The sequence below is a fragment of the Neovison vison genome, chromosome 4, assembly GCF_020171115.1.
Source record: "Neovison vison isolate M4711 chromosome 4, ASM_NN_V1, whole genome shotgun sequence".
Lineage (NCBI taxonomy): Eukaryota > Metazoa > Chordata > Mammalia > Carnivora > Mustelidae > Neogale > Neogale vison.
The window spans coordinates 201,031,824-201,988,701 of record NC_058094.1 but is presented as its reverse complement, the minus strand read 5'-3'; the positions used below and the strand labels follow the sequence as shown (position 1 = coordinate 201,988,701).

At 36.9% G+C, this 956,878-nt stretch overlaps 3 protein-coding genes, 1 long non-coding RNA gene, 1 other non-coding gene and 2 pseudogenes across 9 annotated transcripts; 2 read left to right on the top strand and 5 right to left on the bottom strand.

Moving 5' to 3' along the window:
* Window positions 1–8,664: 8,664 nt before the first annotated feature.
* On the bottom strand, window positions 8,665–35,070 carry ING3 (inhibitor of growth family member 3). 2 transcript variants are annotated; one of them, XM_044246450.1, is made up of 12 exons: window positions 34,934–35,070; window positions 34,616–34,687; window positions 31,886–31,986; window positions 29,857–29,922; window positions 18,860–18,956; window positions 17,223–17,294; window positions 16,267–16,386; window positions 15,834–15,991; window positions 15,057–15,250; window positions 13,936–14,128; window positions 11,381–11,419; window positions 8,665–9,602 (listed from the first exon to the last, which is right to left on the bottom strand). In XM_044246450.1, exons 1-12 carry the CDS (start codon window positions 34,959–34,961, stop codon window positions 9,486–9,488), a joined length of 1,257 nt encoding a protein of 418 aa, XP_044102385.1. In that variant the 5' UTR covers window positions 34,962–35,070; the 3' UTR covers window positions 8,665–9,485. The 2 variants fall into 2 exon arrangements, with proteins under 2 accessions (XP_044102385.1, XP_044102386.1); XM_044246451.1 differs by lacking the exons at window positions 8,665–9,602; window positions 11,381–11,419; window positions 13,936–14,128; ... (3 more) ...; window positions 17,223–17,294; window positions 18,860–18,956 and adding an exon at window positions 23,279–23,754.
* A 64,068-nt stretch (window positions 35,071–99,138) lies between these two features.
* Window positions 99,139–164,046, top strand: TSPAN12 (tetraspanin 12). 3 transcript variants are annotated; one of them, XM_044246446.1, is made up of 9 exons: window positions 99,139–99,275; window positions 99,538–99,713; window positions 100,681–100,816; window positions 113,461–113,543; window positions 114,639–114,774; window positions 136,448–136,522; window positions 141,175–141,282; window positions 145,375–145,518; window positions 162,504–164,046. In XM_044246446.1, exons 3-9 carry the CDS (start codon window positions 100,751–100,753, stop codon window positions 162,807–162,809), a joined length of 918 nt encoding a protein of 305 aa, XP_044102381.1. In that variant the 5' UTR covers window positions 99,139–99,275; window positions 99,538–99,713; window positions 100,681–100,750; the 3' UTR covers window positions 162,810–164,046. The 3 variants fall into 3 exon arrangements, with proteins under 3 accessions (XP_044102381.1, XP_044102382.1, XP_044102383.1); XM_044246447.1 differs by lacking the exon at window positions 99,139–99,275 and having other exon boundaries at window positions 99,533–99,713; XM_044246448.1 differs by lacking the exons at window positions 99,139–99,275; window positions 99,538–99,713; window positions 100,681–100,816 and adding an exon at window positions 105,030–105,098.
* Window positions 164,047–173,652: 9,606 nt separating this feature from the next.
* On the bottom strand, window positions 173,653–186,590 carry LOC122905016. 2 transcript variants are annotated; one of them, XR_006384297.1, is made up of 3 exons: window positions 186,245–186,590; window positions 182,833–183,035; window positions 173,653–173,690 (listed from the first exon to the last, which is right to left on the bottom strand). It is a non-coding gene; the product is annotated as an uncharacterized LOC122905016 (long non-coding RNA). The 2 variants fall into 2 exon arrangements; XR_006384298.1 differs by lacking the exon at window positions 173,653–173,690 and adding an exon at window positions 175,638–177,435.
* Window positions 186,591–194,979: 8,389 nt separating this feature from the next.
* On the bottom strand, window positions 194,980–693,599 carry KCND2 (potassium voltage-gated channel subfamily D member 2). Its single transcript, XM_044246445.1, has 6 exons — window positions 691,693–693,599; window positions 212,833–212,995; window positions 203,556–203,651; window positions 202,607–202,699; window positions 199,427–199,674; window positions 194,980–197,630 (listed from the first exon to the last, which is right to left on the bottom strand). Exons 1-6 carry the CDS (start codon window positions 692,805–692,807, stop codon window positions 197,453–197,455), a joined length of 1,893 nt encoding a protein of 630 aa, XP_044102380.1. The 5' UTR covers window positions 692,808–693,599; the 3' UTR covers window positions 194,980–197,452.
* On the bottom strand, window positions 461,611–461,683 carry TRNAR-CCU. The gene has a single exon. It is a non-coding gene; the product is annotated as a tRNA-Arg (tRNA).
* Window positions 620,899–691,668, bottom strand: LOC122905272 (annotated as a pseudogene).
* Window positions 693,600–836,799: 143,200 nt separating the features above from the next.
* LOC122905435 lies at window positions 836,800–837,818 on the top strand (annotated as a pseudogene).
* Window positions 837,819–956,878: the final 119,060 nt, after the last annotated feature.

Here is a 956,878-nt window from a genome sequence, read left to right as displayed (position 1 = left end):
TGGAAAGGCGCCTTGCCCCCCCTCCGCCCCAGCTGCAGAATTTTAAATACACGTCGGATGTTTGACGCCCTGGGTCCTCGCTTTCCCTTCTCAGGGCGTCGGAAAAACAAATAGTCCTTCGTCAAACGACGGCAAAGGTCGAGGGTGAGACGAACCCGAACTCCGCGCGTGGACTGGAAGGATCTTTACTCGAGGGCATGGGGGTCACTCTAGTGGGGGATAAAAGGGTCTCGAGTATCGCCAGGACCCCAAACCTTGAAAGCCCGAGCGTGCACCGGGATACCTGCAAGTCGTCTTTCTGCAGCGCTGGCACCTAACTCCTCTCACGGGCGGCTGCTTTCCCGGGCTAATGACCGAGCCTCTCGGGGGCTAATTGCCTGATTCTTTGCTCCGGTAGTCGGTGGAGAGTAGCGGGTGGTTTTGCTCTGCGGAAAGGGATACGCGGCGGGCTTTGTGCACAGTCCCGCACAACCTAACGCTCTGCGCACCGCCACGAGGACGCCCCTAGTAGGGCAGTGTTCTGCAAACTGGAACCATCTACTCCTGCCGAGTCAGCGGAGGGAAAGCCAAGGCGAAGCGTCGTCCGTCCAGGGCCTGCGGCTCAGCTCTTCTTCCAGCGCCTGCTTTGCGAAACCTGGCTACACGGGACTGGCTTAGGATCATAGCGCACATTCTCCAAAATCTCTGAACCTAAGTAGGTTTTGTAACCTGTTTCTAACGCAACCTCTTTCTTGGGGGTTGGGGCTCTTCTGGGAGCCCACACCCCTGAAAGGATCGCTTCCGTCGGTCATGCACACTTACATTTTGTGAGACGGAGCGCCCCCTAGGGGTGCCCTGCTATTATAGATCTAGAGAAATGGGCCTCTCTGGTTCCTTACTTGTAAGAAACTCGTTTAACACCTTTATAAAACAAATTAATTAAAGCTTTACAGAATAAGTATTCACACGAAAGCTAGCTTTATCCCAGTTCTTGCATATATCCCCCTCTGGTGTGTTTAATATTATTTTATTTATACGTTTAGAGTCCTCAATCTCATGACAAAGGAAAAAGTATTTAAAAAAAAAAAATGAAGTGTCATTTGACTTTAGAAGCCAAGAGAGTTTTAAGAAAAATGGCCAAACAATAATGTTGGAAGGTATATTTTTAGTTGATGCAATGTGATTTGAGAGATACTAGGAATTATGAGATCTTTACATCGCAAGTATTCCTGTGTTGAGATTGAATGAGATAAAGTTCTTTGCTAGGAGAAAAGTAATGGACATGCATTTCTATTAAGGCAAAAAGTGTGAAAGACAGAGTTTGAGGAATCTGAAGGGCCATTTTTATATATCATTAAGTTGTTGAGTACAAGATACAAAAGAAAACATATATCAAGATGCTAAAATCATAGTGCCTTTGGGCTTTAGGTGAGACAACAGCATAGATGATTTTATAGCTAGACTTCAACAGGGATCAGAAAGAAAGTGGAAAACCGATGTTCTAGAAATGATACCAGCGGCTTGAAAAACCCAATTCCCTGTTTCAAACACCAAGTCTGACGGTGTGGGAGAGGATGGTAGTACATACATACATACTTACATACAAGGATATCTGCTGAAGTGAGAAGAGGGAGAGTGGAAAGGTGAAGGAAAAAGTGGAAAAGAAGATACAGCAGGAAATAACACCAAATAGCCCAAGGGGGTCACAGACAACCTCGGATACCCATTCTGGGTAGTAGCATGGGGCAGCGTCTTAACTGTCTTTAAATGAGTCATCTGTGGAAAGAGGGCACTTAGGCCTTCTTTGAAGTGTTGTTGGCATGCCAGATGATGTAATGTACGGAAAGCACCCAATCATTCTGTAGACAGGTGTTGGAAGAATGCACGCTCAGCGCATGCCTGTTATGTTTTCGATGCTGAGGTCGAGCTCAGTCTGGAGTGGTGTCAGACACAAAAACAGATAATTATCAAATACTGGATCTCTTGGAATCCAGAAGCCCAAAAGCGAACACGAGCATTTAGTATGTTCTCTTCCCTCCGTTCTGTTGAGATGGAGGTTGGTGGCAGATGCTGGTTTGGGAGAAAGAGAGCAAGAGTGGGATGAGCGTGAGCAGTAGGTGGAGAAAACAAGTAGTGGGTATTCATGGCCCGGTTCTGATGGAAGGCTAAGTAGGAGCATGTGTTAGAGTCCGAAGGCGTCAGAACAGGGAACAATGAAGATAGAAGAAGCTGCTCCAGGGAGAGGGGTGGGAGGGTGACATGCTGTAGGAATACAGACCTATGGGTTCTGGCAGGGTTTCAGACCGAGTGCTTCGTGCAAGTAATTTCATAAAGTACCCTTCTCCTTGATCATGTCAGTACTCAAGAATCTGTATTTAAGCAGCATTGGCCTGGGACAATGGAGTGACAGGCCTTTTAGAGTTTTCTCATTTCAAGGGCAGACAAAACAGAACAATCTTCCTCCTCAAACCTCTCTTCCATCACATGTATGTTCCATTTTGGGTTTTTGGTATGGAGTGTGCGGTGAAGGGAGAGGGTGAAAGAAGAAGGTATTTTGAAAAAGCTGAAGAAGGAATTTTGAAAATGTATTCTATTTTTCAAACTAGACTCGAGTTTCTAGATGAATCAACAGTCCAGATAGAACACATCCTCTGAACTAGATGCTTTTCATTTTATTTTATTTTTAAATTTTATTTATTTATTTTGACAGAGAGAGATCACAAGTAGGCAGAGAGGCAGGCAGATAGAGATGGGGAAGCAGGTTCCCCGCTGAGCAGAAAGCCCAATGTAGGGCCTGATCCCAGGACCCTGAGACCATAACCTGAGCCGAAGGCAGAGGCTTTAACCCACTGAGCCACCCAGGCACCCTAATGCTTTTCATTTTAAATTGCCCACTAGCCCAGCATTTCTGGGCATGCAAATCACCTGAAGATTCCATAGAACAACACTTGGCGCTGCCTTTTTTAAATGGGACATAAGTCTCCAGCTCTCCACAGTTCTCAACTGGTTGCTTTACTTATTTTTCACAAGTTTCTATATAAGCACTTTGAATTTGCATGCACTAGAACCAAGATGACTTTTATCAAATTCTTTCCTGTATTTTAGTGACTAGTATACTTGTATCTTTTTACAGTATGAACTGCTTTGTAACAGAAACTATTTTACTCATCACCATATCCTTACAGCATCTAGCAGTGTCTCCTGGCAAGTGATGTAAAAATTCCCATTTGTGGAGGTTTATACATAATAGATTTAAACAGTTTCCATACTATTTCCATTTTTCCCACAGGAAATATTTCACATCTTGGTAACATGCAACACAGCAGGGGCAATTTTGTCCCCCAGGAGACATGTCGCAATGTCTAAAGACATTTTTAGTTGTCACAGCTTGCAGGCCCAGGGGGATGCTACTGGCATCTCGTAAGTAGATGCCAGTGAGGCTGCTGACATCCCACAGGGCCCAGGGCAGCCCCGCACAACAAAGCAGCATCCATTCGAAAATGACTAGAGGACTAAGGTTGGAAAACTGAAATTTAATCAAAGAATAGCTACTGCATAATTTTTATATGTGGCTGCCTGATTGTTACTTAAGTTAGAATCGTGTTACCTGTGCAGCTTGTGGCAATGACACTGGGATTTTAACCACTTCCTGAATGTGTAATTATACCACACCTTCAAATAAATGCAACCTTGCCCATAAAATTTCCTTGACGTCGCTCAGATTTGCTTTTAAGATATGCATCCTCTTAAAAGACTATATATTCATATATGGAGATATATGTATGCATACATGTATACAGACCCATATTAATGCACACAGTCTAAGGGAAGGAAGGAAGGCAAGGAGGGAGGCAAGGAGGGAGGGAGGAAAGGAGGGCGGGAGGCAGGAGGTTAGGAGGGAAGGAAGAAGGAAGGGGAGAGAGAGAGAGATGGAAAGGAAAGGAGAGGAGAGGCGAGGAGAAGGGAGGGGAGGGGAGAGGAGGGGAGGAAGAAAGAAAGGAGGAGGGAGGGAGAGGAGGAGAGAAGAGGAGGGAGGGAGGAAGGAAAGAAAGAGAAAAGAAAGAAAAAGAAAAAGAATCACTTCAGTGAGCACACAGGTCGACTGGCAAACATTTAATCCAATGAATTACACTATTTGTTTTACTTTTTTAGAGCCAAATTCACACCTTGGCATGGAGCCAAAATTCCTGTTTTAATCTATCATTCTATAAAACATGAACATAGTATCAACTTGTGTTTTTTAAATTAAACATATCATATCTTCTCTGTAAACCTGCGGAAACCATAATACATTCAAAAAATTGTCACAAGATAGTCACATAATTTATTTTCTTTTTTTAAATGTAATTATAATTCAATCATCCATTCATATTTTCAGAAAGTGAAAGATACTTTGAAATTTTTACAGCATCAAATTTACTACCTAAAAGACGGATGCTTGATATGGGATAGAAGGGAGGGACGTTTTATCTTACCACTCCAATGAAGGCTAATCATTTAGCTAATCTGGGTGAGTAGGAAGGACACATTCTTTGATACAGTATGGCTCTTTGGTCATATATATATACATATATATATATAGCACTTAAAATTTAAAAGATTACTCCTATATCTAAACCATATGATCTCTAATATATAAACTTATTTTGTTTTTGTCTTCAACAGATAACTGGACTCTTTTTCAAACATTTATAAATGATAAGCACTGGTAAAAGGAAAACATCTTTTGGCACATTTGCGAAACCCATTCATGAAAATAGCCATTTGTCATATTAAAGATAAATACACAAGTTCTTCAAGGATACGGACATAAATTTTTTAAAGTTCTAATGAGAAATACTGGGGAGAGGTCATATTAAAACTTTCTGCTAGCTCGTTAAAATATTAGTTATAATATTAGTAAAATTGGTAAAACATTAGCAAAATTCTCAATAGCTAACTCATATTTATTTCAAAGGGTTATTCAGAAATATTTCTGGCTGGCCTCCTGTATTACATTTAACCTAGGCAGCTTTCTTAAGTACTTAGTACCTATTATAATTGTTCTTATTTTAATATATTAGCATGGAGGGTCCCTCTACTGGATTAGATTCTACAATGCAAAAAAATTCAAATATGACCAGTTTTTCCTTATGACTGATGTTAAACTTGTGAATGTTGTTTTTTTTTTTTTTAAGATTTTATTTATTTATTTGACAGATAGAGATCACAAGTAGGCAGAGAGGCAGGTAGAGAGAGAGAGGGAAGCAGGCTCCCCGCTGAGCAGAGAGCCCATTGCGGGACTTGATCCCAGGACCCTGAGATCATGACCTGAGCCGAAGGCAGCGGCTTAATCCACTGAGCCACCCAGGCGCCCCAAATTTGTGAATGTTTTAAACTAGCTCACCATTAAAGACTAGCAGTTATACACTTTCCTAAGTAAAACTACTTTTTTTTTTTTTTTTGCTCTCCCACCCTTCTAGAAAAACTACTCTTACTCATTAATATAGGTAAGCAGAAATGGGGAATGGGAATAAGCAACACATACACAAGTACATACATTCCCTACCCTCGTTTCCCACATTGGGTTCTGAGTTTTTAATAAGCAGGGAAGAAATGGATGATTGTAATATTCTTTTATGGTCTCTTCTGCTTTTAGGAACGAAAGTAAAATGTGGTTCTGGATTAACCAAAAACTAGATTATATGACCCTGAAGAATTTATTAAGAAACTGCTAATTTTTTTCGAATAAAAATTGTAATTTATAACAAGTATTTATTAAATAAACAATTTATCAATAAATATTTTATAATTTATAAAATTGTAATAATGCCTAATAATTTACTATTTATTGACTTATGAAGTATATATACTTACTACTTTAAAATGGAAATGGCCAGAAAGGGGTATACGTCTTCTTTATGTTAAACTTCGATCAAAAAAACCAAAAAAACAAAAAAAAAAACAATTCTGAAGTCAATTCATGTTTATATCACTTTAAGCTTTATTTCTCTATAGAAGAATCAAATCAAGGAATATTAAGATCTTGGGTCAGAAATTACAGTCTGGGTAATGTAAATCTTATCATCTAAATAAGGAAAACGAAAAACCTTCACTCGCAATTCTAATCCGTAGTTTCGAAAACCAGGAGAAAAGATTCACCTTTTTAGATTTTTTTTTTTTTTAGCAATTTCCAAGTTAAAGACTACTTGCGTCATCCCTACATTGAAATAAGAAAAGTGCTACAGTTTCATTAAACGGTGAAAATAATCAGAATGTATTTAGCCAACAATATGCCGATGCCACCACTGCTCTCATCAACAAGCAGTTCTATGATGCAGCGTGAAATGCTCGTGTTTAGACTCTTGCTCCGGTTTCTGGCTGTATCCGCCGAACTGCCGTCTCCCTACCGGACGTCCACCCTTCCAGAGTACTTGTCAGTTACCATGGTGTACGTGGCCCTTGTCAGTCTCTTGCCTTGAAAAACCTTCCCTACTCTGTGTATCTTTAGGAAGCAGTTCGCAGGAAACCTCTGTGAAGTGTCCCCGTGTCCTCGCAGGGCTTTGTGCATCCGCCCATCACACCGTCCTCCCTCCCCGCGGACCGCAATGACTTGTTAACATCCTTGTCCCTCCCAGACCCAAACCCGAGTACCTTCCTGCCCATCCGCGTGTTCTCAACATCTAGATGCTCAACGTTTGTAAAATCACAAAAATAAATGCTTCTGAGGTATTCATTTTCTCTTAAAACCCATCCAGTAAAGATTTCTTTTAAAAATATGAGTTGAAGGACACTGTAGACACTGCAGTGTCTACAGAGACTATCTCACTTCTCACAACCCAAGTGTATCAGACACTTGTTTCTCTATGATTAATTAATTAGGTCAACAAGCCCGTTTCTGAGATTGAAAGTTGAAGGGCACTAACACTGCACGAACCAAATATGGTTAAAAATATGAAGTATGTGGCATCAGCTTTAAAGGAGAAAATAGCAAAAAAAAAAAAAAAAATGAACTGCCCTTAAAAAGAATGATTGTATGTTTATCAAACACTCAGCTTCATTTAGGCATTTAATTAAGCCATTTATTGCTTCAAATGTGTCACCATGAACATTTTAATGTACACTCCACACCAGTAAGGCCTCAGTTTTCACCACCTATAAATTGTGAACCCACATTTGGACTTTTTTTTGTGTCATCAATTGTTACACGAGTTTTTACAGAACAAAGATTTTGAATCTGTATTTTATAATAGCAAAAATGCTTATCTCACCCCTTGGTGTAAATGCCTCAAAGAATATTAATAGTTGGCCACTTTTTTTTTTTTTTTTGAGGAGGTAGTTCCATGTTTTGGCCCATATCTGTCTATATATATATATATATATATAGATATACATATTTCTCTATATATATAATCTCAGATACTATCAGGTTCCACCAATTACTAAATAAGGGAATGAAAGTTTGGTTTCCTTCTTTAGAGAGGCTTCATAAAATAGTCAATGTTTGAGGTTAAATTTTGTCAAAATGTTTTCAGGTGATTTGGTAAGCAGTGGAATTCACACACGGAAAGGGGCTGCAGCAGCTGGAAATAGGGATGTTCCTGATTCAGACAAGGAACTTTCTCTTAAAATAAGGCTGTACATGTAAGGCTTTTTCCTTTGACCAATTCCTAGAAAATGAATGAATTTGGAAAAGTCATTATATATAATTAGAAGATTAAACAATACCACAGATTATCTCCAGGCAACATGCTAATAAGCTAACTGAATGCTACTTTATATGTTATTTCTTAAAGTTTTATAAAATCTCCATGAAAATACTGAGTGTTATGGAATCATGATACTTATGATACTGTGAAATCATGAATCCCCACAAACGAACCAACTTTGTTTTATGGGCTGTCCAGCTATAAAATCAGTCTGCAACAGCTCAGAATTGAGGATTCGTGAAGCTAAGAGAGACCTCTGAAATCCTCTATCTAACCCATTCCCTTTGGGTAGCATTGCATAGATTTTTATGGTCTTCTGAATAAGTTCTAAGAGGCTCATAAGTGGTTTTGATTAAAGCAGAAATCTAATGGACCCAGTAAGTTTCAACATAAAAGAAATGATGTAATAAGTATTTTTAAAGTTTTAAGGATTTTTCTACCAACCTGACTTGGTAGTATACCTGAAATAAAACCTCCACTATGCAAAGTTTATAATTTAAAATAGCACCTATAGAATAAAAACCTTAGGAGTGCTTTACAGGCATCCTGCAGCCAGCATCACCCTGGTTTAATAAGGCCCAGAGTGATTCAAAATGTGAATTAACCATCATACCAGTATGTGGTAGTATCCAAAATAGAACTGCATTTTAAGCTCCAATCCAGGAGGTCTCTTTACTTCAATTGGCCACGCTGCCTCAAGTCAAAACAACTATTACCATTATTTTCACTTTCTCTACCATAATTAGACTTCTTTCATGTCTCTTAGACTGAAGGAAAAGCCAGAGAGATGTTCTAGAAAAATACATTTGCATTTCAAATTTACATTAAAAATGTCTTTCCCCTATTTTCACGTCACGAATTCCAAGCACTGTTAAAGAAATCAAAGATTATACAGCATTCTGTGTCCTGGGCCTCTGTCCTTTTTAGATTATGAAAACTGGAAGTTAATTGGAATTAAGAAATTTTCCTTATTAAGTGTGTAAAGTATAAATACAAGTAATTTTTTAAAAACTTTATTTTAACACCTAATACAATTCCAATTTTAAGGATTACTTGCACAAAAAAATAAACACATTTGGTATAAAAATGTATCACTTTAACACCCTTTCCCTTTCGGCCCCTCCCCCTCCCCCCATGAACTGCACTCTATCCAGATGCAGAAACATATAAAGACTAATGGCACAGATTCATTTTTACCTACAGGAGTTTCTGTTTATGTACCCAGGTACTCTAGAGGACACCAGCCCACTTTATCACATGAACCATTTCCTTCAGCCTGCTGAATTTAGTTTCACAAAGAAACAAAGCTTATTATAAAGGCATTTGAAAAACCATTATCTTAAATTCTTTTTAGAAGCACTGACTTTTTTTTTTTTTTTTTTTTTTTTTTGCAACCATTTATATACAGTGTTACATAACAGCTCTGGAGTACAGTACATGCAGCAGAACATACCTGTTGAATATAAAATACTTTTCTTAAAATCTTCATCGTTGGAATTCTCTGAAGTCTAAATTATAGAATGCCCATTACTTTGAGAAAATGGTTGAGGAGTACAAATGTCTGCATATGTTGGCCACTGAAATAATCCAAGGCTAACTGGAATAATATTTGTAGCACACCAGGAGTGCATAAATAATTTACTTACATTATTAAAATACAACCCATAAAATTCAAGTTCAAGATCTTACAGGATTGTCTATGTAAATCCTTGAAGTGGTTGCCTGGAAATGCATTGTGTCTTCTTTCTCTTTCTTTTTTCAAGTCCTATATAAAATGTTTAGTTGAAGTTTTTTCTTCCTCAAATGAAACGACCACCTTTATTTGTGCCGACTGCCTCTTCTCTTCATTGCAGCAGTGCACTGTGGACAGTACCATTTTCCTTTTGGTGCTTCTGTCAACCCAACACATCCATAATGGAACCATTCTATTGGGCACTGGAAAGCAAAATGGAAGAGAAATAGTTTTTAAAACCTCCAAAGATTACAGAATATAATATGCCCACTAGACTGAATATTAATAATAAGATTCATGGAAACAACTTTTAGATCTAGGAGCTGATTTATAGGTCACTGAATCCCACTGATAGGTTTAAGAGATAAGGAAATGGAGGCATAGAAAAAGTATGCATCTCTGTTAACTCAAAGGTTAATGTCATCTATATCCATGATCCCAAGTAATGAACAAAATTCACTAATTCTCCTTAAGCCAGAGAGTAAGTTGATACTAACTTTCAAGGACAAGAAGTGAGATGGATCTCTCACAAAAAAGGCAAATACATTTTACAGATTTTATTTACTATTCAGCCTTATTCACTCCCTCGTAAAGTAGTATGAGCTAGTTGCAATGAAAATCATAAAGGGATGCCTTGGAATTCCTCTCTGGGTAGATCTATTCCTACATATGCAGAGAAAAGGGATCCTACTCTGTAACATATTAAGCAGTTCTACACCTGCACAGAAAATCTTAGCACTCAGAAGAGCACGAGTAGGAATGAGAAGAATCAGAGAATATGATGGGGTATTCACAGAAATGCGTCATTTCCACTAACTTCCCCAGGAGGTTACAATGGTGTTCTTGGAATGACTGGGCAATATTGTTATACAATAATCACAAACAGCCCACAAGTAATTCTAAAGGGGGAAGTGGAAGGACAGTCTTTCTCTAACTATGTGAACATGTTGTTGGGACCCAATCCGGTCAGGAGAGCACAGACTTTAATGTACCAAGCCAAACCTGCTCAATCTTCAGGTTATTTTTAAAAATTTTAAACTGCTACTATTAACCTTAGGATTCTGACATTATGGATTCTTACTTCTTTAGAATTCAGGGTTGCTACTCCTCTGCAGGAAAAGATGGAACAAAAGGGGCTGGAAGTTTGAGAAAGTGAGGAGGGAGTGAAATTATGAGAAAAAATATTCTCAGTATGCAATAAAAATCTATCTCTAACCAAAATTAAGCTTCGTAAAAAAAAAAACAAACAAACAAAAAAAAAGGGAATTCTTTTCTTTCAAACCTCCTTTACTTTTTATATCACAAGTGGCTCTTACCAGCAGACAGCTGCTGGATACACTACGCTGATAGGAGGAAAATAACCTCACATTATACCACCCCCCACCTGCGCTAGCTGCAGGCTTCCTGACACAATGTACGGTTTTAAAGCTCTAGTTCTTCACTGTGGTAAGTGAACTGGATTCTAGTCAACACAGTATTATTTAGCAAAGGAGGTGGAGGATGTTTTCACACAATGTATCACCTTTTGAGATTTATAATCTGCAGATGAAACTATAAAACTAGCTTTAAGGGGCGCCTGGGTGGCTCAGTGGGTTAAGCCTCTGCCTTTGGCTCAGGTCATGAGCTCAGGGTCCTCGGATCAAGCCCCACATCGGGTTCTCTGCTCAGCAGGGAGCCTGCTTCCCCCCTCTCTTTCTGCCTGCTGCTCTGCTTACTTGTGATTTCTCTCTCTGTCAAGTAAATAAAGAAAATCTTAAAAACAAACAAACCCAAAACTAGCTTTAAAAGAGTTTTGAATTGGGAGCACATGAAGGGACACTACCGTGTTTTGGAGAGAAATATTCTAGCATTAATATAAGGTAATTAACATAACTGCAGACTTGTTTTCACAGACTGAGTGATACCATAAATAAGAAAAATGTTTAAGTAATAATATTTCATGATTTTTTTCCATTCCTAAATAGAAAAATTTAATACTTACATCTTGGTTATCACAGCCCACCATCTCGCCATAGGATACCTAGTTAAAATAAAAGTAAATATTTTTTATTATGACTATGCGACAAGCATCTAAATCCAAATTGTTGATGATACTGTTAGAAAACAGAGAGGAATATATAATTGCATTAAGAAATAGGGTATACAGTTTTTTAGTAAAGAGTTTATAAAGATTTATAGCACAGAGGGGAAATACACAGAAATTATGTACTCTTTGAAAATCTGAAAGAACCTTGACAAATTACCTTTGTGGGTGGTTTCTTTTGTAAGACCTTAAGTTTCTTTTGGGGTTACTTACTTAAGGTTTCTATTTTTTCTTGGGTCATGTTGGGTCAGTTATATTTTTGCAGTCAATAGTTGAAACTTCTAAACTTATTACCAATTTACTATCTGCCCTTTCACATTTTTCTTTCTTCTGTTCATCACCAGCACTTTATAATACAACTTCCTAATTCTTGAATTAATTTAAGTTCACAATGGACAGAGAAATGTTTCAGACAGGGTTATGACCAGATGGCATACTATCTGATTCTCTGCATGATTGAGCGTATCTGTATATGGTTCTACACACATGAACGACTCTGGTTAACAATTTTTGGGGGGCACTCAGATTCTTCCCTCAAAGCTCTACAGATCTATTTCATCAACTAGTTTTTAGTGTTATAGATGAGAAATCCAGGGTGAATTTGATTTTGCTCTTTTTTAGGTGATCTATTTTTACTACCAGGATCTGTACAGAATTTTCTTAATAACTGATTTTAAAAAAATGTTTGTCAGGTGACAGGAGAAAACCTAACAGTCTCTTAAATGGCAAATTCTCAAAAATTAGAATGCCAACTTGCACCATAAATACAATAAATTGCAGATGGATTGAAGTTGTTTTTTTTTTTTTTTGAAGATGGATTAAAGATTTAAACATGTAGAAACTGAAGTATATCAAGAGCTAGACAAAGCCATTTGCAAATGAGAAAAAAAATGCAAGACACAGCTATACGGGGAAAAGGCAAGTAGATCTTCTTAATAAGCATATAATCCACAGCTGACTTCATAAAGAAAAAGACTGACAGCCATAAAACTGAAATTTCAGAATTAAAAACAAAATAAAAAACTAAACCAAGCAAAGTATTTATAATGTACATGACAAAAGTGATAGAAAAATCAGCCAACACCAATGAGTCAATTCATAATGGAAATAAAAGTAGCCAAAAAAGAGTCCAATTTTACTACTAAGGTAAACTGAAATCACTGTGTGATATAAAACTATCAAACTGGTATAGGGTTTCTCAGACAAAATAGTATCCAGCACTGGACAGGGTTTAGGAAACAGGCATGCTCATCAGGTTTTGAAAATGAACTTCAGAAGGTAATTTGGTAGTCTGCAACTAATATTTTAACTTAGTTTTATTTCTAAAAGATTATCTTAGAAATTAGATGTATAAAATGGGTTACATAAAAAAATGCCTACCATAATGTTATTTGTAATCTCAAAAAAATTAAAACCACTACAAAAACCTATAGCTAAATCTGGTTTAAAAAGTTACCCAAGGGGCGCCTGGTGGCTCAGTGGGTTAAAGCCTCTGCCTTCAGCTCAGGTCATGATCCCAGGGTCCTGGGATCGAGCACCGCATCGGGCTCTCTGCTCAGCGGGGAGCCTGCTTCCCCCCAACTCTCTGCCTGCCTCTATGCTTATTTGTGATCTCTGTCAAATAAATAAATAAAATCTTTGAAAAAAAATGTTACACACAGTATAACACAGAACTGTGAAAAAATTTTAAAGGATTACTTCAAGAAAAATGATATTCAGTACACATGACTTTATGAAAAAACGTTACAGGAAGAATATACTGTGATCCAACTGGTCAAATTCACACATATACATACACACACACACAAACACACACATGCACATCTGTGTGTACATATGTGTAAGAGACTGAATGTTTGCATGTTTCCCCCAAACTCCCGTATTGCAGCCGTATCCCCCACTAGGACTGTGTTTGGAGATAGGGCTAAATGAGCTCAGACAGGTGGAATCTTAATCCAACAGAGCTGGTGCCTTTATAAGAAGAGACACCAGAGCTCTCCTCACCACGTGAGGATACAGCATGAAGGGGGCCCTCTGCCAGGGAGGAAGAAAGTCCTCACCAGCAATGGAATCAGTCAGCACTTTCATAGTGGACTACCTAGCCTCCAGAACTGTGAGAAAATAGAATTCTGCTGTTTAAACCACCCAGTCTGTGGTATTTTGACACAGCAGCCTGAGCAGACCCAGACACCACGCATGTGGGGTATACAGTAGTGATAAACCAAACTGTCTAATTATAGGTTATATCCAAGGGCTGAGAGCATGGGTGACTTACACATTCCTTTACACTCTTTGTATTTACAGCAAACGTGATTTTGCAAGGAGCAGAAGAAAATTATAGAAGAAAGCAAAATTATTTTAACTGGAGAAGAAAGAGCACTTTAAAAAATGAAATAGCTCTCTGTTTTCTATTTTATTCAGATTAGGCTTGTATAGACATATCAGACTTTTACCTGATTGCAAATGCAATATCGTGGTTCATTTGGGTCATAAGTCCAATCAACCTGACTGTTTGAATCAGACTCTGGTACTACCGTTGTTTGTTGAGAGATTTCTTGTACGACAGTTGATGAAGAAGAACATGACGACAAGGAAGAGGAGGAGGAGGAAGACGAGGACTGCTGACTTGAAGATTTGTTGTTGTTTCTGACAAAAAAAAAACAGTATCAGTTTCATTGGCTCAGCATCCAGAAGTTACGAGACAGTAATTCCTAAATGAGTGGTATGAAATGAAATGACACTAAGCGTGTAAATTAACGTTTAACATGAAGTTGAACTAACTTGATATACAGATTTAAAAGCACAATTGTTGACAGCAACAAAGAGCAAAAATATTCATAACAGTTAATTTTTGTTTGACATTTTCTGTTTTCTGGAGAATAAAGATATTGAAAAAAATTCTTTCAAGCTATGTTTTTACAATAATGTTTTTAATCTACTACTACTTAACATTGACTTAAATTACAGGTAATAGTTTGAAGAACTAGTATTAGTTATGGCTATCTTGCAGACATTCTTTGTATTTTTAAGCAAACTGAATACTCTTCATCACAATCATCTCCTCAACTGCCTTTGTGTATTTGTATTTTAGATTTTGCATTAGTTTATATTAAACACATAACAGAATAAGGGGTTATAAAGGAAAAAAGTTCCATATAATGGCTTATCCTAATGAACAAAAGAAAGTAAGCAGAAGTTATTTCTACCCAATTTAAGACTCTAAAACCTTTTAAAGACTTTACTCCTCCAGAGTACGGCAGTGTGAACGACAATGTCACGATCATGACCATCAACAGACATGTGAACACTTACCTGTGCAAGACAGGAAACAGTGTTAAAATTCACAAGTAATTTATCAAAATTTATATGCTAACTAAATTTTATGAATTTTATAAATTTTACAAATTTTACGTCATGTCTTCCTGCCTCCCCCAAGTTCATCCAGATCCATGATACCTACCTTTGCTTCACATACCCAAGCCCCGCCGGATGCCAAGCAGACTGCACACTTAGTAGAGCTACAGGGCATACCTTATAGTAAAGGTACAGGGGCTACTGTAACAATGCAACTTACTTGCTCTTTCTCCCACTCCGTGAGTCGGCTGCCGATGAACTGGTGTTCTGTGTTAATGTAGTCATGAGTGCTGAAGATGATGAATAGCCAGCTGTTTCTCTGGGCATTGAAAATTCTTTCCCCAGCTGAAAGTCGTTATTCTTAAATGCTTCATAACTGGCTTTTAGACTTGATGTTCTTCGTCCCTCTTTCATCTTAAACAGACATTCACTGATAATATTAATACGCATATATATGCAGATTTTCTTTTTCAGTCCTACTACTTAGAGTATTATGTTAGTTTATCTAATATTATTTTGTTTAAACCATTATTTTCATCACTGTCATTTCAGTCATTTTATGTAAAGATTTAAAATCGGTTTTTACGATTAGGAGGGAGCTACAGAACTGGTAACTTAATTTGGAATACAAACTGTAGAGCGGTGAACAAACATTAAGGCGGTGTGAGTTGTGAGGCTTTGGGAGGAATCCTGGCACTGGGAGGGAGGACCAAGTCCTGTCCTCGCAGGTGCCGGGACTCATGGTCAACAACACACACATCATGAGGGATCTGCACGAGCTGGAACCAATCTATGTGTTACTTTTCATGGTCAGTCAGGTAAATTAATGCACATAAGTTTCATCAAATAAAATGTCAGGTATCATAAAACCATGATGAAAAAATGAAACTCTACAGTGTAAGAGAACGCCTTCTGTTCACATCTAGTTGTTTCTACTAGAGTTTGCCAATGCATCAGACAAAATGTACCTGCTACTTCCAAACCTCATCCTTTTTACCTGAGCTGTGGCTTGAACCGCTTGGGCTGCAGCCATGGTAATCGCCCCTGCACCGGTTCCTGAAGATAATGAGCCAATATTGTAGGATGCCAGAGGTTGGGAGGAATTCACATTGTAAGCGTTGTTGGAAGAGGCTGTAGAATTATTATTTCGACACCCTATGTCAAATTAAAGAAGAAATAAAAATGGTTGGAGAGAACATGATGTTAGTGAGCTTAAAATACATTATTTCCCAGTACAGATATAATCATTAAACTTAACATTTTCATGCCACCATCAAATTTTCATGTCCCATTTTTCCTTTTTCTCCTTTCCCCATCTGTAGACTATAACCAAGTAAAAAAAATCTATATGATTCGCTAATCCTGAATGCTTTCATTTCCCCTTAACACAAACAAAACACAAACATTCCTATTTGAAATACTGAACTTACCTAGTGTATTTTCCTTAGAGGCATCTGATGTAAGCGTAGATAGAAGAGCTTCAGATTTAAACTTCTTTTCAGGAATATGATCCGTTGTTGCATGGTGAGAAGTCGGATTATATTTCCTTTCTGAATATAAATAAAGAATTTATGTGTTTTTAAACTTTAGAGGACTATGGACAAGACATAATACTTTCATTCAGCTATAAACAAGTATGTTATGTTCTGAGTTCTTCATGGAATACAGAACAATATGTTTTCTTGGAGGATGGGACAAGCAGAACTATCTGGGTCACCTATTTTGTTAAGAGTAGCCTTCCCACACATTAAAAAAAGAAAACTTCAGTAGCAAAGTACTATAGATAACCCATGATGCACTGTGATTTTACATAGAACATGAGAGGAAGTTTGTTTTCAAAACATTATCCACAATTCTGAACAGTTTTCAACCAGCCCTTCTTTCATATCAAATTGATCTGTCACAAATTACACTGATACAGTCTTCTAATCGGCCAACATCCAACCAACCATTTATTCACTAAACCACCAACCATTTGAGGCCTTCTTAATATGCCAAACAGTAGATGAAGCACCGGAGAAGCAAGGAGGATAAAAAAACAAAGAGCCCACCACCATGTATTTTCTCATTTGTTTTGGGTTATAATACTCTCTAGAGAGAATCAACTGTCTTTGTGTAGGAAGTATATGCTGCTACTAATACCATCCATTTGTCCTTAATGTATTCCAGAAAAAGCAAACACTGTACTCCCAAATCAAATATACTTTTCCCAAATGACGAAGGTAAGTCCACCAGGAACTGTAAGGAAAATGTAGATCTAACAAAATAAAAGGAAGGGAAAGATTTTTTTCTCAATTGGTTATGGGGCTAAATGAAAAGAATATACAGGCAATATAATGAGTTTTTAATTGTACTGAAAATTTTAGCTGCCCTAAACCAAACTTACTTTCCACTGGAGTATGTGAATGAGCATGATGATTGTTCACTGGCTGTGAAGGAGTATCTAATTCCAAAGATCCTAAAAAAGAAAGGCACAGAGATACATCTCCATTCAATGTCAAGCAGAACTTTACAGGTCAATCAACTACAGGCACTCTGTACCCTCACCTAGAAGAGGACTGGCAAGCCCTGATGCATATCCCTGTGTCATTTTCATCAAACATGATAGAGAATAACCATTGCCAATTTCACACTGAGCCAATTTCATCCTCTTTCTAAATAATAAGTAATCTACTTCTTACTATTCACCTTAAGTATGAAACAGCTCAAAGCATGTTAATGTCTAATTGGGGAATTCAGGACAGCGGGTAGGTACCACATAAGTGGATGAATGGATATTATAACTCCATTACTGATAAGATCTGAAAAACTTAAACTAGTTTTACTGGGTTGAAGACCTTTCTATGCAAGATCCTAAAGTATTAGGTGATGGGACATTACTATATGAAAGAAAATTTCTTTGATCGTTAAAATAACGTACGATAGTAAAGACTTCCTAAAAGAAGTTAGGCACAGAATCTCTACCGCCAAGCATTAAATACTTTTAAGAAGTTTTCTGGGTTTATCTTGATCCCTTGAGATGAAATTATGGCAGGGTACAGGATGGAGTAGATTTTATGACTCAATTTCATTCAGTTTTGTGTGTCTGTGTCCTTAAAGAGGATGCTTCATTAACCTTCCTGCAGTACTGAATAGGCATGAATTATTGTTATTCACAGCTATTATTAGCATTAAAAAAAAAAAAACTAGAACAGCTACAGAATATTTTATTTTGTCTCAAAATACTTATTATTCTCAGATAGGGTCTTCTTGGAATAAAAGTATCACAAATAAATTAGATGATCATCTGAAGTGATAGATCTACTTTTGAATACAAAGATGTCACTATGGATACCAAGACGGATTCATGATTCGGTTTTTCCCTTATTCTAGGGAGTGTGTACATATACACATGATTTAACACCATTAAAGAAATTTTTTATCAGTGTGTACAAACAGGTATATGCTCTTGCTGAAGAAATGCATCAAAAAAAAGAATAAAGGTAAATTATAACAGGAGATCAAGTAGAACCTTGCAAGGAAATATTAAACTGTTTCTTAGTGATAAGAAAAAATATACTTCTTTGAGAAAAAAAGGAAATGCTTTGGAATCCACTAAATCTTCAGTTGAGGAAAAGCCTTAAGGCAGTTCTTCGGGAGAAAAAACAACAGCCTCCCTCAGAGTTTAAGTGTATCCGCAGGTAGGGCAAAGGCCATACGTTTAATGACAGATGGCTAACTTCTTTCTAGATAGTTCTATTTCTTTAAATCTTTATTCTCATCACTCATCTTACTAACATATCCATATTAAAAAATGGAATGACTTAGTATGTGATTTTAATAAAGAGTGAGTGTAGGATATCCTGTATCATCTGTCTCCATATCCAACCCAAACGGTTCTGGCTGCTAGAGTCCACGCTGTCCCACCCGGCTGCCACCATCCACAGAAGCACACCATCTGAGAAGTCTCCATGGGACAAGTGTCTCCTCACGATTTGCACATGCGCTGTCCAACATTGATGGAAAACTGTAAATTTTACTTACGCCTCTCTAATATTTCTGTAATTCCAGCATTATCAGCTTCCAGCTCCATTTTAAACTTAGCCAGTTCCTGATCCAGCTTTCTCAAGTGTCGATCTACCTGTTTCAAAGAAGATCAAAGATAACCACCAAAATTTGGGACACTATTAAAGTGTCAGTTTAATGAGGAAACGAAATCTTTATTTCTTTTAGTGCATCTGCTTAGTATCCTTGAGCAAGTCAACGAACCTACACCTCAATATTTTAATCTATGAAGTGAGGGCTAGGTGAAATAATATCTCAAGCCTCCTGTAATAAATTTGAAGTTTTAAGAAACCAGAATCACAATTTGTTAGAAAACATTCAGAAGAAGGGAGATGTGAAACTAAACAAAACTGATAACTTGGGATTTGCGGTGGGAGGAAGTGCAGGAGGGTTGGTAACTTTTTATAGTATACCCTGGGATTACTTTCGACCTAATCTCCTCCTACTTATAGTAAGGCCATCCACCACTCTGCCATACTATAACTGTTACTTAGAATGAAAAATGAAAGATCCTTAGTCTATAAACAAAGAGGCTTCTATAGTCTACACATACGTTTCTCTAAGGCAGAAAAGTAAACCATTATACTTGTAAACATTTATGCAAAGGGTTGAAACTAAAGGGGTTTTTTAGCCAGAAAACTCCATTCCCCAAAGAGCTTGGTTTAAATAGTTTTATTGCTAATACTACGGCCCTTGTGAAGGTGGCAAATTTTATTTTCTCATTCAACTACAGATCTCTTGACTGATTTCAGAAAATTATATGATACTTCAAACTAAGAACAACTAAGTCTTAATTTTTTAAGGTTAGTATTAAATATTTTTCAATACTTTTTCAAATTTGCCACTATAAGTGAAAAAAGAAAACATAAATTTTCTGAAAAATATTGCTATATTATTGACAACATCTTTATCAAACTCTTGATTGGCAATGGATCATTATTAAATAATTAAGAGTGAATTTCTTACAAATATCGAAGTGTCTATGATTCATCATGAAGGCAAAAAAATTAAGTAAGAATGAAATAATGTGTACCTAAATTGAAGGAGATGGGTAGAAAAGTAGCAAAAGACAATTTTTGTGTGTTAGATGCCATGAAATGTGCGTGGTGCATTAGATGTTCTTCTATCTTTTCTAGCCCTTGCACTAATCTGACATAGGTTATTACTATCTCCATCTCGTAAGTGAAGAAACGGAGGCTCAGATGGGTTAAGTAACATGCCCAAAGGCAATAGCTAATGCGTTATGGAAAAGGGATTTAACTCTGATCTATTTGTAATAAATTGTTCTTCACCATTTATACCCAACATTGTCCTCTGAACTTCTGCATGTAGCAGCCAACTGTTTTTTTTTTTTAACCAGAATAATATAATTCAAATTGAAAAATAAAAATAATTTCTTGTTATTTATATTTTTTATATTAACAGCACCCAGTGGGGTACTGGTTAGTGACTTTTCAATAATTTGAAACCCACTTTTCTGTCCATCTTCACACGCAAGTTATTGTTCAGAGTTTGGCAGAATCTAAAATTACAATATTTAAAATCCTATAGAGGCATGTATTATGGACAAATGCTCCTATTCAAAGAACACGCAGGTAATTGAGCATCCTTTAATGGAAACTCCCTTCCAATTAATTAAGTGTGAACACAGACCTCAGTTATTCAAGAATATCTCCTACATTGTCAAAATTTAATCTCAAGGGAAGTCAGAAACAGTACTCATATTTAAATTCCAAGACCACTTAATGCAATGAAAATATTCCACCACCTTTATTACCTACAATATTGAGATTTGTGCTTGGCATTGGGTTAAATGGAAAATACATGAAAAATGAGAGAGAATCCCTGCTTTCATAGGAATTACAATTTGGCTGACAAATCAAGATTTATGTGAGCTTTTTAACATAATAAATGTTTTAAAATATATATACCCTGGATGTAACAAATAAACAGCTAGAAAAGGATTAGAAGTAGTACATAAAAAATACATATATAACCTTGGGCTGTGGTAGACACAAAGGAGGTAAATGAGTTAGAGGGTGAAGAATGTACTGTTTTCAAATAGATGGAAAGAAAAATTAATAATTAAAGAATGAATAGAGACAGGAAGACAAGATTCTCAGAGGGAGGAAAAAAAAAAGTAAAAGTATGATGTGGTCTACAATAGTTATCTACAGTATAGACAGGCAGAATGTTAAACGCCTGGTCAGGAGTATGCAGTCAGAGATGAAGACATCATGTACCCTCCCCCAACTCCTTCCACCCCAGCATTGAAGAACTGCTTCAGTGTGTTAAAGATAGTACTGATAGGGATTGTTACACATGAGAGCATGGAAAATAATGACGGAATTTTCAATACTAGCAGCTCCGAAAAAGGAATAGAAGTCAAAGACTTAATAATTCAAAAAACAAATACGTAATTAAATACAGAAAAGAGTAAACCACATTGTGGTAGACAGCTTTGTAAGAGAGGTTCCAGTCATTCCTACCTCTTGGTAGGTAAAAAAAAGATTATCAACTGATGAATATTAGAAGCAATTATTGGGCAATGAGGACTGTTTTTCTTAGAATCACTGCTACTGTACTAAATCAAATTAGAAGTTAGAAAGCTTACTACAAGGTTTAACTCAAACTATGAAGCAACAGAGTACTTCAACAGCATTAAGCAGCCATAGCAAGAGCTATGGCTGAACTTTCCTGAAACCTGTAGAGTACATCTCCTCTACCCCCATGATTCTGAAGGGGCAAAAGTTCCTAATCTGGCAGATTACCATAATGGCCCCAAAGGTATCAGGCAAAGCAAGAACCTAAATTACCCCACTCCTCCACATACACCTGACCTCATAAGATTGATTTATAGTAGTAGAGAGGGTAGTACTCTAATTGAGAGAGATTTTCTATTAACCACATACTCCTAACACAAGGCTGACCACAGAGTCTAATTATTGATTTGTTCCCCACTTTATGTCAATAAATACTAGCCACAAAAGCTTCCTTATTCTATGGACCCAAATCGTATCTCACAACCCCAAATACAACTGCTTTAATTTTAAATCAACTCTCTTCTTTCTGACCTCTTCAGAGCCAAAGGAAATTCTGTCAACATTATTTGGTAACATCTTGATGATCACAAAGATAAGTCACATTTGGCACCTCTGCACGAAACAGAAAAATTCTCATATTTTAACATTTTAGCATAGAGTTGTAATCCTTTATTCTTTCTCTTTTGACTCCTAGTCTCAATATTCATATTTTAAGATGGCACTGATGCACCCAAACTGAACTGAATACAGCTTTTCAAAAAGTTTCTACATGATTTATGGCTTCCAATACCGTTAAATTCTAAAATTTAAATATTTAGCTTGCCCTTTCAGAATGAACACAAGTTATTCTATAAAGTTCTAAGGTGAAATCCATGGCAATGACAGTTAAATTTCTAACTATGAGAAGATCCGGTAATAGTGAATAAAGAGGATAAATTGGAGAAGAAAAAGGAACCATGATGGCAAATTATTTCTCTGTTAAGTCATGAAAATGATTCTTCACATCTCTGAATTATATTTAAAATAGGTGAAAATCTGATCCATGTTTAGGCTGACTCAAATATTTGAGGCCTTAGCATATAAACTACATCTAACCTTCCTAAAAGACAATAAGGATAGGAGACAAGTCAAAAGGTCAAACTTATATATTTCTTTAATCAGAATATCAAATAAAGAATTCTCCAATATATAGGTAAAATGTACACCTGAAATATAATCATCTCAGTAACAGGCCAGGATATAAAAAAGAAGCAAGTTCAAAGGTACTGAGCAGTATGAGACTGCTAAAATCATTCAAGCATTAACTAAAAGCTCAATTTATAAGTATACATAAATCAACTTTATTAGGTATTATAATCTAATACAGCCTGATGACAGTGACATCTCGTTGAGAAATACAAATAAGTGTTTAATGACTAAGAGTATCAGGATTCTAGAAGGAAATTATTTTGATAGGACAGCTTTTTTGTTGTTGCTTATTTCCACTAAAACAACCACTGAAATAACTAAACTTTCGGTTTGCTCTACTGAATCTCTAATTCCACCAATCTCTTCATTTGTGGATATTTATGTAGTCTAACCTTTCCTTAATAAATGGAGTAACGAGTACAATACTAGTCATAGGTATAAAAAGTGTACTACTGATTTTAACAGTAAATAATACAATGAAATACCATGTTATGTAAAACACTGAGGGGCAAAATCAAACATAATTATGTACCTAATTCTTGTACATTAAAATCTGTAAATATAATACATGCTTACTTGAAATTACCACAGCAATGCAATGTTTAAGCAAAGGCACAGAGACGATTTCCTCTAAGGTACACTTCGCTCCTCTGTTTAAGGTGGCCTCCTACTCTCCTCAGAGGAAAACACACTGCTTCCATGGGCTTAGACGACCCTGCATGTGGTGGTTCCTGCCTGACTCCCTCCTAGCATCACCTTTTCCTTCCTCACTATCCACCAACCACACTGGCCTGTCTCTGCTTCACCCCGCCAAGCACTCTCCCACCTCAGACGGTGGCCCTTGGTCCATCATCTCCCTGTAGTGTTCTTCCTGATGCGCTCTTCCCGCAGCTGGCTCTTCTCACTTTCCAAGTACCTCCTCAAATGTCACCTCCTGAGACGATGCCACTCTTGCTGACTACATTCTGAACAGTTTCCCTAGTAATTCCTTCTTTATCCCTCTCTCCACAACATTTATTTCCTTCATAGCACTTATCAAAAATCTAAATGAATCTTAATAGTTTGCCTATATTCCTCGCTTCTCTGTGTCATTAATGCCCACTTAGCACAAGTGACGGCTCATCGCTGGTGCTCTAGAAGTATCTGCCAAAAGAATGAAAGGTATACTCTCTCATTATGTAGAAGTATATAAATAGAAGCACCACTGTCTATTGGATAAACAATCTATGATTAAAAATTACTATAATTATACATTTATACTATGTCCCACCCACTCACTTTTGAAGCACTTAGCTTTCTAAGCTCTCAAATGTTAATGTTATAGGAATTTAATTTCCTCTTTCCTATTTATAAAGACTTTCACTTGGATATTTACTGTTGATACTTTGGGGAATATAACTAATATGAGATGGTAAATCCATTTAGTAACCTCCCTGTGAACAAGGCAGTAATTCCCTTATGTTCAACTGCAATTACTTGCAAAAGTAAATTTCCTAGTCTCCAGCATAAAGTGTTCAAATACCACAATCCACCCTGGCAATGTGGTGCACGCACAAAGCAGAAGCATTCCACAGAGGCCGTACATTGTTTTTTAACATTTTATAATTACTTATTTGTGTTAAGTGATGCTAATTTTTCATTTATGCTAATAGTATCAGATAAATAAATACATTTTATTCCTTTTTAAAAAAGATTTTATTTATTTATTTGACAGAGAGAGAGAGGTCACAAGTAGGCAGAGAGGCAGGCAGAGAGAGAAGGGGAAGCAGGCCCCCTGCTGAGCAGAGAGCCTAATGCGGGGCTCGATCCCAGGACCCTGAGATCAGACCTGAGCCAAAGGCAGAGACCCTAACCCATGGAGCCACCCAGGCGCCCCAATACATTTTATTCTTAAATAAATTTCATTTAAAAATTTACTTAGTGGGACGCCTGGGTGGCGCAGTTGGTTGGACAACTGCCTTCGGCTCAGGGCGTGATCCTAGAGTCCCGGGATCGAGTCTCACATCAGGCTCCCAGCTCCATGGGGAGTCTGCTTCGCGCTCTGACCTTCTCCTCGCTCATTCTCTCTCTCACTGTCTCTCTCTCTCAAATAAATAAAATAAAAATCTTTAAAAAAAAAATTTACTTAGTAAATACATGTACATACGATATGGATAAACTAAAAACTTTGAAGGTGGGATGCAAATATTAAGGTCTGGGAAACACTCGATCGGATCACCTCGGAAGTCTACTTTGTCCTTCTGTTCACTGCTCACCTAAACTACTGGGCCAGGTTCTGAGGATACAGAAGGATTACAAACCTTACATACCCTCAAGGGCCACAGTTAGAAGAGCTAATCTTATTTTATTTTGTGAAAATAATACTGTCATTACTTTGTATAGTAAGGTCTAATAGTGTTTACTAAATGTTTTTATAATTTAAAAGGAATCTCTCTAAAAGCAAAGGAAGTGAGAATAGCCAAAAAATATCGTGTAATTATAAAGTGAAAAGTATTTCAACAAAAAAAGTGTATTTAAATAAGATGTGTAACTCACAATAAGCCTAAATATTTTTTAAAATGCCTCTTTTGCTGAAGGCACATTTATAAAGCCTGTTTTAGAACTTCCAAAATGAGCTTATCTGTCAAAGAAATGGATCTAAACTGAAGAAACTTAAAAAAAAAAAAAAAGTGGAGAACATTTAAAGAGAGGGATACCGAAAAGATCTGAGCAAAGACACAGATTGTAAAATTGTTTGGTCTGCTAGAATGATTCTATAAAGGCGACTAAACTAATTTGAATTATATTACTTGCACTTCTCTTGGTTTAACGTCATACCTTGAAAAGATGGGACTATTTGTACTGCAGCCTACCCTTGTTTGTCCATCAAAACCAAGTCAATCTTAGCATACTAAATGTGACTATATTATCTTTTGAGAAAATGTCACTCAACTGTAATATCTCACGCAAAGAATGATACCATTAAACTCTACGCCTGGGTGGCTCAGTGGGTTAAGCCGCTGCCTTCGGCTCGGGTCATGATCTCGGGGTCCTGGGATCGAGTCCCGCATCGGGCTCTCTGCTCTGCGGGGAGCCTGCTTCCTCCTCTCCCTCTCTCTGCCTGCCTGTCTGCCTGCTTGTGATCTCTGTCTGTCAAATAAATAAATAAAATCTTTAAAAAAAAAAAAAACTCTATGCCTAAGACTCATAACTTAGGAATCATTTTCTTTCTACTAACCTATTTAGGTGATTTTGTTGAACAAATATTTATAGAGAAAGAACTACCGTAGAGTCTGAAGACACTAATTTTTTTTTTTTTAACAGAGTTCTTGACATTTATAGTAGGGGATAATACAAACATACAAGCAGAAGGTAAATAAATAATTACCATTTAATTCAAACAATAATAAAATCATGGAAATAACAAGGATTTGGAAGGTGGTATGATTCTGTTGAGGGGTAGGGTATGGCACAAAGTGCTAAGTACCTTCTCAACAGCCTCCTTCCTTACTGACAGAACCCCACATACCTGGCGTGGCAATGTGCCCTGATAAGCAACATTTCGAGAGGCAGCTACAGGGAGCCAAGAAGATATAAGCAGAAGTCAGTAGGTAAGATTTCCAGAAAGGCTCTTTTAAAGGAGCTGAATGAACTGCAAAATATGCCCTTTTACTCAAAATCTCCTACTGCAATTCTTCTTCTACCTGTCCGGAAAAGAGGAGGAATGGAGCAAAAGCAGCCCGAGACACTGAGGATATCAGGGCTGCCATCAAGCTATGATCTGCCTCCTCCGACAGATAATCTGTAGGAGAGGAAAATCTTTTGTTTAAATCATTCTTGTGTGACTTTTCTAAGTAATGAAATTGCTCCTCCTCAAAATAAATGACATAAATATCAAGATTATTAAGGAGATTTTAGTGAAGAGACTGCACATGCAGAATTATGAAAGATGGAGAAAGTTTCCCAAGCAAAGATGGAAGAACTTTTTTAAAGTTCTTAACTGTGGCAGGCTGCAGAAGTGATGAGGAAGGGATAATGAGAAATATTTAGACGATAAAATGAACAAGACATGTTGAGTAACTAAATGTGGGGAAGCTAGAGACAAGGAGGAGACTAGGACGACTTCCAATATTCTAATGCGAATGATGGGAAGAGCAGCGGTTCTCTTGAGAGAAGGAAAAGAGGAGACTAAGAGTTAAGTCTTAATATTAATACACTGAGTTCCAGGGCCTGGGGATTCTCGGTTAAGATGAATAGGCTCAGAAGAGAAGCCTGAGCTTGAGGAATCATTAATGTCTAACCGCTAAAACTAAGAGAACACCCAGAAAATTAATGGAGGCACGTTTCTCAGCTTGGGTTGCGTGTGGGGCCCAGAGGAAAACTGGCATCTGACAGAACAGTTCTTCACCATGTGGCACTTGGTCTTCTGGCCTCTGGAGTTGGGTAGAAGATGGGAAGAGACTGTGGGAGAATCACCTAAATACGGTAAGAAACAATGCAGGTCACTGACAGAGGCCTGAGAGACAGCAACCATTAGGAGTGAGAGCCACAGGGGCTGTGCAAGGTCACGAAGAGGACTGTACAGGCGATTCAGTCTCAAAAAAGAATGGATTTTTTTTTTTTAAAGATTTTATTTATTTATTTGAGAGAGAGACAGTGAGAGAGAGCATGAGCGAGGAGAAGGTCAGAGAGCAAAGCAGACTCCCCATGGAGCTGGGAGCCCGATGTGGGACTCGATCCCGGGACTCCAGGATCACACCCTGAGCCGAAGGCAGTCGTCCAACCAACTGCGCCACCCAGGCGTCCCAAGAATGGATTTTTATATTAAGGATGTCATGATCGCCTGAAATAGCAATTTAATATGGAGAGCTAAAATAGAAAGGACGGGGAAGGAGGGAGAGGCAAAGAAAAGCCACAAAAAGAAAAGGGAGAGGGAGGAAGGAGCAAGAGTAAACGAAAGACAAAATGGCGTCCTGGAAACAACTGGGGGAAGGGGGAAGACACAGGGTGCCACTTGGCAGAGCTGAAAGGGAAGCAGTGTGGCGCTCTTACAAGCCAAGATCATTTTATAGACGTGTGAAATCCTCCTGTAAGGCACAAATTAATATTGCTATTTTACAGATAAGGAAACTAAGATTTGGGGATTAAGTAACTTATCCAAAGTCCTGCTATCAGTGAGGTGGCTGAACTCATGGTTGCATGGATCCATTATGGGCACTTGCTTTTTATTACATTTCGTTCAATTCATTACCTCACCTTCTACTACCTAACAGCCTAGCCTAAAAGATCTATCCCATTCAAAGAATTTACTAAGTTTTGTCTTCATTCTATGTTTATCTATATCTCTGAGTGAACTGCTTTCCCCTCAATACAATACCTAATCCAGGTCCCAGAGCTTCTGAATAAATTCTGTTAAAAACTCATCTCATATCCTCTAAGAAGTTAACAATACTCTACATGAGTTAACTCAGTCTTTTACCAGATACTTCATATTTAACTGCAATAATCTTTATTTCACGTTTCTATACAGGCTCCTCACTTCATTTGTGCACGTCTTTCTAACCAGTTTACCAACACCTTGAGGACAGAAGCCATTCAAAGTATGTACACCTTGTTCCTCTGTTATGTGCAGATAAAACTCCATTATACGAAGCACAAGAATGAATAAACAGTGTGGTTCATAAATAATGGATAGATACACACCAAAAATCCACACACATTTAAAGAGAACATATTTATATTAGACGTATTTTTCTAAATGTTTGAAATACACAGAATTTTTTTAAATTATAAAAAGTACTAAAATAACAAAATATAAATAAAAAGCACAGCCAAAGAGCTGTAAGATTTAAAATGCAGGCAGTCTCTAAATAAAGACTGACACATATAATCTTTAAACAAGAGGCGCAATGTTACTAAAGTAATTTCTCTTGGATTCAAATATAAATGTCTTTCTCTGTGTTTATAGACATAATTCAAGACCAAAACAATTAAGAATTTCTTTTTTTTTTTTTTCAATTCCATAGTAAATCAAGCTATAGTTTACTCTGTTCTTCTTAAGGCATTTTATCTTTTATGAAACTGTCTTCAAAATAACTGCATGAACAAAAAAGCCTAGGTTATAACAGCCACTAAAAATTTCTGCTGTATGAGAACAAGGAAATATTTCCTATGGCTTCACATGGCAAATGTTTTCTAGTTTTCTATATCATCTACAATATATACCATAAGTGGTATGTACCTTCTTTTATCTTGTGTCTAACCAGTAACATTTATATTTATATACACTTGTTCAGTAATAAGACTATATCCAGATAAATTATAAAAATAGATATGAAATCTATATGCTAAAGTTAGCCATAAGTGTCCATTTGTTTTTAGCTTTAACTTGCTGTGAAGCAGAACCAGTAATGAGTATTTCCTAAAGTATATATTTTAGAAGATGCTTTACATAAAAGAGAGCTTCATAATTATACCAGTTTGAGAAATACTGCTTTTGTCTTATAGTGATTTTAAACCTTTGCAAGTATTGCTACTGCAAAAAAATAACTTTTTTTAATCAAGTGTTTCCCATTTTTGCCACCTGAGCCAGCTGGTGAGTGCTACCTATTTGACATCACTTAACAGATAGTTGAATACTATCTCTTCACACGGACTCAAATGATTCTCTTCTTCATTTAATCAGGCAATTAAGAAGTCTTGTCAACACAGTAGTCTTATGTATATTTTATTACCACAGAAACAATCTCAAGATGATTTATCAGGTAAGTAAATACACTACCTTAAGATAAGTATTAGTAGAATAAATTTAAACACCAATTCTTGTTGGAAAAAAAACAATCTGGGGGGTTTGAAGTGGCGGGGGGGTGGGAGGTTGGGGTACCAGGTGGTGGGTATTATAGAGGGCACGGCTTGCATGGAGCACTGGGTGTGGTGAAAAAATAATGAATACTGTTTTTCTGAAAATAAATAAATTGGAAAAAAAAAAGTCTAACATCAGCTAAAATCTTATAATAATGTAAATTTGTCTAAAACGTAAGGTTCTTGACCTATCGACTAAAACTATGGACTCTGACAGTTTTAGTCTTCTCTCCACAAAGAAACCAAAAAAATAGACACTGAAGCTCAAATGAAGAAAATGAAATGAAGAAAGCAGTACCTCAAAATTTAGTCTATTCTTCCTATTAATATTTAAGCCAACAAAACTTAAGACATAACCCATAATTTAAGTACTTATGGCATAGCATGCACATTAATTTCACTTACCAAGTCATATATCTGGTTTGCCAATTGTACCTTCTCATCTGCATCTTCCAAAGCTTTATAGTAATCCTGAATAAAAAGAGTTTCAAGAATAAATTAATAATTTGAAAATATGTATATTCAGCACATATAACTGCATTTTCATTATCATAACTTGCATTCAATGTCAGTTACCCTACATTAGCAATAAAAACCCAGTTAAGGATAGGATGGGGATGGGCTAGGATTAGAAATTATGTACAATGACCAAGAATTAAAGGAAGATGCTCAGCGTTCCTAAAAAAGATATAAGTAAAATTAAATACCAGTCCAAGTCTAGCCTCTAAGCTAGGAAACGTTATGTGAACTAATAAATATTCTTTCTTTCACAGAAAATGTTACAATTTAATTTATAAAGAATATTTGCTCTCCCCATTTTTAAAAAATTTTATTTTTTTAATTTGACAAAGACAGAGATCACAAGTAGGCAGACAAGCAGGCAGGGAAGGGAAGCAGGCTCCCTGCTGAGCAGAGAACCCGACCCGGGGCTCGATCCCAGGACCCTGGGATCATGACCTGAGCCAAAGGCAGAGAGGCTTTAACCCACTGAGCCACCCAGTCATTCCTGGACCTTGCATTTTCTTTCTTGTTTTTTTTGAACTCTCATTTTAATTTAGGTATTAATTCATACAATTAAACCTATACTTTAGATTTCTCCTCAGTATAAGCAAATCATTTAAAAACAAAAACAGGATTCTATCAATTCTCATGGAGAACCAGGCTTTTAAGTGTATAGCCAAGTTGTACTACACCAAAAACTTAATAGGTTAAAGGGATGATGACTGATTTGCGTTATAGAGGTGACCATTGAACACGGTGTCCCCCATGTAGTTGAAAATGCACATATAAGCTTCTGACTAAAAGCTTAACAGCTAATAGCCAACTGTCGACCAGAATCCTTTACTAACAACATAAACAGCAAATTAATGCGTATTTTGTGTATTATATTCTGTATTCTTATGACAAAGTAAGCTAGAGAAAAAGTTATTAAGAAAATACATTTGCAGTACTGCTCTATATTTATGAAAAACAAAATCCACATATAAGTGGAACCATACCAGTACAAACCCAGGCTGTTCAAGGGTCACTTGTATAGATGTGAGATAACATTTATACTCATATACACGGGGCCTCCAGGTATCTTTCAAGCCAGAACCAATCTGGGCTTCCCCCCATGTGGCAAAATAAATTACACAATACTCTAAATCTGTAGTTTTCAAATTTCTTTCTCGGTTGATTTTTGAACAATTCTAAGAAGGTTGGGGATAAGGGAGCCATTACCACTCAGAGATATTAAAGAACCTATCCAATGTCACACAGCTAAATGGCAGTCACGACCAAACCTAGGCCTTCTATGCAGTTCTTCCAATGTACCCCAATTATACTGGGTCACACATTTACAGAAAACCTTGGGAAGAGATCTGATACTCATTCTAATCTGGAAGAGACATGTAAGTACTATAAACTAATCAAAACACAAGAAATTCTTTATTTCTAGTCTCCATTCATGTACAAATTTAGAGTTTTAAACTAAAAGACTTTTTAAGGATCCTTTCAACTCTTAAGATTCTGTTCTTCTGTGATTCTACCAACTTAGGTACCTAGCAATATATAAAATATGCTTCAAGGTCAGCTAATTGGGCCCCAGTTTGTGGCCCAAACTGGAAGGCAATGTAATTTCTGTGAAGACAAGGCAAGCTTAATTAGCTGTAACCAGAATAAAATAAATTAAAAGACAAATATGGACTTTTGATGATTCTATAATTCTCTAATAATAAATTAAATGATTAATAAATAAATAAATTAAATGATTAATAATTGCTACACCTGAAGCTCTAAAACACAAATTATATAAATTCTAAAGAGCCATTGATAACTTTAATAACATTGATAACCTTCCCTCATTTTGACATCCAGAAAACAATTTCATTTTAAAATCTTTCTCAGAGGACATCGATATTTACTGATAGATCATCCAGAATGTTGAACATACTTTTTTGATGGATGCCATTTGTTCTTCTCTCCATTCTGGTTTATTTTTCTTTGCATTCATAAAGAATTCACTGACTCTTTGTTCTAGTTGATCCATTGCATCTATGACATAATAAAAACATTTCATATTTAGATGACTAAATTCATATACTAAATATACATGCTTTGATTTGGGAAAAGAAAAAAATATCTGACAACATACACTCTTTCACTTGGCCAATAACTTATTTAAATATGTCATGCTTTGATTATGTAAATGGTTTAAATACTTCTGTAAAAAATAAAAAAGTTACAATTTTCTCCAACAATTGTATTTGTTATTTCAAAATTTTTCCAGTAGTCAAAGTAGTGAACAACGTAGATAGGTTCTACACCACATTATTTCAATAGTACAGCCTTCAGGTCAAAAGCTAATGGTATTAAATCAGCCGAATGTGCTAAAGCACAATTTCTTATTAAAAGTACCAATAGATAATCCTCACCTTTCTTTTAATAAGAAAAAGTAATAAAAAGATTTTAACCTCCCACTATACGGCTTTAAGCACTCCATCATTTCATATCATGACTTTAAAGTAGAAGTTACAATAATTTGTTCAGTTGATACACTGTATTATTTATTCTAGATAAGTTTTTCCCTAAGTGTGTGCCAAGAATACTCATCTCATTCCATGTCTAGTAAAAAAGAAAAAGTTAAAAAAAAAAAAAGTGATTCTGTAAGTGCAAGTGAAGGAAAAACTTTTGGAGATTTTCAGGGCAATAATAGGTTTTTAAAGATTCTAAGAAGTCTTACAGTGATTTTTAAATTTTTCTTTGTTTAAATAAGCAATTTCTAATTTTATAAATACGTCTCTTTTATTAATCATAGCACCTATTAACTTAAGAAAATTCTTATTATAAAATGCAAGTTTATAAAACCTCTCATTTACATAATCTAAGTACAAATCACAAGAGAATGTAAAAATTTGTAGTAACAATGAAGAAGTATAAAATAAGTTACCCTTTATTGAATTCCTACTTTGTATCAAAAACTATAAGTTCTAATTTAACTGTGTTATTTTAAATCCTCAGATAATTTTCATTTTATAGACAATGAAAACCATGGTCAAGATCAAAAAATAAGTCAGGAAAACTCTAATACGAACTCAGATCTATCTGACATCAAAACCTGCAGACAATACTACTTTAGCATTTCGACTACATTAAAGCTAAAATCAATTTTGTGAGCAAGCTAAAGAAATACACAATTCAGACTTCGACACTACAATCCAGTGATTAAAAGAAGGCTTCCATATCATATCACCTTGTATTAAGCATGGCCACATGAAACTGACAAGAGGCTGTGACAAGTATATTCATGAACAATGGGTATGCAGTATGTTGTGGGGGAGTGGAGGCAGAGAAGCAAAGGGAAGAAAGTACAGGTCCTTAGCTACCTCAAGAAATGCTGCTTCTCTGATCTCTTTCCAAGATACCCCTTTCTTCCCAATTATACCCCCAAACCCAGATCTTCTTCCACCTCTACTTTTCTAAGAAAAAAACCTGGAAGCATGAGAAACATTTTATGTATATAGCCTAAACATAGCTGGAATAAATGGGATCAAGAAACAGATTTCCTGAGGATAGACCCCATAAAGGCCAGTCATTACTGTCATTTATACAATTTAATTAAGGAATACCTACAACTAAACAGTAACATCCAGCCATAAGAGTAAGCCTGATTGTACATGTTAATTGTGTAATGTATAATTCATTTCACACTCTTAATTTTTAATAAAATTAATTAAATTAATAAAATTGATCTTAATTTTATCTTGTAGTAGCTCTACAAGATAATTGGAACAGCTATTTACATTCATTTCATAAAAGGGGAAGGTTTGTGAGGTTCTTTTAGAGCATGGTGGACATAAGTTTGTACTCATTTTAAATGTAATTTTAAGTGTAGCTTCGCTCTAAGTATTTACCTTCTTATCTCCATAAACACTGATTCTTTACTTCTTTAAACCATAAACTCTTTTTTAGAAACGTCACAGGAAAAATGATCAGATAAACCAAATACTGCTCTATGAAAGAACAACGTTAATTTTGGGATAAAGTAACCAGATTACCAAGCTATCACTGATAGAAGAAAAGTCAAAATTTTTATTACAACAGATAGAAACTTTTACAGTATAATCTATTTCCCTCACTCATTTTGATTGAAAAAATACCATCCTGTTGAGAAGTGAGAATGCATCCTATAAGGTGTAACTTTTCAAAATCTGACATTCCAAGTTCACCAGGTCACTAAACAACCGCATATAACCTATGCTTCTGTGTTTTCCGTTCTTGAAAATGTTCGAGTAGAACGAACTTTAACAAAAGTATAGATGCTGAAATCTATGTTCCACACGTTAAGGGCTCAAGTCAAAATCTTCTCAACGTTTACACCGATGTGCATTAAGACATGCATCTACGTTCTCACTGAAGGCACACAAACTTTTATTGCAGAGTCTTGAATTCGAGAAAGGAACACATACACGTGCCCTAATGCCTCCTCCTCTTGTAAAAAGCAAGGAGAAAAGTAGCGTGGAAAGCAAGAGGCAAGATTCGGCACTGCCTTTTCTTTTTTACAACTCCGTATGCACTAGCCAGTGAGCCGGAGGACAGTCAAACAGCAGAGGCGATGAAGTCGATGGCAAGTAAGTCTGGCACTGAACGCGCGCGGCCAAGACGGGCAAACGCGCCGACTTACTCTGCACCTGCAGGTCCATCTCGCGCATCTCCGTGAAGCGGTCCCGCAGGTCCATTGGAAGCTGCTCAATCACTGTCAAAGGGAGAGTCCGTCAGAGGGGCGGGGCCAACGGCGAAAGTACGCGCTTACGTCACTGCGTGCGTGCGTGCGTCGGGGGGGGTCGAAGGAGCCGGCAGCCCACAGCGAGGCTGCCAGTTACCGTGAGAAAGAAACATCCCCCGCCTCCCCCTCCCTCCCGCCATCCCGCCTGCCCGTCCACTCGCGCTCTTGCCCGCCCGCAGGTCCCACAGATGGCCCCCGCCAGCGCCGCCCACTCACTTTCCAGATAGTCCTCTAGGTACAACATCGCGGCCCTTAGAGCTGGGGGAACGAGGGGGTCCAGGGGTTTATTTGTGTCACTCGCTGTCGCCGGAGTTTTGTCCCTTCCAATATGGCGCCTCCGCTAGCAGCACCCGCTCAGCTTCGGCGGAAAAAAAAAAAAAAAAAGAAAAAAAAAAAACCACTTTGGCGCCTGACGGCGCTTGCCTCACTGCCGCCCGGAGCTGTCATTGGTTGGTTCAAGCAATGACGTATGCCGACCGGAGGCCGGCCCCGCGCCTTTATGGGAAGTGTAGTTTGATTCCCTCCCAGCAAGGATTAATATGCTTGGCAGCTACCAGTGTAGAAACTACAAAAACCAGTTGTCCTTCGTACGGCGCGCAAGAGAATCTGAAATGCGGTGCCTCTGTTTATTTGTTGATTTTTGCACAGGGAACGACGGGAGTTGTATGCGCCTGCAGAACACAACTAGGAACAACTTTTCACCTGTTCTTTACTGCTACAATTCCATGTCCTGGCGTTTGTGAGTCATAGTTTTCAAAGAGTGCTAAGCAAATAGAAAATGTTCTGACGCTAGAATAATCAGCAAAGTTCGGACGATTTGGATTGTTTAAAACAGAACTCTTTGTTGGAATTTATCCTTGGTATCACACTGCTAAAAATGTAAATGGGGCGTCTGGTGGGCTTCCTTGTAACTAAAATAGTGTCACTAAGTATATGGGGGTGAATATGAATTTCCCATATTAAAAGATACAGATAGCCCTCGACAGTCTTGCATATTTTATGTTGCGCTCTCTCATCGTCATCGTAATGTGATTAAGCTCTACGTAGAACCTGCACCCCCGGCTTCCCCGCCAAAGAAGAAATAGCGAGCAAGCGGAAATAACGGATGAAGACTTAATATCTAATGAGCTATCCTAAGAATAACTTAATTATGTTAAGTAAATAGCCTGTATTGGCTGTCTATAGTCCTGGGCTGTGTCTTTTTCTACCTTTTGGGTCCTCCCCGAAACTGCTCACCCGTTGATATATTTAGATCTTCACTGGTCAATTACCTTTTTCTTAAAAACGTTTGCACTCAGTAAAGATTGGGGATTTTTTTTTTCCCACCTGTCTTACTTCTTTTCGTGTTTTGGGAAAATTTGTCTTTGGATCATAATTTAATGTTCTGTTTTTATATTTTTCAGATTGGAGTTGAAACATTTTATGCATTTGAGTTTCCACCTTTAGCCCTCCCTTACCTTTTCTTATACTCGAGATTTTTTTGCATTGCTCTTAGTAGGGATACTTATCTGTCATGTTGATGAATGTCGAAGGAAACTTACCTCAATTCTAATAATTAACCTAGTTTACTTTCTGTGCTTTTATGTAAAATCTAGTGCTTTCAGTCTTCCTCCTCCACTCCTTTCCTACCTTCATTTCTTCTGGCTGCCTTTAAGATTTGTTGGATGGTTTTGTGGTTTCTCAGTGGTGAATTTAGGGATCTAGTCATTTCTTTCTTTCTTCCTCTTCTTCCTTCTTACCATTCAAAAAATCTTAAACCATGCTTAGGATTTTAAAGGATTGCTCCATCTCAGGATTAGTGTCCTGGAAAAATTGCAGAAAATTACCAACCATTATCTCTCCTATTTGCTTGTTTTCCATCTTCTCCATTAGCTCTTAGAATATCTATGGAACATCTCTAAGACTTTCTCACTTTATCCCCCCGCCTTTTTTTTTTTTTTTTTTTTTGTCTTTCATATGGTCCATCTCAATATTTTCAAATAGCTTTTTATTTTTAAAAATTCTATTTAGTTCTTTTTGAACCATTTTCTAATTTCTTATACAAATTAAACACATTAGCATAACATAAACATTAAATTGTCTGTGTTCTTCTATGTCTGTTAAATCCCAAACTGAAAGTTTTATGGGTCTTTTGTGCTATTTGTTTTTTCTTCTAGCTTTTGCTCATGGTGTCTATTTCTTTGTGGGCTATGATTTTGGATTCTGCTCTCAAGTTTCTGGGGTTATAACTGTCAGGATTCTCTAAAGCCAGAGTTAAAATTGAGTTTTCCTAGACAGTATTTTCTTCTGCAAGTTGCATGGAGGCACCATTAACCCTACAACCAGATTAAATTTTCCACTTAAAGTGTTTGGACTGCACGGATAGATTTCATTTGGCCTCAGATCCAAGTGGCTTGGATTTGAATCTCAGAGGACATTCTCAGAAGAGACTTTATCTTCCATTTCTGGATTCCAAGGTCAAGTCAACCATGTATCTTTACTGACTTGTGCATCAGATCTCTTTCTCTTTCACGCTTACACTGGGAATGCAGCCTTTTGGGGCCTCAGATTTGCCCCATGTTAGATTCCTACTCTTAGATGAATTCTTGGCTTTCTTTCCTGACCTTGGCATGCTGCACAGCTACCAAAGCAGGAGCTGTAGGTGTCCAGAATTTGACAGATAATCTCTTAGCAACATCCCACTTTGGCCTTTACTTATTCTCAGGTTCCTCTCATTTTGCTTCCTTTCTTTCTTTAGTTCCTTTTTGAGAATTCCTTCATTTCTTACCAGTTCATCAGTGTATTTGATTTTTTTTTTTTAATCTAGCAGTTTTCACTGTTTTCAGCAGGTGGTTATTCAGGGTAGCGAGAATAGCATGCTGTGAGAAATAAGAGTAACAGAAATTGAAGGCTTATCATTTCAGTGAAAACTGAGTTTCTTCAGGGAGTTTTCCATATTAAGGAAAATGAAATAATAGATGGATCCCAGTTCATTGAATATACATACACACTTTAGAGAAACCAAAAAATAATAAAAACATACATGCTATATATTTTAATGAATGTAATTCTTATCCTTGGATCATATGTCAGCTGCAGAACATGGTACACATACACACATGATACTTTCTAACATTGTTAGGTTGTACAGGAGATGCTTCTTGGGGTGGCTACCCATTTACCCCCACTACCACGTTTCTGGGCAGCACGGCTCATATATAGGGGTGTCCATATCTGTAGTACATTGCTGCACTTTCTGATCCTCGCTCAGTAATTTACCAGGGACAAAACAGAGCTGGGCCTATCGGATGCACTCTTTTGGGATTTGAAATTGGGAATGAAGAGACTCGGAGACTGAAGGCATTATGACAGATCTGCAGCACAATAAATAGACAGTCCATGAGCTGCGGCTGCTTGGGATTCCTGGGCAACTCTAGGGTTCTCCTTGCCTTTTCCCCCCTTTCTCTGTCACTTTCTTACTAGTCACAAGTTGTCTGATCTTGAGAAAGTTATTTTAACACTCTGTCTCCATTTCCTAATTTGTAAACTGGAAATAGCCATAGTAGCTAGTGTCAGATCGAAATGATGTTGTCTATGCAAAGCGCTTAGGTTAATGCCTGGTAAATGATAGGATGTGATCAGTGCCAGCTACTATTACCATCATCATTAATACCCTTAAGTCCCCTCCTAAGTGATTCATATTGCAGATGCCTCTTTGTGCTTCTCTTACATTTGCCTTGTGCCCCTGCTTATATTGTGGTAGGACAGATACCACCTCAAACTCCAGAATTATCCCACCTCCAACTGTTGTACCTCACTGTTGTGTGAAATTCAAAGGAGAAGTGATGAGGGGAAGGTTATGTTAAGAGGACTGTGCTGAAGGCTACTGGCTCAGGGGAAGCAATTAGAATGTAGGGAGAAGATTCAAAATGGATGCGAAATAGGCCTATAACCAGGAGTCTAAGAAAAAGGAAAATTTAACTCCTTCATATAGCATGTTTTCAGGCTGAGCTTTGCCTTTTGTCTTCAGATCCTGCTACTTCCCTATCTTATAAAGAAAATCACCATTCTGAAACCTTGCTAGTAAAACATTGAAATGAAATATTCTCCTAACTTTGTGCCCAGTGGTGTATCCTCCCTGAAAGACTTTTGTAATAGGGGAAGAATGCAGCTAAAATTCTGTCTTTACATGAATGACTCTGATTTTACATCTTTTAAAGTCCATTGACTCACTCACTCACTGGATCAGTTATAAGCAGCAGGATAACAGCCTTCACGTTACATACCTACGGATGTTTGCAGCCTTTTCTACTCCAAGTAGCCAGTAAGAAAGACCCTTCTAAGGAAGATTCTAGTTGCCTGACCTCATTGCTGGGTGTTTGCAATGGAGAATCTAGAGAAGGGAGGGAGAAGCCAACATGGAATTAATGGGAGGAGGTGGGTGTTTGCTGGGCGGTCGAGGGAAGTAAGGAGCGGGGGGATGGAAAGATGGATACGAAACTGTTTCAAAACCATTCCCTCAAAAAAAAAAAAAAAAAAAGTGGGTGTGTGTGGGGGGGAAATCCTAGATAAAATATAAGAAAAAAAAAAGGCTTAAAACTAAGAGAATGAAATCCTTGGGTGCCAGAAGTGAAGAGTCTACTTAAAATCTCAGTAGTAAACAAGAGCTACAGCTGAAGGAGGCGAGGGTTTATAGGCCTTATCTTTTGGGTCTTGGGGTTCTGACAGTAGTGAAGACACTAAAATGTGAAGTGAACTTCTAGGCCCAGAATGGAGCTGGGGTGCCAGGTCAGCAAACTGAAATTTAAATGATAGTTTTCACATCCCTGTAAATGCTCCACTTGCACGGAAATGCAGTATCTCCCAATCAGCCAATCCCCAGATGTAAGTTAACTCTGGGTCCCATATTTATTTCCTTATTCTTTCTCATTGCCAAAGAAGGGTGACTATGTGGCTCCAGCTACTCTGATACTTTCTATTTTTTTCTTCCCTGGTCTTTATTCTTTATCATATAAACCCATTTTTTCTGCCCCATTTTTGTGGTTCTCCGAATGGAGACTGTCCACTTCATGAAGTGTTAAATAAAGGTTGTTTTTTTTTTTGTATCCTCTAAATTGTCTTCTTTAATCTTTTTTTAAATACAAGCCTCAGGTCATATTCTTGTTGGGAACTAAAGATAACCATCTTGCAAAAAGCCAGCAGTCCCAAAAGACTGCTTCTGTGAAATTGACTGGGAGAAACATCAAAGAAGCCATCCATCCACCTAAAATCAGGGGAGAGAAAGCAGCCCAGAGGAATTTAGACTGCACCGTGCGTGAGCGTGGAGTCCACATTCATACTTCTCACAAGGTGCAGGGACCCTTTGCCAAAACAGTGGCCATTGGCCCGGCCCAGTGAAACATGAAGGGGCCCATCTAGGAGACAAATACAGTATACTCATTAGGACTGTGCCTCAAGCTAGGAAATAAAGAACAACTTCTGTTGGAAGTGAGCTCTCGTTCAAATATTATAAATCACTTAAGGAAATGAAAACTCTGAGAGACTTCAGCAGTTAGGAAAAACAGGGGACTTCTAAACATGCAGGTGTTGGAAGTCATGAATGAGGAAATCAGAAAGAAGAACAAACAAGGAGAAAATAGAAAAGCTATAAAAATTGGAGTGTCAGTCTTCAAGATCAAAGTTCTAACACTTGATTAATAGGAGTCCCAGAAAGAGAGAACAGAAAAGAGAGAGGGGGGGGGAAAGGAGACACTAAAGATTATATACTCTATGACAACCCTGAGATGAAGTTTCACAATAGGGAAAATCAATCCATGGTGATCATCATAGGAGAGTGACCGTGTCTGGGGAAAGCAGGTGCTTGACTAATCTTAGAACCCTTGCTGACAAGAACTGTTTCTTATACAGTCCTCTATTAATTGCTTGCAGAAGGCACTCAATTCATACCTGTTGCATGAAAAAAATAGAAGCAGGATTGGCTGGATTATGGCTTCTGAATCAGACAGACCTGAGCTTGAACACCGACTATGTTATTGTTCATGGGACCTGAACCAAGTTACCTAATGTCCCAAAGATTGTTTCCTCATCCATGAAATAAGAGTAAGGAATGGTACTTGCCCTGTCAAAGTGTGGGGAGCCTCAAAGGAAATAATGAGAGTACCTAGCACAGTGACCTGTGCAGAAATGTAATCATGAAACAATATTATTTGTAGAAGTGACAGTACCATTAGGTAAATGGTCTAGTAAGTGCCATTCCAAGGGCTTTGGGATGGAAATGTTTGCCCCAGAGCAGTCAACTAAGGGAAATCATTGTCTTTAGAATTTAAAGACAATAATAAAACTAATTTTTACAGTCTGCTTTTTATTTTTTTCTACATGTCAGCAATTCTAAATAATGTCAGTGATAAAATATTTCTCCCTGAAAAAAATATTTTGTGGGTCTGAGTTCTAAACTATCTCTGAAGTCATTGTTGAATTTAATAAAAGACATTACACATTCCTGTTAAATAGTGGCTCAGAAATAAACATGGAAAACCAGTGACTCATAAACAGTGATTAGAAAGACAAAAGACATAGAACTTGAGTTATTTCAATTATATAATGCTGTATGATCCCTTGGAGTTTCTCTTTGTATTTAAAATGTAAAGCAGTGAAACTATAAGCTACTAGGTGTAATATTTTTGCTCATCAAACACAAATTTAATTCATACATGAAACTTATTACTGAATTTAAATAGTATCTTGAAAATAAAAAATGCATTCTTTTAAAATTATTATATTTGTTAAATGGCACTTAATTGTTATTACATTTTAATGTAGTTATTAGTGCAACAAACCCATATGTTGTTCCCTTTTCAAAAAAATCCTTAAATATAATTAAAAAGAACTAATCTATTACTTTTTTTCCTTTTCACTGTAAAATTAATTATTCATTACAAGCATGATTATGTAATGAAATTTAATAAAAGAAATTTTATGCTGTTTGAGTTTCCTTTCTGGCCATAATCATTATTTATTTCATTTAATGATTTTTTTGAAAATGATTTTCTTGCCAAGAAAAAGGATGTATTAAGAAAATGATTTGTTCCCGTGTGTCAGATATGTTAGGTATAATTATTAAAAGCTTCTCACAGAAGGCAAGTGTAAGTTTACTTATACACAATGGTATCATTGTAACTAATTCCCGTGCTTGATTTTTGTAAGCCTTAGGCTCTTGAACAATCATTTTCATGAGACAGGTAATGTAAAGATAAGTTATCAAGCATCTTCTCTTTGTGATGTGGTATGAAAATATTTTAGTGACTGGGAAGATTTTTAACATTGCTAGAAAACATTTAAAGATTCTACTTTTCTTTTTCCTTTTTCCTTTATCAGTCATGTGCTCTCTGATATTGACAAGAAGTGCTGTTCAGAAAATTAAAGCTTTAAAAAAATTCTTATTTAAAACTTCCCAATAATGAAGGGCTTAGGAAGCCTTATTTTGCTAGTAGGGGTAAAGTGTTTTTTTAAACTTGGTTAGGGTATTCCTCCCATAGAGGAAGTGAAGTGTCAAAATATGACAATACAGTGCATTTTTACACTGTGTATAAATATCTTATGAAACTTACTATGTTGTGGTATAGAACGTGCCTCCCCCACTAATCTGGAATTCCTCAAAGGTAGAGACTATGTTTTATTTATCTGTCGATCCACAGATCTGGCAGGTAATATGAGTTCAATAAAGATATAATGAATTATTGAATGAACGAATGTATGAACATCAAGCACAAGTTCCTAAGTTTCCAAGTTCAGATCAGACGGGGCAAGATGAAGTTATCATGATCACTCACTACTGACATCTCTGTGAATAAAATAGGATCCCAGTGGTCATTCGACTAACTGGACTGGAATGCTGAGAAGAATTTCCTCAACAGAAGGCTTTGAAAAATTCTCAAATACAGTAGACTTACCTCCAAAGTGGTTTTTAATTAGGCCTGCCTAGAGGAGGCAGAGGGAAGATGAAAGTAATGTGAAAATTTATGATGGTTTATATTTTTAAAAATCCACTAAAACCTAGATATTAATTGAGGCCAATAAATAAGGCGTCTAGGCCAATAAATAAGCCTCTGCCTTCGGCTCAGGTCATGATCTCAGGGTCCTGGGATTGAGCCCCACATTGGGATCTCTGCTCTGCAGGGAGCCTGCTTCCCTTCCTCTCTCTCTCTGCCTGCCTCTCTGCCTACTTGTGATCTCTGTCAAATAAATAAAATCGTTAAAAAAAAATCCAAAATTTATAAATAAATAAATAAATAAATAAATAAACAAACAAGCCTTCTAGGGAACATTAGAAAGAACATTAGACTATTACTACAGTTCATTTCAGTAGACATTTATTAAACAGCCAACACCACCAACACAATCATGACCAGGACACAGTCCCTATTCTTGCAGGATGCATAGCTCAGTAAGAGAAACAAAAGGTTAGGGATATCATTTAAATATGATGTGGCAGGTGCTATCATACGATCAAATTTTGAGGGAGAACTAAGAGGAATTATAGAAATTTAATTAATGATGGTTTCTTTAATAAATAGTGAACATACAGATTCAATAAAAAGACAAAGTGCTGGAGACCAATATAAAGATGTAGTGGATGAAATATCCATGTATTTAAGTACTTTGTAGCCATTAAATGTTAGGTTTTTTTTTAAAAAAAATATTTATTTGAGAGAGAGAGAGGGAGGGAGAGAGCACCAGAGTGGGGAGAGTCAGAGGGGTAAGGAGAGCTAAGCAGGGAGCCCAGCACTGGGCTTGACCTTGGGACTGGGGTCATGACCTAAACCAAAGGCAGATGCTTAACTGACTGAGCCACCAGGTGCCCCTAAATATCAGGCTTCTGATTCCTGTCTAGCTAGATATTAAAACACAATATATTCAGGGATGCTAATCAGTTGATTTACACTGATATAACCCTAACCAGTTGTTAAAACATTTGGATAAGATGTTATACAGCATATGTCATCAGGAAAACACAAATTGAAAAGTGATACCACTACACACCTATTAGTAGAAAGCGATACTACTACACACAGTCTGGAATTCTGAGAACACCAAATGCTGGCGAAGATGTGGAACAAGAACTTTCATTCATTGTTGGTGGAGATGCAAAAAAGTACAGCCACTTTGGACAATGGAATATTATTCAGTGCTAAAAAGAAATGAGCTATGAAAGCATAAAAAGACACGGAGGAACTTTAAATGCATATTACTAAGTGAAAGAAGCCAATCTGGAAAGGCTGCATAGTTAATTCCAACCACATGACATTCTGGAAAAGGCAAAACTATGGAGGCAGTAAAAAGATCAGCGGTTGCCAGGGGTAGGGAGGGGGAATGGAGGTATTTTGGAGCAGTGAAAATACTCTGTATGATGTTACAGTGATGGATACATGTTTCTATATATTTACCCAAACCCACAGAATATGCAACACCGAAAATTAACCATATTTTAACTATGGACTTTGGGTGATTATGATGTGTCAATGTGAGTTCATCTACTGTTACAAAGGTACCTATGGGTAGAGGGTATTGATAATGGGAAAGGCGTGCCTGGGATCATGAGAAATCTCTGACTTTCCTTCCTTTCAGTTTTGCTGTGAATTTACAGCTGGTCTAAAAAACAAGGTCTTTCTTTTTTCCCCCCCAAGATTTTATTTATTTATTTATGTGAAGAGAGACACACAGCAAGAGAAGGAACACAAGCATGGCGGAGTGGGAGAGGGAGAAGCAGGCTTTCCGCTGAGCAGGGAGCGTGACGTGGGTCTCAATCCCAGGACCCCGGATTCACTACCTGAGCCGAACGCAGGCACTTAATGACTGAGCCACCTAAGTGCCCCTAAAAAATAAAGTCTTAATAAAAAATAAATAAAACAAAAAACTGAGATACTTCTACTGATTGGCGTATAGTAGCTTCTCTGAGGAACCAGAGTCCCTACGACTATGGCTTCCTTGGTTCTTTCTATAGAACTTTCTGGGGCTCTTATGTAGCTATTACAGAGTTGACACAAGGCACCAGGACCCCGCTCCAGTAATGTCAGCCTCTGCTCTGAGTTATTAATTATTAGATATCACTTCTGGATACATTATTTTAAAAAAGGGTAAAAATACTATGTGAAATATGATAGGAACTTTGTTAAAAATATGTATGTGGGATGCCTGGGTGGCTCCGTGGGTTAAAGCCTCTGCCTTGGGCTCAGGCATGATCCCATGCCTGGGATCGAGCCCCGCATCAGGCTCTCTGCTCAGCGGGGACCCTGCTTCCCCTTCTCTCTCTGCCTACTTGTGATCTCTGTCTGTCAAATAAATAAATAAAATCCTTTTAAAAAATGTGTATGTGGTTAGATACACACAGATAACGTTTCTTCTCTCTCGATTAGGAAGTTAACAATAGCTATTTCTGAGCACAGTAGACTTATAGGTGGCTCTATTTTCTTTACAAATTTCTCTCTTTCCCAAACTTTAAAATTATTTTATATTCAGAAATATATACAGGGATAGAAAAAGAGAGGACGAGAAATGAGAGAATTCAGATTACTAGTAGCTTATGTATTGAGTTCTGTCTGTGTCCGCAAATTTTCCAAGTCCTATAACACTGAGCAAAAATCTCTTAACTCTTCTTAGCATAATCAATTTTGTTCTGAGTTAACTCATGCTGAGTTAATACTGCTATGAGGATCAAAGCGGTGTCCAGGTTTCAAAAGACCAAGCCAAGTAATTAAGCAAAAGAAGCATTCAGGATTTGGAGTCGCATTACCTAGTCCCATTACCGGCCCTGGGTCAGACACATAAAGGTCAGGATCTGGGGGAAGCAGATACACAAATAGGAAATGAGATCAAGAATACAAGGAGGAGAGAATTATTTGCCAAGTTAAATCCCAGAACACAAGACAACATGCAAAATGCTAAGTTGAGGTCAGCTGAGGCAGTAGAAATAATATAATTCATGGTTTGAAACTAATTAATAACAGAGAGTCTTCTGAATGGCGGCTTTGGCTCTGCCTCACCTGTTCGCGCTGTGCTGATAGCTGGAGGGGGCGATACGGAGAGGCAAAGTCCAATCAGCGTCATGGTATCATTTGGATAGCTTTTCCATCTAGCTCCACATGTGAGTGTGTTTTTAGGATTGAAATAAAGGGGTAAACATGTGAGTCTAGATGTCACATTTTATGTCACATTTTATGCATACACATTTTATATACTAAAAATTTTAAAATATGACTTCCGGAGATACAGGAATTACAATGTTACTGTAGAGGTTCTCCCAGTGTAGCTGGACACAAAATAGAAAAGAAAGAAATGGAAAAAATGGAAAAGAAAATTGCCCGTTTCAGTTTGCTAGGGCTGCTGCGATGGAGCTCCACAGACGAGGGGCTTAAGCAATAGCTCTAGGTTTTGACTGAACGTTTGGGATATTTTTCTGCTGACACAGCAAATATAAGACATAATATTCCCTGTGAGTGCTGCCAACTAACTTCTCTGCATGGAAGAAACTGCTTTGGAGGCGGTGCTGAGGGTTTTGTCTCCCTTTCACAATGCTTTCTACTTCAACGCCATGCAGCGTCACCTAGAAGGAGTTCATGATGATCTACACGTGTCCACGATGTTGAGAGTTGTCTTTGCCTAGCTGACTTATTATGACTTTTGTTATTGTTATCAATATGATAATAATAGGGTTATTATGACTATTATTACCAAGGGGAAGGATAATAGCACTGAATATTTTTAAAAATGGCTTATCTCAAACTCTGACTTTCTTATGTCATTGTTTTGTATTTTTGTTGACTTGACTACCTTGTGATCATGTGTTCTGTGTTGTTCTACATTTTTAAAATTTTTTTTAAGATTTTATTACTCTGACTTTCTTATGTCATTGTTTTGTATTTTTGTTGACTTGACTACCTTGTGATCATGTGTTCTATGTTGTTTCTACATTTATTTTTTTAAGATTTTATTTATTCATTTGACAGATAGAGATCACAAGTAGGCAGAGAGACAGGCAGAGAGAGGGGGGAAGCAGGCTCCCTGCTGAGCAGAGAGCCCAATGTGGGGCTCGATCCCAGGACCCTGAGACCTGAGCCGAAGGCAGTGGCTTAACTCACTGAGCCATCCAGGTGCCCCTGTTTCTACATTTTAGAATTCATGGAATTTTTGTGACTTAATATGTGATTTTTGTAAATGCTTAAAGGGAATTTCTGAAAAGTTGTTTTTATTTTGAGGATATTAAATGCAATATCTGCCTATAACTTACAGTATTGTTATTTAGGGCCTTTCTAGCCTTACCTGGTTGATGTATCATGTGCTGAGCTACATACTGTTGTTGTCTTTCTACGTCTATTTGTGTTTTCTGCAGCTTTGGTTTTTTTGAGTTTTGCAGCTGTTATTTGATGCACAAAAATAGATTCAAAATGGATTAAGGACCTCAATGTGAGAAAGGAATCCATCAAAATCCTTGAGGAGAACACAGGCAGCAACCTCTTCGACCTCAGCCGCAGCAACATCTTCCTAGGAACATCGCCAAAGGCAAGGGAAGCAAGGGCAAAAATGAACTTTTGGGATTTCATCAAAATCAAAAGCTTTTGCACAGCAAAGGAAACAGTTAACAAAACCAAAAGACAACTGACAGAATGGGAGAAGATATTTGCAAACGACATATCAGATAAAGGACTAGTGTCCAAAATCTATAAAGAACTTAACAAACTCAACACCCAAAGAACAAATAATCCATTCAAGAAATGGGCAGAGGACATGAACAGACGTTTCTGCAAAGAAGACATCCAGATGGCCAACAGACACATGAAAAAGTGCTCCATATCACTCGGCATCAGGGAAATACAAATCAAAACCACAATGAGATATCACCTCATACCAGTAAGAATGGCTAAAATCAACAAGTCAGGAAATGACAGATGCTGGCGAGGATGCGGAGAAAGGGGAACCCTCCTACACTGTTGGTGGGAATGCAAGCTGGTGCAACCACTCTGGAAAACAGTATGGAGGTTCCTCAAAATGTTGAAAATAGAACTGCCCTATGACCCAGCAAATGCACAAAAATCCTTGAGAGATACTGTGGATTGCATTCTTTGTTGTTTAAAAAAGTGTTCAATTTTTTAATGCCTTTTGCTTTGCCTTAATAATTGCCTTAATACTAATATTGCAAATCTTGCTTTTTCCAACATGATTCATATTTTTTTGTTCTTTTTCTTTCAACCTCACTTTATTTTAAGTAAGTGTCTCATATCTGGTTGATCATTATTTTATAGTCAATGTAATAGATTCATGTATTCTATTATACATGATAGGACAAATATGTGGAGATCTAGTTCTAATTGTGTATTGTTTTGTTTTTATTGTTTCCTTTGTTTTCTATGATTTTTCCAAGAAAGAATGATTTAGAGCATAATTTAAAAGATTAAAATATTGGGGCGCCTGGGTGGCTCAGTGGGTTAAAGCCTCTGCCTTCAGCTCAGGTCATGATCCCAGGGTCCTGGGATCAAGCCCCACATCGGGCTCTCTGCTCGGCAGGGAGCCTGCTTTCTCCTCTCTCTCTCTGCCTGCCTCTCTGCCTACTGGTGATCTCTGTCTGTCAAGTAAATAAATAAAATCTTTTAAAAAAAATAAATAAAAGATTAAAATATTGAAAAACTCTTCTCTCCCCAGCCATCAGTTGCACTGATTCCTGCTTAACTCTGGCTTTCTCTTCTACATTAAGGAAGACAGTAATCATGAGTCTTTCTTAGTGTCAAATCCCTGGTCATGTAAAATCTTGTGGCTTCCTAGCTCTAAGCTTTTGAGTTCACATTTTAGGTATTTTTCTGCTGATGTATCACATATAACACATAATGTTCCTTGTGAGTGTTCCCAACTAACTTTCCTGCATGGAAGAAATTGCTTTCTTTTCCCTCTTGCTTGCAGTGTTTTCTACTTTAAAACCATGTGGTGTAATTAGATAGAAAAGGAGTTCATGATGATCTATGTGTGTCCCTAATTTTTAGAGCTATCTATTTCTAGTTTTGTTTTTTTTAAAGAGTTATTTGCTCAAATGGATCTTTCCTCCCGTTTCTTTAATGCTCAGAGCCTTGGAGTCAAGGCTTATTGAATTATTTAGAAAAAATCTTCACTTCTCCTAAATCGTACCACTTACATAAACTTACAACTAATGGGGACTGTGACTCTTTTTTCTCCTCCCACATTCCCTTTCCAGTCTACATTATAAACACACGCTCATACACAACTTGGTTTTTAGGATTATGCAATCATACATTCTTTTCTCAGTAGTAAGAATGAGTGTTATCCGTTTTCATTGTAAACTCTTAGAGATAGCGATGTCAGTAAATGCAATTTGATGATGATAAATATTGAATAAATAGTGCCTAGCCACCAACATTTCATTTTTAAGAAAAAAATTTACTTTAAACCATGTGTAATTTCAACTGAAGAAATAAATTTGGGGTGGTAACTTATCTATTTCAAGATCAAGATGATTAATTATTTGATTCATCAACAGGAAAATGGAATTTCCGTGTATCTTCAAACTTGACTTTTAGCCCAGATTTGGACAAATACACACCTTCTCTTTTTAGTTCATTTCATTTACAGCTGAATTAGTCATAGTTTCCTCACAGTCTGTAAAAACATCAGCAGCTATTAACCATTTTATTTCCATTTTATCAAAAATTTGTGTGCACTAATTTATGTCCTCATGATCTACTCCTGATAGCACAAAGATCTCACATCTCTAAAAGTGGTAATTCTCAGACAAAAGTTTTAAAAAATCTACTTCTACTTAACATTTTATTCGTGTGTGTGGTTAAAAACTACAAGTTATGAACACCCATCTTTATAATTGTTTTATATGAGTTAAGATATACTATAATTTTAAAAGGTTTAATTTAGATCATTAAAGTAGTGAACTATCTCCAAAAATGGACTCCTATTCAAACTTGTTGATTAGAGATAGTTTATTGCTCTTCACGCTAAGGCAATATTAGAGATATATTTTGACTTTAATTTTTCTTAAAACTTTTTATAGTGCACTGTCTTCAAAAGACAATGTGTGTTTTGAAAATAAATAGTTGGTGTATTGATTAGTAGCACGTGCTTAAGAATTGGACAGCATGGGATTAAATGCCTTCTTCATAACTCACTGTCCATTACATAAAGTCCATGAAATCTTCTTACCTCAGTTTACTTATCTATAAAATAGGGATAATAACAGTTCCTAGTTCACAGGGTTATCGTACAGATTAAGAGTGGATACACATAAAGTTCTTAAAAGAAGACCTGACGTTTATAAGCACCACAATAATGTTAGCTACATCCCTCCCCTCCAATATATAGTGGAGCAATTAAAATCATGGCCTTCAGAACTGGGCAAACCTGGGACCAAATCCCAGTTCAACCACACGTCAGCTCAGTACTACCAGGGCACTTAGTTACTCTCTCTTTCAAGCTTGAATCGTCCCTCTCTGTTAAATGAGGGTAATAACACATCCTTGCCATTTTAGAAGAAAAGGTCAGCATGATACCTACCATGCAGTAAGAACCCAATGGCCCAGAAACTCCCAATACGTTTTAGAAAGTCTTTTAAATATTTTTTAAAGATGTATTTATTTATTTGAGAGGGAAGGGACAGAGGGAGTGAGAGTCTTAAGCAGACTCCCCACTGAGCATGGAGACTGAGCCCATGACCCATGACATCATGACCTGAGCCAAAACCAAGAAATGGACCAAGGGCCCTGAGTCCTTTATATATATATATATATATATATATATATATATATATTTTTTTTTTTTTTTTTTTTTTGACAGAAACCAAAGAGCAACTTTTAAATGGTATGGTAAAAAAAAAAAAAAAAAAAGGCCAAAAACAAACAGACAAACAAAAAGAGAAAAAGGGGCAGGGAAGAGGGAAGAAAGAAAGAAAGAAAGAGGCTTGTATTCCATGGTATTTTTCGGTATATAGAGAATATTGTTCTATTAAGTGCCAGACTTTGGAGGCGGACAGTAATGAAAATTCCCTCTGACTCAAGATAACTTAACTCTGTGTCTCTCATTCCTCACTCTGAAACCTATTTAGTCTATGTCCTCATTTATGCACATACAAATTTCATGCTGATCCTAAGTTCTTGCAGGATTGTTAAATGTCTATGTGGGGAGGCTCAACTTCCCTAGAATAGTTCCTTCACAGATAAGTCACCACTGAAAATACTGTTCTTTATAAAAATGCTTATTCTTTGGGAGTTGTCAGAAAGGAGTCTGTTTTGTGAATTGGCTTATCTATTACCTCTTAACAGGGAAGTGAGGAGCAGGGCACTACAGAATAATGTTTGAATGAGGTACATGATGAAGAGTATTTTAAAAATCCAGTTGATTTCCTGGAGGGTGTGATCTGTTCCGCAGACCCTAGGAAGCTCAGAAAGTAACCACCTTTGAAGAATGTTAGATGTAATTTTCTTTAAATTTTAAATACAAAATGAAATGACTGTTTTTTGTAAATACCCATATCTTACAAACATAGCAAGAAATCATTAAACACACTTTTAGAATTTTTGTAAACTTTTGTTAATTTATGGATCAAGAAATCATAACATTAAAATAGTTCCTGTTTTACAATGGTTGAAAATAACCTCTTGGAAAAAAAAAAAAAAAAGCACGAATTCAGGACTAGAGGTCAGTACAAATAAGGACCATGACTCACAGAAATCACTTTAGCATTCCATCTCAAAAAGCAAGCAGTATAATTTGTATTTACATTTATACTATGCACATATTAGATGTATTAAGACTGAATCAGAACAGTAGACCTCTCTCCACCAATTGGTCCACTAGCCTTTCAACTGTATACTTCCTCCCATCTAATGCCTTAGCTGAAAGCACATTTTACATAGGATATATTTAGGCATTTCTTTCTCCAAGTTCTCACTGCTGATTGAGCTCTGACCCTGTTCCTCAGTTCTGAGTCATTGTCGTGGTAACCCTTGTGCTCTGAATATTGAGTATTCCTGATTTATTGTTATTTTCTGCCTCCTTTTTTATTGTTTTAACAATGATTGCCACAGGCATTATTTATCTATTGTGTCACAACAAATTTAAACTTAGTGACTTAAAACATCAAGAAACGTTTATAATCTTTCACGGTTTCTGTGTCAAAACTAGGGAGCTGCACAGCTGGGCAGCAATTCTGACTCAGGGTCTCTCAAGAGGTTATAGTCAAAACTCCTGCCAGGATGACAATAATCTGAAGGCTTGAGTGGGACTGGAATATCTGCTTTCCAGGGGCTCTTTCATGAAGACTGTGAATTGGTGGCAGCTTTTAGCAGCGAACCTCCATTCCTCTCCCTATAGATCTTTCCATATCATTGTGTGGCTGGCCTCCTTCAGCATAAGCAATCCAAGAGAGCCAAAGCAGAAACCACAGGAATGGCCTAACCTCAGTCTTCATGATTCAACTTAACTAGGACCCAAGAAATCTACGTTCTACTAGATATACACATCTCAATTAAATTATCCAAGAATTAGTAACCATACTGTGACTCCCAGTGAATTATTAGCCAACAAGCTTTGTATCTTGTTCCCTTCTCAGGCTTCATAACATTACACCAGTCAGGGTAAGCCCCTCTGCTTTTTTTTTGTCAGTTGGGGTCTTACACAATTCCCTTCTCTTATTAGATAAAGTATATATGGAAACCAGAGAAAGAATATTAACTTCATTAAAATATACATTGGAACTTTTTGTTTTTCCAAACTGTCCTACCACACTTGTTTTCCTTAAAATTATTATTTGTTTGGGTTTTGACTCTCTATCCCATGTTGACCATAGAGAACAAGACTTTCATGGAGGAAGTTACTGTTTGCTCTTGCTAAATTTAAGTTTTTGGATACTAATTGATTCAAGTATAAGTTTTCCTTGGTAAAAAGCAATTTTACCTAACTGTGGAACAAGGAACAGAGCACATAGCTCTGTAAGTCAAGGTACTTATACAAGAATGTGGCAAAATGATAATTCTATGACCGATTCAACCAAGGAGTGTGGTTATTGATGGAATTCTATAAGCATAGAATTCTATAAACAAAGATACTTATATAGAGAATGTGGTAACTCATACATTCCCTTTAGAACAAAACATTGTTTCATTTTGTTTTGTGTTGCTCAGTTCTCTAAAATAAAACTACAGCCCAAGGCAGGTTATGTAAATTATGTTGGATTTAGATTTGTAGATTTATTGAGCAGACATTAAATTTTTAAAACCTGACCTAATAGTAATTAATGGCCTAAAATTGTTCTAAATATGTATTTTAGAATAAATGTATGAATCTAGTATAAATTAATTGATTCACTAGAATTTCAACTAAAATCTATTAACACATATTAAAACAAAGCAAAACACATTTCTTTAAGAAGTAGGTCCTTGCTTTAAAGTTGGTATCCTTAGAAGATTTTATTAAACTGTAGATCAGTGACTCAGTGAAATTCACAGGAGATAACATTTCCCATTAAAAATTCCTGAAACAGCTCATTGAACAAGCTATATGAGTTAACTTTTGGTAATTTCTAGAAATATTCTTGAAGCTGGTAGAATTCAAAATTGAAAATGCTGGGGGAACGGAAATAACGTCTCCCTTTGCTTCCACTAGTCCTAAATTTCCAGTCTGCATCCTTCTGGTCTTTCACTATCTGTCCTTTATCGTTGGGAAGGGAAAAACAATAACAACAACAACAAAATCATATGAAAAGGTAAACAAGATAAGGAAGTGAAGAAGGAGAGGCAAGAGGCTCACTTAGAGCCATTAGAACCTGTTTAGAAGTTGTGCTGTGGACTGAAAAGTCTGTGTCACCTCAAAATTCATATGGTGACATTTTATTCCCCAATGTGATCGTACTTGGAGGTGGAGCTTTGGGCAGATATTAGATTAGGTGAAGTAATGAGAGTGGGACTCCATGATAGGATTAGTGCCCTTGTAAGAGGAGACCAGAGCCCCTCTGTCACCCCTACATGAGGACATGGCAAGAAGGTAGTTCTCTATATTAAGAACAGGGCTCTCACCTGGTGAGGTACCGAATCTCTAGGCACCTGATCTTGGACTTCCCAGGCCCCAGAACTGTGAGAAATAAATGCCTGTTGTTTAAGACCCAGTCTATGGTATTTTTGTTTTCATAGTCTGAACTGACTGATACAGGCAGATATGTCAAGGGCGAATGTTCTAGGCAGAGGGAACAAATAGTAAAAAACCTTGAGGGAGGTTACGGAAACAGCAAGTGGCCTGGTACGAAGGGAACAGGGTAGAAAAAAGGAGGCTACATCAACCAATAAACTATCCTTAAACTTGATCAACCAAAATGGCATCATTTAGTCTTATGCTAACCCAGTAGGCTTATTATAATCCTATAACCAAGCGAAGGTTGGTTTAATTTAGAGAATTAAACCTTTTATTTAGAGAATAAATATTTTAATAATTTATTGTTAATAATAAATTATTAGCCCTCTAATTATTAACCTTTTAATTTAGAGAATTAAACAAAATTTTCTGCTGTAAAGTTAGTGGCTATCACTCTGGGAGCAGGAGATTTGGGGATTATTAGGAAAACTCTTGTCCACATCATTCCAGGACACTTTCCCCAGAGGACATTCTGTCTTAATAACAACCACAGAAATTTTACCCTTAAAAGTTACTCTGTTTTGTGTAATGTCTTACTCATTCTGAGACTCTGTCTCCTCTCTTTTCTCTAGAAGAAGAAATCAATCTCCATAATAATACAAACTGCAGAGTCATGTATGTAGTTTTGAGCTCAACGAACTGATAAGATCCGTATGTTTTACTTTCCCTGAACAAACCTACTGCGGCCACTTTCAAAATGCACTGTCAGGCCTCATCAACACTCTTTTAAATAACTCTCCAAGTTGGCCAACCTATCATAAGTTAGCATAAATGCCACAATCAGTTTGCTTTATGACTTAACGTACCTAAAGAAAATCCCTTGATTCTTTTTTGAATATAAACTGCACATTTAGCAAGCCTAATTAAGCAACTGAGATTTGTTGAGAGTCACGCTGAATTTACGTGTCTCTCTCCCGTTCTGGCATCCTTGTAATTGACAAGGTCCAGCTGTAAAATCTGAGTCTATCATCTTATTTTCCATGACAATTTGCTGAAGAGTTGGGAGGATTGTCAGATCCTGAGAAGATCAGAGGGAACATCAGGTTGAGGACCAGGTAGGAAAGGTTAAAACTCTTGGGCTGTTTTCAACCTCCTAGCTTCCTCTTTACTCTCCTGGGTTGTGGAAGCTGTTTTCATCCTAGATCTGTTTTTTTATTCAAAGGCATTGTTCTAGCAAAAAATTATAAACTAATTCTGTGTCCAGCTCCTGGGAAACTGGATAATTCCTGCTCTGAGTTCTTTCTGACACCAAGAATTCTGCAGTCTCTGACACCGACTGAACATCTTATAATTTAATCTTATTCTGACATTAACTACCCAAAGTGAGCATTAGACTCCACAGATTTAAGGGTTCAGTTCCACAAGATTGCACTGACTTTGGATGGCAGTCCCAAGGCCCAAGTCCCTGAGCCATCTGTGCTTCTGCCTGACTTGGCTACAAATTGTGGGATCCCCACAACTCCTCAAACCACGTCATTTCAGTAATTCACTAGAATTAGAAGGAAAAACCCTTTACTTATATTTACAAGTATATTATAAGGGATACAACTCATGGACATCCACATGGTAGAGATCTCTGGGTCAAGATTCAAGTGTTGGGGGTAACAGGGAGCTTCCATACGTTCTCAGGGCACACCACCCTCCCAGCACCTTGGTGGCCTTATTGTTTAGCTTTTTGTAGTTTTTTTTCCTAAATTGAGATTTCATTAGATAGACTTGGCTGATTTAATCGTTGGGCTTTGTGATTGAACTTAATCGCCAGCCTTTCTCTCCTGCTGAGGGGTTGAGGGGTGATGCTAAAAGTTCTAACCCTCTAATTACCTGGTTGATTTTTCTTGGGATCAGCCTCATCCCAGAGCTGAGTTGGGGCCTGCCAAGTCATCTCATTAGGAAAAGTCAGGTATTGTTAAAAAGGGATTATTAGGAATAACAAAAGAAACTCCTAACATTCAGGAAACCCAAGAGTTTTAGGAGCTCTGGGTCAGGAACCAGGGACAAAGACCAAATGTATTTTTTATTATACAACACCTACCTGTTTCATATCTTTCCTACTGGACACCGTAAAAAGTTTAGAGTGTTTTTAGGAACCGGTTTGAAGGTTCCTCGCCAAAGCTGGGAAAGATAAACTACAGAGGAGGAAAGACTTAAGTAGACTGTCAGCTATTAAATGTTGGAGTAATGATGGTGTTTGATGGTAACCATTTGACAACAATCAGTTCGGGCAACAATCACCAGTAGATGCCAGAACAAGTAGTGTGAGTGTGATGAGAACTAAGATATCTAAGTAGTCTCAAAGTATTTCTCCCAAAGGACTTATTAGTTCAAAGGGAAATACATAATTTTATAATGGAGAAATCTCGCAGACGTTAGTTACCTAAACACAAGGGATTAATGTGAATATCAACAGAAATGAGGCAAACCGATATCCTGAGTCTCCTCACATGATGCTTTGGAAGATCCCAAAATTTCTCTTGTAGTATTCTTGCCAAAGACGTAGGACCTGAATCTAATCATGGGGGAATATCAGACAAGTCCAAATTAAGAATATTCTATAAGATAACTGGCTGATAGTCTTCAATGATTGTCAAGATCATGTAAGACAGAAGAAAAATGGCAAAGGAACTGTTCCAGATTAAAAGACTAATAGGGGTGCCTGGGTGGCTCAGTGGGTTAAGCCTCTGCCTTCGGCTCAAGTCATAATTTCAGGGTCCTGGAATCGAGCCCCGCATTGGGCTTTCTGCTCAGGAGGGAGCCTGCTCCTGCCGCCCCCCCCCACCCCGCCTGCCTCTCTTCCTACTTGTGATCTCTCTCTCTGTCAAATAAATAAATATAATCTTAAAAAAAGAAAGAAAGAAAGACTAATACTTGTGAACTACATGCCATGTATGTTGATTCTGGACTGGATTTTTTTCCTTAATTAAGATGTTATTAGGAGAATAGGGAAAAATGAAAAGGATCTTGAGATAATAATATTGAATCATTGTTAATTTTCTGATTTTCACCATTTTACCATAGACATGTAAGAATGATTTTTTCCTCAGGAAATAAATACATGCTGAAGTGTTTGGGGCAGAGGGATTCATGTCTGTAGCTACTCTTGAATTGTTCAGAATACACACACACACACACATATATATATATACACACAAGTATATGTATATACACATACACACTTATCTATATGGTATGTTAAGAATTGGGGAAACTGAGTGAAAGATAAACTTGAGATTATTACAAAATATAAAGCTATACACAAGAAGTTCAGCTGCCCTACTTCTTTTCAAGGCTGAGGAAATCTATTGGCTTATGGGACCTCTTATAAGGCCCCAGAAAGGGCTCTAGTGATGAAATAGTGTGCCATAACAAATTACCAAAGCTTGATGACTTGAAACAAGAGAAATTTATTGTCTCACGGTTCTGGAGGCCAGAAGTCTGAAATCTAGGTGTTGGCAGGACAATGTTCCCTTCTAGAGCCTCTAGGGGAGAATCCTTCCTTGCCTCTCTGGCTTCTGGGGGCTGTCAGCATCTTTGTGCCTGCATCATTCCAGGGTCTGCCCCTGTCCTCACGTGGTTTTCTTCTCTGTGTCTATGTCTCCCCTTCTCTTATAAGGATACTTGTCATTTGTTTTAGGGCCCACCTGGGGTATCCAGGATGATCTCATCTCAACATCTTTAACTTAATCACATCTGCAAAGACTCTTTTCCCCAGATGAGATCATATTTGCAATTTTGGGGGCTAGAACATGGGTATCTCTTTTGGGGGCCGCTTCATACAGTTGTATGTTTTTTGCAAAGTTTGCCAAAAAAGATGTTTCCAGTGCACATGTCTCTTTCCACTGCAGTGTTTCCTTTGTCATATTTTTTCTAGTGTTAGGTGGATTTGGAGTTGTAAGCCATTTGAGGATCTGAGGGGAATTCGAGCTGGACAAATATTTAATGTGCATCTAAAAGGATATATGTATGTATTTGTAGTCACTTGTAAGTACAGGTAAGTTATTGCTAGCATCCAGGTGTAGGGATGGCTTGCAGAAATCCTTCTGTACCCACTGTAGGGGCTCACATAGGGCCAAGATACAAAGGTGCAGAGTCATAAGGATACTGTGATATGAATGTGTCTGACAGCAACCAGCATTGAAAGTATATGCGTCAAGTAAAAAAAGGTGAGGGCTTAAATTTGTGAAACAAGAAGTTAATACATGGACACTTTTTCCAGTCATTTGGTGTATAAAATTGTGAGCAAAAGATTTAGTTCTCATCAATGCCTTGCGTGAAAAAGAAGAATGAGGAGGAGGAGGAGGAGGAGGAGGAAAGTTTTTTCTTTTATCAAGAATATACTTAATGGGGCGCCTGGGTTGCTCAGTGGTTAGACCTCTGCCTTCGGCTCAGGTCATGGTCTCAGGGTCCTGGGATTGAGCCCTGCATCGGGCTCTTTGCTCAGCAGGGAGCCTGCTTCCCCTTCTCTCTCTGCCTGCCTCTCTGCCTACTTGTGATCTCTGTCTGTCAAATAAATAAAATCTTAAAATATATATATATATATATACTTAATAATACAACAAATAGAAATGTAAATGCACAATGGGTATTTGTTCAATATGGAAATTAAGCTAAATTTTACTTAACAGGATTCCTGTGTTTAGGACACTCAACTCAATTTTAATATTGCTATGAGCATTTAGTGTAAGTGTGGGAAATTACACATTTTATATAGGTACTGATTTTTATATTGAATTTTGTATTTCTATTATTTTTCTTAAAGGGGGTCTCCAAACCATATGTGCCACCCCAACTAGACTAAGGCGTATTGAATAGACACTGAAATTTGAATATGCATAAATGTTAATGATTCCGTTTTAATGTGAAGCCATTTTTATTTTATAGATGCAGGACTTAGTCTCTCCAAAGAGCCCCCAGCACTGTTATTTATAAAAAACATAGTTTTTAAAATTAAAATGTTGTTCAGAAATCTCAGGTAACTGTAATCAATTGTTTAAAAAGGCATCCTCCAATCAAATAATTAAAAAGTGCCTGATTTTTAAAAATGAAATGTTTTCTGAAGGGCCTGGGTGGTGTGATCAATGAAGCATTTCTCTTCAGCTCAGGTCCTGGTCTCAGAGTTGTAGGATCCAGCCCCATGTCAGGCTATCTGCTCAGGGGGGAGGCTGCTTCTCTCTCTCTCCCCAACCCCACACCCCAGTCCCCACCTCAGTCTCACTCTTGCTCTCTCAAATAAATAAATAAATCTTTAAAAAAAAAATGAAATACCTATTGGTAAAAATATAAAAACTTGGGTTTGAATTGTTTCTCCTAAATGACTACATGTATATATTTATATGTAGTTAAAATATATATGAATTAAGGAGTTTTGATCAAAGCTTCCAGCAAGTCTTACTTCAAAAATAAATTTAATTTTTGGTTTGATGAAAACAGTCCACAGGCTAAATAATAAATAAGTAGTAGCTTAATTAACACAAGTATTTTTTTTTTAAAGGTAGCAGTTTTAAATCTTGTTTAATAGAAAAAGCCCTAGATATAAAACATTTAAAGTTATGGGCAAAAGGTTATTCAAACCAACCTTACATCTCTCTATCCAGCTCCTCTTTATTTTACACAACATTTTGAATACACTTAATGCCCCTGGATTGTTCACTTAAAAATGGTTAAAATGGTGGGGCACCTGGGCGGCTCAGCCAGGTAAGTGTCTGACTCTTGATTTCGCCTCAGGTCATGATCTCAGGGTCCTGAGATAGAACCCCACTGGGCTCTATGTTGGGGGCAGAGCCTGCTTAAGATTCTCTCTCTTTCCTTCTCCCCTTGCCCCACCTTCTGTCCTTCTTTCTCTTTCTTTCTCTACCTGTCCAAAAAAAGAAAAGTGGTCAAAATAGCAAATTTTCAGCCATGTGTATTTACTACAAAAATGTATAATTAGCATATAATATTTCATTTTATTTTTTTAAATTTATTTATTTATTTGACAGAGAGAGACACAGTGAGAGAGGGAACAGAAGCAGGGGGAATGGGAGAAGCAGGCTTCCTGCCAAGCAGGGAGCCCGATGCGGGGCTCCATCCCAGGACCCTGGGGTCATGATCTGAGCAGAAGGCAGATGCTTAACAATTGAGCCACCCAGGTGCCCCCAAAATATTTCATTTTAAAAAGCTCTAGAGGTTTTCCAAAATTCTTTATATTTTTGGAAAAAACTTTTCATAAGTCAACATCACACATAGTGCCATGATCAACATGTTTTGTGACATAAAATCCAGTATCTTTTTGATGGATATAAATAATAATCCTTATGAAAGCCAGTCAAGGAAACTCAGTTTGTGGCTGCCTCCTTCCTCCCCACTTGTAGCCTTAGTAAAACTTTGGCTGTATGGTTTCATGTCCCCATTACTTTTATTTATTTTTATTTTAAATTATTTTAAATCCCATTACTTCTATTACATAGATGTCTGCTTTTACTGCTGTTTTTTTTTCTTCACTAAGTGTATCTTCTTTGTTGCATTCATATTTCCAAAAAGGGAGTCATATGATCACAGTTAGTCCCTATCCAAATCACAGCTCTGTAATTAGCAAAGCTCTTAGAAGTTGCTGGACCAGGTCTTCTCTGGGTCAGGCAATGATCTATTCACCATCCGCTGTACATTGGTCAGATTTCCCAAGGCATGAGACACAATATCATCAAGCATTAAACAACCACTTTGAAGGGTTAGTGTAGCATGCATTGGATGCATAGATACATTGCATGTGTTGAACATCTGTATCAGCCTCATTAAAATTAAGGCCATCACTATGTACATGCCTAGGCACACACTGTGAAATAATGCACTAGCTGAAATAGTTACTCAAAATCCACTGGACTGAAAGACAGACTCATCTCGGTATTGGCTTCAGATTCCTAATCCAACTAAAGGCTTAAAGAATGGTGATCAATTGTGGCCTGTTGCATATTTGTGGAATCTCATCTGTCATAATTACTTTATCGTATTCTTAATATATTTCATCACCATTGATAAAAGCCATGGTTCATCTAAAATGACCAGATAATATCACCACAACGAGATAACATCACCACTACCAAGACTCTGGACCACAGCCAGCCTTCTGGCATTTCAGGGATCCTCCATGCAACCCAACACCACTGTGAACAGGCTGTTGAAGCAGCTGTTACCATAAGCTGCAAGGGGGTCTTTGCAATCGTTGAGCGGAAGAAACACACAGCAAATTACACAGAGCAAGTTCAAGTCTTGCAATAATGCCTTGAACAAAACAGAATCCTCTTGGGTAAGAGTTGACTTGAATAAGCCAAAGCAGATCTGGAAATACAGTAGCCATTTCCCAATAAAAGTTTCCCCCTTGGTAAAATTAGAGAATTGGTTAATTTATGTATGCGTACATTTGTGTCAAGTATCCGACTCAGGATTTTAGTGGATATGATTTTTCAGATCACTCCTGTTGATAGAAGAAGAAAGAACCAAGGTTAGGAGGAGTAGGAAAAGGAGGTAAATCAAGCAACAGGGAGAATGCTTTCTTTTGCAGTCAAGTCTTGGAAAAGATAAAGACTGTGAAAAAGAAGAAAGTCCTGAGAAGAGGCCTGAGTGAGCTGGGTCACGTACAAAGTAATGGTGGTGGAGATGAACCCGAGCCCTGGGGGCATGAAAGGAGCGGGGGGTGGCATGTAGATTTCAGTATGTCTGTATCTCTGAATCATTCAATCAGAAGGGCCTTAAGCAAAAAACAGTGTTCTGTATGCGAGATGGCAAATTTATTATACAATGAATGATGCTGGCCTTTCTCCTCCCCCTTATCTACTAAAATAAATTCTGGCTTCATCTAGTTGGTTCCTACCACCCACCCCCCCAACTGATCTCCAGAAAAGGTCCTGTCTTGTTGCACTTGTCTTTGGGGCTTTCATGATGAACTATGAGAAGAAGGAATGTGGGCTGAATTGGAGTATAAAATGGCTTGAGGATTAAAACTCTCATGGAAGTTTTTCAGAGGAATTTTGAAGAGAGTAGCACAGAATAGGAGAGAGGAGCTGATAAGCAAAGGGAGAATTTTAAATATTATGTTAGAAATATGCCTCCTTCGTGGACTTCAAGATATACATGTGAAGGGATTAAATTATTTTAAAATTATCTCTTTGGTTTCATTCTGACTACATTGCTGAGCTGAGCCTGGACCTCATGGGCTGTGAGTCCATAAACATCAAACAGCTGTGCATATATTTTATTGAAGCTGCAGTGGAGAGAGGGAGGCTGGGTAGTGATTTAAGTGGTAAATCAAAAATAATAGTAGAGAACAAATTATTGCTTGCTTTCATCAATCGTTATTGATCTAATCCTTAGCAATAAGAGTTTATTTTCTTCTTTGTGTAGTGAACATAAAAGTGTAACAACTTTAATTGGTTAATTCCTGAATTCAGTTACTCTAGTCTGTTTTTCTAAACTAAATTCTGCCACACAGGAATTTTCAAAGATGTGACCTCTACAGCTAGGAAGCTATTATTATAGTTGCAAAACTTTCATTTTCCATAAATTTTATTGCTCACCCCAGCTGTACAGTTTTGTCTGTCCGTCTACACATAAATTTCAGACATACCATAAAAATACAAAGAGACATGTATACAGGTATGCCTTTAGACCCCAGTCTTTCCCTTTCTTTCCCTGCCCCTGTCTCTGTCTCTTTTTTCCTCTCTCTCTTACACACACACACACACACACACACACTTTACTTACTGGCACAGCTAAAAAAAAAAATGACAATAAGAAAGATGAATAATGCATGTCCCTTGGCCAAAGTCAAATAATTAATGGCAGTTCTGTGAGCCTCACAGTTTCAGCCATTATAAAAAGGATCCTGCAGTTTAAAATATAATTGGTAAAGGCCTAGATGTCCTGGCAAGACACAACTTGAATTTGCTGCAATCTGAGTTGAGTAAATTTGGTAAAAGACCTCACTATAGCTAAAGAGCCTAGCTTCCAGTGGCTCTATTTATGGCTTCTTGGACCTCAAATATATAAAGACTCTGCATGCCCTAAAATGCTGCTGGGGACCCACAGCATTGAGTTAGCACTGGCCGAGCCCTGCCAGAGAAGCAGCCATCTGATCAGGTCCAACCCAGAGTTATTAACAAGGTCTGTTCCACAATAGCAACAGCTAGTGTACAGCAGCCTTCTGGTTGACCAGGTGGTCTTCTCAGAGGTAGTACTATTAAAGGAAAACCAGAGCTGGACAGTACTTAGAGCACTAAAAACAGATTTTATTCAGAAAAACTATTGCAATAGGTGAAAGGGACCTCAGAATTCTAGCGAAACCAACTTAACAAGAATCTTGCTCAGATCGGAGAAAGCGAGATGGACCCAGCAACCCCAAAGTCAGGGTTTAGTTGAAAATTGGCTCAGAAGAGCCTGATTCAAGTTTAGACATGGACAGAGTGTTTGTCAGTGTAGACTGGATGAGTCATCTGTGTCTATATTCGTGTTCTGTGACTCAAGTGCGTGGTTCAAAAGGGGTCAATAGCAAGGGCAGCTTCGGAGCTTGCCCTCTCCACAAGTCCCAAACATAATGTCAACCTCTATAAAGTTTTCATTTTTCACTTTTGATAGTAGATATAAAACTTAACTCACTTTCCATCTCTAATGTATTTTATGAACATACAATTTGCTATTGGAAAGTTTTTCTTTCTTCAATCCTCTAAGATGATGGAAACTTCCTGAAGATAGTGAGACTAACTGATCTGCACAATGAGAAGTCCTAAGAATACCTATTCCCCCAAATTTTTGCTTTTCCACAAGTGAAAGCTAGTCAACCAAGATGAACTCTTTACTCTCCATGACAAGAGCCTTTCTTTACATTCAAATTCCTACTTCTCCCTGGAAAGTCCCATAGTGGCCTCTATCAGAATCTCCTTGAGGAAACTCTACAAATTCGGCTCAGTTTTACTCATCACACACCCACAAACATAACCTTTTGCCTCACCCTTAATTGTAATAAAAAAGAAATCACTTTCAGGAAGATGATATTTTATTGTGATAATTAGGGATTAATGGAATAACTTTAGATAGGTTTCTAGTTTTTTCTCGGCCTTGGGCAGAAGCATGGGACTGACCTCTTTTTGCACTTAAAGTACCATTTCAGCACTGATGTAGCTTTTGAAACATTTGATGAGGGAGAGATACGTAGTGTCACAAACGATTCTCTCCTTCCCTCCTGAGAGTATGTATTCAAACCCCAGAGGCCTTAGTTTCTCCCCAAAACACTTGTTGGTTTGTAGGCACCTGTGTTTAGCTAAACTAGAAGCATAATCTTTGATTCTTTGGTCACTCTTCTAATGAACGTGTGAGTGTCTAGCTTTGCTTCCCAAGGCCCCCTTACCTTTCCATCAGCCTTCTCATTTCCCCCCATTTCTCATTTCCTTGTGTATGTGATATTTCCAGGAAGAAAAGTAAATGCCACCATGACATTTAGCTATGGCTTCTACACCTCTATCCAGGAGGGAGCCACGCCACTCAGGAGTTCACAGTGTTATCTTACACTGAATTTTGCTGGCCAACATCAGTATTTTCCCACTGGTACAAGGATCTGGGACCATGCATTCTACTTAGGTGGGGTAGGGCTTAAATATGAGGACCTAATCTGCCAATGGTTTTCTTCCCCATACCTCGTCTGTGGAGACAAAGGCCTTCAGACTCTCTCCCTTGTATTAGGACTTGGAAACACGGAGAGACAGAGACATTCCACAGATTCTCCCTCATTAAATGAGCCATGAATTACTCAGGCCTAGATTTCAGTCACCACTGAGTAAGAGACTAACCATCTTTTCTGTGATTAATGTGGCATTGATGAGTCACTTACATATATCCTGTTTTCACTATGTTGTTAAACTTTAAACAGCAACACAGAAAAGGGTATGTGGGTCAGCACATTTTTTCCACTGTCTCCTTAAGAATCATTTCCTTATATTTTATACACCATCCTCTCTTTTCTGAAAAGATTATTGCCAAACCAAGATAACAAAATGCAGTCTTAAAAAGTTATAAAATGAGAATTAATGTTCTTTATAAATTAATTTTTAGAGGAATTAGAAACTCTCATGAATTAGCTCAATTTACTTAAGAAATTTCATTTCATCACATGTCTTAAGATCTTGTGCAGTTCCCTTGGAATCAACTTACTAATAGATAAACAGGTTCATAATAAGTTAGCTTGATCTATATTCATTTGAAATGCATTATAAAATTTTTGAAAATTACAATTGAAAAGAAATAATAAATAAAGCTACAAGCTAGCAATATTTTATGTCATTTAACCAAGTTAGTTCATTGATACATTTCTTTTTTTTTTTTTTTAAAGATTTTATTTATTTATTTGAGAGAGAGAGACAGTGAGAGAGAGCATGAGCGAGGAGAAGGTCAGAGAGCGAAGCAGACTCCCCATGGAGCTGGGAGCCCGATGTGGGACTCGATCCCGGGACTCCAGGATCACGCCCTGAGCCGAAGGCAGTCGTCCAACCAACTGAGCCACCCAGGCGTCCCCATTGATACATTTCTTAAGAACCTACTCAGAAAAGAAAAAAAATAAATGCACACCTAGGTCTAATTCAGAATATCAGTGTGAGAAGTCATTAAGTTATTTTTGAGGGTACTTGGCTAGAAAAAAATTGTGCAGGATAGATTTTGATATTAACTGCTCCGTATTTGAATGGATTGAGGCCCTGGTTAACAATGGATCACACAATCAGTTCAAGAAGGAGAGAAAGGGCTCAAAAATTTCAGAAACTTGATGAATGTCTATTCCTTTTTTTTTTTTTTGAAGATGTACTTAACTTATTTCAGAAAGAGAGAGAGAGAGAGAGCACTCACATGCACAGTGGGTGGGTGGCAGAGGGAAAGGAAGAAAGAGGATGTCAAGCAGACTCCCTGCTGAACACAGAGCCCAACTGGGGTTAGATCTCAGGAGGCTGAGATCATGACCTGAGCAGAAATCAAGAGTCAGACACTTACCTGCCTGAGCCACCCAGGTGCCCCATCAATGTCTACTCTTGATAGCCTTGTTCCACGTTATCTCTTTTTTTCCAGTATGATCCTTCTACTTTCCGAACAGATTTCTCAAACAAGTGCCTTTTATGTTTTCCTCTGTATCTTGCAACAATTATTTGTATTTTATAATAATTTCTCCTGAAATTTTCCATTTTTATATCACTAAAATGGACATGTATGCTTCGTTTAAAAATAATGTTTAATTAATTCCCTTATTTTAAAAACCATGTTTTAGGGGCACCTGGGTGGCTCAGTGGGTTAAAGCCTCTGCCTTTGGCTCGGGTCATGATCCCAAGGTCTTGGGATCCAGCCCCTGCATCAGGCTCTCTGCTCAGCAGGGAGCCTGCTTGCCCCCCTCTCTCTCTGCCTGCCTCCTGCCTACTTGTGATCTCTCTCTTTCTGTCAAATAGATAAATAATATCTTAAAAAAAATGTTTTCTTGGTCTTTCCAGTTTGAAAAATATTATTTAAACTAATTATTTAATAAAACCATATACTTTGCTACTTCTGACAAAAGAATAGATTTACTTCCCATGTACAAGTAAGGACTACCTAATAAATGCCAACAGCTGCAAAGCCATCAACTTTCTGCTTATACCACACAAAACATACACTTTTAAAGAGGCAAACATATGAGCTTTATATCATGTATACATAGGCATTTGTGAATTAAATACCAAAAAGAAAGCTCGGTCCCAAACTATAGTTACCTCTTTTATCTCAGGGAAATCCATAAAAATTAATACATCAGTTTTTGTTAGAGTTAAATGCTTCACTTAACATTAGTATATCTTGTAGTTACTAGAAAATATGTTCCTTTTTGTTGGTGGTGATATATATTTTTTGTTGAGGTATAATTGACACAGAATGAAAATCATCATTTTTACATTTTAAAATACACACCACAACCAAGACATAATATAGTTTCATCCTTCTCCCAAATTCAATGATATCCCTTTGTCATTATCCTTACTCCCCATACTCAGTCCCTGGTATACAAAACTCTTCACTGAATTGTTTTCCGTCCTTATAGTTTGCTACTTCCAAAATGTCATGTAAACAAAATCAGATTCTGTGTAACTCTTTGACTCAACTTAAGCAATTTCTTTTTACCTAGTATAATGCATTTGAGATTCCCCCATGTTTCTGTGTGTGATCAGAAGTGTTTTCCTTTGTGTAAACCTGGCGATTCACAGACCTGTACCCCTGGGGGGGGGGAATATAGTATATGTTTATAAAAAATAAAAAATTTAAAAAATTAAAAATTAAAAAAAAAAAAGAAGTGTCTTCCTTTGAACAACTAAATAGTATCCCATTAGTGGATGTACAGCTGAAGGTCATGTAGCTTGTTTCCAGTTTTTGGCAGCTACATAAAACTGCTATAAACATTTAGTTTATTCTTACTATATTCTTAAATCCCCATTTAGAGTGAAGATGAATTCATGGGAGTGGGAATGGTTTAATAATTCAGTCCAATCAAAGCATTACATTTGACTTTTTTGGAGGTATTTTCCTGACAAAACAACATGTTACTTATGATCACGGTATAGGTAAGTATTTCTTGTCTGGTATCTTTGTCATCTAGGAATTCTTTAGGACTGAGGGTTAGGCCTAGAGTGTAATCCTCACCCGTTTAGGACTCAGTTGTCCTCAGATTATGTAACATGAATATAAACTATTAAAATAATTCCATGCTTGCTCTTTAAAGGCAGTCAAAGAATGATAGGAATCAGAAGACCCTTACCTAGGAGAAATAGCATTTAATGGTAAAGTGATCAGAGATGCATAAAAGAAGGCTAGTGTATTCTTTTTCCAAGAACAGCTGACCAAGGTGAAAATAAATTAGCATTACATGAAGCAAGACAGAGAGTTTTGCCTAAATGCGTAATACAAATGTGAGACAGTGTCTTTTAAGCTACGTAGCACTTGATATCATTTAGAATAGTGCTCCATGCATAATGGTTTCAATAAATGTTTTTTAAATGATGCATCATGTACTTATCTGATGAAAAATAAAATAAAAAATAATACATCAATGGATATATGCATCAAGATGTATATATCATGTGTATATTGCATATGTCATATATGCAATATATGCATCTATGTATAGATGCATATATCAATAATGCATCAATACACATATATATTTGCATAGAGAGATGATAAATAGATAGGTAGATAGATAGATAGATAAATATAGACACAGCCAGAACCCAAGGAAGAAACATCAGTGTACTATGATGTGCTTCATTTACCACATTAATAAGTCACACTTTTTTACTTACTAAATATTTTTTTTAAATATTTTATTTATTTATTTGACAGACAGAGATCACAAGTAGACAGAGAGGCAGGCAGAGAGAGGAGGAAGCAGGCTCCCCGCTGAGCAGAGAGCCCGATGTGGGGCTTGATCCCAGGACCCTGGGATCACAATCCAAGCTGAAGGCAGAGGCTTTAACCCACTGAGCCACCCAGGCACCCCTGTTACTAAATATTTTTCTATCATCTTTCTATTTTAATTCTCCATGCCCTAATTCTTCAGACACATAATATGTCCAAGAACAAGTGATTTATTTTATTATGTAAACTTAAAAACCTTTAAAATGCCTCCTGAGAAGCTGATTATTTTGGAGGAATTCTTTCACAGTGAAAGAAAAAATACAATTTAAAGAATAATGGGGAAGGAATTTGGAAATGAAAGACATTTACAAAAAATTAGGATGCTTTGTGAAATGTAGGAAGTACACTAAATCATTGTTTTGAACCTAAAGTTGGCATTTAACGTTCATTAGCTGAAAATTATTTTCTCCCACAGAGTTAATATTGAACAGATACTTGAAGGGGAAACAAATGGTGAACTTACATGGTAAACCACATGCCTTATTCTGACTTTCAGACAGATTGATCAAATAAATATTTCCCTTAAAATATTTACAGGTAAACTAGCTATAGGTGAACTACTTTGAGAGCCATGGTTCACAGAGCTGTGAATAATATCGGGAGTATTTATTACACAAAATGTTATTAGGTTGAAATCACCTCAAGGAACTTATTATCTAGAAATAAATTTAAAAATAATAAACAAATATAAAAATAATAAGTAAGTATTTGCACATAAGAATATTTATTGAAACTTTCTTGTTAAGATTTTATTTATTTATTTGGCACAGAGAGAGAGAGAGAGGGCAGAGAGGGAGAAATAGTTTCCCCACGGAGCAGGGAGCCTGCGAACCCGGATGTGGGGCTTGATTCCAGGTCCCTGGGATCATGACCCCAAGTCGAAGGCAGACAATTAACTGACGGAGTCACCCAAAGGCCCCTGTGGGAAATTTTTTAATGATTAAAAACTACAAAAGGTTTGAATGTTATTAATAGAAGAACAGGTAAATAAATTTCATATGTTCACATAATGCAGCTATCCGAAAGTATGAATTCTATGTTTATTGACTCAAAAGGATGCATATGATGTATTTTTAAAGGGAAAAACAGAGTGCATATATATTGATGAATATATGACTTCATTTTTGTAACATAACAAAACCAGTGAGGGTGTACATGTGAGAAAAAGAGAGAAAGAGAGAGAGCGTGAGTACGTGTGCATGCATTGGATTGCTCCATCACGTGGAAATGCAGGTTATTTCTGTTAGGTGGGCAGAAGGTATTTAAAAAAGCATGGAGTAGTGAATCTTCCCTTATCTTTGTGTGACTTTTGCTTCATTCAGTTGCTATAATTAGCATGTGTTAGTGTTATGATTTATAGGCATTTATCAAAATGAAGATTTTAAATTGCTGTCTGAGCAAGCATCAGCTCACTTATCCCTCCATCTGTAGCTCTTCTTCCTGTAGCAAATTCATGGCTGACCAAGCAAAAATTCTTAATAACTGTCTGCCTTTGAGTGTGAGGACTCCTCTACCTAGAGGCATGGTATGAACTAGGTGTCCTCTCCCATTCTTTTTGACTCTGCACAATAGTTATAGTCATATATTTATTCATCCAGATTGAACTATGAAATGACATGACACATTGTAGTCTCTGTACAATTAGGAAGTATTTTATAATAAAGTCAAGTGAATGGCAGACCTTCAAGAAATTTCAATTAGAAAACTCTCATTAATTAATATATATGCACAAGTCAAGAATCCTTCCTTCCTCATACATATATATACAGATAGTAGAAACATATATGTACAAACTGAGATAGAAATAAATATGATGTGAGACCACAATGAAGCTAGTTACCGTTTTAAAACAATAGTGTTTGCTAATGTAGCAAACCATATGTTTAACTATTCAATTGCTCCTTGGTTTTATCCCTCTGTTCTTCCAGTTATTATATGTAATATTTCCTTTCTATCTCAGAACTTCTAAAGGATTCTAAACAGTCTCTTTATACTAAAAAATTAACATTGAGGAAATTAATGGGTAGAGTAATGAATGCCTTCTCTTCCTTTCCTCTCAGAGAGGAATGAGAACAGAAGGCACTAGAGATAATTTTTCATAACAGTTTTAAATAACTTAAACATGGAATAAAATTTAAAAATTATACAAAGAAAAGTAGAACTGTGTCATTCTTTTTCCCATTACACCAGGTGACCACAGCTATACAACAGCGATAAAAATCTAGTGAAAATTTCAACCATTTCCTCTTCTGAAACTGAGTTCGGGGAGGCAAGAGTCAGATCTCTGTATTTCGTAAGTGTTCCTAGTGTGGTGTCTTCTATACTTCTATACATATTCAATAATTAGATAAGTATGGGTTAAAATATCTCCTTGTAAACATTTTCTGTAAATAATCCAAGAGTTTTATAAAGAAATAATTGGGGACACCTGGGTGGCTCAGTGGGTTAAGCTGCTGCCTTCGGCTCAGGTCATGATCTCAGGGTCCTGGGATCGAGCCCCGCATCAGACTCTCTGCTCAGCAGGGAGCCTGCTTCCCTCTCTCTCTCTCTGCCTGCCTCTCCGTCTACTTGTGATCTCTCTCTGTCAAATAAATAAATAAAATCTTTAAAAAAAAAAAAAAAGAAGTAATTGCTACCTGGGCCCTGGATGACGAAGAGAAAATAAAACCATCCTCCTCTTCTTCCTCTGGTTTCCAGGAAATTTACAGATACAAATACTCTCTTTATGTGATATTCTTGTACGTATATGCAGGCAATCCATTTATTATGGGAGGAATGTGGGATGTGGTCCAATTTGGGGGGTTGAAGGATGGTCCTTGGTATATAAGAAACAATTTAGAATGATCTGCTTATATAGTTCTATAACCATATAACTTAGTAAATTATAGCATTCTGTAACTTATGGGCACTTATGGGCAACAAATTATGTAACCTAATGGGCAACACTGATGTTATGAAATGGGTACTGGGAATTGGTTAAGGGTATGAATTTTGAAGTCAAACCACTTGGACACCTGTCCTGCTCCACTCATTAGTAGCTAAGGATGTTGGTGATTTAATTTCTCTATACTCAGCTTCATCATTCTTGATTACAGCGTCTACTTCATAGGATCATGAGGATTACAGAAAGGGTTGCTTGCCAAGCGCTTAGCAAAATGCCGGGCACATAGTCAGTAGTCTATCTATGTTAGCCCTTGATGATAATATGTTCTGGGCCATTTCTTGCATTCACTGAACTAGAAAAATCGTTTTGTTGGACTTCTGTATGCTTCCATTTTCCAGGTCCCACAGTAAATTAAAAACAAAACAAAACAGAAAAAGCCCAAACACTCAATGTAAGACCAATATCCTATCAGTACATATTTCCAAGATGGTCCCAGAAAAGAAAGATATTTCTATAGTTTCATAATACCAATTAATACTTTTCCCCAGAAATGACGTGTTACTTGCTCTCATATTTCTGTGGCCAAAGCAAATCACAGCACCCTGCGTCACCTCAACGGGCAAGAGAATAAGAGAATGCGATTCTTTCCTGTGCCCCAAAGTGCAAAAGCCGGAAATTCTGGTGAGGAGCGTTGATGTTAATCGAAAAAGAGGATTTCTTATTTTGAATGTGTTGAATCTGAGGGTCAGCGATATTAACAACTTTGGCAAAACCTCTCTGTTCTTAGAATGGTGGTATTAGAACGTCCGACTCGTCAGTCTATACTCTTTCCGTCACATGACTTTGCTTCACATACGTTCCCTTTCATATTTACATTGATGTGACACACACAACACAGATTCCACTTGAATCGTGCGGAAGGGAGCACTGTAAGCCGTTCCAGAGCGGGGCAAATAACGTGCAAATAACGGCATTCATTATGATAACAACACCTCGTATCTTCCTCACGCATTTTGGATGAAGTATTTTTATGCATTGACAATGAAATAAAATGTCCTCGAATTTGCAGGGGCGGTGCATTTTGTTGTTGTTTTTTGTTTGTTTGTTTGTTTGTTTTCTAAAGGATTTTCAGACTCAGGTGTCCCGAAGAAACCTCTCTCTCTCGTGCACTTACAGCCCTGTAAAATCTATGGCACACAGTTCAAAGAAAGTGCACCAATTAGACTAAGAACATTTTTCCAAATTCAGGGAACCCTTCTCCGTATTTGAGCATGGTCGATGGATCAGTGAAGATATTAGTTCAAAGGGACTAGTCAGTTTAGTAAAATAAGTACCTTGGTTACCCATTAAATTTGCCTTTGTAAATAAAGTATAGCGAGTTTCCCTTTGATCTTACGAAGATAGTTCAGCATGCCATACATAGCACAGAGATGAAAGTAGACAAGCCTGCTTAAAATGAAATATGCCACCGAGTGATATAAAGCTTTCAAACTCTTTTGAGCAGCAGAAGTGATTTTGTAAGTAATGTCCTTTCTTTGCAATCTTTTCCTATTGCATTTGGCATTAATTTCAGATTATTTTTGATTAATATGAATCAACAATGGGCACTGCAGGGAAAATGTTATAAAATATTAGGCATAAATATGATCAATGATTTATGATAGGCTGCATCTATCTGTTTCCTTTCTTGAAAATTACATCTACCTTTCATATTATTTCATCAAGAATCCCTTGTCACTGTCCTCTCTGGCCAGGGCACCAAATTTTTAAAATTTAATAAAAATGCCTCTATATCCTTATATTTTATCTTCCCCTGGCTGGTTGGCATGATTTGTCATTATTGGTACAGGATGGTGCATTTAAAAAACAGAAAATAGGAAAAGTTGGATTGTCGTATTTTCCATTTCAATGACCCATTCCTAGCCTCAGGTAGATTTCTTCTGGTGCACTTCCCTCCTCAAATGTCAAGTTTTCTCCTAGTTTTTAACAAGTTCAGGCCAAGGCTTTTGTCTGTATTTAGCTTATATTCTGAGAACTGGCATAAGAGAGAATTTGAACCCAAGAAATAAATCTTTATTGAAAGAATTTTTGACAAAGGTAATAGGATGCAAAAAAGAGGTCTGAATCATGTGTAGCAAGTGGCTCCTACTGGCATTCTTTTTTTTTTCCTTTTTTTTTTAACCGTGATCCCTGTACCCAATGTGGGGCTTGAACTCACAACCCTGAGATCAAGAGTCACCCGCTGTATAGACTGAGCCAGCCAGGTGTCCCTCCCATTGGCATTCTTGCCACAGGTTTGGGAAGATGGCTGAGGAATATACATAATATGCATGATAATTCCTACTCCTGATCTATGGCAGTCTGATTTTATAGTCTTTTTAAAAGTTTATTGAAGAGGGGTGCCTGGGTGGCTCAGTGGGTTAAGCCTCTGCCTTTGGCTTGGGTCGTGATCCTGGGAACAGGCCCCACATCAGGCTCTCTGCTCAGCAGGGAGCCTGCTTCCCCTTCTCTCTCTGCCTGCCTCTCTGCCTACTTGTGATCTCTGTCTGTCAAATAAATAAATAAAAATCTTTTAAAAAAAAGAATCACCAGATACTTAAAAAAAAAAGTTTATTGAAGAAACCTTATTTTTTTGCAAGCCTAAATTATTTATAAGGCTTGAGCTTTCAGTATTTATATGACTGCCTTTTTTATTTGACAATTTAAAAATGTATCTATTTTTCAGCTGAGTCATTATCATAAACAATGTTTTCCATTTTTTATTTAAAAGTTACTTGGAATAAATTAAAATTATGTCCATATTTGACAATGTGTTTCTTGCAGATTAAAATAAATTTCTATCTTTTTTAAGTTATGTATAGATCACAACCAAATTATATTTCTGTATCTATAAGACATATGGCAGGCAGAACAATAGCCACGCAAGGATGTCTTGGTTCTAATTTCTAGAATCTCTGAATATATCACATGATATAAACAAAGAGACTTTGAAAATATGATTAATCTTAAAGACCCTGAAATGGGGAAATTATCCCTGAGTTTATAGATGGACACAACCTGATTACATGAGCCCTTACAAGAACTTTTCAGGCTAAGGGGACAACTAGAGGGAAGAATGGGTAGAGAGATGGAAAAAGCGGGGCATAAGCAAGTATGGAAGGTCTCTAGAAGCTACAAAAGACAAATACACCACTCCCAGAGCTTCCAGAAAGGAATGAAGCCCTGCAAACATCTGGATTTCAACCTAGTGAGACCTGTATTGGACTTCTGAGCTCCAGAACTGTAATAAATTTGTGCCATTTTAAGTCACTTAGTTTGTGGTAACGTTACAGCAACAATGGAAAAATAATGCCGATTTTGGTACCAGGAATGAGGTTTGAGCCCATGCAGTGCACAATATACTAAATATCACCTTTGCCTAGAAATGCAATTAAATAATGAATTCAAAACACAAAGCTACAAATGCAACTTCATTTAATAACTTTTTGTGAACAGCAGTTCTGTTTCTTTTGGGTTCTCAATGAAAATAGCTTTATTGATTTTTTTCCAATTATATTCATAACCTAAGAACATTAACTCAGAAAAAACAAACACAAACAAACCAAAAACCATCTGAATTCTCATTATCTCAAGAAATCCTCCATTAACATTTTAATGACTTATCATTTTGCACATTTCGCTTTTTGTACATACATACATACACAGATGTAAAATTTTTCATAAATAGAACCATTACACTTGCCATTTTTTATCATGCATAAATGATCTTCTCTTTGAACTATATTGTTCATAAACAAAAATATTAAGACACATAACTAATGAATACATGACAATAATAAACATCTCCATACTCACCACCCAGATTAAGGAATAGAACATTCACAGTATTTAGAAAGTCCCCTGTACACCTTTCCAATCGCATTTCCCCTCCTCCTCTCCCAATAGTAACCACATCTTTTTACTTTTACACTAATCTTCCTTTATTTAAAAAAACACCACTGGGGTACCTGGGTGGCTCAGTGGGTTAAAGCCTCTGCCTTTGGCTCAGGTCATGATCTCAGGGTCCTGGGATTGAGCCTCACATAGGACTCTGCTCAGCAGGGAACCTGCTTCCTCCCTGCCTCTCTACCTACCTGTGATCTCTGTCTGTCAAATAAATAAATAAAAATTAAAAAAAAAAAAAACACAAAATACCACCTATGTATTTGTTCCTAGGCAACTATTTTTCAGTTTTGAAAAACTGAGCAGCAAAGCAGATGTATCTATAAAAAGAAAGCAATTACTGCCATTAAATGAAAGTTCCCAGGAGGATAGAAACAGAGAAGAAGCTCTCCATCTCACAGAGGAGTTTTAGATCCACAGAATCTATTACGATTTTCCTGGGGACTGGTCGTCCTTCATGAATTTGGAATTGAGAGGATTAAGATTGAATCATAATGGATCACGGTAGAGACATGCAAAGAGTGTTTAGAAAGGCAAACTAGCTTCCTGGCCCAGTGGAACTTGACATCAACCTGATTTAATATATTAACAGGAAAAACAAAAAAAACAAAAACAAACCAAAAACCCAACCACCTGCAAATGAGAAGAGGGATTGATCTGCAATAGAAGCCTGGGAAGATGAGAATCCCAGAGCCGTGTGCTGGCTCTGCTTAACCTGGCTCCATCAGCACAGAAGCTGTCCTGGTCCAGGTATACAAACAATCCTTTCCTGGTCCTGTGGCATTTCAGATTACTCTCTCCTGGGGAGAGGGATGTCACCAAGGAATAAGTGGAGAGCACGTATTCCTCAATCTTTCTGTGGAAGGGTTCCACAGAAGAGAAGAGAAACATTCCTGGCTCTTCTTTCCTCTGTGTACCCCCTCCAGCAGAAGAAATGTCTTACCTCATAAGTGAAAAGTGGGAGAGAGAGATGGTATGCTGCCATTCTCTTTCTATCTTTCTCTCCCCTCTCTCAGTCTCTCCCCTCTATGGAAACCAGCCTTCCCACAGGATGCCTGCATTTTGGTCTATCTCCTTCCCTGCTGACCACAGGTACAGGTACTGGTACTGCCTGTGGGGGTCACTGGGATTGAGCATCTGGACTAGTGACAGAGTCAGTTGGTCCAATTCAGTGAAGAAATATCATCAAACACATTTAGTTGCTTAGTTAAAGCTGTGTCTCTAGCCATCATGAGTTATAAAGTTTGCATTTTGAGCTCCATCTGTTTGATTACATGCTTGCCTTATGGTTGGTACCAAACTTTTGGGGTGAAAAGGGATGCTATCTGTTAGGCTCCTCTAAACCGTGGTAGGTAGATGAGATGGTCTCATGCTAATGTCATTAATCATCCAAATCATATATTTAATTTCTCTTGTTCTGATTCATACTCACCGGGCAACCTTCAGGTAATAACTCATCTCTTTATGAGGTCTGATTAAAGGAAGATAATGTGTGCACTAGAGGATTTTAAGTGCCTGGCTTCCTTACCAGTCCTACTTCTCCTTGGCATTTTGTTTTGCTACTTCCTTTTTGTAAGCCGGGTTACTGTGCATCTGCCCTTAAGAGGTGTGTCTGTCAATAGAATGACCTTGGAAGTTGTGAGCAAAATAGTCAGACAAAGCTCCACGACATTTCAGAATTCCGTGCAGTATGGTTTTAATAGCAGGAAGAGTTGGATGGTTTGATGAATGTGAGAAAATGCAGGAATGCCTTACATTGAAAGGTCTTTATACCTAGATGTGAATACATTTTACTTAAGAACTAAGGAAAGCAAAATCCATTTAAGAGGCATGGCCACCTGGGTGGGAGTTAGAAACTCTAGCCTGACTTGAAAATTAGATAATGATGTGATTTCCTTTTAATGGCTATGACCCACATGATGTTTCCTTCTGTCACTTTCAAAGTCCTTATTATAGTTTGCAATATTCTACAGGGTTCAGCGTGTTCCCTCCCTGTCACAGACAGGATCCAGTCTTATCACAGGCCTAGCCTCAGCTCATTGAAAAGGTGAGAAGGCAGCTCCAAAGGATATATAGGGATATAACCCCTAAAATTTTGTGAGGCAGTATGTTTCCTTTGTGGAAAAGAACGTTACACATCTAGGAAAATTTAGAATTAGTTGCAGAAATGTTTTAGAGATCCAAAGCCCAAGGTTATTATTTTCACATTAATTAATGTGTGCATACTTACGATATTAAATACCTATAATGTATAGGAGACTTTAACCTGGACACCATTTAAAAGTGGCTAATTTGGGATGCCTGGGTGGTTCAATGGGTTGGGCCTCTGCCTTCGGCTCGGGTCATGGTCTCGGGGTCCTGGAATCAAGTCCTGCATCAGGCTCTTTGCTTAGTGGGGAGCCTGCTTCCTCCTCTCTCTCTCTCTCTCTGCCTACTTGTGATCTCTCTCTGTCAAATAAATAAATAAAAATCTTTAAAAATGGCTAATTAAAAACTGACTTATAATTGTGCATCTAGATGGAATATAATTTGAACATTTGAACACTCAAGAAAACTTACAGGAAACCATTTTTAAATTTTCATTTGTTAATTTTGTAAATATGCTTAAATACTTGAGGAAGTTTGTTAGATGATTTATGTATGTGTTGAAAGAAATTGAGTATGTTAACTGTATCAATGCAGTTTAAAATGTTAAAAGTAGTTTAATTAACAAGGTTTATAACTCATTTTAGATAGTAATTAAAGGCCTCCTTTAAAGTGTGAAAATTTGCTAGTCTTCTACATGAGATAATACAGTTTATAAAATGAACTGACAACTGTAAAGAAGAACTCATCCTTTTCTCCTTAAAACTGTAATAAATTGAATATTTAAAAAACTAACAACCTATTAATGATTTTTTTCCCACATAAAAACCAGTCTGGAGGAACAGAAACTCTCATTTAATAGAAATAGCTTTTAGTATCAGACACAAGTCAAGCTCCTGATAAAGTTGAAGCTAGTCCCTCAATTAGGTCATGGGAAATTCTTTAGAGAATGCCAGCTTTTGAGGGCCCTTTGGGAGATGGGCACTGACCTTTACCATACTGCATTCTGACCACATTATGGGCAAGTGCCCTCCTTTTTTTGGAACTTCTACAATTTATTGAGGGCTTTATTAAAAATAAGTTATGTCTTTAGAATGATGAATATTTAAAATACAGCATATCATTGAGATTAAAACACATACTTTAAATAATCATAGTTTCTTATGTTCTCAAGCAAGTCAGCTCTGGTAATTATGAAGGTAGGTTTGTCATTTTAATAATAGAATTGAGCTAACTTCCTAACGGCTTTTCATGAGTTTGCACTTCAAAAGAGCTTTTATTCCTTCTCTAGGTCCTGTTGCTATGTAGGAATAGATCACTAGTTTTTATTATTATTTTTTATTTTTTAATTTTTTTAGATCACTAGTTTTTAAAGGGAGTTTGGGAACCAGATAGATCTTGATCAGAAATCAGCTAAGCCTTATACTAGTTCTGAAAACTTGGGCAGATATTCAACCTCTAAGTTTCTCATCCATACTTTGGGGATGGTAATACTTATCTTAAAGGGTTGTTGTAAACCTTAAAGGAATTATATGAAAAGAGTTGGTACACAACAGGCTCTCAATGAGTAAGATGTGATCCTTATGGGCAGTGTGAAGTCAAGGGTATGAATGCATTATTAGGTGAGAAAGGGTTAATTTCTGCAGTGGGTCATGTGTGTGTGTGTGTGTGTGTGTGTGTGTGTGTACACGTACACAGAGGACCAGCTGCTTTGACAATATGCTACAGCAGTGAATCATGGCTGGCTGCCAAACAGAGGCTCCAAAGACCCTTGTACAATGTTAGGCAATGATCTGCATAGTGTAAACGATACCCTGCAAGAACTCTTAAGTTCAGACTTCATGGGGTTGAAACTCTGGCCTCATACAATCTCCCAGAGATCACATATCCTGTATCCATTGGAGTGAGAAGAATCCCTTGGCCCAACAATTACCACATACTAGATTCGGGGCTGCCTACTTAAATCCTTAAGATCTCCTTCATTCACCAACCAAATGCCCTGGTGTTAGTTTTGTTCCTATAGCCAGTGGATGCCTAGGTTCTTCTTTGTTTTTTTTTTAAAGACCATTATTATTTGATGCAAAATAGAAGATTTTGAAACTCTTGTAGAAACTGTAAAAATTGTCTTCTTCACACTGTTATGGTTGATGAAATGCTGAAAGTGGTGTTTTATATCAGGTGCCAATGCCAAACAACATTCATAGAATTGACCATGACCTGGAATTCAGACTGAGAGAGCTTGCAAAGACGTTGACAATATTTGGGTAACAAAAAGAGTGAGGTTTTGTAGAGAGCTGTATGAAAGGGAAATGATCCCCTCCATTTTAGCCTACTGAAATTCATTACTCTTCCATGAAGTCTTTGTACATCTAAAGACACCTAAATGGAATCACAGGGATGGGATCTAATGAGAGACAGAACAAAAGTGAAGACCCATTCCGTGAACTAAAGAACACTGACATCAAATACTCTCCAATCGACCCAAGGACACTTTGTTGATATCTTCTCTTTAGCATGCCAAAAGCCAAAATTTTCCAGCTGATAATCTGTTTCCTTGAACCCTTCCCAGTCTGGCCTAGAGGAGACTGAATCTTTTAAAACATTGAAATGTATGTTGATTGACTACCTTTAAATTACCTTCACCAGTTCATTACACTTCTTGTCATGATATAGATTTTCATTGGGTAAAACTATTTTTATTATACTATTTTGGAGAAGTTAACTTTTTTAATTTGAGAAATAGGCTTACAGCATCTCTGTAGACGATTTTTAGACATTGAGGGAATGAACGAGAGAGACGGCTCTTGAGGTTACAGTCTAGTGGAGAATATAGACTAACAGGTAATTATGACACATGATTTATGTGTTACAAGAGGTTACATAGGGTGTTATGGGATTGTCAATGAGGGACACTTAATTCAGCCTGGGGCTGTCAAAGAGTTCAGTTTTAGGTGTCCTGTGTTGAAAATACAAGCGAGTTGTCAATGGAAGCTGGAAGGGTGGTGTTGCAATTTTAGAGCAAGTAAAGCTTATAGATGGAATTCTAGGGACTATTCACAATCACAAAAAAGCCAAAGGCCTCTAAGAAGCATTTGTCACTCATATGCAAATGCTATGTTATTCCTTATGATTACTTTCAAGTGTACATGAAAATGCCATTTAAGTATAAGTATTATTTAGAGTGGCTTAAGAGTTAATGAAGACTTTTGATGATAGTTTTGCTCAGGAAAATTAGAAAGGAAGCAGAGTTTTTAAAAATCATAATTTCTAATCTCACTTGCAAAGAACCTTTTTGACTAATCCCTATAACACAATCTATAAAATTAATAAAAATTAAGTAAGTCATAAAAACTATGAAAGTGGGGCACCTGGGTGGCTCAGTCATTAAGTGTCTTCCTTAGGCTCAGGTCATGATCCCAAGGTCCTTGGATGGAGCCCTGCATCGGGGTCCCTGCTTAGCAGGAGGCCTGCTTCTCCTTCTCCAATTCCCCCTGCTTTTGTTTCCTTTGTCACTGTTTCTCTCTCTGTCAAATAAATAATATCTTTTAAAAAAACTATGGAAGTAATGAAAATTTGGTCAAAAAGTTAATACAAAAAGGTCAAGTGTTTCAGTTTAATTTCCTTTACTTAATATATATATATATTTTAGTTACATCCAGACCTATTTAAAACTTCATCGTGGGGGCACCTGTGTGGCTCAGTGGGTTAAAGCCTCTGCCTTTGGCTCAGGTCATGGTCCCAGGACTCAGGGAATTGAGCCCGGCATCCGGCTCTCTGCTTAGCAGGGAGACTGCTTTCCCCCTTCTCTCTCTGCCTGCCTCTTTGCCTACTTGTGATCTCTGTCTGTCAAATAAATAAATAATATCTTAAAAATAAATAAAACTTCATTGTGATTTTCTGATTATAGCTGGTATATGTTATTAGTAGAAAATTCAGGAAAATGCAAAAGTAGAAAATTATGAAGAAGAAAACAAGTTAATCATAATGTCACCTCTCATACTCCCTTCCTAATATCCCTGAACACTTTGATATTTTCTACAATACATGTATTGACTCACTTACACATGTGAGTTTCCTGATCCATTTTTAATTTGCAAGACATAAAAATTATTCCTCTGGTCACTATTCTTTTAACTGTAGAGGAGCAGTATAGTTAAGTAAAAAGAACTCAAAATTTGAACTAGCTGGATCCATTTTATAGTTAGATGAAATTGAATAAATTGTTGAACCTTGAGCTGGTTCACCTGGCTTAAAATTCTAGTGCTATCCTTACAGCCATGTAAACTTGAGCAAATTTATTTCCCATCAGGAACCTCAGTTTTCTTATTTGTAACAAGAGGAAGATAATTCCTATTTTACATGGGGAATGAATTGAGAAGAGCGAATATTGATGCGACAAAAGCTAACAAAGTGGTTCAATTGAGAGATTGCCATTTTCTTGCCTTGTTTGTTGCCAGTGGAGACAGAGAGTGGGCTGGGTTTGAGATGTATTTCACAGTAGAATTGACAGAACTTTCCATCAGAGTGAATTAAGTACAAGTATAAGAGAGAAATTTGAATCAAAGATAAAATTTGGGTTCCTAGTTGAAAAAAATGAATGAATGGTGATTCCACTTACTCATTGAAGAGTGGTGTGGATTTCCATCACTGCGGGCCCCATTTTGCACACATGAAGTCTGAGATATTCTGTAGTTGAATACTAGAATCTGGAGTTCCCAGCAGAGGGAGCCTGGGATAGGGAGGTACTTACAGTTGTCATCAAAATGGAAATGTAATTTAAAGCTTGAGAACTCATTGAGATTGTATAAGGGAAGGGAGAGACTGTGGAGGGCAAGAAAAAAGAAGAAAAATAACTATAAGGGGCAGAATGGCTCAGGATATGCAGCTGTTCCCCATTCTATCATTTCCAGTGCCCTGCAGGGAGAAAGAGCTCTTGAAATTAATCCGACTGTCTCTTTCTCGGGTTAATTTGGCTGAGTAGAGAGGGGACAGTAAAGACATATATGTAAGCCTTAAACAAAAGCAGCTGCGGAGTCTGCTGGGTAGTAATTTGATGATGACTATTTATTTAGCTTTAGTGGAATAATTTTGTTGAGTAGATAAAACAGCATAACATATTCTTATGCTGATTGTATATACCTTTATGTCTTACCAATTGTTTTAATTGCATGGGTGGATTTATAGAAGGACATTTTACTTAGAACTGAGATGTTTTTAAGATGTAAAACACTTAGATATGCCGTATGTTAGGTCTGAGTTAGTCCAAGGAACAAACATTACTGTTAAAATTCTAAGGCACTATATAATGATTAATGATAAATGCTTGATTCTCTTTGTGATTTCCACATTGTTATTACATACAATTAAAGTACATTGGCAATTTACATATATTATGTTAGGGATAGTAGGTGATTTTTGGTGGGTATTTAAATAGAAAGCAATAATCTAATAAGCCAAAGGGAGTTTAAAATTATTGTTTTAAAAACCAAGACTCTTTTCTTAGTTTTTCTTATTCAGCTTGTAAAATTCAGGACTTTTCCCCACCTTTCTTTCTCTTTTCCTGAGGAATGAAAGAGATGAAAATCTAAAGCATCCCTGTTATGGTCTGTGCTGAAGTTACTCAGTCAAAAAACAAGTTCAGCAAGTTTTAAAGAAAAGGCCTGTTAGTTAAGTAGAAGGCAAATATTTTCATTAGTGCTGAGTGGGAAAGAGAAAGTTTCATGTGACACATCAATGTTCAATCACTTCTCACCTGAGGCCCTTTTAACTCAGAGAAAAGGGAGAAAACAAAATAACGAAGCTGAAATGAGGAGAGTTTACCTCAGCAAAATCTTTTCCTCTCACAAAATGCAGAAAGAAGAGACGGTGCTATTTTATTCAGCACCTCTGTGCTTTTTCATGTGAAAGAGAAGCTCACACAATTATTTTGGATATGTCTTTGACTAGGATAGAACAATTGAGGATAAGAGCTTAAAGGAAAATGTTAAATGTAGGAAGGGAGATGGAAAGAGGAAGTAGTTCTTGGAGCCCACTGCGTCCTGTGTATGTAAAGGAGAGGAGACCCAGATCACGTTTTATCTTGAGAGCATCATCTCACACCTAGATGGTGCCCTGAAGGTTTTATTTACCACCTGGAAGAGATGTGATGTCTGGACATGCCAGGGCCGAAAACAGGCTTTGAGGATGAGCCTCTAGAGCAGAGAGGGATTTCTCTTGACAGTCCTACTCCTGGGGAGCTCAATTTGAAAAGGAGAAGTAAAGGTGTTTCATTTGAGACCTGTGAATGTAATTATTAGTGAGAAGTGTTGATTTCTGTTGGTCGTGGCACCTACAACCTAGCTCCAGAGAAAGCTTGCCCTGGGGAGATAAATCAAGAACTCACACTAAACAATTTGTATGAGAAAATACTGGGGTCCCAAATCACTCTGATCATGAACCTATTAAAAGAACTATTAGGGGCACCTCGGTGGCTCAGTGCATTAAAGCCCCTGCCTTCCGCTCAGGTCATGATCTGGGGGGTCCTGGGATGGAGCCCCACATTGACTCTGTGCTGGGCAGGGAACCTGCTTCTCCCACCTCTCTGCCTGCCTCTTTGCCTACTTGTGATCTTTCTCTGTCAAATAAATAAATAAAATCTTAAAAAAAAATAATAAAAGAACTATTATGCTGGTGGGAGAAGGACCAGCTCATTCCTCCACAGACATATCCTTCTCCCTCTTCACTCAAGGGAAGAGTGGAAAAGATGGTAGGAAGAAAGATAAGGCAGTCCCACCATGATCTGCCCCCATGACCAGGAGCCACAGGGTACTGAAATGGAGCTCAACAGTGGCAACAGAAATTAAGACACTATGTTGACCCCTGTGTCTGTACATCAAAATTTCAGTGTTATTCAGAGACTCGATGAAATAGTCTGGACCATTTTAAAGGAAAGAAGGGTACAGAAGCTTGCAGCTTAAAAACAACCAAAACAGTATGGTAATTACATCATTCCTTCCCCTTGCAAACATATTCTCTCATGAGGTGAACGCTGGCGGCACAGATCCCATTCAGAGGTTAGTTTAAAATGTCTAATACCATTATGGTTCAGATGCCAACAAGTTAGCATGAATGTTCCAAAGCCTTGGGATGAATTCCTGGAGAATACATGCTGCCCGGACCTTAACGCTTTATTTTCTAGTTAGTGCAAAGATAAGAAAATGGACAGGGTGGCTGGGAGTCAAGGGCTCAGAGCAGCAACCATTTACCAAGTAGTTCAGGCCATTTAATGTTTTAATGACCAGCACGACCATATCAATGCTTGTCAGATGAATAAAAACTGATGTAATTGAAGCACAGTTCTCAAGTGCTTCTTCCGTCTTAAAAAGTTGGATCAATGGTGTGCAACTTATTTTTTACGTCTTACTTCAATCAATGAATCTGAGCATGCTTCCTTGATTATTCATCAGTATTTATTTTACTAAACATTAATCTTGATGATAGAAAAGATTTGAAAACTCCTTATTTGGAAACTTTCTTTATACCTCAGATCTAGAATCAAAACTGAACAATTATCAAATGGCTTTTATAGGTCCAAATCAAGATTTCATTCATGTATTGAAATGTTTTAATGTATATACACATTTGCAATATCTCAGGACCATTACACATAAGAAGTTGGAAAGAATTCATTTAGCACAGCCTTTCCAAGCATGGTTTTTTAAAACGTAATCAGAATAGCAAAAAAGCTTTGCTCATCATAAATTATAAAAAAAAAAATTACTAGTAGGAAAGATAGATTTTTTTTTTCTTCCACTAATGCAGACGGGGAAGAAACTGACTTGGCTGCAGCTCAATTCAGCGGAGTGTCTAGATGGACTGTTGTCCTGCCGATCCAAAATAGAGCATGCACAGTAAGTTGTTTTCCAGTCCTGAGATGAAGTTTGTTCCTACCTTCTTAAGAGCCCTCTGTTGATTAAGGGTCATATCTTCCAGGAGACAGTAAGAACTTGTGATCCCAAGAATCAAGACTGACTTGGTCTAGTTGGGTGGCTGAAAGTTTTCTTAGTTATGGGAGAAATGGAAAAAATATCATTGGGGAAGTTGGAGGGTTTTGTTTTGTTTTGTTTTTGAGAATCAGAGGCAGAAGTTAGTCTTCTCTTCCTTTACTTTTTCCCAGAGAAAGAAGGATGACTTAAAAAAAAAAATCTATTGCCAAGTATATAGACGATAGATAGATAGATGGTAGATAAGCAGATAGGTAGGTAGGTAGGTAGGTAGATAAATAGGAGCCTTGGCTGGCTCAGTTGGTAAAGCATGCAGCTCTTAATCGCAGGATTATGGGCTTGAGCCCCACAGTGGGTGTAGAGATTACTTAAAAATAAAATCTTTAAGAAAAAGATAACTTAATTTTTATCCTCTTTTAAAGATTTTATCTATTTATTTATTTTAGAAGGAGAAAGAGAGAGAGAGAGAGAGAGAGAACACAATTGGGGGAGGGAGAGGGAGAAGGAGAGAATCTCAAGCAGACTCAGTGCTGAGCTAGGAACCCATGTGGGGTTCAATCCCAGTGATTCCTGAGATCATTACCGAGGCTGGAATCAAGAGCTGGACATTCACTCAACTAAGCCACACAGGCACCCCTAAACAGATAATTTTTTTTTTTTTTAATCACCGTTGGAACACCAATGAGTGATGAGTGCAATCTTTGTGCTTTTGCTTCTATCTCAGCCAGCTGGTTAACTCTTCCTTTTTTTGGTTCATCCTTCCCTCTTTAGTTCAATCTTCTCCTTCCCTCTCCTCTCCTTTCCTTCTCTTCCTCCCTCGCCCATATGGCTCCCCAGCCCTCACCCCTTCCCTTTCTTGTTCCTTCCCTCCCTCATTCCCTTTCTGCCGGAACTCAAGCTGCACAATTCTTCCCTAATCCTTTTTCTCCTCCTTTAGCACCTCAGCACAAATAACCAAGCACAATGTTGGAGATTTGTCTGGGGAAGTTTTGTGGAGGAGACAAGGGCGTATAAGAAAGATTTTATGATGTGGGCATTGTAAAAAGTTAAAAGTGGTAAAATATTCAGCTTTTCTATAGTTAAGATCATTAGAACAATGTATGGAAAAAAGATACAGATTAAATGAAATGTGCCTTAGTGCTGCTAACTAATTAAACCAAGTGAATACTTATGATTTGTTTTATCATTTTTACATTAAGAAAATTTCTCAAATGGAGGATAATTACAGCAGGAGCCTAATTAGATGCTAACAGACCATACTCTTCTGTTCTGATGCATTAATGATTTCTTTTGTGTTATAATTGTTGCATTCATCAAGGCGAGGTAAGTGTTTCTTCGTAAGTATTCATGTAGAGGGCGCTTAGTGCAAAGTGGGGGGTCTGACTTAGGAATGAGCCAGTTGTTTGAAATGAGTTTGATATTTCTAGTCCAACTCACTGCAGCTTTATTATCTGCATCGCAAAAATTTCTAAAACATTTGGCACTAGTGTTAGTTTTAGCTGAAAACATGTCTTTTGAAAACCACCTTTCCCCCTTCTATTCAATTGAAAATCTCAAATGTACTTAAACTGAGCTATTACTGATTACTAATGCACTAATTATTTTGTGATGACTGTCAAGTCATAAAAATCGTATCACATTGTCATTTTTATCCTGTAAATGAAAGATTGGTAGGTTAAATGCATCATGATTTATGATCTTGAATCTGAATTAACAGAGGAAATTAGCAGCTACTAATTAGCACAGATTTATAAAGCACAATTATGCCTACTATGAATGTCCAATGAACAAAAAAATTACAGGACTAAGTATGAATGTGGATGCATAATACAACTGTATGTTTCAATCAGAGCCATCTTCCAAGTTGAAAGACAAAAGAAGAATAAAAAAGCAAATTTAACATTTACGATGCCTAAGTATGCCTGGAGGAGACAGGAGTTTGGTTATATAACACAAGGTCTATTTCTAAAGATATCTTAGAAACAGGAGGTTGTTTTTGTTTTTTAAATTAAAGACAATATATAAACTAATATTGTAATCCCAATATTGAATCTTAACAATTGGGATGTGATCTGTCATAATAATATCAAATCACTGAACTATTGTTAACAATAAAGTTGAAGGACATCCCTTCCCCATCAGCACATAGTATTTAGATTTAAGAAAAGGATGTAAAGTCATGAATATTTTGCCTCTAAAGAAATTACTATAGGTAGTAACTTTTATCAAAACTATGAAGGACGATATTTTAAATGTGATTGAATTGTTCAAAGTTGGAACTATGATACTAAAATGAACTAAATTAAATTCTTTCTTATCCCTCCAGATGGAAAACCATTAAACAACTCTGGGTTTCCTGGCTCAGGAAAAATCTGGATTAGAAGCTCAGTCTTCTGTTTCCCAGTTCAGGGGTCATTTCACTCACTAGATAGGTGTGAAGTAGCTCTCAGATACAAAATCAGACTTGGAAATATCATGATCTGCTAAAAGTAAAATTCCCTTCAAATATTTCCTCAGTCTTTTTTTCAAATGGTTAATGTAATAATACTTTCATGACCAGAGGCCACCGAGCTTAAAAACGTAGGTCCACAGAATACAGAGGAGTAAAAAACACATGAACACACACACCTATACACACGATCCTTATGTGAAATCCTTATGCAAAAACAGGTAACACAAAATCCTTACACTAAAGCTCAGGGAATTTTCTAGACTTTCATTAGAGTATATTTCCTCTGATTTTGAGTTCTGTTCCATCATCTTGGTTCTCCTGATTTTCTGCCCAGAGTAAATTAGAAAATTTGTTCCTTTGCTTTTGATTGGAAGGAGAGCAGGGAGCAGCGAAGGGGAGAGCTGTGCACTGATTGCAGGGACATTTTGATCAGCAAAAGTAACAAACAAACCAGCAAAGACCAGCTTGACAGTGAGGAGACAGAAAGCAATATGACAAACCCAGCAGAAAAGCTGATAACCCACTTACTTCCCAGACCTGTGAGAGCCACACTGAAGAGCCTTTGGAGCGATCACGTTAGAATTTGAACATGTTTAGGCAAAACCAATGCAAAGACACAAAGACCATAATAATCCCTACAGGTTAGTGTAGGAAAGGGCCAGACACTGTCCCAAGGGCTGGAGGTACATGCTGGAAGGGTCAGGCAGACCTAGACTTGCTTCATGCTGGTTTTTGTAACTAAGGAGATCCAACACTGTGTGTGTGTGTGTGTGTGTGTGTGTGTTGTGTGTGTGTATAGTGCAGTGTGGGGATGGGGGTGTTGGCTAATGGTGCACAATATCAAGAAAACACCAAGTTAAGCAGTCGGTAATGTTGTGATGGTTTAAGAGTCCAATCCCAATAGGTCCCAGAAAAATAAGAAAGCAAATGAAACATAGGGAGCAAGATCTAGCCTCTGGAGGGAGAGACTAAGAATAGTACTAAGACCTAACAAAGAAGATAGGGTTTGGGGAATCATTTCTGATTCTAAATATAATTCTAAATTGGAATGTCAGGTAGTAAAAGCAGAGGCAAGAGCCCATAATTAGTACTGGGCCAATAGGGCCAATAAGGATAGGCTGCAGCTGGAGGACAAAGGGATTCTCGGAAGCCCTGGCAGCAAATAGGCTTGCCTTTCCTGTTATAGCATCTGCATTGCAACATCAGGCTTGTTGCAGCACCAGAGTGGGGGTGAGCGTGCCCACGAAGGCCGGCGGCAATTTAGCCAGCAACTGCTGGGGAAGACGGGTTGGGATCCTCGTCTTCAATGAAGCAGATGGGGTATTCCCTTTTCTTTTCTTCTCTTCTCTTCTCTTTCCTTTCCTTTCCTTTTCTTCTTCTTCTTTTCTTTTCTTCCCTTCTTTTTCTTTTCCTTTCCTTTCCTTCCCCTCCCTTCCATTTCCTTTTCTTCTTTCTTTTCTTTTCTCCTTCCTTCCTTCCCTGCTTCCTTTCCTTCCTTCCTTCCTTTTTCCTTTTTTCTTTCTTCTTTTTCTATTTTATGTAATTATTGCTTCATCACCCACAGTCATTTTCTAAGCCCCTCACAGCTTGCTTTGCTCCTACCCACCTCCTTTGGGCTGTTATTAGCAAGGGAATTGCAATTATATGGTATTTCTGTGTTCTAGGCCTAACAACACATTTCATGCACACACACATATATAACTATATATAATGTATTGATACATATACACATATGTATATGTGTATATACATATACACATATTTTGCTTATACAAAATGTTCTTATAAAGTGTACTGTTGGGCCTAGAACATACAGCAACATTTGGTTATTTTTATAATTGATATCTTTTTAATTGATACTCTCTGTGTGACATGACACTGCCATCACACCTTCCTTTCCTTCTTCAGCCCTACTTCCTTTTGTGCTGTGAACATATTTATAATGGCTACTTTGAATCTTTTTCTGTTCGATCCGACATCAGGTCACTGTCACGGGCAGTTTCTGTTGTCTGCTTTTTTTCTGGAGGATGAGTCATCCTTTCCTGTTTCTTTTCAGGCCTCAATTTTTTTTTTTTTTTTTTTTGGTTGTTGGAAACCAGACATTTTAGATAATATATTGCAGCAACTCTAGGTACTAGCCACTCCCTCCCACTTCAGGGCTTGCTATCGTTATTTGCTTGTTTATGGGTTTAGCGATTGGCTAGATTATTTTCATGAAGTGTGTTTCTCCCCGCCTTGGTGGTAAGCCTCTGGTGGTGCTCCTCACAAGGGACAGCGTAGTGGGGACCACAGCCATTTCGGGGGGACTGTGGTCCTGGTCAGGAGCTCATCTACTCTTCCCCTGACCACAGTCAGCTGATCAGTTCCACTAACTGCCTGCCAATCCTGGTATTGTTTTCAGCCACCATCCCAGGTACCTATTTTTCTATGAAGTCATCCAATTGAAATGTTAAGTGTTAATGTTAAGTTGTTAAGTGTCTACCTTCGGCTCGGGTCATGTTCCCAGGGTCCTGGGATCAAGCCCCGCATCGGGCTCCCTGCTTGGCAGGAAGCCTGTTTCTCCCTACCCCACTCCCCCTGCTTGTGTTCCCTCTCTCGCTGTGTCTCTCTCTGTCAAATAAATAAATAAAATCCTAAACTAAAAAAGGCAGTTTCTTGAAAGGAAGAGCTTCTGAGGTCAGTGCTCTTTATTTCAATCCCAGAATGATTCCCCCACCCCAAACTATCTTAATCCCAGGTTCTTTTCTGAAAATTAGCAGTCTCTAGTCTAGGCTCTATCTTCATTAGATCCGGGGATCTCTTCACACTCGCTTTGCACCAGAATATCACTTAGGGAGAGAATTGTGTGAAAACTGAGACCTGTGGGGCATCGTTTCAAAGTCAGCCATGGAACAAAATAGATAGCTATGTCGTCCGCATGAGAAGTTACCAGGAATTTGATGTTGGAGTTTAAGCAGTGATAAGAGGAGAGTGAGTCAATGTAGAAACTTCAGCAAAAGGCAACAAGGAAGAAATAAGTAGTGCTAGAGTAGTCTGAGAATTTCTAATATTCGTTTTTAAGTTGTATGTGATGCTGCTACAGAAATCCCTTCAGCGTTTCTGAGATTTCAGTCAAAGGCAGCTACGAATGTAGGCTTGTGCTGGCCATACTCTGAAAGGGGAGGAATCATTTCTTGAGGGCTGTCACCCTTCAGAGAAAAGAAGAGTCTGTGGGATGATGATATAAATGGCCTCAGAACTCTAGAAGTAGTGTTTCCCATTACTTTTCATCAAAATAATGCCCAGAGGGACTGCAAGGGGAGAACAGAACGACTTTGCCCACCGCTGGTGGGAAAGAGGCTCAACTGATTCTGTTTCAACCGTTAAGGACAGGGTGACCCCAGCTAAATTTAAGCCACTCACACCTTCCATAATACTCATGACCACTTTAAGGGAAAGCACACAGATAAGGAAACTGAGGCTTTTGGAGGTAAGGTCGTTTGCTCATCATCACATGACGAGCAAGTTGTTGAAGCCAGCCTTCAAATCCAGGTCTGACTGAAAACTCCTGTTGTAGATTTCTTCTGTTGTTCTCCTGCTCACGTTAAAACCTTCTGTGGCTGTCCTTGCTTCTGAATGAGGTACAAACTCTTCTGCCCAGAATTTAAGATCTCCCTGAATCTGGACACTACAAACGTTTCTAATCTTAATATTAAAACTCTTCAAACTAGGAACTAGAGGAATTTCTCTGGGACTGAGGTTCTTGTTGTCAAATCCTGATTTTCTAAGGACCTGTATTCATCTCCCGGGACCAGACTCCCTGATCGTGTCTTGGGGGAGAAGGACTGCATCACCAGGACAGGGAGGGAGGGCAGCTTTCCTTGACTTTGTGAACATTTCCTGTTTTCTGCTGCCCAGCCCCTGTGCCCCTGACTTCTGTTTGTCTGCCAGGGCACCTGCATGTTCCCATTTGCTGGGCCTCTCTGATGCTGCCATCTGTCTTCCTGCTAGATTTCCACCTCCCGCTTGCCAACACATTCCCTTCATACTTAGTTCCGCTCGGCTGCCCGAATTTACATCGCCTTTTGATGGGTCTTCACTCAAGTTCCAGTCACACCCTAATTGATTGGTCTAGTTTCTAGGTTCTGGCCATCCGCGCCCACTCCCATAACGGAAGGAGGCACATTTGTGAAACTCTGCACGTGTAGTAAACATGGTGAGTTCATGGGATTCGTGGGATAGCTGGCAACACGAGCCTAAAGAGGGAGGTTGTGGAAGGGAGGGAAGAGGGGATGTGATTTATGATGCTCTCAGTATATGTGCAAGTTGGGAACAGTAAAAGAAGGAAAAGATCAAGAAACAGAGTATACCTAAGTCATGTAAAGTTTTGGCTGCTATAGGCTGAGCTTTCACGCCCAATTCGAGGAATGGCTGTCGGGACCTACTTAATTAAGTTAACATATGGTCAGCCTTGCAGCCCCGTTGGCTGCTGCTACATTTTAGGCCACCTTCCTCCGAAGAGAGAACCAACTCATCTTCACATTGGCAGGCTCGGAATGATTCTCCTCTGTGACCCAGTGCTCATGCAACAGGGGTTCCTAAAACACCATCAGTACGCAACTCCCAGCAAAAACATATAATTTCATTCCTACTAGTCATTTGGGGAAAATATGTATACGTTTTCTAAATCAAACATATTACCTTCCAAGTCTTATTTCTAGTCAGTTACAATGATGATAAAGCTAAGAAAAGCATTAAACTGATAGAAATGCCTGTAAGTTTTTAAAACTAATCTGTATATGTTATGTATGGATGTTTTATGTCCCTGACATGGTATCTCTTCTTTTATTACTGTGAATAGTAATCATTTAATACTGCTTTCTAGGAAAGAATACTGACAATACAAATACAGTAAAACATAATGGCCATTGTTAATTCTTTATAAAATGGATCATCATCTAAGACAGCAGAGACACTAACTTTCTTTCTTAAACATTGGTCATTTATTCATTCATACTATGAAATACAGAATGAAAATTTACTATATCTCTAGTTTGCCATATATGTTGTAGCTAATACACATACATACAGATAATAACATAGGAATAAGTCCAAGTTTCAATGGTAAAACTTTTTTTTTTAAGATTTTATTTATTTATTTGACAGAGATTCACAGTGAGAGAGGGAACACAAGGAGGGGGAATGGGAGACGGAAAGCAAACCTCCCACTGAGCAGGGAGCCCTGATGCTGGACTTGATTCCTGGACTGAGGCTCGATCCCAGGACTCTGGGATCATGACCCAAGTGGAAGGCAGACACTTAATGACTGAGCCACCCAGGCGCCCCGCAATGGTAAAACTTTTGTAAAAGCTGAATTATCACCACAAAATCACAGTTGTTCTTGTCACATAAAACAGTTGGTTTGCTACATGGTAAGGTGAGGACATAAGTGTGTTTGCATTAGCTAACTGAAAATAGTTTCTAAAATTAAATATTTTAATCTAGTGTAAATAAATAAATGTTTTATTAAACCACTTTTGGAGAAACCTGAAATCTTTAAAGCACAGCCAGTTGATTGGAAGGGGCAGCAGATGAGGACAAATGTCTAATATTCATGGTCACTCTCTTCGTTCTAGTTGTTGTATTATGGGCATGACAAGAAGTTGATGTAGTGGGATAATGGAATAATTCCTGAGGGATCTTAGTCCAAAAGGTAGGCTTTAGCAGCTGTTTGTAAAAGGAACCTGTACAGTTTGTTTCAAAGAACTGTAAATTCAGACTTCTTACAAAGGGAAAGAGCTCTTACATTCTACAAATTTTGCTTTCTGAAGAGAAGCATTCTAATGAAGTTATAAATTCTTTGACAGTCAAAATTGTGTTAGAACTTTTGGTATCTCCTATCACAATTCTGAGTTTTTTATAGCAACAATTCAATAAATATTTATCGAATAAGACTAAATTTTTTGAACCAATGTCAACCGATGAAATTAATCCAAATCTCTGAATTTTGTACAGATGCTGGGTTTGGATAAACTTCAAGAGGAAATTCTTCCAGGAGATTTTATGAGGATGTGATCCTTTAATCAATGGTATGGTGTACAAAGGCAAATACGGGCGTGAGACGTAAGCTTATGTCATGAGATGGAAACGATGTGATAGGGTTGTCTTAGGATCTTTTGCTGTTGCCAGTAGGTTCCTGCTTCATTGGTTCTCTCAGTAACTAAGGGCCTTTGCTGAGTACTGCCAAGAAATAGTTGGCTGAGGGCTAGTTTGTATTAGCAGTGAACAGGAAAGAAGATAGTAGCATCCATTCTTTTCTCCACTCTGACGTTCAACCAGAATTCTGCCTCTGTTCAGTTATCTATCCTCCTCTCCTCCTCTGTTTGGCCTTGTACTTCAGAGAAGTATTACCCGAGACACAGGGAACACGTTCTGATTGTTTTAAATCAGTCACGGCAGGCTCACACTCCTTGCCAATAATTGGGCATACATGACTATGAGGCAGGGCTCTAGCTAATGAAGCACAAGGGATGACCAGCAAGAAAACTTCTGGAAGAGGTTTCCTTGATCCTAAGGGAGACCCATAGAAGGGAATAGTTCCTCCTCCTCTATAAGAAGTAGCAGATTTGTCTGGATTTGCACCGCCATCTTGCAATCATGAGAAGAGGAAGCCCAAGGCCACTAGCTTATACCTTGTTATATCAGAAGAGTAATGTAGGGAAAGATCTGATTCTTTGATGTCATTGTCGAGTAGATAAGTTCTTCTTTTTGGACTTACTGTAATGTGAAATAGTATATTTACTCATATCCTTACTGCTGGGTGTTTTCAGCTGAATTTTCTAGTTTGCATGGGGCTGTCAGAGGTAGAAAATAAAAATGTAGTATGCACAGCTAAATTTGAACTTCAGATAAACAATGAATAGTTTTTAGTATATGTAAGCTCCATGAGGTATTTGTCCCATGAGATATTTGGAACATCCTTATACCAAAACATTATTTGTTGTTTCTCTGAAATTCTAGTCTAACTGGGCACCTTGTATTTTATTTGTCAACATTAGGCTTGTAGTTGAGAGCAATTTATCTAATACTGAATTTACCTGATTTGGTAATGAAAGGCTTCTCTCAGATCCAACTGGATACAGTCTTTCAGAGGTAAAAGGTGAAAGTAGAGTTACCAATTCTAGCTCGAGTATATGTATTTATGGAATCCAGCCTCATATTCTCAAGAACTGATAAGAATGTCTAAAATCTCTTTCTTCATGAGACTTGTCAATGAATCCATTCCCCAATCTGAAATACTATTGTAAAGCAGATTAACTGTGGAAAGAGTCAGACAGATCCTAAAATCTCGGTTTCTTTATTTACCTCCCTGTATGGGGCAGGAGCAATCAACCATCTGAGTCTCGGCATCTCATATTTAGTTAGGAGGAATTAATAAGATACATTTTGAGAAGCACCATTTATGCCAGACACATATTACTTAAAACATATCAAGTCTCTTTCTTGTATTGATTGTAAAGAGCTCTCTGAGGTGCACTTGTAAGTCTTAACACTAAGAGGTCAGAGAAATTCATTCTTCCAACCCAGTCCCTATGTTCCTCCTACCCTCTGCACAACTTGAGCAGAGTGAGCACAATCGATGTGGACAAATGAGTTGCTTTGTGGGGTGAGAACCTTGTATCATCTTACCGTATAGATGAGCTTTACTCCTTTTTATTTTTCAAGTATGTAGTATGCATGTATGTATGTATTTGCATACCTGAGTTTTACTCCTAACTCAGGGACTCGCACACATGAGATTACTCATAAATAGTGGCTCTCAGTAGAGCCTAAACTGAAAAGTATAATTGGTAGAGCCTAAACTGAAAAAAATAATTTTTCCTTTTCCTGGAGGGTAGAGACCCATCTCTTTCTTTTTTATTTTTTTTAAAAGATTTTATTTATTTAGTTGACACAGAGAGAGAGAAAGCGCGCGCACAATCAAGGGGAGCAGCAGACAGAGGGAGAGGAGGAAGCAAGCTCCCTACTGAGTTAAGAAGCCCTATGTGGGGCTGATCCCAGGACTCTGGGATCATGACCTGAACAGAAGGCAGATGCACCCCGAGGCCCATCTCTTTCTTAGTATCTTTAGCATGTGGCACTGCAGGTGCCGCACACTGAAAAAGTATATAACGAAGCCTACATGACCCCAAAGTTGGGTACTTACCTCATGGGCATGTGCAAAGATGACATGATCTTTCTACTGTTTTATTCTATATTCAAATTATCATGTCCTATTTTTTTCTATCTTCCTTTTGTGCAAAAAAGAAGTTACTCTCACGGAGAATCTTCCCATCTCCTATAATCCTGGGGAAGAAGAGAAATGGAGATGGAGTGAATGGCAGCCCATTAAGGAGTTGAAGGGCTGTCAGATGGGAGGCCTGCTCATGCTGGGGACTCCAAAAGGCAGAAAGACAATTGAAGGGGAGAAGATGAATGGAGGAGGGGTGGGCAGGATTGAACAACCAGAACCGCCTGGTGCTGCAATGCCTCCAAGGTGGTGAGGACACCTCCATGGAAGTGTTGACACAGACTCTGATGACCATTTATCAGGAATATTATAGCAGCTCTGTTCTTCCGAATTTGTAAAATGAGGATATTAATTCCAATTTATCAGCTCCCAGGGGAGGGATTTGATCCAGCTAAGTCTGAAGAGACTCCTTTGCTGATTTTCCAGCATCTGTAAAGCGCTAGTTGCAATGGTTTCCAAACTTCACTGCAGAGTAAAAGTAACTGGGGAACTTGGAAACATCTAGATGCGTAGGCCACATCTGCAGAGATTCTGGTTTAATTGGTGTGGGGTATGGCATAAGTATTAGGATTTTTTTCAAATCTCTCCAAGTGACTGGAATGTACAGATACTTTGAGAATCACTGTGCTAGCATACTAAGAAATTAGAATTCTGGATTTTGGTCTGGAATCTGATTTAACCAGAGATGGAACATTGAGCAACTTCTCTACCTTCTCTTGGCTTTACATTTCTTACTTATTAAAAGGAAGTGGGATATACATATTTCTAAAGTACTGTCCTCAAAAATTGTATTAATCTAGGACCCTTAAAGGTTTACGAATTATGGGGCACCTGGTGGCTCAGTCCGTTGAGCGACCAACTCTTGATTTCAGCTCAGGTCATGATCTCAGGGTCATGAGATTGAGCTCTGAGCTCAGCACCTAGTCTGCGTGAGATTCTCTCCTTCTCCCTTTGCCAGTCATGCTCTCTCTCTCGAATACATAAATAAATAAAATACATTATTAAAGTTTCTGAATTTTGAAAAGGCAACTTAACTGCTTTCTCCAAGTAGAAGAGAGCTCTATTTAGTGACGTGGGAATTCCTTTGCACTTTTTGTCAGTTTTCATGGCAGTCGTACAATCCCCTCAAGTGGGGATGGTTCTACCTCACAGAGGAAGTTGTGCGCCAACAGTGGTCAGATGGCAGGTGTCTCGGCACTCCTCTGCTGAGAGCTGGTGTACCGCCTAATTTGAACACAAACTGGTAGAAGACATAAAATAGGTTTCTTTACTGAAACCTCTGAAGGCCGCCCAACAAGTCATCCATAGTAGTAGCTCTCGAAGGCAGCTACTTAAGAATCTTGATCTGTTTGACAGGAGACTGCTTTCCTTTTAATCTAGTATCCCAATCTTCACTGTTATGCATGGAAATAAATTTGGTTTTGCATTACAATTTTGTGTTAAAGAGATTGCTATTGGAGTACAAGAGGGTTATTTCCATCATTGAGAGTTTGGTGAAAGTTTCTCAGGGACAGGGGGTGCATTAGACTTGAAGGAAAATAAAACAAAAACAATTAAAAAAAAAAAAAAAACCTTCCCTTATGGTCCCAAGGACACCAAGATGCCCAGTCAGGATTTGATAAATTCAACCAGTCTAAGTGGATGCAGTAAAAATTAAGTAATTTCCTTAGGTCTTATTAAAAGCTCCTCTCCACCTTAGCTTATATACATATTTTAAGTTTACAAAATAGTAGGGTTTTCTTCTAATTAAATATAAAGCCAAACTTGAAAATAAGAGCTCTTGGGTTAGAAAAGGTGGCTCCTCCCTAAAAGTGGACAGTGGACAGGCAGCTGCAATCCAAATATCCTTTCACAGCTGGAGGTAGACTTAGGGAATAGGAGGTTGGTACACAGGAAATTAAGGCACTGAAGACAGTATGTGGATATCCTTACTCACACCATTACGGGCCCAACACATACTAGGGTAATTGCTTTAGGAGCAAATAATGAGCGTGTAAGTTTGGGTCAGAGCCAAAGACCTCATGTAATTAGTATGACCTGGGAAGAAAGGTGGCTCTATAGGATTGTGTACTTGCTCCAAAACTTACTATATTCATGGCCTTGAATATTTTTTTACCTCACTCATTGACTCAGTTTCGTTGTCTGTAAAGTGGAGTTAATTGTATTTAGTTCATGGTTAATGAGATTAAACTGTAAAATATCTAATGTTTCCAGAACATACTTTGTTGCCAGAGTTAGTCATCTGATGGATTATTGCAGGTTCTTCTTGGTCTTTTGTGTCAGAAGTCTATCTTTGTATTATTTGGGGCTTGTTGCCTTACATTTCGCTTAGTGACTTGTTTACCAAGATTGCTCCTAACCCTAACCCAGAACTCTTGGGTTCTCTTTCAGTCTTGATTTTACTTCCACCCAAATGAGAGTGTGTGCCTCATTGTCACTCTGGTCATGCAGCGACTGACTGCAATTGGGTGACGAGAAACACAGAACTCCAATTTTCTTTTTTCCCCTAAAGAAATTTAAGGAGGGCTTCCATTATTAGGTTTTCTCAAAGATATTGCTTGTATTTCATGGACTTTGTATTTGTTAGTATAGTTTAATTTGCCACACAATGTGCACAGAAGTAATCATAGATATGTGGACTATCATGAAGCATAAAACATCAAACCTTTATATGGGGACCGATTGAGTGATTTTTTTTTTTAAGTGTGAAACTTCTTCCTTCCAAAAGGGAAGGTAATTTTGGAGGATAGTCTACTATTATTACTTTAATACTTCCTGAATTTCTAGTTTAAAAACAAATTCAAAGACCCAATTCAAGTACCCAATTCAAGTTAGGTCATCCAGTTAAAACTCAGACAACTTTATTGGGAGATTTTGGAAACTTTGGGTTACTTGTGAGAGTTTAAAAAAAAAATGTTTCTTTCTATTCTGCATATCAGAGTGGGACACGTCGAACTGGTGTTTACATAAATTCTATCAGTGCACCATGGAAGTGGGAATGAACAGTTTTTGTTTTTGTTTCTTTTCTTTTCTTTTCTTTTAAACTAGGAGGGCAACAAAGCAATAAGAAGGATCATAGGGCACCATGTTAGTGACAAATCACAGGGGGTGGTTCCAGAAAGGTTGTGAAAACTAGTTTCTCGTTGCAGGAATTGGGTTGGGCCACTCCTCCCCCCCCTTCCCAAACACAAATATTTTCATATAATAAAAGCCTGTTTCCCTATGGTTATAACCGAGCCTCCCCTCCTCGGACAGCACCATTTTAAAGGAATTTACTGAGCGGACCTTCCCAAAGTCCGTAGGCCTTCTCTCTTTCTGGACCGTGTCTCGTCGAGGTGAGTGAGGCGTCCCTTCGGGGGGCTCACGCCGGGTGAAGGGACAAGAAACACCCACTCGGATCCAGCCCGGGCAGCCGGCGGCCGGAGCATGCGCTGAGAGTTTGTGCAGCTGGCCCTGGCTGCCGCCGCTGCCTCGTCCGGACTTGGCGAGGACTTGGGAGGGACAGCGGCGCTGGGAGGTGGCTTAACAGAGACTTTCCAGCAACTGCTGCCCAGGACTTTTTTTTTTTTTCTGTTTTTTTCTTTTTCTTTTTCCCAGGAGGCGGCGACGGCGGCGGCGGGGGGAGAGGAAGAGAAAAGAGAAGGAAGCGTCTCCTGCTTGAGCCAATGCAGCCCTTCGGCTCCCCGGGAGGAGCGTCCCTGCCCCGATGAGCCCCCGCACTGCGTCCCCGACCGTCCCCCGGCGGGAGTGGGGCACGGAGCCCAGCGCCGACGGTGAGTGGCCGCACGTCTCGCGTCTTTCCAGCCGGCTGTCCCGCCAGCCCGCCGGCGGCTGTCCCCGGCGCTGTGTGCTAAACTACTTAGAGGCTGGCGGTGGGGCTCCCCGCCGCCGGCGCTTCCCCCCTGCGCCCTGCCGGGGGCGCGCGGACGCGGACGTGGTGGCGGGGCGGAGCGGGGGGGAGACCGCGCTCGGCTTTGTGCTGCTCTGGCGGCCGGGAGCGCGGGGTCGCGGCAGCGGCCGGGGCCGGGGGAGGGGGACGTGAGTGACTAACCCGGCGTCTGCACAGCTGCACCGGCCCTAATTCCCCGGCGCCCCTCCCCGCCCCCGCCCCGGGCTAATCCATCATTCCCGGCCGAAGCACCATTTCTCACGTTCTCCCAAAGAAACCCTAGTCGCGGGGCGGAATCCCAGCTCAGCGCCGCAGCACCCCCACCCCAGTGCCCTGTGTTCACACCCGAACTGCGGATGGGGAGGGGGATGCGGAGGTGGGGGACCCAGGAGCTGTCCTAACGAGAGGGACACTTGCACCCGCGGACTCGCCGGCGGCGCCTGTGACGTCTCCCGGGGATAGTGTGGTTTCCAACCTTGGGGACAGTTCTGAGCTGAGCTGTCCCCGAGGAGGGGCGTGGACTGAGGGAGGTTTTAAAGCGCGTCTCATCAGAATGCAGAGGACACCGCCGCGCGTCCCCTGAGAACGGGAGTTTGCTGTGTGCCTTCATTCATCCCGGAGTCAATCTTTTCTCTTCTCAGCAGGTGTTATCCGAAGCCAGTCTGGAACTTGAGGCGAGTTTAGGTTACACTTACAACTTTAACAAATGATCTTCGACGAAGCGATGTCTCGAATGACTTAGGCTTCGGACCAGACTCGGGACCCGGCTGAGGGCGGGCAGAGGAGGGATGGGCTGGGGGTGCGGAGCGCGGAGCGCGGAGATAAGTCCCCTGTTCTCCCTGCCCCTGCAGATCGCTGCTACTTGGCCGGTGGGAGTAGGATGTGGTGAAAGGATGGGGCTTCTCCCTTTCGGGGCTCACAATGGCCAGAGAAGATTCCGTGAAGTGCCTGCGCTGCCTTCTCTACGCCCTCAATCTGCTTTTTTGGGTAAGTCGAGCAGTTCCTCTGCACCAACAGGTGGGGACGGCTGGACTCGGTTTCCTACAGCCACCACTTAATGCGCCAAAGGACATGGCTAAGCATTAATTAATTACATAGGATCGCACCCTCTACTTTTCAGAGAAGTCAGTTTTGACCTTAAAATGCCTTTGATCTAGCTCAAGTGCCATTCGTGATTAGAAAAAAAAATAAATGGACGCCTGGATACTGGTGGCAGTAAAATTAGACTTGAAGTTAATCTAGGGGATATAAATAAATGCACGTGCTTGTGCTTGTAGATAAGAAAATTATGCCATACTACTTAGGGAACTGTTTGTTTTCAGATAACTGTCCAAGCCATAAATTGTTTCCTTACCTCATACTAGCCTATAAAATTTGGTTGGGGCAAGGAGTCCTGCTCTGTTTTTGTAGGAATTCATACACAGATATCCTATCAAAGGACCGGGTAAATTTCTCTAGGAGATTCCATACAGCCTGAAAAGGTGGTTTTCATGCAACTATTTCTTAGTTGGCAAAGTTTTAAGGAATTTTGTGTATGTATGCTTTTGGAAAATCCCATAACCATTTAAGGAAATAAAATACATAAAATTTAACAAGCTCATGGAAATCTTTATGCTGTATGAGCTAGTGACTTTCTATGCTTTGCGCCCAAGCATAAATTTTCATTATATGTTATTAATAATCACATTATTATTTGTGAAACTTATGAGGAAAATATAAAAATTAAAACTGATGCTTTGAGAAGCTGTCATACTTAAGCGGATCAATTTTTGCCAATTTTGTGTTCTATTAATAATTCATCCTTTTCTATTAGAAATATTAATGTGTGATTTATTTATGTGACTGACTGGCTAGCATTTGCCAGCCTCTTTTCATAAGAGGTAACTGTGGTCTCTAGAGGATGATATTTTGGTTTGAATTAATTCCTATAGGTGCCTCCATTTTAAAGTGACAAATTAGGGTTTACTTCAGTGAGTTATCTGAAAGATAACCTAAGCTGGCATAATTTTTTCCCTCTACATGAAAATGAATAAACATCAAATAGTTAAATTTACCAGTTGGAAACGTAAAATCACTAATCAATCTTATTGCAGTTTTTAATTCTAAATATGTACCTTTTTCAATGGGTCATTCAATTACCTGCCTAGCCATAAGGTTAAGATTTTGAACTTTCTTTTTTTTTATTAATGTATAATATCACTTGTATTTACTAGCTTTTCACTTTTCTGCTTTATGCTTTTTGATTCTAGAATCATCACATTTTTATAACTAAAAGGAGATTTAAAGATGACTTTGTTGAACTTCTTTACTTTGAGATTGAGAAAACTAAATGTAGGTTAGTGGCTGGCCAGAGGTTAAATGTCCCAATGGTGACTGTATCAGGAGTGCCACTAAGTCTTCTTGCTCCTAGATAGTGCCTTTACATGGATAATTACCGAATTCTCAATCTTGGAATTACTAGGATTTTTGTTGTTGCTGTCCAAAGAATGATGATTTGTATATGTGCTGCCGAAGCGAGCACAAAAAATGATGATTTGGATTTTCTTAATAATCCATATTATGTGGGACAGGGGAAACCCCAATTATTTAACAAATGTATTGCTCTTCTGAGTAATGAATTTGTTTAAAAAAATTTATTCCTTCAATTCCTCCAGGGCTTGTTTTATCTTTGAAGAATGTAAAATGTTATGTCTTTGTTTTTATCCTGTACTTCAACTTTCTCACTTTCTATGTGCATGTTCTGATATATTTATTTATTAAGATCCCTTCCCCCTTTCTCCAGCTTTCTTCTTCTGCCAACTTTTCCCCCAGCAAAGTAATCCATGTTAACCGCATCGTATGGATCCCTCTGTATTTTCCTTTATTTCATACAAAGATGTATTTACTCATACCTGTCCACATATATGCATTATGTACATTTATATGTACATTCCATATATATATATTTTTTTTAAGATTTTATTTATTTGTCAGAGAGAGAGAGGGAGCGAGAGTGAGCACAGGCAGAGTGACAGGCAGAGACAGAGGGAGAAGCAGGCTCCCTGCTGAGCAAGGAGCCCCATGTGGGACTCGATCCCAGGACGCCGGGATCATGACCCAAACCGAAGACAGCTGCTCAACCAACTGAGCCACCCAGGCGTCCATATATATATATATATATATTTTGTTGTTGTTGTTGTTAAATTGTTTTTCTCATTTAGTCACGTGAGTGGGATTGCTACCTTGGAGGGTACCAGATATCAACAATAACAAAGTAGCTAATCTTTATATAGTTCTTACACTGACCAGGCACATTTAATGCTTCAGTTTCCTAGTCTGTGAAATAGGGATGAATGTTTTTTAGAGTTGTTGGGAGGATTAGAGTTAAAATATGCATAGTGCTTGAACAGTTGCGTTTAACGATGCTCTCCGTGTGGTAGTAGTGACAGTAGATAGTAGTATTTGCGGTCGTTACCACTCTGACTGCAGTAATGACGCTCAAGTAGATTATCAGGAAGTGGATTGCTTGTTCAAAGGAATGCCTGTGTTAGTAATAGCAGTAATTGTTATTCTTATGATTAATACCGCTACCACTGCTACATTTCTCGGACCCAGAACTCCTGTCCTGGAATCTGTTCCTTAAGAAGAACGCAAATAACACCCCATTATATGCGCACAAATATTTGTTATCTTGTTGGCGTACAAGCACCTTTTAATTGTTGTCTGTTGGAAAGGTTTAAAGTATTATTTCACTGTTACTTTGTTCCCCGCGCCCCCCCACAGTTGATCATCAACATAATTTTCTTTAGACCTATATATATTTCATGTATATTATTTCATTTCATGATTCATATTCATTAAATATTTCATATTTACCATATAGTATGTCTTATTGTTTGCCCATTGATTTCATTTATGTTGTTACTATACAATAGTTAAACAAAGTTTCATACACTGTTTTTAATAGAATTTTTCTCTAAGAATTTAAATATTCTCTCATTTTCTCTGTTCTTTCAAAGCACCCACCTTTCTTGTTTCCATTAAGGTTTCTTTTTGCCTGTGGACTTTAAGCTTATTTTATATGATTAAAAATATCTGTTGGGGTTTTTTGTTGGAATTGTATGAAATGCACATCTAACTTTGGGAGAATTAGCATTATTCTTTCGGTGTTAAAGCAATGTTTGCAGATGGTATATTTCCTTACTGAGTCAGATGTTGTTTTCAACCTTGTGCCAGGCGCATTCCTGGGCTTTCTTACACTACTCAAGCATCTAATTCTCATAACAGCCCCGGAAAATTGTTTGTTTGTTTTGCGGGGGGTAAACAGAGGTTGCTCAGAGAAGTTTAGTAACTTGCTAGTAAGTGCCAGAACAGAGACTCAAGGTTCAAATTTTTTTCCTCCAAGGTTTGATAGAAGTTGTACTGCTGGACATGGTGGGGAATTTACTTGCGGTGGAGAGGCAGACACACTCCGTAGGAAGGGATTAGCTGTCCACCTCCTCATTCCAAGTCCGCTGGAGCAGTGCTTCTCAAACCAGTCACCTGGGCATCTTGTCAGAATGCAGATTCTGATTCAGGACCTCCGGGGCTGGGCTTGGAAGTCTGCTTTTCTAGCTCCTCTGTGATGCTGTTGGTCTGAGTGCCACGTGTTGCAGAACAAGGAACCCGTCCTTGCTTTGAGCTGTCACTGGAATCAGAAGCAGAATAAACCAGCATAGCCTATAAGCCCAACTTCTTAAATAGACCTCACATTTGGAGTATGCAGAGAGATTGTTCTTGCCTCAAGTTTTGCAGAACCGAGAATCCTGCCCTTATAACCTCTGGGATCAAAAGCTGTAGCCTTTTACTCCTCACTTGGCATTTTGAAATTCTTTTCTCCCTATCTATTTTCTATTATATTGCTACCATCTCCCTTTCTCTACCCTTTCTCTACCTAACATCTCTAGGATGTTAGGGAAAAGAAAACCAAATCTTAACTGAAGACCTATACAGTTTTAGTTTGCTGCTCTGAGAGCTAAAACTTAAACAGAGTGGTTTTTCTTTTGAGTATGTTTTTATATGAGGCATGGACCTAAGAGGAAGCAAGTAGGTCACCAAGGCACTGCTTTTTCCCTATTACTATGGATCCAGTCATCTCGATTTGCCCTCTGTTGAGTAGCTTTTCCATGTTTTGAAGAACCTTGATCCCAGTACAGCTGAACTGGAGTTGGCACACAGATATTGGACCTTCTGGGTTTCTCACGAGTGTTGTGGTTTTGTCATGGGAGAAGTCACTGGGGACGCCCTGCACGTGAGTAAACCGCCCCAAGAACTCTTTTGACACCATGATTCACATTCTGGCCACAAAGAAGCAAGGAAATGAGTTATTTTTACTTCGAACTTATCCCACTTTTACTGTTTAAATGGCATATTATTTAAGTAAATAAAAGCTTTCCTCCATTTAAAGACAGCTTCTGTGGCTTTATAATATGAACCCTTGCCATTCACAGATGGCAATTTTCTGCTGTTACAAATATGGATAAATACAGTTGTTTTTGGAAGTTCCTGCCATTGATGAATACTTAACATTTATCAAATATGTTTGTTTATTATTTTCTAAAAATATAACATCCCATCTTTAGTTTTTAAGTCCTATAAGAGCCATTGCTTTTCACCTACCATTACTAAAGATAGTAGCAATAGAGATAAACTTCTCTAACGAAAACCTGAAAAATAGACAGGGACTCTAGTTCACACTTGGGGCTATATGCAGGGTAAATGCCACAGCAGAAGGTCAGTGTTATGTTTCTTTTTCCTTGGCCATAGGTAGTGGACCTTAGTTTTTTGGCTCATGGCAGACCCTAAAGAGATTCTTGGCAAGAGGACATTTGTGTCCTCGTGGCATTTATTTAGTTCTATAAAAATACGACTTTTTAAAATTAATGCCCCTAACTTTATACTCTCAAAGTCATTGGCGTTTTCTTTAATTCTAAGGGATAGAGGAGAGCCTTCCAACAAATGTTAGTTTTTTGCGTTTTTTTTTTTTTTAAGATTTATTTATTTTATTGAGAGAGAGAGAGAGCACACACAGGAGTGGGGGGGGCAGAGGGAGAAGGAGAGAGAATCTCAAGCAGACTCTGCGCTGAGCACAGAGCCTGACGCAAGGCTCAATCCCACCACCTTGAGATCATGACCGGAGTGAAACCAAGAGTAAGATGCTCAACCAACTGCCACCCAGGCACCCCAAATGTTACTGCTTTTTCAAAATAAATTTTATATGAAGTTACATGCTTTTTATATAGTGTGGCCCCTGCTGAGCCAAGATAAGCCATCACATGGTTCATAAGGACCACCCTTTGGAGAAGGGCATGGGGGATTCTTTGGGGCACGTCCCTACTGCAGACCCGAGGGGTACTGACATTGGGCTGCCAGCCTCCAAATAATTGAGAATTGATTTACATTTATATTTCAATAAATCACAACTTGAATCCCCCTCTGCCTTTTTTATGACAAAAGGAATTTTAAAAGTGCCTAGTCCAGTTCTCCATTTTCAGGATGAGCAAAGGTTCCAGAAGTTTGAATTACTTGTCCAGGTTCTCTGTAGAGATCGAACTGTAACTAAGTTTCCCATCTCTCTTCTGCATTCTGCTCTTTGTGACCAGATTTGACATAGAAAGGAAAATTCAGGTAGGTGGTTTTAAACATCTGTCAGCCTAGAATAGAAATTAGTGGTGTCACTGTTACCTTATATGAGACTCTATGTTATGGATGGCAGACAGTTGAAGGACTTAAAATTCTCTTTTGCAACTATACCATTGCTATTTGGTGGAAACTATAGATGTACACTTCACAATACATTTAGGGAATGTGCACACACATGAAATTCTGATTTAGAAAACAACATGATGCAATCCTTATTTTTACATAATTAGATTTGAGCAAAACCAGAATATGTTTCCAACACAGCAAATTTCATATGTATAAATATTTGTTGAGAGCTAACATTTTCTAAATGTTTTGCAAGACAGAATGTGGCAAATGTCCTGCTAAGTAGTATATTAAATATATTTCTCTAAAGCAATATTTGTGTTATTTTCTAAACATTTCCTTGAACTACAAACAATATTTTACAATGCTGGAGAAAATGTAATAAGGAGTTATATGCCTAGTTACATATGATAACCAAGGTGTTCCTAATCATTTAATCATGATGAATGACAGTTGAAGAATTATTTTATTTTAATTTGGAAATTAGTAGGAAATACCATTATTAATAAGGAGTACTGAATGGCTTGCATAATTTGTGCTTCTAGATTCAGTAGCATCAAGGTTAGTATTGAAGTGACCTCATTTCATTTTAGCATAGTTTCTTGGGATAGCCTGCCAAGTATGTTATGGCTCTGATATTCTCAACCCTGGTGAGTAACATCACTCCTTTAGAATGAAACTGTTCTCAGACATTTAATGTAGCTGGAAATAATGTCATAATAAAAAAACAGTTTAGTCTCAGAGTTGCTTGTTTGCCATAAGATAAGGCTTTGGATTGATATTATTTATTTTGACTAGTGTTCTAGGCACGGCTGCTGTGCTTGGGTAACTACTGTGCAAAAGAACAGTAGAGTCAAGTAGAAGTTTGTAGTTTAAAGGACACTTGAGAACACTTAAACCAGCTTCTGACCTGATATATAAATCTTCAGTCTTGTAATTCAGCAAGCATCTCTCTCCTGGAAAACTTCCAGTGGTACAAAGCTTAGCTCTTCTTAAAGCATCTCCTAATTTTGCTAATGTTCTCCTCTAGCAAGTTGAAATGATTTCTCTTTATTATAATTATTTTCTCATTCATTCATCGACTATCTCTTGGACCTCACTGCTGGGCCTGGTACTCTGCTTGGTGATGGGGCTGTAAGCAGTAGTCTGTGGAGTGAGATGGGTGGGTGAAAACAGAAAGCAGTCAATAATTGCTCTGTGAAGTCTGTCCAAGAGCACTGGCTGTGGGTAAGGAGGGAGTAGGGAGAAGATCTTTACATGCCGCTATTTGAGCTGGTCTTGATGGGTAGGGTTGCTCTACTCTGCTCCTGAGGATGGAAAGGCTGGGACAGGGTGCATCCCAGACAGAGGGAACCGCACGGGGAAAGACACAGGGGCTTGGGGAGATCTGCGTGGTGCATGTTGGAGAAGCGCAAACAGCTTTTTGTCATCTGAGTACAGAATGCATGTGGGAAGGAGCTGGCAGCGAACAGATTGAAGAGACAGTTTCAAGGTGATTGAAAAGGGCCTCTGTGCCCTGCTGAAGCATTTAAATTTGAGTCTCTAGGAGAGAGTTGGGGGTAGTGGAAGTGAGAGCCAAGAAGGTGCCCTAGGGGCAGCGAGGAGAGCTAGATAAGCAGAACTACATCTGTGTTTCCTGCAGCTACCGAAGGGCAAATTTGATGTGGAATCTGTGAGCCAGAGAGTTCATCAGAAAGTGGCTGTAATTACCTGGCAAGAGACTGAGGGCCTGAACTAGCCAGAAGTGGCAGGAAGCGGGGAGGAATTCACCAGCCGTGGTGGGGGGAACAATCTGTAGGACTTGAAAGTAATTAGATGTAGGACTGAGGAAGAGGGAGAGGTTCAGGCTGTCTGCCAAGTTGCCAGTTTCTGTGATTGAAGCGTTGATTACACCATTTACTGAGATAGGAAACACAATGGGAGGGACCCAGAGGTTTTGAGGGGAATGGAAATGAGTTCAGTTTCAGAGATGTCAAAACTCAGAAGGGCCATGCAAGTCCAATAGGTAGCTGTATCACAGAGCTTTATCCCTGATCCGTTTGCTAGACCTTTAGATAGCTGAAGATTCCATTTCTGAACTGATTTAGAAGTCGTCTCTTAAGCTGACTGAGAAAGATTACGAGAAACCCCTGAGGTCAAAAGTGACTTGAGGTAGTAGTAGGTAATATACAGAAGGATCCTACTCTTTTCATCATATAAATCCTCTGTGAAGTTGGGCTTATTATCATAGCAGTTTATATGTGAAAAAACAGGCTTAGGAGAGATTCAATGATACCCAAAGTCATAGAGCTAAAAAGGGGCAGGAGTGGAATTTCAAGCAAGGCTTTTGGATTTGGTGGTTTCTTACAATCATTATGGCCAAGCCCATATGCCTTAAATGGCCTCCAAGACTGTATTATCTGGTCCCCGCTTGGCTTTTCATTCTTACCACATGCCAGTTTCCCTTCCTTGGGCAAGGAGCAAGTCATGCTGTCTTCCATCCTGGGATCTTTGCTTTTCTTTCTGACTGAATGTACTTTTTCAATCACTCTTTCCCTAATGAACTTGATAATTAATGCTCAGATCTTCGTCTCTGAGAGATGTCCCTTTGGCTCCATGGAATAGGTCAGGCATCACACAAAGGAGGCTTAGAGCAACTTGTATTATTCCTTCCCAGGGCTTACTACAGTTTGCAGTTACACATTTACATCTTTGATGTCTTGGCTAATGTGTGTCCTTTTAGTAAATTTCACCTAGAGATGATTTAAATTTAGCCTAGAGATGGTGCTGGTTACTGCCATATCATGTATCTCCAGCACATCATGAAGGACCTGGCCGAGAGCAGTTGATCGATATATATTTTTTGAATAGAAGAACTACTTCAAAACCCATGCACTTAACCATTCTATGCTGCCGGAAATGTTTTGGAATATACCACGTGGAAGAATTATACATTTTTTGTTATAAATGGAAGAACAGTGTATAAATGACCAATGATAACAGACTATGCCAAAATAAAGAATCTGTTAATTTATTGATACCTGTCTCAGAACTATGGTATTGAAAATTAGCTAAACAGCCTATAAGAAATTAGAGGATGGAGAAACCAAGATGAGTTGTTACATTAAAGAATGATAAAGAAAGGAATTATTTGTAATTGGCAAGAATTTGAAGTAATTAGGGACACCTGGGTGGCTCAGTCGGTTGGGTCTGCCTTTGGCTCAGGTCATGATCCCAAGGTCCTGGGATCCAGGTCCATATTGGGCTCCCTGCTCAGTGGGGAGCCTGCTTCTCCCTCTCCCACTCTGCCTGCTTCTGTTCCCTCTTTTGCTGTATCTCTCTGTCAAATAAATAAAATCTTTTAAAAAAAGTATTAAAAAAATAAAAAAAGAATTTGAGGTAATTACATAAAATTGCACATTAATGGACTTTCCTGTTCCCCCATGAAACTTACAAGGTATTTAAAGGTCCACATATAGCCAAGTAGAGGGAGAACACGTAGGTCAGATTTAGTCGTGTGGTCCAGGTACCCTGCTAGCCCTGTGCATTTTAATAGGTTCTATTATTATTAGGTATAGAGAAGGCAACAGATCAGATGACTGCCATTGAAAAGATAGTTTATTATACTCACAGATCGTGTGTGCAAGACAGTACGTGTCTCATCACAAGTGCTGAGAGGGGAAGCATTGGGGTCCATCTCAAGACCAAAAGAGAGGGACTGGCCTTGTACTTTTACTGTGGTTGCATCAACAAGGAACAGGCCAACATTATATGTTAATAAACAAACAAACAAACAAACAAAAACAAGGAACAGGCCAGACAAAGTAAGTAGGTTTGGGATTGTCTAGTTTAAATACTTTCAGCAGCCTCTGGAGTATAGGGGCTCTCCTCGATTGTCTGGCACCTAGACCTTGGGGTGATTACAACAGTTGCAGAGGGGTTTGGGGTGTGGGGTCTGGATTGGTTGGTTTTATTGGAAAATGGGAAGTGAGAACCTGGGAGAAAGACTTCTCCCGAGGGTGGCAGAGGGCGGGCAGGCAAGGCAGGGTGGCTCAGGAACGTTATCAGCTTGTTCAGACCAAGGTGTGTCCAGCCCGAAAATACAGAACAGATGGTAAAGCATCAAATTCACAGAAGCTAGAAGCATGCTTGATAAACTGCAGTTGACCCACTGTGTAACTTTTATTAAGTTTATCATCTGTTTTTATACCATCAGGAGTGAGGATAGTAATAACTGGCCTTATTCTTCTCTGAACTGTGGTCCTAGGATCCTTACTCTGTTTTAGGCCATTGACCCCTGAGACTCTGTTCACCAAAGAATATACTTAAGACATTCAGTCTTAGCCTGGCCACTACAGACTACCCCCATTCTATCCCTCCCCTTTTCAAAAAAGAACCGGCTAGTGCAGGCTAGTCTCCTCCCTGTGGAAATTAATATGCTCATTTCTAAATGTGGAAGGGACTTAGTGACTAAGCCTAAAGCAAAGGCTTGGATTTGAATCTCTGCTCTGCCATTTAGAGTCTATAAGACCTTGAACAGATCACTTCATTTTTCTGCATCATACTATTTATAGTCCATAATTATCTGCCTTATCTGTTTATTCCTTGTGTCCCACAAGGAGCTTCACAAAGGCTGAGTTCCAGCATCTCTTATTCATTGTTGGGTCTCCAAATCTAGTACCGACAATTTCAAGGCAGACAGTATGTACTGAGTAAATATTTGCCACTGGATGAAGAATGAGCGGATTCACTAGTAGATTTTCCAAGCAGGTAGCCATATTTCACTGTACAAGAGGTCACAGAGATCTGCCTGTTCTGTTTGCCTTGGAGCCTTTATCCAGAAAGCGTTTTCACGAGCATGGTTTGAGTCAGTATAGACCCATTCCTGTCTTGTATATTCATTATTTCTGTATTTAAAAGCGAAATCTATAATGCATAATGGTAATTGATGTTCACTGAGATGCCAGAAATGAAAAATCAAATTCAAGACAAATTAAATTCTTAAGATAAGGATAAGGCACACGTTAGAAAAATTTCCATCTAAATAGGAAAGATCTTCAGAATTTAGGGGTTAACCTTCAACTTTTTTTTTTTTTTTAAAGATTTTATTTATTTATTTGACAGAGAGAGATCACAAGTAGGCAGAGAGGCAGGCAGAGAGAGAGGAGGAAGCAGGCTCCCTGCTGAGCAGAGCCCGATGCGGGACTCGATCCCAGGACCCTGAGATCATGACCTGAGCTGAAGGCAGCGGCTTAACCCACTGAGCCACCCAGGCGCCCGACCTTCAAACTTTTTGAAAAGCTTCCCAGGAGACTCATTTTGAATGTGCTCTATATTATTGCTTTTAAAAAAAATAAAAATAAAAAAATTTTTTTTAAGTATGGAAAATTTAAAGCATATATATAAGGATCCTTTAAAAAAAAATCTTCATATCATTGTCTTATCTAAAACAACAACTTCTTAACATTTTCAAGTACCCAGTCATGTGAAAACATCCTCTGTCGTGTAAAGGTCTCTCTGCGGCTGTTTTGTTTGAATTGGGAGCTAAACAAGGTCAACATACTGCATTTGGGTAATCTCTTAAATTTCTTTTAATTTATAATAGTTTCTCCCTCCCTCTTTTTTTCCACATGGCCAGTTTTTTAAATTAAAGAAACCAGATCATTTGTCCTGTGATTATTTTTCATATTCTTGATTTTGCTCATTGCGTCCCCACAGTGGCCTTTAACAAGTTTCAATCTTTCCCCTGTATTTCCCATAAACGGATAGTTAGAGCTGGAGGCTTGGGTAGATGCAGGTTTGACTTTTTGGTAAAAATACTTCAAATACTTCTGATTGCCTCACTTTTGTGGGGGGAGGCACATTATCTCTTCTTGTAATACTAAAACTAATCAGTGGGGGCCGGTATTTTACTTCAGTCTGATCTCCCTGTTCTAGAAGTTATGCAGTTTTATGCATATTTTACATTATGCAGTTCTCAGCCCTGAGTACACATTAGAACATCTGTGGAGCCTTACACATTTCTCATGCCTTTGCTCTACTTTCAAGAATTCATCCAGGGTGGTTCTGGGCTCATTCAGAGTGGTTCTTGTTTTTTTGTTTTTTTGTTTTTTTTAATAAGTCCTAGGTGACTTTGATGCACAGGCAGGGCGGAGAACTACTTACTTAATAACTTAGGTAGTCATTGAGGATCTTTGCCTAGAGATCCATTATTTCAATAAGGGTTGTAAATAGTAATATTCTTTTAATGCTTTCTGCATGTATTAGCAGAAATTCTACAAAAACTTTCATGAAGTCTTTGATTCTTTCTTTAGTTTGTATAGGAAATGTAGGATAAAAATTGGATTCATACCAGTTTTCTAAATATTGAGTTGAATGTCCACCATCCTACAAAGGTGACAAGTGAGTTTTAAGTATTATTATCCATTCACAGATTTTAGCGTAATTGATATTTCAAATCATTGCATTTATTATTATTATTACTGTTATTTTGATGCCCAAACTGTTTGACCTTTATCCAGTGGTAACTATTTCAAGTTCTCTTGTGACTTTCTTGGCAACAACAATAGTATGGATTTGATGGCTTCCTTGCTATTTTGTATGACGTGTTTTAGGCTCATCTTGTACATCTAATAATTTAGTCATTTTGTGCCCTCTTCATCTTGTACAGTTCCTGTCTTGAACCTAGAATCAGGCATTCAATTGTCGAGCTATCTGTGTCCTCCTTCGGTGACATTCTCTTTAGTGACTATGGCAGGATTACAAAATGAAATGATAGATATTTATAACAATAGTGAATTTCTAAACAGTAATTAGAAAAAGTAATGATTATGTAAGAAAAAATCCTTAATTGCTTGAATGATTAATCCTGCAGAGAATGTTGCATAAATCCTTGATCACAAATTGGTATTTTTTTTCCTTTCCAGTTAATGTCCATCAGTGTGCTGGCAGTTTCTGCTTGGATGAGGGACTACCTCAATAATGTTCTGACGTTAACTGCAGAAACAAGGTAGGCTTCATAATCAATGGTTGCTTTCTTTCATCAGGTTTCCTTAGACCCTAGTTTCTAAGTCATTTTGCCCTCAGCTGTTTAGATGATAATGCTCTCCCATGACCAATAACCTTTGTTACAGACACTTGTGTTTTCTAGCATTCTCTTTAAGGTATGACACTTGTTCTAGAAAACATTTCTGGGTATGGTGGTGCCAGTTGCCTGGCCTCTGAACAGTGTGGCAGCCACATCATGTTTGTGCGTAAAGGACAGCATAGCTACTTTTCTGAAAGAAAACTACTGCCAACCTTCTTTCCTTCATCTCCCTCAGCTAAGGAAAAACCAAACTCAACATTGCCATTTTCCTCTCAAATTTCAAAAGGTTAATCCACTAATATCACAAGGGGCAAATCACTTAACTTCTCCCAGTCTCCATTTCCTCATAACTGAATGCGGACTCCACATATATGGCTCTAAAACGTCTGGTGAATGGACTGAGGTACATGTTTGTAAAGTCCTTAGCACAGGGGAGCTAAGCACACAGTAATGGCTGATTTTTGTTTTAGTACTCTTACCAGTATGATTCTAGTTAATGATTTTTTCATGGTTTTCCAGCAGAAATCACCTCCCTTCCTCTTTCTTTTAATAGGACCAATTTCCTTTGACACAGCAGTCTTTTGCATTTCGGGGGAGTATCCGTGGTTTTGGGGGAGGGCCCAGAAGAGGTGCTGGCCAGGTCAGAGAAGAGGAGAGAAACTCTTCTCAGCTGGGATACAGCGGGGCCTCTTTCTCCCCCACTCCCCAGGCTAAAGCTTCAGAACTGATAGTAGCTGGACTTCTTATTGGGGACCCCATCTTATAAGATATTTTACATGAGTTGAGGTAGAAATGCTACCACTTGTAAAAAAAACTAAATGAAATGAAACAAAAATAAGACAAGCAAGCAAATCAGTGATAGCGCAGTGATTATGAAAATAGCTACACAGTGGTCAGCTTTGAGGCAGGACGATTTAAAGGATTATGAACATGAATCTCCGTTGTGTCTTGTACTGTGTCGTAGGTGCATTTCGGTTATATTTTACGTGTAATGTGACATCATTGTTCTTCTTTCAGGGTAGAGGAGGCTGTCATCTTGACTTATTTTCCTGTCGTTCACCCAGTCATGATTGCTGTTTGCTGCTTCCTTATCATCGTGGGGATGTTAGGATACTGTGGAACAGTGAAAAGAAATCTGTTGCTTCTTGCATGGGTATGGTGTTTACATCTTCTCTTTATTATGGGTGAAAAGACCAACCAGTACTGTATTATTTTTTCATCAGTGCACAGGATTACGTGCTTAGGGAACCGTGATAGCAGTTCTCTAATCTGTGGTAATTGTTTAACATCCTGTGAGAAGGGAAGCGTTCTTTCCATGAGAGATGATTTCAGCACACGTATTTGTTGTACTCAAATGACGAGGTATGGAAATGTGCACGCTGTTTAATTATTTCACTCAGGCTATGTGTGGATATTTTCATTTGAAAATATGAGTTGTTTCCTTGTGTCATGGACCTTATTACCACCCGGACAGGCCCCTCGGGACTAGAACAAAGAAGTTATGACAGAACACTTCGTTCTCTCTCTTCTTTTTGTAAACAAACCTGCCATAAAAACCTATGTGGAAATTCAGGTGGTGAACTCAGGATAGATATTAAAATCCCAGCAGTGAGTTTACATAGAGTAGCGGGTAAATGGGAGTCTTTGTTTTCCATAATCATAGTGGGTTTTGTTTTGATTCTGAAAGAGTTGGACCAGATTTCTTCTTAAATTCCCTTCAGCACTCAAATTCTATGATGCTAAAATTTATGATTCAACTTCTAATTCAAAAATTAGGAAACTCTCTTTTAACATTAAAAATTTGAGTTAATTTAAATTACAGCTCATATGTGTGTGTGTGTGTGTGTGTGTGTGTGTGTGTATGAGCACAATGAGTGTATAAAATATTGCATGTTCGTGGCACCAGATAGAAAAGCTACGACCATGTAATAATCACAGATATTTCAGATTCTGGAAGAATTAATTCATTAGATATATTTCTTTCTTCTCAATAGTTCTCCGTGCTAGCTGTGCATTAAATTCTTATAGGGAATGTAAACGAACATTTTAATGGGGTGCTAATATGCTGGATATCTGAGCAGAAAAAAAATCCTGATTTTGTAGCCTTTGAAGATTTCCATGGGCTAAATACGTGGTTGGTTTCCAGCCACCAACGTGGTGTCACTGAATGCAGAGCCGGGGAGAGATGGGCACAAATCGGCTCTCTCGGGGGTCAGCTCCTGCACACCAAGGCTTGGCTGGCTCCCATCCCAAGCTAATTACAACAGAATCTCAGTGTGAAGCTGAACTAAAACTTTGAATTTCACAGAAGCAACCTGTGTGAATGTATTAGTTGGCTTTTTGGAAGCTAAGTCTTGGCTCCATGGACTCTTTAGGTCCATGATTGGGAGACAGAGAGTGCTCACTCAGGGAGGGGAGCATGCCTATGACCTTACTTTTCTCTATTTTGGTATACAGGGAGGAACATGCCAGAAGGGTTTGGAATCTTATTTTGCCATTTAAGATATTTGGACAATAATTTAAACATAAACTCAAGGTCTTACTTTTATATGAAACTTACAGTTTAAAGGTCTTACTTTTATATGAAACTTACAGTTTAGAGGGTATATTGAACTTTAAAAAAAATCTCAGAATCCTTTTTTTCCTTAATTTTATTTACTTATTTATTTTAGAGAGAGCGAGAGGGAGAGATTGAGAGCAGAGAGAGGGACAGAAGGAGAGAATCCCAAGCAGATTCTGCACTCAGCACGGAGCCTGATGCAGGGCTTGATCCCATGACTCTGAGATCACGATTTGAGCAAAACCAAGTCTGATCAACTGACTGAGCCACCGAAGTGCCCCACTCTCCGAGTCCTTTTTTAAAACTGCAATCTTAGGGAAGCCCAGGTGGTTCAGTTGGTTAAGCGTCTGCCTTCAGCTCAGGTCATGATCCCAGGGTCCTGGGGTAGAGCTGCATCTGGCTCTCGGCTCAGTGGGGAGCCTGCTTCTCTCTCTCCCTCTGCCTGCTGCTCTTCCTGCTGTGCTTTCTCTCTGTCTCTCTCTCTCTGTGTCAAATAAATAAATAAAATCTTAAAAAAAAAAAAAAACCCAAAACCACAATCTTAGAATGCTGTCTGATTTACACAACAATTTAAGAATAACGGTCTTCCCCCTGTCTCCAGCTTGTGTGATTCTGGATGGTCCCTGGACTGTGGGTTGGGGCGGGGTGGGTTAACATATTTCATAGAACCTCAGAGACTTTTAGGAACACATTTTTAGAACCATTTATGCATTCCGTTAGGCTGCTTGAATGCGAGTAAAGCAAGCTGACGAAGAACTAATTTGGTCTTTGCTTGAGGTAGGAAGAGTCAAGGTTACCTGTGGTGAGAGTCTAGTTTGTGAGGCTGGAAAGAAGCTTATGATGCAAAGGTGACATGGGGGACTGAAACCGTAATAATGACAAAGATGATGATGATAAAGTAGTTTATATGAAGAGTTTTATATGAATTAATCAATTTTGTCTCCTCCACAATCCTAATGAGATAGATATTGTTATTTTCATGATACAGATGAGGAAAAGAGGCACAGAATTGTCGCTCTGCCTGAGTTAGCTAGTAAATGGAGAAGATGCTCTTCAAACCATGGCAGTTCAGTACAATATATTTTTAACAGCTTCACTATTTTACTTTATAGCTGCTGCCTTTTCCTAAGTACTTACAAATGTTTTTCACATTATGTAAAACATTTTTGTATGATCTTTTCATTTCTTCAACCTGGTAGCAATCATCTAAGGTAGATAATTATAAATGAGGTTCAGAGACGTTCAGTAATTTGTCCGAAGTCACTCAGCAATAATGGGTGGAGCTTTGATCCAAACCTCAACGGTTTGGACTGCCAAGCCCATTTTCATTGGGCCTTTACCGATGTCTCTAGTAGATGCTTCTCAACCTTTGAAGCCTAGCACATTTTCCTAATTATATATATTTTTTATAACAAGCTCAAACTATCAGACTACAAACAACTTTTATCTATTTATCTTGCCTGTAGCTTTAATAAATGTTTATTACATCGAATAATGGACAGGACATTAGAACAGTGCAAGTAGGAGCAGCCAGCATCTCAGAGGGAAGATGGAGCTAGGAAGGCATGAACAAAGTGAGATTTTCAAGAAGGAGACTGACCCACTAAACTGTAATTACTGTAGAATCAAAGCAGATCTTCATTTTAGTGCAAGAAGTAAACACCATCCTCACCACCTTATCTTTGGATGTTATTTGAACACCAGGGTTGATTTCAAGCAGGTTTATTGTTTGGATCTATACTGAAATTGTTAAAACCCCATATGAAAATGATCATCTTTAAAAGAAATAAAATAAAATAAAATGAAAAAAAGGAGGAGCTTGACTCTTAGATAGGGTTCCACTTCAAGAAGAATGACTTCTTTCCCCCCCGCCAAGTTTTAATTTAAATTCTAATTAGTTAACATATAGTGTAATATTGGTGTCCAGAGTAGAATTTAGTGATTCATTACTTACGTATAACACCCAGGGCCCATCATAAAAAGTGCCCTCCTTAATCCCCACCATCCCTTTAGCCCACCCCCCAGCCAGCTCCCTCCATCAACCCTGTTTGTTCTTTATCCTTAAGGGGAAAAGTCTTCATAAAGGAGTGGAGGGACATTAATGCAAAATATGGCAGGATGTTAGGTCTTTGGCAAATATTTGCAAGGCAACACTCTCACGTTTTCTTCCTTTGTGCCCTTTAGCTTATTATCCTAATCAATATTTAAAGAAGTCCAGTACATTCAATCTAACTCGTTCATTTTCCTGTATTAGAAGTCTTGTTTCACTTGTAAATAAGACTAGCAGGAAGAAGTTTGTTTTTTGTTGTTTTTGTTTTTTTAACACAACCAGTACCTCAAAACAAAACAAAAAGACCACCAGTATTCCTGAGATTGCCATATCTTTTGAATGATTACCAAAAACCAGTCAGGCTGTGGAGCTGCTTAGGCAAAAGTCAGAATATCTTTATTCATTGGACTGATCAAGAAAATGTGGGAGACTCTCGAAACAAGTCTTTATAACCAACCTGCCCTCCCCTCGCAACACTCCCCCAAAATATCAACAACTGGGCAGGCTAAGAGGCCACCCACAGGAAAACATTTCTGGTGAACTTTGGTCATGAGCTTTCACCCTTCTGTTGAATTATGGTTGCAAGTTGTTAAAATACCTTAATTTAAGGTCCCCATATAAGGTACCCATATTGGATGCAGGACATACAATTAAATTTGGAATTCAGATAAGCAACAAATAATATTTTAGTAGAGGCATGTTCCATGCACTATTTGGGATTTATATCTACAGAACATTATATATTGTGTATCTGAAACTCAGATTTAAATAGGCATCTAGGAATTTTGTTTGCTTAATCTGGCAACCCTACTCTAACTGCATTTGTTCTTAATAAATGTGAAGTTGTCATAGAACAGAAACTTTTATGTATTTATAAGAATATATCTTTCATATTTATAGGAATAATTAAATTCTAATTATATTAAGAAAACAAGGCAAAAATGACTAGGAAAATAAACTTGAATATGCCATGATTTTCAGAGTAATTTTAATAGCAGAAATTCCTTCTCTTTTTTGAAGACAAATGGAAGCTAATGTAAATTGGTTTTAAACCTTAGTTGGGTACTCCCAAGGCTTTTAGCTGTAGACTAAATGAAATTCATTTGTTACTGCAATCCTACCTTCCTATTAACATAGGCATTAAGAAAGCTGAGCCAGCTCAGGGGAATGTAAACAGATTGAGCAGACATGTTTACAATATCGACAACAGCTGGAAGTCGCCATCAGGAGATCGTCACTTGTCAGAGTGTGATGCTAATCTACATTCTGCCTCCCGCAAACCAGTTTAGTCAAGCACTGGTCAGAACCTACCTTGGAAGCACTTCATACGTTTAAGACCGAGGACCTTGTGTTTCCAAGGGAAGGTTTTTTTTTTTTTTCCCCCAGTTTTACTATCCCAGAACATTTGCATATGGCTAGTGATTATATGGAAGCACTTGTAAAGCTTTCTTAAAACATACTGTGATTGAACCAGATTTGAAATGATTCCCTTAATGAAAATCAAGTAAATTTTTAATGGCCGTGAGGAAATGAACCTTCCTCGGTTCTTCTGTTGGTTGAAGTCGTCATGTAAAACCAGGAGATCTTGAAATAATACTTTTCTACAGACTCTCTGTTTAAGGGCTTCTTTCTTTCAAGTAGTTATAAATTTTATAATTATATAGCTAGTCATAAGCAATTGAGTTAAAATTAAACTATTAAGTTAAATAGCGTTTTTATTTTCTTTTTATGATTTTGGGCGATAGCCTAGCAAATATGTTTCTCAGTCGAGGTCCATCATATTATTGACCACATCTTCAGCATCTGCTCGGTGTTTTACTCTGTTCTCTGCGATTTTATATGGTTAGACTTATTTTACAGATGGGGGAAGGAAAGCTGCCCAAAGATATACAGCCCCTAGTTGCCATCATTAGCATTCAAATACAGCCCTTGCTAGGGGCCTGTGCTGTTTCACTCCACCAAGCTACTGTGACAATACATTTAATTAATTATCAGCATTATTTCTGCAAGACTTAAGTATGCTTCATTTATAATTCCAAGGCATTCAGTAGTCAATTAACCTTTGAAAATATAATCTTTTAATGTCCTTATCATAAAAGAAACTAAAAATTCTGCCACAGTTCCCTCTTCTTTTGTCAAAGAGTCCAGCCGTTCTCCTTTCCCTTCTCCCCTTCTTCCCTCCTAATCCCCGTTTCTTTGCTTTTTCCCTCCTTAAGCAGATACCATGTACCCGGTCTGTGGTCGACCCTGGAGATACAAGGGGAAAGAGGAGAATACAAAAAAATAACAAGCGAAATACAGCATGAAATTATAAATAAATAAGTGTGGGAACACAGATTAAGGAGCAGTTGGAGACTTCCAGCAGGTTTCCAAGGTTATCTGAGCTACTTAGAAAAGATACTGAAAATGTGTCCGAGGTTTCTCATGGAGACAGGGGGCCAAGGGGCTTTAGAACCACACAGAGTGTGCAATGACACAGAGGAGTAAAGGAACATGGTAAGTTTAGGCAACTTAGATATGACACTGTAGTGTCAGTACACAGCGAGAAGCACGTGTAGTAGTCCGATTGTGAAGATCTTTGTAGGAGAGAGTCTGATGTCCCTTGGGCTATGAAGAGCCGATGGGTTTTTCTGGCATTTAGGGCTGAAGACCCTGAGAAGCCCTGTTAGTAGTGACACAGGAGTCTTCGAAGCCATAGCTGGGGTCTGAACTAAGACTTTGGGGACTGGATGGAAGGTGGCTGAGTCCAGTAGACCTTGCTGAAATAGAATTATGGAAACATTTAATTGCACGTGCAAGTAATTTTGTATTACTTGACATCACGAAATGATCTGTTATTCTACGTTTATGCACTTTCCCTATGATCGAAACACATCCCTTCAACACATACAGATTATTGTGACATTTCTTTATTGTGAATTCTTTAAAAGCTATCGTTTTCAAAGTTTGTTGTTAAACTCACAAAAGGTCTCAGGCAGAGGATACTGAAGGTGATGCAAGTGTTTCTGGGTCCAGAAGCTCGGTTTTCACCACTGGCTTTCATATGCACAGAAGCCCAGCACAGAATTCCGGGACCTCTTTTGTTTCCTCAAGTCATGTTGGTTTGACTGACTCTAATTATGCCCCAGAAAAGCACATAAGCAGATGTCTTTAAAGTTAGTGTGTCCGAGACGGGGACCCTGGACAGCTCTGTGATATTCCGGCCCTTAGCTTTGGGTCTTTGTGACAGGATTTTTGAGTGCTTGTTGGATTTTGTGCTTACTTCGCAGTTCAAAGTGTGAACAATTCAAGCTTTTATGTATATATTTTTAAAGATTTTATTCATTTATTTGACAGAGATCACAAGTAGGCAGAGAGGCAGACAGAGAGAGAGGGGGAAGCAGGCTTCCCTCTGAGCAGAGAGCCCAATGTGGGGCTTGATCCCAGGGCCCTGAGATCATGACCTAAGCTGAAGGCAGAGGCTTAACCCACTGAGCCACCCAGGTGCCCCAAGCTTTTATATTTCTGACCCGTGCATAATTTAGGTGTATTCTGTTGTGGTAAACATTTTAAGCTTCGTTAATATGTTGTTTCTTAAAATATTTGTTTGAAATAGCATCAGTTAAATATAAGCCATGTACATATCTATCCATTAATTTGGCGAATGTCATTAGTCTGCACAGCATTTAAATCCAGGTATCTCCGTGACAACACATGCAACTGAAAGGTCCATCCTATCCAGGAGTGCTGGTTGCCCACTCAGCAAACGGTACCTTGGAGACGAATTCAGCCGTTGTGTGGTGGGTTTTCTCCGTCATTTGCTCCTGCTTTGTCAGTCAGTTGACTTCCCTTGGCAAATGTAAAACAGTAGATGTTCCTTTAAAATCCTGTGGCTGTCTAGATGACTCGGGAAACAGTTCTCTAAAAGTACAGAGTTAAAACAAGAGGGCAAGTGAACGCAGGTAAAAGGACAGAGAAGTGTCATTTCAGCCAATGAGGAAAGTAGCTTTCAGATAAACTTCTTAGAAAAATGATGCCCCATGTATTTACTTTATATGCAATGTCTCATGAAGTTGGTGATGAAGTAATAGCTTATGAATTAAAGGTTTCTTTTTTCATGGAATTTCATAGATTTAGAACACTTTTTCAGAATTATGATCCATATATATTCCCCTTTTATCAGATAAAGGGTGATAACAGGACCTGGTTATGTGCTCAGATTAAAATGAATCTTCTCAGCTCACGTGACAGAAACACTAAAGTTTATTTGAAATGTATAAATACTGTTGTGGTATCACTTAGCATTTGTTGAGCAATATATTTTAGTCTAAAATAAGTGTGGTTTTCCCTAAATTTTCATCAGGGGGGCAGATGAGGTTTGAATTGGGAGACAGAGGTAGGCAGTGGCTTACAGAAGGGTCCCTGATCAGGGAGAAGGTATTTTGGAGGAACCGAAAGGCTGGTGGAGAGGGCAGTTGTGATAGGACTTGGAAGCTCCTGATGTGTTAGGAGAAGGGCATTTGTCAGTCATAAGATAAATAATGTGCCAGGTATGCAGGGCGGAGAGTTGGCTATGTGAGCTTTAACCAGATTCTGGAAAGTCTTGAATGTTATGCATACCTGCTGTGCAGTTGGAAGTTCTGTGAGCCTAGGAGTCATGTGATCTCTCTTTTGCTATTTAATGCTTCTTGTTTCTGAGCCTTCTGCTCATGTACCTGGGAGAAAATAGCTACCTGGTTTTAGCCACTCTGGGCTAAAGGAGCCTCGCATTTAGATAACTTTTTGTTTGTTTGTTATAAAGATTGATTTTATTAATTTATGAATTTATTTATTTAGAGAGTGCATGCACCGCGGCAATGGGGTGGGGGCTGAAGAGGGGCAGAGGGAGAGAAAATCTCAAGCTGGACCCTCTGGTGGGCTCAGAGCCTAACATGGGGCTTCATCTCAGGACTCTGAGATCACGACCTGAGCTGAAATCAAGAGTTAGGTGCTTGACCCACTGAACCACCCAGGCACCCCTTAGAAAACCTTTTTTTAATGATAGAAGAGAGAATGGAAGACATATTTTATTCTAACAGTGTGCCTTTACTGATGAAGAAATAAAGGTACTCAGATGGGGAATTCTATCTTTCATCTTAGCGTTTTTTTTCAGATGTGTATTATAAAAAAAAAAAAGTTCTGGGGGCTCCTGGGTGGCTCAGTGGGTTAAGCCTCTGCCTTCGGCTCCGGTCATGATCTCAGGGTCCTTGGATCAAGCCCCACATTGGGCTCTCTGCTCAGCGGGAAGCCTGCTTCCCCTCTCTCTCTGCCTACTTGTGATCTCTGTCTGTCAAATAAATAAATAAAATCTTAAAAAAAATTCTGTTAATCTGGATATGTTTAGTTCAGGGGTCACAGCAAAAATATGATTATCCAGCTGAAGTAGGCACCAGGAAACTGGGTGCTGGGCTAAGGTGCCCTTAGGGAGACAAACCAGGTTTAAGGATGCTTGGGGGAAGGGTTAGAACAGTAGTTCTTTGGAGTGCCACAGGAATTTTCCAGCCTTGGAGGAGAAAAGGTTTCATAAACAAATGGCTGGTATCAGAGGATTATTGTAGAACTGCTTAACTTGCTCAAGAACAAACTTCTCAAGCCCATGAAGCATTTACCCACAGATAATGGATCTGCTCCCTTCGAATGATCATTGGTCTGTTTATAAAAGCAGGTCTTGGAGGATCTCTAGTTTTCAACATTGATATAGCTCAAATATTTGTTGTGACAAGGGTGCTTTTCTTTAAAATCATTCTGTAATTCATGAAATTTAATTCAAACTATTCGTCTTCACTCAATTAGACTGAATTATTGATGTTTGAACAACTTTGGTGAGAGTTTAAAGATTTTATCATTATTCACACGTGGGTTTCTTTCCCTGAACATTAAGCATGATTGTGAATTGAGTTATGTTCATATGCTTTCTTCTTTTAAGGAAGAAAATATATTTTTGGCTTAGGAAGAAAGTGTTTTTACTTGAACAGATTGATCAAAACAAGAAAAAAAGACACACCTCTGTACTTATAATAAATATTCGTATACATATATTTGTACAATTTAAAGGGAACACTTTATTTTAATACTCTTTTTAACAAATAGGGTCTGTGATTATTCTGGAGAACATACAAAAATAAGTTCAAGTGCTTATCTTGTCTGAAAATAAAGGTCAAATAATTAAAAGATTGTGGTTTAGAAGAAGATACTTTCACAGACATAGTTACATATAGGTTCAAAAGTTACCGGCCGATACTAAAGTATAAACTCTCTTTCTGCCCAATAACACATCATTGTCTTATAAAAGATGTTGTCATAAAGGTGCCTGCAAGAAGGAGCTCCTGGCCCTCTGGTTTTGGGGAAGGATCTGGCCACATTTGTTGGGTCTGAGTAAGAGGCACACTCTGGATGAGAATTGAGTCTGGTGTTCTTTTGGCTACTGTTGCTTCGGATATTTCTTTCTTTTTTCCTTTTAAATTTAAAGATTTTATGTATTTATTTGACAGACAGAGATCACAAGTAGACAGAGAGGCAGGCAGAGACAGAGAGAGAGGAGGAAGCAGGCTCCCCACTGAGCAGAGAGTCCGTTGTAGGTCTCTACCCCAGGACCCTGTGATCCTGACCGAGCCAAAGGCAGAGGCTTAACCCACTGAGCCACCCAGGCACCCTGCTTCGGATATTTCTAAGCCTCCTTCCTGTTTGCACTTTCCTGCTCAGGGTCTGGTGATGGTGAGCCCTGTCTCAAATTCCGAGGAACAGCCCCAAAGTATATAAAGAGAGCCCTAACTTCAGAAACCAGTAACATCCTGTAAATCTTTGGAGCTCGGGCTAAGCACGCGGACCTGAGCTGACCCAGCTTACAAAGCAGCAGAAGCTGTCTGGTATCATATGCAGCTCCTTGACTGCCTCGCCCTTAATATTTTGCCCCCCATGATATAGATCATTGACCCTGGAACTCGCAGCCCCTGCCTAAGTCCCTTAGATTCTGGTGCAACACATTTCCCAAATAGTTTGAGCAGTGCATGAGGCAAATATATACAAATCTGAGCTTTGGCAACATCCTTGATAAAGAAATTAGCTCAGCTCAGTGCAAACGCGCTGAAAGGGAGCACATTAAGAGGAGTTACTAGAAATATTCTTCCATAGTTATTCAGTCAGAAGCATGGACAAAGGACCACAGCATGCCCATATGTTTGTGCTTTACCCTGAATTTCTGCAGGGGTTCAGGAGTTACAAGATTGTGTTTCTTCAAAAATTGGCTTCCAGTTCTGGCGTTTTCCTAAATTAGACTGATCTCATTTCATTTATGATTCTGAGAAGAAGCGATATTTAATGTTGCGTTGTCTGTAGAACCTGTAGAAAGACATGGAACACGGTGAATAATTAATTGGCTGTCAGAAAGTACCAAACCTACGACATCGCTTGGAGAGCAGGCTTAAACGGAGGCTTTGTGTGGGTGTATATTTTAAGCAGCAAGTCCTCTTGGACTGTTAGTAGTTTCGTCCCAGTGGATTCTTAACAGAATGTCAGCTGTTCCATTATCTTGTACAAATATTTGGCACTGGAATTCTCTTATTTACTAACTATAAGTAATATAATATTTTTAAACCTCCAATCACCAGGAAAGGAAAAATAAACAACTGACATAGGGATACTTAGTGCTGAAATCTTGCAGAGTTTAGTATTTGACAGGGTAGAGACTGGAGTTTATCATTTATCATTTCACGAATGCAGGCTTTTAATCAAACTTTTTGTTTATTAAAAGTGCTGAGTATGTGGCATGTAGCTAGGAGTCAAAAGGCACCGGGTTTTTAAAATATTAAAATGTCCAGTAAAGTATGTTATATTTTGAAATTATTTTTATTTGGAGGGAGGGGAATCTCAGGTTGTACTAATTTTCCAAGATAAGCAAATCTGACTTTTTCAGTTTCAAATTACTTTGAATGTTACTTATGATAAAATGACCTCAGTTTTTAGTTATAAACTAAGAAAGTAACAGGCTAAAATAACTTCCACAGTGTTTATAATTTTTACTTTTCTCTCAGAGAAATATATTCTTACTGAAAGTATTCTGTGATACTTGGTTGATTATCTGCTCACACAGAGAAATTTATTTAAAGGTGTTCAGGGAAAACATTATATTTTGTTTTAATGTAAAAATTAATTTCCAGTTGACATTAATATAAAAAAACAGTTTGGGAAAATAAGTGCCTGGTCTATTTGTGGTAGGTTGGATATAGGGTTTTTTGTTTTTTTTTTTTTTTTTTTTTTGCTTCCTCTCTCTATAAAGCTGGATAGAATGAAGATTGTATTTGTATTAATTTGTATTAATAGAATATATTTTCTATAAAATTATTCTTCATAATCAAAAATATTTTTCCTATATTTCTCAACTACTTATAAAATTCAACACTCTCTGAATTTAAGCACTCAATACATTGATTGGCTTTGTTTGTTAGGAAATATTGCTTTTATGCTTTTATTAGACTAATAAAAGTTAGAAATAAAAATTTTAAAATTAATCTATTTTTCCAAAAGTGAAAATTATTTGATATTTCATACAAAACAAATATTACTTTCTTAGAAATTTTATTATTATTGGTTATTAACAGTAAAGAATTAAAGGTATAAAAAGAAAATAAATCACTTGCTCTTATTAGAGTTTTTATGAAAGTTCCATTTAATGAACAGTTAAGCACTCATTGGCTACACGGCACCAGACTTCATTATAAAATTGTAAAATGTGAATAAAAGGAAAAATTAATTTTACTACTGGGAAGAAGCTGATCTGACTGACTTAATATAAGTTCAAAACATAAAAAGAAAAGATGGAATTTTTTATATAACTTGTCAAGGATTTTACTTTGTAATTGAAGCAGCTTTTGTGCCTTCAAATAACCATCATAGGTGGAAAAAAGAGCAGAATTTTTTGCCATCCTTAAAACTTTGATATTATTGGCGATCTTTTTTTTTTTTTTTCCCCCAACTAGGAAGGATCAAGGAGGGAGACATGGTTTTTCATTTTTTTTTTTTTTTGTTAACACATAATGTATTATTTGCTTCAGGGGTCCAGGTCTGTGGTTCATCAGTTTTACATAATTCACAGTGCTCACCATAGCACATACCCTCCCCAATGTCCATCACCTGCCATAAGGTTTTAAATCATTCTCCATCAGCTCAAAGGTAAGAAAGGTAAGAAGTTGTGGGTCTAGAGATGGTGGCTTATGAAGTATGGCTAACACTACCACCACAGTCCCTCATAGAACACGTGCTATGTGTTGGCCACTGTTGGGTGTTTTACATGCGTTGACCCATCAACTTCAACTTCTGCTGACCAGACTATGGGGTTGGCGCTACTGTTATCCCATTTCATAGATGAGGACACTGACACACAGAAAAGTTAAATGATTTGCCCAACTATTAAGGGGCGAAGCTGGGATCAGAATCTAGGATTCTTGACCTCAAACCTGTGCTTCGTAAGACTTAGTGGTCTGTTGTCTCTCAGCTGGGGATGAATTTGCCTATGGCTCCATTTTCTCTTTCTAAGAAATAGAGATAATGATGTTTTTGTAATATTTCTTAAGGAGTAAATTATATAGTGCTTGTAAATCTCTGCGCATGCATTTATGTGTGTGTGTGTGTACACTCACATACACATATTTGAATATATAGTTATATACTTGATTTTTTGTATACTTTTAATATACTCTTATATACTTTTCATTTTATGTACTCACAATACTTGAATATACAAACATATATATCTCTCCATAAAGTGAACTAAATCTAGGCCTCCCTCATTGAATGAAATTGTACGTAACATAGAGTTCGAAGCTTCATAATTCAGTGACTGAAGTGTACTTGAATGGAAAATATTCCAGCTCACACTGATTTATGCAGACCATATGTGTGGTTTTAATGAGCAATATTGCAGGAGAGGTCCTAATTGCCAAAGACGGTCTAGTGAAAGAGAGAGACCTCTGAGTTGGGTCTATAAATCACATTTAACTATATGTTTTGTATTCTGTTACAGCACTCCTATTTTGAACTACTGAAGGTACATTGAGCAAAAAGATGACAGCACCTGAGCATAAACTTTCCAGTTGCCACCCACCTCCTTTAGTTCCAGTAACCATGAAGTATAATTGGGCCACTTACAATTTTCAGCCTTTTGAATAACTTTGTCTATGTAAAACCTAGATCATCCTTCCCCCTCCGACTTTCTTCTTTTTCATGTCAAGGCTTCAGCACGACTATTGTTTGTTCTATTTTTGCTTTTACTTTTACCGGAGTGCTTCATAATTTACAGTTAATTTAATTCTCAAAGTCTTATTATGAGAAATAGCAGTCTTCCACCTTCCCATTTTCCACTCTAAGAGGTAGCCACTTTCAATATTGTTTTAGCAGATTCCCTGAGAATTTACTTACCCATCTCTAAATCTCCTATTTATGTAACTCTTCTCACACTCTTTTAGTCTTTAGCTTTAAGCACTATCCATTGACCTCTTACGATGAAGAACTTATTTTTTTTTTTAAGATTTTATTTATTTATTTGACAGAGCGAAATCACAAGTAGGCAGAGAGGCAGGCAGAGAGAGAGAGAGGGAAGCAGGCTCCCTGCTGAGCAGAGAGCCCGATGCGGGACTCAATCCCAGGACTCTGAGATCATGACCTGAGCCGAAGGCAGCGGCCCAACCCACTGAGCCACCCAGGCGCCCTTATTAAGATGGAGATCTGGCACCCTGTCCTGTCCTCACGCCCCAACCTCCCATGCAAACTTCCTGTCACACTTCGACATGGATACGTCATAACTCCGGATAGTTCAGTCTTTAAGATTATAACTATGTAAATGCTATTCACAGCTGGGCCAGGGAAACACTGGGTTTGATTATTCTTTCTGGAATAATACTTTGTTTTTCTTGGAATTAGTAACTCTATATTCTATGTATTTCTGTCTCATTCAACTCTAAACTCACTCTGGTGTAACTCCTCTCTTTATATACTCAAATATTTGGAGCATTCTGTTGAATTTTTTTTTTTTTTTTTTTTTAAGAAATCTATCTCAGAACATTCTAGACCTCTCCAGTCTAGACCCACTGAAACACTTGCACTTATGGGCTGTCCCTTTACTTACCATTCTGGGATTACCTTTACCTCACTCTTGTTTTAGATTCCTTGTTTTCTAGATTCCAAGTCATTGTCCACACATCTTCCAGTAGTTTCCTGAAGAAGCATACAGAGGACATACATTTTTAAAAGTCTATATGGCTAAAAATGGCCCTATTTGCATTTTCATGATAATTTTAATTGCTATGGAATTATAGGTTAGAAATCATTTTTCCCCCTCAGCATGTTGAAGACATTCTTCCATTGCCCTTGAGCTTCTAGTATCCTACTAGAAATCCAAAGCTTATTTTGGTTTGATAGGAATTTTGAACCTTTGTGAAAAAGTATGTAAATTTGAACTTCACTTATCTTTGCCAGTACTGTACTCTGTCTTCCACTGTTTCTAGTGTCCTCTGTTTTGCTGTCTCCATAGGATAAATACCCCAGCTTCTGTATTGGGTCTGGGTAGTCACCCAGCTGTCTAGTATGGAGAAAGGGACATGGGGTCTAACTTCTTCCTAAAGAGATTTGCAGCAAGTCATTCTGTTTTCAGCCCTACCTTCATCCATATCCCTTATCCATCCATCCTATCTGCCAGTACCTGAGCTTTTAGGGGATTCTGTTGTTTTCAGTTTTCCTCCCTACTAATTAAGCCTTCAGCTTTGGGGGGACTGCTGAGAAGTTCGCACATTCCAAACTCTACTTGCTGTCGTCTCCTTTTCCTTTACCCCTGAGTTGACGCCTTTTATAGAAAAGATCCCTTATTTTTTATTTCAGTGAAATTTCAGGGGAGTGAAGGGATAGGGGCATACGTTTATTAATCTGCTTTCTTTAGGAGGAAATCCTGGGGTGGGTGGTATCAGGGAGCGAAATCATTCTTATAAATAAATGTTTCTTTAAGAAAGGACCTCCTTGAGATTTTCCTATTTTGTCTGTATACCTATAATGAGATGAAATAACCTTTAATAGTGAGGAATAAATCCCCTCTATTTCTACTAGAGATGCATTGACCTACAGGTCACCAAGAACTTAAATAGGAAGATGGGATTTCCGGTCCTTCTCTTCCTCTTCAAATACTTCCAGTGGACAAAAGGGAGTGGTTAAGCCTTTCTTAACATTTTGTGGCCAATCTTAGTTTAAAATAACAAATTGAAAAAAAAAATAACAAATTGATTTCACTCCTTTTTAAAAAGAAGTTGGGTTCCCCACCCACCACTTCCTGCTTAGCTTCCTAAGAAAGATGTTTTTTTTTTTTTTTTTTAAGATTTTATTTTATTTATTTGAGAGAGAGAGACAGTGAGAGAGAGCATGAGCGAGGAGAAGGTCAGAGGGAGAAGCAGACTCCCCATGGAGCTGGGAGCCTGATGTGGGACTCGATCCCGGGACTCCAGGATCACGCCCTGAGCCGAAGGCAGTCGTTTAACCAACTGCGCCACCCAGGCATCCCCTTAAGAAAGATGTTTGGAAAAATACCAGCTATATTCACACTGGATAGGGATTTTAGTAAAGATTTTTATCAAACCACTTGTGGGATTGAATGCCCTTTGGTGTGAGTGATCCTGATGGAAGGAGATGAACGATGTTACTGACCATTATCCTCTGATCCCAATACACTGAGCCAAGAAATAGGCCTCGAGTACCTGCTGTATGCCAGTCAGCATGTTAGCATTTAAGGCAAAATGGTATCCCTTGTCCTCACTGAGTTTGTATTCTAATAGATGCTATGATGTGATAGCTCCTATTAGGGGACACTTACCACACAACACCGCTCTACCTGATTGAATCCTTAGCACAACCCCACAAGGTAAGTCTTAGCATTCTCATCTTACAGATCAGGAAACTGAGGCTTAGTGGTTTGCCTGAGTTCATCCAACTGATATGCACAGGAGCCAGAATCTAAAGCCCGAGTCCATTTTATTTCAGAGCCCATGTTCTTATCTGTCTTGTTTAAAATGAAAGAGTCAACAAAGCAATCTCACATACAATGTTTTATTTGATCTTCTTTTATCCAACCCAGTGAAGGCTCTCATTTTTTTTTTAAAGATTTCATTTATTTATTTAAGAGAGAGAGAGAGAGCATATGCCAGTGCATGAGGGGAGGGGTGAAAGCAGGCTCCCTGCTGAGCAGGAAGCCCCATGTGTGAGTTGCGAGGGGGGGGGGGGTTTGGGGAGGGGTGTTTCAGTCCCAGGACCTTGGGATCACAACCAGAGCTGCAGGCGGCCACTTCACCACCTGAGCCACCCTGGTGCCTCCAGAGGGCCCTCATTTTTTAACTGGAAGTAGTTATTCTCAGCTTGAGAGATTTGGTAGAAAAAAAAAATCACTAATTAATTGCATCATTGGGGGGGTGCGTCCTCTCGTCTGCTGGCCTTATTTGATGCAGTTTCTTCATGAACAAATGCTTGAAGATAAAACTCATTCGTAGAACACAAATTTTAGTTTAATTACAGTAGAGAAACTTAGCTATTTTAAGGAACTCTGTGTTGAATGATTTTCCAAGCAAACAAAATAGTTTGTCATGCAAATGATCACATTCTAATTTCCTTGTATAAACACCAGTTTCTCATTCTTCATTTGTTTGAAATGTTTAGTCCTTAGTTGCTGAGGAAAGACAGAGGAGTCAGTATGTGGCTCCTTTTCTTTAGCTTCGTTAAATTGTCCCCAATGTTTAAAGGCACCCTGGATTATCATAGAACAACGCACAAGGAAGACAATAGTAAAACTAGAGGAAAAAAATAGTAAAACAGAGAGGCAGTATTTCAGATTCCTTTAAATTCCTTTAAATTTGTAAGCAGGAGTCAAAGGGAGTTCAGTGTTAGCAGGAAACTCAGTTCAAATTAGAGAATCTCAAGGAAATCTTTCTCATTGGTAAACTGATCAGTATTTCCACCAAACCTTCATTGACGACTTGCTGCATGACAGGTGTTGCTTAGAGGTAGGTGCTTTCTGGGGATAAAATCATGTTTAAGAACAAGATGTCTGCCAGCCAGAACCCATGGTCTGGCAGTTAAGTTCTGTGACCTGTGTGTGAGGCAGCCCGCTGCTGGTTTAAAAGCCAGAGCCTCTGAAGCCTGGCGCACAGCAGACAGAGGAGTGCTGCTCCAAGGAGGGAAGGACAAAAGTAACGTGGTAAAGAACCAGAGAGGCAATGCTGGAGAATGACGATGAGGCAGAAACCTTGTCACTTTGTGGGGCACACGGGTTCTCTGTAGGAGAAGAGAGGACAAGTCCATTGTTGGATGGTTCAGAACAGCATCCATATATGTTTTATAGGTTTAAATTTTAAAAAATGCAAACCACTTTCCCATGTATCCCATCAGCCTTGATGATAATAGCAAAGAAGGCTTTATTTTTATCTTCGGGACACAGATGAGCAAACTGGAGCCGGGCCGGTTTAATGATTCACCGGAGGTCACAGCGTGTGTTTTGACCTGGCTTTGGACTTTAGTCTTCCAACTCCAAATTCTGAGCTTTTCCCACCATTCAGGAAGGACTGCACCCAAGGAGACGAGAGGGGCAGATTGGGCTGCAAACTGGATGGCACAGACTGTCTCACCCAGGCTTGTGCGCAGGGGGGATGCGTGGGAGGCACAGACGGACGTTGTCAGGAGAGATATATACATGTTCCCAACACCGTCGAGGATGACGGATGGCTTTGCAGGGACACATACCGTAGTGTGTGCACCTCATACCCTCATACTGTAGCAGAGGTCAGCAGGAGCTGGTGCTCTCTTCTTTGCTCGCTTTGCTCTGTTCAAACCATGGATTAACAGATGCCTCGCTCAGATCCAGCCCTTAAACAAAATAGTGGCAGAGTGATTCTCTGTGCTATAATCATTATGAGTATGACCACCGAGGCCTCGGAGCTCACTGGAAAAGAAAAAGTAGGGATAAATGAAGTTGATCTCTGTATGTTGTGTTAACAATGGATTTGGCATTTAATGTTTTCCTTGGGCTTAGAAGACACAATGACACAATGACACAATGACAACAAGGCAAGGGCAGCCGACCACAAAGCTGTAGCATCGTTTGGAAAAATATATATATTTTTTCATATTCATATATTTATGATTTGAATTAAATTTTAGATTTGATTTGGTTCAACAAAGTTTTATAGCGTGGTTAAAACGTGTATTTTCAATCTGAAGGTCAAATAAATCTGTGCTTCTGAGTATAAGTCGAAGAAACACAGAAGAACTGCTTTATGTGGAAGAACTTGCATCCGATGACATCACCGGAAATCTGAACGATAAAATCATTTTAGAGTTTTCCCAGAGTTAAAGGGGTGTCCAACTTATATGGACACCCTCCTTCCCATGATGGGTAATTTTAGTTTTGAGTTTGTTTGTTTTTTTTAAAATAAGATTTATTTATTGGAGAGAGAGAGAATGTACGTGAGTGCGGAGGGGCGGGGCAGAGGGGGAGAGAATCTCAGATGCTGCACTGAGCCAGGAGCCCAAGGTGGGGGGATGGGGTGGGGCTCGATCTCACAATCCTGAGATCAGGACTTGAGCCCAAACCAGGGGTCGGAGAGGATGCTCAACCAGCTGCGCCACCGGGCACCCCTCAGTTTGGGGGTTTTAATGAGAGATTGTTTTAGTTATATGTATTTTAGGCATTCCTGGGGACGCTTAAGTTATGGTGTTGCTAAGCCATTGCAAAGCTCGCCGCAAGAAATGAGAGGCGCTGGGACGCCTGGGTGGCTCAGTTGGTTAAGCAGCTGCCTTCGGCTCAGGTCATGATCCCAGCGTCCTGGGATCGAGTCCCACATCGGGCTCCTTGCTTGGTGGGGAGCCTGCTTCTCCCTCTGCCTCTGCCTGCCATTCTGTCTACCTGTGCTTGCTCTCTCTCCCTCTCTCTCTCTGACAAATAAATAAAATCTTTAAAAAAAAAAAGAAAAGAAATGAGAGGCGCTGTCATGCATGTGGTCAGTGCGCGGCTTCCTGGCAGGGCGACTCAGGTGTTGCAATATTGCTTACATCTGGGCGCTCCGCCCTTGCTTCTGCCTTCGGGGCCCTTCTGCTGCAGCGGTACAGACGTCTTAAACTGGCCAGTGACTCCAGGAGGCGAGAAACAAGAGAAGTGACTCAACTGGGACTTACAAGGATATAAAGTCAATCCAGAAATCTGTATGGTGATCCCCAAGGCATAGTAAAGTTATCTCCTGACCAGAAACAGTGGCCATGTCTGTGTTTTATTTTCGGGATGTCGTGCCTTTTCGGGGCTGCTTTGGTTTTCATCATAACCAAACATCAATTTTGAAAAAAAAAAAAAAAATAGGTTAGGGATTTGGGAAAACAAAACTATCCCATGGTGTAATTTTTCTCTGAAGTCTTACTGTCTGGTAGGGTCTTATCAAAGGTAGAAAAAAATGGATCTAGCATACAATTATTGACTATTTGGTCTCTTTGTAACCTATAGTGTACATGTAGTATTGTTCGTGTCTAGAAATCTCTTAAATAAACAATGAAAGAGAGTTTGGAGAAAAACTGACTTGGAGTGCTGTGTTCACAAAATTTCTTCTAATCATCATTTTAAGGCAAATATCTTTAAGGCAATGAGATTTGAGCAGATTGAAGCTGACCAAGAGTACTGCATATGTTGAAAATCAAAGTGCTTATAAAGTGGGCTACCCTTAAGAAAATATTACTTTATCTTTTGAGTCAATTTTTATTTTCAGTGTGTTAGTTTCTAAGATATTATGCAACCATGTCTATATTATTTCTGTCTTTACATGAAAGAAGTAAATTAAAACGAATAGCAGTGATTTAGGTTTTTAAATCATAGGAGTAGTAGAAAATCAGCTCAATTTTCTAGATCTTTTATTTCCCCTCCCCTTTTTGGGCAAAAATCATGAGCAAAGAAACTCAGCGTTCACGGTTTTGACAGCTCACAATCTTATTATCAGTCCACACCCCCCCCCACCCCATTTCCCTGCTGCCGTCCTGGCTCAGCTATTTTTCACTTAGTTGCCCTGATCACATCTTTGCTTTCCTATAGGTTGTTTTTTTTTTTTTTTTTTTTTTTACAAAACCGCCAGAATTACGTTTTTATAATGTATGTCAGACCGTGTCATGTGCTGCTGGATTTTGATTACACTTAGAATAAAAGCCAGAGTCCTTTCTACTGCCCCTGGAGATCTGTCTGGCGCTTTCTACTTCTCATCCTCTTCTGCTTACACTCCTGTGCCCATCCCACCCCTTGTGTGCTCTAGTTACCTCGCAGTTCTTCAGTAACTGGCTTGACCCAGAAAGTGGCCTGGCACTTGGTAGTTCCACTTCCTGGATTGCTTCTGCACCAATCTTATCAGCCTTGCCTTCTTGTCTTTACTGACTCATCTTAAAAACTACCTTCGGAAAGCTCACCCAGCCCGAGGCAGCTCCTAGCCTTCTACTAGGCTATCACTCCGCTTTGTTTTCATTTATCATTTAAGTAACAAATACTTACTGAGCACCCACTTTGTGACAATAAAGTTCCTGCCCTAAGGGAGATGTCATTGCAGTCAAGGGGGTTTGTTAATAATCATCACTCCCAGGTGCCCATACCCTGGCCCGGTGACATAAAAGGAGCAGAAGATCCGTGACGCCCTTATTTCTGCCAGCATTAGTGAGAAGAACTTTCAGGGAGCTCATTCTTTCTCACACTTTTACTGTTTATTTCTGCAAGGTACCTCTGCAACTGGAGAAGGGTCGAGGTGCCTGTGGCACAAAGAACACAGCCATAAGGCTCTAGCAACCCCTCCCCCCAAACTACTATGCACATTCTTGAGCAACTCACACTGTCTACTTTTTGCATTAATTTTGTCATTTGTAAAATGAGGTAGTCCTATCCCTTTCACGAGGTCCTTGAGTGAATGAATTATGAAAGTACTTGATAAATAGAGCACTAGTCAGATGTCCCATTCAGGTGAGTATCAGATATTGCCTGTAGATTTCTTTCAATTTGTGAACACTTTTCTCCTTTCCTCCCAAGGGAGCTTCTTAAATATGTGTCTCTGTTTACTTGTCCTTTGGGTAAACAACGCTGAATAATATTTAGCTCGTCTCTGGTGACCATATTTTATTTTGATTCTATCCTAACAGCATTAATTTTTTGTTCTTCTGCAGTACTTTGGAAGTTTGCTTGTCATTTTCTGTGTGGAACTGGCTTGTGGTGTTTGGACATACGAGCAGGAAATTATGGTAAGTTCAAAGTGGGGTATAGTCACGTTCTGGAACAATACTCAGTTCAGCCTTTTGAATCATATACTTTGGAGTTATTTAGGCACATGATTGTGATTTTGAATGTTTTTTTGTTTATTTGTTAAGTAGGCTCCATGCCCAGAGGGAAGCCCAAAGCGAGGGTCAAATTCGGGACTAGGAGATCAAGACCTGAGCCTAGATCAAAAGTCAGAGGCTCAATCCACTGAGGCACCCAGTGCCTCTAATTTGAATGTTTATCCTGTGTAATAACAATGCTGGTCCCAATAATTCTGAAAATGAACACTTTCTTGTCTGTATCTAAAGTGTAGTTCTAAATCATAATTTGTATAATTTTATTTGCTGTACTGTATGTCTTTAATTCCACAGGTCTCTAAAACATCATTGTAATAGACCAGAAATAATACATGTCCTAAAATAATTTTTCCAACTTCTCAGTATATAATAGGAAAGATTTGCATTCACAACAAGATCTGGGAAAACTTGAAAATCTACATGTAAGCCTCATAAAGTGCCCACCTCAGCTGTATTCTGATGACTAGGAAGCATGAATTTTCTGTTTCCAACAAGCTGAGCCAAATTCCTTGAAGAAGAAGTATATTTGAAGAGTTGCTGTGTGTTTACTTCAGCCTCAAAACACTCTGACAGTTTGAGACTTGGCTACATGAAAACAGCTCTTAAGCATTTTTCTCTTTCATTTTAGGAATTGAAATCAACTTTCAGAGCGATGTGGGAATGAGCAAGGATAGGGGATTTTACCAGTCCCGTTGGGTGTATCACTTGCTCCTCACCTCCGTCACATAAGGCGTGATGACTTTCCTAATATTTGCCCGCTTCACGGGTGACAGGTGGTACATCTATCACCCGTGAAGTTGAGCCCCTTTGCATATCTGTTTTCTGGCTGTTCTCACCGTGGCAGGCCAGGTTTGTCCCCTCCAAGCACCACAGAGTAATTCTGTTTTTGGAAGGTGATCTTTTTTTTTTTTTCTTTCTTTCCTTTTTTTTTTTTTTTTTAAAGATTTTATTTATTTATTTGACAGATAGAGATTACAAGTAGGCAGAGAGGCAGGCAGAGAGAGAGGAGGAAGCAGGCTCCCTGCAGAGCAAAGAGCCCAATGCGGGGCTCGATCCGAGGACCCTGAGATCTGAGCCGAAGGCAGAGGCTTTAACCCACTGAGCCACCCAAGTGCCCCGGGAAGGTGATGTTTTTCAACAAGAAGTTCTCAGACAGTTTACAGGACACAATCAGAATAGAGGGGAAAGCAGAGGAAGAAAGGGTAGGGACCGAGCATTCACATTTGTGACAAGTTCCCCAGATGAACCTTTGACATTGGAACGTGTAGAAGCTTTCAAGAAGAGAGGGAGATCATTTTGTATTTGTTTCAGAGAGGCATTTCAGTACTGAAAGTGAAGTCCTTTCGGTACCGGTACCGATAATGCAGTCAATCTGTTACTGTATTGTGAGACTGTTTTGAATGCTAAGTGGTAATTACAGACTAATGAGTACTTTGCATACTCTAATTTGCATGTAAACGATGCTTAGGCGCCGCCACCCATCTGAACCTGCCTGAAAACACTCCTGCTTCCCATCCATGTCTGACAACTCTTAGTAAGAAGAGAGAATTTATGATTTTTTTTTCTATTAAAAATTGAAAAGTCAGGGCAGGTTCTGACTAGTTTAATAAAGTTAAAAGCTTTCTTCAAAATGAAATCTCCTCTTAAAATAGGAATGTTCTTGCTGTCTTTGAGAATCATATTTTCACCCCATCCCTGGAAATATCATATATTTCGGGGAGTGAAAGAGTAGTTGGTGGCTCCAGACTCCGTTTCTGGGTTTCACTGGTAAAGAGACGGTCGCTTCTAAATTTTTTTTGTTTTCAGGAAGTACCTGTATCTCCTTGACATTTAAGCAATAGATAGTAGTCCTAGAATTAGTCCCTGATCCTTCACCACTGCTTTTCCTTATGTTCTTTTTGATAATTAAAAGGGATTTAGAGCGGCGCCTGGGTGGCTCAGTGGGTTAAAGCCTCTGCCTTCGGCTCAGGCCATGATCCCAGGGTCCTGGGATCGAGCCCCACATCGGGCTCTCTGCTTAGCAGGGAGTCTGCTTCCTCCTCTCTCTCTGCCTGCCTCTCTCTGCCTACTTGTGATCCCTGTCTGTCAAATAAATAAATAAAATCCTAAATTAAAAAAAAAGGGGTTTAGAAATGAATTTACTTTCTATGGATTTTGAAACAGTTTGTATAGCTCTTATGTCATATCATTATTTTTTTTTTTTTAAGATTTTTAAATTTATTTGACAGACAGAGATCACAAGTAGGCAGAGAGGCAGGCAGAGAGAGAGGAGGAAGCAGGCTCCTTGCAGAGCAGGGAGCCCAATGTGGGGCTCGATCCCAGGACCCTGCAATCATGACCAAAGCCGAAGGCAGAGGCTTTAACCCACTGAACCAGCCAGATGCCCCTGTCATATCATTATTTGTTAAATCTCCCAAGTTATAACGAATATGAAATGAATTAATTTAAGGGATTTGAAAGGAAATGTTTTGATTCTAATATAATCTAATTTTAGAAGATACTTTCTTCTATTCAGTTGGGGGCCATCTTCCTGGTGTCCTGGTGGTACTGAAGGGATAGATGCTGCCATTGCAGTTGAGTGCATACAGCACTGTTTGCTTATGTAAATTTCCCCCATTAAGTCACCGGGAGAAAGCAAGGGCTGTTGGGGCTGTTTCCAAGGAAAATGTGGAAAATGGTTCTTTGGAAGAAAAGTTTGTCAGAATTTTTTTATGGCTTTTGCACTAATGGCAGTGTGAATGAAAAGTGCCATTAAAGTTTATTAGCTGCCAAATTTCGCAGAACCCGGCCTTTGCATAGAATGGGCTTTGTGCTCTTAGCTGTTCCATGCAAGAAGCCAGTAAGTGTGTGTTTTCCTTCATGGCCAAATCACAGTATTTTGTGCCAGAACCTCAGTGATCGCCTCTGTTTTTTTTGCCATATTTGGTCTCACATCAATTGTGGTTACAAGAGGGAAACAACTTATATTTACTTTGTAAAATAAAATTTATAATAAGACTATTCGAATAACCAAATCAAGAGATTTGACATCAGTCTGTTTCCCGTTATTTCTGTTATTTGTTTATACGTGGTCATCTCCTATTCATGATTCCTTCTTCAGAAAAATCTGTCAATATTAACTGTTTCAGATTATAGACTTCTAGAGATTTACTTCATTTCTAATTTTATAGACTCAAAGAGATATGAAATAATAATGTCTAGTGAGTAGCTTGAATTTTGGTTTAGTTCCCTGAATTTTGTTGAAACCATGTGAACATGAAGTACACACAGTCAGGCTAAAGGAGCAAAGTTGTGTGCCCAGGTGTTACCGTGTTTTCTTTTGTATGTACATTTCCAAGTAATAAAAAAGAGAATTAACAAAGGAAAGCAATAAAAAGCTTTTGTGGTCAGGAATTTTTAAGCTACTTGTACTGATACTGCTATTTTTAAAATAAGATTGCAAAATAGTCCTAATCTTAAGTTAGCGTCAGGCTTGCTTGGCTAAGCCTGGTCTGTATTACCACATACATCAGATATGGATGTCTGTCCAGTTTCCCAGTTACGCATTCTAAACATAATACCACATGTGTGGGGAGACGAGGATGTGTTTGCGTCAGTTTCCCCCCAGGGCCCTGGAGATAAAGCACCACGTGATGCGCTGACTGGATTTTCCGCCAAATGTTGTGTTGTGTACCTTAAGCTCTGCCATGATTCAACACTCTGTTAAGGGACACGGTGCTCGGTGACGTGGGTCTAGAAGCACAAAAAGTGCTTTAATTTGTGAGGTATTCTTCCTAAATTTCTAGCGTGCATCCAAAATCCAGTTTGGGAAATATATTTGCACACTTATTCCAGAATGAGGCATGGCTTGAGCTGAATTCTTTCCCTTCTTAATTCCTATCCCTTTATTTTTGGTACTACAATCTGCAGTCACTTCATTTTTTAGGAAGATTTCATGTATTTATTTGAGAGAGAGAGCGAGCGAGCAGGAACATGGAGAGAGGCAGAGGGAGAAGCACACTCCAGGCTGAGCAGGGAGCAGGACATGGAGATCCATCTCAGGACCATCCCAGGACTATCTCAGGACTCCAGAATCATGACCTGAGTCGAAGGCAGATGCTTAACTGATTGAGCCACGCAGGACCCCACGCAGTCCCTTCAAAGACTGACTCCATAGCATTATGGAATCAGATCCAAGGGCATTTCTGGGCTGGGATCATTTATTATGAGGAGCTCTTCAGCCAAACATGTAGGACGTACAGTAAACCACTTGTTTTGTGATTTCCTTCAGCTTGACATTGGCATTAAATGATATTTTTTTTTCTTTGCTTAATGTAAAGAACTTCCTCATTTACTGCAAACATCTACACATAGAGATCGTTCCATAAGTAGCTAATAACCTTGAGCTTAATTTAGGCCGCAAACAAATACAAATTTTAAAATAGTATTTCTTAATTGCAATACATTCCAAAATGCGTATGAGTGGGGGAGCGATTATTTTTGGGAATCTGGGAATGTTTGTGTGTCTGAATGTGTGTGTTTGTGTGTTCCAGTTGTGATATTTTGTTTGTTATCTCCAGGTCCCGGTTCAGTGGTCAGACATGGTCACTTTGAAAGCCAGAATGACAAATTATGGCTTACCTAGATACCGGTGGCTTACTCATGCTTGGAATTTTTTCCAGAGAGAGGTAAGTGCTACAACTTCTGAGGTAGAGGGTATGGAATAAATGGCATACTTTCAAAACACATGTTCAAAGCTTTGGCTTTGGTCATTTTCTCTGCACTGAAAAGTTAAGCCTGTGATTCAGTTACCACTGATGTAATTCTTTATTGAGAAATTCCTTAAGTGACACCATGCCCTGCTTTTCTTCCTGTGTATACCATTTCCCCTTCATTTCACGTGGTCCACGTATATTTTAAGAATTTCTTAAAAGCCATTTTGCTAAACTACTGTGAAATTTCCTCTTTCTGAACGTTTCTTGATAAACATCCAAGTTTTATTTGAGGAGATAAGTTTTCATGACTTTTAGAGCTGTCTTTATTTTAAACAGTTACAATTTTTTAAAAAATACTGGCTCTCATTTGTGAATTAAGCATCAGTATATCATTAAAAGTATGAGTTTTCTAGTCAGAAAGATCTTGGTTCAGGTTCTGGCTCTGTTGCTTATTAGTCCATGAACCTCTATAATTTCCTTAGCTTCTTTCAGCCTCAGTCTCCTCATCTGTAAACTAGGGATAAGACCAGTACTTGCCTCCTTGGGTTTTTGAGAAGATTAAATGGGGTTGTGAGTTTGATCTCATTTAGCTTACGGTTATTGACGATAGCATGATAAAGCATAGGTTCTTTTTGCTTTTCTTCCTAAGTTCCATAGAGCCCCGCATGCACTCATCTTCTCAAACACGGACTATATGTAGATTTTTAGAATCTGGTGACTTGAAGTTCACCCCTGGTATGGCTTCAAACCAAGCTCTTCTCCCAAGCAGTTTCCTTGTGATTGGAGATTCCTGGGTGACCAAGTATACCTGTTTCTTTCCCATCGTTTTTGAGCTGAGCCACAAGACATGTGAGAGTCAGTATCTTACAGGATGAGTATCCAACTCTCTGCCCAGTTCCTCTATCTGGGATATGGGCAGAGGTTTCAGTCCAGGATAATGGCCAAATCTGGCTCTTTGTGTTACAGTTGTTGAGATGGTGAAAATTATCATTGTAACACAGATTTCCTATTTATTTAAATGCTTCCTGGCTTTGTTTGTTTACCATTCATTTGTACTAAAAACAACATGAAGGGAAAATAGGTGAGACATTAGGGAATTTATAGTAAGCTGTGCTCAGCTATTGCCCTGGCTAGAAGCTGCTCAGATTTTCTTTACTTTCTGGGATTTCTGATGTAGACCATGATAAAAAAGGAAGTTTTTTCAGGGGCTCCATCTAGATAGACAATGTGTAACATTGCAAATGGTAGTACGTATGTTTTTAGCTTTATTGTGTGGTAAGTTCCCTCCTCCATATCATAGACCTATTTCACACAAAAGGAAGATGATGACCTCTGGGCACCCTGAACGAATTTTTTAAAGGCTCTCATGCTAGTGTGTCAGGGCTGCGGCCAAAATAAATGATCACTGAAACAACAGGAATGTGTCATCTCACAATTTGGGAAGCTAGACGTCTGAGATCAAGGTGTACAGGGCTGATTTCTTTGGAGGCCTCTCTCCTGGTCTTGTAGAGAGCAGTCTTCTCCTTGTGTCTTCACAAGGAGAAGATTGTCTCCTTGTCTGTCTTCCTTTTATATGTGTCTGTGTTCAAATTTCTTCTCCTTATAAGGACATCCATTATATGGGATTAGAGCCCATCCTTGTGACCTTGGTTTAATTTAATTACCTCTGTGAAGATCCTATCTCCAAATATGGTCACATTTTGAGAGCTAGAATTTCAACATGAATTTGGGGGGCAGGGAACACAGTTCCGCTCACAACACCTGGCTCCTGCAATAAATTGTAGAGCTAAAAGTGACCTCATCAGGCCCCAGTTGTCCTGATGACTCCTTCAGTGCCCTTCTGGGCATAGACCTCACTGTTAAGAACAGTGAGATGAACCCTAGGGATCTTTTTAAAATATCTTTCTAAAAAACTGATTTTTAAAAATGTATTTACTTGGGGTGCCTGGGTGGCTCAGTAGGTTAAAGCCTCTGCCTTCAGCTCAGGTCATGATCCCGGGGTCCTGGGATTGAGCCCTGCATTGGGCTCTCTGCTCAGCAGGGAGCCTGCTTCCCTTCCTCTCTCTCTGCCTGCCTCTGCCTGCTTGTGATCTCTGTCTGTCAAATAAATAAATAAAATCTTTAAAAAAATGTATTTACTTGTTTATTTTAACTTAATGGTTGGAGAACCAGCTTTGAAATAAATAGGCTCTGCCACACACTAGCCTATGGTCTCTGCAAGTTGTTTGATCTATGAAAACCTCACTTCCGCTGTAGGTTAAATGGTGGCGGTGTTTTTTTCCAGTTTGACACGATGCTAGCAAGAATGGCTTTATCTCATAATGGGATTTTAAAGGAGGTGGGAAAACTGCAAGGAGATGTAGATCATGGTCATGTGTGTGGCATAATAGTGGGTTCGCGTAGGGGAGTTGTAGGGAAAATTTCACTGCCGATCTACTATCTTCTGTTGACAAAAACAACTATGTAACAAGAAAAAATATCTCAGTGACTTATTAAAAGAAAAAAAATCTGACACTGAACATGATATGCTTAAGTTATTTGGAAAAATCATTTCTGTGGAGCACCTCATATCTTGACGAGGCCAGATAAATGGGCTGTTCTATTGTGGATGGAGTTTGAGTTCCAAGAACTGTACTTTTGTCATCAACATAGGAAAACACATGTCCTTAGGAAATGAGAGAAGTAGGTGTTCTCTGAGTGCAAGGACTTAAAAAGCCTGGCTTGGAAATGTAGTAGTTTATGATTTTTAGAAAGTGAAGTCTTTTTAACCACATATGTTTTTTATGGATATTCAATGACTTATGTAAAATGCATGATGTTAAATTATGTTTGAGTTAATGTGTGATGTTTATGGCATGTCTGTAGCTTTTAGAGCAAGTTTATAAAAGGAAAATACTAAAAATATAAAAAATGTTTCTCTGAAAATTTTAGTATTACTCATAACACCAGTAGTTCATCATTTATAATCCTCTTAAAATGGTGTTTTCTTTTTAAAAATTAGATATTTAGGCAAATGAAAAATAGAAAATCATTTTTCGTATTTTCTTTGTTTCATTTTACACAAGAAGTTCAGAATTCTCCATAGCTGATTTTACTTGGATTTTGAAATGGTGGATTGTGATATTTTAGGATACGGTGTTAATCCTGGACACAGACTGGTCTGTGGGGCTACATAATTTGTAGAGCCGGTCACTCTTGGCAAAGTTCTTCTCAGTGATTGCCCAGAGTTCTTGTTTTTGACTGTATGGAAGAGTAACTCCCTCCACCCAAGGGCAGAAAATGATCATAGTTAATTATTCTGAATCTAATCTACATACGTCCTTAAGCAGTGTTTCTAAACTTTGACCAGAGAATGTTTTTGTTAAAACTTGGTGAAATGAGACAAAAAAGAACAAAAGACAGTGTAGTTTTTCTTGAATCCAATTTCATTCAAGCTAAAGGCACATCATTTCTTCGGGATTTATGGTGAGAGAACACAATACTTTACTTCAAGACTCTTACTCAGTGAAATAAAAATGTGTTTGCTAAACTCGAGTTTGTGTCTCAAACATTTTTTAAAATCTACTGGTTAATGAATTCAAGTTGGGTCATTTTTGTGATGTGTGGTTTTGGTCAATAACTCTTTCTCCAGAGATTACGAAAACTTTTAGTCTTTGAATTTGTTAAGCAGTTAAATTGGTAAGTAGGTGATACACAAACAGATTGATGAACTGTTCTTTCGTGGCCAGAGGTTTAATGAGAACTGTAATAATCCAGTTAATTGTTACTGTGCATAATGACTCTGTTGCTGTATGATCACTTAGAGAGGATTGTACAGTTGGGGGAGACTCAGCCATGCCTCATCTGATTTCTTGGGTTGTAAGCATTATTGTTCGGAATTGTTCCGCTAAGGAGCCCTTTGCCACATTTCTGTCGTCAGTATAGAATGTACACATATCTTTAGGTGATGACAGAAGTGAGTTTTAGCTCTGGGTACAAAAATTCAAGAAATCTAACGTTTAATCTTCTGTAAGTTAAGAAAATATTTGTGTAGTTTCTGAGCCTGACCAGTCATTTCTTTCGCAGTTTAAGTGCTGTGGAGTGGTGTACTTCACTGACTGGCTGGAAATGACAGAGATGGACTGGCCCCCGGATTCCTGTTGTGTTAGGGAATTCCCAGGATGTTCCAAACAGGCCCACCAGGAAGATCTCAGTGACCTTTATCAAGAGGTAAGGTCATATGTGGTAAACGTAGCATGTATACTAATTTTCTTATAATGACTTTTAAATAAAGGACCAACACATGGCCATGAAATTCTCTTCTTCTAAATACAAAGACCCTTGAAATTTTTCTCTGTTATGTGGAGAAACAGGATAAAGCTAAAAATCAGTATAAAAATCCGAACCTTATCATTTGTGTACAAAGGAAATTGGGAAAGACCATGTTTAGACTCAACTGGGTTTTAAACTGTATTATCTAGAACCAGTTTCTCTTGCCTCCTAAGGATCCTTTGAAAACAGGTCCATGAGGGGTATGTAAAGAACTCTGCATATTCAGGAAGACAAGGCTGGGAGTTCCCAAACACGATATGTATTTTAGGGCCTCCACTAAAACACATGTAGGGGAAAAAAAAATAATAAATACTGCTCTCCAGGGAAAATGCGGTCCTCTACTCTTCAGTTCCCCCTACTGGCTAATAAGGAACAGCGATGTTAGTTATAGTTGGCAGATTGAATGGAGTTAGATGCTCACTGGGTTTAAAATCAGTCATCACATGCCCAAGAAAGTTGCATGTCTGTGTTTTCTGGGAGAATTTATCCAAATCATCAGTTATTCCATTATTAGCAGAAGTTCTCCTAGTCCTTCATTTTTAGTGGTGACTTTTTGAACTTTGTTAGCAGTAGAATCTGAATTCAAACTAAAATCTAGAACTATACCATCCAGTACAGTGGCCAGTAGTTACCCATGGCTATTTAAATCAAAATTAAAGTAAATGAAAATGTCATTCCATTAGTTGAAATAGCTACATTTCAAATGCTTAAAGGCCACTTGAGACTAGCAGCTTCTGTATTAGGCAATGCAGATATAAGACATGGCCACATTACAGAAAATTTCATTGCAGACTCGAGCTAGAATGGAAGGGCAAAAGGCAAATCAGATGGAAGGGAGCTCTCAGGCTGAGGGGCTGGGATCATTTCCCAGAAACATCTCCAGTCAAGCATCTGGATATCAGAAAACAGTATTGAAAACCTCTGGCTTACTATAACATTAAAACTCCTACTGCAAAATATGTCATCCGTACCTACACATGCACACGCGCACACACATACACATACACACACACACACGTATATATAATATAGCTATGAAGAGTGAAACTTTAAAACAGAATGTCGTGATTTATAAAACATGCATTTTTATACCTATCTCAAGACCTTTTTTTTCCCTAGAATTACTATTATTGTTCAAACCATCTTTTAGACTGCCAAAATCAGTTGCAGAGTTGCACAGAAATCACTTTCATTAATTCATGGTGTGAATTATTTGAAGAAGATGGTGGATTGCGTACACAAATCATCCATCTTCTTTATATCTTAGATATGAGTAGCTTTTGGCTGTTAAAAAATTCGTCTCAGAGGACAAGACTGTGCCTCATTAAGCATATCCAAAATAAAGTGCTTTGGGCTCCGAAGACATGCCACAGAGAAGCGTGCCAAGTGTTTTTTTAAGAGACTCAGAATTGTGTTAGTTTCCTAGGGCTGCTGTAACAAAGTGCCACCAAGTGAGTGACTTAAACAGCAGGTCTTTGTGGCTTCGTGGTCCTGAAGGCTCGAAGGCTTGAGAGCAAGGTGTTAGCAAGCTTGGTTCCCTCTGAGAGGGGTGAGGAGAATCAGTTCTGTGCCCATCTGTCAGCCTCTGGTGGTTGGATGCAATCTTTGCCCTTCCTTAGTTGTAGAAACATCACCCCGAACTCTGCCTTCACATTCACATGGAATTCTCCCTGTTTCTGTGTGTCCCCAGATTTTACCTTCTTCCTAAGGACACCAGTCCTATTGCTTTAGGGAACTAACCTTTTGCAGTACAACTTCCACTTAATTAATTACATCTGTGATGAGTCCATTTCCAAATAAGATCACATCATGAGGTTCTGGGGGTTAGGACCTGAACATATGCATTTGGGGGAAACACAGCTCAACTCATAACAAAAATTGTTGAAACAACTGAATCACTCAGGTTGTTTATTTGAAAAGATAACCAAAGAATTATTGGGTCAATGTCTCTGAGTTCTCCGTGATTATGCTATGTCTTTTCTTCTCAAAGTCTGAAATAAGGACAGTCAACTAACAAGTTCAACAGTGAAAGCCCTGTTCATTCCAGAAAACAGAAAACACAATAAAACAGTGCTTAATATTTCCAAGATATTATTAAATGCAAAAATAATTGTGGATATTCAAATGTATTATAACTCACCACTAGGTTTTAAAGACACAGATGATTACAGTATAGATGTGAATGGAAACCTATCCACTTTCCTAATGTGAACTTTTTTTAGTTTTTAGGAATGGCAAGTCAATATGGGAAATCACTGGGCTACACCACCATATATAATAATCTCTACCTTCTTTAGTGATTAATACTGATAATATGATTACAACTGGCATTGATAAGAATGGCAAAACATGAATCCATTTACCAGATCTTCCCATAAAGTCTGAATATGGACAGAGTCACTTTGATTGTACTTTCTTTAGTTGGAAAGCATTCAATTAAACATCTGATAATATTTTCTTGCTGTCAAAATGCAATTTGTTTTTACTAGTTTGTCTTAGATTATTTCCACTAGCAGTATTTGTCCTGGAATGCCTTACTTTGGGACTGTCTAGAATTGCTTATTCCATGAATTTCAAGATTGAAAGAGGCCACAGGATTGTGTGCATGCAAGTTGAGGAACCAGACTATTTGAAAGGCTTTTTCATATTTTCATCAAAAGACTTTCAGTAGCAAGCTGGCATTGTCAGTTACGAGATGTTCTGTAGACAGACTTCCCGCAGAGATGGAGGTTCATTATATCAGAGTAAGTCTGCTTTTACATTTTATAATTAATAACAGATGCTGGTATTGGTAATAATATAGTGCATAATTATATGCATAGTTGACTTACCAAAGTGGATCACTTAGTAGCTTTATGGCACAAGTACAATTAAATCCATCATTAAAAATAAGATTTAATTCTACTTTGCCCTGGAGAACATATGTTTCCTAATTGAAGTGTGTCCAGAGACCATCCACCTGGAAGATGAGGGGTCTAGGAGGGAGGGACAAGTGAGGGACAGCTGGAGGTATTTATGTTGCTTGTTCTGAAGTAGCAAATACTAAGGGGGATATTTTAGATGTCTTCAAATATTTCAAAGTTCATCATTCAGAACAGGAACTAGACTTACTCATTGTTGCTCCAAGGGCCAGACGCTAGAGGAAGGAAATTTTGAATCAATAGAAGGAAGACCTTGCTCATCAAAATCCGTCCGATTGTGACACAGGTTCTCTTGTAAAATAATGAGTGTCTCATCACTAAAAATATTAAAGTCAAGGTCAGATAACCATGTCATTGGTGGGTAGAATGGGTTTTTAAATTAAAAGTGGATCTAGACTAGATGAACTTCAAGGTCCCTTTTATCTTTCCTATTCTGTAAGCTCAGAGATAAGAACTGGCTTTCTTCCTGCAATCTTTCTTCAGTAGTCTGAAATCAAGGAAATAAATCATTCACAACCATCTGGTGGCCTGCATGGTCCCTGACCCAATAATGTTTTATGACACTTTTGAAACCTATGAAAAATGACAGAGCAGAAATATAGCAGCAATTGCACATTTTAGAAACATTCCCATCAGAAGTATTGTTGGGTTTGGTACACAGGTCCTCCAATACCTGTAATGAGCCACACACTTGTAGAGACGTGTAGTTGTAAAAGTCACAGATGAAACTATTTCTGATCAACAGTTTGGTTCCATCACACTCATGAAGTCAAATGTTTTGTGAGAGCCTCCTGGGCCCCAGGTGCTGTTATAAAGGCTGAGGATACAGCCAAGAATGTTGCAGATAAAAATCTGTCCTGTATAATTTATATTCTAGTTAGGATGATAAATATTTAGCAAGATTAAAAACAGCGAAAAAATAATTTCAGGTAGTGGTAAAAGCATTTTGAAGATTCTAAACAGGGTCGTATGCTGGAGGCTGGCTTTATTGGCGAGGGAGCTACTTAGGATGGTTAGGAACCCACTCTTTTAGGAATGACATTTGAACTGAGAGCAGTTGATGCCAAGGACGCAGCCATGCAAAGATCCGCTGAAGAATTTTTTTTTTTTTTTTTTTTTACCCTAAGAAACTACAAATGCAAAATCCCACCCAGGGCTACCCTAGTGATTACTGACTACTTACTACCTTGTTCTTTGGGATTGCTTGTGGAACCACACTGTCTAAATACTGTGTGTGAGACCTGGCTTCAGCAAAACATCAGACCCCAAGCTGAAGTTGGTAGAATAGAGGCCTGGGATGCGTCTCTTCTTTCTTCCACCTGCTGAGTCGTCTACCGTATCGTTAGTAAAGGTCTCTGTCTAGACCTGATCTGGAGTAAAAAAAAAAACAAAAAACAAAAACACAAAACAAAAAACCCAGAGAGACAGAAAAATAAAGAAGGCTAGCAGAGAGAAAGTCTTGCCTTGGACCTATGCTCTTGTTGGACGGGCTTCAAGGGAAAGGTGATACCGCTGAGATTGTTTTCAATATTTTTTTGTGCATTTTTTTCTGTGACTAGGATCCATAGCTCTCACCAGCTTTTCTTGGGGTTTTTATACCTCAAAGCTTAAAGAACCACAGTTGTGGAGATAGTTGCAGTGTTTGTCACCGCAGATACGAAACGAAGCATGAACATCTCCTCAAAGGGACTTAAATGCCATTTTCCTCCTCTGTGTGCCCCCTCAAGACAAATGCGTGGAAGTAGACAGGTTCACAACAGGTCCTACTTCAAATGGACCAACTCAAAATGGAAAACAAAGACGAATGGAGAGTAAAGTAAAATGAGCCCCCGTAGACACGTTTCTTTGTTTTGTAGTTAGAAGAAAGACCGCTATGAAAAGATACTGACTGCTTCTTCAGAAAAATGGTATTCACAGCAGGTTATATGAGGGCTGGACAGAGAGACGGTTTCCGCACAGCTGAGTGCCTTCAGAACACTTTCCTTTTAGACCCTTAGTCTTTGCATGTTCTGTGTGGTATTGGGTTTGAATAACGAATATTCTTTATGATTATTCCCTTTGTGACAAGTAGTTTTGCCCCAAACCATTTCTGCCTCTTTAGGTGGTAGGTGTTTATTTCTTCTCTGAGTAACAGAAAACATCGATAAACAGGCTGAGAGAGAAGGGCAGGGAGCATGGAAGTGCAGGGGTGTGATCTCTCTGAGCCGTGGTTTACAGGACGAGGAACCCAGATGGTGACAGGTATATATAGGTCTGCAGGGGTCACAGAAGGTACACGGACATATAGGGATGTTGCCCCGCCTCACCCCAGTTCAAGGTGGAAGCAGCTTGCAGGGAACCATGTGTGATGGTTCATTTTTTGGTGGATGCCCAGAAGAGCAGAAGCGGGGCGGGGCAGAGAGTCTCAGGCAGACTCCGTGCTGAGTGTAGAGCTCCACGCAGGACTCGATCTCAGGACCCTGAGATCACAATCTGAACTGAAACCAAGGGTCGGAGGCTTAGCTGACTGTACCAGCCAGGAACCTCCTCCCTAGGAGATTCAAGTTTTTGTTCTCTCTGTTGTCTGTTACCTGCTGTGTGAGCCGAGAGTCATGAATCTGTGCTGCCCTCCCACAGACGGGAAGTCTGCTCCTCCTTATCTCTTTTATACCCTGTTGTTGGCAAATGGTATTTGCTTTATAATCTATGCTCCCTTTTTTTTCTGGGCAACATCTCAGCCCTCAACACTTTTTGCTAACACTCTTCTCCTCTCAACAGTTAGAAGGTGAGTCAATACTATATATCTGTTTTTCACACACAACATCCTAAACATAACCATTTTCTTAGCAATTCTCTGTGGTAGAAACATGACAGAGTGTTGAAGATACAAAAGGAGTTGGTGGGAGATGGGGTCTCAGTTTCTGGCAAGTTCTACATAGGTATGAGATTGATGACTTTTCTCCCAGGTAAGCCGGCTCTTAAACAACTAGTAGGGTTCTTCTTACAACCAAGGAAATTGCACACACACACACGCTAAACAAAATGAGGGGCAAGTGTTGAAAGAGAAGTTCAAGGCAGGACACAAGAGGTAACAGTTTAGGGCCCCCCGCCAGGGGCTGGCCAGTTGCATTAACATAAAGTTAGTCGAGTCTGCATAGTAATGATCCACACGTCAGTGGCTAGAATAAGAGATAGGAACTAGATGAACCTAAACTGGGGCACAAGAAGGAGCCAGACACAGGGTACGCGATCTTTGATCTCCACGGTCTTTATGTTAGAGATATGCAATGCGAGCACATAGAGGGGCTCGCCATTCATTGAGATAAACAGGTGCTAGTCACGTGCGGAAGATATTTGGAAGGCAGGGGCCGAAGAGGGCATTGCAAGCGAAGGGGCCATGGTACGAAGTTAGAGCTGGAACTCAGCTGGAGCATGGGGGGCGAGGAGGGCCCCCTGCCAGGGCTGGACGAGGCAGGAGGTGCGTGAGGAAGAGCCCTGTCTGCCCGGCCACTGCAGGCATTTTATGCTGAATCCTGTGAGTAGTTCCCAAACAGAAAGGCAAGCACGTTCACGAATCCGAGGCGTTATTATGAAAAGAAGGCTTAGCCCTGAGTAGTCACAGGATTCTGATTTATTAATAATGAAACTCCCTTTTCAGATAAACACACACAACCTCCTGCCCAGATAGTAAACGGTAGGCAGCTTTCAGGCTCCGTGGTTATTTAGATGGACGATCCCCAAGAAGTTCTATTCTCGGGGTTCTTTTATATGAAGTCAAAGACACTCCCTCCTGCCTCTTGGCTGACTCCATTATCTCCTCAGCACCTGCCGGTGGGGGTCGGGTTGCCTCTGACTTGGGGTGATGTCTGTTCTATCATCTAGAGCCCTGCAGGACCCGTTAGTGCTTGGTAGGGGGAAAATCCCTTTCATCTCTGGGCTTCGCTTGATCTAATCGGGCTTCTAACCGTTCTGCCAGTTTTGCCTCAGGTATACACATGGATTCTTCTTTTCTTTCCCTCCTTTCCGACATGGATCCACTGTAGGTTTCCTGTTACCTCTTCACTGTTCCGCTTTTCTTCTTGTGCCCTGTTAATGAAGGCTTGCAAATGTTGCCTTTAGAGTTTTGACGCAGAAGAAAGCCATTTATAATATTTTGACCTGAAAGAAGTATGTCCCAAAGTAACAATTTTAGGTCTGTGCTTCAGAATCATTCTGTGGGCATTGTGAAGCAGAGTGGAGGGGAGGACGGGGTCTCCAGGCGGGGAACAGAGCTAGGAAACGGTTGCACGCGAGCCATGGGAGTGATTAGGTGACACGCCGTAGACCTAATTTGGGCAGAGATGTGCATTTTGCGTGGACTATACAGGGAAAGAGCTGCTTCCAAATGCAATGACTTGAATAGGGTGGGAGTCTATTTTTGTCCCGTAAACCATAAACTGGTGGTGGGGGAGGGGACGGGGGACAGGCTGCTGGGCATCTCTGATGCATGGGTTCATCCAGAAACCCAGGATGGTGAGACAGCTTCATCTTTTTATAATACCTGTCTTCCAAAATTGCTCCTCTTTTTCTCCAGTTCCAGTCAGGGGGTCGAAGGAGGGCGAGGGAAGGAGAGCATCCAACACATTCATCGCGGCTCTGGTCGCCTCTGCTCCCGTTCCATTGGGAAGGCTCAGTTGGCGCTTCTTAGCTGCAAGGGAGGCTGGGAAGTGGGGTCTCCGGCTGGGAGGCTGTGTTCCCACAGAGGACACTGATTACTGTGAAGAATCACTAGTGAGGAGGACTAGGGAAGGGGGACTAACAGTTTACAGGTATTGTCAGTGTAGATGATGCAGTGAGCGCATGATGAGGTCCCACAGAGCGTTGGTGTGAGATCTGCACTGGAGGACAAAGTTGGGAAATGGCACCCCCTATGGGAGACCCACGTATTGGGGGCAGAGGAGAAATGGAAAGCAGTGTCCTGGAACGAGTTTCCTTAGTAAAGAAGCCTGGTTCAGAAGTGAAGACTTTGGAGGTTAAATCTTCGCTTGCCCCTTACTAGCTGTGTGACCTTGGGCAAGGTTTTCGTGTCTCTGTTTTGTTTTGTTTTGTTTTGTTTTTTAATTTTTCTCAGCTGCAAAATATGGATAACCAAAGTACCCTGCTCAGGCTTTGTTTGGAGAGTGCATTAACATCTGTGAAACCCCTAGAACAGCATCTGTTTACATGACATATTACAAGTCATAGCTGAGAGGTAAAGTAAATTAGGGATTGGAAAGCACACCTTAGATTTTTCAAATAAGATACACGGTGATAGAGCTCTGTAAACATGCAGGACCTTATTTGAGCTCTAAAATGTTTCTTTGAAGGCTCAGTATTATTACCTCCATTTTACAGATGACAAAAGTGAGGCACATGAGGCTAAGTGACCCAACCCCGTGTCATAGCTTGTCAGTGACTGAGCTCAGATCTATTTGATTCCAAACCCCGTATTTTTAGACACTAAAGTTTTTTTTTTTTTTTAAAGATTTTATTTATTTATTTGCCAGAGAGAGAGAGATCACAAGTAGGCAGAGAGGCAGGCAGAGAGAGGAGGAAGCAGGCTCACTGCTGAGCAGAAAGCCCGATGCGGGGCTCAATCCCAGGACCCTGAGATCATGACCTGAGCTGAAGGCAGAGGCTTAACCCACTGAGCCACTCAGGTGCCCCTAGACACTAAAGTTTTGAGATGTGGGATACCTGGTGAGGGACAAGCTGAGTGCTTGTAGCTTCTTTCTCCCTGGTGAACCACAATGTCTTTATTTGTAGAATGAGATAATAACAGTACCTACCTCATTCTAGTAGTACAAAGATATGGAGCTTCTTAATGAGAAACTCTTAGCAAACCACTTGGCAAATAATAAACACAAATCTTCAATGCATGGTGGTAGCTAGTGACAGTAATGACGATAAATGTAAGTTATGAATGTATTTATTAAAGTAAATAGAACAATTAACGATCTATGATTAGATTTTTAACCAGCCAAATTGCACCCAGTTCTGAGAGTAAATAGAGAAACAGTATGTATTTTCTTGTTATATATATTTGTGCTGGCTGAAAGTAGATTTTCAGGTCAAGGTTTTTGGGGACGTCACGTGATTACCCACTCCCTTGTTTTAACACCTTCCCCCTTCTTACAGTTGAATTTAGGTGGCCAAAGGGCCCAATGAGAGACACTGTTTGAAGGAGCAGCTTGGAAATGTGCTTGTGCTCCTTCAGGCAGGGAGAGCTCGCTGCTGGAGGGGGCCTCACCGGCCAGGACGGCGCTGTCTGGGCTGTCTCTTTACAACCACGTCTTTTTGTAAAAACGAAAAATGTTCTGTACGTGCAGTCTTTTAAATTTGGTGATTCTGTCTATGCAATGGGAATATTGTGAGAAAGAAACAAGGTATGAGGGACTGTCATTAAGAAACAGGAAGACTTTGGGTGCCTGGGTGGCTCAGTCGGTTAAGTGTCTGCCTTCGGCTCAGGTCATGATCCCAGCATCCTGGGATCCGCCCAGAGTTGGGCTCCCTACTCAGAGGGGAACCTGCTTCTCCCTCTCCCTTTGCCCCCCCCCCCCACGCTCTAGCGCTGCTGTGTCTTTCTCTCAAAAGAAAAAAAAAAATTAAAATTAAATCTTTTGAAAAAGAAATAGGAAGACTTTTTCTACTGCATTTCCTATACATTGGTTTGCTTAACCTTACTCCTAAGAGAAGAGGAAGTCCCATGGTGAATTTTATTCCTTGCTATTTAATTTTTTTTTGAAGAAACATTTCTTTCCCTGCAACATTTATGGTTATCAGTGGAGAACATTTGGTCCAACCTGTGTGTAAATCTCATGGACTCATGAACTGCATTCAGTTTTTTTGATTTTAGAAGAAATAAGGCTGAAGATTATATATTTGTACCTGATAATTAACACAGTCATTTCAAACTTTAAAGTCATTACCAAACATCCATTAGAAAAATATCAATACTGGCATGTATTGGCACCTAGATTTTATTTATACCTTATCTTCATAAGCTGATTACAAGTCTGCTTAATTTTTTTAATGTGGGCTGTCAATATTGAGTACTAAAGAGCCAAGGGGTTCTTCCAATTTTAGAAAATCATTTTGGAGATAGATCAGAGCCTAATTTCAAGTATATCATTTCCTCAGGTGAGATGAGGCCTCCTGACATGCCTTCCAACAGATTCTAGGAAATGGGTGGATTAGTGATTTTTTTTTCTCTGAAAAAAGGTACTGTTATTATTTATAATTGACAGTTCACCAGAATTTTAATATTTCAGCAAGTAAAGTAGGTTAGCCATTATGTTTATTCATACCTTTGAATTTTCTGAAGTTATTAATGTAGGACTAACATAGCTTTGTTTAGGAAGAAAAATATTCAAGGTAAATCAACTTTGAGTATTTTATTTTGAGAAAAGCAAGTAAGTGTAATTCAGTTCTTTCCAATTCTGAATAAAACCCCCTTTGTGAAATGGAATGCAGTTTTGAACTCTAACATTTCTGTTTCCTCTTTGACTCACTCAACAGAAATGTTTGTTTATGCAACTAAGTCTCTATGAATAGTACAATAGAATGTATAGAGAGGCACATCTGTTGTTTTTTTTTTTTTTTTCTCTAGACTTGGTGTCTTGTTTTTCAACAACAGTGTCCAAGTTTCACTGAGAAGTGTAAACCTTAAGTATGACTCTCTGACTGGGTGAAAATAAGCTCACAACTTGTGTTCAGATTGAATCTCTTCAATAAGGATGATGTGTGGAAGGGACCATCAGCCCTGGAGATCTTTCTATGAAGCGTGTAGCGTGGCGGAGGAGGGCGGTGCTTATACAGGAATCTGGGAAAACACTGTCCTCAAGAAGAGGAATGTTCTTTTGGAAAGTTAATCTCTAACTTTAAGTAATTGTGTAAATGATCCACTGATATTCAGCATGAAGCTTGATATGCGGCAAGTTGCTACAATGCTTTCTGGTCATCATCAGAAAATATAGAATTGTATTCAGTATAGAGAGATTTGTACTTAAGGAATTCTTCTTTTTTTTTTTAAGATTCTACTTATTTATTGGAGAGGAAGAAAGAGGGAGCGAGAGAGAGCCAAAGCAGGGGGCAAGGCCAGAGGGGGAGGGAGAGGGAGAAGCAGGCTCCCTGAGCAGGGCTCCATCCCAGGACCCTGGGATCATGAATCGAGCCTAAGGCAAATGCTACTGACTGAGCCATCCAGGCAACCCCCTCTATTTAACGAATTTTAATGACAAACTTAAGTACTAAAATTCTGTCTGGTTTGAGGGGTTATCTATGTGCTTTTTAAACTAAATGAGGTAGTGATAGGGCTGACCTATTGTTATAAAAAATTAAGGAACCTAAGACGTTCGCTTTGAAAAAGCAACCATCGCCCACCTCCATGTGGAAATAGTCTTTAGGGATTATGACCTGAGATCCGGAAGGAGACCAGGTCCTGACTATGTGTCATATGATACAATCTCATGTCCACACTTCTCGGGAACCTGAAAAGCTTTTTGCTTGGAATCCAAACTTTCACAACAGCCTTGGTTGTCTGAATATTGTACTGCATTTTCTAGTTTTTTAAAGTTAAAAATCAGTGTTATTTTCAGAGTAACATTGACCAAATCAGCACAATCCAGAAAGAGCTCAGTAGGCTGATGCAGTGTATATATTTAGAAAACTTGAGGGAAATAGGAATATTTAGTTTGGAGAAGAGAGTAGTTCAAGAGAAAGTGATGGCTTCAGATAACCGCTCTCCACTTTATGGAAAAGAGATCATTGGAGAGCAGAACCAGGACCAACACATCTCATTCAGAAGGCAGGTTCCAGGGACACATGGGTGGCTCAGTCGGTTAAGAGTCTGCTTTAGGCTCAGGTCATGACCCCAGAGTCCTGGGATTGAGTCCTGCATTGGGCTCTCTGCTCAGCAGGAGTCTGCTTCTCACTCTCTGCCTGCTGCTCTCTCTCTCTCTCTCTGACAAATAAATAAAAAAGTCTTTAAAAAAATGGAAAAAAGAAAAGAAGAAGAAGAAGAAGAAGAAGACAGGTTCCAATAAGGAAAAGTTGAAGTATTAGTGTTTTCAAGTGTGGACAGGATGGTATCGTGAGGCAGGGAATTTTTTTCATTACAAGCACCTTTTCTTTGAAAGTTCTTTCTGTGTGTCTATGACCCATCCTTTCTTGTTATTATTATTATTTTTTGTATATCTTGTAATTTTTGTTATTGTTGAGAACGAGACCTTTTAAATAATAACCCCAGAGTTTGTTGTGGTGGTTGTTTTCTTGTTCCTTAATAACTTTCCTGAACAAATTCTGTGAACTCTGTATTCTTTGTCATGTGTGGCCACTGAAGTCTGCTCAGTTAACGTAGGGGTCAGTTGCTACCTGGAACCAGTAAGCCGCCCAGTCTCTGGCAAGGGTGCACAGAGCTTCAAATTTAGCCAGAGGTAAGATCTTAGTGCCTTTGGGTCTTTCCTAAGCATGGACATAGCCCTGGGCAGCAGCACCGCTCGACTCAGGTGTGTAACTTTGCAGATCCCCACAAGTATCCCAGAACTGTGTGAAGGCCCCTGGGGACTTCTCATTCCCCCAGATTTTCTTTTTAAGCTTTTTGACTTGCTCCTCGTGTGCAGTTATTATGCGCTGCCTCAGGCAACCTCAGTGTTCCTCTGGTTGCTTTTGACAAACACCCTCAGGAAAAAGGCTATTGGGCTGGTGGTGCTCCAACTCAGGTTCAGAGAAAAACAGCTTGCAAGTGAGGTCTTCCAGGGAACCTCGAGATAGGACTCATAATGACAATTCTCTGAGGATGGGGCTTTGAAGGGGCTCCAATCCTATTCTGTTGCCTCTGGCTTCCAGGCCACTGGTTTTCACCATAATTACGGGCTGTTGATTTTCAAGGCTACTGCAGGGCTGGGTAGAGGGGATAGGAGAGAGCTAATTAAAATGTGACAGAGCTTGCCTATCTGACTGAGACTTAGGTACTTTTCTTGAATAATGCTCCTCAGATTGGTACAAACTTTGGTTAATTTTCAAAGTTCTAAAAAAGTTGATTTTGCTAGTTCTTTCATTGTTTATATGGAAGAGAGACTATTGAGGGTCCTTTCTCTGCCAGTTTTGCTGATGTTGTTCTGGAAGTGCTTTTTAACCATATTTTTAAAGGTTAAAAAGTTGAGCTCATTAATTTCCAAAGTCCCCTACCACTCTAGCACATTCAGTGTTAACTAGTATATCACATCTCCCAAACCATCCCAGATGATATAATTTACTACCCCTTTTTTATAAATGTGGTTGTTTAAAATATAATTAGAACAGACTCTCCCCAAAGCCAAAATATGAAACACAATAGACTGTAGTTATCAGTCTCTGCTTGATTTTACTCACAGATTGGAAAAAGAAACATTACCTTTCCTATAGCTTTTTAAAGTTAGAATGAATTATTCAAAAGGGGTAGGAGATCTTATGCTAATAAGAAGACCTATATATCATGATAACGCTGCCTCATTCATAACATTGTGCCCCAAAAGAAAAAGAAGATGATCTAGGTAGAATTTAAATAGCAGTGACTACTGAAAAGGTAAAAATCAAGCGATAATTGACTTAAAGCATTTCACAGGATTGAAGCATCACCGTATGTGTTTCTTGGATGGTTTACATTTTATTCTCAAGTTCATTTTAATTATTATAATATTATTGATAGGTCTATTCTAACTGTTTATTTACTTATTAAACATCCATTTTTGCTCTAAGTACTGAGAATATAGGTAAGGAATTAACTAAACATAAGCCACAGCCATTTTGTATCAATTTCTTTTTTCTAAAGATGGATCTGGTGATCTGGTACTGGCAGTGAGGTTAAATAATGTATCCATCCATATGTTTGAAGCTAAACCTTTTCAGTTTAACTCACTTTAATGTGGCCCTCTCTGCTTCATGAGAAGGTAGTGATCTAATGTCTGAGTGACAAAAAATCATTTTAGATCACGACTTCACTGTCCTGAAAAACAGCATTAGCCCCCACGGCTCTTGGGAGCAAGGGCTGTTTCATGAATACTCAGTGGCCAACGCATCAGATCAAAACTGACAAGCCCTGGACTCTTACCATGGACTGACCCCACTCTAAGAATTAAGTATATTTATTCACTCAATTTTCCCACTATCCCAAGTAGGTAGGCACTATTATTATCTTTTTCAGATGGGAAAACTGAAGCAGAGAGAGTAAATAACTTGCCCAAAGTCACATAACTTAAAAGTAGGAGAGCAGGGATTTGAAATTCAGAATTCTGGCTCTGTGGTTCATGATCTTAACTTTTAGTCTATCCTGTAAGATGCAAGGATGCTTGTTAGAATCACACATAAACATAAGAGTGAGTTGGCTCTGAGAGCTTAGCTGAAGGAAACTCTTTGAAAAGGATTTGAACTTTGGTGAATTTTCTTTGTAACACATAGAATAAGTCTGTGCGTGTATGTGTGTATGTGCCTGTACATGCATATTTGTGTGCGTAGTAAAAAAGGAAAATGGCCAGAGAAGTGATTTTATTAAACCAGTGTTAATTAGTATTAAATTTTAAATATTTTGATTTTGCTTTTTGGTAAAATTGATGATGCTTTGCTTATCTTTTGCTGTTAATCTGCATTACATGATTGACCAGGAAACTGTCTAGAAATATGTCTTTGGCTAGTTTTACATGATTTTTTGTTTCTTGAGAATAATGACTAACGGGCGTGAAGTTACTGATCAATGTCTTTGGAAATATAAGAATTGTGTGTTATTCATTCTTCTCCAGTATAATGCACAAATTAACAACTGATTCAGTAGTCTTGCTTTCCTTGATTTAATTGAGTTCTTTGTGGAATCTGGAGAAGAAAACAAGGAGGCAATTTTCAAATTAATTATTAATGTCTTTTTATTTAAGTAGTTGCCTCAGTAGGGTAAGCAGGCTGAGACACTGTTACCATAAACTCAGAAGAAAAGTTTTGAAAAGTCAAGTTCTTCTTGTTGGGAGATAATTTTCCAAACAAGGAGGCAATTTTCAAATTAATTATTAATGTCTTTTTATTTAAGTAGTTGCCTCAGTAGGGTAAGCAGGCTGAGACACTGTTACCATAAACTCAGAAGAAAAGTTTTGAAAAGTCAAGTTCTTCTTGTTGGGAGATAATTTTCCATGATTCTCTTGCATTTCTGCTTGTCTTGTGAATAGAAGCACTGGATGTGTTTGTTTTGGACTATCTTTTCAAGGGTGGCTTTTAAATTCAATTAATTAATTAATATGAGAGAGAGAGAGAGAGAGAATGAGCAGGGGTAGGAGCAAAGGGAGAGGAACAGTAGACTCCAGCTGAGCCTGGAACCAGACACAGAACTTGATCTCATGGCCCTGAGATCATGACCTGAGCCAAACTCAAGAATCAGACACTTAACTGACTGAGCCAATCAGGCGCCCCTCTTTTCAAGGGTTTTTGCACAGAAAACAGCCTTGAAGGTAGAGATAGTGTCTCCCTCCAGAGTAAAGGGTGGGTTTATTTACTGTGTAGTATGAGAAAGATAATGTCTTTCTTCAAAGCAAAGGACAAGTATGTTTACTGCCTACTGTGAAAGATTAGGGTTCCCAAAACTTGAGGGTTCTCCTCCATCACACAACCTGCTGCATATGCAGGCATCATGTGGCTGTCTCTGTGTTGTCCTCGGATCTCCAGGAACTGCCACATACTCTGGCTGTTGCTATTGTTATGAGTAATAAAGTCTCTGGTCTCTGTCTTCTGCCAGAAGCTCATGAAACTGCGACAAGTGAAATTGTTTGCTTCCAAATAGAGTAAAATCTCAGAATCTTCAAACTTCTTGAAATGTACCATTCTAAAATTCTTTCCTAGATTCTCACCTTCATTTAGAATGAACTTCACTTTAGAAGAATGAATTATCATTTCTTTGTTGTGGATTCAGTTGGAGACATGGCATGTTCCCCAGGCTTTGTTCACTGGAGAAGTATCTTATGGCAATTGTTAGTCACATTCTCCCGCCTTTCCTTGCCCCACCCGTCCCATGATCCTTGATTATAGTTCTTTTTTTCGCCCCCTCTTCTCTTCTTTCAGAATTCTCTTCTATTTATCACAGGTACTCCATAGTTTTTTATACATAAAACTAAATACAAGCAAATGAAGTCAGGTGTCTTTAGTGTGTAGGGGAGCTAAAGATTCTTTCAAACCCTTATCTGGTGGAACTAGAACTTGATGTTATACGAGAAATCCATCCTTTCCCCCCCCCCCCACCAGAAGTGTACTTCTGCAGGCACTGGGAAGAAGTGGGTACATGTGGAGTTGGGGAAAGGGAAGAGATGGACTTCTGCCCACCAGCGTATTTCAGTAGTAGACTGGGCAAACATTCCTGATCCTTGGGGGGAAAGTCTCTGACCAAATGAGCTATCATCTAACAGTAAACACAAATAATAGTAAGGAAACATCATTTTTGAAAATTTGGATTACTCTTTATCAGGGGTCAGCAATCTATGGCCTGTGCCCCAAATCTGGCCTACTGCTTTTTTGTTGTTGTTCATGAGGTTTCGCTGGAACGCTGCCATGTGCGTTCATTTACATACTGTCTATGGTGGCTTTCTGGTTACAGTGGCAGAGGTGAGCAGTTGCCATAGAAACCATACAGCCAGCAAAGACTAAAAGATCGACTATCTGACCCTTTACAAAAAAAGGAGTTTACCAACCCCTGCTCTAGTCATGTTTTATGCCAGTGGTTTTCAATTTCCGGTTGTGAGGAAGACAGAAGAAGGACTGAGCTCAACAGAATCCCCTGGGCAGGCTCACCTCCATCTGCCCTCTGGTTTCTCAGAGGTGTTCCCTATCGAGAGTCACTGTGTTAAACTTTCATGATTCAAGTTGTTTGGTTCCATGAACTGATGTAGATTGTTTGTTTTCATTGTTTTGGCCCTCTGTAATGCCTCCCAAAGTAATACTGTGTTATCTCTTTTACAGGGTTGTGGGAAGAAAATGTATTCCTTCTTGAGAGGAACCAAACAACTACAGGTGCTAAGGTTTCTGGGTGTCTCCATTGGTGTGACACAAATCTTGGCCATGATTCTCACCATTACTCTGCTCTGGGCTCTTTATTATGATAGAAGGGAGCCTGGGACAGACCAGATGATGTCCCTGAAGAATGACACGACTCAGCACCTGTCATGTCACTCAGTGGAACTGTTGAAACCCAGCCTGTCGAGGATCTTTGAACACACATCAATGGCAAACAGCTTTACTACACACTTTGAGATGGAGGAATTGTAGAGAATGTCCAAGAAGGAAACCACAAATTCATTTTATTGGACTTGTGAATTTTTGAGCACACACTTATCTGTTTCAGAAATGTGTAGAAATAAAAATGTGGCCATAAAGGAATGACTAAGCATAGAATTTTCTACCCTTTAAAATAAAGAGGGAAAATTCCATTTTATAAGTCACCCCCTGGACAATGGTTGATGCCCTTTATAATGCTGAGGACAGATCTAATACCCACTTTATAGCCGTATAAGATTTTTACTGAACACAATTATGCTTTGAGGCTTAGACTTTGGCATAGTTTGACCAACATTTCTGAAGCCATGTAAACAAGTTAAGCTATGATGGATTTGGGGCTACAGTAAAGTTTTATTTACTTCCATAAACTTGCTAGTATATCAAATAGCAATGAACTTCTAACATGGGAAATTAGGCAGTATTAATGAACTATATTATTTGGTGACATATTCTTTTGAGAGTGGGTAGATTATACATAAGTAAACTCTGAAGATTGGTGACTACCTAAATCTGATTTTTTTTCTGGCTACTTAAAATATTCTTATTACTTACAAGAACAAATTAACACATTGTCTTAAACTGATCAGGGATCTATTTGTATATAAGAGTCTGTGTTAAGTCTGTAAAATTCCGTAGATTTCAGTTCTTATAATGTTAAGAATAACAAGTGTGAGTGAAAAGGATAAAATTGTCCTGTATAGCACCATTATTTTTAACCTTTCCTGTTAATAGAGCTTTAAAATTCCATCTTGGGCTTGTATTACGTACATAACTGTTAACTTAAATACTTAACCACTAATTTTGAAAAATTGCCCGTGTGATGCATAGGAATCATTATAATTCAGAATGTAGTCTGGTCTCTAGGAAGTATTAACAAGAAAGCTTACACACAATGTAGTTCATTCAGCACAATCTTGGATGTTACCTTTCTCCCAAACTAAGGCCCTTTCTGACACTCAACACTTTTTAAAATCAGTTCACCTTTGTCTTCTCCAAACAAGAGGAAATAGTCTACAAGTCCGAATATAATTCTGCAGAGAATAGTGTTCTTTTTCTCCAGAAAATTGCCATTAGAATCATTAAAATAAGTGACAATTTAACTAGAGATATACTTTGCTTTATTTCACTGATTAAGATACTGTGGTGAATTACACAGATTATTAAATTTTTTATGAGAGTAAAATATATTTATTTGAAATGGGGAAAGTGCATTTTACTGTATTTTGTGTATTACGTTCATTTCTCAGAAAATGGAAAGAAAATTAAAATGTGTCAATAAATATTTTCTAGAGAGTATTAATTTGTCTCTAATTTTTATACATTATAAGCATGTTTACCACTCAACAGGATTAGCAAGGGGAGAGAAATATAAGAAGAAATCACTGAGGGGCACCGGGGTGGCTCAGTAGGTTAAAGCCTCTGCCTTCAGCTCAGGTCATGATCCCAGGGTCCTGGGATCCAGCCCCGCATGGGGGTCCCTGCTCAGCAGGGAGACTGCTTCCCCCTCTTCTCTCTCTGCCTGCCTCTCTGCCTACTTGTGATCTCTGTCTGTAGAATAAATAAATAAAATCTTAAAAAAAAAAAAAGAAATCACTGAGTAAAGTGACAATAATGATTTCTAGACTCTGGAGCTAGTCTGTAAGAGGATGCATCTTCAGTGAAGAAAGATGAAAAGATACCCATTTACTTTTCAGGTTTGTTTTTGAGTTAAACAATAAATAATGCACCTTTTTTCTATAATATAAAAATATGCACATTCATGCTAATTTATCTTCTCAATGTTTTACATCCCAGTCTCTTAAAGTAATTTTTAGAAGAAAATGAGCCTAAGAAAAGCACTATTTGAAACCACCTGCCAGATTTCATCTCCTCCATGGGTTGAATTGAAAATTGAGTAAATCCTTTGCTCATTCAGAACCAAAAGCATCCCTTTTTATAATTTCCTCAATACCCTCCTCCCCATAACTTCACCTAAAATTGAGACAGCTATGAGTAGTATTTGAATTATTTGGATAATGGTCAAATTATCCAAAAAGCTGCTTTTCTTTTTTTAAGATTTTATTTATTTTTTTGACAGAGAGTGAGCCATCACAAGCAGGGGGAGCGTCAGGGGGAGAGGGAGAAGCAGGCTCCCCATGGAGCAGGGAACCCCATATGGAGCTCGAACCCAGGACCCCGAGATCATGACCTGAGCAGAAGACAGACAAACATTTAACCTACGGAGCCACCCCGGTGCCCCTGAACACCTGCTTATTTTGTTGATGTGTCTCAGGGACAGAAAGAACAGGCATATATTGTGTTGACTTCAGTTAAAAAAAAAAAAATCCTCAAATTATAAATAAAAGTCAATTTCTCCATTTTTAGACTTCTGATGTTTTGATTTATCACCTGATTTAGTACTCTAGAACAGCCAGCATAAATTTAGGCAATGATCTTATATAGACTGTACTGGCTTACGGAGAAGGAAGAAACGCCGTTTTGGGAGGGGTGGTCGACGCAGACCTCTTAGGGGGGAGGGGGGTGCGTGCAGCTGGAATAACAGCTGCCAGACACCTTAAAAAGTCTATTGACTATGGGAGCGCTGAAGGAGCTCACTGTTTGGGTATGCTGCAAACAAAATTGCTAAGTATTTTGGGGGGAGTTTTTTCATAAGCTTTTCTTTTTCAAAAATCACCACGTTTTTAAAGTAAAAATTTAAGACTATTTTCAGGCTAGTTAATAGTCCATTCAGAGTCTCCTGGAGATTCAGAATTGATAAGAGGAGACAGTGTCTGTTCTCAAGCCCTGTATGATCTGGTGGCGAGACGCTCATGCTGATCACAGATGAAATTCATAGGAGAAGACACAGTGAGTGGGGTCGTGGAGGGAATAGGAGGCTGAGAAGAGGGGAAGTAAGGCAGCTCCACCAAAAAGGTGGCTTTCCAGCTGAGTCAGGAAGGAAGAGTGAGGTTTCCCTAACCCACGGAGAACATTCCATGACTCTGAAGTTAAAAAGTGTGTATTATCGGGGCGCCTGGGTGGCTCAGTGGGTTAAGGCCTCTGCCTTCGGCTCAGGTCATGGTTCCAGGGTTCTGGGATCGAGCCCCACATCGGGCTCTCTGCTCAGCAGGGAGCCTGCTTCCTCCTCTTCTCTGACCGCCTCTCTGCCTACTTGTCATCTCTGTCTGTCCAATGAATAAATAAAATCTTAAAAAAAAAAAAGTGTGTATTCTCTGGCGGGTGGAGCTTATCCTTTCATGTGGTTAGACAGAGCACAGGATGCTTGGAGAGCTACCATGGAAAAGGAAATGGGTGAAATTTAGGTTTTTGAACTTCACTTCATAAGCTAAGCGGGGGGTCATTGACGTATTTTCAGAAGAAGCGATTTGTCTTTCAGGAATTTAACCAGAAGAGCCGGTGAGTGAAGGCCGGGTGCTGTGAGACAGGTGCAAGAATCCTGCAACCCCATGGGGTGGCCATTCTTTATCTTGTGCAGGCACCGGCCACTCCAGGTTCTAGAACACTCCAGACTGTGGCAGAGGGCTGACTAGATGGCTGCTGCTGTGGTCCTGGAGAGAGAAGGATCCTCACCAGGGCAATGAAAGTTAAAAAAAAAAAAAAAAAAATGTTTGCATTAAATTACACCAGGGTGACTCCACAAAAATTGGCATCAGATTGAGTATGGAATGAGGAGTGAAAGACCTGAAATTTCTGGATTTTGTAGCTAGTGCATTGGCAGTGGCATTAACCTAGATAGAAGACTGGAGGAGGAGCGGGTGTGTGGGAGGGTAATTAATTTGTTTGGGACGTACTGAGTCGGACATGCCTGCAGGACCTGCAGATGGAGATGTCTTCAGGCAGCTGTAAATTCCAGTCTGGAGCCCAGAGAGTTCACTGTCGAGCCTGAGAATTTGTATGCATTTCTTTCTAATCTCAGAAAGCCTGACAGAAAATGGGCAGAGAACCAAATCCAATACGAGAAGAATCTTAAGCGGGATGCTACAAGAGCTTCCTTTTGTCTGAACTCCCACTCCTGAGAAGGTGTCAAGCGAGGTAAAGAAAAGAGAAATGAACATACCATGGAATCTTCTGTGGCAAAAGGAGCCGCCCTTTAAAAAAGAATTACTGCCAAGTGCTGTGTTGCTTATCCAACCCCACTTCCAATGATCGCCCTGTGATTTACAAGTGGAGTCAGCTTTCCTGTTAACAGAGTTTTTTTTCCTCTTCTTCAAGCATCTCTTAGAAGCATGTATGGGAGAGTCAGTCATGACCATCTTGAAAACCATTTATTATCTCTTAGAATATGTTATTGCGATCATTCTTCATCTTATGCATTCATGGTGCCTACCGAGGGCCAGGCCTCAAGGTGCTAGGTATATTACACAGATTTTTCTCAGCTCTCTACAACTTTTTTGCAGTCTACAGGCATTGTGATCTTCATTTTACAAATGAAGAAGAAGAGGGACTCAGACAGACGGAGGAAGTGGTTTTTACTAGTGAGCGGTAGTGCTCTAAACTGCCCCCCTCACCACGTTGGGACATGGCATCTCCATCAGCCTGCGGTGAAATTCAGCCATTGCCTTCCACAGAAAGCTGAATCCTCCTCCAGGTCAATCAACATCTCAGGCCCAATGCATCTCTGAATGAGTGTTTTTTTCTAATTTCATTCTTTCCACTATTTCCCAGAACAAGTCCAAACTATCTAAAGCTTTGATTGAAGCCATACACTTCTCTTTTCTCCCACCTCTTGTCTCCTCCCATTGATCCATCTTACATGCATACACAGCCAAATTCATTTCTTTTTTAAAAAAAGATTTTATTTACTTATTTACTTTAGAGAGAAAGAAAGAGCAGGGAGAGGGGCCGAGGGAAGCAGGAGGGAGAGAATCTCAAACAGACTCCACGCTGAGGAGGGAGCCCAATATGGGGCTTGATCTCATGACCCCGAGATCATGACCTGAGCCAAAATCAAGAGGCAGATTCTTAACAGACTGAACCAACCAGGTGCCCCAAATTAATTTCTTTAATCAACTTTATTTAGGTAAGATATATATATCTCACATGTTTTAAGTACTAGTTTTGCAAATATATACTTGCCTATAACTACAGCCACAACTGAGGTGTAGAACATCTCATTATTTCAAAAAAGTTGCACCTCATGACTTTGCTGTAAAACTCAACAATCCCCATTTCTAGCCCCAGGCAACACTGATTTGCTATGTCACTCATTTCTTATAAAACAAAATTCCGATCATATCACTTCCTTATTCAAACACTTCCAGGAGTTTTTTGTTTGAATTAAGACAGAGCTTTCGAGCTCATTCGTGCCTGTGTCATTTATGTGGCCCTTTGGGCTACATGAAGGTCAGAAATGACTGACTATCCTAGGTCTTGCCCGACTAAGTGTCCATTACATGGAAGCAATAACTCAGCACCCAGGTGTGGCTGCAATACAGGGTCTGAAACAAAATAGAAGTGAGTTTATGAGTTATAAAACATACATGCATGAGTAGCCCAAGGAGTCAAGGCCTTCTCTCCTGCTGCTCGGCTGTGCTAAAGCATTTCCCTGGCTCACATGGTCCCACATGGCACACTCTACTTACACATACAGGCTGAAGAAAGGGGAAAGTGGAATGGGAGGAAACATGCTTCTTTCCTTTACGGGCACACACAGAAACACACATCACGCCCATTCACATCTCAAAGCTCTAAAGGGATAGTTTTTGTTCCAGAAACCCATGTATCCAGTTGAGCTAAGAAGTTCTATGACCATAGAAGGAGGAGAAATTGGTATAGGTGTCAGTTAGCAAACTCTACCACATTCCTCAGTGCTTATAGGTTAAAATCTTCCACTTGAACTAATTTTTCCAGAACTATCCCTTTTACTTTCCCACAGGTTCGTATATACCAGCCACATGGGTCAACCATGGTCTACTCATTGCCTCTGATATTGTGGAATGTATCTTGGGCCTCCTTGCTTTAGCTCACTTCACAGTGTTCCTCCAACATAACTTTATCTCCACAGGCTCACCCTGCACTCAGCCTTTTTTATTTGATTTTTTAAAAGATTTATTTATTTATTTCAGAGGGAGAGAGAGAGGGAGAAATCAAGCGGGGGTGGGGGGCAGAGGGAGAGAGAAAATCCTTAAGCAGTATAGAGCCTGATGTGGGGCTCCATCCCAGGACTGTAGGACCCTGAGATCATGACCTGAGCTGACATCAAGGGTCAGACACTTAAATGACTAAGCCACCCAGGCACACCTACCCTCAGCCTTTAAATCAGTGGCTCAGCAGCCACTGTCTATGTGCAGCTTCCCCTGACCACTCCAGCCCTCAGCAAACCGTCCTCCTCTGAGCTCAGCACTTATTAGTTGCCATGATATCTAGGTAGCTCCTTGTGTTTTCTATTTTATAACACTATTTTCATTTCATTTCATCTATTTTATAACACTAATTTTCATTTCAATTTCATTTATATTATTATTTTCTCTTTGCATGTTGTTTTTTCTTAGGAACAAGCATGCTACGTTGTATCCCACTCAACACTTTGCTTAGGGCTGGGTAGTGTTTCTTGGGTATCAGTACATATCTATTCACTATGTGCATGAATTAATACATGCATGAATCATGAATTAGTTAAGTGAATCAAAAGCTATTGTCCAAAGTGATTCCAATAAGGAGAAACTACTCTAAAGGAGGTCATCTGTTCTTGACTGGGATAGAAGACACTGGGTTATCATGGGCTAAGTACTAATTTAGCTGTAAGTGGTTATAGATTTGATCTGCAGAATGTCGTTAGAGCTCAGTCATGTCTTATAAACATCTGAGTGAACTATCAAACTGTACTTGTGGTATAACAATATAATAGTCTTAGATTTATAAAATGCTTTTACACCTAACTCCAAACCCTATAATCTACATTTGTTAAAGTGGAATGTACAGAGTAAAAGCTGAGTTCACATCACTGGAAAAAAAAAAACAAACAAACTCTGTGGAGAGTTAAGGATTGTAGCAGATTACTACTAATCTTGTAATTTTCATGTGGTTCTAGAAAGTAACTTAAAAAATATGTGGCATTTGAAATTTCTGCCCTGAGTCTATCGATATAGCATTTCATTTACCCTTCTCATAGTACCAGTGAGGTAAGATTTGTAAGAAAGAAAAAGGTACCTGTGGATCAGAGATCTTAAGGAACATACCCAAAATTACACAGCAAGGAAGTGCAATTTTAACCAGGTTTGTCTAAATTCAAAGTTCAGGCTCTCAACTACTTCATAAGAGAGCTGCTATATTAAAAGATTTCCCAAATTATTTTCAATTTCTTTGTCATGACATGTTATTTCAATATCCTGCTGAATTTTGCTAATTTGTATTTCTTTAGAAACTTTTTGTATATATTCAAAAGTTATATTCATTTATTTTGTGTGTGAACTCATTTATCTTTGATAGATATTATATCATGGACAAGTTAGAGTCCTACAAATTATTTATTTTCAATTTTTTTTTTTAGTCTGAGAATTTAGAAGGTATTCATCCTGTCTTTAATTCTATGAGATAAATTTTTTTTTTTTTAAAAATGTGTTTATTATCAACATTAAGAATGCAAAAATAGGGGCACCTGGGTGGCTCAGTGGGTTAAGCCGCTGCCTTCAGCTCAGGTCATGATCTCAGGGTCCTGGGATCAAGTCCCGCATGGGGCTCTCTGCTCAGCAGGGAGCCTGCTTCCCTCTCTCTCTCTCTCTCTCTCTCTGCCTGCCTCTCCATCTACTTGTGATCTCTCTTTGTCAAATAAGTAAATAAAATCTTAAAAAAAAATAAAAGAATGCAAAAATAGGACTTCCACTACCAGCTAACATGGAATAATGGAGATTAAATGTATCCTTCTGCTTGAAATATACAATAACAACAGTTTTTGAAACAATGTTTTTTTAAGACACTGAAGATTAGGCAATAAAGAGAGTGATCTTTGAGAAGCTGGGTGCCTGGGTGGCTCAGTGGGTTAAGCATCTGTTTTTGACTCAGGTCATGATCCCAGGATCCTGGAATTGAGCCCCTCATTGGGCTCTCTGCTCAGCAGGGAGCCTGTTTCCTCCTCGCTCTCTACCTGCTTCTCTGCCTACTTGTGATCTCTATCTGTCAAATAAATTAAAAAAAAAAAAAAAGATTTAAGAAGCTGGTAAGGAATGAAGTGAGTGCTGTGGTTTCCCCAACTTATTTCCTTGAGAGAGTTTCCAGAATATGGTGGAAGGAGAGAGAACCTAAGCAGAACCTGACTTCCATATTTAGAAGAGATAAAGCTCAGAGTATAGGGAGACCAAGGCAGGTGAGTTTGAGAATAATGGAGAAGAGAAAACATGGATAAAGAGCTCAACAGATATGTGAAATATCCCCTTTGAGTATTTAGAAGATTACTGAGCAACACATTCAAAAGGATTATAATAACTTATATGTTAATAAAAAATAAAATAAATAAAGCCCACTTTCTATATGTGGTTGTTAAAATAAAGCTTTCTCACTGACCACTCTCCCCCCCCATAAAAAAAAGATTAGAGCAAATGGTACTCATGTCCATAGCAAACTGGAAATAGTGCTATTCTCACCAGCCAGATCAGAAAACCCCATAATTCATAGGGGTGTAGTACAGAAAGTCTGGGTGGCTGAGCCTGGGTGGCACAGTGGGTTAAGCCTCTGCCTTCGGCTCAGGTCATGATCTCAGGGTCCTGGAATTGAGCTCTGCATCAGGCTCTCTGCTCAACAGGGAGCCTGCTTCCCCCCTTCTCCCTCTGCCTCCCTCTCTGCTTACTTGTGATCTCTCTCTTTCTCTATCAAATAAATAAATACATACATCTTAAAAAAAAAGAAAGAAAGAAAGTCTTACGTCAGTAGTGAGGGATCATTAGCCCTAGAATAAATATGGCTCTACTGGCACCCAAACAATTCACAGAAGTAAGACCCTAGATTATCACACTCTTTCTGTGTAATATAATTGTATCCAGAATGAAGCTCAAGAATATTTCATGAAATACAGGGGTGCCTGGGTGGCTCAGTGGATTATCTGCCTTCGGCTCAGGTCATGATCTCAGGGTCCTGGGATCAAGCCCCACATCAGGCTCTGCTCTGCTGAGGGTCTGTTTCCCACCCACCCCCCTGCCTGCCTCTCTGCCTACTTGTGATCTCTCTCTCTCTCTCTGTCAAATAAATAAATAAAATCTTAAAAAAAAAAAAAAAAGAACATTTCATGAAATACAAAAATAACCAGTCTCCAGCAAGGGAAAATTCACTGTCTGACATCCAGTCGAAGACTACCAGTCATGCTAAAAAACTAGACATTATGACCCATAATGAGAAGAAACATCACTTGGAATGGCTCCAGAACTGACAGAAACATTAGCAGATGAAGATATTAAGAGTAATTACAGTTATATTCCATGTGTTAAAAAAATTAAGTGGAGATAGGAAAGATATTTTTAAAGTAATCAAATCAAACTTTTAGAGATAAAAACTACAAAGCATGACATGAAAAATATGCTGCCTATAATTAACAGCAAATAAGCCATTATGGAAGAAAAGATTAAAGAGTTTCAAGACATAACAATATAAAGTATATGAAAGAAACCTGAGACAGAAAAATAAATTAGAACCAGTGAAAAAGGCATCACTGGGACAACATCAAGTGGTCTAATACACATGTAATCAGAGCCCTCAAGCGAGAGGAGCAAAAGACAGATTTGAAGAAACAATGTTAGAAAATTGTCCAAGCTTGATTGTGAAAGCTCCAGGAATATAAGAGGACCTCAACCACAAAAACATGAAGAAAGCTACACCAAGGCACAGTATAATCATTTTGCTCAAAATCAGTGATACATAAGAAATCTTTAAAGCAGCCGGAGGAAAAAATAAAATAAGTAAAGCAGCCAGAGGGAAAAAGTCATGTTATACAGAGGAACAACCATCAAGAAAATGACTGATTTGCTGGAAAAAACAAAGCATGCAAGATGGCAGGTGAAAGTATTTTGTACTGAAAGAAAAAAAAATTTGTCAAATTAGAATCTTCTATCCAGTGAAAATATCTTTCCAATGAAGGTAATACAAAGATTGTTCAGACATACAAAAGCTGAAAAGCATTCATCACCACCAGACTATACTATAAGAAATGTTAAAGGTTAATGGAGGGCTTGTCACACAAGTATTATATAAGACTTTTCCCCCCTCATTATACAAGGCAAGAAAAAGAAATAAAAAACATGCAGTCTGTCTGTCTTTATTTGAAGACCATATTATTGTCCATGCAGAAAATGCAATAGAATTTACAAAAGCACTACTAGTACTGGTAACTGATTTTAAGTCAATATGAAAAAATAAACTACTTTCTATACACCAGCAACTAACAATCAGAAATTGAAATTAAACAGCACAAGTTACAATTATATTAAAAATACTGAATACTTAAGGTTGTATCCGGGGGAAAATGTGCAAGACATAAACATTGAAAATTATAAAATACGACTGAGAGAAATTAAAGAGTATTTAACTAAATGAAGACTTGGAACATGCGCCAAGATCAGAACGTTTAATATTCTTAAGATGATAATTCACCCCAAATTGATCTTTGGGTTCAAATTCCAGACACAATCCCAACAGGTGTTTTTGTAGACATTGGCAAGATAATTCTAAAACACACATGAAAATGCAAGGACCTGAAATACCTTTAAAAAGTTGAAAAATAGAGGTGCTTGGGTGTCTCAGTGGGTTAAGCCTCTGCCTTCGGCTCAGGTCATGATCTCAGGGTCCTGGGATTGAGCCCCACATTGGGCTCTCTGCTCAGAAGGAATCCTGTTTCCCCCCTTTCTCTCTGCTTGCCTCTCTGCCTTCTTGTGATCTCTCTCTTTCTCTCTGTCAAATAAATAAATAAAGTCTTTTTTAAAAAGAAAAATTGAAAAATAAGAGCAAAGTTGGAGGAGTTAATACTACTGGATTTCAAGATTGTGTGGTACTGATGTCAAGATAGACAAACAGAGAAATGAAGCAGAATAGAGAATCCAGAAATAAACCTTATATATATGGGCAACTGGATTTCTGACAAAGATGCAAAGGCAATTCAGTGGTAAAAGGATAGTCTTTTCAACAAATAGTACTGGAACAATTAGATATCCATATGCAAAACTAAAACCACAAAACAAAATAAAACCCCAAATTTCTTCCATACTTTGCACGACTAAAAACAATGGTGCAAGACCATTACATAAAGATAAAATGGCATAATCCAACATGAATCACAGGCCTACATGTAAAACTAAAACAATAATACTTCTAAGAAGGAAACATAGAGAATCTTCATGACCTCAGAATAGACAAAGAATTCTTAGATAGGATACCAGAACATAATCTATAAAATAACAAATTGATAAATTTAACTATATCAAAATTAAAAACATTGCTCATTGAAAGATACCATTAGCAGAATAAAAATACAAAGCACTGACTGGGGAAAAATATTTATAAAACATGTATTTGTAAAAATCTTGTATCCTGAATCTATAAAAATTCTCAAACCTCAATAATTGGAAACAAATCCCTTGTTAAAAAAAATGGGTAAGATATTTGATTGACACTTGCATATGGAGAATAAGCACATGAACAAAATGCTAAAACCCATTTTTCATTAGGAAAAAGAACCACAATGTATCATTTTCTAGAAAGGATAAAATTAAAAGCTTGACAATACTAAGTGTTGGTGAGGACACAAAGGAACCGGAACTCTCAGACCCTGGAGATGCCAATGTAAAATGGCTCAATCCTTTGACAGTTTCTTAAATTGTTAAACATACATCTAACCTTTGGTTCAGCTGTTCCTCTCCTAGGTACTTATTTACTAAAGAAAGAACAAAGCACATTTCTGTACAGAGTCTTACACATGAATGCTTATGGCAGCTTTATCAGCAACAGTCCCAAACTGGAAACAAGCCAAATGTGTCCTTGAACAGGGGAATGGACAAACTGCATTAAATCATGTAACAGAATATTACTCAATAATAAAAAAAAAAAAGAATGGCATATTGGCCCCTGCAACAACATGGATAAGTCTCAAAGTAATTATGTCTAGAGAAAGAAGCTTAGCAACAAAAAGGAATGACCTGTCGATACATACAACATGGGTCAAAGTCAAAAGAACTATGCTGAGTGAGAGAAGTCAAACAATAAATAATGCATATTGCATGATTCCACTTATATCAAACTCTAGAAAATTCAAACTAACCCATAATGACAAAAGCAGATCAGTGGTTGCCTCGAGAAGGAAAGGGAAGGAGAAAAAATTAACACGATCTTGGGTATGATAGGTATTGAACATGTATCTCAAACTCTGACCATGTAGAGGTGAGGTCAGGTCCCCACTTGCCTGTTTGGAATTTGGTCTCCTCTTGCCTTGCTCCTACTTGGACGAGATATTCACAGTCCTGACCGGAGCTTTGCTGATATCTGTTCCTCATTAACCATTAGAGCAATTTCCTAATCTCGGTGTCTAGTAGGTAGTACTTTATTAGGACTTGAGTACATTTCTTCTGTTTAGTGTGAGGAAATTTTCCCTGAACAGAGCTGAACACATCAAATGCTGAGCCTGCTCTTAAAGTAGATATATTAGGGCCTTGCGATGATTCAGCTAGCTAGGCAATCAGAGGCAGTATCTCTTTCTTTCTCAGGGATTTCATTCTACTCCAACCCAGGGCATCTCTACTGTGCTCCCAGAAAAAAAAAAAAAAAAAAAAAAAAAAAAAAATATATATATATATATATATATCCTCTTAAAAGAAGTTTTAACAATATAGGCCTGTAAATAATGATCTTTGATTGATCTAGTAAGAAAGATGGAAGGCATCTGTTATTTACTGGAGCGGGAGAAAGTTCCCTTTGTTTTATAATTCATTGCTAGATGCTTGTCAAAGGGCAGGTTCCTGAAACTAGAACATTTAAAGGGAAAAAAAGTTGTATTTTCCAGAATTAAAACTAAGCGTCGGACTATTACCTTTTATGTATTATGGATGAAGTGTGTGAGAATTTAACTGCCCTTGTGTTGTTAAGTTCTTCACACGTGCATAGCTTAAAAACCTATTCCCCTCTGGAAAGCTGTGCTCTGGCAAAATTGGAGGAGAAAATTGCTGTGATGAAGGTATAATGTGTTATTATTCTGCTTAAGGTTCAATATGAATCAATCTGACAATCAGATTTCTAATGATGGTTCCTAATTCCCTTCTACTTTTCCTAGTTTTCCTTGGAATTCATCTTATTTTCTCTTGCCAAGTTTGAGACCAATTCAATTCAATTTAGTAAGATTCGTTGAACATCTGCTCTGTAGAACAGGATGGGCTGGACCCTGGGAAGATCAGAAAAAAAAAAAACCAAAAAAACCCACAAAAAACTATAATCCCTGCTTTGAGAAACTCCCAGTGTCATTGGAGAGATCAGACAAATGGACATGGAAGAGTTAACCAGCACTTGGTACCGTTTCTGGCAGCTGAAGGGACTCATTAACGTGCGAAGAGAATCAACACCACTGAAAATTTATATGAGGCTAAATGCAGAAGTACGTGGTACAGATATAGGATTTCAGAGAAAGCAAGACATAAAAGCAGGCTGAAGTTTTGGCACATCATGGGAAAATTGTACTCGTGGTGGGGCTGATTTTAATGAGAAAAAAATGAGAAGCATATTTCAGGTTAGGATCATTATGAATAAGTCAGAAAAGACGGGCATTAACGGAGTGTATGTTCACAGCAGGAAGGAGCCCGTTATGACCAGAGAAGGTAGGGCAGGGTCAGAGAGTGGAGGTCCTCATATGAATTTTGGACTTTATTCAGAGGCCATGGAGAGCCCCACGTGGGTTTTTAGCAGCAGGGCTTTATTTTTGAAGTTTACATTTGCATAGCATGCACAAGAGGCTGAAGAAAGCAAACACTTGCAGGCAGAGAGAACTGAATGTAACAGTGTAAGGAACTGGTGATGACAACTTGAAGTACCATGTTGCAGCTCGGTTGGCGAGAAAGAAACCAGCCATTGGAAGGTAGAAAACAATGAGGCTCCCAGATGATGACAAGGAAATAAAATTTGATCTCTGATTTGTAAGTCAGAGAGATTCGTCATAATACAGCCCCAGAGACAGAAGGGAAAACTAGAAAGCAGAAATGTTGTAAAGAAGATTTTGTTTTGGACTCAAAGTTTGAGATTATCGTGGCAGAGTCAGGACAACACAGGTTTTTAAAAGAAAAGCTCAGGTTCGAGATAGATGTTTGAAAACAATTGAATTCTCTTCTGTCAACTCAGCAGCCTTCTGGTTCATTGTTGTCCGGCGTTTCATAGGAAAAAATTCTGGAACTCATTCCTCAGCTTTTCCTTCTTATATGGTTTCAGAGTAGATCATTCAGTGAAGGGCCACGTTCTTGATGTTCAGAGGCTACAGTTTTCACTTCCCCCTGCGGCTGCTGGAGTCTGGCTTCTCCCTGGTGGCCTCCCACTTGGGACCAGTCTCTTCCGGAAACCTGGTCACCTCCTGGACCTACTTTTGCTTCTTAAAGCTCTAGAATTGTGTATGCTTGTCATTCCCCATATTTCCTTCTTTCCTCTTGAATCCTGACACAAAGCAAATCTGTGTAAAGAGATTGCAGGCAATGACTAGATGGGGCTTCAGTTGTGTGTGTGTTGAGGAAATAGAACTAGTAAAAAGACACCGAGAAGAAATGGTCAGAAAATTAGGAGAAAAATGAGCACGTCTTGTAAGAGAAGTCCCTTAAGGGAAAATTAAGGGATGATTTTTTTTTTAATCAGGTAAACAGACAAAACAAAGACACTGAGAATAATGTGGAATGTTTCTCAAGGTGAGGGACAATGTGCAAAAATTCAGTTTCAGTGTAATAGCATTCCCACACATTTCATTCCAGGGTCAGTTAGAATTATGCTGCTAAAACAGTGGGCTGACACAACGTTCGATGGCATGGTGAGATATTCAAGATCCCTAGTGCTAGGTTGTCACAAGAGCCAGGGGGTTTTCAAAGCACAGGGTTAATACTGGAAATCTCTAGTACTGTCCGGGGAACATAAAAACAAATTGCTTCTCTGGTCCTTACTAACTGGACAAGAAGAAAAGCATTTGCCAGATTTGATGATGGCATACCATCACCCTCAGCTTGAACAACGGTGCAAATGGCGATGCTACGGATTACATTCATGATAATCCAATAATTCTTTAAGATCCATCTGTCCTTGGCATAGGCTACATAGGCGAATTCATCGGGAGAGGTGACAGAAACACCCACCCTCTACCTTTGAGATTTGATAGTGGCACTAATATCTGAAATATTATTGGTGATTTTCCACATTTGAAGGGAAAGGCTATTCCAGCCACGTTCAGTTGATCCTTCTTGCCTTTTTGGTCTCACTCTATAGACCAAAGGTTGAAGTGGGTATACTTCTTGTCTTTCCCCGTTATACAGCCACACTAGTTAATGATGGCAGGTGCCTTTGGGTAACTCAGAAGATTTACATGACCTTCTGGTGGCGGTGTGGTGGGCAAATCCCTGAAGGAACCTGGTCTTCCCTTCACTTAAAGAACTCGTGTTTACAATCTGGTTCAAGAATGGGGGTTGCATGGAGGCGCCTGGGGCGCTCAGTGGGTTAAAGCTTCTGTCTTCGGCTCAGGTGATGATCCCAGGGTTCTGGGATCGAGCCCCGCATCGGGCTCTCTGCTCAGCAGGGAGCTCTCTGCTCTCTCTCCCTGCCTCTCTGCCTACTTGTGATTTCTGTCTGTCAAATAAATAAATAAAAATCTTTATAAAAAAGAAAAAAAAATAAGAAGGGTTGCATGACAAGTTGTGACTCCACTGAGTCAATTAAAGTCAAGACCATTCACAAGAAGTAAAGATTACATTTTTTTTCCCTTAGGGTGTAGAGTGTCCAAATATATTTCTTCAAGGAACACCATAATCAGTTAGTACTACCCAAGATCTCTGTGGGCTAAACTCTTTTGATTACTGCCCTCCTGCTGCTGCCCATTTTGATAATCACCTCCAGCTGTCCTGTAAGGCTGAGAACCAGGGAACCCATTTCAGAGGGAGCATCTCTCAACAACACCATGGGCTTGAAATACCTTGAGCTCTTTAGCATGTAAGTCCATTCTTTACCAGTATATTTCTCAATGCACTGGTAAAGGTAGTGTTTTCTGGGGGCTACTGCCTTAAGATAGAGTTATTGGGTAGGTGAGTGGGCCACATATGTTAAGAACATTCCAAATTCCTGTCCCCCAGCCTTTGAATCCCTTCTACAATAAACCAAAGACATTTTGGTATCTCATTTAATTTGCGTACTCACATATAGAGAACAATTTTTAAAAACATAAGTAAGCTTTGTTATATATCTAAGGGTAAGGTTTGTGTATGGAAAACCAAGAAGGGAAATGGAATCTGGAGAAACTTCACCTGTAATTTTAAATTCTTCATTTCTTAAAAGTAATCTCTACATCCAAGGTGGAGCTTAAACTCATGCCCAAGAGTCACTTGCCACCGACCAAGCCAGCCAGGTGTCTCTCTATTTAATTTTGTTTGACTTTAAGAAAAAACTGTGGTCAGACGTGTCTAATATAAAATTGCAGTTTTAACAAGTCAGCGGCATACATCACATTTCTCAATGTTGTGCCACCAACACCAGTATCTATTTCTAACATTTCCATCAACCCAAACAGAAACTCTGCACTCCTGAGGCATTATGAAACAATTTCAAGAGGAAATTAGAATGAAAAAAAAAATCACAGTTTATAGAGGGATGACTGGTACATGGTAATAAAAGGATCTAGTTAAAATAAACGAATGAGGGGTGCCTGGGCAACTCAGTTGGTTGAATGTCTGCCTTTTGCTAGGGAGGTGACCTGGGAGTCCTGGGACTGAGGCGTGAGGAGGGCTCCCTGCTCAGTATGGAGTGTCCCTCTCCCTCTGTCCTTCCCCCTGCTTGTGCGCGCTCTCTCTCTGCTCTCTCTGTCTCTCAAATAAATATATAAAATCCTAAAAAATAAAATAAAATAAATGAAAGCATACCGGATCAAGTGCTTTACTATTCTAATTTTGTCATGGAATCATGAAGACTAGAGGTGGCAATGCAAGGACCCCATGACCTCACAGCTGACTATCTGAGCAAGCTTCCACGGGCTTCACTCTCCCGGGTACTCTGGTGCCTACTCTGTCTCTGTTGCTTTTCCAGTTTCTACTGGAAGTTTGTTTCTTCCGACTGACGATGATGCAGAATTAGAAGACAGAGGCTATAAATGGGTCTTAAAAGCTTACTTGGAAAAAGCTATAAGATGAAAAACAGAAAGAGTAGTTGGTATCCCACTTTTCAGAGGAGGAAACAGAGATGTGGAGGGAAGGTTGGTGGGCTGCTAGCTGCTGGGTCTGTATGTGACCTCAGATTGTAAGACTCTGCTCTTTCCACGGTGGGAGGCCACCCCAAGGGGCTACAGTTTGTGTGTGGCTTTTTTCCCCCTTAGCTTTATTGGGGGGGGGGTGGTTCATTTGTTTATTTGAGAGAGAGGGAGAGAATGAGAAGGGCAGGCAGAGGGGTGGGGGAAGAGGAAGAAGCAGACTCCCTCCTGAGCCAGCGCTGGCCTGGGGCTCGATCCCTGGATGGTGGCCTGAACCAAAGTAGGGTTCTTGGCCAACTGAGCCACCCAGGTGCCCCTCTCTTTTCCCCCTTAATGTTTAAAAGTTTTATTCTTGAACAGCGAAGAAAAGTTATCTTGATCCTGTCCACCATTTTTTGTTTGTTTTGTTTTAACCAACCTCATTACTGTTTGGAGCAACTTTGGATCATGGTAATATTTGACTTAGTCAAACAGTAAGTACAAAGTTTGTTCAAACCTGCAGCTTATAAATTAATACTACAAGAAAGAGAAGACTCACAACGTACGCCTTAATGGCTTAAAAATCCACCCAGTATCTCCTTGTCTCACTGTATTTTAAAACATTTTCTCTGCTCTGTTGTTGAGAATTAAAAAAAATATTAATAATCATAAAAAATAATAGAACAATCTGAAGCAAACAAGTCAAAATATTAACATTTGTTTCTTCTTAGTGGTAAGAATGTACTGTGTGTTTATTTTCCCTACTTTACAGTATTTTCAAAATATTTCTTATTAAAATATTTTAACATCTCAAACAATTGAGATGCAGCCAACAGTTGTGAGCAAATATGTCTGTCGTACAGATCACATTGCAAAACAATTTGCTGAAGTTCAGAAAAGTGATTCTTAAAATAAAGGCCCTTAAAAAGAATTGTCTATAAACAAATTAACTTCTGAGAAGACAAAGACAAAAATAGATGAAATTTATATTCTAACTTGAAATTTTTTATGAAGAGATGCCAATTCTGCATGTTTCTTTGACTAGTTATGTAGGTCAATCTCATCATTATGATGGTTTTATTCATTCACTCCTGGAGACCAGGAGTTTCCCCTACAAATGTTATTCTCCTTTATATTAAAGGCGAGGAAAGAAGAAAGCTAAAAGAAAAAAAAATCAAGTCTGATGCCACAGTTCTCTTAATACCCAACTAAGAGCACAAATATTTTGTTTATACACATTTCATCTATATGTAAGGATTTTTCAAAGTATGGGTTTCATTTATAAATGAACCTTAATATGGTTATCTGTTTCAAGTTGACTGCCGTGATTAGTATGATTCTTTTTAGTGATTTCAACTCAGAGTAGAACCCGAAACTAAAAATGCTAACTACCCTGACTTGGAATCTACAACAATCCCCTGAGATTTTCTGTGTTTTTTTTTTCCTAGATAAAATAGCTCATACCAAGACTTATCAAAGAGGAGAAGGAACAAGCTCCTAATAATCACTTATAAAACTAAAACAGAAGAACAGCTGAATCAGGTGTTTAGAGCTATATGGGGACACAGGTAGAAATGTGTGCTTTGGAGTAAAATGTGCTGAGCTCATACACTATATGAACAATTTTGAAAGCGGAACATTCAAGGTCACCTGTATAAATGCATTCTATCCTCAAACAAATCAGTGACCTTTATCCACTTTACCATCAAATATACCAGTAGTAGAGGGCGTAGACAGGATGGCCTGTGTGATCAACCTAAAACCTTTTCATTAAAAGGGCTTTTCCCATATGTTATTTTATTTAACCCTTTCATCCGTCTGTGAAGTGGGCACGTCTTCATTTTAGAGACGCAGATATCGAGGCTCAAAAGACTGGATGCAAGGGCTTTTGGATGACTCAGTAGGTTAAGTGTCTGCCTTCCCCTTAGGTCGTGATCCCAGAGTCCTGGGATCAGGCCCCACACGGGGTTCCCTGCTCACTGGGGAGTTTGCTTTCTGCTTCTCTCTCTGCCTCTCCCCCTGCTCATGCATGCTTTCTCTCTCTCTGTCTCTCCCAAATAAATAAATAAAATCTTTTTTTTTTTTTTTTTTTTTTTAAGCCTAGATAACATTTCCAAGTTCTCGCCGACAGGTGCAGGGAGAGGCCGAGCTTCTATGCTTCCTTTATATCTCACTGTCTCTTCGTTCTCCTTACTTTCTGTATGTCCTCTTGGTCTTGCCCTTCCAATTTCTGGAAGACTTTGGGGGGGAGGCTTTAAAGTAATTCGTTTTGGGAATATTTTACAAAACCCATTGCGTGTTGAAGCTAACCTCTACAGATTGTGTTTTATTACCAGGAATACTAATAGAGTTAGACAGTTCTTTGACCAAAGTGGCTGACTATGGAGAATGTTCACCAAACAGGGGTCCATGCCATGAGGTCTCACTTCTTTGTGGAGAAGAGATATCAATTCTGTGTCTCTCTCAAACACATTTAACATACTTGATTTTTTTTTCCCCTTAGGAGTAAAGTAACAAAAATATTAGAGGGGATACTTATTAGACATAGTTACAGAACATTTGTCATCTCTAATATGCTGATAGATTAATTATCTACTGCTTCTTCACATCTTACCCCCAAACTTGGTGGCTTGAAACAACAGACAATTGTTCTCTCACCATTTCTGAAAGCTGCTTGGTGGAGTGGTTCTGGCTCAAGGTCTGCTGTGAAGACACGGGATGAAGCTGCCGTCGTGACTGGAGGTGTGACTAGGGATGAAGGATCTACTTGGTTCACTCATATGTCTGGCAAGTTGATGCCAGCTGTTGATTGTGGCTCTCAGTTCCTCTCTGCGTGGGTCACCGCACAACCTAGCAGCCAGCTTCCTCGGCGTTGGTGATCCAAGAGAAAGTGAGAAAAAGCCAGAGAGATCACCCAAGAGAAAAGCTGCCATCTTTTTATAATCTAATCTTGAAGTGATAGCCCATCACCATCGTCAGATTCAATTCATTGGAAGTGATTCATTAATTGCAGCCCACGCACAAGGGGAGGGAAAGTCAGCCCCACTTTTTGGAGGAAGGATTCCTCCAAAAAAGAATTCATGGACAAATCTTCAAATCACCACAGTGCCTCGCCCCAATTCTTAGCTCTTGCAGAAGAAAGCACATAAAAATAGATTTATTTCTTTTCAGCTGGTTCATATACTAGTAAAACTGATAAAAAACTCTCTTGCTATTTCCCATCCTTCAGGGATAGTTCCTTCCATTTTCTTTGCTGCCCCTCCTCCTCTGTTTGCCTGAAAACGCTTGAGTGTCCCAGCTATTCACAGTTTCTTCTCTATGTACACACTCACCTACTAACATCCGCTAGAGTCATGCTTTGCCCGCCATCTTTATTCTCACAATTCTCGTATTTGTCTTCAGTCTTAACCTCGCCTCACAATTCCAGTTTTATGTAGGCAGCTGCTCCTTGACCTCCTTGATCTCCATGAAGATCGCACGCACTGAGATGGACCACGGCTAAGAGAACCCTGAGCCCCTGCTTCTCTCCTGGGTTTCTCTTTCTTGGTAAGTCCATCCAGCTGTCTAAGCTCTTAGTTGTCTTATGTCTCGTCCCCCAGCTGGTCCTGTCAGTACTTCTTCATGAGCTTTCCTGAACCCACCAGACTTTCTTCCTTCCCTGCTGCTACAGCTCTAGTTCGAGCTCCTTGTCTTCCCGTCTGGACTGCTCCCATCGCCTCCTACTGGTTGTTTTGTCTCGTTTTGTTACTTCTTCTCTGGTCCTTGGAAGTATTCTCCATAGTATAGCCACGGTGCCAGTTTGAAAAGGAAATCAGTTCCTGTTACTCCTCTGTTTAAAACTCTTTGTGGCTTTCTATTTCACTTAGAATAATAAATCCAAACTCTTTGCTTCGACGTAGAGTTTTGTGCATATCCTTGTCCCTGCCCACTAGCCAACCACACTGATCACACACACACACACACACACACACACACACTTTCTCTCTCACATATAATACGCAATTTGGGTGGGGGGAGCCTAATTGGAATTTAAATCTTATTTCAATTATTACTAAAAAGTTAGAACACATGGTTTGAGTAGTAAATATGGGAAATAATTGAACAGAAGACCCAAGGTCCAGGAGTATCATTATAAAAGTGAAGGAGATTATCTACTTGTGCATGTTCTATCAAAAAAAAAAAACCCAAAACCAAACCAAACCAAACATGATGAGGAGGATAGGGATGAATAAGCTGGGCACACCAGTAAGTGGGTCGCTCTAATTTAGTGAACAGTAGGCTGATAAATAAAGATGGTAATATAAATGCTATTACTAAAGGTATATTCCAAGTTAAAAAAAAATACACAGTACTTGGGTATATTAACACATGCTGACTGCACATGTGTATTTGCATTTTTTTAATAAAGATTTTATGTATTTATTTGACAGAGAAAGCGAGAGAGCCCAGGCAGGGGGAGCAGCAGAGGGAGAGGGCAAAGCAGGCTCTCTGCTGGGCAGGGAGCCCAATGTGGGACTCGATCCCAGTATCCTGGGATCATGACCTGAGCCAAAGGCAAATGCCTAACCACCTGAGACACTCAGGCGCTCCACGTATCTGCATTGTGTGTGTGTGTGTGTGTGCGCGCGCACACGCGTATTCTGTGTGGGTGTGTATAATGTACATACATCTCCATGTGTCAGTATGTACCTTAGCATATGCATGTGTGTGTCTGGGGGGGGGGCTTGTGTGTGTATCTTGGTTTGTCTCTGTGTGAGCAGGACCATCCTGATTGATAAGCAGACTGGGCAAATCAGCTTCCTTGAGAATACTCAGGGGCCACAGATATCGTCTCCCTCAAAGAGAACATTTCTCCCGAGATTCATTAAGTGGTCTCTTTTCAATTGCAAATATCACGGGAGCTGCATCCATCATCTGTATCTTCCTCTGAGTTATTGCAATTAGACTGTGTTCCTCCCAGCACAGCCTGAATAATAGTCAGAGATAGGAATGGGTGCAAGGGGCTCCGAGAAGGAAACCCAGGGGACTGTGCTGTGTACACAACACTGGTTACTCCTGTATCTAACTGCTTACTTACAGACCAAACCCGAGGTCCCTGGATGTTAAGCTTCCAGGATTTGGACTCAATACCTGGGGTTCAATTCCAAGTTTACAACTTATTTGCTGGGCGACCTATGGATATTATGTAACACTTCTGTGCCTCTGCTTTATAAACTAGAGAAGCTGGATATACATTTTATAAGGTCTGATGGTTAATGAAGTAATACATTTAAAGCACTTAAAAACCGTGTCTGACATAGAGTCAGCATTTCATAAATATTTACTAATGCTTTTTCATTTTGTTATGATGTCTGCCCTGCTCTTGGACGATGCATGGACATGTTCCAGCAGAACTCGTCATTCAAGTTCCAGCAGAACTTGTCATTTCGGCAAATGACACTTTCCTCCTCTCACCGACTCGAATCAGAAATTGACAGCTTTCCTAGAATCTCCTGGTGCTGCTCTCAATCATTACCAGGTCTCCCAGACTTGAACTCTAAAATGTTGCCTAAGTCCTCCACTCCTCTCAGGTGCCTACCTCAGTCATACCTTGTCACTCACTTGAGTTACTGAAAAGGTTTTCAGATTGGTCTCCCAATCTCCTCCTTTCATGCCTTTTTTCCCACTCATTCTTCCCCATAAAGCAACTACAGTGATCTTTTAAAAGCATATGTTGGATCCTGTCACTCCCTTGCTCAAAATTCTTCACAGTTTCCCGTTGAGCTGAGGACAAAGTGGAAGGAAGGTTCTGTAAGTTCATACCTCTGGCTTCTGCTGCCATCCCGTCTCTCACTCAACAGGGCCCAAGCCTTGGGCCTCCTCACAGGTTTTCAGATGGCCCAAGAGCTTTTCTATCTTGGGGATTTCGATTTTGTTTCCAGGATGTGTGTCTCCCCCTTTTTAGATAGTTCCCATATCTCCTTTGGGTCCCTGTAAGTGTCACTTCCTCACAGAGAACTTTTCAGAACTTCGAATCTTAACTGAGGACCTCTCTGTGGTCCTTTCTGTTACTTCCTGTTGTGCCACTTACCACGGGTGTACGTTCTCTCTGTTTATTTGCCGCGTGGTCAGTCTTCTCAACCAGATGCGAGCACTGTCCTGATGGGGATCCTGTTTGTCACTTCGGTGATGAAAATGCAAGAACAGAAGTAGAAGCAAGTCACAAGATGTTCCTAAACTTCTTGCCTTTAAGTGATGAAATCCAGAGTTGTGTGCTGTACTCAGATTTAGTACTATTTAATATTACTGTTGACAAAATGGGAGACTGTTAGAGGCAGAAATGCATGGGCTCTGAATTCAACCTGGAGCTGAATTCCGTCTTAATCATTTACCAGTCCTGTGGCCTTGGGCAAGTTGTTTAACTTCCTTTGACCTAAGATTCCTCACTTGGCAAATGGTTATCCTCTTACCAGCTTGGAGGTTGTTACAGAGAAATTGAAAGGAAGTGAATGGCTTGGCTCATGCTGATTGCTTAATGAATAAATGCTAGCTGTCATTTTCACTGATAGACCTTTGTTTTGGCACTTCACTAGGAAAGCGAAAAAAATAGGAGTGAAGAATGATAAATTATTGATTCCTTTAAAATATCCAGAAAAATCTGGCCCCAAATCAGATAGAGGCCTGAATTAACACAGGGAATGGAAGGGAAAAATTGAAACCCATGAATTTCACTGAAGTCAGACAGATTGGTTCTTCACACTCCCAGGACAAAGGTACATGTGCTTCCCAGGCCTGGAGCTCTTTCTTCTGCAGGTCTCACACAACTTTTCCTAGAGGCCTTTCCTTGAACACCGTATTAAGCATTCCCTCTGCTCACCCTCCCTTCCTCAACCCTGCATCTGCTGAGCTGAACACCATATGTTTTTTTCCTAGAACACATCTCACTATGAACTTAGTTTGCTTAATTATATTTCTACCTGTTTTGGGTCCAAGTCAACAAGTAGACTATGAATCCTGAAGGGTAGCAGAACCCACCACCCCAAAATCTGACTGTAGGCGGTCAGGACTTGCTACTCCCAGCTACTTGGCTTTGGTATGTTGATGACTTTGAGCTGCAGGCGTTTGAACAGTAGCAAATGAAGGGCGAGCCTTCCTCTGAATTCCCCTTACCTGCCTACCCCCTTCAGACAAACTTCGTCACAAATGATGATACCTTCTACCTATTCTTCCTTCCTCAATATCATTTACTTTCATCTGCTAAGAGGCCTCTATTACCTTTCCTCTTTCCCCACTGAGGTGATGTCTGTTCCTGAAGTCTAGGCCACCCCAGATGGTTATTCACTTTCTTTATGTCTCACCCATGTGTGTATGAGGCATACACACAAATGAATGTGTCTATTTTTCTCATCTTAATCTGTGCTTTGTTACAGGGGGTCTCAGCTAAGAACTCAGAAAGTAGAGGGAAAATGATCTTTCCTCCCCTAAAACACCAACAAGGGCAGGACCTTGTCGTCCCTTTAGCCCAGCGCCCAGCACAGTGCCTGGAATGTACAATGTGCTCACACAGAAAGTCAATGAGTAGAATGGTGACCTCCTTCGGGTTACTTTTAAGTAAAGCAACAGATAGATTTCTTTATCAGGAATAGGTGACCTCCACAGTCCGAGCTTCACTGTGCAACTACCCCCCCCCCTTGCAGTACTATTTTTGTCATAGCTGAAGTGTAATGCAAGACCATTTCTTAAAACAAAATCTCTCGCTAGTAGATCTCTTGACATTTGTTTAATTTTAAGCTGCAGACATCATTATACTGCCCATTCAGGAGCTTAAGACAATTTTCTGGAGTTGCAACTCACCCTCTAATATTCAGGATGCATTAACAGCCCCCTGAATGAGAGGACTTGCTTCCTTCCCCTTGGCATGTCCCCAGTTCTCCATGGACTGTGACATGCAGTGATTACCATGGACTGGAGAACATGGCCATGTGTACTCTCTGTGATCCCTATAAATTATGGAACCCAAAGAAAGTGGTTCAGCCACTTAAAAAGTAGGGAGGAAAAGAGGATAGAAACTCATAGATGCATTTTGAAAAGAAGAATTTCCAATTCTTGGTGTCCTCTTCCATTTCATGGCAATAAAATAATGGTAGTTTTTCACAGTTCCACTAAAGATATAGTCACCTTTAAATTTAAAACAAATTTATCTAAGAAATGGATTAAATTTTAAGGAAACCTATTTGTTGCTTTACTTAAAAGTAACCTAAAAGGCACAGATCCTCAATACATTTGCAAGTTTCTTGTCTGCTCTCAAGCTCACCACTATCTTATTTTCTCCTTGTATTCATTAATGCAAGTTCAGGCATTCATATTTAAGCTTCAAACAAAAAATAATGCTGTTTGGTAATCCTGAGAATGTTATTTTTGATCCGTCTTTTCAGGAAGATTCATTTAAAAGCCTAGACATAGCTACATTATAATTTTCTACAATCAACAAAGAAAAAAAAATGCACCAGAAGATACAATGATTACTGGAAAGAAAGTAACCTTAAATGTCCTTAAAGTTCTATTTCATCAGGTTCTGAAATAAATGAAACTCCACATTCTGCCCGTTTCAGTGTGTGTATGTGTGTGTGTATGTGTGCGTAGTCCTCCCTTTAACATTTCCCTCCTGAGTTTTATCGGAGACATAAAAGAGATTTCATAACAGAACTACTACATAAATTATAGAGTAATCTATGATTAAAAATAGAAATGTACATACAAGACATTTCTTAAGAACTTATTTTTCATATAGTAGTATTTTATATTACTTTACATGTTCCTATTATGAAAAATGCATTGGATGCTTGCATTCACTTATTTGTTTGTCTTTCCTTTATATTGTAAAAGCCATTTGTTGAGGCTCTCCTCCTCTAATATATTTTGGGCATCAAATATATTCTTTTCTGTTATGAGAAAGGGAAGCGCAACTATTTAAAAATAAACAAGAGCAATTATAAAGTTCATTTGTGTTTAAGTTTTGACCCGAGTCAGGAATTACCATAGAAATATACTTAACTAGAATCAGAGATTCTCAGACACACAAACTGAAGCATTTTACACACTCACTTTTTGATTAATGGCCTTAACTGAATTTGAGTTTGTTGTAATTATTTTAACATTCGGTCTAAATGTATGTTGAGATACTTAATATAATTCGAGGCTCTAGGTGATGGGGGAAATGACTTGGACTAATTTCAGATAATCCTACAAAATTCATAGTCTATGTCTAATAGCAAATAAATGCAGAACAAGCAAACTACATTCTCAGAATCTTGGCCCAGGAACGGAACACCAGGTAAGGTAGCCAAAGAAACAGATACGGTGTTAAATTTATTTGGTTTTCAAACTCCGCATCTTCCAAACAGTATGTGGGTTCAGGTTCCTGTAAGACACAAATGGCTGCATTTCTTTTAGTCTCTCATTAGTGGGCCCACCCACACTTGGATGAATAAAGCGTTTCATTTTCAATACTAGCGGAGTCATTTGATATTATAAACATATTTGTCTCCTTTTCCAAAATGTAGTGTGGTTTTTTAATATTAGGGTTTACCTGCTGTATATTCCTACCTAGAAAAAAAAATGAGAATTTTTACCCTTCATTATCACCATCAGTAGGATTTGACAATGATAAACCTTATATAATATTACATTTTCTATACATTTCTTTTTAATCCTAGTTTCAACTCAAGTTTTCATGGGAAAGTTTTGAACACACTTTTAATACTTATGACTAACACATTTACCTATTGAGTAGTAGGAAAGATTGAAATGGGAGGTAAAGAGATATTATTAATAGCCCAATGTTATTTTGGAACATAAAACAAGCAAACGATGAAGTTCAGAGAAGAAGTTTTATGGCAAGTAGTTATATCCCAAGTACCATTTTAAAAGGTACATTAAATTTTCTACAGTTCTATATAAATCAAATGTCTGTGTTTACACCTTTATTGAAGCTTTCTATTTTATTAGAAGCAAATAAAAAAATAGCAAGTACTTACAGAAAAATTTTGGAATTCTTTGTGAGAATGTAAAGCTCCGAGGATATTTTAAATTGTATCATATTAATTTGGGATCCTGCAGTATGCGGTTATTTTGCCTATCCAAATCTCTCTGTACCTTATTTTGCATGAGGTATTAAATGTCAATATGCACTTCACGGTCAGCCTCTGGAATTTTTGCCTGCAAGAATCTGAAGAAGGTACAAAAGATAATGGAGGATGGGAATTGTGGTTATTGACCTTATTTCCAAAATATTTCTGTTCTGTTATTATAAGCCTCTAAGACATAGACTATGGGCCAATGAAATGCTACAGTTAGCACTATGTCCTTGATCAACAACCTTGAAAATTTTGGCAGACCTTGTTCAACAGGGGAGCAATTGGAGAGAATAGATTTTTTTTTAAAGATTTATTCATTTATTTATTTTAAAGAAAGAGAGTGAGCACAAGTGGGACAGGCAGAGGGAGAGAGAATCTCAAGCCGACTCCATGCTGAGCCCAGAGCCTGATATGAGGCTTGATCGCATGATCCTGAGATCACGACCTGAAGTGAAACCAAGAGGCAGATGCTTAACTGACTGTATCACCCAGGTGTCCTGATAATGGCGGTTCTCTCTGTTACTGGAAAATTATCTCAGTGTGCATGCTGTGCTATGGAATTGTTGGAAAAATCTTTGTCAATTAGGACACTGATGTATTTCCCAGCTAGGTTCCATTTTTATTGTAATTCATCAATGATGCTCCCATCTTCCATAAGTTTTGTGTCACACCAAAAAACAAAAGCAAAAAAGAAAAAAAAAAAAGAAAAAGAAAAGGAAAGAGCAAGAATGTATATTTCTATAATATAGAACTTTATCATAGAAATGCATGATTTAATTTAAAAATGTATAGCATATGAATTAGAATATCCAGAGCCATTGTTTTTTAGTGTTAAAAGTTTTCTCAACAGAAATGTGGCTCCTGGGCTCCTGGGTGGCTCAGGTCATGATCCCAGGGTCCTGGGATTGAGTCCCATTATCGGGCTCCCTGCTTAGCAGAGAGCCTGCCTCTCCTTCTCCCTCTGCCTGCTGCTCTGCCTACTTGTGGTCTCTATCTCCCTGTCAAATAAATAAAATCTTAAAAAAAAAAAAAAAAGAAAGGAAATGTGGCTCGCACCATCACCTAATGGATCGATCCCCAAGAAGCAATGTGAGGGTATATAGTTAGAACACAATAAAAGGTAGCAGTCGTTATTACCATTGTTATCTTTTCATGATGGTTATAATCATTATTGATTAGTGTTCACTACAAACCTACAGAAGAAATTGTGTATTGGAAAGGACACATTTGGGTTTTATTTCTGTGGTTTGTACATCGGTTCCTTACTAGGTGGGCTGGGAATAAACAGAAGGCTTACCAAGTCCAGATTAAGTCCTATGTAGACTTATGTATGACGTTTTTACTTCTGACCATTTAATATCCAGTGGTGCCTCGGTGGCTCAGTCGGTTCAGTGTTGGACTCTTGATATCTGCTCAGGTTGTGATCTTTGGGTCCCAGGATCCAGCCCTGCTTCCAGCTCTCTGCTGAGTGTGGAGCCTGCTTGAGATTCTTGCTTCCTCTCCTTCTGGCCCCCCACCCCTACCTTGCTCATGCTCTCTTTTTAAAAAAATGGAAAGAAAAGAAAAGAAAATTGTGTATCCAGTGCCTCTGGTTGGGAAATTTATAATTCATCTACCCAAGGTTGAGGGTAGATACTTGGCTCTTTCAAATCTTTCCCATTTCTCAGTATCACTTCCTTATTCTGTTCTTGTAGGGTTTTTTTCTCTGTTGTACAGGGAACCCAGGAGACCTCTGAGCAATTTGTTGATGCTTGAATATTAAAAACTGATCATAGAGTAAGATAAATACCTTTTGGCGTTACCATTTGTAGCTCTAACAAAACTAACTCGATCAAAATCAAGAAGGCTGAACTTAGAATCAAAGCCCAAGGATGCTTCTCTACCACCTTGTAGCCCTTGTCACACCCCCATCTTTGTTCTGGGGGTCCTCCAAATTTCTCTCCACATCTTTGGTATCCACCCTTCAATACCCTTCTTCGGCCAGCCACATCCCTTGGAACTGACCACCTGGGCCCACCTTAATGGTGAGTGCTGCTGCTGCTGCTGATAAACTTAGCTTTCTCTCTAGACTCCCTGGTCTGTTGTCAGAGTATCTCTCAGATCATTCAATGGGATTAATCAGATGAATAAATTCGAAATGGGGCATTAGGATTCACAGCAGTGTTATGTGGTACTCTTCTTGCAAAACTATTTTAATAGCTTTCTTTAGATTGTCTGAAGCTCTGGTAGGAAAGACAGAAGGGAAATTTAGGGAAGTCTAGTTTTTTATCACAATCAAATTGTAAATGTCAAGTTTGGCTTCCTTTCCTCTTTTATTTTGCCTTATCTAGTTTTCTAATCTTTCTCCAAGCCGGGAGGTAGGGATTCATGTGCCCTTTCCCTGCACTCCCATGGAGAGAAGACCATGGCCTAAAGAAAGAGGGTTTTAATTATATTATGAGAGGGTTTTAGAAAGTATTTTGAAGAATACTACCTTGAAAAAGCCTCTGTTCAAAACACATTTTCAGGAGATCGAAGTAGAAAAAAATGACTGCTACTATGGCAGAGAGAAAACTACTTGTAGTGTGACTGTAAACTGCAGTGCAAAACAGAGTACGTCAAGCTATTTTCCAGTATGTAACTCCTCGAGGATGATTTGTTCTGGATTTTTAATCTCCTATTCTCCAAAACCCATCACAATGTCTGGCTCATGGGATGAACTCAAGAATTTGAATTATATGTAGAATAGACAGTAGTTACCTAGTAGGTTTCCATATAAAAAAGAGGAGGGAATGATTAGGGAAAGGGAGAGAATAATCTAGTAAAGGAATGATTAATGTTTGAAGAGAAAGGAGGGAAAAAAAGTGGACAGAAGAGAACAAAGAATTAGAAAGTATGGATGTACTATTATTCCCACTAAAAGCTTTTTGCAATAAACATATTTTATAATTGTCTTAAGCAACTGTGCTGTTCAAAAGTAATAATTCCTTAAAAGTAAAATATCTTTTGAGAATGTTTTACTACCCTAAACACAACCAGCTGATGTATTGTAGGTCCAACTTAAGCTCTTATTTATTTATTTTTTTTCAAAAAAATACAGTGTGTCTATGCAATTGTGTTGAAAATTCTGATGAAATTTATACGGTGCAGAGCAATAACCATTTTTGTACCTGTGAGTTAATAAAACAAACACCTGATGACACTCCAGGGAAGAGGAGATGCCTTTCTTATGAAACTCTGAGGAGTCATGTATTTGATATCAAGAACCCTTTTTATTCTTTTGAGTAATGGTGCCGGCAGACATTGATATAACTCCCTGGAGCCTATTTCCAAGCCAACACTGTAACTCAGTTGAAGGAATAGGGAGGTGTGTTAAACCTTAACGCAGGATTGGCATCTCAATAAATCAAGGACTATAAAAGAAAAGAATTAAGGGGAAAAAAAAGGGCCTATCCACCAAGAAGATCACCAGTTAATCACTATTTAAAATCACTCTCTGTACTAAATGATTTACTCCCTGTTTTTCCCTCTTCTAATAATCTCTTAACTTTTCCTTCCTTTTTGTTTCCCCCTGAAGAGAAATCATCAGATGAGCATGTTTTTAAAAAGTGAATAAAAATCTGGCACCTGGGTGGCTCAGTCCATTAAACATCTGCCTTCGGATCAGGTCATGATCCCCGGGTCCCAGGATCGAATCCTATATCGGGCTCCCTGCTCAGTGGGGTGTCTCCTTCTCCCTCTGGCACTCTGCCCCACTTGTGCTAGCTATCTCTCTCTCCCCAAAATAAATAAATAACATCTTAAAAAATGAATAAAAACCTATGTGTATATATCTGAACAAAAATGTACAAATATACATACATACACAAACATGCAACTGGACAAATAAATCACTTTGTCTGTTTCCCTGAATAAAAAAGAATCTCTGACTAAGAATCTGATTGAGGGGGGAACCTGGGTAGCTCAGTGGGTTAAGCCTCTGCCTTCGGCTCAGGTCATGATCCCAGTCCTGGGCTCGAACCCTCATCAGGCTCTCTGCTGAGTGGGGAGCCTGCTTCTCCCTCTGCCTGCCTTTCTGCCTACTATGATCTCTCTCTCTCTCTGTGTCAAATAAATAAATAAATAAATATTTTAAAAAATCTGATTGAGTTCCGACCAAAGTTATTATCTCAGAACCTCACTTTGCTTAACTCAAATAGCGATAGTCAAGAAGTGTGTAAGGTTCGTGCACCAGCCTTCTCTCTGGTGTGCACTGTCCAAAAGGCATGGAGCATGGAGGGTGTAGGCTAATAAACTGGGTCACACACTGCACAGAATATCTAAAAGTATCTCATAAACAAAGACAATTAGTTGTAACCATGCTACCTCTTTTGGGTACTGACCAACAAAACCTCGTAATACACTTAAATTAGTTAGTAGCTACAGAGTTGTACTTGACAAGAGATTCCCAAAGCAGATTATCTAAAACAGTGGCAGTCTTTTATCTTTAAACAATATTAACTGTTTTTTAAAAAAATGTCTCCTCCTAAATTCCCATTGTTGGCAGAAATCTACTATCTCTACCGATCTGGACTAGACTTAAGTGTTATTCACAATCAATGGGTTCTGTGTTTGTGCATGTTACAAAGTTCTCCCAAATATGGGTATGACACGTCTTAGGTTTTGGAAAGGAAGGAAGTCGAAGAAAAAAGAGCAACAGCCAACCATGCTGTCCTGTTCAAGCATGCACATGTTTTATTTAAGTATTCTCCAAAGGTCTATTTTTTTTCCAGCATAATGCAGATATTATGCTATCCTTTGAAATAAGATATATGAATTTCAAACAAAATTGTCAAAAACAATGACCTTGGTTACTCCATATGGTACACAGAAATAATTACATTTCACTTACAATACAGATGCACTTAACACAGTCATCAATAGTCATTCACCACCAACACAGTATATTTTTAAATCACCTAAAACACCAAAATTTTTTTTTTCTTTTCCAGAACTCTAAAGAAATTAATAGCTTGGGATAAATGATAAGTCAAAAAGGAGGCAGAATTGTCAACTGAAATACTCTAACTGTATTTTTTAAAATGTAGTATTAAGAACATGAAAATAGAACTTTTCATTGGGAATCAAAAGACCTAAGTATTCCCGATTGTGGTTTCCTTAGTCTACTTTTTAAAAAGTTTTTTCAACAAATGCCATCAAAGAAGTTTCACTATATTTGCTCTAGAAGCATAAAGTGACATGAGGCAGGTGTTAATATAATTATTAATATTCACGCTCCAGGAAGATTAGTAACTGTTTAAAAGACATACTAGGAATGAAGCCAGTTCTTCCCAAGAGATAGTAGAGTGTATCTTACTTTTACTCAGCAAATGTTTATTAAGATCTACCATGTGCACAGCACTGTTCTAGAAGCTATTCTAGAAATGGGAAGCAAGAATTTCTGGCTTTACTTGAAAATGGTTGGATTAATTCCTTCTTATGATAAATTATGATAAGCATTTTAAAATCTCTATAGTAGAGGGATAATTATTCATTCTTTCCATGTACGGAAGCTAAACTTTATTTCTTACAGTGGTGGTTTGGAATGAACAAAACTTTTCATTGGACATAAAACTTTTTTACACTGTCACATGCAGACATGTCTGCTGAAATATTTTAAAGGTGAAAAGGTATAAAGACTTTTCACTTAAATGTACACAGAGATCAACTTTGCATCATCAAATTCCTGTCCTCCTGATTTAGTGGAGAAAACTGCTCCTTGCAGTATACAGGAACCTTTCTCAGTAAATTTGTGCTGCCTTCTCCAATGGCGTAGAAGCGTGCTTTCGTCAAATATTGCTACATAGAGCACTCGAGTTTATCTCTGCGTTTCAATTCACATTAGTTATTCTCAAAAAGTATTCAAGATCTAAAGTAAAATAAATAATACATCAAGCAAGATTCTGGGATCACTGATTTTGTGATAATAATCCCAGCCTACTCTTTGCCTGAAACACATAGTGAAAAATCCAGTGTCTGGGCTTTTTTCCCTAACAGCAAAGAGGTTAGAGAGCAGTCATAGATGTCAACTCCTTTTTCCTATTTTTTGACAAGGGGATTGATGATAGTAATCTACTTACAAGATAATATGTCGGGGAATACAAAAGTAGGAAAGTCATTTGAACTACAAAACGTTGGTCCAGTCGATGACGACAAACCCAATAGAAAGGCGCTATAGAAGTCCAAGAACGGATAATGCACTGTCACGGGGACACAGTGGACCAAAGGTTATTACTGAAAAACATTTATGGCACAACAGTTTTGGATTAAAAAGTTATCTAAAACCTGGCCACACCGGAAGTGTTTCTATGAACGTGGCTCTTACCGTATCTATGAAGATCTGGAAAGTACGACAACAAAAAATCCTGATTCCTGATACAACAGGTGTACAATGAATTATTGCAGTTGTAACAGTATCTAGGTGCAAGGTAAAACAATAATTAATACTGAACTATCTGAACACTTTAGATTTACTAATGAGCATCCCCATGATAAATACCGCAGCTCTAAAAGGAGTGTATTGGCACAGCCCACCATGGAACATGAACAATCAGCTTGTTGTAAGTGCACAGAAATTCCCCTTTCTACAATTATAGTTTATCATGCCTATTCTGAAGACAACATAAGGACACTGAAATCACTGCTCCAAAGAATTCTAGCATGCATTATGATGGTTTCCTTCAGTCAATACAAATGTGTCATAGTTTTTTTTTAATATGTAATAATCTTCATCATAGCCAATGTTCATGGTTTTAACAGGAAAAATTTTTATCAAAATGTTTTCCATATTTTTTTTTGTTTTGCATTCAACCGGAACATTATGTTCAAAGATTTGTTTTATTTATTTTATTAAAAAAAGAGTTCAGATCATAAGAAGCATCGATAGGCGGCATTTCATTGTGCTCATTCACAAAGTCAAAGGGTCACAGACTCTTCCTCTGTAGAACAGGTCAAACTCTGTCTAGAAATGCCATTTGGTGGTTTCATTTCCATCCTCAAGTTTGGAAGCTTTGCTTTTATTTCGCAGCCAACCTTCTTGCTTTGCTCTTTTCATCTGCAAAAGGTTTATTGTTTCTTCTTTCTTCCACATTGGAATTCTTTCCACAGCCGGAGCTCAAATTCTCTTAGACCTGGTTCCAATTGTCTTACAAAGCAGACACTCTGACAATATTGCCTCCTGAGTACTCCGGAGACTCTGGCCTGTCATCTCCTTCAGGGGTGGTCACTGGAGGTGTTGGGATGCTTATTATTGCTGTAGTCACATAAGGTTGTTCACAGTTTAGTTTAACACATTCTTCCATTTTGGCGTTTAGACTGGATCGGCTGATGAGGAAGAAATAGATTTTTAAAAAGTAAGCTGTTTACTTAAACAACGTTTTCCTACAATTGAGGGATATGTTTTCATATTTATCAGTAACATGTTAAATATCTGAGACCAGTCACCATGATTTTTTGAAAACTAAGGACCAAACCTAATGCGTGTTGAGGTGAACATTAGCCAGGTTGTTAACATTAACTGTGTCTCTAAAAGTCAGCTCAATTTGCTTCAGTCGGTGTTTCTCAAAGTGTTTTCTACAAAAATGCAAGGAAGAGAATCAGGTCAGTTTTGGAAAACCTGAGTTGAGCAAAGTAAAATAGTTGTCTTTAAGACAGGACCTCTGGTAGGGATGTACCTCAATGGCCTGTGAATATGTCTCAGTTCTTTTGACCACAGGGTCATTTTACTATCCTGCCTCTTGGGGAAAGAGAATGCCTTTAAAGCTCTCCAGTTAGTGACAGCCAATTTTAAGAATCTCCAGAAAGTTAGCCATTACCAATAATTCAAGATTTTCCCAAGTGGTATTCTTGCATGAGTTTTACACTCCATGTAGATGAAGGGAAAAGGGGAGAGGAATACAGAGGGTGCACACAGGGTACTAATTACTTCAATCTAATTACCTTATTTTCATGGAAATCATATCTAAGATGTTTATGTCCTAAAATTTTCTTTCTGAACACTTCTCTGCTTTCTACTTAATTTTGGAATAGATGTAGAACAATACAGAGGTAGAATATCTTAGAGACACAAATCTTTCATTGTTCCAAAATTTAATATTCTGGTCCCAGAGACATCTGATTTATGTAAATCAACACAGCCTGAATTCAGAATGTCATCCAGGTTTTTCACAAAGATTGTTGAATGAGAACAAAGGAGCAGCACTGAATTAATGGATTGTTAATATAAAAACATATCTATTTAATTTGGGGAACAAAGCAAAATTACGTTGGCAGAAATTGATCGTTTTAATGAGTTGTATAGTTCAAACGGATTACTTTTTATTACATGTACTTGTTTGTGGTAAAAACAAATAGCAAAGAACGAGAAGCGAAGGAAAATGCCAATAGAAAAATTTCACTTCAATCATCCACGAACAAACCAGAGGTGAACGAGTTTAGCTTTTTACTTATCTTTTCTTGTATTGGATTGATTTTTTTGTGTTTGTTGTGGCCCCAAATATCTTTATGATCAAAATTGTATATTGATTCAAGAGATTTGTGTAGGTATGGTTTTATTTTTCACTCTTATGTTGAAGGTGTTGATGTATTTTTAGGTGTTGATGTATTTTTAGGTGCTGCTGAGCACTTTTCAATGATATCAGTGTCAATTTAATTTGTCTCCATAGTAGTGCTGCCTCTCTACCATTTTGGGGGCCTTGCATTTATGTAGGGGGCTCCTGGGTATAAAGCCGTGTGCTCAAATAGGAAAAAAAGTTGTGGAGTGAATGAGGCAGATGTACAGATGTGCATGCCTGACCATCTCAGCTTCTTTCTACCCCGCAGACTTACTCCTGACTCCCTGAGTATCACAGCAGATCGATTTTCCTACTTGTTACTCGGGGTATTTGTTTTGTCTCATTCTAAACCCTAGGAACTAGGATTTGGATGCTATGATGCTTCTAAGGTGTATTTGTTCAAAATAAATAAAAAGTATTTCCCCCGCCCCCTACCCCCCAGCTCCTCGCCCCATAAGCCAAATTGCCAAATACACTGAGGCAGCAGCACGCCTGCAGGTGGAGAAACGCTCCGGGAGGGGGCACAGGTGTGTATACACAGATCTGTACACAGATCACCTCGGGTACCTGTTAGAGAGCGGGGTTCTCTCCACACATCTGATCTGGATGGTACTGAGTTCTTGCACACTGCCCCGGTGGCTGCCGGACACGTTGGCATTCGGGATGCGGAAGGTTTTTTTGTGTCGTCGTGAGCAGCAGGTGCTGGTGACCCCTTGTTGTGAAGAGAGAGAGGGGCTGTGGCTCGAAGGCCGGTTTCCCGTGGCAACTTCCATGCAGCTTTCCTCAAAGACTTGCTCATCCACAAACTCGTGATTCTGGGCCGGAGCGGGGAGGACACGAGAAGGAGGCACAGAAACGCATTTCAACGTTAAGGAAGGCAAGGAACGGCTTTATCTTTTAAAACCAACATGCCAGTGCACGGAGACGATCCCACGGGCAACTGAGACCGTTTTCATAAAGTCTGGAATATCGAAGCCACCTCATGCTGGCTTTTGCGAGAAAATAAAATCTCCCTAGTTAGCCCTTGAGATGGACATTGACGGGCTGACTTAGGATCTCTTTATGGACTAACTTCATGTTGAAATACCACCTGTGAATTGAAACATCATTTCTGGAAGTGAAGAAGCAAAGGGGGAGAAAAAACAAAAACAAAAACAAAAACAAAAACAAAAACAAAACAAAACAAAACAAAAAACTCTTGAAAATGCACGTAAGACGGTGCTCACAGTGAATGTGTTAATTCACTTGGACTTTTCCTTTTTAAACAGATTGGAATCATAGATAAGACACTATTTTAATAGAATGCCCAGAATTAGACTGTTATATATTAGCAAATATTTTCGCCTGGGATGGAAAACACTTTTTAATTAGAAAATGAGATCCTGAAGATACTTTGTATTTCTTTAGAGACTCCTCTAAAGTTCCCAGCATACAGACAAGTGATTTATTGGTTAAACAGACAAAATACTGCAAAATGGCCCACTTTGTGTTTAATCCAGAAGGGGTTAGCCCTGAACTCGGAGATCTCCCTTCTTCTCCCTTCTTAACTTCATGATCTATCACCACCTCTGCCTCTATTAGGAGTTCTTCTAGCCAAGAGGCACACAGTGTTGGTCATCATTTCATATGCCACATTTTAGAAAAACCACACTGCAAATTTTGCTTTTAGAATATTTAATAAAGACTCACTTCCTAAAATGCCTGTGTAAGAATTTCGCCTCATAAATAAAAGGGAAAACATTTGGGTCTGAACTTCAGGAGAGTGACTTCAATTACTATTTTTTTTTTTTTTTTCTTTGTGTAGGTGGGAATAATCTTGTAATGGAAGGCTTTGCACATGCCAACTTCCACGAAACCATCTCTCATCCTGAAATATTAGCAAAACAATTGAAGCAATTCGCGGGCCAAGAGCAAAAAGAGACTGCTTTCGTTACTCATTCTGTTATTTCTTTGCTGAGATGAGCATTTTGAAATAAACAAAATTTATACACTGTTTAAAGTCAAGAGAATCATATGACCAGACAAGACAGTTTCATTAAGAAATGAATTTCAATATCCAATTTTATGGAAAAAATATAGCTCACAAAGGATTCACATGCTGTTTTCTTCTTTTACAATGCACATTGCACACACATAATACAAGTATATAATGCATGAGATTCTAATTTACCACATCAGTGACTGTAAGTGAAAAAAGTCTTTCCGCTGCTGGTTATTTCTGTAGGTAGATTAATTTAAATGATAGTAATTGGTGTCAAATAATTTTTTATTTAAAAGATAAAATAGTAAAAAATGAAAATAAAAAAGCATGGAGATAAATACATTTGACTATTAATGTTACCGTTTACCTCTCAAAGAGTTATCCTAAGCTACAGACCTTACCCTGTAAGTGATGGATTGTTAGTTACAAAGGCCAATATAATCATGTAACTACCTTGTTTAAAGCCCTCAAATAATTTTCCATTTATTATGAGATAAAGATCAAAATTCTTCACATGCCTCCAAAGCCTAGCCATTATCTAGACTTCCTCCGTCTCCTCTTGGGTCACTGTACTCCTTGTCTTCCGATCACCCTCAAGTTCTTTAGTTCCTCTAAGGCCAAGTTCCAGCCTCCCCCTGGTGCCTACATCATCTTTTAGCTCCTTCCTTTCTTTGCCAAACTAGTTCCTGGTGTTCCTGTGGTTCTCCACGCAAGTTCCTCCAGGAAGCCTTGTCTGATGCTGTCCTCTCAGGGCTCTGCCTTCTTTGTGTCATTGTACTGTGGCCCCATTTTTCCTTCTGCGCTCATGACCCTTCTCCAGGAATATCGGTGTTTTTTGTCCCATCCGTGGAGGCTTGATGAAGACAAAGGCCATACCTGACTTCGTGGCGCATCTAGGGTCTGGCTCACTGTCTAACATGTAGTAGGTAAGCAATACAAAGAGACTGCTTTCGTTACTCATTCTGTTATTTCTTTGCTATATAGGTAAAATGAAAAAAAAAATGCATGGGCGATTTGTTGGAATTGGGAATATAAGGATATACCTCTGGGGAGTGAGTGAGCAGACCTGAGTCAAATATGCTGAAAGTCTGAAAGTTTTGTTCTGCTTTGTGGTCAAAGACTGTGACCCTTTTGGACAAGCCAGCCAGGGAATGGGTACCTCTGCTAATGTGGAGATCTGATTGAGAGCTTCTAAGCTTCTAAGTCTAAGGCAGACTCAAGCCTCAGCTCCAAGGGGCTTGCCAGTGAAGAACTGTGTCATTTTTCTTATGGGAGCATATAGTTTTTAATTACCTGTCTTGTTCATTACAACCTGTTAGGGAAAGAAATGCTTATATTCGGTTAGTCTCTATTTTTTTGTTACTGCTATTGGTATTCCTTTTATCTAAATGTCAGCAACGCTTGAACTGCATTGGTTTTTGTTTAATCAGCATTTCATCATCAGGGGAAAAATGGTATTTTCTAGGACCTGCAGTCAGCTCCTGGGAAACAACTTTCCATCCGCATTAAACTGATATTTCCCACTAAAGTTAGGATAACCACTGACGATAAAACTATTTCAAATAATTCTCTAAAATACTTTCCAAGTTAAAATGTCACTCTAGTCTTTCAAAGCAATTTCAAATATCTGTGTTTTTTTTTTTCATTTTTAGTATATTTTCCAGTAATGTAGACAGTGAAATCATACTTGGAAGCACTAAGTATTCACAAAAGCAAATGGGATTCCTGTCTCAGTAGAGGGGCGGATAGTCATGCCTTTTCCTTACCGTGGTTTTTTCCAGGCAGTGAAGCAGGTGGTGGTGCTGGGTTTCAAAGCTGGAGCCGGATTTGCTAACAAAGGCTTGTTCATCCTCTGAGGACTGTTAACAAACAGAAGAGAGAAGTGCTTTCTATTTTATTTGCAAACAATGGGAACCTCAGCTACCCATTTCCACAGAGAGATCTAGCCTATTTCCTGAGATTAAATGGCAGCATTTTCATTTTTTTTTAACTAAAAAGGAACCCATGTGCGGTTGCTTTTGATTTTGGCAATCAGCCTTTATGTTCCTGTCACATTAGCGGTCTGGTCTTTCAGGCTTGCCTCTCTGAATTGAAAACTTAAATAGTTTTTACTCATTCATCTACCAACTACCTTTGAAAGTCTGGAGGCTCTTCTTTTTGGATAATAAAATTTAATCTAGTATTTAGATAATCCTGAAACCATGATCATGCTCACCTACAGAAAAGATATTTTGATGGCACGATGACTGGAATCCTAAATATTAAAGGACAGTTTTGAGGTAAAAGTTACTGTTTCCCTTGGATTTCATACCGTGTGAGCTTTACAACACTGAAGGGGAGGGTTCCCTCTCCATTAAGAAATAAAACAAGGCATCTTAACCCCACTCAAATGAATTTTAAGGAACATAAATAATTTTGAAAGAAAAATCGGTATTTGAGTTGAGAATTCTGAGCTTTCTCTTGTTTACATAAGACAGTACAGAAATACTGCCCAGTCACGAATGGGAGTCACGATTCACCGGCAATATTTCATAGCCTGGGCCCTAACCCGCCACAGCCAGTAAGACTGTACAGCACCAGGTTATTTAAAAGTGACAATTTTGTTGTTTGAGTAGCCATTTTCCTAATTACCCACAATAAAATGATATGGTTAAGTAAATCAATATGACACTAATAAATCAAACAGTTAAATAAAAGTGAAATGCTTGACGGTACCTGCAGTTGGTTACTGAGTAAGCCATTCCGTTTGCTCTGCATGTAAGCATTGGCGCTTCCGGTTTTGGCTGCCCGGATCCTGGCGAGTCTGGCTTTCTAGAAGCCAGAAGAAAAAGAAATGTTGTGTTAATACTTATGGATTATTTTCTTCAAACAGTGAATGCACTCCTGTGTCCTGCTAATGTTAGCATACACAGTTTTTAAAGTAGGCTAGCTTTTCACATGTAATTATTGAAAACTAAATTTTCACCATTGGAGTACTTTCTTTTCCTTAACTTCTTCAGTAAGATCAATTAACTACTTTGGAGTTGGGTTATGCACTTAAGACTTGTAATTAAGTCGTTATAGTAAGATCAAGTTTATTTCATTATTGCTTCTGTCAATTGTGTTAAGAGAAATACGGCAGTATTACTTTATTTATATTTTCACTTATCCCAATCTCAGTAATTTAATGAAATGAAGACTTAGCAAACCAGCTTCCAGAACATTTTCATTTAAACTAATGTCCTTTTAAAAACAGCAAATACATTCCAGGGACCAATGGCCTGCTTGCCCGCCTTCTTTCTTCTTTCCATTCTGCCTTTTGAAATATTAAAACAAACAAACACACAAACAAACAAAAAAACTGCACTCCCAAATATCAATTTTTTGCAATTATTTTGTTAAATTGGGCAAACTGACTCCATGCTGAATAACATGGAGTCTCAAAAAAAAACCAAAAAACCAAACAAACAGAAAACCCCTGCCATAATTTATCCACTTTTTCTACTGACACTGGTCCATGCTAGAACATGCTTATCTGATTTCTATTTCTTGAATTTGTTGAAATGAGAGCATAGTGAGCCAGTCCAAGGAGATTGATAACATTATTTTTAAAATTTTAAAACATTTCTGCAGTAGATAATGTTCTTCAATTTAGAAGGCTTATAGGGTGGTTACTTCAATTGTTCACAGTTCCAGAAAGATCACCAACGTGATAGTACTGAGCCAACCGACTGTTGAGCCAGATTTCTGGTATTTCATTCTCCTTCGGAACTCCTGTTGTTTCTGGAGTGAGTCACGGAACGAGTCTGGCTTTCACATCCTGGAGGGCGCTATTTTGGTTGAACATTCGGTTTGTAGGATTGTTATATCTCGCAAATGTACATAAGAAAGCAACTGGAATAGTTTGGTAAGTTCTTACAGACTTACTCCATAAAGACTCCTCCTTTTCCCTGTCTAAACCATCCAGATAAATACTATCTGTAGTTTCAAGCCCTGGGGTGTTCTTTCTAATAAAAATGTAAACATTATCTAGATTTTTTTTAATGGAAAATGAATATATACGTATGACAACAATTTTATTAATACAAAGTGCATCAAAAATAAGTAAGGCTTTCTGGACCCTGGAGCTGCCCTAATTTTGTGCTTCAGAGGAACCATTGGTAGTATTTCTAGAGAATCTTGCCAGAAATTTTCTAGGCATACAAAAGTGTGTGTGTGTGTGTGTGATCATATACATATACACACATGTTTTTACAGTTGGGACAATACGCATCATACTCCTTTGCACTCAGCTGTTTTCATTTAATCCAGTTTGGAACTCCTTCCATATCTACACATATAGACCCACCTCATTCATTACAAATATATAATAGACGCTTGAATAAAGCATCCTTTATTTAGCCAGCCAACCACCATGAAATCTTGAAAGCTTCTTTTGCTTATACTGCCTGCCTTGAACATCGTGATGAATTTATCTGTCAGACAAATTTCCAGAAGCAGAACTATTGTGTGTATGGTTTGTTTGATAGGTTTCACCAAACTTCCCTCCCAAGCTGTACCAAGATGCCCTTCCCCTGACAGGGTTTGAGAACGGCACTAAGACGTCTGAAGCTCTCAACACAGCGTCAGGAGATCGTCCGGGCTTCGACACCGCCCCTTCTCTCGTCCTCCGCGAATCTATTCTTCCTGTTTGCTGATTCCAGGTTAAAATAACAACTTTGTTCAAAGATCATATTTATAAATGATAAGAAAAATAGGCAAATTTCACTCTCTGCGGCCAGTATACTGTCTAGATCCCTCCAAGAACTGAGACAACACAAGAGAATGAAGTTGGAAGGTAGGACATTTTTAACTTCAGAAGCGGGGTTGCACAGTCAGGATTTCAGGCCAGTCTTGATAAAACAATGGGAAATGACAAGCACATTTGAAAATGACTTTGAATTGATGTAATAATTCAGAAGTAAGTAATTTAAATATACATTTGGTTTCCAGAAAAGGATTATTGCTGAAATTTGAATCCTAAAGTCTCACTGGTCTTCTGAAACATTTAGTGCCTTTCCTGGTCTCATTCTTCCCCACTCTCCTCCCCACTCCCTACCTGCCTCCTTCCTTCCCTCTCTCCTTCCCCGCCTCCTTCCTTCCTTCCTTCCTTCCTTCCCTCCCTTCCTCCTTTTTCCCTTTCTTTGGCAACTACTGAATGTAATTACATTGCCTATATCATAGTTATTAATCTCATCTATGTAATTCTCCAAGCATTTAGCAGCTGTATTAGAAAACTTTTTTGGGAGGAGCACCTGGATGGCTCAGTGGGTTAAGCCTCTGCCTTAGGCTCAGGTCATGATCTCAGGGTCCTGGGATCGAGCCCCACATCAGGCTCTGTGCTCAGCAGTGAGCCTGCTTCTTCCTCTCCCTCTGCCTGCCTCTCTGTCTACTTGTGATCTCTGTCTGTCAAATAAATAAAATCCTTAGAAAAAAACACTTTTTTTTCATAAATGAGACATTTATTTACATTAACCAAAAATACTGTCCAGCAAAGGAAAATGACATGTATTTCCCACACTGGAAAGCCTACATATGGTGGTAACCGCTGCAACAGAAGGAGTTCTAAGCTTAGGGAAAAAGAAGCAGTTGTCTTAGAGACAGAATAGCCATTTTGCTAAGCCATGTACGACAGTAGAAAAAACCTCCCATCTCAATTTCAATCACGATTTTTCTTTCATTTTACAACAATACTGTATGAGTTAATTGGTTTAATTGGTCTTGTGGTACACCACACCAAATGTCTGTTGAATAATGCTAGCTTTTATGACCTGTGATTACATCTTTGCTTTCGGTAGGTAATTGAGGAAAATTTCTTTTACAAAGATATTTTAGAAAATCACTTTACTTCTGATCCACTCAGTATGATGATCTTGGCAATGGCCGCTATGTGAATGGGAGGTTAAAAGAAAACTATCCACTGGTAAGAGGAAATGTATTCCTCGCAGTCCTCCCCCCTCCCCACCCCCAGTTTTGTAGGAAATACAACTTCTTGACCATGCCAAGTACCAGCAAATGTTATGGACTGAAAGGAAGGTTTCAGTAAATACTTTAGCTTATTTGGGAAGTAGGAGGCTCCCAAATTTTTAATTAAACATAAAGGCTTATATTGTCTGGGTAAAAAAAAAATAGCTTTGAAGTTATTTTCTGAATTCTTTATCTGCCTTGAGAAACACCGATGGTGTTGGGAAAAAGAAATTGTCCCATAAGCACATTTCCCCCATGCGTCTCAATTCTTCATAAATTCAGTTTTCTTCTTAATTCTCTAAACTCAGAAGGATTTCTCAAGGTTGGGTTTCAAGGGTTATGGATAAAATCCAAGCCAGCCAAATGAAACAAACAACTGGTTCTGTGGTCACAAAACGTTTGGGACATGCTGAGAGGTTAACCAGGTTTCTCTGCTATTGGATTCTTTACAACATACATTGTGGATGTTCACTGTGAAGACAAAAGGGGGGGGTATAGTGTATAATTTTTCTCAAACTAATTTGACACGGAACCCTTTTATTGTAGAGTAGTCCGTAGTTTTCAGCAAGTAGATTGTTTTTTAATTGTACCAAATGACATTACATAAACTTTACAATGTAGTCTCTGGACCGGAGGCGGGGGACCCAGTCAGAGAAATATGTAGAGTATAAGCCAAAACGCTTGAGATAGCAATGTTCTTCAATGCAATCTATCTTCTAAATGAGGTACGAGATAGACTGTGAAAAGCTATTGGACCATGTTGCTGCCAGATCACAAACTGCTTTCAATACTTCTGAAAAATAAAGGTATCCTACGTAGCTTTCAAAGTGAGGTTGCGAAAGCTTTTCTCTTTTATAATGTGAGGCAATTTCTCACTCCTCAAACACCAGCCCACATAGGGCTTGTACCATCTATTCTGGAAATTCTACTTGGACTTGTTTCTTTCATTTAAGGTTTAGTAAAATGCCTTATGTGGAGGTATCATATTTAGCTTTATCAGCTTTTACAAATTTAAGGCATTTATTGGAATCTTTCCATTTGTTAAGGTAAATAGCTCCTCTAGAAATGAGACAGGGGCACCTGGGTAGCTCAGTGGGTTGAAGCCTCTGCATTCGGCTCAGGTCATGATCTTGGGGTCCTGGGATCGAGCCCCTCATCGGGCTCTCTGCTCAGCAGGGAGCCTTCTCCCCCCCCACCACCACCACTGCCTCTCTGCCTACATGTGATCTCTGTCAAATAAATAAATAAATAAATAAAATCTTAACAAAAAGAAATGAGACAATTTAGTGCCAAATACTAATAAAAAGAGACAGAGGGAGGAAATCAGAGGAAGATCCCCACCCAGCTCTGGAGCTCTGTGAATCCTGGTGAAGGCAGGGTTGGGTAGAAACAGTGCCGGCATTTGGGTCAGTGGAAGGGACACTGGATGGGTCAGTGGAAGAGAGGGCAACGAGAGTTAGCTCTAAGTGGGAAGAGGTAAGAACTGAAAGAAGGTGGAGGAAGGCACCAGAGATACAAATCATACTTCCCAATATTGCTTTCAACTGGTCCTCAGAATGTCCACCCTACGCTAGGAATGGAGGACACTGTCAAGGTGAACAAGACCTCCTTGTTCATTCTTTCTTTATTACGCAAACATTAAATGCTATTTATGCCTGGCACTGCACTCAGAACAATGGAGAGGGAGAATATAGTGTAAAACATGATAATAGAGTGAGCACAAAACTGCGGAAATAGAAGAGAAAATAGAGCAATTAATGGTGTCCACATCATTTGGGACATTTTTCGTCATGTGGGCTGAGTGTTGCACCCTGAGTAGGAGTTTGCCTGGTGGCTCCATTAGGTGGTGTGGGGATGGAATGGAGACTTGAAGGCGGAAGTAGGTAACTCAGTAAGGCTGAAACACGAAGTGGATATCAAGAAGTATGTAACCTCCAGATTCTTACAAGTGTTGATAAAGGGGGTTCTTAAACCACAGACAAAAAATCTAGTTATCCACAGAGATATGGCATAGGAACTGAGTGATACTTTTTACTATTGGATAATCTAAGAGAGATCACACTCAGACTATAGCAGAGTACTGTTTGTTTTAATTATTCTAGACTGCTATGAAATTATTTGATTTGGACATTAAAGAATGTCCTAGACAGATGTTTCTCAAAGTATGGTTCCCAGACCAACAGTATCTCTATCACTTGGGAACTTGTTAGAAATGCAAATTTTCAAACTGTAATCCCACACTGCTGAATCAAATGCTTTGGGGGTGGGTGTAACAATCTGTATTTTAACAAGCTCTTCAGATGATTCCAATGAATCTAAAACTTGAGAACCACCAGAGTAAAGTGTGATAAATGAGTCTTGGTAACTTCTTTCTGTATCAATGTCAACATCTTTATGTGACAAGTAAAAAATTCACTTACATTGCACCTTGGCTTCACATTGGCTCATTGGCTCACTGTATTTAGAATTATCTATAAGAAAAATCCCTAAAGAGACATAGCTCTAATGATGCCAGAATCTTCTTGTCTTAGACTTTAATCAATAGGCATGTAAGCATAAGTATGTCATCTGTGAAATGGAAATAATACACTTTTTTAGTGAGTTGATTGTGAAAATATAAATGACATATATAAGGCACCTGGGATATACTAGAAATCTAGAGAGCATTGTTGTTTTTGCTATTAGCACTATCAAAAATTATAATTATAATTATTATTACTATTATACATAACTACTTACAAGCTAGCCTTGTAAATATGCAGATGATAGACCGGTATGATTTGTATCTTCAAGCAGGGTAGTTCCCTGCCTTAAAATATCAACCCTACCAAATGTCATTGCATCAACTCAGCTTTATTTTGGCAAACACTTTCTATTCAATAAATACTTTTTGAATAACTGAGTGGATAAATAAACCTATTCAAACACAATTACCAGTGGTGGGGGTGAAGGAGATATGTCACAGTTCTATATTCACGCACAGGTCAGTGTTTAGTTAAGATGTGATCAAAGATGGCTAGAAATGGGTAAATGATGCACTCTTTTCAAGAGTGGGGCCAGGTAGTGAAAGCAGGAATACTTACCGGGGGGGGGGGGGAGAGCCTAGAAGAAGGACAGTGTCCCTAAATGCTCAGGGGAATGTTGTCAAATGCATATTGTATATATTTCATGCTTTCAGTTGAGCTTGAAGTTGAAAATGGGATGAAACACCAAAAAATATGGTCTAAAAAACATTTTGCAGTAGTTCTTTTTTTTTTTAAAGATTTTATTTATTTATTTGACAGAGAGATTAGGAGTAGGCAGAGAGAGAGGAGGAAGCAGGCTCCCTGCTGAGCAAAGAGCCTGATGCGAGGCTCGATCCCAGGACCCTGAGATCATGACCTGAGCTGTAGGCAGAGGCTTTAACCCACTGAGCCACCCAGGCACCCCTGTAATATTTCTTATTATTTGGTCTGACTGATATTTTTACTGAACGGACTATTTGCTTGATTGAATAAGCTGGCTATCGTTTTATAAATATGATATTTGTCAAATCACCAATTCCAGATACACCTAAATTCTCTTAACTAAACTCTTTTATCGAATATTTATTCTGTTTCTTTGCTTTTTTAATTTCTGGGAAGGAAAATAGGAAATATTCCTTGATAACTTAGTTCCATATACATTGTTCTTTCATGGTAACTCTGGTCAGTTTACTGATCACAGACTATTTTCTGCACATAACACATTAGGTTATTACATTTGGTTTTATTAATTTCTCTAGTAGTTATGGTATATAAATAATCATGGTTTTTAAATACCTTATTCAATATTTTAAAAATCTTATTTATTTATTTTTGCATTCTGATTTATTTATGCAAAAGGTTCTCTGAATTATTCTAAGATTTTTTTTTTTTTACTGATTTGTCTGTTGCAGAGGACAGTTTGAATGCAGATATTTTGGCATTCATTTTATTTGAAAATCTGATTTGTACTTCCTACAGTTTCAACATAAAAGCTTTTTTTTTTTTTTTTTACACTGAGGAAATGAATTCTTATATCAAAGAAGAGGTTTCTAGAATGGAGATAGATGGGTCCTGGCAAACCAAGATTTTTGTAGAATTTTTGTTATTTTAAACAATGTACACATGTGCCTGGGAGAAAGAGCGTCATGTGTGGGCAGAGCCACAGTTGTGTGCATGAAAGTCTCTGGTGGAGGGGCCAACTGTGGCTAAAATTTCTCCATTTCTGCTTGCCAGAGGTGTTCCCTACATGAGACTCCAACTGCTCAGAGGGTGCCTTTTGCGAACCTCTGTTCGTTGTTATCAGTTCCATATATTCATATTAACTGGACTATTCTATGCTCTACGATAATCAGTTAAATGTTGGGTACCTTTACAAACATGGGGGATTCTGAGAAGCAAGAAAGGACAAGGCTGAACATGTGATTCTTCACACATGGAGGAGGATCTGCAGTGATGGACATGAACATGTTCTCTCACAACACGCTCGGTGATGCTAAGAGTTACTTTATGAGATTTTACACTCTACTACAAGACTAACATTGTTAAAAAAGCATACTTAAAATCCTGTTCTGGAATTATGTACAAAGCCCATTATGAACTGCACCCAAATCTCTCATAATATTTTATAGTTACACTACATTACCAGGATTTTGCATCCACAGTCATGGTTAGGGATAGTTTTTGGGAAAAAAAAAACAAAACAAAAAACTATCCATAAAGGACAATGATACAGTATTCATGAAGAATACTGGAAATCTAGTACCACTATGCTGAGGAAACTATAAAAGAGATTCCCAAAATTATTTCTAGGCAGCTAAGGCCCTGACTCTAAAGGTGACTATTTTGACAAAAATCAGGGAAGGGAAGGGTTCTAACATGTACTTAGTTCTTCTGAGAACAGTCTCCCTGGGTGGTTAAGTGTGTGAATCTGGGAGCCTGGTGGGCTTGGACTGAGTGATGGTTCATAATTTACTGGGTCTTTGCCCTCAGAATTTCTCAACTTCTGGATACCTTAGGATCTTCATCTAAAAAATGGGGAAAATAATGACAACTCACTCCTAGACTCATGAAGACAATATGAATTATTTTTTAAAAACATCAAACCAGTAGCTGGCACACAGTCACCCAGCAATAAATGTTAGATATTGCTAGTATTATGATATGCTTACAGAAATTTACATATCTTTGCGTATGTTCTTCATCATTCTGTGAGGTAGGTATGTTTTCCCCCTTTCACAGTTGAGTACGCATCCTGCTTACTTGTAGAGGGATGAGTAGTTGGCACAAAGTTCAGAGAAACCGTAAACTGCTGGGCCAGGAATAAAACTCAGCTACTAATGATCAGATTTCTCCTACTTCCTGGGTCAACTATTTAAAATATCTGAGACATATCTTAGTTCCTTTTAATAGTCCTGGTCTACTGGAACCAGCTTGACCCCTGGTGGATAGAGACTAAATGAATCAGATCTAGAAATCTGATTCTGATAAAATTTGCCAAGACTCTTATCTTTGATTTTGCTACCATCATTAGTGCTGTTTACTACCTAATTCTTCCTCTCTGCTTCTGATTGCATAGTAGGATTCTATTTCCCTCCCCACTTTGAAGCCACACATGGCCACGTGACTTACTTTGGCTCATGCAGTAGGAATGGAAGTGAGCTGGCCCACTTCCAGGAGGAGGTTTTAGGAGTATTGTGATTCATCATGCCCTGTTACCCCTGCTTGAATGATTGCAGAAGTACCTTGTCAAGATGGGAGTTTCTATCACTGGACCAGTAATGGACCTGCAGCATGACTGAGAAATAGTCCTTGTTGTTTTAGGTCACTGAGATAGTAAGGTGTTTTTTTTTTTTTTTTTTTTAAACTGTGATGTAGCCTAGCTTGTGCTGACTGATGCAGCTATCATCAGAATCTAGAACACTGAATAGCCAGTTAGGGATTTTAAAGCTCACTATAAAAAGTGGGAGATGCTAAATTATGGCTGCCTAGGGCTGAATACACACCTTCTGTGCTCTCCGTTTGTCTGCTCGTTGATTTTGGTGGTAGATCCGACTGAAGTTAGAGACAATCACTGGAACAGGTAGAGCAATGACCAAGACCCCACTCAGCGAACAGATGGAACCAAAAATCTTCCCTGCTATGGTTTTTGGTACCATGTCACCATACCTGGGTTAGAGAAAACAAAAAACAAAAGACATATGGTTTTTAGTCACAGAAAGCTATTTCTGCCTGCTACAAATAGCTTTTTACCTTAAATTATTTTTTTTGGACCAATCTATTTCTACTTCAGGATGACTATATACATGAGTTAAGGCTTTAATACACCAGAAATTATGAATATCTGAATGTAAAAAAATTATCTTTCAATCTTGGAGGAATTGATTCTAACATTTAGATATAATTTTGATTGGAAAATATTTTAAGCCAGATGGTGTAATGATAGCTCTTCAATGTGTCCTTTATATAATATGGAAAATTTCTTTATATTTATTTATGGTCAGTAATTCCATGCTGAACTTTATAATCTAGATAACCCCCTTTTCCACTTAATTTTTCCAGCATTAGATTGGTTACAAAATTTAAGTAGAAAAAGTGGTATAGCACATTCCTTTGGTCAGATATAATCACTTAAAAAACAAGCTTTCCAGGGTCTTATTAACTTTCACTTGTTAAATTCAATGACCATTTCTCCATGATGATCTTATTCATTCTCTCAGTTGTATTTAATTAGTTTTCTCTCTCCTTGGAACACTCTCTGTTGGCTGTTCCAGTATTGGAAAATTCCCTTTGTGGTCCTCCTACCTCATGACTGCTTCTCCATCTTCTTTTCTGGCCTTTGTCCCCCTTATCTGATTTCTAAATCATGCAGTAACTTAGGTCTCAGACTCTTACTGTCTCCATATAAACCCCTTCCTATGTGATTTCATCCAGTTCCATAGCTGGCAGTTACCTATATGCTGCTGGTATCCTACTTTATATTGACATCCCTGACTCCTATTTTGAAAATCAGACTCATATCTTCAATGGTCTGGTCTGCTTTTTCCTATCCCTGGATTTTTTAAGAACCTATTAAGAGCCAATTAAGACAAATGAGCCAAAAAACACCCTCTTATTTCTGCCACCCTCAAATCTGTTCCTCCCACAGTCTATCGCCTCCGATTACATGGAACTGCAAACCGTCCAGTTGCTCACACCAAAACTGAAAGAGTCGCCCCAATCTTCACTCCCTGCATCTCATTTCCAAGTTAGTCTTGTTATCACTGACCCAACCGAATTAGATCCCATTCAGGGGTCTTTTCCTTAACCTCCATTTTATCACAATAATCCAAGCCATCTCTATCCTTTGCCAGAGCCATGGGTAGATATAGCTTCTTACCTGAACTCTGTCTTCCATATTTACCACTTTACAATTCACGCCAACACAGCAGCCAGACTTATGGTTGTAGAATGGAGATTGGACTGTTGCTACTTTGCTTGAACCTTCTAATAGACTTGGAACTAAAATACATCCAAACTCCTCATGTTCATCTCTGAGGACCCATACTGTTGAATTACTGCCTATATTTCCAGCCAAGTCCACTAGCCACCTGGCTTTCTGTCCACATGCACGGACCCCAGATCATCATTATTTAGGTTGAGACTTACATGTGTCTGTTCCATAACTTATTTTCTGGCTATCTTATCCAGACAGGGGTCTTATTCTCTCCTCTTGTCATTCTCAATAACATTTCCCCATTGACTACCCTTCACAGTACTGTTAACACAGGATATTTTATAATTTATGAACGTATTTATTTTTTGACTACCCACCCACCCTGCTGACATTAGAATATAACATCAGCAAAGCAGGATCTGCTCTACTGAGTGTCTCACCAAAATAAAGAAGGATTTTAGTAAATATTAGTTGAAGAATCCATTTTCCCCTACCTTACTGATATAGACTTCTAAGGATTTATCCCTAGGGAAAGGGAAAGAAGATCTTTTGATCATAAGACTAGAAATTACCCAGCTCTGCCTATAGATCCCCAACTAGTCCATGTTCACTTTGAGGCTCTGCGCAGCTCAGCACTCTGAGAAGGGCTCGGGTATGGAATCCAGACCAAGGAGGGTTAGAAGGACTTGGGATTGCATTTTATCCTGTAGGGTAGCCTAGGAAATGATCACTCTAATTAACATCGTTTTGTGGGAAAACATTTGTGTGTCAATATGGAAAGGAACGTCGCAGAGGGACTGGCCCAGGGAAAGCTGGTGAGAGTGACAGCAGGCTCTACCGACTAGAACATTTGGTGACCCCAGTCCAGGCCGTGGTCCTCGTTTTGAAGGCTCAGTTACTCACTCTTGTCAGCGTTTGCGGGTGATCAGCAGTTGAGCGAATTCCCTGTAACTAAAATTCCCACAAGGTTTTGGCATCAGAATGACAATATTAATTTATAGTACAACAAACAAACACAAAAAATAAAAAGAAAGAATGAACAAACCCAGGAATTGGAATGTTGTGTCCATACGAAACAGGATCTCTTTCTTTTTCTTTTTTTAGGTTTTATTTGTTTATTTGAAAGAGCACATGAGAGAGCACATGAGCAGGGGAAGGGGCAGAGGGAGAAGCAGGCAATGTGGGCTCAAGCCCAGGAATCGGGGATCACGGCCCAAGCCCAGGAATCTGAGATTACGACTGGAGCGGAAGGCAGCCCACTTAACCATGAGCCACTCAGTTGCCCCAACAGGGTCTCTTTCTGTACTCTATCAGGGAAGGTAAATCATAATCTGAGGGTTTTGTTAGTAAGGAAACAGTCACACATAAAAGAATTCATAAGGTGAGCAAAAAAGTCTTGAGGACTTTCTTACTATAGGGACCTATCAATGGAATTGGAAGATCAACTTTTTATACAATGCTGTGTGCGTGTGAACCAACTTCTGTTTGCCACAGTTCACATTAAGTGCCCAGTCATAGTTTATAGACTTCTTTTTTTTCTCTTTGCACTGATTATACAGTAGGTCCTGGAAAAGTCTAACACACATACATATACACACATACAACCTGTTTTTCAAAAAAGGGATTTGATTTTAAGGTCTACCAATCAGGATCTAGAAAGTGTTTCTCAAAAGAAAAATAAATAAAATTCAACTATATTTGTTGTGGGCAGAATAGATAAGCATTGAGTCCATGCAATTCAAATAAACTTTGTAGGATATAAATACATTAAATAAAATAAATAAGATAGAGAAATGAATCCAAAGTAAAGTTTATCCTGTGTCTCTCCAAGAGATTTTTAAAAAATTAGTATTTATTAGCTACTTTTTGTATTCTAGGCTCAACTGTATCATAGAATAGGCAAGGCCAGCACTCTTGTAATTGTTGGAGAAAATTAATGGCTAGACTGTGTTGAAAGGACCCAAAGTTCAGTAAGACTTTAAGAAGACAGAGGCTGGTAAGTTCGGGGGTGGGGGTTGGTGTGCAGGGATGGAAGACAGTCATACATCCAGAAAGTCCTCACCAAAAAGAAGGGAAAAAATAAACTCTTGAGGGATCCGGTCAAAGTGATGTGAAGCCAATTGATAAAGCAGGGTTTCTTGGGAAAGCAATTTTTGACAAGGTGCCCAGGATTCAACTAGAGAAATAATCACTGCAAATCCTTTTTTGAATGTAAACAGAGATTATAATATAAATAAATAAAGCAGAAAGTGTACTTGTTACTCAGAGGGGGAAAAATGGGTAAAGTGAGATTTCTTGTTCATTTTGTAACAAAGGGGTAGAACGGAAGGCTCTGAGCCAGCTTGCGGAAAGGCAGGAAATTCAGTCTGGAAGAACCCATGATGGAAGAGAGGTAACAGGAGTGCTTCAAGGTCATGCAGCTATGCTAATCTGCGTCAAAGCAGTATTTATTCTTTACCTCCACCATATTTGCTTTACAGTCCAAATTTCCTTCACAATCAGGAAAGCAGGGTGAGTGCTTGAGGGGACCGGCCACGCCTGCGGTGATCACGGGATCATGGCACGAAGTGAGGGCTAACACAGTGCTCATCGGTGGGACCTTCTCCTCCCATCGTCCTACTCCTGGGTAGAAGGACAGATCTTTCTGGTGATACGGAAAATGAGGATGGGCCCCGGGGCCCCGCTGTTGGGCAGCTGGGGCAGAGGGTGATGTGCGGAGGGCACAGGGATCAGGGCAGGCGGGGGGCGGGGGGGTTCGGTTCGGGTGCCGGTGGGTGCGGGCAGGGGGGCGGCTGCCCCTAAGGGCTCCGTGGGACTCCGTCAGGCGGATCCCCAAGGAGCACCTGCTGCTTCCTTCCACACTCCCCTCCGTGCTGTATCTGCTGCTCTTCCCGCTCTTCTTCCTGCGCCCCCTCCTCTGGATCGGACTGCTGTTGCCCTTGGCAATATGAAGCCTGTATCCCTAGTTTGACTCTGTCGGAGAATCATGCCACATACCCAGTGTGGTTTGTGTCTGTTCTAACCGTGGTCCATTTTGTCTCTCTTCTCACTTAGGAATCACCTTGAGAATGGAAACAGGTAATTTTTTATCTGCAAACGTATAGTTGGGCCCAGAATCTACTGGGGATAGGGAATAGCTTTCTGGCAAAATCAGCTGCTTTCCTTTGTTTAACAAAAGCTCTTTTAACTAGTATTCAAATTCCTACTAAGAAGCAGAATAGCATGATACACCTCAGGAATCACATCTCAAACTCGATAGAGGAAAGGCTTAGAATAGAAAGCTTCATAATGAGAGGTGACAGTCAGCTCGGCTAAATGATCGTGCAGTTTAAGTATTGCCTACAATACTGCCATCTTTTAATGGTGATTTCTATCCAAGGTGTCTTGTTTACTGGCTGGCATTTTATTCTTTTCATTCCATATGAAAACATGCCTCATTTTTCCTGAGCCCCTATCTTTAAATTAATGCTAAGCCCAGTGATATTATATATTCAAGTCTTTCTTTTTTATTTCAGAATTTTATCTTATGTGCCCAGTCTTCAAACATCCATTACCCAAGAAGACTGACACCGAAACATTATGTAGACGTGGTTATGTTTTTCACAGAGACTTTTTTTTTCTATTTTTAAAGAAAATTTTTTGAAAGATTTTATGGGGCCTCTAAGGTCTACTAAGATAAATACAGAATTCCTAAAAGAGAAAAGAAAACAGGAGGAGGGATGGCATAGTATATAAGAATCACTCTCCAAAATTCTACATACTAGAAATAAGCAGACTTGAACTTTAATTGCAAGGATGTTTCCCTATCTTTTTACTTTGCTCCGCTTCTCACTTTTCCCACTTTCCTCCTCCACTCACCACGTACAGCCAGTCCAGTTTCTTTCTGCTTTTTGTTTTTACTCTGGACATCTGCCAAACCTTATGTTTACTGCCTCTTTCCCTCCTCATACCAGTTAAAAAGGTACAACATGGAGGTATCTCTCACATAAAAAATACTAATTCTAAATTTGCACATACTTCCCAAAATACTTAATTAAAATAGTGTGTTTTTTCTGCAAGTTAAAGACCCTATTGAACAGAAGGCCAATTCCCCAGAAGAAATTCCATTACTGGTTCTTGAAGATTTTGATTTCGGATATCAACCAAAAGTTTTTGCAAAGTACTTAAACTATGGCATGCACTCAATGACAGAAGAGTGGCTAAATCTGGTTAATTCAGACAAACAAGTAGAATGCGTCTATTTTCCTCTGTCTGTCCATTCATCCATCCATCCATCTTCCCATTTTATCAAGTAATATGAAAAAAGTTGAGAAAATGTCTGCAAGTTTAAAAGATAATACATTGTAAACCAAATTTTATTAATATCTACTCAATTTTTCCAGAAATCGTATGTCTAAAGTACAGTGTCTTTAGATCTCTAATGGAGAAATATTTCCTGGAATTTTCTTACGCAGTGCTCAAACACAATACTGTTAGCTTCCTCGTCCTAGTCATATAGTTTCTATTTTTTTCTTCTCTTTTTTATTTGAAGAGCATAAATGTAGGCTCATTTTATAAAGGAGAGATCTTATATAAGCAAAGCTCCTCAGTTAAGGAATGACTTTTCATCTGTGAAACTATTTCCCATGGATACTAAGAAAGAAAACAAAAGCCATGGATTTTATCAACACTCACAAGGGTAGAAAAGATCTTCATATAACAGGAAGGAAATGTTGATTTAAATAGAAACCTCAGTGCTTACTGGAACTCAATCTCTTGCTCTCCCTTTCTCTTGTTCACAATGAAAACGTCTTGAATTGCTCGGTGGAAGAAATCGAGCGAATGGATCGTGTGCACCTGCACAGAACTCCAGGAGCATCCTGTATATTGTCTAGGGCAGGTGCTGGCTCTATAAAGCTACCACATTAGGGAAAAACAAAAACGAAAGCAAAATCCCACAACTTCATAGGGGATATGAATTTGTATTTGGAAATGGAAGTGTTTGAAAAAAACAGGTCACTGGCCACGATATGTCTGAATGCGTCTCCCCCAAATTCATACCTTGAAATCCTAACGCTTCATAGGATGATATGAGGAGGTGGAGGCTTTGGGAGGCGATTAGGTCGTGAGAGCAAAACCCTCACAAATGGGATCGGGGCTCTTCTAAAAAGAGACCCTACAGGGTGCCTTAGCCCCTTCCACCACATGAGTTCATAGCAAGAAGGGCAGTCTATGAACTGGGAAACGAAACTTCGCGGAACCTGTTGGTGACATGATACCTTGAACTTCTCAGCCTCTGGAACTGTGAGAAATAACAGCTTGTTTTTTATAAATGACCAAGTCTGTGGTATTTTGTTACAGAAGCCTGAATGGACTAAGACAGTATCCTTAAAAAAGTTAAATGAAAGTGATATGTATAATAACAACCTGGTGAAATCTATCAATTGATTGTGTGTGTGTGTGTGTGTGTGTATTTTAATTACTGATTTTGTGCTTCAATTTTCTCCTGGTATAATACTGGTTATAATACAATAACTACTGGTCAGAGAGGTTTGTGGAATCATTTCTTCTGATCTGAAAGCTCCATCACTTCTCAACTAATAATTCTACTCCTTACGGTCTCAGTAGCTATTTATTCATGGATTTTCTGCTATCAGTTCAGCACTCTAGAAGGATCATAGTTTGATAGCTAATTTTTATAGTAGCTGCAATGTTTACAGAAAGCAACTAACTGTTGTTTTTAAGTGTTGCTATATAACACCTGGTATGCAACTTGCTTGCCAGAGGGACCCTAGTATTACTTCAACAAGAGGAAGATTCCTCTTTGACATTTTAAAATCAATGTTTGCCTAAAAAGCTGCTTTGATTTTATCTCCACCTCTCTTGCCTGTAGGCTCAATCCTACAATATCCTAGCTGCGTTGAAAGCTTGAGAATTTTTTTGGATTATCTCACATGTATAGTTATTTGAAGTAGTCTGTGTTCACTTCTGTTTCTTTAAGTCTCAGCCAAATTTCTAGCTACTATTCTTTTAAAAGTGTATGTTTTCTTTTTCCTTTTCCTACTGTCTCAACATTAATAATTTTAGCACCTACTAAAAGAAAGGGGCAGCTAGAGGATGTCCCACCTTAATTAGAGGACCTTAACCTGGAATCAATGAATTCTTAGGGAATTCATGGATAAAATTCAAGTGGGTCAGAGAACTCCATGATAGTGTGCCTTCATGGTCATTTTCCTAAAAGTTTTCAGAGCTTTTATTAAATTGTCAAAAATTTTTGGCTCAACAAATGTTAAACACTTTGGTTTGAATATGTAGGGGCATGTCAATCAATGTCATTATTGTTGATATAAATGCTTGAGCACATATTGCCCAAAGGAAATGCTGTAAAGATAGCACCATTATTTTACAACTGCAGAAATGCCAAATACCCACTAGGGGGCATAAAAACATAAATGAAAGTTTGGAAACCGACCAGGATCTTTTTTGGTTTTCGTAAGCTGAGAGGAAAGTATTTCCAGTAAGTCGCCTGTACCAATTCCTTATCTTTGCCTACACACATCCAATATTTAGGATATATTTTGGGCATCGTATTTCTCTGGAAATAGTTGAACAGGACAAAACCTCACCAATTTCATAGATTATCTATTTTCAGGGTGTTGCCAAAAAAGATGCAAAATAATTCTGATAGCATTTTCTATTTCTTTCAGCAAGCTAGGTACGTTTCTGTAATGCGAGATATCACTGAAGCATAATTTTAAACAAGAAGCCCTTTAACCAAGACCCTTAGTGTGAAAGTTAGGGAAAATGAAAGGACTGGGTTTGCATATAGAGAAGGGGAAAATTGAGGAACAGCCAAAATGCTTTTAGCACGTCTACTCACGTGCTCTAACCTCTCAACGTTACATTTCAGTCGGGCTTACTAGCCGTGTGCCTCTAGCTTGTGTCTTTTTCTAAAACAAATTCGTTCCTGACTCTTGTTTTTTTTTTTTTTCCTCTCTTGTTTTTTGCCTATTATATGATCAAATGAGGCTTTAAGGGTTATAAATGCAGCATACGATTATGACCTCATATCCTAATAAAGTGCTTTTTACCTAAATGAATATCATCAATAGAAGTCTTTATAGTCTCCTTTAAAGAGTGTTTTCTTATTTTCAAAGTATGCTAATCAGAGCCTACATTTGTAATATTTACTTTATTCATTTTTAACAGGGTTATAAAAACACGCGTACAATTGGTTATTGTGGGGCACAACCTTCTAAACACACCAGGAGCTGACTTTCCCAGCTGTGGGACCTCCGGAACTGCTTTCTCCTGCTTTGGGTTTTTAGTCTTGGTTGCCTGGAGCTCTCCTTTCACCCTCACATTGCTTAGAGTCGGATCATGTCATTCTCTCGCATAAAAGCCTTCCTTGTTGCTTTATCACCTGCAGGAAAAAGCTCCAGCTCCTTAAGAGGACAGACACAGCTCTTCAGGGCTTGGCCGTCCCATCCTCCTCGGCTCACCCACACAGACCCTGTGCTCCATTTGGGAACAAATCCCTTCCAATTACTGGCATGTATTCTGTCCTTCCATGCCTTTGTGTATATTGTTCTTTCTAGAACATCCCCCTTTGCATAAATCCTTCGGGTGATCTCCTAATTGACATTGATAAAGCTCAAGTATCAGTTCTTAGTTGAAGAACTTTTTCACTGCTTTATCTCTGTCCAGTCAGAGTGATGTTATCCCTCCCCACCGCCTCCAAGGCTGCTTGCAAATAATGAAGTACAATTAGTTCTTTAAAGGTCTGTTTTCTCTCTAAACTAGGAGGTCCAGGAGGTCAAGGATCATGTTGTTATTATAAGCCCAAGTCTAGCACAGACCTTGCCCAGAGCTGAGCAAACACTTGAAAGCCAATAAATGTTTACTGCTTAAATAAATTCTCCAGGGAGAGGTCTGAGGGTAACCAATAAATACGGGAGGGACTGAAGGAGATACACATCCTCTGCTCTTTCTCCTCTCACCAGATTTCCTTTCTTTCTCCAAGCCTGGCACTATCTCCTTCCCTCAATATGTCTAAATTCCTCTTTGGATACTTAGATGATATGCCCAGAATAACCTAGCTCCACACTGTCAATTAATCTCACTTTTTATACCCAGAGAAATCATTTTTAACCTACATGATTTTTAAATGAACAGAGAAGCCGAGAGAACTGACAATTTTCCAATTCCTACTTGTTTTCCATTATCACATGCTTAACCAACGTGTACCCTGCTAGAATTTCAAAATACAAATCCTCCCAAATTTGACAGATTTTGCAATCCTCAAATGCCCAGCGACGTGAATGAATAGGACTTCGGGTTCTCTGAATCTCACATATCATGCTGGGAAATAAGCTGGGCCTTTCCCTATCTCTCTAATCTTCTCGAAGATGCTGCTATTCTTAGATAGGGAGCACCAGCAATTCTCTGAAAACTCCATTGTTTGGAATCCATTTTTCTTAACTTGGTCCTTTCCGGTTATGCCCTGGGAGTATATTGGAGGCGGTCTGCCTGTCTTCCCTCCGACGAACACTAATCCATCAAGCTTATCCGGGTCTCTGTGAATGCCTGGTCATTTTGGCTTTGGGCGGATGGCACCAGCTTCCAAAGGATGCCTGTCTTGGTTCGGCATCCCAGGGGGTTCATCTTCAATGCTATCAGAGAGGCTCTCACGCTGGGGGCTTTCTTCAGTTACCTGCTGCTGGCAGCTTCCTCTTTTCCTGTCCTTTGAAGGGTAGCTCTTGGAGGAAGAAGCTCCCTGCCCAGCCGCTGCCTGCGGGCGCTCACCCAAGGAGCCAAATCCCAGCGCCATTTCACCAGCTCTGTTCCTAAGTTTGTTTTCTTATAACCGGGCACCTATCTCACGTGCTGATACCATCGATATTATTCACGGCCTACAATCCATTCAAAGACTACTAAGTGCCTTTGCCGTGGGGAGAAGTCCCCAGAGTCATGACTGCAGCGCCAGGCCGAGGGAAGAAATCAGGCCGCATCAAAGCATGAAGTGGAGGTGTTTATCCTGAAAGTTTTCATTTCTTTCCACCTGAGTTTACACAGTCTCAAACCTATTAGCCATTATAGGCCTCATGACACCTTTAAGATGTCTTTAAGTATTTACCTATTTTATTTTGGACTGTACTTTTTAAATTACTTATAGATTATCTAGTAATGACCTAACACATCTCTTAACTTCTAATTCTGCCCAGGAAGACCTGATAATGTTGCCACCCGTTGTCTATTTGAGCTTTACGGAAAAGATTGCACAGAATTCTCACTGTACTGGAGGTAAGACTTCACCCTCTCTTAGGCCAGGGAATTAGGCTCTGTTTTAACGGTAGCAGTGTCTGACTGAGACCCAAATGCAGGCTGTGTCCCTTCTGTAGATATGGGAGCTGGGAAGTCCAAGGTCTAGGCACTACAGAGCTAGCGTCTGATGAGAACCCACTTCCTAGGTCATAGAGGACCGTCTTTTCACTGTGTTCTCACATGGTGACAGGGGGAAGGGAGCTCCCTGGGTATTAACCCCACTCATGAGGCCTCCACTTCATGACCTGGTCACCCCCAAAGGCCCCATCTCCTAATACCACCATACTGAGTGTTAGGATTTAAGATATGAATTGGGGGGACGCAAAAATTCAGTCAATAGCACGATCTAATGGCAGTCCCATGACTGGCCTGGTGCCCCTCACTCAAGTGACCACCTTGGGCAGAACTTAGGCTCCTGTTGTCTTGTGGTGGAGTCGAAGGTCCGGTCTGTAGCTCACCAACAAAGGCAGTTTCTCATGAGTCATACAGCCAGGTGGTAGACCTGCCTTGTTCCTTCTTCATGTATGCATGGCTCTGCCTAGTCACTGATTAGGGACTTCTTTCCTGCTAAAAATTCCAGAATTCTTTAGGCATAAATAATTTAATATGATTATGCTTCGGGTAAGGAGTCACAGCTGTTTAAATAGAAAAGGAAAGCAGTGCAGAGGAGCTGTGATTTAACCTCCCAAAGACAGTCAGGTATTTCTACGCAAATTCGAGTCTTCAATTTAACCTAGAAAGTTTCTATATCCTTAAACAAACTTTGTTTTTGATGAGGATCCAATGGCCTGTATTTACATTAGAGATGCTTTTGGAGAACAGTTCTATTCCATTCAACGTGAGTGAAAGTTACTTCCTGAAGTTATATGAAGATATTACATGGAATTTTATGTTTAGATTCTTTTGCCTCTTCTTAGGCAATTAGAGCACTGATTTGCCATTCTTTCTATTAACTATTAACTAGTTAACTATTAACTAAATTAGGGTATATCCCAAGTAAGCATAAATGAAGAGGGTCTTAAATAAATTCATAGCTCTACCTCTATAATTCTAACTGATCAGATTCCTATACGAAAATGCTCCTGTGGTTTCATTCTGACTGTATCTAGTTAAAAAATAGTAATAATAATATGAAATAAATAAAAATGAAACAAAAAATACGCCCAATTAAACATAAATGAACTAAGAAGAACCTTCTATAAAGAAGTTATTTGCGGGGGGCACCTGGGTGGCTCAGTCATTGAGTGTCTTCCTTGAGCTTGGGTCATGATCCTGGGGTCCTGGGATCGAACCCCGTGTTGGCAGGAATCCTGCTTCTTCCTCTCCCACTTCCTCTCCCACTCCCCCTGCTTGTGTTCCCTCTCTTGCTGTGTCTCTCTCTGTCAAATAAACTTTAAAAATCTAGAAAAAAAAAGTTATTTTCAGGGTGCCTGACTTGCATGCAACTCTTGATCTTGGGGTTAAGTTTGAGCCCCACGTTGGGTGTGAGATTACTTAAAAATAAAATCTTAAAAGAATTATTTTCCTGATGTTTCATTTTAAGGAAAAAGAGGAAACAACATAGGTGAAAATAAGTTGAAATTAGAAATTAAATTTTAAAATTTCCAGAATATAGCCTACATCCCAAGCACATAAAATGCATAATTTCTTACATCTCTTTGTATGTTCCTATCTACACTTACTTCTTCTGGAAATGAGATTAGATTACAGGCACAATGCCTTACTTTTAAGGTAATTAAGGTAATAGTATTGCCTGTATTCAGAGTCCAAACAGGAAAACAGAAACCATTCTAATTATTTCCAGCAGCACGGACTTCATGAAGAGAAAGAAGGGGCTGGGTGTGGCACTGCAGTCCTCGAGAGGGGCCAGCCCATCCTGGGGCTAGGGCTGAGGCAGGAGATGGCAGCCCAAGCTACAACTGTCCTGAGGCTGGAGAGGCAGAGGAGGACACAGCTTTCTGAGCCCAAAGGCAGAGTCCCTCCCTGGTGGTGGCTGGATCTTTACAAGGCCTCTAGGGAAGGACCTAGAGCCACTGACGAGGGTCATCTGCTGTCTTAGGAGATGCAAAGAAGGACAAATACTCTGGGGTCTTCCCACCAACCATACCCTCCCATCTCCTGCCAAGGCTCCCTTTGTCCAAACTGGGAGAAAAATCAGATGACAGGCCAGCCTGGGAAATGCAGCCCACTGGAGTCTGGAGGAGACTAGTAAAAGGCATAACCAAACTGGGGACCAGGGCTTTTCCCCCCGCAAACCTGGGCTCTGCCTACCTCACCAGAGCTCCCCGCTAAGGTCATTCTGGTCCAAGATGCTATGACCCAAATGCAGAGCTGTTATTTCCTGGACAGACTCCAGCCCTTCCCCTAAAAGCAGAAAATTACATTTGGTCCGAATGAGAATCCCGGTAGTGAGACTGAGGGGACCTCGCTGGGTTGGGTAGGGGCTCTGGGTGTCACGGCATCCTGTATTTTGAAACAGCGCATGCCTAGGAACCTGTGTAGGACTGAGGGATGGCTGGATCTTGTAGAGCAGGCTCTAGGCTTTTCAGTTTCTGTCAAAGAGGTGCATTTCAATCCTTTGTACATTTAAAATGAGCTAAACAACCGAAGTATCTGTTTTGACAGAGTGAGGAGAAAAATGCCAAACGTGAAGCTACATTATAAAGATGTCCCATTAGATTTGATGATTGTAAAATGTTCTACTTGTATGAAATGGGCACAGTGTGTAATAAAAGCTGGTCCCTGGGGCTTCTGAGCCTCATGGTGACTAAGTGCTGGCAAGAGGCTCTTAATTAGAATAAATCATTTCGGAGTTGTATCCTTCAACAGATCATTGAGAATACCATTAGTAATAAATTAAAGCATATTTTAAGGGCAGGTGAATATATGTAAAACCAAGTTGCCTTTTTAAATGAACACAGCTCCACAATTAGTCCTGTTGCCCATGACCCTCTCGTTGCAGGAGCTTTTCTTTTTTGTTGTTGTTTTTTTTTTTATTACCGTAATGAAAGTCTATAGCTACACATGCCAGAGAGGGGCTGTTAGTTATAAATTTAAATGAAGAAAAAATATTCTTATGTTTAAAGGAGACTATAAGATGGTGGGTGAGGGTTTGGCAATAAAACAAAAACACAGAATGTGTGCTTTAAATTAAACACAAGAAGGAACGCAGTGGTTCCATTATAGATGTCATGAACATGGATAGCTAGAATACTCTTTTAAAATGTGTTTGACAACTTGATGTTTCTACCACTAATGAGAGCTGATGATAATGGCTTATTTACAGTTGTAGGGTAAAGCCTTCCCAACACAGCGCCTTAGCCTCCGAGAATAGTCACTACGGGATCAATGGTGGTTGATTTTCATTATGAGAAAACAAGGCTTACACTTGAAACAGAAGAAACATCCTTGAAACATCCCTCAAAACATGTGCTGGTTTGATAAGCACAAATAAAATTGTCCGCTGGAATAAAAGTACTTAAGGTAGTGACCTTCCACATATGAAAAAAAAAAAAAAGAAAGAAAGAAAGAAAAAGAAGTTAAAGTAAATGATAAAAGCTGAATGCAAATATTCTTCTTAAATACATTTTCCTTCCTTCTTTTCTCCCTCTCTTCTTTCTTTCCTCAAAATTTTATCTAGTTCTAATAATGAGTGAGGTACTTTCTTACTGATAATAGATCTAACACTTGGTTCTTTTTTGCCTCCAAAAAGATCTCACAGTTAAGCAAGGTAGTAAGAGTAATAAGTAATTGAACTCTCATGATCTCAGGTTTCTATTTATTTATGCTTTTTTTTCTCCTATCTCCAAGATGCCTAAGGATATTGCTTGCATAGTGCTCTATCTGATCTAACTTCTACTAGAAATAATTGTTAATTATCTTGTTCACACTAGTCTGCTATTCACAGTAAGGAGGATCAGACCAATGGCTGACTCTTGTCAACCCTAAGTGAATCTCCTTTCCACAGGCACAATTCTTTCTGAATTACTTTTTTAAAAAGATGTAAACAATGTCATTGGGCTGCCTTTGTTGTTCCTAATATGCTCATTTAGAGCACTTTTTTTTTTGGTAAAGGGCAGAATGGTAATATTTTAGGCTTTGCAGGACATATGGCTTCTGTTACAACTACCCAATTTTGTTGTGGTACAAAAACAGCCATAGATACTCCAAAATGAGCAAGGAAGACTATCATCCAATAAAAATGTCTACATTCATAAATAAATAAAAACTATTTATGGACGCTGAAATTTGAATTTCACAGAATATTACGTGTCAAGAAACATTCTTCTGATATTTTTTTCTAACCATTTGGATATGTAAATGCTCTTCTACGATCTCGAACAGTATACAAACAGGAGGTGGGCTCTATTTGCTTTATGGGTCCTACTTTACCAACCTCTGACTTAGAGCGGCCATTCTCGGTACAACCAACTCGCTTTGGGAAGGTTAACGTTTGCTTTCCTGTGGAAGAGTTGGAAACCATCCAACAAAACGTTACCTCAATACTTGGTAACGTGGTCAATACTGTTAAATGTATTTCATTGAACATTCTGTCATTCTTGACTGTAGGAAATGTACATCCTCGGAAAAAGAGGATAGGGGAGCCTCTGTATCTCAGCTCACCCATTTCTTCCTCTACTGCCCTCTCCGCCATTATGGGTTGCCCGATGCCAGTAGGCATAGGACAGGTGAATGGGGGAATGCGCTGATTACCCTGGTGTTGTCTAGTACTCACGTAATTTGGGAATGGGGTAGGGGCAGGAAGGGAAGGGTTTGTTATGTGCCAAACACTGTGCTGTGTGTGGAAAGGCAGAGCTTAAAGGCAGCAGCGCTCGTTCTTAGTGACTTCTAGCAGGGAGAGAGGCAGCATAGGACAGAACAACACGAGGTGTAATAACTCCTGTGATAGAAATAGATCCTGGGACTTCTTGGGAGTTGAATGTACTTGGGAAATAGTTCCACAAGGAGGCAAGATTTGAACTGATCCAGAAGATTAAAAAGGAGTTAGCCCAACAATAAAGAGAAAGGATGTGTGGTCAAGAGGCTTTCAGGCAACTTCTTGCTACAGAGATAGTCTTCTGAGTAGGTGGGGTTAGGTCCCTGTCTACGAGGGTATTGAAATAACTTCCTCATAGATGTCTCTCATGCTCTTTGAATGACTCAAATTTGACAATTAGAGACTAATTCTGCCTAAGAATCCTTGTCTTTGCTAAAATACAGCTATTCTTGAGAGTGGAAACACATTACGCCTATGAACTGTTGAGTATCTCTTTGGGATTGAATTTATACATCAAATTATTTTCTTGAAGGCAGGTTTTAATGGGGAGAGGCTGGCGAAGTCACATTCAAAGCAGGGAAAAGGGCCCAGGAATGAAGCCTGCAGCACTGAAATGCAAACTTGGACTGTTTAAAGTTTTACTCAGGGCTGGGTTGTGCCTAGAAAAAGCTTCCTTCGTGAACTGACTTTTAAAAGGGCGTTTGTTTGTCTAGCAAGAGTGAACGGAGCCAGCCATTATGCCTTAGAGACCCTGTATTGATCTTCGCAGACAAACCACTAAATAGGACTTGACTGCTACACAATGGAGGATTAATTCTCCTTTCCACATAAGCCTACAGTGGGCATGTCAATGTGCATTTATGAAACCTCCCTCTGTGTGGAGAAGGGAGCAGAGAATCTAATAAACACATTAATGTAGGGAAGTCAAAAGGGGAATGTGGCCAACAGGTTTTGTTTTTCTTACATTAAACTCTATTAAATGAAGTCAGAAGAAACACAGGTTTTTATATAACTTCCTAACTTTATTCATGTTTTTTTGCCTTACCGCTTATACATAGTATGCTGTTCATTATTTCACATTTTAGAATGAATAAAATGTAATTTTTTTTTTTTGCCTTCGTGAGGCTTTCTTGTTGAAACATCCCAAAAGATTCTAGATTTGAAATGAGTGAGTCATTTCAAATTATGAGCTCTTGCTATCCTAGAAACATGTTCATTTTGAGTGGAATTTTGCTTAGGCTTACTAAAGTAAAGGGTAGGGAAGTTCTCTTAGTTGAGAATTTGTCTGAATGATATCAAATAAATTTCACATTTATGAAAAGCAGTTTTTTTTTTTAAACTAGACTGATTAGGCATGGATACAAGTTTAAGTCCCTAATTATTAATTAATGACAAAAGTCAAGTGAATCTACAAGTGGTTTTTAGGGACGATAGCAAGTGGAGAACTTAGGGAGTTACATGTTGCATTTAATATAAAGTCAGAGAACATTTTGGTTCTGTGAAGAGCTGTCACTGTATACCTACTGAAATATAGTGCCATTATTGAAAGAGGTTGTGATATGTGTTAATTTTAAGCCCTATGATCTTTCTCATGATTTGTGATGTGCTGTTTTAATATCTCAGCTTTCCTACTCAAAAACAAAAGCAATCTTGCACTAATTATAATTCTCGGATACTAACATAGGAAGTAAATGACTCTAAGGGCAATTTAAACAGGTTTGTTTTAGTCGTTTTTGCACCTGTGTCTATAGAACATCCTTCACGTGGCAATGTCTTCTGTGAGCAGGAATATCTCACTGGCATAGAGTCATGAATTCAGATAAGAAAGCAGCCAGCAGTTAAGGGTTATTAACTGAAAGCAAAAACATAAGTAAAGAAATATTCTCTATGCTTTCAAAATGAGATATGTCAAGTCCGAATACTTTTAAAGGAGCAAAATCACCCTTGAACAATTTCTGACCTTACCCATTATGCAACTATCATTTTTCTCTTTTTCAAGACTCATCGTAACATCTCTAAAACAAAATAAAACAAAACAAACCATCAGAGACAAACACCTATCAAAGCCATGCCACGTGCAAGCAGAGAGATGTGAGTCACCTATAGCAACAACCTCTACCAGACAAGATCCTTTTTAATCAGTCAGGTTTGATCAGCAGTGGCAGTGCCCTCTCTAATGCTTCAGAGGATGAATGCCAAGAAAGCCAGAGAAATGTGTGGAGGTATACTGGGGATATCTGGTCTGTGGTATCTTGAAGCTCTTGATTCACAATCGTCAATTGCTGGTATTCCAATAAGTCTTTAATTATCTCCAGGGCTATTTACTATTTCCAATTTTTTTTTAAATCTAATTTGTATCCAAGTCACTGGAAGAGTGTATATATATATACACTAATTATCCCCCCTAATTAAAAATGGGTGTATGTTATAAAATCAAAACTTGAGAATAAGGACGTCTCCATTCCCAAAGGCTAGGGATGGCTACTGTAATGAGATTTTCCGTTTTCATGCTTTATTTCATTATGCCGTATTGCCCCCCATGGGAAGGTAAATGCCATAAATATTGAATGTGAGCAAAGAGGATGATCCAGAAAGAACAGACAAAATGTATCTGAACATTGCTAAATTCTTGTGATACCAAATTAATATACGATTCTGGGAACAAGAGTTCAAAGATCAGAAATAACAACTGGTAAACTACATCTTTGTGATCAGTCGTATCTATGGATAATTATTTGCAAGCACAATGTTGGTTCATCCTGTGTTGTAGTACAAACAAATCTATGAATTATAGCTGAACACTTTTTATATGTTAATTACATTGTGTTCTATAACCAACACATGTTTTTACTTACATAATTAGATAAAAACAGTAATTTATTTTCTTTGTCAGAACTTCTTATCATCTAAAGAAAGCTTTATCTGATCAACTTAAATGGTAAATTAAAATTCTCAATGATTGAACATATTCGTACCACTCTCAACGGAAGCATGTAGGAAGGAAATGACTTTTTTTTTCCACCCCCCGAAGAAAACAAGTGAGTTTGTTTAGGAAACTGAAGGGCTGTCAGGCTCAGAATTACATATCAAATGTTTGATTTTCTTGTATCAATTGCATATCTATTAGCATTTGAGATTAAATAATAATTGATGTGCTCAAGAGAGCACTGTAAAAGATGTACTATTTCCCATATATGAGTAAAAACCTCTTTTTGTTCTCTAGTTCTCCTGAAATAAGCTGTTGCCCAGGGTAAAATGCTGGCCATCAAGCCCCTGCTATTACTGCTATGTATGGAATTTGCTTCTGATACTCCAGAAACACTAAACCCAACCAAAACAAGAATAGCATGTCACCACAATCCAGACCTTCTGAAGTCCCATACCCTCACCTTTAAAACTGGGCATTTCACATAATTAATAATATGATAGCAAAACCCCCCAATGATAGCGATGTCTGCAAGTTCCAGTTGGCACATCAGTGTGTTTCGGGAAAAAACCGATGCAACTAAATTTCAGATTAGCAAGAGATGATGGGATGATAGGTTCATCGGAATGAGGGTTTTACATGGAGGCACTTGTCACTATTCATGTCCATCTCTGATGACACATTTTCTCAGATTTGTGACCTCAAACCAAACACCGCTACTACTACTGATTATCAAACACTAATGAGCACTAATGTATTATGCCTCTTGTTACTGTTCGCCACTTGTAGGCATTTTAATCTGAAGCAACATGATTGTGAGAGATTTCATTTTCATTTTGACAAGACATGAAGTCAGAGCACCTGCAGACAAGTTCAGCTCTGTCTCCTCCCAGCCTTGTGACATTGAGTAAATCATCTAACCTGAAACTGTTGGCTTATCTATAAAGTGCAGAGATGAGCATATTCACTCTTTAAAAAAAAAAAAATAAGATTTTATTTATTTATTTGGCAGAGAGAGATCACAAGTAGGCAGAGAGGCGGACGGGGGCGGGGGGAAGCACGCCCCCTGCTGAGCAGAGAGCTGAATGCGGGACTCGATTCCAGGACCCTGAGATCATGACCTGAGCTGAAGGCAGAGGCTTAACCCATTGAGCCACCCTAGGCGCCCAAGCATATTCACTCTTTCTGCTTCCTGGTTTGTGTGGAGGTTATAACCTCAGGTGGACTCCTTGCTGTTTAGATGAGTTGGTGCCTGGAGTCCCCAGAGACTCCTGAGGAATTTCCATGACACTGGTCAGGTCAAGTCTACCTTGGCTAAAATAGCAAATCCATTTATTAGACATGATGGTAAGACACGTATATGGAAAAATCGTCTATAATACATTCATAACCCCACCATGTGGTAGGTACTGTTACTCTATCTGTTTTGCAAATAAGAGAAAGGAGGCTTGATAGGATGAGGTTCCTACAAGGACAATCATGAGAGAGGCAAGGGGGCTAGGTGGGCCTGACTTCACATTCCTCAAAGAGCTCATATGCGGTTGAAAGATTTACAAATGAAACCGTGCAGACTGTTGCCGTGCAGGCTTATTAGTGACGGAGCCAAAATCTGAGCCCAAGCGTTCTGGGTCTTGCCAATAAAATAAAAGTCTTTCCAGAAGCAAACTGGGATCAATCCTGAATCTGTTCAGGAAATTTAGGCTCAGCGATCACTTAGGGACCTGTAGCTGGTTTTTTGAACTTCCTGTCTAAGATTACTGTTTCTTTTCATTTCCTTCTGTTTTAAAATCAAATTTATTTTCTTAGATGGAAATGCTTTCCTCTTTTCATCATGGACTTCTGTTTGCTCTCCTTATCTAATGCTCTTTTAGTCTAATGCTCTTGGAGTCTAGGAAAAATACCTAGACTCCAAAGCTAGGTTAAAAAAAAAATACATTTCAGAATCCAAAGTCAAAAGAAAACCATAAAATTGAAGTTTTAGAAATTACAGTGGTTCCACTGATACAAGTAAAATTAGACCTACCAGCCCGAAAAGATACAGCTTTCTTATCTCAGTGCTTTTAGGGTCCAGGTTGACAAAGAGGAGAGCAAGAAGCATCAGCTGAACCTGTTCACATCAACTTTTAATCTTTTCAATTGGGAGGAAGCACCAGAGACATCAACTATCATTCAGAGCACAAATACTATAAATATTCAGTCTTCTTAATTTTCCCTGACATTCTGTAGAGTTTTTGTTACACAATAAGTTCTTTTACTGTCAACTTGTATATTTTGATTTGTTCAATTATTGAGTTGCCTGATTATAACCAGGTGCTTAAATAGAATAAATTATGACCCTAACCATAAATACAGACTTCAGTGAATCCTCATATTAAAAGAAACCAAAATAAAAAATAAACTCAATCTCACAAATCTGTACCAAACTGCTTTAAAAAAATTTTTTTTAAAGACTTTTTATTAATTTGTCAGAGATAGAGAAAGAATGTGTGGGGAGGGAGAGGGAGAAGCAGGCTCCCTGCTCAGCACGGAGCTCCATCCCAGGACCCTGGGATCATGACCTGAGCTGAAGGCAGAGGCTTAACTGACTGAGCCACCTAGGCATCCCTAAACCGCTTTTGCTGAGAAATCAAAGCTTCAGAGAGTAGAAATAGAATATTCTCTGAGCTAACGCTGAACAGAATTTGTACAAAACACAAAAACCATTTGAAGTCTTTTACTTATTCCTGAAGATAGACAAAGAATTCATGTCAAATCCTCAGTGACAAGAATCGTATCTCCTTAATGTGATCTAACTTAGGGAACCCTATTGGCTTCCTTTTCTGGACATGACCCTCCCCATGGCTTGTCTGGCTCTAGTTGTTTTCATAAGAGAACACGACTTTTTTCATTGTGGGCATTTGGTGCTTTTCTTTTTGAGAGAGAGAGCACATGAGTGGAGGTGGGAGGGGATAGTGGTGGTGGGTTGAGGGGATAGAGGGAGAGAAAGAGAGAAAGAGAGAAAAGCTTAAGCAGGCTCCACGCCCAGCATGGGCCTGAGGTAAGGCTCCATCTCGTGAACCTGAGAAATGACCTGAGCAGAAATCAAAAGCCAAAAGCTTCAATGACTGAGCTACCTAGGCACTCCTGCCCCCTTTGGTACTTTTAAATGAAGTTTAAAATTAAGTTTGAGAAAGAAACTCTTCTTAGCGATCAGACATTGAACTGTTTTACACAACCTGGTAAAGTGAATACAAGTCATTCAAATACAATGTTGAATTCACTGCATTGCAGAAGCTAACTCCAGATTGAGTAAATTAAAACTGTTATACAGGATGTAGAACACAGACTTAGAGAACCAAACGTACCTAGGCAATATAATGTTGAAATCTGTGTCTTTGGTGCTTTGATCCAATGCTAAAATCAGTATTTTCAACGAGAGAGTATGACATCTCTCCGACAATTGAGACCTCTACTTTGTCATTTTATTTAATCACTTGTAAATCATATATAATATATTTTAATGTATATAAAATGTAATATATAATCCACATTATATTTTTGGTATCATATATATGAATACTAAGGAAAAAGTTTAGGACAAAGTTTCTAGTTGCAGTGTAGTTTAAGGAAATATGCTGTGTATTTATATCTTCAGATAAATAGTGGCAGGAAAGTAAAAAAAATACGCGAGAAAGTGTAGACAGACAAAAATATGTGTACTCTACTGTATAAGAACATAACAGAGCTAACTGATGAATGTAAATTTAAACAGGGAGACAGAGTTGGGTAAAGGATACAACAGCTCTAGTTTGGGAGAATCATACAGATATTATCATCATTGTATCCCTGGCTTTCCTGAGCTGATTGAGAAAGAATTGGGTAACAATGCATTACTCTGCCAGCCCTGGGTACAAATTCTAATGCTACCATTTACTAGCTGTGTGAATTTCTCAACCTTTAGGAGAATAAATTTTCTCATTAGTCAACAGACTAGCAAATCTATTTGTTAATTTTCTTGATACAGCCTAAGTAATGGATATTTAAGCCAAGACAGTCTCAAGCTGCAATGGTAAATAAGAAATAACTTGTTTTTGTGATGGTTGCTAGAGCATATGTCCTCAGAACTGGAGTTCATGGCAGAAAAATACAAATTTTTTTCTGGAGAAAAATGCAAAATCAGCCCAGACCCAAAGAATGGTGAGGATGGTTCACCTTGTTAGTAATTGTCTCCTCTCTCCAAAAGAGGCTAAGAGAACGATGTCCTTATGTCTAAAATATTTGCAATTGCATTATTGTCTAATTTAACTTTTACTCAATTTTAATAACGAAGCAGAGGAGAAAATATTGCTGCACTAAATTACCTGCTCCCTACTCATATTTGAATATTTAATAGCTCAGTCAATGGCAAAGCAATTATAAATGTCTGCAAATAAAAATAATTCCTTATTCCTGGTGTATAAACATACGTATCTGCCTCCTTTACTAGTTCCAACAGAAGTCTGAAAAAAGACTTGGGAGTGATTTGTCATCCTTCGTTGTCCTCCCACTGTACTAAAATCAGGTATCTTTACCTTATTATAATATGATTCATTACTGCGAATTTAGAGTTTGGATATAGCACCCTCGGGCACAGATTAGCAACACACAGTGGATTGAGACACTCATGTCTGTGTGCCCTACGCAGTAGTACCAGACCAGGTGCTCACCCAGGCCCCCTGCTTCGTTTAATGCTCTGCTACTGAAGCTCTTAATAATTCTTTGTTTTTTGTTTTGCAAATGAAATCCTGTGGGACAACGGCGCATGTGTGCGAGCAGAGGAGATACACACGGCATTTGCGTCAGCTGTTCCTTGCCGCTCCATTTGCATATGGCACTCCACATGTCCCCGGAGCACAGAATTCTGGGGGACTCTCCGTGCATGAGAAGTCTGCATACAAGGTGATATTCAGATTTGCATCTAAAGCTGCTATTGCTCTATATCAAGATAACAGTAAATTTCACGGTAATAATTTAAAGTTTTAAGTTTTCTTTACTTAGAACCACATTCAGTAGCAAACAAACAAACAAAAAAATACGTCAAGTGAAAGGGAGCTGTAGAAGAAAGAATAAAGCTATATTTTTTTAAAAAAATTTTAATTTATTTATTTGACAGACAGAGATCACAAGTAGGCAGAGAGGCAGGCAGAGAGAGAGGAGGAGGCATGCTCCCCACTGAGCAGTGAGCCTGATGTGGGGCTGGATCCCAGGACCCTGGGATCATGACCTGAGCCGAAGGCAGAGGCTTTAACCTACTGAGCCACCCAGGTGCCCCAAAGCTTTATTTTTTTAATACCCCTGCTTTTTGAACAAGGGCTTGCTTTGAACAAGGGCTTGCATTTTTATTTTGCACTGATCCCTGACAATTATATCACCAGGCTGGCATGGGTAAGGTAATGGAGTGGTTCATTCCAAAGGCTTTGGAGGCACTGAGAGTTTGATTTGAATCTTAGCCACGGCTCCTCTTTTCTAAGCCTCAGTTTTCCCATCATTTGGTTATTTAGTCAACTTGCATTCATTGAACCCACTGGGTATACTCTGACCTTACTTGTAAAGTGGAAGATGGAAAGTATACCAATAAACAAAAAATAATTACATGATCCACATTATGGTAAGTGCTGTGAAGAAAGTCCAGGATATCTGGGGGGAGAAAAAGCTGGAAAGGATGTTGAGATAATGTATTTTGGGTGATGAAATATTTAAGTTGAGACACAGAAGATGAGTAGGAGATAGCTGGGAAAAGGATCGGGAAAGGGAAGAAATGAAAATACCTATTTCACAAGGAATCTGTGAAGCTTATGTGATACGTATGGAAAACAGCACAGTTCTGGCTAACAGAGAAGGCGTGAGGAGCTTTGGTCATTACTACAAGGCAGATATTAGTCAGTCTTAAAGTGATTTTTAGCCTTATCCTCACCTTTGGTTCATACTAGGCAATGTGTGTGTAAATATTTTTCTAGAAAGTTCATTAGCAACATAGTCACTCATTTAATGGTATTTCGCTGACCTTTGAGTACGTAATACAATTCAATTCTAGTAATTCTCTTTCTTTGTAGAGCTCTTTTGTAGACACATGTATTAGTTTCTAACAAATTTACCTGGGAGACCCAGAGTTCACGGTCTGAATGGTTATGTTCTCGGACCCAGTCTTGCTTCAGTGGATTGTGAGAGCAAACTTCCCCTTGGGCACAAGAGCACTTCACTTAAGAAAGATAATGAAGGTCTTTCCTTTCCCATCTTTAGTTTTCTTTTACTTGTCATTGATTTTTAACAACTGTTATGAAAATAAAAAATAATGTATTTCTTCTCTTTGAGTTGTCACTTTTGCCTCTCTCTGCCAGTCACAGAATTGGTGTCTCCCATACGCCTTTTATCTGAAAACAGCCTCTTGTGTCATCTTGCCTGATGAAATCCCTGGTCTGAGGTCAAGTTCACTAGTTTCTTGCTAAAGCAGATACATGTGGCAGGTGTTAGCAAATGTAAATCTACCCCCAGAAAAACGCTGTAATCAGTGAAGTTGGTTTGGCTGTAACTTCATCTACCTCATCACGAGCTTTCTTAATACCCTTCCTTCCTTGCTCACCCAGAACCCTCAAGGTGACGGAGTAGACAGAATGATGTCTTTCTACATCTGCCTGGCTGGTTTTCGCTTTGTAGCATTCTGAGTGCTTGGAAATCCCTCATTATCCTAAAAAGCATGAGCTTCAGGCTTTGAGAGGAAGTCTGCCAATGTGGTCACAAGGTTGTGCATTTATACATTTAATTCTCCAAAGTCAGATATTGTAACTGGTACAGTACTGCTCTTTCCACTTCAACTTTCCCTCCTTGGGATTGCCTCTATGGTTAGAGAGTGTGGGAGCATCTTGTGGGATCTGGCTAAAAGGTTATGTTGGAGATATCTTTGGTTTGTTTAATGGGCTACATTCATGAGATCTGTAGCACTTCCATGAATAATTATTATTGCTATTTATCTATGTTCGTTTATTTTTAAATTCCAGTACAGTTAACATACAGTGTAATATTAGTTTTGGTGAACAATGTAGTGATTCAGGGACGCCTGGGTGGCGCAGTTGGTTGGACGACTGCCTTCGGCTCAGGGCGTGATCTTGGAGTCCCGGGATCGAGTCCCACATCGGGCTCCCAGCTCCATGGGGAGTCTGCTTCGCTCTCTGACCTTCTCCTCACTCATGCTCTCTCTCACTGTCTCTCTCTCTCAAATAAATAAATAAAATCTTTAAAAACAAAACAAAACAAAAAAAAAACAATGTAGTGATTCAGCACTTCTATATATCACCCAGTGCTCATCAGGACAAGTGCACTCTCCTTAATCCCCATTCCCTACTTCACCCATCCCCCACCCGCTCCCCTCTGGCAACCACTGGCTTGTTCTCTGTAGTTAAGAGTCTGTTTCTTGGTTTGTCTCTTATTATAGCTCTGGTTTTTTTCATAAATTCTGAGTATGAGTGAAATCATATGATATTTGTCTTTCTCTGACTGACTTATTTTGTTTAGCATTACACTCTCTAGTCCCACCCCTGTCATTACAAATGGCAAGATTTCATTCTTTTCATGGCTGACTAATATTCCATTGCATATACATGCCACCTCTTCTTTATCTGTTCATCAGCTGATGGACACTTGGGCTGCTTCTATATCTTGGGTATTGTAAAAAATGCTGCTGTAAACTTTGGGGTCCATGTATCCCCTTGAATTAGTGTTGTATATATATATATTTAAATATATATATATATTTGCATAAATACCCAATAGTGTGATTACTGTATCATAGGGTATTCTAGATCATAGTTCTATTTTTAACTTTTTGAGGAAACTCCATACTGTTTTCTGCAGTGGCTGCACCAGTTTGCATTCCCACCCACAGTGCACGTGGCTTCTTTTTCCTCCACATCCTCGCCGACACTTGTTATTTCTTGTGGATAATTATTATTGTTATAGCTGTCCTGGTGTAGGAACTCTTTCCAGGAATACACCTACCACCTTCTGTGCCCGTCTCCCTGTACCAGACACAAAGGCACAAGGTTGGACTCTGTATCAATATGTAAATGTGTTGGAAATCAGCTGACACTGGAAATAGATAGGTTTCTCCCAGACTAGTCAGAAGCTAGTCTGAGAAAAATTCTTGCAGTCCTCATCTGTGTAAAGCAGCAAGCAAAACTGCAGCACTAATTAATGCCAGGTCAAAAGGCAAATTCTCTCCTGTCAAGGATAGAATTGACAATGCAGGGTACACTGCACCCTGTACTTTTCATGGAAAATTTAAAGTAGAATTGAACTGCAGTACAATTCTAGAAAGACAGAATTTTTGTCTTTTTAGGAAATAACCCTATAATTATATAGCAAAAAATAAGTAGGTCTGTTTTTATCAATCTCAACTATCAATGAGATAAAACCAAATTTTGATCAACCTTGCTCTAGAAAATACTGTTTACATTCTCTCTGAAGAAATACTACAAATATTATTATTACAAAAGAAGTGAGCAACCTAAAAATGTAGGAAAATGTATTATATATGTGTATTAAGCAATTAATCTGTAGGAATATTTACTGGATTTTGTGATATTTATGTTACTTCCTCAAAGTGTATAACTTATTGCACTTTCTTTTCCAATTATAAAAAAATTTACTTTTCTATATATTTTGCATTCATAACTATTTATTTATTTAGGTCTTAAAAAGGGGCTTCAAAATCATATGAGCTTCAGGATCCATACAAGTTGTATTCATCCTGGATTCCAACTCCATATGTCTTTTCACCAGAAAATGAGTATTAGGGTGGAAACAAGCATTTCGTGTTACCCTTTGTACTAATTCTATGTTAGGGTTTGAGTCTCTGCTATGTACCCAACCCCGAGGGTCTTTCTACAAGCCAACTCTACGAAATGGACAGTGGGCTACCCCGATCACCTGACCACCCTCTGCCTGTACCCCCCGTCACAGAGCTGACAGTGAAGTAAAAGTTAGTAAATCAGGGACCCTGTGTGGAGATAAGAGATATGGAAGGGGGTTCCAGAGAGCTGTGGGTATTAAAGCAGGAAAGAGAAAAGAGAGAGAAATGGCACAGGTGATCTGATAGAAGAATCCCATCACATGAGCAGAGAGAACTTTATCTCTGCTCAAGTCCCAGTTCCAGACCTTTTGTGTCCTGAGATCCGCGGAACTATCTATCACCTTCTAGCACCCTTGCTTCACATCTCATTTATTGGGATTTGAGTAGCTCTCTATTCCTGGCATCCAAAAATGTCCTCCAAAGTCATCCTTCCCAAAGAATTTGCATTTTACTGAGGACTCTGGAAAATAATAGCTATGATTAATTGAATGCCAGCCAAATCATTGATTACCAATACCATCTCCAATCTTCACAATGTTCCCAGCAGGCAGCTAGCATCAACATTGTACAAGTGAGAAGACAGCCTCGGTGAAGGGGATTGACTTGCTAAAGGTCGTGGAACTGAAAAGCCAACCTGGATAGGAACTCAGCTTTGGCTTATTCCAAACTGTGCATCATTTCTGTTTTACTATACTGCCTGCCAATGTCTAAAGCCAAAGGAATGGATTTCTGCTGACGGACTTATTTATTTATTATTATTATTTTTGAAATTTTTTATTTTATTTATTTATTTTTTAGATTTTGTTTATTTATTTGACACAGAGAGACATCACAAGTAGGCAGAGAGGCAGGCAGAGAGAGAGAAGGAAGCAGACTCCCTGCTGAGCAGAGAGCCCGATACAGGACTCGATCCCAGGACCCTGAGATCATGACCTGAGCCGAAGGCAGAGGCTTTAACCCACCGAGCCACCCAGGTGCCCCTGCTGATGGACTTTAATACATGATTTTGAACACATGATTGCTGGATGTTGGAAGCTGCATAGATAATCTAATCTAACCCTTCATTTTCACATTAAGGTCACTAAGGTCTTAGAAGCGATATTGCTCAAGGATCCAGAATGAGTGTCCAAGTGCAACCAAGAACAGAAGTCCTGTGGGTTCCTTCCATTAAGATTGATCTATTCAGGGGCGCCTTGGTAGCTCAGTGGGTTAAAGCCTCTGCCTTTGGCTCAAGTCATGATCTGAGGGTCGTGGGATCGAACACTTTATTGGGCCGTCTGCTCAGAGGGGAGCGTGCTTCCCTTTCTCTCTCTCTGTCTCTCTGCCTACTTGTGATCTCTGTCTGTCAAATAAATAAACAAAAATCTTAAAAAAATATATTGATCTATTCAGAGAGTATATGAGAATCCCAGACATAGTCTAATACTATTTTTGCTTGAATAAGACTCTCTGTCTGGTAAATTCACATCTAATAATTCACTTTTTTATTTCGAAAGAGAACACTAATAGGCAATGTTGAAGGAACGGAAATATTAATTCCTTTAAAAAGGTTTTAAATTTAATGCCACATATTGATTCATATTAAAGACTTTACTCTATATGTAATTTTTTTAAAAAACTGGAAAAAATGGCAATCATACTCATTATCAATAGCACCTGCTGTATCACTATTCTATAATCTAATATCATATATACAATGAAATGCAGATAAATAAACTAACCTATATGAGGCCACTCAAATGGCAAGAGGCAAAATAGGATTTAACCCAGCTCTTGGTTGGCTACTAATAGTAAATATTTTACCAATTTTGTTAAAGTTTAACGTTTATGAAAAAAAAAGTTTAACGTATATGAGATTAAAAATATGGGCATTTAGACATGGTTTATATTGTGTCCTTGTTATTTTGTGTTTCTTTTCTTACTATCTGTGAAATGATTATGGCTTGCCATTGAAATCAACGATCTGGTCAATAGCTTTTAAATATTCTTTCAACAGAAACCTTGTAACATAAATATTCAGGGCTGTGAATTTTCTCATTGAGCAGAAATAGCCTTTGAAAAAAAGATACCCTATAAGGAAAACAACTCACCTGACTAGAGCTTTAAGGTTTAAGAATCATTTCCGTATTTTAAACTAAAGTTCAAGGATTTAGAAGATTTACTTAGGCTCCTAGGGAAAAAAAAAATAGCGGGAATTCTACCATCCTGCATAATGCATCACCCAAAAATAAATCAGAGTTTATTATGAAATTCTGATATTTTAGAAACGTCTCTCTCTAAAATTTGCTTCTTGGCTATGTTATGGTTGATTACACTGATATTGATTTTTGTTTTTCTTGAATAAACAGATAGAGGTTATGAAAGGTAATATTCTTCATCTAGACACTTTCACTCAGGATTCTATTAGAAGGAAAGTAGATAGGACTGGATAGTATTCAGCCAACAGCCATTATAATGTGAGATGAAATGAATCTAAATTTAGCATAGTGCCTGACATATACTAAAAGCTCAATAAATGCTAGCTATTGCTACTTTTATTATTGGCTATAGAAAGATGCAAAGGAAACCATTGGAGACGTGGATGACTTCCTAGAATGAACATAGCATTTTGTCAAATGTTTCATGAGACGTCCAAGGGTGCTAGGCTAGTAATGAAATAAAGGACTTTATGTAGCTACGGGACGGCATTTGGTTCTCACCTGGCTTTGTGCCAGCCATGTCACAGCCCTTGTTGATTACTGTGGAAGTTCGATCTGACCTGCTGATGTGACACTGCTGACACCACAGTGTGGCCAGTGCCACCCGCAATGGATCAGCAATTTTCCTCCAGAAAGTGCCACATACCTCTAATAAATATCCAATTTCTCACTCTGGGATGCACTTTCTTTTCTCCTCTTCTTGAACTTAGGGCTCCCATTTAGGTTCTAGTGTGACAACTGTTCTTCTGAATGTTACAGCAGATGAGTGGGCTCATGTCATTTTCCACATGTAGTTATCTAAAAGGAGAAACTGGCAGCCAAACACTCCATCAACATAGCCACATTGTTCCCAATTATTTTAACTATGAGGGGTGAAAAAAATCCGTTCAATATCCAGGTAATTATTCTCTACTAGGATTCACAACCTTTGAAAGGCAGTTTGCCAAGGTCTTGAATATCACCATCTGGAGGGTGATGGCTAAGTGCTGACTCCTGTCAAGAGAAGTAAGAATGGAAGAGCACTGACCTTGGATAATTCCTGAAGGAAGTTGCTAATGAAGGGTTGGAGCACTATGATTTTGCTGTTAATTTAATAGGCAGTTGGTTACAGCGATGGCTGTATCCAGAGCTCATGTGCCAGTGAAAATTGGCACGAGTGAAAATTTGACTCATGTTCAGATACTTTTTGTCTTTGACAGCAGCAATCTAAGAGTTTCTCAATAATGCCAATGTAGCCCCCACAGCACTGGACAAATCAGGACATCTAGATTATATATTCCACATCTGAGGCTAAGTTTTCTATTCTTTTCATCGGGATATTGGAATTGTGTAAACAGAGCTAAGACAATGAGCAATCACAAAATGAACTAAGGTGACTTCCTAGGCAACTGATTTAGAAAGATTAGCATGAACACGCCTTTATTTATTTATTTATTTATTTATTTATTTATGGGGGTGGGAGAGCAAGTGTGAGCAGGGGTGAGGAGCAGAGGGAGAGAAGACTCCCAGCTGAGCAGGATGCCCGACCAGGAGCTCGATCCTAGGGGCATAAGAAAAATGCTTAACTGACTGAGCTACCCAGGAGCCCCACGAACACTCCTTTAGAACGTAAGCAACAAACCATCCTAATTTCCAACCTAAATTCACTTATTACCTATTTCACTTTTTTTTTTTTTTTCCTCCAGAAAGGGTGTTTGGGAAACTTTAAATCTTCCGGGTGAATGGAATCATGTGGTGGAAATTCCTACCAATCTCAGAAATTGCTATATAGCCAATATAGGTGATATATATTTTCCTTAGGATAGAACTAGAACCATAATTTTTGGCTATGCATTGGAGCCATCCATCTAGGTATTAATTCAGTTATTACCATGTGTCTAGGGTCTGGCCAGTGAAATCTATACAGAAAAGTTGGAAAGAACTTTGGGAACTTTTCTTAAAAAGGAAAGGGAACATCTTTATTTTTCCCCTTTCCACCATCCATTGCCTAGAGCACAAATGTAGTAAGTGGAAGGAATCCTATCAGCCTTCTTTTTGTCATAAGGATAGAGGCTATATTCTAAGGATGGCAGAACAATGATCTGGAAGGAATGTAGGTCCCTCAAGACTTTATGAAATTTCTGTATCAGCCTTATACTTTCCATCTTTATTCTTTTATGTAAGAATTAAATGGACTTCTATCTTGTTTAAGTTATATGATAAAACTAATCATAAGACAGATCATAATGGACCTTATGAAAGTTTTTTTTTTTTTTTTTAAAGATTTATTTATTTATTTATTTGACAGAGAGAGATTACAAGTAGGCAGAGAGGCAGGCAGAGAGAGAAAGGAGGAAGCAGGCTCCCTGCTGAGCAGAGAGCCCGATGTGGGACTCGATCCCAGGACCCTGAGATCATGACCTGAGCCGAAGGCAGCGGCTTAACCCACTGAGCCACCCAGGCGCCCTGGAAGTTTTTTTTTAACATCATATTTATTAGCTATTGTCTTCTCATTCATGATTTGGCAGAAACCTATGTGCTTTCGCATTCAATAAATATTTAATAAGCACATGAATCTTAAATATCCTAGGGCAAGTTTTGGGCTATAGCTACATAACTGAGAAAATTTATTTAAAATTTTGTTGGCTTCAGGGATGTTTGGGTGGCTCAGTCAGGTAAGCATGCAAGTCTTGATTTTGGCTGATATCATGGTCTCAGGGTCATGAGATAGATCCCTGAGTCAGGATCCACACTCAGCACAGAGTCTGCTTGTCCCTCCCCCTCCCTCTTTAACCTCTCCCCCCCCCAAATAAATAAATAAAATCCTTAAAAAAATGTGATGGCATCATTAAAGACTTTGCGAAACTGATTAATGTTGTTGTTTTAACTTTTAAAACATAAATTTTTCTATTTTAAGTGCTCAGAAGTTTGTGTGTTAAGAGGGGCCATAAAGTGTTAATAATGATTTATGTCTTGGTTGTAAGATCATATCTAAATGGAATATTAACTTGAAACTAAGAAAAACTAAAAGACAACTTATTTATCATGTCATAGTTTCATTTGATGGCCACAAATAAAAATGTGGCTTTCTAAATTGAATAGGCTATCACTCATTTTGGGATAACATCTCATATAGCTTCAGTAAGGAACAGTCCTACTAGGTAGAAACTTAATATGAATACTTTGAAAGTGTTCTTTTCTAAAGCATAATTAGCTTCAGATGAATTAGGCATATGAAGTTTCTCCCTTTCTACCAGCTCATTATTTGCAGGAAATACACATGATCAAAATATTTCCATCAAAAATCCCCCTCTTCTTACTAGTCCATATCCATCCTTTTTACTGTATTATTTATCTCCTTTTCTTTGGAGACAAACTTCATGAAAGATGAGTCTACACTCACTCTCTACCCTCACATTCATCAAGATTTTCTGATCTATTTTTTCTTGACCAACCTTTGGCATTTGCCACTGTTCTAAACATCATCACTGAAACTGTCTTGATTCTCAGCTTCCATGAGAGTTCTTGTCCTGGATCTCTCAATTTAGTAGCCACCCCTCATTCTCATTCATTTGTGTCTTTTCTCCCATCACGCCTAAAATATTGGTTTTTTTTTTAGGATTCTATCTTGAGTTTCTTTCTTTCTCACTTCAAATACCACCTATTTTCTGATGACTCATGACTGTACGTTTTATTCCCTGAAATTCAGAGTTGTATTTCTGTAATCGTTAAAAAGAAATCCACAACTCTAAGACTGAATTCACCCACCTTAAATGTCAAGCTGTTGCCTCCACCTTCTCATCCAACAGAATTCTCTTTTGGGCGATGGCATCATCGTTTTCCTTGTCTCTCTCTCTTGGCCTCGGAAAACTCATTCATCCTTTATGATTAATTTCAAGTCTCGTCTCTGCTTGGAAATGCTCCTGACCTTAATGGGAGTTTTCCCTCTTAGGTGCTCCTGCTCTTTACCCCCTGTAACATCAAGGTCTTACTTCTGTTTAATATTTTCACCCTGAGTTGTCATTATTAAGTGACTTATAAATCAACCTCACTCCACTATTAATTCCTTTTGAGCTGAGTTTTGGGTTGTTTGTATCTGTGTCTTTAGGATCTTCAGTCATGATTCACATAAATCAGCTCAAAAAATACTCTAGAATAAAAGAATGAAAGCTTCCTCCACCTTGGTAAATAGAGCCATAGCTTGGATACATTATTCACTAATTCCATCCCATTTTTCATTGGCTAGACTTTAATCATCTTCCATCTCAACTAGTCTTCTCTTATCATAAATTAAATCCTGTTAATTTAGAGACTTAATTACACTTAAAAATGTGTAACACTTATGTGTTTATAGGAAAGGAGAGCAAAAGAATCGTAGTTGTATTTTCTTGCTTCTCCATCTTCTGAACCCAGAGAACACGGCCAGTTTCTTGGTGGTGAGGGAGAAATTCATGTCAAAGCCTGGTGATGGGTATTGAGGAGGGCATGGATTGCGTGGAGCACTGGGTGTTACACAAACAATGAACCACAGACCACTACCTCAAAAGCTAATTATGTACTGTATATATCTACATAATACAATAATAAGAAGAAAAGATTCCAATTCTAAATTCTTCTTAGAGGACAACTGTGCTTAGAAACCTAACCTCTTTATGGGGTCTGACATTGGGATTCACTCTAAACTCCGGTCACTTAATCTATAGCCTGGTCCCAGTAGGTACTCACTAAATATTTGGTGAATGATTTTGTGCACAGATGACTTCGTCTGTTTTTCAAATTGAGATATGATATGTGGATTAGTTCAATAGTCTTGGGAATCATAAATGGCTGACATTTACTAAGAGCACAATATGTGCCGGGCACTGTTTCTTACCATTTTATATGCATTATCTCATTTAATCCCCCTAACAACCTTATAATATAGATTTGTTATTATTGTTATCCTTTAACAAACTGGGCAACTAAGCCCTGGAGAGGTCTAGTAAATTGCCTAGAATATCACCACTAGCAAACAGTGGAACTGAAACCAAGACCAGCAGTGGGGCTCCAGGCTGCATGCTCTGAGGTATTTTCAAACAACAAAGGGGCTCCAGTTATATTTTTAAAGTAAATTTATATAGTCGAATATGCTTCCCTAAAATATGAGGATTACGGGTAATCTAAATAATTAGTCCTTGACATTTTTTCAGGGTATAACCATAATGGTATTTAAAAATCCGCAACCACAATTGGGTGAGCAGTAAATAAAGGTTCTTTATTATTTTCTAAAATGTCCAGCAATTTTATTTGAGAGCAGCTGATGGAGGATGTTAAAAAGATTTCTGCAATCTAGGGCCCTGCCGAGTGTATTTCATTGTTCAGTGGCAGGTTACTTTCATTTTAACTGTATATTTCACACCTTTGGTGATTGTTGTTCTTACCATTATCCTCTCATTAGCTTCTCAGCTTCTAGTTTTCACTCTCTGGCGGTTGGTCCACTGGGTAAATCTACTGCTACCTCACTCTTTTGAATTTTACATGCTCTCATGTTTTTATGAAACCTCTCTTAAAAATAATCTGTATATCAACGCATGCATGACTGACATATTAGAGTACACAAGAAAAATTTATACTCTGCAAAAGCTGTTAAAAACCTGTTCAGCATATTAGACTAGGGACTCTTTATTATTTGGTATCTTGTTCATTTTAAGTATCCTCAAGCTCTTCTTAACTCCAAAACCAAATAATTATAATAAAAAAATCCTTTCACGCCCAGATAAATCTAAAAAGGAATGATTTTACCCATCTAGGCAGAAAAAAATATTAACTTTTTAGGGTTTGGGATTCTAAAAATCAACACCAGAAAGATGCTTAGTTAAGTAATGCAAAAATTATTGGTTGCAGTATAAAAAGTTATCCGCTGATTACTTTACCTCACAGTAATCTCATTTGAAAGGAGAAAACACATAAACCATATCTGTAATTAGAATGCAAACTCACTCATTTATCAGTGCTTAGGGAAGACTGATCCCCTGAATACATTTTCTTCTTAGGGAAAAATGGTAACACTTTCACTGACTTAGCAGTTCAAAGCTATATGAAATAGAACGGCTTCAAGATTAAAGAAAAGGCTAATGTTATTATTTGCAAATGTACGTAGCTCTAAGTTTTTCACATTTAAGTAATTATATTTGCTTGAAAAATCTATAAGCATTTTACTTCCTTGGTCAAGCAAGATAATTTAGGGTTTAAGTTCAATCCACACAGTTTTGTAATATGATCACTTTAATATGGAAAGATGACCCAAGAGTTCACACTATACTTCTGTCAAAGTAATACATGTTGGGTGGGGTCTCTGCAGGCCACTCCTAATTAGCAATGGGAATGGCTAAATTAAACTTGGCTCTGGCACTTTTACAAAGTGCTAACTTGGCCTTCAGTTCAGCAAAAATATTTTTCTGTTGAGGAAAAAAATATACAGTGTAGTGATTTCCTTTTACCCATTCAGTGCCAACAAAGAATGTCTGCAACCTATATGTAAAATAATATCATATTGGATTGTCCAGGAAAAGTAAAACCAGATTTTCTCAAAGTAAATTACAGTTAGAGTTAGGTAGCTTTACGCAACAGAAATGTTGCTTGGGATAATGACATTTCTGGCTGGTTGCCTTGTTTGATGCTCCCAGAAGTGGTTTCCATTGAGACTATTAAATAAAAGGATTGATGTGATATGGAACTCCAGTCAGTGGTGCCCCTTGTATGAGGATTAGTTGACTCTTTGATTTATTTTGGCATTTCATTTTACACCTCTTTTTGAAATCAGCTCATGGCAATGTGGCCAATCAATCAACTTCCATCTATAAACTACTCAGTGTACTTTTACTTTGAGATACTTTATATGTATTCTGATTAGTCTTAGATCATCTCAAACTTTACTAAAAATAAATGTATCAAGGTCTTTAAATGCAGAATGGAAAACGTAGAGGGCTCCGTGGGTAAGCAGAAGAAAATGGAGTTTCCATTTCTACTCTTGTCATCGTCATCATCATCATTAATAAATGTATTTATCAAGTCACATATACACTTGCCCTTTTGTTTTTTCTTCATTATAGTTCCACTTGAAGGCATACATATTTGAGCATTATTAAAACATGCTAATTTAGATGGTCTCATCCATAAATGGTACTCAGAAAACAGGATATTCACATGCAAAAGCATGAAACAAGACCTCTATGCTACACCACTCCCCAAATTAACTCAGAATGAGTTAAAGACTTAAACGTAAGTCCTGAAACCATAAGACTCCTAGAAGAAAACAGGGAAAAACCTCCTTGATGTGGGCCTTGACAATGATCTTTGGATATGACACCTGAAGCACAAGCAACAAAATAAAAAATAAACAAGTGGGACTACATCACACTAAAAAGCTTCTACACAGCAAAATAAATGGTTGGAAAAATGAGAAGGCAGCCAATGGGACAGGAGAAAATATTCGCAAACCACATATTAGATTAGGGATTAATATCCAAAATATATAAGGAACTTCTACAACCCAATAGCAAAAAAACCAAATAATCAAATTAAATTGAACAAAGAACCCGAATAGACATTTTCCTGAAAAAGACTGTCAAATAGCTAACAGGTATATAAAAAAGTATCCAACAGCGGAAAATACAAATCAAAACTACAAGCTATCACTTTACAGCTGTTAAAGTGACTATCACCAAAAAGACAAGATGAAAAGTGTTGGTGAAGATGTGGAGAAAAGAAAGCCCTTGTGCACTCTTGATGAGAATGTAGATTGGTACAGCCACTATGGAAAATGGTATAGAGGTTCCTCAAAAAACTCAAAATAGTATTATCATTTGCTCCGTCAATTCCACTTCTGGTATACATCCAAAGAAAGTGAACTCACTATGTCTAAGAGATGCCTGTACCCTCATGTTCACTATAGCATTATTTGTAATAGCTAGGGTATGGAAATAAACTAATTGTCTATTGATGGATAAAAATAGATTGTATATATTATGTATAATATTATAACATATATAGTGTTATCTACATCTATAACTGAATACTAGTCAGCCATAATAAAGAAGGAAACCCTACCATTTATGACAACATGGATAAAAATTAAGGGGATTATGGTAAAGGAAACAAGTCAGAGAGAGAAAGACAAATATTGTATGATTTCATGATATGTGAAATCTAAAGAACCCCAACATTCTTAGAAGTAGAGATCACATTGGTGGTTTCAAGAATCAGGCTGTGGGTGATGTGGTGATGAGATGTGGGTGAAGGTGGTCAAAAGATACTTTCAGTTTTAAGATAAATAAGTTCAGGGATATAATTATATTTAATAATATTGTATTATATATTTGAATGTTGCTAACAGAGCAGATCTTGAAAGTTCTTATCACAGGGATGCCTGGGTGGCACAGTTGGTTGGGCGTCTGACTTCTGGTTTTTGCTTGGGTCATCATCTCAGGGCTGTGATGGAGCCCCTCAGTGTGGAGTCTGCTTGGAACTCTATCTCCCTCTCCCTTTGCCCCTCCTCTCCCTTCTCTCTCTCTCAAATAAATAAATAAATATTTTAAAAAAGTTCTTATCACAAGGAAGAAATTTTGCAACTGTGAGGAGATGAGTGCTAACTAAACTTATTCTGGTAATTATTTCACCATATCAAATCATTTTATTGTACACCTTAAGTGTACATAAGGTCATATGGTCAATTATATCTCAATAACACTGGAAAAAGAAATATTCAGTTTATTACAAATAATAATTTTTAAATGTAAGTATTCCCAGTTATTTCTACTTATAAATGAATATGCACTTTTTTTTTTGCCATTTTTCTAATCACTCTGACATCATCTACATATAATTTCTGAGAGATTTGGATTTCTAAGCAACAAGTTTTAATTAAACAATTTTCACTGTAAAAAAATGTGCTAATTTAAATCAAGCTGATTTCTCTCCTACTTAAAAAGCAGCAGATAGTGTGGTAGACTACACTGTCACTCTCTCACAAAAGATGTGACATAAAGTGGGAAATCTCATTGTCTCATCAACAAAGAAAATACAAAACATTAAATTTAGCATGTTTTCTATTGTGAAATGTTCTTGTCTTTATAATTAGAGTGAGACATACTTTTTTCTGCATATGCTTGCTGTTTCTTAAAATGAAAGTGAAGCAATAAGGCAGAAGACTTCTGGGATATGTATAGTTTGAACTAATCTTTTTCTCTGTTTTTATTGTTATAAAGCATAATTATGCTTTATCATGTTTTCAGCATCATGGTACTCAATAATAGGTTATGAAATAAATCTCTCTTCCCTACTTTCTTTCTCCTTCTCCCCATCCCTCCTTTCTTTGCTTCCTCCATCTCATTCTTTATTGATCATCTATTGGAAAATATTTTTAACCACTTCCCATTTGCTGAGGATTATGTCTGGCTCTGAGGATAAATTGGTGCCTTGAAGGGGGAAAATAATCCCTGCTCTCATCAGCTCACAATCTAATAAGAGAGACAAACATTAATCAAAGTAGAACATAGTGAATACAAAATGTTATAACTGTATAAAGCAGAAGTAGATGATGCTATGAGTGATTAATTATATTATTAATATCTTTTCCTTTTTTCCTGCAACTAGAGGAGAGTTGAACCCAGAAAATTAATAGGCAATGTAAATATTTATGTGTGTTGATGGGCTGATCTTGAAAATGTATGACTGTTGGTAGTTGCGTATTTTGACATTCGGGAATCAGGAAGTCGAATGAGAGACATCACAACCTAAAATATTTCGATTTCATGTTTGCATTTTATGCTTTTTTTTCTCCGATGAGTAGTTGTTTTAGTGGACTTTCATAGGTTTATTCTTTTTTTGATTAAATGAATAGAAATTCCTTTGTTCCTTTGTGTATGGGAAGGGGGTGTACTCTGGAATTCAAAACAGTGGGTTGCCCCCAAATTCTATGTTCAGTCACGTTACAACCACTCAGAAAAGAAAGCTTCTTTCCTCATAGGAGTTTCATCATAATGAATAGAGCTGAGGCAACTTCACAGCATGAAATGCCCTTTAGGGGCTGAAGCCTCTCCCAAGCCCTGTGGCTTGGACAGAATAGAGAACTCAAAGTTCCCATCTACATAAGAGCCCTTGCCATGAAGTGACAAAAGTCAGTGGTAGCAAACAGCAAGATACTCCCTTATTGGATAATAATTCTCCCCTTGTTAATCCTAGAAGGGGTAGGTTCTTTGCAGGGGGCCTTGGAGTCTGGGATAAAATTAACTTTTTATTAAAGGACTTTGCCTGGGAAATGTCTTTTCCTCTCTTGCCCTGCCTGCCGAAGCTGCAGAATTTGGGTCCTGTCAGTGTGTTTATGTCACATAAATATACTCTAGTGTAACTTTTCCTGTTGTTATAGTAGGTGACTATTCTTATGGACAAAACTGGAAGAGAAAAATAAAAGAGAGCTACCGAAAATCTGTAATAGAGAATTTGGAATTAAGTGATTCACAAAGTACCACAGTCAAAGACTGTCATTTCAGAAGACACCCTTGGTGCCAGGCAGCTATGGTGACTGTTGCACTTAGAATTGGCCTTCATGTAATATACCACACACACAACACAACACACAGGCACACCTGTTATTTCTGCCCATCACCAAAGAAAAACTCTTGTCTCCACTTGCTTCCCTAGCCCCCGCCTCATTTCTCTCCTTTCCTTCACAGCAATGTTCCTCAAAAGCATTGCCATCTTGATCACTTCCTTTCATTGTGTCTCTATTGTGTTCCACTTAGACCCTTCACCGAAACTGCTCCTTTCATGATCCTCTAACTTGCTAGAGCTGAAGGTCAATTCATGGTTTTTCTGTTGCTTGACCCATTTGCCACAGCTGACAACAAGCTCCTCCTTTGCACAAGCTCCTCACTTGGCTTTAAGGCTCACTTGGCTTTAAGCCAAGTTCCTCACTAAGGCTTTAAGGAACACCGCCTTCCCCTGGTGTTCCTCCCACCTGCCTGGTCTCCTTCTAGGTCTCCAGGCTACATCACCTGCTTTGCACTGGAGCCACCCAGCTCTCAGCACCAGGATCGTGTCTCTTCTCTTCGTACTCACTCCCTCGGTGACCATATCCCGTGACTGGCTTTCTTACATTTATACTCAGGTCATGCCCAAATGCCTATCTCCAGGCTAGATCGTCTAATTGGATTTCAGACACACAGCCAACTGCCCATTTGATGTCGAGTAAGCATCTCAGCATTGACGTGATGAAAACTCCCCTCCTAATCCCCACCTCCAGCTCTGTTGCTTCCTGTATTTCCCCCCAATTAGGTAAAGGTAGACTCATTCCATTTTTGGTTCAGCCAGGAAAACTCAGAGCCATCCAAGACTTCTTTCTCTGACATTATAGTCCAACCTGTCAGAAAACCGGGTCGACTCAACATCTGAGATACCCTGTCTGTCTCATCTTTTCTCTGCATTTCTTCTGCCAACACCCTGGGTCCAGCCACCATCTTCTCCTCCTGGATTATTGCAACAGCCTCCTGATTGGTCTTCCTGCTTGTGCTTTGTCTGTCACAGACTAGTTTGGTCTAGCAGCCAGAGAGATCCTGTTAGAGCAGATGTTTGAAATGTCTTACAGCTGTTACTTCTTTCCTTAACCCCCTGCGTTGGCTGCTAGTCTCACTGTGGATAAAACGAGTCATTGACCTGGTCTACAGGGCCACAGGATCTGATAGCCAGTTCGGCCCCTGCCCTCATTCCCTACCAGCCCCGCTCACAGGTCTCCTTGATGCTCTCCACAGACCCTAGATGTGCTCCTGCCTTGTTGCTTTTGTACCTGCCTGGGTACAAAAGCCTGGGGTTCTGTTTCGCAAGATATCCAAGGCCTGTAGGTCTTCACAGAGATGTCATCCTCTCAGTGTGGATTTTCCTGAGGCCGCTATTTAAAATCTCGATTTCCACACTTCTATCCAACACTCCTCATTGCCACTCCTGTTTCTTCCTCTCCGTTACTTGCATGACCCTCTAATGTACCACATCTTTTACTTATTTTTGCCTCGATCTGCCTTCTGCTACCCCCGCCCCTCACTAAAAATTAAGCTCCAGTGAAGGCAAAGTAGTTGGTTTCTTTTACTCACTGCTGTGAATAGCTTATAATAGTGCTTGGCCCATGGAAGTAATCAATAAATATTTCTCAACTGGACAGATGTGATTGTCAGAAATAAAATTTATTATGTGTGACTCTGAAATGCATCCTCATCCTGTCTAATGTATTTCTACTTTCCTATTCCTACCTGCTTCTCACAGTCTTCTGCTGTCTGCACCATCAGCGGATGGGTGGGTAGGCAATAGTGATGGTGTGGACGATGCGGACAGCATTAGGTCACTGTATGGGCTTGTACTCTGGTGTCTCTGCCTGTCCATGTGCGCACATGGTTCTCCCTGCCGCCCTGAGGCCACCCTTCCAATGATATCTGGAAATAAACAAATGTTGAGTGTCCTAATTTGAAAAGATACATGTACACCTATGTTTATTGTAACACTGTTTAAAATAGCCAAGCTATGGAAGCAACCTAAGTGTCCATCAATGGACGAACGATAAGAAAAATGTGGTATAGATATATATATGTAATAAATAATGTAATTTATAGTAGAATACTACACAGCTCTAAGAAAGGATGGGATCATTCTTTTGAGACAATATGGATGGACCTAGAGGGTATTATGCTAAGTGAAATAAGTAAGACTAAGAAACACAAATACTATATGGTTGCACTTATAAGTGGAGTTAAAAAAAAAAAAAAAACAAACACTAATAAACAAAAAACAGAAGTATAAATACAGAGAACAAAGTGGTGGTTGCCAGAGGGGAGGTTGTGGTGGGGGAGGAGGCCAAATGGGAGAAGAGAGGGAGCTACAGGCTTTCAGTTGTGAGAGTGAATACATTGTGGGAGTAAAAGGTACAGCATAAGAAATATAGCCAATGATATCATAATAGTGATGTAATGGGATAGATGGTAGCTACACTTACAGTGAATGTAACATAGTGTATAAACTTGTCAAGTGGCTAAGTAGTACACCTGAAACTAATGTAGCATTGTTTATTAACTATACTCAAATAAAAATAGATAAATGAATGTTGAGGGTCAAGCCCTCTCTGGAAGCTGTTTGTGGATTCCTTTTCTTTATAAGAAGATTTTATAAAAGGTAATAGAACTATCTTTGTGTGCATTCATGTTTTTATTTTAAAAAAATAAACAACAAATTTCAAAGTCATTGTAAAGAAGATATTTTTCTGCGTGCCTCATACCTGCATAATATATTAATTCTTCATTGGCAAGTCCCAAGGCATATACTTGTTTACAAATGCCTATCCCTGAAATAATATTTCCATTTTTTACCCAAAAAATTATCATTGGAGAAAGGAATATTTTCTAATGTCAGGATCACATAGAAAGATTTGTGCTGTAATCTGCAAGGTGCCAAGGAGAAGATAAGGAGGTATAAAGCATTCTTGTTGATTTGACTAGAACTACACACCCCTCGGCAGATGGTAAAAAGGGTTTAAGAGGTGGCCACTTTTAAATACCCTCTAAGCTCTCCCACTCTCCTATAATGGTACAGAGGACCAAGAATCCTGCTGCTTAGCCAGAGGATGCTCTAGGGAATTATGTAATGGAGAATAGTCCCAGGATAAAAGTTTAGTCCTCTACCCTCACTTTATTTATTTGTCTCCAAGGAGAAAAAAAATGGGATTGCAAAATGAAGTCGACCTACACAAACGCCGTGCTACAAAGGAGCACATTATTGCAATTTTCAAGTACATTATCCAAGTTGTTTTTGAAAGAAGCACAGTGATGATTTATGACCAAGTTTTCATATAAATCATAATTATAAAACCAGAATATTGATCCAGAAATAAAATGAGGGACAACCTGCATCATAAATTTTATGATTTGGGATTTATTATATATATTTCAAGTAAATATTAGGTCCAAATGAAACAGATGGTACTTTAACTCCCTCATTTTTTTTTAACTCATTCTTTACATACGAAAGTAAAGCAAACTACAAAATCAGATTATTGAATTGGAAACATTTTAGTTCAAAGACAAAATTAAACACCTATTTCAATATATATCTAAGGCATAAACATTTTTTTAAAAATTTGTTTGCAGTATTATTCACTGAGATTCAAAATTGGTGACAAGAAAAAAAACAAAGAATACCAGTGTCTCCTAGTATTCTGTATGGTGCTTGTTCAATGTTTTAACTTTGCATTCTGCGTTGCATTTTTCTTGTCCAGAAAGTGAAAATGTAATGTGATATTTCCAGTGAAATATCACTGGAGGAGATATTTCTGAGGTGATATCACTGAGGTAGGCCCACTACTGTGCATCTTTCAACCTACTGTCCCATTTCTCATAAGATAAGGCTGTAACATAGTGACACGAATTGGAAGAGAGGATTGACTATGTGGAGTCTGCTTTTGGATCCATCATGGAGTTACCCCATCTTCAAAAAAAAAAAACCACAAAAAAAACCCCCTTTTTTTTCCCTTCATATTCAGGATGTAGCTATTGGCATAAGGAGGTAAGACTTTCCTTCCTGTGCTCAATTATATATCTATATCTATTTTTATATTTTATATATTTATATATTATATATATGAAATGTGTGTGTGTATATCTATCTATCTATCTATCTATATAAAGATCTTTTTTTAAGAGTGACTTGGTAACACTGGGAAATACAGACAAAAGTATTTTCAGAGTGCTGCAGGTAACTTTATTTTTAAAATCACAACAGGCTTGAGTCTTAGGCTTTAATTTTTTTTTTTCTTTTAAGGATTATGTTTTTTTCTTCAAAGATTATGGAATCAAGATGGAGTCTTGAAACAAAGACTAAGGATGACAAACATGGTTTTCAGAAGCTCAAAGATGAGAACAATGAATTACTCATTGTTATGTGTAACGTCTCCAGGGCCCAGGAAGACCTCCATCTGTAGAGAAAGGTTTTGCAAATTGCAGCCCATGGGCGAATTTGGTCTGCCTCATGTTCTTGTATGGCTTGCAAGCTAAGAATGACTCTTAAATTTTTAAATGGCTGAAAAAATCAAAAGGACACTTTATGACACATAAAAATGGTATGAAATTCAAATTTCAGTGCCTATAAAGAAAGTTTTATTGGAACTCACACATGTTCATTTGTTTGTCTATTTTCTGTGATTGCTTTAACATTACAACAGCAGAGTTGAGTAGTTTTGACAGAGAGTCGATGGCCTGCGAAGCTGGAAATATTTACTATCTGGAGCTTTACAGAAAAAGCTTGCAGACTCCCAGTACAATTTATACAACTCTTCCTTAAATTGGCACATAGATCATTTGCAATTTTTTATATTATATATATATATATATATATATAAATGCATCTGTTACATAGTATAGCTTTAGTTTTTGTAGCCCTAACTGTTAAGAAAGCCACGTTCATCCATAGATTTGATTGAATCTGAGATTGAGGAAAGGGCTTTCCAGGTTATAGTAGGGATTCAGACTCATAGCCCAGATTGAATGCCAAAGTGTTCCATATTTTTTGCAATATTCCTTTGTCTATCCTTATTTTACTATTAAAAGTACAATGAAATAGCCGAACCTCAATAACAAAAGAGATACTTTTGAAAGAAGTATGCTGTTTTTAAAAGGTGAAATGTTTTTAAAGGTAAATTTCAACCTGTAATTCACTAACTGTAAGGATTATGTATTTATGTGCCCTTAATCTCATAAAAACACCTTGATTAGAATATTGCTAATAGTGATTTACCATTTAATCTTAATTTAGAATCAAGATATTCATATGTGGGACTCCAGAATGCAAGCATGTTTGATGTAAAGATTCTATATATATCCCTCATGGACCAATGTCTTGACGTGTGCGAGAGAAAAAGTTTTCTAATTACTTTCTGTTTAATGTACAGAAGAGTGTGTGGAGAGAAGGGGACTGATTAATTTTTTCAGTCTTTTGAATACGCTCCTTGAGATTTAGGAATTCTTGCTTCTTTTCCCTATAAAGGATTCAGAAGAAAAGTAGAAACAGATTCTAACAGCACAACTCCTGATCTCCAGGGAGTGGGAGAGAATGAGGTTTCCTTCTCATCAGAATGGTATCCGTTTTTACTTTTTCTTATTAAGAGAGACTTCTTAAAATATTGGCTTGGTCAGAATGTTCCTTAGAAATTGCTTTTCCTAAGAGCTTTCTCTCTTATGCAGAACAAAACATCTTATCAGGATTCAAATAAAGCCGTGGAGTAGAAATTTAACTGCTTTCACGACAGCAGATACAGAGGTGACACTGGAGCTGAATGGAAACTAGATTCTGCAGTGACAAACAGCTCCTCGAACAGGTGTTGGCGATGCTTGAATTCGTACATTTCTGTCTTCAGCTGTGTGATCATGCATTTATCTCAGAGCTCCAAATTCTGCCAACGGACGCTGTGACATCTGATATCATTGCATCAACTTCTTAGTGGCACAGTGTTCCTTGCACATTATCAGATGGTTGTCCCTATTAAGGTAATCTGATGAGAAGGAAGTATTTGTGAGACCCTGGGAAGACTCCTGCATCTGGGAATATACTGGACCACTACTGGTCTAATGACTCTGTAGAATCCTCGAAACTTATATGATCTTCGTGCTTAGATAACTACCAAATCTATAGCAGACATCTTCCCTATAGTGGAGAAAGAGTCTCTTCTTTCTCCTAGTCTTGGTGTAGACACACACTGAGACTCCATCTTTCTCTGTACTTGTCTACCTTGCCACCTCTGTAACTTGCTTCTGAGCTGTAGGGTCTGCCGTCTTGTCTAGAGGATTCCACCCCGAGTAATAACCCAGAGATACTTGGTCTAAACAGGGTGTGTAAGTTCTTCTGTGACTGAAAATCGGCTTGGAGTGCAAAACCTCTACCTTAAAATGCAAGCTGGTGAAAATCATGAAAAATATTTACCAATCCACCGCAGTCCTCATGATCTAACAAGAAATTCACCTACCCTGGCATCGTATTTCAGGAGTGCTTTTGCAATTTTTTTTATTATTATTCATCTTTGCCTTCTTGAAAATAACTTGTACTTACTTGTGGTTGCTTAAGCCATCAGGCCCGAGGCACTGAAATGCAGTGTGCTAACTTAAACTTCATGAAATGTATTTTAGCAAAGATGAACTTGCTATATTTGAAGGCCCCAGGTGTAAGGCTACTCCACGCTAGCATGCACACAGAGTTCAATCCTTCGTGCAAAATTAGGCCTTGTCTTGACAGAGGCTTTCTAGTTAATCAGCAGTATCCCTTTTGCTTTTAGGTGATGATGAAGTACTCCATTTTCTTATTACAACTATTTTACTACATAAAGGATCTATTTGGAGATGGCCCCTATTATCCCAATGGCTCATGTAGGAAGCCAGAAAAACATTAAAAGAGAGAGAGAGAGAGAGAAAGAAAATACATGATGATTTTATACAAGCTGCAATGGAGTCATCTGTGTTTATTCCACCATGCTCACCATTATTCTATCTTTATATAAATTCTCAGACCTCAAGTCTGCTGTCCCTGAAGTGAGAGTTCTACTTCTGCTTTATTTTCCCTCTTACAGAGAAATGAAAGGAATTTAACTTTTCGATTATTCGATTATTCATTATTCATCCCCTATCTTACTTCCGTTTCTGACCTAGAACTTGCTTTAGTCACGACTATGCCAGTCTTCTCTGCTCATTGATTACAGTGCTGTCCTCAAATTTCCATGCTCCTTAATTCTCTTTTTTCTCTGAGCATGGAATGTTCAAATTGTTATATGTATTCAAGTTGTACAAATATAAAAGGCTGGTTATAATATTCCTTAAGTAATTATTCCTTTTGCTAAGTGTCTTAGAGAACGGAACTTTTCATATTTGTTTTGGGTGTTTGCTTCTTGCATTGACTATAAAAACATGACCAGTATCTTTCCAATTAGTTCTTTTGATGGTATCTCTCTCCACAGAGGATAAAGCACTTCTGAGTTCCACTGACAACTTTTAACACTGTCCCCTTCAGAATCTCCAGGACACTCATTACTAGTGTGTCCTCTTTCTGACTAGTTTAAGAAATGTGAACCAGTACATCACTATGGACTAAACTTCCTCCTCCATCTCTACTTGTAGTGTCCTCACCAGAGAAAGGAAATCAACAGTGGTAGGACTTCTTCATTTATTCATCAAACATGCACTGAATGACAGGCACTATGCTTGGTGCTTGGTATAGAACTTGGCTCTGATTCCTAGGGGGATGAAGCAATTTTATCAGCTTCTCTACTATCAGGATTGGTTAGAAGTCAGAATGTAATCAGATTTTTCAGGTGAAAAATTGTACTTATATTCAGTTTCTATGGCAGTTACTGGTTTTCCCCTCACAGTTACTTTATTCCGCTATTCCGCACCCCCCCTCACAGTCACACCCTTTTCTTCTTTCCTGAAAGAAGTCTCATTTTGCTTAGGTATGGACTAGTGTGTTCTGAAAAAATGGCATCCAACCAGTGTTCTGTGAGATAAACCAGTATGTTGTCCAAGTCAGTCATGGTGACCCTATTTGGCTTTGCCAATGACTGGTTTGCCAGTAACTGGAGACTGGACATGTGAAGCAGTTTTGGCCAACAGGCTGGGTGGGGGGTTGGGGGGTGGGGGGAGGATGGTCTGCTGCAAGTCCCTGACACATGGGAAGCTTTATTCATTTGGAAGTTGTTCTATGAAGATATGATACAGCTGCTGTGGTCATCTTAAAGCCATAAAGCAACACACCAAATTAGAGCAGAAAAATGAAACCAACATTATTAAGCTACTGAATGAACCATGAAACTGCCTAACCCTAGAGTTCTTGTTAGGAGAGACAATAAATGACTATTTCTCAAAGTACTTTTAGCTGAGCACTGTGTTACATGTAGCTCAAGAATCTTAACTGGTATGTTACCACCATATTCCCCATTAAGGTAACCCTGACTCACGGCTTCTTTTCTAAAGCCTTGCCTCAGCTTTAGCTGTGTAATGCTGTTATAAAAGAGAGAGTGGTGTGTATTTCAGTAATCATTAAAATGGCTGATCAGTAGGACCAGTTTTTATAATATTAGTGCAGAGATGGGGTAATTTTTGGCTGGTTCCATGGAACCTTTGTGCTTTTCGTATATATTGCTGTCTTATGGAAAAGCACAGCACACCATATGAATCTCAACTCATTTTACATTCTGGTTTAATTCACAGTCTAGATTTTAATTTATTCTGATTCTATCAATTAGGAAAAGTGACCGTTACTGAAAATGCATCTAAAAGATTGCTGATTTTTAATTTTTAAATGCTCTGGTAATATAATTTATCGTCTACGCCAACAGATGTATTATTGCTCTAATATTTGTTAATATTATCTTTTATTCCTCCACATATCTCTGAGAGAAATAATTGATATAATGAAAACAACCTTCACTTAGAGAAAACATACAGAAATCTTGTGAAATTACGTTTATGTTCCTTAATTTGGAAAAAGGAAAACCAGGGAAGGTTACTACTGCACTGATGAAATGAATTGCTGGAAGTTATGATAACTTGTGTTCTAGCAGAGTTGGAGATTGTGTTTTTGAAAATGAGACAATAAACTACAATTAAAGTTAATTTATATTCATTACATTATGTTGGGTTTTATCATTTGCTTTTAAACGGTGTCTTTTCTATTGCACTATTATCTACTTAAAGTTTAACTGTGCCTTTTTGGGAGTCTCATTTAATTATCTCTAAGTTAGTATTAGCTGCTTAGTTAGCCTAATTATGTTATTATGTGATAAATAAAGTGCTTGTATATGGACATTCAGCAAAGGATATTTCCATGTATGTTATTAAAAAAAACTCTAAATCTCTGATATAAAACCAGCATTCACATATTCTACCTGTTTTTATTTTTTTATAATACCGCTGGCAAATGGACTTCTTGATATTCATCAATTAAAATATGAATAATTATGACCAAAGGTAGACAGAAATTATAAAGCCGAAACCTCATTTATGAACCTGCCCTAGCTTGATGAAAATTTAATAGAAAGAAGGTTAAAACCTTTATACTGAAATCATAAAGCTTACTCCTTCATTTTATAGAAGTGGATTTAGAAACTATTTGTTACTGATGCATTTTAAATATTTCTAAGACAAATGTCACCAGATGTCGGCACAGGTGAAGAATGGTGCTTGCAGAATGAATGTGTTTAGTTAGAACACGATCGTCTTGCTTTTTTTGTCATCTTCCCCATGGCTCTGACTACCCAAACCTTCCATGTGATGATAATAGAATCTGGAAGCCTTACAGTTGGACAGAATTTTTAATCCATATATGCTGTCTCTATACCCCCCTACCTCCATGGGGCGGGGGAGAATTGAGACACAGAAATCCAAGCCTCCTTAATTATTTGGTAGCAGCAGAGGTCCTGAAGTCTAAATTTCAGTCCAGTTCTCTGAAATGATTATTCCTGGGCAGTCTTAATTCTTCAGGGGCCATGTATCCCATCCAAATGTCAGTTTGAAATGTCTACTTTGGAGAACTGCTTGTTTATATAGCTAGAGACGCAGTACATATAAATAAGCTGTTAAAACGACTCAGTGCTTGGATATGAACTATGAGATTTCACCTTAAATACTAATTAGCATGGTATTACTGATCAGCCAACAGCTACACCAACATGTAGCACATGTTAGCATGTCAGTCAGGGCCCTCAGCACCACAGGGGGTCTGCTCTCTTGATCTAGTGTTTGGGAGTTTATTAACTCTGTCTAGAGGGCTTGTTAGTGCCTTAAATCCATTTTATCTAAAATTAAACTCATCACCATTTCCTACAACTTTATTTCTTCATTTCTTGATTCAACATTCATTGAGTACTCCTTTGTATCAGGTAGTGCCCTAAAAGGAAGGGATTTTCATGAAGCTTATGTAGTATTGGATTTGAATGCAAATAAATTAATATTTCATATTTTTTTAAAAAGATTTTATTTATTTACTTGACAGACAGAGATCACAAGTAGGCAGAGAAGCAGGCAGGTAGAGAGGAAGGGAAGCAGGCCCCCTGCTGAGCAGAGAGCCCGATGCGGGACTCGATCCCAGGACCCCGAGATCATGACCCGAGCCGAAGGCAGCGGCTCAACCCACTGAGCCACCCATTTAATGAAGCTTATATAGTATTGGATTTGAATGCAAATAAATTAATATTTCATATTTAAAACGGCAGCAATAAAAACTTTTCAAATGAAGTAATGCGAGTGGTCAGAGAGGTGGTGGGCTAGGGAAAAATGTGGACTGCATGGCCAGAGAAAGCCTCTCTAGTATGACATTTAGTCGAAGAGCTGATGTATGTGGTACTTCACATGCGTTATTTTGCCTTATACTTTCTTTTATTCCTTCATTCATTAACTATTGTTATGTGTCCTTTGCTGTGAGGTATGCTGCTTGGTACTATACTTGGATGAAGTAGTCACGTGGTTGTTGAACTCATAGGACTCACAGTTTGGAATCAGAGATCTCACATGTATATGTAGGAATAACTAAAACACAGCAGATAATGGGAAACGTAGAAGATAAATACTGGTAAAGTGCCAGGGAGTTCAGAAGATGGAAAGAAAATGAAGAGTGCTTATTTGTATTAACCTTGTCTTCCCAGCCACATATTTAGGAGGTGGGAATGATACATTTTTCTTCTTTGTACCTCAACTTTGTAGCATGGTGCCTTCCTTGTTGGCGCCCTGTTTGAACTATAGAAGTTTCTTGTAGATCATGCCTATTGTTCTCTGAGTATTGTTTCTTCCATCAGTTAGTGGTTGTCTCCTTTAAATTGCCTTGTAGGGGTCAAGTATTCACATGTAACTGAATCATGTCTAAAAAAATAAAACAAAACAAAACAAAACAAAAAGGAAAGGCAGCTTTTTCTTTTAATTCTCTTATCTCTGTCTACCCAAATTTAAACCATCTCCGGACTTCTTCCTCTGCCTTAATCTATCAGTAGGCAGGATATGAGACAAGACTTTGTGTCCCCTGTCAATCTCTGCAGGTATTAGGGACACAGGAGCGACATATGTGTAAGTTCGAGCAAATGAATAAATGAAAGGACTTTCTTGGGAATTAAATTTGGCATTATTCAAATCACTTATGAAATGGACTTTTCATGACTGAAGGAAGCAGAGAAATGGAGAAAATTTTAAGTCTAAAAAGAAACTTCTAAAGGACTATACAACTTGGATTCCATAGTTATTTTTGTGGGAGCAATAGAATGACCACCTCTAGCGCTTGGTTAGGCCGCCATTTTTTTAAGCAGGTAAAATAATAATAATAATAAATAATAATAATAATAAAAAGAACTTAAATAATTCTGGGTGTAAAATATGTTGCCTATGCGTTTAACTACATGCAGGACTGTCTCTTTAGCGATCCCTTTCAAATCCCAAGTATCTCATTTTAGAAGGAATCATTTCGGTTCCTTTTTCAGTCAAAAGATTAAGCCGTTTTAATTTTCTGAGGGAAGAAGCCCCAAAGTCACATAGAAGTTTTTAATCCTGCCCTCATATAAGCTGAATTCTCCAAAATGCCTGCCTCTGAGGTAAACAGAATCCATTAAAAAGTAGTTATTAAGCCCTGTGAACAGAAAACAATATTAGAAGCCTAAAAATGATAGCTTTGGGGCAATGAAACTCATTGGAAGTAGAGTACAGAAGCAGGAACAGGAAAGGGAGAGGGATCCTTCAGCATAAAAAAAGATTATGATGAAAAATATAACTAATTTGCATTTTCATTGTTTCTTTCAATAAAAATCTCAAGAAACTTTACAGGACAAGTAGGGTGATAAAATGAGGCCTCAGGGTAGGCTACCAGATGGAATAATATATACAGGAGGGAAATATATACAAATATGGAAACTTCACTGCTTATATAAGCTATGTGACTGCTTAAGCATGTTTTCTGTATATATTCTCCACCACATTTAGTGCTTTTTAAGGGCTTATTGTTTAACAACAATATACATTTTTTAGAAAGCACTGTTACCTTAGAAGGGTAACTCTAAAGTCAAGTACAATTGGGTCAAGTTTCAGAAGTTTTTATGTTGTGAACTAAAACATACACACCCCCCCAACGCTGCACTTTTGTATTATAATATGCCCTTGCTAAGAGGAAGTATAAATACATGTAAAATATATAAAATAAGTATGAGAGAAAATAATATATACGTGTATATGTAAATATACACACATACATATGTGTGTGTGTGTGTGTTTTAAGAGTTCTAGGGAATAAAAAAATAGATATATTTTTGTGGTGCTAAGTCCTTTGCAATTGAATACGATACAGAATTGGAAATTCACAATTCTTTTTTAGCTTCTGGTATAAATGTAGGTGATGTTCTTGCTAAGGTCAGATTCCCCTACTATCTTAGAGTTAATATTCAGAAATCATAATGAAGTTTAAATGTAACCTATGCTAACACACTGCATGTGTTCTGTTCAGATAAGGCTTATTTTCAATAAATGGCGTGAAGGATCAGCCTCAATCTCAATTCATTAAAGCCATCTATTGTGCTGACAATTCAACAAAAATAGCTCATAAATTAATGATCACATTTCCAATAGAATATATAGATGGAACACCAATTAAGCTATATGGACTGCTGGTTAGTTTCATGAACCCTAAAATAACACTTGCTATACATATTCTTACTGACCTAGAAATACATTTTAATCTCCTTTTAAAACATAAGCCAACATTAGTCAAATTAGGTATTAAAGGACTCCTTCGTATTGCAAACTTTTTCTACTGAAACTCGTCTTTGGAATATCTTAGCATTTTGAAAGCAAAAATGAAAGTACTAACATCACTTATAATAATTGGAGATGATGTTTCAAAGACTAAGGAACCTCATCTAATTTATGCTCTTGATGTCTCTGGAAGTAAATGTTCCAACATTCCATCTTCTGGATGTTCAAATTTCTGTAACATTTAGATCAGCATTAGATCTTTTCTAGATATTTGCATTCTCACCACCAATTGTAAACAGTCATGGAAATTCAACTCAATAGCAGACCTACCTCTGTACTTAACTACTTCACAATGACTAGCTGGATACTGAGTTTGGGGGACTTGCAAATGGTCCTTTCACCTTATTTTCATCAGTCTTTCCTGGATCTTATGACTTGTTTGGTTTATTGGCTTACTTTTGCCTGGAACTGATTCTTTCCAGGGTGACTGGCTACTCACAGACCCTGTGACGTCAGTCATGTAAATGTTGTATATTTCCACTTACTCACAGATAACTTTTGGTAGCTCTTTCTCTCTTGTTACAGATATCAATTCTTAAAAAAAAAAAAAAAAATTTCTACCAGGTACCTCTGATTTCTGCCTTTATTCAGTTCCAAAGACTTTGTTATAGCTACCCTCTGATCTTAAACACAAATAGCTTGGTCACTGCAAGAGTCACCAAGATATGAATAGCAGTTTTCAACTTACTGTGATCATGACCTTGCTTGATTTTTCCATAGTGATTACTCATTGAATCAACAGAATACTTATTTAATCAGGACCCAACTTCACTAGTTATGATTTTATGATCTAAGGTTTTCATTTTTCAACAACAGAGTAAATTTGATTACTTCATATAAGTTTTTTAAAAAGGATACTATTCTTAGTTCTTATGTAGATTGTGGTCACTCAGATTCCTCTTTTCTCCTTTCTATTATGAATCACCAAACAATTGGATTTGTAAGCATCTTAGCCATTGTATTTTGAAATAGCCAGAGATGCAAGGGGAAGAAATACTGTAAAAAAAAAAAAAAAAAAAAAAAAAAAAAAAAGAACTAGAAAATAAACCTGGTTACCACGGCAAATATATGTATAGTATTTCTTGAGAGAAATGTAAATTGTTGATCAGGATTTTTCCTCACTTCTTAACTCATCCTTGATATCTTGAAGTATGTCTATCTTCAAATGAATCGCATTATAATATTCAGTACGTTATTAAAGAAATATGAGTTTCTGACTAATATAGAATCCCTGTATTCTTCAAAGCATGATTGTAATGTTAAGCCAGAGACAGAAAATACCACAGGTAATGCTACAACCTAGAGATATTAACAATCCATACAATTTAAAGACATCTAGAAACGAAAGTTAGTGCAGTTAAATTCAATGATGCAGAACTGAGCACAGTGGGACTAAGCGATGCCTAACCTGCAATTAAACCAAGTGAAATACACTCAAAATGCATTTTCTGTTAATGACAAAATTCTGTTTAATTGTAAAAAAGGAAGGAGAGAATTTTTTAAAAGACTCCACCAAAAAAAAAAAAGAAAGAAAGAAAGAAAAAAGAAAATGCTTTCAACATTAGCGATTGAAAAGTATCTAGCCAAAACAATCCAATACAACCACCATTTATTGAGCATCTCTAAGTGTTAGGTTGTTTTGGTGCTGGGAATAGAAAATGCATCAGTAGATGCTACATTCAGATAATTTACAAACTAGCCAAGGGGTCAGCAGCGATACAGCTCATTATAATACTCTGATAAGTGAGATCATTGAGGAAGAAGCAAAGTGTTCGGAGAGCACAATAACATTCGGGGTCATTCTCATTCCTGACATCTACGTTCTAGCTGAAGGCATATAGGCCTGAGATGGAAATAGGTATGTGGCAGATGGGTAGTCTCTCTACAATTCATTCTTATACATATTCCAGAAACTGAGACATATGCTGCCTATAAGCATGAATTCACCATAGAAAAACAGGGGAAACTCAATAAAGAATCATAAGGTTAAAAACCCAAGGAATTAGCAAGCTTGCTAACTTGCTAACTTGAACAATTTGTGTTGGTTCTAAATAACTAGAGAGATGAATAAGTTGTCATTTGACAAAAGACTTGTAAGATAAGACAGGTAAAGAAAGTCATATTTCAAAAAAATAAGAAGTTGCAGGTAGGAAAAGTTTTTATTTATTTATTTTTTACGTTTAATCAAGGCTTGGAGAAGATAAAGTTTTGGTAAATAGTCATTATAAAAATCGTGTAAAAATCAAGGAATTACTTTATAAAGAGATATACACCAGGGGCTTCTGGGTGGCTCAGTGGGTTGGGCCTCTGCCTTTGGCTCAGGTCATGATCTCAGGGTCGTGGGATCGAGCCCCGCATCGGGCTTTCTGTTAAGCAGGCAGCCTGCTTCCCGCCCCCCACCAACCTCCACCCACTCTCTGTCTGCTTGTGATTTCTGTCTGTCAAATAAATAAATAAAATCTTAAAAAAAAAAAAAAAAGAGGTGTAGAGCGAAGGCATATTTATTTTGAAATCACTTTTGCTTCAAAGGCATACTTTACTATTTAACTTTTTTGAGAAAAGAATCCTCCCCTCACATACACACTCCAGGTGCAATATAAGTAAAACTGCAGTAATATAAATTTGAGGGCCTTGGGCCTTGTGGGCACATGTGGTTGACCATGAAGCTAGAAGAAGTTTCTGAAACTGTAGAACTGGGAAGACACGTCAATAAATTACTTTCAGAATGTGGTTGTAATTTTTTAATCGGAGAAGGGAAATTTTAATAACTGGAGGGATTAGGGTACTTATCTGAAAATATTTATCTACAAAAATTCTCAGACACATAGAATATAACCAGGTCTACTAATGACTTTACCTTAGGAAATTCTAGATACAATTTAACACATCTAAACCTGCACTCATATTCATCCCTCAATTTATTCTCCCATCAATTTACATTTATTGAACTCATACGAGACCCTCAGGATGCAAAGACAAGGTTTTTCAAAGACGTTAAATCTAGTGCCTTAGATTCATAAGAAAAGTGTCTATTACTGGACTAATGTATGTATATAAAATGCCGTTGGATCTTATTTGAGGGGCACATAGAATAGGCTGGGATGTGGTAGGCCATTTAAGTGAGGCTTTTTATAGGTGTCATCTGTGGCCACTGTTGAAGGAAAAATGAAGAGTTAAGTGGATGAAGAAGGAAAGGTAGGACAAAGGCATGGAAGAAGGAGCAGTGAACATTCAAAACACTCCATGTTGTTCAGGAAGCCTGGAGGGCAGATGACACAGGTCATGGAGGGCATTTCACACCATAATGGGAACTTGGATTTTATTTTGTAGGCTATGAGGAAGCATTAGAAGATTTATTGCAGGGGCGTGATATAATACAATTTGCATTTTGGTAAGCTCGTTTTGGCTGCAGTGCAAAGGACTGATTAGAGCAGGACAAGATGAGACAGGAGACCAGTTAAGGGTCTGATGAAGCATTTAAGTGGGAAATAATGACATGGAGAAGAAGGATGGGCTCGAGAGCTCTAGGATTAACACTATCTGGTAACTGAATAGAAATAGGTGGCTGATAGATGTAGATGCCTACCATCCGTGTGGGACTAGAAGAAGAGAAGCAGATCCTGAAGGAAATAAAGTGAATTTAATTTTAAACATGTTAGGTTTGGGGAAGTTATGAAACACGCCGTTTGAGATAACTAGAATGCTGTTATATTTATGGATCTGGAGCTGAGGAGAAGAATCATGTACTAGTTTGAAAGGACTACCATAACAAAATACCAGAGTGGATAATTTAAACAACACATATGTATTTCTCATAGTTCTGGAGGCCAAGATCAAGGTGTTGTCAGATTTGGTTTCTTCTGAGGCCGATTCAGCCCATAACAGATCTGATCTATAGAGAGATGTGGGACTTGCTCACTATAGTTGCTAGCTTAACACAACATAATGATAGGCAGGGTCACCCAGGGAGAATGTAAAAATTGATTTCACTCTCAGGATTGACCTGGAAGATAAATTCCATGGAACTCTATATATAGATTAGGAAAAAATGATAAAAATAGTCTGGAGGAACAGCATATTAGAAAATTTTTATGTCAAAATGCAGTATTCACCTGTGACTTTCAGAGCTCCAAAGGACTATGGTTTGACATAAATCCTTATATATTATGGACACACCTTCATTTTTGAAGACAGAGGCAGTAGAATCATCTTTGCAAACAAATTTCACTGGGATTTATGTGAACTTTCTCCTTCACCTTCCGTTACTGCTGCCGTTATTACATGTGTTAGTGTCTATGAGACTGGTTACTGTGGAAAGGGATGATGGGCAGGAGATTCAGTATGGGATAAGATCTGAATAGTTTCTCCCAGCTTCCTACCAGTGCTGCAGACCTCCTAGCTCATGGAAGCCATCAGTGAAAAGACTCTGACTCTGACAGTTGCTGTTTCTATATTCTACAACTAGAGAGGCTCAGGGTTTGGGAAATCATCAAAGTTTTTCTAAACCTTTTCAAGAAGGAGGCAGCAATCCTAGACATCGTTTGGGGGGCGGGGGATGTCTTATTGCATCTCCTTACTTGTGGAGAACCCTAGTAACTGACGGATGCAGTCAAATAGCTTCTGTTTCCCCTTAGCCAGAGTACCAAGGCAGCAAACTAGAGAAATGGAATCTCACCATATCTATTATTTTCTCTTCTTGTCCTCTGAATTTATCTAGATTCCACTGGCAATGACATTTTAGTTGATTAAGAAAAAATCGTAGAGTTACTTCCGAAGCCAAGTAAATGTAAGTTCTGTACTCTTCTTTGTGTGAGATGATAATCTGGGTGGCCTTGGAGAAGGACATAACTCAAGAGATTTGTTTGTACCCTATGTAGAACTCTACTCTTGGGTAATTCATTGCTATTTGGACCTCAGTTCTACGCATGTGAGATAACAAGGCTAGACCATCATTATTTTTTTCCTTATGGAAATAAAGGAGGCTGGGGCACTCTGTTTATTAAATCCTATTTACTTGGTTCTGCTAAGATCCATTTTGAATGTCTTAATATTTTACAATTATTATGCCTTTCCTAAAAGGGCAGAGATTTACCAATCCATTTATACACTGAATTAGGAAGAATGGACTGTTAAAATTCCCTGAGAAGAGCTGTTTAGGAACAAGATCATCATAAAACACTTTTAAAAGAAACTGATCAAAATTAGCAACTGGTGCTGGATAACTAAGAAAAATGCCAATGTGGTGAAAGATAAAAATGAAATGATTTGGTAGCTCTATCATCATAAATATCAGCGAGCACTGTAATTTTAATGTTGCTGAAATTGGCACTAGGGCATTATTGATTTTCTGTATCATCTAATGGTTTCCTGCAAGTATCTTTTATAAAAGTGCATTATATGTCTTCTTAATAATATTTTCTTGAGTCATATACTATCAAATCCTGCAGAAAACTATTCATTCAGCAGCAAGTTAAAATCATCAAACATATTTCTATTAAAGTTTTATTAGACTTGAATGAATACCCTGAAACTGATACAATGTAATTTTACTATTCATACAGCCATCTTGATTCTCTTATGTAAGAAACATCTTAAAAATCAGTAACATTTTTAAAAAGGACTATTCCAATTTATTATAATTTTATTTTTTGGCATTTTTAGTGCAGGGGTAATTATTTTAAAGGCCTATTGTTTTAACAACTTTCCTTTCTCAGGAAAGCCCCCCTCCCCCACCACCCAGTGCTTCTCACTTGGGCAAAAATGGTATTCTCAGATCATGACCAACATGAAATGTGTGTGTTAATTTTGTTCAATTCCCAGCTGCTTTACATCTTGACATAGAAGAATTACTGCATCACCCAATGTTAGAAATATAGAAGATAGAAGATAATTACTGAACTTCATGTTACCATTGATGTGTGAAATTTTTCAAGGAAGAAAATCCATTCATTTGGATAAGAGGCACACTGGTTAAATGCAAACTTTGTCCCATGAAAAATTTATTCTTAACACATTTTTTTTTCTCTAGTAAGCCATTATCTCAGAGAGCTTCAGTGAATTTAGATTTTATTTGGAGGATATGAGACACACATATTTTAATGTGTATATTCTTCTTCTTTGTCTCTCAGGCATAGTAATAAATAAACTTTTTAGCTGCTGAAATATTTAAAGGTGCTTTGTGCTTCTATTGGGGCTATCAGTATACAGTCAGTTTCCTTCGGTGTTTCATGTCATCTTTACCTTCTAACACCTGAGAAGAGGATTTGTGATACTTATGAGGGAAAGGAGTCACGGTCAAAGCAGAGGTATGTATTTGTCCCAGTTGTCTGTTTGTTCACTTGTTCATTCTTTCTCCTTTTTCTGAAGTTCAAGAAAGAGACAAGTTTGGGTATATTCTTGTCCACTGAGTAGAGACAGAAATTGGATTACTCAGAGAAGGTTAGATATATTTAATTGAAGAACTCCAATTTTTTTAGATAAAATGAGAATCATGAGTTATTTCTTATGCTCTCCAATTTTTCTTAAGACCACTCTTAGAAGCTGAAAAAATAGTTAGAAGCCCATTAATCTTATCCAGCATCCTGTTTCTTATGTTCTTATTAAATACATGATTACTCTGACCGAGTATGCTGCTTCATAGGTTTTTATATACATACAGCATAGAATTCATATTTTTCTTCTTTGTCATTACTATAATGCCCTGGAAATGCAACTAAGACAGACAACGTGTTAACCCAAACCTGGATCTATGGATGGCTGCATGGATTCTGGGACCACCTTGAAGCCGCATGGAAACGTCGTGTATTTATGCACATCTACACTTCTCTGGGGGAGGTCCACAGCCTTTACCAGAATTTTAAATGCCCCCATAGGGGACTTCTGTGTGGCTCAGTTGGTTAAGTGTCTGACTCTTGATCTCAGCTCAGGTCTTGATCTCAGAGTTGTGAGTCAAGATCCACAGTGACGCCATGTTGGGCATAAAGTCTACTTAAGATAAGAATCTTTGTAAATGGACCATATAACTAACTAACAGCCATACCTGGTTTTCCTTATCTAATTTAAAATGAAAAATCACAGCCTATATTTGCTGTAGTAAGCCTTGTTATACTAGGGGATGAAAGAGACAAAGCTTAAAATTAGTCTGCTACTTTCTGCCTAAATCATAGATCATGGATTGAAGTTCAGTTTGTGATGTATTTTTTTTCTTACAAAGTCTTTTCTTTTTCAGATTTATATACTCAAGAAGGAGAAGGACAGAGAGAGACCATGTGCACACATGTGCACGTGCAGAGGTGGAGGAGAGGCAGAGCGAGGAGAGAGAGTCCTAAGCAGACTCTGCACTGAGCATTGGGAAGGGGGGCACTAACATGGGCCCCAATGTGGGCCCAATGTGGGGACTGTGCAGGGTTCCATCTCATAACGCTGAGATCACGACCTGAGCAGAAACCAAGCCTTGGATGCTTAACTGAATGAGCCACCCAGATGCCCCTCTTCAAAGTCTTTTGTAACTTACATGGCCTTTCTCTCTTTTTTTCTGTTTCTTCCTCCCTCTCCTTCCACCCTTTGCTTACTTGTCCTTTGTCTCTTCCTCTGTGTAGCAAAAAGAATGACTTAGAGACCTATTGCATAAATTTGACCCTAAAATTTTTTTACTGTTAATACCCTAAGTATTCAGGGGTCCACACCACCACCTGGAATTATCTACAGAACTACATAGAAGTGGTAGGTAAAAATGGACAAGTTGAAGCATTATCCTTTGATGGAGTTTGTTTTTGGATACAGTGGAAGGACTTAGTGGTTAAGAGTTAGGCTAACCGTGGTGACTTAGCCTAGCAAACTCTGTGTTGGGTCCAGATGGTAGGCATTGGGGATGCTTCTGCAAAGAGCTTACACATACTCCACAACTGGACAAAGAACAAGACAGTGGGGACATTCTCTCTTGCACATATGTGATTCTATCCTTGAATAAATAGGGATACAAAACTCTGCAGTTTTAAAAAGTAATCTAAGATATCATTCACATTTTGTTTTATCTGAATTGCACTATTCTGGTATGTACTAGACTGCATGTTCTCTAAGTCAAATAACTGCATCTTTTACCTTGGTATTTTTAGAAACTAGCTGGATATAGGGCACATAGTAGGTTTTCAAAACTGGTCAGCTACATTTCTTTTTTTTAAATTTATTTTTTATTTTCAGCATAACAGTATTCATTATTTTTGCACCACACCCAGTGCTCCATGCAATCCGTGCCCTCTACAATACCCACCACCTGGTACCCCGACATCCCACCCCCTGCCCCTTCAAGACCCTCAGATTGTTTTTCAGAGTCCATAGTCTCTCATGGTTCACCTCCCCTTCCAATTTCCCCCAGCTACATTTCTTAATCCTTTGTGGTAGGAATTCACTTTTTCTCCCCTTGCTGATTGTGGCCTTTCTCTTCATTCCCGATTTTTAAGGCCATGGATCACAATGTTCCTTAAATCTTAGTTGTCCCTTCCCTTTCTCAAAAACTGGCATATTTAGAATTATGGCTGACAATTTACCAAATTGGTCCAATTAGAAAATATTTCATAATATAATGCTGTGTGGCATCATGCACTCACATGTAGATAATTATCAAACCTGCCTGAGGTTTTAAAATAAAATCCTTTCAGGGGTACCTGGATGGTTTAGTGGATTAAAGCATCTGCTTTTGGCTCGGGTCATGATCTCAGGGTCCTGGGATTGGGCCCCGAGTTGGGCTCTCTGCTTCGCGGGGAGCCTGCTTCCCCCTCTCTATCTGACTGTCTCTCTGCCTACTTGTGATTTCTCCCTGTCAAAATAAATAAATAAAATATTAAAAAAAATAAAATCCTTCCAAATTTCTGAGGGACTTTTACCCCAAAATAGTTTTCTTAGTAATACTGTCCTCCCCTCCAGTATTATATTCTGGTTGATTTGAAATTTTGTCCAATCAAGAACTTAATATTTAGTATGTTCAGCTATCTGCAAAAATATGGGCCATATTTGAAATACTATCTGTAATTACTAATGGAACATTTGTAGATTTATCCTTGATCGGGTGTGCATACTTATGGATAATTTTCCCATTTGTTATTTGAATAATTGTGCTTATAAAATAAAAGACACAACCACAGAAAGATCCAATCTAGTTTGATCATTGCAGAACTATTTGAAGAAAAAGAGATGGGTTGTGTGAGTCAATTATCGTAAAGAGAATGGAAAGTAAATGACTCTAGCGATTTCTTTTAGATTAGTAAAAGCAGCACAGAAAGCCTCCCAATTCCCCTTCTTCCTCCTTAACTAATTTTATGTTGGCTTTATTGCTGGCAAGTCCACAGGCGTACACAACACCTCTCTTCCATACCCTGAAGGAATTAAAGCTGTTGACAATATTTGGAAGGAAATAGAGAACTTGAATCTCTTTTTGTGCTATATAGGCACGCAACTCAGTAAAATAAAACTAGTTAATGAGGAATTAACTCAATTTAAGATAATGAAAAGTGCGTTGATATATCAAGTAAAGGTGTGCATGGAAAGCACATTGAGCTTGGGGATGGCTCAGGAGAGAGGTAGATGTGTCCCATTCAACTGAAATACCTGGTGTGGTTTTTAAATGCAGAATTACAAAAAGACGCAAATAATGATCAACTCATCAACCAACCAACTCATAAAATTAGATTATTTCAGTAATTCCTCAATAGTTTGTTTTATAATTATGATACACAAAGATTACTTCCCTTCACCTGTCATCCTCTTAAATATCTACTTGTTTATATTCTAACCTGAGTGGCAAAAAAGTAATTTGGTTTATGAATTGGAGTGCCACCGCAAAAAAACTCAACTTTTCTGGAAAGATTATCAGTATTTGAGTCCCTGGGTTTTAAAATCTGGTTAATTAAAACATGGCTTCCTGGATCTTATAAAATAAAAAGCAATAATCCAGAACAAATTACAATTAAATATGACATTCAGTATCTTTGTAGATAGATATCCTCCTTTTTTGGGGGGGGGGTATGAGGCCTGGGACTGTAAGATGAAAATCTGGCAAATAATCTGCTACTCTTTGGTTTGAAATTTATGGCAGAGTTGACCTACTTCCAAATATCCCTTATGGATATCAGATGCTAGTGTTGTTACTTGTCTTCGAGGTTTTGTTTTCTACCAGTAAATCAACTTGATCTTGAATTCTAGTTTCTTCCAAAATTTGGCTACAAATCTCTAAACTTCCAATTTTCTACCACTTTTGACTTTGAATAGCTAAGAAAAAAAATTGCTCTTTCCTGAAGCCCTGTAAACTGACTGTGAACAATTTGATATAAACATCAGAGAAATCGCTGCAATAACTCATGTTTAGACAATCTTTGTACCTGTTACTATGTGGGCTACTCAGAAAATTTAGCTGAACATTGATGATACCATCGGAGACATTCAAACTGCAAAAGATGCTTTAACCCTGACACCTAGAAATCTTGACTGGCTGCCCTCTGGGCTCAAAAATTGGTTTATAACTTGCTCCAATCATTAACCATCATTTTCCTTTTGTTTCCATAGAAATGCTTTATTAACTACCTGATTTCTTGCACAATACAGGCCTAACGTCAAAAGCGCAGGTGCATCACCATCAACTGTTTAACTGAGCTGGCCCATTTTCAAGCCTAACAGATTAATCAATGAAATAAGGAAGCAATCTACAGCTCAGCTTTTATTATATGAAACTTCCAGGGAAGTTTCAGAGAAGGGAACTGATGGGGTTCAGAGCAGGCTGCTCCAGAATGTGCCACTTTAGCATGTGGATTATTTTGAGCTGAAGAGAATCAAGGCCAGGAAGTGTCATGAAGAGCTTTTCACCTCTTCTCTTAAGTGCCTAAAAGAATTTAGGTAGAGGGCCTGGTCTAGGCAGAGAGCTATCACCAGAGATAGCTACAAAGAGTATGAGCGAGGTGTGGTAAGCTGGGAGAGTTCAGCTTATTTATTCAAATTCCTCTCTGTGCCCAGTTGCCTCTGTGTGGCATGACAAACATTTGTTTACCAAACATTTGCTCTTCCCATCTGCCTGTGATTTATCTTCTTCCCTTTGATGTCTCAGACCCCTACTTTCTTCTCCTTAACTCAGGATGGCATATAAGCCTCCGTTGCCCCACTTAAATTTGTTTTCCTTTTGTTGATCTGTCTTATGTCAGGTTAATTAATGGACCAGCCAAAACCATCTAAAAAGGTAGAGAAAACATATGTATGTAAACATTTTTGTGAGCACAGAAAAAGGTGAGGAAATATAAATAATACATAGGTTAGTACTGGTTACCTCAGGGAGATGAAACTGGAGAATGCTGGGGTAAATAATTGCATTTTTACATTTTTTATTGTATTTTTATTGTTATAGTTAGCTGTTTTGCTATGAGAATAAAAAAATTGAATAAATTAAGAAAGTAAAGCCTTACACAAGTTTCCAGTTGTTCTTAAAGCTTTATTTATCATAGATTAGCAAAGCTGTCATGAAATTTGAGGACTATCATGGACTTGTCATCTTTTTAATTGTCCCATTATTTCATAAAATAAAAAAGTATTTAAATATCAAGTGTGTAGGGATGGCATAAAATCACTTTATGAAAAATCACATTGCTATTTTGCACTTCTTATTGTTGACTGGTGAAATATGATCATAAACGCATTTTGTTTGTAACCTCTCCTTTTTGTTAATATGGTTAATGTGCATGGACAGTGGATTCCAAGTAAGAAAAGTAATAAGTGATTATTTCTCTAAGACAGATACTTAGAAAATTGTCTAAGAAATTAGAAGAAGATGCAATTAAATTACTTCCAGCATACCATGTACCATCATGGGTCACAAATTTATTCTTCTCAGTCACATTACATATTTGATATCATCTAGAGGAACCTGCTCTTCCACAAACTGAGGTTAGGTCCAGATTGTTTGGTGAGCTCCAAAGGATTTCTGATAAAGCGTAAAATAGTTCTAGTTATATACCTGGTTAGTCATCCTTAGAAACAAACAAAGTTGGACCATCTGTTTCAAGTTCCTCCTAGCCTGAAAGCATTTGGATGAATCAGTCAATGTGTTGGTAGTCATTGTAAGGTAAAAGTCTTTGGAATCTGCTGAAGAAAATGAATAGGTGTCAGAAATAAGGACCAGATCCAGATCTTTATTGTATCTTTACCTTCTGGTCTGATACCTTTTCTTGTGAATGTTTTGTTTTAGTGGATAATTTGCCGCAGAGGTAGATTTTATTTAGATGGTTGAGTTATTTGGAGTAGGAAGGTTAAGAGAATTTGAAGGATAATTTCACTTTCACTTAAGAACAAAATAAAAGGAGAAATATTTCTATTAGATATGTAAGCTTAGTTTGCCTTCCCAGACATGCTATAAATAGCACATGTCTTTGTTTTGTTCTATTTTACTTTGTTTGTTGGTAAAGCATATCTATTATTGTAAAAAGCAATAGAAAAAGTCAACAACAGTAATAAAAAAAAGAAAGACAAAGAAAGAGCCATTGTAAAATTGTGGTGTAAGGAAAGAAATATAATCAGATCACTGAAGCCTTGTTTATTTGGGACACAGGCTGGGATATAGAGGTAGCTTAGTTATACAGAAGTTTCCGATATCCAAAATGTTTTATAACAAGACTTTTACCTGGTGAAAAGCAACACGATTGCAAATGCTTAGAAGTATATTCAATTAACTTTAATGAAAAAAAATGTATGAAGTATCTATCAATTCTCTCTATGGCAAACACTGTAGTAACACATAATGATCACTCCATAGAAAGTATTCAAACAATGGTCAAAAGCTTAAAGTCCGGTCATGGGATATGTTGGCATTAAGAAGCTCAGGTATGATTCATTATAATAAGTGGAAGTGCCATCCACCAGCAGATTGTGTAGACGTAGACTTGCTGCCCTCCTTTTACTGCTTTTGTGTTCCTCACTCAGAGCCTCAGCAGCCTGTGGCTATGAGTATCATTACTAATAGCATTTTAGAATATTTTATGTTCAAAAGAATGATGGACTGCTTATTCTGTGTTTAGACACATAGAGGTTTATGCCTCAGCTTCTGGGAGCAGCATAGATGTCCCATTTTGGGGTTTAGGAGAATCAATCCTCTCTCCTTCCCAGCCCCTCCCAGTCTTACCATTTAGATTCAGATATGTTGAGCACACTTGTCTCTACAAACTGTAGGAAGGTTAAAAAGCCTTATTTAAATATCATTTGAGAAAGTTTACCATTTAAAAGGTTTAAAGAAAATGATACTCAACCCTCCTTCTCCTACTCTTCTCAGTTTCTAGGAACAAGGTCTCTGGGATGGTTCCTTTTTAAATGTTGGGTGGAAAAAATCTATATGATAATGAATATGTCTTTTATAAATACATCATTATATCAAACTCAAGAGCACCACAGGTTGGTTCTTCACTGGAACTAGGAGCTGTTAGAACATATTCTTCCTAAAAATCTTTAATGGCTATACTATACCATTGATATTTTTGTATGCAAGCAAGACTTTGTTCATATTATAATGACCTGTGTTTGCATATTTGCATATAACAGTTTCCCAAGGCCATGCAGACAGCCCTTTTCTAATCAACAATAAAGGCACAGTTCGTGTTTTCATAGCAAACTAAGACTAAATAAACTTAACATAAAGGTTATTTCCATTGAAATCCAACCAACTGGAAAGAAATAGGAGGTCATGATATTTAGGGAAAAGAAATGATCCGTTCTTAATTGAAGATTCCTTTTTACATTTACTTTTATTTAGGGAAAAAGCATTTTTCTTGATTAGAAGCTTACTTCACATGACCAGTCATTGTTTCTCTTAACAATTAAACAAGAAAGAGTATATATATTTTAGTCACTGCTTTTAACTGGTCGAAAGACTTCAGAACTGATAAGAATCAAAACTTATTTTCCTTTGGACACTGGTTATGAAGTTTTTAAAAAGTTAGTTGAATCTGAATAATATAATTAAAGGTATGTCATGCCCGTATATTGCAGTAGGGGGAAATGTCTATCACAAGTTATGTTCCTTATTATATAATATATATCAACCATGACCACCCACAATATCTCATCCACATGTAAACCTACAGAATTTCTGAAGGGTGATATTTTTTCCTTCTGATCTCTGAAGCAACTAAAAAATCCCAAAGTAGTCTTTTTTGCTATATTTGCCTTGTGGAAATTAGTTTTCTGTTTAAATATAAATGACTCATTGGATTGACGTGTAAGGACAGTTGCAAATTTACTTACTATTTTCTCCTCATGGTATGCAATCAAAAGTACAACATCTTAATCAAAGGAAAGTTTCACAATTGCGATTTAAGTATATGATGCAACGATGCATTTGCCAGTCATTTTCCACCATTGTATATATAGAACTTAAATAGGTCACATAATGCCACACACAAATCCTTCTTTGCAGGTGTTGTCTTTTGATATCATTGCCATGTTTGTTGGACTAAGGGCTCTAATCAAGGGAACCACGTGGCTGCGTCATTTATATCAGTAGTTGTGACTCAGATTCAAGGTAGTAAAGAGTTTTAAAGAGGAACCTGGTCCCTATCAGCTTTATTGTGGGATATGCAGTAGCTCAGATCCACTCATCTTAGAGCTGTAGCCCAAAGACACACCATCTACATACTTAGCACATATGAAAACATGGCAAGGCCCAAAAGAAACTGTGAAGTCTTGCAAATCTGAAAGATCTTTTCCCTTTGTTCTTTGCTCCCCTTTCCTCAGGAGGTATATTTATTTTTTATTTTATTTTATTTTTTTTAAAGATTTTATTTGTTTATTTGACAGACAGAGATCACAAGTAGGCAGAGAGGCAGGCAGAGAGAGAGAGGAGGAAGCAGGCTTCCCGCCGAGCAGAGAGCCCGATGTGGGGCTCGATCCCAGGACCCTGGGATCATGACCTGAGCTGAAGGCAGAGGCTTTAACCCACTGAGCCACCCAGGTGCCCCGGTATATATATATACATTTTTTTTCTCTATCCCTTTCCAGCACCTAAATTCACCATCTCTGAATTTTGGGCTTTTCCGTTTTATAAAAAAAATCAAACTGGGCAAAAATGCTACAGACTGAATACTTAATTTCCCCCCAAAATTCATATGTTGAAAGTTAATATGCCATGTGATGGTATTTGGAAGTGGGACCTCAATGTGGTGATTAGGTCCTAAGGGTGAAATCCTCATGAATGGCATTAGTGTCATCACAGAAGAGCCCCCAGATTTGAAGGGGTGGGGGCTGGGAGGTTGGGGGAACCAGGTGGTGGGTATTAGAGAGGGCACGGATTGCATGGAGCACTGGGTGTGGTGCAAAAACAATGAATGCTGTTACGCTGAAAAGAAATAAAAAATTAAAAAAAAAAAAAAAAAAAGACGAGCCTCCAGGGAGCTCCCTGGTCTCTTCAGGCCTGTGTGGAAACCCAAAAGAGAGTCATGTATGAACCAGAAAGGAGCACTCACCAGACACTCAATCTGCTTTTGGACTTCTCAGCCTCCAGAACTGTGAGAAATAAATCTCTATTGTCTATAAGCCATCCAGTTTACTGTATTTTTATTATAGCAGCCCAGATGGACTACGACAATTGGTCACACTTGTAGATTTTTTTTCATACAAAGTCAGGAAGGTTTAAATCCTTGCATATATTTGACCTCTCTTGCTGGTGTCAGTTTGAAGGAAGAGTTGGGTTCTATTCATGTTTGTATTTTTCCAGTACTCAACACATTCTTGCTGTCACAGACCCATCCTCCAGTGCCTGTCACGTATTCCACAAGTGTGAAATGAATGTGTGTAAGGAGCACAACTTCAGTTAAAACACTTTGGTGATTGTGATGTAAGGCAGTAAAAGAATCACAATAATGATTAAAAGAGTGCATAGTGGGATAGGGAGGGAGACAAACCATAAGTGACTCTTAATCTCACGAAACAAACTGTGGGTTGCTGGGGGGAGGGGGGTTGGGAGAAGGGGTGTAGAGTTATGGACATTGGGGAGGGTATGTGCTTTTGGGTAAATTGGAAGGGGAGATGAACCATGAGAGACTATGGACTCTGAAAAACAATCTGAGGGGTTTGAAGTGGCAGGGGGGGGTGGGAGGTTGGGGTACCAGGTGGTGGGTATTATAGAGGGCACAGTTTGCATGGAGCACTGGGTGTGGTGAAAAAATAATGAATACTGTTTTTCTGAAAATAAATAAATTGGAAAAAAAAAAAAAGAGTGCATAGTAGTGAATACTAGGGCAAAGGAAACAGCCGTCCTTGGTGTGTTGGGGCTAAACGCTTCCCTGTTTAGAAGTGAAGAATTAGAACTTTCTTTGAAGATTTGAATGTTGGGATGTATGATGGACCTGCTGATATGGATAAAGACTTAATTTTCACATCATAATAGGAAAGACAGCCAAAGGTGAAAATGCCTGTCCCCCAAACAGGTTCAATGAGGGGAGAATAACACTGATTTAAAACAAAACAAAACAGGGGCGCCTGGGTGGCTCAGTGGGTTAAAGCCTCTGCCTTCAGCTCAGGTCATGATCCCAGGGTCCTGGGATCGAGCTCCGCATCGGGCTCTCTGCTCAGCAGGGAGCCTGCTTCCTCCTCTCTCTCTCTGCCTGCTTCTCTGCCTACTTGTGATTTCTGCCTGTCAAATAAAAAAAAAAAAAATCTTAAAACAAAACAAAACAAAACAAAAAAACCCCAACTTCATTTGCTTGTATAAGATAATGCTAATTTCAATCAGATATGTGACAAATTGCTTATTATTTATGCCTAAGCCCCATGTCAGCCAGCAGAGATTATGTGTACGTTAAGTATTTGACAGATTTAATTTGTTTGATTAAAAAATAATGAAGTCACTCATCTGGCTTCATGTTTGGGGGGGACCATCCTGAATTTAAACCATGAAAGGATACAAATACAGGAAATATTCTAGATGTTGGGAATACAGGAGGAACAGAGCAGATTCAATTTCTCCCTTGTTTGAAACTTAACAACTATCACTACTGATAACTTTTCCTCTTGAAAAAAATTTTGCCTCTCTCTAAAATATCAAGAACACATGTGAATTTTCTTTGTTTGAGGTTGATTGGGGGGAATTGATCCAGTTCTGTTGGAAATATGGATGAGGGATGAGGTTAACCGATATCCAGGCCAATTATCTTGCTTAGTTCTAAACAAGCTTTAGCATGAATATTAGCAAAATCCTTCAGAATGTGTTTTACTGCTTAAGAGTAAACCCAGGTAATATAAGCCTCCATAAATCTGTCCACTACTGAAAATCAGCCACAACACACACCAAATCAGCAAACACATACTAAACGAACATAAGCTAAGAGTAAAATCTTCCTACCTATGAAGTCAGCTATGGACTCAAATGAGGGACAGTTCCATAATAGCAGAGAAAATTTGATCTATGTATTTATCAACACCTGTTCCGCATCTTTTATGAGTAAAAATAATCTGTTTCTAGTAACATATGCGGCAAACTATTTACTGTTTTTGATAGCAGCCTACTCCATTTTTAAAAATGGGCTTTGTCTATCAGAAATGAACAATCTTCTCAGAATTAGCAGTGAGAATGCATGGAAATTGAACTCCATTCCTAAGCATATCTGGCCCAGTTTTAAAAAAAAAAAAAAAATCACTTTCTTGTCAGACAGCTATAGCTGCTTATTTCTCCTGCATGTCAAATTCCCAGAAAACACAATGTTGTTTTTTCTCCCCCTCCCTCCCCGTTTAAAGAGCTGTTTCCCTCCACCTTTTTGGCAAAAAGTTTTCTTGGGATGTGAGTTTGCTGCATTTGCATGGTGGCCCAAAGGCCTCATACAGTCTCAGCTGGGTAGGTCCCTTGGAAAGGGAAATAGCTAACATATCACATTTTATGATGAGGCTGCCAGATTGTTGTTCCTCTAGATACACCTCCTAGTTGTTCTGCACGAGAGACTCCCTAGGGTGGATGGGAGAGATAAATGAGGTGTTGAGGGGAATAATAATTTTGCACAAGGTGAAAGGATAAAGGAAAAGCAAAAAACATCATCGCTTAGCCACAGGATAAGTCATATTAATTAGTGTGCCTATGACACCACTCTACAAGTGGAAATGAAATTTATGAAAAGAGAACTATAAAATGGATACACCTCATAGATAAATATCACTTGAATGCTACACTTCACAGCTTTTCCACATTGTATAAAATTACATTATTCATGACCTTATTAAAACACATTATAGATACACTTGGATATGAATTCTAAATACTTAATCCTAGTATGCTCTGTGTATTTAAAAATATAATAAAAGATCCACTCCTACCATTTCAGATTTAGACATTTTCTTTACAGTGACAAATTATGAGAGGAAATAGTTTTCTATGGTTCATTTGGTTAAATACCTATGAGTCAAGTCTAGTCCACAGTAATGTAAAGAAGCAGTGATGTGCGTAATCTAAAAAGCATGAACACACATTTGCCTCTAGAATATACCCTTAAGTACTCTCTGACTTTCTGCATGTTCACCTCCTGAACTTTGTTTGGCTTAGCATATTATTAAAATTTATATTTATAAATATACCCCAACTCATGACCAGGAAAGCTGGACCATGAGAAGAGATACATTTAGTATCAAATGCCATTTAGTGTTAAATACATGGCACAGGGGCGCCTCGTGGCTCAGTGGGTTAAGCCTCTGCCTTCAGCTCAGGTCATGATCTTAGGGTCCTGGGATCGAGCCCCGCATCAGGTTCTCTGCTCAGAAGGCAGCCTGCTTCCCCCGCCCCGCCCCTGCCTGCTGCTCTGCCTACTTGTGATCTCTCTCTCTCTCTGTCAAATAAATAAATAAATAAAATCCTTAAAAAAATAAATATATGATACAGATAATCTTTAGGCAGATATGAGAAAGTTGATAAAATATTAAAAGTTCTCCTTCTTTATTAACAAAAGCATGAACTAAATATAATTTTAAAGATAGAAAATCAGGAAAGTTTCTGGTTTTGAGCATGTGCAATCAAGGCATAGCCTTACTTCTTTAATCTTGATTTGTATAATTAGATTGATTAGATTAGATTGACAGATACAAGATAACCTCACTTATAATTGTAGGCAAATAATAATGCTTATGTTTTCTGCTTTTTGTAAGTAGGATGTACATAATTATTCACACTAAAAAGGCAAATTTTTCCTCCCCTTTTCCTTTCTCTCAGCCCTCCATTAGTTTTCTTTTTTTTAATATTGTGGTAAAAAACAACATATCATTTACCATCTTAATCATTTTTAAGTATACAGTTCAGTAGTGTTCTCTCCACTGGTTTATAAAGGTGTTTTAATAAATGCTGCTAGGTCATGAACAATCTAGAATCTAGTGTTAAACTGACTTGTGTATATAAATTTCTCTAGAAATATGTGAGCACAAGAGTTTATTGGAAAGCCCAATGTTCCTTTAAGAAATATATTTGGCTATTAATATATTCCCCTTAAAATTTTGTATATAAACAATTCTGCTAACAGACTAAAGTTATATTTCTTTAAGATATGCCTATATCAGCATTGTTTCTCTTGTATGATGAAAGGAGTAATCACTATAGTATAATAATTATCTTTTTTTTCCAAAGAGTAATTAGGAATGCAACCCTGAATAAGTAATGGTGTGTAAATTACGGCTGGTGTCCCAAGGATCCAGTAGCTCACACATTCTTCTTTTCAAAAGTTTTTTCTTTGATTATTATGCCTCATTTATGCTATCAAATATAGGATTCATCCCTTTTTTATAGCTGATGCTGCTTGTTTTGGAGTAAAGTAATTGAAGTTTATTGACTTCCTGGGGGAAAAAGTAATTTAAAGATTTTAAAAAATATTCTCCCTCTAGAAAAAACCCAAACTTTCTTTTACATACATATAAAAATGGATTAAATAGTATAACTCTTGTGAATTTGCAGAAAAGCTTTCCAACATGACAGTTATTATAAATATGGTTAGGAAGACATTCTGTGTTTTAGGTATTTCTTTTGTTAACTCATTTAATGCATTAAAAAAAATTGGAAGTATGGTTGACACACAGTGTTATATTAGTTTCAGGTACGCAATATTGGGATTAATTCTATACACTATGCTATGTTACCACAATTAAGTGTAGCCACCATCTGTCACCATACATTATCACAATATTATTAAATATGTTCCCTATGTTGTACTTCTCATCCCCGTAGTTTGTTTTACAAATGGGAGTTTATACTTCTTAATCCCCTTCACTTATTTTGTTTGCTCCCCAATTCCCTCAACTCTGGCAGATACCAGTTTATTCTTGGTCTTTATGAATTTATGGTCTGTTTGTTTGTTCATTTTTTTTTTAAAGATTCCACATATATGTGAAATCAAGGGAATTTGTCTTTCTCTCTCTGACTTATTTCACTTAGCATAGTACTGTTGGACATTTTGGTTGCCTCCCTATTGCTTCCTTATCTTAGCTATTGCAAATAACGTTGCAGTAACACAGGGGTGCATGTATCTTTTCAAATCAGAGTTTTCATTTTCTTGGAGTAAATACTCAGAAGTGGAATTACTGGGTTTTATGGTATTTCTATTTTTAATTTTTTGAGGAACCTCCACGCTGTATACCAAAGTGTTTGCACCAATCTACATTTCCATCAACAGTGCACAAGGGTTTGCTTTTCTCCACATCCACATCAACACTTGTTATCTCTTGCCTTTTTGAGACTAGCCTTTCTGGCAAGTATAAGGTAGTAGGTAGCTCACTGTGGTTTTGATTTGCATTTCCCAGAGGATTAGTGATATTGAGCATCTTTTTGTGTGTCTGTTGGCTCATTTAATACATTTTGAATAGGTGATAGATACACATAATATGTTCAAAAATAACAAAAGTGTATGTCATAATAAGAGAATATTTCTATTTTATCTCCTTCTCTGGGAGGCATTGTGACTATTTTTTGCGTACCTTTTTAGGGATAGTTATTCATAGACAAGATTATATAAATATACATGTGTGTGTCCATGTCCATACCCATATCCAAAGCTACATTTGTATTTATATCCATATATCTACATCTTTCTGTACTGATGATTTTATACTACACTTACCATAATCAACTTTGCAGTTTTGCTTATTATACCAGTATATATTGTGATGTCTCATTATTTTTAGCTATTGAATTGTATTTAATTGTATGTAACTCTTTGAATATACTTTACATACAATATCTGAAATTTATCTAATAATTAAATAACCTAGTCCCCTACTTTGTTGACCATTTGTGTGGTTTCTAATCCTTTGCTACTGAAACCACTACTATAGATACCCTTATACATATGTTACTTCACAAAGGGCCAATATGTCTACAGAATACATTCTTAGAGTTAGTGTTGTTGAGTCAAAGATTCTCTGAATTATACATCATGATTGCTCTTTCCAAATCACTCTCTACATAAACTGTATCATTTAATGTGCCAACCAGCATGGAAATAAGTGTCTATTACATCACATTCACTGACAGAGTGTTCCATGTTGGAAGTACAATATCGCCAGTCAAATACCTGCTTAATTAAATATGGATATGATATTTCACAATCTGTAAAAGAACTTCTTTCTTATTGGAAATATCAAATATCTTGAATTCTTGGAGTCATTCCAGGATTTGAGGAAACAATCAAGCACAACTTGCTACTGAAACCAGCTAAAGAATCATGTGAGAGATTTCAACCACTCCTGTCTTCTCTGTAATAAAATGATAAAACTGAATGGAAAAAGGCATTAAAATAATTGCTAATAATAAACATTTGTTGATACCTAACTACATAGGAAGTACTGAAGAAAGAACCCAGTACTGGGCGTGGTCTGAGTACATCTAAGCCACAATTTAAAGTTAGGTAGACAGAATGTATTAAAAAAAACCATATATTTTAAAAGTCTATTGCTTGTTAACTTTCCCCAAGCAAAGTTAATGAGTTCCTCTTCTGCATTCCCATAGTGTTGTACTTATATTCCACTCCTTCTCACTGCGTATTGTACTCATCTATTGACTTCACAGCAACCCTTCTGGACTGTGAGACACTGAGGTCAGGAACTTGAATTTTTGGGTATCCTCAATAATTTGCATAACACTAGCTACATAGCAAGTGTATAACTATTGTTTGTTTTATGAATACATGGGTGCTGAGGAACATCTCTTTTTGTCCTCACAATAAATTCATGATATAAATAATATTGTTTTAGATGAGCTAATTGGCATCTATGAAGAATAGCTTGTTCTATGTTGCATATGAGGTAGTTGCAAGGGCAGAATTCATGTCTTAAGACTTTCTGATACTAAACTCAGACTTTGGATGAAAGGTGAAGTACTGACTACTAGGGAACAAATGAATTAATGAAGGCATCTCTCAGGCTCAGGTTAGATCACTAAGTGGCCCATTATTCAATTTTGCAAAATCACTGAGATTTGGTCTCAAATCTTTCTTCTAATGATCTTTGACTATTCCACTGTCCCTGAGGGGTTCTTTTCTATAAAGGAGGATTGTACAGAAGGGAGTTTCTCCAGCGGTCTCTGCTCTTGTCATCAAAAATGTATCCTCTAAATACTAAAAGTTTTCCTGCTAATCACCAAGAGAGAGAAGATGGGGTAAACAATGTAATAAGATGAGGAAATTAGAGAGGATCTGAAAAAGTTAACAGTTGTTTTCCTTTTATGGTATCCAGATATCTCAGTATCTTTTTTTCTCCAGACTCAACCCATGCCCAGTTTCCTCTCTCCAGCAGAAAGAACCAAAATTATAGTTGAGATGGACAATGGTTTTGAAGTTGTGAGCCTTCCAAAGGCCAACCTTAACCTCGCTCATGGAACCACAGAGAGAAAGTCTATCTCCTTTTACTGCAATTGTAATCCAATTAAGATCATTTTCAGGGGCACCTGGGTGATACTGTCCACTAAGTGGCAAACTCTCTGTTTCAGCTCAGGTCGTGATCCCAGGGGCATGATCTCAAGGTCTTGATCTCAGAGTTGTGAGATCAAGCCCCGTGTTGGGTTCTGCGCTTAGTACAGAGTCTGCGCAGAGAGAGTCTGACTCTCTCTCTCTCCCCCTCTGCTCCCGCCCATCCCATGCTCTCTTTCTCTCTCTCAAATAATTAAATAAATCTTTTTTTAAAAGGGGTGATCATTTTCCGAAATCTTCATAGTTCTCAAGGGCCATGCTCCCAGACTACACAAGGAAACCTGAGCTTCTGATTAGTTATCTCTACTGTCACGGCCTTTACATTTTAAGTTAATAATGGATCCCTCCATTGTTTTTTAGTTTTGTTTGTTTTTAGTCACTGAGGAATATAGACAGCTGAGGTCAAGAGGCATGAAGGCATCTAGAGCAGAATCACATTGCCTTTCTGCCCTTTTAGTTCTTCTTTCTCCTCTGACCCATGTCCCATTATATTGCATTATCTGTGATAGAAGGGCTTTTGGATAATTTGGGGTAAAGAGGCAATTTCCCCTTACACTAAAATTAACAGATTTCCACTGGCTTTGATAAGCTGGATTGAAGCATATTATTTGTCAAAAACAGGTAGAATCATTAGTATATTCATAAAGTCAGAAATAGGCAAGGTGTTCATGGGGGACCAAATAGTTTCCTTTGGGGAAGACAAACAAAGATACTCATTTTAAGGTGGAGGAAAATGTGCTCTGAATAACTGATTATTTTAAAGTGATTTATGAACCCAAATTTAAAATCTAGAAAAATGAAATGGGATGCTGATGAGAAGCAGAATGATGTAAATTTATCACTCATTAATTCAACATGAACTTTTTAAATACCTACAGTATGCCCAGCAGTTTGGTGGAGATAGAGCAGTAATCAAACCAGACAAAAGTTCCTGTCATCTTGGGATGTATTTTCTCCTGGATGAAAGAAGATCTAAGCTAGGAATTAGGTTAACTGGGTCCTAATCATAACTTCAAGATAGACTCACCATATGAATTTAAGCAAATCACTTCACCTATGTCTAACCTAATTTTCAAACCTGAGGTTTATTCTACTTGTCTCACACATTGTTGTATAAAAATAGAGAGTGAATGTGAAAGCACCATATAAAGCCTATCAAGTTGTACCAAAGTAACAGAATGGTACTTATTCTGTATTATTCATCACAGCTCTGTATATCATTGCATTATGAGATATTTGCATCAGGTATTGATTCTGAATTCTTACTTATACTGGTAATCCATTTTGATCAAACTGTCTAGCAGAGTGACCACCAAAACAACCAAGAAGCCAGATCTACTATGAAATGCACTGGCATTCCATTTCCCCCATAAAACTGTGATGTGGCTAGGTGAAGTAGATGAGAATATCAGATAGAAGAAATCTTGAATAATGTCTGTAGACCAAGAAAAGTTTAAAAATATTTATGACCCTCCCCAGAATTCTAGAGGTTTGTATCACTCTTCTCAAAATTCATACTCAGTATATGAAAACTTAGGTGTAGTTCTGGTATTCCATTTTTCTTTATTTGACTTTTATGAACTCACAAACATGAGACTTAATTCAATCTAAGTCCAATGCTGATTAATTTATTTTACTACTCCATGAAATATCTTTGCCCTTTGGAGTAAAGATAGTTTATTAGGTCTTTCTGTGTGTGTGTGTGTGTGTGTGTGTGTGTGTGTGTGTGTGACTGTCTCTCTTTCCTCCTGCCCCCTCCTTCTAACTATTTACTTAAACAGTCTTGAAATATTTCATTGTTTATCCATGGAATATGATTGATTTACTTATCTTAGAAGATTTTTTTCTTCTTTGTAATGAATTTCAATTTTTGACTATCTCCACATTACAAAAAATGCCACAGAATTTAAAAAATCCTATCAGTGCTAATGTGCAAGTAATGATGCATTTCTTAGCTAATAATATAGACCTACATGAAAAAAAATTCACAAGACTACATATCTTGATTATGACTGGGAAAGGACGTGCTATTTTGAATTCTAGTCCATAATTCTGCCACTTATTGCTTACATGTCCCTGAGAGAGTCCCTTAACAATGGTAGGCTCACTTTCCTAAACATTTAAATGAGAGGTTAGGATTAGACTATCTTTAAGATCTCACTTCCCGTGTCAGTGAGTCTATGAAATGACTTGCTTCTATAATAGGTTCATTTCAATTTGCTAAGCAAAACCTTCATTAATGTGATTAGATGGCTTATGAATTTTTAATTAATGTCATCAAATAAAAATTGACTTCTGAGAAATTAAAATACAGTTTACAGTGACTTTGTAGTACTACTAAGAGATATAAGTTAGGTTATAAGAAACAAAGCAACCATTTGCAAGAAGTGCTATTCCAGTTGGAATACATGGGTAAGTCATGTTTTGGGGTTCCACTGTACTCTATGTACAGTGCACACGGAAGTGTAATTCTTCAGGGTTTTCAAGTCCCCTAATCTACATGGATTTTTGTTATTTTAAAAGGATTAAGGAGATTTTAAAATTTGAAATTCAAAATCAGCCAAAGGTCATTGATACATATGGAGGCACAGAGCTAACACAGTGGCCCAGCTCAGCTCTTCTTGCATTGAGATGTCCCTTCTATTGCCACACTGTTGGGATTCCTCTCTGTGTCGGCTTGTCTTTGCTGCTGTGCCTTACTGCTCCTTTTGGGATCCCTCTTCTTTCTCTCTCTCTCTGACTGTTCTCTTCCTTTTTACCTCCTTGTCTGTCTTCTTACTCTCTTCTCTATTTTGATGTCCTTATATTAGCATGTATTTCTTCATCTTACTCTCTTTTTCTTCCACTTGCTACTCTGAATTTACTTTTCACTTCCATTTCTATGGCACCCCTGTGTGGAGCCTCTATTTTCCTACTATTATCTTTTTTAATTCTTTTTTTTTTTTTATCTGCACTGTCTAAACTCATTCATTCCATCTGTGATTATCATTACATTCACTTTTTCATTCTTTTAACCAAACACTTACTGGGTCTCTGTTTTGTGCCATTAAGCTTTTTAAAAAAAATTTATTTTTTATTATGTTATGTTAGTCATCATACAGTATGTCATTAGTTTTTGATGTAGTGTTCCAAGATTCATTGTTCACATATAACACCCAGTACAATTTTAAGTTATTAGTTTTTAAAATCAGTACTTTTTAATGGAAACAACTTGACCATGTTTTGAGGACCATTTGTTTTTTTTTTGTGTGTGTGGCAGTTTTAAGTTATTAGTTTTTAAAATCAGTATATATAACACCCAGTACTCCATGCAACATGTGCCCTCCTTAATACTCACCACCAGGCTAACCCAACCCCCTCTCCCCTGCCCTTTAAACCCTCAATTTGTTTCTCAGAGTCCATAGTCTCTCATGGTTTGTCTCCCCCTCTGATTTTCCACCGCTTCATTTTTCCCTTCCTTCTCCTAATGTCCTCCATGCTATTCCTCATGCCTCTCTCCATGGGACTAAATATTAGAGAACAAAATAAGTATTTAGGAGGGAAGAAAAGGAGATTTTAAAAAATCATATCCTTTGTTATAAGATGAAACAATTCATCCACTTAATCAATAAAAAAATAAAAAGTGACTGCCATTGCTAATATTACAACTGAAGATTCAAACAAACTTGGACATGACTTCTATAAGCAAGGCAATATGCTTGTATGCACCTGTATAAAGAAACACACAAAAGAACTGTATCTATGTGTATATCTATATGTATATCTATATATCTATATATGTGTATAGCTAAGTCTATAACTATACCATATATGTGGGAATAAAAATCTATGTGTTCTGATCAATGTTATTGCTAAATTTAGTAAAAGTTCTGAGTATTTTTCCATGTTAAATGACATAAAACTATAAATACCATATATGCATGTAGACAAACATGAATATTAAAATTAATGAAGACTTAGAAGAAAATTAATCCAGTAAGTAGTTAATAAAGAAGGTTAACAGTATGACACTGAAGAGCAATTAGACATGAATGGTAAGCTAGTCATGTAGATGAAAATGTTTAGTTTTTTTTCCATAGCCAAATCTGTCAACAATTCTTGCCCTCTTAACTTGAAACAAAAAGAGCTTTATTTTCAATGTGGTAACAAACTAATGAACTACTTCCCTAAAAAAAATTAATGTGTTTGTGAAGGAAGAGGAATATGAAAAGAATTTTGGAGTATAGGATACACAGAAGACAAATAGTTTTAACAGAGACAAAATAAAAATACTGGCATGTGGTCAGTTGGTGGTTGTCAGATGGGAGGAGAGGCAGGGCATGTCCATGGCGATATATACTCTACCTTTCCTAAAAGCCACGGTAGCTGTGATTTAACTCTTTGAAGGTATTATCCTCATATCTCGAGCCAGCCACAGAGAGCTGGGTTCAAGGGCAGTTGGGCAGCCTGGAGCTGGTACAGTGAAAGCAAAGTTTATGCCCTGAAGGTTGATATGATGTTAACGTAAGGCAAGTGATGATCACAAGTCTACGATTTCAGAAATATTTGGTCATTGAGGAGAGTACACAAGAGTAGACCTAAAAACAGAAAAACCTTAAATCATACTAGAAGCCTAGTAGTATGGGGATTATCACTTCAGGATGTGTCAGATGAAATAAATACTCTCAGCCTAATATGATTTTCAGTGAATACTTTTTCATTTAGGCAATTTCTTAAAACTGTGTATCTGAGGGCTTCTGGGTGGCTCAGTGGGTTAAGCCACTGCCTTTGGCTCAGGTTGTGATCCCAGGATGCTGGGATCAAGTCCTGCATCAGGCTCTCTGCTTTGGCAGGGAGCCTGCTTCCCCCTCTAAATAAAATCTTAAAAACAAACAAACAAAGAAACAAACTGCGTATCTGAGAAATGGAACTGAAAGTTTAAGAAAAAAAATGGCTCTTTGAGTTGTCTTTCCATAAGATCAAACATACTCGAGTAAATAAAATCAAAAGGAAATGTTCAAAAACCAAAGTGAGGCTTGTATTTGGTTAGCAGAGAATGTACTTTTCTTATCGCTGTCTCTTTATTAATGAAATAGACCTAATTCAGTATTGAATGTCTTTGCTGAGATGAAAACAAAATTATTTAATTCTTTTAATTCTTTTTACAATGGTAAGATATCTGTAAATTCACCAGCGTTTTGCTTAAAATACCTTCTTTTAGAAACTGAGCTCTAGGGTTTTTTCCGTCTTTGCCCCCCATAAAGTGAAAGCTACATGGCTATTCATAGCCATGAATCTTGGAATGGGAATATTTTTTCACTGCATGTTGGTTTGGGCAGAAATTAAAAAGAAGGCTGGTGAGAGATCTGACTGCGTACAAAACAAAGGCAAATATGAGATCTGAGATAACAAATCACAATGAACAAAACTGCAAGACTGTATCTAATTTTAGATAAGCAACAATCCACAAAATCACTAATGGAGACAAATTTTTTTCAATGTCTTTGGGCATGATTACATCTAAGAGTAGAACAAGTCTGAGCTGTGGAAAAGGGAAAAGAAGGAGCCATTATTGTGGAAGGAGAGGAACAGGTAGGAGTCAGGCCACAGAGAGATCAAGGATGCCAAGGCTGTCGTATGGCTGTTGGGGTGAATTCTCTTCAAGTTTCTTTTCATTGTTCATTCAGAAGGAGGGAGTCAAGTATTTGGCCTGTGTTAAATGTGTCACATATGGCAGGAAAGAAACCTTAGGTCAGAGTGTCATAGGGAAATGTCTGGCTTGCTAAGTAGTTCCTGCAGATCTGTTTTTAGGGATCCTGGTGCTCTATTTTTATGCTTCTGAAGTGAAGTGATCCTCTGGTCCAGATCTGCACAGAGCCACCTACACCCTGGTGGTCATGCTTACATGATGGTGTCTATTTTCTCACCTCACTGAGTACGAAGGCTTCCAATTCTCCCTGAGAGAGAAAATGGAACTTGACAAATGTCTACTAAGTTCATAGCTTTATACAAATGAATGTCAGGATATCTGGCCATCAGACACATAATCCTATAGTAGCAGGCCATTCATGGATGTGGTCAACCATTGGCTCTGTGAGCCTGTGTTAACGTGCCATTTATCACGTGCCCAGCTGGGAGGCAGACTTTTATAGCAATGGGGCCCAGGGCTACAGTTCTGTTCAATCTCTTCATTTAGTTGTGAGGACTGGAACTACTTCCGAACGTGTATCTGTTTTACTAAACCAATTTCCTGAGTCATTTAACAACATATAACAAATGCCCTCCTAAATGGGGATCACGGCAGTAGGCACAAAGAAAGATTAAAGGCAGATATAGAACATATACAAAGCTTGCAAAGAGGCAGAACTCCACAGAAAAAAACAAATAAACCAGCAATACATTAAAAATAGAATATCTACTCCTTGTCTAGCACAGTTTGGATACTGTTAACAACCGTCAAAACAAACATGGCGAAAATAGGGTCTGAGTCTAGCCTATACGTGTAAAACAGGACCAAATTCCTATCAGAAAACAAAACTACAAGAGTTTAGAAGACTTACTGATAAAGGTTATTTTGAGTCTAGAATATATTAGAAGAATTCTAAAATATATTAGAAGAAGGGGTAAAGGAACACACACACATAATTTCTGTAGAAGGCCTTGCTCTTGAGTAAAAGTGTTCTTAATTAACTCCTAAAGATAGGACCTGGCTTCTGATAGTGACAAGTATTTACCGGTAAACAGAACCTAAACCTATCATGAAATTATTAAGTGGATTTTTGTGATGTGCACATCCCTAGCTTTGGGGAAAAGATAAACATTTTCTGCCCATAAAGAACATTTAATCCAGTTGAGACAAAAACGGATGCTGTCATCGTGACCAGAAATAAAATCTTTGCTAATGATTTCTTTGCTTTGATATATTTTATGCTAACATTATTTAGTATTATAGAAATTAAATATGGCCATTTCCTGGTACTCATTCTTTTCTAGAGGTTTGGAAATTGATTTTTAAATCATTTATCCGAGCAGTTTCCTTGGTAGAGTTAACAGGTCTATCATTTATAGTATTTACCTTTCTAGAATCGTCAGATTTTATTTGATAATATTGTCTGGCTAGAATCTCTGGGCCTCAGAAATGGAACTAAGTTCAAGTATGTGACTAATATATTTTCCAGTAGACTCGAAAACAGGAAAGTCCCTGAAGTGGACGGCTCTCCCAAATAGAACGATTATCTGACACTCTTATATTTTCTATCTCTTTATGGAATATTCTGAAATTCCTGTCCTCGTCTTTAAATAATACCCTAAACTGGGGCACCTGGGTGGCTCAGTGGGTTAAGCCGCTGCCTTCGGCTCAGGTCATGATCTCAGGGTCCTGGGATCGAGTCCCGCATCGGGCTCTCTGCTCATCGGGGAGCCTGCTTCCTCCTCTCTCTCCCTCTCTGCCTGCTTGCTATCTTTCTCTGTCAAATATATAAATAAAATCTTAAAAAAAAAAAAATAATACCCTAAATTCTCAGATGTGGTAAGCTGTGTCCCTACAGAGATTTCATTCGGTTTCTTGAGGACCAGGATATGTTCATCTTTAACAATATCTCACTTGAAACACATGCATACACCATAGTTCATTTTGACATGGTTTTTGGTGAGCCACTATGAAGAAATGTGTCTAGATGACTTATAGTTTTCCTGATAATATGCCTTAAAAATAGTTAATAATAACAGAACACATAAAGCTAATAACATTATATTAAAAACTATAGTTGTTTTACTGTAAATATCAAAACCAATTTTTGAAATTTTGAAAAAAAAAAAAAAAAGGTTATCGTCATCCTTATTTGCTAGTCTTCTAAGCACAGTCGGTCTTTAAAAGGACTGTGGCTTCCAAAATGTTGAGATGATTTCCCCAAAGCCTGAAGTACCGTGAGTCATTTATTTTCCTAAAACCCCTTATAGAAACGTAAAGTGAACACTATATAGTTTGAGATATAAATATCTGTAGCTTTGATCAAATCATTTGCACTTGTGGCAGAGAGCGTGCTTTTACAATTGAGTAGTGTATATTTCTCAGTTAACAGTTTTGAGAAATATCCGGAAGTTTCAATACTGTATGATAAAGTTAACTTCACAAATTAGAATATTTCTTATTCTGTGTTCAGCACCTGCAGCCCATCATAAGAAGCCTCCTTTTAAATCTTATTATGTTAATGACACTCACGAGATTAAAACTGCATTTCCCATGGCTAATATTCTTATGTCCTGACTTATGCACAAAAAGATATTTATATGTGGAATAAAGAATGGTTTCAGAAGATAGCACCTTACTCTGTCAGAAATGCAACTGTATGCTGCTCTGAATTGGTCATTCATCTAATTAGCAAACACCTTTTTTCATGTTTACTATGTGCATAGCTAGGGACAGTTGCACTTGCAAGAACTTCTGTGATAGATCTTCTAGAATAACGTTCTCTGGAAGCTGGAGCGTACCATACAACAGATGTTATTAGTATTGTAGGGATGAGAATTTTGTTACATAAATTTCGATACATATTGTGGAAAAAAGCATGTGGTTTTGGTTTCACACAACATGATTCAAGTCCTCATTATTTTGTTTTTTTAGATGTGTAATTGCTTTAAGAATCAGTTTTTTAAAAATCTACAGTGTCTACTTCATAGAGACATAGATTTAAATAGGCAAAGTATGTGAAAATGTTTTGTAAACTCTGAGGTAGTTTATAAATGTTCGTTGTTATGATAAAACATAGTTCTTGCCTTAAAGGAGTGGAATATCTACCAGAAGAGAAAAAAGCCTCTTAAACTACATTGAGACATCTTTATTTCTCTTTAAAGTATTTCATTACATCTATGGAGTATATTTTATAGAATAAGAAATGTATATAAAAGACTTATAAGCAAAATATATAATAAAAATTTGTGTAACATATTTTCTTATGTGAAAGGACAGTTCTGGATGTGGATATCTCTTTGAGGGCAAGATCAGTATCTTTGACTCTGAGATGTATTTGTGATATAAATAGGGAAAAGATTAAAAAAAAACCTGTCGATAGTCAGCTCTCATAAGGATATAGAGAAAATAAGGCACCTTACAAAGAGAATCCCAATAGCAAGCATCCAGCTATATTTTAATTACATTCTGATTTAATAATATTTTTGTCATATGAACTTAAAGGAGGTATCAAAATCCCAGCAACCACGAGGTCAAGGGTTCTTATCTTGTCTGGAAATGACAATGGCTGGTGTTTCAGGCCACCTGTTAGTAGGTAGATAGGAGAGTGCTGTGCTTTTCTTTTTTCTTTCTTTTTCATTATCTTTTATCATTATGTTCCATAACACAGAACACTGGTTACTATTCCCAGGAAATTTTTATGATTGGATTTTTAAGTATCAAATGTGGGGGAAAAAAAAAGGGAAACTGCTCAGAAAAGTTTTAATAAGATTCTCACTCTAAAAGGAATATCCAATTGAGTGATGTAATAATGACATTAATAGTGTCTTATTTCATTTCAGGTCATGGCATGGATATGAAGCAGAGACACTTTGAAGTTTTATCCATCAGCTCATCGCATGTGGGGGGCATTTCTCCTGGGGTGCCCACGAGGAAGTCCAATTAAAGTCAGTGGGAGTCAGGGTAGTCAGGAAAGTCAGGGAGTCAGGAGAAGAGAGGCAGGCACTTGGAGAAAATGTCCATTATCAATGTGGTTTACACAAGGTCATGGATTATTTTGGTCACTAAAAGCATGCCAGTGGGGGGAAAGCTTGGCTGGAAATCCTCTTGCCTGCCTGTCTCCAGGGACTCTGGAGGGCACAGGGCCTTTTAGAGTAGCCATTCCAGAAAGACTATCTCGTTTCGTTTTCCCCATGTGTTCTTAGGTTCAACATTACAGGATTAGCTGGGGGCTGCCAAAATGACAGTCCCTGAATGAGCTGATGCCAGATCTACACAGTCTAGGTAATTGGAACTGCTGGGTTAACTAAGCAGCTGGCCTAAACGAAGCCCTGAGGACTTCAATCGGATTCCATTTTAATTCTCTGGATAATTAGACAGCCCACACTGGCTGTAGAAAGAGCATTCCTCAGCTATCTCTCTTTCCCTTGTCTTCCTTCTCTAATCCTCCTATGAGAAATGTACCTCGTGTAGCAAAAAAAAAATGCAAATTGTGCCACCAACCTGGTCCTCGGCTGGATCTCTCCAATGGCTGAACAATCGTTTTCTGAGCAAGAAACCAAATGAAGGATTTACACCAGGAACTCTTAGTAATAACCAAATTCACAAAACAACTAACATAAAAATTTTCCTCTTACAAGGCATTTTTTGAAGAATTTGTGTTATAACTTTAGGCTGTCCTCAACGGAAATGCACATTTATACAAATACAAATCATTTGAATATATGGAACTATACAACATTGATAAACAAGATTTACAATGCCTCTTATGTTTATGATGTATTTTTATGCAACACAACCATTTAATGAAAGGGTTCAAAAAGCTTATTGACATTTACTTTTCTTCTTCCCATATATTTATTAAGCCCGAATATAACATTCACATTAACATCAAACACACGTAAAATATGAAATTGCTGGAGAGGAATGATGACATATTTTAGTACTTTGATGGCGGTGCCAACATTTCATTTAGGATATTTATATGTGTCATCTAAAAAGGACAATAAATTTCAGTGAAGGCTCAATATATTACAAGACTTTTCATCAACACGCGCCACAGGGTAGGCTAAAACCACAGAGGGAAAGAAGAAATACTGCTGAATAATCAATCTTTGAAAGCATTCAACGTTATTAAAAAAGCTACATTTAAACTATCCATAAGTCTAAAAAATGAATGTGTCGGAAGTAGTGTGATGCGTATGTGTGGGTATGAGAGCTGTATGGAATACCTACCTTTCTAGTTCTCAATATGAAGATCGTTTGGTAAACAACAAAAAAAATTTTGTTAAATACGATGGGGTGTAAGTGATCCTAAGGCTTGGACACAAACCCCATTCCTGGGGGTGGAAAAATCTCTTTATGTGATGTGTCTGTTAGTTTCCAGTGACTGTGCTTGCTGACTGGCACAGAATTATTCCCCACACGACCCAAACACGCACCAGAACAAAGCGGGCAAACTTTCCAGTTTTAGGAAGGGAAGAGTTGGATTGGATACATTCATAAACTTGTACCTGCTGCTTACATTTCCTGTATTTTGAGTTTCCACTGATTTAGTGTCTAATATGTCAGCATGATAGACAAGTGCTGACGTGAATCTATAAAAAACCACTCTGCCCATGCTATGGTAGATGACCAACAGCCAATGGGAAGAATGGGAGAAATATGGTTTTTTTCCCCAGGGGCGGAGTCATACCACTTCCTGCTAGACCTGGGAGTATCCTACTTTAAAGGGAAGGGGCAGCGGCCCACTGTTGTATCCCTCACATCTTTTGGAAGGAATCATTTTACTCACTATGAAAAGACCAGCCCCACGGTTTCTTAAGTTTTGTTCCCTGGTGCTTAAAAATGTATCATATTGAAAAGAGAAGTTCCCCAAAATCCTACAGTAAAAGAAGACCTCCTGATTCTGTTCTCTTCCAGAGTTACTCTTTTTCACTTGCATTTGCTCTGTGAATAGAGTCAGAAAAATTGATAGAATTTTCTGTCCTGCAATGCCAAGAACATCTCTTCCCCGTGATCTCTCCGACGCTATCAAAGTAGTTGTAGTAGCTCCTTCTCCAGGCTTTATTCAGTAACACCAAAGTGCGTGTGTCTGTTAGCATTTCAAGTTCTCTCAAGTATATTTATGAAGCACCAAAGGAAAACCATTCTAAAATTCATTATTGAAAAATGCGCTGAAAACTACTCTTAACAGAATATCACTGAAGAGGAACCTGGCAAAGTGACAATCTGTATACTTTTGTTTTTCACTTTCATAAGCATCTCTCTATCTCTGTCTCTCTCTCTCCACACACACACACACACACACACACACACACACACACCATAAGCCCTGTCTCCCAATGATGCATATGATTTTAAATAATTGGCCCTATCTTTAACACTTTTGATGGTCTCTTTCATTTCTATACAAGCCCAGAGCATGTATGAAGCACCTGCTGGGTGCAAACACACTTTTGATTTCCAGAGAGAACTTTCCATTTTGAAGTAGTGGGAAGTATGCAAGACTCCTCAGTATGAATGCACTATTTACAAATAGGATCTTTTATTCTCAAAATCTTAAAAAGAAAATCATCTGCCATCAAAGTGAGAACCGTACATATATCATCTCTACTTTTCTCCTATGGGGTGATATCATATTCTATCCATGGGACACTTTTAGAATCCACATGAAATTTAACCCTCAAGAGAATAAACTTAAATATCTAGTTTTTCATTAGGGAGGGTATCAAAATCCCTCCCTGAATGTTAGGGGAAATTATCCCTTTTGCAACTTAGTTTTCTGTGATATCTCTTTCAGTTCTGGCCATCCCTAGAGGTGAACTTACGTGTTCTCTTAAATTTATGATACTGAGGGCGCCTGGGTGGTTCAGTGGGTTAAGCCTCTGCCTTCGGCTCAGGTCATGATCCCAGGGTCCTGGGATCGAGTCCCGTATTGGGCTCTCTGCTCAGCAGGGAGCCTGTTCCTCCTCTCTCTCTCTGCCTGCCTCTCTGCCTACTTGTGATCTCTCTTTGTCAAATCAAGAAACAAAATCTTAAAAAAAAAATTTCTGATACTGAGTAGATCTGTCCCTCAGTTTGCGGTTCAATATGCCTTACAGATGTCAAATCTCTTGAAGAGTGCTAGTCATGGAATGTCTGCCCTGAGGATGTCTTACAACTCTCCATTACTTTGTATCAGGCTTAAACAATAACATGGGAAAAAGAAGGACAACTCAGCATGCAGGAGAGAGCTTCTGTAGCAACACACATCTAAGAAATTCCAAAGAAGGATCTTAATCCTAAATTTACCTGCCAAACTTTTTACTCTGACCTTGAACAATCAGTTGACTGCAGCCACTTTATTTCTCCTCTACTATGTAAGCCAGTATACTCTACCACCTCAATTTTAATGCCTTTTTGAGGTTTATCTTTACTGTTTCCCGTGTCAGTTGTGCTTGCATTTTTAAAGAATAGATATCTTCGGGGTCTCCTTCTTTATACTTTATTTTTAGCTCTGAGGCAGACCTTCCACTGGGTCTTCATTTTCAAACTCTCAGCAAAAGCTACCCGGGAGCCAGTCTCTTCGAACTAGGTCCTAGAACTCGGTGATGGCTATCATGTTCTTCAGACTATTGATGGGGATAAAGACACTTCAAGCACTTCAATCATCTTAAGAAATTTGAAGAATATATTTTCCAACTCTGACTTGGTAAAAGTTCACCATAGGTGGGTTTCTTTTTCACCTAAACAGTGATTAAGTCAAGTTAAACTACTTGTCCACATACAAAATAAGCACTGGAATGGCACGAGCAATTGTGGCCTTAGGTTAATGCTTACATCGGGAGTGGATAGAATGGGATCTTTTCCGGGTTTGTATGGTGGTGTTGATACTCAACGAAAGTACTAGCCTACAGTTGCTTTTTATTCCTTAAGTGGACAATCGCCTTGTAATAGGCAAGAAATGCAAACATTTTAAAGAAAAAAAAATAGAAAAAGAATAGTACTCTCCCAACCCATCACCTGTTTTGAGTCTGGTTACAATCCTATGCCTTGGCAGGACAGGTCTTATTATAATCCACATATTCTGGACTCAAAAAAGTTCTGGATTTACCGGCAAATCAGAAACAGAGGATGAACTTGGTCTTCAGACTTAAAGCCTCCACTCTTTTTACTACGTTCCCCAATTTATTTAATTCAACTCTTCTTTAGAAATCTATTTAAAAAAAAAAAAAAAAAAAGCTAGATTCCAGGTTATAGAGACCCAAATCGAGAACTCCTGAGACTCAAAGTGTAGCAAACACTTACTGGCACCTACTGCATGTTTGGAAATGTGATGTAAGTATGAATCAGAGTTAGTTACTCACTTAGTCTAGACTGTACGTCCCTCAAGGGCAGACAGCACTTCTTACTCATCTTTGGCTCCAAGAGTGTAGTGCTGGCGTGGAATTATACACAGTGATTGCCTGTTGAATGAATTACATAGTGGACCTTGAGTCTGGATGAATTACCTTCTCTTTCTGTTTCGTTTACATAATAGAGCCACAAAGGCGGAATTTATATGTACCAGGCTTCCTGCTTGGAGTTCTGCAAGTCCTTAACTGTGGGGTATCTCCTGGTTGATCTAGCAGAGGGTGTGTAGGCACAGTGCAGAAGAACCAAGCTGTGATGCACTCGGTGAGCTGTAGACGGAGAAGCTGCCAATTTAGGGATCGTGCAAAAACGCTTCTGCCTCTACATTTTTTTTTTTTTTTAAACCTAAATGACATTCTTAATAGTTTACTTCACAGATCTTCACAGCCAGCTCCCCGGTGCATGCTTTCATGTCACCAAGACATTTTGTTAAGACTCATCTTGTTATATTATTATATGGGCAAAACTTAGATCTGAAGGGAACTCCATTTCTTCACAGTGAAAAAAAAAGTACAGCTTCCTTGAGTAAGAAGGAGAATATGGGCAAACACAGAAAAAATCCTAATCACAAATTTTAACCACTATCTAGTTGACATGTGCCTGCTGTGCTAATTGCTTCATTACTTAATTATGCAAAAAATAATAACATCCACGGCAAACATAGTCCATGAAGCATTATTAAAATACAAAGAAACATGCTCTAGACTCTTTAGTGCAAACACAAATATTTTATAATAAGGAAGAGTGCTTATTACATTACAGTAATAAGGAATTTGCAGCTCACTTAAGTTCTTCCTTTCAGTAAACCTGAAAAATGCTTATGCACATGACTTCTGCTGTCTGCAGTTGTAATTTTGCATCTTGCTCTGACTCCAACCTCACAAAGTAAGATTTTTCTTAGACATTGTTATATATCTCCTCTCTAACACATAATTTCTGATTGCCATGTATTTGTTAAATAAATGAATAAAGAAGTATATCAATCAGGGAACAAATAAACTAATCCATCAAGAGAGTAACGAGGAATTACAGATGAGGACCAGGAAGCCCCTAGACACAAGACAGTAGCTTCTGGAACAGGAAGGCCACAGTCACAGCTGAGTTTTAGAATTTAGCAATAGTGTCCTTGGTCTTGGGATTGCTTAAAAAAAAAAAACAAAATAAACTTTTCCCTAAACAAGTAAATTAATATCGTCATTTGAAGTCTTTCTATTCCATTGTTTTAAATGTTTTTGAAATTCTTTAAGAATATTTTTCTAGAGCGTTTAAAACTCATCCAAGAAATTTGGTTTCATTGTTTTTCTACTTTTTGCCCTCAAAAACATTATTTTGTCTCTGTAATTATTCTTACTGTATATAGCTCCTAAATTTGGATGGCTTAACAATTCAAAGGTACACCTGAAAGTCAAATATTTGCAATTGGTGAGGTCATTCCAAAGAAAGGTTTTTTTGACCCTGAATATATCATGAAAGATGGAGGAATCCCCGGAATAAGTATATGTGCTCCAGAGAGTCTGTTGTGAAGGAGGTAACAAACATTCATCTGATGATCTCTGTTGTATTTTCAACCTTTCGCATTTTAGCAAACAAATCTCAGTCCTTCCCTTAAAACTACTCCTGTTTGTGTGGTTCTTACAATGCTCTCATGATTTCAGCGAGTCTCCAAGTAGAGAAAAGGAAGTCAGGTATTGTCCCTGTTCTCGAACTTTGCATGAAATACTAATGCACTTAACAAATTGTGATAGAAACCACAGTGCTTGGTCCTGCCAAGAGGTCTTAAGACGAAATGGACAGATTCCTATCCCAGTCAACTGAATGGTCAGAACTGTCATTTTATGTATTCATTAACCTGTTACATCCAACAGTTGCTGAACATCTCTATATGTACTATGACCTGTTCTCGACTGTAGGGTTATAGCTGTGAATAAGCCAGACAAGCTGGTAAAATAAGAAACTGAAGTGTCAAGACGGTTTTCAGAAAGAAAGTGGAAGGTATGAGATTCTATGAGATTCTCACTAATGGTGGGGGGGGGGCTCTAACTTGATGAGAGGAATTGGGAAAAGCCTTGCTATGGATATGGTGTCAACAAGTAGATTTTGAGGATCAGTAGGAATCATCCAAGTGAAGAAGGGGTAAAATATTCCACAAAACAGGAGCAGCATAAAGTGGCTTAGGTATGAGGAAGAGGTGGTATGAGATAGTTCTGCAGCAATTCCAAAATTGTTGATGTCTAGTTCCAGAAAGTCAGACAGTAACCTGACGTGAGGATGGATTGGGGGGCAGGCAGAGTCAGGGGGGTCTCATCATGACTTTGGACATTACCTTAAGGCTAGTGAGAAGCAATTATAGGGTTGTAGACTGGGAGATAACACGGTCACTTTTGCACTTTAAAATTGTTATTTTGGCTGCAGAGTGGAGAATAGAAAGGTGGTACGCAAGAGGAAATGTGAGGGGTCTCTTAGAAGTTACTGCAAGTGCTGGGGGTGGTGGGAAGGGGAGAGCGGACAGTGGCAGTAGATATGCTGAGAAGTGGGGGGCCTTGCAAGCTGTCTGGGGTACAATCAACAGACTTGTTGTTGGACAGGATGTGGCAGGTGAGTTGAGGGAGGTCACAAGTATAACACACAGGTTTCTGCACTGAATATTGAGCATATGGTAGTACCAATTCCTGTGCTAGGGAGCATGGTGAATGGAGGAGCCAGTGCTGGTTTTATCCAATATGATATGTGTTTGAAACATAGTCATAGAGATAAAAGGAAGCAGACTTTCAAGTAGTCACATAAAACCATCCATCTTTGGATCAAATTTTAGTGTGTTCACAGCATGTTTTCTCACTTACAACTATAAACAAAATGTTAATGTAAGAAGCTATTATATTATTATCCAATTAATAATTTGTTGCTTGTTGAATAGTCCCATTTTATGAATAAAGCAACAGAGGTTCAGAGAATGCAAAAGCATTCTTTGTTCAGGGTTGGAATACAAGCCTAGAATCTGTAGCTTCAAATTTTATAGACTGTGCGTTAGATCAATATTACACTGTCTAAAATGAAAAGATTTTACAAATGTCAAGGATCATGGTGATATTAGATAGAACTTAGAAAGATGACTTTATCTTTACGACCACATTTTTCATATATGTAACAAAATTTGTTTTCCTTACACTCAAATAGATTCAAAATACTTGCAAGATGCTCAGATTTGAAATCCTTGCTATTTTATCCAATTTAAAATGGATACGGATTATCTAAGTGACATCAGATCAGGCTTATATGTTTACTTAACTGTAATGCAAATGCTGCCATTTTGTAAGAAACCACAAATCTTTCTCATTTTATACCACGTGATGAATTCAGAGAAGCAAAATGGTTTGAGAACATGGGCTATGAAAATGAATTCTGTGAGTTCTAATGTTGGGGCCACGGTTTGCATATAATTTTGACAGAGCACCTAAAGTAGTCTTTTTTAAAATTTTATTTATTTATTTGACAGACAGAGATCACAAGTAAGCTGAGAGGCAGGCAGAGAGAGAGAGGAGGGGAAGTGGGCCCCCTGCTGAGCAGAGAGCCCAATGTGGGGCTTGATCCCAGGACCCTGAGACCATGACCTGAGCCAAAGGCAAGAGGCTTTAACCCACTGAGCCCCCCAGGCGCCCCAAAGCACCTAAAGTTTTTAAACTCTATTTTCCTTATCTATAAAATGGGAAATAGTAACCCTCATTAATTTTTTTTTTTTTAGGGAAAATTAAATGAAATAATCTTGATAAACATATGCTTATGTTTGGTTCTCATTCCAGTCTGGATGGGTCAGTATTGCCATAGGAAATAGTATCTTTTTCTCCCAAATTGCTCTTTCTTGACCATCAAATGCTAGCATTAGGCTTGGTTTCTCTCTAATTCCATTGTAGATTCAGGTCATGCCTTCATATTGTAATCTGCATTTGAAAAGTGATTTTCTCTGTGTTGATAAATAGCTACTCCAAATGCACTAATCTCTTTGGACCAACCTGCCAAGTTTGCCCTAATGGAAACTTTATAACCAGTAGCATTGTTCTTTAAATAGTTCCAGTGAATCCACAACCAGTTATAAGAGCAACAGTGAACAAACAGGCAACTGATTTAAAACGAAAGACAGACATCCCTAACCATACCTCCTCTCAATTCCTCTTTCCTTTGAGAAGGAAAAGAGATGTTTCTCTCCATACTTGAAATGACAATAAATCAAGGTTTTATTTGTGTGATTTACAATGAATAATACAGCCTACACAGTGCTGTTACAGTAGCATTAGTTTTCTAGTAATGTGACTGACAGGGTAAAAACTGTTGCAGGTTTTCAGGTCTCTCCTTAGGCCAAGATTGGAGATTCCATCCTAATCCAGATTCTTGGTGGTTCTTTGCAAATTGGCTATAGACAGCCAGGTAGATGTCAGCGGTGTGACACATATTAGTTCCAAGTTCAAAGGTCACTTCTAAAGGTAGCAGAGCAGGGTATCCGCTCCAGCTCTTCCTCATGCGACCTGGGGACAGGCTGTCTCACCTCCTCACAGCCATTTCCTTGTCTGTGAAAAGGTAAACACTTCGTAATGTTTTAAGGACGGACCTCTGTATGTCAGTAGTAAAAGCTGTATCCTGAATGTTCTCATGTGTCAAATAACTCCAGGGAGAGCCCTTCACTTGGTCTGGACGTTCTCTACTCCACTTCTCCAGAGAAACTAGTAACTGCCATTTACAGGTGATTGTCTCTGGCTTTAAAAATGCTTTTCTTTTGGGGCGCTTGGGTGGCTCAGTGGGTTAAGCCGCTGCCTTCGGCTCAGGTCATGATCTCAGGGTCCTGGGATCGAGTCCCGCATCGGGCTCTCTGCTCAGCAGGGAGCCTGCTTCCTCCTCTCTCTCTCTGCCTGACTCTCTGCCTACTTGTAATCTCTCTCTGTCAAATAAATAAATAAAATATTTAAAAAAAAATGCTTTTCTTTTAACTACTTTCAATTTCTTGGATGCAAGGTGTATACAAATACAAGACAGAATTATTTATTTTCTGGAAGTAGGCCGTTGTTTTCCCACTGTTCAGGATGTGTGCATATTTACTGCTGAAATTGCATCCTAGTGATAGCAAATTGCAGAATTATGAGATATTCTGTACAATTTTTTTTTTTTTAGAAATAGAAAATTGAGAGAGTTTAATAGCAGATGCTGTATTATGAATACATTTACTGGAATTGCTCTTCTCTAATCATATAGAAACCATGTTATGTCCTGGAGAGGTTATAAAAATATATAGAAATCCATTTATTCCCCAAGAAAATTGGGGTTTTAGAGTAATGACAAGAACCTGAAATCAGGTTGGGAGTCCTGACACTATGAACTGAGACAGTTGTCCTAAATGATTTTGTTTTGTGAAGCCACAACATACTGACTACATGAATAAAATGAGGACAGTGCTTACCACATAGGATACTGATCGTTCTAATCTTTCTCTGTTGTTCCTTAGTAAGAATATCTCAAGCTAGAGTTTGTACATTTGTATAATGAAGAGTTTAACATCCCCATTTCTAGGCTAAATTGAGAATAATGAACTACTTGTATTTGATGCTCTTATTATGAGCTGATTAAGTAAATTATGCATATATAAAATCACTTTTCCCTATTTTCTACTTACAGAAATAAAAGCTAATCTAGGCAGTATAGTCCAAAACCAGTCATTCCTTTCTTACACTGTACTGCACTCTAACTCCATATAGTTAAGTATGCTGTTTAGAAGGCCCTGCATTAAGTAAAATATGCAATTTTATTTCCTGCCAGAGGAAAACTCTAATGTTGATGTCTCTCTTTGTCCTCCCACATATAAAAGCTTGCATTTTTAATGTTATTTCTTATATTATTTTAAGACTTTAAATTATTTACACCTTTAACATTATTTTAAGGAAAGTAATAAGTTTTAATAACTTTAGACACTAGTTTTGATCTTAAAAATCAGTGGGCCTCAAATGGAAATGCTGTGACTATCTGAATTCTGGGCTATGTAATATGATTATATATATCATATATATAGCATATATAGCATCTATCTATCTATCTATCTATATACACACAAAAATACAGCAGCATCGCAGAATAAAAGGTCAGATAGATAAGGACTCAGTAGATAAAGACTGTAAGCCTATCATTTAAACTTGCAAAAGCAGTATTTTATGAAACCCTGTGTTTCATTTAATGCCATCCGAATGAAAAAAAGGATCAAAATATTACCTTGATAAAATTTTCAGACATTTCCCAAGATAATAGGTACTCATTTCCTTTTCTATCAACAGCTTGGGAAGCATTTGTTAGAAATACATCTAATCTCTTAAACTGCAGTTCCTTAAGGGTGATGTGATCACTAAACCAAAGATTTTCTAATTTACAGATTTACTTAGCAGATGTAGTTAGTACTATTCTCATAACATTAGCAGGCATATCTGCCTAATTTCAATTTCTTCCTTAAAATATAGTTGTAGTCTGCTTCTGGCAAGGATAATTTTCATATTAGTGCAACAACAAAGGAAAATGGAAAACTTTAACTTAGATGTTTTAAAACTCAGAAAACCATACTGTGCAAAGTATGTATAACTCAATAGCCTTTAAGTGAGATGCCACAGTTATTCTTCTAGTAGCTTGGGAATTCCCCAAATGATATAAACAATGAGCAGAAATTTTATCAGTATTACATGGGTATTTTTTTTGAAATGTTTTCTGAATAGTTCTTTCATAAAATATTTGTACTAAAGACTGTAGTCAGAGATACAGAAGGATACTACATCATTCTTAAAGGGACTATCCACCAAGATGATCTAACAATTGTAAATATCTACGCCCCCAATATGTGAGCAGCCAACTACATAAGAAAATTGTTAATCAAGATAAAGAATCATATTGATATGAATACATTAATAATAGGAGATCTTAACACACCTCTCTCAGAAATAGATCATCGAAGCAGAAAATCAATAAAGAAACAAGAGCATTGAATGACACACTGGACCAGATGGACCTCATAGATATATACAGAACATTCCACCCTAAAACAACAGAATACTCATTCTTCTCAAGTGTACATGGAACCTTCTCAAGAATAAACCACATACTGGGTCACAAATCAGGACTCAACCGATACCAAAGACTGAGATTATTCCCTGCATATTCTCAGATCACAATGCTTTGAAACTGGAGCTCAATCACAAGGAAAGTTCCGAAGGAACTCAAACACCTAGAAGCTAAAGACCACCTTGCTTAAGAATGCTTGGATCAACCAGGAGATCAAAGAAGAACTGAAACAATTCATGGAAACCAATGAGATGGAAACCATTCATGGAATGAATTCATGGAATGAATTCCAAACAATTCGTGGAAACCAATGAAGACACTTCAGTCCAAAACCTATGGGGTACAGCAAAGGAGGTCCTAAGGGGGAAATACATAGCCATCCAAGCCTCCCTCAAAAAAATTGAAAAATCCAGAACACAGCAGCTGTCTCTACACCTTAAAGAACTGGAGAATCAACAACAAATCAAATCAACTCCACACATAAGAAGGGAAATAATCAAGATTAGAGCTGAGATCAATGAGGTAGAAATCAGAGATACAGTAGAACGTATCAATGAAACTAGAAGCTGGTTTTTTGAAAGAATCAATAAGATCGATAAACCATTGGCCACACTAATCCAAAAGAAAAGAGAGAAAGCCCAAATTCATAAAATTATGAATGAAAAGGGAGAGATCACAACTAACACCAAGAAAGTAGAAACAATAATCAGAAGTTATTATCAACAGTTACATGCCAATAAGCTAAGCAACCTAGAGGAAATGAATGCATTCCTGGAAAACTATAAACTCCCAAAATTGAACCAGGAAGAAATTGACAACTTGAATAGACCAGTATCTAGTAACGAGATTGAAGCGGTGATCAAAAACCTCCCCAAAAACAAGAGCCCAGGACCGGACGGATTCCCTGGGGAATTCTTTTTTTTTTTAAAAGATTTTATTCATTTATTTGACAGACAGAGATCACAAGTAGGCAGACAGGCTGGCAGAAAGAGAGGAGGAAGTAGGCTCCCCGCTGAGCAGAGAGCCCGATGCGGGGCTCGATCCCAGGACCCTGGGACCATGACCCGAGCTGAAGGCAGAGGCTTTAACCCACTGAGCCACCCAGGTGCCCCTCCCTGGGGAATTCTACCAAACTTTCAAAGAAGAAATAACACCTATTCTCCTGAAGCTGTTTTAAAAAATTGAAGCAGAAGGAAAACTTCCAGACTCTTTCTATGAAGCCAGCATTACCGTGATCCCCAAACCAGGCAAAGACCCTACCAAAAAGGAGAATTTCAGACCAATATCACTGATGAATATGGATGCTAAGATTCCCAACAAGATCCTAGCAAACAGGATCCAACAGCACATTAAAAAGATTATCCACCATGACCAGGTGGGATTCATCCCTGGGCTACAAGGATGGTTCAACATTCGCAAATCAATCAATGTGATACAACAAATTAATATGAGAAGAGAGAAGAACTACATGGTCCTCTCAATCGATGCAGAAAAAGCATTTGACAAAATCCAGCATCCGTTCCTGATTAAAATGCTTCAAAGTATAGGGATAGAGGGAACATTCCTGAACTTCATCAAATCTTTCTATGAAAGACCCACAGCAAATATCATCCTCAATGGGAAAAAGCTTGCAGCCTTCCCGTTGAGATCAGGAACACGACTAGGATGCCCACTCTCACTACTCTTGTTCAACATAGTATTAGAAGTCCTAGAAACAGCAATCAGACAAATAAATAAATAAATAAAAGTTATCCAAACTGGCAATGAAGAAGTCAAACCCTCTCTCTTCGCAGATGACATGATTCTTTATATGGAAAACCCAAAAGACTCCACCCCCAAACTACTAGAACTCATACAGCAATTCAGCAACGTGGCAGGATACAAAGTCAATGTACAGAAATCAGTGGCTTTCTTATACACTAACAATGAAAATCCAGAAAGGGAAATTAGAGAATTGATTCCATTTACTATAGCACCAAGAACCATAAGATACCTGGGAATAAACCTAACCAAAGAGATAAAGGATCTGTACTCAAGGAACTACAGAACACTCATGAAAGAAATTGAAGAAGACACAAAAAGATGGAAGACCATTCCATGCTCTTGGATCGGAAGAATAAACATATAAACATTGTTACAAGTTGCTATGAATTAAAAAAGATCTGAGCTTTTGTTTCAACAGTCTCTATCATTCATGCCTGAAAGAATGGACTTGGTTGAATCATAGCTAAATATTTCTACAAGTAGAATAATAGAAATTGATACCTAAAATTTGGGGAAGTTTGGGAAAAAATACAAATCCTTTCTGCACATTAAAGAAATGCAGTAGCAACTCTCACACTTCAGATCACAGTCCATGCACTAAGACTCTGACTCACATTTCCTTTTTTTTTTTTAAGATATCAGAGTGCCTTGATCATTTCCAAAATGTTAATACATTTGTACTGGCCAAAGAATAACTGTCTCAATGTGTTGAGGTCAATAACATGTGAGTCTCCTACATCATAATGAAAACAACTTGCAAATTGACTCTTCAAACAGTTTGATGCTGAGTGTTGCAAGAAAACTAGTTTACTGTCTTTTGAGAACATTCCCCTAAAGAGAGAAATGCCAGGACTGTATGCTCACATTCTTTATCTTCCTTAAATGTCAGTGCTGGGACTTCTGTCCTGTGGTGTATCCATTCGTAAGTCTTTAGTTATGATATCTAAACTAACAACTCTCAAATTTACACCTCTCCTAAACTCCAGACTTGTGTATACAACTGCCTACTTAATATTTTCATTCAGATACTTGATCAGCATCTCCAACTTCATATGATCAAAACCAAACTTAATTTTCATCCATCTGTTCCAACACAGCTCCATTGTTTCGATTGTTCCTACTAGAACCTTAAGAATCATCTTTTAATCTTCTCTCACACATACTACAGCCCACCCAATAGCCATCAGAGACATCCAGAATCTTGTCTGGTCTAACCATGCCAACTGCCTTTCCAGTGTAAGCCAATATAGTTCTCACCTCTACTACCTCAATAGCCTTCTGACTTACAGGCTTCCACCTTGACCCCTTACTTACTTCATCCACCATTCAGCAGGGAGAGCAATTCATCTAAAATGTAAGTGTGCTTAGTTCATTTCCACCTCACTAAACACAAAATCAGAAGTTTTTTGCATGGCTTCCTAGGTCTACCTCATTTGCTTTATGTCTTCTCCTTCAACCGAGTTCATCCTGTTTTCCTTGCTTACACTAGACCAGCCAACTGAAACTTCTTTCTTTCTTTTTTTTTTTTTTTTTGATTTTTATTTATTTTATTTGACAGATAGAGATCACAAGTAGGCAGAGAGGCAGGCAGAGAGAGAGGGAAGAGGCTCCCTGCTAAGCAGAGAGCCTGAGGTGGGGCTCGATCCCAGGACCCTGGGATCATGACCTGAGCCGAAGGCAGAGGCTTTAACCCACTGAGCCACCCAGGCGTCCCTGAAACTTCTTTCTGATACTCATACAGGTTGAGTAGTTTCTTGCCTCATGGACCCTTAAACTTATTTCTTCTGCTTTGAAAATTCTTTTCACAAGATATGCACATGGTTCTTTCTTTAGCTTATTTCAACCACTTCTGAAGGGACACCTTAGACAGCTCTTCCTTGAGCTCCTGTATATCTCACTTCCTCACCCTGCCCATTTTTCTTAATAGCTTCATCATATTATTCATCACATACTTGGTGTCCCCATTCTCTGACTAGAACTTAAGCCCCTGAGTTCTGGAACTTTCTTTTTTCCATTGTGGTTTGCTTCACCAGCACATTATAACAGTGCCCAGCACAAAGTAGGAACACAATAAAAATTTACTGAATTAATTCAGAAAAGCTGCATGAAGTGATGCTGTGGAGAATGTGGTAAATATGGATTTAATTACAGAAGTTTCCTGGAGTGCCATCCATTTATGTAGTGGCTGGAACTGGGCACTTGGGCTGAAAGAATATGCTTCTCCGATAGACTCTAGAAATCCTAGGCATATAAGGGAAAGAATGTTTCCCCCTAGAGGCATGGTTAGTTCTGATTTCATTAATGTATTTTTATTTGTGACAGATACTTGCCAAGGGAAATGACATTTAAGTCCCTTCAATTACAGATCTGCAGGTGTACTTCATCTCAAAATCTGACTTATTCACCTGATGAAACTGTCATTAAAATTAAAATGACCTCAGAGGAGATTTCCTGTGAGGACAGTCACAGTTGGTTGGCAGCATCATAGCAAACATTGCCTCAGTGTCTGGTAATGTACATATTCCTTTGATTTTGGGACTGTGGAAAGTTTACAGTGCTTTGCTCACTCAGTGTCTGAGTACCTGGGCTCCACCTCATTCAGAAAATAGCCTAGATTTTTGGTTTGCAGTTTTGTTAGGTTTTAATACCTTTAGCTTCTTCATCCTTATTCTCAACTTATGAAAAGGAAACAATCCAAACTCTTTTCTTAATTATTCAGGGTCTTTATTTACTTCTTTATAATGAATCAGTGTCTTACAGTCTGGTTTTTCTCCTTTCAGTATCTTGGTGCATTTGCTGCCCTCAGTACTTCTTAGATTAAAGAAAAGATATGCTGCTGTATTCCCTCAGTGCCAAAGATTCCTGGAACCAGCCTGTGCAATTTTTATGTCAAACATTCTGGGCTAATTTACCTTTTCCTTTAATTTCTCAAATTACTAATTATCATAGATTAATTGAAGTCTTAACTTCAGATTCTTTAAGGCCTCCCCAGCAAAGGCAATAAAAACAGCAATTATTGTGTGTCTGCAAATAATTAGATGCTTCCTCACTTATTTATAATAAATTAATCGCAGTTTTTAATATTGTATGTAATCTATTATAAATGCATCTGCACAGTGCCTATATATGATTCTACAAGCATAAAAATCTTTGATTAAATTATATGGGTAATAACCGACAATCTTCCCACTTTAAATGGTGGAATAATCCAAAACATCACTTTAATTCAATAGAAGGGGTTAACTCACTAAGAAGATTATAAATTTGACTACTAGACAGACATTGACAAGTGAATCGAATCAAAGAACAGTTCTTTTAGAACTGAAATAAACTAGAATGGGTAACATTTAACAGGAACTTCACTTTTCAAAAGAGGCATTTATTTGAAAAGTTGACATAAATAATCATTACGAATTATATTGTAGCCTTTTAAATCAAATATCTCTTTCTTAAAGTAAATAAAATTTCTCATTTATCCATTTTCATTTTTATTTTATTTAAGTGAGGGAGTCGGGGGGAGGGGCAGAGTGGGAGAGAGAGAGAAAGAGAGAATCTTAAGCAGGTTCAATGCCCAGTGTGGATCCTGACGTGGAGCTTGATCTCACAACACTGAGATCATGACCTGAGCTGAAATCAAGAGTTGGACACTTAACTGAGCCACCCAAGCATCCCTTATTTTTCCATTTTTAAACAATCCTACTGGAAGTAGGATGCTATTATGTGTCCATCTGCCTGTCTCTTCAGCTAGATGAAATTCCCTTTAAGGTTGGGAACCGTCTTCTCTGTGTTACTGTGAAAAGCACAGTGTTGGACACACTGCAGATGCTTAATAAGGGTTTGTGGAAAAAGTGAATCAATTCCAGTTCCATCTAGGTTCCTGCTGTACTGAGTGCTTACTTGAAGCTATATTGGAATATAATAGCCTTGTGGTATGTGGTGAAAATTGTACTTTGCACAAATGGGAGTCAATGTTGACCAACTCTAGATAAAATATCACCCAAGCTCAATGAGACTGAAATTTTGTCTACTGCATATCACAGAGCTGAAAGGGAATACAGGGATCATGAGAAAACAAGCGTGATGTTTTCTTCAGGAGTTTCTTTGTAGTGATCTATTTCTTCAGTGCATAACACTTTTCAAAGCATATTTACTGTGAGTTTCATTTGAACTTCCAAACAACAAAAGACACAAACCAAAATCTCCCTTTTAAAAATAGGAAGAAAATCTTACAAACAGAAAAGGGATGATTTGCCCAAGTAAATCAGCTTTCAAATTTTGAATACAGTTGCATCTTACTGTCTAATGCAGGCTTTTGTAACATTTATTTCAAGTAAGCTCCGGTATTCCAGAAGAGACTGGTGCCATTAATTATGGACTGATTTAAGCATGTGGCATATATTTTTGTTACTCTTGGTGGAATCAAATAGTGTTGATTGATGATGGACTTTGACCACAACCAGTCATCCACGTACTCTACACAAAACTCGTTAACCTCAGGAATCACCTTGGTTCGTACCACCTCACTATGATTACTCTTTTAACTCACATTTCCTTAAAAATATATACACTAATACACACACTGATAATCAGCATTTACTTCTATGAGTCCTTGTTATGTCCCAAAATGATTATACGGTACTTGAAAGAAGAGGCCATGTCCTTTCTTTAATGTGTTCTCCACTACAATGTGTAATAACAAAATGGGTTTTCAATAAATTTTTTATTATACATCTACAATATTAACTTACTCTTCTTAGAGTCCAGTTTTCTCTGTAGAAACAAAAATGGAGCAGCCAAATTTATAAACTATTTATTTATGAAGCACTAAAACAGAAAATGCAAGAAAAGTAAATGATTAAATATTAATGCAGACCACACATTCTTAATAGTGATATTAAATTTAAAATAAAAGCTATAAGGAGTATAAATGTTGTTAGAATAATTGAAAATATGTTCTTATTTTAGATTGTAAAATGTTGCAAAATTCAGAGTAAACTTCCCTACATATTTAAAGTTACATTCTCCCAAAGCAATTTTTTTGGGAAAGATTTTTATTTATTTATTTGACAGAGAGAGACACAATGAGAGAGGGAACACAAGCAGGGGGAGTGGGAGAGGGAGAAGCAGGCTTCTCCCTCTCTGCCACCAGGCAGCGGGATGTGGAACTTGATCCCGGGACCCTGGGATCATGACCTGAGCCAAAGGCAGATGCTTAAGGACTGAGTCACCCAGGCCCCCCTCCCAAAGCAATTTTAGAAAGATAATTTAAAACTTCTCTTTTTCCAACTTGCAAAGGTAGGACAAGATATTAGTGATTTTATCATTATTAGTGATAGTAAACTGTGAAATTGGAATCACCAATGAATCTTTAAGTTTTTGCCTGAGACCATGATTCCCTCAGCTTTCTCCTAAGAAAGTCGTTCTTGTGAATTTTTCAGTCAGATTTCACAGTTCGAAAAACATATGCTTCTGAATATGCTTCATTACAATAATTTTTGAATTTCTTCATGATTTCTATTGAGTCTTCTACAAGTAAAATAAATTTTTCTACCTCATATACAGCATGAATTAATGGACTCCATGCCTTAGGACTTTTCTTTTGGAATTAAATGAATCACTTTATCTCAGTTTAAAAAGGGAAGGGGAAGAAGAAATCAACTGAAATATTGATATTTTATATGGAACACTGCAACATAAGTATGAAACCTGTAATAAAGTTCTAAAACATATTCCTATTTTACATTTGAATTACAGTTAAAATTATGTGATAGTACATAATATTTTTGCAAAGCCTAGAGAAAAATCCAGAGATGTGAAAATTGGAATGGGGACTGCATGCAATGTCTTTTAATGAGATCATTACATTTTTCTGTTAATGGCAGTTGCCTTGCCTGCTATTTTACTCTGGTTTTTTTTTTCCTTCTTCTGCCAATTACTTACTCTGCTTCATTGGTTCTAAGTAATACAATATACTAAATCACTTGATCTTGGACATCACTTATGAGGGCTACTCTTGGGTTAATTTTATGGCAGCTGTATACTATAGTTAGATGTTAATATCATACAAGATGGACTAAGTCTCATTCTAATCCCCCCCCGGAAATGAATCACATAATAGGCAAAATTGCAATTAGATGCTTTCAGATATACATTAGTGAGTGATTTTTCTCAGCTGTGAGCTTCGTAAATTTGATCAAAACTTGGGTTGATTCTTTTACAATAAAATCAAAATTGCTTTCCAAAAACATGACAGTTGACTCCTTCTATCATTAAATGTATTATTAGACAATGTCATATTCTATTTTTATATTTTAATCTCTTTGGAAAAATATCTGACTGGCCTACTTCTCTCCTCATGGGTTATTATTAATACTTTCATGCATTAACTGTTTAATAGCAATGTTATTAAATATGACAAAATAATGACAATATGTACTAGATGCAAGCTCCCAATAGAATGCAAGAAGTTATTTCCGTGTTTCTCCTTTTTTTTTTTTTTTTTTTTCCTTTCTGGTGGTAAAGTTGCTGAAGATCTCAGAAGTCTGGAGATGCTCAAATTCAGGAAAGCTGCACCATAATTAATATGTGTTATTGGTAGGAGAACCCATGGAAAAGGATCCATGAAACAAATTCATCTTGAGCCTGTATAATTGCTTTCAGGCTTAGTTAGAATATGATTTGACATAGCAACAGGAATGATATGTATGTTTGTTTTATACTTGATGTCAAATTAAAATCTCAGAAGTTTAATTGAATATATGGTTAGAAGCTGAAGTTAAGAGCTTATTGGATCTCTTATCTTCTCTTCACAATCACACCAACCAGAATAACTTTCCTAAAAACACAGTGGTCATTTCACAGAGTCCTCAAATTTTCTACACTTGTTCACTGCTTATTAGACAAACATATGCATCAACCAATATTTTCAACTTACTTTTTTTTTAAAGATTTATTTATTTGACAGACAGAGATCACAAGTAGGCAGAGAGAGAGGAGGAAGCAGGGTCCCCGCTGAGCAGAGAGCCCGATGTGTGACTCAATCCCAGAACCCTGGGATCATGACCCGAGCCGAAGGCAGAGGCTTTAACCCACTGAGCCACCCAGGCGCCCCCAACTTACTTTTAACCTAACTTAAAATCTCATGCTTTGGGCACACTGGCTGACCTTATCCTCAAACATTTCTTATTGCTTTGCTCCTTTCATAATTTGCCTCATGTTCTTCTACAAGTCTAGAATTGCCTGTCATCCGCTGTGACCATTCACGCGTTTATAATTCTTCAGGACCTGAGTCAATTCTCACCTCCTCCATAAAATATTCTGTAGCTTCTTCCTCTGAACATCGTTTAAAAAAAGGATTGTTTTAGAAAGTAATTTGACAATCTAAGTCATGTGTTTCATGTTACCTTTTAAATTCAAGAAATACTATTGAATGTCTCCCACACTCAAGGCAATGTCTAAGGGCCACAGGGCCTCAGTCACAGGAACGAGAAGTGTTGTTGAAAAATATAGACTCTCAGAACCCTGCCTAGACCTACTGAGGCAGGATCAAATGGTAAGTAACGAGAGTCCCCAAGCAATTGAAGGTAGAGAAGCACGGCTCTGGAGGATACACCCATAAGCAAATCGTAATACTTGCCCTCATACAGTTTATTGACTAATAGCAGAGCATTAAATAATGAGGGCAGAGTGAAAGTGAAGGTCAGGAGAGAAGCACAAAGTTTCCAGGGCAGGGCAACATTAAAGGGAGAAAAGCTCACAACCAAATATAATCATAACTAGTAATGTTATGAAGTACTATTAATAATACTCATTAGCTTATTCTGGTGTATGTCCTGGCCCAATATTTGGCTTTGAACATCTCCTGCTTCTCATCTCTGTATTAAAAAGGGGGGAGGCACCTGGGTGGCTCAAAGGGTTAAGGCTCTGCCTTCAGCTCAGGTCATGATCTCAGGGTCCTGGGATCGAGCCCCGCATCGCATCGGGCTCTCTGCTCAGCAGGGAGCCTGCTTCCCCCTCTCTCTTTGCCTGCCTCTCTGCCTGCTTGTGATCTCTTTCTCTCTGTCAAATAAATAAATACAATTTTTTTAAAAAAGAGGGGTTCACATATTTTAAAAAGGGTTCAAACCAAGATAGATAGTGTGTACTAAGCCAACTTTGGTTCTGGTCAGGATTTCAATCCACATCTATTTTCTCTGTTCTTTCAATTTTTTGACATTTCCCTGCATATACTTATTATATTACTCATATATTACCACTTCCATTGAATATGTGTTATTTCTCTCAAACTTGACTGTAAAGATTTTGAAGTCTTCTTTATGTTTCTTTGATGTTCTCACAGAAATGATTAAAGGTACCGAATAAATATTTCATTGATGTCTGAAAATTAACGATTCTCTTAAGGAGAATTTTTTCAATTTTGGTTATACAGGGCATATGCTGGCTTGGTTTACCCCAAATTTCTAGATGTAAAGGAAGATGGTCTAAAGTGTGTGTCTGTTAGGAAAAGGAGTTATTTTAAAGCCTGAGAGAATAAAATAATGGCATTTGGATGAGTGTCCCATGATTCTGTTATAAATCTCAGAATATGGTGAAAGGTTAGGATATGTTTTATGTATTTATTTATTTACTTATCAAAAGTAATGATTAGCTTGTATATATAATAATTTTGTGTGAATTATTTCATTATTAATTATTTAAGTTCTCTAATAATCCTTGGTAAATAATCCTTGGGTAAAAGTTCCCATTCCCTAACTCATAGAAAACCTTACAAATCTATTTTGAAGTAGCATTAGGCTCCCTCTCTTAAAAAAAAGAATCCTGTAAATGCAAATATATTGGTTTTTATGCATCTCTAAACTTTGGGGTTGATACCTTAATACTTGAGCCATCTTAAGAAGGCTTAACATATGTTGAGTCTCTTAAAACAAACTCAGACACATCAGTTCTAGGTTGTTTAAAATCCAATGTAACATGACAGTAAGCCATTTGTGTAAGTGAAAGATTATTTTTTAATAAGTGGCATTTTCTTTTGCATTTCAACTAGTACAACATATGTATTGTGTTGTGAGACTTCCAGTGGTCATTTCACTGGTTAGGTCATAATAAATTAATGAAAAAAAAAAAAAAGAATGGTCCCAAAAAGCTCATTTCATTCTAAAAAAAAAAGAAAAAAAGACATCCATTCATTTTTAATATAGTTGGATGCTAGTCTTCACAAAAGTATCAGAGGTAGCTGGACTCTTTCCGACATAATGAACAAAAGAGGATAAAACCCCATTTACAGCCCTCCTAGACTTTCTACCTTCATTAGTCTATAGCAGTTGTAAATAAAGCTACTGAAACCTACTTCTTTAACCTTGTTTTCTTCTTGCATGAAGCCATGCAACATTTTCCATTTTCTTCTTTTTGTTCAGTCTCAGGATGTGTTTTTCTATTATCAACTGTATACATGTTTTGAATTATTTGTACGTGGTGACAATAAGGCATAACAACTTTATTTTAATAGGAAGAAGAACCTCACATTGAATATCACCATTATTTTATAAAAGATAATGTTTTGTAATAAAGAGCAGATCTTAAAACCAAAAAAACTATTTTAGTGGAAAGGCTCATTTCACGGTTCATATTATTTACTTTTGTCCCGTGATCATTAAAATAGTTATCACAGACTTCAGAGTACATTGACTTGTATTTGGGGGTCTCTGGGGTAAATAATAAAGGCAGGTACATCGTGCCCAGAGTCAAAACCTGGCATCTCATCCTCCAATGTGTCTAAGAGAAGCACAAATGAAAGGTTATAGGATAACTTGGAAGAACAGAGAAAGGCTCAAGGTGACAAGATAACTTTGGGGTATGTTAAAAGCCACTTTCAAAAAGAATTTTACCCAGGATGAACCTGGGTTTTCCCAGGATCCAGACCTTTACACATTAAGGTTTTTACTTGCCCGGTGTCATCCAACTTATTTGTATCAAGACCTTACAACTTGGCAAATCAATTCTCGATTTTCCTAACAGCAGAGGGAAGTAGCCCAATTCTTAAAATTAGAGTTTTTACAAATTCCTGGACAATAAATTGACAAAAGTTCACTTAGTTTTCCCAAGAAATGCAAAGTCCTTTGTATTAGGACACCACAGGGAAGAATGCCTGGTAAAAATCTTTATTCCTCTGCATTAAAACTAAAAATGATTTTTATCATGTTTAGTTTTTCTGAATTCAGTTTTTGTTCCTTTATTTTTTCAAAATGTAGGAACAAAACATATTACCTCCATTGCCCCTACTAGTACTATGGCTAGGTGCTGTGCTAGAGATACAGCAGCGAGTAAGAGCAACGTGCTTCCTGCCCTCAACGTTTAATTCTGAACTCCAAATTGTGGTCTTTTGTGGACTCCACATTATGGGTGTAGACGAGTAAGTGACTGAGTGTCTCTTAAGAGTAAAGAGTTTGTTTGCAGTTGGAATTCTGCCAGTTTTCCTATGAGAGAATGAATGGCAGCATTTAAATGAAGAACTCATGATACTAACTTTTAAATATTACGTAACTGAGATCATTTGTCATAGTTAATAGACCTATGCCTGTATTTATGAAATTATTCTCAAGATTCTCACCACTTGAGGCAATGTAAATAATTTTTCATGTAATTAGACAGAAAAAATGTTCGATTTTTAAGACATTAGAAGGAAGAGACTCATAGTGCCTAAATATTAGCTTTGTGAATAAAGCTAAAACTTGGTTATATTTGTTCACAAAACAGACCCTTTTCAGTCATTCTTTCTCACACATAATCTTGAACAAGACAGACATAAATCTTGCCTTTATTTCTGTTTCACAAATTCATAATTTGATGTTCAGCTTTCAAAAGATCAACAATAAGCCAAGAATAGTCATGACAATAAGAAAAATAAAATTAAGGCTTCCTGACTGGTGGGCTAATGCTCTTCAAGGAACTGTATCATGTGACTACATTTTGGTTGTTTAGTTTCTGTTGTCATTGTTACAAATTCTATTTCATGCCTGTAAATTGTATTTCCTAAGTTTACAATGCACAAAATACTATTTATTACACCAGTGGTTGGTTTTCTGATCTCTTAAATTCAGGCATGAACAGCTAGCTGTTTCTTCTCAGCTATTCCCATTACATATATGAAGTTACACATTTATATTTTGAAGCTTATTGAAGATGTTTACCTTCATGAAAGGTCCATATATATTTAGTCAATAGGCCAGGTTAATGTTAGAGTAAAAATTTTAGTTGTGTTTTCATTTCTTCATATGATAACTCAGTTCATTCCTCATTCAACAAATGTTTAAGATAAGAGAAAGTAAGAAAAAAAAAAAGAGAAAGTAAGTAAATAATGACTTCCAACTTCTGCAATTCCTTTGGCAAATCCTTCTAAAATCTCTAATGTGAGAATGGAGGATGTCATAAAGAAATAGTCTGTTTATATGTTTTTCTTTAACTGGTATGTCTAACCATATGCCCATATGTCTAAGTATATTAACTGCTGATAAACTTCTATAATAAATAAGACATTTATAATTAGAGACCATAAAATTAATGCAGCTTTAATTCAGTTTAAAAACACAATTTGAGGAAGATGACAATTAGATCAATGGTCATTGAGCAGACAGTTTAGATGACTGTCTTCATTATCTACAGACATTTTTAGGCTTTTGTGAATATAACTGTTGGTACCTAAAATTCAAATAGAAAATATTTTAAATGCAGGTATGAAATTATCTTTTATACAAGAGTCACTTGACTCATATAGGACCTATATTTTGATTCTGGTTTCAAATTAAGAAAGTGGATAAATGGGCTTAAAGCAGTTTCATTATAAAAACCTGGAACACACATTCATTATAATTTCACTATAAGGCATCATGCAGCACAAAGTCTGGCCTAGAATTGGTACTTTGGACATTATCCAGAAGAATGTAATTACTAGTAGCACTTGGCTATACCTGTTTCATGTATAACGTGCTCCCAGGTCATAGCCAAAGGGCAGTATGACACTGAAACTCATATATAAGTCATCCACGTGACACATCTGGAATTCAGATGCATACATCTTATCTTCTGAACATGACATTTATGTTGCTGGTGGGGTTAATATGCAATAATTAATGTGATCATCAGAGTTAGTTAATTCATTTTTTTAACGATTAACTCTATGGTCTATTGCATATGCAAACATGGCTGTTGTGCTCAGATGTTTGAGAAACCAGACGAGGTAGAACTAAAACCATAAAGGGCTGAGAATCAAAGATACTGTGTAGAAATAAGAATAGGAAGGGCTAAGAAGAGGACTAAGCTTTTGGGTCTGAAGGATGCGCAAGCGAGTCCCATCTTAAAAAAGATTGTAACTTTACAGTGTAACCACACACACACACACACACACACACACACACGTTTCAAAAACTTCTACCTTTATGTACTCTAATGAAATCATATACAAGATATAGTCTATTTTCTGTTTTTTATTTTTTTCCCATTAAAAAATATTACTGGGCCCTATAAAAATAAGTAGATTTCATCTCACTAAGGTGTTGTGACGTGTAGCTGGGGGACAAAGTGATTAATTTTAGTGAATGGTTCTTGTATACAGTACATGGATAGGTTTGAAGATCTTATTAAAGACAAATTATTTTGAGGGGAAAGTTTATTTCTATCAGTTTCTCAAATGGATTCATGACATCTCCTCAAGATAATAAAAGCTAAATTATATAGAGCTATTTATAGTTCAATAGTATATAATACACAAATATTCTACTAACACCCTTGTATGTGTTATTTAGTCCTTACAATAGCCTTTTTAGATTGGTATGAATTTCCTCAATGAGGAAATTAATGCTCAGTGGGAGAAAATAATTTTTCCCTCCATTATTAGTAAACGTCAAAGAGGACTCCAATGCCAGCAATTTGATTCCAGGTCATATTTTTAAGCCTGTGAAATCCAGTAAACTTAACTTCCTCCTTCCTACCCTCCCACCATCCCTCCCTTCTGTCCAAAAAAAGATTTATTTATGACTTGCTCTGTGCCATACACTGAGAACATAAAAGAAATTGACTACCCTGAGAGCCCTTATAGTCTAGTGAAAGACAAACAGAAGTCAAGGCTGAGGGACATTTCAAAAGCCACAATAAGAGACCCCAAAGCAGAAACAGACACAAGCTGACCACGAGACTAAGGCAAATTTTTCTTTAGACAAGGTTTTGTTTGTTTGTTTGTTTTTCATAAATTTCATAACAGAGCAGAAAACAATGCTAGATTTGGCAGGTTCCAAATATGTAATCTGCCATATTTTGTTTATCCTGAAATTTTGGGTACTAGACTATCCACGGCACATCAGGTCACCCTGGAGGGTGTTTGGCTTGGATTAAGGTTCATTCCCTTAAGCATTCACCAGTTTACTCTCGAGTTACTGTTTGCAGTAGTTGCAAGCCATGCACCATCATTGGTGCTATCTTAGTTGGGGAAAAGGGCTCAGGTGGTGCAGTGCTGCAATTCTTCATCATGGAACTAGTTTTAGCAAAGGTCAAATTCTCCAGGTCTGGATGTAAGTCATGAAATTCACAATGGGCATGCCAACTTCTCTAACAATATGTTTACTATAGATTCAGAATTACAGCAAATGCATAATCATTCCAGGTTAAATTGCTTATTACAATGGAAACAGAACTCGACCTATTAGCTAAGGGTGTATCTTTCCTTATCCATTTCACCTAAATTTAAATAGATACATTTTTGCAATGGATGCTAGCTAACATTGATTGTAACTATTAGGAACACGTGGAAGGTTGGTGAAGAATCTCACAGTAATTGATTCAGATTAGTGTTATCTGTCGGATTATTCAGTGTGATTTTAAAGTATTAAGTTGTAAGAAAATGTCAAGTGTAGAAAATGTCTATCAGGTAGAAATCAAGAGTCAATATGGGAAGCTACAACTAATTTCAATTATTCTGTAATTCTTCTTCAGGTATTATCTTTTTAGCCAGTGATGAGCTGTATGGGAAAATATGTCTACTTGATTTATAGTCTCTCTGTATCCTTTGTCTAATTTTGATACTCCATGTATACATCATACATTGCTTATTGAAAATTGGTTGTTTATGAAAATTAATTAATCTTTAGAGTAGAAAACATACCATCATTTAAAAATATCCTATAAGATCTGAAGTAATTCCAAAGGAAGTTTCTGGAAACATTGTTAATAAAGCTAGCGTTTCTGGAGAAAATATGCAGCCTCCTAAGGGGATTATTTTGAGGGGAAAAAGCACTTGTTTGGATATGTAAGTTCTCATAATGTTCATAAAATTTCTGCTATGACAACATTACATTGCAAAACACGTAATAATAACCAAAGGAGAGACAAAAACCTTCACACTCCTCGGGATATATTTCTAATGCTGCTGTACTGTTCATTTTAGCAGATCTGATATGACATTTAATATAGTGTCTAAGCATCCAGTGGGTCTCCAGGTGAGAACTTCTGTCACACTCAACAGAAGAACTGAGAGAACTGTCCGTGTATAGATTTGGATGAGTGTCTACCAACTCTGAGATTGGAATGGGATCTCCCAGTGCCTTGGCCATCCCATGAGTGATGATGCTTCTCATTCTGTGGACGTCTTCAGACATCTCAAATTTAATATGGGCAAAGCATAACCTTAAACCTGTCCTTTCCATTCTTTTTCTTTTGCATAAATATACCCCATTGGTGAAGCCAGAAATCTGGAACCCTGAATCATCAACAATCTCCTTTAAAAATATAATCTCAAATCCAGCCATTTCTTTTCTTTTTTATCAGCCTATCTCAGATCATGCTTCAGTTACTTCCTAGCCTATTTCTTCTTTTACATCCCTTTTCCACAAACCATTCTTCCCACAGTGAAATGATCCTCTTAACAGATAAATCTAAGCATGGGCTTCCTTTTTCACGATCCTTTCTGTCGCAATTTATTTCCCTCAGAAAAAAATCTAGTCTTTGCCATGCTTTTATATAGCTGTGAATTACTCACCCCAATCCCCTCCCCACCATAGCCTTGTTTTTCTCCTCACATCACTGGAGCCCCAACTACACTGGTCTTCTCTGATTTCTTTGAATAAGCAGAGCTTATCTTGACCTTCCGAATGTGGTCTTGTCATTGGTTGTGTTGAGGTTCCCACTCTTCACACTAGCTGAAAATACCAACTCTTAGAGAGCCTGATTCTTTACCAACCTATTTAAAGTATATTCTCCTAGGTTACCCTCTATTCTGTTTGTTTATTTTCTTTCCAGCACTTACAAGATTTTTTTTTTTAATCTATCCCTCAACAGTAGAAAGTAAACTCCAAAAGGACAAGAGTCATGTCCGTCTATTTTATCATGCTGCAACCCAAACACAGAATCTGGCACTCAATGAGTACTCAAGCATTTTTTGGGTGAGTATCACTGTTTCCTAGCTATATTACTGTAAAAGCTAAATGTCTGCCTCTTCTGTGCTATTGCAACTTCTCCATCCTTTTTCTGTCTCCAGCTTGATCTTCGGGAAACTAACCACAGTGTATTTTAAGTTTGTTGACTCCAAAATATTTATGTTTCCTCTAAACCACAGAATAAAGTCAGAGGTACTTAGATGAGAGAGACACGCAAGACTCTCCAAAATCCCCCAGGATTGTCTCCTCCATTATATCATACCTCCTCAACAATCATGCACCTTGTGTTCCAGCCTTATTGACCTACCGAACTCATTTGTCATCCAATAAAATAATATCCCAGATATTTGTCACCAGTAACCCTGAATGTGTAATTACTTCAACTCAGTGGAAAACACAATCTACCTGCCTGATGTAGAACAAATTCCAAGAAATAAGAACTCCCTGGATTTTTCAACTCAGTGCAACACCAGTCATTTTAACATGTCATCACTGAACACCAAGTAGCTTCAAGGCAAAGCATTCAGTCTTGAGGGCAGGGAATGCTCCTTCAGAAAAGGAGTCCATAGAGTTTGTTGCAGATTCAGATCATGCCATGAAACTATAATATGAGGAAACCCACACCCTGGAGAAGCAATTATTTGCTACATTTTACTCTCTCCTGTTTTCTAGTACAAGTAGTGGGGCAGTTAAAACAGTGATTTATATAGAACTAAATTCTGGTAAACACAAGCAGGATTTACAGGAGAAATGCTGAAGGAAACAGCAATAAACAACATGGAGGAGATCTTGACTATGGGGAAGAAACAGCAGCACTTTAGCATCTTGTCACTCTGAGACAGGGTTGCCCCTTATCAAATAAGAGTGCACCCAGGAAAGCTACAACAAGTGTCAACCTCCGGGAAGACAACTGGGCATATTACCTTGGAAGGGAGCATGTCTCTTGTTATTTATTTGCCCTTTAAAAGAGTAACACATTGGACCTCTCCGCTAACATTACCTTCCTGGGCCAGGCTAGGAAACATCTCCACCTAAGAATACCTTATAATTAGACCCTGTGGCCTTAGAAACTGAGCCCTTCTCAGCAGGGGCTTGCAATCTTTCTGCCAACCCAAGTTCTGTTTGTAAATAATCTTGGAGCCAGGGGTGCCTGGAAAGCAAAGTCCATTGAGTGTCTGACTCTTGATTCAGCTTAGGTCTTGATCTCAGGCTTGTAAGATCCAGCCCTGCGATGGACTGTGTTCTCAGAGGGGAGTCTGCTTCTCCCCTTTTCCCTCTCCCTTGGGCCCATCCCCCTGCTCATGTTTGTGTGTGCTCACACTCTCTCAAATAAATAAATAAATACTTTTTAGAAAAGAAAATAATCTTGGAGCCACCTTCCCGAGGACAACTATCAGTGGCAATGCCACTTTCTAGCACTGTTGATTCTGGTAATTCTCCTTTTGTTTATAGATTTCTGAAGCAAAAACAAAGGACAATGGACTTGTCCATGAGACATTACGGTACAGTTGGAAGAAGAGAAACGAGTCAGGATTGTAGGTGCTCACATGGTTATCACAGCTCTCTAGTTCTATGAATTTTTTCTTTGAAATCACTCAAGTTTTCAGGGCCTCCAATTTAACTGCACATAAAGTCTTCTTTCCATATCTTACCTGTTCTTCCTTACACTGAATTCTATGAGTCTATGGTAAATACATTTAAATTGTCAGTGTGTGTGTTGTCTGAAAAGAAAAAGTCAAGGTATGACACAAGCCTAAAACTTATTAAAATTTTCCACTACGTTTTCTCCTAAGCAGAGAATGGTAAACATCCCTCTCTGGAAATTTCATTAAAGTCTCTTGTTTCATCCTAAGAATTATGCAAATGTTGTCTTTTACTCCATAACCTAGCCTTGTTTATTTTAATACAAAATGATAAATGTAAATAGAAAAAAAAAAACAACCAATACAAAACATTTGTACCATACCTCTCCTGTGACATTGACTATCTCCTGGAACCCATCAGTTAGTAAATGAGGTTTCAATCCGATGTTCATCATATTTTAACTGAGTTTAGTTGGAGAACATGTACATATAAGTGGAAAAGGAGTATGTGTGTATATGGAGAGGGGGTTGGGAGGTGGAATGCAGAAGATTGTTGGCAAAGGAACGGAATGAAACAGCAGAGTTCTACAAATGCAGATGAAACTGAATGAGGTGAATTTTTAGTTCTATAGACTTTATTAGGGATGAAAGGGCCCTGAGGTTCAAATCAAGCAAAAACCTCAGTGACTCTCTATTGGAGCACTTTATGACAACTGTGTAAAGCACTGAGCTTTGAGTATAACCTTTTCAAATTATCCCAAAAAAGGTTAAAACACTTTATTAGAGATTTGTTTATGGTTAGAATGCTTTACTAGACATCTGTTTATCTAAAAAGCATTATATATGCAGATAATTTTTAGATTCCAGCAACAGAAGTAGCATATGCCTCAGAGTTTAAATGTACTAGGATGTGAAATGTGGAATTCAACTTTGGTTCATCTCTTTATAGGGATGTAGGAGCTGCCTTTTAGGAATTTTAACAATCAAGAAAATATAAGAGAGGACTTTAATTCTAGTCCTGAAAATGACAAAGGACCTTGTAAGGAAAATGAAGGACCTGCCTCCTCAGCCAGAATTTCCCCTCTGCGTCAGGGATAAATTACACCATGGTGTATTTCAAGGACCAGTTCAAGGTATAGGAATTTGTTCATTGTGGAGGAGAAACAGAAACAAATGCTGAATCATAACTGTCTTTAATTATGTAAATGGTTGCCAAATTTTTTCTTGAGGTTTTACTTGTTCAGCTGTCTACAGGCACAGAGTTAGGCCGATTGACCTTTCAAGTTTCTGTAGTAGAAACTACATATCCCCCAAATCCAAATCACCCCAGGAAGAAAGAAATTGAAATTAAGCTAAATATTCAGTTTTCTATTATACATGGTGCTGAATACCTCGCTCCATTTTTGTGGTTATCTCTGTGCCTTTCCTAAACTCATATGCACACTCTCCTGTAATGAAGTTATCTGAATTTTTAATTTTATAATATGAATTTATAAAATGATTTATGATATACAAGGTCTGAGAAGAACATGCCATCATTTCTCAATTCATCAGTGGAAATCAGTTATTTTCATATCTTTCTTCATATGCCTAAAAAAGTAACTGCATGAGATCCAGGTAATTGTAAGTCCTTATGAGTTTATCAAGCTTATTAGAAAAAATGATAAGGGCTATTTACAGAATAATTAAGTATGCACTAAGAAGCACCTCATTCTTTCAGAAATTAACCTCTAGGATTGAAACGCATGTTTCTTAAGGTTTACAGTTCGCCACTGAACTATATGGATGACTGGAACCTCAGTGCGTGTGTGCAGTAAGTATTCTGAGTATTCCATGTCCTATTATAAAAGGGGCCAAACTATTATTTGAAGAATCATGCAGAAGAGTGTAAAAGAAATATGCATGCGTCACATGTAATGAAGCAGAGCAGACACGACTGTCTCACCTCTCCACAGATTCGTCCATAATTTACTTAGTACCTTAGCAGCACACCTTGTGTGCTATTTCCTCCAGTGCTGAATGATTCTTACTTACTGTATTTAATGGGAAACACTATTTTACACAAAATAAGTGTTGTGAGGGGACATAGCTATGGAACCAAAGTGCACCATTAGTGCTTTATTTCGTGAACTAGAAGTTTAAGTGTTTGGGCAGAGGGGATTTGAGAGACGAGTAACAGGTTTTTTCCCAGATTCAGTTGCTTGTTCAAATTCAGCCTGAGTTGTTTATCAATGCTTTATATACAAATTCAGGGAAAAATTAGCAACTGTGCAATAGCTCTCTGTCTGCTCATTAGTAGTAAGCAATTCACAAAAGACATATCTTGGATAGAGAGCGCTATTGGCTAAACGTTCTGTAGAGTGGATTGGGAAAGCTCTAAGAACCAAGTTTCTGCATTCATTGTGAACACGGCACATTTCGGAGTTCAGAGAACCTGGATTGGTGACGCATAAACATACTTTTGTTGGTTAAGATAAAATTGAACAGAGCGGTTACTGCAGAGCCCTACCCGTGGAGTCTAAACACCATGGGCCAAAGACTTCTTCCTAGGGAACATCCTTCTCTCTTCTAGTCTCTTTTAATGTCTTTCCCAAGGAAACACAGGCAAGAGCCCTGTGATGATCCCAAGGTTTTATAACCTTTGATGATATTTTAAATATCACTAAAAGGATGTCCTGAAAGGTCATTTGATCAGGAGACTTGCCTCAGAACAGAGTCGGTTTCTCATTTTATTGTGGAGAAGAGAAAAACTGAAATCTTTTTATATTGGTATCTCGCAGGTGTTTGTCTCCACGTCCTTACTCATCTGTTTCTTTCTAATCTCACCAACCCCGTTAGGGTTTTGGGACAGAGTCGAGTTGGAAGAACGATTCTCTCCAATGCCCCTTTTACATCCTTTACCCCAACTCTAATCAAATTAGTATCACAAACCCTACTCTCTCACAACCTTTCATCCAAATTTCATCTCTGTGCTAACTTACACCCCCTGAGAGGTGTGGGCAAATGTTCCAGAGGTGGGCCAAGAGGAAGGGGACAATTGCAGCAAGTTGCCGCAAAAGGTCACGTTCCATTACGTTAATTTTCTTTAGGATTCGATCTCTTAACACCAAGTTTGGAATTTATAACAAAACTGCTTCCAGCTTCACATTTTAGAAAAGCACAAAAAGATGGGCTGACAAATGATGTGTATAATCATCAGGCAGTACCTGCGAACTGTGTGGAGTTTGCTGAATAACACAGCGGAGGGGAACCAGGTATTAGTCATTGGGGCGGTCTCGTCTATTACCAACTTTCGTTTAATGGCCCGGTTCAGTACTTGTGGAGGGCTGCTGGAGGCTGCAGGACATTGTATTTAGTAAGCAATTATCCTCCCTTAATGATAGAAGTAAGGCTGAGATCATGTGTGATTTCTTTGGGGGAGCAAGATGGGTGTTTTCAGAACTGATGTGAGGGATGACTTTTGATAGACGTGGGGGTGGAGTTGTTCTGAAAACAACAGCTGAGTGGGTGAAGAGGCTGAAAGGGCAGGCTGGTTCATAATCTTGGAAATACACATTTGCCTACATAACCGAGCGATAAAACAAGGTGAGCAGATGAACAGCATGCTGTTAATGTTCCCCTTCAGTACGGAGATATGCATTTTTTAAGAAGCGAGAATGCACCTTCTTTAAAAATGATATAACCGTGGAATGACTATACAAAGCTCTGGAAGTAATTAGTTTCCTCATGAATAGTGATTACATAGTATATCTATGCTGTGTTTATTTCAGGGCGGGTGATTGATGTTTTCTCGAGGGCCCTGCCTCTCAAGCACGGTCTGCAGATAGTCAGTACCGGCGTCTCTTGGAACCTTGTTTGGAATCTCCGGTGCTACCCTATGGTAGAATCAGACCCTGCATTTTATGCATAGCCTCCGTGACTCATTGCATATTAGAGTAGGACGAACACTCATTCAGGAGATTCTTTATTTCTCCTTCCTTTGGGGATGGAGGTGGTTAAACCCACCTGCCCCGCATAAAACACTTGGCTCCAGCACCGCGAGCTTTTCCGTTATTGAGGAGGGATCTGGCTTCTTATTTTTAAAACGTTTCAAAGATGGTTCTGTGATCCTCGGGGAGCCCGAGAAGTGCAGCTGGTTCACCTAAGAGGTGCTACGGAGGCCTGCCTCACCTCCTTTCAATATCCTTTCTATTGCCCTTTCAAGTTCAGGGCCATCGAGGCAGACATCTGTAGTAGAGTCACACACGCCGTGGCGTATCTGGGTTTCATAAGGAGTAAATATGTTAACATATCTGAAAGCGCTCAGCCCCCATAGGCACTCAAATAGATCTGGGTTATTGGTGGGCTGATTTTCATCTTCTTTCCAAATTACTGCCAAACAGCATGGCACATTTAAGGACTCAGTATTTCTGCTTATATGAGCAGGATGTGAACTTCTCAAGTCCAGGGAGGAGGACATCCATACCATTTTTCATTTATAGTTAGAGGGTGCCTGGAAGAAGAGCAGCTCTATGCACCTGCACCTGTGCCTAGGAAAGCCCCGCCGTCGGTTTAAAGCTATCTTGAAATTTTCAAATGATTTTCGTACAACCAGACGTACATTTTCATTATGAAAAGTATGTGGCTGGGCTTGAGTGGAAGAGATAGTGGTAAGCAGAGCCAGCTTCTTAAACTCAAACCAGGGATTCTGTCCTTATGTTTTCTCACTGCAAACACTTTAGATGGGAGCATTCTTCAAAAATGGCTTTCATTCTACAAAGTCAGCATCACCTTCAAGTTTCAAAAATTCACAAAACATGAAGGTTTTTTTGTGGTTTGCTGTTTGTTTGTTTGTTTGCAAGGCAATTACAGGAGAATAGTAAGTAATGTCAGAATAGCCACACTACTGTTGACCTTTGAACAACATGAGTTTAAACTGCATGCAAAAATCCACGCATGCAGATTTTTTCAATAAACACAGTACTACAAATGTGTTTTCTCTTATGATTTTATTTTCTCTAGCTTACTTATTTCTAAGAATATAGTCTATAATACATATAACATATAAAATGTGTGTTGACTGTCTATGTTGTCAGTAAGGGTTCCAGTCAACAGTAGCCTATTAGTAGTTGAGTTTTGGGGGAGTCAAAAGTTTTATGTGGAGTTTTTACTGCATGGTGGGTCAGTGTCCCTAAACTCCACATTGCTTAAGGGTAATCTGTAGATGCATTCATCTCTCATTCACTGTATATTGATGCATTTATACCAATGGATCAGTTTCTGGCAAAGTCTCAGTAACTCTGACTGCTAAGAAATATTGAGGAAGCTCCCAAGACTACTCCAAAACAGTGTGAACAGTTATGTCAGAGTTGACAGAGTGCTGTGCAACCCTCTCCCTCTCATCAATGAAGTGAAAAATGCTGGTTAGCAATTTCAGTCAATCTCTGCTCTAAGATATCACAGGGGAAATGGAAGCTTTTTTAATTACACGATCTTAGTTTCCCTCAACTTAATAGGCTATGGACATTATCAAAGTTCTCAAGACAGTGATTTAATAGCTACTGTAGTGCTGCATTCTTAACTGTGCAAGAAAAAAAAAAAAAAGTCCAGAATCCTATGAACTGCCTTTTACTACCAGCACAGCGCTGAGAGATGATTCAACCTACTGAAAGCCAAGGTCGTATACCAGCCTAAGAAGGAAAAAATCCCACAAAGAGCCAGATTTTCTGGGGCACCTGGGTGGCTCAGTGGGTAAAAGCCGCTGCCTTCAGCTCTGGTCATGATTCCAGGGTTCTGGAATCGAGCCCCACATCCCGCTCTCTGCCCAGCAAGGAGCCTGCTTCCCCACCTGGCCCCACCCTCTCTCTCTCTGCCTGCCTCTCTGCCTGCTTGTGATCTCTCTCTGTCAAATAAATAAGTAAAATCTAAAAAGAAAAAAAAAAAGCCAGATTTTCTTTGTGTAACAGACAACTGAGCCGTGTAAATGTGACTCCTTAGAAGGCACACCATCTAACTGGTCAGTTACTTTTTTTTTTTTTTTTTTCCCCCTCCGTTTGAAAAGAGGCAATTTAATCATGAAGGCCAACCTGGTCTTTGGAAGTCTGGCCGATTGTGCTATGTCAGCCACTAGTTCCAACTGTGAAGGAATTTTTCAGCCTCAGGTGTTTTGAGGAGTTGGTGGCCATATTTAACTTTAACTGTTAAAGATTACTCGTCTTCCTGATGCCATGGTCGAGTGAATAAGGTGCTGGAAATCATGTCATTCTGGAGGGTTGGGGTAAAGAACAGATAGATGATTGTGGGAAGCCCAAACAGCTAAAGTGAGACAACAGAGGAAAACAAGGAAAAAGGACTTTGAAGACTAAAGTGAAGCTCAGCCTTGAACTTCTGGAAACAAAATTAATCTATTGTGCTGAGATCAGAGGTACTGGAAATTAGGCTTAAAAACCAGAAGGTGCTATAACAAAGGAATCTGTGAATAAAAATGTGGCAACACCATTAAGAACCCATCTAGAGTCACCTCGGTGACTCAGTTGATTAAGTGGCAAACTCTTGGTGATGGCTCAGTTCATGATCTCATGGTCATGGGATTGAGCCCTGTGTCAAGATCCACACTCAGCATGGGGTCTGATTCACATTCACCCTTCTCTCCCTCTCCCTCTCCCTCCAGCTCATGCTCTCTCACTCAAATAAATAAAATAAAATATATTTTAAAAATCCCTTCTATATACTTGCAAATAGAAAACATGGCTGGATAATTTTATCTCTTCCATAGTATCCTATTGCCTGGGACTTTCACTTGTATTTGTACATGTTATATAAGATTACTGTTTCTAAGAACCTCTACAAAGCAAATAAATCTAAAATAAAAAAGTCATATAATAATCAGGAGGCTCATGCCTCCATCCCATGCTATTTTGGATTTCAACTTATAATTTCCTTTTTTATACGGCTTTTTGCCCCGACACTGGATTATATCCAATCACATTGTATCCTTCCATTAAATTTCTCAAATTCTTACATGAAAATTTATTTTTCTGGAGAATAGATCTGATCATGTAATCCTCAACAGCTCTATGCCTCCTACAGAGAAAACATACCCATGCCTACACTCCTTAGACTGACATTAAATATACTATTTCACCGAAGCTTAATCTTTATGTAACCATGTTTGTCACTACTCTTCAGAGACAGAGCAGAATAGACCTCTTTCCCCTTTCCTGGTTTGATCTAGTGTTTTCTTAATATCCATGCCATTGTTCCTACTGCTTTCCTTCTCTTCCTTCTCTGAAATTCTCTTCCTCCATCTTGCATGTTCCAATCCCACTCATGCTTTGTCCAAAACAAATGGCATAATCTCTGTATAACATTTTGCACTTACTCTCTGAAAAGAGAACAATATTCCTTTACTCTTTTTTTTTTTTTTTTTTTTGAAAATTCACTGTCTCTTTTTTGGTATTTACCATGGTTAAAATGTATTTTGGCTATATACAAGTCTCACTTCTCACATTGGGAATAATTTGTATTTATTAATTTTGTATCCACTAAAAAGTTTAGCACAGGGCCTTAAGCATAGATGACACTGAATAAACATTTGAAGGAATCAATGTAATAAATGAATATTTAGTTGGTATAAAGGGATAAATAGAAGTAAATAGTAATATGAAAGTAGACAGAACCAGAAAATAAAGCTGAATGTCTGTAGGTTTTTTAACCCTACAAATGTTTTAAATTCAATATTCAGGAATATTTAGCATCATCCTTAAGATGTCTTTAATGGAGTGATATCAGTGGAAATGGCAAAGTAGGACCTCTGAAAATCTTACCTCCCTTAAAAGCAATGATATCTCAGAAAAACTGTCAAAATACATTTTTTAGAAGTCTGGAATTATCCAAAGGTTTGCAACAATCTAGTAAGCACTTATTAAAAAAGAATGGCTGAATCTCCCTAAGAAAAGTGAATTTTGTCATATTTTAACTTGCCCTATTCTCGTTTCCTTCTCCTTTAAAACTAATAGCTCTATAACCACTGTGAAAGCTAACAGGCTGACAGGAATACACGGTTAGTTTAACATAGGAAAACCAATCATTGTAACACACACTATCAATAAACAAGGTGTAAAAACACAAGATCACCTCAAAATATGCAGAAAAACCATTTGACAAAATCCAACACTATTTCATGGCAAAAACCACTCACCAAACCAGGAATAATAGAAGGAAATTTGCTCAGCTTAATAAAGGGAATCTATGAAAAACCCACAACTAGCATCATCCTGAACAGGGAAATATTGAAACCTTGTATCTAAGGTTAGAAAGAAGACATTTTACTGGAGTTTCTAGCCAAAGCAATTAGACAAGAAAAAGAAATAAAAGACAACCAAGGTTGGGGCGCCTGGGTGGCTCAGTGGGTTAAGCCTCTGCCTTCGGCTCAGGTCATCATCTCAGGGTACTGGGATCGAGTCCCACATTGGGTTCTCTTCTCAGCAGGGAACCTGCTTCCTCCTCTCTCTGCCTGCCTCTCTGCCTACTTGTGATCTCTCTCTCTCTGTCAAATAAATAAATAAAATCTGAGAGGTGAAGTGGTTTAATTTAAAAGTCTAGAAACCAGGGGCACCTGGGTGGTTCAGTGGGTTAAGCCTCTGCCTTTGGCTCAGGTCATGATACCAGGGTCCTGGGATCAAGTCCCGCATCAGGCTCTCAGCTTGGCGGGGAGCCTGCTTCCCTTCTTCTCTCTCTCTGCCTACCTCTCAGCCTACTTGTGATCTCTGTCTGTCAAATGAATAAATAAAATCTTAAAAAAAAAAAAAAAAGACAACCAAGGTTGGAAAGGAAGAAGCAAATCTATCTCTATTTGCAGATGACATGATTCTCTAAATAGAAAACCCTAAGGAACACACACACAATTACAGCCAAATTCAGTATGATCACAGGAAACAAAATTAATAAACGAAATCAATTATATTCCTATACATGAGCAATATACAGCCCCAAACCAAAATTAGGAAGACAATCACACTTACAATAGTTACAAAAAGAATAAAATGCTTAGGAATAAACAATAAAAGACTTGAAAGTTTTGTACACCGAAAACTACAACCCATCATAGGAAGAAATTAAATACTTATGTGAATGGAAAAATCTCCTGTGTTTGAATTGTTAAGATGACGATATTCCCAAAATTAATCTACAGAGTCAATAAAATCTCTATCAAAATCCCAGTAGGCTTCTTTGCAGAAACTGACAAGCTATCCTAAAATTTATATGGAAGTTCAAGGGACCTGGAATAGCCAAAACAGCCTTGAAAGTCAAAAACAAAGTTGTGGTAATCACACTTTCTGATCTCAAAAGTTACTACAGATCTACATAAATCAAGACAGTTTGGCGCTGGTATAGAGATAAACAATGTAGATCAATGGAATAGAATTAAGAATTTAGAAATAACCCCCCACATTTACAGTAAATTTGTTTTCTATAAGAATGTCAAATGGTGATTCAATTGGGAAACAATAGTACTTTTAATGAGTAGTACTACTTTTCAAGTAGCATAGCTATGTATCCCGTGTAAAGAAAGACCCCTCTGCACATTATATACAAAATTTAACTCAATATTCATAATGTCTAAATGTAAGAGTTAAAACTACAAAACTCCGAGGGAAAAGATATAAGTGTAAATCTTTATGATTTTAGATCAAGCAATGGTTTAGATAAAACACCAAAAGCATAGGCAACAATAACAAAAAAATAGATAACTCAGATTTCATCAAAGTTAAAATTTGTGTGCTCCACTATCAAGAAAGTGAAAAGACACCTATGTAATGGGAGAAAATATTTGCAAGTCATATATCTGAAAAGGAATGTATATCTAGAATATATAAAGAACTCTTATAATACAACAATATGAAGATAAGTAACTCAAAAATGGGCAAAGGAGGGCACCTGGGTGGCTCAATGGTTTAAAGCCTCTGCCTTCGGCTCGGGTCATGGTCTCAGGGTCCTGGGATCAAGTCGGGCTCTCTGCTCAGCAGGAAGCCTGCTTCCCCCCTCTCTCTCTGCCTGCCCCTCTGCCTACTTGTGGTCTCTCTCTCTGTCAAATAAATAAATAAAACTTTTTTAAAAAATGGGCAAAGGATCTGAATAGACATTTCTCGAAGAAAGGTATATAAATGACCAGTAAGTATGTGAAAAGATGCACAATATCATTAACCATAGGAAAATGAAAATCAAAACCACAATACTACTTCACATCTACTAGGATGGCTATAATAAAAAAGGTAAGTAAGTGTTGGTGAGGGTTTGTGGAATTGGAACTCTTGCACTTTGCTAGTAAAAATGTAAAATATTGCAGTCAGTTTGAAAAATCAATTGGCAGTCCCTCAAAAAGTTTAACATTAAGTTATCATATGACACATCAATTCTACTCCTAATTATGTACTCAAGAGAACTCAAAAGATATGTTCACGCAAAACCTTATATATATGAATGTTATTTAATAACAATTAATCATGAAACCAAAATGTGGAAACAAGCCAAATGTTTATCAGTTGATGAATGGATAAGCCAAATGTAGTATACCCACATACTAGAATATTATTCAGCCACAAAACCAAATGATACATTAATACATGCTAAAATATGAATAAACCTTGAAAACGTTATGCTAATTGAAAGATGCTAGATACAAAAGGCCACATATGGTGGCCCTTAACAGGAAATGTCCAGGATAGGCAAATTCATAGAGATAGAAAGTAGAATATTAGTTGCCAGGAACTTGGGGAACAGGAGAGTGAGGAGTGACTGTTAACGCATATGGAATTTCTTTTTTGGGGTGAAGAAGACGTTCTGGAATTAGCTTCATGGTTGTGCAACTGTTTCAGACACTGCCTAATATAGCATGGGAGTCATATTTGTCCTGCTGATAGCCACTAATCAGACCTATACTTATTGATGTGGAAAGGTATCAGAGATGTATTATTAAATAGTTATAATAATAATAAATCTAGAACAGCAAAAAAAATTCCACTAATGTTCATTTCAAAGTTTGCTTGCACTTTAGGAAAGAAGCAAATTTGAAATTAAGAGGGTAAGAATAATCTGCAAAATAATTTTCTTATATGAATAATAAATAGAAATATTCTGCCCACATCAAAGATATGGTATAATGATTAATACATCACATTTATGAATGTGTTTCTTTTTATAATTGTTAGATGGAAGATGATTGCACCATAAAAAAAGATAGTTTTCCTGTTACAGTCTGTACTTAACACAGTACTGCAAAATATTCAGTCTGTTTTCCACAATGATTAAAGCATAATTATATAAAGAAAAATAAATCAAACTTTTGCATATTTGAGACAAGAGAAGGCAAGGAGCACCTGTTTTCAACTTTAATTGCCAGAGAGAATACTGAATCTAAATTGGATTCTCTAAAAGAAGAGACATCACCTTAGTTTAAAAATACCAAGGTAAAAAGACAGAAAAGGCAGAGCTTCTTTATCAAAGTTGATTTAATAAGAGTGATAGTCAAGATTATAGTAACCATTGACACAGAATAGTATACAATAATAGTAATCATTTCAGAATTCACAAGATGGTTCAGAGCTTGCACTGCCTATTTTAAATTATATTTAATTCCACGATGCTATTAAGTATGGCTCAAGGGATCACTCCCATTTTACAGCTAAGGAAGCTGAGATTTAGTAAGGTTCAGGACATACAGGCAAGAAGGGGCAAATATTGGGTCCTGAATTTCAAAGCCCAAGCATTTTACCAATCACCCACTAAATTTCAAATTCTTAAATCTTTTTTTTAAGATTTTATTTATTTATTTGACAGAGAGAGATCACAAGTAAACAGAGAGGCAGGCAAAGAGAGAGAGAGAGAGAGAGATGGAAGCAGACTCCCTGCCGAGCAGAGAGCCCAATGCGGGGCTTGATCCCAGGACCCTGAGATCATGACCTGAGCTGAAGGCAGAGGCTTAACCCACTGAGCCACCCAGACGCCCCTCAAATTCTTAAATCTTAAGTAGAATCCTTGAAGGGGATTAAGCATATACTTATCATGATGAGCAACAAGTAATGAATAGAATTATTGAATCACTATATTGTATATCAGAAATTAATATAATGCTGTATATTAACTATACTGCAATTGAAATGGAAAAATAAAAAGAAGAAACTGTGTAGGACAAAGGGTATGAGTTATATTGCATCCTTATTACATGAATTTTCATGCCATCTTTGCCAGTAGAGATAAAAATCACTACAGTGAGCATCTTGCAAATATGTTTTCATGAAACAAGGACCAGAGACAATTTTAACACAGGAATTTGTGGTGGGCCTGGAGAAGGCCAGGATATGACAGCTGGTTCTATTGAAAGAGTCAGGGCAGGAATTCAGAGTTGGGGATGCTTAATAAGTGTAGGGCCAAGACTGAACCACTGAACCTTTCTCACTATGGACCTCTTGCTATTTCTAGGGCACCGTGCTGCAAAGCAGGTAACACATATCAAACAAAGGGCTCAGGACCAGTGCCAGACTCCAACGGTGTACTCAGTATAGGTAGAGAACTGATATTTACCCACTGCTCAGAAAAGCTGAAAGCCTCACTCTAGGAAATGATCTAGTCTGGGGCTCTGACACCTGGGCAGCCCACTGGGGAAATTTGAGACGTTGTTCTTTAGAAGGAAGAATCATAGATTCCTTCTAGGGGAGGGAGCTATAAATGATGTGTCCTTATTAATTATTATATTTGAGCTTCATAGCAACCCACTGAAATGGTAATCAAAAGTCTTTATGATTTTATTTTATGTATGAAGAGATGGGGAGTCATAGAGTTTAAATAACTTCCAGAAGATCACATGTCAATGAATGGGAAAACATGGGTCTTTTAATTCCATAGGTAGTGTTCTTTCTCTTATACCAGGCTCGTTATGTGGTCCTCAGAATTTTTTCCTAGGACATGTTTTGCTCGATTAAAGTATATTGGTCTAGGCTAATAATAAGTGAGTCCTTCGCACAATTTGTGTCGAGTTCCTTCTCATCTTTCTCTTAGGAGTAGAAGGGAACATTTCAGTAGATTTCTAAAAGCAATATTTACTCTCACAAACTGCTTCTGAATTGGAGTCTTTATTTCTGTCTGTTTTACTCTATTTCAAGAATTCCTTTAAAAATGTTTCCATAGAAACACCTGGAGAAGAAAATGATGAGCTATATAACATTCTCGGTGGAAGTCTTTCTGAATTTGGACATTCATTCCTCAAGAGAGTTGAGATGGTTGTTTTTGAGGTAAAATCCATTTCTAAAAGGGATTCTCTTCACATGTCTCCGGAACATTTTAGGTTATAAACTCACACTCTATAATTTTAATGAAATATTCCAGAGGCTGAGAAACACTGAAGTTTTATTAGTGTATTTTAAGGGGATGTCCTCATCCATGTTACCTGCATTAATGTCTTTCTCTGCTTAGCGTCCCCACACCTTGCCAAGGCTGAGGTTGGGTCACAGAATACTGGAAAGCACATAGCTCTGCCCAGGCATACTGGACAGATGACTGCCACAAGCCTGCGCCACTGGAGTGGGATGACGAAGAAGAAAGCAAACAAGAAAAATGTGCGCTAGAGCTCAGTGATGTACTTGGTAGAAGAAAAGAAGAAACAGATTAATCTCAATCCTGGGAATTTTGCCATACTTACATAATCATTGAAACCCAACGCTTTCCCTTAATAACGCATTTAACACCCATGAATTCTCGAAAATGAGGAAATCCGATAAATGCAGAGGATTTGAAATTTTCTCTTATTCCTGTTTACATGACTTTATTATTTACATCTGTACCACAAAAGGCTTGAAGTGGAGGTCATAATTCTGTCAGTAGGTATGGAACTCTGCAGCTTTTGTTCAGTGTACAGGAAAGAGCAATAACTAAAGCTGTCTGCTGCCACAGGTCCTAAATTATATGCTCTTATCTTCACTGGACAGTTTTATATTTGAAGATTTCCCTTATCCCCCTCTCGAGCTGATCAAATTGCAAGAGTCACTGAATGGAATTCTATGTTGGCCTCTCACATGAACAGGTGGACCTATAAATTAGCTAAATGTTATGCATTCCAAGGGATACTCTAGTTCACTGTTGGTGAGAAGCTTTAATGCTTTTAGTAGTGGACTGTCATAGGGACTTTTTGTGAAGAAAGGTAAAAAAGGGTCGAACAGGACGGTTTTGCAGTACTGAAGGACTGCTGAAACGTACAGCTCTGGAATTACATGTTACCACCTTAACATGTTGCATGCTATACAACACAATACAGTTAGAGTTCTCTCGCTGTCACAGGAATTTCCTAGAGAGAAGTGGATCCTGAGCAAGACAGGATCTCAATTCCCCATCCTCAGATTACCTCTTATTAACAATAGCCAGTTCCTGCAACCATCGTTACTATGGTGGAGTCAGCTGTGTCTTGGAAACCACCTGATTTAGCACCAGAGCACCTTTGCTTATGCTGTTCTACTGTGAATTCTCTTCCCCTCCTCCTCTTCCCTTTCCCTCCTACCCTTTTCTCTTCTTTTTCTTCTTCCTATGGGGTTCAGTTCAAGGGCCATCTCCTCTAAACAGACTTCTCTAGGAAGAATTGGTCAATGGATCCTACGTGTTCCTTCCATATCTTTTCAGAGTTCTACTACTGCAACATCAGGCATGTAAGGGCATGCTATGTGGCAAACGCTGTTTTAACAAAATGGCTGCAAATAAGAGTAAATACAATGTATTCCTACTCTGAAAGGATTCGTAATATTGTGACTCTTATTTATGCATCTGATTCACCCAGTGTATGTATATGTATATATATATACATATACATACATATATATATTCATTCCAGAATATATATATACTGTGTTTCATTGATTTTTGCATTTCTCAGTACCTGCACAGAAAAAGAACTGTTTAAAGTGCTTGCTGATTGAATATAAAACATATATTTATGAGCTTAAAACATATATCCTAGTTATCAGATAAAATGTAACTCTTAATAAAAACATACAAATACAAAAACAAATAAAATTGGATGAACCAAATTAGGGCATTGTACATGATACAATATTTATATTTTTTTAGTGAAAAATAATACACGACTCATAGATCATGTATTATTAAGAAGAAAGCAAACAATCATGTATTCATTCAGTTGTTCAATTAATATTCATCAAGGTAATACAAAAATCACATTAAGATATCATCCCAGTTCTGCATATTATATTGAATTTTGAAAATCACATAATAAATGATCTAGAATTAGGAATAAAGGAAATTTATAATCAGTTTTTCAAATCTCTAATAAATAATGGCAAATTATGTCTTAGTATAAGCAATTGTGCTCATCTGGTTATTAGACACATTATTATTGTTAGTCCTTTCTATTTTGAAAAATCAGTTTACAGTTTACTTTCACAATCTGTCAGTTTTCTTTTGAATGAACACTTAATAAATTATATGAAACTAAAAGCTGATGCAGTCTGAGGTCCACTTGGAAATGTTGGCATTCTTAAGTCTCTAATACTTTGTCCACAGAAGAACTCAGTAGAACTCATTCTAATGAGATATACCTGAATATTTTACACACCATAAGAGTTGATAGGTCTATACTTTAGTATTCCAAATTTTGAACTTGAAAGAGTAGAAATAAATTATTAAAACATTAATATTTGGATGATTTCCTTAGGATTTACTGAGATTAAAAAGGCTTCTCAATATCTGTCTTCTCAGAGTATACAGAAGGGTAGAATGGCATTGGATGCTTGAAGTCTGATTTCATACTATAAAATCTGCAAAGAGGTTCTGCTCTCTGACTTGCAGCTTTCACCCTTTGATTATCCATTATAGACTTTTACAAAATTCTTTTTTTTTTAAATGTATTTATTTGACAGAGAGGGAGATCACAAGTAGGCAGAGAGGCAGGCAGAGAGAGAGAGAAGGAAGCAGGCTCCCCTCTGAGCAGAGAGCCCGATGTAGGGCTCGATCCCAGGATCCCGAGACCACGACCTGAGCCGAAGGCAGAGGCTTAAACCACTGAGCCACCCAGGCGCCCCACAAAATTCTTTAAGTGAACAAATGCAAGTCTACATTGACAAAAGAAGAAAAATAAAGACCCATCTGATAATCTCAATACATGTAGGAAAATGTTGACAAGATTCACATCCTCCCACGACAAAAGCTCTCTGAATGTATGAATAGAAGTAGGAATGAGGAGTAATTTCCTCAACGTAGGAAAAAGGCATCTACTAAACACCTAGATGTAACATTGTATTTAATTATGAAACACTAAATATTTTTCCCCTATGAATAAAAACAAGCCAAGGATATCTGTGCCTATTACTCCTATTCATCATTTGACTAGAAGCTCATGCAATAAGCCAAGAAAAAAGAAAAAAGGCATACAGATCAGAAACAAAGACATAAAACTGTATCTATTCAGAAAAATGATTTCTATATAGAAAATGTCAACTAATCTACATAAATGCTACTAGAACTAACACATGGTTTTAGCAAGGTGGCAAGAAACAAAGCCAACACACAAAAATCAAACCTATTTCTATATATCAGTAATTGGAAATTTTTAAAAGTACCATTTAAAATAGCATCAAAAACATGAAATATATTAAGTCTAGCAAAAATGTGCAAGATTTGTATTATAACCATTAAACATTGATGAAAGAATTAAAGAAAACCTAAATAAATGGAGAATAGAGAAATATACTGAGAAAGACTCAAAATTGTTAAAATGTCAATTCTTCCCAAAATATATCTAGAGATTCAGTGCAGTTCCAGGAAAAACTTCAACAAAATTTTCTGGCAGAAATAAATTTATTGCAAAATTGATTTTGATATGTAAAGAATTCAGAATAACAAAAACAATTTTGAAGAAAAGCAAAGTTATAGGACTCCTTTTCTGATTTCAAGACCTACAGAATTCAAGACAGTGTGGTATTGGCAAAAAGATAGGCAAACATATGAGTGGAACCAATAAAGAGTTTAGAAGTAGACATGCATGATCAATTGATTTTCTATGAAGATGCAAAGGCAATTTAACAAAAATGATAACCTTTTGAACAAATGGTGCTGGAACTTTGGACATCTACATTTCAAATAAGTGATGTTCAATCCATACTTCACGCCATGCACAAAATTTAATTCAAATGGACCAGAAACCTAAAAATAAAGTGTAAAACAACAAGACTTGTAAAACATAGGGGAAAAAAAAAGAAAAAATTTTAAAAAAAATAGGAAAAAAGGTTGTCATAACCTTGGATATTAAAAGATTCCTTAATACAACACCAAAATTGTGATCACTAATGGAATAAAAACTTACATAAATTGGTGTTAATAAAATTTAACATTTCTGTTTTTTAAAAAGATGCTGTTAAGAAAATGAGAAGTCAAGCAACAGCCTGAGAGAAAATATTTGCAGGAAAATTCACTATATAGGAATTCTATCCAGAATACACCAAGGACTTGCAATGCTCAAAATGAGAAAGCATTCAATTCTATTTTGAAAAGTGGGTAAAAGTTCTGAACAATTATTTGGTTGAAGTGAGAAAAAAATGGAAAATGAAAATAAACCCTCCTCAAACTTGAAAATACCAAGTGCTGACAAGCAAGTAAACAACTAGAACACTCATCCATGGCTTGTAAGCATAGAAGATATTGAATCCCTTTCAAAACCAGTTTGTCAGTTTCTTAACCTAAAAATACCACTCTCAAATGACCCAGGAACCCCATATAAAGTACTACATAAACTATGCTTCTTATCTGTATGAAAGGAAAATTTAACAATACTGTACAAATATGGGGCTGCCATATAAATACACTGAACCTACTGAACAGTAAGTTATTTCCATTATTCATTATTCAAGGAACTACTCTTCAGGGTTAGGGCTATTATTCCTACTAATGTGTTTGATTTCTCAATACAAAAATAAATAATACTAAGCTTTAAGTCATAAAGGATAGACTAATCTTTTTTTCAATAGAATAACTTGATTAAGATATCTACTAAAGGAGAAAAACATAAATAAAGGCTTTTACTTGCAAAACTGAAGTGCCGATGGCTTGGGGTTGATGTATCCTATCTGGAGGAAAATTGCATGTTGTTGAGGGGAGTGGGAATGTGCTAAATACTTTTGCGGAGGCAGTTTTTAGATCTGCAAACAAATCTTCCACACCAAGCGCAGATGGTCCTCTGGACTCAGAGAGTCCTGTTAGAGATAGAGGCTGATGCATCCTTACCCGAATCACAGCTTCTGGCAATATAGCAAGGCCGTCTTCTAAAAGAACAAGGCAACTCATGTACCAAGACTGGCCAGGTACTGAATCTCATGAAATTTAAAAGTATTTACATTTTCCAAATAGCCTTCTTCAAGCATGAAATTTTTAAAGAAAAAGAATGTTTACCTTAAGAAAGATCCTACTCCCCAGGATCTTTAGGACAGAAATTATTTAAGTTGTCTCACTTTCCCAAAAGATGGTTCCCAGGTCTTTGTCTATCATAGTGTAGTGAGAAAATGCAGAGCTCTTTAAGCTCTGGATGTGATGCACCTCCCCCCCCCCCCAAAGGATGTAAGACCCCAGTAAGGAATACACTGGAATTCGTGATGCAAAGTTTCATTAAGGGACACTAAACAACACATTCATCTTTTCATACATAAATAGCATTTTTATTGGCTGACTTTACCGCCATGAATGCTTTTTCAGTTATTTTTATTCTTGAGTGTTAACTGATTAGAAACCTTATTGCACCTATGAAATCTCTCATTTCAACTCAATATGTCAAAAGTTAAACCCATTCCTCCTCCTCACAAATCTCTCTTGATTCCACATTTTCTGCTTTTGTTAAAGACATGCCATTCTTCTCTTCATTTGGGCCAGAACCCTTGATCTTTGACCCCTCTCTGTCTCTTATCAGTATCCCCTGCTGACTCCCCTTTCCCCCAATCAGGCATCAAGTGCTCTCATTTCTCTCTCTCAAATATCTCTTGTGCAATTCCTTCCCAATTCTACTGCTGCCATGCTAGTTCAGGTCCTTAAACTCTTTCACGTGAATTACTGCAGTAACCTAACTGATCTCTCTTATTCCAGTCTCTCCTTCACTTTCCAACCTGGGAAAAAATATAGAATAGTAATTAAGTATAAGAGTGCCAGAAATAGACTGCTTGAGTTTGAACTGCAGTCCTGGATAAGATACTTTGTGTCTCAAAAAAAAAGATACTTTGTGTCTCTAAACCTCTGTTTTCTGAGTTTCCTGTGAGGTCGGCATACTTTTGGTACAGTGCCTAGTGCATAGAATTGCTAGACACAGGTTAACCATGATCCTTTACCTCCTCTTCATGTGCACTGTTTTATCCTTCCAGGTAAGGCCATGAAATTCTTTAGGGTAGATACCAGATCTGTTTGTTTGTTTTTTCCTTATTAAGCAACAAACTGTATACAAACTAACACATAGTAAACATAGTAGGGTAGATTCTACTTATCAGGCATAGGCTAATCCTGATTCAGGTCCTAATAATATTTACCTGAAAAGAACATAAAATCTGAAGTCAAACACACTGAGTTCAAAATCTGAATTGACATACAAACTAGGAAGACTTCTTAAAGATTCAGAACCTATTTGTGCCTCCTTCACCAGGAAAACTTGCGTGACAATCTCTGCAACATAGCTTTTTGTCCTTTTTACTGACACAAAATGTTATTTTCTCCCTCAATATGTGAAACCCTAATACAAATATGCATAGGGATCCTTCAGGTTTGGGAGCCAGTGCATTTCTGGTTTACTATTCTCTAAGCGTGCATTGGCCGGTTTCATCATTTTCATACATGAATAACAATTTGGCAATAGTCTGACTAATACTTAATTTGTTAAAAAGGCCAAAAGTTAGCATAATTATAAAAGAATTCTTCAGGGAAGTTTGGATGGATATCTCCTGTCTTAAATTCTTGAAAAATACAGCAAGTCCAAGTAAATAAAAGGCAGACAGTGTTTTACCTAACAAAAAGACACTATTTGGAAAAATTCACTTAACATCTTAAAAATGGGGAGGATGAGAAATTTTACTTTCTGGTTTCACAAAGATTAGTAAAGGCAAATACAGAGCTATGTTAAAAAAATATCATTCATTCATTCACTCAGAAATTATTCCGTCTCTCAATCCTTCCACCTCACTGCCTCCTTTCTTTTCTTTCTTCCAGATCATATGATTTGAGTGCCTTTTATGTGTTGCATGCTATAAACACAAACTTTTACCTTTGGGGAACTCACAGCGTAATTTTCAGAGAAACCCACTTGCTCATTTTAAGTCATCTCTCCCCCCCCCATATAAGACTCAAACTCATGACCCCAAGATCAAGAGTCACATGCCCTATTGACTGAGCCAGCCAGGCGCCCCTACACTTGATCATTTTAAAGTTCAGCTCTTTTTACACGGTGGCCTCTCAAAATGGGATTAAGAGGTGTGTCTGATACTGCTTTTACTTAGCTATTTCCAAGACCGAATGTATTCTTTGAGATATTGGCAGTGACAGGGCAATTTCTTTAAGAGGGATTCTCTAAGTGCTGATTTCCATTTTGGGTTTTAGTGGGAGCTGGAGAGGGACTCTTACACTTGGAATGCAGAAGACACAGGTAACACCTCTCCTAAGAGGTAGCCTGTGTACTTCTGACACACCAACCTCCAGGCTGTTACTGAATATTGAAAGAACTCTTTAACTGTTTCTGTATGTTTGGGTAAAGAAGTAGGTGTTCTAAGAAAAGAGCAGTGGTGTAAACTGTGATTTCTAGATGCTAATCTGTTTATTGGGATTGTAGAGCTGAAATCTACTCCCAGAATTTCACATTAGGTCGGTCAGTGATGAAATTCCCGGATCATTTTTTTTTTTTTTAAGATTTTATTTATTTGACAGAGAAAGAGCAACAGGACACAAGCAGGGAGCTGCAGAGGGAGAGGGAGAAGCAGGCTCCACGCTGAGCAGGGAACCTAATGTGGGGCTCTATCCCGGGACACATGACCTGAGGTGAAGGCAGATGCTTAACCGACTGAGCCACCCAGGTGCCCTCCCCAGATCTATTTTAAAAAGGTTTAGCAGATGATCCTGGTGTTGAATGAGGTTTGGGGCCCCGTGGGAATATACCATCGAGTATTAGAGCTGCTGAATGTAGTCAGCCAGTTCTGAGCCCACACACGAGTGGTCAAACAAGATTTCAAATAAAGGGGATGCACAGCTCTAAAGATATGTGAGTGAGAGAATGTTCCCTTCTCTCTCCTTGAGGAATATTTGGGTTGAGGGGCTAGACTGCAGGCAAGGCTTGATTTCCTTCAACTGGGCAAGGGATCAGAGAACCAACATTTGGTTTCTTTGGGCGTCACATTTGTCCTTTGGCTGTGGCTAATGGTCTGGTACACTTTTGCTTATTTATGTCTGATCATGTGTACGTATTTCCACATCACTCCATAACTCTATCGAACACCATTCATAAGGCCCATGGTAGGAAGATCTCTTGCTGCCAAGGTTATTTCGATGACTTTTTCCTACTTGGCTGTTGGTGAGGATATTTGTGCCTAGGAAGTGGCTTTCCTATCACAATCAACTGCTTGGTCTGGCTGTAATAACAGTGGGAAGTGACAGGGAGTTTGTATTTGTAAGGAGCCTATAACATTCTCCTCCAATATGTAGAAGGACATATAGAAGTGCCTGTGGACCTCATCGGAGAGAGAAATTTGCTTAGCTCCTTGCTTGTGCATTTTAAGTAAATTCTGTTTGGAATTTCAATCAGGAGGGCTTTTTTTTTTTTTTTTTTTTTTTTTTAAACCCCAAGTCAAGTATTCCTTAGGAACAATGAAGAGATAAATTAGTATGTGATTGGATCAGTTGTCACGTCTACATCTTATTTGGGTTCCAATGCTTGCTGTGGGAAGGAATATTTGAGAGGCAGGAGCTTTTCTTTCATTTCATCTTGGTACTTAGCTAAACTGAAAAAGGTTTTCACAGGATCTTTTTGAAACAATTTTATGTTTGTTCTTATATCGTCAAACTGTTTTTGCTGGTATTCGTGATGGCCAATTTCTGTGAACATTTGAACAAAAACTGTTTGCTTGTAATATTTGATATTTCTCAGTGCATAGTGGCAACAAACAACTCCACTGTCCCAGAAAATATGAGTATCAAGAGTGTTTATCGGGATCATGTTGTAATCCCACCAGACATTTCCTTCTCCTTTTAAAATTCATAAATACCTCCAGAGTGTGTATTGATAGGAACCGGATTCTCGTGAAGACATTCTGAGGAGCACTTCGAGGACTCCAATGACTGCGCATCTTCATTTCCTTCAGATCAAACTGAACTTATTTCTATTAGACCTAGACACACTCATATTTTCTCGTCTTTACAATTTGTATAATTGTGTCCAACTAGATGTAGTGTGTAATAAAGGGACCGTGAAGAAGGGCTGTGGCACGCATACTGAATCCCGAGGTTACCAACATGTCTTTGTGATTTTATAAGGAACTCTGTCGGGTTTGCCTGCAATTGGGTATGCAGTTACAACTGTAATAAACCATTCTATTCCATCTGCTTCTGTGTGCAAGAAGGGGACCCTGGCTGTGTTGGTGCAGGGCTGTGTTTTGTCAGGGTTGTAGACGGCTGGCTATGTGCTTGGTGACCGAACACACCTAACAGCACAGTCACAGCCGCAGACGCCTCATTCAAGTCCTTCCAGGCACCCACCACCGTTCAACTAAGATTGGGTGACGAGGATCCTCTCTGACCAGCAATTGTTAGACTAAAACTTTTTTTCCTTACATTTTGATCAGGGCCTAGAATCTCATTAATTATTGCTTACAAAATCACCAGTTGCTATTATATGGATCCATTTACACATTTATTTTTTGCTTAATGAAATGGGCTTTCATTTTGTAACGCCTATTAACTTTAAGGACAAAGCGAAGAAACTGCATGTTAATAACAATGGCTATGATTTATTGAACTTCACACACGTGGCAAATACGGCACTCAGGGTATTTGTGGTATGATCTCATTTATTCCTCTCAACAACCTGTGAGAAGACTGACGGATGGGCAGGCTCCAAAACTTGCCCAGGACCATAGAACTAATAGGTGGTGAAGGCAGATTAAATAATAGGCTAAATAAATTTATGACTTGACAGCGTTTTAAGCACAGGTTCGAAGTACAAGACTGAGCATGGTTCTGACTCTTTATTAAACAGAGGAATGGGGGAAATCGACTTTTGCAAATTATAGGTTGTGTCAATACTTTGTATTTCTGTATTTTTTATCTGTATTATTTTTATTTTTATCTGTATTATTTATCCTAGCACTACCTTATGAGGTGTACAGGTGTTGTGGTATTGTCCTCTACTCGTCGAGAGGATAAACTTCTGCCCAAAACTGCAGACCTGGGGCTAGAATCAATCTACTAATTCCGTTAGTGGGGCACTCTCCATTGAACCATCCTGTCTCCCTATGGGGCCAATTCATTCTTTTGTTTATTGTGATATTCAATGGGCAATAATTCAGAATAAAGCAAGCTACAAAAGAGCACACTTTAATATTGCTACATTTTAATCCCAAATTTTCAAATATCTCTTAAGTATTTACCAAATTTGCAAAGAATTTTTTTTTTTTTTTTTTTTTTGTAGTCACAGCTAGATGGGGAAAAGTTGAGATGCAACTTTACCAAAAGACAAGGAACATGAGTTGTGGTAAACACTAGGGGAATGTCTACTCAGGTTTTACGTTTTCAAAGGAATTATGTGAGAAATCCAGATGCAGCAATACCTTCATAGGAAAATCATCAATCCATAAATTTACCACACATATGAATTGCAGAGGAATTGTGGTATAGATATTTCAGTGATCCAAGGAAAAATTTTTTTAAATGTTTATAAGGTAAACACAACTTTTCAGAACTTTTCATAAAATTAAGATATAAATAAAACTTAACTTATCAAGTCCTCACAATAAGAATTTTGTAAAAGATATTGTAAAGAGAGTTCTAGACAATGACCTTTGTGAGAAACCAGATGGCAGTGATACACTGCCAAAATTTTATTCAGTTAGAAGTTCTACGACAGGCGACACCACTATGGTTCACATATGCAGTTTCAAGAAGGCCTGAATTGATCTAAGGGTACTATTAGAATATTCAGAAAATCTCACCAAAAAATGTGGGTGCCCAGGAGGCTGAGTCCATTGAGTGTCTGACTCTTGATTTTATCTCAGGTCATGATCTCAGGGTTGTGAGATCCAGCCCCAGGGCGGACTCTGCAGTGGGCATGAACATGCTTAAGATTCTCTCTCTCTCCCCTCCCTCTGCCCCACCTGCCCCCTAAAACCAATGTGATTGTGGAGCCACCTACCCTATTGAGAATCAGATGACAGCTGTGATTGGAACTTCTCACTGTGAAAACATGGACACAAAATTACAGTTGTCATATGTTTAATGAAAAAGTTCTATGTAGAACTGAAGATCTAGTGACATTCTTTATTCCCAGAAGCCCATTCCTCACATCTTGAATCTCTCCAATAATTAAATGGATAATTTTAATGTGCTGTTAATGTTTACCACAACCAAGCTTTTGGTAAAAATTAATAAGGGTTAGAAGGCTGAAATTTCTGACAAAAATTTGTAATTTTTGATGACTCACCAAAGGGAGACAGAATCCACTGTGAAAAGGATGGATTTAAGAGTCTTTAAGAGGTAGCCTGAGTAGCTCAGTTAAGTGTCTGCCTTCTGCTCAGGTTCCAGAGTCCGGGGATGGAGCCCTGAGCCTGCCTCCCTGCTCAGCAAGGAGCCTGCTTCTCCCTCTCCCTCTGCAGCTCCCCCTGCTTGTGCTCCCTCTCTCCCAAATGAATAAAATCTTTTCTAAAAAAGAGCCTTTATGAAAATAAAGGAACAAAACCAACATATGAACTTTCGAGGCCTCTGTCAGACAAGAAGCGCTTAAGATGACAGTGAGAAGAGTGGTAAGAAGATGTTCCCAACTCAGGTTTCCACTCAATTCTATAATGTTAGTACTATCAGTAGATTCGCGTTACCTAGGAATAAAATGAGGAACAGTGACGGTAAGTAACTTGCATATGGTGTGACTCAAGATATGATACCTGAATTAACAAAATTCATTTGGAAAGATTTCAGTTCTACACTTCAGGAAAAATGCGGCATTTACTTTTCCTAGAGAATCAATTATTTTAAAATAAATTAAACGCAGAAGAAGCAAACTTTTGTATGAAAATGGATGTCAAAATAAAAAAGTAACAATCATAAAATGTATTTTACTGCCTGCTGCCTTGTCCTACTATTCAAGGATTTTAGGCTCAGTGAGCTGGAAAGCACTTCAATAGTGACTCTGTCTGTCCCTTGCAAATGCTTTGACTTGTAGTAAATGATTGCCAAATGGTCCTGGTCCTGTGGCTTTAAAAAATCTAGAGCCTTACCTGGCAAAATTGTCTACCAAATTTTTCAATATATTTATGTACAATATATATTAAATGTATATTTTGGTGATCTGGTAATTAAAATTTAAAGTCTAAATTTCTATTTGTTCCTGCATTATGAATATTCATCATTCATGTCTGATGTTTATTTCATGCCATGAGTTTTTCTTATCCCAGGTGTATTTATTCTAGTATGCACTTATAATTCTATTATCCATTATTTATGTTAACTTAAATTCTAATCTCAGAAAGAAGATTCTCTAAATATTGTAATGACTGAGTTCAGCTTTGTTAAAATAAGCATTGGCTGCACATGTGAGCTAGCTCCTAATGTTAGGGTTACATAATATTTGTCAGTTTTGGCCTGTGTCCTCAGAAGAATGGTTCTGGGCCAGGTTATGGGAGGTGTTTTCTTTTCTTTCTTTCTTTCTTTCTTTCTTTTTTTTTTAAATTTATATGACAGACAGAGATCACAAGTAGGCAGAGAGGCAGGCAGAGAGAGAGGAGGAAGCAGGCTCCCCGAGGAGCAGAGAGCCTGACGTGGGGCCTGATCCCATAACCCTGGGATCATGACCCCAGCCGAAGGCAGAGGCCCTAACCCACTGAGCCACCCAGGTGCCCTGAGAGGTGTTTCCTGATGAATGTTTTATTGCCTTGCTTTACGAGAGCACACATTTTGTTTTGCTTTAAGACAACACACATTTTAATTTTGGGTTTTCAAACTTAGCACCACAGAAACCCTAAGACATTGCTCTATGAAGCATTATTGAATAAAATCCTGCCAGACAGGCAGGTGGATAATTATGTCCCGAACTTAAAGAAATTAAATAAGGAAAATGTTAAAACATACATTAGGCAATGGTACAAAATTAATTCAGCCCTCTTCCTGTTCCTGTCTGGTTTGCCATTCCTTCCTCCACCCCTTTATAAAGTTTTCATTGTAATTGGTGAGTAGATGTAGTTTTCTCCACACGCTTGTGCTCCCGCAGCCCATGCTGTCAGGAGGAGTGGGAGTGAATGCAGCTGTGAAACAGAATCCAGTCCCATCTTCCCCTATAAATAGTGGGGTGAAGGGTGTTCTGCTTTCTGTAAGCAGCTTCCTGTTGGATTCAGTTTTAAGACAATGGGCCCAAGCTAAGTTTTGATCCTGATTTCTAGGCTGAGGGACCCACTGAGGAGAAAGACACTCATCATTGTTCCCACAAGGACCCTGGATACAAATCCTGGGACATCCAAGAACTGAACTAGAATCTGAGGGCCTTTGCTCCTAGACATAGAATCCGGTCTCTTGCCATACTGGGCTTTACCTGGACCACTCTGGTTTTAATATACTTGATACAGGTCAGAAATCATATGTATGCATATACAGCTATAGCTATAGATATATACGAGAGAGAGACAGAGAGAGAAAGCAACATTCCCAACAATCTCATTTGTGTCCCCTCCTGGTCATTCCGATCCTCCCAAGGAAAACTACTTCCAATCTCAAATACTCAAACCTGGAGTTTTAAAAAAAAATTTCTAATATTTATAAATCTAGAAATCTGCATTTCTGCCATCTTTTGAGAAATCAGGTACAGCAATCCTAGGCCTGTGTTCTCTGGAGACCACGGCAACTGTGGGAGCAGCTGACCCTTGGCAGTGCCTGCCGTCTCCCGGCCCCCCTGGTTCACATCCTTATTTTGCCACCTGCCTGGCCTGCCACTGTAACAGTCGGCAGCATTTGCCTTTTTCTATCTATTGATCCCAATTTCAATGTCTTTAGAGTTTTGACCACTCTGAGCCTTTGGTGCAATAAAGTGGTATTCGGACATATAAATAAGTAAATCATAGAGGAAGAAAACGTCACACACACACACACACACACGCATAGTCACTGCCCTCTTTTGTTATTCCTTGCTGCAATAAAAACCAACTCTCACTGTATGTGCCCTTCAAAGGGACACAGTTCATTCATAACATTTTAATTCTGGTATTTAGGAACAAAATGTGAGTTAGAATGAGACAGGCTCTTTTAAATTGCCTTCCAATCACCTGTTAGAATATAATGAAATAATACGAAAAGCACTTAAAGTCAGAAATGCCACTAATTCCCCCAATTTACTTGGGTAAAAGTCTCATTAATTTTAATGTGAATTTTTATTACATGAGGACTATGGAATCATGTACATTTTAATTGTATAAACACTCAGCTGAGGAGAGGGCAGCATTGTTGAAATAAGAATAGATTGTTTTGTTATTTACTGGGCAAAGAGGTTGTCCTTTCTGACTGAATTTTTGTACTCGTGAATGGATATGAATACATCATATATCATAAAAGAATATGCCAACTTCTGAACCCAGGACTCAGACATTAGGATCTATCACAAAATCCATAGGAGATGTCTATAGATTAGCAAGTGTGAATACTACGAAATTACTTTTTCTTTTATTTGAAACCCCCAAATTAAAGTGATAAGAATAAATGGAAGCTGTAGTATAGACCATGTGCATTATTCTAAAGGAAAGGTAATGTTTCATGAAAATGGGACATTGTGAAGATAGAAGCTTTTATAAAACTGAAAGTGCTTGTTTTTCATCATTATACAGAGAGAACAGAGTGACTGATGTTACAAAAGAAATGTTGAATGAGAAAGGTTATCTCATTTCTGATTCACTTAATTTTCTTTCTTTCCTTTTTTTTTTGGTCTAAAAGATAGATAGCTGTTAGAAAATCTAGTAACCTGGAAAAAAAAATCCTGTAAGTCATTACGATATGCATTCCCTTGTCACTTATAACCACATGAATAAACCATTCTTACTGATCATGAGAAAGATCAAGAAGAATAGTCTATAGCTGTCTTCAGGCTAAAATATTGAAAAATTATGACACCTTTGAAAAAAATTAGTATTCTCGGTGTCTACTTGGCTAGGTTAGAAATGGAATCTGGGAAAGATTTCTATTTCCGGTTTTCCCCTTCTGAATCTCTGACTCGATATATTTCTCAGCTAGATTTGGTATGTTGTAAAGAAATGTCTGTGGCCTGAATTAGGGGTCTTGGAGACTTTAAGAAAAAATACCATACTCATCACTAGTCTTTTAGAAAATGTTGACTAGAATTGCAAAAATAGATACCAGCTTCCTGTCTGCCTTGTAGAAAATGTTTATAGCAGTCAGGCATCAAACATGTTTAATTTCTAGAGCTAAGATAGTGGATGTGTTAAATATAGATATGTTCAGAGAGTGTTCCCTTATCTTAAAAAACTATTAATAATCCATGTTTATATTTCAAGTAGAAGTTTAAAGTTAATTTACTAATGTGGCATAGTATTGGATCTACTCCAAAATCAAAGAAATCATCTATATTTAGTTACTCTAGGGGATTTTTAGGAAGTTGCACTTGATTCTTTAATGACAACAAAGTGTTATTTCACCATGATAAAGATCTTAAAGAAACTCGAAAAGTAAGGGTAGCCCTCGTCTAAATGAAACCATTCAAGCAGGGCTATGAATGTGCCTTTGGCAGAGATTTATAACATCTACTTAAAATGCTATCCTGGTAGGAAATGAGAAGAAAAAGAAGAAGAAAAAAAAATCCTCTGAAAGTCAGGAAACCATTGAGAAAGCACTGAAAATCTTAACAAAATACTGCAAATCACTAATAATTTATCTTTAGCTATTTGACAGTCGGGCTACAGAATGCACAACAATTGTATACACTTTTATAGTGTAAAGGAAGAATTGCTTAAAAGTAACAGAATAATTTTTAATGCCTGACAATTTCTAATATAGGTTCATTTTACAGTAATTTTGATAATAACACTGTATCTTACAAGTTTAATTATGGATAAAGATTCTGATGAATGTTAAGTGTAACTAAAAATCTCTTTTGTCCTTTGACAAGAACAGAGACAAAAAATAATGGGGAGAATTTCAGTATTTGAATAGATAAAATGAGACTTGAAAAGCCTTTAGTAAAAAATAAATGAAGGACCAGATCATTAGTTTAAGTTCAGAATACATAGGCGTGACTTTCTTTTTTAAAAAAAAATTTACGTGAATATAGTTGACACACAACTATCATGTTAGTTTTAGGTATACAGCATAGGGATTCCACATCTCAATACATTAAGCTATGTTCACCAGTGTAGTTATCTACATACACATGATTTTCATAGGAAATAGGTACGGTGTCTTTATTTTGCAATTACCTGACTTTTATGCATGGGCACACACACATTTGTATGTGTTCATAGCCATCATATGTTTTATATTGTATGATATCTAAAATACTTAGGAACCTGGTCACATAACACTTATAATAGAAAAAAAAAACTTCATACAGAGATTAAAAAGTGTAGTCCTGGTATTTTTCTTAAGGATTATGAGAGTGAATTCAGAATTTATAGGCTCAGCTGGACTGACCCATATGACTAATAAAAGATCAATCTTAAAATGCTACCAATTCAACCCAGTGAAACCTGAGGAATTTTCTCATTAATGAGGACTAAATGAATAGTCAGTGATGGCTCAAAGATACCAGGAAAGATTATCTAATTTACGAGAGATGAACATACTAGAGCTTAAGACACATTACCATTGCTCCCAAACATCAGTTTTGGTATAAAGATCCAAATACAGTTTCAAAACACTCAGCACAGAGTTGTATCACTGACTACATTTTGTCTATAGTCCCCTGATGTCCTGCCCCACTTCCTGGAATTCATTCTTTACCTGCTTAGGAGGATGGCACCTGCCTTCTATTAGTTTCCTACCTTTCTCTCTCCCCTTGGTCCCTGGTGTGTGATCTCTTCTTTCCTTAATATATAATACAAAAACATCCTCCTCCAGTCTACCTGAATTTCAGGCCTTGGATTCCTCTACAAAGTCCTGGTACAACATATTTCTCTGCATTCTCTCCTCTGTTTATTCTGTCAGCCCATGGCATGCCTACCAAGTGAGCAAACTCACAGACTTGCCCAATTCCCATTTTTTACGTATTTCACATTGGATCACATTAACCCTCTGGGTCAACTATGATGTCTTTCCTTACTTTTTGACCTATTGCTCCCTTTCCTCTGCCTGTGCTCTTCCATGCACGTTTCCCTGTAAGTCCAAGAGACAGACGTCCTCACTGAGGTGAATTTCATACCACTTTCCTATTTCCCAGCATGTTTTCTTTTTTGCATCCCTACACTTGATGTGCACAAAAAGCAAGGATAAGCACTGTCACTGTTATACTTGACCATTCCCAAGAAGGAGAGGCACTATGTATGCATCAGGAGCTTGGAGGGTACATTTATAATTTGACAAAGCCCTGCCTAACCCAAATCTTCTCACTTGCTGCCATCCTAAAAGAGGGTATGCTCATCCAGGTGGAAAAAGTTGCTGCTCTAGTTCATATAAATATCTCTTACCCTCTATCTATATAAAATCTTGGGGTGCTTGGGGGGGTTAAGAGTCTACCTTCAGCTCAGGTCATAATCTCGGGGGTCCTGGGCTTGAGCTTCTCATCGTCAGTCCCTCTGCTTCTCCTTCTCCCTCTGCCTCCCTTCCCCAGCTCATGCTCTGTCTCTCAAATCAATAAAAATTAAAAAAAAACAACCCATCTCCTTATAATTTCCTACAGGTGAATTATTTTTATTCCAATGCTGATATGAGAATAAATAAGGTATTCTTTTTCAACAAGCCCAATTCAAATGTAAATTTTCAGCTATTTTGCTTGTTTTAGCTAATATTTCATCTTTACCCAAAGTGGGCACGTGTATGTGCATGTGCGTGTATGCACACACGGTCTGTAGAAGGTCGTATGTGGAGAATCACAAGAAAGTGGGTCCATGTGCTTAAGATTCCCAGCAGGGGCCCAGGACTGCTGGGGGTCACATTATGTCTCTGTGAGAGTTTAGGGAAAATTGGGGGGGGTCTGTCTTTCCAACACAAGGATGTTTTGCAGGCAACTGAAGCCTAAACGGGTCCTTTTATATTGCTCCCAGTGTACTTGTTTCAAATACTAACATGTTCAATTTTTTTCACCGATAGTTTAGAATGGCACTGAACATAAAATCCATCTTAGCTGAGCGAATGCCTTTCTTCTTACTGTTAAGAGAGTCGGTTTGGAAAATTACAACATGAGTCATCTAAGAAATAACAGCAGGGATACCAGCAAGGAAACTTTAAAATGTGCTGAAAGAGCCACCAAAATGCAAGACTAAAAATGATCAGTAAAAGCCACGACCGAACACAATCAATAAATGACCCGGGTCCAGGGACAGTTTTGGGAAATAGATCTGCATGGAATGCTAAACCCAGTGATACGCGAGGGCAGCATATGTGCTATGAGGTAATTCAAAATGTAACTTATGCTCCCAAAGAGGATAGAAAGCTTATTTATATTATTAAAGCATGCACTCCATATGTCTCTGTCGATTGTGCATTCCAGATATTTACCTCAGTTTCACGAGAATTTCTCAAGGGAATAAAAATTGATATGCTTAACGCCCTCTGAAATTCCACTGGGTTTATTAGCGACTTCCTTTTCTTTTCTGAGACAGTGTTAAATCCAGCGACCTCCCTGATGTCCTGTGGTGGGTGCCTTCCCAGCTGAACTCTTTAGATATTAGCCTGGATGGTTACATTTTTTGCATGTTTTTTTTTTTTTTTTCTTTTCCCTTCAAAGCTTAATGTCCTCTATATATTCTTACGTTTAAAAAAGTATTTTTTTACTTGAATTTATGTCACTGTACACACACACTGTATATAGTGATCACGGCCTGAACCCTGTTCCCAGTATTTCAGAATGTGACTATTTGGAGATAGGGTCTTTAAAGAGGTAATTCAGTTAAACTGAGGTAATTAGGGTGGGTCTCAATCCAATGATTGTTGTTCTTATAAGAAGAAGAAATGCCCCAGTGAGGTACAGAAGGAAGACCATTTGAAAACACAGGAAGAAGACAGTCATTTACAAACCAAGGACAGGGACCTCAGGAAAAAAAAAAAAAACAATGCTGCCAACACCTTGATCTTGGACTTCTAGCCTCCAGAATTGTCAGAAAATAAATTTCTGGTGTTTAAGTCATTCAGTCTGGAGTACTTTGCTATGGCAACAACTAGCAAGGTGATACAATGTATAACACACACACACACAACTCTGCCTGTGTGTGTATGTCCTGACTCCAGATCAACAATGTATAGCTCAGTTTCAAAAAGTTAAATAACACTATATCAATAATGTAAAACTCATAAGAAAAAGTCCTATTTTGGATTGCATATTTGGGAAATCAGTGAATATGGTCATCAAGAAGAAGAGAAAATGGTGATGAACAGGGAGTGGGTCCTGCAGTGTGGAACGTACGCATCTGAGTAGGAGTTTGAAGTAATGCAGGAAAGGGTACACCGTATTCCTTCATCCATGCTCCTAACAGCGATGGAGCTCTTATCGATCATCATCAGGATTAGAAGTATCTATTCAATCGTGACTATGAGTAAGTCACTCCACTAGTTCTCTAGGCTATACTGAAAATATATAATATACTTTCTGCCTTGCAGGAGCACATAGTGAAGCTGGAGGAAGATGTGAACCTCCCAACCACAGAAAGCTACAGAGAGAACTCCAGTGATGGAAACGAGGTGAGAGAGAAACTAGAGGTAAAAATGAAGAAAACGATAGGAAGCCATTAGAAAGCTTCCTGGGTGATATAACAGGAAGGAAAGAAAATGAATAACATAAAGAATAAAACACCCGCTGGGCCAGGACTGAGGCCAAGGATAAGACAAAAGTTGACCAAAAGATGAAGAGAGGTTTTCAGAGAAAAATTATTTGTTTACTTACATATATCTTATATTTCTATTTATATTATTCTTTGAAGATTTGCTGGCACATCGACTTAATCCTTGGGAGTCTGGGAATGGGTAGGATCTCTGAAGATGAAGGGGAAAGAAAAAAAATGAGGTCGAAAGTAAATATCTGGAGGGAAAAGCAGACTTTATGGAATGGCTGGGTAGAGAAATACTAGGGAAAGAGGCAGAGAAGGAATCATTGGAGGGCTTAGAAGAGAATAAAGACCTTGGGTGTGACAGACTCGAAGGCATGGGGGAAAAGGAGTAGCTAATAATAAAAAATGCAGGGGCGCCTGGGTGGCTCAGTGGGTTAAACCTCTGCCTTTGGCTTGGGTCATGGTCTCAGGATCTTGGGATCGAGCCCCGCATCGGGCTCTCTGCTCAGCAGGGAGCCTGCTCCCGCCCCCACCCCCGCCTGCATGTGATCTCTCTCTTTGGTCATATTAATAAAAAAAATATTTTAAAAAATCTAGAAAATGCAGTCAAAAGGTGAAGGAAAACAAAGAGAACTTTAATGAGCAGATGATCATTTGCAGCTTTAAAATAATCTTAGTACAGGATTAGGGTAGAAACTGCAGAGTATTAAAATGTGGGGATCCATGTGTGGCAGAAAAAAGAAAAGTTTAGGTTTGCTAGAAATAAAAAATGGAAGGGTTTCATGATTTTTTTAAAAATTTTTTATCACTATGGAGAGAGAGGTGCTGGGATCTCTGAGGGGCCGTGAGGAGGAAAGGATGAACATGACTCAGTACAGGGACTAGAAGGGGCCAGGATCAAGGGTTTTGAAAAATCCAATGAGAAAATGTCAGGAGCAATTAATTACATCGCATTTTCCAGATGAAGAGTGATACAGGTTATCCTTAAATATTAAGAGGATCGAGGGTTTTCTTTTCTTTTTCTGTTACTTGATAAGCTGTTAAGATCTACCAATTCTGGATTCCAGGCAAATACTTTGCTGCTTGTGCTCATCTAGCCCACTCTCTGAGCAGAATCCTAAAGCTACAAGCCACATTTCTCTTCTGGGAGGAAAAAAATGCAGGTGGAGGATTGCGTCTCTCCACACAGAGAAGAGCTGAATAGCTGCTATTTTTGGTCCTTATTGTATTTTATTCGTCGTTTACAATCTCATTAGATCTCCATCGGTATACATTTTACTCCTCAGTGAGAAGTAAGACATTTTTAGGGAGGATTGGATAAGGACTTTCTGTCTTAGGCTCTTCGATTCAATCCATACATTTTTTTTTTCTTTCAAGATTGTATTCAAATTGTAGTTAGTTAACACATACCACACTCTCCGTGTCACAATCCACACACTTTTGTGTAGCACCTATGGAGTGCAAGGTACTGTCTGTGGTAAGGGCTGACTGTGATAAAAACTTCACAAGAGTTAGAAATTAAATATTTTCTATGGGGTCTTCTACAGGCAAGTGAGAAATAAACTATAAACTTGCTTTTTGAAAAAGGAACATTGAACTAGCTCTAAAAACGACAATCTGTTGACACTGTCGCACTTAGCAAACCTTTTCAGAGCAATATGAGTGAGCTGAGAAAACCCTGCCCAGTGAGTATCCCTTTTATTACGTTTTCTAATTAGGCATTTGCAGGAGGAATCATTTAATCTTGAGTTCTCAGAAGTTGTAGTTTCACATTCCTGTTAAGCAGACTTACAGGATGCATTTTACTCTATACTATCTCAAAGAATTTTGGAAATGGGTATCAAGTATGAATTCTTAGCATTGAGATAACATGTAGAAATTATTTCGTCCCGTCTTCTACTGAAGTTAGGAATCCATTCTCAACTATCCATACATGAAGGTCATTTGGTCTTTTTTTTTTTGAGTGCTTTTAGAGATGGAGAGCTCACTACCTTTTCAGGTTGATCATTCTGTCAGAATAAAAACAAGCCCAAATACTAAAGTGGGGCAAGTTATTTTTCTTTTGCTCTCTGCTTTGTAATAGGCAGAGAGCCTATTACAAAGCAGAGAGCATAAGACTTTAGTTTGTCGGAACATAAAAATGGCTTCTTGTAATTTGACTGTGTCTTTCTTAGTAATAGAACACAAGCTGTAAGGAAAGGTGAATTTTGTAAATGTGTTCAGGAATCAAAAGAGAACACTAGACATTTGGAGCAGGGGCAGGTGTTTGGAAACAACACAAGATGGCTGGCAAAATTATCACTCAGGGTATGTGGGTGCGGTGCCCTAATTCTGAGTCGTGGGTTCTGCTGGGTCCCAAGTTGTGGGTTTGCTTTGCTGACTGGGGATTAAAGGGGAAGAGGATGGGAGAGGAGAATAAAGGCAGACAAGGAGGAGAGGCAGTTCATTGTCCTCTGTATCATCTCACTCTCTCTTCTCTTCTCTTTAGGTTTGTTTTGCCTTACCAACAAGGGTTTGGCTCTATTGAAATGTGAACCCTGATGGAGATAGCATGACTGGTTAGGATCTGTGAGAAGTGGGATTTTCACATGAAATGTTATCCATGGGCATGAGGATAATCAAGGGAACACTGGCGTATCTATGACTCAGTCCTCAACCACATGTTTCTCAGTATCCAAGAGGGAGGCAGGGTGTCCAGCCGTAGGCCCCTTTGCTGGTGGATCCCATACGTAGGTCCTCTCCATCATTCTCTCAGTGTTTCACTTGTTTTCAGCTTTAGTATAGCCCTTGGGGAAACTTGCCCAGTTTTATATTATACTCTTCCTATAGTTTATTTCTGGTGTATTATGGTTAAAATAAATGTTTTTTATTTAACTTGAAGTAAAATTAGAAATACATGAACTCTGCACATCTTTGGAAAAACATCTTTATTAAAGTGCTCATTTAGGAGTGGATCTCTAGGGGTAGTTTTCATTTTATAAGAAGAATAAATGTAGATTTTATAAACTTTATTTCTTGAGTGGTATATCTTATTACTCACCTTGTTGAGGATGGAAAATAATTATGAAGCAATTATTGGCTAACGGTAGGCCTGTGGGGCAACCATAAGTGATAAGATTTAATGTGCTAGATTAGCATTTTTTATGGCGATATAAAATGAGTTGAATTTTAAGTTGGTGTTTCATTGCTTTGCAAGAGGATATTTTCCAAATGAATAAAAATTTAACTGAAATGTTTTTTTCTTAAAAATACGATTTTTTTTTTAAAGTCCAGGAAGACATAGCTAACTTGGTGTTGCTTACCACAGGCTGTAATGGCAGACAAGTAGGTCTCCATTCTTATTCCTGCAGCCATGAGAAAGTCACTTAACAGAATTGTAGAAATGATGTATGTTCCAGGAAAGACATATTTCACAATTGGCACATTCGTAATAACTTATGAACAAAAAACTTGTATAAATCAAAAGGAAAAGAATCCAGTGACCTTCCAGCTTTACTAATACGTTCTTTTCTGTCTCCTCAGATTTATCATTAAGTTTTTCTTAAAATATGAAATTGATCATTTAAAATCCCTCAACGTTGTTTTTTAAAAAAAACATTTTTTGGGGGTCTTTTCTTTGTAAAGATATCGGGGCCAAAATCCTTTAAAAACCAGTAAGGAAGGGGCATCTGGGTGGCTCAGTGGGTTAAGCCTCTGCCTTTGGCTTTGGTCGTGATCTCAGGGTCCTGGGATAGAGCCCCGCATCCGGCTCTCTGCTCAGCAGGGAGCCCGCTTCCTGCTCTCTCTCTGCCTGCCTCTCTGCCTACTTGTGATCTCCATCTGTCACATAAATAAATAAAATCCTTAAAACAAAACAAAACAAACAGTAAGACATTATTCAATAAGCACATCAGTCTTTATCAGGCTGTAATCATCTGCGGTTCTCAGCTTCTACGACAGGCCTGACTGGAGTAGACTGTTTCTCAAGAGAATGAAGAAAAGTTTAGAAGTCAATCTTCCATTCATTTATACAACTGAACAAAAATGATGTACTATTTTAGTGAGAGAATGGTTTCTAGGTCTCTTTCACATGCTGCTAGAGGAAGTTTAAATTTGTAAAAAAAAAAAAAAAAAATTAGTCGGGGGTGGGGTGGTGGCGCCCGAGTGGCACGGTTGGTTAAGAGTCTAACTCTTGATCTCAGCTCAGGTCTTGATCTCAGAGTCTGGAGTTCAAGCCTTACATCTGGCTCCATGCTGGGTATGGAGCCTACTTCAAAAAAATTGTTAAAAAAAAAAAAAGAAAAGACAAAAACAAACTGAAAACTAGTTTGGCAATATGCATAAAGAGCTCCAAAACATTCAGATTCTTTGAACTTGCAAACTCAAAAATCTAGCCCAAGGAAATAATTAGAGGTAGTCAAAGGCACAAAGTTGTTCCTCATAGCATTATTTATGACTACAGAAAACACTGAAAGCAATGTTTAAGAGTAGGGTAAGAATTAAGTAAATTTGTAAGATGGAGCATTTTGCATGGGTTAAAATACTGTATTTTAAAATTGCTTGGTATTGGAAAGTACTTTTGTTATAATACTAAAGAAGAAAGAAATCCTCAAAATATTTGATTGTCAGTGGAGGATTATTTGTGATATTTATCAATTCACTCAATTCTCTTCTTTTTATCCAACTTTATAGTATGAGCGCTGTTAATTGTTGTACACACAAACTATACACACAGACACACACATGGTCTAGACAATTCCTTGAAAAATGACTGAAAAAGAATATGCCAAAATATAGTGAGAGACAGAACTCATTGCTGACTTCTTAAATAACTTTTTCTATTTTCCACAATAATCTTGATGTGTTCACAATCGGCCACAATATAAAGATATGGGAGAATTAGGATATTAAACTTTGTATACATCATGATCCCAGCTTTTTAGTAGAAGAGTGCATATGTACATATATAAGGGAGAAGAAATTCACAAAGATGTGAACAAAATGAAATATATAATCTGAGAATTGGTAAAAACTTTAATTGTGACTCTGTCACAATTTTATAAAATAAATTTCATTTATTTTAGAGATGAGAAACCTGTAGTAGTAAGGGATGAGAAAATTCTTCCAATGGCATGTGGGTTAGGAATGTACTTCTCCATATGGTGATGCCAGTGTCACCACTGGTCCAACCAAACACAGCGTGAGAATCAGGGCTGAATCTCCTGATTTGGAAGTCTCCTAAACTCTGAGTACCATACAGCTAGCTACGTGCACAGACTCGGGGGAGCCAGAATCACTTTGTAGTAAACTATTATATGAGTAGTTCTTTTATTTATTTGTTTGAGATATCTTTTTGTAAAGAGTGGAGAGTGGAATTCAACTTTGTAGTACAGATCTGCTTTATTTATAAGTATAAATTCTGGACAATTCAAATAAACCAGCTACCAACAAACAAACAAACAAACAAACAAACCAAAACCCAAAAAACCAAAAAAAATCATATAGTTCCCCCAAAGATCAAACTACTGCTATTTGTTTTGCTGACATTGCAAAAGCTGTTTGAGAGGGAGAGAGAGAGAGAGAGAGAGAGACAGAACAGAGAGAGGAACAATCTAGAACAGGGGTTTTTAATGTTGGCTGAACATTAAAATCACCTGGGAAGCTATAAAAATCCCAATGCCCAGGCTGCACCCCAGTCCTGTAAAAGAACTTCTGAGAGAAGTCAGGCATTGGTATTTGTTATTTTTTTTTTAATATTGGTGATTTTCTAAAAGTTGGTGATTTTCAATTTCAGCCAAGTTTGAGAACCATCAGTCTAGTAGTTTCTCATAAGTTCTTTTAATTCTTTGATACTTTATCCTTTGCTGCCCTAGTCCCTTACTAAGTGGGCAGGTTCCCTCTTTCTTTTCAACGTTGGGGTCCTTTTTCCAATAGCATAACCAAGGGCACATTTACTGCTATTTTTTTCTTTCATTTGTTTCTTCTCAAGTGTGTTGTCTTTGCTGTTTTTAATCATTTTTCATTTTTATTTTCACATAGCCTATGTGGAACTTGACCGTTGGCAAGTATTTCTATTCATACGCGTGGTCAGAAGACCCTTGACAGTGATTGAGTTCAAGCTACGTTGGTCAGTTTACACCTAAAACCAACTCCTTACGGAGGCAATTAAAAGAATGTCCATCAACTGCTGAAAGTGAATACATGTCACCGCATTATAACCAACTGTCCACAGTGTCATTGTTCACATTCTGGATTAAATTCAGTGATAGAAAAATATAAATACTATCCTCTCTCTCATGAAAGAAAAACAACAACAAAAAAGGCAGGGATCTTAAACCTTAATGTTTCCTAGGATTTACTTCCATTAGTTCTATGATTTCTTCCTTCTAAAATGACCTTTAACTTAGCCTCTCTTTAAGTGCCTAATACCAGCACAAGAATAGAAGGGCAGAGATTTATGTGTTTAACAACACACACATATTTAAAAATGCCCAAATTTAAGTTCTTTAAAGATGAGAACAGTATACAGAAAAGTGAAGACAGGATTTGCCATGGGATTCTAAATACCAGCCGAAAATGCATTTTGCATTCCCTTGATTTCTTTCTTTCCCTTCGTTTCTTAAGGGAAAAAAAAAAAAAAAGTCTTTAGGTGCCCTGGATTACGAAGAGAAGCAGTCCGTACTTGGTGAGGAGAGGATAGTAACTGTCAAATAAACTTACAGGGAAATAGTGCAAATTGCAAAATAAATGTTTCGGGGGGGAAAAAGCCTCATTTTGGTTTGCGGAATGAGCTAAATTTGGAAATGTGTTTCTTTCTACATCTCTCGTAGAGACTTTCAACACTTTAGTCAGACCTCAAGGACAATAGTGGCTGCTAAGCTTCCAGTGTGCTCTTCACAACTGCATCTGAAGCCTGATTGATAATGCGTAATAAAGAACAAAAAAAATGGGAAAAAAATGAAGCATTACAACACAGTAACAGTTATTTTTCTCATATGTGCAAGCATGAGTGTTGTGGGAGATTAAAGTACTCAAGTTTTGCTGCTCTAGTAGAGTTTTTAAAGATAGAATTTAAAGAACTATAACTGAGAAGAAAATACAATAATATTTCAGATAGAATATCTTAAGGGATGCATAAGGTAAAAAGAATTCTTACACTCTAACAAATCAATTTTCATCAATACCTGGAAATATTTCACGTTAACCATGTAAGTAAATGTTTTATAAATCAAAAGGATCAGAGTATTTTTAAAAAGAAAAGATCTTATGCATTTGTTGTTGTATAGGTGTGTGTTTATGTACGTGTGTGAGTGTGTACAATTACTAATCGACATCTCCTTGGTTCTCATTTGGAATTATGTTATTAGACTGGTTACACAGATTATGTTCACACTTTCCTAATCTGCCAATTGCAACAAATTAGCACAATACGTGCCACTGAGTAAGGGAATGTATTACCTGATGATGTATGCATAAAGCATTTGTATAAGAAAGAAACTATATAGAAATCATATATGTAGAATCTATACAGCATGCATTGTTTTTGCAAATAGTGATAGTAGAGAATGAATTACCTTTGAAATCCATTCTTTAGTGCAACACCACAACCTATGCCCCTAGACATGTACTACTTTCATATTAATGTAGGAAAACATTTTTTGAACAGATGGGCTTTGTATATTGTTTAAGCAACCAATGATGTATATTTTAATTTACTATGGAAAAAAAACAGACATTTTTCTCATGAGAGAACTCAAGCAATAGCTCTAAACTCAGCTTTTGTCTAAACCTACATGGTAAGAATCAAGGAAATCATTCTTTTCATTTAAGCAGCTGACAGATGGGTGAAAGTTACGCAGAGAAACACTGCCAAGAAGGCATTGGTCACAAAGATAAATCTGGGCAAATCCCAGTTAGGAAACCTAAGCATTTCTGTTCACTTTTGTTCAACTTTCTATCACTATTTCCTTGTTTTATCCCTTTAATCAGGTTTTGGAGATAAGAGAGTAAGAGGGAAATGACGTCAAGAGAAAAGCAAGAGGAATAATGTTCTAGGTGAAAAATACAACCAGCAAACCCACAGTATATTCCAGGTACCATATATCTCATTTTGAAGAAGACCAGGCAAGTGAATTGTATTGTTGGCAAATCCCAGTTTAGTTTTAATAGTATAATTGGTTTTATTTAGCCAGATGTTTAGGTGATCTATGTTGTACAAGGTGGTTCACTGAGAAAGACTTATATAGCTTTTAGAGGGAAGACAGATGTTGAACATGTGAAGGGACCCTAAGGAGTAATTTCTTGTCACGATGCTTTATGTAAGATAAAAACCTAAACCTAAATGGTTTCCTGCCCGTGTTTTTTTTTTTTTTTTTTTTTTTTAAAGATTTTATTTATTTATTTGACAGACAGAGATCACAAGTAGGCAGAGAGAGAGAGGAGGAAGCAGGCTCCCTGCTGAGCAGAGAGCCTGATGCGGGACTCGATCCCAGGACCCTGAGATCATGACCTGAGCCGAAGGCAGTGGCTTAACCCACTGAGCCACCCAGGCGCCCTCCTGCCCATGTTTTAAGGACAGAGTGAGAGAGGCATGAAATCTAGTCTTCCCTCAGTCCAGGAACTATTTCCAAGAAGAGCCAGGCTGACTTACCTTTCACCCTTTTCTTTCTGTCCCTTCTTCCTTCCCTTCCACAGACCCACCATATTGAATAATGGTTCTGTGCAAGGCCTGGAGCTTAAAGAACTGTGCCCAAGTTGGTCCATGATTCCTTCCATATTACTTTTCCTGGTTTTAGTTTTAAGTCACTTATTAAACCTAATAATATTTTCTTTCTAAATCCTTTTCTCTCTTTTATTCATGTTTCAGCTTCTCTCTTTAATTCAAAGCTAGAAAGCGAGATAGATTTATTAATCACAAATGAAGACTAAATATAGTAAATGTTGAGCTAGGAAAAGCTGGTTGGGGACACAGAGTCCATATATCTACTATACCACAAATGTCTGAAGATGGGTTGCCCTGAAGAGGAACTCAGAAGCTGTTTTGGTGAAGGTGGGGTGTGGGTGTGGGCGTCAGAGGGTCTGCAGGGGTCCCCGGAAAAGGAGGTGAAGATATGAACAGTATGGCCTAAGTCCTCAACACCGACAAAGTTTCAGTGCTATTTGTATCCCGGTGGCATTTTTATTTTTCAAATCTTCTTAACATGACCCCACACAGGACCATGTAATAAAGAGCAACTATTTATACCACTTTGGTTATTAGCCAGGAAAGGAAAAGTTGCACTTAGTTTGAAGAACAGGACTGGGGTTGTTATATTTGTGAAAGAAACACTGCTTGGTGATTGGAATGTCAAGAAATGTGAAGATGAAGGTAACACTGGGAGAAAATTGTAATAGAGATAAAACTATAACAAATAAAGGAATGGCCAAATCCTGCATGAGAAGCATCGTTAGTGAGAAAGTTAGCATTTATACATGCATATAGAAGAGGATAGCATATAAATTAAAAAAAAAAAAGAGGCTAGCATGAGATTTAGTAAAAATTAGTTGTTTTTGAGAGAAGAAAAGAGAAAATCAAGGATTACACCAAGATTAACTGTAATAGAAAACTTAAAGGGAATCTCAAATATCACCAGTGTTCCATTGTCAATGTCCAAGCATCTGATTTCCTTATATTATGAAATATTGTTCTAACAAATGCAAATTCTTTACAAAATGTTAAGAGGTAAGAGGAACATCAATTAAAACAAGCAGTATTAAACCAAGCGAGAGACTGACACTTCTCTAAATACCCTTAATGTATTATCTAACAGAGACAGGGCTTGGAGCATTTCAGTTATCTTTTTTCAACCATCATTAGCATTTGTCAAATACAAGTCAATCCCTATCTGAAAGGTCCCCTGTCTCCATTACCGCTCAATCAACCTGTCATTCTTGTGGCCCTGTGCAGGCTGCTCTCCAATAACAAATCAACCTCAACTGTCCTCCATCTCAGAATCCCAATTTATAAATAAGACTTCACAAAATCATCTTAGAGAGATATTATACTAAGTTTTATTGGAAAGATCATTTAAGCTATATTTCTTTTTTGTTTTTTTTTCTTTTCTCCAAACTTTTCTTTTCTTTTCTGCTAGGGATATAGTTGGCAAACATAAGGACATTTTCCCTGATGACAATGTTTTATATTTATTGATGCAATGTCAGTTTTGTGGTTTTTTTTTTTTTTATTTTATTTTATTTTATTTTTTTTAAGATTTTATTTTATTTATTTGAGAGAGAGAGACAGTGAGAGAGAGCATGAGCGAGGAGAAGGTCAGAGGGAGAAGCAGACTCCCCATGGAGCTGGGAGCCTGATGTGGGACTCGATCCCGGGACTCCAGGATCACGCCCTGAGCCGGAGGCAGTCGTTTAACCAACTGCGCCACCCAGGCGTCCCTTTTTTTTTTTTTTTTTTAATATTGATTGTATTTCTTTTTGGTGATGCAGGAGCACTGTGTGTGGGGCGGTAAACAGGAAGGTGGTAGAGCAGTTTGTAAATGAGCAGAGAATGTAAGGCTTTTTTACTCCAATCTGAGTTCTTAATTTTGTTCTTATTGAAGTACAGTTGACATAGAATAATATATTAGTTTTGCATGTACACCATAGTGATTCAGCATTTATGTAAGGAAATGTTCACAATAAGTCTAGTTATCCCATCTGTCACCACACAGAGTTATTACAACATTACTGACTATATTCTCTATGCTGTCCTTTACATCTCCGTGAAATACTTACTTTACAATTGGAAATTTGTACATTTTAATTCCTTTCACCTATCATCCGCACTCCTACCCTTCCCCCCCAAGCAACCACCTGTTTGTTCCTTATATTTATGAGTCTTTCCCTTTTGTTTTGTCTGTTCATTTGTTTTGTTTTTAAGATTCCACACATAAGTGAAATCAAAGGATATTTGTTGGGATGCCTGGGTGGCTTACTCGGTTGAATGTCTGCCTTCGGCTTGGGTTAGGGGCCTGGGATTGAGCCCCACATCCGGCTCCCTACTCAGTGGGGAGCCTGCTTCTCCCTCTCTGTGTGCCTGCTGCCCCCCATTTGTGCTCTCTCTCTCTGCCAAATAAATAAATAAATAAATAAATTCTTTCAAAAAAAAAGAAAACGATAATTGTCTTTCTCTGTCTGACTTATCTCACTTAGCATAATATACTCTAGGTCCATCCACATTGTCACAAAATAGCAGGATCTCATTCTTTTTTTTTTTTTTTTCTGGTTGGTTAATATTCCATTGTGTATATATTTACCACATCTTTATCCATTCATCTATTGATGGGACACTTAGGCCGCTTCCATATCTTGGCTACTTTAAACAATGCAGTGACCATAAGGGTGCATACATCTTCTCAAATTAGTGTTTTTCTTTCTTCAGACAAATAACCAGAAGTGGAATTACTGGGTAGCATGGTGTCTCTATTTGTAATTATTTGAGGAACCTCCATACTGTTTTCCACAGTGGTTGCACCCATTTACATTTCCACCAACCGTGCATGAGAATTCCTTTTTTCTACATCCTTGCCAACGTTTGTTATTTCTTGTTTTTTTGATACTAGCCATTCTGACAAATGTGAGATAATATCTCTTTGTGGTTTTGATTTGTATTTCCCTGATGATGAGTGTTAAGCATCTTTTCATGTGTCTGTTGGCCATCTGCATGTCTTCTTTGGTAAATATATGCTCAGGTTCAGATTTTTAATCAGGTCTTCTTGTTGTTTTTATTGTTAAATTGCTTGAGTTCTTATATATAAATATTTTTTTTTTAATATTAACCCCTTGTTAGATTTATCATTCACAAATATCATCTCCCATTCAGTAAGTTGCCTTTTCACTTTGTTGATGGTTTCCCTAGCTGTGCAAAACCTATTTACTCTGATATAGTCCCAACTGTTAATTTTGCTTTTGTTGCCCTTGCCTGAGGAGACAAGATCCAAAAAACTTATTGCTAACACCGATGTCCAAAAGTCTACTGCTTATGTTTTGTTTTAGGAATCTTATGGTTTCAGGTCTTACAAGTAGGTCTTAAATTCATTTTGAATTTATTTTTGCATATGGTATTCAAAAAAAGGAGTTCAGTTTCATTCTTTCTACATATTTTCCAATTTTTCCAACACCATTTATGGAAGATACTGTTTTTCCCCCATTGTATATTCTTGCTGTAGCTTAATTGACCATGAAAGTGTGGGTTTATTTCTGGGCCCTCTGTTCCATTAATCTATATGCTTATTTTTGTGAGTTTTAAATTTTGATTTGTACTAATAATAACATCCCCCAAAGTGATATAAATAATTTGGGATATTAAGCTTTATTTATAAATAAGGGGTTGCAATCAGGAAATAATTGGATAAATAATTCTCAGAGGCAACAATTAACATTAAAAATTGTATTGTTTGGAATACAGCACTGGTGGGTATTTTGCTTGTCTTATCATTAGTTGAGGAATGAGAGTCATCAAGGCATCAAGTCTGGAATTAGAGCATCCACTTACTTGTGAAGGTTCTTTACTAATACTGTGGTTAAAAAGATACTAACAAGAACATACAATGAGGTCACCTCAGAAATATCTTTATATAGAAAGGATAGGCACAACATGAGTAAGCTGAAAAATAAATGTACCTATTAATGCAATCAATTAAATAATAATGGTTTTAATAATTAAAACCATCAACAAAGTGAAAAGGCAATTCCCAGATCAACTTGAAATCAGAACTCTGCCCCAAAGCTAACATTTTATTTCTTATTCTATGCCTTAGTGCTTACCGTTCCCATCTCTGGTGGTGCTAGTGAGAAACATGGATATTAGAAGTGAGTCACCCACCTATTCAGATAAAGTTATCGAACATTTCTTTAAAAGTGCCAGGGCACAAGGAATTTTATTTATTTATTTATTTATTTATTACAAACAATTTTAAAAATCTGATATGCCCTACCCACAGAAGAGATGAATATTCAATTCCAAAATCCCAAATAATTAAGGATCCTTATCATTATCATAGCAAACACTTACACATGTACTGAAGTCTAAATCAACTCATTTGTCCTCATAAAAACCCTAAGAGTTAGTAGATCCTCTTACTACCTTCATTTTAGTGATAAGGGGATTGAAGATACAGAGAGATTTAGTAATTTGCTGAAGGTAAAGAATCAAAGAAATGTTAGAGACCAAGCAGCCTGGCCCAGAATCCATGTGCTAATTTCTCTCTCAATACTAATTGTAATCTGATTGTTCTAATCCTGATGGTTAATTGCACTTCAAAGCCATATTTTCACGATTGGAACATCTGACACATAATTTTAAGTAACTCTTTTTAAAGTCCTGAGGTTTCATTTGAATAAAATCTTTGCCTGGAGTAAGGTACAAATGTGTTTCGAAAAGAAGCATAAGCCCTTAATTTTTCATTCATCTACAGTCATTTGAATTATTTGAAGTTCAGTAAGACTTTTTCTTTGATAAGTCTTTTATCCCAACAGTGGAAATATACATTTTGCCAAGGATAAATAGGAATCTGGTGAGTCTCATTAAAAACTCACTAGCTCTAGAGCCAAATGATTTTTAATTCATCACAAAATATTTACGGGGTTTTAGACTTGAGATTTTTAGTTTAATATATGGCAGTATTCATGCAACCCCACTGAATTTTCTACATTAATCTTCAGAATTAGAAAAGGGTGTATTTGCTTCTACCTCAAAGTCAGTAAACTTAGTACCTCCACTTATGTTGAGAAAAGAGTTATGTAGATGTTCCTGGATATTTTTTGCAATGCTTTAAATTGAAAACTGATTTGTGTCAACCATTTTTCTTGTAGGTCTCTTACCGAAAACACACAGAAGAAAGTGCTAAATTAATCCTTTGTGCACAGACTGGTTAAATCCAAAAGTAATACATGCATCATTGATGCAACATATACATTAACTGCAAAGGTAAAAAAATAAGTGCTTACCCAGTTTAGTGCTATAGATTGTGATCTAGTCCACAAATATTTAATTTTATTTCCTAAACATTGGTTTTCTTTACTAGCCTGGTGGCATGCGTGAAGTTGGAGTGTGAGATTTAAAATCTGCAACCAGCTTTGCAGGCAGAAATATAAATCTTAATGAAAATGATATACTGTGTCATTATCATGTCAGGAGGCAATTACAAGCAATGCTTTATAGTGGGAGAAGAAAAGCATTTATTCATTTTAGACATTTGTGTTTTTTTGAAATTATTTGCATATAAAGACAAGTGACTACATAAGTTTACCAGACGCTCTCACCTTGGGAACTGAAATTCTCAAAGTGCTCTACCATATCGCTCTTGGAAACAGACCTATAGCTGAAGCTTTTTAGGTATACCTGAAAGAAAATGAACTTCTGAGTTCTAAAGTACAGCAAATTGATTTTCCTCTCAGATCCTGGGCTATTTTCAGATGACAGATACATGGATTTCAAAACCAGGACTATACCAGAGGGCGGTGATTTGTATCAAGTGGAGGGAAAAGTATAACAAATAAAAACAAAATAACCTTTGTATTGCAAGTTTGTATTATCAGGGAATTATATTAAGCACATACAATTATGTATGGCTGTTTACAGATTGAGTAGCTACAGCAGACTATGGTTATATTTATTACAGAGATTTTATAAAAGGGAACATTTGTATTCTATGTGAAAGCATGGCGATCGCTACAATTGCTGAAGAGATAATAAAAGCGTTGACTCCAATGGTTTTTGAACATTGTCAAGTACAACAGACCAGAACCTGGATATTTTTTCACAGGATTTTTTTTCCTTCACAGAAATAAGTCTGAAATAGATGTTCTGATGAAAGATAATTTCCTATTTCTAAAAATGCAAAATAGGTTTATATACAAACAAAATGGTGCTTTTCAATGCACTCATTAGTAAGCATAATCATAAACTTCGTAAAGGAGCCAGCAACTTAGCCTATTGCTTAAGATTTAGCTATGAATGTAAATATATTTAAATTTATTTGTATAAAGTTCTCTAGGAAAATCATGTATGAAGAAAGATGAGCAACTTAAACATTAGGAAAAAGTAATGTCCTTACAATGAAAACAAAATATATACATATATATGTAACAGCAGAATATACATATACATACATTCTGAATATACATATATAATATACAGAATATACATATACATATATTCTGCTCTTATGCTGATATTTTGGACGTTTCTGAGCCTCAATGAGTCTTATAAAATAGTAAATGGCAACTCTTGTTGAGGAGGTGACAGAAAATTTTTAAAGATGTATTAATATCTAGACTATTTTACCTCAAGTAATTTTCCCAATTAATTCTTCCCCTTCACCCTAATTCAGGCATTGTTCTGCTATTTCAGAGTAGAAGAACACAAATGCCAAAGTGGCCCTTTCAACATGCATGTCAGTAAGAAAAAAAGAAATTACAAGTTCCTGAGCAAATGCTTTTATCAGTACCAGATGTTCTCAGAGGCTTTTTCTATCCATGACGACCATCAGCTATCCCCCGTGGACAGGAGCTATGGTCTGTGTGCCCTCAATATTAAGTCCCTTAAGTTCGCTTTGATGAACAGGATGGTGTGTACACAAAGGAATTAGAGAATAATGGTGTAATCCTTGTGTTAGATCACTGGAAAATTGGCTAATCATTCTCACCTTGACAGAAAGTATTTGTCAACAATGCAGGCTTTGATTTCCTAACTAGGACAGGAGAAGTCTTGTAAATTTCTTCTCAGGTAGTCTACAAAGACATAGAGCTATAGTTTTATCCCTCAAAGAAGGAACACTGTAGGAAGAGAATCCTAAGCCTCTTTTTCCTGACTTAACAGACATGCATTTCATTTTAAAAATCATGGACTCTCAGGAATCCTCATTCTTGTCCACAGAACACTCTGTAACTTCACAATTGTGCAGAATGAGTCTCGCAAAAAGAATTCCTTAAACCAACGGTATCGGGACTTACTGAAAGAAAAAGGGTTTTCATAGAAAAGCTGTCAACACAACTATATTATGGTCTGATACTTTTATCCATTGGATGGATATCTGATAGGGCCTTGCCATCATCGCTTTACTGCGGATACAATCTGAGAGGCTCTTACGATCCTGGAATGACTATTTTTACCAAATCTTATTCCCTCTCTTTTCTGTGATAGAGACTATAATAAGTAATACATAAGACATATAACACAGTGGTACTTTTGAAAATATCCTATATTTCCTCTTGAAATCCAGATTAGCAACCATTCTCAGACAGAAAAAATTTGCTTCTGTAAACTAAAATGATTTAACATGCAAGAGAATGTCATAGTCTTCAACCTGGAAAGAATTTTAAAGAATATTCAGTACAAGTTCTTTGAGCCAATACGGGCCTCGATGTCTACAACCATTAGGTGTTTGTCTACGGTCACAGAAGAAGTGGCAGGGGCGGATCTCCTCAAGTCCCCTGTGGTCTCCCTACTCCATTTTACAATCTAATGCCAGTAATAAGAAAATAGCCACATGAAAACAATATTATCTTTGCCTATTCTGTGGGTACTTACTTAGAAGGAGATAGGGTCCTATTTAAAATTTAAGAGAAATATATTATTTATATTACTGTAACTTGAGTATGTGTGAACACAAGGCTTGAAAATGAGAACCTTGCCCCCATTACAAATGTCTATAAATGTTACTTTGCATGAACGGGCATGTTCAGCAATCTATTAAATATAATTACAAATACAGTGTCTTTTGTAAGAAAATAAGAACGAAGATGGGTACATTTTGTAGAGGATTCTAAAGAGTGAATTGATTAAAACCTGTATCAGAATCATTTAAGGTTCTCATTAAAATGCAAAGTCCTCAGTCCTGAACTAAAGTACTGAATCAGAATGTCTAGCAGTGGGAACATTAATTATATATTTTATTATAAGTCTTAGGTAATAATTAGGTTCAGAAAAATTGAGAATCACAAGTTTAAGGCTTATACAACTACCTAAGGATTATTAGAGACAATTCTTGACATTTCTCATGCTTCACAGAAAACAAAACAACAACAAAAAAAGAATGTGTTCCCTTGGCTTTTATATATTTTCCTAGAATGTATATAAAACCCAAGTTAAAAATTCCAACCCACGCTAATTTTGTGGAGAAGACCCTAAAGAGTTAATTAATTCTGATGGTTTTGAGGTTAAGTCTGATTTTATTACACTCTATTAAGAACTGTATTGCAGAACTATATGCATTTATATCCTTGTTGAGTAACATCTTTCTTAATGAAACAGCTCTAATTTATTGAAGCAAATACTTAGTAACCAGTCATTAATTCACGGGCTACTATTCTGACTTTCTCCAGGGAATCCTTTGACTGATGGGCTGCCAAAACGTGGATGGGAGAGCCCAGATCTGCGGTATGGAGCTCTGCACAAGAGTGAGTAGAGTGTGCCAAATAGGGCCGCTCATAAAAACAGCAGTATCCATGGCACCATTTCACAAGGAATTGTTAACAAGAACAAAAGTCACAATACTGTATAGATTATATATTTGCCTTATTATGATTCATCAGCTCTAGCTTCCTATCCCTTTTGATCTTTTCAGTAATCCTGTGCTTTTATGGATGACAAAACGGAGGCTCACAGAGAAAAAGTTATTGGTCCAAAAGTTTTGTGCATTATATATACAGATAAGGTTTATCCCCATTCATTTATTCATTTTTTTCCTACTAGATACCACCTAAAAGTAAAGCATACACACTCTTTATCCTTATATCCTATATCTTTTATCTTTATTAAACAGAAACACAGAGATATTAATAGGCACTGTCAAATAGTTTTATAAATGTTCAAATGTGGTAAGTACAGGTGGCAAAGACTGCATATAAGAGATACCTAACTGGGCTTCGGGGCTCTGCAGGGGGATTCCTGAAGGGGAGGACACCCACATGGATGAATTAAAGAGTAGCAGTTAGCCTAGTAGAAAGTGGGAAAGATGGGAGTTAGAGGGCACCTGGATGGCTCAGTTGGTTAAGTGTCTGCCTTTGGCTCAGGTCCTGATCCCAGGGTCCTGGGATGGAGCCCCAGGTCCTGCTGCCTGCTCAGCAAGGAGTCTGCTTCTCCCTCTCCCTTTGCCCCTCCCACTGACCGTGCTCACCCACCCCCGCCCCCCACCGGTCTCTCTCTCTTGACTAAATAAATAAAGAGTAAAATATAAAATAAAGTAAAATCTAATAATAAAGTAAAATATAAAATAAAGTAAAAAAAAAAAAAAAAAAAAAGATGGGAGTTAGGGTATTCCAGGTAGAGGGGCCATGGCAGAGTGTTCACTATGGCCGGATATAGAGGTGGAGGAAACCACCAGTTGGATCATTAACGATTCTGTACATCAGGTTGAGTATTTGGACTTCAATCTGTTGGTGAGCACAAGACATTGAAGATACTACATCTACGTTTTAGAATGATTCCTGTGAGTGTGGAAAAGGGACTGGGAAGAAGCAGAATTGAAAGCGATGTGACCAGTTCGAAGGCTTAAAAAATAACTCAAACCTAGGTTGGGACAGTGGAGCTATAGAGGATGGAGATGTTTAACATATAGAGAAGGAGTAGAGCTGAGAGAGCTCAGTGACGGATGTGGGTGACGGGGAAATGAATCCTGTAGGAAGCTCTCTCACGTGCTGGGTGGTTCACTGAAGAGCCTTGCCATCTGAGACAGGAATAATTCGGTTTCTAAGGGTGATCTGGCTCTATCATGTTACGTTACTCTCCAGCCAGCTCTTGATTGAACTCATGGAACTCATGGAACACACATTTATTTCTTTTTCACACCACATGTATCCTCATAGAATGTTCAACTTTCTTTTTCTTTTCTTTTCTTTTCTTTTTTTTTTTTTTTTTAATGATTGTATTTATTTATTTATTTATTTGGCAGCGAGAGGCAGCGAGAGAGGGAACACAAGCAGGGGGAGTGTGAGAAGAAGCAGCAGGCTTCCTGCTGAGCAGGGAGCCTGATGCAGGCTTGACCCCAGGACTCCAGGATCATGACCTGAGCCGAAGGCAGCTGCTTAACATCTGAGCCACCCAGGTGCCCCAGAATGTGAAACTTCTAGGAGACAGCATTTTCTTACAAAGGAGAATGATGTAACATTCTTTGGCTAGTACGGAAAATGATTATGTTGAGTCTTCCCCAAACAGATATGCCAGGATTCTATTTTCGAAGAAACATTAGTTGGAGCTTCTAATTACAGTTAACAATAAATGGCTTGATCAGGGTCTAAGATAAACCAAGAATACAAAAATTTTATACTGTTTGACATTTCAAACTCAAACTTGTTTGTACTACAGATAGGCTGATGGTTTTTCCTGAACATTATTATAACTTTCAAATACCTTTTCACAGATACTTTATCTCATAGAATTTATGAGTGACATTAGTGTTTTTCATGATCTCCTGATAATGTGACATACTTATTTTTGTTCACTAAGTCATTTCTTATTGTGTCCATCTTTGCTCATTACTGATCTATACAGTGAAGTGGTATTAGTATTTACTAAAATACATCTGAGTTTTATTTTATGGAATCATGTTACAGTTTGTAACACATATTTTGGCCCCATATGATGGCAAAAAATTGTCTTTTAACAGTCTGTTTCATTTGGGGAAAGTAGTTCAAACTGTCTGGGTCTCAATTTGCTCATCTGTCAAATCAAGATGCATTTCTTATATTTCACGGTGTTGGTCTGAAACTGAGTCTTTACAAATGCTTAGAGCAGTGCCTGACACAGGTATATATATGTAATTATTCATCTCCATCTTCTCTTACCAGCCTTAAATCCAACCTTACGATTTTATTCATTATATTTCCTCTTCCCCCCTCTTGTCCATCTTTACTTCTACTACTGTCCTTGACAACACGGACATAGTGGCCTTGATCTCTTTACGTGCTGTGCCCTATACATAGTAGGCTCTCAGTCACTATTAAGTAACACCTAAAGTAATGTATACATGTTGTTAAAACCTGACTCTGGAAAGGGAATTCCAAAACTCTTTTCGGAAATCACTGGAATGTCTGTATATCCTCTTAAAGTAATTGTTTAGAAAGATTGATCATTTGGACATAAGCATAGTGGTATATTTGTTAATCATTCCAGCTGTTTGTAAAACTGCTGGGATGTCACAGCATGAATGGCCAGTTCACCAGCTAATCAACGTTTAGTGTAGCAATTGAATATTTTGCTCCCTACTATTTGTGTGGCACTGGGGAAGTCACATAAACTTCTCTTGAGTTGCATTCTCTTTTCCTCTAAAATTAGTAAGTTGGATGGGAATTATCTTAATGATCCTTTAACACTTAAGATTTCAGTAGATTTGAGCAATTGTTCAATATTTGAAGTATGAGACACTGAGAAAAACACATCATGTGGAAAATTTCAGGCAGGGGGATATTAAACTAATGACCTTGGTTACTCAGCCTGTTGCTTAGTTCAGTGAGACAGGCTTGTAGACAGGGTTTTCTAAAAGACAGTTTTAAAAATTTAATTCTGCAAGATTTCCCCTGTCTTAGCTTTCCTTTGTATCTCTTTCAAACACCAAACCCTTCTCTCCAAAAAGTGCAAAAGATTTTAGCTTAAGCTGGTTACCACATTAAAGTTTTGACCTTGAGCCCGGAAAGGGCTCTATAGAAACTGAATCCCTATCATTTAAGATTATATTGGCTCTTAAAAATGACTAGTTCCAATATTTTATTGTCACTTTTCTCCCTGATTATTTGATTGAAGGTTTTTCAAAAGGAAAAATATTTTAAATCAAATTTGATTCATCATTTCACTTTAAGTAGCAAGTCTTTTAAATGTAGCTTTTTAAAACTATTGAATACCTAAAATTTCTTCTGATTAATCTATGGCAAGCTTTTTGTGTGATAAAAATGGGCTGCAAAAATGATTTCTGGGACCTGGGAAAAAGATTTTCTTGGGGAAACCATCAGTGTTTATATCAGTGTTGAATAATTTATGAGTCAGTCATATTAATGCTAAATTTTAACTGAGAACAACCCAACAATTTTGGCCCACATGCGCTGTTTGCTTAAAATGATTATTTGATGAAAGACAGTCATGTTATGATTTCAGTAGAGAAATAGGAAAGTCATTCCAGTTCTATCATGGTGCATAGAAAGTTGTTTTGAACGCAACATTAAATCATTTATTTTATGTTAGTGCCGTCCTTCATCTGAGAACTTTCTGCCCGTAAGGACTGGTGGATATTTCACAATGCATCTGTAGGACATCAGAGTTACTATTTATTAAGGCCTTGATTAATCATCTGATGGTTATCATTGGGAAATTAACCCATAAACTCCTATTTTGATGTAAAAAGTGAACATATCGGGTTTTGAAGAGTATAATTAACTAAAGCCAAGTGCGAATGTATGGCAGCCCAGCTGCATCATCACAGACTGGCCTTCATGGCATGCTCCAAAACACGAGCTACATCACAGCAACAGCTGTCCCAAGGTCAAACATACTGCCCCAGTTTCTCCTGGCTATACTTGTGTTCCTATCAGACCATGCGCCTACATTTTTTGGTTTAGGAAATCTTGCCACAACTAGATAACGATCAAATGGTAACCTGTAGAGTAAATCTTTAAGGGAGGCGGCTGGTATTTAGCCCTGAGTCCCTGGTCTTCCTCAGTCTACCTAGATGATCTTGAGAAGATTCTCTAGTCAGCTTAAGCCTTCGTGTTCTCATCTGTAAAATGGGAGGGCCTGCCTACTCTTCAATAGTGCTTACTACTTGGGATTATTTGTCAGATCAAATGCGAAACGGTATGTGCACAACGACTGGCAAATACAAAGTATCCAGCTAATTCTAGCTATTATCATTAGCAGGAGTAGTAGTATGGTTATCATGAAATTGAATTTAAAAGTATTAGAAAATAAGTAATTTTGCTAATGGCAGCACTATGGCTATCATTTAATCAAGGAATAAATTTCTGCAATTAAGGCTAATCATGTTCTCATAAAAGGTGACTCGATTTCTGAGGAATATATTAACATTTACATTTTAAACCAGTATTTATGTCTACATGTCAGTAATGCAAAAAAAAAAAATGTATTTACTCTGGGAACTCTGGCCATCACTCTTGTCAATCATTCATCGATTCAGATAATTTATAAACCAAAGGGTTCTTGGCATGATGTTTTGGACTACCTACCTCCTTCTGTCCTATTGCGCCCTGTAGGAAATAATGATTTTCTAGATATTTACATTTGTTTCTTATCAGACTAGGTTGAGTCTACATAGACAAAAGGAGTAGATATTTTGAAGGAACAGACAATTATATAAAAAAATGGGAATTTAAGATCAAAATTATCCTGCAAATAAAGGACAAATTCATCAGCTCATCACTTGAAAAGCTCAGGGAACAGCTGACTCAATCTGTTTCACCATAGGACACAGACCATTATTTTCAATGAAAGAATCATTCAAGTGAAGATATTATAAGAAACAGAGTGGCTAATTAGCTGTTCACATATATCCTACAGATCCCATTTAGTTCTTCCCAGAATCCTAAGTTATGCACAGATAGATAAAATTAATTTAATTCTGAGCTGAAAATAAGGTGTTAATGTCCCCCTCTATCTCTGAGGGTGAATAGTTAGGGGGAGGGTGTGTCTGTGTGTAGGAGGAAAGGGTTTTCAGGACTGTTCATGTCACCAAGTATGCTATAATTTAAGGGTGTGATGGTTGTCCTTCTCTGACTGTCTTATCCCAATACCTATGATTGCAACGCCTCTCCTTTTGTGATTCATCAGGGCCATTTCTATTCTTTCCCTCACATAGTTTTCTAGTTACTTTTATTGTTTAAGCCTGGAATAAAATCTTACCTTATGAGAATCAGATCATAATTTTTTGGAAGTGTACCCTTTTGTTGAGTTCTAAACTATATGAAAACATAATTAAATTGCTACAAAAATCAATGTGACGATTTTCTAAAGGACTCTGAATATTTTGTAGAATGACAAAAAGAAAATTAATAACAAAGACATCAGGGGGAAGCATTAGTAAAAATTTAAGAGGCCTATATTGTTAATTTTCTCAGCCAGTTCGCAGGATGTTAGCCAATTAGGGCAATTGTGAATATTCAGATCTTCTCTTTCTTCAGTAGTTTGGTACTTGAAAACCACAATACAAGAATGATTCTTTTTTTAATTGCTCCTTATTTCTTAGGTGCCTCTACAGCTGCCACATAAACTAGGATTAGGCTGGGTGTTGACGTGCAATTTAATGCATAGGGTTTTTACTGAGCACTTATTAAGTGTTAATATTTGTTACGTGAAATTCAGAAACAACAGAAAACAAATCCTGAACCTCTCAGGGAGCTTAAGCTACAGTTGGAAAGATACAAATCAATTGAAAATATGGATGCGTATTAGTAGGAAAGCTGTAACTATGTTATTTTACTAAGTAGGTTATCAAAGTCTCCAGATAAACAAGAAAACATGTAGGTGTTGAAGGGGTTAGAGAGCTCTCTTTGGAAAACAAGAAAAAATGTAGGTGTTGAAGGGGTTAGAGAGCTCTCTTTGGAAAAGATGGACTTTGTAACAGAAGAGGGAAATAAAGAGGGAATTTCAAGTACGGCCATCAGTATGATGAAAGTCATGGAATCTGAGACATTATGTATACAAACTGTGTTTTTTTTTTTTAAGATTTTATTTATTTATTTGACAGAGAGGGAGAGATCACAAATAGGCAGAGAGGCAGGCAGAGAGAGAGGGGGAAGCAGCTGAGGAGAGAGCCCGATTCAGGGCTTGATCCCAGGACCCTGAGACAATGACCTGAGTTGAAGGCAGAGGCCTAACCTGCTGAGCCACCCAGGCGCCACCAAACTGGTTTTTAGTATATGGTTTAGTATATGGTTTTAAAGATATAGGTATACAATTTTTTAAAAGAGTGACACAAAATATTCTAGAAAGTATTTCTCACTGGTAAGAGCAAGCGATATGTTATCACGAACGGGAACAATGAAACACCAGCAGCCTGCTGTCAAGATTCAGAAATAACAGTCTGGGTTACAAACTGCAAGTGGTGGGAACTTTTATAGACGAACACCCTTGTTGTTTAAACAATATGCACAGCAACACCTGTGAAATGTTAGTGAACGGCACTGCAAGCTCTCCAACTGGGATGAAGGTAATAGAGAGATCCCTACCCAAGATAACTCTGCTTCATGCAATGTTAATGTGTCACAAATTCCTTAGAGTGATTTATATTACATGTCTATTACACAGGTAAATCCGTTTTATTAATATTATAAGTCTAGGTCGTTTGCCAGCACATATTTTTTCAGGTAATGCTGTTTCTCTGTGCATGTGTGCAATCAATCTTCTCTCTTCCAAATCTGTGCTTTAGGAGTGAGCCCTCATTCTCCATCCCAATAAAATGAAATGTCATCGTGAATAAAGCACTATAGCTACATTTCTGATGAGATCCTAAAAGAACCTGCCAGAAACAGACTTTGAAATAATGATTTAAAAAAAAAAAAAAAAGAAGAAGAAGAAGAAGAAGAGGAAGAAGCAGCAGCAGCAAATTCCCACCTGGTGATCTGTCTGTTCTAAGGGGAGAGCCTTAAATGTTGAAAGCATCCACATGACAGACCTCTGTGCTCTCCTAGAGCAGACTTCTGGGCTCCTTGAGAAGAGGATCTTCATTGGGTTCTGTTCTCTTCTTTTTAATAGTACATACAGAATAGCTGGGTCACTTAATCTGGCTGAAATCAGAGACTCTGTGACTGTGCACTCTGGGGCAGTCAGGCAAGCACTTGATTTAAACATTATTCACTGTGAAGATGGTTCCTTCTCAATGGCTCACCAGAAGAATTTATTCATTTTAGTGTTCTTTATATCTATTACTTTTAAAGCATTGAGGGACCGAAAGACAAAAAATAGTGTTGGATGGTTTTTTTTTGGGGGGGTCACTATTTTTCACTTACTATCAGTCTCTTTGCAGGCAGATACAAGAGGATGATAGGAAAGAGATTATAGATGTAAGCACTCTGCTGTATCTCATGTGTATGGAATCAAGTTTGCCCTTAATTCACAGATTGCTGAAGACCCAGTGATTTCTAAGACTGTTCTCAATTTTAAACTCCCTCATGTTGAAACATCAAAAATCAGGATCCTTTAATACAAACAATATAGTATATTTAATGCGTTCTAAGCTATTTCCTTTGAAACGTTTTGGTCCACAAGGAAAAAAACATTTCTGAATTTTGTTTATGGGTAATACTAATTTAGCAACGATGTACTGTACTAAAGCCAGCAAATTTTCTGGTGGATCTGCTCATATTCGGGGATATTGAGCAACTCAATTGGAAACTTAATCTGACTTAAATGTTCCCTGAAATAACTGTCATTATCTTCACATTTGATTTACACCGTATACCTATTTAAATATGCCTTTAAATTACATTCGCTGGCATCGCATAAAGCCTTTTTACACCCAGATTCTAATCTCTACAGTTATGACACTAAATCCTGGGCAAACAGCTGGATTTTGTAGGGAGCTGTAGGCCTTGAATTTGAAAGACATTGGCCTGACAGATCTGGAGAAGACTTTGCAAGTCATTGTTCCTTTTTACCGAGGAAGTACAAAACAGGGGAAAAAATCGCATGTCCGTGTTTTCTCCCCAATTTGAAAATGATGGTCAATATGATGAATTATCCGTCCTTACCCTCACCTCAGCCCCAAATCTTCCCCTAGTTTGCAGTTTGTAAAAATGCATAGAGGGGTAGGGGACGGCATCGCTGGCCACTAGGGGTCAGCAGACACCAGGAATGCATGGTATCCTTGTCCCCATGAGGGAATCAGAAGACAAAAGGACCTACAGACCTCTGGGTGAATGTACAGCCTTGTCATTCCCTGGCACACACTTCAATTTCAATTTCAGGTTGTAGTGAAAGCATCTCCATGCATCTTTGTGTGGGATCTATCAGGCCCTTATAGATTCTCAATATTCCATCCTTAGATTCACTGCCTTTGAATATGTAAATGAATCCATGGAGAAGGGTTAGAAGAAATCAAGAAAGTCAGGCAACTGCAAAAAAAGGAAGGTGGAACCTGCTATGTCGGAAGCACAGCTGGTTAGGTTGCATTCTGCGGCTAACTCCAAAGATCTAGGAGATCTTTCTGTAATCCAGGGGTCCTCACTGTGTGATCCCAGGACCAGGAACATCAGGATCCCCTGGGAACATGAGAAACGTAGATGCTTGGCATCTCCCCAAAACTACCAAACCAGACACTTGGGGGCTAAAGGCCAGCAATCTGTGATTAATAAGCCCTCCAGGTGACACTGATGCCTGTTGAAGGTTTGAGAACCATGGCTCTAACTTAAAAGTTTGTAAGATGATATGAAACTGGCCTGGAGTAGCAGGAAGGACATACTGTATTTACTTTAAAAGATCTAACTGAGTTGATTCTTTGAACAACTAATTGAGTGACTGCATCTTGGGTCCTAAGTTACTCTTTACTATTTGATACATACTTGTGGCCAAGACAGATCTTTGAATTCTTTCCAGCTCTGCTGGAAAGTAGGCTAACCCTTTTGGGAGTAATAACAAAACACTATCAATCCCCCCCTTGAAGCACATTAAATGTAAAAGCCCATAAGGATGTGAGCTGCTTATCGAGGTCAGTAAGTCACAGGATGAGATAATCCCAGAAGACCTCCAACTTCTGCCCAAGCAACCTGCTTCATAAACTTTTTCTTGAGGGAAGAGCAGGAAAATTAACAATGCCTAGGATGGGAGCCTCAACTCACACATGTCTCCAAACCATGCGATGTGAGTATAAAAAGCTGCCAGACTCCTTTTCTCCTGTACTTGATTCCAGCCCATCTCTTTAAAAATCTCCCTTTGGCCAATAAATAGTGAAATTCATTTTCCTTTGCCAGGTAATCGGATCTCTGGGCTCACAGGTTGGCCAAAACTCATCCCAAGATGCAGGGCGTTCCTCTATTTAGAAATGGATCAAGATGATAATTTATCACCCCCAGCGGTCAGCAGCTGTAGCAGCAGAAACTGCCTACTGAACAGCCAGTCTGGGGGACGTTGTGTACAGGGGCGTGGGCCATACCCTCTAGGGACCTATTACCTAATCGTAAAAACAAAGTAGTAATTAAAAAAAAAAAAAACACAGACAACGGTGTAAGGTGTTCAAAGGAATGGTAAATGCCAGGAATGAATGGGTAGTTTGAAGTTGGAAAAAGTGTGGATTTTAGCCATGTTCTCCCACGCCGTCAGTCACGCCTTCACAACCAGTACAGAAACTGCCCAATCTCTTCATCCAATAGAAAGAACTTCTGTGAATTCTGTTGGTCCATTATCACTGGAATTTTAATACACTCAGATCTCACTCTAATTTACATATATGACATTAAAAGAAAACATCCCATTGTAGGATTTGCATATCCTTATAGGAAACTTTAATTTCCCTGAAGGGTAGACAGTTACTGCAATCTAGAGTCTTAGAGTCTGTTCCCATTTGGTTTCTTGTATCCTGTGTCTTGATCCCTGAAGAAGGCAGAAGAGTGATGCATTATAACCGGTCCTAGCATTCTGTCTCTGATTACCCAGTATCTTCCAGGAAGTGCTGCGATTCGAGAGTCTACTTGAGGGCAAGGCATTTCTCTCGTCCAACTTCATTTCTTCCAGTACCCAAGCTCAGTGAGTGCCTGGCTCATCAGAAACATTCCATGAGTATTAGACGGCCGAATGACTGGATACACAGATTATACACAATGGCCAGCACACACTGCTATCCTGTTTAGAGCAGACACAGTGTGACAGCAGGAAAGGTAAGAATACCTCTAAAAATCTAGATTTCTGATGGCTTAGCTAATGAGGAATCATGTGGCTTTTACACTTTTTTTAAGTGTGAGAGAAAGCTGACTTCCAATAAAAACAAATGTGATAGCATGTCCTTCTGTACGCTGAGAAAATGTGATGCGTTCTATCCAGTGAAAAACCCTGACTCACAGGTACAATGTTATCGCCAGATAGAAATGCAATTTCAAATTTTCTCCACATACATTGCATGATTCAACTTCGTTTTGCCAACACCTAGCACGGTACATGGCATGGGCAGGTGCATAATTACTACTGAACAATGAATGAGTAAACGCATATGAACAAATAAAGGAAACTCAGGAGCTATGCCCGTGTGTGGAGCGTTTCCACTACTAGGGGCTCTCAGGGACCTGCTTTTAATAGATAAGAATGATTTGTAATTGCATAGTAATTTAATTTAGCAAAAATTTTTATAGGCTTATGGACAGTGGGAATCATTTTTTCTTACGTTGTTCAAATATTTCCAAGTAACAATTCTGTTCCCTTTCCTTAGTAGCATCTATCTTTTGCAAATACTGTGAAGAAGAACTTCATTAGATTCCTGCAAGTTTATTAAAGATTCTGAATGACTAGAAAAGAAACGTAGAAGCTTTCATTGTATTTAAATGCTGGTTGGCATTTTTCAATCTTCTGTTCTCTACCATAAATAACTGAATTCTCTTTAGTCTTTGCTCCTCTTTCCTTGTGGGCTTCCAACATAACAGGGTCCTCTCCTCAGGGCTGACCCCACGCTGAGCATAACACCCCCAATTTAATCTTTTCAAATGAGGTACTTCCATTTGAGAACTGCAATGCAAAGGTTGCTTTTCCAACTCCATTCATGTGTTTCTTTAACCGGGAAAGTCCGCTTGAAGGTGGCGTAGTACTTTGCCTCTTTCCTCAAAATTTGTTCTCCTTCAAACTGATAGCAAGATTCCACAAACATCAAGGCAAATTGTTCTTAGTCTAAAGGCAGGGTGTTAAGGTATGTTTTATCCCCAAAGGGCTCCCAGGAGACCTTGAAGAGCATGTGTGAATGCAAACAGCACGAGCTTCCTGTAGCTTGGCTGCAAAGCCATTTCCTGTTTCTTAACATAAAATGGTCTCAAGTACAGTCAAGTACCATCTGGAAATGCAGGTATGTAAGCGCACAAGGAGAGTTGGCCCACCGAATGCTATTAATTCTGTGTCCCTAATTCGGCCACATGTTGCGGATCTCCCTGGTTTAACTAAAATATGAGATAGACTGATGGGGGCAATTCTAACCATTTTATTCTGACCACTGGGCTAAGAGATAAGAATCTCTGGTCATCATGTCATTGAATCTTGTATTACCTCATTTTTCCCCCCATTGGTAATGTGGGAATAATAATCCTATTCACTGTAGGTCTCACTAAATCACGTTGGTAATATACTTCGCTTTTAAGAGATACTTAAATTAAAAAAAAAGAGAGAGAGAAAATTAACTCCAATGTTAATATCTGCCCACCAAAAGGCAATATGACAAGCAGAACTGGGGGCTGCTGCTTATGGGGTGGGGGGGGTGTCATGCGAACCTGAATTCCCACAGCAGAGGCACCTTCTAACTCCAGCAATGTGTGAGATTTGGCTCTGCACTCGGGGGGAGATCACTAAATAATCCATGCTTGGATCTATTCTTCCCGACTATCCCTTATTGTCTTGATGCCCTTTATTATCATCGCTTTTGATGTGGCTAGCTTCATTTTGTTTGACCAATACTATATATAGGAAACCCACCCCGCCCCAACCCCAACAGTACAACAAATGACCTAACACTACAGAAGAGCTGAGGTTAAGAAAAGAATGCTCTCTGAAAGAAAAGATTTCCCCCAAAAGCAATTCTGAGCAGATGATATTTTCCCTACTTCATGGAGTACTTGTTCAGGCAACTCCCATTAATGATAATGGGAGCTAATCGGTGAGAGAATAAACACCTTATAACACATTACATTTAAAACTCAGCATGAACCGAAAAACAGCTATTTTACTCAGTTAGCAGGATGGATGCTTTTAGAGTAAAGGGAAAACCTGCTGTTGAGTTCACAATTCCTCTAGGTATAAAGGAAAGAAATTATTTTAAATGTTATTTGTATCTGTAATCCACTACAGAGTTCTAGCTATAATTTGCAGCAACATGTCAGTTAAGTAATAACAGATATACTATAACACTGTTAATCAACACACAAACACCGAGCGCAGGGAGATGTGGGGAGACTAAAGCCTTGGCAGGAATGTGCCATTATACTCAGAGAAAATGACTCTTTTCTCCACTTCTCTGCTTTCTCCTACTTCCTCTTCCCATTTAACTTTTCTCTACATTTCACTGTGTCCTCCACAGAAAACAGCTAATTTCTGCCAATCGTGACTGATCTATAGAAGAGAAAGAAATGTTTCTCAGGATAGAAGTCCCCTTTAAAATGGCATGCTTTCTGATTTCCAGCATTGCCCAATCACGATACAGTTGGGAGAGGCTTTCGCTTCTGAATGTCCACGTCTAAAGCCCATGGGCTGCTTCTGCCTTCACTCCAAAAGGACCAGCCCTTGTTTCTCTGCCTTTTGACCTCATAATGGATGTTCTGTCAGATTTTCCTGAGATATCAACCTTGTTAACATTCAATTCCTACAACTGAGTACTTCTTTGGAATCCAAAATCTAGTAAAAAGATGACATAAAAAATGACACCATCCAACTGAAACGGCCATGGGAGCAAAGTGTTGCCGTTTGGTCTATGAGCTCAATGCCCTCTTTGGTCAGTCCTCCAAGGTGTGTCCCTTGCTTACCCTCTGGTCCAGTGCTCAGCACCTCCCTTGTCAGCTTTTCTGGTGCCACCTTTTTAGTCTTCATCAGCAACACAAAGCCATGAACTTACACTGATGCAATCCCTTTCTTCTCCCACTCACAGAAATGTAACTTTGTACCAGAGCACCTGCATCAGGCTCTGTGTCTTCCCTGAGGCAAAGCTCCATAGGCCTGTTCTTTCTTTTTAATTCATTCATTTGACAAATATTCAATGAGCATATACTGCTAAGGTACTGTTGTGAAACCTTCCTTTCACTCTAAGAACTTTGTGGAAGCAACACCTCCCTTGTTTGATTGGGGGTAGGGAGGAATCAGTCTCTTTGAGGAATATGGGCTGGCCAAGAGGAGAAAGGCAGGCTGGCTGGAAGGGAAGCAAGTTTGGAGGACTCAGGGCTGTCACATTCTCCTAATTCAACCCATATACACACTGAGGACACCATTTTAAACTGAGGAAGAAGCCTGCATACAGTCGGAGTAGAAGAGAGCAAAGAAGAAGATGGTTTCGACAGTACTTTTAATTAGTTCATTTAGTCATAAATAAGATTATCTATCTCCTCCTTCCATTCCTTCTCCTCTACCCAACACTGTGATTTGGGTCAATTTCATTCTGACACAACACAAGGAAGACTTTGAAGAAGTCACAAGTGAGGTAGACTTCAACAAAAGTGAGAGCTTGGGCTGTTTTGAATGAGTCTCCAGACTCCTCCTATGGTTTCTGAAGTGCGTCTTGATTACCCAGGTAGATGCGAGCTCTGTTGGAAATCCTACCAGTCGCTTCTTTCAGGCAATTCTCTGGAGCACCCAGTTGCTAGCGAAAGAAACAGTTTTTCTTTATAGAACTGAGGAAACTACAAAATTCTTTAAGGTCATATAGCCAGAACAACTGCTTCCATATATAAAAGTGGAAACTGAGTCCCCAGGAGTTTCAATCTCTTAGTCACTGACACACAACTTGTTTGTGACAGAGTCTGAGGCCAAAGCTCTGTCTGAAATACTGTTGTTTCTCTCCATCCTGGAAAAATGGCTGTATCTAAAAATCTCTAGGACACATGAAGGAGAACAAAGCTGACTGCATCACATTCTTAATATATTACTCAAGTCTCAAGTCAGTATTAATGTAGCATCAATCATGTGGTGACATTCTATACCACTGACAATACAAAGAGCATTCAGGAAGCACCTGTTAGTCTTTTTTGCACTTAAAATTAAACATAGAAGAACAGCATAATTCTTAGTTGCCTAGAGTTATTTTAAGTAAAGTACTTTTTTAAGATGAGTGAATAATTTATCCACATCCTCAGGCTGACTGTGAAATCCTTATCACCCCTGGATGTACTGGACCCTTTAATAGCAACAGAGAGAAAAAGCAGAGGCAACTGAGAGTTCTAATAGCTTCTACAAGACTGCACCAAGCTTATCCCCGAGTCTCTGCTTGCCATTTTGCCGGAGCAATAGGGGAAGAAAAAATTCTTTTGCAGTAAGAACTGAAAAGAAAATGGAGGCTCAGGGACAACATGACCCAAAAAAATCCACTTTCCTAGAAAGGGAAGTCAGAAGCAAAACTTCTTCAGATAAGATCAGAGTAGGACGGAGAATGATTTCAGTCACCGAGCTCTTACTGAAGTTCATGATGCAAACCCAAGGGATTTTGGCCAAGCAACTCCAAGGCTGGCTAAATTTGACTCATTCACAATTTGCCTCTCTATCTTTGACATTTTAAGACTCATTTTAATTTAGCAGAATGAAGACTTAAATATAAGTAACTACTAAGCACTCAGATGAATTTCTCAAAACTCCTAGTATAGTATGTACTTTATTTTCAATTTATTGTTTTGATACTAGTGTCAGTGCTTATAGTTTATAATTGCTGAAGAAAATTGATTATAAGATGACTTATCATTTCTGATTTTGATAACAAAATCTAGATTTCATTGGAAGAATGAGGATATAAATGGAAAATATAAATATCATTTCATACTGACTGAGAATCCATAACTGAAAGTGCAATTTTTAAAACTGAAATTTTTGACATTTATATTCCAGAGTCATATATTATAGATATAATGAAATGCATATTATACCAGGTACTACTGTATAGAATGGGTAACTTTACATAAATGGTAAATAAACTTAAAATCTGAATTGCATTCCTAGCCACATAGACGATTACTTTTTGAGCACTCAATGAATTACTTATTATCCAGGAATTTATCAACCCAACTTTCCAACTCACAATTTGGATGAATTTATGAGTTTTCCAGGAATAAGAAAAATTTAAAAGAAAAGGCCATCAACTTGTCAGAAATTCTGGTGGATTGTACTTTTGTATCTCTGACTTAATAGTCATTGATGTGGAGAAAATCACCTAAATATTTTGAGTTTTGGAATTCTGATTTCAAAACCAGAAATAGGTAGACTTTCTTTCTCTTAAATCAGAGGCTTAAGCTAGATATTTTTATTTTAAAATTATAACTATATTAAATTATATACTTATATAAGAGAACCATGTAATATAATGGATATGCATCACTTAAAAAATTTGCACATAACATGATTTATCTTACATCGCTTATATAGATCCCTTCTCCAAAATTCAGAGGGCAGTCTTATTGTTGATGTCCTTATTCTACCTATCTTCTCCTTTTCAACCCACATATACTGTGGGATTGACAGTGTTAGAACAGTGTTCAACCAGCAATTACTGGGACCAACTAAAAAATTTGATTTTCAAAATAGAGATCATTACTTTCCTGAATTGATGGGGACCATTGGGAAGAAGAGGCAGAGGTCAGATGATCACCGTTTGATATTTATCTTGTTAGAATATTGGGAGGAAAATCAAACATTTACATTTGTTGCGAACAAGCTCTTATATATTTTTAGCTTTGCATGTTTTCATTTAAATATCTTGAGCAATCTCTCCTTGTAGACTATGATTTTTTTCCCCTTTGTTTACTTCTTGGTATGTGGTTAATTCAGAGTCAAGAAACTAACCCTGGATTCTGAATTCCACAATCTTTGAGCTCTAACAGCTTGACTATCTAAAGAAAGATTTATTTCACATTCAATTTATTTATTTATTTATTTATTTTTATTAGCTGAATGAGAGGTTAGAACATGTTCTTCATTTATTTTCAGGATGATTTTTTTTTTCTGTAACTCTGAGTATTTTTTTTAAACCACTTTAACACCAATCATTTCTATCTTGTTTTCTAAGTCATGCTTGCTAAACCCTACATTTCATTTCATAGTGGATCAGTCCTATGTGACTGTTGTTCTATTATTTGCAAACTACAGGTACAAAGAGCCTCTACACAGATTATACTTGAAATTTCAATCAGATCAGTGAGAAAAACTAAAGACAGAAAAATATGTGTTTGTCTAAAAGGCTAATTTATCATAGGAATTTTTCTGATTCTTTCCTTTAACAACTTCTACTACTGACTTGTTAAATAGTTTATATTCAAGAGTAAAGCTTTATGGCATCAGGAAAGGATGTTTTACTCATGCAAAATACATAATTAAAATCTTTCTACAGGTATTTACTCCACATTTTATTATTTATGTAACATTATAAGACAAAGTTGAGTACTCAAATGGGCCAATAATCTTATATTAGTTGAGTCTGTCCAGCTTCTTCTATGAGATCTGGCTTAACTGCAATGAAGGCAGATTAGGAAAATGGACATCTGCCTTGTTATTTGATTGCACTCATTCTCAGTGCCTAACTAGTGCAGAGGTAGGCACACAGAAATGCAGAGATGGATGGGTGGGAAGTAGAAGTAAGTTCTGCATATAATACCAGCATAAATCCAGTTACTTTTGCAAGTCATTTTTCCTTTCAAAGATGTGTCTAGGATTAGAATGTAAGTATTTAGCTTATACCTATGGCAATATTTGGTGAGAGATACATGGGGGGAAAAGGGAGTACGTTTATACAAATGTGAAAAGATATATAGAATACATTGCAAAGCCATGAAAGGACTACTAGTATTGAATATGTTAGGAGGCTTTCTCTAAGTAGGAGTTATCTCAATTTTTTTACATTCAGGCTGGTTCTTATTTCCAAGGTAACTGATGAAACTGTCAGCAGACTTAGACCCAGTTGCTCTTACCCTCTCTTACCACATGACTTCTCAAGAAGACCAGGTGATTTTGAACTCCTACATTGCTTTGTTTAATGGATTAGCTTTTTCAGTCACTGAGAATTAAGAAAGGAGCAAAGGTCATCGAGACTGGCTTTTTGTGAGCACATGTGTAATTCTTTTCAAGGACAGAAATGCTGAAGAGCAAAATCTGTCTTGAGAATCTAATCCTGGTGTTGTTGAATTGATGTTTGCAAGTAAAGCCATGATCCATAGAAATTTTTTTTTTTTTTTGAAGGCTCAACTTATTGCAAAGCTAAGGTCAAGAGACCACTCCTAACGTCAGGTTGATTTTAATCCTTCATGAAATTGTTTTATGAAGAATCTTGTGAATGATAACAAATTTTAAAATGTTTCCTTAGATAAATTTCACTTTGGGATAAAACAAACAAGATATTTTACTTTTTATAATTCTTTTTATAATCCTACTTTTTATAATTCCATCATAAAGAAAAATATTAAAGGACACATTTAAATTAAATTACTTCTTCACTCCCAATTGTGTATAAGATGGTACCTCTATTATACAATGGAACTCAAGTATGAACCATTCCTTAGAATTCCTGCTAATCCTCCCAACTGTAGTTCCCCTGCTCTCTTGTTTCCTACTGCTCATAAGCTAGTATAATTTGCCTTAACATAGAACACTATCCCTTTTACAAAATTGGTTTTCCACAGTATGGTCCTGCCTCAATTAGAACTTATCTTTTTTGGGAGCACCTGGCTGACTCACTCTGTAGAGCATGCAACTCTTGATTTTGGAGTTGTGAGTTTGAGCCCCACATTGAGTATAGAGATTACTTAAAAATAAAATCTTAAAAAAAAAAACAAACAAAAACCTATCTTTTTGGGGAGTAGTCAGTTCAAAGAAGAATAAACATTTCCATATGAATTCTAATCTTTTTACTTGTCAAAATTACAATTCAAATTGGTCATGGAGTAGACAGTAATATCTGCTTTCTCAAGAGTCATGTGATCATCACCTCCTTGTCCATCCTTGGTCAGTTTCTCAGATTAACTGGTTAATGTGGTGGTCTATTTCAACTACACATTATAACCAGGAAGGTCCTATAAGGTGACACTGTTTTTTTAGAGATTATAATTGCCTACAATACATGCATCCATCAGAAATGGATGAGTTGGCTATGTTCGATAATATCTATCATTCAGAGGGCAGATTGGCTGAGAAAAAAAAACTTCTAAGCTTCTTTGCAAGTTAGATGTTTAGATGAGCAATGCAACAATGGCTTAAAAAGAAAGATAAAATAAAAGGGACAGATAGATTTTTGAGAATCAATAGGAATTTCAAATAAAAGATACATCCTGCATGTAAGACAATTGTCTTTGGCTTTTAAAGCTTACTGATCTAGATATAATTTCTACCACAATAAGACAGCATTACATAGTGTGGGAAAAACTCATAATTAAAAAAAAATCTAACTACCTTATTTGAATTTTTATTAAAAATACTACTTAGCATTACTACTAAGATACCTAGTAGTATTTTAACAAATACTTAGTATTTTAATTATTTAAGCAGCTAAACAAGCTATCTCACTTATCAGAAACTCCTTTTTAAAAAAGATTTTATTTATTTATTTGAGAGAGAGAAAGAGAGAGAGAGAGAACAAAAGTAGGGGGAGGGCTAGGGAGAGAGGGAGAAGCAGACCCCCCACTGAGCAGGGAGTCTGGATCCAGCCTGGGCTCAATCCCAGGACCCTGGGACCATGACCTGAGGCACAGGCAGACACTTAACCAACTGAGCCACCCAGATGCCCCAGAACCTCACTTTTAACTTCATTTTTCTTATCTGTGATATGGCAATGTGATCAAGAATTTTAGAATATAGGATTTTTTGTCCTCTCCTTCCCATATCTTCTAAACCAGAAATTTGCTAGCCCTTTGTTGAATTGGAAAAAGATATGCAGGAGAGAACAACTGGAGAAGACAAGGAACAGCTTGCTCTCCTTGAGAAAACTGAGGAACTCTTGGAGGGTATGAAAGTTGGACTGAGGAGGAGACTGTCGAAGCAGCCAGAGGGGGAGTGGACAGAACAGAGCAAAGCCAGAGGGACTGATGCTGGAAAAATAAAGAGCTGGAATTTGGAGATAACATTGCTTAGATTTATTTTAAGAATTTCTGTGACACACACATTGGAAACCATCTATATTCTGCACAAAAACTATAATGAGTATCTACAACATTTTTTAATACTTATAGAGACCAGGATGAGTGGTGTATGTGTGTGTGTATGTGTGGGTGTGTGTACACACAAGGTTGTGTATATTATCCTTTTCTGGATGCAAAATGCAAAATAGTCAAAATTGACTTTCTGAAGAGCAAGTCAGATCAAATGGCCCAGTTAACAGGGATAACCCTTGCCTTGCAGGACTGTTCTATCAGCTAGAATTATTTATTGCATTGCCTGACACATAGCAAGTGAGCAATAAATTGTAGCTATTTGCTGCATCCTAATGCAAAGAGTTGCTACAACAGACATCATTTCAATATTAGCCATGCTTTCTAAGCCACCATGCTCACAAGCCGCAGGTGCTCAGGCTTCCAAATTGTATCAGATGCTACCCTTAGGTTATAGGAAAGGCTACAATTATTTAGGAATAAATTCCACTGGCTTGTGGAGGGGTCAGTCACTTATAGGACACATTTCATTAAAAAAAAAAAAAAAAGAAAGGAAATATGCTGAAGTGAACTGAATAGAACATGGAGGAATGGTTTGGACATTTGATTTTCTTTTTAATTGATTCTTTTATTTTTTTAAACTAGTATTTAAATTTTAAAATATTATTTATTTACTTGACAAAGAGAGAAGAGAGTACAAGCAAGGGGAGGAGCAGGCAGAGGTAGAGGGAGAAGGAGGTTCCTCACCGAACAGAGAACCTGATGGAGGGCTTGATCGCAGGACCCTGGGGTTCATGACCTGAGCCCAAGGAAGATGCTTAACTGTCTGAGCCACCCAGGCACCGGGTCTGGGCATTTCAATGAGAACAATCTTAGCATTAGTTCTGATTCACTAAATGCTGCTGCTGTGCTGGAAGCTGGACAATTATCAGGATAATTTTATTATTTTCCTCACAGTTATGCAAAATCAATACATTAGAAATCCTGTGTTATCTGGGAAGGAATAACATGAGTCAATTTCTTTTAGAACTGCTTTATCCTAATAATACAACATGATAATTAGCCAAGTAAACAGTGTCAAGTGCTGTGACTATTTCTCCCAAAGCCAGTTATAAAACTGATTTTAAGACACTTAAGAGGTGTTGGCACTCAAAAATGAAATAAAATTACCCGATGGATAGTAAGTGCTTACTGCAATGAATCTGAATCTAATCCAATATATTGATATTGTTGTTCGACAATTGAGACTGACACTGTCTTTGATTTATTTATTGCCTTTCAAACTGGAGAGCTGAGTCTTGAGGATTTGAAATTTCAGGATCTATTTCTAGCTCCATTAATTCACCAAGTTGTAATAAGCAAATAATTGACTCATGTTCCTGATATTAAAGCATTAAAAAGTATTCAATAAAATAGGTCACAGAAGCATCACATTAAACAAATAAGGGATTGTAAAGCGGTTACGTGTTTAAGGCAAACATTACAATGATCTATTCCTTCATCATAAAGAAAGATGCTGAAAAAAAGACCCAGTATGACATTGGTTATTAAATACTTTCTAATGAATTGCTCTGGATGTATGCTAATTTATTATCAAATATATACATGTGCATACAATTTTGATGATTAATGATATAATATGGTCCATTTCTCTTTCTTCCTGACCAGAAGAATGATGACACCACATTTACATAAACCACGAAGGCCAAGACCCTCCTCCTGATCTCAGATCACTTTAGTACTTCCAGGCTTGTGGCCAAAGACAGCTGGAAAGTAAGCAGACTATAACCTGTCTTGGTTGCAGTGAAAGGACTTACATGCTTAGATGATGCAAGCCTCATTGGTGAGCACAGAAAATCCTTTTTCAGACTGAGGATGCTGGAATTTGGACTTGTAAGCTCTGTGGTCTTTTGTATTTTATGAGGTACTGTCACAGCTATTTTTAGTGTGGGTAGATGATGCATCCCTCCCTAGTCTATAAGGGAAAGTCTATAGGGGAAACTATTTCCATCTCCTCCATCTTCTGCTCTTAGTAAGCTTTACCAATGGTCATTCTCCTGATCAGCCAGATTTGGGAACAATGGATCTCTTCTATAGCAGTGGTACTCCAAGGAACGTGGGTTCATGCCTTCCTTCCCATTTAAGTTGAGAAAAGGAGAGAAATGGAGAGTACAGATTTAAAAATCTAATACCAATTTGATGAATACATTTATGATTTTTGAATCTAGCAGCACGTAGCATTCTGTATGTCTTTAGCTATTTTCCACAATTTTTTTCACTACATTTTAAAAAAGTATTGGGGGAAAACTGAAAGAGAGCATAGGCCAGGGTTGACAGAAGGAAAATGAACAAAACTGTTCAAAATTCTGCCATCCCAAATTATTTTTAATAAAAAAATTTTTTCAATAAATTGAAGAGAGGTTACAGAGAAATAGATCAATTTGAAACTATTGAGTTAGTAAATTAACCACTTTGATCTTACAAAATATTTTTTAGTTATGGGGACAGAGACTAACTCATTCAGCCATTCATCAGTGAAAGCTGTTATCATTTCTTTTCTAGTGAAACAGAATCAGTCCCATTCAGGAAAATTGGTCAAGAATGTTAACATATTATTTTGATGAATTTGATCATATTTTTATTGACTTTACTACAGTAGTTGAGAGTTGCCTGGGTAGGTAATAGTCATCCTCTGAGAAGGCAGCTTTATTGGATACAACTTCTTTTGTAGTTGACCTGCTTAAAAAGTGTGTGAAATTTGAGCATTACTCTGTATATGAATGTCTGAGACTAATTAAGAAAAATTATAATGTCACTCTTAAATTTTGACATGTTTTAAAAACACTGTCAAGACTAGTGTTACCAACAAGGTATGGCAATGCTATATGGGTCTTCTCAAAGCAGCTGGAGAATATTTAAATAACTAGATTAGGACTTGAAACTAAGCCTATGTGAAAATAGATCTTAAATTTAGAGATGTATCAAGGTCTGTATACTCATATTACAACTGCTACAAAAATTTATACAAATAGCCTTAAAGTGACTGACCATTTTGTATTATAAGTAAGCTTAAATAGCATTTTCCTTGTTGTAGAATATCTACTACCTACTGCTAAAACATTTTACAAGTACCTCTTATTTCATTTGCTGTCCCAGCTACTTCCTTTTCTAATTCTCATCTTACAGGGTTCACCATGGTAAAGGCTTGCCCTTCTTTAGAAGAAAATTTTCTTCAAGAAAGAAGCAAGGCCCCACCCTGCCTTATTTTCATCTGTGTAGTGCTATACAGCACTGGAGTTGTGACATGAAGAATTCAGAGTTAAAGAGATTTCTAGCTGCTCTAGGAGTTACCTCAGGTTAGGACTTACCAGCCAAAGCTTGTTTAGTGGGCTCCATTCTGGGTGATGCTTGAGTCATAGCCCCAGGAATTACATGGGGGCTGCCAGTTAGCATCTCTAAGAGCCTCACGTTCCAATCTTCCTTACATGGTTCTGCTGCCCTGTGCTCTCTGTAGAGTGAACTTTTCTATCAAATGCTTCACAGACATGGATATCCCTATAAGGGATCCTAAGTCCCAAAGCTCTCCTCAGAGCTTTCTCTTCAATGATTTTGGTTATGCGTTTGAAGGTTTTGGCAGCCAAATCCAGAGAGTTGCCATAAATATCCCTGAACTCCTAAGGCAAATTTGCAAATTGATGGAAACAGACATGGATGCTAGGGTTTAAGTGCTTCTGAGGAAGAATAAGGATGAAGATAGATGCATATCCATCTGTAATATCTATCAGTTGATGATCTATTTATTTGATTTTTGGTAATAATCTCCCCTTCTGTTCTTGCCTATAAGATATATTTATAATAGCTATATAATAAGATATATTATATTAACTTATCTACCCCTCATATATATATAGTATCTATTATATTAATATATTAATGTATACTAATATATATAAATATTAGTATCTTATAAGTAATTATTGTCTATTTAAAAATAATTCAGATGGATGACTACCTTAACTAGTGGCCACATTACCTGAAGATTTCTAGGACAAAAATGAATAAAAGACAAGAATTAGCGGGCTGTATTTCTTTTCAATAATCTTTCATCTGTGCCTTCCCTCCATACGCGAACATATACACGTAAGTAATTCAGCACTACAGCCTGTGCCGAAGGGTCTTCTGGGGATCATGGACTATCTCCAGCTGGATCCCTTTATCCTGCTGCAGACAGCACATTCACTGATTTCCTATCATCATCCACAAATGACCCAGTACAATTTTAAAATGATTGCTCCATTTGTCAAAACATTAACGCCAAATATTCTGTTGGAAATTATGAGAACTAGAATTTCAAATAATTTTATTAAAATTCAAAATTTTGGGAAAACAACTACTGTAAATAGTACTTTGTGAGAAGTGTGTTAGAATAGTAGGAGTCAGGTTTCCAGGACCTGCTTTACAATTAAGTATGTGCTCTTAGGTAAATGATTTAACCCTTGCTACCTCTGTTTCTTCCCTTGAAGAATAAAGATTTTTGTAGCAAGTGAACTCTATATTCCCTTCCACCTCCAAAATAAGCTTTCCTAGTAACAAAGTAACAAAGGACATGTCCTCATCTAAATGTTGCACAAAACACTCATTAAATAAAAGTTTGTAAGACAGGTTTGTTTTTTTTTTTTCCTGAAGACACCAGAAACTGTAATATACAGTATAGAGGAAAATAATATTAAACCATCTATGACTAAAAGTGTACAAATCGGCAGAAGTAAACTTGCATTGCTGGGCTATGTATATCAGATGAGAAAAACACACAGAATGTATATATATTGTTATTTCTGAAAGAGAATAATAACAGAAGTAAGTCATACTTTAGCTATAGCAGAATGAAGACATCCAAAGGATATAGAATAGCCCATAATTCTCCATAAGATTACTATAATAGTAAGGTTTTATTGGGATTCAACCACTTTCCCTTTATTTATGGAGACGTGTATTTCAACTGTATTTGTAGTAGTTACAACTCTTTAAAACCAAAGACTATACATAAAACACAATCTTGCTGGAGTGATAGAATGACTTTCTGGAATACATTCTTCTTCAACCAGCACACTTTTCATTTAAAGAATATTACATATCAAAGATCAAAAATTATTTCCTTCCCACTCTTTTTGATGAGGTATGTGGAGTATTTTTATAAACATTAAATATTACCTTGTAGTGGACAGACAAGAGAAATTTCTAAATTTAAATAACCCTTAGATTTTGATTTAAAATAGACTCAGATTTATAGAAAAGTTGCAAAGATAGTAGAGAGGACCTATATACCCCACACACCATCTACTATTTTTTTCTTATTTCTACTATTAACACGCTATATTACTGTAATACATTGTCCCAATTAAGAAAACAACATTGGTACATTGTTATTAATGAAAGTCCACACTTTGTTCAGACATAATTAGTTTTCCCCTAATGTCTATTTTATGTTCCAGGATACCACCATACATTTAGTCATCATGTATCTCTCGGATCCTCTAGGCAGGGGCAGTTTCTCAGATTTTCCTTGTTTGGATGAATCTGAGAGTTTTGAGGAGTATTAACCGTGTATTTTGAAGAGTGTCCCTCAATGTGGGTTTGTCAATTGTTTCTCTAGAGCTTAGACTGAAGTTAGGGGTTTAGGGAGTAAGAGCGCCAAGGTAAAACGCCATTCTTACCACATCATACAACGGCACATGCTATCAATAGGACTTATGCTGATGATCACATGGCTGAAGTAGTATTTTACAGGTCTCCTCAAATGCAAGATTATTCCCCGCTCCTGCTCCTTCCATACTCTCCTCCTAGAAAATGTATCATCAAACATAGCTACACTCAAGGAATGGGAGTTATATATCACCTTCTCGTGTGGAAAGTATCTACATAAATTATTCGATTGACTTCTGCATAGGAGAGTCATACAAAAGACATTTCTAATATCCATTTGCCAGACTATCATGAAATGTTGCAAAACAAAGCATATATATATATATTCATTCCACCTCCCCCACCCCCCCACCCCCACCAAATCCTTGCACCAGGGAGTTAGAGAATTTTTCTTGGTCTTACCATTCTACTTTTATTACTGGGATAACAGTCAGTGCTTCTTTAACCTGCTCACTTTCATTACTTATTCTGTACTAATTATTATTTAACCAGGTCATCTTATGTAATTGATATTCGAAGTATTAACTCCCTTTACTTACAGTGGCTAAAGACCCCAAAGAAAGACCTGTGGAAGCATTTATATGTCAAGGTGAAGGGAACCATGGACAGATCTTGGCAAGATGAAGTAAGAGTGGGATGCTGTAGATCCAGTTATCCAATTAATATGACCTATACTAATTTTCCATAAAACCAACATATTTCCCATTCGTCTGAGAGTAAATATATATATGACTTATTTATTAGAAATTATTTTCAAATATTACTAACAGATTTACATTAGTTCACCCACATGTCATCATTACTAAGAGCAATACCAAAATTTAAGGACCTTTGTAGGTAGAGTTCTGAGTTAGATATAAGGTATTTCCCTTACACCTAAAATCCTATCTCTTATACTTAGGGAACATAATTACTAAAATTAAAAATATGCCAGGAATACTTTGTCAAGTGTGAGATGAACAATATGGAAAATGCCATGAGAATCTATGGAGAGAACAATTTCCAAAAAGTAGGAAGATTTCAAAGACCTCCTGGAGGAAATAAAGTGTGAGCTGGGCCTTGAAGGCTTTGGCCAAAGGTAAGAACATGCACAGTGCCTAAATACCAGAAGACAGACCTCTTTGGTTGGAATAGTTTCACAGAACAGAAGGGAAAGAAAAACGATTGAAAGTTTGGTAAGTGGAGTAGACTTCAGAAGTCCTTGAATTCAAGGGGAAATAAGTTGTAAGTGGGTTGAGACTAAAGGTTTTAAAGATGAATGGTGATTTATTTAAATAATCTATGGACATTGACTTCTGCTGATATTAAAATGAAGAATACTTACTAACATATTAAGAAGTAAAGAGAAGAGATAAAACCAATTATCAACTTTCCACCAGAGAACTACTGAAAATATTTACTTTATATCCTTCTAGGGGCGCCTGGGTGGCTCAGTGGGTTAAGCCGCTGCCTTCGGCTCAGGTCGTGATCTCAGGGTCCTGGGATCGAGTCCCACATCGGGCTCTCTGCTCAGCAGGGAGCCTGCTTCCCTCTCTCTCTGCCTGCCTCTCCATCTGCTTGTGATTTCTCTCTCTCAGATAAATAAATAAAATCTTTATATCCTTCCAGGACAGTATGTGTGCTGTGTATGCTTACATATGCATTTCATCTTCTTAAGACATTACATTAATATGATTATATAGTAACATAGCCTATGTTTTCATCTTATATTGCCTGTGAGAATTTTTCTCTATCATGAATTTTCATAATTATTTTGTCTTAAATATGACTCCTGTAAAAGGCATATATTTTTTAAGTTGGATATTTTATTCCCTTTGTTTTTTCATAATTAATATAGTCCATCTTATTTCTTCATCATGTTTTTCCTATTCTGCTTTCTATATATCATTCTTCCATTAAATTTTAGTTTTTTTTGCTTATCCTTTGTTTTTGCAATGATTTGAGAGGAACATGTGATTTTTTAAATTTCAGCTGGGGACACTTTCATTTTCTGTAGTTAGTCCTTAATCCTGATTTTCTCAAATTGTGTATGTCACAATTAACTTTGTGAATATCTCTTTTTAAATTAAAGTACAGGGGTTGGGTCGGGTAAGGGGATGGAATAACTGGGTGATGGACATTAAGGAGTACACATGATGTAATGAGCACTGAGTATTATACAAGACTGATGAATCAATGACCTCTACCTCTGAAACCAATTATAACCAGTTAATTATATGTTAAAATAACCAGTTAATTATATGTTAATTAACTGAATTTAAAGAAATAAAAATTTTAAAAAGAATAAAAAATAAAATACCCGGCGCCTGGGTGGCTCAGTGGGTTAAGCTGCTGCCTTCGGCTCAGGTCATGATCTCAGGGTCGTGGGATCGAGGCCCGCATCGGCTCTCTGCTCAGCAGGGAGCCTGCTTCCTCCTCTCTCTCTCTCTCTGCCTGCCTCTCTGCCTGCTTGTGATCTCTCTCTGTCAAATAAATAAATAAAATCTTTAAAAAATAAATAAATAAATAAATAAAATACAGGATTTTAAAATCAGGATATAACAATTTAAATACTGTATCATTGATTTTCTTAGGATATTAAAAATAATTATTTGGGGGCACCTGGGTAGCTCAGTGGTTAAGCATCTGGCTACTATTTTCAGCTCAGTTCATGAAGTCATGGGTCATAAGAGCCCAGGCTCCGTGCTTAGCGGGGAGTCTGCTTGAGTTTCTCTCCCACCGCTCTTCCCCCACTTGTGCTGTCTCTCTCAAATAAATAAATAAATCTTTAAAAAAATAACTATTTAGCTTAGGTTTAAGTGGTTTTTAGATTTATTTTCTAAACTTTAAACTAAATCTTAACTTAAATGTGAGCTTATTTGTTACTTATTTCTCTTTAGCCTTATCACATGTCCTCAGATATTGATGTTCAGTATTTTTTAAGATTTTATTCATTTATCTGTTAGAGAGAGAAAGACAGAGAGAGAGAGAGAGGGAGTTCAACCACAGGCAGACAGAGAGGCAGGCAGAGGCAGAGGGAGAAGCAGGCTCCCTGCCGAGCAAGGAGCCCGATATGGGACTCAATCCCAGGACACTGGAATCATGACCTGAGCCAAAGGCAGCCGCTCAACCAACTAAGCCACCCAGGTGTCCCGATGTTTGGTATTTTTAAAGAATACCGTCATAGATTTAATTTTAATTTAAAGAAATAATAATGATGCATTCAAACCATGGAGAAAATTTCCGAATATAATTGGCATTGTTGCAATCACCACATAGATTTAACAAGAATCACCATTTTCCTTGATTCTGGTTTTAAGGGGTGCCTGGTTGCTCAGTCATTAAGCTTCTGCCTTCGACTCAGGAAGCCTGCTTCTCCCTCTCCCATTCCCCCTGCTTATGTTCTCTCTCTCTCTCTCTCTGTCAAATAAATACATAAAATCTTTTTAAAAATAAAATAAAATTTAAAATTATGACTTAATCCCCACATCTCATACATCAAGAGTCTGTTTGATATGCCTATTGGACAGCAGAGCAGAACATAGAGGAGAATTTGAAGCTTGAGGTCTATGCAATATTTAAAGCCAGAAGACTGGATAAGATCACCTAGAGAGTAAGTGTAGATTAAAGAGAGATGAGGCCCAAGGTCAGGTAGCTGCAGAACTCCAGCATTTCTTGAAATGGAAAAAAAGAACCAAGAAATGAGACTAAAAGAGTAGCTATTCAAATAAGATGAAAACCAGAAAGGTGTTGTGGTAAGGACGCCCTGTATAAAAAATCTTCTGTAAAGGAGATGGTAATTAACTATGTCAGAAGGAACTATCAAATACAATGGGGCCTGAGAATTGGCCACAAGAGTAAGCAGCCTTGATGTTACTGGTGACCCAGAAAAGAGAAGCTCCAGGGAGAAAGTGGGCTGAGAGCCTGATTGTAAAAAATATCAAGGAAGAAGGTAATAGAAACACTCTTTGAGAAGTTTTTCCATAAAGGGTGACAGCTGGAGAGGGATATTTGATCAAGAGGTTTTTTTCCTAAGGGGGAGGGGTATTACAGAAAGTGTATATGCTGATGGGAATGATCAATCAGTACAGAAGAAAGAGAAAATTAATCACAAGAGCCAAGACTTTGAATGCATGGAAAGGGGTGAGATGCCGTTTAAACTCCTGGAATTCAATAGCTTTCACAGAGTTCCTCCATTGAAACGGACAAAGAGAAGTATATGGGTAGAAGTGAAGGCAGGCTGGTAGATTTGGTGGTAAAAGCAAGAGAATGTTATCATCAGAATGACTTTTTTTTTTTTTTTTTTAGATTATTTGTTTATTTATTTATTTGACAGAGAGTGAGAGAGAGCGAGCGAGCACACAAGAGGGGGAACAGCAGAAGGAGAGGGAGAAGCAGGCTCTCTGCTGAGCAGGGAGTCCCATGTGGGACTCGATCCCAGGATCCTGGGATCATGACCTGAGTTGAAGGCAGAGGCTTAACCCACTGAGCCACCCAGGTGCCCCCAGAATGCCTTTTTTAAAGGGATATAAAAATCAAGGTAATCAGCTGAGAGAGGTAGGATGGGGGAGGAGTCTCTTGAGGTTTTAAGAGAAGACAAGGTATATCAAATAGTTATTTCAGAATATGGAAGCATGAATTGACCAGAGAAATATGGTAGGATGTCTGGTCAATTCGGAGTCAAAATTCTGTGGCCCTAAGTTTAGCATCAATCAGTACAACTGTTAGGCTGGTAGTAGGAGGAGAGTTAGATTTTTAACCAAAGCGGAGGTCTGACCAGTGAATTTGTTAAGGAAACAAAACAAACCAGCCAAAGAACAGGAAGATGTATGCAAGAGAGCAATAAAATTATGAAGATGAATCATGTAATCTAAGTTATGGAAAAGGGCAGTGACTAAGGTTAAAAGAGTGAAGGATAGTGAGAAAACTGGTAGCATCAATGATCACAGGTACCTGTGGAATTAAATAATGTCTGAAATTGGTCTAGGAGAAGTGAGGGAGGGGAGTAAGTGGGTGGGGATCAAACAGTGGAATATTTGAAAGTGGGATTTTAGAGATGTTGCCCATCATGATGGGTATTGACCAGGTCTCGGGAGCCCTGGGAACGGGTAGGTACAGATGGTGGGTGGAAGAGAAGCTAGTTAGAAGAGGTGACTATACATCGGAGTGTTAGAAGGAAGACTTTCAGGGACTTACCAAGCATGTTGAAAGAGTAGAATAGATACTAACTTTGCAGTGAGCTGTCTTTGGAAGTGCAAATAGTGTTACCTAGCTGCTGCAAAGCAGGGAGTAGATGTAATCATCAGCAAACACAGGCTTGGAATCACCTGCTTCATAAGAGAAAGGAATGGGTTTCTAATAGAAGCCAAAGAAATCAAGGAGGTATGACACGGATTTAGTACTGATCACTTCTTCGGGGAAAACGGATAGCCTCCTTTTTGAGGCTCGTCTCCAGCAATTCCCAGTGGTGATGATGGTAGTGTTGGTCATACTGGAAGCCTATGGAGTGTGCCACTGTGAACTGTGTTCAGTCCAAAGAGACTGGGCAGGTCATTTAAACTGCATTCCGACTTGGGTTAAACAACTGAATGCCTCTGCACAAGAAAATGACTGCATCCATTAAAACCGACTATGAAATAATCCTGGTGGTAGGGTGTCTCTTCTCATATTGGGGGTTAGCAGTCTATTTATTTAGGAAAGGCACTTTTGCTACTAGCTTGATTTGCTCTTTGGGATTTTACTGACATAGTTGAAATTTAGCCAAGGTAATAGAGCATTTCAAATTCAACTGGAAGAAAAGCGGCTGGAGGGCTGCCATGAAAAGCTTTCTAGAAGAGAAGAGGGTGAAGGTGAAATGGCCCAAGTATATCTGAAATCCTGGCGTCTTTTACATTCTAATAATTCAGATACTTAGTTTCATTGCCGAAAAAGCCACTAGGAGAGGATCTTTCTTACTTAAACGCAAACTTAAATGCTGGCTAATGCCAAACCTTAATCCAGTGGGCATTATGGGAACCTAAGAGGGACAGGGAAGAAAGGAGACAGGAAGCATGTCCTGGACTTAGTTTCAAAAGGGGTCCATGTGCTCCCAGATAAGCATTCACCACACATATTTGCTGTACACTACCTTCACTAGACTTCCTTTGTAGTAAAAGCTACCAACAGCCAAGGAGGAAAACTATAAAGCATGAAAATTTTCCACCTATTATTTTTAGGAGACATCAGCTCATAATACCCACCTTTTCTGTATTCAGTCCTGTATTAGTTGCCGGTGAAAAAAAACTGTAGGAAGTAATCAGTTACAGAGGTTTATAAACAGATCTGTTAATTTGAAGGTCCCCCAAATGCTACAGCTATATCCTCTAGTGTGCCCCACTGGCCAACACATTTGAAGTTAAGAGACAGTGATGCTGCAAATGGGGGTCAAATTGGAACAAGTGTTATTGTTATGCATGACTAGGAAAGAGCTAACCTCAGTGTGGAGTTGAACAATTTTTGTGATACTGTAGTTATGGCTCTGAAGAGTGTAATTGCTACAGGGACGTTTGTATCACCTTTGTGTTTCCTTTACTTGGGTTATTGCTATAAGTTAGCCAATTTCTGTTCCATGTTCTGGAAGGTGCTGGTCAGTCTGAGTATTTTAAGATGGAGGGAGTCCAAAAATATAGAACATATTTACTCTTTTCTTAATTTAGTCTTACTTTAGTTTACTTTTAAGTGACATATAATGCCTTACATGACCATGAATTAACATTGTGTCCAAACTGTATATTTAATTAGATTGATTCAAGAACCCTAAACTAGAATAGCTCACTGCTAAGTGACCTTCTAAAATGTCACCAATTTGTTTTTTCTTTTTTTTTTTTAAATAATTTATCACTTTCAAAACCTCTTCTACACATGTAACAAGTTCTCCTTTGCAATCTAACCTCTAAATCATTCCCCACAGCTAGGAAAAACTGAAAATTTAATTTTATACTGCAATCGAGAGTCTAAATTCTATGACTGCTGTCATTTTTAAAGAAGCTTTCCTGATCCAATTTAAAAAGCAGTGTTTGTATAAACTACTGTGAAAATCATTCTTCCTTCCCTGAGGGTCTGAGAGTATTGGAACAATGTTTGTCTTTGTAGCAGGAAAGTAATAAAATCACAGAGAAAAAGTAAGTATATCTGAATTGTTGTAATACATTATTGCACAGCACAATAACAAAAATCACAGCTACATTTAAAAAATGTATTTATTTTTAACACTTTCCACAATTAGGTCCCAGCAACTCTCTGTGATCAAAACAGATGGATACATATCCCTGTTCTACAACCTGTCTGCTCCTTAGTACTTACCTCTATTTCACAGATATGCATACATTCATCCATTTATTCATTTAATACATACTTCTTTCTAATTCCTGTAAGCATAGATTTCCATATAAAGATGGATTAGTCATTGTCCTGATCTTTAATTAACCAAGGGTCCAGTGTGGAAAAGGGACACATATGCATACAATTATGAACAATGCAGAGTGCAGTAAATGCTGTGGTAGAACTTTAACCAAAGAACTATGGGAACAGAGGAGGAAGATTTTGAAAGTGCATTAGGGGCAGGTAGTGAGATCCCTCATCTGGGTCTTGAAAGATCCACAGAACCTTTTTAGATGTTTATAGCCCATTATCGGCTATAAAGGTAATAGAAGCTACTGGTTCAAGATGGCTGATGGAACATCTTTCCTTTCAAAAGCTCTGAAGTGGCAGAAGAGATATAAAAGTAAATCTATAATCCAATCAAGAAATGGGCAGAGGACATGAACAGACGTTTCTGCAAAGAAGACATCCAGATGGCCAACAGACACATGAAAAAGTGCTCCATATCACTCGGCATCAGGGAAATACAAATCAAAACCACAAGGAGATATCACCTCACACCAGTCAGAATGGCTAAAATCAACAAGTCAGGAAATGACAGATGCTGGCGAGGATGCGGAGAAAGGGGAACCCTCCTACACTGTTGGTGGGAATGCAAGCTGGTGCAACCACTCTGGAAAACAGCATGGAGGTTCCTCAAAATGTTGAAAATAGAACTGCCCTATGACCCAGCAATTGCACTACTGGGAATTTACCCTAAAGATACAAACGTAGTGATACAAAGGGGCACGTGCACCCGAATGTTTATAGCAGCAATGTCCACAATAGCCAAACTATGGAAAGAACCTAGATGTCCATCAACAGATGATGGATCAAGAAGATGTGGTATATATACACAATGGAATACTATGCAGCCATCAAAAGAAACAAAATCTTGCCATTTGCGACAACATGGATGGAACTAGAGCGTATCATGCTTAGTGAAATAAGTCAAGCGGAGAAAGACAACTATCATATGATCTCCCTGATATGAGGAAGTGGTGATGCAACATGGGGGCTTAAGTGGGTAGGAGAAGAATCCATGAAACAAGATGGGATAGGGAGGGAGACAAACCATAAGTGACTCTTAATCTCACGAAACAAACTGTGGGTTGCTGGGGGGAGGGGGGTTGGAAGAAGGGGGTAGGGTTATGGACATTGGGGAGGGTATGTGCTTTTGGGTAAATTGGAAGGGGAGATGAACCATGAGAGACTATGGACTCTGAAAAACAATCTGAGGGGTTTGAAGTGGCGGCGGGGGGGGTGTGGGAGGTTGGGGTACCAGGTGGTGGGTATTATAGAGGGCACAGCTTGCATGGAGCACTGGGTGTGGTGAAAAAATAATGAATACTGTTTTTCTGAAAATAAATAAATTGGAAAAAAAAAAGTAAATCTATAGAAGAGCTGTTAAGGTTTATTTCTGTTGTGTTGGCTAATTTCTTCCTAATTTCTGATAGGGCTGGGCTGGGGTGTGCCCTCAACAAGGGAGTCTGTGAGGAGTTTCTGGAAAACATCATACCAGTGGGAACAAACTGACTGCTAAATCCATCAGAGTTAAGAAACCTGCAGATCCACACAGAAGAAAATCAAGACCCTCAACATTTTGAGCTACCCTGATAAACCTCAATATGGAAGTTCAGGGGTACCTGGGTGGCTCAGTCAGTTAAGTGTCTATCTTTGGCTCAGGTCCTAATCTCAGGGTCCTGGGCTTGAGGCAGGAGCCAGGCTCCCTGCTCAGTGAGGAGTCTGTTTCTCCCTTTCCCTCTGCCCCTCCCCTTGCCATCCCGCCCAAGCTAGCTCTCTTGTGCTCTCTTCCAGAGAAATAAATAAAATCTTAAAAACAAACTAACAAAACAAAACTGAAGTTCATAGCCTGGAGGAAGGGGTTGGGGGCAGTTGGCAGAAAAAAAAAATGAGAAGACCATGGGTTTTTTTCTGAATTATTAATTAAATGTGCTGGAATACTAAAGTAGGCTAATGTCAAGGCAATCTCATTACATACAAAAAAAAAAAAGTCTGTTAAAAAGGTAAACTTAAAAAGAATAGTCTATAATATACTAGGGAATTATAGATATATTATGTATAATCTTGTGATCAGAAAAACAACCAAGCCGTTCAACCAAAAACTGGTTAAATTACATTACAGCATATTCATTCCAGGCAATAAAATGGAACTTTTCTAAAAATGTGGTGTATATATTATTAAATAAAAACCCCATCAGAATAATAAGTATAATATAATCCCAGATATGGAGAATTCATATGCAGTGACATAGAATATATATACATTCTCTCTCCATATAAGTCAACAGACATAATTCTAGAATACATAATAAACCATAAATAGCAATTGCCCAAGAGGACAGAATTGAAAAAGGAGGTTGGGGGAGGATGGGAGCAGTGAAGACATAATAGTTGTATTTTTGCTTTGTTTAAAATGTGCATGTATTTATTTATTTTGTAATGGCAAAAACATATAGCTATTTTAGAAAAGTTGAAAAAATACAGAAGTGTATAAAGAAGCAATAGAAACCATCCACACTCCCACAATCATGAATGAAAAGCAGGATCTGGATATCTAAAAGGGCTGAAAACAATTTCTAGCCAGAGAAACCTTAAGTTTCCTAAGTTTGACCTTTCTGCCTGCATGTCCTACCAATGCCAATATTAAAAATCAAATTATCACTTGCTGCAGAGCTCTCTTCCAAAACAAAACAAAACACACACATATATATATATATGTATATACATATTTTGTTTTGTTGTTGAAATGTTTTCAACATATGTATATGTATATGTATATATGTATATACATATATATATATATATGAATGAGAGAGCACAAACCAGGAAGGAACAGAGGGAGAAGCAGGCTCCCCACTGAGCAGGGAGCCCCGATGTGGTGCTCCATCCTGAGGTCCTGGGATCACGACAAGGCAGATGCTCAACGGACTGAGCCACCCAGGTGTCCTGCTGTGAACCTTTCTCAGGCCCAATTTAATATGTAGGGCTAATGCATACCCAGCAATCTCATTAGAAATGTGGTGTCCCTAAAGTCAGGAGCCTTCAGGTATTTGGCAGTTTTAGGGATGCCCTTGAGCTGAGTCCAACTAACATGCAAGAAGTTATAAAAAATAGGACCCTTCAAATGTTTTATTGATTTCCAGGAATGAGGTCCCTAATCACCACTATACTTGGCTTGCAACATGTTTTATAGATGTTTTTATTAAAGTTGATTTAATTTCCCTCAGTTCACGTGTTCTTGCTAATTGAATCATTTCCCTCAGTTCCCAGAAGGCCATAAAATAGAGAATTTATTATATACTGTGCAACAATATACATTAGGGTAAATATATTGATGTGACTTTTCAGCCAGCACATTGTACAGATCTGATAAAGTGCCACCATAATTACTCAGTGAATCTGATGTACTTCATTATATTATCAAGAGCTCTATTGGTTACAAAAGTTAAAATGATCTATTGTTGTTATTATTGAATTAAAGTCAAATATTTCATGTGCTCTCAGGTATAGAAAAGACATATTACCTTCTTCTCAAAATTGATTCTGGATGCTTATTTGGGGGTTCAGCTTATTGTCCTTCTGATAATGAATGAAATGTCAATAGAAATGGAAAGATTAAAAAACATCAGAGTTTTCTTTGTTGAAAACAAGTATGTCCAGCGTGAATATCCTGACTTTTTAAAAAAAAATTGGTATTAGAACAATTACAAATTTAAATAAATATTTTATATAATGGGTAATTACCAAAACTTGATATTTAGGATTTAAATTAATTCCCCCCATATGTTTCATTGCTCATTTTGTTGGGTTGTTGAATGCTTGATACATTAAAAAACGAACAAATCAACAAAGTATCAGGTTCCACTTCTCAAGTTTCTGAAACTAATTCAATCTGTTTTCTTTGGGGTACATGGAGCACTGAGCAGTGTATTTAAAGTTTTTTGTTAGGTACAACCAGAACAAAAAAGGTAATAAGAAACTTCCTTAAGAAGTTTATTGTAGGTAAAGTTTACGTCGTTACATTTTTACTTTCAAGTACAATCTTCCTTCTCTATACGAAGAGAAAACCTCAGGAGAGTTTAATGGAATTATTTCCCTCCAAAGCCACATAAATTCCATACTTGGGATTCATCCCTAACCTTTTGATTTAAGATCCATCTCCTTCTTCTACACTCTGCCATCTTTTTGAAATGTGCAATCAATATCAATTAATTGAATTCTGAATTGAATCAGCATTTAAAAAGTAACGTCTGGTGAACTGTACATAAAAATTCATAAAAGAGAATGTATAGAAGAACACTCTCATTTGTCAGCATGGCAAGGAGTGTAACCTGGTGAGAATGCTTTGCATCAAGATAAAAGGCAGTGACCTCCCTTCTCCTGTGGGGAAGATTTTAGAGAAGGAGGGAAATCCCAGGATTATGGAGGGAGATCATTATTTGTTAAAGGAAAAGAAAAACATGCTCGGCCAGGCTGTGAGTATTAGAAATACACAGTAAATAATTAGGGCACTGAGGAGGGCATGTGATGTGATGAGCACCAAGTGATATACCCAGCCTATGAATTGTTGAACACTATGTCTGAAACTCATGATGTACTCCATTAATTAAATTAAAAAATCAAAATTAAAAAAATTTAAAAAAATCAGGGTACAATAAGGTTATTACTATGGGAAACTTGAATATATTTCTAAAGGAGAATATAGACAAGATTGAGTGCATAGAAACAAATATCAGAAGTCTCAGTTTGGTTTTGCTGAGATAATACGGCTCAACTGAGCATTTATGATAGTTTGTCTTTTTTCACTCATTAATTTTGCAAATGATTACTGAATGAATAAAGGTATTACAAAGGCAGATGGTGTTTGCTCGCATTCGTAAGCAAAAGATTGTATAATGTTAATGTTGGAAAGCTATATGAAGGGTGTAGAAAGATTTGTGAGTCCTTTCAACCCTTGCAAAGGCATGACTTCACCAAGTATGTAGCCACTTAGGCAAAGACTGGGATTTCCTGCTAGATACATTAATTGTGTCCTTAGAATAGTAAGTAGGAAGTCTGGATTTATTTCACTTACACCCGCTTCTATTATGCTGATTTAAAACTATACAGTCATAGCATTCTGAACACAAGTTGGTGCCCCAAAATAAAATAAAAACATTCCCAGAATGTAGCAATGTAAGTACTCAGAAACTAAAAATCCAGATACTCAGAGGGGGTAGATATCTTGCCTCCAGACATTTTATGACTCAGGCTCAGAACCTGAAAATCTCAATCTTCATTCTGGAGTTCTAAGCTTTAAAACTTCTTCCCCAAGTCATAGTTTCTAGATATAATTTTCAAGTTTTTTCTCAAGTGGTTGACAACTTTAATTTGTACAGAATAGCAAGTAAACATTTGGGAAAAGACTTAAAAGGCATCACAGATGGGGAATTTATCCCATCTAAAACTGACAACAATGATAACAGTAAGTAACACAAGATAGAAGCCATTTAGCATAAAATACAGTTCAAGATAAATTATGACATTACTTCATTAATTCAGAATGACTAAAGAAGGGAATCAGGAATAAATGAAGATTGCTAAGTACGTAAAAAGAAATACAAGTTTTGAGTCACACTATATAGGTGTAGTACAACAGCTTTGCTATCCTAAATGTTGAATACACTCCCAAGAAAGTGTACCTTATTAATTATCCCTTAGGATAATTTGGTATTCTAAACTAGCCAACCCAAGCAATTTGTTGGCAAAAAGGCATCTCTTGTGAGTATTTTAAGTTTCACAGAATATGCATTAGGATATTGACTAGTCCCAGCATTATTAGAATAATTAACAGCTAAACTAAAATTGGCAAAATAAATGAATAAAGTACATCCTGAGATAAAATATCCGTGACTTTTATTGTATTTGTTCACATACTTAGTAATTTGCAAAATTCAGCAATTGTCTCCCTGTCATTAGTGTGAATTAACAAAACCTTACCGTAATAGCAGTTAGGATGGTAATTATGGAAAATGAAATTACATTTCTAAACAAATGAGGGTTATGTTCATATTTAGTACTGCCTGAAGACTAAATGCCAAAGGAAAAGCATTTTAGGTTATATTTTAAAAGCTAGCAGGAAATTGAAGCAAAAACTTTAAAAAGCAACATAATAGTCGCACATATTATTTTACTGTCACGCTCTACTCCTATATCTCAACCCCTTATTATTCTTAGTACATCTTGTTAGTCCTCTCTGACTTCGGCCTTTTTAGGACATTAGCTCACACTCGGTTTTGTAATTTAAGAAGCATTGATTCTCAAAAATTTTCTCATGAAATGTCTATACTTCTCATATTTCACTTCTCTAGATCCAACAGGTTTTTTTTTGGCTTGCCAAGAATAGCAGTGTTTCTGCTTCTCATTGAGATGTTTCAAAATGTTGAATTGGTATGCTCTGGCTCATGATTATTTTTGTGTAAAAATCACGTCAGCTTTAAAAAAAGAATCCATGTAAACCCTAAGCTGTCTGTCCATGTAAAGCTATAAAAACATACACAGACGACTACACAGTCAAATAAAATCATAGGGATTGTAAACATTTATTTACTTTATAAAGTGATAGGACTACTTTGTTCTGAATGTCTCAAAATTGTTTTCATTATTTAGGGCATATGTAGAATTTTTTTGCCTCCGTGGATTTTTGCACAATACTTTTTCATGATAGGAAGCACAGTTAAGAAGAGAGTGGCCATGTTAAAGAACATAGCTTCCGGTAACCGAAGGGGGTACCTAAACGTGGGTAGTGGACACACCATCATCACAATACAGTTCACTATACCTGAAATGTGATGGGCTCATGTATACAACAGGTGGTGACCTTCTCCAAGTATTTCATTGCCTATCTTTTATTTATTTTATTTTAGATTTTATTTTTAAGCACTATCTACACTCAGTATGGGGCTTGAGCCCACAACCCTGAGATCAAGAGTCATAGGCTCCACCAACTGGGTCAACTAGCCACCCCAAATTGCTTATCCTTTAATAAATTATTAAACATTATTGGTGATTCAGGGCATAAAGGTCATGAATGGGTCTCTTTCAAGATAGAAAATTTGAAGCCAAATTTGATGCCATGTAATTTTTTTTAAAGATTTATTTATCTTAGAGAGAGAGAGCCTGGTGAGGAGGAGCAGAGGGAGAAGCAGAGAGCTAATCCCAAGGAGATTCCATGCTGAGCATGGAGCCCAATTCAGAGCTTGATCCCATGACGCTGAGATCATGACATGAGCCAAAATCAAAAGTTGGACACTTAACCAACTGAGCCACATAGGTGTCCTGGTGTCATATAATTTAATGTTCTAGTTTTATGTTCAGACCAGAATGTAATATTTGGGTCCACCTTGGATTAAAGTTAGTTTTCTAAAATAATTCTTTTACTGAACACCATAATTAGTTATGACTTACAGCAAGTCAAAAACTTTCCTGGGGGGTGGGGAATGATCAGAACCTACACACAGTCCTGCAGGGTTGATGTCTTCTCGGAAAGGAGGATTATGGAGAACAATTCTTTTGGCTGAGTCTCACACAGAGGTTTAGACACAAATGAGCTCAACACACTTGTGGGCACTTCAAATAATTTAGCATGGCTAATTCAGCTCAGCGTCCGTAGGAGACCCTGATGGAGAATGAAGCTGGAAACCGAGGTAATGATCAAATCATGACAAGTATATGTAAGTACAATAACCACACGCTCCAGTTTGCCTAGGACAGTAGCAGTTTATGCTTATCATCAAAAAAGTATTTAGCAACACAAAAAGGTGAGATAAATACCATGTCTGCTCTATTTAGAAGCTGAGGTAAAGACTTAGTTGTTATCCTATACACACTAGGAAATGACATTCTGCTTTTTGAGTCAGAGAAGAATACATTGTAGCACTGAACTTTTAGAACCTTGTAGACCAGCGGAATAGATGGAACATGTGCCCAGTACACATGGAGGAGGAAATGGGAAGTTAGCTGTTTCATAGGAGGACTATGGCAGTTCTAAGCAAGCCATTTCTTACCACAGATGAATCAGGGACATCTTTATTCAAGATCTGACATTTGAGGTGATTCTGGATGAGAGGTAGGGTTTGGACCTTCATTCTCCTTGTCCCAGGGGTCCAGGCAGCTCAAATTTACATAGAGGGATAACCTACTACTCCACTTGCTAACTTATAAACATTTAAATACCAGGATGAAATTAGAAGGCATACAATAAATTAGTATCTTCAAAGATTTAAGAGCTGAAAATAATGGTCCAAATAGGCTTTAAAGCTACACTTTACACCACAGTATCCTTGATTAGATAGTCAGATCTGTGAAATCCATACATACTCAAATCACTTTCTGCGTCAAGACTTATAAAAGTGCAGCTGTGCAGACAGGGAAAATAAATTAGCATAAATGATTAGGTTTATGATCCCACCAACTTAGCTGATGAAGAGGGGAGAAACAGTAGCAAAGCTTCTGAACTGTATCTATTGCAGAATTTGCAAGGGTTCTTGACATCACTGAAGAAATGAGCAGTTGTTCTCCACCCTTCGGATTGTCCCTGACAATAAATAATTTTTTCCTAGTTCAGTCTGATGTAGCATGTGAAAATATTCCAGGTTTGTCTGATGGTTTGTAACACCATGACTCTATACCCTGCGAGGTTATGGTAGGGACAATTTCGCTTCCCTCAGCTTTGCCTGTGGCTTTATGTTTTAAATCCACTTATGTACCCAGGCTGCATTTCAAAGGCATTTTCTGATATTACAAAATCTGATGGGTTGAAGACACTTTTACCCTCCTCATCTGTATCATTCACATACACAGGCTCTGGGTTTTCCATCTCTGGTTACTACAATTTAGGAACAATCTAGTGAAAATACTATGAATTCAAAATAAGAATAAAAAAGATAGGTATGTCTAAGGAACAAAGGCAAGAAGCATTTGGCAAATTGGCAGAATACAAGGATACCCTTCATTATTCAGTATTTTCATAAAATGAGCACTTTCCAGAGATTGGCTTTATTATTCACGAAACCAGCACTAAACTCACCAGATTTTGGAGACACAGAACCTGAGACTTGTCACACTCTTATGTGCCTAACATTATTAAAACAAAAACAGAAACAAAAAAAACACAAAAAACCTCCATCAAATTGGGGATTTAAAACATAAAGAATCTGAATATTCATGACTTTTATTTACCCTTCCTGGTCCATTAGGGATGATTCCTAGGACTGTTGTTGTAAGATGCTGAACAATCCCTTTCCTAGGATTTGTAGCAGTGTTTGAAAGGGAACAGCTTACATGGCAATCATAACAAAGCACATTAGAACAGCTCGTTTCTAAAAGCAAAAAAAGGATGCGAAGAAGTCCTGTTAACCCCTCTGCTTCCTTCCAAAGACCACTTTGCATATATTATCCCATTGATCTTTCAATATATCTATCTTGGGGTGAGTAACTAATGTAATTCCCTTAGCTAAAGCCTGATGAGATTAAGTGATTCACTCAGGGTCACGCCGTTAAGTCCTTGGTTGAGAAGTCAGTCTTTGTATATCCTGTTTTAACGCTGTACCCTGTGTCCAACTGGGGTAGATTAACTTAGATTTTTGAATAGTGCTTACACAAGACTTTTCTAGAAAGCCCAAATGAAAGCTAACACAGAGAACCACAGCAGCAGAAAATAATTGCACTTCTTAACAGGCTGAGGATAAGAAAGGCCAATGTAGGTATACAAGAGAGTGATTAGGAAGAATGGCAAGGAACACCATAAATGGAGGTGCAGAACTGAAGCTGAAAAAGAGGAAGCTGAGACTAGAAAGGGTGCGTTGCAATTTTGTGTGTGAAATGGAATTCCATATCATTTCCATTGTACTTTTGCACAGAATAATGGAGGTTGATGGCACCCTGAGAGATTGCTGGGTGCAATATTTGCCTTTAGGCAACAGAACAGCTGATGATACAGAACAGAGGGAAGTCAAGACTCTCATTAAAAGAAACAAAACAAAACTGGCCTTTCTTCCAATATGCCTAAAAGATTCTTCTGTTATGTTCCATTAACATACTACATGTAATTTAGGTATGCTTGTGCACATATATGTATATGTATATACATACAAACTACACACACACACACACACACACACACACACACACGATTGAAGACAAATAGATACTGTATTTATAAAGCATTTTTTAAGTCAACTCCATGCCCAATTGGGGCTCGAACCCACAAGCCTGAGATCAAGAGTGACATGCTCTACTAACTGATCCAGCCATGTGACCCTGAAGCATTTTTCATGTCCTAATAACTTTCAGATCTTTTTCTTCACTTGAATCTTGCAAAAACGACCCTATGAGATAAGTAAGGTGTATATTATTATGCTAAGTTTAGGGGTTGGGAAATAACTATCTCTAAGTGTTAATTAAATATGATTAAAAATTCACTTTTATTTCTTTGCTAAATGTCACCCAGTGTCCAGATTTCAATGTTTTCAATATTTAATCAAAAATAATGCATCAGGAGCGCCTGGGTGGCTCAGTGGGTTAAAGCCTCTGCCTTTGGCTCAGGTCATGATCTCAGGGTCCTGGGATCGATCCCCGCATCGGGCGCTCTGCTCAGCAGGGAGCCTGCTTCCACCTCTCTCTCTCTCTCTCTCTCTCTCTCTCTCCTTGCCTCTCTGCCTACTTGTGATCTCTGCCTTTCAAATAAATAAATAAATAAATAAATCTTTAAAAAAATAATAATGCATCAAAGGTTTTCAAAGTTGAAGAAGGATAAAAATGTTCTACAAATGTAAGATTATTTGATGATGCTTATAAAATAAATCTGATACAGGTAAAATATACTTTCTTGATTGATTTAGAAATGACTTCTTTGATTTGTAATTTAGAGTTACAAGTCAAGATTAAAGAAACATTTGTAATATAATCCTATTGGCCATCTTATATTGAACGCTAAGGGCAGACCTGTGCAGTTCCATGCTTTGTGGACTGGACATTGTACACTTTGGGATGAAGTTATTTTAAATTAGAATATATTTTCCTCTTACTACATTTTAGCATTCTCATGTTAAGGTGCCAAGGTTATAGGTTTTGCTTTCGTGGGAGACAATATGATTTGCATAGTGCTTAAATGGTAGAAAACTACTGTCATATAATGACCCTCTTTCTTTTTTTTTTTTTTTTTAAAGATTTTATTTATTTATTTGAGAGAGAGACAGTGAGAGAGAGCATGAGCAAGGAGAAGGTCAGAGGGAGAAGCAGACTCCCCATGGAGCTGGGAGTCCGATGTGGGACTCAATCCCGGGACTCCAGGATCATGACCTGAGCCGAAAGCAGTCGTCCAACCAACTGAGCCACCCAGGCGCCCCAATGACCCTCTTTCTATAGTGTCATCTATGAATTATATTTCCCAGTCAGGCTACCCTGAATCCAAGCTTGGCCCTATGATTATTTTCTACCAATGGAATATGTGCAGGTTGTTGCTTTAATGGGTATGTCTTCTCCATTTTCTCTTTTCAGATGCAGAAGAGGATGGCAGAGCCAAAAGGTGGATGGAACCAGGGTTCTTCAATCACGACATGGAAAAAAGATACCCATCCTGATACTTGAGAGCTAAATAAACTCCTACGATATTTATCCAGAAAAAAATTTGGAGACTGTTTATAATAACATCTAGGGTGACCTTTAGTAATATACACATCCAAACTCATTCTCTCTGTCTCTTTCTCATTTTTATAAGATGCTCTGAATTCCATATTTTAATCTTTTCTTCATTTACTAGTAACTTACTGTTTGTTTGTTTGTTTTTAAAGATTTATTTATTTATTTATTTGACAGACAGGGATCACAAGTAGGCAGAGAAGCAGGCAGAGAGAGAGAAGGAAGCAGGCTCCCTGCTGAGCAGAGAGCCCGATGCGGGGTTCGATCCCAGGACGCTGAGATCATGACCTGAGCCGAAGGCAGAGGCTTTAACCCACTGAGCCATCCAGGCACCCTGTAACTTACTGTTAATAAAAAATCAAATGTGTCATTGGCCTACCTGATCATTTGACTAAGACAATAAAATATCTTTAGCTTCATGTTTGTCACATAGTTTGGTTACTATCATACTTCTTCCACAGCTCAATCCATTTGTCTCTATTCTTTCTCAGGAGCATCCTTGGGCACGAACATTGTTGGTGGGTTTTTTTTTCCTCTGTTTTTTCCTTTCATTTCACTGATTCATGTTTTCTTTTTCTCTAACCTTCTTAAGGTCAAGAACTCTTTTAATCTCATTTGGGAAATGTTTGTTAAATGAAGATTTCTATTCATTTACACATACAGAGTTCTTTTTCTCTGATCCTGTGCAGAAGTCAATGATATCAGCACATCAAATTAGAAGGTACACTATAAATGACTATACATTGTCTGGAAACAATTAGTTTCCATCCTCAGTAAGAAGTTGAGAGATACCTTTGTTCAGAAGATGTTTCACAGGTCAGGGTTCTAGCTATATCTAGGAAACCCCCAAACTTAATTTTGTCACCATTTTGAAAGGGCCCTACCTCTTAAGGCTATATTCATAGCAACTAACATGTAAAACTTTACATAAAATCAGAATGCTAACTAACTCACATGATGAACTGCAAAACTAACAAATAAAGCCAGCATGTTCACATTTTTATAGCCGTTACATTTTCTTCCTGTAAACCTAATCACTTCAAAAGCTAACTTGGAATCAAAAGGTTATTGAAAGAACATGACAAAGTAACAATTTGTGGATTCAAATATTTACTGGATTAGACTAAGGCATTCTGACGGACCCATTTATGCAATAATGCCAACTCTACCAATGAAACTCTAATACTTGAAATCCATTGGCACCTTCATTTGCCACATTGTACTAGCAATTTGATTTTTGTTTAAAGGAGCTTTGTTTGGGGACGCCTGGGTGACTCAGTGGGTTAAAGCCTCTGCCTTTGGCTCAGGTCATGAGCTCAGGGTCCTGGGATGGAGCCCCATGTCAGGCTCTATGGTCAGCAGGGAGCCTGCTTCCCCTCTCTCTCTGCCTGCCTCTCTGCCTACTTGTGATCTCTGTCTGTCAAATAAATAAATAAAATCTTTAAAAAAAAAAAAAGAGCTTTGTTTGTATGTCTGAGCTAATTTATAGTGTAACTTTCCTTCCCTCATTCACCCCTTAAAACATATTTATTAGGGGTGCCTGGGTGGCTCAGTCAGTTGGACAACTGACTCTTGGTTTTGGTTCAGGTCACGGTCTCAGGGTTGTGAGATCGAGCCATGCGCTGGGCTCTGCACTCAGTGCCAAGTCTCCTTGAGATTCTTTCCCTCTCCCTCCCCCTCTGCCACTCCCCTTTCTCCTACTCTCTCTCTGTCTCTCTCTCGAAAATAAATAAAATCTTTAACAAAATATTTATTAAACACCTATTTGTTGCAAGCGCCAACAAAGGTTACAAGGACAGACCTTCTTCCCAGGGTTTTCAATATGTGAATTATTATGTTAAAATAGTCACAAACATGAAAGATAATTATAGACCCATAAAAAGAAGTGCTCCAAAGGAATGAGCATTATGTAAGTGAATATTCAACACAAATAGATCCTGAACTATAATGAAGGTGTGGAAGCTGATATATGAAGGACGACTGGGTACCAACACCACAGATGGGGGGAGTGGTGAGGAGGGAACAGCAGGGACATATTTGGGACACTGACAGAAGGGCGATGCCGCTGAAGAAAAGAGAGTGAGAATGTGAGGACCCTGAAAAGTAGCTGGAGAGACTGGGGGGTATTATGTGGGTCATGCTCTGCCTTGTTAGCCAAATTAAGAATTGAATCCTTTAACCTAACAGCTCAGTAGAGCTATTAGAAGGTTTAAGCAAGGTGACAGGGGCAGTTCTACTGCTGAAATCCATCATTCTGACCACAGTGGGATGTGAGGGATGGATTGGAGGAAGAGGAGGCGACTGGGGCAAGTCCAGAAGGGAACCGAACCTGCTTGAACGAGGACTGGGAAAGATGAACCGAGACAATGGACCTCTCAGGGATTCTATGAGCGAAATCTCAAGAGTCGGTGTTTTCTTCCTCATTTTCAAGGGTTTTTTTTTTTTGTTCCCCTTTTTATTGTTATTTTTTATTTTACTGGAAGCGTAACACAACACCTATTCCTGTCCAAGTTTAGACTTCATCAAGCTACTGAATTAGGTGAGAAGATTGTAATAGGGCTTGGTGGGTTTAAGAAATAGGCATAATGATTCAGATATTTATTCTTTTTTTTTTAAGATTTTACGTATTTATTTGACAAAGAGAAAGATCACAAGTAGGCAGAGAGGCAAGCAGAGAGAGAGGGGAAAGCAGGCTCCCTGCTGAGCATAGAGCCTGACGTGGGGCTTGATCCCAGGACCCCAAGATCATGACCTGAGCCGAAGGCAGAGGCTTAACCCACTGAGTCACCCAGGCGCCCCAGATATTTATTTAATACATGTCAGTAAAATCATAAAAGTCATATAACCATAAATTATTTGAAAACACAAATGAGCTATCACCATAATTCCATTATCCAAAAGAACTATTAATATTTGTATGTATTCTCTTCCTTTTCAAATATTAAAGTTTTAAAATAATTATAAACTTAATAAACTGGATTTTTAAATATTTTCCATAAATATTGATAGTATATATATATATATACTATATATAAATATATAGTAACTCATAAGATTTTATTCACAATCTTATGAGTTACTATATACTCACAACTATCTTTTATATAGATGTATTAAATTTTGTTGAGTCTGTATACCAGAATTTGGGTAAGCATTTCCCTATTGCCTAGTTCATTTCAATATTTTTGTTACTATAAATGACACTGCAATGAATATCCTTATGAATAACTCCCTCATATTTAGATGTGTTTCATTAAAATAGGTTCTCAGAATTGGGATTACTGAAATAACAATATTTGTTAAGTACCATATCCTCTGTTACCTTGTATTATGCATAAATAACAGACAAAACTATATAAATAAGGACTCTTCCACCCATATTTTAATTATTTTTATTCTTATATGGTTATTATTATTTATTCATTACAAAGAACTATTGTTAATATATTCATTGTGAAAGTGTACTCACTAAATTAATAAGAACAAGTGTTACTTTTGAAAAAATATTTTCACCATACAAATATTATGATCTTAAATAATTATGATAATTTGTAATTTATATTCATGGCTTACCTGATAAAATCATTATATGTCTTAACATTAACTCTGATTGCATAAATATTACATTAACTTCAATCAGATAAGAATTTTAGAACCTATTTTAAATAAATATGAAGGTAATGAGTCAGGCTTGAGTGTAAAAACCCCAACTATATATGAGTAAATTTTTTTTTAAGTTTATTTTGCCTGATAGTTCCATTAATGAAGTAACACTTTCAGATGAAAGAGAATTGAGGAAAGATATATACTAGTTTACTATTGATTCCACAACAAATTACCACAAAGTAAGTGGCTTAAAACAATGTAAGTTTATTATCTCAGTATTCTAGGCCAGAAGTCCAGGTGGAAGGTCTTGGTTTCTCTGCTCCTGGTCTCACAAAACTGAAATCAGGGTGTCAGTTGGTTGAGGGTCATACATGGAATCATGAGATATAATTCTCAAGGGAAACCATTTCCCAGCCCATCCAAGTTATTAGCTGAATTTAGCTCCTTATTGTAGGACTGAGGTCCTTCTTTCCTTGCTATCAGCCAAGGAATTTTCTGAATATTGACTCAGCTCCTTAAGGCTACCCGTATTCTTTGTCACCTTGTCCCTATTTTCAAACTAGCATGTCCAGTCCTTGTCAGGCTTCAAATCTCTCAAACTTTCTCTTCTGTGGTGTCTCTTCTTCCAGCCAGAGAAAGTTATCAGTTTTTAAAAGGTCATGTGATTAAATTGGAACTACCTGAAAAATTAATGATGTTTAATATCCGCAATCTTAATGACATCTGCAAATTCCCTTTGATCAGGTAAGGAAACATATTCACATGTTTCAGGGATTAGAGCACAGACATCTTTGGGAGCCATTATCCATCCTGGGGTAAAGGGGTATCACCACATTGAAACATTGCTTCAGTTCCTCATTTCTCATCTATTCATGAATTTAGGTCAGATTCCATATTTCCATGCCTTAACATAACATAACAATATTTCCACGCCATATCCACATGTTCAGAGAATGAATGAATATAATCTGTATATGTATCTTCATTGTTGAATTTTATTCTAGCAGATGGTTTAAAATGTGGATGAGTTTTACAGAAAATCTACCAAATTCAAATGAAGTTGAGTGTGATAATTTTCCAGATAATTCAGGGGGAAAAATCCTACAAACTTGTTGATTTAATATCTTATCCTTTGTTTGATACCTAAGCTATTTGCTTCATTTTGTTCTTTAGGTTACTTTTTATTTTTAACACATATTATTTATTTATTTATTTATTTGACAGACAGAAACATTTAGAGAACACAAGCAGGGGAAGTGGCAGAGGGAGGGAGACAGAAGCAGACTCCCTGCTGAGCAGGAACTTCCCACGCCCCTCAATGTGGGGCTTGATTTCAGGATGCCAGGATCATGGCCTGAGCTGAAGGAGGAAGTTTAACTGACAGAGCCACTGAGAGACCCCTAGGTTATTTTATTTTTAAGCAGTTAACATTTGTCTCAATGTGTCAACTGAATTAAAAACAAAATTTTTTTTTAAGATTTTATTTATTTATTTGACAGAGAGAGAGAGAGAGACACAAGCCGGCAGAACAGCAGGCAGAGAGAGAGGGAGAAGCAGGCTCCCCATGGAGCAGGGAACCCGATGTGGGACTCAATCCCAGGACCTTGGGATCATGACCGGAACTGAAGGTAGCCGCCCAACTGACTGAGCCACCCAGGCACCCCTATAAATGTTTTTATAATGAAAAGTATTGAGTCAACACTATATAGTCAGTTGAATTTTTCTTGCCAGGAAAGACTCCTTGGATGGATAGGATAGCATAGATTTGCCTTAGAAAAATGTTACAGCAGAATCTTTCTGATAATGAGATAACACACATAAAGGGTCAAGTATCATGTTACACACGTGCAATTTCCCATCCATTTTTATAAAATTTCTAGACCTGATGCTTATCTTCGATAGAGAGAAAATCATAGATCCCTATTTAGGAAACTCTTCAGGTGGTTGTATGCTCTCTAGCCACAAAGTGCCTATAGAATATACTACTAATCAATGGCTGAAATTAGTAATCCCCAGAGAAGTATACAGGGCATAGAGGGGACCAAATGCATTCTTGAGTCTTCTAAGAAGGCTTGTAGCACATATGCATGTAAAATTTTTAAAACGTGTTATTTAACTAGCACAAGAGGCTTTAGATTAAGAGTAGTATAAGACTGAAAACTAGTTATGAAATGCAAGAGGATTTGTATTTAAATGCACTCCTGAAATGAATATCCTTATCAGTTATTCATGTATTTTGAAGATACATAAAAGTGGCTAAACTTGACAGAAGTAGTGTATTCATGATAGTTACCCTTCATTGAAGCTATGTGCTAAGCACCTGACCTCCTAATTTTTTAATCGACATAACATTTAAGAGAAGGCTTTAAGTCTCCTTATTTTGTATACTGAGAGGTTCAGATAAGTTACATAACTTGTCTAAGGTCATTATAGCTAGTAAGGTAAGGAGATTGTAATTTTAACTCAAATCCTTTGCTTTTTGACTGATGCTGCACTGCTCCTTATAGAAAACAGACGCTAAATAGTGATTTTGCTGACACTCCACAACTTACTGATATTCACTACAACTTGAACTTCAGCTATGGACAATATGAGTGAACAACAGTCACAGAAACAGTTACAGAAGACGCGATTCTGACTCAACAACTACACTGGGAGTAACGTTTTCCTGATTTTCTTCAAAAACGATATTGAATATCTCATTAACAAAGTCTAACTCTCATCAGTTTTAACTATGACTTTGCCTCATGCAATACAGATCAATTCGCCAAAAAATCATTATTACCCTGTGAAATTGTGTGCAAATCCAATTTTGATATATGGAATTGCTCTTTAAATATGCAATGGGGTTACTTTAATAAACATAATCATGTTGTCAATAATTTGTAAAATGAATAATCAGTTCCTGGTTTACCTCAGTTTCGTTGACTAGAACCTGACAGGCTCTACATAAAATTATTTCACTGGAACAAATGGTCTCCTTTGGAGCAAACGAAACTTTGACAACGAGGTATCAAGGCTGATTTTATACTTCTCAGAACAATCTCCAGAGTTTTATTTAGAATTTTATGCAACATGTTTTAGAGCCTGTCTGAATTAGTTTTTATAGAAAGGCCACCCTGTAAAACCTTCCCACCCATTAAAAAGTCTTCCTATGGCTCTGAAGTGGAACATAGAAAGCTCTACATGGTTGAGCATATACATGTGTATTTTGTATGTGTGGACATGTATTTGTGGGTCCCATCTCTGTCAAGTTAAATATTAATGAGGTTCAGCTGATCCAACCCCATGAGCCCAACCTACAGCACCTGGAGAGTCAGCCAGTACAAACATAGACTTGTGCCAGGCAAGGCATCACATCATTTCCGGATGTGAGCAGCACAAAAATCTTCATCCTGAACCTTTAGTTTCTTCCTCAGCTGTTTCATGCACTAGCCTACACCGCTGCTCCCTTCAGGTGGCTCAGCTCTGGAACTCACCAGGGATGCTTTCTGCGATTCTGTTCTTTCCCATAGTGGAGGAAAGGGTAATGCTGGACTAAGAAGTAATAAATCTTTTGGAAACCTGAAGCAACATTTGCATAACTATATAGACTACTAAAAGATTAATTTTAAAAAGAACACTCTCTTGTGTGTATTTGTTTGGATACATATGTTATCACAAGCATACTCAATAAAATCCCAGAAAAATTATTTGAAGTGTCAAGCAAAAGAGAAACTAATTTTCTAATGATCTTCTTTTATAATAAAACATTCAGTACTTATAATTGAAAAGGAAAGGCCTTTGATTTGGGGGAATTTATATATTCATTTATTCAACAATATTAATTGAAATTTGGATCAGATGAATCATATCCAGATATTATTCTCGAGGATCTTAGAGACTGATAGAAGATAAGATAATACAGAGCTCTATATTAGAAGGAAGAAAATGCTAAGCACCTGAAAGAGGTTTAATTAAAATGCTAAGGTGCTGGTTATTAAGTTATTATCTTTCAATGTCATAGCTCTGTGCTGTTTTGTGATGCTGGAGCTGGCTTCTCTTTTGCCAGCTGGCTCCTGTTTGTGTTTCCCCAACCACAGGAGTAGATGCTTGAAGGAGGGAGAGGGATAAGCCAATCCACTGTTTTGCTTCCTGCTCCTATCAACACAATCCCAGCAACAAACTCATCTTCACATCATAAATTGGTTCCACTTGCCATTTCTCTCTCAATCCCCAAAGCAGATACAAACCCCAGAGAGTTGGGATGCCTCATTCTCAGAATTCTAAGTCTTCATTCTGTGGGGGAGGGACCTCTGCTGAATTCCCATGGCACCAACTGGGATAGGGCATATCCTTCTTAGAGTTGTAAATCCCAGCCCCACAGGGACCCTTCTCTGAGCTCCTGGGTTCTCATAATCCCAATGTCTTTCCTTTGTTCTCCCAGCTTTAGGCATAATATCTCCTTCCTACAATTACTGTCTCCATATAACCTCAAGTTTTCCCTCTCCTTTGGCCTAAAGTACCTGTTTAATTCTAAATCAAATTCTCTCTGGTAAAACAAGTGGCAAAGGATGTTATTCTGACTAGATTCTGACTGATAGTGACATAAAAACTTGGAGAAAGGAATATACACTTCTAGATGCAGAGACCAGGAAAGGCTTGACAAAATATATGCCTTTCCACTGGGCCGAGACAGGTAACTTTGATGTGAAGCGAGACTGAAGGTCAGGAAAATAGAGGAGGAGGTGGCAGGAAAGCAGTTTACAGAGGGAGGATGAGCAGGTCAGCTAGGCTGGAAGGAAGGTATGTGAACAGGAAGAGTGAGAACAACCCAAAACTACTTGTCATTTTGGGGGTACAAATAACTCAAAGTACAGGTTAGAGGCCTTTTAATCTTATGAAATAATACAAGAGAGTAATAGGCTTTAAAAATGGAATAAAATAAGAATGCAATTTAAGTAGGAGTGAATTTCCTGATTTCGAAATTCATTTGGAAGTACATGTTCACCATCTAATTTGTTGCAATTAAAAAGAAAAAAAACCCTCCTTTTTAAATAAGTAAACACAAACAAACAAAAACAAAAAACCCTCACAACTTTACATGTCTGGGTACTGGAAGTCCTGTTTAAATATACTTTATAAGTATTTATGTTAGATAGGGACTAATTTATAATTGACTAAGTATGATGTTTGATTTAATCCCTAAGAACTAGGCATCAGTCCCCCTGGGCATTGTGTGACATATATTTGTGGGATGCTTACACCATGGGCGTTTGCAATTTATATACTTGTCTTCGAGAAAACTGAACCATGACTTCTGCTTCACAACTGATTTCATGTTCTTTTGACAGTTTTTTCACATTTTTGACAGTTACAAAGCATTCTCTGCCTTCTGGGTTTTTGGTGTGGGCAGGTAAGGATAGGAGCAGGTCATCGGTTATGAGTAAAACCTTCGATCATACCAGTTTTTTAATGTGAGAATCAGATTCAACTTATACCACTTACATTTGCAACATTTTTTCCAGGAAACTGTAAGTATGAGTATCCTACGAATTAAAAAATAAATCATTATATCAACTGCCTAGTCCTTCCAGCATATGTCCCCTTGACCCCAATGGAAGCAACATGTAAACACCCAAGGCCAGAGTTTGGGCCATTACTGTTAATGAAGTCACATTTAAATGCTCATTAGTAGGTTTAAATTGTTATTAATAACACAGTGAATGTTAGTCTGTGTGTTTTGTTAGAGTAGTAACACGGTTTTAATCAAACTGTCCTTGAAACAATTCTTGAAGTATATAGTAGTTTTAAGACCTTTGGTTGAATATTTTAAATCACTTTATTAATTTCTTTTTTATTTTTTGTGAAGATTTTATTTATTTATTTGACAGAGGGAGAGACAGAAAGAGAGGGAAAACAAGCAGGAAGTGTGGGAGAACGAGAAACAGTTTTCCCCGCTAAGCATGGAGCCTGATGCCAGCTCAATTCCAGGACCCTGGGATCATGATCTGAGCCAACCTGAGTCAAAGGCAGATGTTTAAGGACTGAGTCACCCAGGCACCCCTATTAGTTTCTTAAAATAATTGTCTTCACATTAAATGTGATTTTATATACTTAAATATGCAAACTATACTTACCTATGCAAACTTACCTATGCAAACAGATAAACAAAGAATTGGCAATTAGGAAAAAATAACACCAAGTGTGACAGCTATTTAGAACTAGGTTTTTCTGTATCTTTATATTCATCTGCTTACTTTGTATCTATCAAACTAAAGCAACTGGTTAATTCCATTAACGTAATGAGAAGATCACTTCCATGAAAAAAAAATCACTCCAATAATTTATTTTTAAAAATGGAGTACCCGAGTCTATGAAAATGTCAAATTCTTTTTTAAAAAAGATTTTATTTATTTATGAGAGAGAGAGAAAGAGAGAGTGGGAGAGAGTGCAGGGGGAGGGGCAGAGGGACAGGGAGAAGTTGACTCACTGCTGAGCAGCAAGGAGCCTCTTTAAGCCAGATGCCAGGGCCTCCCCATACTCCCCATACCCCAGAGATCATGACCTGAGTTGAAGTCAGAGGCTTAATCACGCCGGCACCCCAAAAATGTTAAGTTCTTTAACCTCACATAGACATAACCTAAATCTGTATCATAAGTGGCAAAGAGAATTTAAAAGCTAAACGAATTAGATAATAAAAAATAAAAATTTTTGTCTGTGTGAGAAGAAAAATAGTGATATAATGTGACTATTGATTGCCTATATTGGTTGGCTTCAAAGTCTTGAGAGGTTAAAACCTTACAAATGTGCACTTCTCAAAACATGTGTGTGTACAGTCATCAGAATTTCGTGAGCTGCTCAGGTTAATAGATTAAGACATTACGACTGCATTTCATTAGAAAATTGCTCCATTTATCCAATCTAAAGAAACTGCAAAGTCATCTCAAAACTAATTCTTAGTTGTTTGAGAAAGTCTATCCTTTCCGCTTTTATAAAAAAGGAGAAAAAAACTTCTCACTAATTTGTTATAATTGAATCTAACATGCATGTATCATCTACGAATAACCTCATCAACATTCAGAAAGGATTACCTAAATGAACCTGTCTACATATTGCTTCTTATAATGAGCCCCCACAAGACTAATGACTTATTAGTGCCATGGGCAATGAATGATTAATTAGTTGATTCTAAAGCAAATTGTTAAGAGTATAATTGCTACCTTTTCTTAATATCTGAAGGTTAGAAGAAGTTAATGCGATGCTAATATAGCCCAATAGCTTAAATGAAATTTTTTATTAGCAAATTAAAAAAAAGTTTTGAAAAAACTGACCATAATATATACCAAGAATTTTAATTTTACATTTAAGTAAAGTTTAATATCTAATATTTACAATAAAATAAAGCATAATTCAAAGTATTTCTTACTATTCTATCAGTTCTTACTTTTAATCTATATTTTTCATTAATATCATTACCAATTTTCAAAGAAGAATGTACTTGCATTGTGTTTTAAAATGGATTAATTCCTCTGTTCTTTTGAAGGCTGGTGAATTCTGTGCTTTGAAAAGTGAATTGAACCATGGGATTGTTGATCTTCCTAAACACAATCAACTCTCAATTATTCAATGTCAAAGAAGGGAGCCATCGGTATGAATAAATAATACAGGTCGGTAATTCACAGAATCTGGGTTAAGGAAGAGGCAGTTTATCTCAAGCTGCTCCGATCCTCTGAATGAAAAGGGAGCCTTTGTGTCCGGTTTGGGAAGTGATGGGGAGGTAGGGCTGTTTTAATACAAATGGGCTGGTCTGGGATCCCTATTCTGTTAGAACATAAATGCTTTCAATGATGAACAGTTGTATATTAGCCTGACATTTCCTATAACTGTATTTTGATATATTCAAGGTTTTCCTCTTCAGAGAAATCTGCAAGATAAGGTGTTACCATCCCCATGTTACAGTTGAGAACACAAGCTCAAGAACGTAAAACAAAACAAAACAAAACAAAAACCCAACAATAACCCAAAACAAAAACCTCACACATAGTCCCACGGATAAAAAAAAAATGACACTATCAGAATTTATAGCCAAATGCCTCTGCTGTGCAGAAAATGAGATAGTAACAATTTACTGTATTCCACCAACGTAGAAAGCATTCTTGGGATATATAAATTACCAAGGAAGAAAAGAAATATTATTAATAAGTGTATCCCACTACACAGTGTATTCCTCTACACATTTCATAAGTTATACAACACTTTTTAGATTCATTTACTTTTTCAACAAATACCTATTGAATGCCTACACTAGACCAGGTGCTGGAAAGAGTAAACAAAACTAGTCTGCCCTCAAGAAGATCACAGGCTTGGGGAACAGGACAAGTAAAAATTAAAGTATTAAGTGCACAATAATTTCAAATGGTGGTAAGTTTTGGGGGAAAAACAAAGCATGGTAACAGGGGTTTATGGGCATAGAGTCAGGGAAGATTCCTTAATAAGGTGATTTTTTGAGAAGAGGTGTGAAAAAAAAAAAAACACAACAAAACTGAGAATGAACCATGGAGTTCTCCAGGTGAAAGCGTGCTCTAGAGAGAGGAACTGTAATGCCCTGAGTTGGGAGTGTTCTTGACATGTGCAAGGACTAGTAAGGAGATTAAAGTAGTTGGGAATGAGTATGCAAGGGAGTCAGTAATTAAAAAAAAAAAAATTTAGTGCTTATTAGGTAGAGACTTTTCAAAAATGTATGGAGGATTGCTAAAAGATGCATGTCAAGTAGTTCCCTTCCCCTAAACAATCTTTAGGAAACTAGAATCTAGTAAAATGGTACACGTTTCTTAATAACTAAATTGAGATGAGGTGCTTTTGGCTAAAGCTGGGCTAGATTTTAGGTCTTCAAGTTCCCCAAACAACACTTTCTTCGGAATTTTCACACAATGACAAGTTTCTGGGGTTGGGGGGGGGCAGTGTGTGATGAGAGTTTGTATCTACACTACCTGGGTTCAAGACCTGGCTCCAACACTTAGGAGTTGGTTATCTTGGGCAAGTAAATTAAAATTTCTGGCTTCAGTTTCTGCTTCATCTAAAATTAAGTTCATACTATTGCTAACCTCAGAGGGTTTGTTAAACATGAACTGAACTATTTGTAAAGTACTTAGAACTTTACCCGACTGTCTCTGGCATCTAGAACATGCTGCATTTTATATGCTACCATCAACCCATTTCGTTGACAAGGGGTCTTTGAGATTAGCCTGAACATTGGTGCTAGTGATGCATGCTACTAGGAGGTCTTTGTCACAGAGGAAAGCAGAAACATTGCTTCAGATACTAAAGCTCAAACATGATGGGAAGAAAGGGACTGGCTTTCCACAGGGTTTAACTACGAGATGGTCCAACACAGGTGAGAGAGTATCTTCATGGCAATAGCTATGACAGAGTTCCTGCTATTTGGTAAGAGTTTGGCTAGAAGAAAGAAGTAACAACTTATCCTAGATGGAGTCAAAACATGAGTCCTACATGAACAGACATTTCTGCAAAGAAGACATCCAGATGGCCAACAGACACATGAAAAAGTGTTCCACATCACTCGGCATCAGGGAAATACAAATCAAAACCACAATGAGATACCACCTCACACCAGTCAGAATGCCTAAAATTAACAAGTCAGGAAATGACAGATGCTGGTGAGGATGTGGAGAAAGGGGAACCCTCCTACACTGTTGGTGGGAATGCAAGCTGGTGCAACCACTCTGGAAAACAGCATGGAGGTTCCTCAAAATGTTGAAAATAGAACTGCCCTATGACCCAGCAATTGCACTATTGGGTATTTACCCTAACAATACAAATGTAGTGATCCAAAGGGGCATTTACACCTGAATGTTTATAGCAGCAATATCCACAAGAGCCAAACTATGGAAAGAACCTAGATGTCCATCAACAGATGAATGGATAAGAAGAGGTGGTGTATATATATACAATGGAATACTATGCAGCCATCAAAAGAAATGAAATCTTGCCACTTGCAATGACATGGATGGAACTAGAGGGTATCACGCTTAGCAAAATAAGTCAATCGGAGAAATACAACTATCATATGATCTCCCTGATATGAGGAAGTGGAGATGCAATGTGGGGGTCTTGGGGGGTAGGAAAAGAATAAATGAAACAAGATGGGATCAGGAGGGAAACAAACCTTAAGAGGCTCTTAAGCTCACAAAACAAACTGAGGTTTGCGGGGGCTGGGGGGTAGGGAGAGGTGGTGGGGTTATGGACATTGGGGAGGGTATGTGCTATGGTGAGTGCTGTAAAGTATGTAAACCTGGCGATTCACAGACCAGTACCCTGGGGCTAATAATACATTATATGTTAGTAAAAAAATAAAAAAACAAAATAAAAAACATGAAATAGTTTATACCTTCTTTATACCTAAATACCTAAATAGTTTATACCTAAATAGTTTATACCTTCTTGATGGAATTGTGGGAATTATTTTCTTACCTAGAGGTAAAATCCATTTTAAGTTTATGACCATAAGTTGGCAAATGTTTTTGCAACTAGATTACTTTATGATGTATTGAAATAAACAATAAAATTAATGTCCTTGTAGCAACTTGTTAATGTGATAGGGTGCATGTGCCATTCCATGAACAGATATAATAAACATGAAAAAATTAAGACGCCATTTGACTTTTAACAAGCCATTCGATTCCTCTAGTATATTGCCAAAAGAGGTAAAAAAGTGAAGCTGGTAAACTGAAGTGACGATTCTATCCCTAGATAAGAGATTATTTTTGAACACTTATCTCTGGATAACATATTTTAATGTATTTTTAAAAATGTACTTTTCATTTTGGAACTGTGTTAAGTCTACAGAAAAACTGCTAAAAGAATAGAGTTCCCATATATCCCATGCTCAATTTCCCCTATTATTAATATCTTATATTAGTGTGGCACATTTGTTATAATTAATGAAGCAATATTGATACATTATTAATGAAAGCCCATCATTTATTCAGATTTCCTTAGTTTTTACTTAATGTCTTTTTTCTGTTCCAGGATCCCATTTAGGATACCACATTATATTTAGTAGTCATTTTTTCTTAGACTCCTCTTGGCTGTGGCAGTTACCATAATATTTTTACATTAAAAATATAATTACAAGTTAAATAAAAATCTTAATTGATACATTCCTTATGCTGATTTGAAAACTTCTTGGCAGAAATATCTCTTCCATGTTTGCCAGTTTATGTCACATGCATATTCACAAATATGTTTTGTTTCTAATATTTTATCAGTCTGTAGTATGCTATCAGTATCCAGTATTTTATTTAATATTTAATCTGTGCCAGTCACTGGCAACAGTGGGGCTGGGGGCAAAGGTGGGGGAATTATTGAAGAAAAAAATCAATCATAAAAGGTAACTTCTAAATTGAGAATGTGTATTTGGAGGAGGGTAAAAGTGGATTCATCGATTTTGTTTTTGGTGATAGGTAATATAAGTGGATGCCACACAGTTGGCAGAAAAGATGTAATTCTTATGACACAACAGAATTTCCACCATTCATAACAATGGCTTTACATATTGTTGGGGCCAGTTTTTAAGGTAATTAATGAATCAAGGGAACAGTTAAATATGCATTTTTGAGACCTGAGGCATTTGTGTTTTTTTAAAGACTTTATTTAAGAGAGAGAGAGAGTGTGCACCTGTGTTCAGGGCTGGGGTTGGTGGTGCAGAAGGGGAGGTAGAGGGACAAGCAGACAAGCAGAGTCTTTGGCGAGTGCATGGAGCCTGATGTGGGGCTCAATCTCATGACCTGAGATCATGACCCAAGGTCATGACCCCAAAGTCATGACCTGAGCTGAAACCAAGTGTTGGACATTTAACGAACTGAGCCACACAGGCACCCAAGAAATAAATTTAAACGAAGAGGAAAAGAAAACCAATCAATTCTGTTGATAATTTTTGTTTTTTAATAAAAGACTAAAATGCTGTAAACGTGCCTCAGTTTGCATGGTGGCTAATAATGAACAAAACTCTGAATTTCATTAAAATGTTCAAAATGGCAATATAGACTCCTAACACCTCTTAACAAGATATTGTTTCACATGTCTCTATGTGTCATATGTCTCTAAAGAGAAAAAGCTTATCACGAAATTAAGGATGATATACTTTCAAGCTAAACTTCCAAATATTTGACATTTACCATCAATGAGCTTATGTTTATGAAATGTTTATATGAAAATCAACTTAAACATATATAATCCTACTGCCATGTCATATCAAAAATCCTTTTTTTTTTTTTTTAAAGATTTTACCTGTTTATTTGACAGACAGAGATCACAAGTAGACGGAGAGGCAGGCAGAGAGAGAGGGAAGCAGGCTCCTCGCTGAGCAGAGAGCCCAATGTGGGACTCGATCCCAGGACCCTGAGATCATGACTTGAGCTGAAGGCAGCAGCCTAACCCACTGTGTCACCCAGGCACCCTATCAAAAATCCTTTTTTAGGGGCGCCTGAGTGGCTCAGCACGTTAAGCTTCTGCCTTCGGCTCAGGTCATGATCTCAGGGTCCTGGGATTGAGCCCCATATTGGGCTCTCTGCTCAGCAGCAAGCCTGCTTCCCTCTCTCTCTCTGCTGGCCTCTCTGCCTACTTGTGATCTCTTTCTCCCTGTTAAATAAATAAAAAAATCTTTAAAAAAAATCCTTTTTTATATGTTTTTCAAAGTATAATTTGGAATGTACATTAAAAAAAATCTTAAAAAAATAGTGCCTTATGTAAGATAAGAACATACTTTTTTTTCACCAGAAAATCCACAATTAAGAGGTGTAGGGCTGATATTCCTTATATCCATGATATAAGGAATCCAGACACATTCTATCCTGATATTCCATAACACATAGGGTTCCCTTCTCCAGATCACTTCATATTTTAGGATAACTCTTGAAATGTTAGTCATCATATATGCATTCCAACCAATAGGGAAGAGGAAAGAGAATGAACTTGCTCAGGGCATCTCGATGGCCCAGTGGGTTAAACATTTAAGCCTTGGTTTCAGCTCAGGTTACGATCTTAGGGTCATGGGACTAAGCCCCGCGTTGGGCTCCATGCTCAGTGTGGAATCTGCTTGAGATTCTCTCTTCCTCTCTCTTTGCCTTCCTGCTGAGCACATGTGCATGTTCTCTCTCTAAAATAAATAAGTAAAAGTCTTAAAATAAAAGTAATAAATAAAAGAATAAACATGCCCCCTCCCATAGGGGAAATTTCATATAAAATGCACACTCATGACTTCTGCTTACATCCCACTGGCCAGACTTCATCTCTTGGTCACACCTAACTGCAAGAAAGGCTGAAAGCAGTCTTTATTCCATATGATCACACCCCCAGCTAAAAATTGGGGCAAATATCAGTAACGAAAAAGGAGAGGACAGATATATTGAGGATAACCAGAAGTCTCTGCTACATATGTTAACTTCAGAAAAGTCAACAGATGTACCCATTCTCAACAAATTTGATAAATAACTATAAATCTGGCTCATAAAAGGATGTTCTAGATATAACATCTCTATCCTTTTCAAGTCCCTATTCTGAAGAACAAAACTAAGGGAAACTTTTTTTCAAAAATGTTAAATGTAATTGATCAAAAGATGAAGGCAATGATTTATGTTCATGTATGTATTCACTAAATAATGTAAAATAACCAGTTTGGGTGTTCAGCTGAACCAATCAAATCAACTGATTATCGCTATAAAACAAAGGATGTGTCATATGTATTATATATATAAATACATAAACACAGCTTATGATATTTATTTATTTTTAAAGATATTATTTATTTATTTGACAGACAGAGATCACAAGTAGGCAGAGACGCAGGCAGAGAGAGAGAGGGAAGTAGGCTCCCCACTGAGCAGAGAGCCGGATGCGGGGCCCAATCCCAGGACACTGGGATCATGACCTGAGCCGAAGTCAGAGGTTTTAACCCACTGAGCTACCCAGGCACCCCTCAGCCTATGATATTTAATCAGATATGCCATCCTTAGTTTCTTCTTGTTTGTTTCCTCAGAAAATGAATAAGTAAGATGATTATTATGATTCCAACACCGATTAAAGACTTATGCAAATATCATGTATTGCAATTAAATAAGAAACAGGTCTTCACTGATAATTCTGTTGTGGAAAATTTTGTCTACAGATAGTTCAGCTACAACTAAGAAAGCTCTCTATTCTGCGAATTGTTATCTTTGTCTATTTATATCCTTTATTCTAAATCTAAATTCTCTATTTAGGGCATAATTTTTAATAAATGAATTAGAGATTTATTAAATTTCCTTCCTCTATTAAAATCATCTCATAGCTTTAAATATTTTCCACATTACTGAGTTAATCAGTAATTTTGCTTCCAATGTGTTTTATAGGCTCAAGTTTCAAATAAACTTTTTGTATACTTGAGCAGTCTTAGGATGAAATACAGTCTCAAAAACCTTTTCTATTATTTTTCACTGAGTTTTTGTACTCTATATATCTTTGCTGTATGCTCGTTCAAATTCCTTTTGGCAAGAGATAGAGTACAAATGCACAAACCCATGAAAGTATCTAATCTGTATGCAATCTATGGCTATAGAACAAAGACGAACTAATTGGTCCATAAGTGGAATCTATGATCTTGGCATCATTTAGTATGCTGCTCTAATCCAATTAACCAGCCGCTGCCCTTGTCTATATGCTGCTCAAGGGTATGAATCATATTATTTTTGTGTACCCAGCATCTAGCACATTTCTTGATACAAAAACTGAACTCAGTATTTATTAGGTAAAACTAAAATCCCAGACTATTTAAAGAAATATCTGCTTTTTTAAATGTATTTCTTCTGACTTCCAAATTTTATGGGGGGAAGACTTAAAAAACAGAAAGAAAAGGCAATACTGCCATTTTTCTTATTGAGGGCTTCAAATCAACCATAACTTACATTATTGAATGCAAATACAATATAGAAATTACTTTTAAAATTCCTTTATTAAAATCAAAGAAAACATTTTAAAGATTTCTCTATTTACTTTTCTTGATAAGAAGATAGATTTTAATATCAAATGTGCCTTTTTTTTTTTTTTTTTCATTACAAGGTCAAAAGGAGTGAGAAGTGATAAGGGCAAGCAGCACCTGTACCCAGGTTACTGAATAGTGGCTAAATTTAAGACTAAGCAGATCTAATCCTCCTGACTCAACTGTTCTCTATAAGTTCTTTTTTCTCCTTTATCTTTCTTATTGACTCTGAGTAGAGAATGTTTCCCACTTTTGCTAGCTATTCATTTATCATTCTAATATCTCTCTGGGTTTAGGTAAGCCTAGGGGGAAGTGTCAAAGCTGGAGAGTATGTAAGCTGATGTGGTCCAGGGGCAAAGGACTTCACTGAACTTTAGATTTTTGATTGACATGATAGAATTTGATTTTAGAAAAAAGAAAAATATTGTGTTTTTTTTGTTATTTTAATCACAAACATGCAATTTCTCTATATTTTCCTAATTTTTACTCTACAAGAATATTGCTTTGCTGTAATACTAAAATAAAAACAACTGACTGAGTTTTTCAGAGTTGTATTTGCAGCTGAATGCTTTACTTCTGCAATTACAAGTTCTGTTTTTGTCTTGTTTTGTTTCTTTTGCACTCTGCCCTGAGATTTGTTTTTGAAGATTCCTAAGATAGATGTCAAGGGGAAGAAGGAGAGAGAAGATGGGTCTTTTATTTCAAAAGGGTGCATTGTTTTTTTTAATCTTCAACCAGATCATGATCGTCTTTGCCTGACATATTTTTACTGAGTTTCAAAAATAAAAAAATAAAAATAAGATAATGTTTAATGATGTTAGTCAATGGTAGCTAGCAGAGCTGTTGCTTTATATTTTGTGAAAATGAATTTATGACTTTGAATACTGCCCAAGCACTTTTATTATTTTTTAAACTGGGTAAAATGTTCTCTTTAACTGAAAAAAAATATGAACCAGAATTTGGGCCCTTTATTTTAAAAGTTAAAGTGCCCTACATTTTGTAATGGGACAGTATTTCTTAATGTCTTATCCAATATTCAGATGCTAACAATATTTACCCACCTACTCACCCACTAAAAAAGAGCATATCAATATTCATGAGTGATCTAGAATTCTACCAGCAGAAGGAGCATTCATTAAAGTCCTACCACAGGTACAAGAAGTATATCTGTATATTGTAATGATAGTTAGAAATTAGGCCTTTGGCTGAACTCAAACTTTAGTAATACTTTGCAGAGCTTTCCATAATTCATACAACCACCCCCTAATCCTTAATTCAAACGTGTATACCAATATTTTTCTAATTTTAATGACAATTGTACCACACAGTCTTTTTGTATGGCAGGTTGCCCAGAAACTGTTTCAGTAAATTACACACCAAGATGATCTACTCTTTGGATTGTCTCCAGAACAAAGACTATGATGTATAATTAAAACCAACTAACAATTAACTGTCATCAACTATAACATGGGGGACAAGCATTGTAAATTTAGTTATTTACAATAAGAAGCAACATAAAGCCTTCTTTCAATGAATGATAAAAGTAGATCCATATTCTTGAGGTTATAATTTTAAGGTTTATATAAAATAATGACGAAACAATAGAAAGCTAACGTTCCACATCTCATTGTATTGAAGTAATTTTGTTAGCATAATAAGGAACGAAGAACTCAAAAATTATTCTATTTATTGCATGTTTTGAACTAAAGCATTATTTTAAGAGACATAGTAATATTACTTTGGCATCATTATTAGTTATATAAGTGCGAGGGTGGTGAATGAGCCAAAATTCTGTTTTTGTACACTATAATATATTTGTGCATACCAAAAAGAGTTACTTAATTACTGTGATGTAGCTTTTATATTTAACACCCACTTAAGAATCAGATCTTGAAGATCTGAGCTAACAAGTTTCTTTCATTATTTATTCTTATATAACCTAGGGGAAAGACGGAGGGAAGCAGCTATCTAATTATGACTGTTTTAGAAAGATAGAAGAGAGGAGTAAAAAATTTTTCAAGGCTTTTTATATATGGATGCAGAGGCGGATTTGCTCTAAAACTAATGAAGTTTCAGGGCCCCTCTCTTGCAAAGGCCCTTTCCAAGGTTCTGAACTGAATTTTATATTCATTGTTTTGTATTCTGTTTCTATTGCCTAATGTGTCTTCCTCCCTCCCCACCCATACTCTCCAAGTTGTATAAAACAACAGGTTTCATACCAAGTGAACCTGCCAATCTGTTTGCATGAATATTTGGACGACCTTTTGCAGTATTGAATAATTGGGGACCTCAGGATTGAGAAGGGACTAAATATAGAAACACTGAAGTATTATGAGCAGAATTGTGGACAAGTTTTCATCATTGTCAAAAGTAAATAGAGGAGAGGAGTGAAGGAAAGAATGCAGAAAGTTGCAGGAAACAGGCTGGATGGTGTAGGAAGGGGAGAGAGTAAAAGGGAGGAAGGCAGAAAGAGCAGAAAGTTTGACAAACCTACGTGGGTCTTAAAGAGTGACTAAGAGGACCCAATCTCACATGTGTTCTTGTCCACAGCTCTCAACTCTCTCTCTCGCTAGGACATGAATTTGTAATCTCTGGCTCTAAAACATAAACCTTGCAGTATTAGCATGGATTATTGTTGGTTTTATCCTGAATATGCCATTTGATTTTATTTCATAAATAAAGTATGAGTTGCTGAGAAAGCATGCGATACACATTCAACATATGATCCTCGACTTCCTCTTCTCTCTTTTTGTCTTTGAATTTGGTCCCTTTTAGGATGTTTGCAAAAGAACTAATTGTTTGAAGAGAGGTGGATTACATGTACTTTAACAAGATGTTAAAATAGATTTCAGCCTAGATCCTAAGGCAATAGGTAGCGGAAGAGGAAGGGGGTATGCCCTGCAAGAATTTCGCAAGAGCTAAGTGGAAACAGGAAACCCAGCTTTGCCTTGCCTTCTTCAAGCCTGCAACTTGGCTGGGAAAGCAGACATGAAATGAGAGATTTGCCGAGCAGATTTCCTGGAGAGAGCTGTGCTGTGAGCCTGTTTCCACCAAGACAGAAGAGAGTTTGCTCCCAGGGTACCGCATGTCAAGAGACAGAGCATTTAATGGGACCACTTGGGAAACCTTTACACATTTCCCTGCTGTTGGGAGACACAACCAGGGTCCGGCTTCTAGGCAGGAAACCTCACAGGAAAGAAGCTCCCTAACTGTTTTGATGCTGAACTGACAGAGAGTGGCTGCTGTGTTGGAATTAGCTTGCATTCAAGAAAAGGAACAGAGAGTCCTGATTGATAAGACCACCTAAAGGGGCAATGGAGGGACACTCAGCACACCAGAGCTGGAAGTGGACTGGCGAATTTCTAGTAACTGCTAAAGCAGTGAGCAACCAGCTGGAATAAAGAAACTTTATCCAGACTAAGAGAATGTTAGGTGACAGGTCCCTGTTAAGCAGCCTATGGGAGAGCTTAAATATCCACTAGGCTCAGGGAAGGCAAGGCCATTTTATCAGTCAACTTTCCTACCTCTCCTCTCTGCATGCCTCTCTCCATCTTTCTGCAAGTCTTTGAGCTAAGAAATCCTACTTCACATGATAGGGAAGAGGGAATAAAAGCTTGGGACAAGGGAAAGGGATTGGAAAGGCAGTATCTTAAATTGCAGCCACCCTTTATGAGCCTCCTCCCAAGCCCCGCCCACACCCCCACTTTGGAAGGTGAAAAAATTTACTCTTAGGATTCTTTTTTTTTTTTTTTAAAGATTTTATTTATTTATTTGACAGACAGAGATCACAAGTAAGCAGAGAGGCAGACAGAGAGAGAGAGGAGGAAGCAGGCTCCCCGCTGAGCAGAGAGCCTGATGTGGGGCTCGATCCCAGGACCCTGGGATCATGACCTGAGCCAAAGGCAGAGGCTTTAACCCACTGAGCCACTCAGGTGCCCCTACTCTTAGGATTCTGATTGTTATATAGAACTGAATGTAACATGGAACTGTTTGCTGCTAAACAAGGCAGCAACTATGGATGTCCTACATTTTTAACCCTTAGCTAGAGAATTCCCCACAGTGAGGAAATTTTTAAGGGGCAGTAGGGACAAAAAATAAAGATGTCTTCTGATCCTATCACATTTGTCCAGCTTATTCAGAGGACTTTACAGTTTTACTAATTGTGAATATTCTTTACTTAATTTATTTAATAAAACATTTAAAAAGCATAGTTCCTGAAAAGCTTTAGCTTTATCAAGACATTCTACTTCTAGCTGCCCAAAAGCAAATATTTAATGGAAAATTAAAATTTAAAAGTGAGTATTTTTAAAAACTGGGAACACCCAGGGGAATTCAGAAAGCCATGGAAGGAAACTATAGTCACATGAACCAAGAGTTGGGATTCTCTAAACCAAGCAGAATTGCCAGTAGAGGCTGAATTTCTTACGTTCATGTGTCTATGTATGCCTGCAAGTTCCCAGACTGGAAATATATCAGAGAACATAGTGAGTTTAAAAGCTAAATAATTCAAATAGATTTTGACTTTAAATACATTCTTTACCTTTTCCAATAATTCTTTTTTTTTTTTTTTCAAAATCACACACACACGTATACATACATATATTGCAAAGGTAATGCTCTGAAAGGCCAGAGGGCATTTACTTAAGTGCCACTTGTTTCTACCTCCTTGGCAAATGTTCAGTTTTTAGACTGGGCATGAAAGAAATATGATAATGAAGTGCCCTGCTTGAGAACCTGAATCACAACTCGTTTCTTTTCTGTATGCAGTTATTCTCTCCTACAATGTACAAAACCTTAAGGGACCTGTCATATAAATATTTCTAAAGATCAGTCAACACCTGCAGCATTGCCATCCATCATTGCTGAACAAGTTCTGTTTTACACAGTAATCACATAAATCGAGTTATAAGAGATTATAATTCTTTAAGACACACCTCTTGGTCCTTGGCAAGGTCATTACTATGCTGTGAGTCTGTTCCCCAAGATGACATATGTCAAAGTATAAAGAATGGTGCAATGAAGAAGCAAAGATCATGGATTAACAGATTCTGGAGTATGTAAACTTACTTAAAACAACAACAACAACAAAAAACCCTCAAAACATAGCTTTAGGGTTTAAGCTAACATTTGATGAGTGCTTATGAAATCTAGTGAATTTAGCATTGCATTTTTCATACAAGTAGAACAAATTCTAGCCAGAAGTCAAACACAAGATTTAACCATTATTTGTGGTACACCAGAATGGAAAGTCAATCAAAAGTTGTATTATTTATTCAGTGGTTTTCACATGATAGATAGGACATTATCGTTATGATACTTAAACCCATATTAATCATAACTCATGGAAGTATATGTGTTTCAGAAGAGCAAAGTTTAGGGGCACCTTGCTGGCTCAGTTGAAAGAGCATGAGACAGACTCTTGATCTCAGTGTTCTAAGGTTGAGCCCTACACTAGGTATAGAAATTACTGGAAAGATACTAAAAAAAATTTAAAAATAGAAAAGCAAGGGGCACCTGGGTGGCTCAGTGGGTTAAGCCGCTGCCTTCGGCTCAGGTCATGATCTCAGGGTCCTGGGATCGAGTCCCGTATCGGGCTCTCTGCTCAGCAGGGAGCCTGCTTCCCTCTCTCTCTCTCTCTCTCTGCCTTCCTCTCTGTCTACTGTGATCTCTCTCTGTCAAATAAATAAATAAAATCTTTAAAAAAAAAAAAGAAAAGAAAAGTTTATCTCTGACATGAGGCAAAATATCAAGTTATCTAACTTAATTAAATGTTGTGAACCTTTAGAAATTTGCAGAACAGAAAAAGTTTGTTTTATTTTGCTGTTAATTTGTTGGATTGGTTGGTTTTGTCAGGTAGTTTTTTGTTTTGTTTTGTTTTTGTTTTTTTGGATTGAATTACTCCCAGATACTGCAGTTTTTTAACATGTGGTACTGAAAGTGTTTATTTGGAAGAATTTCAAAATTATAAGCACCTGAGAACTTCTAACACTAGAGATGAGGATCCTCACGGATTTTGCAAGAATGTTTCAATAGTGAGGGCTTAGCATCAAGTTAGATGGCTTTAGAAGATACAATGTACCTTATTATCAGGTAAGAAAGAAAATAATAAGCACTATTAAAATAGTTATGGAAAATCAAAGTGCTTAGAAGACAAGAATCATTCACTTATGTTTAAGATGATTGGTGAAGATGATGTCTTGAATGGAAACTGTATCTATCTGGGCCCTTCTTTGTGGGGCTTTAGTGAACAACAGAATAAACAGTCACTTCCCATCTCTGGACTCTGCTTAGTCCAAATAGCACCTTAACTCACACCAAAAACTGCCAAAATTGCAAGTTAGAGACCTTGTCTGATCTCTGAGAACAGTATCTAATTTTGTAAAATGATTATAAGGGAACATTCAGAGCAAATCAGCTCTTTGGCGTTAAAAAAGCCCACAGACAAAACATAATTTTATGACTATGTCAACATAATCCAGGATTTAGTTAAGTGTTGCTTTCTTTTGTATCCACAGCTTTTTCATTTTTTTGAGGATTCACTATGTACTGGGTACCCTGGGCTATATGGGGACCATGGTGGCCAAAATTAATCAAATGGGCATTTGATACTCAACAAATAAGTCATCTAGTAGGGGTGATAAAATGGAGACAACGTACTATAACAAAACAGTATGTGCTGCATGATATCAGATCTGCACACACAGAGAATAAAAGAGCCAGCCTTGGCTTCCAGATGGGGACAGCACCAAACATTGCTGTGACAGCATGAAAGCTGAGTCTGAAAGTTAAGTAAAATTTGCTCTAAGAGAAAAGTGTATGATGGGGACAGGACATGGGCAGAGGGGACCATTGAAGAAAATTGAAGAAGGACATTCTAGATACAGAGACCAATACGATTAAAAGCCACCCCCCCACAAAGAATTTCTGCGATGAAAATTATTACTTGAAAATAGTCTTAAGTTTTTGGAAAGTAACACTGCACCTCTTTTAATGTGTTTTTTACAGATTCCAAATACAGAAATAAAATATCTTTTGCTACCAGTGATGAAAATAAGGAAAATATATATAGTTTCCTCCTTTATTTTGGAACTTCAAATGTAAGATAAATGGGCTAATAAAATTATTTATTATTTGTTTCTAACTCAGTTATAATTTATTTACAATAAAATACACAAATATATTTTGAACACTCATTAATTTCCATAAGCCTGTAGGAGCTGGCTTTGTAAAAATTTCCCTTATCAGAGAATCCATTTAAATACAGCTCAGTATATAATGAGGTTTCCTTCCCTTTGCTTCTGCTGAATATTTAGCAGTATAGAAACTTGACAGGTTAGGCAATTAGAATATAATTTATGATACAAGGCTCATGCAGATGAACTGCTTCCTGCCTATAATTTTGAATGCTAGGCACATCACAGATTTCTTATGTTAGTCTCAAAGAAAAATTTTCCAAAGTACTGAATTGTATACATTAATAGTTTGACTTATATCTTCAAGTGACCATGCTGGAAAATAGTATCTAGTGCAATTCATTTGGCTTCTTTAAAAGAAATTTTAAAAATAAAATAAAATAAAATAAAAAATGTATACTAAGCCTCAGCCTTAGCTTCAGGCACATTTATTTCCTGTGGGTAGAGCTAACATGCTCAGCTTTCCACAGTGCCTTTTAATATATTGTTCACCCTTGGTTTATTAAATGCTCTTTTTTTTTTTTCAAAATATTTATTCACTTATTTGAGAGACAGAGAGAGAGAGAGAGCACATCCCAAGCAGATGCTGAACACGGAGACTGACGGCTCAATCCCACAACCCTGAGATCATGACCTGAGCTGAAAGCGAGAGTCAGCCCTTTAACCAACTGAGCCACCCAAGAGTCCCTAATAAATGTGCTTCTAATAGCCCCTCTGAGTTACTGTGCCTTATTATAATGTGCCTGTCTCAATGAAAGAGACACCTGATATTTGTAACACGTTGGTAAATTAGTATCTTTTTGAAGGGATATTAAATAAGGACCAGTAATGGGATGCCTGGGTGGCTCAGTAGGTTAAGTGTCTGCTTCAGCTCAAGTCAGGATCTCAGGGTCCTAAGATTTAGTCCTGCATTCAGCTCTCTGCTCAGTGGGGAGCCTGCTTCCCTCCCTCTCTCTGCCTACCTCTCTGCCTCCTTGTGATCTCTCTTTCTCTCTCTCTCTGTCAAATAAATAAATAAAATCTTTAAAAAAAGGACCAGTATGGCAAATTGCAAAAATTATCAAGACCTTGTTTCTTCCTCTACTTTTGTTTTGTTGCTTTATTTCTCTAAATACCTCCTTTGTCATCTGTACTGTTTTGTGGCAGAGGCTCATAGGTGTCTTCCAATATCCATAATCCTCTTTTTCTACCGTGGTAAAAAGTCTGGCTTTTACCTGAGTACATATATTCATTTGAGGTAAAACTACTTTGCCCGGCTCTTTTGTTTAACTAAGTTACACTATGCGATGAATTCAGGTTAATAAAATCCAACTAGAATTGCCTTGTACTTCTGGACTTCCGGAACACTTCCTTAAAATACAGTAGGGCTCTAACCTTTGCCACTTTTTCCATTGTCCACAGACCTTGAGAGTAATAGCTGGAGCTCCATTTGCCACTTTGGAACACAAGAACAAAGGCTACATCCTCGGATGACTAGCAGGTGTCTGGGTCCCTAAGGACTTTCTGAAGCAGAGTCCCACTTACCTCTGACATGAAGGAAATAAAAATCTCTATCTTTCTAAAACCTGTTAACATAACCCTAATTTAAATAACATGTAAATCTAATTTTATGAAATACAATTTCTCTCTTATCTACACTCTGAGAAGTCACCTCTTTCAGAAAGTCTTCCAAGATTGAGCAATATTGCAAAGATGCCCTTATGAATATTTCTCTTTTCAATTGTGGAGATACTGACCCTCTCAAGGGCCCTTAAGGACAAGATGATCTCTTGAAATATACATCACATGAGAGGGACCTTAGGATCTTTCTGGAAATTGATAATAATGCAGTTAAAGAGCTCTTGGTAGATTGGATGTTCTTACATGCTTATTATTTTTTATCTCTAAATATTAGCAGTATCCTTTATTTTTCAGTCTAGTTAACAAAGAGAATGATCTTTTAAAAAAATATTTTATTTATTTATTTGACAGAGAGGGCAAGAGAGCACAGCAGGGGGAGCAGTAGGAGAAAGAGAAGCAGGCTCCCCACCAAATGAGCAGGGAGCCCGATACAGGGCTCGATCCCACAACCCTGGGATCATGACTAGAGCCGAGGGCAGACACTTAAGCATCTGAGCCACCCAGGTACCCCAACAAAGAGAATGATTAATCAGTAATTTTTCATGCTACGCATAACACTTAGCGGAGAAAGGATATTATTATAGTCTCAGATATATGACAGTTCATGTAAATTATCTTTATCTCAAAAAGAACCTAGACAAATTCAAATGCCATCATCATCATCATTAAGCCAGATTAATATCTTTTCATGGGGTTGGGTAATGAAAATTGTTCAGCTCAACAAGTGATTGTACTAGGGAGTACATGGTGTGTATACAAATTACCCACAAATCCCACTCTTAGGAGGGTTATCATCTTACAGTGAAGGTAAGACAAAATAATTAAAACACAACGCAGAGCATGATACCTGCTGCAACGTACGACAGAGATCTGGAAAAGAGACAGGTTGCAGCCAGTGAGCAGGGATTAGGAAAAGTGTCAAGAAGCAGGCGGCAGTAACAGGTTGTGCATGTCAATTTCTAATACGCAGCCTTCTCATCTGACACTGACTGTGGCCTCAACTAGAACCAGCAGCGATACAAACAGGATACGGAGAAAGGTTTGAATCTACCAAGTGAGTCAGGCTTGGAAACTTAAGTTCTCCAACCTCAGAGCCCATAGGGTCACCTTCTTCAGGTAGACTGATGCAGGTTTACAGGACAGCTTTTGCCCAAAGAGATCTCTGAGCTAGAGTGATCCCTTTTCCTCTTCTTATTGAACTTTTGTTTCAAATAGCCACTGATCTTGTCCTCTTGATTTCCATAACTTTTAGTAAGTTTGCCTGTTTTTTGTGTTAATTCAACTTCCTCTAGCATTTCTTTGGCCATGCCACATGCCTGCTGCCTACCACCAGTTTGCTACATGTGGCCAATAAGGTAAATGAATATTTTACTCTTTCAAAGCCAAGAAATACTTATCCTTCCTGCTGCTTTAAAAACAGAGCTACTGGGATGCCTGGCTGGCTCAGTCTGTGAAGCCTCTGCCTTGGGCTCAGGTCATGATCTCAGGTCCTGGGATTGAGTCCCGCCTGTGGCTCCCTGCTCAGCGGGGAGCCTGCTTCTTCCTCTGCCTGCTCTGCCTGCTGCCCCCCCCTACACTGCCTATGCACCCACTTCCTCTGTCTCTCACGAATAAATACTCTAAAAAAGATAAAGATGGAGCTACTGTCTCAAGACCTTCCTTTTCCCAAAACTCAGACATTAATCGTACGGTTGGTGGAACATGAGCATAGGTAGAATACTTGAACTGTTGCCTTACCTGTCTTTCTAGTAATGCACCTCTCAATCCTGACCTCGATCAGAATATGTGAATGCAGCTTCTGTAACTGACCTTTAGTCTATGAAATTTGGGAAAAAGAAGCTCAACTGAAGATCTACCATAACAAATCTGAAATTGTAATTTTCTACATTTTCTTTCCTTTCTGGGTATAGGGAAAAGTTAATGTCATTAAAATGCATTAAGTTGATCAGCCATTATGCTAATGAACAATCTGCATAGTTCTGGGTCAGCAACACAACAGCCCCAACTTTCCTGATTGAAAGGGACATAGTGACCTGGGCACGTTGGTTTGACAGGCTTGTTTCTTATCACACAATGATAAAGTAGGTCTCATCAAAGAGCTGAATCACATTGAAATGGGTTAAAAAAAAAAAAAAAAGTGGCCCTTCAATCTTGCTTTAAAATATCCAAGAGAGGGCTGCTAACATCTTTTTTTTTTTAAAGATTTTTATTTATTTATTTGATAGAGAGAGATCACAAGTAGGCAGAGAGGCAGGCAGAGAGAGAGGGGGAAGCAGGCTCCCCGCTGAGCAGAGAGCCCGATGTGGGGCTTGATCCCAGGACCCTGAGATCATGACCTGAGCTGAAGGCAGAGGCTTAAACCACTGAGCCACCCAGGCGCCCCCATCTTTTTTTTTTTTTTAATGGAATGTTTGATCTCATTAATTTTCAAAGCAATGCTGTGCTTAAAAACAATCCACATCATCTACTGCTCATAGACTAGGTTGGAATGTTAGCTTTCATAAAGTATAAACACGAAGGGTTTCCAGGTTAGTATGCTAGTGAAAAAATAAATATATAAAACTAACATGTTTCCAAGATTTCATTATATTTCCAAAGCATCTATTTATTTCAGCAGCTTTATTATTACTAATGCACATGATTTCAGGGGAGTAGAAAGAAGCTGAATTTAAATAACTACTTGTGGCAACACGGCACCAATTATATACTCCATGGCTATTTATGTCCTCTGGTGATCAACAAGCAGTAGGAAGTAAAACTGACAACACACCGGTACAATCACAATTATGGGTCAAACTTCAACAAGCCTGTTTAAATGGTTCCATTAGGTCCTACTTGAAATACTGATTTACATATATTTTGACTATTTTCAGACATGTTATCCACTTTAACATACAGCGATATAATCATTTCTTCTAAGGATGCATTAGTCTAGAGCACTGAAAAATAAAAGAGCATGCCATGCACACAGATTTCTATAGAAGTTAAATTGCATTAGAATACGTCCCCAACCATATTTTAGAGGATTAAAATATCATTTCGATTCCACAGCAGGTCTATTTAATAGGGGATTTGGATATTTTTAGAATCATTTAAATGGGTTTTTGCTTGGATAATTAATGCATTTCTAAGGTAAACAAAACCTGTACATACGATAGGAGATGTCTTCTTATAGAGACCCATGACTTTGTTAATTTTAATTATCTTTTATATTTATCTGATCTACATATAACTCTTCCAGGTGTTCTCTCTCTCTACTATGACTGCAACTCCTCTGCAATGCTTCCTAAATATTGCTCTTTCAGAGAAATGTTTTAATGTGACACAAATATCTTGTAGAAATGGTTTCCTTTCATATATGATGTCATAAAATATAGAAAAAGACATACATAATGCATACAAAACTATATGCATACGAAACTCCAGGAAAATGACAAAATGTACAAATGAAAATGCATCAATTAACTTCATATCTAGACATTACTGCTACTGGAAGCTACTTGATTTCTCCTCTGGATGACCTTTTCCATCTTCCTCCCGAAACACTCAAAGCTTTTTCTTATGATTGTATTGCTTTAAAATATAGTTTGTGTACCACATGTATCTCTCTAAGTGGTGTATTATTTAGTTCTATGATTTTAAAATTTTCTCAAAATGACATTATCCTATATACAGTCAAATGGCACTTTTTGCTTGTTTACATTTTTACTATTTTGTGATTCATTCATTTTGAATGTAATTACTTGTAGGTCAGTAATTTTTACTGCTTACTTAATATTCCATTGTAGTAATAGATTATGATTTTTTTACCAATTGGATATTTGAGATGTTTCCAGTTTAACACTATTCTGAATTGTGCTCCTGTGAACACTCTGGATAATATCTCCTGATACAAACATCCAAGAATTTTAAAAGTGGTGGTATCAATTTCTAGTCCCACGAGCAATATACAAATTTGCATTATTTCACATCTTCATCAATCACTGGACTTTTAAAAATCCTTAATTTTTGAAAATACAGTGGATGTGAAATGTTATCCTCTTATAGTCTTTATTTGTATTCTCTTATTACTGATAGTATTGAGACTCTTTTTATTGGTCTCTGGTGGTTTTGTGTTCATTTTGCTGTGAAAAGGAAATGCCGATTTAAGTCCCTTATCAATTTTCTATGTGGTCATTTACTTTCCTCTTTTGTATTTGCAAGAACTTTTTATGAAATCATATATTGTTTTTTCAGATGTCTGTCTCCATCTATTAAACTTGAAATGCCTTCTTTGTTGTTAGCTCTCTCGCGATCAGCATCATGATTCAATTAGACAGTTCTCTCTTTTGCCGATATTAACATGCCCCTTTTGCTAAAATTTCTTCTTAAATCATTAAGGAAAGCATTAATCATTGTCTACAAGAAACTTAGGTGATGACGGAATCAGACCGGATGGTAGGAAGGGAACAGAAGCTTCATGATATATATATGATCCAGTGGAAAGATGGTATCAAATTTTGGCATGGTACACAAGCTTCTCTAAAAGTGATTTCAAGAAATCCACCTACCTTAAGACTTTTGTTATAAATCACACATTATGTTATGATTTTCAGTTACTACACAGAATACCTAATTTTTTTGTGCATCTGTGTCTTTTACTTTTTACTAAATTCTCATTCCACAAGAATGAGTAGAGACAGGAACTGAAGTGTTCCAATATCTAGAGAAATAAATTACTTCTTATTTGATTGATGGCCATGAAATAGTGTGGTCAGGAAAATACTAATGTCTGGAGAAAATTTATGCAAGGCATAAAGAAGACATTTTTTCATCTGAAAACATGAAATTGTAATTGCTATTTTGCACAGCATTATTAATAAAAAGTTCGATTAGACATGATTTAAATGGCCAAAGATTTAAATTAAAATTTCTACTACTACATGAAAACTTTCAGCATTACAGATATTTTATTAAAAGATAACAAATCATAATTGTCAGGTTGTAATTATTTACATTAATTACATAACTTCACTAATCACATAAATGGGTAGTAGCACTTTCAAACATTCTCTAATTGCTTCTAAAATTTCAAATGCATGAAATGAGAATTAAAAGTAAGATGAAAATGAAGAGATGGCAGAATTCTGAGAACTCATTTTTTAAAAATAATGTGTCTTTAGTACTAAAAATAAATCCACATGTTTTGCTAGGATTGATATTATTCCTATGTCACTAACACTTAAAGACATGCCCATTTCTTGTGCGTCTCTTCGCAGAACTTGCTCTGTTACATGCTAGGAGTCTACACTATTTTTCCTACCTGCCTTGGGTGAGTCTTTTCACCATAGTTCCAAGAAACTTGAAAAATAGTTACCTTTAACCATGACTGATAGGATACCAAGTACAATATGTTATTTCTTCAAAAGGAAGGAAAGCCTTTCTAAAATCCTAGAAAACCCTTCTTTATGATTCTAAGATGTCTGTAATCATATATCTATCTGCTCTGTTGCTGTAGGAATGACACAGCACCTCACTGTGGACACCCAATAACTACTTGTCTCATAATTAACTGATAACACATATATTTGGGGGACCACAGTCTTACCCAGTAAGAAAGTTTTCTTTCTCCTCTGTGGTATCTTCAACCCAGTGAAGTCAACACTCTGAATGTTTATTTTTTTTTTTAAGATTTTATTTATTTATTTGAGGGAGAATGAGTGAGAGAGAGAAGGTCAGAGGGAGAAGCAGACTCTCCAAGGAGCTGGGAGCCCGATGCCGGACTCAATCCTGGCAGTCCGGGATCATGACCTGAGCCGAAGGCAGTCGCTCAACCAACTGAGCCACCCAGGCGCCCCTGTATGTTTATGTTTCTTAAACATGATTCATAATCTAACTGTGATAAGGCTATGTCACAAAAAATTTCCTCCTTATTTTCAAGCGTTGGGACGTATTCGATCCCTCCTGTATTAGAAGTATGAATGGCAGGTTTTCCTTCCTATGTCTCATCAGCGTGAAAGCCCAGTAGAAGTTCTTTAGTCATTTGGTCTTTAGCGTCCAGTAAGCATTCACTAAGTCCCTCGTTCTGGCTTGTGACGGTGGCCTATTGGGCAGGTACTCTGTCCAATCATCCCCTGAGTTTCAGTATAACTTCAGCAACGAGAGGACAGATTTACTTGCTTAAGCAGAAATTTTACACCAGATGGTCATGACTAATGCTGAATATGAAGAGGGATGTTACTGCCTGAGCTATCCATAGTTTTTTTGGTAAATAATTCTTTTATCCAATCACTCCAAATCCCTGTGTGGCTCTTTGGCACTTTCACAATCCTCCAGGGAGTGTTTAAGGTATAGACAAGAGCCACAGAGGCATGGCATAAAAATCACTGTACACCCTAGACGTGTGATGTGATGCTACTGCCTGACCCGAGGTCTGCACTCTGGGCATCCGCACAATTTAGGGGCCATGCGCTCTGGCGGTATTTTCCTGAAATGAATAGGAATATGAAATGAATAGGAATATGAAATGAAAGGAATATGGATTCCTTTTCTGCATAGATTTCTGAATGCATAAAATAAAACGTCTGAGATTAAAATAAAAATCATGAATACTGAAGTTGTTATGAATTTATTAAAGTCTAAAATCATGATATGCTTTCTATTAACAAATCATGTAAAATAATAGCTAGGACTGAGTCTAATAACTACTTAGATCACAAAGTTGATGATTGGAAGTCCCTATACGAGTGACTACTGTAGGGGCGCCTGGGTGGCTCAGTGGGTTAAAGCCTCTGCCTTCAGCTCAGGTCATGATCTCAGGGTCCTGGGATAGAGCCCCGCATTGGGCTCCCTGCTTACTGGGGACACTGCTTCCCTTTCTCTCTCTCTGCCTGCCTCTCTGCCTACTTGTGATCTCTGTCAAATAAATAAATAAAATCTTAAAAAAAGGGGGGAGTGACTACTGTAATACAATAGGCTGCAATAATAGTATAGTGATACTACTGTGTCCATTTCTTACACTCACAAGGAGAGAAAAGCTAAATAATTATCAGTGAGATGTGAGGGGAAATTAAGTTGTGATTTTGTTTCCTCCCAAGTTCACAGACACTAGAGTATTACTGAAATCTCTGATTCTTGTAAGTAATATGCTTCAGGCCAGAATGACCTCCGCCCTAGTGAGTTGTGGTGGCCCAGTCTTTCTCTGATCCACCCCCAGGGTTTAGGCTTCCAGGTCACCTGGCAAAGCCTAAATTTGAAGCCTAATTTAATAAAAGTGATTCTGGGGGCACCTGGGTGGCTCAGTGGGTTAAGCCACTGCCTTTGGCTCGGGTCATGATCTCAGGGTCCTGAGGTCGAGTCCCGCATCGGGCTCTCTGCTCAGCAGGGGGCCTGCTTCCCTTCCTCTTTCTCTGCCTGCCTCTCTGCCTACTTGTGATCTCTCTATGTCAAATAAATAAATAAATAATCTTTAAAAAAAATAAAAGTGATTCTGTTTAGAGTGACAGGATGACTCTCCTGGTTCTTCCTTTTCTCCTTGCTCATCTGGCTGACCCACCAATAGGAGCAGGTTTTTAGACTGACTTACTATCTGAAGTTTTTCTGGGTGGCCTTTCTATTTCTGCTGAAATTATCATAGAGCACTTGTAATAGAAATTTAGGTAATCTTTATTACTCTTAAATTTACAGGATCCACAATATTTACTACTTCAGACTTCAGATCATCCTTCTATATCCCTGTGGGATGGGACATGAAGCCCAGTGCTTGCTTTAACTACATAAAATACCACTTTTCAAGATTAACACTGCTTCTGGATAGAGGTGTGATGATGTGAATAATTACAACTGAAATGAAAGCCTTTTCATCTCTACTGGAATCACCGTAAATGGAACATGGAAAAATGACAGAATACGCTTCTGTCAGCAAGCTGGGTGATCCGTCAGGGAGAGAGGGAGAAGATCTTTGTAATGGATGTGTCATTTCTGTGAAAAGTATTTATTTAAGGAATATTATGATGATTGTTTTATTTCAGTTGGAGGTTTGTCACTTAAGTTGCAAAACTGCCTCAAATGAATGAATGCTTATCTTTCAAAAGGAAAAAAAAAGAAATTCACTTATCACATGATAGAATGAATATTCTATTAAAGTTATTAATTTTTAATTTGTATACTGCATACATATCAACACATAGTTTATTATATATTTATTACTTTATATATTATAGTTTATTATATGTTTGTTAATCTATATATAAAGTAACATATATATAAAGTTTAAATCCGTATCTAAATCATTCATACATCAATTGAACAGAACTTATACAGAGTTGTAATAATAACAGAATGATCTATAGATACATTGGTCATTTGTATTATGTATGAATTAATTCCCATTGATGTTAAATGTTTTAGACATGAAGTATTAGCTGCACAAATATAAACTATTCTAGATGGAAAATAGGATTATTTTGGCCCGTGTTTAATATACAGAATGTGAATATATATGCAGAAAGATTGAATTTATTTCGAGCAGAGTGGTAATTTTAATCAGGATACTTGTTAACATTTAGTGATAACTGTCAATTTATCTGAATGATCTAATATTCTATACCTTCAAACGGTAAGGGAAAATCGAACAGATTATTTAGAGTAGGTTATTAAATATGTGCTTATTTTTTACGTCTGGAAAATATACTTTGGGTTTAATTAGCATACTAATTAGATACTCAAAATAAGTCACAATTGACTATGCCGGTTTTCCTATGTATATTACTCCTATTTAAAGGATAATAAGGTTTTTAAAAATTTGTGGGTTTTTTTTTGCAAATATACATAAAGGGACCAAAATGACCATTCATAAAAGATTATACAAAATTCATGAATAAATATAAAATAAACTGAATAAAAAGAATGAGGATAATATTTTTTCCAAATAAAAATTATTTTACATTGACAAATTTATTTTAATTTTTAAATAATACAAGCTTTTACAAAAATTTAAATAAAATACACTCTTAATACTTTAAGACAAGAAAGACACTGTTCCTACTTTCCCCACACCCGACCCCCCTTTTTAATTGCATATCTTCTGCCCGGATGTTGCTGAAATCAATCATTTCCAACCTGTTTTTTACTTCTTGTGTAGAATCTTCAGATTCTTTCCATATTATTGGAAATAGTCTTACATAAGGCAAAGTCTAGACACTAGCAGTGAGGTGTGGTTCCAGTATTTCAATACCAGGCCCTTCCAAAAACTGACAGTGTCTTTTCCAAATAACAGTCTTTCTCCACAACGCCAGGGAAGGGGAGGATTTGGGGAGACCACACCTGGTATTGTGATTGGTCCTCTCGTCTAGGTTCTGTGAAATTCAGTGACATTGGAGATAGGTGATGTCACTCCTTTTTCTGTATTCTGCCTCATCACTTCCACTTCCTTCACTTTTCCCAATATTTTAAACAGTGGTCATTTTCCTCTACCTTAGACTTGCGGTGCTTAATTGTACCCAGAAGAGTGATTAGACTGCTTCTGATATTGAAAGCTAAACTGTTGCTTGCTCTCATATTAAGGGTATCTTTCTCCCCTCTTCCCCCCTTTACTTAAAGAACATGTCTTTTTTTCTAGTAAAAGCTGCAAGCCTATTTGGCGAGAAAGCCAAACCTGTTGAAAGTTAATTTATAGAATCGTGATGCCAGGCATTGGTGGGAGCCAGACTGGATTACTGGAGTGCTCCTGTGCTATGCTTTTCACATTGGCTTCCAGTAGCTTAGCATATCGATTTTACAATTTATGGCTTTCAAAGCCATTTGCAGCCTTGATCCTTCTTATAGTTCCAATTTGCTTATGTCAGTCAGGAACACTGAAATTGTTCCGTGGCAGCATGTTTCCTTTGTAGCTCTGATTTTTTAATAGTTCAATTCATTTAAATTGGGATTGAAAGTTAACATTGATTTTCTTTTTTAATGTCTAGCATTCCTCAAGTTCTTGTCCCATATATTTTGGCCTTATTATATATATGCTTAAAAGGATAACACGGTAAGTAGTAGTAGTATTTTACAAATTCCCCTTGCATTGTCTCAATTAGTACAACTGACTCAGATCATTGGTGAACTATCTAAACCAGGATAAGGACAACAAATAAGTGGGCCAGACAGAGGAAGATGCTTGGAACTTCTCACCGCTCAGCATGGACATTTTCACTCATTCTTTTTATTTGAATTTTGGCACACCACCTGCACCTAGAATCCATGAAACAATATACGAATTTTCTTATTTTTTTTAAGGAGGCTCCACACCCAACGTGGGGCTTGAACTCACGACCCTGAGATCAGGAGTCACATGCTCTACCAACTGTGCCAGTCAGGCACCCCTAAATGTTTGTGGAAAGCAAACTTTGGCCCTTTCCTCATATACTTGTTGGCTGGTTAACTGCTCCCTATCTTAACTTTCTATGAATCTCCCTTACCTTCCCTCTCCAACTTCAGAAAAATCTGTTTCTCACAATTCCCGTGTGTTTTTAGAGTTCTACAGCATTAATTAACGTACATCCTCTTGAATTCCACACCCTGCAGAACTAAATTTCATTATTTTCTGGTCTGGTAGGTCAACTACCACTCCCCTGTTTGCTCTTGGTTTCTAAAATTTCTATGATATTCCTTATTCATAATTTCTCCCATTATTAACACTAATTTGAAAGGATATATCTATTGCAGCATCATTTTTTAAAGATTTTGTTTATTTATTGAGGCAAAAAAGAGAGAGAGAGAGCACAAGCAAGGGGGAGAAGGAGAAGCAGATTCCCCACTGAGCAGGGAGTCTGACCCTGGGATCATGACCTGGGTTGAAGGTAGGTGCTTAACTGATTGAGCTACCCAGGTGCCCCACAGCATTATTTACTATAGCCAAGACATAGAATCAACCTAAATGTCCACTGATAGATAAAGGGATAAAGATGTATAGATAGCTACACAATGGAATATTATTCAGCCATAAAAAGAATGAGATTTGGCCATTTATAGCAACATGGATGGACTTAGAGGATATTATGCTAAGTGAAATAATTCAGAGAGAGAAAGACAAGTACTGAGTGATCTCACATATATGTGGAATTTAAAAAAAAACAAGCAAACAAAAAAACAGAAACAGACTCATAAATACAGAGAACAGGTAGTTGCCAGAGGGGAAGGAGGATGGGTGAAATACAGGTGAAGGGGATTAAAAGGTATAGATTTCCGATTATATAACAAATAAGCTACAGAGATAAAAAGGGAATATAGTCAATATTGTAATAATGTCATATGGTGATTGGTGGTAACTATACTTACCATGGTGAACACTGAGTAATATATTATTGAATCACTATGTTGGACACCTGAAACTAACAGGACATTTTATTTCAACTATAATCTTTAAAAAATACATTAATTCTTGAATGACTGAGCTCTAATAGTTCAGATCTGTTCATTCATTTATTTCTGCATTTAAAATTATATGTTGAACACATATGTACATTAGGTGCTGGTAATACATCAGTGAATACCAACAAGCTCCCTTCTCTCACATTGCTTACTTTCTAAACAAGGGAGATTAAAAAAATACAAAAACAAAAAAGTAAGTATGGTCGTAACAAATGCTAGGAACAATAACAAAACATTGTAAAATTCTGAAAATTACTTGTTTGTTTGTTTTTAAAGATTTTATTTATTTATTTGACAGAGAGAAATCACAAACAGGCAGAGGCAGGCAGAGAGAGAATGGGGGAAGCAGACTACCTTCTGAGCAGAGAGCCTGATGGAGGGCTTGATCCCAGGACCCTGCGATCATGACCCGAGCCGAAGGCAGAGGCTTAGCCCATAGAGTCACCCAGGCACCCCTGAAGGTTACTCTTTTAGAAAGAATGGTCACAGTAGCTTCTTGGATGAGGTGGCAATTGTTATGATTTATGTTTCCTGTTTCGCACAAAAAATTCTCTAGTGTCTCCCACATACAGAGTACATGGTTTTATCCATGGAGAATCCAGTAGAGGCAAGACTTTTGTGAAACACCTCAGAGTCAATCTTTTGTCCGAGCAAATCAAGGACTACTGTTCTCCTCTTTTGTGCTTTGTGAAAAGCTATGGTCATGTCTTTGTCCTGTTTCCTGGGCAGGCACTGTATATCCATTCCTACACTTTGATATTTTATGTTGCCATGGAGTCAAGTCCTTCTTGGCATTATTAAAGGGACAATAGAGACTTATTGTACTCTAAGATAATGAACTCCAGGAATTTTAAGATTTGATATTTAGATGAGAGTTTTATAAGTTGAAGAAATAATTCCAAAATACCCCCTTGGTTATTGCTCATTAATATACTAAACATACCAGTTACTGTAACAAAATATTAATGGTTTTAAGTATTATAATAAATAAAAGATCAGGGGTACCTGAGTGGCTTAGAGGGTTAAACCTCGGCCTTCAGCTCAGGTCATGGTCTCACGGTCCTGGGATCAAGCCCCCCATCAGGCTCTCTGCTCAGCAGGGAGCCTGCTTCCCTCTCTCTCTCTGCCTGCTGCTCTGCTTACTTGTGATCTCTGTCTGTGAAATAAATAAACAAAATCTTTAAAAACAAATAAAAATAAAATATTATATTCTAGTTAATCCAAAACTACAAATGAAAACATTAACAAATTAGAAGTTTTTATAATGTTGATCAAGATGTTAATAAAACTTTTTAATTTATTTTAACATATATAAAAACACATATTGTATATATATATGCAAACCATAATTATAAATAAATATAAAATATTTATGTATTAAATATATATATGTAATATGTGCATATATGTATAGCTATAATGCATATAAACCTGGATCTTAGCAATAGTGTGCTCATATGTGTGTGTGTAACTTATTTTATTACAAAGGAAAACGAAAAACACAAGGGTATAAAGCTTTCATTTTGATAGCTTTTTTGTGAAACAGTGAAACCCTGATAAGTTTTTTTTTTTAAGGTTTTATTTATTCATTTATTTGACAGACAGAGAGAGAGAGAGCACAAGCAGGGGAGCAACAGGCAGAGGGAGAGTGAGAAACAGACTCCCCACTGAGTGAGGAGCCTGATGTGGGGCTCGAGCCCAGGACCCTTGGATCATGACCTGGGCCAAAGGTAGACACTTAACCAACTGAGCCACTCAGGTGCCCTCCTTGATAAGTTTTTAAAATAAAATCTACCATGAATGGTAGATTCCATCTTTCAACCGGAGGTTCTGCAAGAATTTTTATTATATATTTGATATGTTACATAAAAAGTGATTAGCAAAAATAAAAGCATTCAAAGTAGAAAAAGTATTAAAAGGTATAATAAGCAAGTTTAGGTGGGAATGTTGAAAACAACCTTTTTAATCCTAGGGAAAAAAATGTATTTGTTAAATTGTATTTCAATGTATGCTGAAATACATTCCATCTGAGAAATTTGTTGCTTTTGGTAAATGGATATTTCTCCTCTTATCTGTGTAATGAAATAGATTCCATATCTGCATAATAGAAAGTAAATGTAAAGCCTTTATATAATTATGGAAAATAACTCCACAATGGAAGGCATCATGAATAGAAGACAAGAGACACCTGTCCACCACCCTGAAGTCTTGGGTTAGCTGTATCTGAAGCCCTTTTGAAATCGAAGGGGAAACAGAAGAGTCGGTACAGTCACATCAGCATGTCCTCCATGCTTGCCTACTTTGCCCTCATCGCCTGTCTCCAAGGCAGGATTTCTTCTTCATTTCTAAAATTCACCTCTCCCTATGTTCACTGACGTTTTTTGTTCCTGTGTCTCCTAGGATCTTGCTTCTCATGAATCTCTTGTCTTTATCCTTACTTTTTTTTTGCCTAGTTTTTTCTCTTCCATGATCACATACTCATATTCTTTCATGCTAAATTTCACAAAGCAAAGCAAAACAATAAAAGAAGAATCTTCTCTGGTTCTTCCCATTCACATGCCTGCACTTATCCATTCTCCCCTCTCTTGTCAAACTTCTAGAAACAATATTCTATACTTGGTGTGTCTAATTCTTCATCTTACTTACTTTACTTAATTTACTTAATTAATCTGACACAGCCAGTCTTTCACTATTTTAGTTGCCTGAAATTGCTTTCTTCAGGGTTACCAGTCCCATTCTAACGTTCAATTTCTGGATCCTTGCCCTATTGAATGTATCTATAACATTTTCTACTACTGTTTCTTTCTTCCACTTCTAACCCTTGCTTGTTTTGACACATCAGGCCCCTAATTTTCCTTTCTCACTGGGATGAATCCTCTCAGTTGCCCCTGCTACATTCTTTATTTCCTTCCCTCTCTAAAGGCAAATATTTTCAGGAATCCTTCATCAGTCTTATTTTTTAGCTTCTTATTTCTCTTTTCAGGTAATCTCAGATATTTCTATTGTTTTACTTATCACTTACATGGCAAATCTCTGTCTAGTTCTGACTTTTTAAAAAGCTGAAGGATCCAGACTTGTGTTCCAACTGCCTGTTGAGTATTTCCTCCTGGTTGTCGGGTGTCTCAAACACCACAGTGCAAATTCTAAATCATCATGTTTCCTTTTCTTGTGTTTCTGTTCTCAACACTCTCTTTGTTGAAACCCACATACCTTTCAAGACTTAGTACCGATGCTACATTCTTCTTAAAGTCTCTGACAATCATTACAAAAGGGTAATTATTATTTTTTTAAAGCAATCCTTAAATAAAATATAAAGCCTTTATGCGAAAAGTCCTACAGCACAGGGGTTGAGAATTTAAGCTTTCACCTCAAGGGATGACTAGGTTTGCAACTTAGTTCTACCTCTCAGTAACTGGGAACTTTCTCAAGCTGCTTAACCTTGCCAAGGCTTGTTTTTTTTTTTTGCCCATTAAATAAAGATAACAAATATTCAATAAATTTAGCAATGGTTATTATTATAAATACAATACAATACTAGAGTATAATATATGATCCTCAATATATAATATATAATGGTAGCTTGAGCTGGAGGCATCTGGTCTACCTCCAGAACAGAAGGAAAATAATAAACAGAAGGACATCCCTTCTCTCTCTCTAAAAAGACTTCTGTTTCTCAAAACACAGTGGCAAGGGAGTCTGTGAAATGTGTTATTTAGTTGGGTGCAAGGCCATTATGAATAAAGTAAAGGAAGAAGAAGAATGGATTTTCAGGTAGGCAACTAAACTTCACTGCCCTAAGGACTATGGTAGTTTTAAGTTTAGCAAGATTAATCAATTAGACTTAATTATGTTAGTTATATAAGCTTAATTAAGGCAATTAATTTATCTAGTGATTACTTCTGAGAGAAGAGCAGTTATAGATAAGTTTATAGATTAACTTGAAAAATATGATGAGAGACTGATTTCAAGGCTCCCTTGATTCACATTTAGAACTAATTTGAATAGAGTATGGACTGCAAGTTTAGATGCTCTGTGGAATGGGAAACGTATGTGAACGTGAAAAAAATCAAGTTGGCCTTTAAAAGTAAAAAGAAAAGATTTTTTTTTTTGTCTTAGAGATTTCTAAGAGCTTTCAAGAAACAATTTTTTAGGCATCTAAAAAATGTCACAAAAAGTTTACTTTAATGACTGGAAAGAACTCAAGACACACTTTCCTCATATAATTCTGAAACTAGTAACGTACAAATTAGCACAGAGAGAAGAGAATTAAATCCGATTTCAAATATGACAAATGCTTGCATAGTACCAATTTATGAATTTTAATGGCAACTAAAAATACATCGTCTAAGGGGCACCTGGGTGGCTCAGTGGGTTAAAGCCTCTGCCTTTAGCTCAGGTCATGGTCCGGGAGTCCTGGAATCAAGCCCAGTGTAGGGCTCTCTGCTCAGCAGGGAGCCTGCTTCCCTTCCTCTCTCTCTGCCTGCCTCTCTGCCTACTCATGATCTCTGTCTGTCAAATAAATAAATGAAATCTTAAAAAAAATACATCTTCTAAAAATCTTTATTATGAAAAAACTAAACGTAGAATTGTAGAGACAAAAATAAATCAAACCCTCATAAAATTATCAAATTCCAGAGTTTTCATGATTTTTGCCCCATTTACTTTAGCTACTCTCTCCCAATTTTTCTGGAGCATTTTAAAAGAAATCCCTATATGTCATTTTACCAAAAAAACTATCTTTTAAAAAATAGTTATTCAGTCATCATTCTATCATTAATTAAAAAACACTGTGTCTCCCATATGTGTCTTAGAGGTTTGGCAACATATGTCAAAAGTTCTCAAATGATGCCTTTATCAAAAAAAGAACATTTTGCATTTACAAATGCTTTCTCATCTCTATTATGTAGCTCTTCCTGTATTGCAGTCATCCACAGATCTTACTGTTAAAAGACCTTCCTTCTCTATGGTGGAAGAAGAGAATTTAGTGTATGCACAGACCCAATTACAGTCAATATTCAACTTCCTCTAATTGCCACATGAAAGCTGATCTATATGGTCAAAGAAGAATCTAATATAAGACACAGTACTTGTATCACTTTAAACCTTAAAATCTTTATAAATAAAATTCTCAATAACTGAACACAGAAGCTTGTGTTTTGAGCAGCTTTCATCACCAACCCATCACTATCATTTATTTCTGGATTATATCTCTCTTCTATATTTGAGTATTCTGATTCTTTTTCCTTTTAGAGGAATATTTATACATATCAGATAGAAAATACATGCTGAGAATTACTAGAATAAACACTTCAGAACTCTCTGGAAAAACACAATATATTTTAAAAATATTTCTTGAAATTATTTTCCCATAAAAAGCAACTACTGTTGAAAATAATGATATATATTTTGAGGTTCATTATAGATTCGTTTTAAGAAATAAAATATAGTTATATGTATTTCTTCTAGCTCTTTTGTAACTCTAAATGCTTACATTCCTTCCTTGTCTTTTCAGTTCACAAACTCACTAAAAGTAAAAAGTATTTCAAAATCAAGCTAAAAAAACACTATTTCCCATGAGCTGATAAAGCAGAGATTTGTATATTTGAAAATGTACCTCTTTTTAAAATATTAGGTTAATTTTATTATTTAAGAGAGCTGATATTTTACAAACAGTATAATTTTTGCCTTAACCTGATTGTTATACAGATGTTTATGATCAAAATACTCTACACAAATGCATATGTTGGTAAAATTTGAGTGGAGATAACAATGACCTATTAAATCTACAATTAAAATTGAAATATTACTTTACCTTAACTCTGAGTACGTTCTGCCTTTGAAATGAAAACAAACAGGAATCTGTAATATAGATATATATTTTTCTAATAAACACCAGTACAGTTTCACTTTAATAGGGTGTAGTTTAAGCTTCTTAGGAAATATGTTATGAGATCTTGCTTTTCTTTTGTCCTCGTTGATGAAATTGTATGCAAGAAGCCTCACAACACATCTGCAACACTACAACCTTGAATTTTAAGTTGATACAGCCTGTAGTCAAGTGTGAGTCATGAATTTCAATACATTTGTTTCAATTGTTCCCTACAGCAAAGATGCAGAAAATACTTATTTCCCTGGTTAGTATCAAATTCAAATGAATTTTATCATTTGAACCAAGGAAAAGACTCTAAGGTACTATCCTTCCTACAAAAATGCATAATGAGGGAGAAAAATATTAATGGTTTAATACATTATCAAATTAGAGAGGATCAAGTTTCCTTCTATTTTACTTGGATATAATTATAAAATTTCCGCTATGGTTATTTTCCCGGCTAGTCTAAGAAAGAGATAAAAGATTCTGTCTCTTGAGTCTGATAGAAAACATTACAGCCAGAGGCCAGTACAAGAAATTGTTATTGAGTCAGAAATATGAATTGTTAGTAAAGGTTTTTTTAACTCAGTGTTTTTCTCATAGCTATATTATTAAAAAAGATTTAAACAAATCATCACCCAGATCATCGGAGCTCTAAAAAAAGTTTTTAAGTTTTTTTTAATTTTTCATATTATATTGGGAAAATAAATCTTTTTTTCATGATTCATTATCTAAGTTGAGGATACATTAATTTCCACTCTCTCCATGGGCCTCTGGCATAAAGAAAAAATGAAGACCATAGCAGAACTTTGTTTCAGTAAGATCCCTATAATAAAGTGAAAATGTTACTTCATTGACAAGGTGGTTGTTTTTTTTTTTTTTACCTGATAATCATCAGAACTTAATATTGATGGGGGCAGCTAGTGTGACCAGGTGATAATTTATGAGTGATGTAAAGTCATTTAAAAGTGTGACATCAGTGAAAATTTATGAGTGATAAAAGCACAACTTAGAAGTGTCATATATAATATGATAAGTAGTATATCTTTTATGTTTGTTCCATGCTTTTTAAAAAGTATTTAATTTTTTATATTCTTTGAATATTTTAAAGTAATCTCTACACACAATATGGGGCTTGAACTACCAAACCCTAGATCAAGAGTTCCGTGCTCTACCTACTGAGCCAGCCAGGGGCCTCTGTAGCATACTTTAAGTAATACAATGTTTTGGGACATATTACTCATTTGGGCTGCATGTAAGGGTGATGCTCATAGTTTGTACAGAGATTATAATGTAATTGACTTTATAAGGTCTATTTCCTATTACTTTTTGCTACAAATTGTTGAAAAATTAATGGGATGTGTGATTAAAAGACCATCATCATCATCATTATTATTATATTGTTAGCATATAAAAGAATCCACGTGAATACTTGAAAGGAAAAGCTGGTGATGAGACAGAAAATAAGTTTTGTGAACAGTATTCTGATAAAGAAAGCAATTCTTACTAGTTTTGACTCCAATTTGCGTGTCTTGTAATAATTATAGGTATTCATGCTGGTCTTACAAGTATGGAATCCGAACATCCAACAACTGTTGCTGAATTATTCGGTTGGCCCTATGTTACTCTAATTGGCTTAACTCCAGATAAATGCCACCCCAATCTGTGTGGCATGCTTGACTGCAGTGCCTTAGTAGATAGTTTTGTGCAATTCTCTTTTCTCTTAAAATTTTATCTTTTAGGGCTTCACTGTTCAAAATGCCCATCTCGGATACTTAGTACATAGTAACATTGTTAGCATATACTAAGCTAGGTAGCTTACAGTAAAGCAGCCATATACAATAAGAGCCCTTCTAAACAAATTTGAGCTATTCTGTTGCAATTACCTTATGTCTGAATCTTAGCTCCACGTACTGATGCTAGGCCAGAGGGAGAAATATGCTGGGATTATTGTATAATCTAACGTCTCAAAAATGTCCCATGATAATGGCTCCCTAATTTACCACTGTAGTCATGAGATGAGGCCAGCCCTGCTGGTCGGCATTTGGAAAGGTTAAGGGCTGGGCAAAAAATGTAGAGCCCATTGTGATACTCAAACACAGCAACTACTCTTTATGGTTTAGATAGTTCTTTCTTTTCCTTTTATTGGTTGTAATTTGCTATTTCTATTTTATTAGGTTGCATTTTTTTCTAATGTACGTCATCAGCACACATCTCTTTTGAACACAGAGGGGGAATAATGGGGTTTTTGAAAGGCATAAGAATAGAACTGGTCAGTTTAGGTATAAAAGCACTATTTGCCTACCCCCTCTCTCCCTTCCCACATGGACATACACAGACACATGCCACATAGCAGGAAAACAACAATTTAATAGGCATAAGGACAGGTCAAGTATAAAGTATTGATTGACTTAGAGAGCTCATGATATCAATAGAATGGGGTGGGCTGGTTAGCTTCACGTTGCCTCGTTTGCTTACGTGGGTAAATGGTATGTATTCAATTCATTGACATATTTGAAAGTAGCTTTCTAGCCCAAGAACTCTTATAGGATCTGGAATTACAATAGTGAAGAAAACAGATACCAATCTCTGGTTTCAGAAGCTCACACTCTAGTAATAGCTGGAGATTTCTTGCTCCATACCAGACACCGTTTGTTTTATTTTTCTTTTAAAGATTTTATTTATTTATTTGAGAGAGAGAGAGAGAACGAGAGGCATTGGTGAGGGGATGGAGAAAGAGAAGCAGGCTCCCTGATGAACAGAGAGCCCAGCACAGGGCTCCATCCAGGACCCTGAGATCATTACCTGAGCCGAAGGTAGATGCTTAATCAACTAGCTGCCTAGGTGCTCCCCAGACACTGTTGAAGTTGGTTTATATGTTTAAAACCTCCTAACAACCCCATCAGATAGGAACAACGGACACAGATAAGAACACCGAGGTACTGAAGGTTTAGTGACTTGCCTGTGGTCAGGTAAGTGGGAAATGGTACTGGAATTTGAACTCGGTTAATTTCTCCCCAGGGTCTATGCGCTCATGGCCAGGCCCCATGGAAGTTTTAAAAGGTTACCATTAATAAAGCAACTGTTTTCTCAAAATGAATAGCATTCTTTTCTAATGGAATGAAAAAGCCTTTTTTTAGGGCTCGTTATGATGATGAGTATCCAACTTGGAAACCTGGTGCGTTTTCCATCTTTCCATTACTGTTTTCTGGCAATTTTCAGCATATGATTTGAGGTGCTGGGATTTGATTTAGCAGGAATTTGATGGAATTTTGTCTCTTTGTCCTTAATTTTAACAAAATTTAACCAAACTGTTAGATTTCTGTTAACTTAGCATTCAGCAAGTCTACATTGTCACAGCTTACACGATTTACACATTAAATATTCTGACTCTTACTATAAAGCTATATTACATGATTATTGTGAGCATGAGAAAACCTGGAAGCAAAGAGCAGACTGACTCTTCTTCCACGCATTCTATCTGTCAATTCATCACACTCTATTATTTGACACTGGAACCAGTTATTTGAGCTCTGGGAACCTAAGTTTGTACTTCCAAAACACAGTCACTAAAGACCTTCCTCCACAACAACAGGACTGGTGTGAGGATCTGACATGGAAAATGTAAATAAAAAGACTTTGTAACTTTGAAAAATTATGCAAATTTTAAGTTGCAAATAATTTGAAGGAAAGGGATAGAGCATTTAGCCTTCTACATAGCAAGCGTTATGCAAGATCATTAGGAAAATCCTTATTTGAGGGAGGAGGAAATAAAAGGATAAAGAGAAGTATTTTGCACATAGCAGCCACTCCAAAAATGTTAGTTAACTTTATCTTTTCCCCTGATAGAAGCTAGAATATATCCCTATCTATTTATGCACAACTTTCAGAGCTAAATTAAAGAAAAGGATAGAAATTGAATTACCTCTTACTTCTTAAGGGTATAACGTTTTAAAAATGCTTAATCCCCCTTTTCTCCTTTGGCTTTCTAAGATAAGACTTTTCCAAATAAAAATGTCTGAAAGGGATTGGCATTTCTTATAGCACAATTCTCATGAAGTGGAAGGTACAGTGCTCAGTTTTGTTGTCTAAATCCAGGTCCTTAATGGTCAGAAACGAAGGCCTTGAGGCGAGGAAATGACTGAGGGCATGCTTGGCAAGGACTAGAATGAGAATATGTACAGAAGCTCATGATCTTGACATCTTCCGCCCTCCTTTCCTGGAGAAACTAGATGAAGATCACCAGTGCCGAGATAGAGACACGGTGGTCAGGGCTGTTGGGATAGCTGAGGGAAGCAGCAAGGACAGAGAACACTCATGTTTCTATTCCTCAATAAGGACTCTGGAATGAATGACCCCACATGTACCTTCCAACGAACTTGGCAGAGCAGGATGGCGGACTTGAGTCCCCATGTGGATGGAGTCCATGGCCCCCACCTAGATGCCGTGGCTATAGGAGGTGGGCACTACAGAAAAGAGTGAGGGTAGCTAGCTTTGTAAAAAGGGCTGTGTGTTGCTCAAGCTGACAAGAAATGTGGCAAGATCACAGAGGGATGCAGTGACAAGGAGGACACAGGCAAGGCCCCTCGTTAGGCCACATCCCAACTTACATGACTTCAGATTTCAGTCAGAACAACAGCAGGACAAGCAGCAACTGGTTGGATAAACAGTGCTACCCTGAAGTCCCCAGTGGAAGAATCCCCCTTCTCAGAACATGGTCACAAAGCCTCCTCCCTCCCCACCGTGTCTCCAGTGACTAGCTTAGGAAGGGAAGGAAGGTGAGGGAAAAATCGCTAAGAGACTAAGCATTTTGTACGTGGGAGCTGACTGTTCCTCTACACTGTTACAATTATTAAATTAAATTTTAAAAAAGCCTTTGATTGGATGAAAATTTTTTATTTTTCCTTGTTAACCAGTACATAGAGTACACATGAAGGAGGCCAGGTTAATTATAGACATATTGAAGAACTTTTGTTACCTCTAAGCGTGAGTTGGTGTTTAAGTGACGTGTGCTATCCTGATAAAGGGATAAGAGGGTGGAAGAAAGGGGACATATTAGATGGGTGATCAGAGGGTCTCTTCTTTTTGAAGAGAAGGCGCTTGAGCAGCATTCTCAATGATTAGAAAGGCTCAGCCAAATGATCACAGTGGTGAGTCTTTCTGTTGGAAAAAGCACAGAGACCCTGAGTCATGAATCCTGACCTGGATGGCTTCCTTTAATGATGCTTTTTGTTGCTGTCAGCAGGCATTTCATTCCCTGTGAGAGTGGCCATAAGATTAAGTCCATAAAGGTTAAGTCCTTTATTTTAAAAAAATATATATTATTTTTTTAGAGAGAGAGCGCAAGTCAGGGGCGAATGGATAGGGAGACAGAAATAAGCAGGCTGGAATCCCAGCACGGAGCCCAACGCAGGGCTCGATTTCACAACTCTAAGAACATGGTCTGAGCTGAAATCAAGAGTCAGATGTTTAATTGACTGAGACACCAGGTGGCCCCAAGGTTAAGTCCTTTAAATTAAGCATAACCCATTGTTACTTTGGATCACATTCCATCAACCACCAGCACAATCACAAACTCCATGCCTAGCTCTCACAAGGACCTGAGAACCAGGAACTCGTCCATCGTCCATCTCTGAATAGTGTAGCCGAGCTTTGGCATTTCCTGCACACCTAACGCTGGGGCTGTGCTAGCCCTGTGCAGGCTCCCAGGGCTGGTTGTGACTGGAAAGATCCACATTCTGGGGTCAGTCTACAGTCATCCTGGCCCGTCAGTGCACTCCTGACCATCGTCTATCACAGCCGGATTTCATGTCGTCTTTGTTTCCAAGTCCCTATTTATTAACTGTTCACAACTCTTTGTCATCTCTTACCAACTCTTGTTGTGGCTTTCGGTTTCATGTGGATTCCCCAGGTCCATGGCCAGAGCCGGTCGTAAATGCCTTTCCAAATGTCACCACTTCTCTTTACAAATTTACCATTATTGCCAGTTTTGGATTTCCCATTGTTCATAGCATTCTGCATTCAGGTGATTCCTATTTCAAGAGTCTAGTTCACTAAGTCTAGTAAGGCTGTTTCAAAGCTCAAACTTATCACAAGACCCCAGCAGGCTCCCTCGATAAAGTTAAAAACCCAACCAGCCAACCAACCATTTGATTCTCAAGAAATACTACTAATAAAGAAGAAATGTAGTCTCTCTTATCATATTAAAACATAGTAGCTCCCTCAAAAATTTCCTTATTAACATTTTATATAATAGTTAAGGATAGTGTACCTATAATTTGGTGTGAAGGTCGATTACATGGAATTTTGGTTGGCATGTTAAATAGCTCTAGTATCCTCTATGTCTATTAATTGGTTAGTGCTACGGGTGGAGGAAATGCCAAGGTTCACTTGTAATTTCTAATACTTTTAATATTACATACACAACACTTTTTTTCTTTTTTTTAAAATTTAAGTTAATGGAATGTATATGGGGAATTGTTAAGCTCTATGACCAATTCACACACTGGCTTAACTGTGTGGCCTTACCAAGAATATAAACTCAATCCATAAATGATGATTGGAGGGCGCCTGGGTGGCTCTGCAGGTTAAAGCCTCTGCCTTCAGCTCAGGTCATGATCCTAGGGTCTTGGGATCGAGCCCCACATCAGGCTCTCTGCTCAGTGGGGAGTCTGCTTCCCTTCCTCTCTTTCTGCCTGCCTCTCTGCCTGCTAGTTATCTCTGTCTGTCAAATAAATAAATAAAATATTTTAAAAAGGTAAAAAATGATGATTGGGTGCATTTACCTATACAATATATTGCTTATTGCATATATAATGTCATACATATAGTAATGCATGTATAATATAACAAATGTATTAAATTACCATGACATCTATCTATTCCTCTCCTTTTCCCCCTTATCTACTAAAATAGTTCCCATTCTATGCCTTTCTAGACTGGTTATTAATTCTTATAAAATTATAAATTTCTTAAGCTTTGAAAGGCGAGTTAAATGTCACTTAGTTCCTTCTCATTTCTATTTACCATTCCTCTGAAAACAAAACCAACCAAACAACTACAGCAAAGAAAACACATCCTCTAGTTAACAAGTTTATGGAAATTGGATGAGGAACTGGCGGGGGGGAGGGGTGTCTATGAAGGAAAGAATCACCTTTGCATGTTACCTTTGAAAAATGTTATTGTGGTTTGAGATCTAGGACATAAAACATCAGGTTCTGCATTAAAAAAAAGAGGTTGGCATAAGCTCACCTAGTAAAGAGATAAATCAGCAGGGCACATGCAACACACTTATGTTAAAGTGCTTGATAGCAGAGCAGGAAATGAAGTAGGAGCTTACAGAAATACATGTTCCAGACTTATGGACATTACTAGTTGGAAAAAAACTTAATAGTGCACAGCTCATTTAACAAAGTTTGTAAATTTTATCCCTTTCTTTTGTATAGATATAGCTTGTGGTCATAGTAGTGGGGCACAGTGCTCTGCAAAATTTGAGCTTCCTTCATTTGTTAGAACATGACTGTTTCTTGGGAAAAGAGATACTGTAGGTATTAACTTTCATACACAAGTGTAGAATAAATACTAACGTCTTTATTAAAAGGACAATTTCAGATATCATGTCATTCTAGAATTCTAGGCTCAATACTAAGTAAGAAGGTGAAATGAAATTCCACTGTATCCTCCCATCATCAGAGGTAAATTACTAGCTAGAAACTCAAATCTCAAAATATAAGTCAACCAATATTCTTAATCCATGTAATGAACCAATCAGCCAAATGTGACATTTTATGCTACTGATGGGACTTTAAAATTCAGTCTTCTTGTTTTTTCTTTATGAACCAGAAGTTAGATTTTTAGCATCTGATTTGGGTAACATCAATGCTAGTATCCTGCCATTAGCTGGGTAGTTTTTGATTGAACAGACGCCTATCAGATTTATAATTATTTCAATCAGAAAAACACAATTGGACTAACAGAGAAATGGAGAAATTTGTGCTGATCTGTATTTCACCCCAGTTCATGGCCACAGTCCAGGGCTGCTAATTTGGTTTTTGACTCTCTCATATTCCTCTGAACCTTTCTGGGGGGGGGATATCATATGCATCTGGCAGATAAAAACAGACAGGCATGGAACTGGGACTTGAGCTCCCAGTTCTCCACTGCTGAAATAGAACATTGGCTAATAATGATTTTCTAACAATATTAGTGTTGTTAGACTCTTCTGTATCCTTTTGTTGAAGTTTTCTGGCACCAGGGAGCTAAGAATGAACACGCAGGGCATATTTAATGCTAAAAAGCTACACATCCACTGAAGATATTTAAAATTCCAACATGAAATTATATGTAGCACTTCACTGTGAAACAGAATTTAAATATGCCACTCATGGACAAAATCATGAATTCCATTTTACTTTCAAATACACATCTTTATAAAATTACACTCGGCTAATAACTAAGCCTATTCCATTACAGAGGTATGAAAAAGATGAAGTGCTGAGTTTCACAAATGAGAGGAGCCGATTCATCTATGTTTTGTGAATTACTCATGCTTGACATTTGAGGAATTTATACCAATAAAATGCATAATGGATCAAAAGTTACTAAGTTTCCATTTCATTTTTAAATACAGGGACTCTCAAGTGGGGAGTGGTACTTTGACGATGGATGAGAGGCATTGTGTGTGTGTGTGTGTGCACGCTCGCGCATGCGTGTGTGTGTGTGTATGTGTGTGTGTGTCTATGTGTATCGTATTCATAAAGATCTTTCCAGAATCTGCTATTATCATCCATGACCATGCTTCCTTGGTAAGTTCTAATATGGAAACAAGTGGGATTTCATGGTCAGCAGTATCCCTGCCTTCAGTCAGGGATCAATGAAAAATAAGCCTGAAGCTGGGCCTATATCCTGTGCAATCTCATTATGACAGGTTTCTAGGAAATCAATCTGTCTGCTGTTTATTGCACATTTCTCAGATAGATCACATTGAAATTCAGCCCTAAAGTTCTTCAACTCTCATTCCATAGAAAACAGCAACAGTGGAACCAATTCACTGTTAAAAAATACATAAATATGTAAATAAAATCGTAGCATATAGATAGGCATGTTGTTGCTATGGCTTTTTAAATATCCATAGAAGGATACAATTTTCTAAAAATATCCTATAGAAAATTAAGTTCCTAACTAGAAGTCACTTGAATTTTTTCCAAAAAAGAAGCTTACAAGTACAATTTTGGGAGTTTTTGTGCAAATTATCAGTAGAAAGAACCATTACTACAATACCATCTGGGGGATGCCACAGATCTGTACTGCAGATAACATAATGACATTAAGAAAGGCACTCCTTACAACAGAGTTCGGACAAAGCCATCCTTATTTCCCTATCTGCTTTAAAGGAAATTATATTACAGAAAAGGGGCTCCATTTGTTTTTACTTTAAAGCTGCAAATAAATACTAATTCTCTATCTCTTATTCGTATGTCTGTGAAATGAGAATGCAGGAGAGAGTTAAGTAAAGTACTTAGTTAATATTTACGAGGGATTTAAATGGAAAACAGAAAGTCCTAATACATGAATGCTATTTTCTGCACTTAAAATACTTTAAAATGTGGAATTAAAAATTTTCACATCCCATTTACTAAGCTAGCTGCATGCATTCTCCCCAGTACCAATTACTTTGCAGTATACGTTTTCTTTAATAGAGGCCTGAAGCTTCTAGAGCCTACCTTGATGAATGCAAGTTTGTGTATATATGCATAATTGTCATTTATCAACACTAATGTTAACAGTGAACTTCGTAAGTGGCCATTAAAAATTCTCAGTAAGGCCTGATTTTTCATTGCAAAAATACTACAGAAGTACCTTTATGGATTTATGTTCCAGATGGTAGTACCATCTGGGAGCTAACTTTCATTGTCTAATAGTTTCTTGTTACATTTACATGTATTAGGCATCAACACCCACTTCTGGTGAAAATCACTTTCTTTCCTGAGTCAGTGCTTAGTAGAATGTGGTGTGTATAGCTTATTATGAACTGATCTCAGGTGACAGAAAGAAGTAAACAGACTGGAAATTTCATATTGCTAATAATAGAATGCACAGCAATAAAGCAACCTCCATTGACCATTTCCAGACGTGGCATCAGCAGCATTTGTGCCTAACACATTTGCATGAAATGTGTATCCTAAGCAGGTTGGGTCTGCCACTCAGTTCCCTTGTGAATGTAGACTTGCCAGATGGTTCCAATGAAACTTTATTTTCTTGAGAGGCTGCATTTAAAGAACACCTGATGGCCTCCAAATGCACCAGAAATTAAACTGCTAAATTTTCTAGTACATTGATAAAAATGAGAATAATACGGAGCGAACAGCAACTACACCGTATTACCCTTTGCTTAGGGACACCAATCCTATCCTAGCTCAGTCTTGAGAATCAAGGAACTTGTGGCTAGGCCAGTCTCTTTTATTTCACATATCATGACTAAGGTTTGACTTCTTTTTCATCAAATGTCTACCAGATGTAATTTTTCATACCCAACACCATGTATTTAACTTCCATAATCTCATCATATTGTCATGGTCCGTCTTTTATGATACCATGGTAGGCCCCTCAAAGATGTGCGTATCGTAATCCTTGGAACCTATTAGTCTTTTAGCTTATCTGTTAAATGGGAATTTGGAAATGTGATAAAGTAATCATAAAGGTCATTCCAAGATGAAGGCAAAGAGGTCAAAATCATAAAAAGGATACAAGATGATGGAAGCTGAAATTGGAATGATGAGCTTTAAAGATAGACAAGGGACAATGAGCCAAGGGATGTAGGCAGACTCCAGAAACTGGAAAAGACAAGGGGATGAAAGGAACACGCAGTACTGCTAGGTAGCTTGAGTTCAGCCACCTAAGAATCATTTTGGACTTCTGGCCTCTAGAACTGTAAGGCAGTAAATTTGCGTTGCTGTAAGCCCTAAGTTTGGGGTAATTTGTTACAGCAGCAATGGGAAAGTAATGCACATACCCTTAGAGTCTGTGGGCTCAAGCACTGTTTTCACAGAATTATTCAATCATTTTACTATAGGAATACTCTCTAGAGAGGGACAATTTGTTACAGAGGGAGAGTAAAGGGAGCATTGCCAGAATAATAATCTTGGGAAAGTAAGACCGGCTGGAAGCCAGGACACAAGTGGGAGGATTGTATTCAGCTAAGAACAGAGACAGTTGGCTTCATTTTTTTTATCTCTAATGATAAGAATATCATAGACTGTGATATCATTGGCTGACAACCTCTCTTAGTTTTCTTCCAAACCCCGTGAACAGTATTACTCTCCATTTTTTCCTGGGTTTATTTTCTTCCATCTTTGAATGTTTTCTATTCCCAATGATCCCATCAACAGACTGTTTCTCCTTCCTCATTAGACATCTCAATAGTCAGTCTTATCCTCCTCTAACTGCAGTTACATCTGTGGATTGTTTAATTAAAATGAACACCTTTTAGAGCAGTGGTTCTCAAGTGGGGATGATTCCGCCCCCCAGGAAGGCATTTGGCAATGCTTGGAGACATTCTGGTTGTCACAGCTTGTGGGGGGCGGTGGAGATGTGCTGCTGGCATCCAGTGGGTGGAGCTCAGAGACGGCTGCTGAATATCTATCTTACAAGGCACAGAACAGTCCCTCTAGCAAAGAATTAGGAAGATTCAAATGTCAATCATGCCATTGTTGGCTGTTGAGAAACCTGTTATTATTATTACTATTATTTTTAAGAGGGAGGGGGGCGGGGAGGAGCAGAGTGGGAGGGAGAGAAAGAATCTTAAGATTAAGTTTAAGAGCTAGACTCAGGACTCGATCTCACAACCCTCACCACCTGACTCAGGACTCAATCTCACAACAGGACCCTCTCACAACTCAGAACTTGATCTTACATCCCTCGATGACCTGAGTCAATATCAAAAGCTGGGTGCTTTACCGAATGAGCACCCAGACACCCCGTGAGAGACCCTGTTTGGGACGATACACCATTCTTTATATTGTAGCTCTCATTTACCTTTAAGTCATGCTTCCTGAAAAAGTAGACTCCACGCTTATCGTCTACCCTCTTTACGCCCTATTACTCCTTCACTGTACCACACCGAGTTTTAACTTCTCTATCCTTATCCTCTCCTTTGGGAAGACTCTCTCAAACGCAGGAGTTTAAATATTACCAATGTGCAAATGAGGCTCACATCTTTCTGTTTTGCCAATTTTACCCCCAAAGTCAGACAAATTGATCTCACTGACTCCTAGGCACCCCCACTTCTTCATTTCAAACACCTCAAACTGAACATATACAAACTGATCTCATCGGTTATCACTAAAACTTATTCTTTTTCCTGCATTTGCCACTTTCTTCCCCTCTAAATTTTTCAAGTCTTTGATATTTTGTTTTCTTTCTGTGGTCCAATCACTGCCCCACTCACTTACTTGCCAATTATGCCTACTTGTTAAAATTCTGTTCAAGTTTCCTCATGGAACCCCCTCCAGACATCTCCAACTACCAAGAGCTGAATCAGATCTCTCTCTTTCTCTCTGTTCTTCCTTTATGGTCTTAGAGCTTCTTCTTCTGCTACCTCAATTACACAATTTGCCATACGGTATTAGCAATCAACCACACAGAAATAAAAATCTATGAATCTTGATCGGAATGGCATTAAAAGTATAGATTGCTCTAGGCAGTATAGACATTTTAACAATGTTTATTCTTCCGGTCCAAGAGCATGGAATGGTCTCCCATCTATTTGTGTCTTCTTCAATTTCTTTCATGAGTGTTCTGTAGTTCCTCGAGTACAGATCCTTTACCTCTTTGGTTAGGTTTATTCCCAGGTATCTTATGGTTCTTGGTGCTATAGTAAATGGAATCTATTCTCTAATTTCCCTTTCTGTATTTTCATTGTTAGTGTATAAGAAAGCCACTGATTTCTGTACATTGACTTTGTATCCTGCCACGTTGCTGAATTGCTGTATGAGTTCTAGTAGTTTGGGGGTGGAGTCTTTTGGGTTTTCCATATAAAGAATCATGTCATCTGCGAAGAGAGAGAGTTTGACTTCTTCATTACCAATGTGGATACCTTTTATTTCTCTTTGTTGTCTGATTGCTGTTGCTAGGACTTCTAATACTATGTTGAACAAGAGGTGAAAGTGGGCATCCTTGTCTTGTTCCTGATCTCAACGGGAAGGCTGCAAGCTTTTTCACATTGAGGATGATATTTGCTGTGGGTCTTTCATAGATATATTTGATGAGGTTCAGGAATGTTCCCTCTACCCCTATACTTTGAAGCTTTTTAATCAGGAACGGATGCTGGATTTTGTCAAATGCTTTTTCTGCATCAATTGAGAGGACCATGTGGTTCTTCTCTCTTCTCATATTAATTTGTTGTATCACATTGATTGATTTGTGAATGTTGAACCATCCTTGTAGCCCAGGGATGAATCCCACCTGATCATGGTGGATAATCTTTTTAATGTGCTGTTGGATCCTGTTGGCTAGGATCTTGTTGAGAATCTTAGCATCCATATTCATCAGTGATATTGGTCTAAAATTCTCGCAGTATATACTTTTAATGCCATTCCGATCAAAATTCCACCGGTATTCTTCAAAGAGCTGGAGCAAATAATCCTAAAATTTGTATGGAATCAGAAGAGACCCCCAAATCGCTAAGGAAATGTTGAAAAACAAAAATAAAGCTGGGGGCATCACGTTACCTGATTTCAAGCTTTATTACAAAGCTGTGATCACCAAGACAGCATGGTACTGGCATAAAAACAGACACATAGACCAGTGGAACAGAGTAGAGAGCCCAGATATGGACCCTCAACTCTATGGTCAATTAATCTTTGACAAAACAGGAAAAAATATACAGTGGAAAAAAGACAGTCTCTTCAATAAATGGTGCTGGGAAAATTGGACAGCTATATGGAGAAGAATGAAACTCAACCATTCTCTTACACCGTACACAAAGATAAACTCAAAATGGATAAAAGACCTCAACGTGAGACAGGAATCCATCAGAATCCTAGAAGAGAACATAGGCAGTAATCTCTTCAATATCAGCCACAGCAACTTCTTTCAAGATACGTCTCCAAAGGCAAAGGAAACAAAAGCGAAAATAAACTTCTGGGACTTCATCAAAATCAAAAGCTTCTGCACAGCAAAGGAAACAGTCAAAAAAACAAAGAGGCAACCCACGGAATGGGAGAAGATATTTGCAAATGACCGTACAGACAAATCTGGATCTATAATGAACTCCTCAAACTCAACCCACACGAAACAGGCAAACATATCAAAAAATGGGCAGAATATATGAACAGGCACTTCTCCAATCAAGACATACAAATGGCTATCAGACACATGAAAAAATGTTCATCATCATTAGCCCTCAGGGAGATTCAAATTAAAACCACATTGAGATATCACCTTACACCAGTTAGAATGGCCAAAATTAACAAAACAGGAAACAACATGTGTTGGAGAGGATGTGGAGAAAAGGGAACCCTCTTACACTGTTGGTGGGAATGCAAGTTGGTGCAGCCTCTTTGGAGAACAGTGTGGAGATTCCTCAAGAAATTAAAAATAGAGCTTCTCTATGACCCTGCAATTGCACTCCTGGGTATTTACCCCAAGGATACAGATGTCGTGAAAAGAAGGGCCATCCGTACCCCAATGTTTATAGCAGCAATGGCCACGGTCACCAAACTATGGAAAGAACCAAGATGCCCTTCAACGGATGAATGGATAAGGAAGATGTGGTCCATATACACTATGGAGTATTATGCCTCCATCAGAAAGGATGAATACCCAACTTTTGTAGCAACATGGATGGGACTGGAAAAGATTATGCTGAGTGAAATAAGTCAAGCAGAGAGAGTCAATTATCATATGGTTTCACTTATTTGTGGAGCATAACAAATATCATGGAGGACAAGGGGTATTAGAGAGGAGAAGGGAGTTGGGGTAAATTGGAAGGGGAGGTGAACCACAAGAGACTATGGACTCTGAAAATCTATCTGAGGGGTTTGAAGTGGCAGGGGGATGGGAGGTTGGTGTACCAGGTGGTGGGTATTATAGAGGGCACGGATTGCATGGAGCACAGGGTGTGGTGAAAAAATAATGAATACTGTTTTTCTGAAAATAAATAAATTGAAAAAATTAAAAAAAAATCTATGAATCTGAATATTTCTCCATAAGAACCCACATTGGCTATCTCTTGCTTGTTTTAATACAATCACACTGGACTTTCCCAGCTTCCTTCACAATATGACCTAAACTTTAATGACCCCTGGTATCTGGCCTTTCACTCCAAAATGCTGGAGTTCAACCTTCGCTCTGCAAAAACAAACAGACAAACAAACAAACAAACAAAAACTTCCCTTAACTGTAAGGGGCAGAATTCCATGATGACCCCATGACCTTTGCCCTCCGGTGTTACTCCTGTGATTGTTACCTCACTTGGCCAAAGGGATTTTGCAGTTTCAGTTAAGATTACTAATTAGTTAATTTTAAAACAGAGAGATTATCTAAATAGGCTTAATTTAATCATGCGAACCCTTAAAAAACAAGTTTTCTCTGGCTGGTAGCAGAAAGAAATGTCAGAGACATGTGAACCACTGAGGGCTTCAAGTGCTGTTGCTTACTTTCATGATGGAGAGGGGAGGGGCCAAGAGAAAGAAGGGAGAGGCCTCTGAGAGGAGATAGTGCCCCATGCCCAGTTACCAAGGAAACTGGGACCTCAGAGCCCTAGTCCCAAAGAACTGGATTCTGCGGACAACCTGGAAGAGCAGGAGGCAGTCTTCCCCAGCCTGTCTAGATAAGAACTGAACTTTGCTGACATCTTGATTTGAGCCTTGTGAGACCCAGTCAAACTCAAACTTCTGACTCAAGGGCTGTGAGGTAATAAATGGTCATTGCTTTATGTTGCTAATTTTGTGGTCATTTGATAGCCATAAAAACACTAAGCAAGGCCCAACTCTTCTGCCACTTCAGGAAACAAATCAGTCCTTTTTCTATACTATAGTTCAAATAGCTATTGTGATTTCAAAATGGACTTGCTTTTTTAACCTCAGGATTTCAAACTCCTTAAAGGCAGGCATTGTGGGTTTTGGTTTTTTTTTAGGATTTTATTTATTTGACAGAGAGAGACACAGTGAGAGAGGGAACACAAGCAGGGGGAGTGGGAGAGAAAGAAGCAGGCCTTTGGCTGAGCAGGGAGCCCGATGTGGGGCTTGAACCCAGGACCCTGGATCATGGCTTGAGCCGAAGGCAGGTGCTTAACAACCGAGCCACCCAGGAGCCCCCAGGCATTGTGTATTATTTATATCTCATCTAAAGAATAGATGAGATTAAAAAGATTCATGTGACAGGGGCACCCGGGTGGCTCAGTGGATTAAAGCCTCTGCTTTCGGCTCGGGTTGTGATCCCAGAGTCCTGGGATCGAGCCCTATATCGGGCTCTCTGCTCAGCAGGGAGCCTGCTTCCTCCTCCCCTCTCTCTCTGCCTGCCTCTCTGCCTATTTGTGATCTCTGTCTGTCAAATAAATAAATAAAATCTTTAAAAAAAAAAAAAGATTCATGTGACAAATAATTAGTCATACCTCGGTTTGGCTCTCTGGAAATAAATGTTTTATAACCTTGAACAGTCAAATCAAGCTATCCAACTAGCTTGCAAGAATGGACTCAGCCAGAGGCAGGACCCTTGACAACCTAATTTGATACACTAGTATAGTCTAATTGACAGCTAGGGGAAAACCAGGTAGTTCTATCACATGCTATGGGGTAGCCTGGTACATGCTCTTCTTGAAAGAAATGGGCCAACTACAAGAGAAAATTGAGAAATGTTTGCCTTACCCAATGCATTCAGTTCTGGCATTCTACTGCTATATATATATATATATATATATATATATTTCAATTCTTATCTTTCAAGAAAGGACTGGCCTTGTTTTCTAGATGTGGAGATTTTGCTTGTGTGGTAAAAAGCCCAACCCATGACCAGCAATCCTTTTCTAAGAGTAATATAATTTGCAGTGTCACCTTCAGTTCTGATAAACCAGGATATCAGTGGTAAAAGATGTAAGAATCAAAGATGCCTCCTTTATTTCTTTCTGCATTTCAAATACTGGGGCTACTAGTGAATTTAACCTATAATTTACAACCAACCCAAGAGTAAAAAGGGAAGACCAACAGCAGAATAATCATTCTATTAACTATATGATTCCATTAATCATTCTATTAACTATACAGATTAGGCACTTTAAAGCATGTGTCTCTCATTGTACACTAAGCCATAGCAAAATGTGAAAGAACCAGAGTGACTAAAACTTACAGAAGAATTCTGCTTAACATAATGCATTACCTGCAATACTTTATAATACAAAGTGATTTGCAAAATAAAAACAAAAGCTTAGCGTTCATTTATACATCTAGGAGTTTGAGTTTAGAGATTACAAATATGAAAAAAATCAAACTTCTTAACATAACTTTTAAGAATAGCATTGGCTGCATTTATTTTGAGAAACCTGATTATTGTATTCTTCCGGATTATACAAGTTGGAAGGCAAAAGCATAATTCCTCTGTCTTGAAGGGTACAATACATATGCCAAAGTGAAAAGTAAGTCATGTTTTAATTATCTTAGCGCACGTAAGAGAACGATTACATTAAAAAAGTGGACAGCAGAACAAACTAGTAAGTTACATGCTACCTTCACCAGCCTCCATAGGATTTCACAAGAGCATAAATAAGCTTTTGTTGTGTTAAGCTTTGAGATTTGGCGATTTGTTACTAGCAGCAGCATGCCTACCTTGGCTTGATCTGAAGACAGTGGAGAACATAAGCATAGGTAAACAAACAAATGAAAAGAGGATTAAAGCAGAGCAACCAAGTACTGCTCTCAGTTATTTGTTTTTATATTTGATATTTATGTACTCCATTGAAAATATGAAAATCAATAGAGTGACACGGTTTTGTCTTACTGTTCTTATTGGAAAAGTTCATTTCTTCATCTCTGGGGCCTTTCTAGCAGTTCTATTCTTGTTTTATTTGCTTTCATAGAAAGGGTTCATACATTCTATGATAAAATAGGGATTATTATTATCAATACAGCATAAAGTAACAAGGTAGATGATTATTTCAGCCAGTAAGAGAAAGGGCTCATGGCAGAGAGTGTGCACATTTTCTATAATGGTATATCTCCAAAAGCATTCTAGGGGTTTATATACTTAAAGGTATTATTCTAGTAAAAGAACATTATTAGAAATAGTAATATTTTTTTCCTGGCCAGAGACTCATTATAGTTATGGTCTTCACTCTTTAAAATGCTCAGTTACCTGCAAATTTAATCTCAATAAGGCAAAGCTGAATGAACCTCAGAATCTAGAATTTTTTTTAAAAAAAGAGTAGAGTGGCAAGTATTTGTATTGGACTTTCTTCTTTTAAAATATTGGTACTCTATTTGAATTTTTTAGGGTTTAATAACCTTATTCATAGGATGCTCCTTCAGCTATCAAATGTTAAGTATCGGTGAACAGCCTTAACTCTTTAGACCATTGCATACTAACAATGACAACAGAACTCCATTGTTTTTTGGACAGTGGACAGATGTTTTTAACAATACATTTGGAAGTGCACTAAGAAAATACCAATGAAATTGCTTGTAGAGAAAGCAATAAATACTAAAAATCTTAGACATCTCATGGCATTGTGAAAATACTGCAACCTTGTAATTTTATCTGACATTTCTTTTATCTAAGTGACTTAATTTCCATTCAGGATGATGAACGTGATTGTCTTTTTGGTTATTTTTAAAGACGGATGCATGTAAGGATCCAACTTTCCTGAGTGTATTTTAAAATTTCTTGAATTTACTAAGCATACCCACTGATTTGTTAGATCTGCAGTGGAAAACTACAAGTACAGGAGTGGGCAGATTATGATTTTAGAAAGGTGACAAAAGCAGAATTAAATGAGGGCAGAAATCTGTTTTTTTAAAAAATAAAAGTAGCATTATTTATATTGCAAAAATAACACAATTTCCATTAATCTACATATATATTTATAGTTTTCTTTGAAAATGCATCCTGTACCTCCTAGAAAACCTGACAGTAAAAGTCTCTGTCAATTACATAATTTCAAATAGCAACTCAAATATTTAGCCACTTATAACCATACTCATGGTGAAAAGAATAACATGAATGAAAAGGAAACTGAAAACAAAGCCACGTAGGTTTGAACAGGGAAGTGATGTCAGAATCTGTGGGTCTTCAAATGAAATTGAAGAGGGGGGCAAAATATCTGAAATATCAGTTGCATCCAGTTGCCTGAAGACAGAGAAGTGATGGATGAAATGTTTTGTTAATCGGAAAGAAAAAGTAATTGTAACTTGCTCTAGGAACCCTAGTAAAAATGTGCTTGCAGGGCACCTGGGTGGCTCAGTGGTTAAGCAGCTGCCTTCAGCTCAGGTCATGATCCCTGGGTCCTGGGATCGAGCCCCACATTGGGCTCTCTGCTCAGCAGGGAGCGGGCTTCCCCCTCTCCCTCTGTGTCCCTGCTTGTGCTCTCATTCTCTCTGTCAAGATAAACAAATAAAATTAAACAAATAAATAAAGAGTTGATTAAAAAAAATAAAGAAAGAAAACTTTTTCACAAAGAGGACAGAAGCAGAGTGACCTCAGTGGCAGCCCTGACAATCCACCGAGGCTAATTAGCTGCTATCCTGTCCATCGGTATTACTCATTGCAGGAGCTGGGGGCTACAGGAGCAAGTTCCTTCAGCGAGGGTGCCTGGGGCAGAAGGGGCTAAAGACACCATAACCATAACCAAGGAGGCCTTGAAGTGGCAAGCAGTCTCCTGAGGGTTTTGGCATCTAGGAACATGGAAGGTGCTAGGTGACAGCAGAATAAAAATTACACAGTGGGTTTAACAATAACGTATGAAGTAGAAACAAGGGACACATTTTCCCTTTTGTCCAACTTATATATCAAAGCAGGGGAAATAAAAAAAAAAGAAAGCACTCTCTCAACTATCTGGGCAGGTATTCATTTTTCTAATAGTCTATAAGAAAAAGAATTACTTATCTTGGTTGAATTTGTAAAGAAGAGTGTCAAGCCTCTTAAATCTTCTTGTCTCCTATGTGCTTCTTTTTGTTTAAATGGAAGGAAAGTGGTCTTTCTTTGAAAGAGGCAATCACCCTAATTTGAGGGTTCAGCCTGCCCCGAGTTTCTCCCTAGCCCATAAAATATAATTAGAATCAGTATGTAAATGTCTCTGATAACTTCCACAGGCTGTTTTTAGCTTGTTTTATAGCTTACCTCCTTACACGTGTTCAAAACGGATAATGTTTCTGTGGTTTATATTCTAGATTCAAATTTCAATGTTAAAAAAAGGGGGGGGCTTGGTACTGAAACAAATCCCTTTAAGTTTTTTAGTCCCTTAAGGATGCCTTAGGGGACTGAGAATAAAACTGTAATGATGAAAGAGGAGACAGGATGCATGAAGAGATATTTGTAATCAGGATGTAGGGAAGTGGAAAGAGAACCATTTTTGGAGTCAGGCCAAAGTGAGTTTGGTTATAAGTTTCTCCCTAGACAGTTGAGTTTGGGCACATTGCCTATTTTTGTCCAGCTTCAGTTTTCTAAACTGTAATGTGGGGTTAATAATTTAGATCTCTAATATTCTTCTTTTTTGATTGACATTACACTACAGCTTTGACTGCTCCTGGAAGTGCCTGGTCTATAGTACTTATTTGATAAAATTCTCTAAAGAGAACTCCACTAAGTCTACATAAAGATAATAATGTTGTGCTTCATTACGGAGGAAGTTGGTGACCTAGGACACACTTAGGAAAAGAATTTCCTTCTTCCAAAGTTTGAACCAGGGAAACATTCCCTTCTAATTGGGAGCATTTGTGTTTCTGCCTAGAATAAATTCTAAGATGAGACTCATTAGCAGAAAGAACAAAAGGAAGAAAAGCATGGAAAAAGAAGCAAGTAGAAGGTGAATTCTCAGTTTATTAATTGTACTTTTTTCCTTGTTCTTTTCTCCCTGACATTTAGAGGACAAGAAAGTGTCTTTATGCTGGCATTTATTTAGGGGAGAGAGAGAGGATTCCTGGACTGTGCATTCAGAAGACTGAGGAGAAAGTAGGATGCTGAAATAATAGATTCTAAAATTAAATTACTAGGAAAATACATTGTGAGGCATAAGGAGGAAAAGTCAGGCAAAAAAAAAAAAAGAAATCCTTATGAGTTTTTATCCTTCAGTTGGGGTTTTTATTCAATCATTTATTAGACAAAAATTTATTGAGTGTTTACTACATGCCAAGAACTTACTGTTTCAGGAACTGTGGATACAGCACTAGCTGGAGAGAAAAATCCTAGCTCAGATGGAGCTTATGTTCTAGGGGAGGATGGATGCAAATTATGCATAAAATAAATAAGTGATATAAAATACTAGATAATTACAACTGCTATGGAAAAATGTAAAGCAAGGAAGGGATGGGACATGCCATGCTGGGCTTGAGAGCAGACATTGTAATTTTAAATAGAATGATCAGAGAAGGGTTCACTAAAAAGGTATGATTGAATAAAGACCAAAGGAGATGAAGGAACATACCATGTAGATAATTTCTGGAAGAACATTCTAGGCAGATGGAACAAACAACAAATTAAGATTAAGTACCCTAGGCAGGAACACAACCCTTATGCTGGAAGAACAGCCAGGAGGCAAGTGTGGTCAGAGTGTAGGCAATGCCAGAGTGCAGGAAGTGGCCAGAGCAGTAGTGGTGGAGGGGACAGGCCAAGACTTGTACGGCTTCTCAAGCCACTCTAAGTAGTTGGGATCCCCCCATCTCAGGAGAGATTTAGAGCCCCAGGAAGATTCTAAGAGATATGCCATGCTCTAACTTCCATTTTAATTGGTTCCTACTGGCTGCTTTGTTTCGCAGACAATAGGAGTTAGGATGTAGGGATGGCAACGATGACAACAATGATGATGATGATGATGATGACACTTTTCTAGATACTGAAGAAGAGTCAACAGGATTTGCTGGGGGGATCAGACAGAAGTGGGAAAGAGGAGTCAGAGATGAAAATCCAAGGATTTTCTGTGTATGAAGGTTTGATTCATTATCTTCATTGAAAGTTACTAACTAGACAGTTTTCAAATAATTTTGGTATATATGTTTTCATCCTCTTTGTCTTGTGCACCCATACCTCCTATTACATAATTTCAAACTTTCATTTAACCATTATCCTAACTAGACTTTGTTTCTCTTGAAAACAAAGAATGTGAATTATTCATTCTGATTTTCTCGAGACTTGACTGACACACACCATGTGGATATATGGTGGGCAGAGAATCAACAACATGGCAGTTCATTTGGCCCATCCTGCATCTGAAGCCATTTTTAGATTATGGAATCTCTCTCACTGAATGAGGCTGGGTTGACATCAAAGACTCTCTGACTTACAGAAGGTAGAAATGTTAAATATTTGCTTCCACAGCTTCCCTTGTGTCTTGGGACCAGACTCATGATCTGGGACCCTTCCTGAAGCAGCATCCAAAAAGAACACAGCCTGGAGAATCAGCGCACAAATGCAGGGGGCAGTTGGCATTTCCTTCTCTCAGCTGCCCTTCCTTTGTCAGATTAATTCTGAGGTATGGTTTCAGATAAAATTTTGACTGCCTAGACTTCTCAGCTGTTCTATGAATTACCCAAGATCCTTTTATGAACTGCCTTTTTGCTTTAAAAAAAAAAAAAATCCCTATTTAGCTTTGTTACTTGGAATGAAGAACCTTCACCAATGTAATGCTCCATAACCATTTACTGAAAGCATGAATATTACACTCTCCTTTAAGAAATGCATTACCTTACCCTGCGATAGAACAGAATAAAGAGGCTGCAATTCCTACTTCTATCATCCTGTTTGTCATTTGCAAAATACTGAAAGATAAAGAACACAGGTCAGGTGAGAACTGACAGGAAACAGATGAGAGGTACTAGAAACAGTTTCTGATTTTTGGGTCACTGACAATTTGAGAACCTGGTAAACAGTATGGATTCTTTCCATATGAAATTGCACATAAGCAAAAGCTCAGACATTTTTCATGAAATTTTAATGAGATCAAGTGCTTTGGCATCTTTTCTCTTTGATACAACTTTGTATGGTTTTCAATAACACATTCCAAAATGTGAACACTAAATCTACACTAAATCTATTCTTACTGTGCTGCTTTACACATGTTATTAACATGATTATAATTTCAAATCTGTAGCTAATACAATAATCAGTTTCATAGTAATGAAATTGCATTTACTTACTGTGATACTCCTAGAGAGAAAGTAAGCTGGGAAAACAGAAACAGTTGAAATTCTCTAGGCACTGTATTGATATAAAGATATTAATATTGTAAAAACCCAAAGATAAGCACAAAGTTTGAAGTGCCAAATCAATGCTAAATCATTAATGCCAACTAAAAATAGATTTTGAGAATTGTACAGATTAAGAGATCATCCAAACTGACGTCATTGTTTTATAGAAATGGGTTTCAAAAAAGTTCGGTAGATTGCCCAATGTCTCCCACTTAGTCATTACTTACAGGGGAATAACCTTTCTTTTTATTTTTCTTTTTTTCTTTTTAGACTTATTTACTTGTTTATTTGAGAGAGAGAGAGAACAAGCAGAGGGAAGAGTGAAGGGAGAGGGAGAGAAGCAGATGTGCTGCTGAGCCCAGAGCCCGATGAAATGCTCGACTCCATAACCCTGAGACCATGACCCCAGGTGAAATCAAGTCAGGTGCTTAACCAGCTGAGCCACCCAGGCGGCCCAGGAATAGCCTTCCCTTACATCAGTTGTTTTAAAGCAGAAAACATTACATTACATTGTTCAAGTGAAATTTTAGATTCAAACCCACACTGATTTTTTCTCTATGAGGAGCATGGCTTGAAGACCATGCATTCTATCACCTCTGCCTTCTGTTATAATATGCAATAATAGATAAGAATGATGGTTTATATGTGTACAGGTCTAAGTGCTTTCAGATACTTATCTCATTCAACCTTTCCATCAAGACTGTGCAGTGAATATTAATGATTAAATTCATTTTACAGATGAACAAATCAAAGTGTAGAGCTGTTAAGTGACTCACACAAGGAAATAGAGTGACGGAGCCGGAACTCGAACCCAGAGCTATCTGACAACAAAGCCTGCGTTCTAAGTCACTCGACTCAAAAACCCTTCCATATTAAAATGTTATGTAGTTTAATTTTATGGTCTATTCTATTTTCATATTTTCCTTACCTCTTATCTATAAAATGAGCTCTTATAGAAGAAGAAAGTGATCAAATTAGAAAGCCTTTTATCAGTAAAACATCTTTTATTGACTTCTGTTCCAGTTTCGATAATCACAGACATAAATACTGTCCAAACAGTTCCCCAAACAGAAAAAGTACTAAAGATGACTCTCTTATCAGTACATGTGGGCTTAGCCTGTGACTTGCTATTTAGAAAATTATTCTAAGCTACTGAGACTTCTAAGTACCATGTAAGCATAGCAAATCAAGAGCGAAGGCCCTTCTGGGGATACGCCAGCATCAGAATGGTGAATAGATTTCATCTCTCTGGATCAATGCAGATTGATTGGTTGTGACTGTGTTGTGCTTGATGAGCAAAGTCTGAAATGGGCATGGAAAGGGAGGTGACATCACTAATGTCATGTGTTTGGTTATTATGTATAGACCTTATGCCACTCATTATTTGGGCTTTATCAGTCTACACCAAACTTCAGTCATTATTTAGAAACAGGAATCTGTCAGTCTGTAATTTTTAGTGTCTGGAAGAATTGATAAAATAAATGTATATAGCACACAGTATAGTACCTGGCCTATAATAATATATTCTATCAATGATACCTATTATTATTTTCACTGTTTTAATTTTTATAAGAAACATCTAAAGAAGCTACAAAACTTCATTGGTTTCTTACTTCCTTATTGATTTCTGACTTCTGCATTTTTTACTTCTTATATAACAAAAGCACCTGCCATTCAAATTCCCCACTCTGTCCACAGAGGAGTTCTAAAATATACTTTTTTCCCGAGAGCTGATGCTCCCCCGGATCTAGTGATTTATTGGACATCAAAGTAAGCCACGCAGTTGACTGGTTTCCTTGTGTAGACTGCAACCAATTGTGAGTAGATACAGAGCACCACGTAACAATCTATAGTATTGGCTTTGTTACTGGCACATGCAACAGTGGAAAATTCAGAACTTCTACCTCAATCCCCAAATGGACCACTGCAATGGAAAAGTTCTTTCTGAGCCACAGGCAGACAGAAAGCAAAGAGAGGTAATGCTTTGCTTGAGAAAGAGGCAAGAGAGAAAAGGAAAAAGGGAATGAGAGAGGAGAGGGAAGAAGAGTGAGAATTACAGAGGACTACTTTTTGCTTTTAGTCAAAGGAAATTCCACCGATCCTTGGGGCATGGCCTAGTGGATGTCGGCTTCCTTGGTCTCCTGCCAACAAGTAAATCCCTCCATCTCCTCTTCAGGGAAAGCTAACTAGGAGAGGTATTAGAAACATTCACCTTAATATCATCTCTCCTGGGCAGAGTGGATTATAAGTCTCACTCTCTTGTGGAGATGTGAGATGAAGAAACGTGCTCTATCCCAAACATGGTCCACAGCCTACAACTTGAGATGTCTGTATACTTACCCTGAGACAAATCACGTTTCCTTAGTCTCTTCTCTTAATTCCTCTAAATCAAGTCATATGGCAGAGACTACAGCATGTACACTGCATCTGATCTAGAATTCTAATTTCCATACATGCATCACTGCTGCTGAGAGCCCTTCCCACAAATCCACAGGGCTTTCACCACTGTCTATGGGGGCCTAGTCCTCTTTCTGTTGCTACTTTTCCCTTTGTTACTCCATTCCCGCTCCTCATGTACAACCCCCTCCCCAAGCATTGAAGTCACCAAACTTTTACTGAACCCCCATTATGCACTTGAGTGAAGAATAGGTATCTTCTCTACTTGAGTCAAACACATGTATTTAAGTACTACATGTGATAGCAGCTTCAGAGGATATTATATGATGTCTCACCGTAGGAATTCTTACTAATTTAGATTTTTTTCACAAAATTTTATATTATAGAGGGTGATTATCACGATATATCTAAACCTCTCAGTTTTGCTCAATGGTGTTATTCACAAAAGGCTGAAACTGGCAATTTGTCGTTAAAGATCCACATTTGAAATAGGCTCAGCAAGCTGTAGCTTTATGTACTTTGACGTCACAGTTGTCAAGGCACTGCAGATAAATTACAGAGTGAATGGCAGGCTTAACTAAACACTTTTTTGTTGTTTTTGCTTCCTCCCTAAGGAATGATATTCTTATCTTAATGGCTTAGAAATTATGCATTTGTTTCTCTTAATGTACATAAATCTAAGTCTTCACATTCTAGCTTATCACAATGAAATTAAAATTCTTAGCTTTCAATGAAGAGTATTTTTCCAATGTTAAAAATGTTCAGCTCCTGGGAGCTTGGGTGTCTCAGTTGGTTGAGCGACTGCCTTCGGCTCAGGTCATGATCCTGGAGTCCAGGGATCAAGTCCCGCATCAGGCTCTCTGCTCTGCAGGGAGTCTGCTTCTCCCTCTGACCCTGCCCCCCTTCTCATGTTCTCTCTCTCACTCTCTCTCATTCTCTCTCTCAAATAATAAATAAATAAAATCTCAAAAAAATGTTCAACTCCTAATGAACCAATGTTTTATTAAAACAAAATAAAAAATAAAACAAATTGGAAACATATTACACAGTCTTACATAGACTCTAAAATCGCCTTAAATGGTGGTTAATTCTTATCTTCAATCGCATGAGGAAAAAGCCAGTAGGACTATCTAGGCAAGTATGGTGTTTGAAAAACAGATTTTTAAATTTGGAGGAAAGACTTACATTTCCTCATGTATGACTGTTTAGGTGAGAGGGGCTGATAAAATCTGTATGACAAATACTGACATATTAATACAAGTATAAGTTCAATTTAAATACAAAAAGGAAATTTACTTGTATTTACCTGACTATTATATGATATAAAAAGTCAAAAAATTCAAACGGATACACATTTTTAAAATTAAGGTTTTCTTTGTCTAATTTAATCTGCCATGCAATTTAGAACATTTGTTAAAATAACTCATGAATCAAAGTGGTGATCTACTCTAATAATTAGTAAAAACTGAACTTGAAAAAACAGAATTTTTGTATTTGTTTCATGTGTGACCAAGAATAATATATATAACCTTTAAATATGGGAGAAAACCCAGTCTTACAAATGCAGTCACACCTAAAGAAAACCCAAAAGATGCTTATAGTCAGAGAAGAATACTAATTTTGCCAATTGTAAGACGTAAAGTGCTATATTCTATGACAAGATCTAAGAGCTGAATAAGTCTTAGAAATTTATCTTTTTACCTACTACGAGGTTTTGAGCTGCAGGTAATAATATCCAACAAACAATAGACTAAGCATAAAGGCTATTGTTCTCATAGTAAAAAACATTCATATAAAAGGAGGTACAGTGTCTTGTCCAGAAGCTTAAAAATATACAGCCTTTAAAGAGTTTCTTCCATAATTCTTTTGACCTTTTTTTCAGTTGTAAAATGGCTATAAAAGCCCCAAGTATCACAACCTTACTTATCAATATTGAGTATATTAGGGGGAAAAAATGGCCTCTTTTAACACACCTTTCTATTCCCCACCCCCACCCCTTTACCCCCAGGGTAGGAAATTAAAGACCCAGAGAGCATTTCTGCTCATCTTGTTGGCCAGATCTAGGCTATATTGTCCATACTTGCCTTCAAGGAAACTAGGAAAATCACTATTATGCAAATCGGTTTTCAGAAAGGAAATAGGTGTCAGAGGCCCTGTTTACACAGCCCATGGGGTCACCTGCAGTATGGTACAATAGTATGAACGACAGCTGTCAGGTCGAACTTCCTATGTTTGAATCCTGGCCCATCCATTTCTAAACTGTGTGATCCTCCTGGAGTTTCAATTTCCTCATCTATATAAAATGGGGATAAAATAGTGTCTCCTTCAATTAGTGTGATCTATTACTTATAAAATATTTGGTTAGAATTTATGCCGTAAAACCTACATTATTTGATTAACTGCAGTAAAACTTGGAATCTCTTTAAGTGATTCTTTAGAGAAATAGAAATAGTATACTAATTTTTTAGAAATGCAAAATACATTAAAATAGCAAGTGAAATTATATTAATAGATGCTTAATGGTTTCTATAACTGATTAATAGCTGTGTTAGACTCAGTAAACTCCAAGTCATTTGCTCTGTCATCCCCCATCCCTCATAACAATAGAAACCATGTATAGGGTCAACAGACTTAGTCTCCATTTGGTGTATGAAATATAAAGGAAATATGTAGTCATTCAGTGTCCCTGAGTCAGAAGCTAGAATCCTGTCCCAATTTCCCAACTTCATTTAATGTATACGTGTGTGTGTGTGTGTGTGTGTGTATGACATACAATATTCAATATTACAATATTCAATCTTCCTTCCTTTAACAACTGAAATAACGACAGCCCCAAACTGGAACAAAAAGCAAAAAATGCAAGTAGAGAGATGGATTTGGCAGGGAAGAGCTCTTAGTGTGGGTGTTGGTTATCAATTGGTAATTATTATTGAGGACCAACTGTAAGATGTTTCACAAGAAGTATCGAATTTATCTCTGCCCCTAAATTGTACAAGATCCAGTTAAAGAGTCAAATTCAGCATGCAACTAAATCAATGTAATGCTAAATTCTGTTGCATTGAATCTGACTGCAGGAAGTCTGAGGCGGCGGACATGAGGGTGGACTGTAAATGCTGTAAAGGAGGGGGTGAGGGAGCGCCAACTGTTCCTGAGATGGAAAAGAGAAAACATCAAAGGCCCCAGTGCATGGTTAAGGATGGTTGGATGCACTGGCTAGATGGAAAAATGGAGAAATAAAGTGGAATATCTACTTTGAGAAAGATTGGATTAAATTAATATTTACTGAGTACATAATATGTGCTAAGCCAGCATTAGGTAATAAAAATGAAGAATCCAGTAAGAAATGGTCCCTTCTATCCTAAAGCAGCTAGATTGAATGGCTGGGTTGGATTAAAGGAGAAGGTAGATAAAAAGTTCATGTGGCTTAGTGAATAAGTCCTATTTCTGGTTATTTGTTGATATTTATGAATTAAGAATCCTCTAGAATAATTATAAAACAGGTGTTACATTAATATCTTTCCCTAACATATAATAAAATAGACTAATCAGAGCAAATATATTTTGAAACAGCATAATAATAAAACCAGTATGAGAACTGGATTATTTCCCGCTTTCCCAATATAATACCTATCATATTATTAATAAGATGTTAATATTGATAATGAATATTTATTGTACATTACCATGTGCTAAGCACCCTTAAAAGTGATTTAAACTTATTATTTTAACTTCACGACAATCTTATGAGGTAGGAATTCTAGTACTTTCAATTAGTCAGTAAGGAAACAGGTCCAGCAATGTTATGTAACTCACCTTATAAGATAATAGATCTGGTAAACAGTGGAACCAGTGTATGAACAGTCTGGTTCCAAAGATGTCCTTCTCACCACCATTCTGTTTTTATCAATAAAATTTATTTTTTTAGGTTTATTTATTCATTTGTTTAAGTAACCTTTATCCCCAACATGGGGCTTAAACTCTTAACACCAAGATCAAAAGTCTAATGCCTTTCCTCCTGGGCCAGCCAAGTGCCCCTGATCTATAAAATTCAAAATGAGTACACCATCCAAATAGTAAATCTTTTCCAATATAAAATTCATCCTGAAATTTCACAGAACACAAATAAGACATTACTGTTTTTCAATAATGGCTTTTCTCATTTGTTTACTAAAATTGGTTTTTAAAATTTCACATTTCTACTAAGATGTTTTATAAATATGTCTGTAATTTGTGCCCAAACTCTTATTTTCAAAGTGAGTATATACTGAAGTATATTGCAGTTTTTGCCTTTATTTGGTGATATCAAGGATAACAGAATCAATTTTACTGTAAATACAATGTGTGAAGAAAGATGTTCAACATCGATGCTCTAGTCATTCAGCCTGACATTTCTTTGTGAAGTGGGCAGAAAATTAAATTGCCTCAAATTAGAGAAGAAAATCACACACCATGAAAGTAACATGTCCAATGACAGTTGAGGTCATGCTTCCACTGAAGTGTGTGTGAATTTTACCATGTGAGTATCATTGATGATAATGGGAACTGTGCAATTGCCCCTCTTAATGTGCTCTGAATCATTACCCCTTAACATCCTCAAAATATCAAAAATTTCCTGGCATTTTATGTTGGTTTTATAGTATGACATTTTTATTATATATTTGTTTGAAAACTTGAAGATAACCTCATTAAGTTTCTTTAGTTTTAATTTTCAAGCTATTCTCACTAACCTCCCCCATCCCCAACCAATATTCTCATATTCTAGATTTTGACTCTTTTGAACTGCTCTAGGTTTTAAAAGGAGCACTTAATATTGGAATACATTAGTTATTTTTTTCAGAATCCAAATTTTTACAGCCAACATTTTTTGAGACGTATTTGAGACCTCAGTGCGTACCACTCAGTGTCCTTAGTAAATTAGAGGATAGACCGGATGCTTTGACTTTAATGAGCTACTGGTCCAGTATTCAAAGTAAGAAATGAATGACAAGTCTAGGCAATAACTAAGTCCTTATATTGCCTTCAAGAAAATTAGTAAAAGGTTCTTTGTACCTAGGATAGAAACAGGTGAATACTCAAGGTCTATCAAGAGTAGAGAATTTATTCATTCATTTATTCATTCTTATTTCATTAAGCCATCATAAATTAGAGTATGAAGACATGAAGGAAAGACATTTCAAGCCAAAGAAGCAGAAGAATAAGGAATGAAAGCAGGAAAGCAACTGAAGTTCAAGAACAGATCTTGAACAGGAATAAAGTATTACCACTGGGGGTTCAGAAATGGGTGGTGGCATTTTTGGTTGTCACAGTGATGGAGAGGTGCCATTGGCATTTTCTGTGATGAAGTCAAGGAGACCAAAGATTCTATAATCTGTGTCACCCACAACAAAATGCTATCCCTCCAAGAATGCCAATACCTCCAGCTGAGAGAAACTGGAGGATATGGTTTACAAAAGGAAGCAGTGATCAATGAAGTCGGTACAGTGAGCTCCTGTATCACACTGGACATCAAATGTCATGGAAATAAATGTGTCATAATTGGTAGGCAACGGGAAGATTTTGCAAGTTTTGGAATTGGAGTGTGATATGGTCAGTCTTTGAAAGTATTGAGAATGAATATTATGATTCAACAAAATGAATCTGTCATGCCTTGGCAAGGTGACTGAGCAGGGGAAACACTGGCCATGGAGAGACCCGCAGGAAGACTTTACAGGTTGGGAGAATGAAGGAGAGAGAAATGATGGCAATATCAATTTCTCCAGGGAAAGAGCCTGAGACCCCAATACCTTACTTATATTCTTTTCCTCTGCAGGACAACGCTTTCTCCTTTTCCTTGTAACTCATTAACCAGTGAGACTTTCAAGTTTTTCTGAGGGGTTAGGACCTGAGAAAGGGAAGAAAATTCTATCTAATCTTTCAAGGCCAGAATTTCTTCTATCCCACTCTTTAGTCTGTCACAATAACATTGCCTTGAGGGAGATAGTGGGAAGGCAAGCATCAGAAATGCAATTTCAGCAGCACACCTCACTCTGATTAGCTGTAAAAAGCAAGCATAGGAGCTGTTACTCTGAGCTACACACCTGAGGTTGTCTGTCAAAACTGACACCACGTCAACTCTTCATGAATAAGAGCCACTAGCCCAGAAACACTTGGGAGTGGTAGAATGGCGCATGCACGCACACCTATACAAACATGCATGTGCCTACATACACACTCTTGTACATCCGTTTTTCCTCTAGAGCAAACCAAAGGAAGGTGGCCAATTAATGATCCCAAGAACATTCATAGATCTTACATTTCTTCTTTGATCTTTAAGTAAAAATTAAAATAGGCTGATTTTTTTTTTCTGAGTTTGCTTTAAAGCAAGAGTTGGAAATGATGGACACACATGGCCAACCACACTGGCCAGCTCTGCATAGATGACGCTGATGGCTATGCAGAGAACAAGCTGTCAGAACGAGTCACAAAGCCATTTTGTGTTCTCGAAAATGTTGTTGTGTAACTTCCTAGATGGGTGTCTATGAAAATCATTTGATGTCTGTTATGTTAAACACACCCAGCAATTAATTGCTATCCAGCTATGTAAATCACAATGTTCAATAGGTTAATTACACATTGCTTCAAAAAGGATTTGCTATTTTCTCTTTCCGCTCTGCTGACTTTTAGGTTCCCACTTACTTCCGCATGGCATTTTGTATTTTACAGAATTCTGTAAAGTCTCTACTTATTATTTTCCTTCTCAATGAAAGAGAGGCTGTTCAACATCAAGAGCTGCAAACCCAAATCCACAAAGGTACGATAACAGGTGGCAGAGGGGGCTGCAGTCAGAAGTGCAGAGCATGCCCAACCAAAGGTATTCATGTTCCATCTTAACAGTTGTCATGCCGGACACACGCAACATATGTGTTCGCTACACTGGGCCCACAGACTGCAAACTTGAGGTCCCAGACCATAATGCATCCTTCATCATTTAGTTCTTGGGGGCACCCACAGAGCACAGTCCATGGAAGATTCTCTTTGTTGGCTCCATGGAGTATACCCCTGATACTGGAACTTCTAAACTTCTTCTGTACACTGTGGTGGTGAAGCACTTCTTGTTACAATAGGAAGGAAGTATACGCTGGTGTCTGGTACTTTTTAACCAAGAACTGGGCCTTGTTCTGGATTGTGAATGGACCTCCTTGTGTGTCAGATAACCAAAGGGGAAGGAAGGATAAGAACTGGAGACTAGGGAAACCTGTCTTGGATATCCGCTGGCTATAAACTTGCTGGCAGTTTACACAAACCCACAACAATAGCCAATGTGCCAGAAAGAAATTTACAGCCTAGGGGAGAGTGTGGTAACCATAAATCTTGATCACATACTTATTTTCTGATAAACTTATTCCCTGGCACAATGATATTTCCCTTAATTAATTTTAGTTTCATTTCTAGCCATTTGTTAAACTCACTCTGTGATTAGTTGTTGTCTAACTAGGTGTAGAAAAATCTTCTACAGGTTAATTACATGTTGTATAAAAGAATTTTCTATGGCCCATTTTCTCTGGGTTGCCTGTTAGATACTCATTTATTTTACAAAGTCACTTATAATTTTATAGATACTATCAAGTTTATACTCATTCTTTACATAAAGAAAAAGTTAAAAAAGCCCACCCTTGCCATTCAACCCCAGTATTAAAAATAATCTCTGACTTTGCTAAACGAGGCTCCAAATCAAAGACCTTTCTCCTGAAGAATAAAATGAATGGATTGTGCCTACTTGCTGCTGCAACAAATAAAGGAAATACATATTAAAGTCCTACTGTGTGCCATGTACTCATATACCTCTCGCAAATTTCAGACTAATTCTCCTGACAACTTTGAGGCATGTTTTCTTAATAAAGGTGAAACAAATTCTCTAACAGAGAAGTTACATAACTTCCACAGTTTCACAAAAGTGCAAAGAAAAAACTCAGGACTAAAACACAGGTCCCTCTAGTTCTATAGAACATTGCTCAATTTCAAAATATCCATAAATTATCCTTTCCCTTATTAACTAGTTTCATCTTTCTAAAGCCAGGCAATTGGTTTGATTTACTTTGTCTTCCATGAAATTGTTGGCTGTACTGTTATGTAAGGTGCTCTTGTATTATTTTATTTTCATGTAGTTATCAGTGTGGATAACTGGAAATGGAATCAACAGCAAGAGGGTTCTGACTGCTTCTTACTCAGCCAAAGGACTGCTAAAAACACAGAAAAGGATACTCTCTCACTTTGAGCGTTTTTGGTTACTTGCTCATTGAAAAACAAGCCCTGATATTAAAGACATTCTTTTTGCAAGGATAGGATAATTGAAGATATCTCCAGAGAGGAACAATCCTGGAAAGATAAAAACCAAAAATACACAAATGCTCACTGAGATCAGAGACCCTGGGATTCAGAAAATATGTAGGAGCTCACCGTAGGAAGAGACACACGTAAGCATAATTCAGTGTGTCAGAGGCTCAGGTAGGTAGCTAGTTATACACAGGAGTTCTGGAAACGTCCCTCTCCGAGGGAAATGAATGAAAATAAATGAGATATAGAAGTTCTAAGCACACATTTTTGGTCAACTACTCTCCTTTTAAAACAATTTTTTAGGATCTCATTACCTCCCTTCATTCCCTCATACAATTTCTGAATAGCAAAGAGAATTCAGAAACTTAAAATAACTGAAGAAAACCTTGTTTTCTATCTACATGAATAAAATGAAATAAAATCTTACATTCTTATAAACTCTTCATCATCCCTCATCTGAAAACATTAGCCATCTGTTTTAATTTTGTAAACAACCTCATCTAAAAGTCAAAGATTAAATTATATTTTATTCTTGTTACTCTTCCTTCCTAGAACATGAATATAAAATACAATATTTGTTTTCAATAATTCTTTAAGGAGAGCTAACTGAGATCACAGAGCTAGCTTAAGAATTTCTTTTTCTTTATTGGGTCTTGATTAATATAATTCTATACTCAAAGTAAACACAACTCCAGGAATCCTTGAATTCAGTGAAATCTGCTTAGGGCTTATTTGATGATACATCGAATGTGATTCATTACTGTCTAATATCAGTATATGTATGCAAGATTGAAGAATAATGTTTCATAGTGATGAAGCCATCACCATAAAATCCTCTGTGCATCTTCAAAGACTGGATTGTATTTTAAAATAGTTTGAATTGTGAATGTTATTTATGACCTTCCAGCTTCTGGTTTGAGCAGAGATTCAAGAGGTCAACGCAAGCACAGTGATTCGCGCTCGCGCACGCGCACTCCGTCTTGGGGAGGCAGCTGTCTGAGAAGTGAAAGAACCTACTTAGGAACGAAGCATGTTCAAACCTTACTTCCAGTTTTGTATTGCCCCTAAAAGCCTGTAATATAGAAAATAATGAACCAACGATGCAGGTTAATTTTTATGGCATCATTTCAGGGGAGAAGTTGTGTGAAACGAAGATGCACTTATCAACCCCAAACTTAATCAGTTCTAAAGAGAAGGCCCTGTCGTTCCAGTTTACGGCTCCTCCCAGGCCGGATACTCTGAAAGACACAGAATAAGGACTTGGTCAATCCTTAGTATTTAGTGGTGATGAAACAAATGATGTAACTGATGCTGGAGAGCAGGAATCCAAGTATTTCTTAGAGTTTTGGCTTCATGCTTTTTATAGAGACAAGATGCCTCTGTGCTTAGAACTCAACTATTCCTTCTAACACTACTATTTTGATTAAATATTTCAAATCAAATAAAATGCTAAGAGAAGATCCTTTGACTCAAAACCAATGTAAACTCTATTCTAATTGGTAGACTCCAGATCGGGGGGGGGGGGGAGTCGATTTCAATTATTTCCTTAAACACGGTGCCTACAACATATATTTGCAGCACACTGTACCCTAGTTTTCCCGAAAATGCAATTCAAAGTGAAAACTCCTTCAAAATATAGTATCTGCTCTCTTCACAAAGCGAAGGCTTGATTTTTCTCAGCCTGAAAGTTCATCAATGGAGCAAAGAAACATCAGTCATGACTGTTCCACTACTGACATTCTTGAACGAAGATCCAGCCATACTGAACGAGATTCAAGTTTCTAGAACAAAGAGGTTCTGGTACAAATACGAAGATTGATAAATACTGTGAATTGAGGAATGCATGAATGTTATAGGGAAAAAAAAGAAAGGCTGTTTAAAACAAGCTATGAGTCAGACTGAATGTACACAATAAAATCTGATTTATTTAGTGCCAGAAGAATCAAAGCAGACAGAGATATCTTGGCAGACCATTTCCCATTCTTGTGAAATATTTTTTAATGTAGGACCTTATGATTTTGAATCATTTTAGATTTAACCGGACTGCAGGAATTCTCATTGTGCATGTTATACGGTTTTATTACTCGTATGATCATGAAGTAGCCACAATAACAACAATAAAAACAAACAGACTTTAGTGTTTATAAATGCCTTTCTGAAGGTCTGGATACCTAAATACCTATATCTATCCATCTCTCTATCTCTTTCTCTGATTATTGCCTTAATGTTTGGAAAAAATTATTTAAATTGACCTATATAAAATGATTCCATTTAAGGGTGAATAAAATAAATATATTATTATCAAATGACTACAACAATAATCTTACCAATGAGTGGAAGATGTTCCAGGAAAGCATCTGGAAATTGTTCTATCACTGTAACCAACTTCTGATAACATCTGGATGGAATTTTTCTCAATTACTGCTTTATCTATGAAGTGAGATTCTGGATATTAAATTAAGCACTTGATCACAAGCTGCCACACATCCAAAACTGTTTCCTGGAGAAAATGAGGTTGCCTACAGATACCTTTGTTTGGAGGTGTGCCGCTCCTCGCCCTCCGAATAATTTGCCAAGCCTGGCAGTTGCTCACCTGGTTTCCAAAGCAGGTACCTAACCTTCTGTGAGTAAAACAAAAGCCAGACCTTCTAGACTTACATGATGTAGCACAATCCAGAATCTCCACTCTTCAATTTCTAATTCTCCAAGTCAGAGAAGTGATTTTTACAGAGCATTATTTAAGAGGCACGCATTCCCAAAGGCACTCAAAAATTTATTGTCAGATAAAGTTGGATCACATTTGCTTAGCCATTCAGAATTTGGCTCGATCGAGCTGCATTCTAATGTGATAGCTTCAGTTTGTTTCCAATGGTTACTACAAGGAAAAAAAGTTTCAAATCTAGAAATATATTTGCTGTATTATTCAGTATCTGATATGGGAAAAAGTAAAATAAATACATCACTATATTGTTTAGTATCATATATGTAAATACATAGCATAGGTTTAATTAGTTTTATTCGATTACTTGAAAATTATTTCCAGGAGGTTAGTATATTATTATATTACCGATGTGACTTCTGTTTGTGGTATTTTTTAAATTTTTTATGCCTCTTCCCCTGACTCAGATGGTTAGAATGTTCCATGCTTATTGTATTAAGCAGTTGCTAACATTAGAAACAAGGCTTAGTATTAGGTTTTGAGTTTCAAAATCCAAAAGATTTGGAAGAGTAAGACTGAGTAAATAGAAATGGTTCTTCCTATCTCAGCTCCCATGCCAGGGTAAAATTTCAAAGGTAAGAAGAGAAAGAAAATGAGAAGCAAGACAGAAGGATTTAAATGTTTGTGACATCATTGAGAAAGAGTGCTTGCTTTACTGATGCTGAAAGAATAAGCCCCAGTGTTGGGAGAGAATGACGAAAATTTCAGATGAATTTTGGCTCTCTAAAAGCTACATCTGACGAGGCACGAGCTGAGAGCAGCTCACAGAGTTCTCTGTAGCCTAGAGCAGTACAGGAGAAGTGAGATTCCACCAGTGAGAAACGCACAGAGAGCCTGCGGGCCCAATGTGTCCTTGCAATGAGGGCGAAGAGGCTGCAGTGGCCACCTGCAGGGACCAGAGACCACAGACCAGACAGACAGGAGGAAGTCTCTGTGGGTGCCGGCAGGGAGAGTTGATGACACTGAGGGCCAGATGGCCCCCCACCTGGCTTTTTGTAGACATAGTCCTGGAGGAGAGTCGGCTAGGGCTGATTGAGATTGCGTTTCTGCCACTTGATGGAACTGGGGTCCAGAATACAAATTAAATTCAGCTAGAGAAAATGCAGAAAATTTGCTTGCATACTTGAACACCTGAACTTAAACATGGAGATTTCTCTCTGCTTAAGAGTCTACAGACATATAGGACAACTCCTATTAACCAAATATTGCATTCTAACTTTTGTATTTGCAAAATATACCTAATTATTTTGTTAATGTTCTACTCTGTTTCTCAAGTAAACTGCTTATTGACAGATCACCCTTTATCTGTAATCATGGGGTACGTCCAAATCTACTGAGAGTATTTGTCTACTCTTTCCCGTGTCTCCTTTCTACTTCTTTTTTCCTTTTATTTCCCTTAAGCTTGTCAATGATGAAGGCCAATTTTTACTGGAAATAATATATTCTTTTTATATATGATAGCAGTAGTTTATCAGTCTTAAAAGTATATTAAAGTTTTATGCCCTTCCCTTCTCTTACTGTTCATGTGTCTCTTTATTTTGGTTTCAGGCTCTATAAGTCTCAAGTCTGTCGTCCTATTTTAATTGATTTTGGTCAGCATTTCAGCCTTCCCACTGTACTCTTAGAATAATTTCCTAACATTTTCATCTGATTCGACCGGGTATCACAAGACTGCAGATACTAAATTCTATTTTCCTTAATACAGTGCACAGTACCTTAAGGGTGCAGGGAACTCTCCTACGGGAGCTGAGAAAACACTCATTGGTCCAATACTCAAACAGACATACGCCAGTGGGATGGAAAAAGGTTAAAGAGCAGAGAAGATGGGCTCCAATGAGGATGGTTATACATACCTGAAAGGTTTTATGTGCCAGAAGAAAATGTAGTTTAATTTAGTAGTTTGGATCCCTTTTAAAATTGTATAATAATTATTATTATGTATAGTTGATTTTCAAATATTCAGACTGAGTTTTGATTAGTTCTAAGTTGTATGAACGAGGCTTAATTTTTAAATAAGGTCCTACATTTATTACAATCATCATTACATTATGCTTTATACTATATCCTATAACAGTGAGATAACTTCCTTACTTTGTATCCAGTTACCTTTAAATTGTAAGAGACACTAGATTTCTAAAACATACTGCAAACTAGAAGGAATGGGAGGGTTAGCTAGTCTAAAAATTTATTTTTTTCGACTCTACATATAAATTTTAATATTTGCAAGGTAAATTATTCATGTTTCCTTCTACAGATTAGATGTGAATAGTTTTCTACCATGAAAATATATCACATTCCTTTTAAAAAAATCGTCTGCCAGTCCTGTGAATCTTGACTAGAAGACAATGTGTCCTCTGACATCTACTAATGGACAATGATCACAGACGAGTGCAGGTGGGAAATGCTATTTTGGGGTAATAGCTCACACCTGGAAAGGTCTATTTTTTCTCTAGGATCTTTTCACTCAGCAGTGAAAATAAACTAATTAGGTCAAAGCGTCACATTGGGACCCATGAGCTTTGACGGTCTCTCTCGGTTGTATCCCCACAAGAGGCCACTGTCCAAAGGCAAATAAGCAATAAACTCCAGCCAGAACAGAGGCTCTTGATTCAACCATTTCTCCTTTCGATGTAGCCGCCACTGTGTTTCATTGCATTTGAATTCATGCATTGTTCACAGGGAAGGAAATAGGCATAGAGGGAAAAAGAAGATGTGAGAAAGAAATCAGAAACCAGGAAGCAATGGTGTTTTTTAGAACCATAGCCTCTGCTCAGACCCAAGTACCAAGGGGCCCTGCTTAGGAGAGAAGGTGTCCACAACCAGGGCTCAGGAGCTCCATTCTTCAGTTGCTCTAGGCACCTATGGAAACTATACCAACAGCACTCAAGGAGATGGGAATTCCAGGCATGGACATACCTGCTTTTATTCCTTTGATAATTTCATCCACAGGACAAAAGGAAAAAAAAAAAAAAGGTCAAAGACTAACAAAGACTTGACATCTTTCCTTTGGCAGATCCCTTCTGTAGTTTAGTCCAACTCTTCCTGCAGGTGTGGCCTCCCAACCAGCCTACCCCTAGGATCTAGCTGGGGAATGTGAGAGAGTAAGATCCAACCATACTGGACCCATTTTTACTTGTTTCACCAGGGCTTTGTAATGCAATGAAGCAAATTAGGCTTTGAATCATTGAGTTCCCTTAAAAAAATATTTTCTGGCTATTACTTCCCTTATGTATAATTTGGACACTTAAATTTTCCATTCATTTAATAGATGGTTACTGATCATCTCTGGCACACAGGCACTGTATAGAACGTAAAGAGATGCAAAGATTTAAGACATTCTAAGCCCTCAACAGTGAGTAAATAGTATGACACGCACTTAACCTACATTTAACAAAAGCTTACAAATGTATTTTTTTAAAAATATTAGGTTAAAAAACACAATTTTAAAATTAGATAGTCATAATCTCATCACTCACTCTAACACTTCTTATATTCAAGTTTCCTTATGTATATTTTGTCTATTTGCATAAGCCATACTCTTACATTTTAACCTTGTTGTTAATACCATATGACTTCATGTTTGCTCATGTTCTTAATACTGAACTTATTTTGATGATTGTAAAAGGCCATCATTCTTCCATTGGTTAGAATTAGATTGTTTTTACTAATCATCATCTCATTCAGCACTCATTTATGGAGCACTTACTACAAATGAGGCAACAGTGCTGGTTGTCAGGGATACAACATGGTTTTTATTCTTCAGACATACAATCTAAGTAGGAGATAGACGTGTAAACAAAGGATTAAATGCAGTGACATGTGTGCTTATAGATCTATTGGTATATTCAACCCTATGGAGTTCCCTTAGCACCCAAAAGACCAAATAATAGCCCATTTGATATAGTTCAAGCCAATATAAAGTATATTGGAATCCCCGATCGTGGGAGTCAGGGAGGGCTTCAGAAAAGGGTAGTATCTGTGCGGGATTCTGATGGAAGCTTTAGGTTTATACAGCACACTGGTGGGGAAACTGTGCTGCTCTATCTTTGCCTATTTTACTGTAATGAGGGGTCATGACATCCTCTGGGTATTAGCAACAACACGTCACTGCAGTCACACTCAACAAGGTAGGAGAATGTGAACATCTCTGAGAAGGGTGAGAAGGATGCTAGAGTTTGAAGAAATTTTCAGATGATACTAATTATTATTGCCCTCTCTTCCTCCCCAAAACTCCTTTCTGTTATCTCTGAAAAGTCCCAGCTAAAGGTGTGAAACCCACCCGTTCAGTGTGATTGAAGCCCAGAGGAATGGCTCAGGAGGGGTAAGGAGGCATAAGTGGAGGCACTGGCATCATCCAGACTGGGAAAGGCCACGGAACTCAGGTTACGGGGCTTGGCTTTGCAACTCATGGAGAACCACAAAGGGTTTTGAAGGAGCACAGTGAAGGGATTAAATCTGGACTTAGAAGAAGTTTGAGGATAATGTAGTGAGCAGACTGACAAAGAAGGGACTGCAGATGAGACAAATAATTCTCTAATGGAGAGACAATGATGTTTAAGCTAAGGCAACTGCAGAGGGGTCTTCTTTTATTAAAAATTATCTTTCTATATTATCAGGAATGATGTTACTTGGTAAAAAGTTATGACTATTTTCATTTCTCTTAAAAGATATTTTCATGTCACTTTCTATAAGTGCTGTGTGAATAACGTGCACATGTGTATGTACACACACACACACACGCATGTAAGAGGTACGGATAGTACTCCATTTTATGACATGCCTCCCCCAAACTGAGGATCATTCAAGCCATGCTAGCCAAATAAATCCACTGATATGATACATGCATTGAGAGGAAGTTTTCTTGGGTTATCAAGAAAAATGTAGTGCCTATGTCAATAGTACCAGTGTACATATATAACAGCAAACACAACCGAAAATACATTAGCAATTCTGGGCAGTCTTTATAGAGGCATTAATATACCAGGATATGCCTGGAGAGGAGCCATCAGGATGGGTGAAGTACTGAAAATCTTCTCATCTGAGAACTGCTCAGAAAAACTGCTGATATTTACATTGGGGTTCAAAATACTAAAGGAACAAGCATTGACTGTCTTCAGGTATTTGAAGGTCTGTCAGAGTGAAAATATTAATGTTTCAGTTGATTCAGAAGACATATCTCAGATGAGTGAGCATACATCTATCGGAGCTAAATGTAGATTCATCCTGAGGCCATGTATTTTAGGAATTAGAACTGAGCAACAGAGATTTTTGCTGTTGTATGAAGTAATAACCCTCCTAACACTGCATATATCTAAGCTCTTAGGAACACTTGGGAACAGAAGACTCTGTGTGTGTGTGTGTGTGTGTGTGTGTGTGTGTGACAGAGAGAGAGAGAGAGTAAGGGAGGGAGAGATGGTTAAAGTGAGCAATCTTTGATGTCTATCAACAGACATAATTCAAACGCAGTGCCAGATAATGTCAAAGTACAAGTCCTAGTTATTTATAGTAAATGTGAAACGTAGGGTTACGGGCAACAAAAATAATGATATGCAGAGTAACCCAGAAGCTTTCCTTCCCCCAGAGGCACTGAACAACTCTCCTTTCCCATCTGAGATAAGGACCGGAAGATGATCCATTCCCTGAATCCAGCAAAGGCAGAAGCTTCGGGGTCTTACACTCATTCGTCCCCACTGTAGTCCGCTGGCTCCTTTCGAAAAGCTGACCTTAAGCAGCCTCCCTGGTGCTACAGGGAACACTTCTGTCCTTACCGAACTGAATTCTCGAAGTCACTGACACTTACCACTCCCCTCCTTGAAACTACTTCCCAAGCCTTGCAGAAAAAGTTGTTTTCCCCCCTGTTTTCCACTGCACTGTAAGCCCAGTGAAGGCATGGGTCACATTTATTTTATTTCTGTGTAACGAGATTTCAGCCTAGTATGGAACAATAGAGTAGGCTTTTTTTGTCATTCTTTTTGGCCAGCTTATCCTTCTCTATCTGGCCTTTAAATACAGGTAAGCCTTAAGCTTGCTTTTTAATTTTTTTTCCTTTTTTAATCAGATAGTGATTTTTTTCTTACTTCTTCTTTGGCTTTGGTGAATCATCTTCGGGATGAACACGAGTTCTAAATCTACATATCTAATACCAGAGCTAATATTCTAAAGCTTTAGATATTAGACTTTTTGGTCTTAATAACTTTCTGGACACTTGGAAATTAATGAGGGACAAAGGGCTTTTATTTATGTGCGGTGTATTGACTGATACTTAGTAAGTTAGCGATCAAGACAGAAATTTTTTAATTCATAAAAAACAGTAAAAATGTCATTGCCTATTAAAAACATGTTTTTATGATCAATATATTTGAAAATAAAAATTGAGTGGAAGAGTGTTGTACATTTTTGTACATTGTTGTATTTTTTTGCAAATGTGTGGCTAATAAAAGATAGTTGTATAATCATATCTGCCATCCACCTCTTACGATACACTGTTTTGGTTGGAGTATGTTAAGGAAATAGCTGGGAAAGAGATTGATATTTCAATAGTCTTATTATGTAATTATAGTCTTCTCTGATATTACACTAAAACTTGGTAAGTGGTAGAAGAAGCTACATGGCAGATTCCATGTAGAATCTAAAAATACATTTTTATGGACAGAATTGTGTACTGTAAAATTCGTATTTGGAAACCCTAACCTCCAATGTTACTATACTTGGAAATAGGGCTATAAAGAGGCAATTAAGGGTGCCTGGGTGGCACAGTCAGTTAAGCTTCCCACTTTTGGTTTTGGCTCAGGTCATGGTCTCAGGGTCCTGAGATAGAGCTCTACGTTGTGCTTGGCACTCAGCACTCAGTGTGGAGTCTGCTTAGTTTCTCTCTTCCTCTCCCTCTGCCCATTCCTCCTGTGCGCTCTCTCTCTCTCAAATAAATAAATCTTAAACAAACAAAAAAGGCAATTAAGATTAAATGATGTCATAAGGGTATAGACCTAATCTAATCTGACGGGTGTCTCTAGGAGGAGAGGATACCAGGGTCACATATGCACACAGAGAAAAGACTGACTAAAGACAGGGAGAGGGCTGCTAACTTTAAACCAAGGCAAGAGGACTCAGGAGAAGTCGTATCTGTCAGCACATTGATCTTGAACTTCCAGCCTTCAGAACAGTGAGAAGATAAGTTTCTGTTGTTTAATCCACCCAGCCCACGGCATTTTTGTTATGACAGCCCTAGGGAATGACTATACAGATCAGTCAAATTTAAGAACTCTGTGATGTTAAAATCCACTGGTCTAGCTTTCACTTTGAATGGATTTGCTCTCCATGCATAATCTTGAAAAATCACCCACAGGTCACTTGGAAAATACTGATTCATTGAAATACAGATTTTCCAATCTTCACCTTCTTAAATATGATATTCTTTCCTCTCTAGACTCCTAATCAACGCATACGTTATCTTCTCTGTGTGGAACATTCTTTTTTCCTGATATTCATTTCCTACTCCTGCTCCTTCCATGCTATGGTTTCACCGTTGGTAACACTTTATCATTGCCCAATTCTGCTTCCATAGCATCTGTGCCTCTTCTGTCACAGCATTTCTTATTGCATCTTGTAATTGACTGTTCCATTGTAAGTGGCCCCTGTTAGATCTTAAGCAATATGAGGGCAAGTATGGTTAAGAAGTTTGTCACACGGGGTGCCTGGGTGGCTCAGTGGATTAAGCCTCTGCCTTCGGCTCAGGTCATGATCTCAGAGTCCCACATCGGGCTCTCTGCTTCCTCTCTCTCTCTCTCTCTCTGCCTGCCTCTCTGCCAACTCGTGATCTCTCTCTGTCAAATAAATAAATAAAATCTTAAAAAAAAAAAAAAGTCTGTCACACAATCAACCAAGGCAGTTACCTTGGTTTTACAGAATATTTTTTATAGAGTTTTAGTTGTAGAATAGATTTATAAAAACTGGGTTTATATACATAATATAAAATATCAAACTGAGTATGATAAATTTGCTTTGCGTTAATGTCCCATGTTTGAGTGTTTATAATATTCAAATTGAAAATGCAGCTCTGAGAATTTAATAGAAATTGTTCTATAACTACACTACTTCCATTCCTAAAACTTTCGAATAAGATGTAAACCAATTAAAATACCAAGAGCTTGTCAGATTTGCCATAATGTAGCTCATTATTATACAAAATAGAAACAGGGAAAATTTTATGATCAAACAAAAGGATACCATTGCTACAGAAAATGTATAGTCTTGAAAGAGTTTCAGATACGTCAAAGACTAAAAGGAGAGGGAGATTCAGGGACCTTTCTCAATTATTAGATAAGTGCCTTATCTGTTGAGAAAAGAGTAGAAGCAGCAATGGAATAAAAAAATACTCCAGTATCAAACAAAACAAGAATTGGATTTTTTAATAAAAATACATCAATATTATCTTCTTACTAGAGTTAAACAATCACTTGACATAAAGTTTCTTATATATATGGATAAACATTTCACACCTTTTTTATACTCTTAGATTTTTTTTTTAGTCAATTTTTTTTTTTTTAATTTATCAGAGAGAGAGAGGGGGAGAGAGCGAGCACAGGCAGACAGAATGGCAGGCAGAGGCAGAGGGAGAAGCAGGCTCCCTGCTGAGCAAGGAGCCCGATGTGGGACTCGATCCCAGGACGCTGGGATCATGACCCGAGCCGAAGGCAGCTGCTTAACCAACTGAGCCACCCAGGCGTTCCTATACTCTTAGATTTTAACTTTCGTTTCACATACTAAAAAAATACATTACATTTGCTTTCAGCTTTCAATAGTCCACTCACAATTCATTATACTTTGTACCAGAGTTTTGGCATTGCCATAATAGTGGGTGAAATGTTGGTATGCCCAGCTAAGTCCTCTTCATTTGTTAAGGTTAATTTTTTAAAAGATTTTTTTCATTTATTTGAGAGAGAGAGAGAGAGAGAGAAAGCACAAGCAGGGGAAAGGCAGAGTAAGAAGGACAAGCAGACTCCCTGCTAAGCAGGGAGTCAACATGGGTCTTGATCCCAGGACCCGGGGATCATGGCCTGAGCTGAAGGGAGACACTTAATGGAATGAGCCAACCAGTGGTCCTAAGGTTAATGGTTTCAAGAGCTTTCTCCTGTGGAGACCAAAAGTGGGTAGTCCAGGGCTCAGGCTAAAATTCACCAAGATGTCCTAGTTGGCTGAGTTATGTTGAGTGCAGTGTAGTCCATGGGGGCAGATGGACAAAGTGCCGCTCACAGAAGGGCATTCCTGAACATGGCAAGAGGTGTGAGAAAGGGGTGGAGAAATGAATCATGCCCCATGCCCTAGGAATTCTGGATCCACCTGTGGTTTAAATTTGTATGAAATAGTGACAGATGCTGGTTTATGATCAAAACAGGTAAACAACACTGACTTAGGAAAAGGAGATGTGAAACAAACTGTAAGAAAGACACTGGGAAACACTGAGGTATTTTTTTTTTTTTTTTTTTAAAGATTTTATTTATTTATTTGACAGAGAGAGATCACAAGCAGGCTGAGAGGCAGGCAGGCAGAGAGGAGGAAGCAGGCTCCCTGCTGAGCAGAGAGCCCGATGCGGGCCTCGATCCCAGGACCCTGAGATCATGACCTGAGCCGAAGGCAGCGGCTTAACCCACTGAGCCACCCAGGCGCCCAACACTGAGGTATTTGCTCTGAGACCATTCTCTACAGCAAAGAGAAACTCTAAAAACTTGAAAAAAAAATTGACAAGTTTAACATGCCAATCTGGGATTTTTCTGTATCCATTAGGTGCACTTGACAATGAAGATATTTCCTTAACGACTTTTGCCACTGACTGGAAGTAACAGTATTAAAAATCCTAGGAAGACTTGCAAACCAAAGTATAGCACCCCATACAATAATCTCCAAAGGGAGCAGTGTAGTCTAAGGTGGCAGAAAATATCAATAAAGCATTTTAATTTAGCTTTGTTATTTAGCTTTTAAGACTCAAACCCAAAACTGATCATCAGAATCTTAACTCGGATTTCGATATTATGTAAGTCTGTTTAAATATGAAGAAATCCTAAATTGTTTCTTGCATCTGATCTCTGCTAAATGAACACCTCTGTCTTTGAAACATAAGAGAATGTTATGAAAATTAAATGTGGATAGTATACTTTTGAGAATTAAAATTTAACAAATACATTAACTTTTAAGTAAAGATATGTCTAAGCAACACAATTTAATTTTTATTTATTTCTTCTTTTCACTTAGTGAAGCATTATCAGTGCCCACAAATTTCATTATGTGCTCTTCTCATTTCAGATGTAGGAGGTATTTTCTTATTCATTTTTAAAAATATGGTCAATTATTGATGCACCAAAGATAATTTACATATAAACAAAGAAGTTAACAAGTATTATTTTAGGATATTCCCTTACTTCTGAAAGAAAATTGACAAGTTCTAAAATATACTAAGAGGAAAAGCATAGGGAATGTGGAGGACAGAGGAAAGTAGAAGAAGCTGCTGAAATTTAGGAGGGAATTTTTAAAAATACAAAAGAAAAGTAGCAGTTGAGCTAATTGAGACAATCAAACTGCCCATTCCCCACAAAAACACAGGAAAACACATCACCTGGCCTGGTAACAAATCCAGGATTAATGTGCTTCCTGTGTATCTATGGAAAGAGTAATGGGACGTTGGTGGGACGCAGTCTAGGACCAGTCCCACTCTGGGACTTGGTAGCACACTCACAGCCCAGTGTTACTAGGCTAAACAACAATGGGAGATGTTGAATAGAGCTGGATTACAGAGAAAACCCTGCAGCAGAGCATCAGAATGGAAAATTTCTGTAGTGTAAAAGCAGCTAGACATACAGCAGTAGTAGCTGCAAAGTAAATAGGAGATGTTGGTACTGGGGTCACCAAGAAGGCAGGATTCCTGTATTTATTTCAACTACTTCATCTCTGAATGTCACATTCCTTAGCATACTAATTCCTTAAAAAATAGTTATTTATTGACCAATGTTGAGAAACACTGTCTCAGTCAAGCATCGCATTATCTGTGGCTTTGGCAGTGCTGTGTGTGTGTGTGTGTGTGTGTGTGTGTGTGCGTGTGTGTGTGTGTTTAATCCTGCGTATTTATTCCAATTTCCTTTTGCTAAGTGGCAAAATGTTCTGTATAATGAGAGTGGGCAGGGCAAGATGCTTTTCTAGTAACCTAGGTAGAGCGGGTGAGCCAAGAAATTACTGTTTATTACTGCGTTTTTCACTCCATTATATGCTCAGTTTGCACCTGTTATATAAATATAAACACAGCAGAGAAGAACATAAGGAAGAGAAAAAAGCATATACAAATATGCAATACAAAGAAAACTAATTATGCAGACCTTTGAAAAAGAACAGGGAGAGAGAAATGATTCTGAAGTTTCACTATAAAAATGGAATCAATTTGTTCCCCCTTTGAGTAAACTCTGCCTTGAAATATTTTTTTTTCAGGCCAAATCTATGATAGCAGCAGATATTAACTGTGGAAATAAACTAGCAAAATGCATGTTGCACTAAAGGACAAAAATAGTTAGCTCTGTCTCCAAGCTGTGGAGAAAAAAATGCCCTTCACTAATTTGTCTCTAGATTAAGGGGTAGATTAAACTTGACTTCACATCTATTGTCAAGTAAGCTGGCAATTTATTTGTAACTTCATTTATTTTTATGCCTTTTATTATTTTCCCAAGTAGCTAGGTTCAGATTTCTTACATGAGGCTGATTTGTGGACTCTGCCCATGAAGGAGAAGATGAGGTCAAATCCATCCGTAGGAAGGCATCATTTATTAGAAAAGGGATCTATTTCAGGAGACAGTGCAAGAAACTGTATAGCTCCAGATCAAATATATCTTTCTTTCTATGGATTCTGTTTCTGGCTTCCAGAACTAGGCTTATGGCCATTCATAGAAATGAATGTGACCAAAATATCTCATCACTTTAATTTGTTGTGATTGATCTGTGTGGCAGTCCTGATACCACCATCTTAATTAGTTGCAGCAAATAGTATCTGACAAACCATTAGATAACATATTCATTCTTTCCATAGAGGTCTTATGCTGAACCAGATTCTTTATCTACTTTATCTCATGTAGTCTTTATTCAGTTCTACTGAGTGGTAAATATGATCTATAATTTGTGGAGGATAACCTCAGAGACATTAACATGCATGGGATCACAAACCCAACAGTGGCAGTGTTGGAGCTTAAATCCCAAGGAGTTTCCCAAAGCTCTGCTTCTTAGACACTGAGCTACAACAACCTGATAGTCAAGTTTATGTTGAAATAATATCAACTTGTCATCAAGATTTATATAAGCTGGAACAGTTTGTCAAAGGCATAGGTAGAGCCAGGATTTAGAGGAAATAGAATAATTAGCCATTATCTTTTACATATATTTTTGAAAGATATTTATTTATTTATTTATTTGAGAGAGAGAGAGAGAGAGAGAGAAAGCAGGGGGAGAGGCACAGCGGTAGGAAGAGGGAGAGGGAGAGAATCTCATGCCAAGAGCATAGCCAGACACAGGGCTCAATCTCACAACACTGAGATCGTGACCTGAGTCAAGACCAAGAGATGGGCACTTAACCAACTGAGCCACGCAGGCGTCTCTACCTTTTCAATATTTTTATCAATAGTGAAAAGAATTAGGGAAATGCCTTACAAGTAAACCTAATAGTAAGCAGGCAAATGTGAAAGGTTGTGAGAATTTATATATCCCAAGTTATTGTATCTTATTTTGTTCAGGTTGGGCTAAAATGTTCTGGTAGAAAATAAAGAGTAAAACCACTAAAAGAAGCTGTGTGGTTTTGACTGAAAGCCAAATTTTAAATTGCAGTAGTATATACCAGATCAGGAAGGGTTAGTAAACAAGGCAATAAAATGTATCATTTTGTTATAAGAGCCAGTAATACTTTGTGAGTGTAACGGGGTCTTCCAGAGACAGAAATACTCCCTGACTGTCACGGAGGGTAAAGGAAGACAAGTTAGTCCAGTTCCAACTGTGTCCCATCTTAAATAGGGTGATTCTTGCATTCAGACCACAGGGAGACTCTACAAGCAGCTTTATAAGAGAAATACACACAAACAAACAAACACACCCAGACATCAGTTTCACCGTGATCCATGAGACTGATCTTCAGGAGGGCAGTATGTTTTTACTTTTGAGGTTAAACTGAAGTTTTGGTTTGACAACCTATTTCTGGTGTCTCCATAGAATTGCCTACCCCAGAGCCTTGCAAGAAATCCAATTTAAAAGGAAAACCTTTTAGATAGTACTGAGCTGATGAATAAATAATATTCACCTGCAACACTTTCAAGGGTATGCCCCCAGGTTAGAAAGAAGGGTTCCTGCTACATTTGGAGGGGACAGTGAGGCTGATACGGAGAATTCTGTAAGACTGGAAGAAAGTAAGTGACTACCATTCCGTTGGATGGGAAGTATACTGCTGGGGGCAGAGAAGAAGTCAAGTCAGAAGTCAGACACTAGCGTCTTCATTTAGAGTCAAAACAATAAGGTGGTGAAAACTGACCAGATGGGTTTGGAAAGTCCCGTTGCAGGGGATTTGCTTCTTTCTTCTCCTCCAGGTGTAACCCATAATGATTACAAGCTGCCGACAGAAGTCCCATATTCAGCAGGGCTCTGACACTAAAGGGCAGCTGTTCAGAAATGGGTGAAGAAAGTATCAATGCAAAATGGAGGCAGGGACACAGACTGCCTTGCAGTGTGCTCCTTTGCAGACACGGAACATTCTGAGCAGATGGAAAATAGCAGTTAGCTGAATTTACTTTGATATTCTATCTTGACTCCTGAAGTAGAAGATATTCCCCAAATCTTGCAGGGTCCCATTGGGTACAGGGAGGACAAGCTGTGTCGACAGCCAGAAGACTGTCACAGAGCTACCTTCACAACAAGTGCAATAACCAAGTAGCCAAGACTATGAGCTAGGAAGCCCAAAGCAAGGGCCTAAAGGAAGAAGGGTCTCAGCCTTGGGTTTTGCAGCTTCTGTGAAAGAAGAGGTGAAATCCGGAGAGCTGGATAGGAAGGATGGGAACATCACGGGTCTCCCCTTGTTCTGTCTCAGCGTTAGGAGTTGCTGACAGTGCACACAAGGACCAAAGCAGCGTCAAAAATGCATTAGCAGTTATCAGTGCCAGATGCCTACAGGAAAGACGAGACCCACCATGTCACATGGGGGTGGGGTGGCATAAACCCAGAAGACAGCCCAAGGAAACTGATCCTTCCCCAAACTCAAAGGATAACTGCATTAATGAAGCTGGGAGAAAAAGGGAAAATAGTTCTGAGAGGAATCTGGGATTTGAACTGATTGTATATTTTCTTGAGACTGTTTTGAAATGTTTTGAAGAAGAACAGCAGAGGTTTTAAATAAGAAAAGTTTGAGAACCTTCTATTCATTTTCTACCAGCCAGAATGGCAAGGCTCATAAGGATATTTAGATCACTTATAGAACATAAAGAGAGTACAGATTTTGGCTTATCTGCATTAGAGTGTGCAAAATTTCAACCATGCTACATATGTCAGACCCAGATGAGAGGATCCACCCCTTCACTCTTTTTCCACATTTAGCATTTCATCAACTTAGTAATTTTCCTAAAGATTCTGTAAGGAAGATGTACTAAACAGCCTTCTGCCATTCTGCCATCCTGCTGGATCTCTGCAGAAAATCTCCCAGCAGCCACGCCTTTGACATGGGATCTCCTAACCATGCACAGCTTTCTAAGAAGTGACCACCACTCCACCAGCTCCCACTTCTTTTCCCATGGGGAGCGGTTTTGACAGGCTGGCTGGTACAAAGATTATGGATGGAGGGGGTTCTATTTTGCCATCTAGGCTGTAAGTAATAGCCTAGCATTTCAAAGCTTGATACTGGGATAAAAGGGTGTAGCCTGAAATGATGACTCGCATTCACATGGCTGTAACTATAAATGGGAATGCTGTAGGGGTACCTGGGTGGCTCAGTAGGATGAGCCTCCAACTCCTGATTTCGGCTCAGGTCATGATCTCAGCATTATGAGATCAGGCTCCATGTTTAGTGGGGAGTCTCTTGAGATTTTCTCTCTTTCTCCGCCCCTCCCCGCCTGTTCAGTTCCCTCTCTCTCTCTCAGATAAATAAATCTTTTTTTTTTTTTAAAGATTTTTTTTATTTATTTATTTGACAGAGAGAAATCACAAGTAGACAGAGAGGCAGGCAGAGAGAGAGAGAGGGAAGCAGGCTCCCTGCTGAGCAGAGAGCCCGATGCGGGACTCGATCCCAGTACTCTGAGATCATGACCCGAGCCGAAGGCAGCGGCTTAACCCACTGAGCCACCCAGGCCAAGAAAGGTCTCAGGGCACCTGGGTGGCTCAGTGGATTAAAGCCTCCGCCTTTGGTTCAGGTCATGATCCCAGGGTCTTGGGATGGAGCCCCGCATTGGGCTCTCTACTCAGTGGGGAGCCTGCTTCCCTCTCTCTGCCTGCCTCTCTGCCTACTTGTGATCTCTGTCTGTCAAATAAATAAATAAAATATTTTAAAAATAAAAAAAAATTTAAAAAGGATTCTTTCTCCCTCTGCCCCTCCCCTGTCCACATGCTCTCTCTCTCTCTCCAAAAATAACTAAATAAATAAAAAATTAAAACATTTAAATGGAAATGCTGTATAAATTAAGATGTAGGAGTATGTGAGATCGAGTAGTTCCTGCTGGATTCACATCAAATAGTGTTTCCAAATGATGAGCTTTAAACCTTTGCAAAAAGAATCCTAGTGTCGTTGTAGAAACTCTTGATCCAATAACATAGTAAAATGTTTAAAACACCTTCACATCGCTTTTCTTACAAAATTGCACTGGATGGACATGTCCAGTTCTCCATTATTCAAAACAGAACTTTGAGTTTCAATGAGGATGTCATGTGCGCAGGTCACTTGACTGGAAATGCTTTAGTGTCCTAGCCACAGACAAGGGCTTTGTCCTGTACTTTTATTTCTAGGTAAATTGTCTAACCTTTCTGAGACACAATTCCATCATCTCTAGAAGAGAGGCAATTATCTACATTTAGAATTACCATGACAATAGTGATAACAGCGCTCAATTCGGATATAAAGGACATTGACATAATTGTTGTTGTTGACAATTGAGCATCACCTCTTGGCCATATCTGACATTAATGAAAATGGCAGGTACTTGAATTGCATAGGCGACAATTAGGAAATCTAACAATGTCAAGTATAATCTCATAACTTAAAATGTACTTCAGTAATATATTCATTATTGTTATTAATACCTTTGATAGACATGATTACTTGTCACACTGTTAATAAGCATAATTGTTATTATAACAATTATAATATATTGTTATCACTCAGCATTCCAATTTGTTCTCATAAATCTCAGTTGTTGTCTTACATAGCTCATGATTTCATGTATACCAAATGATATAAGTAAATGCTCGATTTCTATGTTGGTAATTTTCAGAGGCATAGATTTTCAGCAATCATGGGGAAGATGTTGTTCTCTTCCTGGGATCTTTATAGTTCTTCTTCTTCTTCTTTTTTTTTTTTCCATTTGAATTCATTTTTTTCCCCTCTTACTTATGCTCATATAATGAAAACTTATCTGGGCTCCTTAGTCATCAAGGGACAAGATGACAAGATTAAGGTTTTTGCATCACTGTCTCCTGCCAGAGTTGATCAGATACCTCTCTTGGATACCCCCACCCCATCTTCACTCCAGGTGGATAAGCACCCCCTTTACTTATGTCATCCTTGACTATTAAGCAGGCAGCGTCCCCCTGTTGTACTGAGCTGTATGACTCTCTCCCAACTAATTACCTGAAGCTGAACTCATGACGTATCTTGGAAACTGCTCTTTCAAGAGGCGCCAGTGGTAACCTCTTCCTTTCTCCTTCCCCTTCTATCAAGACCTATTTTCATTAATTTTGCGAGTAATTGTTGAGCACCTACAACCTACCAAGCAATATTACATTGAATCTCTTCAATTTATGCACTGACTATAGGAGGTAGTCGGTTCCGGTTCCGGTTTATAAAGTCTTTGTTTCTCTCTGTTTTAATCTCTGAATAGATGTAAAAATAAAATAGCTATAATATCCACTTATAAAAATATCTTTCTTGCAGTGCAGTATTAATCATTACTAATTACAGAGTAATTATTCTATACTAGGCACTAACTAAAGGCTTTGCATGGATTGATCGCATATAGTTCTCATAATGCAGATCTTTTGTCATAATTTTTAGAAAAGAAACAGATTTAGAAACATTAGTAAATCTTTAAGGTCAAACTTTAAGAAGCTGGTAAAAACCAGACATCAAATTCAGAGAACTGTACTTTTAACTGTTATACAAAACTGATGGTTCTTTAGTTCTTGATTCTCTGCCCAGGGTTTAGTTAGCAGAGCCCAGGGAGTATTAAAAACAAACAAACAAGCAAAAAAGAAAACAAAACCAAACCCCCAAAAACCTGTTTCCACTCCCCCCTTCTCCCAACCCCATGCAGTGAGGGGCACAGGGAGTGAAATTTATGTAAGCCAGCTATGTTTATTTTTCCAAATTCAGGTTCAAAAGCCTGATAATGAGTGAAATTATTTCTTAGGTCTGATCATAGGTTGTAACCCACAGCTTTTGATGGTTTTGGTTTTAACTCTTTCTGCTAATGGAAGAAGGATATATTGGGTTAGGTAGGTAGATAGAAAAACAGCTATGAATACACACACACACATATAATTACATGCCTATACATGTGTCTGTGTGTGTCCCAGACACATGGGTACACAGAACTGGCATAGGACAGCATCATCATCACTGTGGAGTCCCATTCCCGGATATTATTAAAATGCCACCTGGTCACTAATGTATATATGGAATTCTATGTGTGTGTGTATGTGTGTGTGAGTGTGTGTGTGTGTGTGTGTGTGTGTGTGTGTATTTATATATTTATAAATCTCCTACCCTGGCCATTCCTCAAATTATCAATTGAGGTGCTCTGGCAGTTATGGACCCATTTTGGATTGGCTTTCAGAGTGACCTCATACTGGATCCTGCTGCCGATCAGCTGGATGAAAGGATGATTCCTTTGTACATACAAATGCCTGTAACATGTTTCCAAGACAAATGGGATTTGTCTACATTCTAAATATACTTAAATTTCACAGAATTCACTTATAGAGGGTTTTCTTTTCTTTGACCGTTTAAATTTTATTTCCTAAAAACTGCAGAAATTCACAGCGGCCCCTTCAGCAATGCACAGCAGATGGGAATTGGAAGCTTTAATAGATGCAGGAGGATAAAGTTGCCCCTCCCTAGTAGTAGACCTTTTATTTCAGGATAGACAGTGATCCAGGTTTAAAAATGACTTGTGGGTGATATATATAGGAAGTACAATATGTTCCAATTTGACAACAGGAACAGTACTTTTTTAGAAGAAAATATAATGCAGGGATTCACTCATATTCAATTATGTATTTTTAAAAAGGAAGAGGGATTCAGTGGTACAGTGATAAATTATTTCACCAATGGAGAATTTGGGGAAGGGCTATCTCACTGAATATTCAGGAGAGAACAAGTGTCAATGCAGCCAGGCAAGTGACTTAACTCTTGGTTTTTCTTCCCACTGAATTTCCTGCCTGCTGGAATAAATTAATGCCTTATTTTAGCAATGGTTAGGAATTAAATCAATGGGATCTATTTAATGGAACAATTAAGTGAAAAAAAAAAAAGAGTGTAATCACTTGTGGGGGGCATGGGCGAGGGACTAGACAGCATTCTCAGAGTTGAATTTCAGATACTCTAAGCCATTGGTTTTACCAGACTCCCACTCCTCACTTAATTAATAAAGAGGTGAGTTGGGCTCAAGCATCCAGCCAGTGATGCTAAAGTATAAGCATAGCCTGGGGAATGAATTAAAAAACACCCATGTCAGGGCCCATTCTGAGACCAATTTTGGCAGAAACTCTGTGTGGGGAGCATGTGATGAAAGGTATTTCTTAAAGTTACTTCTGTCCACGGTGATGCTAATAAGTAGCTTGTGTTGAAATCTGCTGGAGTACTCGAGATGAATTAAGTCCAGTCCAAGGTAGACCTTGGTTGCTGAGAGAAGTCTGTCCTTAAGCTGCATTTTTTAAAAAATCACAAGATAATTTCTCCTTAGCTTTTCTCATTTATCAGGTTGTAAAAATAATAAAAGGTGCCTGTAACTCTTACCAAACCCTCCATTTTGTGAAATCATGGCAATTAATGTATGAGCCCCTTTCTTCATTATCACAATGAGGATATAACCTTCTGAAAGGCATTCTTGTTTATATCTAGATAAATGCTTGCTGAGATCTTGGCATTAAGATGATAAAGTTAAGCTTCTACTCTCTCTTAATAGGATTTAGAAAGAAATGGAGAGATTAATATCACAACTGAGGTAGAAAGTAGAATTGACCTTTTGTATTAAATGAAGGGCAATCTAAAAAAGTTGTTCTATCTTAAAACAAATAAAATACTTTATAAACCAACCCAAACCAAATCATTTCTTTTTTTTTTTTTTTTTAATTTGTTTGACAGATAGAGATCACAGGTAGGCAGAGAGAGAGAGAGAGGAGGAAGCAGGTTCCCTGCTGAGCAGAGAGCCCAATGTGGGGCTCGATCCCAGGATCCTGGGACCATGACCTGAGCTGAAGGCAGAGGCTTTAACCCACTGAGCCACCCAGGCGCCCCCAACCCAAATCATTTCTTAGATCAGTTTTTACCAAGTGGCTTCTTTTAAGTGAATATTTTATCATATTTATTAAATTTATAAAAGACCATTAAAAGAAGTCTAGAATGCCCAGTGTTAAAACTACACAGCAGGGCCTAGATATCTGATTCAAAGAAATTAAGTTTATATCCACCATAAGCCAGATCTTTTTCTCTCTTTGAACTTTGGATTTTGTGTTGTGCTGTTCCCACTGACACTGTAAATTAAAGGATAAAATGGTGACTTTCCACTCTGCTTCCCATAATGATGTATTCTTAGCTGAGCTTAGGTAAGAAATTTGAATGTTTCAGAAAACCGGATTGCTTTCTTTCCTGCCTCAGGGACCAAACTGGCACAACATAGAATCATATATCATTCCAAAAAATTTATACTTGCTTACAGTATTAGATTTTGTTTTAGCCTTTTATTTCTTCTCAACAGATTTTTCACAGCCACAATACTGGAGGCTGTTTCTGAAAACTGCTAATTTTTAAAAATAGACCAGTCAACCAAATTAGCAGGATGACTGAGGGAGAACTTTATTAGGGAGTGAACAGCCGTAAGGTCTCAATAAATCTTTTCAGTCATCTGAAAAAATGAAAAGCTTGGAGGGATGAGGGGGGTGGGGCATGATTAGCTCAGATTTATTCAAACAACCAAGAAAAGCAAATGTATGATTTTGTAAAGGTCCCTTTGAAATTTCATTTCCATAGACTCTTTATTGCCTGAAGGGCACAATCATTTTATGTGATAATATAGATTTAGAAACTAGATGTCCTATCTATTAGGGAGTATTTATTTTAAAATAGTTATCAGCTTCGTTCAATCTTTCATTCATCTGCAAGCTTTCTAAACACCTGCATTATATATAGCTCATTATATTATAGTATTTTTTGTTTGTTTGTTTTTTAATGTTTTCCCTGCTAGTCTGAGTCCCTCCAGTGCAGTGCTTACATCTTTTGTTTATGGCTGGCATGTCGTAGGTACTTGAAAAAAACATTCAGTCAACTGAAATAAGGGCTGCATTAATCTTTGAAAGTATAATTCCGCTAATTTTTTTTTAATGTCAATGACTTCCCTGATAGATTTCAAGATTTTTCAAGAGTATAGTAGGCACTCAATAAAAATTATACTTCCAAAGTACAGTGCTTAAGGTAGTGCTTATAGTAGGCACTCAGTTTCTCATGAAATTGTATCATTGTTTCAGTACATACTTAGAGTTGTTAAGCCAGCTTTTATGGGAAACAATTATAGGGTATTGTCAATTTATCGAATACTGTCAAAGTCAATTGCAGGAGACTGAGCTTATCTGGAGTGTCAAGGGAGGATTCTTTGAAGAAGTGATACTTGAGTCAAGATCAAAAACCCAAGGATGCAAGCGTGGTGAGGGAGGGGGAAATGAGTGTGTTGAGGGTGGGTAGGTACATGTGAAATAGAAGCAAGAGTAAGTAAAAAGGCCCTTAGGTAAATAGCAGGCTGACACCTTAAAGCAACTGATACAAAACAGTGTGGCTGGAGCATGGCTTAAAGCAAAAAAAGATTAATAATCATATTTGACTTTCAAACTCTTCCCGTTATGTCAAACAAGAGAGAGCTCTAAGAGACACCGTGGGCAGGCCAGATAGGACACTGTTGAAGGAGTCCAGGCCAGAGGAGATGGTGGCTTGTACTTGGCATGATGATGGTGGTGATGTTGCGAAATGTGGTGACCCAAACATATGGGGGTGAAATCAACAAGGCTTTCTAGTGAACTGAATAAAGGGTGAAAAGAAAGAAGAAGGTCAGAATGATTCCTAAGTTTCTGGCTTTGTGAACTGGTGGATAGTTGTATCTTCCATTAAGAAATGAAATCCAAGAGGAAGGCAAGCATGCAATATTATGAAACTTGGGACATACTGACTTTGACATGCTTCTGAACATCTAAATTATGATATGTGGAAGACAGCTGATATACTCCTCCAGAGATGAGCTGAGGATGGGGATGGAAATATAATCAGAGTCATTGGCATGACGTATAGGATGGAAAGGAAAGGGGATGTCTTTCACTGAGCCTACACAATCCCAACATTTAACAGAAAGGTAGAGAAAAATGAGCAAGCAAAGAACATTGAGGAGATGGGTGCAGAGAGGTAGGAAGAAAAACAAAAATTATGTTGGTATAAGAAAAAAACCCAAAAACAGAAACACAAATTGTTGCAAGATGGAAGGTGTGGTCAGCTAAGCAGAAGGCCCCAAAACTTTGAATTTAGTAACATGATGGGACAGAGTAGATGGTGCAGATGACAAAGGTCCTATCAAATAGTTCCCTACACACATTCACTTCTCTGTCTCCCCTATCACATTGAAAACTTTTGTAAGTAAGAGGATTTTGTTTTGTTTTGTTTTTCTTGTTTATGCTAGGTTATCTATGGGGAATAAATGGAGTAACAGGGATGCTGGAGTTTTATAGAGAACAGAGCAGTCTTGAAACAATCTTTTCATAGGGTGGGAGAAAAAAAAATGTGGTAGGATTGCATGGCTAATAAATATACAATAATTATAATTTTAAATGCATTGTTACTGTCTCTACGTATCTGGATGCATACATGTAGGACAGATAAAGCAAATAGTTGGCTTCATCTGTGGTTGGTGATTTTTATCTTCAAAAAGTCAAAGCCAGTGGGGAAAGGGAATTTAGGATATTGACATGCACTTACTGACCTAATGATTCATGCAATTTAAGCTGCTTAAGAAAAAAATAGAAACAGGGGTGACTGGATGGCTCAGCTGATTAAGTGTCTGCCTTTGGCTCAGGTCATGATCTCAGGGTCCTGGGATGGAGTCCTGCATCAGGCTCCCTGCTCAGTAGGGAGCTTGTTCCTCCCTCTCCCTCTGCCTGCCACTCTGCCTGCTTGCTTGCTCTGTCTCTCTCTCTCTATCTGTCAAATAAATAAACAAATAAATAAATAAATAATCTTTTTTAAAAAATTTAAAAAAAAAACAGAAGGAAAGAGCAATAGCAGCTAATGAATAATGTAGCCTATGATAGTGATATGAAGTTGCCTAATGTCATGATAAGGTAGAAGAATGACCTTGTTCGTCAACAATCAAGCTAATGAATAAAGAGAGGCCAATAATAGCGACATCAAGGAAATGAAGGTCACAATGAGGTAGAAAAATAAGCATATAGATAATACTTGAACAATAAAAATTATACTTCCAAAGTACAGTGCTTAAACTGTACTTTAAATCCAGAAAGTGATTTCTGGAGGAGATAGGTTCTGGGGGATAACTATTGAGCATGGTTGTGCACACAGCTGATTGCCTGTAGTACAGCCCAGAAATTTATGGGAGATGAGGAAGTCAAAATGAAACACCAAGTCTAGTAACTCTAGTAACTAGAGTATCGTAAGCATCATCACAAGAATGTGTACCAATGCTGAATGGTAGGAATTGAGTTGCAGATGAAAACTGAAGTAAGTATACTCAACAAATCTTAATTAAATGATCCACAATAGCAAAACAGTCATATAGGAATAAGGGTAATTGGAAAATAGGTCATTATTTTTTTAATGTTCACTTGAGACTTTCCAGAATAATCCCAAATGGCTTTTCTTCTAAGTGAAAATAGAATCATCTGCTTATTAAAAAACATAATATCTTTAAGTTTTCTTTCTCTGGAACTATATTTTCTATATAAATTATTAAAGTGAGTTTTTGTTATTATTTTTAAAGCATAGCACAATTCTCAATATGAAATAAAGAATATCAGTAATGAAGGATGAAATTTTCTAAATAGAGGCCTTTATTCTGAATTGTGTCTTTCTTCTTTGGCAGAAAAGAATTATAACCTCATCAACAGATTTAGCACAGGAGGGAAAAATTGAGCTTCAGTCTAATAGATTAACTTACTGTACATGTTCTAAAAAAAAAAAAAAAGGAAATTGCCTTAGGAAATATCTGAAACATAATAAATCAGTTTGAGAAATAAAACAGTGCTATATATCGTGATGCCAAAAAACCATCCTGGAAACACTAATTTGTCTGTCTTCCATAAAAAAAATAAAACACTATCTAGCCAATGTTAATCACCTAACATGAAACTTTTACTTAACATATTCAGATAGGAAGTATCAACTAACAGTAACAAACGAATTTCTCTTTTCCTAGCAACTTGAAGAAAGTTTCTGGTGTTTTATTATAAACCATGGAACAATGCTGCTAAAATTCCAAGGACAACTTATATGAAAAGGGATCAATTGCTACTAAAATATAACTTTGATATTTTATATGGACTAGTTTGAAATTATTATTTTCTCTAGATATATGCATGTGTATGTATTGGTGTGTGTATAAATATTTTGGAAAATTGAACAATTATTGACATTATATAACAAAGAAATGTCAAAAGTGATATATCTTTTTTCTAAAATAATAAGCAAATGTAGGCATATTTGTCCAAACTAACCCAGAAGAAATGATGGTTTATTTAGTACCTGATAACTCTTCTACAGTTGGCTATTTTCCAACTGAAAAAAAAAATATCTAAATGAAATATTAATGTTTGATGCTGTACACAGCTTAACCAGAGTTAACCATATATATATCACTTCAGAAATTCTTGAAAATTCTATTACGGTCAAATAGTACTTTACCATTTCATTGGATTGTTCAGCAGATTCCTGCTAATTAGCCACTATCAGTTACATCAGTGTTGTGAATGTTGAACTTTCCTTGAAATATCTTACTTCTTAAATAAACATCCTTCATAGTTATAGTAATGGGAGGTTGGTGCCAATAGTCATAGCTCCGGTATCAACCCCGTATCACAACAAACTTCTTCTGCAGGCAATCTTCATGCTTTTTCATTTGGTAGGATCTCACAGAACTAACCAGAAGCAGGGAATTTATGTTTAACATGTGAATGTGGAACACACGATCTGTTGTAAAGGAGTACTGGCAAAGCTTCTGTAGAAGTTGTAGATTTCAAAGTGCTGCTGTTTTAGTGTGGCCTGAAGAATCTTAAAATAGAAGCATTAGGAGCTTGGGTTGATATTCCAGGATATTATGTTCTACCAGAGAGCAAAACTGATGGAATTTCCTGAGAACACTCACTATACATAAAAAGCATTTTGGAATATATTTCAAACTTTACACCACAGTGAATGCATTGTTTTAGAAAAGACTAGCAATGCAAAAAGGCTTGGTGACTACAAAAGGTGGGAAGCTCAGGGACAGAGCAACATGAGCCATAGAATGATTTTAAGGCATAAAGGAGAAAAATAGAAAATAAGGAGTAGGAAACCATATAGGAGACCAAGAGAGGTGGTGCAGTGCATAAATTATATGTAAATTTTTTAAAAGGAATAATAAGAAAAGAGAAAAGAATGTAGGTGAGTCCAAGTTTAAAAATGAATAAATAAATAAAGCCTTGGTAACAGATTAACTGCAATTAACTATAAATTAACTATAAATTAATTATAAATTAACTATAAACTGGGAACCTTTTTTTTTTTTTTCTTAAGATTTTAGGTATTTATTTGACACACAGAGAGAGTGAGAGAGAGAAAGCACAAGCGAGGGGAGCAGAAGGCAGAGGGAGAGGGAAAAGCAGGTTCTCCGCTGAGTAGAGAGCCAGACACAGGGCTTGATCCTAGGACCCCGAGATTATGACCCGAGCCAAAGGCATACACTTAACTGAGCCACCCAGGTGCCCCAGTGGATCTTTTTTTTTTTTTTTTTTAAGATTTATTTTATTTACTTGAGAGAGGGAGAGAGAGCATGAGCAGGAGGAAGGGCAGAGGAAGAGGGAGAGAATCCTCGAACAGATTCCCAGCTGAGAATGGACCCTGACGGCTCTGGGCTTGATCCCAGGACCCCGAGACCCTGACCTAAGCTGAAATCGAGAGATACACGCTTATTCAACAGAGTCACCCAGGTGCCCCAAAGTAGTATTCTTAAACTCTTTTTGAAACACATATAAAAAGGAGATGGTACACTAAGACTTTAAAAAAACAAGCACAAAACTGAGATTAACCCAGTCAAAAGACAACCATTATTAATTTCAAAGAGAAAGAGATCTGGCATCAAAACTAAGCTCATGCTAGTTCAGTAATTCTGCATTTAATTATTCATTTGTTTGATTTAAATGTGTAACTTTTTGGTGATTCAATAATAAAGTTTAGCCACAACGGGATTAAAGTATTTTAACTCAATCTCTTTTCACTTGTCTCAGGACTGAGCAATCTTAGTGAAGCATTCTTTCTAAAATTCTTTTTTAAAGATTTTATTTATTTATTTGACAGACAGAGATCACAAGTAGGCAGAGAGGCAGGCAGAGAGAGAGGAGGAAGCAGGCTCCCCAGTGAGCAGAGAGCCCGACGTGGGCTCGATCCTAGGACGCTGGGATCACATCTTTTTTCTTTCTTTTTTTTTTTTTTTTCTTCAGATTTTTATTTATTTATTTATTTATTTGACAGACAGAGATCACAAGTAGGCAGAGAGGCAGGCAGAGAGGGAGGAAGCAGGCTCCCTGCTGATCAGAGAGCCCAGTGTGGGGCCCTATCCCAGGACGCTGAGATCATGACCTGAGCCGAAGGCAGAGGCTTTAACCCACAAAGCCACCCAGGAGCCCCTCTAAAATTCTTTTGGACCAAGTAGAACATAAATAAAAAATAAAATGTAGTATAATATTGTTAGAAATAAAACACATTAATTCAGGTTTACCAAGTAACTGTTTGGCTGCTGGATAGGACTCAGGCAGGGATAATTATATCTATGCAGATCTGCTGTAAGATGCAATTAGTTACATGAGTTGCAAAAGCTCTACCTAGGTAATTGAATCAAAAGAGATAGAAGAGTCACAAGACCCAAGTACTGATGCATCATTTGCTACTATTTCCATAACTTTAGGAGAGACACTTTATTTCTAATCCTCAATTTCTTCATCCATAAGATAATAATGAATATAACCTGTATAATATATGATACTTGAGTATTTACTCTACAAATTTTTAAGAAAAAAATAAATTTTAAATGTTATTTTCTTGCTAATATATTTTCAAATACTTCCTGCTGTCTTGGTACTCTCCCTTCCTCTTCCACTGGGTCTTTTCTTTCTATACACTCCTCCCACCTTTTTTTTTCCACACATATACATAGTCACTCCCAGAGTGGATCTGATCAGGTTCTCATTGCCTATTTTCCAATTTATCTTCCTAACTGGATAGATAACTATAATTACAATAGTAATCTTTATTTTTAACTTCTTTTAGCATTATTAAAGTTGAACTGTAAAAAATATATTAAGGTCACCAATATCTGTGTCAGAGGAAAAGTTAGGAAAAGTTATTGAAAATAATGAGGCAAAAAGATATAATCACCATGTAACCAGGTATCAAGTAAAATAAAAGCTAAGATATATGTGCTTTTCCCTATGGGTATTGTCTTGACAATCTTCAAGGATAATGGGCAAGTAAAATTGTAATTAAAATGCCATCTGGGGCGCCTGGGTGGCTCAGTGGGTTAAGCCGCTGCCTTCGGCTCAGGTCATGATCTCAGGGTCCTGGGATCGAGTCCCGCATCAGGCTCTCTGCTCAGCGGGGAGCCTGCTTCCTCCTCTCTCTCTGCCTGCCTCTCTGCCTACTTGTAATCTCTCTCTGTCAAATAAATAAATAAAAATCTTTAAAAAAAAATGCCATATATGGGGGAAAATGCCATATATGGTAACATCTAAAAACATGAAATGCATAACAATAATCTTATCAAAATGTACTCAAGGTATTTACAATGAAAAATACAGACCATTGACAAGAGAAAGTAAAAATGACATAAATAAGTGTTGGTATATGCCATGTACATGGATTGGAAAACAGAATATTATGAAGCTGTCAATATTCCTTAAATTGATCTACATATTTAATGCAGTATCCAAATTTCAGATGAAATTTAGGTAGAAATGACAAACTTATTTTTTCTTAATATTTTATTTATTTATTTGAAAGAGAGAGATAGAGCACAAGCAGAGGGAATGGCAGGCAGAGGGAGAAGCAGGCTCCATTCTGAGCAAGGAGCCCAATGTGGACTTGATCCCAGGACCTGGGATCATGACCTGGCCAAAGGCAGATGCTTAATCAACTGAGCCACCCAAGCGTCATGAAAATGACAGACTTAATCTAAAATTTACATGGAATTACAAAGGTCCTTTAACAGCCAAAATAGTCTTAGTGAACATTTTGAAAGAATTACATTATATCATTTAAAGACAATATAATGCTCTAGTATGAAAAATAGAGTAATGAAGGCAAAAAGGCATATACATTAATGGAACACAAGAGGGAATCTATAAGTGGACTGATACATGTTTGGTTTTCAACAAAGGGTAATATAACAAAGGGTAATAACAAAGGTAATTCCATGAGAAAGTGTAGTATTCCCAACAAATGGCAATATAAAAGCTAGACATCCATATTCAAATAAATAAATAAACCTTGACTATTTACTTCATGCCATATAAAAATAACCAGAAGTGGATATTAAACATAAAAGCTAAGAGTATAAAATTTCTAGAAAAATATATGACATCTATGGGACTTCATATTAGACAACTATTTCTAAAATAGGACAAAAGCAAAAGTTTTTAAAGAAAAAAAAGATGAACTGTAGTGCATCAACATTTTAAAATCTTCCTCTTAGAAAGTCTATTAAGATTAAAAGGCAAGCACAGATTGGGAGAAAATATTTGCATAGCATGTATTGGTTAAAAAAAAAAAAACAGCCCATGGGGCGCCTGGGTGGCTCAGTGGGTTAAGCCGCTGCCTTCGGCTCAGGTCATGATCTCAGGGTCCTGGGATCGAGTCCCGCATCGGGCTCTTTGCTCAGCAGGGAGCCTGCTTCCCTCTACCTCTCTCTCTGCCTGCCTCTCTGTCTACTTGTGATCTCTGTCAAATAAATAAATAAAATCTTTAAAAAAAAAAAAAAAGCCCAAAAGACAAAAAATAACAACAAAAAATAATTTATATCTCGGTTATATAAAAATCTCTTAACAACTGAATAAGTGGAAGTCAAACAACCCAGTCAAATTTAGGAGCAAAGATCTGAATGTTATTTCAACAAAATACAATATACACAGAAAAAAAAAAAAAAAAAGCAAACCAAAAAAAACCCCCAAAAACAAAAATACAAAACCAAAAACAAAACAAAGTAAAAACATGTTTACAATGGTGAGTCTTCAAGGAGATGAACATTAAAGCCACAATGAAACACTACTTCATACCCATTAGAAAGAATCAAGTTAGAAAGGTTGGCAAGGCCAAGTTTGGTTAAGGGTAAGGATGTTACAGCAACTGGAACTCTCATACACTGTTGTTGGATATGCAAAATGGCAAAAAAATTGGGAAAGCAATTTGACAGGTTAAACATACCCAGCAATCTCAAACTTAGATATTTTCTGAATGGAAATGAAAACATACATTTACAAGTACAGTATGTTAGTAATGATAGCCAAATGACTATCAGCTGGTGAATGGATAAACAAATTGTGGCATATCCATTCAATGAGAACAAACTGTTGACACAACAACGTGAATAAATGTTAAAAACATTATTCTATATTGAAGACACCAAACATAGATGACTACATGCTGTATGATTCCATTTATATGAAATTCCAGAAAATTCTCTAATAATAGAAATCCATTCATCTGGGTCATCTGGGTTTGGGTTTGGTGGGAGGCACACAAAGGAACTTTGGAAGGTGATATAAATGCTCTCTACCATGATTGTGGTGGTGATTAAAGGACTATGTACATTTGTCAAAACTCAACAAAGCTTATCTCTAAAATGAATGAATTATGTTGTTTGTAAATTGTACCTCAATAAAATTGTTTTTTTTTTCCAATCAATATGGCAGGTAACTTATTAATTGTAGTAAGTTCTACAGTCTTAGCCACCAGAAGAACCCATGTCAGTAGGTTGTTCTAAAAATGGCAAAATTAAACACAATTGGAAATCACATTTATCAAACAACTACTCAATACCGGTAGTGTATAATTGTTTGTTATCATAACTTTTTAAGTTTTTCACCTTTTTATTCATTTCCTTTTAGCCTTTTTATGTCATGATGCTGATCGGAAGGAATAATAATTTTTGTACTCCAGTGGGGTACATGGATAAGGCTGCTCAAGCTGATGGTAACAATTTGCAGGCTGCAGGCACCCCAGTCCCCACACAGATTAACCCAAAAGCATGGGAGTTGCTACTTCTGCACACCTATACCCATGAGTACCTATACACTATTGGGACAATAATTGTTTAATGTAATATATCATGGGTTGTTTTAAGTGCTTTACCTATACTGCTTAATCATCCATATTATCCCATGAAGTAGCTATTATTTTGTAAGATATCTCATATGAAAAAAACCAGAAACTCATAGAGGTTAAATATCTTGTCTCAGGTTCCTTCCCAAGAATGAAGCCATACCATAAATTCAATTTAGAGCTGTCTAAATTCAACATTTCATTCCACTCTGTCATAGCACTTCCCAGCAGCTCTATGTCTTTTAAATTGGAGTAAGTCATGTATATTGCCTTAGTCTTGATTAAAAGATGGAGCAATGATTCTCAGACTTAAGTAAAAAAGGAGCAGGTGAATTTGCTCTTAGGATGGCTTTACAGTCTTTCTCCCTCTCAGGAAACATGCATCAACATATCATTGTCTCTCTCTCTCTTTTTTTCCCCCCTAATGCTTTTTTGCTCAGGTCATGTATTTAAAGAATCCACTACCATACCTTGAAGGCAATGTGTGTGGTGGACAGCAATCGTCAAATATGTATTTAGGAATTATTTGGGAAAACAAATCCATAGAATAATGTCAAGAAGAGAAAAAAGGAGAGCAATCTATGTATGCCTATGCCCCTCAGTGAACAAGGACACCAAAGTCTGCGTGCGTGGGCATGTGCACGTACACATGCACATGGGCCGGGTCAAAGGTCACAACTAACTTGTGAAGAAACAAGGAAGTCCCATTTCGAGTTGAACAGTGATAGATTCTGTACAACAATTTCTAATACCATACTTGGATAATGCTAATCTTCATATCTTTTTGTGTATATTCATCATACCCCCCCCCAGGTTATGTCCTTCGTGATCCTTCTGTTGTCAACAGTATGGTCTGTGTAGGTGTTCTCATCACCCCCCATGTCTTCACCCGTTGTGTTATAACATAGTAGTGACTTGCAAACTTTATTTCTAGATCAGATCTCTCTCCTGGGTTCCAGATATCCAAGTTTGAGTATCTTTTAGCTAGATCCCTCTGTATGTACCCTTGGGATCTCAAACTCCAAACCACCACAGCTCAATCTAATGATTTGTTTTCCTGCCCTATTCCTATCCCTTACCCCATTCTATCCGTTTGTTCCTTAAATTGATTAGTAATACTGCTTTTCACTCAGCCTCCCCAGCTACAAACTCAACACTCATTCTCAGCTCCTTCCTATCTTTCATACCCCTTCAAACACAAGAATTTAGGATTATATTTATTTTTGAACTAGAACTTTTTTTTGTCCATTTCTGCTGCCACTGCCTTGGTTCAGGCTCCCTTTCTTAAGCAACTGATTACAGGAGACTCTTGTTACTGGGATGTCCCTTCGAAACTATAAATCTAGATAAACTATAAATCTAGATCTTTTCCCCATAACTTTTCCTTGGCCTCCCATCATCTACATAATCAAAAACCCACACATACTGAAAACTCTTCAGTATGACTTTCTGGCTTCATCTTTTGCCTCTTACATATTCATACAGTGCCCTCCAGTAACATCAATTAAAATGTCTAGAATACACGAAGGTGTTTCCCAAACCTGTGCTTCTATTGGTTTAGTCCTACTTCCTGGAATGCCTAATCCTGACACTTTTCTTTTTTACCTTTCATCTCATGAACTTCTATCCTTCCCTCCCAAGACAGCTTGGACATCATTACTCTGTTATGCTTTTATAGGATATGATAACTATGAATATTTACATAGGGTTTATTATTACTTATTATTACTGTCAGAGTGGTTTATATGCATTAGCACTTAATCCTCCTAGCAACTATCTATAAAATATCCATTTTACAGATGAAAAAATTGAGCCACAAGATGGGCAAGTACTTTATCCAGGACACATAACTGGTTAGAAGTGAAACCAGAATGAAAAGATCAGTGGTTTTAATTCATGTGTACAAATACTCCATTATCTACCTTGGCATGGTCTTATTACTGCATTCGTTGAGGGATATTAATGCTATTTTGTGGACTTATTTGTGAATAGACTGAGCTCTTTTTTTTTTTTTAAGATTTATTTATCTATTTTAGAGAGAGAGTCTGGACATGTCTGGGGAGAGGGAGAGGGAGAGGGAGAGGGGAGGAATCTCAAGCTGACTCCCTGCAGAGCACAGAGCCCCCTGTGAGGCTCAACCTCACAACCCTGAGACCATGACCTGAGCCAACAGAGTCCGTTGCTTAACTGATTGAGCTACCTAGGTACCCCAAGAATACACTGAGCTCTCTGAAGATAATGTTTATTTGTAATTTATCTCTACATCCTTATGCCTTAATCTAGTGTTGGCATACAGCGGGGATGAGTAAACTTTGAATTAATCAGACATTTTTTCCTTCCTATTCAATAGTGATCAACACTGGTGTTTCCTAAATTTTGCTCCATGTACACCTTATGCTGCAGGATGTTCCACAGAACAAGGATTTTGCGCTTGGGGACTCATCTAGCCTACATCCTCTTCCTGGGGTTTCACGATGCATATTAATATATTAAGGGCTCTATAAAGACCTAATATAAGGAAACTTGTTTTCTTTTTTTAAATTGAGACTTTCCCATGCATACTGAATTTCTAAATTACACTCCCATCTTTACCCACCCCTGGGTATAGCTCTCATATCTCCTGGAACTTTTCTAAAGTTTTGAAAACTGTGTTCCGGGAAATACTGCTTTAAAGAATAAAGTCAAAATCACTTAGCCAGACATTCAAAAGCCATTATACCCTGACTCTAAGCTGATTTTCTAGTCATTCTACTCCCTACAGATATCCTTCATTTATCCATACTCACTCTTATCTAAGAAATCATTCTCCTTTCTTATCTCCCTGCCTTAGCTCTGGGCGTTTCTTGAGCCTAGAATGACTCTCCGGCCCTAACTCCAGCCTTCATTACTTGGCTCAGTTCTTATCTTTGGATTAATATGTAGCTCACCTCTGCAGAGAAGTAATCTTCTCCTCTGTACTCCTTTAGCAATTATTGCCTAAACCATTAATTTTCTGTTAATCACGTCCTACTTTGTCACACATTTCTATCATCAATTAGAAAGGTTATTTAAATTTTTAGCAAGCGTATGTTTTGGTTTAAAATAAAAATCTATAAACCCTTTAGCCCATCCCTGAAGTCTCTCCCCATTCACTCCGTGTGGGACATATAAGCAGGCATACCAAAAAAGGCTGATCTTTTTGCTACTGCCTCTCAACCAGCAGAAGGGATTTGCTTAAATCATACGCTTTATCGTATATTAAGGCAGGAAAGAGAATTTCAAATGATGGGAGTTTACATATTTTATGTTGTACAAACTAGGTTAATTTTGAGATTCCTAGAAGAAATAATGTGTATCTTAAAGAAATCACTTTGAATTTTATTCAAAATGATTATCCTTCAGCAAGGAAAAAGAACTGTATTCAAGAAGTAAGAGCAAATTTCATCTATTATGATTAACTACTGATACGACAGTTACTTCACCAGAAATCTTAAACCTCATTGGTTCCACTGGGGGAAAAACAAATTACACTAAAGTATTTTGTCTGTGATTACAACTGAATTCTAAAGTAGCTCCTCCTCCATAAGACAAATGTACCTACCGGAAAGCAAATAACTGAAATATGAAAGTTACAAACAGCTGAATTTTCCTTCATTTTTATCACTAACCAATACTTACCATACCATGACAGAAACCAATAAACACTCAATGCAATTTACAGTCTCACTAGCATATGGTCTTTTCCCAGGAGCTTTCCTAATGTCTAAGCCACTACCTTGAGAAGTATTGAATACTCCTACTTCTATTCTACATTTAATATGTGTCATGATTTGCCTTTAGGAAGACAAATTAGTCATATGATGACAAGCAGTTCTCTAACTACCTGACAAATCAGAGGGCTTTTTTTAAAAAAAAAATCTGTTCTCTTAATTTTGATTTTGAGGTGACATTTATTATTAGGAATTTGGCAGATATAAATTTATAATGGTATGCACATGAATTTTATATATATGTATATATATAAAATGCTTATTTACTCACTTTTACCTGAAATGTTTATGTAAATATTATGGAAATATGTTATTTCCTTAATCTCATGTAAAAATTAGGCTGTATTTTTGGCAAGTCAACAGAATAAGATGCCATCTTTAAGTAAGATGTGTTTTCCATCACCCTTTCCTATTTCTAAACCTTAGTTGTATCTGTATCAATCCACACCACTCTGAAAACCTGGGCCTGCCCAACCATCAGTCACTCGGGGGTAAATGTCAGAAGACACTGGGGACTCATCCGGGATTCACCACACTGGATATCAGTAGTGACACGCTTTGTAAAGTTGGCTTGAATTAGCACGTGGTAAATGTTAACTTCAAAACTGAAAATAACAAATGATATACTGGACTTACTTTAACCAGTCTTTATTACTCACTTTGACCTTTAAAATACAAAAGCTTTACTAGATATCTTTATTTCTGGCCCTTTTGAAAAATGTGGATCCTTTGCTCTCTCAAGACAATTTATGAAATTTAGATGGAGGTATTTAAATTAAGTCAGCAGCTTTTCTCCAAAAGCTTTTTTAACTGCATCTTTTTAACTTTTTAACTGCAAATATACAACATTCAAATTTTGTTAAATTCATTCCCAAAGGGGTTTTCTCTACAGTTGAATATGCATTGGGGTTGAATGAGTCCACCTGCATATAGTTAGAAGATTATCTCATCTTTACATATATAGAATGAATTCCCTGATTGTATCTGCAGTGCCTCTCACTATGCTTGGCATTTGTTAACTTGCTCATTCAATGTTTGTGAGTAAGAAGGAAGGGAGGGAAGAAGGAAAGAAAGGAGAGAGGGGGATACAAGAGAGGAAACATTCACAAAGGGTCCTGAGAAAATCAGTGCTAATAAAAAAAGAATCCTAGGACTTTCTTCCACATATGGCAAAAATGAAAGCAAGAGAGGTTAAGAGTAACACAATTTCTTACTGGCTGAGCTGAGTCTAGAACCCCCGCCTGAACCACAGGTTCCTTCCCCTCCCTGTCAGATATTGCCTCCCTAGGATAGAAGGACTGACAGGAGCAAGCACTTCTTCCCATTCGATGAATGTACTTTTTCTTCTTTTTTCTTTTTTTCTACAAAGTCTATGAATTTTTCTCATTTTCCTTGCTTTACACTATCTCCTCATCTTTAAAACATGTTTAGAAAATTCAACAAGCAATAAACAGTTTTTTTTGTTTTTTTGTTTTTTTTTAAGAGATGTGACATTAAGAGATGTGACCAATGTAGAGAGAGACATTCGGTATTTGCTGTATTCTACAGCAATGCTGTAAAGGTTAGAAAACTGACATATACTAATAAGACCCATGGCACTAATGAGAGGGTCTGGTGCCATCTAGTATCTTAAAATCCTCCCCAGGGTTCATTACTATGCCATGTTGATCATGTCATTTTTAGTAAATTCAGGAATGACTCATTCCCGGCTGACAGGTAAGTGCAGATACTGTTACACTACCTCTGAAGCTCTGTCAGTGAGCTTGTCAGAAAATAAAGCAGAGCACTCTTATTAGGAAAACATAAAGGTCCCAACTTTCTAGTTTTTTTGTCTTAATACACTGAAATTTCCTGTATGCTCTGCTGGAATAAGTAATAATCAGGGTCTGAACAAACATGCTTTACAGAAAAAAAAATCATCTTTGTAGCTTTACATAAAGGTTATATTACCTTTTTTATCTTGGAAATAGATTTTTTTTAACTTTAGTTTCAATGATGTGCAGAAGAATCTTATAGACTCTTTTAAGAAGATCTTGATTTTTCATTTGTTTGTTTATTGGCAGAAGAAAAAATTAAATTTCTATTTTCCTAGACAGAAAAGAGTCATTGTTTGTGTCTGCACAAAACTGCTTCTAAAATATTCCTTTGATAAATAAAATCTACAATGCAAGTGTTGATATGTAATTACTTAAGTGTGTGTTCTTCCAAAAGATGATATGGTCTTTTTTATGTTGCTTTTATAAATTAAAATTATGCATATGGAATTGTTTTCCATCACAAGTCTTAATTTCAAAAAAAAAAAAAAATAGGAAATTTATACAATGTGAGTGACCAGATAATGTGAGTAAATTTCTGAACCAATCTGTGGCTGTAATCCTCTTACCTGAGACATCTTCTTACCTTGAAGCTGAAAATTATCCTTCATACACCCTTGGCCACCAATCTCTCTCCCAGGGACTTGAAATTGGGATTTAGATATGATAGTTCAGTTTGGGTTAATCCCTGGAAGGGAGTGTTTGTATACTCTTAGGCGCTTTGGCTCAGCCATCTTGCCATGTGGACAATGCATGAGACAGAGCCAATCTGTAGACGGAGAGAATCACGGAAATGTGAAACACGGAGATGAAAGAAGGGTGAACACCATTCCTTGGGCCCTGAGGTCCTGACTACTCCCCAGTTCTGCATGCAATCACATTGCTTCTGCATGTCTTGATTTTCTTTCTTTCTTTCCTTTTTTTTTTTTTTTTTTAAAGATTTAATTTACTTACTTGAGATAGTAAGCATGGAGCAGAGAGCCCGATGTGGGGCTTGATCCCAAGACCCCAAGATCATGACCTGAGCCAAAGGGAGAGGCTTAACCTACTGAGCCACCCATGCACCCCCATGGCTTGACTTTCTGAGACAGTTTATTTTTAATCAAGATCGCCCTTTTCCCCTCCCTTTGCTTTGCATTGCTTTTCTACTTAAGCTTTCTCAAATTACTTTCTGTAATCTGTAAATAGTCTTATTGGGTACTTAATCGTTGTTGGTGATGGCGATATATGTGTTTATATGTGAAATAAGAATAAGTACCAATTAAGTTTTTGTTGTTATTGTTGTTTTTAAAATATCCAGCTGCCAGAAACGAGGCTCTAGTAGAATGGGACAAACTACAGATTAACACGATAAGAAAACTATGGGTATCCACCAGGTTGGGCCTTTCAGGGAAGATGCCTCCAGATGTCAGTGGATAAAATCATAGAGCATAAAACAAAACAAAACAAAACACAGAGTGTAGAATATTTATCCAGGGAGGTTTTACACACAGTTCGTTCATTAAAAGAGAGAGGGAAGGGAGGATATCTCTGCATTGTAGCAGAGCTCCTACCACAGTGACTAAAGTCTAGGAAAAGTATAGTATTTAAATTTGGGCTATCCCTGAGATAATTTTTGGCGATAATTGCAGGTAGTTGTTAGAGCAGAACCCAGCCACTCAAAGTGGGTTATCAAACAGAGTCTTAGGGGCGCCTGGGTGGCTCAGTGGGTTAAGCCCCTCCTTCGGCTCAGGTTATGATCTCAGGATCCTGGGATTGAGCCCCACATCAGGCTCTCTGCTCAGCGGGGAGCCTGCTTCCTCCTCTCTGTCTCTGCCTGCTTCTCTGCCTACTTGTGATCTCCATCTGTCAAATAAATAAAATCTTAAAACAAAACAAAACAGAGTCGTAGTTGTAAGAAAAAAGTTGAATTCTCAAGTACTGTATTCCAGTGGTTCCCAACCAGAAGGGATCTTGCCCCACTGGAAACATCTGGTTATATCTGGAAGCACTGGTTGTTTCAAGTGGAGTGGGGGTTTGTTAGTGACATCCAATGGGCAGAGGCCTTGGATACTTCTAAACATCCTGAACTTTATAGAATAGCCCCCCACAATAAAGAACAATCTGGTCCAAATGTCAACAATGTCAAGGTTGAGAATCTCTGCTTAACCAGTAAATAAGCTTAAAGTAGAATTTTTAGATACTTCATAGTGAATCTCCAGACTCCACGGTTCACATCTATGGAATTAAATTAGTTTCAGATAATGAATACAGGTTGTAGAAAGAGGCACTTCTCCTTGATAGAGTCAAGAACAAGTTCCCAACTGGCCTGGTCACAACTCCAGTTTATCCAGTTATTTTTATGTATTATATTCTTAGCATATGTCTAGTCTATGTAAGTAGTACCCAACTTAACTGGATTTCGGTAGCCTCTGAAGCTTGTCACTACTGTGCTTCTTGAAGGCTTAAAGCAATTTTATCATCCTAAGCCAAAATACAGAATAGGCACCATGATCTGTTTAATTGTAAGCCAGAGTAGAAATACTAAGATGGGGCGCCAAAAATACATTATAACAAAAATATTACAGTAAGAGTAAAAATGTATACGATTTTTAATTTGTTATCTAATAATGTGTGAAGAGTGAATATAACCTGAAATAAGATGAATCTACATAATTTCATTTTTAAAAGTAAATACAGGAAAACTTGCTATGTGAGTAGAGAAGTATTTCATCTACCCTATCTCTGCACTGGGCCTCAGCCTGGGTAGCTATTTATACTGCCCAAAGATTATGAATGATGCGAAGTTACAGAGAAGCACCCTTCCACACATTCACCCACATATGGCAATTCAGCAATACTGTTTGACGGACTGTCTATGAAACGGTATAAGAATGACCCTATCTTTGACTCTAGTATTAACTGTTTTAGCTTCTTATCGCTCTTGTAACAAATTAGTGGCTTAAACTTAGTGGCTTAAAACAACTCCAGTTTATCATCTTACACTTCCGGAGGTCAGAAACCAGAAATGGGTCTCACTGGTCCGTATTCCTTCCTGGAACTCAAGGGGAAAGTCTATTGTCTTTTGCCTTCCAGCTTCTAGAGGCTTCTTACAGTCCATGACCCCTTTCTACCACATAACCCACCAGTGATTTGTCTTTCTCAGGATGCCTGAGATCTCTGGTTTTGACCCTTAGGCCTCCTTTTTTTTGTAAGGGAAGGACCCTTGGTCCAGCAAGATAATACAGATAATCTCTTTATCTTAAGGTCAACTCTTTTCTGGATATTGAGATAACAGACATCTTTAGGGACTATGATTCCTTCTACAACACTTTCTTAAAAAACATTTCACAAATAAGTAGATCCAGTTTATTAAGCTGTATTAGTCACAGAATTGAGCTTGGCGTTTGAAAGGGAATAATTACATTAGACACTTAAACAAAGAACGTAAGCAAAGCCTTGAGGTGTTAGAAGATTTCATGAATCTTGCAGAAGATTCATTTCTTAAGAGAGTCTACCTCCTAGAATAGTCACAAAATAAATGAAATCGTAATTTAGGAAAGGAGGAATCTCAAGATAATACTAGATTATCAAACAGCTATTAATTTTACTGTTACCATAAGATTATGGGATTTCTAATTTCATTAATCTTTGATATGTCACAAAAGTGCTCCCTATACTCCAGCTTGCTACCCCAAAGATCCAACATCAAAAGCTGCAAAAGATAAAATACTCTTTCCTACATCAGGAACAAAATCAAAGCAAGGGCTATAGAGGAGAGCGTGAATACGGCAGTGCCCAAGTGATCCCTCATATTGGCAATGAAGAATTCTGATATGACATTCCAAAGATACGGACAAACTCGGGATCATTGATATCAATAATAAAGCTGACAGCTTTCTATTAATTGAAATTACCTCTTGGAAGAAGTATGCTTTAGCCTTTGAGCCACTTATGAATTTAGCAGTAATTTAGCAGAAAGTGTACAGAAAATCACCTTACTGCTTCACAAATATTTAGTAGAAAAAAAAATAAAAATGACATAAAAGTAGATCAATAAGGCATTTTTCCCCCCTGGGAAACCCAGGGATTTCCATCATATCCATTCTTTATTGACATTTTCACTTTGAGAATATCACAAACACTGATGCACATAATAATGCCTCTGAATAGATTAAAAACAGTTCTTTCTTTTAAGAAGTCAGGGAAATAAACTGGACATTTAAAAATGCTTACATCCTAAGATAACAAAATAACAATTTGAAATAAAATGAACACTTTAATACTTAAAAGGATTTTCTTTTACCCACTATACCTAGTTATTCTAGGAAACAAACAACAAAAAATAAGCAAACAAATCTGTTCTGAGGTACGAGAAGGTCATGGATTTAAATAATAATTTAAAGTTATAGCACAGGAGATGTTATATGGTATAAATAACTGTAAACTCAGTTGTAAAAAAAACAGGGAATGTGAGATGTGGGTTATTAAAAATAAATGCCATCTATCTTACCAATTCTATTCATATATATAGATATCCTGCGTGAGTGTGTGTGTGTGTGTGAGTGTGTGTGTGTGTGTGTGTGTGTGTATTCCCAGTCTGACCAAATGCACTTTGAGATCCTGGAAGGCTAAGAGGATGTCTACATTTCTTATATCCCACACAATACCCCAACAGCTACTTGATCTTCATAGGCAACAAGGTTTTTTGTTGACTGCATTCCCCAGCACTGAATATTGACATTATCAGATTTAATAAAGTGACTAAATGACAAACAGCTCTAACACAAATTTTTTAGACTACAAATTCACTGTTAGTGGAGTGAGGCAGATTCTATATTTCAAGTAATGCTTCCCAACTTTATATATCACACTGGTCTAATTAAACATTATGGGCCCAGAGGAGTGAGCACTGGTTTCATAACTCAACAATCTTATCATAAGAAGATTTTACAAAATACTTCATTAAGATTATAACCTCATCCCCTAAAGCTCTCTGATCTAATAATTTAAAATATGCACATTATATAAATAAACTCCTTGCAGAATATAATCTATATACAATTTTTAAAATTGCAGGTAAATTTAAATCCCTGGGAGCATTAAAAAAATGCTAGAATTTATGTATCGAAATTTCTCCTGTTAGGCAACAAAATGAAGCATCTTTGGTTGGAAATAAACCGTTTCACTCTCAGGTACAGTATCATGTGACTAATAGCTTTAAAATAGCAACCAGCTTCGCAATAAGCAAAGAAAGAAATTACTGCAGCATTAATCCACATAATGTAGCTGATTTGATACTGCCTTCTCCGATGTCTCCAATATCTTGCATATCTTAAGATAAATCCACTATACCCTGTTACAACTGAGGGAAAAAAAAACTATTAGAAAATCCAACTCTTCATATACAGAAAAGAAACATTCATGGTTCTCAAAAGCTGGACCACTTTATTGCTAAGATCACCAGGCTCTGTACTTGCTGTTCTTGCTTTCTGTGTTCTGGTCAGCATCCATTTTGTGGGGATGGGATGCACCTGGGAAGCTTCCTTAATTTAGTTCCTTTCATCTGAAGATTTCAAAAGCTTTGCTGATGGCTATTATTTACAGTGGCTGAATAAATGGGAGCACTGAGCTAATGGGAGGCTATAGCCATTCTATAAATGAATTACAAAGTAGTACTATCTTGTTAAAACAAGTCAGGATGTAAATGTCTTATGCGTTTTGCTCTATTCTAAACCCCTCTTCCATATTTTAAAAGCAACTTTCTCTATTTTTTTTTTAACTTTTCTCTAACATTTTTAGATGAAAAATGACCTCGCTCACTTGTTCAGACATGGAGTCACTGGTCCCTAATTATTTTCGAAATGTAGCCCAGCTGATGTGCTACCTATGTGGGCATTCATAAAAAGGTGGGAGGGGTGTGTATGACATTATGACATGCAATTTGAATGTGCTTTAGGGTAAAAATTGTACAGAGGGATAAAAAAGAAGAGAAAATCTTTAGCCTGAAAAGTGATGGAAAAGGGAATAGAGGAAATTACTATTATGGTTAGAGAGTTAGAATACCTAAAAAAAGCAAGTCTGGGGCAAAATAATTTTGGACGGGGGCTACTAAGAGATGAGGAGAAGGGATGTGTGCAGGAGGAAAAACATATAGTTAAAGATGGGAACTGGGGGGATATGACTTCTTATAAATACATTTAACACATTTTTCATGACTGAAGTATCTATGAAGGCTTTTCAAAGTCATGGCTCCCACAACCAGGCCAATCATCTGAATCACCTAAAGAGCATTCATAAATCAACTTCCATTGTGTGCTCCCTGAAGATACTGATTTATTAGATCTGACTTAGAGTTCAAGAACCTAAACAATATTTTTCAAAGATTTTGCGCTGAATCTGAAAGTATAAATGCTTGAAAAGATCTAACCTTCCACCATGGCCAACCCCTAAGAAGCAATTCCAGCTCTGGGAATAGCACATTCTGGACTTGTTCCCATCCACTGTCATGATGAAGAAAGTCAACTTAAAATAGGAACTGAAGAAGCAATGGGTCTGTCCAGGTTATCAGAAGCAACATTCAAGACTATTTTTTGCTGTCTATATGCCTGCATGGTCTTACCTTGAGATGCTATTCTGTTACTGGCCTTGATTTTGCCCCCTGCTTTTTTCGTGGTTTAAACTCTTGGATGGTGACCCCAGTATAGCCCAGTTGGAGCCCCAGATCCTTTATCTGGATCCGTAGGTGGTTCCACAGTCTGCCCACATTGCCAAGTTTGTACTCAGCTTTACTTTCTATTATTATTGACCTCATGAATCTAACAGGTACAGAATCCAAGAAAGTTTGAGGAAACTTTCACCAGTATGTCTTAGGCTTTCTCTCAAAGAGTACCCCTCCTCACTCATTCTGACAGTCAATCCAGAACCAGTGAACAATGGCTTAGTGATTTTGCCAGAAGTTACTTCAATCAAGAAGAATTTTTAATCACATTGATGATATTCATGTTTTTAAAGAATGATCTTTGCATTGAATCAGAATCATTGGTGTCCTTGTTTGTGTTTTGTTTTGTTTTTTAAAGACTATTTATTTGACAGAGACACACACAGCGAGAGGGAACACAAGCAGGGAGAGAGGGAGAGGGAGCAGCAGACTCCCCGTTGAGCAGGGAGCCTGAGGTGGAGCTGATCTCGGGACCCTGGGATCATGACCAAAGCAGACGCTTAACCGACTGAGCCACCCAGGCACCCCCAATGGTGTCCTTGTTAAGATGTACTTCCTCAGGCTGCATAACTTACTGAATTAGAACCTACCTAAGTGTGGAGTAGTAAAGAACCTGTATTTTAAAACTAAGTTCTGAAAGGCAATTATTATGTATATTAAAGCCCGAAAACCACTGGAAAACACAGTGGTCATTTAAAAAATGGAGCAATTACTGACTGCTTTAATTGATTCCATAAACCATTTATTGCCTTCCATGTGCCAGATACTCAATAGGCTTTGGAAGCCTAAAGATGGTTTGAAAAGAATGTATTTCCTTTTGATGGGAAAGACAGACAAGTCAATAGATGGTTGAAATAGATCCTGACTAGGTGTTATGATAAGTAAACACAGGGCTCTCCAAGCACATAAAAGGGTTGCCCCACTTGGCTCCAGTGAATCTGGAAAGTTGTTGTTTGACAGCTGTGTACAAGTTTGCTTTATTGAACTGCCAGTTGCCAGGTGTTTGGTGTGTGCTTTATAAAATGTTTCTTTACATTCTTTCCAACAAGCCCACGGTGCTCTTTATTGTACAACCTTTTTGCATTCAGGCATTTAAAATTTTTTTTTGAACATTTTATTTATTTATTAGAGGGAGATTATAAGTAGGGGAGGGGCAGAAGGAGAAGCGGACTCTCTGCTGAGCAGGGAGCCCGATGCGGAGCTTGAAACCCGAGCCAAAGGCAGAGGCTTTAACCCACCGAGCCACCCAGGTGCCCCTAGATGTTTTAAAATAGCATAATTTTTGAGATTGAAAATGATTGTGTTCCCATGTAACTTAAATCAAAACAGAAGAGTTATGTTAAGACAATCAAAATGCTTGACCTCTATTTTTGTTGTTATTCAGTGAGTTGCTATATGATGTTTTGAGATAATATAATTGAGTTGATAATCTTTCATAAACACAGCCTTATTAAATTTTTAATTCATGTAATTAGCTAGGGATAAATTAACCTATTGGCAAAATATACATGAAAATTATGTGAAGAAGAATAAAAAGAATTATAAAAACCAAATCTCTGAACTATACATACATTATTTGCTGCTAAGTTTGTCCTGATGTCAGGTTACATGAGGTTTTAGTAAATATGGACTATTTTATTTTATTTTTTACTTTTTTTTTTTTTTTAAAGTAGGCAGAAAAAAACAAGTAGGCAGAAAGGCAGGCAGAGAGAGAGGAGGAAGCAGGCTCCCCGTGGAGTAGAGAGCCTGATGTGGGGCTCGATCCCAGGACCCTGGGATCATGACCTGAGCTGAAGGCAGAGACTTTAACCCACTGAGCCACCCAGGTGCCCCAGGGACTATTTTAATACAATATATGCAACACTATATAAAGATTAAGTTTTTATATTATATTACATAAGCGATGGGAAATATTATTATTTTTTAAGGAGTAAAAGTAAAACTCACTTTTTTTTAAGTGTGAGAAGTCCACAGTCATTCATTCAAACAATATATTTTTCTCTCTAATGTAGTATACCATAGATTCTGCCCAGAGTCCATGGTGTTGTCAAGGAGATAACATGGATGGATACATGCTTGACAGTTATTGCTGAACCAAATGTGCTATTAAAATATTAAATATCATGTTGTACATAAAATATTTAAAACACTGTGTTTATGCTATGTAGAATGAACAACAGCCAATGCTAAAGGGAACACAATATGAATCTCCTTATCTTGAGTCAGCTGGATGAGGCAAAGACATATACATTATAATTTCAGTTAAAGTAAGGTAGATGTCAAAAGGAAGTACAAGCAAAGAGCTCCAAAGCGGATGAGACCGACTTTAGACGGAGTCATAAGGAAAGGTATTGTGAGGGGAGGAGAACTAAGATGAGACTTATCACTGCTACTTATTTTTTTTTTCCAATTTATTTATTTTCAGAAAAACAGTATTCATTATTTTTTCACCACACCTAGTGCTCCATGCAAGCCGTGCCCTCTATAATACCCACCACCTGGTACCCCAACCTCCCAGCCCCCGCCACTTCAAACCCCTCAGATTGTTTTTCAGAGTCCATAGTCTCTCATGGTTCACCTCCCCTTCCAATTTACCCAAAAGTACATACCCTCCCCAATGTCCATAACCCTACCCCCTTCTACCAACCCCCCTCCCCCCAGCAACCCACAGTTTGTTTCGTGAGATTAAGAGTCACTTATGGTTTGTCTCCCTCCCTATCCCATCTTGTTTCATGGATTCTTCTCCTACCCACTTAAGCCCCCATGTTGCATCACCACTTCCTCATATCAGGGAGATTATCACTGCTACTTATTAAATATAATGATAATGATAATAACAACAACGTTCATCATTGCTACCACTTACTGGGTGCCTTCTATTAACCAGCCATGCTACTAACTGCTAGGCTTATTAAGTTCTTATTTAATATCCCCCTATTTGAATTGGATGTTACTTTCCCCATTTTATAAGTAGAGAAATTACAGTTAAGAAATTTTAAGGGGCGCCTGGGTAGCTCAGTGGGTTAAAGCCTCTGCCTTTGGCTCAGGTCATGATCTCAGGGTCCTGGGATGGAGCTCTGCATCGGCCTCTCTGCTCAATGGGGAACCTGCTTCCTCCTCTCTCTCTGCCTGCCTCTCTGCCTACTTGTGATCTCAGTCTGTCAAATAAATAAATAAAATCTTAAAAAAAAGTTTAAGAAATATTGCCAATTTTGCCATCTATTTTCTGCCACACTGCCCTATAACATGGCTCTAAAGACTGGACCTAAATACAAACAAAATCTGTGAAAATAAAAGTGTGTTCAGATAGTTTATTGGTTTTCAGCCTTTCAAAGTTATAATCTATTAAATGGATCTAATGAAAGCATGGAATCTTTCTCCCTGGCAAATTACCTATAAATATATCGGCTTACAACTTTTAAAAGTACCCAGGAATCTGAGAAGAGAATCTGATGAAAACTAGAGCCTCATCTCTGAGTTGTTATCCATGAAATCAGGGCATTCACTGCTCTCAGGTCTCTGGAACCCTTTTATCTCAGGATTGGGGTCCCAGCAGAGGACGGTATATTAGACACAGGGAGTCAATTAGGAGAGGAACTCACTCTGTAATGTGTCTTTACCACGTGAGACTTTTACTCTCCCTTTTCTCTGCAACCAGCAAATCCTGTGGGCACCATCATCGAGCTTCTCTCCATGGCTGCCACCACTAACCCATGGCTTCCATCATGTGGCCTACCCATTGTTTTCTTGCCACCAGTTTTTCTTCCACTCTGGTCCATACTCTACACTGCCTTAAGAGTATTTTTCTTATAAAACAGTTTACTACTACTTTATTTAAAAACCTCTTTTGCTTGCTTTTTATACTCATTACCAGAACTTCTTAGCAAGGTATGGGTTACTCCATATTCCCAAAGGTGGGCCCCAACCTCACTTCCCTTCCTGAAAAACCAACCAAGCAAATGCCCATTCATTATCTTCATTATATACATTTATATTGGTTTACTTCTATTTTTTCCATCACTTTTTAATAAACTCCTACTTATACTACTAGAGCTAGCTCACATATTTTCTTCTCTGTGAAGCCTCCACCAACTGCCCCACTCACTCACTTGCATGAGACTTTGTTCCAGCATTGCGGGAAGCGGTGTTTTACAAGAATGGACCTGCTCTATGGAAGTGCGTTCTGCAGAGGTGAGAGGCTGAGGTCAAGGCACACTGAGCCTTATATCCCAGTCATCCAGCCTCGTGTCTGCAATACGCCCTGTGTTCAGTAAACAATTTTTTACAAAGTGAATGAATGCTGAATGAATGAACAATCACGGATGTTACACATTACTTCTAGAACAGTTCTCAATGTATCTTTTTTCTAGTTTGCTTTTATAAAATTTATTAGTGTTCACGTTCAATGATCACTTCCACCATGTCATTATCATTATTTTATTGCTAAAAGAATACACACACACACACACACACACACACACGCATACATACATGCACACTGATCCCAGTACTGCACTCAGAAAATGGCCAACTTTACAACCAGCTGGTTGAGATATAATTACTTAAAACATATTTGGCAGGCAAAAGAGCAATATATATACATGTATATGTATATATATTTCAAAACTGTTCAAGCTCTTGGAAGCAGCAGTTCAGTTTTTAGAAATTTGTCCACCATAAATAATTATTTTAATTCTAATATTGCTTAGTATAGACTTAGTAAAGCCTTAAGAGATATGTAATTTCTAACCAGCATGACAATGTAGAAAATATTCAATTATATGGGGAAATGTCAATTATATATTGTTAAGTGAATAATGAATTACAGGACAACACAGACTTTAGGGATGACAGAGACTTGACCAACAGATACATTGTGAAGTCTAGGAAGGCATTCAAAATGAAACAACCCTGCAAAACAAATTAGAAAAATAAATGAAAAATTAAATAAAAGAAATTAAAATTAAAATGTATCACATAATCAAAAATGGTGTTAAATATCATTCAATGTTTCATAAAATCAATTTAACATCACATAAAGTAGATATTATGTTGTAGGCTACAGAGAAGTAAAACAAGTACCATAAGATTTCTACTACATAAAAAGCTCTCAGAAATCAGGTCATGCTTCATGTTTTTCCTGATCTCAGATGAATAATTTAATAAAAGGAAAAAAATGAAGGGTAAAAGAACCATTTTATTCCTTCCCATGCATCATACTTTAAGGTCAAAATATACCTAACAATTTATAATACAAGCACTATCTGTAAACAATTAATCATTAAAAATGTGTAATAAGCACTGGGAAGATGTAAAAGTGGTCCCCATGCTTGCCAAAATATGTTCTTTCATATGTTGTAAAACGAATCATATTTTCTAAGGTTAGAGATTTAAAATTGGTTATTATTTCCCCAAGGACTCGGTATAAAATTGTGTGTGTGTGTGTGTCTGTGTGTGTATGCAAAAGTTTAATGGAAATATGCCCCACATGCTATAAACTTGTAGCTGTATGATAAATGTTGATTTTTATGAGAGCCCCCAGATAACTTTAAATCATTAATTAAAATATGTTAAATGATTTTATTCATTCATTCTTTCATTTATTCATTCAATAACATATGGATAAGGGCCTAATACATATCAATAATGTGCTAAGCTTGCTAGTAACCAAAATACTTTCACCACCCTCATGAATCCCAAACTGGAGTGGGTAAACAGTGCCTAAGAAAATAATCATACAGGGACGCCTGGGTGGCTCAGTAGGTTAAAGCCTCTGCCTTTGGCTCGGGTCATGACCCCAGGGTTTTGGGACTGAGTCCCTCATTGGTCTCTCTGCTCAGCAGGGAGCCTGCTTCCTCCTCTCTCTGCCTGCCTCTCTGCCTACTTGTGATCTCTGTCAAATAAATAAATAAAATCTTAAAAAAAAAATAGAAGAAGAATCATACATATTTACAAGGTATTAGGGAAATTTATGGGGGTACGGAGGAAGTATCAGAGAACTGAAATGAATTGGACTTTAAATTTTGAATTAGGCTGAATTGATGGAGAGAAAACCAGGGACCCAAAAGAGAAAGCAAGAGCAGAGCCAGTAGGTGCAAAGGAGACTTTGGATAGTAAGAGCGAAGGGTCCTCTGTGTCTGGCTTTGTGTTGACTGTTGAACTACAGGAGGTAACATGCAGAGAAACACAGTCAAGAGTGAACAGAACACATAACAATGAATTTTCACTTTATCGTATATAATGAAGAGTCAGAGAATGTTTTCATTTGTTAGTTTGTTTGCCACAGAATGTTTTTATTGTCTGTTTGCTTATGTAGTAGATAGGTAAGTAGGTAGGCTAGAGGACGGGCTGGTTGGCCAGACAGCTGCTGATTTTAGCAAGGAAGTCAAACAAGCAGAAAGTTTGGAAGAATAGCCAAGAGCAATAAAGGTGAACTGACCAAAACTACCATGATAGTCACTATGGCCATCAATTAAATGCTTAATATTTTTTTCTTGTCTGCTGAGTATATAGTGACTCTTAACCAACTTTGCCACCCAAGTACCTTGTAAACAAAGGCTTTCAAACTCCATTTAATTATAATATAGCTGCCTTGAATTATTAAAATTGGTTATTACATTATTCCTATGATACTTCTCCAACTTTAAAAAGCATTTTTAAAGTTTTTTTTTTTTTTTTAAGATTTTATTTATTTTATTTGACACAGAGAGAGATCGCAAGTAGGCAGAGAGGGAGGCAGAGAGAGAGGGGGAAGCAGTCTCCCTGCTGAACAAAGAGCCCAATGAGGGGTTCCATCCCAGGACCCTGAGATCATGACCTGAGCCAAAGACAGAGGTTTAACCCTCTGAGCCATTTTTTAAATGACTGACTTTTCTCTATCTCTATATTTCTCTTTTTCTATAAACCACCCTGGTTTATTAAAACTTTGCTCATATCAAGTTAAGTAACAACCAAAAGAAGAAGAAGAAAAAGAAGCAGCAGCAGCAATAGCTATAGGTAACTTTATCCTTATTTGAAACTCATAAAAATACAAATTACCAAGACATTATGGTTATTTAAAATTTTTCTGTGTAACAGAAAGGCTAAAAGTACAACCCGAATGTGTACATCCTGTTGCTTTTCACTGGACTTCGGCCTCAGCTACCAAGCAGATCAAAAACTTACGACTTAGATGTTGATCAGTACATTTTCAAGAAATTAAAGAGCACTGTTAAATTTGGCATAATGTAGAAACTACTTACAATGCTACACTTTAGAGTTTTAAAAGTCCTTAACTTTGGCAAGACCATTATATAGAAAAAGGAAACACATCCTTTAGGATTTCTAACTTCTTATTCTACATTTTGTGGTTGTGGTCCAACTAACTTAAATATCGCAGTGGAATAGAGAAAGAGTCCCAACTACTGACTGGATAAGTGGAGAGTATGTTCAAAATATGTAGTCATATCTACCAGGGACTATAATAATTTTCTTGGATGTGTTCTGCATCTAATTAAAATGACATTTTCTACTTGGGTGAACAAGTTTAATAAGACTCAAAATTCAACTTGAATTTTGCTAATATTAGCTGTTAAAATGAGCACTCTTTTACTGGCTGAGACATTTTTTCTCTCATGGTAGTTCAGAGTTAGGTGATATGTTGGTATTTATCCTATGGAGAATGATATGTACACATAGATATAAGGCCTTCATTCCTAGGAATATGTAGATAAACTAGGAAAGACAATCAGATAACCAGTAGAGGAATAATTCCAGAAGATTAACTAAAGGAAATTGAAAATAATATAATGTGGATAGTCCATTTTCCAGAACCTGGAGGGATATCCTAAATACTGATAAAATAAGACAGTATAGTCATTTAGCAAGACAAGTCATTAGTAAAATATCAGCAACAACAATGCCCACTCATTCCTGATCTGTTGTATTATATGGTCATGACAGTCTATAGTATGTCAGACATGAACGCTTGTTTTTGCCATTCTTCTCCCTATGGCTGGCATTTATTAAACATACAGAAATCATTTAGAGAGTTCTATTAAGGGACACACACACACACACACACACACACACACTCTTTCTCTCTGTCTCTCTCTCTGACTTAAACTACTGAACATTTATCTTCTATTTAACTGAGTTAGCTGTAAGTTACACTGTTGCCTGATGTTAACAAGAACTCACAGGGGCGTCTAGGTGGTTCAGTTGGTTAATTCGGCTCCAGTCATAATCTCAAGGTCCTGGGATCAAGCCTTGCATCCTGCTCCCTGTTTAGTGGGGAGTCTGCTTCTCCCTCTCCCTCTGCTGCTCTCCATGCTTGTGCTCTCATTCTCTGTCTCTCACTCTCTTTCTCAAATAAATAAAATTAAAAACAAAAACAAAAACAAAAAAAACCAAGAACTTACAAATAATAATCAACCTAACTAGTTAAAATTTTAAATCTGTGAAAAACATAAACTCAAATCAGTTGACTAATGCTCAATTGAAAATGAAATCACAGAATAAATTCTTATTTTTAATGTTAAAATATAACTATTATGTCCAGTTCAAAGAGTAAATGGTTTAGAGTTGTTCCAGGCTTAGTCAGTAGGGTGCCATGGGCATTTAATCTAAAATATGCTTCTTGACCCTGAGGATAAAAATCAGTAAACCATTAGTTGAGGCACACCAGTTGATTCTGTGAAGCTCTACATAAGAGTCTCACATAATGTCCTCAACAATTAGGAGAGAAACCAATTGATCTTATGATTAATTTGAGCAACACAGAATGCACATTTAGGTCAAAGAGTGAATACTGGGTTTGACATTGACCAATTTAGCTATCTACATGGATCAAATTAAACAAGTAATTGCTAGCATGTGGACATATCAGACTGTGAACTTGTTTCTATTAATCTGGCTTTATTTGGAAGTTCAGCTATTAAATCTGTGTAATCTTTTTACCTCAATATATGGCTGAACTTCTGGGATTGCTTTGTTGGAAGTCCTAGGTAAACATAAAAGGTAGCTCCAAGTAAAAGCAGCAATTTACTTGCATGGAGAGTGCAAAATTTGAGTGACTGTGGTGAGGAAGGAAAAAAAATGCAATTTCTATGTCATTGGAAAAATTGCTTATTCAATACTCCACACAAATGTCAATGTTTTCTACCTTGAAAATGAAATAAGGAGTCAAAGAACTGGAACCATTTTACTAGTTAACACTTACTTTATACTGAATTACTAGTTAACACTTACTTATACTGAATTATACTTAACACTTACTTATAGTTTGAAATTAAATATTAAAACAGTTCCTGAAAACTGCTTCAAATATATTTACTATGTAGAATGTATAATTGTAATGAAAGAACATGGAATAATCTTTTAAAGTTTACCATATATTGCAGATTTTTAAAAAATATAAGCAGAGCCATATTCTTTCAGAAATAATGTCCCCTTCATTGATTATATAAAACTATAAATCTCCAGGAGTGAACTCCAGTATAGTTAAACATCCAGGACATAAAGGTTTGAGGAGATGTCATAAGAAAGTTTCAATGACAGGACATCTAAACTTAGCATCATTAATTTGAATGGCAGGGAATAGCAAGTTTCTGACAACCAAATAGCCAAAGAAGAATCTATTTGCTTCCAGCAAAGTTAAAAGAACCTCCTTTTTAACCCCACTCAGCCAAAGGCAGGTAAAAGCAACATAAATCTTAGAACATATATGACCATTCATTTGATGTAGATAGTTTAAGTGGTGATTTGACAGCAGGAAGTTCAGAAAATCACTACAAGTCCCTTCCATTTCCGATTATTTTTCCCTAATATAAATTCATTATAGCACAAACTTATAACAATTATTTATGTCCTAAAAATATATTATCTGCCTATATTAATTTATCACATTACTTTCTCTTAGGAAGTCCTATTTTTTAAAGTAGTATAAAAAAGTTGCTTCCCCTCCAAAAATATCACCATCTTGAAGTTTATAGTGATTAGAGAATTTTATATCTTTGATTATTAGACACACCAGAATTGCAAGAAATTTCTCAGAATGAATTTCAAAAAAGGTGAAAACAGAAAGTAATGGCCCTTATTCACCCATGTCATTTAATGGTCTTATATGGAGATGTTCCAATGAGGTGCTGAGAAAATCATCACATGAAACAATTTGTAAGTAATCTAGGCACCAAAACAAATTAGCTGGCCTGAAATTTCTAAATCTTAAAACTTCATAAATTTCCATAATTAAATATCATGGATATAGGGTATTTACATAAATTTTAGTTTATCAAGGATACATTGATACATGATAAAGAGGAAAGAAAGTACATAAAACATTACAAACAGTATGTAAAACTTTCTTATAGTATGTATGTACCTTTCACCTGCTTAAAAAGAAATGAGAAGTATGGGTGCCTGAGTGGCTCAGTTGGTCTTCTTTGGCTTCAGTTGGCTCTGTCTGTCTTCAGCTCAGGTCATGATCCCATGGTCCTGAATCCAGCCCTGCAAAGGGCACCCAGCTCGGCAGGAAGTCTGCCTCTCCTCACTCTCTCCTTCTGACCCTCCCCCTGATTGTGCTCTTGCTTGCTCTCCGTGTCTCTCTCAAATGAATGAATAAAAAAAAAAATCTTAAAAAAAAAAAAAAAAGAAATGAGTAGTCAAAGCATTTTTAGATGATACTAATAAATTCTCTTTCTGAAGATATCTAAGACTAAGAGCTGAAGTTAAAGAATTTTGAATGGCTTTTTGGTGCCAATAAGATGGAAGAAACTAACTGCTTTCTCTGAGCCTAGCACTGTGCTAGGCTATGAATAAACTGGTATCTGATAAAAACATTTAATAAGGTCCCAGGATAAAAGATCAATGTATAGAAATCCACTTCACTCCTATACACTAATAATGAAGTAAGAAAGTGAAATTTAGAGAGCAATCCCATTTACAATTGTACTAAAAATAATAAAATACCTAAGAATAAACTTAATGAAGGAAGTGAAAGACCTCTATTCTGAAAACTATAAAACACTGATGAAAGAAATTTAAGATGACACAAATGGAAAGATATTCTAGGCTGGTGGATTGGAAGAATAAATATTGTTAAAATGTCCATAATACCCAAACAATCTATAGATTTAATGCAATCTTTATCAAAATACCAACAACATCCTTCACAGAACTAGAACAAACAATTCTAAAATTTGTATTGAACCCCAAAGGACTCCGAAGAGTCAAAGTAACCCTGAGAAAGAAAAACAAAGCTGGAGGTATCACAATTCCATATTTCGAGTTATTCTACAAACTGTCCTAATCAAAACAGTATGGTACTGGCACAAAAACTGACACATCAACCAACAGAATAGGAAAGAAACCCCAGGAATAGACTCATAATTATATGGTCAATTAATCTTTGACAAAAGAGGCAAGAATATGCAATGGGAAAAAGAGAGTCTCTTCAACAAATGATGCTGGGAAGACTGGACAGCTACATGCAGAAGACTGAAAATGGACCACTTTCTTATACCATATACAAAGATAAAATGTATTAAGGACCTAAATGTGAGACCTGAAACCACAAAAACCCTAGATGAGGTCTACAGACAGTAGACCCTTTTCTGACATCAGCCATAGCAACATTTTTCTAGATATGTCTCCTGAGGCAAGGGAAATAAAAGCAAAACTTAAACTACTGGGATTACATCTAAATAAAAAGCTTCTGTACAACAAAGGAAATAAACAACAAAATTAAAGGACAACCTACTGAATGGGAGAATATATTTGTACATGATATATCCAATAAAGAATTAGTATCCAAAATATATAAAGAACTTACATAACTCAACACCAAGAAAACAATCCAGTAAAAAATGGGCAGAAGACATGAACAGACAGTTCTCCAAAGAAGACAAATATATGGCCAACAGACACATGAAAAGGTGTTCAACTTCACTCATCATCAGGGAAAGGCAAATCAAAACTACAATGAGCTATCGTCTCACATCTGTCTGAATGGCTAAAATAAAAAAACACAAGAAACAACAGGCATTGGCAAGAATGTGGAGAAAAAGGAACCCTCATACACTGTTGGTGGGAATGCAAACTGGTGCAACCACTACGGAAGACAGTATGGAAGTTCCTAAAAAAATTAAAAATAGAACTACCCTATCACCTTGGAATCACACTACTGGGTTATTTACCCAAAGAACATGAAAACACTAATTCGAAAGGATATATGCACCTCTGTGTGTACTGCAGCATTATTTACAATAGTCATATTATGGAAGCAGTCCAAGTGTCCATTGGCAAATGAATGGATAAAGACGATGTGGTGCATTAATGAAATATTATTAATATATAGGAGTATTTATATTGATTATATATAATATAGATTTTGGACACTAGTCCTTTATCTGATATGTCGTTTGCAAATATCTTCTCCCATTCTGTCAGTTGTCTTTTGGTTTTGTTAACTGTTTCCTTATGAGGGAGTGGTGATGCAACATGGGGGCTTAAGTGGGTAGGAGAAGAATCCATGAAACAAGATGGGATAGGGAGGGAGACAAACCATAAGTGACTCTTAATCTCACAAAACAAACTGTGGGTTGCTGGGGGGAGGGGGGTTGGGAGAAGGGGGGAAGGTTATGGACATTGGGGAGGGTATGTGCTTTTGGGTAAATTGGAAGGGGAGATGAACCATGAGAGACTATGGACTATGAAAAACAGTCTGAGGGGTTTGAAGTGGCGGGGGGGTGGGAGGTTGGGGTACCAGGTGGTGGGTATTATAGAGGGCACAGCTTGCATGGAGCACTGGGTGTGGTGAAAAAATAATGAATACTGTTTTTCTGAAAATAAATAAATTGGAAAAAAATATATATATATAATGGAATATTATTCAACCATAAAAAAGAATGAAATCCTGCCATTTGCAACAACTTGGATGGAGCTACGAAGTGTAATGCTAAGCCAAATAAATCAGTGAGAAAAAGACCACATGATTTCACTCATATGTGGAATCTCAAAAGGAAAAAAAAAAGAGAGAGAGAGAGAAAGAGAGACAAACCAAAAAGCACACTCTTAAACTATAGAGAACAAATTGGTGGTTACCAAAGGGGAGGTAAGTGGGAGGCTGGGTGAAATACGATTAAGTAGATTAAGAGTACTCTTCATGACAAGCACTGAGTAATATATAGAATTACTAAATCACATATATTGTATATATAATTGGAACTATATTGTATGCTAACCATATTGCATGTTATTAAACTATATCATATGTTATTGTATGTTAATCACTATATTATATATCTAAATAATACTGTATGTTAAAAATAATGGAATTAAAATAAAAACACTCTATAAAAATTTTTTAATAAATAACATTGATATCTAATTTATTTCTCCCAAGAAGTCTGATAATTACATGCCATTATCCCTATTATTTAAATATATGTAGACTATGGTTCACCAAAATTAAATATTGTACGAGGGCACATAGTAAATGCTATGAGATGGGACATGAACTCAGATTATTTCAAAAGGTCTAGATATTTTGGAAAGTTCAAAAAAACAAAGGTAGAGGAAATGAGATTATCAAAGCTACTCTATTAAATTTCATTTTTCATGTGGAGTGTCAGACATCCGCTCTGTGCTATTTGGAGAAAAAAGTGAAAGTAAGAGAGTATGGTAATAGATATGTAATTTTATATGCTCACTTATGTTTGGTTTAAACATATATTCTTACCCTTGGACTTTATATAGAACAGGAAAGTCTGTATGGCAAAGAGTTTAGGAGTAATAAGGTATTCCTAAATTCTATGATATGGATAGTTACTCATTTTTATATCCTAAATACAGCAGTGACTTGAGATAAAAACAATTAGCTCTGGGCCCATGAACTAACTGCTTGTAAACACTGCAGGAGCAAAAATAATACTTCTGAGAGTTCTGGCAGAGGAATTCTGGACTAACAAAAGAATCAGCCCGGTTAAAGAAAGGGTTTTGTAGGTCATTGACCTGGGTTTTGTTGTGATAAATAACTTTTTACATAAAGAACAAATTAGCAAATACAAGGACAAAATTACTCATAACATCCAAATAATGACTCTGGAAGCTCTTTATTGGTCTGACTTTGAAGAGATTTCCTCTTAAGACATCCTGTTTGTGGGGTGCCTAAGAGGCTCAGTCGGTTAAGTGTCTGCCTTCAGCTCAGGTCATGATCCCAGGGTCCTGGGATGGAGCCCCACATCTGGCTCTCTGCTCAGCAGGGAGTCTGCTTCCCCACCCCCCCCTCTGTCTGCCTGCCTACTTGTGACCTCTGTCAAATAAATAAATAAAATCTTAAGAAAAAAAGACAAATAGACAAAAAAAAAATTCTGTTTGCTATAACCAAGTTTTTGATACTAGATATCCTGGATATTTGATATTTGGATGCATTTGGTGAGTCAGGAAGAAAAGGCAACCAACATCTTTCACTTCCAATCAACACAGATTTTAAATTGAATTATTCAGGGAGTAATGAATGATATATGGAGATCATACATGTCTATTATTGAATAAGTAAAAAAAATGAACAATGATATACTTATATATTGGTAAACAAAATGAAGAAAACTAAAAATCATAATTATCTCTTAGAGCTACATTATTTAATACTGTATCTTAAACATACAGATAATTTTTATCTAATTTTTGAGGAAAGTATATAGTATAGGAATTAAATGGGATCTCTATTCAGTTCCACTCTACAAGAACTGTGTGACCTAAGAAGATACAGTTTACTTGAAGACTCAGTTTACTTATCTGTGAAACAGAAATAGTAAGTGTACATCTCTCATAGGGTTTCTGTGAGGATCAAGTTAGATAACTGTGCACGCCAACATGTGTTAAGTTCCCTGTGAGTGACAGAAATGATGATGATTATCATCAGAATCACCGTAACAAAATTTGTGGCCATAAACAGGGAGTATGTCATTTTTGAAATTGATGGTGCCTTATGCATTTTTATATTTCCGTTCCTAGTTAATGTAACATTTTACATTTATGAAACCAAGCAAAAGAAAAGCAATGTAGAAAGTATTTGGTGTGAAAAATTACTAAAAACATATTTCAATTTACTAAAATTTGAAATTTAAAAATTATTAAAAACATTTTTGCTCATTTTTCACTCATTAGTTAATGAGATTAAAGATTCTAGTAGAAAATTAGCATTTTCACCAATTATCCAATAAGGACCATGAACATGAATTTATTATGAGATAAAAAATCCAAAGTATCTCCTTAACAGCTAACCAAGGGAATTTCTCATGATTCCACTTCTATTTATTTATTTATTTATTTATTTGATAGACAGAGATCACAAGGAGGCAGAGAGGCAAGCAGAGAGAGGAAGGGAAGCAGGCTCCCCACTGAGCAGAGAGCCAGACTTGGCACTCCATCCTAGGACCTTGGGATCATGACCTGAGCCGAAGGCAGGGGCTGTAACCCACTGAGCCACCCAGGCGCCCCCTCATGATTCCACTTCTTAAACTTGAGAAATGCCCACACCCAAAATAAAGGTTTGAAAAGAGCTCCCTATAAAGGTTTCCATAACCCAGATTAGGCTTGAATTGTTTCTATATTATATCACTATATTTAAATATAAACATAGGCTAAACACTCCCATGCTTATAATTGTGAACCTAAAATAACTAAAATGCTACAATTTAAATACAACAAAACTATAAAACCAATAAAAATCAGTTTAAAGTTCTGAATTAAATTAATAAGTTCATATAAAGAATGATTTCTAAGTGAAACAATCTTTAGCTGTTTGAAATTTAAGTAATTGCTAAACCATGAACCTTTTACATTCAGCAAGCCCATACTAACAAATATACTACATAAAGATCATTCTCCCTTCACTTTCCATACTAGACAATGTAAAAATCTTCTTTCAATGGCGTGTATTAAAGTAATTTGCCATCTCTTCAGTGAAAATGCATTATTTATGGATTGTGTATTTCTATTCTTTTCTCAGTAGCCCTACAAAATTAAATACAGTAACAGGGTACCAAAATGTTTATACATACAAATTACAAAGTGAGATGTAAAATCTAGCAATAGACTATATATATTAAATAAGAGGCTTATATTTATTTTAGATTATCACCAAAAAGATATCCCTCATTCCAAGACAAAACTATTGCAGTGAATACACACATCTCTAAGAATATATGCATGGAAAGCCCATATATGTAGCTTTGTTCTAGTTCATCTGGACTGGTTTCCAAGGAAGAATCTCCACTGTGTTATGATTCTTACTTTCAGCTAGCTCCCATTGATTTAAAGTCTTTTAAAAAATTCCCACCTGTTTATTTTGTACCTGTCTTTTTATTTCCAAACTTCCTGACTCAGGACTCTAGCTCTGGTTCTCTTTTGTCTCCCTCCTAAAACTATAAACCAGTATTACCCACACTCCTTTTACATCCTCTTTTACCCAGCCTGAGTCAGAGACCCAGGGCCCTGGCTTGCTGAGCAGAGATTTATGTTTATGCACACATTCATTCATCCAGCCTACACTTACTGGGCATCTATGTTGTACAATAGCACATGTTGGTACTGGGGGGAGGGCAATGGATTATCCAGATATTGTTGGGCCAAAATGTCTCTTACTAAACTCTCATTTGCATCAGCAGGTACATTTCACTAATGACAGAGAACTCTATGCAGCTGAATTTAAAAGTTGGCTTTTTACTGTATGTTAATTAATTGAATTTAAATTAAATAAAATTAAAAAAATAAAGGTGATATCCGGGGAAAAAAGTTGGCTTTTATTCAGTGATAGAAAAATACTTCTCTAAGGGCAGAGCTTAATTTCAAAATCACCATAAAATTTTCTATGTTGCCAATACTTTATCAGACACATCAAACTTCCATTTTCCCATAAATAATTAGTAAACACTCAAACGGTAACCCATTTAACACAAAAATTAAATATATAAAAACTTACACATTTATAATAATCTACTTTTATGGGAAACAGGCAACAGTTAATACATATACATCAGAATTCCAGCCTAAGGCTGTTGTATACTTTTTTTGATTAGATAAATCTATGTTGGTGACTGGTATTCACGTGTGATGATGACCAAGAGACCCTGTAAAATTCACATTAGTGGTAGCAATAATAATATTTGTAAGAACAACCTTTTACCACCAGCATTTTATTAAGAAGGGCCAGAGAACTGAGTCAGAAGAGTTTACTTCTGCACCATAAAATTTAAAAAAAATAGAAGTTTCACTACTGTTAAAAAAGTAAATTCTTAACTGTTGAAGAAAGGCAGTTAATAGAGAATATCCATTTAGTCCAACATCTGATGATCAAGGTTTTCCTATCTCTGTCATTCACAAAAGGACATTTGAAGAATTATTTTCCTAATCAATTTATAAAATACAATTTGGATTTCATGCTGCTTTCTTAATAGCTTCCATAATGAGAAGACACAGGGGTATAGCTATAAGGAGTACCATGTGCTTAGAAATTTAGTGCAAAAGTCTCTATTTGGTTTACGTAATGACATATAGGCAACAATACAGACACTCAAATATAAAAATGATTTAAAAAATATTCTTCATAAAATTGTTTATCAGAATAGAAAACAATTAGAACTTTTGCTATTTTGGGCAATTTTTCCAAGTCATCATCTTTACTTCCTTTAATAGACAAAACAAAGTTACATAAACTTTGATTTATACCAAAATATTTTGACAGTAATTTAGAAAATCTCATAAGTGACATGGTATTTTAAATAAATATCATGTGATATTAAATAAACATCACATGCCATTTAATGATTTATTTCACAAATATTTATTAAGAATCTGCTATGTAGCAGACATTATTTTACCACCTGCTGGGAATTTAGCAGTAATCAAAACAGAATAAAAGTCCCTATCTCCAAGGAGCTTACATTCTAATGGAAAAAGAGAAATGATGAACAAGACAACAGCAACAAAAAGTATATAGTATGTTAGACAGTGATTAAGTACCGAGAAGACAAACAAAGCAATGGTGATGGACATGGTGGTTTAGTTAATTTTGTTAGAATGGCAGCACAGGAAACACAACTTTGAATAAAGAAATAAAGTTGGTGAGAACAAAAATATCCTTTACTTATTGTCATAAGTTCATTGTAGATGCTTGTTAAAATAATGTAAGCAGAATATAATTCCTCAATAATTTCTCCTCCATTTCCTTCAAAACAAAACAAAACAAAACAAAAAACTTCTGGAAAGCAGCGTTAATGTAAAGAATGTTAAGACAACATTAATAATATTAAGAAGTGTCTCTTTAGAGGGGTGAAGAATAATCAAATGTTTCAGACAGGGGCGCCTGAGTGGCTCAGTGGGTTAAAGCCTCTGCCTTTGGCTTGGGTCAGGATCTCAGGGTCCTGCATCAAATCCCGCATAGGGCTCTCTGCTCAGCAGGGAGCCTGCTTCCCTTCCTCTCTCTCTGCCTCTTGCCTACTTGTGATCTCTGTCTGTCAAATAAATAAATAAATAAAAATTAAAAAAAAAATGTTTCAGACAACAGAGAAATTTGTAAAACTGTCAGAAATTGTCAAGGATAATAGAAATATAAATGGTTTCTATTTTTTAGGTTAAAAAAAAAAAACAACAAAAACTAAGAATGACAGGATCCCATAAAGATTTCTGAATTTCTAAATACAGAAGAAATGGATGTCAATTCTGACTCTTTGGGCTTTTAAGAATTGCTAATTGATTACTAAAGATTATCTAGAACCATATATATATATATTTTTTTAAGAACCATATTTAACACATTTCATGACCTCTTCAGGTCTACCTCCTGTGGATCCCATTCAGCCCTGAAATATTTATTGACATCACCCTTTGATCTGAAGAGCCACTGAGGAGGCAAGGAGACAGCAAACAGAGGAGGAAAGTGTGGGCAAGAGAAAACTATTAACTTGGTGATGCATCGATTACACATGATCATGTAACACTGATCTCACCAATGGATGCCGAATAAATATAAAAAATAAATGTGACTTTTATTCTTGAGAATCCTGAAGATATTCTAGTGTCTTCTCCTAAGCCAATATCAGAGTGCAGTGACTCCTGAGGTAAATATGATACAAATGCTTCTGACTTGGTCTGTCCAACCACCAAACCTACATTTTAATGGCTGTGTCATTCTGACAGACTCCTGAGGCTAGACAGAAAAGGTGAGGCTTGCGCTGAATTCTTAGGATCAATACAAAGGAGTGTCAAACCAAAAATAATGTGTGCGCAGTCTTGGAATACAAAGAAGGCTGGATGGAATCTGGATCATCAGGTGAGCCCTGCACTCATTTCCAGTTGAGACTGAAAATAACTATGTGCTGGAATGAAAATAGCTCAATGCAGAACGACTGGAAACCAGTGCATATGCCAACTGAGCTATAATTGTGAAGAAAAGGAGAAACATATGAAAATACTGGTATAAGACTGATAAAACTGTGTGTATCAAGAACATTTTTCTTTCCTGAAAACCTTTAACGCTGTCTTTGGCTAGGCATAGCTCACAGTTCAGCTATTTCTAGCACATTAATGAGTCTACAAATGAAAACATCATATCCTTTGGAACCGTGTATTTTTTTTTTTTTTTGCTGCATAAATTATTGGCTTTGATGGCTGTTTCTTACCAAGAATTTGGAAGAATTGAGTTATCTTTTTCCTGTGCCAATTTAGAAGTTAAATTTGCCCCTTTTTGGCATTCATCCATTTGCTAATTCTCCTCACACTAGAGGTAAATATGACTGGGGATGACTTGGATATTTCAAAAGATGGAAAATCTGTCCATTCAATTAACATTTACTAAGCACCTATTTTTTTTTGGTCAGGCACTGATCCAGGCATGGGGTGTTCAGAGACGCATTAGGGGACTCAAATTCAAGTTACTCATTATTAACAAAATGGTAAGATTCACACTTTAAGTAAAGTTGTGTACAAGTGGCTGTATTTACACAAAGGAAAGAGTAACAAAGTCTGGGAAGATATGAGAGACTGCTAGTTTTTCCTAAATACTCATCTTCCTTCTGTAAAAACAGAGTTTAGGATAGACATAAGCCACCCCTGCTCAGACTACATAACCAGCCTTCTTTGCAGCTAGCTAAGGCCACTATGGCCATGTGATTAAGTTCTGACTGCTTGAATGTGTGCGGCAATGATATGAGCCAGTTCTGAATTTTGCTCTCAAAATGGCTGGGAGTGTTATTTTTAAGCAAAGGTTTACTGATCCTATTACCTGTCTCTTCCCCAATATCTTTCAGGCAAGAAAATCAAAGATTTTGTGCATCTGTGTAAAAACGATTTGGATTAAGTCACCTAGAGTATATACTTTCAAGTGGTGTGTGGTATTTGGTATACCTGAACTAGCCTACCAGCCACATGAGTGTGCCATCTTGAATGTGGCCTCTTCAGCCCCCAGGGGAGATACCCCAGCTGGTATAGTATAGAGTTGCCCAGCCGCACCTGCTAAATTCTGCCCAAAGAACTAATGAATGAACAAAAGGAATGATTGTTGTTTTGAGTTAAAGAGTTTTGGAGGTAGTTGGTTATGCAGCAATAGACAACTGATACATATGTCCAGTTTAAAACAAAAACAAAAACAAAAACAAAACAAAAAAACGGTCCTGGGGCACCTGGGTGGCTCAGTTAAGCATCTAACTCTTGAGCTCAGCTCAGGTCTTGATCTCCGCTTCATGAGTTCCTGCCCCACGATGGGCTCCATGCTGGGTGTGTAGCCTACTTAAAAACAAAACAAAACAAAAACAAACAAAACATGCACACACCAAAAAATTCACCAAAATACAGTCCCTTAAAAATTAATTTAAAAACTTTAGAAGTATTCAGGAGTTTCAGATGTATGCTAAATACATGTGTCACTGATGGAGGGGAGGGGAGTAATTTGTGCTGATGAGCCTAACAGTATCTAATACTGTAATACCATTTAAATATTAACTTTGTTGACAGTCTTTTGCTTTCTGTTCATATTTATTCAGAAAACTTATCAGTGGATATATAACTGAGAAGACAGAATGCAACATACATGAACTTTGTTACATTTTGCCACATGTAATTTAACCCGATTAGTAATGTAGATAGACCTTATCTCACTAACCTAGCCTTAGTTATACATAATCAAGTTTGTGATTAAGATGGCTTGGAGGATAAAATGAAGGGTGAAGCACATTTCATCTTCTTAATAATTAAATATTAGTTAATAGTGCCAGAGAATGTCCTTTTAGTTAAGCTTTGCATTATATTTTTTTCTTATGATTTGAGATGTACAGAGATAATATGGCACATACACCAATGTGTGTGTGTGTGTACATGTGTAGATATATACATATATTTATAAGTATATATTTTATATACACATCACACCAAATGTGGAGTCAAAGGTTGCTTGTCTGTTTATTTTTATTATTATTTTTTTAGAGATTTTATTATTTAGCTGAGAGAGCATGACAGAAAGAGAGAATAAGCAAGGGACAGAGGGAGAGGGAGAAGCAGACTCCCCACTGAGCAGGGAGCCCAATGCGGGTTCGATCCCAGGCCCCTGGGATCATGACCTGAGCTGAAGGCAGATGCTTAACCCACTGAACCACCCAGGCGCCTCTATTTTTATATATTCAAAAATGTTATACTCAAGTCAAGTCCTGTCACTTATTTGCCAGTGTGTTAGCAAATAGTGAATTTGGTTGTTTGTTTGATTTTTTGTTTTGAGAGGTGAATAAATTTTGACTAAACTTTACAGCATATGAATGCTAAACTTGATGAGTGTACTACATGTTTTCTCATACTTTTAAAGGACCCAAATAGTTCAAATAATTACTATTTGCTAAACAAAAATAAGAAAAACTTAACTTTAATATTATTCACAGATAGTGTTTATTTTCCTTAATTAAGTAAACCATTTAAGTATCTTGATGACCATAATCTGCTACAAAGACAAAAGACAGTAAAGAATAAATGCAAGTACAAGAGCCAACTTTGTGGCCCGGATTCTGTTGGCTGATACGAAGTGGACAAGATAGAAAGAAAATCTGGCAGAAAAAAAAAAAAAAGGAGATAGGAAATGACAGAGAAGTAGCTTAGGCAATGCATTGAGGAGCCAAGGGAAAGTGAAGAGTGGTTAGATAAAATTCAAAACTAATTTCTGAACAATTCTGCAATATCTGGACATTAAACTCACTTGAAATATTGTCTTCAAGAGAAACCATAAAATCACATCTATGTATTAGAATCATGTGGGCTTAGGTCAAAGTTGCAAACTTGATGTGTCTAGTGGTTCAAAGGGTGACTGTCATTTCAGATGATAGGAATGGTGTGACTGGCAAACAGCCACGGAGTGACACGGACTGCTAATTTTTAAACTGAATAGGAAGTAGAGAAAGATCACGGGTAACATGTGCTAGAATATATTCTTTAAGAACACAGAAAGATGGTCTAAAACATAACTAAAGAATGATCCTTGGAGTTTCTCCATAGGAATTCTTCTTAACTAAGCACCACCAAAGTCTTCAAAATATTGCAATATAATTCAATTTGATTATTACTTGGTGAAGTTACTTTTTAGCTATATGAAAGTTAGAAGTGGTAGGATAAGAAAAATATACTTCTGGAAAGACACTTACATTAATCTTTTCAGGTTAATGATGATCATTGACTCAGAGTAACAAAAGGTAAGAAGTTAAAAGGAGTAATGAAATAGATGTTTCTGTTGCAAAGTGAAATAGATGTTTCTGTTGCAAAGTGCAACAAACATGTTGCAGTGGGACTTAAAAAACAATCACCAAGTCATTACATTTGTATTTGAATTCTAATAAGGATAAACATTATTGGTTCATTTGGGACCAAAAAACGGTGTCTTATAATTATTCTAAGTTGAATAGATTGCTTTTCTATGCTTGCACTTTTTCAGTAGCTAACAAAATTTACCAAGTTCATGTTCCCAGCATGGAAATCTTGCTATATAAATTTTTCATTTGTGCTTTAAATGCCCTAATCAATATTTGACTAATTAGATCTCAGTTTCATCTTCAGTCTTTAAACCATGAGAAGATTATGTGGGGAGACTAAAATAAAATTGTGTATTTTTAAACTCTGAACATTTCTCAGCTTTCTTGAATTAAGGGGAAAAAAAAGAAAGGAAAAAAACAATACATTTTCTCCTAGTTGGAATATGTTTCATAATCAGCCACATATTCTTCAAACTCAAGGGAAAATAAAAATGTGTTCAGCATGACAAGGTTTACTCAACTAGAATAACTATAAAGTCAAGTAAGTAAGTCACATAAAACTACTGACTATCCTAACTCTTAAATATATAAAAAAAATTAAGCATTTGACTTTTAAGTTTTCTCATTGTTTGAACAGTTTTCTGTTTAACCTAATGAGAAAGTACTAGTTTCTTCCTTTCTCTTTAAAAAAAAAAAGAAAAGAAAAGAAAAGAAAAAGAAAGATTTTATTTATGTATTAGAGGGAGAGGGCTAGTACAGTAGGGAGAGGAGTAGAGGGAAAGAGGTAAGTAGGCTCCATGCCCAGCGCAGAGCCCAGTGCAAACTTGATCTCACAACTCTGAGATCATGACCTGAGCCACCCAGGAGCATCCCCTCCTTTCCCTTTCTTAAAATTAAATGGCATAGTCATTTTTAAATAGAAATTGTTTTTACATACCTAAAAATGCTTTTTACCAGAAACGAAATTTCAATCCAATCAAACCTGACAATATTACATCATAGAAACTATTTTCTCACAGTTTGGAATACTTTCTTTATAATTTTTACTTACCATTTTTTAATTTTTTTGCTAATATTTGGGAAGATTCTGTCTCTGAGGATAATTGAATCTTCCTCACTTATATGTGAAATTATTAACATTTCTATGTACTATTCTATCCCATTAATTTATGACTTATTTTTCCATGTAGCACTAAAAAGGCTTTCTTTCATCCCTCTCATTATATCAAATTAAAAAGATAATGAAGAATTTGGCAGAATGTGGCCACAAATAAATCTGTCATGTTTTATTTTCATTGTGTATCATATTATTACCAATAAAATTTGAAATCACTTCCCTTAAGCAAAAACAATTATAATATATAATTACCTTTCACAAAATAAGAATTTTATTGTGTGTGGTATTTTGTTTCTGGAGTTCTTTAACAATAGACACCAAAAAATGTTCCTATCTTTAAATTTTGTGTAACTAACACCTTGGAATTTTTGATGTGTTTGACAACTCCTTAAGAAACTACTTTGTGAATTTAAAACCATTTATGTAACTCACAATTGTTGGTAGGTAGTCACTACTCTCGAGATAAATATATCTACAACAATTTTTAAGAACATGTAAATATGGGGGTGCCTGGGTGACTCATTTGGTTAAGCAACAGCCTTCGGCTCAGGTCATGTATAGGGCTCCCAGCTCCACAGGAGTCTGCTTCTCCCTCTGATATTCTCCCCTCTCATACTCTTTCTCTCAAATAAATAAATAAAATCTAAAAACAAACAAAAACCAACATGTAAATATGTATACTTAAATTCTGCAAAGCTGGTAATATATCATGGGGCAGAATGCTACCTCAGTTTGGGGAAAGGACTTGTATCTATCTTCCTTGGTCAGAGTTTGTTACATATTTGGCCATGATTTGTCCCTAAGGGAGTCAATGCTTATATAATGAGTAGAAATTTTTCTTAGAAAAATATTTCATGTGGTATCATTAGTAAGTTGGTAGCTCTAAAATTTGCTCATAGCAAAATCACAAAAAAAGGTAAATTTTATTAAATACTCTCCATCTGATGATGACTGAGGTTTGAAAATCTATTAACTAGATTTTAATTTTATTAATAATTAATAAGATTTAATTTTAATTCTTTGTGTATTGTCTTTAACTTTTATTTTTGTTATTTCCCGAAGTCATAGGACTTAGGAGTTTGGGCTATGTCTGAAGTCACTGCAGGTCCTGAGTCGTCAGGCTCCAATTCATCATCCACACACTCCCTGATCTAGAGACCCTACTTCCTTCAGAACAAATCCAGGGCTTTATAAACAGAGGAAGAGAGACACAGATGAATGAACAAACCCAGTGCCATCCTACAACATACAGTCACAGAAATGCAGTCCTGATTGGTTCTCTTTCTAGAACAATTAGTGAGGACATTGGTAAAACAATTTTGGCAAGGTTTTACATTATTCCCATAAAAAATACTTATGACCATCAGTGTCCCTTCCTTTGTGCAGTAAGCATTTCTGAGAGTTTTCTACAATTTGAACTGGTACTGTGATGCTTGCCTTACTTCTACTTTCTTATAAATTCATATTTTTGTATATTAGATATATTTTTTTATTACAATTATTATGTAAGTCCTCTTTCCTTTAGCAAAAACTAAAAAGATATACGTCAGGACAGAATAGGTTGTGTTGTGCTAACAAACCCCAAAGTTCAGTATCATATCATAATGTCATAATTAGTATCAGATAGAAATTTAAATTTCATTGACATGAAGTACATTAGTGCCTGTAACATTCCAGGGCAGACACTGTACAAGTGATACATGCAGTGATCTAAGCCAACTTAGATGTCTCTACCATCTAGACATAAGTCTCAGTTTGCAGCATCAAGGTGGAGAGAAACTGAATAACAAGCTAACCTTCTTTCCACATGTCACAGGTGCTTCTCCAATCACATTTCAATGTCAAAATCATATTTCAGCATGAAATAGTCTGACTCCAGACATCTGGAAAGTCTACTTCCATGTGTACTCAACAAAGAGTCCTAATTTTTTCAAAAGATTTCTTCGAGGAAGATTTCCAGGCCATAAATAGAAATAGGGTGTGCAGGGATTTTAAGAATGACTTTAAGAAAGACAAATTTGAAATTTCCCTGGCAGTTGCCCACAGACATTTGTACATATTTTACTTTATTGAAATAAACAATATTTAACATATCATTTTTCAAAGTAGTATAGTCAAGGGGCAAAAAGCGAGGGTCATGAAATTTGAACTGAAATTAATCAGTTGTGACCTTAAAGCATGACACATTATCTAATTTTTTTTGTGCCACCATTCCATCAACCAAGTGATAGTAATAATAATTCAGTAATCATTTCTATTTCCCTGACATATGTTATTACATATGGATGAGGAACTTCTTCCATGGCTGCATGCCAATAACCAAAATATTATCAGTGGTATTTTCAAACTCAACTATATTACCAAGATTAGAAATACCATGGTTTGTAGAAGGCACACTGTCTTAATTTCCTGGGTTATGCTATATGTCAGAATCATTTTATTCCATTCTTAAGAAAGAGTTAACCTTGAAGAAAAAGCACACTGAACATTTTTTGTATAAAAAACTTGTATGGGTAGAGATCTATCTGTTTTTAAATAACTATTAAAATTTTCTGGCCACTTATTTCAGTTTTATTATATTTTCAGTTACAAATGAGCTCTCCTCTTAAACATGCATATAAATTCCCAGCATAGATTAAAGTAGAAGACATGAGCCATTTGCTACTAAGGAAAGTAATATTACAACTAAGAATTTTATCACCCTCTCAGTCCCTAGAATCGTTCCAGTATATGAGATTCTATATTTTTAAAAAGTAAGAGACTCAAACAAACAAACAAAAAAAATTATTCAAAGAAACTTTGTATTTCTTGCTACATTTTGAGATGTTGGCATTTTTTACCACTTATTTAACAATGAATGACCTCTTAAAATTATGTTGAAAGCAGAAATTATCCCTAAAGATTTATATGGATAGGTAAGCCGGTTAAACATAACAAAACAAAACAAAACACATTCTTGTGAAACTGCTTTGCTTGTAGTTTTGTTCTAATAATAATATCCATTATTCCAAATCTTATAGACTTAACAAAAGACTTTTATGTCAATTACTGTATTGTATCATATTATATTCAGTTAACTTACTCACTTAAAATTTTATGTATTATGTATCACTAGAGAAAATACATGGGTTGAATGGGTTCTTTAGCTTATTTTTAATTCCCACAGAATATTCCATGGGAAAAAAAAACCTCATTCCACCTCACTTGTCAAAGGAGATCTGCAAATTTTGTGACTGCTGGTCTAAGGTTTGTACTCTAAATGTCTTTGTCAAAATTTGTACCCGTTGAAAGAAAGCAGTAATATAATACTTGGATTTTAATGAGTCATCTTTTTATCCCTTCAAATGTTAATTGTGGCATGTGCTAATAACAAGGTAAATTTTTGAATACTACATATATGAATAAATCATTTTAAAATTAAGATTATATATTTATATGTCATGTAAAATTTTACTTGTATTTAATTTTAACCACAGACATACAGTACATCTATATAAACTATTCATATAAATGCTTTTTCTTTTTTTTTTTTTAAAGGGAGAGAAGAAAAGATAAACGAACACTCTTTGTTTGCTTTAAACGTTAGGCTAAGATGTTTCTGATATTCATTTATTCACTAAGTAGGAGTCTAGTACTTCAGATGCATCATTCTCTTTCCTCTAGTTGGGAAAGGATAAATAAACAAAAAGCTGTAAATAATTTAATTGCTTCATCAGGGGTCACATTACATATGCAGTGTGAGCATATGAAGAGGGACACTTAAGCTGGCTGACTGCATCACAGAAGACATTATTAATGATATTTTATTTCCATGATAAAATTGAAAGGACAGAACTTTTCAAGGTGGATAGATTGGGGACGAGCATGCTGGGCTCTATTACATTTCCATGTGCAAAGCCAAGGAACTATAACAGAACATCATTAGTTCCTAGAATATTTTCCATTTAAAAGAATAGTACAAAATAAATATACTGGCTCCCCCTCTTACAAAAAAAAAGACAGAGTTTAGTGATCTAAATGGCAAGCTGGATATAAACTTATGTCTGTCCAACTCCTTAAACAACTGCCTTGACACTATATATTCCTTTTTTTTAAAATTAGGGTTAGGGGGTGGGGAATGACACATAAACAGAGTTGGTGCCTTAAAATATTGTCATATCTAGGAAAACTACTATCATACTACTCACAGACTTTGGAAAATTAAATAGAATGTACTTAAGAAAATTAGTTAAGTGGTGAGAGAGTCAAATTTTAATAATCCTTGCATAGACCCTGGCTTTAAAGGCTTGAGCCCACCATACCTCTAGTTGTTTGTCTTCTCTGGATATATTTTTCATTCATTTAACAAATAAACTATAATATCCTAAGACAAATGCTTCACTTACATATCACAATTTGTTTTTAAAATTAAATCTATATCCTGTAGTCCTCTGGGCCTTCTAAAAGTTCTCAGAGGGAGTTAAGAATATTTTTTACTTCCGGCTTTAAGAGGACAAAGTGAACTCTTACAAAAGTTAAGTTACCTGTCTCACATCACACAGCTGATAGATGGCTGAGCTGGAATTTGAACCCAATTTTTCAGATTTCAACGTCAGCACTTTCTTCAATACCACATCTGAAGTTAAACCAAAAATCTAATTCTAATTTGAAAATGTCCTAACTTCAATTTGAGTCAAAGTATTAGGAGAGACTGTGTGTGTGAATAAAAGACGCGCCCAGAAAGCCCATCTCCTATGCGAGAGGAAAAACCCGAGCCATAGATTCTGTGTCAGAATCAGTCCCTGTTCCTCCAGGGCCACAACAGCTCAACACAAACAGACCAAAAAAATTAGCGAGTCATACAAATGCTTTAAAGGAGATGCTAAACATGCAGAAATTTGGGAACAAAAAACTCAATATGGGTGGATTTTTAATGCTGCCATTTTAGCATCCAGTTGAGACTAAGTTTTTTAGGATTCTTGGTAGGTAGAATTAGCTGATGCACTGAAATAAAAGGAGTCAAGGTGCAATGGCTAATTCAATATTGTCCTTCAATTCGATACTTCAAGGAGGGTAAGTTCAGGTGTAGGGGTTCTAATAAAATGCAAATATATATATATATATATATACATATACACACATACACACACATAAACACATGATATTTTATATTTGTATGGCATATAAATTATTTTATATTAAAATATATTTATATTTTCTTTTTATATAAAATAAAAATAAGAGAAGGTCTTTAAAAGTAACAGTAGGGGGATATCAATTACCATTGAGTGAACATATATTAGGTTTTTCAATAATCTACTCTCTTAATAAGGCAAAGAAAATCTGAAATTCTTCAAAAGTTGCTGGAAGGTTTTTGCAAGGATTGTCTATTTTGTAACTGGGTCGTTGGCTCACAATGTAAATGTAGTCTCCTCCCACTCAATAGCACCCTTCTTATGATAACTGGAATTCATCTAAAATTCAATACAATTTCGAGAAAAGGAGTAGAGTACAGAGAAAAAGTCATTGAAATTTTTTAAATTTTATTTTTGTACTTGTTGTTGTTTGTTTTTCAGTTTGTTCTTTGAGGGAGAAGGAAGGCATACCAAATATTAATGTACTTCTACTTAGAGTAGAAATATACCAAGGGTATGGGTATTGGATAATTTAAAAGCAAATAAATAAGTAAAACTTTAAGCCTAATACACAGCTTGGATTTCAATAGGAAATGTTTGCTATGACAACTAATTTTCCTTACAGAAAAATTTTTCTCCTTAAAGCCCTACATATGTTATTTTGATTAAATGAATATAACGTGTCTTTTCAGAGGTTGTGCTAGCCTTAATTGGGGGCAGAATGGTGTTATTTTAAAATGTTAAGAAATCACTTCATGATCATTGCAACACCCACACAGACTTAATTCATTTATAAACTTGAGCTTTATCAGGAAAACACTACATTAACTGGCTTTTCAAATACCAGAGAATGGTTCATTAGCTTTAACTGTAATATTATGATGACAATTCATGTAATATAATGGAGAACCACATCTTTTTATCTACATAAAAATAATGTAGTCTCTGATGAATTTAGGATTTCTGACAGTTCGGCTATCAAGCCTTGATATACATTCATGTAGCATATTGAAAAGGCATATTTCCATTGCTATGGTACATTTAAACTGACAAGGAATAGAACTGAACAATGATTCTTTGATCTAAAAGACTTTCTATGGTATATAATAAGCATTAGGCCATGCATCATTTGCATATAGGGGATTGAAAGGAATCTAACTTTCCAAGTATATTCTGATTAGAAGTGACATGGACAGAAGTCCTCAGTTAATAGTGTTTAAATAAGCTGTTATTTTTCATAGTGTTTGTGAAGAAAAAGGTAGCTCTTTTACTTATTCCTATTTTAAAAATGTGTTCCCCTGGAAGCAAAAATACCTACACAAACCATAAATAACACAGTCTAAGAGACTTCAGAGATTTAAAATTAGCAGTTATGGAATACTCATTAAACAACTACAACAAAATTAAAAGAGAGAGAGAGAGTGAAACAAAACCATGCATTCTGTATCTAATCGGTTCTCAGCACTATGCCAACTGTTGGGCAGGAGGCAAGTGACTTCTCTTCTCAACAAGCTCAGGTTCCAATGTGAGAGATGACTACAAGGCAAGGATATGGTGAGTTCCTTTTCCAGGAAGGACCAAGGGCTCCATAAACTCTGAAAAGAGAAGTACTTTGGCCTGATATCATAAAGGGATATTCATATAACAGGGTGAGCAGAGGGTGGGATCCTCACACAGGCAAAAGAACTACAATCCCTACAGGCACAGAAATGCCAAAGGGCAAAGCGTGTTTGGGAAAAGTGCTTTAGTAATTTAGAACAAATTCTGTAGGCTTTTAGGATGGAAGTAAATGTGGGGCCCTATGAGAAAGGAGTAGAGTTGTTCATTAAAGATTCTAAATTTTATCTGGGAAAGCAATGTGTGATCTTTAAAGAAAGTCACTTAATGAAGATCAAGTATATATTCAGAAGTTTAACTTGTTGGCAGTTTGGGAGGTGAAATTGACATAGGGCAAGGCAGAGAGAGACCTATATGGAGAATACAGTAATTCCACTAAGACTTATCTTATAATAGTCACAGCAAATATAATTAATTAAGTGAACCTTTAGCTCACATCTACCTGCCTTTTTTTGCCTCCTGCAATAAACTGAATTATAGAAGGAAGTAAGTTAACTAAGAAGAATTATAAAATGCTCATTTAAAATCCTTATCTTTGAGAGGTTACCAATACAGACCTTCTAGTTTCCTTCAAAAAATTTTTAAACTTTTTTACTTGAATATCTACTAAGGGGTTATCCTTGTTAAAAAGAAAACCACAGGCCCAACATGGCTTCACTTACGCCAAATCATAAAAACTGTACCCAATACCTAACTCACTTGCAATTTCAATCTCCCCCAGAAATGTAGTCATAACCGGTCATTTGGGACTTTTCCTAGCAGCTTTTATGAAGTAATCTGTCACATGGGCCCTCTCCTAAAGGAAGAGGAGGTAACCTGCCTGATCCCCTAAAAGGGACTGAGATCTTGCCTGAAATATCCTTTCTTTTCTTTTGCTAATAACTTCCTTCCTTCAAGAACCTTCCATTTTCTAAAACACCTTGGGGCTTTATGAAACCAAATCTTTTAAACAAAAATAAGCTAGCAGTAGGATCAAATATTTCTGGGTATATTAACTAGCCAGAAAACATAGAATTATAAAATATTTTATTTCCACACGAGTTCAAATCTTACTGAAAAATATCAGAACGGAGCTAGAAAAACTTCAGTATTGCTTAGTTTGAATGATACTGCCTTAGATCTTCAACAGTGAAGAGGAAAACTTGTCAGCAAAATTCTGGTGGTATTTTTCTGAGCGCAAACGTGATATTGGAGGGGAGCAGAATCTGCACCCCGCCCCTCAAATATGTCTCTTTGGAAGGATGACTGAGTTGGTTATTTTTCAGAAAGCAGATACAGGAGAAGCTCTGAAAACCCAGCAGAAGTGACCCTTGTGTAAGAGACATTTACAAAGGAAATCTCCATTTGTAAGGGCCCCTTCCTCTCTGTCAGGAAGAGTAAAATGACTAAATCTCTACACACTCCTATCAGTGAAAATGGCCCTGGCTTCAGCCTGTGTAAATCTGTTCCCTGTGGTTTGTCTGACAACCTTCCCTTACTGCACCACCCCCCTTCCCCGCCCCTTGTTGTCTTTAGCTGGAGAAGGTATTTCAGGTGATGGTTTATGCCACTTTAGAGGTGTTCACTTTTCCTAGATAGATCTCAGCTATACAGAAGGTACACATTACTAAATTTTTGTTTTTCTCCTTTTAATCTGCCTTTTATCACATGGAGGCTCAGACAAAAACCTAGAAGGGTAGAAGGAAAAGTTTGGGTGTTTTATTTTCCCTCCTTACAATACTCACACAAATAAATGCTTAAGAAAAAAAACAAGCCTAACAAATTTTATTAACAAATAGATTCTCATTTTGTCTTCCGCCTAATCTATCCACAGATCTAAGTGGTCAAATTAGGAAGGTATGAGTTATTTAAAATGTTAAGTGTTAATATTCATGACCACTTTCTTCTCTGTGTGGAGACAGCTTTTGGCAAAATCCTAAAACTGCAGAAGGTCCCTCCTTACAGTAGCACAGATATGTCAGAAGAACAATTAAGTTCCTTATTACTTTCAGAAACGAAGAAGCAAACTCAAAGCTAAGTCAGTTCTAAGGAGGAGGTAAAGAGCTTTTCAGATTTGCATATGAATTACTCCTTACAAAAGAGTTTCCTGCTTTTTAAGGTGAGATGTTAAATGACACCAGTTATTCTGGATTGAAATGTGCCAGTTAATTCAGGTTAGAGATGAGGGCGGGATCTAGGCACAGGTTTTGGTCTTAAGCAAAAAGATCAGGTTATTGTATTTTTTTCTACTCTCTTTATGGGAGAAAAAGGAAGTCAGTCAGTGTTCTATTTAAAAACTCTAGTACTAGATCAGAGGAAAGCAAAAACAAGATGAAAAACTGCCAGGATAGAAATAATCTCTATAAAAATGAAGCAAATTACACCCGGAATTTTATAATTAGCAAACATACAGAGAGAAGAAAGTACTTCAGCATTAGTAACTAATATAAAAATTCTGATAGGACTCAGACACAAGTCACTGAAAGGTATCATTTTCCAGAGAACATTCTAGTGAAGTTACAGGAACCCTGAGGGGAGATGAAGCGAAGGGTACCTATCTGAAGTAAAACTTTATAAAGGGAATTCAATTGACATACTTCTAACTTGGGTCCAAAAAGTCCAGGTTCATAAAGACTCGTAGTTGAAAGGCTGGTGGCAGCTATTCCATTTCGGAGACTGAGCAGAGAGCTTTGATCCTGGAGTATTTGACAGTGCTAAACTTAGTACTGTTCCCTTACGGAAAAAGACACCTATCAGGAAAGAAGTTTATTAGTAAAACAAAAAGACAAATTTCTATTCATACTTTTCACCATTTGGGCAGGAATTCCAGAATTATAATTTAAAATGGGGAAAAGCAGTGAGACTTGTTATAAAACAAGCTTACAATTCCATAAGATGGTTTTCTCTTTGTGGAAAATTGAAAATCATTACAAATTTTATGATTTGTGCGTGTGTGTGCGATCTACAAACTATGCATGTTTTCATCCCAAACAAAACAAAATGAAACCAAAAAAAATAGTTCACATATATACTGAAGTAAATTCTTCTGCAAAAATAAAATCGATTCAGATTTTTAAAACTAACATTTACCATAAGACCCAAATCATAGGGAAAAAAACCTAAGGGTTGCTGGGTGGGGTGGGGGGGTGAGGATGGGGTCACTCACTGGGTGATGGACATTAAGGAGGACTCTTGATGTAATGAACATGGGTCTTATAAAGACTGATGAATCATTTAACTCTACCTCTGAAACTAATAATATACTATATGTTGAATAATTGAATTTAAATTAAAAAATTTAAAAACTAAGTAAATAAAAAGTGACCTTTATTACATAGTGGAATAACAATAGCAATGAAACTGGTCTCATGACCAGTTGAAAGCAACTGGTCATGAGAGAATTTTCAGATCAAATGATGTATAGCAATTTAAGATGTACATGAGAAGTTGTTGGGGGGGACATAATTTAAAAGATAAGAAAGATCAAATACTTTGGAAACTGGAGAACCATTAGCAAAATAAGTACTTCATGAAATAAACGGTAAATTACTCTCATAAAAGTATCATTAAAATTATCTTAAATCTCAAGAAAATTTCTACCATAGAGATTGTAACTCATTTCTAAAACAATACCAGAGGCTGAAGACAGAACAAAGCAAAACAAACAAAAAAACAGGTATTCTGACATTTAAAAAACTTCTGTTTTATGACATGCAAATTTTTATGACATGGCCACTTTCCCTGAACAGCCTATTCCTAGGAAAAGCCTTGGTAAAATCACTTCTGTCGATTCAACTGATCCATTTATAAAGATTTTCTAGAGTGAAGCACGAAGACCAAAATTAAACTGTTCGAGGGGCACTTGGATGGCTCAGTTGGTTAAGCTTCTGACTTTGGCTTAAGTCACGAGCTTGGTGTCCTGTTGGAGCCCTATGTTGGACTCCCCACTCAGCAGGAAGTCTGCTTGTCCCTCTGCCCTTTCCTCTCTCATAAATAAAATAAATCTTAAAAAAAATATTAAAACTATTAGAGTCACTGGCATATACCACTTGCTTTCAGGACAATTAGATGAAGTCACCTAACTTTGAGTTATCTATTCATTCATTCACTCACTCACATATTCATTCTGTGAATTTTGACTAATTTTTTTCAATCATCTCTATACCCAACCTGGGGCTAAAACTCACAACCCCAAGATCAAGAGTCACATGCTCTACTGACTGAGTCAGCCAGGTGTCCCTTTACTGCTTTCTATTTGCAAGCACTATGCCAGGCTGTAAAGAGAGAAAGCTTATAAAAGACAGCCCTTATTTTCAATTCCATGGGAGAAATGTGCAAACTGATACCTTATAAAATTACATATGTTTTCTAATAAAAGCAGAAAGAACAATAGTGAAATAGTTTGTTTAGGTCCTATTAATTCTCCCCTTCGTGAGATACATCTAGCTAGCTGAAGTTCAGATTACCCACCAATATTTTAGAGTACGGCACTTTATTGTCCTTTGGAAGAAACAGGTTTCATGGAATATTATAATCCATTTGCTGAGAAAAATCCAAATGAATACCTCTCCCTTCATCTCCCCACACCAAGCCCTAGTCAGAAAGCCTATCAGAGTTTTTCACAAGGGTTCTCTCCTTTGGTACTAAGTTAAACAGTGTAAGAGATCTCCCAACTCAAGGAATATATTAGCTATGTTATGTGTTCATTTTTAGGCCAGTCCAGCTCTGGAAAATGACAACAGATTAGCATCATAGTGTCACTGTGGTGGATTGGAATCTACTCACAATTTCATGTTCTTCTCTATAAGTGTATAGCATGGTTGTATCAAACTCAGTGGTGGTCACATGACTTTCTTTGGCCAATGAAAGATGGGCAGGGGCGATATGTACCTCTACCCAACAAAAGATTTAAGAGCAGCCTACAGCTTGGCACATTCATTCTCTTATTTATGATACAGATATGTTCCAGGTGCTGTTCCATCAGCCTGAGTTCTACAACTAAGATAGTAAGACATAAAGTGCACTTGGCTTTTGAGAGACTTATAACACCGGGGGGGGGGGGGAGACCCAAGATATTAATATCTAAGGTAATATAATCCCTCCCCTTCAGCACTGTCAACACTTCCCAGTTTTGTTATGTTTTCACTGTAAAGAAGCAAAAGAAGTTCATTCTAAAATAAAGAGGTATCTGTTACCCTTTCTTGTTTTGGACTTTTCCTATAACTAATTTTTGTTTCAATATATGAACTTTTCACGTCACAAGCACACACTATAATGCCCCAAATTAAATCCATCTCTGTCCCTTTCAGTTTTATGATCCTGGGCAATATTTCATTTTCTTTATTTCCTTTTTTTCCTTTTCAGATTGTATTTGTTTATTTGAGAGAGAGCAAGAGAGAGGATGAACAGGAGAGAATGGCAGAGGGAGAGGGAGAAGGAGACTCCCACTGGTCAGGGAGCCTGAGCTGGCTCATCCCAGGACCCTGGGATCATGACCGAGCAGAAGGCAGGTGCTTAACTGACTGAGCAACCAGGTGCTCCAAAGAATTTCATTTTTTGTGCCTCCCATTCCTCTTCTATAAAATAGGAATAATAACAGTTTACAACTTAGAGGGTGTTGTGAGGATTAACTGAGTTAACACAAGCAAAAAAACAACAAAAGCATCTGGCACATGGCAGTGCCTTGGATATTAATATCTACTATGAGTATTAATATTATTTGCTATAAATATTGTTTACCAAGATATCTATGGTTTCCATAGGTAATACTTGCAATTTTACATCTTTCTGAACTCAATTCTAATCCATTTAAAAATACTGTTGACTTTACTTTGAAAATGTATCCAGAGTCCATATAAACAAAATGATAGCACTTCTATGCTCAAAACTTTGCAATGGCTTCCCATTTTTCTCCTCACTATAGCCAATAATGCCCTCCAAGATCTCTATGGGGCCATAAGCCTCTGACTCCTCTCTAATCCCTTCTCCTGCTACCACCTCTTCACTCATCCTACTCCAGACAACTGTCCTTCTCCTCCTCCTTAAATACCCCAGGAAATGCTTCTGCTTTTGAGTGTTTGCTCTAGTTCCTCCCTCTGCTTGACATGCTTTTCTCCCAGGTATCTGTACTATTAAGTTCCTCACCTGCTCCATGTCTTTGTCCAAATGTCACATTCTTAATAAGGCAAACACATCAACCTTTTTAAACTGCAACTCTCCTCCCAAACACACTTGGCACTCATGACTCCCCTTAACCTTGTCTGGTTTTTTGTTTGTTTTTGCTTTTTGGGTCTTTTTTTTTTTTTTTTTTTTTCTACAGTACTTATCACCTCCTGTCATACCTTGTGGTTTGCTTATGACACACATTTATTATTACTATCTTTTATTTCCATAAAAATGTAGCCTTTGTTGGAGAGAGTCTATAGGGGAGCAAAATTTGGCCCTCCAAATATGTCTCTCTGGCATGTGGATTATTGTAGGCCAATTATTTTTAAGAAACAGAAAACTCAAGACGTTTTTCTTTTTCCCACTAACTGTCTAAAAGAATTTAGATAGAGGACCTGTTCCCGGACAGGTGCTATCATCCTAGATAACTATAGTATAATATGAACTATGTGTGGTAGACAGGGAGAAATCTCACAAAGTCCATTTGTTAAAATTCCTCTCTGTGTCCCATTGTTTCTGTAAGGCCCAGCAAACATTTGTTTTCCAAATATTAGATCTTTTCATCTCCTTATGAATTGTCTTCCTCCCCTTAGAAGTCCGAGACCACTATCCCCTTCTCTTTAGCTCTGGATGGCATATAAGCTTCAGGTGCCCGAACACCCATGGGCCTCATATTCTTCTGGAGCTCCTGCATGTACATAATTAAATCTGATTTTCCTCTGTTAATTTGTCTCATGTCAGTTTAATTCTTAGACCATCCCAAAGAACCTTCAGGGGTGAAAGAAAATTTTTCCTCCCCAACAGGTCCTTTGTTTTCTTCTCTAATTCCAAGTGCTTGGCACATGATAGATGGTAAATAAATATTGTTAGCTGAGTGAACCCACAACAAATTGAGCAAAATGTGTAAATTTCCTTTTTACAAACAAAACCTTTATTTAGCAGTTAACTCTGCCATCATGGAAAGTTAACTTCTAAGAAACTGTGCCTATGAAAAAAGATAAAGTGCTAACAGGTAAATGAAGCCCAAATGATGATATGTATAGACAATGGCGGATCTTATATGCATGCAGATTCTACATTTGGATTGAAGAAGGTCAGTTATTTCAGGCTAATAAGGAAATCATGCTCTCAGAAGCCCTAAGACTGTAGCACTGTTTAGATCTGTACTTTAATATTTAATTTCATATATTTCCTGAAGGAAACTGATTAATAATTGCAGACAGTGAAGCATACACTTTAAACAATTGACCCCCGCAAGCTGTTGTTTTTTGAAGATTAAAATAGTGCCTTTCTTCTTATAAAACAAGTCACTGGTGTGACATCTTTCTAACTTCACAGAGCTAAAAATACACTGAGGCAAAATATGAAAGATAGCTAATTAACCACATCCTTCACAGGTTTTTTTGTTTTTATTTTTGTTTTGAGACAACAAAGTGGTTTGGTGCGCATTTGGAAACTTTAAGTTGATCCTTATAAATATTAATTTGAAATTATTATGCTTTCCAAAATCCCTTTCTATTTTAACCAATTTGCTTCAACCCCCACAAATACTGTTAACTCTCAAACTCTAGCTCATACACATTTATCAAAGAAGGAAGGATTGAGGATAATAAAACCAACACCAAAGACAATCCCACCTGCACACCCATCAACATCCTTGTATGTGTGTCCGACTAGAAGCTCCAGTTTAGTTTGGGAAATGAACAGCTACAGGCTAGCCACTGAACGTATAATCTTTTAAGGACAATGAATAACTGAAATCTGATGAAGTAAATTGTTTGAGGAGGAACACAGTGTTTAATGTCTCTCTGATGCCTTCTTTAATTTAATCTTGTCCTTCATTTTCCATGAAAGCCTTCTATGTCTTCATTATAGTCTTCTTCCCTTTTCAATTTTTAAATTCTTAATGGAATCCAATAACTACTTCCAAGAGATTTGGCTTATAGTCAAATTTCCTATAAACACCTTCATATTATTAATCAAACTTCAAATGATAGAAGAGAATTAATAGAAATGAATACTTCTGAAAAGTGAAATGGAATGTATAAAGGGCTAATGCACTTTGGGTTAGGCTACGGTAGTACATTTTATTACAAATAAAAATGCTGTCGAATAGTCATAAACCTATAACCAGCTTTCTACTAGCAGATAAAATTAACTTTTAGAATAAAGAAAGATAACTTTCCCATATTTAATAAGAAGCAGTTTAATTAGAATTTTTAAAATTTATGAAGAATAAATGAATTAAGGTAAATAAATGTGTAGTAGTTTGACTTCTACACACACAAAAATACTTAAGCTGGCAAAAACAAACAAGCAAACAAAAAAAACAAAACCTTGAAACCCCAGAAACTTACACTAAAAATAAAAACTCTACCCTATTCACAACTCACAATTAGCAGTTTACCATTAACGAGAAAAATTGTCTCTGGATCTGCAAGAAGAATCCAAAGAATAATATAATAAGATTATTAAAGATTTAGGAATTCTCAGCCTTTACATTTGGGATATTTCTTTCATTGAAGCCAGTGAGAGGTAAAATCTAAGGCTGAAATGCTTTGGACCAAATGAACCTTGACATAGTACTATAATCTGAGACCAATCACAGTGCAAGATGAGCGCTGTGTTCAGACATTTAGATGTGACACTCCTGGTTACGGCTTGCCCGGCTGGATTAGTATCAAATAAAGCAACTATCCCAGGCCTTTTTACACTCTGGCAACAAAGATCCCAAAGGAACTTCAACCTCTAAAGCAGAAATTTGTCAGGGTTGTTGCCGCTCTTCCCTAGTCACCTTGCCAGGACAATGAAAGAAAAGAATTTTGCTATTAACAGCTGTGTCCCCACCACTACTGTTTCCTTTTGAAATGATTATAAACTTAATTGGTCACTAGTTTCTGAAATTAATTGACACTACAAACTGAGTCTCCAGGTCTTCTGAGAAGCAAACCCATAACTATTTAGTAATTAGAATGACACTTCTGAAATTTTGCAAGGAAATCTCTCTACCACTCCTTACATCCCCACCCATGCCTTTTGAAGAGCATTAGTTCTCATTGGGAGGGAGCCCTTTTATTTTATTTATTTATATTTAGGTTTTTAACAGAGACACAGTGAGAGAGGGAACACAAGCAGGGGGAGTGGGAGAGGCAGAAGCAGGCTTTCCGCTGAGCAGGGAGCCTGATGTTGGGCTGGATCCCAGGGTACCTGAGCTGAAGGCAGAGGCTTAATGACTGAGCCACCCAGGTGCCCTAACCATATTTATTTTAAAGAATAGCTCAAACCAAATTCTTTTTTAAAAATTATTTTCTCACCATCAAACCAAATATACACAATGATTTCCCTGTTCTAGCTTCTGTACATGGTATACAACGATAGAAAATACAGAACTACCCCTTACTGCCCAACCCCCTACCCTGCAAAAAAATCCATTTACCTCTGTTGCATGATCTCTTATAAGTCTGGCCATTCTGCCAATCAGCTCTTAACCCATATTTTAAAATGGCAAAATTGCTAATGTTTCAAAACACGTGGTCTGACGCAACACTCAGGATTGTCTGACAATTACTGAGACACTCTTGGGCTCCCTGGGAAGTAAACTATCTCAGGCTTTAGGCTATTGGTGCAAGGAGTGATTCCATACTCAGCTTTCTGTGTGATTGGGAGGGCTTCCTCCTCCAGGCAGGGGGAGCTACATCTCCCTCTAAGGTCTTCCAGCACCATGCAGCTGGTTTTCCCAGAGAACATGTAAACAACCAGCACCTAAACCCTCTTGCTTGAGGGCTGAGAGCCCACACGGACCCTCAGTCCTCACACCGGCAAGATTAGCTCTCATACTCACCCTTTCACTAGAGCTAGCAGAGAGGGCAGCGTTTCTTCCCTGTAACACACACTCATGGTGGTCCCGCAGAGCTTTGACCTAACCAGACTCTCTCTGGGGACAATAAAACATAGATTGTTGGGACGCCTGGGTGGCTCAGTTGGTTAAGTGGCTGCCTTAGGCTCAGGTCATGATCCCAGTGTCCTGGGATCGAGTCCCACATGGGACTCCTAGCTTGGCAGGAAGCCTGCTTCTCCCTCTGCCTCTGCCTGTGCTCGCTCACGCTGTCTCTCTCTCTCTCTGACAAGTAAATAAATAAAATCCTAAAAAAAAAACCCAAAAAAACAAAAACATAGATTGTTGCGTGTCCTTTCTTTTGGATGAGCATGTTTTGTAAGTTGTGAAAATCTGTTCCTTCACAGACGGTGTGTGATATTGGGGAATTCATCTCAAGCCTTGGTTGCAATACAAGCGGGAGCCAAGAAAAGACCCACCTTGCTCAACCGTGTCATAAGGTAAGATGGCAGATCCTTGGCAGACATCAGGATTTGTTCTTCTTAAGAATATGATTTCTTTTCTTTTCTTTTTCAGATTTTACTTATTTATTTGAGAGAGAGAGAGAGAGAGAAAGAGAGAGTGAACAAGAGAGACAGCACAAGGGATGGGAGAGGCAAAGTGGGAGGGAGAGGGAGAAGCAGGCTCCTTGCTGAGCAGAGAGCCCCATGGGGGACTAGATCCCAGGACCCTGAGATTATGACCTGAGTCAAAGGCAGAAGCTTAACTGACTGAGCTACCCAGTGCCCATGATATATGATTCTTTACCTAAACATCCATTTTTCATATTTACCATTATTTATGTTGAAGCTATACACATGACTTTTATTTAGAATACGCGTGTCCTGTTAGAAAAGTTGTATTTATCTTTTCTTATAGGGGCATTTTCCAATTCTTTCTTTTCTGTAGCCCTAACGATATGTGTCAAAAAGTATTAGGTAATAATACTTGACACGCTGGTATTTTTCTCATCCCTGCATTCCCTCCGCACAGCCTCAGCACCTCTACCCTCACCTTAATCAGTAGAAGGCAGGATTGTGGAGGGCACTGACTAAATCCTTGACTGCAATAAAGGCAAACACACACCTGCAACTCTGTCTTCTCCATGAGTAAAGATTGAAAGAGGGGAACAAAGCTCTAGCAGAGACACTGATCTTTTGTCTAACTTGGCTCAGCCTTTCAGTCTTCTAGTTCTGCAGGTCCTCACCCCATAAACAACCTGCTGGATCATTACTCTCTGACACAAGGCCCAGTCATGCCTCCTCTACCCAGGCTTGAACTCTTGCTGACCGTATCGAAGAGTGACTGCTTGGCTCAAAACACATTTCAAAAGTAGGCTTTTTCAATTAGTTCTCCTGAATTAGCTCCTTCCTTCCTCCCTAACTTCCTTCCTTCCTTCCTTCCCATCCCTTCCTTCCTTCTGTTACCTTCCTTTCATCCTATCTCAAAGCAATATATAAAGAGATAAATAACAGCTATGAACTTTACCTTGGCTGTGTCATAACATCACCATCTGGTTATATCTTTAAGTGCTTCTTTCTAGATCTTTTTCTACAATAACAATTTTATATTTCAATATAGTCTCTGTGCAGTTTATAACTTTTTGTTTTGCTTCTTACAATCTTTGTTCTCCTGCTGTCATCATCTTAGCTATCCCCTCCTTAAGGTGTGTCTGTGGGTGGTTTTGCTTTAAAAGGTGACCTACTCTCTTTCTCACTGCTTTTCTCCAAAGAAATCTGGGTATCAAAAATGCTTCCAGTTACTATACCAGGCTTCCTTCTGGAGAACACTTAGTTCAGAGCTGTTGATAGCACACAGAGCAATGGTAAGGTCCTCCTAAGAAAACTTGGCAAAATAAAATACAAAGCAGATGTCAGGGTTGAATTTATAAACGAGGCACACGGGGGATGTTATCAGCAACTGAGAAAGGAAGACAAATCCCAGTGGTAGAAATATAACATCGAAGATTAATACATTTGACCCTTGAGCAACATGAGGGTTAGGGGAATAAGCCCCCCATGCAGTTGAAAATGCACATATAACTTTAGACTCCCCCAAAACTTAACTACTAGTAGCCTACCATTGACTACTATTTGGAAGCCTTACCAATAATACAGTTCATTTACCACATATTTTGTAAGTTATATGCACTATATCCTATATTATTATAATAATGTAAGTTAGAGAAAAGAAGATGTTAATAAAATCATAAGAAGAGAAAATATATTCATGATACTATGCTGTATTTATTGAAAAAATTCCACATACAACTGCATATAAATGAACCTATGCAATTTGAATCCTTATTGTTCAAGGGTCAACTATACATTCAACAAGTATTTACTGAGTATCTACTATGTGCTAAGCATTGTTCTGGATGCTTGAGATGCATCAGTGGACAAAACAGACAAAGGTGCTAGATTCAGTAATATGATAATACAGAAACTTGAAAAACGTGATGCAGTTGGCCAATTGGATATCTGGAAAAAAGTGTCCCAGTCAAAGACAAAAGAAAAAAAAAAAAAAGGCAATAAGAAGGCAGGTGAGGCTAAGGCAGAGTGAGCAAGACAAACAGCTGGAAAAGACATACCAGAGCGGCAGAAGGGTAAGGAGATCTCAGAGAAGAGCGTCCAGATGGCAGAAGATTATATGGGCCATGTTGACTATTATAAAAAAACTTCTGGATTTCATCCTGTCTCAAATGAGAAGCTATTGCACAGCTCTGAGTAGAGAAGTAACATGATCAAACTCAGGTTTTGGCAGGATAACTCTGGCCACTAAAATGGGATAAGGATTTGAGTAGGGATTCTGCTAAGCAGCTGGTACAATGATAATAGGTAAGCGATGACAATGGCTTTGACCAGTGTGGCAGCAATGAGAAGTGGGTGCTCTCTGGCTGTATTATGAACATAAAGTCACATTTTCCATGTGTGGGAGAAAGACACTGAGATCAAGGATGCCTCCAAGATGTTTCATCTGGAAGTTGGAAGGATGTGTTATCCATTACCTGAGACACCTTGGAGGATTTTTTTGTGGGGAAGACCAGAGGTTGTTTGGTGCATATAGAATTTGAGAAATTTATTAAACATCTAAGACGTTAGACCAGAATCACCCTAAAAGACAAATCTCTCTTTTCCCTTTTTAGTCCTCCTCCTCCCAATTATTGCCATTCCCTAGGTCCCAATTAATAATTTCCTACAGAAGACACCGTGCTTAGAACTTCCCGGTTCTGTTCACCGTGGGTCCAACCTATAGGAGTGTTCAACAGAAAGGCAGAAGATACAGTATGATTTCCAAAGGTAAAACATATTTCATTGTGGAAGTGATTTTGTTAGTAATATATAGCCAATGTCATAGGATAACAGGCTTTTAGGAACCTCAGGAGGAACTACAGGAAGTTCTTTTTCTACTGGAGGAAGTTGAAGCCCAGGGATGATACAGGACTTTGAAAGGGTTACTCAACTCCTTATTACAGAGCTAAAGCTAGCACCTGGGAATCTTGTAATCTCTTTGAGCCTGTGGCCTCTCCGTTGGTTGATTTCCTCCGTTTGCTTTATTCTTATGCAGCAGTGTTCACATTCTGTTTACATATTTTTATTTGGAGATAGAGTTAAATACCAGAATGTTAGCATAGGGTTACCACTTTCTTGGCCTCAAAAACAAAACTTTTTTCTTTTCTTCCTTTTCTAACTAAATGCCTTTGAGACCTTCAGTTAACCTCAAAATGAATAGAACTATGGATTGTAAAATGTCATGCAGATAAATGAGGTGCCCCAATAAGATGGTCTGGGATTTAAACCAGAGAAAATGTAACTTTTAACTTTTAAAGACATTTAAATGAGTAGAGTTAGGCTACATAAAAACCATGATATTACAATAGGTCTGAAAAATCATTGAGAGAGCGCTGGACTATCACAATTTTGAAAAAGAATTTACAGCAGCATTTTTTCTTTCTACTACAGTTTGGTTATAATGTCAACTGAAAAGTTTGGGATCAAATGAGAACAACTAATGGATTAAATCCCACCCACTTAGGTAATACTGAACAGCTTTCAATTACAACCATCTATAGTTACATGAAATGGAAGATTATTGGTTTGGTTATCATTTTTAAGCTCTACTTCCTATATCTTCTTCAGGAAATCCTCACAAGGGCATGATGTTTATTGGATTCACAAAGAAGGCATTAGATTTATCGAGAACTGCAAATCCTTCTATTTAGTTCTGACAGTATAGAAATAGCCTAGACTTCTTTATGGTGATTAGTCAGCTGCACGATAATCTTTAAATAGAATTAGAACTTACTTTGGAACTTCCTTTCAACCAGGTTCTCTCATTACATTAATGAGCCAAATAGGGATTAATGGCGATTATAGCAAATCAGTATGTGAAATTGTTGAAGCTGTTTTTAAGCACTTCTGCCTTTGTCTTTCCACTTTTCAATCTTCGATCATGTCTCTCTCCTTTTCATGCAACACACTCAACATGCAACTCACTCGCCATGCAGTGTTCTTGCTCATTCTTCTCACCTGCCCTAAATGCCTCAAATCCCAATTCTCCATCCTCAAATCAATGACTTTTACAAATTATCCTTTTAAACCCAGGAAGCTGATTTATTAAAAATTTAATGGAGGCAGAGAATCTACTGAGAAATTAATTTCTGTTTTATTTTAGAGCTGTAGTCATTAAGAAAAGCAAGAGGGTAAATTTTCCCATCTCTAAGAATGCAACAAGAAATTATTCCTCAAGGCTGAGCTCTGCTTCTACCAAGAAGTGGGAAGCATATTTTTTGTATTTATTTATTTTAGAGAAAGAGAGGTGGGAGGGGAAGGTCGGGGGAGAGAGAATCTCAAGCAGACTCTGTGCTCAGTGAAGAGCTTGATGCTCTGCTGGACCTCACGACCCTGAGATTGTGACCTGAGCCTAAACTGAGATGCCTAACTGACTGAGCCACCCAGGCACCCAGGGAAATGCATTTTTGGTGTGTGTTTCAGAGCTAGAAAGGAGAATTTTTCAGCTATGATAGGCTAAAGACAATTCATTAACCAGCCTTTGGTTTCAGAGTTTAGGTCATTGTATACTTGGATTACGTAGTAAATTGAAGCCTGCAGAAATAAAGGCTTTTGACAGTCAAAAACAGAGGGACTCTTTTTGAGATTGTGTAATCAACATCAAACATCAAATGTGTAGTCAGACAAGCATGGGTTCTCTTGTTACAATGAACGACCAATACTGAAAGTCCTACCGTATGTACATCTCTCGGGAAAGGATGGGTGTTTGAGCTGAACCTATTTGATTTAAACAAAGATGTATATTAGTGTCTGCACAAGTATTTTAAAAGAATCTTACCTGTTGCTTATAGATAGTAGACTCATAAATAATATGAAGTAGAAAAAGAAACAAATAAAAAATGATCACATCATTTTAAGTCTTTGATGAAGTGAAAAGGGTAAAATACCACTTCTATTTTTTGAACTCTGAATTTCCATAAGTGTTCCATTGTTTTCTTGTCTGTAAAAGTTTACTTTCATTTAAACTGAAATGTATGTAAAAAGTAGAATCAGGATTTAGAGGTAAGGACCAAACCATTTAGAGGTAAGGACCAAATCATGAAGAGAGGCTATAGAAAAAAGGGTTAATGACACAGAAAAATAAAATCAAATGTCACCATGTCCCAAATCATCCAAATCGAATGTTTAATTAAAAATTAAGTTAGACCTGGCGATTCACAGACCTGTACCCCTGGGGCCAATAATACATTATATGTTAATAAAAAAAAATTAAGTTAGAGATACTCAGATCACTTTCAAAGTGAATGTTATACAGCCAAATAACATTGGTATAGAAGTATCATCTTTGCATAGAGTTTATGTCTATTTTGTTAAATTTTTGTAGCTTTAAACTTGATAGTTTTCCAAAGCTTGCATATCAAAGACTGAAGTATGATATGACGTGTTAAGAGGATGGCATATGCAATAATATGAAGGGTAGGCAGAGATAGCTTTGATAAACCTTACCCATAACAAAAGAGCTTTGGAAATCTTTGGTCAGAAGAGTTACTAGACCAAAAGATAACTTTATGTAACTACTTGAGATCAAGACATGTACCTCTCTGTCCTCTCCCTGCAAAATCTATCAGTCTTCGTACATGATAAAGGTCAGCAAAAATAGACTGTAACAACCTGAATTATAGTGAAGATGCACTGGTTGTAGTAATCATCAGCATCCTTGTCAGTAGCCTACCCAGAATTCTGCATGAAGAGTTATCCTGGCCCCAAAGGAAAATACCATATTTACATAATTTCCATACTTGTTAATTTTCTGGTTAAGAAGATACATAAATTTGTTCCCACATTAAAGTGCTTTTCATTGTCAAAGGGAACTTTCTGAAGTCTACCTACCTTATTTATAGTTGACCGTTCCTTTAATGGAAAAGATACAGGAACAGCAAGGAAAAAAAATTAGCTTACCATTTATACAAAACGGGTAGAACTTTTTGTTTGTTGTTTGATTATAGATGTAGGTATACTAAACATTGTGAAACCACATGAGACTTTAAAATGTCATGAGGTCTCATAATATCTGAAATGCCTGGAGATGTCAAGCACTTTGCAGCCTATACAAGTGGTGGTACAAGCCATGCTATGTTCAAAAGGTCACCAGAGGGGAAATATAAAACAATTTCCCTTCCTCCCACATATTCACTTAATAGCTTAAAGTATACAGAATGTCTGTTGTTACAGAGAGAGGAGGAACACCTTTATTGGCAGAATATTCAAGAAAATGTTTAAACACATGACTAAAATCTTTCCCGGAGTTGCCATTTATAAGTAGACTTCAGAGAGAGCTCAATCTGTTGCCATTCTAAAAAGCACTGGATATCACGTGCTTACTCCAATTTGTAAAATACCACTACTACCAATCCCTCATGAAGAACAATGGGAAGAATTAAATACTAAGGATCAATGAATACTTCCTTTGGCTTGTGAGGGTCATTCTCTATCTTTTGAAATATCTGACCTATATGCTACAGAATAGCTCCTGCTATTGGGTCAACAAAAGTGTACATGTATCTATCACAGGTGCATAGGAGGTAACAAATAAAATCCTTACTTCTAATCATTTAGACAAAACTTATCTGCGTGAAATATTCAAAGATCTATGAAAAATAGCATATAATCAAATACTTTGCTGAAGAGTATAGTCTACAACATAGGTTAGTAATTCGCTGATAATAAACCTCAAGGAAGACTGACCCTTATAGAAACTGAACTTGAAGGTAGCCTTTACAAAGCCATTAGATTAATGAAGAAGAGTTGGGTAGAGCACTTCAGACAAGATAAATTCATGAACAAGTGCAAAAGGGTAGACTTACATACAGAGTCTAAACATTAGGGATACAGCTGATGCTGAGCTAATAGAAACAGGGGTCAGGCCAGGAGCCAGGATGAGATAACTTTGGATAGGCAAAATGAAACAAACGGAAGGCATTAAATCACTAAAATGGAAAGTCTGAACTCCATGCAAAAAACTATGGCAATTGTTTACTTCACAATACCACCAAGAGATCATTTTAGTTTTGAATCAATCTGATTAAGGTTTATGTATTGATATTCAAGCCAGCAACTTTAAGTCTGCTGGATTTTGCTATGGATAAAGAAGGATGGAGACAAACATTTCTAACTTCAAGGACTATACTAATGCCAACCTTGAGAGAATTTTTCAAAGCACCATCACTTGTACTAACAAAACTTGCCAGTCTATGATATACACCAGTTACACACACATTGCTAATTCCTATATAAGTAGCTTTGCCTTTATGGTTAGTTTCATCATAAGAAATAGTATTTCTATTCTGTCAATTTTTTTTCCAGATTATAGTCATCCATGAAGTTCTAGTTTACATTTCTCTCCAGCATATGTGTCAGAATCACTTCCATCTATACTATTCTTAACTCTCAAATTTCGAAACACCTATAGTAATTTTTTTTTAACTCACTGGAAATAATTGTCATATTTGTTACCTACTATATATTGAATTATGTCCTACCAAGATTCATGTGTTAGCCACCTCCACCCCATTTAAAAATTGTGCCTTTAAAAAGATAATTGAAGCTAAATGAGGTGAGAAGATGGGGCCTTAATCGTAGATCTGGTGTCCTTATAAGAAGAGACACCACAAGTACACACGCATAGAGAAAAGTCCATGTTACGATACAGCCAGAAGGCAGGTATGTACACACTGAGAAGACTCAGGAGGACCCCACCTGCACACACCTTGATCTTGGACTTCAGCCTCTAGGACTGTGAGAAATCAATTTCGGTTGTTTAAGTCACTCAGTTCATGGTATTTTGGTGTAGAAGCCCTGAAAAACTAATATAGTGCTTGTTATTTACTTAATCCTTATCTCCCTTATTTGACTCTGATCCTAAAGAAAGCAGGAAATAAAAATTATTTAATTTTTGAAAAAATCTTATAATGCTTGTGATATTTTATTTGTTGCAGTAATATTACAAGGTTATATACATGCATACATAAAGGAGTGAATTTAAGACTCTTACAGAGGAAAGTACTTTTTAGAAAGATTTAAAATACTACAAGGATAGCAAAGTGAAAATCACTTAAGAGTCCTAGGATAAAACAGGAAGAGCACACTGTAATGGAAACAATGTGGGTTGGGGAGTCATAAAACCCTGACTTTGAATTTTGACTCCTCAGTTAATAACTGGGTAAATTGTTCTTTACTTTCATCAAACTGGATAATAACAATAAATACTTAATTTCTACTAATATTAGAATTAAAAGAAACTGCTAAGCCCTGATTCTAATTTCTGGTGACACTTGCTTAATCAATGTAGGCTATTCTGACAATTTCTACATTGAACAGTTAGAAAAGATATAAATTAGGGAAAGAATAAACCTGTAGGGAGGGGTAAAGGTATTATGAGAGATATGAAAGATGGTGTGAAGTAGAGAGGAAAGAAAAAGAAAAAGCTCCCTAAGGGCAGAGTAGAACTGAAGAGTGCAGCTTGGTCTGGAACCCTAGCTTTTCAAAGACACCTATCCACAGGGTCATGCACTTTTTTCCAGCAAGGCCACCTAGCCTGGAAATAACAAGAGAAGAGAATGATGGATTTGCACAGAGCTTGAGATTAGTCTGGAGTGTAAAACCAAAATAAAAGAATATATGGGGAGGATGAGAATGCTGTGAAATAGAGGCTTAGTCCGTGCTGGATAAGAAATATCACAAGACAAGCAGAAGCTGGTAGCAAGGGAGGGCATAGATATGGAAATCGTGATCATGATTTTTTCCTGTTTCCATTTCAGCTATTTCTTGATTTGACCAACTGGATGGCTTTTCAAAATTCCACACTTGGCTACACCCAAACTATTAGCCAAACTGGGTTCCTCTACTCCATTCAACTATTGCAGTTAAGTCATGGCAACAGAATTTTGATGTTATCATCATCTCATTTCTTACCTATTGTCATGATACACTACTGTAGAACCTGTGATCATTCAAAATTTTCATCTATAATTTAAAATTCCCATTAAGATATATTTAGATTTTATGTTTTTAAGAAAAAGACTAATACTTGCTATTATCCTTAAGGTAGCTATATGCTCAGCAGTGTAATTAGAGTTTGTATGATGTTAAAGGCATACATAGGAAAGCACACATTATTTCATGACATTATGAAAAATGTTATAATTATATAATCACCAGGGATGGCATTCTGTCTGCTCAGGGAGCACATAACATCCCAGTAGTTTTCCATGACAGCATTACTGATACAGGGTTGGCAGAAAGGATTAGGAGCCCTCCCTTGGTTCAAGGTTAACACAGGAATCACAGAAATCATACTCTGACTGAGACTGGTTTGTCCTTTCTCATCGCTTTTCGTCATCTAAATGAATTACTGAATACCCTAGGAGCTCTTACTTCTAACATGTAACACTGTAAATGTTCCTTACTGTAAAAATTTTTAGAAAAAAAACCAGCAATACAATGTTCTCTACATATCTAGGTATAAGTTAATCATGCAAATTTGCTCAAGAGATTAGAGAGATTTTGATTTATAAAGAATTTTCATGAAGGATTTAGAAATATTAAGTAAAGTTCCTCAGAAATGACAGATGATGATAAAAAAATGATGAAGATGTGATTTCCACTGCATGAATTTTCTACTAGAAGAAGCCGAGATGCTAGTGAGCTTCAATAAAAAAGCGAGCAAGGGAGTGAAGGTCACTTCTTGCTTCTTCAGACTGAAGAAAAATGATGAAGTTTACCTGGACATTCACTTGATGACTACTTCACCCCTTCCAATATTCAAGTGGACATATATTTTGGATACTCATCAAAAATAAAGAGTATTGCAGTTTACATATCTTGTATATAAAATGTTTGTGATGAATTTTCTTTAGAGAATTTGTAATTAAAGTTGCTCGAGCAAAATAAAAAATCTCTTGAAGCACATTTGCCTTTATCAAGGTCTCCTTAGTCACACGATTCCTGAAGTGTGTGCACCCATTTATGCAATGGATGTCTTATGTAAAAGACCACAAAGATTATCTAAAATAAACCTCTAAGAATGGCAAATGGCTGAGATATATCTTTGCTTTAGAACTGAGGTTGAAGCCTCTTCCAAATCAGCTAATACAGTCTAACTTTTTAATTTAAACTTTTAATGGATTTCTTTATAAAGAACAATAATAAATTGACTAGTTGTTCACAAAAACAACATCCTTACTATGAATAATAACTATATTTTGTAAAATAAATTAGAAAAGTGACTTTTTTTTTGCATTTTTACAAATCTCCTTAATGGCTGGCTTGATAGAAGAAAGCAGGATTCTCCTATCTGCTACCGTATTCGATCTGTTAAGACATGCTCTTTTGGTTGAAATATATGAAGACAATCCTGTCTCACACAGATAAATATTTGGGAAGGAATGGTATATTTTAATAGTATTTTTAGATAACTGGGGATATTCTTTTTTGATACTATACCAAATCTTGACAAGTGGCACTTTTTAAAAAAAAATATTTTATTTATTTATTTGACACAGAGAGAGAGAGATCCCAAGTAGGCAGAGAGGCAGGCAGAGAGAGGGGGGAAACAGGCTCCCTGCAGAGCAGGGAGCCCCATGAGGAACTCGATCCCAGGACCCTGAGATCATGACCTGAGCTGAAGGCAGAGGCTTAACCCACTGAGCCACCCAGGCATCCTGACAAGTGGCACTTTTTAAAAGATTAGTAACAAGGTGGAATGTGAAACTGTATCAATGAATTTTTCATTTTCTCTTGCATTAAAATCTATTCCTCTAGCTTACACTTTGAACAGACCTTTTATCCCTGCATAATTTTGCAACATCCTGCATTGGACATCTATCAAATATTAGTCCCTTGAGTTACATTCATTTTTCAAATGTTGACACATTTCAACATCATATCATCATATTATATACACAAACATATGTATATATAATACAGATATTAACAATTTTTCAACATTACCACCAGTCATATCTGAAAAGTCTTTAAGTTTTAGGAGGTTGTAAACCTCATAATCATGGTTATAACAGGCTCACTTCATTAATTTTTGAGAAAATGTCTGCCAAATACCCACAACTGAATAACCATGGTTGGCCTGTCCCTGTAAGTTCTTTCAGGAAAAAAAAAAAAAAGTTTTTTTATAAAAAAGAGTGGCTAATTTGGTTTGCCACTTGAACAAGTGCACAAGGGTTTCTTCGTGAGACAATCGGGACATTCTGTTTAAAGGAGTGCTTTAGGTATATTTAGCATTTCATCACACGACATATTTCTAAATATTAAAAACTTCAAAGGTTGAGATTTAATAAAATTAATAGCTTTTCACTGCTTCCACACTGTTAAGTGAAACCAGTTTTTAATTTTCAACAGCAAAATGTGACAACGAAGATATGACAATCTGGGGCCACTGCCTTTGTTTGTGTTCAGGTACCTTTACTCATTGTTTTTGCAGCATTGGTACGAATATCAATACAGTGAAAAAGGCAAATACTGCCCTAGAATAATATTTAAGTAGTGTGACTGTGTGAATTCCCCAAAAGTGTTTCAGAAATCTCTAGTGATCGGTGGAGTGCAATTTGAGTGATCTTATACTAGCTCAAAACCCTTTCTGGAACTCCAGACCCATATGCTCAATGGTCCACTAGATGTCCTACAGGCAGCACTCCTTTAAGATGCTTAATTGATTAGTGGTCAAATGATCATTGGTTATTCCTTTTCCCCCCAGGCTATTCCTCTTTCATTTCCTATCTTAGGTACCATCCTTACACAAGTCACTGAAGCCAGAAATCTAGGAGTCACTCTTGTTTTTTCTTTCTCCTTAAACCCTTATATCTAATTAGACAGTATGTCCAATCTCTTACATATATTCATTTCTGTCCAGCGCAATTAAGACTGAATTAGTTCAAGCCGTCGGCATCTCAAAAAATTGCCATGTAACTAGTTTCCTTCCCGCAATCTTCTTCTCCTCCTACTCATACTTCATTTTCTACTAACACTAGCTTTTGATAAAGCAAATTTAAATACTGTAATATTGAAAGTTGAGGTTCTTGTCAACAGTACTGGCCTCAATTCCTTCCTCTGCCTCTTCCCAGCTGAGCAACCTTGGCAAATTACTCAGGCTCTGTGTGTTACACTGCTTGCCTTTGTAAGGGAAAAAAAAAAAAAAAAGTAAAGGTATTTATCATATATGGTTGCAAAGACAGAGATAATTAATATAAAACATTATCTAAATTCATAGAAAGTATCATCACATAGCCTGGTATCTAGGAAGTTATTGATAAATGTTGAGAATTATTTTCAGTTCTTTCCTTCAAATTCTTCTCATTTTGTTGTAACCATTATTTGGTATGTTTTTCTCATTCCTAGACTATGTTCTCCTTGAAGTTAGAAACTTTAACTTATCTTCACTTTATGCCCGGGGCATAGTAAACATTTGAAGCACAGCTGATACTTAATAATTATCAGTTAATGAATGCAAAAGAGTTTTCTTTGAATTATCTACAAATGTGGACTTAGTTTAGTACTATTTGAATTATTTAAGTCATACGTCTCAATTCTTTAAGATTTTACCTAATTACCAGAAGACAACACATTATTGTAATATGTAACATACACATAAACTAAATGACATACTAGGACTAATATGCCTACATATTATCCCCAATTGGCAAAATCCTAAAACCATTTTTAGACACGTTTCTTCCAAAGACTTGTAAGAGCAAAGGTTTAAACCTTCCTGGGGTTGGCTTGAAGATACATGAATACCATTTTGGGGGGAAGAATGTCTACTGCTTTCTTCCATATTTTCAAAAAGAGGTCTGTGACCCAGACAAGGTTAATAGCCACTGGCGTAGAAGATGGCAGAGAATATAATACCAGGAGGTGGCAGAGTTCATGACCAACTGATAGAGATACATGTTTTAGCATGCGAACATTTTGGAACATGTCAAATCACAGAGCGAAGACAACTGCCTACCAGGTCTACCTTTATTTGAACTTCGAAAATAAATCATATGAAGTCCACAACCCTGAACCCAAGTACCTGATCTCTGAACAAGAGTCAATAAATAAAATTGTTAAATCACAGGGCCAGTTTTACTGTGCACTTCTTTATAGTGTATTTGTATTTGTTGCCAACAATGCCAGGGGCTTAGAGAGAGCCTGTGCTGAGTATAACCCTGAATTTTGTCTCTGTGTATTCTGTTGGATTTTGTAAGTGACCTGATTTAAACACATACGTAAATTTTTATTTTTTTTTATTTTTTGAAAAGATTGGATTTATTTGACAGAGGGACACACAGCGAGAGAGGGAATACAAGCAGGGGAAGAGGGAGAAGCAGGCTCCCGCAAAACAAGGAGTCTGGTGTGGGGTTTGGATCCCAGGACCCTGGGATCATCACCTGAGCCAAAGGTAGGTACTTAACCGACTAAGCCTCTCACGTGCCCCAACATAATTTTTAAAAAATTAAAATTTTTTAAAAAGCATATATACAATATGTAATACATGACATATAATATGTACTATGAATGTACCTTATAAAACAGAATATATAATATGAAATGTGAACTATTATATGCAATATAAAGGATATGCAATACATAATGGATAATACATAACAATGCTCTCTAAAAATTTATGGATTTTCTACCATACTAAAATAATTTCCATAGCTGATATAGATAATTCTGTAAGATTTTAAGAAGTATAATTTGATTAAAGTCATTATCCTGTCAATAATTAAATCCATTTATATTTTAGTGACTAAACTGAAATAGCTTTATAGCAACACTTAATAGGGATATGCCAGTTTAAGATCAATTTTTCTTTGGACTCGTTTTTGTGTTATTGTAGTTTATATGTCATTTAATGTTTAAATACACAAAGTGGACCTGGGTGTACATTACTTAAATCAGTATTTATCAAAACATAAGTATGATTGGAACCACAGTGTAGGACGTGGCAATTAATTTTACTTGTAGTTTATGTTGAAGGTGTTCAGCCATGGGCTATCATGTGAATAGCAATCTGTCCCTAAGTTCAAATTTTCTAAGGACCTGAGGTAGAAATAACATGGATATTATAAACATAAACATTCTGAAATCAAACATACTGATGAAAAATTCACAGGATTACCTCTAAATTCACTAATGAAATAGTCATCATACTGAAAGAATCATTATCAACATTTCCACCTTTATTATCTGTTCTTGTCTGCTTCATAAAAATTAGAAAATTAAATGCAAAATCTTTCCATTAGTGCACTGTTAAAGCTGTAAATTTAAAAACAAATCAGAGAATATGAAAGTTAAGATCCTCTTAGTAACATTAACTTGTCCAAAACTGATTATATAGAATTCCTGAATTGCTGGTTAGTGTTCTGAGTGTACACTTTATTATAAGGCAAAAGAAATGTAAGGAAATTGATGCTGTTATGGAAACTATAACTTTTTACTTTTTTGAGTTATGAAGGCTGAAATTTGCAATCTTAACATTGTATTAGCATGGGATTCTGCAATTTAATAAAACAAACTGGTTGAGAAAATGAACTATGCTCACTCAGTAAAAATGATATCTGTTTTCTTGAACGGAACACGTATAGCACCTACATTTAAAAGCAACAGATGAAAAATTTAATAATTTAGTAGTTTTTATAAATGCTCATAAAGTTACATCATAAAATGATAGTGTTATATATGCCTGTCAGATTGGTAAAACTTCATTTATGTAACGTTACATAAAATTATCAGAATTCTTAACCATTAAATAATATAGACGAATTCATACAGTATATATACATATCACATATATAATTTATGCAATAACTGTTTGTTACATTTGTAAAGGTACCCAAAAGTAGTATATGGAAGGAATAATAAATAAAATTAAGATTTCATTGTTATTATGGTATCTGTAATGGGCCACAGACTGAAAGGAGTAACAGATAGCCAAATAACAACATAAATGATAAATAATAGTAAAATTAAAGCCCCAAGGGGGCCACTCTTTGTATGCAAATGATTGATGATAGAAGAATCTAGAACACCATCTGGGTTATAATAGCTGCTTAAAGACACTTGTCAGATTGGGGTGCTTTGGTGACTCAGTTGGTGGAGCATTGAATCTTGGTTTCGGTGAGGTCATGATCTCCCAGGGTCATGGGACTGAGCCCAGAGTCAGGCTCCAAACTGAGCCTGGTGTCTACTTGAGATTCTCTCTCTTCCTCTCCCTTTGCCCCTTCCCCTGCTCTCTCTTCTCTCCCAAAATAAAGAAATCAAGTCTTAAAACAAAAACATTTGTTGGGTAAATAAATTTGCATAGGATCTTGAATAATATAGAAATGGAAGAGCTTCCCTTAGTTAGGTTCCCTGAGAGACTTAGCAGCTGTGCATATCTGAGTAACCAGCATAGGAGCTACACACTCCAGGGGGTGGGTGGCAGGGAAGAAAATCAAGATCAAGGTGTGTCTGCAATGATCCCCCCTAAAGAGATTATTTGAGACTTGTGGCTGTGCATCAGGCCATTTTACTTGTATTTATCTCACTACGTTAAACAACCAGACGAGTGCATTAATTCCAGAAAGACAGTATTAAAAGGTCTACATTCCCTGGGAAAACATCCTGTGCGTGTGTGTGTGCGCGCGCATGCCGCACATGCATGCATGCTTGGTGGTAGGAGGAAGATTGGGTAGCTTGGACATGTGGTGGTGGTGGTAGTGATGGCCTTGGGCTTCCCACACAATTCCAGATACCCATCTAATTAGTCCCATGAGAGGCAGCAGGAAAACAAGGTAGATCTTCCTTACGTGAATGTACAAGAACAAAAGTAAATTTCTTTGGAAAATTGAGAAAGAGGCTGCGTCATAAACGGGAGACATGATGAGATATTAAAGGAGTGGGACGATGACCCATTCTAGGGTGGGTCAACTAAACTTATTCTTCAAAACTTATCGCACAGATACGTGTCAATATGTGTATTCACATAGTCAACAAACACTTATTGAGCATTTGGTGTATTATTAAGGATTATCTACGCAGCCTACTTATGTTCAAATCCTCCTCTACTGCCATGCTAAGGAGGCAGGCATGACCTTTCCTCCAAGAACATTATAATAAACTACAAGAACTAAGGAGCAACAGTAAAACAAATACATATAAATTTAGAAATACATACTCCTATATTTCTAAAAAGCAGAGAGATGAATAATCCCCAAACATACGTTCGATAATGGCAGCACTTCTTAAAGTGCAGCAGGATAAGACCCTTTCTTTTTGGTCTTTCATGCTACTTGTTAGCATGCTGGATCTGGGAAAATGCATGTGTTCACAATGCGGTGCTAAGGTCTGTCTCACTGAGGACAGGGCAGGCTGGCTGCTTTGATCTCTGTTCCTATCAGAGGAACTACTACTTCGTTCTCTTGCAGGTACCAAAGTACTTAGAGCTCAACTCCTTCTTAGATAAGATCTGGGTTTTTATCAAGGTCTGTATTCTCTTTGACAAGGTGGGTGGGCCACCTTTGTTTAGTTCTAAATCGATAACTTTTTCAATCCTTAAATATCATTTGAACAATCACATGATCATGGGAGGCTAATAGCAGGATCACAAATGGCTTCTTAAAGTTCTGCCAGAGAAAGCCCACCAAAGGAAGTCAGCGCTCCCAGCAGCCATGCCTCTACTAACCTTCTTGGGAAGGTGTCTGAGTCTGTTTGGGCCGCTATAACAAGATACCATAGACTGGGTGGCCTCTAACAACAAAATTCATTTCTCACATTCCTGAAGGCTAGGGAGACCAACATTAGGCATAACATATTTAGTGTTGGGTGAGAGCCTGCTTTCTGGTTCTCATAGGGCACCTTCCAGCTGTAACCTTGCACGGTGGGGGTAAGCTAGCTCTCTCGGGTCTCCTTTTACAAGATCACTAATCCTATGCATCGTTGATGCAAATATAAAATGATGCAGCTGCTACAGAAAACTGTATAATCACTCCTCAAATAATTAAAAATAGAATTACCATATGATCCAACAATTCCACGTCTGGGTGTATATATGCGAAAGAAATGAAAGCAGTGTCTCTAAGAGATATCTGTGCACTCATATTCCTAGAAGGATTATTTACCATAATTAAAAGGTAGAAACGCCCATCGATGAATGAATGGTTAACTATAGTGTGGTATATACACACTAAAGAATATTATTTGGCCTTAAAAAGGAAGGACGTTTGACACACTGTATGTTACCCAACATAGATCAACCTTGAGAACATTATGCTAAGTGAAACAGCCTAATTGCAAGAAAAGAAAATAACTGTATGACTGCATTTATATGAGAATCCAGAGTAGTTACATTCACAGAAACAGAAAGTACAATGGTGCCTGCCAGGGGATGGGAAGAGGGGAAGAAGGGGGAAATGTGGTTTGTTTCATGTGTAGAGTTTCAGTTTTGGAAGATGAAATATTTCTGGAGATTGGTTGAACAATAATGTAAACATATTTAACAGTACTGACCTATATACTTAAAATGGTTAAGAGAGTAAATTTTGTTACATACATTTTGCTACAATTAAAAATAATCCAGACTTGGTTAAGAAAAAAAAAAAGGAGATATTTCCATCTTGCTACGTATGCTGTGGGAAAGCATACCACTAGGTGAAAAATATATAGTTAATTACTTTCAAATAAAGCTGAAGGGATCAGTCAAAAATTCATTCCTCTAATTTTAGCACTTTTTAGCCAAAAGTTTCAAAATTTTAGGCATCTGAATTACACTGTTTTGGTTCTTCAAAGAAATTCTCTCCCAAGTATCTGCATAAAACTAAGTACTGCAGTTTTTGTTTTTTGAGAGAAGAGAAAGTTCTGCTCATTTTTCTTTTAATCCTTGACCTATTCACACTTTAAGATCAGTTCAACATTTCTCCCCCTGTGAGGTCTTGTCTCTTTGACTGTGCTGACACTCTTTCCTTTGGGCTACCATTATGTCTTGCAAGTAACCCATTTATTACATTTACTGCCCAATTAGATTTATACTAGCTGTGAGCTCCTTAAGGGTAAGGATGCTTCATATTCATCTGTGTGTCCCAAGAACTCAGCAGAGAGCCAAGCAAGAAATAGAAGTTCAGTATTTATTTATAGGATGTTGCTGAAGCCATCTCTTGTAAAACTGCCTTATGAAATAATTGTGAAATAAGTCCCTCTTAGAGATGAGGACTATGGGAGAATAAAAAACCACCTGCTCCTTTTTACTAAAGAATATATTATTTTACCAAGTGATATAACATAGTTTTGTTTTTCTTTTTTGACTCGAGTGCCAAGAAGCTAAATGCCAAACGTTTGTCCTAAATTCAAGTTTACCCTGAGCATTAGTAATCTAGTGTGAGTAATCTGGTATTATTCCACCACTAGCCCATCTTGTCTTGTCTTTGCGTCTGTGCTATCGTAACATTATCTTGTTATAACCCGCCTCAAGTCTATTTTGGAAGAAAGTGAGATATGATTAAAATATGTAAAATATGCAATACGAGGCTAAATATGAAGGTGCTGTTTTAAAGCTGTTCTCTTTGGTTTCCTTTCTTTGTTCCATGAATAATATTTCCTACATTTCAGCATAATCCTAAACAGCTGTGCTCTCATTACTGCAATATCTGTTCCTATACACTCGATGTTGTCTGGTTCAGTTCTGAGTAGGCGGCATAGTCTGTTCTCCATAATTTGTTTTCTAATGTATATCCACTTGTGTGTCATATTAGTTATTCTATTTTTCCCTAAACTGTGGCTAAATTAAGCTACTTTTCAAAGTAATAAGACAATCTAGTCAAGACCCTTTCTACGTAAGATATGCACAGTGCAGTTGGTATAATTAAGATAACAGGAAATATGATTTCCTTCATAACAATCTGAAACCATAGAATTTATTAGGCCTATATCCAGATGTAGATGCAGGATAACTGTGATTCCTTAGACAAGTCATTTGAGTACTTGGATGAATTTCACTGTTGAAATGTATTACATGTTCTTTCCTACTCTCAGTTATTCACTCCCTGAAAAATACACTTGACCAAATTTTCGGTGTCTTGCAAGGCACACTATACCATCCCTCCCTCCTGTGAAACAGTATCTGCCTGGCTAGTACCCAGATAGCTTAAACTGATCCATCCATTTTCCACATTTTTATAATACACAGTGTTCATCCTTCTAATGTAACATCTAGTAACACATCAGCTCAGCTCTGGAGTGGACCAACTGGTACACCTGTAAGCCCGTATGGCCCTTGACATACATTTAGACTGCATTTCCCAGACTCCTTTTATCTGGGTGTTTTCATCTGGCAAGTTCTGGCCAGTGGCAAGTAGGCAAACTTAATGCTCACCACTTTAAGGCCGACCTACAGCACTTTTTAAATGCTTCATGCACTGTCGTTCTTTGTACTCTTCTACTGGCCACATGAAGAGGATTCAACAAGGACTACAAGATTATAGGGAATGGCAGAAGTCCTAGGTGCTCTAGGACTTCTATCTTATCTTTTATCTATCACATGACTGTATGATATGCTCTAGGACTTTTATCTTATCTTCTAGCTATCATAGGACATATGATAAAGCTCCTCCCTCCACTCCTTGTTTGTCTTGCATCACTTTTTACACCTCATTGATCATATAAAGGCCAGAAATTTATCTTCATGCTCTTTATAGTTCTCTATATAACTGGAGCACCTGGGTGGCTCATGGGGTTAAGCGCCCAACTCTTGGTTTCGGCTTGGGTCATGATCTTATAGGTGGTGGGATCCAGCCCTGAGTCAGGCTCTGTGTTCAGTGTGGAATTTGTCTAAAAGATTCTCTCCCTCTGCCCCTCCCCATGGATCGTGCTCTCTCTTTCTCTCTTAAATAAATAAATAAATTTTTTAAATTCTCTATACAACCAATTACAATCATTTAATAAGATTAATTCAACATCAGTATATTTTAACAGAAAATACATATCATTTTCCATCTTGTCACATTATCATTCAGTTATATGCATTTCACTATTCATGAAATATTCTAAATAATCATTTAATATAGTTTTATGTTATCCAATGATCATGCTAATTATATATCCATGTAATTTAAGAAAGTAAAAAAAACCTTACTGCTCACTTTGTAATTCACTAAAAAGAAAATGATAATGTCCAGATTTTCTTTTTGTGACTATTGTTTCCAGTAGGTGTTATAATAAGTGATATACAGACAGAAATTGGGAGAAAAAAAAAAAAAACCAGTAAGAGTCCACAAGCACATTTTCAAGTCACTGAAATAACACATAGTTGGTGTGTATGAATGAGTTCATGAATCATTTATCTGTGGTGATGGAAATAGACATTATGTACCTCAGAAGTCTTTGTTGTGGTACCTTGTAAAGATGTTCGGTATTTGAATCTCTACTTTAAAGGGAGGGAACTAACATTAATTAGATGTTTTCTCAGTGCCAGGTGTTTTACATAAATCGTTGTTCTTACCCCTCACAATAACTCTGTGAGGTAGTAGTTTTTCTCCTCATAGCAGAGATGAAAGTTAAGAAAGAACGTAGCTCGTAAGTGGCAGAGCTGTGACTAAAACCCACAACTGCCTTATTCTTTCATACTTTTTCTTTCTAACACAGAACTCTCTCTAGCATTGTTCACCTACGTATTTTTTTTTTTTTTTTTACATTTAAAAATCCTTAGTTTTATTCTGCGGTAATATCTATGTTCTTTTTTTTTTTTTTTTTTTTTTGGTAAGTATGTTATTCTTTTTTTTTTTTTTTTCCCCAATTTATTTATTTTCAGAAAAACAGTATTCATTATTTTTTCACCACACCCAGTGCTCCATGCAAGCTGTGCCCTCTATAATACCCACCACCTGGTACCCCAACCTCCCACCCCCCTGCCACTTCAAACCCCTCAGACTGTTTTTCAGAGTCCATAGTCTCTCATGGTTCACCTCCCCTTCCAATTTACCCAAATTCCCTACTCCTCTCTATTTTTTTTAAAGATTTTATTTATTTACTTGACAGACAGAAATCACAAGTAGGCAGAGTGGCAGGCAGAGAGAGAGAGGGGGAAGCAAGCTCCCTGCTGAGCAGAGAGCCCGATGCGGAGCTTGATCCCAGGACCCTGGGATCATGACCTGAGCCAAAGGCAGAAGCTTTAACCCACTGAGCCACCCAGGCACCCCATACCTACATATTTTTTACGACATATTTGTTTGAAGCACTTTACTTCTCTATTCTAAATATCAACACTTAAGTTGATTAGTTGTTATTATTTAATGAGTTTCTATATTATGCTAGCCATAGAGAGTTTTAAAAATCACATAAGAGATTGCCTATTATAATGTGGTCCTATTGAAAGATGGCCACTTTCATTCTTAGGATTGTTTCTACACCATTTTCCTTCCCTGCTCCCTATAAATTCTGGCATTTACTTTATTGTCATTAGATTACATTGCTCATTACCTTCATTGCTGCAGTTGCTGAATTATCTTGCAATTAACTCCTCCATGTTTCTCAAGTATTTTAGATCCTGCCTCTCTTCCCAACATAACTCTTGATTTAATTCTAGATACTTTCAATATATACATATACGATCCTTCCTGAAATTTGGCCTTTTGATTACTTGATCGTCTTTCCTCTAAATATCTTGTCCTTCATATTATTTTAACCAATCAATGCCCTGGCCATTTCTAGACCGATTCATTACAAGGAACGCCCATACTTCCATAATATGGCTTCATGTATCCAGTTCTCTGACCATCATCTCCTATCTTTTCAGCTCAATTACTCTAGTATCTCAGCTCTAACAATCCACTGGGACCATCAATCAATTGAACTATAAACATCTCAATGTCCCTCACCAACCTTTACTAGGCAAATTACAATCCTGCTTAAATCTAACTCTGCCTCTTCAGCACTTGCATATGGCAGCTAATTATGCATGCAGAAATACAGGACAGCTCTGAATGATCTCACCTTAAATTCAGTTTGACAAACTCTTGGAGGTCCCCCAAGCTTACCCACAATCAACTATATTTCACTAGTTTATGTATTTTCTACTATCCTGTAGTACTATTTCATACCTCTCCTTTCTTCTTCAAAGACTTTTTTTCATTTATTTGAGAGTGAGTGAGAGCGCATGAGAAAGAGAACAAGCAGGTGGGGGAGGGGATGAGACAGACTCCCCACTGAGCTGAGGGAAGAGACCAACATGGGGCTCAATCCCAGAACCCAGGAACCCAGAACAATGACCCCAGCTGAAGGCAGATGCTTAACCAACTGTGCCACCCAGGCACCCCTTTTCTACTTTCTTCTTAAATTTCCAACACATTCATCCTAATACTCCAATTTGATGACTTTGCTTCTTTTTTTTTCCACTGAGAAAATTAAAGCAACGAGAAAGAATCTCCAGGAACTCTTAGAGCCACATATGTTAACCTGCAACTGAACTCATACCTTCTGCTCCCTGTCAGGTTTCTGGAAATAAATGATATTTACTCCTTTCTAAAACCTTCCCTTGTGTACTAAGTATAATTTCCTATCACCTATCCATACAGTGGAATTTATTCCCTCTTATCTACATTATTATTTTTTCTTATGTAGTAGAGATGAATACCACCAGCAAAAAACGTTATTCTTTTCTCATTTTTAAAAATTCCTCCATTAAGTCCCATTTCACCTAACAACTATAACTCTGATTATCTTTTCCCTTTTGTAGCAAAATATCTTGAGATATTTGACTATACTCAGTAACACAGAATTCCATTTCTCTTCTTCTTCTGGAATCCTTGCCAATGAGATTTCCCCCTGATCATTACACCAAAACTATTCTTGTCAAGATCAACAATTACATCCAGATTGCTCTGTCCAGTGGTCACTTTTCAATTCTTGAAACTCATCAACATCAAGTATATTGCCCTTGATGTATTTACTTCACTTGGCTTCCACTATACCACACTCTTGCTTCTCTCCCAGCAACACAATAATGTTCCACCTCAGTCTCCTCTGTTGGTTTGTCTTCCTCTTCCAGATCTCTTAACACTGGAGTTTCCTGATCTTAGTTCTTTATTCTTTCTTCTCTGCCTACAACCACTACACTGTTACCTCAATCAGCACACAACTTTAATAACAGAAATATGCCCATATTACCCAAATTTATATGCCTTTCCCAGATGTGTCTTCTGAATTTCAAACTCATATATACAACTGCCTACCTGACAGATCCACTGAGATGTCAAATAGACATCTCCAAATTAACACATGTAAAGCTGAACTTCTCATCTCCCTTGTCCCTGCTAACCTCTTTTACTGAGTCTTTTCCAATTCTCACTTAAAGGGATGGCCCATCCTTCCAGCTGCTGAAACAAAACTCTTGGCTTCATTCCAGACTTTTCTACTTTCACATTCATATCAAATTTGTTGGAACTCCTGTGGTAATATCTTAAAATATAGTCAGAACCCAATCCTCAAAATTTCCATTGCTACTACCTTGATACCAAACTATCATTATTACTCTAATCATTTATTAACTGGTTCCTGTTTCCATCTATCTGCAAACTCTCTCAAGACAACAGTCAGAGTAAAATCCATATTAGATCACAGCTTTCCTCTGCTCCAAACCATCTACTAGTTCCTCTTTGCAGAGTCAAACTCAAGTCACAAGACCCTACAGTAATTACAAGGTCAGCCTCCCCTTCCTTTCTGATCTAACCATTTCCTCACCCATTCACCTCCAAATGCCTGACTTTACTATCCAGTGAACTTACTAGGCATATTTATGCTTTATAGGCTTGTGCTAGTATAACTCTTTCATGAAATGTTGTCCTCTAGATAACTGCATGCTTATTTTCTTAAAGTATTTCAAGTCTTTGCTCAGATGCCACCTTCTCAATGAGGTCAAATCTGACCACCTAAACAAAAAAATGCAGCCTAATTCCCTTTTCTTTTCCTCTGTTCTATGTTTTCATTAGCACTTATCATTTTCTGGTATATAAATAATTTTTGTGCGTGTTCCTCTAATGTAAACTAGTGTCCAAACAGTGCCGGTCACATGACAGATGCATAATAAACATACATAATCATAAATGTATAAAATAATACAGCATAAGCTTGGTCAAACCCACACATGCATGCATGTTTACACACACACAGCTAGAAAGAGAACTGGAAATTTGTCCTTGATAACTGAAATACAATGATCCACATCTAAAGGATAATTCATAATTTTGTATATGAAGCAATAAACTCTTAAAATTGTAAAGAACCTTAAAGGTTATATAATCCAATCATGCATATAATTTATATTTCTTCTGCATGTGTTTCCCCATATTAATTCTCTGGTCTATTCTTGAATGCTGCAGTAACAAGGGACCTTTTACATGGTTTGTGGTGAGAAAATTAAAAGTCAAGGTTATGTAGTGTTGCCTAGGATTACATAGCAATTAAGGAAAATAGCAATGTTAGAATCAGAAACCAGTTCTCTTTCCTACTAGACTAGCATCCTTCACCGTATTCTATTCTGTATAGAAAACCTTCCGTGCATTTAAATATGTCTACTGGATAAACCAAATAACTGATATAATAAATGATAATCTAAAAAATACTTATTCAACTAAGTCAGGTTTAAAGCTTTATTAAGAGTCTGTATAAAGACAGACCTCAAAAGAACATGAAAAACATTCACTCATTTTGAAATTGAAATTATTTTGTTAGTTTATTCATGATAAAACAGTGATGTGAAAAAATAGTACCAATAAGAGATACCTGACCTAGAGAAAAATAATCCATGAAAAATCTGAGGAAGAGAATTCCATAGGTAACTTCAAAACACCATTATACTATGCTCTGATAAATCCACCTCGCATCAGAAAGGTGAAAATGAGAATAAAAGAATGGACGTAATTTAGATTAAACAAATCCTTTGAAAAGTTTCCCTCCCAAAATAATTCAGGCAAAGACTAACTACATCACCTAGAGAATCACTGTACTTTCTACTAGTAGATGAGCTAAAAGAGGTACTGAAAAGAAAGAAAACCTAAACACCATGTCTGAATTGTGGAAGTGTTTCATATTTTAATTATGTTTTGGGTTTCTGCTCAGTGGAGCACACTGTGATACAAATAAATTTAAAAGAAGTTACAAAATTATAGGAGATGATGAAATATTCATAATTAGGATGCCTAAATACAACACAGAAATCATGACTAACAACTGTAAGTACTCAATAATATCATTAAACTCTTCAAATTCCTAGAGATCTTCATATCAGAATTCTCTTGTGTAAGGATGTTATATTTAATGGATTAAAGAACAATTTTTATTACTGTGAGTCTCTGAAATGTAAAACAGCCTGACATTTCTGATTTACTATGTCAGCTTATCATGTTCAAATAGACTTTATTCTGTGCAGTTCAATAAAAACTTTTAAAAACTTCAAAAGAACAGTGTCTTAGAATCATTTCTCAGAAGGAGGAAGTTCTTGATACTATGTCAGAAAATAGGAAAACTTTGTTTTCAAAACAACAAACACACCTCATTAAAACTTCTGTAAACTGATTCTCATTGAATACTTTTCCTTCAAAGACTTCCTATACTTGTGTTCTTGTTTTGCCATTATATATGTATTTTATATACATATGCTTGCTTAAATATACTTTTGTACACTTGTGCATATAGTTTCTTAGAAAATAGAAGTTATGGAATTATAATTTTAGAATGGGGAGGGGGTTTACCAGTAATCTATTCCAACCTGATGAGGTTTACTGGTAGAGGACTGAAAGGGAAAGATATTTTAAAAACAACTTCTCAACAGAACTCAGGTCTACTGACTCTTGTTGAAGTGTTCTTCCTAGTGTTCTATACTACTGCTTCTCTGTATACACTAAGTTGACAGAGCCTCACTAAATAGTCTTTGCTAGGCACTGATATTTTATGTCATATACATATTAGATCTGATAATCTCTGCTTGAACAGATTTAGAAAATGACATCAACTTCAACTGCAAAAATTGCAACCTTCATGAAAACTCATTCATAATATCCTTCATGTTTTAAGTCACCTGTATGTAAAAGTTAAATAAATGAAAGAACTGCTGTTGTTTTTCCAGGTAAAGGAAAATAATACTATATGGTTATTCTTGTTTCAAAACTCAAATATAATATTTTAAAGATGTAGACCATATTCTGCAGTGTGGTAAGTATAAATATGTGTAAAGTATTAAAAACATCTATTATTTTTTCTGTTTTCCATATATAAGTTCCACAAAGGGGAAAAAAGGTGGGGAGCAGGTCAAATCAGATTCTAACTAAATACACTGCATAGTCTATCTTCTCATTTCAAGCAGGGGCACAGTGTTTGGGGTTATAAACAAATCATTACTGGAGGAAAAATTACTTCTTGAGCCAGTGTTTATTTTAATGATAGTAATTCATTAAAACTACCTAGTGACCCCTTGAAAAAAATACAGACAGTTAAAAAAAAAAAATACCTCAACAGCTAACATCATTTCTCAAGGATGAAAAACTTTTCGTCTAGAATAAGGAATAGGACAAGGATGTCCATCTCACCACTTTTTTTCAGCATAGTGCTATAGGTCTTAGCCACAGCAATCAGACAAATAAAATAAAATAAAAGGCAACCAATTTGGTAAGGAAGAAATAAAACTTTCACTATTTGCAGATGACATAATACTATATATAGAAAACCGTGAAGATCCTCCCAAAAACTACTAGAACTGATAAATGAATTCAGTAAAGTCACAGGTTATAAAATTAATATGCAGAAATCTGCTACATTTCTACATGCTAATAATGAAATATCAGAAAGATAAATTAAAAAAACAATCCCACTTAGAATTCCACCAAAAATAGCAGAATACCTGGAAATAAATTCAACCAAGGAGGTAAAAGACCTGTACTACAAAAACAATAAAACACTGATAAAAGAAATTGAAGATGAGACAAACAAATGGGAAGAAACTCCATGCTGAAAGAACCAGTATTATTAAAAATGTCCACACTACTCAAAACAATCTATAAATTTAATGCAATTCCTATCAAAATATCAGTAGCATGTTTCACAGAACTAAAACAAATAATCTTAAAATTTGTATGGAAACACAAAAGACCCCAAATAGCTGAAGTAATCTTGAGAAAGAATGAAGTTGGAGGTATCCCAGCTATTTTGAAATCCCAGACTTCAAGATATACTGCAAAGCTGTAGTAATCAAAACAGTGTGGTACTGGCACAAAAACAGACACATAGATCAACAGAACAGAATAGAGAGCCCAGGCCCAGAAATAAACCCATAATTTTATGGTCAGTTAAGCTTTGACAAAGGAGGCAAGAATGTACAATGGGGAAAAGACAGTCCCTTCAAGGGATGGTCCTGGGAAAGTTGGACAGCTACATACAAAAGAATGAAACTGGACCATTTTCTTAAACCATACACAGGTAAACTAAGAATGGATTAAGGACCTAAATGTGAGAGCTAAAACCATAAAACAATTGGAAGAAAACATAGGCAGTAATTTCTTTGACATTGGCCATAGAAACATTTTTCTCGACATGTCTCCTCAGGCAAAAGACACAAAAGCAAAATCAAACTACTGTACTACACCAAAACAAAAAGCTTTTGCACAGCAAAGAGAACTATCAACAAAATAAAAAGGGAACTTACTGAATGGAGAAGATATCTGCACATGATATATCCAATTAGGGGTTAATATCCAAAATATATAAAGAATGTATACAACTCAACATGGAAAAAATTAATAAATAATCTGATTTAAAAAATGGGCAGAGGATCTGAATAGACATTTTTTCCAATGAGGACATAGAGATGGCTAAGAGGCACATGAAAAGATGCTCAACATCATTCAAAACGAGAGTGAGATATCACTTCACATCTGTCAGAATGGTTAAAATAAAAAACACAAGAAATAATAAGTGTTGGTGAGGATGTGGAAAAAAAGGAACCCTTGTGCACTACTGGTAGGAATGCAAGTTGGTATAGCCACTGTGGAAAACAGTATGGAGACTCCTCTAAATATTAAAAAATAGAAATATCTTATGATCCAGTAATCCCACTACTGGGTATTTACCCAAAGAAATTGAAAATACTAATTTGAAAAGATATATGCATCCCTATGTTTATTGTAGCATTATTTACAATAGCCAAGATATGGAAGCAACCTAGTGTCCATCCATAGATAAATGCATAAAGAGTGATATACAATGGGATATTACTCAAACACAAAAAAGAAAAAAAGAATGAAATCTTTCCATTTGCAACAACATGGATGGACCTAGAAAGTATAATGCTAAGTGGAATAAGTCAGTCATAGGAAGACAAATACCATATAATTTCACTCATATCTGGAATTTAAGAAAGAAAACAAAGAGACAAAGAAAAAAACCAGACTCTTAAACATAGAAAACAAACAGGTGGTTGCCAGAAGAAAAGGAGGTTGGGGAGATTGGTGAAATAGAGAAAGGGGCTTAAGAATACACTTATCTTGATTGAACTTTGAAAAATATAAAGAATTTTTAAATCATTATATTGGACACCTGAGACTAATATAACACTGTATGTTATTTATACACACATATATTCATTCATACATACATATAGATCTATATACCCTTGTCAATCCCACTCCTGCCACCAGTTGGAGATTTTAACAAGTATCCTAGCTGATACTTATGCACTGAATGTATCTCTATGCTTTTCCCCCCTCATCCTGCCAGCCATCTACCATTAGTACGACTTACTGTTTCAGAAAAGTACTCAATTTAAGGAGACCTAGAATAACTATCTCTCTATGAAGGAGGATTTTTGATTTTTGTTAGCTTGATCAAAACTTAGAATCCAAATGGTTTGTGTAATTACACATTTCTAATGTTAATATTATTGCCACTAATTATATTTCTATGTTGATAAGCTATAAGAAAAAAAATAAATTTCTACCACATATGGAACCAGCCTTCAAAGACAGAATGTATCAAGGGACTTGGAAAGAGCTCAAATTAAGCCATATATGACTGCAATGAACAAACAAACAAAAGGAGGTGGCACTTTCATCACAGAAGACAATATGGACAATTTGGGGGAATCTCAAGTCTAGGAGATGATAGTGGGAAAGCAGGGTGATTATTCACAGAATCAGGCTCTCAGATCAGGAAATGTCTATAGCAATTATTCAATATAGTTTCCCATCCTCTCCTTACATAAATTACATAATATTCTTAATAAGAGGTGTGATGGCTTCTGATTGAATACTTCTCATGACAAATAAATGAGAAGGGGAACAAAAAAATAAAACAACCTGTAACTATATACCACCTTAAATAATAGGGTTAAGCAAAAAATAACTAGGATATTTCCTTACACCACACACAAAAATAGATTCAAAATGGATTAAGGACCTCAATGTGAGAAAGAAATCCATCAAAATCCTTGAGGAGAACACAGGCAGCAACCTCTTCGACCTCAGCCGCAGCAACATCTTTCTAGGAACATCGCCAAAGGCAAGGGAAGCAAAGGCAAAAATGAACTTTTGGGATTTCATCAAAATCAAAAGCTTTTGCACAGCAAAGGAAACAGTTAACAAAACCGAAAGACAACTGACAGAATGGGAGAAGATATTTGCAAACGACATATCAGATAAAGGACTAGTGTCCAAAATCTATAAAGAACTTAACAAACTCAACACCCAAAGAACAAATAATCCAATCAAGAAATGGGCAGAGGACATGAACAGACGTTTCTGCAAAGAAGACATCCAGATGGCCAACAGACACATGAAAAAGTGCTCCATATCACTCGGCATCAGGGAAATACAAATCAAAACCACAATGAGATATCACCTCACACCAGTCAGAATGGCTAAAATCAACAAGTCAGGAAATGACAGATGCTGGCGAGGATGTGGAGAAAGGGGAACCCTCCTACACTGTTGGTGGGAGTGCAAGCTGGTGCAACCACTCTGGAAAACAGCATGGAGGTTCCTCAAAATGTTGAAAATAGAACTGCCCTATGACCCAGCAATTGCACTACTGGGAATTTACCCTAAAGATACAAACATAGTGATCCAAAGGGGCACGTGCACCCGAATGTTTATAGCAGCAATGTCCACAATAGCCAAACTATGGAAAGAACCTAGATGTCCATCAACAGATGAATGGATCAAGAAGATGTGGTATATATACACAATGGAATACTGTGCAGCCATCAAAAGAAACGAAATCTTGCCATTTGCAACAACATGGATGGAACTAGAGCGTATCATGCTTAGCGAAATAAGTCAAGCGGAGAAAGACAACTATCATATGATCTCCCTGATATGAGGGAGTGGTGATGCAACATGGGGGCTTAAGTGGGTAGGAGAAGAATCCATGAAACAAGATGGGATAGGGAGGGAGACAAACCATAAGTGACTCTTAATCTCACGAAACAAACTGTGGGTTGCTGGGGGGAGGGGGGTTGGGAGAAAGGGGGTAGGGTTATGGACATTGGGGAGGGTATGTGCTTTTGGGTAAATTGGAAGGGGAGATGAACCATGAGAGACTATGGACTCTGAAAAACAATCTGAGGGGTTTGAAGTGGCGGGGGGGTGGGAGGTTGGGGTACCAGGTGGTGGGTATTATAGAGGGCACAGCTTGCATGGAGCACTGGGTGTGGTGAAAAAATAATGAATACTGTTTTTCTGAAAATAAATACATTGGAAAAAAAAATAACTAGGATATAAAAAAATAAGTAGGATATATAGTTTTGAGTTTTTATGTTATGATATGTTTACTTCTTTGCAATATTAGTTGTGTTACTACTTCTTTGTGCTTCCCTAAATTTGATTAAGTATTTGAGCCAAATAAAACAAAACTCATGATTAATATGAATGTAGTAATTAAACTGTGCTTCTAATGCAGTAACTTGAGGGAAGTTTTACTATGAAATGGCAATTCCCATACTATTGCTGCCAGTGAAGGGAAGAAAAAAGTAAATTAAAAGAAAAAAAAAAAGCCACAGAAAATCAAGTCTTGCTATCAGGGTCATTTATATGCCTCCCATGTGGATCACTCACCTTTTTTTTTAAGGCTTAAAATGTATTTTAATAAGTTTACTGCATTACTGCTACATTTCTCAGGAAAACTCCAAAGACATCAGGGACAAATCAAACATGGTACACCAATTAAAAAAAAAAAAATGCACAACATAACTACCTAGGATAGGCAAGGGTAAGAGCAACTGTCCAACCTTCAGCACATAGTAACCTTGCTCCCAAGATTGTACTAGGCCTATCAAGAAATCTGTGAACAGCAACATCACAGACACAAAAGGGCCATTCCTGGGTTGTCCTTACCCAAGAAAAAAGTTGGAGGCAACTTAACACAAGATTTTTTAAAAGATACACTCCAAATGAAAATCTCTAAGAGAAAATGTCTTCCTTAGGACATAAGGGGTAATACATGGGATATAATAGAACCATATGTATCTTGTCTGTGAACTCTGTGGACATTTGCCTGAATTCCCACCTGTGAGTGAATGGAACAATGGGACTAAGGTCACTGGGGGAGGTTTGGTTTTGTGGTGTATGTGGCAGTGTCTCTGGGTTTCCAGGGTATAAGAACAAGAAAGCAAATACAACAGGATGAGTAAAGAATGGAATGATCAAGATTAATGGGAGCTCTAACTGGATCCATTTTGCCATAGTTCCTCCCCACCCACACCCCCAGGCCCTCAACAATCAAGGGAGACTTCAGAAATGCACCACACAGAATCAACTTGTTAAATGATATATCACACAGAACTGATTTGTTAAATATTGCCCCTCCCTCACCCTCAGCCTCCAGCAAACTCCCTCAGAGTAGTGCAGGCAAGGAAGACCCAACTATTGGGAGAAACCCCTAACACTTTTCCATGGCAGAATTCAGGCTAGGCTAGGGTCCTTCTTTTAAGGGTTTATGGGAAACTAGACATGGAGATTTTTGTTAGTATCAGAGATGTTCATCTGGAGCAAATTCAGCTCCAGGAGCTGCATGGTTGAACGCAGGGTGGGGGAGAGGTGGGCTTCCACTAATTGCCCCAATTTCTTCCACTGTAGCAGCTGGGCCAAAGCGTTCAGTTGTTGGTGGGGTCAATCGCAAGGTTCCATCTGGCATAATGGTGACAGGTCCTGGAGGAGCTGTGCCAGCTGGCACTGGAGCAGGGGCACAGTGACTCTGTTGTTGATGCCCACAGCATCTCCCATTGCCTCCCGGCCCATCTGTATCTCCTGTTCTCTTCCCTCAGGGCACATTCCCTTGAATCCTTCCCGCTGTAACTGCCTCATTTCTTGCTGTTGCCGCCGCATCTCCTTCTCACAGCGCCTGCGCTCCTCCTCCCGTCTGAGCTCCAGTTGCTTCCATTTTTGCCTTTCTTGGTTGTGCAGCGCTTCCATCCTCCAAAGTTCTTGATGCTACATCAAATCCTGTCTCATGAGCATGAGCTGGTGTCATGGCGGGCAGCCTCCATCTCCAGCTTCTCACCAGTTCCTTGATGCTGCGGTCCACTTGGTCCTGCTGCTGCTTCTCCGTCTCAGTGAGTGCCTTCCAGCACGTGGCATACTCATACTCCGAGGAGCCAGGCTGTGCAGATTTGGGTGGCTGCTCTCACTCCATGTGAAATGGCTGGTTCTTTATCCCCAGCTTCTGGGGAAGTCCGTCTTCATCATCCAGCTGGTCCATGGGCTCCACAGTCACAGGCTGAGTAAATACGGTCAGCAGGAAGGAGCCTTCGCTACACCTGTCCAGAGCTTTCTGAGCAGCTGGCTTCCCTGAGAATTCAAGTTCTTTCCCCTGGGGGCCTTTCTCGATCATCCACAGTGACGACAGCCCTTTCCAACTGGCCAAACATGGAAAAGGCTTCCTCCAGCAGTTCGTTGGAAACACACCAAGGACGGTTTCGGACCACACTGGGTGCCGCTGCTGCAGGCAAAGCACACACTCAGCTGCTTTCCATGGAGCGGCACATTGTCCAGCTCTGCGTGCGAGAGCTCCCCTAGTTCCTGTTTGCCAGCGGATAGAGCCAAAGCCCTTCTCCTTATGAATGAAGACTCCACTTGCCATCCCTTATTTCTCAAAGAGTTTCCTCGTCTCATCCTCAGTGAGGTCAGGAGGAGGACTGCCCACAAAGAGCTGGTTGTGTTGGGTGAAGGTCTTCTCTCCTGGTCTCCTAAAATTCTTCAGGTTAATAGTCAAGAGTTCATTTTGGCTGTGGGCTTGTTGTCCATTTGCGGGTCCTGGTGGTGGTGGCTGCTGCTGTCGCTGCTGCTGGTGACGCTGATGATGCTTCCTTGGAGTACGGCTTTGCTTCTCTGAGTTAAAGGTTTTGTTGCATTTTGCACCTTTTTATCGACTGTTCTCTCGGCAGAGTAACAGCAACACGCTTGTCCTCTTGGATTACTTCTTAAAACCAGTTCTACTCCCTCAGCCTTGACCTTCTCAGTGGAGGAGGAGTGTCACCTGACAGAAACTTGGCACAGTCCACCTCTGGTGATTTTCACATCCACCTTGGAAAATGGATTCCTAAACCAAAATGTTATTCTATTCTGGAGGACAGAGTTAGGGTAGAGGGAGAATCTAGTTTTTCTTTATTTACTGCAGCACCAATTAACATCTTATGCCTAAAGAACTTACATACCAGGAAGACTCATGATATTTTACCATGTTGAGTCCTGGGGGTGATGCAAATAAATTAAAGCTACTGGTGACCCAAGTACCTGTGCGAATTTTAAGATGAAGTGAGACACATATTCTTGTCCCTATCCGAGGACAAGTTTCCAGAGTGGAATACCCTTACACAATAATTATGGGGCCAAGACCCTTAGCATAAACACTAGATATGGAAAATATGGTTTTATCGACTGTCATTGAATGGCTGGTTTACATGCTCTCAAAAGGTAATTTTTACTCCTGAAAATGCATCCTCCAAGTCAGGAACAATTATCATCTCTCTGTAAGGACACTAGTTGACCTATGTTTCTTCAAAATGGCATCTGTTCAAATACTTCAAAATTTCTATTTTGATGCTTGAATATATTATTCTTTAGGCTAAACTGCCATGCTCTTTTACCTCTTTTGATGCTGATATGATATGAAACCCCCTGTTTCTTCTTCTAAACTTAGGTTGATCCATGTTCCTTTTAAAGAGCTATACGTTGTAACAAAAAACAAAATAAAAATGACTTCAAATGTTAAAAAAGTGTATTATCTCAAGAACCTAGTTTCTCCCACCACTACACTGCAGCAGACAAAATTCTGATTATAATTCATTTACATAAGCTAAAAATGATTATATTTACATGGTATTTTAAAATAATCATTTTTAAACTTACTCACAAGTTGTTAAGATCTAAAGTGCCAAAAGATGTTTTGGAAAGTGTTTTGGAAAATGGCCCTCAGAGATTGTCTGGAGATGCATGAAATGAAGTAGTAGTTTGGCAACAATAATGTATTTTTATTAATGTAAATAGCTAATTCTACTGATCCAGTATCATTGTTATTATAGGTAGAATTGGTTAGTTGAAATATCTGTGTTGATTAAAACAAAAGAATAATTGTAATATAATCGGTTAAATTTCAGAGAGTCAGAATTTATATCATCAGTGGACTATATTTTGGAAAAAAAAATAATACTTAGATTCTTCCCACAATTTTTTTTCTTGTATTTTTCTTACCCTTCAAACTGTGCCATATGGCAAAGGTCCTAAAACACTTTCTTGGAAACTGTCTGTTTATTTCATTAAGATTTGGGTTGCTTTTCAACAAATGGGGCAGAATTTCTAAGAATCTGTCTATGTTTTATCATCCATTTCTTCTGGCGATTGACAGTAACCATCTGCAGGTGTAGAAAGAAACTAAACCTTAATGGGACCCAGCCAAGTAGTAAAGTTTCATTTGAATACAATTACATCAATTAATCTGTAGTTGCAATCTCTTTTTTAGAAACAGATAATGTTTCATTTATTTCTTGCAATAAACTAATGAAAAAGTCACCGAACAAATTATGAATTTCCTTTCCAGATAATGTAATCCTGCTGAGCGTCAACTGCACATCAGAATTAATATACAGAAGTGGTTCAAACAGGGTAGGATCCAGGTCTCCCTTCCTCCAGCTCCACGCACTTCCAATGGACAGAGGACACTGTAGGGAATGCTTATCATAAAGACTGATTCTAGAAGGTAGCCAAAACACTGAAGACTATTCATAGCAACTCTGGGTGAGTGTATTGATTTACATAATTTAAAATAGTATGTGAAGTAAAGTAATTTTGAATGTGTTAAAAAGCTGTCTTTATTATCTTGCTAAATTTTTGTTTGCTTAATTACGAAAGATTGTCTAGTTCCCTTTTCACTTAATAAAATGATTTTGTATGAGCCTTTATGTAAAATTTTCAACCATTTAGGCTCTAGAAACTAAAGTAGGCCATTGATTAATGCCATTTTTTTTTTTTAAGAAAGAGGAAGAGAGAAATTTTAAGCAACCAAGTAACAGTGAGCTTTTATAATTTGTTTCTCTTTTGTACAGCTCTTCATGTGGTCATCTAGAGCAGGTTTCTGTCCCAAGTTTTATGAAAGACTCCTTTAAAAGAAGCTCCAAACTGGGATGCCAGAGTATTAAACATTCAGCAAAGCATTTAAGAAAAGTACGGGATATAAAGACTTCAATAGCCATTCATTTATACTGGAAACACGACTTGATTAAATGAAAAGCTAACTGTATTTGGGTTTCTTACATTTAATAAAGAACCTTCCAACTAATGTCAGCCAGATCTACCTACTTTTTCTTACTTGACATAATTAGTACCCTCAATCCTGTTTCACAAATGTTATCATTGATTTATAAGCACAAACAAAATATATGTGGCTTATTGCTTAATGACTTAAACTTGACAATCCTAAATATAAGCTTTCATATGCCACAAAAGGAGCTGATCATTGGCTTCAAGTTAGGAACATTTAAAAGATGATCCCATAAGTGGCTATTTGCATTTCTGTGGTATTTTAAGGTGTGACTGTTTTATTATTGTTTTAAAGATTTTATTTATTTATTTGTCAGAGAGAGAGGGAGAGAGAGTGAGCACAGGCAGGCAGAGAGGCAGGCAGAGGGAGAAGCAGGCTCCCTGCCGAGCAAGGAGCCCGATGTGGGACTCGATCCCAGGACGCTGGGATCATGACCTGAGCCGAAGGCAGCTGCTTAACCAACTGAGCCACCCAGGCGTCCCGTTTTATTATTGTTTTAATTTGATAGAGGATAAAGAGTGGCTTCTGATGTTCACTTGCTTATTTTACATTCTACTGATGCTACTGCTGTAGACATTGGAGATAATCAGTAATATCAACTTACGTTCAGTGGCACTGCAGGTGGAGGGGGGTTGATATACAAAATGTTAAAACAACAGAAAGAACAAAAAGGTAAAATGAGCACATGGAAGGAGGTCTTCACAACATTCCTGCTTCCATAGAGGAGGTGATTAATGGGATTAAAAAAAAAAAAAAGAAAGCAGAGCAGAAGGATGGGACACAAGTGAAATTTTAAAAGGACAAACGAAAAAGGAGGGAGGCTATGGCTAGAGAGAAAGGGGTAAAATTAGGGTATTTTGCAATCTTAGAACTGAAGTACCTGGTTGGCTCAGTCAATAGAGCACATGACTCTTGTTGTGAGTTCAAGCCCCACCAATTTTGGGCAAAGATTTTACTTAAAAAGAAAACAACAACAAAAACTTAGGGGTCCCTGGGTGGTGCAGTCATCTGAATATTCAACTCTTGGGACACAGAATATTGCACTTAAATGTGCAGCCAAAGCTTCATGGTGACTTTAGAGAATTCTTCAGATTTTTTTCACTTACTTCAGAAGAGCTACAAGACAATTTATTATGGTGGCCTTTTTCTTTTAGCATGACAAATACTTACATGCTGTGTTAGAAGATAAATTATAAGCATAGGTACTCTGTTATACTCATTGTTAATTTCTTCAGTTACTTGTGGTGTTATGAAAGCTAAAACAAAGCAAAAACACTGATCTGATTGTTTCTGCTAACATGATAAATGCTACCAAAATGCCTTTCTAATCCCTTTCCTAACTACACACTACCTTCTTCTTCTCTCTCACCTTCTTTTCTTCCTTTCCTTTCCCTCTCCTTCCTTCTTCTCTGTCTCTGTCTCTTTCTTTTTCTTTTTCTCTCTTTCTTCCTTAGGAAAAACACACCCAGTACCCCAGGCCAAGGAAAAAAGTAATTTTGAAAACTACCAAAAGTTTAGAACTATTAAAAACAGAATATTTCTTAAAGGATAAAAATGAAAAGGGCCTTACTTTGATCCTTTTTCATTATAAGTTACAATCATAAAATGACTAAATGAGAATTAAAATAATATTAATTTGTGTTAATGTTACTATTTATTTGTACTAATAAAAGTGAGGAAGTTCAATAAGATATGATTAAAATTTAAATCTGAAAATAATGTTTTCTTAAATGTTTCAAGCTATCCTGGCTATTAAACTTTAATAGTGTAAAAAGCTAAAATGCAGGAAAATGAATGATGAAGAACAAAAGTCATGCAATGCAATTTTTAAGGTTATTTTTAACTTAATTTTCTTGTTATTTTTATCTTCAGATCAAACCTGTTTCATTTCTCAGTTCAATTTCAGTTACATTTGTATGTAGATTTTACATAGTTAACAACATTGATAGTCTATAATCCATTTTAAAAATCCTTTCTGAGGTGTTGAAAGCATCCTGCTTTATTTAGAAACAGTAGCATAAAAATAATGAAATACCCAAATATCTACATATATTAATTTCTCTGCACCTGCATGATTGTTCTATCATTTTTCACATTCTAAAATGGAACTCATCCATCAGTTTGATATGAGCACATAAGCGTAGTTTCTTGTGCCTTTTGCTTATTTCATCAGCTTCATGTTTGGGTTTGATAAAAAGAAAAAACGGTATATTAAAAATAGTAATGTTAGCTAATGCTTACTGATTTTTTTTTTTTTTAATGTGCAAGGCACTTTTCTAAGTATTTAAAATAAAGACTCATTTTGCCCTTAAAACATCCATCTAGAGTAGGTATTTCATGATCCTAATTTTATAGAGGAAGAAACTGACACATTAAAAAGTATAAGCAACTTGCCCAAATTTCCCATACTAATGAATGGGGAGCTGGGTTCCCAGCCAGTCTATGTTCTAGTGTGCCATCAATATACTCCCTATATAGATCTTGTTTTATTTACAGCAAAACAAAAGGAACAAATAAAAAAAAATACTTCTAAATGGTGAATATTAATGGAGCATTCCACCAAAGAATCTATAGATGTAAAGTACATCGTAGTATATGCTGCCTTTAAATCATGAATAAACAACATGGAGCCTGGATGAATTTGCAGCATAATCAGCAAGAATTTGCCACATTTTTCTAAAATCAGAAATTCTGGGGCACCTGGGTGGTTCAGTGGGTTAAAGCCTCTGCCTTTGGCTCAGGTCATGATCCCAGGGTCCTAGGATCCAGCCAGGCATGGGGCTCTCTGCTTAGCAGGGAGCCTGCTTCTTCCCTTCTCTCGCTCTGCCTGCCTCTCTGCCTACTTACGATCTGTCTGTCAAATAAATAAATAAAATCTTTAAATAAATAAATAAATAAATAAAAATAAAATCAGAAATTCATCCAACTCTGTATAACTCCCCATTGTGTGGATAAAAGCAGGAAGAACTTCCTTCATTGCCAACAAAGAATCGGTTATTTGACATCTAGAGTGGCCTGTTTAAGGACAGTGTAGAAGTTTTTATCAAATCACTGCAAATGCCAGAACTCAGATTATAGCTCATTCATTGTCAAAAAGGTCTTGAGAAAGCAGGAGTGCAAGATCAGAAAATACAAAATGACAAGAAAAAAGATATGTGTCCTCCTTTTATTTGCCAAAAATCCTCCATTTTCTATAGGGGAAAGCAAAAGAGATCTCCTTTAAATTCATTAAATTTTGTATTTTCACAAAAACAACATCAGAATAAACTCTTGGGAGATGTAACTGAATTTTGAAATGGCAAGGAAAATTCACATTAAGGTTCTGAATCAGAAAGTATGCATGCATATAAATACATAATAAGTTAGTTACATTTTCATTATCTTGTAATTTCTTCTTACCACATAATATTATTTTATTTCCATGACAGTAGACTACAGTAGCTGTCCATTAGGTAGGTTAAGGGGATTCATAACTGAATTAAGACAGGGCAAATAAGTAACCAATTGAATAATTTATAGTGAGATATTTTTATGGCATTTCCCAGATGACTTTAGTGAGATAAAAAAAAACAATGTTAAAAAGTACTGAAAGCTGAGTTTCACAAATATCAAAAATATACTTATTGATAAATCATCTATTAATTCACACAATTTATATGATAAAGAGCATACCACAAAAACAAATTTGAATGTATATTTTTTGTTTATTTATTTTTATTTTTTTGAGCGAGCAGGGGCATGAGGGGCAAAAGGAGATAGAGAGAATCATGGAACCCAATGTAGGGCTCCATCTCAGAACCCTGAGATCACACCTGAATTAAAATCAAGAGTTGGAGGCTTAACGGATTGAGTCACCCATATGGCCCTTGAATGTGTATTTAGACTCCTAATACTTGAGGGAAATGAAAGGGCTGTTAATATGCCTATGCTTCTCATACATAAACTTGTTATTTTCCTATTTTGAAGCTAAGAACCAAAATGTGAATATCAAAGATAAGCAACCTATAGAAATTTCCCCCATTTCTTGATAATATTCCTGCCTTTCTTTAGGGTTGAGAGACATTTTATGTACTTATTCACTCACTTATTCATTCATTTATTATTTAAGATAAATTGTCTCCTCCTGAAGCTGTAATTCAACATATCCATCTATTCATAGCATAAGCTTAAGCATGCTTATGTTTGAAACAGACAATCCTGGTTTGCTTCCCAGTCTTCCTATTTACCAGCTAAATGGCTGTTGCCAAATTACTTCATAACCACCAAGTTCCTCACTTATAATGTGAGAATAATACTAGGGTGGTTCTAAAGATTAAATGAGGTAAGACAGTATAGCAAAAAGTAAATATTCAGTAAGTATTATTGACTGTTGAGTAAAAAAACTAATAATGAATTTGGCTATCTAAGTACTTAGGAAGTCCTTTTATAATGCTTCACAAGACTGTATAACTAAGCAGTGGAAGGTCCATCAACAGAGACTGAACCACTGAAAGAAGCACCACCAAGACCATTTGGGAACGCCAAGACATCACATCATAAAATACAAATAAATTCCAATGACTGTAGTAGCTGGAATAATTATAGGAAGTAACTGAGCGAAATCAAAATATATGTCTTGGTAGGTATGTGTTATAGACTGTAGTAGTTACTCAGTGAGATGGGAGACAACACCAAATCTGTGGAATGAGTGACACATGCGCTGTGGCATGCTTTCAAATTGCACTAAAACAGAAAGGACTCAGTGGGAAGGTAATCGGATTATGGAATAGATATTTTCACAAAGTTTTACATATAACTTAATTAAAAATAAATTCCCCTAACTTTCAAATGATCTGGGGCAAGTTTTTTTTTGTTTTTAATTATGTTTTTAACTTTCTAAAAGAAGTCACCTTCTATAGGGAGAGTGATTATCTCTGTATACTTCTTTCGAAAACCTGAGTTTGCATATCTTCCCACTCCTTCATGATGAAACAGGGTTGAGTAAATACAACAAAGGCTACAAAGGTGTCAAAAAGTATATTATGTGCCTCATATTAGAATTTATTATTTCCTGGGACGCCTGGGTGGCTCAGTTGGTTAAGTGGCTGCCTTCGCTCAGGTGGTGATCCCAGCGTCCTGGGTTCAAGTCCCACATCTGGCGGGCTCCTTGCTCAGCAGGAAGCCTGCTTCTCCCTCTGCCTGCCATTCAGTCTGCCTGTGCTCGCTTTCTCTCTCTCTCTCTCTCTGACAAATAAATAAATAAATAATCTTTTTAAAAAAAAGAATTTATTATTTCCTATAATTTTATTAACTTATAAATTTCTTTAGTTGTCGCAATTGGGATTGATTCTAACAAACAAAATTTTGTCTGTAGTCTTGAAACAGTGAATCCCATTTAGTTTTAGGAGAGTAACTCTTGATGCAAGAGGAGAGAGAGAATTCTAAACATTAACTAGTTTGTAGAAGAAGCATTTTAAATAAATGGGGAGATGAAAATTTTTACAAACATATTCTGAATTTAGTAATCATTAAGGTTTCTTCCTAGAGCTGTGTCTGAAAACTCATCTTGGGACATCTGCATCTTAAAGGTTTAATGCACCTCCTTTAAGTGAGTTGGGGGAAATCGGAGTGGGAGACAAATCATGAGACACTGTGGATTCTGAGAAACAAAACTGAGGGTTTTGGAGGGGAGGGGAGCTAGGGGTTGGGTGAGTCTGGTGGTGAATATTAAGGAGGGCACATATTGCATGGAGCATTGGGTGTGGTGCATCAACAATGAATTTTGGAACACTGAAAAAAAATAAAATAAAATGAAAAAAAAATACTATCTGTAATCTCTAAAGGCCTTTTATGCTAACAAAACACCATTAGTAACTATATGCAAATTCACACCCTGAATTCTAGAATAAACACTTCCAGAAGTTCTTAAACTACATTTTCCTTAACTTTTGAGCCTAAATTTAAGTAATTTGGCGAGCCTTGTAGACTGCATATTTTATGGCAATGTGGAAGTTTTATTATCAAAAAAGAGTAACACTTTCACATCTGAAAAAAAAGCCCTTTTTTCTTCCTATTGTCCCACACAATTATCATTAAATATTTATTGACTAAGTACTTGATTTTTTTATCCTAGCTCCACCACCCTCTCAGCTGGATGTTAATATAGCAGGCTACACTTGTTTTGGTCAGAACCATATACCTAACACACAGTTCAGAAATTGGCACTCACCCACTGATCAATGTTTATTGAAGGCCTATTGCTGTGTAGGCATAGTTAGTAGTACAAGGAATCATCCAGGTGAACCGTGTCACTGCTTTCTTGCAGTTCACATTCTTGTGAGCAAGAGAGAAAATAAACAAATAAGCTCTCTACGTATTTGCAAAGCATGTGAAAGAACAAACTGAATAAATATTGAACAAAAAATTAAATACCAAATCTCTATTCTCTATTCTGATGATCATTATCTTGTACAACTTCCTCAAAGAGGTCTAATTCTCCAGTTTGGAGACCAAATAAAGTATGTCTCCCCTACCATAATAGACTATCAATTATTTTTTATTTTACTTCCATATGTATATATATACATGGATGTGTATGCACATTTATGCATATTGTTGTAATTTGAATGAGTCACTTTAAGAAGCAGATTAATCCAAATATTATATGTAATCCCTTTTCCTTTTGAATTTTTTTGAGTTAAGACAGAAATTTCTACTTTTTCTTTCTTTCTATTTTTTGTTTTTTGTTTTGTTTTTGTTTTCGTTTTGGTCAGATGTCCAGGATCAAAGTATAAAACAAATATCATTTTTCTATACTACTCTGTCATAAAGTAATGAAACATTTATCATTGAGCTACACTAAAAAGGTTATGTTCAATTTATCAGAGTGCTCTGCTCAGGCAGCTCAAAAGAAGAGTAGGCCTCATCAGCACACGAGTGTTCTGAGTCATCTTTCCCAATCAAAGGATTACACATTTAACGTATCCATTGAGAGTCATATAAAAATATACATATGTAAACTCAATATAAATATTTAAATTTATATACAAATGATAGTTTAATAATATAGTAACTTAAGAAAGTAGAATGTGCCCAGAGACACTTTCATTTGTAAGTTTCTATGTGAGCCCAACCATGTTATTTATCAAACTCGTGTTTTTAAAGAAATCAATTTGTACAATTAAGAAAAACTTTGAAAACCAGGGTTCCTAATTTCACTGGTAATTGAACTATTACTCTCATGCCTTCTTGTTGATGTCAGCTTTCTTTTCCTACTGTGAGTACTGGGATTCTTTATGACCAAAGGTCGACCACACATGGAAGCACATGTCAGCACGACCGCCTCGATGTTAATCTCCAAGCCTAGGGTGCTATTTTCAAATGGTCGATTCTACTCTGAAATACTAACAAGTTTTCTGGGGCGCCTGGGTGGCTCAGTGGGTTAAAGCCTCTGCCTTTGGCTCTGGTCATGGTCCAGGCTTCCTGGGATCCAGCCCAGCGTAGGATTCTCTGCTCAGCAGGGAGCCTGCTTCCCTTCTTCTCTCTCTGCCTGCCTCTGCCTACTTGTGATCTCTGTCAAATAAATAAATAAAATCTTAAAAAAAAAAAAAGTTCTGTATCTTTACCAAAACCCTTTATGCCTCCCTAAAAAACATACATATCCAATGTGCATTTTTTTTAGAAATCACAAACATGTGCACACACACAACACACACACACAGACTTTAATAACTCTATTTAGCACTAAAATAACTATGTGCTAACACATTCAGGATCTGTTCTCTTCAGTCCATCTTTTTTTTTTTTTTTTTTAAGACTTTGTTTATTTCAGAGAGAGGGAGTGCATGTATGAGAGAGGGTTCAGGAGCAGGGGAAGGGGCAGAGACAGAAGCAGACTCCTCCTGAGGGAGCCCAGCGAAACGCAAGGCTGCTTGACTTGACTTGACTCCACATGGGGGTCGATCCCAAGACCCCAGGATCATGATCTGAGCTGAAGTCAGAGGCTTAATCAACTGAGCCACCCACGGGCCCCGTCCATTCTGTCTTATGAAAAGAGGCACCCTTTAAAATTGTGTGTCCATATCACTCTCCTGATTAAAATAATTGGCATCTCTCAGTGTCTAACAAAGAAACAAATTCCAAAAAATGCCTTAAATTTCTTGCTAAGACACAACAAACCTTTCACAATCTGACATAGTCTACCTTTCTTAGCCTACATGACTTTCTTCTGTGTGCAGCTCTCTGGCCACACAGAACCAGCTACTGCCTCCAACATACTTATCATTTAAAGCCTATGAATCTTTAAATTTATTCTCTCTACCTATAATATCATTACCCACTTTTTATAGGCATTTTTGAGCAATTTCCTGCTCATATTTTCTCGTTACTATAAATGTCACCTCTTCTGAGTTTCTGTAATGCACTTAAGGCATATTTTATGTATCTCAGCATCTCCTGAATGCCATATTTTGGGTACTCAATAAATGCTTATTGTGTCAATGATTAGTAATAATTGGAATCGATGAGAACAGAAAGACATCCTAAATTTGGTTTCTTCTTTCAAAGACTTCATAATGAAGTATGGAAGAACAAGTGTGTTGGACATAACTAGAACATTAGCTAGCATACGTAAAGGAACTAGAAAGGAAAGTAAAAAACATAGAAAATAAGAGTGTGGATGTGCATCTCTGCTAGGCACAAAGTTATATACCCTCACATGTGGAATCTCCATTTCTGAGATACTTTGATTTAAAGCATAAATACATTATTATAGTTTTCATAATAGAATGCAAACAACAGAAAATATTTAAATATAAAACGTAGAGTACAATAAAATGTTCAATATGCAAGGCTTATTAATATCACAAAAATAAAGACCTTAGGAAAATTATGTTTAAAATCATTAATTTTTCTAGCAGATATTCTAATGATGTACACATGAAAACCATGTCTAGAAAGACAACTATGTAATAATTATAAAAGTGTTTGTCCCAATAATTGCACAAATGCAAATTAAACAATCAACTGCTACTTTTGAATTCAGTCAGTCTGTACTTACCCCACAATACTCTGATTGTTAATATACTTCTACAGTATTCCCTGCTAAATTAAAAGATTGGAAGGCTGGACTGTGGTCTTTAATGATGCATCCATGTGTCTACTACCTAGCAAAACCTACAAATATCTGATGAATGAATTTACTAGTGAACACAGGAATGGAAACGACATCACCGAAAGTTAGGACATACTCTCAAACAATGCATTTTGGACATGGGTTTCAAGCACAGCAACATAGGCGCACTGAACAATCCTTCATTCATTCACAAAGTATTTTGTTGTAGGTTCCAAACACCTCCATAGAGTCTTTTGCCTTAATGTATTAAAAAATGAACTCCTCAGGGCACCAGCGTGGCTCAGTCGGTTGAGTGTCTGCCTTGGGCTCAGGTCATGATCCCAGAGACCCGGATGGAGCCCCGTATCAGGCTTTATGCTCTGGGGAGAGTCGGCTTCTCCTTGTCCCTCTGCTCCACCCCCTGCTCCTGCATGCTCTCTCTTTCTCTCTCTCTCTCTCTCGCTTACCCTCTCTCAAATAAATAAATAAAATCTAAAAAAAAAAAAAAAAAAAAGAACTCCTCTTCAACAAAATGACTGTTCTTGCGTTCTTTGCCTTGTCCTACTCTGAATCTATCTACCAGGTTAGCGCGATCACTGTCCTCCCGCCAACTCCCATTTGCCGTCAGTCATTCTAGCCCTTCGCTTCTCCTTTCTAAGGGCTGTGTCTTTCTCCGTTACTACATCTTCATTCTCATTTTCTTCCTTTTAAGCCATTACAATAAACTCTTAATTGGCTTTTCTGCTTTCAATTTCAAACCACTTCAATCAATTTTCCAAAGCACAGCCACATTGTTACTTCTTGACTCGAAATTCTTTAGCCAGTCCCTGTCTTTGACAGGATAAAGTAAAAGTCCTTTTGTAAAGAGAGAGGTATTTCCCTAATTTGTTGCCCACATGGCTGTGCACTGGCTGCATGGTAGATAAGCTTTACACACACACACACACACACACACATACACACACACGCACACACACACACACTGAACCACAAAGACTACCAGATTCTCACATTTACAGGTTTTGCATCTGTGAGTCCTTGGATACTCTCCAATCTTGAACACCAGGCAGTGCCATATTTATTCTACCAGACCTGACTAAAATGACTTTTCCTTTGTGAATATTTCCTTAATTCCCCCCTGCAGATATGATCCCTCTTCCCTTTTTAACACCCCTGTTACCACTATATAATTCATTATTACACTTCTTACTGTTAGATGTCAGTCACCTACTCAAGTTGCGTCTATCTCTAGTGCCTGGAACATATTCGGTTCTAAAATTACTCATTGTTTATTATCTTTTAAGTGGTACCAACTGACAAAGGAGCTCAAAGTGGAACAGAACCACTCAGACAGTTTGACTCAAGGATTTTTAATTTCTAAAATTTTTAATTTAATTCAAATTTAAAATATTGAAAAATAATTTCAGTATTTTTCTTATCAATCTAAAGCATGATTTTCTTACTTTTCTATTTGCAAACCCTACATTAACACATGCACTTTAATATTTAATGCTGTGATATTGTGATTTATAAGAAAAAAAATGTACATTTGGTCATTCAGATGACCAAAATATATTTCTTGTATATATTTATTTGGTTTTTGTCCAAGGTTCCTGGCTCACCACTCCCAAAACCCTACGAATTTCCTAAGTGTTGAGAATAATAAAGTTATTTTTTGCTATGTTAATGGGGTGACTTTTGGAAAGCACCCAAGGACTGAGGCTGGTTGTCAGAACTGACCATGTGATTAGAGGACTGAAACATTCAGTTTCAGCCCACTCCCCACTCCTACCCTCCAGGGAAGGGGGAGGGGCTGGAGATTCAGTTTAACCACCAGTGGTCAATGATTTAATCAATCATTCCTTTATACTGAAGCATCCATAAAACAAAACAAAACAGAACAAAACAAAATAAAGGGGCTCAGAGAGCGTCCAGGTTGCCGATCACAGGAAGATATGGCAATAGTGGCATGCCTGGAGAGGGCATGGCTGCCCTGTGCCCTTTCTGCAGACCTTGTCCTATGCATTTCTTCTACCTCTCCATTCATACATTATATACTTTTATCATAAACCAATGGTCTAGTAAGTAAAATGTTTGTCTAGGGGCACCTGGGTGGCTCAGTGGGCTCAGGTCATGATCCCAGAGTCCTGGGATCAAGCTCCACATCGGACTCTCTGCTCAGCAGGGAGCCTGCTTCCTCCTCTCTCACTCTCTGCCTGCCTCTCTGCCTACTTGTGATCTGTCAAATAAATAAATAAAATCTTAAAAAAAAAAAATGTTTGTCTAAGTTCTGTGAGCCTCTCTAGCAAGGCAATTAAACCTAAGGAGGGGATCATGGAAATCTCTGATTTCTAGTCAATCAGAATTACAGGTGAAAATCTAAGCGTGCAACTGCATGTAAAATGACAAGGGTGGGGGGGCATGGTGGGGGGTGTGGTGGAGGGTGGGGGGGTGGAGCAGACTTGCAGGACTGAATCCTTAACGTGTGAAAAGTGTCAAAATCAAGTTGAGTTGTAGGACACGTAGCTGGTGTCTGGGGTCCTGTTGTATGGGTGGCAAAATACCCCCTTCTCCACACACTGGCATTGGTGGGTGTCAGGACCTTTTAAATGCTAACCAACTAATATCTATATGCCAAGAAACTATTTCATGGCTTAGAACATAGTATGATACTAATTAGCATATTTAGATAGAAACATGAAGTGTAATATTGATTATATGACTTCTACTACATTAAATGGAGAGCAAAAATGTTTCTATAGTAAGACTTCATAGAATAGAGATGTAATTATATTAAATCTTATCTCTAGTTTCTTGAAATATATAAAATATTGACTTGAAAATATACTTATGTAAAGGATATTTTTTAAATGATTCCAAAATGATTTGGACATTTTTTTTCTTAGTATCTTAATGCAGGAAGGAGATATAAGAAAATGGAACATTTTAGGTGAATTAACTGTAGTATTATTTATTGTGACCTAACTTTAGAAGCAAGAAAGAATTTGCTTCTATATTCCCTTTTCCTTCTATTTCATAGCTAGTATTTTGATAAGCTTATCTACCTTATGAAGAAATTTAAAAGCCCAGAACCTATGCCTGATGTTAATAAGAAAGTCTACTGTAATATATGAAATATATGGAATAGAATGGTGAGTGTAAGGTCTGTGTCTTCCTTTTGGCTTAGATTTTTGTTTAAGAAAAGTGTAATCTGGTACAGTGTATTACTATTCTACAATTTATCTTTTAAAAACAAAAATAGCTCTACAGCTACTCCCTTGTTACTTCAAGGAAATTTTGGAGGAATGCCTGAGATTATATTTAGAGCCCTGTAAGAAATAAGAAAAAAAAAATCAACAACAATGAATAGCAAACTTAGGGTTCATTCAGGAAGAAAGTATTAGAATCATCTCTAATAATGAAGCTAATGGAAGGGAATCACAGCTCAGAAAATATAAGAGTAAATGCTCTTAACGTTTCCATGCACTAATGCTATAAGGAAGGAGAGGGTGGAAAACAGTAGGTGAAAGGCAAACTATGCTAATCTATTGAACACTGATAATAACGATAGCATAAAATTGCCTTAAACTACAGGTGAATAATTTAACATGAAAAAAATATTTACAAAATTCGAAGTCAACCGTATGCTGACATAGGGTTAGTGTGCTCAATTTCTAGATTGCTACCAGATATATTAATGAATCTCCATTTCTTTATTTATAAATGTTTATGATATTGTCTCAAAAAGCAATTGAAATTTGTTGAAAGCCATGTTTTAAATCTGGTATGCTAGCCTTATCTATGAATTTTATTTGTTTAGATTGACAAAACATACTTCCTGTTCTTCATGATTTGAGGTCTAGAAGAGAGTGTTCAAGTGCTAAAACTGTTGCATATGCCATTGAAGGGAGAACTTTCTCATGAGCTTTTGTTTGGTTCCCAACCTATGTATTTAGATTGCCACAAAGTTATTTCAAGGGACTTTCAAAGCCCTCTGAGCTTAGTTAGCATTACCGTTAGAAGAAAGAGATATGTCGCATACACATCTAAGAGTGGTGTTGACGCTATGATGAAACGTAAAGTATTATAAAAGTATGAATTCAGCACAGGGTTCTGTCACCATGAATAACCTTAATCAATAGAGAATTCATCTTTCATATGGAATCAGTAAAAGTGACTGATATTATTCCTGAAAAAAAATCAGGACTATGATCTAGATGTAACAATAAGATCAGATTTTACATTTAATCATTCCTTGACTTTCCTTCCTATGGCCTCACTGTGTACTTTGTAGGGTTACACTTTTGCTATCTTTAGGCAACTCAACACATACTCTGAGCTCTTAGGTTCACTCATTTTAATTGTGTTTTTTCTTGAATGTTCTAATTTGAGTACTGATGCTAATTTTAGAGGTGAGAACTTAAATCATTAGTATTTTCTAGGTCTCGACAATAAAGTAGGAAAATTGGATCAAGACTTTCTCTAAAGTTCTTTCCAAATCTAACATCCCACAACTCTCTTCCACCTTAGAGTACACAGTGGCAAATACACAGCAGGTGCTTAATGACTGCCTGCTTAATTAATATGGCATAGTTTTTACTACTTTATACATCTAGGCTGACTGCAGGAATGTTGTGTTTCTTAAAGTTTTTCACAAACTAATGGTTGGAACATCTCAGAACTCTCTGTAACTGATTGATTTGAAATCATTGAGTTTATATTCTTCCCACAAAACTGTAGGTTTTTAAGGCTTCATAGACAATAATGAGTACACTTAATTACATATGCACAGTAGCAATAATCTCCAAAGACAATTTAATTTCTGAAGCCATGTACTGTAATCTCAGCCAAATCACAGATTCACACAAATCAAACTGGGATGAGGTTTAAGAATGAAAGCCAATCTGTCTCACTAAACCTTTCTTTAAATCTTTGGTAACTTGTAACTTGTAACTCATATTAGGACCAACATGGGTATTTTTAATTAGAGTGAGATGTTCTCAGTAAAAGATGCATAATTCACACCATGTTCAGCTGAATTCAGAAAGCACAGCGTAGCTTTTTGGGAGAAGAAAGTAATTATAAGAAAGGACACAAACTTGTTAAGTGTTAGATTAGTATGACACATAAACAGTGTCGTTGAAATATCTTAAAAGTTAATGAATTAATATAAAATTATCTAATTTAACATTAATGCATCCTTTAGAGGATTTGATGCCATGTTTTGATGGTTTTATTTTTCTGAGAACATTTGCCATTCAGCATCTAACAGATTAATATAGAGTATTCCTAATAGTTTTTTAAAGAAGTTTGAGATACATTTCTGCTCAATAAACCACTGAATATATGAATGACTTACAAAATGATCTGCAATTAATATGTATAATCTGATTTTTGACAATCCTGAACATCAAATACAAAATTCAGTACAATAAAAAACTATACCATTTCTTTGTCAAATGAAAAGCTTTACCCTTAGGCTTTCTTTCATTTTTTTTTTTTTTTCTTTTTTGGTAGGAACACAACATGGGAGCTACCATCTTAACAAAATTCTGAGTATACATTACAATATTGTTAACTTCAGGTACTATGTGGTAAAGCAGATCTCTAGAAACTACTTATCTTGTATCATGGAAACTTCTCCGTTTTAATGTTTGGTTACTAAGCAGAATAAGTAGCCAATATGTCAACACGATTTAAAAAGATCCTGTTAAATATAAATCTAAAAGTTACATTAATGACTTGTCTACAGCTTAATAAAGCCATTGGAAGAGAAAGAAAATCTTTGTACCAAACTTCAATATGTAGAAACAGGAAGTGTGATGTTGAAAGCTCCAAAAGTCTAGAGAAATAAGTTATTTCAAAAATGAGTTTTGATTTAAATGTAAGCTCGAGGTAGTTATGAAAAACATTAGGGGAAATTGGAGAGACCTTGTTAAAATAATTGAGCTTACAGAAGCAGTGATAAGAATGCAAATCTGAAAATTGCCTCTGCATCACATAGCTAGCTAAATAATCCTAGAAGTGGAATCATTTTTCTTTCTCTCACAGCAAAATTGGAATTTTAATAGGTGCAAAGAAAAGTGGTATGGAAACTAGAAACACCTGGATTTCCATCTCTTGTGAGACACATTAAGGCAGCTGAAAAAAAAATAGTGCTCTATCTTTCAAATTTCTCAAACTGGAGATACTTTGAGTTTACTTTAATAATGTATTACGACTTTACAACTATAGCTAGATTTAAATTTTTGGAATAAACAAGTAATATTTCTAACTTTTCCCCCTTGGAACTACATAAGCTGATTGTTGATGTATTTATGTATATTTTAAAAATCCTTTCCTTCTCTGTGTTTCAAGATGTGCCTACTCCTTTCAGATATCTGGAATTTTGATGCCCCTACAAAAACTCCACTTTGGCAACATTACCTAATGATTAAATCAAATTCAATTTTCATCAGTTGGCAATGAGTAAATTTCCTAGGCTGATGCTGACCAATTGATAGGACAGCCTCGTTTGTGGCAGCAGTGGAAGAAGTGAGACAAAAATATCAGTAAGGCTGTGTGATATCTGCTAGGTTTCTTTGCATTTAAGAAAGCTAATATAAGCATTAAGTATTCCTCATAGAAGCTAGGTGAAAGTGCTTAAGAAAACTAAATGCAGAGAGTAGTTGATTGGAAAAACTGGATAGGTACATGTATCACGCCATGAAGAAGGAAAAGACTACTACCCTTAGAGGGTTCAAGTAGGGGGCAAAATTCTGGACAGTTCTGGAAAAAAACTGTATGGCTATTATTTTTCCCAAACTATTCTAGGAGAGGATATTAGCAGATTCTGTGGTATGGACTTGGTCTGCCCCATGTCCTGTAATGAACCCGCTCACAACTGGGTGAGCGCCACACATTCTCTTTTGATTAATATTTTGTCGGGAAGTCTTCCCGCTGCTGAGATCTGTTCACACCCCAATGCACTTTCTTGACTCTTCATCAAGTAGTCTGATGACTCTCTAGTTGACACTCTTCAGCCCATTCCTATTGATTTGGCAGTCCTAAATCTTATTAATTCTCCAGGTCTTGTTGAATCCATCCTAATTTCCAATATGCTGAGGAATGCTGTCAAAATCCATGCTAAATATGGTAAAATCCAAACATTTGCTATTCTGTCATCCCTCCAGAACTCTACACCAACATGTATGGTCTAGCAAACACAACTGCTAGAGTCCCCCTAAGGGAAAACACACATACCCACACACCTCCCCCCACCACCCCCCGCCACAGACCTATATAAAATTTTTAAGCATGACATTAATTCACATAGTTCATTTTCTCCAACTGTGAGGGATCAAAAGTTTATCTTTGCTATGGTCACTTCTTAGTAATGAACTGCTAGGTAGTTCTGTCCAAATAGTAAAGTAACAATGTCTTGAGCACTGCCTCACTTCTTGCAATACCATTGAAACTACTTCTTAACAACAAAAAAAGCCAAAAACAGATCAAAATTGTTGCCATTGTAATGAAGTGCAATGATGTAGCATCAAGAAAAAGTAAACTTAACTTGTGTTCCATTTATAAAACTGTAGTTGTCCTGATAACTTCTCTTTCTTCTACTGGTTTGATTTTTACTTTTAGGAAAAGGAGTTTTATCTAAGAATATGTATCAACATTATCTATCACTGTATTCATTTTTCCTAGATATGAAAGCCCAAACAAAGGTATCTAAGTTACAACTTTGAAAAAACTCTTTTTCCCAGTTAATTCGGGAGACTGTATCATGAAATTCATTGTTCACAAGGATCCCAATAAAATGACGTTATTTTAACTATAACTTTTCACCATTATTTGTTATTTCTCAGTCAGCTACAAATTAGAGTAGGCTATCAGTGGTTATAAATGCCACTTGACAGTAGTGATAAACTTAAAGAAGATGTAACAATTCTTAGAGAGTCTGGAGAATAAAAAATTAGTTTTGGTTGATAAATTCATCTGTTTTTCAGTTGCATACTACATCATACAGATAAAAATTATAAACCTATGGCTATACCTTCCAAATTGTGAGGTGTTACATAGTCCACATGTTACTTCTTAGGTTTCGTTTAGGTAATACAACCTAAGAATTATTATCTTGAAAGAAAATTGAGGTTTTATTCATTCATACTTTGAGTGACTATTGAAACATAATTTTTAGGTATTCACTGATGAGATCATTTAACTTGGAAATTCACCCAAAATATTTTCGTTTAAATTTGTCTCTTACATAAAATACCTAACAAGGCATCAGTTATCTAATTTTTAAGGTGAATATAGGTATAATTTTAAATTTTACTTAATAATATACCTAGCAAGGTGATTTATATGAACATGTAAGGGAAAAGGGGAATTATAAATATTATGCTAAATATAGTCACTGCCATTTAAAATATCAAAATTATATCATATTATTGGATCTTTATGACTAGAAATACTTCTAGAATTAAATACAATATGTGTAAAAAATATATAACATATACAAAAGCCAATAATGGTTCAGTACAAACTAAACATCTATGAGATGCCAAAGACCCAGGGCTTATTCCATACATTTTCCTTTAATTTAAAGATATGTGTACTCTAAAATGTATACCATTCTTGGATTTCAATTATCAGCTTATTCCCAAGTTGAAGCTAATCACTTAAGTCACTAACACTTAAAATTATTAAGTATCAGGAAAGAAAAAGAAACAAAAAACAGTGCTCACAGAAAAACCACAAGGTATTTGATGTTGTTCTGCACGACTTTCCTTACATTTGCTATAGGGGTTTAGGACCATGAAATTTACAACATGGGGATCTAGGGAACATTATAAGAACAAGTGACTCTTACATTGTGCTTCAGGGACTACTCCATAAGAGTGGCACCAGAATGTCAACTATTTCATTGACATGAAATACGTGATGTTCTAAGTCTAGCAAAGGAATCGATGCTGAGATTCATTAGACGAGTAGACAATTTTAGGTATCATTCTGCTTCCGAGTCTTCCACTTAACTGCAGAAAATTCAAGTATCACAGGTTTATAGTATTTCTGCTTTTGCTGTGTCACCCTAAAGTAACCTGGGAAGGTGGAAATTCCTAGAGACTCTGAGCAGCATCTGATACTACGTTATCAACAGGACTTTTCAGATTAAAGTATGATCACTGTTAACTCACTGTTTCCTGTGAATGCATCAATTTATACAGAAAATTTGGGGTCTGCTCTAACGATTTTTCTCTGAGTGGGAGTCAAGCTTATTTGTGTGGTGGTGGGATGGCAGGAAGCAGCAGAGGGACTGATGAAATGAGAAAGGTTCAATTCTTTCAAGTTTGCCCGGATCTGAAATAGATCATATTCATAGATGATTTCCCCCCCACTTTCCACAAAGCAATTTACATTGGACTAAGCTTTAATCAGTTGGTAAACTGATAATTTACTTCAATATATCTTTCAATAATTGTACTTTTCATATTCTCCACAGATTATATGTATTTGTACATGTGTATTTGTGTGTGTGTGTGTGTGTGTGTATGTGTGTTCCAGTAAAAGCCTCAGTGGTGATAATTTCAGAGAAGAAAAAGCTCTATGACTTAATCTTCCAATGTAGCTAATGGGCAGATGCAATTTTAACACAGTCGACATTTTATAATATTTCATTATTTTGTATATTTAATGAAGATACCCTGCTTGTATTCTATGTAAATACATACATTTCAGTGTATGTTATTGTGAATTTCAAGTCATGTAACATATATCTCGGTGATGGGCTATAATTATGTACTGGTTTGCTTTATAATATATATAGGCAACAAATTTGTAATTATTCACATTCTTTATGTCATTTATAGATCCATTGCTTATGCCAGCCCTGACACATATTAGTTGGATGGATGACCAGTCAAGCCTCCAAAGTCTGTTTCCCTATGCATAAAATGGGATTTAAAATTTTTTCTTTATGGTACTGAGGGATAATCAAAATAAAATATATGAAATGCCAAAGAATTACTAAGTACTAATTTGTTTATGCATTTATTCCTCCACATTTCTATAAATTCTCCATTTTACTAATGAGCCTCTTAAACCAAGAGTTAGAGAAAAAGAAGTCCATATGGCCTTTCTCTTATTTGTTTGACCTTAAACAATCAAATAACAAAGCAAACTCATTTGGAACATAAATCATCTATGTCCCACATTATCCATAATCTGCTTTCACAAAAGTAATTTTAAAAAATAAAAAGTTCACTACATCTGAATAGTTTTCTTTCCACTTGCATTTGTTCTTTTTTTTTTTTTTTTAAGCCCTAGTATAGGGGTCTTTTTGAAGTGAGGAGATCAGACTGTGCTTTTTTTGTATTTATACAGAAGAAATAAAAGCATCCTAATGGAGGCCGAAAATAGAGGTTAAAATTCCCAGGGTTACTTTTTTTCAGCTTCCTGGACAGGGGTGTGTACACTGTTGGCTTATGTCTTACAGTATAATATCAGAGGATTCTAAAAATACTGCATGTTTCCAAAGAAGGACACTGCTCTTTAAATTTACAAAAAATTCCCTGTAGACCCCTTGCACAGAGTTTCTAAAAAAACAACAAAGCTTAGGCACTCCACCAGCAAGGGCAGACCTAGAAGCAATTTGGGAGCCACCAACAAGGCATGCGATGGCATTCTACAAAGACCCCACTGTCACCACTTCAAGAAGTCTTCCTATCATTGCCATCCACATTTTGTAATTATTATTGAAAGGAAAAACAGAAGGGACAGAAAATGTAGTGTCAGTTAAACCAACTATAGCTATGCTTTCTATATTTAATATTAATACAATGTACTTTTAAACTTTTAGTAATATCACTTCTTTTCACACGAAAACATTTAACAGCATATGCTTTCCATCCCCCTAAGACCTCATCTTCACAATGAAACAACCTGCCCACTATTTAATTTTCATGTATAAATTTATATACATATACAATAGAAATACTGTATCTGTTATGATATTAGCATGAACAACTACCTTTTTCAATGCATTTGCTTAAGATAATTTTCCTACTTAGCAGTAATAGAAATTAAATTTCTATTCCACAAGCAAATCTATGTATCCTTCAATCCAGCCTTCTGGTGAACCAGATAAGGAACATTCATAGTGAAATTTTCACGAGATCACACAGAAGAGCTCAAGTATGTAAGTAAGTAGACAGTTTTTGGCCAGATGGGTGCAGACTTGGTTAATAAAGCTCCAAATAGATCAACAAACTATTGTAAGTAAACTTTCTTTTTCAAGTTTTGGCAAAGGAAAAGCCCTAAGGATGTCTTTAACCCCTGTGTCACATTAGTTGCTTCTAGATCAGGTAAACTGCCAGAGCTGAAAGCCTAAGATTTGTGAAAAATTTTGGAAAGGACCTAATCATACTTGAAAAAAAAAAAAATAACAAAGGAACACTGTTCTGACCCTCTTAAAATAATTAGTGAAGACTCACCCATCCATCCACTCATACATCCACTTCCTCAGCTTTATTCTCTGGTTCTGATCCCTACTATTATCAGTATCTGTTCATTTTATTTTCTATAATTCCAACAATGATAATGCTTCTTCATGCTCCTCCATTAAAAATTACACTAGAACTAGGCAGGGGACAACACCTGGGGAGATTAGTAAAGAAGTTAAGTAATTAAGTTAAGAATTTAAGTAATTTTTTGAGGCCGCACATGTGGATGTTTTGTTGCTATAGCTATGAATGTAAATTTTTGAATGCCCACAACTGAATCAAGTATCTTCTATCCAATCACTTTCTAGCTGCATGAACTTAGCAAGGACTTTACAATTTTGCATAGTTAAGTTGTCTTAAAAATGTGCATAAAAGCATTACCTATAGCTTAGTGTTCTAAGAATATATGGAAATAGTCCATTTAGGATCATTACGGTAATACTATAGGTGCCCAATAAACACTGGTCATTGCTATTACCAATGGGAGACAGTCTAGAAACTTTGGGCTCATTCTTGAATCTTCCTCAAATTAAAACATCACATTCTATCCCAAGTGCCTCTGTAATTAAAATCCCTAGTATCACTGTAGTGCAAAGGTCTGGCAAATATTGGAAAATTTTTATGTTGTTTTCTCTGGTTTTTTTCTTATAACAAATGGCATTTGAATAATTATCTATAAAATCCTTCCAAAAGATCTTTAAAATGTAAAGTAAAAAGAGGACTTTAAGAATACAGAATAGTAGGGGTGCCTGGGTGGCTCAGTGGTTAAAGCCTCTGCCTTCAGCTCAGGTCATGATCCCAGAGTCTTGGGATCGAGCCCCGCATTGGGCTCTCTGCTCAGCAGGGAGCCTGCTTCCACTTCTCTCTCTCTCTCTGCCTGCCTCTCTGCCTACTTGTGATCTCTGTCAAATAAATAAATAAAATCTTAAAAAAAAAAAAAGAATACAGAATAGTAAAGGGGGTGAAGTGTATTCACACGTTTAGTGAGTTGTAAACTAGAAAGGTATATAAAACTTTTGAGTTGGAATCAGAGGGAAAAACCTGCTCAGGACTGAAGGGAGCTCCTGGATTTCTTTTCTTTCTTTCTTTCCTTTTTTTTTTTTCTTATGTTATCTTAGTCACCATACTGTATATCATTAGTTCTTGATGCAGTGCTCCATGATTCATTGTTCGTAACACCCAATGCTCCATGAAATATGTGCCCTCTTCAATATCCATCACAGGGCTAATCCATCCTCCTATCCCCCTTCCCTCTAAAACGCTCAGTGTATTTCCTGGAGTCCATAGTCTCTCATGGTTCGCCTCCCTCTTTGAGTTCCCCCTCTTCATTTTTCCCTTCCTTCTCCTAATGTCCTCCATGTTATTCCTTATGTTCCATAAATAAGTGAAACATATGATAATTGACTTTCTCTGCTTGATTTATTCTACTTAGCATAATCTCCTCTAGTTCCATCCATTGTTGATGCAGATGTTGGGTATTCATCCTTTCTGATGGCTGAGTAATATCCCATTGTATGTATGGACCACATCTCCTTTATCCCTTCATCTGTTGAGGACATCTCAGCCATTTCCACAGTTTGGCTATTGTGGACACTGCTATGCGCATTGGAGTGCATGTGGCCATTCTTTTCACTACATCTGTATCTTTGGGGTAAATACCTAGTAGTGCCATTGCTGGGTCATAGAGACTTCCATCAAGAAATATGGATATGTCAGCAAAAATTATCAAAGAGCACAGTTTTTCTAACAAGAGGATGTACCATGACTCTATGCTCTATTTATCAGAAACCTAAACAAAAAAGAGGGGAAACAAAACTGGACATACTATGAAAGAACACAATGAGTCCAAAGTACTCACCAACCCAACAAAATAGAAACTACATTATATATTTTAACATTTTATAATATATATTGGCATTTTTTTAATCAAATTATTTAAACACAGTTTCATTTACTTGTTGAAAATAAAGGCACAGAAACAGACTCAACCATCTGATTGCATCATTCTGCATGTTTTAAGCCAGAAACCGATGCGAGGTTTTTGCAAATAATCGTTGACAGGTGTTAATTATCTATGGATAAGAAAAACGTTTCTTTTAAAGAAAAGCATAATGGAGGATGAATCAAGTTAAATTGTTTTTCATTGTCCTTAAAAACTGTAAATAATATGTACCATACCACTAACTGAAAGAAAATTATAAGCTCTATAAATTTATGTGTTGATACTATAAAAGATAATGCAATTTTTAAAATTTTAGTTTAACATGAGTGACATAGTTTCTGGTAAGTCATTTATTCTTATACATTTTAAAACTCTTCTTAATCGTAAAATTAACATCATGTGTTGTTATTGGAACTCTCTTTCTCTTTTTCTACCTCCCTCTTCCTTTCCCTATGCTATAATAGAAGAACATTGCATGTGCTGCAAACATGGGGAAAAAAGCACCAAGTGGTTCCTCTTGGGAAAGCCAGGAAAGGACTCAAGAGCTAAGTAACCATCGAAATAAGATTTGAAGAAACTGACTTTAAAGGAAGACAGACAGACAGAACTGCATGTGTGAAGGCAAATATGTATGAGAGGATTTTGCTTGTGGCAAAGAATTTCCCATGCCTGGTGTGTAGATGGAAGAAAAGTCTTTCTTGAATGCCAAAATGGAAAAGTTTGGATTTTTGTACATAAAGAGTTGTTACTGAACCATTTTAGTGTAGAGACTGAGAAGATCAGGGATTGGATTAGATGGGTGAAAGGAATCTGAAGGTAGGTGGCCAATCAGTAACAGCACCTCACACAGCTGTCCTGGGAATTCCATGAGCTAGTGTTTTTGAAGTACTTCGAATACAGCCTCGTGCACAATGAGCCATGTAAGAGTTTAAACAAACAAATGCTACACATTTTATTCCAACTATTCACCATAGAAATTCCCTTATTCTTATGCACATCTTTCTTCTTCCTCTAGGGATGTATCCAGTTACATATAAAGTAGTATGTCAACCTTCTAGAAACACTCTTATATTTAATATAATGCCTCACCTCTTTCTCCATTGTACAAAGCCTTTTTTTCTACAAAGCCTTCCTGGTTGAATTTCATGAAGAATACATATATTAGTTTTTTTTTTTTTTTACCAGGGTCAGGGGAGGGTAATTGCTTAGATGCAAAAAGTGAAACACTGGGATCAAGGTCTAATCCTCACCTTTAAAGACCTTTAACTCATTCTCCACCCATTGTCTTCCAAAACATCAAGTTCTTCCAGTTCTCCAGCCTTGATGGTTTCCTACAGCACATACTGGCTTGTTTTCCATTAGCGTTTCCTATAGAAAACACTTAGATCTTAACCTATCTAATTCACTGAGTCATTTACCCCTATCCACCTATTTCCCATTTCTTAAAAACATAAGAAACAAGTATCATCTGTTGTCACTTCCTCTCCTAGTGTTGGCTTTCAATTCAATGAGGTCTCAGAAAGGAGTAGAGATAAATGTGTCCAGGTTTATTTGTAAACTAGAATCTCTCATATGTTTTATTCAGATAAGGAAACTGAGTCTCACAGTTACATAACCTACCATTTACCCAGATGATAACTGGTGAAGGACAAAATTATTTCTAGATGTATCTGTCTCCAGCACCATATATTTCTATTCTACATCTATTTCTAAATGTATTTGTCTCCTATCTCATACCTCTTTGAACAAAGTAAATATGACTTCTTGATAAGAAAACCAAAATGATCAGATCTAAGACATGTTTAGTAATTTGTAGCAACTGAAAACAATGCTTCCAAGAACAAGATATCTCGACCGATATAATTTGAAATAACTGTGATAATAAAAAAATGCAATGGCTATGCCCCTGGAAGCCTTAATTCTATTATTTTACCTTTACTTGATTTTCTGTTCACTTACTGTTAAAAAATAATTGTAAATCTTGCTAAGCCCTGAAAAGACAAACAGAAAGAGCTCCCGTGCTGATAGCGGTAAGAATGGTAATGTATCATCTCGGCGTGGGACTGCTAGGAACTATTTCAGTAAACAGGATAAAGCTATGTTGGACTAGAAAAGCTGGTGCCCTCCTATCACCTTTACAGGCACCATACAGTGATTATGAGAAGCATGGACATAAAACCACCTTTCTAATCATAAAAGGTTTTACATCATTTTTAGCTGGACTATGGAAAAGGCTAAGGGATCTTTCCCATCACCCCCCTCTCTTTAGTAAAGCCCTTCAGCAAGTGATATTCTGGGGAAAAGTACAAGAAGTTCTGGGTTTAAGATAGTTGCTTTTCAGTAGCTGCAATGTTAAACTGGTAATTGTTCACATAAACAACTCAAATATATCTGTTTACTTTACATGTACTCATGGAAAAAGAAAAAAAAAAGGCTTGCATCATAAAATTCTAAAACTCACAAGTTTTAGCTCTTCTGTCACATCTCAGTGCATTTAATATCCTTCTGCCGTATTATTTACGACTTCACAAAGAAAGTAGTTATTTCCTATTATCTGTTCAATAAATAAGTAGAGAAATGCAGGCTGCAGAGATACAATTTGTTAATGAAACAGCCCAGAGAATCTTCACGGTGTCTAGTCTCAGAAGCTTGCGCAGCATCTATTAAAGCTTGCTTCGGTTTTAAAGAGTAACTGCAATTTTTACACATTGATATGTTCTGCTCAGATGGCTGAGGCATGCTCTCTCGGTAGATTATGCAACATGAGTAATGCATGCTGTGATAGAACATATATCTGACCACAGAGGCGTGTTTAAACACTTTTCTCTACTTGCTCAACCTTTTTCTATTACTGGGAAGACTGTCTCATTTCAGAAATGAGACAGACGTGGGATTTCCAGTTCTTGGAATGATCTTCAAGAAGAGACAGAAGTCTTGCTTGTTGTAGTTCATACCCAAATATCACTGCACTATGGATGCGCTATGTTCAAGAGATAAGACTGTTTCAGTTCAAGTTACAGGGAGCCCATCTGGTAGGCAAAGAGGAGGTGGGTACATCACTATTCCCTTATTTGTTTACTTTCACCACCTTGCAAATAAGAAAAGAAAAAAAATATTTGGAAAGAAATATATAAGACATGAAACTTTTTTTAAAGATTTATTTATTTGGGAGAGAGAGTGGGTACACATTCACACCAGCAGGGGTGGAGGGGAGGAGGACAGAGGAAGATGGAGGGAGAATCCCAAGCAGACTCCCTGCTGAGCACAGAGCAGGATGCTGGGGTTCCATCTCAGGACCCTGAGTTCATGACCTGAGCCAAAATCAAGAGTCAGATGCTCAACCAACTGAACCATCCAGGTGCCCCAAGACATGAATACTTCTCATCTTAAACACAGCATGGATTTTAAAGGTAAATCTATGAATAATAGAATTTGATTTTAATCAAAACCTTAGAGTGACCAACTGTTGCTTAGGTCTGATATTCTTTTTCCCTATTTAAAGTGCACTCTAATTTCACCTAAGAAAAAATATCTTTTACTATGGTTGGGGTAGCGTAGTTGCTCAGCTTCACAATTTGTGTGACAGATTACAGTGCAAGACTACAGAGATATTCAGCACGTACACGTGTCACTAATTATGATACTGAACATTATTTGTGAACTAATAATACTCCCTTTGATTTAAAAAAATACTCAATTGTATTAATATGTAGTTAGGTAATACTCAAACCCCTAAAATAATTTTTAGCCAATTATATAAGAAATGCATGCTTCATTTTAATAGCAATAAACATACATTAAAGCAATTGTGAAAATATGTATTTCTTACTAATGGATATAATAGCAGCCATTAACATAAAGATTTATGTAAAAGTCTTTAACTAAGACTTTCATTAAGAGTGGTAATTAAGAGACACCTGGATGGCTCAATGGGTTAAGGGCTCTGTCTTCAGCTCAGGTCATGATCTCAGGGTCTTGGGATAGAGCCCCGCATCAGACTCTGCTCAGCGGTGAGCCTGCTTCCTCCTCTCTCCCTCTCTTCCTGCCTCCCTGCCTACTTGTGATCTCTGTCTGTCAAATACATAAAATCTTAAAAAAAAAAAGTGATAATTAATATTTGTGTATGGTTTCTATCATAGAAACAGTTAGTAGTAGTTTATGTAATTTATTTTGAGATTCAGCTAGTGATACACCTAATGATTGTGTATAGAATGGCTTATATATTACAACATACTATTTTATGTTTTTTAGAGGGTCCCAATTCATATATAAATACTTTTTTTTAAAAGATTTTATTTATTTGACAGAAAGAGAGACAGTGAGAGAGGGAACACTAGCGGGGTAGTAGGAGAGGGAGCAGTGGGCTCCCAACTGAGCAGGGAGCAGGGCTCAATACCAGGACCCTGGGATCCTGACCTGAGCCAAAGTCAGATGCTTAACAGCTGAGCCACCCAGATAATCTACATATAAATACCTGACAGTTAAACATGATTCAGTGGGTTAAGCCGCTGCCTTCAGCTCAGGTCATGATCTCAGGGTCCTAGGATCAAGCCCCACATCGGGCTCTCTGCTCAGCGGGGAGCCTGCTTCCCTCTCTCTCTCTCTGCCTGCCTCTCCGTCTACTTGTGATTTCTCTCTGTCAAATAAATAAATAAAATCTTAAAAAAAAAAAAAGGTGGTGTGTTTGTTTAAAAAAAAATGATTACATTCTCTCAGTTCATTTAAAATAGCATTTTTGAAACTTTTGCTTTACAAAATTCTCTTCTGTGTACTCTATCTCAGATAGCTAAAAATGTCAGGAATCATAAGATCTTAGTTTGAGATAGAAATATCCGAGAGGTATTCCAAGCCTTAGAATCACCTGGAACTTCTCCACTGTGCACTTATCTGAGACGAATATTTGTGTTTTTTAATGAAAGAGTTTGGTCTTCTCTATTTACTGGAGTTATTACCAACCTATGATGAAAGACTAAGTTTATAAAATATGGTTATTTAAATAATACACACACACATATACACATATATTTTCCTAATCTTAATAGTTGCTACTTATACATGACTGTGATTTAGTATTTTTATCAATCTTTGTACAATTTTCACTTTCCAGTCATTGTTACTAATCTACAGAATGCTCTAAGATCATTCAATGTCTTGGAAGGTAAAGTCTATCAATCTAAACAGTGGTGTACATATTCTCTATTTCTCTGCTCTATCCTCCTCCTAGATTTATCTCTCCATTTCTTTCCCTTATATCTAGTATACCTGAAGATTTTTCATGCCTTTCCATGTTTTTAAGTTATTGGAAATAAAACATATTTGGGTTGAAAAATAGAGGAAATCAGCATAAGGTATAGAAGTCAATATTTGAAAGAGTTCTCTACACACACACCCTCCCCCCAACACACATACACACCTAAACATGGAGTTTTACAGAGAAGATTTTTAAGAAATCTGGCAATTATTAGTTGATGAAGAATATGGCCTCATCACATTAGGGATACTTTTTGCAAAAAAAAAAAAAAATCTAATTTTTTATACTGGTAGGAAGAAACATAACTAATGAGCTGCTGTTAAATGTTTATGTAAGAGAGAGACAAGAAATTTTCTGTAATAGTCAACTTGTTCTACAGTCTTCTAAACTTCAATTAATTTTTAAAATTTAAAACTAAATTCATCAAAGTTTATTGAATACTTTCTATAAACAGGGCATCCTAAATAGTTCAAAACAATAACTAAATGACTGTTTAAAAAGAGTAATTTTTTACCCAAAAAAAAGTCATGGATAGATTTGAGAAAAGAACATAGTGGACTACCAATAAATGGAGTGAAGTATGGTCGTCAAAGATCTGTAAATTTTGTGAGGCAGTGTCTAAGTGGTGTTTTATGAAAGAGGAGGCATTGAAGACAGATCATAAAACAACACAGGATTCCCAACGTTAAGGGAAGGGACATATAATTCTTGCTGAAGGAATGAATCTGGGCCCACTATATGCTAGCCACTTTGCCTATGCCATTGCAACAAATCCTCAAATACCTCTACCCTAAAGGCATTGTTCTCCATATATTAAGACTAGTACCATCCTGACAGATGTTAAAGAACCTCTCCAAAGGCAAAAGACAGGTAAGTTTGAAGAGTTTCATGAACTGAACTGATAGCAGGGGTTAGCGCCTTTAAAAAAAAAAAAAATCAAATTCAGAATTTAAAATACTGCTCACAAACTCAAAATTAAGGTAGCAGCAAAAAGTTTATTACCTAGAGCTTATAATTCCTTTAATTCTACAGGGTGCTGTCAGGAAAATCCAGGCTATTCTTGGGGCCATTAGGCTTCATTTAGAAGGTAGTGGAATTTAAAGATAAAAATCTAGGGAGGAAATATTTCAGAGGGATGAACCCATAGATCTGTAGTCACTGAGGATTTTGAGTTGGAAAATGCAAGTGGAACCGTGTTTTGAGAAAAAATGAGCTCATGGTTAAGTATAAGGGAAATGAAAGTGGGAAGCAACGAAGAAAGGCTTTATCGCAGCATTATTAAGATTAAAAAAAATCTCTTATTGTCTCTGGATTGAAGGTATGTTAGCTACTTAATTTCCTTTATTGCAGGTTGTCTACTTTTTCAACTTTACCTTATATCTAGCCATCTCCTCATGAAGGCTTCAGGGTAGGATAAAATGTCATAGCAACATAGTAAGGGCCACAGGGGGAAAAAAAAGAAAGAAAGAATATGAATTTATGTCTGGCTTAACGTGGACACATTTTCAACTGAATAGTTTGAACCTACAGCCTCATAATTTTCATGCTCTTGAAAAAGACACTTGTAAAATTATTTTCTTGCTACTTTTCAAAGCTCTGGTTCAGAAAATTACTACCCTTTTGATGTGAAGGCTGATGTAACTAATTATAGCTAGGAAGACACAATTCCTCCTTTAATAATAAAGAAACAGCAATCTTTCACCTAGAATATAACACGGTGTCTGAATTTGAAGCATGAAAGATTAAATCAGTAAGCTTTGAAATTCTATTATAGTCAAAGAGGCAATGTCTCCAAGGACAATAATATTGACAATAGAAGGAGGTTTCTTCAAGAGCATTTCAGCCTATTAGCATACTGCAGTGCAGTGGAAAGAACGCCAGGCTGAAGGGAAGGAGAAATGCACTCCTGTCCAGGCTTACTTAATCATCAGGGAATATTTAGGTCAAATTAGTCAACTTCTGAAGTTTAACAATAATACCATGACTAGTTTCAACCACCAATTCACAGTGGAGGGAGAGGAGGAGGGACAGAAAGGGAAGGATGACGAGAGCAAGAGGACTACGGAAGGAGATGATGCAAAAGAGAAGGGAGACTGAAAGACACTGAAGGAAGAAGAGAGTGAGGGAGGCCTAGTTATATATCAGTTAACTTTAACTGGCATCAGAATAAGCTGGAAGGTTTTTAAAAACAAGTTAATGGGTCCCAATCCTAGAGTTTTAATGCAGCCTGTGGGGTGCAGGGAGGAGGGCATGTGAATTAGCATCTCTCAGTTCTTACATGAGTCCAGTACTGCTGGTGTCAGAACCATACCATGAGAACACCATGATAGGTATCCATCTATACGGAGTTTCACCAAGAAAAAAAGCAGGTGTGCAATTTACATTAAGAAAATTGTTCCAATTGCCATCTTTCTGAAAGTCATTGTCATTTTTATGTGCTGTATTATTTTGTTTCAAAGCACTGAACTTCTCCTACCTTTGCATATGATAGATTCATTATTACTTATATTTGTGCTAGATTAAATGGATTTATTTTATATTTTACTACATATCGGAGGTGGGGGGAAAAGCCTGAAGTAGCAGCATACATTTATCTGATGGGTTAGTGAGAGGTAAAATGGGGATTCTCATTCACTGCTGGCGCAAGTAGAATTTGGTCTACTTGTTTCAGAATATCTTTTGGTGCCATGTGAAAAAATTCTTATTAACTCAACAGCTAAAGGTACTACTGCAACCACAATTAATAACAACAGAATTGAGCACTTACTCTGTGCTAGGCATTTGGTTAGTCCTTTCATGTGTTAATAATAGTCAATCCTCCCAACAACCTTAATGGAACAAAAGAATCCCATAGCAATTTCTTTGGTCCAATCCATTTTTTTAGTTCTTCATCTGTGCAGGTATGATTTTAAAAGCAACACTGACACACACACAAAATGGAGGTCTATACCTACTCAGAATGAGGTTAGAAAAAGGTACATTCTCCATGTCACCCAGCTAAGGATGCTTAGGTGGGAAGAGAATAAACTTATTTTCTCCTACTCTGGATGGATATCCATGAAAATAGTTCTAAATCTTGGAATGTCCAAAGAGACATTGGAGTCATAAGAAGGATGCCCCTAATTCGTCCAAAATCAAAACTTTGTCCTTGCAGAACACTGAAAAGAAAAAAAAAAAAAAAAAAAAAAAAAAAAAAGAAGGCAAACTCATTTTCAAAATTTTACTTTGGAGGCTAAAAATGACTTAAGATGAGACATTTAAGAAAAAGTACATATGCTGGGGTGCCTGGGGGTTTCAGTGGGTTAAAGCCTCTGCCTTCGGCTCAGTTCATGATCCCAGGGTCCTGGATTGAGCCCTACATCGGGCTCTCTGCTCAGCAGAGAGCATCTTCCTCTCTCCCTCTGCCTGCCTGTCTGCCTACTTGAGATCTCTGTCTGTCAAATAAATATAATCTTAAAAGAAAGAAAGAAAGAAAGAAAGAAAGAGCAAGCACATATGTTATATAATACCTTTTCTGAGTTTGCAAGGACAAGTATTTAATGATCATTATCGTTAACCTCTTAAACCTCTTATTCCAAAAAAGGAAATAATAGCTCTGTTTGCAAATGCATGTCTCTACTTCTATGGGAAAAGATCACCAGTTTTGTTGTTTCATCTATAAGAGGTAAGACTAGCTGCATTTTTCACAATTACAGGTGACTTTGATCATAGATCTCCAGGAATAAACCTCATTATCTACTCTTTCTCAAAAACTGCATATCTCTCTTCATAAAGCAATTGTCTCATCTCTCCCTGCTGTAATCTATGAAAATTTTATTGCCAATTTTATTGACTTGACAGTTTTCAAGTCATTTTGACTTGAATATCCGTCTCCTATCTTTTCTTTATAACAAGTATCTGCCAAACAAAGTAAAACATACTAGCAATAGAACTTTGAATAGTATAACATGTAGCATAGGTAACAAAGTGTACTGTAAAGGAGGGGAATGAAGTGGCTGGGGATCTAATATCTTGTTTTTATTTCTATTCTGTCTCTAAATAGCTTGCATGACCTTGTAAAGAGCATTTCACCTTTATGCATCTCATTTCTCTCATATATAAAATGAGAGCATTAGACTAGGTAACCTCTAAAATCAACTCAAGCTCTCCAAATTTATAATATATTCTGATAAACTGTCTGTAGTCCTCAGATGGTTACAGGTCAAAGGGCTTTCTGGATAAGATCACAGATGTTCTCAGTGCAGAAATATGCTTTTAAATAGTTTTGTGCACGGGTTCTAACAAGAAGACATTATATTCTCTGATAGAAATGAAATTAACAAGCCATTTTAACACTCTTAGATTCAAACATTTCAACCAGACATAAAACATTTTTAGGAGTCCTTTTAAACAGTATCTTAGTGTATTGATTAATATTGTGTAAAGTGCATAGTATATGCAATAATTCACCCATTCTATTACAGTCAGAATGCAGCTAGGTAAGTTGCTAGAGAACTGGTTTCAATTTTTACTTCACTAGTGGAAAATTTTACTTCACTGGTGGTATCAGTTATTGCAGATGAATGAGCTACGTAAATAGTTCTCCATATCATATATAAATACATATGATACAGGGGTAGAATTTTATAACAACATATCTAAATACTGTCACGTGTGTAGCTTGATTGTTCTAACTTCTAACCAGTAAACTAAACCTATATTTAGAGACAAAACACATAATGCAGGGATACTGACATCATACATATGATTCTACCAAACATGGGTTTTGGTAAAAACTTGTCATCTGGTTACCTACTTCAGTTCTTTCATGTTTTCTTATTCAAGTAAGCACTGTGGTTATGCAGATAGGATGGCAGCATATATTTCTGTTATTTTTATTAGTTAATCAGTTAAAGATATAGTCATTTTATATTCTCTATTTGAATGTTACACAAATGCTACCTTTAAGTACCTACCTCTAAGTGCATAATGTAAGCATATAACTCTAAAATTTTTAAGTTGAAGAAAATCAAATACTATATCCAGCAAAGATAACACTGAAGTAACAAAATTTCAGAAGTGGCTGTGCCTCATTCCTCTGAAGAAACTGCACTGCTATAGAATTGGACCCAGTGTCGTGGCGATTTTCACAGTTCTTGTTATAAAGAAAGTTAGTGATTCCAGGATTTCACAAATTGGCAGGAACAATTCTAACATTTCATTAAGCTTAGAAACAACAATGACCAAAAAAAAAAAAAAAAAAAAATCCTATAAAGCCTGTTAAAGCCTTTGGATGACAATGTCCCCAAAATAAGATCTTTGGTAAATGTGGCAGGAGAAACTCGGTGTTCACCGATTCTGTTTCTGCTCCATTGCTTTACTGAGGAGATAATCATGCAACTGTGACAGCATTTTTATGTTTATTGCTTGGAAGCAGGTATTTCCATGATTTTCTAGAAGTTAAAGATAACACAAGGGGGGAAGGATTATAATAATAATAAGCTCGTTGTAAGGATTAAATTAGTTACTTTATATGAAACATTTAAAACAGCATTTGCTCCAGGTAATAGTTTAGGAGTTTTAGTTATTGGGGTGCCTGGGTGGCTCAGTCCTTAAGCGTCTGCCTTCAGCACAGGTCATGATCCCAGGGTCAGGGGATGGAGCCCCGCATCATTGGGCTCCCTGCTCAGCAGGAAGCCTGTTCTCCCTCTCCCACTCCCCTTGCTTGTATTCCCTCTCTCTCTCTCTCTCTGTGTCAAATAAATAAAATCTTAAAAAAAAAAAAAGAAGTTTTAGTTACTATTTGTCATATGTTACTGTTTGATTGTTACATATGCAATTCAACATGCCAAATGGAGATATTTGTGCAGATGCTTATTTGGCTATCCAGGGACATGTTATAATTTCCAGGGGCTCCTGGGACTTTTGCCTCTGTGGGCCTCTTCCTTCCTAAAAAAATTAAAATTATATTTTATAACTGTATTGGTATAAATATAAATACACTAAAATTAAATATTCACACAAATTTGGCCAAAGAGTTTATTTCTCCTTCTTATTTTAAAAGTAAGTAAGCTATTTTCATGGGCTACCTAAAAGTAAGGTGGATCATAGGCACTATGTCTACAGCGTTTAATGTGAAGTTGGCCTATGGACATCAGAATCTTAGTTAACTTGGGAGTACGTGGGGGAGAATGGTTGTCAGTTAGTTTTTAGATGTTAATGAAGAGTTTCACTTAACCATGGTTATTTTTTTGTTGGATTTATGAGAATATTTTATAATACATCAGTAACTATACAAATAACCTAATCAAAAAGAAAATACTATCTTAGCATATGTTCACCACTCAGTGTGAATAATATCCATGTTCATTATATATTTTAAAGATAAACAATATGCTTCAGATAGTTTCAAAATGACAAGACATACCAATATTCTTAAATAGCAATCTAAATGCTCTTAGTTGATTTTCTAAGTCTTTCTGCCAAGTTAGCAATCAGAATGCAAATCCACTACTCAAGGACATCATATGAATTTGTGATTCATTCTTGTGGAAAGACCACTTAGTTCTTTATCTATTTGCTGCAAGGAGTTCACTGTGAGTTTTAAGTTTTATCGCTCACCTCTTTTCTGGACATGACACAGTGGATTTAAAAATTATAAATAATCTCAGTCTTTTGGTATCAGTTGAGCCCTGATTTGTGACCCAGTATGTGGTCTATTCTTGAGAAGGTTCCGTGTGCACTTGAGAAGAATGAGTATTCTGTTGTTTTAGGGTGGAATGTTCTGTATATATCTATGAGGTCCATCTGGTCCAATGTGTCGTTCAATGCTCTTGTTTCTTTATTGATTTTCTGCTTTGATGATCTATTTCTGAGAGAGGCATGTTAAGATCTCCTACGATTAGTGTATTCATATCAATATGACTCTTTATCTTGATTACCAGTTTTCTTAAGTAATTAATTGGCTGCTCCCATATTGGGGGCATAGATATTTACAATTGTTAGATCATCTTGGTGGATAGTCCCTTTAAGAATGATGCAGTGTCCTTCTGTATCTCTGACTACAGTCTTTAGTTTAAAATCTAATTTGTCTGATATGAGAATCGCTACCCCAGCCTTCTTTTGAGGCCCATTGGCATGCAAGATGCTTCTCCAACGCTTCACTTTCAGTCTGGGTGTATCTTTAGATTCAAAATGGGTCTCTTGTAGACAACATATGGATGGATCCTGTCGTTTTATCCAATCTGCAACCCTGTGCTGTTTTATGGGCGCATTTAGGCCATTCACATTGAGAGTGATTATTGATAGATAGGTTTTTATTGACATCGAGTTACCTTTGAAGTCTTTCTTTCTATAGACTGTCTCTATATTTCTGTTCAATGCTATTCTTAGGATTTTTCCTCTTTTATAGAGCCCCCCTTAAAATTTCCTGCAGTGTCAGCTTGGTGGTTGCATAGTCTTTTAAGCCTTGCCGGTCTTGGAAACTCTTTATCTCTCCATCCATTTTGAATGTCAGTCTTGCTGGATAAAGTATTCTTGGCTGCATGTTCTTCTCATTTAGTGCCCTGAATATATCTTGCCAGTCTTTTCTGGCTTGCCAGGTCTCTGTGGACAGGTCTGACATTATTCTGATGGGCTTTCCTCTGTAAGTAAGGAGCCTCTTTGCCCTAGCGGCTTTCAAGAGATTATACCTACAATTATAATTCCTCAATTTGACTATCAGGTGTCGTGATGTTTTTTTGGAGTGTATAATCTTGGGTGGAGACTGTTCAGCCTCTAGTACATGAACGCTGGTTCCATTCGCGAGATTGGGAAAATTTTCATGAAGGACTTGTTCCACTATATCTTCTAGACTTCTTTCTTTCTCCTCCCCTTCAGGGATTCTAATAATTCTGACGTTGGAACACTTGCTTCATGGCATCATTTATTTCCCTGATTCTGTTTTTGTGGTTTCTAAGCTGTTTGTTCCAGGCTTCCTCCTGGTCCTTTCTCTCTATCTGTTTGTCCTCCAGATCACTAATTCTATCTTCTGTCTCAGTTACCCTAGCTTTGAGAGAGTTTAGATTAGATTGGAACTCATTGAGAGCATTGTGGACCTCCTCCCTGGTAGCTTTAAGCTCCGCCCTAACATTGTGAACATCATCTCTCATTGCTTTCAGCTCAGCCCTAATCAATTCCGTTTGGTCATCCATGGCTTTCTCCAACCTAGCTATTGCCTGGATAATTGTTAGCCTGAATTCTCTTTCCGACATATTGTCTATGTTGATAGCTGTCAGTTAAATAAATATCCTACTAGTGTGAATTAGTTCATTCTAAGTTAAACCAATCTAGTGAGGTGAATCTTTTCCAAACTGTTCTATAAGAAGAGTTTGTCCTTTATCAGGTATATTTTTATTAGGCCCTGGCCTCATTGTTCCCATCAATGGGACCAGCTTGTTCACAGTGGTTCTTTCTTTCTTTCTTTTTTTTTTTTTTTTAAGATTTTATTTATTTATTTGACAGAGAGAGATCACAAGTAGGCAGAGAGGCAGGCAGAGAGAGAGGAAGGGAAGCAGGCTCCCTGCTGAGCAGAGAGCCTGATGCGGGACTCGATCCCAGGACCCTGAGATCATGACCTGAGCCGAAGGCAGCGGCTTAACCCACTGAGCCACCCAGGTGCCCACAGTGGTTCTTTCTTAACACAACTTTTGCTACAACCCAGCACATACATTCTTGTTCAGTTCTGTATTTTTATTTGCACAGATCTGTACATACCATAAATAGTTCTAATATGTGCCAAATAATGGTCTGTTTCTACAAGAAGGCAGGAAAGTCATTCTCGTTCAACATTAATCCTCAAAAGGAAATATTACTGGGACCCCAATATTTCATCTCTTCTGTCAAAAAACCCCTGGATTGGCTACCTTACAGGGAGGCAAGGCCATATTCAGGCTTGTCAACAAAAATTTTCATGTAGAAACTACCAAGAAATTTCTTCAGAGACATGTAACATAAGGAATTTGCCCCTTTTCTTGCCTTTACTTCTTACTCTCTGGAATGCAGATGGGATATCTGGAGCTCACAAAGCTGTCTTGATCATAAGGTAGAAGCCATGTGTTGAATTTGGTGGAGAAGCCTGTGTCTCCGATGTAGAAATAGCCAAAAGAGCTCTGGAATACTGACCTTGTTTATTTGAGAAATAAAGACATTTTTCTCTTGTTTAGGGATTTTAATTTCAGGTTTTCTCTTATTTATAGCTGAATCTAAATCTAAACTGCATGTATATGATGTTTAAAAATGAGTGACTGGGGACACCTGGGTGGCTCAGTTGGTTAAGTGGCTGCCTTCGGCTCAGGTCATGATCCCAGCGTCCTGGGATCGAGTCCCGCATCGGGCTCCTTGCTTGGGCGGGGAGCCTGCTTCTCCCTCTGCCTCTGCCTGCCACTCTGTCTGCCTGTGCTTGCTCTCGCTTCTCTCTCTATGACAAATAAATAAAATAAAAATCTTTATAAAAAAAAAATGAGTGACTGTAAGTTAAATAGCACGATAGTGACAAATTTAGATATCCAAGAGATTTTCACATTCACACACACACACACACACATCCAGAAAGGTGAATTTATGATAGCTATGACCAGCTTACTCCTTATTAAGCCTGCTGTGACTCATTTATTTAATGACATATGTCTTTTTCTTTTATCCACAGTACAAAATATCACTAAGGAAACAAGACAAAACATAACCATCAGTAATAACAAAGCAAAGCTAAATGATAGACCCTGTATTGACCAGCGAAGCTATTCTCAACTCTCTCACTTGCATTGGTGATTTGTCAAGAGCCAGTGGTCATCTCAGATATAGCTTAAGAGCCAGACTTACTAATAGTGATGTTCAATCATTATTAACTTGCATGAGCAGAATAAAAATGGTCTTAATTCTCTGTGGTTTTTCCAAGATGAGCCTTTGAGAGACACATTTCCTATTTTGCTGTAACATATATTATTTTGAATTCATTAAAGCAGAAACTACAACTGATGCTTAGATCAACATCCTCATCCCTGAAAACTTTTATGTGGCTGGTTCTCAACATTTATTTTTAGAGTTTATTAACAGGAGCACCAGATACGTATGGCTGGAAAGGAAGTGCTCTCAGTCACCCATCATCCAGATTATACTGAATATTCAATATAAAATCAGGAACTCATCAATCACTAAGTAGCCAAACTGAAAAGGGACTCAAGGGCTGGAAAATTTTAGTCAGTGGGTTGGTATATTTCATTTTTCTGGTTGTCCTAAATGTGAAAACACTCTTTTGATGTTCAATACCACCATAGCACAGTGACATGGTTGGTGTGTTCTAGTTAAATGAGTTCCCTTTTTGGTGATTGTTCCAACGTTACAATGAAATTACTTGGGAGGGGATAATCCACATAGAAGCCCACAATACCTATATAGAGAGACCTTTCTGACAATGTGCATGCATGTCTAAGTTATCACCTCAATTATGCATCTTTAGAAACACAAAACTTTATTAGCCACACAGTTAAAATGCATTAACTATCACTGTTCTTTCCAACAAGGTAGCTGTTAGCCACATGTGACTACCTACATTTTAAATTATATTAAATAATATTATAAGTTAAATTTCTTGGCCATATTACACGTACTGAACAGTCACCTGAGGCTAGCGGTTACCATACTGAACAGATCGGATAGAGAACATTTATATCATCACAGAAAGTTCAATGGGACAATGATGAAGTAGATGTTCATGTATCAACACATTTTGGAAGAGTATTAATTCAAAACTGAAAAGTTAATGTGTTCACAGTGATTTCTGACTCCACTGAACTTCTAAAATACCAAAAAGGTCTCCAGAGGATTTCAGTTAGAGGCCAGGAGGTTTAAAACTCCATGAGAAATGATAGTTTTTCATAAAGCAGTCAAGAGTAGAAATGTTTAAAAAAGACAGAGATGCTGGGTATCTAGGTGGCTCAGTCGGTTAAGTGGCTGATTCTTGGTTTTGGCTTAGGTCATGATTTTAGGGCCCTGGGATCAAGTTTGGTGCCAGGCTCTGAGCTCTGTGGTGAGTCTGCTTGTGAATTCTCCCTCTCCCTCTCCTCTGGCCCCTTCCCCTGCTCGTACTCTCTTTCACTCTCCCTCTCAGATAAATAAATATATCAAAAAAACAAAAAACAAAAAACAAAAAACCACACAGTTTCTGAAAAACAGCAACGATACAGAGAAGTTATTTAAAAATAATCTGATTTAAAAGAGGCATTGTGGAAATATAAATCCCAAGTAAGAGCTCTCAACTAATAAAAAGGGCAATGGAATCATGTCCCCTTATCGTATCAAAATTGTACTTCTTAAAACCAAAAGCTTTAAAATTCTTAGAAAATAATTGTAACTCGATGAGAAGTTTAGTATTTGGGTATTATGATTGTTCTTTCTTGGCTCCTTTTATTGATGTCTCATTTCCAAGTCTGGCTCTGGTTTCTTTCACCCTAGCCAACAGATCCAAAGACTATTTCAAATGTTTGATTCTTCATCTCTAAGTATTGGGAAACTGCTTCTCTCAGTAACTATGTATAGTACAGTACTGCATTTAAAGTATTCTTCCAAATTTATGTAATAAGCACCTCCCAGATAATTACGGTAGCTATAAAGAATCCATTCATAGACTATTTCACTATGGACTAAAAGAGTTTTTTTCAAATAAACAATTAGTATTCCTATATGATCACACTATAGGCACATATTAAGTTCTGGTTTTGAAAAAATGAAGGATAATATGAAGCTAATTATTAGCCCTAAGTCTTTCTCAGGAGAATTATTTGAAATAAGAAATTCACTTTTAGAGATTAAATTGAAATAGACATTTCCTCTCTCCATAGTCCTAGAAATAAAACTTAATGAGATCCAGCACTGTGAATCTTTTTGAAGATTTGTGGGACAAAAGTCACAATTAGAAGTATGACCTCAAACACTTCAGTTGGAAGAACTGGTGTGTAAAACACAGCTTTCCAGAACTGGGAAAAACGTCAACCTCAAATGCAACACTTACACTTTATATATGCTGTGTATGAATGCAAATCCTGACCCCACCAAAACCAGGCTGAATGACTATATATAAGTACTCCAGCACTAGTAAGATAAATGCCAACCTTTTCAATGTGTGAAAAACAGAATTAAATCTTCAGTGTTATACATTAGAAAAAAGTCAAATTGCCTGAGGTTATACTTGGGTATTCAGTGTTTACCTCAAAAATTTCCATGAACCTTTGCTATGGGGTTCCAGCCCAATTGTTATGAATCCTTCCTTGGGGAACAGTTTATAGTTGCCCTAAATTATTGGGAGTATCCAAACCCCTAATTCAAGGTTGTATTGGGGAGCTTAACAGCAGGGATTCTGGAGTCAAGAGGCCTACATCTGAATGACAGCTTCTTTACATTGGGCCTCTGAGTTTGCACTACCTCATCTGCAAAATATGATAAAAGTTGCATCAATCTATGAAGTTCCTATAAGGCAAAAACTAGAGAATCCATTGCAAATCATTAGCACAGTTGCTAGTCCATAATGAATATTAAATACACAATATCTCTTATTTGTATTTTTTTTTAATTTCTTTTCAGCGTAACAGAATTCATTGTTTTTGCACCACACCCAGTGCTCCATGCAATATGTGCCCTCCTTAATATCCACCACCTGGCTCCCCCCATCTCCCACCCTCCGCCCCTTCAAAACCCTCAGGTTGTTTTTCAGAGTCCATAGTCTCTCATGGTTCACCTCCCCTTCCAATTTCCCTCAACTCCCTTCTCCTCTCCATCTCCCTATGCCCTCCATGTTATTTGTTATGCTCCACAAATAAGTGAAACCATATGATAATTGACTCTCTCTGCTTGACTTATTTCACTCAGCATAATCTCTTCCAGTCCCATCCATGTTGCTACAAAAGTTGGGTATTCATCCTTTCTGATGGAGGCATAATACTCCATTGTATATATGGACCATATCTGCTTTATCCATTCGTCTATTGAAGAGCATCTTGTTTCTTTCCATAGTTTGGCCACTGTGGCCATAGCTGCTATGAACATTGGGGCACAGATGGCCTTTCTTTTCTCTACATCAGTATCTTTGGGGTAAATACCAGTAGTGCAATTGCAGGGTTATAAGGAAGCTCTATTTTTAATTTCTTAAGGAATATCCACACTGTTTTCCAAAGTGGCTATACCAACTTGCATTCCCACCACCAGTGTAAAAGGGTTCTCCTTTCTCCACATCCTCTCCACCACATGTTGTTTACTGTCTTGTTTACTTTGGCCATTCTAACTGGGATAGGGTGGATCTCAGTGTGGTTTTGATTTCAATCTCCCTGATGGCTAATGATGATGAACATTTTTTTTCATGTGTCTGTTAGCCATTTGTGTGTCTTCTTTGGAGAAGTGTCTGTTCATGTCTTCTGCCCATTTTTTGATGTGTTGATCTGTTTTTGTGTGTTGAATTTGAGTTCTTTATAGATACTGGATATCAGCCCTTTGTCTATAGTGTCATTTGCAAATATCTTCTCCCATTCTGTGGGTTGCCTCTTTGTTTTGCTGACTGTTTCCTTTGCTGTACAGAAGCTTTTGATTTTGATGAAGTCCCCAAAGTTCATTTTTGCTTTTGTTTCCCTTGCCTTCGGAGACATACCTTGAAAGAAGTTGCAGTGGCCAATGTCAAAGAGATTATTGTCTATGTTCTCCTCTAGGATTTTGATAGATTCCTGCCTCACATTGAGGTCATTTATCCATTTCAAGTTTATCTTTGTATATGGTATAAGAGTACGGTCGAGTTTCATTCTTCTATATATAACTGTCCAATTTTCCCAGCAAAGTTTATTGAAGATACTGTCTTTTTCCCACTGTATATATTTTCCTTCTTTGTCCAAGATTATTTGACCTTAGAGTTGTGGGTCCATATCTGGGCTCTCTACTCTGTTCCACTGGTCTATGTGTCTGTTTTTGTGCCAGTACCATGCTGTCTTGGTGATCACAGCTTTGTAGTAAAGCTTGAAATCAGGACTTGATGCCCCCAGTTTTGTTTTTCTTTTTCAACATTTCCTTAGCAATTTGGGGTCTCTTCTGGTTCGATACAAATTTTAGGATTGTTTGTTCCAGCTCTTTGAAAAATGCTGGTGGAATTTTGATTGGGATGGCATTCCCAAACCAGGCAAAGACCCCACCAAAAAGGAGAATTTCAGACCAATAACTCTGATGAATATGGATGCTAAGATTCTCAACAAGATCCAGCTAATAGGATCCACTAGTACATTAAAAAGATTATCCACCATGACCAGGTGGGATTTATCCCTGATGGTTTATGAGGGTGGTTTAAAATTCGCAAATCAATCAATGTGATAGAACAAATCAATAAGAGAAGAGAGAAGAACCACATGGTCCTCTCAATTGATGCAGAAAAAAAGCATTTCACAAGATACAGCATTCGTTCCTTATTAAAACAATTCAAAGTATAGGGATAGAGGGAACATTTCTCAATTTCATAAAATCTGTCTATGAAAAACCCATAGCAAATATCATCCTCAATGGGGAAATGCTGACAGCTTTCCCTTTGAGATCAGGAACATGACAAGGATGCCCACTCTCACCATTCTTATTCAACATAGTACTAGAAGTCCTAGCAACAGCAATAAGACAACAAAAAGAAATAAAAGGTATTCACACTGGCAATGAAGAAGTCAAACTCACTCTCTTCGCAGATGACATGATACGTTATATGGAAAACCCAAAAGACTCCACCCCCAAACTACTGGAACTCATACAGCAATTCAGTAATGTGGCAGGATACAAAATCAATGTACAGAAATCAGTTGCTTTCTTATACACTAACAATGAAAATACAGAAAGGGAAATTAGAGAATCGATTCTATTTGCTATAGCACCAAGAACCATAGGATATAAGGGAATAAACCTAACCAAAGAGGTAAAGGATCTGTACTCAAAGAACTACAGAACACTCATGAAAGAAACTGAAGAAGATACAAAAAGATGGAAGACCGTTCCATGCTCATGGATCGGAAGAATAAGCATTGTTAAAATGTCTATACTGCCTAGAGCCATCTATACTTTCAATGCCATCCCGGTCAAAATTCCACAGGCAATTTTCAAAGAGCTGGAACAAATAATCTTAAAATTTGTCTTGTTTCTTAAATACCCTATTTATCCCTTTGTTTTTATTATTCGCTCATTCTGTAATGGCCTTCCAACTCTTCAACCCTACATTTGCTGATAGCCCATATGCATCCTTAAATATTGCATTCAAGACTCACTCTTGGCAAGCCTCTTCTGAGACTCCCAGCTAGACTAGGCATCCCTCTGCAGGGCTTCCAGAATTCCATGGTATAACTTTATTACTGTACTCTTTGCACTTTAAGGTAGAACTTTGTGTGTGTGTGTGTGTGTGCGTGTGTGTGCATGGGTGTGTGTGTGTGAGACTACACTACGGCATATGCCTTCAAGGCACAAACTATGCCTCATTAATTTGTATCCTTAACACTTAGCAAGAGCATGCCCAGAGTAGGTACTCAAATATTTGCTGAATAAATGAAAGAAAAGAATCTTGATATTTTCTAATAGCTACTGAAACAGAACATTATAACATTCTTGCAGCCAAAGCTGAACTAAACTGATGTTTTATTGAGTTTGCTTCCTTGCCATCAATGTGAATCCTTAGTGCTACATATTGAAAATCATTATCTCCAAGCCAAGATAATTTCCCTTTATAAATAGAATACTGCATATTTTTATCAAAACCAACATAAAAGTCAGCAAAATAATGTATTCAATGCCCAGACTATTAGATCAAATTAAGTTAGATACAGGTCTTGATCTCCCAAGAGTTTATAATATAGGAGAGAGAGAGTACAAAATGAATAAACATAGATATTTTTCAAATATATTTTGTATGTATTTGTGTGTACATGTATCTATGTACATATCTACGATATGTATGTAATAGAAACTTAAAGAAATTAAATGTACAATAGGTCTGTTTACTTAACAAGCATATTTTTCTTGCAAATCTTTGCCACATTAATGATTAATATATTATTTTATAAAAAAATAAAGAAAGGGGCGCCTGGGTGGCTCAGTGGGTTAAGCCTCTGCCTTCAGCTCGGGTCATGATCTCAGGGTCCTGGGATCAAGCCCCACATCCGGCTCTCTGCTCAGCAGGGAGCCTGCTTCCTCCTCTCTCTCTGCCTGCCTCTCTGCCTGCTTGTGATCTCTGTCAAATAAAAAAAATAAAATCTTTTTAAAAATAAAATAAAATATTATTTAATTACAGGAACAACTTTTAGTCATGTCCTAATTAATTTTTAGTGAACTCAGACACCATCTTTTTTTTTTTTTCTTAATATTTATTTATTTATTTGAGAGAGAGAGAACGGGGACAGAGGCAGAAGGACAGGGAGAGAGAAACCTAAGCAGACACTGCTGAGCACTGAGCCTGACATGGGGCTCATGACACTGAGGTCATGACCTGAGCAGAAACTAAGAGTCAGACACTTAATGGACATGACATTCAGGTCCCAATCTCAGGTTCCATTCTAAAATACTTGTTATAATCTATATGCATGTTCTTTCTAAATCTTAAGTTAGATGATAATGTCTATATAAGTATTTTGTAATCATACCTTTTCCTTTTATAGGGTACTCAATATGATCTAGTGGTTTTATAAATGAGAGCCGCTACAACAAAAAAATTACTTCCAGGAAGAAAAAAAAGATGATGAAGATTGTTAAAAATATTGCTTGTCTGTGTATCAGGTGTAAGATGGCATCATTTTCTGACTTGTTGTATGTCCATCCTTGCTGACATGATTTACCAATAAGCAAGTCAGATAAGAGTCTACAATGAACTTCTCCTTGCATTCAATGTAAAGTCTATTTCTAAAGTAGTGACATAATCAATCCTCTGCTATAATCAATGTATATTTTATGCAAATATGTGTAGATGATAACTCTATATAGAAGACATTAGGAAACATTCTAGAGAATTTTTTCCTCCCGCAATAAGATAAAATAAACAGGGCTCTGCCATCTACCCACTTTTTCACTACACTATTTAAGAATGGCTGTCTTGAGGACTGTGTTTCATCTTGAGTGACTTCAATTAAGAAATCTGCAAATCACAAACCAACACATGGCTAGAATACTCTGTTGTAACAAAACAAAATTCAGTTTTGTTGTTGCTGGTCCTGACACACTTTGAACTAAGCCTTTCCACAGCACTTCTACCTCCAGAAAGATAGTTACAGTCCTACTACTAATTATTTGACACATATAATTATTGAGCCTAAATGTTTCTGTGGAAAGAGCACATGTTTTGGGGACAGACAGAACTGACATCGTCATTTCTTTCTAAGTCACCTTTTACTTACCTATGAAATACAAGCAATGCCTTATGTTGTAGAATCACATGTGAGGAGACATAATGTACGTAAAGCAGAGCTGAGCCCAGCGCCTGACCCAGGCTAATGACTCATTAAGTGAGAGCTTCTGTCAGGATGATGATGATGATTGCCATTTTATCCCTTGGAATGAATTAGATCAAATAAGAAGGAACAGGAAAGCTGCATGTGTCTGACCCTTTTCCTCAATCCATCCCAGTTGCCTTAATAGGCTCATTATTGATGATCCTCCTTGGGACTGAAGGAAAAAATGATCAGAAACCTGAATGAAACTCAGCCTCTGGTCAGACAGAACCAGAATATCCCGTGGGTGTGGGAACATCTCAATTAGGGTTTTTAACATACTCTTTCTTTCTCATCTCCCTCATCTACTGGATTTCAAACGTCTAGATAGATGCTTTTGGCTACAAAGATCTAGATAAACACACCGACGAACGGACTCCTTTATACCTTTTTCAGAAGAACATCATCTATTGTGTGCTCTGTTTCATTTTTATAACACAATTAAACAGACTCATGGAGAAGTTGAAGCCATGTAGCTAGGTAACACTCAAACAATGCATTTTTATTAGCTCCTAGAATGGAATTTAATGATTTTAAAAATCTGGTAGAATTTATCGCTACGTAGTAAATACTATAAGTAAAGAGAAGAAAGAAATGGCTTTATGGCATCTCCAGTAAAAATAAAAGACCTGTTATTTTACCACAAGATTGATACAAGTCATTGCATTTAGGCCCCATTCAGAAATACACAGTGTTAGTGTCATGACAGTTCATGATCTCGATGTACTTTCTTCCAGTCAGATGAACTTCAGAAGATTTGAGATCAAGGCAGTGGCGGGGGGGTCCAGAAAACACATTACATTGCAATGTTCAAATGACTTAGGGAAGTTCACCCCAGCAGAGAAAAGCCTAAGGAAGGACATGATAGCCCTCTTCAAGTATAGCCCTAGAAAGGATATGAAAAAGAAAACTCATTCTGTTCCATCTCTAAAACATAATTTGGATAAATGGGTGATAGAGGAAGGTGTCCACGTCAGCACAATTTAAAAAAAACAAAAACAAAAAAAAAACTTGATAAAAATTTGAGTCCTGCTGCAAAGAAATGGGCTGCCTTAAACTTCCAATTACACAGAATATTCAAAAAGTTCATAGAAGGCTATATAAATATAGAGAAAATACTAGAGAGTCTTTCAACTGGTGGAAATGTTAACTAGGTGACCTACAGGAAAACTGTTAGTTTCAAGATTCTATGGTTCTTAGAAAGAACTACTGTTTGGAAAATTCCACCTAAGTGTCTGTATTTATGAACATGCCACTAAATTTACATAAGCATCATGAATTATGATGGCTTAAACAATGAAGATGGAATCAAAAGGGATTTGGATACCATTGCTCATGAGTGGAAATTAATTAGGTCAAAGGGAGCAGAGGCACTTAGAAAATCCAGAAGTGATATTTAAATTAATTGCTTTTTTGTCATAGAAATGTGTCTTTCAAAATAACTATAACAGGGGCACCTGGCTGGCCCCGTCAGCAAAACATGCAACTCTTGGTCTCCAGGTTGGAAGTCTGGGCTCCATGTTTGGTATAGAGATTACTTAAAAATAAAATCCTAGACAAATAAACAAAACCCCCCCAAATACAGCTAGAACATTTACAGTAAAGACCCATTTAACCTGTTTCAATGTAATTACCTCTGAAACAACATATTTATATCAGAGAGCAAATGTAATATTCTCAATAGTAATAGTGCCTTATTTATCTATTTATACTATGCATCATTTAAAACTACAATGGGTACAGGTGAACTTCAACTATTCGGAAAAAAAGCAAGTACTATGTTTTACCAACAAAAAAAAAATTAAGAGAAAACAACACATATAGAAATCAGCTCAAATGTTAGCTTACCTGCCTGAATCTAAATAAAAAGTTAAACATGCAATAAATAAAAAATAAAAATTCATACTTAAAGGGGAAAAAAAAGAAAGTGAGCTTACATGCATCCTAGTCATTCTCTCCTGTTTACTAGGACAGCCCTACAGAGAGAAAGGGAGGCATTGATAGATAAAATCCATGTTCAAATATCCTGGCAATTTCATATACTCCACAGTCTCTAACCTGACTACAAGAATTGATGGCTGACTTTTGTTCTTTCCAACTCAGGCAAACGATCACTCATTTCAAAGCATTAAAAAGTTCCTCACACATTTTATATCACACAAACACAAATATATTTTTACATTGAGTCCAGGCTCTGCAGAGTCCGTCAGTGAGAAGAGCCAGGATTTAAAATTCCAGCTTTGCACTCCTCTATTTTCTCTACTTTTATCTTTCCTTCATAGTGCCAAGTATATTTTCTGGCACATAGGAATAGCCAATACATTGAGTTAAATGAAATCTGGACTCTGTGTTTACTTGCTAGGTTTTGTATGTGACTGTGCATTTGGTTTTCTGTGTTTCTGGGCATCGTATTTGCTTCTGTTAACAGTGTTCTGATATGTTAAACTGTAGGCAACACCTAGTGTACATCAATTTCACAGATTAGTAATAAATACCAATCTTCTAGTCACGGTGAGAGAGTGTTACAGAGAACTGTGTTATAGGGAGCTAAACTAATATGTCATGTCACAGATTATTTGGGGGTATCAAGGGTTAAGACCATAAAAGATTCAAGTGTCATCTCATTCAATCTCTGCTCCATCCTCCTGCTAAAACTGGTTCTCCCATTTCAGAAAAATAACTCAAATTTTTATGTGCTCAGAAAGACATTTGTAATTTATTGTTTCATGCATTCCATGGATCTTCATTGATCACTTACGAGAGTCAAAACACATAAGAAAAGTAAAAGTATATATGAGAACAAACATAACTGATAAGTGAAGGGATTATTATTTATGCTACGATGGTTACTTTCAAATTCATTCATGGCAGAATTCATTAAGATTCAAAAAGTGACAAGTGATCCCAGATTTTTGTTCAGTCAACAGTCAACAGACATTTTAGTGCCAAATGAATCCCCACACTGTGCCCAGAATACACTCTGCATTTTTCTGCCACTGGGACTTTGCTTATGCCAGGTAAGGAAACTCTCCTCTATTCCCTACTATGGCTGTCATCACTAATTGGTCATGGCACCCATTACTGGTGACCCTGGACATGCCTGAGAATTTTTTCTCATCAGTCACACAGGAAACATCCAAATTCTAATAGAGTTAGCATACAAAAAAAAAAAAAAGATAGATATATTTATATTTTCATAGCTCTTAATAATATGGGATGGTGAGTAATGTGCCAGGTAGACAATACACTATGTCTAATGGTTTTGCATTAGATTTAGAAATATTCTCTATATGGCCATTACTTACGCTGATTGTCTATAAAAGCTAAGGGCATAATATTTCCTGATAGCATAAATCTGGAAATCATTGTCTGAAGCTCGGAAGAATGGCCCAGGGTAGATATGTATAACTATGAGCCAACAGCACAGAGATGAAAGAAATAGCACAGAAATGGAGGGGAATTCTTTAGACAGTTAAGGAAAATGAATAAGGATCTGGAAAACAGTTATAGAGGAATCAATCAGGATATTAAAAAGGTGTCAAAACTCTAGAAATTTATTTCATGTATAATTCTTTTAAGGTATGTTGTGCTGAAGACTTAGCACCTGCGGAAATTTTACTTCTGTATGTAGCTATGTGTTTGTCGCAGGTTGTGCAGTTGAGAGGGAAGCAGCTAGAAAGTACCGGTGACTCCCAAGCAACATGGGTTTGAATTGGGCAAGTCCAACGACATGCATATTTTCTTTGATAAATACAGTCCTTTAAATGTATTTTCTCCTTAATATGACCTCTTTAAAAACATTTTTTTCTCTAGCTTGCTTATAAGAATAGAGTATCTAATAAATAGAATATACAAAATACGCATTAATAGATTGTGTTACTAGTACGGCTTTCAACAATAGGCTACTGATGGTTAAGTTTTGGGGAGTCAAAAGTCACTTGAAGATTTCTAAGTGTGCGTGGAGAGCATCAGCACCTCTAAAACCCATGTGGTTCAAGGGTCAACAGTGTTATGAGTAATGTTCAGTTCCCAAAATGAATTGGACATTTAACTCCATAGTAAAAAGACAAAAAAGGAAAAAAAAAACATATATATATATATATATATATATATATATATATTCAGTATCTGTGATCCACAAAGCATTGTTCTAGCCATTGTTATAAAACCTATGGGGGAGATTTCAACTGAAGTGTGAGGTTCTTTGATGAGAGGACTTTTGTCAGCAGGCTTACTGAGGCACCTTAAAGCTAAGTCTGCAGTTATGGTATTATTGATCCATGGTCTTTTGTTTTTCCTTATTTGGTTTCTAGAGATACTATAAATAAACAGAAATACAATGAGAGTATAGAAACAAATTATTTTTTTAAAAATTTATTCCTAGCTCTTCAGTAAAACCCATTCCTCTTACTTAAATCAACTGAAATAAAGGTGAAAGGTGTTTTGGCTCAGATCATGACCTCAGGGTCATGAGAGCCACCCCAAGTGGGGCTTTGGGTTCAGCATGGAGCCTGCTTGGGATACTCTCTCTCCTTCTCCCCCTCTCTCCCCAGCATGTGTGTGTGCATGCTCTCTCTCTCCAAAATAATAATAATAATGATGTGAAATAAAATACAAGTGGACAGGAATTATAGACTCATCTAGAATGTATCTTGGATTAAAAGTTAAAAAAAAATTTTGTTCTCAATATTTGAGATTCCACTAGCAGGTCAGCACTAGGTATTTGGCTGACAATGGTCTGACCTAAGGCACAGGGAAAGGGCAGCAGCTGCTCTCAGCCAGTCCACTGAGGTTTTCTGCAGGAAGAAGACTGACTTAATTCTGTGACTCAAGGCTCAAGGCTTTTCTGCAGGAAGAAGACTGACTTAATTCTGTGACTCAAGGCTCAAAATCTTCTATAGTAGCATAACGTTCTTTTACTGGGATACCTGATCAGAGACATTAACTTTTTGTTGGATCTTTTTTGGTATTCTTCCAGAAGAACTTTGTATGTCAAAATTCAGACTTGCTTCTCAGAACACGTTCTATTGTTTTGGTTCCAGCGTCTGATTTGAGCTAAAAGTTTGCCTGATTTTTTAATGTTAGTTCCAACTGTTTGAACTTAAATGTACACTTACTGGAGTGGTCTAATTTTGATCTCATGTTTTCCACTTTACTGAATAATTATTTAGCATATTTTCATTTAACTCTTACCAGTAGGAATCAAAATATGGTAAAGCAAGTGGAGCAGTCAATACATGGTATGAACAAATAATACTGTTTATGTCTATAGGGGTGGTGCCTGCCACAACTTAGGGGCCCAATCACTGTAGACTCTTCCCTGTCCCACTGTCAGAGATTATCTGCTTACACATTTTTCTTCATTTCCCCCTCCCTCTCCATACGTATCCTGTTCAGGAAGAAAGGCTTTACAGAAGCGTCATAAGACTCTCCTTCCAATAATCTGATTTGGGATAAATCAGCATCATCTACATTATCTCACTTCAAACCAAGGTTTCAGATGTCATGTCAGACCTCCTGATCTTAACATTAAGCAACACTTGAGCTTGAATGAGATTATATTCATGAGATCTTTTATAATTGAATCATAACTTTTGACTCTAGATTTCTTTTCTTTATGAATGCTGATAACCAGAAATCCTGTAACCACAGCTAATCAGATAGCATCCTCCAAGGGAAGGAAGTGAACATCAATCCTTGCCCATCTTGATCTGCAATAGGCCTTTCACACTCTCTACACCTAGACCTCGTGGGAAAAGGCTTATTGCATACTTCCCTATGTCTACCAGGAAAGAACACAAAGTCATTTTGAACAGACTGACATCATGAAAAGCCAATTAAAAAGCTCAACATCAAATCAGCCATTTAGTAGATTTTTACATAAAACCTCCTTTTATGCTCCATTACGATCTAAGAATCCATCAGTAATTTGTTTTCTATCTTTAGATCTTCCATGGTTCAAATCTCTAACATGTGATTAAAAATTATCCTCTTTGGAAAGTAAATCCTTTCAAATCAACTTTCTGTTTATAGAGAAGAAAAAAGAGGGGGAAAAAAAGGAGAAAAAATATTTATCCAAAGGAAATTTTCATGTCATGAGATTTAGATTATCTTTGTGCCTGGTGCTGTTTTGCTCCTCATAAGCTCTCCCCTTCTTCTGCGGCTCTGAACCAAGACTGCACATTCTTGGCTTTCATTATGACCAACTGGTCAATACCTTGGGCCTCCACTAAGGAAAGCTCAACCCACCCACCCCTGGCAGTTAAGAAATCAGTAACTTTTAATACGTACAACCCTAAATTCTCCAAAGGAAGCAGCTCTGTCTTCTTTACTCCAGTTGCTCTCCAGAATACTAGAGAGTATTGGTTACTTCCCATGAAACCTTATTTCATAGCACAGAACAAAATAAGGCTTTTGAAATAAAGAATCAGGTTATCACCTACAGTCAAGATTCTTGAATTCCTATCTATGTTTCTCTCTATACACCTTCATTAAGTCATATTGAAAACTACCTCTTATTATCTACTTTGTCTGGATCATTATTTTACATGGTTTGTTTTTTACCTCATTTCAAAATTCGAGCACAACGTCAGTAATACTCCAGGATGATAACAGTAGAGATAGGCTCATACGTTCTTCCAGATCAGTGGTTCTTAAAATTTAATGTGAGAAGTAAAAATGCAGCCATCATGATTCTTATCTCCAAAAATTATTTAAACTGTTTTAGATGAACATCAGGCATACCTTTTTTTTTTTTTTTTTTAAGGAATACCCATTTTTAAAAAGTGTACCAAGTGATCCTAATTCCGGTGGCTTTCAATCCATACAGAAATGTCACTCAGAATTTGCTCAACTCTACATATGAATCTTATTATCTGAGAGTTATATATTTTGACCACATCATTTATATTTCCTATGAAAATACTTTTATATTCATATAGTATTTGTTTGGCATAAAAAGGCCAAATCAAAACTACTTCTAAATATTTTGGAAACTATTGCTGCAGACACTGTTCATTATGTTGGTGGCTAATAGGATCCACTGACCAGATTATCTTAGACTCTACCTCTTCTAAAAAGAAACTCTTCCAGAAGTATGGTATCTTCCCCTCTTCAATAAACAGATCTGTGAAATATGCTACACTTTCCTTTTTTTCTTTGGCTGCCAGGAAGTTCAGAACTGAATTTATGTTCACTAATGCTTTATTTAACATAATTGTTTTTCCTCTTCATCTTTAATAGTTGGCACTTGTTTAATATTTCGGTTCATTTGACAGCAAATTGTTTCAAATTCTCTTTGAAAACTGGCATAGTTAAAGAAATAATAGAGTGATTAAGCGTATAATTCCAAAACAAATTTGCCAAAGACATGAAGTTTTTGTAATTTGATAACTCAAATTCATTAACTGTTTCATTTTCAACAACAATAATGAAAAGTTTTATAGGAAGACTTAAAATTCCAGTTTCTAAATAGGAAGTACCTCTTGATTTAAGGTGTGCCTTTGATCAGTATCTCTTCATTTCCAGGGATCATTTTCCGACTGACTGTCTGCTGGGTGACCCAGTAAAGACTTCTCCCCCTTCTATTCCTAGTTTATTTCCTTATTTCCTTCCCTCCCTCCTTGCTCCTTCCCTCTCTTCCTTCCTTTCCTTCCTTCCCTTCCAAGCTATACATACTTAATGTCTACAATTTGATGAGTTTGGGGATGAGTAAACACCCATGAAACCATCACCACCATCAAGGCCACATAGTCATTACCTCCCAAAGTTTCCTCCTACTCCCTTACTACTTTTTCTTATGCAAAAAAGTACTATACTTAATATTAATATCATATATTTAATAATTATCATAATAATAATCCCTCATGTAGCACCTCTATAGAAGGTAGCGTTCTAAGAACTTTATATATTTGCATTTAATTTCCATAAAAGCCCTAAAAGGCAAGTATTGCTACCTTATTTCACAAATGGGAATCTTAGGTAAATAGAATTTAAGTAAGTTGACCAACACCATTGAGCTGGTATTTAAATCTAGGCCATTTCTAATATGTTACCCTCTATATTTATGACCTTTTTGAGTGAGTCATCAAAAGGGTTACTGTAGAAGAGATCGAATTCTAAATAATATCTGGTAAGATTTTTACATAGAAAAAATATGAAGAAAAAGGCCTCAAATGCCACCAAAGAGTCCTTTATAACAGAAGTTCTGTAGACTAAAGGGAGAAAATAAGAATACAAAAAGGTACAAAATGAAATATAAAGTTGTTCTTCCCTCGCTTCTTAAAAGTATTATCATTGTGTTCTCCTAGAAAAATAACAGGAGAGAGTACATATGTATCAACTTATGCACATGTATATAATACTGACTTACATATTTATACATTTTATATTGATGTCTACGTATCTGTACATTTTAAAAAATATATGGGTGTATACATTAACACATATTTTAGTAATATTTAAAATAGCAGATATACAGGGGCTCCTGGTGGCTCAGTTGGGCGAGCACCTGCCTTTGGCTCAGGTCAGGATCTTAGGGTTCTAGGATAGGAGCACCCTGCACCGGGCTCCCCACTCAGCAGGGAGCCTGTTTCTCCTTCGCCATCTGCCTGTCTCTCACTCTGCTCGTGCTCTCTCTCTCTCTCTGTCAAATAAATAAAATCTTCAAATAAATAAATAACAGATATGTATCCAGAAACTGGACCCTGTATAATGTGGAGAATAATGAAGAGATGGAAGTAAAAGGAATATGAATAGTCTAAAGTGACTATTCAATTTATTTAGTTTGGCTTTAACAGTATATTTCAGAACACACTGCTAAAATTCGGTACTTGACTGAAAAAACAATACCCTTTAATTTTGAAATAGAATAATCTTACTTTTAATTTAGATGATTATGAAGGTATTTGGACTCTTCACATGAAAATAATAAAGTTCTCTCTGAAATCAACAGGCATTCCTGAATAAAAAGTGCCTTATTTCCACAGAGAAGAGTTTATAGGCATTTTGTAAATTATATTTTCTTTTTTATAAGAATATTTACTGTTATCTTCTGACATTTTGTAACAGATTCATGTGATTTTTATTTTTTTTTAAAGATTTTATTTATTTATTTGACAGACAGATTACAAGTAGGCATAGAGGCACGCAGAGAGAGAGGGAGAAGCAGGCTCCCTGTTGATCAGAGAGCCTGATGTGGGGCTTGATTCCAGGACCCTGAGATCACAACCTGAGTTGAAGGCAGAGGCTTAACCCACTGAGCCACGTAGGTGCCCCTCATGTGATTTTTAAAGCCAAAAGCACAAACAATATGTTAAAAGAAAGACAACAGATCAACATATATGCATCAACATATATGCATATATGCATAAATTAATTATGCTTTTCAAAACATTGGCCTTTTTTTGCAAACATTAAAAAAATACAGGATCATCCATGAAGAACTGGAAATCATATTCACTTTAATTTCCATAATTAAGAATTTCCTGAAATGGAGGTAATTTCCTCTTGACATTTATTCATATATCCTGTTTCACAGTAATGTATCTCCTTCTAAATGTCTACGAGGTGCCTTGCAATTAGCAGTTTTTTCTAACTGCAGTAATATTGTTATAAATTAGATAATACGAATGGAGAAGATGTGGGCAATTTCTTGGTTGTACAAATGTTTGTAGAAAGTTATATGTAACATTTCATAAAATACTATAAAGTCTCAGAAAACCAACTGAATGTCATTTTCAATCCTCATTCTTAATTTCATATGAATGAGTAAACCAAAGCCTTGCAAGATATTTTCAGGTTTGATGTTTTCATATTATTGGCCTTGAGTTCAAACATGAAGCTGAAGTTAAAATATTTCACATTGTGAAAATATAAATGCAATATTTACCAGAATGAATCTTTTCAGGTTGAAAGAAAAAGAAAAATCCAACTACAAGTCATGGAGTTAAACACAATGCAAGTTAGGATCACTACAATTATATTACCTGTTCATTTCAAAAAGATCAAGGTAAAATGCTGCCAATAAAAAAACTGCATTCTTAATTCTTCATAGCAACTCACATCTAACTATTCTTCATAGCAACTCACATCTAATCACTGCATCTCACTGCCTCATAGAAATCATTTTTTCTGAATTTTTATTTATTAATTAGTGAGTAGCAGAAGTATCAATTGATGCAGCAACTTTGGAAAAATTTGGCTTCATCCCCCAAAGTTAAGTATTCATACCTATGACCCACCAATTACACTCCAAGTTATATATATAAGAAAAACATCTGCACATGCCAACAGTTTGCACAACAACAAAAAACCTAGAACTTACCTGGAAGGCACTAAAGAGAGAGGTGTTGAATAATCACATAATGGAGCAAGAGATTATATAGTGGCAAAAAAAAAAAAGAATTATTATGCACAGCAACAATATGGATGAAACTTGGTGATAAATTATATGCAAGAACCCAAAAAACTGTATGCAGCACAGTAGCCTTTCATAAAGTTAAAAAATCTCCCAATTAAAAGTACAGTTTTAAGAATGATAAATACAAGACACAGGATGATAGTTATCTCCAGCAGAGAAAGACAGTGGGACACAACGGGAAAAAGAGGTGCTAATGTTTAGATGTAGTTTAGTATCAATGATATAGCTTTAATTTGGGGGTAGGCTCTTGCCTGTACATATTATGTTTGCATATCACATTATTAAAATTTATTAAACAAATAAAATTATAAACAAGGCTATAAATGAATGAATGATAGAAGTGTGTCATGAAAAAGATAGAAGTGTGTCATGAAAAAGATGATAATTAGTTAAATTCCGTGTATCTGGAGTAAAACAAAAGCAATGCATCTTGGCTTAGCTCTTCAAGCGTATAGCTCTTTTAATTATAGGCTACTGAAATGCAAGGTCCTCTTATGATTTATCAACTGGGCTTCATCTTGAAGATTTCTCCCAAAGTACTAGCAGTATTTGGTTACCACGTAATTTTTCAGAATGTTAACTTTTTAAAAAAATTCAAGGGAATTAAAGAATTCCCCTTCAGTAATTCCAGGGATTAAGACACTATTTTTATATGTTTTTCAAAGTGGAATTATACTATATAAACAAGTTTGAGATAATCTTCTCAACATATATTCATTGCTTTGGTGTTTAATTGAAAAATATTTTTTAAAATATTCTTTCATTTGAACCTTAACATGTCTTTTCACTTTATGAAGAAAATATAACATGATTTTTCTGGGGCAATTTATGAATGCATCTGATATTCTAAAATTTGAATTCCTATTTTTCAGACCAAAGCAAGTCAAACAAATGACTTAACACTGATTTCATGACCTGCTTTTAACATCACCAATATTAAAATGAACAAAATCACAACTTTAGTCATCTAAAATTCAGAGTTGAAACTTCAATTTAATAATTGCCTTTAATTTCAAAAAGATTAACAAATAGTAGATGATCAAGGAAAAAATGACAAGATGAGACTTATTGCATGAACTTGTTTACCTACATTACTAGTTCAGTTATATATGTATAATTTATTATATAACGGGGGAATATATATATATGTATTATATATATACACACACACATATATAACTTTTTATCTAATGGGGGCTGTGGACTAGTTATATATATGTATAGTACTTGGTTTTATTGCTCTGCTTTGTTTGTAAAATTTTCTTTAATGATGAAAATAGATTATACAATAGAGAAAGAAATATGGAGAAAAAAAGACTTCAGTCAATTCAATCATACTCAATTGAGTATTGGACTTCAAAAGACCCCCCAGAAATCAAGCTGATATTCTTCCACTAGCTAGCTTTGTGATTTTGTTTCCTAGTTTTTTCAAGTATAAACTGAGAAGTTTCTACAAGATGATTTCTAAAGATCCCGGCAAATCAAAATTCCATAATTTTAGTAACTTTAGAATAAAGCAGAAAACCAAACATTTGTGAGAGTCCATATGTTTTTTTTTTTTCTTCCCCTGACCCAATAGTGTCCAATATGCATTACTAGGCTGATCTAAGTTAAGGAGACTACAAGCACATGTGTTTACTTTTCATTCCCAAACACCACATTTGGTAAGAACTAGAAACTAAAGTTCCATAGTATGATCTAAAGCAATATGCATAAGGATTTTCTTTTTCCAAATGTATTAACATGGTATAGGGTTACATAGTTTCAATTTCTGCATCAAGATGAAAAGAAACCAGTTCCCCATTCAAAACAAAGGCAGGTTAGTAATTATCAGAATGTAATTGTCATGATTGTTTCACATGCAAAGGACAGGGAATACCAGGACTTTTTCCTTTATGATGACCCTCCTGAACCCTAGCTTATATTATCAGAAATCAAGTCTCCAGATAGAAATACTGGGTAGGATGCAGAATTATCTGAAGGACAGAGGTTCTAACGGGAACAGAACACCAAATTGAGATGCCACACTGAATTCCTTAGAGTTAGGAAATATTTTCACAAATTGCTCATCTGGGAGACACACACACAAACTTTTTTTTTTTTTTTATGTTGTTAATCCAATTCTTGTTCTTTAGAACCCAAGTGCTCTCCAATTATCCATTCATGTTTACGTTTTACTCTCCAGCATGATAATTCTTACCAAAGCAATGCCTCTGTAAGTTTTCACAAATACACATCTGCTACATGTATGGTTCCAATTTAATTTGAGAATAAAAATACATATCCTCTGGCATTTTTAAAGACATGTAAACCCTTTTTTTCTTTCAGATTCACAGAAACAGTCAAACACTGACCAGGGATACATACATGTACCTACTGAAAAGTGAGGGGAAGAAAAAAAAGGAATGAAAATTCTTTAAATAGAATCCAAAGTATGTATGACATTCTTGTACATGAACATTAGAATTGACAACTATAAGTCTGTAAATCTATGTTCAAGATAAATAATAATCCGTAGTCATTTCTCAGATAGCTCCATATTTATTGAGAAATACTTCAGTCTTTTCAGCTAACATGTAGAATTCATTTTCTCATTTGAACTAGGTTTATTTTTGTCAGTTGGGAATACTTTAATCATGCATTCTTATAAAATACTCCATTTTTCTGGAAAACCTCATGAATAAGTCGATACAAATTTCAAGTTAAGGTAAGTATAATGAACCTAACAAAGGATGAGGATTTATACACGGTGAAGAAATTAAGGTTAAAATGACCATTTAAGAAATGTTAAATGTTCAGAACTTGTGCTCATTTAAAGACAAAAATCATATTTTATCTTTACCATGCTCATAATTCTTGAATGTGTCCCCATTATGTCTTGAATAAAACCAGAAGTCTTTATTATGGTCTACAACGTCCCTCATCATCTTGTCCCCTCTACCTTTCAGATAGCATGTTACTAAGCCCCTCCCCTTCTTTGCTTTAATTACAGTGGCCTTAGGTGGAGTACACCAAGGCTCCTCTTAATCTTGGGGTCTTTGTACTTCTTTTCCCTCCTCATCTAAAGCTCTTTACCCAGATAGTCACAGAACTCACTTCATACCTTCAGTTGGCCAACAGTCTTGTCTTACCTCATTTATTTTGTTGGTAGCACCAGCTGCTACCTTGAATTATGTATTTATATGGTTTTCTTTCCACCTCTGCCACTAGAGTACATAGTCCTTAAGGTCAGGAAATTGGCAGTTACATTTACTGCTGTGGTCAATGACAGGTAGTAAGTGATCAACAAAAGTCTGTTAAATTGAAATGAACTCTATGAGTCACATTTTGATTTGCTGGGGGTATATGCTACTGGTAAAACTGTGGGTTTCCAAAAGCATGATTATTGTTATTCTTAAAAGTGAAGAAAATGAGGACAACGGAAGATCAGGCCCACATGAGAGCGAAAAAGACAAGACCTTTCACTTTTAGAACAAAACCTTCCCATTCTATCTGACATTATTTCAACTGTCATCCTACTCTTTCAATGTTATTCTTTCTCCTTATTAACTTGGTAATTCACTCCCTATTCTCCCCACACTTTTTATAATTCAGATCGTCTTTACATAAGAGACATGTCAAAATTCCCAACGCAAAGTGCACCGCACCAGGCTAGGATATGTATCTACATGTATGTTTACATTTTATATACCTGCCTTTTAATCGCTTCAAGCAGGAACTTCTTTCTGATAGACTACATTTATCTTATGTGTCATTTATAAACAGTGCACTATTTTTAAACAATTCCATTTTATGCATAAATGAGTGGGCCTGGAAAGAGAAAAAAGTGCCAGCTCATGTTTACTGGGGGAACTGAGGTTGAAAGACAAGGCAGAACATTTCTGTGCTGATTCGTTTGCATTGTAAGTCATCCCCATATGCTTCCCAGAGGCATCTGCAATTTACCAGCATTCCCCAGGAAGAAATCTGATTAAGGAAATAGCCATTGACAGCCATTATTCTAACTTTTGAAGAAAATTAGTTACAGATCAAAGAATGTGGAGTCTCACAGCTCTCCCTTAAGTCTAAAAAGAGTAGTTTGTAGTACAAAGACAAAATACTCAAATAATAAATTCCAATTTTTCCTAACACTGAATGAAGTGAAAGATTAGATTAGTAAATTATTGCCAGTGTTGAGACTGTTCACAGCTAAGGAGCTCTGCATGCAGGCTTGTATCATCTCACGCCATGGTCTGCAAAGCTTTAATACAGATGTTTCTGCATTTAGGCACTGAGCTAGTAGGTAATAAGTCCCCAAACGCTATAGGCCCATCTTCAAAAGTCTTTCAATCTAGTTAGGAAGGCAAGGAGTAAAACCATAAGTTATATATAAGATAGCACTTACAAATGTCAAGTAAAATCCTAACTATAGATAATGGAGGCTGGGAGGTTGAGAAGGCCTTGTGGAGAAGATCATGGTTGAAGTCTGGTTCAGAAGGAAGAAACTAAAGGGTAACATTCCAATGGGATCTACACTAAAGCAAGGGACAGTCTCAGTGTGGACAGAAATGTAGAGATGGTGTTGCACCCCTATGTTTCTTTTCAGTACCAAACTATATCCCACACTGTCAAATCTAGCTATTGCCAATGGGATAGCAATGGTCATATACATACACACATACACATATATATATTTAATGTATATTTAAATAAATATGAACAACATATAAATATATACATGTGTATATACCATATATAAAAAACTATATGGTATATACTATATATATGTATTAAGTGCTTAGAAAACAGTGTAAGACATGAAGAGTCTTCTACTGGGGGGAAAAAGAGTAAAATCACACTATAGCTCTGAAGGATAAATAATATTTTCTTTTCAGTGAATATTCTTTCCAACATTCTTATTCTTTCAATGATACAGAAGTTAAACTGTATCACTCTAACAACTCCCAGGCTAACTCTTTTTTAGTTCATTCAAGTCAAAGAATTATTTTCTTCCTCATCAGGCCAGGTAAAATAGTTACCATGACATAGCTTGCTTCCGAATGGCCTAAGAATTCCCTGAACAAGAGCACATGCTTTGATTATGTCAGCTGGGCACCGTGAGACTAGAGCCCAGGACTGTATAAGTACATGCAGAGCCCACAGTGATACTGAGGAACGTGGTGTGAGTCCCAAAAAGCAGAACTAGGAGAGAAATGCATTGTCAATAGAATAAAGACAGGACGGATTCCTTTCTTATCCCTGTAGTATCAGCAGTAATCCCCAGTTAGTTATTATTACACACTCCCAGGTAATATTTCAAGGTCTTCAGAAAAAAAAATAAGTAAAAACATGAAACAAACAAAAAATGCTGCTGCTGTTTAATTACATCACTATTATGTCACACATGACACATCTCTTCTTGGCAACCAAGTAAATATTTATTTTAAAGAAAAAAAGGAAAATGCTAAGCAAATATACACATTTAAAAATAGGTATGTATGTCATGTCATATATTACCTATATTCAAATGATGACTAAAACAAAATAAAGACAGTTAAGATTTGGTTACCTGTAATGCATATCACATTTCTCTACATTTCTTTAAAAGTTCATTTTCGAGTCCCAACAATGAACATGATCTATAAAGAATTTTATAAAAATATACGTCATAGTCTGCGGGGAGCCTGGGTGGCTCAGTCAGTTAAGCATCTGACTCTTGATTCCCGCTCAGGTCATGATCTCTGATGAGATCCAGCCTTTAGTCGGGCTCTGACCTGGGCATGGAGCCTGCTTGAGATTCTCACTTCCCCTCTCCTCTGCCCCTCCCTGCCCCATTGTATGGTGTGCACTCTCCCTTAAACACACACACACACACACACACACAATGAACATAGTATGCAAAAATAAAAGTGGTTTCTACCAACAGCATGGCTCCTCATCTGAAAGATAAATTTGGTACTTTCCACTGTGTAAAGATGTATTTGATTAACATGCTAGCAATATTTACATGCAGATGCTGATGCAAGGGAAAGTAATTCTACTCATTTTGAGTAATAACTGGGTAAACCAAAAGTTTCTATGTAAATGATTCTGCAAGCTTACTCCCAACATTCCCCAAAGCTATGCAGTCAGAATAGTGATTGATAGCAGGAAAATATTTAAGAGTTCATTCTTTTTAAGAATATATATTTAACAACATATGTGTTATATAATACATATATATTAAAAGATAAACAACATAACATATTTAATATATTTATATGAGAGATATATAACATACCTGCATTACATAAAACATATGTGACATATACACAGCATATTTTTATATATAATCCTTCTCCAATCAAGCCACTCTAAAAAGAGGACACATTGATGTGGATACATTGTTAGGAAAACTGAGATGAAAAACTATTTTGTGTTTTTATTTCTTAAAATAGCAATTTATCAAAACTATTAAAATTGAAATATTATAGAGATAGTTTTGTAGAGTCTTATAAATGGACAACTACACTGAGTTTTCTGAGAGTGCAGAAGTAATTCTACTGTATTTGTTTCTGATGATAGTATACTATAGATGAACTTTTTTCCTAGATTTGTCTTCTTTTTTTTTTCCAATTTATTTATTTTCAGAAAAACAGTATTCGTTATTTTTTCACCACACCCAGTGCTCCATGCAAGCCGTGCCGTCTATAATACCCACCACCTGGTACCCCAACCTCCCACCCCCCCCACCCCCCGCCACTTCAAACCCCTCAGATTGTTTTTCAGAGTCCATAGTCTCTCATGGTTCACCTCCCCTTCCAATTTACCCAAATTCCCTTCTCCTCTCTAAAGCCCCTTGTCCTCCTAGATTTGTTTAGAAATCAGAACATAATTTTTGTAGTTAAAATCATGAAATAGCATTTTATTTTATATTTTTAAAAGATTTTCTTTATTTGACAGAGAGAAAGAGCACAGCAGAGGGAGTAGCGGGCAGAGGTAGAGGGAGAAGCAGGCTTTCTCCAGAGTGGGAAGCCCTACAGGGGGCTCAATCCCAGGACCCTGGAATCATGACCGGAGGCAAGGCAGCCGCTTAACCAAAGGAGCCACCCAGGCGCCCCATAAAGTTGCGTTTTTAAACATAAACTTTACAGAAATGCCCCATAGTGGCTTTCTTTGCCATACTGAAAACTTTGATAAAAACAACTCTGTTTCAAAATTAAAGAAGTGGTGGACCGCAGAAATTCCACTTCTCAAGTTCTTAAGTTTTATGGGATGGGTAACACAAACTCTGTTTTTTTTTTTTGTTTTTTTTTAAGATTTTATTTATTTACTTGACAGAGAGAGATCAGAAGCAGGCAGAGAGGCAGGCAGAGAGAGAGGAGGAAGCAGGCTCCCTGCTGAGCAGAGAGCCTGATGTGGGGCTGGATCCCAGGACCCTGAGATCATGACCCCAGCCGAAGGCAGCGGCTTAACCCACTGAGCCACCCAGGCGCCCCACAAACTCTGTTTTTAAAACAAGGGTCTAAATGGTTAGTAATCGTGCCCCAAATGCAGATGTTGTCTAGCATCCAAGCTCCTCAAATCATTTAACGTGCCACCTGGTACTGCTTCTTACTCACAAGTCATGAATCTGAGGTAAATGGTAAAGTTACCAAATATTTTTTGCAAAGTCACTTTTGATTATTGACAAACATTTGAAAATTTCCTAAATCTGGCACCATTTGAGTACTACCGCTCGAATGAAAAATAACAACTGGATGCTATTTGCCAAAGGTCATTAGGACAAAAGAGGAGTTCCAGGTTCTTTTCCTTCCAAGGCTGTTTAAGGAAGCAATTAGAGTTCACATTATGGAAAGGAGGGAGGTGGGGGAGTAAAAGGGTACTGAGGGCCAGTGAAGGTGAATAGATATGCAGAGAAAGAAAAGATAAAATGGAAGAACAGATCTATATGGCTACTCAGTCTAAACACTTCTAAAAATCTTTCTGATATTCTTTCTTTCACTGATTTTTTTTTTAATTGGACTTCTAAGGTTTAACAGGAAATGGGTAGGCTTAAAATTATACTTCAAAGCATTAGTTTTACTGGCAAATTAAATAATTAGTTATATAACAAGCATGGTTAAGTTACAGTACAATGATATGCTTGAGATTTCAAGGAGCACAAAGATGATGAGATGAGTACACAATAGTTCTAAGACAGACCTGGTCGTTTCTTCAGACCAAAACCCAACTGAACATTGTTTAAAAGGACCTGAGAGGTAGATAATTCTGCCAGTCCTGGATTACAAAGCTCTTGTCTTTTCTTCTCATGTAGATGATGTTTGCATGAGCTAGATTTTTGATAACCACTGTTTAGGATTCCATTTTTACTTCTATTATCATTCATTGATTAATATTAGCTCTATTAAAAATAATAGTCAAGTAAAAAGGCTTAGAAAGGGTAATGGGAAATCTTTGGTCATCTAGCAGAAACAGCTCGATATTAATTCAAACTACTGCATATTTCCCAGAAAGTTTAGATCTGACACTTTAGCTTATAAGTTTAAAACTACAGTGAAAAATAAATTCAGGCAATGGCTTTTGTTGAATGTTTTCTGTTCTTAAATAAAGCTGTGAGTCACAATGCAACCAAAGATACCAACAAGGCAGGATCTTTAAAACAGAAATCTGTTTCTCTAGGAAAATAAAATACATTATAACTATATTTTAATGAGGAACTGAAGATGTATTTCTAAGAAATTTCGCTGTATTATAAAGCATATACTTTCTTAAATGTTCATATATATTTTTCAATAAATGGATTGCATTTTTACTGCATCAACATTTCTACATCTTAAAAGTATGACTGCTCTAGTCCATCAGATCATTAATTAGCTTAATTTCCCCAAAATTAAAATTTTCAGCTTCAGTGAAACTTAAGTCTTAAAAGTAACTCGCACTTTGCTTCCAAGTTTTGAGAAAGTGTATGTACTTAATTCTTCTAATCTACTTATATAAGAACACATGAACTAAATCCATTTCATAGATTTGACTGGGGCATTATGATTTAGTTTCTTAAATCATTTCAAAAGGTAGATGCTTATTTTATTTATACAGTAAAAAAAAAACATCATTGATAGCTAACACTTTTTTTTCTTCCTAAAAGCAAAAATAAATTTTAAAATAAAATTAAAAAATTAAAGTCATTTCAGGAAAAAAACTTTAAAATAACAGTAGTGTCTCTTGTCTAGAATAGAACTTCTGGCCAGATGAAATTAGCATCTCAACAACATTCATTTTAATACTGATACTCATATACACAGTATACGGTATTAAATGATTAACTTAATAAAATTTAATCAAAATGATCCACTGATACTTCACGAAGAACACCAGCATAGACACCAAATTTAAAAACATATGTATTTCCTTTTAATGTTTCTTTAATTCCTCTTAAAGCAGAATTCTCTTTTTATTCATAAGTATTTCTGATCTGAAGTCCTGATAGTGATTTGCACTACCCAATTGTCCCTAACAAAGATTTCATACAACAAGAAGACTACAAGACTCGAAACCACACACACATATAAAATTCTCTTTGGTAAGAAAAAAGCACCTATACTACACCTTCAAAAAAGCACCTATACTACACCTTCAAAATTTGTCCCAAAACTACCAACAGGATAAGAAGGACATACAAGCAGTAGGATATGAATTTTCACTAATTCATTTTTTTTTAATGCACCAGTAGGTATTAACAAAATACATGAGACTAAATCAAAATCACAAGCAGTGTTTAGCTTTTGTTTAGCACAATTTAATTAACTTAGTCAAAAATTCTTCACATATGAAATATTCCATTAGTTGGCCATATGACAATATGAGAAATTCTGTTCAATGCAATATGGCTAATACAATTAAGTTGACTTTAACCACATTGTCATTTAAAGAAGACAATTAAATTAGCCAGAAACAACTTTAAAAAGCAGCTTTGGGAATAACTTCTTCCTACAGCCATTACCAAACCCTTAACTGAACTGATTAACTATGCAAGGAAAGCAGCAAAAAGCTGAAGAAAGGGCACTAACATCACTACTTGGCTTACCTAAGAACTCATAAAACTAAAAGGCTCTAACTATTGTATTTTATTAGATCCTGTAATATATAAATCGTGCTACTTTTCTGCAGTTTGACTAACACTAATCATTTCACTTTCCCTTTTTTCTACCAACTTAAAAAAAAATCTTAATTCTAGCTTCATATTAATTTTTTGAAAAAACATTAATTTGAAATATGCCCCTTTGGTTGCAAAACACCATTAACCCCAAATAAAAGAATACACAGAAGAATTATAGAAAGAAATCAGAATGCACAAAATTCTATTATACAATTGGCCCCTGGTGACCATCAATCTCACCAGATACTGCTCTATCTTCTACGTGTATTTAATGGTCATAGGCCCATTGCCTGATGGGATCTGTAGTTTCTAAAATGAAAAAACTGTGAGTAATAGTCATTGACTTCTTATTTTGAAACTATGAACCTCTAGTCTTAAATATGCTGCAAATATCATTCTACTTCATTTAGTAGAGTTGGTCAGTTTCAGCCCTAATATTCGAAAACTGTATAATCTATCAGCCAAAATGAAAATGCAGGTATATGAATATGTACATATATATTATAAAATTCTTGGATAATGATATCTATAATCTGTGTTTTATAATGTTATAAAATAAGAATTATGGTTCTTGGAGGAAAAATGAATGCCAAAAGTATCTATTTACATGAAAATAATACTTCAAATATACATGAAAACTTTTCATTTGAATACACTGAATACTTTCTAGGCATTTCAGTATATATTATGCATATTCATACCTTTATGTGGGTGCCAATTTTGTGTTGTTGATTATCATATCTTCATGTATTGATATATATATCTATATATATATTATATATATCCTATATATATCCTATATATATTTCCTAAATATGGAAAATATAATATATATAATATTTAATATATATAATATATTATATATAATATTATATTGTATATATAATATATATTTTTTTATTTATAAAATAAGTAAATATTTACTTATATATTATATTTTCCATATTCAGGAATTTTAAAATTTCTTTGTATATTTATCACTCTCAGGCACCAATACTCAACAGTTGCCAGCAAATCCCCTAAACACTTCAGTCGCTGTATCATACCCATTTCATAGAGAGTTCCTCAAAACCACTTAGAGAATGCTTTCCTAAACCCATTTAGAAAAGAGAAGAGCTATTTCCCCTGAATTATGTAACCTTACTGAGTCCACTCACAATCCCCTCCCATACCTTCAACCTCCATCCCATTCCATCGGATGGCACTTACCCCAGTGTAGTCATGGTGACGATGGTATACCAGAAGGCAGCAGGGATGCTGGTGAACTTGCTGGCTGAAGACCCCTTCTCTGCGTAGAACATGACCGTAGCAAAAATGATGATAGCCATGGTGAGCGAGAAGAGCAAGAAGCCCAGTTCTGAGGCACAACTCTTCAGCGTGTACCCCAGGATACGCAGGCCTTGAGAGTGGCGGGAGAACTTAAAGATCCGGAAGACCCGGAAGACCCGGAGCGTGACAAAGGCTCCGCTGACATCCTCATTGTCTGTCATCACCAGCCCAATGTAATAAGGCAGGATGGCCACCACGTCGATGATACTCATGACGCTGCGCACGAAACGGTAACGACTAGGCGCTGCAGCCAGGCGAAGCAAGTACTCAACGGTGAAGATCATGACACAGGCCGTATCCAAGCAGAAGAAGGCCACCGCGTAGCGCTCCCCGCAAGGCAGTTCTTTAATGTGCCCCGGGCTAGACCCGCAGGGCACGGTCTCTACCACATTCGCGATGACTGAGACGGCAATGAAGAACCCTGTAACGTAGTAGAACACCAGGGCCATGGTGCTGGTGTGGGGGTTCTCGAACGCCCGCCAGACCCTCTGCCGAGCAGTCATGGTGGGCAGCGCGCTCTCCCCGGTGTTGTCCGTGTCGGCGTCGTCCTGTAGCCGCTCCGCGTTCTCTCGCCTGCGGTCCTTGTACTCCTCGTAACAGCAGTCGCCAATAATCTCTGGGATGAGGCCGAAGAAGGCCAGTTCTTCATCATAAGCAGAGATGCACTCGTGGCGAGGATAGTGGAGCTTCCCGGTGCGGTAGAAATTCAAAATGTGGCGGAAGATGTCTGGGTCACGGTCAAAAAAATACTGCTGAGTCTCCGGGTGGTAGAAAAAGTCCCGCTCAGAGCTGCCCAGCAGAGTGTCTGGATAGCGTTCCAGGGTGTCCTGCCATGTCTGGAAACGGGTGCCACTCACATTGAGCACAATCAGGGCATCTTGAGTCCTTTTCCTCTCCTGCCTTGGGGGAGCTGGCATGGGCCCCGAGGCCACAGGCATCCACCCAATGGCTGCCGCCCTGGCAAAGGGCAGCCACGCTGCTACGCCCGCCGCCATGGTTCCTTGAAGTGGAGGCAAGAAGGGCAACCAGGCCTCTACAATGGGGCAAAGTAGCCACAATCACTCACTTCCGCCCGTCGAACAAAATACCACTGAGAAATGTGGTCCGGAAGTATCACTCCTATTCCACGGTAGAGCTCCTGGTGAAGTCCCAGTTCTCAGAAGGGCAAGTTTCCCTCAAACACAGGAATTTGGAGTAGTAAGAAAAAAAAAAAAAAATACAATGTCCTAACAATCACGCCCAGCAGACTCTAACCAGACCTCTTCCAGCAGGTGAACCAGGTCACTCCTGGCACAAATAAGTACACAGCTGACTTTAGACGCAGCAATTTTTTCAAACAGGTGTCTGGTTTTTCCCTGACACAGTCCGGATAATGTAGGGTCAGTATGCGTTGTGTAGGATAGAGAAAACGAAGGGCAGTCACTCAGTGGTATTCTTTTGGTGAATTAGACAACCCTTCCACCTTCCCTCTTAGCTCTTTCAAACCTTCCCTTTCCAAGTGGCCCTTCCCGCCAACGGAGTCTCAGAAAGGCGACCTGTTGTTGCAGCTTCCGAGATGCGGTCACAGCCGCTGCCCCACGTCTCTTTGGGAGTCCGGTCGCCGCCTCCACTCCTTGGGCCGTATTTGCAGAGATGGAGGTGCTGTGCGGTGGGCACGGTGGGGGGCGTTAATACAGAGCCTCCTCCCCCACGTCTGCAAACACCCCTTGTGTCTGCCAAAAGCGTTTGCCCAATCGCCCCTTCACTCTCTTTTCAAGTTCAGCTCAGGTGCAGTGTGACAGTTACAGAACACGGGAGCTGGCAGCCGCCGCCGCCGCGGCGGCAGCAGCAGCATCTGCCTCCGCGCAGAACGCGCCTCGCTCGCGGTACATACCTGGCAAAGTGCGCGCCGGGGCTGAGTTGCATAGAGACTTTCTCCTCGCCGTGCACCCGGAAAGGGAAAAGCAGAGAAAGCAGCTCCCGAGCCGCCGAATCCGATGCGCCCAGAGAGCATAAATAAAGCTCAAGCGAGCTCTTCTTCCCCTTCCCCCATCCCTCTGTGCTTCCCTCCTCCTTTTCACCTTCCAAAAGCCAGGCGCAGGCGAGCCGAGCAGCAGCAACAAGTTCAAAAGGTGCGGGGGAGGCGAGAACGGAGGGGACTGGCTCCTGCCAACTTACTGCGCCGCCGCTGTCACCGGGGCCCGAGCCGGGCGGTGCGGGGCTGTGGGGCTGCGGGGCTGCGGGGCGGCCGGGCTGGCGGCGGCGGTGGCGTGGCGGGGCCGGGGCGGGAGCCGGAGCCGGGGCCGGGGCCGGGGCCGTCGCAGGCAATCGCCTGAGCGCAGAGGCAGGAGGCGCTCGGCAGCGCGGGGGCGCGGGAGGGCGGCTGGCTGCTTCCCCGCCAGTGGGTGGTCCTGCATCTCCCCCGGCTCCCCGCGCCGCTCTGCTCGTGCGATCAATAAATAAGGAGAAAATAAATAAATAACCGCGCGCACGCCCCGCCACGCAGGTTATGAAAGGCGTCTCCTGCCTTTCCCTCGGCTTGACCTTTCTCCGCCCCCGCCCCCTCGGGCTCCTCTCGCTCCACCCCAGCCACCCACCAGCCCCGGCGCAAAATGTCACCGAGGGAGAGCATCCAGGTGGATCTGCCGGGGAGGAGAGCAGCCTGGAGGAACAAAGGGAAGCTTCACGCGCTCGGCTGCGGTGGTTTGGTGGAGGAGAGGAGGAAGGGGACCGGTGCCGTGCTTCTGCCTCCCTGGGACCCGGTTCAAGGCGAGCGTGGGAAAAGAAAAAAAAAGGAAAAAGAAGAGACAGAGAGAGAAGCTGGGAAGGAGGGTGAGCGGAGCGGAACGCGCAGGAATTGGTTGTCTTCTGGAGGCTACTGGGTAGCAAGACCTGCAGAGCCCCGCGGCGGAATTTTTAAGTGCTTTTCCCTCTTTCTATTTGTTCAAACCAGATGTGAACGTTGCAGGAGCTAATATGTCATCTATCCAACTTGTCGAAAAGTCAGACAGTCCCCCTCGGTCTAGGTCTTGCCACAACTCCTTTTCTCGTCCTTTGAGAATGACAGGAAGGATTTAGAACCCCTTTCCGAATGTCAGCGTCAAGGGGCGTGAGTCTCTGTGAGTGTGCGTCCCCTTCCTTTGCTCTGCACATCTCTGCGCATCTCTAAAATGGTTAAAGTAGTTAAAGGTGTCCGTGTGAGGGGTAAGTGATGGGGTAAGAGACTAGGAAATTGTCGCGTCCAACCGTTTTGTTTTTCGTGTACCCCCGCCTCCTCACCCCAGCCCCCCCTACACCCCCAGGCATTAGGAATTTAAAATCAAACCTATACCACTTGTAACCACTAGATGGCGTAAATGGAGAGAAGTTAAATTTTCACCTGAGGTTTGGATGCTTTGGAAAGGTGAAGGATCAAAATGAGGTGACCCAAAGGAAAATCAGATCACAGCAAATATCCTCAATTCCCCCTCTCCAAATACCAAACATACCTTTTTGGTATTTATGTGAGATACACTACTCAAATTTATTTTGAAATTTAATTTGAAAATTAAATTTCGATTACTGAATAATAGTGATGATAAAAGTCTTTAGAAATAGTGACACTTCACCTATATTAAGGGGGGGGGGTCTAGTTTTTACCTAAAAGTTATCTTTTCAAGGCTTACTTTGTTTTTAGTTTGAAAAGTAAGTGGACTGTGATGAAGAGTCTTGAATTGACTTTAAAGCCCTAGAGATCTTAGGCAGGATGTGTTAACCTTAAAAATCTGAAATGGAATACCTCAACAAAAGGACACTAACAAAAAATAGAGTCTACAGAAACTCGCCAGAGAAAGAGAAAAACAAACTTTCTAATATACAGGACTTTTTGTAGAGATGGGAAGGCATTTTTTTGTTTACTTGTTTACTGGAGTAGTTTAGGGAATCCCATGTTAGTAGTTAATGAAGTCAGAGCTAATGCACCATGAAAGTTTGGAAACACAGAACTGAAAACACCTGCTGTTTTATCTGTTTGGATGAGTCGCGGTGAAAGATGCTTGTTAACAAGTCTATATGGCCTGCATACATGAAAAGGAATATTAACTGAAAAATAAAGAAGGGACTACTTAAAAATTACTGTAAGAAAATTAACCTCTTCCTAATCCAGAAAATAAGGTGCCAACATAACAGGAGTCTCCAGAGAATGGAGAGCCATGAATATTCAATCGATGCCAAATTGGCATGACCTCCCATAAAGACCCGGGCAGGCAACCTTAATAAAGCTTTTAAAACTTCCCAGCAGGATGCTGAACACTAACAAATATAAACATAGATGTTTAACTCTACAAAACCCCTAAGTAAGCAAGAATAGAAAATCCATAATTCTTAAGAAGACTTTGAGATCTGTTCTCCCCCACTCTCTACAAGCTTCTTGATGCAACAGAAAGAATGTGGGCTTAAAAGCTAAACCCATCTAGAATCAAATTCTAGTCCAAGAAATTATTCATAGGCTTTGTTTCATCTGGCAAATTACTTAACTTTTGTTTAGAAGTTGCAGATAATAAAACTTAACTTTTTAAGCCTATTGTGAGGATTAAACAGGATAATTCTCCTGAATGCCAGTGTAGAATTTGGTACACACAAATTGTACTCAATACCAATTCCTTTTTACTTTCAATGCCTAATGGAAATGCAGACTATTTTATCAACCCTGTATTTGAAATTCCCACAGGTACTTCTGTGTTTACTCTCGCATCTGAGTTCAAGAGTCCCCTTGTGATATAGCAGTGACTCTGATATTTCATTGAAATGCTATATGAAGGCTATGTATGCAAAATTCAGCAGAACATTCTCAGTCTCTATGCTTCTCTTGCCCAGGGATTCCTGTGCTTCCTTCTTGTACTCCCATTTTACATACTCTGCTTGGTTGATGGAAAATAAACTCGGCAAGATCAAAATTGAATTCATCACCTCTCTCGTCCTCTACTCAGTTTTCTCTCCTAATGAATAAAGCCCAAGGTAGAAACCTCATGGTCATTCCACAGACACTGTCCTGTTCTTACCCCTTCCCTGTGCCATCCCCTCAAAATACACACACTCATCTCTCATCTAATGCTCCAATAAGCTTGTGTATTCTACCCTCATTACCCATCTATCCTTATACTGTACATACAGTGATTTTTTAAAAACTATTTTGAAATAATTATAGATTCACATGCAATTGTGAGAAAGAAGAGATTCCTTACACCAATCACCTAATTTCCCCCAAAGTTAACATTTTGCATATTACAGTACAATATCACAACCAGGAAATTGACATATTGGTGCAATCCACTGACCTTAGTCAGATGTAACCTGTTTTACATACACTAATTTTTGCATGTTATATGATTTTCTCACATGTATATATTTATGTGACTACCATCACAGTAAGCATCTAAATAAAAGATTTCCACGATGAGGACCCCCCTTTTATAGTCATCTCCCTTCCTCCTCCTTTCCCTATCCCTTGTCAACTACTAATCTGTTCTTCTTGATAGTTTATCAATTCATAAATATTATATAGAAGGATTCATGCAGAATAAACTTTTCAATTTGTCTTATTTTACTCAGTAGAATTAGTTGAGATCTAGCCACATTGTTGAATGTAGCAACAGTTCATTTCTTTTTATTGCTGACTAGTACCACACTTTGATTATGCATTCTCTCACTGAAGGAGATTTGGAGAGGTTCCAGTTTTGGGCTTTTATGAATAAAGCTGCTATGAACATTCATGTACAGGTTACTGTGTGAACATCAGTTTTCACTTCTTTGAGATAACTACCCAAGAGCATAACTCCTAGGTTTATGACAAGTGTATGTCTAGTTTTGTGAGAAGCTTCAATAATCTTTTCCAGAATGGCTGTATATCCCACTGGTAAACTCTAAGTTAGCTGGTTTCTCAGCATCCTTGAAGACATTTGGCATTATCACCACTTTTTGTATTAGCCTTTCTGGTAGTATGTTGTGACATCTCATTGTGGTTTTAATTTGCAGTTACCTAATGGCTAATTTTGTTGAATATATCTTTATGCACATATTTACCATCTGTCTATTCTTCGGCAAAATGCATGTTCCTATCTGCTCAGTTCTTAATTGACTTGTTTGCTTTTTACTGTTGACTTTTGAGAACTTTTAATGTATTCTAAATAATGGCCTTTTGTCATATATGTCCCTTGCAAATATTTTTCCAAGTTTGTAAATTGTCTTTTCATATTCCTCACAGGACTTTTTGCAAAGCAGGAGTTTTTAATTCTGATGAGGTCCAAATTGTCAATTCTTCCTTATATGGATCATGCTGTTGGTCTCAAATCTAACTCTACCTGGTCCTTTGTCTCAAAGATTTTCCCTGTTGTTGTTTGTTTTTTCTTTTTCCTAAATATGTTATAGTTTTACATGTTAAACACAAGTCTATGATCTATTTTGCGTTAATTTTTGCATAAGGTATGAGGTTTAGGTCAAAGGCCCATATTATTTTTTTGGCCTATTTGTTGAAAATCTTATCCTTCCTATATTGAATTACTTTTGCATCCTTGTCAAAAATTATCTGGGTAAGGGGCACCTGGGTGGCTCACTCAGTTAGGTGTCTGCCTCTGGCCCAGGTCATGATCCGGGAGTCCCAGTATCGAGTCCTGCATCGGGCTCCCTGCTTGGCAGGGAGTCTGCTTCTCCCTCTGACCCGCTCCTCTCATTCTCTCTCTCTCTCTCTTTCTCTCTGAAATAAAAAAATAAAATCTTTAAGAAAAATTAGTTGGGTATATTTTGGCAGTTTATTTTTAGGTTATTTTTTGTTCCAGTGATATTGTCTATCTCCTCACTAAAACTATACTTTCTTGATTACTGAGGCTATCTAGTAATGCTTAACATCAACTATAATTGTTCCTTCCACTTTATTATTCTTTTCAAAACTAAGTTTTTCTAGACCCTTGCCTTTCCAAATACATTTTATTTTATTTATTTATTTAAGTAGACTCCACACCCAGTGTGGAGCCCAACGTGAGGCTTGAATTCACAACCCTGAGATCAAGACCAGAGCTGAATTCACAACCCTGAGATCAAGACCAGAGCTGGATGCTCAACCCACTAAGTCACTCAGGTGCCCCTCTATATACATTTTAGAGTAAACATACCCCTGTCTACAAAAAATCTTGTAGGATTTAAATAAACACTGCATTATACCTATAAATTAATATGGGGGAATAGACATGTTTCCTATGCTGATTCTTTCAATCCATGATCACTATACATCTCTCCATTTATTTAGCTCCTTTTCTTTCATCAGCTTTTTGCAATTTTCAGGATACAAATCCCACATACATTTTATTGGGTATATACTAACTATTTCAGTTTCTTTGGAGGAATTATAAATAAATAGTATTGTGCGTTTTTTAAAATCTCAGTTTCCATATGGAAACCCAAATCGGGTTTTGTATGTTGATCATGTACCTGCAATTTTGTTGAACCTCCTTGTTAGTTCTTGGGTTTTCTATGTAGACAATCATGCCAGTTTTATTCTCCTTTTGCAATCTGTACGCCTTTGATTTAGAGTGTGTTTTTCTGAAAATGTAATCACATCACTCCTCCTTTCGATAGTCTTACCTCTTTTTCAGAAATCACTCCTCAGCAGCGAATGCAGAAGCCTTCCGGATCTCAATTCCTTCTACCCTTTAAGCCTCATCTCTTGTTGCCTTAAATTAGCTTACTTCACTGTCTTGTTCAACTATTTTTCGTTTGCAGAATTTCGTGTGTTTTATCTTGATTTTGGGATCTTGGTTCACACCTCTCTTTCTCGTAGCTCTCAAATATTCACCTTGAATCACAGTCTCTAGGACCGACTTCTAAATTATGTCTATTATTTTATTATTATGTCTATTTCATGTGCTCCATCAGAAACTGTAACAATCTAGAAGAGGAATCTGTCTCCTTCTTTCTCTTAGCCAACAGACTATAAGCTCTTTGAGAAAAGGCAACAGTCTTTTATCTCTGTATCCTCAGGATCTGCCATTGTACTTGGCACACATAGAAATAAAGGGACTATTTGTTAAAGGACTGGATGCTCTCATTAGATAGTCAATATTCACTTTTTCCCCATTATAGATTATTATTGTTACGCTCCAAAAGATTCATAGAATATCCTGCTGATTTTTCTACCAAGATGTACAATGGAAAACAAATTACCTTAACAATGAGACAAATGATCTGCATTTGTATTCCTGTGTAAAAAGTGCTTTCTTGGTAGGCTCACTATAGTTGGTTCTCAAAAAGGTCTGTGATGTTATTCTTATGTTTATTTTATCCAAAAGGAAACAAAGCTCAAGAAGGTTAAATGATTTTCCAAGATTATATCATATAACTGAGTGGCAGAAGCTGACTCATTCCCAGGCCCCGATTCTAAATTACATATCCTTTTAGTTCCATAAACACACTAGTATCTCCAACAACAAAGTCTCTTTGTCCATTTGTTGTTGTCTTTCATACTAGGGATGAAGCTGCAGACAGGTGCTACTGTGTTACTCATCCCCTATAGCACGTCTCTGAGAGGTCACTGGATTCATTTAGCTGTATAGATAGTGATTTGGCATATGTATATGTTGCTAAATGATTACTATAATAAATTTAGTTAAAGCCTATCACCACACATACCACATTTTTTTCTTGTGATGAGAATTTTAAGATCCACTTTCTTAACAATACTGAATCGTATGATTGAAAGATGCTAACTACCATCATCATACTGTGCATCACATCCCAGTCATTTATATATCTCATAACTGGAAGTTTGTATCTTTTGAACTTTCACCTATTTCCTAATAACCATGTATTAGGTTTTTTAAAAAAATATAGTATCATCTTTATTAAAGAAACAAAATCCTACGTCAAGAAAGAATTCAATCAACTTGTAAAATAAACAAAAGTTTTAGCTAGGAATTAAAATGATAGGCAATAAATCTTGATTAAGTTCTATTAATTTTTTGAAAATATATTTGTTTATACTGTTAAATATCAAGGGAAAAAATCAACATTTTCACCCTAAAATATCTGATCACTAGATATATATAGTTCATTTTTATTCACTTTCTAAGGTTTCATATTATTTTGTGTTTGGCAAATGTACTAAATTTTGGTTTGGTCTGGATCGTCTGTTCATTAGAAGTACACAGGCTATCTTTTTTTTTTTTTTTTTAAGTTTATTTTGTTTCCTGGGAAAATAAAAATAAAATCTGACTTACTAGTAAGGTATGGAAGATATGAGAAAGTCACAGAATAGGTAAGGCTAGTTAAATACTGAAAACATACTTGAGATTTCAGATACCTCACCATATCCCTGGAATATGGTCATCGGGGAAAGGGCAATGACCCTGTGTCTGTTTTTGGACCACTATTAAAAAGATAAGTTGGCAACCTACGCTTAAATTCTTTTTTAACTTCTTTTTTCCATTTATTAATACTGCAAAGTCCTTTTCAAAGTCCTCTTCAAAGGATCTTCCCCCTTTTAAGTTTCAGACCTTGAACATCTCCTATTAAAAATAACCCATTTTCAGGGACTTTATTCCTCATATACAGAACAACTTAAATATATTTTATATAATGAAATGGACTTGACTTTCCAGGTTCCCACAATGCTGCTCTGAGACCCTGTCACATCCTATGTGTTTGGAACTCTGTCAGCTCATACATTTTGTAAACACACGTACAAAATCTAGCCATGATGTTATGGCTTCAATTCCACCTCATGGGGTGCTTGTCATCATAAAGAAGCATAGTGATTGTTTTTAATATAAAGAATGTATTGGGGAGGGTGCCTAGGTGGCTCAGTTGTTAAGCATCTGCCTTAGGTTCAGGTCAGGAGCTGAAGGTCCTGGGATTGAGTCCGCATCAGGCTTCCTGCTTGGTGGGAAGCCTGCTTCTCCCTCTCCCACTTTGCCCTCCTTGTAGTCCCTCTCTTGCTGTCTCTCTCTCTTTCAAATAAATAAATAAAATCTTTAAAAAATGTATCTTTGTTGCTAAAATTTTTATGAAATTACAGATGGTTGGTGATGCACATGTTGTTCCTATGATCAAGAAAGGCAGGGCACAAATTAGAGGGGAAACACCAGTTTTTAACACACTGCTATTATCAGTCACTTACAATGTGGGAAAGCACCACATTGTATGTGAGAAATACCCAAGTTATTCAAGATCAGCTGCCCTCAGGGAGCTTGACACCTGGGATAGAAAGAACAGAACATGTAAATATCTTTTAATCCAAAAGTAAACTTACTTGTGAGTTTCATTTCAAGATATTTTTCCTAAATATTTTATCCTGAGAAACCACTTGTTTGTTAGAGATGGAAAAAGAGGGAAGAGGAAACATATAAATTAGATTCTTGGACTCATTATCATATTTATAACTTTGGCATTAATTGGTATGGAATAATTCCAGAGCCATAAAGTAAGAACTGTGACTACAAACAAGAAAGAAACAGTGAGCGTTCCAAAGAAATAAAAGACTTCTTTTTTAGAACTAGAGAAAAGTAAATTCTTGCATATGTTACTAATGTTGGTGAAGAAGATAAATTACTCCAAATAGTTTATGGTCGTTGAAAATCTTGAAGAAGTCTATAAAGTTTTCATCATTTAAGAAGCCACATTCTGTGAGAAAATTGGCAATTAATTTGCCTGTTTACTTTTTTAAAAACTGCTTGATATGCTCAAGCAAGCCACTCTGATACATAAATATATTTGCTTCATTATTTCTATACATAATTATGTAATTGGCTTTAATAAATCACTCAAAATAGTGGACTGTAAAAAAAAAAAGCAGAACAATGTAATACTTTAAAATACTTGGTTAACAGAAGATTCCTGCCTTACCTTACTTTTAGAAACTGATATTATGTAAATCTTGCTTGCTTACAATTTAACCTGTGCTGGATTTTAATTTAAATAAAGAAAATTATTTAATAGAGGGTTTTAAACAGGTTTTACATTGCAGCTGTTCGAGTCCCTCAGGTAAATACTTATTGAGAGAGCTTATTAAAGTTTGTTCTACTTATTTATGTTTAAATTCTTTTTCTTCTCTTGTGTGAAGCCTTTGTGGGGCAGAACTCCCACTGACTGAGAAGAGTCCTGTGCATATAGATTTGGGAAGAGCAACACACTTGGAATGCTTATCAAGTAATTGCATTCGATGTGTCACATTTTCTACATCATTTCTTTATTGGAAACATGAATTGTATTCTGAATAAAGAAATTTGGAAAGTTCAGCTTTTTTTACCCTAGTGAAGATAATCACATTAAGAACAGGGTATGCAGGGCGCCTGGGTGGCTCAGTGGTTTAAGCCTCTGCCTTCAGGTCATGATCTCAGGGTCCTGGGATCGAGCCCCCGCATTGGGCTCTCTTCTCGGCGAGGAGCCTGCTCCCCCTATCGCCTGTCTCTCTGCCTACTTGTGATCTTTCTCTCTGTCAAATAAATAAATAAAATCTTTTTTAAAAAATGGGGTATAAATAATTACATAACATTTAAAAATATTTAAAACATGTTATAAAATATGAACTTTCTGAAAAGAGAAATTTGGACAATGTGTGATATGAGGTGAAGCTGTTATGAGGGAAGCCTCCCTCAGACTGTGTCTATTTCTGTAACTGATTTAAGGAGGAAATAACAAATAGGCTTTAATTTATGATAGTCATATGTAGGAGAAAGCTAAAAAAGAAGAAACTGACAGGAAAAAAAATCTACTCCAAATAAAGGGTATAATTTAAAAAAAAGGAAATGAAGGGTGGACATAAGACCGTTTGTGAGGGGAAAAAATGTAGTATGTGTGATTATTTGACATGGAAGTCTAAAGAAAGAAAAAAAAAAAAAGACAGGTGACACCAATTCTGAGCACAGTGACTGAGAGAATAAGGCTAGGGAGAAGGGAAAATCAAAGGAAGCACTTAGGGAAAGAAGCCGCTCCCCTTCCATACTGGCATGTTAAGACAGTGGGTACAGTAAGTTTTATATGCAGGAAATAGAACAGTTTATCGGAAGACCTGACATCACAGTTCCAGATCTTCTGGAAATTTATTTTTTGATATTAAACATTTGGACATTCAAATTGTGTTCTTGATCTGAAATTTCACTTCCAATTCTCTTAGATCCAGTAAATTAATCTTGAAAAGGGGAAAATGACATCTTTGAGAACCTGTTAGTGATGAAGAGCGATAATGCATTTCACTGGGGCTCATATTCTGTTTACTCAGTAACTTCCCTCTCAAGGGAATACATTTTCAGCCAACAACCAGTGGACTGTCGGGTTAAAATATTTTAAAATATTTAAAATTCTCTTTTGCTCATATATTACGACCAGAGAGAATAGCAATACCTACGTAGCCTGTTATAATGTATAAATTATAAGCATATAATTTAAATATTATGTAAATATCATCTATCGCTCTATCTCTGTCTTCATGTCTCTCTCTCCATCTTAAGAACCATGCGTTTACCCTGCTACTCCTAACCCAACCCTAATATTTTCCTTTCCGTAACTGTAGTACTTTTCTGACAATTAAGAGTCCTGTTTCTCCTTATCCTACATATGTTCACTTACTTATTGATCTTCTTTTATACAACCAATCACCTATGGATGCCTCTCTTCCCTATATGTGGCCTCCAGTACTTTCTGGAGGACACTGCTGTCACTGTCCACCCCCATGTGGTCACCCCCCAAGAACTGAAATCCTGCCTTTAGCCTCCCCTTATGTGGCTGCTGCCATCACCCCTCTAGGCTCTGACACAACATGCGGGGTTGCCTCCCTATACTTGGGCTCCAACATCTTGGGTTGTTCTACTCCTCCCTTGAAGTCGCTCCACATTCCACACAGCTCTAACTCCAGGTTTGGTCTACCACAGCTCAACCTGCTTCCTTTCTACCTCACATGGGGACGCACACTTTGCTCAGCCTTACTTAATGTAGGAATAAATTGTTCAGGAAAGAAAAAAAAGATGGGAAAAGGGGAGAGCTATATAAGACTTTAAAGCTTAGTTTAAAGGAAAGAGACTTGATGGCTCATTATTTGACTTTCAACAAGCTTTTCTAAGTGCCTACTCTTACCCAAGTTTCATGTGCAGAGCTTCGTGTATTACCCCTGATAACATGGGAGAGAAGCTAAACATACTGGTAATGGTATTCCAAAGTAAGAAACACTAGGAGATATATACCTAGGCATGGGGTCACTGAAGATCAGCACCTACCTCCCCAGGAATCAGAGCCAGAGTCCTTAGGGCTATTCTTGGTGGTGGTGGGGGGGTACCACTGCAGGCCTGAGATTGCTATGTTTAGAAGGACCTGATTGAAGTATTGGCCCTTGGATGGCATCTAGAAACTTGCCCCCCACCCCAGTCAGTAGTTAACTAATAAAGGTTCACACAATATGTGCTGTGCAAAAAATATACTTTAGGCTAAACACCTTCTTTTCTTCTCGAAATCTGTGTTCATACATTCAAGGCAGAGGCTGCCTGCATGACCAGTCCCCACCTACATCTCTAATGTGCTTCCCTGGGCAGAGACACTGTTTACATGTTGCTGCATTTCATTACTGGAGGAAGAGGACTCCCTGTGGACACCGCATGGGATGGAGAGAGAGAGAAAAAAAAATACCACATGAGTCCCTCTAGACACTGTGCCTTTTTTGCATGTGATCCAGCCATGTATCTTTACTGCAGCACTGTACTACATTCTGTGGTAAGTTCACCTGCGTGCTGACTCCTGTGTCTTTCCAGCTGATCCCTGGAAGCGGGAGTGTCCTAGGGACACTACACACACTCCTTGACTGAGTTTTTTTTTTTTTTTTTTAATGATTTATTTATTTGACAGAGAGAGACATAGCGAGAGCAGGAACACAAGTAGGGTGAGTGGGAGAGGGAGAAGCAGGATTCCGGTGGAGCAGGGAGCCTGATGAGGGGCTGGAACCAGATGTGGGGCTCAATCCCAGGACCCTGGGATCATGACCTGAGCCCAAGGCAGACACTTAACAACTGAGCTACCCAGGTGCTCCCCTAGACTGAGTTTTAAGTCAAATTTTGTTAAGTGAAAATAGCATTCATGGGATTTCTGAGCAGAAGAAACAGCATAAACCAAACATATAAATGGGAATCAACAGGACCCTGGGCAGAGGAAGATCCATAACTAATACATCGTTTCCTCAGCAGTAATTTCAAGAAAAGCCATGTCCAAAAATATAAGCAGAAGGTAGATCTCAGAAGTTCCTCTATTAAGTATCCCATATTAATACTTTAGGAAGCATTCGGGATGAGGAAAAAGTAAAACTGAGTGATTCAATGGATATCCTGGACAGAGAAAGAATGATAGGTTTCTATCCTTATTCACACTTTTGAGTAAAATTATTTGTGCTATTATCAATAAATTATTGATACTCTGGAAAATTATTAAGCAATTAGCTATTTGGTATTTTATATTTTCAAAAAAAAAACAGAATCATAGAAGTTCTCTTCAACTTAATAACTATTTCCTGCAATAGACTATGATACATTTTTATCCTACTCATAAATTCTGATAAACATCAGAAGAGGCAATAAATTTGGCATTCTTTACTCAGTGATATTAGCATTTTGTTTTATATGTTTTGGGGTGCTTGTCAGTTTTAGAACCACCTTATAAGTTTCAAAATATAATACATCTACAAAATGAAATTTATCACTTATGTATTGTATGCAATATGAAATACTCTGTCAACAACTTAAAATACAGTGTCTGTAAAATATAGTGTCTGTATGGATGAGGTTGTTAAACATTTGCCTTTGAAAAACAAGGCTGTTCATCTTCATTCTTTGCTAGACCACCTTGAGAAAAAACATTGAGACCAGTAGGTTAGCCTTAGATACATTTGTGGTGGGTTTTGGTGTAGTTATTTTACTTTACACTATTATTTTTTAATTTCAAGAACTTCTCATAGGGTATCATTTCAAAGTGAAGGATTTCTGCAATTTCACATTAACCATCAGTATTTCTAATTTTTAAAACACAAATCTGTCTTTTAACAAATTTTAAGTTATTTACCATACCTAGATAGTAACTTGAATAAAATAAAATATGAAAATATTTTAATTTTATTTTATTTCCTAGATAATTCTTTTTATTCAACATAGCATTTCCACAAATAGGGCAATATTCTGAGAGTTTAATAAATTTTAGTTTAGGAAATATTTAAAATTATAGAATTTCCTTTGAATTTCCTGAACCAGTGATTACTATGACAATAACCAATGAATAGTTTTGCTATTTTTAGAACATATTTGGATATCTTTATGGGAGGCTTCTCAGATTCATCTTAGATAATTTTGTATTACAGGACTATAAAATGGCTAATATCATACTCACTGACTTTTTACTCAATAATTTTTCTTACACTGAATTTTATGTGCCTCTGCCTATTTAATGTTCCTCCTTGTCAATCACACTTGGAATGAGCTCTGCATCACAATGCAGAGTAAATAATAAAACATGTTTCATAGTTATGGAATTTTTCCCCAAAGTCTTCTGTATTGCTTAGAGAGGATATGCTTTGCTTCAAGTCAGTAAGATGGAAAACACATGGCTGAATCTGGATTGATATTACCTGCAAGGACCTTTTCATCTAGAAGAAAACATTAAGAAAGACACACCTACTTTGCACCCTATATTATAAACAAAGAAATGAGAAGGACAGTTGCCTTGCAGTTGCCTTGCAGAAGATAACATAGTATATTCTGAATGAAAATTACATGATATTTGAAAGAATACATGAAAATACATTTTTGAGATATTTAAATCAATTCCTATATCTCAGGTACTATTAAAAAAATAGATGAACCAAATGTAGACTACTAAGTCAAAACTTGGTATTTAAAACTTAGCAATCCTGGGGAGGGTCAACATAAGTAATCTTACTTGAAATAAAACATGACTTGAATGTGACAAGGAGGTATGTGTTATATTTTGAGATTCTTATAGTTTTAAATGTAATGTTTTGACAAATTTCAATTTGCAAACTTTTTAAAAGATTTATTAATTTATTTTAGAGAAAGAGAGAGCACAAGTGAGAGGGGCAGAAGGAGAGGGAGAGAGACTTTCAAGTAGGGTCTGTACTGAAACCGAGAATCAGAGGCTTAACCAACTGTACCACCCAGGCGCTCTTCAATTTGAAAACATTTTTGATTGCATATGTTTTTCAAAACCATTTATTATCTTTTATTTTATATATCTTGTTATACATTCATTACAATTTTATATATTGAATACTATGGGCCAAGCCCTGTACTCAGCACCAAAAATACAGAAACCAACCAAACAGGAAGCACCAATATCACATCTGCTGATGTATCTGCTATTAATGCTTTATTTACTTTTGTTCAAGTCACCGTTGCCTTTTAACAAACCACCTCAATATTCCGTTCTAGTCACTGAAATGATGTTATTTAAATGTAACACTATATAACCAATAGTTTGTTTTTAGTAGGAATGATACCTTGAATTACTCAAGTTGAAAGTTAGTTATTATGGTAAAGCTCTTCACAATCAAAATTACAATAAATAATTATGCAACACTATACGTGAAGATTTTGAGAACAAGAGTGAATTCTCTCATTTATGGATGGGACGTAAAGCTATGTGTATGTTTTGTATATAGACTTGAGTAGAGAGGGATATACACAAAAATCATCGACCAGGAATTCTGTATTATATTGTACCACAGATACAACTTGGCAGCTTCTTGTCACTTGGAAACATTATGAAATTAGGGTTGAGTATGAATAAATTATTCTTCTTTTCAATATAATAACTATCAAGCATTTGTGATAAAAGATCTGTCACAGATTGTCAAACATGGCAAGATCCCCACCCCCAAGGATCCTTTAAGATACTAAATGTAGCAAAGAAAATAAAAGCTAGAACAGAAGGTATAAGCCATATGTAACATGGGAGCGAAGAAGAAGGATAAATCAATTCTGACCTAGCTGGAACGATGAAGAGAATCATAGTGATGTATTAGATGTGTGAGTGATCCCAACAAGAGGAGTCATTTTCGAGTAATGAGGTAGAAACTTGGATGAGTGGGGGAAAATGGGACTTCTTCCCAAAGCAAGAGTGTGACTGTTGCCTTTATGAGAACGTTTAACTCAATGGGGTAAAATAAGAACTTGAATTGAAATACTTGTGTCATTTTCTATGTTGAGTCAATAAAAAAGTTTACTACTTCCTTTTGTAAGTAGAGTACTTTTAAAAAGGTATAAAGTTACTCTTAAATGTATCCATTCCTTTTCACTCCTATTTCTTCTATAAACTCTTTTCCATGTGGTTTATGGCCGAAATTTCCCAACTAGCCCTCTACAACAGTTTCTCTTTCTATCCAGGCAAGATCTATAGTGCACAGCACTATATCGGAAATTAAAAATTACCAAAAAAAGAAAAACAGATTTATTTTACTCCCCTTCTGAATCCTTGAAGAGCTCATAATTATCTGGAACACAAAGCTACAATGCTCTCGTGTTGTATCTGTATCCTTTGATTTATTTATTTTATTATATATTTTTAAAATATTTTATTTATTTGACAGAGAGCACTCAAGTAGGTGGAACAGCAGGCAGAGGGACAGGGAGAAGCAGTCTCCCTGCTGAGCAAGGAGCCAAAAGCAAGACTCTGTTCCAGGACCCTGAGATCATGACCTGAGCTGAAGGCAGACACTTAATTGACTGAGCTGCCAAGGCACTTCTGTATCCACTGATTTAAATGCTATTTCTCCCCTTCTCTCTCTGGCAACTTCACTCTTTAAAATTTTTCTTCAAAACCCTAAGTTGCATGCTTCCCCCACTTTGCTCCCATAGAATTTATATCTGTATAATAATATCTATCATGTATTAACTTCTGCAATGATGGAATGGTATCCATTATCTTCATATCTCACTTGATAAACCCACAGTAGGTGCTATCGTCGGGCTGTAAATACAGTGCCCTTCACTGCTCCATTGAATATTACTTCTTGAGAAAAGAAAACCATGAGAAGCATTGACCAAGCATTGACTATAATTTAAAACAAGCAAAGTTATGAAAGGTAATAAAACACCATCTTAAAAGAACTTTGACTCTATCCATCATTTTAGAGGCATGTTTATAGGCATAGATATTAATGAGAGATTGCAAAATTGATTGAAGGAACTAAATAGCACTATAAAAATATTTACCATATAAATTTAAAGCTAACATTGCTTGTGTATGGATTTCTGCTATATAATTAGCCATACTACTTGGAATCGGTATTTAGAAATGGTAAACATTAATGGAATGCTTTTCCAAATTCATCAGACTGTATGGACCTCTCTTTCCTCAATACATCAGTGGCATTAGTCTTACCAATGAATAGAATACTGTTGGTATACTGTTACTTAAAGTCAAGAAATGTATTTTATGAAAGGAAATATAATTTGACTTCAAGTCACAAGCTGCAAAGTGTCTAGACTCTACACAGATCTATTCCTCTCATCAATTTCAGTTTACAAAACATGCCCATCGCTGAATTTTTATGCCTAGGCAAACTTATAATCTTTAGAAGGATTACATTAAGCTGTTGAGCCTATTCGTACATACAGTCAATAGGGATATCTCCATCTCTGTGCAAGTTTATACTGATTTGAACAAAATAAAAAATCTGCTGACAATTTACAATACCCCAAACAGCAATGTTAGAGTCTCAATAATTGAACAAATGGATATTATATGAGCCTTGAATGTAGATCTGAAAAAAATATGCCAAGAAAATCATGATATGGTCAATTTATCAAAGATTTTTGAATTGGATTTATAGAGATACAGCAGATTCTAAGCCACTCAGCCCAGTAAGATTAGTTTAATGTATATATCATTAAGCTGGGCATCACAAGTAAATTTTCTGGATACATATGAAAGAGTGAAGGTAGCCAGTACTATGTACCATGTTGTTCTCATTTTTATGGGATGAAAAGCTGGATATATTCTGCTTTCATTTCTGAATCATTTTCTGATTGAGTATCAGAAAAACTGGGCTGAATTTTGACTTTTACAATAATGTGGAAATACCTTTAATAAGAGCAAATATGAGCATTAAAAAATACTATGATGACTTTAAATTGGTGGAAAAAAGGTACAAGTTAAAGTTTTCTATTGGAAATTGAGTAATAGTTATATGACTTGTCTAGTCTAGACTCTATTGCCATAGTTACTGCTTCATGATTAATTCCATGCTTATGGACCCAGCAAAGGGAATAAGTTCTGGGAACAGAAAAAGGAGAGGGAAACATTTGAAAGTAATTCAAATTGAAACTTATATTTTGATAGAATTTCTTTATAAATTTCTATAAATGCCCTTGAAAATATATTTCAGGTTGGATAGAATATAATCATGGGTCATTTACGGAGTTCTAAGAATTTTATTTTTTAAAATATTCAAACTGATAGTTCTCATTTGAAATACAGTATACTGCATGAAGAGTTTAAACAAAGTATATCTTCTGAGTACAAACTTTAGTATCATCAAATTTATTTCCAGAGGAAATATGACAGCAGGAATATAGATTCATGTACACGGGTTATTTGCCTCTTCTAAGTCTGATTGTCTTAGTCCATTGTGAGGCATCTTGGAACCTTGGCAGAGAGAAAGATTGCTTGTGAATGTGGCTCAGACTAGCTCTTCAGGGTTCACCAAGGTGAAGCCACACCACAGAATATAAAAAGATGTAGTCTGGAGATGATTGGTTGATTTAAGATCATATGCCCCAAAAACCCCACTCTTGAAACCACTGTAACACTGAATGTCAACTCTCCTTCAATCAGGGGCACCTGGGTGGCTTAGTAGTTTGAGTGTCAGACTGTTGGTTGAAGCTCGGGTTATAATCTCAGACTATGTTCTCAGGGTTGTAGGATCCAGACCTGTGTCAGGCTATGCTCTCAGCATAGACTCTACTTGGGATTCTCTTTCTCCCTCATTCCTCTGTTTCTTTTTGCACATGCTGGTGTCCAACCATGATGTGGCCTGGTAAGCATACTCACATTTAAGCATACAATCTGGTGTTTTTGAGCAAGGGTGACAAACCCTCAGTGGGACAGCACACTGTCCTAATGACAATTCTGTAACAGCATAAGAAACAGAGAACTAGGGATCTGAGTGTCCCTCTCTCTAAAATAAATAAATACAATCTTTAAAAAAAAAATCCTGACACCTTTTTGAAATGAAATTCTGTCTTACATATAATACGATGTCCCCATTTAAGTATATAAGTAGTATATTAAGTATATAAGTATATTTTAATGAGTAGCCACAATCAAAGTGAAATATCAGCATCACCCAAAAAACTTCCCCATATCCCTTCCCGGTCAGTTTGATCCCCTGCAGTCAACTCTGCAGAAAGGTAATCACTTTCTGTTTGTTTGTTTGCAATCATAGGATATACACCTATGTCTGAATAAAAGTTCTAGAAAGATTTGTTTACAAGTCTTTTTAAGACATACACTTTTATTTCCTTGCATAAATACCTAGGATTGAATAACTAGGTCATTCATATATATATATATATATATATATATATATATATATATATATATAATTTTTTTTTAAACAAAACACTAACAAAGTTTTGGAAGATGGTTGTAGAATTTATATTACCCTTTGCAAGGAATGAGATTTCCAGTCATTCCATAATCTCACCAATAGTTGGTATGGTCAATTTTTACAAATTTAGCTATTTTAGTAGCATGTATGTAGCAGTATCTAATTATGGATTTAATTTGCATTTCCCTGATAACATATGATGTTGAGTATTTTCATGTACATTTTGTTCACTTATATAACTTTTTTTGTGAGCCATCTGTTTAAATCTCTTGGCTATTCTGTATTAGGTTATTTACTTAGTTTTGAGTCATAAGGTTTTAAAAAACATTCATCATGCAAATTCAAATTTTGGTACATGCATTGTGAATACCTTCTCTTAGTCTATGGCTTGTTTTTGCATTTTCCTCATAGATTCTTTTGAAGAGTGTAAGTTTGTCATTTTGATGAAGTTCAATCCATCACTTACTTCTCATGTTTGTGCTTTTTATATCCTAAGAAATTTGTGCCTATCCAAAAGCCTTATAGTTTTTCTCCTATATTTTGTTCTAAAGTTTTATTTTAGTTCAGTTTTACCTTTTAAATCTAAAATGTACCTTTTAAAATTGACTCATTTAGAGTCAATGCGTATGTATAACATGAGCTAAGGGTCAAAGCTGGGTTTTTTCCCCATATGAATATGTGGGGTTTTTTTCTCCAGGACAATTTTATTCAAAAGACTTTTTTTTATGAAGCACCTTGGTAATCCTGAAAATTAACTGACCATACATATGCAGGTATATCTCTGGCTTCTGTGTTCTGTTCCACTCATCCATAGCTGTATCTAACACCAATATTTTTTTGGACTACGGTAGTAGCTTTATAATATATGACTTTATAAGTGTCAAAAGCAGGTAGTCTAAGTCCTCCTACTGTGTTCGTCTTTTCAAAATTGTTTTGCCTCTGCCAGGCCTATTGTATATCCATATAAATTACAAAATCATCTTCTTGTTTTCTACATAAAAAGCCTGTGGAAGTTTTATTCGAACTATAATAACTTTATAGATCAGTTGGTGATAATTGTCAATTTGTGATGAGTAAAGATAGTATAGTTCTCTATTTATTGAGTTCTTTAATTTTACTCAGCAGTGTTTTGTAATTTGCAGAGCATTTTGTGAATTCATACCTAATTACTTTATATTTTTGAATGCTACTGTAAAGTGTTTTTTTTTTAATTTTCCATTTCCAACTGTTCCTACCTAGGATATAGAAATGCAATCAAATTGGTATTGACCTTGTACCATGTAAACTTATTGACTAATCTAGTAGCTTTTTTGTAGCTTGTTTGCTTTCTTTATTAAATGCACATGTGCCCCAGTCTACATATAAATATAACTTTAATTCTTTCCAGTTTGTAAGACTTCTACTTGTTTTTCAGTGGTCTGAGTCTCAAACACAATGTTTAATTGAAGTGGTGAAAATGGGCATTCTTGCCATGTTGTTGATCTTAGAGAAAAAGCATTCAGTCTTTCACCCTTATGTATGAGGCCAGTAGTATATATTTTTCTACATTACCATTACCAGTTTGGGGAAATTCCCTTTCATTATTAATACCTTGAATATTTTATCATGGACGGGTATTCAATTTTTGATAGCATTTTTCTGCAGCTTTCAAAATAATAAGATTTTTTTCTTCCTTATACTGATAATATGATGAAATACACTCTGATGTTTTTTAATATGAAGCCAACATATTAAGTGCCATACCAAAATAAACTTGGTCATGGTCTTCCTTTCTATATAATGCTAGATTAGATTTGCTACTATTTTAATAAGGATTTATGCATCATGGCCATAAAAGAGATCAGTCTTTAGTTTTCTTATAACTCTCTGGATTACCATTATCAAGGTAATGCTGATCTCATAAATTGAGGTCTCTCCTCATTTGTTTTCTAAAAGAGTTGTGTAAGTAGATGAAGAAACAAATGAACAGAGAGATGAAGAGAACTCTTCCAAGATTATACACCTAGTAAGTAAGAGGCAAAGCTGAATTGTAACATCAGGCAGTCTGACTCCAGAACCTATACTCTAAATCGTATTCTACCTTAAACCTTAGGAGAGCAAGAAACAAAATTCCATGTGAGTTCAGGAGAGACAAGTTGGCTTCTGTGCTGACCTTAGAAGCAAAGGTCAAGCTTGCCAGAGACAATTACGAAAGAATAGAGGCAGGGGGAATTGTCCATTTGTCATTTTACTGACATATAACTTGGGAACTGAAAAGAAACTTAGTCGTTATCCAGCGCAAGACACTCTTTTAAATTAAGAACATGGGACATAGGAATGATAATTGATTCTAAAAAGGTCACCCAGCTAATTAGAGAGAAGTCTGGGAATAGGACCTTGGTTTCCTGACTTCTGGTTCAGAGCTCTTTCTACAAAACCTCCTACTTTGCATACATACTGAACAGATTGTTCTATCATGTGCTATTTGCACAAGACTTTCTTTTTCAACAGGGCTATTCATCATTCTGAGGGCAGGGGATACAGCATCTAGAGCCTCGTTCCGAGAACAAAGATAAACGCTACTTATCAAAAACACAAGGGATATTACCTTGTAGTGCGTTTTTTAAAAACACATGTGGTACATTTGTTTAAATTAATGAAATGTAATGAATTTTTAATAATATCTTAATAAGTACATAGTAAGTGCTGCTATCTATCTCAGGTGATGGAAACGCAAAGATGAACCGTCAAAAGATAATTAAATACACAATTGATTAAGCATATCATCCTACCTCATTATTTGATGAGTTCACTTGGAATGTCCTCCCCTATAATATCAATACCCATGTCAAATGATTCCTCCTTTGAGAAGCCTTCCTTAACTCCCCGCTTTCTATCTATTCTCTTTGACCCTACCTCTATTATACCACTAAGCATACCAATCACAGACTTGGAAGACTGGGAGGTCACATTCTAATTTCCGTATTCAGATTTGTATCCTCATCCAAACAAAATCCAGCCAAACTCCAACACAGCAACTGACACATAGTAGGAACTGAATAAACTTGTCAATGTGGAATATATAATAATATGCTTTCACCTTAAAGATATTTGGGCTTAATAATCAAGTTGAAAAAGTGTTTCTCAAAGTCCATATGAACTAAATCAATGATGTGATAATAACAAAACACTACTTATTCACTTGGTTCTTATATCTCCTTCCACTTTCAGATATTAATAAATTGTGATATTTACATAAATTAATAGAAACTGGTTTTACCTTAATTTGAGTTTGAAACATTTCCAACATTCACTTCTGAAATGATCATTAGTTATGCATGATATCTCATTTGGATAACACAACACAAATTTATTGAATGGCCTCACATTTACTGAGCTGGGATTTCAGTAACTTGCAAATGACCCAGAATAGGATTACTAAGAAAGCAAAGAAAGTGAAAATCCTGAGATAAGTTAAAGGAAGAAAGAGTAAGATTGATTGGCATATGACATGAAGCCAAAGGATGAAGGAGATAGGAAAAAATCTACTGTCTAACCTCAGCAATCGGAAGAATGCTGATTTCTTTCTTTCTCCTTTTTTTTTATTTTTTTAGATTTTATTTATTTATTTGACAGAGACACAGCTAGAGAGGGAACAGAAGCAGGGGGAGTGGGAGAGAGAGAAGCAGGTTTCCCGCAGAGCAGGGAGCCTGATATGGGGTTCAATCCCAGGACCCTAGAATCACGACCTGACCCAAAGGCAGATGCCCAAGGACTGAGCCACCCAGGTGCCCAAAGTGCTGGTTTCTTAAGGGAAAATAGAGTGAAAGGAAAAAAATACATATCCTATGTATGTATGGATAGGAGGAAAGGAGATTTTATGTATAGACATGTTTATTTTTTTAAAAGAAGCAAGGGAAAAATGGTCAATGAGATTTTTTTTAAGCCCTAAAACTAAAAGTTACCAAACAGAAAAGTTATAAATACTCAGTGCCTAACAAAGCAGATAAAACAAACTGACAAAGATACATTGTTACAAAATTTAAGAAAACAGGCAATCAAGGGAAAATTACAAAAGATCCCAGAGAGAAAGAGGAAAACAGAGCATAGACACAAAGTCTCAATGAAGCTTAGCTTCAGACTTCTCGACAACACAAGCATTTAGAAGATAATGAAATAAATGTCTTTAAAATACACAAAGATAAGTTCTTCCCACTAGAATTCTATTTCAGCCATGTGTGAAGTTAGGATATGGGAAAGAAGGATCTAAAAGACCCTCACTGAAGAGCGGCAAGAAAAATATCTGCAACGCTGGTAAATGGAGATCTTAGAATGTCAGTATGAATCTGTAGCAGATGACATGCGGGCCTGGACCTGGAGCAGGTCAGAGGACTCAGGGAAGGCCACCCCAGGAAGAAAAAACTCTGTGAAATTCACATGCTTTTGAACGTCTTGATAGACGTTTTAAAAAGAGTTAAGTAGTTTGGGGTTCAAATAATATAACTGCAGAGAAAACAACTCAAAAATGACAGTTTTGAACTCCAGGGAAAATGAAGAAATTTCCAGAATAAAGTAAAAAATAATTTTAGAGCAGTGAATTGGCTTATATAATATTAATTATGTGAACACTTGATATTGATTTAAGCGTACTACAATATTCAATACATAAGAAGATGGGAAGAATGCTCGTGTGGCTCTACCAGGTAAATTACAAATTGACCTTTCTGTTACCTTTCCTAGTAAGATGTCAATAGAAAATATCTGTTTCTGGACTGAATTGTGTCCCTTCAAAATTCCTATGTTTAAAGTTTAATCCCCACTACCTTGGAATGTGGCTACTTGAGAGAGGGCTTTTAAAGAGGCAATTAGGTAGAACGAGGTAATATGGTAGACCCTAATCCAATATGACTGGTCCACAGGATAAGAGGAGATGAGGATACAGACACATGTTGACTGAGAGACAGCCATGTGAGGACATGGTGAGAAGGTGGTCATGTACAGGCCACAAAGAGAATCCCCAGAAAAAACCAAAGCTCAGAATCTGGAAAATGAATTTCTGTTGAAGCTATCTGGTCTATGCTATTTTGTTACGGCAGCCCAAGCAAGCTAATAAATATCTGAAATTGAACAATCAAGATGTCACAATACAAAAAAGCTATGTATAGCAAAGAAGAATTAATATTAAAAGAGGAAAACCGGAAAGTAGAGGTGGAAACTATTTTTTCCACGACAAACTTTATAGAACTGACTTACTAAACAGAAACATGAATGATTTTGACAACAATTAAAACTGAACCTTAAAAATATTAACTTTTCTTAACTGGTTAAATAAATGTAACATGTAAAGCAACCTTTTTTCCCTCCAGATACACATTGCATCTTTCTCTGATGAATTTGCAGAATATATATCTATAAGCATCCATGTCTTCTAGATCGGATTGAAGTTTGAAAACGAGCAACCACTCCAGGAAGTCAAGAGAGAAGGAAGTGAGTGAGATCAGGGCATTTAATCTGGCTGTGCTCCCGTTAGGATGCCTTGGGTTGGCTCTGCCTCTCAATTGAAGATTACTGCTCCTCCCAAGGCTCTGGATTCTCTAGAGCTCTTTCCTCCTCTTTTCCTCCAGCAAGGAGTCTTTCTCCTCTTCCCTCTGAGTTCCAGCTCACTAACTCCAGGTTATGCACTATCCAAGGTTCCACTACTCCTAGTCTTTGTAAACAGCCCCTCTATAAAGACAGTCCTTGAAGTATATGCTGTTTCGAGTGTGCTAATTGATTTCTGTTGGGAATCTGACTGGTATGGTAAAATATGATTAAATATATTAGACATTAAAAGAACTTTCTGATTTCATGGCTTATTTTAACATGCATAGTTATTTCAAAGCTACTTCAGAGACTCCTAAGTGGCTCAGACCTGCTTTTGGCTCAGGTCATGATCCCAGGGTTCTGGAATTGAGTCCTGCATTGGGTTCCTTGCTTAGCGGGGAGCCTGCTTCTCCCTCTCCCTCTGTTTGTGCTCCCTCCCTCTCTCCCTCAATGACAAATAAATAAACAAAATCTTTCTAAAAAGCTACTTTGTACTTTAATGTGGTTATTCAAATAACAAACACTACTTATTTGTATATCAAGATTTTTAACCTTACAATAAGCAAAGAAACTAATCATTAACTTCATGTAAGTAGTGAAGTGAAGCAGGGATGCAGCTATTATGAAGAATCATTGCAGAAAAGCAGATTATATGATTATCATGCATCATGCCCAATGCATTATCTATCTGTCTACCTACCTACCTACCTACCTATCCCAATTGTTCTAAAATCAAAGGGAATAGCTTTGCCTTTAATGTAATCGCTTGGGTAGAATATAAAAGAAGGTATAAACTAAGTGGCTAAGAAATACATCACCTGATTTAAGTCCTTATTTCTTATAATATACCATGGTGTTGCTTTCAACGTCTTGTTGATTGAGAAAAAGGGTGACAAATACTCATTTCCACTTCATTGGTAAACTAACATAGTAAGATTGGGAGGAGACTGAAGCGATATCAAGCCCTAAAAGCAATTTCTTCTTGCCTTTGACCTAGTGTACTAGCTTGTGTGTACTTTGTAAATCCTAATGGACCATTTTTTCTTCAAGAAAATTTTATTCCCTGGAGAACAACTTTGCTAGTATTCATTAAGGAGAAATGTTATTTACTTTTAATTTACTTAGATATTATAGAAATAATGCTCAACAAAGAAACACCATTTTCAAAAATGCCTTTAAAATGTTTCAAATCAGTACACAGGAGATCATGGTAGGGCTCTACATCACTTAACTTGGGTTTTGTTTGGTTTGTTTGTTTGTTTTTGCTTGCTTTTTAAATTACTTTTCCTTATTTTTGTCTTAATGTAGCTATTGTTTTCAGATTACAAAGTTATAAAATTGTTTGAAAAATGTGGAAAAGTAAAAACAGGAAATACAGGGGTGCCTAGGTGGCTCAGTGAGTTAAAGCCTCTGCCTTCAGCTCAGGTCATGATCTCAGGGTCCTGGGATCGAGCCCCGCATCGGGCTCTCTGCTCAGCAGGGAGCCTGCTTCCTCCTCTCTCCGCCTGCTTCTATGCCTATTTGTGATCTCTGTCTGTCAAATAAATAAATAAATAAATGAATAAATAAATCTAAAAAAAAAAGGAAATACAATGCACCTCAAATTTTATCATATTGTGGTTAATATCCAGTGATTATGTATTGATAAATATAGCCATGCTATGTATTTTATTTATATTTTAATTTTTACATATTATTATATAGTGATACTTTTGCCATTATGCACTTTAAAAAGCAAGATGAAAAATTTGTACATTTTTAATAGTAGCAGAGATAAAACTTATTCATGGATTATATGCACATATTGTGATTAGTGATCAAAACTTGACTACTTTTTTCAATCTCAATACATAATTTGGAAGGGAAGGTAATGGGCTGAGGATGAATGAGTGGTAGTGCTGGCAGGTGATATCTAAGGAGATTAAGATCAATCCCGTTAGATGTGGATAGCTCATTGGATTTAACATCAAGCATCATGCATTACAGACCAAATGCTCCCGCTTACTAACTACAAATCGGGTAACTCAAGCAACAACAAAAAAATTAAATAGTTGCATGCTCATGCATACATATCATATTTTGTATAACCTAATTCCCTAAAGATAGATTTCAGTTTGTTAATTTTTTTTTAAAAATGTGAACACTGTTGTATATAAATGAGGCCCTAAAGTGCATTCCTCCCCACCTCTTCCTGAGAGACTATTAATTTCCGCTGTTCTTCCTGTTTGTTCTGTGCTTTGATCTAGGTGCAAATATGGAATGTTGGTGATTCTCAGTGGAAAGAAAAATGGTAAGTCAATGAGATCAAGGTGGAAATTATTAGTTTTCTTTCTAGGTATTTCAACATTGGGGATTTACTTAATTCTTCTTAAAATAAGGATGCAAGCATTTGATGAGATTACGTATAGGTTTCTCACTCCTTCTCCTAGGCATGGTTCCTGGACATATACATTCTATCCCTTGATGACACAACATGCTAAAAACTGCTGGGAGGTGTGGTATCTCGTAAAACCACCGAATTCAATGGTCACGTGCTTCCTACTGCACCCCTTTGCTATAAAGTGGTTTCTTAGTCCAGTGCAATGTCATCCTGGGTCTATCAGAGGACTAAATGATTCTTTAAGTTTTTAAACAGAGGGGCATAAAGGGCAAACATACACCCTAAATATGTATTCTTCCTGTTCAAAATTAACTATTGACTTTTTCAGGGTGGAGGCAGTCAAATATCATCAGTGGGCCTCCAAGTCGCTGACTCGTTTCCTTTAGGTAGAATGCTGTATCAGGACTTAAATGTTGGCCTTTGTGCTGAAAAGCTGTATGTTTAGCAACAGCAGCAGCTAAATCTGCTTCGTTGAGTGGGAACTTCTGTAGTTACTCCCACGCATATCTTCCATCCTTACTACCATCGAGTCTTTTGTCTGTCTCTTATCCCTGCTCTGGACTAGACAACGACAAAATCCACCTGATCCAAGTCAGAGCGACTAGTTCAGTAATTCTGTCTTCTTGGCTATTTAGTGCACCTTCTGTAGTGGAGGCTTTTGAGTGAGGGTTAATTTGAAATATAAAGACCCTTACCTTTAGTGTCCATTTAAATAATGCTATCAACATGCCTTTTCTGTGTACTTTCTTACCCCAGATCATCAGATTTTTCTCTTCCCAGGCCTGGATCATCAGCCAAGCCACTTGTCCCTACATGTGTCCTTAAATATTCTTACCTTGTGCACGTCTCTTTCTACACAAAGCAATGACTGAGCAAAGCACCTGAAGCTTTGCTCACTGAGAGAATTCCCCTTATTGTCTTTAGTGGGACAGAAGTATAGCAGTAGACATTCTGCATTCATGGAGACAACCTGTCTTTCAACAAAGCTTGCTCTTTTTCCTCCTCTGTTATCTGGTGATGTAAGCCTGTATTCCACCCTAGGTGGCCACAGGTGAAAGGCAGAGAAAAGCATTTGTGAAACTGGTAAATGCAGCAGTGATCTAGGCCACATGCTTTTGATGTGCTATTGCAGGTTTACTTCTTCTAAGTACCTGGCATCTCCTTCTGTCGATGGGATCAGGGTCTGGAAATAGGCTCAGATCCATAAACTTCATGAAGGACCATGACTGTGAAATAGTGGGCTTCCATTTCTTGGTGATTCTCTCCCTTTCCTCTCCTTTCTCCCTCTTTGTCCCCTCCTCTTCCTCTGCCTTCATCCACTCCCTCTCTCATGCTCTCCCTCTACTCCTCATCTCTTGATGGTGCAAATTGAACAATGAGCTCACTGGCTGTCCAACTTTCTTGACCCTAGAGATGCTGTATTGTATTAAACATATCCAAACCTCTCTGCAACCAGGCTTTCTTGGCTTTCATGCCAACCTTGTCTCTTGCTAGGATTTTTGTAATTCTACTTGCTTCTGACAATTGAATGTTTCCCTTTGGAGTAGGGAGTACTTATGGGAGTAGGGAGAGTGTGCCATCTCCACTGATATCAGTGAGCTTAATTCTACGACTGTATCTACCATCAGCCTCTGTTACAGAGGACAGCAACCACTGAGGTTTACAGTAAAATTAGTGTTTCTCTCATTAGTGCATTCTGTACCATTTGGGGATGTTCTTCTGCAGAACATAGGTAGTTAGCCGATTTTTCAGCTTTATATGGTATATCTATTCTAACTACTTCTCTGAGTCTTTTGATCTTTTTCTCTCAGCATCTGCCATCGGAATCTCTATTTAACATAGCATGGACCATTACTTTCTCCATATTTCCAAGAGCAGTGAGTTAATATTGTTTCCTGAGATCTTTGCTAGAGTGTTCTATCCTGTTTTATAAGAGAATGCCCAGAACTTCCTTAAACATGTTGTGACTTGATTAGTACTGGTGGTTGGAAAAAGAGGGAAGGTATGGGTTGATCCTAAAGGGTGTACATGTTGTCCTGAAAGGCAGAGGTTTCTGTGATAGCTTTAAGAAAGAAGGTAGCTCTCCCCTCCAATAGTAAGGAGTGGGCCACTTCTGCAGGCCCACTGAGTTCAGTGGGGTCTGGAACCTCAAGGGTTCTGAGTGAGGTGAAACAGATATCCTCAAGGAGGTCTCCCTACCAAACTCTTTCCCACAAATGCTTTGGCACAGCACAGGTGGAACATGTAGAGGAGCTACGAATTAACCTTCTGTCGACTTTGCTACTCATATAATCAGGTCCTGGTCCAATTCATTAGATTTCCCCCTCCTCTCTCCCCTGGAAATCTACTACTCTTTCTAATTAAGTCGCAGACTTCTTTCTTAGTTTTTTCTGCCCTCTGGCTGTAGGAGATGAGTCTCTTTTTATACTGCCAAGGAAGACTTCTTCCTTGCACACTTACTTTCATTCAGTGATTAATGACCTTCTACTTTTTAATGTCTTTCTCTAGTACATAAATGGCACCTAGCAAGAGTTATCAGAATACAATTGTTCTTATAGTTTGTGCTTCCAAGGAACTTTAAAAAATACTATATGTACAGTGCATATTTATCTTATTTCAAAGATAGTAACATTGCCAAAATTTCATAGTTGCAAGTAACAGCCTGCAACCAATGGGGTCTGATTTGGCACCTGGGTGGTATGTGGTCCACTTTCAAAATCCTGTTTTAGAGTCTGCTTCCTTGGGCCATTCCTGATAACAATAGTTTTATGGTGGTTTGCCTGGGAAAGAGAGTATGAGGCAGAGATTTTTTATGCTGAAAATTTATAAGGGACTTCCCTCAGGGTCAACATCTGTGGAAGAGTAAAGGAAAGAAAATTGGACAGAGGGAAGAACTGAACTGTGTCATAGTTGTACCAAAGGTCTCAGTCAATCCAGTGGAGACTCTAGAGATGGGATAATGCTTCAAAATTGCTCCCGCTTGGGCGCCTGGGTGGCTCAGTGGGTTAAGCTGCTGCCTTCGGCTCAGGTCATGATCTCAGGGTCCTAGGATCGAGTCCTGCATCGGGCTCTCTGCTCAGCAGGGAGCCTGCTTCCCTCTCTCTCTCTCTCTCTCTCTCTCTGCCTGCCTCTCTGTCTGTCAAATAAAAAACAAATAAAAAATCTTAAAAAAAAAAAAAATTGCTCCCGCTTGAGGCAAGGGCACCAGGTGTTTATGTCCCAATATCAACCACTCATTGAATGCATGCTGGGCTCTGTGAAGATGTGACCACAGATAGGATACTCTTTTCAGCTGAAGACAATTTCCTGAGTGGGAATCAGCAAAGAGCCATTAGTAGCCAACACTCCCAGTAGGTGCAGAAAGGTGTGCCTCAGTCTTGAAGGGGAATCTAGGTGGCACAAGCCACCACTCCAGTAAATAGCACATCTATTTTGAGTCAGATTAGTACCCGCAGATCTGTTTTACATACTTTGTCAAATATTTCTAGTACATATTGCTAGTATTAGTATAAAATGTCACTAACAACATGTGAATGTGCCATTATATATGAACGAATATATATATATATATATATATCTTATAAATTGGATGAGTCTTGTATACTTCTATTTTTCAAACAGCCTGGAAAAATATAGATAATTATGGCAAACTATACTATTAAGTCATTAGTATTATCTTACAAAAACCTGAGCTTGGTTCTATTTTTTGTTATAATAAAAGCTGATACTGAAAATGAAAAAAAAAAAAGAAAGAAGAAACAACAAAGATATGCTGTATTATTTGTAGTTTTCAGTACAAGAAAAAAAAAAGGCAGAAATAATTCATGGTAGCCAAAGGGTTTGAAGAGAATAGAATTTTACAAATACTTTGGAGAAAAGGGAGCACAAGATGTGAGGGAGGGGCATTAATAAATAAAGACTGGTAAGTTAATGATGGTTCTGAAGGGTCTGAGCTATTGAGCTCATTTTAAAAATTCATACTGGAAAGAAATAAAAGAATAGAAAGCTTTGGATTATTTAGCAATAATCAGACATATCTTGGAGAATTATGAAATGAAAAGAAAATATGGTTTACATAAGAAATTAGTGTTAATTTAAATAAAAAATATTAATAACTGGCCTTTGGTTTCTCTCTCTTCCCTCTCTGTCTCTCACTCTTAGTTTTAATTATTAGTTTAAATAATTTGCAAATTGATAGCCTCTACCTCTCCTTTCCTCATTCATTGGCTCTTGATTTTGACCCTTAGACTGTTTCTTTTCAACAGTGATTTCCACTCCTCTGAGCTGGAGGAGACACGATTCTCTCTAAACCAATGACTTCTTTCCTGCGGTTCTCAGCACAGCAGCCGACTCGTCCATTGCAAAAATGTCAGAGATCCTCTCTCTCTCTCTCCCCAGTGACTGTGTTTGTCCAGCCCTGGCATAGCCTTCAGGCCGCAGCTGCAGGCAAATATAACACTATGCTCTCAAGAACTATGACATGATGTATATGTAAACAAAATAATCTTGATCTAGTAATTTTCTTTCCAGTAATCTTATCTGTTTGCAAGAGCTCTACGTTTTATAAAGTAAATACCATCTCTGTAAGAGTTCAGTCTATTTTCTACTCTGGATTTGAAATTAAAGTAAAACAAAACCTTGCCTGAGGAAAAGGTGAAATAGTCATACTATCCTCAACTAATATTCTCAGGTTCACAGAATTAAGTTCTTTCGGCTCTTCCTTACCTCCCAGGTAAGATGAGCACTGCCTGCTTTAACACGTATTACTACTACCAGTGTTGAATCTCAATGAGATCTTTTACTGTAAGGTCTATTTTTAAATTATTTTTAATCTATTTTTATTATAAAGTATGGCAGGAACAAATTTATTTTTATTTTATTTTATTTTTTTAAGATTGTATTTATTTATTTGACAGAGAGAGAGAGAGAGAGACAGCGCATGCTCACACAGGGAGAGAGGGAGAAGCAGGTTCCTCACTGAGTAGGGAGCCCAACACGGGGCTCAATCCCAGGACCTAGGGATCATGACCTGAGCCGAAGGCAGACACTAACTAACTGAGCCACCCATGTGCCCTGGCAGAAATAAACTTAATTTATGATCATATTTACTCATTCTTACCTGCCCAAGTGCCTATTAGAGTTTTCCTTTGCTAGAGTGAATCCTGGGCCATTGTGTTACACATCACAGTAAAGAATAACAAGCTAAAGTTGTGAAGCCAGAAGGGCCAATAGAATTAATACTGGAAAGAACAGAGAGATTCTGAAAAGAACAAAGAACATCTAATAGATGTTAGCTACAGTACAAGTGAAGGTGTTAGGGGTGACTTGTATTCCCCCAAAATTCAGATGTTGAATTCCTAACTCCTAATACCTCTGAATGTGACCATATTTGGAGATAGGGCCTTTAGGGAGGTAATAAAATTAAAATGAGATAATTAGGATAGCTCCTAATCTCATATGACAAGCTAGAATGTGGAGATTAGGACACAGACACACACAGAGGGAAGACCAAGTAAAGAAAGGTAGAAGACAGTCATCGACGAGCCAGTGAGAGAGGCCTCAGAAGAAACCAATCCTGACAACACCTTGACTGACAGCAGACTTCCAGTCGCCAGAACTGGGGGAGGTTAAATTTTTGCTGGTTAAGCCACCTAGTTTGTGGTACTTGTTACAATAGCCCTAGCAAACGAATATACAAAAGAATAAACTCAAGATGGCCCAACAGAAGTGGTGTTCCAAGGGGTGGCTTGGGGTAGTCTAGAGGGAGGAAAGATTGAACCTTTAGAGACAGCTGCCTTGTGGTTTAGATTTTGGGAGAGTTTACAAATGAAGACTCTAAAGCAGTTGGACATGTAGTAGTGATGTGATTCCCCAATGGAACATTTTTTTTTTTTTTTTTGGAGAGAGGGTATATAAAAAACATACCTTTAAATTATTTTGTTTTTCTATGCTGAATAAATGTTCTCAGAATTGGTAGAGATTTAAAAAACCACCAAGTGCTTGATTTTGTATGTATTATTAACTCTTAGTAGCTAATGAGTGCCCTGTATGTGGCAAGCTTTAAATATATTACTACCTCTTGTCATCACCAAAAAAAAAACAAAATAAACAAACAAACAAACAAACACCCCACACAAAATACATTCCTAGGCCAAGAGAGGTGAAACAACTTGTCTATGTTAACCCAGAAATTAAATTCAAAAGCTAGAATTTAATCTAGATGAATCTGATCATAGCAATCAACATCTTTCTAGATTATACTGCACAGTTTCTCAAAACTCTTTTAAGTATGTTTTTGAAGCAGTTGGCAGTTATGGTAGGCTGTTGTTGCCTTAACCAAGATATCTTTACTGGTCTGAGATCACCCATCTCCCGGCGTCTGTGAGTGGCAGCTGCTAGCAACTGAGTTCCATTCTTTCCTTAGAATTACCGTCAGGGTGTGGGACACATTTTGCTTCAGGGTTGGATGGCCCTGTGGACATTCCTGTGCTAGAACTCCCCCTGGGATCAGACTGAGGCTGGATTTTATCTGTATGCACAGGTTTGTAGGCTTCTTCCCCTCTCCTATTTTTCTCACTCCCTTTTTTGTTTCATCTGAGAATAGCATCTTAATAACTCACTGGCCCCTGAATCCCCATCCAGGAACTAAGGTTGAGTTAGAGAATCTAAGAGAGGTTTGTAGTAACTAGCTAAAGAGTGATATGATTCAAGTTCATTATAGGTAAATAACAAAACAAATAAGTATAGGTAAATAACAAAAACAAATGAAACCTAGCAGTTTTTAACACGTAAGTATATGTCACATCACAATGAAATGATAAATGAAAAGATATTATCTAGAAAAATTGCTTTTTGGGATTCACAATATTATGAAGAAATGAGAAGCATTATTTTTTAGCATAGACCTGTGCACTTTTTGCCAAAGTACATAGCATGGTACATAAATTTCACAAGTTTTTATGTGTCAAAACTATTTTTGATGGCAAGTGATAGAATTTCAATTCAAATTAGTTTAGTCCAAAAGAAAATTCATTGTCCTTTGTGTCTGTGGAACTCAAGGATAAGTTTACTTTATAGCTGAACCTAGGGGATTCAGTTACTCTCTCCATCCTTCACGTTTATTTGACTTTATTCTATATACATATAAAGATGCTTCTGTAAAGGTAAGTTTTCTTTCCTAATGCCCAGGAAAGATTCTAATGGGTGCCCCCAGGACATTTGATAATTTTGAAATAATGACAGTGTCCTATAGTATGTAGTTCTCTCACTGAACAACCACGGTAGTACATCTATCCCTGCAATGGGAGGAGGCAAATATATGGGTTGATACCACGACTGTGGCCTTAACACGGCAGGGAGCTCCCAGTGAAGCCATGAAAATGGCAAGCGAATGCATTTTAGGTCTACGAAAAATACTGTTACAATATTCTGCTAGTGATGGTACATTAGTGGAACAGGAAAAAGATAGTGAGGTCCAATAGGTTTTGGAAATATTGGATTAATCAAGTTGGAATGCATTTATTAATATACAACTATTCAGTTCTCTAAAATGTGGCTGCGAACTTTGAATTTCTAAGATGAATATATACTTCTACATTATTTCCAAACTTACTTGACCTTGGGACCTATTTTTCATGATGTATTTTATGGAATCAGACAGACTAGGGCTCAAAACAGATGCCTCTATTTACTAGCTATATAACTGTGGGAAATTAAATTCTCTGGGTCTCAGTTTCTTCAGCTGTAAAACTGGGATAACTGAATGTACTTAAGAAGTTTATTAGGAGCATTACAAAAAATGCATTACAAAAGTTCAGCTTTATAAAAGTGGTTTATATTGGACCAACTAGTATCAAGTTAGAGACTTTTGAATGACTTCCAAAAGTGTTAAATTGTTTTCTTAAAATGAAATTAAAGTCCTTTTTTGTTTTTCAAAAGCTGCTGACCAGTGAAGATGGTGTTTATGAGGATTGATTTATGGATTGGGTATAGGTTGGATTGGATTTGGGGTGACAAGAAAGATAGGAGCCAGAGATAGGAAGGACAGTTGAGAGGTTATCGTAATAAATTCTGAATTGATGGAGACCTGAACCATGGGAACATAAGGCAATACTGTTCAACTATTAAGAACAAACCATAAAAATGATTAGAAGACTTTCGGAATGACCCAATTCAGCAGTTTACTGTGAGAATTTTATTTTTCAAATAGTCTATTTAATTGAATAATGATGGGTGCTAAAAGATGTGCAAGGTGTCCTCTTCTCCCCAGGTTAATAAAATAATGCACTGTGAAACACAATAAAATTTCAGAAGCTTAATCATCATCAGTAAAATCTTCCTTTATATACAATTACTCATTTTGTATAGCCCACATTTCTGCTAATAGGGTAAGATATAAAATAGGAATTTTACTTCATATGGTGATCATTTAAGAATAGTCCTATTTTACAGTATGTACGTAGATAAACTGCCATATGCAGTAATGATATTTGAGATAATACTGTAAAATTAAGTAGTCTATTTTCAAATATTTTAGCAGAGTAATAGCCATACAAAAACTTGATTCCTCAAATATAGAAATCCATTTTTAGGATTAGCAGTAGAAATTAAGAAAAGAAAAATTTGAATATAATATCTGAAAAACACTGTCAACTGATTTATTTTATAGGCTTTATGGAAATATAATTTTATCTATATTTAGATCACTTATATTTGTTTAAAAATACACTAGAAACAAATTAAGAAAATTATTGTACTGATTGATGAATTTATGACTTATTGTAAAATATGGTAGTGATTAAGCATTTATCTTAAGCTCATTAACAAAGAAGAATAAAGAGGAAAAAAGAACCCTCTGACTTATAGAACACAGCTTCTTTCACAAATAGATTTATTTTTTAAGAGTTTATTCATCTGTTTGAGAGACAGAGATCACAAGTAGGTAGAGGGGAGGAAGAGAGAGAGAGGAAGAAGCAGGGAGCCGAGCAGGGAGCCTGATGTGGGGCTTGATCGCAGGACCCTGGGACCATGACCCAAGCTGAAGGCAGAGGCTTTAACCCACTGAGCCACCCAGGTGCCCCCACAAATAGATTTTTAAGTTACTGCTCTCTAATGTAAGATTGTTGGTTGCAAAAGAGGAAAAACAAAAGCTTGAGCTAACTTGAGCAGTAAAAGAGAATGTCAAGGATTCAAAAGAAATATCGAAAAATAAAAGTTTTGGGATGGGCAGAGATGGGATGGTTTTGCAGTATGCTGAGGCTACACTATTAATGTGATTCAGCTTCCAGCTTTAACTTGCTATCTGTCGCTTTTACCTGTGCAAAGTAATGAAACTGACCCAACTTGGGTTAGATGTCAACCTTAATTCAACTGGCTGTGACTGAGAGTCCGGGTTCTGTCATCAATGGATTCATCTGTCCTTCTCAAAGAAGAGCTAATGCAGCTAGACTACTATGCAGAATCCCAGTAGGTAAACAGGACATTTGCTGAGTCTAATCAATGAATTTACAACTTGATCTTTAAACAAGGTTAGCAGAGAAAACATATACATTAATTTATTTGCTTAAAACTATCCTAACCTTGTAATTCCTGGTTTTTTCTAGGCAAATTTGGAGCTGCTCCTTGGTGCAGCCAGCTGTGCATCAATCTTACAATCCAAAGGTCTTGAGTTCTAGGATGGTCGATAGATGAACTTTTTACGTAGGAATCATTTTTAGCAGTCTATTTGGAAAAAAACAAAACAAAACAAAAAACCCAACAACAACAACAACAACAACAAACAAAATCTAGTACAATGTTTTGCAGTTATTGGCTCTGTTTTTTAAAATTTTTTAAATGTAAGCTTAACAACAAAACCCAATTTCAACATCAATCAAAATAGGGTTGCTTTGACTGAAGGAAGAGAAGAAGCTATTAACATTCTCACTTGCTTTGATTTTCTGCTTTCCCCTTATAGTAACCCCAAAGTTCATTTCCAGAGACTCACATCACTGCAAGATACAATCTGAAAATTAGTAGTGTAGTTTAAAAAGAAAAAAGAAAAACAGAAAGTGAGAAGATGAAGATGTAGGATTTTGAATCAAAGGATAAGAGATTTATAAAATGCTGATTCTGGAGCATATTAAGTTGAAGACAAGCTAAATCACTTAAATTCTGCAAATCTTCATTTGTTCAGCTGATAACTATAGGTAACACCTATGCCATCTAACCGAATATAATAATACCTGAATAAGATGTCACTCACAGGAAACTATGCAATGCTATACACGGTTAATTGATGCTGTAATTGACATTGATTTCCCCATCTTCCAAGGAACACATCCAGACTGCTAGTTCCTTTGTGTTTCCCCAGTTCCACTGACCAACTGCTCACAATTTCAACAGTTTCTTCTCCTTTTAAGTAATTATATTGCCTTCCAAGGATATATTACTTAGTGACATCTGTATCCTAACAACAACAACAACAAATCAAGTACTCGATTATCTTGCTATCACATAACCTCCTCCAAACATGCTAGTCCTTCTTCTGTGGTCATAGCAGAGTGGGAAGAACAAGCATGAACAGAGAGGAAGCTGCTGAGTCACTGATTCGACCCCATCCCTGGAGCTCGTGAAACCCAAATGTCAATAGCAAATTCAGTCTCCCTCTAAGGTTCCTCTGGGGATTGTTCCTGCGGATACAGAAGCGTACCTGCGGGAGATGGAGACTGGGGAAAAATGTGCCTTCTTAATAATATGCACTTGAGAATGATTATAAACCAGGAGATGAGTGACAGACAAAAACTGCTTGAGTTGAGGCATACATTTTCACTCTATTTTGGATTCTGGTATTCTGACAATGTATTTTGAGCACAGCTTGTTTTTTTTTTTTTTTTTTCTTTCTTTTTTTTTCTTTTTTGGTCTTGTTTTAATTCTCATTCAGCTGCATGAAAGCCATTCTTCTCAAGACTGAAGCTTTCCTATAGTAATGTTGTCTGTTTGGACTTGAAGTCACTAGGGCCCTGGCACATATGGCAAGAATACTCTATTTTTAAAGATATATTGTGTCTGTTAATACAAAGGTCATGATGTAGATTTTTGCACTTAGAATCAGCATGAGAAAGTGGGACTGTTCTTGCAGATCTTGGCTCCATCAGCAAATAAATTAAAATAAACTGGAGGCTTGAAATAGAAATAATCCTCCTTCCAAGTGTTTCATTTAGAGAATGACATCCTGTTTTCTTCAGAATATCATGGTAATTCTGCATATGAATGAATTTGGGACTAGAAAAGGCCCAGCAAATGAAATACACGCAAAATAACTTTTAGAATTTTAGGCTTCAGTAATAAAAATAAGTGATGATGTTTTTCTGTTCAAAGTGTGAAGGGAAAAAGGAAACCTGAAACTTACGTAAGTTTTAGAATTTCATACCAACTTGTGATAGCATGGTAAGCTCAATTCTCCCTATAAGATAATAGAGTATATCTTCAGTACAATTTACCAGTTATCTTACAAGGAGAATTTTGACATGGTTGGTTATTAGTTATAGGAGTCAGATAGCTTTATGATTATAGTCATAAGTGAAAAAATTATATTTCAAAAATGACTGGACACAAGCATCCTTCACCTGGAAATACCTTGATTAGGCTCCCAACTGAGTCTGGAAAGGCTTTAACCGAAGTTTAAAATAACTATTGTCAAAGTTGTAGGAAATCTTAGTTGTCAATGAAACCCTATTACTATTCAAAAAAAAAAAAGTGCTGCAACATACTACACTGAATTAAAACATACATTTCACTTTGTAACCTTAAATATATACATCTTCCATATGTCACTGCTAAAACTGACCCAGCAGTTGTAGCAATCTTGGCCCATGTGTCTTTATGTTGGGTTTTACTACTATTCTCCACTTAAAAGGAATCTGGAGCATAGCTGAATCCCTGTCTTGAGTAAAGAAAAAGATTAAGAGGGATCTTTTATATCTTCCCTTTGTCTAGAATAAAAGAATTTTCTCAAACCATAATATCTTTTCAGAAAAGAGCAGGAAAGCTTATACTGGAAATGCCATGGCAATTTTTATATCAACATCATACTGGTAATGATAAAAAATAATTCTTGGAAAAAAACTGAGTCTGTAAAATCCATGTGTTTATGTGAAAGTTATGTCAAATGTTGGCTGGATGTTCACTAAACTTTCCCCCTTTTTCTGAATGCACTTACACTGTTTTCTAGTTCCTTTGATTACAGATGGGGTCATATGTTTGGTTGATACCAATGAAACAGGAGCAGTTAAAAGCTCCGCAGTCTCTTTTACCCCTTCTATCAAATCAATCCGAATTTTAAACCCACTCTCGGGGACCATATTGTACTGTGACATGAGTGACCTTTGTATTGTTAATTCTCAAAGATTTGAGGGTTGTTCATTACGTAGCTAACATTATTACCATAACTGTATATATTTCAATTAGAAAGAGATAATAAAAAAAATCAAAGGTAATTGGGATACAAAAGTAAGGTATTAAAAAAGGTAGGATAGAAGCAGGAACTAGTAGTAAGCATTGGGAAGTAATAATAATGCCAGTATTTAAGAAGCAACCACAACTATTCCAGGAAAAGGAAGAATGTGATGAGAAATGGCAATGTGAGTTAGATAAGAGATTATCCTAGGGTCCAGCAGGTAATCAGCATCACTTGTCACAAACAATGAGCAAAGAGAAAAAAAAAAAGTTTATATATTGTGATCAACATGTTTTCTTGACCAAATGTATCAAAAAAGGAGAACTACTAGTGAACACACAAGTCCTCATCTCCTAGGAGATGAATTTTCTAAATGATGTTATTAATTATAAAATACTAATATGAGGTAGCATACATTTTCTAAAAATATATTTATTTATTTGTTTGTTTGTTTATTTTAGAAGGGGGAGGGACAGAAGGAGAAGGAATCTCCCACCATCCTGTGATCACACCTGAGCAGAAACCATGAGTTGGAGGCTTAACTGACTGAGCCCCCCAGGTACCCCAGCATGCATATATTTTTATTAGTGCTGACAGGACAGATCAAGATATCACGATATTAAGGCAATTGATTCTGTCACACTGGTAAAACCCAATTTCAAATACATGGTATATATTATGAAACTCAAACTAGGCTTTGAAAAATAAAGCCAATATAAATGATTAAACAAAATGTGCTAGTTAACAAATCAATACATTTAACAAATATGTGCTTATTTATTGAGCACTTACTAGTTTTCAGACTGTGCTCTCCATGTTTGAGATATGCATACCTATAGCCTACATATTAATAAGATTAACTGTCAAAAAGGAATCTCAGACTGATGGTGAGTATTTTAAGTTTGAGTCTCCAAAAGAAAATCATCTTAATCCTGTATTTTGATAAGAATCAGTAGATGGATAACTCAAATCCTTGGCTAGCTTGATTTGGCATTCTTTTACCTTCACTTCTAGTAAAAATAGTGCATATTTCTTACAAAGATTCAAATGTACATTGCTAGAACCATAAAGGATCTCAAACAATTAAAGCTATAAGCAAAGTTATAAACAAAATATTAGATATGATGAAGATATATTTCCCGTGAGGATTCTATGTTAAGTGATACAATATTTTAAGTCCTTAGTGTTCATTTCTTTTACAAGATGTTTTTTCTGCTGTTTAGGATGTTCAAATGCACCTATAATAATAAAAAAAAAATGTATCAGGTACCTGGATGGCTCAGTTGACTCTTGGTTTTGGTTCAGGTTATGATCTCACAGTGGTGAGATCCGGCTGTATATCAGGCTCTGCCTCAGCAGGCAATCAGCCAGAGAATCTCTCTCTCTCCTTCTCCCTCTGCCCCCATCCTGCCCTCCACCCCCCAACTCACGCTTGCTCTCTCTCTCTCTAAAAAAATAAACAGATAAATCTTAAAATGTATTCACTGTAAATTTAATCAATACAATTGATGAGGTAATCTATAAAATCTGTAGGTAATACTTAAGGACTTAAGGAAATTTGGTTTTCAATGTTTCATTCATTTGGTCTGAACTCCAGGCAGATCCAGTACCATTTTGGGTTTGCCTTCTTTCAACTCTGCCTTCTGAAGGGTCCTGAGTTAAGATAAATGTGAAACGTTTATTGGTTCATGCCATATTAAGCAGCTTGAGCTCAGGTATCAGAAGTGCTCACTGCTAAACCTCTGATTAGTAGGTTTCAGCTGAATTCAACTGGCATATTTTCTAAGAAGTGTTATTTGCAATAGTTTATTATCTGAGGAACGAGAGGGGCTCCATTCCTAGACTGAAGTCATCTATATATGCTTCAAAGATAAATTACTCCTACTAACCGCTAGCCCATGACTGATTGTAGAAGCTGTGGTCTATGATGTTTGTACCTAACACTAGACTCCTTCTCCCTTTCTTTTTCCCTTTCTCTCTTTCCTTCTCCTCTCCTTCACCTTCTCTCTCTCTTCTATCTTCCTCAATCTGTCTTTTTTTTTGTTTTCTTCTCTGTCTCTATCCAAGAGGATTTAGATGGACTCTTTTATCATAGGCTAATGGTATTAGATATTAATCTCTACTCTTTATATAGATTACTGGTAAATGCTAACTGACTGCATTTCACTCAACAGAGAAATGCTAGTTCTATGGGGTGGGAAAGTTTAGGTCAGCAGTAGTTTACACATAGTCTTCTAAATTAATTTTATAATTTGATTTCAATTTGCTTCAACAATAGGATTTGAGTTAATCTGAACTTCTATAATTGCAATAGTACAATGCAAAATATTTGAGCGGGGAAGATCATATAAAAATTCTAGTCTAATATGGTTACAATTGATTAATATATCTTATTTCTCACATACCACTGAAAAAAGGATATAATCCTATTTTGTGTTAAAGGAAGAGAAAAAAATTGTTGGTATTCAATTATAAAAGTATCATGTATATTATCATATAAGGGCATGCCTATGCAATCTTCTTTATTACCCATTTCCTCTACCAGAGCTGTATGAGTCTTGATATATGATCTAGAAAAATGTCAGAGTGTTAAAATAATATGGTTCAGGTATAAAGATAAAAACAGGACTAAAATGTAGGGGAAGATAGAGTATTATGTACTTATCCTTTTTTCTTATCTTTCTCAAATAATGATTATTTTAGTCCATTTTTGGCAAAAGCTGCTTAGAGCTCACTCAAAACTGGTGTCTTAGTTAATACCAATATTCTGAATGACTTTTTGCATTATTTTGATTTTCTATTTTACAATAACCCCATGGAATAAAACAGTTTATTAGCCCCTTTTGTAAAGATGAGGATATTGGGACACAGAAAAGTTATGTAAACATGGAGGGACAAAGCTGAGATGTGGTTTCAGGCAGTCTGGCCCTAGCACCTTCGCCTCATATTACTGCAATACTGTGAATCGTCAGGATCTGCATAAGTGCACGCCCTGGTTACTGATGGACAGGTGATCCCTGTGTCTTCACAGAAGCACAACAAATGAAGCTATAAAATAGTGAGCCTGAATCTGCTTCCAAGAACTGTCTTCACCTCTCAACCTGAAGAAATGTTCCAAGAGGGCCATCAATGAGGCCAAAACTGTCCTAAAATCTATCTTTATATTTATTCAAATAATTGGCTGAAACCCTCCATTTCCATGTCATAGACTGAAGAGATAATATAGTATTTAAAATTTTAAAGTTAGGTATTAGACATTAGGCACTTTAATTGAAATAGAAATTATTAAGCCTACCAACTTAGGGCCTGTCATGAAATGTTAGTTATAAAGAGTTCCACCCCCATTCCTAGGTTATTAAATAATTGACCTAGCGAATGAAATTATTTAGCATATAGCCTTTCCTAAGACTGCAGTCAAAATTATTATCTGGAGTTTTGGCACAAGTGATAATACTAGGCTATTTTTCCATTATTAATTTTCTTGTCAAGCAATTACTTTAACCAATTATTAAACTATCTGGAATCAGTGGATTACAGAATAGAAATGGCTTTCATTTTCTCCAGTTACTGCCTTTTACCATGCTGTGAAATAGGTACCCTCACCCCGTTTTCTTTTTCTTCTGTTCCGAAATGATACCTTCAGAAAATCTATAGATCTTAATCTCTTTTTCATAAACTTCTGTCTTGTCTAGGCTATTTAAAAATTCCAATTTTATACCCAGTTTAAAGCTTTGTGACCTCCTCCATTCTAATCCACACTAGTTTATACTTGTGCTCACATGTTCTAGAATGCAGGTCCTCCTCCTGAATTAGTTAGTTAGTCCCTTTCCTCTCCTTGTAGTCTACTGCTCCAGCAGGCTCGGGTGGAGGAGGGGAATGGCAGAGGACTTGACACTAATGAAGACTGACGATGCACTGTGGGGGCAGGTTTCCAAATACTGAGCTGTAGTGTGATTGTTATGAGAAGATCTCAGAAAATCTACAAGTGCACGGTTCGCTATCCTTGAACATGGTCTGGGATCAGACTTCTTCACCTGCACTCCACACCCACCCCCAACTACACTTGACCCACAAGAAACTCGTAAGTACTTGTCTTACTAGTGGGGGTACAGCAGCCTGCTCTATGGATGACTCTCTGACCTGCTGTTTTTCTCCAAGTCTCTTCTGCCTTTGCTCAAATGAACACAGAAGGTAAAGCACAATCTACTATATAAAAAGGTGTCCAGGGGAGCTTAAGTGGCTCTGTCAGTTAAGCCACTGACTCTTGCTTTCAGCTCAGGTCATGATCTCAGGGTCATAAGTTCAAACTCTACGTAAGGCTCCATACTAAGCATGCAGTGTGCTTAATGTTCTCTCCCTCTGTCACCCCCTCCAACTCTCTCTCTCTCAAAAAAAAAAAAAAAAAAAAAAAAAAAGACGTCCAGCTATCAACTAGGGTACAACTCTCCGTTTCATCTATGCCCCACCCCTTGCCCATCATCCCTCTGACTTGTTCTCCTGCACTCCCTTTATTTCCTTTGAAGGCAGCCCCTTTACTTGACTCAAATTTGGAAAGGGAAAAAGCAATAATCAACCTCCTCTGAAGTTAACATCTTCTTAGAGTCACGTACATATAATATGAAAGAAAAGATAAAAAGGAGAAGATTGGATTAGTAATTTGAATACAGTCATGTTATGTAAATACTATAGGATATGTTTTCCCCTCTTCTCTGCATTTACTATCATGAATTGATATTTCATATATTGCCTCATGATAAAGAAATGCAACAGATTTTTGTGTATTGATTTTTTACCCTGCAACTCACTGAATTCATTTATTAGTTCTAATAGTTTTTGTGTAGTCTTTATAGATATATAGATATCTGTGTGTATACAAACACACACACACACACATAAAATATCTGCAAACAGTGGCAATTTTACTTCTTCCTTTGCAATTCAGTATCATTTATTTCTTTCTTTTTCTTCCTAATTGCTCTGGCTAGGACTTCTAGTACTATGTTGAGTAGAAATGGTGAAAGTGGCATCCTTCTCTTGTTCCTGATCCTAGAAGAAAATCTTTCAGCTTTTCACCACTGAAAATGAGAGCTGTGGTCTTGTCATACATGGCCTTTATTATACTCAGATGTATTCCATTTACACCTAATATGTTGAGAGCTTTATCATAAAAAAGATGTTGTATTTTTCAAATGCTATTTCTGCATTTATTGAGAAATCATATACTTTTTATTCTTCATTTTCTTAATATGCTGTGTAACATTTATTCATTTATGACTGTTGAACCATCTTTGCACTCCAGGAATAAATCTCACTCAACCCTGTTGTACAATTCTTTCAATGTGCTGTTAAATTCAGCTTGCTAATATTTTGTTCAGGATTTTTACATCTAAGTTCATCAGGGATATTTCCAGTAATTTTCTTTTCTTATAGGGTCCTTGTCTAATTTTGGTATATGGAGAATGCTGGCCTAGTAAAATGAGTTTGGATGTGTTCCCTGTTCTTAAAACCTTTAGAAGAGTTTGAAAAAGAATGACATTGACTTTTCTTTAAATATTTGATAGAATTCACTAATGAAACCATCTGGTCCTGGATTTTTATTTGTTGGGAGTTGTTTCATTACTAATTCAATTTCCTTAGTCATAATTGGTCTTTTCATATTTTCTATTTCTTCATGATGTAGTCCTGATAGGTTGCATAGTTCCAGAGATTTATCATGATTTTTCCTGAGAAATACCTATAACTTATTACTTAGAAGTTTGTTTGTTTTGTCATATTTATCCTCCTGCATCCTTACATTTAATTTTACCTTCTTTTTCATTTTCCTCTTTATGCTAGAGAAATCCACAAATTTGTTCTCCACAATATTGATTAAAACATCTACCAATTCAAGTAAAATTCTTGTTATTTACTATCACCATCATTTACTTACAATGTAGATTTCAGATACAATGCATATAAAACACCACATTGTGTATAGAGACGTATGAATAAATGTATTTGTGTGTGTATGTTTCAAATGGATGTCTGTCTTTTACTCTAGCCAACACTGAACTCTCTAGTCTAATATTAATCCAAACTAAAAATCATCACCCAATTTTATGTTGATATAGAATTTGAATCTTGGTATCAGCAGCAGTCAGTAAATTATTATCTCTAAATTATCTATGAAGATTTAGCAAAAAGTCAAAGCACTCAAAATTAAAGATTAAATTCCAAACTACTGCCAAATTTTCAACAAAATTGCCATCTCATGCAATTGACATGAGAATTGCAGTCTGGAGCTAATGCAGAATTGTGTTAACTCCAAAAATATTGATTGCTAGCCAGACATCATATAAAACAGGAATCTGCTCAGCCTTCTGTTGCCCTAATGTTATACACTAGTAGTACGCACATATCCTGGACAATTTCTTCCCTCTTGTACTCATTAAGATACACCATGCAAGGATACCAGGGCCTAAAAGGCAAACCAAATTCCTTACAGAAAGGTCCCTAGAAAAGAAAGTCACTGTCTTGCCTCCTTTCTCAGAAGTCTCCAAAACATGGTGGGGCTACACAAAGGGACAGGATCAAAGAACCACATAGAGGTGAGAGATGATGGTTGGGTTCTTTCCTGAGGCTGTTAACAACTAAGATCATAAAACCATGTGAGCAGCAGTGACGATGTTATTTTATATTACGGCAAGAGGGCAAGTATCCAACACATTTAAAATATGTACCTTAAGTTAATTGCTTGGTAAAATAAGGCAAAGTGATAATCATCCCTAAATTACACAATTTGAAATTGGAATTTCATTCACCAGGAATTATTTTTTTTTATTCTTACATTTGAAACAATACCAAAATACCGTATGTAAAGGTAAATCAATAACTTCATGCATGAGTCATCTTGTTTAACTGATAGATGTTCTTGACCATTTAATCAAATGCTGTAAGTCCTGGATCAGTAAATTGTGATATATATACATAGCGTCTATATAATCTGTATTCACAGATATTTAACTATATATACATATAGTAGCATAATAGTTGTACACAGAATTTTTTTTAATTCATTTATTTGACAGACAGATCACAAGTAGGCAGAGAGGCAGGCAGAGAGAGAGAGAGAGGAAGCAGGCTCCCACCGAGCAGAGAGCCAGACATGGGCCTCGATCCCAGGACCCCGAGATCATGATCCGAGCCGAAGGCAGAGGCTTAACCTACTGAGCCACCCAGGTGCCCAGTACACAGAAATTTTTAACCCTCAATCTAAGAAATGAGACCTGCAGAATATCTTTGAAGAAAAAATAAAGCATAGCATGTTGAACAAATATGAAACAACCTAAAAGCATCTACATTTTCTTTTTAATGTTTTATGTTTTCATTTTATTTATTTTCATCATGGTAAGTGTACGCTTTAATTCCAAACCCTCATTTCCCCCATTGCCTCACCCATCTCTCCTCTGTTTACTATCAGTTCTTTTATAGTTAAGAGTCTGTTTCTTGATTTGCCTTTTTAAAAATTTTTTCGTTTCTTAATTTCCACATATAAGTGAAATCATATGGTATTTGTCCCTGACTGACTTATTTTGCTCAGCATTATAATTCTAGCTCTGCCCATGTTATTGCAAATGGTAAGATCTCATTATTTTTATGGCTGAATAATATTCCTCTGTGTGTGTGTGTGTGTGTGTGTGTGTGTGTACCAAATCTTTATCCACTCATCAACTGATGGACAATGGATTGGCCTGCTTCCACAGTTTGCTATTGTAAATAATGCTACAATAAACACAGGGGTGCATATGTCCCCCCCCTTTTTTTGGGTAAATACCAAGTAGTGTGATTCTGGATCATAGGATTTTTCTATTTTTAACTTTTTCAGGAACCTCCATACTGTTTTCTTCAGTGGCTTGCCAATTTGCCTTCCCAGCAACAGTGCAAGAGGATTCCTTTTACTCCACATCCTCACCAACATCTGTTGTTTCTTGTTTTTGATTTTAGCCATTCTGACAGGTGTGAGGTGATATCTGATTGTAGTTTTGATTTGCATTTTCCTGACAATGAGTGATGCTGGGCATCTTTTCATGTGTCTGTTGGCCATCTGGATATCTTCTTTGGAGAAATGTCTGTTCATATCTTCTGCCCATTTTTAAATTGGATTATTTGCTCTTTTGGGGGTACTGAGTTGTATAAAACTCTCTGCAAAGTAGGTCTAGAGGGAACACATCTCAACATAATAAAGGCCCTATATGAAAAATCTACAGCCAACATCATACTCAATGGTGAAAAATTGAGAGCTTTTCTGTAAGGTCAGGGACAAGATAAGAATGTCCACTGTCACCATTTTTATTCAACATAGTACCGGCCATCCTAGTCACAGTAATTAGACAACAAAGAAATAAAAGGCATCCACATTGGTAAGGAAGAAGTAAAATTCTGGGGTACCTGCCTTGCATATAACTCTTGATCTTGGCATTACAATTTCAAGCCCTATGTTGGGTATACAGATTATTTTTTAAAAATCTTAAAAAAATAAAGAAGTAGAACTCTCATTATATGTGGATGACATGGTGCTATATGTAAAATATCTACATTTTAGAGAAATAGGGAGCTCCTTCTCTTGAATACCCTTCAAACAACTCTTTTACATAGATTTTGGAGTTGCTGTAACTGAATGTTTAAGATTCAAACAAATTTGGGTTATATTTAAATAGAAGCTGATTTTATACATACATTTTACTTCCTAGGATTACAAAATTACAATTAGATGTTTCAAAAGGAATACTTTAGGAAAATAATGTTGGGTCTTTAAATTCGGAGATATCTCCATCAATGGAAAATTTTGCTCCCCAAATTCATTTTTCTATATTAAGTATATATTACTGTATTACTTGTATATTAATTGATTCAATTGCCTTTCAATGGTTTCAATTGCACCAATTATATTTGTATTAGTACAAATATACAGCTACAAATATATTCTATTATACATTGATATTAACTATAGAATTAATATGTAATATCATACAGCCAATATCTCTTTTATGAAATTAAGTTACTCTTGCTAAGTTACACATAAGATACTTAACATTAGTAAAGTATCTTTTGACTTTGGGCCTCCTGGCATTTCTTGATTTCTAATAAATGACCTATAAATATTTTAAGAAGAAATGTGTGGTATTATCAGTCACCCTAAGAAGGAAGGGAGCAAGAATTCCAGATGTTTAGCCATGGGGTAAGGAAAGCTGAATTCAGCTTGTCTTAATTCTATTTGTGTGGTTAGTGAGGAATCTTTTCTTAAAGGTATCTTTAGAATAGAATGATATTAGGTGTCATGTGCTTCCTTTTTGTCTTAAGGATACTCCCTACTCAGTTATATAAACTCATATTAAAGGAGAAACAAATATATTGATAATTAAAATAAATGTTGAAGTGAAGTTTCTACTTTAAATAAAGGCAACTTTTTCATTATGAAGATACAAAATGACTAATATTTTAAAAGTCAACTCCACTGATTTCATGACTAATAATCCTGAATTAGGAGTGAAATAATTTTTCAAATCCTCTCATGATACTGCCTTATTAAGGCAGCAATATTTAAGATTTAAGAAAGACAGGGGTGCCTGGGTGACTCAGTGGGTTAAGTCGATGCCTTCGGCTCAGGTCATGATCCCAAGGTCCTGGGATCGAGCCCCACGTCTGACTCTCTGCTCAGTGGGGAGCCTGCTTCCCTTCCTCTCTCTCTCTCTCTCCCTGCCTCTCTGCCTACTTGTGATCTCTGTCTGTCAAATAAATAAATAAAACCTTTAAAATTTAAAAAAAAAAATAAAGATTTAAGAAAGACAAAGTTTTGGAAAAAGTGCTAGGGATCTTCATTAAAATGTTTGCAAAAACCATCTATATGCATAAAGACTAAAGAAGTTGAAAAGATACCATATGAGTATAGTTTGATAAATTTTGCACCAAATTTATGCACATTGTTTTCTCTATATACCCTGGGGGATTTTTTTAAACTTTATAACACATATATCACAGAACTGAAAATGCTCTTATCTGTAAAGAGGAGAATAGCACATCAAATCTACATAAGGAATACATCGAAGTTTTTTTTTTAGTGGGAATTCTAGCTATCACCTGTTTCTTCTGTGCCATTAGAGGAGAACTTTCATTTTTTCCAAGAAGGAAAAAAAATTAAAAAATAATTATACAAATATAATTTTTGCTATCTTATATTCTATGATACTTTCTGTAGTTTTCAATTATACTTTAAATTATTTAAATTTAGATCAAAGATGGTTCTTTTTAAATTACTACTAATACAATATCTTGAACTTGTATAAAATACATACAAATAACAAAAATTATAATCTGTGAAAAATTCAGATTAGAGAAAACATAAGTAATAAAGAAATGCATTATTTTGAACTGCATACTATAAAGAGGTGGGATAGATATGTCATCTATTCCCTTTTGTTTATTTTCTAAAGTATCCCAGGATGAGAGTAATTGGTACCATAGTAAATCTAACAGGAATGGTTTTATAGATTGTGAAATTGACGTCCAACAGTGTCAAGACAGAAGGTCATAGAACAAATCAATGGATCAGAAAGGACAAGAACTTGGTAATTTCTCTTACTCTCACTATTACTCAATGAAAATATTTTTAAAAAGTAAGGTTAAAAGCTGGCAGTTGTTTGATCAGTTAAGACTGTACAGATAGTCAATATGTAAGATTCTGGACATGTAATTCTTTTTTTTTTTAATTTGGCAGTTTCTCTTGATTATATATTTATGTTTGGTTTTCATTTGGCAATTTTCCACTTTCCTCAATTGTTTAAAATAGCCTTAGGCTCATAGATTTCTGTGAGTTGGACTTATAAAAAACAGAAATAAACAATAGGCAGAGGCAATTACCATGAAGCAGGAAAACAGGCCAATAAGCGGAACTCAGTACCATATTTGTTGCAATTAGCTGGAATTATTGGCATTTTATGTTTTAAAGATAAACAATAAACTGTTTTATGCTAAGTAATCACGTATCTCTATTTAACTTAGAGTATAATATAGAATCCTTTAGCTACCAGAGACATATGTTTGTGTGTATGTGTGTATGTATAGACATATCCATATGCATTTGTATATGCATCTCCATATTTGTGTCTATAAATTTTATTTCCCGGTACAGTTATAAAAAATTTAACTTTTTTAGTTTAAAATTATGGGAAATAATTGAAGTCCCAAGTCTTCTTGCAAAGATTTCTACTTCTGAATGGTTTATTGTCTTCTTTTACCTTAAAGTTTCTGGATACTCTCAGTACAAAATCAGCTTTATGAAATTGCCTACTCTTTAGTGAAGTTCACCCTGATGCAGCCAGTAAATATCCAAACTGGGAATCAGAATGGAAGAGTAATCCTGAGTCCCAGAAGACAGCAGAGTCATGACTTCAAGTTTCTGATGATTTTTACCTTTCAACCTTGGAGAATAAATTGAAGACTGAAAATAAAATATACTAAAAAAAAATTCAAGTTAACATAGTATTTTAGAAGTATGCTACCAATATGTGGGAAAAAAATGGCTTGAATTTAAAAATGGAAACCAAAGTACAGAGAGTAGGAAAAGAAAAAAAAAAAAAACAGATGGATCCTGTTTAATACCAACTGTTGTCTATAAGGTATTAAGAAAAAGAATGTTCTGTTTCTCCACAAAGATTTTAAAGAGATACATAGTAAAAAAAAAAAAAAAAGTGACTGTTGAGGCATGAAAAATACAGCTTAAGTCTCAGTTCATGAATTATGACATTATACATAAACAAGCTAATTTGGGGGGAGAAGTAAGCAGATCTGTGGCTCTACCCTGAGTGAGACTGGAGGGGAAGTTAGATGAGGTCTACAGTTGGGTCAAAAATAATTATTTGTATAGGTAAATCTCAACCTGTACATTTGAAACCTCTGGGTACTGGAAACCTCTTGTTTTTCTCATTGGCATGGTGGCTGATGAGCTTATCTACATTGCTTTGTCAGCTACCTATCTGTATTCCTTCAAGGGCGGGACATATGGGAAGGCATGGGGTTTCTAGCTCCCAACAGCCGACTGTTCCCTATGATCTCTAGAGGAGGGAGACTCTTCAGTGAGTGTAAGGAGAGAGAGATCTCTAGTTGGCCCAAATCATTCAAATGAGAGGATGCAATGTAACATTTTTCATGCAAGAAATCAGAAAAACAGTTAATTATTTTGTAATCCCGCCTTTTAGAAAGACTGGTGAAGATGTTAAGGAAGAAACATAAACAAAAAGAGATGACACTCATGAAACAAGAGATTCCTAAAGGTGAGTGGTGGAAGGCATTCGCAATATCAAAGGCTGCACAGTCAAAATTAGAGTAGGAAGATAGCTGTGGAAGGGTGGTGTCCAAGGGGAAGCAAGGAACCTGATGTGCCTGGGCATTTAGAACAATTGTGGTGCTTTGATGGATCTGTTAGAGCATATTAAAAATTAGCTACAGATAGGGGTGTCTGGGTGGCTCAGTGGGTTAAAAATTAGCTACAGATAACCAAAATAAGTAATTAATAAATCCAGAGAAAAATTTTTTTACGAGAATGGAAACTTAATCCTAGTACATTACATTGTCAATAGTAATGCAAACATCCAACAATTTCAATATTGATAGAATAGGTAGATAGATATAGATATATAGATAGAATAGGATTCATAAAGATATATAGATAGAATAAGATTCAAGGTGGAACAGGAGATTCAAAAGAGCTAAATAACTTATAATAGGATATTTATGAATATTCTATGAAATTTTAAAATATATAAATAATTATATTAGCATATTTTTTTAAAACATGGGCATTAATGGCTGCAGAAATACTCAAGAGTTTTGAAAGTTGTTGACTACGGGAAGTGAGATTAGAGGACACCAAAACGTACAGAAGATTACCATTTCTGACACGTCTTTTAACAGTCAAATTTGTCAAATTTTTAAAGTATGAGATTACCTTATTTAAAAAAAATTTTTTTAAAGTAAAACATTAATTATATATATATACACACACACACACATGATATATTTATTTCACAGTGCTTTCTTACCCATCTGATTCAATTTTAATAACTCAGTTATTAGTCCAAAAAGTTTGGTAGGTTTTATCTTCTTATCCAGCTTTCAGATGGCCTCTTCGAGGCTCAAATAACTAACTTGCCTAGGGTTACAGTTTCATAAGTGGTGCTAAAAGTACAACCTGAATCTTCTTCTGGGTTAAGGTTCTATTTATATATACTGCTGCTAAGATGTTGGTTGCTAGTTTAATATGCTTTCTACACAAGGGATATATTTTACTGGAAATGTCTATATATAATGTTTTATCTCCATTGTGGAAGTACTTGTATAATATGATATGTCAAAACAGATGAAAAAATTTACCCACTTAGTAATTCTTATTTAAATTGTCAAAAACATGGGGACTCTTGAGTGGATCTAATCAAGTTTAATAAATTTATAAGTAGTTTATATCAATTTTCAACAGCAGAGAACTTAATCTAGTTTTTTTTTTTTAAACACTGAGTTGTAGGAAAAATGTTTTTTATGGCAAGTTAGAAAACAAAAGAAAATGAGCTGTCCCTGTGGAGGTCTGTACCGTGTACAAGGATAGATCTCTCTTGTCCCGCAGTGCAAACATCAAGGATGCTCTAGACACCTACTAGACATGCTATCAGCCATGTTCAGCAACTCCTAGAATTCAGTTTTTTAGAATTCAGTGAAGCTATGGAAACAAGTGGGCTTAACAAAAGACAATTTAGGTTCTTGGATCATATATCCAATGATGTCATAGTCCTTTTGTTCGAGCTTGATTAAAAATGATAAATTGTGGGACTCAGAGCTGACAGCTACTGCATATGTTAAATATATATGAATGGAAGAGAGGGTTTTTTTTTTCTTATTTATAGAAGAGCAAAACCAAGGAAATAAAAAGCATAAGGAGTAGATTTAACTGATCTCTTCTCCCTGTTTTTGAGGTTGTGAGTTTTATTTCCTCTTGCCTGGTGAGAAAGCAGTTTTGCCAATGACAGAAAAGATGTGTTATGAAAGACACACTATTTAAACAGATGACTTAAATATAAATATCAAAGACAAAAAATATATACCCCATAGATACATCTAAAGGTGGGGTTGTAAAATTAATTACCAAACTAAGGGCATTACTGATCTCTTTTATCTTGGACCTGTCTTGCACTCTTTCTTTCTCTCTCTCTCTCTTTCTTTCCTTTCTCTCTCTCTCTCTCTCCCTCTTCCTTCCTTCCTTTTCTTTCTTTCTCTCTCTCTCTCTTTCTTCCTTCCTCCCTCCCTTCTGTCTTTCCTTCCTTTTTTTTTTTTAATTTTTATTTTGTTTTGTTTTAAGAGAGAGATACAGAGAAAGCAAGGGGAAGCGCAGAGAGAGAGGGAAAAGGAGAGACACTCAAGAAGACTGTGCTGAGCACAGAACCCAATGCAGGGCCTGATCCCACAACCCTAAGATCTTGAACCCAAGATCTTGACCTAAGCCAAAATCAAGAGTCAGATGCTTAACCAACTGAGCCACCCAGGCATCCTTTCTTTTTCTTTATTTTTTTAATAATCCAGGTCCAAATCAGTTCAAGTTTTTTCAGATAAATGCTTGAATAACAGTAATATCATGATTGCAAAGAAATTTGTCTTTTGTAACTGTTTAAAGCTCAGGTATTAATATTCAGAAACTTTATCAACTTGTAGGGCAAGATCTTTAGTTTTCCATTCCTTGTTATTAAGATTTTGCAGGTACTGGAGACATGACTCCTAATCTATGTGCAGATACTTCTGGCAATAACTTCTCTTTTTCTGAGATGGGGCCATCAAGGAGTTATTTTCTCAATTCATATATCCCATTCTTACTTTGCCACTTGGCAGGTATTCTTTCAAGAGGCAGTATCTGTGCATAAAAAATGATGGAGTTTAGTTCTTTAGCCATTTCATCAGATTTATATGTTTTTTGTTTACATAAGAGAAAAAGTCAGTGACATAGGTCCCACATTTGCTTCGAATGTTTTGCCAAATCTTATTAAGACTATCTACTAGTCAGCTTCTCTGTACATCTACTCTGAGTTTCAATGACAAATTCTGCAACCCTTTGTTAAATCATTCCTCCAGCAAATATACAAGCACTGAGAATATACTGCATCAAATGCTTGGGTTTAGCTATACAGGTGGGGAAAAGTAGTCAAATGAGGCAATAGACAAAAATCCATAAAAAAAACTGTGGCTGGTAGTTATTTTAATTATAATTTTGAGGAAATACAAGATTCTAAAGTATCCTCTAAATTATTAAAGGATATTTATTTCCAGTAGCACCATGACAAGATAATTATAACTACTTTGTTAACTGGCCTTTATATTAGTTTCCCCTAATACAAAATGCCTTTAAAAGTTAAAAAACTTACAAATACCTTAAAAATGAGTCTCCTGCCTATGAAATATCAGAAACTTGATGGCTCAGAATAACATAAATTTATTCTCTTAAGTCTGGAGGTCAGAAATTAGAGTGCCAGCGGGACCGTGTTTCCTCAGACTTATACGGCAAAATGGTTTCTTGCCTCTCCTGGCTTCTGGTGGTTGCTTTACAGTCCTTGGCTTGACTTGGCTTATAGGTGCATCACTTCAATCTCTGACTCTGTTTCCACTTAGTCTTCTTCCCTCTGTGCCTATCTATGCCTCTGTGTCTTCACATGTTCTTCTTATAAGAGCATCGGTCATTGTATTTAGGCCCAACTCTAATCCAACAAGAACTCATTTTAACTAATTATACCTGCAATAAGCCCATTTCCAAATAAGGTCACATCCTGAGGTTCTGGATGAACATGGATTTTTTGTGGGCTACTACTCAATCCAGTGCATAGTTTGCAGCTCAGAATACTAAAGAGACGCTTTATATTAGTAGAAATTATCATTTATTAGAAAAAGTGAAAGCTCAAAGACTGGGATTCAAATTCCTTCCTTCCCATTTGACCTTGGGCCAGTCAGTGATCCACTGTTCTTTGTAAAATGTGGATAATAGCAATCTCAGGTGATTTCAGATAAACTGATTTATTTAAAGCCTGGCAATGTCAGGTAGATGTCATCTCCTCCCTCATATCTGTATTTCTGAAGGAAGAGAGAATGTAACAAATCTCTCCAGATATTAAGAAGTGATTCTTGTATAAAGTTGAGGAAGCCAAAGCCAAAGTTCATTGCACTGAGTCTGTACATTAAGAAATGTAAATTTTTTACAGCGGGTAATCATATCTAAGGAAATCCCTTGCCTTTAGAGTGAGAGAATAGTTGCTATGAAGAAAAAGTCTTGTTCTCCTAAGCACTGGCCTAAGACTTGAAGTTGTCAGGACTCTGCTAAAAATCCCCATTGCTGAGACTTTGACCTCATCCTCCAAGATGAATCAAGCATCAATAATGCAGTTAATATTCATTTTTTATTTGTCTGGAATGAAGACATGATCTAATACAGAAAGGGATTTTTAGAGAAATTTCAAGTAATTTGCTGATGAACGACTCACCATTGCTTGTACGTCTCCTTGCAGTAATATCCTACTGGACTAACCCTTACATAGCTCTAACTTAGCCAGTTATTACCCTCATCCACTTTCTTTCTTTGATTTTTTTTTTTATGAGCACATTTTACCCCAAATGCACCCTATCAATACATTCCGCCCCATAACACCACACTGACAAGGAGTCTTTGCCCAGTGCTACCTCTCACCAGTTTAACCATTAATAATAGCTGAGTTAGCTAATTGATTTACACTCTTATTTCTCTGTGCAACTTTTTAATTTTTTTTAAAGATTTTATTTATTTGACAGAGAGAGATCACAAGTAGGCAGAGAGGCAAGCAGAGAGAGAGAGAGAGAGAGAGAGAAATAAGCAGGCTCCATTCCTAGCAGAGAGCCCGATGCAGGACTTGATCCCAGGACCCTGAGATCATGATCTGAGCTGAAGGCAGAGGTTTAACCCACTGAGCTACCCAGGCAGCCCCATGTACAACCTTTTTTTTTAAAGATTTTATTTATTTATTTGACAGAGAGAAGGGGAGAGATCACAAGTAGGCAGAGAGGCAGGCAGAGAGAGAGGGGGTGAAGAGCAGACTCCCTGCTGATCCCACGATCAGAGAGCTGATCAGAGAACCCAATGTGGGGCTCGATCCCAGAACCCCAAGGTCATGACTTGACCCAAAGGCAGAGGCTTAATCCACGGAGCCACCCAGGCACCCTTCTCTGTGCAACTTTTGAAATAGTTTGACTTAGCAGAAAACATTTTTCTCAATATTCTCTTCACTTTTTAAAAGTTCCTGTAAACTTGACTTTATTCCCTAAGTTCTATTTTTCAAAAGTCTGGTAAGATACACATATTCATTGTCATCTAGGACAACATAAAGGGGGAATAAAGATGCAAGAGCATGAGTCTAGCTTTTCCAATTCCTAAAGTCCATTCCTGGGGTGAGGGTGGACTATAATACATGACAATTTTAAAAATATTTAATGCTTTTTATTGAACTCTGATCTTCTTTGCAAATATGTACATACATGGGAAATAAACTATTACTAGGATGTTCTATTTACCAAAATATATAATTAAACAGATATTAATACTAAGAATTTATATTTTTGGTAGGAAATTCCAGAGTTATGGCTTATATAGTCATAACCAGTATTTTTTATTTGAAAAGGAGATCTTCATTTTTACATATTTCTGTTTTTCAGACTTAACTGATGATTTTGGTATCTGTAAGCAGATGAAATACAACACTTTACAAAAGTTCATGCTAAAACTACAACTCTTTCTTCTGGTACTCTGTGTAATAAAACTCTTAAAAGCCATAAAAATATAACTGTCTTTGTATATTATGCCCAAACTAGTTTGGTCATGCTGAGGTCCCAATATATGTATAATGTATATAAAATAATAAATTTTGTTATGCAATATATGTATAATGTATATAAAATATTATAATATTTGAAATGCATTCTAATAAGGAGCACTTAAATGTGAAGTTAGAAAGGTGAGAAGAGCTGCATACACAGAAAAATCACACAATCCCATTTTTGCTATAAACTGTGTTTTTGTGGCCCATATGTTATTTTATTGCTTTTTCTACTCGTACATGAAAGATGAATAACTGAAAAACAGCAATAGATCACCTACTGTAATCTGGTTTTAGTTTATTGTTGAACTATCATTGTTTTTGGTAAGAATATTTAATAAAATGGTGAAGTTTATGTAATCTTTATTATAAAACCACTTTCATGTAAATAGTATATTATAGCATGTAAAATTAAAATATGGCATTTTTATCCTTTGCTCACATTACACTACTTGAACATAATGTACTTAAGATTGCAATAATTTCTTCACTGGGCCTTCAAACAGCAATGTCTATCATTTTTAACTACTTGGTGTAAGAAAATGTTCATGAAAAAGAATGCTTTTACAAGTTGTTTTAAACTTTCAGTAAGATAATACCTTGAATGTTATTTCTGCCATTTATATGATAGTTCATATTAAAAAATTACAGAAACATGGTGTTTAATATTGGAAGGAGCTTACTAGAAATAAAACATTTATCTCAACTGGTCTGTTTGCTTTTGACAATTAATATTATATAATCTTTTATATTGTTCATTTTGTCTTGGCTGCCAAGAATCTAAGAGGAATAATTCTGTCTTGGCTCTAGTATAACTACTGTATTTGTTTTTCTAAAATATAAATTATCATGTAATTATCTGCATTGTATACATACAAAATATCCTTTTAACTTTTTAATGATAGATAGAAGATTATCCACAAAGCTTACACTAATCTCAGATGGTGACCAAAATTACATCTTACAGTTACCTTTCTCAAACTTAACTCCTGTTTCATTTGTACTAATGTTTCTTTCATTTAGATTCTGAGATATGGGATCAAATATTTCAAATGCCAAGGAATGCTTCCAAACTGCCTTCAGAGTAACTGCAATGTTCTACAGCAACATCCATGCATTCACTAATTCATTCAAATATATATATTCTTCAGTGCTAGAGCAGGTACATCACGTCTGCTTTCCCAGATACACTATATGCCATCATGTGCCCTGTTCTCTGCTCTAGGAGGATTATCTATTTAATCACATGAATTGGCTTCCTTACTCTTGGCCTCAGATTGGGTTAAGCTTCAAAGATGTGACAAAAAAAGCAGAAGAAGGAAGGAAAGGAAAGTTGAGGCCCCCTTTCTGTTTGGCTTCCTTGGGATAAGTATGACTCTTGTAAGGAAGACGCAGCTCCTCGCTTCCTCTAGGTTCTAATAATCACTCTTTCTGTTCGGTACTTTGGGTATCAGTGTGCTAAGAGTCTTAGCCCTGCTAGACCTAGGAATTAAGATATTTATTATGATCTCCCCACCTCATCACACCTATTTGTCCTTCATTAAACATTCCTTGAATTATATTTTCCTAAATAGAGCGTGTTGTTCTTTTCATGCTGGGACTCTAACTGATCCCAGAACATTTTAATTACAAAACTCTGCTTTAACTGCTGGAAATACAGTGTGTGTGTGGGTCGGGGGAGGGTTGCATACACACATACACAGAATAACTTCTCCCTCAAAGAAAAGCCCAGGCCCAGATGGCTTCACTGGTGAATTCTACCAAATATTTCAAGACAAAAAATATAAAATATAAAAAGATAAAGACAGACAAGTAGAGAGATCATTTTATAGAAAATAGATGGTTTAAAACAATAATTTATTTCACTTACAATTCTGAGTAAACTGTTCTGGGTTCTAATGGGTGTGGTTGGTTGGTTTGTTTTTGTTTTTATTTTGTTTGTTTATTTGTCTGCCTTTGGCTAAGCTCACACATGTATTTGCAGGCAACAGCTGGTTGGCTGAACTTGGGCTGGTCTAGGATGGGCTCAACTGGGAAAGATCACTCTTCTCCATGAGGTGTCTCAATCTCCAACAGGCTAGCCTGGGCCTGTCTGTAAGGCAGCCAGAGTACATTCATAGAAAATATGCTTGCCTCTAAGCCTTTATTCATATTCCTTTCACTCTCTGAGCATCTGGCCAACCTCTTAGCTATTGCCCATGAATTCATGCTTCCCCTCTTCTAAACTGAGTAGATGATGGGATACACAAGTTGAATTTATAATCATTGGCAGGATTTTCTTTCTTCTCTACTCCTGAATAAGGCTGCATAACAGGAGTATTACCAATCCTGGTTATCTAAGTTTATTTCCAGGAACTATTTGTCAAGGAAGACCTCTTTCTTCCCCCTTCTTGGTAACATGGACATTGTAATAGGCAATATCCATGAGGCTATACATGTGATTTGAAGACAGTGGACAATATAGCACAGAGAGTGTAACTGTATACAAATACAACTTCTTTTGTTGACAGAGGTCGGGATGTCAGTATTTGACAAAGTTTAGTCCTATAAATACCTCCTCTACTTGAAAAAGGAATGTTCTTGGGTACTCAGTTCATGACGTGGAACTCAGTTGACAAAGACTTCTTGTATCTTCTGATCAGACAATCAATTAATAACAAGTTAATAATTATCAGATGGAGAATAATCATTTGTCTGAAGAGGCCAAGAGTTTTTTCCAAAATTTTAAAGACCTTCTCTGTATTACATTATGGTACTTACATTAGACTCCATACATTAACCTGATCTACTTCAGAAGTGTTAAACAACATGGTATCTCGGGAAATAAGGACCAAGAGGTAGCATGGGTTGAACTGCAGCAGAGACTAACTGGAGACATTCTGTTTTTCCTTCCAAGAAAAAAAAATGACTTCACTAAAAGGATGTGAAAAAAATACCCAAATATGATATATTTTAACCAACAGCTAAACAAACCTACTAAGCACTATGCTTCTAAAAACTGAGAGCATATAAATGCTGACAATTCATTTCACGTATTGACGAAATCATATGCGATCCCTTAAGAAGTCATAAAGACAAAGAAATTCAAGTACTAAATCTAGGAACTCTACAACCTTTATAGCTGTAGTTTGAGGAAGATTAATTGAAATTTTAAAAAGCTGCAGGCCATAAAACCAAAGAAAAAATGGGAAGACATTGATGTCTTCTAAGAGGAAAGTCTGTCTTGCCAGGAGAAGGGTAATCTGAGTGTCCAATGCTGAAGATAAAGAAAGTGAGATGCAGGCTGAGAAATGACCACTAGGTATGGCAACACAGAGTCACGAAAGCAGTTTCTGTGGAGAGAGGAAGAAGGACTGATTGTATCAGGTTTGGGAGAGAAATGCAGATAGTGAGCACAGGCATTTACAGAGTTTTGCTTTAAGGGGTAACAGAGATTTTGAAGTCATTCCTTTTTCCCTTTAAAATGCTATTTCTATTTTATAATAGTTAATGTATATTTGTATTTTATAATAGTTCTATCCCATGTTTCTATAATGTATTACTATTATGAACTCCCTGCTATGAAAGATGAAATTATTAGCACTATAACTTTCACTTTAATTTCTCCTTTCACACAACTTTTGCATTTTTAGAATATGTTTAATTAGACTTCATAGCACTTACATTATCTGGTCTGTACCAACAATTCTCCTTGTTTCAGAATCTTGGTTCTATATAGGATTTCAATATATACCAACAGTCCTTCTAAATGATACCTTCATTTCCAAACTGTGTATTTTGACTCTCCTGGTGAAATCCAGTAAGTAGATTTTCTAAAAAGTGCCTGTGAATGCTGTCTTCTTGGAGCTTCCTCATATTCGAGTATATCTTCCTTTTGTTTTTATACTTGTATGAAAATTAGGCTGAATATAATTTTCTTGGTAACAGTATTTCCTATGTGTTTTCAAAATGTTGCCGAACTGTTCTTGGTTTTGTGGGTAATTCTAAGTCCAGCCTGATTTTCACTCTGCAGGTGACTTTCATATTCTACCTAGATGAACCAAGTATACTTTAAAAAGAGTTGACCTTTATAACATCCAGTATATAATTCAATGTTGATTTTTATCTTTTAATTCATTTTGGTATAATTGGCATATTTTAATCTACTTATACAATTTTTCATTTCAGGGAAATTTTGCTGTGTCATTTCTCTGAATACATGTTTTAGATTTCAATTGATGCATTCTCCATTTTAGGAAACTTCTGTTAGATCATCAGTCTCTTTGTACTTATCTCATTCTTATCACTTTAATCTCTTTGCCCTTTTCCTCAGTGTTTAAAGTGACAACAGAGATTTCACCAGTAACTGTTCTTTCTTGGTGTTTCTAATTTATTAGGTAAGTTATTGTATTGTTTCAGTTTATAACGTGCTTCCTTTGCTCTGTAACCTTTACACATCACTATTAAGCAAACAACATAGGCACCTATGTGTTTGCATATGTGTGTTTGTGCATGCTTGTGAAATTTTTAATATAAAAATGGTTTTCTGAGAGTGTATCATAGGAGACTTTTTTTTTTTTTACCTTTTAATCTAGTTGTTTTCCTTCATTCGGTTTTGTTTTTCTTTAACAAAAAGAAAAATCTCAGAAAAATTAGGTTAAGCTATCTTAGTCAGTATGTAGATTGACATTAGAACCTGAGTCTCTTTTTTTCCTAGTTAAGCATTATTCTATTATTTTATTTTAATTTTTTAAAGTAATCTCTAAGCCTAACAGAGGGCATGGACTCACAACCCCAAGATCAAGCATTGTATGCTCTATCAACTGACCCAGCCAGGTACCTTTTTTATTTTATATCTTTCTAAGAGCTTGGGTCATTCAAAATGTATAAAATTCCAAAAAAATTATACTGTTCACCAAGTTTTATCATTGTAACCTGTGGAAAATAGCTAAGTAGACTATTAGGTTCAGCAGGTCAATGGTTCTGTTTGAGGTGTATCAGCTAAAGTTTCTTCCTTCTTTCTGGATTGGTCTTTCCTATTCTGTTTCAGAAGTCAAAGGAACTATAAGCCATGGGCAATAAATTTAAGTAAGCATCATCTGAACTGGGGTATTTCCTTATATATTCTAACAAACTGATGATTAATATGACTAGTCTTATGCCTTCCAGGGCCATCACAATGCTGCATCTCCTAAGAGCTACTTCAGGGATACATGGATGAGAAATACATGTGGGGAAGAGGGAGGATGCCAGGGCAATAGAGGTGGACTAACCATGAAGCTAGAGAAATATACACTTTAGAGGCCCTAGTTTGGCTGGACCTCTGCAGGAAGAAGAAAAAAAAAAAGTTTTATTCTTCTAACCATAAGAGTTCCAGCAATGTTTTCCTGGATCAGCTTCTTCTGTCAAGTTTTCAAGTAGAAGATATGTATGTGGTCGTGACCACTTGGCAGTCTGGGGTCCCTTTCAGTCTCTCTCTGGTTAAATGGCATTGCAGTGGCTGCTGAGATTTGGAGGGATCTGAGGGCAAGTTGAGTTGGGGATATGTTTCATTTGGGTGTAGATGAGATTTATGTTTGCATTTATTTTTGCCAGGAAGAAAACAATGATGTTACTTATCTGCAACAACCTTATTAACTTTGAATGTTCCACTCTAATAAGCTCACACCTTGGTGTGGACTCAAGTCTTCATTTCCAGATCTTAGCAGCCTTGTGCCATTTTGACCCAAGGCAAAGGAATTGTGTACATTGATGAAACCAATCAATTTAGCTTATTTTTTGCTTATTTATTTAGCTCATTCTCATGCTTTCTTTTTTCCAATGAGCCCAGAAATGCTTTAAGAGGTATGTCTGTAGAAATTCAAAGCTATTTGAATTGTAGGATAATTTTTTTCTATATCTAGTTTCAAGAATCAGAAGTCTCTCAGCATTCAATATTTAGAACACATATTTAAACTTATGCTATCCAGGAATATATAGAATTAACTATTACCTATAGTCTATGTCTTAGAAAAACAAATGAGCCATCCCATTTTTTATTGTTTCAGCTATCTGAGGTCAAGTTAGACAAGGAGAGAGTGTCATTTCCTTACCATTAGTGTTCACTTCCTCTGATGATTTTGTCTGGCAATTTATTTATTTATTTCCAGATTTATTAATTTGTCTCATTTGTATGTATTTATAGTTAAGATTTAGCATTTGCTTTACTAATTTCATTGTTCCTATTGTCTTCCTGCAATCTAATTCTTGGATTAAAGAAGTATATACTCCAGAAATTCTTCCCTTGGGGATTTAGAAGTTTTGAAATACTCTCTTGAGAATTTTCATGTTTGAGTAGCTTTACTTCAATATCCTACCTGCTTAGGTATAGAACCTGTTAATTCTCCTTTGGAAATGCCATTCGCTCTTTCCTAGATTCTATTTTGATGAGAAGTCTGGTATCAGTTTGATTCTGCTTTCTTACAAATAATAATTTCAGATTTTTTGTTTGTTAACATTATCAATTTTGGTATTGTATATATACTATATATACATATATATGTACATATAATTTATATATTATACATTTATGTATTTATTCTGTATATACATATTTATATTTATTATGTGCATATATAATTGTGTGTGTTTATGTATATACATATATATATGTAGAGAGAGAGAGAAAGAAAGAGACATAATTTTTTTTTTTCCTGGAGCTGTATGTCCTTTTCGATCTGTGTATACCTCTTTTTCATCAGTTTTGGAGCATCCTTCTCCTTTATTTCTTTAAAGAAAAACTCTTCCATTCTCTCTTTTCTCCTTCATTCTCCATTAGATTTAGAATGTCTGCTTCTATTTCCTATTTCACTTATCTTTCTTCTCCATATTCTTCATTGTCAACCCTATATGCTCCATTTTAGAACAATTCCATGGCTAGATCTTAGAAAAGTAGTATTTTATTCAGCTCTTTAAAAAAAAAATAAATCCAGCATAACTATCATTTTACTATTTGACATTTAAATATTTTAAAAACTATTTCAACAACCACCTACAATTTTCAACTGTATTTATCTATGTTTCCTTTAATAAGCTGTCTTATTGATTATATTTGTTTGTACTTATTTAAAATTGCATTCATTTTAGATTCCCATAGATCACTTCTATTTCAGACTTCAAGGTTAAGAAGATTTATTTATTAAAAGTTAAAATTTATCTAAGCCTCTGGAGAGACAAAGTAAATGCATGATGCTTTATTTTCTGTCCCTATTCCAGAAGGCAGACACAGACATAATAAATAAACAAACAAACAAATAAATAAATAAGCAACAGTGCAGGAAAATTCTAACACAGAATCATAGAAGCAAAGAAGGTCCAAATTGAAACATTATAATATGTAGGGGTTGATTTAACTCTTTCCCCATATTAGATTTTAATAATATTTTATGCAACTGGAATTACTTTCATTTGTCATGATCAGCCTTTTATGTCATTGGCTTTTCTGATGTTTGTTGAGTCCTGATTGTACTTCCTTTGCATTTGAAGTTTTCTGTTGTATATGCTTTTGTTCTTTTTGCACAGTTAGTTTGGGTGGTGCTACAAGTTATTTATGCTTATTTTCTGCTTAGCCTTCATGAGGAGGAGGGTGGGCAAGGATGCAGAAAAGCAAGATCTGCAGGTAACTTCTAGGTGGGGGTCTTCCTATTCCTCTTGTAAATTACTAGTCACCTGACACTGTTTCGGCTAATTATTTTAGGTGTATCCCGTATGGAAGGGAAATTATACCAGACAGAAGCTCCACGATGCCGAAAGGAATAAATAGCAGTGAAAGGAACAGCTATATAAGCAAATTTAAATGTAGTCTTATATTTAAAAGCAAAAGAAAAAATTAAGCATGACATGTGAGTTTTAAAGCAAATAAATGAAACCTACAATAATAGCAAGAAGGTGAGGAATGGGATAAATGGAGTTCAACTGTTCGAAGATTCTCAAGTTGTTTGAGACATGCTGAAAGCATTTATTTAAGGTAGACTGTAAGCACAAAATTTGCATATTTTAATCTCTATATTACTAGCTGACTTGTAAAAGAATACTAGCTAACTTGTAAAAGTAAAATAGCATAAATAACATGTGCACTATGGAGATACAACAAAAAAATAAAAACTTGATTATTCAAAGGGAGGCTAGAAAAGAAGAAAGAAATAAATAATATACAGTAAATAAATAGCAAGATGGTGATTTAAATCTCCCTATATCAGTGGTCAAATTAAACATTTAAAAAACCCTTCTAATTAAATGACAAATGTTGTCAGAAAGGATTAAAAACAAAAGACATGATTATTTTCCCATTATAAAAGTCTCACTATAGATAAAAATATAAACCAATTTGAAAGAAGAGTGACTAAAAAAAAGTATCCTGTGAAATATGCAAATACTCGAAAGACATTTGGCATAATGATAATAATATAAAAAATTGAATGTAGAAAATATTATTAGGGGAAAGGAAAGACACTTTATATGGATAAATGGTTCCTATAAAAATGGAGGTATAATAATCTTAAACTTGCCTTCAAAATGCAAAAAGCCAAAATTTGAAGATTTAGGAAGAAAAATAGACAAATTTATAATCATAGATGAATATCTGAACACAAATCTTAGTAACTATTAGAAAAGACTGATACAAATGGCAAAAATATGCAATATTTGAAAACACATTTTACCAACTGACATATATAGAACCCTACACTCAAGAGGAACAGAATGTATATCATCTGTAATATAAATGGAATACTTCTCAAAACGAGAAGTATTATGAAATATATGCTAGAAGTATAAGAAGTATATGCTAGACACTTAAGTAAGTATAAAGACATTTCAAAGTATTAAAATAATACAGAAGATTTTTCTGAATAATGTGGAATTAAATTGTAATGATTTCAGTGCAGTAACAGAATGATTATAAAGTCCCCAAAGGGTTCGACCCTAAGAATAAACTTCAAAACAACCCACGGATCAAAAAAGACATTGAAATGACGATTACAAAATACTTGTAACTGAAAAACAAATAAGACTTATCAAAACTTATGAGAAGCAGCTGAAGCAGAGTACATAAAGATAATCACAACCTTCCACATATATGTTGGAAAAGAAGAAAGGATGAAACATTTCAAGAAGCTACAAGTTGAAGAGTCATCTCATTTCCTATGTTTGAGTCTCATTCTACCATTAGGGTGGTAACTCTCAGAGCATTATTTTGTTTATAATTTATATATTTTCTACTGTCACAACGATTTCAAATATATTAAAATGAAAAAAAAATATATATATACACAGCAAGGAAAATTAATCAGTATAATGATGAGCATGTAATGTATATATAACACTAAAACTGCATTAAAAAAGGTTAATTTTTTTCAGTAAATTTATCTATTGTCTGTCAGCTCTCAATTAAACTTCTATATTCTGCATGATTCTCTTAAGATTCATTTCATTGTGAGCTGGCTTCAATTCAGGTTAGAGAGTAGGCCCTAGAGAGAAATCGTAGGAAGTGGGAGTTGTGGAGAAGGTACTGACTTCCTGTTTTCCCTGTTCCTATCTGTTGTCCTAGAAGTAGCAGCAGGCAAATCTCCAGATTTCCATTTTTTGTCATTTTCAGAGTCAACCTAATTGTGTTCCCCATAGGTAACAGAAGCATTGAGAAGTATCACCTTCATAACGGTCTGAGAATCACCTCTGTTGTGTTCCCTCTTCAGAGCAACGAGGTTCTTTTAACTCCACCACTTCTTTTTTCTCTTTAGACTTAGACATGGTAGCTGCTTCCTATAATTATTAATTTTTATTTTCTCTGAGTCCCCTTTCAACTCTTTATATCTTGCAACAGCCATGTAACCAATGTTCCTCCGAAATGACAGGAATGGTTTCTAATTTCTAGATGGATTCTGACTGATCCAACTTCCATTAAAAGAGGAAAATGAGGACTAATTTAAAAACATCCCTAGAATTAATACTAATATTTCTTGAAGTCCAGAAGTTTACTACATAACAAAAAATAAATATCCTCATCATATCTCATAGTATTAAATAATGCCCACAGATAGAGTGAGTGGGGAAAAAAAAAACAGTCTATAATTTGAACAGGTGAAAGTTATAGCAAAATGCTAACAAACACCAGAGGCAGAGGCACAAAAGAAAATACCTAGGTGGTTCTTCAGGTAACAGAGTTCTCTTCAAATACTTCTATGAACTGAGTTACAAAAATCAAGATGGCATACTATGTCATGTGTTTTTATTCAATTATAGTAACACATAAACTATAATCGAACAATTTACAAATATTGTTTATTACTATGATATACAATGTAGGTAGATAGAAAATGAATAAAGCAAAATAGTCTTTGGATTTGATACTGTATGAAATCATACCCAGGAAAGACATGTGTTTTACCACTTTTTTAAAAAGTAAAGATAACTACAATTTATCCCAAGTAAGAAGAATTTACTATAATGATTAATATGCCTCAAACTACACACACACAAACCAAATAACAAAGACTTAAGGAAAGCAGAAAACGTAGGCAGAAATTTTGCTATAGCTTCGGTAATCACTGTACATAGACAGGGCTCTATTGCTCTATGGTGATCTTTCTTTCTCTTCTGTTGCAAACTGGTTTACTCTTGGCTCTAATATTTTTTCTTGATTTCAGAAAATATGTGCACATTTTCTTATTTTTGCTTCCACAAAACTTAGTTGAAAAACAATACATTTTGTCTCTCAAGTTTTTCTCTATATTATGACCTTGGCTTTTGATTCTACTGCTTCCTACTCATTCTTTACGTGTTTTCTAGTTCCCATTATGAAGAGGATGATATTTACTTTTTTTCCTGTTAGCTTTATATTTCAGCCCACAATACAGGTCACCATCGGTGTTAATTCGGGTACCCAGCATTGTTTCAATGAACAGTAATGAGGGTGGGAGTTATTTTTCAGTAGCTATTGGAGAGTAAAGTTTTAGACTCCAAATGGATAAAATTTAAAAACAGTTTATTTGGGATAATACTTGACAAAATCTCAACTAAAAAATATTTTACTTCTAAACTTATAACAGTATCTCCTAAGAAATTTGTGGGTATTTGAATTGGAATATTCTGTGGCCTTTTTAAAAGATATACATACTGGATTTCACCCCAGATCTATTTTATCTGGTTAGAATTGGAAAATAATGCATTTTTACTGTTTCTCAAGCATAGCCAAAGAATCAAAATACTTAGAAACATTTCCAAAAAATAGTTACCAAAATACTACTTTAGACCATTCTGAGTATAGTATGTATCATCTCTTCTTTAAATACTCCAAAAGTCATCCCAATGAGAGATCTGTGCTTGGGTTCTTTTTGGAGCAAAACTGCATATCCACTGCACATCTACTACAGATTCTTAAAGATTTGAAATACAGACACAAACATCAGATTGGCATCAAGATATCAGTTTTCTTGTGCACCTGGCTGGTCCAGTAAGTGGAGCATACAACATGCTGATGGCCAACCTGGGCCTGAGCTGGAGGAAAGGGGACTTGGGAGTATTAGTCTCGTATTAGTCCAATGCCATCCTACAATACCTGGGCAGCTCTCTTGGGGTGTATGGACCAGAGGGAGGTGCCCTTGGTGGGTATGGTGACTGATAACATGGAGAATCACCATTGAAAATACATCTTCCTTATCTACACCAATTAGGAGGCGGGCAAGGAGGAGTATGTGAAGGAGTATGTGAAGACTTTTGAGAATTCGCTGTTCCAGAACCAGGGGCCAGGCCTTCATCGTGGGCAACCAGATCTTTGTGGACAACAACTTGCTAGGCTTACTGCTGATTCACCAGGTCCTGGCCCCCAATCACCTGGAATCCTTCCCCACACTTGCACCTGCATGGCATGCCTCAGTGCCCAGTCCAAGCTCCAACCCTTCCTAGCCTTCTCCGAGCATGTGAACCTCCCCATCAGCAGCAGTGGGAAGCAGTGAGAGCTCATGGCCACCCTTGGCAGGAAGTCAGGGTTGCCTGCCTTCCTCTTTCAAGGACCAACAGCATTTCCAAGCAGGAAGAAAAAAAATAATGAATAAACAAATGAATAAGAAAATCTTTTTAAAAAATCAGTTTTCTTTCTGGGAAGACGAAAGTAGATTAAAAGCTACAAAAACAAAGATTTCTGCCACCTTTTCCAAAATTCAGAACTGAGATCCAGGCACAAGGAGATTTGGTCAGCGGTTGGGAAATTTACTCAGGCAGCCTAAGATAAATCACTGTTTTAAACTCGTTTTGGTCTGAGAGTGAGGATAAAATAGGCTGCAATTCAAACTTGCTTCTAAAAGACAGCCCTAGACTTGTACCCAGATGTGCTTATTTTATGAAACCTACATTCAGTGAAGAATGATCTGTTGCCACAAGCTAGCCTAAAAGTGAAAAGAGAAAACCACACTGAAATGGTCATATTTAACGCCTCAGCCCTTTATAATAGAGAAAGGAATAACCAGTAGCTGTAAGATTCTTGTCATTCTACAAATCAAATAAATCACTTCTCCTGAGAAACAATAATCACAAGAGTGAAGAGAGAGGCAGAAATAGATTTCCCAATAATCCCCAAAGGGAAGAAGTTTCCGTTAATAATAATCCAAAGAATTTAAGAAGAAAATAATCCACAGCCCAACTCTCCAAGTTGTCTATCTGAATGACACACTTTTGGAAACCCTTAAACTTGCTTTTACTTAGCTATATTTAAATATCATTTTTGGACTATGTAGAAGAATACATAAGAAATGACCAAAGACGTTTGTGGTTATTAATTACAAAGATACGGTTGAGAAAGTCTGTTCACTGTGCTATACTGCCTTGAAGAAGACACACACAGAAAAATTCACACTGTCCTTAGTTCCAAAAATAATTGTTTTTCTCCTAAGCAGCCTCAAACATATTCTTTTCCTTGTTTATTAATCTTGGAGAATGGTGCAACTAGTCAAAGATGTGGTGCTATCCTTTCTTCGTATTCCATATACAAGCAATTACTGAATTTTATAAATTCTACCTCTTTAATATCTGTCGTCCTGCTACAAATACCTCAGTTGCTGGATTGTACTTCAACAGCGTTCCAACATGTTTCATTGCATCCCATCTTGAAATACAATAGGTCACACATTTTGACCAATGTATCACAATATTTAGGCACTGAATTGAAATTAGGCATTTCTGTATTTGTCTCACAGATTAGACTGTAAATACTGAGAAGGTTGGAATTATGTCATGGACACTGTAATCAATAGAATTATTTTTTTCTTCTTATGATAGACATTTGTGAACTTATCCTAATTTCTGTGTCAATTCTGACCAGAATAGAGGACCTCATGTATTATTTTAAGTAGTAATGTCTCCATGGATGTATCATATTTTGTCTACTTTTGGGTCTTAGCTAAGCTATTTGCCCATTTACTTAATTATTTCTCTTGAATGTATTTTAGGTCCAAATCACTTTTGGAATTAGGCAAGATATAAATAAATTAAGCAATATAAACATTAAGAGACCTGGGCTGGCAGACAACCTGCAGTGTCTTTGGGGACAACCAGTCTCCTGCAAATCACATTTAGAGAACTATAAATCTTGTCCAGTGCATATCTATGAGTTTCTATGTCCTTTTTACCGGTAGTCTCAGTGATAACATGCTTCAATCCAACTCTGCTCCTAGCTGTAAGGTATTAATACATGTAGCCATAGAATGCTATATTATTTCATGCTTCACATGCTCTCTGTTTTTGACCTTTTAAACATTATTAATAAATGTCACAACTCTCTTTGACCTCATCATCTTTAAGAGACACTTCTTAAAGCACTGCTGAGAGGCATGATATTTAACAAAAGAATTTGGAAAAAAATGCTGCAGATAAGCTTATAGGCATGCAAAAAGAATGAATAGTAATTTTCCAATTCTGTTATCCAGAGTCTCTGGATTATCTGGAGATATTTGGGGGCCTACTGTGAGGGGGGAAGAAAACCCAGATAATTGGCTAGCGGGATATTTCTTCTTTCCTTAAGTTTCCACTTCAGCCATAACATTCTACTCTTTGGAAATTTGTGGTGGAGAGTTTTTAAAAATATATTTTAACAAGGACTATATGATTTCAGACCTATTTAATTGTTAGGACAAGCATTTTTTGGTTCTGATTTAACAAACTTACTGGTTTTATTTATTTTTCAAATGAACAGGTGACCCAATTTTCATTTTCATAAATGCTAACACAATGGGAACAAAAGCATTTTCAATTAATCAAGGATTTCTCCCTCCTCACTATTCCTTAGAAAGCTTACCGAACTCACTGACTAGATAGTCTTTATTATTTTCATCTCCTTCCCAAAGCCCTCATTCAAAGTATGTTGATGCTTTAGTTAATCATGAATGGGCCTCCGTTTTTATCTAGAGTTTAGTAGGATTAATCAATCACTCCATTAAAAAAAATGTATCAGTCATTTATCTACCTGCAGAAGGGCTAGAATCTTGATATGAAATTCTTTGAAAAAGTTACAGATTGTTCTTACACCACTGGTTTTATATATGTCGAGCAGAACTGCATCAGATTAAAACAAAGTTAAAGAGGGGAATAGTAAGTACACAAGAATTTGAAAAAGAAGGCATGAGAAAGAACATTTTTAGCAGTTAACTCTAATTCAATCTGTGTTGCAGATCAATCTGGAACAGAGAGGAGTATAAATTGCCTTCTAACTACTTCTGTTTCACTTAATCAGGAAAACTTCAAAAAGCAAATATCTCAGGATAAATTGCACTCAAGAACAGTTGTTACCAAGCATCTGGCAAAATACCTAAAGAGGATTATTCTCATTAACAAGATTTTTTAAATCTACATTTTAAGACCATTAAATGAACTTAATCTTAATCTGCATGATCACTACTACTCCATTATCTATTTAAGAAGATAAAATACAAGAACCAGTGTTTCCTAGATGAACCAGAACATTTCCAGAATGATGAAAAGTATTCCAGCCCACTGAGTATAAAATTAGATTGCCGAATGACTGTGGCTGGCTTGATTCTGAGGTCATGATGACTCTTCCTTATGCTAAGCAGATGAAATGTCAGAATAAAATCATAGCCTGGCTTTAGTTATGAATCTTAAATTAAGTGAGATAAAAAACCTTTTGAAGTGTCATGTACCATGATGAAGTTATATTTCCTTATTCTTATCCAGGGTACGGGAAACCTTATTATATACCATAAAGACAACTTGCTAGCTAAACCGACTTTAAATGAGCTTGTACTCACCTTATGGGACCAAGGAAGCATCTTCTCAGTGCCGTTAGTTTACAATCAAAAGCATGCTACGAGATTCACATCTTGTTTTACTTTCTTTGTTAATATTGTAATTGGTAGGGAGCAAAAGATTCAAAACCCAGCACATCATGTGGTGTATAATTAACCACAATTTTATTTCCTCCTCCCTAGCTCCCCCAGTGGCAATATACATTAAAGAACACTTTGCTTTTGTTCTAGGCACTCTGTGTTGGCCAAGACTCTCTAAATGTTTTAGTCAAGGTTACCACCATTCTACCCTCAGCATATTTGGATATAAGAAATTATTACTATCATAGATTCTTTAGTGTTGGTAAAATTTTTCATAGATTTGTACCCAGTGACATCATCTGTTACTCAGGCTTCTGGAACTTGAAAATTAATATTTTAGTAGTACAGAAATTTTATTTAAAAATTTCCCTTGTACCATGTCAAAGTTTTGGGACAATAACATTCTCTGCAGGACTAAGCATTTCAGAACTAAAAGCAGGAACAGGGCCCTCCAGGTTTATCTCTTCCATTAAGCTCTACTTGGGAGAAATTAAAATCTAAGCTTTTCAAGCACATAGCTTTCTAACTCTTTTCTCTCTTCTGCTTGTCTCTGCAAATTTTTAATCTCTTACATCTGATAGAAAACTATACATGTCAGCAGAGAAATACACCTACATATGTACATATACATACACATATACTACTTATAACAATAAACAAACTTTTTTTTTTAAGATTTTATTTATTTATTTGTCATAGAGAGAGAAGCGAGAGCAAGCATAGGCAGACAGAGTGGCAGGCAGAGGCATAGGGAGAAGCAGGCTCCCTGCCAAGCAAGGAGCCCGATATGGGACTCAATCCCAGGACGCTGGGATCATGACTTGAGCCGAAGGCAGCCGCTTAACCAACTGAGCCACCCAGGCGTCCCAACAATAAACAAACTTTAAATCAAAATTATGAGGTTCAGTTTTGAGTAAAAAGTTTATTTTGTCAAATACTCTAGGGCTCTACTCAGATGTTTAGTGTTGCATTATAAAAAGACAGGTCAAGTGTGTTCTGGGATCTGAATTAATTTTTATATTAACAGAATATTAAGCATGGTCCCCAACTTCACTTTATGTACAAATTGTTCAACCCCCTAAATATATCTTCCTAATTAATTTTAGCCATTTTCTACCACAGAATTCTAAAGTACTTTTGGGTATTCCCTCCCTGTCAATGAATGGAATGGATGGCTTCTATCATTCTAAGAAAACTGATTAATACTTCCATGTATCATCTTTTGAAGGTCTTTCTAGAATTTTAATAGATAACTGGTCACAGTCAAATATGACCCAATATGCTATCTTTTGCCTGAGACAAATTGATGATAACCATAAGCTGGATTATAGTATTCTGTGGGACCAAATTTTTAAAGAAATATTAAAAAAACAGACTATTTAAGATCATAGTAACTGCTTTAAAATAAGCTAAGCTGTATGCTAGATATTAGAAGAGGTAGAAAACAGAGAATAATGAATTGATAGCATTAGCCAAAAAAACTTTTATTTTGTAGAATTTTAGTTTCTATAACCTGGCTGCACAACAGAATCACCAAGGACAGTTTTTAACAATACTAGTGTCTAGATCACAACATTTCCAAAAGAGAATCTCCAGGAATCTGTTGTCCTAAGAAGCTGACTAGATGTTACTTCCACAGCCATTCTGATTTAAAAATAAATAAATAAACAGGACAAGCATTTGGAAACCACTAATTAAGAATTTTATGCTTAAAAGTTCTTAATTACACTTTGAGTTTCATTTCTGACATGTAAAGAACTTGGAAATCATCACATCATCCTTACAACAAGAGCAAGCTGGAAAAACTAAAAATCAGTGACATCTAGGACAAATCAGAGAACTGAAGGTGCAGAGCCCCACGTATATAGAAACAGGACCGACCCATCTAGCAAAGAAATTTGCCTACCTGGAGTAAGTGGCACGGGAACGATAAACTGGCAGGAACACTTACCAGGTAATTTTGATGCACTGCTGAATGTGCACTAGTGTTGAGAAGGAGAAAGTCCTCAGGACCAAAGATTACCTCTAGAAGTCTCACCAGTTTCTCAGAGTGAGGATCCAAGAAGGACACCTTCATGGCTCTGGTAGAGAAAAGGTAAGAATAATAAGTATGCAACATGTCTAGAGCCTTCACCATAACAAAGGCATACTCTCTTAGGGAAAGAAATTGAGCACAATTCTGAGCCTAGTCTTAACCCCATCCAGCCTTTGTGTTTCAATAGAAAAAAGAAAAACAAGAGTCATGAGGCCTCTAGAATATTGTAGCTAGAGAAGGAAATAGATGGTGGGGGATGAGGAGGGTACAGAGGTAGAAACTGATGTGAAGTTTACAGCTCTAAAAAACAGGCCACTAAAATAATAAGATATAATTGGAAGACCAGAGAATGTTCACCTTCCTCAAATGTTACTAGCCTACAAAAGTGAATTAAAAAGAGAAAGAAAGAATGAGAAAGGTAGAACAGGGTATCTAAGAACTTTGGGACAATTTCAAAAGTATAAAATACATGTAATGTATAACAGAGGAAAAAAAAAAAACAGAGAATCAGAAAAAAAAAAAAGTAATTATGGCTAAGAGTTTCCAAAATTGATGACAGACACTAATCTACAGAACCAGGAAGCTCAGACAACACCAAGCAGAGTGAAGAGTAAAAGCAACATAAACAAACGAACAATAACAAAACTAAAACTAAAACAGACAAGTCATTACAGCTAAACATACCATATTCCAACTGTAGACAAGACAAAGAGAAATTTTAAAGTAAGCCAGATGAAGGTCACCTGGCTGACTCAGTTGGTGAGCATGTGACTCTTGATCTCCAGGTCATGAGTTTGAGCCCCATATTAGGTGTAGACATCACTTTAAAAAGTAAAATAAAATAAGCCAGAGGAAAAAAAATCACTTTATCCAATGAGGAACAAATATAAGATTATAGTGGGCCTCTCATAAGAAATCTTGGAAAAAAGAATAGAATGGAGGGAAATATTTAAGAATAGATATAGATATATTTAAATTAAAAAAAAAGTCTATCTATTGAAACTACCCTTCAAACATGAAAGAGAAATAAAGATTTTTCTCATGAAACAAAAACTGAGGTAATTCATTGTTAACCAGACATGCACTGAAAAATCTTAGAAGAAATTCTAAATGCAGAAAGCAAAGCATATAGATCAGAAACTTGGATCAGGATAAAGAGAAATAATTTACAAAGAAAGACTAAGTGAAGATGAAATATGTTACTTTTTAATAATTAATTTTAAAGCACCTTGCTAACTTCAATATAGTAGCAATGTTTTGGGGATTGTATCATATAGATAAATAAATGATGGGGAAGTTACTAGAAATGAAAGGAAAGAATTAGGAATTCTCTATTTTAAGTATTTGTACTATATGTAAAGCCATATAATGTAATTTGAAGGTATATTTAGAGTAGTTAAGTATGTGCATTGAAAATTCTAAAGCAATCATTAAAATTTTTCAAAAAGCAGTGTAATTGGTGTGCTAAGAGAGATGATCTTGTAAAATACTCAAAGAAAAACAGAAAAAGTAAAGGGGGGGGATGAAACAAGAACAAATACAACATACAGAAGTTACAAATATGGTATATATTGAATTATAGTGATAGTTAAATATAAATGGTCTAAATACACCAATTAAAAGACAAACTGTCAGAACTGATAAATGAACAAAACCAAAATCCTACATGTTGTCTAAAAGTAACTCATTTTAAATATAAGGAAATAGATAAAAGGACAGCAAAGAGATGGAGAAAAATATTTTATGCTAACATTAATCAAAATAAATCTGAATTAGCTATATCAGTTACAGACAAAGCAGAACAAGGGTGATTTTCAGGGATAATTAAGTGCATTAAGTAATGATAAAAGATCGATCCTCTAAGAAAATAAAACAAACAAAATAAATATAAAATCAAGGGGTACCTGGGTGGCTCAGTGGGTTAAAGCCTCTGCCTTTGGCTTAGGTCATGATCCCAGGGTGTTGGATTCAAGCCCTGTATCGGGCTCTCTGCTCAGCAGGGAGCCTGCTTTCCCCTCTCTCTCTGCCTGCCTCTGCCTACTTGTGATCTGTCTGTCAAATAAATAAATAAAATATTTAAAATCAATAAATAAATACATACATAAATAAATAAATATAAACTCAACAGTAAAGTGTCAAAACACATGAGGGAAAAAATGATAGAACTAAAAATAGAATAGATAAATCCACTAATTTAGTCACTTTTCATTCAGTAAGTGATAGGTCAAACAGAAAGAAAATCAGTAGGATATAATTGACCTAAACAGCAATATAAATATACTTGTTCTAAGTGACATTTACAGAATGCTCAATCTAAAAAAGGCAGAATATACAATATTCACATTATTCTCAAGTCATACAAAATACTAACCAAGATTTTCCACCTTTGGGGCCATGAAACATACTTTCGCAGATTTAAAAATAAGAATTATACAAATTATATACAAATTATACAAAGTGGAAATTATTCCAATCTGTTCATTCTCAGAACAAAATGAAATTAAAGTAGATTCAAAAATAGATAACTAGAAAACCTCCAAATAACTGGTAATTAACCAATATACTACTAATAATTTATGAGTCAAAGAAAAAGTCATAACACAATTTAAAATATTTTGAAGTAAATGAATATAAAAACACAATACATACAAATGTGTGGGATTCAAGGACAGTGGTTAAATGAAAATTTATAGCATGGAATAAACATTGGAAAGAAGGTTGATTTAAAAACAGTAATCTAAGTTTTCTTTTTCTTTTTTTTTAAAAGATTTTATTTATTTATTTGACAGACGGAGATCACAAGCAGGCAGAGAAGCAGGCAGAGAGAGAGGAGGAAGCAGGCACCCTGCTGAGCAGAGAACCTGATGCCGATGCTGGGGGCTTGATCCTGGGATCATGACCTGAACTGAAGGCAGAGGATTTAACTCACTGAGCCATCCAGGCGCCCCAGTAATCTACGTTTTCACCTTAGGAAACCAGAGAAATAGGAATAGTTTAAACCTAATGCGAGTAGAAGAAAAGAAATCATAAAAACAAGTACAGTAGAAATCAACTAAATTTAAAATAATAGGAAAAAAAATTAAAGCCAAAAGCTTGTTGTCTGAAAATTTAAATAAAACTGATACACTAGAAGAATGCTTGCATGGCTCAGTCCGTTAAGTGTCTGCCTTCAGCTCAGGTCATGATCCCCAGGTCCCAGAATTAAGTCCCTTATCAGGATCCTTGCTCAGCAGGGAGTCTGGTTCTCCCTGTGCTTGTGTGCGTGCTTTCTCTCTCTCTCTGACTAATAAATACATAAATTCTTTAAAACAATTGATAAACTAGCTAGGCTAACAAGAAAAACTTTCCTCTAGAAAAAATGAATTTTAGAATAGATTTAGATTTACAGAGAAGTTTTAAAGGTGTTAAAATTTCATATGCTCAAGCTCAGTTTCCTTTTATTACTAATGTCTCACACATTAGTAATATATATTTGTCACAATTAATGAAACACTATAGATCCATTATTATTAACTACAATTCATACTTACATTAATAGTTTCTTAATTTTTACCTAGATCCTTCTGTTATTATTGCTGGATCCAATCCAGAATATCACATTGATTGAACAAAAGCAATTGGGAATTATGTGATTATTCTACCTCTGATGTTCAATGTCAATCTCAATTTTGATCAACAAGCTTGTGTTTTTTTTTATTTCCTTAGGACTGTATACTTTCTCTACTATATTGTTTCTATAGTATTTATTTACACAAGTTTCTTAGTTCAACACTCTACTGGGAGTTTTAGATATTTTAAGTGTATATTTTTATTTTGTTAAATTTGCATTTGAACTTAAAATTCAATTTCTTTTAAATAAGGCACTTATACTTAAGAAATTAGTTTAGCCAAGAGATTGTGCTTACACATTATACCACATTACACTTTGTTTTAGAGATAGTAAGATTGAAAGCACAAAAAGTGAATTGCCTTGCTAGGATAACAGAGCTAGCTAGCAGCAGAGCCCAGGCTAGATCTTTGAACTCTGCTGTGCTTTTTCCTCTTTCCAACATTGCTACTTTTCCATCCTCATCTCTGGTCTTGTTCTTCCAGCCTTAGATATAAATTAGGATAATTCTTCCAGTTTTGTTCCCACATAACAGAATAAATTAGAATAGCATCTGAGTAATCTCTAAATATATATCTTTCTAAAAAATTTACAGCTGCAAAATATTTTTTGAAATATAATGCTTTTAAAATATTTAGACATTAAAGTTTTTTCAAACATCTCACAAGTGATTTTTTCTTGAAAATGTATGCATTTTATTTTTATGGCATCTTTTATCATAAATCATTGCAGTACAGGCTTGATATTTTTATCTTTGAGATATTATAAGCCATTTTAACCAAGAGATGGCCTATACTTACACCTATACTGACCTAATAGACAGTAATGGCTCATTTGTAAGTTTTATAACCTAAGGGTTTAATATTTCACTGGAAAGACTCTAATGGGCTTTGGCATGAGAAAAATCTATGGAGAAGTCAGATGACTTTTTATAGATTATTAAGTAAATAACAGACATTTGAAACAATACACACTTCAGTACCAGGAGATTATATAAATGTTAGAGATTTGTTTTTTTTTCTTTTTTCCCCTATCAACTGCTTGAACTTCTATTACATTTATCATTTTCTATCACAGTTCTGGTTTCTAAGAGGTGGATATGCATATTATAAATGATTGTTGAGCACTTTTGCTTAAGAGAAAGAGTACTGTGGGGTGCCTGGGAGGCATGGTCAGTTAAGTGGCTGGCTCTGATTTCTGCTCAGGCCATGATCTCAGGGTTCTGGGATCAAGTCCCACATCAGTCTCCATGCTGTGAATAGGTCAGTCTCCATGCTGTGTGTGGAACCTGCTTAAGATTCTCTCTTTCCCTCTCCCCATCTCCCTAGCTTGCGCATGCATGTGCCTGTGTGCTCTCTCTCTAAAATAAAGAAATAAAATAAAAGGGAAAGAATCCTGAGAACTTTTAAGCCTTGTTACCTCATCACTGTCTCCATTTTTTAAAAAATCACATTCATTATAACAAATGTTTCATACAAAACATAAAATGGTGATTTAAAATACTGGTTTTTGGGGTACCTGGGTGGCTCAGTGGGTTAAACCTCTGCCTTCAGCTCAGGTCATGATCTCAGGGTCCTGGGATCAAGCCCCGCATCGGGCTCTCTGCTTGGCGGGGAGCCTGCTTCCTCCTCTCTCTCTGCCTGCCTCTGCCTACTTGTGATCTCTCTGTCAAATAAATAACTAAAATCTTTAAAAAATAAAATAAAATATTGGTTTTTATGATTAGCATGTAATAGTGTTTGCTTAATTTCTAAAAAATTTTTTCTAATTACTGATTTTGTCCCCCTGCAGTTTATTAACACATTTTATTGAACTTTCATGCATTTAGTCCATAGTTATGTTATTTATTAACAGAATTTCTTCAAGTATTTTTACTTTAGGATGCTTTTTAGAAAACTATTCCCATTAGAGTAATGTCAAACAATTTTCATGTGAGTAGCCCAACCGGACAAAACTTTTTGGAAGATCTGACACAGTATATTGATCAACTTATCCTTGTGGATGTCAGACAATCCTGTAAAATCAACATGCTCTGCCACACCCCAAAGGCAGGAGTATACTTTGTCTGAAAAGCCCAACACACCTTATTTGAAACAAAAGATATATCAATGCATGGTCTAGAATGATTCCATTGGATTTCAAATGAGTCTATGGATAAGCAAAAAAGATAATGGTTATTGAGTAATTACATAGATAAGAAATTTTGAAGGAATCAATCTCTCAATGAGGCAAGGAGGTAGGAGTGAGGAAAAAGATGATAGGGTTAGCAGCCCTACAGTTATTGATCTTGGTTGGCTCAAGGAAAGCAGAGAATAAGGGAATTCACCCCTACAGGAAATTCCTGCTATCTGAACATGACATTTATGGAAAGCTCCATCCAACAACAGCAAAGAACACATTGTTCTCAAGTTTTTATGGAACATTCACCATGACAGATGACATTCTATACCATAAAGCATAGTTTGATGGATTTAAAAGAACAGAAATCATACAAAGTATTTTTTCAGAACTGGATTCAAGCTAGAAATCAGTAACATAAGGACAGTTGGAAAATTCCAAAAGACTTGGAGATTAAACAACACATTTCTTTTTTTTTTTTTTAAAGATTTTATTTATTTATTTGACAGGCAGAGATCACAAGTAGGCAGAGAGGCAGACAGAGAGAGAGGAGGAAGCAGGCTCCCTGCGGAGCAGAGAGCCCGATGTGGGACTTGATCCCAGGACCCTGAGATCATGACCTGAGCCGAAGGCAGTGAGTGGCTTAACCCACTGAGCCACCCAGGCGCCCTAAACAACACATTTCTAATATAATACATGACTCAATGAAAATTTCTCATAAGAAAATATTTTGACTATAATAAAAATATAAAGATAGCTAAAGATGTTTGTGTGATGCAGCAAAAGCAGTGCTTAGAGGGAAATTTATAATACTGAATGTATATATGAAAAAAAAATCCAAAAATCAATAACCTAAACATCCCCTCAGGAAATGAGAGCACAAGAACGACTTTAAATTTTAAGCAAACACAAGGGAAGACATAATAAAAATTACAGAAGTAATGCATAAAATTGAAAATAAGAAAATAATGAGGAAAATCAACAAAACCAAAAGCTAGTTCTTTGAAAAGATTAATAAAATTGAAACATCCACAGTCTAACCAGGATGAAGTAGACATAAATCACAAATATCAGAAATGAGAGAGTGTCATCACTTCTGATCTCAGGGACTTTAAAAGGATTATAATAGAATAATACAGATAGCTCCATGCCTGCAAATTTAATAATGTAGATGAAATAGAATAATTGAAAAGCACAAACCAAAACTCAAACAAGGAGAAATCAATGACACGAATGGACCTATATCTATTAAATAATTTGATGACTAATTTATAACCAGAGCAGATAAATATATTACAAAAAACTACAGATCAATATCTCTCTTTAATACAGATGCTGAAGCTCTCAACAAAATCTTAGCAAATAAAATCCAATAATATCTTAAAGTATTATACTCTACAAGTATGTATTCTAGTTATGGAAGACAAGTTTAACAATCAGAAATCAAAGTAATGTACTGTATCAATAAACTAACTATAAAAAGATCCCATTTATATCAATTTAAAAAAAACTTTTTACAATTTCATGTAAATCTATAGTTATCTCAACAACAAAAACATAAAATCAAAAAGACAAAAAATGGTATCCTGAGATACAAATAACATTAAAAAATTTTAAAAATATGGCATGTTTTTTGATAAACTACTTAACATCCTAAAGACTTAATTTTTTTGGAGGTTGATAAATAAGTTATATATAAATTTTCTGTGGCTCAATAAAATACCAAAAAACAATTTTTGGACTTAGAAAAACACACACACACATTGTGTGTGTGTGTGTACATATTGTGTGTGTGTATGTGTGTGGCCAGTAAATAACTTTCAAAAAGAAAAGAGAAACTATGTGGGCTTACCAAAGTTCAATATAAGAGTACTGCCATTACATTATGTTTAAAAGTGTTTTATTGGTAAATAAATAAAGCTAGGGGCAGTGTTAAGATAGAAGCTCAGTTTTCCATATTGCATATATTACTATTACTAATGGAAAATAAGTAAAATGTAAATAAAATATAAAAATGATTATATGCTTTAATTGCTATCATTAGTATCAAATTTATTTCATTTACTTTAAAATACAGTACTGAAGCTTTATTTTGTTTATCTTTTCCTAAATACAAAATATATCTTAATGTTTGTGCTTCTGTTTTGTATTCTAGGAGAAGTATATCTTCGAACTACCTTTGTCTTGATTGTTCTTTTCTTATTTCCATGTTAGCAGATTTAAATTTCACATTATTATGTAGCTATGAGGTTTTTTTTTCTTAAGATTTTATTTATTTATTTATTTGACAGAGAGAGAGAGAGAGAGAGGGATCACAAGTAGGCAAAGAGAGAGGCAGAGAGAGGGGGAAGTGGGCTCCCCGCTGAGCAGAGAGCCCGATGTGGGGCTCCATCCCAGGACCCTGGGATCATGACCTGAGCAGAAGGCAGAGGCTTTAACCCACTGAGCCACCCAGGCACCTCATAGCTATGAGTTTTGATGTTCTGTTTTTATTCTTTTTCTTATTCTATATAAACATTTAGAAAATACACTGAAATTTTTTCCAAAAGTTGACAATGTCATTTCTGGACTCATTACCTTTTTTTTTTTTTTTTTCCAATTTATTTATTTTCAGAAAAACAGTATTCATTATTTTTTCACCACACCCAGTGCTCCATGCAAGCCGTGCCCTCTATAATACCCACCACCTGGTACCCCAACCTCCCACCCCCCCGCCACTTCAAACCCTTCAGACTGTTTTTCAGAGTCCATAGTCTCTCATGGTTCACCTCCCCTTCCAATTTACCCAAATTCCCTACTCCTCTCTAACGCCCCTTGTCCTCCATGCTATTTGTTAGGCTCCACAAATAAGTGAAACCATGTGATAATTGACTCTCTCTGCTTGACTTATTTCACTCAGCATAATCTCTTCCAGTCCCACTACCTTTTGAACTTGCTTTCCTGAGAACATTTCTATTTGTTATCATTAGTAAAAATCAATTTCTTGAAGCTCATTCTTTTAACAAAGTAATTTCCTTTTCCCTACTCTGTTTATATTTAGGGGGTTCTCACTCAAAGTTGCCTCTCTCCACCCTTGAATAATGCCCTAGGTACCTTTCATTAATCCTATGTTATACATACAACTATATGAATATATACCCTATAGCTATCATTATTTGATTCACAGAGAATGGTACCACTAGCCATTTCTAAAAAATTTCTTTGTTACTTATTATTCATCTAAAAAATCAGGACTGTCTGAAGATGTTGGCTTAATAGTAATGAAACAATTTATTTGTTCTGTTTGAAGGCTTTTTTTTTTTAATCTGACTTCTTGATATCTGGAGGGAGATTTAGTTATTTAAGCATAACACCCAATTCATAATTTTAAAAAGTACAATGCAGGTATTTTCAAAGGGCTAACTTTTTAAAAATTTATCTTTTTTTAAATGGGATGTTACTTTTACTGTGTTTTATTCCTATTCCTTCTCAAGTTGCCTTTCATATTTTGCATTTCTTACATATTTACCATAAAATAACTGGTTTCTTGAACATTCCCTTTGACTCTGGGGTGGACAGTTTTTCTTTCTTTATTAAATATAGCTCCTAACAATATAGAAAATTAGCATCCTAACACAGAAAGTGACTTTTTGAAGCAGCGTTCTGCCTTAGCAAAACCCAAAAATATGTGGCATTGACTTAACAGCTGCATGGCAAAAAGTGAGAAAACTAATACTGGAGATTTTAAAAACAGTAATCCATGTTTGTAACAGCAAAAGATTTACTTAATCATCATCTGCAATAAGGAAGGGAAAAAAACCCAAAAACCCACCATGTATTTGGTGGGTCATCTGCTCTGGGGAAGAAGCTAGAATAGCACTTAGAATACAAAACCTTGTTAGGTTGCCTTGGCTTCTGCAGGCTGGATTTTTTTTTTTAATTTTTTTTTTAAGATTTTTATTTATTTGTCAGAGACAGAGGGAGAGAGAGAGAGCGAGCACAGGCAGACAGAGAGGCAGGCAGAGGCAGAGGGAGAAGCAGGCTCCCCGCCGAGCAAGGAGCCTGATGCGGGACTCGATCTCAGGACCCTGGAATGATGACCCAAGCCGAAGGCAGCTGCCCAACCAACTGAGCCACCCAGGCGTCCCTGCAGGCTGGATTTAAAGCCCATGTCATAAGAGATAGGTTAATACATGAACAAACTGTCCAGTTGGCGGTCACAGATGAAGGGGTAAAGGTCCTTCGAGCTGAAGCCACTATTCTAACTCTAAACAATGGGGTAGAAGAACCAAAATTTTGGTAAAATATCTCTACTGAACAGTGTCAAGAACGAAAAAGAGAAGAGGGAGGGAGCATGAGAGAGTGCTCAAATTTGAGAACTGAATTGAGGCAGGGCACCTGGGAGCAAAGCAGCCAAACATAATGCAGGTTTGAGATGTATGATGAGGAAAACATAGCATGTAGTTAGTGATGAAGGCAATGCCTAGTAAATTTGTGAATGGCTCTTACTAGTAAAGAAACCATGATGTTGAACTAAAAACACCACTGGCTTTTGGAATCATTTAGACCCTTAGTCTTCCATAAGCAGTAGGCTTTAAAGGGATGGAATGTTACCAGGGATGGAGTGCCCCAAAATATTCATATCCGCTATGGCCAAAGAGCATTCATGACAAACAACGGACAAGACAGTTCCCCCCAGAGAAAGGAGTCAGGGCTTAATAAATGTTGGTGTTCATTTTTACTGTTACAGTCCAATAAATGGCCTCTTGTCAGAAACTTGAGCTTTAATCACTGTCAAATTAAAAAAAAATTCTTTTCAAATTAAAGAATTTGACTTGATTCACTTACATTTGAGAAGAAAGGTTATTTAAAAATGAATCAAAGGCCATACCTATTGTTACTTCATTATCATTTGTATTCCAACAAAGGGTATATTATCTATTACAAAGTATATCCCTTTCCCTCTTTTATTCTAACATGAACATGCTGAGTATATCCCTTTCCCTCTTTTATACTAACAAGAACATGCTGAGAAATGCACTGAGGCACATACACATATGTATCCATGTATAATGCTCTCTCTCTCTATATATATAGATATATGTATAATTTGTATAATACAGGTTATAACATTTGTACAGCTACCTATACAAATGTTGAGTTATAACCTGTATGTATACAAATACATATTGGTTTCCTTTGTATAAGTTTAATACCAGAATATTTTGTCTACTCCCCATAGGCAATGCTAAGAATGAAGAGAAAATTTGGTTAAGAATAAATAAGACTTCCGGAAACAATATAGGTGATTACACAGGGATGAGAAGGGGATTTCTCATGAAGTGGAAATGCACATTTATATACTTGTTAGATACTAGATACTCTGTTCTGTGTTAAGAAATTTTATTCACAATAACAAAATGAGAACATTACTGTCCACATTAAATGAGGAAATAAGACAAAAATAAATTATTTTTCACTTTGCACAATTGATAAGTGATAGACTGGCATTTAAATCTAATTATTTTATAAGCAAAAGAGGTACTGAATTGACTCAGTATAGCAATGACATAAGAACAAAATCACCTTCAGGAAAATCAGTTACTCAAAACGGACACAGAAGTTATTTAGGGACTCCATTTTAGAAAGTCTCCCTCTCTGCTGTTTTTCAACATGGCCCCGTTTACTCATGTTTCATATTTTGCCTCTGAATAAGCCAAAGAAGTTATGTTCCCACCTCAAGGGGGGAAGCAAGACAGTGAATCATTCCCTGAGTTGTGTCCTATGCCCTAAACACCTAATAACACCCAACAAACAGATTCCAAACACATTCCAGGACATTCGCTTCAAACCAACCTGGGCTGACACTGGCATCAATACCCCTGCCTTTGATCATTTATGGAGTAACAACTATTGCTCACTTGACACTTGCCTTTTGTTGGACCCTACCCTGGATTCCTGGGGGAACATGTACCCTGGACCCTTTTCTCATATAAACCCCCAGCTCCAACCAACAACAAGACTCATTCTCCTTTCCTTTCCAAGTCTTCCAGACATCCGTCTGCTACAGCTGTCACTTACACAATGCAATAACCTCTGTTTTCAGTTTCTCTGACTCACATTTGATTTCTATCCTGCATGAAGCCAAGGACCCTCTTGGCTGGTCCTGTGGGACCCTCCGCTGGGTTCTCAGACTCACTTTGTCTGCATTAAGACTATTGTTATAATCTCTTCTCCTTATTACCAACTTTTTTAAAAAAAATATTTTATTTATTTATTTGACAGAGAGAGAGAGATCACAAGTAGGCAGAGAGGCAGGCAGGGGGCGGGGGAAGCAGGCTCCCCGCTGAGCAGAGAGCCTGATGGGGGGCTCAATCCCAGGACTCTGAGATCATGACCTGAGCCGAAGGCAGAGGCTTAACCCACTGAGCCACCCAGGCGCCCTATTACCAACTTTTTTAAGCCTGAAAGTTAGATCAAAATGTTGCATGTTACAAATATATTTATTTTTGTAATGAATTTACCTTTTTATTCATCATAGAAAGGCTGATTTAGTATACAATATTTAATTTGTTTAGAAAATTACTGATGCACCTAGCTGATTGTAGTAGCTTTTAAAACCGGGTAATTACAAATCTAAAATCTGAACATTAGACAAGTTATTGAAGGAATCTTTTATAGATAATGACTGATTTTTGTGAATGATTTTGTAATTCATTAGTCTAAATTCTTTTAAATGTTACCTGCTAAAACATTATCTCTAGGTAAATTATTGATGTGTTCCTTTAATGATAATATTATATGCAATTCAAATACCAGCTAATTTAGCAGAAATTATTTTTTTTTAATTGGCTCAACTGCTGATTGAAATGACAATTTTTCCCTTCAAGAATCTAAAATGATATCCCAGACACATACATCAGGTGAAATAATACTTAAAAAAATGACTTATCTATATGAAGATTCTAAAATATAGGGCAGCAGTAGAATACAAAGATATAAAAGGATAAACATTTAGATGAATTATAAGTACAACCATTTCATTAATACTTTAAAATATTATTGTAGAGGGGCGCCTGGGTGGCTTAGTGGGTTAAAGCCTCTGCCTTCAGCTCAGGTCATGATCTCAGGGTCCTGGGATGGAGCCCTGCATTGGGCTCTCTGCTCAGCAGGGATCCTGCTTTCCCCTCTCTCTCTGCCTGCCTCTCTGCCTACTTGTGAACTCTGTCTGCAAAAGAAAAAAAAAAAAATCTTTAAAAAATTATTGTAGAAAAGAAAAGAACAAAAATTTTTAATGACAAACAATATATTTCTGTCAGTGAACGTGAAAATGTAAGTATCTGTATCTGCCATGTCATAAATGTATAATACTCTTGAAACCCAGTGAGTGACAGCGACAAACATTTGTTAATCACTCCTAGATCTTTGCTTTTCTGGCTGCTTCTCTACTGAGCTATATACTGTGATTTGCTGAGATTATCTCTGCTAGACTTAGCTGTGACTGGCCACAGACTAAGTGTTAGAATTAAGTCTGCACCACATGTCTTCTCATTCTAGGACACAACTTGAAGGAGCACCTCTCCCCTGGGACATGGGGTTTCATCAAAGAGGAAGACAGCAAAAGAAGTAAACAGAAACATGTAATGCCTCTTATTGTTTCTGCTCAGAACTAGCATAAATCACCTCAGCTCAAGGAACTTCTGTGCACTCATTCAGGAATTTATTAGGAACATTTCTGCCGCAAAGTTACTTCAGTTACAGTTTTATCAAATTTTGTTCCACTATTGTGCATGGGTTGAATATTTTCTTTCTACAATTACCGCCTAATGGCCGACCACCATGTAATTCTAACGCCAATGCCACACTGTTGAGGTTTGGTTATGGCAACATTCTACATCTGCTGTCACTCTCTTTAGCCGGTTTTGTTGTAATTACGCACAACATTCAACTGGCAAGTCTGATGTTTACAGTGGCTTGATTTATGTCTTACTTCAGCATCTGAGAGTTTACTGTGATTTTTCAGAGCTCTATTGGGTTTATCTTTGCTGGACTTGGATGTAGGATGCAAGTTGGGTGAAATATATCTCCATGTGTCTCCTCCATTTAGGAACCAGAATGAAGGAGCATATCTTAAAATGAGATGTATTCTCAGAGTGGTGAATGGAAACACACAATGTCTCTAAATATCTCTGCTCAGTAATGGCAAACTCTCTTTTATTTGCATTCTACTTGTCTAAAAAAAAAAAAAAAAAGAAAAGAAAAATTACCTGGCTAAGGCAAATGTCAATGGGAAAGTAGATTTTTTTCCACCACATTAAACTATGGCAAGAGAGAGAAAAAGAGGAAATACCACGAATAAATAATACAATCTACACACTGGGTAAAGTAGATAAATACCTTTGTGTTTTTTATGCCCTTACCATTAGGCTACTTTATTTCAAAAAATAAATACTACAGAAAAATTATTTCATGAAGCTAGATGACACCATTATCAAGTGGACTACTTCTGGTTTTCTGTTTTGTAAAATTAATGCTACAGTCTTCTATATAAATCAAATCATCAATTTTAAATATAAAGTTTTCAATCCCTACACGATAGAACAATGCAAAGAAGCTTGATGTTTCTGAAACAAAAGGCTGAGACAATTATTATTAAATAATTATAATTACAGTGATGAATATTTAAAGTGCAAATGTTTCTAACAATGTTGTGTATTTGGCTTATCAATTTCTCCAACTGTATGTTAAGCTGTGTTGGAAGATAACATTACTGATATTTTCTGCTAAGGGGTAGCAATAGAGGAGGGTTTGAGGATTATTTGTTATGTTATTAATGTTCACATAAGCTCACTAAAAAAAAAAAGCTGACCTTGCCTACATGCTCAGCACCATGGATTTTATCACCAAGGAAGAATGTGTGCAATGATTGCAATTGCTGTATTTCAGCTTTGGCAAAAATCTAGCAGTGTTATGAATCAGAATGATTCTGTAATTATTTTGAAATGAATCTATGCTCAAGTAGTTAGACATGCCTACATGAGACATTTTGCTACTAAACATCTTTGAATGTGACAAGTTACTAATTGCTTTATATTAATATTTTATTAAAACATTTCATAAGCTAGATTTAATTTATACATTAGAAACTAAAATCCTTGTTCCTAAGACTGGTCAACATTTATTAGGCAAACACAATGGGAATGCAGATTACACACATTGCCTTTTAAACTTATGCCAATCTCAAGAATTCTAAAATTACATGAAGTGTTTTTATACCTAGCAGTGACTAAGCCTTAACCACTTGCTTCAGGAATAGTGAGTGGTCCTCTAAAATGTGTCTTTCCTTCTGATAAAATGGTCATAGTGTATTTCCCTCTTCCCTTGCAGTGAGGTATGTCTCTCTAAGTTATCAATGGATTATGAGCAAAAGTGGTGTTTTCCACTTCCATGTTTAGTCTACTATCTTGAGGACTTGTCCTTTCCATTGAGAGAACAGTTAGGGAACATCATCATTCAGCTTCGAGACAATGGAAATGCTTTATGGGATTGTGGCTGCACCATGATGTGGAAGATATCCAAATTTCTGAATGTCCAGGCAGAACAGAAATGTCCTATAAGTGTTGACTATTAATTTAGAACTATTACATAAAAGTGAAATAAACTTGCCTGTTTTTTTAAACACTGTAATTATGAGGCTTATATAAACACCAAGAAACTCATTATGGTCATTTGATTTAGCAACAAGGCATAGTAATTATAATGCTACCTTCTTACATAGCACATATGCAGACAGATGTTAAGATAGAAACCTCTCATCAAAAGCAGTCTCTTTTTCTCACTTTCTTCTTAATGGGTTAGCTAGTAATATGTTTTTGATAAAGAAAAAGATGGATCTCATTTTATATGATTTTGCTAACTCACACAAAATAAATATACCAAACATCAAAAATTACTATTGCTAAGTAAATAATGTATAAAAACATATCACTTTTGACATTTCTCATTTAAAGCTAATTATTGCAAAGTTCTTTTCTTCCTAGTGAATGTTAAAAATTCACTAGAAAACAAATAATCAAAATGACATTTGGAAGGATTGTACATAAAGTTTAAAAATTCTAATCATTAATATACAAAAGATTTCATTCTTCTATATTTCAACTAGTTATCTTGAAATGTAATTTTTTAAGATCCAGGGAAGATAATTGTTAAACATGAAATGAGATGATCTATACCTTACATAAGATGGGTTCTTTTCTACAGTTTAAACCTAGAAGGGTATTCAGGAGCAGCAGGGAGCTAGGCACTGACGTAAAGCATAAGAATGAATATACACTTCTGGACAAAACATATTTGAAATCTGTTAGTACTTTATGAGCATTGACCAAATTATTTTGATGCATAATTTTAATGATTCCTGAATTTTTTTCCCCTACTTCAGACAAGTAACAAATAAAAACAGCTAATTTTTATGCATTTGGTCATTAACTTAACTTGATGAAATAATAAGCAATGCTCAGAAGAAATACCATCCTTGAAGACTTTTAAGTGTCCACAGTCTGGGCTCTCCAGAGTGGAGTCCTGAGAAGCACAGGGAAAGCAGTGGGGAAAGTGGGACAGAGAAAAGTCAAGGATGAACGCATTAACAAAGAAGCTGGTCTGAAGAACAGCTAGGGTTCCGTCCTGCCTGGGGGTGGGGCCTTCTGAGGAGCACTGGAACAAACTCCAGGGTTGCTTTACCTGAGGGCAGGCAAACTCTAGCACTTTCCTGCTAACTCCCATCATGCACCGGTGGAGGTGGAGCAGTGAAACATTGCTCTCAAGGGTGACAGCACCACACTACAGAATTGAATCTGATGGAGGGAGTAAGCTCCCTGAATGGTGGAGAAAAGCTTGCAGGCAGAGAAGGGAAACAGATGCAGGGCCTCTGGTTAGGAAGCAGGAGTTTAAGAAGCTAGTTGGAAATCGTCTATAGCGACAGGTGACCTCATATGGCCCAAGGCAAATGTGCTGGTTCATCGATAGCATCTGCCACTCTCTACTTTAAAACTATTACATTGTATCTGTCTATTCATCCAATATTCATGGAACACCTTTCATTGGGAAAAAGTTCTAACTGCTAGGAAACACTAGTCAACAAAACAGAACAGTCATTCTTATGGGAACTGTATTCTAGTGGGGAAGACATACATAAAAAAAAAAAAAGGCACATGAACATATAGTCGAGTGGTATAGATAGAATAGTTAAGATTTCGATAGTAAAACTATCTATATCCTCTTTCCCCACTCCCCAAGCACAGGAGAATGACAACCAGCAGGTCTGAGTTCATGTTAAATAAGCACTTTACTCTATAGCTACCTGAAAAGAGTGAAACAGACTGCCTCTTGAATTTAGGATAATGTTGAACAATCCAGAGATTATATGATATGAACATATTACCTATATAATATGGATAATTATATATATAATTATAATTATAAGTATATAATTATATGTAACATATACATATATAATTTTATATATAATACATGTAACATATTATATATATGTTTGATTAAATGATAAACTCATTTCTGACTTTGAAAGAAATAATAATTTAACTTTCAAATTCATTTACATTCTTAACTTGATTTAACCTGGAAAAATTCTTATCATGTTTTAGAGCTAAAGAATAACATTTGAAATATTTCATGTTACCATAAAATACTTTTGATTCAAGTTGGATATACCTTTTCTTGCAGAAAGGCTCCTTAACCGTGTCTACAGCACATGCATTAATCATTAAATTTCCAGCCTGCAGTGTAGCACCTGACATGTAGTATGTGCTATATTATCTGCCCAAACTATATGTCCATGGACTTATTTTAAGCATTAATTTAAATGTTTGAAATCATTATTATATAAGCATTTTAATTTCTATATTTGTTATCAAGCCATCTCTGTATGCATTTTTTTCCACATCTATTTAAATTTTGAAAGTAAGTTAGCTGCAGGGTTTAAAGAGGAAAAAAATATCCTAAGTTTAATTGAGAATGCTCTGCAATAGAAACCGTTTAAGTGAAGTTTCAATACAGTGTTATTTTCTATTGAAATTCGTGGCTGATAGTGGAAAGCATGCCCAAAACACATAGTTCCTAAAATATCCTATATAAAGTGTTTTTGTATACAAATACCAAGAAATTTAGAAGATTAAATTTGTGAGATGCATGAATAATAAGTTAAAGAAGTTGTTGTCTGCTTTTGATTATTTTTCTCTGAACCTGAAAAAAATAATAAAAAATCATAAACCTCCAAATAAATAGTGGAGATCCTTGCCTCCAGGAATATTTTTAATAAGATAATAGTACTAAATAAATACAGTCTCTGTTGTTTCTTCTTTGAAAAATATGATACAGATTACTTTTTTTTATATATATGTATATATATATATACACACACACACACACACACACACATATATATGTATATATACTTTTTTTTTTAACAGAGAGAGAGAGAGAGCATGGGAGGGGTGGGGGAGGAAGGGACAGAGGCAGAGAGAGAATCTCAAGCAGGCTCCTTGTCCAGGACAGAGCCTGAGTTAGGGCGAGATCTCACAATGCTGAGATGATCTGAGCCAAAACCAAAAAAGTCAGACACTTAACTGACTGAGCCACCCACGTGCCCCTAAGTAACCATTTTAAACAGTGATAAGGCATACAGTGTTATAACGTTAATAAAGCTTCAGACATTACAAGGAAATTACTATATATACTACATGTATACGCAAATATACACATGTGCTCACATATATACACATTCACACACACAAAGCAGAGGCTTTAGTTCAATTCTATGGTAATTAATAAAGTTGGTATAAAAGCATTATAATGTGATACTTTCAATTGAATTTTTAAAATTTACATATATGTTATAACTGATTCCAGAAACTGACAAAACTACTACCAAATCACAGTCATGTAAATGTGATAATTACTTTCTAGGAATCATTTCTATTAAATATAGAACTCTATAATAGTATTTGCCAAGCCACATCTTTTAGATTTGCTTAAAATTTTGATGTGTATGTTCTAAAAAGCTATCTACATATATATGCCATACCATTCAATATAATACAGAAATATAAAATGAGAGATGATGTGTTTTTTAATCTATATTGACAAGGTGTTCCTTGTGTTCCGCTGAGGATGACTTTGGATGTCCAGTATAGATTGGTGTAGATGTGTTTTTGATGAGTTGGAAGTCTGATAGCCTTCCTTACGATGGCATTCTCATTCTAGATTCCTGAAATAGATGCCTGTAAGTAAGACACATTTCTTTTTTTTTTTTTTTTTAAGATTTTATTTATTTATTTGACAGACAGAGACCACAAGTAAGCAGAGAGGCAGGCAGAGAGAAAGGAGGAAGCAGGCTCCCTGCTGAGCAGAGAGCCCAATGCCGATGCCGGGTTTGATCACAGGACCCTGGGATCATGACCTGAGCCGAAGGCAGAGGCTTTAACCCACTGAGCCACCCAGGTGCCCCAGTAAGACACACCTCTGCTACACAAATGGGTAGTGTTAAGCTATAGGGCAATGGCAGCATGGTATTGAACAAGCATTATGACACTGTGCATTATGGGGAAAAAAAAACTAATTCTAAATATAATTGTGATGTTCACTGGATATATTTTAATACTTACCCAGTTGTCTTTGACATATCCTCAAACAAGTCTGCAATCATTTCTTAAGAAAGTGTGAAAAGACCGTATGTTCATTCCTAAATACCTAATTATTTTAATAATTTTACTTTACTTGGATCATATGTATAAAGGTGATATAAATTGGTACATTTAATGTAACAATAAAGTCAATACATGTGATGCATTCATTATATCCTAACCTGGTCAAATGTTTAGATTCAATTATATTATCTTTCATATAATCTGGTTTTAATACATACATAATACCTACCTAGCACTGTGTCAAATACTGAAAAGGCCATGGGACAAAGAAACAAAAGAAACAATTCTTCCCTTCTAGGAGTTAATGACAGCTTAAATTATTTGACCTGGGGGTAGCCATGATGGCAATAAAGCTTATTTTGTATCGATGGATATTTGGTAGGATACAATTTATTTGGGTCTAGGATGAAGAAAGTAACTAGGAGGAGTGCTTCCTTTCTCCACCCCTTTTTTTATTTTCTTTGTATTTTTCATCATCCCCACCCCAAACCTGCTTTCAACTTTCCCCTTCTGGTCTCCTCCCTTGACCACCTCCCTTCCTCCTTCTTTCCTTTGCATAATTGTATTCTATCATAGTCAGGAAAACAAATAAGAAAACCTTGCTATTTTTCTCCCATATCATGGTCTATCACTTTCAATTTCATTAGCTCTGAAGGCTTTGCTATCTCTCCCATCAGTGTGTTAAGGACAAAGCAGATGATGGGCTTGGAGAGGTTGGGCCTCAGTTCATCATCCACTGGTGATTTATTTCTCATGTGTAATTCTACAGTAACACTTGGTTAACCCACCAAGTATATGGCACTTGTGCCATATTGTTTCTGAGAGAGATAATATCTTCTTCACCTCTTACCACGTAACACTTTAAAACCTTTTGAAGCTCAGGCTATCTGCCTCAAATTCACTCTGTTAACACAGATGACATAGAGAAAGAGAAAGAAAGAGAAGGGGCAGGGGGAGAGAACTGCTTGCATGCACACAGATACTGTATTAAAATGTGAATTCCTGTCTGCCAAGTTCTGAATTGAGCTGAATACACAGATGGAACTGAAGTGAAGGACATTAAATATTCCATAAATTGGTATTAAGCACTGAATGCATATTACGTCCTGAGGTGTATAAAAGAATGCCAAAAATTCTTTAATTCTCTTTTCAGTGGGAGCTGGACCATATTCTTATTTCCTTTGAATCTGGGCTTGCTCAGAACTACTTTGATCAATAAAGGTCTGTGCTCATGCTCTAAAGCGTGTAACAACTTTAATCTTTACCTCTTGAAACCTGAGTTACCATGAAAGATGTCCAAATATCCACCTCCTTGGCTGGGGAGACCATTTGAAGAGGCCTTACAACCATGTGGAAGAAGCTGAGCTCTGCCTACAGTCTTTCATTTCCAATGTGCCAGACAGATCAGCAAAACACTAACACGGGGGTGTTGCTACTACACGAAACACAAAAATCTCCCTGAGGCTGTGTCCATATTTATACCTCACAAAACAGTGAGGCATATTAAAGGGGTAGTTGTTTAAAGCGTTCAATAGTCCATTGATTATCCATAGATTAAAAAGATCATGCCCTGTGAATATGAGAGAAATCTAGTCTCCTAATTGCTTATATGACTACTGCATATTTTTCAATAACATTTCATGTCTATATATATTGGTTGTGACTTGGACTGGGTCTGAGTTGAGGAAAGACAAGGGGACAGCACTGAATGGTTTCTTCCATCAAAAACCTTGATCTATTCCCTTTCCTTCTTCCTTTGTGATTCTAGAAAGAGGAACAGGCCCAGGACAAGAGTATACACATACAGATAGGACAACCTTAGAGGAATGAGTCAAAAGCCAGCTGAGTTGTTCTCAACGGCCTTTAACACTGAACTAAAGGTAGGGCTCAAAGCTGTGTTTTAGTGAATGCAGCTGTGTTTTAGTGAATGCATCATTGCTTATAACTCTCCAAAGAAGTTACTGGAGAAGTCATGCTCCATCCAGGCAGCTCTCCATAAGTCTGAAAAATTTTTCTGTGTTTCAGCAGCTCCCAGCTTTGCAACACAGTTTCAAACTGTGCTTCAGTTTTCCTTTGAAGTTTTTAAAAATTAATTAATTAATTATTATTATTATTATTTTTGCCTAGTCTGCTGCTTATAAAGGCCTTCTTTCAGCTTTTGAAAAAGATAATTGCATGAAAGTCAATTATTTTCAAAAGAGTAAGAGGGAAAAACAATAATAGGAACGGAGAAGTTGGGTGAGACACAGTTTGGTGACCTACTTAAAACAGGTCAAAACATTTGAGATTTCTTGATGTCAGCTGTTCAAAATGAGTTTAATAACATGTAGTCTTCTAATCAACATACATATAGAATTCTGTTCTGTGGTTGCGCTGCTCTGGGAAAACATTACCAAAATAAGACACAGTCTTGTGGATATTCACATCATTATCTGTCGGCTTCTGTGGGTTTACTACTGACACATAACTATAGAGGACTTCTCCCCTGAAAAGTCTGACTAAACAGTATTTCAAAAATACCTTCTCTATTGTGACCAAATAATTTGAAAAAAATATGGAAAGCTTAGTTGGCGTATTTTGTGATCATAAAAAATACAAAGTAAAAATCAGAATTTCAGATGTTACCAGACATTCCATTGCCCAGTTTTCACAAAATATTTCAAAATATCTGAGAAACCAAAATTTCATCCTTTACAAGGAAAGGTCAACATTCAATCTATTGTCAAAATCTTAGATGGTTTTCTACTACCTATGGGTTTGATGAAATATACAGAAAAAATGAAATTTTACTACAATGTGAAGTAATGACCTCTAGCAAGGGCTCTTGACTTCCAATTGAAATACTCATGAGAACACAGCAAAAGATACAATGTTACAAAACTACTAAAAATTGGGGGCACCCGGATGGCTCAGTCCAGTTAGCATCTGGGTCTGCTAAGAATGGGATTGAGCCCTGTAAGGCTTCTTGATGGCTGATGGCCATGGAGTCTGTTTAAGATTCTCTCTTTGCCCCTCCCACCTGCTTGTGCACGCGCGCGCGTGTGTGTGTGTGTGTGTGTGTAAGCGCACGTGTGTGCATTTGCGCGAGCACACACGCACATGCGCTCTCGCACTCTCTTTCTCTCTCAAAACAAACTACTAAAAACTGAACCACTGGTTAAGAATTTTTCAAGTTCCAAAGAAACTGTCACGAATCATAGCAGAGATAAGACCCTAACACAAAAAAATGAAAAATGTTGAGAAGACGAGGGCAGATTTTCATTCAATCACAGAGAAAACAAATCTCCCCAAACTAGAAACGAGAAATATCTACTCTTTTTTCTAGCCAAAACATACATCCATACACCTAACAGGAGAAGTCTCCGGTTTGTTTGTTTTGTTTTGTTTTGTTTTTTCCCAAGAATGTGAACCACATTGGATGCTTTAATTCTCATTCATTTCCATTTCAGGGCTGAGTTGACATCCAGTGACTGATAAGAGCCTAGCATGTGAAGTCCATTACAGGGAGGACAGGGATGGAAAATGCTGGAATGTTGGTGTGTGAGGGGTTACAGTGGCTCATGCACTGTTTCTGAAAAGGAAGGAACTGTAACCTGCTTCAAATATTCTAGTAATAAATTCCTGTCATTGAAAAAACGAAAGGCTTTTAATTTTAATAAGAATGTTAATTAGGGATACATTTTACAATCCAGATTCATTTCTGACTCAAAGAATTCGAAAACAGCAGAAATAATTTACCCATTCTCTTTATGTCAAAACCTAAGCCAAGTTAGAGATCTCCCCAATTAACAACTAGGAAACAAAGAACAACTAAATTCCTTAATAAAACCAATGGAAAAAAGTCAACATAAAAAGTAAAATAGTAATGAAGATAAATATTAAAAATATAATTGAATACTCTCAAAAATTAAAGAAAATATTGACCATACAAAATAGATAAAAGATGAGATGATAACAATTAATTCAAATGAAAAAGGTAAGTGACAGAAACAAAGCATGGGGAGATAGGGAGGAAGAGAGGGAAGAACTCACCATGATATAAAAATATTATAAGACAAATTTGTTTGTAAAACTTGATCTGTTTTTGAATGAAAACAATATAAATTTTATTCAGTGATGCAGATGAGAACTGTAGGAATGTCCATTATAATCCAGAGAATAAAGACAAATATTTGGAATGGAAGAAAATTAAATACATACTATTGATAATGCAACAACAAATAACAGATATAAAGGATAGAGAATAAAATACAACTAAAGAATAACATGTATCCTTGAAAATAAAAGAAAAATTGACTGAAATAATATAAACATGGATACAAGAGTAAGAGAAATAGCAAAAATAATTCTTGAGAGAGCACAAATATAATAAGTATTCAATAACCATCTGGCTTTTGTAAAAGCTTTGATTTTTATCAATAGAATCAAATAGAAAGTAGAATCTGATGTATACATGTTTAAGTATTCCTAATAAAAATTCCAATAGTGATTTAAATTTGAAAGAACGAGGAAGGATAAATGAGTAAGGCTATCTAAGAACATATTTTTAATATATATATACACACACACACATATATACATATATATAAAACAATGAGTACATTTTATACCAAATTATTAATAATATAAAAAATAAGATCAGATCTGGGTGAAGGAAATAATAAAGGGAGTAACTTAATAAAAGTCACAATTTTTCACTTAATTCTCACTAGGCACTATCTTTTGTGTTTTACACAAGTGAACTTATTTAATATGCATAATTATTTCATGCATGTACTTGCATTAGTTGTCTGATCTACTGTCGGAAGCAAGAATTCCTGTCTCCTCAAAGGTCATAGAATCAGACTAGACATGAGATAGATTAACAGGAGAAAGTTGAATTTAATAGGTGTACATACAAGGAATCCACACAGATATGGAAATTCCAAAGACAGTCAGGCAAAATGAGGTATATATGTCATTTTGAATTAAGGGGAAGGGTGTAGAGATCTGAGATTTCAGAGGAAAGGAAAGCATTTCACAGGGTGATAAGAAGAGCAGATGTTTGGTGATTAGATATTTGCCCTACCATACAGATGGGTTACCCAAATAAAATTTATCTCTGTTAATAATGCTTATTCTGGGAAAGACCCCCAATTTAGATTCTTCTGTGTGGTTAAGGAAGGGACAAAAGTTTCTCTTAAGCCCAAAGGGTCTCAAGTGACTTCAGCTCAAAATAGTACACATGACAAAGTGGCACATTCTGTGGGAAGGCGGGGTGGGATAGGGTGTTTCCTGAACCCCCTCACTACCATGACAAATTACCTCAAATTTAGGGCCTTAAGACAACAAACTTACTATACAGACTTTCTACAGGTTACATGTTCAACAAAATTTTTGCCAGTTTAAAATCAAGGTGTCTTAGGGCTGTGTTTCTTAATGGTGTCTCTGGGGAAGAATCCACCCACAAGTTCATTAAAAGGTTGACTGAATTAACTTCCTGTGGTTGTAGGACTGAGGTCCCTATTTCTTTGCTGGCTCTCAGCCAACTACCATTTTCAACTTTTAGTGGCTGCCCACATTCCTTGACATGTATTCAGAACCAGCAACTGTGGGATGAGTCCTTCTAATACCTGGAATCTCTCTCCTGCTTTCTACTCTAGCCAAATATCTCTGGCTTCCTTCTCCTTCCTTCATGTTTTGTATTTAAGGGGTCATGCAATTATATTGAGCCCACCTGGGCAATTCAGGATAATCTTTCCATCTTAATGTTCATTGATAATTAACCTTAATTCCATTTGCAAAGTCCCACGACAGTGGTACCTAGGTTAGCATTTGATGGAATAACCAGGAGGTGAGAATCTTGGGGGAACATCATTATAATTCTTCCTACCATAGTACTATTTTCATCTCAGTTTTACAGATGAGTAAACTAGGTGCTAAGTCATTAAATATCCACCAAGGACATAGAGTCAAAGGTAGAGAAGCTTGATATTGAACCAAGTATTCTATCTTCAAAGTCTATGATATCTATCATTATATCATAAAGAATTATGCCAAGGAACAAATCCTAACACAACGCTATGTTATTGATGATTCTAATGACATCACAAATGAGAACAATTATAGAGCCCTGAGACACAGCATTTACTAACATTAATTCCAGAGGCATTAAATATTTAAATATAAAAATATAACATTTCAAAAATATTAGAAAAAAGTGTCAGTGAATATCTGTGTCATTTTGAAATGAAAAATGAATAAATAAAAAACCCATATAGAATACAAACATCATTATCTTTGACTATATTAAATTTGTATTAAATCTCCAAATCTGTAACAAAGGGAGAAAATTCCTTTATAAAATCCAATCCCCAGGTAAAAGTTCTTAATAAAAATAAAAAATGTAAAGGTATTATCTTTTTCAGTAGAATCATCTTAAAAATCTTGTATCAGATTTCATACTTAAAGGTGAGGAGAGACCAGTTGCATTCTTTTTAAAGTCAGGCAGAAGAAAAGAATGCCTTTCATCACTGCATATATTAAACATTGTAAAAAAGGTTCTAGTGAGCACAGAAAGTAAAAACAAACAAAAAAAAAGAACTAAAGAAAAAAGAGAAAGATTAATCTGAAAGACACAAAACTCTTATAATTCACTGGCAAAATAACTGCTTACATACAAAAACTAACAGACTTCACAAAAAAATTATTGTAATAATAGAGTTCCACAAGCTTTCCAGAATAAAACAAAAATTAATTTACAAAAAATGATTGTATTCTTAAACACCAGCATAAGCAATCAGAAAAAGTTATAGATGAAAAAGGAATTTTCCTGTTGTTTCTAAATTTTGGCTAAGGCACAAGACAGAGGAGGGCAATGGGCAAAGATGGCCTTAACCTTCCCCTCAGCTCAACTAAACTTCAGATAGGCTTTTCCCTCCCTTCAGACAGACCCTGAACTCCCTTTCCTTAAAACATTTACTTTTGTGGGTGCCTGGGTGGCTCAGATGGTTAAGCTTCTGCCTTCAGCTTAGGTCATGATCCCAGGACCCTGGCATGGATCCCCACATCAGGCTCCCTGCTCAGGCCTGCTTCTCCCTCTCCTCAGCTTGTGCTCTCTGACTCTCTCTTTATCAAATAAATAAAACCTTAAAGAAAATAAAAGAACACTTAATTTAGGAAATGTGTAATTGTAAATTATTTCTCTGCCCTGTTAACATGTAAATCTTTTTAAAAAGCCCCTTGCCGGTTTTACAACCAAAAATGTCTTTCCTGAGGACCTGAGAGCCATCCTTTGAAATGTACTCATCAAGGAAGACAGAGGACCTATCAGGAACCAAACTTCGGTGGGAGCCTTGCTCTGTGTTGTAAACTACTTCCTGTTTGGAGATAAGAATAGGTCATTTTTCTTGTGGGGAAAGACAATTAGCAAACACGGGTGGCCTAAGACTCCCCCAAGACTCTCCAACACTTTATTTCAAGCAAGGCTGAGCTCAGACTGAGCCCTGGATTCTCTGTCCTACTGCAACGGTGTGGAATAAATCCTCCGTGCCTGTTCATTTTGTTCACTGCAGTCTTTGCTTTGACACCACAATTACATTGGAGAAGAAAGGGGAACCCAGAAGTTGTACAGAGGTTGGTAAAAGAATGAGGGAGGAAGAGATGGGGACAGAATCTTCTAACCCAGGTCTCCTAGGCATAAGTCAGTCCTACACTAGGGAGAGGGAAAAATCTATGAACTTGAAGGAAGACTTACATTTTAAATTGGGTTCTACAATGGAACCGTCATGTTAATAACTCAACATGAGTTATAATTACTGAGATAAAATTTGTTTCTGTAACTGAAAGTGTTCTGAAATTGATGGCTTCTATCTTAGCAGTCATTCACGGCAGGGAAGGAAGATCAAACAACTTACTTAAAAGCACCTGTTAGATAAAAATATAGATACTTCTTGACGTACACTACACTTCCAAGTTTAGTACATTTAATCAGATATTTAAATTTCTTTTTAAAAAGTACACCACTTACAGTATTAGCACTGAAACTAAGCATAAAAACTTAAAATATGTATAGGGCTTTATTGGGAAAAAACATAATGTACTAAAGTGCATTTTTAGAAGACAGAGCATTGGTATGTTAATTATTCCCAAATACATCTTTTATTTTTATTTATTTATTTATTTAAAGATTTATTTATTTTGGGGAGGTAGGGGCAGAAGGAAAGGGAGAGAGAGACTCTCTAGTGAAGCCCAACACCAGGCTCAATCTCATGACCTTGAGGCCATGAGCTAAGATGAAATGAAGAGATGGACACTCAATTGACTAAGCCACCCAGGCACCCACATTAAAATTCAAATTAGACTAGCAATGTTTTTCCTTTTATAATGTTTTAAATTTTTACTTCAAAATAATGTAAACCATATAGATTAAGATCAATTATGTATAAAAAGTAAAATTTATAGAATAAAATACAGGTACTTGTTTTAATCACTTCAAGTAAGAGAATATTCTTTTTTTTTTTTTTTTTTTAAGTAAGCTCTAGGACCAAAGCGGACTTTGAACTCATGACCCCGAGATCAAGAGTCATATGCTCTACCTACTGAGCCAGCCAGGCACACGAAGGGAAGACTTTTTTAATGAAAGATATAAAAACTACAAAATCTGTCTGAAAAGATTGGTGAAAAATACATAAAAAACCAGAACATTTAGTTAAGAAGAAATATGAATAAGGTGGAAGCAAGGATATGTTTTATGTATCAGGAAAATGACAGCGAACAAGACAGATCTAATCTATGCATCAGGGAACTTCAACATTGTTGGTAACTGGATTCAAGCCCATCTTAACTCCAAGCGCATGATGTTTTACTACACAAAAGTAAACATTTTGGGGTAAATCTAATTTGTGTTTTTGTTTTTGTTTTTTTTTTTTTCCTTATAGGTCTCTATTTGCCCTCTAATAAAGTAACTGGTCAAAATCTCCATTTGCAAAAGAAACTCAAACTTCAATACTTCGTAAATAATTCAGTTAAAATCTAAATTATCTGGATGATCTATTTATTTCTCTTCTATATATCAGTTTGCTGATGGCCACCTGTTTCAATGTACTTAGAAAGCTGCCAAACAAATATATCCTTTCCACTTGGTAATAGGAAACTATTTCCAGGCCATCACCTTCCACATTATGTTTCATCTTGGCATTAATTTTAATGAAATAATAATGTACTTGGCTCCAGAATATCGTCCACCATCCAAGGATCTCCAAGTATGTAACAAACATTAATTAAGTAGCACAATAGCTCTGTAAGAGAAAACATCATTATCACAATCCTGAAATTGAATAGATTGTTGAACAGGGAAAATAATGACAGGAAACCCATTTTGAACTAATCAGAAGGGGACAGGTTGCCAACTTGAATCCTCTCAGTTCATTACCTTACTCAAAGAAATAGAAAAAGTGTTGGGGATGAGTAGGGCTGAGCTCAGAAGAAAAGGAAACCCAATCATGACACTCGGATAAAATATCTTCCTCCTTCGCTTAATTTAGTATATAAAATCTCTGTCATAATACATTTAAAAAGATATTTGGTTGACAGTTTAAGAAACCTAAAAGCATTATATTTAAAATCACATAAAAGCTCCTAAATCAAACCTAGTTTTTAAAAGAAAGACATTTGTAACTGAGGAAACTAGTTGATGCCAGGCATATACAAATCACTTAGTAAGAAGAGACAAACAGAAAACGGAAACCAAAAAAGAAAAAAACAAACAAACAAAAAATGTGGTTGCTGAAAATGACTCAAAATTCCCATTCTGATATTAATTAGGAGATAACTGCTTACAAAATACAATATATCTTCAAATCTAATATAAAGTACAAAGTTAACATTGTCCTCAAGGGAAGTCACTTATCTGTAAATGAAAGACATGAAATTTAGGTTTTTTGTGTTTTTTTTTAAATAAAAATTTTCTATCATATGTGAGACTTTCAATTGCTGGGTAAAGAAATCAGTAGGATCATTTTCCATTTGGCATGGTAACATTTGATTCTTCTGTATCCCAAGGCCAAAAATAGTCATTATCTTAAAAGAAAGGGTCAATAAGAACTTCACTAATATGTTATCCACACCCAACACATTTATTTATAAGAAAGGTATCTCATTCTCTTTATCACGCGGCTTTGTTGTATTTAACTTTAATAACTGCTGGACTTTGGGCCCTTCCACTATAAAAGAATTTCACACATTTTGCTGATTCGTAATTGGCAGTTCCTCTCCAAGGTAAAGCTGTGAACATCAGAGTGAAGGGCCTTGTGTTTTTCTCAGGTAATATATTACATTTGCATTCCCTGTAGCTCTTATAATTTGTAGAGGTGGTTTGTGTTTGTATGAAAGACGATCTTAAAATTACTTCTATCCTTTTACGCACAAGGAGCTGAAAAATGCTAAATGAAGATGAGACTGGTCATTAAGCTATGGAATATGCGGAGGATGTTCTAATGCATTTCTGCATTTGGATTATGTCATCCAAAAAGAGTTTCTCAGTTATTTTGATTGCCTTTTCAAAAAATACTTGACAGCTGCATGTTCTGTTTATATATGAGTTCTTAATTTTAATGACCAGTAAGGCAAAAATACCTAGAGTTAAATTAGGAGAAACAAAGTGAAATTCTAAGATTATTCTTTGATAAATTCTCTGATATTTCAGGTTGACATGAAGCAAGTTTTCATTTTAATTTCAAGTTTAAAAGTTATAAATTCCTGATATTAAGGAGTGAATTGTTGATGGTCTTCTGATACTTACTATATTCTTAGGCAATTTAGGCTGTAAAAAGCAAATAAAATGCTCTTCGTATTAAAAAAAATATATGTATATATATGAGTTCTTGGGAATAGGCATGCTTGCTTACTTACTATGTAGTAAAGTTAAGATCAGTCTTATTAAATTCTTATTAAATAAATACTAATTAAATAGTTTATTGGGAATTCTAAACGCTTAATAGGAGTTAATCTCCTGAAAGGAGAAGTATTAATGCTTTAAGTGTTGCATTTAAAAATAGAAAGATAAATTGACTTTTGCTTAAAAGTTCAATTACTGGGCGCCTGGGTGGCTCAGTGGGTTAAGCCGCTGCCTTCGGCTCAGGTCATGATCTCAGGGTCCTGGGATCGAGTCCCACATTGGGCTCTCTGCTCAGCAAGGGGCCTGCTTCCCTTCCTCTCTATCTGCCTGCTTCTCTGCCTACTTGTGATCTCTGTCAAATAAATAAAATCTTAAAAAAAAAAAAGTTCAATTACTTAAAACATAACACAAAAACTACTTTTTAACATCTCTTACCTGAAACTTTATCTTGACTCTATTTATTCTTATTTTGTCATCCTTAATTTAGCTAAAACATTACACATATAGATCTATTATTTTAAGAGACTATTACTTCGGAATTAGGAATTTTGATGAAAGAGTACTAGTAGAAAGGAATTAATATTTTCTTGTTTAAAATATTAATCATAATATGTAATGCCTATTAAACAAGCTTTTATTAGGCATGTGGCAGATGCTTTTTATGTGTTTGCTCATTTAGTCCTTACAGAATCCTGTGAGATAGGCATTATACTAAAGTTAACATTATTATATCTATGTATTTGAGGAATAGGCACAAAGTAAAAATGTAATACACCCAGAGCTACAACAAGTAAGTGACAGATCTGTATTTTGAGCACAATACTGGATTGTGTCTTGCTAAGTAAGTAGGATCCGTGTGGATTTCTGTCACCTGTCAGCTAGATTAGGGAACATGGCTAGTTCTAGTTTCCTGAAACTTATAGATTTGAAGGAGTGAAATAGGACTTTGGTTTTCAATATTAGATAAGAAAATCTTGGTCTAGACTTTTTTTAAAAGATTTTATTTATTTATTTGAAAGAGAGAGTGAGTGAGTGAGTGAGAAAGCTCAAGCCAGGGAGAGAGGCAGAGGTTGTCGCAGACTCCCCGCTGAGCAAGGAGCTCCATGCGGACTCCCAAGATCCTGGGATCATGACTTGAACCAAAGGCAGACGCTTAACCAACTGAGCCACTCAGGAGCCCCTTTAGGTCTAGATTTTAAGACACAAGTGATAGTGTCTATATCTGAAAAGACCTGATAAATGTTGGGGAAAAAATTATAACTTTGATAGTTTTTCTTAGTAATTATATTTTCCTATGTTATTTATACACTATCAATCCAAGTATCTGTCTCTGTTCCTAGGTTCCTGGGAAGGAACATTTTTTTCCAGATTTAAAGTATAAAATCTCTTCTGTCTCTTATAGATGATCATTTATTTCTTTGATAAGCAGACCTGGATTGATTGCTGTGATTATGTGCAGTGGAATAACTGTAACTGGTAATTTCAACAAAAAATTACAGTCAGAATGACATTCTATACAATGTTATTAAAAAGCTTTAGGCTACTGATGCTAAATTTAAAGTATGTTGCAACTGACTTTCAGGTTAGAGTTATCATTCAATAGTCAAATTCTATGCAATACTTACAAATCTTACAGGAAAACTCTAGAGCATTTATACTAGTATTAAGAGCTTCCACAGCAGTACAACATAAATTATAAACTAAGACAATACTGTGGCAATTAGCGCAAATTACACAACATGCCTGAGTGTCTGCATATTGAGCAGAACTACTCTGCCCTGACTGGTGTCCAAAACTAGCTCATTTTGGTAGCAACAAAGTCTTTTAATAATTGCACGTATCCTGTCACACATAACATTCTCCTGGTTAGCACTAAAGGTGGTTTTTTTGTTTGCTGTCTAATTTTCTCCCTTGTTTTTCTTTCTACTTGAAAAAAAAAATGTTTTGCTAATAGTGTCTACAGGTTTCATTCAAGAAGAGCAGATCAGTATTTATTAGGAAAAAACTAAATTGCACAAAGCAAAATGTTGCTTGGCAGCATAGTTTTCTTAATTGACATACTATTATTGAATATAATTAGAATTTTTCAACATTGCTTCATTTGTAATAATGTAATTATGATAAAATATCCTGGTCCTAAATTTTATTTTACTCTTAATTACCATTTTAGAGAGAGGGAGAGAGAGAAAGAATGCAAGCCGATGTGGGGAGTGGGGAGTGGGAAAGAGAGAATCTTAAACGGGTTCCTTGCCCAGTGTGGAGCCGAACCTGGGGCTCAGTCTCACAACCCTGGGATATGACCTGAATCAGAATCAAGAGTTGGATGCTTAACTGACTGAGCCACCTGGGCACCCTCTTGGTCCTAAATTTTAGTTTCTATTGTTCATGTGCCCAGCAGACATGGTAGTAGGTTGTTTTGTTTGTTTAGGTTTTTTTGCTTTTTAAAAAAATTTTTTTTTCTTTTTTTTTCAGTGTTCCAAAATTCATTGTTTATGTACCACAACCAGTACTCCATGAAATATGTGCCCTCCACAATAGCCACCACCAGGCTCACCCCACCCCCACCTCCCTCCCCTCCAAAATGCTCTGTTTGTTTCTAAGTCCACAGTCTCTCATGGTTTGTCTCCCCCTCCAATTACCCCTGACTCACTTCTCTCCATCTCCCAATGTCCTCCATGCTACTCCTTATATTCCACAAGAATGCCCAATTTTTGTATCAACATGGACGGGACTGGAGGAGATTATGCTGAGTGAAATAAGTCAAGCAGAAAGAGTCAATTATCATATGGTTTCATGGTATCTTTTAAAAAAAATACAATCATGGTATTTGTTTAAGCTTTGCCATATATAACCACTACTCAAGAGTGTAATCTAATGAAATAATATTGGATTAACACATCAGTAAGGTTCTTATTTCATTAGCCTTTTTTTTTCATAAGTTCAGAAATCATGTTCTGTTGATGCTTCCTAAAATAAACAATGGAATTTATGTAGAGCATTTCCTTAAATTAAGAAAATGAAAAATTAAAAAAAAAAGGAGAAGGATGTGAAGAAGAAGAAACATTATATGATGTATTCAATATGTGGTATTATTTTCAACACATTTCATTACCAAGGACAGACTAAGTGCACAGAGAAGCTACATAACTCTCCTAAAATCACACAGGTAATGGAACTGAGATTTGAATCCCCACGATTGAGCTCCAGAACCTATGTTCTTAACTCTTCTGCTACACCATCCTTTCCATAACTTGGGAAAATGTTGCTTTCCTAACACTTTACCTTTGTAGTTCTATGAACTCTTTTTAAACATGAAAATCTCCTGATCCAGAAGTAGAGTATTTGTTTTAAATTATTTTTAATTATTATTTAAATTATTTTTAAAATTACTTTTTAAACCACACTGTCTATTCACATGCTTGTAATCTTTCACGATGAAAACATATATTAGGAAGGTAATCTATGAGTATCCCATATCTTTGACTATATATACATAAGTTATATATACGCATGTAAATATACACACACACATATATTGTGCTTGGCCAACTGAAATAAAACAACATAGGGAACACTTGATTTTAGAATCAATCTGAGCCCCGTAGGTTTTGTGAAGTTAATATAGAGACCCTAAGGTAAAAAAATAAAATAAAATAAAATAAATTAAAAAATAATTTGTTTCAAGTATGTGATTGCCTACAGTCAGGGTTGTATAATGTAGGCTATACATGGAAAAATATATAATAAAAATTTCAACTAATAACTATTTTACTGGCAATTACTGTTGCTAAGGGCTGTCCTCTGTCCTGAGCAATGCACAGTGGATATGCCATTCCTTGTTCTCAGGGAGTTTATAATTTAGTAGGGGAAGTCAAGCATTTAAGAGACCCACGTAAGTGTCATATCAGTCTAAGAGGTAAAGTACAAATGGCTAAGGGAGCAATCGCTACTTGGGAGAGCGAATTCAGTCTAGTGTGCTCAGGGAATCAAGAGCATTGAGATCTGAAGAGCGCAATTATGAGCTAAAGAGATCTGAGGGGATGGTAGGGGTAGGAAAGGGGGGAGAATGTTCTAAAAAGTGCTGTGATACTTGAAAGAATTGCAAAACAGAACAGCATGGAAGGAAGATTCTTCAAAGCACATGAGGATTCTTGAATGCTAATCCAAGAGGAGTGGGTTAAGTACTTGAGGGACTCCAATTGCTGTCAGTCAGAAATCTTTGTGCTTCATTGTCACTTCTGCAAAGGACAGAGAAGCTGTCGAAGGGTCCTGGAAGAAGGCCATGGTGTAAGAGGACGGAACTCTTGCCTACTTTCCTCTGCACTGGGCTCCTAACTCCCCAACAGAATTCCATTGTCCCTACAATTTGGCCACATAAAGCAGCACCCCTTTTCACAGAAGGAGAAAGCTGTCAGGCCTGTGCCCACTCCTTACAGCCCAAGTGATCGAGGATCATGCCCCTCCATCCTGCCGTCACATCTCCCACTCATAGGCACTCTCTCCCGCCATGTCTTTCTGTGGATGATGTAGCATAGCTGACTGCTCAAGAGAAAATCAAAGCAGTACCTGGGGTCAGAAAGATTAGCTTTCAATTTCTTCTTTTTCTTCCAGTACAGAATCATTTTCTCTGCATGTGCATGTGTGTGTCTGTGTGCTGGTGTCTTTCTGTGTGTGAAAGAGCTGAAAGGCTGCTCTCCACTTAAGTCAGGAGAGTATTCTAAAAAGAAGAAACTGATCATGTTTATGAGGAAACCAGTTTCTTAAAATATTTAGTATCCTTGGACAAAAAAGAAATAAACCCGAATCCAGAAATTAGTAATGCACACTGGCTTGCATGGTAAAAGCTACAAACTATCTACCAAAGTCTTTTTTCTTGTTTTTCACCGGGGCATACAGCAAAAGCTACCACCCAACCTTTACTACAGTTAGATATGGCTATAAAACTCAATTGTAATTAAAGTAATGTGAACAGAGTGATACTTATATTTTTCCTTAAATTTTTCTGTGTGCATCCCTCTATGCTCTTTTGATGCCTACAATTAGAAAAGCCTCATATTGAAGATGGAAGAGTTCCTATTGATCCAGGATTTCAAATAAACACTTGGAGCAAGACTCCCCTCACTCCATCCCTTCCTCGCTCCCCCTACCCCCACCCAACTCACACACACACACACACACACACCACACACACACTTTTTTCACTGTCTTGGAATACTGGCCCCACACTATTAGATAAGACAGAAATATGTTATTCTTCCCTTGAGTGTTTAACATTTTGTTATTAGCATCTGTAGCTTAGCCTACCCTAACTGGCAAAACAAAACCTAGAAAATAACATTCTTCAACTAAGAAAAATGTTTTCTTTTAATGAAGAGTTCTTTTATAGGACCATTCTTTGGCTGAAGTGCCCTACTACTCTTAACCATGTATTTCCGATAAATGAAATTGAGTTCTTATAATACTTTTCCATAACTCTTAGAATAAGGATTCAAAATGGTAAAACCCTAATTTGAATTTGAAACTTTATCTCTCTTATATTTTAACACATATTATTTAAGTATGCTGGACTTTAGTGTGTTCTTCTGAAGCACAGTTATCAAAGTTTTTTACATAAAATTTTAAACACTTTAAAAAATGTAAAACCTATTAATAAGCCATAGTGCTGTATATTATTAAAATATCTTTGCACCTAATTGGAAATTTATTAATACTGGTCATGATTCTAAAGTTACTAAAATTTCCCAAGATGTTCTGGAGGAGCTCTGCTTTATCAAGCTGTATATATTATGCCATGAACATTCAAAGTCAAGGTCCCTGGAAGCCGCTGGTCTAGGGCTACGTGTATGAAGGAGTCCTATGAACTTCCACTATATATGCCAAGGCAAATTTCTTCCCATTGCATAATCTTACTTTTTGTACAGATAAGCAAAAAACAAAACACAACAACAAAAAAATAAAACAGAGCAAAAAATCACAAACTCATAAAATTCTTTCTTTCGTTAGTGATGATCAAAATACTAAAATACCTATAAGCATCTTTTATCAAAAAGAACTTCTATTAAGGCTCAGTTTCCTCCAAAAAAAAAATAAGAACTATTCATAATTTAGCTTGAAATAAAACTTAAAATTTGGAAATTGGCTTTCATATGAAATAAATACCATTTTTTTCCTCTTGATTCAATGGTTTCTTGTTTAATATAACTTGTTACAACTCAACTAAGCCAATTTTAATGTCATCTAAACAAGTCTCCAATTTCAACTTGTATCCTAAACTGAAATTAGAAGCAAAAGTATTTTGTTGCTTATACATTCTTTTTGAGAGTCTGGATACCATTGTTTTTATTCAGAAAATATAGTCATAGGAATCTCAGAAAGTAGAAAAGGCAGTAATACAGATTCTTATATCTTCATGAAATCAAGCACTCATTACCAATTCTTTGCAAGAATGATCTCAATTTGAAACCGCTGCCTGAACCCCAATAAACATATATCCATATAAACATTCATGCATAAAGACATATAAACAATCAAAACTGCTCAAATACCAAGAGTAAACTGATATTAACAAACACTTTAAATCAAACAATGTTGAAAATTTTTCTAACATTTGCCTCTTTTTTGTGTTAAAGAAAAAGAATAAAGAACATAGTATAAAGAATCATGTCATCTGCGAAGAGAGAGAGTTTGACTTCTTCATTACCAATTTGGATACCTTTTATTTCTCTCTGTTGTCTGATTGCTGTTGCTAGGACTTCTAATACTATGTTGAACAAGAGTGGTGAAAGTGGGCATCCTTGTCTTGTTCCTGATCCCACATGATTCTTTATATGGAAAACCCAAAAGACTCCACCCCCAAACTACTAGAACTCATACAGCAATTCAGCAACGTGGCAGGATACAAAGTCAATGTGCAGAAATCAGTGGCTTTTTTATACACTAACAATGAAAATGCAGAAAGGGAAATTAGAGAATTGATTCCATTTACTATAGCACCAAGAACCATAAGATACCTGGGAATAAACCTAACCAAAGAGGTAAAGGATCTGTACTTGAGGAACTACAGAACACTCATGAAAGAAATTGAAGAAGACACAAATAGATGGAAGACCATTCCATGCTCTTGGATCGGAAGAATAAACATTGTTAAAAAGTCTATACTGCCTAGAGCAATCTATACTTTTAATTCCATTCCAATCAAAATTCCACCGGTATTCTTCAAAGAGCTGGAGAAAATAATCCTAAAATTTGTATGGAATCAGAAGAGACCCCGAATCGCTAAGGAAATGTTGAAAAAAAAAAAATAAAGCTGGCGGCATCACCTTACCTGATTTCAAGCTTTATTACAAAGCTGTGATCACCAAGACAGCATGGTACTGGCATAAAAACAGACACATAGACCAGTGGAACAGAGTAGAGAGCCCAGATATGGACCCTCAACTCTATGGCCAATTAATTTTTGACAAAACAGGAAAAAATATACAGTGGAAAAAAGACAGTCTCTTCAATAAATGGTGCTGGGAAAACTGGACAGCTATATGTAGAAGAATGAAACTCGACCATTCTCTTACACCGTACACAAATATCAACTCAAAATGGATAAAAGACCTCAATGTGAGACAGGAATCCATCAGAATCTTAGAGGAGAACATAGGCAGTAATCTCTTTGATATCAGCCACAGCAACTTCTTTCAAGATATGTCTCCAAAGGCAAAGGAAACAAAAGCGAAAATAAACTTCTGGGACTTCATCAAAATCAAAAGCTTCTGCACAGCAAAGGAAACAGTCAAAAAAACAAAGAGGCAACCCATGGAATGGGAGAAGATATTTGCAAATGACAGTACAGACAAAAGGTTGATATCCAGGATCTATAATGAACTCCTCAAACTCAACCCACAGGAAACAGGCAAACACATCAAAAAATGGGCAGAAGATATGAACAGACACTTCTCCAATCAAGACATACAAATGGCTATCAGACACATGAAAAAATGTTCATCATCATTAGCCCTCAGGGAGATTCAAATTAAAACCACATTGAGATATCACCTTACACCAGTTAGAATGGCCAAAATTAACAAAACAGGAAACAACATGTGTTGGAGAGGATGTGGAGAAAGGGGAACCCTCTTACACTGTTGGTGGGAATGCAAGTTGGTGCAGCCTCTTTGGAGAACAGTGTGGAGATTCCTCAAGAAATTAAAAATAGAGCTTCCCTATGACCCTGCAATTGCACTCCTGGGTATTTACCCAAAAGATACAGATGTCATGAAAAGAAGGGCCATCTGTACCCCAATGTTTATAGCAGCAATGGCCACAGTCACCAAACTATGGAAAGAACCAAGATGCCCTTCAACGGATGAATGGATAAGGAAGATGTGGTCCATATACACTATGGAGTATTATGCCTCCATCAGAGAGGATGAATACCCAACTTTTGTAGCAACATGGACGGGACTGGAAGAGATTATGCTGAGTGAAATAAGTCAAGCAGAGAGAGCCAATTATCATATGGTTTCACTTATTTGTGGAGCATAACAAATAGCATGGAGGACAAGGGGCATTAGAGAGGAGTAGGGAATTTGGGTAAATTGGAAGGGGAGGTGAACCATGGGAGACTATGGACTCTGAAAAACAATCTGAGGTGTCTGAAGTGGTGGGGGGGTGGGAGGTTGGGGTACCAGGTTGTGGGTATTATAGAGGGCACGGCTTGCATGGAGCACTGGGTGTGGTGAAAAAATAATGAATAATGTTTTTCTGGAAATAAATAAATTGAAAAAAAAAAGAAAAAGGAAATGACAAAAAAAAAAAGAGATCATAGTATAAATATTAACTTCAGGAAGAGAATAAATGTGAGGAGATATGGCTACATACCATGGGTGAACCACAGTCATTGAAGCTGTATGAGTGAGTTGTGATTCTTGAAGCAGAATAGGGATTCCGTTTACAGATGACAGACTGGGCACATGCATCTATTCCTTCTATTTTCTTTTTCTTTTTTTTTTTTAAATCTTTTTTTTTTTTTTAAAGATTTTATTTATTTATTTGAGAGAGAGAGACAGTGAGAGAGAGCATGAGCGAGGAGAAGGTCAGAGAGCGAAGCAGACTCCCCATGGAGCTGGGAGCCTGATGTGGGACTCGATCCCGGGACTCCAGGATCACGCCCTGAGCTGAAGGCAGTCGTCCAATCAACTGAGCCACCCAGGCGTCCCTTTTTTTTTTTTTTTTAAAGATTTTATTTATTTATTTGACAGAGAGAAATCACAAGTAGATGGAGAGGCAGGCAGAGAGAGAGAGAGGGAAGCAGACTCCCTGCTGAGCAGAGAGCCCGAAGCGGGACTTGATCCCAGGACCCTGAGATCATGACCTGAGCCGAAGGTAGTGGCTTAACCCACTGAGCCACCCAGGCGCCCTATTCCTTCTATTTTCAATTCCTTTAATTTTCAATTAAATTCATTTGAATTAGCAGGAAAGATATTCCTTTTAAATATATAATAGCAATATAACAGGAAATAGTAGAAAAAAACTAGAAGATAGAAAAACAGATGAGATCATGTTTGGAAAAGGAAAAAACCTTATCAACCAAAACAGGTACAAAAGAAGACTATTGTGTAGGTAAGAATAGGCTTTGCCATTGAAGCTACTGAGAAAATCCAGGATCAGTTTAAATCAACTAAAAGTGAGCAGTGACAAGATTTTATGATCCCTAATTGAAGGACCACTTAATAGGTCAGTCACTCACTGGAAGTGAAGTAACTGGATTGTTATGTTTACCTCCAGATAAACTCATAAACTCAAAGTGGTGAGAGCTTTTTTTTTTATTGTTTTGGGGGTCAAAATAGAAACAGAGCAGTATAAATCCGGATTTTCACAATAAATATGGAGAGGTAATGGGTAAGGAGAAAAGTCAGCCCCATTGCTGAAACACACTTAAATATCATACTCCAAGTAAACCTCTTCTTAATTTGGTCCTAATAGCAGTCTCCATCTGGCTCCCTATGTTCACAACATAAGGGAAAACTAGCCTATAGTACAAAGCAATACATCTCAAGATAATCTGGCAGTATTATGAAAAGTAAATATGGGGGTGCCTATGTGGCATCATCAGTTAAGCGCCTGACTCTTGGTTTCGGCTTGGGTCATGATCTTAGTGTCATGGTATCAAGCCCTGTGTGGGGCTCTGTGCTTAGCATGGAGTCTGCTTAGGACTCCCTCTCCCTCTCTCTTTCTCGCTCTAAAATACATAAATCTTTAAGAGCAAATATGTATAGGTGCTTTGAATGAACATTTGAACTTCTGGTAGCCACCCTAAAGAAATACTTGTATATACAGGTGTATGTATATATATATATACACACACGTATGAATATTAACAACTTTATAATCAAGGAAGCAGCACTATTATTTATTATTAGGGAACTGATAAACAAAGTATAGTATATCCTTACAAATCAATACCATCCTATTGTTAAGAATTGTGTTGTATGAAGATGAAAATAAGAACAATGGAAATATTATATATCTTTTTTAATTTTTAATTTTTTATAAACATATAATATATTTTTATCCCCAGGGGTACAGGTCTGTGAATCGCCAGTTTTACACACTTCACAGCACTCACCAAAGCACATACCCTCCCCAATGTCCATAACCCCACCCCCATTCTCCCAACCCCCCTCCCCCCAGCAACCCTCAGTTTGTTTTGTGAAATTAAGGGTCACTTATGGTTTGTCTCCTTTCCAATCCCATCTTGTTTCATTTATTCTTCTCCTACCCCCTTAAGCCCCCATGTTGCATCACCACTTCCTCTTATCAGGGAGATCATATGATAGTTGTCTTTCTCTGCTTGACTTATTTCGCTAAGCATGATACGCTCTAGTTCCATCCATGTTGTCGCAAGAAATATTATATATCTTGATTGGAGGGATAGCTATATGGGTATACACATTTGCCAAAGTCACTGAATTTTTATTTCTACATCTAACTGAATATAATTATATACCTCAACGTGTAAAGCTAACAGAGAAGGCATCATGAGTTTTGTTGAGATATGTTAGGACATAAAATTAGGAGATCTGAGGATAAAATATTTTGTAGATATTTACACCTTAACAAAAAGGGAGGTGCTTATAATAGCAAAGAGGAACAAAGAGTATCACGAAACTTTAAAATATATAAATGAATGAAAGAGATGAGAATGTAAATTAAAGATTTTTCCTACCCCAGTAAACCAGAGGAGAAGATTATTTTGATATGAGTATCTCAGAATGAGCCGTTAACTGCCGGTTCTTCAAGTTGGCTGCCCATTAGAATTGCTTGTAAGCTCTACAGGATGCCTTGAGTCTCATTCCCAAAGGTCACAATTCAGTTGGAGGAAGGTATCACCTGGACATCAGGAATAGGAGTGTTGAATGTCTCCCAGGTGATACTAATATGCAGCAAATTTTAAGAACCATTAATAATCAATCATTCTCGGGTTGAGCTGAAGCCAGTGGAATGAGACTCACCTAAAGTTAAACAAAGATGGCTTTAGAAGCATTTGATGTATTTCAGGTGGGTATGCAGATCCATCTTTTCAAGCTGTTTAACTAAATGATATGAGATTTGGTAAAGAAGTTACATTTCTTAAGTTGAATGAAGAGCACCACTTCTTCTCAATAAATAGATTTGTTCTCATTCTATCTTCCTACTCTGACACAAAGATACTTAAAGGAACATTAACTGAAAGAAGAGTATATGGATTTTTAAACCCTTGTTCCAGATACCCCTTTCTGCATCCCATACTGTGAATGAAGTATGCAAATGGAACAGAAGAATACCTACTGACCATCCCCGAAACATTCCCTCTGGTACCCTCATACTAACATCCAAATATGACAGAGTTCTAGTGGATGGTTGGAACTTCTCCTCAGAAACACTGTTAGGAAACAGTCCTCTGTCTCCAGGGACCAGTTAACAATGAAGAGATATGCAGAAAAGAATGCTTGATGACCAACTCTTAATCTTTTCTCCAAGGGATGGGGTGGATTCCAATTGCTGAGCCAGAATGATCTACTCTTGCTTGTTCTCTAGCCAACATCTCTGTGTGCCCAATCATAATGGTTTATACCCATGATGGAAGGACTAAACTCACAGGGGTAAGATAATCTTATCATGTGAAAGCCAAATGCAGATAAGCTGATTATCATGGAGGGTCTGAAGCAAGAGAAACTGGATACAGAACTCTAAACATTTCTTATTATCAGCAAATGTGCACAGCAGCTGTGGGTAATCACCAATCACAACAAGCAGATAAACAGAAGAGGGGAAAATATTGTGGATGCACCCAAATTCCAAATCTTGGCACCTAACTGAATTTAGCACAGAGCATCAGCATGAATTCAAATATGTGTGAATCACAGTAATCATGTGAAATGCTAAATCACACATTCCATGGTTTATCCAAGCTATCAAAAACACCAAATTCCATGTACAACCAGTTCTATTAAGCTTTCAAGGGTCAAACTTCTAGAGTCACACACACACACACACACACACACACACGTGCACACACACCCTTTCCAACAATGAGTTGTTACAGTATTAAATAGCAATTATTAAACAAAAAAATTAGATGTATGAATCAGAGATACTGATGAGAACATTAATCAAAATTAATGTAACAAAATACCAATTCAAACAACTATATGTGTACATATATGTATACATACATATGTCTATCCATTTATCTATCCATGTACATAGCCACACACAAACATACATATAAGTATATAATCAGGAAATTTACTCTCCAATATTTATTAAACTTCTCAATAGGACCAATAAACTCATTGTTTATTGTACAGGGTAAATCAAGCACAGTAAAGGTCAAAGTGAGAAATCCCTGTAGTGATAGAAATGTTCCACTTTTTACTTTGGTGGTGTTACACCAAACCCACTTGTGTTAAATTTATGTAAAACTAAACACACACACACACACATACACACACACACACACACACACACAACACAGATGTCTGAGTAGATCTGAGTAGACTGGTAGATTATATCAATGTCAATATCCTCATTGTGATATTGTGCTTTGCTAGATAACTGCCATAGAGGGATACCAGCTAAAGGGGACACAGGATCTCTGTATTGTCTCTTTTCACTGCTTGTGGATCTACAATGATCTCAAACTAAAAGGTTTACTTAAAACTGAAATGCAAGGGCGCCTGGGTGGCTCAGTGGGTTAAGCCGCTGCCTTCAGCTCAGGTCATGATCTCGGGGTCCTAGGATTGAGTCCCGCATTAGGCTCTCTGCTCAGCAGGGAGCCTGCTTCTCTCTCTCTCTCTCTCTCTCTCTGCCTGCCTCTCTGTCTACTTGTGATCTCTCTGTCAAATAAGTAAATCTTAAAAAAAAAAAAAAAGAATATTAATGTTTTAAAAAAAAAAGCCGAAATGCAAGGTGGCAAGTGCGAAGATAAAGGAGAGCATGAGTTGTTACAGGGGACATAGTAGGGCTATACAACTGAAATTAGCAGGTTAAAGTATTTGAGTGGAAGGAAATTAGCCAGTTAGCAAGTAGAATTGAAGCAGTCCACGCTTAAAGATCAGTTTATGCAAATAGTGTAGTTTGGTCTAGACCATGCTGTTTTTGAGTACTGTTAAGTAATTTTAAATATCCTCTAGGCAAGAAACAAGAGATTCTCTTGGTGAAAGGGTTACTGGCCAATTATTTATGGAATATGTGATGACATTAATGCTTATGGATCCAAACCTTAAAAGATATGTGAAGCCCTTAACACTTGTATCTAGAGACATTAAAATGATCTAAAGGCCATAATAGTGAAGGTCATGGATGAGACTAAGATGGAGACCTGAGCAACATAAATAGTTGCAAAAATCCAGGCAACATTCAAAGCAGAGTGCCTGTCCCAAGTTGAGAGCCCGACAAATACTTGCTGAATGAAAAGGAGACAGTGGTTGTAGAAATGGTAAGAAGGGGAGGCACAGCCTTCCCTGAATATCTATTAATATAAATGGTGTGGTAGACAAAGTAATCAAGATGACTCCTAGATCTCTCCTTGGGATAACTCAGAAAGAAATGACTCTGGGGTTACAGATATGCATCTTAAGTGTTTAATTATACCCCTTATCTCCATATAAACACGAGTGTTAGCTTGTAACTCCTTTTCTCCTTTCTTTCTCCTTTCTCTAATGGAATACTGGACTACACCTTGTACTGGGAAAATTGAGTGCACATCAAAGATTACCAGGGAGAAGATAAGCAATTTTAGTTTTTTGTTTAGAGTATCTCAAACCATGCTAAGTCCTCCAAAAATTGTAAGATTATATTACATTTTTTATTTCACTTTGGAAAGAAGTGTACACTACACTTTTTGTTCCAAGTATTCAAATAATATGTCCTCCTGGAAATCAAAAGTATAACAGTCACCTGGACTAATAAGCAATGACCCTCAATAATTCGCAATGCTTTGAAGACTGCCAAATAGGTGGCAAAAACACTAATTTTAACTTCAAGATAACATATTGCATTTCTTTTATGAAATCCCTGCAGCGGTGAAAATGGAAATTATTGACTCTGGGAACCAGGCCTACGGTGCTGTTAATCACTGTATTGCTATTAATTGATTTCCTTAGGAGTAAGCCAGATCCAGGACACTAGTTATTAGACCTCTCTCCCGCTCCTAACAGTGATTTTGATATTCCTTATAGAATTTTTAGAGTGAAATGTTTGTTTTCTAGAACAGAGATGCCTTTGTATGAAACAAATAAGAACCAGTAAGTTTAAACTATACAGTAACGGACTGACTCTTTGAATGAGACATGAATTGTTCTTTTCTCCTTGTCAGTGTTCTCATACATAAACAATTTGAGAATATGCATTTAGCTCAGTTACCTTGCATGTGTGTGCACAAACCTCAAGGTGCACAACCTTTTATTATTTTGAAATAACATTGAGGGACCTTGCTACTTTGTCCAAAATACCTAGAGAAACCATTCCACTTTGTCAAACAAAGCACCCGAATTTCTAAAAGCTAGAATCTAAAAGCCACTACTTTCATTTATTTTTGTTCACAATCCATAACTGGCAATGAAAAGCATGAGATTAGATATTAAATAAAACTAATTCATAAGAAAAGATATATAATGGTATATCCAAATAACAGAACACCTATGCTGACATGAATGTATTTATGGACGTATTTAAACAATGAACATATGTCTATCTAAACTAGGCAAAATCAGAGGACTATTATCCAACACATTAGAAAGTTTGATTGATTGATTATTTTGCCCTTTTTCTTAATAGACTATTACAGTAGTAGACAAAGGAAGAAATAAAGTACCCAGCCAATCGATCTGTATCATACTGGAAAGGTCAAAATAGAATTGTACATTACTACTGACAGAAATATATAAAACATTAACATTTCCATACAATACTCTCATTACAGAAATTGTAATGGGGACTGAAAAAGACACAATATCCCTCCATTCTTATGATCAAAATAGCTATTAAATTGTAAATGAACAGCATAAATCTAATCATAGGAGAGGTACTGACTGGAAGAAATACTATGGATTCATTCCTTTCTTTTGCAGGATCTTGAGTTGAGGTCTCACTCAAGCCATGCTGCGTAAACTTGGATATTTTTCCTACAAGAAACACTGGAATTGACATATTTGCACCCATGACTTACAAAATAACATCTCTGTTAGAAACAGACTAAGGCATAACAAAATACTGAATAATAATAATAAATTTAATAACTTTGACAAAAATAAATATAATAATTAAGAACTTCAATTAAGAATAACAATTTGTGAGGTGCCTGGGTGGCTAAGTCAGTTGAACACCTGTGTTCGACTCAGGTCATGATCCCAGAGTCCTGGGATCAAGCTCCCTGCTCAGCAGGGAGACTGCTTCCCCCTCTCCCTCTGTCCCTGGCCCCCACTCATGCTCTCTCTCTCTCAAATAAATAAATTTTATTTTGAAAAAAAGTCCATTACAGTTAAAAAAATTACATTTTGCATCTTGTTAAAATGAGGAAGTATAGAACCTTGACAAGAGCTATATATAAATGTAAATATTTTATGAATAGCTTTAAATTGAATAGATTATGATATATTTAAATAATTCTTGTAATTATTACCTATGTAACTGTGTTATTCAGAAAGGATTGTAAAAAATATAGTATTTCTAGGGGTGCCTGGGTGGCTTAGTTGGTTAAGTGTCTGACTTTGGATTTCGGGTCAGGTCATGACCTGAGACTGAGCTCCAGGTTGGGTGTGGCTTAAGATTCTCTCTTCCTCTCCCTATGCTCCTTCCCCTCTCTAAAAATAAATAAATTTTAAAATTATAGGATTTCTTATGAAACTCTGTATTAATACTATACTAACTTTGTACTGTATTATGTGGGATTTTTTTTTAAAGTCACAATGTGTACATGAGTTGTACACACGTGCACACATACACCAAACCGTGAATTACCTTACTTATTTAATATTCTTAACAGGACAAAACTAGTGGATTCACAGAGCATATTTTTTTAGAGATATGAATTCTAATAAGAAGCACTGAAAATTTGCAGTCCTTCTTAGCCTTAAAGACAGTTTGTATTCTTTTTCTGCCTCCTGCAATTCAGTTTAAGTTGAAATTCATGTAGCAAACATCTTATCATAATTCTGACCTCTGAAGGAACTCAGTAGTGATACTGGAGGCTGGAGGCTTCATTGTTATTTTAAAATACACTTACTTTGGAAGAAAATAGGTATTAAACTCTGCATAATTGCTGAATACAAAATATTTATGAAAATGAAAACTTCCAATAATTTTTTGATTTTGAAAAAAATTAACTTGGCCTCAAAAATCATATATAAATCAATAAATATTTGAATGCCTAGGAAGTACAGCACTTATGTATTATGAAATACACACATGATAAAAAATGGGGAATGTTCTCAAGGAGTTTATAATCTAGTACACATATAATAAAGAGGCTAAGTACCTGTAATACTACGGAAGATGTTAAAATATACAGTAGGGAAAGTGAGAGAGAAAAAAAGGTCATATGGGTGAAAATATCAGAAAATCTTTCATGAAGGAAATGAACAGGGCTTAATAAGCAGAAATGTCAGAGGAGAAAGCTTTAGATGGATACCCCAAATGAAGAAATAAAAAAGTGTGCAAAATAAATGGGGGTAGTGTATGAAGAAACTGCGAGCAATCCAGGTTTCAAAAATGGTTTAAGCATCTGAAGAGGCACTGGAATACAAAGGCTAAAAAGTATGGTTGGGTCATATTGCTAATAGCCTGAAATTGCCTAATTGTACTTGATACGGAATGGAGAAACTAAAAGTTTTTGGATATGAAGAAGAGGGGCGCCTGGGTGGCTCAGATGGCTAAGCATCTGCCTTCAGCTCAGGTCATGATCCTAGGGTCTTAAGATCCAGCCCTGCATCAGGCTCCCTGCTTAAGGGGAAGCCTGTTTCTCTTTCTCCCTCTACCGCTCCCCTTGCTGTGCTCTCTTGTTCTTTCTGTCAAATAAATAAATAAAATCTTAAAAAAAAAGATATGAAGAAAAAAGTCTAACATAGTCATTTATCTAGAATGAACTGTATGAATCACCTTTCCAATTCATTTATTTTTCAAAGGCTTTTATGTGGATTAAAGAATAACCCTTCTAGGGTGCCTGGGTGGCTCAGTGGGTTAAGCCGCTGCCTTCGGCTCAGGTCATGATCTCAGGGTCCTGGGATCGAGTCCCGCATCGGGCTCTCTGCTCAGCAGGGAGCCTGCTTCCTTCTCTCTCTGCCTGCCTCTCCGTCTACTTGTGATTTCTCTGTGTCAAACAAATAAATAAAATCTTTAAAAAAAAAAAAAAAAAGAATAACCCTTCTAGGGACACCTGGGTGGCTCAGTGGGTTGAGCTTCTGCCTTCGGCTAAGGTCATGATCCCAGGGTCTTGGGTTCGAGTCCCACATCAGGCTCCTTGCTCAGCAGGGAGCTTGCTTCTCTCTCCGCCTCTGCCTGCCTCTCTGCCTGCTTGTGTGCTCTTTCTCTCTCTTTAAGGGAAAAAAAAAGAAAGAAAGAAAGAAAAGAAAACAATAACCCTTCTATGCAAAAAAAATGAACTCCTAAATTTGAGCTCATCATTTTACTCTTTATATTTATTAAGTATGGCACCTCAATTGCAGTTATTTACAGAGCTTGGTATAGTGTTTAACACCCAAAAGAGAAGCAAAAAATGTTTTCCAATGCTTGAAAGAGTAAAATGTATAGAAATTATTGGGTGCCTGGGTGGCTCAGTGGGTTAAGCTGCTGCCTTCGGCTCAGGTCATGATCTCAGGGTCCTGGGATCGAGTCCCGCATCGGGCTCTCTGCTCAGCAGTGAGCCTGCTTCCTCCTCTCTCTCTCTCTCTGCCTGCCTCTCTGCCTACTTGTGATCTCTCTGTGTCAAATAAATAAATAAAATCTTAAAAAAAAAAGAAATTATTAAACTTGTTTGAAGACCATTATTATTCTCTAAGCAACTAGAAATTAAGGCATGATGGAGAAGGGAGTACCTCTTACACTACTGGTGGGAATGCAAACTGGTCAACCATCCTGGAAAACAGTATGACGTTTCCTCAGAAAGTTAAAAATAGAATGACCCTACCATCCAGCAATTACACTACTATTTGCCCAAAGGATACAAAAATACTAATTCAAAGGGATACATGAATTGTAATGTTTATAGCAGCATTGTCAACAACAGCGAAATTATGAAAAGACCCTAAATGTCCATTAACTGATGAATGGGTAAAAAAAGATGTGATATCTAGATCTATAGATATAGATAGATAGATAGATAGATAGATATAGTGGAATACTTCTCAGCCATGAGAAAGAATGAAATCTGGCTATTTGCAATGATGTGGATGGAGCTAGAGAGTATTACACTAACTGAAATAGAGAAAGATAAATACCATGTGATTTCACTCATGTGGAATTTAGGAAATACAACAAATGAACATGGATGGGAGACAGGGGTTGGGGGAGAAGAAAACCAAGACAGACTCTCAACTATACAGAACAAACTAATGGTAACTAGAGGGAAGGTGGGTGGGTGCATGGGTTAAATAGGTGATGGGGATTAAGGAGTGCACGAGCCCTGGGTGTTGTATGTAAGGGATGAATCATGAAATTCTATACCTCGGGGCGCCTGGGTGGCTCAGTGGGTTAAAGCCTCTGCCTTCAGCTCAGGTCATGATCCCAGGGTCCTGGGATCGAGCCCCACATCAGGCTCTCTGCTCAGCGGGGAGCCTGCTTCCTTCTCTCTCTCTGCCTGCCTCTCTGCCTACTTGTGATCTCTTTTTGTCAAATAAAGAAATAAAATCTTTAAAAAAAAAAAGAAATTCTATACCTCAAACTAATATTTCACTGTATATGAATTTAAATAACATTTGCTGGGGAGATTTAAATAAACACTTGGGGGAAAAAAAGAAATTAAGGCATGAAATAGGACATGGAAGTGGTAATAAATAGAAATACTGAAATTTAAGATTAAAAAAAGGAAATCAAAGGTTTGAGTCCAAGGTTTTGATCTGGAAGACTTTAAAGAATGGAAAACAAGTCATCAAAAAACAAATTAAGAGAAAGAAGGTAAGAACGGTAGGGTCGGGGCGCCTGGGTGGCTCAGTGGGTTAAAGCCTCTGCCTTCAGCTCAGGTTATCATCCTAGAGTCCTGGGATTGAGCCTCCTATTGGGCTCTCTGCTCAGTGGGGAGTCTGCTTCCTCCTCTTTCTCTCTCTCTGCCTGCCTCTCCGCCTACTTGTGATCTCTGTCTGTCAAATAAATAAATAAATAAAATCTTAAAAAAAAAAAAAAAAGAATAGTAGGGTCATCAGTGTTTGAGAACATGCTAAATTCCAAGTACGCATGAAAGACTAAGGTAAAGGTAGGTAGGATAAAGTCACAATCGTGGGACAGGATTTCTCAAAAAAGGTAATTTCTACAGGTGAAGTTTTGTTTATAATCTACACTACAGAAATGATTAAAACAATGAAAGTAAATGCTGCTCAACGAATAGAAGCTATAAAAAAGAAATTCAGGGCACATGGGTGGCTCAGCTGGTTAAATGCCCAACTCTGGATTTTGGCTCAGGTCATGATGTGAGTGTCATGAGATTGAGTCCCACCCCAGGTTCCATGCTGGGGCGTGGAGCTGCTTAAGATGCTCTCTCCCTCTGCCCCTCCCCGCTCCAGTCTGCGTGTGGGCTTGCTCTCTATCATAACTAACTAACTAAATAAGAATGAATGAATGAATGAATAAAAATTCAAACATTTTGCCATTTAGAAAGCCGACATTTAAAAGAAAGAGGGTAAGGAAAAATAAAGAAGTCAGGCTGAAGGACAAAGATATTTGGACCGATGATGAACATGATTCAGATAATATTGCCGGTAATTGTTGGGGTCGATTCCATGTTAAAACATGTTAACCCCCTAGGGGCTGCCTGGGCCTACTTAGCCATAGTGACTCCATGTTGCCTACGTAGACATTTTGCTGTCTAGAAAAGTTACTGCTCTCAGTTCCAGGTAACTATTACTAAAACACACACCTAAAACAAGGCCAGTTCCAGGTAACTATTACTAAAACACATACCTAAAACAAGGCCATTGGTAACTGTTACTAACACACACAGGTAGGAGACATCCAATCAGCCAAAGCCATATATGTAGATGTCTGCGATTATGCCCTATAAAAACTAGCCTGTAAGACCAAGGGGCGTCGCTCTCTTCGGAGGCGGCCCTGGCCGGTCAGTCTGACTTCTAATGCTTGGCATAGAATAAAGCTTTGCGTAACTTTGTCTGAGTCTCGTTCTTTTGATAACGGACCCAACAGTAATGAAGAAGCAAATAACATTATATGCCAACCACTGTGCCAGTTATTTTTAAAGCCTTTCAGATTTAACTCCTAAAACATTATCTATCAGGTCTAGATTATTATTTTCCCTTTTTCTTTTTAGGTATTGAGGAAGTGATATTCAGAGTGTTCAAAGGAAGAAACAACCTCAGGATTTAAAAAAGAGGGGGGGTAGTTTTGAACTTAAAAACCCTAGAACTTAACTTTAAACGTATTTCCTTTAATAGTAAGAAAAGAAAAAACAAAGAACAAAACAAAACACCAAGGTTGTACAACCCCAAAATCCATTCTCAGTGAAAGTAGAATAAATCTGCACAGCTGGCACAGAGTATTTAAATAAATGAAACTGAAGAATACACAATAAATGACTTAGCCAAGAGGAAGAAGTCATATGTCATGGCCTTCAAGTTGGGATGGAGGAAGAGAAGCTAGCATAATCTTTGGAAAGCTTCAGGAACTGCTGTACCAGGCGCTAAGAGAGCATGGGCAGTTGTACCAGAAAATGAGAGCCTGATGGGAAGTTGGTTAAAAGACAAAAAAAAAAAAAAAAAAGGCAGTCTGTATTTGTCCCCCACTTTGTATATCTTATATAGGCACGCAATGTGGAAGTTTCCTTTTTGCATTAGGTCAGTCTCTGATTATCCACCCTTTTTCCTAAACAGATCTAGAAAAACAGCAGCCAGATTTATACCATGCACGTAGATCTGACTGCCTTACAGTAAATTCAATGCACACAGAGCTTCCAATCAATTTTTAGTGCCTCATTTGTAAATATAAATGGGCTGCCAGCATGTAAGGATGGATGATATAGACAAAACAAGCAAATAGGAAAAAGGAAATGGTGACAATGATGGAAGCAGAAAATATATTAGTAATAGCTTTAGAGATATTGGAGAAGATATAGCAGCATTAAACAATACTTTAAAATCATTCAGACAAAAAGAAAAGAAACCCTGAAAAATTTAAATAGCCATAAAATAGTAAAATGATTGGAAGAAAAGTCAATCTTATCTCTCAGGGAAAAGAAAAAGATGATGGTTTTCAGTAAGAGAAAATAGAAAAGAAAATTGGTAAAGAAATTGAAGTAATCCAAAATCTGGCTAACACAACTCCAACAGAAGGAGAAAAGTGAAAATGAAAGAAAGGGAATCTCGAAAGCAATCATTAAAACAAACAAACAAACAAACAAACGCACGCTGAAATAGGGTCATAGAATCTGGAGTCATAGGATCCAAAAAATGCTCAGCACAGAGAATGAAAAATGGACGCTTATTTAGAGCATTTTATCACAAACATATAGGAGCACACAGAAAGTAAGGGGAATGTCCCACCATGGTATACAAGTCCTAAAATTAATATCATTTGCTTCACATCCTTCCACAGGAATGAAGGGTATCCTAACCTCTTGGTACTAAAACACCTGCCTCCTCCATCTTCTTGTCCTTCACTCCATTCCAGAATGCGTCCCCCTGTGGGCCTGAAGTATCCTTCTCCCCTGGACTGTAAGTACATGTACCTAGTAAAAATGGTGTTAATCTCCTCTGCTCACTGTCAGGGGTCACATGTTCAGACATCCCTGTAATCACAGAACATGAGTTCCTCCCTCACTAATGGGGTGAATAAGGGACAGCTGAAACACTAAAATATTTTAAAGAACAGAAAAGTCAAATGAAAGTGATGATAAATCAGAAGCAGATTTTCAAATGTAGCAGGAGAAACAGGACGAATTTTCAGCAACGTTTTCCAAATTCTGAGGAAAAACCCATTTACAACCTAAAATTCTTTATCCATTAGAGTATCTGATACATATCAGAAAATAAAAGTACTTTAGACCTTCAAAGTATAGAACATTTGAGTTGCCTGTACCTTTTTATAGGAAGCTGTGTGAGGATGATTCTTGCCAAAGCAAGAAAATAAACCAACATAGAATTGTGATCCAGAGTAGGAGACTCAACACAGTAGGGAGACGAAAAAAAAATCCTGAGGTCAGAGTAAAAAGGAAGTCTCCATGTGATAGTTGTACAGTAGGACTAGAGTGCACAAGGTCTTATTTTAGTAGGGAAATCAAATGTCTCCATTAGACATGTGTTCAGCAAAATAAAATATACTTGAAAATGAGTTGAAAGCTGTGGCCATATGGAAAATTTTATGATGAGGCATTTTACAGAGTTTTTGGAGTGTTTGCGGTGACTTATTCCTAAGTTCAAAGAAAACCAAATCAAAGCAGGGTGGGGGTTGTCAACTTTAACTCAAGTAACAAAATCAACATAGAGGAAGGAAACATAATCAGAATACATTTCTTCATTCACAGTGAACAATATCTGAAAAGTCATCATGGAAATACAATTGTTTTTGTTTTGGGAAATACAATGTTTTTAAGGAAAATTAAGGTATACGTATATTGAGAGGAAAAGAGAAGGAATAAGTGAGCCAAAAAGCTAATAATATCTTACAGTAAGAATTTGTTAGGTAGTGTTTAAATTGATTAAACAAGATAGAGCAGTATATTCATATTCTTCAGAGTTATGGAGATATATTACCAAACAAAATAGTTCAATATTAAATGCATTTGCCTTTGAGGTATAGAAGAAGTCTTAAAAAGAGTCAGGGAAAATTTTCTTTAAAGTAGTCATTTAGAGTGTATGTGGGTGACTGAGTCAGTTAAGCATCTGCCTTTGGCTCAGGTCATGATCTCTGGGTCCTAGGATTGAGCCCTGTGTTGGGCTCCTAGCTCAGTGGGGAGCCTGCTTCTCCCTCTCCCTCTCCCTCTGCCCTCCCCACCCCCGCTCTGCTCATGTTCTCTTTCTCTCTCAAATAAATAAAATCTTAAGAAAAAAAAAATAATCTTTCCAGGAATAGTCTACTTTCAAACCAATTTAATGTAATACATTTATTGAGAATAAATATTAACTTATAAAACAAATCTGGCTTGTATTTCTGATTGTTGAAAATGTGTCTCACAGTCATACCCACTGACAAATCATGTGGTGTTTTCCACTATTTTTTCTAGTGAAAATACAAGTGTAATTGCTTTCATTATGATATTTTTTGCTATATTAATTCCATTTTTTAAACTTAATTTTAGTGCTTCAATTCATTCTCCTCCAGCTCACACGGTAAATTAATTGTAATCTTCTTAAGAACCATTATGATGCTCTCATTAAGATTACCCTTTTGGGATCAAATTATGTTAAAAATAAAATGATTCTGGAGTTCTAATTTATCTCTAGTTTATGGCAATTGGGGACCTAATTTATCTAATGATGATCACTCTGAATCACTGGGCCATAGGTGGTGATGGGTGCCTCATCATTTTTTAGGATATTATGTCTCTGAAGATTCTGGTTGTAACTTGAGATATTAAAAAAAAAAAGTTGATGATTCACTAAAAATCTATAGCAAGGTTACATTCAAAAACTACTTTTACAGAAAGCCTTTTATTATTTTTTTATTAAGGTAAAATTAACATACAACATTTTATTATTTCAGGTGTAAAACAAAGATTCCATATTGTATATATTTCAAAATGGTCACTGCAATGCCTAGTTAATATTCTTTACCATACAGTTAGTGATTTTTTTCTTATGATAAGAAATTTTAAGATTTACTTTCTTAGGAACTTTCAAATACACAGTACAGTACTATTAACTACAGTCACCTATAACTGGAAGTTTGTACTTCTTTTTTTTTTTTTTTTTTTAATGTGGGCTCCACTCCCTGCATAGAGCCCAAATGTCGTTGGGGCTTGAACTCATGATCCTGAGATCAGGACCTGAGCTGAGACCAAGAGTCAGATGTTTAACCAACTGAGCCACCCAGGTGCCCCCAGAAGTTTGTACCTTTTGACTGCCTTCATGTATTTTGCCCAACCCCTACCCTCTGCCTTTGGCAATTACCAGTCTGTGCTCTGTGTCTATAAGCTTGTGTTTTTGTTTGTTTAAATTCTCACATATAAGTGAGATCACATGGTACTGGTCTTTCTCTGACTTATTTCATTTAGCATAATGCCCTCCAGTTGCACTGTAAAAAGCCTTTTAAATGACTGATAATTCACTCCAGATCTAAGTGATAACATGATATAACGATAATAAAAGGCCATTATTAGAATTGAGTTTGTAGGTCTACATTTGGAAACTAAACATTACTGAGGTAATGCCCCTGCATCCTAATGTGCATACAAAATGATATTCAAATCGTTTCTTTTTTTGGCTATTCAAAGATAATCCTAATATTAAACATGCTTTTACTTGTCCAAAAATCCCCACATCCTTATATTTGTAAGAACATGTATATTGCTGTTTGGTTCTAAAGTGATGGTCACATGAAGATCTACCTAAAAGTCGGTTTAGTGTTATGGTTACATTTAATAGAAATCTGCACTATGGCACTGTGGTTAAGGAATAAGGGGTTCTGTATCTAGCAGCACCTATAGGGATAACTGTTGGTGGAAATAGAAATGATGGGAAGCTCCAGATAGCTGTGCCCCACTTGAGAGTATAATAAAAAGAGGGTAAGGTGGACAGGTAAAGAAGTATACCAAGGGGTATAAAATAGGAGTGCGGGTAATGAAAATAACAAAAATGGATCCTTAAACTAATGTCTCATTTTATGCAGAAATTTTTTTTCTAACTTTAAAAATTATCCTTTGAATTTAGAGAAATCTAAAACATTTTACAAATTAAGAAAACTAACAATTTAGTAGTGAATTTTGAAGTTAATATTTGCTAAGCTAAATGGATTGAGTTTTTCTTTTATGTTGACAGAATCAGCTTAAGATAAAACTGTAAATCTGAAAGGAACCTCCAGTAAGATAATTAGGTGAAGAAAGTAAATACCTTAATCAATATTTAAGTTACTTGTTTTGGACTCATTTTAGCCTTGAAAACAAGATAAACAATTAAAAAACAATTTTAGGGGTGCCAGGCTGTCTCAGTGAATAGAGCATGAGATTCTTGATCTCAGGGTTGTGAGTTCAAGTCCCACTCTGGGCCTGGATCTTACTTAAGTGAAAAAAAACAAAACAAAACAAAACAAAATAAAAAATAGTTCTAGTAGGAGCTGGTAAACCAAACCTACTTACAAAAAAAAAAATGAGAAAAAGTCATACAGATGCATCAATGACCTATGTACAAATTAAGACAAAAATATTTATCTGGTATAATTATGATTCTAATTAAATATTATCAAAATTGCCACAAGATCAGGTATCAACAGAATATGAATATACATCCAATTCCAATTCCAAAACAGCCAATTAAAACTGAGAAGATGTGGAAAACAACACTAATATCGCCCATGAATTCTATAGCTATTTCAAATTATTTCAAGATCCAGAGAACTTAATGAACTAGTTTCAGGGGGCTTCTGAAATCGAAACAGCAATTCTCATCACTTCAAATAAGGTATCTAGGCACACAAATTTGTTTTCATAAGTGTCTAGGAATATTTTTTCTTAAAACCTAATCATAATTATAGGAAACATCGTTTCTGATTTCTGTTTAGTTTCACCACTATAGATACTTTACTAAATTTTTACAAGCTAGAAAGAAATAATACATACTGGGAAGACAGATGATTTAAAACTACAGCTGAAATCTGATGTTAACATAGAAATCATCATAAAACCTAGTGACTCTAAATCAAGAAAACTGATTGGGATGATACCCCTTTTATGTTATTATATGTATACCTCTGATATTTGTGAACTGCATGAAGGTGATGTCTCAGGGCATGGCAGTGTCCAAGTGTAATGAAGAGTAAGGTCTTCCTGATGAGAAAAAAAAAAAAGAAAATACCTTTTTTTTTTTTTTTTTTTAAACAAAGCATACAGTGCTCTATGTAACCAGAAAAAAAAAAAAAAAAAAAAGTGAAGAGTTAAGGTCACTCACTAGCCAGAAATTTATTGATACTTACCACTGGAAGTTAATAAGAACACATGGGGCATTTATGCTGCTTCCAGTGGTCTTCTGATTTTTGGGGGGCTATCATGAAGCTTTAGAAAGTGAATTTGAACCTACACATGTATATGATTATGACTAATATTTGATTTGTCTGTTACTTGAAAAAACTGAGCTCATTCTTTATTTCTAAAATTGTAAAACTCTGTTCTCTGCGAGGCTCATGCCCACACTGGCTGTCATCTCCCTGCAGGGAGAGGCCTATTCAGCCCTGCCTGAAGGGATGAATAGAGTACCTTGGTTTGTCCTTCTGATGCATCAGTCACTATCACTCAGAAAGTGAGATATGAAAATGACAGAAAACATCACAATAGCAAATTGACATATACTGACATGTCACATTCTGTCTTACACTAAAGCTTTCCCTGTGAAATTAAATATTAATTTTTTGTAGATGGGAAATTGTCTGCAAAATAACAATGTCCTGAATTATCATTCCACGAACAGATGCGGAGTTTATTCACAGTTTCAATTAATGTGGTCTGAGAGGTTCCGCAAAGTGAATAATAAAGGGCAAGGGTAGTAGGAGAACATCTGAGCTATTCGTAAAGTTTGTCATGTTCATCTCAGACAAAGAATCCACAGAAGTGGATTTCTGAAGACAGAGATGGCTGAGCCTTTATGGAACACTGGACTGTCCCTAGACAGGAAAGATTCTGAGCCTTGTGACATCCTCATAATGATGCAGGTAGTGTGATTTAAAATCTACTACTACCAACCAAACTTTGACACACCTCAGAAAACACTGAGGAGGTGCTGAAAGGAAGAGGAAGGGAAAACTTTTAAGTTAATGCAGGTTGGAGGAGGGAAAAAAAACCAAACCACCCTAACCTGACATCCACCTTCAAGAAAATTTTACCATACCTATGTTCTCAGAATGTGTATAAATAATGATTTTTCTTAAAGTAGAGTACAAAATCCCATTGTGCAACTACTAAAAATTACTATGAGCTAAATTACTCGGTATTGTGTATTGCTAATTTAATAAGCACTTCAAGAGTAAAAATCTATCTTGGTATTGAATTGTATTAAATTAGTAGAGCTAAAGATCTAATCTATCCTTTTCTTAGTGATTCATGCTATCATTTTCTTGGGAAACTAAACATAGAAGATTTATCTTATTGCTCAAAAATGGGTAAATGTTCAAACCCCAAAGGAAATTTAAATATATTTAATTGAAATTTCTAATTTCACAAATGAGGTAATGATAGCCCATACAGATGATATTCAAGCTCAGTGGCACGGAACACACCATTATTATCAACTCTCCTACTCTTACCCGCCACTCTGTTCTGCTGTATCACACGCTGCCCATGCTTGTGTGAAGTGGAGAAAATGTCTGACACAATGTCATGTGACCTGGTAATACTGGAAATGAGTATTATGAGATGACAATCCCATATTTAATTTCATTTGAATATCTGATGCCTGATACCTTCAAGTTTCTCCAAAACAGAAATGAATTCTTGATCAAATATGATATTCCTATTCTCATCCCAGTGATTTTGTTTACATGAAATGTTTGGGTGAAGAAGATAAAAGGGCCACCATTTCAAAACAGTACAGTAGGAAATTGTGGTGATAAATAGCTCTTCAAAGACATGATGACAGATGCCATTAAAAGCCACAAGCTGTTAAATCTAGAGACTCACGTATGCTTTGTTCTTGATTTCTAAATATATCCCAGGTTGTTTTCAGAACTTAAAACACAGTCATGGGAGCCTGGTGATTAGAGAAACTATTTGAAGTTTCACAATCAGAACAGCTGGCCCAGAGATGACAGAAGATGATGCTGAGTTTTACGAAGCAAATGCAAAATAGTAAGTGGAGGACGTTTTGGCAACTAATGAGAGAAACCAGCAGAGACTTCTTGCATGTGTCAGATGACATTTTAGGTTATGTATGTTTCCCCGACACAATGCTTTTCAAGTGGCCCTCTTACCTCTAAGTGAAAAAGCTGGATGATTATTTGAGAAATATAAAAAGGAATAGAGTTTTTATTTCAAAACAAGCATTAAAAAAACATATGGCATATGAGTGTTAAAAGAGCAGGTCACAAGTTCTAAGGGCATTAAGACTGTTACCATCTCTCACCTAAACTACCATAATCATTCCCTAACTGGTCTTCCGGAATAAATCTTCCTCCCTTAAGAGTTTATTTTTCGTGGACAATACAGAGGGGTCTTTTTTTTTTTTTTTTAAAGATTTTATTTATTTATTTGACAGAGAGAGAGATCACAAATAGGCAGAGAGGCAGGCAGAGAGAGAAGGAAGCAGGCTTCCCGCTGAGCAGAGAGCCCGACGCGGGACTCGATCCCAGGACCCTGAGATCATGACCCGATCCGAAGGCAGCGGCCTAACCCACTGAGCCACCCAGGCGCCCCGAGGGGTCTGTTTTTGATTGAGGACATCTCATTATTCAACCCCAATCTCCCAAGGCTTTTTATCACATTTAGAATAAAATTCAAACCCACTTCTTTTGCCTAAATAGCCCTATGAGATTTGTCTCCTGACAAATCCTCTATCAGCCTGTTTCTGTCTGATACTTTGAACACAGTGGATCCCTTGCTGTTTATGAACATGCTAATTACCAATTAATTCCAAGATATTTGCTCTTGATGCTTCCTTCCTCTGGAATAGACTGCCCTCAGATACCTGTATGCTTGGCTATTCAAATTTCATTCAAGTTTATGTTCAATTGTCATCTTTTTACCACCTTATCTGAAACAATTTCCATTGACTCTATCTCTTTATCCTACTTTATCTCCTTTATGGTATACAACATTACTTGTGCTTTGTTATGCATCTATGTCTTTTATTTACACACTGGCTTGTGGACTTGAATGTAAACTCCATTAAGTCAGATTCTCATCTGTCTTGTTTATCTTATATCCTCAGTGCCCCAAACAGTGCCTTGCACACAACAGCATTCAATAAATATCCCATGGAGTAAAAATGAATAAAGAAATTTTTACATTATATAATGTTGCCAAAGTATTCATATGGTTTTAAAGTAATTAGAGTAATTAAAGCTTAGCTTATCCAAATATACTGGGCTCATTAAGGGATGGGAGTGGGGCGATGTACAGTCTTATCCCTCATGGACTATACTTACACTTGTGACCGGAATTTATCTCTTAACTTGGATGTGGCTCTGCTAAATTAATACTAATGTCTGTTATTAATGTCTTCTTTTGGACTATTAATTGATTTTCTTGGTATACCGTTTTAAACTATATTCATTTCCCAGTGTTTGTTGTGGAAAATGATAGATTTCCAGCTGGATCTCAAACTTCATCTGATTCAACAAGGAAAATAGACACCACACTAGTCTTCCTTTTCCCCACAGCTTTCCCCTAACTTTTGTCCAAAATACATACCACACCAGCCCTGTGCCCTGATTTAGATGAAATTGTCAACTCTGACTGGTAGAGGAGAACAATCCTCAACTGGATCGCATCCCTGATTAGATCAGAAACAGGGCTATACCCTCCTAAGATACACTCTAAAAAAAAAGGAAATTATATTACTGTCATAATACTTAGTTTATTTAAAGTGACAACATCTATTACCACTTGGCAGTTAAAATATTTCTTATTCGCTTAAGCCAATTTGTACGCTATCTCAAATTCATTGCATATTCTAAGCAACATAATACTCAAATCGAAGCTGATGAAGTCTGTATGACACTTCTTTAAAACGGAAGTCTGCTGCTAGCATCCTGACAGAGGTGGTTCCTACAGCTGCAGGAGGAAGGTTAGCCTGAGGCATGTGAAACAGACAAGTACCTCTCCCTAGGCATTTATGTTATAATATCTTGACTGGAGGTCATATTTTTATTTTCACATTGTGTTTCTTGAAGGAAAGTAGAAAGGCAGGCTTAACCGGTCTAATTTAGTGTGTTTCTATCTTATTAAGAAGTTAAGATATTTCTAAAGCTTAGGTTTGCCAAAAGGGCTGAATACAACTGAAAGCCTTGAAGTTTTACCTCTGGTTCAATATCATCAATGTCCTCACTACTCTCTCTTCCTGCTGAAGCACTGGCATGCTCTCTCAAAGATGAAAAATTATTATGCAGGTCTGTCAGTTAGGAGGCTTAGCATTAATTCCAAAGACCATTTTCTATGTTTGTATCTTTCTTCGTGGTGTATGAACTGGGTTTATTTTGACTGTCCTTCTGCTTTTTGCCCTGGGAGACTGACCCATATGGATTTCATTAGAAGGATCCTTTGTGCTAGAGTTAAGGGCAGAAAATAAAGAATACTGCTAGAAGCATGAAAAGAGGTTAGGAGAATAAGGTCAATCCTGGCTCTCTTCTATGCTGTCTTCTTTCTCTGTGTATGTCTCATGACATCTCTCTCTCTCTCTCTCTCTCTCTGGATTATTCTACAAATCCCTCTGCTCACCACTTAGGCTTCTGTATGTTATTGGTGGACTATTGCTAGCACTAGGACAGTCCATTACTTCCTGCATTTTCCTTATTTGACTTCCTGCCCACACCCTGGCACAATAGTATATTTATTTACTTCTCCACCAATTTCTCAATTTGAGGGTCATGTTAGAAATCTGAATGGTATCACCATTCAAGCTTAGTCCTGGAGAAAAATAAAAGGCAAGTCCAAAGAGATTAAAATACTATTAAAGTCCTTTGACAAATCCTAGCCAGTTTAATTTTTAATCATCTTTAAGATTCTATTGCCTTGCTTATTTCAAGCAAAGGAAAGTGATCTTAAAAGTAGTAACTTTAAGATATACACTGCCTTTTCCCCTCTCTTCTTTAGGACACTGAGTTTGAGATGATTTATTATGTGACTTATTTGATAAAAGAAAATCAGAATACTTAGGATGCATGGATTAGTCATGGAAATGACAAAGATTGTGGTTTTAGAAAAACTTTTAAAAATTATTAATTATTTTTATTAATATATAATGTATTATTTGCTGGAGGGGTACAGGTTTGTGAATCGTCACACTTACACACTTCACATCACTCACCATATCACATACCCTCTCCAATGTCCATAACACAACCACCCTCTCCATATCCCCTTCCCCCCAGTAACCCTGTTTGTTCTATGAGATTAAGAGTCTCTTATGGTTTTTCTCCCTCTTGATCCCATCTTGTTTCCTTTTTCCTTTCCTTACCCCCCAAACCTCCCACTCCACCTCTCAAAATCCTCATACTAGGGATATCATATGATAATTGTCTTTCTCTGCTTGACTTACTTTGCTCAGCATAATACCCCCTGGTCCCATCCACATCATTGCAAATGGCAAGATTTCACTTCTTTTGATGGCTGCATAGTATTCCATTGTATATATATACCACTTCTTCTTTATCCATTCATCTGTTGATGGACATCTGATCTTTCCATTGTTTGGCTTTTGTGGACATTGCTACTATAAACATTCAGGTGTATGTGCCCCTTCAGATAACTACATTTGTATTTTTAGGGTAAATACCCACTAGTGCAATTGATGGGTCATAGAGTAGCTCTATTTCCAACTTCTTGAGGAACCTCCATACTGTTCTCCAGAGTGGCTGCACCAGATTGCATTCCCATAAACAGTATAGGAATCCTCTCCAACATTGGTCATTTTCTGACTTATTAATTTTAGCCATTCTGACTGGTGTGAGGTAGTATCTCACTGTGGTTTTGCTTTTTATTTCCCTGATGCCTAGTGATGTTGAGCACTTTTTCATCTGTCTGTTGGCCATCTGGATGTCTTCTTTGCAGAAATGTCTGTTCATGTCTTTTGCCCATTTCTTGATTGGATTATTTGTTCTTTGGGTTTTGAGTTTGATAAGTTCTTTATAGATTTTGGATAGTAGCCCTTTATCTGATATGTCATTTGCGAATGTCTTATCCCATTCTGTCAGTTGTAATTTGGTTTTGTTGACTGTTTCCTTTGCTATGCAAAAGCTTTTGATCTTGATGAAGTCCCACTAGTTTATTTTGCTCTTGCTTCCCTTGCCTTTGGTGAAGTTTCTAGGAAGAAGTTGCTGCAGTTGAGGTCCAATCTGCTTCAGTGTGTCATTTAAAGCCTTTACTTCCTTGTTGATCTTTTGCTTGGGTGATCGGTCCATTTCAGTGAGGGGAGTGTTAAGGTCCCCTACTCTTACCGTTGATGTGTTTCTTTAATTTTGTTATTAATGGGCTTATATAATGGCTGCTCACATGTTAGGGACATAGATATTTAAAATTGTTAGATCTTCTCGTTGGGTAGACCTTTTAAGTATGATATAGTGTCCTTCCTCATCTCTTATTACAGTCTTTGGCTGAAAAATCCAATTTATCTGATATAAGGATTGCCACCCCAGCTTTCTTGGGATGTCCATTAGCATGGTAAATTGTTTTCCACCCTGTCACTTTAAATCTGGAGGTGTCTTTGGGTCTAAAATGAGTTTCTTGTAGACAGCATATTGATGGATCTTGTTTTTTTTTGTTTTTTTTTTTTTTAATCCATTCTGATACCCTGTGTCTTTTGATTGGGTCATTTAGCCCATTTACGTTCAGGGTAACTACTGAAAGATACAATTTAGTGCCATTGTATTGCCCATAAAGTGACTGTTGCTGTATAATGCCTCTGTTCCTTTCTGGTCTACTACTTTCAGGCTCTCTCTATGCTTTGAGGACCCCTTTCAGTATTTCCTGTAGGGCTGCTTTGCTGTTTGCAAATTCTTTTAGTTTTTGTTTGTCCTGGAAGCTTTTTATGCCTCCTTCTATTTTCAGTGAAAGCCTACCTGGATATAGTATTCTTGGCTGCATATTTTTCTCATTTAGTATCATGCCAGTTCTTTCTGGTCTGCCAGGTCTCTGTGGATAGGTTTGCTGCCAATCTAACATTTCTTGTCCTGAGCTGCTTTCAGGATTTTCTCTTTGTCACTGAGACTTGGAAGGTTTACTATTAGATGACAGGGTGTGGACCTATTTTTACTTATTTTGAGGCAGGTTCTCTGTGCCTCCTGGATTTTGATGTTTGTTCCCTTCACCAAATTAGGGAAATTCTCTACTTTGATTTGCTCCAATATACCTTCTGCCCCTCTCTTTCTTCTCCTGGGATCCCAGATATTCTAATATTGTTTCATCTTTTGGTATCACTTATCTCTCAGATTCTCCCCTTGTGGTCCAGTAGTTGCCTGTCTCTCTTTTGCTCAGCTTCTTTATTCTCTCTCATTTGGTTTTTTATATCACTAATTTTCTCTTCTGCCTCATTTATCCTAGTAGTAAGAGACTCCATTTCTGGTTGCATCTCATGAATAGGTTTTTCAATTTCAATTTGGTTAGATTTTAGTTCTTTTATTTCTCCAGAAAGGGATTTTATTTCTCCAGAAAGTGTTTCTCTAATATCTTCCATGCCTTTTTCAAGCCCAAGTAGCACCTTGAGAATTGTTTTGAACTCTAGTTCTGACATATTACCAATGTCTGTATTGATTAGGTCCATTGCCATCAGTACTGCCTCTTATTCTTTCTTTTGTGGTGAGTTTTTCCTCCTTGTCATTTTATTCAGAGAAGAATATATGAATGAAAGAATAAAATACTAAAAGTGTGGCAAAGACCCCAGAAAAATGTACACTAACCAAATCAGAAGAGATCCAAAACCAGGGGGAGAAGAAAGCGGGATAAAAGAAATAAAAGAAAATAAAAGAAATAAAAATTAAACAAAAATAAAAAATCAGGGACGCCTGGGTGGCTCAGTTGGTTGGACGACTGCCTTCGGCTCAGGTCATGATCCTGAAGTCCCGGGATCAAGTCCCGCATCGGGTTCCCAGCTCCACGGGGAGCCTGCTTCTCTCTCTGACCTTCTCCTCGTTCATGCTCTCTCTCACTGTCTCTCTCTCAAATAAATAAATAAAATCTTAAAAATAAATAAATAAATAAATAATCATATATACACACACACACACACGCACACACACACACACATATTAGACTAATGAATAGAACAGAGCCACCTACTTGATTTTGGGTATATTTTGGTGTCTTAGAAGAAACTACCTCCCAAAATTTTAAAGAATGAAAAACTTATATGTATATATACAAAAATAAAGGTAAACATGATGAAGGGATGAAATATGACTGTAAAGATGAAAATTTTTAAAAATTCTAAAAAATGAATTGATAAGATAAGCTGGTTGGAAAAAGAAAAAAAAATAAAGAAAAAGAGGAGTGAATGTGCTCAGCCTGGAGACTAGAACAAAGCCATGTGCTAGATTAGGGTATATTTTGATCTATTATAAGAAACTGTGTCCCAAAATTTTTAAGACAAAAAACAACCTATATGCATACAAAAAATAAGGTTAAATTACAATGAAGGGAAGAAATAGGACTATAACAATGAGGGTTTAAAAAAAAAATTTTTTTTTTTTAGAAAGGTATTGTTAAGATAAACTAGTTAACAAATGTTAAAAGAGGAAAGAGGAAAAGTTAAAAAAATAGAATAAGGAAAAAAATTATAAAAAATTAACTTTGCAAGACTAAAGGATCATGGGGGAAGATGCCATGAATTCTATGCATCACCTTCCCCTAACTCTGGAGTTCTGCTCCTCTCCTTGATAGGTGAGCTTGGTCTTGGCTGGATGGTCTTCCTGATCTTCTGAAGGAGGGGCCTGTTGCAGTGATTCTCAAATGTCTTTGCCTAAAGCAGAACTTCACCACTCTTGCCAGGGACCAGGCTAAGTAATCTGCTCAGGTTCGCTCTCGAAGCTTTTGTTTCCTGAACGCTTTCCACACCACTTTGGAGGATGGGAATGAAAACGGCGGCCTCCCACTCTCTTGCCCAGAGGAGCTGAGAGCTTGGGGCCCCACTCCTCAGTGCACCCCCGGAGACAAGCAATCACTCCTGTCTCCCTCTTCTCTGGCCACACTCCGAGTTCACCCAGCCTGTGACTGAGCATTTCTATCTCTGGCACACAGCCCCATCTGGGGTCTCCAAATCCAGCAGATTCCTGTTGTGCTTCTCCTCCCAGAGCAGGAAGGTGAGTCTCCCCAGATCTGCCACTTGTGGGGTCCCTGCTCAAAGAGCAGTAGTCCACCTGTGCCTTGGATCATGGTTTAAGGCAACCCCAATCTGAAAGCTCACTCTTCGGCTCTGTCTTTATAGTCAGCTTCCCTACTCTGATACCTGGCAGATCTGCCACACTCAGACATCCCCGATCTTTCTGTGACCCCGTGGGACCTGAGGCCACACTGTCCCCGTGAGGGCTCCACTCCTACTTAGCCTCTGGAGTGATGTCCCTCAGTGGAGTAGACTTCTAAATGTTCTGATTTTGTTCTTCACTGCTCGCCGCTTGCCAGGAGCTGGCACCTCCCCCCGCGGTCTATCTTCCCATCACTTTGGATTCACTTCTCTGCAAGTCCTACCTTCCAGAAAGTAGTCAATTTTCTGTTTCTAGAATTGCTGCTCTTCTTCTCTTCTATCTCCTGCTGAGTTTGTAGGTGTTCAGAAAGGTTTAATACCTATCTAGCTGAACTCCTGGGATCTGATGTCATTTCAGTCTGCTACTCCTCCACCACCTTGCCTCTCATTCTTGTTTTAAAATACTTTTTAAAAATTTTTATTTTTAAGTAATCTCTATACCCAATGTGGGACTTGAACCCACAACCTCAAGATTAAGAACCATAAACTCCACCTAACTGAGCCAGCTAGGAGCCCTTAAAAATATTTTTCTTCACTGATTCACATAATATAAATTGTGCTCACCTGTGAAAAACTCATGTATTTTTTAAAAAAATTATATTTAGGAAAATTTTTATTTTTAATTTTATCTTTGATTTATAAACTTTTATTTTTTTAGAGGTGGGAAATGGGAGAAGGAGAAAGATTATCTTAGGCTCCTCTCCTGACTCTGGGCTCTGCCTTGTGACCTTGAGATCATGACCTGAGCTGAAATCAAGAGTCTGACGCTTAACTGTTTCAGTCACTGAGGTGTCCTGATACATTTTGATTTTATGTTTTTATTCTTAATTTCTAGATTTATTTCATTTTAGTCACAGAATATGAATGGCTGATATCTTATTTTTGGGAACTCTATGAGGTTACATTTGTTATTTAAAATAGGATCAATTGTGGCTTATTTTCTATGGAGGCAGAACCCGCACACTTACAGTTTATAAAATGTGAAATATTTAAAAGGGGCTTACCAAAGAACACCTCTCTTCCTCTCTGAGTTTTGAACTAATTGAGAATGAAAACAGACAAATAGTAGAGGGAGCAAAAGTACTAACTTAATTAATAGTAGAGGCTAGATTGGAAGACATATGCTACTATAAACCCAATAATTTATGAGCTAATTCATTTCCTGTAGTACAGATTATAGGATAGCAAAGTGGAGTTTTAGTTTGCTTGACAGATAAACTCACGTATGTCCCTGTCTCTCATAGGCATAAGTGAATACTGGAAGTCCTAAATTGGTATGGGGGATTAAAAAAAATAATACATTTTATTTAGCTTTTTGACATGTTAAGAGTGCTTTGAAACTCAAACCTATATTTAAAAACTCAGATAAAATCTTAAATTTGGCAGATCATCCTTTTTCCCTGAAGTGTATCTATCTAGCTACTGCCAATTTATGTATCTATCCTTTTTATTCACTTTTTAAATAAGATTTTATTTATTAATTTGACAGACAGAGAGAGAGTGCACAGGCAGGGGGAGCAGCAGGCGGGGGAGAGGGGAGAAGCAGGCTCCCCACTGAGCCAGGAGCCTTATGTGGGGCCGAATCCCAGGACTCCAGGATCATGACCTGAGCCGAAGACAGATGCTTAACTGATTGAGCCACTTTTTAAAATAACATACAATCAAATAGAACCTAATCATTAAAAACTTAAAAAAAAAAACAGATAAATTAATATCTCTCCATGTCAAATACACAAAATCATTCTCCTAAGAGGTAACCATGATGAATTTAATGTCTAAACTTCCAGATCTTTCTGTGTGTATTCATGTATTCACATTTCTTTTACATTGCTTTTCTACAATGTAGGGCCCTTAGGCCGAGAAGAAACGATTTGAATGGATCTAGCAGTGACTCTTTTCTACCTCGTTCAAAGGAGAGTAATTATGGAATTAGAAATTATAGCTATAGGTTGCATTTCCTCCTGGAAACATTGACTTTCTGATCCACCTGATGAAACCAGCATTAACAGCTGATAACAGTGGTATTTGCTGTCCTTAGGTCTGCTGTTAATGATAACCATTTTAATATAATTATTTCCTTTCTCTTTAAGTGTACTCTTCATCCCTTTCTTTAGTAGTAGGTATATTTGCCCTCTTTTTCCAGTTACATCCCTATTTTTTCTTTATAGTGACAGTTATCAGTCTTTCCCAGTATAATTCTTTGAGATTTCAATGAATGAAACCATGAATAGAGAATCAAAAAGTTTTAAATCTCTATGTGTGCTTTTCCATAATGTATTGTTTCCCATTTTGTTCAACTTTATTTGGCTTACACAGAATTAGACTGAGGGGAAACATCCAGGCCTCTTTTTCATCAGGCCCAGGGGTTTGAACCAGAAGCCAACAGAGCTGAACCGAAGCCAGGCACCGTCAATAGATGCAGCTCTGCCAAGAGTGGAAGACAGCAGTGAGCATACACTCAGCGTCACTTACAGGTGATAGCTTAAGTAGACATGATGTGCTAGCCTGGATCAATGAGTCCCTGCAACCAAATCTGACAAAAATGGAACAGTCATGCTCAGGGGCTGCCTGGTATCAGCTTATGGACAGGTGGTTCCCCCTGCTCCTCTACCTTGAAGAAAGTGAACCTCCAGGCTAAGCTGGAACACAATATTTTCCAGAAATTCAAAATAGGACATGCGGGTTTTAAGCGTGGGAGTTGGCAAAATAACTTCTGTGGACAAAATAGTAAATAGGAACATTTCAAGACAATTTTGAATTTGTTCACTGGTTCAAGATGGTTTTTGATGCAAACTATGATGGAAAAGTATGACCCTGCAGCTTACAGACATGGTCGAGAAACTGCAGGGGCTCCCTCCCTTGTAGCTCTAGCTCTGACCAAACCCAAGAAACCTCTCAGCTCTAGTAGTGAGCTCCCCAGAAGCCCTCACTGTAACACAGAGAACCATGGTAACCCTGGAGGCCAGCCTGGGTGTGGTGTGAAAGCACCCTGGTGTGGGCAACAGAGATGATGGAGCAGCTGAGTCTATACAGCAGGTCAGCATATCAAAACTCACTGTCTAAGACTCAGAGACAGAGAGACGTTTCTACTTTGGAAAGCTAAGGAACATGGAATTGATTTGCCAAGAGAGCGAGAGGGAAAACAACCTTGTATCGCAGAGCTGTGTGGACATTCTCTATGGCACAGATGAAGGCTTTGTGTTACCTGCCAAAGGGGGGGCCGCAGGAGGGGCAAGAAGATATTCCCAGCCTGGACCAGCAGAGCAACATCTGAATTCCTCACTTCAAACCATGTGCTTACCAGTAAAATACTCCCTTCTTTATTCTCATAGGGCTCGCTGGTTTCTTTACGTAATCAAAAAGTGCCTCTTCTTAAAGTGCACTTTGCAAAAGCGTTACTCCTTTTCTGAGGAGTTTGGGTTAGGAGCTTTGTAGCGAAGCACTATTAACATCTACCTGGGTCACCCAGGGAACAAAGAGGTGGACGGTGGGGCTCACCGTGTGGACTCTGGTGACACTCATTGCTGGAGAAGGTTTTTCTATGCAACACACAGAGGTGGAGTCCTCAGTAGAGAAATGTAAGAACTCATTTGAATTTTAAGCTCATGTGAAATCCTGGCAGAGAATGTTTTAATAAATAAATGCCTGAAGAGTGCTTAACATATGCTTCCATATTTCAAAATATAAAATGTAACATGACAAGAGATTTTACGTGTCCGACATGGTGTCTGGGAAGGAAGGGCCAGACCTCTGGACCTTTGGAATATGGTGTTCACCGGCCTTGCAGGACTGCTTGAATCTGCAAAGGCCTAGACCTTGGCCCAAAAGAAAAGTTCAAAAAGTTGCACTGTCAAACCATTTGGCTTTATAGCCAAATGATATTCCCACTCTACAAAGCAAGAGGCATTGTAGTATGGATAAAGAGAAGGTGTGTTTCGGGCCTGAGGTGTTTGAGTTGAAGAGCTGGAATTTCACTGACTACTTCTCTGCTGATTTTCCAGTTATCCCTGACATTTCTATGTATTATTACTATTATTATTATTATTATTATTATTATTATTTTTTTTTAGGAAATGAGGTGTTTCCAGGATTTAAATCATCTCTGGGATGTGAATGAGAGTCGGTGTCCCATTTTACTGTCTTCTAAGCTTACATTGAACATGTTTCTCTTCTCTGCTCCCCCTGCCCACTGGGGACTTCTCTTTGGCTCCTTAAAGTTTGCTGCTTAGAGTTTAAGTTCGGTAGGTGGGTGGTCATGTTGCAAGGTCTCTGTGGACCCCCGGCAAAGAGCGGGACCAGTGAAGGCTCTTCTTACCTTGGAATCTGCAAGGCTGGGTGTTCTTGGTACCTGCTGTCCACAGCCCTGCACTGTTATGGAAATACTTGGTCAGCGCACTCACCTCTTTGGAGATAAAACTCATTACTGTGTTTGCTAAATGTTAGTTCTTTTTTATACAGTACCATGCCTGAATTATTAATCTATAACATATTTCATTCCTTAATGCTTCCTCATCGTCTTTCGATCTCATTACCTCTAGCCTATTCAGTTCCTTTGTTTGGCAGGATTCTGCAAAATGTGCATCACCCACTAGTAAGACTGCTCACCCCCTGATGTTTTGATTTATTTCTGGTGGTAGTTTGCCTTCAATGTATGTAGAAAGCAGATATTTTATGTAAAATTGTTGTGTAGTGCATGCTCTGTGTGGAATTCAGAGAAAAATCCAGATTCAGTGATTAACAATGTCCCCAAAATGCAAGTAACTAGCCATTGTTTCAATAACAATGGTACTATTTCTCTTTTCTCGCCTTTTAGACATTTTATTGGGAGCCCATTTTCAACCTAGTCTTTCTTGAAAGATCTTTTTTTTCTACATTAAATAGTTCCTTTTTTGTTTAAGATTTTATTTACTTAATTGAGAAGCAGGCTCTCTGCTGAGCAGGGAGCCCAGTACCGAGCTCAATCCCAGGACCTGAGATCATGACCTGAGGCATCTGAAGGCAGACGCTTAACCAACTGAAGCATCCTACGTTAAACAGTTTCTAAAAAAAATTCTGTATTTCAAGTTATTAAACTAATGTAAAGTAAAGTAAAATATAGTTTTCTGATCTGTCAGTCTCATCTTCCAAGTTCCTGTCTTTTTTTACAACTATAAGAGAATTCTTCATAAGACCCCATAATGATCTGTTTCCAATTATGAACATTTTTCCTGAGATTTCCCAGATTTCAACATCAATATTCTTATATAAGAGAATGAAAATCTGTATTTTTAGGAATTTTCTTAAAGTTTTAGAGAATTGCCAAATACCCAAGTCATACCAAAAAATACTGAATTGAAAAATGAAAGTTCTTCAAATTTCAGCATCTGTCTCTATATTCTTTTTACTGTAGGTGCAGGATGAAAGGGATCCTTGGTCTCCCTTCTGTTCCAGGGCTCTTGTTGATTAAAGTCTGTATTCCCCAGGGGCCTGTTTCTCAGCTCAACCTCAGACTTTGTTCCTGTTCTGCCCTAACCTACACTGTTTGCACTTAATTTCTCTTTCTTCTCAGAAATGACTACTTTTTTGTTGATGATGATTATGACAGTAATTTTTATTTTGTGGAAATTTATGTTTTTATTGCGGACTGAGAATTTGCCCGAAGCTTATTACAAACAGTAGAGTGTTTAGTTCCTATCCTTCCTTTATAGAGGGAGAAATCTAAGCTAGGTGCACTTGAGTGACTTTGTCCAGGATCCCTGTAGCTTCTCCTTTAGCCATAGTGTCCAACCCACAGATAACCCACTGTTAATGCCAGGCATTAATAGTGAGTGATAAAACAATAGACGGCTCTACTCAATCCTAGAGATTCTCAGAGGCAAAACTCTCACCTGACTCCCTGTGGTACATGGACAACTTATGGTGCTGCATAAAGATTCTCTGCTTCTGTTTGGAGAACAAAGGAACTGTCCTAGCTTTCGATCTCAGATGGTCCCAGTAAATTGTCTCTGACTCACAGCAAAGGAACAAATTCCATATGTAGACCTGTGTCAGGAACAAGGTGTGTCTGTCTCCATTTGGCTAGACGAGCTAGTTTTGGGGAAAATATAATTGATGAAGTATATATTTTCCCTGAAATACATTTGCATGAAATACATGTTTATGCATGCGGTGCAAATTAAGCATATATACATGTATGTATCTGTATATGTGCTTTGTAAATATAAATACATCAACGTGTAGGTAAAAGCACAGATACAGGCATAGGAATGGATCTAGATAGTACAGAACAGTAGTTCAGAGCATGGCTTCGGAGTCCGACTGCTTGGTTTTGAATCTCAAATCCCTAACAAGTTCCTCTATTTTTAAATTGATTTGGTAAGCCATCTGAAGTACAGTCTAAAGGCAGAAGTGAATAATACAATGGAACACAACACAACCAAACCAAGCCAATAAGGGAGGAGGGATAAAAAACAAAACAAAACAAAACAAAAAAAGAAAGCTAATAGCTTGGATTCAGATCAGAGCCCCACGACTTACTAGAAATAAGACCTTGGACAACTTTTTCACTTTTGTTCCTCATTTTCTGAATCTGTGAAAAAAGAATAAAATTCCAGTCAGCTCAACTAGCTGTGAGGAATAAAAAAGAGTGTAATATAGAATTTTACCTGGTGCATTATAAGAGCGTGAGAAATGTTAGCTATTATTGCCATCAATCTATTCAGAAACTGCGAGACAGAGAGCTACTGTTCATTGAGCTACTGTTCACGTGTTTGGCAGATGCTTTGCAAAAAAACATGGATTACAGCCTCCACTGCAGTGCTTTTTCTCTACTAGAGTACGAATGAATATGCAAAGCCTTAAAATGAAGGTCTTTGATGATGATAACTCTAAAATTCTAATAGTGAATAGTGATACAACTACATATAAAACAAAAAGCAAAAGAGGATGTGACTGAATTCTAATCTCAGCTGAAAACACAAGAAATAGTTTACATGAGTGACTAAGTAAGGTACAGTTTCTGCAAAGCAATGGAGCCAAATACTAAAAGACAGAATGAAGGTTTATGTCCAACTCTCGTACCAGCTACACTAGCTTTCAAAATTAAGGTTAACTCAAGATCAGAACTAGCCCACTCTCTCAAATGTGATATACTACGGAAGCACTAATATGGGTTCTACCTGGACAAGTATTATCAGAAATAAATGTTATCTGATAAAAATGTGATTATTGGATATGATTTAAGAACATCTGGTTTGGGCTAAGTAATCACCATGGGGCTCTAGTCAACTACCACTGATAAGAAGTCACAGTAAACTCTATCATTTATAAGAATTCATAGTAAATGTTAATACCTCTTTTAATCATTTCTCCCAAAGAGATCAATTCAAAATAAATTTAAAGAGTTTTACATATCCACAAGCATAAAAGTTGTAAGGATAGGATATAATTTTACAAAGAAATGGCATATCTAATAATATTAATTCAATAGCTATTTCCCCAATCACTAAATTTTTAAAAAATCTAACTATATAAATGTTTATTCTAACTAAAATTACTATTCTAAAATAATTACATTTGGGAATAATTTTGATGTCAACTATTTTATAGTTTATCTCTTTCAGAAGTAAAGCACTGCGAGCAAACTAATAGCATTTCAGTGTGTTTTCATTTAATTCTTTAATCTCTCAACAACCCATAGGTGGCAATCATGGAAATTTTGATATGAGGATGCAAAATATTTTTGTACATTTATGTGTGTGTGTGTGTGTATACAAGTGTATATATTTGTTTTTGACACATGTGGAATGAAATATACTTTCTTACACATAACTTTGCAACTTGCTATGTTACTTTTTAAAAATTTTCTCATCCGAAAACATACTTCTAGATCTTTTTGTTCCTGATAAGTATATTTAATGATTTTATAACGTCTTTTATATGAATAATTCACAGTTTATTTAAAGACATTCCCTACTAAGTGGATATGGATGTTATTCGTAACATATGGCCATTATAAACAATGTTGCAGTTAACATGCATATATATGTAAAATACCTTCAATATTTCTGTAGTAATCAACTTTATAGATAAAATATCATTTCATTATTAATAATACTGTGTATTAACAATCTTATATTTTTAAATATTCTAATACATAGGTAATTTAAATTGTTTTTGTTTTCAACATTTGGTGATTTTGTTGCGAAATTAGTTTACTTCTTTAAAACTACTGCTTATATCTTTCTTTTGTCCATTATTCTAATTTTCTATACTTCAGGAAATCTTTATTAATGTTTTACCTTCTATATTTGTTGTAAATATTTCTCCCCCAAATGTTGCTTGCCTATTAAACATATTTATGATTTTTAATGCAGAGAATATCTTCATCTGTGTGTAAGCAAATCTGTTGGCCTTTTTTATTGATAGCTTCTGACTTTCTTTTTGGCTTTCTTAACTAAAATCAAAGTGAGTGGCAGGAATTCTGTATGAAAACCAACTCAGAGAACACGTTCACAAAGCAACTATAAATTAGTGAGTGGGGGGCACCTGGGTGACTCAGTGGGTTGGGCCTCTGCCTTAGGCTTGGGTCATGGTCTTGGGGTCCTGGGATTGGGTCCCGCATCAGGCTCTCTGCTTGGTGGGGAGCCTGCTTCCTCCTCTCTCTCTGCCTGCTTATGGTCTCTCTCTCTCTCTGTCAAATAAATAAATAAATAAATAAATCTTTAATTAGTGAGTGGGATTATAATTCTTGTAACATCAGTAGGTATCAAAGGCATATTACACAGCTAGAAAAGATAAGTGGACTGCGAGTGAGTGTTGTTATAGCTGATCAGACAATGTCATTTGAAGATATGTTAATAGGAATCTCAGAAGGGCTCTTCTTTACTATTTTAGAATAATAATTAACATATGCTTTTTATATAAATCATGTTCTTTCACATTTAAATTGACTCATCTTTTGATGTGCTCATGTTTGGCAGAACTATAGTAAAACTACATTAAGAACATAACTTAGCATATTTTTTTCTTAGAGGTATCTATTTACAAAATATTTGAAAGTAATTTTCAGACCAAATTTATTCATATGCCTGGTTAATTATTCATATATCATATCATCATTAGGTCTGTCCTTTTGAAGGAAAACAAAAATGAATCTGATCATGCTAAATTAGTATAAGGTGCTGTCTGAGTCCACTTGAGCTACTATAATAAAAATACAAAAGACTGGGTGGCTTATGCACAGAAATTTCTTGTAGTCTGAACACTGGGAAATCTAAGATTAAGGTATTAGCAGATTCAGTGACTCATTAGAACCCACTTAGATGGCTGTCTTTCAGTGCCCTCACATGGCAGAAGGGGTAAGATAGTACTTAGGGGTCTCTTTCATAAGGTGAATAATTCTATTCATGAGGACTCAACCCTCATGGCTTCATCCCCTTCTGAAGGTCCCACCTCCAAATATCATTACAATGGGGATTAGGTTTCAATACATAAATTTAGGGGTGGCGGTGAGCACAAACATTCAGTTTATGGTAAGGGCTAGGAAATGTATATACCCCTTTTTTAGTGTGTTGTTAATGTTTACTTGATGATCACAGGAAAAATATTAACTATATCCTTTAATAGTTTGCAAATGGAAAAAATGACCTCAAATCCAGGTTATCTTATTCAAGTTCAGATATTTTTATTTATTTTGCTTTGTTTTCCCACTATATAATAAAACAAGTTGAATTAAAGGTGCCTTCATAAATTACTAAAATAATTTGAACATCGATTCTGTGAAGGCAAAAATTACACTGGACAAAGTTAATCAGGCAAGGAAGACCTCAAGGACCACTATAATAGGGAGAGAGGTTGGAACTAAGTCTAAACTCAACTCCAATGAAGTAGAAGGTGGTATTATTCCTTAGGGCTGGAATGAGATAGTGGAAATTTAGTGGAGAATGTTATAGAGGTCATCTGTATTTGTTCAGTTGGCTTATCCAAAAGCAAGATAAGGTTGTCATATCTTTATGACAGAAGGCAGTTTTACAATTCGAAGCAAGGCACCTGCAGAAGTTATGTCCCTATTCTCTCACAGAAACGAAGAGATAAGAGTACCGGTCACTTTTGATGATTACACTTCAAATAAATGGGTCTTACTTCTTAGAGCAAACCATTTCTGGGTTGTAAAACTTGCAAGAAGCTTTTAAAAAGATTTACATCTCAACAAGGCAGAGAAAGAATTTACAATTACAAGTTTTCCAAAGTAAATGCTCTAAGAAAGGGGAGGTCAGGGGCCTATAGCCTGGAAGAAGCTTTGTCTAAAGTGTAGCAAAGATGAGGGGAACATTAAAGCCATCTTGATCAATACACACTGAAAATCTCAAACTAAAAGTAGATCTTGCACATCATGCCACATGTAACCTCAGCATGAGATTCAAACCCCTCACGCTGAAGGATGTTTAACTATCAGTTACATTCAGAGATATGTATGTTGAATTTCAGTAATTGGAAGAGTGATTTTTTTTTTTTATTAAGTGAACACATTTTGTTGCAATTCATCTTTCAGAGAGTGTGTAACTAAACAGTAAAAAAAAATGTATCCTTCTAAATTAAATAATTTATTCTTTTAATTTAATAATTATTACTTTAGATTAATAATTTACTCTAAATTATTTTTATTCTTTACTAAACATTAAAAATTATATATTTGATATTTTGAGTGCTTTATTTTTAAAACTCTGCAAGCTCTGTCATTTGTATTTGCTTTGAAAAACCAGGTGGCTGTGGTATTGTACTTTTAATAATCTTAGCTTATTTTTCCCTCAAATTTGCTTTTCAACAAAATAAACATATTTGTTTTAAGATAGTTTATTGCCACAAATGTTAAAATCTAACTCTCCATAATTTTTCCTAGATGGTAAATTAGATCTATGAGTTGTAATAATTTGTAATTGATTATGGATGGTTTCATAAATATTAACTAGAAATATATATTCAATAATAAATTTGGCATTTGCTGGCAAATGTCTAAGAGATGTGATATCAAAAATAATGTGTTAGAAATGACACGTCTCTAGGGCAATGCTGAACAATATACTGAAAGTTCACAGCATTCACTGCAGCAATTACCATACTTACTGTGCCTTTAAATATGTCTTCACTTATAAATCTTTGGGCAAGTAGCTTTAACAACACCAACATATTTTCATCTATTAAACACCTCCACATTTTTCTAAGCTATTATAAAATTCAAGCACCTTACAGTGAAAAAAGATACATATTACACATTAAAGCTAGAAAAAAAAAAGAACAGTAAGTGGATATCTTCATATTCTGTAATGTAAAAAAAATAGAGGTAGTTAAAAGAGACAAAAACACTAACAACTAATATTTGACAAGGAAGCCAAGAGTATCCTATGAAGAAAAGACAGTAACTGGGACTGGAAGAATTGAATATTTATATCCAAGACTGAAACTGGATCCCTATCTTATGCCACTTAAAAAAATTAACTCAGGGGGCGCCTGGGTGGCTCAGTGGGTTAAGCCGCTGCCTTCGGCTCAGGTCATGATCTCAGGGTCCTGGAATCGAGTCCCGCGTCGGGCTCTCTGCTCAGCAGGGAGCCTGCTTCCCTCTCTCTCTGCCTGCCTCTCCATCTACTTGTGATTTCTCTCTGTCAAATAAATAAATAAATAATCTTAAAAAAAAAAATTAACTCAGGAGCGCCTGGCTGGCTGCCACAGGAGCACGTGACTCTTGATCTCAGGGTTGTAGGTTCAAGCCCCACATAAGGTATTGAGATTACTTTAAAATCTTTAAAATAAATAAAAATAAAAATAATTTAAAAAAAAAAAGACCTCAAAATAGATTTAAGATTTCAAAAGAACTGAGGGGTGCCTGGGTGGCTCAGTGGGTTAAAGCCTCTGCCTTCAGCTCAGGTCATGATCCCAGGGTCCTGGGATCGAGCCCCGCATCCGGCTCTCTGCTCTGTGGGGAGCCTGCTTCCTCCTCTCTCTCTGCCTGCTTGTGATCTCTGTCATATAAATAAAATCTTTTAAAAAAAAAATATATATATATATATGAACTGAAACCAGAGAGGTCCTAGAAGAAACATAGGGGAAAAGCTTCTTGACATGGGTCTTGACAGTGATTTTTTGATTTGACATCTAAAACATGAGCAACCAAATTAAAAAAAAATTAAATAAACAAATGGAACTATCAAACTAAAAAGTTTTTGCACAGCAAAATGAATGATTAGCAAAATGAGAAGGCAACCTACAGTAGGGAAAAAATATTTGTAAACCATTCATCTGATAAGAAAGGAAGGAAGGAAGAAAGGAAGGAAGGGAGGAAGGAAATGATTTGGCCAAATAAAGACCTGAATAAAGAGTTTTCCAAAGAGGATATTCAAATGGACCAACTTGAGGAGGTGTTCCACATCACTAATATTAGGGAATGCAAATCAAAACCACAATGAGGTATCACTTCACATGTGTTAGAATGGCTATCATGAAAAAGACAAGAAAGAACAAATGCTGGTAAGGATGCAGATTCTCGTTATTCACAAGTTCCAAGATCACTCTGACACCCGAAATCTAACCCACAATCTCGTAGTTTTCTTACTGATCCTAACAGAACACAGCAAATATGAACATCACATTGCAAAATGTGTTTACATTGAAAGGCATATTTTCTTTTAAAAAAAGATTTAATGGCTTTCAAAACATAGTCCGCTAGATGAGAATATTACTGTAAAATTTAAAATATCAGCAAATTCAAGGTATCTTTGATCATGAACTTTTAAAAAAGAGTATAAATTAATTAATTAAACAGATGAAATTTTAAACTTTTGACATAAATAATACTAATAGGCAATAAAGAACATATTAACATAAGCACCAACACTGTATGAACACTGTACTAACCATCTGGGATGTATCATATAGTAAATACGTGAAAATATGCATTGAATAAAACTAATGTATAAATAAGATAATGTTGAGAGATGATAGAATGAAAGAATACCAGAATACATATTATTATTGCTTAAGGATCTTGGCCAATATTTGAGCCTGAACAATGATGTAAAAATGGTGGAACTCAACTGCAACACAATATCATTTTCTTTAAATATTAAAATACACATTATAAATAAAATCCTTTAAAATGGCTACTAGGGTGGGGCACCTGGGTGGCTCAGTTGGTTAAAGCCTCTGCCTTCGGCTCAGGTCATGATTTCAGGGTCCTGAGATGGAGCCCTACATTGGGCTCTCTGCTCAGCAGGGAGCGTGTTTCCTCCTCTCTCTCTCTCTGCCTGCCTCTCTGCCTACTTGTGATCTCTGTCTGTCAAATAAATAAACAAAATATTTTTTAAAAAATGGCTACTAGGCAAACCAATGTTATTCTAGAAACTAGAAAGACTGCCAAGAGAACTGGCTATCAAGATAATTAAAGCCTATAAACCTAGGGGAGCACAGGATAGGCAAAGAGAGGCCAGGAAATTCATATTACCTCAAATATAAAGTATAAAAATCTAGACAGAAAATTGACCACTTTCTGGATGGTAGAAAGTACAGAGAAGTGAATTTGAAGCAACATATGGGAAGATAGACCATGCGGGGAAGGACTGGCTCCCAGCGAGAAAGAGAGCAGCAGAGCATAAAATTGGAACTTTCAGAAGTCTGCTCCACTGAGGGATGTCACTCCACAAGCTAAGTGGGGGGTGGAGCCCTGGTAGGAACAGTGTGGTATCAGGACCCAAGGGGTCACAAAAAACCAGGGGCACCTGAATGTGGCAGAGCTCCCAGGTTTCGAGCAGGGAAGCAGGCTGCAGAGATGGAGTTAAAGAGTAGGCTCTCAGCTCCAGGTTACCTTAAACCATCATCCAAGGCACAGTCAGGCCACTACTCTTCTATCAGGAACTCCACAGGTGGCAGATCCAGGGCAATCCCCTCCTTCCTCCTCTGGGAGGAGTAGTATGGAAGTGGGCTATAAAAATTGGCTGGGTTTGGATACTCCAAACAAGGCCAAGCACCAGAAATAAAAATGCTCAATCACAGGTTGGGTGAGCATGGAGTGTGGCTGGAGACCAGGAAGACAGGAGTGATTGACTGCTTTTCTCTGAGGGCACACTGAGAAGTGGGTCCCTGAGGTCTTGGCTTCTATGGAGCCAGAGATTGGGAGGCTGCTATTTTCATACCCATCCTTCAAAGCTGTATGGAAAGCAGAAAGAGTTCAGGGAACAAAAGCTCCTGAGAGCGAACTCAAGCAGACTGCTTAGCCTGGCCCCCAGCAAGGGCGGTGCAATTGTGCCTCAGGCAAAGACATTTGAGAATCAATGTAACAGGCTCCTCCCCCAGAAGTTCAGTAAGGACATCCAGCCAAGACCAAGTTCACCATTCAATGAGAACTGTGGAACTCCAGAGCTAGGGGAAAGCAACACACAGGATTCATGGCTTTTTCCCCATGATCCTTTAGTCTTTCAAAGTTAAATTTTTTAAATTTTATTTTTTTCTTATTCTATTTTTAAAATTTTTGCTCTTTCTTATTTTACATTTTTTATTTTATCTTATCAATACCTATTTAACAATCTTTTCTTAATTTTCATTGTTATGGTCATATTTTATCCCTTCATTGTATCTAACCTTAATTTTTGTGTACATATAGTTGTTTTTGTTTTGTTTTGTTTTGTTTTTTTTCTAATATTGGGATACAGTTTCTTCTAATAGATCAAATATAGCCTAAATCTAGAGGATGGCTTTGTTCTAGTCTCCCCCCTGATCACATTGCTTCCTCTTTTTTTCACCACCTTCTTATCTTACCAATTCAATCTTTTTCCTTTTTTTCAGCCACCTTCTTATCTTACAATTTTGTAATTTTCATCTTTAGAGTCATACTCCATCCCTTCATTGTGTTTACCCTTATTTTTCTATATATAAATAAAATTTTGGGAGGTAGTTTCTTCTAACACAAAAATACAGCCAAAATCAAGTGTGTAGTGCTGTTGTATTCACAAGTCATATATATATATATTTTTTTTTTTCTTTTTTCTTTCTTTTCCCCTTTTCTTTTCCTCCTGGTTTTGGGTCTCTTCTGATTTGGTTGGTGTGTATTTCTCTGGGGTTATTGCTACCCTTTTAGTATTTTGTTCTCTCATTCATCTATTCTTACCTGGATAAAATGACAAGGCACAAAAACTCACCACAAAAGAAAGAACAAGAGGCAGTACCAATGGCTATGGACCTAACCAATACGGACATTGGTAATATGTCAGAATTAGAGTTCAGAATGAAGTATATCAAGGTGCTAGATGGGCTCCAAAAACCATGGAAGATACTAGAGAACTCACTTCTGGAGAATTAAAATCCTTTTCTGGAGAAATAAAAGAACTAAAATGTAACCAAGTTGAAATAAAAAAAGCTATGTATGAGATGCAATAGAAAATGGAGGCTCTTACTACTAGAATAAGTGAGGCAGAAGAGAAAATTAGTGATATAGAAGACCAAATGACAGAGAATAAAGAATCTGAGCAAAAGAGAGATAAATAACGGACCACAAGGAGAGAATTTGAGAGATAAGTGATACCAAAAGACCAAATAATATTAGAATAATTGGGATCCCAGGAGAAGAAAGAGAGGGGCAGAAGGTATATTGGAGAAAATCATAGTAGAGAATCTCCCTAATTTGGTGAAGGGAACAAACATCAAAACCCAGGAGACACAGAGAACCCACCTCAAAATCAGTAAGAATAGGTCCACACCCTGTCATCTACTAGTAAGCCTTCCAAGTCTCAGTGACAAAGGGAAAATCCTGAAAGCAGCTCAGGAAAAGAGGTTTGGAACATACAACAGTAGATATATTAGATTGGCAGCAGACCTATCCACAGAGACCTGGCAGACCAGAAAGGACTGGCATGATACTAAATGAGAAAAATATGCAGCCAAGAATACTATATCCAGGTAGGCTTTCATTGAAAATAGAAGGAGGCATTAAAAAGCTTCCAGGACAAACAAAAACTAAAAGAATTTGCAAACAACAAAGCCCTACAGGAAATACTGAAAGGGGTCCTCAAAGTATAGAGAGAGCCTGAAAGTAGTAGACAAGAAAGGAACAGAGGCATTATACAGCAACAGTCACTTTATGGGCAATACAATGGCACTAAATTGTATCTTTCAGTAGTTACCCTGAATGTAAATGGGTTAAATACCCCAATCAAAAGACACAGGGTATCAGAATGAATAAAAAAACAAAACCCATCAATATGCTGTCTACAAGAAACTCATTTTAGACCCAGAGACACCTCCAGATTTAAAGTGACAGGGCGGAAAACAATTTACCATGCTAATGGACATCCAAAGAAATCTGGGGTGGCAATCTTTGTATCAGATAAACTAGATTTTTTCAGCCAAAGACTATACTAAGAGATGAGGAAGGATACTATATCATACTTAAAGGATCTGTCCAACAAGAAGATCTAACAATTTTAAATATCTATGCCCCTAACATGTAAGCAGCCAATTATATAAGCCAATTAATAACAAAATTAAAGAAACACATCAATGGTAATAGTAGGGGACTTTAACACTCCCTTAACTGAAATGGACAGGCCACCCAAGCAAAAGATCAACAAGAAAATAAAAGCTTTAAATGATACCCTGGAACAGATGGACATCACAGATTTATTTAGAACATTCCATCCCAAAGCAATAGAATACACATTCTTCTCCAGTGCACATGGAACACTCTCCAGAATAGATCACATCCTGGTCACAAATCAGGTCTCAACTGGTATCAAAGGACTGGGATCATTCTTTGCATATTTTCAGACCACAATGTTCAGAAGCTAGAACTCAATCACAAGAGGAAATATGGAAAGAACTCAAAAACATGGAGGCTAAACAGTATCATACTGAAGAATGAATGGGTCAACCAGGAAATTAAATAATTTGTTTTTTTAATGTATGGAAACAAATGAAAATGCAAACACAACTGTTCAAAATCTTTGGGACACAGCAAAGACAGTCCTGAGAGGAAAGCCTATAGTATTACAGGCCTTTCTCAAGAAACAAGAAAGGTCTCAAGTACACAACCTAACCCTACACCTAAAGGAGCTGAAGAAGAATGGCAAAGAAAGCCTAGACCCAGCAGGAGAAGAGAAATAATAAATATCAGAGCAGAAATCAATGAAATCGAAACCAAAAGAATAGTAGAGCAAATCAACAAAACTAGGAGATGGTTCTTTGAAAGAATTAACAAGATTCATAAACCTCTGGCCAGACAAAAGGACCCAAATTAATAAAATCATGAATGAAAGAGGAGAGATCACAACTAACACCAAAGAAATACAATCATAAGAACATATTATGAGAATTTATATGCCAGCAAATTTGACAATCTGGAAGAAATTGATGCATTCCTAGAGACCTATAAACTACCAAAACTGAACCAGGAAGAAATAGAAAATCTGGGCAGACCCATAACCAGTAAGGAGATTGAAGAAGTCATCAAAAATCACCCAAAAACAAGAGCCCAGGGCCAGAAGGATTTCCAGGGGAATTCTACCAAATATTTAAAGAGGAATTAATACCTATTCTCTTGAAACTGTTCCAAAAACAACAACAACAACAACAACAACAACAACAACAACAACAAACCAGAAATGGAAGGAACACTTCCAAACTCATTTTATGAGGCCAGCATTCCTTGATCCCAAAATCAGACAAAGGTCTCACCAAAAAGGAGATTTACAGACCAATATCCTTGATGAACAGAGATCCGAAAATTCTCACCAAAATACTAGCCAATAGGATCCAACAGTTCATTAAAAGGATTACTCACCGTGACCAAATAGGATTTATTCTTGGGCTACAAGGTTGGTTCAACATCTGCAAATCAATCAATGTAATAAAACACATCAATAAATGAAAGAACAAGAACCATATGATACTCTCAATAGATACTGAAAAAGCATTTGACAAAATACAGCATCCTTTCTGGATCAAAATTTTTCAAAATGTAGAGATAGAGGGTACCTACCTCAATATCATCAAAGCCATCCATGGAAAACCCACAGCAAATATCATTCTCAATGGGGAAAAAATGAGACCTTTTCCCCTAAGGTCAGGAACACAACAGGGCTGTCCACTATCACCACTGCTATTCAACATGGTACTACAAGTCTTAGCCTCAGCAATCAGACAACAAAAGAAATTAAGGGTATCCGAATTAGCAAAAAAGAAGTCAAAGTCTCACTCTCTGTAGATGATATGATACTTTATGTGGAAAACCCAAAAGACTCCATTTCAAAACCGCTAGAACTCATACAGGAATTCGTAAAGTGTCAGGATATAAAATCAATGCACAGAAATCAGTTGCATTTTTATACACCACAGCAAAACAGAAGAAAATGAAATTAAAGAGTTGATGCCATTTACAATTGAACCCAAAACCATAAGATACCTAGGAATAAAACTAATCAAAGAGGCAAAGAATCTGTACTCAGAAAATTATAAAGTATTCATGAAAGAAATTGAGGAAGACACAAAGAATTGGAAAGACTTCCCATGGATTGGAAGAACAAATATTGTGAAAATGTCTATGCTACCTAAAACAATCTACACATTTAATGCAATACCTATCAAAATACCATCCATTTTTTTCGAAGAAATGGAACAAAGAATCCTAAAATTTATATGAACCAGAAAAGATACTGAATAGCCAGAGGAATGTTGTAAAAAAAAGCCAAAGTTGGTGGCATCACAATTCCAGACCTCAAGCTCTATTACAAAGCTGTCATCATCAAGACAGTATGGTACTGGCACAAAAACAGACACATAGATCAATAGAACAGAAGAAAGAGCCCAGAAATAGATCCTCAACTCTATGGTCAACAAATCTTCGACAAAGCAGGAAAGAATGTCCAATGGAAAAAAGACATTCTCTTCAACAAATGGTGTTGGGGAAATTGGACAGCACCAAGTAGAAGAATGAAACTGGACCATTTCCTTACACCACACACACAAATAGATTCAAAATGGATGAAAGACCTCCATGTGAGACAGGAATCCATCAAAATCCTTGAGAATACAGGCAGCAATCTCTTCGACCTCAGCTGCAGCAACTTCCTACAAACATCACCAAAGGCAAGGGAAGCAAAGGCAAAATGAACTAGTGGAACTTTATCAAGATCAAAAGCTTTTGTTCAGCAAAGGAAACAGTCACCAAAACCAAAAGACAACTAACAGAATGGGAGAAGACATTTGCAAATGTTATATTAAAAAAAGGGCTAGTATCCAAAATCTATAAAGAACTTATCAAACTCAAAACCCAAATAACAAATAATCCAATCAAGAAATGTGCAGAAGACATGAACAGACATTTCTGCAAAGACATCCAGATGCCCAACAGACACATGAAAACATACTCAATATCACTCAGCATCAGGGATATACAAATCACAACCAAAGTGAGATACCACCTCACACTAGTCAGAATGGCTAAAATTAACAAGACAGAAAATAATAAATGTTGGAGAGGATGTGGAGAAAGGGGAACCAAAAAAAAAAAAAAAAAGAGAGAGAGAAAGGGGAACCATCCTATACTGTTGGTGGGAATGCAATCTGGTGTAGAACAATATGGAGGTGTCTCAAGAAGTTGAAAATAGAGCTACCCAGTGACCCAGCAATTGCACTACTGGGTATTTACCCTAAAGATATAAATGTAGTGATTCCAAGGGGCATGTGCACCTGAATGTTTATAGCAGCAATATCTACAATAGCCAAACTATGGAAAGAACCTAGATATCCATCAACAGATGAATAGATAAAGAAGATGTGGCATATATATACAATGGAATACTATGGAACCATCAAAAACCCTGAAATCTTGTCACTTGCAACAACGTGGATGGAACCAGAGGGTATTAGGCTGAGTGAAATAAGTCAGAGAAAGACAATTATCATATGATATCTTTGATATGAGGAATTTGAGAGGCAGAGGAGGGTGTTGTAGGGCATAGGGAGGGAAAAAATGAATCAAGATGGGATTGGGAGGGAGACAGACCATAAGAAACTCTTAATCTCACAAACTGAGGGTTCCTGGGGGGTGGTGGTTGAGGGCAAGGGATAGGCTGGCTGGGTTATGGGCATTCAGAGGGGTATGGGCTATGGTGAGTGCTGTGAAATGTGTCAGCCTTATGATTCACGGAATTGTACCCCTGAGGCAAATAATACTTTATACGTTAATTTTAAAAAAAGAATAAAAACCTGAGGTTGTGTCCCTATCTTACATTTATTAAGAATGGTGAGTTCTAGGGCTCTCTGCTCAGTAGGAAGCCTGCTTCTTCCTCTCTCTCTGCCTGCTTCTCTGTGATCTCCGTCTGTCAAATAAATAAATAAAATCTTAAAAAAAAGAATGATGAGTTCTAGAAAGGGCTGTCTACATGGAAGATGTGAAAAACTTAAGGTATGTTGTATTTTTGTTTCTGGATATTTCTCCCCTTCACTCAAAGACTACATGCCTCTTCCCATTGGTATTTCTACAACTTTCCTGTGGACAGTGGATGTACTTCTTCCCCAATAGAGGGCATAGCCCTGTGCCTTGCTGGCACGAATAAAATATGAGTGAAGGCAAAGTGTGCCAATTCCAGTTTTATGCAGCATTGCATGAGTTTGCTAATTCTAATTCAAGTGTGAATTTCAAAGTACATAATGAATAGAAGAAACATTCTGGAGCAGAAGGATGATAACCATCCAATTATGTAACCAGGTGTTCTGGCCTAAGATAGTTATTCCTTCTTTTATCTAATGATCATTTAGCAGTGATTATTAAACAATGTGCCAGGTTCTATGACAGGCACTGAGGACACAGAGTGTGGTCATTTAATGTCATTGCAAAAACCAAAACAGAACTTGTGTTTTACAAGAAGGATTGCATACTGTCTCTCTCAAGCTTTTTCCTTTATCTGTCAAGCTTTCAGGCTATAGAAATTTAGTTAAAACAGAAAATAACTTGGTACTAAACAGTTACAAAATAGGGAGTACAAGCCATATGGATATGATGAGAACATTGTCAAAACACGTCAAAGAGCAAAGAAAAGATCTGGACAAAGTTAACCCAAGCAGGAAAAAAGTGACAAGAAATGGATACTAATACATGGACAATGTATATTAGTTTATATATGCTGAAACAGAAGAAAAATTTCCCATAAATGACAAGAACACTACAAATAGTGTAACAATATTTTTTTAAGATTTATTTATGTGAGGGAGAGAGAAAGTACACAAGCAGGGGGAGGGAAATATGGAGAGGGAGATAAAGGGGGAAAAAGATGAGATGAAAATGTGAATTGCAGATTAAAAAAAAAAAAACAAGGACAAAAATAACCCTTGAAAAAACAAAATTAATTCAAAATAGCAAGAGGCAGCACGGACTAGGTAAAACTAGCATAATCACACAGACTCTTTTTTATCTTTTTTTATAAAGAAATAGGACAGAAATTCAAGTTCGGGGAAGAAAAGTTTTAGTCACCAGATAGGGGATAAACTTGCATAAGGGGGAATAATTCAGCACAGCCTCATTTGTCTAATACTGTTAAGTGTTTGAGAACACTGTAATGAGGGCTGAGAAGCTTATGATGATGGAAAGTGTAATCTAAGAATACTGTACTCTTTAAAGAATGAAGAATATTCAAATTTAGGTCTGCATGTTCTCAGGTATTTCCCAAAACGTGTTGACATTGTTTGTGTCTAGTTAATAGACTATGGTATTTGAAACACCAGGCACTTACCAGGTTGAAATATTTCTAACTGTGCATGGCTGATACTTAAATAATACTACTTTAACAAGTTAATGAAAGCATGATTGTAAAATATCAATGGACTAATAAAGTAATGTTCTTACAAAATCCTGTCTTGCCTTAGGTACACAGTTCTCAATTCATAAGATCATGTAGTCTGTTTGTGGTAAGTCACAACAGTTTTTATTCATAGAAAAAAACTAATTCAAGTTTTGTAAGTATTGAACTGTGGGATGATGTACAAAAAATATAGAAAAACACATATATGCAAGATCAGGGAGAGGGCTACTGACCGATCAAATCAAGAAACTGACTATTGTGTTAAAGTTTTTCTTTTCTTTTTTCTTCTTTTCTCTTGTTCTTAAACTTGAACACACAAAACTTAAAACTTCAACAGTCTCTCTCTCTCCTTCTCTATTACATACACGTATGCACACCCATCCATCCACCTATTTCAAGCTGTAACATTTTCTTGAAGAGGGGCCCCTGGGTGTCTCAGTCAGTTAAGCAGCTGACTTCAGGCTCAGGTCTGGATCTCAGGGTCCATGCTCGGGGGTGGTGTCTGCTTGTCCCTTTCCTTCACCTGTTCCCTCTGTCCCTCCCCCTTCTTGTGTGCCCACGCTCTCTCTCTCAAATGGTTAAGTAAAATCTTCAACATTTTCTTGTAGTTCAGAAATAGAATTATTAAACAGTATTTGAGAACCTCCAATATAACATCTCCTACCACTCCATAAAATATCTACAAATACATACAAAAAGAAGAAAACCCACAAAGGTAAATAGAATAAAGAGAAGCATACGATGTCTGAATCTTGTAGTATGAGCACATATCAAAAGCCTAGCAATTTTGTGGTGAAGAATTTACCAAGCTTCCCTTCATTACAAAGCATGCTTCTTTTGTTTCTTTTTTTGCTTCTTTCTCCCTCCTGGACCTGCTTCTCTTCCTCTCACCTTTTCTCTTTCTCTCCTTCTCAATAAACACAGCTGCCTGGAAAATGATAGAGGATGCTTTAAATTTTTCTTATGGCCTATCCACTGCATCAAAGAATCAGTCTTTGATGACATGAAAATTGAGCAACCAAATATATTTTGGCTGTTTGCTGATTCTTTTTCTTCCAGACAAAGTACTGACCTTTCAGTTACCTAGCATTTTTCACATGCATTCAAAGGTAGAGATTCTCAGGAGAGAGAAAAATTCACGGAGGATAAAAGAGAGAGAGACTGTGTGTGTGTGTGTGTGTGTGTGTGTGCGCGCGCGCGCGTGTGCGTGTCAGGTGGCCGGTGGTTGTGCTAACGATGGCATTTTAAATTCTCAACTGTATAGTTTCCACAAATAAAACACTAGAAAACAGTAGTTGACGGAAAAAAACACTTCATGCTTGTTTTGAAAAATCTTTCTCATGTCAAGAGGTACAGGTGATCAAATACTAGGCCCACGAGAGGATGCTGCCTCATTCGAGGAGAAATGTGCAAGGTGAGATTTTGAGGGAAATTATGGATTGTACTTGGAGCTCTAGATAATAAACTGTCCTTTATATCTAAACCAAGAAGGGAAATGCACAAGTGGACAGAAAGCAAAGTATAAGAACTACTATAATATAGTATTAATAATTATTACAGTAACTATTATAATAACAGCAACCACTAAACTAAATATTCCTCAAGTCCAAGCATTGTTTTAAGTACTTTGCAGCTATTATATTATTTGGTTCTCAAACTAACCAAGAAGCACTAACTATTACCAACATCATTTTATAGCTCAGCTAATATATAGACAGAAAGTGTTCAATCAATTCACCAGGGTCAAAACCATTGGTAAACAGCGCTGGTGATGCTGACGTTGTATAAAGGGCTGAAGTTTGCTGCAAAGACCTTGAACTGCAGGCCGGTCCTAGATTATTGATAGAAGGTGTAATTTTAACAACTAAAAAATACTTACTGTATAAAATTTAAAAACAATTTTTATGAGGAATGACACTACATAGTCATGTATTGTTTGGATATGAACTATGTTTGAACCTTGAATATTGCAAAAATTTGTTTCATGCTTTCATTTCTTTAAGGTTCTGTACTCCTTTTCCTACTATTTTATTTTAAATGCTCTAAGAAATTGCCTAATTCTTTGCAATCCTAGGTCCTAATTTATTTCATCTTTAAATACAGAACTGTTAATGAGCCTTTTTTCCCCTGAGAGTTATCTAACCTGAAACCCAAGAATGCCATAACCTTTCTGAAAGTGTTTCTAATTGATTAGCAATTACAAGTAATTCAATTAAATGAGCTCATTTTTATTTTTAATGAAGTTGTTACTGTAATAATTATTTTCTGAGGACTGTACTTCAAGAATCTAAACATAATTCTATTTGCCTTTGTGAAAATTAAAACAATGTCTCTTTTCAATGCTTCCTCTCTCCCTCAATAAGCAAGCCTTTTGGTACTTTTGCAACATTGAGACACGGTCACAATATTTTCACATAAAGACAATTGTTACATGGTTTTATTAATTTATATAAAAATAGAATAGTTTAGGGACGCCTGGGTGGCTCAGTTGGTTAAGCGGCTGCATTCAGCTCAGGTCATGATCCCGGTGTCCTGGGATCAAGGCCCACATCAGGCTCCTTGCTCAGCAGGGAGCCTGCTTCTCCCTCTGCCTCTGCCTGCCATTCTGTCTGCCTGTGCTCACTCTCTCTCTCTGACAAATAAATAAAATCTTAAAAAAAAAAATAGAATAGTTTAACTGGGATGTGGAAGATCACATGGCTGCTAAAATTTTTTTTTCTGGTATTGAAAGACTGCAATGATAACTCTTGCCACAGAGCAGTTGAAGTGTTAATTATTATACTTGTTTCCTATAGAGATGTTATTAAGGACTGAAGGAAGAAAAACATGTCTTGAATAAAATAATAATAGTAATAATAGGAAGGAAGGGAAAGGGGTTAGAAAATTTTTAAAATGATAATATTTCCAAGTTGAAAATGTATAGTTAATTATTTAACTTCCATGCTTTCTCTGAGAGAGGGTGATTTTGAATAAAGGAGAAGAAAGTAAGCACATTTGAGAGTTAGGACAGAGCCGGGGCACTTAGGTTATATGTTTTCTAATGTATCCATAGCTCTATGATATAATCTCATGGAACACAAATACACTCAGCAACGCACGTTAATATACAGAGAAAGGCTTAGTATGAAGAGAATCCAGAAGACACCCTGCGAAATAAGAGCAAGTTATAGAACTGAGTAATATGCTTACCCCAGACCAAAGAGAAGCTGTAAAACAGGTGTAAGCATTTCCAGATATAAGATGAATCGGTGATTTGGGTGACTGAAACAAGGTCAATTTCCTCCATTTGTTGAATCAGGTAGACAAGGGGTAGTGATTAATGAACTAACTTCTGCAGACACAGTCAGCTGAGAAATGGTATTGATGGGCTAAGTGATTAACTCCATTTCCTCAGCTTCCTATTTTTTAGGGGATGAGGACAAGAGCAGTTATCATTTAAGAAAGGGCATGGGTGTCTGGGAAAAAAAAGTTTCCTAACTTTTTATCTCTTTCAGAAGAAATTAATGTCCTACCACTGTTTGTACAATAGGAAATAATTCAGTGAACTGTACATTATTAGGAAAATTTGTTTAGTACGTAGAGTGTGTTTGATGATGTAAGATTGGATGATAGCAAAAGATGCAATATTTCCATCTCTGAATATTTTCCTAGAGTATGAGTGCCAAAATACTTCACTGAAACATTCTCAATACTTTAGCTGACTCCCAAATGTGAAGACAACTCCTATAAAAAGGGAAATATTTCTGATTAAACATTATAATAAAGCCATATTACATCTTAAAAATAAGAAAGGAAAATCTTTATGGAGTAGAAAAGATTTCTAAACAAAAATGATCAAAAAGAAGGAAAATCATAAATATATATGGATATATACATATTTTATATATATATACACACGCACATACATACACATTATGGATAACTTTCAAGGATTGATTGCTTACAATGGAATAACAGTCTTCATTCATTAGGAAAATAAATGTATTTTTGATTTATCTGAGAGTACATAAACTCTCAGAGGATGAATATATTCCAGAAAGAAAATTAAAAAGCACCAGAGAAAAAAACAATGAGCTACAAGAACAACAGGTAAACAAGTAAATCAGCTAAGTATATTGCTAATCCATATAATTATATTTTTGAAACACAGCAGTTAGAATAATCTAATTTGATGTATTTAAAAGCTAGCTAAATTAAAATTTTAAATATTAATAAAATAGAAATTAGCAAAGAGAAACTTGAAAAGAAAATTAAAGTAAACTTTTAATTCACTGAAATATGTATATATATGTATTTTTTTGTAAAAATTTAAGGGAGGGGACTGAAAGTATATGTAGAGGTATAGGTCATTCAAACCAATAGAGTAAGAAAAACAAAAGTCAAATCCATTCAGCGTTAGAGAAATCAAGAAAGGTGAATAAAGAAAGAACGCGTGCGCGTGCACACACACACACACACACAAATTGTTAAATAGAAAACACAAAATGGTACATAACAAGTAATCCCAAATAAATCAGCAACTATAATGATTAAACATTCCTTCAAAAAGCAGGCTCCTTTTGGATTAAGAAAAAAATGAAACCTATCAAATAACTCCAAATAGATCAGTAATCATAAAAAAAATGAACATACTATAGATCTCATAATAAGCACAGGTTGCTTTTTATTTAAAAAAAAACACAACTCTCTGAGTTAAAGATATATCAAATGTTTTTAAATTAATATGGATACATTGACTAGAAAGACAGAAATTAGAGAAAATAAATATAATCGACATCTTCAAAGGGGTTTTCCTGGAAAGATGGAAAGAAGAGGAAAGAAGGAACACAGTAGCTGATGGGAAAAATGGGGGAAAGAACAGGACTTTTTTTGAGAAGGAAAAACAGTGGGACTCTTTGTTTGTGTGTTTGTTCATGGAAATGATCCAATAAAAAGTGAAAAAAAATTGAGGACAGAGGAAAAAAGGTGGATAGTTGTTGAAGCAATGTTTTCTTTTTTTTTTAAAGATTTTATTTATTTATTCAACAGAGAGAGATCACAAGTAGGCAGAGAGGCAGGCAGAGAGAGAGAGAGGAGGAAGCAGGCTCCCTGCTGAGCAGAGAGCCCCACGCGGGACTCGATCCCAGGACCCTGAGATCATGACCCAAGCCGAAGGCAGCGGCTTAACCCACTGAGCCACCCAGGCGCCCTGAAGCAATGTTTTCTATGGGCAATAGTGCCTGTTTGAGTTTACGAATCAACAAATAATGTTTTAATATAATACCTGAATCATGAAAATTATCCATATAAGAAGAAATCATAACAAAAATATCCTTACTGACATATATGGACAGGGTAAGGAATAATAGCTAAGGTACAAATGTTCTAATTCATGATGGCACATCAACAAATACTCTTAAAAAGAAATTATAAAATAGGCTCAAGATAGATAAACCATCACATATATACGTATAATACACACATATACACATATATATGTACATATGATAGATACAAACATTAGAAGAGCTAAAATCAAGAACTTCTAAAAAATTTGTTTAAAGATGCATTTATTTGAGAGAGAGAGAGCATGAGAGAGAGATCACAAGCAGGTGGGAGGGGTAAAATAAGAAGCAGACTCCACGCTGAGCCTGATATGGGACTCAATCCCAGGTTCCTGGAATCATAACCCGAGCTAAAGGCAGACACTTAATGTACTGAGCCACCCATGTACCCTAAAAACTTTTAGCACTGGTTGCCTTCATGAGTGAGAAAGAGGAAGGATGCTTTTATTTTGAATTCTATATTCTGGGCCATCTGAAAATGATTACCACTTAAAGGCATCATCACTATTATTAGAACAAAAAAATAAGATATATTTTTTAAAAGATTTTATTTATGCATTTGAGAGACAGAAAGAGTGAGCAAGCACAGGAAGGGGGTAGGGGTTGGGGAAGAAGCAGGCTTCCTGTCGAGCAGGGAGCCTGATGTAGGACTCCATCCCAGGACCCTGGGATCATGACTTAAGCTGAAGGCAGACACTTAATTGACTGAGCCACCGAGGGTGCTCGAAAAATAAGTTATTTTTTATGTTAATGAATTATAATTTATTTTATCAATGGAACATAAAGATGCAATTACACAGAATAAGATAAATATATATGTTGACAAAGAAAGATGTTCCAATTAATCAGGTGAAAAATTCCAGTTGCAGAAAGAATTATGTATTAAATTCTAAATACATATATTTATTTGAATATAGAATTAAACTGAGGAGATCTGCTTTCAAGTTAGACTTTTTAAAAAACAATGGGCATGAATTAATTACACTCTTAACTAATAAGGCATATGAACTAGTACAATTTCTAGAAGTCAGGGGTTTCTAAGAAATATTTGAATTATAGTGTAATTATATATGCCATTTTGGAGAATAAAACACTTTCTTCTTTTGAAAGAATAAAGAATAAGGTCATGGAGTCTCCATTAACTTATATCAACTTGATCACTTTTAGTGACATCAATTACTGACCACTGAGAAATGAGAACCTATCTTTCATTCAGAGTTTCTAAAGAGACGAGAACAGTAGGTCAGACCTATCTTTCTGCTTTGACTCCCTGTGCAGTATTTGCTATACATATGAATCTCTACAGGTAAATTATGATAATAATTCCAATTTTTTCATAGGGCCATCTGATATTTTTAAATTCTATTAGTTTATAAATTAAATACAAATTGACAATTTTTATTATAAAAGGTAAATGTTTTAGACATTCTGAATTACAATTGTATTAATCATTTCAATGTTATGAAGTTGTCCATCAATGTTTGGAAACTAAGTCTAGCTATGTATTTCAGAGTTTAAGTCCACAGACTCAGAAGCCAGAGAGTACCTAAAATTAAATCTCTCTTGGTTCAAATATTTAGCAGTTGTGTGATTTGTTTAAAAAAAAAAACAGAAAAGAAAAGAAAAGAAAAACATCGCTAATGCATCTGTGTATTTCTTTCCTCATTCATAAACAAGAATTTTTAAAAAGCACTTAATTTATAAGGCCAAATTAAAAATTAGTGCTTGTAAAAGTACTAGGAAAAGAGCTTGGCAGGGAGTTTTCTATGATGTTTTATAACAGTAAAATAGTAAAACTGTTTTATAAACAGTAAAATACTGTTTATTAAAATATAAATTAATAGGAAAATAGTTAAAGTCTGGTGAAGTAATATGTTATATCAGACATAGTCCAAATTTTTCTCTAGTCTATTTCTAGTGATACATCACAAACTTTCGAGAAATTAATTTTTTGCAAGTAGATATTAATTGAATGAAAAGACACTGTGTATATATTATTATGTACTTATTTCCACGTGTTTTTTCAAAATTAAATGGCCACTGTATTATCTCATGTTACAACAGTAATGATGAACCCATGCTGCAGGACAATTTCTGTCAAGAAAAGAAATCTAGTCTATTGAAATTATTAAAGGCATCTGCCGAATAAATCAAAGCATCAAGTTAACTGGTTAAGAGCTGGCTTGAGAATATGATTCCAAACCTAGATAGTCACAAGGATTATACATGGAGTTTTTAAAAACAGATATTTATATTCTGCCACCAATATATAATCCAGAATCTCTAGATTTCTAGGGCCAGGACCATGGAATACTTCTTTTAAAAAAAGCAAAATAAAACAAAATCTTCTTCAGATGTTGTAGTATAAGCACACGAGGGAAACCCTGGTTAAAATAAAAATTCTTAAAGAACTCTTTCAAATATTTACTTCTATCATTATTTTATTTAGGCCTGTGAATTTGTGTATGAACTAACCACTAAGTATTAGTTTTGAGCCAAGAAACTTAAATTATGCTTTCCTTGTCTCATCTATGTTGCCCATTCCACTCTTAATGATCCAAGCATTACCAAGTTCAAATGTGTATATGGTAGCCGTCAGTTCTCCATGTGCTCAATTTGTATGGTATGAGCAATACGACTCACATGGAAACAAGGGGTTCACAAAGATAAAACACTTTTCACTGCTGTCAAAAACTAAAAGTCTAGCTGATACCATAATAGGACCTTGCTTTCAAAAATCAACATCAGATGATTAGGTCATTACCCAGTGATTCAGGGCACTGGAATATAGCAACTAAGCTCCAGAAGACTTAATTTTTTATTAAGGAGATGGGTAGGACAGATAGCCATTCTCATTCAGAACGGGCCAGCTGACAAAGCTCAAATGTTTTTGGTGATTATGCAGTGAAAGCAGAAAAGAATATAACTTCCATATGACTTGGCAAATCATGATTTCATCGCACTATGCTATTTATTTTCTAGATAAAGAAGATGCAGCTATGTTGTTGATTATAATAAGGTATGTGGCAATGAAGAGGTATTTGTTTAAGAAATATTAGGTATAATATCTCAGGAGGCAGATTACATAAATCCACTTGCTTTTGCACCAATCTGGTACAATTTGCTAGTAATGGGACTCAAGTAAATCTTAAGCAGATGATTTACTGGGACTGCAAGGGGTTCCATGTCAGAGTCAAATCAGCTGTAATTGTCTATCTTCCAATAACCTGTAATGAAGAGATGAATTTTAGTAGGCTGTAACTGGTTTTAGATTTCCATGTCTTTCATCTCTTCCATGAAAAGACAGAAAGGTACAGATAAGTTCCTTCTTTCCTTTGGTCGTCATTCAGGGTGATATTTAACATTAACTCTACTGGTATGGGTTTCCATGGGAATGATGATTTTGGAAAATGAGGAAGTAGGCAGAAGGACTTGGGGTCTTAGACATTTTCATCTTCTGCCCTAAAATGTTTGTCAAGCAAAATGAATTGTAGTTTCTACTTGCATGTTATTTTAGATACGTAGATATTTAGGTATTTAGAAGGAAGTATGGCTCACTCAGTATTTTTCCCCATAAGGGTTGCCCAAATGTTATCTTTGTTCAGTTCTGTGAGTTCCTTATTTCCCATTTAACTTTTCTGTTCAGAAAATATATATTTTAAGTAAAAATACTACTCCTTCTTTCTTTTCCAAAATCACCACGTTAATTCAACAAGAAAATCAAAGAGATTCAAACTAGTTTCCTGACATGTATCAAAACAGTGATGTAATTAGGCTGTTCACACTTCACATTGTCTCTCTTTCTCTCTTATATTGAATCACAAAGGCAAAATTTATTTTTCATGTATTAAATTTTACTTTACAAAGGCAAAATTTATACGGACACTTTATATTATCAAAGTCCAATTCACTTGTTTTGGTATGTGGATTTGATACTGCCTTTTTCACAGGGCAGCAGGTAAAATAGTGCTATTCTAAATCCTCCGGTAAGCCCCCTGCTGGGTTAATCCACCTTGTTCAAATTAAATAAAAGTCTGCTAAATCTCTAAGAGGTAGATGGGAATCTGGTGCCAATAGGCTCTCAAAGATTACCTTTTTTTTTTTTTAAAGTAAAATCTACACACAACATGGGGCTTGAACTCATGACCCTGAGACCAAGAGTCACATGATCCACTGAGCCAGCCACGCACCCCTCGAAAATCACTCATAAAATTTTTCTTTTATTAACAAATATTCAATTTCCTAAAGACTTAGATAGCAAAATTTTGGGAGATAATAAAGAGCTACAATGATTGCCACGTCTTCTTTAGCAGAACAATGTGTCTGTTCCAATACTGATGGACTGTGGATGATAGACATGCTTTTTACAAAATTAGGAAATGGTGATTCTTTAATTCATAAGAGAACAAACTTGACATGATTTTATGCCTGTTATCATGAGTAAAGAAGCTATTCAGATAAACCCTCGGCAATACTCTTCTTTGAAAGCCCCTGTTATTTGAGCACCAGACAGAAATTACAGTTCATTAAATCTCTATTTTTCACACAGTATTTGGAGAAAATACTTTGCAAAATGTTTTTATGCTGAGCTAACTAGTAGCTTCAGTAAATAAAATGGCCAATAATTTATCTAAGATTTTAATAATATAAAGTGATATTATAATTACATATTTTAATTGTGATCACACATGTTAGTAATGCAATAATGTCTCCTGCTAAACTACCTACCTTCTTTCCTTCCTTCCTTTTCTTTCTTTTTTCTATTTTTGGGTCTTTGATGATTTGCCAAAAGTAGATTAGTCAGTGTGTAATAACTGTATAATTGTTTGCAATGGTATTGTTAGCTGTTCATGCTTTTTTAAATTCATGTGATTATTAAGTCTCTCCGGCAAGTACATTCTATGTTATACACATAAGAAGAAAAACCACATTGTAGAACACTGTAAATTATACCAGCTGAGCCCTAAATGCTATACAAATGTAGCCTATGAGTAGGTTGAACTCCCTCCTGCTGTATGAGCACAATACTAGATAGGAAAACTGTTCTGGAATTCTAAAGATGAACGAACATGGAAAGAATATAGAACACCAGCTAACAAAGAACTGAAGAAAGCACTCTCCCTTGTCCCCCAAACAGTTTAAATTCAATTATTCAGTGGCATCTATTAATAAATATTTTGATACTTAATAACAATAAAAATTCAATTAATTATATTTATATAACTAAATACATTTTTCTTATAAAAATGGCTACTTTCCTGAAAACTCTATCAGTTTAAATATAGTATTTCTTGATATTTACTATGATTTAATATCCTATAGATATAATTTTAGCCTACAATATAAATGAGAGACATATTCTAAAGTAAAACATACCTATGTAAAAAAGAAAAAGTAAATAAATATTCCAAGAAAAGATAATAAACTGATTGTGATGAAAACTTAATGCTTTACAATCAATAACATTGGTACTTAACAGTCAGTGTTTGAAAACAGACATTTCATCTCTCACTCAACAAAGGAAATCATAAAAGTATTTTTTGGAAAGGAATAAGGTATCTCGAATATGGAAAGAAAAGCTGGTAATGGAATAACGTGTATATTTTTGGTACTATATGGATAGTGACAAACTGTGAAAATTCAGTAGCTGATAGGTATAGTCTCTTCATCTTGACCCAAACCCTAGAAATAGGTAAAAGATTAAAAAAAAGAAGTATACCCATATGAAAAGATTCATGGAGTTGAATGAGAAAAGAAATCACAAGTCCGACTGAGCAGGAACGCTAATGCAAAAGATAAGGGACATGATTTTCTAGTTACCAGAGTCAACATTTGAATCAGCATTTGGAGTGTTGCTGTAGAATCCACCAAACAAATCAAGATTTTGCTAATAATGTCCAGTAGGGTAGCAGAGATATTGATCCCCAGACAGGGTCAGTGAGTGTGAGAACTCAGGAAAAAGGCAGAGCTGGCTGAGCAGCTGATGAAACCAGGAGTGTGCAAAAGCCCTCTCTAAGCCAGAGAATATTTAATGCCACAGGAGACCTAGCTATAGGGGCTAAATAGCAAAATAGGGAAGACTAAAGAAAAAATTAGTAAACCTAGGAGTTTGTTCAAGGTATAGTGTACATTATGTAACTGTTGGTTTGAAACCATTACTCATACCTATTTCTTGTGATGACATCTTCATTTTCTTCTGAAAATCTACTTCTCCATACTCAATTCCCGAGTCTCATGAGGTCTGGAGCTGCTGCTGCTGCCCTCTAGAGACCACAGGAGAAACATTTTCTGGGAAGAACGGCATCTGAAAAGCTGATCGCCTATGGGAGCCATGAGGACCCAAGCTCTATGACTTGAAAAGCACATCAGGTCCATCTGTAGTCAGCAATACTCTTGACTTTCCATTTAGATGAGTTTATGAATTCCATTTTAGATTGAAGTGGTTTAAGTGATTACTTGCCACTTGCAACAGACTTTAATATGTGATATAAAAGTCAATAAATGAAAAGAAAGAAAGTTCAAGAGATACGGGGCACTGAAATGGAGGTACCACATTTCCAACTTTTTTCTAATACAAACTCCTGGAAAATGTATATATTTTTACTTGAGAATAGAAAAAAACAAAATTGGCAAAATGTAGAAAGAAACAAAAATCAAGGTCAACTAAGTGCTAAGGAGGATGAATAGATAGAAATGACATCTAGATGTTTCATGATCCTATTTTAAACTGGCTAGAATTTAAAAATTCCAAATTTCCAAATGTGGAAATTTGGTTGCTCTGCCTAACTCCATTTTTCAAACCCACCACTCTGTCTGAGGATAATGGCTGTTGGGCTTCTAAGCCCAATGCTGTATCCGTCCCAAGCCTCTTCCAAAATTCTTTAATGTTTTAGTTTAATGTCCTTGATTTCTGTGCTGTTTGAGAAACTTCTCTTCGTGTGCATCTCCTTGCCTCATGTATTGGTGAAATCAAGATTCAAGCTCTACCTCATTCCAGTTTAATCCATGTGTTTAGATGAACAAACTCAGTCTACACATTCAGTTTCCATCTGCCACCTTTTGGTTTCAGGCACTCACTGCTTTGGGTAACCCTGGTATTGCATTCAGACTCCTCTGCACAAGCCATCGGAGCTGTATTGTGGTCAGTGCATTTTCTAGATGTGGGCAATTTAGTTTGCTAAGAGATTCAACTTGTTTTCTGATTTAAACATTTTGAGCTACTGGAGCATATAACAACTAGCTTCTGAATATCAGAGCAATGAAAAGTTATTACAGCTTCCTAGTTTACAGGAAACGTGCATTAAATGTGCTTATGTGCATTTTAAGAAATTCTAAAGTTATATTCTGCAAGAAAACTCTAGGAATTCAGCCAAATATTCCATGACTTGGCTGATATTCAACAAGAGCTTTATGGGGGACACTTTTACTACCCCATTCTACATGACATTGATTTGCCTTTGAACCCAACTAAAGTCCATTACTCCGTAACTCAAATTAATGGGTATATGTATAGGAAACTTCCTTACCACAGCAGTATGGCTCTCAATATTTTTTTATTTATTAAATTTACTGAATGTTCAAGATCCATCAATGTTTAGGCACTTCAAAGTGTAATAAAGGATGATAGTGAAATGTGCATATCACTGCAAACTTACTATGAAATAGAGTAGCAGAGGAGATTTTCCATATAGTATATGCCGCAGAGTTTTTTTTTTTTTAATCTTGGTTATCTGGATTGCACAAATTTAACTATGTAATATATTATTTTGTTCAAATAATTTTTTTTTAAAGATTTTATTTATTTATTTGACAGAGAGAGATCACAAGTAGGCAGAGAGGCAGGCAGAGAGAGAGGAAGGGAAGCAAGCCCCCTGCTGAGCAGAGAGCCCGATGTGGGACTCGATCCCAGGACCCTGAGATCATGACCTGAGCCGAAGGCAGCGGCTTAACCCACTGAGCCACCCAGGCGCCCCTATTTTGTTCAAATAATTTAAAGAAAATAAAATATAATAATGATAGGTAACTGTCTGACCTATAGGGGGATGAATGCTTTAGGGTTCATATTCATATATATTCAGCTGTAATTTTGGTTACTTCATGATGCAACTACTTTTCAATGAACCACCCAAAAGCAATATACTTAATTCTCCATAGCTGAGTAATGCTAATAATACAGAGCTTTAAAATGACTCCTCTAATCTCCATTTTCGAATGTCGAGCCACTAATCAAAGCAGTGATTCTGAGAATGAACTGAATTACATAAGACAATCACAGCTGATATCCCAAGGGATCAGCAAATAGTTCACTGCAGCCCAACTAATCAACTTCCAGATAATGTGCCAGAGGTCCAAATGCCCTGTAAGAATTTTCTTCTATACTGCACGCAACACTGTATTTTAGCTAACTGAAGCTGGAGGAAGAACAGAAAGAACAGATACATTTTTATAGCTCAACACACTTATGTAATCATTCCTCACATTACTAAACAGAACATTCCTGGGATGCCTGGTTGGCTCAATTGGTAGAGCCTGCAACTCCTGATTTCAGGGTTATAAGTTTAAGCCTCACATTGGATGTAGAAATTGCTAAAAAATAAAATCTTTAATAAACAAACAAACAAACAGAACATTACTATCACTCAAGAAAAACCTGGAGTGCCTCCTTCCCTCACTACCACCCCCAAGGATAACCACTATCTTACATAAATCCACTATCTTGCATATAAACACATCTTACAGCACTGAAAGTTTTGTCTTTCATATAAATGGAATCATAACATACTATCTTGTGCCTGGCTTCTTTCACTAAACATTATGTTTATGAGATTCAACTCTATTGCCACACATGGATCTTTCATTCTATTTGCTATGTATCATTCCATTACTTCAATTTCTTAGAATTTAATTTTCATTCTACTATTGACAGCCTTTTTTATTTTTACAGGTGGTGTGGCTACAAAGATTCTCCTATTCTACCAAATTATTCTATTTTTATTTTGGCATTTTCTTTGATATATACCTACAGTGGAATTTCTAAGCTATAGAGTATGTATATGATCAATGCCACCTGATATTGACCAACAGTTATACAACTGTTTATATTCATACCAGCAATATATGGAGATTTGGGTTCTCCATCATTGGTCACATTTGGATTTTACTAATTTAGCCATCTGGGTGGGTTTGTAGTGGTATCACTGTAAAATTTATACTTGCATTTCTTTGATAGCTATATGACCTGGACACCTTTTCACATTATTCGGCCTCTTGAATATCTTTTTGTGTGAAAAGCTTTTCAATGATTATATCTTTTGCACATTATTTCTAGTGGGTATAACTTCTATGACTTATTGATTTGAGGGAGTTTAAGATGTATTATAAATGCTAGTTGTATGTTAGATACATTATTAAAATATCTTTCCCCCATTGTTGCTTGAGATTTCATTCTCAATGCTATTATTTGATGAACATAAGTTCTTAATATTAATTTGCTTCAATACTTTTTTTGGTTAGCACGCTGTCTTATTTAAGAAACCCATTGCTATTTGAGGTCATAAAGCATATTCACTGTTTTTTCTGTGTTTTGTTTATATTTAATATTTATATATTTAATCTACTTTGGGAAGCCATCTGGCCCTGGACATTTGTTGAGAGATTTTTGATTACTGACTACATTTATTTGCTGGATATTGGTGTGTTCAAATTTTCTTTCTTCCTGTTTCAGTTTTGGTAGTTTGTATGTTTCTAGGAATTTGTCCATTTCTTCTAGATTGCCCAGTTTGTTGGCATACAATTTTTCATACTATCCTGTTTGTATTTCTTTGGTGTTGGTTGTGATCTCTCCTCTCTCATTCATGATTTTATTTGTTTCAGGCCCTTCTCTTTCCTTTGGTAAGTCTGCTAGGGATTTATCAATTTTCTTAATTCTTTCAAAGAACCAGCTTTGAGTTCCATTGGTGTGTTCTGGTTTTTGTTGTTGCTGTTTGTTTGTTTCTATATCCTTTATTTCTGCTCTAATCTTTATTATTTCCCTTTTCCTGCTGGCTTTAGGCTTCATTTGTTGTTCTTTTTCTAGCTCCCTTAGGTATATATTTGTATATTTGAGATTTTTCTTACTTCTTGAGGTAGACCTGCACAGCAAAAAAAAAAAAAAAGGAAAAAAGTCCTCTTAGAACCATCTTTGCTGCATCCCAAAGTTTTGGACTATTGTGTTTTCATTTTTATTTGTTTCCATGTATTTTTATTTCTTTTTTAATTTCCTAATTGACCCATTAATTCTTTAGTAGGATATTCTTTAACCTCCATGTATTTGTGGTCTTTATAAACTTTTTCTTTAAGTTTCATAGGTTGTGATCAGAAAATACATATGGTATAATCTCAAACTTTTTGTATTTATTTGTTGAGGACTGATTTGTGACCCAGTATGTGTTCTATCTTGGAGAATGGCCCATGTATATTCTGCTGCTTTAGGATGATATGTTCTGAACATATCGGTGAAGTCCATCTGGTCCAATGTGTCATTCAAAGCTGTTGTTTCCTTATTGATCTTCTGCTTAGATGATCTGTTCAATGATGTAAGCGGGGTGTTAAAGTCCCCTACTATATTGTATAATTATCAATGAGTTCCTTTATGTTTGTTATTGTTTTACATATCTGTGTGCTCCCAAGTTGGGAGCATAAATATTTACAATTGTTAGATCTTCTTGTTGGATAGACCCCTTTATTATGATACAGTACCTTCTTCAACTCGTTATTAGTCTTTGGTTTAAAATCTGGTTTATCCGATATAAGTATGACTATTCTAATTTTCTTTTGATGTCCATTAGCATGATAAATGGCTCTTCATCTCCTCACTTTCAAACTGCAAGTGTCTTTATGTCTAAAATGTCTAGAATGAGTCTCTTATAGGCAGAATATAGATGGGTCTTTTAATCCATTCTGGTATGCTATGACTTTTATTTTTTTTAAGATTTATTTATTTTCGAGAAAGAAAGAGAGAGCATGAGAAGAAGGAGTAGAGGGAGAGGGAGAAGCAGACTCTGAGCTGAACAAAAAGCCAGATGTGTGGCTTGATCTCAGGACCCTGAGATCACGACCTGAGGTGAAACCAAGCGTTGGATGCTCAATGTACTGTGCAACTCAGGTGCATATGTCTTTTGGTAGAGTATTTGGTTTGTTTACATTCAGAGTGATTGTTGATATGAATTTAGTGCTACTCCATTACCTGCTAGTCATTTTTTTAAAAAGTCATTGTTTCCAGAGATTTTCTCTGTTACCTTCTAAGTCTTTGTTGTTTTTGATCTTTCTTTCCCACTCAAAGAGTCCATATTTCTTGCAGGGCTGATTTAGTGGTCACAATCTCCTTTGTTTTTTGTTTGTCGGGGAAAATCTTTATCTCCCTGTCTATTCTGAATGACAGCCTTGTTGGGTAAGGTATTTTTGGTTGCACGTTTTTCCCATTCAGCACATTAAATATATCATGCCCTTTCTTCTGGCCCGCCAAGTTTCTGTGGAGAGATCTGCTGCCAACTTTATTTGTCTTTCCTTGTAAGCTAGGAATTTCTTTTCCCTTGCTGCTTCTAGAATTTTTTTCTTCCTGTATTTTGCAAATTTTACTATATTATGTCTTGGTGTTAGCTTGGTTTTGTTGATTGTTGGGAGTCTGTTTCCTTCCCCAGATTAGGGAAATATTCAGCTGTAATTTGCTGAAAAAAAATCTTCTGCCCCCTTTTCCCTCTCTTCTTCTGGGACCACCATTATACAAATGTTATTACAGTTTATGGAGTTGTTGAATTCATTAAGTCTACATTGGTGATCCAATATTTTTCTTTCCCTCTTCTTTTCAGCTTCATTGTTTTTCCACAATTTCATCTTCTGTTTCACTTACTCATTCCTCTGCATCATCCACCCTTGTGGTCATTACAACCAGTCAGTTTTACAACTCGATTATAGCATTTTTAAATTTTGGATCTGACTAGTTTTTTAGGTCTTTTATTTTTGTGGTAAGGGACTCCTTTGTGTTTGCTATGCTTTTCTCAAGCCTAGTTAGTATCCTTGTAACTATTGTTTTAAATTCTGGATCAGTTTTATTGTTTATATCTGTTTTGATTAGATACCTGGCTGTGACTTTTTCTGTTTCTTTCTTTTGGGATAAATTCCTCCACCTTGGATTTTTTCTAGGTCTTTGTCTGCTCTATGTTAGGAAAGCCGGTTATATTTCCTGCTCCTGAGACTGATGGCTTTATTAAGAGGAGGTCATATGCTGTCCAGGGGCTGGTCCTTCAGGAAGTGTTTCTGGAGTATTCTGTATATACTCTGCTGCTGTGTTTGGCTGCTCTTTCCCTCAGGTCATTCCTCTGCAGAGCTTCTCCTTGCCTGTAGGGGAGAGTTTTGGACCTTTTCCAGAGTGGTAAGTTTTAACTTAGTGTGTTCTGATCTGCTTGTTAAAAGCCTGATCTTATTTCCACTAGAGCTGAAGCTCTGTAGCACTCTATGTTCAATAAACCTGGAACATGCAGGGGGTTGTGCCAGCCATCCAGGGGAGGAGCAGCTTCTCTGACTTCCAGCCCATTTGCCCTAGTAAAGAAGCACCTGCCGAGTACAGAGGGGGTGGGGCTTGGTATAAGTAGCTCTGGCCTCCACTCCTGGAGCTGTGCCACTCACTGAAGTCTGTCTGTGCTGATGGGTGGGGGGAAAAAATAACTCAAGCCCTCTCCCATCTCCCTGGAGAGGGGACCTCGTGCCTGCTGCCACCTGGGAAGCCCTCACAGGAGAGCAAACAATCTTCCCTACCATGTCCCAGGTGTTTCTCAGATCCCTGCTTTCACCCTGTCTGTGTCCAGGACATCTGCCTTCTGAGCAATGCAGAGCACCTGTGTTTTATCTCAGGCACATCAGTTGAGTTTCAAAACTCCAGCCTTTAGGAACCTGGTATGGTGTGGATGCTCACTGGTACTCTGGGGGAGGATCTTGCCACACTGGGCCTGGTGCTGGTTTGTCCCAGAAGGGCAGTCACACCAATGTGCAGAGACTTGCAATTTAAAGTACAGCAAAAAGCCCGAGTACAGGTTTGCCACCCTCAGCAGGTATCTCTGCCCCTGTGATTAAGGGGTGATGGAGAGCAATAGAGTCCACGGGCTCTTTTGTCCCTGGGGAGGTAATGCCACCTCTCCCAGATGCACTCCAAGAAAGGGTAAATGTCCCTCCCCGTGTTTCCCAGGGATCTTCAGATAGCACCCACTGCTCCTGGGCCTTGGCCCTCCTTCTCTGCAGGTGCCTCACAGCAGTGGTGGGGTTCCACAATGGACAGAGCATGGACTTCTAAACTCTCTTCTTTGAGCTCCACTGGCTGTAAAGACTCACAATAGTCAGCCCCTCTCGTTTTCCCAGTCATTGGTTTTGAGGAAGTGTTTTTCTTGTGTGATCCCCTGCGTGCTGCGTGCTCTCGCTGAATCCCTCTCTCCATTTACCCCCTTTCCCCCCTCTCTCTGATCAGGGCTCCTCTCCTCCACAGCACCTATAATCCTTTTTTCCCCCAAATCACATCTCCACACCTTCTACCCTCCACGATGTTGCCTCTTTTATCCCTCTAGTTGTGCAGTTTATTCTCTCATTCCTCAGATCGATTTCTTGGGTGTTCAAAGTGATTTATTCCTTTAGCTGTGTTTGAGGGATGGGGCAGGCATAGTCCTCCTACTACTCTCCCATCTTACCTCCCTGATTCTTTTCCATATATTTTAAAATTATTTTCTTACAACTGAGCTTGACAGTTCTCTATATGTTCTGGATACAATTATTTTATCAAATATGTTTTTGAAATATTTTCTCCTCATCTGTGTCCAGTCTTTCTGTTATTCTCACATTGTCTCTTGAAGGGCAGACATTAAAACAAGAAGAAAGCTGTAATATTTCTAAGGTAGGTAGTGAGGACCTCTCACAAATATTCATTATCTGTGACTTTTCTCTATTTTCTTTTAATCAGCCTGAGAAGAAGAAACATTCTTATCAATCCACCGATCACATCATTTGTAAACAAAATGATGCTTATTAGCATAAAACCAATTGTACCTTTATCATGGACCATTCATACATAGAAACTTCTCCATAAGAATTAAGTCTATCTCTGGTGCACCTGGGTGTGGCTCAGTGGGTTAAAGCCTCTGCCTTCCGCTCAGGTCATGATCTCAGGGTCCTGGGATTGAGCCCCGCATCGGGCTCTCTGCTCAGCAGGGAGCCTCCTTCCCTCTCTCTCTCTCTGCCTGCCTCTCTGCCTACTTGACATCTCTCTCTCTCTGTCAAATAAATAAAACCTTAAAAAAAGAAAAAAAGAATTAAGTCTAACTCATGACTGATGATTTCAGTGACTCTTCATAATTTTTATAAATGTTGAAGTTTACAGTCCTGTGTGAAGTCACCAAAAATTTCTTATTTTATTCAAAAGCCTGACTGTTGTTTTATATCTGAGATTCAGCATTATTTGCTTCAGGTTGTTGGGCTTTGTAAACGAACAACCACTAGCTTTCCAGGATCTCATAAATAATTCCCTTTGCTCTATTGCTATTCTTTCAGCCCCTCAGCCAAACTGTGTTCCTTCAACACATCTCAAAATATATCTCAGTGAGTCTGTAAACATACTCCTCTCCGTCACTTAAATTATCACACTTGGGTGGTTTATATCCTCCATTTCACTCCTTTATTTTTTCTTTCATTCCCAGCCAGTAAGCAGAAAGATCTGTGTGGTCCAGAATGGTTCTGGCATCATCAGATAAGAATCTGGTGTGTTAAATACTCTGGAAACACTAGCCAAATTACACTTGCGCACTGAGATTGAGCAATACTAGAAACTATTTCTGAAAGTTATCAATCTCCTGATAATCTCACATATCTGCATTTGAATGATGCAAAATCTGAATACTATTCAAAATAGGAGTTTGTACTTTGAAGAGTTGTCTTGTTCCTATGAAATGAAGCTAAAAAGTGACAAATATGGAAGGTTATAGCAAAAAATAGAGAAATAGTTTTTCACTAAAGATAAAAATACAGGTAACAAAGCCTACTCTTATTGCTATCATTTAGTAATGTTTATAGAAGTTATGAAAAGTTAAATGATACAGATAAAAGAAAAATCTATTACAGAAGGAGCAAAAAACAGAAGTAAAAGGAATTCTATAAATTCTATAAATGAATAAAATGAGCCTCTTTCCTTATACCAGCAATAATAAACTAGAGAAAATATTTGGGGAAACAATTTTTTTAAAAGGAACAAAAATGCAGATAGTTTACACGTATTAAAATGGTATTGAGAAATTAAAAAAATACATTTTAGCAATTTAGAGATGCAAACCGTGTATCTTACTTACACGTATTAATTTATAGGTTTAACATCATTCCCCAAATATCTTACTATGATTAAATCAAATTAGATGATGCCATTCTCAGAGCCATCTATAATAATATTCAGGTTCTAATAAATTTCAAGATGTTAATTATAATAAATGTAGGAAATGATTGAAGGATATAAAAATACTCAAAACTATATTACTTAAATCTGAACGCATCAGAATCAAGAGTGGGAATAATGAAACAGACCTATGTATTAGATCAGGCCATAGAAAATTACAAAAAAAAATTAATTCTGTACTCCAAATAGGTCTTCAATCTTTCAATTCCTTCCTATCTATACTGTCTCTATACCAATGAAAACAACCATTGTGTCTAACAAATTATTAGAATAGCCTTGCAAAAATCAGACATAGGAAAGTATGACCATGATAAGTCAAAGAAAATAAAGATTCAAGTGTAACAGAACACAGAATAAGCATTAAGAGGCAGTTAATATTCGCACGATAAAAGTCTGTTTTAAAAATAAAATAAAGTAAAATAAAAGATTTTAGTTTCAGACTACAGTGAATTAAAAACAAACAAACCAAACACACACACACAAAATCCCCACCAAATTTTGCAACTCTCCTTATCAATGCAAAACAAGAAAATCTAAAACATTGTAAGGCACAGAATAGAGAGCAAGAGGAACATCTAAGGTGAAAGCACTGATGATAAGCAAAATCGAAAATAAACTAAATTATCACTCAGTCATTTTACAGACTTTGTATTTTAGCTTTATAAATCAGCATTTAGCTATTCTTTCTAGACATGGACTATACTTTCTTGTTATTGCAACCATTAAAAGCAAAGTGATGTGTTAAAGATCTACTTTAAGGGCAAACTCAAAATAATAATTAAAACAAACTACATATTAAAAAAGGAAAAAAGCGAACCTTCTGTAGGATGATCTTAAAAAGATTTTTGCTTTTTTAAGGTTCTCATTGAAGAATAAAAAAGGTGTACATAAGAAAGTAGAAAGGAAGGGTAGATAAGCAGTATGTCTTCTTTTGCCTTCTCTTTATCTTCTTAGTTTTAAACTTGTACCTCTATAATAAAATGTTATCACTTTAATTCATGTCTCAAGTTCTGTTTCCTAGAGGAGGAGAACTAAGAAAATAGCCTTTCTGAAAGTGTACTGAAGATAAAACAAGAACATTTATTCTTGTGTCCTGTAATCCAAGATTGCTTAATTCAACATGAAAGCTGGTAGGGTTGGACAAGACCAATACTCGGAATCCAGATCGTATTATTAAAAGACAAGTCTGGGCAGGTTATAGCAATATGAAAGAAGATAGATTTTCCTGGACTTCTTTAAGGCAACTCCGTTCATAAAGTTACTTACACTGTTGGAGAGATGCAGTCTGTACTTCTTTATAACCCTGCAGGCCATTATTTTGAATTTCCCAAGACAGAGGTTAAAATGGATATAGAGGCTGAGAAGGAGCCAGTGATCTAAATGGTAACTGTAATGCAGATACTAACAGGAGAAACAGGGCACAGACGTCTGTTGATTACAGAGAGAATTTTCTAGACAAAGAATTAGATCTAAGGAGTATAAGTGGACAAGATCTCCAATGTTGCTTAATAGTAATGGATTTCAACAAAAACAAATCAAGAAGGTAACACACAAACACATGCAAAACCAAAACTAACAACAAAAAATACCTTTCGAAGTTATATTTTTTGACAAAACTCTAAGGAAATCATTATTTTGTAGCCTGATCTACATATATCTGGCTTCTGAGGGTCAAATCTTGCAGAATGGAAGGTCATCTGCATATTTATCTCAGATACGTTCAAGATGGGTAAGAATAAGGGAGTATAAATGTAAAATGCGGACAATGTTAAAAAAAAAAAAAAAACCACCATACTCTGGTTTCTCTTCAGATCGCATAAATCTTTCGCCTTTTACTAAAAAAAAAAAAAAACCACTGTAACATCAACAAAAACAAAACCAGTTAATTATCAATTTAGGAAGTTTTTTCTTTTTCTTTCTTTTTTTTTTTTTGTTTAAAGATTTTATTTATTTATTTGACAGAGATCACAAGTAGGTAGAGAGGCAGGCAGGGAGAGAGAGAGAGACGAGGAAGGAGGCTCCTTGCGGAGCAGAGAGCCCGATGTGGGACTCGATCCCAGGACCCTGAGATCATGACCTGAGCTGAAGGCAGAGGCTTCAACCCACTGAGCCACCCAGGCACCCGGAAGTTTTTTCTATATTTTAGTTTACATGTGCTATGAATTCATAACCATGATGTCATATTTTCTGTCCTCTCTTCTCAAAAAGTTATCTTTTTCTCCTAGATACTTATGACATTTTGTGGCTGATTAAATCATTATAGATTGTCAAATATTGATGACTTCTAATCTGAGATTAACTTCACTCAAAAATTCTAGATGTGAAGCTAGATGTTATGGCTAAATGAGATCATTTTAAGTCCTTTTAGAATCACATATATATGATATACATATACCTTATATATATATACTATATATATATTCCTATTATATGATACATGTGAATGGGGTCAGTCCAAAAGTGTGAACCCTAAATACTTTATTGTTAAAGATTCTTTTGTTTTTATTGGTTGCATCGAGGGATACAAAATGGAGTCTATCTTGAAGAATCTGAGAGTTAAGCTGATTGAACATAAGTATCAAAAAAAATCAGGAAAACTGGTCTCAGGTAGTGTTTAAGCAAAGAACTCAGCTCTACTTGAACCAATATTATCTCTAGATTTCTTAGGTAAGGAAGACAGTGAATTCTATTATTGACTATTATGAACTGGATATCCTGCTACTAAAGTAGAGAGATATTACTAACAATAACACAAACAGTAAGAAACAAAGAAAGCACAGAAAATGATTTGGTATATTAGCTTATTTGCATTGTTGGTGATATATCTCTTTAGTCACTGAGATGTCTAAAGAGATATATATTACAGTAATCTAGAAATATTCTCATCTAACTTGTGGCCTCATTGAGCACCTCAGCCATGTACTATGGCTCCTTAAAATACATATATAAATTTTCAATGATATTGTAAAAATCACAAAGATGTTTTACTCCCCTCTTATTATATAGAATAAATACTCTAGGAGGACAAATTACATTTTTTTCTTTAACTTTCAGAGAGGACTAATGATAATGATGTATTTGAACATTCACTATATTCAAGTGATTAACTTTTATACTAGGACAGAAGGCTCTGTTGAATAGATTCTGTTGAAGGCCAAAAAAAAAAAAAAAAGGAGGAAATGATCTATTTCAAATGTGCTCATTACAATTGTGTCCACTTCAGCCAGCTAATGGCTACAGTTGAAACTGTAATGCTTACTTTTAAACTCACTGGATTTCAATTTGTTTTACAGTGAATGGAGTTTCAATAGCTTCATGTTTACAATAAACAACTTGCAATACATTCTACAATTTGGGAATTATCCGAGGTCCATGAGCCAGAAATACTATACTTTTTGGCAGTCTACTAGCCCCTGGGACTTCCGTTAAATAAGAAATGGTTTGAAAGAATATAGAATTCTAGGGTGAGAAAGCCCAAGAATTTAAATGACTTGCTTGTTGCAGATGCCTTCTCTGGGAAAGCTGGAAGAATGCAAATTTGGTTTTTGTTTTTTGAGCATTTCCACTGCATTTGCTATCACACACACACACATGCACCAGACTGTTTTATAAGAATTTATCACTTTAATGGTTTCACTCAAACCTGTCTTCTCATGGTAAATTGTGAGTATCTTATTTTATATGATTAAACCTTTCACATCATTCTGTTCATGACTAAGAGCAAAGTTGTTGTGATCCTTTAGAAAATCTGTTAAGGTTGTAAGTGCTAAGTACGGAAGAAGTAAGGGTTCTCCTCTAGCAATTAGTTCAGAAACGCAACAGGCAGGAGGTCAAGAACTATCCATTACTGGGGCACATGGGTGGCTCCGTTGGTTGAGCCTCTGACTCTTGGTTTTGGCTTAGTTCATGATCTCATGGGCTGTGGGATTGAGACTCAGTCGGGCTCTGTGCTTGAGATTCTCTCTCCCTCCCGCTGCTCCTCCCTCTCTGCTCCTCCCCTTGCTAGTACTCTAAAATAAACAAAATCTTAAAACAAAACACCTCTCCATTATCATCTCCTGTTTGAAGACATTCATTCCAAAGCATAACAAACAGAGACTTATTTAATAAACAAATATCTGTATGCTATTTATTATAGTAGCTAAGTCAGGGGGAAACACACAGATTGCCAGAGTAATCTTTGATTGTTTTTTCTCTACTGCAAAATAGTTACTTCTTCCCAAGATTTACCAAAAGAGTTATTTATTCCCAAGATTTACCCTCCAAGGATTTATCAGACAGAATAACAGATTCTATATTCTATGTACAAATGGTTAAGTAAAACTTCATGTTGAGAAATATTTACAAACACATGACACAATAATACATGTCCCAGGTGAAATTCAGTAGAATTTATATTTTAAAAACCTGAATTTCTGCTTTGTTATACATTTTAGAAATAATTTGAGATTTTTAAAAATAGTAAAATTTCTAACATCAACTTAGTAAATATATCTGTGATTCCCTTAAAATAATTAAATGGAATGAGATTTGAGCAACCATGAGAACTGAGCTCTACTCTTGAATGATAAATTGGTTTTTTAAATATTATCTGAAAGGAAAGAATTCTAAAATTTATGTAAAATAAGTATTTCAAAAATATTTTCAAATGCAGTTTCACATGTAAGTGAGGTTTTTAAAAATATTTTATTATTATTTATTTGACAGGCAGAGATCACCAGTAGGCAGAGAGAGAGATAGAGAGAAGTAGAAGCAGGCTCCCTGCTGAGCAGAGAGCCCGATGCGGGGCTCAATCCCAGGACCCTGGGATCATGACCTGAGCCGAAGGCAGAGGCTTTACCCACTGAGCCACCCAGACGCCCCACATGTAAGTGGTTTTTAATATGATATTAACTAAACACACAGACACACACACACACACACACACAGATACAAACATATGTAAGCATGACAAGCAAAACAATGAACGAGTTAGTCATTTGCTTGAAACTGGCTAGTCAAGTGCATCTATTTTTAACTAGGCCAGGAAACTCTGCCAGCAATAGGAAGCTTTCTTAAGTCTCTTATTTATCAAGCATGATTGTACATTGTTTTTGTTTTTCTTCTGTACCTCCACAATTATGTATTAACCTATATCACAAATGTTTGAATACTCATTTTAGCATTATGAAAGTTCAAAATTCAAATGCAAAATAATAAACTGCTTTATGTTTATATGAATCACATTTATAATTAATTTGGGCTCAGAGGGGATTGGGTATGCTAGCAACTGTAACTTAAGACCTGCCTTCTGATTTAGTAGCTTTGTAGCCATGGCAAGTTAAGCAACTTCTCTAATCCTCTATTTCCTTACTTGTAAATCTGGAATCACTCATCCCTACCTCTTAGAATTTTGTGTGAAGCTTCCATGAAACCATGAGAGTATACTTTATAAACTCAAAATATCATATAAAGGTGAGATGCTAACAAAGAGGCAGAATATTGTATTAGGCAGTAAGTACTAGGTAGTAGTAAGCCCTCAGAACATTTTTGCTAATTAGACGACTTCATAGACTGAAATGAAAATATTAATTAAAGTTGGGAGCATTATTCTTCCTTTCTTCTTTCCTTTCCCCCTCCTTTCAATCCCACAGCTTTAAATGGAGGGGATAGTCCTTTTTCCCTAAACCAAGTCACGAAGAAAACAAACATTTCCACAGATTTTTGAAGATGCCTACAAAATTTCAGGCATAGGTGATAAGGATAGATTTCAGGAAATCTTTTCCATCCTGTCTGAAAGAATAACAAATACAATCTAATAATTTAAGAGCTTTTAAAATAATTAAACAAGGAGGCCACTGGCCTGAGGTGGTGCTATCTAGTGCTTTAGGAGCCTATGCAAGCAAACCAAAATCTAAGCCAGAGTCAATAAGCTTGAATCCAGGAAAATCCGCCATCAAATGCTTTACCCCTGAGCTATAACCCCTGAATCTAGGAAAATGAAACTTAAGAAAAACAAGGAAAAAAACAACCAACAAGGCTTTCGCAAATAAGGTAATTGCTTACGCTATAGCCAATCAATCCAATAATTTTCCTTGCTTTGCCTGCAGATCTTCTCTATAAAAATCCCTCCCCTAGCCCCTGTCTGTGGAAGGTCCCTAATCACCTCTGGTTTGACATAGCCAGACTAGAAAAGATTTATACACAAATAAATACTGGAAAATTTCAACATGCCTCAGTTTACATTTTGACAGCATCCTTGAGTTTCTGCTGAGGCTTTAATACATAGGATTTTTAAGCATCTTGCTGGTTTTATATTTAGAAATACTCTTCTATGAAACATGCAGATGTCTTAAAGAAGCTATGTAGCAGAGATGTACAAATATCTTTCAAATCAAATATATTTCAAAAAGACCTGCACTGAAGAGACTTAATTTTAAATTTTTCATATTTTTCTAGAAATATTAAACTCTAAATCTGTAATATTTATATATTAATGTGATTAATACAGGGTTTCTGGTACAATTTGCCTTTATATTAGACAAAGCTAATAAAGTATCTCCTTTATATGTATTTAATGTCATGTCCATGAGTTATATTTTTAATATGTACATATCAGTATGATTTTCTATTCAAAAATAATATTTTTGAACAAGTGGTATTTGGCCAAGATTCTTAGTTTGTCATATCTGACCACAATTGAATTTATATCTATAAAAATTGCTTTTCTTTCACATTATGGATTATACTTACATGTTATTTTGAATTAAAACATTAATAATACACATTAGTGGAAAGTGCATCACTCATATAAAAATACATTATTTTGGTCTTGCCATATCAGCATTGGTACTTATTCAAAACCATTATCCTTTTTCCTCCTATTAAAATAGATTACTTTGAAATTGAACATTTAAAGTCATGAAAAGGAAGGGCAATAATATTCCTGATTATGTCTCAGGGCCAGGGGTTCAATCCTAAAGGAAAATACTGAGGTTACTCTATAAGCTAATGTTTCACAGTGAAAAGTAAAAGCACTTGAATTTTTTGGAACAGAATACAGAGATACACAAAACATTTGGCAAAGATATAAGCAGAACTTATTACAAGGTTGAGTTCATTGATAGTACTCACATTAATTTCTGCTGCAGAAAATAAGACTGTCTTGAGAGCAAGGGCAAAGTTGCCTCACAAGGAGTTTTGCATTCATTGTGTGAAAACTGCTTCAATACTCAAAGCTTAAGGGCATTTTACCCTGGCATCACTTGCAAAATGCTTCCTTCTGCTTCAGTTACCAGAGGAAGCCTAAGCTGATCTCAAAAGTCTTTTTTAGATATTGTTCTTACGTTCACAATCTAAGCAATGCTCTCACATTTTTGCTGATCTAGGCACTCAGTATAAAAGTCCATGGAATTTCTCTCTACTGAAGGTAAATTTTCATAGTTTTGTGTTATTTCTATTTAGTATTTGCATAACAAAAATCCTTTACAAAATAGATCATAAAGTGACATAATCTGTCATTTAAATTAGCATGTCAATTTATAGAGTCAAATAGAGATCCTGATTTTTGCCAGTAACTTATGAGCAAGTGACCTTCTGAAGTGGCCTTCAAATCCTTTGCCTGTCTTCAACAGAAGTAAATACCTAACTTGGCTTTCTGTAAGCAGATGAGCTTAATTTGGAGTCAAACTAGTAAACAAGGGATCAATTAAGCTAATCATACTTCAGTGATAAAATAGACTATAAGCTGAAACTCGCTTCTCTTTATTAGTTGTATATCTACATTCTGTAGGAAAAGTAAGAAAAAATTAAATAATCCTACATCATACAACACAACTGAGTCTAAAAAAGAATATGTCCTCTGGAACTTGATGGTCTAAATCATAATGCAAATGAGATCCGTCTCCACAAAAAGCCAAAAGAAAAACAGTAGCCCATGTTTGTTTGCCAAATAATTTGTCAAACTTATATAAAATATACTAAGTAGTTGTACTGAAATAAATTGGACTGAGACAAAACAAAGGATTTTCTTTCCAGAAGAATATGAGTTTGTATCTGATTACATTTCTCTTTGAAATATTTTCTATTAATAAATATATAGGCAAGTAAGAGGAACTCTTTCTTTTGCTTCTGAAATACTACCTTAGAACTCCCCACCTACATGAATACTAAGGAGCTATTTCATAATTGATAAGATAAGGTTATTCTTAATCTCTTGGTTTCCATGGTATTCACTTGGGTCTATTTAGAGGGCAATATTTGTTTTCATTGAAAGTCCATATAATAAATGACTCAGAGAGGTTCTGTAAAGCACACCACAAGATGGCAGTATTTCAGAAATTAATCCATGGAGAGAACATTTCTATATAGTACCTAAAATAATGTAATATATTTGGGCTGTATTTTTAGTGACTAAAAATATTTAAAGTCATCTCTCCAAGTGATTAAGAATTAATGATACCAGGATGTCTGTTTAGTAGTAAACAAGCTGTTTCCTTTAAGTAATATAACTGTCAGTTTGATTGTTCCAAAACATTAGTGAGCTTCATCAACATATAAATGAGTTGATGCTAAAGAATTGTCAGTGGATTCATAAATCTCATAATTGCTTACATATTGGTCTATAACTACAGCCATATTTTAAAAATTGTTTGGAAAAATAATAATCTGATAAAACATCAATTATATTTTATTTCTGCACAATTAATAACCAGTTTTAGGACAATAAATTGAAATTAGCAATTATACATATTAAATACATCATTTACATTTTATGAAACTATTCAAGATTGGGGATCAGCATGCTTTTCTTATTGGAACTGCTCTCATAAAACTCTAAATTATTACTTGTAAAAACTGTGGTTTTAACAACAAAAAACTATCTAAAAATACGAAATAATTTCTATTTTATCATAGAAATTGTATTTTTGCATTGTCACCCTACTCATATAGGGCAGCTGCTTTGGTTATCATCTTTACAGGAATCACATATAACTTCTTTTAATCCTTAATTTATCTATATTAAGTGGACCTAAATCCACCACTTCCCCCAACCCCTACCTTTTTAGGTGTGGAGTTACCCCAGAGAGATATGGGGAATAGCCCATCAATTAAAGAAGGTAAATTATCCTTCTTGTATTTTCTTAATTATTCAATTGAAATCTGGCAGTATTTACACCAATTTTCCATTAATTCATTTTGAAGCGATATATATTGTTTTCTTTATATCTGTTTTTAATAGTTCATTGCACTTCTCTAGTCTTTGCTTTGAGTCAGAGGGTAGGTACAAGTTCCACATGCTATTATTTCTGTTAGTTCAGTTCTGAACTACGTTAGCTCTGGATCTGACCTAGTGATTAGAGAACTTCGATTTCATCCAATGATGATCTCCAAATTATTAATCCCTTTAATGTTGATTCTGAATCATTCTTAGAGACTAGGTAGGCATCCCTACTCCTACGAATATATCCACTCTACTATTTACTATTTTCTCTTAGATTTTGGTGATAGTCCTTGTTGCATTTCTAACATATATCTTATAAATTTTACCCTGGCCATAACACATAAGGTGCTCTGTAACAGAGACATATCATAGTTATCCAATTAAAAAGCAAATAATGTGGGACGCCTGGGTGGCGCAGTTGGTTAAATGACTGCCTCCGGCTCAGGGCGTGATCCTGGAGTCCCGGGATCGAGTCCCACATCAGGCTCCCAGCTCCATGGGGAGTCTGCTTCGCTCTCTGACCTTCTCCTCGCTCATTCTCTCTCTCACTGTCTCTCTCTCTCAAATAAATAAAATAAAATCTTAAAAAAAATAAAAAAAAAAAATAAAAGCAAATAATGACATGTCTCCCTATATCTCTTCCTATGGCTGGATTGATACAAAGAAAACCAAGTCAAATAGCTTACTGATACAAAGTCTGTAACATAAACAACAAACATGAAAATGGGCTTTCTCTGCTTTAATATAAGAGAAAGAGAGAGCTGCCTCCCATTATCCTCCCAAAGGGTAAGAAAAACATTTGCTCTTTGGGCGCAAGATGGATAGGATCCCGAGTTCTCACTCTAGACCTTCAGAAAACAAATACATCTCACCAAGGAGTAGATAAATTTAAGCATATCCAATCCATAAGACTTAAGGAATTCTTCTAGGTCCTGCCCTCATTTCCCCTTGAAATGAAAATATGCACATCTGGAATTAAGTAAATCTCCCAAATTCTCTACCTATGCAGTTATAAATTAACTTCCCAAAATCTGATCTTGAGAATTACTCACATTTTGTGCCAACCATATACATATTTGTACTATATATAGATTATCTTCTCTTTTGTATCCAGGAAATTATCTTCTATTTTTTTCTTAATTACAAATTACTTATCCCCTGCCATCATGATATGATCAAAATATTATACTATTGATCCATGGGAGGGCAGAATTTGCCACCTCCAAATAGGTATTTTTGGCATAAGGATTATGATAGGCTGATTATTTTAAGACAGAGGAAGAGCTCTGAAAACCAAGTAGAAATTACCAAGTATAAGTTTGTAACCAATTAGAAGTTTGTAAGAGAAATTTACATTTTTAAGAAAATCACCATTTGTAAGAATGTCTCCCTCCTAGAAACTTGGGATCACTGTAGAAGGCAATGGTTCTATCTGTGTAACAACTTTACCCTTGTTTAGTGTTTTTACGTTTTGTTTTTGTTTTTAATTTGGAGATAGTATTTAGGATGGTGGCTTGTGCAGTTTGGGGGAGTTACTCAGTTTTCCTGAGTCTCTCCCATATATACAGGGACTAGACATATTACTTATCTTCTGCTTTTATCCTGTTAGTCTGGCTTTTTATTATAAAGGGGTATCAGCTAAGAACCTAGAAGGGTGGAGGGAACATTTTTTTCTCCCCTAAAAGTTCCTTTGAATTCTTACATAAATTCTGTCTGTATAGCTTGTTATTACCAAACTATAGATCCTTTTGTTAATCTAGTAATTGCATATAAGGACCCTGTTTTTGTGAAGACGAAGTGGGTAGAATTTATTTATGGTACTAATAGTGCAAAATATACGTTGCACAAATGTGTAATTTGATGTGGGAAACAAAGGCAAAAGAAAAATCATTAAATTTTCTTACAACCTTCAGCCCATTGCTAAGTACTTGAAACAGACAGAGTGACCTTGCTGTAGGAACTCAACTGCCTAGATGCTGATACTTTACTAAGGGCAAAAGGGCAATCTTATCTTAACATTATCCTAACCACCCCCCACCAGGATCCTGTAAGTCTTCTTTAACATATATAAATTCCTTTGGAAACTTCCTTTATCTCTACCCCCCAAGATACATGTTGGAACTCATCCCCCAAGCATATGACCCACCAATATACATCTGAAGGGTCTCATGACTGAGTTTTTACAAAACAGTAGTAGATGACATTTTCCCAACAATAGCCCCTTTAGGATCCTGAAAACCTTGTTTCCAAAATACCTGGAAGGCTTATGCTATCCCTAATTCCCTCCTAACTTGAAAGTGAATAATGGACCATTCCTCATGACCCCAGTGCAGCTCTTTCTGCCCCCTGCTCCTGTCTCCATGCTTTAATAAAACCACCTTTTTGCACCAAAATGTCTCAAGAATTCTTTCTTGGCCATTGGCTTTGAACCTTAATATCTTTTCTGTATCAGAATTGACATGCATTTTTAGGGGCTGCTTGAAATCTTATCTAATAATTATCCTTTGTTGTGAAGTGAGCCTCGTATTTCAGTGACATTTTCTACTTAATTTCTACAGTCAACAGGAATCTCTTCTGCTTTCTCCCCACTTGAAACCATGAAATTTCCAATGATTTTTGCCTCCCATCCCTGACTTTTTGGGGGGTTTGTTTTCTAGATAAAAAAATTAGAGGAAAGGGGTGCCTGGATGGCTCAGTGGGTTGAAACCTCTGAGGACAATAGTTGTTTTTTTGTTTTGTTTTGTTTTGTTTTTTGCTTGTTTTAAAGATTTTGCCTATTTATTTGATAGAGGAATCACAAGTGGGCAGAGAGCAGAGAGGCAGGCAGAGAGAGGGGGAAGCAGACTCCCTGCTGAGCCACTCAGGTGTCCTTGGACAATAATTTAATCAGATTTTTTCCTAAAACATTATTTTATTATATCTTCCAATCCTTCTGACATTATATTGATGAGTATTTACAGTTTGGTCTGATCTTAGGTACATCAATATTACATTTACCTTTATCTATTATACGTACTCTTATATCCCTCCCTACTATACACCCATAAGTTGGTGCTTTTACAACTTAGTATTTTCTTAATGCCATCCTGAAACAATCTCCATTGTTCCATTTCCTGTCAATTGGTCATTGCTCTCCAGGAAACCTCATTTTTACCTCTTTTCATTCCCAATGACTAAATTGTTCTAGAATTAGTTGCTTCTGAGTCTGTCTACCAATTATATTGATTTTCTTTATCATTTTGAGACTTACATATAATGGTTATGATTGTGTATACACAGTTGTCCTTTGACCTCACCAAAACCTGGAAACACCACAACTAGAGGTCAGATTTCCTAATCGAGGGTTTGGAGGATTTCTGGCCCTGAAGGCAGGATTACAATATATTTTTCCACTGTGTTGTTTTGTTTTGTTATTTAATCTAGGTCTTGGTACTAATATAAGAACCTTGTTTTTTTCCAATAGGGCTTTCACAGCTTTTCTGATTCTCTGGACTACACCAGTGTTCATACATTACTGGCATAAAATGTTTTCGGTTAATGGCATTTTCCTGTTTTCATTCCTCCAAATGCCCACTGAATTATCATTTTTTGTTATATACAAACATTCTTTCATGCTATTTATAAGTAAAACACATTTTGACTTTAGTAATATTACTACCTATTATGGATTTCAAAGGTTGTTTTTTTTTTTTTCCTTGACATTTCTTCATACCTAATGGCTGAACACACATGCTCAGGCACACAAGCACGTCTGTGTATGCATGTGCGTGTATCATAAACTGCTCTTTTTATAATTTTTAGACCATATTTATGCTGTGCATTTCCTTACTCATTCTTTTTTTTTTTTTAAGATTTTATTTATTTATTTGACAGAGAGAGATCACAAGGAGGCAGAGAGAGAGGAGGAAGCAGGCTCCCTGCGGAGCAGAGAGCCTGATGTAGGGCTCGATCCCAGGACCCTGAGATCATGACCTGAGCCGAAGGCAGAAGCTTTAACCCACTGAGCCACCCAGGCACCCCTCCTTACTCTTAATACTCATTAAGGCCCCTTAATACTCATTAAGGCATGCTTCAAGCCTTCAATTTTTCTCCTATAGCATCTCTAATGCTACATACTTTTGTCGGTGGTACAGATCTCATTACTACCTTTTTAATTTGTTCTGTTCCTTCTACATGCAGAGGTCAGTCCTCTATACTTCTCTAGTTTTGATCAGTATATCCACTCAATTCTCCCAGGATGGTTACTAATTCAACGACTGCTGTTTTGGTTTCTGATGGCTTCATTGGCTCAGCCCATCTATATTTCCATTCTATGAACACCCACCTCAGTAGAGAGTTGACAATATTTTTATGCATGGCTATTTTAATTTTTAGTTATATATGCTCATCTTTAAATTTTTTAAATTGATGTATAGTTGACACAAAGTGTTACATTAGCTTCAGGTGTATGCCACAGTAATTCAACAACTCCACGTATTAAGATCTGCTTGTCGCAAATGTAGCTACCATCTGTCATACCAGCATTGTATGGTGACAGATCTGGCTTTACTTCTTGATCTGCTATAAAACTAATATCTTTTCTTCCTTTAGAGATGTAGAAACCATGGAGTTTCTGATTTTCCTGACTCCTAGCAGAATCCCTTCCTCACATCTGGAAGTTCTGCCCTAATGTATGCTCTGGTTTCTGTAACTTCTGTCCCTGGCATCCCTTCTGCTTTAGACCTTTTCTTTAAAATCCCTGCTCTCACTGTCAGGGACTTACGATCATCATCCTTCATCCCAAGGAAACAATCCATAGGACTGGGATCATATGGGTTATCATGAGTAGACAATTGAACTTCTACATTTTAGTCACATTTTCTGTCTTACCTTTCTGTCTCTTGACACTGCCTGGGGTCTCTAAACTTATGTTTAAGGCAGCCGGTATGGAGAGATGTTACTAATGACTTGCACACAATTGTTTAGTGTAACATTTACATTCATTTTTGTTCAACTAGCTGAGGTAGTAAACTATAAAGGAGGAAGGACATTACGGACACACTGTTACCAGAAATGGTCAGCCTTTCATTGCCTTTGAATCCCAACCACTTTGAATCCCAGCTCTGCTAGAAAGATTTTCTTTTTTTTTTGTCCTGAAAAGGACATTGGAATCGCTTCACAGTTATCATGACACCATCTGCAGAATATCTGATTCTCTGTGAGAGACACAGGGAGATTAATGTCTGAGGCTCAAAGCTCAATGGTAGTATGACCATAACATTAAAACTTTTACTAAGGGACTCCAGGGGATTGTAGGAGTCAGGCATCGCAGCATAAATCCTTATTACTGTTTCTCTGTGCTTTCTTCCCAAACACAAACATCTTGTTTACATTACACACTTTTCAGGTAAAAACATGTTTTCCATTATTTAACTTTTCTCAAAAACAAGTTTTCAATAAACAAGTTTACCACATTTCCTAAGAACAACATGTTTTTATTTTGCAAAGTAAAGTAAGAACACTACCAAAACAAGTTCACGTTTTATGGGACAGGAGATGAACCACCCTTCACTCATTTTTGTGAAAATTGTACATAGTCCATTAAGCATAGGTTAGTTATGTTAAAGAACTAGTTTAAATTTTAAATTTTTAAATTTAGTGGAATGTATTTTATACTTTTTTTATATCCCAAAGAAGAAAAGCAGTTGTTTAAGAAATCAAAGCTTTCAAGTAAAAATATTGATTGACCTAATGTAAAACATGGTCTCTGTTCCCATTCTCTACTTAAATTATCATCAATTCTCCAATACAGAAATTCAAGTTGGATGATAACTGCAATTACCTCTTAGTTCCCGATTTTGGAACACAGAATTTATACTTATTAGAAATATTCATACTGTTATCTAGTTCAATCCCAATCATTTATTTCTCTGATTATCTTACTTTTCTTCCCTCATTTCAAATAATTGGGATCGGTGTGCTTTGTATTTTGTTAATTTAAAATATGTTTCCTTCTGGGAGCCTGGCTGGCTCAGCTGGTAGAACACATGACCCTTGATCTTGGGGTTGTGAGTTCAAGCCCCATGAAATCTATAGAGATTGCTTGAAAATCAAATCTTTAAAAAAAAAAAAAAGTTAACTAATTCTATATATTTATTTTGTATAGTAACTGTTTTGTTGGTGGTATTATGACAGGTAAGTTTGATTAGGCTAAACTCACATAGAACAATGAATTAAGTTATCTTTGTCAATATTATTTAAACTATGGTCTTTTCTCTATTTCCCAATCCAGGTCATATTTATGCTTATGGGTGATTTCATTCATTAGAACAATTTAGGAACCAAAGACATTTAAGATTTAAGCTAAATCCAAATCTCATTTTACCCACATTAGAGGCAAGTTACATAGCCTTTAATGCTTTTGTTTTTTATTTTGAAAACAAAGGTAGTTATAAAGGTAATAATATTTATATCTTTGTTTTGTTCTGAGGAATAAATGGAGATGAATGTGATAAAATACATACTTAAAACACTGTCTTCTGTCATTTTCAGATGCAGAACAGAGACTCAGAATTTAAGTGACTTTCTTAAGTCCATCCAAATCCATGCTAAAATAAAAAATCGAATTTTGTGTTCATTAACAAATATTTGGACAAAATGGCCATATTGGTTAAAAAAGAGTAAATGTTTTTATTGATAAAATTTGGGGATGGGATAAATTATTTTTACCTCTCCATGTTAGAACATCTCAGAAAAGCACATTTTCTTATCTATTTTTGTCTACACAATTTGTTAAGATGAATAAAGAACTTCTGATCACAGAGAGAATAGTAGAGCTACTATTTAAATGTTACATATATGTGTGTGTATATATACACACACATATATATAGACATTCAATACTAAATTGTTTCTAATATAACACTGGGTTGTGTTTTATATGATATAGGTCAATTTGACAATGTACCCAATAGAGTTTCTGCTCATAAAAGGATGTCTATTTAGGAAAAAGAGATAAGCACAATAAAAATTAATGTGCAATGCATGTTATAGATGACATGTGAAGACAGTATGAAAGCTCACAAAACAGCACAGGGTTAGTTGACAAGTGACTGGTATAGACAATGTACTTGGTATGAATTTAAATGAGGGGAAAACCTCTCTGTCATCCTCCTCAGAATTCAGCTAACAGTTGAAGTGGCAGGTTGGATAGCTCGCACCAGTTCCCTATCTCAGCTTTATTTTTCATATCAGCCTTTAACTTTAACCTCTTCCTTTGACAATCTTTCCTGTGCTTTAAGAAGAAAGTTAAATGAATGGGTTTGGATTTCAACTTTGATTATGTGCTCTGCAGTGGGTGCAATATATATTTTCATACGTGTGCTTTGCCAATGTCCATTCCTTTTCCTATCAGAAAACTTCTCTGACAGGAATGTAGTTATTGATTGGCTGAACTGTGTGTGCTATCTTGTACATTCAGAATTGTACTGATTGGCTTCATAATATTCTTTGATACTTGGGTGACACTAATACACTAAGAAGGAACCATCAGAAAGATAAATTAAGCAACAATCCCATTAGCAATTGCAACACGAATACCTAGGAATAAATTTAAACAAGGAGAGAAAAGACATGTACAGTGGAAATTATAAGACACTAAAAAAAAATTGAAGACATACATAAATGTAAAGATATTCTGTGCCCACGGACTGGAAGAATATTGTTAAAATGCCCATATTACCCAAAGGAACCTACAGACTCAGTGCAATCCCCATCAAAATTCCAAAGGCATTTTTCACAGAAATAAGACAATCTTAAAATTTGTATGGAACCACAAAAAAAAAAAAAAAAAAAAAAAAAAAACCCAAATAGCCAAAGCAATTTTGAGAAAGACGAAACAAACTGGAGGCATCATATTTCCTGATTTCAAACCAAATTACAAAGCTATAGTAATCAAAGCAATGCAGTACTGACAGGCATAGACATACGAATTGATGGAACAGAGTGGAGTGCTCAAAAATAAACCCATGCAGATGTGGTCAATTAACTTAAAACAAAGTAGCCAAGAATATACAATGGGGAAATGACAGTATCTTCAATGAATGGTCCTGGAAAAACCCACACCTACATAAAAAAGAATGAAACTGAACCACTATCTTACAGCCTACACAAAGATTAACTCGCGGCTCTCCCTTCGCAGCCCGCCAGCCCCAAGCAGAGGAGGCCGAGGCTGGACTGCGCAGCTGCGGACCCGTGGGGCGCCAGGATGCGCTCTTTGGTGCCCGCCTGTTCTTGCCACTCATGCACCCCCTGTGCTCCGAAATTGGTTCAGACTTTGTGAATATAGCCAGTTTACTTTGTCGAAGATTTTCTTCCTTTATTCTACTAATTGTCTTAAAAAATATTTTTAATTAACATTTTCCTTTTCTAGGGGCAAGAAAATATCTATGCATTCTGTGAAAATGATACAGATTGTATTTTATTTGCTGAAGGTCAAAGTTTGGTTTTATCATTTTTCTAACCACTATTTTTATAGGTTAATTTAATTAAATACTATATTTATGTTCTTTTTCTAACAACTAGGGCTATTCCTTAATATTTATTATGCTCATGTATGTGAGAAAAACTAGGGATTTTGTTCCCTAATATCTCTCGTTCCCTTCTTCTAGTAAAGTGCCTTTAAATTTACCTTTTCACACTCACCCAGAATAGATTACATTTCCCATCATTCCTTACTATAAACTGCATATTGACCATTTTACAGCCAAAAAGATGTGCAGGAATGGGATATTACAACTTGCAGGACAGAAAAGGAAGGCGATGCATCCCTTGTCTTCATTCTCTTCCAGTTTCTTACAAAACGGAAATGACGGCTGGCATTTGGCTACTGTGGACAATGAGGACAAATACAATCTGCGAAGAATGAAGGGAAAGCCTAGAATTACTGCATTCTGGGCAGCGCCTCTGAGAAACCATCGCATTCCTGCAATGCTTAGATTTGGGCTTGTCCAAGGGGACTTGTCTTAACCATTACTAATTTGAACTTACTCTTGTATACAGCTAAGCCTAATCCTCACTGAGAGTTTCTTTGTTCAGTGTTTTACATAGAGTTATCACTGACTCATGAAAAAATTTTAAATTAAACCAATATATATGCCCATAACACTGCTGAATGATAGAAAGGTCAACTTTCTGATTCACTCTATAGGAGTTCAAGTCCTAATTCCAACCTCTACTAGCTAGCTCTCTGGGCTTAGACAAGTTACTAAAACCTTCAAACTTGCTCTTTTTGAGTTTGTAGACTGGTGTCAGCAATAGTGTTGGCCTTGCAAGATTTGTTGGGTGCACTGAAAGTGGTACTAATAGGTCCAATACTGAGCACTAGACACAGTTCATAGTCAAAGCTCACATTAGTTGTTACTGATTTTCTTATTATATACTTATGGAACAATAAACTACCTTCAAAATAAAAGATGGTCCATTTCTGGGAATAGGTAAAGGATAAAAAGAGAGAAACATACACTGAAAGAAATATCCATAAGGCCATTTAGTTCCCATAAATTTAAATTATGTGGAAACATATGATTTATATGCTTAACATGAAACTATACAGTTCATGATTTTTAAAAATCTGTTCTACTTGTGATGGATTTTTTAAAAAATATTATATTCATAGAGGTAGTGTATCTTCTTTAGTACTCATAAAAACAGGGTACCTGCTATGGGCAAAAAAAAATTGAAGAAAGTGTTGACTTCATTGGAAACACAAAAGCCTTTTGAAGATTTCCTGATACATCTTCTCACTTATTTAAATATCTATGAATACATGCAATCAGGATTCAGTTTTTTGTCTAATTTAAATGACTAAACTTAAGGTAATCAATCCTGTTCTCTGAATTTTTCATTCCTTGTCTGTTGTGCTGGGGGAACAATCTTCAGATTGTCCATATTCTTTATCAGCAAAAATAGAAATTTAACCATTTACATCATTTTTCTTCAGATACAGTATTCCTTCCTTGCCTTACATCATAAAAGATACATAAGTACATACATATATATATATATATATATATACATACATACTTATATATACACACACCCTGTTTTTTACTTAAACTTTTTGTAATTAATATACTCTTATTAGACATAATCTTATTGAAATGTTTAATTCTTTTAGGTCTCTAGATTACTATAGGCTAAACTTCCTCTTTGGATACAAAACTAAGGGCAGTTCAGGGCGTACCCTGCTATTTGATATTGTGTAATTAGCGATGACCTGGGAGTCATGATTCTATGAACATTACATGATAGGAGTTTGGCTAAATTACTCCATATTTCTACATACCAAATTTTTAATAGTAAAACGAGAGGAGGGGTCTTCTATAGGGGAAATTCAGACTGGTTGTTTAACTTATTACATGATCTTCTAAATTTGGATCATCTACATTCTTTCCTGAATAAGTGCCATGGTGACATATGGCATGTTCTGTAATAAAATATCAATTCTAGCAGATCAAAATAAATCTGGGGGCACCTGGGTGGCTCAATTAGTTAAGTGTCTGCCTTCCACTCAGGTCATGATCTCAGTCAGGCCTGGTGCTCATTGGGGAGTCTGCTTCTTTGTCTCCCTCTACCCCTTCCCCTCCTCTTGTGCATGCCCTCTCTCTCTCTCTCTTTTTCAAATAGATAAAATCTTAAAAATATATGTATCTGATAGTTATGTAACTGCAGGGCTCTAATAGTAAGCTTTTTATTGAGAAATTGGAGAAATTTTGAAATATTGAAATTATTGGAGAAATTCAAATACAGTATTTTTATACACTGAACTAGTTTAAGTCTGAGAGAGCAGAGAAAATATAATTACAATTCTGATTTCAGTGTTAACATTTGTTGCATGGCTAGGGATCATTTCTTAAGTTTGGTTCAAGTTATTTCATAAAAATAAGATATGTGCATAGAATGGTATAAATTCAACATTATCTTGAATTTGGCCATATTATCAGAAATATGTGCAATTCATAACCCCAGCACCAAATAACATGGGCTTATTTAAAAACCTATAATATACTTCTAGTTCTACCGGTTCCTCATAAGAAGTCATAGGGAAATTTTGTGGTACATGTGAAAATACTCTACAGACACTAAGAAATTTAAAAGATGATACATATACATAAAAATCTAAATCTATTATAAAAATGTGCTATTTTCTCTGAATAGTTCTGTGATTTTTAAAAAACCTGTGATTACTGCAATAGCAAAGCAGCTCAGCTCAGAATAAATGAGTTCATTCCTTCATTACCTCCTGCTGTGACCTTGGGTCCAGCTGGAGGATTAATATTTGCATATCATTAAACATTTCAGCTATTTTATTTTTTTTCCACTAAAGCTTCAATATCCTAATTGTTGATATCTTGCCCTATGTTTATAAAGAACTTCTACATCAATGTGAATTCAAGAATTAGGTTTCTAAGTTCTTGAATTCCCAAAATATTCTGAGGGGAAAAAAAGAAATCTTTTCAACAGTTTGTGAAAACAATGCCATGTGACAGCATTAACATGAAATCAGGTTCAACCTCGAAGATGCATTTTGTTGTCTTCATTTAGAAGACAGTGAAATTTTGTTCAGGTATGAGATGATGATTACTTTTCTGACTGTCATCCAGCATACACACACATATTTTTCTATGTTAATGAAGGTCTATTTCCAGTTTTTTTCCTCTCCTGGGACATGTTCCTTCCTCTGGACTTTGGGCTTTCATCTTTTGGCCTGGCAATTCTGGGTTTTTTTTTTTGTTTTGTTTTTTGTTTTTCAAGTTTTTTTTTTTTTTTCCCAATTTATTTATTTTCAGAAAAACAGTATTCATTATTTTTTCACCACAGCCAGTGCTCCATGCAAGCCGTGCCCTCTATAATACCCACCACCTGGTACCCCAACCTCCCACCCCCCCGCCACTTCAAACCCCTCAGATTGTTTTTCAGAGTCCATAGTCTCTCATGGTTCACCTCCCCTTCCAATTTACCCAAATTCCCTACTCCTCTCTAACGCCCCTTGTCCTCCATGCTATTGGTTATGCTCCACAAATGAGTGAAACCATATGATAATTGACTCTCTCTGCTTGACTGATTTCACTCAGCATAATCTCTTCCAATTCTGGGGTTTTAAATAAGTGCACAAGATGAACAGCTCTTTTGTTTTCGGGTGCTTTCTCACAAACTGCATACCAACGGCCCTAACCCTTCATCTCTGCCTTGCCATCCCAGTGAGACAATCATACTCTTTTGGTTACCTGGGGCTCATTTCACAGGCTGTCTTCTCTCAAAGCTCACAGAGAGTTGTCCATGACTAAAAAGTGTTCCCTCATATACAATCATCACTTAAGACAGGAAGGTAAATATGCTTCCAATGGCACTATCCTTGCCATTTATGAAAGTTGCTTTTGGTTGTTTTTGAGATTTAAGATCTTGTATTTAGTTTCTCAGTATTTGGATATTTTAGAATTTGTTACAGAAGTGACCCTACCTTAATTATTCAGATTTTGACATGCATTTTGGGTAGCTGCCGAGGGAGGAAAACCCTCAGATACTAAAATATGTGATACTAGATAAACAGTCTGGAAGAATGTGATGGAAAAGGGTAAAGTGGAGGTAATCCCTTTTGGCTCTCACAATGTATTTGGTAAAATGTCATCTGTGATTACTTTGAGCTTTTTCTTAAGCATGTATCTCTAGGGAAGTATCTGGAAAAAGTAAAAAATAATAAAAATAATAAAACAAAAAATCTAATGAGGTTGATGGTTCCCCACTAGGTTTGGCAATTATTACAATAAAGGAGTTTAAGAAAAAATTTGCCAAGGTTATAAGTAGATATTAAAAAAAAAAAACATAATTTGACTGATTTTAGCCCCCAAGCAGGTAGAAATACTGAAAACATCTGTAACCAAGGCCAGTTAGGACTATTCACTTAAGCAAAGTTATTCTGCACTAAGGCAAATATCAAAATAATATGGCTTTCCCACCAAACCTACTGTTTTCAGATTGTGTACAGAGAAGCATATTTATTTATTTATTTATTTATTTATTATTTTTTATTTTTTTAGAAATCTTTACTTTTTTTTTTTTAAAGATTTTATTTATTTATTTGACAGAGAGAGATACAGCAAGAGAGGGAACACAAGCAAGAGGAGCAGCAGAGGCAGAGAGGGCAGCAGGCTTCCTGCGGAGCAGGGAGCCCAATGTGGGGCTCAATCCCAGGACCCTGGGATCATGACCCGAGCTGAAGGCAGACGCTTAATGACTGAGCCACCCAGGCGTCCCCAGAGAAACATATTTAAAATGAAATAGAGAAACTTGTATGAATAAACAATTAGGTATGAAGACAATGTTATTGTAACGTGGATCATCACAGAAGCAAGCAGGTCAGAAGCCTACGTTTTTATCACATTCACTGTATTACTAAGTTTTAGGATATTAAGAGGAAAAAAAACCACAAAACTGTCTCAACTTTAAAACCCTGGGTGCCCAAATTTGAACAAGCAATAAATGGGACATAAAGGCTAATAAGATATTAAAGAAGGAAGTTGAAGAAATGACAGTATTCTAACATGTGATGATTAGAAAGAAAAAAAAAGAACGTTTTTTTCTGCACATATTTTCTTTCATGACAATCTTATTTGGAATAGAGCAGCCATTAGCTCATATGTTTATGCAACCCTCCTACTTTCTTCAATTCTGAAGTCAAAACTCAAAGTCTTGAAATATCTATAAGGCCCAATATCATCTAACTGTATTTACCTTTTATTGTTGTTCTGACTTCTTGGCTCCTCGCTGTTGTTCAAACATTCCGGACATACATATATATATATATTTTTTTTCTGAATTTTATTTTATTTTTTTCAGTGTTCTAAAATTCATTGCTTATGCATCACACCCAGTGCTCCATGTAATATGTACCCTCCATAATACCCATCACCAGGCTCACCCAAACCCCCACGCTTATCCCCTCCAAAACCCTCAGTTTGTTTCTCAGAGTCCACAGTCTTTCATGGTTTGTCTCCCCCTCCGATTTCCCGCAACTCACTTCTCTTCTCCATCTCCCAATGTCTTCCATGTTATTCCTTATGCTCCACATGTAAGTGAAACCATATGATAATTGACTCTCTCTGCTTGACTTATTTCACTCAGCATAATCTCTTCCAGCCCCATTTATGTTGATACAGAAGTTGGGTATTCATTCTTTGTGATGGAGGCATAATACTCCATTGTATATATGGACCATATCTTCTTTATCCATTTTTCTGTTGAAGGGCATTTTGGTTCTTTCCACAGTCTGGCGACTGTGGCCATTGCTGCTATGAACATTGGGGTACAGGTGGCCCTTCTTTTCACTACATCTGTACCTTTGGGGTAAATACTCAGTAGTGCAATTGCAGGGTTGTAGGGTAGCTCTATTTTTAATTTCTTAAGGAATCTCCACAATGTTTTCCAAAGTGACTGCACCAACTTGCCTTCCCACCAACAATGGAAGATGGTTCCCCTTTCTCCACATTCTCTCCAACAGTTGTTTACTGTCTTGTTGATTTTGGCTGTTCTAACTGGTGTAAGGTGGTATCTCAATGTGGTTTTGATTTGAATCTCCCTGATGGCTAATCATGATGAGCATTTTTCATGTGTCTGTTAGCCATTTGTATGTCTTCTTTGGAAAAGTGTATGTTCATGTCTTCTGCCCATTTTTTTTGACGTGATTATCTGTTTTATGTGTGTTGAGTTTGAGGAGTTCTTTATAGATCTTGGATATCAGCCCTTTATAGTGTCATTTGTGAATATCTTCTCCCATTCCATGGGTTGCCTCTTTGAATCTGATTCTTGACACTGGGTGTTATCTCTACTTGGAGTACTTTTCCCCCAGATGTTATAAAATCTACAGGGAAGCTGTGAGCAAAGGATTAGCAAAGCCTCTTTTCCCTTGTGTGAGAATGTGACCTTCAGTTAAATGTCTATTCTTTTTGTAATATTATAAGTGTGATACTGTGAACAAAATTAATAGGCAGTTACTTTTCATAAAAATGATTCCTAATCAGGCAATTTTATTTGGAATGGGAAGAAACCAATGGACTAAAATATCTGAGGAAGATAATGTTTTGGGATTATATAAATGCAATTACTGTCAGTGACTCCTACAAATGAGCAAGTCCCTTTCAGAGTCCCTAGAAACAAGGTATTTAGAAGCATTTTTTAAAAAAAAAATTGGGGCTCTTGGGAAACAAAACTTTCAAGCCAAGCACTTCTGCCCACAGCTCCCTTCTCCATGTCTGATATGCTGTAGGGACTGCTGCAGGGGTATTCACTGAAGGGGAAGACCATGTTGCAGTTGCTAGTCTAGGCCTGTGTGGATGGTGCCAAATGGGGCTGACCTCAGAGAGTCTAATCAGTCTTCATGTTCAGATGAACCAAAGTTGACCCCCTTCTTGGTCAATGTAATGAGGCCTTCCATACTACCTACACATTTCTGATGAAGCCAAAGTAACTCTCAGATGAAACCTACTTTCCATAAATCTTCCCTACTTCTATGGTCTGTGTGTATTCCATTGTAGTCCAGATCTTACTCCTGCCATAGGGGTGCTTAGGCCAAGTCACTGTTATTTCTGGGTCATGTTCATTCAAAGACTAGCTTTTGACAATGCTTATTTTCATCTCTTTCCTCCAAACTCGTTTCTCTACGGATTATTTTGATTGTCACACTCTTAAACACAAAGTGTTTAAGCTTTGTTTCATAAATGCCAGGAACACTATTGCAACAGGTAATTTAACACTCACTCCCTAAATTTATGCATATTTGTGTTATTTTTATTTAAACCTTGATAGACTCAGACACACAGACACAGACACAGACACAGACACACACACACACACACTTACACCACATAGGCTGTCTACTTCACATCGAAGGTCCCTGAGTGGTAAAACTTTGGTTCACTCTCTGACTTACTAGCATCAGGAAGACCTAGCTTACTGTAATGGTTAAGTTTGTGCACTCGACTCGGGCATAGGGTGCCTAGATATTTGGTTAAACACTATTCTTGGTGTTTTGTGAGCATGCTTTTGGAAAGGTTAACATTTAAAAAGGTAGACTGAATAAAGGAGATTACTCTCCCTAATATGGTGACCTCATTCAGTCAGCTAAAAGTCTGCATAGATCAAAAAGACTGGTACTCCTATAACTACGAGAGACTTGCCTGTACCTGAACACTTTTGAACTAAGATATCAGGTTTTCCTGCCTTCCCACTGAAATATCATCTCCTCCTGAATCTCAAATAAGCTGGCCTTTACACTGAAACTATACTATCCCTTTCCTGGGATTCCAGCTTGCTGATTCACCCAGACTGTATTTGTATTCATATATTACATAAATTGTATATAATATGTAAGTATAGAAATACTCCATCCAAAACTTTTAGAAGTAATCAATTCAGAAGAGTTGAAAGACAGAAAACTTAGCTGCATTCCTATACAAACTATCAGAAAGAAATTAAAACAATTGCAATTACAACTGCAGCAACACAAATAAAATACCTGGGGATAAATTTAAAGGAGAGAAAAGACCTGTCCAGTGGAAATTCTAAGGCACTGATAAAGAAAAATGAAGAAGACACACATAAATGAAAGATATTTTATACTCATGGAGTATAGTCTATACTCATTATAGACTCATATAATGAGTATATATTACATGATATGCATATATCATATATAATGATATGATATATGATATATAATATATTAATATATATTATATTATATATAATTTTGATAACATTAATTCTTCTAATTAATTAATTAATTAGAAGAATTAATTAATTAGAAGAATTAATGTTATCAAAATGCCCATACTACCCAAAGGAATCTACAGACTCAATACACCTCTATGAAAATTCCAATGGCATTTGTCACAGAAACAGAACAATCTTAAGATTTGTATGGGGCCACAAAAGACCCCAATTATCCAAAGTAATCTTGAGAAGAAATAAGCTGGAGGCACCCTACTTTCTTAACCGCAAACCAATTACAAAGCTGTAATAACCAAAATAGCTTGGTACTGGCATAAAAATAGATACATGTTAGTAGAACTGAATCAAGAGCCCAGAAATAAACCCATACATATATGGTCAATTAATTTATGACAAAGTAGCCAAGGATATACAAGGGGGTAAAGACTTCTCTTCACTAGATGATTGTGGGAGAACAGGACAGTCACATGCAAAATAAAACTAGACCACTATTTTGTACAGAACAATTCAAAAGACAACTCAAAATAAAGGTTTCAATGTAAGACCTGAAACCACTAATTCTAGAAATTAAAAAAAAAAGAAATCAGTGGTAAATTCCTTGATGTCAACCTTGGTGAAGATATTTTTGGATCTGACAGCAAAAGCAAAACCAAAGATAAATAAGTGGGTCATATCAAACTAAAAGGCTCTTCACAGCAAAGGAAATCATTAACAAAATGAAAAGGCAACCTATTAAATGGGGGAAATTATTTGCAAGTCACATATTTGATAAGGAGTTAATATCCAAATACATGGAGAACTCCTATAACTCAACAGTCAAAAAACACCCATTTAAAAAATGGGTAAAGGAGCTGAATAGGCATTTTCCCAAAGAAGATATACATGTGGCAACAGGCACATGAATAAGTGCTCAACAGACTATCATCCAGGAAATGCAAGTCAAAATCACAATAAGATATCATCTCTCACTTGTTGTAATTTCTGCTACCAAAAACACTAGAAATAACAAGTATTGACAAGAATATGGGAAAAAATAGAACCCTTTGTGCACAGTTTGTGGAAATATAACTGGGATAACCACTGTCGGGAAACAGTATGGAAGTTACTTAAAAATTTAAACACAAAACTACCATATGATCCAACAATTTTACTTCTGGGCATTTTTCCAAAACCAAAAACACTAATTTGAAAAGATATCTGCACCCCCATATTCACTGCACTATTAAAATTACCAAGATATGGAACTTAATTGTCCATTGATGGATGGATGGTTGGATGAAGAAATCATAATGTGTGTATAGAAACACACACACACACACACACACACACACACAATTATTTAGCCATTAAAAAAAAGAAAGAAAGAAAGAAAGAAAGAAATCCTGCCATTTGCAAGAACATTGGTGAATCTGGAGGATATAATGCTAAGTAAAATAAGCCAGACACAAGAAGACAAATATTGCATGATATCATTGTATGTGGAAACTAAAAAAGTTAAACTCCTAGAACTGGAGGAAAAGAACAATAATTGCCAGGGGTTGAGAGTCAGGGGAAATGGGAGATGTTAGTCTATGTATATATAGACTTTTATTTGTATGATGAATAAATTCTGGGGACCTAATGCGCAGTATGGTGACTATAGTAAATAATGATGTATCTTGTATATGTGAATTTTATAAAGAGTAGATCTTAAGTGTTCTTACCACACACACATACACACAGAAATTGGTAATAATGTGAGGTGATGGAGGTATCAAATAACCTTACTGTAGGAATTTCACATTATGTATATCATTATGTATGCCATAAACAATTTTTACTTGTCAATTATGATTCAATAAAGCCAGAAAAAAGTTGATGTTGAAAAAAAATAAAGAAATTCATATAGACTACCATATAAAAAAAAGGAGATTATGGAAAACACATAGATTTCCCACATGTGTCACAACTCTACACTGCATCCTGGAACTTTTTTTTCTTCCAGTCTCCTGGAAAATAAAACTCCCTGGAAATATAAGAAAATATACCAAAATATGATATTACTTACAATATAGCTGACTCTGGGCATTTTACATGAATTCCTGAATCAGCCTTGTCTTGTCACTCTTGACCAACTTTTAGCTAGCAGTTTCTTTTTGGTCACCAGATTAAAAGAAAGAATAACTTCTACACTTAAATAATTTTCCTCATGAGTAGTTGCTCTGAAAACTCAAGGAAAGTAGCATACAGAATGTGTCTCTGTGTGTATACATGTGTGCTGTAGGTACGTGTTACAAATTCCCCAGACAGTTTTTTATGGGTAAAAAGCTACTTGCAGATAGCAGGGTAAAAACAAACAAACAAACAAACAAACAAAAAAACTAGGGTAGATTGTTATATTCATTGTATCAGAGTACCTTTCTTTCAAATCCTAAATAATGGTTTCTTTTTTTCTTTTCCTATCAAGGTTGTTAATTCCCAGGTGAACAAAATTGAAGGGTTTGGGCATCAAGCCAGCAACTATTGTCTGATCCTTTCACTCTTTCAAGGTAGAAAAGAAGCAGGTGGTGTTTCAGCTTTTATTGAATAGGTAGGAATACTGAAAAAGAAAATATAACCTTGTTTCTTGTTTCTCAAAGGTCATACAACTAGTCAACAGTGCCAAATATTATAAAGCCTACTGTTTATTGAGTGCCTATTTTATCTGAGACACTTTGTAGATATTGTAAATTTTAATAAACACTTTAAACCTTTAACTGCCATTCTTATTTTTCTTTAATAAAAGTCATGAAACTTAGGATCAGAGACTATAACTTGCCTCAAGTCACAAGGTCCAGTAAGTGGCAAAGCTAGGAGTTTAACAAAGATACCTATGCCCCCAAAACTTTCTAATTCCCACCTCCCAGATAAGTTGGCTATACTGGTATTGAGAAGTTAAACTATGTTGTGAATGCTAAGGGAGGCATGGTAGGGGTTAGTAATGGGAGAGACCATAATAGTGAATTGTCTATATATGACTTTTAAAGGAAATGTCATTTTATCATTTTCAAGTTACTTCGAAGCATTTTATTATGGGGGCTACTAATTAAAGCCTGGGTAACTTGATTAATAATTTTTTAAAAATCACATATGATTTTCCAAATACTCCAAAGTGTACACATTTGGGGGATACTGGTCTTTTTAAGTGTTAAAACACAACTGCCATTATTCTATTTACAAGTTTGATTTTGTATTTTAAAGTAATGAAAAGGTATATATTCTACCAATCCTCAGATCACATGATTATGGAGTTCGAACTACTGAGTGGAATTAATGGAATCTTTCTTTCCTATTTCCTAAACCAGAGTCTTATTTCCTTACATACCCCAATTATTTGGATGAGAAGGGATTTCTTCTGCAATATGAAACCAGATAGAATAACTACTTCTTAAGTACCTCATAGGTTACAAATAATAGCTGTTTCATGAGGGGAAAAGAATGTTTAAAATGCTTAGTAACCACTGAATATTTACATAATAGTAATAATAATAATAATTTGCATTTATATTGAACTTTTCAGCCAGACCAATTTTCAGAGATTGTATCCAGTAAACACAAGGCAGTATGCATTCTTCTCTGTACTATACCAAGGTAAGGACCCTAAGTGTGTCATTCAAGGAGAAATTTTAATAAACAGGAAGAACTGACAGCTAAAATAAAGTTAAATAGCATATAAACCTGAGCAGCAGAGGGACTGTTTCCTAACTGTATCCAAAGTAATATTTGCTAGAGAAAAGGGACTGCAGAGTGGAAAGGAAAGAGCACTGCTTTTAGATTCAAAAATCCTAACTATGAGCTCTATCAGCTGTAAGACCTGATGCAAATTACTCTCTCTTCTTATTTCTAAAAGGGGAATGATCACTCTTGACCAGCTTACCTTCACAATTAAAGTCAAATATTTCAGTACGTAACAACAACACATTTTAAATGACAGAACTATATAAAATAAGCTATTCTTCAATTCATTGCTACAGTGACTTCTAAGGTGGTTCTCATGGTCAACCAAACACATAGGCAGTTGGTGAAACTATTAGAGTATTATTTAATCCTAGTATCACTTCATTCCTGCAGTTGACCATATTCAGAATGAGTCTACACACCAACCAGGAGTAGCTGCCAACATGAATTCACATCACCAGGAGGCATACCGGAAAAAAAAAAAAAAAAAAAAAAAGCAGCAAGATTCTGGCAATACAACACTGCCTTTTTAGGCAGAGGTAACTCTTTGATTAGAACACAAAAGTCCTGGGGCGCCTGGGTGGCTCAGTGGGTTAAGCCGCTGCCTTTGACTCAGGTCATGATCTCAGGGTCCTGGGATTGAGTCCCGCATTGGGCTCTCTGCTCAGCAGGGAGCCTGCTTCCCTCTCTCTCTCTCTGCCTGCCTCTCTGTCTACCTGTGATCTCTGTCTGTCAAATAAACAAATAAAATTTAAAAAAAAAAAAAAAGAACAAAAAACCCCACAAAAGTCCTGAAATTAACTTGTATTTCATATTGATTGAGATGTCTTTTTACATCTATGAAGGATTATTCTCACTCTGATTTCTGTAATTGTGAACAGAATTATGCATCCTACAATTGGTTCACAATATCCAATAATAGATGGTGCACATTTTCCTGCAAAATGTGTCTAAAGTACTCTGAGAATGACTTGAGACTTTTGTCTCTAATTTATGTAGATGAGCGATGCAAGAATTATAATAACGTACTAAGTACCAACACCCTCCTTTGGGTTTATATGCTAATGAGGCAAATTCTTCTCATAGTACTAGAGGTTTCTACAATGACCTCCTCCACATAACACTCCAGCAGGTATTGCCAATTAAATGCCATTTAGTCCAATTTGTTTTCTCTGAACTACGGTCTGACATGGTCCTAAGAAGTAGGTCATGGGGGCAGATTTTCGGTTCTTTTTTTTTTTTCCAATTTATTTATTTTCAGAAAAATAGTATTCATTATTTTTCCACCACACCCAGTGCTCCATGCAAGCCGTGCCCTCTATAATACCCACCACCTGGTACCCCAACCTCCCACACCCCCGCCACTTCAAATCCCTCAGATTGTTTTTCAGAGTCCATAGTCTCTCATGGTTCACCTCCCCTTCCAGTTTACCCAAAAGCACATACCCTCCCCAATGTCCATAAGATTTTCGGTTCTTAACTTAAACCATGTTCTTACCAGAATTCTTAAGTATCTTTCCTATTTTACTGTGATTCCCTATATGCTGTGACACAGAAAAATAGTAATTTTTAATATTTTCATAACTTTCATTAATTTAAAATATTTACATCAACAGTACCATCATTGCTGAAAATAGTAGTAAGTTATTTGCTGAGTCAAAAAAAAAAACTATAAAGGAAGAACAAGAATTTTGCTTTCATCCAGGAAGGTAAAACCTGGTATATTCAATGTAAATGTTATAATACTGTTCAAAATTTATGAGAGTTTTCAAAACATGGATACTAGGCAGTATGAGACTAATGTCTATAAGAGACTAATGAGGTGAGCCCATGACTCCAACTCCATGATTTGAGACAATTTCCCAATGTGGCATGGAGAAATGAAATCCAAATAGAACACACTTATTCCACTGGGCTGAAGGTGCAGAAATCAGAATTTGGTGTCACAGTAAACATTCATCTTAGAATCTTAATATCTGTCTTCATTCTGAGAAACCATAGAAATAAGCACCATATCTCAGACCCCCCCACCTTTACAAAGCCTAGCTAAGCCTTCTTGACAAAGTTCACAAGGGAATTAAGTCCAGTAAAGGGAGAAGAACTTGGAAAATGGAGTACAAGAACTGCACACATTCAAACTGATTATTTCTTATTTTAACTGTCTGCTATACTAAGAATCAAGATTTTTCAAAGGAAAATAAAACTCAGAGCTTATGACACCTATCATCCAAACTCTCCAATGTTCCATCAAAAATTAATAGACTCGTGAAGGAACAAAACTAGGATTTTGTAATCAATTGAAAAATTTAAAAAATTAAATTTTAAAAAATTAAATTAAATTAAATTAAATTTTTAAAAAACTAAAAAAAAAAGGCAATACCTGGCTGGCTCAGTCAGAAGAGCATGTGACTCCTGATCTCTTGATCTCACGGTTGTGAGTTCAAGCCCCATGTTGCAGGTAGAGTAAAATGATTGAAGATTTCCCCTAAGTAATGAAAATTATAAAAAGAAAAAAATAGGAAATTTTAGATCTAAAAGATACAATATCAGAAATGAAAAATTCTTTGAATGGGCTTATCATCAGACTGGAAATAGTAGAAGGAAACCAGAAAACTAGGAAACATAACCAATTATCAAAACTGAAAAAAAAGGGGAAAAAGTTAGCATTGCCCTTATAAGCCATGGGACAATTTCAATTGTCTACCCTGCATATAACTGGAAGGCCAGAATGAGAAGAAAGTTAGAGAACTGTTTCAAGATACAATGACCTAGGGGTGTCTGGTGACTCAGTTGGTTAAGCATCCAACTCTTGGTTTCTGTTCAGGTCACAATCTCAGGGTCATGAGATCAAGCCCCTCCTCAGGCTCTGGGCTCAGTGCAGAGTCTGCTTGAGATTCTTTCTCCCTCCCTCTCCCCTTCTGCTTCTTCCTAGATTGCTCTTTCTCTCTAAAATAAAATCTTCAAAAAAAAAAATGCAATGACCTATATAACTTCCAAATCCTTATGACTATCAGATATGACTATACTGCATATTCAAGCAGGATAAGTTTATAAATAGAATCATCATCCTAGGCACAGAAACCTACAGCTGGACACCAAATTTAAAGAAAAAAAAAAAATTAAAGCAGTCAGAAAATAAAACATACATAGTCTACCAGCCAACAAGGATAACAATGACAGCTGACTTCCCATGAGAAGGCAATTGGATAAGATCTTTTTACAATAGCTGAGAAAGTGGTGCCTGGGTGGCTCAGTCAGTTAGCATGGGACTCCTGATTTTGGCTGGGGTCATGATTTCAGCGTAGTGAGATCCAGTCCTGAGTTGGGCTCCATGCTCAGCTAGGAGTCAACTTGAGATTCTCCCTCTCCCTCTCACACTGCCTCTCTCCTTGCCCCATATGAGCATGCATTCTCTCTAAAATAAATAAAACAGCTAAGAAACTAGAATTGCAATATTACGCCAATATTAAGCCTTCTTTAAAAAATGAGATGACAATCAGTTAAGAGTATTCATTGCAAACACAAATAACACACTATAATAAAACCCACAGGGACACCTGGGTGGCTCAGTTGGTTAAGCGGCTGCCTTCGGCTCAGGTCATGATCCCAGCGTCCTGGGATAGAGTCCCACATCAGGCTTCTTACTCGGCAGGGAGCCTGCTTCTCCCTCTGCCTCTGCCTGCCACTCTGCTTGTACTCACTCTTTCTCTCTCTCTCTGACAAATAAATAAATAAAATCTTTAAAAAAAAAAAAAAACAAAACCCACAAATGAGGCCTTTTAGGTTGAAAGCAAGACACCCTACAACAAATCTCACCTGTGGAAAAGGATGAACAAACCAGGAATGATAAATACATGGGCAGTTACAAAATATAGTTTCTTTTTTAGAGTTTTCTTGAAAGAAAATCAAGTACTTGAAGCAAAATAATCCAAAATAATGACATTAAAATATACATGTGGAAGTCAAAAATACCTAACAGTCGTCCAAAGGATTGGAGACATGTAAATAGAATTACAGAATTTAGTATTTATTACATTTGTAAGGTGGAAAATGGGAAGCAGGAAATGGAAACTGGATGTGGGAAATATGGAGAAATCTGTAAATTGAGAAGGGTGAAACGTCTGATGTAAAGTATAAAGTGTGAAGATCTGATCAAAAATAGACTGAGAAGGGGCGCCTGGGTGGCTCAGTTGTTAAGCGTCTGCCTTCGGCTCATGTCAGGATCCCAGTGTCCTGGGACCAAGCCCCGCATCTGGCTCCCTGTTCAGCAGGGAGCTGCGTCTCCCTCTCCCACTCCCCCTGCTTGTATCCCCTCTCTCACTGTCTCTCTCTCTCTGTGTCAAATAAAGAAAGAAAATCTTTAAAAAATAGACTGAGAAGAAAAGGATGCATATTGTTAAGTGTAGAGCAACTAAAATTAATAAAAGTGCAATTAAGGACTGGAGAAAACACAATGGAACTCTAAACTTTCAGTAAATCCAAAGTAAGGCAGGAAGCAAAGAACAGAGAAACAAAAACCAGGATGGAAAACAGAAAAACAATTAACAGGATGGCAGACTTAAACCTAAATACCAAATCAAGAATTAATTGTGAACCATGTGATTACTCTAAATCATGGGGTTGTGAGTTTGGGCATCGCATTGGGTGTAGAGATTACTTAAAGTTAAAAAAAAGAAAGAATTCACTGTAAGTGGACTGAACATCCTATAGAGTCTGAAATACATTTAAAAAACATAATTAAATGCTATTTATACAATATGACTTTTAAATAAAAAGACACAGACATGTCAAAAATAACTAAATGGAATATGAAATACCTAAGTAACCAACAAGCATAAAAGAACTGGCCTGGCTATTTTAATAACACACATAGTAGACATCAGGACAAAATCCATTTATATACTATATATATAATATATATTTCAGATATATAATTATATATTGACATAAACTACATATTATATATAAATCAAATATATTATAAAATTATAATTGTTATATAATAGAAGGATCAATTTACTGTAATAATGTATTATTAAAACATCTGAACTCAAGAAGATAACTGACAGAATCAAAGATAGATTTATAACATCGAAGATTTTCAGTCTTCTCCATAATTCATCAACAGGCAAAAAAAGGAAACTATATAGAAAATCTGAAAAAACAAATAATATCAGTCCCCTGAACTAAAATTTATAGACCACTACATTTAACACCTGTTGAATACAAGGACTAATTTTTTAAGAACACTTGGAATGTTTAGTAAGATTGACTATTTCAGGGGTAAAGTCTCAATAGGTTTCAAAAGAGTATCTCAAGGATATAATTAGAATTAAACCCAAGACTGTTAACATATGTAATAAATAAATAAATCCCTGCGTATGTGAAATCCCCATGCATGTTTGAAATAATTCACCTAAAGAAACATGAGTCAAAGAAGAACCACAAGAGAAGTTCTGAAAGGATTTTAAGCAGATTATTTCAAAAGAAAACAATCTGAGTACTGCTAACATAGAGAATAGAGAAAGGGCAGAATCAAATGTCAATACAGCAAAAGGTGATCAGTCTAAGTGTCCAACTTATTGAGCTAACCCTAAAGAAAGTTGCAGGAAAAAAAAAAAAAATCACGTGAACTCAATTTTTTTTTTTAAAGTGACAAACCACAGGAAAAAGCAAAGATAAACTGGTTATCTGAAAAGATTAATAAAATTGATAAAGCCGGGACGCCTGGGTGGCTCAGTTGGTTGAGCAGCTGCCTTCAGCTCAGGTCATGATCCCAGCGTCCTGGGATCGAGTCCCACATTGGGCTCCTTGCTTGGCACGGAGCCTGCTTCTCCCTCTGCCTCTGCCTGCCATTCTGTCTACCTGTGCTTGCTCTCTCTCCCTCTCTCTCTCTGACAAATAAATAAATAAAATCTTTTTAAAAAAATTGATAAAGCCCCGAAAATACTAAAAGATAACAACGTTTTAGTTTTTGTTTGCCATAACAAAAACACCACAGGTTAGGTGGCTTAAACAGAAATTTCTCAGTTTGGGAGGGTGGAAGTCCAAGATAAGGGTGACAGCATGGTCAGGTTGTGGCAGGAGCCGCCTTCTTGGCTTGCAGATGGCTGCCAGCTCATAGTGTCCTCACACAGCTGAGAGTGTAAGCTCTGATACTTTTCCTTCTTCTTATATTTTTCCTTCTTATCCCAGGAGTTCCACCTTCATGACCTTATCTAAACCTAATTACCTCCCAAAGGCCCCATCTCCTAATATCATCACATTACAGGTATGGGCTCTTCATATGAATTTTGGGGGCACATATTCGGTCTGTACCAGAAACAAAATACAAACGAAGAATATTTGAAATAAAAGTAGGGTTACCACTGCAAGTCTCACAGACATTAAAAGAATAAGGGAATATTATTGAAAAATTCATGACAATAAATTCAACAAACGGATGAAATGGAGAACTTCCTTAAAAGACACTACTTTCCAAAACTGAAGCAAAATTAGTAAAAAAATCTAAGTAGTATTACATGTGTTAAAGATTAAATTTTTAACTTAAATAAAATCCCTCGTTAACACTTCCAGGACTTGAGTGTTTAAGTAGTTAATTCTAATAATTAAAAAGGAAATAATGTCGACCGTATATAAAATTTTTAATGTAGGGAAAAAGAGAACATATCCTAATTTGCTTTAATTTTATAAGGCTCACATAATTTTGATATCAAAATCTGACAAAGATATTACAAGAAAAAAATATCAGGAACACACATACACAAAGATCCTTAATAAAATTTTCAAATCAGATCCTAAAATAGATAAAAATATAATACTTCCTGATCAAGTGAGGTTTATCTTAGCGTGGAATGTTTGTGCAAAATGAGAAAGTTATCAAGGTAGTCTTCAAGAAGAAAAATTGTAAGACAGATTCAGTAAGGAGATATACTAAAAGCCTTTGACAAAATTCAACATACCCATTCAAGTTAAAAATTCTCCAAAAATTGAATTTGGAGGTGGCACTCAGACCAAAGAGGTGATTCCCCATAATCCCTGTGTCCTGGTGTTGTGAAATCCCCTTCTCCTGAGTGTAGGCAGACCCTGTGACTGTTTTCTAACCAAGAGGGTATAGCAGTGGTGATGGACTGTCACCCCCATGATTATGTTACAGTCTACAGAAATTTTCTTAGCTGACTGGCTAGCAATGGTCATTGCTGGTTTGATAAGGAAACCATGTTAAGAAAGTCAACCCATGCAAGAGAATGCACGTGGCTTCTAGTAGCAGTCAGCAAGAAGCAACTGCCCTAGCTCTCATAACCACGAAAAAATAAACTCTGCCAACAAGCTGTGTAAACTTGGAAGTGGATTCTTACCCAAACGGATTCTGAGAGTTGGGTCAGAATCTGGCAAATAGTGTGCCCTGTCATAAACCATTATGTTGGTGGTGATTTATTAGGCATCCATATAAAACTAATGTAAATTTTGATCCCAGTATGTGGGGCTGCTACTGTAACAAGTAACTAAAATGTGGAAGTATTTTTGGAACCATGCATAGAATAAAGGCTGATGGATACTTTCTTCTCATTGATTTGGTTATATAAAACCACCTTAAACTCCTGTTCTTTAGAGTTGGTTACACTGTGTACAGCTTTGTTTTGTTATTATTTTGCTTAGGGCTTTTGCATCAAAACTTCATGAGGAAAATTGACTTATTATACTTTCTGATATATTGGTTGAATTTTGTTTTCCAATTAGGCTTCTCTAATAGAATGAAATAACTATTCCTTCTATTTCTGTTATTTGGAAAATTTTGGGTAAAATTGCAATGAATTATTTCTTGAAAGATCATTACTTGAAGACAGTAACTATATCTTTTTCATTTTAATTTTTCCAGCTTTTAGCATAATACTTAACAGAAGTAGGGAATCAATACATAGCTATAAACTGACTGGACATGAGTCTTTCAGTTGTTCAAGAAACTTCTCAGCAGGGAAATGTACTGGACTTCACTTAATTGATAAATACCACAGAATACTGGGAATACAAATAAATGCCTCACATATATTTTATAAAAGAGAGCTGTAATATGTATACTTTCAGAAAATAAAATCAGAAACAATTATTTGAAATTTTATATAGGATGTAAAGGATTCAGGGTTTTCATAAATGTGTGCACAAAAAAGTTTTGCAAAAAACTAGAGATTATGATTTGAGAGAGAAGCAAAATATTTTTGGTAATTATGGATTAAGTTAAAGACAAAAGAACTTGGCATAATGAAACGTGTTTTTAAGCCTCAGTTGTTTTTCTTAAGAGCCATGTGATTTTGGGGTGCCTGGTGGCACAGTCGGGTAAGCATCCAACTGCTGCTTTTGCCTCAGGTCTGACCTCAGGGTTGTGGAATCGAGCCCTGCATCAGGCTCCATGCCCAGCTCAAGTCTGCTTGACTTTCTGTCTCCCTCTACCTTTCCCCACTGCATGCTCTCCTCTGAAATATATAAATCTTAAAAAAAAAAAAAAAAAAAAAAAGCCATGTGATTTTAAGAATTAAGTTTTCTGAATCTCTGCTATTCTTTACCTGAAAATGGCACAATTATTTACATAACAAGGACTGAATTAGGTTGTGTATTTTAAGCACCTGTGAACTATAAAGCAATATACAAATATAGAGTGTTATTAGAGCTGATTAGGTGTAAACTGAAACATGGTAGTTGAAAATAAGATTTTAATGAGAATATCACATGAGATTCTAGAATCATTGAAAGAACATTTTTTCATATATAAAAGAGTCAGTTAGATAATTATTAAAGCTAACCTTTCAAATGCACTGCTTGGAAATAATAAAGGGGAAACAAGCTAAGTGAATACTTTAAAACTATAGTACAAATATTTTTCTAATGGATTATCCACATGCAGTTATCTACTCCTTGATTGGAGACAAAGCATGGCTTATTGGGCACTATTCAGTATAATTAAGTGGCATCCATTTCGAGGATAGTGAAGGATTTCCATGATGAAATGTGGGGAGATGTATTTCTCTAAATAACCATGTGGTAGAGAGAATGGTCTCTAAAGATGTCTCCTGGTATCTGTGAATGTTATGTTGCAGAGCAAAAGGGAATTTGCAGTTATACTCAATGCTAAATACCTTAAATTAAGGGAAGCAGCAAGGATTATCCAGGTGCACCCAACTTTAATGCAGGACCCTTGAAAACAGAGAACTGTCTCCAGCTGGACGCAGAAGAGAGCTGTAGAAGGAGCTACACCTGAGAAAGATTTGTTGTATGATTGCTGTTCTCAGATTCAGGGTCTTAGGTTCAGGGACCAAAAACAGGCCTGTAGGGATTATGTGCCGTATTCAGCTAGTAGCTGGAAAGAAAATGAGGATCCCAGTCCTAAGATATCAAAGAAGTGAACTTTATCAACAGTCTGAAAGAGCTTGGAAATGGATTCTCCAGAGTCTCCCAGTAACGGCAAGCTGGCCAACATTATGATTCTGTCTTTATGAAACCCAGAGAGAGAAACAAGTTGATCTGATCTGCTTGGAGTCTACAGAATTCTGAGATTTCAGACTTTGATTAAATATGTCAACAATAGAAAGTTAACACAAGCCAGGAGGAAAGACATGAACAGAATCAACTACAAGGACAGTAGATTTAGTGGTTAAAAATGTGTCTGGTTTTTATGCATGGTCCTAGAGACTCAAGGAATAAAGCATCCACAATATTCACCTTTATTATGGGAAAGATTTGTTGGGTCTAATAAGGATTAGAAACATTAAGAAATTATGTCTCACTGATTTAGTTTTAGAGACAGAGGTAAGAAATTCTGGCTTTTAGGAAAGGTCCTAAATGACTATTATCAATTACAATTTTAATCACTGTACTTATGGGTTTCCTTTTTTATCATAATGAACACATAAATATTAAAACTCTCCACATATACTTAAACCATAACAATTAACAAAAGGAGCAATGAAAATTACACATAACTTACACCTACAAGAATACCATGAAATTAAATCTCTGTGTGTGCAGTGAAATACCCAAACCTTAAAATGAGTTCCAGCATACCAAAGGAAGTCGGAGAAGACCCTGTGGGATAGGAGACAAGCCACGTGGGAACAAATAGATAAAAATCATTGCTATGTGAAGCATTTTTTGTCTGAGTAGGAAAACACTACAGAAGACTCTGGATCTTGATGAGTGAAAGAATAAGTTTCAGGGGGACGCCTGGGTGGCGCAGTTGGTTGGACGACTGCCTCCGGCTCAGGGCGTGATCCTGGAGTCCCGGGATCGAGTCCCACATCAGGCTCCCAGCTCCATGGGGAGTCTGCTTCGCTCTCTGACCTTCTCCTCGCTCATGCTCTCTCTCACTGTCTCTCTCTCTCAAATAAATAAATAAAATCTTAAAAAAAAAAAAAAATTAAAAAAAAAAAAAAAAAAAAGAATAAGTTTCAGGGAATTAAAAAAAAGAAAAAACGAAGAAGAAAGGCCAGAAGAAGAGTCTAAGGAAGATCGTGGTTATAGGGAAGAGAAAGACTTCTTTGAAGAGGAAGGTGGTAAAGAAAAACAAAACAAGTAGCACTTAAAGATCCATAGAAACAAAAGAGTATCTCGAGATCAGAAAACAATACTTCCTTTCTCAAAAAAATATATGCCACCCATTAAAGAAATTGCAATTGTACCAACAGAAAACCACAATATTGATTTAAGAAAACTGAGAAGCTGTTGGAATTCTTCAATACTGCTTACATAGAAATACCTTTTATTGATGTTTCAGGAAACTACTACAAATTTAAAAATAAGAGAAAAAAGTAAGAATAGGCAATATCATAAAATGCTCCTAAAGGAGAAAAACAGAAAATGATTATGTGTTAAAGGTGATGAAAAAAATAGCCTCGAATCATCAATACTGTAAATAACTCTACAACACTACATACTCTTAAGCACTGAGTGATATTAAGATTTCAAAACAGAAATTTTACTCAGTATATAAATGGATTTTAAATAGGAAAATAACTATGAAAGGGGTTACCAAACCAAGAAAAGAACATAACAATACCAGAGATATCTGTGTCAGTAGTTAACCATTAAATGATTAAGATGTGCGAGGGAGATTAAATTCAACCCAAGAAACACTGAGGAGGGAAGTAAAACAAAGAAAAAAGTCAAAAGGAAAAAAAAAAAAAAGGTGCCTGACCAGCTCAGTTTGCAGAACATGGGACTCTGAATATTGGGGTTGTGGGTTCGAACCCAAAACTGAGTATAGAGATTACTGAAAAATAAAATCTTTTTTTTAAAAAAGAGAGGAATGAATGAGTAAATACGATAAAAAGCATAACTATTATAGAAGATAGGCAAATACCCAAAATAGAGAACACTGAATTGAAGAACTGAGGATCCAGGAACTGAGAAGCTACATGTGGTGAGTTTTCTGGATTTTCTTGTTGCCTCCTAAATCCTAGACTTCCTGGGGAGAGTAACCCAGAACCCCACTGTTGGCTTATATTTTTCTTTTATTCGCAGTGGCAAAAAGCGATTCCCACCCCCAAATATCTGTTCTCTCCAGCCAAAGGAGAACCAACTTAGCAACATAAAACTCAATTTTTTTTAAAGACTTTTTAAAATTTATTTGATAGACAAGTAGGCAGAGAGGCACGCAGAGAGAGAAAGGAAGGGAAGCAGACTCCCTGCCGAGCAGAGAGCCCGATGCTGGGCTCAATCCCAGAACCCTGGGATCATGACCTGAGCCGACCAGGTGCCCCAACAAGACATAAAACTTAGAAAACTACTCTACTCCACCCCTACTCCAGCAGAGGGAGAAAAAAAAGAAGAAGAAGAAAATTCCCATTCCTACCTACTCCAGCAAACACAGGTAGTATGCTGTATTAGGGGAGGTCTCCAGAAAAACACAATCAAAAGGATATTTATCTCTCTATCAATTCTTTAAAGAATTGGCTCACATGATCGTGGAGGGTTGGCAAATCCAGTGTCTGATGGAGTAGGCTCGCGGGCTGGAGACTTGGGGAAGAGCTATAATCCAAAGGCAGTCTGCTGGCAGAATTCCCACTCACTGGGGTAAATCAGCCTTTATTCTAAGAAGGCTTCACCTACCTGACTGGCTGAGGCTCTCCCACGCTAGGCAGGGCAACCCGCCTTACTCACAGTCCCTCCATCTAAATGTTAACCTCATTAAAAACAAAGAAGTAGCAAAAATAAAGCCACCTTCACAGAAACATCCCGAATAATGTTTAACCAAATCTCTGGTATCATGGTCCAGCCAAGTTGACACATAAAATTAACCATCACAGATGCCTCGATTTCATTTCTTCAAAAGTTGGGACACATCTTTTTACCTTCCCAAGATTCCTTAAAACCAGCTGGGGCTTAATGTCTTTTCTTTTCCCTTTAAAAATTTTATTTGTTTGTGAGAGACAGAGAGAGCAAGACGGGTAGAGGGAGAAGCAGACTCCCCGCTGAGCAGGGAGCCGGACTCCTTGCACTGGGGGCTCAGCCTCAGGACTCTGAGGGCATGACCTGAGCCAAAGGCAGATGCTTAACTCATTGAGTCACACCTGCCTTTCTTTATCTGAGGAAAACATCATCTCCTGGATATAGGCCATGTCTGTTTTACACTTCCTGGTTCCTCTCTCACTAGCCTTTCCTTTTTGGTCCTCTCCAACAGGTGATTTATATTCCTTTGTGAGTCAGAAGCTAGCCCTTCTATCACTTTGCATGATTACCCACACTTTTTTTTTTAATTTAAAAAAAGACTGTAGTTTCTGCTTTAATTTTTACTAATTAACATTTGGATCAGAAATTTAGATTTTAGAAGCACTTTTTAAAAACCTCTCAATCGAGGAAAAATGGCTCTTTTCTCCAAGACAATTATCTCAAAGTTTTACCTATTTCCTTTAAGATGCTGCAGTTATGTGACTCCAGGTGTATATGTCCTGCCTCTCAAAACCATGAATATAGAAAATTATCATTTCTTCTTAAATGGTAGAGGAAGAAATAAGAGTACAAAACTTTTGGAAAAATCAGTCTCAGTATGTCAAAATATTACTCCCCACAAAATTACTTGAACCAATACAGCTTTACCTTGGCACATGTAAACCCTGAATGTCACTCTCTCATATCTCTGTTTCTTCTATGAGAAGAAAAAATTATCACCACCAATGAAATCCTTATGGTAGCACAGAACCTGACTCTTATTCAGTAAGCCAGTAAGGACACAGCTACAGACACAGCACAGTGCAAAATAAAATAGAGGATATAAAATTTAAAAAGTGCAGTTTTTGTCCTCCATGAGTTCATAAACCAATGCAAGAAATAGACATATGTCTAAATACCAAACATATTGCATGTGCTTTGACAGAAGTACAAACACAGTACTGTGTTAGATTAATTCCAAGTGATGCAACTCAGAAAGAATACTGAGAATTCAGTAATATTTAATAGAGTTCTAAGAGAAATAGAATATTATCTTCATACTCAAGTGAACATTAAGGAAATAAATCATTTTTTTAAGATTTTATTTATTCATCTGACAGAGATCACAAGCAGGCAGAGTGGCAGGCAGAGAGAGAGGAGGAAGCAGGCTCCCCGCAAAGCAGAGAGCCCGATGTGGGGCTCGATCCCAGGACCCTGAGATCATGACCCAAGGTGAAGGCAGAGGCTTTAACACACTGAGCCACCGAGGTGCCCCAAGGAAATAAATCATTTAAGATTAATTTAGGAAAAGATGTTGAGCAGAATGGGAACCAATCTCAAGAATATATTGAATGACAAAGTAAGATGTTGAAATTCCAATTTGAGTAGCCTAAGCTATATGTGTGTGTGTGTGTATTTGTGTATATGTATATGCATGTATATATGTGTATATATGTATATATACATATAAGCTGTATGGCTGGATTTCAATTGAAATTTACCACCAAGACACAAAATAGACATTTCCTACATGTACTCTATCCATCTTAGCTATAATAAAGATTGGTTAAACCTCACCTGAAAAATAGCTGCTGAATATATTTGTCACAGACTTGATACTCAAGTTAAAAAATGTATAGTTGCATAATGCATTTTACTAACACATCCCTCTTATCATATCTATTTTTTCCTCCTTTCCCACCTGTTTTCCTTCTCTCTTTCTCCGTGTCTGTCTTTCCCTCTCTCTCTCTTTCTCTCCACTCCTCTCTCCCCTCTCTCCCCCCTCTATTCCTCTCTGACTCACTATCTGTTTCTCTCTCTCTCATTTCAAATACATCATCCTTAGGAGAAAATGATACAGACTACCTCTGCCCCACCATCAGATTTTTACTTAACTTTAAGATTTAGTCTTAGATAGGCCTGATTTTAAATATGCATTATTTATGCCTCACAGACATATATAAAGAACCATATTTACATTTCCTCATCCCTTTGTCAAAAAATATCAATTCATCCACATTTGAATTTTATTATTCCAAAACATTTTTATACCCACACTATGCACATATATCTAAAAATATACATATTGTACGGTTGTCATCATTCTGAAACTTGCTTCATTGACTGATTTTCCAAGTTTATCCATCTCAATACATGTATGTAGCTCAAGTTCATTCATATTTATTGCTGCATCTCATTTCATTGTGAAACCCACAAAACATTTGTCCATCCTCCTACTGACAGAGATTTCAATTTTTTCCCAGTGATTGCTCTTATAAACAATAGTGTGATAAATATTCTTGTAATATTTTCTTGTTTCTTTGTGTGACAGGCCTATAGATGGAATTTTAGGATAATATGTGCTTTTTTATCATTGTTAAGGTCATTCTCAAAAATGGGACTACTGAAGTACACTTCTTGCACCATTACGTGAAGTTTCCATTGTTCAACACCTAAGCTGCGTTTGCTATAATTATATATTCAATTTTTATAAATTATTTTTAATTTGAAACTTATTTTTTTATTTCATTGATTATAAAAAGATTGTAAGCATTTTTTACTGGTTTTTTAAACTTTCTGTTTTCTCTCTTCTTTGGGTTCTGTGAAGAATTCACATTCTTCATTTTTCTATTGGGTAATAATATTTTCTTTATTTGTATGAGATATTTAATATTGGTTATAATTATTTGTTAGTTAATTATGTGTTGAAAGTTAACTTCCATAAGTATTTTTCATGGTTTTTGTATGGTTTATGGTGACATTTTTCATAAAGTTGATGTAGCTTAACTTATCAACCTTTCCTTATGTGTATTATGTCTTGTTTTAAAATATTTAGGTCATAGCAATATTCTACATGATTTTCTTCAAAAATGTTAAAATTTTTAACATTAGAATTACATGCTTTTTTTATATGTGTAGTGTTAAACCAGAATCAATTTATTTCTTATTGAAACAATTGACTTAGAACACTTTATTAGAAATTCTGTATTTTCTCCACTGGTCTCTGTCATATACATTTTAACATAAGAGTAATTTTTTTCTAGATCCTTTATTTATTAGAAGTATTTGTTGATTTATGAACCAATTTCACAATGGCTTAATTATTAGAGCTTTATATTAAAACTTGCTTTGAGGAAGAGCATGGGCTATTCATTTTCAAAACAGTTATTCTTTCTTAAAATAGCATTGGCAATTGTTAGTATATGTGGCATTGTAAGTAAATCTGTCAATTTCCATGGAAAACAGTGTTTCAAAAAATTTTATTAAAAATATGAATTTAGGGGCACCTGGATGGCTCAGTGGGTTAAAGCCTCTGCCTTTGGCTCAGGTCATGATATCAGGGTCCTGGGATGGAGCCCCGCATTGGGCTCTCTGCTCCACGGGGAGCCTGCTTCACCCTCTCTCACTGCCGTCCTCTCTGCCTGCTTATGATCTCTCTCTGTCAAATAAATAAATAAAATCTTTTAAAAATATGAATTCATATTAATTTAAAAAATAATTAATATTGTACTAACAAAGTTCAATCTTACAGAGAAACTATTTCACAAAGTAGTATTATTTTACACTCATCTTTAAGGTTTAAGAGTTTCAATGGCTCTACATACAGTCTTTCAAAAATTTTGTGTTTCAGGCTATTTAATTTTAGGGCTATTTTTTTTTAATTTGGAGGAGGTTATAGTGGTATCTCTAATGTTTTTATTTTGAATTTCTCTACTATTTAGTACTATACATAATTTTCTGTTTATTGGCCATTTCCATATATACCTTTGTGAAATGTCTGTTCAGGTGGTTTGCTCATGTGAACATTATTTGTCTTTTAGTTATCAACTTAAAAGAGTTGTTTATATATTCAGAACATAATTTTTCGTATCTATATACTTTCACTTATTATAAACATATAATAAATACATATTACAAACATTTATAAATTAAGAATATTTTCCATATTCATAAAATATTTTCTTCTAGTCCATGGTTTCCTATTTCCTTATTTACTCTCTTAATGGGGTCTTTGATGAATAGAACATAGTTTTGATGGATATTTTCACTGAATACAGATAATTTCCAATTCAATCTATTTAACCTTTTCATTCTTCCTTTAGCATTTTAAAACATTGCATTTTATGTTGGTTTCTATTATTTCCAGTAAAACAAAATCACTCATCATCATCATTGTTACCTTTTCTGTAAGGGTTTTTTTCCTCTAGGTTGTTTATCTTTAGTTCTAGTTTCACCTACTTGCATATGACGTGCCGGGATGTCTTTTACTTTGTATTTATTCACCTTTAGATGTTTAAAGCTCCTTAGATATCTTGGTTGATGTTTTGCATCAAATTTTAAAAATACATGGTCATTATTTTTCAATAGTTTCTCTACCCCATCATCTCACACCTCTGCCCTTGGAACTAAATTAAATTTCTTTCCTTTGCTGGGTTCACTATGTTATTAAAGCAACTGTCATTTCCTTCCTTCCTGCTGAGCTTGGAGCCTGATGTGTGGCTCAATGTTAGGACCCTGACATCACGACCCGAGCTGAAACCAAGAGTCCAATGCTTAACCGACTGAGCTGTTCAGGCACCCCTGTCATTTCCTTCTTATTGGAATTTCTCTTGTCTCCTGAAGTCTCCATATCTTCATATCTTCATCTATTATTCCCTCTTTTCCTTTATTTTACATATTTATAATAGATGTGTCAAAATCTTTGCTAATCCTAATAAGTTCATAATAAATACATTTGTATATAAGTCAGTTTCTATTGTCAGCGTTTCTTACTGATCAGGGTTGCCTTTTTCGTGCTCCTTTGTATATTTTATATATTTTCATAATTTTCTTCCAGATATTGGTTATATAATAGTAAGGAATTATAACTGTTATTAGTTTGTCCTGTTAATTTCCTCAAGATTGGAAGTCTTTCCACTTTATGGTGATAGATGAGAAGGTCTAATTATTCAGATTCTTCCTAAAGTTGTGTTAAGCAGGTGATGACCTGGAGCTATAATTAGATTGAATTCACCTGTGATTAGACTGACTTTCAAAATCCTGTGCCCTCAACAGCTCTTTGACCTTGTAAGGAAGTATTTAAACTGGGAGGTGAGAAACTGCAATATTAGATATTTTCAATGTATATACTGATTTAAGTATGGCAAGATCCTAGAATTCAAGAATGGAAACAAAATACATAGGATCTTGCAATTTCTTTCTGCTTTCTTCTCTCTTGTATGGGTGCATTGGTCAGGCCTAGTCACTTGTTTCTACATTTGATACCCTTCCATGTCCTGAAAAACCATGCTATCATTAACATTTTCATTGGTTTCTTCATTTTTCTATAACATTCCCACGAGCTTGGCCAGCCTGTTCCTTTGCATGATGTGTATAAGCCCGGCACACACCCTTGAGTCAAGCTGCTAACAAATGTAAATTGTTTATTTCTCTCTGGAATTGACTTTAGTGAAGGCTTCTTTGCACCCACTGCTCTTTTTTAGTTCATGTAATATTCTGACTTCTTAAGATATTCTTGTGACTACCATAGATGCAAGGGTTTTCTGGATTCTTCTATATCCTATCCATAATCAAAATCTTTACCATCTAGTTTTAAAGTATTTTATGTGGGATGATATTGAGAATGTTAGTAACAAAATTAGTGATTTACTGGTTCACATACTAGTTAAATGAGTGTAGCTGCTGCCCTTTGCCTTTACTTGCCCATTGTGTGCTATATGCATTCAAATCAAGATATTATTTTTTTATTTATTTCATTTATTTTTAAAGATTTTTAAAAATTTATTTGTTTGTGAGAGACAGAGAGGGCAAGCAAGAGCATGAGTAAGGGGCATGGACAGAGGGGGAAGAAGCAAACTCCCCATTAAGCAAGGAGCCTGACATGGGGCTCCATCTCAGGACCCTGAGATCATGACCTGAGCCAAAGGCAGATGCTTAACCACCAGAGCCACCCAGGGGCCCCAAGATATTATTTTTTTATGAGGTACAAATCTGAATATCCTTGATTTCTTTTCCCTTCTTAGTAGTTGAACAGGTAAGCATGTTTATCATTTCAAAATAAACTGATAAGAATGGAACTACTCTGGTGGTCCCACTTTCTAACAAGATCATTATTATAACAAGGACTCTATCTCCCTTCCCTTCACGTCTCGTGAAATTTATAGGTGTAGGATTACTTTTCCATGGAGCATAATTCATCCTGTGTACAATTTAGTTATGACTGGATATAGCACACTCCTCTGTGCAATAAACGAGTTCTTCCTATATCTTGCCTTCTTTGCAATACTTCCACTTCTACATTTTTATTCAATAAATTCCATTTCATATTGAAATATATGATACCAGTATTGTGTGAGTTCATGCCTCTTTAGTAGGGCAGATTTTATTTTATGACCTTCAAATAGGGCTGGATGTTTACCTTAGTCCTGAACTTCAAGCAGTAATCTTGACTTTAATCTATCATCCTGCATAATTCATGTTAAAACCCTTCATATAGGTCATCAATATCTGTCACGACTCAAAATCCCAATGATTATTTTTTGGCTTCCAAGTATGAGCCAGTGTGCTCTTGGCTATAGTCCTACTTCACCATCTTGCTTTTCTTTTCCTTCCTGTCTCCCCACTCTCCGAAAATGTTCAATTTGTCTTTAAATGCAGCAACATATAAAGAGCATGAAATCTAGAGATAGGCTATCTTAGATCTGAATTCTCCTGCCACTATTAGCTGCATGATATGAGATCAATAAATAACTACTCTTGGACTCAGTTCCTTAAACTGCAATAATTACAGTAATAATATCAATAAACCTACTTTACAGAGATGTAATGGGAATTAAATACAATATGTATATGTTTAAAGAATACCTTAAACATTCTCATTATGAATGATAATTATTTTCATATTATAACATCTTCTATTGTTAAGAGTTTGGGACAGAGGAGGATTGATTAACAGAATATAGATAGATAGACAGATAGATAGTTCCTTCTATATTCTCCTAAATTCTCCTCCCTTTCTTCTGTTCTGTTCTCCAATTTATTATATGTAAAACAAAACATGCACATATTAAACCATACCATTAGTTCTAAAAATCTTCCCCAAATAGTCAAGAAAAGAGTATCACTCTATTAGTGGACTAGATATTCCAGGAGCCCTTGTACTAAATTACACAAAATATTTATTTTGGTGCATTCTTGTGTTTATTAGTAAGCAATGAAATTTTCTAAAACCCCAAAAAAGAAAAAAGAAAGAAAAAATAGGAAGGAAAAAAGGCAGGAAGGCTGGAGTGTAAGCAGGAAGGAAGGAAACACCGAATTAAGGAGGTGAAAGCCATCATGAAAGCCTGTATCAGAATGGATTAAGCCTTTGGCCAAGGGGAGATATGAAAGGGATGCTTGAAAGAAATTAAAATGGCTCTTAACATAGCAAATGAAATATTTCTCTGAATGAAAGTATCCTAATACAGGCCTTTAGTATATTAACGCTCAATAAAATATGAATTCACACTGAATTAGAAATCACAAGTGGCACCTGGGTGGCTCAATCCATTGAGTGTCTGCCTTTGGCTCAGGTCATGATCCTGGAGTCTGGCAATCAAGCTCTGTGTCGTCGGGCTCCCTGATAGGTGGGGAGTCTGCTTCTCCCTCTCCCGCTGTTCCTTCCCCCACTTGGGCTGGCTCTCTCTATCTCTTTCAAATAAATAAATAAAAGCTTTTAAAAAAAAATCACAAGAATCTAGATTCTGTTAATAAGAGTGACCAGAATTAACAAGCAGGAGCTGTAAGCACCCACAGACTCCAGATATGTTATGACCAAAAATAATATATAATGTTAAATATATCATCCCAGATTTGCATACCTACTGGAAGGTTTGCACAGCAAGTTATATACAATGCCCAAAACTACTTAGAATGTAGCATAGAGAGACAGAGAATGAAAATGCGAAAGAGAAGTTAAATGACTACAAAGATAAAAACAAAAACAAATAAGCAAATTATTCAAATTCCAGAAAGAGAAAATAGAGACTATGGAGAAGAGGCAATGACTGAAAACATAATACTAAGAATTTTCCCATGCTAATCAAGAGTCTGAACTGATATAGAATTTACCTTTAATATTAATAACGAAAAACTGCTTAAGATTTCAGAAATCAAATATTTTAACATTCAGTGATAAGGACAGATCATGTATCAAATAGAAACAATAGGGCTGATCACATAACTGTCAGTATTATGTTAAAAATCAAAAAATGAATTTGAGAAATTTCAATCAATCTAAAGTTGTAAACTAAAACTATCTTCAAGTCAAGGTAAAACAAGTACTTCAGGTAGGCAAAAACTGGTAGGTTTGTTTCATATATTACAATACATTTAAATTATTTTGTCACACTATACCTTGCTTCCAAAAATTCCCTTTATGTACATATGTTTTTAAGTAGTATGTTTTAAGGTTTACTCTTTTTGCTGTAATGTTCTATGCATTGTAAGCATTTTGACTAATGCTTAACATCTCTATTAACCATTATATACATTCTGTACAGAATGATTTCACTGCACTGCAATTCCCAGTACTTAATTAACCAGTGCAATGTTCCCCAACACAACTCCTGGAAACTATTGATCTTTTGTAGCTTAGCTGTACTATTTATCTTTCTCAAAATACTCTGCAGTTGAAATCACAAAGTATCCAGATATTCCAGACTGGTCGTTTCCACATAGGAACATGCATTTAAGATTAATTAGCCTTGTTGTGGTTTGGTAATTTATTTTTTATTGATGAATAATATTCTATTGTATGTTGCCATACTTGATTTATACATTATCCATTATCCAACCTACTGAAGGAATTTTTTTCAAGATTTTAGTAATTATGCATAGAGCTGCTATGAATATCCACCTGAAGGTATAGATAATAAGATTTTTAAATTCGTTGGGTAAATATCTAGGAGCATGATGACTTGATTGTACAGAAATATTAAAGAAGGCTTACCTTTTACATTCATACTGTAATTAATGAGATTTTTCTGTTGCTCTGGATTCTCACCAGTACTTGGTACTGTAAGTTCTTTGGATTTTAACCACTCTGATAGATGTGTAGGGCTATCTCTCTGTTTCAATTTACATTTGCCTAATGACAAACAATGTTGAACATATTTTCCTATGCTTATTTGCTATCTGTATATCATCTTTGGTGAAGCATCGCTTTAGATATTGCACCCATTTTTACATTGAGTTATTTGTTTCCTTACTGTTGAGCTTTAAAAGTACTTTGTATATTTTGGGCACAAGTACTTCATTAGATATATGCTTTAAACATATTGGCTTGTCGTTGTATTCTCTTAGCAGTGTCTCCCTGAGAGCAGAAAAATTTTTATTTGAATAATGTCAGACATCATCTTTTTTTCCCCTTCCTTTTAGGGATTGCATTATTGGTGTTGTATTTAAAAACTCATTGCCAAACCCAAGTTCATATAAATTTTCTCCTATATTTCCTTCAAGACTTTTTATAATTTTATATTTTACATTTCAGTATAAGATCCATTTTAGTTAATATATCTGTAAACAATAATGTTTGTGTATAGATTCCTTGCCTTGCATATAGAAATTCAATTGTTTCACCACCATTTCTTGAAATGACTGGCCTTTTCCCATTAAATTGTTTGTTATTTCTCTTTAATTGATTATCATTTGACTATATTTATGTGGATCTCTTTCTGAGCTCTTTAGTATATTCCATGGATAAATATAGTCTCCTGTCCATGCCTTCTATCTATACTTTCACTAATGACATGCTGTCTTCTTAGCATAGACATACAATATGTCTGAAAAGTGGGGAGTGTGTTTTCCATCTACATTCTTCGTCTTCAGTATTATGTTTGCTATCTAACATAATATGTTAGATAACATAATATGTCTTTTCATATAAACTTTAGAATTGGTTTGTTGATATCTATGAAATAGCTTTCTAGGCTTTTGTTTGAGATTATTTTGAATCTAGAATACTCATCCCCCAGTCCAGAAACAGAGTACATCTCTCCACTTATTTAAATATTACTTGATTTTTTTTAAAAACACTCTTTTGTAGTTTCCTGCATGTAGGTCTTTTAGGAGTTTTGTTAGGTTTCTAACTGTGTGTTTCATTTTTGTTATTACTATAAATATTATTTAATTATTTTCAAATTCCAAGTCTTTTTGTTGGCATACTGGAAAGCATAGAATATTTACATTAACCTTGTATCCTGCAATGTTGCTATAATTGCTTATTAGTTCAGGAAATCATCTTTTTATTGATTCTTTGGGATTTTCTACATAGACAATCCTATCATTTCTGAAAAAAGACAGTTTTATTTATTCTTTATTTTTCTGTCTGTATATTTTTAATCAATTTATTTTACTATCCTTTCAGATTTTCTACATAGAAAATGTCATCTGAGAACAAAGAAAAAGGTATATGTGTGTGTGTGTGTGTGTGTACATATATATGTACATATATATATATTTGGGATAAATCCCACTTGGTCATGGTGTATAATTCTTTTTATGCATTTTTAGATTCAACTTCTTAATATTTTGTTGAGGATTTTTATATCTATATGCATGAGAGATATTGGCTCATTGTTTTATTGTGATGTTTTTGTATGATTTTGGTATTAAGGTAAAGCTGGTTTCATAGAATGAGTTAGTAAGCATTCTTTCTACTTCTATCCTCTGAAAGAAATTGTAGAGAATTGGTATAATTTCTCTTTTAAATGTTTCAGCCAGTATTATCTCAAATATTCCTTCTGGTTCATTGTCTTTTTCTTTTCCTGCTGGTATCTCAATTACACATATGTTACATCTTTTGAAATTATCTGACAGTTCTTGTATATTCTGTTCTGCTTTCTTTATTCTTTTTTATCTTTGCATTTCTATTTGTGAAATTTCTATTGAGAATATCTTCCAGCTCTCTACTTTTTTTCCTTGGCCATGTTGACTCTACTAGTGAGCTTATTAAAAAGCATTCTTCATTTTAACAGTGTTTTTCATTTCTAGGATTTCCTTTTAATTCTTTTTTTTTTAAATTGTGTCTCTGCTCATGTTACACACCTATTTTTGCATGCTGTCCACTTTTTCCTTTAGAGCCATTAACATATTGGTCACTGTTTTAAATTCCCACTCTGTCAGTATGTAAGTCTTATTTGATGCTTGCTTATCTTTAGAACTGTCTTTTGTTGCCTTTTGGCATGCCTTGTAATTTTTTGTTGAAAGCCACCTTTCTATTTCTCTTCTTCTTTTTTTTTTTTTTTTTGAATGATAGTGATTGAGGTAAATGAGCCATTAGTGTGAAAACTTCTGTTAATCTGTCTAGAATTTAGGCATTATTTAGGATTTGCAGTAGCCATATATTCCAGAGACTTATTATATTCTTTGATTGTTCTTGTCTTATCAATTTGTTGGGTTTGGACTTCCCTAAGTACTCCTCCTAAGAGAAAGTCAGTGTTTTGCAGCTTTCAACTATAATTCACTATTATACTAAAGCTCTGTTGGTGTGTCGGTAAGGTACAGAGAGAAGCATTCTATAATCTTCCAATTAAATGTCAGTTGTTTATTGACTACTGACTACTGTCTCTGGTGCATGACATTTAAATGTTTTATTCTTCTTCCCTTTTTTTTTTTTTTTTTTTAAAGTAGTTCCTGTGCCCAGCATGGAGCCCAGTGCAGGGCTTGAACTCAACACCATGAGATGAAGACCTGAGCTGAGATAAAGAGCCAGATGCTTAATCAACTGGGCTACCCAGGTACTCCTACATGTTTTCTTCTTATATAGCTTCCCCCTCTCTCAGGCAGGAGAGGAAGACTAGAATGAACAGGAATGTAAATAATGCTCTTCCTCCACTGCTCTGGGACAAGGGTCTAATGAAACCTTCCTCCCTGGAAAATAAGTCTGTTACAGAGAAGTTTCTGGGAATATTTCACAATAGTTATTCTGCCCCTGCTTGGGTCACCAGGTGATATTTTTCAAATTTTTACCACAAGAACCTGATAGAATCCCTGGTAGTAAAGCCCAGGAAAATGTCAAGGAACTTTCTCACTGAGTCTCATACTAACCATTCATTCTTCAGCAACTCATCAAAATCACTATTTAAGTATGTCTACCAGTTTATGGCTCCAGCTTCAGCAGCTTTTGCTCTAGGTAAACAGTCTCAGCTTTGAATTTCTGGATTTGCCTCTGGGAACTTCTTTCTCTGACTGGTTTAAGAAGACCCGTGGATTTTCACTTTGTCTAGCTTTTCTTTGTTGTAAGGAAGGGAGTAACAACTCCCAAGCTCTTTATACATTAGAGCTAAAAACTGAAGATCCCAAATAGTTTTTAAAATTTAATAATTTAAAATTTAAAATTTAATAATTTAAAATTTTAAGGAAAGGTTATACACAAGAGGAAATCTTTATAAATCACTTTTGTCTAATTCCCATGTTAGATCTGTTTAATTTTAAGTTCCTGAATCTATGGGTCAACAGTGTGGTTAGTTGTATTTTCATGCTGATTTAATAAAACCATGAAAGCAGAAGAAAAATTGGACTCAAATGACTTTGTAATTGAAATTCTGTAATTAATAATTTATGTTCTCCTTGTGTGGATAGCCAAAGTACTAAATTCTGGATTAATCTTGCTTCCAGTTACATTTCTAAGAACATTTGGGAAAAAATATGGATAAAACTTAAAAATTAAAAAACATTTTTCCCTTTTATTTTCTCATTTGTTACATTCTACTTCACTAGTTTATTTATTCAGTATGTTCACATTTATAATTAGATGTGAGTGGTGTTTCTATTTTGGCCTATCCTTTGAATGAGCTTTAACCAAGATAATAAGAGACAACCAGTAACTCAGATTTTCTAAATTCTCTTTTGAAGTGTAGAAGAATAATGCATCCCAGGAACACCATGCTGCATTTTTAAGGCAAAGTATTAGACCAGCCGTAGACTTTATCCCAATTTTCTGCTTTTGGCATTTTAGGCTATGTTTTTTCAGTCTGTGATCCCTATCATTATAGGGTTGGAACTGATGTAGAGCCAGTTCCACCCACTGCACAGATGCAGGAAACGATGGGAGAAAATGAGGCTGAAAATAAGTACCTGTGATTTCAAGGAAATACAGTTGTCTTAATGAAAAAACATCAAGACATTGTGTAGGCAAAATATGATACAAGTGAGGTATGTTAGAACACCAAAATTATTTAACTGGCTACATATCACAATCAAAATTGTCTGCCCAATTTTCAAAAGAAAAACAATGTTTAATAATAAGTATTCATTTAAAAAAGATTTCCTTATTGCTTAATTATTATTTGAAAAATGCCTTTCTGTTGATCAAAATCCATACGTTAATATTGAAACGGGGAGGTAGTGCTGGATTTTGAATATTTTCCAAAAGGAAGGAGTCTTTGGTAAGTTGCATGTGTTGTTTTCCTGCTTTCTTTGTATAAAAATAGATATTAATTGGGACTGTGCAAAGCTTTGGGGATTGTGACTGGGAAATGATTTGGCTGCTTTTAAGAGACTGGGTTTTCAAAGATAAATGTTGTGTTGTGGCATTTTGTTTAGCCTTTGGCTTTACTTAAAATCTGTGCTATAGAGCCTTAAGATCACTCTACAGAAAAGAGTCACTAAAACAATTTCAAAAGCTTCCCCTCTGTTCCTTAAAAATAAGCATCTCAGGGGGCACCTGGGTGGTTCAGCGGGTTGAGCCGCTGCCTTCGGCTCGGGTCGTGGTCTCGGGGTCCTGGGATCGAGTGCCGCGTCGGGCTCTCTGCTCAGTGGGGAGCCTGCTTCCTCCTCTCTCTCTCTCTGCCTGCCTCTCTGCCTACTTGTGATCTCTCTCTGTCAAATAAATAAATAAATAAAATCTTTAAAAAAATAAATAAATAAGCATCTCCGCATAAAAATTCTTATTAACACTATTCCCCTTTTCTACGTGTTGTTATCAGAAACACATTAATAAAGGAAAACTGCCCCACAGGGCACAAGTTCTGGCCGTTCGAACTGTACAATTCTGGCGTCTTCACATGGGCATCTCCAGAGCCTTGCTAGTCTCCTTAGTATTTCTGTGAAGGTGGAAGATTACTGGAGCCTTGGGATAATGAAGGCACTGGTTCCATTAGGAATAAGCAACGCTTTTTCCCAAAGTGACTATCGAGCGGCTTGACAATGAGATAAATTTTCATGGAAAAGATTAATGAAGTTCAAAAACAAGTACTGAGTTTCGTTCTTCTTGGTATCATGTGGTAAAGCCTTTTCTTCTTCCAAAGACAAAAGCGCTCAGTTCCCTCTTGCCATTCCCCTTTTCAGCTTCAATAGCCACTTCATTAAGTGAAACAATGCTGCCACCATCCATCATCTGCCAGGCTCTAACTCCCAGTACAGTCTGGTACTCTGCAATCCCAGCATACACGTCAGAGTTTCCATCTGGATTTGCATTTTAATCTATGAATTCATAATTTCCACGAGTTTTCTAAGAATATTAAAAACTCTGGAGTGAAAAGGAACAAGTACACTTTCTTTTTTTCAACCCAGTTTCTTAACAGTGCATAATTCTTTTGCTATTTATTTATTTATTAGAAAGAAATCTTTATCATTTTTGTTAACCGATCTACTCCAGTCTCTGCAAGTATTATTGGACACATAGTAGGCCCCTGACATACATGTTGGATTCATTGGAATACAAATCATATAACTGAAAATACAGGGCGTTTGCATAACAGTTTCATAATTTTAGCTAGTTTAGTACATATTAAATAGTGAGAACACTGACAATATATAAAACAGAAAACAGATATACGTGAATCAAAAATGATGGGGCTGGGGAGGGAGACAAACCGTAAGAGACTCTTAATCTCAGGAAACAAACTGAGGGTTGCTGGGGATTGGGGGCAGAGGTATAGAGTGGTTGGGTGATGGACATTGGGGAGGGTATGTGCTATGGTGAGTGCTATGAACTGTGTAAGACTGATGACTCACAGACCTGTGCCCCTGGGGCAAATAATACATTATATGCTAATTTAAAAAAGTGAAGTTGGCTACTGAACCATACCCTTAAAAATGGTTAAGATGGTAAATTTTCTGTTATGTGTACTTTACCACAATAAAAATTTTTTTTAAAGATTTTATTTATTTATTTGACAGATAGAGATCACAAGTAGGCAGAGAGGCAGGCAGAGAGAGAGAGGAGGAAGCAGGCTCCCCGCTGAGCAGAGAGCCCGATGCGGGACTCGATCCGAGGACCCTGAGATCATGACCTGAGCCGAAGGCAGCGGCTCAACCCACTGAGCCACCCAGGCGCCCCAATAAAAATTTTTTTGAAAAAAAAAATGAAAGACTTAAAAGAATTATAAGAAATAAACAACAAAAAGATTTCATGAAAATATGTATAGTTAATCAACTACAACCCAATGGATAAACATTGGAGTTTCTCCCTTTGTTTTTTGCACCCCTTGTCCTAAGAGGCAATTCTGCTATTTCAAATTTAAGACTTACAATTACTCTCAAACATATATATATATTTTTTTCCTGTATGATTAGACTCATGGTCAGTTGTTTCTCTGGGACATTTGAAATTAAAAAAAAAAAAATACAATTTGAGATATAAAGCCTAAATTTTATCTCCTTTGTCCCCCAGTCTCCATACAAAACTAACTAAATATTTGAATACATAACTATAGTTTATATAACCAAATGATTAAGATGATGCTTCTAAATGCTTGCAAGAGGAAAGACATGTTCCCTATATTTTATCTGAGGATAAATGAGAATGTAGGATTTTTTTCCTACTGATTTTTTTAACTCTGTTCTCAGTGGTCAATATTTATCACAGAAAATCCATTCCATTTTGAACCTGATTCTGATTTGCCTCTTGGTCTTTTCTCTTGTAGACTGCACGCTCATAGCTGTCTTAACCTTTCACTGGACAGTGCCACGTCTGTTTTGACTGAAACCTTTATTAATATCCATGTCATAAAGCTGCTCATGAGGAAGAATGCAGACATGCATTCAGGATATCAGAGCTTCATTTAGCCCACTAGAAGGGACAGCATATGACTAAGGACAATCTCTTGAAGGCCCAGAGATCCTGGCTGCTTGTAAGACAGAAGGAACAAGAATACATTTGTTTCCTAGCACTGTTGTAATGAAGTACTTCAGACTGAGAGGCTTAAACAGAAATCCCCAGAGTTGTGGAGGCTAGAACTCCGAAATCAAGTGTCCACAAGGTTGATTCCTAGACGGTTTCAAGGGAAGGCTCTGTTCCAGGCTCTGCTTTCCTTATTATTTTTTTTTAAAGAATTTATTTATTTATCTGACAGAGAGAGATCACAAGTAGGCAGAGAGGCAGGCAGAGAGAGAGGGGGAAGCAGGCTCCCTGCTGAGCAGAGAGCCCGATGCGGGACTCGATCCCAGGACCCTGGGATCATGACCTGAGCCGAAGGCAGTGGCTTAACCCACTGAGCCACCCAGGCGCCCATGCTTTTCCTTATTGATGCCTGTTGTCTTCCTATGTCTCTCCACATTGCCATCCTTCTATGTGTATCACTGTGTCCAAATTTCACCTTTTCATAAAGATACCGGTTTAACGGATTCGGGTCCACCCTAAGGATCTCATCTTAGTTTGGTTTTGTCTGCCAAAAACATATCTCCAAATAAGTCACACTGACACACTGGGATTTAGGATTTCAACGTATGAATTTTTATGGGACAAATTCCAACCCATAATTAATCATGAGCCTATACTTGATGTGGGTTTGAGAAGCTCTATGAACTCAGGATGGTATCCTCTGTCATCCTGTACGAAGACAGCAGATGGTTCTTTCTTCCTCTTTCCTCCTTTCTCTTTTCTCCTTTCCCTCTTCCTCTCCTCTCCTTTCTTTTCCTTCCTACCCCTTCTTTCCTTCCCTTTCTTTCCTTCTTTCTTTCTTAATGAAAGAAAATAAAAGTGAATAGGGCAATTAGATTTAACCTATGCGGTATTCTTCTGAGTATTTTCTGCTTCTGCTTCTGTAAGTTGCCATATTCTTAACCCTGGTCTTGTCTGAACCTTCTTTACATGTCAGGCCAGTGGCACATCACAGCTCCTTGACAAAAGGGGGAGAAATAGAAGCATCTGATATCCTGGCCTCTTGATATCCTGTTCTTTTTCTTTTCTTTTTGTTTGTAAGATTTTACCTATTTATTTGACAGAGATGACAAGAAGGCAGAGAGGCAGGCAGGGAGGGGGGGAAGCAGGCTCTGTGCTGGGCGGGGAGCCTGATGTGGGGCTCGATCCCAGGACCCTGAGATCATGACCTGAGTCAAAGGCAGAGGCTTAACCCATGGAGCCTCCCAGGCGCCCCCATCCTGCTCTTTTTCATGAAGGAACAGGAAGTGGGTTGCTCCTTTCTCACAGAATTAGCATTTAAATCTTTGGTATTAAAATTTTTATGTATTTGTGAGGTATACATCCTAAGACTTGACAGCAGCATTATATCTCCTTGTTGTACGCATATCCTCTTTCAAAATCAAAACTATTAAGCACTAAAGATTACAAAAAGAAACACAGAGGAGTATTTAAGAAATTGGAAATGTGTAGGGCATAATATAAAAATCATGTATTGTCTTTCAGAAAGCACCTTGGCTCTCTATTTTGTCGTTCCTGGTCTGGATGAAACTGTATGGCTTCTAAAAATTCCTTTCTGGAGTAAATAATATTTTTTCTCCTAACACCGAATTTACAGCCTTTTTTTCCCCCTGCACTTTGAGGTGGAATCTATTATTATCTATAAATATGCATGTGCATGTGTTGTTATGAGAGGATGTCAAAAGTGTAACAACCCTTTATTTGACATCCACTGTGGATGGGTGTCATGCTGTAGGGTTAAGGACAATGGTCCCTGGCACCTTTAACAATGGGTTCCTCAGACCTTTGATGGTCACAAAACTGCAGATCTTTTTAACTGCACTCTGCTTGCTGCTTCAAGTCACTGCAATGGAGCACTTCTTTCAGGAACCTTAATAAATTGATGGTGATACCTGTATTGTTTGGATCACAGATAACAGTAGAATCTTGCTTGTTCCCACATTTTCTTCATTGCATCACAAACACTGGGGTGAACTTGGGTCTAGACTATATTTCCATAACCTGCTTCAGACTGCTGGGACTAGGATGTAGCTTTCAAAACATCGAATCAATCCATGAAAACTTGTGACATGGCTATAAACAGTTGGGGATATCAATCCAGATTCAAATTCCTTCAAGAATGGTTAAACAATTTTTTAAAAAATTATTATGTCCTACCGAAACCTGAAAACCTCTTCTCCCTTCCCCCAATCCCTCCTTAAATCCATTTTTAACAAGATCTCTATAATGAAGCTTCTAAAATGCAAATGTGAGCCTATTACTTCTCTGCTTCAATTCCTTTGAGTCTCCTCAAAGCCTTTTGATAAAGTCCCAATTCTTTGGCATTTAAGATCTTTCAAGATCTGAGCTCATTTCTTAAAAGCATTGTCCTTGGGTTCTACGATGTAGCTATCTCAAATGACTAGAAAGATTCTAAATTATTCACTTTCTTTTTCTTTCCTATGTCTTGCTGCATGCTGATTTCTCTGCCTTGACTAAACTGTTAGCATATATTTTTTTTAATGCCCTCCTAGCCCTTTTAAACTGGCGAAGTTCAACAATTCAAACAGATATAATGCGTATGCATTCTTGAACTTGGCTGAGAAAATAAAAGCCTATGAACATATTTTCCATAATTCACTTTAAGAAAGTCATCACATGGTTATAATTATTAGGAAGCATTTTCTGGCAACTGAAAGAGTTAATGGTGTTTACTGTTCCTTAAAGATTTAACCACAATTTGAATCAAGTTAATACAAATTTACTAAGTAATTGACAAATTTACTAAAACCAGAAGAAGTTAATTCTAGCCGATTAGATGTTCTATATATTCTTATTGGTATATCCTGAAATTTTTTGTTTCCAATGATGGTGTTGCGAACACAGTCATTAAATTATTATTAATTGAACCCTGGTTATAAAAAAAAAATCAGTGTGTATGCCACTAAGGCCAAGCTAAATCTTTTCTGTAAAATACTAAAATGAAAAGAAAAAATATTCACAAAATATATTATGGTTGAAATGTTTAAGCTTTTATTTATATCACTCTGCATAATAATATATTAAATATAAGTATTTTTTATTAATGTACACCCAATGGGAAATCTAGATTTACTTAGTTAGCAGTTAATCTATTATTAAATGTTATTAAGTGAAAAATAGTTTTATCTTTTCTGAATAATTAATAATTTATAGCTTTCATTTCCCCCTTTCCCTTACCTGACTTACATATGGAAGAGAAATATTAGTTTTTTCAAAGCACAGCGATATGGTAAGGGATTGGGGAAAGCAGCAATTGATTCATAAATTTTCAGGAACACGGAGCTAGTTGTGCTGCTGAATATATAAGAAGTTTCTGGTCACCATATGTAGTTGGGACTGAAGAAATGTCAGCACATGACCGCATTTCTTACTCTAGGATGTAGGATACTATTGTATTGAAATTGTTGTAAGGAACAAGCCCAGGGAAGACAGACTGTCAAGAACTAAGGTCAGTATTTATTATAAAGGAATAAGTATTAAACTGTCCTGATACCACTCGTATTCAAAATGCTTCTACTTTGCCTGTCTTCTGATTCTAATCATGGCTTTACTTTAATTATTTTACAGGGTATTAACGGTATTTGATAGATTGATTCAAAATTGTGGTTTCTGTTGTTTTTGTAACACACTTGAAAAATCTAAGTTCCCTAACACAGATGCAGAAGAATCACAGTCTAAAATAAAACAGAGAAACAAATAGGAAAATGTAAAGTGCTGGTGGGATTCAAAGTTCAAAGATGGACATACATACACACACACACACACACACACACACACACACACTTATGTGTCACATACACTTTTATAGGATTGAGTTCTGTGTCATATATATATATATGCCTAATTACACCAGGCAGTAGTCTTATGCTGTACAGAACACAGTGGTTCAGCAAATATGACTCCAGTATCTTCATTTTTCTGTAGAAGATTCTCATTTTTATTCATGTAATTTGGTACATTCGTAAGTGTCAGTGATATTAATTCTATACCTGCATCAGTGTAGGAAGAATGTCTGCTGTTGTTTCCATTTGTTGTGGTTAATTTAGTAGAAAATAGCTAACGCCTTAGGGTGTGTCATGAATTATACCTATTTGCTTTTGTCCAACATTTGAAGGAATGCACAAGGCAAAAATAATTTAAAAACTGACAAATGATGCCCAGGTACTCTTTCTGGAATAGTGTCAACTTAATTCAATTTCTTGAATTATTTCCCTGCACTATAAATTTTAGCTTTTCCTTAGTAAAGAAATTTATGCATTTTTTCCTTAAACATACAGCACTTGTTAAGATGGTATTTGCACTGGCTATTTTAAAATGCAATTATTATTTAAGGATCATTCACTTTATATTATATTTTCACATTATAAAAGAAGGAAGTGATAAATAAAACAGTCTTCATCAGCACTGGATGTTCCGGATGGTCAAAACACAGAGTGGGACTGATATTTTGACTTGAAGGTCAAAATTCCAGTTTGGCAGTGACAGAGAGAGGCAAGACCATTCTGTAATGGGGCCCACAGGATCTGAGAGACTACGGGTTCTGTGATGACATTTGTGAACTCTGTGGGGGCATTCAATGCAGTGAGTCTCAGGGTAGATTAAAAATGAAAGCGTTTTATCTGATCACACACACATACACACAATAAAAGAACACGAGGAAATTTTGGGAGGAGTTGGATATGTCTCTTACCTTGACTCTGATGATGGTATCACAGGTGTCTGCATATTTCTAAACTCATCAACTTGTACACATTAACATATGGTGCTCTCTGTATATCAATTATATCTCAATAAAGCTGTTTAAAAAGAGAGTTAATGAAGAAAGTGAGGTAAGAACCATGAATTTGTAGGACAAGCTATAAGGACATTTAAATTCTTGCTTTCTTGGTTCATCGGAGTTCAGTGAATTAGTTACTCTGGGGGAATTGTTCTGTCACTATTGCCTTGATTGGACAGAGAGAGAATGTTGGCCGGGGAGCAAGAAACAGAGATTCTCAGAACGTGCCTGTAGTACCTGCTAGAAAGAGAGAACAAGATGTTAGTCACTGTATTAGTTTCCTAAGGCTGCCATAACAAAATACTACATGCTGGGTAGATGAAAACAGCAGAAATGTATTCTCTCACAGTTCTGGAGCGTAGAAGTCCTATATTACAAGTGTTGGTAGGGCCATGCTCCCTTCCAGTTCTCTTTGGAAGACTCCTTCTGTGCATCTGCTAGATCCGGGTGGGTTCTGGCTAGCCTTGGTGGACCTTAGCTTGAGCTGCATCAGTCCAGTTTCTGCTCTGTCCTCACATTGCCATCTCTCCTCTGTGTTTATTTGCAAATCTCCCTCTCCCTACTAAAGCACCTATCCTCAGATTCATGCCTGTCCCATTCTAGTGAGACCTCATTTTAACTTGATTACTTCTGCAAAGACCCTATTTCCAAATAAGATCACATTCACAGGTATCTGTGGTTGGGATTTCAACATATCTTTTCAGGGAATATACATTCAACCCATAGCATTCACTTCGTAACACTTAAATCAGGAATGTAAAGTAGATAGTTACTTGGGAGAAATAATTTGGAAACAGAAAAAGTAGAACAGAACAACAAAAAAAGTATCCCATGATATGCATTTATGAAAATGAGAAAAATGTTTTTTAAAAACAGAAGAATATTCAAATAATAATCATGACTATAATAACCTAATGGAAAGGTAGCTTATACTAAAAACTTTTGTTCACATATACCTACACATACAGTTCTACAGGATAGAGTTCTAAAAGAAGAATTGCTATGTAAAGGTAAAAGATATTTTATATGTATATACTTTATATTTTTTTAATTATAAACATATTTATATTTATATTTTCCAGTTCCACCAAAGGGAAAAAAAGATCCTGGTGTGTAAAGTTGAATAAAATATATTCTAGTGTATTTATACAAAGTTTAGTTGACCATAGACTACATTTTATGGGACTGCTTATCAAAGAGATTACTATCTTCTTGATCCTTTGATCTTCATTTTACTAGTTCACTGGCAGAGTTAAATAAAAGACAGAAGGTCAAACTAAATTCATAATATTGCATTTTAATTCCCCCTTTCTGAAACTATATAGTATTTCATATCTCAGTACTTAATAATTTTTCAACCACTACTTTGGTCCCGTGAACTCACAATTCATAGTTCAAGCTCTTTACGGTCATTTTATTTATAAACAAGCTAACCTCAAATCTTCTTAATCTTTTTTTTACAGTTTACAGAGGAAAAAGAAAGAGGCACTCACTGATTCAAAGTGAAAATAAAAACAAAATATTCTTTTTATTTTTATATCTTATACTTTCTTTAATGGCAAAATAGAAAAAGCATAGGATTGTTGTAAAGATTAAATAATGAGGGGCACCTGGATGGCTCAGTCTGTTAAGCATCTGACTTCAGCTCAGGTCATATCTCAGGGTCTTGGGACCGAGCTCGGTTCTATGCTCAGCAGGGAGTCTGCTTGAGAGTTTCTCTTTTCCTCTGCCCCTCCCCCTGCTCATGCTTGTTCTCTCTCTCAAATAAAAAAATAAATTCTTTTAAGAAAAAGATTAAATAATGAAAACAGTGTAGAAACATTAGTCCCAACTTGGCACATGGTAGGTACATAAATATGTGTTGAATCTGAATGTAGAAAATAAAGTTGGATTATGCAATTGTCCAGAAGGTTGAATCTAAAACAGAAAAATAAAAATATTTACTAAAAAAAAAAGTAAATTAAAAAATTTTAAAAATTTTAAAAATTTTTAAATTTAAAATTGGCTCAGAGGGTTAAAGCCTCTGCCTTTGGCTCAGGTCATGATCCCAGGGTCCTGGGATCGAGGCCCACATCGGGCTCTCTGCTCAGCAGGGAGCCTGCTTCTCCCTCTCTCTCTGCCTGTCTCTCTGCCTTCTGCGATCTCTGTCAAATAAATAAATAAAAATCTTTAAACAAATTTTTTAAAAATTAAAAAAAGGGTTCCATCAGTTTAAGTATCTGGAATTGTCACTTGAAAGTTATTTTGCTGCTTAACCATTTAAATGAGAACTAGAAAGTTATTTTCTTTTTGGCAAACATTTTTATCACCAGGGCTGGTTGATGAAATTTGATGAATGAAAAAGATCAATATCACAAGTTCATATAACAACACACTTCACATATTTTAAATGTACTTTTTTCTTATGTTCAAAATATCTGGACTTTTCTCCAATCACTTCTTTCCAATCATCCTTACAGTGTCTGATGCTAGAAACATGTTAGTAATATTTCCATGAGAATGTAGATATAATATAGTTTTGTAATAAAATGAGACTATCTTGAAAAAAAAAAAAGAAACAAGGAATAAACCATTGCTGATAAATGCATAGGTGGAAATAGTTAATGGATTCTGAATTAATTTCCAAAAATTTAAATCTGTGCCATATATCAAGTACTAATAGTGATATGGTTAAATTTCCAGAGGTGAAATATACGTGGTGGTTATGGAGGAGACTGATCTTTTTCTTTGGAGATAAAGACTGTTTGCAGGAGATGTGTCATGATGTCTATAACTTGCTCCCATGTGTTTCAGTGTGATTGTGTGAGTGTGAGTCTATGTATATATGCGTTCGTGAGTATGAGAGGGAGGGGGGAAAGGAAAAAAAAGTGGGAGGAAGGTGAAAGAAAGAGGGTGAGAGAGAGCAAATAATACATAATTGGTAAATTTGGTGAAAATTATATATTTTATTTTTTAAATAGAAACTGGATTACAGGGGCACCTGGGTGGTTCAGTGGGTTAAGCCTATGACTTTAACTCAGGTCATGATCTCAGTGTCCTGGGCTCTCTGCTCAGCGGGGAGCCTGCTTCCTCCCCCCCTCTCTCTGCCTGCCTCTCTGCCTACTTGTGATCTCTCTGTGTCAAATAAATAAATAAAATCTTTAAAAAAGAAAAGAAACTGGGTTAAAAATATTCTTTTTGGACTTACATTCAGAATCAGTTTTATTTTAGCTTCAATCATTCTAGAGAAATATTTCTACAAAAAGAAGTCTGCACAATCATCACTAGACAAAATTTACACAAAGAAACATGAAATGCATCTTGACCATTCTAATGTAAATAGTAGAGGGAAAAATATAGAAAAAACGGAAAATTTCAACAGAGGCTTCCCTTCTTTAAAACTGGAATTTAACTATAGAGAACATGATTCCTCTGAATTATCTGTCACAGAATAAGTGAATAACTGAGACATCAGCTGAGAACTAGGTTGGGTGGCTCAGTTGGTTGGGCAGCTGCCTTCGGCTCAGGTCATGATCTCAGTGTCCTGGGATCGAGTCCCACATCGGGCTCCTTGCTCGGCAGGGAGCCTGCTTCTCCCTCTGCCTCTGCCTGCCTCTCTGTCTGCCTGTGCACGCTCTCTCTCCCTCTCTCTCTGACAAAAAAAAAAAAAAAACTTTAAAAAAAAAAAAGAAAAGAAAAGTTAAACACCTTGATTTCTTCAGAAACAACACACCATCTTGTTTTTAATTTGAGGGGGGAGAAATATAAACAATAACCTGGAATGGTGCATTTCCAAAGTTATAAATATTTTTTTCTCTAAACTGTAATGAGAGAGTTGAGGAGAAAAACCTCACTCATCTAAGGTGATAGAATTAGATGATTCAAAAGTTTGCTTCTTCTTTCTCATTTCTACACATCTTTAACTCATTTTCCATGCATTTTATAATCCTTCACTATTCAAGCCAGAACTAAAAACAAGCATAAAAGAAGCATCTAATGCAGTACAATTTACCTTTTATAATGTATCAACCTTTACAGCTGTAATAGTGAAAATGTTGCAATGAGAAAGTTTGGAAGTAGACAGAAATGGCAAACAAGGGAAACTGATTTGCGTCAGTCCTAAGAGATCTGCTTCTATTCAGCTGCAACTAAAATTGTTTTACAGCTATGGGCAGACTCTAGCAAATCTGGTGTACACATCTGGTATACCTAATCTATCACAGCTAGTCTTCAGGAACATGGTTGTGCTGGTCTTTTAAAGAGATGGACATAAATCCTTCTTCTGGATAAAATGAGGCTAGCAATTAAAAAGGTCTTCATACGATTTCATAGCATTATGAGAGTGTGAATTAATGTGTGTGTGTGGGGGGCACGTGCGTGTGTGTGTCTTAACATCAGGTCAATGCCATTAAGTGTAAAAAGCAATCTAATTCAAATGACTATTATTCTTATGTTTCAACATAAATTCTCTACGTGAATAAACAGAATATATAGTGGGATGCTTCAGTGGCTCAGTTGGTTAAGTGTCTGATTTGGCTCAGGTCATGATCTCAGGGTCTTGGAATGGAGTCCCACATCAAGCTCCCTGCTCACTGGGGAGCCTGCTTTTCCCTCTGCTGCTCCCCCTGCTTGTGCTCTCTCTCTCTAACAAATAAATAAATAAAATCTTTAAAAAAAAAAAAAAAAGAACATACATTATGAATAACGTGGTTAAACTTTTTCGATGAATGTGGAAGTAACTAATAACATCTAACAATAAACTGCATCTTGCCTGAATATCCTAATTCCTATAACAAATGCGGCAATCCCATTTCTCTGTAACAGGTTTCTGGCTGCTCACCACACTGAATATTCAGAGTTAATAGGGTGAACATTCCTTCAGGTTCACCTGGGACTGTTTCTACCTGCTTCCCATACCTCATCCAATTAATTGCTCCTTTTCACTCTCATAATTATCCAATTTAGACAATGATTTATATGATGACATTACTAATATATTCTTGTGCTCACTGCTCCCACTGGCCGAGTTATATACTTAGAAAGAATGTTATATTTTTCATGTCAAACTGTTTATGCTAGTTATACTTGATATTGCACCCATGTACTTATATTAAAGAACATATAAGCTGATAAATATAAACAAAAAATAATTCTCTTTTTAATAAAAACTGGGTTGAATCATTTTTAAAACTTAATAATTTGTTAGTATTGCTATCTAGTGAAGTATGATAAAAAACTATAAATATATTTTAAATTTTGAATATTGATAATGATGCCTATATTGAGGGAATAATTTTTTTTTAATTCTAGGGCTTTTTAAAATACTTCGCTTATTTGAGAGAAAGAGAGCAAGAGAACACTAGCAGGGAAGCAACAGAGGGTGGGCCTTAATCCCAGGACCCTCGGATCATGACCTGAGCTAAAAGGCAGATGCTTAACTGACTAAGCCACCCAGGTATCCTATATTTTAGTTTTAAAAATATTTAGGTTATAGGTATTTATTAGTCACTACTTGAAGATAATTTTTAAGTTAGCTGATCAATTTTTCATTGGTTAATCAGAGGCCTACTCTAATCATGATTGCTAACAGTATATTTTAAAAAGTATAATGCTTCTTTAAATTAATACAAACAACATATAGCTTGACACATTTTCACTACTTCAATTATCATTCTTTAGTAACAATGTAACCTTTCTCCTTTTTTCTCTTTTTCCTTTTCTTCAATCAAAAATAAATGTTAACACCTTGCATCCTTATAAGTCTGTAAGTATTAAAAATCCCTAGGCCTGTTACACACCACCTTTTACTAAGGTTTTATTTGGGAGTCTTTTGATAACATACCATTTTTATGCTCCTTTAATGTGCTCAGCTTTCCCTAGCTATCCAGTCTCAATTTCTCAGCAGAGAAGAAAAATTGGCTTCTAGTTCCACACATCTTGGCTTAGGGGAGGAGAAAAATATTGCCAGCCACACTGTATTTGCACTTCCAGTCATTTTGCAATAAGTGTGATACTCCTAAAGGAGAAAAAATTCTACCTCCATTTAAATATCAAATTAAAGTACCTTTAGTTTATTTATGGGATGCTACCTATAACTGACATATTTCTTTTTTTTTTTAAGATTTATTTATGCATTATTTTAGAAGGAGGGACAGAGGGAGAGGAATAGAGAGAATCTCAAGCAGACTCCCTGCTGAGTGCGGAACCCCGACGGGAACTTGATCTCATGATCCTGAGATCATGACCTGAGACAAAAATCAAGAGTCTGACACTTAACCAACTTCACCACCCAGGCACTCTTGGCATATTTTCGACCCAAATTATTTCCAAATAATTTAAAATACAAAACATGATTTTCTTCTATCAGTTGTAAAACATCTTAGAAAGCAAAATAACTGTTTCTAACTCAGTGAGTGATTTCTCCTCAGTTGAGCAAAATTGTATGAAGTAGTTTAAAAGAACAAAAAGAGTCATCCCAATTGTACTATGAATCAATCAGGAATATACTCAGCTGCAAGCCAAAGGAAAAAAGAAAACAAGAAAAGAAAAACTAACCTTCATGACTTAACTACATTGGATTTCATTTTCCTCACTCTCAAGAAGTCTGAAGGAGGCAGCTACTGGTGTTGGATCAGCTGTTCAATGATGCTGTTAAAGACTGAAGCTCTTAATGGTTTTTGGTTCCATCTGATGACTTTGTGACCTCACTATCACAAGATACTCCTATAGTTCCAATTATCATATCCCATTTTAAGACAATAAAAACGGACAGTCAAAATGATGACTTGCTGCATCTCCACTTTTTATTGGGATAGAAAAGTTTCCCCAGAACTTATCACAGAATACATTCGTTTATATCCCATAGCTCAAATGTGTGCCATACATCTGCCCTTAGATGTAGAGGGAAGCTGAAAAACTGTGTACTTAATTTCTACCATTAAAGTAAGGAAAACAAACAAACCAACAAGCAAGCAAACAAAAAAAAAACAAAAAGGAGAGAAGGAGCCTGGATGCCGGGTGATCCAACCTGCAGAGCATGTCACAAAATCTATACAAAGGCTTGACCCAACTACAACATAGGAAAGATAAAAAATAATTTGTTCCTGGGGCGCCTGGGTGGCTCAGTGGGTTAAGACGCTGCCTTCGGCTCAGATCATGATCTCACGTTTCTGGGATCAAGTCCCGCATCGGGCTCTCTGCTCAGCAGGGAGCCTGCTTCCCTCTCTCTCTCTCTCTCTGCCTGCCTCTCTGTCTACTTGTGATCTCTCTCTCTCTCTGTCAAATAAATAAATAAATAAATAAATCTTTGAAAAAAATAATAATTTGTTCCATCACTATGAAAAAAAAAAACATCACTTACCTCTATGACATTCTTTAAAAAAGAACTGTTGTCACTGAACCAGGAAGAATTCACAGTGTCTGTATGAAGTAAATGTTTGTTTAATCCTTTACTGTTTTAACCCCCATTGCTACAGAACTAGCACATACTAGGCACTGAGCACACCTTTGATGAATAAAAGAATAAGCACTCCCACAAAGAGATATAACAGGTTATAACTATTAAATGTTATAGGTGTTGTTGAACTGAGATGCCTTTCTTAAATGTAGATACACACACTTACGACTGCCTTCGGCTCAGGGCGTGATCCTGGAGTCCCGGGATCGAGTCCCGCACCAGGCTCCCAGCTCCATGGGGAGTCTGCTTCGCTCTCTGACCTTCTCCTCGCTCGTGCTCTCTCTCACTGTCTCTCTCTCTCAAATAAATAAATAAAATCTTTAAAAAAAAAAAAAAAGAAAGAAAGTTTTTCAGTAGCTAATACATAAAATATTTTGATAGATGTTGTGAGAGAGGAATATAAATATATGATCGTAGTTTCAGTTATGAAGGCATATATTTTTCAATAACAAAAAATAAAGGGACTTCTCATATGGATCCTATAATTAGTTAAAATTATTGAATAAATAGTCAAAATTAAAAAAAACAAAAAAGAAACAAAAATAGGTTTTATTCAAGACAGAAAGAAAATGACAATATGAGAATTTGGAGGGATTTATTACTCATGATTTAGGGGGGTCAGGAAAATTTTATGGAAATTGTAACCCCCAGATCATTTCAGAATAGTTAATAGAAGTGTATATTCCTCCCTCTGTGATCATGAAAAACTGGCAAGTCTTTATTCATTCTTGCCAGGAGATACTCTGGTTGAGATTTTATATTGCTGTAAGATCCAAAGACATAAAGGGAGTTTAAAGGAATCAGAATTTATGGTGTCAGATTGTAGAGAGCAAGGATATGTATGTTAACGTAAATGAATTGCCTCTATCAAAAGAGCTTACACTACTAACAGTTTTAACAATGAAAATAAACATTATGCATGGCCATAAAGATTAAAAGCCATATGCACTAATAATGGATTGCTAATTAGAACATGGAAGGTAAGAGATGAGATTTAGTAGTTGGTAGAGGATTATCAAAACTTCAGGAGCTGTGTCAGGAGGCCATCTGCCCTTCCCTTGGCAGAACTTTCAAAAAACTGAGACAGAACGAGCAATTCAACTATATCTATAGCTACGTGAAAATGAATGCCACAGGAAGCAAATAACTATTTAAATGAGCATTCTTTTTAGTTTTTAAATATGGAAATGGGTCCTTGTTTTCAAACTGTTTCATGAAAACCATTGCTTATAATTATTATAATCCCAAAATGTACATGAAACTTAATATGGATCAAAATTTTCATCCATTGATTTGCAATCTTTTGAAGCTCTGAAGTCAATGATTCTGTTACTGTGCTCTAAAGTGCTCTGTCTTTATTGCACATCCTTCCCAAGTCTAATTTCCTCCAACGTTTTGTCTTTCCCTTTTATTTATACACCAAATATTTACTCAGCACCTGTTATGGGTCAAGCACGATAGTATGCATTCATGTTTATTTGCCATTCTGTCCATTTTATTTCCAGTCAGTGAATATTTGGATGAAATTGGATACCTAAGGTAGTAAAAGTCGTACACAATGACTGTTGAAATGGAAAAGATATAGAGAAGACTTAGCAGTTGATATGATGGGAAGATAATGGGATGGGAGTAGTGAGATGGAGAAACCAGAGTCTTCTCAGTGTGGAGACGTATATCTTGGAATACTAATCTAGTTTATCTTTGTATTTTCTTACCTTTTTTCTTTGTTCCCATTTATAATTCAAGGGTTTTTCAGTCCTATAGCCTCTACTACAGCAGGAAAAAAATATTACTCAAAGAGATGATTTCCCTTTTAAAATATCTAATGCATCAGTCAACTGTATCTGAATTTCTCAGCTAATGGAGACATTTATAGTTTTTCTGTGTATGCAAGATAATGTGGATTCAGAAAGGAGTAAAAACGATTTAGAAGAATAGCCACTTGATTTAAATAAAATGTAATACTTCAGTTACATATAGTCAAAACTTCTGCAAATGCATGTGTTAAATTGTCTTCTTAAAATGACTATGAACATAAAATAGATGGTGATACTTTCTAGGAAGATTTGTAGCAGCATCTGGTTTGCATGAATAAATGATGTCCTCTGTGTCCATGTAGAATGGTAAATATCAGTAAGTGCAATGAGTTGTGAGCATGTCTCTCATCAAACTTGAATATTTGTTTTTTTTTCTTTAAAGATATTATTTATTTGTCACAGAGAGAGAGAGAGAGGGCACAAGCAGGGGGCGGGGCAGAGGGAGAAGCAGACTCCCTGCTGGACAGGCAGCCTGATGCAGGATTCCATCTCAGGACTCTGGGATCCTGACCTCATCGGAAGGCAGACCTTTAATTAACTTTTTTTTTTTTTAATTAAAGATTTTATATATTTATTTGAGAGAGAGAGACAGTGGGAGAGAGGTAAGAGAGGAGAAGGTCAGAGGGAGAAACAGACTCCCCATGGAGCTGGGAACCCGATGTAGGCCTGGATCCCGAGACTCTGGTATGATGACCTGAGTTGAAGCCAGTTGCTTAACCAACTGAGCCTCCCAGGTGCCTGGGAAGGCAGACCTTAACCGATTGAGCCACCCAGGTGTCTCAAACTTCTTGAATATTTGAATTTGGAATTTAAATTTACAAAAAACATGACTTTTGTATTTTTGAGGTAACTGCTACAAAAACTTCCTACAGAAAAAAGTGTTTATAAATAATAACACAGTTGACTAACTCCACAAAAAGTCACAAAATCATTGTAGTAAGTATGTCAAGACAGTTTATTTCCTAAAATTATTTCATATATATCTAATGTATAATTTATCATGGTTCCTATTGACCATACCAACTGACCGCATGGAAGCTTTAGTTGGCTGATCATGAGATGATAAAAGTCGTTGATACTCTAAGTGACAGGGGAAGAAAACAGTATCCCACCACCATCTAAGACTGGAAACAATTGTCTCTAACCACTTGGATCCAAGATAATTCATTCTTCAGCAAGTACTCTGCATGTTGAACTTGGGAAATAATGATCAGTAACCCTGGGCTTGAAAAGAAAAGAAAAAACCCGAAAAACAAAAAACAAAAAGAGTGGCTATTTGCTGGCCAGCTTTCAGATTTGAACATCTCAAGTAAGAATTCTATTATTGCTAGCCTCACTATTAAAAGAGACCAATCAGAAGAGAGGATTTTATTTTAATGTAGTATTAATATAAGAATGATGATAAAATTTTAACAAACACTAAGTTGGGGCAATATTCCTTTTTTAAAAATCTTATTTTTAGGTAATCTCTACACCCAATGTGGGGCTCGAATTTACAACCCCAAGATCCAGAGTTGCATGCTGGGACAATATTTCTAAGCTGTTATTTAGATCTACAAATATGTTCACCCTAAGTATGCCTGGTGAATCTCTCCTTAAAACGTACTATTATTACTTTTTTTTTCTTAAAAAAAATGTACATCTTTCCTTAAAATCTTTCCTCAAAACTTACTATTACTACTTTTTTTAAAAAAAAATCTGCATGGGTAGCCTCTTAACTAAAATAGATTTAATATTTTTCCTAAAGAAGTGAAAAGCACATATTCTCAAAAGCCAAAGTATCAAATCAATTTATGAGTTTAGAAGAGATGGCATTAAAATACTTCCATTGGATGGCCATTATTAGCAGTCATGCTTCAGGATCTGAGAATTACGTAAAGGATTACTAGAGGTAGCGATGATCCTGGGTGTGACCGGAAGAAAACCCCAGAAGCAGGCGGCTAGCGTGTGCTGCTCAGGAGAGCCTGCTTTCAGCCTGGCTAATGTGAGGACTATGCTTTCTTTATCTTTGTAATAGTGTCTGACAGTTTATGCCCTAAGTAAATATTTGTTGAATGGAACTGAATTGAATTTGAAAAAGGAATACATGATTTCAATCATGTGTGATGGCAACCGTCAGAGACAGGCGGGGAAAACAGAAATCACGCTGGGATCTCTAAGCAGGAAACTGGGCACCAGGGTGTTGAAGAGCTTAAAGGCAAAATGGGATCCCGTGGTGAATCTGGACAGAGAGCAGCTCCACGAGGCAGCGAGCTCTAATACGGCTTGTGGAACAATGGGGAAGTGGTTGGGGTTAGTAGAACCTAGAGCTTTGATGAGGGACCAGACAAAGCTTGGTAACACTGGTTCTCCCTAACCCCTGTGACCATGGAGAGTTTAAATAACACACTCATAAACTAAATTATGTAAATGCCTCCCAGTCCCAAGTCTGAGTATGTGCTTATTCTTCCTATTTTGTGGTCATTATCATTATTATCATGAAGACCACCCAGTACAATGTGCAGAGCCTGGTGTGTACTAAAATCCCACTCAATATTAGTATTTTTAACCTCCCTGGAATGACATAGAGAATGTGAAAATACACCGTCAAACAATGTAGACACTGCCTACTGGTACCCTGTGACAAATCTCCACCACTTTTATTTAGGATGATGGCTCACGTCACGAAATAATTTGAAATTGAATGCTCATTTTAATTCTTAGTTATTAGATTTTGTCATCTGAACTCTTCGAATGTGGAGAATATGTAAATATGATCCCGCAGAACATAAAATGCAAGACTGAACCTCTGGCGAATATAAATATTCCTCCACCCCTTCTGTACTTTTCAGCATATTCACTGGTGCACGCTGTTTCTGCTTTTTACAAGGACAATCAATCTTGGGTTTTTCAATGTGTCTATTTCTCACGTTACGGACTTCTGCAGCAGTAAACTCACACTTTATATCGATATAAAATTCACTTACACTGTAAACAAGGGGCTGTTGAGAAGAAGATCATATGAACAGGTATCTGTCTTCTCAGCACAGATGGTGTTTTCATGTTGTTCTATAAGCTCTTGTCAGCACAACAGTTGCATTTTTAGTTACGGTGTAGATAGACCTGCTCACTTCATCAGTGCACAATGACCCTTTTTGCTATTCTTCAATTAAACGACTAAAAATACACTGCTATAGTTGAACTGCTATCAGGTAAAACCCAGAATTTATCAATGGTAATGCAGCAACATATTTTCATGGATGGACAGCATATAGCAAAACCATTTCTAAGTTGTCAACCGATAACAAACCTAGACTAAAACAAAACAAAACAAATAGACAAACAAACAAAAACAGAACAAAACACAAAATGAAACAAACCCCAAACCTAGTTCTGACATAAATTCAGTGATTATAGACACATTTTGAAACTTTCCCTTTCTGTTCTTTACTCATCAATAGGCCTCTTTCCCACACAGTTTCATTTTTTAAAACCAATCATCTAGAAAGCTCAGATTTTTAAAAATTTTAATAGGAAGGCTTAAATAGTAAGATGCTTTCTATTTGAGTGAAGAGTCATTAAAATTCACTTTAACAGTTTTAAAAAAGTAATGAGAGCTAACCCATAAATTCTTTTGTATTTGTCATATAGTTCTTTAGTAAGTATTTTAAATATATTAATTATATTTTAATTCTCAAAAGAAACTTAGTAGGCAGATACTAAAATTAGCTTTATTTCACATATTTAGAATCAAGGGCTGTACCCAACAGTCCTATAACTGTCCACTAACTCAGTGATTTGCTGGAAGGAATCACCCAGCCCAGCATAAATTTATAATCATGGCTAAGATTTATTACAACAAAGAATACAGTGCAGGAAAGGCAGGACAAAGATATACATAGGCTGAGGCTGTGGGGATTACATAGGCACATCTTTTTCTCCAGCTACAATCTATAGTGCAACGTGTGAGGTGTCTTCTCTAAGAAACCCCACTTGAGTCTTGGAGTCAAAGCCCAGCCATGGTGTAAACTTCCAAACCAGCAGATGAACATACTGAATGTTTTGCTTTAAACATGCTAATTCCTGACTCATCTTGACCCAGGGCTGTGGGCATGTAGAAAAACACATCATTACCAAGTAATTATGAGAACATTCCAGTAGCTTAGTTTTCAGTGTTTGAGCAAGGGCCATCAAAGGGCAACAGAGATGAGCAAGAACAGAAAGTGAAACTGACCTATTATGTTAACTATTTCCTCTCAAGGGCACACAATGACTGAGTAACTTACCTAAGGTTACACGGCTAGTAAATGTCAGAGCCAAGTTCTGAATTTAAATAACATGTTTTTGGAGTTTATACTCTTAGTCATTAAACAATCTCTAATATCACACGCAGTAAATAAGAGAGTATGTGTCTGGGGGGTGTTCGGTGGCTCAGTGATGTCATCAAAGACCCAGGCAGTTTCCCTTTCTCTGTCCTGCCGTTCTCACTGCTCCAGTGACTCTTTTGCCATGGTCACTAGAGGGTTATAGCTGCTCCAACATCATGTTCTTACTCAGTAACATCCAAAAGCAGGAAAGGAAGGGCAGTACCATCCTGTGCATCCATTTTATCATTCCTTGTTATATGATGATTTGTCTTTTTCTTTACTATGCTCTAAATGTATTTTTGGTGAGACCCTGACTAAATGGAAATATTTCTAAGTATCTAAGGAAATGGTAATATTCCATGAAAATGGAACTAAAATAGTTCAGTGACATGTTTCCAACATTTTCAACACTAAGGGACCCTTTGATTATGCTTTCCTTTCCATCTATGTGATTAAATCCATGTGTTGAGAATGTTTTAAATCTATTAGTTCAGCTTTATTTACACAGATTATAATCAGCCCCAAGAAAAAGTTGTACACCCAAATATATTCTATTATTCATCTGCTGTTTGCTTATATTGTGGGTAGTTAGAAAGCCAGAGTCCTCAGATGTGGAGCCAGTCTTTGCTTCTTGGAGACCTTCCATTTAGTGTACCTGGCATTGGGCAGGTCACAGCATCTATGGAGATTTTAATTACCATGTATATGAAACATGGATGAAAATAATTTTCCCACCAAAAAGATCAGGAAACAAGATGATATTTTGAATATGACTGTGACTGTTGATCTATTTAACTCAAATACCATTTTGAAGCACCTTATTTAAGTATTAATCTGTTAGAATTCATTCTAGTTGAATCTTCTTGTTGAGTTTTCAACCCATATCTTAAAAAAAAATGTTTTTTTTCTGATACCTTTATATAATGTAAGAATCTATTTGTGATGGGCTGAATCGTGCCCTGCATGCAAATTTGTATGCTGAAGTCCTAACTTCCAGTATCTCCGAATATGACTGTATTCAGAGATAGGACCTTTAAAGAGATAAAGGCATTGGGATGGCCTTAATCCAATTTGACTGGTGTCTTTATTCGAAGAAGAAATGAGGACACACAGAAAGACACCAGAGAAAAGCTATGTGAGGACACAGTGAGAATGTGGTCATCTGCAAGCCAAGGACAGAGGCCTAATAAGAAACCAAAGCTGCTGACACCTTAATCTTCGATCTCCAGCCTCCAGAACTGTGAGAAAATAAACTTCTGCGGTTTAAGTCACCAAGTCAGTAATATTTTGTTGTCCCAGCCTTAGAAAATCGATATAATCACCATATCCCAGATTATATTTGAGAATTATCCCTGCCTATTCTCAGTCCCCTCATTAAAATGGAAAATCAAATTAATGAGGTTTATCAGCTTTATTCAAGACCAATATTCTGTTTATCTCAATCCATCTGCATCACATATAATCAAAACAGGTATTTTGGCATGAGATTTGTATTTGTCACTAAAATATTCAGTAAGATTAAAAGAACAAAAAACAGCAAACTAAGTTGATAGTATATTTTTGTATTTTTGCAGGTAAGCATTTAGCTTAGAAACATAAATTCTCAAGAGCAATACCAAATGATTATTAAAAATTCAAAGGATTTATGAAAAAATATGCTGTTTTACAGCACTTCTTTATTACCCCACTTTATGATGTTACCAAAAATAACTGTTTTATCTACAGCCATTTCAACTTGCTGTATTTTGTTACTGTATAAATAAATCGTTGCCAGGATATCTTTACAGTATCTTGGGAAAATGTGAAAGTTACGTGTCAACAGTTTATACACTGACCAATTATAATAAATTCCATTATATTACTTATTTAAGTATTTCATTATCAACCCAGCTCCTGTATTAACTAAACAGAGAAGTGACTTTAAATGAGCTTTGTATTGTCAAAATTTTGAGATACTTATTATTCCATTGTAATTAATAATTGATATGACTTAAAGGAAAAAAAAAAAACTCACCATTTTCTCAGTAGAGGAACAAGTCTGTAAAGAAGACAAAATAATTGGACTTTCACAAGGCACCAAAATATCCCCGAGGACTCCACATGTCTGACTTCCATTTGATTTCTTCAATTGCCTTTCTCCTTAAGGATCTTCAACAAAGTCAGTTGCAAACATTGCCAGTTCAGGGTCACTCAGTTCATATTTCTAAATAAGAAACAGTTTCAACAAATCAAACTTTATAGCATGTTAAAACAGAAGAGGGGAAAACAAAAACAAAACAAAAACATTTTCCTATGATATTTAATATATGACCTTAGACAATACCCTCTTGATGAATAGGGAGGTCATTACCAAAACAAGGCAACATATAAAATTTAGAATTTATTATATCATTTTGATATTTAAGCCACTACTTATTTTATTCGTTTGCCAGGGCCAACTTAACAAAGTCCCACAAACTGAGCAGCTTAAACACAGAAATGTTTTGTCCCACAGTTCCAGCGGCCAGAAGTCCAAGACCAACATGGCAGTTGGGTTTGTTCCTTTAAAGGAGTGTGAGGGAAAAAGCAGTCTCAGTCTCTCGCTGGCCTGTAAATGATTGTCTTCTGTGTATGTCTCCTCACATTTCCTCCCTATATTCATATCTCTCTGTCCACATTTCCCTTTTTTATAAGAACATCAGTCGTATTGGATTAGGGCCTTCCCTAATAACTTAATAACTTAATGTCCAAACAAATTCACATGCTGAGACACAGGGGTTTAGAACTTCAAACATATAAATTTTGGAGGGGACAAATTTAGGGGAGGGGACAAATTCAACCCATAACACTTACTATGACGCATTACAGACCCACTTCAGAAATTATGAATTGAGATCTTTTCATACATTCAGCTACATTCTAAGAAGTTGAAAATTACTAGACGAGAAACATCTAATTTCAAGGAGATCACAAAATACTTTTAGGAAAGAAAAGCCCTTAGAATATCATTTAATAACAGATAGTAGATAAAGATATGTACATGATGAAAGTCATATAGACATTTTGACTCATCTGCACATATTACCTCCCTTAAGTAAGAATAGTTGGCAAATCCAATGTCCGTTGGATGATTCTTAATCTCTTCTTTTCGATCATTTTCTACAAGTCCTTTCTTTCCATATGCAATATAATTTATATTATCTAATTGCTTGTAAATTGTTTAAATCTAGGTTTCAAGTTTATCTGCCCTGTTTTCTGCCTTGCCATTTATTCATTCATACAGGTATTTGCACTG

What these genes read in the sequence shown, in the direction of transcription:
- TSPAN12 (XM_044246446.1), top strand. Translation starts at nt 100,751, where the DNA reads ATGGCCAGAGAAGATTCCGTGAAGTGCCTGCGCTGCCTTCTCTACGCC. An exon ending in CATACGAGCAGGAAATTATG is followed by an intron (nt 136,523 to 141,174) that starts GTAAGTTCAAAG and finishes TGTTATCTCCAG; the next exon opens with GTCCCGGTTCAGTGGTCAGA. An exon ending in GGAATTTTTTCCAGAGAGAG is followed by an intron (nt 141,283 to 145,374) that starts GTAAGTGCTACA and finishes TTTCTTTCGCAG; the next exon opens with TTTAAGTGCTGTGGAGTGGT.
- ING3 (XM_044246450.1), bottom strand. Translation starts at nt 34,961, where the DNA reads ATGTTGTACCTAGAGGACTATCTGGAAA. An exon ending in CCTAGAGGACTATCTGGAAA is followed by an intron (nt 34,688 to 34,933) that starts GTGAGTGGGCGG and finishes TCCCTTTGACAG; the next exon opens with TGATTGAGCAGCTTCCAATG. An exon ending in CTCTAAGGAAAATACACTAG is followed by an intron (nt 15,992 to 16,266) that starts GTAAGTTCAGTA and finishes AATTTGACATAG; the next exon opens with GGTGTCGAAATAATAATTCT.
- KCND2 (XM_044246445.1), bottom strand. Translation starts at nt 692,807, where the DNA reads ATGGCGGCGGGCGTAGCAGCGTGGCTGCCCTTTGCCAGGGCGGCAGCC. An exon ending in ACTGCCTGGAAAAAACCACG is followed by an intron (nt 199,675 to 202,606) that starts GTAAGGAAAAGG and finishes GCTCCGGCCCAG; the next exon opens with AATCACGAGTTTGTGGATGA. An exon ending in AGAACCCCGCTCTCTAACAG is followed by an intron (nt 197,631 to 199,426) that starts GTACCCGAGGTG and finishes CTTCCTCATCAG; the next exon opens with CCGATCCAGTCTAAACGCCA.